General features: G+C 48.2%; 25 protein-coding genes, 7 long non-coding RNA genes and 6 other non-coding genes across 92 annotated transcripts; 23 read left to right on the top strand and 15 right to left on the bottom strand.

Moving 5' to 3' along the window:
- The first annotated feature begins 1,277 nt into the window (after nt 1-1,277).
- On the top strand, nt 1,278-17,895 carry MNT (MAX network transcriptional repressor). 2 transcript variants are annotated; one of them, XM_033423242.2, is made up of 7 exons: nt 1,278-2,098; nt 2,298-2,395; nt 7,502-8,060; nt 8,629-8,670; nt 8,816-8,927; nt 14,028-14,220; nt 14,359-17,895. In XM_033423242.2, exons 1-7 carry the CDS (start codon nt 2,067-2,069, stop codon nt 15,105-15,107), a joined length of 1,785 nt encoding a protein of 594 aa, XP_033279133.1. In that variant the 5' UTR covers nt 1,278-2,066; the 3' UTR covers nt 15,108-17,895. The 2 variants fall into 2 exon arrangements, with proteins under 2 accessions (XP_033279133.1, XP_004267093.1); XM_004267045.4 differs by lacking the exon at nt 2,298-2,395 and having other exon boundaries at nt 1,283-2,098.
- Nucleotides 17,896-22,152: 4,257 nt separating this feature from the next.
- On the bottom strand, nt 22,153-59,819 carry SGSM2 (small G protein signaling modulator 2). Of its 9 annotated transcripts, none has more exons than XM_004267046.3 (24): nt 59,551-59,819; nt 54,972-55,047; nt 40,134-40,296; nt 39,695-39,856; nt 39,367-39,434; nt 39,124-39,269; nt 38,669-38,803; nt 38,023-38,147; nt 37,539-37,606; nt 37,236-37,396; nt 36,968-37,094; nt 35,291-35,425; nt 30,441-30,594; nt 29,639-29,703; nt 29,386-29,531; nt 28,741-28,869; nt 28,308-28,490; nt 26,275-26,652; nt 25,912-26,036; nt 25,395-25,477; nt 25,121-25,230; nt 24,606-24,702; nt 23,951-24,118; nt 22,153-23,756 (listed from the first exon to the last, which is right to left on the bottom strand). In XM_004267046.3, the coding sequence occupies exons 1-24, from the start codon at nt 59,605-59,607 to the stop codon at nt 23,668-23,670; spliced, it is 3,150 nt and encodes a 1,049-aa protein (XP_004267094.1). In that variant the 5' UTR covers nt 59,608-59,819; the 3' UTR covers nt 22,153-23,667. The 9 variants fall into 9 exon arrangements, with proteins under 9 accessions (XP_004267094.1, XP_033279144.1, XP_004267095.1 ...); XM_033423253.2 differs by lacking the exon at nt 59,551-59,819 and adding an exon at nt 41,877-41,916 and having other exon boundaries at nt 40,134-40,325; nt 54,972-55,027; XM_004267047.4 differs by lacking the exon at nt 35,291-35,425 and having other exon boundaries at nt 59,551-59,759.
- Nucleotides 40,718-53,626, top strand: LOC117200399 (uncharacterized). Its single transcript, XR_004481939.2, has 4 exons — nt 40,718-40,853; nt 41,280-41,352; nt 51,135-51,210; nt 53,400-53,626. It is a non-coding gene; the product is annotated as an uncharacterized LOC117200399 (long non-coding RNA).
- Nucleotides 59,820-59,982: 163 nt separating the features above from the next.
- TSR1 (TSR1 ribosome maturation factor) lies at nt 59,983-71,310 on the top strand. Of its 3 annotated transcripts, none has more exons than XM_004267049.4 (15): nt 59,983-61,069; nt 61,257-61,360; nt 61,684-61,903; nt 62,023-62,157; nt 62,530-62,954; nt 63,728-63,887; nt 64,320-64,477; nt 64,736-64,932; nt 65,680-65,842; nt 66,192-66,302; nt 67,045-67,177; nt 68,485-68,601; nt 69,012-69,152; nt 69,257-69,331; nt 69,457-71,310. In XM_004267049.4, exons 1-15 carry the CDS (start codon nt 60,973-60,975, stop codon nt 69,633-69,635), a joined length of 2,415 nt encoding a protein of 804 aa, XP_004267097.1. In that variant the 5' UTR covers nt 59,983-60,972; the 3' UTR covers nt 69,636-71,310. The 3 variants fall into 3 exon arrangements, with proteins under 3 accessions (XP_004267097.1, XP_033279150.1, XP_033279151.1); XM_033423259.2 differs by having other exon boundaries at nt 59,983-61,077; XM_033423260.2 differs by lacking the exons at nt 69,257-69,331; nt 69,457-71,310 and having other exon boundaries at nt 68,928-69,046.
- On the top strand, nt 66,444-66,538 carry LOC117200444 (small nucleolar RNA SNORD91 family). The gene has a single exon (XR_004482022.1). It is a non-coding gene; the product is annotated as a small nucleolar RNA SNORD91 family (small nucleolar RNA).
- Nucleotides 67,310-67,404, top strand: LOC117200443 (small nucleolar RNA SNORD91 family). Its single transcript, XR_004482021.1, has one exon. It is a non-coding gene; the product is annotated as a small nucleolar RNA SNORD91 family (small nucleolar RNA).
- SRR (serine racemase) lies at nt 69,932-82,919 on the bottom strand. Of its 2 annotated transcripts, XM_012532090.3 has the most exons (8): nt 79,968-82,866; nt 74,999-75,170; nt 73,441-73,567; nt 73,150-73,253; nt 71,550-71,669; nt 71,342-71,416; nt 70,527-70,736; nt 69,932-70,194 (listed from the first exon to the last, which is right to left on the bottom strand). In XM_012532090.3, exons 1-8 carry the CDS (start codon nt 79,994-79,996, stop codon nt 69,997-69,999), a joined length of 1,035 nt encoding a protein of 344 aa, XP_012387544.1. In that variant the 5' UTR covers nt 79,997-82,866; the 3' UTR covers nt 69,932-69,996. The 2 variants fall into 2 exon arrangements, with proteins under 2 accessions (XP_012387544.1, XP_033279154.1); XM_033423263.2 differs by lacking the exon at nt 69,932-70,194 and having other exon boundaries at nt 70,564-70,630; nt 79,968-82,919.
- A 47-nt stretch (nt 82,920-82,966) lies between these two features.
- On the top strand, nt 82,967-321,219 carry SMG6 (SMG6 nonsense mediated mRNA decay factor). Of its 7 annotated transcripts, none has more exons than XM_004267048.4 (19): nt 82,972-83,153; nt 85,755-87,489; nt 88,043-88,235; nt 88,702-88,812; nt 92,047-92,153; nt 92,396-92,474; nt 100,571-100,681; nt 101,049-101,261; nt 133,674-133,735; nt 141,298-141,443; nt 182,298-182,414; nt 190,867-191,035; nt 203,111-203,312; nt 298,729-298,905; nt 302,641-302,787; nt 312,326-312,479; nt 315,597-315,808; nt 316,120-316,201; nt 319,486-321,219. In XM_004267048.4, the coding sequence occupies exons 1-19, from the start codon at nt 83,066-83,068 to the stop codon at nt 319,614-319,616; spliced, it is 4,236 nt and encodes a 1,411-aa protein (XP_004267096.1). In that variant the 5' UTR covers nt 82,972-83,065; the 3' UTR covers nt 319,617-321,219. The 7 variants fall into 7 exon arrangements, with proteins under 7 accessions (XP_033279135.1, XP_033279136.1, XP_004267096.1 ...); XM_033423243.2 differs by lacking the exon at nt 82,972-83,153 and adding an exon at nt 83,251-83,407; XM_033423246.2 differs by lacking the exons at nt 85,755-87,489; nt 88,043-88,235 and having other exon boundaries at nt 83,056-83,153.
- On the bottom strand, nt 114,568-114,640 carry TRNAW-CCA (transfer RNA tryptophan (anticodon CCA)). Its single transcript has one exon. It is a non-coding gene; the product is annotated as a tRNA-Trp (tRNA).
- On the bottom strand, nt 263,277-263,385 carry LOC117200423 (U6 spliceosomal RNA). Its single transcript, XR_004482002.1, has one exon. It is a non-coding gene; the product is annotated as a U6 spliceosomal RNA (small nuclear RNA).
- A 151-nt stretch (nt 321,220-321,370) lies between the features above and the next one.
- Nucleotides 321,371-334,424, bottom strand: HIC1 (HIC ZBTB transcriptional repressor 1). 6 transcript variants are annotated; one of them, XM_033423256.2, is made up of 4 exons: nt 331,744-331,864; nt 331,056-331,149; nt 325,829-326,334; nt 321,371-324,371 (listed from the first exon to the last, which is right to left on the bottom strand). In XM_033423256.2, exons 3-4 carry the CDS (start codon nt 326,244-326,246, stop codon nt 322,198-322,200), a joined length of 2,592 nt encoding a protein of 863 aa, XP_033279147.1. In that variant the 5' UTR covers nt 326,247-326,334; nt 331,056-331,149; nt 331,744-331,864; the 3' UTR covers nt 321,371-322,197. The 6 variants fall into 6 exon arrangements, with proteins under 6 accessions (XP_033279147.1, XP_049557411.1, XP_012387479.2 ...); XM_049701454.1 differs by lacking the exons at nt 325,829-326,334; nt 331,056-331,149 and adding an exon at nt 332,794-334,424 and having other exon boundaries at nt 331,744-331,917; XM_012532025.3 differs by lacking the exons at nt 325,829-326,334; nt 331,056-331,149 and adding an exon at nt 332,805-334,424 and having other exon boundaries at nt 331,744-331,917.
- On the top strand, nt 329,572-331,977 carry LOC125962011 (uncharacterized). Its single transcript, XR_007473264.1, has 2 exons — nt 329,572-330,967; nt 331,660-331,977. It is a non-coding gene; the product is annotated as an uncharacterized LOC125962011 (long non-coding RNA).
- A 147-nt stretch (nt 334,425-334,571) lies between the features above and the next one.
- OVCA2 (OVCA2 serine hydrolase domain containing) lies at nt 334,572-336,110 on the bottom strand. The gene is made up of 2 exons (XM_004267053.3): nt 335,762-336,110; nt 334,572-335,411 (listed from the first exon to the last, which is right to left on the bottom strand). The coding sequence occupies exons 1-2, from the start codon at nt 336,069-336,071 to the stop codon at nt 334,912-334,914; spliced, it is 810 nt and encodes a 269-aa protein (XP_004267101.2). The 5' UTR covers nt 336,072-336,110; the 3' UTR covers nt 334,572-334,911.
- On the bottom strand, nt 335,273-345,215 carry DPH1 (diphthamide biosynthesis 1). 4 transcript variants are annotated; one of them, XM_004267054.4, is made up of 13 exons: nt 345,059-345,215; nt 343,117-343,269; nt 342,933-342,996; nt 341,230-341,351; nt 340,650-340,807; nt 340,399-340,520; nt 338,511-338,579; nt 337,948-338,104; nt 337,715-337,815; nt 336,796-336,874; nt 336,395-336,535; nt 336,117-336,224; nt 335,273-335,411 (listed from the first exon to the last, which is right to left on the bottom strand). In XM_004267054.4, the coding sequence occupies exons 1-12, from the start codon at nt 345,117-345,119 to the stop codon at nt 336,135-336,137; spliced, it is 1,317 nt and encodes a 438-aa protein (XP_004267102.1). In that variant the 5' UTR covers nt 345,120-345,215; the 3' UTR covers nt 335,273-335,411; nt 336,117-336,134. The 4 variants fall into 4 exon arrangements, 3 of the variants coding, with proteins under 3 accessions (XP_004267102.1, XP_033279152.2, XP_033279153.2); XM_033423261.2 differs by having other exon boundaries at nt 343,117-343,287; nt 345,059-345,135; XR_004481937.2 differs by lacking the exons at nt 335,273-335,411; nt 336,117-336,224; nt 336,395-336,535 and having other exon boundaries at nt 337,558-337,815; nt 337,948-338,116; nt 343,117-343,287; nt 345,059-345,148.
- Nucleotides 345,216-349,388: 4,173 nt separating this feature from the next.
- Nucleotides 349,389-416,951, top strand: RTN4RL1 (reticulon 4 receptor like 1). The gene is made up of 2 exons (XM_033423264.2): nt 349,389-349,903; nt 413,401-416,951. Exons 1-2 carry the CDS (start codon nt 349,891-349,893, stop codon nt 414,723-414,725), a joined length of 1,338 nt encoding a protein of 445 aa, XP_033279155.1. The 5' UTR covers nt 349,389-349,890; the 3' UTR covers nt 414,726-416,951.
- LOC125962010 (uncharacterized) lies at nt 351,095-361,252 on the top strand. The gene is made up of 3 exons (XR_007473263.1): nt 351,095-351,169; nt 353,944-354,203; nt 359,989-361,252. It is a non-coding gene; the product is annotated as an uncharacterized LOC125962010 (long non-coding RNA).
- On the top strand, nt 394,509-399,434 carry LOC117200400 (uncharacterized). The gene is made up of 2 exons (XR_004481942.2): nt 394,509-398,574; nt 399,311-399,434. It is a non-coding gene; the product is annotated as an uncharacterized LOC117200400 (long non-coding RNA).
- A 26,726-nt stretch (nt 416,952-443,677) lies between the features above and the next one.
- On the bottom strand, nt 443,678-496,027 carry RPA1 (replication protein A1). Of its 3 annotated transcripts, XM_004267055.4 has the most exons (17): nt 495,872-496,025; nt 482,414-482,464; nt 480,879-480,957; nt 480,125-480,233; nt 471,802-471,890; nt 460,871-460,963; nt 458,438-458,570; nt 457,161-457,263; nt 455,262-455,330; nt 454,923-455,115; nt 454,625-454,764; nt 454,074-454,222; nt 450,689-450,821; nt 448,540-448,716; nt 447,901-448,008; nt 446,299-446,385; nt 443,678-444,679 (listed from the first exon to the last, which is right to left on the bottom strand). In XM_004267055.4, the coding sequence occupies exons 1-17, from the start codon at nt 495,902-495,904 to the stop codon at nt 444,572-444,574; spliced, it is 1,854 nt and encodes a 617-aa protein (XP_004267103.1). In that variant the 5' UTR covers nt 495,905-496,025; the 3' UTR covers nt 443,678-444,571. The 3 variants fall into 3 exon arrangements, with proteins under 3 accessions (XP_004267103.1, XP_033279160.1, XP_033279161.1); XM_033423269.2 differs by lacking the exon at nt 482,414-482,464 and having other exon boundaries at nt 495,872-496,027; XM_033423270.2 differs by lacking the exons at nt 480,125-480,233; nt 480,879-480,957; nt 482,414-482,464; nt 495,872-496,025 and adding an exon at nt 472,474-472,651.
- Nucleotides 496,028-496,130: 103 nt separating this feature from the next.
- Nucleotides 496,131-543,130, top strand: SMYD4 (SET and MYND domain containing 4). 5 transcript variants are annotated; one of them, XM_004267237.4, is made up of 11 exons: nt 496,131-496,436; nt 497,300-497,445; nt 513,457-513,601; nt 517,365-517,454; nt 518,911-520,075; nt 526,881-527,063; nt 527,498-527,661; nt 528,839-528,971; nt 530,422-530,538; nt 530,743-530,866; nt 532,036-533,105. In XM_004267237.4, exons 2-11 carry the CDS (start codon nt 497,312-497,314, stop codon nt 532,187-532,189), a joined length of 2,409 nt encoding a protein of 802 aa, XP_004267285.1. In that variant the 5' UTR covers nt 496,131-496,436; nt 497,300-497,311; the 3' UTR covers nt 532,190-533,105. The 5 variants fall into 5 exon arrangements, with proteins under 5 accessions (XP_004267285.1, XP_049557413.1, XP_033279156.1 ...); XM_049701456.1 differs by lacking the exon at nt 532,036-533,105 and adding an exon at nt 542,845-543,130 and having other exon boundaries at nt 496,134-496,436; XM_033423265.2 differs by lacking the exon at nt 496,131-496,436 and having other exon boundaries at nt 497,311-497,449.
- Nucleotides 534,271-545,795, bottom strand: SERPINF1 (serpin family F member 1). Its single transcript, XM_004267056.3, has 8 exons — nt 545,638-545,795; nt 541,367-541,452; nt 539,467-539,665; nt 538,683-538,838; nt 538,092-538,295; nt 536,529-536,671; nt 535,119-535,329; nt 534,271-534,653 (listed from the first exon to the last, which is right to left on the bottom strand). The coding sequence occupies exons 2-8, from the start codon at nt 541,442-541,444 to the stop codon at nt 534,394-534,396; spliced, it is 1,251 nt and encodes a 416-aa protein (XP_004267104.1). The 5' UTR covers nt 541,445-541,452; nt 545,638-545,795; the 3' UTR covers nt 534,271-534,393.
- A 6,991-nt stretch (nt 545,796-552,786) lies between these two features.
- SERPINF2 (serpin family F member 2) lies at nt 552,787-560,255 on the bottom strand. The gene is made up of 10 exons (XM_033423273.2): nt 559,797-560,255; nt 558,574-558,649; nt 558,392-558,430; nt 558,209-558,271; nt 557,722-557,923; nt 557,122-557,265; nt 556,772-556,975; nt 556,188-556,330; nt 554,503-554,707; nt 552,787-553,873 (listed from the first exon to the last, which is right to left on the bottom strand). The coding sequence occupies exons 1-10, from the start codon at nt 559,982-559,984 to the stop codon at nt 553,461-553,463; spliced, it is 1,677 nt and encodes a 558-aa protein (XP_033279164.2). The 5' UTR covers nt 559,985-560,255; the 3' UTR covers nt 552,787-553,460.
- Nucleotides 560,256-560,771: 516 nt separating this feature from the next.
- WDR81 (WD repeat domain 81) lies at nt 560,772-571,853 on the bottom strand. Of its 3 annotated transcripts, XM_004267059.4 has the most exons (10): nt 567,925-571,853; nt 567,072-567,179; nt 566,639-566,829; nt 566,335-566,525; nt 565,922-566,087; nt 565,678-565,843; nt 564,302-564,991; nt 563,533-563,678; nt 563,065-563,244; nt 560,772-562,009 (listed from the first exon to the last, which is right to left on the bottom strand). In XM_004267059.4, the coding sequence occupies exons 1-10, from the start codon at nt 571,598-571,600 to the stop codon at nt 561,689-561,691; spliced, it is 5,835 nt and encodes a 1,944-aa protein (XP_004267107.1). In that variant the 5' UTR covers nt 571,601-571,853; the 3' UTR covers nt 560,772-561,688. The 3 variants fall into 3 exon arrangements, 2 of the variants coding, with proteins under 2 accessions (XP_004267107.1, XP_033279163.1); XR_007473300.1 differs by lacking the exon at nt 560,772-562,009 and having other exon boundaries at nt 563,106-563,244; nt 564,288-564,991; nt 567,925-571,849; XM_033423272.2 differs by lacking the exons at nt 560,772-562,009; nt 563,065-563,244 and having other exon boundaries at nt 563,520-563,678; nt 564,288-564,991; nt 567,925-571,849.
- A 12,189-nt stretch (nt 571,854-584,042) lies between these two features.
- TLCD2 (TLC domain containing 2) lies at nt 584,043-588,795 on the top strand. The gene is made up of 4 exons (XM_004267062.3): nt 584,043-584,361; nt 584,586-584,668; nt 584,814-584,896; nt 585,450-588,795. Exons 1-4 carry the CDS (start codon nt 584,186-584,188, stop codon nt 585,900-585,902), a joined length of 795 nt encoding a protein of 264 aa, XP_004267110.1. The 5' UTR covers nt 584,043-584,185; the 3' UTR covers nt 585,903-588,795.
- Nucleotides 588,796-601,314: 12,519 nt separating this feature from the next.
- PRPF8 (pre-mRNA processing factor 8) lies at nt 601,315-638,009 on the top strand. The gene is made up of 43 exons (XM_004267063.3): nt 601,315-601,452; nt 601,646-601,756; nt 602,265-602,433; nt 605,042-605,206; nt 605,293-605,511; nt 605,659-605,871; nt 606,376-606,501; nt 606,597-606,702; nt 607,670-607,860; nt 607,991-608,110; nt 608,197-608,386; nt 608,520-608,639; nt 608,750-608,884; nt 609,232-609,361; nt 609,739-609,935; nt 610,064-610,270; nt 610,399-610,562; nt 610,702-610,828; nt 610,946-611,138; nt 611,415-611,602; nt 611,751-611,989; nt 612,216-612,362; nt 612,546-612,756; nt 612,953-613,069; nt 628,481-628,728; nt 628,830-629,009; nt 629,213-629,348; nt 629,464-629,633; nt 629,809-629,938; nt 630,052-630,198; nt 630,397-630,557; nt 630,861-631,052; nt 632,065-632,302; nt 632,440-632,568; nt 633,466-633,579; nt 633,664-633,837; nt 634,110-634,303; nt 635,033-635,272; nt 635,370-635,511; nt 636,786-636,926; nt 637,061-637,200; nt 637,306-637,508; nt 637,680-638,009. The coding sequence occupies exons 2-43, from the start codon at nt 601,657-601,659 to the stop codon at nt 637,832-637,834; spliced, it is 7,008 nt and encodes a 2,335-aa protein (XP_004267111.1). The 5' UTR covers nt 601,315-601,452; nt 601,646-601,656; the 3' UTR covers nt 637,835-638,009.
- On the bottom strand, nt 623,468-623,570 carry LOC117200421 (U6 spliceosomal RNA). Its single transcript, XR_004482000.1, has one exon. It is a non-coding gene; the product is annotated as a U6 spliceosomal RNA (small nuclear RNA).
- A 293-nt stretch (nt 638,010-638,302) lies between the features above and the next one.
- On the top strand, nt 638,303-642,042 carry RILP (Rab interacting lysosomal protein). 2 transcript variants are annotated; one of them, XM_004267238.3, is made up of 8 exons: nt 638,308-638,971; nt 639,044-639,137; nt 639,223-639,329; nt 639,418-639,663; nt 639,916-640,061; nt 640,383-640,505; nt 641,187-641,276; nt 641,539-642,042. In XM_004267238.3, exons 1-8 carry the CDS (start codon nt 638,744-638,746, stop codon nt 641,681-641,683), a joined length of 1,179 nt encoding a protein of 392 aa, XP_004267286.1. In that variant the 5' UTR covers nt 638,308-638,743; the 3' UTR covers nt 641,684-642,042. The 2 variants fall into 2 exon arrangements, with proteins under 2 accessions (XP_033279168.1, XP_004267286.1); XM_033423277.2 differs by having other exon boundaries at nt 638,303-638,971; nt 641,187-641,681.
- Nucleotides 642,043-642,175: 133 nt separating this feature from the next.
- SCARF1 (scavenger receptor class F member 1) lies at nt 642,176-656,418 on the top strand. The gene is made up of 11 exons (XM_004267065.4): nt 642,176-642,576; nt 642,849-642,910; nt 643,159-643,260; nt 644,312-644,837; nt 646,078-646,296; nt 646,697-646,825; nt 647,610-647,713; nt 648,206-648,326; nt 649,598-649,722; nt 649,814-649,960; nt 650,635-656,418. Exons 1-11 carry the CDS (start codon nt 642,359-642,361, stop codon nt 651,492-651,494), a joined length of 2,613 nt encoding a protein of 870 aa, XP_004267113.2. The 5' UTR covers nt 642,176-642,358; the 3' UTR covers nt 651,495-656,418.
- Nucleotides 656,419-658,757: 2,339 nt separating this feature from the next.
- Nucleotides 658,758-700,916, top strand: SLC43A2 (solute carrier family 43 member 2). Of its 5 annotated transcripts, none has more exons than XM_049701945.1 (15): nt 658,758-658,830; nt 659,711-659,930; nt 668,263-668,470; nt 670,448-670,503; nt 671,291-671,367; nt 684,493-684,585; nt 686,395-686,528; nt 686,612-686,814; nt 687,250-687,396; nt 689,219-689,230; nt 689,835-689,973; nt 691,314-691,443; nt 693,752-693,825; nt 695,002-695,125; nt 695,678-700,916. In XM_049701945.1, exons 2-15 carry the CDS (start codon nt 659,771-659,773, stop codon nt 695,837-695,839), a joined length of 1,719 nt encoding a protein of 572 aa, XP_049557902.1. In that variant the 5' UTR covers nt 658,758-658,830; nt 659,711-659,770; the 3' UTR covers nt 695,840-700,916. The 5 variants fall into 5 exon arrangements, with proteins under 5 accessions (XP_049557902.1, XP_049557903.1, XP_049557904.1 ...); XM_049701946.1 differs by lacking the exon at nt 658,758-658,830 and adding an exon at nt 659,211-659,323; XM_049701947.1 differs by lacking the exon at nt 658,758-658,830 and having other exon boundaries at nt 659,347-659,930; nt 695,002-695,072; nt 695,694-700,916.
- An 8,426-nt stretch (nt 700,917-709,342) lies between these two features.
- On the top strand, nt 709,343-750,154 carry PITPNA (phosphatidylinositol transfer protein alpha). Its single transcript, XM_049701944.1, has 12 exons — nt 709,343-709,503; nt 713,769-713,799; nt 718,802-718,947; nt 723,301-723,392; nt 728,671-728,678; nt 729,778-729,852; nt 732,379-732,462; nt 734,542-734,619; nt 734,783-734,893; nt 736,009-736,131; nt 746,447-746,515; nt 747,570-750,154. Exons 1-11 carry the CDS (start codon nt 709,484-709,486, stop codon nt 746,489-746,491), a joined length of 813 nt encoding a protein of 270 aa, XP_049557901.1. The 5' UTR covers nt 709,343-709,483; the 3' UTR covers nt 746,492-746,515; nt 747,570-750,154.
- LOC117200424 (U6 spliceosomal RNA) lies at nt 726,388-726,490 on the top strand. Its single transcript, XR_004482003.1, has one exon. It is a non-coding gene; the product is annotated as a U6 spliceosomal RNA (small nuclear RNA).
- Nucleotides 750,155-750,640: 486 nt separating the features above from the next.
- Nucleotides 750,641-751,050, bottom strand: LOC117200402 (uncharacterized). Its single transcript, XR_004481945.2, has 2 exons — nt 750,943-751,050; nt 750,641-750,852 (listed from the first exon to the last, which is right to left on the bottom strand). It is a non-coding gene; the product is annotated as an uncharacterized LOC117200402 (long non-coding RNA).
- Nucleotides 751,051-751,156: 106 nt separating this feature from the next.
- INPP5K (inositol polyphosphate-5-phosphatase K) lies at nt 751,157-769,246 on the top strand. Of its 5 annotated transcripts, none has more exons than XR_007473481.1 (12): nt 751,157-751,493; nt 753,176-753,408; nt 753,740-753,848; nt 756,986-757,102; nt 757,453-757,628; nt 758,202-758,313; nt 759,024-759,133; nt 766,970-767,156; nt 768,025-768,162; nt 768,433-768,516; nt 768,598-768,790; nt 768,982-769,087. XR_007473481.1 is itself a non-coding variant. In XM_004267067.4 (12 exons), exons 1-12 carry the CDS (start codon nt 751,447-751,449, stop codon nt 769,039-769,041), a joined length of 1,353 nt encoding a protein of 450 aa, XP_004267115.1. In that variant the 5' UTR covers nt 751,157-751,446; the 3' UTR covers nt 769,042-769,246. The 5 variants fall into 5 exon arrangements, 4 of the variants coding, with proteins under 4 accessions (XP_004267115.1, XP_033279175.1, XP_033279176.1 ...); XM_004267067.4 differs by having other exon boundaries at nt 753,301-753,408; nt 768,686-768,790; nt 768,982-769,246; XM_033423284.2 differs by having other exon boundaries at nt 768,686-768,790; nt 768,982-769,246.
- Nucleotides 769,247-772,513: 3,267 nt separating this feature from the next.
- On the top strand, nt 772,514-796,674 carry MYO1C (myosin IC). 5 transcript variants are annotated; one of them, XM_033423289.2, is made up of 32 exons: nt 772,514-772,800; nt 780,189-780,344; nt 780,460-780,575; nt 781,119-781,317; nt 781,399-781,479; nt 782,741-782,920; nt 783,000-783,098; nt 783,814-783,927; nt 784,013-784,084; nt 784,511-784,630; nt 784,743-784,825; nt 785,047-785,152; nt 785,265-785,345; nt 785,625-785,716; nt 787,393-787,487; nt 787,568-787,614; nt 787,729-787,809; nt 790,390-790,495; nt 790,601-790,718; nt 791,326-791,439; nt 791,515-791,591; nt 791,930-791,998; nt 792,086-792,170; nt 792,255-792,414; nt 793,077-793,160; nt 794,007-794,100; nt 794,195-794,250; nt 794,371-794,506; nt 794,585-794,655; nt 794,769-794,866; nt 794,942-795,041; nt 795,441-796,674. In XM_033423289.2, exons 1-32 carry the CDS (start codon nt 772,726-772,728, stop codon nt 795,465-795,467), a joined length of 3,192 nt encoding a protein of 1,063 aa, XP_033279180.1. In that variant the 5' UTR covers nt 772,514-772,725; the 3' UTR covers nt 795,468-796,674. The 5 variants fall into 5 exon arrangements, 4 of the variants coding, with proteins under 4 accessions (XP_033279180.1, XP_033279181.1, XP_004267120.1 ...); XM_033423290.2 differs by lacking the exon at nt 772,514-772,800 and adding an exon at nt 773,540-773,718; XM_004267072.4 differs by lacking the exon at nt 772,514-772,800 and adding an exon at nt 778,666-778,817.
- A 742-nt stretch (nt 796,675-797,416) lies between these two features.
- LOC117200403 (uncharacterized) lies at nt 797,417-801,588 on the bottom strand. Its single transcript, XR_004481946.2, has 3 exons — nt 801,016-801,588; nt 800,368-800,523; nt 797,417-797,609 (listed from the first exon to the last, which is right to left on the bottom strand). It is a non-coding gene; the product is annotated as an uncharacterized LOC117200403 (long non-coding RNA).
- A 1,612-nt stretch (nt 801,589-803,200) lies between these two features.
- CRK (CRK proto-oncogene, adaptor protein) lies at nt 803,201-829,019 on the top strand. 3 transcript variants are annotated; one of them, XM_004267075.3, is made up of 3 exons: nt 803,201-803,601; nt 814,090-814,455; nt 826,394-829,019. In XM_004267075.3, the coding sequence occupies exons 1-3, from the start codon at nt 803,361-803,363 to the stop codon at nt 826,399-826,401; spliced, it is 615 nt and encodes a 204-aa protein (XP_004267123.1). In that variant the 5' UTR covers nt 803,201-803,360; the 3' UTR covers nt 826,402-829,019. The 3 variants fall into 3 exon arrangements, with proteins under 3 accessions (XP_004267123.1, XP_004267122.1, XP_033279182.1); XM_004267074.3 differs by having other exon boundaries at nt 803,202-803,601; nt 814,090-814,625; XM_033423291.2 differs by lacking the exon at nt 803,201-803,601 and adding an exon at nt 806,225-807,673 and having other exon boundaries at nt 814,090-814,625.
- A 17,137-nt stretch (nt 829,020-846,156) lies between these two features.
- YWHAE (tyrosine 3-monooxygenase/tryptophan 5-monooxygenase activation protein epsilon) lies at nt 846,157-891,049 on the top strand. 2 transcript variants are annotated; one of them, XM_049701943.1, is made up of 7 exons: nt 846,162-846,331; nt 878,896-879,095; nt 881,459-881,565; nt 882,422-882,628; nt 885,159-885,295; nt 888,412-888,458; nt 890,079-891,049. In XM_049701943.1, the coding sequence occupies exons 1-6, from the start codon at nt 846,268-846,270 to the stop codon at nt 888,417-888,419; spliced, it is 723 nt and encodes a 240-aa protein (XP_049557900.1). In that variant the 5' UTR covers nt 846,162-846,267; the 3' UTR covers nt 888,420-888,458; nt 890,079-891,049. The 2 variants fall into 2 exon arrangements, with proteins under 2 accessions (XP_004267124.1, XP_049557900.1); XM_004267076.3 differs by lacking the exon at nt 888,412-888,458 and having other exon boundaries at nt 846,157-846,331.
- Nucleotides 891,050-914,728: 23,679 nt separating this feature from the next.
- Nucleotides 914,729-924,573, top strand: LOC117200404 (uncharacterized). Of its 4 annotated transcripts, none has more exons than XR_007473484.1 (6): nt 914,729-917,637; nt 918,465-918,639; nt 919,321-919,589; nt 920,346-920,419; nt 920,682-920,781; nt 923,190-924,573. It is a non-coding gene; the product is annotated as an uncharacterized LOC117200404 (long non-coding RNA). The 4 variants fall into 4 exon arrangements; XR_007473485.1 differs by having other exon boundaries at nt 921,571-924,573; XR_007473486.1 differs by having other exon boundaries at nt 920,682-921,663.
- Nucleotides 918,343-945,305, bottom strand: DOC2B (double C2 domain beta). Of its 2 annotated transcripts, XM_004267077.3 has the most exons (9): nt 944,760-945,295; nt 937,027-937,106; nt 933,457-933,531; nt 930,933-931,042; nt 930,666-930,792; nt 927,867-928,024; nt 923,112-923,193; nt 922,206-922,302; nt 918,343-921,629 (listed from the first exon to the last, which is right to left on the bottom strand). In XM_004267077.3, the coding sequence occupies exons 1-9, from the start codon at nt 945,124-945,126 to the stop codon at nt 921,493-921,495; spliced, it is 1,233 nt and encodes a 410-aa protein (XP_004267125.1). In that variant the 5' UTR covers nt 945,127-945,295; the 3' UTR covers nt 918,343-921,492. The 2 variants fall into 2 exon arrangements, with proteins under 2 accessions (XP_004267125.1, XP_033279183.2); XM_033423292.2 differs by lacking the exon at nt 918,343-921,629 and having other exon boundaries at nt 922,057-922,302; nt 944,760-945,305.
- Nucleotides 945,306-952,710: the final 7,405 nt, after the last annotated feature.

The raw sequence follows: 952,710 nt of genomic DNA, 5'->3' as shown, positions 1-952,710 counted from the left end.
ATTAGCAAAGAAAGGAATCTGGGGCCAAGATCCAGGGGCCTTAGGCTTGCGGGCATTGGGACAGCAGAGCTGGACATGCTCCAGGGAGCCCCAAATATGCCTTCAGCTTGCCTATGCCTGTCACTACCAACTGTACAGGTGGGGTTTGTGTGGCCTCCTGTGCAGTACAGCAGGGTTTCAGGTGAAGATTTTTAGTGTCCCCCCTGCCCCATCACAATATGTTAAGTGGTCAGACCCCCCCCTTCCCATGCGAGCAGTTTGATAGTCCTCCACTTTTTTCTGTTTGACCCAGAACTGCCTTCAGAACAGTCATCCGTGGGGTAAGGAATAAATGCTGCTTCTGCGGGGCAAGGAGGAACCGGAATACTGAGTGACCTTAGACATGTCCCTTCTCGTCTCTGGGCCTCAGTTTCCTTATCTGCAAAATGAGAGAATTTGGGCAAGCTGACCTCAAAAAGGACTAACTTTCTAATTGTATCCCCAGGCGCCCCCAAACTCTAGCACAAGAAGAGGCCGTAACGAGCGCCAGCCGGGGTCCCGGCCCCCGCAGCGAGTACGGTTGTGGCCGGGCGGAGTGGCCCCGCCCCCGCTCCCCGCCCGCGGCCTCAGTCGCCCAGCCACTGGGAGGGCCGAGTTTCCGCCTTCCACGTTGTTGTTCCCGATTTGCGCCACGCCCCCTTGGTCTGGGCTGTGGACGCTTCGCGGTAACCGCCCTCAGCCTGGCCCCAGAGCAAAGGGCGGCCTCTTGGATGGCACAGTTGGAGTCTCCACCCGCATCAGACACGCGTGGACAAAGACGAGAGTTTAGAGGAAGGAGAGAGAGAGGCTTGGTTTGAAAGGGAGGGTGGTAAAGGAAAGGGTAGGTCAGGGCACAACTGCAGAATTTCCCTCTCAGCGTCCCACTCTCCACACAGTGGCCCCATCCGCACCGGCGAATGTGACCCTTTAGACACTGGCCCTTTAAACAGAGGGCTGGCGGCGCGGGGTGTCCATGTGGAGCTGCTCCATGCCGTGTTGTCCTGCCCGCCCATTGGCCCGCGGCCCGGTGACATCGCCTAATAGGATGCGAACGCACTGCGGGGGGAGGAACGGAGACAAAACGCGGAACCGGATCTCCACTCCGCTCCCTCCGCCTGTTCTCTGGCAGCCTCCTGCCGTCAGCTCCGCCCAGGGGCGGATCCCGGGGGAATTGCGACAGCCTGGTGGTTGCAGGAATTAGGTCACGTGTGGGTAGGGAGCGGAGACCCAAGGGTCAGGCCAACCATTCTAAGGTTTCCCTGACCTGGAATATCTTTATCTGAGCTAACTTAAGTCCTGAATTTTCCACCCCTCTTTCCCTCCAGCAGGACAAATTTCGTTGTGAATGACCCAAACACGCCGCCGTTGCTCAACTTGTGGCTGGCAATCGGGGCGGGGCGAGGCGGGAAAGCGGAAATGCAGGGCGCGAACCCTGCTGGAACTTCTCCCACCCCCACCCAGGCCACGTGTGCGCGCGCCGTCTCGAGTGGGCGGGGCCAGCCCGCCCTGGACCCCGCCCCTCCCTTCAGGAGACGCCGCGGCCCTGCGGGCGGGGGCTCCGGTCCGGGCTTTGGCTGCGGCCCCGGTGTAGTAGCGGGGGCGGCGGCCGGGGGCAGCGCGGCTCCTTCCCTTGTTGTGTGTGTCGGTGCCTCCTCGCCATCTTGTTGCAAAGCCTTTTCTTGTCGGCGGGACTCCTGGGGGCAGCGGGGCGGGAGGCATCAGAAGGGAGGAAGAGAGGGAGGGGAAGGAGGCAGGCAGTGCCGCCTTTTTTTTTTTTTTCTTGCATCAATTTTTTTAAATTTGCAAATTACATTTTGCAAACATTTGGGGAGACCTTGATTTTTCTCCCCGTGCTCCCCCGTTCTTCCCTGTGGAGTGCGCTGTGCCGCCCAGTCCTGTTGCCCCCCGGAGGTGATCCCTCCCTCCTGCCTGCCCGCCAGCCTGACCTGTGCCCGGTGTGCGGGCCGCAGTCTCGGCCCCGGCGCGCCCCCGGCAGCTTTCGGCGCGATGAGCATAGAGACGTTACTGGAGGCGGCCCGCTTCCTGGAATGGCAAGCACAGCAACAACAGAGAGCACGTGGTGAGCGGCCGGGCTGGGCCCCTGGGGCACCAGGGAAGGGGAGGCGAGCGACCCCGGTCCCCGATCCCACGCGAAACCGCGAGCGGTACCCCCCTCCCGGGCGGCCCGCGAAGCCGGGCAGTGCAAGAATCCACGCAAGAGCCGCCGCCCGGGGAGGAGTGTTGTGGGCAGTGAGATTAATGAATTCATTAACATGCAGGGAGGACCCGGCTCCTGTGGACGCCACCCCAGCTGCCTACCACCCCTTGTGCCACCTTTCGTGGGGGGCTTCTTTCCCGTGGGCCAGCGGCGCCCTCGGTAGGGCTGAGGATGTGCGAGCCGGGGGGTGGGGTGAGGAATGGTGTTGCGTGGGGGTGGCAGACCCGCGCGTGTGTGCGTGTATGCACGGGGGATGTGTGATGCGAGGCTCGATGAGAGCGGATGGATGGACGTGTACACGGGCGAGTGTCTAGTGCACACGAGTGGGCGTGTGTGTAATGGAGTGGGGGGTGGAATTACTCTACGCGGAGCAGCTCCCCGGCTTCCCTGGCCCTGTGCGGGGGGCGCTCCCGGCATATCTACGCGCCGCTTGGGGCGGAGGCGGCCTTTGCAGAATAAAATGACATAGCGTGTCTTATGATCCTGGCCAGCCCCGCCTGACCCCGCCTCTCAGAGCTGGGCTGGGTCGCGCGTCAAGGGTTTGGGTGAGAGCCGGACTGATTGGACATCTGCGAAACGGCCCGCAGGTCTCCGGGGGCACACCCCGGGCCCCCCTTGCTGCCCCCCACTTTAGCCGGTGTGGAATGTGGCGTGTCTGCGCGTTCCAAACCCGCTCTCGGCTGGAATGTTGCGTGTGCCTGCGTTCCAAGCCCGTTGGTTACACCGGGTGGTGACGTGGACCGGCCCCGCCCCCGACCACGTGCACGGGGGACACTCCCGCTGGGGACGGCGCAGCCCAGCCCCTCCCAGCCGCCTCGCGCTCGGCCGGGGGCGGGGCCTGGGCGGGGCTGGCTAGGGGCCTGGCGCCGGGTTGGGCCCTGGCTCTGGCCGCTGGGCATCTCCTTGGGAGAGCCTTTGCCCTACGAGGGAGGAGCCGAGCTCACCTGTCGGTTCTCCCCCCAAAGTCCTGTTTTTGATCCTGGGGCTAGGGAAACCCTCAGAATCACTGGACATATAGAGCTCACCTACTCCCACTGACCCCCCCAAGACGTTCTCACCAGGGCTCCCTGGCAGCACCCCCGGCCGCGGTGTGGAATGAACTAGGCGAGAAGGGGCAAACTTTGGTGCTCTCTCGACAGCGGGGAGACGGAGATTTGCGATGCCCCCTATCCCCACGCGCCGTTGTTGGTAGACCCCAGCTTCAGGGTACTGCAGAAATAGGGACTGGGGGAAGACCTCCGTTTTCCGGACTGCTGCGAGGGCCGCAGCCCTGGCTCGGCGTGCGTGCAATATCCGGGGACTGCTGTTCTCTCCAACCGCCCCCCCCCCAAGCCCTTCGGCCGGGTCGGTTGTGGTGAAGAGAGTGCTTCGCCCTCCTTTCCTTTCTCTCTGCCTATTGTTGCTTCAATGATGAGTCATGCAGGAGGTAGTAGTGTGTGTTGTGTGCGCGCGCGCGCCTGCAGCGTGTGCCGCCGCCGCTGCCGCCGCTCCGGCGGGCGGGGGAAGCAGCAGTGGACCAGGGGCGGGGGAGCGGCGGGTCACCCAGCCTCTCAAGGTCAAGAGTCACTCGAGATATGTGAGACCGACAGTGCTTGGGTTTTCGGAACTGATGGGCCAGGACGTCAGCTCACGCGCCCCTCCCCCTTGTCTTCGAGGTCCAGAGCAGGGTCAGGTGTTGGGCAGTGCAGGTGGTGACCGAGAATGTCTTGCGTGCCGGACCAGCGGCACGGGGAGGAGTGTGCACAAGATTTGGAGAGACTGAGTCACCTGCTGCCACCATCAGCACAATGCAATTCAGGAGTTCCTATTGTGTCCCTTCTGTGTACTGCCCACTGTGCTAGGAGGCAACAGGATTGACCCTGCTGTTGCTCCAAGGGAACACTCACTTCAGCTTCACTTTACCCGCAGGCTGGTTGGCCATATGGGGGAGGGGAGAAGACCCTCACTGTCATGTCTACCATGCTTTCCAAAATAAGTCAGTCCAGAGCTGACAGTAAGAACCACAGGGATGACTTGAGCAACACTTGGAAGGAACATGGGAATGGCTCTCCTCTAAGAAGTTGCAGAGCCCTGCCCCTCCTCCAGGTGGTGAGAACTGGGGACAGGGAGCTGAGGTGAGGCTTCTTGTTGGTGGGGCAGGGGGACTTAGGGGATGGATGGATGGATGCTGGAAAGCCGGGTTTACTCCAAAAACTCACGTGTAGATAGCCAGACCTGGCTGCAGCAGCTTAATCTCTGCAGTTCATTATTTTCTCTTACTAGAGGTTCTGTCCTCTAACTTGGGGTGGGAAAAAATGGGAGAGAAGGGGGTGCTGGTGAGCCGGCTGACCAGAACTGCTTTCTGGGGGTGTGTACCTCATGGGCAACCCTGAACAGGGATCCTCTCATCTGGGCCCCCGTTCAACCTCAAGCCTCAAGTGACAGTTTAATGACCTAGACCAGCCAGTTTGCTCAAATGATGAACCGAGGATGTGTGTGCATGTGCGTGTTTGTGCATGAGGGGAGAGAGGAAAGGGCAAGGCCATCCTGGTGGCCAGCAGGAAGACCTGGTCATTTCCAGCAGTCATGGAAGTGACTCAAATGGGACCCTCTTCTCTACCTGAGCTAGTGGCACCCTGTGCCTGCCTCGTGCACCAAGCTCCCTGTTACGTGTAGAAGGGGAAAATGCCCCTGAACATTGGGGGCCACCACCTGGTGTGGACTCCTCTGGCCCCAGGTCTGTGCCTGCTGAGCCCCTAGGCCACAGTGGCTTGGCGGAAGCTCAGAGCCCATACTCTTCACTGTCGGCCTGGACCCTTGGCCCCTGGATCACCCAGAAGGGTCATACAAAATTCACTGGGGGCAGCTTCTGGGCAGAGCCCAGGGAAGGTGCCAGAGTATGTGTGTGAGAAGAGGGGTGCACCCAAGGGTGCAGCAGAGCATTATTTTGAAGAGCCTAAACCCATATTTACTAAAACCCAGTTCGCTCTCCCCACTTTGTTTCCCCCGCCCAGTGCACAGGAAGGGGGTCAGTGCTGGGTGGGGAATGAAGGCAGGAGGCTGTAGTGGGCTGGATCTGGCCTGGGGTGCCCCCTCTTCTTCACCATCAGTTAAGCTTTTTCATGCTGATCCAGGTGTGATAGAGCTTGGCCATTCACCTGGGTCCTTCCTGGCTTCTGTGAAACGTGCCTGCCTGGCCCTGGAAGAGAGAGGGTAGGTGAGAAGGAGGTTGCCATCTCCTGGGTGCGCTTTGGAGTTGACTTAAAATATGGGGAATACGAGGTTTGCCTTCATTCTAGGTTCCCAGAGCACCTGGTCTTGGGGTTCGGGGCCCTGTCTGTCCCCCTGCTTGTGGGAGAGTGGAACACTTGCTCCAAGGCCAATGAAAGTTCAGGTCCTGGATCAAAGGAATGGAGATGGGGCTGTTTTGGGCCCTGAGCTCCAGGACCTTGTCTTGGGGGTGGGGTGGGGGGAGGTGGGGAGCGGACTGGGGATGTTCCAGGCTGGGCCTGAGAAGGGCTCCTTTCCCAGTGTGGCCTGTGGGAAGCAGGAGCGCAGAGAGCTGGTTTTCTCTGGGCCTGTAACAGAAGCCAGTGCTGCTGGCTTAGAGCAGCAAGCTGGTGCAGGCCTGCCGGCTTCCCTTCCTGAGGGACAGGGGAGACGCGGAAGAGGCCGTGCCTGCTGACTCCAGCCCTTGAATGCTGGCTGCTGGGAAACCACTGAGTGCTTGCCCTCTCAGAACACTTCCCCGTACTTCCTCCTTCTCCTCTTCTTCTCTGTGGGAGGGAGGGGCTCTGAGCAGGCCTGGCTCACACTCAAGTCGTTGATTGGCCAAAGGGCCCTGAGGCCTCACGTTCTGGGGGGGGGTGCTGAGCCCAAAGACCTGTGTGGTGGGGTGCTCTTCTCCCCAGGGGGCACTTAGCTAACCTTGCCCCCTAGCCCCACCCCTTGTGGGTGGTGTGTTTGGGGGTGGTGTGTTTGGGGCGTGTCGGCCCTGTGCTGTCAGCTCTGTTAGTCAGCAGCGTGGTGAATCGGGACAGGAGGGAGGGCTGGTTGACCAGCCTGCTCCCTGGCCTGGGGGCTTCAGCCGCTCCCCTGGGCCCTGGCCCAAACCTGTAGCCTGGGAACTAGAATGGTGGGGGGCAGGGTGGGGATGGAGAGGGGCCTCTGGATCGGGAGGGGCCTCTCCCTCTGCCCTGTTCTCAGCCCGCTGCTGAGCAGCCCTCTCTTTCTGGCGGAGCTTTTGGCAGAGATGCTGAACTGAGGCGTGCAAGGTTGTTGGAGCTCACTGCCCTGTTCAACCCCCGTTTAAAAGCCCTGCTTTCCTTTCTGCTTGCCTCTTACTTTCTTACTTTTGTAGTTTTTGCTGCTGGTGGTGGTGGGGAATAAGTTCCAGCACAACAAAGGGCAGAGAAGGACCAGGTGCATTTGGGGTATAGACCTTGAGGAAACAGGCTTTGGGACCTAGCCTCGGAGTCCGGAGTCCTGGGCCTAGTTTCCTCACGTGTGAGCTGAAGGTGATATCCCTGCCCTGCTTGCGCTGTGGGGCTCTTGTGAGATACAGGGGGTGTGTGTGTGTGTGTGTGTGTGTACACGCGTATAGACACCTAGTGAGCATACGTTGGCACAGCAAGTACCAAGCATTCACCAGGTGTCAGAAGACCTGGCTGGGTTTAGCCCCAGTTTTACCTTTGACTCACAGTATGACCCTCAACAAATCATTTTGCCTCTTTGAGCTAATTTATCTCATCTATGAAATGAAGGTACCGCCTGCCCCCTAGAAGGTACCTCCCCAGAATCTAGGATTTGACCACTTCCTCTATTCTCCTGGTGGCCTGTGAGGTTATTTGTGGGCGGGCCTTTACTCACCACATCTATCACTCCCTCCCCTTAGCCTTGCAGCCCCTGCTCATCACCTGCTTAATCCTTCAACATTCAGGGTGCCCGGCCTCCAGCACCCTCACTGACAGCTCCTGCTCGGCCTTTCCACAGCCTCTTTCTTCCCCCAGCCTGGATTGTTATCCCTGTTATTTGTCGTATCCCCTCACCCCACCCCCATCTATGAGCTCCCCAACAGCAAGGACCAGGAGTCTGTTTTATTTGATCACTGCTGTGTTCCCAGCGCTTAGCCCAGTGCTGAACTATCGAGTGTGGATGAGTATTTGTGGTGTCACCGGGTGCTGCCTGGGATGGGGTCAGAGGAGGGGTTGCACCTGGAGGACAGGTGAAGCTGGGGCCCAGGACCGCCGGCCCTGCTGAGACACCCCTGGCGTTCTCTCTGTGTAGAGGAACAGGAGCGGCTTCGCCTGGAGCGGGAGCGGGAGCGGGAGCAGCAGCAGGCCAGCAGCCTGGCCAGGCTGGCCCACGCCCTGCCGGTGGAGGAACCCCGCATCGAGGCACCGCCCCTGCCTCTGTCGCCGCCCGCGCCCCCGCCGGCACCCCCGCCCCCGCTGGCCACCCCCACCCCACTGACTGTCATCCCTATTCCTGTAGTGACCAGCTCCCCTCAGCCTCTGCCCCCGCCCCCACCTCTGCCCCTGGCACCTCGCCAGCCGGCTCTGGTTAGCACCCCTGGACTCAGCATTAAGGAGTCGGCCCCCCTTCCCACCAGGCCGCAGGGGCCCACTCCTTCTCCTCTACTGCCGGACTCCAAGGCCACCGTTCCACCCACTGGCAGCCCCAAGCCTCTGCAGCCCCTCCCCACACCCATTCTGACCATCGCCCCACACCCTGGAGTCCAGCCCCAGCTGGCCCCCCAGCAGCCACCCCCATCCACTCTTGGGACCCTGAAGCTGGCACCCGCTGAAGAAGTCAAATCCAGCGAACAGAAGAAGAGGCCTGGGGGGTGAGTGAGGTGTGGCACAGGGGCTGGTGGGATGGAAAGGAGAACCAACGGCCCACAGCCTGAGCGGTGTGCAAGAGAGAAAGTACCCTCCCAAGCTAGCCTGGCAGAGCCACGGCCCTGCCTCCCCAGCCCAGAAGCGCCTTCCTATATTTGGATATGTCCTCACCCTGGGAGTGGGGAATGGTCATTGCCCTCTGTTGTTCTCAGGCTTCTGTGTTTTCTGACGCCCTCCAAGGTTGAGGCTAATGGCATTTCAAGGCCTTTGGACAGGGTATTGGATTATGGGGCTCTTGGGTAAGGGCCGGGGTCCACTGGCTATCCCAGGAGCCCTTCACAGGTGCATGGATGTGATGGAAGGTAAAGGGGTTGTGAATTACGAGCCTACATGTGCCCTCCAGGGGGTGTATGCCCCACGAAACAGGGCGAACAACTGAACAGCTCTCATCGCTGCTTCTCTAGAGAGACAATGTCAGGGACAAAAAGCCTGTGGCATTTGGTGGGGGCAGGGGGTGGGAAGGCCGCCTAATTGGGCCCTCCTCCCTGAGCCCCCTGTCTGTCTGGATTTCAGAATCGGAACCAGAGAAGTCCACAACAAGCTGGAGAAGAACAGGTGTGTGTGTGTGAGCTTGTGACTCTGGGCCCGCCCCGCGAGCTACGGGGACGGTCCGTCCGTGGTCCCCAAGCTCTCCTTAGGCCTTCCCTCCCGCCCCTGGCCCCCTGGCGTCCGGCTGACTGGCGCTGCTTCCTCTCCCCAGGAGGGCCCATCTGAAGGAGTGCTTTGAGACCCTGAAGCGCAACATCCCCAACGTGGATGACAAGAAGACATCGAATCTGAGCGTGTTGCGCACGGCGCTGCGGTACATTCAGGTATGGGGGAGGGAAGCAAGGCCCAGAAGAGGGCGGGCGACGGACGCTGCGCCGGCTTCCTGCGCGCCCCGCCTCCCCTCCGCGGCCCTGCCCTCGCTCCCTCACCGGCTCCCCCGCCCGCCTCCACGCGGGCGCCGAGCACATGGCCCGGCTGACGTCAGCGGGGCTCCCCGCCCGGGAGGGGGCGGGGGACCGGCGCGCGTGCGCAGGGGAGCGCGGTGGTGGCGCTCGGCTCCCCTCCCCCGCCGGGCTGCCCCGCGGAGCCCCGCGATCGGCACGGTCCCTGCGGCTCAGTGTCAGCTCGGTCCGCGGCCCTGCCTTACCGCCTGCCGCGCGTTAGTGCCCCGGCGGGTGGGAAGGGCGTGGGGTGGCCGGCGCCTCCACCGCGCCCGCCCGCAGTGCCTGGGCGGGAACTGGTTTCAGCCTGAGACTATCACGGGGTGGGGGGGGCTGGGCGTGGCTCGTTCCGCAGGGTGGCGCCCTTGAAACACCTTCCCCCCCCAGCCCGCGACTTGTAGCCCAGACGGACCAAGATCCTTGCAGTAAGCGCACGGAGGTGCCACCCCCTGACTTTGGGGGGTAAACCTAGGGGAGGGTGTAATGCGGGAGTCTGCACGACGAGAAGCCCCTGGGTCACCTAACCTAAAGGCTTACGTTCTCCTTCCCTCAGGGTTTAAAAGAAGCTCTTTTTTAAGGGACCCTCCTGGCCGTGTGTCCCTTGCCTTTGGGCATTGGCTCCTCTCCGCAGTACGGGGCGGGGGGGGCACCGCCAGATAAGACCGTTGCCGTGACGGCCCGAGTTTCGGTTTCCCTGGAAACCGAGGGTTCCGCGTGCCGGGAAGGAGGCTGTGGGGGTGGGGCGAACGGCCGTGCTCGGCTGCCCTGGAGACAGCCGGAGGTAGCCGTTGGGGAGTGGGAGGGACTTAGGGCTCCCGGGCTGCGGAGGCGGGGCAGCCTCAGGGTCTCCCAGTCGGCGCTCTTGGGAAGCTTGGGGGCTGGGCGGCATCACGCCCCGGGTGGGCCACCCTTTCCCCGGCCTCAACTACCTCAGGGGTCACAGCCCTGAGGTAACCGGAGCCAGACTTGTTGAAGGAGGGGGGCGGAGGCGCTGCTTCGGGCCTGCTCCCAGCCGGCAGTTCCCTCCCCGCCTTCCGCGAACGCGCGCCCTTCCGCCCGCCCTCCGGACGAGGTGGAGGGGCTGGCGCCCTTCCCGGCCGCTTCCCGGCACGGGAGGGGAGGGGCTGGGCCCGCCGATTGGCAGAGCTGGGCAGGGGGCGGGACTCCTGCGCGCGCGGAGGGAGGGTGCGGCCTATGGGGAGTGACGCAGCAAAGCCGGGTCCGCGTGGGTGCGCGCGTGCTCCGGGAGGGGCGGGGCCTCGGCAGCCGAGAGGGAATGGGAGAGAGAGAAGGGGGGAGGGGACCCAGCCTCGGGTTTCAGAGGCGAGGATCCCCGGGAGGCTTTTTTCTGGGAAGTTTCTGCAGAGCTTGGGTTTGAGTCTAAATTGCTAGTCTTTCAGCCGTAGGAAGTCATGTAGCCCGGGAGCAAACCCCTGTCTAAATTATTTGACATTTTCTGTCAACATCGGTTTTCTCTTCTGCACTGCGATGATGCTAAGTGGGAAGAAGCAACAGTATCTTCGTCATAAAGATGTGAGGAGGATGGGCCGTCTATAAATATTAACTTGATAGCAATTATTGAGAAGTAGGAAAGATGGAATGGCGCGTTCCTCCCTGTAGGCACGTACTTAGGTCCGGAAGCCTTGATTGAGAGACGGTGGATTTGAAAGTAAGTCAGAAATAAGAGACTCAGTAGAGCCAGCAGACTTGGGATTTGGGGCTGGGCTGAGTGGGAAGCAAGGTGGACCCAAGCTGTCCATAAGAGATACTTGTCCGGGGGCTAGCAGTGGAAGCAGAAATGCTGGAAAACTTAACAAGCCTCTCTGTAAATCCTCAGCTTCATTCATTTACGCATTCAGGTACTTTTGGACAGCCCTGTGTCTGATTGGGAGGCTAGAAAGTGGGGAGCAAAGGAAAAAATGTGGATCTCTGTCCTTAGGTTGGTCTTGCAGCAGAGTATCACATAACCAAACAGAGAACTCTTTTACGAGGGCGTAGTAGGGATAGGGGTCACAGGATCTGTTCTGGGGAGTTAGGGAAGTTGCTGCTGAGGAAGGGGCATTTGAGCTGGGACCTGAAGGCCAGGGTGACCGAGACAAGTGGAGGGCAGAAAGCCCAGTGCAGACCAAAGTTTCTCCAGTAGGAGGAAGCGGGATGCATTTTTGGAAGTTAAAGGTGGTCAGGAGGGTTGCTGTGCAGAGATGGAGGCAGCAGGGCACCAGATGGGAGTTGGAAGGGAGTACTGGAGAGACCACGTAGGGTGGGGAGACTGAGGGCTTTGGTTGTGTGCTGAGGTGGGAAGCTATGGGAAAGCTGTAGCCCCCAGCCAGACCCACAGTACCTTGGAGGTAGTAAAGGATTTGAAGACAGTATCAGTGAAGTGGACAGAAACAGGAAGAGGAGTAGGCAGGTACCAAACCACGCATCCAGGTAGTCTTAGAAAGGAAATGGGTTTAGAATGAAGCAATGGGGACAAAAGTTAGACCCTGGGAAAGCTTTCCAGGGATCTCTAGGCCTGTGGAGAGCTGGACTAGGTGAGAACTGGAGGTCTGGGCCCCTGACATCCTCTCTTCCTGAGCCGGCAGTCTACGCTCCCCACTAGCTAGCAGGTAGCATTCCGGACAGGCACTTCCAGCCCCCTGCATCCAGGTTTGAGTGAGGGCTGACTCACCCCAGGCCTCATAATTAATGTGGCCCCATCCAATTGGCATGTCTAGCACTGGCCTCTCTGGGTAGAACCAGGTGAGAAGCCAGATGTGTGTGTGTGTGTGTGTGTGTGTGTAAATCAGGGCAGCGGGGAATCTTTCTGGCAGAAATATGGGGAGAGACAGGTTCATCTCAAAGCCAGGATGATAGACAGCTGTGTGTGGCCTGGGACTGGCAACAAGTATAAAAGGTGTAAAGCTGCCAGATCTCAGGTCAGTACAGAGATCGCTGTGTCTGGGTTGCGTGTCACAGGCATTACCGTCTGAGGCATCTCTGACTTGTGAGGCCAGGAATGTAAGCAGTTTGGGGCTGCAGGAGGGAGCGTGGGGAAGTTGGGCCTAGTTGGTGTGTGGAGTTGAAGCCGTTGCTGTGCCAGGGAGGTCAGGTGAACAGTCAGAAAAGGCTGTTGCAAAATTGCCCGAAGGAACTGGAATCAGGGGAAACTCAAGTCTAATGAGAGACTGTGATTCTCCTGTAATGAGGCGGAGAGACAGGGTAGAGGTGGGTACCAACACCCTCGGGTCGTCACAGATTGTTCCCCCGAGGCTAAGACATCACTCATGGCTCTGTCCTGGCCACTGGTAGCCTTAGGGGATGTAAGGTAACCGCAGAACAGTCCTTGCCCCGCTCCCAGGGTTGGACAGGGACAGCATGTATTGAGATGGGAAAACAAAACGTGGAATATTTAGGGGCTCCTGTGAGCCAGTGTCAGTCTCAATGCTGACAGTCTCATTAAACGCTCAGAGGTGTGGTGCCAGTGCCAAGAAGGGCTTGAGGGCAGGGGGATGTACCGGGAGGACGTGGGATGGGGATGGAAGTGAGGAGGTGGGGGCCCAGAGGCGGGCCTGGAGCACAAGCAGGTAAGACCTGGAGGGGTGAGAAGGGAGGATGTGTGTGTGAGCCAGTGGGCTCCTCACTTGGCTGTGAATGGCAAGCCTTGGAAGCTAGAAGCTCAGGAGCAGGTCAGGTAAGAGACTCAGGGAGCAGCCAGCAAGATTGTCCTTGCTGTCTGGTGGACCCAGCAGTCATGACGTGCCTGGGCTGAGGAAAAGCTGGCAACAGGGAGGCCTGCAAGATTTAAGATGAGATGGTTGGATAAAGTGTCAGTCGGGAGGTCACAGAGGACAAGGAGAGAGTCTGGGTGTGGAAGGGAGTTGAGAAACAGGACAAGAGCCGGCAATTCAGAGCTGCTAATAAGCATCGTTCGAAGGGAAGCTGGAGACACTTCTGACAGGGGAGCATTGCCACAGTCTGGGTAGCGGGGCATCCAGCACCTGCGGGAGGGTCGACCTGAGAGCTTGCCTGTGGCCCTGCGGGAGTTGAAGGGGAGATGGTGCCGTGGACAAGGGAGCTCTCTCCAGTGTTCCTAGTGAAGTGGGTAGCCTCAGTGTCACGGGGGAGGAGCTACCTGCGACCTGTCGTAAAGGACGGAGCCTCTCCAGGGGTGCTCAGGTGGAAGCAACGGTGCTGTCCTCCCAAGAGCTGTTTCTCATTGGCCGGGGCAGCTCAGAGGCAGGTGTGGAAGGAGGGGCACATTGCAGGGCCTGGGGTAGCTCCGCAACCTGGGGCGTCTGGAGGGCTGCGGGCAGCGTGGACGTAGAGCAGTATGGAGAGGCGGCACAGGTGGGCACCGTGGGGAGGAGCCCAGGAGGTCGGAGAGGAGGTGCACAGCCAGCAGCTGTTAGGGACGACATAGAGAAGGTCGAGGAGACGAGATGGGGGTCTCAGAATCTGGTGGCTCATCCTCCAAGGGTATTGAAGTTAAGGAAACCAGTGAATGATGAAGGGGAGAGAAGGGCAGGGTCGTCTGGGGATCTTTGAGGCATGGGTTCCAAGGAGGGTAGCTTGTGGCATCTGTGAGTGACAGGATGGTGTGAATGACAGTGGGGGCCTTGGGCACCACTGAGAAATCTGTTACCCTTTCCGTTCTGCGCCGCAGAATGGAGGGAGGTGCCGCCAGGACGGTGGATGGGGCAAGAGGCAGCGAAGCCCCTCAGGACGGAATTGATGTGGGGGGAGGGGAGGGACTGACCTGGATCCACACCTGCCTGAGAGCCCACGGTTGCCAGATGCTGGGCCTCCCTAGGCAGAGCCGTGGACCAGGAGGCAGGTGTGGTCTCCAACAAACCCCGTCCGCCCGGGCCCCTGGTCACTGCGCAGCTGCCCCTGGGGGCCAGGTGATCTGGAGGTGAGGGCAGCGGCGGGAGGTGTTTGTGGTACCGTGGGCCCCGTGGCTGCCACTCAGGATACCTTGCTGTTACTGGCTCTGTTCTCCAGTCCCTGAAGAGGAAGGAGAAAGAATATGAACATGAGATGGAGCGTCTGGCGCGGGAAAAGATTGCCACGCAGCAGCGGCTGGCGGAGCTCAAGCATGAGCTGAGCCAGTGGATGGACGTGCTGGAGATCGACCGCGTGCTCCGGCAGACGGGCCAGCCTGACGATGACCAGGCCTCCACCTCCACTGCTTCCGGTGAGCTCCACCCCCCACCCGCTCCGTGTCGGCCCCGCCCCAGCCCCATAACGTTGCGGGCCCCCAGGGTCATCTGCTCCTCCAGGCTCTCCCTGCCAAGCCCTTCTGACCTGTGCCTATCCGCGTGCCCCCCCACAGAGGGCGAGGACAACATAGACGAGGATATGGAGGAGGACCAGGCCGGCCTGGGCCCACCTAAGCTGAGCCATCGCCCCCGCCCGGAGCTGCCGAAGCCACCACCCAGCACTGCGCCCACGCCTCTGCCTCCCCACCCCCAGCCTGTGGCCCTGTCTCCTGCCCACCTCCCCGGGCAACAGCCGCCGCCGCCACAGCAGAAGACACCTCTGCCAGCCCCTCCCCCACCCCCAGCTGCCCCGGCCCAAACGCTGGTGCCCGCTCCAGCCCATCTGGTGGCTGCGGCTGGGGGAGGCTCCACGGTCATTGCCCACACCGCCACCACCCACGCCTCAGTCATCCAGACTGTGAACCATGTTCTGCAGGGGCCGGGTGGCAAGCACATCGCCCACATCGCCCCCTCGGCCCCCAGCCCTGCTGTGCAGCTGGCGCCCGCCACACCCCCCATTGGCCACATCACGGTGCACCCTGCCGCCCTCAACCACGTGGCCCACCTTGGCTCCCAGCTGCCCCTGTACCCGCAGCCCGTGGCGGTGAGCCAGCCCGTGGCGGTGAGCCACATCGCCCACACCCTCTCACACCAGCAAGTGAATGGCACGGCCGGGCTGGGGCCCCCGGCCACAGTCATGGCGAAGCCAGCCGTAGGGGCTCAGGTGGTGCACCACCCCCAGCTGGTGGGCCAGACAGTGCTCAACCCTGTGACCATGGTCACCATGCCCTCCTTCCCGGTCAGCACGCTCAAGCTGGCTTGAGGATGAGGCCACTCAGAGGCCCCCTGTGGGGGCAGGGAGGGAGACCTGTCCCCCACTCTCCCACCCACCAGCTCCACACATTCCAGCCAGGCCCAGGCCCGCCCCACCCATACCCACCCCCAGGCCTCCTAGGGGAAGGGGGTGCAGAGACTCTGAGCCAGGGGAGGGAGGGGCCTCCCCAGGGAGCTGGGCACAGGGCAGGGGGTCACCCCACTGCACTAGGACTTGACAAAGTGATGAGAGACGCTCTGGCAAACGTGCCGCCTGTCCGGCCTGGTGCCAGCTCCAGAGCCCTTCCCGCCCCCCATCCCCGGAAACCAGTGCGATGTGGACATCGTGTTCTCCCGCTTCCCCCTGCCCTGCCCACCTTCCTGTGCTGCTGCTGCTGCTATTGCTCTGTCTGGTGAGATGGCTGAGCGCCCGGGCCCTCCCCTCCCAAGCTTCAGCTTTCTCTTCCCTGGGTTCTGGAGGGGAAAGGGGGGAAGCAGAACTGAAGCACCTTGGCCCGGAAAGCTGGGGACTGAGTGGGGGCCCTGCTCTGAGTACAGGTGACAGATCCTAGGATGTGGCTTGTGTGGAGTCCCACAGACTCCAGACAGGTGGGTGCCCCAGCCTGGAGCTCTCCAGCCTGGTTGCAGTCATTGAGACTCATCACAACAAACTAGTAAAGACAGTTCTCTACTAATAGTAAACCAAACCCAAGCCCTTGCCAAGCTTCCCAGGCCCCTCAACCCTCGCCCCTGGGCTCCCGTCTTAAGGAAGGCAGGCTGAGGGCGGGGGCGGGGAATGAGGAGCTTGGCGGTCTCCTCCTGCCCCCCCTTGACCTCCAGCCAGGTCTGGACTGAGAGGAGGGTGCTCTGGACCCTGTCCCCATCCCTGGACTTGACTCTGGGCTTCCAGAAAGTAGAGAGGAGGTCTGGCCTCTGTTCGGTACTGTGCACTCCCTGGAGGGATGAGTACACCTGGACGCCTCCTTGCTGCCTGGGAGATGGACCAGCGTCTGGTCTGGGTTCCAGGAGCCTGAAGCCACGCTGTTGAGGTAATCAGGAAGTTAAAATCCAGGGGCTTGGCCCTGGGGACCTGTGGGAGGAAGCATGGCCAGACCGGGAGGACTGTTGTTTCTGACCCAGCTTCTCCATCTCTGGCACCATCTTTCTTTGCTCTGAACGTCCCCCTTTCTCCAGCAGGCTGTTCTGAGCCTGCCCTCCCCAGTGGGGGCTGCTGTGTGCCACCACCTTCCTGCGAGGAAAGGTCCTCAGCTGGGCCAAGGGCGGGGCTGAGCTTGCGGTGGGGAGGAGCGAGGGGGCCTGTGTGTAGGGGACGGTTTTCCCTGCCTTCGCCTCAGCAGACTGCTTTGGCTTCTCTTTTTACGTGCATATTTATTACAAGTGGCCTTGTGTCAGACACACTCAGTTACACATGTGCACACTTGGCTCCCCACCTGGACACACTCACCAATGGCCTTTCAGAGTGTCTGTGGAGGGGGAAGCCAGTGTTCCTGGGTGTGAAGTTTGAAATGACAGCCTGGGGAGGGGGACGCTGAGGAGGCCAGCAAAAGTCTTGAACAGATTGAGCCACCTAAGAACTCCCTTTCAGTTCCTTTTGGTCCTGGAGACCTACCTGGGGACCGTTTCCTTGTCTCCTGGGGTGGGGAAAGGGAAGGCCTTCTGGACACCTCAGAGGTTTCTAGGAGGGCACCCTGTACCCCCCCCAAATTGCGGCTCCCCCCTCACACTTGCCGCCTTTCTGCACCTGCAGCCACTGCCACTACCACCCTGTTTGGGGCGGAGCTGGTTTCACTCTTCCTGGTGTGATTATGTTAGAAAGAGCAGAGGGAGAAGGGCAGGCCTGGCCCCCAGGAACAGTCAGAGAAGTACTGGCGAGCCGTCCTCCTCTCAGCTCTGCTCACCTTGAAACTGTCCTGTTAGCCAGTTGCCCCTCGGGCCTGCACAGATACCTCATCCGCCCGCGCCCCTGCCCCTCCCCGCCCCCACTGCAGCAGTGCGGGCCTCGGAATCTAGTGCCGAATGACTATGTCCAGATTGGTGACGATGGGTGTTGTTGCTGTTGTTTTTGTTGTTTTCGTGAACGCTGTGACGCTGTGTGCCCAAGAGGGCAGCCTCCACCCAGCCCTTCCTTGGGCATCTCCCCTGAGAGCTGTCAGGACCACATCTGTCCTCGCCCCGTGGGACCGCCTGCCCCTCCCCTCCCTAGCCCTTCCAGCCTGGGGGATGCGTGCGCACATGCGCACGCACACAAACACACACACACACATCTTACCTCTCATGCGTGTTTTACTTTTTGATGTTCAGAGTGGCTCACTGGCTGGGAGTCTTTACCTCGGGGAGATGGGGAGGTTGGTTCCTTGGGGGGCCAAAGAAGGGCAGGGAATTCCTGGAAGGGAATTAGGGGTCCCCATAACCCCTGCCCTTTCCAGGAACAGCTTCTTCTTCCCCCATCCCAGAGTCCCACCCCCATGCCCCAAAGAGGTGGCCCTTGTTTACAGTGAGGACTTGGTCACTGTGTCTCTGTTTCCTAAAATATAAATCGTAGCGACCCCAGACTGTAGAGATTTTTATGTGTTTGGATACATCTGCTGTGTGGGAAAAAACAAACAAAAAAACTACAAAAACCCTAATTTTGTACATATTGTATTTTTACTATTGAACTGTATTCTAGTGGCTGTTCATGCTCCAAGACATTAGGTATTGAGACATGAATACTATCCATGTAATAAGCACTTGCCTGGAATAAAATATAAAATTGAAATAAACCTGCACTGAAACCCAAGACGGAGCTGCCACCTGCAGCATCTGGGTCATTTTGTTGCAAAAGGAGGCAGAGACCTTCAGGGAAGGACCTCCAGCAAGAAGCAGTAGCATCCTTTCCCTGTTGATGGGTTGGGGGCAGAGTCTTCAAGGAGATTCTAGGCTGATGGAGTTTAGAAAAAAGATGAGGGACCTTACTGTTCTGATCCCAAGGCTGAATCCTCGAGCTCTGAGAACTGCAGTTCTGGTCTTCCTCATGCTTTTGCAATACTTTACACTTCCTCAAACCATTTTTACCAACACTATCTTGTTTCATCTCCTAACAGCTCGGTGAAGGAAATAGGCCAAGAAATAGCAGATGAGGAAACAGGTTCGGGGTGGCTGAGTGACTTGCTAAGGTCACATGGCCAGCCGGGGACCTTGTGGAGCTGCAGTCCGATCTCAGCTGGTGCAGAGCTGTCCCCAGGCACGTGCCACCCTGTCCTGGGTCTGTCATGGAGCCGGGGATCCTGAACTCCAGAAAGTTCCAATGGGAAAGCTGGAGGATCCTTTCACAGGAGGGCTTCCTGAGACAGGGTGTACTTCTGGGGTTGTAGTTAGGACAGGTCATCTGGGGAGTCTGTAAGGCTGTCCTTTCAGGGCAAGGAACAAGAAGATGAAGTTGGAGGTCAGGGGTCAAAGAGCCATGTCCTAGGCTGAGCCTTGAAGACCTTGGTCCTTGTAACGACATCTTTTCTCCCCAGTTTAGGAGAAGCCACCCATTTGGCAGGCTGGTAGGTGGGGAGGTAAGGGAGAGTGAGATCAGGGAGCAGTCAGCTGGGCTAAGCTGTAGACCAGCCAGGCCACTGCTCTAACTCCCTGACACTTGCCCCGCTCCCAGCTGCAGCCCGGACAACTGACTCAACTTCTCTTCCTGGGGTGGGTCTGAGGATGCACGTGGGGATGTCATCGTGGGGAAGGGACTGGTGGCCACCAATGCCGCAGGGTCCCGTTCTCTGAAGACCCGACCTCAAGAAAGGCCGGGCTCGGTGCTCCTCCCCACTACCCTGCAACCCGCCAGCTCCTTTCATTTGTGAGATGCTTGCTCCCTCTGCTGGTAGCTCCAGGAAGTGGTCGGTCCCTTCCACTTTAGGGAAGGCCTGGGGTAAGGGTTAACGTAAACTGAGTGTCAGATGCTGTGCCCAGCACTGGGGACAAAGATGAAGACTCTACCCCTGGCCGCGATGACGCAGTTTCAGCTGAGGGCTATAGTACCTTACTCATGCTTCCTGCTACTTCTTTCCACACACAGCCCCCAGCAGACCCATCGTTTTGGCTGTGGGATTCGCTCTGGCCCTAGAAGCTCAGTCTGGGGTCTGGGAGTGCCAGCACTTCTGGGTGGAGCAGAGAAGAGGTGGGAGTGTGTGAAGGAACCAGCCACTTTCCAGGCAAGTTATCAGGGGCCTTTGGTGAACTTTCAGGTGGTGTCACAGCAGAGGGATTTTTTTTTTCAAGTATACTTGATTTACATACAATGTCACGTTAGTTTCTGGTGTACAGTAAATTCAAATATATATACACATACATGTAGATATTCTTTCACATTCTTTTCCATATCCTTTTCCATTATGGTTTATTATAGGGTATTGAATATAGTTCCCTGTGCTATACAGTAGGGCCTTGCTGTTTATTTTTTAATTTTATTTATTTTTGGCTGCGTTGGGTCTTCGTTGCTGTGCGCGGGCTTTCTCTAGTTGTGGTGAGCGGGGGCTACTCTTTGTTGTGGTGCGCAGGCTTCTCATTGCGTTGGCTTCTCTTGTTGCAGCGCACGAGCTTAGCAGGCTCAATAGTTACAGCGCACGGGCTTAGTTGCTCTGCAGCACTTGGGATCTTCCCAGCCAAGGATTGAACCCGTGTCCCCTGCATTGGCAGGCGGATTCTTAACCACTGCACCACCAGGGAAGTCCCTTGTTGTTTATTTTTGTATACAGTAGTTTGTATCTGCTAATCCCAAACTCCTAATTTATCCCTCCCTCACCCCCCTTCCCCTTTGGCAACCATGAGTTTGTTGTCTATGTGAGTCTGTTTTGGTATCAAATTTTAGATTCCATGTATAAGTGATATCACATGGTATTTGTCTTTCTGTGTCTGACTTCACTTAGTATGATAATCTCTAGGTCCATCCATTTTGCTGCAAATGGCATTATTTCATTTTTTTAAATGGCTGAGTAGTATTCCGTTGTATACATGTACCACCTTTTATTTATCCATTCATCTGTTGGTGGACATTTAGGTTGCTTCCATGGCATGGCTATTGTGAATAGTGCTGCTATGAACATTGGAGTGCATGTATCTTTTCAAATCAGAATTTTCTTTGGAGATGTGCCCAGGAGTGGGATTGCTGGATCATATGGCAACGCTATTTTTAGTTTTCTGAGGAACCTCCGTCCTGTTTTCCATAGTGGCGTCACCAACTACATTCCCACCAACAGCATAGGAGGGTTCCCTTTTCTTCACACCCTGTCCAGCATTGGACTGTAGACCTTTTAACCAGGGCCATTCTGACCTGTGTGAGGTGATACCTCATTGTGGTTTTGATTTGCATGTGTCTTATAATTAGCGATGTTAAGCATCTTTTCATGTGCCTATTGGCCATCTGTATGTCTTCTTTTGAGAAATGCCTATTTAGGTCTTCTGCCCATTTTTCGATTGGGTTGTTGTTTTGTTGTTGAGTTGTATGAGCTGTTTGTATATTTTGAAGATTAAGTCTGTGTTGGCCGCATCATTTGCAAATATTTTCTCTCAGTCCGTAGGTTACCTTCTTGTTTTGTTTGTGGTTTCCTTTGCTGTATAAAAGCTTATAAGTTTGATTAAGTCCCATTTGTTTATTTTGCTTTTATTTCTATTGCCTTGGGAGACTGACCTAAGAAAACATTGGTATGATTTATGTCAGAGAATGTTTTGCCTGTGTTCTCTTTTAGGAGTTTTATGGTGTCATGTCTTATATTTAAGTCTTGAAGCCATTTGGAGTTTATTTTTGTGTGTGGTGTGAAGGAGTGTTCTAACTTCATTGATTTACATGCGGCTGTCCTGCTTTCCCACCACACGACTTGCTGAAGAGACTGTCTTTTCTCCATTCTCTTGCCTCCTTTATTGAAGATTAATTGGCCGTAGGTGTGTGGGTTTATTTCTGGGCTTTCCGTTCATCAGTTCTAGTAGCTTTTGTGTGGAGTCCTTAGGGTTCTCTCTCTATAGTTATCATGTTATCTGCATATACTGACAATTTTACCTCTTCCTTTCCAATTTGGATACTTTTTATTTCTTTTTCTTGCCCGATTGCTGTGGCTAGGACTTCCAATACTGTGTTGAATAGAATAGGTGAGAGTGGGCATCCTTTTTCCAGATTTTAGCAGGAAGGCTTTCAGCTTTTGACCATTGAGTATTACGTTGACTATGGGTTTGTCATAAATAGCTTTCACTATGTTGAGATACGTTCCCTCTATACCTACTTTGGTAGGAGTTTTTAATCATGAATAGATGTTACAGCAGAGGGAATTCTGATTGCTCCAGGCTACAAGGTCAGCTAGGGGGTGGAGAGGAGTTTCCTTGAGGGGGCTTATAAGGTCCTGGCCACAGGGTTCCTGGTGTGAACTGGTTTCCTTGCCTGGGCAGCTCTGAGTTGACAGCAGGCCCTAGTGCCCAGAAAGCTAGTGTCCTCTACACCAAACAACATGCTGGTGACTGCAGCCCTCTCTGGAACTGTGGCTGATGGGGCAGTGGCCCTCTGAGGCGGGGGAAGGCAGATGGGAACCTGCTCTTTGAGTCCAGCACTCTCCATGCCTCAGTGAGTTTGACCTCTCCTGCCACTACACCCTCCACACTCCCGCCTGAAGCGGGCATCTCAAAGACAGTGCTAAATGGGCTGGAGCCAAGGCCAGAGAGGCCGGGAGGTCTTGTAGGTTCCCCATCAAGCTCCAGCTCAGGGGGCAGAAAGGCTGGAAAGGGGCGGGGCGGGGCAGGGACTTACATGCCATCCAGAGGCTGGAGAGGCCATTGGTCAGCCTAGGCCTTTCTCTTTCTGACTTACTTCAACTCTCTAGGTACTTAGAGTCTGGCTATCACCCTGGACCATTCCACAGCCAAGGCCCCTCTCTTCTGGAAGCTTTGGTTCTCTCTTTTCACCATCCTTGCCTTGTGGGGCTGGCCCTCTTTACCGCTCAATCCGGAGCTTACAGAATTCCCCAACACAAACACTGACGGTCCAGTGCCAGCCCACAAATAGCCACCAGAGCTTCAAGCATTGCCAAATGCTGTGTTTATTGGTCTGTTACATTGACGAGTATAGTTTCTGAGCCAAAAAACATACACACACTGCTCCTCAAAAAACCACTGAGTCACTAAGGCAGGCACACAACGGCCACTGTGCTTGGTGGAGGCCAAGGACTCACCTGGTGGGTGGGCAATGGGGCAGGCTGGCCTCCAAACAGGTGGTGCAGTGCCCGGGGCAGGGCTGGGCTGGGGAGACTGTGCTGGATGCAGAGGGGTGGCTGGGCCCTTTCTCATGTTTCTCAAATGCAGGAAGTCTCCAGACCTTAGTGATAGCTGGGCAGGCCCAACCCCGGGGCAGAGTGGCCTCCTGGCCCCAGAACAAGGCCTATCCTGCATGTATTGATGAGGCGGGAAGTGGGGATGACAGAGCAAGCAGTGTGACTAGGCCTGGGGTCAGGAGCTGGGCCCTTCCTAGCACCTCCACGAGTGAGGGTCCTCTAAGGGGGTTTGTGGGTCCCTAGCGTCCTCGGCATCCTGAGAAGCATGTGGAAGGAAGAGCTAGCCTTGCTTCTCACCAAAGACAAGCTGGGGAGATCCAAGCACCCTCCCCTCCACCTCAGGGACTCAGCAGATGCCTGGGCTAGGCAATGGGCTGCCCCAGGCTCTGGAGCCCGTCCCTGAGAGGAGGCCATGACAGGATTGCCTCCCTAAAGAATCAGCCTGGAGAGCGAGTGCTTCTGCCACATCCCAGGTCATTCTGCTGGCAAAAGGAGCACGGATACACAGTTTTCGGGGATGCATCTAATGCATAAAGCAAGAGCAGGGCGGTAAGACTGAGACTACAGATACACATGGGTGCACTGTATAGGCCGGGGGTGGTGGTGCATGGGGTCACCTCGGGTGGCCAAAGGCAGTGGCAGTGCTGCTGAGGTGGGTTGCTCCCACCCAGGGCCCATGTTGTTGGGCTGTCCCGCAGTCTCAGGGGAGGGCCTGGAACGCAGCCCAGGTCTCCTGCCCCCAAGGCACACACCCAAACCGGCAGCCATTCCGGCTGCTCTAACTGGGGCTGGTGCGTGCACATGCACGGGGCCTGCAGAGGGACACTCAGAAGAGATACAGCACAGAGTCCCCTTGACCCACCCAGGTAGGGTCCAGGCAACTACAGCCCTCCTAACTCTCCAGGGCCCCAGGAGAGGCCATGGGGAGCTGTCCAGGCTGGGGCTGCCAGTGGCAGTGGGACTATCCCCAGGTGTTTGAGAGGGGAGCAGGGTAAGCGTCCCCCAAGGCAGCCATTCCCTGAGGCTGACCCCTCCCTCCCCGGTCCTGACCTGAGGGCATCCTGGCCCCTGACTCGCCCTGAAGGGCCAGCACTGCCCAGAGTCCGATCCCAGGCTCACAAGCGCTTTGTTAGGAATACAGTTGGGCAGGTGGGTCAGCTGGGGGCTGGGGCAGTCTTGGCTCTGCCGCGCCTGCACCTCCCTCTGCGGGACCAAAGGGGCCCGAAGCCCAGGCTCTGGTGGGCTGCTGCCCCCTGGCCACAGCCCTCACTTGTTCTCTATGAGCATCTGCACCTTGTGGACGAGGTCCCGGGCGATCCGCAGGATCTCCTGGGCGTCGTGATGCTCAGCCCGCTCTGGGGGGAACATGGATAACTGAGCGGGGGCGGCAGTCTGGGAGGAGCCCTGGGCCTGCCCACCCTGCTCCGCTGCCACATCTGCTTACGGGGCAGGGGCAGTATTCCCGAGGGCCCCCCAGACCCTGTGCCGGCCAGGAGTGGAGGCCCCCACGGCCCTGCTGAGGCAGCCGGAATGGCCGAGTGGCTCCTACCGTTGAAGAACTTGATGATGTCAGTGAAGTCCATGTTGTTGTCACGGATGATCTCTCGGTAGGCCTCCACCAGGGCCAGGGCGATGAACAGGACAAAGTGCTCCGAGGAGATGTGCCGGGCTGCCCAGATCACCTCCCACACAGCAAACACATCCTCATACGGCAGCTCTGGGGACGGCGAGGGGCTGAGGCTGGGCCTGGCTGTCCACAGGCCTCTGGACGGAGCCTCGTGCCGAGACAGAGCTCCAGGGGCCAGAGTCCTGGGACTCTCTCCACCACAGGAGCCGCTCCAGGAGAGCAGTTCTCTGCCCCAGACCAAGGCCCCACCCTTTGCCCTTGTAGTTCCTGCACGTTGGCCTCCTGCAGAGGCCACGTCGCACTAGAGCAGCCTTTTATAGGCCTTGGTGCTCGGGAAGATTTGGTTCGAAAACGGTTCTGAAAACCATTGCCTTTGGGTGATTTTCAACCCTAGCTGCACTGTGGACTCACCTAATGGCTTTTAAAATCACCACACTTAGGAAGTCTGGGGCTGGGTGGGGCCCAGGACTCCTCAGGGGGTTCTAAAATACAGTGTGCGTCGAGAACCCCTGACTTCGGGGAAGAGGGCCCTCCCACCGCCCCTGACCCCAGGCCCACTCTCCAGCCCGCCTCTTACCTCTCTTAAAATCCAGCAGGAACCAGCGGTAACAGAAGTAGAAGTGGGTGTAGTCTCCATTCTGATGCATCAGTTCAAACAGCTCTGAGTCCAGGATCTGCTTTGAGTGGAGAACGGGAGCCAGACTGAACCCGTGCTGCCTCTCCCCAGCGCCCTGCCGCCCGGGCCCCTCCGCGGGGCCTCCCTGGCTGCCTAGCAGCTGCTCCCGCCCCTCCCGTCCAGGCTGCACTCTGCAGCCCCACCTGTCTCTCTGGGATGTACTCTTTGGAATGATGCCACATTCTGGGTGATTTCATCATCAACCGCGCTACTCGCCAGAACTTTCACGAGCATAAGCGTTCACACGCTGACACTCCTCAATTAGTAAGGCTGACAATGGTGTGTGTGGGGGCGTTAATGAAAGAAACTACGCATACGTAAAAAACATTTTGGGAGCTTTCCCCGGTCTCCCCGTGGATTGATGAACAAGCCCAGCGCTGCCCGGTCACTTGCCCCCGGGCTGCTGCCAGCCTCACCTGGATGAGGGAGCGCATGTTGGCAAAGTGGGCGTCCATGGCACCCCCGTTGGGGAAGTTCTGGCTCATCCTCTTCATGAGGTGGCTGAAACAGCTGTAGGCCAGCTGGTCTGTGGGGAGGTGGGCGTGAGGCCGGCAAGGCAGGAGACCCCAAAGCCTCAGTCCGCAGGGGGGACAGGGCCGGCTCACATGCCCACCCATGAAGACCATGCCGTCCCCTTTTCCTTTCTCCAGTTTGGGTCAGCCCAGGCCCAATCCAACACCCCCTCCTCACCATTGTCGAGGACAACCAGGAGGGGCGCCAGCAGGTCGCACATGCCCTGCACGTAGCCCACGTCCAAGTGCTCCCACACGTAGCTGAAATGCCAAGGAGAGTCACTGTGGGTGTGCGCCATCCTCCCCTCCCCCCCCAGAACTCCTGGGGAGACAGCCCCTAGAGCAGCCTGCTCCCCAGAGGTCAGACTTTCTGCGACCCTAAAGCACTGGAGCACAACGGCGAACCACCCACAGCCTCTGTCCTCAAGGCCCTCAGGGGCTCAGGGAGACAGACTGGACAGGCCATCACCACCTGACATGCGGGGTGGGGGTCCTCTAAGGCTTCCTGGATAAGCATGGCCAAAGCTGAGATCTGAAAGACCTCGAGAATGACGAGGGGGTGGGGTGGGGGGCACAGCAGACGGAGGGAGCCGAGCGTGAGTCGGGGACAGGGCAGGGGAGCAGGGCGCTGCCGGGTCTAACCTTTCACAGAGCAGGGCCCCTGCCTCCCACGGAGCCCAGCCCCACAGTGGCACCTGCACATGATGTCTCTGAGCCGCTCGAGGTTGGGGGGTGTGAAGTACCAGTAGTTGCGGTCACATCGCTGCACATCCTTGTCTATGCGGTGCAAATTTAAGGCCACGGTGTCCAGTAATTCTATCTGGAGGAGCGGAGGGCCCTCAGGGGTGAGTTGGGGGCTGGAGGTGATGCCCCAATAAAGGAAGGCAGCAAAGGCAGGGAACCAAGGGACTCAGAGGACAGAGTCCTGTGGGGTTGCTGAGAGATGGGCTCAGTGCCTCCCTCCAGGACAGTCCAGGCCACCCCACCCTCTGCCCCACCAGCCCCTAACCCCAGCCTCTGGGACCGCTGAGAGCAGTGCCTGGGGAACGACCACATACAGTGTAGGCAGCAGCACACACGGCGGCGAGCTCCTCCCCGGCCTCCAGCTCGCCGGCCCGCGAGGCCTCCTGGCTGGGGTCCTGAGGCTTGGAGACCTGGGCTGCAGGGACCAGCCCGTCAGAGCCTTCCTCCCCACCTACGTTCTCCTCCTCAAAGCCCATGCTCTGGCCCTCATCTATGCTCGACTGGATGCCCGAGGCCACGGAGTAATTGCGGGAGGAAGGCAGTCCTGAGTCTGGAGAGTCGAACTCCACCGACGGTTGCTCCACCATGGTGCTGCCAGTGGGCCCGGCCCCCGCCCCCTGCTCAGGCTCTGGTCTGGGATCTTCGGGGCCCAGGGGCCTTGGAGGCTCCAGGTCATCCACAGAGACAAACACCTGGTGGGGGCAAAGGTGGCGGGGCTCACACCTGCACTCCAGCACCGTCCCTCAGCTCGGCATCTCCTTCCCGGGTCAGAGCTGAGAGGGATGGAGAAGTCTCCTCACACCCCTACTCCCACCCCATGGCCTCTAGCGCTGCCTCCCCCCGGGTGCCAAGTGCCCCCTGTGACCCAGCTGACCAGGCTCCAGGAAAACATGAAAACACCGTCTCCAGCCCCATCTGGTCTCACACTGGTGAGAAAAAGTGTGAAGCGCTTCCTGTGGCTGCTGCAGGGAAGAAGGGGAACCGGAGGCCTGGACGCTCGATGGCCAGCGTAAGTGTCACTCTACAAACACAGAAGTCATGAGGCTGCCTCGGGTCAGGACAGCTTCCATAGTGTCTTTGGTGTGGCCTCTGGGGCAGCCTATGGATGCGGCAACTGGAGGGGTTAGGAAAAATAAGTTCTTCCTTATTTTCAGTACTGAATGTTCTGTAGAAGGCAGGAAACCTCTCTAGCAAGTACCTAATCGGTTATATTAGCTGCAGACAAACTGAGGAGAGGTAAGAAGTGAAAAGAAACATATTCTACTGATTGAAACAGTCCACACTCCCACAGGTAAGTCACAGGGAAAAGAAGAGACACATACATACAGTTTTGTTTCGTTTTGTTTTTCTATTTGGACTATGTAGGGAAGGGAATGCTTAAAAAGACTTTTCACTTTGGGCAAGAAGCGTGAAGCACTGTTCGGTTAGTGTCAGGTACGGCCATGATTCTGAGGCAATTCAGAGCCTCAGAATAGTGCCAGTGAGAAAGGATACTTGAGTCCATAAGCTAAGCAGCTGGGGCATTGGTACAGACTCAGGATTTTACAAAACCCAAAGCAGAAAGAGTGTTATGTTCACAAATAGGGGATTAAGAACAAAGCCCATGGAAAGGAGAGTGTACCTTGGTTATATTTCTTTAAGTCTTGCTCCAATTTGAGTTATCTGTTAGTATTAGTAAGGAGTTAAGTAACAAGAATATACACTATCTAAAGAGGCAATTTTAAAGAAAAAACGTAAGTTAATGAAACAATGTCCTGAAAACTGAAACTTATCAGTTCTGGTTGGGCCCAGCAGCCATAGTTTGGGACTTTATGTTCACCTAAAAGTCAGGGGTGAGGCCAGAAGAACCACACAGGCTGTGAACTGGCTTTGCATAGTCAACTCTATAAGGTGGGACTGCTGTTAAGTGCTCCCCTGGTCTCTGGCCAACAGCTCTTGCAGGAGCTTCTGCAATCAGAGGAGAGTAGAGCTGAGAGGGGGCACTGAGGCCCAGAGATGGGAAGAGAAGTCACTCATCTTGTCACTAGTGGACCTAGGACTAGAACCTAGGGAGGCCCATTCCTAGCCTTCAGCTCTCTCTACAAAGAGGGAGAGCCTCCCTAATGCCCCATAAATTTATCCCCCTCTGCTAGTCCATTAGAACAGAACACAGCGCGCCATGTCATTTTATTCCTGCAACACCCAGAGAAGTGGGCAGCAGGGGACCGTCATCCCATTTTTCAGTGGAAGAAAATGAGACCCAGACGCACTAAGCTGTTCTCCAGGGCTCCACTGCCAGCGAACACTAGAGGGCAGGCCTACAGCGCTGGTGGCCCCGCCCCCGGCCCCCAGGTCCCCTCGGGCTCACATCATTGCTGATGGTGGAGTCTCGGTGGATGAGGTGCTGCACGTGGCTGTCGATGCTGCTGCCTGAGGAGAACTTGGTGAGCGTAGCTGGGTGAGCCTCCCGCTCCCGCTGCCTCACCACCACCTCGCAGGCCTTCCACTCCGCCAACACCCGCTGGTACCTCGCTGCCACCACTGTGTCCACCTGTACTCAGACCACAGCGTGACCATGGTGGGAGGGGTGCACCAGGTCCTCCTCTGCAGCTGTCCTCCTGGGACAGCTGGAGACTAGGGTCGGGCCTCGGGGTGAAGACAGTGGGGCCCCCCTGCTAACATCTTCCTCTGCCCTGTTCCTTTCTGGCTGGGAAGAGGCTGAGGTTTCTGAGGCCCCCTCCCTGCTTCCCATGGCCTGGCTCCCCATCTCCCTACCCCCATGGGGAACAGGCTCCCCTTACCTGTTCCATCTCCTTCTTGCTCATGCCAAACTTGTAGTGGCCAAGCAGAAACGGCCAGACGTCCTTGCGGATCTCGTGCTCCACGCCACCAGTGTAAACCTGCCGCAGCAGCTCCAGTTCCTTGTAGTTCTGAGGGACCCAGGGGGGGAAGACTATGCAGCCCCTGCAGTCTCTGCAGCCCAGCTCGGCGACCCCATGCCCTGAGAGCTGGGGCTGGGGACGGTGATTCGTTTGGTCACTCTGCTGAAACCCAGGCAAACCCAGCTATGGGACCGTCACATCCTCCCTGCCCCCAGACTAGAGCTGGATGCAGATCTACTTCAACCCTGCTTCCTTCCAGGGCAGAAAAGGAGCCCAGAGAGACGAGGGGGTTTCCTCAAGGTCGTGGAGTAATGCAGAAGCAGAATGGACTTCCTGTCCAGTCCCCTTCCTGTGGAAACCCACAGGACTAGTTGTGAGGCTCTACCTTGACCCAGGCACTCCAAGGCCATCAGTCCTGGCCTGTCACCTCTGACCCTGGACCACCTTTTACCTGAACGCCCATGCAGTCTGTGAAAGCCACTCACAGAGCAGGCTGGTCTGCGCTCCCTGCTGGCCCCCAGCCCCTCGAGCCGGCCTCGGTCCCTGGCACCCCAGAGCATGCACCTTTTCGTTCTTTTGATACTTGCTCCACATGTCCTTGGTGAGGCCCCCCGAGGCCCCCGGTGACCGGGCGGGTGGGATGATGTTGTGATGCACCAGCGCTGACAGGTGGGTCCGCACCGTGGACAGGTGGCGGCAGTACGCCAGCCCTGTGGGGGGGGGGGCGGGGGGAGCCGGGAGGCCGTGACCCTCTGTCCCGGTGCCTCCCCCTGCCCCTGCTCCCACCCCCTGCGGCCCCACCTCACCCCACACTCACAGCCATAGAAGGCCCGGGACACGATCTGCCTCTTCATGCTCTCACACAGCAGCCTGAGGGGCAACCTGTGGAATCAACCTGACTCAGGGCTGCTCCTCTGGAGGGAAGCGTGAGAAGGAAGGACCTTCTGGCTCAGAGGGCGGGTGGCGCAGGGAGCCGGATCTACAACCCAGAAGCATGTCAAGGGCTCCCTGGCCCTGCCAGCTACCCTGGGTAGAGCTGCTGGGGGCCCAGCCTGGCCCCCAACCACCCAGGGGATCTTGGGCAACTAACTTCACGTTAGTGAATCTTGGTTTCCTCATGTGAAAATGGAGAGAGCCATCCGAGGGTCAACAGGCGCAACTGGTGAAAAAGCCGTCAGCAAGCATCAAGTGTGGGCACGTGACCCTCACGCAAATGCCATTCACACGCTGTTCCTGGCACGTGGCAGATGCCCAGATACCTGCTGAGTGTCCTCAGACGGCAGCCTGACGGCAGGATCCAGGTCCACCTGGGGAGCTCCAGGTACTGAGCACTTGCTCTGTGCCAGGCACAGCGCTGGGCACTCACGTGGGTCATAGACCTCATTCAGTCCTCACAAGTACCTTAGGGAGAAGGGGGTATTATCCCCATCTTACAGAGGAGGAAACTGAGGCTCAGACATGGAGAAGCTCAGAGAGACTCAGCCGCTTGTCAAAGTCACATGGGGAGCAGAAATGAACTTCGAACCCAGGTGTGTCCAACTAGAGATCACCCTTCAGGCGAGTGACACAGCCCCAAAGGACAGACGGACACATACACACGGATGGACACACCCACTCACCGGTCGGGGACACAGCTGCAGTGGCTGGGGGATACGTATGGGGAGCTGCTGGTGGAGTAGGAGAGGCAGGAGGAGTCCTGGCTGCACAGGGGCTCCAGGTGCCAGGCTGGCAGGCTGGGTCCAAAGCCCTGCATCTCGATCATGTCGCCAGCATCTGAGGGCAGGAATGGGGCCATGGTCAGGGCCCGGCAGGTCTCCTCCCCCAAGTACCCTGCAGCATGCCCACCTCTGTGCCCAGAGCTGCAGCATGAAGTCACCCTTTGGTGGAAAACCAGAGGGGTGGTGCCTGCCTGGCCCAGGGTCCAGAGCCCAGAGTTGGAAGTGGTGGAGAGAGAGGGCGCCTGACACTTCCCAGCGTCCACCTAGTCTTTCTGAACGTGGTAAGATACTTTCACTGAGTCATGGATGATTGTGTCTATTCTCTCCATCTTGCTATAAGCAATGGAATAGACACTTGTTTTTCTAGAGGGAGAAGAAAAAAGAAGGAACAAGAAAAGCCTGAGCTCTCTGAAATGCTGCCAGCCGCCTTGGCCTTCCAGGATTCAGCCTGGTCCTCTTGGGCAAACTCTGGGATGTGCAGGAAGGTGCCTGAAACATTGCAAACTTTGAACCTTCCCATGCCAGGAGCGCCCACTGATCAAAGCCCCTGAAGGACCCCTGAGCCACCAGTCCTGGTCCACAGACCTCATCCCCGAGGGTTCTAGACCTGGTGGCCAGTGGCTAAGCAGGAGCAGTGCTCCCTGCCCAGGCCAGGTGCCCCCAAGTTCGCAGCAGTGGGTGAGTTCTCCATCCTTGCCTAGCCTGACTGCACTGCATGGTGGCCTTCTGCAAACACGCAGGTGAACTGGCAGGAAGGGCAAAGGTTCCAGGGCTGCCGGGCCACTGGGGGGATGAGGGTGGCAGCTGGGCATGCACGTTCCACCATCCAGAAGAATGTGCCCGGTGCAGCCTCAGAAGACAGCTCCTTGGACAGTTTTACACCACAGCAGAGCAAGCCTCCTCAGCCGGCCCAGCTAGGCTGAATCAGAACTCAAGACCCTTGAGAGCTTCGAAGGCCCACGTGGGGCAGGCACTCCTCGTGGGGGACTCTGGCAGGTCCAGTGAGCCACAAAGATGAAGCACAGTAAGGGCAGAAAGTGAAAGGACCAGGAGATGACGCCAGGAAGGAGGGAGAGAAAGAGAAGAGTGAAGAAGACAAGGAAAGAGAGAGAGCTGTGTGTGTGATAGACTTCTTTCAAGCAGTAGTTCTTTTCTGTGAATTATGGCCTGGGCCCTGGCCTGCTATGAGTCTGGAGCAGACCTAGGCCTGGTTTTTGTGGGAGCCAGACTCCAGCTCTGGGTGTGCCTTGGTGGGGAGGGCTGAGCTGACCCCCTCCAGTCCCCTCAGGGGCTGCCCTGTCTTGGCCCCAGGGCTCTCTCCCCAGACCCACGGCTGGGATTTTTAGATATCTGGCCCTTCAGCTCCACCAGGAGGCAAATTAAGGGAACACACTTGGTGTGGAGGGGCTGCGGCTCTGGGAGTGAGGGGTTGCAAGCCATGCCTGAGACTCTGGGAAGAAGAAGGAGGGGGCAAATGCAGGTGGGATGGGGCAGGAGCCCAGCTCAGGCCCCTGCAGCAGGCAGGAGAGAGGCCAGTGGTGGGAGGAGCCGGGGGGGTGGGGTGGGCGGGCGGTGTGTGTGGCAGGAGCAGGCCCAGCCAGGTAGGCAGCAGGTAGCAGGCGGGCAGGCAGGGGGTTGCCAGGTGCAGAGGGTGGGCACACAGGGAAACGAGTTCATGCCCAGAAAGCAGGGCCCAACCAAGGCAGACTCCTGGGTCAATGCTCTTCACCTTAATTCTCCAGGAAGGAGCTGAACCAGCCAGCATTGAACACTGCATCTCTGAATTAACCCAGTGCAGACAGCTGGAGCTCTGGAGTGACTGGGCGAGGGGCAGCAGGCTGGACGGGGGTCTGCCGGGCCAGCTTTGACTCTGACTCTCTCCTCTGAGCGTGAGGAAAGTTTGAAGCAAAACAATTAGGGTGATTGAACCCCACAGCCCCTAAGACTCCGAGTGAAAGGTGCCTGGCCTGGAGCAGAATTAGAGTGAACAGCATCTCTGCTCTGTGGGAAGGCAGCGGGAAAAGGAGGAGAGGGGGGGAAGGAGAGTCTGGACACCCGCCACTTGATTCACATGCACAAGTCACGCATGTCGCAGGCCTGGAAAGCAACGGCTAGCAGAACGGACTCAACAGTGTTGTCATTACGGACTGGAGTGGAGACGGGGGCTCCCATACCATCTCCCCAGCCACCTGCTGATTCTGCTTCCACACCTCCTCCCCTTTCTCAAGTGCTGGGGTCCCAGGGGCTACACACTGGGTCGGTCTGACCCCTGAGTTCCCCAAGAGGATGCCCAAACAAGCCCCGAGGCCTCTGGACCCTGTAAGTTTCTCTGACCCTGGAGGCCTCAGCTCTTAAGAGCAGCCAGGGATGGCTTCCTGTCTCCAGGTCCACTAATTAGGGGCTCTACTGGGACTCCCACCCCACCACAGCCTCCAGCCTGACTATAATTTGTGGGGCCAGAAGGGGCTCCCTGGCTCTCCTGGCTTAGCTTCCCCACACGGCTCCAAGTCAGCTAACCTGGAAATAAACATCAGCCTCAAGCCCAGGTTTGCAAGGAACCAGGTGGCAGGCAAAACACATGACAAGTGAGGAGGCTCCCCCGAGTTCCCACCAGCTGGCCTGCAGGTCCCACTGGAAGGGCTGGGAGCGAGGGCCGGCACAAGGACAGGAATGTGATGGGTAAGGGGGCAGTTGGCAGTTGTGCTGAGGGTGTGCTAGGTGTGTTCTAGGCTGTGGACTTGGTCGCCCATTACAGGCTTGGTGGCTGAGCTAAGGAACTGGGTTCTTTGGTAGAATTTTGTGGAAGCATAAGGAGAGTGTCACATATTCCTAGACGCCCCCTGTAGGGGAAGGGAAAGGGGAGAAGGAATTAATCTGTGGCCAGGGGCAGAGGGGAGAGATAAGTTAGGAGTTTGGGATTAACATATATATATATTACTATATATAAAATAAACAACAAGGACCTACTGTATAGCACAGGGGACTATATGCAATATCTTGTAAAAATCTATAATGGAAAAGAATCTGAAAAAGAATATATATATATAACTGAATCACTTTGCTGTGTACCTGAAACTAACACAACACTGTAAATTAGGGACTTCCCTGGTGGTGCAGTGGTTGAGTCCGCCTGCTGATGCAGGGGACACGGGTTCGTGCCCCGGTCCAGGAGGATCCCATATGCCGCGGACCGGCTGGGCCTGTGAGCCGTGGCCGCTGAGCCTGCGCGTCCGGAGCCTGTGCTCCGCAACGGGAGAGGCCACAACAATGAGAGGCCCGCGTACCGCAAAAAAAAATAAAATTAAAAAAAAATTGTAAATTAACTATACTTCAATTTAAAAAATGGTTTAAAAAATTAAAAATAAAAATAAATTAGTTAGAAGAATGGTAGGGAATTATTCAAATGGATTCAGGGAGGCATAAACAAATTGGAAGATATTACTGTAATAATCTGCCTCACAAATTCAATGTTCCAATATTTAAAAGAAGCTGAAATTAGGGGTGTGGTGTATGTGTATGTGTGTGTGTGTGTGTGTGTGTGTGTGTGTGTGTGTGTATTTAATAGAAATCTATTGACTTCCGCGCGTTGGCTGTAATGTCTGCAGTTGGACGTGGCTATGGATAGCAGTCATGCCCCCTGCACCAAGGTGCTTTGGTAGGGCAATTGGATCAAAGGGTTCCATGTTTGCATTAAGGTCTGATGAAATAGAGATGGGTTGACACTTCATTCTGGACAATGGTGTCTTAACTTTCTTCTCCTACTTGTTGTATAAACCCTACCCTCATCTCCTAAAAGGTTGGGGATTATATATTTAATTGGTCATTCTTAGAGTATAGGAAAGAGAGACGAAGCCTTTCCCGCTAGCTCCTATATGGACAATAAATACTTTTAATGAAGAAAAAGAAATTCACCTGTGGCATGGGAATGGTGGGGGTGGGGAGCCTCCCCTAAACTCCAAGACAGGTGGCCTCGGCCCTTCAGAAGCAATCTTCCCTGAGCACCTGGGCCTGGCCTTCACTGGTCCCCTGACCAGTCCCTCTCTACAAGTCTAGCTCTGCACTGAGTGGTGGACAGAGGAGCTGTGGGCACTGTCCTGTCATTTCCAATGAGGGGGCCTCGGTAACCCTGGAGTCAGGTCCATGAGGGCGGGAACACACCTGTCTTGTATCCTTGGCACAGATATTTCTAGATTTCATGCTGAAGTACCAGCTGGGTGAACTGAGCCCCGGGTCTCTTTCCATGGTGACCCTGACCCCTCACCTGACCACAGCTGACTCCTGTCCCCATGAGCCGTCCAGCCCCTACCCCTGCTAAAGAGGGGCCTGGTACTTCTGTCCTGTTTCCGTTAAGTCAGGAGTCAGAGGCACAGGGCCCGTCTTCCCAGCCAGCAGGAGAGAAAGAAACACTGTCCTGGGTTTGCCAGCATGACCCCTCCAGAGTGGGAACAGGGCTCTCAGAGAGCCATTCCTTTCCAACAGGGAACCAGATAATCAGACCTTCCCACCAGTCGATCTCTTCCCTCTCGGGTGCAAAGCCCTCTCCTCACGTTCAATGGGGAGCCCAGAGTCAACTGCATTTTGTACTGTCCCCTCCTGCCAGCACCTCCTTCCACCCTCCCTGATCTGCCTTCTGGGTGCAAGTCCCATAATGCCAACACTGCCATTTGAGCCCCTGCGGTGGGTGGCAGGTGGGCCCAGGGGGGTGGGGCGGGAGGACGGGGTGGGTCAGGGAGAGGGGGAGGGATAAAAACCTTTCATCGGACTGGGAGCTGTGAGGTTCCGCGAGCAGATCATTGAGAGCATCGCGTGTAGTCTATCCTCCTCTTCCTCATCATCGTCCACCGAGGCCGCGCGGCTGGCCGCTAGGTGGTGGTAGTTAATAGTGACTGCTCAAAAAGAATAGCAGAGATGCAGAGGCATGAGGACCCTAGTCCCGGGGCAGGAGGGTCCGCACTCCCTCCTTAGGGAGAGCAGAATGGAGTCTGGGTCACCTTGAGCCTGCAGGGCATGGAAGAGGGGAAGGGGGGACCTGAGAGTCTTTAGATGAGTTACTGGGCAAAGTATGGAAGAAGGTGAGGACCCAGCGGCAGCTCCAGAGCTCCACTCTTGGAGGATGCCCTCTCTAGGAAGAACAGAAGAGAGAGAACTGATGGGGGCGCCAGGGTAGTGAAAGACAGGGACTCCCCAGCCCTGGCCGAGGCGGGGCATGACTGCTGGCAGGTGGATCCCAGTCACTCTTAGGCTCGTGTCATGGTCAAGCTGAACCACATCTGAGGGTTACCCCAAATCCCCCGCTTCAGACTATAAACCCGACCTTCTAAGGGCTTCCCAGAGCTGCTCTCCAGGAGCCTGGGTCACCCCGCTGGGCTTCAGCTCCTTGAAGTGACTGGAACTGGGAAGTACCAAGGCTTGAAGAGGGCAAGTGGAAGCTACAAAATCTGAGGCAAGCAAGAGCCTGAGGTTAAAGGCCAGGTCTGCAAACACGTTCCGGCCAAAGCTGAGCCTCCTCTTCATCAGGCACTCCTGGGAGGGAAGGGGGCCCCAGGTCTCCTGCCCTCCGAGCCTGGTAACAGAGAACTCGCGCTGTGGCTGTGTGTTTGCAGTCTGGGCAATCTGTCCACTAATACGGAGACAACTTGTCGACAGCTTATTGGCACGAGTTAGCGCATTTTGGGAGCAGGTGGTCTGGCTGGCAATAAATGCTCTGGGCTGGCAAATTCCATGACCTTATCCCCGAGATCAGCCATTCTGGCCTGGAGAAACCTATGGGCAACAGCAGTGCTCTGACCAGAAAGGGAGCTCGTGTCTTGGTAGATGCCTATGGACAAGCCCCCTGGGGCCCAGAGGGGTTATGTCCACGTGGGGCAGGACCCATGAGGGTCAAGTCACCTTTCAACTCCTGGCCCCACAGATTCCCACTGCAGCTCCAAATCTCACCCCAGATGCCCCCCTACTCCTGCTAATGCTCCCCTCGTCAGTAGCTGGTTGGGGGAGGGTTCTGGCTCTAGCAGAGTCAGTGAACAATTTGCACCATCTATAAAGACGCGCTGACCCTGCACCCAGGCCGCCTTGTGGGGGTCAGGCGGCAGGCTGAAAAGAAACCAAGAGTTCTCCACCTTCTATGTGTAGCCTCACCCCATGTTTTCCCTGGGGCAGGGCATGAAAGGATGACCAAGAGAATATTGTACAGCGACACCTGGATCGGCTGAGCCGAGAGCCTGGGGTCATGAGGTGGGGAGAAGACAGCTAGGTAGACAAGAGGCCACTTCTCCGAGGGATGATTTGCGGGGGGGACGGTCCGGTGAGAGGCTGAGTAAAGACCTGCCTGGGTTAACCGGCCCTGGGCAGTGGACCCTGCCCGCGGCCCCCTGGGTGACACTACGCCCCCACCTCTCTCTTCCTCCACGAGTGACGTTTGGGACACTTACTGTGCTCGTGCCTGTGGCCAGGGTAGATGATCCGGAACACGTAGTCGGTGGCCCGCCCCGAGCCCACGTCCTCCACATCCACGGACCGCATGCTGCTGCGCTTCCGTAGCCTGGGGAACACCTTCCCCTGCGGGGAGAGGGGTGGGTGGTCAGCCCCGCTAGGCTGCTCCTAAGAGCTCCGTGTGGGGAAAGGACGGGAGGCCAGCAGGTGGGCGGAGAACCCACCCCACACACCCCCTCACCCAGAGCCTCCCAAGCCCCGAGGTACCTTCCCCTGCTGGGTCCAGAGTGGGGGCTCCAGCTGTCCTCGAGGCAGAAGCCCGTTCTCCAGGCAGGACAGGAAGGACAGCAGGTGGCCCCCCTGCGGGAAGTGCAGTGGTGGCCTCTGGATGCCATCCTGGCTCACCAGCACGAGGGTGCCGCCGTTCTCTGGGGGGTGAATGTGGGCCAGTGAGGCTGGGTAGGAGGACAGTGGGGTGGGAGCGTGGGGACGGAAGGAGGGGGACAGGAAGTCCGTACACGGCGCAGGCTCTCTCCCCTCACCCCTGTGCCCAGGACAGGGGAGGCTCACTTTGCTGGTGGCAGTGGATGCAGACAATCTGACTGAAGGGCACAACAAGGGCGTAGTCCCAGTAAACACTGGAAAGGAACCAGTTTGGTGTCGCTGTGTCCCAAGACCTGCCATCCCACCTTCCTCATCTCCCGGCCCCGACACCCGTGAGACTACCCGGAATAGTAGTATTCAGGGTACTACTATTAGTACCCTGACCGCAGCCGAGAATGTGACCTCGGCCAGCCACCTTGTCCCTCTGGGCCCCACGCTGTCCTCATGGCACAGAGCCTGGCAGTTTCAGCTGCCCAGAGCTTGGCTCAGGCAAACCTCTCCGTGCCCAGGCCCGGCTCAGTCCTAGAGAGCTCGGGAACCTGTCCAGGCTGCCTCCCCCTGCAATTCTTGGCATTGGATAAGGAGTGAGCCCTGCCCCCTGGAGCAGGCTGGGTCTCACCATCCCCCGCCCGGGAGCGAGGCTCCTTGGAGGAAGTCCCACAGCCCCCACCTCTTTTCCAGCTCGGAATCCCCCAGAGTCCCGTTCATGAGCTGGTTGGGGGTCCACTTCAGAGTCAGGCTGCCTGAGGACTGGTGCAGGGAGAGGTAGCCAGGGACAGCCTCCACGTCCCCCTTCTGCAGGGAGCAGACACACCAGAAGACGGAGAAGATGAGGGCCTGAGAGGCTACTGGGGATGGCCTACGGAAAAGGAGCTCCAGGTGCATGCAGGGAGGCCAGGCCAGGCCAGTCACAGGATCCTGGACTGGGGGCCAGGAGGAAGTAGGGGGCATCACGTGCCACACGCAGATGTGGGTGCCTCCTTCCCCTGGCTGGCCTGGGGCCACTGGCTCTGTCCTGTCAGCCTCCTGGATGCCAGGCGTGTCCGGGCCAGCCATACCCAAGCTGGGCATTCACCCTGCCTGCTGGCTGACATTCCTACTCCCAGACGGCCTGGTTCTCAGCTGGCCAGAGCAGATGCCATTCCTGGCTCCTGCCAGCTCAAGGCTGGGCGTGAGGCTATGAAACAGTGAAGTAGCGGGTGGGGCCCTTCTCCCCCTTCTCTCTAGTCAAGCCCCTGGGAAAAGGCACGAATGTGGCTGGAGGTCTTGGTGCCTTTGGAAAAGGGAGAGGAGGGCCGGGCGTCAGGCTCTCCTACCGGCTGTACCAGCACGTTGTTTTTGCCGTAGAGCAGCCGTGTCCTCGAGTTCTGGTGCAGGGATTCCACGTACTCACGGGCGCAGGCAGCTAGCCTGTCCTCCGATGCGCTGCCACTTGAGTGCCGCTTCCGGATCTGCGCACAAAGTCACGGCTCTGCTCTCAGCCCCAGGAAGTCAGCCGTGGGGGTCAGCCCCAGGCCTCCCTGCAGACCCTCTCTAGCTGACCCCAAGGGTCCTTCCTGTCCCCAGTTTGCTCTCAGCCACGAACCAGCTCTGTGCTCCTGGCATTTATGTGAGCGCCAGTGTGGGGAAAAGGCTCTCCTGGGGTGGCCACTACCCTGGGCATCTCCGAGGCCCAGCCTATATCTGCCAGGAGCACACAGCCCAGCTGCTCCTCCCCAAAGGCCCAGGGGCATGTCCTGGGTGAGCACAGGGTGGGAAGAGTGACACCTACTCCTAGGGCTGGGCGCTTCGCAGGGGAGTCCTGGCGATTCGGGGGACCCCGGATACGGTGCCTCTGGACCAGCTCATCAGCCGAGGGGTCGGTCCAGTAGTGATCGGCTGTCTTGAGCTTGGTGTACTCCAAGGCACAGGGTCCCACTGTGGAGACAGGGACAGCCAGCTCAGGGGTGCCCCCTCAGCACTTGCCCTGGAGCCCCCACTGGCCCAGAGCAGGCCTGTCTGCTACTAGGCTTACCTAGAAGAGAGGCCAAGATGGGGCCAAACACAGGGTCTGCCAGTAACGCCTCCTTCTCGTAGTACTTGCTGCCAGGGGAGAGACAGACAGGGCGACCACTGGGGCTCCGGAACTCATTCCATGGCCGTCAAGCTCACCAAGGAGATACATTCCCACAAGGATCAAATTCATGTCAGTTACCAAGAAGAAACGAGTCCACAAGGACTGAGCTTTGGGGGTGCCTGGTGTGGTCTCTGCTTTCGGGATGCTACGGGGGGATGGCACATGCCCATGGACTGTGGTGGGCAGTCCAGCACAGGGAGGGGTGGGCTCAGGGAGGGGCAGTCACCTGCAGTTCTCCACCAGGTACTGCACGACCCTGTCCAGCACTTTCTCGATGAGCGCTGTGCGTACCCATATGTGTTTCAAGGCCTGCAGGCTGAGGGCTGGGGCCTTCCCACTGGCAGAGCCCTGTCTCTGCTGGGTCTCCCGGTTGCCCGCCAAGGGTTTCCTGCAAAGAGGGGGTGGGCTTCAGGAGTGGGAGGGCTTGGGGGTAAGCCTCATCGCAGACTGGTGGCACTGGGAGCGGAGTTTGGAGCTGCAAGACAAGAACCCAGAGGACTGATTGGGATGGGGGGTTGGAGGTGGTGGACAGGACCTTGTGCCTGAAAGGGCCACCCCCACCCCCACCCTTAGGCTGGCCCGTCATCCGAGAGGTGAGGCCCTGCAAGAAACAGCAAATGGAAAGAGCAGAAGGGAGGCACGGGAGGGGCTGGCTCAGGGCTCACCTGCCCTCTACTTGCTGCTGCAGCTCCTGCACCTTGTGGCACACCTCCCCAGCCACCGGGCACGCCTTCCCCACCTTGGTGAACAGGGCTGCCATCTTGTCACTGCGCAGGAAGCCGGCGGCACGGCGCCTCAGCTGATGCAGGAGGCAAACCTCCACCGCACCTGGGCCACAACGGGAGCAGCAGCTGAGCCTGGGCGAGAGCGGGAGCGAGAGGAACACTCCCCTCCCCCATACCTATGGAGAGCACAGAGGCGAGGGCAGGCCCTGGCTCTGCTAAGACTAGGGGGTGAGGTTCGGGCTTAAGACGGGCCACGGAGACGTACCCTGACCTCTCTCCAAAACGCTCCCGCGGGCCCCTCCCCGCTCCTGCCCAGGGTGGACCTGCGGGGGCTTTGCTGTGCCACACGTCCCTGCCCCTCTCTCTCATCTGGGATGTATGTGCCTCCTGTATGCAGCATCGCCCTGAGGCTCTGAGGACAAAGCTGCCAGTGCCAGTTGGCACGGGTGGCTCCACCCCCTGCCCGTGAGGGCAAGCACGGACAGCTCCTGCAGGACAGGGGATGTAGGGGGCACACAGCCTGGCAGCCCTCCTGTAGAGCAGAGATGATGTGGTTGCTAAGGAACGAGGCTCTGCTAAGGAGCTGAAATATTGATGAAGCCACTGCAGAGATTGGACCTGACAGCAGCCCTGAATTATTGACCAGCCCTGCAGCCGACAGTGAGGGATTTCTACTTCCCGTGCAGGGAGGGCTTCCCTTCATTCATTCATGTTTTTAGGGGCTAGGCCTACACTCTCTGTCTGGATTCCGCTTTCAGCAGACAGGCCCCATAGGAAGGAATGAAGGGCTCGGTGGGGGAGGGTGGGGAGCTGCCCTGGGCACATACAGATTCTAAAAGACTTAGTGTGTAGGTGTGGGGGAAGGAGGGGCTTGGCCATTACTGAGGACAAGCTGATTGTTTTCCAGCCGAGGAAGGAAAGGCCCAGAAAGGGGAAGAGAGCTGATTTGAAGTCACAGAGTGGCAGAGCTGGGTGTAGACACAGGGCCCCAAACACTGGCCCAGCCCCTTTCACCTCGTCCAGGTATGTTGGGGGCCCACAGGTGGGAGGAGGCCTCCCCTCACTTCACAGGTACTCTTTTTACAGGGATTGTGCTGGAGGTGGAGAGTCAGAACAGGGTCTGACGCGTGGTGCCACTCGCTACTTCTGGAAAACATGGGTAAGTGACTTAATGCTCTGAGCCTCAGTTTTATCATCTGTGAAATGGGGGAGACTTCTTAGGACTGTTGTGAATTGTTACATGAGATGAAGTATGTAAACCCCTCATGCCGGAGGCTCTTGATGCAAGTCGGTTCCTGACTCCTAATTTCTTTTTGTCGAGATCCTGTTCTATGGCTAACCTGTAAAGGGCTGGGTTTTTGCAAGTCCTCTCACGGGCAGAGAGAGGTGAGGACACACTAGAGAGAATCACAGGCTGCCCCAGAGGTGGGTGGGGGTGTCATTCTCTTAGGAACAGGGGAACTGAGGCCCCATCAAGCTTACTGTGACTAGTGTTGTTAGAATATGAAACCTGGGGACTTCCCTGGTGGCCCAGTGGTTAAGATTCTGTGCTTCCACTGCAGGGGGCATGGGTTCGATAGTTGGTCGGGGAACTAAGATCCCACATGCCACACAGTGTAGCCAAAAAAAAAAAAGAAAGAAACCTGGACTTAGGAAATAATCACCGAAAACAGAGGCTCTCACCTGTTTTCTGCCTTCATTGTTACTGACAGTCACTGATGACCTATAAAAGAGTTTTGTTTGGCTCTCTCTTGTACTGAGGTCAAGAAGTTAGAGAGAGTCCCTGGGGCCAATGTGGAAGCTGGCCAGTTCATTGAGAGCATCCCAGGGAAGGGGAAACAAAACAGGACCCCCTCCCTCTCCTGGGAGGTCAGGCCTCGGAGGACTTTATTTCACAAATTGCAGCCTTTCCTTCATGGCATGTTCATATATCGATGAGCACATGCGCACGCAGACAGATGTATCCACAGCTATCATGTGCGTATGGGACATGTGGGGGAATCTTTGCTTAAGTGTCCACATATTCCCCTCCATGGCTGTCCCCTTGGTCCCTGGAGGTCCTGCGTGGCCCTGAGGTACATAGGTGAGTGACCTTTTTGTCATAGTCTCTTGGTCCTGGGGCTGCTGCAGCTACAAGTCCACAGCTGGAAGAAGGGGGTGACTATTTCCTGGGGCGGCACTCCCCGATCAGAGTGGGAGAAAAGCAGCACCGAACAAGGCCAGAGCAGCAGCAGGTGGCACCAGTCCTGCAGAGAATCATGTGCCTCGGTGACGTGACTAATTGCCGGGATAATGAGTCATTAGCTCTCCTACCTTCCCCAGGCGACTGCCCATGTAGCCAGGCTGGGGAGCCTGGGGATGCAGGCAGCAGCTTGGCCTCACCCAGCCTGCCAGGAAGACTGTGAGCACAGGCCTCAGGGTTCTCTGGGGGTGGGTGGAGGCATTCCTCAGCAATTACTGCAAGTAGGGAATATTGAGAGAAGCCCAAACAGCACACCTAGTGCCCCCACTCACCCCATGGCCCCTAAGTTCCTTCTGTGAAACCCGGGCAAGGTGCCAGGCGACGTCTGCAGAGGGAAAAATCTGTCTCAACTCTCTATGTTCCAAGCAAAGTAAACGACCCTCTATGCCAGGTATTCCTAAGCTGGTTCCACGGGCTCCTTGGCCAGTTAGTTGTTCAAACTATACTAGTCCTTCCCCATCCCCACAGGGCTGTCCCCCAGAGGGAAGGAGCACGTCACTGTGTGCAGTGTGTAGGCAAAATAATAATATAATAACACGGATAATATATAATTGAGAATTACTCTCCTAAGAGGGTTTGTTGATAGGCTTCTAGACCTTCGAGACCCCCTAAAACTGCACACAGAATCACTGGTCTGCTTCTGCACGCTTAGGTGAGTGTTTTTATTCTGGATAAAGGATCCTTGGCTTTTAGTTTCTGAAAAGGGTATCTGATCTCAGAAAGCTTTAAAACCCTGCTCTAAGACTTTTGGGTTGAGAGGAACCACAGACACTTCCACTGATCGACACTTACAGATGTGCAAGTACAGAGATCCCCCTGGCCTCTCCCCACATACAGAGAACACCACACTCAGAACTGCAGTTGTAGAGCTATCAGCAATAATGCCCGACTCTCCAGCTGTCTGTGCTCCCCAGGAGGCCCTCTCACAGACCAACAAGCACCCTTCTCCAGGGAGAAGATCACACAGAGGCCCCTGGAGGAGACGCCCATCACAGCCAAAGCACCAAGTCAGCCGAAATCATCCCCCTTCTAACGGAGCTGTCTGGGCCCTGGTCCCCAGCCGTGACGTGAAGCTTTCAGGAGCCCCTGTCTCAGGGTTCCCAGCACCACCCGCAGCCACTCTGGTTGCCCCAAAAGAGGGGAGAGACAGCCCTGACATCATTCGGATCACTTCACATAAGAAAAACACATACTAATTGATAAAAATCAACACTGTTTTTGGTCACTGGTTGGGATGGGAAGGTTTGGGTGAATGAATTGAAACAGAGAAACAGACATGACTCAGCAAGCATGATCCTCTCACTCCCCACCTTGGTCTTCCAGTGGCCTTTGGAGCTGTGGTACCGGATGAGCCCAGGGTACCCTTTCTACTCTGTCATCCTATCCAACTGACAGCAAGGCTCAGGGAACTGCAACTCGGAGTGGGCAGGAGTGGAAATAGTTTTAACTTTAGCACCCTGCTGTGGACATCCCACCCTGGCAAGGTCTGGCACCATCGTCCCAAGGAAAAGCAGTGAACTACAGCCCAGACAAGCCCTGGGACTGTCCCTCACCAGTCTCTGACATGCCCCTAAAGTCTATTAAGATACGGGGCTCGGGCTTCCCTGGTGGCGCAGTGGTTGAGAGTCTGCCTACCGATGCAGGGGACACGGGTTCGTGCCCCGGTCCGGGAAGATCCCACATGCCGCGGAGCGGCTGGGCCCGTGAGCCATGGCCGCTGAGCCTGCGCGTCGGAGCCTGTGCTCCGCAACAAGAGAGGCCGCAACAGTGAGAGGCCCACGTACCGCAAAAAAAAAAAAAAAGATACGGGGCTCAACAAATGCTACATGGATTGGAGACCACGAGTGCTAATGGAATCTTATAGGGCCCCTCCCACAAACTCCTTACTTACTGATTTAACCATTCCAAGGAGTCCAATTTAGAACAGAGGAGACATCAGTAGATAGAGAGGGAAGGGACTTGGGAAGTTACTGAATGTTCTCAGACCTTGCTGGATTGGTAAGACCCCCTACGGTGGCAATGTGGCACTGTCTATGAACATTGCAAATAACCTCTGACCTAGTAACCCCTCTTGTGAGAATCTAGCTTACAGATAGAATCATGCTTACTTAGTTACAACAGCAGAAGACTGGAAACTATCCCCTTGTCCATCAATAGAGGACAGATTAAGTAAATACGGCACATTCATACAGTATAATATTATGCCACTCTGAAAAAGAATGAGAATGATCTCCAGGAACTAATAACGGAAAGGTCTCCAAAAGCAAGATGCAGAGCAGTTTGACTGCATGATACCTTTTGATTACAAAAAAGGGTGGGGTAAACAAAGAATAGAATTAAAAAAAAAAATCAGGACAAAAAACTTGGGAGGATGCACAAGAAGGAAGAGTGGTAGTACTATTGGTGTGGAAACTGGTAGGTGGAGGGGAAGTGGGTGAATGGGGGCAGGGAAAGGAGTGAGACTTTTCACTGTGTACCTTTTGTATAGTTTTGATATTTGAGCCAGGTTACCGATTCAAAATAAGAACAATAATTCCATCATGAAAGGATGCTAGAGATTCTCTCCAACCTGGAGGTGAATTGAAAGTCATGAAACTCAGAAAGGCTGGGTCTGTCCATGGGCACCCACCCCATCACCAGCTCCCACAGCAAACAGGGTCTGCAGATTAGCTTGGTTCCCCCTCCCGCAGGATGATCCGGGCTCTGCTTACGGTAGCCACTGGTGATCTGAGCTGCGTAGGGACCGGAGAAACAATTCAGTGGGCTGGGACGAGCTTAGGTGTCTCAGGAGCCCACGAGAAGGGACTAAAGCCATGGCTGCCAGGAAACGCAGCAGTGGTTGAGAAGGGTCCTCGGTCAGCCCAGCGGGCCTCAGAAACAACCCCCGGCTCTCACACGCATATCCACACTTAAGCTGTGTTCAGCGGCCAAGGGGCCTGGACAAGCCCAGCCTGGTAATAGGGGGACCCACTGAATGGCCTTCAGAGAAGGCTGAGGTAGAGGGACACAGCACCCAGTTAGCACAGCCTGACATGAAGGCTGGGCCCAAGGCTCTGAGCCAGGAGGGGTTGATGATGGGAGGAGCACGTGTGTCCTGCGTCCCCTGCTCCCCACCTCTGCCAGCTGCCATCTGTGCAACAGGTGAGTTCAGCTTCCAGGTGAGGAAAGCGCTGGCTGGAGCAGCTAGCCACAAGTGGCTTGCTTCGGTCCTGGAGTTTTGGAGGACATTACTCAGAGCAGAATTTTTAGGAGCAGCTAGCCACAAGTGGCTTGCTTCGGTCCTGGAGTTTTGGAGGACATTACTCAGAGCAGAATTTTTAGGAGCAGCTAGCCACAAGTGGCTTGCTTCGGTCCTGGAGTTTTGGAGGACATTACTCAGAGCAGAATTTTTAGGAGCAGCTAGCCACAAGTGGCTTGCTTCGGTCCTGGAGTTTTGGAGGACATTACTCAGAGCAGAATTTTTAAAAGCCTTGGATGGTGAAACCAAGATTTCCAGGAGAGGAGCAGCCTCCCTGGAGATAGAGGAATGGGCAGGATGGGCGGCCTTTTTTTAAGTAGGAACTTCCTCGACTGCCCATGGAGGGAGTCAACATTTCACTTGTAGCGGATGAAGTGAGGGGAGCAAAGAGGCGAGGCCAGGCATCCTACGTCTCTCCCCTCCCCACTTCCCCGGCCGGCTATTTCCACCAGGGATTTGTGACGGCTGCCTCCACGCGGAACAAGCATTTCTATGGTAACAAGGGTACATTTTTCCTTCCGCCTGCACTGGTGATGCTGGTGGTTTGCTTCAGCTTTGAGGGGGGTGGCACTCAGCCTTGTTCAAAGCCCTGAAACAAGAACGCAACTCTCCCACCCGGACTTTCACTGGGAGGAGAAAGCACTGCCCTGATACTCTGGAACCAAGCAAGTGAGAGAAATGAAGTTCATACCACACATACCCATCTTCCTTGCCCTGCTGGGGATGCAGGGCAGAGTCTGCATGTGCAGTGCTCACACTGGCTTGCCAGGGAACCAGGCCAGTGCCAGCCTCACCCAGCTCGACAAGAGACCCGCCGTCTCCCGGAGTGTCTCTGGACATCACGAGTCCACTGTTTGGTGATCCAAGCTATGCCTCCAACTTCCCCTCAATGCCCCACACCTCCAGGCTCCACTCCTGGGTAGGCCTCACAGGGGGACCCATCCCTGGGCAACACAGGCTTTAGAGTCAGACAGATGTGGGTTCAAACCCTGGTTCCTTTCCTTACTAGCTTTTTGACTTTGTGCAGACCACTAAGTCTCTCTGAGCTTCACCTGCAGGGAGGGAAAGGAACAGGTCCCACCTCAAGGGGTGCTGAGTGACTAAAGGCAACAGCCTGTGCAGAGGGGCACAAGGCTCTTTGTAGCACCCGGAACATGGAAGGTGACGGATGAGCATTAGTGCCTTTCCTTCCTGCGCTGTGTCCGTCCCCTGCCCTCCCTCTGGTACCTACAGGTGCTCTGGCTGTGCTCCCCTCTAAGGCCACCCCTCCCACCTGCGCATTGGATTTCAGCCCCTTTCACCTCTCAAGGACATCACTCCAGCAAACGTCCCTTCTCTTTCCTGTATCTTTATTTTTTTCCTATTAGATACTTTCCATTTGTACATAACTGTTCTGTAATTTCTCCAATTAAAAAAAAACACACCACCACCTCCCTTGGCCCTACATCGCCATTTAGGTGTTACACCATTTAGCTGCTTCCCCGCACATAAAATTTCTCAATAAAGTTGTGTATGTGCCACGCAGCTAGATGTTGTGATAACTGTTGTGACAGGTCATCTGCAGCTGCCTCCCTGAAGAAGGGCTAGGTCTTGATCTCAAGGAAAAGACTCTAGGTGCCCTTCCTTGGGCCTGTCTCCATAGAGGGCCCCCTTGGCAGCCTGAGAAGGCAGGACAGGGAGGGGAGGGAGGACGTGTGCTGTGGTCACCAGAGCTCTCCCCACCCCCCTCTAGACAGGCATGGCTGTAGCCCCATCAAGGTCAAGGATTTCCTGTTGCCAGTGACTTATGGGGAGAGGGATCACGTAGAGCTTTTCTGTTGGGACAGGAGAGCTGCAAACGCTTGTTTTTCTTACAAAACCAGCCTTCATAGCTCGCCTCAGCGGTTATGGTCAGCACTGAGGACTCAGGACTATGGCCTTCCCTGTAGAGCTCCCTCATGGTGGGGGCCCAGTGTCCTGGGTTTCTACTCTTCCTCCTCTTTTTGGATTTCACCATGACTGGCCACCGCATGACTGACCATCCTACTGTCTGGCAGCCAGGTGATGACTGGCCTGGTGTGGGCCGGTGAAGGGCTGGGTTTGCGTCCGTCTCTTCTGTGTTCGCTCTCTAGAACTACCCAGGTCCCCCACCCGGACCCTGTCGTTGTTTTAAAAGACCAAGGATGGGAAGGGAAGGCAGCAGCCTCAGTGACAGCAGGTCCTTCCTGACTCCAGCTGGGGGTCCAGGATCAGGGAGGACCCTTCAGCAACATCTGCGCCCTTTCCCTGTTCTCCCCACTGCCCCTGGGCACAGGTTCTAGGCTGTGAAGCCTCCACCACTAACAGATGTCTGTACATGGACTTGGGGACAGAGGCTGGGCCAGCTCGGGGGTGGGACTATCTCTATGTGTTGGATTAAACACCACAGTCTACAAGACAAATTAAATTATGAAAATTCAGTGACTAGTATTTAATGCTGATCTATTCCTATAAAGTATTCTAGGACTTCCCTGGCGTGGTGGTCCAGTGGTTAGGACTCCACGCTTCCACTGCAGGGAGCATGGGTTTGACCCCTAGTGGGGGAATAAGATCCCGCATGCCGCGTGGCACGGCCTTAAAAATAATAATAATAAAATATTCTATATTTACGTGACTCCAGACCCCACCCTCCAGTACCCAACATCCAGTTCCAACACCCAGAAGGTGGGGCAGATTTCCATACTTATTTGTCTGTTCAGCAGGCTTACGTGTCCAGAATCCTGTTTAAGGTTTAAGGATGCATTCAATACATACTTTTTGAAATAAAAAATATCCTATAAAAAAAAGCTGCATACACTTGCTATCTCTATCTCTTCCTCCACCCATCCTCTCCTCCTCCTCTTCCTTCTTTTTAAAAAAACCATTTCATCTTGGAAAATTCCAATCATATACCAAAGTAAAGAGAATGATGTAATGAACCCCCGAGTACCCATCACACAACACAAGCCATGATCAAGGAAGGACCAATCTTGTTTTAGTTATACCACCTCCAACCACTTTCCCCCTTATCCCTAGATCATTTTGAAGCAAATTTTACATATCATATATTTTTGTCCATAAATATTTTAGTGTGTCTCTCTAAAAGATGACTCTTTTAAAGAGTCATGTACCTAATACCTGCACTGCACCTAAAAAATCAATAATAATTTCTTAATATTTTCAAATTCCTTGATTGGGTTCCCAGAGTTCAAATTGTTCTGATTGTCCAGATGCTCAAAACTCTCAGAAACATGGATTCCTAAATGGAATCCTGGAGAAGGTTCTAGGAGGCTCTATGGGGAAGGTTAAAAGATCACTTTCAAGAACAAAGTAGAATGTCACTGGTGGTGGTGACGACATTTACTGAGCACCTACTGCATACCTCGCTCCATGCTGTCTGCTTTACCCGCATCACTCTTTTAATCCTCACATCAACCTTATTCCGTAGGTTCAGAGTTGCTGAATAAGTGGCCACGGTCACACACTTGGTGACATGGTCAGTCTGTGAACGCAGGTCAGGTCTGCCGGACTCCAAAGTCTCCGCTACAGACCATCACCACGTGCCCTCAGCCATGCCCCAAGACAGGGCGAGGGGAGCCAGTCTCCCAGAGGGCCTTTCTTCCTACTGGATCATTACCACATGGGAAGTGGAAGCCAGATATGCTGAGAATGAGCTGTTCATTCAGTGTGGGCAGGAAGAAGAGAGAAGGAATCCCTTTCACTGAAGAGAGACAGAGTAAAAACTGGCTAGTGCCTGAATCTCAGGAAGTGCTGAAATACCTCTGGCTGCAGTACCCCAGGTGGGACGCGCCCTCCCGTCACACCTGCTTCTCTCCCAGCTCATTAGCATCTCCTTGCCATTCCCCAGAGGAGCTTGCTGCGGCTGAACTTCCCGGCTAATGAAAGCTGCTTAGCAACAGGCAGCGGGTTAATAAAGCCCTGGTGTTGTTCCCAGCTCCACAGACTCCACCCCCGTCTCCCATTACAGCTCATCCTCAGTCTGAAGCAACCCTCAGGTGGACGGATCAGCGCGGGGAGGGCAGGGAACCTAAGGACTGAGGGGCAGGGCTGGTCTGGGTCCCGCCCCCAGTGCCTGTGGCCAGGAAAAGGAGATGTTTACAAGTCTAAGAACCTGCTCTGCCAGGCCGGGAACCTCTCTGTGGGCCTCCTAAAGCCCTTCTACCCACCAGTGGTTAAAATCCAACCTCAGCGCCCAATTAGAATGGAACAAACAGAGACACTGTGGAGGCAGATGCTCCCCTCTGAGCCAAAGGGGAGGGGAGGCACAGTGCTCCTCGGTTAAGGCCTAAACTACCCCAGACCCCTTGATGGGAAGAGTAACTGGGCACCCTATGCGCAGTCATATTGCTATTACAAATGCGGAGTTCAAAGGTGAAACAGGACAGTCTGCTGTTTAACCCTGACCTTGAGTTGCCCACAAGCAAAATTTAAGAGCACCTTGCCCTCTGGGGGTTGGGGTGGCAGGAGATAAGCAGCCTACGCCCGGGGGGTTCAGGAAGCCACAGAAAAACAGGAAGCATTAATTTCATTCAGCAGCACAAAGTTTCAGAGGCCATATTATGGAGCAAAACGCAAACTTGACATGACTTTTTTTTTTTTTTGCGGTACGCGGGCCTCTCACTGTTGTGGCCTCTCCCGTTGCGGAGCACAGGCTCCGGATGCACAGGCTCCGCGACCATGGCCCACGGACCCAGCCGCTCCGTGGCATGTGGGATCCTCCCGGACCGGGGCACGAACCCGTGTCCCCTGCATCGGCAGGCGGACTCTCAACCACTGCGCCACCAGGGAAGCCCCTGACATGACTTTTTAAGATGAAGACGAGATATCCAAGAACCTTTTCCCAACAGTGGGGTTTGGGCCTATTCTCCCGTGCACGGGTACAGTCACACAGGTCCTGGGGGCTGGCAGGGGGTGCCTCAGAGCAGCAATGCAGCCTTGCTCTGTGGTAGGAGAACAGCACACATAGAACCCCTCCCTGCCAGCTGGGTTTGCCAGCAAGGCCTCCTCACAGGGCTCCTACTGCTGGGGCCTGACCGGCTTCTAGACAGACAGGTTTAGGAACAAGCACAGCAAACACAACACACGCAGGTTTCTCGTCAGTCCTGGGAGTGTCACTCCTCCCCTTGAGGAAGAGGAACTTTCCTGGGTTTGCCCAGGGCCAGGTCTTGACCCAGGGATTCTTCAGTTTCATTTCTAAGGCTCTCCAGAAAGGTTCTGTTTCCGGTTCAAATGTCTGTATTCTAAGGAAGCTCAGGGAAGCTCATCTTGCTCAGGCCCTGCCCTCTTCGGTCACCCCCTAGCCACACTCTGCGATGAACAGAGGGGCCAAGGCAGGGCAGGGGGGCCCAGGACCCCAGCCCTCCACAAAGCTCTAGTAAAAGGGGTCACTCACTGCACAGTTAATCCAGTCTCCACAGCCTTCACTCTGTTCCCTTTCTCTCAGCACTTTCTCTGCACTCCCACTTCCCCAAGAACAAAGCTGAATCCTGGATGTGGCTGGGACAACTGCAAGACCCAGGGTAAGACTGGGACCACTTCAGACTAAAAATGCACTTCTTTTTTTTTTTTTTTTTTAAAAATGCACTTCTGAGCATTTTTCCAGGGGGTGAAGGAGCCTGGCATTTCAGAATCTCCAAAAAGCCAGGAAGAGTGGAGTTTTCCATCAGTACATGTCTATTCTCTCTGCCTCCCCCTAGGAATCCCTGATTATGATTTCACTGTGTGATGCAGGCAGGAAAAACGGTTGATAATCACTGCTTTCTTTTTTTTTTTTTGTTTTGGCCACACTGGGTGGCATGCGGGATCTTAGTTACCGTACCAGAGATCAAACCTGTGCCCCCTGCAGTGGAAGTGCAGAGCCCTAACCACTGGACTGCCAGGGAAGTCTCGATAATCACTGCTTTAAACCAACCTTATTTGGAGCCCGAACTGAGATCCCCCTCACCACTGAACACCATTTTCAACAAAGTATAGATTCCTTTTCCCGTGGGTCTCAGATGCCCCGGCTTGACTTAGCTTTATACTATCGGGAGCCCCTCCTGCTAGCATTCCCTTCCGTGACTGTGTACTAAGCCCAAAGCAGAGGCAGCAAACTGGCAGAGGCTTGCAGATGCCTTTTGTTTAGCCCACACAAATTTTTTTTTTTTTTTTGCGGTACGCAGGCCTCTCACTGTTGTGGCCTCTCCCGTTGTGGAGCACAGGCTCCAGACGTGCAGGCTTAGTGGCCATGGCTCACAGGCCTAGCCGCTCCGCGGCATGTGGGATCTTCCCGGACCGGGGCACGAACCCGTGTCCCCTGCATCGGCAGGCGGACTCCCAACCACTGCGCCACCAGGGAAGCCCCACAATTTTTTTTTTTTAATGGGAATTAGTTATCAGCATTTAAAAATTGGTTCATTTCAAAAAAAAAAAAAATTGGTTCATTTCATGTAAAAACCCAGACTTCTGACTTCTCTTAAAATATAACAAGGGCCATAGCAAGCCAGGGCCAGCATTCCTTCAGAAGCTGAGTGGTGGCTGCCCCCTTCAAACATGGCAAGTGCTACCCATTTCACCCCAGTCCCCACCATTGCCTGCTGTCCCACACCCGGACTTTTCTCGTTCGACCCTGTGGGCATTTAAGTTTGCACTTTGACCTAAGGCACCTCCCGAAATCCAGCAGAACAGGGCTCCTCTTGCTTTGGGGCTGATCTTAGAACCCTGGAGACCTGGGTCTATTTCATAGACCCTTGTTCTAGTTCCGTGACTGAAATTGGCTGAAAGTAGAAGAATCATTCCTTTTGAAGGTGCTATCCCTGCCTGCTGGAAAGAGCCATGGGCTTCAAGGCAAGAGGCAAAAATGAAAGGCCTACTGCTTCCTGGGGGCCCCTGGACTCATCAGAGGAGAGCTGACAGTTTCTCCTCACCCTAATGGACCTGATGGTGGGACGCCAACAGCTTTTTCCCCTGCCTCTCTTCCCCCATTTACCTACGGCCGCCCACATGTGGCGCCCATGCGCAAGCTGTCTGTGCTATTTTATTCTGTTTTCTGTGTTTGCTGTGTGTGCTCTGGACGAAGCCTAGCACCAGGCCATGACTAACTGGGCCACCAGTAGAGCCCTTCTGGTGACAATGACAGACACTGGCTGACGTCAGGGGAACACAGCACAGGTGGAAGGGAGTAGGGTTCTAATACTCGTCAAAGTCACCTATTGCAAGCACGCTTTTTCCCCAGCAGGGCTTCTGCCCGAGAAAAGTAGGATCAGACTGCTCCTGCAAACCTGAGAATCGTTATATCATCTCAAAGAACCAGGGAAACTTACCCGAAAGGGAGATAGTAGGACCTCAAATCCTGCAAACCTAGTTTCAGGCTTAACATCCAAAAGAGGAGAAAACACAGACATTTTTCTCATCTCTTACAACGCTAGGAACCTTCACATGTATCATCTCAATACCCACAAAAATTCCTTAAGTTGGGAATCACCACCCTGTTTTTAGAGGAGCAAACTGTGGGGGACAGAAGTTAAGAAACTTGTCCAAAACAGCTTGAGAAGTAAGCAGAGCACCAGGGTTTGTCTGAACCCTCAGTCTGTCACTCGGGCTCTGCTCACAGGCTGCCTCTCCCCAGTCGCCCTCCCACATTTCTCTTTTTTTTTCCGTAGCTGTTGCCACACAGGTTATTGCAGGATATATTCACGTGTACATTTGTTTTCTGTCTCTCTGCCCACAGAATGTAATCCTCCGGGGCAGAGACGCTGTCCATCTTGCCACTGCTGTTTCCCTACCTGGAGAACAGTATCTGGAATCTGGGGGACCTTCAGTGTTTGCTGCTGGACGGATGGGAGGGGCAGCTCTATCGGCCTCACCATGCTACTGTCAAAAGTGTTCCTTCCCGTATCTCCTCCTTTCATTCCTTCACCTCAGAAATGCACAACCTCCCTTCAACGAACACCAATCTCAGAGGCCAAGGAAAACAACACAAAGGTGGCAAATGGGGGACTTCCCTGGTGGTCCAGTGGTAAAGAATCCGCCTTCCAAAGCAGGGGGCGTGGGTTCGATCCCTGGTCAGGGAACTAAGATCCCGAATGCCGTGGAGCGACTAAGTCCGCGCGCCACAACTACTGAGCTCACGCGCCTCAACTAGAGCCTGCGTGCCACCAACTACAGAGCCCACGCGCCCTGGAGCCTGCGCACCACACCTAGAGAAGAGAAAACCCACACGCCACAACTAGAGAGAAGCCCACGTGCTGCAACAAAAGATACTGCATGCCGCAACTAAGACCTGGCACAGCCAAAAATAAATTTAAAAAAAAAAAAAAAAGATGGCAAACAGAAGGTCAAATTCCTGGAAATCCAAGAAGATTCAGTTGTGTGTAGGGACAGGCTTGCTCCTACAAAAGCAAAAGTGTTCACACTGAGGCAGAAGCGTTGGTTTATTACAGACTTTCTCCTTTCTAAGGTGGGAAGGCTTGGCTATCCCTCCTTTACACTCATGTTGTTTTGCACGCAGTTGAGTGCTTGGATAGCTGGGATGCTGGAGCAACACAGGTGGGATTAATTAGAAAATAGATGTGGGGCTTCCCTGGTGGTGCAGTGGTTGAGAGTCCGCCTGCCGATGCAGGGGACGCGGGTTCGTGCCCCAGTCCGGGAGGATCCCACATGCTGCGGAGTGGCTGGGCCCATGAGCCATGGCCACTGGGCCTGCGCGTCCGGAGCCTGTGCTCCGCAACGGGAGAGGCCAGAACAGTGAGAGGCCCACGTACAGCAAAAAAAAAAAAAAAAGAAAAAGAAAATAGATGTGGCACAGAAAGCATCCAAAAGCACAGACCCTTCCCCAAAGTTAATGTAAAGATAAACCAGAGCAGTGGTTCCCAAACCCAACTACCTAGGACAGTGGCCCTTAAAGTGTGGTCTCTGGACCAGCAGTGTCAGCATCATCTGTGAACTTGTTAGAAATGCAAATTCCTGGGACTGCCCCAGACAGACTAGAATCAGAAACTCCAGGGTTGGGACCCAGGAATCTGTTTGAACAGGTCCTACAGGTGACTCTGATGCATGCTAAAATTTGAGCACTACTGTCCTTGGGAACTAGACACACATAGGTGATTCTTGGGCCCTGGGGATCCTGATTCAGTAGGTCTGCGATGGGACCCAGAGATCCCTTTCGTAAGCTTCTGAGTTGATTCTGACTTGCAGCCAGATTTGAGAACTACTGAACCTGAGAACTCGTCTTTCCCTGGCCCCAAGATAGCGTCCTCAGGTTTTAAACCCCTCTCCCATTATCCCCCAGCCGCTCACTCACCACACAGAGTAAGGATGTGGCTGCTAGCTTCATGTACAGACCTCCTGGTGACAGCCTCCTCCATGATTTGCTTCACCTGTGAATAAATGGGCAGCGTCGTGATTGACTGATTGATTAACTGATTGACCAAAGGCCTGTGAGCAAGTAAATGGCTTGGCTCTGCCCCCCTGGTCTGGGTTCAGACACCTGCAGAGTAGATGATAGGAAAGGGAGGGGTGAGGAAGCAAAGTTTCTTCTGTACAGATAGCACCAACATCTTGGAAAGGCAACCAGGAAAAAAGATGCTATAAACCCACCAATCAATCAGTACAGACATTCCAACCCAGGAGGAAGTGCCCTGCTATAGAGAACAGGGGTGGGATGCTATTTGCACATCTGTACTTAGCTGCAGAAGGGCCTGTGGGCAGACACACTGTCCTTTAGGGACAAACTGTTTCAGTACAGGTTCCAGATAAACAACCTGACCCTCCTTTTCTCCCTTCTCTGAGGGTAGGGGTACACGTCCATCTAGGCCTCAGGGACACTCCCCACATGCTCACAAGCCTAGTCTTCTTTCTGTCTAGGTAAAGCCCTATGTTTGGGTTCCTACCTGGATGTAAAAGCTTCTGAATTCCTTGTAAGGTAAGCGGTCACAGCCTTCTTTAGAAAGCACTTAAAAAAAACAAAAAAAACTTTAAAATTGATGTACAGGGACTTCCCTGGTGGCACGGTGGTTGGGAATCCGCCTGCCAGTGTGGGGGACACGGGTTCGGGCCCTGGTCCGGGAGGATCCCACATGCCGCGGCGCAACTGGGCTCGGGCGCCACAACTGCTGAGCCTGCGCTCTAGGGCCTGTGTGCCACAGCTGCTGAGGCCCGCGCGCCTGGAGCCCGTGCTCCGCAGCGGTGGGGCGGCCACTGCAGTGAGAGGCCTGCACACGGCGGCGGGGGGTGGCCCCCGCTTGCCGCAACTAGAGAACCCCCACACCCAGCAGCAGAGACCCAACGCAGCCAAAAATAAATTAATTAATTTTTAAAAATTGATGTACAAATAGAAAAGGGTATATATCATAATTACACAGCTTGAAGAATTTTCACAAATTGAACACACCTATGAAACCAGCATCAGATCAAGAAACAAAACGTGACCAGCACCCTAAAGTACCCCCAAACTCTGCCATGTTTCCTTCTAGTCACTACTTCCCTCAAAGGTACCCACTATCCTGACTTCTAACATCATAGAGCACTTTTGCGGGGTTTTGTACTTTTTATAGATGGAATGGCTCACTGTGTAGCTTTTGTGACTGGGTTTCTTTTGCTCCTTGGTGTGACTGTGAGATCTGTTCATGTTGTATATGGATGTGCATTGTTCATTCTCCATTGTGTGAACAACTCACTATTGACTGGCATTCGGGTAGCTTCCAATTTGGGGCTATTATGGGTAGTGCTGCTGTGAACATTCTAGACGTGTCTTTGTGTGAACACGGGTGCTCATTTCTTTGGATTTATATTTTTAGGCAAGGAATTTCTGATGAGTATATTCTATATTATTAGATTTTGCCAAGTTGCTCTCCAAAGTGGTTGTATCAATTTACACTCCCAGCAGGAGTATATGAGGTTCTAGTTGCTCCCAACACTTAAACCATGCACTTTTGATGCCTTGGGGGAACCTGCCAGGAGACAAATACTAATACTGAAGATTAGCGGGATGGATTACCTCAATCCCAACATTAAATCTTACAGACACAGTAAGCTCTGGGACAGCTAGTCTTTGCCATTCTTTGGACAGTGTCCTGTGTCCAGTGTCCTGATGCCGCCCTTGCTCCCCAGGCCCTCACTTTGGTTTGCAGGGTGGTAGAGCTTCTGAAGTCTGGGGAGGAGTGAGGAAGGACCCGGAGTCTCCTCCCTGCTGCAAAGTGCTCATGGTTAGCGGTTAGGTAAAGGGGGATCGGATCGATTCTGCACTCTATTTTTTTTTAACATCTTTATTGGAGTATAATTGCTTTACAGTGGTGTTAGTTTCTGCTTTATACCAAAGTGAATCAGCTATACATTTACATATATCCCCACATGTCCTCCCTCTTGCGTCTCCCTCCCACCCTTCTAGGTGGTCACAAAGCACCAAGCTGATCTCCCTGTGCTATGCAGCTGCTTCCCACTAGCTATCTACTTTACATTTGGTAGTGTATATATGTCCATGCCACTCTCTCACTTCGTCCCAGCTTGCCCTTCCCCCTCCCCATATCCTCAAGTCCATTCTCTACGTCTGCGTCTTTATTCCTGTCCTGCCCCTAGGTTCTTCAGAAACTTTTTTTTTTTTTTAGATTCCATATATATATATGTTAGCATACGGTATTTGTTTTTCTCTCTCTGACTTACTTCACTTTGTATGACAGACTCTAGGTCCATCCACCTCACTACAAATAACTCAATTTCGTTTCTTTTTATGGCTGAGTAATACTCCATTGTATGTATGTGCCACAACTTCTTTATCCATTCATCTGTCAGTGGACACTTAGGTTGCTTCCATGTCCTGGCTATTGTAAATAGAGCCTGCACTCTAAACTATTAAAACCTTCCTAGATTACTTCCCAAGGGGTTTTGCATTAAACAGAGCATAATGTCACAGCTCAAAGACCTGCAGGCATCTGAAGCAGACTGTTGGGGCAGATTTTTGGATTAGGAGGACCTATAGATACCCTGGGAATTCCCTGGCGGTCCAGTGGTTAGGACTCGGCGCTTTCACTGCTGGGGCCCAGGTTTAATCTCTGACGGGGGAACTAAGATCCCACAAGCTGTGCAGCACAGCCAAAAAAAAAAAGAATTATACTACAAGTCCTTTATGAAAGGCCAGACTTGCCTACAATTACCCGCACTGTCCCTACTTGTAGGACAAGAAAGGATTTTATTTCTCTTGAAATCAAGCACTGAAGGGGGAAGGGAACTAAGAGTTCAGAGCGGGTCAACCTCTGTCAGGTAATACACATAGCTGTGGCATATTCTGGACATTTCTTACATTTGTTTAAGAATCATTCTGGGAGTAGTACAGACAGCCTTCTAAATACTGCCTTCCCCCAAATCTTTCCCATCATCCCTGACCAACCCCAAATTTGGAACACACCAACAATGCTAGCACATGTGCCCATAGTTTCGGTATGGCTACATTTTTGTTCTTGTTTATACTGTTCATATAAGTCTCTGTCACTAGACAATTTGTTTCCTGAGGATAATTACTGAGATTTGAGTTTTCTTTTTTCCTTGGGGAGACCAGAGTTGGGGCTTAAATTCTTATTTGATGTACTCCTGGCCTAAAAAACCTCTCACTTGGCCACTTCACAGCAAAGGCACAATAGAGCTTCTCACACACAGTTGGAAAAGGTGATGGCTTCAACTACTTCTTTGCCAACAGAAGGGAAGGAAACAAAAGTTAGGGCACAATAGCCAGGCCATAATTAATGCGGGAGAACGATCTAGAGCCTTCCAGGATTTTATAAGAACCCAGAGTCTTCTCCAGTCCTGAAACTCTAGGAAAGGGTAAAGGAACCAATATGGTAAACTTTTATATATGAGGTGAGTATCACTATCCTTATTTTAGAGATGAAGAAATTGAGACTCAGAGAGGTTAAGTAACTTATTCAAGGTCACAAAGAGCTGGTCCAGACTATCCCAAAGTTTATGCATTCCCATCAGACTTTGCAGTCTCCAAGATCAGCAGATTTATTTACCAAATAGTCATTGAGTGCCTATGCGGATACAGAGTTCTGGACAAACGGATGGGTGTCCTGCCCTCAACGAGTTTACACATCTGGCAGACAAAGAGGTAGGTGGGAGGAGTTCGTGGCTCCATCCAGAGGCCTAATCCATTCTAATGCACTCTGTGGGTTTGAACTCTCCAGCTCTCATTTGCGGGTGAGTCATACGGGCACCCCCCACCATCACCACCATGAAATTGAAATGGCTTTTAGGGCAGGGTCAAAGTAAAGGACATTAGTACAGAGAAGGACTTTTTCTCTTTCTGACGTGGGCGGGGGGACTCCTCAAAAGAGGAAAATAATCTTGAGTCTTAAAAACCATTCTCAAAACACCCCCTGGCCTCTGGGTAGGGAGGTGGGCGTGGAGTGAGAAGCAGTGAGGTGTGCGGCGAACCCTCCTGCAGCCGAGACTCGGTTCCCAGAAAGATAACTGAATGGGGTGTAGGGCAAACCGGAGCTAAACCCCCAAGTCACCCGTTTAGCGCTCTAGGAGGCCTGCGAGGGGCCCCGCCCCCTCCTCAGGCGGCGCGGGCAATGAATGGGCAGCTCGGGTTCTCCAGAAATCGCCGCCACCCCTCCCCCGACCTCGGTCTCCCAGAGCTGCTGCCTTCACAGGGCGGGGAGCTGCGGGATCGCGGAGCAAACTAACCCTGAAGCGCCGGCCTAGCCCCTGGGGCCGAGGAGAGCCCCCTGATCCGGGAGTGGGGCGGGAACCGCAAACCAGTCCAGGACCCCGCCCCCGCCCAAGGCCAGCGAGCGCCCGCGTCCCGGAATGGGCGCAGATCTTTCTGTCCCTCGGGCCTTGCGGACAGGGACGCGAGCCCCCGGGGTTCCGTACCCCGACTTTACCTCCTTTTTCACGTTCCACAGCAGTTTCTCTTTGACTGCGTCCTCCGCGCTGCCCATCGTGCGGCGGCTGACGGGAAGGTGGTGCCCAGCGGCCGCCTAAGCCCCCCACGCGCCCTCGCTGCCTCCGCGCCTCTCGGCTCAGCGCCCCAAGCGCCAGGAGGAGCCCCCGCCCGCCGCGCTCCCCGCCCGCCGCCGCCGCCGCCGCCGCCGCCGCCGCCGCAACCACTGCCCGGTGCTGGGCTCTGCAGCCATCTTCCGAGCCCCGCACCGACGTCAGGAGGCTGGCCCGGCCCCTTCCCACAGCCGGGGGCGGGGGTGGTGGTGCGCTCAGCCACTGGAGGGGGGTGTCGGGAGGGGGGGGCACCGTGCCCGGGCGCGCGCCACGGTGGCCGTTGTCATGGCAACGCGCCCTCTCCAGCCTCGAGGGCGCGAACCTGCATTGTGAGAGCTAGCAGCCCGCCGCGCCCAGTGCCGGGCGGGGAGGCGAGGCGCGCCCGGCACCCCATGGCTGAGGGGTGAGTCGCTCGGGCCGAAGCTGGCCCCCATCCAGCTAGACGTCCCCTGATTCCTACCCGCTCGTCTTCCCGACGGGAAGGGCCGGGGCCCCCACGCCTCGAGTCTGGCCACGGGGAAGCCAGTGTTAGTCCCCTGGCTGGGAAAAAGGCCGCGGAGCGCCATCGTTTCTCCAAACACCCCTGCCAGCCGGGCGCCCTCAGCTGCAAAGCTTTTGGGAAGAGGAGTGGGAGCTTAGCAGCCCCCGTCTGCAGAGGTTCGGCTATCCCTAAGGGCGCGAGAGTCACGGTCAGCCGTCCCTCCCCCGAGGGGTCGCCACGTCCCGTCTGGCCCTTCACACACACACGTGGGATGTGGGGTCGCAGCTTGGAGTGACTGGGACCAGCAGGAACTTGTACGGAACCTGTGGAGGTGAGACAATCGCCTTCTGCACGATTTGCCTTGTAGACTTAAGCAGCCCCACCTGGGCACTGAGGGCGAGAAAAGGTTGCTTAAAGTGACAAAGAACACCTGCTGCTGCAAGCTGAGGAGCGGCGTGCACAAAGCTAGGTGAGAGGAGGGGCTTAGCCCTCTATTGCACAAATGGAGACTCTCCCTAAGTGATGCAACCTGATAGCGCAAAAAATAAAAATACAAGGGAGCAAAACAGCTCTCCGAGACTGAAAGCCCAAACCTCGAGTCTACATCCGGCGTTTTAAAGCCCGCAACAGCGGGCCACCGCCTGGTAAAAGTTTACGAGCAGGTTTTGTGGAGACTCGGACGCCGTGCCCTCAGAAGCGTGTGGAGATAACCCTCGCGGGAGGACACGAGGAGCCTTGCCCCCGGGCGAGGACACGCCCCCAAGGCGGGGACCGGAAGCGCTCGGTTCGGCCCGGAAGTAGTGCCGAATTGGTACACGTGAGCGGCAGCATGGCGGCTCATCGCTCTGGCCCGCTTAAGCAGCAGAATAAACCTCATAAAGGCGGGCGGCATCGGGGTCGGGGATCCGCGCAGCGGGACGGCAAGGGTAAGAAGGTAGGGTTGGAGGAATAAGGGATGTTTAGTCGATATTAACTGCTTTTCTTCATGTCCAGAATGAGCTCCTACCTACTCCGGCTTGGACCCCGCGCAAAGGCTCTGAGGAGAGCAGAGAGGGATCTCCTTTCTTGACCTGCTAGTGCCCTGCGCAAGAGCCTTTTCTGGTCTCCCTACAGGCTGTCTAGCACTGAAAACCCTAAGCAAGAAGGTGAGAAAAGATCTCAGCAAAGTGGACCAGAGGCATCGTGCCAGCCAGCTCCGAAAGCAGAAGAAGGAGGCGGTGAGAGGACGCGGGATTGGGGAATGGTGTGGCTTCACAACTGTTCTAGGCGGGTAATGCCTCGAACTAGAAAATGTGACCCTAGGAAGGGGCCAGGGATGGAGAGTAACCCTAGAGCACGTGTCAGGCGTGCTGGCCCAGACTCATGCTAGAGCATTCTTTGCTTTGTTCCTAGCTCCTGCCCACCTCCTTGGCATACATGACACCTTTTACAAGAGAGATGCTGGTTGGAGGGTCGGGGTGGGCATCTGTACTGGTGGAAATGCAGTACTGAAACAAAGTACTGAAACATTGAGATGTTCTCTGATCCTTTCTTTCCTCAGGTTTTGGCAGAAAAGAGACAGCTCGGCAGCAAGGATGGGCCTCCTCATCAGGTACTGGTGGTTCCCCTGCACAACAGGATTTCCCTGCCAGAGGCCTTTCGACTGCTTCAGGATAGGGACACTGGAACAGTACACTTGAATGAATGGGGAAGCACCCATAGCTTTATGCTGTTATGCCCCCGCTTGAAACATCGGTGGTTTTTTACATCTGCAAGACCAGGTTAGAGCATACAACAATATTTTCTATCACTATGTTTTGCGTATTAGTGGTAATATTTTTTTAGTATAATGTGCTGATGTCAACCACCTCTTCCTACTGACTTTGTCTTCTGTTTCCAGGGGATCTGCACACTGTGTTAGACATGGCTAAAGTGGCTGATACCATCCTGTTCCTCCTTGATCCACTAGAAGGCTGGGATAGCACTGGGGATTACTGCCTTTCCTGCCTCTTTGCTCAGGGCCTTCCCACCTATAGTAAGTGAGTTGGGAGTATTGGAGGCCAAGGAAGGAAGTGAATTAGCATGTATAGTGCACTTACAATTTGCCAGACACTATGTCTGATGCTTGATACTATTGGAGGGTTGTACATGTATGGCCGTAACTCGGTCCGTTGTTTACAAGTTACCTACCAAGATGTCTTTTTATTTCTGGACTGCCCATTGCCCAGAGAAAGAAGAAGAATGTGAAGTTTGGTTTTATTGTGAAATTTCTTTAGGGTAGCGGAGTGTTGGGTTTCCCAGTGATCTCTGGACTCACAACTGAACTGTTAGCTTGTTTGTGAGCCACAGGGGGGATTTTCATATAGTGAGGCAACAAGTCATGATACCCTTTCTCTTTTGTTCACAGCATTAGCTGTCCAGGGGGTTTCGGGCCTCCCACTGAAGAAACAAACAGATGTCAGGAAGAAGCTAAGTAAAGCAGTGGAGAAGCGCTTTCCTGATGACAAACTCCTCCTGTTAGACACTCAACAGGAGGCAGGGATGCTGCTCAGGCAGTTGGCTAACCAAAAGCAACGGCATCTTGCCTTTCGAGATCGGCACGCCTACCTATTTGCTCATGCTGTTGACTTTGTGCCTAGTGAAGAGAATAACTTGTTGGGCACCTTGAAGATCTCAGGCTATGTTCGTGGGCAGGCTCTGAATGTAAATAACTTGCTGCATATCGTTGGACATGGTGATTTCCAGATGAAACAGATAGATGCCCCTATGGACCCTTTCCCTTTAAATCCTAGAGTGATCAAATCCCCAAAGGACCCAGGCATGGCAATGGAGGTAAGATTGGTGTTCTTAAAAACTATGTATTGTAGATTCACGTGTAAGCTGGCAGAGGATGGGAACTACAGAGAGGGTAGTCTGTCTGCACACTTGGACAACTATCCTAGTCCCTGGAGGTAACGGCTAGTTCGAAAAAAGGCAGTAGTCAACTACAAATAAGTTGCTATATCATATACTTATCCAGTACTTTGTAGATGCCTTTCATAGCAATTGGCTCTGGATTTATAGAAGGCACACAGGTTGTAGTCTCTTTCCTTAGACAACTTAATTAGGTCAGAAAAAAATGGCAAAGACCTGTGAAATAAAGATTGAGAAAGCGTGGCTGAGGTGCACACCTGCAGTGGAAGTTGAGAAAGAAGACTGGCAAGCTTCACAGAAGAGATCAGACTTGAGCCAGGTGTTGAGAAGGATGAACGTGATTTATGAGTTGAAAAGAGATGGAAGAATATCTTAGCAAATAAAGACAACATGAACCTAGGCAAAGTGATGGATCAGAGGGTTTCTTTGAACTCTGAAGATAACAGCTTGATGGGAGTAAGGTATGTAATAAAAAGGTAGGCATGAGACCAGATTATGCAAGGTCTCAAGAGCCAAGCAGAGGTAAAGACCTAGAATGGTAGGAAATAGAACCGTTTGAAAAATTCTGGCAAGTTTTCACTTTCTATTCTTCTATTTGAGGACTGTTATTTCTAGATCTTTCTGGTTATTATGTTAGATTTAGTCGATTTTTGGCTAATATTTAATGGACCATCAACTGTTTGGGTTTTCAGATTTGTGCTACAGATGCTGTAGTTGATATGGAGGAAGACCTGAAGGTCCTAATGAAGGCAGACCCTGAGAGACAAGAATCGTTGCAAACAGAGGTTATCCCAGATCCAATGGAGGGGGAACAGACCTGGCCCACGGAGGAGGAGCTGAGTGAAGCAAATGGTTGGTATTGGCAAACTTGAAATTCTGGCCTAGAGTTGTGGGTTTTGTCTAGCTGCTCAGTGAGGACCTTATAAGGTAGAGTAGGATGAGGAAGTATTTGGAAGTCTTCTCTTACCTCCAAAGGCTATGTGTTTTCACTAAGCAAACACTGGACACAGCTTTACTTCGTTTCTCAAAATTACTTACATTATTGTTTCCTAATGAACAGATAAACAACTTCTGATTTATTATAGGACTTATTTAGCTGTGTTAAGTATTGCTAGTTCTGAGGCAGCTGAATTAAATTGGGAAGTAGTCTGTTCTATTTATAGTGCCTGCCAGAGTTCCTGGTATTGGTAGCAATATGTAATATCTTGCCTATGTGAGAATGCCCAAAGTAATAGGGGAGGGAAGGAGGTATATAATTTACTTAACTCATTTGGGCTTTTACAGACTTATTGAAGGAAACTTCCAAGGTAGTAAAGAAGGTTCCCAAAGGAACATCCAGTTATCAAGCTGAATGGATTTTGGATGAGGATGGCGAAAGTGGTGGGGAAGGAGATGAGTATGATGATATAGACCGTGAGGATTTTATGGAAGAGGAATCTCAGGTAAGGAAATGGGCCCTTGGGCAACTTCTGTGTACAGCCCCAAATGCAAGGCAAGGTGCATTCCTGACCTTAAGGGGTATCTGTGGTCAGTTTCTTAGGAATGACTTTGTTGCCGGGAATGAGACTTTGTTTTATAACTTAGTCTCTATTAGAATTGATATTGGTTTGGACTAGGTATCTAGTAGAATTATTTTAGCTCGATGGCCTTTAAGGTAGAGATAGGAGTTTCCTCTGAAATTGTAATCCTTCGTTCTACAGGATGAGGGTAGTGAAAAGGAAGAAGAGGAGGAATGTGAAACTGTGACTATAGGAGAGTCCGTGCATGATGATCTGTATGATGAGAAAGTGGATGAAGAGGCTGAGGGGAAAATGCTGGAGAAATATAAACAAGAAAGACTGGAAGAGATGTTTCCAGATGAAGTAGATACCCCCCGTGACGTGGCTGCTAGAATTCGGTTAGTCAACAAGTCTAAGATCAATCAGTATGTTTTTATTTAAAACTTAACGTGGCTCAGAACTATGTCAGTGTGATGTAAAAGAAGAAAAATACATTGTTCTTGCTCCTGAAGGGCTAATACTATATGGGAAGGTAAGACAGACATACGGGAAACAATGTTCATATTCTAGACTGTGTAGTACAGACTAATAATGTTACAATACATTACTGAATGAAATGCTGTGATTAATGCTTCCTTTGGAGCTAAGACTCAAAGTATATAACATTTGAAGATTTGGGGAAGTTTGGGTAGAACAGTGAGAATAAAAGAATGAAGATGTAGATGATCCTGTTTGCTCTAAAGGTGAGTCCAGAGAGTTTATGCTGGATATTAGAGAGAGAAGGCTTTTATCGAGGACCTTGCTAGTCAGGTTAAAGAGACACTCCCTGATATGCACCAGGGAGCCGCTGTAAATACTTTTAAGAAGCTGGGGTTTGGTGCTGAAATACTTGTTTCAGGCTGTTTCGGAGTGTGGTTCTGATTTAAGTTGTTAGGTTATTTTGAGAAATAGTGAATTCTTTTAAGCTAAAGCCTTAGGCATTTTATTTATTTACCTATTTATTTTTCAAAAATTGTTCTTGTTTTTTTCTTTTTTTTTCCTTCTTTTTAAGCCTTAGCCATTTTGGAAGTGAGTTGAGTGAAACGGTTAAGTAGCACCATATAAGTTTCACTATTGATTTATTTAAAATATCCTCTGTATTCTAGATTTCAGAAATACAGAGGCCTCAAGAGCTTCCGGACATCTCCATGGGATCCTAAGGAAAACCTCCCTCAAGATTATGCTCGGATCTTTCAGTTTCAGAACTTTATTAATACTAGGAGACGCATCTTTAAAGAGATTGAAGAAAAAGAGGTTGAAGGAGCTGAGGTATCTGCCTTCCTTTGTGCATCCCTATAATTTGTTTTTGTTTGCCAAGGTGCCCCCTCTACTCCTTCTGTTGGCATGAGTACCTTAATTAGTTTTGTGCTGCCTACAGCTGAATTAGAGGAGCTGCTGAGTCATTGGTAAGAGTGATATTGGGAACAAAGAGGTATCAGAGATATTAGCTGAAAAAGCTTAATCAAGGTAGTTGAGGCATCTGTGAAGGGCCGTCTTGAAGGCTGAGGATTGGCTTTATGGTAGTCTGAGAGACTTTTTAACATATTTGGAGAAATGCTTCATCATTATTGAGACCTTAAGGGTAATTGCATGATTGTTTTCTGCTTTCTTCTGGCAGGTTGGCTGGTATGTCACACTTCATGTCTCTGAAGTCCCTGTCTCAGTGGTTGAGCACTTCAAGCGAGGTGCACCCTTGATTGCATTTTCTTTACTACCTCATGAACAGAAGGTGAGTTAGCCTCCTGTGGGAAACGGGAGTTATGACACTTTCCAACCAGTTTTGTCTGGCAGTCTGAAGCTTTACGTGACTGACATTTTGCTCATTGGGATGCAAAAGTCTGCCTTTATGATTAGAAGTCAGAGAGGAGGACAGAGAAGTCGATGATGGTTTTACCCAACATGTCTGAACCTGTCTGATACATCTCAGTGACGTGATCTCTGTGTGGTTCTGAGACTTCTCTGAGAGAAGTACGTTTGTCAGGTCACACTTTAACAAAGGGTTGGCATCCATGAAAATAAACAGGGTTACTGCCAAGGTATAGATCTTTTTTCTCTTGATGGCCAGCAGTCATGTAGGTTGGGGTATATGTGAGAGCTTTGGCCTTTTGGTCACTGTGAGTAAGGGTTGAGGCAAGAAGGGTCTTGAATGCATGTGGTTTAGAGGTGTATGGTGAGTGAGTGACTTGTAGGCACTGATTTTGTGGCAGATGTTGAGCTCTTGCATGTTAGACATGGGAAGGTCACCTAGTGTAGCAGGGACATGAAAGCTCTGAAAACCAGCATATTTTCGATTTGAATGCCCGTTTTTGGTGAAGGTAAAAGGTGAATTTGTGTCTCTTCATCTACACTCCACCGTAAATTAGTACTGTCAGTTCTTAGGGTGAATCTAATCTGCTGGTTTGGTTTGCCTTCTTGCGGGTTAGGCTGTTCTATTCCTGATATGAAGTTCTGTTTTCCTATTTGGTCCCCAGATGTCAGTACTTAATATGGTGGTGAGCCGGCACGCCGGCAGCACTGAACCTGTGAAAGCTAAAGAAGAGCTGGTCTTCCACTGTGGATTCAGGCGCTTCCGAGCCTCACCTTTATTCTCTCAGCACACTGCAGGTAAGCAGTAGGGAAGCTTCTGGGTTCGTGTCCATCTTGCTGTCTTTTAGGGGACTGAGATTTGGGGAGAGATGCAGAATACACCATTTCAAACTCTCAGTCTCTGGCTTAGAGGTATTTTCAGTACTCTGGTTTAGGAGCCAATGATGTTTCCATTCAAAGTGTCTGAACCTGTCTGAAGCATCCCAGTGATGCAGCCTCTGTGTGGTGCTGAGGCTTCTCTGCCATGAGTATTTGCTGCAGAGGAGGTTTTGGATAGGAGTTGGCTGCTTCCTAGAGATGATGTGTCATGGAACCCTTGGCATCCGTTGTGCCAGTGGCCGTGTGGGTGAAGGCTAGGGGTGCCCTCAGTTGGATAAAGCAGAGTGTGTGGCTTCTGAGATGTTGAGACTGCATGAGAATTTAGAGAGTGGTGACCAGGAATACTTTTATGACAAAGAATGATTGTGCTCTTACGTATTAGGAGTGGGAAGATGTTTGCATTAACTTGGGGGCTTCTGAACATTACCTACACTCTCAGCTCTCAGCAGTGACCGGAGGAAGGGGATAAAGGCAGCATTAATGGATGCTCTGGATAATTCTTTTCTCACCAGCCATGCTGTCTAAATGAAGGAGTCATTTCTCTTTCCCTCAAAATATTTTGTTTCCCTATAACATTCAGTATTAAAAAGGGTTAATACCGTATTAAAAAGGGTTTCTGTTGAAGGTAAAGACAAGATCTAGATAGTCCCCAAGAAGAGATTAGTAAAGTTTGGCCCTTGGCCAAATCTGTCCCACTGTTTGTTTTGTTAAGTAAAGTTTTGTTGGAACACAGTTGTGCTTTCTTGTTTAATTTTTAAAAAGTGTCTGTGGCTGTTTTTGTGCTACAGGGAGAGTTGAGTAGTTGGAACAGAGACTATATGGCCACAAAGCCTAAAATATTTACTATCTGCCCATTTACAGAAAATGTTTGCCAATCCTTGCTCAAGACAAGAGCTGTTGAATTAGTGAAGTGTTTTTCTGTAAAGCACTGGTTCTCAAATGAGGTAGGGGTGATGTGTATCAGAACCACCTGGAGAACTTTTTCCAACTCCAAAATATAGTTTAAGCTCCAAGATTCTGCCTCCAGTTGAAAAATCACTGATAGGATTGGGTTGTATCTTTCAGTTGTATTGAGGCCAGAAAATGTTTGGAGAATTAGTGGGATAAAGAAACACTAGTTGCCTTAGGTTTAAGAGTTGCAGTGATACCGCTTTTCACAGGCCTCTGGATTACCTATTGTTTCTCAAAATATTTTTTGGTTTTTATTTTTTTAACCTTTATGGCAGCGGATAAACATAAATTTCAGAGATTCCTGACTGCTGACTCGGCTCTGGTGGTGACAGTATATGCCCCTATCACTTTTCCTCCTGCATCTGTGCTGCTTTTCAAACAGAACAGCAATGGTAAGTTGAGTTCACAGAGGTGAATAGGCCTGTGGGTTCTTAATAAGATTAACTGCTTTCTGTATTTAAATTTGGGGGCCAAATGGCACAAAAAAGGTAATGATGATTTTCAAAATATCCCAATCTCAGCCTCATATTGGGTCTGAGGCAAGGATGACAAATGGGGTTTTATCTTGCTTGCAAACCATAGCTAATTGGTAGAGGCTGCTCAGAGTGCTGTGTTTAGGGTAGGTTCTGAGGATAGGCTCAGCAGGAATATCACTGAGTGATCTTTGCCATGAACCCAGGAGGGGCAGCATAGTACACCCCTATTTTGTTTCTCTAAGATCTCGCATAGGTCTTTAAATGGACTGGACAATAAATGAAGGCTTTGACCTATGGACTCCTGCTGCCCTGCTTTTGCCCCTTAGGAATGCACAGCCTCATTGCCACAGGCTATCTATTGTCAGTGGATCCAGACAGAATGGTCATCAAGAGAGTTGTTCTGAGTGGTCATCCTTTCAAAATTTTTACTAAGATGGCAGTGGTGCGTTACATGTTCTTCAACAGAGGTAGGTGCGACAGATGGGATCCAATTGCCTTTGTGGGATGAAGGTTGGATTTATATATTATGGATAAATGTTTCATCTTGGTCTTCTGTGTGTTTGATTCTAAGAGGATGTGCTGTGGTTTAAACCGGTGGAACTGAGAACAAAGTGGGGCCGTAGGGGACACATCAAGGAGCCTTTAGGTGAGAGAATGTGGGATTTGGGATCTTGTCTAGATTTCCCCAGTGCTACTAAATGACTGTCGGGTTAGACCACTGCTTTAAAATTTCCTATTGAATTTGACCAACTCGTGCTGTTTTCTTTGTAGGTACTCACGGCCACATGAAGTGCAGTTTTGATGGGAAGCTAAAATCTCAGGACACAGTACTGATGAACCTCTATAAAAGAGTTTTCCCCAAATGGACTTATGATCCATATGTACCAGAACCAGTACCTTGGGTGAAAAGTGAGATTTCTTCAACAGTGCCTGAAATGGACATGGAATAATGGATTCAGTGGGATTCTGTCTCATTGCTACTAGTTAGCACTCTAGGGTTGGGAGCCTGTAGGTTGTGATTGGGCAGTTTATGTTTTCTACTTAAGCCTACTTAAGGTCTGCTGCTCCTTTTAGCAGAAGACTTTTCTTGGCCTTGACAAGGTATCTCAGTTAAGTATGGAAGTTTTTCTACTGCAACTTAGTCCAAAAAACTATTAAAACTTACTGAAATATACATTCTCCATTAGGATTTTGAAAGCTCTTTAAGAGGGGAAGATAGGAAGTTGACAATGACCAGGAGACAAAATTTCCAAGTGTCTAGACACTGAATCCCTTTTCTTCCTTTTGCACATATTAAACAGAAACAGATTTCTAAAGAGCTGGCTTTTCAGCCTGCTTCACCCAAGTTAGGGAAGTTAAGTCTACATTTCCACCACTGAGCACAATACAAATGTTCTTTACTTCTGCGGAAACTGTTTGAAAATGCTGAGACAGCACAGCGGCCACTCCAACACCAGCTGTAGGTTCAATAAGCAATTTCATCCTCTCCCACACCAGCTGGGTTGCGTACTGTTGGTATAGAAAGGAGTAAGAATTAGTGAAATGGGAAAAGGGGAAAGAGCCTAGTTGGTTGGCCTTTATAATTAAAGGCCAGATGGGCATACAATATGCCTCGTCTGAATTTTCCTATTGCTATATGTTTGTGCTTGCCAATGAAGGGCAGGGCTTTTTTCATTCCAACTCTGCTTCTATGGTCTTAATACATCTAGGGCACCCACCTACGTGTCATGAAATCACCTAGTTGAGTCCCTAGTGGGTGAGTTGCTACTTACAACAGGAGGGTTTTTTGCCTAAGAAGTTGCTCCATTCTTTTGTTATCTCCTTTCCTCTTGGGGCCTCACCTTAATTTCATCCTCTGTGACAGTGAAGACGTCATCCACGAGGTCCCTTATAATAGGCCAGGTGTTTAAGCCAATGCTGGATCTGACACCATCTGCTATGGTTTCTGGAGGATAGGGATTGGGGGTCAGTTCCCCTTTCAGTTTGGACTGGTAGCAGTCATTTGCATTCAAGGGTTCAGCAGCATATACCTTGACACTAGGTCTCAGAGCCTAGGAAGAGGAATATTAGATAGCTTACAACTAGCCACAGCATTTTGCCTGCATGCTTGCAGTAAAATGATTGGTACAGTTAACATATTTCTGCCCAAGAGGCTTTCTTTTAATCGATATAATGGAAATAGGGCCTTTAAGCACTTGAAATTGTTTTCCACTCTGGCCTCGGTGGCCTAGATCACAGCTGGTTCTGCTGGTAACTTGGGAAAAGAGTAGCCACTGACTTGGATAGTAGGTTGGTGAGATGGAACTCAGAGGACTGTGAGGGTGCCACTCATTGTAATGGCTTTTGTGCTGTAAAGTTTTCATTAAGAAAAGGGTAGTGAGGGACTTCCCTGGCGGTCCAGTGGTTAAGACTCTGCGTTTCCACTTCAGGGGGCACAGGTTCAGTCACTGGGAACTAGGATTCCGCATGCCGCGTGGCCAAAAAAAAGAAAAAAGGGTAGTGGTGAAGAGAAGGGCCTTCTATCTCAAGTGCCAAGGGATGATGAGAAGGAATGGCAATTTGGGGGAATGTTGAGCAAGTATTCACAATGTACTATGATGTAAAATAAACTCTTCTATGCCTGAAGTAGGGAGTCCTTCAGAAGCTGTTTTCTTACCTTAACTGTAATTGCTATTCCAGCAACCATTCCTCCTCCTCCTACGGGTACCACCAGTGCATCTACCAAGGGAACCTTTAATGAAAAGAATATAAAGTATAAATAGGTCTATTAATAACCAGTTTTATATGTACATATAAAATAATTGGTTCTACGGCCAAACAGCATTACCAGTAAGTGGCTAAACAAGAACTAACTAAGCTTTTACCTGGTTTAGGACTTCCATGGCAATTGTCCCTTGACCAGCTATCACTGCAGGCTCCTGGTTGGGATGTACCATGATGCCTTCTGTTTCTTCCACAATTCTTTTTGTAACATTTTCTCTGGACTGAAAGAGTACATTAATTTAGCTTACTTTATTTGTATTTAATAGAGTTCCCAACAAGTTAGATTCAGTCATTTAACACTTTATTTGCCATCTACTTTTTTCAGAATTTGTTTTGGCACTGGGGATATAACCGAACAAAACAGTCCCTGCACTCAGTGGAGTTATGTTCTAATATGGTGAGGAGGGGTGGGATATAAGTAAATATATGGTATGTCTAAATGCTTTAGAGAAAAATGAATTTATTTTATATAGGGTGCTCGGGAAGGGCCACTGGTAAAGTGACATTTTAATAGATTTGAACAAGTCCTGTGTACCTCCAGAACATTCCAAGGAAAGAGCAACAGCAAGTACAAAGACTACAGAGAGGAGTGCTTGGCTTTCTGAGAAACTAAGTGTGGTTTGTGTGGAGTGTTTGGAGGAGAGTAATAGTGGGAGATGAAGTCAGAAAAATAGAAATGGGCCAGTTCATCTGGGCCATAGATGATTGCAAGAACTTTGGTTTCCACTGTGTATGAGATGGGGAACCACTGGAGGATTTTAGGCTGACAGACACATTCTGACTTACCAAATGGATAGCTCTGGTTGCTCTTTTGGAAACAAGACTCGTGGGGCAAGGGTGGAAGCAGAGGACCAATTAGGAGGCTACTGAATCTAGGTGAGGACTGACATTGGTTTGAATCAGGGTGGTGAAGGTAGAGGCTGTTAGAAGTAGTTGGATTGGGCTTTTCTGGTGGCGCAGTGGTTAAGAATCCACCTGCCAATGCAGGGGACACGGGTTCGAGCCCCGGGAAGATCCCACATGCTGCAGAGCAACTAAGCCAGTGCACCACAACTACTGAGCCTGCTCTCTGGAGCCTGTGAGCCACAACTACTGAAGCCCACGCGCCTAGAGCCCATGCTCCACAACAAGAGAAGCCACCGCAATGAGAAGCCCGCGCACCGCAACAAAGAGTAGCCCCCACTCACTGCAACTAGAGAGAGCCAGCGCGCAGCAACAAAGACCCGACTCAGCCAAAAATAAATTAATTTAAAAAAAAAGTTGGATTATGGAAATATTTTGAAAGGACTAAGATTTGGATGTGGGGTATCAGAGTTATCAAAGATAACTCCATGTTTTGAGGATAATGAAGGATAAAAGTTGCCATTTACTGAGATGGGGAAGACTGGAAGTGGAACAGTATTAAGATGAGGAGTTTGGTTTTAGACAGTAAGGTTGAGAGGCCTATTAAGGCACCCAAGTGGGAATGTACAAGTCTGGTTAAGAGCAAAGTTCAGGGCTGGAGTTAGAGTGTAGGTGATATTTTAAACTATGAGACTAATGAGATCATCTGAGTGAGTGTAGGTAGAGAAAAGGTCATGCGTGCCAACACTTAGAGAAACAACAAAGGAGACAGAAGCTGCAGCCAGTAAGGTAGGAAGAGAAGTTTCATTTTACTATGAAAGCTGTTAAGGTGGTACTGAACATTGCTCTCTTCCTTACCTCGTCGCTTTGTTCACTGTATACTATAGAGGCTCCATAGCCTTGTATCGCCAATTTTTTACAGTTGGGAGCTGTTTCGGGCACTACAATATAAGCAGGAATCCCTGGGAGGGAGAAGCATGTTTGGTTAGTACAAATCAGAATTTAGGGTAGAAATTTATGTTCAGTTTGCTTGTAATCAGGGACTTGGAAATTTATTCCCTTAGCTATCACCAACCTCACTGAAAGTTAAGGCTGCTTTTCCAGTCCTCTGATGAGCCTACCCAGTACCCTGGGAAATTAATCAAGTACCTTGCAATTTGGCAGCATAGGAGAGAGCCTGGCCATGGTTTCCACTGCTGTGAGTAACAACAGCTTTGGGCTTCTCTTCTGAAGTGGCAGAAACCAAGCCTCTGATTGCATTAAGGGCACCACGAATCTGGAAAAGAGGAATGGTGAATTAATATATTTGATTAAAAATTCTTTTCAAAAAACCAAGGAGCTTTTTTACATTTTTCTCTTCCAATACTGCACATCCACTCCATGACTAAATCTTATTGAGTCTATCTCCTAAGTATCTCATGTTCATCTTGCCACTACCTTGGTGAGGCCTCATTTCTCAACTTGGTATCACCAAATCTCAGCTGATCCTGCCTCAAGGATTATTCTCATCTGATAGTTCCACTAGATTAGGAAAGTGAGCTTTTAAAAAACAAACGTTACCTTTTTCATTGATTGCCTATTTTTGTAAGAAAAGTACAAATCCCTTACAAGCTGCAGCCTTTCTGAACATATCTACCTCTACCGTTGTAGCCATCCTAAATTGCCTCTAGTTTCCATCCTACCAGGTTAGCTCACAACTCTGTACCTCTTGGCATGCTGATGCCTCTACCTGTAGTTCTTTTCCCCCATTCCCTGATCTGGCTAAAAGTACTCATCCTATAAAACTTGGATCAAACAACACCTGGTTCAACCTCCTTGTTCTCCCAGGCAAAATTAGGTACTTCATTCGTTTCCATGGCCCTTGTTTGTAACTCTTTTAAGACATTTGTCAACAACCTATTTTGTCTTCCCCTGCAAGTATGGATATGGGGCAAGGCCTAGTGTACATATACCTAGTATAGTTGGTGAAAATAAGTGCTTGATGCGTGATGAATGAAAAATAAACCATGGCAGAAGCAAAGGGCAAAAGAGAATGGAGAAGTTTTTGTTTAAAATAAAAGTTCTCAGTTAATGGGTATGGAAAAAGGTAAATTCCTGAAATCCTAAAGCTACCACTTAATGGGTACTAACAATACCTGTTAGGCACAGTGCAAAATGCAGCTTTTCAGTATTTTACCTGAATGGATCTTAAAGTTCAACTAATGGTCAGAGAATTCAGGTAACAAATCAGCACAGAAATCTATCTGTATGCATAGGAGAGGCACTGACGTATTTTGTAGAAAAAGGTCCTGTTATATGAGGGTTGAGCTAGGGTTAGATCGTTTATATTCATAATAAGGTATAAACAAATAGTAAGTTGACAAAGTGAATGCTTAAACTTGGCTATATACAGGGTGATCACACATGTCCAGGTTGATGACTGTGATCTCGGCTTAATCGTTAGAAGTTCCCCCTTTTCATTCTCAAACATGTCCTAGTCTGGATAGTAAATTATATGTGATCACCTTAATTATACGGAATTTTGAGATTGTGTAAAAGTGGCTCTTGTCAACGCCATGATGCTAAGTAACCAGGACTTGTGCAAAGGAAAATTTCTACAATTTCTTTAGCTGTAAAAAGATATTAATTGTACCTACCTCACTGGGTGGTCAAGAGAATCAAAGTGGCTTGAAAAGAAACATGATACACTATCAAAAGAGATTGTTACCTTAAAAGATCCAGTTTTCTGGAAGAGTTCACATTTGAAGAAAAGATTGCGCCCTGTTACTTGATTCAAAATGGAGCTTGTTAGCACTGGTGTGAGGTGGATAGAATCTCGAATGTTGATATGTGCTTTCTCAACATCAGCAAAGGAGATGCAGTACTGATCACACATGGTTCTGAAACCCAGGAATAAGAGGGGTCAAAGCAAGCCTAGACGATGTATTTAAAGTAGATTTTGCAAATGCATAACACAGACCCATGGAATGTACACCACCAAGAGTGAACCATAATGTAAACTATGGACTTTGGTGCTAATGGCATGTCAATGTAGGTTCAGCTGTAACAAATATACCACTCTGGTGGGGGATGCTGATAATGGGGGAGGCTATACATGTGTGGGGGCCGGGAGTATATGGCAAATTTCTGTTCCCATCAATTTTGCTGTGAACCTTAAACTAAAACAAACAAACAAAAAACCCAAAAAACAACCAAACAAAAATCTTAAGAAAATAAAAAAAGAAAATGCATAACATAGGAAAATAGACTCAGGGTCTGTGGTGTTAATGTGGGGACTGTCTCCATTACTGGGGTCCAGAATCTCTGCATAAGGGAACTTCTCTTGAAGCTGAGTTTCTTGGTGTATAAGTTTGCTTTGTTGAAACCTCACAGGAGATAACTGGTGATGATTATTGAAGGCTTAAAGCTCAGCCCTCGCCCCTACCATCCATCTCTTGGCACTGCCACTGGTCTCTACATTTTCATGATTGTGAAGCTTGAATAAACTGGGTTCAAAATCTGCTACAAATTTTTATTAAAAAAAAATATTTCACAATTTACCAAGGGGAAAAATTGCCTACAATCCTACCATCTTAATAAATTATGTTCACTATGTTTCCTTCTGTTTTTTCAATATACATATATGACAGTTAAAATCAAAGCATAAATAACATTTTTACTCCTTTTCCATTTGGCTCATCCCTCAAAGTTTTCATAATTATAATTTTCAGTAACTGTATTATGCTTCCACTTTTTACTATTTTTACTGTAGTGTTTAAACATGAAGTTTCTCTTTATTTTTCCTTATTAACAAAGGTAATGTATGTTCAATAGAAAAACAATTTAATCTGCTTTCCTCTCCAAAGAAGCTACCGAAGCTCTGTTGTCTCTCTTTCCAGGCCCACATACATATGCAGACAAAACTTTTTTGACAGGTTTGTTAACTTGCTTTTTTCAGACAATATATCTATGAATCTTTGCTTATCAGTAGATATATTTATGTGACTTTTTATTTTATTTGATGTGGAACATTTTTTAAAGTCTTTATTGAATTTGTTATAATATTGCTTCTGTTTTTTATGTTTTGTTTTTTTTGGCCACGAGGCATGTGGTATCTTAGCTCCCCGACCAGGGATTGAACCCGCATCCCCAGCATTGGAAGGCAAAGTCTTAACCATTGGACTGCCAGGGAAATCACTATGTGATTTCTAGTGAAATGACTTACTAGTACTTCTTTTTACAAAAATACCATAGTTTTAGATAACTCTGTTGTTGAACATTTAGATTTCCTTTTTTTTTTTTTTGGCTATGATAAATAATGATGTAATGAACAGCCTTGTTGCAAGATCTCTGTTTATACATGCTTTGAGTAGATTCCACCAGTGGTATTTTACATTAAAAGGCATACATACTTCTAAGGCTTTTGATACCACTGCCAAACTGATCTCCAGAAGAGTTATAGATCATATCAATTTATACTCCAACAGCACTTTCTAAGGAATGACTATTTTCCTTCACCCTTACTGTATCATTTTTATGTCAATTTAATGAAGTATGTCTAGTAGTTTACATTTCTTTAATTACTAGTGACTGAACTTTTTTTTTATTTAAGTAAGGTTGATTTACAATGTTGTGTTAATTTCTGCTGTACAGCAAAGCGATTCAGTTACACATACCTTCTTTTTCATATTCTTTTCCATTATGGTTTATCACAGGATATTTAGCATAGTTCTCTGTGCTTTAGGACCTTGTTGTTTATCCATTCTTTTTGTTATATATATAAATTTATTTATGGCTGCGTTGGATCTTCGTTGCTGCACTCAGGCTTTCTCCAGTTGGCAGCGAGCAGGGGCTACCCTTCGTTGCGGTGCCTGAGCTTCTCATTGCTGTGGCTTCTCTTCTTTTTTTTTTGCGGTATGCGGGCCTCTCACTGTTGCGGCCTCTCCCGTTGCAGAGCACAGGCTCCGGACGCGCAGGCTCAGCGGCCATGGCTCACGGGCCTGGCCTAGCCACTCCGCGGCATGTGGGATCTTCCCAGACCAGGGCACGAACCCGTGTCCCCTGCATTGGCAGGTGGACTCTCAACCACTGAGCCACCAGGGAAGCCCCAAGATAAGGCATTTTTAAAATTAGATTTTTAAACTGCTTACTGATGATGTATATGAAAGCTAATAATTTTTGTATATTTATCATGTAATAGGATACTTTACCAGATTATCTTGTTAGATCTAATAGTTTTACAGTTTATTCTCTAAACAATCATGCTATCTGCAAATAAAGATAATTTGTCTTTACCTTAAAAATGTACCTCTCGTAACTTTTTCAATGACTTCATAGTTACTGGTTTATATGGATTTGCCATCTCCTCCTGAATTAATTTCAGTAATTTTTTTTGTAAAATCACTTAATTTAAAATTTATTAGTATAAAGCTGTACATATTAATATTTCTAAGTATTTTTCATATCTGTGGTATTCATTCATTCAACAAATTTGAGCACCTTCTGTGTCAGATACTGTTTGATCTGGGGATATAGTACTAGAGAAGTAGACTTGTTCCTCCTCTCAAAGATTACAATGTATTGGAGAGGTGTCTAACAAATAATCCAATTAAATATGTATTTACAAACATTGATATGTTAACTTAGGGAAGTGTATTATGATAGGATACTATAGTGGGAGGCCTTATTTAGATCAGTGAAGGAGGTCAATGAAGACCCTCTATGTAGAACTGAATTTTTATTATTTTGTGAATAATTAGTTTTTTTTTCTTGAGAAGTAAAATTAAATTATGACCTAAAAGATGAATGGGCAGAGTAGTGGGGAAAGTGTTTCAGGTAGAGGGAATATTATGTGAATGCTTTAAGGAGGGAAAGAGATTGGTATTTTCCAGGAATTAAAAGGTCAATGTATCTGAAAATGTGATCAATGGGAAATGTGATAAGAGATAAGGAGAGTGAAGTTGGCAGAGTCTAGATCATAAGAGACCATGACTCATGGAATTTTTTTTTGGCCGCACCTCACAGCATGCAGAACTTCCCAGACCAGGGATTGAACCCACGCCGCCCCCGGCAGTGGAAGCATGGAATCTTAACCAATGGACCACCAGGGAAGTCCATGGATTTTTTTTTTAAGAGCAATAAAATGCCATTGGACTTGTTACCAGGGGAGGGGGCGGGGAGGGATAAATTGGGAGATTGGGACTGACATATACACACCACTATATATAAAATAGATAACTAATAAGGACCTACTGTATAGCAGAGAATGCTACTCAATACTCTGTAATGACCTATATGGGAAAGAATCTAAAAGAGAGTTCACTTTGCTGTACAGTGGAAACTAACACAACATTGTAAATCAACTATACTCCAATAAAAGTTTTTTTAAAAATGCCATTGGAGAATTCTGAGCAGGTGACATGTTAGAATCCATATTTACAGAAAATCACTTGCTACATTGCAATGAATGAAAAGGAAAGAGAGAAGAGTGGAATCAAGGTATCCAGTTATGAAGTATTACAGCTGTCCACACGAAAAACAACAGGGGGGCTTGGATGGTGAAAGTGGAGGTAGAAAAAAATAATCATTCAAGATACATTTTGGAAAAACAAACCCATCAAAAAATGGGCGAAGGACTTGACTAGACATTTCTCCAAAAAAGATATACAAAGGGCCAACAAGCACATGAAAAGATGCTCAACATCTCTAATCATTAGAGAAATGCAAATCAAAACCACAGTGAGATACCACCTTATGCCTATTAGGATGGCTACTATTTTAAAAACCCCCAAACTAGGAAAATAACAGGTGTTGGCAGGATGTAGAAAAACTGGAGTCCTCGTGCACTGTTGGTAGAAATGTAAAATGGTGCAGTTGCTGTGGAAAACAGTGTGGTAGTTCCTCAAAAAATGAAACAGTATTACCATATGATCCAGCAATTCCACTTCTGGTTATATACCCAAAAGAATTCAATGAAGGTCTCAAAGACATATTTGTACACCTATGTTCATAGCAGCATTATTTGCAATAGCCAAAAGGTGGAAGCAACCCACGTATCCAGCGACAGATAAATGGATAAACAAAATGGGATATATACATACAATGAAATATTACTTAGCCTCAAAAAAGGAAATTCTGACATGTGCTATAACATGGATGAATCCTGGGGATATTACGCCAATTGAAATAAGCCAGTCACAAAAAGACGAATACCATATGGTTACACTTATGTGAGGTACCTAGAGTAGTCAAATCCATAGAAAGTAGAACGGTGACTGTAAGAGGCTGTGGGGAGGAGGGGGCAATGGGAAGCTGTTGTTCAATGGGTACAGTTTGTTTTGCAAGATGAAAAGAGTTCTGGAGATTGGTTGTACAACAATGTGAATGTACTTAACACTACTGAACTGTACACTTAAAAATGATCATGATGGTATATTTCATGTTACATGTACTTTACCACAATTAAAAAACACACACGCACATACATTTTGGAGATTATAATTAGTTAGACCTCTTGGTTACGAGTGATAGAACCCCAATTTTAACTGGCTTAGGCACAAGAGGGAGGTGCTGAGAATTTACTGGCTCATGGAATCCAAGGAAGAGTTGAACCATGGGAAGGGCAGGAACATGGCACATCAGAAACAACTGGAACTAGGGACTTTGAGATTTTCCAGGACTTTCTCATTGTTTCTCACCTCTGCTGCTTTCTGCATGTCGGCTTCATTCTTTTCACTGCAGACCAGCTGGTTCCGCATGGCAGGACACATGGCTGCTGACAGCTCCTGTGTTTTACATTTTACGGCTTCCAAACTGGAGAGCGATTTTCTTTTTTTCTTAGTTTCAGTTAAAAAAAATTCTGGGTAGGGACTCTGATTGGCCCATCTAGGCCCAGGACCAGTGGCCAAGGGTGTGAGGTCATTTAAGACAATACTATGCAATAGAAGTATTTACAGAAACATGAAACAATGATTTCTATAACACAATATCAAATATGTACATTTAAAACACATACATATATAAAACAATACTATATATTATTCAAAGATACATGTATATCCAAGGACATATATCAAACACATTAGAGTGGCTACTGAAGGACGAGGGAAGGAACATGACTGGGAATTGGAATGAAGGAAAAAAAGATAAAATGAGAAAGGCCTTGTTGATGATAATGTGAACTGAACAGCAGGACTGCCTCAAATCTCTGCACCTGAGGGAAAAATAGGAGCAAATGAAGGGAGTAAAAGAGGAAAGAAAGGAAAAAAGGAAATAGAAAAAGGAAAAGAGAAAGTACTTCTGAGTGAGAGTAAGGGACAGTTTTCAAGAGAAAAGGAAGGTGAAAATGTTGAGGTGATGAACTCCATATGTCACCACTACAGATATAGAAGAGACATATCCTGATATTGGATTGAATGTGGGGATTGAGGGAGACGGAGGTGTCAAGGATAACTCTTGGGTTTTGACTTCGATGGTGGTATAATTTACTGAGATATAAGGCTGGCAAAGAAACAAATATTTTAGGGGAAAATCAGAGATTTGATGAGCTAAGTTTGCATTACCTATGAAGCATTTGGTAGGATATCTTGGATTTTCAAAATTTTTTGCCAGAAATGTGTCTATTTTAATGTCTATTTCTGAAGAATGAGTGCTTCAATTTATCAAGTGCTGTTCTTTTTCCTTTATTATTTCTGATTTTATCTTTATTTCTTCCTTCTATTTTTATTTTCTTTTTCTACCCTTATTGAATACGTAGCTTATTAATTTTCATTCTTTTTACTTATTTATTTATTTGTGCGCGCTGTGCAGCTTGTGGGATCTTAGTTCCCCAACCAGGGATCGAACCCGGGCCCTTGGCAGTGAGAGCTTGCAGTCCTAACCACTGGACTGTCAGGGAATTCCCAAGATAACCATTTTAAAAAGTTCGGTATGTATTCTTCCACATCTTTTTTGATGTATTTATATAGAAATTTACATATGCAATAAATGGTTTTGCTGCACTCAGACAGAACCATACTCTATATCTTGTTCTGCAATTGGCTTAAAAAATTAACAATGTATCTTGAATATATCAGCACATATTTTAATTCTTTAAACTCAGCTTTCATTGTGATACAGGTCTAAATATGGTTGTCTTTTCACTTATTTCTACCTGGTATTTCATGAACCTTTTAAATCTGAGGGTTGAATTTAAGTCTTAAATCCAAATTTTCCATCAACTGAGTAAATTTTCTTCTATTATATATTTGATTATTGCTCCTCCTCAGTCAGTTCTGTTATCACCTCTGGACTCATATTTGATTATTAGTTTTCTGGATCCATTCTCCATATCTCGTACCTTTACCTCTCAATAGTTTCTATTATATTTTCCCTCTGAGTTCTCATAAAATTTTTTGAGCTGGTTTAACTTTTGGCATATCTCATCTGCAGCTCACTGATACTGCTGTATTAATTTGGCAATGGTGTTTTTCCTAAGAAAGTTTTCTTCAGATTATTTTTCCATTAAAAAAAACTGTTGCAATGTCCTCATCAATTTCACTATGAAAACAAATTAGTTTTAAACATTTTTTTCTTATTTCTTTCATATCTGTTTTAAAGATTGCCATTTGCTCTGACCACTCCAATCACTCCCCTTCTTTTGCTATCTACTGACTTTCTCCATCTGTTGAGAACTTCGTGGAGGCGAAGCGTCTGCCACCTAATAGGAATTGAATGAGTTGTCAGAGATTGTTTAAATCTTTTAAGCCCAGTCTAAGGAATAATCGGTAACTTTGATGGTGTAGAGGTCCAATAGGTTGTGTGGGACTGGGAAGGAGCTCAAGAGGTGGAGGGAAGCAACCTTGCAAGAGGAGGCAGTTCCATCACAGTTCTGAACACGGGGCTCATGAACAAACAGGTAAAGTACCAGTCTTCAGATCCAGTTACATTTTAAAGATGAAAAAAAAAAAAAAATCAACCTGAGATCCAGGCAAGTCAAGTAATTTTCCCCAGAATCCACAGTGATACAGAAATTCCCAAATCGACTCATAACACCTCCTGACTTATTTCCACACAACCCCTTCCCTCAGCAAGAGCCATCTATACTGTATTTAAAAAAAAAAAGTCACGAAGTTTGGGATGTAGATTGCCATAAAGGAAAAGACTTTTGAGTCTCTGGTAATTATCGATTGTGTCACCCTGGGCAATTTGCTACGGTTCTCTGGGATTCAGTTTCCTCATTTAAAAAAAAAAAAGAAAGAAAGAAAGAAAAAAAAGGGGCATAATACTAACTATCCTACAAGATCTTGAAGGTCGCAAAGTAAAAGCCTGGGGCAGTAGTCCGGGCCTGTGGCGGGAGACCCTGGCCTAAGATGACTGGAAAGGGCCGGACGGTAGAGGCCCCCGTCAACCCGAGCCCCAGGCTGGTACCGGTGTCCTCGAAGGCCACCACGGCAGCAAGAGCAGCCACCGCAGCGAACGCCCACCTTGCCTGGCCTGGCTCGGCCGGGCCAGACCTCACCTCACCTCCCAGGCGCCGCGCCTCCAACTCCAGCCTCAGCGCACCTTCCCGGCCACACCTCTGCGCACGCGCGGTGCCCGCCTGCCCCACCCAGGCTCGCGGCCCGCCTCTTCCCGACCGAACGTGCGTTCGGCGCTTTTCCTCCCAGTGCGGCCACCGTCGTTTGGGGAGGGGGGGCAGGAGGGGGCGGGGAAAAGGGTGGGAGGTGGGTGAGCGCGCGCGCCGCCCGTCCGTCGTGGTTTCCTGGCTGCGCGCGGCGCTGGTGGAGTAGCTGCAGCTGCAGCAGCAGCCGCGAAGATGGCGGAGGGGTTGGAGCGTGTCCGGATCTCCGCGTCGGAGCTGCGAGGGATCCTGGCCACTCTGGCTCCGCAGGCCGGGAGCAGAGGTGAGTCGCGCCGCCCAGCTCCTGGGCTGGGCCTGCCCGCCCCGCCTCCCTCTCCTCCTCTGCCTCCTCCCCGCTTAGTTCGCGGTGCTCCAGAGCCCCCGCCCCTTCCCCCAACAGTGGGGGCGGGGGCCGAGGGCGGTCCCTCCCTGCTCTACCAGCCAGAGAGCCGGTGTGGGGTCGGGCTCTGCCGGCTACGGTCCCTCCGGGAGAGCGCAACCCGGGTACCTTCCTCCGCCCCCTTTCTCACGGCGAAGGTGACTGCTCCCTATTGCCCCAGCCCTCTCACAGGGTTCCCAGCCGTCAGGGGACGCGGAAAGGAGTGGGCTCCGGGGTCTGGTGGAGGCCCCCGGGGTGTATGGTTCCCCGAGGAGTCATTCGCAGGCCTGCCCCGTCGTTTCTTTAGCGTTGGAAGGAGCTGGGAACATCGAGGAGGAAGGTTCAACAGCTTGGGACTTCGTTGCTGAACTTTTTCCCCCCAAGGCAGGCTTCTGAAGGCTGCGCCACCGGAGGGATCCAGGACCTCAGAGAGCTGACTCTACTCTGGTTTGGCTTTGGCATGTGTGGGAGCAGTTTTTATCAGGGAGAATGTTCAACTTGCAAGTTAAAGTCTCCAGCCACACCAGGAAAGCACCAAGGAAGATTCTAGTGTCTCACCTCTCTTTGGTTAGGCAGTGGAGTCGTGTAGAATGGTAGTTATATTCCTGCAGGCTTGTGGCAGAAGTCTGAAATTGGTTTTCATGGGTCATGTGCACTGGATTATTCAGGTTGTTTGCTCCCTCCTCTCTGGAAAGTGGTAGTGACTCTTCCCACCCCACCCCCCAGCTTGCACAGGCTGCTGAGGGTGAGCTGTTCTGGAGTTAACTGCTTTCCCTTTGTTCGTAGTGGATGAAGCAGTCTTTTAGACTTCAGAAAATACTGTAGCAGTATCTTAAACTTAAGGGTTTTGTGGGTTTTTTTTTTTTTTCGGCGGTACGCGGGCCTCTCACTGCTGTGGCCTCTCCCGTCGCGGAGCACAGGCTCCGGCACGCAGGCTCAGCGGCCACGGCTCACGGGCCCAGCCGCTCCACGGCATGTGGGATCCTCCCGGACCGGGGCACGAACCCATGTCCCCTGCATCGGCAGGCGGACTCTCAACCACTGCACCACCAGGGAAGCCCTGTGGGGTTTTGTTTTTTTTCCAATTTCGTTACACCCATGGGTGTAAATGCTGGAGCGTGTGATCCCTGTTATGAGCTTGTTTGCATTTGTGTTTATAGAACAGTAGTAGGATTTTCTATAACATTCCATTTTGAGTGTACTCTGTAATCTCACTAATTCCTGTTTCTTCCCTACTGAACAGTTCAGTGGCTATTTACAGTAGACTCTCCCCTTAACAGATAAACGTAACAGGTAAAAAAATTGATGCTTGCTTATCTGTCATTCTGTAAGTTCCTGGAGCCTGGAGAGTGGTTTCTAAAGTCCTGTTCTCTTATTCTTGAGTGCCCCAGTCGTTGGTATTTTGAGAGCGTGTCACAATACTTCCATCATCCTCCAGGGAAAGCTCGTTTATGGAACTTTTTTCTTCTCATATAACATCATCATAGTAGCAGTTAGTCTCAGTATTCTAATGACGACAGTCTGAGCAGTATTTCCTTGGAAGGACCCTGCTGGCTGCTGTTAGAGAGTTGGTGAGCATGAGTGGAGTTGAAGAATGTGAAAGGAACTGCTTCCTGTTTGCTTCAACAGGAGGTATGTGATTGGGTGGTTGAAATCCTAAAGAAGAGGATTGTCCTGGCCAAGTTCAGTGACTGGAGTTGCAAATTTTTCTCCAGAGATGTCCAGAACTGTGGATTGTTATGCATACTCCTCTTCTTCTCTGCCCCCCCCCCCCACCGCCCCCGACCCCTTAGTATGTTAAAAGGACTCAGCCACACTGGAAAAATGTTAGAGGCAGAAGAAGAGACCAGGATGGAGCTGAGGGCTCTATAGCAGAGAACAGTCCAATGCAGAACTGGTTAGAGATCTTTTATTCTATCAATGATTAGGTAGTTTGGGGTCTTGTGGATCCGAATATGATTTGGGTAACAAGAGAATGTAGGTTTTATTCCTTGTTTCCCCAACTCAGGTGTAGGTAGCTCCAACACAGTTAAGTTCTTAGTTTTGCCAGTTGCTGAACAAATATTGTAAACCTAGTAGAATTTCTGTTTCTGCAGAAATTTCCTTCCTTGTCCACCAGTATTAACATATCAATGTGTAATTCTTGCTTGACTTTTTTTTTTTTAATGTTTGTTTATTTTTTGGCTGCATCGGGTCTCAGTTGTGGCATGTGGGGTCTCGTTGCGGCGTGTGGGCTCTTTGTTGCAGTGCGGCGCGGGCTTTTCTCTAGTTGTGGCACGCAGGCTCATTAGTTGTGGCGTGCGGGCCTAGTTGCCCCGTGGCACGTGGAATCTTAGTTCCCTGACCAGGGATCGAACCCATGTCCCCTGCACTGGCAGGTGGATACCTAACCACAGGACCACCAGGGAAGTCCCTCTTGCTTGACTTTTAATGACAATTCCTTTTCCTTTCCTTCCCCTTTATTCTTCTACCTCTTCCTCCCCAACACTCTCTCCAACATCACAGAAAACATGAAGGAGCCCAGGCAACGCAAAGATAACAGGCGCCCAGATCTTGAAATCTATAAGCCTGGTCTTTCCCGACTAAGGAACAGACCTAAAATCAAGGAACCCTCTGGAGGTCACGAATTTAAGGATGAAATTGTTAATGACAGAGATTCTTCTGCTGTTGGAAGTGGTACACAGCTCATTAAAGATGTCTGCAAAGACAGCCCACAGCAAAATGGTCCTGCAGACCCAGAAAATACTCGGGCACAGGAGTCTTTTCCTAGGACTGTTGGACAAGAGGATCGAAGCCTAAGAATTATCAAGAGAACAAAGAAACCTGACATGCAGATCTATCAGCCTGGAAGGCGTTTGCAGACTGTTACCAAAGAATCGACCAGCAGGGTGGATGAGGAAGAAATCATCAGCCAGGTAGAACAACTGAGAGTAGAGGAAGATGCATGTAGGGGAAATGTGAAAGAGGAGGTTGTGAACAAGCCAGACAAAGAGGAGGCAGAAAAGAGCCTAAGTGGTGACAGAATAAGGGCTGCAAAGGGGGAAAAAGGAAAGAGGGTTGAAAAAGGGGAGGGCGTGAAGAAGGTGAATGATGACCCAGCTCAGGGGAAGCCAGGTTCTGTGAAGCGCTACTCCCGCTCAGACAAACGAAGGAACCGCTACCGCACTTGCAGTACCAGCTCAGCGGGTAGCAACAACAGTGCGGAGGGGACTGGCCTGACTGATAATGGAAGTCGCCGCCGCCGCCAAGATCGGACCAAGGAGAGGCCACGATTGAAGAAACAAGTATCTATGTCCTCAACTGACTCCTTGGATGAGGACAGAATTGATGAGTCTGATGGGCCACAGAGGAGCTCAGAAAGGAAGAAACATTTAGAAAGAAGCTGGTCTGGCTGTGGGGAGGGAGAGCAGAAAAGCAATGGTAAAGAAAATCGAGGCACTCTTCGCGTTACTTTCGATGCAGAAGCCATGAACAGAGATTCCCCCATGGTGAGGTCAGCCAGGGAGGATTCGGATAGGTTAAAGTCAGACAAAGGCTCGAGCAGTGTGGGCAAAGGCTCTGAGAAGCAGGAGTCCAAAAACCTGAGACAAGAACTTCGGGGTCGTGGCCGTGGCATTCTGATTCTGCCTGCCCATACCACCCTGTCTGTCAATTCAGCCGGTTCTCCAGAGTCTACGCCTTCGGGACCTCGGCTTTTATTTGGATCTGGTAGTAAGGGATCTCGGAGTTGGGGCCGAGGAGGCACCACTCGACGATTGTGGGACCCAAACAATCCTGATCAGAAACCTGCTCTGAAGAGCCAGACACCGCAGCTACATTTCTTGGACACTGATGATGAAGTCAGCCCTACCTCTTGGGGTGACTCACGCCAGGCCCAAGCATCTTACTATAAGTTTCAAAACTCGGACAACCCTTATTATTACCCCCGGACACCAGGCCCCGCCTCCCAGTATCCTTACACAGGCTATAGCCCTCTGCAGTACCCAGTGGGCCCTACAAATGGTGTGTACCCAGCGCCTTACTACCCAGGATACCCAACCCCATCAGGACAGTATGTCTGTAGCCCCCTCCCTGCCAGCACCATGAGTCCTGAGGAGATGGAGCAACACATGAGGAACATGCAGCAACAGGAACTACATCGGCTTCTCCGGGTGGCTGACAACCAAGAACTGCAGCTCAGCAACCTGCTCTCCAGGGACCGCATCAGTCCCGAGGGCCTGGAGAAGATGGCTCAGCTCAGGTATGGTGGGTTCCGTCCTGGCTAGAGGGGAATGGGGATAAGCTGGAGGTGTGCAGGCCCCCATGGCTGAGGAAGGTAGAAACCTTTTAGGTAAGCTGCCAGGTGTTATCTCCCTTTCACATTGATTTTTGTAAGGGAAGGGGAGTTGGAAAAAACAGAACAGAAAATTTTGTTTCTAGTCCTAGAAATGATTATGTTTCCCACATTTTCTCTAAGAAGAGAAAAATCTTTTAAGAGAACATGGAATCTGGATATGGAAAAGGAAAGACTTTCTAAAGTGCCAAGAAATGAACAACATGTAACTTGTGGTGAAGATTTTACTTTGGCTGTTAAATTTAGGTGGAGGCATATGGGGAAGAACTACTTTCCTAGACATAACTGTCTTTAGAAGGACATTCTGCTGTGCAGAATGGAAACTAGAGTGAGTACTATACCTGGTGGCATTTTGGATTTCCTGCCAAGGAGGGTGTTTGATTTGTAGGAACCTCGGATCTTGGGTCTAGGCTTTCCTGTGGTGTATTTGGAGCTAGAAGTTGCATGTATTTTATTCCAGAGCTGAACTGCTGCAGCTATATGAGCGCTGTATTCTATTAGATATCGAGTTCTCTGATAATCAGAATGTGGATCAGATCCTGTGGAAGAATGCTTTCTATCAGGTGATTGAGAAGTTCAGGCAGCTTCTCAAGGATCCGAATGTTGAGAACCCAGAACAGATTCGGAACAGACTTTTGGAGCTCTTGGATGAGGTAAACCATCATCTTTATGTCCTCAGAATAAAGACTTCAACATCCTTTAGTTGTGATGGGTTTTTACCACCCAAAATAGTATGTTTTATAACAACATTGACAACAAACTGTATGCTCTTTTCTTGGGTTTAGGCCTACCCTATGTCTGTTACTTCCTTGACACCATAACTTACTGACAATTGGAGTTAGTTTTGAGTTTGGAAGCTTTCTGAATGTCTTAGCTGGAGTGTGTGTGTGTGTGTGTGTGTGTGTGTGTGTTTGTTTTCATATCTTTAAAACCACGGAAAGGCTTATGCTATCAATTTGTCTTGTGCTTAGTTGGTGGCCACTAAATACTGTATATGCCTCCTTTTACATCAGATGACTGAGCATTAACAAAACTGTGAAAGGGTCACTTGCCCCACTTTCTGGGTAGATTGGATCAGAACAGGCTGATTCGGCTGATTCTTATTTTTTCTCTTTATAGGGTAGTGACTTCTTTGATAGTTTGCTTCAGAAGCTGCAGGTTACTTACAAGTTCAAACTGGAGGACTACATGGACGGTCTTGCCATTCGCAGCAAGCCATTACGAAAGACAGTAAGCCAGCTTCTTTATCTTAAATTTATTCACTCACTTAGTAAGCATTTATCTGGTGTTAGTTATGTGCTAGGCACTATGCTAGGTGTTGAGTATACAAGAATGAAAAATACAGCCCTGTGGGGGAACAGACCAATTAAACCAACAACTATAATGTAATGTCATGAGTACTGCGGCAGTGGCATATATAGAGTGTTGAAGGGGCATGGAAGGAATTGAATCTGCTTTAGACTGGTGGGGGTCAAGGAAGGTTTCTTAGAGACTGTCAAGTTGAGTTTTGAAACATGACTAGGAGTGGAAGGGGCAGTTTTTTTTTTTTGAAGGGGCAGTTTTGATACAGGGCACAGTGAGAGACTCATACCTTGCTGGGAAAGTATAAGAGGTCAGCATGCTGTTGTCTGTGATGTGGATTGGGCTGTTGGAGGAGGTAAAGCTGATGAAGTAGGAAGGGATGGATCATAATCTCTTACATGCCACGCTGAAGAGTTTGGATTTTTTCCTGAAAGCAGTGAGAAGCTATTGATCGATTTTCAACATATGGATAGCATAGATTTGTTCTTAGAACCAGTCAGTCTGGCAAATGGATGAGTTTGGGCAAGAGTAGAAGTAGGAGGGGCAGGTGTGGGCCTGAACTGAGGCAGAGGTGGTGGAGGTGGAGAAGAGGAGACAGATTGGAAAGATATAAGGGAGTAGAATTGAATTGCTGGCTGGTTAGGTGTGAATGATGAGATTGGAGGCCTGAGGAGACCAGATCATCTCCCATTTTGTGCCCTAGGAGAGAGGCTGGGAAGGAAGAGATTAGTTTTGTATCACCTTAGGTGGAGGAGCTTGAAAATGAACAAATGAATGTTATGGTGTGTCTGGAGCTCAGGAGAAAGAGCTGGGCTGGTGATAGAGATTCAGAAGTCATCAATGTGTAGGTGATAGTTGAAGCAGAAGTTGGAAACTAGGAAAGCTAGCCAGAGAGCAGGGGGTCAGATTTTTAAGGTGGTGGTGGGTAAAATTGTCAAGTGCTGTAAAATCCTCAAATGTTAAGATTACTAAAAACTGTCCATTGGATTGGATGACTTTATCATGAGTTATATTAGTTGGAGAGGATGGAGACCAGATTGTAGTGAGTGAGAAGTGGGGCAGCAGATATAATGAGAGGGTAACTTAGACTGTTCTTTTAAGAAGGCTGTGAAGGCAAGAAGGGAAGATGGTAGTCAAAAGACATAGTGTCGGGCTTCCCTGGTGGCGCAGTGGTTGAGAGTCCGCCTGCCGATGCAGGGAACACGGGTTCATGCCCTGGTCCGGGAAGATCCCACATGCTGCGGAGCGGCTGGGCCCGTGGGCCATGGCTGCTGAGCCTGCGCATCCGGAGCCTGTGCTCTGCAATGGGAGAGGCCACAACAGTGAGAGGCCCACGTACCGGAAAAAAAAAAAAGACATAGTGTCAAGAGAAGTTTGTTTCTAAGCTTGGAGAGACTTTAGCGTAATTGTATGTTGAGAGGAAAGGGCCAGGGGAGAGGAAGAGGTTGATTCATTAGAGAAAGGAGTGTGATTTATGGAGCAGAGGCTTCCTCTTGCCTTTCTGCTCCTTCTGATGAATTGCCATGCACAGGTTCTATTACTAGTCAGCAAGTATCTGTTGAGTCCCTCCTCCATGCCAGGTGCCATTCTAGGCACACCTAATTCAGTGTGGAACGAGAAAGTCATGTTCCTAGCTCTCAGAGTTTGGAGTTTGATTAGGGATGAGTACAGGTGTTGCATTGGTAATTGCAGATGCATTGACTTCCGCAGAGGATGTTGTGGGGTGTGGTGTGAAGGGGCTTGGAGGATCATAGAGGCCTGAGGAAGTCACAGTTAAGCTGAGGCTGAAGACCGGAGACCTTGGCCAGGTGAAAGGTGTATCCTCGGCAATAGGAACGGTACATGTGAAGGTCCTGGAGTGGGAAAAGCACCATGTGATAGGGGAACTGAGAACAGCCTAGTCTGAGGCACAGAGAGTGAGAGGGGAAGTGGTGCTGGAGAGGTGAGCAGCAGAGGCTGGACCATCTAGTACTTTATTCTGAGGATGGTGGAGAGCCTTTGGCCGAATTTGTTTTTGTTTTCTTCCCCCCGTTGAGGTAGCAAAGTGGCTGTAGAGTGGAAACATAGCAGTTTCCTTGGTGCTTTACCGGTTAAATACCGAGGATTCTTGGTGTTCATTCATAGGGAGAATGTGTGGAGTAGTCAGAACTCTGAAGGTGTATGACATGTAGTGATGTATAACTTTGCTGAGGCATACTTTTGAGTTATGTGTTAGGAGGCTGATGTGCAGTAGCTACTCACTTAGCTAGTAAATGAGCCTTCCTGTGGGGTCAGTATCTACTGCTTTATTCAGTGACATGGTAATTTCTTGTCTGTGGGTGGAGTGGTATTATATCTTATGAAGTGATGTTCCTTAGGAAGGTTTTTTTGGTTGGGTACGTGTCTTGGGATTGTTAAGGGTTTGCTCTTTTGTTTTCTCATTGAGTGACAGATGCCAAGCCCATCAGTGAGGAAACATGTAGTATTACCCAGTCCTGGCACGTTGTAGGTGTTTGCTAAAGGGTAACTTATTGTTTTAGGGAATTATTATTGTCTTGCAAAGGGGATGCAATGCAGTGACACGATACAGTTGTATTAACAGTTTGAGGAGAGAAAGATGATGGCAGGAAAAGAACAGAGTAAACAATTATTTTAATATTTGTATATCACTTTTTTTTTTTTTGGCCGCACTGCGTGGCTTGTGGAATCTTAGTTCCCCAACCAGGGAACAAACCCAGGCCCACAGCAGTGAAAGCATCGAGTTCTAACCACTGGAGCTCCAGGGAATTCCCTGTATTTCACTTTATAATTTATATTTTTACACTTATTCCCTACAGTTTCCCTATGATAGGTATTTTTATATGCCGATGAAGAAAGTGAGTCCCAAAGACTTAGCTGAGATCACACAGCTACTGCAAAGAGAGTCAGAATGTTTTCTTCCACTTGACTGGGACTCGAAATAAGAATGACCTCCTCCCTTTTGCACTCTTTCTCAGTAAATTTCGCATCACATTGTTGGCTTTTTTTTCTAGTCAAGGTTAGACTGAAAACTTTTTGCTTTGTTGAGGACGACTGATGCCTTATTATGAATGCTGCTCTGTTATTTTGACCCCATCCCTGTCCTTTGGGGTTGAAGTTAGAGTTTCTTGGGTATATGCTACTAACTGATTGTTTTTCTTGAAGGTAAAATATGCCTTGATCAGTGCCCAGCGATGTATGATTTGCCAAGGAGATATTGCCAGGTATCGGGAGCAAGCCAATGACACGACAAACTACGGGAAAGCACGCAGGTACTGTTGCCTCTTGTTCATTACTCCTCTTCCCTGTGTGGCTTTAATCCAAGCCCTATTAAGAGCAATGGGCCACCTGAGCTGCCTCCTATATATATGTCCTACAGGTGACCCTATTTGCCTCATGCTTTACCACTCCAAGGTTACAGCTTAATTAGTAAGGGCTATCAGGTGATGAATTGGGACAGTGTTGATAGAGAACTTTTTTTTTTTTTTTTTTTTTTACTGTTTTTCTATTACAGCTGGTACCTGAAAGCCCAGCACATTGCTCCCAAGAATGGGCGCCCCTATAACCAGTTGGCTCTGCTGGCGGTGTATACGGTAAGAAATCTTAGATGGGGAAGTATTTTGCAGGCAGTGTGTTAGAAATATGAATTTTGATAGCATCAGCTCCTGGAGCTAGATTTCATCTGAACACTATAACCCAAAGCATATCCCCTTCTGCCTCCCATCCTCAAACTCCTTTTGTTACTGTTACTTTCAGAGGTAAGTTGTCAGGGATCCCTCACTTCAGTTAAATCCACTTTTACTGCACTTAAGTTCCTAGGGGAATGCTTATTCTCCAGCCAAACATCACTCTTTGTTTTTGACCAAGGTTTCTGCTCTGAATCTTGTATTGTTTCCCTTCCCTAGGTTGAACTAGGTTACTCATTTCTGGAAGGAAAATAAGGCTCCCTTTATCTCTCCCCTTTAAAGTCCTCAACTAGTCTGAAATACATCCTTCCTTCCTTTCCTCAGATCATCCCCTCATTCAACTTAGCTTTTCACCTAAGGAGTCTCCTTAGCAGAAGCACAGTAAGTGCCAAATTGTACCTCTTTAGATCTTACCAAACTCCTCTAAATGTGCCTCTAAAGGTGAGCCTTGGGAGGTGACAGAGCTCCTAGTGAGGAAGCTGACTTCAAGGGAGAGGGGGAGGGGCCACTGGTAAGTACCAAAGGTTTAAGAAGCAGCTAACGTGCTCATTAGCAGGGAGAGTTTTCTTAATGCTGTAAAATTCATTGCCCAAATAAACAGTGTTTGAATTGATATTTTTATTCTACAAAGATTCAAAAATATTCCTAATACTTATTTATGGATGGAAATTGTTGATTAAGTAATGTGGTTTACAGATACACTTCCTGCAGAATCTATTGAATCTTTCTGTCTCTCTGCTTTTTACCTCTGTCCTATTCTCTTTGTGATATGCGTTGAGATTTTTTTTTCACCCCTCTTTGTGGCTTTATTTTTCTCTCCCCTTTATTCTTATCCATCTTCTGTTTTCCCTTCTCACTCATTTCTTGTCTCCTTTCCCGGTTTTTCTTCTTTGTAATAATCTAATGAATTGTTTTTTTTCTTGTTAACTAGAAAATATAGTTAAAAAAGTATTTTCCCCTCAATGGCTTTTAATAAAAATTGTGGTAAAATTCATGTAACAAAATTAACCATTAATTATGGTCCGTACCTAGGAATGGAATTGCTGGGTCATATGGTAATTCTACGTTTAACTTTCTGGGAAGCTGCCAAACTGTTTTTCATCGTGGCTGCACCATTTTACATTTCCACCGGCAGTGTAGGAGAGTTCTAGTTTCTTCATGTTCATGCTAACATTTGTTACTTTTCATTTTTTTGATTATGACCAACCTACTGGGTATGAAGTGATACCTCATTGTGGGTTTTTTCTTCTTTAATTTTCTTTTTTGGTCAGTTTTAGGTTTACAGAAAATTGAGCAGAAAGTGCAGAGAGTTCCCATATACTTCCTCAGCTCTCAGTTTTCCGTATTATGAACATCTTGCATTAGTGTAGTACATTTGTTACAGTTGATGAGCCAGTATAGATACGTTATTATATTACTAAAGTCCATAGCTTACACTAAGGTTCACTTTTACTGTTGCACACTCTGAGTTTGAACAAATGTATAATAACAGGTATCCACCATTATATTATCATGCAGAGTATTTTCACTGCTCTAAAAATATCCTGTACTCCAACCTCCACCTCTTTATCCTTCTTCCTTCCCCCAAACCTTTGGCAATCACTGATGTTTTTACTGTCTCTATAGTGTTGTCTTTTCCAGAATGTCATATAGTTGGAACCATACAGTATGTAGTCTTTTCATATTGGCTTCTTTCGCTTAGCATTTAGGGTTATTTTTGTGACTTGATAGCTCTTTTCTTTTTATTGTTGAGTAATATTCCATTGTATGGATGTACTACAGTTTATCTATTCCCCTATTGAAGGACATCTTGGTTGTTTCCAAATTTTGACTGTTATTAATAAAAGTGCTATAAACGTTCGTGTGCATGTTTTTGTGTGGACATAAGCTTTCATCTCATTTGGGTAGATACTTAGGAGTGTGATTGCTGGGTTGTGTGGTTAGAGTATATATAGTTTTGGAAGAAACTGTCAAACTGTCTTCCATAGTGGCTGTACCGTTTTGCATTCCTACCAGCAGCGGATGAGAGTTCCTATTGCTGTGCATCCTCGTCAGCATTTGGTGTTGTCAGTGTTCTGGATTTTCCTCATTCTGATAGGTGTGCAAGATCCTATCTGTGTTAAACTTGGTTTTAACTTGCAGTTCCCTGATGACATACAATGTAAAGCATCTTTTAATATGCTAATTTCCCATCTGTGTATTTTTGGTGATGTGTCTGTTTAGATCTTTTGCCCATTTTTAAATTGGGTTGTTTTCTTATTGAGTCTTAAGAGTTCATTTTATGTTTTGGATACCAGTCCTTTATCAGACATGTGTTTTACAAATATTTTCTCTCAGTCTGTGGCTTTCTTTTCATTTTCTTAGTGTTTTTCACAGAGCAGAAGTTTTTAAGGTTAAGGAAATCTAACTTAGCCAGCTTTTTCTTTCATGGATTGTGCTTTTGGTGTCGTATCTAAGAAGGCATGACTAAACCCAGGTTACCTAGATTTTCTCCTGTGTTATCTTCTAGGAGTTGTAGCGTTTTGCATTTTACATTTAAGTCTACGGTACATTTTGAGTTAATTTTTGTGACAGGTGTAAGGTCTGTGTATAGATTCTTTGTTTTGCATGTGGATGTCCAGTTGTTTTCAACACTATTTGTTGAAAAGACTATCCTTTCTCCATTGAATTGTCTTTGTTCCTTTGTCAAAGATCGAGTGACTGTATTTGTGAGGGTCTATTTCTGGGCTCTGTATTCTGTTCCATTGATCTATTTGTCTCTTCTTTGGCCAGTACCACACTGTCTTGATTACGGTAGCTTTATAGCAAATCTTGAAGTCGGGTAGTGTCAGTCTTCCAACTTTTTTTTTCCTTTCTTCCAGCTTTTTTCTTTTCCTTCAATATTGTGTAGGCTATCCTGGATGTTTTGCCTTTCCATACAAACTTTAGAATCAGTTTGTTGACATCTACAGATCTAGTGAGTGTGAAGTGGTATGTCATTGTGGTTTTGATTTGCATTTCCCTAATGACTAATGATATTGAACATCTTTTCATATGCTTATTTGGATGTTTGGAAAAATGTCTATTCAAGTCCTTTACCCATTTTTTTAAAAATTAAGAAAATTTAAAAAAATTTTCTTAATTGTAAAATACACATAAAACTAAATTTGCCATCTTACCCATTTTTTAAAATTTAATTAATTAATTAATTAATTTTTGGCTGTGTTGGATCTTCGTTGCTGCATGCGGGCTTTCTCTAGTTGTGGAGAGCGGCTCTACTCTGTTGCGGTGCGTGGGCTTCTCATTGCAGTGGCTTCTCTTGTTGCAGAGCATGGGCTGTAGGCACATGGGCTTCAGTAGTTGTGGCACTCAGGCTCAGTAGTTGTAGCTTGCGGGCTCTAGAGCGCACCAGTAGTTGTGGTGCATGGGCTTAGTTGCTCCACAGCATGTGGGATCTTCCCGGACCAGGGCTCGAACCCATGTCCCCTGCATTGGCAGGCGGATTCTTAACCACTGTACCACCAGGGAATTCCCATCTTACCCATTTTTTTTTTTTTTTTTTTTTTTTTTTGCCGTACACGGGCCTCTCACTGTTGTGGCCTCTTCCGTTGCGGAGCACAGGCTCCGGATGCGCAGGCTCAGCGGCCACAGCTCACGGGCCCAGCCGCTCCATGGCATGTGGGATCTTCCCGGACCGGGGCACGAACCCGTGTCCCCTGCATCGGCAGGCGTGCTCTCAACCACTGCGCCACCAGGGAAGCCCCCATCTTACCCATTTTTAAGTGTACTGTTCAGTAGTGTTGAGTACATTCACATTGTTGTGCAATCACTCTCCAGAACTCTGTTCATCTTGCAAAACTAAAACTCTCTACTCATTAAAACAACACCTCCCTATTTTTCCCTTCCTCTAGCCATTGGCAACCACCCTTCTTCACCTTTCCACCTCTGTGAATTTGTCTACTCTAGTTACCTAAAATAAATAGAATCTAAAAGTATTTGTCTTTTTGTGACTGGCTTATTTCAGTTAGCGTTATATCCTTAAGGTTCATCCATGTTACAGCTCATGTCAGTTTCCTCCTTAAGGCTGAATAATATTCAATTGTATGTATATACCACATTTTGTTTATCTGTTCATCTCTCAATGGACACTTCTACCTTTTGGCCATTGTGAATAATACTACTATGAATATGAGTGTGCAGATACCTCTTCATGACTCTTCTTTCAATTCTTTTGAATATATACTCAGAAGTGGAATTGCTGGGTCATGTGATAATTGTATTTTCAGTTTTTGGAAGAACCACCATATTGGCAGCTGCACCATTTTACGTTCCCACCAGTAGTGCACAAGCGTTCCAGTTTCTCCACATCCTTCCTAACACACACTATTTTCTGTTGTTGGTGTGTGTGTATGTGTGTGTGTGTGTGTGTGTGTGTGTGTGTATTTAAATAGTAGCCAGCCTAACTGCTTCAAAGTTGTATGGCACTGTGGTTTTGACTTGCATTTCCCTAATGAGTACTGATTTTTTAATGTTCTTGTTGGCCATCTGCATATCTTCTTTGGAGAAATGTCTTTTCAGATCCTTTGCATATTTTTAAATTGGGTTGTCTTTTTTGTTGTTGAGATGTAGGAGTTCTTTATATATTCTGACGTTTATCAGATATTTGATTTACAAATATTTTCTCCCATTTTATGGGTTGTCTCTTCACTCTCTTGATAATGCCCTTTGATGCACAAAATTTTTTTTTTTTCAAGATTTATGTATTTATTTGGTTATGCTGGGTCTTAGTTGCGGCAGGTGGGCTCCTTAGTTGTGGCAGGCGGGCTCCTTAGTTGTGGCATGCAAACTCTTAGTTGTGGCATATGGCATCTAGTTCCCTGACCAGGGATCAAACTGGGGTCCCCTGCATTAGGAGCTTGGAGTCTTAACCACTGCGCCATCAGGGAGTTCCCCACAAAAGTTTTTAATTTTGATGAAGTCCAATTCATCTATTTTTTCTTTTGTTGCTTGTGCTTTGATGTCATAGCTAAGAAACTCTTAACCAAATTAAAAGTTAAGATTTATTATTTATTTATTTAGAAGAAAATACAGGGATACATTTTTTATAGTTTTAGTTCTTATATTTAGGTCTTTGATCCATTTTTGGTTAATTTTTGTATATGGTGTGAAGTAAGGGTCCAATTCGTTCTTTTGCATGTGGACATCCAATTTTCCTAGCACCATTTGTTGAAGAGACTGTTCTTTCCCCATTAAATAGTCTTGGCACCCTTGTCGAAAGTCAGTTGATGTATGATAGGTTTATTTCTGGACTCTAGATTCTCTCACATTGATCCATATGTCCACCTTTGTGCCAGTACTACGTTGTTTTAATTACTGTAGCTTTGTGGTAAGTTTTGAGATTGGGTATGTGAGTCTTCCAACTTTGTTTTTCTTTTTCAAGATTGTTTTGGCTATCTGGGGTTCCTTGGAATTCCATATGGATTTTAGGATCGGCTTTTTCATTTCTGCCCAAACAGTCTTTGTGATTCTGATAAGGATTGCACTGAATCTGTGGATTGCTTTGGGGAGTATGTACATCTTTACAGTATTGTCTTCTGCACAAACACAGGATGTTTTCCATTTATTTAGGTCCTCTCTAATTTCTTTCAGAAATGTGTGGTCGTTTTCAGTGTATAAGTTTTGCATCTCCTAGGTTAAATTTATTCCTAAGATATAAATATTCCTAACATATAAAGGTATGTTATTATTTTTGATGCTATTATGAATAGAATTATTTTCCTAATATTTCAGATTGTTCACTACTAATGTGTAGAAATACAACTGATTTTTCAGTGTTAATCTTTTTTTTTTTTTTTTTTTAATATGTATTTATTTCGCTGTGCTGGGTCTTAGTTGAGGCATGTGGGATCTTAGCTATGGCATGTGGGATCTAGTTCCCTGACCAGGGATTGAACCCAGGCCCCCTGCATTGGGAGTGCGAGTCTTAACCGCTGGACTACCAGGGAAGTCCCTTGAGTGTTAATCTTGTGTCTTCCCTCAGTGGTCTGTTGCTACACTAATTAAATTGGTATGTGTTTCTTTCATGGACCTCTTACCTAAGTTAGTACTCTTTTCAAGTTCTTTTCCTCTGTCCCTCCTTTTCTGTCTCTGTGTTAACCCAGTTGTCTGTTTTTTTGGCCATGTCAAGCGGCATGTGAGATCTTAGTTCCCTGACCAGGGATTGAACCCATGCCCCTTGCATTGGAAGTGCAGAGTCTTAGCCACTGGACCACCAGAAAAGTGCCCCCAGTTGTCTTTTAAGATCACTTTCTCAGCTTTTCTGTAACCTTTCATTCAGTGGATCTCTAGTATTTACTGAGAACATGCTGTGCACAGTGCTTTGCTAGGTGCTGTGAGTGGTAAATATTTGATATGGTTTCTGTCCTGAAAGGAAACATTGTTGAGAAGACAAGTGAGGTGTATAGACAATGATACAAATTAGACTTGATGCAATATGATGCAATTGATTGTTAGATACATCATTTCCTATACCACTAAGAAAGAAGAATGTGAATTAAAATAAGACATGATGATAGATAGTGATTGAGTTGTATCTTGATTTCAGAGATGTTAAAATATGAAAAAGGGCTTCCCTGGTGGTGCAGTGGTTGGGAGTCCGCCTGCCGATGCAGGGGACACAGGTTTGTGCCCCGGTCCAGGAGGATCCCGTGTGCCGCGGAGCGGCTGGGCCCGTGAGCCATGGCTGCTGAGCCTGCGCGGCTGGAGCCTGTGCTCCATGGCGGGAGAGGCCGCAGCAGTGAGAGGCCCGCGTACCGCAAAAAAAAAAAAAAGAAAAGAAAAGAAAAAAATCATTGTAGAACTGATAAAATACTGTAAAATCAAATGAGTGGTGTAATTGGAATAACATTAAAGATAGCTCCCACTTAACTGACTGAAACTGAGTACCAGATATTCTGTTAAACTGTATATATTATATGAATTTTAATCTTTTCAGGAGCCATATATGTTGGTGAATGTATTCATTTTACAAATAAGGAAACCTTTCTAGGTTGACTTTCTTAGGGTTATACCTAATAAATGGCAGGACCAAATTCAGACTCAGGCAGTTGAGCTTAGAATGTACACCTTTAACCATGCTAGATGAATGCAAGATGGGACTTTTAAAGAGTGAGTAGGTGCTGGGGAGAGGGGGAAGTAGTAGTCTAGGTGCATTTTGAGACAGAAAAGGTAACAATGTATATGATAGAAAGATAGAAAGGCTTTTTGATATTCTTTCCCCCTTTATTTCAGTGTTTTTCCTTCTTTCTGACCCTCTCCCTTTCTTTTACTTATTAATTGGTTTTAAAATGGACTTGAAGTATTTATTTGCTGCATGCATTGGATAATAGTTTGTTTCCTTTTCTTCGTGGAGTCAGTATGTTGTAGTGAAAACATAAACTTAGGAGCCAGGCAGACCTAGGTTCAAATACTAGCTTATCTGGGATTTGGCTTTGAGACCTTGTTGGGCAAGTTATGTAATAATCTTCCTGAGCCCCTATCTCTTCATTATTAAAACGGGAATAGTAATCCCTGTGGGGCAGTTTCCTTAGGTTTGGAAATAATATCATAATATCTATGAAGTGCTGATCATTTACCTCACACTTAGCTATGCTTAATCAGTGATATTGCCATTGTTATTTATAATGTTTTAAAAACAATAATTAGTACATGCTGAACATTTTCTTTCTCTAAAAAGAAAGCATAATTGGTCTCGTATTTTGTGAGGCTCTTTATTCGTTTCTCCTGCTTTTGAGCATGTGGCTTTACGAGCACCTCTACATGTAAGACATAGTAGTGGGCAAGACGAGAGCTCTGATGTACTCGCCATGGCTTCTCCCGTGGATAGTTGTCTCATTTTCATGTTGGAACTCCTCACAGCTTGGAGCACAGGTTGGGAGGGATGGTAGGGTTTCCTGGGTCTGCTGACTCAGGCTGGAGTCCAGAAGAGAACTGGTTGACTCGGTGTCTCTGACCTCTTTCTGCAGAGGAGGAAGCTTGATGCCGTCTATTACTATATGCGCAGTCTAGCTGCCAGCAACCCTATCCTGACTGCCAAGGAGAGTCTCATGAGCTTGTTTGAAGAGACCAAACGGAAGGTGAGTGGGGATGCGGGCAGAATCATTCCTTCCTAGAAGAATGTGTTTCTCTTAGTGTCTCTGAGTCCTTAAGGAAACGGCTGATAATGTCCTGAAGGGGTCCCCTCGGGCTGTGCTGATGGGAGTCAGTCAGTCTCTATGCAGAACGAAACTCAGCTTTAGGAGAGCTCTCCAGGGCCCACAGCATCTGGTTTACAGAATTAATAACTTTTATGAGACAAAACAGATGGTACTCTACTACTGTGGAACTATGGCAAAGTCTTTACTTTTTACAGTTCTTGGGCAACAAACTCAGGTGAGATGAGCGCTTCTCTTGATTGGCTGAATCCCAGGACAGTCTGAGCTTATATGTTTGTATGTCGTACAGGCAGAACAGATGGAAAAGAAGCAACACGAGGAATTGGAACTGAGCCCTGACCAATGGCGGAAAGCAAAGAAATCCACTTTCCGGCATGTTGGAGATGACACCACTCGCCTGGAGATCTGGATTCATCCATCCCATCCCCGGTCCTCCCAGGGCACTGAGTCTGGGAAGGATTCTGAGCAGGAGAATGGGCTGGGCAGCCTGAGCCCCAGTGATGTAAGTTCCTGAGGGTGATGTTATGAGCAAGACTAGCTGAGTAAGCGTGAGTGTTCTGGTACATGCAACCATGGAGCACTGCAGACATTCCCATTCATCTCAGGAAAGGCAGATCACTTCAGACTCCTTGATGTTCTCATTTATGTCCTCCGCCTACACGTCCTTTACCTTTGCTATTCGCTTCCCTCTCTCACCACTATGTGGCACTGTAGAATTTAGTAAAAGTAATTTTTCTAAGTGAAGATTAATTTAGGATTTGTATAGGGTGACAGTTTCTTGTTGCTTTGGGTTTATAGTCATCAATATGATGGTTCAGGATTCTGTGTGGGATTTTTGAAGCTAGGGAGAGGACACAGTAGTTGGAAAACTGCAAATGGAGGGTTCATTGTTCCTTGAGGGTAAAATTTATAGAGGAGTGGGTGGTGGGGTAATCTGGGACCAGGCCTTGAAGGGTCATGTAATAAGTAATTTGACCTTTATCCTGAAGGTAGTAGGGAGCTATTGAATGCTTTAAATAGGGAAATCTCAGATGTGCACTTTAGAAATATGACTCTGGCTGCTTTGTGGAAAATTTGGAGAAGGGTAAGACAGAAATAAGAAGAGTAGGAGCATGCTACAGTAATCCAAGTGAGAAGTGAGAAGGACCTGAACCAGGAAATGGCTTTGCAGATGGGGAGAAGTGAACAGAAGTATATTAACGAGGTAAAATCCAAAGGACTTGATTGGACATGGGGAGCTGAGGGAGAAGAGGGAATCAAAAGTAACACTTAGGTTTCTCATTTGGAAACTGGGTGAATGATGGTCTTGGTTTTAAGAGAAAGATGATGAGCTTAGTTTTGGACATGTTGGAATTTCTATAGGACATTGACGTGGAGATATTTAGAGGCTAGCGGATATCTGAAGCTGAGGAGAGAGATCTAGGCCAGAGATGAAGATACTTGAAGGCATCCTGTTATAGATGGTACTGAAGTCATGAGAGAGCTGCTTCAGCTGCTCAAGGAAGGAGCATAATGATAAATAGGTTCGAGGTCTAAGAAAGAAAGGAGATAGATGGCAGGGAGAAGTCCTTGCAGTTGATGAGAAAGAAGTAGGATCCAGAGCACAAATGAGGGGATTAGCCTGAAAGAAGGTAAGAGAACCCCTCTTTCTTGTGCTTGAGGGCAGGGAGGAACAGATAATTGGGGATGCAGGTAAGTTTGTATTATAGGAGGAAGGTGAGGGAGGGCCTTTTGATGATTTCTGTTTCCTCTTTGAAGTTGGAGGCATGGTTGTCTAAGAATGAGTCAGAGGTGGTGGGATAGGAGGACTTGTCCTTTGGGGTTTAATTTAAAATTTCCATTTATCTTCCTATATCTTTAGTCTCTAGCTGTTTTCGGGATGACTTGGAAAGCAGTCATTGCTTATAAATGAAACTACCAACTTCCTATATGTCATGGTGTACCTGGGGCCACAGTACATCAAGGTGCTTCAGAGGGGTTGCTGCTATGGTAGAATCCCTCACTACTGCCTCTTCTAGTTTGAATATTACCACCCCAAACTGGATGCCTATTTGAATAAGAGATAAATTGTTCTGTTGATTAGCTCCACTGTGTGTCTTTAAAATGAAAGCAACAATGACAATTTGAGAAAGCATTTTATGGCTTTCTTTGGCCTTGGCCTCAAGCTTAGGGAGTATCTCTCATAAAAGTTATAATTAATCTTTTATAGCTTTCTCTCTTCCATTAGGTGTTTTATTTATTTTTTAAGCAATGTATTTGTAAGTTTGTATTTTTATTCTTTTTCATTTTTAAAATTTATTGAATTATAGTTGATATACAATGTTGTGTTAGTTTCTGGTATACAGCAAAGTGATTCATTTATACGTATATATATATATTCTTTTTCATATTCTTTTCCATTATGGTTTCATACAGGATATTGAATATAGTTCCCTCTGCTATACAGTAGGACCTTGTTGTTTATCCATTCTATATCCATTTGCATCTTCTAATTCCAAACTCCCAATCCATCCCTCCCTCACCCCTTTCTCCCTTGGCAACTGCAAGTCTGTTCTCTACGTCTGTGAGTCTTTCTGTTTCGTAGATAAGTTCATTTGTGTCATATTTTAGATTCCACATATGAGTGATATTATATGGTATTTGTCTTTCTCTTTTTGACTTGCTTCACTTAGTATGATAATCTCTAGGTCTATCCATGTTGCTGCAAATGGCATTATTTCGTTGTTTTTTATGGCTGAGATATATATATATATATATATATAAAAATATATAAATATAAATATATATAATATATATATATATATAAATATATAAATATATAAATATAAATATATATATAAATATATATATTTCGTTGTTTTTTATGGCTGAGATATATATATATATATATATCTCACATGTTTTTTTTTTGAAAAGGAAAGTGATTTTTTAAATAGATCTTTATTGGAGTATAATTGCTTTACAATAATGTGTTAGTTTCTGTTGTACACCAAAGTGAATCAGCCATATGCATACACATGTCCCCATATCCCGTCCCTCCCACCCTCCCTATCCCACCCCTCTAGGTCATCGCAAAGCACCGAGCCGATCTCCCTGTACTATGCTGCTGCTTCCCACTCGCTAACTGTTTTACATTCGATAGTGTATATATGTTGATGCTACTCTCACCTCGCCCCAGCTTCTCCCTCCCACCCTGTGTCTTCAAGTCCATTCTCTATGTCTACATCTTTATTCCTGCCCTGCAACTAGGTTCATCAGTACCTTTTTTTTTTTTAGATTCCATATGTATGCCTTAGAATATGGTATTTGTTTTTCTCTTTCTGACTTACTTCACTCTGTATGGCAGACTCTAGGTCCATCCACTTCACTACAGATAACTTAATTTTGTTTCTTTTTATGGCTGAGTAATATTCCTTTGTATATATGTGCCACATCTTCTTTATCCATTCATCTGTCGATGGACATTTAAGTTGGTTCCATGTCCTGGCTATTGTAAATAGTGCTGCAGTGAACATTGTGGTACATGTCTCTTTTTGAATTATGGTTTTCTCAGGGTATATGCCCAGAAGTGAGATTGCTGGGTCATCTGGTAGTTCTATTTTTAGTTTTTTAAGGAACCTCCATACTGTTTTCCGTAGTGGTTGTATCAATTTACATTCCCACCAACAGTGCAGGAGGGTTCCCTTTTCACCACACCCTTTCCACATCTTCTTTATGCATTCATCTGTCGATGGACTTTTAGGTTGCTACAGTGTCTCGGCTTTTGTAAATAGTGCTGCTGTGAACATTGGGGTGCCTGTATCTTTTCATATTAGAGTTTTGTCTGGATGTATGCCCAGGAGTCGGATTGCTGGATCATATGGCATGTGTTTTTATTCAGTGTGTAGCTTCTCGGAGCTGCACGTTGGATCCATTACATTTTTTTATTTTATTATTAATTATACAAATAACATACGAGTATATTTTTAGTAAAAATTTCAGATGATCACAGATGTGTGCAGAGTAAAATGTGGTAATTTGTTTTCTAAACTATTGTTGAAGCTGTTTATATATTTTCAGCCTATACATCATCCTTGGGTACATACACCATCCTTAATTTTTTTTAAGTTTACATCTCTGGGTTTGGGCTTTTAGTTCTATACTACCAGCACTTGAGGAAGAAGGCTGCAGTTTCATAGCTCTCTGTTTATCCAGTTAGGAAACCACACTTCCTGTTTTACCTGCTTTCTCAGGTTCAAGCCATCTTCCCATATCCTTTTCTTTTTTTTTTTTTTGCGGTACGCGGGCCTCTCACTGTTGCAGCCTCTCCTGTTGCGGAGCACAGGCTCCGGACGCGCAGGCTCAGCGGCCATGGCTCACGGGCCCAGCCGCTCCGTGGCATGTGGGATCTTCCCGGACCGGAGCACGAACCCGTGTCCCCTGCATCGGCAGGCGGACTCGCAACCACTCCGCCACCAGGGAAGCCCCCATATCCGTTTCTTTCATACAGCAGGCCCCAAGAACTTAGCTTGCTTTCTCTGTTCCCTGCAATAGGAACATACAGTTGATGGGAAGTGGGAATCTATTCACAGACGTTTGAGTAATTAGGCTTTGGGGATACAGAGATTAAAACAACCAAAAATGATTTTTAACCTTAGGGAGCACTCAGTCATGTGGGGAAGACAGAAACATACGATTATATTATATATTATAATGCAGTGTGCCAAGTGCTGTGATAAAGGCAAGGCTGAGAGGCTATGGAGCATAAATTAAAGCATCTAATGGGCATGGTTAGGTAAGGCTAGAATGAGGAGGCACTTTGTAGCTGAAGGATGATGTAAGGGCATTTCCACTCTCAGGCTGAAGGCTTAGGGAGCTGCAAGTCATTCAGTATGGCTGAAGGCTTAGGGAGTTGCAAGTCATTCAGTATGGCTGGAGGCTAGGATGTGAGTGGTGCTCTTGCTAGAGACTTGAGTCATCCTTTACCCCTTCCTTTCCTATACCCCACATCCAGTCAGTATCAAGAGCTGTTTGGTCTACCCCTAAACATAATTTGAATCTATCTACTTTTTTCTATTTCTACTACCACTATCGTAGTACAAGCTATCATTCATTATTTCAGTAATCCACACACTATAAGAAGTTCTTAATGACCTTTCCACATTTATTCCTGGTCCTTCTTAGGCCTTTCTTTTTGGACAGTAACCCAAATGAGCTTTCAAATACACGTTTCTGGTCACGTCACTTCCCTATTTGAAAGTCTTCAGTTGGTTCTCTTTGCTCTTAGAATCAGGTCCACAATCCTTAAAGTAGTTTACTGGGCCCTGCAAGATTTGGTCTCTGCTGCTTCTGACCTTATCGTGTACCCCTCTTCCCCGCTTTGTTCTTGTTCTGTAGGTATACTGGCTTCTTCCTTGAAGGGCCCAAGCTCTTTTCTGGCCATTGGCTGTGGCACATTCTCTTTGCCTGCAGTGGTCTTCTCTCTTTATCAGCTCCATTTTTGCTTCTCCTTAAACTCTCAGCGTAAATACCACTTCCCTTTTCCAGGGAAGCTTTTCCTGATCCCTGAGCCTGGTTGCTTCCCCTTTGTAATGCCATATTTGTGATTAAGTAATTTTACAGTTACTTAAAAACTAGGTGCAGTTTTGTTCTTGTTGGTTAAAGCCTCTCCCTTGCTAGATTCAAGCCTCTGTGAGGGTGGGGTCTGTATCTGGTTGCTCATTGCCTTATCCCCATTGCCTTATCCCCATTGCCTGCAAGAAGATTCTAAATAAATCTTAGTTGAGCATATAAAGGAGGGGAGGAAAAGTGAGGGATGAAGCTGGAGAAGATAGGAGGGGCCAGATTATTCATAAATATTGAGGAGTTTGGATATCTAATATTAAGGATTTTAAACAGGGGATCGTATAACCAGATTGTGTAATGATCACTCTTTTCAACACTTCTACTATTAGAACAGATTTATTTGTTTTAAAAATTTTTTTCTTCTTCTTATTTTTTGATTTATTTGTTTTTTAAAGGGAATTCTTTTAATTGCAGAAGTAACACCAATTCACTGTATCTAAATCAAACAAAAATGTACATAAAGTTTAAAATGAGAGTCACTTGTGTTCTTTCCTTCAGAGATACCACTATTAACTATTTGATGTAGGTTCTTCCAGACCTTTTTCTAAACATTTATAGGTGTGTATGTATACATACATACCTGCAGACACGTGAAATATATTTTTTTAACAAAAATGAGATTATACTATATATACTGATATACAGCTTGCTTTTTTAAAAAAAATTATTTCTTTATTTGGTTGCACTGGGTCTTAATTGCGGCAGGCAGGCTCTTTTAGTTGCGGCTTGCGGTTTCCTTAGTTGCAGAACTCGGGCTCCTTAGTTGGGGCATGTGAACTCTTAGTTGCGGCATGCATGTGGGACCTAGTTCCCTGACCAGGGATTGAACCCGGGCGCCCTGCATTGGGAGTGTGGAGTCTTAACTGCTGTGCCACCAGGGAAGTCCCACAGCTTGCTTTTTTGAATTATCCATTGGACATGCAGTCAGTTCTCCTATAAGGTAACACATGCATTCCTAAAAATCACTGCTATACACAATTGCACAATAAAAACTACAGGGAAAATGGAGTTAGGAGCACAACACTCAAAAACTTCCTCAGCGGGCTTCCCTGGTGGCGCAGTGGTTGAGAATCCGCCTGCTAATGCAAAGGACACGGGTTCGAGCCCTGGTCTGGGAAGATCCCACATGCCGCGGAGCAACTAGGCCCGTGAGCCACAACTACTGAGCCTGCGCGTCTGGAGCCTGTGGTCTGCAACAAGAGAGGCCACGACAGTAAGAGGCCTGCGCATGGAGATGAAGAATGGCCCCCGCTCTCCGCAACTGGAGAAAGCCCTCACACAGAAACGAAGACCCAACACAGCCAAAAATAAATAAATAAATAAATTTATTAAAAAAAAAAAAAAAAAAACTTCCTCAGTGACTTATTAAAAAAAAAAAGATATAAACCTAATAAAGCAGTTGTACAGTTTTATACATGTTCATTGGTTAAGAAGTATGTAGACACTATCTTGAAAAAGACATGAGGTTTGCTTGTAGAAGTGGGCTTTGGAAGGATTGCTGCTTGTGAGTTATTATGAAGTGATGGAAGGAGGGTTTTTTGAAATTGGACCGGCAGGTATAACACCAGATGGGGATAGGCGTGGCTCAGAATGTAAGTTTACATGGTGAACTGCAGTAGCTGGTGGATGTTTGGGGGGGGTGTGTGTGTGTGTGTGTGTGTGTGTGTGTGTTTTGTGTGTTCCTGTGCAACTCGGTTCAGCTGGGTGGAGTTTTCTGTGTTTACCTGTTGTTTTTCCTGAACAAAAGAAAAATTGGTGTTAGGTTCAAATTGTTCCCTAATATGTTGATCATGATGGAACAGATAGACATTTTCAAAACAAACTTGTAGCAGAACTGACTGTGTTTCCACTTGTCTAAGAGTGTCTTTTCTTAGTAGTGTGGCTGCATGATGTTTCATTATAAAGGTGTGTGCCATTTATTTATCTGTGTAATTAAATGTGTGCTGTGCTTTACTTGCGTGTTCATTTCAGTTGTCCTTTTTGAGTGATTAGCCTTGATAGGAGTTGCTCCTTTGAGAACTCCTGGAGAGTTTCTAGCACAAACTGCTAAAATTCAGATCCATGAATAAGAAACAGAAAATTTGGCTTCGGGTGGTTGTTAGTCATGATAGTAATCTCCAAACTGGTTTGCCCTGTCTCTGCCAGGCGTGAGCTTTTGCTCTCTCTCTGAGTGGCTGCAGGAGGTTAGCTTGTGGGTTGCTGGTTTTCAGCCTTGAGATGTGGTTTGGGTTGAACATGCAACCTGGGGAGGGACTGCCAGCCTCAGCTGTAAGTGGCATCCTCTGAAACTATTGAGCCCCGCATTTAACTCTCTCTGTCAGCTAGGCCACTCAAATTCAGTGTCGACAGGGTTCCAAGCATTCTTTATTTAGTGGATGTGCCTTCCACTATGTCTCAACTCCCTTTGGAAATCAGAAAAGGGTACTGCTTAGCAAATGAGTTGTTGCTGAGAGTGAGTTAATCTAAGGATATTAAATTGATGGCTTCAGAAATAATGTTCATACTGAAAGGTGAGAGTCTCTGATGGAACAGCTGAGGATGTTCTCAGACCTGATTGCTCTGTTATCAACATCTTGAATGCAGTGTAACATGTGTCTGTTTGCTGGGGAGGAATGAGCTGTTGATAGATGTTTGTCTCTCAGACTTCTGTGAGTTCTCCTATTGTGGCATGATTTGGCTTGCTATTCCCGGCATTTTCCTCAACCCATTGTGATTGTTATATGTACAACATGCGTGGTGCTATGTGTAGAAAATATGTCTTTAGACAAATGAAATGTCATTGTATATTTGGCCAAGCTCTTGCGAAACCTTCCTTCTCTTTGACTCTTCTGAATATGTTTTAGGGTTCAGACTAGACTGGACCTCAGTAGCTACTAATACCTGTTATTGGGTCTTTCCTTATTTGAATCTCTCAGATTATTTCACCCACCAAATGATATTGTTTGCCTTGGTCTTTTTCCTTTTGCTCCTCATCCTTCTGTCACATTCCATTATTTACTTTATTTCTTTGCATAGTATCTTTTTTTCAAGACTTAATCAGATCTGGAATTTAATGCAGTTACCCCGGACTTCTTAGAGCAGAAGGCTGTATTCTGGGTCCAGTGCTTAATCAGACTGAAGTTTGGTTTACCTGTCCTATTGTGCCAGCTTTGTGCTAAGATTGTAAAGATGAGTACAACATTGTTGTTTCCTCGAAGAGCTTAGAGTCGGGACTTCCCTGGTGGCACAGTGGTTAAGAATCTGCCTGCCAATGCAGGGGACATGGGTTCGAGCCCTGGTCCAGAAAGATCCCACATGCTATGGAGCAGCTAAGCCTGTGTGCCACAACTACTGAGTCTGCGCTCTAGAGCCCACGAACCACAACTGCTGAGCCCGCGTGCCTAGAGCCCATGCTCTGCAATGAGAGAAGCCACCACAATGAGAAGCCTGCACACCACGATGAAGAGTAGCCCCCGCTCACTGCAACTAGAGAAAAGCCTGCGTGCCGCAACGAAGACCCAACACAGCCAAGAATAAATAAATTTAAAAAAAGAAAAGAGTTTAGAGTCTAGTGCATGGGTCAGCAGCCTTTTTTTGTGAAAGGCCAAATAGTAAGTATTTTAGACTTTGCAAGCCATATGGTCTCTGTTATTACTCACCTTTGCTGTTGTGGTGCTGAAGTAGCCATAGACAAAATGTAAATGAGCGAGCATGGCCGTGTTCCAGTAAAACTGTGTTTACAAAGACAGGTGGCAGGCTCGCTTTGGCCTGTGGGCCTACTTTACCAACCTCTGGGTGAATGGAAGGAATGGCTACATAAAGAGAATGTTTCAGTATACAGTTTATTGTTGTTTGCAGTAGTTATGTTCTGTAAAGTCACCATAGACACTGAATTAGTAGGTTCTGAACCATTGCTCCTAAGGGAAATACAAGGTTAGGTTCCTGTGAGCCCCTGGTTACAAGATTTTCATCAGCTGATCAGTACATAACCTTATTTTATGTATGCTTCTATTTAAAGACACGTTATTTAATATATTGTTGATTCATTAGCATTGAAATCATGGCCAGCAGCACTATAACTCATGCCCAAGCCACTTGTCTAGCACACATATTTTCTCATTAAGGCACATCACAGCCTTCTCGTGTTTAGGAACACTAGATAGCATTTTAGCACTGCGCTTGGGGGACCATTTTAATCAGTGCACAAAGATGTGGAAAATGTGGCAGGAAGTAGGCCACAGAAAGGACACTAGTTTAAAGTATGAGAGAAATCCCCTGTTTGATCTCAGCTGGGAATGTGCTTATGTGGAGACTCAGATTTTTTGCTGCTCTGTACATGTTCACAAATGACTGTGAAAGCACCGTGAGTATTGATTTTGGGGTTGCTAATAAGTTTTAGTGAGTGGGTGAATTCATAAATATGAAATCCACAGATAATGAGGACCAACTGTATCGTGTATGTGTAATGAGGGAGGTATGTCTTGGGTGCCTTGGAAGCACAGAGAAGGGCACTTGGTCCAATCCCGGTGGAGGCGTGGGTTGTGGTGGCGAAAGGGAGGGTGAATTCAGAAGGCTTCCTGGAAATGTTAACTAGGGAGAGTGAGAAGAGAGTGTTCCAAGTAGGAGGAACAGCCCGAGCAAAGACAGAGGTGGTGTGACACAGCAGAAGCTTTGCAGGGTATCTAAATCTGTGATGAGTTTGGAGGATAACATGAGAAAGTTGGAGTGGTGGAAGGACTGAACCTTCTGCAGGAACCACTTTCTTGTTTGGTGCTGTGGACGCGTGGGTGTGTGGTGGTCTGTAGGCTGGTCCCGTATAATATCCTTCTGGATTCTGGAAATAACATTTTGTTTCTGGAATTTCTCATTGTTTACTTGTCACATCTGCATTGTTAATTCAACAAAAGCAATACTCTTCCATTCATTAAATTTGGTAGGGTGAAAGTGGACTGAATTTTTTGCCCCACAGTTTGCTGATTAAAATTTGAGGACTGCTCTCTTAGATGGTGCTTTAGGCATTCTGAGCTCAAACCTGGAGAAGGTACTAGTGTCTCTTTGTGTCTTGGTGGTTGGAGGAAATTACTAATGGCTTCAATCAAGAAGGGCAAAGCTCTTTTCATTTTCATATTTTTATCACTTTTAAAAATGCACAAAGCCAACACATGCTTATTGTAAAAAAGCTTGAAAATGCAGATAAATATGTTTTATCACCTAGAGATAGCCACTTTTAAAGGGGACTTCCCTGGTGGTGCAGTGGTGAAGACTCCACGCTCCCAATGCAGGGGGCCTGGGTTCGATCCCTGGTCGGGGAACTAAGAGCCCAGTGAGATGCCACAACTAAGTCCATCCACCACAGCTACTGAGCCCACGTGCTCTAGATCCCGTGCGCTTCAACTAGAGAGCCCTCACACTGCAATGAAGACCCAGCGCAGCCAAAATAAATAAATAAAACATTTTAGGGTATGCTCTTCCTGCATATTTTTATAGGGCACAGCGTTTAGATTGGAAATGTCGAATGCCCATTATCTTGGGCTATCAGAAGAGAAAAATCCATGCCTAATTTTTAACGTAGAATCTGGTTGGGAAAGTGGTATTCTAATATTTATGGTCAACACAGCTTTCTGTATCTTGGTCTTTATCAAAGTAGCACAGTTAGAGTGACACCATCCTGTCCTGACACAAGTCCTGTCTCTTGTGCATAAAGAGAAGCTTCTCAAGCCACAACAATAAGGAAGAGTGAGTTCAAGAAACGTTAGACATCTAATAGGACTGATTATTGTTGTTTTGTTTGTTAAGAAACGTTAGACATCTAATAGGACTGATTATTGTTGTTTTATTTGTTAAGAAACGTTAGACATCTAATAGGACTGATTATTGTTGTTTTGTTTGTTAAGAAACGTTAGACATCTAATAGGACTGATTATTGTTTTGTTTGTTAAGAAACGTTAGACATCTAATAGGACTGATTATTGTTGTTTTGTTTGTCAAGAAACGTTAGACATCTAATAGGACTGATTATTGTTGTTTTGTTTGTCAAGAAACGTTAGACATCTAATAGGACTGATTATTGTTGTTTTGTTTGTCAAGAAACGTTAGACATCTAATAGGACTGATTATTGTTGTTTTGTTTGTCAAGAAACGTTAGACATCTAATAGGACTGATTATTGTTGTTTTGTTTGTCAAGAAACGTTAGACATCTAATAGGACTGATTATTGTTGTTTTGTTTGTCAAGAAAGGTTAGACATCTAATAGGACTGATTATTGTTGTTTTGTTTTTATAAATTTATTTTTGGCTGCGGTGGGTCTTCATTGCTGCGTGCGGGCTTTCCATAGTTGTGGCAAGTGGGGGCTACTCTTCGTGGCAGTGTGCGGGCTTCTCAGTGCAGTGGCTTCTCTTGCTGTGGAGCTCGGGCTGTAGGCATGCGGGCTTCAGTAGTTGTGGCTCATGGGCTCCAGAGTGCAGGCTCGGTAGTTGTGGCGCACGGGTTTAGTTGCTCCATGGCATGTGAGATCTTCCCGGACCAGGGCTTGAACCCATGTCCCCTGCATTGGCAGGTGGATTCCTAACCACTGCGACACCAGGGAAGCCCCCTGATTATTGTTCTTGAAAGATTGAGTCTGAAAGTATCCATTTCATGAGGGAGCATCTTGAGCTAGTAATAAATTGGGGGCATGAGGGATTAATGTGAGGCCCCCTGGGCATAGGAAGTTTGTGACCTTGTTTGGAAAGCTGGATTCTTGTTGGAGAAATTTCTAGGCAGTTATGTTAGGGTTGGTTTCTAGGAAGGTGGGAATAGAGATTGACAGATCTAGTAGAGGAGTGATTGCCTTTTTAAATATTTTAATTAAAGAAATGTATTTTTTTTAATGTTTTATTTATCTTATTTTATTTATTTATTTTTGGCTGCATTGGGTTTCCGTTGCTGCACGCGGGCCCGCTCTAGTTGCCTCGAGCGGGGGCTACTCCTCGTTGCAGTGCACGGGCTTCTCACCAAAGAAGCAAAGGTGGCTTCTTTGCTGCAGAGCACAGGCTCTAGGTGCATGGGCTTCAGTAGTTATGGCACACGTACTCAGTAGTTGTGGCTCATGGGCTTCAGAGCACAGGCTCAGCAATTGTGGTGCGTGGGCCTAGTTACGCTGTAGCATGCAGGATCCTCCTGGACCAGGGCTTGAACCCATGTCCCCTGCCTTGGCAGGCAGACTCCCAACCACTGAGCCACCAGCGAAGCCCAAGAAATATTTTTGAATGGGGTAGTACAGTATATGTGTGTTTATATGTAATATAAATTGTATATATAAGACAGATATATGACTGTCTATTAGTGGCATATCATACACACTGTTAATTCACCTTTGCTTTTTTTTTTATATTACTATTGGACTTGGGAGTTGGGAGATCCTTCCATGAGTGATTGCCTGCAAGTCCATTATATTTCTTTAGGGTTTGGAAGCTTGTTAGCTTTCATTAATTTTGTCCAGCATTCTGTATGTCAGAGGCAGGATAGTGCAGGAGTTAACAGCTTGGGTTTTGGGAAGTCCTAAGTTCAAGTCCTGGTTTTATCAGTTACTAGCTGTGAGACTTTGGGCATGTTCCTTAATCTGCCTGCGCTTTGGTTTCCTCATTTGTAAGGTGGTGATAGCTATAGACTAAATGAGATAATACATGTAAAGAGCAATGAGTGGCATATCGTAACTTCTCATACAGTGGTGGTAGTTGTTACTGACATATTTTTGTTATGGTGTTCTTTTAAGCTATTAGGCTTGATTTTGCAATTTTCGCTTTCTAACCAAAGTGAACAATGAGGCTTGATGATTCACAAACTGACAACCCACTGTCTAAATGCAGACTGTTCACTTGATTTGAAGAGTTTTATTTAATTATGAAAAATTTCAAACACACACAAGAAAATAGCGTAATGAACCCCCATACCTGTCATCCACATTTGTTTCAGCTTTTCCCCTTCACCCCCTGCTGAAGTATTTTAAAGCAAACCCTAGATCACTGCATCCCTACATATTTCACTTCTCTACATGCCTTTTATTTTCTAATTTAAAAAAATATATATATATTTATTTGGCTGCACTGGGTCTTAGTTGTGGTATGCAGGATCTTCGTTGCCGAGTGTGGGATCTTTTAGTTGCTGCATGCAGGATCCTTAGTTGCGGCACGCGGGATCTTTAGTTGCAGCACACAGGCTCTTAGTTGCGGCATACGGGATCTAGTTCCCTGACCAGGGATTGAACCTGGGCCCCCTGCTTTGGGAGCGTGGAGTCTTAACCACTGGACCACCAGGGAAGTCCCCCCTACATGCCTTTAAAAAAATAATGAACGTTTTCTTACGTACCGCAGGGCCATTGCCATGCCTTTCCTTGGTGTCATTCAGTATCTGATCTATGACTTCATTTCCCAGATTATCTAACAAATGTCTTCTTAGAGTTGCTTTGTTCAAATCAAGATCTGTATATTATTGTTTGATTGTTTTTTCCTAAGTCTCTTTTAATCAAGACCGGTTCTGCCTTCCCTTTTAAAAATTTTCTTTATGTCACTAGCTTGTTAAAGAAGCAGGTCAAAAAAAAAAAAGCAGCAGCAGCAGGTCAATTGTCCTGTGGAATTTCCACGTTCTGGATTTGCCTCTCTTTCCTTGTGGTATCATTTAACCTGTTCCTCTCTCCCCATATAACTGTAAATGAGAGTTAAACACATGGTTAGATACTTTCAGCATTTTTGGTAAGAGTACTTCATTGGTGGGGCTGTGTGCCTCATTTTTTATTGCGTTAGGAGGTGTCAGATGAGCTCACTAACCAGAGTTCAAGTGGTACAAATAGTGGATTTTTGTTTGTTTTATTTTAAAATTACAGTCAGTTGCCAGCTAATTCTCAAAAGAAATCAAGATCTGGCAACAGTTTGCCAGAGCTGAGTAGTACCTACCCCCTTTTAGTTTGCCACTAGCCCCTTTACCTCTCCTACGCTTGCTTAGATGTGGCTTAGTTATATCACGCACCTTGCCTCTGTAGGCATTTGATTTTGTGATCCATGCTTTAAAAGTGCCACCGAAGTAAGTTATTACAATCCAGGTTTTTAAGAGGCATTTAAGTTGTTTCTCAGAGATTCAGTTTAAGATTGACAAGAGCACCCAAACGGGCCTGACTTTGGGCACAGGGAAACGTCTTAATCATTGGGTCATAGGTGTTTTACTGGGATTCACGTGACGTTGTCATTGGTGTTGACCCAGAAATCAGTGAGCAGTATGTCCTGCTACCTGGCTGGGTTACTCTGTCTGCTGTCCAGTAGTGAGCCTAAGGAATCTGAAGGTATCACTTCTGTTTCTTGATGAAATTTGTACCTGTGGGAATTGAGGCCTACCTACAGAGCTCTGGGATAGAGCTCTTTCCTCAGCATCCTGTTGCAGCCAACTTGGTGAAAAGTGAGAAGTTATACTGCGTGAGCGTGTGAACTGAAAAGCTTCAGGCTGTGTTTTAGTAAAGTCTGAATGGCACCCACCAAACCAGTTGGTTAGAATAAGCTTTTCTGGTCTCATGTAGTTTTCCTTGTCCCCAGGCTTTTTAATAGTTATGTGAAATCTCTGGCAGAGTGAGAACCTTATTTGCCAAGGTTTGGGAATCATCTGCCTGGATTTTGTGTGCTGCCCCTGCCTGAATCTCTTGTGTCCATGTTTCCATGGTGGTTTTTCCTTCGAGGATGATGATTTTCTTTCCGACTCTGATACATGGCTCTACAAGGCTGGATAGTATATGAGTACATTTTTTTTTCTTGCCGTTAATCAAGAGTCCAGCAAAGTAAACATGGGCCAAAAAAGGAGCACAGCTTCACTGTGGGAAATCCAGGTCAGGTGGCCTGTCGCAGAGAGCTTTCACATGCTCAACTTACTATATTTGCTTGAAGGCTTTTTTTTAACAGTGTGGTATGCAGGTGGTATTTTCTTCAGACCCATCCTTTGTCTTGCTTTTCAGTGCCCCTTGCATAGTTTGTGCACTCCAGCTGCTGCTGCCACTGCTGCCACCACCGTGCAGAAGAAAGCTGTGATGTGTGGGTGATACACATCTAATGCCTCCACCTTCCCCTCACCCCCCTGCCCCCACCCATGAACATAACTATAGATGAGAGCATGGTTTTAGAAGGCCTGCTTCCTTAGGCAGGATGCCTTGCCTTGTATTAGAGTGAGTTCCAGTTCCTAGAGTTGTATCACGATCCTTCAGGTTGGCGCTTCCAGAGCTCGTGCCACCGTGAAGCTCAAAATAGCTTGTGACCTGATTTCCTCTGGATAGCCTAAGCATGGACTTCATTTACAAGGATAGAGAAGAATTGAGTCTCTCTGCTAATAGGTAAATGTTTTGTCCATGATAACTCAGTTGTTGCATTGCCCCATAATTATATCATCAAAGCAGAGAAAGTTAGCTTAATTTTTTGGCCTCATGAATACAGAGATTTTGTATCTGTAAGGTAGGTACCATGTATTTTTTCGGGGTTGCTGTGGGCATTTTATTAACTTCATGTCACTGATGTGGCCCTTTACTTTTGTAAAGTAGCTTACAATATGTACCCCGTGTCATTCTCCTCCACCCTGGCAACTCTTTGAAAGTATTCTTCTGTCAACTGAGATTTGGCGGCATGTGATGACAGGAGTTCATAAGAGCCTCTTTTTCTACAGGAAGAGGCTACAGATTGGCTTTCTTTTTCTCAGGCCATAAGAAACAGCTTGGTGAGATTACTTTCAAAGAAGGTCACAACTGGGACTGGGTTTTTTCGGATATTGATCCTATGAGTTTGCTGTGAGGAACAGCCTCTAACAGACAAGGTCTGGGGCCACCTGCCTGGATCACTGCTGGACTCCCGGGCTGATGTCTGTCTTTGTCTCTTTGTGGTTAGCAGTGAGTGGAAGTTTCTCAAAGTACATTGGCCCTAACTACAAACCCTTAACGCCCCATATGACCTCGGTCACCAAACCACTTCAGGGCTTTATTTTTATCCTAGCTGTTTTGTTTCAAGATGTGAGGTTGGTTTCTTTCCTCTAGCAGAGCAGAGTTCTCTGGGGGGAAGAAACAGAGTGCCAGGGTGCAGTTGAGGCTGGTTAGACACCAAAACCACACTCTTCGTCTTTCTGGGCTTGAGACGTGGTATAAGCCATGGTGCAAACACCAGCTTCCACACGGTGAAGAAACCTCGTCAGATACTCGCTTCATTTATTTTTTGTGTTTGTTTTATTTATGTTTTTAGACAACTAAAATGTGGAGGAAGAGGAGGTGTACCTTCCCATTCTGCTTCAGCCAGAAATCTAATTCTAAGAATGAATACTTTCTTAAAATCCAGTATTTCCCAGCTTAAGGTTTTTCATCTTCCGCAAGAGTGTTGATGAGAACTCTCGCAACTCACCAGGTCTCAGGAAACCGGATTACCAACATATCCTGTTCGCGTGCATGTGTGTATTCTGTGTTACCCACAGGCCACTTTCCACCCCACGTGACCTTTAGTTACCATCCGGAAAGTCAGGACCCAGATACCAGTCAGATTTTCCAGGCTTTGGTTTGGTTTAGACATTTTAGAAAATGTTAAGAGTAGTAATTCTAAAGAGACTTTTTGAGTGGCACGCATAGTGAATAGGAAGTTATATACCCTCAAGGGAGGGGGAAAGGCTGCCCCCGTGCTCTTTTCAGTAACATGTTTGAAATCGAACATTCACAAGAAAACTTGCTACTGAAATGCACAGGGGAGGAGAGGAGAGAACTGTTTAATCGATTAGAAGTCAAATACATGCCTCAGTTCTTAGGTTTTAAGACTAAATTCTGAAGCTCTTGTTGCATTCTTTAAAATTGTAGTGTTCATTATTGGAGTTGTTTATAACACACGGCATCGGATTTTATTTTAGTCAGCATCTCTCAATATAAGTGGGCTTTAATGAGTCAGGTAGTGAGTGCTCTGAACAGGGGTAGATACAAGACTGCCAGTGGCCTGCAAGCTAAGAAGCGTTTATTACCTTCCTATGTGAGGAGTTTTTTAAAAAGAAGAGCGTGTGACAGACATACGTGGCCTGTAAGGCCTAAACTATTTACTGCCGGACCCTTTACAGAAAAAGTTGGCCCACCACTGCTCCAGAAGATGGGCGGGTGAAGGCAATTAACCCAGAGGTCCTTTAGGACCTTGATTGTTAATGAGGGTGTTATTGCCTTTTGGGGGCACAGTTCATTTTTCTGGCCTGTCACCATAGGATGTTTAGCATTCCTGGCCCCATCCACTAGATGCCAGTAGTTGGCCCCCATGAGTTTCCAAGGACTCCCTGGGAGGGATGGAACTGTTTTGGTTGAGAACCTACTGAGATTAAAAAAACACCTTGTTAAGGTTTCTTCCTTCATTTCCTCTCAGTCAGGGAAACAGACCTAGAATTTGGCCCTTCATGGCATAAGGATCAACCACAGTGAGAGAGAATTCCAGTCACTGGGGGAATAGGGAGAATTTTCAGTGTAGAATAAAAAGGTTGTAAGGAGACCATTTAATGAGTGTGTCTGTTGGTTGTTCACCCTTCAAGACTTGTTCAGGTTGATGTATGATTTATGAAAGGTTTGTTTTGATGTTGGCCATGCTTTGGAAAGCATGTTCCTCTCTATGTGAGAGGAAGAGTGGCCATCTTTGGCCTTAATGTCCAGATGATTTTGAGATCTGTGGGAATCCGTATGGTGTACTTGAGAGACTTGTTCAAAGCCAATGTAAAGACGTAGTTTTGGCATCTCCTGAATAACCTGATATCCAGACTTAAGCCAGAACTCTGGGGTTAGAGAATTTTCCAGCCTGGGAGAGTCGACTGAGAAAAGTCCTCCTTTGGCTCCTTACCAAGTTAGACAAGGGAGCAATCAGCTGCTGAGTTCCAGCCAACTGGAATGTATGTGCGAGTGTACTATAAATCGTCCCTTAGGATCCAGCTCCTAGTCCGTGAAGAGCCTTCCACATAAGAATGAGACCCTTACACTGGATCCATGTTCAGTCTGCAGCTGCTATAGGAGGGGACAGAGTAGTGAGGCGATGTTACTAGTAGTGAGTGGGAGCAGCCCACTTTATATATAACATATTGTCTGTTGTGTGGGCTAAGAGACTGCACTGACCTTTTTGTTTTCCCCATGTTACCTTTCTCACCAATTTCCTATGTTATTTTAAGTTTCTGACCATACTCGTGGGGAGACGTATCTGTAGTTCTGTTAGTTGCAATCCCTGTCTACTCTTTAGGGTCCCGGGATTTCATCTGTCTACTCTGTTTTCACTGTCTTGGGTGTGATGTTTGGGCTAAGGTAGAGAATATGGAATAGTTGTCTTCTTGGCTTGTGATCTTACCCCAGTCGGTAGACCCTTTGTTTGGCTCCAGGGGGAAACTCAGGTTAACTCAGGTTAAAACTCAGGCTTCCTCCTGGAAGCCTTTCACTTTGCTCATGAATATTTAATATTGAAGTTACTGCTCAGTTTTATTTTCTGAGTATTAGTATATAGACTCCCTAGACCAGAAGGAACTTAAAATGCTATCGAGATGCTTTCTGATGCTCAGTTCCCTGTAAAATGTATTTATCACACATTTTTATTATTAAGAGCTTCAGTGATTTTTCCAGTTGTCTATCTTCTGTCTACCGATTCAAAACTTATTGAGCGTCTGCTCTGGGAATCACTAGGCATCTCTCCTCCTTTTGCTCTTTCCATGTCATTCATTCCTAGAACATGTACCTAGGTGACATGTTGGTCTGTGGTAGTATTGCTTTGACTGAATTGTACTTTGGTGTAAGGTCATCAGCCTATATTAAGACAAATAATAAAAGAGGCCTAGGGAATCACTGCTATTTGCATTACTTGGTATCCTCTTTGTGGAAACCCACGGGAGAAATTTTTGCTTTTACTATCAGAGATAGTTGTACTGTGTGAGGTTTTTTTGTGTGTTTTTTTAACCTCATGCACATTTACGAGTTTGTTATTCAGAATAATTCTCTATTTTAATTGTTCCAGAGGTTAGAGCTGAACTCGTAACTGGCTTTAATAAATGTCAGGGATTTCTGGCATGCATTTTGTGTCGTGTCCTTACTGCTCCTGACCTCTGATCGTTTTCTTGTTGGCTCCACTTTCTTTTTTGTATTCTGTCTTGCAGTACGGTATATACCTTTATATGTGGACTTAAATAATTGGTTTCACAGTTTTATATGGACATTTTTCTCTTTTCTCTTACTTATCCAGTTGTGAAACCTCTTTCTCAGGTCAGCTAGTCATCTCTGAGGGGATCAGGGTTTTTCCTGTCCCCATTCAGGTCATTTCCATAAATATTTAGTGAATAGCTTTGTAAGCTGGTCATTATTCTAGGCACTGCACCTAGAAAGGTAAATGATATTGGTCCTTCCTTCAAAGATACAGTGTAGTAAGAAAAATGGATACGTAAGTAAATACTTGTAATGAAATGTTACATGTTATAATAGAAATATGTATACTGTATAGGGGTAATACAGAGTAGAAAGAAATTAACTCATGATAAACAGGGAAAGCTACCTAGAAAGGTGATCTGTCCTTAATTTTGAAAGATGAAACAAGTTCTTTAGGGAGATGTGGGTAGCAGACTTTTCTGGCAGAAGGAATAGCATGGATTAAAAACGTGGTGTGGTTAGAAACTGAGTGGTTGCTTCTGAGATTCCTAGCCAGGAGTCTGTCATTAGAACATCTTAGGCCACGGTACAGATGTCCACACCAATGCTGTCTAATCAGTCAGCTGGAACTGAAGATTCATCACAAAGTGGATACTTCTGGGCTTTTGATTTGGCCCAAGCTTAGAAGTGAATCCTTCAAATAGTTCTTCTTTGCTTTATTTTATGCATTAGCAAAGGTTGAGTCATCCTACAGTCATGCCTTCCATCATTCTGGGAAGCTTTCTGAGCCAAGCCTAGCTTGGCTTGGGAATAAGTTATGCACTGTGTTGTAACTGTTGGCAATAAGTCCTGTTCTTGCTCTTCACACGCACAGTAGGACTGCAACTACTGAAGCATATGGAAAAGAGGAGTTGGAATAATACCTCTGTGGATTTGCATTTTTCTGGGGTGTTTCTTGGTAAAGATACAAAAGTCTTATTATATCTAATGAGATTTTGAGCTGACTTGTGCCACAAATCTCTGAGATGCTAGCCCCTAATTTGTAAAGTAAACTATTTGTAAGTCAGTTGACATTCTCTTTGAGGAATTTCTTTGGCATATTTTCTTTTAGACTTCCGGACAGATCTGTAAAACAGTATGGCTTTTAAAATACTTTGAAGTGATACATATCAAAAGGTTGGATAAGACACTAGTAGATGCCCTTGGTGCCCCCCTGAGAAGCTGTCCCTTGTGGCTGATGCAGACTTGGAGTCAGATCTTCTGGGTCATATTCCTAAATTTCTTTTTATTTCTGCCAACACATTTCTCAGTCTCTTTCCTTGTTTCTGCATCTGTAAAATAGGATCTAACGTACACCATCAGTAGATCTGGCATTTAACACCAGCATAGCTTTCTGCACCTAGGTGGAGCCACAGCCTTTTAGCACAGTCACCTTCATTTTTTACCACCTCAGAGTTAGAACCTTGATGGGGGTTAGGACATATAGGACAAAGGATACTGGCATGAAATAAAGGCTTTTTGTGGAACAGCAGCAAAGGTTGTGGTAATTTGAAGAAAACTTTATTACAGTATAATATACATTGCAGGAAAGTGCATGTGTCAAAGCCATACAGGTTGATCAGTTGTCACAAACTAAGCAAACTGTGTAACCCAGTGTAATTGGTTTTTATTTATTTGTTTGTTTGCTTGTTTGTTTGTTTTTGGCTGTGTTGGGTCTTCATTGCCGCACGTGGGCTTTCTCTAGTTGCGGCGAGCGGGGGCTACGCTTCGTTACAGTGTGCGGACTTCTCATCGCAGTGGCTTCTCTGGCTGCGGAGCATGTGCTCAAGGTGCGCGGGCTTCAGTAGTTGTGGCACGTGGGCTCAGTAGTTGTGGCTCGGGGGCTCTAGAGCACAGGCTCAGTAGTTGTGGTGCACGGGCTTAGTTGCTCCATGGCGTATGGGATCTTCCCGGACCAGGGATCAAACCCGTGTCCCCTGCATTGGCAGGTGGATTCTTAACCACTGCACCACCAGGGAAGCCCCGGCGTAATTGGTGTTTGACTCATCATTTTCGTGCTTCTCTTTCAACTCTAAACTCACATTTTCCCTATACATTTCATAGTAACAGTGAAAGGGATAAAGCGCTGTAAATAAGTTAGGAAGAAGTTAATGTTCATGATTTACCTGCTTTCTGGTGTGCCTAAGATTGATTTTCGTTGTTGAGGGAAGATAAGGAAAATGAAGAGGAGAATTGGATCAAATACAAGGAATTTGAAGGTGTTTGCCGTGCCTTTTCAACTAGATATTTTGAGTCTGGGAACCAGCACAAAAAGGATATGACTGACAGAAAACTAGATGGAAACGGGCCTTCCTCCAGTCACAGTGAAACTGAGTCTCTCACCAAAAGTGCTGTGGTTTTTGGCCTTAATGTTGAACTCTGGCTGTTGGGGGAAAAGTGACATCATGGCCAGCCTGCTCCTTGGCGATGCTTGGGTCCAGCTGGGATGTGGGATCCTGCAAGTTCTGTGTTGCATGTTTATAGCCTTGTCTTTGGTGTCCAGGTAAACGCCAGGCTGCGTCAGCTCATTTTGTCATCTATGTGTAACCCATTTTTATTCCAACCATTTTCTTCCCTTTCTACTGCTAGCTGCCAGTGAGGTAGAGGTGCCTCTGTTGATAAAGAACAGATACAGAAGTTCACATCCAAACCTGAATAACCATTTTTAACTTGAAACACTTTTCCTAGGAGTTGATGCTCCAGAATCCTTCCCTTATTTGGTGCCTTGCTTAAATCTGAAGCTCACATGAGGTTGTCAGAGCGCCCTGTAATGCTGGTTATTTGCTTTTTGGTGCCCACAGTAGAGTGGTTTGTGAAACCTTCTTTGTGACCACATCTTTCTTAAACTGAAGCTTCGTTCTTCTCTGGGTTCTTAGATTAGTTCTTACTCCTCCCTTTCCTGAGATATTCAGGGGTGTTCCTGTATTGTGGTAGGTGGGTAGGCAGGAGGGTATGTTTTCTGATATTTTTTCTGGACCATGCATAGTCCCTTGATGATAGTGTGCAAATGCACATACATTCTTTGATTCTTGAAGAACTCCTTATTAAACAGGCGGGTTGTGGATTTATCTAGAAAAATATTAGGGTTTTTATTTTACTAGTTTTATTACTGGTGTTTTACTGCTATGGAGAACAAGCTTTTATTCACTTTTCCCACTTTTCCTTTTTCTCTCTTCTGGCTGGCATTATCCTAGAGTGCCGTTGTTAAGTGCTTCCACCGACTTTCATGGTATGATCTGGACTGGAAGTGTCTACTTCTCTTAATCTGCAAGAGTTCTCGGTTGGTTTGGCCTAGTGGTCTTTCAGTGAATGATAGCTGGAGCCATTGGTAGGTTTTTGCTTGGGGTTGCTTTAGCTTTTGGCCTTTATAAACATCCTCAGTGTGATTCTTGGTTCTGCCAAAAGAGTTGCCCCTTTTAAAGGTGGAAGATTAAGAGCTCAGACTCTGGAACCAGACTTGGGCTGGTCACTGAACCTCTCTGTGCTCAGTTTTCTCATCTGTAACATAGAAATAATAGTAGTACTTACTTCACAGGATTGTTGTGAGGTTAAATGGGCTAATAGTCATAAAGTGCTTAGAAATGTGCCTTACACAGAGAAGGTGCTGGAGAAGTTTTGACTGTTACTAAGGTGGTTGAGTATGACACACTTGTTTTGCTCAGCTGGGAAACTTTGAGCTCTCGGTGTCTGAGTTGTGTCTTTGTAGGTTGGGGTACTTTTAACTCCTAAAGCACAGAGCCAGCTCTGTAAATTCAACCTGTCCTTAGTCGGGCGCTGCCCCCAAGCTTCTGAAAGGTGCAGTCCAATAGTTAAAATCAGGTGTGAGGCCACACTTCCACACTATGTGGATTATATATCTGGGCAGAAGAGTAGAATAGGTTCTTCCAATCCTTTGCTCCCATTGGCTGAGCCTTATTTGTGGTTCAGGATGTGTCTTTTGCTCCGATCATATGGCAAAACCAGAAATTATAAAAGTATGGGTATTATAATCTTTGGGGCAAACTCATATCCATCCATCTCTTCAATCAGCTGTCCCTCACTATTGATAATTCCTGTGTCCTGGTGTATAGAAACGAATCATTCACTAAAGGACATCAGCCTAGAGCTGTGCTGACCGGTGTGGTAGCCACTAGCTATATGGGGCTATTTAATTAAAATGAAACAAAATTAAAAGTTCAGTTCCTCAGTCACCGTAGCCACCTTTCAGACACTCATTACTCACCTGTGGCTGATGGCTACTGTGTTGGTCAGTGAAGATAAGGAACATTCCCATCATCATGGAAAAATTTTATGGACAGAGCTCATATAAAGACAGACGTGTGTGTATAATAAAGATGTACCATGATACCCAGTATCACAGAGGCATGTGAAATAGTCTCTGAGTCTGGAGGATAAGGTGTCAAGCTCAGCCTGGAGGTAAGAGGGTTGGGAGGAGGGTCTTAAGCAAGGAAAAGAAGGGCTTTATTAGATATAAAAAGGAGTGCATGAGAAGGCATTAGATGGAGATTGGCCATAGCAGCAGGAAGAACATGGTGAATTTAGGGCATCACAAATAATTGTTTGTTGCTGAAGGGTGGGCTGTATCAGCAAGAGTGGAGGCAGGAGGAGCAGCCAGAGACCAGGCTAGAAAGGCTATTTGTTCAAGTATTTATCGGTTACCCTCTAGGAGTCTCTGGCTGTGGTGAATGAAATCCACAAAGTCCTTTCTGTCATGGCATGTGTGTAAAAATTGGTGATAAGTGCTATAAAAACAGTGTAAATTAGAGCAGTCGTTCTCAAACTTTGGTACAGTACTATCATCTGGGAAGCTTTTAAAAATCATGATGCCCAGGTTTCACCTCCACGCCAATTAAATCAGAATATCTGGAGATAGAAGTCAGGCGTCCGTATTTTTTAAAGATTCAGAGGTAATTCCCACAAATCGTAAAGGTTGGGAACCACTGGGCTAGAGAGAAAATATCGCCCCCCCACGCCCCCTGCCCCACGCCCCCTGAGTGGGAATGTGCTTAGCATATTCAAGTATCAGGAAGCCGCAGGAGTGGAGAATGATTATTACACAGGACTCTTGTAGGCCATTGTAAGGACTTTGTCTTGTATTCTGATGTTAGCTATGGTCTCTTCTTGTCCAGTCTCTTGAGCTGGAATGTAGCAGATGGAGCTGCTGTTACTCAGGATCAAAATCCTTAAATCTCGATAGTACTCTGTTTTCTCTTCTTTTCTTTTTTTAAAATGTTATTTATTTATTTTTGTCTGCGTTGGGTCTTAATTGCTGCGCGTGGGCTTTCTCTAGTTGCGGCGAGCGGGGGCTACTCCTCGTTGCGGTGTGCAGGCTTCTCATATTGCAGTGGCTTCTCTTGTTGCAGAGCACAGGCTGTAGGCACACGGGCTTCAGTAGTTGCAGCACGTGGGAGGGCTCAGTAGTTTTGGCTCATGGAGCACAGGTTCAGTAGTTGTGGTGCACGGGCATGTGGGATCTTCCCGGACCAGGGCTTGAACCTGTGTCCCCTGCATTGGCAGGCAGATTCTTAACCACTGCGCCACCAGGGAAGCCCAGTACTCTCTTTTCCTTTGAGTACTTTTGGGTTTTGCCAAATTATCCTCCAGAAAGAGAAATATTTAAATTCTCATAAATAGTGGTGAGTGTGCTATTTCCCTTCAGCATTAGTATTAGTACTGTACTGTTTTTCTTGTGAGTTTTTTCTGTGTATTACCTGGATAATCTATCTTACTACTATCAAATCTATATATTTTATTTATTTATTTTTTTAAATGTATTTTTGGCTGCATTGGGTCTTTGTTGCTACACACGGGCTTTCTCTAGTTGGAGCGAGCGGGGGCTACTCTTTGTTGCAGTGCATGGGCTTCTCATTGCAGTGGCTTCTCTTGTTGCGGAGCACAGGCTCTAGGTGCGCGGGCTTCAGTAGTTGTGGCTCGTGGGCTCTAGAGTGCAGGCCCAGTAGTTGTGGCGCACGGGCTTAGTTGCTCCGCGGCATGTGGGATCTTCCCGGACCAGGGCTCAAACCTGTGTCTCCTGCATTGGCAGGCGGATTCTTAACCCCTGTGCCACCAGGGAAGCCCCTCAAATCTATATATTTTAATAGATTCTTCAACAGTCACTTACTGAATATGTATTAAGTACCAGACACTATGCTAGGCTGTTTAAAAATATTATTGAAAGGAAATAAGAATATCCAAATTATTTCTGAAAATGAAATCAGTGCTTCACTTAGTTTGCGTAAGACTTCTGTGTGATTCTAAAGACTTCTGCTTGGTTCTGGGCCACTGCTGGTCTCTGTAAATTGAGTTACTTAGAACTAGAACTATTGGGAGTTAGGAACAAGGGATCATGATTGATTGAGCGTGAAATGATGGTTTTCTTTGTCTTCCCTCTTTTCTCTGTCTCTATTGCCAATGGATGATTGCAGCAGCTTCTTAACTGGTCTCCTGGCCTGTAAACATTTCACTCTGCACTCCCTCCACCCAACCAGAAAAAAAAAAAAACAACTAAAATTTCTAAACAGTTGTCAGAATGTCCTTTTAAAAATGGAGGTTTGCTTATGCCACTTCCCTGCTCAAAACCCTTCAGTGGCTTTGATTAAGATCAGACTCTTTAACAAGGACATCTACAACTTGGCCCAGCCTATTTCTTTAGCCTCCCTCTTGCAGAATCACTCACCTGGCCATGCCAGTCTACAACGTTCTACTCTTGGGACCATCACACATGCTGTCCCCTATGCTTATGAAACATAGGCATGACTCTTTACCTCTTTTCCTCTGAGATCTCTGATGCTCCTGCTGTGGAAATACACAGCATCCCATCCTTCGCCAATCATGGTACTTTATAATTGTGTCAACCACAGAGGAGGCATTATCTCTGCCTTGTTCATAGTTCATGCACAGTGTCATGTCCCTAGAAGATGGCAAGTAAGTTTTTGTTGAATGAGTACATGAATGGGTGGACACAGTGTGAAAAGGACCTCACCATCATCAGCGCTCTGTTGATCCATTCATTTAAAAGAGGGTTTGAGCTTGTGTATGTGCCTTTGGAAAACTATTTTCTGGTGCCCAACTCTTCACCAAGTGGGAGCTTCAGCCCTGTCCTCTTCTCTCCCACTTTGTGCAGTTGCAAAGGTGTCCCATCTCCCCCATTTTTTGGGTGGATGGGCATGAGAGTTCCCAGGCTCTGAGAGAGATGAGTCAGAAAGAAGAGTCATTCAGAAAGTAACTCAGTCAGAGTAACAGTGTCGCCCTTTGGCTGAACTTTCTCTCTTTCTCTGTATACCTTGAGATGCTAAGCTGGTGGCACTTCTGAGCTGTAGATTGTCAGACCACACAGCACAGGTTGAATTTACTTTCCCTTGAAAAGTCCTGGGGCCCTCTGACCTAAGTGAAATATTGATTGGGCTTGGGTGTGTTGTGTTTCCACCCCATAGTGGCTTCCAAGGTGGAAACCTTGAGAGCCCCATTTATATTTCTCTGTAGCCTTTGGGGTGTTTGAGTTCAGCAGTCTTTTGGCATTTGGTGTATTTTGTGATAACATAGACTAGGATGGTGTTTGCCCAGAAGCTGGTAAGAAAGATTAGATTTAGTTAGAACTATTCATTTGTGGGCTTTTAGAATTGGAAGGAACACTGTGGATTGGTGATTCCCCTGAGGTGATAGGTGGGAGGGTAGGTGTCAGAACATCCAGAGAGGCGGGGCTTGCTATTAAACAGCCTATGAGATTCATTGCTGTTTCCAGTATGTGTGTGGTAGCCCGGAAGTGTTGTGCAGGTACAAACATTTTTTTGAGACCCCAGTGTTATAGATGAGATTAAGGCTCAGCATCCTTTTTCTGTAAAGGGCCAGATAGTATTTTAGGCTTTTGGGCACACTCTCAGCTACAGCTGCTCAGCTCTGCCTTTGTAGGGGGAAAGCAGCCACAGACAATATGAAACAAACAAGTGTGGCTGTGTTTCAATAGAACTCTATTTGTGGACCCTGACATTTAAATTTCATATAGTTTTCATGCGTCATGAAAAATTCTTTCGATTTTTTTCAACTGTTAAAAAATATAAGAGCCATTCTTAGCTCATGGGCCACACTAAAAAACGCTTCGGCCATAATTTGCTGACGCGTGATCTAGCCCAGGGATTCCCAGATCTAGCTGTCTTTCAGAATTACCTGGAGACCTTTTAAAGATGCTGATTCGCAGTCCCCTTCTCCCCTCCCTGAGGATTCTGATTCTGAAGGACTGGGGCATCTATATTTTTTACAGACGCTCTTCTTGTGATGCATACACACTCAGGGTTATGGAATCACCGATATTGATCTCACCCTGCCTTCTTGTTTTATAGTTGAAGAAACAGCCTTAGAAAGTGGACGTGATTTGTCGATAGTTATATAGAAAATAAATGGCATAACCAAAATTTGAACCCAGGTCTTGAACCCAGATCAGTGGTCTTTGTTCATATTATTCCGTACTACTCCCTCCCCCACAGTAAACAAAGGAGCGATAAATACAGAATAGTCACAAATACGTGGTTCGTTCTTTTCTTTAGACCTAGTGCCAGTTTTCCTCCTGAGAGCCAGCCCGGTACTCTAAGCTCAGCTGTCCCTCTGCTTGCTGGCTGGGTTTTCCGGAGCTGACTGGTGATTTGACATTTAGCCCAATTTCCCTCCAGTTTGCTGGCTTTAAGTAGGAGAGATAATGAAGTAATAGCAAGTAAATTGCTTTAATGTAAGACTTTGTTGAGGCAGCACTAAGCTGCAGTGTGAGAGTGAGAGCTGTTGTTTCAAGGGGTGCATTGGTTTTAAGAGGCACGTTTTACACTTGAATTCACATGGCTCAGATCCAGCCATCTAAGTAGGACAGCTCTGCATGGAACTTGGGCTTAATTAGAGCTAATTGAGCTGTCGTCCTGCCCAGAACAGTTCAGGGGTGAAGAAACTGAAGGTGAAGAGTAATCACCGTACCTGCTCTACCGCAGCCTCAGTGTGGCTCTTTGGGATTCGAAGATGGATTTTTGTGATTTGCTTTGTCTCCCTACAAGGCATTTGAGTCTTGCTACTTGACTTGCCTGTGCATTTTTATTTATCTATATCCTGGAAAGAGGAATACTGAAAGATCTAATGAGCAGTTTTTATTCCTGCTATATGAGTATTATACTGCTGACTTAACCGGTAGGCGTCCATGTTTTGTGTGCCGGGCCCTCCTTCCTCACTTTCTCTATCATCTCCTTAGATCTCCCTGCCACAGACTTTTCCTGGCTGAGGGATAGTGACAGTAAGGGAAGCACAGTCCCTTCTGGCACCTTCGTAGTCAGAAGGCCTTGTCTTAGGTTTTGGAACATAAATGGGGAGTTGGCAAGTTGGTTTGTTATTTATCTTTTATTCTTGGGCTACAAGTTCTTTGGCTTTGGGGAGCCTGTCTTGTTGGTCTGCTCTTGATTGTGCCTGTCAGGGGAGCACAGGGATGAAGGTGGGCAGCTTCACCTCTGTGCTCACATTCTTTTCCACCTGTGATCTCAGTGCTTTAGGGAGATAACTGGGCTTTGATGGGAGGCTCTGAAAGTCCTGGACATTTTCTAACAGGCACCATTGAAATTTGGTCTTCACCTATGTTGTCTCTCATCTAAGGGGATAGAGCCCCCCTTTTAAAACACAACAAAGTTTTTTTTTTTTTTTTTTAGTACTTGGTATTTAAAAGTAGAGACATCCCAGATGAATAAATTAGAGAACGATAGTTTATGTTCCCCAAAACGCTTTCAAGACGCATGCCGGACGTCCTCTTAATACTGAGGAATTCCGCTTAATTCCTCCTACTGTCCTTAAAATGATTCACTTTTCAGAAATTCAGTTTTCCACACAACTTTTTAGAAGCAGGAACAACTATTAAGAATTAAAATTGGGCATATTTCAGAATCCTCTCCTCTGGTGATGTCTTGCTGCCTCTGAGGAGCTGCTTTCTCTTTCCTTGCTACACAGTCTATAAAGCACTTAGGCAGTTCTGAGTAGTAATAACCGGGGCTTGCATAAGACATTTATTCCTCAAAATGCTTTAATTTGTATGACTTCGTTTTATCCTTTCAGCTCTGAGTTAGGTACCGTCAGTGGTAGAAATTCCATTTTACAGTTGAGGAACAACCCAAACCATTTTACTCATAACCCCATAGTTAATGGAAGGACAGACTTTGTTGTGAGTGTCCAGAGACCTACCCATGCAACTATTGCCATTAGTGTCTCTTTGGGTCCTTGCTTTTAGATGGTACAAAAGGCCCAAGAGTCCCTTGTGAGTCGGCTATGGACTTAAACCAGAGAACCAGGAGCCCTTTAATAATTCTAACACTGTCTCTTAGGGCTACACCCAAGAAGCATTTTTAGTTTCTGGTGAACAGTATGTAATTGCACGAGGAAGATCTGGAGACAGTCTCACCATATGCGGAAAAACAGTTATTTCTCTACCTGAGTGAGACCATCTGAGTGTATTGTTAGGAATCAAAAAGCTCCAAACATGGAGCCAATCCATGTGATGTGTTGGAGAGGGAGGAAGCTCAGGCTAAGACCTTCCTTTTGTGGACTTGGTATCAGTTAGGTTTTCCAAAAGCTCTGCCTCAGCACTTGCTGACTTCGTGTTATTAATTTACGATAGTGCTTAGTCCCATTTTGATCAATGTGTAACAAATCTACTTCCTCAGTATAACATGCTTTACCTCTCTCTAGAATGTATCTACATTTTAGCTCCTTTCCTACTCAAAATGTTGGTGACAGATAAAGAGAAACTATATTTAGGGTAACAGGTACTTTCAGACTAAAAATAAAGCACTGGTTCTCATTAACCAAGGTCAGAGAGAATGTGTGTATAGTTTGACAAAGTTTGCTAAGATTCCCTTCACTATCACTAGTTGAAAAACAATGCATTGAAATCCACTGTCTACTAGATATAGTTAAAATATGATAATGGCAGGTGTGAAGTCAGGTAATTAAGTAGGCCTCATCTACTACCCTAAGAGAAGGATCTTTGGGAAGTATAGCTAGAACGCCAGCATTAAAAAACCTCCTGGTGCACTCATTTTGTTCCAGGAGGCATTGTGAGTTACACACTGTTTCCTACCTAATGGGTAGGGAAAACTTAAAGGTAAAACTGAACTGCTCTTTTTAGCTGCTCTTCCCCCCTCATTGGCCCTTCATGAATAAGCTCACCTGTTCTCTTCCTGAGATAGATGGCAGTTTAAGGGGAGGAGAACTGTTTTGGAATCGGAGACCTGGGTTCAAGTTCTGTCATTCACTGGTTTAAGTTGCTTGAATTTCTGAGCTATCTTGCGGCTTGGGGGATAGTAATTGGCTTGAACGAGATGGGTTAATATCGTTCTGTTTCTACCAAAGTATCCTGCATGTATAAATAGAACCAGTTATGGATGAGTTAACCAGTTTATGATTGGCAGCTGGAAAAAGGGACAGTTGAGTTAAAACAAGAATAGAGAGAGAATATATATTTTTACCTTTTTATTTTGAAATAATTTTATACCCATAGAAAAGTTGCAAGAATAATACAGGGAACTCTTGTATATCCTTCACCTGGATTCTCCAGTTGTTAACATTTTACCACTCACTCTACCATTCATTGGGAGAGAATGTTCAGCTGACACTTGAGTGTTTACAGATGCCGAGCACGTGCTTTTAGTTGCCTTATCTCATGCACCAGTCCCTTAATGTATGGGTACTGTTATCTCCACTGCATAGAAAGAAAAACTTTGGGAGGTTAGATCAGTTGCCTGAGACCCCACAGCAGGTAAGTGGCAGAGGTTTGAGGGGTAAGTTTTTCACCACCTTCCTTTGCATTCTAGCCCAGGCCTTGCCACTAACAGTGGCGGAGCCCTCGGCCATTTACTTTGTGGCAGGTCCTCATCTTTCCCTTCTGTTCATGGAACCCAGTGTCCCCTGCCCTGACTCACCTCACTGTAGAGACAGGTTACATTCCATGAAGTATCCTTTTTAACTACAGAAATCAGAGTTTTGTCTGGTATTGCTGATTAAGTGTAATTTGTTGAAGCAAATATAAAGACTGAAGATTGTTTTCAGTTTGTGGTTGAAGTCACTGGGGAGGCGAGAATGCCCTCCTTTCCTCACACCCAGCTTCCTTGTGAAATTGGTGGAACTGCCACAATTTGACTGGTTTTCTGTTTTGCAAGGGTATAAACCAGAAGAGTATTTTCCTCTTGGGCAGAGCATCCAGGGTGCTGGACTGTTCCTTGCCCTAACCACCACCTTGAGATCAAAATCCTTTATCCGTCTTCCCTGTCGGGCTACAGGGCCCTGAGCATATTGCTTCCAGGAGACCAGGGAAGATGACAGGGTTTGGTCTTTAGATTATTTCCACTTTCTTTGGAGTTGAATTTTTTTTCCCTGCCTTGTTTTGCTTAGAGGAATGTATCCCCTAAATTTTGATAGAAGTAGATTTTCTAGAACCTTGAACTGAGATTGAAAACTCGGCAGCTCATGGCTGTGTGAGCCAGATGTGGCTGGCAAACGTGTGCTTTTGGCTTGCCTAATGTTTAAATTTTTTTCTTTAGTAGCCAACATTTAAAAGCCAGAGGATTTCACATAACGCCAGCTTTCAGTTTTTCTTTCAAATAAAAGAAAAAAAAAAAAAAAGAAAGGTTTGAACTTTTATTTTCAAAGCTGGAGAAGTACAATTTGATAAGCTAGTTAGTGGTGGGATTACCTTACCCTTGGTTACCAAAGAAGAGTTCTGTTTTTTGGGTAGGTAGAAAAACAGCTCGTAAGAAGGAGAAGGGACTTATCCAAGATCATCATCATCCCAGTCCTGTACTTCTCAGTGTTTCATTTCCGTCATTATGGGGACAGAGTGACTTCTAGATGGCAGAGGGTGACAGCCATCTACCCAGCTTAGTTGGAATTCAGTGCTTCGCTCCCTGCACACAGACACTACTGCCAGCAGGGGGTGCTGTCCGTTCACCGAGCCTGCTGTCATCTTGGCTCAGCTGAGCAGCAGCTGTTGGGCATGGGCCCTGGGTCTGTGTGAGAGTTTGGGCATGTTCATTTGGTTCCCATCCCTAGTGCCCACCCCTTAGACCCTGGCCAGGTTATTGTGTCACTAGGGACTCTGTTCAGTAACAGGAAACTGGGGAAAGTTTAATTGTTTTCTCCTCTCTTTTTTTCCCATGCAGCTGAACAAAAGGTTCATCCTCAGTTTTCTCCATGCCCATGGGAAGCTGTTTACCCGGATTGGGTAAGTGTGCAGGATGTTTATTTTATTTTCCTACATTACAAGTCATTTTGGAATTTAATATTGTTAGCAACTAGACTGTGTTTGTAACTGAGGGCACAGGGTGTGAATTCTTAGGGGCCTCCACCTTCTCTCCTCTTCCCTTCACTCACTCTCCTACTGTGCTCATGAAGTTTGGGAAATATTACTCTCCATCCCTCTGGCTCCCCCTTCCCTACCTTTACTAAAGCCCCCTTTTAACCACAATCTTTTCCCAGCCCCCACCCCTAATCCCTCTGGATTTCTCTTTCCTCTGCCTTCCGGCTCAGCCCCTAGTGAGCTCCGCAAGGAAGTCATGCTTAGTCCCTGGGTGCAGCTGCCAGGGGTCCTCCTTAGGGGAAAATACTATCCACTAATTTTCCCTTGAAAATTAGTGGACAGTAATTTCTTTCTTCCGACATTTTCTCTTCCTTCGAACCATACCCCTTCCTCCTGTGCTCAGTTTCCTGCACCATATTGCTGACCTCAGTAAATGCTAAGACTTCTCTTTGGTTTCACCATTCACCACGGATTTCCATATAAGTCTCAGGGAAGGTGGTGTGGGTGAGACCCTGTTACTTAATCCATTAAGCCTCTGGGAAGAGATCAGGTTTTGAGTATCCCTTTGGTGGATCCGAGTTTCTCCTCACTGTGTAAAGCTGGTGCCCCTGTGCTGAGTGCCTCGTTATTCCAGGAGAGGAACGGGTGGCAGTGCCCTCAGGTCGTCTCTGCATTTTAATATTTTCTGAGTTGGAGGTTTTATTGTGAACTACCCTTTGAGGTGATTTGCTTTGGATTATAGTTCCCCCAGTTGTTGTCAGTGTTTGCCTTTCACTTTCTTTTTTTTAAGATTTTAATTTATGTTTTTGGCTGTGTTGGGTCTTTGTTGCTGCGTGCGGGCTTTCTCTAGTTGTGGTCAGCAGGAGCTATTCTTTGTTGCGGTGCGTGGGCTTCTCATTGCAGTGGCTTCTCTTGTTGCAGAGCACGAGCTCTAGGCATGCGGGTTTCAGTACTTGTGACGCGTGGGCTCAGTAGTCATGGCTCGCAGGCTCTAGAGTGCAGGCTCAGTAGTTGTGGCACATGGGCTTAGTTGCTCCGCAGCATGTGGGATCTTCCCGGACCAGGGCTCGAACCCATGTACCCTGTATTGGCAGGCAGATTCTTAACCACTGTGCCACCAGGGAAGCCCCTCCCTTTCACTTTCTGTCATAACCTTGTAAGTGTATCTGTAATGCTCTAGAAGGTTTCCTTAGTGGGAGAAGCTGAAAAGCTTTGTCCTGCTTGAAGAAACACTGTTTGTGGATGGTAAACTAGACACTGTACCTTTTACATATTCATTTGTCATCAGCCTGGGCAAGAGTGACAGGGATGGCTATAGTCTTGATTTTGAAATGACTTGGGAAACTTGGAGTAGTGCCAATAGATGCATCTCTACTAGCAGAAATAAGTGTGAAGTGATTTACTCAGCAAAGTAAACTAGGTGCATCAGTAGCAGCCCCTCACCCCACCCCCACGTCAGCTCTACTCTGGCAGGAGTTTTTGCTTAAGACTGTTGTATCCCTAGTGCCTGGCATGTAATAGGTGCTCAGTAAATATTTGTTGTAGGAATAAGTGAATTATTACAAGAAATGGGTAGATTGTGAAAGACTGGAGAGAAGGATCTAGTATTCTATGGGTCGTAGTAGGCCAGTCAGTAGTGAGTAATGTAAAGGTGCAGTTTCAGGGTGGGTGCAGTTTCAGGATTATTATCTTATAATAAGAAGATATTATTTCATAAAATAGTACATCATATGAGAAATACCACTGTACTGCACTTAAAGTAGGTGCTATGGTTCCTTATCTCTTTATTTCTTTTAAAATTCTCATTTAAAAAATCTTTTTTTCCCCTTACTACCTTTCTAGTCAGTATTTTCTCCTTTTTTCTTTTTCCTGTGTTTGTTCTTTAACTTTTTATGTACCTCATGTTTGCTCTAAGTCAGGATTTCTCAACCTCTGTACTGTTAATATTTTGAACCTTATAATTCTTTGTTGTAGGGGCTGTCCTGTGTAGGATGTTTAACAGCATCCCAGGCTTCTACCCACTACATGCCAGTAGCATTCCTTCTCTTCACCCCCAGTTATGACAATTAAAAATGTCTCTAGACATTGCCAAATGTTCCCCGCAGTGCAAAATTGCTCCTGGTTGAGAACCACTGCCCTAGGTATTTCTTAGCTCTGTTAGAGACTCTTGGGACTAAAAAAGTTATAAATCTTGGTCCAGAGTATACGAATGTTTAGGAGATATATGTGTGTGTGTGTGTGTGTGTGTATATATATATATATATATATCTATCTCTCTCACACACACACATACTTATATATATACATATACATATATATATATATATACACACACACACACACACACACATATATATATATTTTTAAATCAGGTTAAGCATTAGTTAGAACCTTATTTTTTCCCCTTTTTAAAACTCTCATATTTAGATATTTTGAAGGAAGTTTGAGAAAGGATCACAATAATGATTAAAAAGCTAGAAATTGATTTCTGAGAGGACAAATTAATCTTTAAAAAAATAAGGTAGGGCTTCCCTGGTAGCGCAGTGGTTGAGAGTTCGCCTGCCGATGCAGGGGACGCGGGTTCGTGCCCTGGTCTGGGAAGATCCCACATGCCGCGGAGCGGCTGGGCCCGTGAGCCATGGCCGCTGAGCCTGCGCGTCCGGAGCCTGTGCTCCACAGCGGGAGAGGCCACAAGAGTGAGAGGCCCGCGTACCGCAAAAAAAAAAAAAAAAAAAAGGTAAAAAAAGTTTTATTTGGAGACAGCTGTTGGGGGTACCCTAACTGTGTTTAAATATTAGGGTCATAACCAAATTGTTTTGACTTCTTTTGGATGACAGCAAGAGAAAAATAAAATAGGCTTATGTTGCAGCTGGAGAGGTTTGGGTTAGGTGTAAGAAGATTTCACAGAGGGAAGACGTTCAGGAATTTTCTTCTCTGGAAGCCTTTGCGAGCGAATAGATTATCTCATTTGTCAGAGGTGGTTTGCTGTGGTCCAGATTATTTTTCAAGATCTCTTCCATTCCTGCATATAACATATTCTGTTGGCAAAAAGATAAGGCCAGTCTAGTTGCACCTTCATGAACAGTGAGTCGTCGTAGTGTTCATATGAGGAAAATATATGTAAATTCTAGGCACCCCAGCCCCTCGGTGAGTATTCCTCTTGTGCTCTCCTAGAGGTAAAAAGAGAATTGAGCCCCATATTTATTCTGGAAGGCAGAAACAGCAATAATTTTTCTATTGGAAAAAAAGAAGTATAGAAGTCTGTAAGACTAGAAAAGCAATGAGCCCGAGCCACACACAACAACATGGACTGCTGCCTAATTACCAAGAAGATGTGAAATGTGGGAGGCGTTGAAAACGAATTAAGAGTGAGGAGATTGTAATGGGGAGCAGCTGAAGACACATCCACTGTCCCGCCTGCCTGCTGAGAAAAGCCCCCCGTGGCTCTCCCAGTCTTCGTCTTGTCCGTGCCCCGTGTTCTCCGTTGCATCCGCGTATGCTTGAGGGCCTAATGTGTGCCACGCTGGTCTCCTTCCTCTCAGCAACCAGCGAAAAAGAGGTGCGGAGTGTTAGATGGAATCAAGTGCCAAAAAGAGTTTGTTTTTCTCCGCTGACTAGTTCTAAGACCTCGAGAGGGAACAAGTCAGAGCCTCTGTGGGCTCTGGTTTCCTTATCAGTAGTTTAAATAGATGATCTCCAAGGTCTGTTCCAGTCCTTATGTTCTGTAACACTATGATTTTTTTTCCCCTCATTGTTACCCTGTCATACGGCTTAGTTGTTTTGTTTTGTTTTTTGCTACTGGTTCGCTCCTATCTTGTTCAGTTTTTAAAAATTAAGATGTTAAGAAAAGTTAGGGAGCCTGATTCTTTTCTGCAGAGAATGTTGTCTGGCCCAGCTGTGTTCCCCAGCATATGAGAGGTTGGGTCCTGCCCCATTAGTCACTATCTGAGTCACTCACGGGTCTAGGTCCCAGTATTGTCTGAAAGACTGGTTTCTTGAAACTGCCATTCAAATGAGACAAGGTATCTCTGGAGATCACTTCAGAAAGCAGTCGCTTTAGCCAGCCAGTATCCTGAAAGTGACCGTACCTTCTGCAGCTTTAAAGGATGGGGCCGGAATCCTCTCAGGCTCAGGAAGGGGAATAGGTCAGGGTGCCGTGTGGCTCCTAACAGACACTGGCTTTCCCCGGGAGAGGCAGATCAGACCTGTGCTCAGACTCCTCTGAGAGAGGTCGGGAAGCCGGCAGCCTGTAGACTTTTGATTTGTGACAAACAGAATAATTTTGCTTCCCATTATAGCCTAGGTTGAAGTTACCACTTTAGTTTTTACTTGCTTGCCGAGTCATGCTATTTGCACAGCTTCAAGATCTCTTGGAATTCAAAGGCTCATGTTTATTTTGGACTCTGAATTGTTAAGAATATAATGTTTGTGTCTTGATTTTTTTTAAAATTATAAATGTATTATATACAAAAGCCAGAAGTATTCATTGTAGGGGAAATCTTTTTACTATATACAGTGCTTATTGTAAAATATTTAGAAAACCCAGCAACAAGAAGAAATAAAAAATTATTCTCACTATCCAGAGATGACTATCTACCACTAACACTTGGTGTATATTTTATCTTCTTTTCTATACATCACGCACACACATTTTCTTATTTATTTTTTACAAATATGTATAAAAAGGGATCGCGTTAAACTACTTTAAAACTGTCCACATTTAATATATGTTGGACTTTCTCCCACATGATTAAAAAATCTAATACAGCTTTTAAAAAATAGAATTCAGTTGTATGGATGTGCCGTTTTCATCATCGGCTGTTGTTGGGCGTTTTAGGATGCTTCCAGTTTTTGGCTGTTATAAATTGCCGTTTTTTTATGCTTTCTCTCCTCTTCCTCTGCTGCTACTACTGCTGCTGCTTCTTGCCTAAAACTTTTACAATTATTACATAAGTAATGTATAAAATCTCCTTATAAAAGTATAACATTCTTTTCTAAAATTTCTTTCAACTCTCCCCCAACCCCTGTGCCTTCCAAAGAGATAATGCCGGACATCAGGTTATGTATTCTTCCAGACCTTTTTACTATATTTACATACTTAACACATGTAGCCATAAAAACCATAATTTTATTTTGTGGGTTTTTTCCTAAACAAATTGTATACTGTCATTATCTCAGTTTTGGTATAATTTTCGTTCTGCAATATGGGGTGGAGGGAAGAGAAAGAAAGAAAACTACTTACAGGTAACTTGAGGCCAAAAACAGACATCATTTTGGTTACGAAACTGGGCACCAGAAACGCTGTTATTGAGCTCTGAGGAAGAATCTTTTATCTGTGTGTCCTTCAGTTGTGGCCTAACAAAACTGATTTTTGTCTGAGAATGCCATCTTTCCTCATATCTCAGAATTGAAGTTACTCTAACTTATGCATTTGATTTTTTTTTTTTCTTGTGTTTTAATCATGTTGAACTAGTTGAAAGGCGAATGGGGGATTTTTTTTTTTTTAAACTTTCGAAAAAAAGAAGATGTGGACATTTGGCCTGGTGCTCTTTTGAGACTTCATTCTGACCTAGGGAGTGTTAATGGATCTGTTTCAATTCCCATCCAGGGAAGAGGCTTCCTCAGACACAGCCTCGAAGCAAGACTGTCCCACGTGACACTTCTGTCATGTCGTTCTGTGCTGGCTCTCTACCGCCTTTCAACACGGAGACACATGGCTCTGAAACTTGCCCAGTGTGGCTGCTTTTCAAGCAGAGTGAACTCTGCTATTCTTGTAACGAGAAGTGCTAGCCCCCCTCCCCACCTCCACCAGAAAGAGTGCTGCACAGTGTCAAGATTTAAAATGAAACCTTTGTTATAGCCCATGGGGAAAAATGGATCCAGTCCAGCCTCAAACATATCACTCTCTGCCATTCCAAACTGACCAAGAGTTTTAATGGTTCTGAAATATTTTAGAGGGGGGGTGAAAGAGTGTGTTTCGGTTGTTTTGTTGTTGTTGTTGGGTGGTGGCAGTGGCATTTGAAATGGCATGTGGGGGGAAGAAAGCCTGGCATGTTTTGTGCCAATGAAAATGAGGGCAGCTCAGCAGAGAAGGGCACTGGAGTATAAACTGTAATTGACCCATAACTGTGGCATGACTTCTGGGTACTAGGAGGTAAGTCATAGGAGTTGCCTCCAAGGGCAAGGAATGAAGATTGCCAGGAGGCCAGAAAGCTCTGGAGTTTTCTGACCTGAGGAAGGTACTGCTCAGCGGGGAAAGGTTCAGGTGAGAGTAGAAGCACCTTTCCCTAGGACTTGAAACGGTTTTGTATCTTTTGAGGAGGATTCCCTTCCCTGTGGCTTTCCAGAAGCTATTTATTAATCCAGGCTGGAGCTCTCCCTCACCCCACCCCACAGGGTATCACAAGCAGTTTGTTTGTCTTTGAGGGTGGGGGGGCGTTGAGGATGGATGAAAGATACTCTGCTGACCACGAATTGTTCGGCATGGCCCTAAGGCCCGTGTGCCTGGTTTCTCTCTCTAGCACCAAGTTCAAATTTGCTCTTTATTTCTGAGGACGTCAGCTGTGGTTTGTTCCTGTTGCCAGAGGAGCTCCAGGCATGCACCACTGTTTGTGGCCACTTTTGGCAGGCATTGGTTTGAATGACCTCTCTTTAGGAGCCCTGGGTCACTGGCTGGGTTTCTACCTCCCTACATTACAGGCTCTTCCTGTATTGGGAGTGGCAGTTGGCCAGGGCATTATATTTCCACTGGCCTGAAAACATACAGACCCTGATGAGCAGAGGCTTGTGAGAGGGAGGAGGACAGCAACACAGGAAAGACCGAAACAGATCATCAGGGCCCTAGGTCGAGGGATTCTTCCAGGGGAGATTGGGATCCTTAGGTGGAGCGATTAGTGTGAGAGTCCCTAAGTAGACGGCCGCAGAACTGCGTCTGGTTTTCTGAAGTAAAGCTTTGAGTGAAGAATCTTTAGATTCACGTACCTCTTCATAGAATATGGTTTTCGTAGCAGAGAGTTTGGGGAATATGCCAGTCTTAGAGCTTAAAGGAAATTTGTTCACTATTTAGAAAAACTGATTGTTTCAGAGAGAAACTTTGATTTCAACTTGAATCCAGTTTTTGCCAGAGGTTAGGAAATAGCATACCAAAGCATAAAAACTCATGGCGATTTATCCAAAAATTGAGTTATTTCCATCTCTAAACTCTGAACTTCTTTCTCTTAAATTTGTTCACAACCTTAGGGTGCTAGGAAGGTTTGTGAAAGTAGCAAAGAAATGTCCTAGGCGTTAGCCATCTGCTTTTCCGGGAGGGGGGGCGCGGAGAGAAAGAGAGAGAGAGAGGAGAGAGAGAGAGAGAGAGAGAGAGAAAATGAGTGTGTGTGTGTGTGTGTGTGTGTGTGTGTGTGTGTGTGTGTGTGTGTGTGTGTGTGTGTGTGTGTGTGTGTGTGTGTACACCGAGTGCCTCACTGATGGGCTGGCTGTATTTGTAGGATGGAGACATTCCCTGCAGTGGCTGAGAAGGTCCTCAAGGAGTTCCAGGTGTTGCTGCAGCATAGTCCCTCTCCTATTGGAAGTACCCGCATGCTGCAGCTTATGACCATCAACATGTTTGCTGTACACAACTCCCAACTGAAAGGTAAGGAATGTCCAGTTTCTTTATCTAGACAGATAAAGATTAATCTAGCTTCTTTCCTATGCTACCATACCACTACACAGTCCCCCCAAAACACACACACACACACACACCCTTTTCCCCCGTTGCCGTTCAGATCTTTAATTTACTCTCTGAAATCTGTGTGACTCTCTAGTGCTTGGGTGGGATGGTTGGAGGGAATCATGGGTATAGAGCTTAATTTGCAAACCCAGAGATGCTGTTGCACATCTGGCCATGCTAAAGGCAGCAGCAAGGCCTCTTGGAGGCTGCAGACCCAGAGCCTCTCCCAGGGGGGGAGGCATTGCTGAAATGTTTCATTGCAGAGACCATACGCTTGGCAGGGATTGGGAATAGCTGTTTCTGGACTCATGTACCCTGTTTGTTCAATATGGAAAAGTCTAGTTCCCTATGGGATATCCCTTGTGGGAGTCTGCCAGGGAGTAAGAACAGAGAATCGATGAGCTTTGGTGACTCAAATCTGGAAGCACAAAAATCACCAGGCCCAGAATTTGGCAAATGTACTAGTGTGCATTCCGAAATGCTTTTCTGAACACTGGGGTGTTTTTAACATGAGGTGGGGGCTGGGGTAGGAGAAATGGGGGGTGGTGCTGATTGGCAGGATTTTTAAATGTTCTGATGACCAGGTCACAGTTGAAGGATGTTACCGGATCCCTCCCCTCCCCTTCCCTTTCCTCCACCCCACTGAGGTAAAGATGATGGGGTTTGACTTGATGGAAATCTGTAGCATGGAGGTGACATTATTTTGTGTGTTTTGTTTGCAAAGGAGACTTGGTCCTTGCTGCCAAAGAATCATTTCAGAGCACTGGCAGAGAGTGTCTGGTCTCAGGGCTGGAAGCTTATCATCTGAAATGCCAAGAAGCGGGAATTACCCTATGGAGAGTCCGTTGTAAAACAGACCTGGTGTTTCTAGACAGAGGATCACTAGTTCTTTCATCGCACCTTTTCTTAGTGATTTCTCTCACTCCGAAGTTGATTTGTTTCCCTTCCCATTTGTATTTAGGTTATGCTTCAGCCTGCTGCAGGGGGGTGTTCTCCCCTGATGAGTGGGTATTCTGCACTTTCCCTTGAAACTTGGCTCCTCCTGGGACTCTGCAAGGTCCTCCGCTAGTTTGCCTGGGTTTTCAATCACATCTGAATCCTAAAGGGTTTTCTGCTTTCACGCTGCCTGCTGCAGCATTTAGAATTCCCGGAAGAAGGTGAGATGCAGAGGCTTAGGTGCCATTTTGAACTTGGCTAACTATTCCCAAGAACAGTTCTGAGGAAGCATGCAGTCCTGAGGGGCAGTGGAGGTTTCCAGGAATGAGGAAATAAAGTTTGTAAAGCGTGGTGAGGCCGTCAGTCCAGAGGGGAGGGAGATTGATGCCTTCATCGTTACTCCGCTGGTTGGGCTACCAAGTGGGAAGCTCACTGGACTCAGGGAATGGGGCCTCCCGAGGTGCCTTCCTCTTCACTTTCCTGCCTCCCTCTAACAACAGCAAGCTGCCTGTCACAGGGCTGCAGCCTCTGCCAAGGCCCTGTTCCTGCGTCGAGTGACCTGGAGGTGGGGATGTAAAGACCCCGCAGCTCTTGCCTGTGGAGCATCTGTTGTCAGCAACTTCTGCTCCATGGAAAGAAATACGTTGGCCCTTTCATAGGCCACCAGTGAGTCCTTTTCCTGGAGCTGTTGTAAAGTAAAAGTTAAGAAAATATGGGTGAAAGGAAGGTGAGATGGTGAGAACAGAGAAAGAAGGAAGTAAGTGGTTCCCCTTTTGAGGCCAGGGTGCTTTTTCTAGGACTCTTTTCCATGGTCGGTCATAATGAGGACCTGATAGCCAGGAAGGACATGTCGCAGCCTGTGCGTGAGACCCTACCATTGGTTCTGGCTTTGTCCTGGCGCTCACCTCCCTGGGGCAGCTGGGGCCGAGAGGAGTATGAGCTGAGGTGGTCAGAAGCTCCCAGGGTGTTTCAGGGAAAACAGCCTGGGCCATAGGATATAACACTCAGCCAGGACAGAGCGCTCTGTGGACGTGCTGCCAAGTCCCCGGTGTGCAGCTGAGGCGGCCGTCCAGACCCCACTGTGTGGGCTGCCATTGGGAGAGGGGTGAGCAGAGCACTCAGCAGAGCTGGCTGGTGGGAAGATGCGCTTTTCCATTTCCCAGCACATGAGTCATCTTCTCTGGGCCCCTGTGCTGTGCTTGCACGGACAGTGGCAAGAAGGGGGTGTTGTGGCTGAGCAGCAGCATCTGTGCCGGGGGTGGAGAGGGAAGGGGGTTGGGGAGAGGGTAAAGATTTAAATCCTTCACTAATCAGCAGCAGTTTGAATCACATTTTTATGAGTAAGGAAGTGATAAATCAGCCCTGAGTGTTCAGCCCCCAAGTCCCGTCAGCCGGTGCCCTTCTGAAGGCTTCTCTCCAGGCCAGTCTGCTTGCTGTCAGAGTCGCCACCCAGCCGCGGGACCCTGGCTGTCTGAAACCAGGAAGCAAGGGCCTGCTGCTGCCTGGCCCTCCCAGGTGCTTGGGGTCTGTGGTGATTTGGCAGTCACTGCAAGTTACAGAACATCTGGGCCATCATTTTTCTTTCCGTTCCTTCTTGGACGTGTCCTTCTGGGTGGGTGTTTGCATATGTCAGTTCCTGGACTCTGTGGAGAAGGAACGTTCCAGCCTGAAACAGCGGTGATCTGTGGCCCCCCAAAGCAGTCAGAATCCTCTCAATCTGTGCCTGACCCTTCCCTGTAGATGTGGTACTTAAGGAGGGCAACAGGGACGTCCTTACTAAAAAGTACATCCTTTGCTGATGCCTCTGATTCTTTTTTGTGTGTGTTTGATGCTACCCTTGTATAAGCCCTCTTTTCAAAATACCAATAGTCCAGGGTGGAAATGATACCGTTACTAACACTTCAGTGTGATTACTTTTCAAATGTGCTTTCCTTGGGGTCAAGAGACATAGAACTGTTTTAAAGCTTTGGACACCTCACAAGCCAAACGGAGGGGAAAAACCTAGATGGTGGTGAATGACAGGCATCTTTCCCCTTTTCTAGGTTATAGTTTTTCCTGGAGCTCAGGGAGGCAGAGGTTGTGAGATTTGTCCCCCTTCCAATAAGGGAAAATGAGTTTTGCCACATCATTTAACCAACTAAACTTTCAGGTCTCAGCAGTGATCTTAAAACTCACAAGTTCAGGGCTATTGGTGGGGATACCTTTATCTCCTCCCCTCATATGGGCCCTATGCAAAAAGCCTACTTCAGTGGGACTACAGAGAGTCTAGAATCCTAATACCTACACTGAAGTGGTTGGGGACAGATAAATTTGAGGGGTGTTTGGGGCCATTAGCATGGTGCCTGGTATTTCTTAGGCACTCATTAAGGATTCATTGAATGCATGGATGAGGAAGGCCAGGTTCTGGGCAGGCCAGCCCTCATTGAACAGTGTGTTTCCTTCCTGGCCTTTGTCCAAAATTACCCTTTGGCGAGTGATGGGTGGTGGTGAGATAGGTGGTTCCCAGAGTGATGTCACACTTGGTGATCTCTCTGCAGCATTCCTGAAGGGAGAAACGGGGCCTTCTCCATGTGCCTCAGCATTTAACACTTCAGTAGCCATCTGATTGGCTGATGTGGTGCTGGAGGGGGAATGGTTGATCTCAACCACAAGCACTCTAAGAATTTTAATTTTTTAAAAAATTCTGTAATTTAAGGAAATAAAACTCTAGTTTCTTGAAGAGGAATAAATTGAAGCAACATTTGTGGTAGGGCATCACTGAAACCCCATTGCACCCCCATCTGTGCCCAATTTGCTCCAATATGGCCCCCTTTTTTTCCCCCTCTTTTTCTCTCCCCCTCTTGCGCGCTTTCTCTCTCTCTCTCTCTCTCTCTCTCTGTCTTTTTAAAAAATATGTTTTATAATTCCTGGAATCAAAACCATCTCAGGCACACACTGTTTTATTTTACTGTATTATTGGTTTATACTTCCTATAAATCACTGGATGTTATTCATTGGCCACCACTGGAATAACTTCCCTTTTCTGTGCCCTGGCCCCCTCTTTTTCCCCCTCTTTTTCCCCCTCTTTTTCCTCCTCTTTTTCCTCCCCTACCAGTTCATAGAGTAAGCCTCCACTGCAGCCTTGCAGAAAAGCCCTGGTGGCAGCAAGAGGGCACCCAAGAGACACTGCTTGTGCTCCCTGTTCTTAGGGAACATTTAGGGCCTGGGATTGAGGCAGGGCTAGGCTGGCATTCCTTTCTTTATCATTTATGCTTGCTCTTATGGTTTGTTAGTAACCCTGAATTGCAGGAGGTGGTAGGAGGGAGTGCCACATGCATGCCTCCAGAGGGATAGAGAATCGCAGCTGTTAATATGGGACGGATAGAGCTTAACCCCAGTGTGTGGGATGCTTGAGATGGGAACCACACACCTTCATGCTGTGGTTGTGTATGCAGGTTGACTCCGGTTGAGAAGTTCAATTCACAACCAAAATGTCTTTGTCTGTGGCATACAACCACCTTAGAGACCTTTAGTAAAGCAATTTGCTCCTCTGTGGCAGTTCACTTCTGTCGGAGTCTCTTACCCAAGCAAAATATATGAAGTGCCTAATCCTCTGCTTGTCAGAACAGTTGTACAGGAAATCCACCTTTCATAAAGGGTTAGGCTTGAGTTTAGCTGTGTAAACCGCCCCTCTCCTTCCACCTTGTCTATCTCTGGTGGTAGAAGCCCTTGGACTCTTCTCCTCAAGGATCTGTGTGGGTAGATTTCTACAGGTAATCAGCACTGCCTGACCTTCGTTTTCAGGACTGCTCAGTTTAGAGCAAATAAACGAAGAAACAGCCAGTTTGGCCGACAAATTATGTGAGAAATAGATTCAGAGGTCAGAAGAGGCAAGGCTTTAGGAGGCAGGCCAGGGGAGGGTGCATCCCTTAGCCATGCCCTCTATCCCTCTGGGGGAGATAGAACTATCAACAGGCTGCTTAGCACGGACTTCTTCCCTCCACATTCCCTGGAAAAGAAGAAAAAGTTAAGGAAGTGAGTTTGTCAAGGGATCTTCCTATCTTCCCTATCTGAATTCCAGGGTCCTTGCTGTTTTCAGAATGAATCCATTACTTTAGGCTGAGGGAGGAGAAGCAGTTGTGAAAAGCTAAAGAAATGAGAAAATTCACTCATATCAATGAAATTAAGCCTCTTACCATGTCGGCTGACGAAATGATTTCTGGTTTTGCCCCAAGGTGATTGTGTGGTTTGGTGTCCATGGCTGCTTTGCCTTGCAGTGCAGAAGTGCAGTATCCTATCGTGGCCTGGTCATTAACGTGGGCTAGAAACCTCATCTCTGTTGCCATTTTATAGCTTCTCAATTTGATTCTTTTTTCCTCCTGAATGGACTTATTCTGAAAGGGAAACATTATTAGGGGTTAGGGTTGATGCTGGCAGCAGGACTTCCAGCTCCCTTTTCTGAACTCTCTTTAAGCTTTTCCTGAGGAGTAAAATTCTAAATTTACGGAGGGCGCGGGCCAGATGTGTGCTATTTGTTGAATACACAGGGGAAATGAGTAGGTTCTGGGGATGGGGGTTAGGGGGAGTAAGTTGTACTTTGGACCCTAACCAACTAAATGTTGATCTGGGGAAGAATTGTAGCTTTCAGAGGTAGTCGCCAGTAATGACAACAACAGAACAACACTGTGATAATACCTGATGACATTTTATAGTTGCTACATATGTATTCTCATTTGATTTCTCCCATCAGCCCTCTGAGACAGGTGGGACAGATATTTTGTGTCCTATTCCATAGGTGGTGAGAAATATACCAGAAAAGTTGAGTAACTTAAGCAAGGTTGCACAGCTAGTAAATTACACCTCAAGGGTCAAGCCTTCTGTATGAGAAGGCACATGAAAATTTCTTTGGACCTAATTGAGACAGCTAAACAAAGCAAGGAATCCCACCCTGCGTCCCCTCTCCCCCCACAATCTGAGCAGCTGCTGTTCTTTGATGAAGAAAGTGATCCTTGAGTCTGATCTGAGAAGAGGAACAGAAGTAGAAGTGAGGGAGTTGAGGGAGTCAGAATTCTCCCAAGTTGCTTGAAGCTCAGGTGGAGCCACAGGTAATAAGCTGGCAGAAGGACATGGTTTGAGCAAATCAGGGTTGTCTGGGGTCCATGTTTACCACTGTCATAGGTGAGGGCACTCTCCCCTCACAATGGAAAGCATTTTTCATGACCAGTTGGTAAAAGAAGTGTTGAATCTTTCTCTTGCTTGGGATATGTAGTGTCTCTTTAAAATAAAAAAGTACTTTTAAGGAACATTGTTTCTTATTTTCACCATCTTTTCCAGTATCCGCCTTGCTTTTTGAAAAGAGGTTTTTCACATGCCGTTCTTTTTTTTTTTTTTTTTCGGCCTCTCACTGTTGTGGCCTCTCCCGTTGCGGAGCACAGGCTCCGGACACGCAGGCTCAACGGCCATGGCTCATGGGCCCAGCCGCTCCGTGGCACGTGGGATCTTCCCGGACCAGGGCACGAACCCGTGTCCCCTGCATCGGCAGGCGGACTCTCAACCACTGCGCCACCAGGGAAGCCCTCACATGCCATTCTTAAATGAGACTGTGATTCTCTTTTTGGCCTGAAGGGAAGGTGGGTATGTCATTCATACTGAAAAGGGTATGAAAGTATAAAATATTTGAAAGAACAATAAAGTGAATGCACATACAGCCAGCACCTAGGTTAAGAAATAAAATATTGTCAGTACCTCAGAACTGTTCCCTGTGTTTTTCATCCTCATGGTAGTTCCCTCTCGCCCTTGCAGGAGCCATCATCCTGACTTGTGGAATTAATTCCTTAGCTTTTCTTTATAGTGTTATCATCTAAGTATTGTATATACCTCTAAACAGAACATAGTTTGCTTTTGCTTGCATGTAAATGAAATCATGCTAATAATATTATTTATATTCTTTTCTCTCTGGCTTATTTTGTTCCAGGTAATGTTTGTGAATCTGTCCCTGTCAATGTGTGTAGTTTGTAGTTCATTCATTTTGCATTGCTACAGTACTACATTTTATTCATTTATTGCAGTTTATCCATTCTTCTGTTTGTGGACATTTGAGTTGTTTTCTCTTTGAGGCTATTATGAGCATTGAGTCCATTGACAGTTACATAATACCATCCTATTTTTTTAAAGTCAATTCTATTGAGGTCAAGTTTACATACACTAAAATGTACCCATTTTGAGTGTGCATTTCAATGAGTTTGGCCAATTTATATACTAGGTAACTAGTCATCATCACAGTCAAGATACAGAACGTTTCTATCATCCCAAGAAGTTCTCTTTGTGCCCATCCCAGTTGATCTCTATCCCTACCCCTGGCCCCAGGAAACCACTGATCCACTTTCTGTCACCATACATTGGATGTGTCTTTTCTAGAGTTTCATATAAATGGAATCATACATTGTGTACTCTTCTGTGTCTGGCTTCTTTTGCTCAGTGTAATGTTTCTGAGATTTATTCATGTTGTTATATGTATCAGTATTTCATTACTTTGTATTACTGAATAGTATTCTGTCTTAACGGCTATACTACAGTTTTGTTTATCTAGTTACCTGTTGATGAACATTTGGGTTGTTTCTAGTTTTGGGCTACTATGAATAAAACTGCCATGAACATTTGTATGAATGTCTTTTTGTGAACATAGATTTTCATCCCTCTTGGGTAAATACCTAGGAGTGGATTTCCTGGGTCATAAACGTATGTTTAACTTTATAAGAAACTGCTAAACTGTTTTCCAAAGCGGCTGAACTATTTTACGTTCCCTCCAGCAGTGTGTGAGAGAGTCCCAGTTTCTTTGCATCCTTGCCAACATTAGGTATTGTCTGTCTTTCTTACGTTAGCTATGTTAGTGGATGTGCAGAGCTATTTCATTTTGGTTTTAATTTGTGTTTCCCTAATGACCAAGGATGATGACTTTCCATGTGCCTACTTACCATTTGCATATCTTCTTTGTGCCTATTTAAATATTTTTGCCCTTTTTTAAAAAATTTTTTTCTAGTTTTATTTTATTTTATTTCAGACCACGCCATGTGGCTTGTGGGATCTTAGTTCCCTGAGTAGGGATCAAACCCCGGCCCCCTGCAGTGAAAGCACAGAGTCTTAACCACTAGACTGCCAGGGAATTCCCTTGCCCATTTTTAAAACCAAGTTGTTTTTATTATTGAAAAAGTTTTAAGAGTTCTTTATGTAATCTGAATATAAACCCCTTATCAAATATATATTTTGCAAATATTTTCTCCCAGTGCTTTTCCATTCTCCTACCTATTCTGTTTCTTTTTTTCTCCTTTCTTACTTTTTTCTGCATTTTTCCCCTGTTCTTTCTCCTCGTCCCCCCACTTGTTTCCTTTTTTTTTTTAGTGGTTACTCTTGGAATTAAAGCGTGCATATTTACCTTGCCAAAAGTCAAAAGTTTTTCAGCATTTTCACTCTCCTAAATAATACAGATACCCTGGAACACTTAAATTCTGTCTGTTCTCTTCCAACTTTATCTTCCCAGGTTATATTCTGCCTTTGTCAGCTGTTTTAATTATTTTTTTCCTTTTAAACCCTACAAGACAAGTATTACTGTTTTCATTTCTGTTTTGTTTTCATTATTATTATTGTTGCTGTTGTTTTTATGGTAAATATTTGTTTAGACTCACCTATATATTTACTACTTTCTTTTCATTCCTTCTTGCATTTCAGACCCTCCACCAGGGACCATTTTCTTTTTTTTTTTGGCCACACCACGTGGCTTGTGGGATCTTAGTTCTCCGACCAGGGATGGAACCCAGGTTCTTGGCAGTGAGAGCGTAGTGTCCTAACCACTGGACCACCAGGGAATTCCCTGGGATCATTTTCTTTCTGCCTGAAGTATATTCTTTAGAATTTATTGTGACATTCTTTTGATGACAAACTTTTTCAATTTTTGTCTGAAAAACCTTTATTTTCCCTATTCCTAAAAGATCTCTATTCACCGGGAATAGAACTCTAGGTTAACAGTTCCTTTTCTTCAGCCCATTGAAGATATTTCACTGTCTCTGGGCTGTTACTGTTGCTGATTAAAAGTCAGCCACCAGTCTAATTGTCCTTTTAAAAGTCATCTATTCTTCCTGGGTGCTTTTTTTTAAACACTTTGATGTTCTGCAGTTGTAATGATCTGTCTAATAGGTTTGTACTTATTTAAAAATTGTTCCTGCCAAGGATTTGTTGGGCTTCATGTATCTGTGAGTTGATTTCAGCAGTTGTAGAAAACTCTTAGCATTCTTTTTTTAAATACTGCATCTGCCAGTGCTTTCTCTTCTCCTTCTGTCTTTCATGTCTCTTAAACCTCTCTTTTCATTTTTCTGACTCTTTTTTGGTGTGTGCCGCATTCCTCATAATTTCCTTAACTCTGTCACTGAATCTTTTCTTAGCTGTATCTAATCTGCTAAACATGCCTTGCTGAGATTTTATTTCAATTATACATGTTTATTTCCATTTTTGTTTTTTTTCCCCTAAATCTGCTCTTTTTCTATAGTTTCTTGTTTCCTGAACATATTTGTGAGCTTGTCTTTTATTTTTTAATGTATTAACCCTGGTTATTTTATGGACTCTGATCAAGGGGTCCTTTTAGGTGAGTTTCTGCTCATCTCTTGTTTCTACTGGTTGTTGCATATGTGCCTTGTTTCCTCTGTAATTTAATTTTTTTTCTGTAATCTGCTTATTTTCTGTGGGATTTCATAAGTGGGAACTCTTGGAGACCTGGGATGAAAATGGGGAAAAGATTTGAGTTTGCTTTTGTCTACAGCCTGGTGGGGGGAGTCTAGAATGATCATTCTAGTTAAAATATCTGCTTGAGGGTTTTTGGACCACTCAGATAATGTGAATTCAGGCTGCACACCCCTGTGAGGGCTAGTGTATAGTCTATACTTTCAATATAATATTTTTTTCTCTTCTAGTCAGCCCCAGGGTTTGATATAGTCAGTTTTCTAGCTGTCTTATCAAGGGTCTGAGGGTTACTCCTTCCTTATTTAAAAAAAAGTTATTAATTTATTTGGCTGCGTTGGGTCTTCGTTGCTGTGTGCAGGCTTTCTCTAGTTGCGGCGAGCAGGGGCTACCCTTCATTGCGGTGCGTGGGCTTCTCGTTGTGGTGGCTTCTCTTGTTGCAGAGCATGGGCTCTAGGCGTGCGGGCTTTAGTAGTTGTGGCGCGCAGGCTCAGTAGTTGTGGCTCGCGGGCTCTAGAGCGCAGGCTCAGTAGTTGTGGCGCACGGGCTTAGTTACTCCGCAGCATGTGGGATCTTCCCAGACCAGGGCTTGAACCCATGTCCCCAGCATTGGCAGGCGGATTCTTAACCACTGCGCCTCCAGGGAAGTCCCAAGGGGTTACTTCTGACTCACCCTTATACTTGGGTGTAGCTCTGTGGGATCTCAGCTTTATGTCAGGGATCTTGGGCATCCTCTTACGTTGGCTGTACCCATGAAGCCTTGGAAACCAAAGCTCAAGTTCATCAGGTAGCAAATGTCCTTAGGGTGAAGTCTGGCCATATTTCACACTTACAGCTCTAGTTTCCTGTCTTTACTCAATTCCTGACCAGAGGATTCCTTTTTAATTTACTAACTCATCACTGCTTTCTAAAAAATTTTAAAACTACTTTTCCAGGATAATTAGTTGTTTCCTTGGGAGAGTAGACCTAGGTTCCTAATCTGCCTGCTGTGTTACTAGAGGAAATGGTGTTATTCCTTTTTCCTTTGAAGCATCAGACTTGAGCATTTTTTTACCTCTGCCTGTGAGCAGTGTGATTGGGGCACCTGTATCTGGGGTGGCAAGGGCCTGGTAGGCTGCTTTTTCAAAGAGCAGCTCCTTGTCAGCTGCTACAGCCTAGTTTTATGGCAGATAGTGTTATTGGGCTCAAATTTTTCAATTTTTCCAAGAGGTGTTCAAGGTATAGACTACTTAGAGGACTAATTGGTTGGGGAAGAAAGGTAAAGGGAGGGGGAGGGAGGCCTGCAGCTGAAATGATAGAAGCCATTTATTGCCAAAAGGGTGTGAGCTAGAGATCTGGGAGAGAGTGCTCTCTAGTTTCAGCCACATTACGCTACAGAGCTGGTAAACTCTGCTGGCCCATAAAATCCTTTCCATTAGTCAAGGTGCTCTGTGCTTTTGTTCTTGACTACTGCTGTTCTTAGAGCTGTTTGGTTGGCTTGTAAGTCTCAGTTTCCTTTCTAGGAGGCAGATTGTCATATATTTAGGGATTTATTTACAGTAATTGGAGTTTTCTGGCTTCTCTAGTCCCCTCTTCAGATATAAGACTCCCATCTTGAAGCTTATTTCAGAAAATGCCTATGTGATCCCTTGCCCCAAGTGCCAAGAGCAGATGCAGCAATTGACACGCTGCAGGGAATTTCCAACTGCTGGGCAGGTTTCTGAAATCCAGACACGTGCTGTTCACACGTTGGCTACTGAAGCAAGGATCAGCAGTTGAAAGAGGGGAGGGGCTGGCAGGAGACTGGAGGGAGAAGGATCTTATAATGCCTGCCCAGGGCTTAAGGCTGTGTCAGCTTTCTTCATCCCTCCTCCAGCTGGCGTTGGCAGGGTAGAGTAAATCACTGTGGAGTGGTTATGAGCCGAACTCACTGGGGGCTTCTCTGAGGCACACCTGTGACGTCATCCTGTTATCACTGCTTGTTCTGCATAACGTCTTTTCACCTCTCCCCTGAGAGAGGGTGATGCCCAGAACTCATGTCAGGGCAGTGAGCAGAGATAAATGTTTGGTAATCATTATTTTGAGATGCCTGCTGAGGACACAATTGCAGACCATTGACACATTCTTCAGGATTCCACACTGGAAGCAAAAACCCTCTTTGCAAACATGGCCTGGATACCCCTTGTGAATAAAACTTCTTTTTAAACACGAAGAGAAAGACAATCCAGAAGATTTGAAACTCCTAAGTGTGGTCTCTCTTGTTCCCCTGTCTCCCTCTACTCCAAACACACATACACACACTCTCTCTCTCTCTCTCTCACACACTCTCTCTCTCTCCTCTCTATACAGCAGTGATTCTTTTAAAAACATCATGTCCCTCTGTTCAGAATCCCCTGCTAGGTTCCCATTTCTCTCAGAGCAAAAGCCATGGTCTTTACAAGGCCTTCCTATGTGGAACTCCTCCTCCTCCCCACTCCTCCTTGCTGTCTCTGGTCTCATTCAGACCAGACCCTGGCTTCCTTACTTTGCTTTAGTTACTCTGGTCTTCTTGCAAGTCCTCTGATCAGCCAGGGCTTCTCCCACCTTTGGGGCTTTGCGCTAGCAGTTTCCTCTACTTGGAAATGCTCTTCCTCCGGCTGTCTGCGTGGTGTATGTCTCATCTCCTGTAAGTCTCTGCTTAAGTGTTGCCTCCGTGTGGCATACTCTGACCATCCTGTTAACACTGCTGCACTCCCACCCTGTGCTCCCATGTCCCCTATCCTGTTTGACGTTCCTTTTTTAGAACACAAATTTTCTAAATACTAGATAACTTATTTTTTGAGTGTATCTTTGTTTTCCCTTACTACTCCTCTGCAAGATTGTAAGCTCCCTGCAGATAGGGATCCTTGACCTGTTTTATTCACCAATGTATTGCGAGCATCTAGAACACTGCCTAGTGTGCTGTAAGTTCTCAATAAGTAGGTTTTGAATTGAGTTCAAATCAAGAATAAAGTTTGTCAATAAGTCAGTCTAGACACTGAAAGCTGAGTGGCAAGGCCAGGAGGCATCTGCTGTTTGCACCATTGCTTATAATCATGTTTTTTCATCAAGGTGACACTTCTGAATATGTAATTTCCAGGTGCGTGTTTTATATTCTGACATTAAATTAAAGTGCATTAAATGTGCCTTGGTATTTACTGTTAATACTGGAGTCAGTGTCTTCAGGTCTCTGGAAAGCAAAATTTCTTTTAATACAGCTTGAGTTCTGTCCTTTTTCATCTCCTGAATCTTTCATCATTAATTCTCTATCCTTCCTGCCCATAAATATTCTTTTATTTCTCTTTCTCTACTCATTTACCATATTTTTTACTCTTACCTTACTGGAGCAACTCTGTCCTGTTTTATGTAAGCTAAATAATAATTAGCTTACATAAAATCTTTTAAAAGATTTAACCTTTTAGGTTTTGTTGAGTACTAGAAAAAATAATATTAAGAAAAAAGGTGGAAACCACCTGTAAACCAGCTTCCCAGCAATGACATTCCTTCCTGTGTGTATGTGTGAATATTCAAGTTTTTATTTACACAGTTGACAGTATACTGAATATAAAATGTTTGATTCTACTGTTTTCACTTATTATAAGTATTCAGTTATAAAATTCTTTGTAAACATGTTTAATGGCTGAATAATATTCTCATGTAAATATGTTAACATTAATGTAATCATTACCGTTTTCACACATTTTTTCCACTTTTCTAGGATTATAAATAATGCTTTATTAACATCTTTGTAACATTAAACCATTTTCTGCTTTTCATATTGTTTTATTGGAATATATATATATGTTTTAAAATTAATTAATTTATTTTTGGCTGCGTTGGGTCTTTGTTGCTGCGCGCGGGCTTTCTCTAGTTGCGGTGAGCGGGGGCTACTCTTCGTTGCGGTGCACGGGCTTCTCATTGCAGTGGCTTCTCTTGCTGCGGAGCACGGGCTCTAGGCGTGCGGGCTCAGTAGTTGTGGCTCGTGGGCTCTATAGCGCAGGCTCAGTAGTTGTGGCACACGGGCTTAGTTCTCCGCAGCATGTGGGATCTTCCTGGGCCAGGGCTCAAACCCGTGTCCCCTGCACTGGCAGATGGATTCTTAACCACTGTGCCACCAGGGAAGCCCCCAGAATATACTTTTAGAAGCCAACTTTTGGGTTTAAAAGGTTTGAAGTCTTTTAGCGCTGTTGATAGCTGGATTACTTACTTAAGAAGCTGTGCCAGCTGCAGTCTTAGCAGCAGTGTTTGCGAATGCCCAGTGACCACCTCTTGCCAGCATTGAGTATTGTTAATGTTTAATAGTCCTTAGCACAGTGTAGCCGTTCATATATTTGTAGAATAAATGATAGAATAAAACCTATCTTTATTTTTTTTAAATAGACTTTATTTTTTAGAGAAGTTTTAGATTCATAGCAAAATTGAGTGGAAAGTACAGAGTTCCCATATTATCTCCTGCCCCCAAACACGCACAACCACCCTTACTATCAACATCCAGAACCAGAGTGGTTCATTTGTTACAATTGATGAACCTAATCATCATTATCACCTAATGTCCATAGTTCACCTTAGAGTTCACTCTTGATGGTGTTCTATGGGTTTAGACAAATGTATAATTACATGTATCCACCATTATAGTATCATACAGTATAGTTTTATTGCCCTAAACCTTTGTGCTCTGCCTATTCCTCCCTCCTTCCCTCCCTCCTCTTAACCCCTGGCAACCTCTGATATTTTTACTGTCTCCATAGTTTTTGCCTTTTCCAGAATGTCATAGTTAGAATCATACAGTAGGCAGCCCTTTCAGGTTGGCTTCTTTCACTTGGTCATATGCATTTAAGGTTCCTCTATGTCTTTTCATGGCTTGATAGGTCTTTTTTTTTTTTTTTTTTTGCGGTAAGCGGGCCTCTCACTATTGTGGCCTCTCCCGTTGCGGAGCACAGACTCCGGACGCGCAGGCTCAGCGGCCATGGCTCACGGGCCCAGCCGCTCCATGGCATGTAGGATCTTCCCAGACCGGGACATGAACCCGTGTCCCCTGCATCAGCAGGCGGACTCTCAACCACTGCGCCACCTGGGAAGCCCCGGTCATTTTTTTTTAAGCACTGAGTAGTATTCCATTGTCTGAATGTACCACAGTTGACTTATCCATTAACCTACTGAAGGATATCTTGGTTGCTTCTAAATTTTGGCAATTATGAATAAAACTGCTATAAACATTTGTGTGCAGATTTTTGTGTGGACTTAAAGTTTTCAACTCATTTGAGTAAATACCAAGTGGTGTGATTGCTGGCTCATATGGTAAGACTGTGTTTAGTTTTGTAGGAAGCTGCCTAACTGTCTTCCATCCTATCCCGTTTGCAATTGCATTTCTTTGATTATTGGTGAGAGTGGACATTTTTTCCTGTTTTTTCCTATGTTTTATTACCCATGTATAGTTCTGTGTGGTCTTGTTCTCTGCTCGTTTTTCTATTCCAGCCTAATATTTTTCATACCAATTTATTTGAGCTTTACAGATAGTAAATATAGCAAGTGCTTTTTATATTCATTGGAGATTTTCTTATTTGTATTTGATTTTCAATTATATTTACTTTTTTAATGTATAAAAGTTGTAAAATTTTATATAGTTAAAAATGCCATTCTTTATGATTGATTTCATTGCTCTTAAGCTTAAAAAGGTCTTTCCATTGGAGAAGTTTTTAGCCGTCCCTTTAACCGTATTTTCATTTCCATCAGCTGGAGGGAATTCTAGCATCGTTTGTAATTACATTCAGTTGGAAAGAGATGTGAGGAACCCTACGTGCTTAATTAAATAATGTGACACGTTGTGAGAGTAGATCTTTTGCACCCGATATAAGAGTTCCCAACCAGCGTATCAGCCCACTTTTATCCATTACTTGGAGTGAGGTGAGGTTGTAGTCATCAGGGGTTGCATTGTCAGAGTCAGACCTTTCCCCTGACCTCACCTTAGGTGACTACTTCCCAGCTGGGAATAGCTCAAGCCTGGAAAATTAGCATAGGTATGTAGGTGAGTAGTTGTGTGGTCTTGCCATTTCAGGGAGGAAAGAATACTGTTGCCTTTTGTGGCTGTCCTGCTTTTCATTGATGAATGAATCCTAGGTGTGTAACAGAACGTTACTAAGGAAGTACCATCTTTATTTTGGAGTAAAAGTTCTTGGAGTAAACTGTCTATTGAGCTGAAAGCAAGGAGGTAAGGCTGTGCCAGTGGGGGCCCACAAGCCACCAGCACATGGGACTAGACTCAGCCAGAGACATTTGGACACAGATGTTTCCCATAATCTCCGATGGCCCTTTTCATTGGTTAGTCTTGGTTTTGGAAGCACTGTGGAAGGTGCACTGAGGGCAGCATTTCTGCTGAGTGAGTCAGTGCACCTGATTATTTTGGGCTCAGGGATGTGCAGAAGGAGGGTAGAGGAGAATGAAATATCTTTGAAATTTCTTTGCTTTAAGGAGCTCGGAGACTTATAGGGATGGAATAGACGTATGCTGCCAGGTATAGGGAGTCAGATCATCACATTTCTGTTTTCTGGGTGATTGACTCTTAGGGGGGCGGTCAGCTGCCAAAAATGTGATCTCTCTCTGAAGGCCATGTGGTCTCATGATGATGAACTTTGCAACTGATCACATTTTTGTAAAATAATACTTGTTATATACACATTCAGGGAAGAAGACTGAGGGATATACATCAAAACTTAATCATGATTCTCTAGGATGGTAGAATTAAAGGTGTTCTTAATTTTCTTCTTTTGTTCTCTGCATTTTTGTAGTTTTCTGTAGTGATCACAATATTTTTGTAATAAGAAACGTAATTGGGGCTTCCCTGGTGGTGATCACAATATTTTTGTAATAAGAAACGTAAGTGGGGCTTCCCACTCTCAGTGGTTGAGAGTCTGCCTGCCAATGCAGGGGACACGGGTTCGTGCCCCGGTCTGGGAAGATCCCACATGCCGCAGAGCGGCTGGGCCCGTGAGCCGTGGCCGCTGAGCCTGCGCGTCCGGAGCCTGTGCTCCACAGCGGGAGAGGCCACAAGAGTGAGAGGCCCGCGTACCACCAAAAAAAAAAAAAAAAAAAAAGAAACGTAATTTTAGAAATTGTAATGACAAAAAAATTTGAAGTTAGATAAAACTACGTTCTAGTTCTGATTGTGTTATTTGCTGTATCATGCAAATTAGTTAACAGTTTCTAAATCTGTTTCTATATCTAGTACCTTGTGCATAGAAGACATTTATTAAATATTTGTTGAATTAAGCCTTCTAACCATAATATGGTTTGCCACTGATTGCCTGTATTTCTTTACTTCCCTTAAGGGAAGATTCTGTTTCCTCTCTTGAACTTGAGGTTCAAACAAAGCAACTTTGGTTTTGAGGGTTGTTTTGTTTTCTTTTGACATTGCTGATTCTTCTCTCTTCTTTCATTCCAGAAGAACTAGTAACCTAATAGACCAACTAGAGAATATTCAGCTATTCTAAAAAATGAAATTATTTTAGCTTCATGAAATACATAGATCCCTCAACCAGAGTATGTACTCCATGAGGACAAGAGAAGACTGTATATTTTGTGAAATCCCTAACAGTGTTCAAGGCTGACTTCAAAATTAGGTACTTAATCAACAATGACTGATCGATTGAGTAACTTACCAGGGTCTGGGGTTGTATAAAATGAGTTTAGGCATGTAAGAAATTAGCAAACTGTTAATTTTTTTAAAAAATTACTGTCTTTTTTGCAGCCAAGTAACATGCCTGGTAAATTTTTTTTTTTTTTTTCCCGTCTGTCCCACGCAGCTTGTGGGATCTTAGTTCCCAGACAGTGATCAAACCTGCGCTCCCTGCAGTGGAAGTGTGGAGTCCTAACCACTGGACTGCCAGGGAATTCCCTAAAATGTTAATATTTTTTTTATTTTAATTTTTTTTTATTTTTTTTAAAGGAAAACTTTATTGAGATATAATTTACATGTGACAAAGTCACTCATTTTAAGTGGCTTAATTACAATTCAGTGATTTTTAGTAAATTTACAGCATTGTACAGTCATCACCACAATCAAATTTGAGAACATTTCTATTGCCTTGAAAAGAGCCCTGTGCCCATTTGCAGTCACTCACCTTTTGAGAACCGATTCAGTGAATGATTTTCAGTCCACAACTTACCTAACTGCTCTGAATACATTTGGCCCTACTGACCATACCTTTCCTTTTGAAATTTTCTCTTCCCTTCTTTTTTTTTTTTTTGCGGTATGCGGGCCTCTCACTGCTGTGGCCTCTCCCATTGCGGAGCACAGGCTCCGGACGCGCAGGCCCAGTGGCCACGGCTCATGGGCCCAGCCGCTCCGCGGCACGCGGGATCCTCCTGGACCAGGGCACGAACCCGTGTCCCCTGCATTGGCAGGCGGACTCCCAACCACTGCGCCACCAGGGAAGCCCTCTCTTCCCTTCTTTATGGCCCAAAATGTTAATATGTTTTTAGAACATTCTTTTAAGATGGCCTTATGCAAGCTCCATGGTGATAAAGCTATCAGAACCCTCAGTTTGAGATGGTAATGCTACAGTGGACTGCTTTGAGAAACCAGGAGTAAGATCTTTAACATACTTCTCTCCCTTTTTTCTTAGCCCCAAACCCTGGGGGCCTCTCCCACTGAAGACAGTAGAAGCCAGATTTATAAAGACAGGCCTGTTAATTAAGTAACGCTCTTTAGCCCATGGATGCTGCTCCTTTCCAAGGGAGGCGGAGCAGCTCATTCAGCCATCGTGGTACCTGCTGTCAGTTTCGCCCTTGCTCTGAAGCCCTTAAAAGCGAGGAGAGTCCTGTTGGGAAGTGGTGGAAATGCCTCCACATATGTGTGCTATTTCTTTAAAAGAAAGTCGAGCGGAAGTGATGCTGTAGGGAACATCTGCACTTGGGGCTGAGTGGAGAGCGAGATGCGCTGCAGCTGGTGTAAGGCCCTGGCAGGCTGAGGCGCTGCTGTCTGTTGGGGTTTACTTCTGTCTACATTGAAACATGGCTTTGGGAGGGGGTTGGTGGCCTGCTGCCAGCCTCAGTTAGCCTGCCCTTCTCTTTCCTCTTTCCTCCTCACCGCCCTCCTCCCCCCCAACTCCCCTCCCTCATGCTTTAAAGTCACATTTCCAGGCCAGACGTAGAATTAATCTCTGGGCACTTCACATTGCTGGCAGCTGAAAGCAGGATGTGGGATCTTTTTTTTCTCTCTTTCTCTCTCTCTGCGTCTTGGCTGACTTTTTTACCTCTCGAAGAATTTGGAAGGCCGTGAGATCCCCCCCCCCCACAAGTACTGTGGAGTTTTTCAGCACGCTGATCACCCTGCTGTGGCTTCACCCTAATAGACTTCATATGTTGATGCAGTTGACATCAGTATCAAACTATTTTACATGTGATCTGGTGTATTTCCTGAGGAAATCTGCAAGATATTTATTAAGAACTAATAAAATAAACCTCGCCATGAGTTTTTAGGTAGTTTTCAATTTTTCATGTCTCTCTCGTTTCCTCTTATCAATGAGTTGCTATTTTCTCTCTCTACTCTGACCATTGCAAAAAGGAAACAAAAATAAATGTTTTAAACTGTTCCTGAAGGGACAGAGAGAGAATAGTTCTGCCATGATGTATCAGCCGGGGCTGTATTTTTAGTGCAGCATTGTAGAAACTAAAAATATCCTGTTATAGTGGATCCTTTTTATAGGTCTGTGTGTGTGTGTGCGCGCGTGTGTATGTGTGTTTATAATGTTGTACGCACAAGTGCCTTTGTGCATCGGCAGCCGCTCTTCCCATTACAGCTGGACTCCATTAGTCCTTGAAAATTAATGTAATCCCAGTTAAGAAAAAAATTAATTACTCTACCAGAGCTGCATTTTATCCAAAGCTAGTGTTAGCTCCCTAGCTGGCAGCTTAGTTTGAGAGGCTCCAGGGGCCCATGGAGCTGTGGCTTTGGTATCACAGCACTTGCTGCTGGGTTTTTCCCGTTGAGATCATTCCATCCCTTCAGGGTCAGGCATGTGATGTGCAGAGAGTCAGTGCAGATCCTCCACCTCAGTGAAATGCCAGGTTTCAGTCTGGTCATCCCCAAAAGGCGTGTCTGCCACAGGCTTAACTCATCTGCCATGGCAGGTTTTCTTATCAGGATTCTTTAAAAACGAGGTTCTTCGGCAGTGGTTGATTTTCAGTTCTCTCTGGAGGAGAAATACTGTTTATCAAAGTCCCAGAGATGCATAGGATTTGCCTGGGAGGGCTCTTCGTGGACAATTAAGAATGCCAATCACGTTTCGTTCTCACTTTTTGTCCAAGGTTGGACTTGTTTGTTTAATACACACCTTCTGTTGTAAATGAGTGTGTCAGAGTTGACTGCTAGTTTCTAGTCAGACTTCTCAGCACCAGCCCTGGATGAGAGGGGGCTGACTGGCTCAGCGTGTAAGGAACGTTTCCAGCTCTGTAATCATGTTCTGGGATGAGGTGCGGGGCACAGCCCAGAAGTGGTTGCAGTCAGCCTCGCCTTCACGGTACAGCTCTTGTGCAATTGCCTGAATTTGTTGTTGTTTTGTGTATTTTTCTTCTTTGGGGGCCTAGATTGGGGTAGAAGGATAGAGAGGGGTAGGTGGGAAGGATGGTTGTTTGTTTCCTTACTGGTCAGACTCTCCAGGCTCTCTGCTGAGAGTCCGGCCAGGATTCATCTGTCTTGGACTGCAGTTCTCTTTTTCTGCTGAGCTGGGGCGTGGGCAGCACAGGCCTGTGTAACCCGTGACAGGCCTCCCCAAGTGCCATGATGGCATGGATCCTCACGGTGCTGTTCAGAACAAAAGCAGGGTTAGTGCCCTTTTGTTTCTTTTTGGGCATGGGCTCTGAGGCTCGTCTGTGGATGTCATATTCTCTGCCTCTGGTGACTCTATCTAGGTCCTCCCCCGCCCCCGCCCATCATCCCGTAGCTGACAACTGGTTGAGCCCTTGGCTTCCTGTACTTGATCCCCAGGCAGTGTACTTCAGTAAAAGTAGTAATTAGGCCTTTTACAAATTTATTTTATTAGTGAAGAGAGTTAGTAGGTAATGGGCTGTAATTCTAACACAGCCAGTTTGGAGATTAATAAAAAATTTAAAAAGAGCAGTTTTTACCAGAGGCAGTGGGCCTGTTATTTTGAGTTCTCAGCTGAGCCGAAATCAGAGCAGCGTGGGACCCATGGCGGACTGTGCTGCTGGGAGGATGGAGAGCCACGTTCCTTGTTGTTACAGTCTGTGCAGTGCCCGTCCTTGAGGGTGTTTTACACTGGCATTGGAAAAAAGGAAACCTTGTTTTCCAAGAACTCTGCTCTCTCTCAGCTTGATAAGCATTTAAAAATAAAAGCTGCACAATTGAAATTGGCAGTGCATCCTCATTCTTTTGTCTCTCTGTTTATTTTTTTCCCTCATCCCTCAACATGTGTGCTACAGCCCATGGTTATTACACCCTCAAGAATGATGGCCTGGAACTCAGCAAACTTGCACCAAGGTCTGCCCGCCCTCCACTCTCTGTTTGAAGCTGGCTGAGGCATCCGGGCCTAGCACTGAGAGGCCTGGTGGATCAGCCTCAACAGCTCCATCTGTGGCACATTTCCCTTTTCCCCTGAAGCTGCTGCCTGGAATTTTTAGCTTCTCCAGAATCCTGATTGTCAGCCCAATCTTTCTTGTTAGTTTTTGCAGTTAACTTAATTGATTTGTTTACCTCTCCATTGGAGGAGCTCAAAAAGAAAGTGCTTTGGCACTAATCAGGAGCAGTCCTGGCTTTTTAAAAAGATTCTTCTGAGCTAAAATTGTATAATACTGACCCAGGGAGAAAAAAAACTACTATGGCTTAGTCTAGGGTGACGGTAAGTCCTGGTTTGCCTAAGGATAGTCCCTGTTTATGCATTATTAATAGCATACCCTTTCGCTCTCACAAATATCCCAGTTTAGGAGATAGATTTTAGCATCACCCTACCTTAGATGAATTTAGAAAAAGATTTAAAAAAAAAAACAAACCCAAAATTGAAAAAACAACTCACTCACTACAAACTGTTAATTCTTTGTCTAGAAATGTAATGGGTTGTAAGCGCCAAACCCTGCCCTAAGCATTGCAAGCAGATTCCACTGGAGTCATGCACATGTGACCTCAGAAAGAATTGCCATATCTCTGGCTCTGTGAGCGAGGACTGGCCTTCCTGCTTGAGTACGTCCTGGTAAAGCCAACTTTGAAACACCATGTCACTTGTTTTAGCATTTCTGGTTATCATTGCCTAGTTGGTTGAGTCAGAACCTGGAGTTAGTTTTTGGTGGGGTGTGGTTTCAGGTTTGCAGACTTCCCAGTTGATGCCTGTGAAGGGTTGGTGCCTGATGTAACTGAATAGGGTGTTACTTCAGGTTAGTAGTCCTTGTTTTTGCTTGGCTGGTTGGGCTGAACCTGGTATTACCGTTTCCCAAAGAATATTTTTGGTTTGAAAACTGAAGGTCAGCAGTTCGCAAGTGCCGAACTTGAAGCCAACTCTGTGGTTTGTCTTGTGCCACTGGGCCAGCAGCACTGCAGCCCGGATCGATTGATCTGCAGCAGTATGAGACCACGAACAGCGGCTGCCAGACAAAACTCCATCTCACCCCACTTCCCCGTCCAACCTGCCTCTCTGCCCAGATCCCCTTTCTTTTTCCTTGTATGTCTGTCTCACTCTCGGTTATGTATTTCGCTTTTTTGGGTCTATCTTTTTCCATCTCCCTGTCTCTTTCCATAACAGTTTTTAATAATGTTTTAGTTAGTTCCAGCCTTTTCCCTGAATGGATCCCATTGGAAAATGCATTTGAAAGGAAACAGTTATACACTTCCCTTCCTTTGAAACTCTGTTGGCACCTTTTCCAGTGCAGTAAACCATACAACATGTATTTTCAAAGTTTCCAAACACAGACACGCTGGCGTTAAATTTATGAAAAAATATTTTATTCAGCTGTATGGTAACTGTGACTTTCAGAGATCCTGATCAGATTTGAAATTGGTGCTGACTTTTGGAACTCCAACAGGTTTTCAGATCTCTGCAGGAAATACAGCCACATCGGCTCTTGGGCATCTGTGATGCCTTGTGCCTTGGCCTTTGATTGCAGGTTGGGCAGGAGGAGTTGGGGCAAGAGACATGGATGTGGGGATCCCCCAGCCATACCCAGAGGAAAACAGGGAAAGTCAGTGAGTCATTGAAGAATGTTGCATAGCTGTGTTGGGCACAGGAGCAGAAGGTAAATTCTGTTTACTCCGGTCTAGGACTGGAGGTCAGATAACACCTGTTTGTGTGGTATGTCATTTACTTTAGGGTGCCATGGCTAAGAAGAATTGTTTTATTTGTATTCAAAGCAATGATGATGTCACTAACGTCTATAAGTGATTGCCTCACTCCTCCCTCTGTATACCTATGGTCTTATGCCCCCCCACCCCTCAAAAATGTATGCTAGAATCAGTCTATTTAAATGTCTGTGGGTTTGAATTTGGTGCATAGGGACAGTGATCCTCCTCAAGGATCCCAGCTGTTCAGAAGATCCCTGGGAATGCTATTTATGTATGTACGTATGGCCGCATTGGGTCTTTGCTGCTGCACGCGGGCTTTCTCTAGTTGCGGTGAGTAGGGGCTACTCTTCATTGCAGTGCGCGGGCTTCTCATTGCGGTGGCTTCTCTTGCTGCGGAGCACAGGCTCTAGGCACGCGGGCTTCAGTAGTTGCAGCATGCGGGCTCTCTAGAGCGCAGGCTCAGTAGTTGTGGCGCACATGCTTACTTGCTTTGCAGCATGGGGGATCTTCCTGGACCAGGGCTTGAACCTGTGTCCCCTGCATTGGCAGGCAGATTCTTAACCACTGCACCACCAGGGAAGTCCCTGGAAATGCTCTTGAAAGAAGCCTTTCAGAAGGTTTCCTCCAAATTGCTTAAGCAGCTGAACTCTGTCTTGGCTCACTTACGTTCATGTACTAGTCCATTTCAGCTTTTCTTTGCTCGCCGGTCCAACCGTGGATCTGCTTCAGGGCACGCAGGTGGATTCTGTGCCTACAGCCGTAGGACGGAAGCTGCCGAAGAAAACCCAACAAAAGCCGATCATTCTGCGGGCCACTTGTCCCACTCAGCTCAGTTAACGGGTTTGTTAAGCATTTGTTGTGCCGCGTTCTCCTTAGCTTTCCTGGTAGCATTTGCCTCTGTTGACAGGAGACTTTCCAGAAGTGCTTTCAGTGATAGTAACTCTGTATTCTCTCTGTTCTTCCCTTCCTCTCCCCCTATTTCTTGGGTCTTCCCTTTCTGATCCACACCCTAAATATCAAGGCTTACTAAAGATATTACCTTGGCCTTCCTCTCTTCATCCTTTCCTCACTGATGTATCATAAAATCCCATGGTTTTAACTGTCACCTCTCTGTGGATCGCTTCCAAATCTCTTTCCTGCTCAAATCTTTTTCCTAAGCTCTAGCCCGCATTTCTAACTTTTGTTGAACGTTTTCACCTGGAATCTCAAGCTTATTAAAAATTGATTCATCCTATTTCTCAAGTGTTGTAAGTCAGGTTCCCCAGGAAGCAGACTTTTAAGATGGAGGTTTGCATCCCCAGGAAGTTGGTTGGGGAATGCTCTCAGGATCAGTACCCAGAGGGGCATGATGGGTATGCAGGATGGGGCACAGGGAGAAGTTGAACTGCCCTGCAGATGTAACAAAGGCCTTAGCCAGTCTTGTAAGGAGCTCTGGAGCTGCTTAGAGGGGCTAACCCTTCAGAGTAGTCCCAGATTGGGCCAAAGGGGCTGAATCTTTACACCCTTCCTGCCCTCCAACCACCAGTCAATGAATGTGAGTTACTCCTGGGAAGGGGCAGTGACATTGGGAAAAGGCCTTTCTTCAGCTGAGAGCAAGTCTGGGAGAGGGATCAGCTGAGATCTACTGCTGCCAACACTCTCGGCAGCTGGGAGAATGAGTGCGTTAGTCCCGGAGGGGATCTGGGCAGTGCACCAGATCACCCCTGCCCTGCTGGAACTCTTCCTCCTGTGTACAGTTTTTCTGTTATTGGTACCAGTGTCTTCCATATATTCAGGCTGTCTTGGCCTCACTGTTTCTGTTTTTAAATTGAGGTATAATTTACATAAAACAGTAATGCACAGATTTTAAGTGTTCAGTCTGATGAGTTTTAACAAATGCCAACCCCACTTCTTATTCTTTTTTACCGTGTGTGTTAGGAGTGTTTGAAAATGACAAGAACCATCTTGAAATAGCTTAACACAAGAAGGGAAATGTATTGCAAGGAACTTGAGGACAAGGATATTATCCTATGGAGGGAATTGGAACCAGGAAAGCCTTTTTCTGCACTTCTGCTTCCTTCTGCATATTGCTTGCCCCTCTGCCTCGCCCCCGCCTTCCTGGCAAATAGTAAAGGTTCAGTAAATAGTAGCTTTAATTATTATATCATTTTTGTATACTTGTATTTTTTACAAACAGTTATCTCACCCTTTTAAATGGCTATTTTATTGGATGTATGTCCCATAATTTAATAAGCAGTCCTCTATTCATGGACACTTAGGTTGTTTGCAGGCTTTTCCTTTCCAAACTATGTAATAATGAATTTCCTCATTCATGTCATTTCACACATTATCTTTATCTCTTGAGATGATTTTCACTTTCTTCTTTGATTTATAGTTAACTACATGCTGGAATCCTATTAGATTTCAGCTCCTTGAGGGTCCAGTTCCTGTCTGATTCATCTTTGTAAGCTAAATGCCTAGCATAGGGCCTTGCATGTAGTAGCTGCTTAGTAAATGCTGACTGTGTGAATAAGGAAAGGAATTGATCCAGCACTTAGTGGGTTACTACTCAGAACAGATAGTCTCCGGTGACCAGGCACTGTGGTAAGTGCCTGGGATTTACTGGAGTCTGCACTACAGACCCTGCCCTCATGGGATTTCCAGCCTAGTGGGGAAGCTTGATAAATTGTAAATCCTGTGCTGGAGTGGCTTTGAGCCACCTGCCTGGTGCATGTTATGGGTGGAACCACTTTGAGTCCAGAGAAAGGAGGCTTATCAGGCAGCACAGTACAGGTTTAGTATATGTTGGTTCTTGAAGGAAGGACTTAGATAATGGAGAGGAGAGAGGTGGGCTTTAGAGAGCGAGGGTGGGAGAATGGCCATTCAGTGCTATGGAGGTGGCAGGTTTGCTATTTTATTTCTTCTTGGCTGTTGTCATTCACTATCCTTTGGTGTGGGCCCTCTCTGAGGGGCAAGGCAGTGCTCTAAAAATAAATCTGTTAGGTCTTTTGAACCAGGCAGAAGCAGGTCGATTCTGTCCTCCAAAGGGAGGAAATCTCCCCAAGAAGATGAAGTTGAGTTGGTGCTTGAAGGCTGCCTGTTTGGCAGGGGTGCTAATCCCAGAGTTATGGAGCTTTGTTCTCTGTACCAATGTTCAAATATAAATTCAGCTTTTAAATCTCTTTGCTTTATAGCATGCTGTTGTACTTTTTGTTTTGTAAAGATCCCCAAAATTTACATAAATCGAATTTTACAGTTTTGACCATTTTCCTTTCATATCCATACATCTATGTTTATATATGTATATATTTGATAGCATATATATTTTAATATATCATTTGGTCTTCTTAAAATAAGATTTTTATAGCATATTGTCACATTCTCATTTATCTAAAATTCTTTAAGATTTTAGGATATTTTAGCCTTTTGTTATCAATTGCAAGTAGCTCTTGCCCTTTGGTTTCTCTGGCCCTTGGTCTCTGTCACAGACTGGATGTTGGGCAAATATGTTAGACATCAAGGATTTCTCTGCTTAAAGAAACCCTTCATGGATCCTTTTTGAAATAAGAATTACAATCTCCTAATTTAGCATTATTTTAACTTAGCATTATATATCTATCTATATATAAAATATTCCTATATCTATGTTTGTGGAAAAACATTCTTAGATTGTGATACACAATGTATTTTGTCTCACAATATAGATAACTTTAGGGTAATATTTCTTGGATATCTTTTAAGAGTATGTGGTGATAATGCCATACGTTGTAAAGGCCTTTTCAAGGTTATTGTTCATTTTTTCATACAGTATCCCTTGCATAGAGTCCACGTTAAAAAAAGTATTTTAGAGCTCAGTGCTGAGAAAAGATTTGTTTTTCCTGAGGAACTGATATACTTATTCCTTTCCAATAATGACAGCTATACAGTTGTTGGTGTTTCCTTTTCTGCTTTGACTGCCAGGAAAATCAGAGGCAAATTTTAAGTTCATTCATCGAAGACTGTTAACCCACATGATTGACATATTTGTATTTTCCTTCTTCTTGGTCCTGATTTTCTACATTTACTTTAATGTTATCTCATGGTAGGTGATTTTGCCCTAAATTGTCACAAATCTTTCATGGAATTGAGGTATAAAAGAATAAATATAAACAAAAAAATTTTAATCTAGTTTAAAACAATGTATATAGGTTTCAGTTAGTATTGTTGACAAACTATCAAGTCTGCCAACTGAATACAAATTCTAAAGGGGATCTCCTTTCTAGAGCTTCTAATTCAGGGGACTAGCTGGTGCCTCTTGGGTTTCTAGGCACCTTCACTGAGTGCTAACTTTCTCACCTTCTTCCTTGGCATAATTGCTTTATTTACCTATTATTCTATTGATCTCTTTTCTACTTTAAAAATACATGTTTCGGGCTTCCCTGGTGGCGCAGTGGTTGAGAATCTGCCTGCCAATGCAGGGGACACGGGTTCGAGCCCTGGCCTGGGAAGATCTCACATGCCGCGGAGCAACTGGGCCCGTGAGCCACAACTCCTGAGCCTGTGCGTCTGAAGCCTGTGCTCCACGACAAGAAAGGCTGCGATAGTGAGAGGCCCGCACACCGCGATGAAGAGTGGCCCCTCGCTCGCCGCAACTAGAGAAAGCCCTCGCACAGAAACGAAGACCCAACACAGCCAAAAATAAATAAATAAAAGCCATTAAAAAAAAAAAAATACATGTTTCACAGTGGGTGGGGTTGGATAAAGTCATTGCTTACTTGATCTAGTTTGGGCATTGATCTTGGATTGTAAAGCTTTGAGGTACTTTTTAGGGTGAGTTGCTGGAGCAGAGCAGGATGTATGTGCAGATCTGGATGTTCAAGAGAAATCCACCCAGGAATTATGTTTTATCATTGGCCTCATTTTTCAGTACTGACTCCTTAAGATTTGTTTGATGGCTGTAATCTTTGCATTCTGGAAGCTTCTCAAAAGGACTCTAAGAGAGCCTTCCTATCGTGGGTACCTCTCTGCCCTACTTGTCTCAGAGTTGTTTTATTTTTGGCCTTATTTGCAAACTGTCAGACTCTTTTAAAAATCCTTCAGGAAGCCATAAAATGAAAAGAAATTGAGTTAATCTGTTAAAATGAAAGCTGAGCACTTCTCTGCCCCTCTGCCTGCCGTATCAAAGGAGCTTCCTCTGAATGAGGATGTCTGCAGGCATTATCTCTCACTAACTTTTACTTTGAGCCCAGATTGCTCCTGAAGCATCATACCAGCAAAGGCAGGTTTCAGACTGTTTGAATCTGATGCCAAATCTCTGCCCACTCTGTCAGAAGGGATGTAGCTGTATTAATTCCTTCTCACTGTTACAGCGAAAGCTTCCTTCTAGGTTGGCCAACAGGCATGCCTCTTAGGAAGCCTCCTTCGTTTCTCTTCTCCTACACAGCCTTAAGTAACTTCTGACACAAGACACTCCAGATCTCCTGAGGGAATTCCATAGGGATTTACCTGCCTGATATAAGTAAAAGCTGCCACTGTTTTTTACTCCTCCTTTGCTTTCCTCAAATGTTGGGAGAGAAGCAAGCTTCCTAAAACCTCTGGCAGGAAATGTAGAAGCAGAAACTCTGTCCTCCAAGATCTACTTGTAACTCCTCCAAATGTGATGCTGGAATGACAGGCGCTCTTCCATTGGGCCCCATTCCTGAGAGGCTTGGCTGGTGCCAGCATGCCATCCTGCTGGCAGCAGGTCTGCTTGCCCAAGAGGGGACATGTATTTGAATAACCCTGGAATCAGGCAGGAAATTCTGAGTGACAAAAGTATCAATCCAGAGATACAACTAAGTTGGAAATGGCCAGAGTATGTTTTGATTAGTGATTGGTTTAATTTTTCCAGGAAATCTATAGGAATACCATTTCTAAAATCGCATGGATATTCCCTGGAGAAACCTAAGCACTCATTGAGAAGTGTTTTCATTTTTCCTTGTAGAGAGTAGAAATGGTTTGCCGTCTGTCTTGCCAAGATGTATCGGTAGAGTTCCCAGGACATTTCTTTGCTCTAGAGCTCCATGTCGAGGAGGAGGGAAAGCCAAGCTGCCCTCTGGAGAGGGCCTAGCACCTCTGGAGGTCATTTTCATACCTTCAGAAGGTAGCAGTTGTGTTATAGTGACATAAGGAGCTTTACAATCAACCAGACCAAAGGTTTGAATTCTCCACTCAGACATTTATCAGCTGTGTGACCTTGATGAACAAAGTTAACTTATCTCCTCTGAGGCTTAGTTTTCTTGTCTATGAAGTAGGGAATATCAATGCCAGTTTGTAGTGTTTTTCTGAGTATCAAATTAGATAGTGTATGCAAAACACCTTGCTGAGGGCCTTTGTATGTATTAGGCACTCAGTAGCTGTCCAGCTTTCTTGATTAAATCCATCTCTAATTATAAACTCTTAAAATCTGAGGAGTTGAAGCAGTCATTCCCCTATTTAAAAAATCTGTTTAACAGTTTTATTGAGATGTAATTGATGTATTTTATATTTTTATTATTTATTTATTTATTTATTTGGTCAGGTTGGGTCTTAGTTGCGGCACGCGGGCTTCTCTCTCTCTAGTTGTGGTGCCCAGGCTCCAGAGTGCCTGGGCTCTGTCGTTGCAGCACGTGGGCTCTCTGGTTGTGTTGCGTGAGCTTAGTTCCCCGACCAGGGATCAAACCAGTGTCCCCTGCATTGCAAGACAGATTCTTAACCACTGGACCACGAGGAGAGTCCCTGTGATTGATGTATTTTAGACTACACATATTTAAAGTGTACACATTGAATGAATTTAGACATATGTATACATTTGTGAAACCATCACCACAATCAAGATAGTGAACATATCCTTCACCCCTTAAAGTGAAAGTTCCGGTGCTCCCTTGTAATCTGTTCTTCCCTAACCTTCCCCTCCCAGTCCTAGGCGACCACTGATCTGCTTTCTGTCACTGTAGATTAGTTTGCATTTTCTAGCATTTGACAGTAAGTTCTCTCCCTCCCTCCCTCCCCAGCCTCCCTTTGGCCTGCCTTCTTTACTCCACATTGATTTTGACATTCATCTGTGTTGTTGAGTGATACAGTAGTTTGTTCCTTTTGGTTGCTGACTGGTCTTCCATTGTGTGGATATACCACAATTTGTTTATCTGTCCCCCTTGTTGATGGACATCTGGTTTTGTTTTCCAGTTTTTGGCTGTTATGCATAAGACTGCTATAAACATTCAAGTGTAAGTCTCTGTGTGAACATATGCTTTCATTTCTCTTAGGTAAATACCTAGGAATTGTCTACCTAGGTCATTTGGTAAATGTGTATTTTAACTTTTTAAGAAACTTCCCAACTATTTTCCAAAGTGGTTGTGCCATTTTTTATTCCCAAAGCAGTGGGTGAGAGCTGCAGTTACTCTGCATCCTCACCAACACTTTGTTATTCTCTCTCTCTTTGATTACAGACATCCTAGCGGGTGTGGAGTTTTTTGAGGTTTAGATTTCCCTACTGATTAATAATGTTGAGCATCTTATCAGAAGTACATGTTCATTTGTTTTGTTGGTTGTTTTTTTTTTTTTTTTTTTTTGGCCGCACCGCGGGGCATGTGGGATCTTAGTTCCCTGACCAGGGATTAAACCCGCGCCCCCTGCAGTGGAAGCTCAGGGTCTTAACCACTGGACCGCCAGGGAAGTCCCTAGCATGTACTTATTTGCCATCTACATAGCTTCTTTGCTCATTTTTTGGTTTATCTTATTAATTTGAAAGAGCTCTTCATATGTTCTAGATATGAGTCCTTTGTCAGATATATATTTTACAAATATTTTCTCCCAGTGAGACAATTTTCTTTGTGGCTTCTCTTTTCATTTTTGTCTTTTAAAGAACAAGCTTTTTTTTTTTTTTTTAATGAAGTCTTTTTAAGTTTGATCTTTACAGATTTGTTGGCAAAGGAGCAGTTTAAAATAGTATTGTAGCTGATGCTGCTAATTAAAAAATATCTTCTTAATATCCATCTGATTAACAGTCTGAAGCAGTGCAGCGCTGAAAATGCATAAGCAGCTTCATTTATGAAGAAAACAGTGCTAGGGCTCATGTGTTAAACAACTTTTTTCCCCTGACTGCCCTTGTTTGAAGAATGTACATACCATTGGTTTGAGATTTATACCTTTACTTATTTTTTGAGCAGCAAGAACATGTTTAAACAGCTCACTTAGCTTCTGCAGTTCGTTCTTCTTGTCATCTTTCGTCACTTTCTCATCACCTTCACTTTGTGCTGCTTGACGTGGATTTTACTGATCCGATGAGTCATAGCCTTGATGATGAAGTTCTCTTGCTTTACTCCTTGTTCTTTAGACAGAAGTTCTGTCTTCAGTGAACTTTCCCTTCTTTTTTCTTATTTTCCTTTTGGTTGCCCCTGGCAGTTTCTTGCTCAGTCCAGTTAAGGAGCCGCACAGCTGGGCATCTCCATCAGCTCAGGCCAGTCAGCACACGATGAGAACAAGGGGCTGCAGCATCTGCACAGAGTATTCTCAACTAATTGAGAAACCGTCCTCAAAATGTCTTAAGAACCCTTTTCTATGTAAAAGAGAAACGTTTCTGGAATCCTATGTCCGATCTTTTTGGGTATGTTTGTTGGCTTACTTTTGTTTGTTTACTTGTTTTAAAATTTTCATTTTGAAATAATTATAGATTCACAGGAAATTGTAAAAAAGAAAAAAAAGTACAGAAGGTCCTGTTCACCCTTCATCCCTCCTTCCCTAATGTTAGCATCTTGCATAACTTTAGTGCAGTATCAACACCATGAAATTGACATTGGTACAATCCACAGACCTTATTCAGACTTCACCAGTTATACATGCACTTGTTTGTGTTTATGTATAGTTGTATGCAGTTTTATCACAGCGGTAGTTTCATGTAACTACCTCACAATCAAGATGCAGAACTGGGGCTTCCCTGGTGGCGCAGTGGTTAAAAATCCGTCTGCCAGTGCAGGGGACACGGGTTTGAGCCCTGGTCTGGGAAGATTCCATGTGCCGCGGAGCAACTAAGCCCATGCGCCACAACTACTGAGCCTGCGCTCTAGAGCCCGCACGCCTAGAGCCCGTGCTCCGCAACAAGAGAAGCCAGTGCAATGAGAAGCCCACGCACCGCAACGAAGAGTAGCCCCTGCTCACCACAACTAGAGAAAGCCTGCGCACAGCAACAAGAACCAGTGCAGCCAAAAATAAATAAATAAAATAAATAAATTTATATATATAAAAAAAAGGTGCAGAACTGTTCCATCACTACAAAGCTCCTTCATGCTACCTTGTAAGAACCATCCCTGCCCCCCTTCCATCCCCAAACCCTAAGCCCTGTTTTCCGTCTCTATAATTACATTATTTCAAGAATATTATATAAATGAGATCATATAGCCTGTAACCTTTTGAAATCAGCTGTTTTCACTCAGCATAATTCCCTGACGGTCTGTCCAAGTTATTGCGTGTACCAGTTGTTCTTTTCTTTTTATGGCTGAGTAGTATTCCATAGTATGGATGTTCCACAGTTTGTTTAACCATTCATCCAGTGAAGAACATCTGGGTTGTTTCCAGTTTTAAGCTATTATCAATAAAGCTGCTATAAACATTAGCGTACAGGTTTTTGTGCAAACATAAGTTTTTATTTCTCTGGGATAAATGCCCAGGAGTCTAATTGCTGAGTCATATCATAAGTGCATTATTAGTTTTAGAAGGAACTGCCAAACGTTTTTTCAGAGTGGCTGTACCATTTTATATTCCAATCAGCTAGGTATGTACGATCCGATTTCTCTGCATCCTCATCAGTTTTTTGGTGTTGTTACTATTTTTTGTTTTAGCCATTCTGATAAGTAGTTTTTTGTGTTTTTTAAAAATAAATTTATTTTATTTATTTATTTTTGGCTGCACTGGGTCTTCATTGCTGCACACGGGCTTTCTCTAGTTGTGGTGAGCGGGGACTACTCTTCGTTGTGGTGCATGGGCTTCTCATTGCACTGGCTTCTCTTGTTGCAGGGCATGGGCTCTAGGCGTGCAGGCTTCAGTAGGTGTGGCACACAGGCTCAGTAGTTGTGGCTCGCAGGCTCTAGAGCACAGGCTCAATAGTCGTGGCTCACAGGCTTAGTTGCTCCGCGGCACGTGGGATCTTCCCGGACCAGGGCTCGAACCCGTGTCCTCTGCATTGGCAGGCAGATTCTTAACCACTGCGCCACCAGGGAAGCCCCTGATAAGTAATTTTAACACTGTAGTTTTAACTTTGATTTCCTTAATGGCTAATGCTATTGAACATCTTTTCATGTGCTTATATTTCACCTGTATATCCTTTTTGGTAAAATGTTCATGTCTTTTGCCCATTTTCTAATTGGACTGTTTGTTTTCTTTACTGGTGAGTTTTGAGAGTTCTTAATATAGTCTAGATACTAGTCCTGTGCAAGATATGTAGTTTGCAAATACATTTTCCTAGTCTATAATTTGCTTTTTCATCCTCTTACAGAGCGAAAGATTTTAATTTTTATGAGGTCTAGCATACCAGTTTTCCTTTTATAGATTGTGCTTTTTGCATCAAGTCCAAGAATTCTTCACTTAGTCCTAGATCCTGATGATTTTTTTCTATTTTTTGTCTAAAAGTTTTATACTCTTATGTTTTACATGTAAGTCTTTGATCCATTTTCAGTTAATTTTTGTATAACGTGTGAGATTTAGGTCAAGGTTCTTTGTTTGTTTGTGGATATCTAATTGCTCAAGCAAATATTTGTTGAAAAGGCTATCCTTCTTTGTTTGACTTAACATCGGGAGCGATAATTCCTCCTACTTTGTTCTTTTGCACAATTGTTTTATCTATTCTAGGTCCTTTGCCTTTCCACATAAACTTTAGAATAAGCTTGTTTTCGTCTACAAAAAAATTTTGCTGAGATTCTGATAGTAATTGTGCTAAACCTTTAAATCTTTGTGGGAAGAATTGACATCTCTGTGATATTGATTCTTCCAATCCATGAACATGGTAAGTCTCTACAATTATTTTGGGTCATCTTTTATTTCTTTCATCAACACTTGTAATTTTCAGCGTAGGATCCCATTCGTATTTTGTTAGATTTACACCTAAGTATTTCATTTTCTTTGGCAATACTGTGTTTTTAATTTCAGTCGCCACACAGTTATCTCAGAGCTTTTTGTGCAGAACTGTGGAGTGGTGTGAGGTTTTCATGTTCATGGCAAAGGAGAGAGGAGGAGTTGGAGTTTGAAACTTGAATCACAGGCATTTGAAAACCAGGTATGGAGAATTCCCTGGTGGTCCAGTGCCGAGGGCCCAGGTTCACTCCCTGGTCAGGGAACCAAGATCCTGGAAGCCGCACAGCATGGCCAAAACCAAAAACACCAGGTATGGAAACAGTGTAGGTGTAAGAGCAGACAGACTTGGATTCAAATCCCATCTCTGACACTTAACTGACTTTGTGACCTAGGGCAAGTCATTTAACTTCTCTGAGCCTATTTTCTCAACTGTCAGAAAGGGAGAATAACACCTCCTGTGCAAATCTTTTGTAAAGCTCTGAGATAATATATATATATATATGAATGCTCTGTGTCTAACACAGCTCTCCCTATATCTTAGTTATTATTTCTGGCCACAGTGGAATCATCATTTATGATCCACAAATGGAGAGGCAAGTGTACCTGCTGTTAAGAGCAGCAAATGTTTCTTGAACCCCTTCATGGTGCTAATTTTCAAGGATGTGAAGTCTTGACATAGCTCTTGTCCTCAAGGGGCTTATAATTTTGTTGAGGAAACATGCTATATGTATAAAAATTCCAGGACTAGGCATCACTTGTTAAGTTCCAAATGTGTGGTGCGGACAGTGGGTGCATCAAAGAACTTTTTCTTCCTGGGTTTTGTTTGCCCTTTTGTACCCTCTTCATCAAGGTGGCTTCTGGGTGTTGTTGATGAGAGAATGTGTGGGGGTGGGAGGGGGTGTGTACAGATTTAGGGGAGGGGAGTCATGTGGGAATATGTAATTAATTTTTATACTTTCCCCAGTAAACCATCGACCCTTTTTATGATGTCATGAGGGATTCCTTAATTTTGCAGCTGCTTCCTGATTACGTCAGAGAGGAGCCTCTCACCCCACAGCCTGGAGCTGCACTCATACAAGAATTGGAAACAAATGAAGTGCTGAATATCTAATGGCTTCCACAGGGAGAACCAGTTCAGACTTCCCAGGCCTCCTTCTGCAAGGTCTTCCTCAAGTATTTCTGACCCCCTGAAGTGTCTTTGTTCTGGAAAGACAGGACTGGCCCAGAGCCAAGTGGGCGGGAGCCTGGGGACTCCTCCCTCTCTCCAGGTGTTCTGCATTCCCACATTTCTACCCCTTTCCTGGATCTCGTTTGGTGGGTGTTACCCTTTTTGAGGTCTCAGGATCCTCTGGAACTTGCTGAGGTTATCAGTGAGAGTCCTTCCCTCCCCCACATCATCTCCACCTTCTCTTCTCTTGATTTTCCTTCTGCAGCATTTCTCACATCTGTGCACTCCTTTCCATTCCCTCTCCCACCTCTTATAAGAAAGATGTTACATTTATTTGGCATTATAAAGTTTATGAAGTGCTCTACATGTAATTCCTCTTAATTCAAACAAGTTCATGTCCTCTTAGCTTCCCAACCAGTTTGCCTCCCTGTTACTTTTTTCCAGCTATGCTAATCTGTCCTGAATGCTTTAACTGGATTAATCTTCATAAAATACTCACCTCTGCCTTCACTCAGGAGCCGTTAGCGAGTGCCCTCCTCGCTGCCTGTTGGGTCAAGCTGTGTTCCTTGCTGTGGCATCGCAAGCCCTATGCTTTGTGGTCCCTGTTTTACCACGTGCCGAGTACAGCGCTTGCCGTCTGGGAACATGCCTGGTGTGTCCCTACCTGCGTGCCTCTTTAGCACGCTCAGTCCCTCCTTCATCCTGCCCAGTTCATCTTTTGCAGCCCTGCTCAGAAGTGCTCTCTTCTGTGAAACCGTCCCTGATATACACTAGCTAGAAATGATTTTCTTTCCTTCTGGTGAGAGAAAGCATCTTATTTCCACCTTCCTATGGCATGTAATAATACATTGTCTTGAATTACAGCTATTTGGGTGTTTGTGTATTCTTCCTGTCTTCCTCATTAGAATATCATCTTCTCATGGACGGTATCCTGTTTTCCTTTACATCCTCCACAATTGGGCTAAATAAACAACTTTGGAATTAGTCGGAGAGGTCACTTTGTTAGGAGGTTGGGATTTCCTTTGCCCCGACATTTACCCGCTAAAAGAAGTCAGAGTTTTATAATCCTAGAAAATCCAAAAGGAGTAGGGGCTCTTAGGGAAGAAACATTACCTTCCATGTTCCTTTGTCTTGTCTCAGACGTACGTTGTTCAGGGATATGTCATGGATTGCCTTCCACCCAGTCAGCCTGTGTTCTGCCATTGTGCATGAATAATTTGCTTGGGTGTATTGGTGCCTGATTTTTCTGACTCATTCATTCTCCTCCTTGGGCAATAAAATGATGCCCTGATGGCCTGGACATCTCTGCTTTTGCTGTGAGATTTTTGTATGGTTCCTATGAAACGACTGCTTCTTCCACCTCCCTTTCAGCCAGCAGCTGCCACAGGGAACTCTGTGGCTCACACAGCAGCAGTCGAAAGATGCTCTCACTGCCCACTTCCTGTAGACAAGGAGGTTTTGGTGGGCTGCTCAGGAACAGTGCCAGCTCTGTGTCTGACTGGTGACTGACTCATGAGAAAAGCAGCCTCATGTCTGAAAGATAAGAGCCAACAAATCGCCTCCAGGTGGTGTTAGTTTGGAGGTGACTGACCATTCATTTCCTCTCTCTGGGAGGAGCCGGTGGGGACGGAATCAGTGAATAAGTGGTCTTGCCTGCATTTTTCTCCGGCTATTAGTGAAGCAGCTGAGCAAATGGTTGGTTCTCTCTGCTGGAGTGGCGAGTGGACCCCAGTGCCTTCTGGATGCCTTCTGCGGCTGTCAGGGTAGCAGACTTATGTGTCATCCATCCTGTGTCTTCCCTTCATTACTCTTCTCATTCTCTTGCTAGGAAGTTGGCTGTGTACACCAGGCGAACCCTGCTTGTTCCATTGCTGCCAGGTTTCTCTGTGACCCGGCAAACCTCGTCCCTACTGATTTGGTGTCCTCCAGATCTCTCCGTGACCCAGGCGTTGATCAGAAGCAATGGTTCTGAACCACTGTCCCTTGGCTGGGCTCGGTGGGTCCGGGCAGGTGGGCCTGCCTCTCCTGCCGTCCTCTTCCCTCTCCCCCCTCCTGCCTCGCTCCCATTTCCTGCAGGAGGACGCTCTGCCATCCTGGAGCCGTCAAGCACAGCTTTGCTTTGGCAGCACCGTCGCGCACACACTGGTGGGAGAGGGGACGTGTTTATCACTTTTCCTGGAGATTATCTGTTTAAGCACTTCTCTGACAGTTACAATAACAAGGGCAGTGTGTTGTGTTTCCCAGCAGAAGGACACTTGCTGTTGAAAGATGTATAGCACTAATTAGAAATACATAACATCCGGCCACATGGCAGCCTTCTCCCGGCCGCTCCATTTCCTGATTTCATACAACTTTGACGACAGTTGGTTTATGTTTTCCATGAATATGTTCTCAGAAAAATGAGAAGGTCTCCCTGTTACATAGGAGCGGGAAGAGTGTTTCTGCTTGAGCAGGTATTTGGCCAGAGGAATAGTGGGAGATGTGGTCACCTGCCCATCTGAGAGCATGTGGGAAGGGGCAGAACCAAGTTCAGACTTCAGGTGACTTTCTTGGTAAGAAATATTTCCATCTGACTTCCTTAGCCAGAACCATCCCCCTACACCCTTGAGCAAGCCTGCTTTTGGAAAGAAGGGAAAAGGCTGTTTCACAATGTTAATGAGTTCCTCAGTTCATGTCAGGCTCCAGCTACCTGACACAAAGCCAGAGGAACCCAGGCAAATACCAAGGCGAACAATGCTTTTTCCTTCCCCACCCCACATCACGTGTTGGCCTGGCCCAGCCCGCTCTAGGGATATATACGGGCATCTGTAAGACCGGGACCAGTTTCCTAACCTTAGAGTGGGCGGACCTGGGAATCTGGATGCTGTTTTACTACCCACTTGCATAAGCGTGGGTACGTCTCAAGGACTGGCATCTTACAGCTTTTAGTCCACAGAAGCCGAAGTGAAGCACAGAGCATCTCCTGAAGATACCATAGCACTTAATACATTTCTCCCTGGAGGCACTGGGTCTGAGTTGCCATGGTTACTGGGGGTAAATAAACCGTTTGCAAGGTCCTAAGATTGCAGGGATCCTGTCTTATTTGTAGCTTTGTTCTTCAGCACAGGGTCGAGGACACTGTAGATGCTCAGTGCCTGTGGTACCACTGAGCCTTGGAGGAGGGCAGGCCTTCCAGAAAGTGCTCTGTACGAAGAGTTGACGGAGACCCAGGCGTTCTGACCCCCAGATAGCTGTGATATCACCACCTGCTTGATCAGAGCAGAACAGCTTACTGATTTGTACCTCCCCATCAGTCAAACCAGAACACAGCAGGGAGTGCTGTCAGGCCCTTCCTGGGGAGATGGAGGGGTGGGGGTGGGTGGGTGAAGGGTTGAGGTGACATAACGATGGCCAAGAGCAGAGCAGTCATGAAGCTACCTTTTAGCTGCTGCCCTGAGAGGTAGTTGAGCCCTTCCAGACACAGCAGAGAGGCTCCAGTTGTCACTTCCCCACCTGGTTCCCAGACCTTATTGCAAGAAGCTTTAAAAAGGAGCCAGCCTGGACTCCCCAGAGGCCTCAGTGTCATTGTTCTTAAGCAGTTAGTTCTCCCCCTTGAGCCCTAGCCCTGTGCACTCTGAGAAGGAGTCTAACCTGAGGTTGATGTTCATCATAAAAATAGAAATGGTCTTGGTGAAAGTAATCTCCCTTTGCCCCATCTTATCCTTATCGAGGCTGATGAGCGTGTCTTCTTGTAGTCTTGGGCTTCTGCCAGTCCTTGGAGCTAAGATACCCCCCTCCATCCCTTCTGAGGGCCTTCTGTGTGCAGGTGACTTCTGCCTAAGATGCCCAGTTGATGAGGGGACACTAATGTGTACTCAGTGTGTCAACTACCAGGATGTGGCCTCTACTCCTCCTCTCCTAGTTCCCTCTGTTATGGACTTATTCTCCCATTCTGGGATTTGTTGCTAATTAGAGGCAGGCTGCTGGCAGTGCTTGGCAGGGGCCTGGGCTGAGCTGGGGTGGTACAGACAGTCCTGTTGCCTATAGTAAGGGTGGAGGAGAGCAGTTGGCAACTTTTCCTTGGGATGGCTTACACATCTTCCCCTTCCCTACTTTCCATCCTCCCTGCGCTTTGTTCTTAGATGCTTGTTTTTTGTCTCTCTAGCACAGGGTTAGGGCCTTACCGGAAGAAGAATGAGACTGGTGATCTATTCTAATCACATGGCTTGTTACCACTTCCTTACTGCCTGCCGCAGTTGACCTGGAAAGTTAGAGGGTGACATTTGGGACCACTGGGCATCTGGAAAGATGGTAGGAAAGCCACTATAGAAGAGTTGCTACACTGATGCTATTCATATGTTGGGACCTTCTGAACAGCAGCCCTTTCCTTCTCACCCCCAGGGCTTTCTGAAGTGGTTTGGGGCTGGCTTTGCATACTCCAGTCATGTTTGCTCCTGTGGCCAAGACGGTTAGGAATAACTGTGGTTGTGTAGCATCTCCTGGAGTAAAGACTTCAATTAGGCCCCACTGGAAAGATGAGTATCAATGAGGGGAGAGGCAGGAGGGCTCCCCCTTGGCTACTGAGGTTAAAATGCAAGCAGGGACAGAGATCAAACATGTGGCTAATTATCCGTTTAACACCTGGAGATTCTGGGAGTTCTCCTGTATTCAGACAGAAGGAATTAACAGATCAGCTGCTGCCAAAGCAAGCGAGCCTGGCCCCCGATTCCGTCTCCTGTGCGTATAGGGTGTCTCCTGCGCTGAGGCTGCAGGCTGGACTGCTGCCTTCTGTTTGTCGCCTGTTTCTCTCGAGTCTGGATGATGTGCCTATCAGGGAGGGCCACGGACAAGGGGCAGGTACAGGCAGTGGTTTGAAGGTGTGTATGTAGCTCCCGCTAAAGAATAGCCCTGGCCACCACCAAGGTGGCTCCTTTCCCTGACCTGCAGCCAGAGGGAAGTTGGGCAGGCTGAGAGAGTCAGCGGGTAGGGTGCTAGTACTGGAAACCAGATTTATTTCTTAGCCCTAGCGGAGAGAACTTGTGAAAGTTAAAGCTAACACTGATTAAGTGCTTATTATGTGCCATGCACTGTCCTATATAAAGTTAACTCATGCGGTGAAAAGAGGTTATTTGTTTCATGTGTGTTCTCTGAGGAGGAGGAACAGAGAGAAGGTAAGGATGGAACCAAAGCTTGGTGATTCAAGAAGATAACTTTTAAATGTGTATTTTTCTGATCTTAATTGGTGATTGTATTCCCGCTGTGTATACATTAGAGAGACTGAGTTAATTAAATATGACTTCTTGTTGCTGTTGCTTCACATCCTCAGCAGGCAGCTAAAGGCAGAGAGCATGCAGGTGTGGCTCAGGCTGCTCACCTTGGGGTAGCTGAGCCTGGGGAAGTGATGTGATACAGAATTTACACACGTGAGCCTTACAATAACCTTATTGAGTGCTTACCCACAGGCCGGTCATCGTGGTAAGTGCTTCACGTGCATTACTTTATTTAGCCTTTCGACTACCCTTTGAGAGAGGGAATATTACAACACCAGTCTTAGATGAAGGGCAAGGAGCTCGGTGATACAAGCAAGGACTTGCACCTAGTAAGGTAGGGAAGAGGAGCCCTTGGCCCCCAGGATACTGATGGACTTCCCTTTGCTCCTGCTCAGACTGCTTCTCGGAGGAGTGTCGCTCTGTGATCCAGGAGCAAGCCGCAGCCCTGGGCCTGGCCATGTTTTCTCTCCTGGTGCAGCGCTGCACCGACTTACTGAAGGAATCAGCCAAAGGTAAGCAGATGAGGGGCCCTGACTGGTGGACGTCCCAGCTCCTGGGTCCTGCCCAGACAAGCTCAAAATGCCGCACTGCTTTCTCTGCGTCTTCTCCCTCTACTGCAGGCTTCCTTTTGCCCACCTAACTAGTCCCATTTCCTCTATGGCCCTCTTTCCTCCTTGTAGAAAGGAGAGGAGGCCTCTTTCCTGCTCTCTCTCTTTTCACCTTTAATAGTTAGGATTTTCAATGTACCTCTGAACTACTGCATGTTCCTGCAACTTAAAAAAAAAAGAAAGAAAAATGAGTTTCCCTTGGTGTTCATAATCCATGTTTTGGTTTTCCCCTCTATCTGTATGTCCCTGTTTGTCAGATACCTGGTGGGGGCTATAACCACTGTGGACCAGCCATCTCAGTAGACTCACTGGACCAGAGCAGGGGTTCTTTTTAGCCCTTTGAGCAGTGTCCCCTTATCCGTTAAGGCTGCCCTTAGAATTCCAAGCCTGATTGCTGAGCCGTGTAAGGTAGGTCTGAAGGGCGTACCTTTCTTTCAGCTTCTGGATTAGTTTTGATGAGTGGTGAGGCCCGTCTGTTGTTCCCCTGCCACAACAGCTTTTTTTTTTAATTTTTAAATTTAATCTAATTAATTTTTTTATACAGCAGGTTCTTATTAGTTATCCATTTTATACACATCAGTGTATACATCTCAATCCCAATCTCCCAATTCATCCCACCACCACCACCAGCCCCCCTTCACTTTCCCCCCCTTGGTGTCCATATGTTTGTTCTGTATATCTATCTGTGTGTCTATTTCTGCCCTGCAAACTGGTTCATCTGTACCATTTTTCTAGGTTCCACATATATGCGTTAATACACGATATTTGTTTTTCTCTTTCTGACTTACTTCACTCTGTATGACAGTCTCTACATCCATCCAGGTCTCTACAAATGACCCAATTTCGTTCCTTTTTATGGCTCAGTAATATTCCATTGTATATATGTACCACATCTTCTTTATCCATTCGTCTGTCGATGGGCATTTAGATTGCTTCCATGTCCTGGCTATTGTCAATAGTGCTGCAATGAACACTGGGGTGCATGTGTCTCTTTTTTTTATATGTATAAATTATTTATTTTATTTTTGGCTTTTGGCTGTGTTGCATCTTCGTTGCTGTGCACAGGCTTTCTCCAGTTGCGCTGAGCGGGGGCTACTCTTTGTTGTGGTGCGCCGACTCCTCGTTGTGGCTTCTCTTGTTGCGGAGCATGGGCTCTAGGCGCGCAGGCTTCAGTAGTTGTGGCACGTGGGCTCAGTAGTTGTGGCACGTGGGCTCTAGAGCTCAGGCTCAGTAGTTGTGGCGCACAGGCTTAGTTGCTCCGCAGCATGTGGGATCTTCCCGGGCCAGGGCTCGAACCCGTGTCCCTTGCATTGACAGGCAGATTCTTAACCACTGCACCACCAGGGAAGCCCGCATGTGTCTTTTTGAATTATGGTTTTCTCTGGGAATATGCCCAGTAGTGGGATTGCTGGGTCATATGGTAATTCTATTTTTAGTTCTTTTTTTTTTTTTCTTTTTTTGCGGTACGCGGGCCTCTCACCGCTGCGGCCTCTCCCGTTGCAGAGCACAAGCTCCGGACGCGCAGGCTCAGCGGCCATGGCTCACGGGCCCAGCCGCTCCGCGGCATGTGGGATCTTCCCGGACCGGGGCATGAACCTGCGTCCCCTGCATCGGCAGGCGGACTCTCAACCACCGCGCCACCAGGGAAGCCCTATTTTTAGTTTTTTAAGGAACCTCCATACTGTTCTCCATAGTGGCTGTATCAATTTACGTTCCCACCAGCAATGCAAGAGGGTTCCCTTTTCTCCACACTCTCTCCAGCATTTGTTGTTTGTAGATTTTATGATGATGCCCATTCTAACTGGTGTGAGGTGATACCTCATTGTAGTTTTGATTTGCATTTCTGTAATAATTAGTGATGTTGAGCAGCTTTTCATGTGCTTCTTGGCCATCTGTATGTCTTCTTTGGAGAAATGTCTACTTAGGTCTTCTGCCCATTTTTTGATTGGGTTGTTTGTTTTTTTAATATTGAGCTGCATGAGCTGTTTATATATTTTGGAGATTAATCCTTTGTCCGTTGATTCGTTTGCAAATATTTTCTCCCATACTGAGTGTTGTCTTTTTGTCTTGTTTGTAGTTTCCTTTGCTTTGCAAAAGCTTTTAAGTTTCATTAGGTCCCATTTGTTTATTTTTGTTTTTATTTCCATTACTCTAGGAGGTGGATCAAAAAAGATCTTGCTGTGATTTATGTCCAAGAGTGTTCTTCCTGTGTTTTCCTCTAAGAAGAGTTTTATAGTGTCCGGTCTTACATTTAGGTCTCTAATCCATTTTGAGTTTATTTTTGTGTATGGTGTTAGGGAGTGTTCTAATTTCATTCTTTTACATGGAGCTGTCCAGTTTTCCCAGCACCACTTATTGAAGAAACGGTCTTTTCTCCACTGTATATCCTTGTCTCCTTTGTCATAGATTAGTTGACCATAGGTGCGTGGGTTTATCTCTGGGCTTTCTATCCTGTTCCATTGATCTATATTTCTGTTTTTGTGCCAGTACCATATTGTCTTGATTACTGTAGCTTTGTAGTATAGTCTGGAGTCAGGCAGTCTGATTCCTCCAGGTCCGTTTTTTTCCCTGAAGACTGCTTTGGCTATTTGGGGTCTTTTGTGTCTCCATACAAATTTTAAGATTTCTTGTTCTAGTTCTGTAAAAAATGCCACTGGTAGTGTGATAGGGATTGCATTGAATCTGTAGATTGCTTTGGGTAGCATAGTCATTTTCACAATATTGATTCTTAAAATCCAAGAACATGGTATATCTCTCCATCTGTTTGTATCATCTTTGATTTCTTTCATCAGTGTCTTATAGTTTTCTGAGTACAGGTCTTTTACCTCCTCAGGTAGGTTTATTCCTAGGTATTTTATTCTTTTTATTGCAATGGTGAATGGGATTGTTTCCTTAATTTCTCTTTCTGATCTTTCATTGTTGGTGTATAGGAATGCAAGAGATTTCTGTGCATTAATTTTATATCCTGCAACCTTACCAAATTCATTGATTAGCTCTAGTAGTTTTCTGGTGGCATCTTTAGGATTTTCTATGTATAGTATCATGTCATCTGCAAACAGTGACAGTTTCACTACTCTTTTCCAATTTGTATTCCTTTTATTTCTTTTTCCTCTCTGATTGCTGTGGCTAGGACTTCCAAAACTATGTTGAATAAGAGTGGTGAGAGTGGACATCCTTGTCTTGTTCCTGATCTTAGAGGAAATGCTTTCAGTTTTTCACCACAGAGGATGATGTTTGCTGTGGGTTTGTCATATATGGCCTTTATTATGTTGAGGTAGGTTCCCTCTGTGCCCACCTTCTGGAGAGTTTTTATCATAAATGGGTATTGAATTTTGTCAAAAGCTTTTTCTACATCTATTGAGATGATCATATGGTTTTTATTCTTCAATTTGTTAATATGGTGTATCACACTGATTGTTTTGCATATATTGAAGAATCCTTGCATCCCTGGGATAAATCCCACTTGATCATGGTGTATGATCCTTTGAATGTGTTGTTGGATTCTGTTTGCTAGTATTTTGTTGAGGATTTCTGCATCTATATTCATCAGTGATCTGTAATTTTCTATTTTTATAGTATCTTTGTCTGGTTTTGGTATCAGGGTGATGGTGGCCTCGTAGAATGAGTTTGGGAGTGTTCCTTGCTCTGCAATTTTTTGGAAGAGTTTGAGAAATATCTGTGTTAGCTCTTCTCTAAATGTTTGATGGAATTCACCTGTGAAGCCATCTAGTCCTGGACTTTTGTTTGTTGGAAGATTTTTAATCACAGTTTCAATTTCATTACTTGTGATTGGTCTGTTCATATTTTCTATTTCTTCCTGGTTCAGTCTTGGAACTTTATACCTTTCTAAGAATTTGTCCATTTCTTCCAGGTTGTCCATTTCACTGGCATAGCGTTGCTTGTAGTAGTCTCTTATGATGCTTTGTATTTCTGTGGTGTCTGTTGTAACTTCTCCTTTTTCATTTCTAATTTTATTGATTTGAGTCCTCTCCCTCTTTTTCTTGATGAGTGTGGCTGAAGGTTTATCAATTTTGTTTATCTTCTCAAAGTACCAGCTTTTAGTTTTATTGATGTCTGCTATTGTTTTCTTTGTTTCTATTTCATTTATCTCTGTTCTGATCTTTATGATTTCTTTCCTTCTACTAACTTCGGGTTTTGTTTGTTCTTCTTTCTCCAGTTCCTTTAGATGTAAGGTTAGATGGTTCATTTGAGATTTTTCTTGTTTCTTGAGGTAGGCTTGTATTGGTATAAACTTCCCTCTTAGAACTGCTTTTGCTACATCCCATAGGTTTTGGATTGTCATGTTTTTGTTGTAATTTCTCTCTAGGTATTTTTTGATTTCCTCTGATTTTTTCAGTGATCTCTTGGTTATTTAGTAACGTATTGTTTAGCCTAAATGTGTTTGTGTTTTTTATGTTTTTTTCCCTGTAATTGATTTTTAACCTGATAGCATTGTGGTCGGAAAAGATACTTGATACGATTTCAGTTTTCTTAAATTTACCGAGGCTTGATTTATGACCCAAGATGTGATCTATCCTGGAGAATGTTCTGTGTGCACTTGAGAAGAAAGTGTAATCTGCTGTTTTTGGATGGAATGTCCTATAAATATCTATTAAATCTATCTAGTTTATTGTGTCATTTAAAACTTGTGTTCCCTTATTAATTTTCTGTCTAGATGATCTGTCCATTGGTGTAAGTGAGGTGTTAAAGTCTCCCACTATTATTGTGTTAGTGTTGATTTCCTCTTTTATAGCTGTTAGCAGCTGCCTTATGTATTGAGGTGCTCCTATGTTAGGTGCATGTATTTTTATAATTGTTATATCTTCTTCTTGGATTGATCCCTTGATCATTATGTAGTGTCCTTCTTGTCTCTTGTAACATTCTTTATTTTAAAGTCTATTTTATCTGATACGAGTCTTGCTACTTCAGCTTCCTTTTGATTTCCATTTGCACGGAATATCTTTTTCCATCTCCTCACTTTCAGTCTGTACATGTCCCTAGGTGTGAAGTGGGCCTCTTGTAGACAGCATATATATGGGTCTTGTTTTTGTGTCCATTCAGCGAGCCTGTGTCTTTCGGTTGGAGCATTTAATCCATTCACGTTTGAGGTAATTATCAATATGTATGTTCCTATTACCATTTTCTTAATTGTTATGCATTTGTTTTTGTTGGTCCTTTCCTTCTCTTGTGTTTCCCACTTAGAGAAGTAACTTTAGCATTTGTTGTAGAGCTGGTTTGGTGGTGCTGAATTCTCGTAGCTTTTGCTTGTCTGTAAAGCTTTTGATTTCTCCATTGAATCTGAATGAGATCCTTGCCAGGTAGAGTAATCTTGGTTGTAGGTTCTTCCCTTTCATCACTTTAAATATATCATGCCACTCCCTTCTGGCTTGTAGAGTTTCTGCTGAGAAATCAGCTGTTAACCTTATGGGAGTTCCCTTGTGTGTTATTTGTCGTTTTTCCCTTGTTGCTTTCAATAATTTTTCTTTGTCTTTATTTTTTGTCAATTTGATTACTATGTGTCTCGGCGTGTTTCTCCTTGGGTTTATCCTGCCTGGTACTCTGCGCTTCCTGGACTTGGGTGGCTATTTCCTTTCCCATGTTAGCGAAGTTTTCGACTATAATCTCTTCAAATATTTTCTTGGGTCCTTTCTCTCCCTCTTCTCCTTCTGGGACCCCTATAATGTGAATGTTGTTGCATTTAATGTTGTCCCAGAGGTCTCTTAGGCTGTCTTCATTTCTTTTCATTCTTTTTTCTTTATTCTGTTCTGCAGCAGTGAATTCCACCATTCTGTCTTCCAGGTCACTTATCCGTTCTTCTGCCTCAGTTATTCTGCTATTGATGCCTTCTGGTGTATTTTTCATTTCAGTTATTGTATTGTTCATCTCTGTTTGTTTGTTCTTTAATTCTTCTAGGTCTTCATTTCTTGCATCTTCTTGATCTTTGCCTCCATTCTTTTTCTGAGGTCCTGGATCATCTTCACTGTCATTATTCTTTTTCTGGAAGGTTGCCTATCTCCACTTCATGTAGTTGTTTTTCTGGGGTTTTATCTTGTTCCTTCATCTGGTACATAGCCCTCTGCCTTTTCATCTTGTCTATCTTTCTATGAATGTGGTTTTCCACAGGCTGCAGGATTGTAGTTCTTGCTTCTGCTGTCTGCCCTCTGTTGGATGAGGCTATCTAAGAGGCTTGTGCAAGCTTCCTGATGGGGGGCACTGGTGGTGGGTAGAGCTGTCTGTTGCTCTGGTGGGCAGAGCTCAGTAAAACTTTAATCTGCTTGTCTGCTGATGGGTGGGGCTGGGTTCCCTCCCTGTTGGTTGTTTGGCCTGAGGCTACCCAGCACTGGAGCCTAACGGCTCTTTGGTGGGCTAATGGCGGACTCTGGGAGGGCTCAACCAAGGAGTACTTCCCAGAAGAACTTCTGCTGCCAGTGTCCTTGTCCCCACGGTGAGCCACCCCCCCCACCCCCGCCTCTGCAGGAGATCCTCCAACACAGGCAGGTAGGTCTGTTTCAGTCTCCTATGGGGTCACTGCTCCTTCCCCTGGGTCGCTATGCACACACTACTTTGTGGGTGCCCTCCAAGAGTGGAGTCTCTGTTTCCCCCAGTTCTGTAGAAGTCCTGCAGTCAAATCCCACTAGCCTTCAAAATCTCATTCTCTAGGAATTCCTTCTCCTGTTGCCAGACCCCCAGGTTGGGAAGCCTGACATGGGGCTCAGAACCTTCACTCCAGTGGGTGGACTTCTGTGGTATAAGTGTTCTCCAGTTTGTGAGTCACCCGCCCAACCGTTATGGGATTTGATTTTATTGTGATTGTGCCCCTCCTACCATCTCATTTCGGCTTCTCCTTTGTCTTTGGATGTGGGGTATCTTTTTTGGTGAGTTCCAGTGTCTTCCTGTTGATGATTGTTCAGCAGTTAGTTGTGATTCCAGTGCTCTTGCCAGAGGGGGTGAGTGCACGTCCTTCTACCCTGCCGTCTTGAACCCCGCATCAGCTTTTGTGAATGCCTCTAGCCTCCGGGACTGCCTGTTTTTTGGAGGGACGGTAGGGGTAACTATTTGGAAACAATTTCAAATTTATAGAAGAGTTGCAAGAATAATACTAACAGCTCTCTTACATACCCTTCACCCAGATTCCCTAATTGATAACATTTTACCATATTTGCTTTAAGTTCTCTCTCTTTCCACACACACACCTATACCTAATGGTTATTGTTATTTATTTTTAAATTTTATTTATTTAATTTTATTTTTGGCTGTGTTGGATCTTTGTTGCTGTGCGTGGGCTTTCTCTAGTTGTGGCGAACGGGGGCTACTCTTTGTTGTGGTGCACGGGCTTCTTGTTGCAGAGCACGGGCTCTAGGTGTGTGGGCTTTAGTAGTTGCAGCATGCAGGCTCAGTAGTTGTGGCTCACGGGCTCTGGAGGGCCGGCTCAGTAGTCGTGGCTCATGGACTCTGGAGGGCTGGCTCAGTAGTTGTGGCACACGGGCTTAGTTGCTCCGCGGCATGTGGGATCTTCCCGGACCAGGGCTCGAACCCGTGTCCCCTGCATTGGCAGGTGGAATCTTAACCACTGTGCCACCAGGGAAGTCCCTGTTATTTTTTTTTTATGAACCATTTGATTGTAAGTTACGGACATGGTAGCTTTTTCTCCCCAAATACTTGACTGTGTATTTCCTAGTCATGAGGACATTCTCTTATATCACAGTACTCTTATCATAATCAGGAAGCCAGCATTGATACAGTACTATTATTGAATCTACAGGCCTTATTGAGTTTGTACCAGTTGTCCCAAAAAGAATTTGAAGAAAAAAGTTTCTTTCTGGTCTAGGATCCATTCCAAGATCACACTTTGCATTTAGATGTCATGTCTCTTTAGTCTCCTGCAATCTGGAATGGTTTTTCTGTCTTCCTTTGTCCTTCATGGTCTTAACATTTTTGAAGTGTAGAGGAGATTTACTTTGTAGAATGCCCTAAAATTTGGGTTTCTCTGATACGTCCTCACCATCAAATTCAGGTCGTACAGTTTGGGCATGAACCCTGGTGCCATCTCAGGACTGTGCTGGAGGGAGGCTAAGAGTGGGTGGGGGCAGGGGCTGGAGGCCAGGGTAGCAGCTACAGCCAGGCCACAGGTGGAGCAGAGACAGCTGTCTGCAGGGCGGACCCGGTGCCCTGGTTCTCTCTCTGTCCTGCTTTGCGGAATCCTCTCAGTTGCTGGCACTTGCTCTTCACCTCTGGGCCCAGCTCTCCTGTGGACTTGGCCTCCCTTCCCTAAGAGCTTGCTGCCGACCCAGTGCCCCAGGCCTCACTCGGGGGCCGCAGCAGGCCTAGGCCCAGTTCTCACCCTTTGCCTCTGCAGCTCAGCTGTCCTCTCCTGAGGAGGAGGAGGATCAAGATGACATCAAGGTGTCTTCCTTCGTCCCCGACCTGAAGGAACTGCTCCCCAGTGTGAAAGTCTGGTCGGACTGGATGCTCGGCTATCCAGACACCTGGAATCCTCCGCCCACATCCCTGGATCTGCCCTCACAGTGAGTCAGCCTTGCCCACCCGTGTGCCCACAGCCCCCATCCCGCAGCCCGCTTGTGTCTGTCTTCCCTCTTCATTTGAACTTGGGGTTTCCCCTTCCCTGACGCCCTCCTCGTCCTCTGACGTATTGGGTTGTTTCTGCCTGTTCTCCAGCCTGTTGCTCCTCCTCTCAGTCTCTCTTTCTCTCACACCATAGCTTGCTCTGTTTCGTTCCTTCCCCTCGATCTTGCTAATTTTTACTGCGAACTGTTCATACTCACCGTCTCGGCAGCTGCCTGCTGAGTCTGGGTGGGTGTCAGTCAGTGTGTGTGAGAGACTTGGTTTCTTTCTCTCCCTTTTAGTCTATCTCTGTGCATCTCTCAGGCTCTTGCTGCTTCTCGTGCTGTCCTGCGCACTCTGTCTCCTTGCCTTCCTCTCACGACGTTGTAGTATGTGGGGAATGGTGAGAGCATGCACCCCTCTCTCCCACTCACTTCGTCCCTGTCCCCGCAGCACATCCCGCCCCCTCTCCCTGTCTCTTTGTGTTGATGTGGGATGTGTTGGTCTGGGGAGTATGTGTGTCTGCTGGGTGTTTCTCTGTAAATCTTTTTGTTTGTCCATATGACATGTGGTAAAATATATATATGTGGCAAAGTTTGCCATCTTACGCATTTTTAAGCATACAGTCAGTGGCATGGTACATTCACGTTGCTGTGCAGCCAGGTAGGGATATTTCTTGTGTTTGTAGCGATGTGTGAGTTGTAGATCTGCGTGTGCCTGTTTGGGTCTGGTTGTCTAGTGTGTCTGGTTGTGTGTGTCTGAGTGTGAGAGTGTGTGAGTGTGAGTGTGTGTGTGTGTGTGTGTGTGTGTGTGTGTGTGTGTGTGTGTCCGTCCCCGGGGATTTGTCTATCGAAGGCTCTTTTTTTTTTTTTGCGGTATGCGGGCCTCTCACTGCTGTGGCCTCTCCCGTTGCGGAGCACAGGCTCCGGACGCGCAGGCTCAGCGGCCATGGCTCACGGGCCCAGCCGCTCCGCAGCATGTGGGATCTTCCCGGACCAGGGCACGAACCCGCGTCCCCTGCATCGGCAGGCGGACTCTCAACCACTGCGCCACCAGGGAAGCCCTATCGAAGGCTCTTTTGATGTGCCTTTCCATGTCTGTCTATGTATGTGGGTCCATGTGCTGTGTCCATATCTGTGTCTGCGTCTCTGTCTATCCTGGTGTGTGGATCTCTTTACAGGGTTCCTGTGTCCCTGTGAGGAATCTCTTTCACTGTGTGTCTGTCTCCATGTCTCTGTGTTCATATATATGTCTATGTCTGATTCTTGGGCCATGTCAGTCCATGTCTGCTTCGGTCCTGTCCATGTCTCTCTGCGTGTGGCTGTGTCCTGTGGGAGTGTTTGTATATGTTCCTGAATGTCTGTGCCCAGGACTGCCTGTGTCCATGTCCATATTTGTCTGTGAGTATGTCTCTGTGTGTCAGTCTAGGTCTCTCTGTTGGGGGCAGGGGATTTCTGTATATGTGGATACAGGGGCTGCCTCGCCTGTGTCTCCCTGCCTGCCTCTGCCTGTCCCTCCTGCCTGTCTCAGCTTGTCTTGGCTTGTCCCTGCCTGCCTCTTTGCTTGACTCTGTTTGTCTCTCTCTGCTGTCTGTGTATCTGTTTCAGGGGTCAGCAAGCTATGGCCCATGAGCTCAGAATGGTTTACATTTTTAAATGGCTGAAAAAATAAAATAAAAAGAGTAAGACTTCATGCCTTGTGAAAAGTGTATGGAAGTCCCGTTTCAGTGTCCGTGAAGTTGTGCTGGAACCCAGCCGTGCTTGTTTGTTTACACTTGTCTATGGCTGCTTTCACACTGCAGCAGTGGAGGTGAGTAGTTGTGACAGAGGCCGTATGGTCTGCAGAGCCAGAGCTATTTACTCTCTATCCCATTATAGAAAAAGTTTGCCAGCTCCTCATCTATATCCATGTTCCTATGTGTCTTGTTCTTCTGTACGTTAGGGTCACTGTGTGTGTGTTTGTGTTTGCGTAAGAGTGTCCTAATGTGTGTGCACGTAGGTGCCTGTTTCTGGTCAACTCTGTTGACTGTCCGTCTCTCTCCCTCCCTCTCCCTTACTCTTTCTCTCTTCCTATCTGTCTCTCCCTTGGTGTTTCTGTCTCTCTTTCTCTCTGTTTAACTTTTCCTTCTCCCTTTCTCCCCTCCCTCCATTCCTCCCTCCCCCATCTGCTGTATTGTCTCTGGCAGGTGTAGTGCACTCAGGGTTCCTTCAGGCTCTGTGTTGGGTGTATATGTGTGTGTTTGGGAACAAGCATCCACACCCAGCATCTCATCATTCTTCTCCAGTGCTCTTCCCTGGGAGGGGGAAAATACTGGACGTTGGAGGATGGATACCTAGGATGGTGCCAGTGGCATTTCTAGGGAGTGGGGAGGGGTGCTTCTCTGGGCTGGGGACCAGCCATGTGAGTCTCCCAGACTCATGGGTGACCCACAGAGGGAAGACTGCAGCAGAGATTTCTGGCCAGCAGTTAGACCCTTCTGTGTGGACTATATAGTCTGACTCTTTCCTGCATTTCCTTCGTCCCATTTCTTCCTTGCTCCTCACCCCAGGAAGCACCCCTTGACCATTAAGCCTGCCCTCCCCAGGCAGCTCTAGCTCTGTACCCATGTGAGTGATGCTCACAGCATCAAACAAATCTTTGCAGCTTTCCTGTGAACGCTTCTAGGTTTCAAAATGCACTCCAGGCTGAGGCCGCGTGAGCCAGGGTTGAGCTTGAGCTGGGGAGCTGTGGACACACAAAGGAACAGACCAATCTGCTGGCTAGGGGGCAGCTGTTTGCCAGCAGTGTTCACTGAAGAGTTAACATGTACAGCCTCAAAGTTTTCAGACCCTTAATCTAAGATGCCGACTAGGCAATTTGCAGTTTTGGAAAGAAACTGACAAGGAAGGGCTCTGCTCTCCAAGTATCTGAAGCCACTGCTTCTGAGCATGTGCAGGGGTCACGGAGTGTTCCTCCCTTCCTCTCGGGGGGTGGGGAGGCAGACCATCTGTCCCTGGAGCTTGGCCCTTCTGGGTCACCCCACCTCACAACCTTAGATATGGTCCACCCAGCCCCTGTTTGCCCATATCCTGGCCATCAGGCCTGCTAACTCTCTTCTGCGACCTGTCTCCCTTTATCCCTCCTCCCTCTCCTGCTCCCTTTGGCTTTTGTTTGGCTGAGGAAATGGAAACCTCACACAGGAAGTGCTGGGCTTCATTTGCTTGAGGTGCTGAATCTGTTTTCTCTGTGGATGCTGGAGCAAATGGCCCATTGCCGGCTCATGCGAGCTGCTGCCCATCTTTGGGCAAGGGCTCAATCTGCAGCTGGGCACGTGGTCCAAGTTACATCCATCCCCAGCTGGGCTTCACCTCCAAGGCTACAGAAAGGCAGAGGGGGTTGGGACACTCAAATCAAATTTGCTTAGTCTTTTCAGACTTTTCGGCACAAGGATAGCAAATCTGACCAAATGATATGTTGAATCTGATTGCTTAGTAAACAGGTTCCTGTAGCTGTAACTTACTTTTTGATGAGTCCAGTTTAGGCTAGAGAAGTCAGTGTGGTAGAAAATGGAGTCCCCTCCTGCACTGCCTCCCTTTGCAATCAGGATCAGCGGCTGGTTGTCTCTGGAATGCAAGTTTAAGTATAAAGCGGGGGCTCTGCCATCCTGGGGCCTGACCACAAGGCATGGTGGTTTGAGGGCTGGTGCCACTGTTGGACAGAACAAACCTGGTCTGACCACCACTGAGGGTCATCCCACCTCATAGCCTTCAGATCCAAGCAGTGGAAAGTGGAATAAGAATTTACCTCTCTTCTTTCTAGTTTCTCATGTAATTGCCTAACACTCACCGAGTGAATGCTGTGGTTGAGAGATTGGCAAGGTACGGTAGGTGGTTCTTCTGTAGGTTTCAAAGTGACGTCTTATACCCACTGATCTTCCATACTGTGGAGCCTTTTCTTTTAAGGCCATAGGGAATAACATACTCCAGACAGTTCTGCAGATGTCAGAACAGTCATCCCTCTGACACTCTTAAGGTCCTTGTGCTGCTCTTCATTTTGGAGGGTTTAGGAACGCTCTCAAGAGAGTAGGAAGGAAATGGCTTCCACTTAACGCCTCTCCTTTGCATGTTTTCATTGGTCTTCGCCTGCATTTGTTCTCTGCAAAGACAGATTCCTCACTGATCCTATGATAAGGTGACCAGATAGCCTACATGGTGGTTTGCTTCTCCTCCAGAAATTCCCTGCTCGCAAATTGTCTCCTTGACACATTTGGACCCTTGTTTAATCTTGCTCCCTTCATTCTCTTTCTGTCTTTCATTGTGTTACCATCTCTCCTTGCACAGTTAGTCATTTCAAAGCACCTCCACTTTTTCAGGGGCATTCTAAAGCGCATCAGTAGTCTCCTTGGTTCTCTCCCCTTTGCCCGTATTCCTCTTCTTTCTGGTCAAGTTTACTTTTCCTAGGCAGTAGCCACTTAGGCACATATGGACCACTTAGAATGATGATGACAGAACTTCACTGACACTGCAGAGTGACAAGGGCAGGATTTCAGGGCTGTTTGTGCCTTCCCACAGCAGTGGCACTTAGTAGGTGTGTGTGCTGGAGTCAGCACGGAAGTACGTTGGCTTCCCATTTGTATCTGTCAGGAGTCGTAATAGGATGGCTTTATATCCCGGGAGATTTTGGTGCAGAGGATTGTAGCAGGGTGTGGAAAGGTGCCGTGAGCCACTGTAAAAAGCAGTGTAGAGTGCTTTGGTCTGGTTAGAACAGACCACAGTGTTTGGAGGGGCCGTGTACTTATGGGGGTGGGGGTGGAGTGGGGAGCACAGTTTCTGTGCCAGGCCTCTTGTTAGAGGGGAGGGGCAGCTACTCCCCGCTTTACCAAGTGAGCATGAGGCAAGCTGTGAATGTCAGGTGGTGGAGAGGAGCAGAGCAACAGGCTTCCACGAGCCTAAGCATAGCCCCCTTGCACCCCAGGACCTTTGGCAAGGCTGGGGCAGTGGGACAACCTACCTCATTGCATAGTCTCTGCTGAAGCCAAATCTTCCCTCATCTTGATCTCTAGTTCTCAGTAAGTGAAAGAGTCAGGGGACTTTGAGAACATCCAAACCTAGCCCAGCTGTGGCAGTTGGTTTATTGCTTTCAGCTGGTACTTGAACCCAGGTCCTGGTCTTGGAGGCTTTCCCAGGTTTAATCCCCAGAGCTTTCTCTGCAGCTGTATGACACTGCGCTGACCCCGAATGAGGATAGGAAAATAGAACCGGTGCCAAGCCAGAGTCTCTTTTTCATTTGGAGTCTGGCTGTCTGCCCATGACCAGGGTTACATAATGGGAAACATAGCTGGGGCTCTGGAGAGCCCGCGTTTCACCAGGCTGCCCAGACCTTCGCATTCTGATGCTATATATCTTCCTAATTGTAGCTCGGATGCATTTATCACACTGTTGGATTGGAGCACTGTTAAAAAAAAAAAAACTCCAGAAATTCCTGGACTTGCTGCTTTTCCATGGCTTGTCTTGTATAGTCTACAGAGCATGCTGGAAAGGGCTCGTAGGGAGCCCTCTGAGGTGCCGTCACACAGGGAGACATGGGGATATGGAGGGAGGATGCAGTAAGCTCATTTCCGCAGGGAGCCTACACGTGTTGACCCTGTAGACGAGACAGAAATTCTTGAGTTAAAAAGCAGCTCATTCACTCGCCCTCATAGGGCAGTTCTGAAATAAGAACTAATCCCAAGTCTAATCGGCACCCCTTCAAGGACGCTTAATACGTCTTCCCAGAAGGGCATTTTGGGAGGTCACTAAGTAATAGTCCATCAGCACTTCCCTGAAGGAAGTGGTGGTGACTGTGGGAAGCCCCTTTGCTACCCTGGCTCCCCACCCAGTCTCCCTGGCTCCGGGTTGGGGCGTCAGCACTATAGCCTGGCACCAGGGGGTTCCTCTTCCTCCAAGTGCTGAGTGTGGGGCACACGTGATCTCTCCCACGGCAGGAGCCGCTGTCCCCTCCCCACTCCTCCCACAGGACTTCTTGTGAGAGGAAGGGGTGTTGGCCCAAGGCTCCAGTCTGACCCCAGCAGGGTACAGCCGCTGACCCCAGGGAGAGTACTTTCCAGCTCTGGGCTGAGGTTATTTGGGTCCAGTGTGTGCTAAACTAAGAAGACGTGTTGGAGTGGTTACAGCTAAAAATTTAGAGAGGCAGGAACCGTGAGAATCCGCACCAGGGAGGCCGCCGAGGGCTCCACTCATGCCGTGGCGATGTCAAGGTCCTCTGGGGGCTGCTCTTTCCCAAACACACAGTGCTGATGGGTTTAACACACCACAGTGATGCGACAGAGGCTATACATCTGAGTGTAGCTTGGGAGAACTGAAGTCAAATAGGCACTGACCTAGAGAGAGGTTGAGGGAGGCACAGTTAGAGGTACTTGAGAAATCCTGGAATAAGGTTACCGTGACCTGTTGTTGGCCATAGGGCTCCAGCTGCACTGCTTAGAACATGAAGTTTGTGTTCTTCGAGTAGTGCAGGGTGACTGAGCTGCAGATTGATTTTGCCCTATTGGGCAGAATTAATTTAGGTTGGGCACTCTTCCAAGGGCCCAAGTTGACTTGTTTGTATAAATTAGGAAGGCAGAAAGGATCTTCTTTAACTGAGTCTTGTATTTTTTAGCCGTCACCTAATAAGCAGCTATTATTCTTGGAGGATGGTATCTTGCTGCCCATGTCTTAACTCCTAGAATAGTGATCCCTGATAACTTTGTCTCCGGTTTATATCATGGTGGCATCTGGAAAATACACTGTAGTTCCTAAATCTCAGAGGGAGCTGCATAGTTCTCCTCCTACCCTCCCCCAGTCTCTGCCCCATTCTGTTGAGCTGCCTAGCCCTGATACCAGAACCAGATCCTCGGCCTACTGAGAACAGAGTTGGCATGACATCCTGGCTTTCCAAGGAGCTTACTAAGCTATTTCAAACCCAGGTACTATTCTTTTGACTCTACCAGACTTGTTGGATTCAGGTCCATTTCTGTTATTACCTGCTCACTTCCTGCAGTTTTGTCCAGTTGGGTGGGAAGTCCTCCAGGGCAACAGTGGTCTCATGTTGGCCATTGAACCCCACGTGAAGAGTTGTGGGCTATAATATGATGGTCCATAGGCAAACAGGTTTTAAAAAGAGGATATTACATATCTTAAGAATATTTCTCTTGCTGTGGCCTTTTGCCTTTCCCCTTTTGTGTTTATAGTTCATGGACTTTCTCTTTTTCAGTTTCTTTGTGCCTAGTTTCTATGCCATCTTAGCTGTATTTCCAGAGCGTCTCACTCCAGAAACCAAAAGACCCAACTCGTTTCCCATCTGTACTACTTCTCTGATCTTCCGTAGCTCCAAAACACAATGCAGGGCTTCTTCTCACTCACCTCTTTCCGGGTTTGTTCTGCAGCTGTGGAGTTTGAATGTTAGTGTTTAAACAAGCTGGTATTACACAGGAAATGGCCACCTCCACAGGCCCCTGCAGGCTTGTAACATGGGGTCATTGTATTTGATATTAATCACCAGTCAGCCTGTTCCCCCAGTAAAAATACGAAGGAGTGTGTGAGGGCTCAGTCCTCCTTAGACTTGCCAGAAGGATGGCCTGAGCCCTGGTCGGGCCTTAGTACTCCATTCTCCAAACTGTCTTCCTCCTTCAGTCCCGTCCTCGGATGGAGTTTGCAGAAAAGTTCATTCTTGACCTCTTCCCTATAAAGCTGGCAGATCTGCCTTTCTTTCTGAGTTCTAGGAAAGAGATAGGTTGTTGTGGTATAACTTGCCTCGCATATCTCACACCTTAATCTTTCCGAGCATGACGTAGTTAAGTAACAGATCGTATGAGAAAACTCCAAAATGGTAGAAACACAGAAACCCACTGGTCCACCTGAGATCAGGACTTCTCAGTTCCTTGGACTGAAGCTGCTTTTCTAATGCTGTTTGCAGAACTAACCCCAGCCTGAAGGTTTAATCTGATTCCCCAAGTCAATATCCCCTCAAACAACCAGCCAACAGTGTGTATATTGGTGCATTTCTGTGAAATGTGTTTCCCTAGTCACCTGGGCTGGCCTGGGCTGCATTGTATCGGCCGGCAGCTGCACTGCACTCAAACTGACAGCTACATTAAACCTTGGAATTCTGAGGCAATAAAAAGTAAATTAACTCTTATTTTTTTCCTTTCCTGGTGGAGTAAGTGAATGCATGTCTGTGGGGAAGTGGGTGAGCCTTGGTCCTGAGTGCATACCTATAACTAGCCACTGCTGGTCTGTCCCAAGCTAGGATCTGGTGTTCAGACTCCAGCCAGAGGTCTGCTTTCCTGGTGTGTGGTGTGTTCTGTGGGGTTGGGCCACCGGGTCACCCTACAACTGCTGATCCCTGCCCACTAGTCACATCACAGCTGCTTGAGAGGCTCCCTTGCCACCATTCTGAGAGCCATGAACAGACTCATTGGATGCAGTTTCATGTTCTCTGGCTGCCTTGTGTCTGTTTGGTGGGATTTTTTTGGACTCTGGGAGCTTTCCCAAAGTATGAGTTGGGACCACGACAAGCCAGAGGGACTTGCCCAAGCCTATGGCACCCTAGAGGGTCCATTTAGAACCAAAGGTGGCTTGAGAATGTCTGAAAACTCTTGGGGAGTCATTTCCCAGGCATTTCTAGAAGATTGGGAGCTGTTTCAAGTTCCTCTCGGCCACCAGAATTCGACTTTGGGCTCCTTGGCCCAGGCCAACTTTGAATCCTTAGAATCCAAGGACTAGATGGGGGTGAAGGTTGGAAGGCACTCCCAGCTGGGGTGAGGACTAGAGCAGGAAAAGGCGAACGTTTCCCCTTCTCAGACAGGAAACCCTGTGTTCACCCATGGAACTGACCTCTCAGCCCAGAGGCCTGATCGGGGTAAGCTGAGGTGATGTTGCCCAGGTTCCAGGAATCGCCTCATACTTCTGCAAATATCTTAACTTCTGAGTTCAGACGTCTCACCTAGTTTTTCAGAGTACCTCTTCCTTTTAGTATTAGTTTCCTGACACTCCCCTCTGCCCCACCCTCTGTGGGGGTCACCGTATGGTCCATGGGTGCCCAGTCAGCTGTGTTCATGTTCGTGGTGCTCAGTGAGAGAGGAGAGAACTGATGATATGTGAAGTGATCGGGGGCCGTCCCACTGCAATACCAGAAGAAAGTGGCCACTCAGAATCACACACCAGTCTGACGGGATCAGGGCAGAAACGACCCTTCATCGGAGCATTTTGTGTATTCCCTTGGTTCTGCTCAGTCTAGCTTGGCCCTTGGGCCACTTTACATTTCTGAGTTGGGAACTCAGGATACTTCCTATGTCTTTTGGCATCAGCTGCTATCTTACAAATCAATACTAGGGTAGGAACACTCATCCGCTTCATTTTTGCAGTGAGTCTTAAGGTTTTGGCACAAGGTGGGTGGTAATGGGCAAAAGGCAGATGTGGGCAGGGGTCCCTAGTAGTGGCCAGCAGCCGCTGGGAGGAGTCAGTTTTGGTTTATCTGAGCCTTAGGGGACAGGGAGCATGGTAATGAGAACCACATGGTACCACATATTCCTTCGTCTTGGATCCAAGATGGTAGGGGTGGGAGGATGAGAGAGGGATGTGGGGCCTCCCATTGTGGCAGCCGTGGGTAATTTTCTGCTGCCTCTCCCCGGCTGGAGATGCTGCTGCCCTCACCCCCCACCCCCATCTACGTCCTGAAGCAGCCTTGACCTGCACAGCACCAACCGAAGCCCCCAAGCCAAGAATTCAGCTGGGAGACTTTTCACCTTCTTCCTTCTCACTGTCGTCTTTCCTGTTTATTTTCCAAATTGCTGCTCTGCAGCGGAGCAGTGCCTGTTGGCCAGAGCTCACCAGCGCTGTGGGAGCAGACTCAGGCAGTGGGCTCAAGTGGCCAGCAGGGCACTGGGGGAGGAAGCGGGGAGCTGGAAGAGCCTCCCTGTGCGTCTCCCATGGGCAGCGCTAACCTCGGAGGCGGCCCTGAGCAGCCCTATCACATCCGGTGCTTGTCTCTGCAGCCGGGACCGGAGGATAAACTATCAGAGCTGTGGGGCAGTGCATCATTCCTCTTATTATTTTCTTCTCTGCAGATGGGGTCGTGGAAAGTTCAGTTCCTTTTAACCCTCGAAGTTCTGTTTATTCTACAGCTGGTAGCCTGAATGCTGCGTTTCCCATTACATCACAAAGGGGCTCAGGCAGATCTCTGCACTAAAACGTGTTGCAACTGTTTATTTTTTTCCATATTTAAACATTTCTGACAGCCAAGCTCAGCCGGGCCAAAAGATGGAGCTTTGTGAATGAGCCTGGTTGTCGGTGTCTGTGCAGAGAGAGGCTTTAGAGAACTCGTGTCCCTCCGGTGATGCTTCCCAAACATGTTCTTCTTCCTGGGCAAAGCCTGTGAGGCAAGTTACTTGTGCAGTACATGTGTGTTGATTATGTGCCGTCGTATGATTAATGGAGCTGTGTTCCGCCTGGTTCCCAGGACACTCTTGAAAACAAGATGTTTCATTTCATTGCCTTTTCCTAGTGCAGTGATTACACTAAATAAACCAGGGCAGCCTCCTTCCACCTGGAGCCAGTCAAGGAGTCCCCACACCTCTGTCGCACTTTCTCCCCCAGCATCACCTTCAGTGCCCTGTCCCTTGAATGCCCTCTTCTCTGCCATCTCCCAAAGGCTCCCAGTCTCCAGGAGAAACACGTTGCTTGGGTCTGAGGCCCCTCCCTAGCAGATCTGGCTCATGCGCAGTGACTCCTCTGGGAAGATTCCAGGATGTGGCTCGCTCTCACAGCTCTCTTCGCTTCTTGCCTCTTGCCGCTCCACCTCTTGAGCGTAACTGTAAAGCTTTTCTTTGTTCTTCTATGCAGCTCACTCCTTCTAGAGTACAGCTTAGCATCCACAGGGCATTCCCTGTTCCAGAGTCCCTGGTTAAGGCCGTCTTCTGGAAAAGGGAGCCAAGTCTCGTACAGCCCAGGGCCTATAGATTTGGCAAGCCCTGGATCTGACTGCAGTTTGGCTATTTGAGCTGCGTCCTGTGCAGACAAAAACGAAAGCTCTTCAGGATCGTTAGCACCCATCAAAGCAGGGATATGAACCACAGTAGATGTTTGACAAATGATGGTGACAGAGAAATGAACCTTCTTTTTCTCATTCTGCCCTGGAGTTTGAAATGGGGAGAGCTAGACTTCGGATTTTCAAGATGTGTTAGGTTCAACCAGGACTCGGTGATGTGCAATTAGGAAGGAGCAGCCATCCCAGTTTGCCCAGGACTGAGGGGTTTCTGGTGACACGCGACTTTGGGTGCTAACAGTGGGACAAATCCCAGGCAAACCAGAACAGTTGGTCACCCTATAGCTAACCTTCCACAGGTGAGGGAGAGGAGAGGGAGAGGGATGGCCAAGACAGCACTGATACTGGTTTGTCGGCTGAAATGCATGGGAAGCTTTACCCTCCTGGGAAGATCTTGGCAGGCCAGGAATGTGGTTTTTGGTGGGTGTGTTTGATTGTTTTCCTACTTATATGTAGGAAGAGATTTCTGAAGCATTGTAGGGGACTGGGGTGGGAGGTAATAACCACATGACTCTTTGCCTGGTGTAACTGGCCCCTCTGGCTGTGTGGGAAGAGGGGAGATTGGCACTGTGTTGCTGTCTGTGTGGCATATACTTGGCTGGACAGGAGTAGGGGAATTCTGGGAGCTGCCTCAGGCACTGGTTGTCTTGAGTGTTTGAATAAGTGTCTCAGGCACACTGTCTGGAAAGGTGACAGGACCTGCATTAGGCAACTGATTCTCTTAAGTTCTTTTTCCTTTCTGGTTAGGATTAAAAACTCCCCCTAATCAATTTCAACTTTGCATAGATGGACACACACCCACCAGATTACTGCCACGGGCGCAATTTTGTATCCTAGCGTTTGGGGTTAGATTTCCTGACAGATGCCAGCTGCAGACAGCATAGTGCCACGAGTACCTCCCTGCCCGCAAGTGCTCAGAATACTTTAACTGGTCCCTCTTTAGAGCTGCTCTCCTTTTCTTACCATCTTTCTCACAGGGTTGCTGTGGATGTCTGGTCGATGCTGGCTGATTTCTGTAACATACTGACTGCAGTGAATCAGTCTGAGGTGCCACTGTACAAGGACCCGGACGATGACCTCACCCTCCTTATCCTGGAAGAGGATCGGCTTCTCTCGGGCTTTGTACCCTTGCTGGCTGCCCCTCAGGACCCCTGCTACGTGGAGAAAACCTCGGATAAGGTCAGCCCCAGGCCAAACATCCCTCCCCATTCACCCCTCCTCTTAATTCTCCAGACCTTTTTATTCTTGGGAAGTTTTCTGTGCAAACGGAACATGATTAAGTCATTGAGAAGGGTGTTAAGGGAAAATATCGACCTTTTAGCCGCTGACATCCAGCTCTGCGTCCTGAAAAAAAAAGCCCTCTCGACTTCCTTTGGTGTGTGTGTGCGCTCACTGGCATGTTGTATATACGATCATTTCCTCACTTGTTTAAATAGTGCAGCTTGTGTTGGCAGTGCTCTCACTCAGCTCCAAATGGTTTGCATCATGCTTAAAGCACCCTCCTTCCTCCCCCCTTTCATCCTTCCCCCCAGCCACAAAACTCTGCACTAGGAAAACAGCCAGGGCTTTTTCCCTTCTCTGAGGAGGAGAGTGATAAATAGGTGACTAGAGAGAAGCAGACACCATGTGTTAACTTACAAAAAAAGCTTTTAGGAGTATGAAGCATTCCCCGCTGCCTGGTTTCTATTTTTCTTCCTCCGAGGACTGTGTTTTAACCTGAACTTTTTCCTCGTCTGTCTGTTTATAGAAAACAAAGCCCATTGCCTGTTGCCCTGGTGGGGACTGTGGAGCTCGTAGTCTCTGCTTAACAGTTGGGTCTGTGGCCAGGTGTGGAGAGTAGAGCAGTCCATTCTGCTTCACGTTCCTGTGCAGCGATTGCTAGGCTGGGGAAGTCGTGCCCACAGACCCTGGGAGCAGGGTCTCCTGTGCTGAGCAGGGGAACTCAGTGACTGACCCCTCTGTGGAGTTGTTAGCATCACATCCCCTAGGGGAGAGCCTTTTGGTGGAGAGTCCACAAGTGGCTTCGCAGAAGAAAGTCTTTTGACCTAGATGAAGTATGTATAGAGGTGTAGGTAGTTGTTTTTTGTTTTTTTTAATGTCAGATAGTAAAAACTAAATTCTGAGCATAAACTACAAATATGAGAGATTTTATGTTGAATATAAAATTTTTTTAACTCATTCTTAGTGAAAAAAGAATATATGTTCCTTGTAGACAAGTAAAAAGAAGAAAAACGTATCCACAATCGTTCTACCAACTGGTAACACAACTGTTATTTTTGCTAATTATATACAATCATATTTAACTTATGGTATAAACACACACTTTTTTTTTAACAAAAAAACTGGGGGTCATATTATACATGTTATTTATAATTTGCTTTTTTCATGTAGTATCTTTTAATGTATTCTTATTTGGAATCATTTTTGATGATCACTTAGTATTCTTTTCTGTGCCAAGATTTCTTTAACCAGTCTTTGCTTTATTGAACCAAGGGACTGTCCTGAATTTTTGAACTACTATAAACAGGTGATTCCTTATAGCAGAATTTTTTTCATATATTCCCTATGGTTACATTTCTATATGTAAAGGTTCTAGACATTGACATGTCAAAAGCTCATACTCTTTGGGTACATTTAATGGCTAATATTGGGAATGTGAGAACCTTTGTCTCTCAAAAGGAGTACTCATTTTATGCTTTTCCAATGAAAAGTTGGAATAAAATCCTGCTCTTCTAGTCTCAGAAGGGAATAATAATGGGGAGTTGTAGTGTGTGAGGCAGAGGACAGCTAGCAAAGTTCGGAATTTGTGGAAGATGTTCGGTTAGAAGAGTTGGAAGAGAAACTGGGTAGCCATGGCTTGGGCCAGGGGAATCCTAGTACATACTGTTTTTCTGTGATCACAGGGTGGTCTTGACACTGGAGGGTGCTTTTGGGAGTTGGCGATTGGGTCAGCTGTCTTTCAGTGCAGAACAAGGAAGGAGTCCTGTCCAGCTTTAGACTTGCTAAGCCCTGTTTTCTCATCAGCTCTCCCAGCTTTAGTGTTAGCATATGATACATGTGTATGGTACAGTATATGGTAAATACAATATATGACCTGGCAGAAGAACACAGAGCCGGTGATCCATGCCCTCAGCCTGTGGTCGTGAACCACAGGCTGCCCGGGGCAGTCACAGCTCTTTGAGACTAAGGGGGGTCTCCACTTCAAGGACTGTGAAATAGGTGTGCCCAACACAACATCTCCCCCAAACATGGTCTTTCTTCAGTCTTCCCATCTCAGTAAATGGCAGCTTTGACTTTGGGGGTGCTCATGTCAAAATTCTTGGGGTTATTCTTGGCTCCTCTCTTCTTCTCACACCTCCATAACTAATCCGTCAGCAATCCAACTCTTCCTTACCCTCAAAATAAACGCAAATGCAACTCTTTCTTACCACTACACCCAAGTTCAATTCAACAAAATGCCTTCTGACTGGTTTCTCTTATTCCTCTCTCCTCCTACTCTCCAGTCTGTTTTCAACACAGCCACTGGAATGATCTTTTTAAAACATCGATAAGATCATGTCACTTCTTTGTTCACGGTCTGATCCAGCTCCTGCTGCTTTCCTTGTGCCCAGTATGCCCTAGTCACATAGGCATCCTTGCTGTTCCTCAGACAAGCCACACACTCGTGCCTCAGGGTCTTTGTACTTGCTTTCCTCTTAACCTGGAACACCCCGTCCCCAGATACCTGTGTGGCACTCTCACTGCCTTCTCAATGCCACCTTGTTGGAGAGGTCTTCCCTGGCTACCCTATATAAGATGTTACATGCCTTCCTTTTCCTTTTTCTCTGCTTTATTCTCCATGGCAGAGAAAAATAACACCTCTTGAATATCTAGCATGCATCAGTCCCAGGACGAGGTAATTCTGTCCAGTATTTCATTAAGTCCTCACAATATGCCTGCCAAGTAGGTATTTGTACCTTCATTTTATAAAAGAGACAACTGAGGCTCAAGAGAGGAGTGAAGGATGATGGAAACATAGGAAACATCTCCATGGTTGACCTGGAAGATTAGTATGGATGTGTCCAGAGGGACTTTTTAGGAACTCTTGACCTTTTAGATATCTGAAGAAGATAGACATCTTCTCCAGCTTCTAGTGTTCACTACTAAGAAACGTGAAGTATCTCAAAGACTCTGTAGCACCAACACGAGCCGTTTCACTGCTGGTGGAGATTAGTCACCATGTTTGGTCCAGCCTGGGTGCTCACTCAACAGGCATTCACTGAGCGGCCTGTATTACACACCTGCACACACAAGAGAAATCCAGACATACAAGGCAAACACCCTCCTAGTTTGGGAGACAACTTACGGCATATACAAAGATGTGAGAAGCAACCTAAGTTAATCTGAACCTATAGGAGGAACTCTTGAAATTTTGTGGAGTTGGTAGTTTCCCAATGAAGGCATTGCTCAAGGAGCACTGATTTGGCATTAACCTATCACTGTATTTCCCAAGCATGTTCCCCGAAACTCTAGTTTTATAGGTTCTTAATAGTTAGGTGAAAAAAAAAGAGTTTCACAATCATGTAAGTTAGGGTAACACAATATTAGACAGAATCCATTACTGAAAGACTTCTTGGAGTTTTAATGTGGTGTACATTGTGAGGGGGATACCCTTTGCTATCTTTCCCAAACTTGCTTCACCCTTGATCTTTCTGATTTACTGAACATCTTACAGGATTAATATTCTGCCTGAAAGAAACAAACCATGGTAGAAAACCCAGGTATGGGATGAGTAAGAGGTGAGAAAACAGGTTGCTGTTGGGATTATCCAAAAGTAAGATAAAGAGTACAGATTAGGGTAAAAGCAATAGAGTGGAGCTGGTTGCATTTAGAGAGAAACATCACAGATGTTGAAAATTAGAGCCAACTAGGAGAAAGTGATCTTAGGTTCATTGAGTGGCTGCTCGGCACCTAAATTCAGAGGTTAAGTAGCTTATCCAAGGTTATGTAGCTAAGTGAGGAAATACAGGATTAGAATCCTTGTCTGTATGACTTCAGAACATCATGTTCTTATGAATGGTTTGACATCTAGGATTTGCTTCAAAATACTGTGGGAAGGAAGGTAGACAGGAATGTAGATGGGAAAAAAAAGGCCAAATATTGATCATTATTAAATCTGAATAATGGGTACATGGAGTTTAGTATTCTACTTTTGTATATATATGAAATTTTCCATAAGAACAAGTTTTAAAGGAATAAATAAATAAAACTCCATGTCCTTTCTGCTGCATTATACTTGAAAAAGTAATCAAACCATAATAAGAATAAATTTAAGATTTTGCAGTCAGTAATCATGTTCCACGCACTGTGCTAAGCTCTTTACACGTATTTCCTCATTGAAACCCCAGTAGCCCTATAGGCAGATAGGAGAAGTGATAAAAAGAAAACTGTTTTAGGAGAAAGATGTTAAGTTCATGTTATATGTTAGTCAGTATCAAAAAAGCTTAATTGTCATCTTCAAAATAAATGCATGTGATTGTATAGCTATAGGTGGTACTGAACAAGGATTTATTTAGTGATAGGCTGTGTCTTTCCTTAGGCTCTAAAGTTACCATTTAATGATAAGCAAAACGTTGATGTCATAAATAGATGTAAGCAATCCTCATTCTAGCATCCCCAGGAAGATTAATCCGTGTGATCTTCTTTGTTTTCCTTCCCATATTATCTGATCAAGAACTAAGTGAAGAACTTTCCAACAAGCTAATGCTGGGGCTACCCTTTGGCTTGATTAGGGAATAAATTATAGGTCATATTATATGGTGATGTTATAAGTCTCACGATCACATCCCATTCATTCTTACAGTAATCTTTGCTTTCTATCTGGATGTAGGATCCCAGGAAGCTTTGCCATTAATAAAATATGTAATTGAGGTTAAAGATGAGGTTTAAATTGTCCAACTTTTTTTTTTTTTTTTGGCTGCGTTGGGTCTTCGTTGCTGTGCGCGGGGCTTTCTCTAGTTGCGGCGAGTGGGGGCTACTCTCCGTTGCAGTGCACGGGCTTCTCACTGCAGTGGCTTCTCTTGTTGTGGATCACAGGCTCTAGGCGCGCGGGCTTCAGTAGTTGTGGCTCACGGGCTCTAGAGCTCAGGCTCAGTAGTTGTGGCGCGTGGGCTTAGTTGCTCCGCGGCATGTGGGATCTTCCCAGACCAGGACTCGAACCCACGTCCCTTGCATTGGCAGGAGGATTCTTAACCACTGCACCTAAATTGTCCAACTTTTGAAACTAGTGGCTTGTCTGTTTGTTAAATGATACTTTTGGCATGTTTGTTGTGCACATAATTACTCCCAAATATTTTAAATAGAAAATATAGAAAAGCACAAGAAAATAAAAATCACCTACAAACTACCACCTAAAATTAGCTGGTGTTAAGGTTTCATATATGTCCTTTCAGTCTTTTCCCCACCCCCATGCTTATATGTGTGTACTTATTCTTTTCCTTTCATAAAATTGGGACCATACAGTATATGCTTTGTTCTTGTTTTATGTTTTTTAAACACCCTTGTTTTTATACACACACACACATACGTATATACATACATACATATATAGTTTGGGGGGAAATGTTGCCTTTGTTTTTTGGTGGTCTGGAAAATATTAATTTTAAGGGCTACCAGTGACTAATTTTTTGAAAAACATACATAATCTTCTATTCTCAAAGTATCAACATCAAGAGTGAAAGGGGAAGAAAAAAAAACAAACAATTGACTATCCCATATTTAAGATGTGAAAATTAGGACTGTTTACAATATGCATTTTCTTTTCACACAGTTGCATTTTGTTTCTAAATTTACAATCGTTATTTAGAATTAATTTTATAGTGTTTTCAGTGTTCAATTTTCACCATTTTTGTCTTTTTATTCTATGGCTTTCCCATTCTTATGTTCTTTACTTTGATTCATCTGTTATTCAGATGCAACATTGTAGAATTTTTTTCAGCAAAGATAACATGGAGGCTTTTTAAAAATGAAGGTGATTTTTGTGAAATACAGTAGTAATATACACACTCAAGCAAAAGGGTCAAACAGTTCAAAAAAATATATAGTCAAAGTCACCCTCTAGGGATAACCATTGTTAACAATTTGATATTTATCTTTTTAGACCACTTCTATGCCCATTGAAACGTATTTATAAACATATATACATATATGATCAAAATGATAGTGCGATATGCGTTCTCTTCCTTACTTTGTTCTTTTCATTAAACAGTATATCGAGGACATTCTTCATGACTACTTTTTGAACACTTGTGTTTTGAAAGTGTTCTTATTTTGCCCTTGCACATGAATGGCCACTTAGCTTAGGTCAACTTCTTTCCCCTTTAAAACAATAGCTATTATTCCATTGCATTAATGGTTAGGAAAAATTGGAGAAAAGTCTGGTTTTTCTTCCTTTGTAGGTAAACTTTTTTTTTTTTTTTCATACAGCACGGGTAACTTACAACTCTTTAAATCTTGAATTTCCAGTTGAGGATTTGTTTAGATGTTGGGCTCTGTACTTTAATTTTTCATGGCACATAATGAGCTCTTTAAATAAGCAGATGCAGTTCTATCTTTAGATCAGAAAAGTTTTCATCTCCCATGTCTTTGATTGCTAATGTTTGTTCTTTTCTTCAGTAATTTCTTTTCTCCTAAAATGTATATTAGACCTTTGTTCTTTGTACTGTACATATTTTTCTGTCATCATTTTAATCCCTTTTTGCTTTGCCTCTAATCTCGGAAGGTTTCTCAAGTTTTTCCTGTCTTTAATTGGTTCAGATTTTTATAGTGCTGATTCTACTCTTTACTGCTTCTAATTCAGTTCTTAAGTCTGCTGTTGCATTATTCGTTGCCTTACGTTATTTCCCTATCTTATCCTGTAATGTTTATATTTTTGCCTGCCTTTTACCAAGGTCTCCTTTATCTGTTTTGTTTTATCATTTATTTTTTAGCATACTTCACAGAATCTATGATTTTAAAAATCCAGTTGTAAGAGTAAAGCAGATACTGTCTCCTTCAGCTAACATTTCCCCCCCACGTATTCTCTATTTCTCTCTTTCTTTGCATGCTCTGTTCCCTTTTTTATCTTGCAGACTCTTTTCATAGGCCCCCACTTGTATTTCTACAATCTGATTCTGGCCTTTTATATTTCTTTGAAACAAGAAAGGTTTACTCAGTTCTGATATTTTCTCCACAACAGGTTAGGTAGATTCTCACTGGATGCCTTCTTTACCTACAAATATCATTTAGAATCCCCTTCTCAAGTCTAAAACTGGTTGATATATGTTTGTATTACCAAGTCACCACCCTGAAGCAGCTGGGGAGGAGGCCAGGTGGTGTGCATTCTCAACATATGACTTTATTTTCTACATTTTCTTTCCTGTATATAATGGAGCTACTGTACCAGAATGAGTATCCCATGTCCAGTTTCTGTTTCACATAAATGATATAGCAATTTCTGACCTTCCCGGAGCTGTGGCCTACCATGTCAATAAGATCTTCCACCCTCCGGCCACTTCCCACTTACATTTACTTGGGCCTCTCTGAACTGCTGATTGTGATTGGTACTGATTTGTAGCAGTGAAGTCTTCCAAGCGGTGTTCTGCATCTGCCCCCATACCCTCACATTTTGTGATAGGCAGAATAATGCCCTCCCCTAAAGATGGACCACATCTTATTCCCCAAAATCTGTTAAATAAGTTACGTTACAAGGCAAGAGGGCCTTTGCAGATGTGTTTAAGTTAAGGATATTGAGACGGGAAGATGACCCCGGATTATCCAGGTGGTTTAACGTAATCACGAAGATCCTTGCAAGGAGGCAGGGGTGTCAGGGTCAGAAGAGGGAAATGTGGTGGTGGAACCAGAAGTCCCAGGGAGAGAGAGAGAGATTTGGAAATAGTATGCTGCTGGCCTTGAAGATGGAGGAAGGGACCATGAGCCAAGGAGTGCAGGTGGCCTCTAGACACTAGAAAAGGCAAGGAAACAGATTTTCCCATGGAGCCTCCAGAAAGAGCACAGCCCTGCCAACATCTTGAGTTTAGAACTTCTGATCTCTCAGACTGTAGAGTAATAAATTGTTTTGTTTTAAGTCATTAAATTTGTGGTATTTTGTTACAGCAGCAATAGGAAACTAATTGACCCTTCCAAACTGGAGAATTTTGCCAGGCTTTTCATGGTTTCTTCTCTTGCTGCTTTCTTTTTCTTTTTTAACCTTTTTAATTATGAAATATACGTATGGAAATATGTAAAACAAAAAGACTCATCACAAAGTGAGCAACTGTATTACCACCAAGCATGTCAAGAAATAGAGATAAGGGTGATTAATTACCAGTTTCATTCAGCTTATGTTGAAGGTTCTAACCAGTACAGTAAGATAAGATAAAGTACTAAAAAGATGATTGGAAAGGGAAAAAAATAAAGCTATCTTTAATTGCAAATAATGTGATTCATATGTAGAAAATAAGGATAAATTATTCAGATTAATAAGTGAGTTTAGCAAAGTTGCTGGATATAAAGTCAGTATACAAAAATCAATTCCACATCTACATACTAACATCAAGCAAAATGAAAATTTTTTTCTTTTAAGTTGCTTTCTTAGGAAGGGAAGCTGTGAATTGGCTCTTAATGACCTGTTTCCAGCTATCATCTATCCATCTGGCAGTAATTCTTTATGGTTTACGGCAGATGGATGGCATTTTCCCATTTAATAGCTATTGACTGCTATGCGTCAGGAGCTATTCTAGATTCCGCGGCCCTTGCTGTGAACACAGTAGACAAAGGAGGCATCATGGGGTGTGGGGGATATACTCTGTGTATTCAGTTTGGTCACTTCATTTGGGATTTTGGAAGTAGAGTTATTTAACTCAGAAATGTATGCTTTTTAAGGTTTTTTTTTACTACAAAAGTTTTTGTATTACAAAATAGATGTTCATTTAAAGAAATATTAGAAAAATCAATATTAGCAATAAGGAAAAGGAAAGATTCCTTGATTTTTCTATCTTCTATCCTGGCTGGAGAGAAGGCTGGACAGATACAAGTGAAGTTGTTTGCTTTTTAACAGAAATACAATAAAACTGTGTATACTGTTTTGTAATCTGCCTTGTTCACTTAGCAATGAATATATCCTGAATATATTTCCATGTTCACTCACAGTGTGAATTTTAATGGCTGCATTATATTAACATGTATGGGCATACCACAATATTTTTAGTCCTTAATCATTAGGCATTTTAGAAAGTTACTGACTTTTCACTTTTATAAGTGATGCCATCTCAGGCAATCTTTACATATCTATTTTATCAGTTCGTAAGGCAGATTTTTGAGTGGAATTACTAGGTCAAAGAGGGTATGCAGATTTTTAAGCCTTTTGATAGTTAATGCCAAATTGCCCTCCCGAAAAAGTTATAGCTGTTTAAACTGCAGAATATCATATCTGTTATCTGTCATCCTCACTAATCATGAATAGTTTGACTTTTTTGTAACTTTGCCAAAGATGGGCAAAAAACTGGCATCTCATTGTTTTGATTTTCATACTTTGATTACTGATAAGGTTGATTTTTTTTTAAGTATTATGCTTACTAATTATATGTATCGGTGACACATTTTATAAATTACCTTATGTTCTTTGCCTATTTTACCATTAGAATGCTTATCCATTTTTTTTCTTAATGATTTGTAAAAGCTTTTTATGAATAACTTTTGAACTTTCTTTGGTTACCCTTGTACAAGAGGTGTTTTATTTTTATACTGAATGAGATAAGAACTTTTGGAAACTTGGAAGGGAGAGCACTCTGTTTTTTAGGCAATAAGACATGTATGTTCCTTTGTCACACCATGCTGGATAAGATCTTTTGTTTTCAACTTCTGAATTAGTTTCTCCTTCTTGCACTTCCCTCTCTAACAGTCTGTAGATATCTAAGGAAAAATTGTTTCCAGCCAGATATTTAGAAATGAACTATAAGCTGTATTTATTTCCTTCTCTATTTTACCTGTTTAATCAAAGGAGCCTTTGATATTGGTATAAACTTAGTAAAAGATATACAGTGTTTTGAAAAGTCCTCTGGTTTTATGTCTCAAAAAATAGACTCTTTTTTTTTTTCTTTTCTTTTTGCTTCTTCTCACTTTAGGTGCAAAAATACTTTGATGGGCCACTTTGTTTGATGACTCATTTCACCAGTGGCCCTTTGGCACTGATCATTTGTATTGTATATTTCTCTCTGTCTACTCATTGTTGCCCTCCCTCACCATTTTTGTGTGCTGTCTCTCACCTCTTTACTAATTGTATATAAATTTTATCGAATTGCTAATTACCACTTCCATTTACTTCAGTCCCTTCAGATTATATCAGTTACTGCCTAATTTATCAATCTAATTCCCCAAATGGGCCTGTTGACTCAGTCACCTTTAGGCCCATGCTATGGATAGTTCAAGGACTAGGTGTTCTTTTTATTCTAGGATATTGATTCTCACACTTAGCATTCATCAAAACCACCTGGAGGGCTTGTTAAACTTGCTCGGCCCCATCCCCAAGAGTTTCTGATTAGTTAGGAGAAGGAGAGACTGAAAAATTGGATTTCTAATAGGTTCCCAGGTGATGCCAACAGTCTGGGTTTCACACTCCAAGAACTACTGTGTTTTAGGAATTTGGTGGCTGTTGCGGCCATTAGGCAAAGATTTTGGTCGAGGTAAAAGTATCATCTCTGGTATAAGTAGGCTTCCTAATTCTATCTTTAACTCTGGAATGTAGAGCATATTACCTGACAGTTCATATACTTTGCCTTCATGTTGCCATATAGTTTTCTGAGGTCTTCAGAAGTTATATTCAGAATGCTAGAAATACATTTATCCTGAATATGTATGAAAAGTCACATGTCTGGCTCTCCTTTCCCAAGAGGACCCAGAGCAAAACAGCTGACTTTTAGTGAGTGCTTATCACGTGCTAGGCACTGGATTATTTTGGTTTGTCTTTTGTTTGTTTGTTAATTGAAGTATAGTTGATTTACAATGTAGTGTTAGATTCTGGTGGCTAGGCACTGTTTTAATGCTTTATATTATTTCATTTAAATTTCACAAAAGCCCTACGGGACTTTGACTATTAGGAAGAACTTGCCCAGGCTGACACAGCTAAGAATTAAGGAATCAAATCCAAGTCTAGGACACACACACTTTTTCTTAAATTTATTTATTTATTTATGCTTGCATTGGGTCTTCGTTGCTGCGTGCGGGCTTTTTTCTAGGCTTCATGGCATGTGGGATCTTCCCAGACCAGGGATCGAACCCGTGACCCCTGCATTAGCAGGTGGATTCTTAACCACTGCGCCACCAGGGGAGCCCCTAGGGCACACACTCTTAATTGAATATAAGTACAGTAGTAGAGTGGTTGAACAAACACACTGCCCAGTACATACTTCCCGTTCTCTTCTCAACTTTGACAGTTCTTCTATTTTCACTGGGAGCTTGATTTCTCACCAGGAGCTTGGGAACTATTGATCTGGTTTAGGGAGATCATCTCATCTCCCATAATAGTTCCTGAGGTAAAAGAAGTAAAAGTTCATATGAGGGGAATGGGTGCTCAGATTGAATTTTCCTGCTGCTTTCTCTCTGGGTTGGATGGTCTTCAAATCTTTGAATGCCTTGGGTCCAAAGATACCTGAGTGTGTAGAATATGAGTCTTTGAAAAGACAACTTGATTTATTTTTTGGCAAACCCTTGAGACTGCTCTAAGAGGCACTGAATATATGCACTGGATGAGCTACACTGTTTTGGAAGTGTATTCAAGGGCAAAAAAAATCTAAGAGTAGGGGCTTCCCTGGTGGTGCAGTGCTTGAGAATCTGCCTGCCAACTCAGGGGACACGGGTTCGAGCCCTGGTCCGGGAAGATCCCACATGCCATGGAGTAACTAACCCGTGCGCCACAACTACTGAGCCCACGTGCTGCAACTACTGAAGCCCATGCGCCTAGAGCCCCTGCTCTGCAACAAGAGAAGGCACCGCAGTGAGAAGCTCATTCACCACAACGTAGAGTAGCCTCCTCTCACCGCAACTAGAGAAAGCCCACACACAGCAACGAAGACCCAACACAGCCAAAAAAAAAAAAAAAAAAAATCTAAGAGTAGTGGTAGTGCAACCTCTAAGGTCCAGAAGATCAAGACAGTGCCCTGGATTCCAAGCTTTGCAGGCAGGATTGCTTACAGATGAACAGTGACGCTTAGAGTTGGCTGATGGGGATAACTCACGCATAAAAACCTGAAAGTCAGCGATGTAAGTATGCCTACCTATCTACATACATCCACAGAAGTAATCTTCGGCTCAAGACGTAATAAATATGGGCCACAATGAAAAATTAAAATTGAAATTGATAAAGGAAAGATGTATGATACTTAGAGAAAAATCCTCGATATTGACATAAACTTCTGCCTCAGAACTTCCTGTCCCACCCTTTTTAATTTTCTTTACTAATGTAGTCCTTCATATCTGTAAAATAATATGTATTTTTACTTCATAATTTTAGATATGTGAAGAAAATAATTTTAAAGTTCATACCTTCACTTTTATTAATTTACTGATATGTAACCTACATACAACGAAATCATACATTTGAATGCACTGATGTATGTATGCACCGGCGTAAGGACCACCCCAATCAAGATACAAAATATTTTCATCTCCCCCAGATATTCCCAAATGCCTCTTTGCAGTTAATCTCCCTCATCCACTCCCCACCCCAGGCAAGCAGGCATCTGTTTATTCTCATTATAGATTAGTTTTATATGTTCTAGAATTTCATATAAGTGGAATCATACATTTATGTTTTGTTCTTCCACTCAGCATAATTTCTGTGAGATTGATCCATGTTGTTATGTTTTTCCAGCAGTTCATTACCTTTTAGTAATTAATAGTATTCCATCGTATGGATATATCTCAGTCTGTTTATGCATCCACTTGATCATGGCCATTTGGGTTGTTTATATCTTTTAGGTGTTATGAATAAAGATGCTGTAAACATTAATGTACAGTCTTTTGTGGACAAATTTTTTCATTTCTTTGGGGTAAATTGCTAGAAATAGAATTTTCAGTTATATGATAATTATATGTCTGACTTTAAGGAAACTACCAAACTATTTTCCAAAGTGATTGCACCGTTATATTCCCACTAGCAATGTATGAGAGTTCCAGTTGCTTCACATCTTTGCCAATATTTGGTATTTCTAGTTTTTATGATTTTAGCCATTCTAGTGTATCTCATTTTAATTTTAATTGGCATTTTCCTAACTAATGATGAGCATCTTTTCATGTGTTTATCAGCAATTCATAGATCCTCATTTGGGAAGTGTCCAAATCTGTTGCCCATTTTTAATTAATTAATTAATTTATTTATTTTTTTTGGTGGTATGCGGGCCTCTCACTGTTGTGGCCTCTCCCGTTGCGGAGCACAGGCTCCGGGCACGCAGGCTCAGCAGCCATGGCTCACGGGCCCAGCCACTCCGCAGCATGTGGGATCTTCCCGGAACGGGGCACGAACCCGCATCCCCTGCATCGGCAGGCGGACTCTCAACCACTGCGCCACCGGGGAAGCCCAATTAATTTATTTTTATTAAAAAATTTTACATTATTTTAATTTAATTAATTATTTATTTTGGTTGAACCAGGCCTTAGTTGTGGCCAGCAGGCTCCTTAGTTGCAGCTCACTGGCTCCTTTAGTTGTGGCACGTGTGCTCCTTAGTTGCAGCTCGCAGGCTCCTTAGTTGTGGCATGCGAACTCTTGGTTGCGGCATGCATGTGGGATCTAGTTCCCTGACCAAGGATCGAACCCACATCTCCTGCATTGGAAGGCGGATTCTTAACCACTGTGCCACTGGGGAAGTCCCGCCCATTTAAAAAATTGTTTTCTGATAGAGTTGTAAAACTTCTTTATATATTCTGGACAAAAATCCTTGTGAGATTTTGTCCTGTGAATATTTTCTCTCAGTGTGGCTGGCTTTTTTTTTTTTTTTTTAACAGAATCTGGAAGAACAAAAGTATTTAATTTTGATGAAGTTCAGTTTTTCAGAATTTCTCTTTATGGTTAGTGCCTTTTCTGTTTTAAGAAGTCTTTGCTTTTGTCATCTTAATTATACCCCTTTTAATTTTTTCCCCCCCAGTGGTTGTTCTAGGGCTAACAATTTGCATCTTTAGCTTTCCAGAAGATATTTAAGGTCAGTATTGTACTTTTTTACACTTCACACCTTATGCTTCCTGTTTCTGCTTCACAATTTACAGATGTAATAACCTTAAAACAGCATAATTCCATTTACTGTTCCCTCTTGTTTTGCGCAGTTGTCTTCTCTTTTACTTATCATGTTATAAATCCTATCATACCATGTTATTATTTCTACTTGAACAGTTAGTTGCCTTGAAGTAAATTACAAACAAAAAGAAAACATTGACTTTTATATTAATCTACTTATTTAATGGTGCTCTTCGTTCTTTTTAGTAGATCCAAGTTTCCATCTGGTATCATTTCTCTTGAACCTACAGGACATAAGCAGGTTGGCTGGTAACAAATTCCCATAGCCTTTCTTTATCTTAAAATGTCTCTATTTCTTTTTTCTTTTTTTTAATCTTTGTTTTTGAAGGTTTTTTTTTTTTTTAACTGAATAGAGTTCTAGATTGAAGCTTTTTCTTTCATCATCTTCAAGATGTACTTCTTCTATTACCTGATACCCATTGTTTTCTCATGAGAAATCAACATTCTTTTGCCTCCCTATGTAATGCATCTTTTTGGAGAGCTGCTTTGAATATTTTCTTTTTATCTTTTGTTTTCAGAAGTTTAATTGGGATGTGCATAGGTGTAGTTCTTTTTACATTTATCCTACTTGATGTTCACTGATCCTCTCAGAGCTATAAGTTGCTGTTTTTTAATCAAACTTGGAGTGTCTTTCAGACATTTTTTTCTTACCCCAAATACCCTCTCTTCTCTTCCCAGAATTCGAATTATGTGTATGTTAAACATTTTTGTATAATCTCACAGATGTGTGAAGCTCCATTTATCCTCAGTGATTTTTCTCTCTAGTCTTCAGATTACTTACTTTCTATGGTCTGTCTTCAAGTTTACTGATTCTTTCTTCTGCCGTTTTCAATACACTATTAAATTTATCCAGTGAACCTTTAAATTTAATTATTTCTTTTCAGTTCAAGAATTTCTACTTAGTTCATTTCCCTAATTTCCTTTTCTCTACTGACATTTCCTATTTGTTTACTCATTAAGACCATATTTTCCTTTAATTCTTTGAACATCTATCCCGTTAATATTTTGGACATATTTATTAAAATAGCTGTTTTAAAGTGTTTGCCTGCCAAATTCAACATCTGGGCCATCTCACATTTGATTTCTATTGAATATGGATTGCATTTTACTGTTTCTTTGTGTCTAGTGATTTTCGTTCAAAATCACTGGACCTTGTGGATAATTTGTTAAAGAGATTCTGGACCTTGTTACCTTCCTCTTTTTTTTTTTTTTAATTTTAACAGGCAGTTATATTAGTGCTTGATCATCTTGGATTTGCGTAGGCTTGGCTTTTACACATTATTAGTGCAGCTATGTAGAAACCTAGGGTGTTTCCCAAGCCCCAGTAACTTGGTAATAGTCGATTTCCAAGCCCCGACTCCCCTGCAGATTGTCTTAGGCTGGGTTTTAGGAACAATTAATGCAGATTCAGATTAGGTCTAACTCTAGGGTGTGGCCTCTCTGGAGTCTCAAATGGTTGTCAAAGATGTTAACAAGGTATTAAAATCTCTTCACTCCGGCAGTGTTGGAACTTCAACTCCCTCATCCCTAGGCAGTGTTCTTCCCCTAGCATTGCTGGACCTCTGATAGCTCTCTTTTCCACTCTTAACTCTGTAGCAGCTGCCATCTGGTAAGTTCTGGTCATCTTGGCCTGCATATGTACAGTCTAGCCTTCACCTACTTGTGAACTGAGGATTCTCACATGTACTTCATGCCCTTTCTTTGCACAACTTCTTTCTGTTCATTTCCTTACTCGCAGATTCAGCCCCTTCAGCTGCCTCAGATTCTGTTCTCTGTCTCCTTAGCTCAACAGGATCACCATAATATCCTTGGGATTCAGCTTTCTGTGTCAAAGTTGCAAAATTATCCCTAAGCAGAGGATGGAGTGATTACAGGCTCATTTCATGAGTTTCTGTTCTCTCAGGGATCACTGTCCTGCACTGCCTGTTGGACACTGCCTGTTGGGCACTGCCTAAAAACAGTTGCCTTATATAAAAACAGTTGCCTTACCATCGTAGTCAGAAAAAGAAGGTGGACTGTCTACTTTTTAATTACAAAAGTAATTCATGCTCTCTGCAATAATATTAAAATAATATAGAACTATAGAAAATAAGAATACAAGTCCCCCCTCCCTTCCAAAGATGATTGCTGTTAACAGTTTGGTAACCAAGTATTAATTTTTCTGATAAATTTCAAATACATGCCACGTATACATTGCCTTTTCTTTCTTTTTTTTTTTTGCTTAATATACCTTGGAACTGTTTCTAAATCATAACATATAAATCCACACTGTTATTCAAGTTGCATCATGTTTCATTGTGTAGGTATAATTTATCCATCTGTCTTTCAGATGATACTTATGTCCAATTTTTGTTATTACAAACAGTGCTGAAATGAACTTCCTTGTGCTTAAATCTCTGTATGCTTACAGGACTGTTTCTGTGGAATAGATTCCTACAAGTGGAATTGCTTTGTCAAAAATATACATGTTTACTGCTTTGACAAATACTGCCAAATTGCCCTTCAAAATGATCATACCAGTTTACACTGCCATTCACAATATACAAGTTGTTTCTTCATATTCTCAGCAGTACTGTTTATTATTATATTTTCAATTTCTGCTAATCTTCTAGGTTTAAAAAAGTATCTCGCTTTAACTTGTATGTGTTTGCTAGTGGAATAAAGAATCTTTCTGTATATGCATTGCATGTTTATATTTCTTCCTCTCTGACTTGCACATATATATATTTACGGCCTTGTCCATTTTTGTGCTTTTTTATTATACTTTTTGATAGGTAGGAGTTCTTAATACACTATAGGTAGTTTTATATGTTGCAGTATTTTCTCCTGGTTTGCAGCTTGTTTTATAATCTTGTTTACATTTTTTACAATGTATGACTTAAAGTTTTTATAGAGTCAGATCTGTCTGTCTTTTCCTCTGTGACCTCTGGGTTTTCTTGTTATGCTTTCTTCATCTTGGTACACACCTGTTACTGTTCTTGTTAACTGTTTAATATGACCTGAAAAGAAAGGTTTGTGATTAGCAAGATGCACTGTGATCTCCCCAGGCCTCTATTGGAATTTTGGCTGTATAATAGGAACCGCCACTTTTAACTGCTCCAAATATTCCAGAATTGCAGTCATTCAGAACAAAGGCTTTTGAAGGTTTGATGTTTGTGTGGACAATTTTTTTGTGATATCATTATTGTCAGTGACAGGAAAAATGAATCTTTAGCTGCCTAAGAAAAAAATCCAAATGTTTCTTAACTACCAGTAAACTCAGAAATAACCAGATGAAATAATGTAAAACCTCACTTGTAGTGAATGCTTATCTAGCAATAGTTGGTTTTTTTTTTTATTTGGGGTTTTTTTTTTTTTTTTGCTCAGGGACACAGCCCCCTCTAAAGTGAAGAAGAGAAAAATGAGAAACTGTTCTTAATTCTAGAGTGCAGTGGAAAACGTGGTTTTCATATGTGCAGCAAAAAGCTTTGGAAGGTTGGAATTGCACAATGAGTGTAGGTTGAGCAATTGCTTAACAAGGCATCCACATTGGGGGGGTTGTCCTTTGCTCTTGTGCAATTAGGGAACTCCAGAGCTGCCTGAATAGGGGATTTCCTTTTCTTTCTTACATGCCATTTAAAAATTTTACTTTTTCCCTCCTTTTCAGTGTTCTTTTTATTTTATTCTCTCAAATTCTTATTTGTGGGGTTTTCTTCCTGTTTTTTTGATGTTGTTGTTTTTGGGTTTTGGTTTGTTTGTTTGTTTTGTTTTTTAGGGAAGAGATTAATTAGCCAGACATTCACATGTCCCTCCCTCTGTGACTGTGACTAGAAGTAAGCCTGGGCCTGATTCTGCAGATGGTGGGAGGATGCTTACTGATGGCTTAAGGATTTCTAGTTCAGCTTCTTCTCACAGTTGCCATACTCAGCTGGTTCTGAGTATTTGAAATATGGATTACTGATCAGCCAGCATTCCTTGATTTCTTAGTACTAGAATTTTGCAGACTTTGTAATGAGTTTTCAGGGTTTTTGCCTGCTTTGCTTTTAATGGTGACTGACACCTCCTGATGATGATCAGCTGCAGCCTTTACTAGACAGTAAAGCCAAACTTTAAGCTTGAAAGCATAGGAGCCAACCAATAAGAGCCAGAGCTGTATGAGACTTGTTTCTCTCTTGGCAAAAGTAAAGCCCTTGTTTTCTCCCTTCTTCCCTTTAGCCTACATCAGCCACACTCATGTTAGATGGTACTTAGTGAGCGTGCTCCGTATTCTGATTTTCTTCCCCCCCCCTTACCTTTGTGCTGGGGGTATTGGAATCTCTTCACTCTCAACTTTGCTGTGTTCCAGAGGACCAGGAGAGGTAGTTGGGTCAGAGTGCCAGAAAAGCAGAAGTTAAGTATGTGGATTTCGTAGCCGCATGTATGAGTGTTTGTGGGGCAGGGAACTTCTAATGGAAAACATTTGTGTTGCATCGAAAACAGAGCGAGGCCTGGTTAGAGTCTGTCTGCTCTGTCAGTCTGTTCCCTACCAGCACTAGTCATTGTTCTCCTGGGAGTCTCAGGCCTATTGTGGTTTCTTCTGCTCTCGCTAGTCCCTAATCTTGCCAGAGTTTTTGTGTCACGGGTGGCCCCATTCGCAGTTTGGAGTGAGACTGCAAGCGTGGTGACTAATGGCTTTGAAGGTACTCAAGCCCACATATTGGCTTGGAGACCCTTTTTAGGGTGACCCTGAGGAGAGGGAAGGGTCTCTAGCACAGACAGTGGGATAAGCATGCTTAGACTCATACAGACACCTTTTTAGTCCCTGCTCTTACTGCCAGCAAAGCACAAACCAGAAGAATGGAGACCGGAGGCAAAGGCTTGCTGTTTGGGCTTGCCATTTCATTTGTAAATCCTCGTAAGGGATGCACCTGGGAGCCTCTGACAGGCTGATGTCAATCAGGTTGTGTGGCTGGATCCCCTTTGGGAAATACAGAAGAGAAAGTGCTAATTTCCCTGAGGATAGTGTCACTCCAAGATCAGGAGGGACCTGTAACTTGAGCTGTTTCTTTTTTTCCCCTCCAGACCCTCTGAAATTCACATTTGTTCATCATTTTTTAAAAAGAAAGAAAACAATAAAAAAGCAGCAGCTCAGAGTTTTCTGGGTCCCCAAGAAGGCACTTCACCAATGTGGTTTTCACATTTTCAGGTTTTTGGCTGGTGAATAAGATTGAGCAGAAATGCTCCTTCCCCTGATAACAATACATTCAGATGCAGGATCAGGAGCGTGTGGATTAAAACCAGACGGTGGATGATTAATATTTTTGCTTATAGAGGTAGACATGGCAGCTTCCTCCATTTAAATGAAAAAGCCCTTTCTCTGCATTTGTATGTGTGCATATGCTTACATGCCTGTGCTCTTCGAAGGTGGGAGCTAAGAGAGTCTAGCTTAGTTACTGTTTCCAAGTACCATTTCCTTCCTCTCGCCTGAAGCACCCAAGAAGTACTAAGGATTAAGCTGTGAAGCAGAGGTGTGAAGGTAAGCCACTAAAATGAAAGTGGGAATATGTTCTCTTCTTCAGCCTAACTGCTTTCACAGCTTTCCAGGTACTGCTGTAACACACACCTTTATCCACTCGACCTTCTCACTCCCTGTGGTCCTATGACCACATTATAATAAGAGGTATAATATATTTTTTTAACATCTTTATTGGAGTATAATTGCTTTACAATGGTGTGTTAGTTTCTGCTTTATAACAAAGTGAATCAGCTATTCGTATACATATATCCCCATATCCCCTCCCTCTTGCGTCTCCCTCCCACCCTCCCTATCCCACCCCTCTAGGTGGTCACAAAGCACCGATCTCCCTGTGCTATGTGGCTGCTTCCCACTAGCTATCTATTTTACATTTGGTAGTGTATATATGTCCATGCCACTCTCTCACTTCATCCCAGCTTACCCTTAAGACGTATAATCTTTCTTTCAAAATATTGCACCTTTGGAGATGCCCATAATTTCATTATTAAATCATAATGCTATAAAAAGAAACTTTATTATTACAGGTGTACTTTAAGTTTTTTAACTTCACTCACTGACAACAAGACAAAGATTTCTTGAGAATACTTGTAATTATACCTTGGCAGGTGTTTACTATTTTAGAAAATATATTTGGGGATTTATTTTTATGAGGTTCTGTGCTCGTTAACCCATTTAGGCCAAGAGACCTCCAGTTAGCTTAAACCTCTGATTTCCCCCATGATTTTTAAACTTGTATACACTTTGCCCTTTGTAGAAACAGAGACCTCTGCCCAAATGAAACAGGAAATGAAAGGGGAGGAGGAAAACCAAGCTGGGACTTGGTATCTTTTTATCTGCATATGGAAGATTGCATTATCTCCATAACAGTGAAAAGTTTTGAAGACAAAGGGTATAAAGTTCCTTTTATTCCAACAGAAATACAGGTCTATTTTAATGTTGCCTCCAACTTAGGGTGAAAATGGGCTCCGTGTCAACGCTGTCACACTCTAGTTATATTGCATCCCCCAGGTAACACCACTTACAGAATGGAGTGGTATTCCTGAAGTTCATCCCCTTCCCCAGAGACCAAGATTTGTTTGTTTACATACGTTAAAATCCACTCTTTGTTATACAGTTTTGACAAACACACAGTCATGTAACCACCACTACAATTAAGATGTAGAGCGTTTTTATCACCCCCAAAATACTCCCTCATGCAACCAACTTCTCCCTGACTCCCAGTGCCTGGCAGCCTCTGATCTGTTTTACTCTCTAAGACTGCCTTTTCCAGAATGTCATATTTATTTATTTATTTATTTAAATCTGTTTGTTTATTTTTTTAATTAATTTATTTTAATTTGTTTATTTTTGGCTGCACTGGGTTTTCGTTGCTGCGCGCAGGCTTTCTCTAGTTGCGGCGAGCAGGGGCTACTCTTGGTTACGGTGCACGGGCTTCTCATTGTGATGTCTTCTTCTGTTGTGGAGCACAGGCTCTAGGCACGTGGGCTTCAGTAGTTGCAGCACGCAGGCTCAGTAGTTGTGGCTCACGGGCTCTAGAGTACAGGCTCAGTAGTTGGGGCACACGGGCTTAGTTGCTCCGCGGCATGTGGGATCTTCCTGGACCAGGGCTCAAACCCTTGTCCCCTGCATTGGCAGGCAGATTCTTAACCACTGCACCACCAGGGAAGCCCCAGAATGTCATATTTAAAAGCCATATAGTAATTAGCTTTTTAAGTTTGGCTTCAGTCACGTAGCATCATGCATTTGAGATTTATCCATATTACTGCCTGTATCAGTAATTCATTTTTGTTGTTGCAGAGTAGGATTCCATTGTATGGATATACCACAATTTGTTTTTCCATTTACCAGCTGATGAACATTTGGATTGTTTGCAGGTTTTGGTAATTATGGATAGAACTGCTACAAACATTCCTGTATAGATTTTTATGTGAACTTGAGTTTTCATTTTTCTTGGGTAAATACTTAGGAATGAATGGATGGGTCATTTGGTAAGCATAGGTTTAACTTTGTTAGAAATTGCCAAACTCTTTGCCAGAGTGGCTGTACCATTTTGTATTCCCACCAGCAACATATGAGAATTCCAGTTGCTCCACATCCTTGCCAGCAGCTGGTACTGCAGTTTTGTTTTTTTAAGTCATTCCAACAGGTATCCCATTGCAGTTTTAATTTGCATTTCTCTAATGGCTAATGATATTCAGCATCTTTTCATGTGCTTGGTAAAGTGTCTTCAAATCTTTTGTCTATTTATAAATTGGAATGTTTGTTTTCTTACCGAGTTGTTTTTTTGTTTGTTTGTTTTTAAATTTACTTTTGGCTGCTTTGCATTTTCTTTGCTGCGCGTGGGCTTTCTCTAGTTGTGGTGAGTGGGGGCTACTCTTCATTGCGGTGCGTGGACTTCTCATTGCAGTGGATTCTCTTGTTGCAGAGCACGGGCTCTAGGTGCACGGGTTTCAGTAGTTGCGGCACACGGGCTCAGTAGTCGTGGCTCGCGGGCTCTAGAGCGCAGGCTCAGTAGTTGTGGTGCACGGGCTTAGTTGCTCCATGGCACGTGGGATCTTCCGGGACCAGGGCTCGAACCCATGTCCCCTGTCCCCTGCCCCCTGCATTGGCGGGCGGATTCTTTCACCACTGCGCCACCAGGGAAGTCCCTTCTTACTGAATTTTGAGAGGTCTTTATGTATTTTCATTGCAAGTCCTTTGTCAGATATATATGTGTTGCACATATTTTCTCTCAGCCTGTGGCTTGTCTTTTCACTTCAGAGACTAAGGTTTGACTGATTAAATGCTGAGCGCTAGAGGTTTCAAGCTCTCTTGGTAGAAGAAAGTAAGGAAATTGAGACCTTAGTCAGCAGAATGATGTGAGGACCACCCCTTTTGAAGCTGTTTATTTAAAATACCAGAGTGGGGAAAGGGGTACACCAAGACTGAGTTGTGCAGACAGATGTCTGAAGCTTTCTTTGATTCCTTCTCTCTCTCCTGTCCCCACCTATGATGTGGATTCTGGGCTCTTACCTTTAGCGGGGTTCTTCAGTTCCTGCTATCACTCCAAACCCATCGAGGCCTCTCCAGCTCCACAAACACCAACGGAATACCCGAGAGGGCAGGCCAGCTTCTTGCCAGAGTGTATTCCAGACTGAAATAGTTTTTGATAAGTAATCATTCCCAAGCCCTAAAGTGATAGCCTCCAAGGAGTCACCCACTTTGAAGAGCTTCTTTCATCTCCAGCTGGACTCTTTTCCAAACAAGCATCGGCAGCGCCTAAGCAGGGCTCTGCCACTCAGGGCTCTGCCACGAGAAGCAAATTGGCAGCAACAGACAGCCCCCTGAGGCACTGGAATTCAGTTCTCGGAACATACATTAAATGTGGATGAGATATTTATTTATCATGGGACTCTTTCATGTTGCATGGAATTCCTTCCACAGGGCAGCCCACTTAGGTACAGGGGAGGAAATATGTTCTGCCCCTTTGGACAAAAGTCAAGAAAAGGTACTATGTGGAATTTTTAATTGCTGACATTCTTAAGGTGTTTTTCTGGGAATTCCCTGGCAATCCGGTGATTAGGACTCCGTGTTTCCACGGGGGTTCAATCCCTGGTCGGGGAACTAAGATCCTGCATGCCGCGTGGCACAGCCAAAAAGAAAAAGAAAAAAAAAAAAAGGTTTTTTTCTTAAACAGCGTTGCCCCTGGCTAGACACTAGCAGAGTTTCTTTTCTCTCTGCGCATGACAGGGATCACTAACACTGCATGTGATGGGAGGAGGAGGAGGCCTGCTTTAGGCTTAGAGGTCTGCCCATTTCTCCAGGATAATGCAGTCTGGTCAAGGCTCTCTGGCTTCTGACCCCAGTAGGAGTGATGTGTACAGAGAAGAATTTCTGACCCTTTACTAATCTCAGTTATTTGAATGCCTTTTTGTAAACAAAGCATCTTTTAGGCAAATTTAAAACTTTTCCTGCTCATGTAGGTACAAATTTCCCACTTTCCTAAGAACAAATAAATTCAATTAAAGATAAAACTGTAATGTGGAATCATAGATCAGGCTTTAAAAACAAAGGGCGGGGTTAAAAACAAGTTCTGCAATAAATCTGCAAGTATGGAATCTAAGGGAAATGATCCCATCTGGAAAACTCTACCAGTGGTGCCGTGGCTGGTTTGTGGAGCAGTGTGCGGATCGTGGAGTGAAAAAAGACCCTGCAGTCTTGAAAGATGACAGGCTCCTTAATTGATGTCCATTTCAGCTGGTGCTGTGCCAGCTTATGTTGGCCCCAGTCCAGCGTGCCTGTAATTTGGGAGCCAGGTGTGAAGCATTTTTGTTCCGTCTTGTTCCCCAGCATCTACAGAAGCCTCACGCATCTCACTTGAGGCAGCAGCACTCTGTAGGAAACAGATGTACAGGTAGAGGTGGAAGGAAGTGTCACAGCTGGGTTATGGATATTAAAAAAAAAAAAAACCCAAAAAACAAAAACAAAACCCACCTCCTCCACACTCAAATGAGATCTGGGCTTGAGAGTTGGGGGAAAGAGTATTTCACAGCCTCAGTATAAGGTGTGACTACCAAGTACCCTAACTGCTCTGATACTCATTTGTGATTTTTAAAAACACATCTTATTACTTTAGAGTTACATACACTTCATATGGACAGAGATCTGTAGTGATTTGCCTTCTGTCTAACTCTGGGAACAGCAAGTGCAATATAAAAAAAAATCTCAAGATGGCCATCAGAGTTGGGTCTGATTACTTCCATAGCATCTGAGAATCAAGGAAACATAACCCTCTGAGAGGTTAGCTACCCCTGACTAGGTGGGGACACAGCTGCGTTCTTCGGGGGATCTTGATGAACTCGGTGGAAGACATCTCTCCAATGCATTGATGTTGGGACCTTGATGCTCAAGGGCATGGATGCATTTGGCCCCAGAAGACATTTTTCCCAGAATCCAACCTGTATTCTTTCTAGCCCTCAGGCTAAACTGAACATTAAAGAACAGGCAGTTCTGCCTTTCAGGATTACAAAACATAAGCAGGATCCTCCCTGTGGGAACATTAAAGTCCTGTGGCCATAGAATTTCAGTGTTGGAATTGGTGCTCTGCCCCGGCTTACATTTTGGTATAAGGCAAGTTTTAGCCTTCTAGAACTAAGAGTCAGCTGTTTCCTGGGGGCCCAACCCATAAACAGACAACTGAAGGAACTGAAGGAATACTTTGTTTTTCCTTCTTTTAACTCAGAATCCCACACAGACAGAGCTGAGGATAGTTTTTGGCCTTGAGAATCAGACCATGCAGTCAAGGAGTAACTACAAGCCTGCCTAGGTTGCTTTTTGCTCTGAAGGTGCCAGGGTCACAGGGCAGCCTTTGGTTCACTGATAGCTTTAATTTGTTCTTCCTTACATTGTCAATACCAGCAGCTGGAAAATCCCTATACCAGACCTTTCAAGAGGATGAGGAGCTAGGAAGGGTAGTTTTCTTCTAATTAGAGCCTTACTCTTTAAAACAGGCTAATTCCATTTTTTTTTAAAAAAAGTAATTGTTTGGGACTTCCCTGGCGGTCCAGTGGTTAAGACTCTGCACTTCCAATGCAGGGGGCATGGGTTCGATCCCTGGTCGGGGAACTAAGATCCCACATGCCATGTGGCACGGCCAAGAAAAAAAAAAAAAAAACTAACACAACTGATAAAATAGGAAAATCAGTTTACATTGCCTCAGACTTGGAGGTCAGAACGTATTATGTGTGACACAACTACATTTAAAGGTAAAGTTGAAGACATTAATTCACCAGCTCTGATAGACGTGGTTTAAAACTTTTTTTTTTTTAAAGTAATTGTTAGGACTTCCCTGGTAGCACAGTGGTTGAGAATCCGCCTGCCAATGCAGGGAACACGGGTTCGAGCCCTGGTCCGGGAAGATCCCACATGCCGCTTAGCAACTAAGCCCGTGTGGCACAACTACTGAGCCTGCATTCTAGAGCCCATGAGCCACAGCTACTGAGCCCATGTGCTGCAACTACTGAAGCCCACGCACCTAGAAGCCGAGCTCCGAAATGAGAAGCTACCGCAACGAGAAGCCCGCGCACCACAACTAGAGAAAGCCCTCGCGCAGCAACAAAGACCCCAATAACGAAGACCCAACGCAGCCACAAAAAAAAAAGTAATTGTTAAAATATATATAATATAAAATTTACTGTTTCTGTTTTTAAAGTTTACAATTCTGTGGCATTAAATACATTCACAGTTGTTTTTGCAACCATCACCATCCTCCATCTCCAGGACTTTTTCATCTTCCCCAACTGAAACTCTGTATGTTAAACACTAACTCCCCATTTCCTCCCTCCCCCCAGCCTCTGGCAACCACCATTTTGCTTTCTGTCTCTGAATTTGACTCTTTTTCGAACCTCATATAAGTGGAATCAGACAATATTTGTCTTTTTGTGACTGGTTTATTTTACTTAGCATAACATCTTCAAGGTTCATCTCATGGTAGTACATGTCAAAATTTCCTTCTTTTGTAAGGCTAAATAATATTCCATTGTATATATACACTACATGTTGTTTATCCGTTCATCCTTGGATGGACGCTTGAGTCACTTCGACCTTTTGGCTGTTGTGAATAAGTGCTGGGAAATCCAAATATCTATTCAAGTCCATGCTTTCAGTTCTTTTGGGTATATACCCAGAAGTGGAATCACTGGGTCATATGGTAATTCTGTTTAATTTTTTGAGGAATTGCCATACCACTTTCCACAATGACTATACCATTTTACATTCCCACCAGCTATGCGCAAGGGTTCTAATTTTTCCATATCTTCAACACTTGTTATTTTCTATATATTTGAAATTAGCCATCCTAATGGGTGTGAAGTGATATCTCATTGTGGTTTTGACTTGCTTTTCCCTAATGACTAATGATGTTGAGCATCTTTTCATGTGCTTATTTATTGTGTGCATTTAAAAAATATAATTTCTGCTTTCTCATTTGATTGGCCTTGGGATGCCTGAGCATAAACTTTTTCCCTTTGAGGCAAAAGAAGGCAGGATGGAATAAAAGAAGGTGTCAGGGGAGTTCCCTGGTGGTCCAGTGGTTAGGACTCAGCACTTTCACTGCCGTGGCCTGGGTTCAATCCCTGGTTGGGGAACTAAGATCCCACAAGCCATGCAGCAAAAAAAAAAAGAAAAGAAAAGAAAGCAAGCATCCGATGTGGGCTCTGATCCTAACTCTGCCATAGGTTGGTTGTATTGCCTTGGACAATTTATATAGCCTCTCTGGGTGTCTGTCTGTTTTTCACTAAGACTAGGAAACATACAACTGCCCTATCCAACTCAAAGAGCTATTGTGACGATAAAAGATCAGGTCTGTGAAAGTACTTTGTAAAGATTTTCTAAAAGTGGAGAAATGCGTATCCAAATAGTTTGCCTATTTTAAAAATCGGATTAGTTGTCTTTTATTGCGTTGTAGGAGTTCTTTATATATTCTGGATAAAAGTCCATTATCAGATACATGATTTGCAAATATTTTCTCCCATTCTGTGAGTTGATTGTCTTTTCACTTTCTTGAAATATTTAATTTTGATGAAATTCAGTTTATTTTTTCTTTTGCTACTTGTACTTCGGTGTTGTAAAAACTTTTTTTTTTCTTTTTCTTTTGGCCGCGCCGTGTGGCATGCAGGATCTTAGTTCCCCGACTAGGGATCAAACCCATGCCCCCTGCATTGGGAGCGTGGAGTCCTAACCACTGGACTGCCAGGGAATTCCCGTAAAAACATTTTTAAACAATACAAACTGGGAAATTTTATCACCAAAATATCCTAATGAAGAAAGTTCCTTCTACCTGACTTGCATGCTTTAGAAAACTATCCCAGATGCAAGAAGGGATGGTTTGCCATAATAATTATAAAATTAGATCAGGTTACAAAAGAACCATGGAATTGGGAGGTCCTTTAGAATAGACATCACAGTCAGTCTTTACCTAATTAAGAAATAGTGTCCCAGTGTCCTCAAAGCTTCTGCTTCAGATACTTCCCAGAGTTTACTGTGTCATGAGACAGTCACTATTGAAAAGCTGTTTCTCAAACTGAACACGATCTGCCTTTCTGTAATTCCCACTTACTTGTTTTAGAGAGGCTCTCTGAGAGTCACAAAGCCTCTTTTTCTATATCTGACACATCTTAATATACTTGAAATTCTCCTTAAATTTTCTTTTCTCTAGGGTAAACATTTCACCAGTGCAATCAAGTAGATTCTTGACCAGCGCTATCAAATAGAACTTCTTTTGATGATGGTGCAGAAAAATCTATTTCCTTACCATCCTGTATGGTAGCCACTAGCCACATGTGACTATTGAGTACTTGAAATGTGGGTGAGAAACAGAAATTTTAATTTAATTTTAATTAAACTGAACTATCCACTTGTGGCCAGTGGCTACTGTATTAGACACTCCAAGTCCAAGTCATCCTCCTGACCAGATTCCTCTATACCACTGGTTCTCAAATTGTGGTACTGGACCAGTAGCATGAGATTCACCTGGGAACATGTTAGGTATATAATGTTTTAGGCCTTACTCCAGACCTGTGAATCAGAAATTTCGAGGGTGGAGCCCAGCAATCCATTCTAGCAAGCTCTTCTGGTGATTCCAGTGCACGAACAAGTTCTAGTTCTTCAAGGTTCATGTTAAAAGCAGTGCTTGGACATGGTCTGACCTGCAGTGATTCTACCTGAAGAAAGTTTCAATGGCTTAAAAATAAAGTTTGAATACTATTACCTAGATAGCACATGGGCTGTATATTATAAAATAAATTATATGTGGTTATGAAGAATGTTTTAAAAATAAAGGGCCAGCTGCAGTTCAGAAGAAAAAGAGTTAATGAGAACTTTCCCCTTAATCTCACATGTGGTCTTGTAGTGCTGGAATTAGAACCCTGGGCCGAATTTGATTCTCGGCCTGGTATGCTTTCCATCTATCGGGCTGTTTCATGAAACAGGACCCACTACTTGTTTGGTTTGGTGTCTCCCAGAAGAGAAAAATCTGATTCCTTGGCATGTATTTCACTCTGCCCCCTTCGGGGGGCGTTCCTGCCTGCTCTTCAACCACTTCGCCACTGTTAGGGTGCTTCTGTAGTCACACCCGATGCCCTGGGAAGATCTCCCCTTTTTAGGGTTTAACAGACTTCACCTATAAAGTAATCTTGCTTTAATATTATTTTTGTCCTGTTAAGCTTGCAGTCTAGAAGAGGAGCTGGCTTGTTCTGTTGCTGGCCTTGAGCCAGATGTCATAACTTCAGGCAGTGCCACGCTACATATCTCCAGCAGTTTGAAATGGAGAACGGAGTTAGAGATAAGATCAGCAGCTTTAGGTGATGGCATTGTTTCAAATAAACCATGCATGACCCAAAGCTTCCACTTCAAATGGGGAATGAAATTGCTTCATCCTTTGACAGCTTGCTCCATGAAAGAAATTTATCTTCACTTAATTGCTTTAGATCCCAAGAGGCTACATACAGTAATTTCTAGGAGATAATTATATCAAAATTTTAAAATATGTGACTGTGAACGTGAATATGCAACTGCAGTGGACAGGGAGGGACCAAAGGTCCTGCTGAACTTGCTGCTAGGTTTCTGTTCTCAATCCTGGAGTCCCCTTGGGTCCTAGACCACTTACTGTCTGAATCTACTGATTGAGATGCCAGGTCCTCAGTGTAGCCCTGTACTGCTAGGGTTAAACCTTGTCTGCTACTCATGTAGCTGGGTAGCATTTTGCTCAAACTCCTCCCATAGCTGGGAGGTGTCAGGCTGGCTGGCTGACTTCCGGCTGCATGTCTTCATCTAGTCCGGCTGGGCACAGTCTGTCTACACTGTGGGCCAGAGCCACTGGGGGTTCCAGTCAGTGGCAGCTGAAAACCAGAAAACTTGTTGATTTTAAAACATGACTATTTAGATGTTAGAGATAAACTTCCTGTAGATGGGGACAGGCTCCTTAATCTAGGCATGTTTGAATTTCCAGGCCTCCTTTTCCTGGCCTTTCTATTTGAGTCTAAAGCTTCCACTCTGTCATTTTTACTAATCCCAACTACTACCTGCCTTTACCTCACATTTTTTCTCTCATTTCTGAAATTCCAGGGTTTTTCCCCCCCGCACCTCCTGTGAAATAATTATGCTTCCATGTGATATAACAGTCCCTAGAAAGACCGGAGGCATTTTCTGAGTACGGACATGGTTCTCCTGGGTCATCTCTCACCTCTTTCTGCCTGCATCTGCCTTTAAGATTACACACTGAACATGAGATTGTGAGCTCCTCGAAACTACTCTCTTCTAGACATCCTCAGGTGTCTAGTGTGGTGCTTCCGATCTCACAAGGGCTTGATAAATACTTCCTTAGTGAGTAAGAGCCAGTGGGGCATAGCTGGGTGACAAGGTTTACGGGCATGCCTGCCATAAAGACGAGGGAGAACTGACTTGGAGGTCTAGGGGACTTTCGGATTCTGTACTAAGATCAGTGAATACCTGAGTCGATGTAGGAGGAAGGGGCTGTGAAAATTAAGGTGGTTCAACTCAAGCAAGAATCTGCAGAGCCAGAGATTTCCACTTCCCATCGAGTTCTGCCCAGGCCAGTCCTGTGGAACCTTCTGCTCACTGGGGTCATTCTCCAGGTGGCCTTTGTCCCTCTTTCTCACTTGCTCAGGGTCAGCCATACTCCTCAGGCCAGTCAGAGGGGAGTGTTGCCTTTTCTTTTAAACTCCTCCCCAAGAAACCTGACAGCTGTAAAGAGTAAGCCAATTTGCATTTGAAAAAGGTCATACTGGTTTGCCTCTAAGGGAAATCTACAGCAAGTACTGTCACATCATTTCTTGGATTAACATCAAGGAGTTTTTGAAGAAATTACACTGTTGCTCACATCTCAAACATGAGCACCTGAATAGCAGCCTGGAGGGGTCGTCAGGGTCAGGGTGTTTGTTCTAACGTGTGTCTTTCGAGCTAGAAAAACATTTGTCTGATACCCTCTTCTTCTAGAGCTTTTTCTCTGTCCTGCCTGTCAGCCTGGTAGTAGAAACCTAAGTTGCCCAGTGCTCAGCTGAAATACACAGATCATAGTTAGAAATGTCTAGGGCTGTCCACACAGATGGAGCAGGCCAGTAAATTGTTGATCACTTGTCCTTTGTGGAGTTGGGTTAGCGTTGTTGAAAAGCATCAGCCCTTCACTAAGAGTTAAATCACCTGCGGTATTATTTTAACCAACCTCCCATCCCTATCATGAAGATACTAATTCTTCAAGTTGACAGATTGCTTATTTTGACAGTTTTATTTGCTTTACCAAGCCTTCCATGGTCAGTAACCTTGCTTCAGGCCATTTCTTTTAGTTTGATCTTCTCCTAGGAGCAGAATTTGCCTGTTTCTCCTCCTGTTTTATTTAATGAAAAGAACGTACTAGATTCATATTGAATACATAAGGACTTATCAAGAAGGATAATCGAACTTCAGATATCTTTGGGCCAAAAAGCCAAAGTAGAGTCTGGCCTTTTTGGGGAGTTAATCATCTTTGGAGCTTTTTTTTTGGTGGATTCCATGAATCTAGTTATTCTGGTGTGTTCAGTAAAGCTTTGCCCTAAGGATGTCTGTCTCACTCAGGAGTGTGTGTGTGTGTGTGTGTGTGTGTGTGTGTGTGTGTGTGTGTGTGTGTGTGTTGAACAAATCTGTCTGTTCTTCTGGAAAGAAGATAATTGACCCAAATCCCAAATAGGGAAATGGGTACACCCCCAAGGATTTAGAGGCTATATCAGGAGTAGGCTAAGAGAAAACATTTTAGCATAGGTATTGAGAAGGAATGGGATATATCAAATAGAAATGAGGAAATGATGTATAATTCTCTTTCCTAGAGCTCACTCCATAGGCTGCACTGTCCAATGACAGTAGCCACTAGCCATGTGTGTCTATTTTAATTAAAATTAAATAAAGTTTAAAATTCAGTTCTTCAGCCATACTAGCCACATTTCAAGTGGTTAATACCCACATGTGACTAATGGCTACCATATTGTCAAGAGTAGGTATAGAAAACTTCCATCATTGCTGGAAGTTCTGTTGGACAGCTCTGCTTTGTGGTAAAGTCAAGAAGTATGACTTGATGATTAAGGTTTGGGGTAATGACAGGAAGGATGTAGAGAGGGAGACATGGCAGAAGACCTAAATAGACATTTCTCCAAAGAAGACATACAGATGGCCAAGAGGCACATGAAAAGATGCTCAACATCAAATTAGAGAAATGCGAATCAGAACTACAATGAGGTATCACCACACAAGGGTCAGAATGGCCATCATCAAAAAATCTACAAACTGGTGTGGAGAAAAGGGAACCCTCTTGCACTGTTGGTGGGAATATAAATTGATACAGCCACTATGGAGAACAGTATGGAGGTTCCTTAAAAAAACTAAAAATAGAACTACCATATGACCCAGCAATCCCTCTACTGGGCATATACCCTGAGAAAACCATAATTCAAAAGGTCACATGTACCCCAGTGTTCATTGCAGCACTATTTACAATAGCCAGGACATGGAAACAACCAAAATGTCCATCGACAGGTAAATGGATAAAGAAGATGTGGTACATATATACAATGGAATATTACTCAGCCATAAAAAGGAATGAAATTGGGTCATTTGTAGGGATATGGATTGACCTAGAGGCTGTCATACAGAGTGAAGTAAGGCAGAAAGAGAAAAACAAATATCGTATATTAACGCATATATGTGGAATATAGAAAAAAGGTACGGATGAACCTACTTGCAGGGCAGGAATAGAGATGCAGATGTAGAGAATGGACGTTTGGACATGGTGGGGAAGGGGAGGGTGGGGTGAGTTGGGAGATTAGGTTTGACATAAATACACTACCATGTGTAAAATAGATAGCTAGTGGGAACCTGCTGTGTATAGCACAGGGAGGTCAGCTCGGAGCTATGTGATGACCTAGATGGGTGGGATGGGGGTGGGGAGGGAGGTGCCAGAAGGAGGGAGTATATGTATACATACAGCTGATTCACTTCATTGTACAGCAGAAACTAACACAACATTGTAAAACAGTTATACTCCAATCAAAAAAAAAAGGTCATCTTATTAGGAATGAATCAGGATTAGAGATAGTGGACTCCAAAGAGTGGAAAATTACTAGATTCTTATCAAGATAATTTAGTAATGTGTTTAGCAGGATTCAAAATACGAAGCATGGGAATTCCCTGGTGGTCCAATGGTTAGGACTCCGTGCTTCCACTGCAGGGGGCACAGGTTCAACCCCTGGTCGGGGAACTAGGATCCCGCATGCAGCACTGCACAGCCAAAAAAAAAAGAGGAGGAGGAGGAGACTGGGTATTGGGAGGTAACTGGCAATCTCTGTTCCAACAGCAGTTTGATTTTTTGGTCTAGTGCTTTCCCACTGTTTCATGTTGCCTCTGTTTCATTAGCTAATGATTTAGTCATCCAGGCCTCCAGGGCTAGCAGTTTTTCCAAAAAATTAAACATAAGCGCTCTCTCTCTCTCTCTCTCTCTCTCTCTCTCTTCCAGTTGAATAATTACAATAAAACCTACCGTTAATTGAGGACTTGCTATGTCTTAGTTATTATTCTAAGAGCTTTACATGTATTAAAACATTTAATCCTCAAAACAACGCTTCGTGGTAGGTACCATTATTAGCTTCCATTTTATATTTAGGGAAACTGAGGTACAGAACCATTAAGTTGCCCAAGGTTACACAGGTAGTAAATAGCAGAGTCAGAATTCAAGCCCAAGAGAATTCAAGCTCCAGAGCCCATCCTCCGAACCACTGCTACTCTACACGGCCTCTTGGAGAAGTGCTATAATTGCCTAAAAGTAGATGGTGGCTTTCATCACACTACAGACATGCCATTCTCCTCCTCAGGATTATTCATAAACTGTGTTAAAAGCAGCATGTCTGTTGTGTTGTCTTACTTTTGCATTCCCTATCTTCTTCTGTTTTTCTCCCAAACCTGAGGCTGAGAAAAGAGATTGTGACATGCTTTAGGTTTTTAGAAAGTTCACATCCCTGAACTCCTGTTGGAACTTGCAGGAGAAGATTTGCTAGGTAATTAATTAGGTGTCTGTAGAGAATCCAGAGCAAAGTTTCTTTATCTTGTTAATAGAAATATTGTTTCCAAATATATTTTAAAATTTTCTTTTCACTCCCACTCCCCCAGCTTCAGTGTTCTAGTTCTAGTTGTGGCTAGTAAGGGTACCACCATTTATCACTCTATGTCTCTTCCCATGGATACCCCACAGAGATTGGTACTTGAACATACAGTCAGTATACAGCCTGGGCTTCTCTGCAGGGTCAAACATCTCCCCTAACTTCCTCTGGTAGGCTTGACTTGTGGCATTCACTTAATATTAGGTATTTATTGAGCACTCTTTGCCAGGTAGTACTTGCAGTTCTAGGATTTCTGTGGTGAGTGAGGCAGACACAGTCTCTTACTCATGGACCTAATGTTCTAGTTGAAGGGAGACAGGCAGTTAAAAAAAAGTAAATAAGTGAAATAAATTCAGCTTGTGTTAAGTACCATGAAGGAAATAAAGCAGGGCAATCTGATAAGAGACTAATTGTGGGAGTTGATTTAGTCAGTCACATAACCACTTCGAGCTACAGTTTTACCTCCCTAAAGTAGAAAGACCTAGGGCCACTGATGGCCATAGACGGAGGTTTAACTCTACCCTTGTGCAAATTAGAACTGTCTTGATAATTGATCCTAATCTCTACCCAGTTGTTCGTTTTTTGGTTTTGGGTTTTTTAAAAATCTTTATTGGAGTATAATTGCTTCACAATACTGTGTTAGTTTCTGTTGTACAACAGAGTGAATCGGCCATATGCATACATATATCCCCATATGCCCTCCCTCTTGAGCCTCCCTCTCACCCTCCCTATCCCACCCCTCTAGGTCATCACAGAGCACCGAGCTGATCTCCCTGTGCTATGCAGCTGCTTCCCACTAGCTAACTCTTTTACATTTGGTAGTGTATATATGTTGATGTTACTCTCACTTTGCCCCAGCTTCCCCTTCCCCATCCATGTCCTCAGGTCCATTCTCTATGTCTACCCCTTTATTCCTGCCCTGCCACTAGGTTCATCAGTACCACTTTTTTTTTTTTTTTTTAGATTCCATATATATGCATTAGCATACGATATTTGTTTTTCTGTCTCTGACTTACTTCACTCTGTATGACAGACTCTAGGTCCATCCACCTCACTACAAATAACTCAATTTCGTTTCCTTTTATGGCTGAGTAATATTGCATTGTATATATGTGCCACATCTTCTTCATCCATGCATCTGTTGATGGACGCTTAGGTTGCTTCCATGTCCTGGGTTATTGTAAATAGTGCTGCAGTGAACATTGTGGTACATGTCTCTTTTTGAATTATGGTTTTCTCAGGGTATAAGCCCAGTAGTGGGATTGCTGGGTCATATGGTAGTTCTACTTTTAGTTTTTTAAGGAACCTCCATACTGTTCTCCATAGTGGCTGCATCAATTTACATTCCCACCAACAGTGCAAGAGGGTTCTCTTTTCTCCACACCCTTTCCAGCATTTATTGTTTCTAAATTTTTTGATAATGGCCATTCTGACTGGTGTGAGGTGATACCTCATTGTAGTTTTGATTTGCATTTCTCTAAAAATTAGTGATGTTGAGCATCTTTTCATTTGCCTCTTGGCCATCTTTATGTCTTCTTTGGTGAAATGTCTGTTTAGATCTTCTGCCCATTTTTTAATTGAATTGTTTGTTTTTTTGATATTGAGCTCCATGAGCTGTTTGTGTATTTTGGAGATTAATCCTTTGTCCGTTGTTTCATTTGCAAATATTTCCTCCCATTCTGAGAGTTGTCTTTTTGTCTTGTTTATGGTTTCTTTTGCTGTGCAAAAGCTTTTAAGTTTAATTAGGTGCCATTTGTTTATTTTTGTTTTTATTTTCATTACTCTAGGAGGTGGGTCAGAAAAGATCTTGCTGTGGTTTATGTCAAAGAGTGTTTTTCCTATGTTTTCCTCTAAGAGTTTTATAGTGTCTGGCCTTATACTTAGGTCTTTAATCCATTTGGAGTTTATTTTTGTGTATGGTGTTAGGTAGGTTTCTAATTTCATTCTTTTACATGTAGCTGTCCAGTTTTCCCAGCACCACTTATTGAAGAGGCTGTCTTTTCACCATTTTATGTTCTTGCCTCCTTTGTTGTAAATTAGGTGACCATATGTGCGTGGGTTTATCTCTGGGCTTTCTATCCTGTACAATTGATCTATATTTCTGTTTTTGTGCCAGTACCATACTGTCTTGATTACTGTAGCTTTGTAGTATAGTTTGAAGATGGGGCAACTGATTCTTGCAGCTCCATTTTCCTTTCTCAAGATTGCTTTGCTTGTTCAGGGTCTTTGGGTTTCCATACGAATTGTAAATTTTTTTGTTCTGATTCTGTGAAGAATGCCATTAGTAGTTTGTTACAGATTGCATTGAATCTGTAGATTGCTTTGAGTAGTATAGTCATTTTCACAATATTGATTCTTCTAATCCAAGAACATGGTATATTTCTCCATCTGTTCATGTCATCTTTGATTTCTTTCATCAGTGTTTTATAGTTTTCTGAGTACAAGTCTTTCACCTCCTTAGGTAGGTTTATTCCTAGGTATTTTATTCTTTTTGTTGTGATGGTAAATGGGATTGTTTCCTTAATTTCTCTTTCTGATTTTACATTGTTAGTATATAGGAATGCCAGAGATTTCTGTGCCTTAATTTTGTATCCTGCAACCTTACCAAATTCACTGGTTAGTTCTAATTGTTTTGTGGTGGCATCTTTAGGATTTTCTAAGTATAGTATCATGTCATCTGCCAACAGGGACAGTTTTACTTCTTCTTTTCCAATTTGTATTCCTTTTATTTCTTTTTCTTCCCTGATTGCCATGGCTAGGACTTCCAAAACTATGTTGAATAAGAGTGGACATCCTTGTCTTGTTCCTGATCTTGGTGGAAATGCTTTCAGTTTTTCACCATTGAGTATGATGCTTGCTGTGGGTTTGTCATATATGGCCTTTATTATGTTGAGGTATGTTCCCTCTCTGCCCATTTTCTGGAGAGTTTTTATCATAAATGAGTGTTGAATTTTGTCAAAAGCTTTTTCTGCATCTATTAAGATGATCATATGGTTTTTATTCATTAATGTGTTAATGTGGTGTATCACATTGATTGATTTGCATATACTAAAGAATCCTTGCATCCCTGGGATAAATCCCACTTGATCATGGTATAGGATCTTTTGATATGTTGTTGGATTCTGTTTGCTAGTATTTTGTTCAGTATTTTTGCATCTATGCTCATCAGTGATATTGGTCTATAATTTTCTCTTTTTGTGATATCTTTTTCTGGTTTTGGTATCGAGGGTGATGGTGGCTTCATAGAATGAATTTGGAAGTGGTCCTCCCTCTGCAAGTTTTGGGAAGAGTTTGAGAAGGATGGGTGTTAGCTCTTCTCTAAATGTTTGATAGAATCTGCCTGCGAAGCTATCTGGTCCTGGACTTTTGTTTGTTGGAAGATTTTAATTACAGTTTCAATTTTATTATTTGTGATAGGTCTGTTTATATTTTCTAATTCTTCCTGGTTCAGTCTTGGAAAATTGTACCTTTCCAAGAATTTGTCCGTTTCTTCACCGTTGTCCATTTTATTGGCGTGTAGTTGTTTGTAGTAGTCTCTTATAATCCTCTGTAGTTCTGCAGTGTCAGTTGTGATTTCTCCTTTTTCATTTCTAATTTTATTGATTTGTGTCCTCTCCCTTTTTTTCTTTTTCTGTGGTACACGGGCCTCTCACTGTTGTGGCCTCTCCTGTTGCGGAGCATAGGCTCCGGATGCGCAGGCTCAGCGGCCATGGCTCACGGGCCTAGCCACTCCGCGGCATGTGGGATCCTCCTGGACTGGGGCACGAACCCGTGTCCCATGCATCGGCAGGCGGACTCTCAACCACTGCGCCACCAGGGAAGCCCTCCCTTTTTTTCTTGATGAGTCTGGCTAAGGGTTTATCAATTTTCTTTATCTTCTCAAAAAAACAGCTTTTAGTTTTATTGATCTTTACTATTGTTTTCTTCATTTCTATTTCATTTATTTCTGCTCTGATCTTTATGATTTCTTTCCTTCTACTGACTTCGGGTTTTCCTTGTTCTTCTTTCTCTAGTTGCTTTAGGTGTAGGGTTAGATTGTTTATTTGAGATTTTTCTTGTTTCTTGAGGTGAGATTGAATTGCTATAAACTTCCCTCTTAGAACTGCTTTTGCTGCATCCCATAGGTTTTGGATCGTCGTGTTTTCGTTGTCATTTGTTTCTGTGTATTTTTAAATTTCTTCTTGGATTTCTTCAGTGATCTCTTGGTTGTTTAGTAGCGCACTGTTTAGCTTCCATGTATTTGTGTTTTTTACAGTTTTTTTTTTTTTTTTTTTACTGTAGTTGATTTCCAGTCTCATAGCATCATGGTCAGAAAAGATGCTTGATACAATTTCAGTTTTCTTAAATTTTCCGAGGCTTGATTTGTGACCCAAGATGTGATCTATCCTGGAGAATGTTTGGTGTACACCTCAGAAGAAAGTGTATTCTGCCACTTTTGGGTGGAATGTTCTATAAATATCAATTGAATCTATCTGGTCTACTGTGTCATTTAAAGCTTGTGTTTCCTTATTTATTTTCTGTTTGGATGATCTGTCCATTCGTGTAAGTGGGGTGTTAAAGTCCCCTACTATTATTGTGTTACTGTCGATTTCCCCTTTCATGGTTGTTAGCATTTGCCTTATATATTGAGGTGCTCCTGTGTTGGGTGCATAAACATTTATAATTGTTATATCTTCTTCTTGGATTGATCACTTGATCATCATGTAGTGTCCTTCTTGTCTCTTGTAACATTCTTTATTTTAAAGTCTATTTTATCTGATACGAGTCTTGCTACTTCAGCTTTCTTTTGCTTTCCATTTGCACGGAATATCTTTTTCCATCTCCTCACTTTCAGTCTGTACATGTCCCTAGGTGTGAAGTGGGTCTCTTGTAGACAGCATATATGTGGGTCTTGTTTTTGTGTCCATTCAGCGAGCCTGTGTCTTTCGGTTGGAGCATTTAATCCATTCACGTTTGAGGTAATTATCAATATGTATGTTCCTAGTACCATTTTCTTAATTGTTATGCATTTGTTTTTGTAGGTCCTTTCCTTCTCTTGTGTTTCCCGCTTAGAGAAGTTACTTTAGCATTTGTTGTAGAGCTGGTTTGGTGGTGCTGAATTCTCTTAGCTTTTGTCTGTCTGAAAAGCTTTTGATTTCTCCATTGAATCTGAATGAGATCCTTGCTGGGTAGAGTAATCTTGGTTGTAGGTTTTTCTCTTTCATCGCTTTAAGTATATCCTGACACTCCCTTCTGGCCTGCAGAGTTTCTGCTGAAAGATCAGCTGGTAACCTTATGGGGATTCCTTTGTATGTTATTTTTTGTTTTTCCCTTGCTGCTTTTAATATTTTTTCTTTGAATTTAATATTTGTTAGTTTGATTAATATGTGTCTTGGTGTTTTTCTCCTTGGGTTTATCCTGTATGGGACTCTCTGTGCTTCCTGGACTTGGGTGACTATTTTCTTTCCCATGTTAGGGAAGTTTTCCACTATAATCTCTTCAAATATTTTCTCAGACCTTTCTTTTTCTCTTCTTCTTTTGGGACCCCTATAATTCGAATGTTAGTGTGTTTAATGTTGTCCCAGAGGTCTCTGAGATTGTCTTCAGTTCTTTTCATCCTTTTTCTTTATTCTGCCCTTGGCAGTTATTTCCACCATTTTGTCTTCCAGGTCACTTATCCGTTCTTCTGCCTCAGTTATTCTGTTATTGATTCCTTCTAGTGTACTTTTCATTTCAGTTATTGTGTTGTTTATCTCTGTTTGTTTGTTCTTTAGTTCTTCTAGATCTTTGTTAAACATTTATTGTATTTTCTCAATCCATGCCTCCATTTTATTTCCAAGATTCTGGATCATCTTTACAATCATTACTCTGAATTGTTTTTCAGGGAGATTATCTATTTCCCCTTCATTTATTTGGTCTTGTAGTTTTTTACCTTGCTCCTTCATCTGTGACATATTTTTTTGCTGTCTCTTTTTTTTTTTTAATGAGTGGGATTGTGTTCCTGTCTTACTGGTTGTTTGGCCTGAGACTTCCAACACTGGAGTTTGTAGGCTGTTGTGTAGAGCTGGGTCTTGGTGCTGAGATGAGGACCTCCAGGAGACCTCATTCCAACGAATATTCCCTGGGGTCTGAGGTTCTCTGTTAGTCCAGTAGTTCGGACTCAGAGCTCCCACCGCAGGAGCTTTGGCCTGACCCCCAGCTTGTGAACCAAGATCCCACGAGCCGTGTGGGGCAGCAAAAAAAGAGAGAACAATAACAAAGTAAAAAATAAAATTAGATTAGGAAACTAACAAATATGTTAGAAAGAATATAAAAATAAAAATATAGGTGAAACAACAACCAGAAGGTAAAACAGAACCACAGTAGTAAAAAAGAGGAGAAAAAGGCCTTGGCTGTGGAGGGTGGGGCCTAAGCAGGGGTGAGGTTTGGGTGGTGGGCAGGGCCTAGGCTTAGGACCCACAGGGCTGGAAAAGGTCCTGGGAGGTGTGGGGGGTGGGGCTTAGGCTTAACAGAAGGGGCCAGGAACAGAAGGGTGCCAGGCATGCCTCCCTTCTCTGGTCTCAGAGAGCAGGGGACCCCACCTGGGAGCCCAGCAGGCTTCCCAGGCTCAAGTGGGTGGGGCACACCCCCTCTCCTGCTCCTCCTCCTGTCCTGGAGGGAGCCTCCTGCCTGCCTCTCCTGATCTCCCAGCCTCCCTCCTATGCCCCCAGGACCCACACGGCCTGGAGAGGGCTTTGGAGTGCTGTTTGGTTTTCTTTTTAAAGAAATGATTCTTACATAAAAATGGAATAGTTAACAAACACCTGGGTACATTCCACCCAGCTTTAAAAGAAATAATACGTCATAGATACAGTGGGAGCTCCTTCTGTATCCCTGTTGGATCCCATTTCTCTTTTTCCTTCCCTAAAGGTAATCACTGTCCTGAATTCATTATATCTGTGTATGTGGGGGTTTTTTGAAGATTTTTTTTTATTTGTTTATTTTTGGCTGCTTTGGGTCTTTGTTGCTGTGCGCAGGCTTTCTCTAGTTGCGGCGAGCAGGGGCTCCTCTTCGTTGCGGTGCGCGGGCTTCTCATCGCGGTGGCTTCTCTTGTTGCAGAGCATGGGCTCTAGGTGCATGGGCTTCAGTAGTTGTGGCACATGGGCTCAGTAGTTGTGGCTTGCAGGCTCTAGAGCGCAGGCTCAGTAGTTGTGGCACGTGGGCTTAGTTCCTCCGCAGCAGCACGTGGGATCTTCCAGGACCAGGGATCGAACCTGTGTCCCCTGCATTGGCAGGCGGATTCTTAACCACTGCACAACCAGGGAGGTCCTGTGTATCTTTTTAATATGTATATATCCATTAACAACATAGTATTATTTTGTTCATTTAGACTCGTACACATGGCACACTGTGACCATCATCTGCTTTGCTTTCTTACTCAACATTACAGTTTTTAGATTTATTCATTTATTCATGATGCATGTTTCTTTCACTTTAATTGGTATTCCATTATGAATATACCACAATTCATTGATCTCTTTTCTTGTAGATGCCCAATTTTTTACCACTGCCAACAGTACTGCAGTCTCTTTGTACTAATGTGTGAATTTCTCTAGGAAATATATCAGAAACAGAATTGCTACGTTGTAAGGTATGCTCACCTTCAACCTTGCTAGCTGTTGCCAAATTGCTTTCTAAGGTGATCATACCAGTTTACACTACCTATGAAGGTAAATGAGTTCAAACATTTCCACATTTGGCATTTCCAAAATAGAACTACCATATGACCCAGCAATCCCACTGCTGGGCATATACCCAGAGAAAACCATAATTCAAAAAGACACATGCACCCCAGTGTTCACAGGAGCACTATTTACAATAGCCAGGACATGGAAGCAACCTAAGTGTCCATCAAAAGAGGAATGGGTAAAGAAGATGTGGTACATATATACAATGGAATATTACTCAGCCATAAAAGGGAACGAAATTGGGTCATTTGCAGAGACGTGGATGGACTTAGAAAGTGTCATACAGGGTGAAGTTAAGTCAGAAAGAGAAAAACAAATATCGTATATTGACTCATATATGTGGAGTCTAGAAGAATGGTAGAGATGACCTTAACTGCCAAGCAGAAATAGAGACCCAGACATAGATAACAAATGTATGGATACCAAAGGGGAAAGGGGTGCGGTGGGAAGAATTGGGATTGACACATATATACACTATAGATAATGTATAAAGTAGACAACTGATGGGAACATACTGTATAGCACAGAGAACTCTACTTAATGCACTGTACTGTCCTAAATGGAGGGGATATACGTATATATATGCCTGATTCATTTTGTTGTGCAGTAGAAGCTAACATAACATTGTACAGCAACTATACTCCAATAAAAATTAATTTTAAAAAATACTAGGCATTTTCAAACTTTTAATTTTTGCCAGTTATATGGGTTTTAAATATCTTGTTTTATTTTTCATTTTCTTTGTTACTAGAGGGGTTAAACATTTCTTCATATGTTTATTAGCCATTTGCATTTCCTCTTCTTTGAATCCCATGTTCATATTTCTGCCCATTTTCTCTCCTTATTTCTTCTGATTGGTTTATATAGATTGTAGGTCTGGATATGAATCATTTATTGACTTATGTGTATTGGAAATCTCCATAAAACCCTTGCACAGCTTTTTTTTTTAAGTTTTTAAAAATTAAAAAAATTTTAAGTTTTAAAAATTGGGGCAGGCAGATTCTTAACCACTGCGCCACCAGGGAAGACCCTTTGCACAGCTTTAATTGCTATTTTGAATATTATATTTTCTAGTTGGCTATTAATGGTATAAACGTAAGTGCTATTTTTTCTATTGCTATATCTACCAACCCTAGTAGCATTAGTTCTAATGATAGATGACAGAATAACAGAAATCCTTACTTTTTTCTGACTTAAATAGCAGTGCTTCTAATCTTGTGTCATTAAATCTGCTGTTTGCCATAGATTTCTGATAAATATCTTTCATCAGGTTAAGGATGTTCCCTTCTATTCCTGGTTTGCTGAGGTTATTTTTCATCATAAATAAATGAGTTAAATTGTAGTAAATATTTTTCCTTCATCTGTTGATGATCATGTGTTATGTCTTTTTTGACCTGTTAGTATGGGAATATACATTAATACATTTCTGATGTTGAACTAAGATTACCTTCCTAAAATAGCTCAATGTGTTCTCATTCTTACTTTCACCCCCCCCAAAATGAACATATTCTGGACTATACTTGTTTCATGGGAGACACATCTTATTGTTCATTTATTTTCTTAAATGTCTTTGCCCTGCTGCCTACATGCCATTTATTCTTCCTTATATTTAAAAAAAAATTATGTAAAAAAAAATTATGTAAAAAATATAATGTTAGGGAATAACATGACAGAATTGGAGATACAGAGGACTAATCTGGTGGCAGGGTTTAGGAGGGGAGAAACAGTAAAAGCAAGAGGCCGGTTGGCAGTATGTTATCTGAGATTGTGGTGATGAGAATCTAGCTCAGACCAGCAGCAGCATTACAATATGACTTGGTTTTCCTAAAGTACAAGTAGGGTAAAGGAGGGAAGAATTGAACATCTTTATAAAATTTTGAGGCTAAATAACTGAAGTATTTGAGCTACTGTTGATTAAAATGGGCAGGTTGGAAAAGGAAGCCTTCGGGGATATAACATATTTGAGGTTGGAAACTTCTAAGGAGAGGATGACCACCTTTTACAGCCTCCTGGACATCAGCATGTGCAGCTCAGTGAATGCTTTTTGGTGATGTCAGTGCTGGTGAAAATGACAAAACCCTCTGAGAGGCAGTGTGGTGTAGAGGTGGAAAGAACACAAAATTCAAAATCAAGCGTTTGCATCCCAGCTCCACTTACAAAACTGTGGGCCTTAGTTTTTAAGCCTAAGAAAAAGGAATAACACCACCATCCCCATCAGTTCTGAATATTAAATGAAATAGCACTTGTGAAATAGTACTGTAAGCTTTCAAATTTACACTGCTAAGGGGGTTTACAGTGGTTAGAGAGGAAGTAGGCAGGCTAGTGGTACCCTGGAATAAGGGATAAGGCAGCTAGAGGCAGCTTTTAGGATGGTTTGGCTGAAAACAGGATCAGGTGGTCTTAATATAGCTCTAGAGCAGTGCTGTCCAATAGGACTTTCTGCAGTGATAAAAATGTACTACTCTGCACTGTCTAGTATGGTAGCCAACTAGCCACATATAGCTATTGACACTTGTAATGTGGCTCGTGCCCCTGAGGAAATGATTTTTTTTAATTTTTTAAAATTGTGGTAAAATATACATAACATAAAACTTACTGTTTTAACCATTTTTTAATTGTACAATTCAGTAACATTTAAGTACATTCACAATGTTCTACAGTCATCACTCATCCATTTCTAGAACTTTTTCATCATTGCAAACAGGAACTCTGTATCCATTAAATAAGAAATTCTCAAAAAACCCCCCCAGCCCCTTGTGACCTCTAGTCTACCTTCTGTCTCATGAATTTGCATATTCGAGGTACCTCATATAGGTTGAATCATACAATATTTGTCCTTTGGTGTCTGGTTTATTTCACTTAGCATAGTGTTTTCAAGACTCATCCATGCTGTTGTCTGTGTCAGAATTTAGTTCCTTTCTATGGCTGAATAATCCTAACATATATATATATATATATATACACACACACATATATACACACCACACTTTTTTCATCATTCATCTGTTGGTGGACACTTGGGTTGCTCCACCTTTTGGCTAGTGTGAGTAGTGCTACTATGAACCTTGTCTACATCCTCACCAAAGTTCTCTTTTTTTTCTTTTTTCTGGTTTTCTTGATAATAGCTATCCTAGTAGGTGTGAAGGGGTAGATCATTGTAGTTTGGGTTTGCATTTTCCTAGGGACTAATGATGTTGAGCATCTTTTAATATGCTTATGCTATTTGACAATTTTCTTTGGAGAAATGTCTTTTCCAGTCATTTGCCCGTTTTTGAATCAGCTTGTTTTGTTGTTGTTGAGTTGTAGGGGGTTCTTTATATATTCTGGATATCAATTCCTTAGCAGATAAATGATTTACAAATATTTTCTCCCATTCAGTACGTTGTCTTTTTTTTTTTTTTTTTTTTCCGGTACGCGGGCCTCTCACTGTTGTGGCCTCTCCCGTTGCGGAGCACAGGCTCCGGACGCACAGGCTCAGCGGCCATGGCTCACGGGCCCAGCCGCTCTGCGGCATGTGGGATCCTCCCGGACCGGGGCACGAACCCGTGTCCCCTGCATCGGCAGGCGGACTCCCAACCACTGCGCCACCAGGGAAGGCCCCCAGTACGTTGTCTTTTCACTCTCTTGATAGTGTCATTTAGTATATGAATGTTTTCAATTTTGATAAGTCCATCTTATATTTAAAACATTTTTTGCCTATGCATTTGCTGTCAGATCCAAGAAATCATTGCCAAATCCAGTGTCATGAAGATTTCCCCCTGTGTTTTCCTGTAAGAGTTTTCTAGTTTTAGCTCTTACATTTAGGTATTTGATCGATTTTGAGTTTTTTTTGTTTTTTTTGTTTTTTTTGTTTTGTGTGTGGTACGCGGGCCTCTCACTGTTGTGGCCTTTCCCATTGCAGAGCACAGGCTATGGACACGCGGGCTCAGCAGCCATGGCTCACGGGCCCAGCCGCTCCACAGCATGTGGGATCTTCCCGGCCCAGGGCACGAACCCGTGTCCCCTGCATCAGCAGGTAGACTCTCAACCACTGCGCCACCAGGGAAGCCCTGAGTTAATTTTTTAATATGGTGTAAGATAAGGCTCCATCTTCATTCTCTTGCATGGGAATATCCAACCTTACCAACACCATTTGTTGAAGACTCTCCCCACTGAGTGGTCTTCGCACCCTTGTCAAAAATTGATTGACGGTATATAGGAAGGTTTATTTCTGGGCTCTTGTGTTCTGTTCTACTAGTCTCTATGGCCTTATGCCAGTACCACACTGTTTTGATTACTGTAGCTTTGTAGTAAGTTTTGAAACTGGGAAATGTGAGTCTTCCAATTTTTGTTCTTTTTCAAAATTGTTTTGGCTATTTTGAGAGTCCATACGAATTTTAGGATCTGTTTTTCTGTTCCTGCAAAAAATGCCATTGGGATTTTGATGGGGATTGCACTGAATCTGAAGATCACTTTGAGTAGTACTGTCATCTTAACAATATTAAGTTTTCCAGCCCATGAACCTGGATGTCTTTCTATTTATTGGAACTAAATTTTTAATTGTATTTAATTTTAGTTAATTTAAATTTAAGTTTAAATAGCCACATGTGGTTAATGGCTGTTGTATTAGACAGCACAGCCCTAGAGAATCATCCTCAGATTTTCTTCTTTTTTTTTAAATTAACTTTTATTGGAGTGTAGTTGATTTACAATGTTGTGTTAGCTTCTGCTGTACAGCAAAGTGAATCAGTTACACATATACATGTATCCACTACTTTTTAGATTCTTTTCCCAGATTTTCTTTCCTTTCTAAAACATTGGGCAATGGTGACACCTGCAGAGGCCTTGTAGTACCTGAATCATCTTTGGGCTCAGGATGACTGCACATATGGAAAGCATGCCTAGAGAGGCCTGCCTCCAGGAGGGGGTAGGTCCCTCTAGGCACACGCTTTCTCTGTCTCTGTCTCTCTCTCTGTCTCTCTCTCTCTCTCTCTCTCTCTCTCTCTCTCTGGGATATGAGACAGCGACAAGTCGTGCAGCATCAGATCCTATCTCCTTCTCTGTTTTCCTTTTGGAAGTGTCTAGTTTGCTCCAGAACTTAAAAAGAACCTATTGCTGGACTTCCCTGCTGGTGCAGTGGTTAAGAATCCGCCTGCCAATGCAGGGGACACGGGTTCGAGCCCTGGTCTGGGAAGATCCCACGTGCCGCAGAGCAACTAAGCCCGTGCACCACAGCTACTGAGCCTGCGCTCTAGAGCCCGCACACCACAACTACTGAAGCCTGCGTGCCCTAAAGGCCACGCACCACAACTACTGAGCCTGCGTGCCACAACTGCTGAAGCCCATGCGCCTAGAGCCCGTGTTCCACAACAAGAGAAGCCACTGCAACGAGAAGCCCGTGCACCACAAGGAAGAGTAGCCCCCGCTTGCTGCAACTAGAGAAAGCCCACGCAACAACGAAGACCCAAGGCAGCCATAAATAAATACATACATACATACATACATATAGAGAGAGAGAACCTATTGCTTTCAAAAAATTAGCAAAAGACAGACTGTCTCTGGCAGAAATGGAACTCCTTCTGCCTCTTCTTATTTTCATATAAACAGAGACTGTGGTACCGAAAATGGGTCAACTGTTTTCAAAGAAATTTCCTTTCTAAATGAAAATATTGATTATTTTAAAGCATTTATACCTTGTTCATCACTCTGATGCTATTCTCATGGGAAAAACAACAAACAACAGAAAGTGCCTTCAGATGCCCATAACTGTCATACTTCCAATTCCATTTTCCATGAGGGTCAGGAGTCCCAGAGAATCCTGCACATGAGAGACAAAAAATAAAGGATGAATACTAGAACTAACCAATTAAATAGTTAATTAATTGAACAAACTAGGGAACTCCCTTCCCATGTCCATTCTCTCTTTCCTGCCAGGTAAGAAGTAATGTTAGGGTGTAACAGAGTTGTGTCCTTAGTACTGTTCACAGCGGTCTCCCTGCTCCCCTCCTTAGCATCTCTCTAAAGGCTCCCTAGGGAGATCTGCAGATCTTCTCAGAGTAAACAGGAAAACTCAGTAAATAAAATTGGGTGTCTTAGAGCTTAGAGGCTATCACACAGCTCTTCTGGAAGAAGATGCCTTTGGCCTTGGATAGCCAGGAGTAGGTTTGTGGTGTCTGTGTATCAACATTTTATTACGACTGTCTTGGAGAGGAGCCCTCCAGTCAACTTCTAGACCAGAAATGGAACCTGTTTGTCCTGGCCTGCACATAACCACTCCGCATCAGCCTCTCCTGAAAAGAGGCTGGAACATCTCCTGTGTATTCAGAACTGGACTAGCTCAGCAGCTACCCAGTTCTCTAAATATGCTTTCTCCACCTTACTACCCTCTAGCCTACACCCCACCCTCATTCTCATCTCTCTCCTTGTATACAGATAACTTTTTTTATTATAGCATTTGGGCTTTCCCACACTAGAATTGATCTATCACCACTCTACCAAAATTCCTATGCTAACCACTTGGGTGTTCTGGTGTCAGAACTTAGAAGTGTCCCAACTGTCCCACCCAGCTTCCTAAGCTCTCCTCTTTCTCCCCTGGGTTGTTGTGCTGGAAATGATAGTCCTCTTGGATTTCAGTGTGTGCAGTCTTCTTTGGGTGGATCCTTGAGCTGTTCACAGGAGTGCTGGTAATGTCTGGCCTTCAGTGCTGCCAAAGGCAAAAAACTGGCCTCTTCTCAGTTTAAAGCACATAGTTGGATTGCTGGGGCAGTGTTAGATGGAGGGTGGGGTGAGCAAATACCACTCTCTTCCTACTGTGTTTTCAGGAAACGATTATAAAGCAGCTATAAGTGCGAATGAAGTCTAAAGAATGGATTGGCATCCTCCCCCAACCCCTGGGGAAAAAAAACAACACATTATCTCTCACACACACACACACACACACACACACACACACACACACACACACACACACACACACACACACACACACACACACACACACACACACACACACTCCTACACTTCTCCATCAGGCTCCATCCCAGATCCACACCCTTATTGTTCTTCTGGGCTTAACGTGGTACTCTTTCAGAGCAAAGAACCTTTGTTAAACTATCTCATTCTCTTCCCTGAAAGAGAATTCAACCATAATCCGCTGAACAAGAGCTGAACTTTCCCTTTAGGCAAACTGTGAGTTCCACTTCCCTGTCCTCTGCCGTCCCAAGAGCAGTGTGGGCAGAGGCATATAAATGGGAGGAATAACCAGTGCCAAGATTTAATCCCTCAGTTAGGGCGTGGGGTTTTCAGAACTGGTAGTAAAATTGTTTGCAGAGACAGTTGTCAGTGAAGGGCCTCTCTGTGCCATCAGCATACCTCCATTCCTTTCTTCCAGCTGCCTCTTTCCCTGTACAACCCTTTCTTCTGGTACCTCCGTGAGGTCTAAGCCATATGGTTCTTACGAGTCTTGTCTGGAGTCTCCTAAAGTGTCAGATGTTGCTGTGCAGAGCACAGCATCCCTGGGTCTGCCCCTCCTCTCTCAGCAGCTGTTCGCCACTGACCGAGGTGGCGACTGAGCCTGTGTGTGGCCGGAGTCAGTGATGAGCCTCCCACCCAGGCCTGGGGAAGCCCTCAGCCAGTGTGGTTCCTGTGGCCGCAGCCAACACGCCAGAGCCCCTCGATACCTTCAGGGCTGTGGTGTAACAGCCAGCTTCGTGCGGTGGCACTGTTTAGTGTTGGCTCACTTGACTTCTCTGTCCCCACCCTCTGTGTTTAAGGGAATCTGGCCGTCACCCAGGAGAGAAGCTGGCACTTGCAGAGTGGCTTCCTGCCGCCTCTCTTGTAGTAGGAGCCAGGTCCACCTTCCATCTCTGCCTTCCTATCCGTGTGGCAAAGGCAAAGGGCCCCTCTGTGCTCAGCCTCCCGTTGTGGGGTTTCAAGTTGCCTAAGATCAGGACGCGGCTATCTGCCAGGTTATCTGCCCAGATAAACATTTATTGTTTACAGGGACGTGTTTCAGCTGCTCTGGCTGATCCCACTGGTGAGATCTTCTAGTTTCTTGAGGTTTTAAGCCAGTATGTGGGGCCGACATCCAGACAGAGAACTGCTGGAGCTGGCGAGGGTCTCTGTGACTGGCCACCTCTGACCTAGCTCAGTCATTGCCCCCTCCCCACCGGGTGCCAGAGCCAAATGTGTAAGTCTCAGTTCCCAGCCCTGCCTTCTGGGTATTGAAACTGCCTCTACATTTTCAACATCTCTAGTCTTTCAAATCTGAAGAATTATATCAGAGCCAATGTTATGACACAAGCAGCTGAAGACTTCTATTAAGTGGCGAAACCAGCATTCTGACACCCTGTTTTCCTTAATAGCTACGGAGACAAACATTTAGTGAAGGCAACAAGGATAAAGATAGATTCTCTTTTTTTCATCCAAACAGCCACGTCCACTGCATCCAAATATACATTGTCTTTTTATTTTCTAGTGATATAATTGATTTCCAACATTTTATTATACTGCAAAGTTGAAAGAATTTTACAATGAGCTCACTTATCCTCAGCATCTGGATTCTGTCATCCTCATCTTATGATACTTGCTTTGTCATGTATCTGTCTATCCATCCATCTCTCCATCCATCATGTTTCTTTTTGATCTATGTCGTCAATACATTTTCTCTAAATCCTTCAGCATGAATATATATCATTAACTAGAGTTCAGTATTCGTTGATGGCTCTTTTCTTCTGAGGTAAAATTTACATACAGTGATAGGGACAAACAGTAAGTATACCTTCGCTAGGTTCTGGCAAATGCGTATACCTCTGTAACCCAAAACCTATCAAAATTTAGAGTCTTATTATTATTCTCCCCTGTCTCCACCTTTACCCCCAGAGGCAGTCCCTGTCTTGATTTTTTTTTCCACCGTCGATGAGATTTGCCTTTTTCAGAACTTCATAAAAATGGAATCATACAGCGTATACTTTTTTGAGTAAGGCTTCTTTCATTCAGTATAAGGTTTTTGACATTCCTCCATGTTGTTACATTTATCAGCAGTTTATTCCTTTTCGTTGCTGAGTAGTTTTCCATTTTATGAATATATCACTGTTACCCATTCTCTGATTGATGGATTGATGACTATTTCCAGTTTCGTGCTATTATGCATATAAAGTTGCTATGAATAGTTGTACACAAACCTTTTTGTGGACATGTGTTTTCTCTTGAGTAAATGCCTAGGATTGGAATTGCTGAGTCATAGGATATATGGATGCTTTTTATTGGAGACTGCGAGACCTTTTTCCAAAGGTGATTGCACCATGTTACACACTCCAACAATGTACGAGAGTTCCAGTTGCTCCACGTCCTCATTTGGGGGAGGAGGGCGGTACATCATTTTGGGTTTTAATTTGCATTTCCCTGATGACTAATATAGAATTTACATAGTTTTTCATGTCCTTACTGGCCATCTGTATATCTTCTTTGTGAAGGGTCTGTTTTAGATCTGTTGCCCGTTTTCTTTGAGTTGTTTGTTTTCTTGTTATTGAGTTATAAGATTTCTTTATGTATTCTGGATACAAGTACTTTGTCAAATATATATGTTTTGTGAATGTTTTCACTCAGTACATGGCTTGCCTGTTTGTTTTCCTAACAGTGTCTTGCTGAACAGAAGTTTTTAATTTTGATGCAATCTAATTTATCATGTTTTTGTTTTATGGCTATTACTTTATGAGAGCTTGAAAACCCAAGCTCTCCCCCGCCACCCCTCCCCACAGCAGTTTCTCCTATTATTAGCATTTTGTATTAGTGTAGCCCGTTTGTTACAACTGATGAGCAAATATTGGTACATTATTATTAACTACAGTCCATTAGGGTTTACATTATTTACATTACTTACACTAGGGTTTACTCTTTGTGTTGTACATTCTGTGGGTTTTGACAATATTTAATGACACGTACCTACCATTATAGTATCAGACACAAGATACCCTGTCTGATACTAAAGATTCTCTGTGCTCCACCTGTTCTTTCCTCCCTCGATCTTCTAGCCCCTGGCAACCACTGGTCTTATTTCTGTCTCTATAGTTTTGCCTTTTCTAGAGTGTCATACAGCTAGACGCATACAAGCTTTGGAATCACATTTAGCCTTTTCAGATTGTCTTCTTTCACTTAACTATACATTTAAGGTTGTTTTTATGGCGTGATAACTCATTTCTTTTTATTCCTGAATAATATTCCATGGCATGAAATAATGATACTTATTTTTATTCCTGAATAATATTCATGGTATGGATATACCACAGGTTGTTTATCCATTCACCTACCGAACATCTCGGTTGCTTACAAGTTTTGGCAATTATGAATAAAGCCACTATAAACATTTTTATATGGAGGTAAGTTTTCACCTCATTTAGGTAGATACGAAGAACTACAATTGCTAGATCATATGGTAAGACTATATGTAGCTTTGTAAGACACTGCCCAGCTGCCTTCAATATAGCTGTACCATTTTGCATCCTGCCAGCAATGAATGGAAGTTCCTGTTGCTTCACAGCCTCACCAGCATTTGGTGGTGTCCGTATTTTAGATTTTAGCCATTCTAATAGGTGTGTACTGGTAGCTCGTTATTGTTTTAATTTGCAATTTTTTAATGATTTATGATGTTGAGCATCTTTTCATATGTTTGCCATCTGTATATTTAGTTCATTGAGCTATCCAGATTTTTTGCCCATTTTTTAATTTGGTTGTTTGTTTTCTTATTGTTAAGTTTTATGAGTCACTGATTGATTTTTAAATGTTTAAACAACATTGCATTAGTTGAATAAACCCTATTTGCTGTATTGGATTTGCCAATACTTTGGTAAGGATGTTTGTCTGTGTTCATGAGGAATATTTATGTTGTTATATCTTGTCAGGTTTTGGAATTAGAGTTATGCTGACCTCATTGAATGGCTTGGGAAGTTTAATCTCCTCTTTCTCCCCCATTTTCCAAAAGAGTTTGTGTAATATTGGTGGGTTTCTTTTTTTTTAATAAATTTATTTATTTATTTATTTTTGGCTGTGTTGGGTCTTCATTGCTGTGCGCGGGCTTTCTCTAGTTGCAGCAAGCAGGGGCTACTCTTCGTTGTGGTACACGGGCTTCTCATTGCGGTGGCTTCTCTTGTTGCGGAGCACGGGCTCTCTAGGCGCACAGGCTTCAGTAGTTGTGGTGCACAGGCTCAGTAGTTGTGGCTCACGGGCTCCAGAGTACAGGCTCAGTAGTTGCAGCGCACAGGCTTAGTTGCTCCGTGGCATGTGGGATCTTCCTGGACCAGGGCTTGAACCCTTGTCCCCTGCATTGGCAGGTGGATTCTTAACCACTGTGCCACCAATACTGGTGTTAAATCTAAGTTGGCAAACTTGTTGGCATAAAATGGTTCATAATAATGTCTTGCTATTATTTTGATGTCTGTAGGATCTGTATGTAGTGACATATGGATTATTTAGACTGTGTGGTTTAATTTCCAAATATTTGGGGGTTTCCTGGATATCTTATTGTTACTGATTCCTAATTTAATTCCATTGTGATCAGAGAGCATACTTGGCATTATTTCAGTCCTTTTAAAATTGATTGAGACTTGTTTTATGGCTTAGCACGTATCTATGTTGAAGACCATAACTATGTACAATGGAAAGAATGTATTCTGTATGTTGGCCATAGTGTTTTATAAATATCAATTAGGTTGAAGTGGTTGATCGTGTTGAGATCCTCTATGTCTTTACTAATATTTTGTCTAGGTGCTCTATTAATTTTTGAGAGGAGGTACTTCCCTGGTGGCGCAGTGGTTAAGAATCTGCCTGCCAATGCAGGGGATATGGGTTTGATCCCTGGTCCAGGAAGATCCCACATGCCGTGGAGCAACTAAGCCTGTGCACCACAACTACTGAGCCTGTGCTCTAGAGCCCGCGAGCCACAACTACTGAGCCCACCCGCCTCAACTGCTGAGCCCAGACACCACAACTACTGAAGCCCACGCCCTCTAGGGCCTGCGTGCTGCGACTATTGAAGCCCACGCATCTAGAGCTCATGCTCCGCAACAGGAAAAGCCACTGCAATGAGAAGCCTGCTCACCACAACGAAGAGTAGCCTCTGCTCGCCACAATAAAGACCCAATGCAGCCATTAATTAATTAATTAATTTAAAAATTTCTGAGAGGGGAATGTTAAAATCTCCAAATATGATTGTGGATTTTCTGTTCTTCCCTTTAACTCTGTCAGTTTTTGTTTCCTGTATTTTGCAGGTCTCTTACTAGGCACATACACCGTTATGACTGTTATATCTTCCTGATGAATTGACCATCTTATCATTGTGAAATGCCCCTCTTTCATCTCTGATAATACTTTGCCTTGAAATTAATTCCTTTCTGATATTAATATACCCACCCCAGTCTTCTTTCAATCATTTTTTAAAAAGTATTTGGTTGCACCGGGTCTTAGTTGCAGAAAGCAGGCTCCTTAGTTCAGGCTCGCAGGCTCCTTAGTTGTGGCTTGCCGGTTCCTTAGTTGCAGCACATGGGCTCCTTAGTTGCGGCAGGCGGGCTCCTTAGTTGTGGCATGCGAACTCTTAGTTGCAGCATGCATGTGAGATCTAGTTCCCTGACCAGGGATCAGACCCAGGCCCCCTGCATTGGGAGTGCAGAGTCTTATCCACTGCACCACCAGGAAAGTCCCTCCAGTCTTCTTTTGTTTATTATTCGCATGGTGTATCTTTTCCCATCTAACCAGTCTGTATCTTTATATGTAAAATGTGTCTCTTATTGACAGCATGTAGCTGGGTCTTACTTTTCAATCCATACTGACAATCTCCTCCTCTCAAGTGAAGTATTTAGTTTATTAACAGTTAATGTAATTATCCCTGTGGTTGAATTTAGGTTTGCAGTTTTGTTAGTTGTTTTCTGTTTTGTCCCTTCTGATTTTTTGTTCCTTCTTTTTTTCTTTTCCTCCATTTTGTATCTTCCTTTTGCACCTACTTTCCTGACTTCTTTTAGATTATATGATTTTTCTTTTAGAATTCCATTTTAAATTATTTATTGGCATTTTAACTATTTGTTTGCAGTTTTTTAGTGGTGGCTCTGTAGATTATAGTATATTTAATACATCCTTAACTTTTCAGACTACTTAGAGTTGCTATTGTACCACTTCACATAAAATGTAGAAATCTTGCAACCATACAGTTCCAGTTACCCATTGCTCTTTTATTATTATAGTTGTTATATGGTGTATACCATATACTATAACATACGTATGTATATAATATACTGTATACATTATAAACTCCACATGACAGTGTTATGGGGTTGTTTTTGGTCTTTGGATTTTTACTTCAAAGACATGCAAATTTTATTTCTACTAACTTAATATTAGCAAACATTTGAAATAATGCTAAATCCTTGTGTTGATAAGGTGTTGTTTGTGTATCTGTGGTAAAATATATGTAACATTGGGAATTCTGTGGCGGTCCAGTGGTTGGGACTCCATGCTTTCACTGCTGGGGGCCCAGGTTCAGTCCCTGGTCAGAGAACTAAGATCCTGCAAGCTGCTGGATATATATAATAGATAGGTAGATAGATAGATAGATAGATAATAAAATTTACCATTTAATCTATTTTTTCTTTTGTTGAATGTGCTTTTGGTGTCATATGCAGGAAATCATTACAAAATCCAATGTCATAAAGATTTTCTCCTGTTTTATTCTAAGAGTTTTATAGTTTAAGAGTTTATAGTTTTATAGCTCATAAGTTTAGATCTTTGACCCATTTTGAGCTAATTTTTATGTATGATGTTAGGTAAGGAACCAGCCTCATTCATTGGAATGGGGATATCCAGTTTGTAAAATGTTATAATTTTGCATTAAACAAATCTATGTATCTTTTTTAATTTAAAAGGGTAGAAAAATTGTTGTTCGTATTTACCCAGGTATTTACCATTTCTTTGTGAAGAGCCAAGTATACAAGTGGTATTGTTTTCCTCTGGCTTGAAGAGCTTTTGGCTTTTCTTGTAAGGCATATCTGCTAAAATTCCCTTAGTATTCTTTTATCAGAAAATGTCTCTATTTCACTTCCTTCTTTAAAGATCTCTTCACTGGATGTAGAAAATTTTCAGTACTTTAAATATGTTCATCCATTGTCTTATGGCCTGTATAGTTTCTGATAAGACATCAATCAGCCCTTGTTCAAACTGTTGTTCTGTATATGTGATGGGTTGTTTTTCTCTGGCTGCTTTCTATATTTTCTCTATAATCTGGTATTCAGTAGTTTGACTATGATATTCTAGGCATGATTTTCTTTGTATTTAGCCTGCTTGGGGTTCACTGTGCTCTTGAATCTACAGATTGTCTTTCACCAAATTTGGGGGACTTTCAGACATTATTACTGAAGTTAATTTTTTCTGCTCCAGTCCCTTCTCCTTCTGGGATTCAATTACATGTATGTTAGGCCTATTGTCACCCAAATCAGGGGCTTTATTAACTTTTCTTTTTTTCCTCTTGTTTAGATTGGATGATTTCTATTCTGACTTCAGATTTACTCACTTCTTTGTCATCTCCATTTCCTTTTTTTTTCTTTTTGAAACCTTTTTTTGGCTGCATTGGGTCTTCATTGCTGCGCACAAGCTTTCTCTAGTTGTGGCGAGCGGGGGCTACTCTTTGTTGTGGCGCACGGGCTTCTTATTGTGGTGGCTTCTCTTGTTGCGGAGCACAGGCTCTAGGTGTGTGGACTTCAGTAGTTGTGGCACGTGGGCTCAGTAGTTGTGGCTCTCAGGCTCTAGAGCGCAGGCTCAGTAGCTGTGGCGCACGGGCTTAGTTGCTCTGCGGCATGTGGGATCTTCCCAGACCAGGGCTCAAACCCATGTCCCCTGCGTTGGCAGGAGAATTCTTAACCACTGCACCACGAGGGAAGCCCCTCCATTTCCTTTTAAGCACATCCAGTGACTTTCTTACTTCAGATATTAGATTATTGGGTTTGTTTTGTTTTGCTTCTGGTTTTGTTTTGTTTTTGTTTTTTCAGTCCTAGACTTTTCATTTGGTTCTTTTTCATAGTTTCTGTTTCTCTGCTGAGATTTCCTATCTTTTCATTTATTTCAGTCATTTTCCTTTTTCTCAGTGTAACTTTTTCCATATTAGTAACTTTTTCCATAGTTTTAGTAACTTTTTCCATAATCATTATAGTAACTTTTTCCATAATCTCGCTGTTAATTCTAACATTTGTGTCATTTCAGAGGTGATCTCCATTTACTGTCTTTTCTCTTAAGAATAGGTCACATTGGGCTTCCCTGGTGGCGCAGTGGTTGAGAGTCCGCCTGCCAGTGCAGGGGGCGCGGGTTCGTGCCCCAGTCTGGGGGGATCCTGCGTGCCGCGGAGCGGCTGGGCCTATGGGCCGTGGCCGCTGGGCCTGCGCGTCCGGAGCCTGTGCTCCGTGGCGGGAGAGGCCACGGCGGTGAGAGGCCCGCGTACCGCAAAAAAAAAAAAAAAAAGAATAGGTCACATTAAATACTGTATGACATCACTTATATGTGGAAGCTAAAAACTACAACAGGATTTCCCTGGCAGTCCAATGGTTAAGACTCTGGACTTCCACTGCAGGGGGCACAGGTTTGATCCCAGGTTGGGGAAATAAGATCCTGCATGCCGTGTGGCATGGCCAAAAACAAAAACAAACAAACAAGACTAGTGAATATAACAAAAAAGCAGCAGACTCACAGATACAGAGAACAGACAAATTGTTACCAGTGGGGAGAGGGAAGGGGGGCGATATAGGGGTAGGAGAGTAGGAGGTACGAACTATTAGGTATAAAGTAAGCTACAAGGATATATTGTACAACAAGGGGGGAATATAGCCAGTATTTTATAATAATTATAAAATGGCGTATAACCATTAAAAATTGTGAATCACTATATTGTATACCTATAAGTTATACATCAAGTATACTTCAATAAAAAAATTTTTAAAAAAAGAGTAGTTCACATTTTCCTAGTTCTTTGTATATTGAGTAATTTGGGGTTTTATCCTGGAATTGTAAATGTCATGTGGATTTTGTTTTATTCCTGCAGAGAGGGTTGGTGCTTTAGTGTATCAGGCTTTTCAGTTGGTTGGACTCAAACTGCAGTAGGTCAAACATCCATTCCGTTTGTCTGGGTTTTGTTTGTTTGTTTGTTTTTTACATTCAATCTACACATGCATGATTCAGAAGTCAGCAATGAATTTGAGTATTGTGTATACACAGAATATGGGGCTTCCTCTCTCTGGCTACCCCCTTTATGGGATTTCCTCCCTTGCTTTTTAGCAGCTGTGATTGTCTTGAATTTTGTCCTTTGTTTCTTCAGGCTATTAAAGACTGGATTTTTCAGCAGAGTTTTAGCTGTGCTGTATGGTGCCACCAACTGTCCCAGCTCCTTCTTCTGAGTGTCAGTATCCCTCACAGATCTGCCTAGTTTGGTTCATTCTCTAGTGCCTTTGGGTATTTGTTTTTATAATTTTACCCTGAGTTTATCATTGTTATTCACAGGAAATTTAATCCAGTAGGAGCTTACTTAGTCATATTGGAAGCAGAACTCCTGCACCAGCTAATTTAGAAATTTGTGCATGTGTATATTAGTGCTATTTCTACCACCAGAGTTTTGGGACCTCTGCTTTCTGGAATCCATGAATCAATCTTTTGAATATCCTTAAAGGTGGCAAACCTTCAGACTTTAAGTCTCACTTTGATTTTTTTATGTTAATTTTTATCGGCGTATCGTTGATTTACAGTGTTGTGTTCGTTTTTTTGTTCTTTTGTTTTTTAATTTAAATAGCCAGAATAACACTTGGAGTCAAGAATAGTAAACATTTTTTCCAGTAAACAATAAATACAGTGAGCAAGTTGAGTTATTCCTTTTTAAGGTCAAAAATAACATGGATCTTTGAAATAAGGAGAATTACCACTAAAATTAATAAACTGATTTTGAAAATGTTTAAAAGAGAAATTCTCAGGTACTTTTGAGCATTGACATGTTTATGTCTTCTTAAGGAGTTACCTTCTCATATCCTTTGCCTGTTTTGTATTGGAATATTTTTCACTTACTGTTTTTTTTTTGAAAAGGCCTTCCTAACAAGGGTTGGAACCCTTTTCAATCATTTATATTCAAAGTATTTTATACTATTTGTCACTTACCTTCCATTATTTATGGGATCTTTCTCAAATGTAAATGATTTAAAATTTTGTGTAGCCAAATCTTCTGTTTTCCCTTTATGAACTTTGTTTTTATGTTTTAAAAAGTCTTCCTAACGTCAAACCAAATGAATAATCATATTTTCTTCTCATTATTTTACTTTTTGAAAAATTATTATTAAAACTTTTATCTGAATTTATTTTGCTGAATGATGTGAGATAGAGATCTAACTTAATTTTTTCAAAATAGTTTATAAAATAGCATCATTTATTGAATAGTTTATTCTGTTTCTACTTAACTAAAAGTTAAGCTTCATCATACACTAGATATATGTATACACTATACTAGAATCTATATGTATAGATAGATATAGATGCATCCTAGCATGTGTTTCTAGGAATTTTTTTTGTTTTATGTTTGTCTATTCTTTTTTTTTTTTTTTTTTTTAAAGAGGTTCCAGTGCTTTTTTTTTTTTTTTTTTTTTTTTTTGCGGTATGCGGGCCTCTCACCATTGTGTCCTTTCCCGCTGCAGAGCACAGGCTCTGGACGCGCAGGCTCAGCGGCCATGGCTCACAGGCCCAGCCGCTCCGCGGCATGTGGGATCCTCCCGGACCGGGGCACGAACCCATGTCCCCTGCGTCAGCAGGCGGACTCTCAACCACTGCGCCACCAGGGAAGCCCTGTTTGTCTATTCTTGAAACATAACTTTGTCATTTTAGTTACTCTAGCTTTGTAATGTGTTTTAATACTAGTGATGTGAGTTTACACACATTCCTTTACATATTTTATTGCAATATACCTTTGGCTTTTTCTACCTAGTTATGCTTTTTTTTTTTTTTTTTTTTTTTTTTTTTTGTGGTACACGGGCCTCTCACTGTTGTGGCCTCTCCCGTTGCGGAGCATAGGCTCCAGACGCGCAGGCTCAGTGGCCATGGCTCATGGGCCCAGCCGCTCCACAGCATGTGGGATCCTCCCGGACCGGGGCACGAACCTGCGTCCCCTGCATCGGCAGGCGGACTCTCAACCACTGCGCCACCAGGGAAGCCCACCTAGTTATGCTTTATGCAAACTTCAGAATAATTTTAAATCCCACTCCACCTCCCAAAAAAAAATCCTCATGGTATCTTTTTATTGAGATATAATTAACATACAACATATTAGTTTTAGGTATACAATATAATGATTAGATATATGGATATATTGTGAAATGATCACAACAATAAGTCTAGATAACATCCATTACCACACACAGTTACAAATTTATTTTTCTTGTGATGAGAACTTTTGAGATTTACTCTCTTAGCAACTTACAAATATACAGTAAAAATATGGACCATATTACAAATTTGCACATCATCCTTGAGCAGGGGTCATGCTAATCTTCTCTCCATTGTTCCAGTTTTCACTATATGTGCTGCCAAAAACGAGCACTCCTCATGGTATTTTGATTGGAATTGCATTCACTTTAAAAATATCTTTGGGGGCTTCGCTGGTGGTCCAGTGGGTAAGACTCTGGGCTCCCAGTGCAGGGGGCGTGGGTTCAATCCCTGGTCAGGGAACTAGATCCCGCATGCATGCCGCAACTAAGAGTTCACATGCCTCAATTAGTCCGCATACCGCAACTAAAGAAGCCCTCATGCCACAACTAAGAGGCCACATGTCACAACTAAAAAAAGATCCCACATGCTGCAGCGAAGATCCCGCATGTCGCAACTAAAAACCAATGCAGGGACTTCCCTAGTGGCGCAGTGGTTAAGAATCTGCCTGCCAATGCAAGGGACACGGGTTTGAGCCCTGGTCCGGGAAGATCCCACATACCATGGAGCAGCTAAGCCCATGCACCACGACTACTGAACCTGCACTCTAGAGCCCGCAAGCCACAGTTACTGAGCCCACGTGCCACAACTACTGAAGCCCGCGCGCCTGGAGCCCGTGCTGTGCAACAAGAGAAGCCACCGCAATGAGAAGCCCACGCACCTCAACGAAGAGTAGCCCCTGCTCACTGCAACTAGAGAAAGCCCGCGTGCAGCAACGAAGACCCAACGCAGCCAAAAATAAAATAAATTTATTTTTAAAAAAGCCAGTGCATCCAAAGTAAATAAATAATAAATACATAAATAACAATTTTAGAAATAAAAATATCTTTGAAGAAAATTTTACATTGTTATAAGTTTTCTTATTAGGTCAAAGTAGTCTCTGGATATCAGTTCTTTTATGTCTCCACGTTTTTTCATTGATTTTCTTGCTATAATGAATGGAATTTTTTCCATTCCACCTTCTACGTAGTACTTGGGAAAAGCTAACATTTATATTCAGCTATCACATCAAATTCTCTTATTGATTCTTTTTTTAGCCAATCACTTATTTCTTTCATTAATTCATGTGATGTGTTTTTTCTTTCTTTTTATTTTTTATTGAAGTATAGTATAGTTGAATTACAGTGTTGTGTTAATTACTGCTATATAGCACAGTGACTCAGTTATACATATATATACATTCTTCTTGATATTCTTTTCCGTTATGGTTTCTATATAGTTCAGTGTGCTATACAGTAGGACTTTTTTGTTTATCCATTCTATATACACCAGTTTGCATTTGCTAATCCCAAACTACCACTCGTACCCTCTCCCACCTCCCTCCCCCTTGGCAACCACCAGTCTATTCTCTATGTCCCTGATTCTGTTTCTATTTTATAAATAGGTTCATTTGTGTCATATTTGAGATTCCACATACAAGTGATATCAAATGGTACTTGTGTTTCTCTTTCTGACTTACTTAACTTAGTATGATAATCTCTAGTTGCATCCATGTTGCTGCAAATGGCATTATTTCATCCTTTTTTATGGCTGAGTAGTATTCCATTGTATATATATGTACCCATCTTCTTTATTTATTTACTTATTTTTAACAGATCTTTATTGGAGTACAATTACTTCATAATACTGTGTTAGTTTCTGTTGCACAACAAAGCAAATCAGCCATATGCATGCACATGTCCCCACATCCCCTCCATCTTGAGCCTCCCTCCCACTCTCCCTATCCCACCCCTCTAGGTCATTGCAAAGCACTGAGCCAATCTCCCTGTGCTATGCTGCTGCTTCCCACCAGCCAACTATTTTATATTCACTAGTGTATGTATGTTGATGCTACTCTTACTTCACCCCAGCTTTGCCCTCCCACCCCATGTCCTCAAGTCCATTCTCTATGTCTGTCTCTTTATTCCTGCCCTGCAACTAGGTTCATCAGTACCATTTCTTTTTTTTGTTGTTAGATTCCATATATATGTGTTAGCATATGGTATTTGTTTTTCTCTTTCTGACTTACTTCACTCTGTATGACAGACTCTGAGTCCATCCACCTCACTACAAATAACGCAGTTTTGTTTCCTTTTATGGCTGAGTAATACTTCACTGTATATATGTACCACATCTTCTTTATCCATTCATCCATCGATGGACATTTAGGTTGGTTCCATGTCCTGGCATTGTAAATAGTGCTGCAATGAACATTGTGGTAAAAGAGTGAAATTAGAACACTACCTAACACCGTACACAAAAGTAAACTCCAAATGGATTAAAGACTTAAGTGTAAGACCAGACGCTATAAAACATGTAGAGGAAAACATAGGAAAAACACTCTGACATAAAGCACAGCAAAATCTTTTTTGACCCACCTCCTAGAGTAATAGAAATAAAAACAAAAATAAACAAGTGGAACTTAATTAAACTTAAAAGCTTTTGCACAGCAAAGGAAACCATAAACAAGACAAAGAGACAACCCTCAGAATGGGAGAAAATATTTGCAAATGAAACAACAGACAAAGGGTTAATCTCCAAAATATACAAACAGCTCATGGAGCTCAATATCAAAAAAACAGTCCAGTTAAAAAATGGACAGGAGACCTAAATAGACATTTTTTTCTATGATGAAATAGACATTTCATCATACACATGGCCAAGAGGCATGTGAAAAGATGCTCAACATCACTAATTATTAGAGAAATGCAAATCAAAACTACAATGGGGTATCACCTCACGCCGGTCAGAATGGTCATTATCAAAAAAGCTAGAAACAATAAATGCTAGAAAGGGTGTGGTGAAAAGGGAACCTTCCTACACTGCTGGTGAAAATGTAAATTGATACAACCACTATGGAAAACAGTATGGAGGTTCCTTAAAAAACTAAAAGTAGAACTACCGTATGACCCAGCAATCCAACTACTGGGCATATACCCTGAGAAAACCATAATTCAGAAAGAGACATGCACCACAATATTCATGGCAGCACTGTTTACAATAGTCAGGACATGGAACCAATCTAATTTCATTCTTTTACATGTAGCTGTCCAGTTTTCCCAGCACCACTTATTAAAGAGGCTGTCTTTTCTCCATTGTATGTTCTTGCCTTCTTTGTTGTAAATTAGGTGACCATATGTGCGTGGGTTTATCTCTGGGCTTTCTGTGCTGTACCACTGATCTGTATTTCTGTTTTTGTGCCAGTACCATACTGTCTTGATTACTGTAGCTTTGTGGTATAGTTTGAAGTGAGGGAGCCTGATTCCTCCAACTCCGTTTTTCTTTCTCAAGTTTGCTTTGGCTATTCAAGGTCTTTTGTGTTTCCATACGAATTGTAAGATTTTTTTGTTCTAATTCTGTGAAGGATGCCATTGGTAGTTTGATAGGGATTGCATTGAATCTGTAGATAGCTTCAGGTAGTATAGTCATTTTCACAATGTTGATTCTTCCAATCCAAGAACATGGTGTATTTTTCCATCTGTTTATGTCATCTTTGATTTCTTTCATCAGTGTTTTATAGTTTTCTGAGTACAAGTCTTTCACCTCCTTAGGCAGGTTTATCCCTAGGTATTTTATTCGTTTTGTTGCAGTGGTAAATGGGATTGTTTCCTTAATTTCTCTTTCTGATTTTTCATTGTTGATGTATAGGAATGCCAGAGATTTCTGTGCATTAATTTTATATCCTGCAACCTTACCAAATTCATTGATTAGTTCTTGTAGTTTTCTGGTGGCATCTTTAGGATTTTCTATGTATAGTGTCATGTCATTGACAAATAGTGACAGTTTTACTTATTCTTTTCCAATTTATATTCCTTTTATTACTTTTTCTTCTCTGATTGCTGTGGCTAGGACTTCCAAAACTATGTTAAATAAGAGTGGCAAGAGTGGACATCCTTGTCTTGTTCCTGATCTTGGTGGAAATGTTTTCAGTTTTTCACCATTGAGTGTGATGCTTGCTATGGGTTTGTCATATATGGCCTTTATTATGAGGTAGGTTCCCTCTATGCCCATTTTCTGGAGAGCTTTTATCATAAATGGGTGTTGAATTTTGTCAGAAGCTTTTTTGCATCTATTCAGATGATCATGTGGTTTTTATTCCTTAATTTGTTAATGTGGTGTATCACATTGATTGATTTGCATATATCGAAGAATCCTTGAATCCCTGGGATAAATCAAACTTGATAATGGTATATGATCCTTTTTTAAAAAAATAAATTTATTTATTTATTTTAAATTTATTTATTTTTGGCTGCGTTGGGTCTTTGTTGCTGTGCGCAGGCTTTCTCTAGTTGTGGAGAGCAGGGGCTACTCTTTGTTGTGGTGTGCGGGCTTCTCATTGCAGTCATTTCTCTTGTTGCAGAGCATGGGCTCTGGGTGTGCAGCTTCATAGTTGTGGCATGTGGGCTCAGTAGTTGTGGCTTGCAGGCTCTAGAGCGCAGGCTCAGTAGCTGTGGCACACAGGCTTAGTTGCTCCGCGGCATGTGGGATCTTCCCAGACCAGGGCTCGAACCCCTGTCCCCTGCATTGGCAGGCGGATTCTTAACCACTACATCACCAGGGAAGTCCCTGTGTATGATCTTTTTAATGTGCTGTTGGATTCTGTTTGCTAGTATTTTGTTCATTACTTTTGCATCTATGTTCATCAGTGATTATCGGTCTATAATTTTCTTTTTTTGTGATATCTTTTTCTGGGTTTGGTATCAGGGTGATGGTGGCTTCATAGAATGAATTTGGGAGTGTTCCTCCCTCTGCAATTTTTTGGAATAGTTTGAGAAGGATCGGTGTTAGCTGTTCTCTAAATATTTGACAGAATTAGCCTGTGAAGCCATCTGGTCCTGGACTTCTGTTTGTGGAAGATTTTTAATTATGGTTTCAATTTCATTACTTGTGATAGGTCTGTTTATATTTTCTAATTCTTCCTGGTTCAGTCTTGGAAAATTGTACCTTTCCAAGAATTTGTCCATTTCTTCATGGTTGTCCATTTTATTGGCATATAGTTGTTTGTAGTAGTCTCTTATAATCCTTTGTATTTCTGCAGTGTCAGTTGTGATTTCTCCTTTTTCACTTCTAATTTTATTTCTGTGCGTCATCTGCCTTTTGTTCTTGATGAGTCTAGCTAAGGGTTTATCAATTTTGTTTATCTTCTCAAAGAACCAGCTTTTAGTTTTATTGATCTTTGCTATTGTTTTCTTCATTTCTGTTTCATTTATTTCTGCTCTGATCTTTATGATTTCTTTCCTTCTACTGACTTTGGGTTTTCCTTGTTTTTCTCTCTCTAGTTGCTTTAGGTGTAGGGTTTGATTGTTTATTTGAGATTTTTCTTGTTTCTTGAGGTGAGATTGAATTGCTATAAACTTCCCTCTAAGAACTGCTTTTGCTGCGTCCCATAGGTTTTGGGTCGTTGTGTTTTTATTGTCATTTGTTTCTATGTATTTTTTAATTTCTTCTTTGATTTCTTCAGTGATCTGTTGGGTATTTAGTAGTGCACTGTTTAGCCTCCATGTATTTGTGTTTCTTATAGTTTTTTTCACATCTTCTTTATATGTGATGTGTTAAATTAATGTTTTCTAAACTTGACTTGTCATTTTCTTACTGGGATGAACACTATTTGGGTTATATATATATATATATATATATATATATATAATTTTTTATTTATTTATTTATTTTTGCTGCATGCGGGCCTCTCACTGTTGTGGCCTCTCCTGTTGCGGAGCACAGGCTCCGGACGCGTGGGCCCAGCCGCTCCACGGCATGTGGGATCTTCCCGGACCGGGGCACGAACCCGTGTCCCCTGCATCGGCAGGTGGACTCTCAACCACTGCGCCACCAGGGAAGCCCTTGGGTTGTATTTTAATGGTCTGCTACATTTGATTTGCTGTGGTTTTACCTAGGATATTTACATCCATTTCCATAGTGGGCCTGGCCTCTCTTTTCTGTCTCTGCTGTTTTTTCTTTGAGTGTTAGAGTATTTGGGTGTACTGACTTCATACAAAGAAATGGGAAGCAGCTTTTCTTTTTCTGTGACCTGGCAAGTATATAGTGTGTATTACTTAAAGAGTCGTTCTTGACTCTCTCTCTCATACTCTACCTTCAGCCTCTCAGCGGTCGTCCTTTCACTCTACCTTTGTAATCTGTACAGAATCCAGCCATTTAACCATTTCTAGTAGTACCACCCTTATCCAAAATGTTACCTTCTCTTGCTTAAACTATTACTATAGGCATGTTGTGATCTTTGTCCCCCTTCAGTGTAGTCTCAACACAGCAGCCAGTGTGATCTTTTAAGAGGTAAGCTGGATTGGTTAACACCCACTGCCAAGCCCCTTCAGAGGATTCCTATCTCACTCATAAAAGATTTCAAGCCCTTACCAAGGCTTACATCCTTTCTGACCTCATCTCCTGCCACTCTCCTATTCACTTATTCTTCACTGGTCAAACTGGCCTGCTCATTCTTTAATCATGCCAAACAACTCATGCCTCTGGGCCTTTGCACTTCTGTTCTGCTGTTACCCCCCTGCATAGTTTACTTCCTAATGTCCTTCAGATTCCTGTTCATGAGCCAGCCTTATCAGAAAGTTCTTTACCAGTAATCTATAGAAATGAACAGTCTACCCCAGGCACTCTCTGTCCCCTCACTGGACTTTATTTTTCTTCTTAACACTTACCATCACCTACCTGACAATTGGTTTTTGTTTTGTTTTTGCTTTGCCTATTTATTGTCCCCCACTAGAATGTAAAAACTGTGATTTTATTTACTGTATTACTCCCCAGTGTTTAGAACAGTGCCTGGAGAATGGATCCCTCCCCATACCATTAACAAATATTATTGGCTGAATAGGTAAATGAACTGAAGGAACTTACCTATAAAGTCATCTCAGCCTCTAATAGTTTTGGAAAGAAAACCTTTGACACTTCCTGTTTCTGTTTCTTTGTTATGTGTTTTTTAAGATTTCTTAGTTCTTGCATCAATTTTTAGGCAGGATTATTGAGATATAACATAAATACATATAATAAATAGTTCAACAATTTTAAGTGTTCAGTTAGATGAGTTTTGACAAAAGTATACAGTAGTGTAAATATCACCACAATGAGGATATGGAACATTTTTATCACTTCTTGTGTCAATTTTGTTGACTGACATTATCCAGAAAATCATCCATTTCTCTAAAATCTTCACATTTTAAAAAAATATTTTTATTTATTTATTTATTTATTTATTTTGGGGGCTGCGTTGGCTCTTAGTTGCAGCACGCAGGATCTTTCATTGCAGCGTGTGGCCTCTGTTGCAACATGTGGGCTTAGTTGCCCCGCAGCATGTGGGATCTTAGTTCCCCGACCAGGGATCGAACCCATGTTCCCTGCGTTGGAAGGTGGATTCTTAACCACTGGACGACCAGGGAAGTCCCTTCACATTTTTGATATCTCTTCACTAATTAAAAATTAAGGATTTGTTATAAATCCGCTTTCCATTTCTAATTTAATTTCTGTGTTCTTTGATTTTTTTCTTAAATTTGTTAGCAGTATGTGTTTCTTAGTTTATAAAAACTAGCTTATATTTATTGTCTTTAATTCATTAATTTTTATTTGTATCTTTATTTTCTTCCTCTTATTTTTCTTAGACTGGTTTTGTTCTCCTACTTGTGTTGGATCTTCTGTGTTCATTTGTTTCTTATTAGTTTACTTAAAAGCTTTATGGCTTTGAATATGAGATTACTAATACTTTGGCCACATTCTAATTCATTGAGATGTGTACTGTTCTAATGACCATTTTCTAAGTAGTCTTTAATTGTCATTTTGATTTTTTTCTCTTTGATTCTAAAGTTATTTGGGAGTTTTGTTTTTATAGTTGGATTTCTTAAACTTTTGTTACTAATTTCTACTTTGGGGTTTTTGGGGGTTTTTTGTTTTTTTGCGGTACGCGGGCCTCTCACTGTTGTGGCCTCTCCCGTTGCGGAGCACAGGCTCTGGACGCGCAGGCTCAGCAGCCATGGCTCACGGGCCCAGCCGCTCCGTGGCATGTGGGATCTTCCCCGACTGGGGCACGAACCCGTGTCCCCTGCATCAGCAGGCGGACTCTCAACCACTGCGCCACCAGGGAAGCCCTACTTTGGGGTATTTTTAAAGATTTAATTTATTGAGATGAAATTATATGAATTTATATAACATAAAAATTAACCATTTAAAGTGAAGAATTCAGTGGCATTTAGAACATTCACAGTGTTGTGCAACCAACACCACTATGCTCACGGCATTTTAATTCCACTTGTTTATCTCTGATTTTTAAAATAAAATAGCTTAAGTTCTTTTTCTCTACTTATCAAGTAGAACAATTAAATAGGATAGAACTGTCTCTCATTTTAGTTAGGATTATGTTCAGCTGTAAGATGCAGAAAATCCCCAAATAACAGTAACTTAAATAAGATAGAAATACATTTCCCTCTCAAAACCAGAGGTTTTCTGGTTTGGCGCTCCGTGGTGTCATGGACCAAGTTTCTTTCTATTTTGTTGCTCTGCTATACATGGTTTTCATTTCCAAGGACCCCTCATAGTCTAAGATGGCTATTGGAATGCCAGCCACCTTATCTGTATGCAAGCCTGTGCGAAGTAGAAACAGTTAAAGAAGGAAGGCAGTTAAAAAAAAAAGAGATGTCTTTTTCTTTTAAGGGCCTTTCCTGGGAGTTCATGCACATTACTGCCTATATTCTATTGGCCAGAACTGAGTCACGTGGCCAAACCTAGCTGCAGTGTAGACTGGGAAATATTTTTATTCTAGGTAGACCATATGCACAGCTAAAAATCAAGAGTTTTATTACAGAGGAAGAGAAGGAGAGCAGATAATGGGAAACAAGTAGCAGTTTCCGCCACGCACCCCCGTGTGTAAATGTAGGACTTCCTGCTTCCTCCTTTTCTTACCACTTCTCCATTTCCTAGTTAGTATAGGTATCAGTGAGATTTTAGATAATAGTAGCTATTTATTGAAGGTTTACAATGTGCCAGGATTTAATCTTCCCAACAACTCTACCTGTGTAAGTAATGTCATTATCCCCATTTTATAGATGAAGAAAAATGAGACGCAAAAAGTTCAGGTTTTTAACTAAGGTCATATATCCAGTAATTCAAACACATGCTGCAGGTCCAGATTAACCACTGTATACTCTCAACTCTATTATCATTAAATGTTTTTACAGTGTGTGTACATTGTGTGTACGTTGTGTATCTTTTCTCTGAAGAGTACTTTTTGACATTTGCACTGTTTAAGAATCCTATTAACATCACTTTTATAGAATTAAGTATCTTTTACTCTTTTTGCTTTATGCCATTTGTTTTTTTTTTTTTTTTTTTGCGGTATGTGGGCCTCTCACCACTGTGGCCTCTCCCGTTGTGGAGCACAGGCTCTGGACGCGCAGGCCCAGCGGCCATGGCCCACGGGCCCAGCCGCTCCGCGGCATGTGGGATCCTCCCGGACCGGGGCACGAACCCGCGTCCCCTGCATCGGCAGGCGGACTCCCAACCACTGCGCCACCAGGGAAGCCCTGCCATTTGTTTTTTAATACAATTTATCTACTATGTTCCTGGGTTTTGTTTGGTTAGTTTTTGTTGTTTGGGGTTTTTTTGTTTTTACCTTTTACCGTTGAAATTTTCAGACTACAAGAAAAGTAAAGAGAATAGTTTAATGAATCACCACGTAAATTAAACAGTTGTCAACATTTTGCCAATATTTTTTCAATCATTCTCTTTGTCCCCCTGCCAGATTTTTGTTCTTGGAGGTTTTAAATCAACTTCCATTCATTATAACTGAAAATACTCAGTAAATATGTCTAACTTGTAAGGCTTTCTTTCTAGCATAACATAACATTATTATACATAACAAAATTAATAATTTGTTAATATCATACAGTCTGTTTTCAAATTCTTCAGATTATCTCCAAAATATCATTTCACAATGGGTTTGTCAGAATTAAAATCTAAGCAAACTTCATACTTTGTGTTTGGTTGGTATGTCTTTTTTTTTTTTTTTTTTTTTTTTTTTTTTGCGGTACGCGGGCCTCTCACTGTTGTGGCCTCTCCCGTTGCAGAGCACAGGCTCCGGATGCGCAGGCCCAGCGGCCATGGCTCATGGGCCCAGCCGCTCCGCGGCATGTGGGATCTTCCCGGACCGGGGCACGAACCCGTGTCCCCTGCATCAGCAGGCGGATTCTCAACCACTGCGCCACCAGGGAAGCCCGGTTGATATGTCTTTTAAGGGTCTTTTCATGTATAACAGTTCTCCCACCTCCCTTTTTAAATTTTTATTTATTTTTTTTAACATGTTTATTGAGGTATAATTGCTTTACATTGTTGTGTTAGTTGCTGCTGTATAACAAAGTGAATCAGCTATACGTATACATATATCCCCATATCCCCTCCCTCTTGCATCTCCCTCCCACCCTCCCTAGCCCACCCCTCTAGGTGGTCACAAAGCACCGAGCTGATCTTCCTGTGCTGTTCGGCTGCTTCCCACTAGATATCTGTTTTACATTTGATAGTGTATATATGTCCATGCCACTCTCTCACTTCATCTCAGCTTACCCTCCCCCTCCACCCGCTGTGTCCTCAAGTCCATTCTCTACATCTGCGTTTTTATTCCTGTCCTGCCCCTAGGTTCTTCAGAACCTTTTTTTTTTTAGATTCCATGTATATATGTTAGCATACAGTATTTGTTTTTCTATCTCTGACTTACTTCACTCTGTATGACAGACTCTAGGTCCATCCACCTCACTACAAATAACTCAATTTCGTTTCTTCTTATGGCTGAGTAATATTCCATTGTATATATGTGCCACATCTTCTTCATCCATTCATCTTTTGATGGACCCTTAGGTTGCTTCCATGTCCTGGCTATTGTAAATAGTGCTGCAATGAACATTGTGGTACATGACTCTTTTTGAATTATGGTTTTCTCAGGATATATGCCCAGTAGTGGGATTGCTGGGTCATATGGTAGTTCTATTTTTAGCTTTTTAAGGAACCTCCATATTGTGCTCCATAGTGGCTGTATCAATTTACATTCCCGCCAACAGTGCAAGAGGATACCCTTTTCTCTACACCATCTCCAGCATTTATTATTTGTAGATTTTTTGATGATGGCCATTCTGACTGGTGTGCACCTCTCTTTTTTTCTAAATGCCTTTTATTTGTTGAAGATGTTCTTGATTTTTTTTTAACAGTGGTCTCAATTTTTTTCTAATATCTTGTTATACCTGGGATACATATTTAAGTAGTATTTTTTCTGAAAGAAAAATGTTTATTATGTTTCTAAGTCTTAGTTTATCTGAGAATGTCTGTCTTTTGCCCTTCTACATGAATGGGGCAGTTTGGGGGCACAAAAGTCTGAGGCCAATCAGATTTGTGTGGGGTTTTTGTTGTTTGTTTGTTTTTTTGTTTGTTTTAATGCTTACAGGATTATTTTTTCTCATTGTCCTTGGAAACTAAAGACTGAACCAGGGTATGTCTGGGTCAAGGATGGCAAATGTCTGATAAATATGCTTTCATTCTCTGCCAAAGACAGGCATTAATAATTGATCACAGAACTCTTTCCCATTGAATACAAGTGAAGTTTCAGATTCATTTAAAAAAAAAATAAAACAAAGCCCCCAAAACCCACTTTTTTTGCCAACTCTAATGAAGGTGTTGGTCTCCTGTTATTAAGTTTCTTAGCATGTCCTTTGAATATTCAGGCCTTATTCACTCAGGAAAGTTTACTTTTCCTTTTTTCCCCCCCCTTTCCTTTCTCATTTTTTAAAATAATTGCTCTTCTCCTGTCAGTCTTGATCTTTCTGGAATAGCTTTTAAAGATTAGGGTTCTATTTTCCTGTCTTTACTCCCCCCACCATTATTTTCATCTCTATATTTTCTTTTGTATTGTAGAAGAGGCTCAACGAAGTCATTCGTTTCACTAATTTGGTTTTCTATTACTATATTTAACTGCTGCTTATAGCCTTACCTGTATTTTTTCCTGATCATTTTCTAATGTGACTGCCAAAATCTAGATTGAAATGCAGTTTACTCTGTGTGTTTTTTGTGTGTGTTTTTGTTTTTTACTTTTTTATTGAGGTTTAACCTTCATTAAGTAATATGCACTACTTTTAAGTTTGAGCTCAGTATATTTTTACATATGGTTATATGTATACGTATAGCTGATTCACTTTGTTATACAGCAGAAACTAACACAACATTGTAAAGCAATTATACTCCAATAAAGATGTTTAAAAAAATGTTCATCTGTATTATTAATAAAAGATATTGTTGAATATGACTTATACCTATTTCCAAAATTGCATGATCTGAATTAAAGAAATATCCTGCAAACAAAAAAAAAAAAGACATGCTAACTGCCACCCAGCTCAAGACAGAATATTTCTCAGATCCCAGCAGGCTCCTTCTTTATGCCCCCTCTCATTAATACTCTCCGTTACACAGGTAACAGTTATTCTGATCTCATTCACTATCCATTAGTTTTGCCTGTTTTTGAACTGTACATAAATGGAATCATATAGTACATACCCTTTGTTTGTCTGTTTGTTTGTTTTTAAAATATTTATTTATTTATTTGGGTGCACCAGGTGTTTGTTGTGGCACACGGGACCCTTAATTGCAGCGTGCAGAATCTTTAGTTGCGGCATGCAGGATCTAGTTCCCTGACAGGGATCAAACCTGGGCCCCCAGCATTGGGAGCTTGGAGTCCTAGCCAGTGGACCACCAGTGAAGTCCCCCCCTTTGTTTCTTTTGTTCAACACAATCTATGAGAGATTTATTCATGTTATTACATGTAAGAGTAGTTCATTCCTCATTATTTCTGTGTAATATTTTGTTGTATAAGTACACCACAGTTTACTACTTCTACTATTTTTTTTTTTTTTTTTTTTTTGCGGCACGCGGGCCTCTCACTGCTGCGGCCTCCCCCGCCGCGGAGCACAGGCCCCGGATGCGCAGGCTCAGCGGCCATGGCTCACGGGCCCAGCCGCTCTGCGGCATGTGGGATCCTCCCGGACCGGGGCACGAACCTGTGTCCCCTGTATCGGCAGGCGGACCCCCAACCACTGCGCCACCAGGGAAGCTCCTACTTCTACTATTGATGAAAGTTTGTTTCTTTTACCAGTCTTGGCTACTATGAATAAAGCGGCCATGGACATTTTTATGTATGTCTTTTGGTGGACATATGCTCTATTTCTCTTTGATATATACCTAGGAATGGGATTGTTAGGTCATAAGGTAGATGTATGTTTAACTTCAGTAGACAATGCCAAGCAGATTTCCAAGGTGGTTGTACCAATATACATGACCGTCTGCAGTATATGAGAACTTCAGTTGTTCCACATCTTTCCTTTGCCAACTCTTGGTTTTGATTTTGGTTTTGGATTTCATTTTAGCCATTCTGGTGGGTGTGCAGAAGGATCTCGTTGTGATTTTGATTTTCATTTCCCTGGAGAATAATGATGTTGAGTACCTTTTCTTCTGCTTTTGTTCACTTGGATATCCTCTTCTGTGGAGTGCCTGTTCCTGACTTGTGCCCGTTCTCCTTTCGATGGCTTGTCTTTTTCTTATTAATTTATAGAATAATTTTTAAAATATTCTTTATATATAAGTACTGTGTTGGATATACATTTATGTGTTAAAAATACCATCTCTCGGGCTTCCCTGGTGGCGCAGTGGTTGAGAGTCCGCCTGCCGATGCAGGGGACGTGGGTTCGTGCCCCAGTCCGGGAGGATCCCACATGCCGTGGAGCAGCTGGACCCATGAGCCATGGCTGCTGAGCCTGCGCGTCTGGAGCCTGTGCTCCGCAATGGCAGAGGCCACAACAGTGAGAGGCCCGCATACTGCAAAAAAAAAAAAAAAAAAAAACTCTGCCTTGGCTCATGTTTTCACTTTTTTTTTTTAATTTTATTTATTTATTTATTTAGGCTGCATTGGGTCTTCATTGCTGTGCACGGGCTTTCTCTAGTTGTGGCGAGTGGGGGCTACTCTTTGTTGTGGTGTGCGGACTTCTCACTGCAGTGCCTTTTCCTGTTGCGGAGCACAGGCTCTGGGGGCACAGGCTTCAGTAGTTGTGGCACGTGGGCTCAGTAGTTGTGGCGCACGGGCTTAGTTGCTCCGCGGCATGTGGGATCCTCCCGGACCAGGGCCCAAACCCGTGTCCCCTGTATTGGCAGGCAGATTCCTAACCACTGCACCACCAGGGAAGCCCCCATGTTTTTACTTTTAATGGTGTCTCTTGATAAACACAAGTTCTTAATTTTAATGAAGTCAAATTTATCAATTTTTTTCTTTAATGATTAGTGCTTTTTGTGTCCTATTTAAGAACTATTTGCCTACAAGATCATGAAGATATTCTGTTTTTTTCTTCTAGAAGTTGTATTATTTTACCTTTCACATTTAGGTGTGTAGTCCATCTCGAATTAATTTTTGTTTTTGGCATGAGGTAGAAACAAGGTTAATTTTTTTTCCGTACAGATATCCCATAGATTGAGCACCACTTATTGAAAGATCAGTTTTCCCCACTGACCTGCAGTGGTGGCTTGTCATAAGTCAAGCAATTACATATGTTTGGGTGTATTTGTAGACTTTCTGTTCTGTTCCAGTGATCTTATTTATCTGTCCTTGTGCCATTACTGTTGCGTATGAAATTGTAAGTTTCCAAAGTTTTCACAATGACTGTTCTAGAGGGATACTTATTCCTTAGATTGGTATCCTTCTTTTCAATTTAATACCTTTTCGCACGTTAGGTGATTTTTTTTTTCCATCCTTTTTTTAGGCAGTCTATACTTGTTCATATTGAGATCTCAGATGGATGTCTGTTAAGATTTTCAGGTGCAGATAAAAGGAAAAGAGGAACATTTAATTTACACTGCGGGCGTTAAATACTCCTAGAGGAGTGTAGAAAGGAAACTAGAGCTAGAGATAGTCATGGCAAGGAGCTAAACCCTCCATTTGCTGTAATAGACCAACTTAGTGTTCTCATTCTGGGGTTCTTGCCTCTTTAAGAAGCCAGACTCAGCTCTGTCTTCCTCCTGCCTCATGCGGCCATCCACACCAATTGTAAGCCAGCAGCCTGTAAGTTTCTTCTGATACCCTGGTGGGATTCAGTTGTGCCCTTCTAAGTGTGTCAGAACCCACCTTGGCTCTTGGCCTAGTTGCTCCAAGGAAAGGGCATCAGTGGGGTATGGCTGCTGAAGTCTCATCTATGAACCTATCAAGCAGGCAAAGGGTTGAACATCAGTTGTTCTTTTCTCATTCCAGTCCCATCTGCAGTTTGTCTTGTAGAAAATTCCTCATAGTTTCTGGTATGTGGTTGCCTAGTACTGATATATACTTTCTTTCTTTCTTTTTTTTTTTTTTTTTTCAGTCATTTCAGTGGAAAACTGGAAGGGTAGACAAAATAACTAGATGCATGTACTTAAAGCCATTCTAATTACAAGTCAGTGCTAGTATGGAGGTTCCTTAAAAAACTAAAAACAGGACTTCCCTGGTGGCGCAGTGGTTGAGAGTCCACCTGCCGATGCAGGGAACACGGGTTCGTGCCCCGGCCTGGGAAGATCCCACGTGCCGTGGAGCGGCTGGGCCTGTGAGCCATGGCCACTGAGCCTGCGCATCCGGAGCCTGTGCTCCGCAACAGGAGAGGCCACAACAGTGAGAGGCCCGTGGACTGCAGGAAAAAAAAAAAAAAACTAAACTAAAAACAGAACTACTATATGACCCAGCATTCCCACTACTGGGAATATACCCTGAGAAAACCATAATTCAAAAAGAAACATATACCCCAGTGTTCATTGTAGCACTATTTACAATAGCCGGGACATGGAAACAACCTAAATGTCCATTGACAGATGAATGGATAAAGAAGATGTGGTACATATATATAATGGAATATTACTCAGCCATAAAAATAAATGAAATTGGGTCATTTATAGAGATGTGGATGGACCTAGAGTCTGTCATACAGAGTGAAGTAAGTCAGAAAGAGAAAAACAGATATCATATATTAACGCATATATGTGGAAATCTAGAAGAATGGTACAGATGAACCTATTTGCAGGGCAGGAATAGAGAGGCAGACGTAGAGAACAGACGTGTGGACACAGGGCGGGAAGGGGAGGGTGGGGTGAATTGGGAGATTAGGTTTGACATAAATACACTACCATGTGTAAAATAGATAGCTGTTGGGAAGCTGCTGTATAGCACAGGGAACTCAGCTTGGTGCTCTGTTACGGCCTGGTTGGGTAGGATGGGGAGTGGGAAGAGGTCTAAGAGGGAGGGGATGTGTCTGTGCATATGGCTGATTCACTTCACTGTGTGGTAGAAACTAACACAACATTGTAAAGCAATTTCACTCCAAGAAAAAAAAATAGTTTTTTAAAAATGAGTTTCTTTTCCTTTTTTTTTTTTTTTTTTCGCCTCACCATGTGGCATGCGGAATCTTAGTTCCCTGACCAGGGATCAAACCCATACCCGCTGCTGTGGAAGCACGGAGTCCAAACCACTGGACCGCCAGGGAATTCCCCCTTTAAATGAGTTTCTAGGCTTCCACGTTGAATACTTTGAAAGTCTATTCATTTTATGAAGGTGAGCGTTGGTCTTTCTGTGTTGGATCTCAGCTCTGCAGCTTGGTATCTCCCCACCCCCTGAAGCCTGAATATGAGTAGAACCATAGCCCAAAGGCCCAGTAAGCTGCACTGCAGAAGATGAAGACAATGACAGATACCCAGAATGAGGTAGGAGAGATTGTTTCGAAACTCATGAGTTTCAGACGATCTGCTTGTATGCCTTTATTTAATAAAAATGCCTCATGGCTTTTCTTGCCAGTTGGACAAGAGAAACTGACCCTGGGATTCGGAATGACCCAGAATTTTGTGCTCTTGTGGAGCCAGAGCCCTTTCCCAAGCCAGCTTGTTGCAGACCCAGCTGGGGAGCAGGGACTGTTTCCTATATTCTCTGTAACTCTAGTGCTGCTTATAATTCCCAGGAATTGGTAAGTAAATAAGAGTACACATTTAGAAGTTCGGGGCTCTTTACGCGTAGCTTTTTTTGTTTGTTTTTCCTTTTAATGTAGCTAAAGTATGTAGATTTTCTAAGTTTTATTTTATTTTTTATTCTCTTGTGGAAAAAACAGTAATTAAAAATTTTTTACGTTGTAATTCAAATACAAGAACCTGGAATAGACCCCTCAGTAATATTTTTTGAAGAAAGAAGTAATAAGAAATTTAACTAGGAAGACCCTAAGCTTCAATTGTAAAGATATCTCCTTTCTCCAAAAATTAGGCCTGATCGGGGTTCAGACCCACTTATACGGAATGGGAAGGGATAACTCACAACTAAAGACCTTGGCACTTCTATAAGAAATTTAAATAACAGACAGACATATAGAGATTCGTAAATATGTACTTGGTGCCAGCTAAACCACAGAGAAGATACTGCATTTGTGGTCCAGGGAAGTTAAATATTTGTGGTCAACTTAAAATTCAACATAAAACTCTCATCTGTGATGGAAACTATCCAGAAACTGCATGGAAGACGTGCGAGCTGCATGCGCTCTCAAAGGCCTCTCCTCTCGCTCGGCTGAGCTAGGAGAGCCTATGCCCCTTCCTTCACACTGCATAGCTGGGAACCCTTGTTAGGAGAGAAGGGGCTCCCTGGCGCTCTGGTTACCTGCCCGAGAAGGTACCCAGAAGGTAAGGCCCTCTCTGCTTTGTGGCTCACTCCTTCACGTCTGATCAAATGTCACTTTATCCAGGAGACTTTCTCTGTCCGTGTTAGATTAAAGAGCAATACCGTCCCCTACCCTGTTACTCTCTGCCCCTCTTACCCTACGGTATTTTTTCCCTAGTACTTCCCACTACTTGTCCTGTATTTGTTCGCTTGTGTCTCAGTTTCACAAGAGTGTTAAGCTGCATGACAACAGGAACATCATTTTATTGACTGCCGTATCCCTCGTGTCTTAAATAAGCCCTACTGTGCATAGCAGATGCTTAATAAATATTTATTGAATGATTTCAGTAGAATACTTGAAAATGTTTTAGGAAGTACTGTTTCAGGAGCAAAGAGTTATTGTACCCTGACCCCTGGAATAGGGTACTGTCACACGGCAGAACCTCAGACTGTGAGATCAGCCTAGAACACCTCAAACATCCTGCCGTTCTGTGGTATCTGCACGTAACCCCTGATAGGGAGACTGGCACTGGCAGACAGTGCCAAGCCTTCAGATGTACCAGGCGCCTCTTGCCATAACACCTGGGTTATGTGTAGAGACGTAATTAACACAATTTAATTTTCACATTAAAAAGTGTTACAGTGTTTGTTTCTGGCCTTCAGATTTGTTGAAGACCCTCCTGATGTTAATTGCTCTGGTGTGGGAGCCCTTTCCGGGCAGCATGCAGACTGGAGCGCATAATGTACTTTCACATTCTTTTTGGATATGTAAAGGCAGTCCCCGTTGCCCAGCCTATTGTCATTTGAGACCCTGCCTGCTTGAGGGGTCTGTTGTTGCTGACCACTCCCAGGCCTGTTGGACCTGATGGTGACGGACGGACTTTACTGATGAACAGTTTTTCTTCTGTCTGCTTTTCTTTGCTGCCTTTGCTGGGTCTTTCAGTCATCCCAACACAGAGAAATTCTGTTGGAATAAACATGGTTGGTTTTCTGGATCTGTTCCAGAACCTTGCTGTTGATGATCTTTAGCATTTGGTATGAAATGTGCTTCCCAAATGATGTTGATGATCTCTAAGATATGCTGTTAAGTGGCAACGTGTATCACCATTTATATAAATGTATATAAAAGGTATAGGTCCGGGACTTCCTTGGTGGCGGAGTGGATAAGACTCTGGACTCCCAATGCAGGGGGCCCGGGTTCGATCCCTGGTCAGGGAACTAGATCACACATGCATGCCGCAACTAAGAGTTCGCATGCCACAACTAAGGAGCCGGCGAGCTGCAACTAAGGAGCCCACCTGCTGCAACTAATACCTGGCACAACCAAATAAATAAATGAACAAATAAGTATAGGTCCATAGTTAATCATATATGGCAGTATATGCATAAATATCTCTGCAGGCCACACCAGAAACTGGCAACAAGGCTGGGAAACAGAGGCTTTAGAAACCAGAGGTGGGAAGATTGTTTTTAAAATTCAGCCACATGTACTCTCTGGTTGGTTGGTTGGTTGGTTTTTACCATGTGCCTCGTGTTTAAACTGCATGTTACTGAACAGCTTCAGTTTGTCCTGGTACTTGAAGCCCAGGTGCCACCATATCTTCAGTGCCTCCTAGAAGAGATGCTGGCATTGAACTTCTTTTCTGCTTTGTCAGCAGCAAGAATGACTTTAGGCTAAGTGACAGGATTCAGTGACAGGATTCAGTTTTAGCTCTGTGTTGTCAATTTAAAAAAAGTTTGGGCTGTGTGTAGGCTTCCCTAGTACAGGCTGGTACAGAAATTTTGTCTCTCTGTCTTATCAGTACAAAGCACTGAAACTATACTAAGTAGTTTATAATTGTGTGTATGTCTTTCTGTGTGTGTGCTTCAGAAGTTAAGTAAACAGCATTCAGAGTTGTTGGCTTACTGTCTCTAAGCCTGTCTTAGACTAATGACTTGGAAAGATTTAGTGAAGAATCAGAAATAGACTCTATCAGCAGCTTTCTGATCTCTTTTTTCAAATCCTGTGAGGATATGCTACATAGGCTTGGCGATCAGGAATGGATCAGATGAGATACCATCAATGTTAATGCCATTTTGCCAGAATGACCTGCAGAAAACTCTGGTTAAAAATCTAGTTGCGGGCCTCCCTGGTGGCGCAGTGGTTGAGAGTCCGCCTGCCGATGCAGGGGGCGCGGGTTCGTGCCCCGGTCCAAGAGGATCCCACGGGCCGCGGAGCGGCTGGACCCGTGAGCCATGGCCGCTGAGCCTGCGCGTCCGGAGCCTGTGCTCCACAGCGGGAGAGGCTGCAGCGGTGAGAGGTCCACGTACCGCAAAAAAAAAAAAAAAAATCTAGTTGCGAATCATAGTCTTCATTCTGCTCCGTTCTGATCATAAGAAAACTCCGTATGGGTTATTTATTCCGTCTGGGCTTGAATTTACTCTCTGTGAAATGGGGATGAGAATAGTCCCTTCCTAAGATTTCGGTAAGGATTAAATGAGATATCATAAGTGAAAATACCTATATTTTAAAAATAAAAGTCTCTCTCAGTGTGTATATGTTCTTTATAGTGATTGGAGGGGGCAGTTAAGAAGACTCCAAAGAAACGACCAGGTTCAGTCCAGTTCTGCACCAGATTCCTATATATCTTCCCAGATCGCCCTGCAGTTTCTGTTGCTGTTTTCTGTAACTCATAAGGATTCCCTCAGATCCTCCACCATCTCCCTTTTCCACCCTTTCAGCTCTTGCCATTACCTTGTGGCTTTGGATGTTAAAAAACTGTTGGATTTGCCTTTTAGGCTAGGATACAGGCCAGCAAGAAATTAGGCAGAATTCAGGTAGTTTTTCAGATGGCAAATCAGGTGTGCTTACAGTTATACTATCCCAGAATTCTCGTGTAATGGACACCCACAAGTGAGGGTTTGTGAGCCTTGAAGGAGAACAGCAGAACACCACTTAGGAAATAAAATCACACTGTCCTGGGTGTTCCAGCACTTCCCATGCTGGCCTCCTTTCTGCAGTCCCACCCTCCTCTTCGCCCTGGCACATAGTCCCATGAACATGCCACCTGCCTTCTCTTGTCTCTCTGGCCCCATCCTTTGGCTGCTCAGTTTATTTTTTCCACATCCTAACCCTCTTCCAGTTCCAAACTAAATAACTCCCACAGATGGCTTGTTCCATCAAAGCTGTTTAAGAACACAGGACAGTGAACTGGGGTCCAGAGGAGCTGCCAAAGTCCAAGGCTGCCCTTCCCACAGAGGCCCAAGACAACGTTGCCATCAGCTCCCTAGCAGTCCACAGACCGTGAGCAGAAAGGCTGGCAGGTTGGGTGGTGGGATGTCTCTTTAACACTATAATCCTCTAGCAGCTAGCAACCAGTTCTCACTTAGATTCACAAGTTAGAACTGGAGCCGGATCCATTGCGCTCCATTTTCCACAGGAGGCAGAGCACTTTGTAGTTGGCATTTCTCCCCCACGCTTTTACAGCATGGAAACCCAACAGGAAGTGGCAGTCCCATTTGTGTTTTGGATCGTGGTTTGAATCCTTACTGAACCTCTTTGTGAACTCTTGGAGAGGTCTAGATCCCTGCTCTGCCTGACCTGAAGGGCAGTATTCCCAGCTGTCAGCACATCCTTGGGAAGAGGGTGAACTTCGGACGCCTATTAGAAATCCTGCAGATGAGAGAAGACCCAGAATTTCACTCTTTCTTTCCTGTCAGCAAGGACATGTAAGTTTCCTGTCTGCCTTGTCATCAGCTTTGGAACACTTTTCTCCTACATTTCCCCATGTACACAGTGGTCTGCGAGCTTCTTCCCCCAGTCATCATCCCAGCACTTGCCTTCCCTCTGTCATAATCAGCCGGGTGTGGTTAATTTTGACCTCGTGACAAGCGGCCTTTTCCTTGTCCTCGCCGTTATTCCTGTGGGACTTACGACCTCTCTGGTCATGGTCTCCCTCTCTTTCCCTTCCTTCTCCCTCTTCCCTCTCTAACTGCAGCCTTTGTAAGTAGATTCCTCCAAGGTCACTGAGGAAGGGCAGTGTGTGCCGTTTGCTGCTGTGCGAGTCTCTTTTCCCTCGGTAAGCCGAGTTCCCTTGAGAGAGCCCCTCCCTTCCTCCGTTAGAAGCCATGTTGGCGGCTTATCTGCTTGAACGTGGGCATAACAGGGCCAGGCACGATGGCATTTGTGGAGTGGTCTGGCCAGACGAAGGGAAGTTAACTCTCAGCTGGGGAGAGCAGGCAGTTGAAGAAGCTTCCCCCGGAAAGAGCAGAAGAGAAGGAAAGAGAAAATTCTGTGGCAGGGAAGTACTCCCTGAGAACTCAGTCAGGAATCAGCATCGCCTCCCTCATCCTGGTCTTTCTACTGAGAAGGAAACTATTGTTCTTTCTCTTCCCTGCCTTCACATATTGCTCCAGGATCAAGGATTACCAGATGAACAACGCACCCTGTTGCTCTCACAGTAAAAGTTTCTCAGATTGATGGATTTGTGGAGCCTTTGGGTGCCAGGTGGAAGGAGGGAGCTTTGACTTCCTTTGTCTTGTCCCCATGCTCTCTGATGGACTTTCCTCTTTACAGTCCATCCAGAGTCCAAGACTGTGTAGTGCAGAGAACTTTCTGGGGACACTCACGCGTAGGTTCTAGCTTGGCGTCCAGTAGTGACGAGTTTCCCATATTCGTTCAGCTCATCAGCTGACCAGGTGAGGTTTTATCCATGCCGTGTCCAGGGAAATGAAATGAACTGGGTGATAGAACTCCTTTTAGGCCAGGTACCCTGGGAAGCTTTTGATTTCAGTATCTCTGTTCTCACCCGTAGCTTAGCCAAGCGCCCATTTGGTTCGTGTTCATCTAAATGTGAATTCATCAGAACTGTTTCTCTTGTCCTGGGGGCCGGCCCTTGGGCTAGTGCTGAGCTGGTGGGGGGTGGGGGGCTGGATATACCCTATAGTAAAAAGGACTTGAAGTAGGTCCCTTTCTCCAGAAGTACCATTACTTACGGAGAGGCTACAAAGTATAATGGACTGAGCGCAGACTCTGGAGTAAGACACATGTGGGTTCAAATCCCCGTTTTACCACTGACTGGACGTTTGTTTCTTCCAAGCTCCAGTTTCTTCTTCCTCTTTCTATCTCCCAGGATTACTGTGATAATCAGATGAAATAGCATAATGCCTAGCAACCATCAGCCGCCACTTCATCTCCACCACAGCTTTCCCAGAAAAGTGGGATATTTCAGCCACCGAGAAACTGCAGAAGAAGTAAAGCGCTGACTTGTTCCGCATGCCACTGCCCTGAACCTCCTTAACGGGTTTCTTGCGTGCTCATGCGTTTTTGTTTCTAGAACGTTCCCTGTCCTGACTTTGTTCAGTTTTCTTTTTCACTTGTGAGAACTTCTCTCATGATCAGTACCCAAGGGCTTTAGAACGTCTGGACGGTAGTTCTCCTAGAAGGCAAGCCTGTTTCCTTTGTGCCATCCCAGAGGCCTTGCTGGCCGACTGATCTCCAGAGACCACTCCTTACCTCTTTGCGCCTTGGCTTTTAAGGGGCCCTTCCTGGCTTCAAATCTGGTGACAAGTGATCCAGAAACCTTGTCCTCAGCCTCTTACAGGGCACACTGGTTGGGCTTGTACCCTCCAGGTGGCCTGGAGGGAGCTGCAGGGTGTCAGAGACGGCCATGGGAAAGAAACGGCTCACAGAAAGAGCACAGCGCATGAGCCAGCGGTTCCCACTGCCTGCTGGAGCAGGCTCAGTGAGGCCGCTGACAAGAGTCTTCAGAACACTAAACAGGTGATTAAAACATCAGTATAAGTCTTTCCAAATCTCACAGAAAGCCAGAAACTTAGTTTGGACACCAACAGAAATTTTCCGCTCTGGAGCTCTATAAACTGGTCTGCTATTTCTTCCTCTGCTCTGTGGCCAGAGGGGAGCTCTGTGCTAATGATTCCATGAAACCCTCCAAGTCTTCCTGAGTGGCTTATCGTATGAGAAGAACCTATACCACCTTTTTCCATCATGAATTATCTCCAGGCTCTCACTGTTAGTTCAGATTCTGAATCTTCAGCCCTTCCTTCCAAAAAGGCCAAGCTCAGCTCTTGGCACTGTCCCCTGTGACAGAGCTGAGCTCCAGCATCCAGGTCAGAGGCAGAATCGTCTTTCCTCTCGTTTCCAAGATGACTGCCCAGAGTCATAGAAACCTTTAAAAATGGAAAGAGATCTCGAGAATCACCTGCATTTTGCAAACAGGGTTCGGTAATTTGCCGAAGATCACACAGGAGAGCATGAAGTGAACGTTCCTCTAGACCCTGCTTTCCCTAGACCTGTGGCAGGTCAGCTGCCCAAGAGAAGTGCGGCAAGCCCAGAAGGAGTTCCGTCTTCACAAGGTCAGCAGCAAGAGGCTGCCCCCCTTGAACTTATGATCAGCTCTTTTCCCTTGTGGAGATTGTGAGAGTCTCTGCCCGAAGCACAGGCAGACGCTCTGGACCCATCGAGAGCTGTGGGCAGCCGGAATGCTGGTTAGGAGCAGAGGCACGTTCCAGCCCCTCCACTTACCGGCTGCCTGAAGTTGAGTGAGTTACTTAACTTCTCTGTGCCTTGATTTCCTCATCTGTAAAATCGAGGTATTGACAGCACCCACCTCCTGGGGCTGTTGTGTGGATTAGAGGAGGTGGTGCATGTCAGCTTTTGGCACAGCGCCTGGCACTGGCAGCCGTTCGCTCAGCGTTAGCCACGGCTGAGGAGGGTAGAGGAGCACGCGCCGGGTTTTGTTGTTGTGCCTTGGAAGCCCCAGTGGTGCCCTCGCAGGAAGTGGCTCTGGTGAGGTGGCAAGAACACAGGCCTACGAGGTCATTGCATCTGGCTTCAAATCTCATTTAACTTATTTTTTCGTCTCTTGTCATGATCTGAATGTAACAGTATCTGCTTTGTAAGGTGCTGAGGATTCCTGGATTCCAAAATTGCCATGAAAAACGTGGCGTGTTTTTTTGCACCTTAGCTAGAGTTGCACTTGAAGAGTGGACTAAACTTGTGACCACCTTCACTTAGTCTTCTAGCCTTTAAAGCAGTGATTCTACAACTTCAGTGTTCGTAAGTACCTGGAACACTTACTGAAAGTACACATTCTGGGGCCCTGTCCCCAGAACAACTAATTTAGTTAGTCCAAAGTGCTGTCCAGGAATCTGCATGTTTAACAAGCTCGCTGTGTGATTCAGATGCAGGTGGTTTTTTAAATGCTTTTTAGTGCTCACAGGTGAAGAAAGGGGAACTGATATTTATTGAAGTCCTTCTATATGCCAGGCATTTGGCTTACTTATACCTTATCAAACTATAAATAGACTTCAGCTAGCTTTAGTTAGCAAAGCCTGTCTTGTCTCCAGCCATGAGGCGTGGACCACTTGAGACTCAGGACTCTAGATGGAGGACCTGAAAATACAACTTCAAGTGGCCTCACACCTCAGCCCTAATCTCAGAATTTCTCTCACCATATTTTTAATATGCTGTGGGGATTCTCGAGATACAGGTATAATTTTTTTCTCAGAGCGTGACATCAGTGCTTTGAAGAAGATAAGTCTCACCTCTTGCTGAGGTGTGTTGTACCTTGCCCTGGGGCAGCAGCCTGCAGTTAAGACAAGGCAGAACATGCCCAGAGCTTGGCTTCTTGTGGTATCTTATTTCAAACTAGAAACTCTGTAGGCAGCCTGTCAAAAGAGAGCACCATTCCTTATGGAGCCTAGATCTCCGTGGGGAGCATCACTTGAAGCAGAAAGAAGCATCTCTGAGTAGCCTGTCCAGGGGTTCACATTGCACAACACAAGGAGCGTGATTCACGGTATACAGTGTGGCTGGCACCCCCTCCATGATCACGATGTCCTCTGGGATCGTCCTAAGGTCCCAAAGCTGCCGTCAGCCTCCCATGATCAGTCATCCACGTTGTCCGACTACCCATAGTGTATATTAGATGCTGCAGATAGACTTTTCTTTAAATACACACACACACGTACAGATTACAGTGCCTGTCCTCAAGGGTCTTACTCAGGAGAGAAAACAGGACAGCTTCATAGGAGAAAGATATTGCGAAGCATAAACAGATCAGATTTATGGATGTCATGAACTTCAGAAGGAATACATTCTCAGATGACAAATGGAGGATCCAAAGAGAACTTGATAGGCTACAATGAAAGAAGTAAATAATTACATGAACTCAAATATGAATAAATGTAAAATCCTACTTTATCCAGAAAGTCAGCCGCACACAGCAAGTAGCATGCAGCACAATACTAAATAATAGGGGTTTTTTATAGCATGGGGAGACCTCAGTGAAGGAAGGTTATAAAAGGAAATGGTTGCTGGAGGGCTTGCTCACAGTTGGGGAAGATATTATTTAGCCACATGTGTGAAAACACTTTGGGGATTTGTTGATTAAAAGCTCACAATGTGTCATTAGGGCAAAGTGGTGAACAACAAAATGTATGCTTTTTGGCCTACTCACAGAGGTGTCCAGAACAGAACGAGGAGGAGCTGTTTGCTCTGTTCTCTGCTGCTAAGTCACATGTGGGCACTCCCTCCAGGAGACATTCGTCTCAGTAAAAGTCTTAGTGAAAGAATAAGCAGGATGTTAAGGAGACACTTGAAGTGAGGAACAGTGGAAGGAAGTGGGACCGTTTAGCCTAGAGAAGGTATAACATAGCAGACTTCAAAAAATTGGAGGCCACTCAGGTGGAAGCAGAGTTAGAGTTGTTTGTGGCCCAGAGAACAGGATTAGAAGCACTGGAGGCAGATTTGGGCTTAAAAAGGGATAGACCTTTCCACTGATGAGAAAAGTCCAGAAGTGGAATGGGTTCCCTATTAGGAAATGAACCCCTTGTAGACTCAAGACCATAACAGACCTCTCATACAGCATGGTCAGGACTGGAACTTAATAGGGAAAAAAGCCTGTTAAGTATGTAATAATAAAAATTACTTATATGTGTCTTAAACATGAAGAGATGATGGTTTTAAAAGCTTCCCCAGGGTCTTGAATCCTTTCCACCCGACATACTCAAGAAAGGGTTGGATCTCTGGGAGATGTTGTAGCAGAGGTTCTAGGGTGGCTCTGAGTGACTGGTAACTCACTTTCTGGCATCTAAGTGATACAGGTGTTGAGGGCTGCTAATGAGGTCGGAGAAGAGGAGGACGTGTAGGCCTAGCCCGTAGGCGCTGGAGGGGCAACTGGGGATTTGGAAGAGGTTAGTGCCAGGTTACTGTGGAATCCCTCCATGGCCTGAAAGTTCTGTGAAGTGTCAAGGACTACATCTGCCTTATTCTCTCTTGTGTGCCCAAAATGTCTAGCATGTCACATAGCAGGGCCTTAGGAAAAATTGGTGGGCCGGACAATGACTTCTTGAAAAGACTTTTTGGGGCTTCCCTGGTGGCGCAGTGGTTAAGAATCCGCCTGCCAATGCAGGGGACACGGCTTCAAGCCCTGGTCCAGGAAGATCCCACATGCCACGGAGCAACTAAGCCCGTGCACCACAACTACTGAGCCTGTGCTCTAGAGCCCATGAGCCACAACTACTGAGCTCGTGTGCCACAACGACTGAGCCCGCGTGCCACAACTACTGAAACCTGCCTGCCTAGAGCCCGTGCTCCACAACAAGAGAAGCCACCGCAGTGAGAAGCCTGCGCACCGCAACAAAGAGTAGCTCCCACTCGCCGCAACTAGAGAAAGCCCGCGTGCAGCAAGGAAGACCCAACACAGCCAATAAATTAATTTTAAAAAAAAGAAAAGAAAAGAAAGACTTTTTATCAAACTTAAAGGAAGGTGAGGGAATGAATTGATTGCATAAAGGTAAAGGCCTTGTAGGCTGGGTAGGTTCGGGGAATAATCTGTAAAGTCTCAGAGGTGCCAGGGGGGCAAATGGCCCACAGGGGAATGTTGAGCAAGGTTGCCTGGGCCTGGAGCTGGGGATTAGGGAATACCAGCAAGAAGGGCCGTGGTGATGTACGGTGGGGAGGGCCTGCACAGGTCATGGAGAGCACTGAGAGACATTGGGATTTCATCTGGTACTAAGGCTGAGCCCAAGGGGCTTCTCCATCCTGACTTCCTCAGGGCCTATCTGCCTGAAAGGGATAAAGGAGCAGTGTGCCCAAGTCTCTACAAAGAGCTTTTCTTCTCCCCAAGCTGCCTCTTCCTCCTCTCTTGAAGGAGGAGAAGAGGAATGAGAACTCTGCCCTTTTGAGTGCTGTAGGTAATGGGGGCAGCGGGGAGGGCGTATTTCTCTCTTGGGAGTCTTTGATGCACCTGCTCTGAATGTGCCCCACCCCCCTCCAGCCGAATCCTCAGGGTCTAGAACGGGCCCTAGTGCACACAGTAAACACCTAGTAAATATTTGTTGAATTGAATGCTGACCGGATGTGTTGAATGCTGCAGGTCTCAGCATTCTTCCACACACATAAGATAAATAAAAGTAGGAACAGATCGGGTGAAGGAGTCTGCACACGAACCTAAGGGGCGGCCCCTGATCCTGGCTGTCTGGAAGGCAAATAAGAAAGCGGCTCAGAGCGACCAGAGCACAAGAGACAGTGCTCCTGGCCCAGAACTCAGCGGCAGTGTAGAAACAGACTGCATGTGGATATTTGCAGACTGAGACAGACTCAGGCCTTTCCTCCCCAGGGGCTGAGCTTGTAGCCTCCCCTGCTGGTTAGTGAGTGAGGGCCCCAGTGCCTGTGCTCCAGGTTTCAGAGCAGCTGAAGCCAGCCAGACCTGAAAGGCTTGTGTTGGCAGTGCCAGTATCCGCCCAGCCCCTGCCAGTGCGGGTGGCTGCTCTCAGAGCCTCTGCAGGGGAAGCAGATTGGACCGCAGCCTGAGCTACTGCTGCCTATAGCTTGCTCTCTACGACGCCCTCACTGTTGAGAATGCACCTTGCTCGTGCAGCCGGAGCTTAGAGCTCCAGAAAAAAACAGTTTCTTTCCATGAGGGAACAGTTCAAGAAGAGCCAGCTGTCCTCTGCCCAGGAGAGCCAGGACTCCTCTCTGCCTTTGTTTAGAATGTCCAAGCTTAGGAAATTCGGGTGGGTGGAAAATACCACCTGAGAGCATGAAGAGGATTTTCTCATCATTTCTCTTGTATTGAAAGACCTGGAGCAAGGATCCAGCTGGTCTCATTTTAGGAGGATACCATTAACAAAGACAGAGTCACCACCCACACCCCAGTGTGAAGAGGCGAGATGGGCAAGGTGGTTGTGATGTTCACCGCAGGACCTTACTTCTGATGTGTGCATTAGTGCCGTGCTTGTCCTACAGCCCATGCCCTAGGGGCCCCTCTGGAGTCCTGCAGAATGTACACATGCCCATGGTTAGGTCCAGGAATCTTTGTAGAAAACAGGAAGGGGGCAGCTGCAGAGAGGCCGGGGCTTCCCTCCACCAGCTGGCTTGTCCAGCAACCTGGATCCAACACCTTAGCTCAAAATAAACTATTTCAGCAGCTTCAACAGCCAGGTGAGCATTCCAGGACTTCTCCCCTCAGCCCTAGGCTGTGTGCCTGCCCCATGCTTCCTTCCTTACCTCTGAGCCTGGCTTCCACACGCTCAGTGGTGTCAGGCAGAGTGTACCCCTCCTGTCTCTGAGCAGAGTGAGGCAGCGAAGAAGAAAAAGCATAATAGCCACTCATTTACTTAGCACTTTCTGAGCCCAGACACCTTGCTAAATATATGATATGCATGATCTCTTTTAAACAACTTGAGCCAAGGCTCAGAGACATTAAGTAACTTGCCTAAGGACACACAGCTAGGAAGTGGCAGTTAACACTTGAACTTACATCTCTGACTAGGAAGCCCAAGCTCTTGACTGACCCCCTGTATTGCCTCAGCTTGCCTCTTCCCAGAATGGACCTGTTTTTCCTTCTGTACTTACCTTCTCACCACCAGTGTATGCTCCACATCTCCTCTGTTCTCTCAACTCTCCTTCCAGTGTGAACATAATCTCCCTCTCAGTACCCCTACCCTTTGGAATCTTCAATAAAAATAATGGAGAAGGCTCTCCCCCACCCCCACCAAATCTTCCCACCTAACCATTTGCCAGTTCCCAACCCCCCCTCTAGGACACTTAAGGCCAGTGCGTGCTCACGTGCGCGCACACGCGGTGGGGGGAGGTATGGGTGGGGCTAGCAGGCTGCCATCCACTCTGAACAGGCATCTCTGCGTTGCCAGCTGATTGGTAACAGCCCACATTGCCTCCGCTAAGAAGAAAACAGCTGTTGGGACCAGACACGTGGAATGGTATAGCTACTGCGGGGTGGGTTGGCCGATGATGTTAGCATTTCATCTTGTGACCCACTGACCCCTCAACTGGCACTAGGACTAGGGATGGCTGAGTCTGGACATTGGGATCAAAAGTGACTGAGGGCAAGGCTGTGCTTAGCTGCCTTGCGAAGAAATGCAGTCCTGCTGCTGCAGAGACAGGGAACAAGTGACCCGCTGAGTGGATGCCCTTGGACAGGATACCCGGGGCTTGTCAGGATGTGTCTGGCACAAGGATCCATGCCTTTTCTCCTTGTCCACTTTGTCATTCAGTGCCTGCCAGGTTCTTCCTTTCTCTCCCCTCTGACCTGTGACCCTCTCAACAAATCAGTACCAGTCATCCTGATTCATCTAGGCTGGGAGTGTCTGTCTCCCCATCATAAGCTACTGCCTCTGTCTTCAGAGTGAATGTGCATCCTCGTGGCCAGCTTCCCTCCTGCCTGGAAGCCCCTCCTCCAGGAATGTGAATAAACTGTTTCCTCTGTCCTCCAGCTCCAGAGGATTCCCTGTGTCTGAACTTTCATTGGCAGACCTCTTCTCAGGCTGACCCACCCTTGGCCACTACAGAATCGTCCTACCCACCCTCAGTCTCCTGTGAAGGCGAGTCGTGTATAACTAGAGGTTCTCAGTTTGTGAAAACACTTTAGTCTGAGTTCAGTTTTCTTGTAGCCAATCCTGTGGGCTGGGCTCATTAGAGATGGTAATTAACCCATTGCTAATTGACCTCAGAAGCCAGCCAAGCAGCTTGTATTTTACCAGGATTGGTAATGGATTTATAGGCTATTTTAAGATTTTTTTTTCTTTTTCTTTTTTTTTTTTTGCCGTACACGGGCCTCTCACTGTTGTGGCCTCTCCCGTTGCGGAGCACAGGCTCCAGACGCGCAGGCTCAGCAGCCATGGCTTATGGGCCTATCCGCTCTGCGGCATGTGGGATCTTCCCGGACCGGGGCACAAACCCGTGTCCCCTGCATCGGCAGGCGGACTCTCAACCACTGCGCCACCAGGGAAGCCCATATTTTAAGATTTCTTAATAATTTCAGCAAGACTTCACCTTTCTGTCTGCATCTTATTTGCTCTAAGGATATTCTGTAAAATTAACAAACTGTAAAGTTTGATTGAAGGTTTCAACAAATGTGAGAATAATTGGCACCATTTAGAGAAACAAGAAAAACAACCTGTAAACTGGAGTTTGTAGGGGGAAAACCCGTGTGATTTTTCTCTGTAACCAGAGGAGCAGTAGCAAGCAGGACTTTTTAAACCAGAAAATAATCGAACTGGCTGATAGCGCAGATTTAAATTCTGACTCCCCCAAACCAAAAGTTCAGAAAAAGAAATTCTGCAGAATCTAACCAGTCACTGTAGTGTTTGTGCCTTCCAGGAGGCCTGTTTGAATAGGGACCCAGTAAAGATGGAGTGAGTCCGTCGTTCCCTGCAGCTTGCATCCAGGGACCTGCTTCATCTCTCTGACCCCTCCTCCTGTTCCCTGGCTGGATCAGGGCTCTTCTCCCTTCCCCATGGCTAGTGTTAAGTCTTGCCACTTAACATCCGTCTATGGTACCTGGTGCTCAGTTCCTTTTCTCTCTTTCTCCCTCCGCCACCTTCCATAAGACTGCTTGGACCTCTTTTTCTGTTCCTTCCTAGGCATTTCTGCCCAGGCTGGGCTGGTCCTCTGCCAAGTGGCTGTGGAAAGTCACCAGTTTTCAGAAAACAACATTCTTTTCTCATCCACCGGCCCACCTAAGATACCCCAGACTGCCTTCCCTCTTCTCTCCTGCCCTAGAGGTTTCTTCCTGCTTTCCTCAGGACCTAACCTTCCTCTGAGTGCCAGCCTCCGCTTACCATGGGCATGCTCACTTTCTCTCTCTCTAAGGAACTGAGCCTGCAACAGGCCAGGCTCGCACATCGCCTCGCCACATCTCACTTTCAGTTTTCCTTTCTGCTTGGTTCTTTGCGTGTGGACCTAATCTGGGTGGTAGCTGGAGCCCTGAAGCTAGAGGTTTCAGTTCCCGCCGATGGGGCACACTGCCTCAGATGGTCTTCAAGGGGAGGGAGAGGGGCTTTCTCTGGGCACCTTTCTTTCAACCCTTCCCTGACCCACAGCCCCAGCCTTCTTTCAGAGCCGACTGGGCCGTCAACTTTGCAGCTCCCAATGGTCTACACAGTGAGTCTCTCCAGAAGGACCGTGACTGCCCCTGAGAAGGTACCGGGTCTCAGGTTACCCAGGTGTTCCCTGGCCAGCAGCCCTTTTACTCAGCTCTAGCCCCTGTCCAGCCCCACCTGTTAACAGCCCAGGAAGGAGGCCTCTGCAGCCCAGATCCTTCTCCTCTAGAGAATCTAGAATTTGCCCAGAGCTACAATGTACATACCGCTTACATTCTCTGTTTTTCATTGATATAGAATGGAAAAATGTACTCATGAACAGAGCTATTGTGGGGATTATGTCATAGACTTCATCTGGACTCCTTCCTCTCCGAGCCGGGAGCCTAGCTTTAACCCCTCTCCTACCAGGAAGTCCTCCTTGGCCAGACAGAGATCATCTTGGAGTTGGCTCTCTGTGAATGGTTTAAAGGGCATCTTGCTTCGTGATATCCCTTATTAACCATATTCAAACTGGGTTTTTTCCCCCCAACTCAAGTGCTGGAGGCTTTGTCTAGGAGGAATCCACCCCGCTGGGCTGATTCCTCCCACCTGAGAGCAGAATGCTTCAGCAGACAGGCCAGCAGGCTGGAGACCGCGTGTTTCTCTGTGCCCCGGAGAAGCCCTAGACTTTCTGCCCCTCAGTCCCTGCATCTCCTCAGTAGCTCAAACCCCATTCCTCACTCCACTGTGCACTTTGAAACCTAAGGAGACCATACAACGTCGGCTATCCTCCCTGCTAGTTGGATTGCAAAGGCGAGGACACTCTTCTAAAAGGCTAGGTGACTTTTCTCTCCAAACATGTAGAATTCTTTTCTACACCCCACTCAGAGACCCCACTGGATCAAAGCCCTTTTGAGAATCATCCAGGAGTTCCTTTGCCCTCAGGGAAGAACTGATGGCCATAGCAGACAAAATCCCCCGGAAATCAGGTTCCTTCCAAACAGAGTGAAAACTAAAATAGGGGGCAGGGGCCCGGGGAGGGAGGTGGCACTCCTTTTTGTTTTGGTGTCCACGTGAGTAACAGCTCCCCCTGATCCTCTGAGGACGTGCCGCAGGCAGGCTCAGGATGTCTGCATCCCTGGGTCCTGCTGTGCCCTGGAAATCCCCGTCTCCAGGAGACCCACGTCCACACGTGGCCTTTCTCCCCCTTTCTTCCTGAGCCACTCAGCATGCCATCCAGCCCATGCCCTAACAGCAGGAATTCTGCCCGCCTGTCAGCACACACACCCATGGGCACACTCTCCTCTCCTGGGCAGATTTCTGCAGCACACTCAGCAGGAGTGCCAGCATACCTCTCACCATCCAGGTGATGCCAAGGACAACTGTCAGGTTTTCCTCTGTCCTCCTCTCACCCCTTAACCCCCACCTCCTCTCCATTCAATGACAGCAGCCTCACACCGAAAAGGAAAGTCCTGGACCCATTACATAATTCTCCATAGTGCAAGCAGTAACTGGGGCATAAGGTCAGAGGTCATAGTGGGGTCAGGTGGCTGACACACACTGTAACGACAAGGTGGTTAAAATTAGACCACTGAGAGGAAACTGGCAGTCTTGTGGAAATGCAGAAGTTTCCTCTGCAAGTGAGAGGCTGGGGATGCAGGGAGGCCACTGTGCGTGCTGCCTGCCAGGCTATTACTCATTTCAGCTCTGTTCTTTAATGCCTTTTAGCCCCTGCTTCTGTATTTCTAGCCTTCCTCATCACATGTTTGCATACACGTGATGGAACCCATGGTTACCTGCCCTGGCCCAACAAGCGCTTCTTTCCTCCTTTTAAGCACAGGACTGGGCACCCCAAGCTCAAGACAGCTGCCCTTTCCTGAGCCTTTTCTGGGTCGCTGAGCACCTTTTGATTTAGCCTCTCAGGTGGTCGAGGTACTTAGCCTGCGACTCAGGCCTCAGTTGTTATCAAGGCCATTGGTGGGGCAAGGGGCGGGGGTCCACTCCGAGGTTGGGAGAGGTGGCAGAGGACGGAGTCATGGAGCGCAGGGTTGACAGTTGTGTGCTGAACATTCCCTGGCCAGCCAGCTGCCAGAGGGGAGCTCATTTCCACGTCTCCTGGAGGACTTGGGTCGCACCTGCCTCATCTGCTCCCTCTAGTACCCAGCCGAGCTTCCCTGTGCCTGTCAGCCCTTACTGTAAACCTCCTGGGTGCCCTGCTTGTCCTTAGCACCCCTTGCCAGGGAAGTATGAGATGTAGTCTCTGCCACCAGTGGAGTTATTATCCAGGCGAGGGATAATAAATGCACCTGTGAAACAAAGAGCAAGCAATCAAAGACAGTCTCCAAGTTAGTTACTTTACTGTGTGATACAGCCAGGGACGTCCCTGTCATGTGACAGGATGGGAAGCATGGGGTTTGGGGGGGGCAGGGGCTAGTCAGTGATGATGGAGGGGCTGCCACCCTGTGACATATCTGGCCCCTGAAGTGTTTCCCTATGGGAACGGCCTTCACCTCTTGTGAGCTCCAGATCAAATGGGCCCCTCTTCTCCCTTGGTGAGCGCCCTCCCAGAAGGGAGGAGAGGACCCCAGAGGCCAGGGATAAGAGTAGGGCATGAGAAGGTGCAAAGCAGGTGGGTTTGCAGGTCTCGCAGGAGAAGGACCCCAGACAGGGTGACTATGGAAACTTTCTCTGATCCACTTACAAATTTGATGATTGCTCAAGATACTGAATTTCATTTCAGCTAAATCAGCCCCAGCTTCTCTGACAGCACTGGCTTATGTGCTGACGTGGCCACATGGGAGCAGGATGGCCTAAACCCCTGGAGGAGCAGACCTTGGTGAAACACCCCCCCACACACACACCTGCTTTGCCTGTCTCCCTTCTCCTGACAATAATTTCCTGCCGGACCCCAGTCTCTTCAGCGTAAGAAGCTCTTAGGTGGGGCAGGAACCTGTCAGGGGAAACCCAGAATGACCTGAGTGAAATGAACCAGCCCAGAAAGCACTCATCATTCATTTCACACTCAGGCTGGAAGTTCTCCTCTTGGGGGTCTGGCAAGAGGGGAGCTGGGAGAAGAATGGAGAGCAGCAGTGAGGGTACCAGAGAGCTATGTTCTGTGACAGCCAATAGTTTACATGCCACCCTTCCATCAGCTAGATACCAAACCTGGAAGACTTTTAATTTATCCTTTTTTCAGATCAGGACTTGAGCAAAAGAAAGGCGAAACCCCAGAGGACACCTGTCATTGGCCCTGGGGTTGTCTGCTCCCCCAGAGGTGACCTAAGGGGAGATGGTGCTGTCTTCCTTCAGAGGGTCTTGGCCCTCCTCACCTCACACGCACGCACTCCCGCTCACTCTCTCCGCCTTCCCTGCCCAGTGGACACATTGCTCGTGTGCCCCTCAGCCAACAAACAAAGTCTCTCATCTTCCCTTTCAGAAAATGCTGTTTTTCTTCTCCCTCTCGCCCTGTAGGTTATTGCAGCCGACTGCAAAAGGGTCACAGTGCTGAAGTATTTTCTGGAAGCCCTTTGTGGACAAGAAGAGCCTCTGCTGGCATTCAAGGGTGGAAAATATGTGTCAGTGGCACCCGTCCCAGACACCATGGGAAAGGAAATGGGAAGCCAAGAGGGAAAACAACTGGAAGATGAGGTACAATGCGGGAAGAGCCCGCTGTGGCCGAAGGAAGGCTCCCCCATCCCCCCAGCGCTGCTCTGCCCGGCTTCAGCCTCTACCCCTGGTTATTTATAACCACTCAGAGCGGTGGCGATGTTGACGTGACCAGCCAGCTTCTCAAGAGTGCACTCTGCTGGTGCCCCTTCCTGCCAGTCCCACCCCGGTGCCCCCATCTCGCTCTGCTACGAGTTCCAGATGCTTCTTTTTAATGTTGCAGTGGAGGAGAAGGGAGGGAAAGAAAGAGTTTAATAATGTGCAGCTCTGGAGGCTTAGGAAAGGGAGCTGGGGGGGGAATGTTAGGGTTCAGGCCGAGGATCAAGTTTATGGATGTGTGGAGCTCAGTGCAGCACAGGCCTGAACTGCAGCCTCCAGCACACGTACAGGAAGAGCTGACATTGCTGGCCCCGTGTGGAAAATCACCCCCTCCCTGGCCTACCCTCCCTCCGTTGCTCCCTCCCACCCTCCCTCCTGCACATCCTGATGTGATTAAGGAATTCTCCTCTTGTTTGTTTGCCCTTGGTTGTTCCTGTAGCCCTTGCTTCACTCCAGACTGCGTGTGTGTGTGTGTGTGTGCGCGCGCGTGCGCGCGCGCTCATGCCAGCCTGAGTGCCCACCCCTGCCAAACCCCGCTGACATTTGCCTTGCCGTACATGTATGTATCTTTCTGGGGGTGATGGTTACTGTGGTTCTGTGCACAGTGGGTTTGTGTGTCAGTTTAAGTTGAACACTGCTGCCAGCTTCCCTGCTGTCTGTGGGTTCTGAGCAAATGTGAGTGTGGACGGTGTCGGTGCCTGCGTGCGTTTACTGTGCTTACTGTTGCTGCCAGCTGCCCTGCTATGTGTCTGGGTGTGGGTGTCTGGGTGTGTATGCACACATAGCTCACTTTGCCTGATGGTTGACTCTTTCCTTCTTTCTGCCCCACAGTATTACAGACAGAGGGGACTTAGGTGGGAAAGAACATGGGACTCAAGGAAGGGACGCAAGTGACTGTAGCCAGAGGCCAGGTCACCCGTAGGCCAGCACAGTCATTTGGCCTGCAGCAGTCTCAAGCGCCTGGTGGAGCAGGGTGGGGTGTGGGGATGAAATCAGCAGCAGGCCAGGGAAGCCAGATGTCAGCTGGAAGCTGTCGTTGGTGATCTGAAGCAGTGATAGAGTGGCCACCTTTGGTTCAGAGTCTTCAGAGCAGCAAAATCTTGGACGGGCTTCATTAGAATAGCTGGAGAACCCCACCCCACCCCTGATGACACAGGATAGAGGTGGTTCCAGGGATAAAGCTGAGCCCATGATTCCAGACTCACCAGATGAAACCTGGGCAGGGAGTAACGGGAAAGAATGAGCTGTCAGTGTGGGAGGAGACAGTGGGGTTGCTAAAGCCATCGAGGTGTCCAGGCTTCAGGCAGGACAGCGCAGTGCCACCCAAGCCCTGGGCACCGTGTAGGGAAGCGTGGGTGGGATAGCGCCCTGGTCAGCTCTCTCACCCGCGCTTTAAGGCTGAGGCGGGCGGTAGAAGGTGAGCAAGCTGGCGCTCCAGGGTTGCTGCAAGAGGTGTCCCCTGGCCCGAGGAGCCCGCAGGACCGAATCCAGGGAAGCGGGCAGTGCCCAGGGGGAGGGGCTCCTCCACTCTCACGAGGAACAGACCAGCTCTCGGTCCCAGACCTTGGCTGTGCCACGCTCTCTCCCTCCTCCTTAGGCTTATTGACCAGACAAAGGTTGTGACCCATGCCATGCTGCCCACTTCTTCCTTTTCCCACGAGCCTCCTGGGTTCCGTTATGTCAGTGGCCCCTGGGAAACCCTACTTACCCTGGTCTGTGTAATTTCACAACCCTGCACTTCCTCGTTTGCTATGAGAGCTGAGCCAACCTCAGACAAGCCTCGCTGACCCTCTTTTGACCTCAGTCAGGCTCAGTCCAAGCCCCATGATAACCCTGTGTATCCCTGGTCAGAGCAGGCAGGGGCAGTGTCCCCCACAGACCAGCCAGGGACCCTACCCCACTCACTCTGGTCCAGGTTAACCCCACAAACAGGAAGTAAATGTGCAGAGAGAGTCTTCCTCCTTCCCACGGCCTGGGCCTCTCTGGAAGTGGGCCCTGTGACACAAGAGCCTGCGTGTTGTCAGATGAGTGGTGACTGCAGACAGCATCCCAGACCCCTGAGACCCCTTAGGATAGTGGCAGTTCTGGCACCATCCTGAGATCTCATCTTCTCCTACCTGCAAGACTGAGTCCCTTAAGCTGATTGGGAGAGGAAAGGGGAGCTGTTTCTTCAGACATCATTCTTCATGAGCAGAACAGAATCCATTTCCTTAAGGATGCTGCCAGAACACCTTTCTTTCCACCCCTAGATTCTCCTCCTAAGACAAAGCATCACCCATCCACTCACACACTCTTGCGAACCACTTTCCGCAAAGAGAGTCCTTCAGAATATCACTGATAGGGACAGTTGGAGGAGAGAGAGTCTGTATGGAACAGGATCCCTGTGAGTGTGTGGGAGGCCTGGCACAGGGCTGGGTCCGAGCTTACCATTCTAGATCCAGGACCGCACCTATGCCGCTTGGTATTATTGGTAGGAGCACAGACTTTGGAATCAGACTCACTAAGGTTTGAATCCCTGCTCTGCCACTTACTAGCTTCGTGACCTTGAGCAAATTGTTTAACTCTCTAGACCTCAGTTTGTTCATTTATAAAATCGAGATGATGATAGCATCTCTGTACAGGCTGTTGTATTAAATGAGTTAATGCATGAAAAATGCTTAGCCTGGTACCTGGCCTCATAGTAAGCGCTCAGTGAATGGTAGCCGTTATTGTCATAATCATTGTCATTGTTATCATCCAGTTATCATTCAGACCCAGGAATCTTCTCCTGCTAAGTCACCCCCTATTACCCGTGCTAACCCTGTCCCTCAAAGGAAGCTCTCTTGGGTAGCTGCATGTTCTCTACTGACCAAGGCCAAAAGTGAGAGAGTGAGAAATGGAGCCTGGGACCACCCGGGGAGTAGTGGCTTCTAAGAGCTGAGGCTGCAAGCAGGGAGGCGCCGCCCCTGGGGAAGGCTCCACCAGCCTGACAGGAGACTCCTGAAGCTAGCCAACCATCTCCCAGTCTGTGCAGGCCCCCAGAGGGCAGCGGAGCAAGGTCATGGCATGTGAATCCCTATCGTGGGGCCCCCAGCCCCCGCACCGCCAAGCTGTGGTCTTAAAAAGAAGCCAGGGCAAGGGCTGTTGAACCTCAGCATCTGCTCCCTGATGCCGTCTGGGACGAGGGAGCTTCCATGCCGAACTCCCAGTGTTGGCCAGGATGAGTCCTATCCGATCGCTAGCATGAATTAGGCTTCAATTGGGTGGTTTAACTTTCTGTGTGTTGTTTTTCCCTTTGGTGAATTTCAAAATGAAAATGGGCCCAAAGTTTGACATTTTGCGTGTGTGCAAAGAAGGAAGGGCTGTGAGTATAGGCATGGAAGTAGATAGGGTGTGGATCTGTGAGTCTGTAAGAGGAGGGCCCTGGAGGGCAAAGGGGAGCAGTTGCCAGGGGAGAAGGATGACAGCTTCCGCCGACCTGCCTCTGCCTGAGCTGGGGCAAGCGCACACCTTGGGGCGCCGTGCGTGGAATGGTCCAGATAGGCCTGGATTGGGATGCAGGAGGGACGGGAGGGTGGGTCTGGTCTGTGCTGTGGGCTCACAGTCTCCTCTCTCCCCTGGCCTGCACCACCGGCAAAGGAAGAGGACGTGGTGATTGAAGACTTTGAGGAAGATTCGGAGGCTGAAGGCAGCGGGGGCGAGGATGACATCAGGGAGCTTCGGGCCAAGAAGCTGGCTCTGGCCAGGAAGATAGCGGAGCAGCAGCGTCGCCAAGAGAAGATCCAGGTGGGGCCTGCCTGGGGAGGGTGGTTCCCGTGTGGCTGGTGGTCTGTATAGGGCATGAGGGAGATGGGAGTAGGGATGAGCAGGACCCTCGCACTCAGGAAGTCTTGCAGTGTCCGGACTGGTTCCGCCACCTGTTTTCCTCCTCTGCCACTAAATTCTGGTTTGGTGCCTGGAGTCTCCCTCCTCCTGGGCTGCAAGCAGGGCCAGGTTCTTCTCAGAATCTGCTGAAAACTTCTCCCCCAGTGATGATCTATGAACACACACCACACATACCCAACCTTTCACACAGTTTCAGGGGTTTCAAAGTTCCCCTGAACGTTGTCCAGACGCTCTCGGAAAAGCCGTGGATTCTCTGTTGAGAACACCTGTTCTCAAGGGGAGATGGTGTCATGGCCACAGTCTGCTTGTCTGGATTCCCACCGTAGTGGCCGAGCCCCTCTGGACAGCACACTCTAAACCCGAGGGAGAAACTACTCGATCGCCATGTAAGGATTCCTGCACCATCAGCCCTCTCGTGGACCCGTACCTTCACTTCCAACAGGCTGTTCTTTATGGCTCTCCCAGGTCTGACTCTTGCACTGTAAGCTCACTTCTTCTCATCTAGGGCAGGGGACAGACCGGGAAGAGCCAGCCATGCTCCCTGCTTTAAGACTAACTGCATACGTGGGGAAGCGTCAGTCATCTTTAGGAATGTCTGTCTTCAGCCCTCTCTTCAGCCGCCTCTGGCCTTTGGCATGGAGCCTAGTGCACGTGGTCAGGCCGACCTGATCAGGCTGGGCTCCGCCACTTACTAGCCTTGTGACTTTGGGCACATTGTTTAACTTCTCCCAACCTGTTTCCTCATCTGCAGAGTGAAACTGGTGACAGCACCTACCACCTGGAATGGCTGTGAGGCCCACAGGAGCCAGTGCACGTAAAGCACCCAGCATAGTGCATGGCGCACCGTGATCTGATGGCAGTCTGACCGCTTATCAGACAGAGCCCTGCCCTGGGAAGGGGAATGGATACCAGTTGGGACCCATGGTCCTTTAGACATGTTCATATGAGGCTACCGGTTGGAATTAAGCCTCTGCCAGCATCACTGCCGTGGTGGGGTGGCTGCCTTCTCCACCTTTGCGCGGTCTGTGTGAACCTCTGTCGTGGCCCTCGAAGCTTCGTCTGCAAGCTGTCTTTCTTCCTGTCCGGTAGCTCTTTTCTTCCTCACCATCAGTCTTCCCAAAAGTTCTGTCCATACTACCACCTCCATTTCTTGACTCTCAGCCCAGCAGTTATAGAGGCGATTGCATCAGAGGTCACCAGGTACCTTTGTCGGGTCTTCTTCACACTTGACTTCCCTGTAGCTTTGGACCCCAAAGCCGCCTCCCTCCAGCCTCACTTCAGCACATGAGGACCTTCATCTCCTCTCTGTCTGGTGACCACACCACCCTCCCGGGCTTCCTCACCACCATTCGTTACTTGGTCTCCTCCTCCCTTTCTCTTACTTCTTAGTCTCAGCACATGGAGTTGGCCCTCAGCAAGTATTTTCATTCAGTGAGTTAATAGATGGTAGCAACGAGAGCATCATCTTAAGTTCCTCACAGGCTTTTAACCCCTCGTGCCTGATTCCTTATCAGATCCTATCTGTTCACTCATTTATTCCCCCCGCTCTTCTCCATCCCCATTGCCACTACTGCTGTTCTAGTCCAGGTACTCACTGGATTGTAGCCAGCAGCCCTGCATTGCACAAGTCCGGAGGGTCCCCTTTCCCTTGTAGTCTGTGAATGCAGCTCCCGGAGTTGTGTGGTACACGGCTCCCTGCCTGCAACGCGTCTTATGTGGTTTCATCGTTCTCTTCCCAAAAGAGCCACTCCCCTGCTCAGGAATCATCAGTGCCTTTGCTTGGCTAATAAAGTCGAATTCCTTACTATGGCATCTAGGGCTTTCTCGTCTGTTCCCAGTCTATTTTCCCAACCTCTTCTCCCGTCCCCCATGAGCCCTCACGAGCTATATGATATTGGGCAAATCATTTAATTTCCCCGAGCCTGTTTCCTCATCTGTCAGATGAAGGTGGTAACAGCAACTCCCTCAGAAAGACAGTGCACGCAAAGTGCCTGTCCAGACACTCCAGCCCTCCTGCCTGGACAGCACTAACCCTCCTTTCTACCCACTGTCCCCAGACAGCTCTGCCCTTTCCCACTCTCACGTCTTTGTTCCTGCTGCTCGCTCAAGCCCGAGTACCCTTTTTCTGCTCCACATTTCCCGTTACCTGTTGAAATTCTATTCTTCCTTCAGTCCCCAGATGAAACCCCATCTCCCCAGTGGAGCCTTCCCGGATTCCCCCCAGGAGGAATTCGTCTCTCTGCTCCGTGTTCCTGTGGCGCTGATTCATACCGCATTTGTGAAACGTATATCACGTCTCAAATTACACTTATTTCTGGACTTGTTCCCCCCGCCGTACTGTGAACTCCTTGGAATCAGGGACCGTGTCTTCCGCTCAATTTAGTAAATGGTGGTGAGCGCCTACCAGGCTGGTGGTGAGGGGACACGGGAGCGAACCCAGAAAGTCCTGTCCCAGAGTGTCCACTGGCGTGGAGAAGTCAGTCATTTGAAGTGTGAGCGAGCCTTGTGGCCAAAGGGAAGTGCAAGATGCCGTGGGAGCGTGCACCAAGGGGACATGGCCTTGTCTCAGGCAGCGGGCTCAGCCCGGCCTCTCCAGTGACAAGCGGTACCTGACAGAGGCCTTGTGTGAGACTTGACTTCCGGCGCCCGCAGCTCCCCGGAAGCCGGTTCTCCCTGTCAGCTCCCTTGGAGCAGGCTGCGATGGCCGGACAGCGATGGCCTGCTGCGGGCCGTCCGGGCTGGGGTTGCTGTGGCCCCTTTAAGAACAGGCCCCACGTGCACCACTGCTGGCGGCCCTGCCTCCTGTCAGCCTTCTTCCTCCAGCCTCACAGCCACAGGAGGATTTCTCAGCAGAGAAGAAATTCCCCCCTTCCCTTCTCCCCACCCCCTGTTTAATGCCCGGGGCCCTTCACTTCCATAATTCTTCATTTTCCAGCCTTGAACGTAAGCCAGACACATCTGTCTGGCCATATGCGTGAACCCTGGAGTCTGTGCCGAGGTGGCTGTAAAACAGGGCCGGTGAAGGCCCTTCTGGGAGAGCACACACATGTGTGTGCCCTCGGGCCATTGGCTCCCTGCCCAGAACCACGGGGCTGCAGGGCTCCAAACCCATGTTAACCTCTTCTTATTTTCCCTCTTTTTGTTTAATTTAAGAGGGGAAAATCCCAAGGAAAAGGTATAAATTGTCCTGGGAGTGGGGGAGAGGCTCCTAGCTGGAGAGGCCATTATTGTTGGCAGGTACCTGGGTCACACTAATACAATAAGGAAGAGAGGAGCATCGGGTGAATTAAGATCGGAGAGATGGGCTGTAAATTACTCTGCTCCGAGCTCCATCAGTCTCCAGGGGTGTTAACCGAGAGGTGTAAGGCAGGTCCCCAGCTCCCAGCGCCTTTTACAGATGCAGCAAAACAGGAACCACACATGTTTGGGGAAGGGGATGTGAAGGTGGGGTTGAAAAAAATCCTCCTGGCCCCCATGCTGGCTGTAAAGTCCAAATGAGATCTGGGGCCCTAGCCACACCCCCACTTCCCCGCTCCCACCGAGACCCCCGGGCCTAAGCTCATCTGTGGGATGGGGGAGGTGAGGCCTGGCCTCCCTCCGCAGCCTGTCCCTCCCTGCTTCCGGTGTTGCACAGAGGCTGGTGAGTGGGGCCGACTGGAGGTCAGAAAAGGGGTGTGGGCAGCTCTCAGGACCTGTGCAGCTGGAGCCTCGGCGCCCGGGCAGGCCTCGGATGCTGGGGGCCAAGTCCGCCCACCCAGGGCTTCGAGGCCGCACTCTCCGGCTCAGCGCAGGCTTTGCCTGTCGCCTGAGACGGCTCTTCACCTCGTGCTGGTTGAGCCCACCTTGCTGCTTTCCTCCCGAGCTCTTTGCATTCCCGTTGCCATTCTTGAGAGGCGTCCAGAGACCAGAGCAGGGGACATGGTTTGCCTGGGATACTGGTCAGGAGTGTTTCTTTCCTGACCGGGCCCTCAGGGCAACGCAGTCACTGACCGTCCTCCTCCGGGCTTGAGGCGTGGCCTCTTGGCACCTCACCCTGGCCCTGGCCCCGTGCATCCCCACCTCCTCTCTGCCTCCACGAGGCTTTGCTGTGATTTGTGCTGCTGTCGGGCGGGGTCAGGTTTCCTGAGCAGTTGCAAACATCCCACCTGAAACATAACAGGCTCTTCCTCTGGCCACAGCTATTGTTTCCTCGGCACTATGGCCACAGTCTTGCTCTGTAGCCAGCAATGACATGTGTTCTGAAAATAGCTTCACTCCCCTATCCCCTTCCCGCCCACCCACCCTCCTGAAGATGCAGTCACTCCTTTGTGGTAGCCCCAGGAGTTTCACTCTAAATATAGCTGCAGCCCATTCACATTGCCACCCGGCTGGGGGGGGCCCGCTGTGGAACAATGGGGCATGCACAGAGCCCCCCACACCTGTATGGAATCTAGCGGAAGGCAGACACTCAGCCCTGGCTCCTAGCTGTCGGAGACAGGGTGGGAGCCAGCGCACTACCAGGCCAGGGGCACGTTCACGCCAGGGCAGGAACGCCTGTGGGGCCAGGCGGCCGCCCTCCCCACTCCAGCACATTCCAGAGCTTGCTCCAGCCATTCTCACCTCCCTGGTTCCAGCAGCATCCACAGGGTCCTGTCCTCCTGCAGAAATGGTCGGGCTTTTGGCTGGAATACCCTTAGGCCGCTGCTTATAGCAAGCTCAGGGGTGTCATGCTTAGCCCTGCCATTCCCTGTCTATCTAGAAAGGGCAGTAAGAAGTAGGAAGCAAATCATCATAATTATAACCTTGAAAAAGATAGCAAGTATGTGTGAAGCTTTGTGGTATTGACTTTGGATGTCCAGAGGAGGGATCCTAAGCAGAAACTTTCTCATGAGCAACCCACCCCAGATGAAGATGCTAACAGAAACCAGTGACTCTGCCTGCTTTCTATAGCAAATGCAGAATCTGCACCCTTTGGTTTTTGCAGCTCAAGAAGGAGTGCCTGGGACTTCCCCGGTGGTCCAGTGGTCCACGCTCCCACTGCAGGGGGCACGGGTTTGATCCCTGTTCAGGGAACTAAGATCCCGCATGCTGCGCAGTGCGGCCAAAAAAAAAAAAAAACAGGAATGCCTGTCTGCACTGCTGGTGGTTATCTCACCAGCTATTCCTATTAGTATTTCATTTCCATTTTTCCATTTTTTGTTTTTTAAAAATACCTCTACATAGTTAAAGAAAAAAGGGAAAAAAAACCCAAAACACCAAGAGCACCACGAGTTTTATAATAGAAATCAGCAGTGCACTGCCTCACCCCTCCCCAGCTCCAGCTCTGCTCCCTAGTGGTTTCCCCAGATATTTACCCCCCCTGGATATATAAAAGATGAAAAATGGAGTTGGGCAGAAAGAAAGGAAACTGAAATTTGTTAAGTTACTAATACGTGTATCAGGCATTTAGCTAGATACTTTCACATGCAAGATGAGGGTGGAAATTTGCTATGTTACCAGACTTCTCATTTCTGGTGAAGACATTGCTCTGGCCAGAGAGGCCCAGGTGTAAATGATTCCATCACCCTGTAGAGGGAAGGAGGCAGCCACACTCCCTTTGGAGCCCTGCGCAGAAGGAGGACCTAAGAAGGCCTTCTCTGGATCTGGCTCTGCTTCGTGATCTGAGTTCTTCAAGTTCCACAGCTCCCGTGTGAGCTAACTGCATTACTCTTATTTGTAATTCTCAGTGTCTCAATTTCCAAAAGGGTCAGTCATCCCCAAATCACTCCCATCATCTAGAAGAAGGAACTTAACCTGTGAAAGAGCCCTTCCTGGGGACCCAAGCCTGTTAGCTTCCCCGTCAGATGTTACTGTGGACTGTCTCTTTCCCAGTTCCCCACCGCCTTGCTCGAGGATGCCTCCGTCCTTCAGAGCAAGCTGGTTACTTAGCGCCTTCCAGAAACAGAATTAAGTTCTTTTCTTCTTCACACTTTCTGACTTCATGGCCCATGTTGCCACTGGTCTGATTCAACATGTCCTTGCTTTTCTAGGATTCCCAGCTCACTGTCCAAGGACCACTGTGGCCCAGCCTTAGCTGCAGTGAGAAGGGTTCCTATGGAACTCTCCTCCCAGGTCAGCACACTTGACTCCAGGCCAGGGCCAGTCCGCCTGAATCACAGCATTCCAGTTGCACCCCCTCACCCCCACCAGAGGCTTCTGCAGCTTCTTGCTCACACAAACAAAAATAAATCTCACTACCGGCCTCTGAACTCCACAGCAGCACGCTTCCCCCTTCTCCCCAAGCATCCCATGGCTGTGAGTGGGGACTTGGCGCTCTCCCCACCGACATCACTTTTTCACTCCCTGCGCATCCTGTGTCCTTCTCTCACCGTGCGACCCAGAGATCAGAATGGGACGTGACGGCCGGCACAGGCGCCGTGCACAGCTGCCAGGAATCTGACGGGTAAAATCTGGAAAAGTTGGGAGGGCAAATGCTAAACACACACAAACACACACACACACACACACACACACACACACAGCGCCACTCAGAGAGGGCCGGAAACACCGACACCCACAGACGAGGGGCTGCGGACTCCCAGTCCTTCCTTGTCTGCCATTCTTTTAAGGGGACTGGGCCAGTCTCCTGACCCAGGTATGACCCCCCAGAGTCCCACTGGTACCCCAAGAGAAGGGGGAGCAGCTTCAGTGAATCTCCCGAGACTCCAGGAGGGCATGTGGGGAACAGGAAGCAGTTGTGCAGTGACTCACTGGGCAGAGCCAGGTTAAGGGAAGTTGTCTGCGGGTGTCCCTGGGACCGGATGGTGGCAGCACAGCTCTGACCACCCTCATCAGCTTGATCCCGCCCACCCCTGGGGAACCAGCAAGGCTGCCACCTCCCAAAAAGGCTGTGGCCTCCGTTCACCTTTCTGGCCCTGAGCCAGATCTCAGAGAACGCAGACGGCTAGCGCTTCCCTGGACCTTGCACCTAGATTCTTCTTCCATCCTGTCATCAAAACACCCAGGCAGGCTCAGCCCCTGCCTCCCTCGGCCATCTGGCCTAAAGGCCCTCCTGCCCATGGCCAGCCTTTAAGGAAGGGTGGTCTGAGGTCTTAGGAGCTCATCGTTCCCACAGGGTAAAAGGGGCAGCCAGTGCCACTTCCTTAGAGTCAGCCTTAGGGCCAGAGGATCATTTATGGAGGCCGGAAAACTAAGATGTGAAAGGGGTCTGAGTGGAACGGTGGCAGAGGCGCTGTGCTCAGGCCCAGCCGGCTTCAGGGTTCGTCCTGCCCCTTCTCACTGAGAAAGACAGAGGTTTAGGGGCCTATCATGCCAAGAGAAGCGTTCCAGGCAGTGGAAAGGCTGCACAGAGCACGCCGAGACCCGGGGAAATCAGCAGCAGGGGTGCTGATGCTCCCTCTGTGAAGAGAGAGACGGGAGAGCTCACTAAGCCTCAGTGGGGACTGTTTCCTCTCCTCACAAAATGCCCGCGCCGTCGCATGTGTTATATATTGATTATATCTCAATAAAAAATAGGGGGTTTGGGGGCTTCCCTGGTGGCGCAGTGGTTGAGAATCCGCCTGCCGATGCAGGGGACACAGGTTCGTGCCCCGGTCCGGGAGGATCCCACATGCCGCGGGGTGGCTGGTCCCGTGAGCCATGGCCGCTGAGTGTGTGCGTCTGGAGCCTGTGCTCCGCAACAGGAGAGGCCACAACAGTGAGAGGCCCGCGTACCACAAAAAAAAAAAGAAAAGAAAAAAAAAAAAAAGAAATAGGGGTTTTTTTAATGCCCAAGTTGAGTTCGGTAGAATGTGTGTCACCCTCTAGTTGGCAGCCCCATGGGGAGGGCCAGCGACCCACATCCCCTGGGAAGGTGGCCTGCAGCAGAGGTGCTTTCCCTTCGTGAGGTGAGAGCAGTAAGACTTCGGCAGGCAAGCCCTTCAGCTGCGTTTCTCATGCCTGCCAGCGTCCTGTGCCTTCCACCAGCTGTGGTGGCAGTGGCAGCAATGACTTACTCATAGGGAGAGGTCCCCAGCAGGTCACAGAGGCGCCACCCCCAGCGTTCAGAGGCATGCCCTTTCAGTTTTACTGTCATTGCCAGTGAAACCTGATCACCTTTCTCACTGACTGTTAGTGGCCAGGGCCCAGCCTGTGGGCCCCATCTCAGTTGGCACGCACACCCCCTCCCCTGCTCCGTGCTTGTATCTCTGTCCCTGCAAGTTGGTGTGTGGCAGGAGGCCATGGGAGGGCAGGACAGGGCTGGGACCTGCTCGCCAGGCCCCTGCTGGGTTTGTTTCAGTGCCCTCTGGCTCTGCACACAGGGAGCACACTGTCTGGGCAGATGCCCTCAAATCAGTTTGCTTCTTGGCCATGGTCCCCAGAAGAGGAAGCAGCACAAGAGTGACCATGTTCTATAGTGACAGGTGTACCCAGAGCCAGTCTCCCAGGGCTGCCGCCACACAGGCCCTGGCAGACTTGAGAAGATTGGGCTTTTACAGATGAGCATGGAACTTCCCTGAAAGATGTGAACATCTGTACGACTAACAGGCGCGAGGCCGTGTGCCTTCCGAGATGTGGTGCCCAGACCACTGGTGCTACGTGAGGGGTTTTTCAATCATGCATAGAAGACATTCTGACTGTTCATTGCAGAAATGCAGCTTGCGCTGGTAAACACGTTCCTAGGCTCTCAGACTCCTGATACCACAGGTATTATTTGCTGAGCCACAAAAACGAGTTGACATAAAGTCAATTTAAAGAAAAACCTCAAGTAAACAAGAGTATAGGTTGTACAGAATCGTGGCAAAGGAGTGCAGGTAGAACACAGAAGACTGCCGTCTAGGGATCACCGTGCTGGTGGGGGAAGATGGTGACGTTCTCGTCAGTCTGGATGGTGGTCTTTGCACGTCTGTGAGTTGGGTCCTAAACCATCCCACCACGTGGGCTCCTGCCGATGTGGGAGACTGCGGTGTTAATTATTAGTTGTCAGCATCACTCTTTTTGTGTAGACTGTGAGTTTATTCTTTTTCTTTCCTTTTTTTAAGTACACAGTGAAGTAAATTGAAATAAATTCTGTTTGGGATATACATATACGTAAAAGTGTCTGGGTTGAGAAGTACCCCCTGTATATGCTGCCTAGATGACGAATGTGAAACCACTTTCATATCCAAGGAACCCAACTCTCCCTCGCTGACTTTCAGCCCAAGGTCTTGCTTTCCGAGACCCGTTATTTTTAATAACCATCAAGGTCCCTTCTCAGTCCTATGCGAGGGTTTTAGTCACGCCTGTTTCCCCAAGCCATTTGGTCTCCACTGATTTTTACTGCAGTGCTTTGCCCAGCCCTCGGGCCTGTCCCGACAGGGACTGGCTGTATCTCTGGAGGGGGCAGGGGCAGGATGCTGACACACCGTGGACTCCGGGCCCTGACTCGCCCACCCCTTGCCTACTCACTCACTGGCTCACTCACCGTTCTGTGTCTCTGTAGGCTGTCCTGGAGGACCAGAGTCATATGAGGCAGATGGAGCTCGAGATCAGACCCTTGTTCCTCGTACCAGACACCAACGGCTTCATTGACCACCTGGCCAGTCTGGCACAGCTGCTGGAGAGCAGGAAGTACATCCTGGTGGTGCCCCTCATCGGTGAGTCAGGCCAGAGCAGCCCTGCATGTGCGCAGTAACCCTCTCTACACACATGCCCCACAGCCTGGGGGCCAGGCAGGCAGAACCCTGCTGTGTGTGTAAGACAGGATTTGCAGGGAAGTGGGGAATGTGTGGGGCAAGGAAAATTGTTTAATAATCAAAGCAGTTCAAATTATTATGGCTGATCCGTGGCTTAAACTGCTTGAGCAAATGGACTCCTGTGTCCCAGCAACCAGCGGCTGCATGAGCCCAGCCCTTGTTTTTATCCTTATAAAGCTTGCAGTAAAACAGCAAAGCTGGTTCCCGTTATTGGTAAACACTCAGCCCTGGCAGATAGCGGCAGTGCTGCTGGGTGGTCTGGCAGGGAGGCTGGGAGGGTTTTGAAGGGCTTAGATGCCTTTGGTCTGATTGTCTTGTAGCTTTTCATGATCGTTCTGTTGGTTCGAGGTAACATTCTTCTGGCCAATGTCACCCTAAGGCCAGGCCGATGGAAACCCTCCAGAGCAAGGCCTTGGCTCACGCGTGTGGATTCCTGCCACTTGGGCTCTTACCACTGTCTGGTCACTGGTGCTGGTACAGGGTCAGCATCTCAGGACCCAGCTAGCTCGCTTCCGCCCTCAGGCCGAAGGAGCCCAGCTGGGCTATCTCCAGAGGGCTGTCTGAGGCACCTCTGGTTCTGGGAGCCCTGTGGTGGGTCAGCTTCAGGATGGGCTCTGTGCTCCGGGCTGCTGTCTGATGTAACTGGTACAGCTAATATCACTGATAGCTGTCCTGTGCAGGGAGAGTATCTGGGAGACGGCCGGCAAGCCCAGGCTCTTTCATGTCCCCTTCTCACCAGCCACTGGGAGCAAGGTTAGGGGCCCTGTCCTCTGGAAGAGCTGCCAGACTGGCAGTCTGCCTGCCAAACCACCTCTGACACTCATGCCAAGATGTTCCGCTGGGCCTTCCCTCCCAGTCCCTGGTGTCTTAGTGCCAGATGAGAGTGGAAACAAAGGGCAGGAAGCGTCCGCCCCTGCAGAGGCTATAGAACCCTGGGGGGTTGTGGGAAACACGTTAGCACCACCTGAGAATGTTGGCACTGAAGCAGCCCTCGTCCCGCCTCCACCCTCCCTGTCTTCCTTCCCCCTCCCCATGTGGCCTGGCCAGAGCCTCTTCAACCCAGGCCCTTAGACCCAAGGGAAGGTTTTCTGTTCTTCAGAAGTAGAGCAGCTTGTCTGCCCAAGGTAGAGCCGGACTATCGAGTTGTTGCAGCTTCCCCTCTACCCTCACCAGGTCCCGGGGTGGGGCACCTTTCAGGATAGCATGTCCCTGTGCTCTCCTACCCAGGAGATTTTCAGGGATAAGAAAGTGAATTGGTCACTTTTTGCTAGATGGTCAGGAAATGGTGTAACTGAGAGGTTGCTGGTGTCTCAGGAGCCCCCTAAGTCTTGGTAGGAGCCTCAGACACCATCCCAGGCTGGCAGAGCCCTCAGACACCAGCACCGATGGTGCCCCTACTGTGTGCTCAGTCTTCTTGTTCCCGAGGGAGCCAGTGAAAGGCAGAGCTGCAGCCCCTTGGCCTTGAAGAGCTTATGGTTCAGTGGGGGAAGCCAGGTTCAGTGGAGAGGGAGCAAATATATGAGAAAACTCAGAGGAGAAGGTAGATAGAGAATAAATGGTCGACCCCCAGGGGCACTGGGAAATGCCAACTGTGTCAGGGCATCCAGGCCAGCCTTTCTGAAGCGTCCTCAGCTGGGCAGGGCCTTGACTCTCAGGGGCTGTAGAGGGGGCTCCTGTTCAATGAGGCGCCGCAGGGGCGTCCTGCCCTGTGCGCGGAGCACGAAGGGTTAAGCCGGCGGCCTCGTCTGCCTGTTTCTTGTGCTCTTTAACCTGCTCCCTGCTCCTGAGGTCTGACCCCAGCTTCGAGAAGCCCCGCCTGGTGCAGAAGCACAAACAAGCTTCCCCTTTGAAGCCTGTTTAGTTTGGAAGCAGGAAAGCAGATTTTGGGATAGAATACCAGTTTTTCATGTTTGATGTTCTGTTTGCTGTACCATACACCCATCCACCACTACTCCGCGACCTCAGCCATACATTGGGTGGACACTGCAGCCTCAGGTTGCCAAAGGCATGGCGTGTGTGTGTGTGTCTGTGTGTGTGTGTGTGTGTGTGTGTGTGTGCGCGCGTGTGTGTGTGGACACTGCAGCCTTAGGTTGCTGAAGGCATGGGGTGTGTATGTGTCTGTGTGTGTGTCTGTGTGTGTGTCTGTGTGTGTGTATTCCCACATGGGCCTTTTCCAGAAAGTGTCTCTGAATACCCAGACGGTGAGTGCCAGGCTCACCGTGGAACTGCATGCTCACGCCGACTCCCCGAGCCATGAATCACTGCACTGAGGAGAGGCCTCAGACCCCAAACTCTCCCGGAGCCCCCAAGGAGTGCATATTTCCCACTTGACCTCAGGCTTTTGGCTGGAATTTTGGAAAGAATCTTCACCAGAAAATGAAGCTGTGTCCCAGACACATAGGCAGGCAGACACACACACACACACACACACACACACACACACACACACACACACACACACACACACGTGCACTATCAGAGGAGGTAGATGTGCCAGGGGTTTAGGGGAATAGCAGGGTCCTCGCGAGTGAGGCTGTGATACCCACTTGCCACCTCGTGACCTCCCTGCCCTCTGGCAGGGGTGGGCATGGAACCGGGCCCCTCTTGGACCGCCGTGGTGGGGGCCCAGGCGGATGAGGGAGAGTGCCTCTTTCCTCTAGCCGCTACATACCCTCGCCTCTCCTGAGGGACCCTCTCGATTTGATTCTATAACTGAGGAATGCGATAGAGGGGCCAGGTTTCTTCCCCTGAATACAGCAGCTCCAGAAACTCCCTGTAAGTTCCTCCCAGGAGGAGGGTGGGGCCCAGGGGAAGAGGCAGAAAGAAGATAGAACACTGTGGAAAGTCTAGGGTATTTCTTGCCCCCCAGGATCCCCTAGTTTCACTGGAAGACTCCTGTGGGGCAGGATGGCTTCTGTGGTCTGGGGAGGGGCTGGCTGGGAAGGCAAGGCCTCGGGCGAAGACAGACCTGATTGCTGATTGCCCAGGCTGACTCCTTGCGGGGCTGTGTCTCATCAGTGATCAGTGAGCTGGACGGCCTGGCCAAGGGGCAGGACACAGACCACCGGGCTGGGGGCTATGCCCGTGTGGTGCAGGAAAAGGCCCGGAAGTCCATTGAGTTCCTCGAGCAGCGATTCGAGAGTCGGGACTCTTGCCTACGGGCCCTGACCAGCCGTGGCAATGAACTCGAATCCATCGCCTTCCGCAGTGAGGACATCACTGGCCAGCTGGTGAGACCCAGGGCAAAAAGGGAGCACCTATAGCCAGCCTTCAGAACAGGGTCTTCGGGAGGGAGGGGCTAGAGGAAGGCCAGTTGGCCTGAGCAGCCGAGGGGACGGCCACCGTTGAGGCCCAGGAGGGGGAGTTCCTTGTCCCCTAGATCACTCTTGGCACAGTTGGACCTGGCCAAGCAGGGCCAGGGCACGTCTGGGAGGGACACTGGGAAGTGACCTTCCCCAGGACCCCAGAGGCAGAGCATACCTGTGCCTCCTCTGCATGGCGCCCCCTCCTGCCCGGTGGCACTTATCCCGTCTTCCTCCAGGGCAACAATGACGACCTGATCCTCTCCTGCTGCCTCCACTACTGCAAAGACAAAGCTAAGGACTTCATGCCCACCAACAAAGGTACAGCGCTGCCTCTGCCTCGGGCCCATCCCTTCCCCTCCCTACCTTGTCCTGCCCTCCTCAGCCCTAGGGAAGAGTCCCTCCACTGACTCTGGCCTGGGAAGTTGAAGGAATCAGGGTTCAGGCCTGATAAAAGCCTGAGGCCAGCCCAGTTTCCTCCCCTCCTGGAAGTCAGACCTCCCTGTCACAACTCCCCCACCCTCAGGTGGACCCTCGGCCAGCTAGGGATGGGCCTAGCCCAGGAAGCTGGGCTCTAGACTGTGAACTTTCCCACTGTGCATGCGTCCATTTCCTTTCTTGGGTCCTCGGTGAGTTGTCTGACAGCAAGAATGTCTTTATGATTCAGTGTAGCTTATTCTGGGCATGGTCTCGTGAGCCCAGCCCTCTGCTGCTCTGAGGACAGTCCCCGGGGGTCCCTGGGGCCCACCTCCCTGTTCTTGGCCATGCTCATCCTCTCACTTCATCTGTGAATGTCTACCCTGTACGGGGGGTGGGGGGTGGGGGTGGAAGTGCTTCCCCACCTAGTAGTGGGCCTTTCCTTCCTGTCTCTCTGGTTGTGTGACATAGCCCTTTGGAGGCAGGTGAGAGCTTGTGGACTGAGCCCTCAGCCCAGTCTTCAAAACGCTTTTGGTGAGCAGAATCCCATCTGGGGACCAGAGGTTCTCTTCCGGGTGCTTGAGCACCTCACCCTCAACCCAGAACCGTCTCTCCTCTGAGGCGGCCCCTCGGCCCCTCAGAGTCAGCGAGGCTCAGGTGTTTTCTGCTCCCGGCTCCCAGGACACTGACATTTTTTCATTTGGAAGGATTTCCTATCTCGGTGTCATAGCAGAGCTGATGATTCTCACCATTTAGTCTGTGTCTGTGTGTAGGTAGGCTCTTGTCATTTCCTCCTAGTGGTTGCCCATCTCTTGTCTCCGCTTGCTTTCCTAGCCTTGGCTTCTAGGCTGGCCTGGGGATTGTCTTCTCTCCAGCCCTTCTCCCAGCCACTTCAGTGCAGCCCCTCACTGCTGCCCAAGTCTCTGTACCTGAGGCTGGTAATGAGCCCGCAGCTGCTGTTCTTCAGAGGGGTCCTGCCACGTGGCTTGCATGTACTGTCCCTTAGGGCCAGATTCGGAGCATTCAAGTGGTAAAAAGGAGTCCTGGCTGAGCCCAACAGAGGAGGTTGGGCTCTGCTCCCAGGCAGCTTCCTAGAGGGGCACCTTGTGAGGGAGAGGTAGGCAGGAGTGCAGAAGGCCTTGTTGGGAAGTACGGTTCAGATACTGCTGTGGCCCCACCCAGCCTCAGAGCTGTTTCTTTCTTAGCAGAGACACATTTTGGCTTTGGCCCTAGTCTTCCCCCCCCCGCTTCACCCCAAACAGCCTACAGGAACCCATTGCCATCCTGGGGACCGCCTCTATCAGAATTACATCAGCAACGGCTGGTGTAATCAAACCCCATTTGTCAGTGTGAATTCTTAGCAGATTAACTTGTCAGATTCACAGAGAAACCATCACCAAATGTTTATGTGTAAACGATGTTGAATTTTAAAATCATGTGGATTATGGCGGATGGGGCCTGACAAGATGACAGTCTCTGGTTTCTAACAAAGTGAAGTTACCAGTGTCAAAACAGAGGATGTTTATTGTTAAAAATGTCTCAAAGTATCCACAGAAACCCCTGCAGACCCCTGCCAGCAATGCCGGGCCTTGGTTGGCTGACCTAAGGCCTGGGACTCGCCTGGTCTGAGTCCCAGGGCAGGACCAGTGGGGCTGTGGACAGACTCGGGCCGCCCGCTGGGAGCCCCACATGGCACTGCACGTCACCCCGCCCCACCGCACACACCCCGAGGGGCCAGGCCCAAGCAGCCAAGCAGTCTCAGAGCATCTCCTCTCCCCATGGCTGCCTTCCTCTCCCGCTCTGTCTGCCACAGCTGCTCACCTCCCACCACACCCTCGTTCCGCCTCTCCCCTTCTCACCGCCATCAACCCCACAAGCCTCTCCCTCCCTCTTCCCCCCAGACTCCTCCCAAGGCTGACAGCCAGTTCTCAGCCTCCCTGCCTGGAGCTGGCAAGCCTGAAACTGCTCAGGTCGGCATGGATGTTTGCAGTCCCCCAGCCCCGCCAGCCCTCACAGTCAGCAAGCCCCGCAGGACATTTCCTGTGCCTCACTGTCTGCCGGGCCTCTGTCAGCAAACACCCAGCCTGGGACCGAGGAGTGGACCTGCCACCCAAGGGGCCTTAGCAGGGGTGGGGGTGTCACTTGTGTGAGTGCTTGGCCCCAGCTTAAATTCTCCCCAATACATTATTAAAAGGTTAGGGAATTAGGGGGAAAGAAGTGGGGGAAGATATCCTGCTTAAAAAGTCATCTAAAAAGAACGAAGGCTATCCGTTTGTGTGTCCGTTTGTGCTCATATAGAAAGAACTTTAAAATCTTTAAAATTTGAATGAAGTAGGTACAGTGAGTATGATTGTAATGTTATAGGAAAAAAGCTTATATAACAAGTATGTACACTTGTAAATGTGCATAAAGGACTCTGGAGACATCCACAGCTCTACCCTGGGAAACAGACAGACAGGCTCTACCCTGGGAAACAGACAGAGACATGAGGGAGGGAACAGGGAGAACGACGCGACTTCACCTTTCCTTTTTCTGTACCTAGAGGTTGCTACCGTACACACGGATCACGTTTATTTAATAGAGGGAATCTTTTGGCTCTAACCTCAGGGCCACCTTGGCTGGGCGCTGCCGGGACCCTTGCCCTCCTCTCCTCAGAGCTCCCTGAGCTAACCCCTCTCCTCACTTCCTGGGAGCCCTGGATACATTTCGTATTCCATCTTGAGTTTCCTACCTCTGAATACCTAAAGCGTGGATCTGCTGGCCTTGGGGGGGATGGGGGTGGGTGGAGAAGATGTGCAGAAGAGAGGAATATTTTGCGTCCAGGACTAGCCGTGCAGTCAGAAGGAATAGGAGGGCCGGCTCTGCTCCCTCGGCTCAGAGTCCTGAGAAGAGGGGTTTGCGGAGGCTGACGGGTTGGGCAGCTCTCAGGGCACGAGGCAGCACGGCCCTTCGCTGGAGGCGGGGGTCCAGAGCAGAAGGCCAGCCCCGGCCCATCACGGCCCTCCCTGAGCCGGTAGCGGAGGGGCGCCCTCGGCTGACAGTCTGCACGAGGGAAAGGACCTGTGGAAGGGCCAAGATGTGGCTGGCCTGGAGCCCCCAGGACTGCTTTCCCCTCCGGAAGAGGAGAGGCAGCCAGTGCCTCTGCCTCCTGCCCTCAGTGAAGTCCCTCTGCTCTCTCCTGCCAACAGAGGAGCCGATCCGGCTACTGCGGGAGGTGGTGCTGTTGACGGATGACCGGAACCTGCGTGTGAAGGCGCTGACCAGGAATGTGCCTGTGCGGGACATCCCGGCCTTCCTCACGTGGGCCCAGGTGGGCTGAGGGGGCCACAGCGGGGCCCACCCCATGGAACCATTCCCGAGAGGCCACCAGGCGCCCAGAGTAGCACAGGAGATGCCCGCGTGCCTGAGCCACCAGTCCACCCAGACAGTAAACTACCCTCTTCCCCCCCACGCCGTGGCCGCGCTGTGGGGGCAGCTGCTCCGCACAGAGCCCCTCCCAAGGGCCTGGCGGAAGCCGCTGGGACCCTCCTGGGCTGCCGGGATTTAGCAGGGAGGTGGCTGGCTGCAGTGACAGCAGGTGGGCGAGCCAGACCGACCGCCGGTGCTCAGCCTTTCTCCCTCCCCGTGTCCAGTTCAAGGGCTGGGGGAAGGCCTCTTAGCCCGGGGACTCAGCCACTTTCTCAGCTGGAGATGGGGCAGGGGGTTAGAGTTTCCATCAGATGCAGGTGAGATCACGGGTCCCTTTAATCTTCAGAGCCCCTGTCCTGAAAGCGTCCAAGAGGCTTTGGTCACGCCATGAAGAGAGTGCTCAGGGCGTCTCTCTCCCCCTGAGGCCTGGATTCCCCCATGGACCACACTTGGGTTCTGAACAGCAGCCCTAGGCCCCCCCACACACACACCCGTCCCGCTGCTCTTCCCGCCCTTAGCAATCTGGGTCCACTGTGCTGGGCCACTGGTTTTCCCCTCAGTGGGTCGTGGGTCTGTAGGGAGGACATCTGCTCTTAGGCCCATGCTTCCTGGGTGGCCTTGGCCTGCTCCGTCTCCCTCCATCCGCCTTCCTTTTGCTCTAGTTCCCACTTCACAAAATTTCCTCAGACTCTTCTCAACTCGCCTCCCTCTCCCCCTCCCAAATCATCCCCGGCACCCTCCTTCTCTTTCTAGTTGGTCCCTCTCACCTTCCTGGCCCCTCATTGCCTTGCCTTGGAGGTTCTCACTCTGAATGCTTCTCCCGCGGTACCTGTGGCAGGAGCCTAAGAAAGCTTTCCTGCTGCTGACCACCTCTCCCAGGCCCCTGTGCTCTGGGGTGCTTCCAGGCTCCTCCAGCCCAGCCTGAGGGAGGGTAGGGTGGGCCAGTGCCCGGGAGCAGCATTGCCTAGCCTGGAGTTTGCACCGTTTCTAGCTCTGCCCTAGAAGAACTTGACCCCGGGGCCCTTCGCCTTGGAGTTTTTTGTTGCCTCTTCAGCTGGCACCTGTGTTCAAAGCTGCACTCAGGAGGCTTCCTCCTGGGAAAGCGTTCTCCCAACCCAGGAACAGGGATGGAGGGGGACTTAGGGGAAGAGACAGGGTTTGGAGGCGGAGCCAGGAGCAAGTTTTGATGGGACCAGTGGGGGAATCCCCCAGAGCCCCCCGTCTGACTATACAGCCTGCCCAGAAGATGGGGTGCCCCCCCCGCAGGCCCGAGATTATGCCAGAAGGAGGGGGAACTGTACAGGAGAGCCATGGCCGACGATTTGGGGCTGTGAGTCCCCCAGGGCCTCAGATGACTGGGAGTTTTGGGGTATAGGGTCCCTGGCCTCTCCTCTGAGATCCTTTCCCCTGCGTGAAGGCTGACGACTGGGTGGGTGGGAGACCCTGTCTCTCCTTTCTGTCCCATTTGCAGCACTGGATTTGTTTCCTTAATAAACTTTTAGTTCTGAAACGTACCTGAGCTCTTGCTGATCTGTCTCTGGGACCGGGGAGGGACGGTCCAAGCCACCGCACCTGTATGAGGGCGCTGCTTCGGGCCCCTGCACCCACCCCGGTGCGGCCCACCCAGCTCCCTGGGCAGGGCGAACAGAGCCGCTGGGTCCAGGGTCCTTGGTTACTGCTTTATTGCTGTTTGGTTCGAGTATAGAAAATGGAAGCGGCTCTGGAAGAGCCTGTGTACAAGGTAGGAAATATACAAACGAGGAGGAGGGAGCTAAAGAGACCACGTTCCAGCCCAGCCCAGCCTGGGCTCGGGGTTGGGGGGGCCGCCCAGGGCGCATGCAATAAATATGGTCCGGGGCCCCAGGGAAGGGAGGGGGGACCACCGCGGGAGTGGGAGACCGGGTAGGCCAGGGCTGTCTCAGCCCTCTGACTCCAGAGGGGGGAAAGGTTAGCCCTGGGGCTAGTGCCACTTGTGCAAAATGAGGAACTTCACATTATCAGTCCCGGGGCGGGCGGGGCGGGGGCGGGGGGCCCTCCGGCCGGCTCAGTCCCCTCCCCGCTCCCCAACTCTGCCCGACGCTCCGACCCCAGCGGGGAGATTCACAGTGAGAATGGGTGTGGTCGCAAGGGCCGGAGGTAGGGCTGGGAGCGCCCCAACAGTGACACCCCTTCCCCCAAGAGCAGCACGGAGCCGGGGGAGGGGGCCAACGAACCACAGGAAGAGGCGGAGAAGGGCCGGGGGTCTCCTTTGGTCAAAGCTGATATCAAAAATATAAATCTCCCTTCCCCCATCCCACCCCCGTCCCGGGGTTTTCTCCCCACCCCCACCCCCGGGCTAAGGCACAAAGCAGTGAGGCCAGGTGGGGCCGCCGCCCCTGCGGCGACGCTGCCGCAGCTACTACAGTCGTCGGGCGCGGTGTGCTTGCCTGATGGTGGCCCCCGCCGCCGCTGCCTAGGGGCGCGGGCCGGGGCCACGCGGCGGCAAGACCGCTCTAGGTCGGGGAGAAACGGTCGATGGTCCGGCCGTCGGGGCCGGCGGCCAGGTGCGCTCCCTGGCTCAGCACCTCGGCCGCCTTGTCGGGGCTGAGGCCCAGCTCCGCAGTGAACTTGGCCAACGGGTAGAGGCTCTCGAGCGCCACCTTGGGGTCGTGCAGGAAGTGCGTGGTCTGGGCCAGCAGCTCGGCCGCAGCCGCCTTGTCCTGCTGCTTCAGGCTCAGCTGTTCAGCCGTGAGGCGCGCCACAGCAAAGACGCCCTCGGGGAAGTCGAGCTTGCCCTTGCCATCGGGGCCGGGGACGCCGGGGAGACCCCCCAGCCCTGCCAGCGCCCCGGCCGCGCCGGCCGCGCCACCCACGGCGTGCATCTTCATGTGGCTGATGAGGTTGCGTTGCTGGGCGAACTTGCCGCCGCACACCTGGCACTCGTAGGGCTTCTCGCCCGAGTGGATGCGCATGTGCTCGGTGAGGCGGTACTGGCGCGTGAAGCGCATGCCGCACGCGTCGCACGCGAAGGGCTTGAGGCCCAGGTGGCTGCGCATGTGGCGCGTCATGGTCCCGCGCTGCGTGAACTTCTTCCCGCAGATGGTGCACGGATAGGGCCGGGTCAGCCAGTGCGTCTTCTCGTGCTGCCGCAGCGTGGCCGGGTCCTTGTAGCTCTTGTCGCACGACGCGCAGCGGTACGGCCGCAGCAGCTCGCCCAGGCCCCCCGGAGCCCCAGCGACCTTGTCCCCACCGCCTCCAAAAGGGGGCCCGAGGCCGGCGGCCCCTGCAGCCACCTCAGCCGCCTCGGCCCTGCCGTACAGCGCCTCCTCCTCCTCCACGTGCGCCTCCACGTGCGCGTTCAGCTGCTCCGAGCTGGGGAAGCCCTTTCCGCACGGGATGCACACGTACAGGTTGTCGCCGAAGCTCTCGGGCTCGCCATAGGCCAGGTGCGGGCACGGGTAGCCCTCGAGGTGGCCGCCGGGCGGGCTGGGGTCCTCGCTGCTGCCCGTCTCCTCGCTGCTGCTCTTGTAGTCGTCGCCGTCGCCGCCCGCGCCAGGCCCGTCCAAGCTGCCCGGGTAGCGCGGCGGCGGCGCCAGGCCGAGCGGAGGACCCCCGGGCGAGGCGGCCGGGTCCCCGCCTCGCTCCTCGCATCGTTCGCTGGGGGAGCCACGCTCGCGGCCCAGCTCGTCGCCGTAGCTGCCCAGGCCTGGCTCGTGCTTCATCCAGCGGTAGAGGAGGCTGGGCCCGTCGGGGCGGCCGGGGGGCTCGGGTCCCGGGCTGCCGCCGCCGCCGCCGCCGCCGCGGAATGGGTCCGGAGGCGGTCCGGCCTCCTCCAGCTTCTGGAAGGGCAGCGGCGGCAGGGGCGGCAGGGCGAGCGGTGGCTCCTTGTAGGCTGCGGGGCCGGCGCTGGGAGGGCTGTCTGGGCGCGGGGGCAGCTCGCGCTCGCCCGGCGGCCGCTCGGGAGGCGCGGAGCCCGGCGGGCTTTTCTTGGACAGGTCCAGGCCGCAGAGCGGGGAGCAGCGGCGCTCCGGGGCGCAGAGCGCGGCGGCCGGGCCGGGGCCCGAGGCATACAGCTCGGCGCAGTGCGTGTTCACCGCGGCCTCGGGGCCCGACGGCGCCTCGGCGGTGGGCGGCGGCGGAGGCCCGGCCGGGGACGAGTAGCAGGCCTGGATGACGGGCGTGGCAGCCCTCAGGCCCCGGCCTGGCCTCCCGTAGGGTGCGTAGCCGCCGCCGCCACCGCCGCCGCCCCGCAGGTGGCAGTACTTGCCGTGGCGCTTGAGGCGTTTCTTGCACAGCGCCACGAGGTCGGGGATCTGCAGGTAGCTGGCGGCAGCCAGCACGGCGCCCAGGCTCGGCTCGGCCCCCGGGGCCACGGCGGCCGCCGCCGCAGCCTCCGCGCCATCAGCCAGGCGGCCGGTGTAGATGAAGTCCAGCACCAGGCGGAACACGGCCGGGCTCACCATGTCATGGTCCAGGTTGAGCAGGTTGTCATGCACCACCAGGGACTTGAGGTAGGCGCTGCTGGCTGCCAGCACGTTCTTGTGTGCGCGGAAGAGGGCGTTCTGCACCACGATGATCACGTCGCACAAGAAGCCCTTGGTGCGCTGGTTGTTGAGCTGCAGCAGCAGCTGCCTCGAGTGGCCGGGCGCCTCCATCGTGTCCAGCATCGTCTGCCCAGCACAATCTCCTGCGGGGACACACACCAGCCGGGTCAGAGCCGCACCGAGCCCTCGCTGCCTGCACCCAGTCCGGCGCTTCTCCCCTCCACTTCCCCTTCCCCTCAGCTGGGCAGGGGCATTGAGCACCGCGGCCTGGGCACTGGCGGAGGATCCGCGGCCTCCAAGAGTGGGAGCCTGGGCCGGCCGGCCTGGACCAAAAGAAGGAGCCGAGACTGGCTGGCGGAGAGGAGGCCAGGCTGGCCTGCACCCCCAGGCCCGATACCGCCGGGCTCACCGCCTGGGTTCTGGGGGCTTCCGAGGAGAAAAGTGTTCGGGCGAAGCGACCCTTTCGGAAACAGTTACCCGATTTGAGGAAAATGTCCGCTGCAGGAAAAGTCATTCAGGGCTGAGAAGTTTGCCCAAGTGGGATACAAGGGAGCCGAGTAAAAAAGCGCCTCCCGCCTCGAGAGAAGTTGCCCCAGTTGGGGGAAGAGGTCCGGAGGAGGGGAGCGCGGTGCCCGCCGTGGCGCCGCCCTGGCCGGGGGCTGTCAGGCCCCCAGTTGAGGCCCGGGCGGCGGCCGTGGCGCGGGAAGCGGAGGCAGCGGCTGCCGTGGCGGGCAGAGCACGAAGGCCGGCCCGGCGCGGGGAGGGCGTTATATCGGGGCAGGAGGCTGAGGCAGGAAGCAGGTGGGGGGGAGGGGGGAGCCACGCAGCTCCCAAGGGAGGGAGGGGGCAGCGCCCCGGGCGGGCACCGCGCACAGCCGGCTTCGGCCCTGACCCCGGCCTGCGCCCCACCCGCGTCCCGGCCCCGGCCTCGGCCTCCGCTCTGCATTCGCGGGCCCGGCGCCTCCCTCCCCAGCTCCCCTCGGCCCCTTCTCCACGGGACCTCTGCCGCCCCAAACTTGGGGAAAAGTTTCCCAACTTCAGACAGGCCAGGAGGAGCGCACCAGCCGCAGTCCCTCGGCTCCCAGCTTTTCCTCTCGGCCCCCAATTTCGGCAGCCAGGCGGCCGCCGGGCCTGAACCGAGCCCTGAGCTCCCCGGCCGTCCGCTCGCCCGCCCGACCCTATTCCCCGCCTGGCCCCCAGGGCCTCGCGGCCCGTTACCTGCGGCCGCAGCCCGGCCGGGCTTCCCTCCCCGTGGCGGTGGCAGCTCCTAGTCGGCGCCCCACCCGCCCCGCTGCCAGGCGCCGCGCTGTGCCAGGGAGGGCAGCGCCCCTGCCAGCCCCGCCCGCCAGCTCCCCTTCCCTTCCCCTAGCTTCTCTAGCCCATGTGCGGGCAGAGCCGGCCCCGGGCCGCTGACCCTGCCGTGAACCCGGCGCAGAGCAGCGGCCCGGCAGTCCTGAGTCCTCTAGGGGCGACACCCGGAGCCCTGAACGCCAGCCGCGTTGGGACGCCCGCGCCAGAGGATGCGCCCGAGGCGGCCAGCGCGCGAGGACCGGGCTGTTCGGGTCCCCTGTCCCTCCCGGTCCCCACCCCTAGAACCTACCTGGGGGGCATGTCGGAAGCCCCGGGCCCGGCTGCCGGCGGATCCAGGGGGGACGTGGCTGCGCTGCCCTCCGCCCGCCGGGCCCCCGGTCGGTCTGTCCTGCTGGTCCGTCCTCCCCGCGTCCTGGTCGCGTCTCAGCCCCGCCGCGCTTTCCGCACACTCTTATCTGGAGCGGCCCGGGCCGGCAGGCGCTGCTGCGGCTATGGCGCCACCTCGCGGCCGTGAGGGGCTTTGCGCGACACAGCCACAGCCTCCTTCCTGCGCACCTGGGCCGGAGGCGCCCAGATGCGGAGCTGGACTCAGGAGGGGGGCCTATTGGCAGATTCAGCCTCCCAGATGTGCCCACCTGGAGGCCCCAGCCTAGGACTTGCGAGCCCCACAAAGCCCGGAGTTTTGAGCTGAATGCTCCCCTGTACATATTTCTAAATTCTCACATTGCCCCAGTTCAGTTAAGTCCTGCCCGCAAGGACGGGACAGTAGATGGTGGGAGAGAGGTTTTGGAAATCCTAAGGAAGAAGAAGAAAGACAAGATCTTAGGGGACCCTCCTTAGATATTCCTGGTTGGGACTGTCCATTTGTAACCCCCCAACACACCCACCCTCACTTAGCCACACGGGATAGGTATGCACAGAATAAACCCATTTGCACCCAGACCCTCTCCAGGAATTGACACCCGCGGGCGCTCATGTTTGCACAGACACACACCTGCCCCCTTCCGGAGTCCAAGATCTGGCTTTCTGGCATACTCAGGGGACTGTCATGTAGGGCCCTCCATGAGCTGGGCAGAGGTGGTACCCAAACAGCCCACCCTGAACTTGCAAGCCTCTGGAGGGACCCCAGGATATGAGACTGGGAATGGCTGGACAGCGCCTCTTGGGGGTCCCGCAGAAGCGACCCATGCCCCCAGATTCCCCGTGTGAGCCGTTCTGAGGGACGACCCGCTTGAACGACCTCGTCTCCAAACCCACGGACCCGAGAGAAAAGTCACAGGACGGCCTGCAGCCCGGGATGCCCCGCAAGGTCCTGCACCCCACGTGAAGGCCGGGTTCTTGCAGGTGACGCCCCTTCTGGGAAGGAGGGCACCCCGCACTAGAGCGCGGGCGTTCGCACAGCTAACTCCGGAAGTGTCCCCGAGCCGCCCCGGCACATCAGGCCTGCAGCCAGCGCCTGTGTGGCTGAGTGGGCCTCCGCAGCCCACGCTCCGCCTCTTCCCCGCACCTTCTGACCCCCGCCCACATGGGGGGGGTGGGAGTGGGTCCCCAAGAACGCCTGCAGTTTCTGATTGGCTGCGCCTCCCTCAGCCGCCGAGCGCGAGAGGCTGGGGCGCAGAGTTACCATAGTAACCGATGAGGTTCGCCCATATCGCGTCTCTCCGAGGCCTTGGAGAGCTTAGCAACCGCGCAGGGCCGCTGGGCGGTGGGGGCCGCGCTCGCCGCCCACCCACCCCCCAGCCCTCCGCCCGCCCCGCGCTCCATCCTTCGCCCCCACGCCCGCGCCAGAAGTAGTGGCTGAGTCACTCATTGAGGGGCTGCCGGCGCGGCCACTCGCGGTCCCTGACAGACACCAAGGTCTCGGGCGCCCCCCAGAGGCTCCCTTTCCTCAGCAGGGGACTTCATGGCTTTGGGGCCAGGAGGCGGCTCCTGGTCCCCAGAGGTACTTCTGACTCCCACTCCTTCCCGAGCCCTCACCCTGTTTCCACTCCGTGTTCTGGGTCCATCTTATCCCAGTCCTCTTCTCCGTCTCCCCCACCCCTGCCCCAGAGTCCTCGCTAAGGAAGTAGTGAGGTTCCAAGAATGAAAATGAGCTGACAGCCTCCAGGGAAGGTGGACCTCAACATCTTGGCGGAGAGATGTGCTGTGTGCTGAGGTGGAAAAGTGTATGGAGTGCTGGGGGGAGGTGGGAAGACACCTGAGCAGTGCTCTTAGATCTTAGGGCTTTGATGGATGAACAGGAGTTCTCCCCCCAGGCAGGAAGGCATTCCTGGAGAAGAGAACCAGTGGGACAAACTCTGGGGGCCAAAAAAAAAAAAAAAAGGCGGGTGGGGGGGACTCTAGGAGGCCAGATCCCAAAGGGTATGCAGGACCTCTTTGACCCCATTTCTGCTGTAATCTTTTATCCCCTTGATGGGGCCAGATCCTAGCCCCACAAGGATCCACTCAGCCCTGTCTCTGTTCAGTGGAGTCTGTCCACTGTGGACCCACCCTAGGGTCCCCTGTGCCCACTATTTTTGTTTTTCTTCAACAGTCTCCCCAGATTCCCACTTCCCCACCCCTATTCTCACACTGTCCTTACATCTGTATGGGAGGGTCTGACAGACCTGCCCCCAGCATAGCTGCCCTCCTGTGGACTTCACTCTTCCTCAATCTTTGACCTTTCCCTCCCACCCTAGTTCCACCTGCTTTGGCCTGGCATTGTCCCCTCCCCACCCTAATCCAGTTCCTCTCTCTGGACACACTCCCCTCCCCCACTGATGGAGCTAGGTTGGGCCAGGATCATTCATTTCCCCGATCCTGTCCAAGAGAACTCGGCCTCACATTGCATGGACTCTTCCTGCCAATTCTGACCTCCAGGAACTCTAAGTCGTCCAGGAAGTGGTCTCTTCCCTCCTACCCCCAGAGACTCTTCTCTGCTAAGCTGCCAATGTCCCTCATTCCACAAATGGGTGTTAAACGCGGTTTGCTGAGTGTCAGGCTCTGAAACTGGCATTGTGGACCAGTCCTCCTCCCCTCCAGTTGCTGAGGCTTCCTCTTCCTCTCCCTCCCTTCTCCTGCCACCTTTCCCCCACCTCCCCCATAGAGGACCCTCTTGCTCATTTCTGGGGAGTCCAAGCCACCCTCCTCAACTTTTCTGCCTTCCCTCGCGTCTCCAGCTCCCGTCTGGTACCTGGACTCCCACTGAGCCTTTCCTTCCAGGCCCAGCCTCCTCCTACAAAGCCTTCCAGACCCCTGGGCTCCCCCACTCCTCTCCCCTCATGTCCCTGACACCACAGCTCTAGATGCTGCCAGAGGCCCCTCTGAGGGTCCAGCTTCCTCTCCTGCCCCCTACCCCCCATGGGTGACGACACCGCAGTGGCCTTGTTGGTTATAACGCCGCCGCGGGGCATCTTGTGACGTCACAGAACCGTCGGGTGCAGGAACTGAGGAGTGGGAGTGGGGGCTACTGAGTGAGGGCCTTGGAAGGCCGGGCGATGGTGGGGTTGCGCCCCCAGGTGTCCCAGAGTGAATAAATCTGTAATGGACCCGTTCCCCCCTCCCCGCACTGTCCTCTCGCGGGCCCCCAGCCCGCAGTTCCGGAAAGTTAACCCCTTGTAGACCGGTACAGGGGGCTCGGGCTCCCCCTCCCCGTTCCTGCTTCCGTGCGCCCTCCTCCCCCTCCCAGCTCCCCGTCGCCTCGGTCCCCACCCCCCCACCCCACCCCCCGCCTCGCCACTATAAATAGCCCCTCTTCCCGTTTCCTAAATTCCCTGCTGACGTCGGCAGCGCGTCAGTGTGTAGGAGCCGCGGCCGCATGAATGAGCCGCCGCACGAGTACTATGCGCGCCTATAAAAGCCGCCGCGCCAGCCCGGCTGCGGGAGGCGAGCGGGCGCGGACGCAATACAGCCGACAGGTAAGCGGGACTGACCGACCAACGGGCGACAGATGGACCGATGCACGGACACGGACTGGAGGGCAAGGAGGAGACCGACAGGCTGCAGGTTAGAGGGGCCCCTAAGGGGTGGGGTTGGGGACAGGGTGGAGGGGACGAGGGTCCACTCGCAACTGCTGGAGCCGGAGGCGTACGCAGAACCCTGTGCAGCACCTGCCTGCGCCCGGATGGAGACGCAGCCACTTCGGAGGAGCGTCGATCAGAGGACGGACCTCAGAGTCCCTGCGGCTCTTCCTGGAGCTCCTGCGCCATCCTCCCAAGAAAGTGGGACGAAGGTGCCGGCGCCCCAGGAGATGCGCCCCCTCCTCTCCTCCCCTCAGAGCGGTGACTCAGCCTCGCTAACCCCCGGTCGGCTGAGCTGGGGCGCCGGCGAGAGACAGACGCCCACCTACCCGCCGCCCTGGCCGCGGCTTTCTCGGGACCCCTCCCTTCATTCAGCCGGGGGCGCCCCCTCCCTGTCCCGTCGAGCTGGTCCCTCAGCGCCCCCAACTTCCCGCCTCTGCAGGAGGAGCTGTCCTCTCAGGACCAGGCGGGGGCGGGGCCTCAGCCGGACTGCCCCGCCCCCATTGCCCTCCCCCTCCCCGCAGCCGGAAGTGCCTCTTTGCAGGGACATCTTTGACGTCACAGGGTTTTGACGTCAAGGGCCACGTGCCTGTCCGCAAGCGCTGGGTCAGAGAAGGCCTGGAGACGCGGGGGAGGAAGAGCAGCAGCGCCCCCAGCTGCGGGCGACGGAGCCACCCTGCCCGGGCAGCGCGCCGGCACCTTGGCTCTAGACTGCTTACTGCCCGGGCCGCCCTCAGTAACAGTCTCCAGTCACGGCCACCGACGCCTGGCCCCGCCCCAGGACCGCGGACCCGGCCACCTGCCGCGCCCCCGGCCCCTCTGTCCCTGAGGGTCCCTCAGCCCCGAGCTCGCTGCCCGCGCCGCCGCTGTCCGCGGTGCTGATCCGGCGCGGGCACCGCCATCGAGCCGTCCCGTCCCCGGTCCCCAAGGGCTACTGAGGGGCTGCCGGCCTACACGCACATCTCATAGCCCCAGGAGTCCAGCGCCCGGCCCCTGCCGCGAGCGCCGTCCCCCGCCCGCGCCGCCGCCGTCCCCCCACCCCGCGGTCCTGACGTCAGCCAAACTGGAGCTGCCGTGGTGCCGTCAGCAGCGCGCGCCCCGCCCCCGCGTCTCCAGGGCAACCGTGGCTTTCGATTGTTACTGTGGGAACCGGAGGTAACAGTCTACAGCCATGGTCGCCCCGCAGCACGCCCACGCGCCGCGCCGCGCAGCGCACAGCCGGGGCCGGGATGGGGGAGGCTCCGAGCAGGAGGAAGCGGAGGCGGCGAGTCGAGAGCCCATGTGTCTGCGGGGGTGGCGGGAGGTGAGGCGCAGGGAGGCGGGCTACTCCGGAGCCGGGCATCCACCCAGGCAGAGAAAGAGAAAGAAGCGCGGTCTGCGGAGAATGCCTGACCGTCCCCCTCAGTGACCGTCCTGTCCTCCTAGCCGAGGTACTGCACCCAGGGGATTGTGAGAGAAGGGGTAGTTCTGGGATTTGTGTTCTTTTTAACTCCTTGGTGGGAGGGAGGCTGCTAGGACCTGGAAAAATGTTTGCATCCTGGGTACCGAAGTGGGTAGACGGAGGAAAGTTTTCCTGAATGCGCCACGACCTCATTCTTCCAGGAACCCCTAGCTGAGTAGGCAGAGGGCAAAGGGTAAACCTTGAACCCATGTCCTGATGGAGTCACAGCCTTCCCTCACTCCTCTTCCCTCTCTTTTTCCCTCTGGGTCTTGCAGGATAAGAAGGGTTCCCCAACCCTCAGGAAGCCATAAAACTTGTAAAGTTAACCAGTCCTTAAACCGTTGTCTGAACATACCAGCATCCTCACCTCAGTCTATCTCTAGATGCTGTATTCCAGTTTTAGACAATGTCTCAAATTAACCCAAAAGAGGGGGAGTAAATATCAGAGGAGCTGAAGTCCTCTTGGGCCAGTGAAGTGTAAGCAATGACCTCTTCAAAAACATTCTGCATGTCACCTGCCACCACCATCATCACCCACGGGCTGACTGTTGGATATTGGGTTCAGGACCTCCCAAGGGACAGTGTTGGGAATGGTTAATGCAACGCAGCCCTGCCACCCATTAATCCAATTTTTCTCTACCTCTCCATATCCCCTCCTTTTCTAAACTACTTCTAAGGCAGCTGGTGCTGGTTTCACAGTTAATCAACACCCACACATTGTCTTCTTCCCACCCAAGGACACTGAGGTCTTGGATTAAAATGCACCTGATTCTGGCATCCAGTGGACATCTGTGGGCAGACTGTAGTGTGTGCACATGGGAGTAGTGCACTGGGAAGCAGGCGGTCGAACCTGGCATCACCATCAACTGGTTGTTAAGGGGCCATGTTTTTTCTGAGCCTTCCGTAAAATGAGATAATAATCCCTCCTTTCTGGCAGGCCTGTTGTGAGGACCAAATAAGATCATGTAAGTAAAAATCTTTGCAAACGGCAGAAAGCTATTTCGATCTTAAGTATTCTCTTAGGCTACTGTGTCCTTGTAAGGGGGTGGTGGTGGTGGGAGACCCCAGCTCTGGGCACTTAGAATGAACAGGGGAGGGGGAAACACTTCTCTGAGCAGAAGCTCTAGGACTGGGGCTGTTGAGGGTTCTTTGCTTAGGGACTCTCTCTCCCAAGAGCTTTAGGAACTAAGGTGGAGTGAGAGGTAGAAAAGAGAAATGGTAGGGATGTTTTGAAAAGAAGAGACAAAGTCTTTTGCAGTCTGAACCCATCTGAAGGTGGACAGGGAGGGGAAAAAAACCAAAGGACTCACTGTACAATGTTAGAGTGTTTTAGTATCTTGAAAATCACTTAGGGCACCACACCGCCAACCTATTTTATGGATTAGGAAGGTGAGGCCCACGCAGGACATACTGTCCAAGAGTAGTGAGTGGTGGCCTCTCTGCTCATCTTCTGTGAAGCAGCAGAGAAAACAATGACTAATAAAGGTCAAGAATGGGAGTTCTTGGATCTGAATCCAACTTTGGGTAAGTTACTTAGCCTCTCTGTGCCTCTTTCCTCAGTTGTAAAATTAGGTTAATAACAGTATCTACCTTATGAAGTTGTGAGATTAAACTAGCTAACTAAAGCTTCTGCTTAGCACAATGTCTGGCATAGTTAGCACTCAATAAATTATATTCCTCTTCCTATCCTCTAGACCTCATTTTCCTCAGTTGAAAATGTTAGATCAATGATTCTTAACAGGAGAGCTTCTTCCCTCTCCCTAGTGGAGTGCATGAGAGTCACATGGGGGGCTTTTTAAAATTACACATATTTACCAGAGACTTACTCTCTACTCTCTAAGGCGGTGGCTTTCAAGTATTTCATTGCATGAGAATGACCAGGATGGTTTGTCAAAATGCAGATTCCTGGGTCCCAGTAGCTCTGGAGTTGGCCCCAGGAACCCAAGGTTTACCATGATCCTGATGCAAATGGTCCATGGAATCTGTGTGGAAGGTGGGAGGAATAACCCCTTAAGATTCCCCATTGTTCCTGGAGGGCATGATGGGAGAGGACATATCTCACTTGTTGGGAACCAGTGGACCGCATGAACTGTTTCCTCTTAGGTCAGACATTTTGAGTCTCAGGGGAATTTTTACCTCCTCATTTCTGTTGCACCGGACACTGCTCTGGTCTTCAACTTCACCCTTCCAACTTTAAACCCTGCCTTAAAATTCATTCCCCAAATGTCTTTCCCTCTCTCCTTTACTCCTTCCAATAATCCCAAGTAGCAGCACCCGTGGTATGCAAGGTGGCATCATTTTCACCGCTTGGGGCCTTGCTGTGACTGCCACGAAGGCATGTGAGCCCTTAGTTGCGGATCTACTCACTGCTTTCCATTCTGAACTGCTTATTTCCAGAGAAGCCAGGAATCTGAATTTGTGTGAAATTCCAAAATTTTTAAGTATCATAATCCCAACTGTTTCTAAAATTCTATGGGCCAAAGCCAACAGGTCTATAGGAGTAATTCAGTCCATTTCAGAGTCTCTTCCTTTTGCCAAGGAAGGGATCTCCCTTTAAAACAACCAAAAACAAAACAAAAAAACCCCACCAAGAACAAGGCAGTAGCAGACTGTAGCAAGGGAGAACTTTCTCCCCAGCCCCACTTTCTGCTGTAAAGGTTCCAGACTCAGTAAACTAGGTCTGTCTGGGCAGGTAACTCCTGCTTTTTTTTTTTTTTCTTTCTTTTTAAAAAATCTTGGACAGCTGCTGTCCATTGTGAAGAACTCAGAATTTCCGGTGATTTCAGACTATTTGTCTTGTTGTCTCAGGATGGGCTAGAATATTTGTGCTACATCTCCTAATCTCAATTCCTGCTCAATTACTAAGCTACTTGGGGCAGCCATGCTTGAGGGCCAGATAGGGCCTGTTGCGATCTTCCAGAAAAGGAACAAGCTGGTGAGTCTGCAGAGGCAGGGCAGGCTGGGGATGAAGGCCCTGGAAGAGGGGGAAATGGCTGAAGTGAGCAGTCTTTAGAGTATCTAGGAAAAACAGCACTTTCAAACCAGATGGGCTGTTTAGGCCTTGGCTGCAATCTCTACAGAGTAGCATCAATCTCAAATGCTGCAAATAGGGTCAAGTTTGAAAGAAGGTTACTTCTGTGCTGTCTTTGGCTTCCATCAAGGTCTAGCACCATCCCACCCTTCAAGCTCATAGTTCGGAGGGGTAAGACTGTTATGGTGGAGAAAGCAGAGAACATATGAAGCCAGGTTTTGACAGGCCAACACACAACTCTTAGGGATCAGGATGGAGGAAACCAAAACTCAGTATGGCCCAGGCAGAGCCCTGCCAATTGATCTCTTCCCCAAACTTCTCAGATGTAAATTCTTCCCTGCTTCAGGGAGGCCTCCTTTCTTTCAGGTTGGGACTTAAGCCTTCCACCAGTAATGTGTAAGTGTCTATGTGCACATATGCATGAGCTTGTCCTGGGGGTTCACAACTGGAAACACCTCCCTGCTTGGTGCTGCCCTGGAGGCTGTATGGATGGCCAGGAATCCACTTTTTTTTTTTTTTTTTAATAAAATGAGTTTTGCTGTGTATACCAGGGAAAAGATGCTGAAAATCCAAATCACCACTTTATTGTGTGGCAGTCATGGTGCTGCCAGTCTCTGCTTTTTGTGTTACCCTCCACTCATCCAGGGCTCCACTGACCTTTTTCATATTTGAACGTCAGATGCCATGGTCAAAGTCCATTAGGCCGCCTAATCCTCTTTTTCTTGAGTGCAGAGCTAGGCTTATATAATTTGAGTCTTAAGTATTGATATCTGTCTCTTGAGATCACAGTAGGGGAAAGAAGGGGAGGACAGAGATTGTAGAGGCTGCATCAAGGTCATGTGTCTCCATTAGGGGGTGGGGGGTGGAGAGGGAATGCAGAGGCAAAGGCATTTGTTGATCTTTCACTCTGCAAACTGGTCCAAGAACTGGAGGTAGGCCTGGCGCTGGGGTGCGGCTGCCGGAATGAAGTGGCCACCAGAGTGGGTGAGGGCGATGGCTCCAGCGAATCGGCTACACAGTTGCATACTCTCCTGAGCGGGGATGACGCGGTCGGTGTCCCCAAAAACATGGAGGGAAGGCACTGACAAGGGGCCCTGCAGGATGGCTTCCTTGAGGCCAAGGCCCCGGGGACAGAAACCAGATACCAGGATGATAAACCGGGGCAATGGGAAGCGGGGATCGCCGGCTTGGCCAAGGGCACACACAAGGGCTGCTAGCGCGGCCCCCTGGCTGAAACCAAGGATCCCATCGAAAGGCCCAAGCTTGCTCAGTGCCTGTGCCACCGTTCCCAGGGCTTCCTCCAGACCTCTGCACACCGTGGGCTCTTCCAGTGCCGAGAAAACGTCTGCCTCCTGTTTGGAAAACCACCAGCCTCGAGGTTGCTCCTCCGGAGGGCAGGGCCCTACAGCGATGAGGGGTAGAGTTCAGAGTTAGGACAAGAGGAAATCCAGGGGGAGAGAAATGAGAAAGGGAGTGAGGGAAAGAGAGGAGGCTTAGGAGAGAAGAAAGTCTGGGGAAAATGAGGCGGGGAACAGACTGACCTGGAGAAGAGACAAGGTGGAAGTCTGGGAGGGCCAGGCTGGAATTTGAGCGAGGGGCTGGGGTGGGAGGGATGGAGGGCATAGGCAGAATGAGGTGGGAGGGTGGCAGGAATGAGGGGAGGGACAGGGTGGCTGTGTGCAGGCAGGCGTTACGGGGACGAGGCAAGACAGAGAAGACTCTGAGCGCATTTCCGGGCAGGGCTAATCTCACCGGGGTCTGGCCCGGCGCCCTCAGGGCCCGCTGCGTCCGCGACCGGGTGCGGGCCGCTGAGGCACACGAGCTCTGCGCGACCCCGCAGCGCCTTCCGCAGCGCTCCCGTCTTCTCGCGGAAGCCCCGCTCGCTCTGCCGAAAACCGGCCAAACACAAGACGCGCAGACGCGGAGACGCAGCCATAATTCTAGGCAAGCGCCAGAGGGAACGGACGTGGTCTTTCCCCGAGCGGAAGTTAAACATAAGGAGGCGTGACCCAATGCCGGCACCACCCTGGAGGCGGGCCTCAGAGAGAGTGGACGTTGCCATGACAACGGAGAGAGGGTGCGGCCCGGCCAGAGCTGGGGCTGATACCTGGAACCAAGGAGCGTTTCAGGGAGCGAGCGGCGTGACCTCCTCGTCTCTGCAGCTGCAAGCCTCGCAAGCCACGGCTGGAAAGGGGCGCGCGGGCCTCTCCTGAACCTGAGGTGGCCGACTTTGGTCACGGTCTCGCTTCCGCGACGTTCCCCACCCCGCTGACACGCATTTCCCGTAGCGGCCGCAGGGCGGCGGGCTCGGCTCGCGTCACCAAGGAAGCGGCCAATGTCTGGCCGCGCCCAAGCCTCTCCGCCCTCCTTGAGGTTCCTTCCTACCTTCGCCAGCGCCGGCCGGCCCGGGTGCTGGAGCAGCCGATCCCGCCCGTGGTTCACCGTCCACGGCCCCAAGGAGCTGCCAGCGTAGAAGTCCATAGGGTAGGGCTGCTGCCAGGAAATGTCTCTCAGGGCCACTGCCGCCTAGAGGAGAAACACCGGACAGTAACATCTGCCAACATTTTTCTACGCAGGATTATTTAATTCTGCCCTCACGACGGCCTACGAAGGTCCTACTATATCCCTATAGCACAGAGAGGAAATGTGAGGTTCAGAGAGGTGAAGGGACTTCCAAGGCCACACAGCTAGGAAGTGGCTCAGCTGTAACTAACTGCTGCCCACCCACCCACAGAACTAGGAGCAAAGCCCACTCTCTCCCAGGGATTTTCAAAACATGGTGTTACCTCATAGGGTGTGAGCAGCGGCTTGGGGAAGGCTGTGCCCCAGTCAATGGAGAGGCGTGGACATGCCACCTGCACCCACCTGGGAGGGGAAGTCACGTCAGATCCAAGGGGGGCGGGCCCTGTTCCTGGGCAGCATGCTGAAGAACATGGCTGTGTCCCCAAAACAGCCAATGCATGCTTACTAAAGACTGTCACCTACTGCTGTTTAGAATAACACTATGGGGACTTCCCTGGTGGCACAGTGGTTAAGAATCCGCCTGCCAATGCAGGGGACACGGATTCGAGCCCTGGTCCAGGAAGATCCCACATGCTGCGGAGCGGCTAAGCCTGTGCGCCACAATTACTAAGCCTGCACTCTAGCTAGCGCCCGCGAGCCACAACTACTGAAGCCTGCGTGCCTAGAGCCTGTGCTCCACGAGAAGCCACCGCACTGCAACGAAGAGTAGCCCCCGCTCGCCGCGACTAGAAAAAGCCCACGCCTAGCAACAAAGACCCAACGCAGCCAAAAATAAATAAATTTATTAAAAAAAAAAAAAAGAATAACACTATGGTGTTGCTTGTTTTCTCCTGTTTCCTCCACTGACTGTGAGCTTTCTGAAGGGAGGGCCTGGGCAGCTCATTTGCAATAGTATCTCCAGAATCAAATTTAGTGCCTGGTACAGTGCAGGTGCCAACCCCCCCTCCAACTCATCTCACGCAGAATGACTGCGATGCTGCCGCTGCCTGTGAGCCCCCAAGCCAGACAAGGTAGGGAAGACCCACAGCCAAAGGCAGTCCCTGCTGGACGAGGGCTCTGTAAACGCTGACATTTCATGATCATGGAAGCACCGACTCCAGCCTTCGATAGGTGCTGGGCAGGACCCAGATTCTAAGCTTTTTTAGCCAGTCATAGCTAGACAGGAAAGGTGGGCAAACATACACATCCACCTCAGGAAGAAGGCGAAGCTTGCTGGGGAAGATCTCAGAGAGCAGCAGCCTCACGAAGGGAAGTCCCAAGGCCCGGAGCCGAGATTCCAGGTGCTGTTGGGAGAGGGAGGCAGAGCTGGGGTCCCCACGATCAAGCAGCCAAAGCTAAACCCCTTAGGCTACTGATTTTCCCAGCTCCGTTCCCAGTTAGTCCTCTTTTCCAGAGGCCATCCCGAGCCCTCTGACCTCCAGAATCTTGGGACTGCCCTGGCGGCCCAAAGTGCCCAGGATGAGACCCCAGGATTTAGCTGAGCGGGCAGCGGCTATGGCTTCTTGGCGGTTGGCCTGCATGCGCTGGCAGTCATACTGCTCTCTGGAGAGGACTTTGCTGTACGGGTCGTATCTGGAAAAGAAGCTGTCATGGTCACAGTGACAGCCACTTACAGGATCTGTGCTATATACACAGCTCCCCGACTCGGCCCCTTGGTCTCCTGAACCCTCAGTCTCCACGCAGGCAAGTAAGAACAGAGGCAAGAGCAGAGACTGTCGTTGGGAAGATCAGTTCCACAACTCGAGCAGGCAAGAGTGGGAGAGGGGTCTAGGATCCAGGTGTGACTCCAGGGGATGGGTAGGTGCTGTGCAGCAGCAACCCTTCTCCTGATACCGAGATTCAGAACCCAAGTGCCTCAGATCCTCAGGGCCGGGGGCTGTTAAGTGGCCAAGGGATGAGGAAGTTTGGGCTGATCGAGGGTTACAGTGGCAGGGAACCCCACCCCCTTCCCAGCTGGTCAGCCCAGCTCAGTCCATACCGGTAAGCGGGGACATCGGGGTTGGCAATCATGACAGACTCCAGATGGAAGCGGCCATCTCCAAGATATCTGCAGCGGGGAGAAAGGGGACAGTAAGTGTGGGGTGGGGCACCAGAAGAAGCAGGCACTGGCTCGGAGGTCCACAGGACTGAGTTCTTGGCTATGCTGCTGACTGCGTATGTGAACTGGGACAAAGCATCATTTCACACACACCGCCCCCCTCACCCTACCCCACCCGCCCTGTTTTTTGTTTTTGTTTTGGCTGTATTGGGTCTTCGTTGCTGCGTGCCGGCTTTCTCTAGTTGCGGTGAATGGGGTCTACTCTTCGTTGTGGTGCACGGGCTTCTCATTGAGATGGCTTCAGGCTCTAGGCACGTGGGCTTCAGTAGTTGCGGCGCACGGGCTTAGTTGCTCCGCGGCATGTGGGATCTTCCCGGCCCGGGGCTCGAACCCGCGTCCCCTGCATCGGCAGGCGGACTCTCAACCACTGCGCCACCGGGGAAGACGCCCTGGTTTTTTCACAAGTCAAGTTTGAATTGGATGACCGTTGAGGCCCCTCTAGCTCTGTAGTGCAGAATCTAAGAACTGCACCTCTCCCCACCCCGACCTTCTGGGGGAACAGTGAAGGGACAGCCAAGACCACGGTAAGGCTCTAGATCTAGATCCTAACTTGGAGGTGGAGGGGCAGATTCTCCCTCACCTAGCTCAATACAGATGTGGGAAGTAGTGTTCAGGGTGTCATCTACGCCATAAATGAGCTTTCAGGGTATATACTGGCTACTCTCTGCCCAAACTAGCTCTTGGGTCCAGCTACTGAGTTGTAATAACAGCCACTGTTTACTGGGCTTGTGCCTTCCGTGTACCAGGCCTGGGCTAAACACCTGACATGTATGACTTCACTCAGTCCTATCAGGTAATCCTCCAAGCTGCTACCTACAGTATCCCCATTTCACAAAAGATACAAGTGAGGTTCAGGGATATTAAGAAACTTGCCCAAAGTCACACAGCTATTAAGCAGTATATCTGGGACTTGATTCTAGGCTTATCCATCAGGCTGTACCAAGCATGCCTAGGAGATGCTGTCCCTAACAGTACCTTCCCAGACCATGGAGAGGCCAGAGCATGGAAGGCAATCTGCACGGCAGCTCCTTCTGTCTTGGAGATCACACCAAATTTTGATGAATGGCCAACACTCAGAGTGTCCCTCCTTCCAACACACACCATGACGCCCCCAGGGGCAGGCATCTACGAGCTCAGAGTTATGCAGGCACAGGCACAGGGGGAATGCCCCTCAGGGAGCAGGGCTACCAGGTCTGGGCTGGGGAAGGCCCTGATGTGGGCCTGCTAGGGGCAGGGATGTCCTGTGTGGGTGCAGGTGGGGCTGAGTCAGGGGAGTGCCCCTCCCTCCTGCCCTGCCATTAGCTGGGAATCGGGCTCCCCTCCCCAGGCTTAGCCGGGGGAGCTGTCGGCTCTGGGGCTGGCTGCGTTCACACAACATTAAGCATTTCCATTACCTAAAATAATTAGGCGGCAGGAGACATGCTGCTCCTGCTTGTTGGCTGTCCGGATGCTAAATTAATGGGGCTGCAGCCTGGGCGTGCCCATCCATCTTCTCCAATTATGTTCCCACCACTTCTAGCCCACCCTCATCCCCCATCAGGCCCTGATTCCCGCTCCACCCTGGGCACAGCCTTCTGGATGTTGGACAGAGCACTGGAGAGGGAGACAGGAAACCTGAAACCCTATTTGGTCCCCACCTTGCAAGGTGACCTTGAGCGAACGGCTAAGGAGCTTTAGACTCAGTTTCCTTTCCTGGATGATGAACCTGAGCTCCCTCCTACAGTACGTTTCTTGTGTCTCTATGACTGGCACCCCATTTTTCACTTACACAACAGCCTCCACCTCCTTGGGTAGACGGGGGGACGTGCAGCCCAGGATCTCCCCAGGGGACAGGGGCTTGCACTGTGGGACACTCACACGATACTCAGCTTTCAGCTCTTGGGCAGCTGCCTGTAGGGATAATGAGGGAAGGGAAGCAAGTGCATGGGGAATGAGAGGCAGGGCCATAGGACCAGCCTGGAGCACCTGCCGTGGGGATCCAGGAAGAGCCTGGAGACTGGCCACTGTCTGCCCACTTACCTGCAAAGTTGACACAAACTGAATGGTGCTGACCAGCGCAAGGGCACTGGCTGGGGGAAAGGTAAGGCGGATAGAGTCCAGTAGGTGGGTAGTGTCTATCCGGATGTCCACAAAGACATACAGCACCCGGAAGTCTTGGGCCGAGGTGTCCATGGGAACTGGGAGGAGGGAAGAGTTCAGGAGACTGTTCTGGAAGGCAGGAGGGGCAGAGGGCCTGGCCCAGGCCAAGGTTTCTGAGTAGCCAGGACCAGTGGCTTTAGCCTGAGGGTTAGAGGGAGGGGTTGGGGGAGGTGGGGAGGGTGTTGTCACAGGTCTTTTAGAAGCTCCATCTCTGTCATTCGGCTGGGGGCCCAGCCTGCTCTACCACCAACAGCCTTTCAAACACCCGCATCTGGGACAGCAGCATGGTTTCCAAGGCAACCAAATCCAAAGGAAAGCTCCACCTGCAGTGCAGGAAGGCCAAGGCCATCCCAGAAACTGGGAGGGACCTTGTGCATACAAGCAGGACAAGGCACTGTGATGGAGATGAGCGTGCAGTCCCACCTCCCTGCCAGGGTCTGGGTGTCCTGGTCTGCCGTACCCAGGCAGCTGTGGCCATAGTGCACCAGGAAGTCAGCTCCCAGGGCCCTTGCGGTAAAGTCATCCACACAGCAAGCCCCGTAGGTCACATCACCCATCACCATCACTTCGGCCTCCGTGAACCTGTCGGGGTGGGGAACAATGGGACAGTGACACAAGGAGGTAGCAGAGAACCTAACTGTGGAGGTATCTCAGGGCCCAGCTCCACTCTCCCTACCTCTCCCAATCCCTTGGGTTGGCAGCTGCCACTTCTGCCAACAGAGTAGGAGGGGCCCAGCTGCTACCTCCCCCAGGCCTGGCAGCAGCTCCTGGAACCGTAGCTGTATGAGGACGGACTCTGTAGCATCCCTGTTCCTCTGCCCAGGCTCAGACTGCAAGAGGGACCCCCAACCCTCAGCCTGGCATACAGGGGGTCAAACACAGACCTCTGCCGCCCCAACTCCTCCCACCCAGAACAGTGAGCGTGCACACAGGGGCGAAGACACCCATTCCCACACCCTGGCACCGTGACGTGCGTGGGCACGCGTGTGTGGATACACACAGCCTCCCCGTCGCCCAGACCCCCTGCTACCTCCCCACCTTTAGTCAGGGCCCTCTGTGCCCGGGATGGGGGGACCCGTGGACAGCTCCTCCGCAGCACATGGCGCCACCCACACACCTCATGTGTCAGGAAGAGTGGGCTCTGGCCAGCACACTGCCATGGGATCTGCTGCCAGGCCTGAATCACTGGGGGACGGGGTGGCTGGGGAAGACCCCACTCTCCCTGAACTCACCACAGGAATGGGGCCAGAGGATTAGCTCTTCCCTGAGACCCACCCCTGGGGCATGGAGTCTGGCTCAGTGTCAGGGGGTCTCCCCATTCCTCTCCTGGGGGTGTGGTACGAAAAGCTGAGCTGCTGCCAGGCAGCTCCCCCACCTCCCCAAATCAGGCTGTGCACAGAAGCAGATAATTCAGCTCCTTAGAATGCAGCCCAGGCCTCTGAGTCAGCCAGAGCACTTAATTTTTTATAGATTAAAATGTATGCAAATTGGCTCGAGCCCCAGAGAGCATCCCCAAGGGGCAAGAGGGTGGGAGCAGGGAAGCGAGTCTGTGGCTGCAGGGTGGGGGTAGGGCGGCAGCAGGGAAGTGGGAGGTTCCCATCACGAGGTGACCTCCCCTTTCTTCTTTCGCCCTCCCTGTTCCTGTGCTGGTTGCAGATGGCTGAGCACTCACCCCCCTCCCAAGGATGGCTCATTGTATTGAAGAAACTTAGATGAGGGAGGCAGAGGAACTGAATACCATCTCCTATGCGCTTCTCCCTCTGCCAAGCCCCTCTTGCCTCACTCCTCCAAATGCGCCAGAGAAAAAGTTTCCCCCAAGCCAGACCCCCACGCTGACCACCCAGCCCACTGCAGGGTCAACTCTGAGGACTCTCAGCTTCTTCCTCAGGCTCCACCACCTGCTGTGGGCCCACCTTTGAAGATACTGGAGTTGACTCATTTCTCCCTCCCAATTTCTTTTAGGGAAGGGGAGATGTATAGAGACAAGCAGGGATTGCAGCAGGCTAGGCGTTTAGTCTGGGGTTTTTCCCTTGGTGTGTGTATGGCTGTGGGAAGGAACACGGTAAGGCAGAGGTCCAGAAGGAGAACATGATGCCAACAGGCAGAGCTGCAATGGACGTGGGGAAGGTCTTGGTTCCGCTTCGTCAGCGGCCCAAGGCTCACCTTTCCAAGATATCCACAATGGTACAGGCGAAGAGGAGGAGGCCTTCAGGCATTTGTAAGGCCACTGCAAGACAGAGCAGAGACATGAGCAGAGGGCTGGGAAGAGACTGGGATGGGGACACTGCCCCTGGCTCAGCCGGGCAACCTCTCCTCCCCCACCCCTGCTCAAAGCTTACGGGCTCACCCTTCTTGGCCTGGGCCTGTTGGATCCTCCAGATGGTCTTGGGAATCTCAAAGTTATAGTTGGAAGGCAGGACTTGAATGGCTGCCTGCAGCTGGGGATTGTTCAGTATCTCAGCAGGTATCTGATTGGCCAAGCGGCCCCGAGGGGCTCGACCTAGGATGAATGCAACGCCTGAGTTGATTGGTGCCTGGCCTAAACCACAGCCAGACCTGAGTGAGCTGTTAACACCACCCAAGTTTAAGGCCCCGATCCTAGATGCCAAGGGGATTGGCCCAGCCTTCTTCCCCACTGAGTTCATCCTGAAGCTGGAAGGACAACCCATTAAGCTAGGAGGAAATCTGTATAATTAATTTCCACGTTATGAGATTATTGGGAATCAAGGACTAGAGTGTGTGGCTCAGCTCTTACCTCAGGAGAGTAAGCTGACACCAGGGGACTCAACTGAGAGGCAAATGAAAAACAAGTCCACACAACCGCTCCTTGATAGAGAACAATCCTGAGAAAACGCCAAGAGTCCAGCCAGCCCAACCTGTCTGGGAAAATGTCCCTCTCCCCCCAGCCCCTGAGAACACCTTGAAGTTCTGAGATCCTAGATATGAGATCTATAAGCAAACTGTTGTAAGTACTCATTTAAAAGACTGCCTTCCTTACTTGAGTCCCACTGACTATGTCTACGCTGGTTAATTCCTGCACTCTTCCCCTCTCCTCATTCAAAAGGGAAATAAACACCATACATTTAACTGACTTAACAAACTCCCCAGTTCCATCATTCTACCCCACTTCCCACCCCAGGAAGGATGGAAAGAATACATACACTCTAGTCAGGACTGTGGGCAAACAGGTAAGGACAGAAAAGTGACCTTGCCCTTTAGGGGCTAGTAGTCTAGTGGCGGCAAATGCAGGTACACAAATAAGTACAAACCCCTGATTAAAGGAGAAGAAACATTGTAGCCCTTTAGGAAGGCTGCAGCCCTTCATCTGCATCCTACTCCCCAACCCTGGTCTCCCTTTAGGCACCAGACAGTTTGGGAATGTGACAAGGAGAGAAATGAATTTATTCAGCGAATATTTATTGAGCCTGTACTATTTTCTGCCAGGGATCCTGCCAGACCTGACCCTTCAGCCTCTGTGTGTGTGTGGGGGGGGAGGGGGCTGATGCATGGGTGGTGGTGGTGATGGTGCAGTGGAGAACTAGAATGGCAGGCTTGGGACCCTAAGTCCAGATTTGAATGTTACCACTGCTATGGTACTTGTTCAGATGTTTCAAAGGCCATGAAACACAAGCCTGCGTCTCTGGGCCCGCCCCTCTCAGAAGCTCCTCTGGCAGAGGCCCAAGTCCCTTGTGGCTGTTGGGGTGTGGGAGCTGCTAGTCGTAGCAGCTCGATTTGTCCCAAGGGCCAGTAGGCGCTTCCTCCTTTATCATTTGGCAGTAACCTTCTGCTGACGTCAGCATTCCTCGGTAGACTGTGAGATCCCTAAGGGCAGGGCTGCAGTGCAGTCCCTGCACCTAGCACAGGCCTGGCATTGAGCGGGCGCTCAATAAGTGCCAGGTGAATGACACCTTGTGCATCTTTCCTGAAGCATTCCCCGAAGGCACACTTGTGGAATGCCCGGGGCAACGCGCCTGGCTCCTTCCCTCCCCGTCGGGTACGTCTTATCCGTGAGTCTTCAGGTGTCTGTCTGCCCGCCAAGGCAGGGCGGGTAGCGTTTCCGGCTTGAGGACTACAAGCTCCTAGGAGGGGCTGCTCCCGATCGTGCCCTAAGGCTGCAAAAGAAAGACCTGTCGTCCTGGGCTCCAGCGACAGCCGCCCAGAGCGAGCGACGGCAAGGCCTTCCGGGTCTGGAGGAGAAACGCGCCTCCGCCATTAAAGGATCCTGTCCCTGACTTGGGGGCCCTACCCCGAGATGCGAGGTCCGGAGGCCGCAGCCTTACAGCACCCACCTCTGCCCGGGCCGTTTCGGCTGCCGGACTCTGTGGCCTCGGCCGCAACCAGCGTCGCCATCACCAGCTGCCCACGTTGGGACCAAAAAGACAGCGCTAGAAGAACGAGGAGAGCGCAGACAGTGCGATCGATCGCCGATCGGCCAGCGAGGGGCGGGGATTTGCGGGGCGGGGACCGTGAAGGAGAAAGATAGGGGTGGGGCTAGAGTGGGCCCCCAGGTCAGCCGGGAAGGTCGACATTCTCGGGAGTCCCTAGTGGTCCCCGGCCACAGCTGTTGCGTTCTCCCAGCGACCCTGTCCCCTCCTCCCCGTCCGGGCAGCTTGAACCTGGTTCTCCCCGACAAGTGCCCTCCTATTTGCCGACTCCCTACCCCAGTTCTGCGGGCGGAGTCTTGTAAATGGGGACACCACAGGGTCCTCCTTCAGCTCCCCTCACTCTCTCCCCTCCTGATAAGACCTGGATGCCTATGGGTGGGGCCGCATTCCCTGCCTCAGAGGACCTCATTGCTCGGACAGGACAGAACTCAGCACCCACCGAGCCAGTTCCAAGTTGAGTCTTGGTGCCGGTTTCCGGAGCGCTGGGTTGCCCTTACACCTTTAGAACCGACAGTGTGGAAGGTTCACCTGTGATAAACTGCTAGCAGGGGAAGGCCCCCAGCCTGAAGGTGCTTTCCTGGGAGAGTGGGGAAGTCTGAGGACTCGACTGCCTAAACCTTCGGGATTCTGGCCAACGTTTGCCCTGCCTAGGCTGCCCCTCAGGCCTAGGAAGCCTCTCTCCTGATCAGTGGCATAAGCTTCTGGAATCTCAAAGAGAAGGCAGGGTAGCCAGTGAGACAGCCTTGACATTTGGAAGAGCAGAGTACCTGCAGGACTGACTTTCAGCAAGGTCTGCCCCATAGAGGAATCGTCCCCCAGGACCGTTTGCCCACGCAGCCCTCTGGCACCATCTTCCTCTGCTCTCTATGTGAGCGCAGCTGGCCCTTTAAGGCGCTCTGTGGCCTCGGGCTCCCCTGGAGGCCCTCCCTGCTTGGAAACTCCTAATTAAGGTGCAGGGAGAAGTGAAAAACAAGCAGCCAGGCACAGGCTCTGCCCGGGAGACTGCCCAGAGAGGAGAGCTGAATGGGCAGGCTGGGAATGAGCAGCCAAGGGGAGGACCAGAAGGGGTCAGTGCTCTGCCCCTCAGACCACCAACTGATGCTCTTAGGACAATCACAGCTTTGGACAGGAATGTGGCCAGCATGGGTCCAAGGAACACCCCATCAGCTTGATAAGAGTCCAGGCTGCACTTTCCCATTCCCTCAGGTTCTCTGGACCCCCAGGGTGTAGGATCTCAATTCCAGGGACCCCGTGAGTCCAGCCCCTCCCCATTCAGGACGCTAAGGCCCAGCCTGTGGGTAGCTTTAGCTCTGGCTGCAGCTGTGAGTTCCAAGGGGGAAAAATTGGCTCCAGCAGAGTGATGGCTTCTCCCTAGCAGGCCCCGTATCCCTTAGGGCCTTTCCCTAGGCAGAGGTGGGCCCACTGATGATAGAAGTCCCCCATCCTTTTATAACACTGCCTCACAGCCCCTGTCCTAAATGAGTTGCCCTGGCCCCCGTTAGGAAATGAGCATGTGCCCCAAGACCCTGCAGTGCAGGACACTGGGGGCTGTTATTCAGCTTAAGCGGAGAACACCTCCATCTGTCCACGGGGGTCTCCCTGCCAGAGTTACTCAGCAGTCTGAGTAATTACTGCCTGACAAGAAGGCGGGCACAGTGCTCCCCCCATATTAAACTACAACACCCACCCACGGTCGCCCCCACTCCCTGGCTGAACTCCAAAACAGCACCCAGCCAGAGGACTGAAATAACTCTGCTTCTCACACTCACGCCCAGCCCCAGCCAACTTTGCCTAAGATACTGGAGATTGTGGGGCAGGGGGTCATGGGGAGGCGGCTTGAGGAGGTGGGAGGAGGATCGGCACACCCTGATTCAGGCCCATACTTGGGCGCTGACCTGCTGTGAGATGCTGGTCAAGTTGTTCAACCTCGCTGACATTGGTTTACTGGTGGAGGGCCTCTGCAGCTCTCAGCATCATCGAGTTCAGCTAGTGTCTGCCTGGCGGAGCTCAGACGGGGTGGCTCAGTCCAGTTCTGCAGCTGGTGGAGGCTAAGAGAATACCTCACCTTCTTTTCCCACTACAAGATGGACCAATTTTTTTTTAAGATTTTTTTTTCGATGTGGAACATTTTTTTGTATTGATTTTATTTATTTATTTATGGCTGCGTTGGGTCTTCGTTGCTGCACTCGTGGTGCCCAGCCTTCTTATCGCGGTGGCTTCTCTTGTTGCAGAGCATGGGCTCTAGGCGCGCGGGCTTCAGTAGTTGTGGCTCGGGGACTCTAGAGTGCAGGCTTAGTAATTGTGGCGCACAGGCTTAGTTGCTCCGCGGCATGTGGGGTCTTCCTGGACCAGGGCTCAAACCCATGTCCCCTGCATTGGCAGGAGGATTCTTAACCACTGTGCCACCAGGGAAGCCCTGATGTGGACCATTTTTAAAGTCTTTATTGAATTTGTTAAATATTGCCTCTGTTTCACATTTTGGCTTCCTGGCCAAGAGGCACGTGGGATCCCAGCTCCCCGACCAGGGATCGACTCGCACCTCCTGCATTGGAAAGCGAGCTCTTTCTTAACCACTGGACTGCCATGGTAGTTCCGGACCAATCTTCTTAATCTTCAGAACAAGGTTACTCTCTCACCTCCAAGCATTTGCACATTCTTTCCTACCTGGAATGGCCTTTCACCTTCTCAGCCTGATGAATTCAGCCCTCAAGACCAACAGCATCTCTTCTGTGAAGCCTTTCTGGATGGTCTTCCCCCCCCACCCCCCTACAGAGCTAGCAGAGCACCCTCCCACACTCTGTATCTCTTCCCGTCACATTCTAGGATAGCTTGTGGGTCCTCCCCAACTGTGCCATAAACTACCGGAAGTCCAAGCCTAGGTGGTTAGCACAAACCCAGAGCCTCAGTGTGGTTGAACGCATGTATGGGTGAATGAATGATAACGGCCTTTTTTTTTTTTTTTTTTAATTTATTTTTTTTTAATTTTTTATTTTTTTTTTACGGCCTTCTTTTTGACCTTCTGATCATGACAAGTTTTTCTCCAAGGAATCACACTACTCACCCTCTCACTTCAATTAGATCTCTGCTTAGATGTCACCTGCTCGGAGCGGCTCTCCCTGATCTGCCCATATCAGCTGCAGAACACCACCTGGCTGTTTCTTCTTCCAAGCGCGTCATCTCATCTGGACTTTCCTCAGTTGGTCCCTATTAACCGTAAACTCCACAAGGGCAGGGACCTTGCCTTTTTCATTGGCTGAATCCCCGGGGAATAGTAGTACACTACAATGATAGACCCTCAATAAATGTGCCTTTAAAGGGTGACTTAGCCCACTCTTTTCCCCCTCCAGGACCCCTCTTATCCCAGGCCAGTAGGGGGTGCCGGCCTCCACCGAGGATTCATCTGGCCTGAACCTTCTCTAAGCTCAACCCAACTGGTCCCCTGTGGGACCTGCTTTTTAGGCGGTGCCTCCTCCATTTTCCACGAAGCCCCGGGCGGGGTCTGTGTAGACTGAGGGAGAATAGAGCCCCCCACCCTCCCAGGCGGAGATAGCTTGCCTGAGCCCCACATCAGTCTTTCTCTCTCTAGAATATGCAGCTGGGCCTTCCCAATGCTTGCTGAGATGTGTAGACCAGCCAGGGGGCACACCACACCACCCCTCAAAAAGGATAGTGTCCTGGGTCTCGGGATGCAATGCGGCTGGGTCTGCCGGAGCTATCCTGGACAAGGAGGAGCCGTCGAGCCTCCGAGGAGGAAGAGGAGCCGGCCAGGGAGGAGATGGGCAGGGGTGCAGACTTGTAATCGGGTACTCTGGGCGGCGGTCCTCGCATCCCAGCCGGTGGGCAGAGCGCACGCTTCCAGCTGCCTCTCTCGGTGACCTCCATCCGCGAAGGGCGAGCGGGGGGTGGGGGTGGGGCGGGGCGGCGGGTGCGAGCCCCGGGAAGCCCACGGGGCCCGGGAGGGGCTCTCGAGTGGCCCGACGACTGGCCCGGGGACTGGGGCAGGTACTTGGACGGCCACAGGCCAAGGATCGTCCCCGGGGTCGGGCGCAGCAAAAACACCTTGGGAGGCGGCGCCGCACGGCTGAGCGCCGCTGCCCTGGGAATAGGACGGCGCTCAGCACCGCGAGCTGAGAGCACTTTCATAAATTTTGTATGGGAGGCGCTCCGTGAGCGGGGGCGGGGAGCGGAGAGAGAGAGGGAGGGAGCTAGCGAGCGGAGGAGGGAAGGAGGGAGGAGAGGTGGGGGAAGCCGGGGGGGAGAAAGGGAGGCGCCCCGCTCCGCCGATCGCACGGTTCTGCAAACGCGCGCCGGGCGCTTTCCCCGGGGCTTGGCGGTGCGTGCGAGCGCCCTTTTGCAGCAACCGCGGCGGCGGCTGCGGCCCGAGGGGGCGGAAAGGAGGGGGCCGCGGCGGGGCGGCCGGGGGGCGGCGTCCCCCCTCAAAACCGCCTGCAAAGTGCTCTGGGCTGCAGAAGCAGGCCGCCAGCTCCGCGGAGCAAGCAGCTCGCCCCGGGGTTGCCGGGCAGCGCCACGGTTGCCGGTGTGCGCCGGTGCCCTCGGCGCGGGGCTCGGGCTCACCATGCCCCTGCGGGGCCGGGCCGCCGGGCACAAGCGGATCCCCGGCTTGCCCCCGCCTCGACGCGCTCGGATTAGCTGCAGCCAGCGCCCAAGGATTTGAATCCGGACCCTGGGAGGGAGCGCGCCTAGGCCGACCTCCGAGTGGCGGCCCCGCGGCCAACATGCTTCGCAAAGGTGAGTTGGAGCCGCAGGGGCAAGTTGGAGTTGGATACGCACGGGGCAGAGCCGCGAGCCTGGGAGCCGCCCGAGAGCTGCCAGGCGCCGGGGCTCCGGGCCCGGGAAGCAGCTCTGGGCAGTCTGGCGGGCTTTGCGGGGACGCAACCGCCGAGGAAGTGCTGCTGGAGGAGCTCAGCCCCTGACTGGGGCCAGTAGCGAGACACGGGATTTGCTCCCTGGATCAAGCGGCCAGGCCTAGGGTTCTGGCTCGGCGAGGTCATTTCGAGACCACAGTGAGCTGCCCCTGATGGAAGGGGCGCCGGCCTCCTGGGACCTTAGCTTTGCCAGTATAAAGTTTTGACTTGCAGGCTCCATCCCCTGCGCGGGCACACGCCGCCAGCTTCTGCCGCTTTGGCGGGGCCGGGTCCAACCTGCGCTCCGGTGCAGCTGGCGGTCAGTCACCGCGCGGCCCGGCCGCTCACTCACTGCGCGTCCTGGTTCCCAGGTGGGGCCCGGACTCGGGCACCTTCCCTGTAGCCCCGCTTTGGTGGTCCTCAGCAGCGGGCTCTGGACACCCAGCGGCCGAGGGTTGGTGGCTAGCCCCTGCTGATCGGTTCCTCAAACTTTCCTTCTGCCTGGAGCGGAGGGATGCGAAGGCGGAGGCCGTGCCGGGAGCGAGCGCGGCCGGAGCCAGGGTCAACTTAAGAGACCGCGACCACCGCACGACGAGCCTTGGGCTTGTCGAGCTCATAGCTGAGCGCTGCAAAGTTGGCGCGGGCGCTGGGGAAGTCCCGCCGCGCCCCCACGTGGCTGCCGCGCCGGGAGCTGTCCCCAGGGCCCAGGGAGGGCAGGTGACCACGCCGTGAGCCCGCGAGCTCCGCCAACCGCTGCCCGGGCCTCTGCGTCTACCTCTCTCCCTTCCCAGGTCCGGGTGGGCTGCGGTGCCCCGTCGGGACCCCCTCGTCCCTGGCCCGGGCCGAGCGGCTGACGAGCCGCCGGCGCCTACGGCTGGCTGCCCGGGCCCTGCGGGAGCCTGCTGAGGCGGGTGCTCAGGTAGCGGAGGGGCCTGATCCCTGCGCTCCGCGCTCCAGCCTTAATCCGCCCCTGTTTCCATGGCAACAGACCGAGGTGTCGTAAGCACAGGATTCTGACCTCACAGTAGGATGGGGAAGGAGAAAATGGGCAGGGGGGAGGTGGCGGAGGAGGGGGAAGCAAAGCCCGGAGATGGGCAGGGAGGAGCAGATGTGGGGGTGATGGAAGAGACCCCATAAGCAGGTCGGACAGGTAGGTGAAGAAACCACGCCTGCGCTGGAAGCAGTAAAGGCGGTGTGGTGGTCCCGGCTGTCTCAGTCCGACCCAGGAGCCTCGGTTGCCCCACCGTGTCAATATCCACAAACTTGTGTGTGACTTGTGCCCTCCACGTGGGTCGGTGCAGTGCAGGGGGGAAACGCTGACTGCCCTTCACTGTGGGTGGGAAAAGTCTCTGCGGCTGGTTGGAGAAACCACTTCACGGATACACCCCAGTTCCTTTTCCTAGCAGAAAGGGACTAAAAGCCTTTTCAGCAACCAGCGGTGTTGGCCAGAGTGTGTCTGCACAGAGAGGATGCTTTTTTACACAGCTGAGCGCAGGCCGAGGTCTGGGCAGCCTGGGCCAGGAGCGTGCAAACTTGCCCCAGTGGGGAAGGCTTCCCAGGCAGTTTTAAAGGCCGCCATGTCTGGTCTGCAGGTCTGTGATGGAGATAACAGAGAGGAACTGACATCTCATCTCCCTTTTGGTCTTTTGTCTTTTGGCAGTTTACAGTTAAAAACGAGCCATGAAGCAGCCCACGCACTTTATTTATATGGTTTAAGTGCCCAGGGAGGCTGGAGCAGCCTCCAGGAGGCTTTTTCTCACATCCTTGCTAGCCAGAGGCCCAGCTTGGGATGAGTCCAATGCATTCTGGGGGCCGCTTCCCTCTGGGGGAGGCTCTTTACCTTGCCCAAGAGGTGGCCACTGGAGGCTTGGCAGTCACGTGTGTTTGCCACTTGGGCTATTTTTCCCTTCCTGCACAGCTTCATTGGCAGGAGAGGTTCTACCAACCAAAGAGGCTTCCACCTGGATTGGCCTGAGGGAAGCAGAGCAGAGAAGTCCTTTGCTGGGCTGGGCTGGGCTGGGCTCCAGCGGCCTGGAGCCTGCTGCTGGGACATGGTGTGGGCAAAGGACTTTTATTTGGGTCCTTTCCTGGGCAATTTTCTCCCTTGGCCCCTGATCCTGGTCCCCAGGACTGGTCTCTTTTGCGCATACAGGCGCGCGCACACACACACACACACACACACACACACACACACGCACACAGGCCACTCAGATTCTCTGTGTGGATTCTAGGTGTGTGCCCAGAGACAAAGATATGACTGGGGCTAGTGCCAAGAGGGGTGGCCCTTGAAGTTTCTGCTTCTCAAATTGTTCCCAAAGGCTCCCGGCAAAAATGTCATAGCATGGATTCAGATAGTTTTTTGCAGTTTCCCTGCCTATCAGATGCAGAACCCTGTGTGGGGTCCTGGCTCTGAGGGAGTTTCATAGTTTAATTACGATTTGGAAAAGGGTTTGAAAGATGAAGAAAGAGTAGCCCTCCCTAGTTCCTGGGAGAAGATGGGACCACGAGCCCTACCTATCCTGCAAAGAAACCCCAGAGGAGGAAGAAGGTGAGAGTAGGGATTGGACCACAAGGGTCGTCCCTCTGATTGCTGGTTGTCCTATTGCAGTTAACATGGCGCTGACCCCAGGCAGGACATTTTAGGAACTGGGGGTGCCCTACCTCTGAACCAGAATAGCCCTGCTGCTGACAGCGCTGGTAGCTTTAGGCTTCAGCCTTTAGGCCTGCTGGCTTTTCCATCTCCTGGCCTACCCCCAGAAGAACCAGGGATATAAAAAGCAAATCTCTGGTCAGAGATGAGAGGTGGTCAGGGCAAGCGAGGCCCCGAGCCACCCAGCACCGTCCAGGAAGGAAGGGCAGCCTGCTGGGGGTTTTGCTTTGCAAGAAGCGGCCTGCTTAAGGTCAGGATCTATGGTTTTCATTTTTAGAGCTATAAAAACAATGCAAATCAACAGCCTCTGGGCACATACAGAACCTTAAAGTTTTTGTCTTGTTAAGCAGGGAAATAGAGTGCCAAGTAGGTTTTGTTAAGTGGCAGTCTAATTAATAATTTAAAAGCTTGTAGCTGTCTTTCGTTAGAATTTATCTGTACATCAACCACAAAATCAGTCAAACACACTCATTTATATAAGTTAATGCCATCCCTGCATAATTCAGCAAGAGCTAGATGAAGGCCTGCAACCCGGTAAGGTGCATTTTGTCCTTTTGGTTTCCATAGCCTGATGGGCTGGCCTAGTGGCTAGACTGGGTCTCCTTTGTGGGGAGAAGGGAAGTGTAGAGGGGCCATGGGGTTGTCAGATGCTTGGTTGATTTGAATCCAGAGGTTCCCTAGGGAATCAGAGGGTCTCCATGTGGCCAGGTGTAAGCAGGCTCCTCTTGGAGCTATTAGTGACATGGCCCTCCTTAGCCCCAATGGAGAAGGGAAGTGGAGAGTGTTCCACGGACAGCCAAGACACTCTCCGTTCTGCTAGAGAAAGTGTAGAGGGGAAATACAAGAGCCCTGTCTAGAGGGCTGAGATATGAGGCTTTTTAGCCCGAATCCAGGTACAGAAGCGGGATTTCGGTCTTCCCAGCCCAATTCTGTCCTGTTCACGTAATGCAGCCTAGTGAAACCAATGACACCAAGACAGTTTCCTGATTTAGGAGCTTCCGGACTTCTTTCCTCAAAGCTCCTGGTCCTTATGCCAGCAAAGAGAAGCCAATAGGAAGACTTTTAGGGGAGCACCAGGTCACCTCAATAGAGAGGAGAGGCAGAGTGAGTTGCTAAATAAAGTCCACGCGTGCATTTTCTCACCAGGATCCAGAATAAAAGCAAGGAAGGCAGTGCAATGCTCCCCTTTTGTGAGCTCACACAATGTGGAAAATGTGTTTTGGTTCCGTCCCTGTCATGCCAACACAGGGCCAACTCCTCACTGCAATTTCCAGGTCCATTTTCTACAGAGGAACTGTTCAGCGCCCAAACTCCCAGCGTGGACATACTGGCTCCTTTACTGCAGGAATGAGCCTGAGTTTCTGGTCTCAGATTCAGGCTACCAACCCCGACCCCCCTGGAGGGTTAAACAGCTCCGTTTTAGGAGACCAGGTGGATAAAACAGTGCAAACAGTGGACTTGATGCCAGGAGAGGTTCTCGGCCACGTTTGAAAAGAGGAAGTCTCATTAGGAAAAGGAAAAGACGGGGAAAAGGGTAGGTGTTTGCCCCCTGACCTGTGGCAGAGTTGGGACCGAGGAGGGTGAATGGGACCTTGTGGGAGGTGAATCCAACTCCAAGCTTTGGAGTCAGGGCCTGAGAAAGGACAGAGCAGAAGCTCACTCTCTGGAGATGAGAAGGAGGGGGCAGGCATCATGAAGGATGTCAAGAACGGATCTGTTTGGTACCATCTGCAGTGAAGTGGTGGTTAAGGTTAAAGCAGAGAGGAGATGACAGGGAGGGAACAGATGGCCGAGGAAGCAAAATAACTGGCGAAACGGGAACAGAGCCTCCAGGGACAGCAGAAGGCAGGACCTCCGTGCAGAGTGCTGGAAGCAGCCCTTTCCTCGGGGTGCGCTGACCAGGCCACCCTGGGTAGAAGTGAGTCCGAGAGACGAGTGAGGCAGGCACCCCAGGGCGAGGGCTTCCTCAAGGCTTGGGAGAAGACCTAGGGAGACATCAACTCCCAGGCAAGGGGGCCCAGGAGCAGGGACCTTTGGATGTCGTTGAACTGGGGAGAAGAGGCACGGCTGATTTGGTGTCCATTACTAGAGCAGGGGGAGGGCATGCGGGTCTCAGAGCATACTTGGCCAAGCCTGCTGGGAGGAGGGATGGATGTGAGCTGGAAGTGGGCGTCAGGGAATGGACTGTTCTTCCCAGCCTGCCTTGAATCCGACTGCGCCAATCCCTGTCCGCATGCTGACAATAGCTGCTTATAAGTAGTGATGGGCCAAGCTGAGTGGACTTCATGCCTCACTTCATGCAATCTCCACAATCACCCATCAAGATCAGCATGTGCTTGTCCCTGCTATCAAGATAAGGGAACCGAGGCACAGACAAATGAACTCCCTTGCCCTGGGTCACCCAGCTGGTACACTGAGTCAGGATACGATCCCAGGTTTTTCTGCCACCACGCTCTTTTCCGTGCTCTCTTAACCTTTAAGCTCCCCTGCCTCACATGCCCATCTGCCTTGATTTACATGACATTTGTTTTGCGAGGTGCCGGGCACTGCTGAATCACTTGTGCCTCGTTACAGAGTTCCCTGGTAGTTCCCATGCACTCCCCTTCTGGTGTTCATCCAGGAACATCTCTGGCTGGGACTTGGGGCTCCTGATGCCCTGAACCCCTCTCTCATGTGTCCTGTCCACCTCCACACACACACTTTCTGTCTGGGGAGACACACCCCTCCCCTACTGTCTCCTGCTCTGGATTCTTCATTGCAGACAAGGGTGAGACAGTGGGCCAGCACCAACCTGCCTGCTTTCATGCCCTTAAGAAAGGTGGAGCCATGGTTTATCTGGGGGCTGGGACTTCTCCATAGGTTGCCCTCCGTGGGTCCCCTTCCAGGCTGTCCTGGTGGACTGGCTAACAGAGCCACACCCCAAACTGGTCGGTGACTAGGGAGCAACAGCCTCTGGTGGTGGCAGTTAGGCTGGATGAGGGAGGTCCCTCCACCTGCACCTACCCCTCCTCCTTTGGAATGTTCCTTCACTCCTGAGGGCGCTCCCATGGCCCAGCCCTACCCTGTCAGCTGGGTGGTAATTGCAGAACTCAGAGCTGTCCTCCACAAGGGATTTCTCCTGCCCCCTTCCGGCCGCGGTTGCGTACCTGAGAGACCCATCCTTCCTGCAGTTTGGAAAAGGAAAAAAAAAAAAGGTAGAGTCTAGCCGATCTCGCGGTATAGAAGAGCAGATTCCCCCCTTGGAGCGAGGAGTGCCTCTCCTTCTCGGTGTGGGTGGGGCGGGGTGTCAGATCTAACAGATTCAGCGGGGTGCTTCCGAACCTGTGATTACTGTCTAATCAGTCAGTGAACTTGGGATCCGAAACTGCAAACAGCCCCTGCCAGCCCCTGCTATGTGATTCAGAAGAGGTGCTGTGGAGGCCTCCGTGCCGACATAGCAAGAGGGTTGGCAGAATACTCTGTGTGTGTGTGCAGAAACACACCTGGTGAGCGTGCAGCAGGCTCCGGGAGTGCACGCCAGAGGTCCGCTGTGGCAAAGCTGAGCGTCCCGAAAGCTCAGCTGTGGGCTCGGGCGCTTAGGTCGGCACTCCCACCCCGGGGCCTCTAGCATGATGTTGGAGTGGGCAGGCCGGCGCTCTGCATGCCACGTGTCAGGAACAAAGCTCAAACGGGTATATGGCTCACCCGCCCACGCAGGGGTGGGTGGGCACGACTCATCACATGTCTGCCAGGGGACAAACCACCGCAGCCCTCGGAGCCGAGGCCTCTTGGTAGCGTCCTGGGCTGATTCCAGGGGACGGTGGCTCTGTGGTCGGGGTGGATCTGCAGGAAATGGAGCAAAAAAATTCTTTCCCGAGTCAGGAGAAGGGCTGAGTTACCAGCTCTCAGCCCACAGAGGTGGCATGAGAGTTACTTCTGCCTCTAAAATTGCCCTAGCAGAGTTCGCCATGTCTCTCTCTGGGCACCTGAGCCAACACGTCGTGAAGGGGGCTTTTATAGAGAGATTCATGAGGCCCTGGGGGAAAACCGGCATTCTTCTTACGGTGATTTATTTATAGGGCGACTGGATGATGGGGATGGAGACTAAGGTGCCTCCATTAGTGAGAAGCGCGCAGGCTTCCTGCATTTGACATTTCATGGGGCGACTCCTACCAGGGAGCTGCTTTTCCTTTTAGAAGGTTTTACCTTTAATGTTCTATTCATGGGCTTGTCTGAGCAGGCTGGGAGGAGGAAGGAGCAGGCGGTACGGTGGGCTTCGGAGGAGGCGGGCCCGGGTAGGTCACGCAGTGGCCAGCGTGGGGCAGCCCGGGCAGGCTGGGCGGAGGGTGAGGGCTGTAGCACGCCGGCCACCTCCTCAGCCTGTGCTGCAGGCAGCACGTCTCACGGTGTTTACCCTTCTGTCTGTCTCTGTCTTCACCGGCCGCCAGGCTCTGCCTGTAGCAGCAGCTCTGTGCGACCCTGGCTTTGGCCTGGCTAAGACCCTTTTCTTCCTGGGGACCCTGGGGCTCTGGAAAGGACCCCAAAATTGGAGTCCCAGGGCTGGGTTTGGTTCCGTCTCTGTGGCTGACTCACTAGGACCTTGGACACTGGGCCTCAGTTTCCCCATCTGTAATACGACTGGATTGACGGCTTGACAAATGTTTTTCGGCAGTAAAAGAGTTTCTTCAAATCATGTCCAGTGTTAGAGCCCAGAATACAGAGCAGATAGCGCAGGTGGCCCTGGTCAGAGCTGGCTTGAGGGACCCCCTCCTCTGGCCTTACTGCTACCCTAGCAGCTCCTCCAGCTTGGGGGCTGGGGTCCGCCGCCAGCAAGCAGTGCCGGCAGGAAGGCCACCGGCTGTGTCGCGTGCTGACGTAGAGGACACCGCACTGCCCACGGGCCTGGGTTTGAGCTCTGTCTCGTGCAGCGGGGCTTGGACCCCTGGTGACCACTTAGCTGGGAGAAGCTGTCCACACTTGGAGTCTGCTTGCCCTCACCTCCTTCTCACCCCTCAAGGAGGACACATCAGCCGTCACTCCACTGTCACCTCTCTGGCTTGACGCTGACCCTACCAGACATTTTCCTTGTCTCACCTGACGTGGTGGCCTTTGACGCCGTCGGCCATAGTTTCCCTTGGCTTCCCCGATGGCCGCCCCCCTGGTCTTTCTCCTGCCTCTGCGGCTGCTCCTGCTTAGCCAGCTTCGCTACCTCCTGCCATCCTTCATTGTGGTGCCTCCCAGGCATTGCTCTGGGGGTGTCAGCTCAGCTCTGGGGCTGTCAGCTCGTCCACGGCTGTAGCACCCATTTACTGACCCCCCCCCCCAACATCTCATCTCCAGATGAGATGTTGCTTCTGACGTCCGGAGCCATCCAGCCAGCTGACCCCTCCCCCAGATGTCTCCACTGGCAGCCACACAGGCCCCTCAAACCCAGTGTGTGTGAAACCATGCTCTTACTTCTACTCTGAGCTCTGAGCAAGCTCGCTCTTTCCCCATTTCTCCCATTTCAGCATTTGGCAGTACGATCCCTGCAGGTACCGTCAGCCTGAGAATTGGACCCACGAACGTCCCCCCTCACCCCTCCCCTCCCCATTAGTCTGAGATGTGCTGCCTGTCCTCCCTCAGCATCCTTCATGCACCTCTTCTCCCTACCTCCACCCTAGCCTCGGCCACCATCCTCTCCCCAATCACACCAGCAGCCTCCCTGCCTCTACTCTTGCCTTCACCCAATCCAGCCTTTACGTGGTGGCCAGATTCTACAATGCGGTGGGATCTTGTCCCTCCTTGTTTAAAAGACTTCAGTGATTCCTTTTCCTTCCGGGGATAGTCCAGACTTCCCAGCCTGGCCGTCAAGTCCTCTTCTCTTGCCCCACCTGCAGCCCCACCCTCTCCTCTCCCCACTCCCCACTTTGAACTCTGAGTTCCAGCTCTGATGAACTTCTTTCAATCCCTCGACTGAACTGTGCTCTCTGTCTGTCTCTAAGGATTTGCAACAAGCAGCTCCTGCTGCCTAGAACACTCTTCACTGCTCTCTTCCCCTTCACGCTCATCCTTCAGGACTCAGCTTACACATCACTTCTCTGGGAAACCTTCCTGCACCCCCTGGATTGGGGAGCCAACCTCCATGTCCCACCATATCCTGTACTTCCGGTCACAGTACTCTATTTCTTTTTTTTTAATTTATTTTTGGCTGCATTGGGTCTTCATTGCTGCATGTGGGCTTTCTCTAGTTGCGGCGAGTGGGGGCTACTCTTCGTTGTGGTGCAGGGGCTTCTCATCGCAGGGGCTTCTCATTGCGGTGGCTTCTCGTTGCGGAGCACGGGCTCCAGGGTGTGCGGGCTTCAGTAGTTGTGGCACGCAGGCTCAGTAGTTGTGGCTCGTGGGCTCTAGAGCGCAGGCTCAGTAGTTGTGGCGCACGGGCTTAGTTGCTTTGCGGCATGTGGGATCTTCCCAGACCAGGGCTCAAACCCGTGTCCCCTGCACTGGCAGGCAGATTCCTAACCACTGTGCCACCAGGGAGGTCCCACTCAATCTATTTTATTGCAATTACCTTTATGTTATCTGCCTTCCCCGCTGTATGGCAAGTTCCTTGAGGAGGCAGCTTACTCTCTACCCCGCCGCCCCTTCAGATCTGCTCTCCACCCTTCTCCAACCTGCTCTCTGTCCTGGGAGCTTGGTCTGTGGAACTTCAGCAATGAGCTCCCATGCCCTCTTGCTTCCAGCTGGGTTCAACCAATGGTGGGTCGCCATGGGCTCTCTGTGTCCCTCCACCATAGGTCACCCAAAGGTTCTCCCAGAAGTATAGCCTGAGACAAGGATTCAAATGCACGTCTTTATTTGGGAGGGATCCTAGGAAACATTAGGAGACGAGTGGGGAAATGAGACAGAGAAGGGAAGAAGCCAATAACAGTTGTGTTATCATGGTCAACCAGAACTTAATCTCACTGGGGAACTTCAGATACAGTCTAGAACATGCACCTCAAAGTTCTCTCACTCCAAGGGGAGGGAGCTGGGGTATTTATACACAACTCCCATCCCTCACTGGCTAAGTGTACAGTTCCCCTGGAGAAAGCAAAGACAGCTTCCCTGCTAGACGAGGCCCTCAGGCAAAGGAATGCGGGTTCTGACAGTTGGAAGTCAGTCTGGTATATGTGAAAGGGTCAAAGCCCTCACAGCAGCTCTTTCTCCAGGCTCAGTAAGAGCTCCCTCTCCTCACTCAGCTCTGTGGGGAGGGGGCCTTAAAAGACATTATCTCTTAGGGTTTCCTTACCCACTCTTCTCATCTTTATTATGTACTCATCAAATTACTCGATCTGACAGTGCTCTGTTTTTCTTACCAGGACCCGACTAATACAGCGTCCTGCACAAAATAAAATGTGGCACAAGTGTGACACTGGGTAAAGAGTACTGAATCAATAACTAATGTGTCTTTATGAGCTGACTGCCAATGTTGACTGAATGTTGATTACATGTTAATTGGAACACAAGGAACCTGGTACCAAAACCTAACTTTTAAATTGCTCTGCAACTGTAAGAAAAATTAAATCACGATAACCTAGGGCTTAAAAAAAAAAGAAAAGAAAAAAAGAAACATCGTATCAGGAACCAGGAGGAAACAGATTTTTTTTTTTAAGTGAGGAGTATGGAGAACAGTGTCTCATGGTTTTCCCTGTACAATGCCTCATTAAGAGCAGAAAAGGCAGGTTGTATTAGTCCCAAGTTACAGATGAGAACACTGAGGCGCAGAGGGGTACAAAGCTCATCTAGGGCCCAGGGCTGTTGCTGCCTCACCCCAGCCCTGTTCCATTCCTCTGTAGGCAGAGAAAGCTAACAGGCACAGAAAGACTGGGCAACTGGGCCACAGAGGACGTCCAGCAGGGCAGGAGCTATGTCGGGGAAAGAAACAGCACTCTCACTCAGAAAAGTTTAGGGCTGTACTTGGCAGGTTTTTATGGAACAAAATTTGCACCATTGATTCCGTGGCAAATGAAAACCTCTCGTGGACATTCTGGGCTTCAGAGATCTGAAATGTTTAAATGAGGCAAAGCTGAGCTCAGGTGGTGCCTGGGGTGAGAAAACTCGGCCTCTTTTGCCTTCTCTCCCATCTGTGGAAATGCCTTTTACTTTGAACTACTTCCTCTCCTTGCAGGGAGGATGTTGCCCAAGCCTGCGGTTGATACAGCATCTCTGAGCAGGGGAGAGAGGCGGGGACAGTTCACAGGGCCACACTCAGGAGAACGCACCACCCGAAGGGGGAACTTGACCACCAAATCATGAGGCGGCAATTGGCCCTGAGGCTGCCTCAAGGTAGCAGTGGTATCGTCTTCCTGTGATTGGCCCACTGCCCCTGGTGGACTGGTATTTCTGCCTTCAGTGAACAAATGTGATGGCAGGGATTCAAGGTAGCTCATTGGAAATGGCGGGTTATTGCAAAGAGATGCATGACCTGGACTCCAGAAGCCTCCAGGAGAGGGGCTAGCTCTAGAAAGTAGCAACCTCTCTGTGGTCTCTCTCATGGCCTCTCCTTCCACCTAAGACAGCTACTCCTGCCCCTGCCCCACTGTCTGCACCCATGACTTTTCACCTCACACAAGGGCCAATATGGCCACCCAGGGCTGTTTACTCTTTTTTTTTTTTTTTTTTTTTTGCGGTACGCGGGCCTCTCACTGTTGTGGCCTCTCCCGTTGCGGAGCACAGGCTCCGGATGCACAGGCTCAGCGGCCATGGCTCACGGGCCCAGGCGCCCCGTGGCATGTGGGATCTTCCCGGACGGGGGCACGAACCCGTGTCCCCTGAATCGGCAGGCGGACTCTCAACCACTGCACCACCAGGGAAGCCTCTCCTTGGCTCTTAATGTGGTCCAGGCTGTAACCCTAGTACAAGATCAGAGATCAGTTCCATAAGCCCTTGCCTTTTACTCCTAAGCACAAAACATAGAACTTAGTTTTGTGTAAGGTCTTGCTTTTTTTCACCTGCTGCCTCATTTCTACAGCAGCCTTCTCTCCCTAGAGTAACATTTTTGAACTTTGCAAATAATGCATACACGTGGCAGAAAACATTGGAAAACCACAGGTTGGCAAAAAGAAGAAAATCACTATAATCCCACAAGTCAAAGAGTGGGAACCCTCATCCCTCCCAGGGCATATGGTGCATCCTTCCTTCTAACCTTCTTTCCTACATTCATGCAAATGTGCCCTTGTTGCATTAACAGTAGATCTCAAACGCCTTTCTAGTGTGGTCATTCGAAACCTGTTTGAATGACCGCAGAATGTCCCTCGTCTGACTGCCCATCCTCTGGGTTGTGCGTGGAGACGGTTTCCCTCTTTTTTATGCCGCAGCCCACACCTGTGCACATGCCTCGGCCCATGTGCTGTGTGGGCTTCTGGGCAGGGGAAGTCCTTCATAAGGTCTTCGTAAGGAAGCCAGTGTGAGAGGTCAGTGATGCCCCTTAGGTAGGTGAGCTTGACACTACCCCAAGTAGCAGACAGCAGGATGCAAAGCCTTCTGGTTATTTGAGGAGGAAGAGGGTGTGTGTGGGGGTGGGGGGCGGAGACATGGTCTAGGTCTCCAGCGAAGCGGCCTGTGAGCACACCAGAGGGCGAAGATGTACAGAGGCATTAGCTCTCCTTGGAATCAGAGTGGCTTGTGGCACCAAAAACTCCTGAGGATGGAGCATGAGGAAGACCACGTGCCTGGCCTCTGATCTGGACCAGGGGATTTGGGTGAATTTGACAGATTTGCAGACTCTTTGGTGCTAGAAGAGACCTTATAACTCAGCGGAGAAAACCAATGCCCAGAGAGCTGTGGTAGGTTGCCCAGCATCACACAGCATCGGGTTGGTGTGTTCCATACGAAGTCCAAAGCATACTGGCTGATAAGATTGGTAACATGCCCCTTATCTGTCCAGGACCCCCATCGCCAGCCTCTCCCTGTACCTCTACTCCGGTGGAGCCCTCCTTGGTGGCCTCTGCGGCTGTGCTAGTGGCTGTCCTCGCTCAATGGAGGCTTTCTCCCACAAGAGGAGAGGGTCTGGTAGGGAGAGCTCATTCCAGGGGTCAGTGGCTGAGCCCTTCACCTCCAAGTGGGGATCTGGCCAGACCCAGATCCGAGTCCTGGGAATGACCTTATTTCTCTGAACTTGATTTACTCCATCTGTAAAATGGGGCCACCAAGAGCACCTGTCTTGTAGGGTTGTGAAGCTTAAATGAGGTGATGCTGATGACGTTCTTGGCACTTTACCGTGACCCAGAATAGGAGTTCAACCAATGCGGCCTCAGTATTAGTAGCATGAGTGGTCACTTCCTGTGCTGTCCTTCCTGTGGGCCAGACCTGAGTGCCCTTTGAAGCTTTGCCTCTCCGTGTCCAGGGCTAAGTCTGTGTGAGTGGACAAAATGACATAGGCCAGCCCTGGACAGGGGGAGGAGTCTCGGGACCAACAGGGATGGGTCACCTTTTTTGGGGAGCACTGGCTCTGTCTTGAACTCCCTGCCCCCTCTGCCTACAGTCAAGGAGAAGTTCCGTAAGGCAGTGCGGGGCTGGGGGGCGGGGGAGTTGGAAAGCATTCCCAAATGGTTTTCACTGGTTCAGGAAAGTAAGAAGAGGTTGAAAGCCTCCCCAGAAAACTGGGACATCATCCACCCACCACTGGCCCACAGCCCTGTCTTCTCAGCTGCCTCTTCCTTCCCTCCAAAAACAGGGTCTCCCTGATCAGAAAGGAAAGCCTGGCCCCAGCCCAGTAACTCTGTCTCTTGGGCTGTGAAATGGACACTGCTTCTTGCCTGGTTCTCCTCAAACGTATTCCTGGTCTGCTCGGGTTTGCCTGCTGCCTCTGTATAGAGAGATGAGTAGCTGAGAGCAAAGGCTGTGGAGCCAGATGGGCGGGAATCAGGGCCCTGCTCTGCCACTTACTAGCTGCCTGACCTTGGGCAGATGCTTTTAATTCTTTGGGCCTCAGTTTCTTCATCTGAGAAGTGGGGCCAATGCCATCTGCCTCTTGGGGTTCTGAGAACTCATGACAAGGTGGGTGTAAAGCACCTTCCTGGCAGGTAGCAAGGCCTCAGTGAAATGCTGCTGCTGTTCTGTCTTCACCATCCTGATCTGTTATCCAACAGCCCTGTACCGAGGCCTACTGTGTGCCAGGCTCTGTGAGGTCTTCAAGTACCAAAATGAATGCCATAGTCTGCTTCCCAGTGGCTTTGCCTCTTGGTCGTTTTCCTCATTGGAGATCCCTCTCTCTGTTTTTGTTTAGGGCCCCACCTTGCCCTGTTGCAGGATCCACAAGAAAAGAGGCTGGGGGTGTATACCTGCCTGCTGGGGAATCAGGCCTCAATGGGCCTTGGGACCCTGCAGGATGCCTTGGCATCTTTGCACCAAGCTGGTGATCTGCCCACTTTTCAACAGGCTGATACAGTCCTGGGGCGAGCAGGGTGTGTCTGGGGAGCTGGCAGTGCCCCTGGGCAAAGCCCTCAGAAGCCTGGGGCAAGAGCTGTCACCTCCCTCACAGAAGAAGCTGGAATCGATTTCTCTCTCTCCACTCCCTTGGAAAGAGCAGCAACATGGGAAGGGGTGGGGGGCGGGTATATTATTGGTTATTGGTGGGTTTGCCCTGAGAGAGCAGGGAGCAGGGGAGAAACAGCTGGGGCTACGTGCCTGCCGGGGCCCAGCCCGAGCAGCCCCAGACGGGGACACAGATCCTTCCCTCCCACACCCTCTCCTCCACTGAGAAGGAGTCCGGCTCCTCCCTGTACGTGGGGTACAGAGGCTCCCTGGTCGCAGGCTCTGTTCGCCTCTCGGCTGTCCAGCCCGCTGGGAACTGGCCAGGGCATTTTTTCCTAACAAGCTAGCCACACTACAAACATCACAATCTCAACAGAATTAACAAAAAGAAAAAAAGGGAGACAGAGACAGAAAAGGGAAAGAAAACAGTCCTTGCACAAATGCCACTGCAGTGTCTGCCAGGACCTAAGATCTGGTACTATCTATTTTTTAATAATTGAGGGTAATAAATATGTATTTCTTTCTCCTCACCACCCCCCATCCTCTGCAGCTTGTCAGCTCCCTGCGTCTCTCCTCTGATCAGACCAAGTCTTCCCCAAGCAAAAAAAAAAAAAAAAAAAAAATCCTTTAAGCAAAAAGGATTAAAGCCTTGAAAGTAGGTCTGCCTGAGCTAGGGACAGGAGGGGTGGGTGGGAGGTGGGCTGATCCCACAAGTCCCTGGTGGGGGCCTCAGGAGCAGAGGGCCATGCCGGCTCACTCCCTGCAGCCCATTGAGTTCCAGTCCCAGGCAGCCCAGGCAGCCCAGCCCAGCCCTCCACTGGTCCCTGAGGAGGGGCTAACCTGAGAACCAGGGTTCCCCAGTCCCCCACAGTATAAGACGTAAGAAAGAGGGCTTTGATTTCAGTTCCAGCTTGGCTTTGCAACCTGGCTTTGTGCTTTAGGGACCTGTGTGAACTTAGAGCGAGCCCCTGAACCTCAGTTTCTCCATCTGTAAAATGGGAAAATAAATAGTACCTACCTCACAGAGGATGAAATAAACTAAAGATAGCCCAGTGCCTAGCACATGGTAAATACAAAATAAAGGTATTATTTTAATCCAATTCTTCTCAGACACAGAGAGCAGTCTGTAATCTCCCCCATCCCATGGCCTTCCACAGTTCTCAAGGGCCTGCCAGGCATGCCGGTTTTTCATGCGTCATTCCCAACACCCCATGAAGAGGGGGTTGAGACCGAGGCTGGGTGGTATGATCAGGAGCCTGTCCTAAGGCTGGTGGATCAGTAGGTGATAGAACTGGAACTCAAAGTAGGACTTGCATCCTTTCCCCCACTTCTGATCTTGCCACCCTTTCCTCTACCCCATGGTGGCTTCCTGACCGGGCACCCAACATCCCCAACTCTGGGTGCAGGAACCAAACCAGGAATCAACACAGGGAAGGTCTAACCTGGCCGGGAAGGGAGGGCCCGGCAGGGGCAGCTGTGGCTGCTGCTTGGCAGACCCGCCTTCCTCCCCCTGCAGCTGCCAGCCTTTGCAGTTCTGCTGAGGCAGCAACCACGCCTGGCCCAAGTGGGCCTCCCTCCCTCCAAGCTGGGCACATGCACACAGGGCTGGCTGCAGGTGGCAGGCTGTGGGCCCTTGCACCCACCCAGGCCCAGAGCCCCTCGCCGGCCCCAGTGCTCAGTGCTTGGCCACAGGGCCTCTAGGGCCCCCCTGCCCATTCCTGGGGACAGCCCTGCCCTGGCTGCTCTGGGCCCGAGGCAGGAGAGGAGACGCACGGCCTTGAGGCCGGAGGGCAGGAAAAGCAGGGAGGGAGGTGGCTATTTATAGCCAGCTTTGCTTTTGTTCCTTTTCCAGCAACGCTCCTCTTGAAATAGGAGCAGGGCTGGAGGCTGCGGCTCTTCCCCAGCCGCCTGTAGTCAGTGCGCATGCGTGTGTGCCTGTGTGCCTGTGTGTGTGTGTGTAGGGGGGACACACATGTATAGGGATGGGGTGGCAGTGGACACTTCAGTGCAGGTGTGTGCAGGGATGGGATGAGGGGATGGTCAGCTCTGTGGGTATGTACACCAACACATATGGAGGTGGAGACGGGTGTTCTTTGTGAGTGAATATGTGTGTACTCGCATATACACATGCATGTATAGGGATGGGGCAGCTCTTTGTGTGTGCGTGTGCGTGTGTGTGTATGTGTTTATATTAGTGGGCACACACATGACCCACTAATATAAGGGGTGGGTCAGCCACTCCTTAGTTGCTGTGTGCGTGTATGTGGGCATGTGTACACATATATATGTAAAGATGGGATTGCAGTGGGCTGGGCATGTGTGTGTGTACCTGCCCGTGTAGAATGTGATGTGAGCAGCCTTTTAGGGTGGGTCTATGTCCATGCAGCAGGATTGTTGGAGAGTAGTCACCCTGTGTGTGTGTGTGTGTGTGTGTGTGTGTCATAGTGTACATTCGAGTAGAGGGGTGGAAAGGGATGGCAGCTCTTATTGTGTGCACAGCCGACTATGCACTCCATGGGGGCATGGACCCTGTCTACCCAGCACTCTGTGTCCCCAGCACACCTCTTCCGAGCAGGGAACAGTAAATGGATGACTAGGAAGGAGTTGTGTGTGTGCCCGTGTAAAGGGACTCCAGGGTCCTAGCCGGCTGCAGAGGAGCGTGGCAAACCCGCCCATCCGGCAGGCATTTGAGAGCACTCCCGGAGTCCCCCTCGGTGCCCAGACTACTCGCGGTTCTCTCCACTTCTCCGAAGCCCGTCAGGCCGGTGGGCAGAGCGCGCCAGGGCGTTGGCGCGACACAGCCTTAGGTAGAAAAGTGCGACCAGATGCCGGGCGAGCCTGGTGAGGAAGCGCCCGGGCTCTGGGGGCGCTCCTGGGTGTCCAGTCTGGCCCCCGCGTCTCCTTCTCTGCCTCCGATTTCACATCTGCGCAATGGGAGAGTGGAGCCGGCTCAGGGCTGCTGCTGGGATCAGAGGCGGGAGGACTAGAGAAGATGCGGTTTAGCACAGCCCAGGCGCTCCGGCAGCGGCCGATCAGGCTCGGGCTCGGGGGTCTGCTGGCAGGACGCACGCGGGCGAGGGAGCGGGTTTCCGAGCGCGGGGCCTCTCCCGGCCCTCTGGCCTAGGCGCCCGCGGGGTGGGAAGCGTTTCCCGGGCGGCCCACAGCTCCCGCGCCGCAGCAGAGCGATAACCCAGATCTGTCAGCGCGGCCCAGCGGCTCCGGAGCAGAATCCCCGCCCCGGGAGGGGTCGGGCCAGGGGTACTCGGGTGCCGGCCAGCCCCGGAGGCTCAGTGGGGGGCGCGGGGCCCGAACCCAGCCCCAACCTCCGGGCCCCGCCTCGCCGGCAGCTCCGGACGGATGCTACAGCCCTCCTGCCCCTCCCCCAAAGGCCAAACAAAACATAGTAAATATTTAATCCGGGCCAGGGAGCCGAGAGGCCTCCCCGCCCCCTCCGCAGCCGTCTGGCTCCTCCGCCAGCCCCGTTCTCCTCGGTAATGAGGCAGGAGCAGCAGGGATCGATCGCGGCCCGGGCGGGGTGTGGCTGGGGGCCTGAGCGCTCGGGTGGCATCGCTCTTCGCCCCCCAACCCCCTCCGCGGCCCCAGACCCGGGAGGCCCGAGCCGACCGGGCGCCTGACCTTGTCCAGGAAGACCAGCGAGGAGGGTGCTGTCGCGCCCTTGCTTCCCCCCCGCCCCCCCCCCGGCCCCCCATCCCCCCGTCTCAAGCCTGTGTGAGTTTGGGTCCCGGGGGAGGAGGCGGGGTGGAGGGGGTTCGGAGAGGAAGGAAACAGCCCGGGGGAAGGGGGCAGTGAGAGTGGGGAGACAGTCCAATCCCTGCGGGTGCCTGAGCTCCTCGGTGGCCCAAAGCCTGCAGGGACCTTGGGTGAGGCCTGGGTGGGGCAGGGACAGCCAGGTGGCCAGTTAGGAGAGGCTGGTGAGATATTTCTATGGTGCTGTACTCCTGGGCATTGCCTGGGAGGATACCTAGAGGAGTGATGACATCCTTGCTGCTCATTCATTCATGCAGCAGTTCATTATTGAGCACCTACTATACGCTAGTCATAGGCTGCCAGGAAGGGGACACCCAGGTTGGGAGCCTGCAGAGAGATTACGTTCCAAAGGAGGAAACAGTTAATGAGTAAACACATAAGGTGACTTCAGATAGCGGTTGAGTTCAGTGTAGAGAATAAACTGTAGTGTGATATTGTGCTTGGCTGGGAGAGGACCAGCTTTAGCTGGGGTGGAGAGGGCGCTAATGACCAAGGGTCGGGCCAAAAGCATCTCAGGCAGTTTACAGCAAGCGCAAAGGCCCAGAGGCAGAGATTGGTGTTCTAGGACTGGAAAGAAGGCCGGGGAGGCTGGACTGTAGTGAGTGGGGGAGAAGCAGCAGTGGCAGATCCCGTAGGAGCTTTTGTAGGCCATAGGAGGAGTTTGGATTTTATTCTAAGTGCAGCGCAAAGGCATTAGAGGTATTAAGCAAAGGAACGGCATGATCTGATTTACATTTTAAAAAGCCTCCTCAGGCTGCAGTATGGAGAATAGAAGGTAGGGAGTTAAGGGTGGAGGCTGAGAGGCCAGACTGGGGGGGTGGGGTGCAGTGGCGCACAGGAGGGAGGCTGGTGTTCTGCCTGGTTTGGACAATGACTGTGACGTGGCCATTAAGGCCTGTACAGCTGGTAGGGCCCCCCAGCAGCTGGAACAGCCTGTTCCTGGGCTCTTGGCTGGCCGAGTCCCCCGGTTGTCCCCACCCTGTCTCTCTGACCCAGACTCCACAGAGGGCTGCCCAGGAAGTTTTTTTAAGGAGCATTAGAAAATGTTGACATGTTTCTTGAAACAATTTCAAATCTGATATCTCTGACAGATTGAGTTTGTAACCAGCTTTATGGTTTAAGCCTTCTGGGATTTCATCAAAGGTGTCTGCTGTTTACCCAGAACCATCGCATTGGAGAAAACGGCAAACAGACCTGCATTTCTATCTGATTTCACTTTTTCCCTTTTCTCCTGAATTTAAGTGCTTGTGAAAAGCAAGGCTGATAAGGCAAAGCAGTGAGGCTCAAACCCTGAGGAGGGGTCTCAGAAGGAGCAGAGCAGAGGTTTATAAATAGAGCTGAGGAAAGTTAGGGGTGGCTGGCCTCCGCTCTGGCAGGCTGAGACACTCCCAGCCAGCAGCTAGCTCTCCGCAGGGGGGCACAGAGAGGGTAAGGGGAGGTGGGGAGAGCTGCTGTCCACCCCCAGCCTGGCCAAGATTCCTAGGCCATCTCCTGGTGTCCGGTGTCTTTACCGGTTTCCAGATCATTTCAGACTCTGGCAACAATAAAAGACTAAACATCAGCTCCCACTTGGAAAGCAGAGGTGACCTAACCTCGGAGATGGGTTCAGTGAGACAGACCCAAGCTTTCCTGGGAAAAGCCCGAGCGAGGAAACAGATCAAAAGGCAAACGGGGGCTTCCCTGGTGGCGCAGTGGTTGAGAGTCCGCCTGCCAATGCAGGGGACATGGGTTCGTGCCCCGGTCCGGGAGGATCGCGCATGCCGCCGAGCGGCTGGGCCCGTGAGCCATGGCCGCTGAGCCCGCGTGTCCGGAGCCTGTGCTCCACAACGGGAGAGGCCGCGGCAGTGAGAGGCCCACGTGCCGCAAAAAAAAAAAAAAAAAAAAGGCAAACGGGAGCCAGATCACGAAACTGCCAGGAAAGTCACCTTCCTCCCCTCCTCTGCCAGCGCACTTGGGACGAAGCCCCTTCTCCTACCAGGAGGTCTGCGCCAGGATGGGGCAGGGCCCAGGGACTCTCATCACAGCCTTAGTGCTCCCTCTGCCTCCCCAAGGATTCTACCTTAGTGTTATCACCACCTGCCTAATAGGGTCCGCCTGTTGACCCAGCAGATGTTTCAGCCCGATGGGGGAAATGCTGGCCCTGCAGCCTAGGAGGAGAAGGTGTTCTGACAAATTTGGGTTAAATGTGCCTTGTTCAGTTGCTTGAGCAACAGCTAGTTAAGTGCATGGGTTGCTTGGCCATACAGGCCATCTCTTACCAGTTGTACATGAGACCCACTTGAAGGTCAATCGATTTGAACCAGTTAGCAAGAGGATAAGGACTTGTGCATCCTGAACTGACTGTAGATCTTGCAGCAAGCCACTAAGAGGGCTGCTGCAGATACAGAGTGCTGGGCAGAACCAATGTGCTCTCTTGCCTGCTGGCACATGGTGCTTCCATTGATGGCAAGAGTCAGCCCCCTTGTCTCTGGGGTGAGCCTGCAAGGAGGAGAGCGAGGGAAGGCCAAGGTCTTGTCCTCCCAGAGCCAATTCTAGGCCCTCCTGCTTGTGGAGGCTCCCCTCCCCCACCTTCCTTTCACAGACACACAGTGAAAGCTCAGAGGGCTGAGTTCCATCCCCGTGGGATCAGGGCATCACAACAGGCTTCCTGTGAGCAGGGAACCCACACACTCCAGTTACAGGACCTGCACCCGGGGCCTTAGGAATACCCAAATAGGTATTATCCCCTTTCCTAGACAAGGACACTGAGGCTTGGAGGTGGGAAGCAGCTGGTCTGCTCGTGCTGCCCAAGTGATTTGAGCCCAGGCCTGGCTGCCTCTGGAAGCTAGGGCCTTTCCACCTGATTGCACTGCCTGCAGCCTTCTCATAGGTTAGGTAGGGGCAGGGGTTTCTTCGGAATTGTGGGCATAGGAGGAACAAGCTCACCAGCTGGCAGGAGAGGATGGAGTGGGCCCTTTGGCATTTTCTGGCCTGAGAACATCTGGGCAAATTCAGACTGTGGGAAGTGTTTGCCCTGCTTTTGTCCTAGGAGGGCTCAAGTGGGTGTCCTGTTGGGAGAGTTGGTGGGTCCATGGTAACAAAGTAGGCGTGGGCACGGGGGGACCCTGCTCTCTGCCTCCTGAGTCATCCCATCTCCAGCCCAGAATCCCTGGGCTCCTCTCTAAATATCCTCATAAAAGATGGAAGGAAGGCCACTCCATCCTCTCAAACTCTCACCCACCACTTTCCCCTCAATACCTTATCCTAGCACTCAGCGTCTGTGAATTCCATCCAAGCAGGCGCTTCTCAGAGGCAGTACAACCTGCTTTTACCCCAAAGACTGGGAAATGTGATCCACGAGTGGGACAAGGGAGAAGTAAGGTAGACTTTTCTGCAAAGAGTTGTTGATTCTGTGTCCCCGAGAATGGGCCGAGTCAAAGGAGTCATGGGGTCGGGGGTGGGAGCTGGGCAGGCTTTGCCGTTATTCCAGATCTGGTAGCTCACAACGGTTCATGGGAAATTGCCTCACCTCACAGCGGTTTCCTCTTGATAGCGTCGGTGATGGTGAATCCTTGGCCATTGAGGGTGGGAGTGACTTTTTTCGAAAAGGCCGAGAGTAATTTGAAGCTGTGTATTATGAATATATGAATGAGAAATTTGCAGAATGTGATTTGTTTCGCTGTTGGAATTTTTTTTTTTTTTAGGTTGGAAACAAGCTGGCACTCAAGAATTGAGCCACTTTTCATACAAGAAAGTTCCAGAAGTGCTTTGAGTGATGGCAGTACCTTGAAACGGGGGTGTTGGGGGCGGGGGTGGGGTCTGAAGCTGACTACTTTGGCAGAAGGACAGAGGAAGGGAATTGATGCTTTGTGGGGCCACTACATGTGCAGACACTTATATACATTATCTCAACTGCCTGAAATCATTTTTGGAATAAGGCCAGTCTATAAAAAAAAATTCATCAATAATCCATTATCTTGCTTACTCTTCACAGTAATCCTATTAGAACAAGTTCTTAGCCCATTTCACAGGTGAGGAAACTAAGGCTCAAGGAAGTTAAATGACTTCCCAAGGCCACAGAGCTTGTAAGTGTCAGGGTCAGGATTCAAACCCGGGTCTGACTGACCCCAAACTCAAGGCTCATTCTTTTCTGGATGTGTAAGTTCTGGTGTACCCACCGCCCTCCTCCCCACAATAACACACAGATTTAGTTTCATTATGTCAAGGTGACGTCATTTGGGCTACATTCACCACTTAAAAATGAAAGCAGGTCATAAAGGAGTCATGTGCTAGGCCGAAATGCTGACTGTGTGTGGTGGCAGACGTCATCAGCAGGCGTCAGGGGACGCGTGGGTGACAATGGCAAGGCATGAAGTATGGTGTTTATTAGGTACTGGCAAAGGCTTGGGAGTTCCAGATGCCAAGCGGTGATAAGTGGAGAGACTGCCTGTCTCAGCTCCAAACGCTGAGCAGGCTCCCAGGTCGGTGCCGTTGAGTCAACCGGACCCTTGAACAGACTGACGCTGGGAGCTTTCCTGACCACTGGCAAGACAGGCCCCCTCTGTCTTGCTTTCTTCCTCCCCTTCTTCCTCTTCTTCTTGTCACTGTACCAGTGATAACTCATGCTGATGGAGCACTCCTTGTGTGCCAGGCATTGTGCTAAGCCTTACCATTAAACTTTGATCTTTCTGCATTTTTTTTTTTTTTTTTGGCCACGCCATGCGGCTTGTGGGATCTTAGTTCCCCCACCAGGGATCCAACCCATGCCCACAGCGGTGAAAGCGCACAGTCCTAACTACTGGACCACCCAGGAATTCCCTCTCTGCACATTCTTAACCTCCATCTGGAGGGGGTCTGCATACTCTTAGCTCCAAATGGGGTCCTCAGCCACGCAAGTTGGCTCCTCTGAATCCAGAGAAGAACTCTTTCCCTACACGCAGTCCACACCTTTCCTCTGACACGGCCACATGTCAGTCAGGGAACTGGGAGTTTGTGTGTGCAAGGAAGGAGGGCAGGTTGAGGCCCGGGACACGCCATGTCCTCTCCTGGAGACACAGCTCCAACTGGACTTCTCCGACACAGTCAGTCACATCTATCTAAATATAGCAATTCCATTTCCAGGAATTTATTACGCATCCCCTTGCACCTGTGGTCAGAAATGCACATATAGGAGTGTGCATGTTATCACTGCTTATAATAGCAGAAACGGGAAACAACCTAAATGTCCATCGGTAGGGGATAGACTAAGTAGATTACAACAGCCTCATACAGTGGGCTTCTGTGCTCCAAGGAATGGGTGACTCTGTAGCACTGATACGGGCTAGATGCCAAGATGCATTGCTAAGTGAAAAAGCTGTGGTAATATACTGCACTACCATTTGGTTTTTAAAAAGAAAGATATGCTTGTATGTGATAGAAATTTTCTGGAAAGACACAAAAGGAACTGTTAACAGTGGGATGCCTCTGAAGAAAGATACTAGGGACTGGAGGTCTGGGAGAGGAAAGGAGATTTATTTTTCATTGTATTCCTTTATGTGTTTTTTGAAAAAAAGTTTTTTTTTTTACTATGTGCATGCATTATCTTTTCGATTAAAAAGAAAGTGGGGGGGGGTGGTTTAAAAACAAACAAATCCCCAGGCTTTTCCTGGCTTCTCAGGCTACTTTTTCTTCCCTGCCTGCAGCCAGGTCCTGCCGTCCTGACTCACAGGCCGCTTCTCAGCTCCATGCCCACCCCTCCCCAAGCATCCATTACCACCTCTCACAGGTACTTAAAACCTATCTCTTTGCCTTGAAATACAAATGCCTCTAATCTAGAGAGAAGGGTGAGCTTCATTGCAATTAGAGAACAGACAGAATTCAGCTGGCTCTGAGTTGCTCGATAAATGTTTGCTGAATTGAATCTGTGACTCGGTTGGTTACACCCAGCAAGGTACTAACTGGCTAAGGTCAGACATCTAAATCCCACATGGGTCAGCTCTTTGAATCCAGAGAGGGACTCTTTCCCTGCATTCATTCCAAACCCTTGCTCCGATGTGACCCAGTGAGGGCTTTACGTGTACACCATCTCTTCTCCTGGAGACACAACTCAAGAGTGTCTTGAGGAAGCAGAACAATGGTGTGATCTATGGGAAGGTCCAGCTCTAGAAAGATTCTGAGTCAGAAGAGCATCTGTAGTGGGCCCCAAAAGCTCCATGGTGACTTTTTTTTTTTAAGTATTAGCCGTTCGATTTTATTCCAAGAACTGTTTATTTTGGCTGTGCTGGGTCTTAGTTGCGGCACGCGGGATCTTCGTTGGGGCATGCAGACTCCTTAGTTGTGGCATGCATGCAGGATCTAGTTCCCTGACCAGGAATCAAACCTGGGCCCCCTGCATTGGGAGTGTGGAGTCTTAGCCACTGGACCACCAGGGAAGTCCCGCAAGAAGTTTTTAATAGAGACAGAAAAAATGGAGTCCTCTGCGACCATGGCAGTAACTCACCTGTTGTTGTATATGTTCATCCTGAGGGTGGAAGACAACCCTGTAGCAGGCGTTTGTAGGAGAAATGAAAGCTTCAGTAGTTGGTTGTTTCAGTGGACTACAAGGTTTCTTTTTATTGTTTATGTTATACATAACATAAAATGTATCATTTTAAGCATTTTTCAAGGGTGCTGTTTTGTAACATTAAATACCTTCACATTGGTTTGCAACCCATAATGACCATTTTTAATGGGGCACAGTTGTTAAAAAGTAGAGAAAGCCTGAGAAATACTTCTTCACGGCCACTTGCTTTCTGCTTAAGGAGCGCATCCTTGCTCAGACTTGGTCTGTGTTCTGCGCAAGTCTTCCAGATACCAGCTTCTGGAAGCACCATCAAGGTGGATTCCTTCTCTGGTCTCTGAAATCATCCACAGGCATTGACAGTCCAGTAGAACACGGGGTGGGGGTGCGGGGGTTGTCATGGAAGTCTCTAGAAACAGAGATACAAGTACTATAGCTTGGTGACATTTCTCCTACTGTTGCTTTTTTTTTCCTGTCTCAAAAATTCACTAGCCTAGAGGAAGGAGAGAGTATATATCCCTTGCCCGTGACCACTGTCTCATTCTTGAAATGAAATCTGCCCCCAGCGGTTCTCTGGACTTGGCCAGTGTGTGATGCCCTGGACCTCTCTCAAGGCTGTGATCCAGCAGCTTGCCACGAGCTCCACCTCCTTCACAGTACAGATTTTTTGTCCCCATAAGGGTTATTCTGATGAGGAAGTGTTTGCCTGTAGCACAGTGAGTCAGAAAGTTTGATGTGCCTTCCAAAAAAAACAAGCATCTATGATCTTTGGCCACATTAATGGACATGTCCAAATCTCGGATGCTGAGGGACCTGCTTTGCTGTCTGCTGAACACCACCTGAGTCACCCGCTCCCTCGTCATCTTCTACCAATCCAGCCCATCCCCTGCACATCGCTTAAATGTATCCCCTTCTCTCCATTTCCCCTGCTTCTACCATTTTACATCAGGGTCCTGAATCTCTTGCTTGGACCATTGCAGTAGTCCCCTGATGGGTGTCCTAGCTTCTCCTCTTGTGTCCAGCTCCACACTGCAGACAGGTGATGTTGGGGAAAATGATCTGATCATATCACTTCGATTGTTTAAAATCCTTCAATGGCTTCCCACAGCTCTGGAAATAGAGGCCTCAGGTTTTCTTTGTTTTTCTGTTTTGTTTTGTTTTGTTTTTCAGCTGCGCTGCGTGATATGCAGGATCTTAGTTCCTTGATCAGGGATCCAACCCGCACCCCCTGCAGTGGAAATGCAGAGTCTTAGCCATTGGACCGCCAGGGAAGCCTCAGTTTTTAACGGGGCTCTCGGGGCCTGGTGTAAGCTGGCCCCCCGCCTATGCCTCCGACCTCACCTCACACTACGTGCCTCTCTTAGTGACTGATTTTCTATTCCTCACACGTGCCAGTCTCCCTCCTGGTCAGGGTCCTCCCACAAGCAGATTATGCTGCCTGTGATATGGCCTCCACCCCACACCCCTCACCTGGATAATTCCTTCTCTTCCTTTAGAGCTCAGCTCAGATGACACTTCCTCAAGAAGTGGTCCTGAGTCCCCCAGACTACAGCAGGCCCCCCAGTTATTGGCACCTACAGCATCCAGCACTCATTCATTCATTCACTGAACAAACATAATGACATCAGCCAGATGCCAGGCACCTTGGTGCTGAGGACACAGTGGTGAGCGAGACAGGCACAGCCCTGCTGCCATGGAGCTCACACCCTGGGTGGGGTGGGGGTGTCAGGGATGAGAAGACAATGCCAGGGCTGAGGAGGACTGTGGAGGTGAAGGCACAGAAAGTGGGGGGTGGCAGTTTGGGATAAGGCACTCAGGGAAGTCTTGGGAGGAAGTGACATTGGTCAGACCCCAGTGGATGACGGAGGGAGTACGTGGATGCTGGGGCAAGAGAGGGGCTGGGCTGAGGGAAAAACCAACACAAAATCCAGGAGTGTGCCTGGGTTACTCCAGGAACAGTAAGGCAGCCCCAGTGGGCTGGGGCACAGGGACTGGGGGAAAGGAGGGGGCAGAGTGGTCAGATCACGCAGGGCCTTGTGGGCCACAGGGAGATCACTGAATTTTATCCTTAGTGTGATGAAGAGGCATAGAGGGGACTGGTTTATATTTTAAGAGGATTCATATTTTGGGGAGATCACCCTGACTGCCACGTGGGGAAGAGACTTGGGGGAGAAGAGTGGTAGAGGACAGAAAGGTTAGGAGACATTGCGGGGCCCCAGAGAAGAGTGGCCACTTGGACTAGGGTGGTGTCTTGAAGTTGAATGGCTGTGTCAATTAATTAACAGGGAGGATGTCTGCTTATTGATTTTGTATCCCCAGCTCTCATCTGCACCTGGCATATATTATGTGCTCAGCAAATACCTGCTGAATGGTTGTGGACTATGAAGTAGTGAAGATGCTGAAAAACTGGGTCATATTAGGAATTCCTTAAGGAATCATGAAGAGGAGATTAGGGGGAACTGTCTTCTGATGGATCAAGGAGTTAGACTCAGAGGCTTCCAGGAAGAATCCGGGTGGAGTTTGGTGAGGCTTGGCCTGGACCGGTGGACCAGCGGCCTCCTGAGGAGGGCGTCAAGCAGTGGAGGCATAACGGTCTCCTGTCAGAGATGCTAGGGCCATCCTGCGTGGAAAGTACACATGTGCAGGCATGTCTGTGAACCAGAGTGTGCACACACACACACACACACGCACACGCACACACACACACACACTGCGGGCAAATGCACACACTGTGGATTTTCTGGCCTTGGAATTACACTGCTTCAGAGCTAGAAGGACCTGTAGTAATGGTAGCGCCTGCTGAATTGAAGGTTGGGACACTGGTTAGAAATGCCAGAAACGCAAACTGTTGGAACAAAAAAGGAATCTCACAGGCTCATAAAACTGAAAGATTCGTCTTCAGGTGTGGCTTGATCACACAGCGTCACCAGGACTTGGTTTCTTCTCAGCTTCTCGGCATGGCTTCTCTTGCCTCGGCGTCATGCTCGAAAGGCCCAGTGGCTCCAAGTTCATGCCCCCTCCCCACAGAAACAGAAACTTTCTCTTTCTGGGCCTGATGTCATCAACCTCGGTTTGGTCCTGAACCAGTTGCTGAGGCCTGGGAATGTGTGCTGACTGGGTACTGTGTCCAGAAGGAGGGGACATGTTGTGGGTGGCGGAAAACCCCCACGAGTTGCAGTCTGCAGGTGGTTTGCTAAGGCTTTTTTCTTTTTCTACACCCGACTGTGTACTCAGAGCCCCGTTTGTCCTTCTTGTCTCCATGACAGCCCCTGAGGCACCCTAGTTGTCTTGTTCAGCCTCCTCATTTTGCAGGTGAGTAGGCTAAGGCTTAGCGACTTTCTCAAGGTCGCACAGCTCAGGTGCAATGGAGGCAGGATTGGCATCTGGGGATCACCTGCTGGGCAGACCCTGAGTCTGGGGTCAGCCTGCAAGATTTGAATCCTGGTTCTGCCGTTTGTTAGCTGTGGCCCTGTACTGTTTTCCAAGGGCTGTCATAACAAATTGTTACAAATTGAGTGGCTGGGGAATTCCCTGGTGGTCCAGTGGTTAGGACTCAGCGCTTTCACTACCGGGGCCCTGGGTTCAATCCCTGGTCAGGGAACTAAGATCCCGAAAGCTGTGTGGTACGGCCAAAAAAAAAAAAAAAAAAAAAAAATTGAGTGGCCTAAAACAGCAGAAATTTATTCTCATGGTTCTGGAGGTCAGAAATCTGAAATTAAGATGTTGGCAGGACCGTGCTCCCTCCAAAGGCTCTGGGGGACAGTCTGTTCCTTGCCAGCTTCCAGTGGTGGTTGGTATGCCTCGGGGCTATTCCGAGGCTTCTCTCTGTCTTCTCGAGGCTTCTCTCTTCTCTGTCCTCTCTTCTGTCTCTTATAACATTCGTCGTTAAATTTAGGCCCCATCTGGGTAATCCAGCATGATCTCATCTCAGGATCCTTAATTACATCTGCAAAGAATCTTTTTCCAAGTAAAGTCACATTTACAAGTTGCAGGGATTTAGATGTAGACATATATTTTGGGGGCCATTCATATAATCCATGCCAGGGACCTTGGGCGTGTCACTTAACCTCTCTGAACCTCAATTGGTCATCTGTAAAGTGGGGATAATAGTATCACTTCATAGGGTTGTCTTGAGGATTAATATGAGATAATCCTTGTTGGGTCCTTCACAGAGGACCGAGCATGTAGTGCTCAGTAAATGTTAGTTATTATTATTCTGACCCCAGGTCCAGCCCGGTCTTCTTGTGGCCTTCTCTGAAGTGGCTTTCTTCGCAGTTAGGCTTGACTCCCCTCCGCTAGTAGCAGTAGAGACAAGTCAAGTAGTTGGTGTCTTGGTGGAGACACTGTGGCCAAGTTTAAGCCAAGTGTCCCCCTGCTGGCCCCTCAGCTGGGGCCTGTTCTATTGTCCAGGTGTCCCTTCCCTGAGGCCTGCAGCTGAGAGGTGGGGTGGCCCGAGGAGGTCTCCTGTCAAACTCTCACCCTGGCTCCAGGAGGCTGACACGGAACCCTATGATTTAGAGTAATGGAATGTAAATTGCAGAGATTCCACGCTTCCCATTTGGCCGAGATCCCATCAGCATCTCACCCCCCTTCCCTGGGGCTCCTCCAGGTCTCATTTGGTGGATTCTGTCGGCAGAGCACCTCCACGGCGACCACGACGATGGCTTGCTTCCTACATCTATCACACCTGCACTGTGACAATGTAATTTTTATCTCTGGTTGTTTATTTCTGAAATGGAATGACTTGTAAATTCCAAGAGGAAAATATATCCCTGTGTGTGACAGAACCAGCCCAGGGCAATTAATCTGGGCTTTGAAGCTGGAAAGGCAAACCTGCATGATGCTGTTCTGTGCATAAGTGTCCAGTAATCAACCATGGCCATTAATTGCGCCCCCGCCCCCCATCCCAGGAGGAATCAGGCTCAGTAGGATTTGATCTAGCCGGATGGGAATGGGGTCCTCATTCTCCAACTGCTGGATGGCAAGCAGACCCCAGGGACAGAGAGTGGGAAGCAGGTTGCTTGAGGCCAAGAGGGGCAAGAGATGGAGGGAAAGACCCGTATTTCAAGGCCGAGTTGACAGTGGGTGTGAGAAGAAGGAGGAGACTAAGGGCATCATTGCGGCCGTGGCAAAGGCACCGGCTTATGTGGACCAACAGATCCAGGTTCAAATCTGAGCCTCAGCACTTACCATCACCTTTGGGTAGTTCTTTTACCCCTCATCCCAACAAAGGGGTTTCTTAATCTGTAAAGTGGAGTAATGAATATTTGCTCCAGGGCTTCCCTGGTGGCGCAGTGGTTGAGAATCCATCTGCCAGTGCAGGGGACACAGGTTCGAGCCCTGGTCTGGGAAGATCCCACAGGGCGCGGAGCAACTAAGCCCGTGCACCATAACTACTGAGCCTGCGCTCTAGAGCCCGCGAGCCACAACTACTGAAGCCCACGCACCACAACTACTGAAACCTGCGTGCTACAGCTACTGAAGCCCGTGCGCCGAGAGCCCGTGCACTGCAACAAGAGAAGCCACCGCCATGAGAAGCCCACGCACCGCAATGAAGAGTAGCCCCCGCTCGCCACAACTAGAGAAAGCCCACGCACAACAATGAAGACCCAACGCAGCCAAAAATAAATAAATAAATGCATACAATTAAAAAAAAAAAAAAAGACTATTTGCTCCATAGGGTAACTGAGAAAATTAAATCAGCAACGTATGAAAAACGCTTGTTTCATGGAACGGGTGTGTTGTTGTTTTTTTCCCCCCGAAGGCCTTGGGGCAGTGCTCAGGCCTGCAGAAGATGAAAGTCACAGAAATAATCAGAATTCTGGAAGGAGTTGGAAGGAATTTAGAGAACACCTAATACAAAGTTCAGTAGAAGTTTGGGGAAGTGAAGAGACTTAGAAGCTGGGATAGAACCCAGTTTCCCGACGGTCACGATTGTACATCGTTACATCATGCTGCCTCCATTGCAGGGGCCTCAACCTGGTCCTCCCCGACTCCTACAGGGCCAACCAATGGGTCTTAGGGGCCATAACCCCCTACAAGGATACGCACTATTCTGAGTGGGGTGCATTTTAGTTCCTCGGGAGCTTCCATCAGATTCTCAAAAGGTTCCCGCATTCAAAAAGATTGAGGACTTTGTTGGACTCTGTGATATTGTGACTATTTGGGGGTGAAGGAGGGGTATTGCCCACCCCTCCCACTTGCAGTTGATCTATACACAGCCTCGATCGTGATCAAAATCTGACTGTGATCTGGCGGTTTCCTTGGCCTCAGAGCCCTGCCTGCCCTTCTCATTCTACCCTAGTTCTTGCTGTTCTTTCCCCAGAAAGCCAGCTTACACGTGCCAGCTGGGAGCAGGGTGTGGGTGGAGGGAGTTTGCAGGTTTTGACATTCTGTGCTTGTTCCAGATTTTGTGGAGCTTACACAATTTGGGGTGCCCCTTTTTTGGAAAAGTATAACAAGTCATGAATACAGAATGAGGCGCAGGACCTTGGGACTGCTGTGGTTGCTTCGTTAGTATCTCTGTAAATGGGCCTCTGCTGGTGTTGTTACCGGACAAGCGTCCTCAGGAGAATGTGGGGTCTCGGCGTAGCTCAACCACCGAAAAGCCTCCCAGGGCCATTGCATCCCAGGGGCATTTGCCCAGTTTTCTGTATGCTGCTCCACTGGGTTAATATGGATCTATGAAAAGACCAGCCTGCCCTCAAGGAGCTCCCAGAAAAAGGAGACCCAGTTTACTGGTAAATAATGACCCATCTGCCATGGCTTTCCCCTGCTTTCACTAACCGCCTTCCTCACTGCCCCAGCTCAGCAAGTCGTGGGGCCTCCCTCACTCCACTTTCAGGGTTACCCAGCAGGCTGGAGGTATAAGGGGTCCTGTGTCCTATCTGCTTCTATGCAGGAAGAGGAGAGGACTGCCGGTAGGGAATCCACGGAGGGGTCCCGGTGTTTGTCGCACTGCTTCTTCCCATAGTTTCTGTCGAGACAAGCGGGGTATGATGCTTTGTCCAGGCCCAGGTTTGGGGCAGGTCCATCGGAAGATGGAGGGTTGGGGGCATAGAAGCTACCTCCATCCTCGCCGTATTCATTCGCCTAGTATTTGCACTGCACTGAGAATGTCATAGTGGGAAAGATGCTGTCGGCAGCAAGAGGCCGACCACAGAGGAACTGGATTTGCCTCTTGCTTTGCCACTTTGTACTTGTGGGTGGGCGTTGTGGAAGTCTCTGAACCTCTTTGAGCTTCCAGTGTGTCATCTAGAAGATGGATAATAACACCTGCCTTGCTGGAGTGTTGAGAAGGTTAGGGATATCATACGTGTAGGGCCAAGCACAGTGCTGACCCTGAGGTGAGCGGCTCTAAATTCTCACTTATTCTTATTATTTTGCAAGAGCCATCCCTGCCCCTTGGAGTTTACACCCTTTTCTTTCTAGCACCCTGGCAAGTCTCCTTTTCTGCTGGGTCCTAGAGCTTCCTGGAAGAAGACTGGTCAAGGCCGAGGCATGGACGGATCTCCCAGGGCAGTGCCTTGGGCAGTGTTGGTTGCATCAAACTGGAGCAGGCCAAGCTGGAAGGGGGCAGGGACTCATGTGGGGCTAGGCCAGGATGGGCAGAAGAGGCAGCTGCAGGGATGAGGGAGGAACAACCCTTCTCCCTACCTTACCCTTCCAGCCCATTTTCCTAATGTCTCTGGAAAGGCGGAGCTGAGCAAAGGGGAAACCAGGATTTTCATTTGTAGGTCCCTAAGAGGGCAGTTTCTGGCTGGTACCTTGGGCAGGTAACTCCCAGGAAGCTGCTGGCCACTTGCTGCCCACTGTGACCACAGCCATTCCCTAGGGGGGTCACAAGAGGATCCTTTGGAGCACTTTGTCCCACCAGTAACTCCCTGCCCTTCCTGCCCAATGTGGCTCCAGGAAGCAGCATAGATCAGGGACAAGGGCCGGTTCTGGCCCTCTGGGACACTCTGCCACCCTTCCGATAAGGATTTAAACAGGTTGCTGAGCAGGCCCACTAATTAATTTTTTGGTTTTGTTTATTTTTATTGTTTTGCTATGAAAGTAATACGTGCCATCTGTGGAAATTTTGAAAAGTATAGAAAACTCTAAAGAAGCAGGAGAAAAAGCCCAGACACCAATGCAGAGTCGAGCACAACTGTTAACATGTTAATATGTTGGCCGAAAACAGAAGCTTTTAAAAACCCCATGCAAACATCAGTGTCAAAGTCTGCCTGGGACTGCATGGAATTCATCTTTTTAAGAAAACACATCTGAGCCAAGTGCATTTGGAGTGCAGGGATTCGAGGCACCCTCCACGCTGGGGAGTGCAGACAAAGTCTGGGTCTTCAGCCCCTGGGGTTCAGCAGGGCTTCCCGGGAGCCTCCCAGAAGGCTGGTTGTGGTTTTCCTCAGTCACAGAGATTTCCTTCTTCATATTCTTCCCCGGCAGGAGCACCTTCACACTCAGCCTGCCCACCTGCCGCCTGCGGTGTGTGGAAGGCAGTAGAGGGTAGAGGATGGAAGAAAGGGGCCCGGGGGGAGGGGGAGGGAAGGCGCTCTCCAAAGAGAAGGGCTACCCGCCCTGCAAAAGGCTGGAGTCGACTGGCCTGCTTCCTCCTTTTCTTTCCTGGTGGGGGTGGGGAGTGCCCAGCCCTGCTGAATTGCAAGTGATCAACACCTGCCTTAGGAAGGTGAGTCCATAGTGCTGGCTACGGAGGACCCCATGGAGAATGGTACCTTAGAGGGAGGGTGAAAAGGCAGAGCCAGGTTGGGGTGGAGTGTGGCAGGCAGAAATCCTGATTGCTCCCACCACCTGCTTCCTGACTCAGCATTCCTTTCTTTCTTTTTTTTTAATTATTTTTTTTAGAGTGAATGATGTTACTTATTTATTTATTTATTTGTTTGTTTGCTGCGTTGGGTCTTTGTTGCTGTGCGCAGGCTTTCTCTGGTTGTGGCGAGCGGGGGCTACTCTTCGTTGCGGTGTGTGGGCTTCTCATTGTAGTGGCTTCTCTTGCTGCAGAGCATGGGTCCTAGAGCATGCAGGCTTCAGTAGTTGTGGCTCACGGGCTCTAGAGCGCAGGCGCAGTAGTTGTGGCTCACAGGCTCTAGAGCACAGGCTCAGTAGTTGTGGTGCAGGGTTTAGTTGCTCCGCGGCATGTGGGATCTTCCCGGACCAGGGCTCGAACCCGTGGTTCATTGGCAGGCGGATTCTTAACCGCTGCGCCACCAGGGAAGCATTGAGCATCCCATTACTCAGCACTTCTTTAGGGCAGTTGTAAATGGTTCCAGGAGGCAGCAAGTGGAGAGGTGCTGGCTGGGAGAGGCCACCACATGGGGAGCAAGGTAGCCCACCGGCCATCATGGGGGCCCACCTCTTAGAGGCTACCTGCACAGGTTACTGAAGCGGGGGCGGGGGGGGGAGGATTGGAATGCCATGTGCTCTGAGGGGGAGTCTCCCCAGCAACTGTGACTTATGCCTGGTGGCAACAGCTTCCAGGCCCTAATGGAACTATTTATTTTTCTGAGATTGAGGGAAGACTTTGTCAAGCACCATGCTAAATGTTCTCTGTGTACTACTTAATCTTCACAGCAGCCCTATAAAGTGGGTCCTGTTTTCTCCCCATTTTACAGATCAGCAAATTGAGAGGTTACATGACTTGCTCAGGCCTACACAGCCAGTCAGGCACTGGCTGGAGTTCAAATGCAGGCCTGCTTTCAGCCAGCCCTGTTGCCACTATTCCTGCTGGCCGTTGGTGTTGGGAGGTCGGCTGCAGAACCCACCTAGACAGCTGTTGCAGGAGTCCACAAAATCCCTCCTCTGAAGGATTCTGCTCCCTTAGCTCCTTCTCTGGGCACAGAAGAAAGTGTATTTATGTGCCAAAGGAGATCCCAGAGAGGGAGGTCCCACCCATTCTCATTCTCAGGTTTCTCTGAAATGCCGGGTGTGGGCAGGAGTGGGGTGCGAGGCCGGCTTGCAGGGGGTCAGGGCCCTTGGCTACTGATTCCGAAGCCAGTGACCCAACCCGGGCTAGAGACAGCAGTGGAGGCCGGAGCACGGGTGCCAGGATCTGGCAGCCGCCCAAACCGCGACCCCTAGAGACCAGAGCGATTCTTCTCTCTCGGAGGGGGCAGGAGCGGGGCGGCAGGCGCGAGCGGAGGCGGAATGCGGGAGGCGGAATGCGGGATGCGGGATGCGGGATGCGGGATGCGGGATGCGGGATGCGGACGCGGCTACTGGCCCTCTCCCCCACCGGCTCCCACCTGGGCCGGCCCGGAGGGCGCTGGTTGGCTCCCTGGGAGCGCCACTCGCCCAATCACACACCTGCACGGTTGCCAGGCAACTGGGACTGAGTTGTAACACCTCGGCTGCGGGAGCCAGGATGGTGTTTTTATTTTCCTGGCTGCTCCAAGTCTCCCCTTAGAAGTTGTAGAAAGATGGCATTCGGTTCACCTTCTCAAAGGGACCACACCCACCCTCCCAGTTCCCAGTCCTCAGCCCCCAGCCCGGCGGTCTTCCGTCAGACTGGCCCCAAGATTCCGGCGCCGTGGTTGACTCCTGGGGCGCAGGCCCTGCAGGGAGGCAGGCAGGCAAGGGGCCTCGGGAGCTCTTCACAGCGCCCTCATTTTGGGAAAGTCGTCCTCAGGGCAGCTGGGGACTTCCGCCTGAGACAAGATGGCGGATCCAGGGAGGACCCCGAAAGTGGGGAAGAGCAGGCTCCAAGGTCGCTGGCTTCTGAACAACCTTGGGATGGCCTTGGGGTGGGTGTGGGGCACGGCTTGGGTCTGCTTCTGGCTTTACACACAGGTTATTATCTGGGTATTTCCCAAACTTCAGTTTCTGCCTGACACCTTCCCAGCGTCTCACCCATCTGTGAGGCACCAGCACTTTTTCATTTGTTTTTTCTTCTGTATATTGACCCACTTTAGCTTAAATAAATGTATTTAAATTGGAAACTTGATAACACCTCTGTAAATGGAGACAGTATCACTTGCCATAAATAGAAAGTAACTGCAGAAATAAACACAAAGAAACAAACTTATTAAATTTTAGCACATAGAGTCTGATCTGGGAAAGCCATAACGATAACAAAACAACTGCTTATTAAGTACTTACTCTGTGCCAGGCACTAGCTAAGAACTTTACATGGATTAGCTCTTTTGATTGGGTATTATTAATGTCCCCATTTCACAGATGGGGAAACTGAGGTTCAGAGAAGCTAAGGGCTTTGCCCAAGGGACACATAGACACTAAATTATGAACTAAGATTCAAAGCTGAGTCCCATCCAAAAGCTGGGCTTTCAGCCATAGCCTGTGCTGTCTTTGCATGGTGACATCTCTGGTTCCCTGCCCTGGTAACCGGGTGGTGACCCTTTCCAGGACTGAGGCAATGCTTTGAGCCCCAGCTGCAGTATGTTTTTGCCTGGTCCCAGGAACTATAACCTGCTAGGTGCTCTTATGGTTAAACCACACATTCACCCAACAGCCCTATGAAGTATCTCATCTGATAGCGCAGGGAACTAAAGCTTGGGAGGCCAGGCCACCCTCCCAGACTCACACTGTTGCTGAGCGGCAGGGCCGGGACGTGGGTCCTGTCTCCCTGTGCAGCACTGACTCTATTTTGCACCTATTCGCAGCTCACTCAACTTCATGTAGAAAAAGGAATCTAATTCTTAGCAAACCCTACAGCAGAACTGAGCCTTCTCCCTCTCACAGGGAATCAAATCCCCACCTGGGGAGAGTTGGCATTTGTTGAGCCCAGCCTAGGCTGTGGATAAACAGCTCCTCTGAGCTGGGTCTGATCTCTGGAACCGTGGCCTTCTGTTGGTGGGTGAAGACCCCCCCCAGGGCCAGCCCCTAGGCTTCGGGCCACCCCACACCTCAGCAAGACTCCTGCTCCGTGGGCAGGGATGCTTGTTTGGCTTTCTTATCTGCATCCCTTGAAACATAGTACATCATCCTCTATCGAAATGAGTGACTGCTTTTCTCACTTCAGAGCTGGCTCATTCTTACCTGGAAGAGAAAGAATAAGGGAGCCTTTGGAGAGAGAAGAAAATCATATGTTATTTTTAAAAAGCATTCTGAGTGAGTGCTGAATAGAGTTCAAGAAAATTACCTTAAAGACCTGATCTCCCTGCGGATGGTGTTTCTCATGGCTCCCAAGTATTTGGAAACTTAATTGCACATTTGTATGGGCTACTGTTTTTTATTTCTTTCTGGTCTCAGAGGTGGGCTTTGAAGATTGTGCTCTCTCTGTAATGGTTTTCTTTATCTCAAATAAATTTTGCACACCTGCAAGGTAGAACGGCTTGAAAGAAATTGTGTCAGAATTGGCTCTCTATTTAATAAATCTGCAAATGAAGCAGGGTTCGGTGAGACGATGTGGTGTTAGCTCGCCCTGAGCCTCCTGTCACAGGGGTGCAGCCTTGTCCCACCCCGCAAAGGGGCTGCGCTGTCTGCGATGCTCTAGACCGCAGAGCTGCAGCCCACATCTTTGCTAAAACCCTTTCTCTACCCCAGGCCGAAAGGTGATGTGGGGGAAGACCCGTTTCTGTGTGGGTGTTTGGGGACTTTTAGGCCAGGATTTTAATAAGAAGCTTTTAGGTTAATTATAGAACCACAGCTCCCCTCTGCTGGGGACTCCTCAAACCTCCCGCACCATGTTTTCTCAAGGAACTAGAAGATTCATTTTGGGCTCAGAACCATGTGGGGAGCAAATTAAGGGTTAGACAATGCTTGGAGCTGACAGGAGTGCCAACACCCAGGGCAGTGGGGGACCCCAGACTTGTGCACAAACCCCTCCGGGCCTCTTTGGCCTACATCCCATGGAAATGTGGTAGGTGAGGGGCTAAATGCTTGGCCTCTGGAAGCAGGCAGGCCTGGGTTTGAGTGAGGGCTCTGCCACCTTCCAGCCAGTGAAGCTGCTAGCCCTCCCCCCACCCCACCCCCACGCCTGGAGTCCGACTATTTGTCGACGACTGTGGCCTCCTGCCCAGCTGACAGGAGGCACTGGCCGGCGATCAGAGGCAGGGAGGAGAGTGCTTGCTGGGTATTTCCCCCCGCCCTCTCCCTACAAGCGGGTTCCATCTCTGACCAAATGTCTCAGCTCTTGTCAAGGGGCCCTCTTCATACAGCTTCTCTGTTCTAGGTTCTGATTTCCAGTCCCCTCCCTCCCCTCTTCAGGCCGAAGGGTGGTGACACTGGTGGCTCCTTGCTTGTTATTTGCCATCCCTGAGGATTCCCTAGGCCCTGTCCACACCTTTGTCAATTGTCCCTTTATTAAACTGTCCTCAGAATAACCTAATGACACCTAATGGACACAGTGGTCCTGGACAAGTCATTTACCTCTTAGAGCTTTGGTTCCCTCACCTGTAAAATGAATTTTATTATTCAACTATTTGCTTGTGTGGTTGTAGTGAGTGCAAAGTGCTTGACTCAGGGCCTGGAAGACAGTAAACTTAGCCCTCAGGGACAGAAATGGTGTTGGGGGGCACTGGTCAGTCATCTCTGTCCTTGGGCCTATGGCAGTCTTACACCCTGCTCTCCATCCATAAGCCGGGGCCTGCTGACCTGTGGCCTGGTTTGCGTGGAGGGCACTAGGAGAGCAGAATCTCATGGAACTCAAGAAACTGATATTTCTTTTGTCCTGTTTGCTCCCGTAGAAGCTGTCCATCAGGCCAATACATGCACATTCTTTGTAGTCTTTATTTATTGTTACCGGGAAACAAAGCAGCCACAGACTTCATGCAACATGGTGTCCCCTGAGAATGCAAAAGAAAGAAACAGATGATACCAGATATTCCTGCTGGAGATGCCAGGTGGGGGTGGGACCCTGGACTGGGTTCTAAAACTGTATTTCAGCAGCTGCTTCTCTGCGTAAAGGAAACTCGTCGGGTCTAGGCAGCCCCTCTCTGGCCTGGGCCACTTTGGAGTCTGGTTCAGTCTTTGGGTTTGAGGATCCAGGACCCAAAAGCATAGCAGAAGAAATGGGCCTGGGGAGGAATCTGTGAACCGTTAGTGTTTATTCGAGTGTCTGTCTAGGAAGGTGAGAAAGACACAGAGGATGGGTCTCTGCTCTCGAGGGGATCACAGCTAAGTTGGGAAACTAGCACTTGCTCAGGAAGTGATGAGAGCCCCAAGTGGGAGAGGGATAAGCAGGCACTGGTCCAAGGCAGACTGTCAGGGAAAGCTCTGGGGAGAAAGAGCCTTGACCTTTGGGTGAGAACAGAGCACGGAGAGGGCCTTTCAGGGGAGGCCAGGTCAGAGTCAGGGTAGCCAGGCTGAGGCAGCTGGCCTGGGATTAGCCAGAAATCCGGGAGTGGAGGGGGGTAGGGCAGGGAGCATAGGGTGGGTCTGGCTTATTCAGAGTCTTTAAAGCCAGGTAGGGTACTTAGATCAGGAAGCAGGACTTTGAGAGCCCTTAGAGAAGGAATTCTTAACCCGGGATTCACAGGCAGACTTCAGAGCATCACAGAACCTCCTGAAACTGTATGGTGCAGCGGTTGGGAGGGTCTGGGCTTTGTCTTCAGACCTTCCTGCACTGAGTCCCAGTGCCACTTTCTAGTTCCTCCTTAACCTTGTTGAGCCTTGGCTTTCTCATCTATAAAATGGAGCTAAATGGTAGTATTTAGCTTGCAGTATGTTTGGGGTCATAAATCCAGATAATGGACCCATTGCCCTGCACACAGTCACCGGCACTCGGTATAGATCTCAGTAAAGGGCAGCTGTTATTGATATGCTGCAGAATTGTGAGTGATGTTACAGAGGCGCACTTCTCTAGGGAGAGGGTCTCCTACAGCTTTCATGAGATTCCCTAAGGGGACCCTGATTCAAAAAATGTTAAGCACCACTCACTGCTTGAGAGGTTTAAAAATAGCAGAATGTCAAGCGGCAGAGAGCAGTGTTTGTGTGAATGACACATGGCAGTGTGGACCTGGGCGCAGGGCTGCCGGTGTGGAGGATTTCTGTTCATCTGCCGGGCACACTATCGCTCCATCTGTTCATACCTGATCATCAAGACTTGCTGAGCCCTGACTCAGTCAAGCCCCTGCTAGATGCCGAGGCCCAGAGACCAAGAACGATATCAGTGAGAAGGAAGATGTGTGGAAGCCAGGCTCCCAAGATGGTACCCGTGCCTGCTGCTCTCATGGCCCGGGAGTGTCCCTTCCCACGTGGAATCGGGCTGGTGGGCAGCTTGATCTAACCAGTAGGATGCAGAGGAAGGGTGCACCCGACTGGTTGTGCCGGTTCCCGTTCCAAGCTCTTGAAGAAGGCCGTCATCCTCACTTCCCCAAGCCTGAGGAAGGTTCTGGGAGATCTGAGCCACAGTGTAAGAAGTCTGGATCCCTTGCTAGAGACATCACAGGCAGTGACCACATTGAGAGGAGAAGCCCCAAGACCATATGGAGAGGAAGAGAGGGGCTCAGGTGTCCCAGAATCTCAGTTCTGGGCCCAGATGACCCAGTGCCCTCTGCCATTTGTCTGCAAGCACACGAGAAACCCTGAGTGAGAACAACAGAAGAACCGTCCCACGGAGCCCATTCAGCCCCCTGAGCCACGAGGTCATGAAGGAGATCGTTTTGTTTTCAGTGCTTACATCTGGAATAGTTTATTACACACGTGGAAATAAATGGACCAACTGAATGAGGACATGTAAAGGCGGCTTATTCGGAGGTTGCTCTCCTCCATCACTTACATTTTGGCAGAGAGTCAAAGGCAGGCCGGGGAGTGGGAAAGTTTTAGAGTGGAAACAAGGGAAGGCTTCACCTGTGCCCTGATTGGCATGGGGAAGCTGGGGGCGGGCTAATTAGAAGTAGGGCATCCTCTGTGATTGGTTAGGGAGCATATTTGGTTTTCTCTGCTTGGCCCTAAGTTGTAAGTGGGGACAAGAATCGGGGAAGCTAATCAAGTTCTGGCCATGTGTGACTGATTGTCACAGGGGTTACTGTTTGGCTTCCTGGACCATTCGCTAGAGAAGCGGTCTGATTTCCTACAAGTCTGACTTGTCGCTAGCAGGCTGGCTTCTTGGGCTGGTTACTGTAGGTAAGGGGATGGTTTCCTGGGGTGGTTACGGCAGACTGAGAGTCAGAGTTTTGTTTTTCTCTGTGGTTTGGCATTGCCTATCTGTATCTTCAGTCTCTCACATGACAACAGACTCCTACTTGCAAACTGACGATGGTGAAGCCGTGCGGAATGAACAGAGCATTCTAGGTGAGCCCAAAGCAGGGAGAATCCCACTTAGCTTGTGCCGAGTCTGAAGGACGGGTAAGAAGTGGCAGGCAGACGAGGGAAGGAGGGGCATTCCGGGTGGAGGGGACAGCACGACCCAAGGCCTGGAAATGGGAGAGACTGTGGCAGACACACAAGGTTGGGCTGGTGACAGGAAGTGAATGTCGGCTTAGGACCCAGGGCACTGGACAGAGAAGGGCCACAGCCATTTGGAGTGATAGAGTCAGATGGAGAAGCTAGAGGGGAGAAAGAATGAAGGCAGGAGATTAGCGACGGGCAGCTGCACCCTCGGAAGGGAGTTTCAAAGGTGGAAGCTGCGGGACTTGGTGAACGGGACTCAAGGAAAGAGGAAAAGGCAGAGTCCGGGTTTTTTGCAGACGGAGGAGTCGGGGGTCACTGAGAAGGTGACCCAGGGAGAGGGGAGGAGGTTTGGAGGGGGCGATGTTTGTTCGGGGAAATGCTGACGATTTGGAAGAGTCTGGGCGACCCCAGGGCACATGCATGGAGCTCTTGGTGATTCGGTTTTGGAGCTAGGAGCAAGCTAAGAGGGGGTGGATTTGCATGGTTCATGGTGGCCCCCCAGGAACTGTGGGTAGTATGGGAAGAGGAAGAGGTGCCCGTGACAGGGGCTGAGAAGGAATGTCCATAGTAGACCTGATTGCAGTAGACCCCTGAGAGAGCTGTGTCAAGGAGATTGCGGGGCGGTAGGGAGGAGATTTCAAGGGGAACTTTGCCCCCAGGGGCAACTACGTGAAGAGAGAGACCGGAAATGGTTGGGTTTGGGCAAAAGCAGGGAGTTTGTGCATGAGAAGCGGGTGGAATCCCAGGTGCAGCGGCCGGAAGGGAGAGGAAGTGGGCCAACTGCTTGGAGAGAGAGTTTTCAAGCGGTTTGCCTCTGACGTGCCTGTGACGGGAGAAGAGAGGCGGTCGCTGCAGGCGATTTGGGTTTGGCAGGTTTTGTTGTTCAGTGGGAGAGACTTGAGCGAGTCTATAGGCGGAGAGGGAGCAGTCGATAGTGGGGGCTCAGGGGTGGGGAAGTGGAGATGCCGGTGAGGGGGTACCCCAGGCAGGGAGGCAGCTGTCAGAAACCACGGCCTCGGGCAGAATCAGGCTGCAGGTGGGGTTGCACCAACCCACACGGTGTTTTGTTTTTTTGGTTGAATTTGCTGCCAGACAATTGCATGTAAAAATCCTGATTCCCAGTCTCTGGGAAAATTGAATGACTTGGTAACCCAAAGGCCCCCCCTTCCCGCAGGGCAGCAGTGGCTGGAGGCTGGGCCTCTCCAGATGGGCCTGGCTTCCAGGTGGCCACCTGTACATCCTACCTGTTCATCTCACCCTTTTGTGTTTCCTCTTTGGCCGCCCGTGTAGGCCTTTGAATTGAAACCTTGGGGTGAGGAGAGGCAAGAAGGCAGGAGGCCTGACGTGGGAGGATGCTGATAAGATGGGGGGGGTCAGGCCCGGAGGCCAAGGGTAGCGATTTGGGGAGACAGCGGATGGTTTGGAATGGCCACTGAGGAGAATGAGAGACGGAGCTGTGACGGCCGCATGGGATGACGCTGGCGCAGCTGCAGTTCTGGGATCAGCTAAGATTGTGAGTCAGGGACCTGCAGGTCCAACTTACATCCCTGCGTGATGGAATAGGTGCTAGAGGGAGGGGAGGGCACGAAGGAGGCTGCTCTGTCCTCCAGGAGCCTCCACACCCATCTCAGTGTCCTTTGGCTCTGTTGGTGGGTCTGGGTCATCCCCAAGACTCAGGGCCACACAGACAGGGCCCCAGAAGACAGCCTGCCCTCCTCTGTCCCAGGGATTCTCGCAGGCTGGGAGCATGCTGGGAAGGCCCACGTGGCACAGGAGGGACACAGGTCCAGGAGAGCCCTGCGTTGAGAAGCTGGAATGCTCCCGAGACTGGGGGTCAGAACCATCTCCCATCCCTGCAGCAAGCCTTCAGGAAACACATCCCCCTCCCCACAGCTGTCCTCTCTTTGAAGTCTCTTCTGTCCGCACCTCTGTGTCTGGTTCTCTCAGTCACCCAGGGTGGGGCTTGCTCTCGACAGGAGAGGGGTGTCTCATCCCGGAGCCTCCCCAGGTAACGGCTCTCAGCACGCACCTCAAGAGTAAAACATCCCGTCCGCGCCCTCTGCGGGAATGCTCTCATCTGCGTCTTATTGGGAATGGTGTGCGTGTGCACACGTGTCACTGTATCACATAGAGCCGGAATGTAATTAGGCGATGTTGGGGAAAATTCCATCTCTCTCCTGGGAATGCTGGAATAATGAGCCGTCGCGGAGGACTGAGGAGGCTGGTGGGGGCCTGCTGACCTGAGCCAAAGGCTCGGATCATTCATTAGCTCTGGAGGTGCTGCTGATTTGTTCCTCATCCCGGCTGCATACACGAGCCGCCGATCCTGAGCAGGATGCCGGAGCTTCCGTGGAGAGCCTGAAAGGGCGCTCTGAGCTTTGAAGCAGGAAAGCGAGCCAGTCTTCCTTCCCTCTCTGGGGTTGGGGGAAGACGGAAGCCACAGCCCTCCACGGTGGCATGTGGCCATTTGATAAACCGAGTCCGGGTGAGGGCGGAAAATCCTGGGGCAAAGGAGCCAGGCTTTCTGGAGGGTGGACTGCGCGAGTGGCTGGCGGAGCTGAGGGCAGGAAGGCCCACCGGGGCCCGGGGTCGTCACCAGGAGAGCCAGCTGAGAGAGGCGCAGGCCAGCCCTGCCCTGAGCTAACTCCTCTGCACCCTGAGGGGCAGGCAGACCCACTCCGGGTGCTCCCAGCCCACCCTCCTCCTCCAGGTAAACGCGCTGGGTATCCCTGCCGAGGGCTCCTGAGGGGCATCGGAAAAGAGATAACAGTCAGACTGGGGTGGCCCCAGCCCCTCCTGCCCAGCAGTCCCACTAAGGCGCCCCCTGCTCCATCAGGCTCCAGCTTGTCCCCACATGACACCACCCACGGCTCCCCATTACCTCACCCTGGCCTCCTCCTACCACCCCACGCCCTCCCCGTTCCCATGCGGGAACCTCCAATGGGCTTCTTCGGCCCCACTCCAGGCCTTCTTTCACCCACTGCCCAGACCCTTCTTCTGGTGGAACCTCATCAGTTTTTGGCACCAGAGCCCATGCCCTCCATGGGCACCTTGCTTTCTCGGCTCTCTCTCCTTACTCCTTTCTTCCATCTTCCTTTACTTCTCCTTCTTCTCTCTCTTTCCCCATCTCCTCTTCACCTTCTCAGGTCCACAGTATTGCAGGTTGGGATCTGCTACGCCATCTTTCCAGGGAGTTCTCTTTGCTCAGCTGTCTCCTGGGGCTCTCAAATTCCTGGGCACACCCTTGCCATGCCCCTAGCCCACCCAGGGGCTATGGTGAGCCCGCTGCCCCATGAGAGCAGCCACTGGGTCTGTCCTGCCTGCAGCTGCGTCCACATGGTACTGGACAGATGCCCAACCTGTGCTGGAAAAAGAAGTGGATGACAGCAAAGCCCTTGCCCTGCTTTCTGCTCTAGGCCATGGCCCTTCCTGGGGAGCTGTCTCCAGGGCGCATCCTTCTGTGGGGGAGTCACCGGGCTTCCAGCTGCTAATTTAGGGGAGCCTTTGAGTGGGTGTCAGGACTAGTTTCCTTCAAGAAGCAGCACCTTCTGGAGGGCCCGGCTCTGGCCCTCTTCCTATTGCTTCCCTCCCCGAAAGGCAGGAGTCCATGGGATCCAGGAGATGTGCCCATCACTCGAGACTGGTTCTGTCCAGGAGAAACGTGGGCCACGTGTCATATAAATTTTCTTGCAGCCACATTAAAAAAGTAAAAAGCAACAGGTGAAATTCATTTTTAAATGTTTTTATTAAACGCAATATCTAAAAAAAAAAAAAAAACGCAATATCTTACAAATATTACCATTTCAACATGTAATCAGTATAGCAAGCATTCTTTTTCATACTAAGTCTTTGAAATAGGCACTTTTCAAGGGTTCGGTAGCCACACGTCGGTAGTGGCTACTGTACCAAACAACACAGCTCTAGACCTCAGTCTAGGTATCTGAGATCTCAGAATCCTCTGTCCAAATGGCCCCCTCCTGCTTCCAGGGCCTCTCTTCCCCATTAAGATTTCTAAGGGCAGAGTCCACCTAGAAGCTTGCAGAGCAGGAAGGGCCAGGATATAGGCTTGCCTCCGAGGAGGGGGTGAGTTGCACCTGGATTGGTTTTTCTTCTTAGCTCTAAACCTGATCTAGAGGCAGGGGTAATGGGAGCTACGGGGCACCAAGGGACAGAAAAGGTTGGGCACAGCCCAGGGGCAGCAGGGGAGCCTTCAGGGTGGTGGGAGGTTGGGATCCCGCAGAGGCAGCCTGGACAGGCTCATCTGGCAGAGGGGAGAGAGGGTGGGAGCACCGCAGTCCACAGACAGGTTAATGCCTCCCGCCTTGCACACAATTGAATTTGCCCTCCTGAGCCTCCTGGCTTTGGGGAAGGGCCTCTTCTCCTGGGAGCTCAGCTGGACTCCCAGAGCCACAGGGCCTGGGTCAGCTGGGCCTGATTCGATCAGGAGAAATGAAGGTCATGAGGCCCACAGACAGCCCAGTGCCCAGAGGGGCCACTGGCTCAGCCCAGAAAGATAAGGCCGGGGAGGGCCTGTGGGGGGGGCCCAGGTCCGTCCTAGCTCTGCCTCCATCCTGGGAGCCCCCCATCCTGGAAACACAGTTGAGAAGTGTCTGTAATATACATCACCATCTCCTCCCACCTTCCATGTCTCTGAAAGGTGGCTGAAGATGACTCACAATCAGAAAACTTGGAACCAGTCTGTTTTCCTCTGCCTCTGCGCGGGTGTCCAGCACATGTTAGGTGGGGGCAGAAGAAACAAGCGAAAAAGACTCCATTCTTTCTTTACTCTCAGTACTTTGCATCTTGTATCAAACCCAACTCCCAGACATATATTGTGGGAGGCTCTTTGTGGGAGAGCTAGTGAAACAGTTAGGGGACAGGGACTTCCCTGGTGGTGCAATGGTTAAGACTCTGTGCTTCCAATGCAGGGGGCCCAGGTTCGATCCCTGGTCAGGGAACTAGATCCCACATGCATGCTGCAACTAAGAGTCCGCATGCCACAACTAAGGAGCCCACGTGCTGCAACTAAGACCCAGTGCCACCAACCAACCAACCAAACAAACAAACAAAACAGGGGGCAAATTGCAAACCAGGGGAGACATCATAGGACTCCAAATGGGACATGCTGTCTCATGCCTCCAGGCCTTTGACCATGCCGTTCCTTCCACCTGGATGCCCTCCTTCTTCCCCCTTGAAGGCCAGGGAAGATTCTACTACCCCTTGGAGGCCACCTTCCCACTGTGACCCCTCCACTACCTCGCAGCACTGCTGGTTCCCACCCTCGTCCATGTCTCTATAAGCATCTTCGAGGCTCCATCAAGGGGCTGATGGTGCACTTGTTAACTCAATATGCAAATAATCATTGACCGCCTCCCAGGTGCCTGGCACTGTCCTGGGGGTTGGGACACCACAGGGAACAAGCAAACGAGGGGAAAGACAATGAACATGTAAACAAAAAATAAACAAGAGTGTTGAGTGCTAAGAGGGAAATAGAGTAGCCCACTTCTGTAATCAAGAGTGATTGGGGGGCTTCCCTGGTGGCGCAGTGGTTGAGAGTCCGCCTGCCGATGCAGGGGACGCGGGTTCGTGCCCCGGTCCGGGAGGATCCCACATACCGCGGAGCGGCTGGGCCCGTGAGCCATGGCCGCTGAGCCTGCGCATCCGGAGCCTGTGCTCCGCAACGGGAGGGGCCACAACAGTGAGAGGCCCGCGCACCGCAAAAAAAAAAAAAGAGTGATTGGGGTGGGCAGCGGCATCTGCTTTAGACAAGGAGGTGATGCTGGAGCTGAGGCCTGAATGCTAAGAGGGAGGTGGTCCTGCAAGGGCCTGGGGCAGAGCGGTTCATGCAGGAACAGTCAGCACTAAAACTCCAAGGCAAACATACCGTATCATTACGTTTGTATGAAACATCCAGGATGAGTGAATCCAGAGAGATGGAAAGCAGATTGCTGATTGCCAGGGGCTGGATGGGGGGCAGGCAGATGGGTGTGACTGCTAATGGGAATGGGGTTTCCCTTTGAGATGATGAAAATGTTCTAGAACTAGATAGTAGTGATGGTTGCACAACATTGTGAAATGCCACTGAATTGTACACGTTAAAATGGCTCAAATTGGGAATTCCCTGGTGGTCCTGGTGGTTAGGACTCCGTGCTTCCACTGTAGGGCGTGGGTTCGATCCCTGGAACTAAGATTCCGCATGCCGTGCAGTGCGGCCCAAAAAAACCAAAAAGCAAAATACCACAACCACCGACAACAAAAATAAAATGGCTCAAATGGTACATTTTATGTTCTGTGTATTTTCCCATAAAACCAAACAAAACAGCTAAGGCAAGAATAAGCTTGCTGTGGTCTAGGAACAGAAAGGCCAGTGTGGGGAAAATGGTAGAGGCTGGGGGAGGCGATGGGGGCCGGTCATGAGGATGTTATGGGTTGGTAAGAAGTTTGCATTTTATTCTAGTGCAATGGGGGAGCCACTGGAAGTTTTCAAGCAGGAAAGGAACAAGACAGCACTTACCATTTTTAAAGATCCCGTGGCTGTGTGGGCCGTGGGTGGTGATGGGACCGAAATAAAAGCAGGGAGATCAGATGGGGAAGCCACTGCTGTGGTCCAGAGGAGAGATGATGGTGACCTGGGACAGGGTGCGGGCCATGGGGATGGAGTGATGAGAACAGATTTAGGATTTATTTTAAAGGTAGAACCAACGGGACTTGACGGATTAAAGGAAAAGAAAATGAGGAAAAGGGAAGAATGGAGAATGCCATTTACATTTTCAACTTGAGCAACTAAAAGGATGGAGTTGGCGTTTTACTGAGATGAGGAAGCCTGTGTGGGCAACACCTTTAGGGCACACAGAGTTTGAGCAGCTTATTAGATACCCACGAGGCAATGTCAGGTGGGCCATTGGATGGGCTCGTCTGGAGTTCAGGACCGAGACAACCGTCTGATTTTCACCACCCCCACCCCGTGGAGACGGTATTTAAAGCCTGGCCCTGGGTGACCCCACCCCGGGGATTGGTATGGTATGGAAGAGAGAAGATCGCAGGGCTGTGCCTGGGGAATCAGGCTATGTAGAGATCAAGCCGAGGAAGAGCCCCCAGCACAACAGACCGAGAAAAGCAGCCAGTAAGGCAGGAGGAAAAAACAGCTGAGCCCTGTCTCTGAAGTGAGGGAAGTGTTTCCAGGAGGGAGGGCCAGCACTGTCCAGTGCTGCTAAGAGGATGAATAGATGAGGACAAAGGAGTTACCTTAGGATTTAGCGGTGTGATTAGAGGTCGGCCTCCCTGTGAGTCTGAGCGCCCAGCACATATTAGGTGCTTATTTAAAGGTTGCAGGACTTGAAATGAGCATGTTCTGCACTCTGAGGCATAGATTGCCCAGAGCATAGGGGTTCGAGCTAGAAACCAGGTATTTATCAAGGGGAAATGGCTGAGGGGCATGGGCCACCAGGGAGCCATTGTCGCAGGGAGGCCGGGGGAGGCTGGGGAGCCCAAGGAGCACAGGATTCCGGTTCGCCCACTGGCACTTTTTTTTTTTTTTTTTGCGGTACGCGGGCCTCTCACTGCTGTGGCCTCTCCCATTGCGGAGCACAGGCTCCGGACACGCAGGCTCAGCGGCCATGGCTCACGGGCCCAGCCGCTCCGCGGCATGTGGGATCTTCCCGGACCGGGGCACGAACCCGTGTCCCCTGCATCGGCAGGCGGACTCTTAACCACTGCGCCACCAGGGAAGCCCCACTGGCACATTTTGAGGAGGGCTTCCTTCCACTTCTTCTCGCCTTTTCCTCTCAGGAGGTGATTCATATTTCAATATATTCCAGCTGAAAAAGGATCCGATTTTAAGCAGGTGGTAAGTCAGTACACGGAAATTTGATATATTTTGACTAATGCAGTTTGAAATTTGAAAACTGCAGACAATTTTGTTCAGGATCCATTTTTATACCAACTCATTATTGGGGGAAAAAGGCAAGATTTCAGGTTTCCGGGGGAGGATGTGTGAACCCAGGCCCGTCACCACTAAGCCCCACTACGTAGGTTTGACCGGGTCGGCTGGCCAACCGACTGCCTACGACTGCTGCCTACTGCCTGCCTCAGCCGCCTGGCGTTCCGGAAATGCTTTCTTTAGCTACCCCCTTTCAAGCATCCCCCTGGGGTTACTAGTCCAATTTAATCTGACCTTCAGCCCCACCTCTGTTGCACCAGCTCCAGGAAATCCCCGGGGCGGGCACTTAAGACAAGTTTTGTGATACGGACGATGGTATTACGCAGAATTTCCCCTTCCTTCCCCAGCTGCCTCGTCCATTTCCCCAGCCTCATGAGTCTGAAGCTCAAGGAGAGGAAATAAATAATGAAGACAGGGGCGGGGCTGAAGTTGTTGTACAGGGAGCAAGGACACAGTTTCTGGGAGGTGGGGCATCTGCCTTTTGTGGTGGGGGAGGGTCCCTGAGGGGGCAGCGGCCTCAAAGGAGAGAGAGCTCTCCCCCCATCCCTGGATGCCAGACCCTTCTTGGTCTGGAGCCTGGCTGCACCGTCTTGGGTGAATCACTACACTTCGTTGAGCCTTATTCTTCTCACCTGTAAAATAGGGATATGAATACCTTCATGATAATTTGGGGAGAACATCCGATGCGTGTATGTGGTGGATGCCCCCAGGATGGAACGTCTGGCACACAGGAAGGATTCAACACACGTTCATCTCCTTTGCTTCTCCACCCCAGAGGTCTCCTCTTCGTATGAGACACACAGCTTTTGTCTCTTGAGTAGCTCACAGCCTAGTTGGGAAGACAAAGAAAGGAAAGTGCCAAGTCTCTGAAAGCCCCCATGGGTGGTGACTTTCTGGGTGCAGAACTTAAGGCTCTATGGGTCAACCTTTCTGGAAGGTGACTTATCATCGTGTGTCAAGAGGACTTGGACAGTGAATCTCTGATTAAGGGAAAGAGTGAACAATTTGGATAAAGCTTTATGCATAAAGATGTTCATTCCAACATTATTTGGTTTTAATTTAACTACTTCTTGAAAGAATCTATAGGTACATTCACACGGTAATGAATCGAAAGTCCCTGACAGGTATACAGGTGAAGTTCCCCTCACCCTAGTCCCTAAGCTTCCAGGAGGACCTCCCGGGAGGCAATTGATATTATCAGTTTTGCCATGATAATTTATAACAGTGAAAAATGAAAAACAATCTAAATGTTTCACAGATAAATAAATTATCTTCTCTCCATACACTAGGATAATCTGCGGTCTCTAAAAAGCGTACCTGTCACCACACCTTCTTTTGTCACTTAACTGTGTGTTGTCTCTGGCCTCAGGCCCTCAGCCATCCCACTGGAGTCCTTCTCAATCTTTAAACTCCCAGCCCTCTCACCCCCACCAACTAGGGGAGCCTCCACAGTTCTCCTGGCTCCCTGGATCTCTCTCCCTGTACTCCTCCTTACAGGCTGTGCTTCTATATGGATGTGGCCGTTTGACGAGTGTCTGTTTCCCCATCAGACCGTATTCTCCTGGAGGATGGGGTCAGTCTGTCTGCTGGGCTCCCTGGGGCTGCCTTAGAGCAGAACCTCACAGATGGAGACACCTGGAGATCTGCTGAATGAATGAATAAGTTAAGCGGAAAAGGGAGGATACAGAGCTGCTTATATAGCACGATCCCAATTTTATTGCTTTAAATAAAATTTTTATTTAAATTTTATATATCCCTACGTAAATGAAGGAAGTCTCCTAAGAAGGTACAGCGAGGCGCTGTGGATGGTTGTCAAGGGTAATGGGATTGTGGTGATTTTTCCTTTTTAGTTCTATGCTTTTCACATTTTCCACAATTAGCAAGTATTACTTTAAAATTAAAACAAAGGATCAAGAGTGACTTTAAAGAAAAACGCGGTGGTGGAAAATAGGGTTTGGGGACACCGGGAAGCCCGTGCTACCTGGGCTAAAGCTCTCTGGATAAGGGTCAGAGGCTGGCATGTGCTGGTGGCTGGCCAGACTAGGGCCCCTGAATAAAGTACGGGGCCATACCAACAGACAGGAGGAAGTAGTTCAAGGCCTGGGACCTGAGATTCTCAGCGAAACTTGGCAGGGTATTTTTTTTTTTTTGCATGATTTATTTTTTTAATTAAATAGTAAAGGCAAGCATATATAAGGTATAGCAAATGTGAACGTTAACATCTCTGAGTCTGCTGCTCAGTTTAACACACAGAACACCACAGATCCATTGGAAGCTTTCCCTGCTGAGTGTCTTAAGTAGCCAATCAAGACAGATTCTGCAAAAGGGTCAAGGGAGCAGGGTTTGTGAGGTGAGACCTGAAAGGCCTGGTAAACTCAGTTATCCTCTGCATGAGGTCCCTACCCTGGGGTCCTCCAGCTGCTAAAACTTATTATATATTATCTATTGTATATGTTTACCCACTATAAGCCATCTCAGCTGACTAAAGCACCTGGTTTCCTTGCTTTTGGCTAGAATTACATCAGCTAAATCATTCATTCATTCACTCACCAGTTATGCACAGATAAGCTCCATGCACCAGGCACTAATTGGACACCCCAGTAGTTCCACACCTCTGGTGGTGAAGCCAGGTGACTTTGAGTAGGGAGTGCAGTGAGAGGGAAAGCACTGAGGAGGGTGGACGGTCTAACCCAGAAGGTAGGGTCTGGCCAATGTATTTCTACTCCCTGGGGGTGGGAAAAATAGAAGTTGGTCTGAAAGCACAAACTTTCAGCTATAAGATGAATAAAGTCTGAGGATCTAAAATGTAACATGACTAATAGAGTTGACATGCTATGTTGTGTCATTAAAATTTTTAAGAGAGTAAACTTAAATGCTCTCATGAAATTATATATATTGTTTTATATATAATTTATGTTTGTATATAACACACATATAAACACACACATAATTATGATGTACGCTTCAAATATATTACAATTTTATTGGGCAGTTATGTCTCAATAAAGTTGAAAAAAAAACACAAAAACACAGAAGGTAGGGTCTGTGGAGGCTTCCTGGAGCAGGTCCTGTGTAAGCCACCAAGTCATGCGGTTACCAGGTATATAAGGTACACTTCTTTGGTTGCAAGCTGGAGAAATCTAGTCTGGCTGACTAAAGCAGAAGAGGAACTCATTGGAAGGTATGTTAGTTAGGACACTTTGGCTGTAAGTAATTGAAAGCCCAACAAGAAGAGGATTTAATATGTCATATACCAAGAAGTTTGCAGATCCCAGGATTGGTGGACTCACTGGTTCCACAAGGTCATGATGGACCCAGGTTCTCTCCATCTTGGTGCTCCGTAGTCTTTGCCGAGCTGGCTTTGATCTTTAGGCTGGTCCCCTTAAGGTTGAAAGGTGGTGCCTTAGCACCATGCATTTCATCCTCACCCAACCACACTCAGAGGCAGGAAAAGAGAACATCCCTTCCTTGTGTTTCTTTGGAAGAGGAGGACAAATTTTCCCAGAAGTCTCTCGGCAGATTCTCTTTGTGTCTTATTGGTCAGAATGGAGTCACATGCTCCTGTCTAAACCAATCACTGACAGTGGAGAAGAGGAATAAAGCCCCACTTCCTGGGCTGGGGAGAAGCCTGGCTCCTCTAGAGCGTGTGGCTGCGTGAGAGCTGAAGACAATTCGGATCCTGATAGCCAAGAAGAAGGGTGTTGGATGGACCTCGGCAGAAAGAAAATGGGACCCAAAGGAGAAGCTGAACAGCCCAGCTCTGGGGAGGGCAGGGACCAAGGTGGCCCTGGGGGTCTTAGTGGAAAGAACTCCTGGGGCAGTGTCCTCAGGACAGCCCCACCAGGGTGAAACAGTGGAATCACTCTGCTTCACGTTCAGGTTCAAATTCCTGAGGGAGAGTCTAATTGGCTGAGCCAGGGTTGATTGCCCTGCCTCCTAAATCACCTGCAATGAGGGAGGGGTGGCACCCCACCCCACCCCCAGGGAACTTAGGCTGCTGCTGCCACAAGACGGCAGGGAGAGGGGCGTGAGTCGGGGAGAGTGGGAATCAGGGGAGCAGGGCCAGACCATGGACGGGCTTGGGAGCCACGCTCAGCTGGAGGGACTTCACATTTGTGAGAATTCTTATTTGCAAGCAACAGACACCTGCCTTGACTAATTTAAATAAAAGGCAAATTTATTTAAAAGATACTGGGTCATTCACAGAATCTCCCAGAGGGTTGGGGACTCCACAGGCAGGAACAATGCCCCAACTGAAGCAAAGACACCTCCAGCGGGCACCTCCAGTGTTCCCGCCACAGCCCCCGCCCCCGCTGGCTCTGCCGCTGCTGCCATCCCGCAAGCGTGGCTCCTGCTTGGGCCCCCGCTTATCTGCCTCACTAACTCCTAGCTCAGAAGTCTAGGGCAGCTGTGTCGAGCGGGCAGAGCCCAGGCCCTGGGCCCTGCTGGAGCTGCAAGGGAGGCTGGGAAAGTGAGGGATGGACCTTTTCAGCTTCCACAAGGAGGGAAGGCCTTATTTACAGAAACTGGGAGATCTCCCAAGTACAGGAAGGGGGTTTAGTGGCTGGATGACCGGAAGGCGTGACAGATGTCCACAACATACTATCCTGAAGGTATCTGGGGAGACTGTCAGCTCACGGAGGCCAGGAACTGGGTCTTTTGTCCCCAGAGCCCTCCTGACATGGTGCCTGGCCAGAGGGAAAGGGGTGGAGTAAATATTTACTGAGCTAATGTACTGTCAGCAGGGGAGTGACGTGAGCAGGCTTCATTGGAGGGGCCAGACAGCCCCAACTGTCCAGCTAGAGGCAAGGAGAACTTGGGCAGGGGCTGGGGCAGACACTTTTCTGTCGTTGTCTCCACAGACCTCTCCTGTCACTGGGGTGGCTTGATTTCCTACCACACAGAGAGCCTGTTTCATTCTGTCTTCTTCCTCCTCAAACTCCCACCCTCTTCCCTACCTTCGCTCTCAGCTGATGCCCCCACTTACCTCCCGGAGAGAAGAGAAGCCCTCAGAGGCTAACTCATCGTCTCCTCTGTACATACCGTCTTCCGTCCTGTTACAGCGCGGCAGGTGTTCCCTTGGAGCTCTGGGTCTTTGTCTCTTTGGCCCTCTCACTCCTAATGCATCAGTTTTTCTCTCTCTTTCCTCCTGGATCATCCCCAGGAACATGCAAACAGATTCTAGTTTCTTCCATCTTAAAAAACAAACAACCTCCCTGGACCCCACACCCCTCCAGGTCCTGCCCAGTCTCTCTGCTCCCTTCACAGCCAAGCTTCCCCCAGTGAGTGGCCTCTGGGTGCTCACAGATGTTGTTCCCTGAGTCCCCTGGGAGTGTTGTTTCCTATCCCACTGATGACAGGCTGGGCCCTGTGAGTGACTTTGACCAGCGAAGCATGAGCCCAAGTGATGTGCATTGCTGGAAACGAAAGCCTCAAGAGCCAGTCACTGGCCACGTCCTCTGTCCCCTCTGCCACGAGACCGGCAGTGTTCTGGGTGGAGACTGAGCTCTCCATCTGGGTCCCCGAGCAGAGCCTCAGCTGCCCCGCCTTAGCGAGAACCCACTCTTTGTTGTTGTGAGCCGTGGAGACGCTGGGTCCCTTGTCCCATCAGCGTGCCCTAGCCTGTCCTGACTGATACGGTGCTGTCTCCCCTCCTCGCCTCCCATTGACTCTTCATCCCACTCCAGCAAGCCTTCTGCCCCCACCTTTCTACCAGAAATGAACTTTCCAGCATCACCGATTCCCTCCATGTTGCCAAATCAACTGGACACTCCTCAATCCTCACGTAAACTCTCAGCCGCTCTCATCAAAGCTGATTCCTCCTTCCTCTGGAAACGCTCTTGGCTTCGGTCCCGCCACGCTTCCCGGCTTTCCTCTGACCTCGTCACCCGTTCCTTCTCCTTTACGTGCCTTCACAGTCACTGTGTTGCCAGAGGCCTCAATCCTCTATCTTCTCTCTCTCTCTCTCTCTCTTTTTTTTTGGCCGCGCCGCGTGTCACACGGAACTTCCTCTACCAGGGGTTGAACCTGGGCCCCCTGCATCGGAAGCGTGGAGTCTTAACCACTGGACCCCCAGGGAAGTCCCGCCTCTATCTTCTTTCTTGACTCTCAGAGGTGACCTCATCTCTTCCCACAGATTTAAATACCATCCCTATGCCAAGTGTTCTTCTCACCTCAGGGCTCCAGTTTTGAATATCCAGCTTCCAACTAATCATCTCTATAAAGGCTTAGGACTTTGTACGTCCTAAGCGGAGCTCTTGTTGGCCCCTACACCTGTTTCCCTAGGCTCCTCCCATCTTACTGTACCCTTATCCGATGTACCCACCCCGTCTCCCTCGCACTGGTCCATCCGTATGTCCTGTCATTTCTACATCCCACATGTTTCTCAATCTGTCCACTGCTCTCTGTCTCCACGGCCCCTCCCCCTTCTGGACCACCCACATCTCTCATGGATGACAGCCATAGGCCTCCCTTCTTGCTCCCACAAATCCATGCTCCAAAAGCAGTGCACCCAAATCCGACCAAGTTGCTCCTACTTCAGGCTCTTCATTGGCTTCCTGCCAGACACAGAATCAGATCCAAACTCCTTTTCTTGTTGTCTGGCCGTGCCACATGGCATGCGGGATCTTAGTTCCCCAACCAGGGATCGAACCCACGCCTGCAGTGGAAGTGCGGAGCCCTAACCACTGGACTGCCAGGGAATTCCCAGATCCAGCCTCTTGATTGAGGCTTTTAAAACCCTGCAAGGCCTGCCTCCTGCCTTTCTGACCACATCTCATGCCCCTCTCCCTCATCCACACCCAGTCAGTCCTGCCCCAGGACCTTTGCACCTGCTGTTCCCACTGCCTGCAAAGCTGTTCCTCAGTTCCTTCTTAATCTTTAGGTTTCAACTCAAGTGTCACTGCTCAGAGAGGCCCTCCATTCGTCTCACTCTTAACCCCCTCCTGTGTCCCCAGTGCCCACAACCCTGTGTCAGTTTGGGCTTGTGTGGTTGTTCAACTCGTCTCCCCCTAGGATGTAGGCTCCAGGAGGGAAGGAGCCGTGTCCCTTACTGTTGTAGCACCAAGCACGGAGCTGTTTCTCACATGAATGAAAGAACTAGGGGACAGATTCAGAACGGGGATGATCGATACCCTGGATGTGAGCTCTGAAGCCCTTTCACAGACAGCATGGAAGGGGCAGCTGTTCCGGGGACTCGGAACAAGGGCTCCTGGTGAAGAGGGCCTCACCTGCTTCTCAAAGTCTGGGTCCCGTCTTCTGTTTTGTGTCACCCAATGCCAGAGCCTTCAGGGATTGGTAGAGCACTGCCCACCACTCCCTCTCCCTCACACCCCCCTCAGGGACTCCCTAAGCAGGCATCTCAATAGACACTTGCCCCTGAGGACTGCCCCAACCCCACAGAGGTTCCCAGCCCCACTGATTACAACGTAGATACCGCTTGGGTGTCAGTGGGCCTGTCTGGTTGCAGGTGGGCCCACAGGTTTCTGGGGTTTGAGGAGAGGGACAGTTGGTTCCACAGGGAGGAGGCAGAGCCCAGAACCTTCTCAAAAGCTCCGGGAAGGTCTGGCTCTCAGAGGCCCTCACCCTCAGCCTTGGGAGTCTGGGCTGCCACAGCCCGGGTTCTGGGGCCCCCAAACTGAGAAGCAAAGTTGAGTAACAGTGGACACATATTATAAGCCCCAGGGGAGCTTCACGAGGTGAAGGTAGAGCTCACATGCCCTGGGCTTTGTGCAGAGAGCTGGCAGCTCCAGGTGTGGGGGGTGGACTGGGAGAGAGGGCCACGTACAAGGGTCAAGACCCCGTCCACACCTGCTAAGCCCTGGGGCAGCCACGGCCTGGCAGGGAACTTGAACTTGAGCTTGAGCTCTGACTCGGTATCTGATCTATCAGGTCCCGCTGCCAAGCCTCTGGAGTCTGGGAGCACCAGGGTGGGTGGGGCGAAAGCCAGGGTCCACGGGGGAGGGGGGGTACAGCAGCTCTCTTTGATGCAGTAGCTGTAACGCAGTCATCAGCCTTGGAAGCACCTCCCCTGCAGCTGAACCTGGTACCGGTTCAAGGCACAGCCTCACTGAGTGCTGCCGACACCCAAGAAGGCGGATGCTCAGACTCGCAGTTCCCGGGCTAAGAAACTGAGGCTGCGGAGCTTTAGTGACCTGCCTGAGCTTGTCCAGCTGATAGGTGCTCCCAAGGAGGCTGGTCCCAGGCCCAGGCAGTTCATGGATACAGAGCTGCCTGTGCTGGCCTCTGGTGTCCCCCCACCGCCCCTGCCCATGCAGGGACCCCCGAAGCGAGGAGGTGGTAGATACGGGTAGGCAAAGGATAGGGGAGCCCAGGTTTGCTCCAACAAGGCCCCCTGAGAGCTCGGCAACCCAATTAGCACGGCGTTCCTGGCCAGGCCTGCTCGGGGGACCAGCCGCAGCAGATGAAAGCTGAAAGGTTATTCCAACAGGGGGCCGCCCACTTCCCAGCTGAGGCTGATCCTGGTGTGCAGGAGGGGCTTGGAGTGGGTACATAATTCAGCGTGGCAGGAGGAGAGGGGGAGCTATAGGCAAAGCCAGAGTGGGTGCTGAGATAAGACGGGGATGTCGAGGACGGGTGTGCCTCTCCTCGGAAGAGGGCCCTGACCCCTCTCCAGCGTGGAGCTCGGGATGCTCAAGATGAAAGCATTGGGCGGCCAGCCCCCTTGATGGTCTCCAGACACAAGTGTGTGCTGGCATATGCACGTGCATGCATTCAGAGACGTGCACATGGCCATGTACACACACATAGATAAAACACACGTAAATAGATGGGCACAGATCCACATACACACACACAGGCTCTGTCTAGGGCCCGGGCTGCAGGCACAGGGCCTGAGCTGTGGGTGTCTGGAGAACACTCACGCTTCATGCCTGCCTGTTTATTCCCTCCCCATCCTGTGGCCAGAGGTTTTTGGGGGGCTAGGGCACAGTCCTGGTCCCCAGGTAGGGTGATTAACATTTGTTTGGGACTTTCAGATATTAGCACTAAAAATCCTGTGTCCTGGGAACCCCCCCGAGTCTCAGGCAAACCTGTTCTGGTCACCTGCCCCAGGCCCCAGGCAGGCCTGGTGTGTATCTTCCCTCCCAGAGCCCTCCTCACCACCTGTCACCTCTCTGCTGGCCAAGGGTCCCTTGGGAGAGAGCCAAGGCTGAGTCTCTACTGTCACCCCGGAGGCCTCTGTACTAATAAGAACCATTATGTTTATTGAGCACCTACTATGAGCCAGGCTCTGGGCCTAGGGTTTTCTTCTTGAGCACCTACTGTATACCAGGCACTGTTCTAGGCCCTGGGGGGGACAGCAGGGAACACATCAGACAAAACCATTGTCCTCATGGAGCTGCCCACTCAGTAAGGGGAGACAGAAAATAAACAAGATAAATAAATAAATGAGGTGAATTTATTAGGAGAGAATGAATGTTATGGGGAAAAGTAAAACAAGGAAGGAGCCATTTAAAATAGGCTGCTGGGGGCTTCCCTTGTGGCACAGTGGTTGAGAGTCCGCCTGCCAATGCAGGGGACACGGGTTCGTGCCCCGGTCCGGGAAGATCCCACATGCCGCGGAGCGGCTGGGCCCGTGAGCCATGGCCTCTGGGCCTGCACGTCCGGAGCCTGTGCTCCACAACGGGAGAGGCCACAGCGGTGAGAGGGCTGCGTACTGCAAAAAAATTAATAAAATAGGCTGCTGGGGAGAATTCCCTAGCGGTCCAGTGGTTATGACTCCGCACTTCCACTGCTGAGGACTCGAGTTCAATTCCTGATCAGGGAACTAAGATCCCACAAGCCGAGCGGCATGGCCAAAATAAAAATAAAATAAAATAGGCTGCTGGGGAAGGCCTCACTGAGAAGGTGACATGAGGGGGGACCTGAATGATGAGGTGCCCTGCAGGTATCCTGGGAAGTGCTCCGGCCAAGAGGGGACAGCACACACATACGCTGGAGCAGGACATGCCTAGCACTGAGAGGACCAGAGGAGGAGGAAAGCCCAGCTGTGCCCTGGCTGGCTTCCTTTTCTCCGGGAAGTGGCCTGTGCTTGGGTGTGGCACGAAGAGACAGTGCTGAGTGGCCTGAGACGCCAGCCGCTCTGTGAGCACAGCTGGCCTGGCCTGAGGCTGTTATCCAGCCAGCAGAGTCATCCCGTTAGCTCAAAGAGGAGCACCTGGCAAGGCTGGGGCAGCAGGTGGGCCGGGAGCCGAGCCCAGGGCAGGGGGAGGGCAGGCTGCAGAGGCAGAAGGACTGACCACATGGCTGACCAGTCTCCACGCCTCAGGGAGCCCCACGGAGCTGCCTGGGGGCTCCTGGGGATGCCAAGCCATCGGGCTGTCCCTGCACAGGCGTAGGGAGGGGCAGGCACCAGACTCAGGTCTGGGTGAGGCCCAAGACCTTGAGGCCGGGGAGGACTGACCAGCCCTCAGATGAGGCTGCCCCACCTGCCCTGCTCACCAGCTGTGTGGCCTTGGGCGGCCACTCCCCTCTGTGACTCATGTCCTTCTCTGTGAAATGGTGCGGCACCCGTGGCGTGTCATGAGGATCCCATGTAAAGAACCTGGTACTCAGGGCTGGGTCCTGTTTGGTTAGCTCCCTTCCTGCTTCCGGGGTGGGGAAGCTACAGGACCCCTGCCACGCTGGCCATCTGGCCTGGAACAGGAGCAGGGGCCCTGTCAGTTCTGGTCCCAGTAGGGAGCTGTCTGGCCTCCCCAGCCCTGGATGTCCCTCACCCAGCCGAGCTGTAGTTACAGCATCTTAGGGAGCTCTGGTTACTTAGAGGCTGAGAGAGGGCCTGCCACCTGCTTCCCCACCTCAGTACCTTTGCACATGCTGTGCCCTCTGCCTGGAATGCCCTTTCCACACATCCCACCAGGTCCAGCCCCTATCTTATGAATGGGCTGCTGAGTGGACTGGGTGAGGGGCCCGCCCATGCACAGGCTACTCACCCCGGCCCCCACAGGTCCCTGCTCAGCAGATGAGGGGTTTGGGGGTTTGTAGGAAGGAGGACATGAAAACAGTACCTGCTCTCTTTTCCTGCACATCCTTTGTGCTGGCAGGGGAGCAAGAGGACTTTGTGGAGGAGGTGGCACAAGGCAGCAGGTGCCCTCCCCATGCACACGCCTAGATGCCTGCTCCGGGCCTGGCACCTGCTGGACTGCCTGGTGTGGAGACCCCCATCTGCTAGTCCACGAGGACCTGCCAAGTTCATCCCAGGCCCCTCCCCACCCCGGCACTCAGGATACTCCAGGACTCTGGCAGCAAGTGTTGAACGGAGGAGGGAATGAATGAGGCTGCAGAGATGTGTGTGAGCTCATGTGTGGGAGGCCAGGAGGTCTGGGAGCCGCTGAGCAGACAGGTGGATGCCCCTGGAGGAGTGCGGGGAGCAGGGGGAGGAGGGGGCGGCGGAGGAGAACCTGAGAAGTCCGGAATTTGAGTCCCTGCCTCGCTTTCTTCAGCCCCCATCAGGCAGAGCAACCCCTTGCCCCCCCAGAAGGGGGCGAGGAGGCTGATGAGAGGAAGTGCAAGGCTCCTCCATGGAGACTTTTATTCCTGCTAACTTGCAATCTTCAAATGCACAGCAAAGGCACCGATGTCATTGTTAGTACATTAATCAGCAATCAGCAGGTCGGGGCTCCCATGGGCAACACAGAGGGGGCACGGGGGGCACAGGAGGAACCGTGGCGATGCAGTGCAGAGCCTGCCTGGGAAGAAACGGACAGGGTGATGGTCCACGGCCAGGGCACCCGCTGGCTCAGGCAGGGGTGCCAGAGGCAGGTGGGATTGGCTGGGAGAGCTGGTCCAGGGCCGGCCTGGAAGATGGGACCAGCTTCCAGAGTGGAGAAGCAGACTCAGGTGAGACCCACCCCAGTGCCCAGTGGGAGGGGGCAGGGGTACCTGCAAGGGCGGTTCCCCTGGCCCAGGTCCCCTGGCATCTGGACGGTACTGGAGGATGGAGAGCAGCTCTAAGCATCGGCTGGGGTCCCTGCCTTCTCCTGGGCCCCTCTCAGAGGAACAACAGCACAGTGGCTCCTGTCCTGGGTGCCACCTTTACACCACCCGCCCCCGCCCCCGATATCTGACCCCTCCCACCTGCCAAAGTGTGTTCATACGCCAGCTGCTAAGCCCACGCCTAGCTTTTGTACACTTGGCTTTTACCCAAACCATGGTCTTCGCCTGTTTTCCCCTGTGCCCCAGCACCCCTGGGGGCACCTGCCTGAGGGAGGGGTGTGGCTCTTTGTGGAGCCCCTCCCTCCCCGCCCCGCCTCTCTGGGGACCGCTTCAGAGAATCCCCCCCGGGGCCTTACTGAGACATCCACAGCAGCAGGCAGATGGGCTGTCTGCCCCACCCCAGGTCAGGGGGCGGAAAAAGTCCCGCAGCCCCCACCAGGCAGGGTAGTTCTGCGGCTCAGAGGGGTGAGAGCAGAAGCGCTTTGTAAACTCTATAAGCCGCACAGATGTCGGCGGTGTTAGCGCTGAGCCTGCCACGTGAGCGGCTCTCCCTGCCTGACTTAAGGGAAGGGAATGCCTTGTCTTCGCAGGACCCCAGGGGGTGGGGGCTGCTGTGGCCCTGTGGTTCCCACGAATGGCCCCAGCCCTGTCCCCTGCAGCACAGTGAGCACCCTGAACACCCTTGAGCTAGGAGGGGCACCCTGGGCTCCCTCAGAGTGGCAGGCTGGGGACACCTCCCTGGGGGCAGCCTGGGCAGGGCCGAGGAGCAGAGCAGAGCTGAACGAGCGAGCGGACAGGGAGGGGCAGGCTCTGAATGGGCAGCCGCTGTGCGCTGGGCCCGCCTCCCAGCCTGGGTGTTGGAGACTCAAGGCAGTGGGCAGGCTCCCCGAGATTCAGCTGGGGTTTGGGGCCCAGGCTCCTAGAGGGTCCTCACTGTCCTGTCTCCTCCTGCGGGCCCGGGGCCCCCTGGCCAGACCTAGGAGAGCAGTGGCGGACTGGAGGTCAGACTCCACGCGGGGAGCGCTGGCATAGCGACCATCTCCGACTCTTGTTACACAGGGGGAAACTGAGGCTGAGGAGGCCCCCGCCAGGGGCCTGGCCTGCAGACTGTCCGATGGTTTCAGTGACTGAAGCAGGGCAGGGGCCACACAGAGCGTGGCCCAGCCCAGAAAGGGACCTCACAGCTGCTCTGTCACCGCCACCATTGCCCAGGTCATAACTGCTCTGGAATCGCAACCAAACACAATTATGCAAAAACCGAATCATGTGCGATGATTTTTATGTGTTGGCAACGTTCGGTCAAAGCCGGGTGATTACAGGGGGACGGGAAGCAGCTGTTACTCTCTGGGAGCCCGTAACTCCCAACAGCTGGGAGCTGTCACTTTTTTATGATGCCATTTCTGTGAGGAAAGAGGGAGTGGCAGTCGTGGTGAGGTCCACCTGAGCCCAGGCAGACGGCTGGGGTGGCGGCCAGCCTGAGGCTGGGAGCGGGGCTGGCCCGAGAGTGGCCAGGAGGGGCCAGGAGGTTCTCTTGTTGAACATGCTCTGGGCACAGCTGGCAGCAGGAAGAATCAGTCGCACTGTCTCAGGCCCTCGGCTCTCCCCAGAGGCCTGGCTGGCCAAGCTAGAAGGGAAGGATCGGGACCCCAACCCGGGCAGAGATGAGATGGCTGCCCGGCCCTGCAGGGTGGGGGTCTACCGGCCTGGAGCCCGTCCCCCCAACACTGGCACACCTGCCAGGCTGCCTGGGGCAGCTGCGACCCTGGAGAAAGGCAGGTAATGATGATCGTGCATAATGAGGCTGCTTCGATAATGAGCACGGGGCTATTATCCAACCACGGGCTGGACACATCGAAAATAAATTATTTTAAGGATCCATTAACAAATGCCTAATTATTGCGCAATTAGAGGGAAGCTACAGAGGAAATGCTCGGGACAATCGCTAGGCAGGGCCTGACTGGCAGCCACAGCCTGGGATCTCCAGCGAGGCAGGGAGAGGGGAGGGGCTGGAAGGCAGACCCCGGTGGGGGGCAGCCGCATTCTGGCTGCTCCTTGGACCCCAGAAACATCAGCCCTGGTGCCTCCCCCAGTCCATCACACACACACACGTCCTTTGTGACGGACAACTACTACTATTTAGAAATGAGGAAACTGAGGCACAGGGGGTAGTGCCTACATGAGGACGTGGAAGGCACTGTAAATGAGAAATCTTTCAAGATAAACTTCGGTGTCACGCATGCATGCTTTGTTATTGGGAATAATTTAAATAAAAAGACTCTTCAGGAGTCCATACGAGATATTTACTTTGTTAGAACAGGACTTTGCACCACTATCTGTTCAGGCAGATCAAAGCAAGTAAGTGGCAGAGCTTGGACAGGAACCCAAAGCTAGCTGCTGCGTCCGTGGGTTGTGACCCCAATCCTACCAGGGTTGACAGAGCCTAAGGGGGTGGGGCTCAGAAGCTATGGGCGGGGCTAGGGGTTTGCTGGGTGGGGCTAAGGAAGTATGCCGGGTGCCGGGGGATCAGAGCCTCTACCCCAACCCATCTCATAGCCCAGGCTGGGATAGAACCCCCAGTAGAGGTGGGGCACCAGGGCGTGGGGAGCCATCAAGAGCCAGCACCTCGGGGGGCTATGACTCCAGACCGCTGAGCGCAGCAAAGACGAGGACAGAGCCCCAGCGGCCTAGGAGGGTCACGTGCCCATCGAGCCCGGCCCCCAGAGTGTCCCCCACCTCCCGGGCAGCCCCTGACCTGGCTGTGCTCTCTCTCCCCGCCAGGGTGCTGTGTGGAACTGCTGCTGCTGCTGCTGGCCGGGGAGCTGCCCCTGGGCGGCGGCTGCCCGCGGGACTGTGTGTGCTACCCCGCGCCCATGACGGTCAGCTGCCAGGCGCACAACTTCGTCGCCATCCCCGAGGGCATCCCGGAGGACAGCGAGCGCGTCTTCCTGCAGAACAACCGCATCACCCTCCTGCAGCGGGGCCACTTCAGCCCCTCCATGGTCACCCTGTGGATCTACTCCAACAACATCACCTTCATCGACCCCAACACCTTCCAGGGCTTCGTGCACCTGGAGGAGCTGGACCTCGGCGACAACCGGCAGCTGCGGACGCTGGCGCCCGAGACCTTCCAGGGCCTGGTGAAGCTCCATGCCCTCTACCTCTATAAGTGTGGGCTCAGTGCCCTGCCGGCCGGCATCTTCGGCGGCCTGCACAGCCTGCAGTACCTCTACCTGCAGGACAACCACATCGAGTACCTCCAGGACGACATCTTTGTGGACCTGGTCAACCTCAGCCACCTGTTTCTCCACGGCAACAAGCTGTGGAGCCTAGGCCAGGACACCTTCCGGGGCCTGGTGAACCTGGACCGGCTGCTGCTGCACGAGAACCAGCTGCAGTGGGTCCATCACAGGGCTTTCCACGACCTCCGCAGGCTGACCACCCTCTTCCTCTTCAACAACAGTCTCTCCGAGCTGCCGGGCGACTGCCTGGCACCCCTGGGAGCCCTGGAGTTCCTCCGCCTCAACGGCAACGCCTGGGACTGTGGCTGCCGGGCGCGCTCCCTGTGGGAATGGCTGCAAAGGTTCCGTGGCTCCAGCTCCGCTGTCCCTTGCGCGTCCCCCGAGTCTCTGCACGGCCAGGACCTGAAGCTGCTGAGGGCCGAGGACTTCCGGAACTGCACGGGGCCGGCGTCCCCGCACCAGATCAAGTCGCACACGCTCACCACCACCGACAGGGCCACCCGCAAGGAACACCACCCACCCCGTGGCCCCGCCAGGGACAAGGACCACCCGCACGGCCATCTGCCCGGCTCTCGGTCGGGCTACAAGAAGCTGGGCAAGAACTGCACCAGCCACAGGAATCGCAACCAGGTCTCGAAGGCGGGCACCCGGAAGCAGGCCCACGAGCTGCAGGACTATGCCCCTGACTACCAGCACAAGTTCAGCTTTGACATCATGCCCACGGCACGGCCCAAGAGGAAGGGCAAGTGTGCCCGCAGGACCCCCATCCGTGCCCCCAGCGGGGTGCAGCAGGCCTCCTTGGGCAGTTCCCTGAGGGCCTCGCTCCTGGCCTGGGTACTGGGGCTGGTGGTCACTCTTCGCTGAGGACGCAGGGCACCAGCACCCAGCACTGCCACATGTCCACCAAGGAACAGGATTTCTTTTCTTTTTTTACAAGTGGAGGATCTGCTGGGTTTCAGGCAAAGGCTGGTACAGGCTTCAGCTGCTGTCTGGGCCCTGCCCGGTGGATTATAAACCCAAAGTGTACAGCCCCAAGCGGGAGGGGATTAGTTCATCCCACCCAGCTGTCCCAGCCAGCCCCCGGCCGAGCACCTATGGACAGCATCCACCCAGCAAGGCAGTTAAAGCCGCAGAGCGAATCCTTCATTAGCAACGATGGGACAGTGCCCCACGGGAGCTGGGCTCTGTGGAATCCTGGTCTTTGGAGAGGTCTGAAGGGCTCCCGCCACTTCCGGAGGAAGCAGGACTCAGAGAACAGACAAGGGTCACCAAAGAGGCTGGGTCCACAGCTGTCTGGGAGCACGTGAGCGGGTGGCATTTTGGCTCTTGCCTGAGGCCACCTAGTGACCCTGCCCTGAATCCAACCATGTGCCACCTTCAGTCCCTCCCTCGGGGGTAACGCCTCTCATTCCTGATGTCTCAGGCAACCCTGGCAGACCCAGGCCCAGCTGCTGGGCTCCAAGAACCAATTACCAAAGGAAAGATCATCAGAGGCTGAAATTTAGAACTTCATCGTGTGCAATGAGGTTCTCACAGGAGGTGCAGTTTTATAACTATGTCCACTTTATATATATATATATATATATATACATATATATATATATATATATACACACACACACACACACACCCTCTACGTATATATATATATACACACAAATGCACAGGCCCTCGCCCTACTCCCTTACCAGACTGTATGTCTTATCATGTTTATAAACTGTACGGAAAACTATATCTGCTGAACTAAGGATTGTATTGGTGATTTCTAGCAAGAAAGGAGTTCTAGGATTTTTGTCTAGAATCCCAACCTGGCAACAGTAGTCCCCATGTAACCTGGGCTTGCCAGGGCCTGGGGCAAAGGGGCAGTGGGTGGGGGGGTGTTGTCAGGGAGAAGGGGAGGCAGCAAGAATCACTTCAGGGGACCAATCTTCTTAGATACGTGGAGCATCACCATGTTTTTATATGCAGCACAAGCCCGTCTGCCACCCCGGAGCACCCAGTCACTCCCAACATAGCAGCTGTTGGCATCAGGGTGAGAAGGCAGAAGCAGCTTGTTGGACATCGGGGGGCTAGGCCCTGGGGATGGGCTGGAAGGAGAAGGGGAAGGAAGGGGCTTTGGGTTTCTGAGGCCGGCGGGCGAGGCAGTATCCACAGTGTTAGTCCAACAGGCTGGGCAGTGTCGTCAGCCTAGTGTTTTGCCAGCCACAGTCTGGACGGGCCAGGGATGCTCTGGGCATGAGCCCAGGCCTCCAGCGCGGCTCAGCTGCTGAATTTTTCCTTGAGGCTCTTTGATGGGCATCCCAGCAAGGGTCCTGTGTAGGGCGGCAGGAGGGAAAGCATCAGGTGGCCTTAGCAGAAGGGGAACAAAGAGGGCATTTCAAGAACCATCTCAGGCACTTCTGCATTACGGAGGCCCCGTCCCTCCTGGACCCTCTGAAGTTGCCCTGGGGACGGGCAGAGGTCAGGGGGTGGCCAGACTCAGGGGTCAGGAGTGGGGACATGCAGGGAACGGAGCACGTAAACTCAGACAGGGGAGAGGAGCTCAAGTCAAAGTCAGCCATGCTGCCGGCTGGTGTCCGTGCGGGCACAATCCTTTTTGGCTTTGCACAAACCCAAATTCCCCACCAGAGAGAATGTGTGTCAGGAGTGAGAAACACTGAATCCAATTAAGAGAGAAAAATAATAATAAAAAAAATTCTCTTGGACAAGAACCCTGTTTCTCATTTCCCAACCCCGAATTCCTGAAGGCGTGGCAGATCCTGGGCTTTTATGGGGTGGGCGAGCCTGGCTGGGTGCAGCTCTGAGGACACAAGCACGTTTGTTGGTGGGAGGAGCTGTTTGGAGCAGGGGCGCACTGACTCACTGGGACACGTGTGTGTGCGCGAACACACACACACACACACACACACACACACACATTCTCGGTTCCATGGTTCTTCCCTCACCGGCACAGGACATGACTCACTTCCCACACGCTGGCTGCACTGGGTCAGCACCATCTCTGTGGCTGTCTCCGGAGCGGTCTGGCCCTGGATCATTCCCGGCCTGTTCCCAAGAGCGTCACAGCAGCAGCTGAGCTATTGATTCTTAAGGGGGCTTGGGGGCGGCTGGAAGGGACCTGCCGGTTCCTAGGGCCCAGAGGGGATTCCAGGAAGCTGGAGCCCGACCCATGTAGCAGTGGACGTGGATGGGGTCTGGAGGTTGCACCCGCCTCTCTGGCTTTGGAGACAGGAGAGCGTTCCCCAGGTAGAGGAAAGAGGCTGTTTCCAGGCCTGGACAAAGCCTCCTCAGTACAAGGCTGGAAATGTACACTAAAGGGAGTCCGGTGACGGCAGAACAAATTGTCTTTGGCCTGCGTTTGACCCCAGTGGTCTGCCTGCTCTTACCCAGGTTGGTGCCAGGGCCTAGCTGTCCCTTTAGAACCCAAGGATGTTGTTATGTTGTTGATTTCATTTCCAACTTTAGACAGCACAGCCCTCAGCAGGAAAATCAAGGGTCCAAGCACTTTATTAAATTAAAAAAAAAAGACTTAGAAAGTCCTGTAGTATGGAAGTGAGATGTCAGTACAGAAAGGCTAATGTTTGATAAATGATCTGCTTCTGTCAAGCGCAGCACAGTCTCTGGTTGCTGACTGTTATTAGAGGCAAGGCAGCAGGGCCCAGACGCCAGGTGTATTCTAGCAGCTTGCTCCTCTAAGAGGTCGAGGGAATAAAAGCTCTAGTGTGGAGGACATCACTTGTCACTCAGCAGCTCATATGCTACACAGGCACAATGACAGCGTTGTCTGAGACATCAGAGCAAGTTCACAGGTCGGGAGTTAAGCTAAGGCCTTTCAATTCACCAGACCCAGCATCCCTCCTAGGTGGTTCAGGGCAGGGAGGTGTGGGTTCCCGCCTCAGGAGCCCTATCCTCCTCCCAGAGGCTGAGGCCATCCCCCACCCCTCTGTGGTGGGGCCGGCCCCTTTGCCATCTTTGCTCAACACTTTCCCTAGGCCCCGAGAGGCAGCCATCTCCTCATCTTCCTCTCTCACCTCCAGCCACACAGCCCTCCTCTCTGGGGAAGTGGCCTTCAGGAGGGGCTGGGTGACCACCAGTGGTCTCAGCATTTCTCTCCACAAGTTCCTCCCCAGGCCCCAGAGCTTGGCTGGCTCCCTACCCTTCATTCAACAAGCGTTGAACAAGGGTCTACGTGTGCGAGCCATCGGCCCAGGCTCTGGGGACCTAAAAGTGAGAAGACGTGGCTCTCCTGAAAGGAGCTCAGAGCCTAGATGTGGAAGCAAGTATGGGATTGGTGTAACCAGGGTGGGATTGGTGTCTCTGTTAGCGCACCCCCCCCCCACTACCATGAGAAACTTGGCCAGGGTGGGGGCAGTCAGGGAGGGCTTCCAGGAGGAGGTGACATGCTGAAGGGTCTCAGAGGATGAGGAGGCAGCCAGAGAAGAGTGTGGGGAGTATTACAGGCAGAGGGCTGGAGGCATGCAATGGCACCACGTTTGGGGTATCTGCAAACAACTGTGAGCTGAGGGCTGGGAATGCTGTTTGGGGATGTGTGGGAGGTGAGCCTGGCAAGCGGAAGGCCCAGGAATCCTGCTCGGGGACTTGGATCCTACTCCGAAAGTGGAGGTGTGAGCCCCCCACCTTGGGGCCTCTTCCCTACCCTGAACCCCCAGTCCCTCTCCGAGCACGTGGCCCCCACCCGTGGCATGCTTGCCAACGTTCCCCAACAGTGGATTTCATCATCGAAACTTGCCTCTTCTGCTCAGCCAGATCCTTCCCCCGTGCCAGCACGTTGGAGCGTTCCCTGGAAATCTGCCTGGGCCAGAGTTCCATTCCCAGACACCTGCTGCTTCCAAGCATGGACAGTATCCCACAGCCGTTTTGTCTCCTACGCTCCCTTCTTTGCCATCCATGAAGGGATCAACCCACAACCCTTCTCCTTGCTTCCAAGGGGCTGCCCAGACACCCCCTTGGGCACCTCCACATGTGCCCGCCCTGGCAGACCATCAGAACTCCCCCAGACTGCATCTCCCTTTTTTCTCTCCTGCTGGGGCTGTTCATCACCAGGGAACCAAGAATCCCATTTACCAACTGCTTACTTGTCACCTAACTAATCACTCAGCGCTCTGCCACCATGGCAAATGGGCGCTCCAGAAGGCCTGTTGGCAAGTTTGTGGGGGCTGGGGGAGTCAGGAAGTCCTCCTGGAGGACAAGCTGCAGGGCAGGGGGTCAGAGAGAACAGATTTGCTGGGAGGGCTCACTGGAGCCAGCTGGGAGCCTCAGGGTCTCGGCAGCTCCCAGCAAACCCTCCCTTGTATTTTCACCACCCAGACTGTCCCCACCAGCCCCTGGCTGGACCCCACCTCTGGGACCCAGCTCCTCAGGGCCCTACTCAACACTGACCTGGAGGATGCCAGCCTTTCTTTCTGTACCTTCTTATATGGATCAGGGGTGAGTGTACCTTTTGATGGGATCCTGGCCAACATCTACCGTTCAGCCTCTTGACCCAACTGTGGTTGCATTCTGACTCACCTCCTCCCAGCCTGGCTCTCTGGCCTAAGTAAGAGTTTAGCCCATCAGCTATTATTCCATCCCATGTCACCAATTCCCCACTCTCAGTTTGTAATGGGCCAATTTTCTTTTACCTTCTGTCTACCTGGAAAATTTCTCAAGAACCTTTGCGCGTTAAAATATCCTTTACAGCTCTCCACTTGATATCTCTTTCTGCTCCTCTAATTGTCCCTTTTAACTCACTGTGCTTTCAGTATAAATCTCCCACTCTCCCCCTTTGCAGGCTGTTAATAAATACAAGCTCTAAAAAAATATATACGTAAACATCTATTGTTGGCTAAATAACTCACAGCGCAGCCAAAAAGCCAGGAAGAAAGGGAGGCTCAGAGTGAGACGTGCCCACCTATGCTCGCGCTCAGGCTGTCCTTGCCTATCTCTTTTAAGAGGACTGCTGGGGGCTTCCCTGGTGGCGCAGTGGTTGAGAATCTGCCTGCTAATGCAGGGGACACGGGTTCGAGCCCTGGTCTGGGAGGATCCCACATGCCACGGAGCAGCTGGGCCTGTGAGCCACAACTACTGAGCCTGCGCTTCACAACAAGAGAGGCCGCGATAGTAAGAGGCCCGCGCACCGCGATGAAGAGTGGCCCCCGTTTGCCACAACTAGAGAAAGCGCTCACACAGAAACGGAGACCCAACACAGTAAAAAAAAAAAAAAAAAAAAAAAAGAGGACTGCTGGAATCAGGGTGGTCCTAAAAAGTCCACTGGGTGAAGGAACTGAGGATGTCCCAAGGGAGAAAGAGAAGCAGAGAGTAGCCATGAGGCTGTGTTGACAGGCCGTGCTGCTCCAAGAGCAATGCGGGAGGGGTGAGGACAAAAGGGACACGTGCGGGCAGCAGTGGCTAATTTCAGTGGTATTTCAGTGAGCTGACCCACAAGGCCCCTTCCCTCCAAGAGAAGTGGGTCAGCCTCCTCCAAGGTACGCCACCGGCCTGCGCGGATGTGGCCTGCCCTCCATCTCTCTGCTCTCAGCTCTTATGGCTCATTAGAGCGCTTCGTTTCTAAGCACCAGGAGGGTAGGGACGGCTGTGCCTTTCGTGTCACCGATTCCTATGTGGCAGCGTGCACACTAATGGCGTGTCTGAATGGCAGCATTTGACACTGCTGCTGCAGAACGGGCTCGGGTCACGGTGCTTTCCAAACCGGCTGAGGCTCCGCGCCACCTCCACCTCCTTCACCCAGGCATCTCTGGGAGCCCCTGCCAACCACAGCTTCTGCTGCTTCCTCTCAGAAGAGAGGAAGTGAGAGATGTATTAAACTCTTCAATCTCTGTAAGTACCATTTCCCAGGAGACAGACTCTAAGGAAGAAGGAAACACAAGTGCTCAGGACCTAAACAGGTGGGAGGCCTCCGAGGCAACCGGCTCCATATCACCCAACCCCCCAGCTTCAGGGACGGTCATGGGCGAGAGAACGATGCCGTCCAAAACCCCCCAGCTTCAGGGACGGTCATGGGCGAGAGAACGATGCCGTCCAAAACCCCCCAGCTTCAGGGACGGTCATGGGCGAGAGAATGATGCCCTCCAAGTGGCAGCTGCTGACCGGAGATTGAGATGTGACAGCATCCAGGTGGCCACGCACTGCTCCAGCCAGAGAGAGGTGCAAGGGACGACCACCATTTAAGACATTTTCAGGGACGAGGGCCAGCAGGACAAACCCACAGAGGGAACCACGGTGTGGGACGGGGTCAGGTGTGGACCGGTGGAGTCTGAGCAAAGACCCCAGAGGGCGCACACACAGTGTCACTTGCAGAGAGAAAGCACAACCCTACGGGGCAGTCACGCAGCCAAAGAGTCAAGAGACAGGGAAAGATTCAGACAGACAGACAGACAGGAGGGTGCGATCAGGAGAAAACCATTTTGCACTCACACGTCACTCAGGCGCCATGTCCTGTCACTGTCCCTCATGCAACCGAGCGTGGGACATTCATGCTGTCCCCAGATTTGACACCCACCACGTGCATGGCCCTGGACAGGTGACATCCCATCGACGAGGAACTTACCTTCCGGCCAAGAGCAGCCCCCTTTATTTCATTACAAGGGGGGTGGTCAAGAGCTGGGTGGAGGTGTCTGTCACGCAAATGCCTCCCCACACCCCGGCCAGGGAGAATAGAGGGTGGGGTGAGTCCCCCGCTCCCCGCACGCTGGTGACCACCCTTCCGGGACCAGCAGGCCTGTGATGAGGGGCAGAATCTGGTCTGAGCCCTGGGCAGCGGTGTTTCCCACTGAGCCTTGACCCTGAAGGAGTTTGTCTGCCTACCAGCGCTGTGGAGGCTCCAGGGGCCCCGAGCCCTTAAACCCCTGGACTCTGTGCCCTTGGGCATGTGGCAGGTTCCTCTCCGCATTGGCATTCTCCCCACACGCTCGGGGTCACAGAGGTCTCCAAGGTGTTTTTATTCTTCTTCCCGGCGTCTAAGCCTCAGAGGCCCGAGGTCCCTGACCCCTCATCTCACCTGCCGCCCGGAAAGTCTCTCACTGTTTTGTCTGTGGCATTTAAAGTGCCACTGAGTGTCTGGCACTTTGCAAGTCTAAGCTACAGGCTCTTCTGAATTTCCACGCCAGCCTCCTTTCCAGACGCTACCCCAGGCTCACCTCCTCGCCTGTGTCTCTGCCGGCTGGGACACGTGGTCATCAGGAAGGAGGCTCACGCCACCCTGGGGGGCCCCACTTTGCTCTCAGCTCTGTGCCCACAGAGGCAGGCAAGGCGGAGACTGGGTATTCTGGGTGGAGGTTGCTGTAGGAGCAGCTGCGGTGAACTCCACACCTCCAAGCTGTCCCCTAAGCAGCTGGACCTGTCCTGCAGCGGCCCTTCCCCAACCCCCTCCACCGTCCCGCAGACCAGACGAACGTCCCTCCCGGCCTCGCAGGTGATGCACGCCGGGGAAGTTCCTGCGATCACTCGTGCTGCCTTACTAGCTCCTCTCTCCTCCCGCAGTGACCGCACACTGGGCCCAGAGCTGGCCTCAGCCTCCCCAGCGGCCCCTGGCCACCGTCAGAAGTGGCCTCCTCTGGCCCTCGCCCCCTTGGGCTTCTCGCTCAGGGACAGCTTCATCTCTCAGAGCTGCTGACCCACTGCAGCCCCTGAGACCGGCTCCAGCAAGGCCATAGCCCTGTCTTCTTGGGAATTCCTCCTCATCCATTTTCTCTCCTAAGACCAGGGATGAATGAAAATGAAAAAGCAACTTAAGAACTTCCCTGGTGGTCCAGTTAAGACTCTGCATTTCCAATACAGGGGGCATGGGTTCAATCCCTGGTCGGAGAACTAAGATCCCACATGCCGTGTGGCCAAAAAATTTTTTAAATAAATTAAAAAAAATAAAGCAACTTAGAACTGGGTGGCATGACGTTTTTTAAGCCCCCTCATGGACACGACCTCATAGTTAACTGGGAAGTGTCACCTCCAAGATTTGATCACAATCCCCATTTTACAGATGAAAAAAAATGGGCCTCCTGGTAATTCAAACCCATGCTTTTGAGCCCAAGACCGGGGCTCTTCCCCAACACAGCCCTCACCCCCATCCCACATGACCCAAGTCTAAGAGTGGAACCACCCTGGGGGACTCAACTCTTCCCTCCCACCCCCAGGAATTTCATGCTCAGAAGAACTGATTTGCAGAATCAATCAAAAAGCAGAAACTTTTCCTAGAGGTTCTCTCTGCATTCCTGACCCCTTGAACTTTCCCAAACTAGGTCACTGGGATGGCCAGTGACTGAAGGAGCTGGCAGACCTCTCCCAAGTACAGGGGTGCAGTAACAGAGAAGGCCCATGCTGGCAGGGGAGTTTCTCCAGTTTCTTGACAGCTGTAGCTGGGTCCCCATTTCTAGAAGGATCCCACATAGCGCAGTAGACTCCAGTAGTAAGGGCAGAGAAAGAACACCCAGCCCCATGGTCCTTTCCCCTGCAGGGCACCTCTCACCTTGTGACAGGAAGACTGTGGGTAAGGGCCACTCAAGTTGACGATCAGACCTGCAAGAACCACGTGGAGGTTCCTATGTACAAACATAAAACAGGTCCCTTCCTAGCTGCCCCCCTCAAGTGGCTGCATTTTTTATAACTTTTTGAGATTTCAGCATTAAAAAAAAATATTTATTTATCTTGGCTGCTCCAGGTCTTAGCTGTGGTACGCAAGAGGTTCGTTTCGGCATGAGGGATCTTTTAGTTGCAGCAGGTAGACTCTTAGTTGCGGCACGCAGGATCTAGTTCCCCAACCAGGGATCGAACCCGGGCCCCCTGCTTTTGGGAGCTCGGATTCTTACCCACTGGACCACCAGGGAAGTCCCTCAACATTTCTGATAATTGATTTTTGGTCTCACCTCAGAGCTTTTCGTGGACTTTGGGACTGTTCTGGAAATTTGTATTTTCTTTTCATTGTTTTTGTTCATTTGGGAAATTAACTTAAATTCATCATCATCATTTTCAATCAAATATGCCTGCTTTGCTTGTTTGGAATATTTTCATGAATTTTTAAATTTTGGTTCCAATTTTAAATGGCCTAATAGCAAATTGGCTAAAACGTGAACAGGCAATCACTAGCTCATGTATTAATTTATCCTAGGTGATATTATAACTTTTTATCTTAGTGAAAAATTTTTCCATTTTTAGAAAACTTTTTATTTGGAAATAATATAGATTCACAGGAAGTTTCCTCCCCACCCCTCCAAAAAAGGGTACAGGGACGTCTCGTATGGACTTCATTCAGTGTTCCCCAGTGGTAACATCTTGCATAACTTTAGGTTATTTTTCCTTTTCAATTCTAAATTTATTTTTAGTTCATGCTACTTACTTTAACTATTTAGGTAGAGTTTTCTTATATTTAAACAACTTTGATAAGGAAAAAATAAAGTTTCCAACAGGGACAATGATATAAATGGTCACGCTTTTGCTTGGATGTTTCTGAATGAAACATTAGGATTTTAAGTATAAATTTATCATTGAACTGAGGAAGATGAGAAACGTTTGTCAAGATTCAGGGTTCTGAAGCAGGGTTGGGGGATGAGGGAGTGTGTCCATAAACTGTGCAGAATTCGATGCAAGGCCTTCTGGGAATGTGCAGGTTTCCACAGAGAGGTTTTCATTAGATCCTCAAAAATGTTTAGAACTGCGGGTCTAGACTGGCTAATTAAACTCCAGGTGATCCTTGCTGCACTCCCCGCCCTGGCCCAAAGGTGGCGCTCTGCCTTCGAGATGACCATCCTGGCTGTCAGGGCAGCAGGGGCAGAAGATGCGGCCAACGCGGTGGTGGAAATAGTCATTTTGACCAAATTGGCTTTAACTAAATCGTCTGCTTCACACAAGGGAAATGGGGTGGGGTGGGGGAGGATTGAGAGACTATCGGAAGAAGACGACAACAGCCTTTCAAGCCCAGGTTCTCTGTCTGCTGCTTCTTCGTTCCAAGAGCTGCGGCAACTGCTCCCAGGAAAGAGCGGGCTGAAGACAAAGGAAGCCTGTGATTGTGATTTTACTGATTTGCGATGAAACATTAATGTAGTGAGATTCTCATTAAGCCAAATTTATTCAGTCTAAAGATAATCCTTTCTTCTGAAATCGAGTCCCTGGTTTTGGTTGAGAGATGGCGAGGGGTGTCCTAAGAAGACCCTCCTTTTATGAACTGATGGTATTAGTGCATGGTAGCTGTTGTTTCTCAGTGTCTCTAGTCGGCTACCCCAGGGAGGCCCTCCAAATTCCTTCTGGAATTTTCCTGCTCTGGGGAATGGCAAGACTCTGGGAATGGCGGTTGTGAAGGGGTCAGACAGTGAAGTCCTGGCCTCCCACTCTCCTGGCCTCAACCCCATCCCATTCACGCCAAGAGGTCTGCTTACCTGCTAACCTGCAGCAGCCCCTCCATGCAGACTTCTTCCTCTTCACTACTTGCCTCTCCGTTATTTGCAGACAATTATCTGCAATAATTAGTCAATTACCCCTAAAGACAATTATGCTCTTCCATCAGCAAACATTGATGTTCTTTTCTTGGGTCTTTTAATGAAGCTGATATTAAGGAGATACTTTATTTACATAGAGTCAAATGGTTCCCTTTGAGGGGGGTTTGGGTTCAACATTAAAATTGTAACTGGGGGCTGGGGGCTTGGGGCTGACGGTGGGGTAGAAAGGAGTGGGGAGGACTTTTTCTCTTGAAACTAGAAGAGCTGCTTGAAAAGGTAAAGAGCCCAGGGGACCTGGTACAGTGTGCTTCTGCTCTCCCCAAGCTAATGAGATCTAAAAGTATCAATGTGATGAGCTCAGCCCTGCAAGTAAAATCATTCAGAAGCACTGCCCTCATGGCTGTGCCTGCCGGGGACTGACCGCAGCTTAAATCTCCCCCCCCCGCACCCCGCCACCCCTGGGGACCTCCAGAGCTAATCGCTTCAGGCAGCTTGATTGAAATGTGCTCTTCCTCACAATCAGCTGCTCATAAAAGCTTTATCCTGGGCAAAGGCTGACCCACAATGGATGCGGGCATCTCCCCAGTCAGGACGCCCGAGGTGCCGGCGGAGGAAGGATCTGGGCTCACAGAGAGAACTCCATTACGGCTATTGTATTAAAAGGGGGACGGGGTTGGGGGGAAACTGCAACTTTATCTCCTTGTAAGTGACCCTCTCTTTATGATTTGGGCCCTACCGGGTGGCTTTTTGTACTTGACTCATCGTGGACAAAACACCAGCAAGATGCAATTGTTTTCAAAGTTAGAAGAAAAAAAACAAACAAACCCTAAAGTCTGCTCCAGCTGCATTGATAAAGAGCTGTTTTCTTCCCGAGCTCTATGGCCTGGTGGCTCTCATCTGAAATTTCTTTTTAATCATAGCAGGAGTCCCAATTATCATGTTGGGTAATCTTTCAAGTAGAACTGGGAGTTCCATGACCACAGAGAGCAGAGGAAATATTACGTGTGAAGCCCCTGAGGAACAGGGAAGAGGAGGTAGGCCTGTGTACACATGTGTGTGAATAGGTATGTGTGTGCACCCCGGGTCCCTGAACCCCAGCACTGTAACAGGACCAGAGCAAGTGTATGGAGCATGGCTCTCGGTGCAGGAACCCCACCTTTGCCGTGGGCAAAGCCAGCGTGCAAACACACGGTGTACGTGCCTATACCTACTCTTTCCCCTAAGAATATGGAGCGGGGGTGGGAACGAAGCTCCATTTACAAGGCAGTGGGCACAGAGTTTGGGGCATCCCTCCGCTCTCCGTGAGAGCGGCGCACCCCCTGACTCAGCGGGCACCAGGGCCCAGCTCAGACCTGGAACTGCCAGTGACCTACTTTCCTTTGTTGTTGTTTTTGGAAGTGCTGATGTCAATGCAGAATTCAGCAGAGGCTGAGTGAGAAAAAAAGAGACAGAGAAGGGGGGTGGGGAGGAGAAGAAGGGAGAGAATGAAGGGGAGGGATGGAGGAGGAGGGGGAGCGAGACTGCGTCAGACGGCTATAATGGTGGCAGGTCCCTGCAACAGTGCTAAACACATATTATTACGTCCCCACAGGGCCTGCCCAATATAGCTGGGATCAGTCTGGGCCCTGCAGCTTCAGGATAAGTGAACAGGGCCTAGGATTCCTACTGCTTCCTCTCCCCATTGTGGACATGCAAGGGGCGGAGGAGATGCCTGGGCAGGCATGCCCAGATGTGCTTTCCCTCGGGGAAGGGGCCACATGCTCTCCCCAGGTGCCTGGGTTTGCATCCATCCGCTGAGCCATCGGTGAGACGCCGAGCCCCGGCCACCCTGACGTGTGGGACTCGGGGGAGGCTCCGCACTCTGGCCTTTGGGGACCCGCTCCTTGGTAACACGCACGGGAGAGCTCTGCCGGCAGCTCGCCTCCTCTCCCTCCCATTCTCAGGAAGCCTAGGAGAGCTGCAGGGCTTGGGGTGAGGAGAGCTCCGGACGGTCCAGTGTGTGGCGGCAGAACTGCGGGAGAATTATTCCAACGAACTCCCCCCTCCGGCATCTGAATCTCATCCCTTCCTCACTGCCTGGCTTTGCCATCCTACAGCCAGGGTTGAACTCCAGGCCGGGATGACAAAGGCTTATGCGCTACCCACCCATCTGCAAACCCCAGCTGCCATCCCACGGCCTCTGCACCACTGCTGAGCATCTGACCACCTCTCCCAGGCTAAGCCCTCCCTCGTGGCACCTGGTCAACAGATTCCTAATGAGAAAGCCATTTCAGATCCATATTTTCAGGAAACCCAAGGCCACAAGCCTCGTGATTCCACCCATATATGCATTTTCCCTTCCACGTTTCATCTGTGTGCTAAAGGGACTCCATTCAGGTGGGGCCCGGGGGCTGGGGGGAGGGTCCCCCATCCTCTGCTCTCTCTCGCTTGGACCTTTGGTCCCCAGATGAGCTTGGGCACATGATTCAAATCCTTCTTTCCTGCTCCATAAGCGAATGCATTTTTCAGGTAAAGAAATATACAGAGGAGACAGAGCCCTCACATGCTGAAATTAGCCCCCGAAAAATAGGTTACCTGACAATTACTTGCTTCTAAGTGGAGCATGATCTAGTGGAGGAAGCGCTGGACGGGCTGCTGGGACGGCCGCCTTTGACTCCCAACTTACTGCCTCTTAACCTCCCTCAGTCTCTTGGTTTAGCGGAGGGATAATAATTCTCTCCACCTCCCGCCCTTGGTGGGCTGGTGAAGGCGTAATGAATCAACACCAGGATGACTCCAACGAGGCCAGGTTCAGGTGTAAGTACACAGCATCACCGGCCACCTCTCGAACCTACACCAAGCTGATTTATTTACTTCCCGTGAAAGAGACAACAATCATATTTACACTTCGTGCTGCAGCTTCCTGCATTTCCCTCCAGCACCCCTCCCTCTGCTCCCGCTAAGGACTCCGTTAAAGACAAGCTGCCTTTCTGCAGAAGACATCTCCTCTCTCCCAGCCTCTCTCTCTCTGGCCTCACGGATCACAACCTTCTCCCCTAAATCACAATCCGTGGCCACAAAACGCATCACCCCGCCGTATAAGTGAGGCCACCGCGTGTCCACACGAGGATGAGGAAATGGATTCCGTGGGCACAAGAGGATTCCTCGGAAGTCAGGTGCTGCCGATAATTAAGAAGCCAAGCAGAGGCGCGTGGACAGTAGACGGACGTGGTTTACACATTACGTCATTTCAAGTATACCCTGGTGCTTGAGTTCCTCGTTACCACCCAGGGCTGCAGACGGGTGGCCATCTGGCTGTCATGGGCCCACCGTGGGAGGCAGTCATCGTGCACCTTCAGCTGTGGCTGTTGCTGGTAGCTGCCAGCAATCCTTTCCTCTTTCACTTTTTTTTGGGGGGTGGGGGGTAAGGGCCTCTCACTGTTATGGCCTCTCCCGTTGCGGAGCACAGGCTCCGGACGCGCAGGCTCAGCGGCCATGGCTCACGGGCCCAGCCGCTCCGCGGCATGTGGGATCCTCCCGGACCGGGGCACGAGCCCGTGTCCCCTGCATCGGCAGGCGGACTCTCAACCACTGCGCCGCCAGGGAAGCCCCTCTTTCACTTTTGACAACTCCTGTCATTCTCAGCAGCACTCAGCACTTGCTGCTTTCACATAGACAGAAAAGAATATTAAAATAAAAAAAAAAGGAAGAAGAAAGAGAAAAAAACAAGTTTGAAAGGTTCTTATTAGCCCCAGGAATGAAAAAGTCCGCTTGCTCCCGAGACATCCAAGCCAGGCCAGGAGAATTCAAGATGGCAGGAAGTTTGACATTCTGTGACCACAGGGTCCAATGCAAGGGCTTCTTGGGTACCACCTGCTGGGAGACAGGATAAATGTATCCTCTCTGCTCAGAGCACAGCCCAGGGACTGATTCCCCAGCTCTGATGTCTGAGGAAGATGTCAACAGAGGTCCCCTCAAGAATGATGTCTCTACTTCCATGCTAATGCTGGGCTGCACTGGGAAGAAACGCATCTTTCTGAAAAGCAGGACGGGCCACCATAGCTCAAGGAAGTGTACCCAGGGGCTCTGGTGTTCTCGCAGGAGAAAGCAGGGGGCTCGGGTGGGTGCGCTGGTGAGTGGGATGAAATAACCCAGTATCCCCACCCCTCCTGTGTGGTCCGCCTCCAGACCCCTTACAGGCTGATCTGCAGCTCCTGGAAAAGACCGCTGGCTCATGCCTGTCTCCAAAGGAATGTCACTGCCAGGCCTCCTAGCTTGTCTCCCTAGTGCTTTCGAGATCAAAACCCCAAACTCGTTAACGACAAACTTTGCTGAGGGGACAGTACCCACCGAGGTGCAGAACGTGGTGCAACTGTCTCATTAAAGTGTCTTTCAACTTGAAAACTCACTGCCAATGACAATGGGCACTTGGCCACTGCCAGTTCAGCATAAGATGCTGAAGAAAGGAGAGGAAAACAGCCGTGGCCAGGTCAAAACAGATTAAATTTATGGCTGGCAGACTGTGGTTGAACGCTGTTTATTGCATGCTTGGTGCTATCTTTTTTTTTTTTTAAGGTGATTTTCAAAAATGTTATTCCTGTTGGTGACGTGCCTTTCTTTTCGCACGGGACATGGGCCTCGTGCCGATGGCCCCGTGTTCCTTCATGCTGTGGCTCAGACATCATTAAGCAATAAAAGCCCAGCCACTAAGAATACAACACCGTTGTACCTGATGCAGAAGGAAGCAGACGCCAGGGAGCATTTGGGAACAGAGAAGGGAGAGTCCTGAGGAACCTAACAGAACAGCCCCAGCATCAAGGGAGACAGTTGTTCATGGAATATCATGGCCACTTGAGTAAGCCCATGGCTCCCCTCACTGCCCCAGTGTGAAGAGCACGAGAGAATTCAAGACGGCAGAACAAGAGCTATATAGTTTCCTAGGGCTGCCAAAACAAAGGACCACAAGTTGGATGGCTCGAAACCACACACACTTCTTCTCTCCAGTTCTGGAGGCCAGACATCTGAAATCAAGGGGTCGATAGGGTTGTTTCCTCCTGATGGCTCTGAGGGACAAGCCGCTCCACGTCTCTCTTAGTGTCTGGTAGCTGCCAGCAATCCTTGATGTCCTTGGCTTGAAGAAGCATTACTCCAATCTCTGCTTCTGTCCTCACGTCACCTCCTCTGTGTGTCCTCAATCCTTTTCTTCTGAGGACACTCGTCATTGGATTTAGGGTCCGCCCTAATTTAGGATGATCTCATCTCGAGATCCTTAACATAATTACATCTGCAAAGACCTTCTTTCCAGATAAGGTCACACTCACGGGATCCATTAGACATAGCTTTTGGGGAAACACCATTCAACCCGCAGTGACAGCCAAAGCCATCTGGGGAACCGCTCTCAGGCAAAGCCTTCATTCTAGTCCACCACCCAGTGGACTCTCTGCCTGCCCTTGAGGCACCTGTAACTTTGGCTCTGTAACAAAGCCACAGGGACACCGAGCCTTTCCTCAAACCCAGGCAACACTTTTCAAAGCCATGTTCCCGTCTCAGAGTGTCACTCAGCCCTGAGAACCTTAGAAACCTTGGAGGCGGTTTCTAAGATAGCAGGCCACGACAGAGCATCTCCCCGCAGGAATCCCCGGAGAGGAAGGGAATCAGAGGGAGGTGTTAAGCCAAGCCCTGCAGCCAGGATGTTCCTCCTCACGGTGTGTCCTCTGAGCTTCAAGGACCAAGCACAGGGCTTTTCTCCTGCAGGGGCTTTGCAAATGTTTACCAGCCTTTTCTTTCTTCCTTTCTTCCTTTCTTTCTTTCTTCCTTCCTTCCTTCCTTTCTTTCTTTTTTTCTTTCTTTCTTTCTTTCTGTCTTTCTTTCTTCCTTCCTTCCTTCCTTCCTTCCTTCCTTCCTTTCTTTCTAATTAAATTTTATTGGAGTATGGTTGCTTTACAATGTTGTGTTACACTAGCCTTTTCGTTTTTTTAATTAATTAATTTATTTATTTTTGGCTGCGTTGTGTCTTCGTTGCCGCACGTGGGCTTTCTCTAGTTGCGGCACGTGGGCTTTCTCTAGTTGCGGCACGTGGGCTTTCTCTAGTTGCGGCAAGCGGGGGCTACTCTTCGTTGCGGTGCGCGGGCTTCTCACTGCGATGGCTTCTCTTGTTGCAGAGCACGGGCTCTAGGCACGTGGGCTTCAGTAGTTGCGGCACGCGGGCTCAGTAGTTGTGGCACACGGTCTTAGTTGCTCCACGGCATGCGGGATCTTCCCGGACCAGGGCTCGAACCCATGTCCACTGCACTGGCAGGCGGATTCTTAACCGCTGCACCACGAGGGAAGTCCCACCAGCCTTTTCTTAATGGAAAACATATGGAAGCTCATTATATTCTAAAGTGACCTCATGTCATTGGTCGGTTCTGATCATTATAAAACACTTTCTTCAGCTGAGTCAAAACCACTTACCTGGAATGCTGTCCACACACTGTCCCAGATTTGCCTTCAGGAACTCTGAAAATGAAGGTCACCCCCGGGCTCAGAAACTGTCTCATTCTAATCAGTTGAGGGAATGAAAATATCGCCCCCTCCCCGAGGTCACAGGGCACTGGCAGTGGGGCCAGACTGACCAAAGGAATTTCGGCCCTTCCACGAGCACGGACAGCAATCATCCCTGCAGGTTTTGAATTTAGCCTATTATATGCTAGATGCTTTACAAGTAGTATTTCTAATCTTCACAACAGCCTGAAAGGCATGGGTTTTTATCATCCGTGCTTTTTACGTGAGGGAATGAATTCTGAGGTCAGATAAGTGAAGGGTATGGGATTTGAACCCAGATCTGTCGGACTGCAGAGCCCTCATTTTGTGCCCCCATCCCCACCCCATGCTGGCTCCCTCCTGTGTGAAGGGACAGTCTGCTTCCAATGCCGGGGGCCCAGAACGTGGGGAAAGGATGAAAGTCCTCAAAGGAGGATGAGGATGACGCAGAAACTCCAGCTTCGTATCGAAACCGAGCAATCATGTTTTATTTCCATTTCCCTGAACATATAGTTCAGTTACATTCGGTATGGGGAAAACAAAAAAAGCACAACCGGTAGGTGAGAAATGTCAAGTATTACGTTTCCGCGGACGTGTACGGAACAATCAAAAGGTTGAGCATCCCCAGACAGACGCAAACCTTCACCAAAATCTCCTTCAGAGACACGCTGCCGAGCTCTGGAAAGAGCAGCTCCTGTTTCCGGCCCAGCTGATTTTTCTAGACTATAAGCTCCATAGTTCCCAAGCCTGCTTCACCCAGAGGAGAAAATATAACACTTATTATCCCTGGCACATTTATAGAGGGGCTTATGCTTTCTCTTTGTCACAAATCATTGCAGTTGATCCTCGCTTCCGCCCTATAAAGCAGGGGTGGTGGAAAGCGTTACCCTCACTGCACAGGTAAGGACATCAGGAGGCGAAGTGGGCTGCCCACTACAGAGACCCCCGGGGGAAGGAAGGAGAGCCATCAGGTCCCCTCTTGTCTTCACTAGCCTCCTTTGCAAGGCTCAGAGTCCCAGGAAAGATGAGACAATTCGAGATCCCAACAAAGAGCTGGGGGTGGGAGGAGGAAAGATGGGGGAGGGGGAGGAAGGACCACAGAAAGACCCAGGAAGAGGAGCTGTGGGGTCAATTCAAAGACTTGATCGCATCTTCCGCCCGGGAAGGGACACAGGAAGTGGGCAGGAACAGCTGAGTTCCTTCAAGGAGATGGGACCATAAATCTTTTGAAATTCCATATTCTTCCCACTTGCAAAACCTTTTCCTTGGGACCCCGAGCTTGCCCTTAGCAATGACAGTGTCAGCCGCGGAGAGAGCTGGAAGGCTGGCAGCAACTAGACCCCTCTGGTGTTACCTGTGGCCGGAAGATCTTGGATACAAGTGCTTCTCTGAGGTCATACCGTCTAATGAATGAAGGTTAACAGCTAAACGGCGCAAGAAAGGGCACTGAACTTTACTCTGCTACGACTCTGCTTCTAAGTAAATACTTTGGGGATTGCCTCACTTGGTCATCAAATGCCAGTAGGTCCTCTTAATGACAAGTTGACGGCAGCAGATAGGCCTCCAGAATACAGACTGGCCTTTGCCTTATGCAAAACCCCCAGGACACAGAAAAGCTGAACAGTCACACTTCAGAAAATTCTGTTGGCTTAATGATTCCCACCCACAAGGACACTGGCTCCTGCAGCAATGGACCCCTAGAACGTGGCCCTCTTCCCCCGTGGTCTGGGAGAACCCTCCCTGCAGAAGAATCCCCTGTAGCCCACACTTCCATTCTGGGGGGCTACTCTGCTTCTGTGGAAGAAGGAAGAGTTGAGCTATTTACACGGTCATTTTTGTTACAGTATTGAAAGCCTTGAAATGATCACAAAAGGAAAATAGGAAAATATGCCTCCTAAAAAGAGCTGAGGCATATTATTATAGCAACCGAATCCTAAAAGGAATTTTCAAGTAAAAATATGGCTCACGTGAAGTTGTTATGGCAACTGACTTTAAAAGTAACCGGATTTGGGCAAGTTGCTTCCTCCACCCTCTCTGCAAAGTCTTGCAGGAACTTCATGCTAAAATTATGCTTTAATTTTAATTAGCCAAATAGGTCATAAATATAGCTTATTCCCAAATCCTTGCAACGCCTACCCTGCAAGCCACTGATCTACTAATGAGAAAATATTTCAACAAAACACACTTACCATTAAAAATATCTGATCCAATATTTTCTAATATAATTTATCAATTTAAACACATTGCATAATGGGATATTCTGTAGCATTCCATTAAGATGATAAATAGCGGGGAGGGGGGAAACCAAGAGATTAAACATATTGCAAGCAGTGTACGTGTATTTAAATAACCTGGGCTATTGCCAAGGAAAGCACACTGTTCCCATCCTCAAATACAGTCTAAACTCTGCTGCATATATCCCTGACTGTAAGGGTATTAATAGGACAGAAGAAGGGGGGCAATAAGAAATGACAGGCAACTTCAGAAGAAATAAAATTTCTATTAGGATTTGTTCTAAGATTACATCAAAGCAATTCATATGTTTTAATCTGCAGAGAGAAAAAGCAACTACTTGGGGTTTGTGCCTGGGGGCTGCCTCTGTGTATCGAGCCACACAGTTTGCATAATGAACAATTTTCATTCAATCAGGATCTCAGCACCGATAGCTCCCACTCAAAAGGTCCTAGACAAGGGCTCATAGTTTTTAATTCTCCCAGCTCCCCCTGCTGGAGGAACATCATTTAACAGGAGAAAAGGATGCCGGGCGGCTCTCTAAGCCTCTGCTCTAAATTCAGGTCCTTTATTAAGTTAGAGACCTGACTTTATAAACACCCCCCTTTCTAGGTCCTTCTCCAAACAGGAAGGACCTAGAAAGGTCCTCTGTAAGATATCAGCGTGCACCTCCTTTAGTCATTCCTGTAAGAGGAGAGAGGCCGCAGGGTTGTGGCATGAAAGCCCTTGCCCTTTCTGCTGTTTACTGAGTTAGGAATTTTAGAAACATCTATTTGCATTCTGGCCTAAACCTGGAGGGACGGAAGTTGCTGGAAGTTGACTGGTGGACATGGTCGCCGTTGTAAAACCCCACGTGTCATTCCTACCTGGCTAATCATCTTTCAAGTTTCCCATCCGTCCAAGGTCTTCAAAAAATAAAATGGAAAAAAAAAAAAGAAAGCTACCCAAAGGGAATTGCATTTTCATGCACAATGGAAAACGTACAAGCTGAACAAATCGTTTTGAAAAACTGGCATAGACGACACTGGATTGGAGGAAGGAAAGTCCTGGGAGAGCAGGCTGCGCCAGGACCGCGGCTTCGGCCTAATCCCTCTTGATCCGAGGGCTTAGCGTGGCTCCAGCTCTCCTCTCTCTCCGTGGAAGCCGCAGAACCGCTCTGCTCCATCCACCTGGCTCCATCCCGAGCCCAGCGCCCGCTGCTTTCCCGCGGGGAGGCTGCACCGGGAGGGTGAGCGACACGAAGCTGTGTGACCTGTTTTTGAAAACCTGGGATGATCATTTAAATGTTTAAAATATGCACATGGTAATTCAAAACTAATTACCCTGAGCACATTTGAAACGTTTATGCCATCATCTCTGGATCCTGCCTACTGATTGTGGGCCACAGCTCACTCTGGTGTTTCTGTAAACTGCTCCAGCGATTTTAACTTCCAGGCTAAATCAGGCAGCGAAGGCCCTGCCTCAGCCCTGGTTGGTGGAGGGACCCCTTCCCCCCACGTCCAGGAGAGGAGGCTGTTCCCCAGGAGAGCCATTTGTCCTGGTCAGGGAGCTCTGGCTGCCTTGCTCTCAGTGCTGTTCACAAGTGTCATTTCCATTATTTAATTTAGGTTAAAGTGACCTCTGTCCTCACCTATACCTTTTCTCCTGCCCCCTTGCCATCCCCCTCCTCTGCCCCGGGGGTGGGGGGGGCCGGATATCCTAGTTCACTCAAGTGCATCTGAAAGTTGCCTTGACTGTTCATATCCACTTGGCCACTTTTCCATTTGGGAGTGAATATGGGAAATTCTGGAAGGCCAAGGGGTTGGAAGGTGGCCTCATGCACCAGAGCTGCCTTGAGAACAGGACTGAGGCGGGCCCAGCTGAGGGAGCGGCAGCCGTCGCCGAGCACGGGTTACTGTAGCCGAGGGCACACACGTGCGCATGCCACATGCGTGCACACACACCTCACACAGGGGGCAAACCCTGCTTACAGACTGGACTAATTAGACCTAGGCGGGTCCTGAAGCAAATTCAGTTCCCCCTTTTCCTGAACAAGATGAGTTCTCTTCCTTTGGGGACACTAAACCAGCAGGCCAGTAGCTAAGAGACTGGGAAGGGTGATGCTGTGGCCGAAATAACCTGGACTTGCCCAGTGTTTTCAAGGAGACTGACCTCGGCCGACGGGCTGGAGCCGGAGGAGGCACAACCCTAGAGTCAAGGGACGAGCGCCGGTTTGTGAATATGCTCCGGGAGGCAGGGGAGTGATGGCCAGTGTCGTCTTAGCGCTCTGAAGATGCCAGCAGTGGGTACTAGACGTTGAGGAATACAGATGTGGGTTACAGTCCCGCAGCCGGCTGAAGGTTGATAGAGGGATATTACTGGGTTTAACTAGAGCCATTAAGAGACTCTTCATTATCCCCACAGCACTGCCTCCAAAGCTATCACATGAGCCATAATGCAAGGGAGAATTTTCATTCCATCAACAAGAGAGGGAGCCAGTCTATCTTTGTCCAAAGAAAATGAGCTGCCCAGCACGAAGCTTGTGAGGAATGGAGTGTACAACACTCCAATAACATCCCCTGCAGGATTTTCTCGGCTCTTTAGTTGGCGAAGCAGAGAGGCTGCACTGGAGCAATCCTCCCGGGCACCTGGCTGGCCAGGACACCAGCTCTAGCAGCAGCCGACAATTGGTCAATTAAAGACAAAGGATGCTCGCTGGGACCTGCGTTCCAAAGGGCTTAAGTACTAAGCTCCAAGCCGCTCTCCTGATGTTCAGCAATCTCGCTTACTATTTCTCTACAAAGATCCGTCACTTGAGCCACGCTGATTTACTTGGTCTCACCCACACCCGCTTTCCTTTGTCCTGCTCCCGAGACTACGCGTGTGCCGCTCCTTCAGCTGGAAATGGACCTCTCTTTTCTCCCTGCCACTCCATTTTCTCGCCCTTATGAGGACAACGCACACGTGTTGGGACTGCCTCCACCAGAGTCTTTTCTCTCCTCTCCACCCGCTCCTTTCCCACACCACACACTCAATCTGCTATTTCTTTGCTTGTTTATAAGAAGTGTTCTTCCATGCTGTGGGTCTTCCCCCAGAGGGATTAAAATTTGGAGACAAGGGACCGAGTCCTATTTATTTCCTTTGCATTTCTTGTGGCATCTCAAATGGGGTTTTCACATCAGGAAACAGCCTCGCGAGATATACCGACTGACCCAGCAGTTTTATAGCTGCAGTTAGAAGTCGGAAAAGATGACCCAGCTTACGCCCCCTCCCACGCCGAGCACAAATTGTACCCCTCATTCAGATGATCCTGGAGTCCTATAATTTGCCCCAAGCCGGATTTATTGCTCCCGTTGTAAAGTGTATCTTCTCTAAGCCTCACTTAAAAGCTACCACTTGGCAGAAGATCAAGTTAGAAGTGCAGGATAGCAGGTGATGGCAAGGGTAGGGGCGGGTGGGGAGGGTGGGGTGGAGCAAATAATTGAAGCTCCGAGAACTACCAGCTCAATATTTAACCTAACTGGTAATTTGCTGTGACAATTATGTCACGAACGGAACACCACTACGATGCAAGGATGTCACTCTCTATTTAAGAGGGCTCTGCTTTTCTAGCCTCCCTCACTTGAATAACACACACGAAATGAGACTCGGCTCCAGGAGCTAAAGGTTCTATTAGGAGTCATGTGCAGCCTGGCTGGGGTGTGCACATCCACCGGGGCGGGAGTGATGCTGCCCGGGGAAGCCTGCTAACACCTCCAATTCTCCCTCGGAGGGAGAAGGCCAGAGAGCCGTGTGGGCCTCTCACAACACGAGAGCCCTTTGACTGACAGGCATCTTCCCTGAAAGCCCTGTGCGTGCCTCCACTGCAAATGGAAACGCTTTCCCACAGCCCCGCTCTCCAACCAGGAAGGCTCTGCGTGGGTTTGATCCTTCAAGAGTAACTTTAATAAGGATATTCATAAAAAGTCCATGGCAACGAATCTTCCTCTTCAAGATAGAGAGGAAGACAGAAACAGGACACACACGCGCACACATGCGCGCGCGCACACACACACACACACACACACCCTAACCGCTGGTGGGAAGACAAAAGAATATTATTAGGGGCTTCCCTGGTGACGCGGTGGTTAAGAATCCACCTGCCAATGCAGGGGACACGGGTTCGAGCCCTGGTCTGGGAGGATCCCACATGCCGCGGAGCAACTAAGCCCACGCGCCACAACTACTGAGCCTGCGCACCTACAGCTCGTGCTCCACAAGAGAAGCCATTGCAACGAGAGAAGCCTGCGCACCACAGCAAAGAGAAGCCCCCGTTCACCACAACTAGAGAAAGCCAGCGCACAGCAACTTAGACCCAACATAGCCAAAAAGAGATAGATAAATAAAATCTTTAAAAAAGGAATATTATTAAAGTCATAGCCATAAAGAAGGATGTTGCCATCTTCTAAATTGACTGCTAGATTCATGGAACGTGGCTAAGCAAGACAAACCATTTTCTGTTTAATTAGTGGCTCCTTCATGGAAGGTTTGCTGCCTGGAGAGAGCCCATTAGGGGAGGAGAGCTCGTCTACAGGGATGCACCTTCGAAAGCTGTTCAAATTTTAAATAAATGGCGGAGAAAGAAATTGGTGGTGGTGGTGGTAGTGGTAGGGGGTGGTTTGCTGTGGAGGCAGAAGAGCTTCTACAAAGACCAGCTTGGCATTCCAAGCCTACGTACTGGGGAGATCAGCTTTCCGAAGCAAACATAAGCCTCTAAAATTTTGGGCCAATAGAAATGACCTCTGTACCATGGCTGACTGAAGATATAAATAAACTTCAACATGAACAGCAGTGTCCACCGTGAGAGGAGAGATGAGAGTCCAATCAGAGCTTATTTTTAAAAGGTCCTGGTTGTTCTGACTCCGTTTCGGGGTAGGGCATTCATGGGCACAAAGCTGCCGTTCCCTGCAGCGAGCTCCCCTGCTTTCCCGGGCACCAGCGCCTGGTTACCTAACCACGGAAAGGAAGCTGCACCACACAAGTTAAATATAGGCTGAGTTATCTGCATTTTACAAGCACAAGAATGTTAACTGAGGAAGCTGTCATTTTTAATGAAAGCACCAACTTCCAATTACCAACTGGGTAATACCCCAGGGAGCACATACGATTTTTGTAAGATTGGCTCACAATTATCAAAAGTTTACATGCTCATTTATTTTTTTAAAGATGTTGGGGGTAGGAGTTTTATTAATTAATTAATTTATTTTGCTGTGTTGGGTCTTCGTTTCTGTGCGAGGGCTTTCTCTAGTTGCGGCAAGTGGGGGCCACTCTTCATCGCGGTGCGCGGGCCTCTCACTATGGCGGCCTCTCTTGTTGCGGAGCACAGGCTCCAGACGCGCAGGCTCAGTAGTTGTGGCTCACGGGCCTAGTTGCTCCGCGGCATGTGGGATCCTCCCAGACCGGGGCTCGAACCCGTGTCCCCTGCATTAGCAGGCAGCTTCTCAACCACTGCGCCAACAGGGAAGCCCTACACGATTACTTTTGAATTGGATATAAACATTTCTCACGAGGCAGGTGGGATTGTTTTTCACGTGGTCTATATTCAAGGCCAAAAGAGAAACTGCTTTCTTGATAAGTATACATCGGAGATTTATCAACAGCTAAGGAGTAAGGGGGTCCAAGGTGACAGCCATGAAGAACCTGACAAAGCTAGAAGGCTGCAAAAAAAATGGCCAGGTGGTAGGTTCGGTCTCAAGAACAGCCACAAGTTCACTGGCGAGTCACAAACTCTTAGGACAAGCCCAGTGCAAGAGTTGGGGTCTGGCAATAGGTAATACACGTAAGTCCTCCTCCATCAGCCATGGTCAGACATTACTCATACAGGGGCCCAGTTTCCTTTGCTGCCATCTACCTAACTCTCATGGCATCTACATAGCTTCATCTGCCAGCAGTGAATATGGAATGAATGGCTGTTAGCCGGCGTTGCATGTGTTTTCCATATAGATCAGATGGCCTTGACCTAAATGAAGGATACAATTTGTGAGTCTCAAATCAACCAATTCTTTGTGAAATCTTTTCTGATGACTCCAGTCTCCAGTGATCTCTCCATTTACTGAATTTTAATTTGAGTTGTGATATTACTACTTAGCCCCCAGCCTTGCTCCAAATAGACTGCAGATCTTGGGGACAAGGTTATTTTGATTTTTTTTTCTTGGCTGCACTGGGTCTTCGTTGCTACACGCGGGTTTTCTCTAGTTGCGGGGAGCGGGGGCTACTCTTCATTGCCATGCGCGGGCTTCTCATCGCGGTGGCTTCTCTTGTTGCGGAGCACGGGCTGTCGGCACACGGGCTCAGTAGTCGTGCCTCGCGAGCTCTACAGTGCAGGCTCAGTAGTTGTGGCACACGGGCTTAGTTGCTCTGCGGCATGGGGGATCTTCCCAGACCAGGGATGGAACCCGTGTCCCCTGCTTTGGCAGGAGGATTCTTAACCACTGCGCCACCAGGGAAGTCCCGGTTATCTTGATTTAAAGTCATCTAGGGGAATTCCCTGGCGGTCCAGTGGTTAGGACTCCGTACTTTCACTGCTGAGGGCGTGAGCTCATTACCTGGTTGTGGAACTAGGATCCCGCAAGCTGTGCGGTGTGGCCAAAAACTAAACCAACAAAATTAGTCACCTAGAAGGAGAGGGTGGCGCAGGTGGTCAATGAAGACAGGTGTTACGTACTTTTCTCAATGACTTGAAACCTCCATCGCAAATGTAATGAAAAGATTTTTAATAATCATTCATTAATAGCTTTAGATAAAGAATCAGGTTGATCTATAAAGCAAGTCAGATGTGTTCAAGAGGCCATTTCTAGCAGAAAACAAGAGGATCCAAGCCTCCTCTAGCAGCCACAACCCCGTCCACGTGGTAGGTAGGATGAAGCCACCGGTGGCTCTGGGCCTTCCTTGCGCCTCTCCTTCCTGGTCTTCTACCTGCTGTTGCTCCAGGGGATTCTAGTGCCTGCTCAAACCACCTGCCAGCCCGTGAGGGTCAGAGGAGCTCTCACTGGACTGAGGCAAAGAAGGCACAGAGAAACGTACAGAACAAGAGGAGAAGGCACACATTTTCCCAGTGCAACAAAGGATGATGCTTCTGCCTATCAAAATCTGAGTTTATGATAACAATTAGAAAGTATGTGTACGTCTAAACTAATACAATGTTATACGCCAATTATATCTCAATAAAATTTAAAAAGCTAGAAAATATACATATCCAGTAGGTGAATTGGCTCAATAAATTCACACATTCGTATAGGCAAATACTAACTAAAATGATGCAGATCTAAAAAAAAATAACACAGATCTATTTTTATTGAAGTAGGAAAGAGGTCCATCCTTTAGTGCTAGGAACAAAGTGTTACAGAATAATATGCATAATATCACCCCATTTTTAAGTTAAAACTATACACACATACAAGTATAGAGAAAAGCAGTCAGCTATACAAGCAGTTATTGCCGACTGGTGGGACAATTTTGTTTTTTCTTGTCTGCAGGTTACTCTTCTACGATGAACATGGATTACTTGTGTTAAGAAATAATCAATGGTCCTAACAGTACCCATTCTTTTCCTTTTTTTCCTTGACATTCACAATACTTATCAGCTTAATAATGAAACATGCTCAGTTGAGGTGTTTTTCCAAAACAATGAAAATTAAACATCTAAAGTCTCTCTTTTTTGAGGAAAAAAATAATTATTCCCGAAAGTGTTTCTGAAAGCCAGAACTCTACCAGCAGAGTGGATTATAAAACTAAGAGCTAACACACCGCATAAAAACGGGAGGGGGAATACGAGGGGGGAAATCCTCTCTTTGAGATAAGGAAACAATCAATTTACTGGGGGGAGAAGTGGCTTTCTAACAAGTGACAACGAGATGCAACAAACAGTTTCATTTTCTATAAATAAAACCTTAGAAGGCATATTGCCAAAGAAACACGTCAATATATAAACCTTTATATACTGGGCTACCAAACTTCACTTTTAGACAGTATATTAATTATATAGTCAATAACCATGGGTTTCATTCGTGTATTAAACACCACGATCAATGTTATTTAGACTTTTCGAAGACAGGCCACTCAGGAAAAAAATGTCGGGGAGGGGAAGTTTTTGACCCTGCAGTTCAAAAAGTCAGAACAAGCACACTGGAGATAAGCAAGACTTTAATGGAAAGCATAAAACACTAAAAATATGGACAGAAATCAGATTATTACCCTTCTTTTCCCCCTGCCTCCCTTCACAATGAGACTGGAGGGAATCCAAGAGCCATTTGAAATAAAGGTGAAATGATTAGATTTTCTCCTAATTGCCTAACGCTGATGTCATGGTGTACGCAAAATAAACATTGATCTCTAAGTGAAAGATGAGAAATAGAACACGAACAGCCTTTCAGGGTAAACTATCTCCAAGAGAATTCTAAGAACTGTGGGCCAGAATCTATTTAGGCAACCCTTCGGGACCTGAAGCTCTTAGAAGCCTAACAGTGGAGCCAATTCCTGATGCTCCGCTACTGGTGATTTGATTTTTAGTAGGGAAATCTGCTAAACAACCCTTGAGGGAGCCGCCCTATCTCAGAACATCCCCTGTGGACTTCTAATCGCATCTGCGTAGACGTACTCGTGTCACCGCGTGGGCATCGAGAACGAGAACGCGTGGCGGCTGGTACAATGTTCCAGAGACGCGTCAGGGTCGCACCGTTGGTCAGTGCTCTTCACGGGGTGGAAACCGTGATAGGGAAAGAAGGGAATGCTGGGAGCAGCAGATATAAAAGACTCATTACCGGACTGAAAGCTAGATTGCCACTTCTAACCCACAATTTGTCAATCCACCAGAGTGCTGAAGAGTATAACTTTCTAGTCAGCACTTTACACGCAAGGTCAGACAGAAAGGAGCTTCCATAAAAATCGTTGAGGCCTCGGCCAAAGAATCAAGTGCAGCCCAGTGGCCATCTTCTGAGACTAGAACGTGCTCTATTAGTGGGCCTGAGAAAAGGTCGCTCTATGTTCTGGGAAATGGGAGTCACCCTGCCTAGCGCCGGCTGGTTCCTCCCGAAAGAGGACAGCTAAGGATGACACAGACAGGACGTGATCACTCCCCAGCTCCACCAAGGGCCTCCACGTGCCCCACTTGCCCAGATTAAAAACCAGGGCCTGGTGCTGCAGGAAGACTGCGACGCTGCCTAGATGCTTGGAGAGAGCTGCGCAGCAAATGCCAAGCGGTGGGCTGCAGCAACCAGATAGGTAATTAATATGATTAGGAACACAGAGAGGAAGCATGCTCTTGCCGACTGAAAAGCCCAGCAGCATAATTACTGTTTTCTTCCCAGCTCACTGTCTGTTCACATTTCAAAGCCTGGTGATGTTAAGACTGCTGTGTAAACATCAGTAAAATCCCAAAGTGCCAGATCATCAGCGTTCCAGGGCACAACGGCTTTTCGGCTTTTCGTTTGGGGTCTTTTCATTCTTTTAAAGATGCATTTCAGGGCTGCAAACATTAGGAAGAATCATCTCCATGCTTTGGACTAATCTTCGAGTTTGTAATGAGTTAATATCTCCCCCCAGTGAACATTTATTATGAAGGCTAATTAATTGCTTTCCAGTTACAAGAGCCCTTTGCATTCAAAGAAAGTAGGATTCACAAGCTGAGACTATACTGTTTATTAAACAAAGCAATGGAAACAAAGGGCTTCTCCTTTCAAAATCCCTTCTATTTAACATAGCTTTAATCAAGAAAAGAAACATACAATGCAAGAAATATGTACAGGTAGAAAAGGCATACCAACCCAAATGCAACATTAACTGAAGGGAAAACTAAAGCAATGCTCTGTAGCTGCCTGGATGTCCCTAGGGGACGGCAAGTCAATGCTTATCAGCCTTTCTCAGAAGAGACAATTTTGATTAATATCAGACCCATCTGACTCAGTCTATTAGACCCTGAAGGAAGGATATTTTCAGATAGAAAAGATATGACTGATTAATAATTCTACCCTATTGCCATTCCAAGCATTAACAACTATGTGGCACCTCTAGAAAGAGAGCCTTTGGATCTAGGAAGACACGCCCACTAAAACACCCAGGTTCCTCTGCACAATCACTTCTCGGCTCTCCCTCCCGAGAAGGGACCCGAGCCGTGGAGGTGTCACCACTGGAGAAGTGGAAACCCTACTTACATAATTTATTTCATCATCTGCAGATTTAGGGTCAATTACTCGTGACATAATTCCTGGTTGAAGATAATGAAATCTTAATAAAACTGACAAAAGCCTAAAGACAGAAGGAGTGACTGGTACTACACTCCCCGCCAGCTGACCCCGAGGTCTGACACGGTTTACACCACAGCCCTCCGAGCAGATTTCCCTTTGCTGCCAGTGGGTTCCCAGATGCGCACAAGAGGCAATGGCTTAGTCCCTCACAGAGAGGCACTCCACACCGTGCAGCTAACGCAGTCGTCAGGCGGGGCGGGGCGGGGGTCGGGGTCGGGGGTCAGTTCGTTTTAGCCCTCTGTCTGCAGGCTCCTGCCCCGTTAGCAGGCTCGGCTCACATCGCCACAGCGTTTCTCCTGATGCTCGTGATCAGCCTTCTGCCATATTCTCTGTAGTCCACGGGCTTCACGTCCATCACAGTGGCCTTAATTCGAGACTCATCCTTTGAAAAGAGAAAAGCGATTTGTGAACGAAGGAAAGAAAGCCTGTGGCCATGGGGCAATGGTTTCAATGATCCCAGCAGGAGAAATCACAAAGACACGCTGGGTTCAGAGTTCTGTCATTCCGATAAGGAAACAATGATGGTGAGAGCCCAGGGCAGAGTTTCTGGGGCCGGGAGAGTGGACAAAGGCCTCCCTTCGATACAGACCCCTCTCACCTGTCTCTCGCGCTCCCAAATGCTCAGGAACCTAGACTCCAAGCGCGATGGACCTCAGAGGACTCATGAAGTTCAATTTACTCTCTTTACAGAGCGGGAAACAGGAGCCCAGAGGAGACAGTGACTTCCTAAAGCCACACAGCGGGCTCTGAAAGCAGGGGCCGTGGGGAGCGGAGAAGCACCCACGGCAGAGGAGGGAGGCCTGCCGTGGGCCCACCTCAGCCCTGAGAGAGGCAACCTCGCTGCCCTTCACCTGCCCTGTCCACACCACTCAGGGACCGAGCAACCCTTCCATCCCTCCCTCCCGACACCACCCTGACATCGTTATCACTGACGTCTGGAGTCCCTGTCTCATTTAACGCTCACAAAACCAAGCACAGCTATCAGCAGGTATTAGGGTTAAGGTCTGACAATAAAACAGAACGAGTAAACCCTGAGGCAAGCAGAGGAGTTTTCTGAATTCTTTCCCCTTGCCGCAGGTTCTCTAGGTTGGACGCTGCCTGCAGAGGCAGAACAGGGTGAGGCCAGCTCAGGGGCTCACACGCTACAGTGTGCTCTGTACTGACTAAACCCAGTCGTATTTCTAAGCATGGTTGAGAGCAAAGCTCTGAGGCCGGACTGCCTGTGTGCCATTATTAGCTCTGCCACTTGCTAGCATGTGAGTTTAGGCAAGTTACTCATTCTCCGTATGCCTACATTGTTTTGCTGGTAAAAACGGGGCTAACGATAGTTTCTACACATAGGGTTACTGCCAGGATGCAGCGAGACAATGTATATAAAGGGTGTAGAACAGTATCTGGCAGATAGTAAGTACTCAATAAAGGCTGTTTCATCACGACTTTACAACCGTATGATGTTATGAGCAATTTAAGGAATTTTCAAGGTAATTTTAACTACATATGGTCTTTGTTTCACATACTGACTTTAGAAACCCAAACCGTGTGGAAGATGTGAGTCCATTTTGTCGGGACACAAACCAAGAACCCCCAGGTTTTAACTGAAAAGGCCACACAGCGGGACTTCCCTGGAGGTCCAGTGGTTAAGACTCCGCACTCCCAATGCAGGGGGCACAGGTTTGATCCCTGGGGAAACTAAGATCTGGCTTGCCGCAAGGCACAGCCAAAAAAAAAAAAAAAAAAGGCCACATAGCATTTTTTCTCTGGATGTTGACACTGGACGAGACCCTTAACCTCTCTTTAAGGCTGTTTCCTCATCTGAAAACACGATGATGCTTGGTACCCCAGTGCTGGGAAGATTCAATGAGTAATAAATGCAGGGTGCTTAGCGTTGGGTCTGGAACACAGTAAGCAAGGAACTGATAGTTAACACTATAATGCTGCTGGGGGTGACAAACAGCAGTTCCCCACGGCTAACCCTCCTGCACCTTGGGTGATGTTACTTACATTGTAGGTCTCCAACTTGACCCTGATCCTGAATGTAAAAGATCTGAAGTTGGCATTCTGGAAAACTTCCTCAAACGCTTGCTCGTTCTGCAAAAACAAACGTCAAACGGTAGGCATGGAAACTACCAGACCATCCGAAAATGTCCATAAGATATCTGAAAAGACTTTGAGGAAAATCCTTGAGAAAATGATCACCCCCAGTGGTTTAAAATTTCTTAGGAATAACTAAGGTGACATTTCATCACATAAAACTGTTTAGGTAGAATTTTATTAAAAACTAAAATCTGATATGAAAATAGAGGACCAGGCAAAACAGATAAAAGATACCATCATACTTTAAAGTCAATTCCAGTTATTTCTGTAAAAGGGCTTGTTGGGATTATTTTTAGAGAGCTCATGGACAATTTCAAAGAGACACAGGGGCAGAGCTAAACGGACAGAATGGAAGACAGAAAAGAAAAACACACACACACCAAAACAAATGACAAACCCTTTTTTTGTTAGTGGCTTTTATAAGTATCCTAACTGATTTGGAGGAAAACAGGGGGAAAAAATCCACAGATAGACGCTAATTTGTGTGGCCCAGAAAATATAGCTTTTATTGGTCTTTACATGTTTTATCTGAGCAAGTACCTTTCTTAAGTTTAGGATAATTAGTAATCTATTCCCTGAATTAAATAAAACTAATATGTGAAAATACTAATTTATAAAAATGAAATGGAGAAAGTTCTCTTATGAAAGAAAGTTATTTCATAAGAATTCCACCTGACAACATGAAATAAGCAAGTACCTTATACGTGAATTTAAACCAGGATTTGATTCAACTTTTCAGAAAACTGTTTATTACATTAAAAAGGCACATCTGGAATGGATAAAGATGTGGTACATATACACAATGGAATACTACTCATCCATAAAAAAGAATGAAATAATGCCATTTGCAGCAACATGGATGCAACTAGAGATGATCATACTAAATAAGTCAGAAAAAGAAAGACAAATACCATATATGTGGAATCTAAAATATCACACAAATGAACCTATCTACAAAGCAGAAACAGACTCACAGACATAGAGAACAGACTTGTGGTTACCAAGGTGGGGAGAGAGGGATGGACTGGGAGTTTGGGGTTAGTAGATGTAAACTATTACATTTAGAATGGATAAGAAGGTCTTACTGTAGCACAGGGAACTATTCAATGTCCCGGGATAAACCATAATGGACTTAAAGTCCAACACAGACTCAAAAAAAAAAAACAAACAAAAAACAAAGGCACATCTGTACTTCAGCTTATTTCAGAAGACACCTTCCAGATCTCAAGTGATTGCAGGCACACCAACTCTTGGTGTGCTAACAGTAACGGGAGAAAAAATGCTGGAAAGTGCTGTTTTTAAAGCATTTTCTATACATTACTTCATGCCTCATTGTTAGCACATCCAAGGTGGACACAATTAGACAGAATTGGATGAGCTCTCAAATAATCATCAGTGAGAAACTATATAACACCCAAAAGCAGCAAACCAAAAAATATTAAAGAGCACAAAATGGGTAAGTGTTATAGCACGGGAACTATTACAGTAATAAGACAAGACGCGGCTGACCTTCTCTTTTAACTCCCCAAGATAAGCAGTGCTTTGTCCAAGGATGGCCTCTGCAGACTCCTGGAAACATGTGACCCACTGATTCTCTTGAAAGTCAGCAATATTTACCTAAAAAACACAACTTTACATTATTTCAGCAAAGAAATAATGAAAGGAAGACACACTAAGGAGACAGGGAGATTAACTTTTTCTACTCATTAAAATAATTTCCAGGGAAAAAACCCATTTCCACTATATATGCCATATTCTTTCCAAAGAACGTAAAAAGTATCCAAGAAAGAAGCTCCAAATGTAAGTCTGGATCACAGCAGGAACACGATGTGGTGTGTATGTGTGATTTCAGATCTCAGCGGAGATACAGCCCAACTAAACTCTCCTTCAGACACAGAATCTGGACACAAGGGACTCAGTGGCCGTCCAGCCACAATGGCCTTTGGACTAAAGGTTTTGAACAAGCCACCAAAGTCCTCTGCATTTTAAATTGTACATCCTTCAGTCACCAGGAGGCACTCCATAAGACAGCTCTCAGTCACTGCTGGCATCCCAGACAACTGGAAAGCCTGAACTAAAGACAGTGCCAGGCACTTGGTAGGCACTCAAGAAACACCACAGTGGTCCTCATCCACCCATTCTACTTACTGACAGGATCATGCGGTACTTGAAATTGGGAAATTCACTGTCACACTTCTCGCAGCGGTACAATCCATTCTGTTGATCAATCACTTTCTTATTGCAGTCCTGAGTTGGGCAGGCCTGGTACATACAGTTCTCTTTGCGAAGATACACCACTGTCGCCACAGAGCTAAAATAGTCGGGCTTCAGCAGAAAAGAGTGACATGAGACACAGAGCACAGGCCTATGTTCAGGACTGGACTTGCCCTTACACGTGAGGGGTAAGTGTTTACATATTCTAATTCTCATGATCACAATGTGATTACTGGGAATAATTCATTCTACAGTTTTAGAAGTCACCTGTGCTGATTATAAAACCCATGAAGGTAATAAGCCAAGTTATAAAGCATATTATTCCTTAATAATAAAAGAATTAATTCTAAATTAGACTAAATTAATTAAAACTGAAACAGATTATATGAAAAACAAAGACTTCAAGAGACAAAGACGTGTTCCTCCTGTTCCTCTGCCCCTCCAAAGGTAACAGAACCAGGAAATACAGAGGAATGCAGTAAAATCTAGCAGTTATGTTCAACCATTCCTCCCACATTAAAAACAACAGCAATGATTTCTAGCGTCTAGATTCAACCTTCTCTCTATTTGGCCAGGTGTCAGCAAGCTTTTTCTGTACAAAGCTAGACAGTAACTAATTCAGGCTTTACGAGCCATCGGGTCACAGTCTTCGCTGCAGCCACTCACCCTGCTGCTGTGGTGCAAGATCGTTCACAGACAGTATGGAGATGAGAGCAGGTGGCTGGTTTCAATGCGCTTGTATTTACAACAGGCAGCAGGCTGGATATGGCCCGTGGGCCTGTTTGTGAATCCCTGGTCTAAGTCATCAAATTCAGAATGCAAAAAGACTGAACAAGTGTCTTCAAAGTGGAGACGTCACTGATAAGTAGGTGTAGCAAGGGTCAAGCCATGTGCATGGGCTTTATGTTGCTATTTGCTTTGCCTTTTAACTCTCATGGAAAGGATACGGGATGGATAATTTTGGGGGGCAAGCAGTTCCCTCTGGGTGTACTCAATTCAGGGCCAGGTCAGCAGCCTCTGGGGCTTCCTGATGTTTCAGAACAGAAGAGGCGAAACAATACGGTGGATGTTTAAAGAGCTTGGGCAAACCCTCACTCTAAAAGGCCCTAGAGAAGGGGAGTCTCTGAGGAGAATGCCCGAAGGATGTTTCTGTATTTCCAGGTAAGGTCCAGATTCAAGTGTGACTTGAAAGTTTGGGTGCGAACAGGTACTCTCTAGGCCTGATTTCTTGTTACATACTGTCTACCCCTAGATCTAAGAAAGAGACTGGTTGACAAGAGACACAGATCTGTCCAGTGTTTCATTCTCAGGACGCTGTATAACAGCATTATGAATTGCAGTCAGTCACTGACAATGACGAATAAGAGAGTATAGCGAAATGGGACAGTAAGGAATAAAAACTATATTGTATAATATGAAAATAAAATAGCAGGAATTACTGGTTTGGGGAGCATAAAGGAGAAATAAATGATTTAAATATTGAATTGCTGACAGAATACAGGTTTAGATTAAGATGGGAGGAGGGTCATTAGATACAAACATTAACAAGTCAAATACCAGAGCCATTCTTGTCAGAGAATATCAGCAGCGCTCAGCCCACGAGACGTTAATATTTTACAGCCAGTGAGGGCACATGTGAGCCGCCCGATGTCTGACGCTGAGACTGACTAATGCTCAGCGTGAGCTATAATCTCAAAAGCCACCTTCTTGGTATACGGGCATTTCAGTTTGCAGGAACAATCAGAGAAAAGACATATGGGCCTCAAGGCAGCTCATAAAATACACAACCTGATTACTACCACTTTGCTAAGATCCCTCTGAGAACTACACAACTCTCTAAGTCAGGGCCTGAACATCTTTCTGCCTCAACCTACCTGAGGGATGTAACATACTCCTATTCGAAAGCACAGCTCCTTCATTCTGGCCGGGATCCTCAGCCATCACGCCATGCTCTGGGCAGAGCCCCAGGTGAGACTCATAGCTCTGAATTAAGGTCTAACCGCTGGTACCACAAATGGAATCTGAAAACTATTGTCTCGCATATTTTACATGCTTTTGTGAAGAAAGCTAGGAATGCAGATACCTTGTCACCTTGGCCCAAGTTCTCTGATTTAACCTCATATAAAGTTTTCCAGTTGGTGTTGCTCCCTCCTATTCCTCCACCCTTTAGATCAGAGATGGAAACGCCAGCTAAGGCTTGTCCTTCCGAGTCAAACCTGAAAAACAAAGAATAACAGGCACTATATATGCTTATTGAATATGATACTTGTTCCTACATGCTATATATGGGCTATCCACTCCCCACCCAACTTCTTCTTTTTCTTTCTTTCTTTTTTTCTTTTTTTGGCTGTGTTGGGTCTTCGTTGCGCGGGCTTTCTCTACCTGTGGCGAGCGCAGGCTACTCTTCGTTGCAGTACGTGGGCTTCTTATTGTGGTGGCTTCTCTTGTTGTGGAGCACGGATTCTAGGTGTGCGGGCTTCAGTAGTTGTGGCACACGGGCTTCAGTAGTTGTGGCACGTGGGCTCAGCAGTTGTGGCATGCAGGGTCAGTAGTTGTGGCTCATGGTCTCTAGAGCGGCCTCAGTAGTTGTGGTGCACGGGCTTAGTTGCTCTGCAGCATGTGGGATCTTCCCGGACCAGGGCTCGAACCCGCGTCCCCTGCATTGGCAGGCGGATTCTTAACCACTGCGCCACCAGGGAAGCCCCGCCCCCACCCCCCACCCCTCACCCAACTTTCATAGGTCATGGCCAAGTGAGCTGATGGTAGTATCTTCCTCATTGTATCTTAAGTCTATTGAAGAAATGGAATGACCTCTTTTTTATCTCAATTGCTTTGATGCCCCCCAGTGGTCAAGAAAGACAGTGCCCAACGACCACAGAAACTTTTATTGAATTAGCTTTGCATATCAACACTGGCCGGAGGGCCCAAGGCCTAAAAACAGTAACCTGGAAAGTCAACAACAAAAAAAGCCACAATGGAGAGCTGTAGTATAGTTCTTTGGGCTACTGATGCTCATTTTTGCTCAGCAGCTGCATTTTTATCATCACTGAAATGTATCAGGATAGAAAGGGACAGTTGACATATTTTAACAGGGTAGCAAAAAGTGTTCCCACGGTGAAAGATCTTTTAAGCCTGGTATAATTTCAAAAGATTATAAGATTCAAAGTAATTTATTAGAAGGTATTTTTCTGTTTCCTTGTAGATTTACCTTCTTAGCGAGATTTTACTCATGCCAATATATATATATATATTTTTTTAAGTTATTTTCTTTTTTTAATTTTATTTTTGGCTGTGTTGGGTCTTTGTTGCTGCATGGGGGCTTTCTCTAGTTGCGGCGAGCAGGGGCTACTCTTTGTTGTGGTGCGCGGGCTTCTCATTGCTGTGGCTTCTCTTTTTGCGGAGCACAGGCTTTAGGCACGTGGGCTTCAGTAGTTGTGGCACGCGGGCTCAGTAGTTGTGGCTCACGGGCTTAGTTGCTCTGCGGCATGTGGGATCTTCCTGGACCAGGGATTGAACCCACATCCCCTGCATTGGAAGGCGGATTCTTTTTTTTTTTTTTCGGTATGCGGGCCTCTCACTGTTGTGGCCTCTCCCGTTGCGGAACACAGGCTCTGGATGCGCAGGCTCAGCAGCCATGGCTCACAGGCCCAGCAGCCATGGCTCACAGGCCCAGCCGCTCTGTGGCATGTGGGATCTTCCCAGACCAGGCACGAACCCGTGTCCCCTGCATCGGCAGGCAGACTCTCAACCACTGCGCCACCAGGGAAGCCCGGAAGGTGGATTCTTAACCACTGAGCGCACCACCAGGGAAGTCACATTTATGCTGTTATTAAAGTTGAAATTAATTTATGTTAAATTATTATAAAATTGATTACATTTCTTGATCACATATCAGCTAATATGAAGGAAAGGGGGCCCGAGAGGAAGTGTCTCAGAAACATACTTGTGGCAGGGAAGAGTCTGAGATTAAAAACATGCCGATGTTACCCAAAAGGAGGATAACTAGAAGTAACCACATACAGAACAGGCTCCTTACAAAGAGAGCATGGAACAGAATGGATGCCACCCTAAGCTGCAGACAATTGCCTTGTTGTTCTGTCAGATCAGCGGCTAAATCTGTCACAGAGGCACAGCAAGCGCCATAAATCTGTTTCACCACAACTAGCTACATGAGTTTACGGTTTCAAAAACTCCAAGGAGACATTTGCCAGCGAAGACAGCTAACCGGAGTCAACAGAGCAAGGAGAGAGGCAGCCCTTCTTACAGTAAAAACGCCACATCGTTGCAACCAAGATCTAAACATCTCCAGTCCTTGCCTAGTGGGACGTGGACACTGAGCTTCTCTTTGATCAATGCCAAGTTCTTTTATTCTAGAGGCAGCCATGTCTTTTTATGTTGACTGGGATCACAATTATCGACAAGAAAAATACGAAGACCTTAATGTGGGCACGCAATTGAACTGGGGTCGAGCTCCAGAGCCTGAAAGGAAATCAAGCAATAAGAACAAACCAAAGCTGTGATTACATCTGGTCAGGTTATTAACGAATGGGTCTTCCCTTATAATGCGATGCCAGCTACCAGAAGAGTTAAATACAGATCCACAGGGACCACATGCACAAGGCTGGCTTAAGTGACATGATCATGCCAGTAGACATTTCATGAAACTATTCAAATACTAGTGCAACTGGTTCACATTAGGCTCAAACAAAAGTGGGGAGTATGTAATATGAGCTAATTCCTTAGTCACTCAAACCCTAAGACATGGTTGGAAACCAACACACTCCCCCCTGTGACCACAGCTACACAAATTATTTAAGCTCAGGCTAGTTCCAGGGCTTTCCCTGACCACATCAATGCTTGCACACCATGCTGCAGCTTGAAGTGCTCTTTTAAAGCATCGTTTTAACACCCTAAACAGCTAGACATAGTGAGGAGATTTTAGTAGGCTCTCCTCATCCCCCGAGCGCTTCACGAATAACAACACATGCCCACAAAGGCCCACTGTGCCCACCGCACTTGAGCAGAGTCCAGTGAATACATACTAGAAGATGCAATCGGCACCAGAGACTGGACGGAAAAAGAAGCACTCTCTCCCCCGACGCTGCAGAAGCCCACAGCTTTGAGTCATGAAAAGAAAGATGCCTCCACTCACAGAGCTTCACCGTACAGCTGCCACCACCGGCCTCACCTGCTTCGCAGGATCCAGGTCAGCAGGCAGCATTCCCGTCCTAATTGCTCCCTGCGACTCTCCAGGTTTGTCATGGGATTACAGGTCTGTCAGCTGAAGGGCTTTAGAGCCATCCTTTCAGAAGGCACAATGTCTCCAAGAAATACAGGCACTGCTCCACCCAGAAACGAAGCTCTCTGCTTGGCAGACAGCTCATATACCGATCGTGGGAACCAAAAGAACCAGCTCTTCTCCAAACTAAGGCTCAAATAACCCTTGTGTTTAGCCCCATAAAACCTACCATCCACGAAGCTTGTAGGCCTCTGGGATGTCAGGGTTCACAATGACGGTACTCGAAGACAGTACAGAGAGGCTCCGTCCACCAAAATCAGAAACTCTGGCTCCTTTGATCGCCATCACGGGTTGTCTAGAACCATCAAATCTATCAGCCTGCATAACGACAAAGACACCAAACAAATACAAACAATTGTCACTAGCGAGAAGAATGCACAAAACATTTTTACAGAAAACAAGGGAAACAGCCAACAGTAGAGTGAATGCAATAAATGGCACATGGAATCTATACAAGAGAAATTCACACACATCAAAACTAATCGAGAATTAGAGGAAAGAGCGTTTCACTATGTAAAATCTACATCAGCAAATCTCACAGAAGTGAATCAAATAAAGGTTTTCAAATACTCCCCAGATAGTCCAACCCTTCATTAGGAAGGGTCTACACAGCCGACATGGCCAAAGCCCCACCGCTTCCGGGGCAAGACCACCACCCTGGAAGCTCTTTACGTCTTTGCCTCTCTGCACGTGCTCTGACCTCTCAACGCGGGTACTCACATCTTCTCCCCACAGAGTAGCATTCACCACTTTCCCTGACATGTCCATCAAATAGATATTCCTCTTAGAGACTTCTCTGTTGTTAGACTTCACTGTGATTTTAGTGACATCTTCATAGCTCTTGCAGATTCCGATTATGTCTAAAACACAGGCACAACATTTTAGCAAGAGATGGTCAAGGCTCCCATTACAGCATGACCAGAGGTTGGACAGCAAGCACGGAAGTCTCATGCCTCCCCTATGTGTTGCAAACAGAACTAATAATCACCACTCTCTTCATTCTCGCACACATACTTACCTACAAGTGAGTCTTTAGGCTTGTTCTCTAGGTCACCAACCCCTGTGAAATCAAACTGGACTGTGGGTAAATGATGACCATCTTCACAGGGCATGACAGAAGTCTCATTATTGAAGGTCATCTCATAGTCGTTTTTGACGGCTGTGAACTGTTTGTTGGCAATCTTCAGGGTGCCTTTAGAGAAGTAATAGACCTGTAAAAGAGGCCAAGCTATGGAACGTGCGATAGGCCATCAAATTGGATATAAAAACCCTTTACAGATCACATAGCTCTCCAACAGACAGCATCCCTTCACCCCATCGCTCGGCTGTTCCCATTCTAGACTCCATGCTACTGTACCTTGTTCACATCAATAAGAGGAAAGAACTTGTCCGCTTGCTCGTTGAAAGCAGTCGCTCTGATTTCGCCCTGCAGAAGCATGCGAGAACAGGTTAGAATTGGGGAGTTCAAGTTTTACCAGTGAAAAACAGGACATCTTAGTGTCAAAATGACATCTTTAAAGCAGTAGCACAGTCACCCCAGAAACACACAGTTCACAGTCACATATTCAAGTTAGTAACCCTGATGAAACAACCCAAGTTTAACTGGTTGATCCCGTTACTGTGCTTCGTTAACCTCAAGTTAGAAACCTAAAAAAATAAATAAATAAAAATTTTCGAACACTGAGTGACAGGACCGAAGCCCCCAGGGAAGTGTGCTGAGCCACTGTGATTCACCAGTTTCCCTCATGTTTGCACCCAGCGAGGAATTGCTTCATACTCAGGAGTCACTGCCAAAAATGTTAAAAACAAGTCATACTTTCAAGTTGCTTGTGATTGGATTTTCACTTTTACTTTTCCATCAGTCAAAATGCTACAGATGGAGAAGAAACTTAAATTAACAGCTGAATTTTTAGCCAAATGACAGATGATACCAATAATTTGGTTAAAAAAAAAATTAGGTTCTGACACTGATTCTGCCCTCACAGTCAATACATTTTAGGGTATTATCCCATCTTTGAAAAAAAATAAAATAAAACAAAAACAAACCAACTGTTATTTTCGGCCCTGTTAGAGGTTTCAACAAATAGGAAATATGCAGCAGTTTGAAAAGAATGGTTGAAGTATACATTAGGAGTTATAAACAAAACTAATGGGGCTTCCCTGGTGGCGCAGTGGTTGAGAGTACGCCTGCCGATGCAGGGGACACGGGTTTGTGCCCCAGTCCGGGAGGATCCCACATGCCGCGGAGCGGCTGGGCCCGTGAGCCATGGCCGCTGAGCCTGCGCGTCCGGAGCCTGTGCTCCACAATGGGAGAGGCCACAACAGTGAGAGGTCCGCGTACCGCAAAACAAAAAACAAAAAAAAAACCCTAATGGACAGAGAAATAGCATGACAAGACTTTGTGGAGACTCCACAACATGGCTTTTTCGTCTCTTCATCATGGTTTGGTCTTGTTTAAGAAAAGCATATAGAGGGACTTCCCTGGTGGTGCAGTGGTTAAGAATCCGCCTGCCAATGCAGGGGACAAGGGTTTGATCCCTGGTCTGGAAAGATCCCACATGCCACGGAGCAACTAAGCCCGTGTGCCACAACTACTGAGCCTGCACTCTAGAGCCCACGAGCTACAACTACTGAAGCCCGCGAGCCTAGAGCCCGTGCTCTGCAACAAGAGAAGCAACCGCGATGAGAAGCCTGTGCACCGCAACGAAGAGTAGCCCCCGCTTGTCACAATTAGAGAAAGCCTGTGTGCAGCAGTGAAGACCCAACACAGCCAAAAATAAATAAATAAATTTATTAAAAAAAAAAAAGAAAGAAAGAAAAGAAAAGCATATACTGTCTGCACAGCCAGAATCCATCTCCCACAGAACCGATCACTTATCACATATCAAGGCTGCTTCATGCCTTCTGCTGTGGCCCAAAGCTCCACTTGGCTCCTAAGCAGACATAACCCCCGGGGCTTCGACTAAGGCTGCCAGCAAGTCAGACAGTGTCTCTGGTTTCTCCTGCCCGTGAGGCTACTTACCTTTAGAAAACTAATTTCTACTGCTACAAATGCGTTTGTTTGAGATCAAGGATTTTATTTATGATTTTAACCCTTTGCCCCCAGACAGCATCAGAAGACTACAATAGAAGAAAAACAAGAAGAATCGTGTTTCTTCTTGGCTTACTATTGTTTTTCACCTCACAGTCCTGCACAGAGATGAGCCCTGTTTCTCAGAGTCGAAGACTCCTCTTTCCCCACTTGACAAATACTCACACTCTCATCAACTAGTTCTATAGAGAAGAGTTTCCCTTCCCCTCGGGAATTGCTCCAGGTACGGATCTGACTTTTGTTGGTAACACGAGCACAAATAGTCCACCTAAAAACCAAATAGATTATATTAGTGTTTGGAGTCTTACCTGGGAAAGATCTGAAAGGTTCCCTATCATCTTCTTATAGCCTTTCTTATCTTATGCATATTCCATTTTTCAGTGTAAGCTGTATTTTAATCCAGCTAATTAAAACCCCACGATGACATCCAGGTTTGACAGTTTGTAGAATAAGCAAATAGTAAAACACACAAGGTGATTTAACACTGACTCATTCTCCTGTCAAATAAGTAAATTTATGAATGCTCTCCCTTCTCCAAAAAGCATCACCAAGGCAACACTATCCCCTTAATGAAAGGTTCTCAGCTAGAAAATGCAGTAATACCAGCAATTATATTTTGCCGCTATTTTCAATCATGGGAACTGATATAACTGACGTCAAACTTCTGTCTCGTTTCCAAGACACACTGAATATAAATACAGGGGTATGGAACGCGGTGTTGGTTCAGGCACCAAAAGAAAACACTCTCAAGCACTATGACCTCAGACAGAGGCCACTAAGAAAGGAGATACGAGGTCTGACACCCAGTCCTAGGGCCCATCCTGAGCGGAGGTGCTGGCACATTAGCTACCTTACTCATAATTTCACAGGGGAACAGATCTGCCCTATATTGCAAAGAACTGAAGAACAAACAAAAACATAGCTGAAAGAATTCTGAAACGAGTACTCACTAATTTTCCACAGCTAAAATTAATTTTGAATGGAAAGAAGTCATATAAAAGAAATATCTGTTCAGGCTATATTACTATGGTTAATACAAACAACACAGATTCTTTTAGCCAACTAAATCAGAGTAATAATTTTTAGACTAAAAGTCACCTATTTATATGATAAGATGAAATACCTTCTGAATTAGAAAATTTATTCTTACTCATAGGACTACCAACTGATTCTTGAAACATTAAATCTTTTAAATTTCAAATACTTTTAAAACGAATGAAATTCCATAGGCTATGAATGGTTGCTCTTTTTGCCATTCTTTTATTGAGAGTTAAAGGTTGCCACAATTTGTTATCTCCTCCCCCTCTAGAGAAAAAAAAAGGAGGAAACCTATTTTATGTGTGGTAATCCTGAAGTTCACATATAAGTAACTCAAGAGCCCATAATAACCTCTTATATTCTTTTCTAAGTCCCTTCTAAACTTATTCCATGAAATAACTCACTTGGACTGGTAAGGGGTGAGGCTGGCAATGGGTACCACTTTGGCCTGTGTTGCCCCGGAGCTGTTCCCTAGGCTGGTACCTCCAGGTTTTCCAAATGTCTTTGAGGCACCAAAAGTCTTAGATACAGTAGAACCTTTAAAAACAAACACAAAGAAGGACAATCATTATTTTATTTAAATTTTATAGTAAGTTTTGCAAGAACTCTCAATTACTAGTGACATCATACAAGATGAGAGACAAAGTTTTTCCTTTTAAATAATCAAGAGATTTGGACATCAAACAGAGACTGAAACAGGAGGCTAGAGGTAGATCTAGGAAGAAGGCTGGGCACACAGATGTTCACAACTGTATCTGCTGACTTACACCCTGAGGTCGAGATAATAATGGTAATGAATCCAGACACTGCTATTTTGGAGGTCAACCCTCTTAAACTTTTCCCGTGTTATCAACAGGCAGGACAATGGGTCAGAGAAAGAAAATCAACCTTCTTGACTGGTAAAACTGATGACAAGTCACTAGTTGCATAAGAGAAAAAGCAAAAGGAAATGCTAGGGATTAAGGGACACAGTGGGTGAACCATTCGAGGTGAAGGATACCTATCATAAATATATCGCCTCAGAACATCCCCAGAAAACTCCCAGTTCTCCACTGGTCTTACAGGCACGGAAAGTCTAGAATGAAGTTTACGGGATTGGGTTTAGTTGGGAGCAAAGGGCAAGAATCAGTTCTCGGTTCAAGACAAGTAGGTGGCTGGCTTTCGTGACCCCTTCTTGACTCCTTCATCCAAGCCTGAGAAGCTGTCTTGCACTTGGGAAGGATATGTAGTTGCGTAAAGCCTGGAAGCAGATGAAATCTTTTACGTGCACGCTGTTTCTATAAAGCTTCAACCTCCAAATTCAGAAAAGATAATTTAGTCCAATGAGTTCATATATTCTATATCAAAACATTTCTTCAGAATGGCATCTGGCTAGAAATGTAAATCTTCCATTACTTGGCATTTATTTATTGAGTTTCCACAGCCCGTACTGCACTATTCTAGGCATTTGTAGCACTTAGTAAAAAATATACATACACGGTCCCAGATCTTCAAATTTTCTCTTCTAACTGGGGAGTCAAGAAACGACTACACACACAACAGTAACAATTACCTCAAGGTGACACAAGGAAGCACACATACTCTATTTATGATATTTATGATATATTTATGATACTCTATTTAGAATATTTATGTGTGCGTCTATATACATACCTAGTATACAATACACAATTATATACAACACACACACATCCAGTTTTCATGCTGGCAGGCAGCCTCCCCTCCATACACTTCCAGTCCTTTTCCTTTCAGCACCCAGTTATGTGTTTAGGGAATGTTAACTGATTTTTTTAAAATCAATCTCAATATAAGCCAAAGATAGACAACTGGAAAGATACACCTGTAGGGGTGGGGGGCGGGAAGAAGAATAACATACTATTTGTATTCTAGCCTAAGGAAGTAACTTTTAGGGTCTTTACCATTTTAGATAAGCTGTTCTACCACCCCCTCCAACAGTACCTAATTTGAGAGTTCTGTATAAATAGAGCCACTTAGAACGGGAGATGGATAGAAGATAGCTAGCTCTTGCAAGGTGGATAAAAACATCAAAGACTAATGGGGAAAAAGACTTATGTCCTGCAAGTTTCAGAGAAACATTAGTGACGTCTTAACCCTGCTTTTCTTAGAATCTTAGCATTGAGAAATAGAGACTAATAGTTGAGGGGGGGGGGAATAGGTGGTGTAGGTGAAGCTGGGACAGAGAAAAGAAACTCTAAAAATAAATTCCAACCAAACTCTACAAGTCATAATTTTCAATGGCGACGTCCCACACGAGGAGGTTCCTAAAGCAAAGGCCAGAAGGTAAACAAGATGATTCCATTACAGCCTCTCAGGACGTGCTGAGAGGAAGTTAAAAAGAAGAAACTATTTCCCATCCGTGAGACAGAGAAGCAGGACCTATGACCAACATAAATGGTACTGTCTTCAAGCTAAGACAAATACCCACAAGAGCCCCGATGGGAAACCTGGAGACAGACAAGCCAAATTTAATAAGCAGATCCTAAAGAGTTAAAAGGTGAGAATTTGAAAGGTATGTCATTCACCAAGTCAAGAGGGTGTAAGTGAGAAACTACCAGATAAACTGTTAACAAAGAACAGTGTATAATTCTGATTTTTTATAAAAAAGCATATTAAGTATCTTTAAAAGACAGTCTTTAATCATTTTTTCAATCACACACTTTACAATAATTCCAGGAAGAATTGGAATTATTCTTTGCAAGAAGCAACTGTCATGAACAGCATTCTGAAAACTCCCTTTAGTCTCAGATTAAATTTCAAACCATCATTCGAAAGCCTGACACACACGATCGGCGTGCATCCTCACGTGGCAGCCTTACCCACTCCCGAGCTCCCATTCTGTTGCTGGGGCCTGCTGGCTGGTGGACTGGCTGCTGAGACTGGAGGAGGAACTGCTGGCTGCTGTCCTTGTCCTGGTGATCAAAAGAGAAAGACCATTTTAGTGCAAGTAATTTGGGTTAAGAGACTTAAACTTAAGTAGAAGAAATACTCTGAGAAAGTGTAAATTTGTGATTTTGTCAAAGACTCTTGTGGGTTGGAATTCATGCTGGGGCACTCAACTGCATGCAGCGAATGTGCTAGGGGTTCACACTTATGTTTTCATTACCTAAAAGGCTGGCTCCATTTACCTCTCACCTGCTTATAATTGATAGCTTTTGGTTTTAATGAGGTTCTCCCCTAAAGCCTTGCCCATTTCTCCCACCTGAACCTGAAGTAAAGTCACTGAGCTGAATCTGTGACATTACCACTATTTCCATAGCAACAAATCGATGTTATCAACAGAACTGTGTTCACGGCAGGATCTATCAGAAGAAAAAGCTGGGTGGTAACAAAAACCTAAAAGCAGTTCAATTGTCTCTGAAGTGCTCCTGCTTCAAAGGGAAAGAAGACATTCAGAAAGGATTCTACCCTTTCCTTCCCAAACAAAGCAACCTTATTTTGCAACTGACAGTTGGTGGAAAATAAGAGTTGAAAGCGCCTTCGGTACTGTGAAGGCTAGTGAACTGTCACAGCAGGAGAGATGAGGATGGAGTTCAGAAGCAGCTGTGGCGGGGAGACAGTAAGATTAAAAGGAAAAGGAGGGGAAACGAACATGTCTCTCAAGCATAAAATAAGAAATGCCACACCATCAGAGTATTTATTTGCCCCTCACCCCTTCTACAAATGTTTATGAAACTGAAGAATGTTAAAATTGCAAAAATACACTTAATTTTAAAAAAATCATAGATTTATGGAATTTGATGTTGCCTTTGTGATTGGCACTAAAAGGAGAAGTCAACCCAATCCAGGCTGCTCACTAAGAGTGCTTGCAGCACACAAGTGCAGCTCAAAACATATCCTAGAGAGCCCTAAGAACAGACATGGTGAGCAGCCCTGGAAAAGCTCCCTGCCTGCCGCCTTGCCTCTGCTTCTTCCACCACTGAGTTTATTCCTGCTGGGTTTTCCAAGGCCCTAACTCACATGGGCACACTGCACACTGATTTCCTTTCCTCCTGCCAAAGTTACTCTTAACTGGTACAACTAAATGGGAGTTAACAGTGCCTTTAAAGAGTAAAATTAATTTAGTATCAAATTAAAAGGGTTAAACATAACTGATTACTTAGTTCTTCCTACAGAGAGAAAAACTGAGAGGCCTCATTTACAGGGAAAAAAGACCCAAGGTTACTGACAATGAATTTTTGTGTTTACGTTTTAGCTTTTCCATTACCTCTGAATTTACAGAGTGTCATATGAGATTGCTTGGGAGGACTGTTCTCCTTTGACAATGTGTCTTATGAAGGAACATTCTGAAATTCTACAGTGAACCTTTTTTTAAATCAGTAGGGAAAAGATGAGTTGCTCAGTAAACAGTATTGAGGCCAAGTGGTTGGAAAAAAATTAATCTGTAATTTTTTTTTGGCTGCGTTGGGTCTTCATTGCTGCGCACAGGCTTTCTCTAGTTGCAGCAAGCGGGGGCTACTCTTTGTTGCAGTGCGGTGGCTTCTCATTGCGGTGGCTTCTCTTTTTTTTTTTTTTTTTTTTTGTGGTACGCGGGCCTCTCACTGTTGTGGCCTCTCCCGTTGCCGAGCACAGGCTCTGGACACGCAGGCTCAGTGGCCATGGCTCACGGGGCCAGCCGCTCCGCAGCATGTGGGATCTTTCCGGACCGGGGCACGAACCCATATCCCCTGCATCGGCAGGCAGACTCTCAACCACTGCGCCACCAGGGAAGCCCCGGTGGCTTCTCTTGTTGCGGAGCACGGGCTCTCTAGGAGCATGGGCTTCAGTAGTTGCAGCACAGGGGCTCAGCAGTTGAGGCACACAGGCCCTAGAGGGCGTGGGCTTCAGTAGTTGTGGCACATGGGCTCAGTAGTTGTGGCTCCCGGGCTCAGGAGTTGTGGTTCGCAGGCTCTAGAGTGCAGGCTCAGCAGCTGTGGCGCACGGGCCTAGCTGCTCCACAGCATGTGGGATCTTCCCTGACCAGGGCTCAAACCCGTGTCCCCTGCATTGGCAGGCGGATTCTTCACCACTGTGCCACTAGGGAAGTCCCTTAATCTGTATTTTTACCTGCTTCATGAAATTTTATTCAAATGAACCAAAAGATTTAAACATTCAAAGATAGAACCATGAAGATACACAAATCCCTGCTATACTCCACCCTAGTTCCTCCCCCTCCCACTGTCTCAAACACATCTACACTCTCAAGTCCCTTCCTCCTCTCCACGCCCGCTTCTCCAAGTATCTTGCTGAACAGGACATGGTCGCAGGATCTTGCTGATCTCTTACATTCATTTCCATCAAAATGTAACTAACCTTTATGAGGTATCTATAGTAGAACGGTGGTTACCAGGGACTGGTGGGAGTGGGGAGCGACTGTTTAATGGGTACAGAGTTTCAGTTTGGGGTGATGAAAGAGCTCTGGAGGTGGATGGTGGTGGCGGTTGCACAACAATGACTGTACTGAACGTCACTGAACGATACAACACTTAAAAAATGACTAAGATGTCAATTTTATGTTATGTGTATTTTACCACAATTTTTTAAAATGTAACATCTATTTACCTATTGCAAGATCAATATTTTTAAACATTTTAACATATGGATTAAAATTAATGCTATAATTTCTTTTTGTAGTACATAATATAATGGTATAGTTTTATAATCATTGGATTCTTAGAGTCAATGAAAATAGTATATTTAACAAGACTCCAATTAGGCCCTGTAATAGACATGTTCATAATAGCTACAATTTTCTGAATGCTTACTATGTACCAGGTACAAGGTTAAGTGCATTATTCCATTTACTCTTTAGCTCTCTATATAAAATATATATAGGTAGCATTACTGTACTCATTTAAGAGATGAAAAAAGTGGGTTTAAGAGGTCAAGGAACTTGCCCAGAGTCACACAGGAAGAGATAGAACCTTATCTCGAACCCAGGTTTGTCTGACTAGATCTATTCAACTTCACCACCATCCAGTTAATTTTTAATCCTAAGCAACCAATTCTGGAAGCCAGAACTCTAATTATATAAAACATAACTAATAACCACAATATCTGGTAGTTAGGAAAAGCTACTAATCCGTTTATTAGAGCAATCCTTAATTCCTGCTTTGGACCACATTTGTAAAGCTGGCACAAGAGACAGGAGACATTCCCAAGCCAAATGGATGGCAAGAATGTTGGTGCATTCTAAATAGCAACAAGTGCCCTTCAATTTAATGCACTGCAATACAACCAATGACCGGAAGACGTAAAAGACATCAGTACACAACTAAATAATCATCTTCCTAAGAATTAAAATTATACCCCAAAGCAGTAATACAGATATTCAACTTCTGATAATCTTCAGTTTTATGTCACCTGCAAACCAAATCATTCCAATAAGGTGGGTCAAGGTCATAATTCTTAGACCTTTTTGCTGTATGCTAGCTTCCTATCGCCGGCTCTGACCCGGGAGGGATATAGGATATTTAAAAGCAGACTCCAGCTCCTCAAGTTACTTGCACTCACACCTATCACTTTTATTATCATTATAATAGTAAATGAGCCACCAGCTAAGAAAAATCAGCCAACAGACAACAGAGTATACAGAGTAACAAAAAACTCAATTTCTACCAACAATTACTTTCTTAACAACCACCACGAAGAATTTAAGGAAGAGTCAATCCAATAATTACAATTTCTTATTGGCAGAAAATGGACAGAGTTAGGCTGAGAAAAATTCCAGCTAGTATCTTTCAATAATGAGTGATACTAATAACTAAGCAACAAGTTAAGAAATTTAAGTCTAAGTGTAATACTGTGGTTAGAAATAGTGTACGTTCATAGAACTAACATACATACTGATTAAAAAATACATAATGGTAAATATGGGAGATTTAAAGCCATCCAACCCAATACTGTATGAAAAATGAACTGTGTTTGAAATTTTACTTCTCACATTTTGAAAATTCCGTAAGTATCTTTACTTAATGTGGTACTAGTACCATGAGACAATTTCAATGCACATTTTGGAATTCCTCTGCCTATTTCTGGGCTGGGTCTAGTGAGTCAGGTCATCTGATACATCACAGGTCTGGGTTAGGTGCTAGGAGGATACAAATCTAACTTTAGTTCTCTATCCACTAATAACAGTCCCCTTGCTTTCCAATAGACAATTAGAAACCATTTCTGTCAAATACACCCATAAGGTAGTAGTCACTATGACAAAACTATTTTCATGATGGCCCAAGTAACAATGTTGTTATTGATCTGGTTACAATGAAATTCAATAGCAAATACTCCTTAACTGCAAAATTCTGTCTCATCCCTCTGCACTTTAACAGACCCTGAAGAAAGGGAAGAGCCAGAGGAACTGGGTGTTGAGACAAAGGAGTGTTTTCCATAGTTGTATAGTTCTGACCTCAAGTGGTAAGCATCTTCTAACCCTTTCATCCCCCTCTTTACCTCAAATACTTTTGCCCCTGAAAGGCAAAATATCCAAAGCAACCATTCAATTAAATACAACATAAAAAATGTAAGAAATCTGGCCAAAGGTGCTAAGCTGGGCATAATCATCTCTCCCTCACCCCTACGGCATCCGAAGATTTCATAGAGATGCTAAGCATCACTTTGTCTTGACTCTCCTTCCTAAAAGCTGAGAATAAGATAACCAATGTGCTCATTTTAACAAAGTTTTACTAATGCAAAACAATTGTGATGTTCCAATTTAATATTTTAGAATTCTACCTGAATAGGCTCCAGCTTTCCCTTTCCAATTTAAAACACCAGATTATTATGTTTGGTGTAGGTAAAAATTAAATCTAGAACGTTTCATTTCTGGAAGAAGCATGGTGATGACCTACTCCAAAACCTTCCCACTTCTTCTAAAAATCAGAGAGCAACAAGAAGAATGAATACCCGTCCCATAAACAAACATCCCACATACAGACTGCATCTTTAGTGAAACTAGGGGAAAAAGACAAATTCAAAGTATGTGGAAGTGAAGCCCAAAACACCACAAATCAAGACATCACAACTGTAAGAGAGAAGCAGCATGGATGATTTAAATACAAACAATGAAACTGCACAAGTACTAGAATAAAACATGGGTGAATACCTTTATAGCTCAGTGAGGAAGACCTTTCTAACTATGGCTCAAAACCCCAAAGTCATAAAAAAAAAAGAAGAACTGGAAAATTCAACTTCATAAAAACAAAAGTAAACTGCTGCATAGCAAAAAAAACCATAAGCAAAGTCAGAAAGACGTTGTAATTCATATCAGAGACAAAGGACTAATTCCTCTATTTTTTCTTAAAGAACTCTCTTAAAAATTGAGAAGAAAAAGATACACAACCCACAAGAAAAATGGACAACACAACAGTTCACAGAGAATAAAAAGCCCTTAAATATTTAAAAGGATGCTAACCTTGCTCAGAATACAAATTAAACACTACATTGAGATGCGAGTTTTCATCTATCAGATTGGTAAAAAAATCAAAAGATTAGCAACATACTCTGTTGGCATAGCTGTGAAGAAACCAGTATTTTCACATACTGCTGGAATGCAAAATGATACTATGCTATGGAGGGAACCCAAGCATATCTACCTACCACAAAGGCATTTATCCATTGATCCAACAATCTCACCTCTGGCAATCAAATCCCCTCTGACCATGTACCTGCATATGTATAAAGTTATCTGCTGCAGCACTGTTTTAATAGCCAGAGTATGCAAACACCCAAGTGCCCATCAATAAAGGGCTGCTTAAACTATGGAATAGTCACACAACAGAACACTCTATACTGTTAAAAAAATAAATAAAAATAAGGAAGATCTCTAAGTAGATTTATGAAAATATCTCTAGGCCGAAATTTTTAAAAAACACAACAGGATAAAAAAAAGAGACAGGATAGTGTACATAGTATCCTGCCTTTGGTGTAAGCAAAGTGGATTATGAATGAAAATATATAATTTATGTATTTGGTTATATTTTCATTAAGAAACACCTGAAGGGGGAATTCCCTGGTGGACCAGTGGTTAGGACTCCAGGCTTCCACTGTAGGGGGCCCAGGTTCAATCCCTGGTCGGGGAACTAAGATACTGCAGCTGCATGGCATGGCCACAAAACAAACAAACAAAACAAAAAACCACCTGAAGGGACTTTCCCGGTGGCACAGTGGTTAAGAATCCACCTGCCAATTCAGGGGACATGGGTTCGAGCCCTGGTCTGGGAAGATCCCATATGCCATGGAGCAACTAAGCCCATGCGCCACAACTACTGAGCCTGCACTCTAGAGCCCACAAGCCACAACTACTGAGCCCGTGTGTCACAAGTACTGAAGCCTACGTGCCTAGAGCTTGTGCTCCGCAACAAGAGAAGCCACCGCAATGAGAAGCCCGCGTACCGCAACAAAGAGTAGCCCCTGCTCGCCACAACTAGAGAAAGCCTGTGCACAGCAATGAAGACCCAACACAGCCAAAAGTAAAAAAAATAAATAAATTTTTAAAAAAAGATGTGGTCTATATATACAATGGAAAGCAAAAGCTTCATTCTTTGAAAAGGTCCATAAAATTGATAAACCCCTAGTCAGACTCATCAGGAAAAAAAAGACACAAATCACCAATATCAGGTCTAAAAGAGGCGACATCACCACAGTTTCTACAGACACTGAAAGGATAATAAGGGACTATATTTATTTTATCCAATCTAATAGTTTCTGCCTTTTAATTGGAACATTTATTCTATTTACTTTGATATAGGCCAATAAATTCAACAACTTAAATAACGTGGTCAGATTTCTTGCAACACACAATCAATGTGAATGACTATGTATCTGTTACAGAAACTGCATTTGTAGTTTAAAGCCGTTCCATAAAAAACATATATATGTATCAGCGCCAGAAGGTTTCACTGGTAAACTCTACAGAATATTTAAGGAAGAATTAATACCAATTCCACATAAACTCTTGCATAAAATTTAAGAGGGAACACTTTCTAACTCATTCTCTGAGGCCAGGATTACTATGATACCAAAATTAGACAAGGCATGACAAAATTACAGACCAATATCCCTCATAATATAGATGTAAAAATTCTAAACAGGGCTTCCCTGGTGGCGCAGTAGTTGGGAGTTTGCCTGCTAATGCAGGGGACATGGGTTCGAGCCCTGGTCTGGGAGGATCCCACATGCCGCGGAGCAACTGGGCCCGTGAGCCACAACTACTGAGCCTGCACATCTGGAGCCTGTGCTCCGTAACAAGAGAGGCCGCGATAGTGAGAGGCTCGCGCACCGCGATGAAGAGTGGCCCGCGCACCGCGATGAAGAGTGGCCCCCGCTTGCCACAACTAGAGAAAGTCCTCGCACAGAAACGGAGACCCAACACAGCAAAAATAAATAAATTAATAAACTCCTACCCCCAACATCTTCTTTAAAAAAAAAAAAAATTCTAAACAAAATCACATCAAGTGGATTTGCTTGATTTAGCAAATCAAATCCAACAATACATAAAAAGTAGAAAGAGATCATGACATAATACGTACCCCAGAAATCATAGATTGGTTTAGCATTCAAAAATTAATGAATGTAATTAACCAATGAAAAAAGAAAAACAATATGATCATCGACACAGAAAAAAATTTGACAAAATTCACCTTTTATTCCTGATAAAAACTCTCAGCAACCGAGGAATAGAAGTAAAGTTCCTCATAGTGATAAAAAGAATCTATGAAAAACCTACAGCTAACATAATAGAATACTTAAAGGTGATAATACTTAAAGGAACAAGATGTAACAGTTAAAGGAACAAGACAAAAATGACCAGTAAGGGTTAATATTTTTTCTTATGTATTGGCCATTTGTTTTCCTTCTACTGTGAAGTGTTTCTTCTCATCCAATGCCTGCTTTCCTACTGGAGAATTTTTCCTTGAAAAAAATAATATCAATAATAATAATAATAAATATAAAAAAATTTTCCCTTGTAAAAACTTTAGTAAATATTAAAGACTAACACTTCGTCAGACTTATCTTTTGTAACTATTTTATCCTAGTTTATGTTTGCACACCTTTCTATTTCTAACATGCAAAATTTTAAATTTTAATGTAATCAAATATTGTGAATTATTCCAATCCATTTATAGAGCCCCATTCTCTTTTATTTCTTTAAAATATTTATTTTATTTTTATTTATTTATTTTGGCTGTGCCAGGTCTTAGTTGCGGCATGCAGGATCTTCATTGCGGCATGTGGACTCCTTAGTTGCAGCATGGGGATGCCTTAGTTGCGGCATGCATGTGAGATCTAGTTCCCCGACCAGGGATCGAACCTGGGCCCCCGGCATTGGGAGCGCAGAGTCTTACCAGCTGCACCACCAGTGAAGCCCCCCATTCTCTTTATTTATTTATTTTTTTAAAATTATTTTTGGCTGCGTTGGATCTTCATTGCTGCGTGTGGGCTTCTCATTGCAGTGGCTTCTCTTGTTGCGGAGAACGGGCTCTAGGCACGCGGGCTTCAGTAGTTGTGGCTCATGGGCTCTAGAGTGCAGGCTCAGTAGTTGTGGAGCACGGGCTTAGTTGCTCCACGGCATGTGGGATGTTGCTGGACCAGGGATCGAACCCGTGTTCCCTGAATTGGCAGGTGGATTCTTAACCACTGCACCACCAGGGAGGTCCCTAGTTTTATTTTTAATGGTTTCATTTTTTAACTTTTTAAACAAATCTGGAATTTATCTTGGTGAACAATGAGGCTCTAATTTTTTTTTTTTTGGCCGTGCCGCAGGGCTTGTGGGATCCTAGTTCCCAGACCAGAGATTGAACCCGGGCCCTCAGCAGTGAGCGCATGGATTCCTAACCACTGGACCACCAGGTAATTCCCTCTAATTTTATGTTTATTTGACTTGATGGAGGGGCAGACAAGCCTTCTCGAGTCAGTGATTTGATGATTCTTTGACTTTTTTTCTAAGCTATTATTGTCTCTCTTGTTTAAAGTAATTAAATTTTTCTGATTTCATTGGGCTTTCCTATATATTTTCACAAGAAAATAAAAGTTATTATCAAGAGATAATCACTGTTGAAAGGATTCTGGAAAGACAGCAGAGTAGGAAGCACCAGGAATCTATCTCTCAACCTAGACTACAACTGCCCTGGCAGAATTCGTCTGTTGTAACTACTTTGAATTCAGAAGTCTGTAGAAGGCTTGCAACTTCAAAGGAAGGCTTGGTTGGTGAATTTCCACCAATACCAGCCCTTAGCACAGTAACAGCTACCCATTCCCCACCCCTCAGCCACGTGGCACACAGCAGTGGACCTGTTCCTGGAGCAGCCTGCACACAGTTTCTGGAACTGAGGTGGGCAGAAAGGACCCTGTCCTCCATATACTGGGGATCTGTGCTGTGAATGCTGCTTCTGATCACAGAGGTGCAAAGAGACAGTGACCACTGCGGTTGCTTCCTCCAGTGTTGCAAGCCCTAAGCCCTCTGATGCAGTGCCTTCCAGGGATTTAAAGGGCTGGCACTCTTTCTTCCCATTTCATTTTTCTCTTCTTCCCCTTTTGGGAGACCAACATTAAAGACTAAGATATTCAAAATAACTGCTAGAGGGGCTGGAGGTCGAACTAATCACCAATGATTCAATCAATCATGCCCAAGTAAGGAAGCCTCCATAAAAACCCCAAAGGGCAGGATTTGGGGAGCCTCTGTTGGTGAACACATGAAGGTCCAAGGCAGATGGCACACCCTGAGGGCATGGAAGCTCTGCACCCCTTTCCCCATACCTCGCCTTATGCCTGCCCTTCTACCTCACTGTTACTGAGTTATAGCCTTTGTAATAAACCGGTAATCTAGTAAGTAAATTGTTTCTCTGAGTTCTGTGAGCCACTCTAGCAAATCACTCTAATTGAACCTGAGGAGGGAGTTGTAGGAAGCTACAATTTATAGCTAGCTGGTCAGAAGCACAGATAACAACCTGGACTTACTTTTTTATTTTTTTTTAATTTTATTTATTTATTTTTGGCTGCATTGGGTCTTTGTTGCTGCACGCGGGCTTTCTCTAGCTGCGGCGCACAGGGGCTACTCTTCGCTGCGGTGCGCGGGCTTCTCATTACGGTGGCTTCTCTTGTTGTGGAGCACGGGCTCTAGAGACGTAGACTTCAGTAGTTGCGGAGTGTGGGCTCAGTAGTTGTGGCTTGTGGGCTCTAGAGCACAGGCTCAGCAGTTGTGGCGCACGGGCTTAGTTGCACCGCGGCATGTGGGATCTTCCCGGACCAGGGCTCGAACCTGTGTCCCCTGCATTGACAGGTGGATTCTTAACTACTGCGCCACCAGGGAAGTCCCAGCCTGGACTCTGGACTGAAAGGGAGCGGGTGTGAGGGGTGGAGGCAGTCCAGTGGAACTGAGCCCTTACCCTGTGAAATCTGAGGCTAACTCCAGGTAGCTAGTGTCAGAACTAAATTGAATTGTAGGAGACCCAGCTGGTGTCCACAGAGAACTGGAGAACTGCTTATCAGGGGGAAGAAAAAAAACCCCATACATTTGGTCACAGAAGAGCCAGAAGTATGTATGACTGTTGTGTGTAGAGAAAAACAGAGGAGAGGTTTTCCTTTACAGAGTCCTACCATCATTTCTTCAGTATTGAAAAAAAAGAAAAACAATGAAAGAATAACCTGGTCACTAGACTCCCAAATCACTAGTTTTAGTAAGAGTAACAAATCAAACTATATCAAAAGGAAGAATTCCAAATCTATGAAGAGGTATTCAACTGAGTGCTGCTACAACCTGTAAAAAACATTTTACCTTCATTATAGGGCACTGGATTGCCAATCTTTAATCCAACTTCTTCACCTGATTTCAAAACTTCTAACTCCATCAAAATAATCACTTTCCTACAAAGGCAAACAAATAGAAACATGTTAGAAAAAATAAACTCAGAAGCCCTTCAAACGACAAGCTACTTAAAAAGCTTCCCCCAATAATCACTGTGATAAAACTATTTCCCTTTGTCAATTGTTTTTCATTACTGAATAACCTGAGAAACATATGATATCAATTCCTACATAAACATTTCCCTTAATCTTTCATTGTATCATTATCAAGGGCTTTTATGATTGCAGGGTTTTCATTTCCCAGCTAGTTCCTTAATTAAAATGCAGTGTCCTTACTACATACTGTATCTTCAAGGAGCAAATGATGTGGTAAGAATTTAGATTACTAAACCCAAGAATATGTGGCACAAGAGATGATCTGTTTTCAGAAACATATACTTTGCTGAACAATTACCTTTTCCCAGTGAAAACCATGACTACAGATATTTTTTAATTGTGATTACTATTAACTAAGAACTTCCAATTCTTTGTCCATCTTTAATTCTTTAAAATCTTTCAATAACTTCTCAAGGACCTTTGGCCAAAAGTTAAAAGCCTTTTCACACAGCCTACAAGGCTCTGTGAGGTCTGGCCTCGCACTAACCTCTCCAGCTCATCTCGCGCCGTTTCCCCGTGGTGCTCTGCTCTCCACCATGTTTCCTTCCAGCTCTTGGTGTACATTCCGCTCTCTCCTGCCACAAGGCCTCTGTACACGCCGCTTTCTGATTGTGATGGTCTCTCATTCTGCCTCATCTAATATTCAGACGCTGCCTTAATCTTTGGTTTAGATCAGTTTTCTGTTATACTCCTTTCTACAGCCATCACTTCTTTCCTTCAGGTCACTTCTCTCAGGTTTAATTAATATATATTGGCATATAATTATTAATATTTGGGTTAATTATGGTCATTATTTGATTATTTACTCACATATGATATATTTTAGTTGTATATTCATTATTTATTATCTATTTCTCTTACTAAACTGCACTTTCAGTAATGGCAGGTATCCTCCAGCGTCTACTGTAGCAACTGGTCCACAGTCGTTGCTCGATACGTGCTTGAACAAGAATGTCACAATCACGCTCGTATTTTAAAGAGGACTGCAATATGAAGGAATCTGAGGGGAACACAACTGGAGGCAGGGGAACAACAGAAGGAAGAACTGACGGGGCCTGAATTAGCACAGTTGAGACGGACATTAAATATAGTAGATGGGAAATTCAATTCCCTGGTAGTCCAGTGGTTAGGACTCCATGCTTCCACTGGAGGGAGGACAGGTTTGATTCCTGGTCAGGGAACTAAGATCCTGCATGCCGCACAGTGCAGCCAAAAGGAAAAAAAAAAAGAGTAGATGGTCTGGAGCAATTATTTAAGCAATAATAGGCCCAACCTCATTGTGATGGAGTCTTTAAATGGTCTGACTGCTGTAGTTTGGATTTTCACATGCAGTTGATCAATTTGTGCTACCTTTATCAAGTTTTCGTAACAAGGTTATATTACTTCAATAAAATAAGCTTGAAACTATCTGTTTCTGAATATTACATACAGATTCACTATAAAAACTCTCATAGATGTTTAGTGGTATTTTAACTACCTTCCAAAAGTATCCAAATTTTGGATAACATAGAAAAATGGAAGGCTTATTATCATTTAGCATTACCTTAATACCAAAACCTAAGAAAAAACCCACTAAAAAAACCCACTAATTTTATTTTGTAATATACATACGTCCTAACTGAAATATCAGCAAGAAGAATCCAGCGGCATATCAGAAGAATACACCAATATCAACTTACAGAAAACACAGATGACAAGGACACATTACAACTTTATAAAGATACAACCAGCAAAATCCAGACTATGGGAAACCGTGCATGAGGATGAAGTACAAATGACCTGGTTTCTTCAACAAACAAACACTAAGGGAGGAAAAAAGATATGCAGGAGGAACCTAGATTCATAGAGACTTAAAAGAACTATCAACCTACTGCAGTGAGAACTTTACTTTGGATTCTGATACAGACAAATTAATTACACACACACACACAAATAGTTGGAAACTGAACAGTGACAGAATATTTGATATTTTAGGTGTAAAAATGGAATTTTTAAAAAAGAATTACTACCTTTTAAAGATATATACTAAAATATTTGTGGAGGAAATATATCCGAGATTTGCTTCAAAATCATAGAGGAGGGTAGATGTGGAAGGCATTTAGATAAAACAAGATTGGATATCAAGTGATAATCTGAAGATGGATAACAGGATATATAGGGATTCACATACCATATTCTTGAATGGACTTAGTATCAAATACTATGTAAATTTACTGCAGTTCTTTGTATTCCGACAGGACTTTTGTTTTTTTTTTTTTGATACTTGAAAGAATATGGAAGAAGAATAATAAGTACGGAAGAATAAATATAGAAAAACTACCAGGTGGGCTTCCCTGGTGGTGCAGTGGTTAAGAATCTGCCTGCCAATCAATGCAGGGGACACACGTTCGCGCCCTGGTGTGGGAAGATCCCACATGCCGCGGAGCAACTAAGCCCGTGCACCACAACTACTGAGCCTGCGTTCTAGAACCCGCGAGCCACAACTACTTAGCCTGCATGCTGCAACTACCGTGCGCCTAGAGCCCGTGCTCCACAACAAGAGAAGCCACCACAATGAGAAACCTGAGCACCACAACTAAGAGTAGCCTCCACTCGCCGCAACTAGAGAAAGCCTGCGCACAGCAACAAAGACCCAACACAGCCAAAAATAAACTAAAAAAAGAAAAAAAAAAGAAAGAAAAACTACGAAGAAAATTTGGGGGGAGAAAAAAGTAAAGGAAGACATCGTCTGTAAGTTACTAAAATATTCTACAGATGATACTTTACCTGGAAACACTATGGCAGATGTAATTATCTGTGTTGATGAAGATGTGGAGAAACTGGAACCCTCATACATTGCTAGAGGGAATGTAAATTACTGTAGCCACTCTGGAAAATAGTCTGGCAGTTCCTCAAAAATTTAATCGTAAAGTTACCATTTGACACACAATTCTACTCCTAGATATATATAAAATAAACGGAAACATGTCCACACAAAAACTTGTACGCAAACGTCTACAGCATTATTCATAATAGCGAAAAGGTGGAAACAACCCTAACGTCCAAACAACTAGATAAACAAAATGTGACATATCTATACAATGGAATACTATTTGGCCATAAAAAGGAACGACGTACTGACATGTGGTACAACATGAACCTTGAAAATATCATGCTTAGTAAGAGGCCAGCCACAAGGGACCACATATTATATGACTTCATTTATAAGAAATGTCCAGAATAAGCAAATCCTATAGAGACAGAAAGCAGATTAGTGGTTGTCTAGGGCTGGGGAGGATAGGGAGTTTGGGGGTGATATCTAAAGGGTATAGGGTTTATTTGGAGGGCAATAAAATATTCTAAAATTAATTGTGGTAATGGCTGCACAACTCTGAATATAGTAAAAACTATTTTACACTTTAAATAGATGAACTGTATGGTATATGGACTATATCTCAAGATGTCACCAAAAAAAAAAAGAAAGAAAGAAAACACAAACTCTGGCACTGACACAAGACTAGACAAGCAGATCAAAGGAAAAGATGGCAAACAGAACAGAGTCAGATAAATGGAATACTAGTCTCTCTTTACCTCTTTTTGTCACCAACCATCAACCCTCCACATAGCTATCAAAATAATCTCTTGGAAACTTTAAAAAACTTAAATCAAATTGTACCAATACTCCCCTGCTCGAAAGCCTATAGCTTCCCATCACACTTAGAATAAAATAAGCTCCTTACTTCCATGGAAGCTTGGAAGCTTCCACTTCCAAGCTCCTTAAGTCTTCCATGATATGGACTAACCATTTGGGAAAAATTAAGCTAAATTCCTCCTTCGTACCCTATATCAAAGTAAACCTCATATCAAATCACTACATTGTACACCTGAAACTAATACAATACTCTCAATCAACTATACTTCAATAAAAAACAAAAATCAAAACCTTAAATAACTTAAAATAATCCCACTGCTTTTAAAACTAAAAAAAAAAAACCTCAGATGAACCAAAATCTATTTTAAAAAATCCACAGAATGTCTGAAGAACTAAGAAGTATTTTTAAATAACCCAGTCAGGAAGCTTCCTAAGCAAAATACAAAATTCAGAAGCCATAAAGAAAAAAATGGACAAAATTGACTAAACTTTTAAAAAATTCTTTAATTCCACATCACAAGACACCATAAACAGTCTATAAAGGTAGACTACAAGGTCTAATAAAGAATTAGCGAACAAAGAATTGATCTCCCTAATTTACAAAGCGCATCCTCCACATCTCCCTGAACACACACACGCAAAGGACAAAGTATATCATCAAAAGCTCTTCAGAGAAGAAGTAGGAAGAGTAAGTATATGAAAAGACACTTGACCTCACTAACAGGGGAATTTATTATTTTATATATCTATTGTTTTCCTTTTATAATACAGAAATTTAAGTTAAAATAATGATGACTGGCAACTATTTTTTTAAAATCAGTAATATCTGCTATGTTGACAAGGTTAAGGGGAAACAAGTATTTTTCCCCCTAAAAACAGGTTTATTGAACACATACCATAAAATTTATCCTTTAAAAGTATAATTCAGTGGTTTTTAGTATATTTACAGAATTGTGCAAGCATCACCACCACCTGACTTCAGAACATTTCTACCGCCCCAAAAAAGAAACCCTGTGCTCCACGGCGGTCACTCTCCATTCCCCCACCACTGGAAACCACGAATCTCATTTCTGTCTGTGTATTTGCCTATTCAGAAACAGGTACTCTTACACAAGGCTCATGAGTATGTTAATTGGTATACTTTCTACAACAGACGTCCTTTGATCCCCACAACTCCTAAGAAATAACAGCATGAGCATGTAAAGATAAATGTACAAGGATGACTGCTAAAGCCCTGTTGGGAATAAACCTAAATGACCATCAAACCTAACTGACCAGGGCTTCCCTGGTGGCGCAGTGGGACATGGGTCCGAGCCCTGGTCTGGGAAGATCCCACATGCCGCGGAGCAACTAGGCCCGTGAGCCACAACTACTGAGCCTATGTGTCTGGAGCTTGTGCTCCACAACAAGAGAGGCCGCGACAGTGAGAGGCCCGCGCACCGTGATGAAGAGTGGCCCCCGCTCGCCGCAACTAGAGAAAGCCCACGCACAGAATCAAAGACCCAACACAGCCAAAATAAATAAATAAATTAAATAAATTAAAAAAAACCTAACTGACCATCAAGGTAAGGAATAAACCTGGTCGTACACACACAGGTTCTCAGCAGAGGCAGGAAGGAACACACGGCATGTAGCCATGCTGAGGCGGTGAAATAAGGCAAAGCTCACAGGAGTGGAACTCCACCCTAGACTGCAGTGAATGGAGCTCGAGGTTTAGTATTCAACCACAGCAAAGCTCTCCACCCTCCCCTATACCATGCCCTAGAGGAGAGAAAAGTGGCTAGAAAGCACCACTCAAGCACTCCAAGGTAGCCTGAAGTGGAAGATAACAGGTCCCAAGTGGGAAGGTTGGCAAGGGGATGTACCTAGACTAGACTATGTCAGAGCAAATGAAGTCTGGACAGAACTGTCCACATTAAGCATGAACAAGATAAAAAGAAATAACATAGCAACAATGTAACACACAACAGTGTATAAAAATAAAAGGAACAGAAGAGGCAGAGACAATTAACAATCCCATCTAGAGGAAAGCATAAGCCAAGAAAGGGAATACTTCGCAAGTGTGGTGTACAAAATAAGACTAAGAATTCAATAAAAGTCAAAAGATGAGATGAAACAAGAGATTGAGAAGAAAAGGGCGCTTGAAAAGTTAAGGAAAAAACAGAACAAAAGCAGTATCATTATACATCTAATACTTAAACTATAAACATCAAGGAACAGAACAGAGAAAGCTAAAAACTGAACTATAATATATAATATGTTGGAAAATCTTAAATGAATCCAATGCATGCATTAGAAAAAAGACTAGAGCAAACTGGAGACATACATGGAGAACAAAGTTATCCTGGAACTCAAATGAAACAGAAACATAAGTAAAAACTGGAACTCAAATGAAACAGAAAAGATCATTAAGGAATAACAGAACAATCTCATCAAAAAGAAAGAGCTAACTCCTAACTGCAGACTGAAAGGGCACCATGCACCGGCGGGGGAAAAAAAAAGGAAACCACTGACATTTGAGACATAGCCTGGTTAAGTTACTGAACTTGAAACATAAAGAATTCTTCCATCTAATCCACAGAATCCATTCAAGTTTCATAAGTTGTCTTAATGATATGCTTAATAGCAATAGGATCCAGTTCAGGATCACTTGTTATATTTAATTATATCTCTTTAGACTCCATGAATCTGGAAGGACTCTTTTACTTTTATGCTTGAAATTTGAAAATCAGTTATTTTATAGAATGTCCCTCAATTTACCTGAGGCTTCCTCACGATTAGATACAGATTATGCATCTTTGGCAAGAATATAATAGTACTGATGCAATGTTCTTCCCACTGTATCCTACCAGGTAATACATGACTTCTGTTTGTCCCATTACTGGTAATGTTAACGTCAATCATTGGAATAAGGTACTGTCTGCCAGCTTTCTCCACTGTAAAGTTGCTTCTTTTCCTTTTACAATTAATAATTATGCTCTGGGGAGGTACTTTTACCCTATAAATAACTTGTTCCTCCATCAAATTTTTACCACTTGTTTCAGCATCTGTGGTAGGCTAAATGACCACCCCCAACCAAAAGATATTCAAGTCCTAATCCCTGGAACCTATGAATGTTACCTTATATAGCAAAAAGGGACTTTGCAGATGTGATTAAACTAAGGATTGAAGTGGCAATTTTATCCCAGATTATCCGATGGGCCTTAAAAGCAACCACATATCCTTCTAAGAAGGAGGCAGAGGCAGACCTGGCATAGACAGAGAAGAGGTAATGTGACCATGGAAGAAGGGATTGGAGTGATGCAGCCGTAAGCCAAGGAATGCTAGCAACCACCAGAAGCTGGAAGAGGCAAGGAATGGATTCTCCCAGAGATCTCCCAGAAGGAGCCGGGCCCTGCCAACACCGTGATCTCAGCCCGGTGAAACTGACTTCAACTTCTAACTTCCAGGGAAAATAATTTCTGTTGTTCTAAACCACCAAATTTGCAGTAATTTGTTACGGCAGCCACAGGAAACTTATATAGCACCTATTAATGTTTCCTGCCTGAATTAATACTATGACGGTTGCCAAATGGTGATTTTCTAATCCCATCAATCCATTTACATTTTTAGATGGCATTCTACTGTAAGAAAAAGCTTTCTGTTCCCCCCCCCCGTATTCACTTATTCAGTATGGACTTATGAATTCTTATTTTATTCAGTAGGTTGCAGTCTGTTACTATTTATTTATTTACTTATTTACTTTTAATTATTTAATTAATTATTTATTTGGCTGCGCAGCGTCTTAGTTGTGGCAGGCGGGATCTTCATTGCCGCGTGAAGGATCTTCGTTCCGGTATGAGGATCTTTCAGTTGCAGCATGCGGCATCTAGTTCCCTGACCAGGGATCGAACCCAGGCCCCCTGTATTGGGAGTGCAAAGTCTTAACCAGTGGACCACTGGGGAGTCCCTATTTTTATTTCGACTTTTAAATTGCCCTAGATTTGGCAAATATGACTCTGCTAGCCAACAAAAAACATCATATTTCAGCAGTGGTTAATCAGGTGTGAATAACAGTTCTGTTCACCACTGTATCTCTAGCATGTAGCATCTTGTAGGTACTTAGCATACTCTGTTGGCTGAAGAAAGTGTTTACTATGAAAGATTCAAGACCGCAAAAAGGGCAGTGTTACATAATTAATTATATCTTCTTTTGCCCTAGTAAGTGATCCCATTTCATTAAAAGATACTTAAAAAGAGACTCCTAAAATCAGTGCTGCTGAAGAGATTAGAAATAAGATTTCTGAATTCGGCTTTAATTGCCTGCTGTGAAATTTCCAGTTCAGTTCCATCTTTTTCTCCTTTTGGTGCCACATTTTAGTTGCCTGAGTTCAGAACTCAATAGTTGTAAATTCTTAGCTGAAAGCTTTTCGACTTCTAATTGAATTTTGGCATCCAATGAACTTGTCTGTTCAAAAATTAGTCCCAATATACAACACAATAGAACAGAAAAAAAGATACCACATACCTTCCATCTCTCAGAGTGTTCACAATAAATCGGTTAATCTGGCAAATACAGTTGCTAGACAATCGTTCTTCCTCAACAAGACGGTTCAACTGTGTTGCCAACATGAAAGCTGAAAAGCACAGAGATTACTTCAGTCTCTAAAACATTTCAGTCATGACAATCTAAAAGCTGATCACACCTGTACCATTAAAGAAAAACAATGCCTTAAATATTAAAACTACTCAGATTCTGCATAGTGAAAAACAGTATTAATTTGCTGTGCATTAAACAGCTGCTGCTACTCTGAAATTAAGTATTTCTTAAAGTGCCCCAAATCATCTTTTCCATCATTCAGGTTTCATGACAAAGACTAAAAAATCTTTTCTAGGTCCTTCACCTTGTGACTAGAGACAGTAAGTATATACTCTGCAAATTCTCTCCTTTCTCCCTGTAAAGCTTCCAGCACAGAAATAAAACCCCAAAAAGACAAGTATAGGACAGCTAACCAATCATATTCACTAAATGTCAATATCATCCTAAGGGAAATTAATCAAAGAAAGCACAGAGCACCAGTTAGACAAAATTAAGCCAAGTGGCAGCTTTCCACTGGACCCAGTCTATTGTTAGAATGCTCTCTGCCAGCTGCAATTCTGTCCTTCCGAAGGCAGAGCCAAGCCAATGGAGACTTCTGGAATGCTCCAATTACTGCAATCAAAGTCTTGGGTGCGCTTTTATTATTTAAATATAAATTCCTAGATTTATACATCATACGTACAAGACAGAGTATTCAATCCATCACTCATAAGCACTCGATAACGGGGTGGATTATTCCCTGTAGCAATGGGACGGATGTTCTAGGAGAGAAAACATGATTCATTAGCCAGGCTGTCTGCTCAATCCCCAGGGATCAGTAAACTTAAGTGGCAGGAGAGTGCATTCGCCATTAGTTCAACACAACTGAACTGCTTGCCCACTCTCGACACCTAAATCCAAGTAAAAGAAAATTGGATTTGATGATTCTCCCACCAACCTCTCTCTACTAACATTATTAAACATAACATAAACGAGAATAAAATAGGTTGCCAATACTCTTCTGTTCTCTCTCCCTTAACTCAAACTTGATTGAAAATTAATTTAAAAAAACATACAATAAGGCACCTAATATATGTATGGTACTATGTAGGAAACATGATAAAAATACAAAATGGAAGAAAAAAATCCTTGCCCTGAAGAGGCTTATAACTGGGGTGGAGACGGAGGCAGAGAGACATAGGAGAGGTGTGCACATAATGACAAGACATTTATTCCAGCTTAAAGGAAATCAGAGGCAGCTTTCTGAAGAAAATGAAATACGGAAACAGTCTTAAGATGACTGGCAGGGAGGGACTTCCCTGGTGGCACAGTGGTTAAGAATCCGCCTGCCAATGCAGCGGACACGGGTTTAAGCGCTGGTCCGGGAGGATCCCACATGCTGGGAAGCGACTAAGCCCGTGTGCCACAACTACTGAGCCTGCGCTCTAGGGCCCACAAGCCACAACTATTGAGCCTGTGTGCCACAACTACTGAAGCCCACACGCCTAGAGCCCATGCTCCGCAACAAGAGAAGCCACCGCAATGAGAAGCCCGTGCACTGCAACTAGAGAAAGCCCGCAGGCAGCAACGAAGACCCACCGCAGCCAAAAGTTAATAAAATTTTAAAAAATAAAATAAAATAAAATAATAAAACTGGGAATATTTGCCTTTAAAAAAAAGAAAAAAAGATGACTGGCAGGGAGTTTGGGAGTAACAGGGAGACAGACCATCAGGCTTACTGACTCACAATCTGCAAGTATGATCCAGGATTCCGCTCCTATTGATTTGTAAAATTCTCACTAAAATTTGAGAACCCCTTAAATGAATGATAGGGTTAATGAAGAATTTTAAGCAGACAAGTTCCTGTCAGGTAGATCTCTCCAGAGGCCACATGTAAGGCAGATCTGAGCAAGAAAAACCCCAGGGCAGAAAGACAACCAAGGAGGCAGAAGTACTGATGTGCAGCGCTACAGTATCCACCAACTGTGGAAAGAACAGAAAGGCCAAGCCTCAAATGTGAACCTCCAAAGGTCAAACTCTGGCTGACGCAACATTAAAAGTAAAGCCTGGTTCCTCTCTCAGAGTTACAACACGGACTGGACTATTTTTGTGATGATGAAGAGAATTTTGTCAAGTGGACACACTTCCTGAAGTGGACTGTATGTCCTCTATCAAATGTAATTTATAATTATATGTAAGTTTAAAAAACGTTTGACATAAAAATATGTAGGTACTCACAATGACTTGGAGAATGGGTTTTATGGTTGTAACTCCCTGTTGCATTATGGTCTGAAAAAGTAAAAACAGATGCTTATGAGACAGGCACTCAAATCATGATTAAAACTTGACATATTTTTAATTTGGTGTCTGGAATAAACCACAGATGACATTATTAAAAGACCCTTTTCAGAGCTTATCATTTGAAAATCTATTTTAAGTTTTATCACTCTGGACAAATCATAAAATCGTAAAAGTGGGATTCATACTTACCAACAAGGATACTACATCTAAAAAGCTGGCATCGCGTATGTACTCATTATTCATAATAGCACATTTATTTTCCTACACTGCCCATTAATAGGGAATCAAACAAGTAAGTACAGCAAATCCTTAAAACAGAATATTATGCAGCCTTAAGAAGATATTTCTAGGGACTTCCTTGGTGGCGCAGTGGTTAAGAATCCACCTGCCAATGCAGCGGACACGGGTTTGAGCCCTGGTCCAGGAAGATTCCACACGCTGCGGAGCATCTAAGGCTGCAAGCCACAACTACTGAGCCTGCACGCCACAACAACTGAAGCCCGCGTGCTACAACTACTGAAGCCCGTGCGCCTAGAGCCCATGCTCCGCAACAAGAGAAGAAGAGAAGCCACTGCAATGAGAAGCCCGTGCACCGCAATGAAGAGTAGCCCCAGCTCGCCCCAACTAGAGAAAGCCTGCGTGCAGCAACAAAGACCCAACGCAGCCCAGAAAAGAAAAAAAAGATGTTTCTATACCACTGGTTGCCTCTTGTGAGAGGAATTGGGTGATGGGGGACATGTGTGGGAGGCAGACCTTGCACTACATCCTCTTTTATACTTTTTGAATGTTAAATCTCATGACTCTATTAGCAATTATAAAAATAATTTCTAACAAAAGCAAAATAACTATTAATCAGGCTTTTAGTTCGTTTTTAAAAAGGCATCATTTAAAGGTAACCATCAGAAAAACTAGCTAGCTAAAACTCGTTGTCTGACGTCTGCTTTTGCCCATGCTGAAATAAGTGATACCAGACTAGCTCTTCCAACCATAAACTAAAAACTGGACAAAAATATATGAACTGTTTTCAAATACCAGGCAACAGGTAGAACAAGACTGTGATCCCTGAAAGGAAAACAAATGAGTTTCTGCAGAGAGGCACTTTTGGACCATAGCACAGGGAAGGGAACCCAAAAAGAATACAGCAGTCCTGCTGAGCACAGATCAGTTTGGGGAGGTGCGTTATCTGGACTTCCTGGATGCAGAGTACCCGACAGGAGGGAGCTACATAGAGAAAGAGCTTCAATAACCTATGCAGGGGTTCCCTTGAGTTTTTGGCTGAATTCTAAGTTGTGCATACACAGGATGAGGTGCCACAGACCAGGTAAAGATTAGAGAGATACAAGCTGAAAAATTACTGGCGCTCACCCAGGCTAGAATACATTTGAGTTCCAATTAGCCATTTGAGTGGAGAGAACTCAATAAACACCTGGTGCATTCAGTAGAAACCCCAGAAAGGCCATGCTTTAGAAATAGACTAAACAATACCAAAGTAAAAGCTACTCTAGACCCACTACAGTCTCAAAGGGCTCAGCTGATCTGCAAGTAAGTTAACAGTCTGCCAGAACAACTCAATATTCTCTATACACATAATCTAGACACTGAACAACGTATTGTTCATAATGTCCATTGCCATCTGGGGTCCCAAGACCTTTTCAGAGGGTACATAAATTGAAAACTATTTTCATCATAATAAACAAGCTTTTGTCCTTCTCACTCTCATTCATTCAATACAATGAAAAACTGGCTGAAGGACTAATAAAACTATACTATTACCACTTATGAATGTCTACTGGATGAAAAATCAGTAATAGAAATCACAGCAGTTCCACTTTCTAATAATAAAGCAACTTGTTGAATTAAAGAACAAGATACATCATGAAGACTGAGTTAATATCTCTTCCGCAGAATTCTACTTTTGCCTTATGAATGGATGAATAGATAGATGTGGCTGGACTGGCTGCTTTGCTTGTGTTCATCTCCTATCAGTACCAACTAATCATCTAGTAAGATCTTCTTTCATGTGAATGCTTGACGACAAACACAGACTATGCTGAAATATTCCAAGTGTTGAATCACTTACAAAACTCATGGTTTATTCTGAAACAGCTGTGTTGACATTTGCACTGATGGTGCAAAGCAGCGGTAGGTAAAACTACTGGTGCCTTAGCCGAGTTACTATAGTAGTAGTCACTGTATTCTTTACTGCCCTGAACACACTGGGGAGGGGAGTTTCACTAAAAAAAAAAAAAAAAAGAAACTTGAAGAAATAAAATTATTACATTAAATTGTAACCTTGAGGACAAAAAAATTTTAATATTCTATGCAACCATACAGAAAGTATGCCAAAGTGCTTCTGCTGAAGTATGGCTGCGGCCTTGAGGAAAAGCACTGCTACAACTGTTCGAGCTGCAAGTTGAACCGGCCATTTTTTCGTCACGGAACGTCATTTTAACTTGAAAGGGCAAACGACAAACTGTGGTTATTCAGACTTGGGAATTTAGTGGATATCTTCTCAAAAATAAAGTGAGACAATTAACTGTATTTGTTGCCAATGATAAAAGAGTTTTCTAATGAAAATCAGGACTTTTGAAAACTTGTATTCACCAGCTTCCTAATACTTACTGACTTTTCTTAATTAAATCAGTAATGATGTTAATAAGCATGAATTTTTGTCATATAACAAAATATATCAACATTTGGAAGATCTGTAAAATGCAATGAACCGATATTTTCCAAATGACCGAAACATGGCGTTACAGATAATGCATAGGTAGAAGATCTATTCAAAATGGAAGACCGGCCAAATCTACATTCCAACTAACGTTTAAGAAACTACCATTTGTTGAGTTTTGATACAGTGTTAAAGGAAACCTGATTTTCTATTCAAAACACTTCTGACACCAAATGTGTGGGTTTTCCACATGAAACAATTCTCTGCAGACACCAACTGGGCGTCTCACAAGTCAACTTAATTTTGACACTAACTACCCAGAATTAGAGTAGACCCCACAGGTTAAGGGCTCAGTCCCACAAGACTGTCCAAGTGCCCACTTCATACACTAATCTCAAGTAGTGGGTCCCCAGGTGGCCCAGTTTACACTTGTTTGACTTGGCTACAAATTGTGGGGACTTCCTGGGAGTCCCTCACAGAACTCAGGGAAACACTTTACTTAGTATTACTGGTATATTATAAGAGATAGTTAAAAGGATACAAATGAAAATCAGGTGGAGAGGCACATAAGACAAGGTCTGGATGCCCAAGCACAGGAGATTCTGTTCCTGTGGAGTCTGGGGGTGTGCCCCCTCCCAGCATGGAGATGTGTTCACCAAACTAGAAGCCCTCTGAATTTTGTTGTTTAGGGATTTTTCTGAAGGCCTCATTACATAGGCATGATTGATTAAATTGTTGGCTATTGGTGATTAGCTCAATCTCCAGCCTCTATCCTGTGGGGTGAGGTGTAGAGCAGAAAGTTCCAACCCTTTAATCACATGATTGGTTCCTGGCAATCAACCCCTATCCTGAAGCTACCCTGGAGCCCACCAAGAGTTACCTCATTAAACCTCAGGTATGGCTGAAAGGGGCTTATCGTAAATAACAAAAAAAGCTCCTCCCACCCTATCACTCAGGAAATTCCAAGGGTTTCAGGAGTTCTGTCTACCAAAAACTGGACAAAGACCAAACATATATTTCTTATTATATTACAAGGATCAGCGAAGAAGCCTGAAAAAGGCTATTAAAATACTCCTCCTTTTTCCAACTACATATTTGAAGCCAGATTTCCTCCATATAGTTCGACCAAAAAAACCATATATCCATATACTGAACGCAGGAGCTGGTATGAAAATCTAGCTGTCACGTCTTCTAGTAAGCCAGATATTAAAGCAATGTGCAAAAATGTAAAACAATGTCACTTTTCTATTTGTTTTGAACTATATAACGGTTTTTCCTAAAACATGTTATTTATGTTAACAGGTGAGTTTATTGCTATTTTAAATGAATAAATATTTTTCAAATATCTGTTATAATTTCAAATATGGTAAGGGAGATATAACCCACAAAAACAAAAGCTTTGGGGGGGGCATTCAGTGACTGTTTACAAATGAAAGGTATTCTAAAATCAAAACATTTGAGAACCACTGTTTTGGACCAAACATTTGTGTGCTGACGCCACCTCCCAATTCATATGTTGACGTTCTAACCCTCGGTGTGAGAGTATCAAGAGATGGGGTCTTTTGAGGCAACTACTTTCAGATGAGGTCATGAGGGTGGAGCCACCATAATGAGATTACTGTCCTTATGAAAAGAGGGACTTCCCTGGCAGTCCAGTGGTTGAGACTCTGCGCTTCCACTTCAGGGGGCACGGCTCGATCCCTGGTCACGCAACTAAGATCTTGAATGCCACGAAGTGCAGCCAGAAAAAAAAAAAGAGAGGAAGAGACACCAGAACTCACTCTCTCCCGACACAAAGAAGAGGTCATGTGAGCACAGTGAGATGGTAGCTGCAAGCCAGGAAGACAGCCCTCACCCAGAACTAAATCTGCTGGTGCCTTGATGGATTTCTCAGCCTCTAGAATTGTGAGAAATAAATCTGCTGTTTACATCACCTAGTCTATGGTATTTTGTTATAGTAGTCCAAGCTAGGATGTGTTGCCTTAAAACAATCATTAAAACATAAAGCATCGCTAATAAGCCAACAGTGGAAATAAATTTTAATCATAAAAAATACTCAAATAATCCAAAAGTCGGGAAAAGTTAAAAAATAGAAAAAGAATAGATGGGACAAATAAAAAAACAAGCAGCAAAAGGAAAACTTAAACCCAAACTTGTAATTATATTAAGTGTAAATGGTTCAAGTACTCCAATTAAATGGAAGAAATTATTGTAATGAATAAGAAAGACCCAGCTATTTGCTTTGTACAAGAAACGCACTTCAAATATAAAAAGGCAAATTAAAAATAAAATACTGGAAAAAGATGTATCATTAAAAGCAGGCAAAGTAGACTTCAGGACAAGGAATATTACCCGGGATGAAAAAGGACATTTCATAATAATAGGGTTGATTCCTAAAGGAGACACAATGGGGACTTCCCTGGCGGTCCAGTGGTTAAGACTCCGCACTTCCACTGCAGGGGGCATGGGTTCAATCCCCAGTCAGGGAACTAAGATCCACATGCTGCACAGCACGGCCAAAAAAAAAAAAAAAAGACACAATGATAAATGTGGTCACCTAACCACAGGGTTTCAAAATACATGAAGGAAAAACTGACAAAATGAAAAGGAGAAATAGACAAATCCACTATTATAATTGGTGGTTTCAACATTCTTCTCTCAGTAATTGACAGGGCAAATAGACCAAAAAATATAGAATTAAGAATATAGAAAACTTAAACTATCAGTAAACTTGACCTAATTAGATCATCTAACAACTGCAAAATACACATTCTTTTAAGTGTACCTGGAACATTTTCATCAAGATAGTGCATATACTGGGCAGTAAAACAAATCTCAATAAATGTTGAAAAGCTGAATTCATACAGAGTACGTTATTTGACCACACTACAATTAAACTAGAAATTAATAACAATATGATATCTAGAAAATCTCCAAATACTTGGAAGTTAAACAACAACCTTCTAAATAAACCATCTGTTGAAGAAGAAATCACAAGAGAAATTAGAAAGTTATTAACAGAATGAAAATTAAAATACAATCTGTCTAAATTTGCGGGATGTACCTAGAGCAATGCTTAGAAGGGAAAATACAGCTTTAAATGCTCCCATCAGAGAAGAAAAAAGCTCCCAAGTCAATTATCTAAGATTCCACCAAAAGGAGCCAGAAAAAGAATAAATTAAATCCAAGTACACAGGAGGAAAGAAATAATAGAAGAGCAAAAATCAATGAAATAGAAAATTGATAAATAATAGGAAAAACACAACTGAACCAAAAGCTGGTTCTTTGAAAAGATCAATAAAATTGATAAACTTCTAGCTAGTCTGGTCAAGAAAAAGAAAACACACATTCTCAATACCAGGAATGAAAAAGGCATCACTATAAATCATACATATATAAAATTTTATATATATTTATATAATAAGGGAATATCAGGAAATTTATGAAACAACTTAGATTAAATGGATAAGTCCCTTAAAAAAACCCACAAATTATCAAAACTACATAAAAATACAGAAAATCTAGATAATTCTATATCTATTAAAGAAATTAAATTTACAATTTAAAATATTCCAAAAGAGAAAACTCTAGGTCCAGATGGCTTTACTGGTAAATTCTATCTAACACTGAATGACAAAAAACACCAATCCTGCATAAATTATTTCAGGAGATAGAAGACAACACTTTACAATTCATTGTATGATGCTAGCTTTACTCTGATAGAAAAAACACAGTCATTGTAAGAAAGAAAAATTACAGATCTATATATCACTCATCAATAAAGATGTAAAAATCCTCAACAAAATATCAGTAAATCAACCATAGCACTATATAAAATGTATATAATATGTCATGACCATGTGAGGTTTATTCCAAGAAGGCAAGGTTTACTCAACATTCAAAAATCTATTATTGGGCTTCCCTGGTGGCACAGTGGTTGAGAGTCCGCCTGCCGATGCGGGGGACGCAGGTTCGTGCCCCGGTCCGGGAGGATCCCGCATGCCGCGGAGCGGCTGGGCCCATGAGCCATGGCCGCTGAGCCTGCGCGTCCGGAGCCTGTGCTCCGCAGCGGGAGAGGCCCACGTACCGAAAAAAAAAAAAAAATCTATTATTGTAGTCTGTCACATTAACAGAATAAACAAGAAAAACCACAACCATCTCAATAGATGCAGAAAAAGCATTTGACAAAATTCACCATTTATTCATTATAAAAAGTCTCAGCAAATTAGGAATAGAAGATAGGGTTAAACTGATAGCAGGCATCTACCAAAAAATCTAATTACCAATCACACTTAATGGCAAAAGACTGAATGACCTCCCCTAAGATCAGGAACAAGGCAAGGATATAACTCTCATCACTTTTATTAAATATGGCAGTAGAGCTCCTAACTAATGCAACAAGACGAGAAAAAGAAATAAGGGCATAGGGACTTCCCTGGTGGTCCAGTGGGTAAGATTCTGAGCTCCCATTGAAGGGGGCCCGGGTTTGATCCCTGGTCGGGGAACTAGATCCCACCTGCATGCCACAACTAAGAGCCCACATGCCGCAACTAAGAGTCCACATACCACAACGAAGATCCCATGTGCCACAACTAAGACCTGGCACAGCCTAAATAAATAAATATTTTTTTAAAATATATTTTAGGGCTTCCCTGGTGGCGCAGTGGTTGAGAGTCCGCCTGCCGATGCAGGGGACACGGGTTCGCTCCCCGGTCCGGAAAGATCCCACATGCCGCGGAGCAGGTAGGCCCATGAGCCATGGCCGCTGAGCCTGCACGTCCAGAGACTGTGCTCCGCAACAGGAGAGGCCACAACAGTGAGAGGCCCGCGTACGGCAAAAAAAAAAAAAATATATATATATATATATGTATATTTTTAAAAAGAAATAAAGGCATAAAGATTGAAAAGTAAATAATAAAACTGTCTTTATGTGCAAATAGTCATGTATGTAGAAAATCCTAAGGCATCTACAAAAAGCTACTAAGTCAATTTACCGAGTTTTCAGGATACAAGGTTAATATGCAAAAATCAACTGTATTTTTATATACTGCCAATTAACAACTGGAAAATGGAATTTTTAAAAATACCATTTTAATATCATTAAAAAAACCTAAGTCTAACAATACATATGCAAGATTTGCATACTGAAAACTACAAAACCCTGAGAGAAATTAAAGAAAACCTAAGTAAATGAGAGATACAGCATGTCCATGGTTTGAAAGATTCAATGTCTGTAAGAAGCCAACTGATCCCAAATTGATCTATAAATGTAATGTACTATCAATCAAAATCCCATCAGGCTTTATTAGAAATTGACAAGCTGATTCTAAAATATATATGAAAATATAGAGAACCTAGATTCAGTAAAACAATTTTGAAAAAGAATGAAGCTGGAGAATTTATACTACCCAATTTCAAGACTTACTATATAACTACAGTTATGAAGACAATGTGGTACTGGTGTAAGTACTGACATATAGAGCAATGGCAGAATAGGCATTCTAGATATAGACCCACATATATATAAATTTTATCAAAGGTGACAACACAATTCAATGGAACATTATAGTCTTTATAACAAATGGGGCTGAAACACTGAATATCTGCAATGGAAAGAATGATCTATACACCATACATAAAAAGGTAAACTTGAAATGGATTACAGACCTGAATATAAACTAAAACTATAAAACTTCTAGAAGAAAACACAGGACAAAAGATTTGTAACCTTGAGGGAGACAAAGATTTTTGTGGACAGAAAAATACAATTCAGAAAAGGAAAAACAAAACAAAAAAAACCCAACTGAACATGAAAATTTAAAACTGCTCTTTTAAAAAAACACCATTGAGGGGCTTCCCTGGTGGTGCAGTGGTTGAGAGTCCGCCTGCCGATGCAGGGGATACAGGTTCATGCCCCGGTCTGGGAAGATCCCACATGCCGCGGAGCGGCTAGGCCCGTGAGCCATGGACGCTGAGCCTGTGCGTCCGGAGCCTGTTGCTCCACAACAGGAGAGGCCACAACAGTGAGAGGCCCGCATACCGCAAAAAAAAAAATACACCATTGAGTTTCCCTGGTGGCCTGGTGGTTAAGAATCTGCCTGCCAATGCAGGGGACACGGGTTAGAGCCCTGGTCCGGGAAGATCCCACATGCCGCGGAGCAACTAAGCCCGTGCACCACAATTACTGAGCCTGTGCTCTAGAGCCCGCGAGCCACAACTACTGAGCCCATGTGCCACAACTGCTGAAGCCTGCGCGCCTAGAGCCTGTGCTCTGCAACAAGAGAAGCCACTGTGATGAGAAGCCCGCGCACCACAACGAAGAGTAGCCCCCGCTCGCCGCAGCTAGAGAAAGCCAGTGTGCAGCAACGAAGACCCAACGCAGCTGAAAATAAATAAATAAAATTTATTTTGAAAAAAAACAGCATTAAAAGAATGAAAATCCTCAGATTGGGAGAAAATATATATAATGCTTTTATCTAACAAAAGACGTGTCCTGATTAAATAAAGAATTCTTACAACTAACTAATAAGAACACGTCCCAATTTTTTAAACAGGCAAAAGATATGAACATACACTTCACAAAAGAAGGAATACAAACAGCCAATAAGCACATGAAAAGATGCTCAAGATCATTAGTCATCAGCAAAACACAAATTAAAATCACAGTGAGACACCACTCCACATTCACTAGAATAGGTAAACCTAAAAAGACTGACAAAACTTAGTGTTCGTGAGGAAATGGAGCAAACAGAATTCTCATAAACACTATGGAAATAGTTTAGCAATTTCTTATAAAGTTAAATGTTCAGTTATCACATGACCCAGCAACTGCACTCCCCAATATTTATCTCAGAGGAATTAAAATATATTTCCATAAGAAGACTTGTACATAAAAGTTCATAACATCTTCATTCATAATAGCCAAAAAGGAAAATAACCCAAATGTTCAACAGATAAATAAACAATTGTGTTTATTCATACCATGGAACACTACTGGGCAATAAAAAGGTGCGAACTACTGAAACAACATGGATAAATCTCAAAAATCATTTTGCTGAAAGAAAGAAGCCAGACACAAAGGGTACATATTATTTGATTCCATTTATATGAAGTTTTAGAACAGTCAAAACTAACCTGTAGTGATAGAAACCAGAACCCAAAACAGTGGTTGCCTAGGGTACGGGCAGGCGATGGGAAAGGAGCAGATTGGGGTGGTGTATACATTTGTCACAACTCATCAAACTGCATACAGTTTGATGCATTACTGCATATAGTTTCATGTATTACAGACTGATATAGTTTGTAAACAATACGTATTATAGTTTTTGTCATACATAAGTCAAACTGAACTTCAGTAAAGGTGTTTTTTTTTTTTTTTAAAGGAACAGAACTGGGGGAAGGGACAGGTCAGTAATTTCATCAAGCACCTTTCTGTTTTATTTGATTCTAAAACCAAATACATGTAGTACCTTATCATTCTTTTTAATTTATTTGTGTCATCATAAATAGTGAATATAAGACTTACTCTTCTGGGACATAGTATGATATATACACTTAAGACAGAACTGACTTAAATTTTCCAAATTAACATTGCTAATAAAAATACAAAGCAACAGTGGTGATCATTTTGTAATGTACAGAAATATCAAATTACTATGTTGTGCACCAAGAACTTACACAGTATTGTAAGCCAATTATACTTCAAAAACAAACAAACAAATGAACAAACTTATAGAAAAAAGAGATCAGATTTGTGGTTACCAGAGGCAGGAAGTAGAGGGAGGAGGAACCGGACAAACGTGGTCAAAAGGTACAAATTTCCAGTTATAAGATAAATAAGTACCAGGGATGTAACATACAACATGATTAATATAATTAACAATGCTATATATGAAATATAATTAACAATGTTATATATGAAAGTTATTAAGAGAGTAAATCCTAAGAGTTCTCATCACAAGGAAAAAAATACTTTTTTCTTTTTATTTTGTATCTATATGAGGTGATGGACATTCACTAAATTTACTGTGGTAATTGTTTCATGATGTATGTAAGTCAAATCATTATGCTGTACACCTAAAACTTATACAGTGTTGTATGTCAATTATATCTCAATAAAACTGGAAGGAATAAAATACAAAACAACAGAATGGAATGGTTCAGAGCACACGTTCAAATCCTCACCTCATGCACAAATTATTTAACTTCTCTGGACTTCAATTACTTCATCTGTAAGATGGGGTTAATGATAAAAATCTACTTTACAGGGTTACTGTAACTACTGACTATAATAAAGTATCTGGCACATTGGAAAAGATCAAAAGTATTCATTCCCTTCCCCTTTCTTTGTATTACCTAATTACTCAAGATACAAATGCTATTAGTTCTATTTACCACAATAGTTCCACGCAAAATCTCTTATTTTATGTTCGCTCTTGCCGAAAATGCACTATTTGTGTGTTAGTGCTTACCCTTTGGGGTCTATGCCTTTTGAACTAAAATGATATTACCTGCTTTAGCTGATAAACAAACTTGACAAAGGTACTCTACACTCCATCACCACAAACACACACACACACAAATTTTCCTTATCATTTATGAACAAAACCTAAGTAATACTTCACCTAACACTGGAAATATGTTTCCTAAATTTTGAATATGGCAAAAACTAACTCATCATTTTTTTTTTTTTTTTTTGCGGTACGCGGGCCTCTCACTGTTGTGGCCTCTACCGTCGCGGAGCACAGGCTCCGGACGCGCAGGCTCAGCAGCCATGGCTCACGGGACCAGCCGCTCCGCGGCACGTGGGATCTTCCCAGACCGGGGCACGAACCCGCGTCCCCTGCACCGGCAGGCGGACTCTCAACCACTGCGCCACCAGGGAAGCCCCATCAAATTATTTGAAAAATACCAGTCACTTTCCTTGAAAGTGAAGAACAATTCCTAATTTGTCTTAAAGATGCAAGGTAGCAGCTATAAAGTAAACAAGGACTACAATTTGCAATCACTTCTCAGGGTTATTTCTAATTTATTAAAATATTCACTCAACTCTGCCAACTGTTCTTCCCCATCCATCTCTGTCCCTTTCTTTTCCCTGCCTCACGCGCAATTAGCAAACATTTATTGGGCACCTAAAACTTGCCAGCAGTCCTTCCGGTACTGGGGAGACTATGTTGAGCAAAAAACCAGACATAATTTCAGGCCTCAAAGAATTTACAATCCAGTGGAGGGAGACAGAAAGTAACTGATATGAATCAAATAAACAACATATAAATGTAAGATCACATCTGTGATTATTAATAATAGGTAACATACAATGACCATTTATTATGCATCAGGCATGGACTGAGCACTTTAAATTAATAGCTCATTTAATCGCCCCACTAACCTTAGGCAATAGGTACTAGGTATGATTAACCTCATTTGACAGAAGAGGAAAGGCAGAGTTTAATATCGTGAACAAACAGGAATTAGGGGCTGAAAATAAAGGGATTTAGCCTAGCAAGGGGAGTCAAGGAAGGCTTCTCTGAGGAAGTAACTGAGCAGAGACTTGAAGGTTACGTTAGTCAGCAAGGGGAGAATGAGGAACCACCCAGGCAGTAGGAACAGGTTAAAGAATGTTCAAAGCCTCTGTGGAAGGCAGGAGTATGAAATATACCCGGATTTAAATTAAAAAAAAAAAAAAGGAAAGGCTTGAAAGGAGGAAAGAACTGGTGGGAATATGCTATGATGGGAATGGCAAGAGGAGAGTTATGCTGGGTAGAAGTGAGAAGGCCAGGCAGAAACAATGGTGCCAGTGTGGATGGAGAAAAGTAGATGCATTTAAGATATATGTGGAGGTAAAACACACCAGACTTGGGGAGGGACTGGACATCCAGGGTGACGGAATGTGTAGCAAGAATGATTCCACAATTTCTGGCTGTTGTAACTTAATGAATAATGGTGCCATTCATCCAGACAGGGAACGGTAGAGGCCCAAATTTAGAAAGATAATGGATTTGCTTTGGGACATGTTGAATTTAAAATGTTTTTGAGATATCAAGTACGCATCTGACAGAGGTTTGTCTTTCAGAGTAAAGGTGGCTCCGGACACAGAAATTTGTGAGCAATTGACATACAGATGGTAATTTGTCTCGGGAGAAGAGTCAACAAAAATTTACAGAGAGATCTCCAGACGGGGAAAGACAAGCCAAGCTGAGCCACAGAAACCGAAAGAAGAGGGTGTTACCAAAAGAAAGCGATGATCAATAGTCAAACGCTGCTGAAAACTCGGGTAAATGTAACTCTCAAAAGTGTCTGTTGGATTTAACGACCTGGAGGCACTGCTGACTTTAGCCAGGGTTACTTCTATAGTGATCAGGGGAGTGACTGATTGGAGTCTGTTGAAGGGTTAATGGGAGGCGAGAAAAAGAAAGAACTGAAAACTGAGAAAGTTAGGCTGCGGATGGGGGAAGGGGAGGAGAAAGAGAGTGGCTGCGGGAGAGAGATGGGTGAAAATCAACAGTTTATTTTGTTTCATTTCCTTAAGCAGGAAAAACATGAGCGTGTTTAAAAGACGATGGGAAAAATGCTTTGAGGAGTGATGATTCTAGGGAGTCACCCGGCGGTTCCTCCCCGGCCCCCGCTGTCTCCTCCTCCCGTGTTCTCTCCCCCTTCTCCACCCCGCACAGCCCCAAGGCCCACAGCCACCCCGGCCCGCGCCCGGCTCGCAGGCGTCTCCTCACCGCAATGACCCCCTCGCTCAGGTGGCCCTCCATGGTTCCGCCGCAACAACTCCAGCGCTCCGACACCCCTGCAGCCCTGGCTCTACTCCAGGGAACCCGCGCGCTCCAAAGCGATTGGCCAGAGGACCTGCGTGCACCGCGACGACCTCCCGACGTGCGCAGGGCACGGGGGCGGGTTTAGGAGCCGAGCAGCCACCTTATTGGCCGAGGCACGGCGGGCGGCCCACGTGACTCACCGGAGCCCAGGTCCGGGGCCTAGTCGCTGGATTGCGGGGTCTGGGGGCGGGGCGCGGAACCACGGAGCGCGCGAAGCGTGATGCGCGAAGCGTGACGCGGACGCAGCGAAGGTCGCAGAGTGGAGGAGTTCCGGCAGCTTTCCGAGAGTCCCGAGTTGGCCTCTGGTGGGCAGACACTGATTGGTAGCCCAGAGGAGTGGTAGAGCTGTTGCCCTAGTAACTCTGCTACTAGATGTAGTCAAAGCATTGACTTGCTTCCTTCAGCAGCCCAGAGCTGAGCTCCCGCAGGTTCCAGACCCTGAGCTTGGCAGAGTGGGGAATCTATCAAGGTAAATAAGACCTGGTCCCTACCCTCAGAGGAGAGCACAGTCTGTCGAGGGAATTTCTGCTGTGAGGAGCACTAACTCAAGGTAGACATGGTGTGGGCCCCAGGAGAGACAGTGTGCTGCTATCACAGGTGGAAAAATCAGGGAAGGCTTCCCAGAGGAGGTACCATTTGAACTGGGTCTTGAAGAATGTTGGGAAATTTGCCAGGTGGACTCCAAGTGAGGGTAGGGCCAATGAATAGTCTTTGTAAAACCTAGGGAGATGAGTAACCTGGCAAGCTGGGGATAGCTTTGAGTAGCTAGATAGTAGGGTACAGAGGAAGAAGTGAGACTTGAGCATTAGAAAGTAAGCCAAGAGTCAAATAATGAAGGGTTTGTACTGGGCTTCCCTAAATGCTAGGAGGAGCATTGATGAATTTAAGGCGGAGTACTGACATCTGTCTCAGTGTGGAAGATGGACTGAATTTGGAATGGGGAAGTGGGGGGGGTCTGAGGGCATGGAGACTAGTTATGACACTCCAGAAAGAATGCCAGACAGGAAATGGTGCGGGCTTGAACTAAAGGAGTGACCTGGGGATTGAAAAGAAAATACTGAACTGGGTAAGAGTTCTGATTCATCATTGTATAACCAGTACCTAGTATGATGCCTGGAACAAAGTAAGCTTTCAATAAATATTTCTGAATGAAGGGATGTTGAGTGAATTGGGGTGAGAAACAATAGATGCTTCCTCAGCATGTAAACAACTATAGGAAGAGACCACAAGAATTGATTTTGTTGCTTCATGCATGCTTGAATGAAATCTTGACTTTCTAGAATTGTGCATTTGTAGAAATCCGAATTCCTTATTTTCTTATTCATTTTTTAGATTTAAAGTAGCATGGATCTGCCCGTGGATGAGTGGAAATCATACGTACTTCAGAAGTGGTCTTTGCTCCCCAAGTCCATTCAGGTTACAATTTCTACAGCAGAGACTTTAAGCGATATCTTTCTTCACTCATCTTCGCTTCTTCAGTAAGTGAGTGGAAGCTTTAACCAGGGAAATTTTGATGCGGAAAACGTTGTCTTTTGTGATTTGCTCTCAAATTACATCTCTTTTTTTTTAATATAAATTTATTTATTTATTTATTTTCTTCGTTGGGTATTGCGTTGGGTCTTCGTTGCTGCACCCAGGCTTTCTTTAGTTGCGTCGAGTGGGGGTTACTCTTCCTTGCAGTGCGTGGGCTTCTCATTGCAGTGGCTTCTCCTGTTGTGGGGCACGGGCTCTAGGCGCGCAGGCTTCAGTAGTTGCAGCACATGGGCTCATTAGTTGTGGCACACGGGCCCTAGAGCGCAGGCTCAGTAGTTGTGGCACACAGGCTTAGTTGCTCCGTGGCATGTGGGATCTTCCCGGACCACGGCTCGAACCCGTGTCCCCTGTGTTGGCATGTGGGTTCTTAAGTACTATGCCACCAGGGAAGCCCATCAAATTATATCTCTTTTTGATGGAAGAGTTACATTTAGATTTTTATATTTTGGGGCATTCAACAGTTCTTGCTGTTTCCACAGTTCTTTCTAACCTACTATTATACAACAGGTAGGGATGCTATTTAGCTTTTTCAGAGTCAATATTATGTTTCAGTAATCAGTGCCTTGCTGTCATCACTAGGCTGTGCACCTTGCCGTATCCCAAAGGATATAGTGGACATTTACTAGCTGCACATAGAAATTCATACATGCTCATATTTGGAAATAACCATAGAGGTCATACAGTCTAACCCCAGTAGTTTTCAAACACTCTTGACTACACTCTTCAATAAGAAATACATTTTACATCACAACCTAGTTCCTATACTAGTTTTTTATATGTATATAAAAAACTGAAACGGGACTTCCCTGGTGGTCCGGTGGTTAAGACTCTGCTTCCACTGCGGGGTGCACGGCATCCATCCCTGGTTGGGGAACCAAGATCCTGCATGCTGCGGCGTGGCCAAAAAAATAAAAAATAAGTAAATAAAAAACTGAAGCACGGGTTTCCCAAACTTCGTTCAGTGAATTTTTATTGAACATCTGTTTTGTGCCAGCCACTGTGCTAAGTGCTTAGTAAACAAAAAATACATCATTTAAAAAAAGATAGACAAAGATCCTTACCTTTGAGGAGCTTAATTGTAGCAAGGAGGGACAGACAATAAACATAAATAAGTTAAAATATATAGTATGTTAAAGGTGAGAAATACAGTAGAAAAAAAGGAAAAATTGAACAGGGTAGGGGAAGTAGGCAGTGCCAGGAGCGAGAGTACAGACTGTAGTATTAAGTAGTATAATCAGATATGCCTCATTGAAAGAGTGAAAGTGGAGCAAAGTCTTGGAGATACAGGAGTTAACAAAGTAGCTATCTGAGAGAAGAGCATTCCAGGCAGAGATCCTAAGGTGGGAGCATGTCTGGCATGTTTAAGCAACAGCAAGTTGGATGAACAGCTAGTGGTGGATGAACAGAGTAAGCCAGAGGGAGAGTGGTAGGAAATACCATCAGAGAGGTAATGGGACATGCATGGGAGTTGGGGAAGAGCAGGTGGCACAAATCGAGTTGACCCTTTCTTAGTGCCTTATCTTTTTACCCTGAGTAGGAAGTTATTGCGGGGTGTAGTAGGCAGAATTCTAAAGATGCTCCCTCTGCCCCCACGCCAGCATTCTGGTCCCCTGGTTACTCAATCTAACATTAACCTAAGCACTGCTGGGAAGGGATTTGGCTGATGTAATGAAAGTCCCAAGCCCCCTGACTTTGAGATATAATTACTGGGTGGGTGTAACCCAATCAGACCAGACCTTTAAAAGCAGAGAGTTCTTCCCAGCTGGTAGCAGAAAGGGAAATCAGAGAGATTCAAAGCATGAGGTTTGAATGCGATTTGGCTGACTTCGAAGGTGGAGCTACATGACACATGACAAGGAATGCCGGAAGCTTCTAGAAACTGACAGTGCTTCCTGGCTAACAGCCAGCAAGGAAATGGGGACCTCAGACCTATAATTGCAAGGAACTGGCTTCTGTCGGTTCTAAACTCAACATCCTGGATGAGTTTAGATATAGATTCTTGCCCAGATCCTCTCTATAAGAGGTCACCTTGATTTCAGCCTTGTGAGACCCTAAGCAGAGAGCCCAGGTAAGCCCACCTGGACTTCTGATCTACAGAACTGAGGATAATAAATGGGTATTGTTTTAACCTGCTGAATGTGTGGTAGTTGTTACACAACGATAGAAAACTAATTCACAGGGTTTTGAGATAAGAGTGATACGATCTGATTATATTTTAAACAGATGTCTGCACACAACGACCCACAGGGTAAATCCATGCCACTGCCTGTTTTTGTGTGGCCATCAGCTAAGAATGGTTTTTACAGATAAATATTTGGAGTCGATTTGATGATTGGGAACATTGGCTTTGAACTCCAGTTTAGCAAAATGGTATCCATTTTTTAAAAAATTTTTTCATTCTTCTCATGAGTAGACCTGTGTTACAAAAAAATTGTACTCAATTATTATACCTTGAATTTGGTCAGTAAATGATTTTTACAAGCGTGTTTTTTCTTTTGTTGTATAAGCACCTATGTAATAGCCTCGATTTTACCTTTTGGCCCAAGCAGGCTAAATATTTACTCTCTGGTTTTCTAGAGAAAGTTTGCTGATCCTTGTTTTTTTTGTTTGTTTGTTTGCGGTACGCGGGCCTCTCACTGTTGTGACCTCTCCCGTTGCGGAGCACAGGCTCCAGACGCGCAGGCTTAGCGGCCATGGCTCACGGGCCCAGCCGCTCCGTGGCATGTGGGATCTTCCCGGACTGGGGCACGAACCCGTGTCCCCTGCATCGGCAGGCGGACTCTCAACCACTGCACCACCAAGGAAGTCCCCCGGTCCCTGTTTTAAAGGATTGCTCTGACCACTGTGTTGAGTATAGTAGGAGTAAGAGTGGAAATAAAGAGAATTGTTGGAAGGCTGTTGCTTTAATCCAGGTGAGAGAGGGGAGGTGATAGTAATTTGGGCCAGGGTGGTAGTAGTGGGGATGATGAGAAGTGGTTGGATTCTGATGGTGTACGAGATAAATTGATATAGCTTACTAACAGCAAAAAGGAGTATCAGTAAGAATCCAAATTTGAAGTTTTGGAGCACTGAAAGGAATATAAATCAAAGAAGAGAATTTGTCTGATTGTTTAATGTTGGAGTTCCTCAAGACTCCAGCCTAGGCTCTTTCTTAGTCACTCTCTATTCTCAACCGGTTCAGCCTCATTCACACCCATGACATCAATTACCTCCTATATGCCAATTACCCTTAAAATTATATCTCCAGCCCTCACTTCTTCTCTGAGACACGAATGTCTAAATCCAGATGACTACTTAAAGCCTCAAAGATACTTAAAATTCAACATATCCAAAACCAAACTCACAATCTTGTCTTCGAAATTAGATTACCTTCCAGTGGTGTCTATCTTAATGAACTGCACTGCCTTATTTCAGTTCCTAAAACTAGAAACCTGTGAACCATTTATATATATGTGTGTGTGTGTGTGTGTGTGTGTATATATATATACATATATATATGTATGTATATGTATGTATATTTATTTATTTATGGCTGAGTTGGGTCTTCATTGTGTGCAGGCTTTCTCTAGTTACAGCAGGTGGGGGCTACTCCTCATTGCAGTGCATGGGTTTCTTATTGAGGTGGCTCCTCTTGTTGCAGAACATGGGCTCTAGGTGCGTGGGCTTCAGTAGTTGTGGCTCGCGGGCTCTAGAGTGCAGGCTCAGTAGTTGTGGTGCACAAGCTTGGTTGCTCTGTGGCATGTGGGATCTTCCCGGAGCAGGACTGAAACCCGTGTCCCCTGCATTGGCAGGCGGATTCTTAACCACTGCGCCACCAGGGAAGTCCCCCATTTTATATTTTAAAATAACTCATGATCATTCCCCCTTTTTACTTCAGATCATCATGATCCCTTAGTGAATTACACCACCATCCATCCAGTTGCTGCCCAGAAACCTAGGAGTCATGCCTGATTCTTCCTTCTTCCTCATATCCCGTATTAAATCCATTGCCCAATTTTGTCCATTTTAGGACTGTGAATGCTGAATTTCTTTCAAATTTAGCAAATAGGACTTCTGCTTCTGGATAGGATATAATAGGTCACAACAGGCAGTACTTTTGAAACTAAAAAATACTGATACGACAATAATCATATTTTTAAAGACACCAGAGAGCAACAAGGACCAGAGGACTAAAATTCCAGAGAGGGAAGACTCCCTCCTAGGCGTTCGCTAGCCATGGTCTTTCCTGGGGGTAATTGAAGGCTGAGGATCAGGCTGGCCCCAAGCACAGGGACTGTCCTGGGGGAAACTGAAACCAGCAGACCTTTTGGCGGTCATTTGGGGCTGATGTGATGGATTGGAAACTACAAGATGGCCAAACTCAAGGCCCAAATTTAAAGTCTGTTTGCCTCATGGGATGTTTACTGAGTTCTCAGGAAGTGCAGGAGGCCTACCAAAAAGGCAGAATACAATCTCCCGCAATCTTGCAATGCTGAGGAGCAAAATCCCCCTAGTGGAAAGGGGCCTGCAACAAACACACATACAATCTTCCTATCAAGACATTTGCTGGATTTTGAACCTCTGGTATGGTAAGTTAAAAATCCTAGCTCAAAACATCCTGAGACCAAAACTTTCAGGCATGAGAAGACAGAGACCTCCAGTCTCTCAACCAAAAGCTCAGGAGGTCCACACCCAAGAATAGGAAGAAACCAGAGGAGTACTGAGTTTTAATAAAACTGTAGACCAATGCTGATCAAATTCAGCTCTTGATAAAGGTAGGCCAGCCCCTCATCCTATCTGCCTAGCAGGGGAAAGGGGGCACTTTCATGGTGGAAGGTGTTGTGTTGCTTCATTGTGTCTTCCATACATAATGTGTCAGGAACACAAAATTACTAAACTGCGGAGGGACATTAAAATGACCCATAATGAAGAGAAAAAATGAACATTAGAAATAGATTGACTGATGTTTACATACAGGAGTTTGTAGACCAGGTCTTTTAAATAACTGATTAACATGTTGAAGAAACTAGAGGAAAAGGTGGACAAGGTGGATGAAAAGATAGATTCCAACAGAGAATTGGAATCTATAAAAAATAATAAATTTCAGTACCTAAAGTAGTCAAAAATCATAGACACAGAAAGTAAAATGGTGGTTGCCAGGGGCTGAGGGCCGGGGAGAATGGAGGGTTATTGTTTAATGAGTATGGAGTTTCAGTTTTACAAGATGAAAAGAGTTATGGAAATAGATGTTGATGATGGTTGTATAACATTATGGATGTATATAATACCACTGAACTATATACTTTAAGATGGTTGAGATGGAGGCTTCCCTGGTGACGCAGTGGTTGAGAGTCCGCCTGCCGATGCAGGGGACACGGGTTCGTGCCCCGGTCCGGGAAGATCCCACATGCCGCGGAGCGGCTAGCCCCGTGAGCCATGGCCGCTGAGCCTGCACGTCTGGAGCCTGTGCTCCGCAACGGGAGAGGCCACAACAGTGAGAGGCCCGCGTACCGCAAAAAAAAAAAAAAAAAAGACATTGCAGTCTGACCACTGCCTATCTCTCTGGCTTCCTCTCTCACCACACTCACCTTTCAGACATATGGGCCTTCTTTTAGTTCTTGATGTGCGCTATGCTGCTTCTTGTCACATGGTCTTTTCTTAGGGTATTTCTTTTGCCTGAAATGCTTTTCCTATGCACTCCACCATGCCCTTACTAATTTCTCATCCTTCAGGCTCAGCCACATCTTCCTTAGGAAAGCCTTCCCTGAGTCCCTGCTGGGTCATCTTCATTTTTTATGCATTTACAACACTGCATACCTTTCCTTTTTATATTTGTGTAATCATTTGATTAATGTCTATCTTTACTACTAGACTATAAACTCCATGAAGGCAAGAACCATGTCTGTATTTGTTTGTCTTTCTGCAGACAAGAGTAGTGTAGTGTCAAAAAAACAGGTACTCAATAAATATTGATTGAGTGATAGTTTGGTAAAGCTTTTAGTTCAGTGGCTGGCACATATTAATACTCAGCATGACACGTGAATGAGAGCCTTATATATACACATAAACACATAACCTTTCAAGTTCAAGGTTTTCATATTTATCTTTGTGCCAGCAGCTATTACCGTGTCTGGCACATAGAGGCACTCCGATTTTGGTTGAATGAAATAATTCAACCTTGAGCCTTGCCAGTTCAGGTACTAGGTACAATTAGGGTTATACTTTTTTTTTCTTTGGCTTGTTGTTTTTCTTTTTTATTAATGTTAGTAAGATACAAGTACATTCTCATCGCAAAAGATTTATACAATATTTAATAAAGTAAAACATGAAATTTCCCCCTTAGCCTTCTCATTCTCTTTCAGAGATTACCACAAGTTATTAGAACTTTCTGTTTCTTTTTTATGTATTCTCGTACATTTGTACATAAATGTGCACGTATCTTTTTCTCCTCTATTATATTATGTGCTTTGTTCTTCGAGGGTTTTTGCAACATCACACCTTAATCTTTTTAGCAACCAAATGAGATTGCTAGTATATTATTGCCACAACTTACTTATTTGTTTCCCTATTGATGGGCAGTTATGTTCTTTCCAGGTGGTTGTTTTTGTTTTTTTACTGTCACAAACAATGCTGCAATGAACAACTTTTATATATGTTGTACATATGTTTAGAATTTAAGATAGATTCTTAGAAGATGATTTGTTGCATCAGTGGTTATGAGCAATTTAAATTTAATAAATACTTCCAAATTGTCTTCCAAGAAGGCTTTACCCACTTACCATGAACGTTAGAAAAAAGTCTTTTTTTTTTTTCGCCGCACTGCACCACATGAGGGATCTTAGTTCCCCCACCAGGGGTCGAACCTGTGCCCCCTACGGTAGAAGCACGGAGTCTTTTTTTTTAAATAAATTTATATATATATATTTATTTATTTTTGGCTGCACTGGGTCTTCATTGCTGTGCACGGGCTTTCTCTAGTTGCAGCGAGCGGGGGCTACTCTTCATTGTGGTGTGCGGGCTTCTAATTGCGGTGGCTTCTCTTGTTGTGGAGCACAGGCTCTAGGCATGCAGGCTTCAGTAGTTGTGGCACATGAGCTCAGTAGTTGTGGCTCACGGGTTCTAGAGCACAGGCTCAGTAGTTGTGGCGCATGGGTTTAGTTGCTTCGTGGCATGTGGGATCTTCCCAGACCAGGGCTCGAACCCGTGTCTCCTGCATTGGCAGGCGGATTCTTAACCAGTGCGCCACCAGGGAAGTCCCATGAAGCACGGCGTCTTAGCCACTGGACTGCCAGTGGGACAGGGAAGTCCCAGAAGGCAACAGTCTTTAATTTTGGCAAGCTTAAGGACAAAATAATCTTGTTTTAATTTGCATTCTAGTGAAGTAATGCACCATTTCTAATATTACTCATTAATATTTGTTCTGTGAGTTTTTGTTTGTGTCCTTTGCCCATTTCTCTAGCGGGTTGTCTATCTTTCTCTTAATAATTTTTAAGGGGTCTTCATGAATCTGACTATATATTTCTTTGCTATTATATATGCTACTAATTTTTCTCCTAGTCTGTTATTTATCTATTTTTATTTTACTTATTGTGTCTCATTATATATAAATTGCATGCATGTATTTTAACTTTTTTACAGCCGTTTCTGTCTTTTTCTTTTATGGTTTCTGGGTTATGTGTCTTAGGATAGTCTACTCTTCCCCAAGATTATAAAAATATTCTTTATTTTCTTCTAACTTTTTTGGTAGTTTTGTCTTTTAGTTTTAGCTCTCTAATCCATCTGGAATTTATTTTTGTGTGTGATGTGAAGGAATATTCTAAGTTTTATTCCAGATAGTTTTCCCACGTCATTTATTGAATAGTCCATCCTTTCCTCAGTGCTTCAAAATGCCACATTTATTAAATTCCCACTTATCTATAAATGAGTTTCTAGACTCTACGTCCGTGCCAAAACCAAAGAGTTTTAATTACTGTGACTTTATAGTATCATACTAGAATTTTTTCAGTTTCAAGTGACAGAAACCCAGCTCAAATTAGGAAATCTATAGGCTATGGAAACTAGGATGTGCAAAGGCAGATCTATTTTTAAGCTGAGTTGTATCCAGGAGCTCAGAAGATGTCATCAGACTCTATCTCTTCATCTGTCAGGCAGACTCTCTCCACCTGGTGGGCAGTATAACCATTGGTAACCTTGAGCGCATGCTGATAATAGCTTAATAACCACAAGAAAAGAGGTCATCTTTCCTAAGAGTTTTGGCAGAAAAGGTCTGGGTTGGACTCTGACCAACCTAACTTTGATGGCATGCACACCCCTTCAACCAAAGATGTGGGCTCCTCTGATTGGCCAGGCCTGTAACACATGCCCAGCGGTCTTGCAAAATTGGGGTCAATCCTACTTCAACCACAAGGAATGGTTTCGCCCCTGAGATTTTGTTACCAGACGTGGTGAGAAGGAGCAGTTGAAAGCAGGGAAGTCTGGTACAAATGTGGCTTTGCTATCTGTTAAGCCAAGTTCCCACACACATATACACAGTCATTATTCTTTTTCAAGAATATCTTGGCTATTTTGTGTACATTTCCCCCATGTGAACTTCGGAATTGACTGTCAAGTTCAATAAAAAGTGTTGTTGGGTTTTTGATTGGGAATTTATAGATTCATTTAGGGAGACTTGACACCTTTACAATATTAAATTCCTCATTCACGTAAAGGGTATGTCTTGCCACTTGTTTAGGGCTTCTTTTATGTCCTGAAATAAAGTTTTATCATTTTCTTTATATAGGTCTTGCACATTTCCTCTTAGATTTATTCTACTTCTTACAAGGTTTTTGTTGTTCTTGTGAATAAGACTTTTTCCCCCAATTACATTCTCTGACTGATGATCAGTGGTATAAATATAAGCTAGGAATCATCTTATAATAGGCCACCTCACTGTACGTTCACATTATTTCATCATTTTTTATGCCAATCCACTTAGAATTTTTAGTAAGTATATCTGCAAACAGCAATCCTCCTTTCAAATATTTGTACCTCTTCTTTTACTTTTTAATTATAGCATTATTTAGACCTCTGGTGCAATGTTGAATAGTAACAGGCATTTAGGACATTGCTATAGGTTTATAGTATATACCCTTTATCAGTTTAAGGAAGTTGCACTATATTGTATCATAAATAAGTGTTGAATTTTATCAGTCCTTTTTTTTGATATATTTTGGGAGGAATGATCATTTTCTTATTCCACTTTAATCTGTTAAGGCAGAATTGACATCAGTAGATTTACTGAAGCTGAACTGTTTTGGAGAATAACTCTGGTTATCATCTAACATTTTTTTTAACACAGGGGTAGATTCAATTTGCTGAGGTTATTTTTAGGATTTTTATATCTATGTTCTTAAATGGTATTAGACTATATATTTGTGTGTGTGTGCTCTATTCATCAGCTCTTGGTATCAGGGTTATGATAGCCTCATAGTATGAACTGGAGAGCTTCCCATATTTCTCTATGCTCTGAAATAATTTATATAATGTAGGGATTATTTGATTCTTTAAAGCTGGTAGAAAAATCCTGTAAAACTATGTAGACCTGGTACCTTATTTATTTATTTATTTTTGTGGTACGCGGGCCTCTCACTGCTGTGGCCTCTCCCGTTGCGGAACACAGGCTCCGGATGCGCAGGGCCAGCGGCCATGGCTCACGGGCCCAGCCGCTCCGCAGCATGTGCGACCCTCCCGGACCGGGGCACGAACCCGTGTCCCCTGAATCGGCAGGCGGACTCTCAACCACTGCGCCACCAGGGAAGCCCCCCTTATTTTTTTAAATATTTATTTATATATTATTTATTTATTTATTTGGGCTGCACCAGGTCTTAGTTGTGGCATGCAAACTCTTAGTTCCATCATGCATGCGGGATCTAGTTCCCTGACCAGGGATCGAACCCGGGCCCCCCTGCATTAGGAGCACAGAGTCTTACCCACTGTGGACCACCAGGGAAGTCCCTAGACCTGGTACCTTATTACATGGAAATATTTTCCTTTTTTAGTTTATTTTTTATCAGAATAATATGCATGTAGTATAAGAAGTCAAATAGTACTTCAAAACTTATAAAGAAAAACAGCAACTCTCGCTTACTCTTCCCCATTTCTATTCTGCAAAGACAGATATTTAAAGTCATTCTGTTTCTTCCAGCATTTAATCTCGTATTACTAAACAGTATGCTAATATTGCTATTTTTGAATTTTTAGTTTTAGATGCCAAATCTAGCTCTCTTACCCCCAACTCATATGTATATACTTTGCTTTTCCCTCATTGTATCATCATAACTATATTATAATTTATAATATATAACCAGTAGAATATGATACTGGTTAAACCAGTTTTCAATGTGTATATCCTTATGTGTATGTAAATATCATATGAACCACAAAGTATACTTTGAATTACATTTCCTTTCTTGTACAACTCTTATTTTCCCTGAAGTAAATAATTGCCTCTATTTTTATTTGTTCTGTGTATCTCTTACTACTTCATCCCCAAACTTCTCTACTTAACAAGTTAGTTCCAAAGAGCTGTTTGTAAAACTATTCAATCATAATCTAAAATGACCAAAAAAGATTTAAATTTCTAATCTCCATATGTTTGCCCAGTAAATGAAAGTATGAATTGGGCCTTTAAAGCTTAAAGCCAGGCATACACTCTTCTTTCTTGCCATTTACAGTCTTTGAGAAGTGTTTTCCCAAATTAGATGCGTTTTGTCAATATCAAAGACCTTTTGAGACACGTGGACCTCTCCCATTGATAATCTACAGTGTCCTAGGGAATCCTTAACAGACTCACTATCGGCACTCACTGCCTTCCTATTTGTTTTGATTTTACACTGATTCAAATGGAATACTTTGTTTTGCCAGAAATCAAGGAAATGCTCAAAGACTAACGGATTTAAGTAAAAAAAAGAACATAGGAGCCAGTCTGAAGAGGTTTCCATTGGCCAAATTTAGGACAATCTGAGCATCAAAAAGTATAATGATGATAATGGTTTATAAGAATGAATTTTTTTAAGTCCATGGTGATACTCAAAAAATACATAAATAAGTAAAAGAAGAAAAGGGGGAAACATTTGTCTTTACAGAAGAATGCTAATTAATAAGTTTAGAAATAATGATAGAATTAGAAAATCACCATTTTGTAACTCCCAGTGTAATAAGGGATTCTGGCAATAATCGTCAAAGGATGCTCAAAACATTAGAAGAAAGATCACTGGGAAACAGGTTATTCACATGGTCTCAAAGTATGGCCCCATAGATTACTTATTAACGTTACTTATTACAAGGGGAAAGTTATCTTTATATTAGAGAAATCCAGCAGTCACCACTTTAACCAGGTGACCAACCAACATCACCAGTAGTGATGGGACTGCCTGACATGTGTCTCCTGGTTTGAAACAACAAGAAGTATACAGATTTAACGATGGACTAATATTCTTGACAAAAATTGTTTGACCTGAATCTAATCATGAGGAAACAATGAGACAAAACCAGAATGTGTAACGTTTTCCTGGACTTGAGTCTTCAAAAAAACTTAATCATGAAAAACAAAAAAAATTATGGGACTGTCTCAAAAGAAACTAATGAGAAATAACTAAATGCAATACGTTAGAACCTTGATCTGACATCAGGTTGGGGTAAGAGAAAGAAAGAGAAAGAAAAAAAAAAGAAAGAAAGAAAGAAAAGACATTTTAGAAATAATGGAGAAATTTTAAATGATATTTGAATTAGTGTTATTTTTTTTAATTTAATTTAATTTATTTATTTGGTTACATCGGGTCTTCGTTGCTGCACGTGGACTTTCTCTAGTTGCATCAAGCAGGGGCTACTCTTTGTTGCAGTGCTCGGGCTTCTCACTGCATTGGTTTCTCTTGTTACGGAGCTCAGGCTTTAGGCGCGTGGGCTCCAGTAGTTTTGGCACGTGGGCTCAGTAGTTGTGGCTCGCAGGCTCTAGAGCTCAGGCTCAGTAGTTGTGGCGCACAGGCTTAGTTGCTCTGCTGCATGTGGGATCTTCCTGGACCAGGGATCGAACCTGTGTCCCCTGCCTTGGCAGACGGATTCTCAACCACTGTGCCACCAGGGAAGTCCCTAGTGTTAATTTTTTAGGCATGATAATGATATTGTGATATCAAGATATAGGAGAATGTCCTTATTCTTAGCAGAGGCATGCTGAAATATTTAGAGGTGAACTTGAATGATGAGTGTACTTACTTTCAGGAAAAAAAAATGTGTATGTGTGAATGTGTGCAAGTTATTAAGCTACAGTTTCTCAGCTCTGATCTTCTGTACTCTCTGCTGGGGCTGGGACTTTCTGCTTTGCCAATTGACCTTATAAGAGGCTTTACCTCTCTAGGGCTCTAGAAAGAGAAGGCACGGCTAGAAGAAGGAACTTGGTTCTTTCTATCTGCTTCCTAGTTAGACTCTACATGCCAAAGAATGAAGTCGGACCTTTACCTTACACCATATGCAAAAGCTAACTCAAAATAACTCAAAGACCTAAACTTAAGAGCTAAAACCGTAAAACTCTTAGAAGAAAACATAAGCCAAAGGCTTGTGACACTGGATTTGGCATCTTTTTCTTGGCTATGACACCAAAGGCACAGGCAACAAAAGAAAAAAGTAGGCAAATCAGACTTCATGAGAAGTAAAATATTTAGTGCATCAAGTGACAATATCAACAGAGTTAAACAGGCAACATACAGAATGGGAGAAAATATTGCAAATCATACATCTGCTAAGGGATTAATATCCAGACCATATAAAGAACTCCTAAGATTCAACGACAACAGCAAAAAACCCAGTTTAAAAATGGGCAAAGAGCCCCCACTCACCGCAACTAGAGAAAGCCCGTGGGCAGCAACAAAGACCCAACACAGCCCAAACTAAATAAGTAAATTTTTTTTAAAAATGGGCAAAGGACTTGCATAGATATTTCTTCGAAGAAGATAAGCATGTGAAATAAGCATATGAAAAGATGCTCTTAACATCACTAATCATTAGGGAGATGCAAATCAGACTACAACAAGATACCTTATTATCCTCATACTCATTAGATGGCTACTATCCAAAACAATAAAACAGAAAATAACAAGTGTTGGTGAGGATGTGGAGAAATTGGAGCCCTTGTGCATTGTTGGTGGGAATGTAAAATGGTACAGCCACTATGAAAAACAGTATGGCAGTTCCTCAAATAATTAGAAATAGAATTACTGGGACTTCCCTGGTGGCGCAGTGGTTGAGAATCCGTCTGTCAAGGCAGGGGACAGAAGTTCGAGCCCTGGTCCAGGAAGATCCCACATGCCGTGGAGCAACTAAGCCTGTGTGCCACAACTACTGAGCCTGAGCTCTAGAGCCCGTGAGCCACAACTACTGAGCCTGCGTGCAGCAACTACTGAAGCCTGCAAGCCTGAAGCCCATGCTCTGCAACAAGAGAAGCCACCGCAATGAGAAGCCCGCGCACCAGAATGAAGAGTAGCCCCTGCTCGCTGCAACCAGAGAAAGCCCGCCTGCAGCAACGAAGACCCAATGCTGCCAAAAATTTAATTAATTAATTAATTTTTTAAAAAGACAAGTAAGGCACCAACTTAGGAAAAAAAAGAATTACTATATAATCCAGCGATCCTACTTCTGGGTTTATACCCAAAAGAATTGAAAACGGGACTTGAACAGATTTATTTGCACACCAATGTTCAGAGCAGTATTCATAATAGCCAAGAGTGAAAATAGCCCAAATGTCCATTAACAGATGAATGGATAAACTGTGATATATACATATGATGGAATATTACTCAGCTATAAAAAGGAATGAACCTGGGAAACATTATGTTAAGTGAAAGAAGCCAGACATAAAAGGATGAATACTTTACCACTCCACTTCCATGGAGTACCTAGAGCAGACAAACTCATAGAAACAGAGTGAGATAGAGGCCATCAGGGGCTGGGGAGAGGGAGGAATAGAGAGTTACCATTTAATGAGGGCACAGTTCTAGTTTGGGCTGGTGAAAAAGTTCTGGAAATGGATAGCGGTGACAATCACACAATATTGTGAATGTACTTAATGCCACTGAACTATATACTTTAGTTAAAATGACAAGTTTTTAAATATTTTAGCACAATAAAAAAATTAATTAGAAAACTGTTCCATCTCACTTCCACAAATTTTTTATCATAACATTCCAGAAGAAAATTTGAAATACTAAAAAAAGAAAGCTTTTCAAAACTTTAATTACTGAGTTAAACCTGGTCCTAGAAGAATGAATTATTGCAGCTTAGTTCTTAATTACACTGAAGAGCAATTACAAACACATTGAGTTTGTCATCATTTTGGATTAAGATTAAAGAATATCCATTGTTAGGCAAGAAGAATTTCGCCATTATTACTGTTCACCACAGCTTCTTTGTTTGAATAGGGTTTTCAGGTTTAACCTAATTTAAAACAACATAAAAACAAACAGAACAAAGAATAGGATCTGTGTTGTACCAGATATTCGTGGGGTATTGTCCTCATATTTTCTGGACTGGAATAAATTTTGAACAGGCAAGCACACCTTCTGAATTAAATAAAATCTTTCCTTATTTTTCTTTTTGTGTTATTTATTTTGATATTTTTTTCTGTATTGTGTTTAAATATTAATAAAATATTTGATATTAACTTAAGGATCAATAGTGTTTTGTGAAATTTCCACATATATACATACACAGATGCAGCTTACTGAATCACAATGTGAAAGGTATTTCTTTTTTGTTGTCGTTGTTGTTGTTCCATTACTGCCTTTTTTGTTTTTAATTTTTTAATTTTGGCTGCGTTGGATCTTTGTTGCTGTGCGCGGGCTTTCTCTGTTTGCCGCGAGCCGGGGCTACTCTTCGTTGTGGCGCGCCGGTTTCTCATCGCGGTGGCTTCTCTTGTTGCCTGAGCATGGGCTCTAGGTGCGTGGGCTTCAGTAGTTGTGGCGCACGGGCTTAGTTGCTCTGCGGCCTGTGGGATCTTCCCAGACCAGGGCTCGAACCCGTGTCCCCTGCATTGGCAGGTGGATTCTTAACCACTGCGCCACCAGGGAAGCCCATGAAAGGTATTTCTTCTTGTGGGTCTTTGTAAACAAAAATTTGAAAAACACTTTTCTAAACATTCTGCAGTTTTGTCTTTGATTTCCCCTTTGACCCAGGAGTTGCTTAAGAGAATTTTTAGTTCCCATGTTATTCATATTTTGCTTCATTGCATTGTATAGTCAAAGAGTATAGTCTAGGTTATTCTATACCATTTCTTTTTATTGGAATAAAGTTGTATGTTTGTGTATTTATACATTAGAGAATTCATATACTTGTTTTTAAAAACTTTGCAGGTTGAAATAACTTCAGATTTACTTGCAAAAATAGGATAAAGAATTGTTGTGCAATGCCCTTCTTTCAGATTCCCCAAATGTTAACATTTCACTACATTTACTTTATGATTCATCCTGTCTCTTCCTCTTCTTCCTTCTCCTCCTCTTCCTCCTCCTCCTTCCCTCCCCCTCCTCCTTCCCTCTGCCTTCCCTTCCCCCCCCATTGTCTCTCCCTCCCCCTTCTCTCCCTCCCTCCCCTCTGTCATCCATTCACTCAGGTATTTTCAACAAAGTTTAGGTGGCAAGTATACCTCGGTGCAAAGACTTGTGTATTATGTCCTTCTCCACACCCAAGCTTCTATATAATGCATTATCCAAGGAATGGTTTATTGGCCAGTAACTGAATAAAAAACTTATATTCTGTCCTAATAGAAATTCCAGTCCCTATGTCTCTGAGACCAAAGATTTTTCCCCCCAGTCACATTACATAACACATCCAACCTCTTTTGTCCCAGTATTTTGTAGGCATTCACTCCTGTTTCAAGTGCAATGGTTAGGAGTTTTCCTAGAAATAACAAATTTGTGCTTTTTTGTTGTTGTGGTTGTTCTTTCTTCATGAAGACCGGAGGATGAGATGTTTTTAAAAAGGCTTTCTAGAGGTTACCTTGTTGGAAAGGACCCCAACGCTCCCCTTTTCTACAGAGAAGAAGGAAACAAAAAATTTCAGAAGAAGGATTATATGGGAGCCACAGTGCTGTACTCTAAGGTAAGATGACCGGGCCACCCCCCCACCCCCGGCACAGCTCAGCAGGAAGGGCTGTCTCAGCAATTTACCAATGCATATTTCTTCAAAAGATAGAACCGTTACTGCTGAATTGTGAATTGTGTAGCCACTAGTAGCTTTGCCTATTAATTTTGGATTGGATTTGAAAAAGAAAACTGGCACAACTCAGCTTTTGGTCATATTCTGAAACAAAGGATAGTTTGTATTATACGTCCTGAATTCCATCAAGAAACTTCGATTCTCATATTCCTTCAGACACAGTGTAGCAAGTCTTGTTGGATGCCTTGGCCTCCCTCCTCCATGTCTGTCAGCTCTTACTGAATTGTGTGCCTTTTTTGTCTGAATAACCGATGAGGCTGTTGGTGTGATAGTCCCAATTTAGAGAACAGCTGGATTTTTGGTTGGCCACCATGTTAGCTTATAGCCAGTATGACTTAGGTAAAGTTAGGAAGGAAAATAAGTTCAATTGCCACAGCCCAGTTGAACTGCATTTTGAAGGCTGTCAACAAATATTTAAAATTACTACACTAACCATCAGTGAACTAGATTTCAAGGAGGAATAGTGGCTTTTAACAATCTGTTGCTCTTGTCCTGCTTCCAGAGTAGAAACTGGAATAAGATCCCTGAGAGATTTCCTTCCATAATTTTTTAGAGATAAATATGGGTTTAAAGCAAGAATATATCAACCTCTTAAACCAGGTCTGTGAACCCTGTATCTTGAAAGAATGAGTGTGAATTTGAAGAGTGTACCCCCTACTCTGCATCTTTAACAGGCCTATGCTTAAAGTTTGGAATTAGTTTTCCAAAAACCATCAGACCTACAACAGCATCTTCTAAAATTGATAAAAGCCCTGCTTTGTAATGCTGCATAATGTAAGCATTAGTGATTGCTGAAGAACTAAAATCCATTAGATGTAATGATCACTGATAAATGGCTTAATAGTAGTTCTCTTTCAGAGCTAATCTTTCTTCAGCTGTATGCATGTGTGTCAGAAATGTGAGCACAGGGGAAGCTGTTCAAGGAAAATAAACTAAAAAGTGAAATCAGACAAAAAAATTGAACCTTCCTATTTCATGAAACTAGTATTTTGTTGATTGTGGTACTTTGCAGTTTTCCATAGAGCTGCTATTTTCTTTCTTTTTTAAAATAATATTTGTTGTTTTTGGCTGATTGTAAATGTAATATATGCTTACTTGGAAAATATAGAGAAGCATAAAAAGTAAGAAAAAATCCCATAACCAGTGATAAGCACTGTTAACATTTTTGCTTATATCCAGCCAGCCACTTTTTCCTCTGAAAATATGTTTTTCTTGTACAAAGTGGTGATAATACTGTACTTACTGTTTTTTTTTTGTAACCTGCTTTTTTTCCCCTCAACAATTTATTGTGACTGTTTTCTCATGTTATTAAATTTTCCACTAAAACATGATTTTTTATAGCTGGCTTGGTGTTCCATTACAGAGGACTATACTTGATTTAACACCTAGTGTTGGCAGAGTGTTTGGTATCATAAAGCTGCAAGGAGCATCTTTCTATGTAAATATTTGTACACACCTGACTATTTCCTAAGGATAAATTCCTAGAAGGGCAATTGCTTGGTCAACTGAATGTTTTTTTTTTTTTTAAGGCCTTTGCCCCTTGTTGCTGAATCATTCTCCAGGAAAAAACTAGTTACATCCCTTCTAGCAGAGTATGGGAATGTTCATTTCTCTATATCCTAAGCAATATCGGTTATTTGGTATTATTAACATTATTTTATCTTTTTATTTTGGAATAGGAAATGTGTTTACATAGTTAGAATTTTTAAGATGCAAGAGTATAGAGTGCAGTCTGCTTCCTCTGTCCCCCAGCCACTCGTTTCCCATCCCCAGAAGCTAGCACTGTTAAAGCTGTCTTTCCAGAGGTACTCCAGCGTATATAAATAAATACAAATAATCTCCCACTCCTCCACACACATACTCTTTTTATATAAATAGCATTCTATACACACTTTTTCCACTTATATTTTTTCCACTTATATTTTTTTTTCCACTTATATTCTGTTATATGGATATAATAGTAATTTATTTAATTAGAGTCCTTTAGATCACTATTTACCTTTTTTCCTATCTTTTGTTACTTCAGACAATTCTGTGATGAGAAACTTTGCATGTATGTTATTTTGCACATATCTATAGGATGAAGGATTATATCTGTAGGATAAATTCCTAGAAGAGGAATTGCTGGGTCAATGGAGATATAGATATATGTATTAAGAGATATATATTGCTCAATTGCCTCCGTAATTGTGAGACCAATTTACACTCCCACTAGCAGTGTATGAGAATGACCATTATCCCACTCCTATGCCAACTCAGTATGCTATCAGTTTTACTTCTTTGCGAATCTCATAAGTAAAAAATGGCATCTCAGTAGTTTTAATTTGCATTTTGCTGATTATGAATGAGGTTGAGCATCTTTTCATTTGTTTAAGAGCCATTTATATTTCCCATTAGAATTGTTCATATCATTTGCTTATTTTCCTACTGAATTATTGGTTGCCATCGTATTGATCTGTAGGAACTGTTCATAAAGTAAAGAAATGAGCCCTTTGCCTGTAATAGGAGTTGCAGATATTTTTTCCAGTTCAGCATTTGTCTTTTGATATTGCTTTTATTGGTTTTTTGCTACAAATTTTTATTTTTATGTGGTCAAATTCATTAACCTTTTATGACTTCTGGGTTTTGTGTCATAATTAGAAAGGTATTTCTGACTCCAACATCACTTTAGATTATATAGTTTCTTCTGGTGCTCTTATAGTTTCAATTTTTATATTAAGATTTTGATCCATTTGTTATTTATCCTAATGAAAGTTTTATTATCATATATCGAGACCCAACTTTATTTTTCCTCAGTGGCTACTTGTCCCAATACTTTTATTGAATAATCCCTATCTTTTCTCCAGTGATTGGAGATGCCACCTTTATTTTTACTTTTTAAAATTCTTTTTGGCTGTGTTTGGGTCTTCGTTGCTACACCCGGGCTTTCTCTAGCTGCAGCAAGCGGGGGCTACTGTTCTGTGGGTGCACAGGCTTCTCATTGCGGTGGCTTCTCTTGTTCCAGAGCACGTGCTCTAGGCATGCGGGCTTCAGTAGTTGTGGCTCGTGGGCTCTAGAGCGCAGGCTCAGTAGTTGTGGCGCACGGGCTTAGTTACTCCGCAGCATGTGGGATCTTCCCGGACCAGGGCTCAAACCTGTGTCACCTGCATTGGCACGCGGATTCTTAACCACTGCGCCACCAGGGAAGTCCCACCTTTATGATTATTATTAATCCTTGCCAATTTGGTGGTAGAAAAAAGTAGCCCTTTTCTGCTTTCATTTTCATGTATTTGACTATCTGTGTATGAATTGTTTCCCACGTATCATTCGTGTTTCTTCATTTGTGAATTCCTGTTTGTTCCACTCACACTTCGTTATGTGCCGGATTATGCTCCTCAGTTTTCAGTTACCTTTAGTGCGTTTGTGGCTGAAGCCGTGTCTGAAGCTGCTGTCTTCGAAGTGCTTTACCTATTTATTTCCTCACTTGATCTTCACACCTCTGCTCTAAGGTAGTTAAAAATGAAGCAGGTGAAGCACAAAGAGATCCAGTAACTTACCCAATTTCATACAGTCTTTAGTAGCAGAGCCCCTATTATCTGGAAAAAAAAAAAAATCTCTAAAGATGCTAGTTTCCATGTATACCTTTAACCGGTTCATTGTTCTGCAGGGAGTATCGCATTCAAGGCCCAACTCTGAGGACATTTCACTGTGTTACGCCAATCGCTCTGCAGCCCTCTTCCACCTGGGTCAGTATGAGGTGAGTATCAGGATGCCTGGTGTGATTGGAGAGGATCTGCAGGGGGGTTCCTTGGAAGATTAGACCTTCATCCCTGCTTCTACATTAGAAAGCTAAAATTGGAACTGGTTGAATTGGAAGCAAATTGATACTTCCCGAACTTGTTCTTTCTCCGGATTCACTTCACCTGTCTCAGGTGATTACATGGGGTAGTGTGGGTTGGTAGAAAAGAGACATGCACATTCCCCAGGGCCGTGGACTCACTCTATCCAGTGGGTCAGCAATGCTCAGTGTCAAGATCAGCTATGAGATACGTTGCTAATAATACTTCAGGTTCCAAGTGTTCGCAAACTATTTACTTGTTCAGGGTTTTTTTTTTAATAAGTAGATGAGCATGTTCAAGAATATCCCTGCAATAATAAGTCTCACCCTCAATATAAATTTTGAGTGGGAAAGTAAAAGTTGCACTGAAATGCCTGTTGAGTGGGGGACTTCAGATGAGTGGCTTCCTCCTTATCCCCAAATTGAGGTCTAAGGACAAACTCTAAAATGCCACTTGGGCACATCCATTTTGGAATTCTACAAAAACTTAAAGTATACCCTAGAGTTAAGAACTATTTGAGTCACCGCAAGTTCACACTTAAGCCCTTTGGACTAAGAGAGAAGAGCAAGAATCTAAGTCCAGGCCCTAAGCAAGAAAGGCCTGGGCTACTATAGACAGCAGTGGGAAGACCTTGTGAAACATTTAGCCCTTTATAACTTCCCTATATTGTTACTTCTTACAATAATGATTCCCATGTATTGAGCACATACTGTGTTCCAGGCATCTTTTTAACACTTTAGATATATTACCTTATTTTCATTTTTATTTCTATCCTGTGAGGTATTATTATCCCTGTTTTTCAGATGAGAAAACTAAGACACTGAGAAATTAATTCAATTGCACAAGGTCATACAGCTAGCAAGAGGCAGAGTCCGTACCGGGATGCCCTCTTAATGATCATACTATGCTTCTTCTATCTGTAAGACTTTTTTCCTTAGAATCAGAAATATTTAATGACAGTTAAACATAATATCTTCAGCATCTGTTTCTAATCATTCAATTAAAAGATCACAGTAGGGCTTCCCTGGTGGCGCAGTGGTTGAGAGTACGCCTGCCGATGCAGGGGACATGGGTTCGTGCCCCAGTCCGGGAAGATCCCACATGCCGCGGAGTGGCTGGGCCCGTGAGCCATGGCCACTGAGCCTGCGCGTCCGGAGCCTGTGCTCTGCAACGGGAGAGGCCACAACAGTGAGAGGCCCACGTACCGCAAAAAAAAAAATGATCACAGTAGAATATGATTTAAAGAAATAAGCACATGATTGTAGTTGTTCCATTTTTAATAATCCTTAACTTGTAGATTTTTGTTAAGACTTTCAAGTGGACATTTAAGAGTAGGGACCAAGGGTCATTTTGGGATTTTCTTTCTGTTTGCAGACATGCCTTAAAGACATCGTCAGAGCACAGACACATGGATATCCAGAAAGATTGCAACCCAAGTTGCTGTTGCGTAAGGCGGAGTGTCTGGTGACCCTGGGGAGACCACACGAGGCAAGCCAGACCATCAGTGATCTTGAAAGTAACTTTGCTGCCAAACCAACCCTAGCAGCTTCCCAATTTCAGGTTCTGCAGAGAACCCTCTGTCGTCTGAAGGTAAAGGTACAGGAAAAGGAGAATCTCACAGAAACCTCCCCAGCAGCTCTAACCAAAGCCTTTGAGGATATGGACCTAAGGGAAGAGAATGAACAGATTTCCAGCACATCATCATCTGTCAGCTTATGTACAGACCCTTTAAAAGGCCGCTGTCTGGTTGCCACAAAAGATATTCTCCCAGGAGAGCTTCTGGTGAAAGAGGATGCTTTTGTGAGTGTCCTTAACCCAGGAGAAATGCCACCATGGCATCGTGGCCTCGAGAGCAAGTGGGATACCAGAGCTACCAATGGGGACCTCTACTGTCACCGATGTTTGAAGCACACTTTGGCCCCAGTTCCCTGTGATGGATGCAGCTATGCCAAGTATTGCAGCCAAGAGTGTTTGCAGCAGGCCTGGGATCTCTACCATAGTATAGAGTGTTCTCTAGGGGGGCTGCTTCTCACACTGGGTGTTTTTTGCCACATTGCCCTGAGGTCGACTCTTTTAGCTAGATTTGAGGAAGCTGGCAAAGTCATAAATAAGCTTTGTGGTGAGATTACTAACAGGGATACCTGTTTACCTGAAAGCAAGAATCTGGCGCAAATACTCAGCTATGACCTGGGAGGGGAGAGTAAAAACAAGGGCAAAACCGTTGAGACCCCGATTCCTGGGTGTGATATTAACGGGAAGTATGAAAGTAATTACAATGCTGTCTTCAGCCTTTTACCCCATACCGGAAACCATAGCCCTGTACACAAATTCCTCTGTGCTCTGAGTGTTTCTGCACTGTGCAGGCAGCTCGAAGCAGCCAGTCTGCAGGCCTTCACAACTGGTCTGAGATCGTCTAAGCTGAAAGCAGCAGCGGCTCCTGTGTTGTATCCAGAGTTGAATATTTGGGGAGTGGCCATGCTGAGACACATGTTACAGCTACAGTGTAATGCTCAGGCAATAACAACCATACAGCAAACAGGTAAGAGGGAAACTCTTTTTTCTGCCTTACAATATTCTTCTTGATGTAGCTAATGTTTGCGGAGAAAGGACTGTAAAGAGAACAATAGCATTCAAACAAATCAGTGGCCTAAGGGAAAAAACAACTGTCTTACGATTATGCCATTGCGAAGCTATGTGACCTCAAATTATTTTGATCCTACTCTGCCTCAGCTTTCTCATTTGTAAAATGGATGGTTTAATCGCACGTAACTTTACAGAGTTGTGAAGCTGATGTGTTTGTTTGTAAAAATACTTTAAAACCCTATTACCAAAAAAAAAAAGTGGGGGGAGGGGACTTCCCTGGCAGTCCAGCGGTTGAGACTTCGCCTTCCAATGCAGGGGGTGCAAGTTCAATCCCTGGTCGGGGAGCTAAGACCCCACGGGCTTCATGACCAAGGAACCAAAACATAAAACAGAAGCAATATTGTAACAAATTCAATAAAGACTTAAAAAAAAAATGGTCCACATCAAAAAAAAATCTTAAAAAAAAAACTACACTGTTTAAAAAAGAAACCTAGTACACTATTAATTTCTGATTGTGGAGGAAAGCTGAAACAATGGATAAACAAGACTGCAGAAGGAGCAGGGTCTGTAGTTAAGGTATCAGAATCTTAACTCACTCCTTTGACTCAGCTACTCTCTTCTGTTTTCAATTGCCAGGTTTTCTCCCATTCTTCTGTTTTAAATTTCCGAGAGAGGAATCTGGCCCATCACAGCTTTTCATACAATGCTGCCGTAAGCTGTTGGCCAGCCTGTGTTTGGGCTGGCTTCTGGTCAGGGGGCCAAAAATGTGGGGGCCACCTCTAGACACAGACCAGCCTAGCCCTGCTTTCCTGAACCAGACCCTATAGAAGAGGCTGTTAAGGTAGATGGGGAGGTTGCACGTGCCCAGCATCATGAGTGCCATCTCTAATACGACTGTACTGACAATGGGTACTATTATTAGAAAAGAAATGGTGTTTCCAGTATTTCTATTGTGTGATCTCCATTTTAGCAGATAATGTGTTTCGATTCAATCAGCTCATTATACTTTTCTCAATTTCCTAATTAACCCTGTGGAGGGGAGGAATTAGGTCATATCTACACCTAGGATTTATAGGCAGATTAATATTAAATGTGGCTTCACTGAACTATATACATGCTTAACTCTTCTGATCGTGTCATATTAGGTAATCTAGAATTCTGTCAACCTTTTGTTTATATATTTTTATCTTTAATTTTAATTCAGCTGCCAAGTTATATAGTGTATAGTATTTCACTAGAGGTATTTTGGGGCAGGACTCAATTCCGCATCCTGAAGTGTGTGGAACATCCAGAAATAGCACTGGCCTCATCCCGTGATACAACAGAATCACACTGCAAGCTAGTCTCCGTTTTCTTCTCTGCTTTTGCTGCTTTGAGCCATTGCTACCTTCTAAAATATGTATCCGTTGAGTGTTTTTCCAGAATTACGTTTCCCCTAGGGTACATTCACTGGCATTTTAAAAACTACTGTTTTCATTTTTTGTTTCTCTGAATATAAAAGATAGTATATGGAGCTTCCAGATAATACGGCAGAAAGCTGCCAGCTCTCGATTCTGTTGTGTCTTGCCTCTAAAGTACTTAGTAGAACATACAAAAAAGATGTAAATGTCAGTAGCTCTAAAAACTATGGAAACTATTTTCTGGGTAAACAGTAGCAGTGACCACTCACTCAGGCTGAATCCCTGAGGCAGGATGGCAGAGCGATAGGGACAAACGAAAGTGTTTTCCATCCACCTTCCTTCATTGGCCTCCCCCTTACAGTCAGAGAATCTTAGCCTAAAATTTGTTGCTCCCCGTGCATGAGATTTCATTACAGTCCATTTTTTATTTGCCTAGCAGGTGTTGAGTAAAATTTTTCACAAGTTGTTAAGAGTGAAGTTTGGTAGGAAGACTGTGTATAGCCAGAAATACGTGTACTTTCTGTGGCTAAAAAGGACTAGAAAAATAGATACGTAGCATAATACTGGAGACCTGGAGTGATGGAAAGAGGATTGGAGACTCTGTCTTCATCTATGAGGTTCTAATATTTTATGCATGATTTATTCTTATTTATATGATGTTTTAAATATATATATATATATATATATACACACACACACACACATAGAAAAAAATAACACTAGAAGTAAAAATACCAAAATCTTATTTAACAGTGATGAATTCTGATAGTGGAAATATGGGTGATTGCTACATTTTTCTTTGAACTGTTCTATATTTTTAAAATTAAAAACAGTTATTCACATGGTGGTAACTTTATTCTAGTAAATTTTAAATTGGTTGTAAACCTTTCCCTTCATTCTAGGGAAAAAACAAAACATTAAAAAAAATAGTTCACAGAGCAAAAGATAGGGAGATGATAAAAATGAGTGTATAATAGTAAATAAAAATGGACTAAACTCTTAAATTAATCTTTCAGAATGGGTCAAAAAGATTAAAATCCAAGTATATTCTGTTTACAAAAGTGACACTTAACACAAAGTGGGCAAGACATGTCAGGAATCACAAGTAAATCAGGGTATTAATATTAATATGAAACAGTAGGGCTCAAGGTGCGATATATAGTAAAACAAAGAAGGCATTTTATTTTTGTAAAGGAGACTCTTCTGCAATGTATCATCAACCTTAGCTCTCGGGAACATAGAGATTGTGTCTATAAAACAAAAATGACTGAGTATACAAGGAGAAACTGGCAAAAACTCCATAGTTATAAGAAACTTTAATATACCACTCTGACTTTGATCAAATATATTAACAATAAGGATCTGGAAACCAAGATAACATAATAAAATAGGGGGTTCAGAGATATATCCACCAAAGCTTGTGTCCTATAGACCAGGGTTTGGCCAACTTTTTCTGTAAAGCGCCACATAGTAAATATTTGGGGCTTTGCAGGCCGTATGGTCTCTTTTGCAACTACTCAACTGCCCTTGTAGCATGAAAGCAACTGTAGAAAGTATACATATGAATGCGCCTGGCTAGACTCCAATAAAAGTTTATTATTGACACTGAAAGTTGAATTTCCTAAAATTTTTCATGTCACGAGAATTATTCCTTTCACCTTTTGTCAACCACTTAAAACACATAAAAGCAGGAATTCCCTGGTTGTCCAGTGGTTAGGACTCCACGCTCTCACTGCCGAGGGCCCAGGTTCAGTCCCTGACCGGGGAACTAAGATTCCACAAGCCTCATGGTGTGGCCAAAAAAAAAAAAGTCAAAACCATTCTTAGACCACATATATACAAAAAGAGGCACCAGGCAGGATTTGGCACACAGGCTACAGTTTACAGACTCCTGATAGAGACAAAGATTTGGCAAATCTAATTAATAAATCTAGGGGAAAACGCCACAAAATTAGAAACGATGAAGAGGATATAGCCAGTAATATAAATTTATTCTAAAATTTATAGCAAATATTTAATACAATTTTAGATTATTGAATTTGAAAATAGTAAATAAACAACTTTGTGGAAAAATATAAATTGCCTAAGCTTTTCCAGAGGGAGGAAAATACTTTAAAAATCTAGTAATTGTAGAAGAAATTGAAAAAGTTATCAAAATAGTTCCATAAAAACAAGCCAGGGGCTTCCCTGGTGGCGCAGTGGTTGAGAGTCCGCCTGCCGATGCAGGGGACACGGGTTCGTGCCCCAGTCCGGGAAGATCCCACATGCCGCAGAGTGGCTAGGCCCGTGAGCCGTGGCCGCTGAGCCTCCGCAACGGGAGAGGCCACAACAGTGAGAGGCCCACGTACCGCAAAAAAAAAAAAAAAAAAAAGAAATAACTTACAAATCACCATGTGCACCATGTTGCCAATTACGTTAAAAGTCCATATATAAGGCTAGAAAGAAGACTGTAAGAAAATGCACCAAAGTCTTATAGGTGACTGAGAGGATTATAAATGACTGTTATTTTCTCTATAATTTTCAGTTTTTTAATTTTTTTCCCACTGCCATGTATTTCTTTTTTAATTTAATTAGTTCCTTTAAACAAAATAGTTCAAATGATAAGAGCATTTTTTTACATGAACATTTTTAAGGCACTTGATACATATTGCAAAATTGCCCTCCAGGAAAGTTGTACCAGTTACACACCCACCAGCAATGTTCGCTTTCATTTTTTAATTCAGTCTAATTTTGTCTCAATCTGCTAATATTTCTAATCTTGTTTCATCCCTTTTTATTATTTCTTTGGGGTTCCAACACCTCCTAGTTTAGTGTTCTCATTGAATTTCATTAGCAGCTGTTTCATTAGTAGCACGGAAGAAGGATTAAAGTGTTAACTTGGATAGACTTTGACAAAAACCTATAAAAATGTATGTTATTATCTTTGTATAAATCCTATTTAATCAAAGTTCCTCAGAAATCTCTCTTTGGTACTTATTTTAAGGGATAGAACTGGCCACTGATGGCATTCCAGACCTTGGTGTGTGTGTATCTCTCTAGGTGGGAATGGCGTATTCGTGATGTATCTAGATTCACGAGGCTTAATGAGGTTCTATGGAAGTTCAGATCAGTTCACTGCCGTTTGCTTTCACTCTTCAGCAACCAAGGAATCCACCTTCACTGTGGGTCCTTGATTACTTTTTTTACACAAAAATTTCTTGTTTTGTAAAGTATCTACCAGAATAGGTATATTCTGAAAGTATTGTGAATGAACCGTTTTTTCTTTACTAAATGTACTAAGAATATTAGCAAGGTACACTTTTCGTAAAATATTCAGGCCCTCTTTTTTTGTTTTTTGTTTGTTTTGTGCACAAAATGTCACATATTAAATTTGGTAAAGGTACATACACATTCTCACTTTCTACGATCTCTGCTAACAGATGACTAATGCAAAATATTGAATAATTTTTAAAATCAGTACTTAATTTTGTAGAGATAATTAGAGAGAAATTCAACTCTGACATAAATACTCACCCCACTCTGTTCTTGGGCCTACTTCTGTTAGAGGGTAACCCATAAATAATTCACGAAGCTGACATTACTCATGTGTATTGTGATAATCTTCTCTGGGAAAATTTTAGCAGCTCTTCTAATATAGATTGCCAGGTATCAGTAGTTGGGAATGCAAGTCGACTTCTAATTATGCAGAGGCTGATTATTCAGACGACAGACTGTTTGTGCCCTGCACTGCTCCTTCCTGCTGCCTCCTTACCTTTTAGCATTTCTGCTGCTCATTGGTACATGTACCAGAAGGTAGGCATTGGACAAGGGGGAGGGGGAGGGGACACTAAAATCAGTTAAGCTTTTAGGAGAAGCTCTAATGAAAGATTTCAATACAATTTGTAGAATTGTCGACTAAAATTGAGTCATTTAGGTTCCCTGCGAAGTTTATTTACTTGTTCTAATTCTTGTCTTCCACAGCAGCAGGTAATAGAATCGTCTGCAGAGAGACAATATTATTCCTTATAGTTAATGTTTTCCTTTCTAGAACATTTTCACATGATGGTTTGTATTTTCTTTATTCATTTCATATGTACCTAGACCGCATTATTTGGTGATTGGTGCATTGAGATTCCTGGCATATACGGTGATACCACAATCATCTGATGGCTTATCAGTTTTCCAGAAAACTGAAAGTTCCTCTCTAAGTACCAGTATCTTTCATATTTCAACCAGCTTTGTCGGAAACACTATCTCCTCATGCTTACACCAAGGCTGCTGAACACAGTTTAAGCCTTTCTGTATGCCCAAGGTTATCTGCACATGCATCCTCCCGAGACATAGATAGCTATGACAGAAACCCGTGCAAGTATGGGGTCAGCCTGAGAACCTCTGGTTAAGCTCGGAGTGGTGCTAGTGTTTTTGTTTGCCTGAGGCTGTTATTCTTGTATAAGTTTTCTGCCTCCTCCTCCAGTTTGTCCCCGTCTCCTTTGCCATTGGCAGAAAACCTGCCTCTTAGTAGTTCTCTGTTTCTGGACTGTGGTGGGCTGAGAAACTGAATAACCACGCCAGTTCGAACTGTGGCTAAAATAAGAGGAAGTGGGCCTGCAGCAGAATACAGAGAATTCACATATGAATGTAAGTGCATGAGCCTTGGTGCAAAAGTAGCCTCACTGCTTAGAGGCTTTTTTCTTCCTTCCTTCCTGATTTTCAATCACGTGGTTAAATTGCTGGTTTAATTGTGCTTCAAAGAAGAGATGGTTAGGGACGTGAGACTGTCCGGAATAGAAGTGGTCCAAAGAGTTTTTTCAGTGAGAACTACTGCTTGACTGATTTCCCATCAAGTTGGGACAAAGGGCAGAATGAAGAGGTGAGCATAAGAAATATTGATTTTTTTAAATGTATGACAGGCCTATTTAGTTTAGGATAGTAATTAGGTTACTTGTTCTATTAACCAACCAAAGACCAGTTAAACAAAAGCACTTGGACTATAAAAGTCTTTAGGAAATAGCCTCATCTGGTACTCTGGTTTCCGTGTTGTCATGAACATTATGAAACTGTCTATCTGGAAGGCTCCCTACTGATAATTCTTTTTTTATTACTCTCTATAAATTCTAATCTTTGGATTTTTTGTGGTATTGAGACACAGTAGTTAGGTTCCAAGATTCTGGTGGACGTTTCACGTGCTCATTCGCTTTGCTTCCCGGGAACCAGAGTTTGCTCTGAGTCACGCTCCGTCTGATTTATCTCGGATCCAGCTTGTGGAGCTCTGACTCAGCCGCGCTTCAGGCCCGATTGCCCAGCTCGTCTTCTGAGGAATGGAGGGTGAGGCCAGGATGAGCGTCCTGACACATTTTTCCCTTTTTCCTCTTGCACTCTCAGGATCTGAAAAGAACCTCATTACGAACAGCAGGCAGGTGCGCCTTGCCACGGGGCTGTTCCCCGTCGTCAGCCTCCTGAACCATTCCTGCAGCCCCAATACCAGCGTGTCCTTCATTAGCACCGTCGCCACCGTTCGGGCATCTCAGCAGATTAAAAAAGGACAAGAGATTCTCCACTGCTATGGTGAGCCATCCATCCTCCCTCCTGTCCACCTTTCTCCCGCAGAAAAGGACAGGGTGAATTCGCCTGAGCAAGCCACAGGGCAGGTGCCTCACCTGTGCAGAGTCTGCATCCTGGCAGAGGCAGTGCATACTTATGGGGAAGAAAAGCCTCCTCGCTAGGCCCTGTTGTATCTGCACTATCGGGTAGACACTCCCTGCTTGATCCCTGTAAATGTCCTATTCTGAAAATAGGCCAGGAACAACTTCTTGGTTTCTTTTTCTTCCTGTCCCCGCAACTTGGAAGCCTGTTTCTATATCTAGTTCCACAAATGTTTGACTGAAAGGTCCCTGTCGCATGATGAGTGATTGACCAGACCCTCCGCTAAGCTGAAGTTTTTTAAGTAGTGCTTGATACTCTCTTGCTTTAAATATTGGCCAAGCGTGGTGTCTCTACAGGGCCCCACGAGAGCAGGATGGGTGTTGCCGAGAGGCGCCAGAAGCTGAGGTCTCAGTATTTCTTTGACTGCAACTGTCCCCCTTGTGAACGTGAGAAGCAGAGACCCTCGCAGGGGCCCGGGCGGGAAGCCTTCTGTTGTCACCGTTGCAGAGCACTCCTGCAGGTGAATCTCTTTCTCCCCTCCCTTCTCTTTGCTTTTCCTGGCGGTCAGTTATCCAGCCTAAAGGCTTTAAATCTTTAGGAGGAAGCCATTGGGACTTAGAGGTGCTGATAGCAGTTCTCTCTCTTCCCTTTTGCCCATCTTCCCCGCACATAGATTACCCCGCTGCAGGAACCACAGGGAAAGGTTGGATTTAGTGATCTCTTTCTTGCAAAGAACAGAAAATCCCACCTAAACTGATTTGGGGTTCAGGGAGACCGGGAATTTATTTGCTCAAGTAAATCACTCAGAAGTCCCAGAGTAGGGGTACTTCAAATACAACGTGATCCAGGGGCTCAGATAATGTCACCAAGACCTAATTTTCCTTTCCACCTCCCTCAGCTCCATTTTCTGTATTATTTAGCCCAGCCTCAGACAGACTTCCCTCCTGTGGTGACCAGATGGCTGCTAGCAGCTCCAGCGTCAGATTCCCCCGGTCCAGAAGGATAAAAACATATGTACTCTAACAGAGATCTGGGCAAAAATCGTACTGTGTTTTATCAACCTGATACCTGCATCTGGAGGAAAATCAGAGTCACAGTTTCCCCCCAGCCATTTGGGCCAGATCGGAGCCACGTGCTCCCCACTCAGCCCCCAGGCCCTGACTTCAGGAGGGTGGGAAAGGATCCTCCGGAGAAGTCAGGTTGCTACTGCCAAATGGGGCCACAGATTCTGGCGTCTGAAAAACAGCAAATGTCTTAGAGCTGTAAGTAGAACGTGGAGCTGGTTGTGTTGGAAAGCTGAAGTCACAAGCCCGAGGACGAATGTGGGGAGGCCTCACCCAGCACCTTTTTTCTGTTGGTTTCCTTATGGCTCTTTCATAACCACTAGAAATGTGTCTGTCATCCAAAGTCCCAGCCCCAAAGAGAAAAAAGAGAGGGGCTATCAAGATGGAAAGACATTGTGGTCTGTACCAGTTTAATTTGGTTGCAAAAAGTAAATCTCCAGCAGGAATCGGCTCCTGCTCTCATTGCAGTTGCCGCCATCAAACCAGATTCAGTCTGCCCTTGGCCATGGTGTGTTGCTGCAGGCGTCTCTCCCCCATAGGGTCAGAAGCTCTGGAGCAATCCTGTAATGTAAGCGCATGCAGTGTCACTAGCGGACTCTGGTACAGGAATAAAGATAAAACTGACTTCCACAGGGAGATGATGTTCTGAGCTGTGGCAGCACATCTTGTACGGAATCAGTCAGCAGAGATCACCTAGTCTCTCAGCTACAGGACCTTCAGCAGCAGATGGGGATGGCCCGGAAGCTTCTCAGAAATGGCGAACTAGGTGAGACTGGCTCCCTGCTTTGGTCCTCCAGCCCCTTCCCTTTTCTTCATTTTGAGATCACCTTGAATTCAGGGATACTCGGTGAAGACTGAAGCATTGAATTTAATTATCCCCATGCCAGCCACAAGATGGCTTTGTAGGCCAATGAGACCAAACCCTTACCAGCTCAGTTTGCCTGGCGTCCTTGAAAAAGGGCCAACTGATTTAAGCTGTTGTTCTCTTAGGCATCAGAGAGTTAGTTAAAGACTAACATCAGAGAGTTAGTTAAAGACTAACGGGGGCTTCCCTGGTGGCGCAGTGGTTGAGAGTCCGCCTGCCGATGCAGGGGACACGGGTTCGTGCCCCGGTCCGGGAAGATCCCACATGCCGCGAAGCGGCTGGGCCCGTGAGCCGTGGCCACTGAGCCTGCGTGTCCGGAGCCTGTGCTCCGCAACGGGAGAGGCCACAACAGTGAGAGGCCCGCGTACCACAAAAAAAAAAAAAAAAAAAAAAGACTAACGGGTTGTCTCTGACATCCGTGATCTTTGTGCATATCCAGAAGTTCAGTGTCATTTATTTTAATTCGAGGGCCTCATGACCTAATTTCCTAGAGAAATTGCTCTGCCCTCATCAGAGCATCATCTCTCTTCTAAAGAGCAGTGTGGGGACTTCCCTGGTGGCCCAGTGGTTAAGAATCCGCCTTCCAACACAGGGGAGGCCGGTTTGATCCCTGGTCAGGGAACTAAGATCCCACATGCCGCGGGGCAACTAAGCCTGTGCACCACAACTACTGAGCCCACGCACCACAATTAGAGAGCCCACGTGCCACAGCTACAGAGCCCAAGCACTCTGGAGCCCGTGCACCACAACTAGAGAGCCCGAGCGCCACAACTACTGAGCCCATGCTCTGGAGCCCACGCACCACAACAAAAGATCCCATGTGTGGCAACTAAGACCTGACGAAGCCAAAAATAAAATAAATAAATAAATGTTTTAAAAAATAAAAATAAGAAAAATAAAGGGCATTGGGGCATGTGCCCAATGGGTGTAAGTATCCTGCTTTTTCCAGAAAGGGAGTGATGGAACCCCTCATTACCTTGGAAAACTCTGCCTTAGAGTTTGACATCGTGGGAATTTATTTACCCTATTTTTATGAGAGTTGACCTTTAGCTTAGATTTTTGAGTCAAGAGAAATAATGATCTTAAATGGAATGTAGTCATTCCACTTCAAACTGAAGTTGGAAACCCACAGTAAATGTGGGGAGGCCTCACCCAGCACCTTTTGCTATTGAAAGAGAAAACAAGAGAACAGCTTTATTGGAACAAAAATTGTGGGTTGATCACAACCCAAGGAGACAAAGTGAGGTTTCCACATTCAGCCCAGCCCATAGAGAATTTAAGGGCTGGGTTCTCATTTCTAAGACGGGGGGGTTTGTGTCTGTAATGAGCCCACTTTCCTTTGAATTGATAGAGCGAGCCATTCAGCTGTTGTTGGGATGCCGGCATGCTGCTGAGAGCTTCCTGTTGGCGGAACACAGCGTGGTGGGAGAAATCGAGGATGACCTGGCCCAGGCCTATGCTGCCTTAGGTAAGATGTGTGTCTTCACCTTCCGCTCCGAGGAATGACCCTGCCTTGTGCGTTTGGTCATGATCTTAGCCTCGTCTGGTTGGTTCTCTCTTAGTCTTTCAACTGAGGCTGCTCTCACTTCCATTTAGCTTTCCTTACCTTGAAAATGTTCATCCACAGTTGCCTGTGGTTCTTTTCTGGAACCAGATTTTCCTTTCTTTACAGGGGAATGGGAGAAGTCAGCCGCCCATCTACAGAAGAGTCTCCGGGTGGTTGAGGTTCGCCACGGGCCAACCAGTGTTGAGATGGGCCATGAACTCTTCAAACTGGCCCAAATCTTCTTCAATGGGTAAGTCTTTCTCTTGTTTCCTAGCACTTCACCAGGCCACATACTGTTCTTTTATTAGGCTCTTCTGTGTATCCCTTTTTTTTTCTACAGTGCTTTTAAGCATGTTGACGCGTCTTTATTTCCCGTTTAGGAGAGATTCTTCCTTCTGTTCTGCTGACAAACTTGAAACTTTAGAATTTCCTCCTGGGAGATATGGGGAAGCTCTTAGCTCTGAAGGGAGTTTCCCAGGAAGAACTTGCCCAGGCCCCCGCCCCGCAACCTGCCACAGCCACCTCATAGAGGTTCTTCTCAGTCCCCTCCCCCACCCCCACCCCCCACCCCCCACAGTTATTCACACCTCCCCGCCTCAGCACTCATTCTCAGCACACTCAGCTCCAGGGCCTCTTCCTTCCCCCTGGTCCTATTCCTTTGAAAGCAGCTGTAATCAAGCACGAGTCATCTGGCTCCCCAGGGGACATCTAGCAATGTCTGGAGACATTTTTTGATGGTCATGACCCAGGGTGGAGGCCAGAGATGCTGTTAAACATCCGACAGTGCACAAGATAGCCCCCGCACACACACAGCTAAGAATTATCCGGCCCCAAATGTCAACAGTGTCAAGGTTGAGAAACCCAGCTTTAAAGGTTAAAAGGAAAGAAGAGTAGGGTTGATGAGTTGATGCCTCATCCGCTTTTGTAACTGGGATCACTAGGAGGCCCTGATGTCAGTATTTCTAGACGGAATATGTCCAAGCTTGGTAAAGCTGCTGTGTGGGAGAGTGTTTGAAGCTCGGTCCTAGGATTATGAGGTGGGTGGACCTGATACCCAAGACATAGAGGCAGTCCACCCCGTCAGAGAGAGGGAAAGGGCTGCAGAGTCAGGCCACAGGCGGACTCCGTGACTCTAAGGCAGAGACTGCTTAGTAAACCTTGGGGTAAATATCAGATTAGTGCTTTGAGATCTGCCTGTTTCTCAGAATCCTGGAATCTTTATACCTTTTTTTCATGACTCTCATCTCAAACTCTGCCTTTCAGTGTATTTCTGAGAGTCTTATCTGCCCTTCTAGATTGTAAGATCCTTGAAGACAAAAATGATCTACTTTACATTCTCCACAGGGTGTGAGTAGGCCCTCAGTTAATGTTTGCCTGATTGGATGGGTGGATTCACTCCTCTTACCTCCTTTGGTTCAGGTTTGCAATACCCGAAGCTCTGAACACAATACAACAGGCAGAAAAGGTTCTGCTGGTACACTATGGCCCTTGGAATGACGAGATCCAGGAGCTACAAAAGATGAAATCCTGTTTGTTGGACTTGCCGCCCATCCTTGTGGGACCCAACCAATAGGGTCCCAAGGGGACCTTGACCAACAGGAAAGGAGCCCGTGTGGGAGGAGTTAAAGAGGGTCTGTTGCTGCTGAGCTGTCGCCAAACAATACAGGACTTGCCCGACAGTCACAAGCCTAGTGTATGAGGGGAGGGGAGGGCTTAGAAAGCTTTGCAGTTAGAGACGTGCTCACCTATGGTTTTTTTTTTTCCTACATCTTTATTGGAGTGTAATTGCTTTACAATGGTGTGTTAGTTTCTGCTTTATAACAAAGTGAATCAGTTATACATATACATATGTTCCCATATCTCTTCCCTCTTGCGTCTCCCTCCCTCCCACCCTCCCTATTGCTCACCTATTTTGATGAATGTTTCTTGAAGTAGTTAACTGCTCTGCAACAAAAACTCCTGGTTCCCAGAAAAAAACTTAAAACTGGTATCTGGAGAACCTAAACCCTTTAAAAGGATTTTAGCTGATCTGCAGGCATCTGGATGTTAGCCTGGGGTTTTGGCTAGACGCCTCCTCACTAAATGATGATAGTCTGTTTCACTAGAAACCAACATTCCTTTGGTTTCTAGTAGTAATGAAACGTTGTGTACCACTCCAGTGGGAACTTAAACTCTTAATAGTCGTATTGTAATTGAAAAATAATTATAAGCAAGAAATTAGTGAGGCTCCTTACCTCTGGAGGTATAGTTTCATTTATGGTACCTAGCTTCCTTGAATCCTTTGTTAAAACCAGTGGAGTATAAATTGTGAATAGAGAAATAAATATGGGGCCATTTTATTGTTGGGGAATTTCTTCCTAGGATGGCAACTCTAAATTTGTTTTCTACCAGTTTTCGAGTCCTTATTCTCTGGTTTTCATTCTATACTCTGGGCAGACTCACTGACCAAACACTAATAAAATCAAGCTTGTAGCAATGACTTTATAACACATCGTTTCTGAGTCCTGTTTATTAGCAAGCCTGAAAAGAGACCGCTTTTTTCTACCTCCCCAAGCAGGCAAATGAAATACAGACTGCATAATTACCGAGAAGGGGAAAAAAAAACAACTTCAGAAGATGCTGAGGGTGTGGGCATTGCTGCTAGCGGTTTCACACTTAAGAGACAAAAAGTAGGAATGATAGCTGTTGTCTACCTGGATGTATAACAATAGTCTAAACCCCATCCCAGTCAGAAGGCCGGGAGACTCTGGGTCTGAACCCTGGGTGCTCTGTCACCACTGGGGACCATGTGGTTCAGATGAGTTGGTGGAAAAGAATACACACTGCTTTGAGAGTTTGCCCCCCCCCAGCCATGCCCAAGAAGTGCCCAGTGGTTGCCCCGGCATTATAATCAGGAACTGAATAGCCCCGAAGCTGCCTGGGAGTAGCTTTTCAGGAAGCTGAGTGTTCAGAACATGGTTCACACTCAAATATTTGAATGAAGGGCAGGCAGAATCGCATTTATCTTCCTTTCTACTAACTCACTTTGGCAAGGGCTGTGGCCAATGAGATGTTTTGGTAGAGCTAACTCAAGAAGAAAAATTTAGTCTTGACCAATTCTGTAGTTCTTTTCCAAACACTTGGCATGTTTCATGTTCCTGAAAAAGGAGGTTCTGTTGTACTTTGTAAAATAGGCCCCCTTCCTTAAAAAGAATATGTGTAGAATTTTACATAGCAGACCTCATTTTATGTGAACCTGAGAGCTTCTTTAAATGCTCTATAAAATAAAGAATTCTTTCCTGAAGTTACAGACTTCCTCCCTTATCTGTCTGCATGTTATCCTGTGTTGTCAGGTGACATTAGCTTGACGGGATATCCGTGCTTGCATTAAAACCTAAAGTCCGGTGTATTTAAGAGCATGGTCCACCGATTGTGGAGACAGGAAATTCCTTCCCGGGGGATTAGTGACCTAGAGTGTAAACCCCACAGAGCGGAGAATCCATCCCGACATCATACAATGCAAACAACTACGGTTCTTATCTCACCTGGTGACTTTCTCTGCAGAGTTTAGTTAGACCCAGGCTATAAATACAGGACCAGCAAATTCCTAAAGGGTTATTTATCTTCATATTAAATTTAACATAGCTCAAAATAGGAGGAACAGGGTAACAAAAGTTAAGGATAAAGCACTTTTATTGCAAAGTATACATTGAAACATAGGGGCAGCCTTCATGGAATATATAAGCTGCCATCCCTCTAGCGTTTTCTTCTGGGGTATTTGAACACTAAATTGGAGTATTAAGTGCCCCTGGGGTCCAGAATTTTGCCTATGAAGAGAAGGGCCCCTGTGTCTGTGTCCCTCAGTACAAAGATGAAAGGTTGGTTAAGGTGATAGTCCAGAGAGAAGGTGAGGTGGGCAGGCTGGAGCCCTGGGCTGGGGGTGGTACCCGCCCCATCTTCATTCCACTCAAAGCCAGTGCGATGTTCCACTTGAGTAACTTTGATAGGTTTGCCCGTGATCTTGCTAAAGTCTGGTGAATCAAACAAGGACTGCAATTCTGCAGAGATCGAGAGGGATTTCCGTTAAAACCTTGCCTCATCAACACCCCAAGGAACAGTACAGTCCTGATTCTTAAATTCTGATTCTCGAGAAGGCAAGCAAACTGGGAGTGGAACAACCACTTTTGACCTGTGAGGTGTGTAGAGCTCTGGGCTGGTTAAGGGTTAAGTGACTTGCCCAGGAGCACACAGCAAGTGAGGTTAAGATTAGAAACCAGGTCAGCAGACCTATCTTGAGAGGCAGTGTTCTGAGTTGCTGTTATAAGACGTATGCTCTTGGGGCTGAGGAATGAGTCTGATAAGGAAGGCAGTTCAGTCTTCCCCTCCAGCACTATTAGAATTAAGGAGTCGTCCCTGGCCTCGGTACAATGCCATGGAGCCTTTGCGTTCCGCTTAGCAAGGCGGAAGGCTCAAAGACTCTACCCCACCCACCCCAGGAGCAAAGAGGTCTTGCAGAAACTTACTCATCTCCTGCACGGACTTTGTGAGTTCGCCTTCGTAACTCAGCTTCAGCTTGGGGATGGTCAGGACCGCTTGAACAGTCTTCAGTTCTCGGTCTATGTCATGAATGAACTCAGAGGTGAGGCTCTCTTCTATAATGGTCAGGTTCTGGGTCACTTTCAGAGGCAGGAAGAAGATGATACTCATGCTGCCGGTCAAGGGCAGCTGGGCAATCTGACACAACAGGGAGGAAGCAGATGCGTTAGTCCTTTGGACCCCAGGAGCCTAGAGATAGGCACACACCCCCAAGCCGCCTTCTCCTCTCCTGTAACCAGGCCCTGCCACGCTTTCCCAGCCCCTCATCTATGTAACAGTTGTCCCTCTAAGCTAATTGCTTTCCAGCAGCAAGATGTCTACTGATGTTTCTTCAAAAAGTAGGCCATTGTCCTTTCTTACCTGGGCCTAATACCAACTGAAGTTATCTGCTGAAAGAATTTTCTCCTGTGGTTCTAAAGAGCTAGAATTGAATTCCAGGTCTGTGTTTTCTCCCAAGGTTTGTCTGCCAACAGTTACTGATCATCTGTTATGTACAGAGCCCTGGACTAGAAATGGGGACTCCGGGCAGAGCACACAGAAGGAGCAATACAGTGGTCCTTTGAGCAGCGGTCCTTAACCTCAGGTCCACAGGACAGATGGCATCAGAGGTCCCAAGAGCCCCTGAAATCGTCTACAGAAATGCATACGTGGCATTTCTGTCCAGTGCTTCAGGTGTTTTGTCCGATTTCCAAAGAAAAAAGTTAAGAACTACTGACTTCAAATTTTCAAAAGTCAGGTAGGAAAGACTTAGAATGCCAGCAGTTTGGAGTTGTGACGGTTTTTGAAAGTTTAACTTTGACTTCTAGAAATACAAGTTCTCCCCCCAAAAAAAGAGAAAAGAAGGAAAGAAAAGACAAGAATTAACACCAGCATTTGAGTGCCCAATCTTCTTTTTAAATTTTTTAATTTCATGCTTATTAACATTTTTTCAGATTTATTCAGACGTATAGTATACGTTGATCATGACACTTCCCTGCATACTTTTTTTTGGGGGGGGCCGCACAGCATGTGGGATCTTAGTTCCCTAAACCCACATCCCCTGCATTGGAAGCGCAGTCTTAACCGCTGGACCACCAGGGAAGTCCCTTGAGTGCCCAGTCTTGAGGGCCCATTTCACGTTACCTTATCAACCCTTACAGGAAACCCTGCGTGAGAGGATAAGTTTAGATAACTATGCCCCTTTATTTTGAGGAAAAAAGGCTCAGAGAAACGATTAACTTACTGAAAGTCACACAGCAGGTAACATTTAGACTGCTGTCAGATCTCAAAATTCATTCTATTCCCACTACACCATCCTGCCTGTCCCCGCACCCATTACTCACTCTACCCCTACAGACCTTGCAGTTGAGATCAGAATCCAAGCCATAGCGTAAGATGGCCTTAGGGTCTGACATCGTGGGGACTTTCACGGTCCTCTCCTCATCCAAGTGGAAATCATCTAGGGAAGTCTTTCTGGAGTCAAACTTCGTTACCCACTGCCCTGGAATGAAACAAATGGAGTGCCTTGAGCCCCAGGAGACCAGAAAGGCGTTGGGACCGTGCTGAGGCCAAAACATATTGCTGAAAATTGCCTGGCTTCAGGAATCTTAGTCGTCAGAGGGTCCTGATACATCAGGGAATAGCTCTATCTCAGAATATGCAGTCTGGACCACAAAATTTCTAGGGTCCTGAATACCTTCCATACGTAAACTCAGGAGGAAATAGGTTGATTGAAGGGTTTATTCAAGTTCTGTGATAGCCTAGGAGAAAGGTAAACTGGTGTACACTTCTACAGTGTTGTGTCCGGAAGACAATCCAGGGAGGCCAGAGCTGGAAGGGACCTCGACATCATGTCATCAACCCTCTCATAGCTGAAAAAGCCTGGAACCCCAGAGAGGTGAAGTGATGGCCAGTGCTCACACAGCTAGCCGATAGCTAACATGGCCTGTAACAGCTTCTTTCATGTCCTGGAGCTCAGTGCTTCAGGGAGGACTTTTCTCTAGGAGTTTAGGGGTCCACTCTGCCTGATAGACATTTTAAGGGGAGGCTGCCCAAAATCCGACCCAAGGCTCATGAATAGGGCTGGCCTCACACTGGGCCCGTGGAGTAGACTTGGGCACATCAACACAGCCTAGAAGAATGTTGTTAGAAAAGTAACAATGGTTTATCAACGACCTGCTGTGTGCCCCGGGCATGATGCTAGGGTCCATGTGAAGATGGGAGATGTGGGAAGGGGAAAGGGAAGCTGGGGTGAAGTGAGAGAGTGGCATGGACATATATACACTACCAAATGTAAAATAGCTAGTGGGAAGCAGCCGCATGGCACAGGGACATCAGCTCAGGGCTTTGTGACCACCTAGAGGGGTGGGATAGGGAGGGTGGGAGGGAGACGCAAGAGGGAAGAGATATGGGGATATATGTATATGTATGGCTGATTCATTTTGTTGTAAGGCAGAGACTAGCACTCCATTGTGAAGCAGTTATACTCCAATAAAGATGTTAAAAAAAAAAAAAAGATAGAAGACGACACAGAGCGTCCCTGAAGTCAGTGTATCGTCCCTGAGTGAGAGACAAGAAAACAGGCCCCAAAAGGCTATGAAGCTTGTGCAGGGCTCTCCAGCCAGTACAGGCAGAGCTGGGCCTGGACCCTCACCTGGCTCCAGCCAGAAGTCTACCAGTGCCTTCCCCAAACAGGTGCAAGAGTGGGAGTGCCCCCTCACCTCTGCAGTCTTTCTCTATGGCCCCTTACACTTTGTAGGCACTTATCCAATGTTTGCCTTGGGTTTGATGGCAAGCGGGCAGCCCTCAGGCAGGTGCCTCTCCTGGGTCCTCCTCTGCCTTCTTTGACTCCCCCTCTTTCCTGGCCCCATCTGACACTTATTGTCTACCCTTGGCCAAAAGCCGAGTGGAGAAGCCCTCACCCTTGAAGTAAGCCACACAAAGAAGGAGAATGCTGATCCCACTGGGCATCTCCCTCGTGGACCTAGCGATTTTCCCTTTCATCCGGGCCTGCACCCAGTTGTTAGTCTCCTGAAGGTCCAGGTGAGCGTTGCCGGTCAAGATCCTGGGCCTGGTCCCATACAACTTTTCCAGGGGTGCGACAAAGCTGGCTTTTATCCGCAGCTCTGCAAAGAGACGGGGCACGGGTTAGTGTGCTCTGAGCTAACCCAGCATCCTCTCTGAGAGGTTCTGGTTGACCCTCAGCAGGCCCTGACTTCCTGCCTGGCATCTTCCCGGGACGCGCCGGGGCTCTGTGCCAGCTTCCGCAGGCACTGGACGGAGAACAACAGATCTCACTCATTACTGTTTCTCTTCACACCACTGCCCTCGCCCGACCCTCCCACTGCCTCCCTCAGCCCATTTCCTCTTTCCGATCCCCTCTGGGCTCACAGGGCCCCTTCCTGCCCCCCCAGGGCCAGGCCTGGCCAGAGCAGACGTGCTCTGGTGTTTAGAAGGAAACCCCCATGTGCAGCACAGAGCCCCACGCGCCTCAGGCAGCCCGGGCGACTCACTCCTCTCAAAGACGACACGTGAAGCACTCTTGAGGTTCTTCTCCGGGGTGGTGACGGAGGCAAGGAGTTCCTTGTAGGTATCGTGAATGTCTGGCTTGCTGATCAGGTCATAGTAGAGAGCCCGGTGAATGCTGGATTCTGTCCGCTGCTCCGCTCCTGCCAGAGGGATGGACGTGTGAACCTCTGTAACGGCCCACTGGGGCCCAAGTCAGGCCAGCTCCTGGGATGGGGCAGGGACACCACACCCTAAGTCTTCTTGTCTGCTGGTACTGGGGATGTTCTAGGTGGAAAGGAATTTGAAGGCAATGGAGGAAAAATAGATTTTCCTGAAGGTAGCCTAAAGGCATCAGGCCTAGAGAGATAGAAGGGTGGGAGTGAGGGTTCAAGTCCCTGTGCTTCTCCCATCACAACACTTACCAGACTGTTCTGCAGTTTCCTGTTTATTCGTTTCCCCCGTGAGCTCAGCTGTGTGACCCAAGCGACGGCACAGACCGTGCCTGTTTGTGTGCAGTTATGTCCCCAGAACCTTGCCACACCGACGAGGCTGGCACGTAGGAGAAGCTCGCTTAAGAAATGTCAATAAGTGGTCCCGAGGCCACACACCTGGGTCAGCAGTGCTCTGCCCCCCGGAGCTCCCACTCCGCACACGCCGGGACCCCCAGGCCCAGCCTCTCGGCCCTCTTCACCCTCCCTGAGTGAAGTGTCTCCAGGGCTTAGAGTCAGATACGTGCAGAGGCCGGAGGGCAGCTCTAGGATGCAGGGCTTTCTGCATCCAGGAACTCACCCAACGAAAGGGCAGAGAGCGCCGTGGCCACGCTGAGCGGAGACAGGAGCACGTTAGCAGCGGGGCTCTCCCTGGATCTCACGCGGTACAAGTCGTAGCCAAAGTTGGAGACGGCGGCCGCCAGCTTGTTCACAGGGACCTTGAAGAAGGGATCCTCCTCCTCCACTGGCAGCCCTGTGGTCTCGGGGGCCAGGGAGCCCTGCATTTGAGCACAAGGACCAGTGCAGATGAGCACAGGATGACTGGTCTCATCGCTCTGTGTGGGACTGTCCTTCTGGTCCTGAGGGCTGTCCTACGCTTAGCCTAACGTTGGAGTGAGTCTGTGCCCCCTGCTCCCGTAGGGGCACTCTGCTGGGGAGAAGTTAGCTGGCCAGGTTTAAGCACCAGTGACCTGTGAGCCTCAGGCCTGTAACACATTAAAAATAAATAAATAAATAAAAGGAGAGGAGTCCCCCTTCCCAAGAAATTCCGTTCTCAGGCCAGACAGGCTCCCTGTCTGCTTACCCTTGCGCACTGCTCGCGGGTCTCCACCTGGACCCTCCTATCAAACCCTTCCTGTCTTTCATGGCCCTGATGAGATATCACCCCCTCCACCACAGACTTGGCCCCGATGGCCCCAGTCTGAAGGCACCTTTTGGTTTTCTGACCATTTTTTCAGAGTCAACTACCGCTTCTGTATTAACCGCCTACCATGTGCCGGCCTCTGTGCTAGTTCTTTTTATTTGACTTCATTTCATACTAGTCAATGTAGATGATACCACCAAAGACTACTATCTCAAAACTCTGAGTTCCTTGAAAGCCAGAACTGAGTCTTTCATATTTCCACCCATCCCCAGCACCTACAGAGTAGGTGTTCAGTAGATAAAAAATAAGTGACTGTCTGTGATGGCCCTGTAAGGATATTTTTAATCCCATTTTATAGATAAGAAAACAGACTCAAGTAACAGTGACTTGTCTAAGATGATAAAGCTAGTGAGAGGTTGAACCAGAATTCAAACTTGGAACTCAAGAGACTTCCAGGGACTTCCCTGGTGGTGCAGTGGTTGAGAAGTTTCGAGCCCTGGTCCGGGAAGATCCCACGTGCCGCAGAGCAACTAAGCGTGTGCACCACAACTACTGAGCCTGCGCTCTAGAGCCCGCGAGCCACATCTACTGAGCCCACGAGCCACAACTACTGAGCCCACGAGCCACAACTACTGAGCCCACATGCCACAACTACTGAAGCCCGCGTGCCTAGAGCCCGTGCTCCACAACAAGAGAAGCCACCAAATGAGAAGCCCACGCACCGCAGCGAAGAGTAGCCCCCGCTCGCCGCAACTAGAGAAAGCCCGCACGCAGCAATGAAAACCCAACACAACCAAAAATTAATTAATTAATTTTTTAAAAAAAGATAAGGGACTGGTCCAGAAGTGCCCTGGTCCCTTGTGTGACAGTCACTCCCCCACTGCCACTGTCACATAGCATAGGCTTCTCAGCACCTGCCTTTGCAACCCGACTGTGCTCTCTCTGGACAGGAAAGAGGCCTTTCCACACTCACACCTCTGCTGCACCCTGGTCAGGACTGGAACAAATATCCAAGGCCACCACCCACTCAGTGAGACCCACAAGTAATGCAAGGTAATGAGAAAAGGTCTTCACGGAAGGGACAGCCCTGGACTTGTTAGAGCGTTTTTGCCTTTCACCTTGTTTGATCTTACGTTTGTCCCCACTCTGTTCTGTGAAAGGCAGGGCGAGACACTTAACGTTTTGCTGATGGAAGAACCAAGGCCCTGTCTAGACAGAAAGGCCAGAGCCTGGCCTGCAACCTGGGTGTTGTCCTGTCTCCCGTGCTGCCTACTGAGGAGGGGCTGGAACTGCTTATGCCCCCCCAGGCCCCCACCACACACAGCCCGCCTCTGACCTCCTCCAGGCCCGTGTTCTGGCAGCTGCCGTACCCGAGGAGGGCTCCAGTCCAGAGGAGTAGCACAAAGGCCAGCATCCTGGGGCCTGCAAGAAAGCAAAAGAAAGCAGGCTGCTTCCCTCACCCACCACCCTGCAACACCCGGCCACCCTGGGCAGGTAGCAGGGCCTTGGCAGGGCTAGGCACCTTCCCTCCAGCCTCCCTGGGCTGGAAGTGGACCCTCAGCTTGCTGATCCCACCCTCTCAGCACCTCCCCAGCCCTCCCCCTGCCTCACAGCCCACAGTCCTATGGCGAGCTTGTGCTCTCATCCATTGTGTGTGCCAGGAGACCCACCTTTGAGCCTAAACCTCCAGGGTAGTGAAGACCCAGCAGCGGGCTCTTCTGTGTGGACACGGGCTTCTCCCTGCGGGCACGCTGACCAGCTCTGGATATAGGATTTGGGTCAACGTCTAGTAAAAGCATGGGGGCAGAACCTAGGTCTCAGATGTAGACTCCCAGAATGTAGAGAATGGGGGCATCTGGTCCAGCCCCTGCTACCCCCGAGTTCTCAGACTCTCTCCTTGAATTCCTCTGCCCTGGAACCTGTGGCCTCGTAAGCAACTCGTGCCCTTCCTGGACAGTTCTGTGTCAGAAGCTCTTACTCTCATGGTTAGGAGTGCTGGGTCTAGTGTCAGACAGCCTGGGTTCAAACCTCAATTCTGTGTCTTCTTTGTGCGGCTTGCGGGATCTTAGTTCCCCGACAAGGGATCGAACCCGGGCCCCAGCAGTGAAAGTGCTGAGTCCTAACCCCTGGACCGCCAGGGAATTCCCCTCAATTCTGTGTCTTAATACCTCTCTAAATCCCAGTGTCTTCTCTTGTAAAATGGAAGTCAAATAGTACTTACCTATTGTGATGAGAATTAATTAGATGATGCCTTCATAGCACTTAGTGAGTGACACCAGAGACAGGTGAGTTCTCCAATGATCCCTGAGTAAAAATGTGTCTCCCTACTCCTGGAACCCCAGGGCCCCCCTTCTCCCTGGGGGTAGCCATGTCCTCTTCCCCCCACTAGCTCGGATCTAGCTCTGAAACCTCCACGAATTCTTTCCTTCAGGTTAAGTAACCCCACTTCTTAGTGAGACCACCCAAGTCCCTTTACCTCCTGAGCAGTAGCCTCTTTGGACAGGACTCTGGTCTGACCCCTGGACCACAAGGGAAAAGGGAACTCTGGGTCTAGGGCTCCCCCATTCCTTGCCTTCCTGCATTCATTGCCTCTATGAACACACCCCTGGAATCAGGATGTGGAGGTGGGAGGGGAGGAAGGCAGCTGAGGGTGTTCATAAATAAGATCTTCTGAGAGGCCTTCTGGTTAGAACGTGGGACAAGTTCACAGCAACCAGGACCTCTGCTCTCCCTCCATCCATACTGCCATGTCAAGAACTTATCATCTGGGCTTCCCTGGTGGCACAGTGGTTCAGAATCCATCTGCCAATGCAGGGGACACAGGTTCGAGCCCTGGTCCGGGAAGATCCCACATGCCGCGGAGCAACTAAGCCCGTGAGCTACAACTACTGAGCCTGCGCTCTAGAGCCCGCAAGCCACAACTACTGAAGCCCGCGTGCCTAGAGCCCGTGCTCCGCAACAAGAGAAGCCACCACAATGAGAAGCCCGCACACTGCAACGAAGAGTAGCCCCGGCTCGCTGCAACTAGAGAAAGCCCGTGTGCGCAGCAACGAAGACCCAATGCAGCCAAAAATAAATAAATTTATAAAAAAAAAAAGAACTTATCATCTGTCTTCCCTGCCCCTCCCCTCCCCTGCAGCACAAATACACCCTTGTGTGCACAAACACACACAGGCCAAGGGTCTCAAGCTCGCTCTTCCTTTAATATACCCATAAACACACACACACACACACACACACACGCACACACGCTTTCCTGACTTCTCAGAACAAATAGGAAAATTAAGAGTGCAGTGTGTGATTTTTGGTCAAAATCCTTAAAATTAAGTCTAATAAGACACTGGACAACATTGTAGAGCATGAAAGGCCGCAAAAGAACAGATGGCCTCTGAGTTTGCTCGGCTGACGGCCGGACGGCCTGTGGGCCCCAGCCCGGCTTTCTCTCTAAACCCTGATCTCGAGCACGTGTCTCGCAGTGAGTTCCACAGGCCCTTGTGTTCTCAGCCAGCTGCTCTTCCCCGTGGCTGCCCCTGCCACTCAGGGAGAAATCTTCCATTGAGACAACGGAAAAAGCTTTCTGCAGTGCAAGATAGAGCCCTTAAGGCCATCCAGGCTCACAGCTGCTCTCTCCACCCGGCCAGCCCCACCCAGAGCTGGCAGGGGCCTTCCCTGCCTGAGCCTCAGCAGACTGGCTTAGCAGACTGGAAATTCAGTGAGATGCCAGGCCAGAGGGAAAGCTGTTATCTCTAGTTCCTGGGCCAGGGTAGGGAACGGAGATAGGAGGGAGGAGGTGGGAGATGTCATCCTGGCATGGTGTTTAAGGAAACCAAGTTCAAATGCACTTGAAGATGGATCTTCTCTGTAGGAGTCCCTACAGAGTCTGAGCCCACACCTCGGGTCATGTGATCACTTGTCACCACATGAGTGGACTGAGGACTAAAGATGAGGTGAGCCACCCAGGCAGGGAAAGGCACCTGGGTCCACAGCTGGCCCAGAGCCAGTCTCCAGGTCTGAATCCCCCACCTCCAGCCCTGGGGTTGAGGGAAGTGGAGAGATGATTGAAAACCCCCTGCAAGGGCAGTGAGAGGGTAGAGAGTAAGGGTCTGCACGGGGGCCCCTCTGAGCACACTCAGTGCCCTGTCCAAGATGACTGTTCCGTGGGCTTGTCCAGGCCTCCTTCGCCTGGCCAGGGGCACAGGGACAATGGTGCCACCCTGTCCAAAGGGCAGTGTCCAAGCCAGATTCCTGTCCTACCAGGCGGGGGAGGGCAGGGAGAGGAGGTAGATATCCTCCCCGTCGGGCCAAACTCAGGCCTGCCTTCCTGCCACATTGCCCAAATCAAGAAACACAAGGAACTGATTTTGCGATCTTGCCTTCAAGCTGGGAGGATAAGTTTGAGCCAGTACATGTGTTTCAGATTAAACCCAGTTGTGAGACGAACACCATCCCTCCTCCTCCTCCCAGGACCGCACAGCCTCCAAGCCACATGGCAGTGGGCCTCATGGGCAGTGCAGGGAAGGGCACCGCCCTCTGCCCTGGCTCTGGGAGGGAGATTCCGAGGGGTCCCTCCAGGCCCACCCCACCGTTGTGACCCCATCAGTGCGCAGGCGACTTTTTTTCTGAAGTTTTGGAACCTGAATGAGCGGGGCCAGGGCACCCACGAGTTTCACCTCCCCACACCCCAGAAGGACCAGCCTTAGGGACAGAATTGCCTGGCCCGCTTCCCCTCCCTCCCCTCAGGCTGAGGGCTGAACTCTTGGTGGACCCGCCTGGGCCAGACAATGATGGGGTTTCTGGGAAGCCTGAAGTTTTTCTTTGGCCCAGACCCGCTCCTTGCTGTGGCTTGTCCCAGGGAGCAGCAAGGGTGCGGGCAGCCCTTCTCTCCAGCTCCGGCAGCTGAGCCCCCAAATCCCATACACCAGCTGGGCTAAATAGTGGTCATTGTTGGTGAGAGGCCAAACCCCCACTGGCCGCCCAGCGTTTACTGGCAGCTGATTTGGCCAAAGAAAAAGGGTGGCTACTGGATAGAAGGACCCAGCTGTCCTCCATCCCAGCCCTGCCCGGAAGCCTCCCCACAGGCCAGCTGCTTGGCAGTGTCAGGAAGTTACCTTTGAAATCAGCACCAGTTGATTTTGAAAAGGCAGCGGGATGCTGAGCCCAAGCCATGGCCGGGCTGCAAGATGGGCTGCTTCCCTGACTGCCCCAGTGGAGGTACAGCTCCCCGACAGCCTCCTTCCCCCAAGGCTGCAGAGCCCCCTGAAGTGATGCTCAGACCTGACCCAGCAGCCAAGCTCTCTGCTTCTTCCCCGCCACGACCCCCCTCCATTGTTTCCCACCCATTTCATTCAGGAGTCTTTCCAGCCTCTTCTCCTAGTGGTGCAGTAGGGTTGGGTGATAAGTGGGCTCTGACCCCCAACTCCCTCTACCCTCTCTAACCTACTCACCCTGGTGCCCAAGCTGCAGGAACTACTGTCTCCCCACCTCCTCTCCCTTCCACCCCTCTTTTCTGCTCCCTGAAGTACCCCTGCTTCACCCCCGTCCCCCCAGCCCAGAGGAGCCTCCCTTCTTCCCCAGACTCCCATGCAGACCAGACAGGGAGCTCTTTACCTGGGAGTGCGCTGCAGCTCCGCGCCCAGCCTAGGTCTGCACACTGAGGGGGCTTCTGTAAAGCCCAGAGCTTTTTCTGCTGCCTCCTAATCCAGCGTCCAGCAGGCTTCAGATTACAGCTACTCCTTTCTTAAAGCGACCTGCACTCAATTTGGAGTCTGTGATTGCATCATTGTCCGGTGTTAACTTTAACCCACAGCTGCCCTTCCACCACACACCCCCAGACAGACACATTCACACACCCTACTGTTCCACCAGACCTTCTTTGGGGCCCTGGCATTCCCACCCAACAGGGCAGCCTGGCCAGCCTGGGTGGGAGCCAGGACTGAGGATGAGTCTCGCAGGAGGAGGCCCAGGAGGAGGCCGGAATAGAGGAAACAGTGGCCCAGAACTGGGACTCTGGGTTCTTCCTGGTCCTTGGCTCTGGTACTCGGATTTGGGGCAAGGCATCACTCATGGCTCCTACCTTTCCTCAGCTGGAAAACGAGGGATTGGTACTGGGATGTCTGTGTGCTTTTTTAGCCCTGAAATGCTCTGATTTCTGAAGATCAGAAAAGGCAGTGGGGAAATATCTGACCAGAGGAAGAATGAGATGAACTGTAAACATTAGTCCTGAGAGGAGGCTGAGCGTGTGTGCCTGCCACCCACCTGGGCACCGCAGAAATCACCTGGGAGGAGACCACCGAGGCCTTGCTCACCTTGGGGCGTTTAGGAACTTGCAATGCAGTTGTGAAACTAAAATACTGACATGGGAAATAATTGGAGAATGTACCAAAACGTTTTCTAGGCATGTGTGGATCCTGGTCAGAAGCCCAGTGGTCATTCAGACAAGGAGGGATCAGAAAAGGACGGGAGAGCCTCTGGGATATTTAGAGGAAGAGAAAATTTAGGGGAACTTCACCTCCTGTGAGGCTCCAGGGAGCAGAGCTAGGGCCCCTGGAAATTTCCAGTGAACCAGATTCAGCTTTATATAAGGAAGAGTGTATCAACAGTCAAGAGTTCATCCCTGGCGGTCCAGTGACTAGAACTCTACATTTCCACTGCACAGGGTCTGGGTTCGATCCCTGGTCAGGAAACTAGGATCCCACAGGCTGCAGCCAAAAAAAAAGAGTTCAATCATTTCTTTTTTTTTTAATTTAATTACTTATTTATTTATTTGGCTGTACCAGGTCTTAGTTGTGACATGAGCGATCTTAGTTTCTGCCTGCGGGATCTTTAGTTACAGCATGCAGGCTCTTAGTTGCGGCATGTGGGATCTAGTTCCCTGACCAGGGATCAAACCCAGGCCCCCTACATTGGGAGCTCGGAGTCTTAGCCACTGGACCACCAGGGAAGTCTCCAGAATTCAATCCATTCAACCAAAAATTGAAGACCTCCACTCAGAGTACTCACTAGGTACACAGAGAAGGAGTACATAGATGACTGAGACTCAGTGCCCACCCTTCAGAAGCTCACTGGCTAATAACAGAAGATGACGTGAGGACAGATCGTATACTTCGGCACATTCTGTGATAGCAGTCTCTACAGCCATGCCATCCAATATGGTAGCCACTAACCACATGTGGCCATGGAGCAATTGAAATGTGGCCAGTGTGAGTTGTGATCTGCTATAAGTATAAAGTACACGCTAGATTTTGAATATTTAGTATGAAAAAGAATGTGAACTATCTCAATAATTTTGACCCTGATTACATATATTAGGTTGAATAAATATATTGTTAAAATTAATTTCACCTATTTCTTTTTTAATGTGGCTGCTAGGAAATCTTAAATTACATATGCTGTTTGCATTGTATTTCTACTGGACAGCACTGCTCTATAGGGTATCATGGAAGCACAGCTGGAATATATGAATCTAAGCTGAGTCTTGAATAAGAATGAGCTAAGCATAGAAAGGTGGGAAGGCGTTACTATCCTGTGGACAATTTAAAACTGGATCCCTGTCTCACACCAGGCACAAAGATTAGCTGTAGGTGCATTAGAGGTTTAAATGTTTCTGAAAAACAATTTCTGTTTTCGCAGAACCTTTTTTTTAACATTTTTATTTTTTAATTTTTTTATTGAGTATAGTTGATTTACAATGTTGTATTAGTTTCTGCTGTACAGCAAAGTAAATCAGTTACACATATACATACACCCACTCTTTTTTAAATGCCTTCCCCATATAGGTCATTAGAGAGTACTGAATAGAGTTCCCTGTGCTATACAGTAGGTCCTTATTTTTTATCTATTTTATATATGGTAGTGTGTATATGTCAATCCCAATCTCCCAATTTATCCCTCGCCCCCTCTCCCCCCTGGTAACCATAAGATTGTTTTCTACATCTGTGACTCTATTTCTGTTTTGTAAATAAGTTCATTTGTACCACTTTTTTAGATTCCACATATAAGCGATATCATATTTGTCTTTGTCTGACTTACTTCACTCAGTATGAAAATCTCTAGGTCCATCCATGTTGCTGCAAATGGCACTATTTCATTCTTTTTTATGGCTGTGTAATAGTCCATTGCATATATGTACCACATCTTCTTTATCCACTCCCCTGTCGATAGACATTTAGGTTGCTTCCATGTCCTGGCTATTGTAAATAGTGCTGCAATGAATATTGGAATAATAATTATTCTATATATAATAATAATAATAATTATTATTATTATGTTCAACTTATGGTTTTCTCTGGATATATGCCCAGGAGTGCGGTTGCTGGCTCATACAGTAGCTCTATTTTTAGTTTTTTAAGGAACCTCCATACTGTTCTCCATAGTAGCTGTACCAGTTTACATTCCCACCAACAGTGCAGGAGGGGTCCCTGCAGAACCTTTTTAATGACTTTTTATTTAAATTATTCACTTATTTTTGAATAGGTATTTCTTAAATATGGTTCAAAACTCAAAAGCAACTAAAGATATACAGTGAATAACTCCTTTTCACTCTGATCCCCAGTCACCTGATTCCACTCCCTGGAGACGGCTGATGTTAATCTCTTTCATATGTATCCTTTCAGAGATCATTTTAATGGCTTAAACAACAAATGCAAACACAGATACACAACAGGAAAAAATGTAAATATTTTAGAAAAATGTATAGATGGATTTATCTGTGATCTCTCAGTAGGAAAGTTTTTTTAGACAAGACACCAAAAAAAGCACAAATTATAAAAGATTGATAAATTAGGCACTAAAATCAAAAACTTGTTTTCATGAACAGATACCATAAAACAAAATGAAAAGACAAGCCTCACACTAAGAGAAAATATTTGTAACACAGATAACTGACAAAAAAAGATTACTAACTATAATATAGAAAGAACTACAAATCAATTTTTTAAAAAAAAAAGAAGAAAACAATGCAACAGAAAAAGAGGCCCAGGTAATTCACAGATGAAGACTCCTGAGTGGCCAATAACTTTATGAAAAGATGTTTTTCACCCGTAATCAGGAGAATGCAGATTAAATACTTTGATAAGTGTATTTCACACTCATCAAATGGGCAAAATCGAAACATCTGACAATACCAAGTATTGGTGAGCATGTGGATGGCCAGGATCCCTTAGGCCCTCCTTATAGGAACCTAAATTGTTGCAACCCCTTTGAAGAACAGTCTGGCAACAAATAGCAAGGTTGTGCATAACCTTATGTGGCAGCCCTGGCAGTGAAAGAGGGAAAACCCAAACCCACAACTCAGCAATTCCACTCCTAAACATGTGAGCTGAAAAGACTCTGCACACGTGCACAAGGATGTAGCAAGAATGTTACAGCAGCACTGTGTAGTGGCAAAAAAAAAAGAAAGAAAGAAAACTCCCTCAATGTCCAGCAACGGGAGATTAGATAAGGGGTGAAAAAAAAAAAAAAGCCTACAGCTATGAGAAATACTAAAGGGAAGCCACTTAACACAGATTCATCTCACAATATAGAGTGATGCCAAGTTGCAGGATGATACATTTGTGGAAGGTTTAAAAACACACAGAATGATACTATTAATATATACCACTCAGGGATTAAAACTCATGTGGTGAAAGTAAAAGAAATGCATGAAAATAATAAAAAAAACAAATTCAGGATGATGGTTTTGGGGGAAGGGGAAGGATTGAGGAAGGGAATGTAGGACTATCACTATATTGAGAATATTTTTTAAGCTGGACAGTGGCCCTATACGATTTATTATACCCTTTTGTATGTCCTAATTATTTATAATAACTTATAAAGAAAGAAGATTTCTCTTTCTTCCGAGTAGCGTGAAAGCAGTGTGTCCCACGCCTGCCAAAGGAGAGGGCCTGCACTGGTGCTTTTCAAGGACTAGGCTCCTGCAGGTAGCCCCTCTCCTGCCTAATCAATGTAATCCTTCTCTGAAGGACCATTCACGGCTTTTAAACAGCATCTGCTACTCCCTTCTTTAAGGACTCTTCCTTTATTGCCGCATCCCCTAAAGCTACCGTCCATTTCTCCACCCTCCCTCCCAGACATGCGGGGAAGAGCTATTTACTCGTAGCGCCTTTCCTTCCTCACTCTCCAACTTGCTTCTGTGCCCAGTTCTCCTTTGAAATTGCTGTCGCCAAGTTCACGGGTGACGTCTGCGTTGACCACCAAATGGACATCTCTGCCCTCGCCAGCAGACGCCAAACCGTCCCTCCTTGAAACCCTGACTCTCCATACCCTCTCATTTTTCTCGCACCTCAAAAGCCCCATCTTTTCCATCTTCCTTGCTGGCTTCTGCGACACCTTTTTTTCTGTCTCCATCTACATCTCCTCTTAGGTGATTTCTGCCAGTTCCATAACTTTCAGTGCATCTGTGAGCTCCCAAATATACACTTCCAGCCCAATTTGACATAGCCACATGGATGCCCAGCATGTAAGAGGAACATACAATTCATCATCCAAACACTTCTAAGCACAAAAGCGGGTGCTGTGAATTAAGCTGGAACCACAGACATAACTCAAACCATCCCAGGGAAGACTGGGACATATGGTCACCCTATATTAGTGTGGCATTTCAGTCATGTTCAAAATGGAAATCTCCAATCAAAAAATCTGCCATCCTAAAATCTCCAGTCCTAAAATCTGTCCCTCACTCTGATTCCCATCTCAGTAAAACCCGTTTTTCTCAACACAAAAATCCAGGGATTTGAATGATAAGCCCCACCATCCTTAACTCTTTCCTCTCCCTCATCTGCCATACAGTCTATGCACAAATTCTATAACGTCTACCTGCAAAATATACCTGAAGTCTGACCACATTCCTGCATTTCCAGAGCCGGCAGCCTGGGCCAAGCCACCCATGTCTCTTGCCTGCTAACCAGCCTCCCTCCTCCTGCATTTGTGCCTCTAAGTCTGTTCTCCTCACAGAAGCCAAATGAGCCTGTCAGAGCTTACCTCAGACCATGGTGCCCCTCAGTTAAAGCCTTCCACAGGGACTTCCCTGGTGGCACAGTGGTTAAGACTTCATGCTCCCAATGCAGGGGGCCAGGGTTCGATCCCTGGTCAGGGAACTAGATCCCACATGCATGCCGCAACTAAGAGTTCACCTGCTGCAACTAAGGAGCCCGCCTGCCACGACTAAGACCCCGTGCAACTAAACAAATAAATTAAAAAAAAAAAAAAGCCTTCCACAGTGAATGAATAATTTCCATCCCCAACGACACGGATGAATCTCACGAACAGGAGGTTGAATGAAAGAAGCCAGGCACAAGGGAGGACAGAATGCACGATTCCTTTACATAAAGTTCAAAACCAGAAAAAACTAGTCTGTTATCAGAAGCCAGGAGAGTGAGTACTGTTCGTTGATCTGAGTACTGGTTTCACAGGGGTACTTGGTTCGTGAAACAAATTCATTATGCTTAGGTACATTTATGACTTGTGTACTTGGCATACTATATACTTCAACCCCCAATTTTAACTTGTTTATTGTCTAGACCACTCTACCACCAGATTTAGGCTCTGGGGGGTAGAGGTCTTGTTGGCTTTTTCATCGCTGCAGCCCCAGAACCTGGGGAGCTGCTGGGCACACAGAAAGCACTTGACTAGTATTTACGGGGCGGAGGATGCAGTTAAGGCAGCCAGACCGGCAGCACGGAGAACCCGGGAGGCGACAGCAGTGACCCTCGGGAGTGATGGCTAGATCCAAACTGTGGCTAGAGCCCAAATGGAGAGGAAGAGAGAGCTGAGAAAAACTCAGGAGGTAAATTAAGCTGGTGGGCTTGCTGATTTAACTTTCCAGTTATCGCTTACCTCTCCTAAGATAACAACAACAGTGGCCTTAAATCCCTCAGTGGTCTGCCCTCAGTTCCTCTCTGATTCCTTCCTACATCTCCCCCCTCCCCCCTTCCACTCCAGCCCCACGGATCTCCTGATCATCCTGAACCTTTTGAGCAGCTCCCACTCCTCTGCCCAGGACACTCTTCCCCAGGATGTCCCCATAGTACCCACCCTTGCCTCCTTCTAGTCTCTGCTCCAAAAGTCACCTCCTCAGGGAGGCCTTCCTTGCTTTACTTCTCACCAGAGCTCTCACCACCCTCTGACATGCCATGTATTTCACTGTTGATTTACTTCCCATCTCCACACACTGCTGGTTTGTAAGAAGCAAGATCCCAACCTAGGGACTTGCTCTTAACCACCGCACTACAGGGCCGCAGGTGGCTGCCGCCACATGGACACCCTATACTCACAGACAAGGGCTGCCCCCAGCTCTGTGCCAAGGTGCCCCCAATTGCTTCCCCCAAATCCTCAGGCGCTGACAGCCTCCATCTGGAGCCGGTGCTCCCGGCAGCCTCCCCGCCCCCGTCTGGCGGGCGCCAGCTCCAGGCAGAAGGGCTGGCGTGTAATTAGAAACTCCTCAAGCTCCCTAATTGCCAGTTCTTCTCCCAAACCAGGAGGCTGGTGCTATTCTGAGCCGCCTTTGTTGCCGGATGCCTGAGGTCCGTAGAGAGGAACAGGCTGAGAGCAGAGCCAGGCTGGCAAGGGGGTGGCCCTGGGCAGGGCTGGTGAAGTCAGAGGGACGGCACGGTGGAGAAGGGCTGGCGAGCGACCAGAGGCCAAACGTGGCACAGAGAGGGCTGCTGCTCCTGGGGGCCCAGCCCGTGGCCTCCTCCCGCCTTCCTCCAGCCCCCCTGCTCCCACCCACACCCCAAACAGTGACCTCACAGCAGACACGCCCATTCATTCTTTATTCAGATGGCATAAAAATCACTACAAAAACTTTACAAAAGAGCCTTCGGGAGCTAACACCCCCCACCCCTCAGCCACTGAGACACCGGGCAGGGGGGACAGAGGGGAGAGGAAAAAAGGGGAGTCCTGGCAGTGTTGGTACCTCCGAGGACCAGCGGGGAGACTGAGGCCACGGGGTGGTCTGGAGGCTGCTGGGCCTTGGGCAGCTCAGGGCAGAGGCTCGACCTCCACCCACATGTTTAATCCCACAACAGTGCTCGGCACCCCCGGGCCACCCCATCTCCCCAGCCAGGTGTCCACTCCTCCCCGGCCCTCCCTCTCTGGTAAACAGGCGTGGAGGCGACCCAGCCAATTTAGGGAATAACCTACCTACCTTCCTGACAAAAATGAATCCACAGCTGCCCTTCCGCCCAAGCCCCAGACGAGGACACCCTCTGAACCCCTTTGGATCAAGGCCCACGGTTCCCCGATGCCTGCCCTCCTCCCAGCGCCGCCCCTCCCCAAACCCCCCAAGAGGAGAAGAGAGACTGGCTCCCCTCCTCCCCTCTGCCAGACCGCGCCCCAGGCCCCCGCCCGCAATCCCACAAAGCTGTTTGGAAAGAGTCACATGAGTTGAGAGGCTGGTCCAAGCAGGGCCTCGGGCTGCTGGCGGCCACAGCCCCTCACTTGGGGCTGCTAGGTTGGGGGTAATCCTCCTCCGAGGGGGGCGCAAGTTTTAAGTCAGGGCCGAACGGCTTGTCTCCGCGGGGGAAGCCTTTCTGGTGCTGGAAAAAGTCCCTGTTGTCAGGGGAGTCCTGCTGCTCCTTGAGCTCCGGCTGTGCGCCAGGATTGGGGTTCCTCACGCTGCCCACAAAGAGGGGCAGGCTCGTGCTGTCCTCGAGGATGAAGAAGAGGAAGGGGCGGTTCACGCTGAAGGAGGAGAGGGACATGCGGGACATGGCCGTGCTGGTTGTCGCGGCCGCCTCCACGCCGGCCTCTCTGAGCTCCAGCGTGGACTGGTGCTGCACGCTGGACACCACCAGGCTCTGATCTGAGATCCCGCGCAGGTCCGGGGCCTGGAACAGTTCCTGCAGGCCTGCCCAGGCCAGGAGATGGCTGGTCAGAGCTGCCTTCTGCCCCACACGCTGCATGGACCTGCCTGGGAGGGTGTCTGGCATCCCGGCCAGGGAGCACCTTGAACCCACAGACTGCCGGTTAACTCCTAGTTAACCTGCACGTATCAGCTTAAAGGTTCCTTCCTCCGGGAAGCCTTCCCTGAGCCCCTGCCCCGAAGTCCAGACAGATGCCTTTTCAATAGTTCCCTGGGTGGACTAGAGAGCAGCCCTCTGTCTTATCACTTAACGCTGAATTGTAAGTACCTGATTCCTCCTCTGCCGACCCCCGTGAGACTCAGCTCTTTGTACGTGGTGGGCTCCTCGTGCCTCTCGCAGGAGAGCCAGCGAGGCTCACATGCCACCCCTGGCTCTCCACCCAGGATTCTCTGCGGTGCTCAGTCTTGGGCAGAGCAGGTCCTCATTCCCTTGCCCCACCCCCTGCCCAGGACAGAGAGTCCGAGGGTGCATATCAAACCCTCTCACCTCCCTAAGCCCCAGAAAAGGCCAGGACGCAAGTCTAGCTCTGACTCAGGCCTGCCGGCTGGGGGGCTTCCTCCTCACCCACCCTGTCCAGCTGAGCCGGGAGCTGTCCCACGCCCGGCCTCCTTACCCAGCTGGCTGAGGATGGCCACCAGGTCCATTTGGTATTTCAGGTGCAGCTTAGGCAGCTGGACCGTGGTGGGCCTCTCCCGCAGCAAGGGCTGGTGCAGCACGCCCCAGCTCAGGCTAGCCAGCACCTGGGACGCGTTCCACTCAAAACGGGTGGGCACGACGACCACGAAGCTCATGTTGTTCTTAAAGGGGAAATGAGCCACCTACAGACAAGGCAAGGAGACGGCGTGAGGACCAGAGAGCACCCAGGCCGACGTGGGGACTGGGCCGGCATCGCTTAGGAGACACTCCATCCTTCACAGGTGTGTGCGGGGTCTCTCTGAGCCTCCGCTTCCTCACCCGTGGAGTAACACTACCTGCACACACTGCCGGCTGACATGTGACGGAAAGAGAGAAGCTTTTAAAGCTTCTGGCCGAGCGTGTGCACGTAGGCGGCGCTCACTCAGTAACCGGTAGTTTTCTCTCTCCTCCTCTGCTACCAGCTAGCCCGTGACTCAGGGTGAGGAACCCCCTATGTCCGCCTCTCACTTCCATGCGTACAATGGACCAGGTTGCCCTAGCAGAGGAGCCGCTTCCAAGGGTGGTACCCTATCCACTCCTCTCTCCTCCAACTGTGACTTTGCCTGGCTGTGTATCTATACTGTGATTTGGGGTGAGATTTCATGTGAACAGAGTTTCCGCAGCTAAAGAAGTGTGAAAACCACTGAGCTCCGTGGGCCCTAGTGGATGTCACTCCTCGGGCTCCAGGCAGAGCGCCCAGAGGGCAGGACCCCTGTGGCGGGAGGGGGAGTGCCAGTGTCTGGCTACCCGGGCCAGCACGCAGAGGGCGGGCGAGACAAGAGGAAGACCAAGGAGGGCCAAGGATGGAGACGGAAGGGTGAAGGAAGTGTGGGCAGGACACAGCCTGGCGGGAAGGGGCAGCAGGAATAGAACTGGTGGGGAGGCGAACCAGATGGGCCACGTGTCGGGGGAACCAGAGAGAAGCAGGGACACTGCTCCGAGGGCCTGCCTCACCCACAGCCCCTCTCAGAAGAGGCCTTGTGAAACTAACCAACACTGCGGTCTCAGCCACGGCCGACTGGCCCAGGGATCAGCCGCTTAGGCCAAGGGGACCGTGTTTAGGCTGGAAGCGAGGGAGGCTGCACCTGAGATAGCTTGACACAGCGCTCTCTCTAATCAGAATGTTCCATCAGGATGCTGACAGATCCTCCCTTCCAAGGAGCACCGTGTGAGAGCTCAGGTCGCATCTCCCAGGCTTCAGGGTGCTGAGGCCCTGTGCTGCCCCATGACCCATGGGTCCTTGTAATAAACCCCCATAACCAAAGATCACCTGGGACTCAACTCAGTGTCCCTTCGTCAGAGAAGGTTCCCTGACCCCTCTAGCTAAAATACCTTCCCCCCACTCTCTGAAATTAGCCTGTTGATTTACGTTTGCTCGTGCACTGTGTGTCTTCCCTCCCCAGAGCAGGGATCTTGTTTCCTTGTGCTCCACTAAACCCGCAGTGCCTGGAGCCTCAGTTTCCCTGGATGGGGGTACAGCGAGACCTTCCAGAGCCACCCGCCCCAGCGGCGTGACTGCAAGGAAGGTGCGGCACACCCCTGACCCCTGTGCCTGCCCCACAGGGGCCCATTCCCTTCTCCACCTCCCAGCACCCAAGCCCAGGCTGAGGAGTCAAGGGTGACCTGGATCTCAGGCTGCTCCAGCAGAAACCAGCGCAGCGGGTACGTGCGGGCTTGCATCATGTCCACCGGCACCGTGAACTGCTCGTCCAGGTGGAAAGTGTCTCTCCGCGTGAGATTCGGGTCGAACTTCCTCCTCCAGAAGCCTGAATCCAGCAGAGGGCAGGGGCCATATAGACTGGGACCAAGGTAGATTCTACTCCACCAGTCTCTTCCCCATCCCACCCAGAACCCATTTAAGGGATGAAAGGTGGAGGCTGGAGCACCAGGGGGTGCTGTGCCAGGTGATACACAGGTAATCTGAGGTCTGTTCCCTGGAGTGATTGTAGAACCTGGGCTTGCGTTCTCCCCTGCCCTGCCACGTTCCCAGGAACCTCCCCTGGGTCTTCTAAGACTCGGTTTCCTCCTAGGGAACTCTCTCCACGACAGCCCCATCCAGTTCCTGGGCCTCCGTCCTGCCACACCATTACCTGTCTCCTACCCTCCCGGCCCAGGCCTGGGGAGGAAGAGGGACCCTCAGAAAAAAGCGTGCCTACAGGGCAGGGGTAGGGTCTGCGGGCAGGGAGCCGAGAAGGGGAGGAGCACACCCTGGAAGTGGATGGCATTGAGGAGAAGCAACACTGTGTCATCTGGCAGATCTGAGAGGAAATCCTCAATCTTCCCCTCTGTGGCCTCCTTCACCCATTGGTTGATGTTTGCCAGGTCATCCCTCTTCCTTCCCGTCAGGCTCATGGGCTTTGCACCAAAGAGCTGTTCTGATTGTTCCAAGAAGTCCTTTTTGATGGGAAATCCTGCACAGAAGGGCCCACAGGCTGTTGCCAGCACTTGGGCCCCACAACCAGCTGTGCTCCGACTGGCTGCCTGAGTCCACACCCGTCTCCCTCACCCCTGTCCACCCCAGGGCACAACCTAGAGAGTGTCTGCCACCAGCACCTACCTTTCTGCAGGTACATTCTGGCAGCCAATCGGAAAGCCCCAGGGCCCAGGTCCTGGCAGAGGCGGCTGAGCAGGTGGGGGAGGCAGGGCCCTGAGTCCACGTGCAGCACCTGCTGCAGCCTCTGCAGCGTTTGGTTCTGAGCACCTGGAGGGGACACAGCAGCTGTGGCCCTTCCCGCCCCCACTGCCCTCTCCCATCCCTCTTGAATACCTACAGTGAGCATGCCCACGAGACCGCGCGTTCTCCTCCCATATCCTGAACTGGTCTGAGGGACAGGACTCCCAAGTTTACTTTCATCTCTGTTGCTGCCAATCTGGGCAACCTCACCCTATGGCCTTCCCTCTCTGGGGAAGGTCCCACAGTGAGACCCTCCAGTCCAACGAAGACATTGTACCTATCATATTCTTGCACAAAAATCACCAGAAGCACATCCTGGGCCCAATCCCTGGGATTCTCACTCACAGAGACTGGAGTCTGCATTTTTACCAAACATCCAAGTGACCCTGATGGAGGAAGCACCTGCTCGTAAACTCTGGGGTAGGTAATGAGTTCCTACTGGCCTCCCAGCTCTGCTGGTCTGGACAGGTGCTCCCATAGTACCTAGTGCCAGGTGAGACAGTGCCAGGGCCACACTCAGAGGCGACAGGATCAGGTTGGGCCTGGTGGAGTTTTGGGCCACCAGGGAGAAGAGGTCTCTGGTGAAGGCCATCATGGCCTGGGCCAGCCTGCGGGTCTGCTCCGGGTTTGGGGACCCCTCGCAGTCTCCTGGGGCCTTCTTTGGGGCAGTCTGGCCACCAGGCTCCTGCAGGGACAGATTAGGGGTCAGTGGGGTCAAGGGGTCAGCTCCAGGTTCTGTGTTGAAGATCTCCTTCAAAGCCCCTGTGCTGGGGACAGCAGGGCCTTGTCCCAGTCCAGACATGGGCAATGGCATTCAGGGGACTAGGTCCCTTCCTCCGGTTCCTCCCACCCTCTCCCTTCAGGCCTCAGCCTCACTGCCACCCTCAGGCCCCGCCCACTTCCTTGCCCCTGCCGATGGCCCTCCTCCCTCAGGCCCCGCCCACTCTTCCCCAGCCCCACCTGGTTGTACCTGGTTGCCCAACTTGAGGAGGGAAAGTGGGGGTAGCTTCTGCTGGGTCTGCCCGCTCATCAGCTGAAGAAAGGAGGAAGCAGATGGAGAGCAACCCTTACCACAGGTCTCCCCACCCTTCACCAGCCACAGGCGAGGCCCCCTGGGGCCTTCCTCCCTGCCGTGCCTCTCTCTCCCCAGTACCTGCAGGCCCAAGGGCTCCATGGTGCTCACAGGAGAGAACTGTTGAGAAAGGAACGAGGAGAGGCGAGGGAACCCCTAAAGCCAAGACCTCCCTCGACCCTGCCCCCCTCCTCTTTCCCCGGGACCCCTGGCGTCTCCCGTAGCCGCCTCCCCGCCCCACCCAGACCGCGGCCCAGGCTCACCGCTGAGCAGGGGCTTTGCAGGCAGGACAAGCTGAGCACAAGGACAAGCTCAGGCAGCCAGAGCAGCGCCATGTTCCTGTGCGGGATGGGAAGCCTCCGTTCCTTCCTCGCGCCCACACCCGCCGTGGAATCCCACCCTCACGCTCACGGGCAGCCGAAGTCCTGAGCCGTCACCAAGGAGGGGACAGCGACAGCGGCAGCACACGCACCCAAAGCACAGCCCTCTGAGCGGTGAATTGCTTGAACTCCCCCGAGTTGCTTTTTCCCCTTTGCGTTTTCTGATTGTTCACTTTTCATGCACTGAAAATGTTTTTGTTCATAGGGGGAAAATATTACCCAAACAAAAACATGTCCCCATTCTTCAAGGCCTGGTGGTGTGAGTCAGACCTGGGTTTGAATCCAGGCTGTGCCTCTTGGCAGAGGACGTAGGACATCCCCCTTAACGCCTCTGGGCTTTGCCTCATCTTGTAAAATGGTGGCGAAAGTCCCTACCTCTACCCACGTGTATCATGGAGACCAACCTAAGTCAGTCTTCGTGAGCCCTGACTACACGGCCTGGCACTCAGCAATGGCTGCTGTCAGTCCAGCCCAAGGGCCCTCTTGTGGGAGGCGCCTGCCCTGAAGCCTCCTCCGTACTGAGGCTTCCACCCCGGAGCTCCTATCCAACTGGCTGTCCATCAGCCCACCTTTTCTGGCTGGTCTGCTCTTGCCCACAAGGGTGGACGGGACTGTGGTCTCAGCAGGGGTGGTGGGCTGGGCCAGAGACTGGCCTTGTTGACCCAACAGCAGAGCCCAATGAATGACTCTGGCCAGAGCCACCTTTGGACTTACGGAAAACACAGGACCTGGCCCTCTCTCTGCCCCAGGCTGGCTCCGGGAAGCCAGGCTGGCGGGTGCGGATGGGCAGGTCTTGGTCCGGCCTCGGAGCAGGTCTCACACACACCCATCCCGCCCCCATCTCAAGCATCCTTCTATCACCCCTGGCCCCATCCGCATCCCACACAAGGACCCTTGGCCAGGGCCCTGATCTCCCACCTGGGCTTTTGAATCTTCCTGGCAAGAAAAGGCTTCCAGGCTTTCATTTCCCAGAGGGACTCCCCCCAGAACCTCCACCTTGGTTCCTCATCACCCCAGGAGGCGGAGAAGTGACAGGTCTCCTGAATAAACTCAGCCCAGACCCCCTCGGCAAGGCGGGCAGCTCCAGGCCAAGCCACCCATCTTACCTCGGCAGGCTCCTCGCCGCTGCACACGATGTCCCTCTGGCCCCACTTGGGTGCTCCCCACGCTGTGCCCGGGTTCCAGCCAGCCCGGCTGAGCCCTCCCCTGCCACCAGGACCTTTGCTCTCAGCCAACCCCTGTTCCAATTGCTTTCTCTTCTGGTAAACATTGACCTGCACATCCGGTTAAACATTGATATTAGGACCAAAAACCCCTTTCCCGCCAAGGCATCTAATACTGGGACAGCTACCTGGAACCCCCGTAGATGTGGGTCCCACTTAAGCCCGGAGAAAGGAGGTTCAGGAGACGGTCGATGAGGTTGTCCTCAGCCGGAGGGCAGATCCAGGAAGGACAGGGGCCTTCCAGCGACCCCGTGAAGTGAGAGGTTATCCCTGTCTTAGTCAGGCACAGAGAAGCTGTGTGACCTGCCCAAGGACACAGAGCTGGGCTCAGAGTTACATCCAGGTTCCTAGTTCCAATGTCCTTTCCTCTCCCCCATAACTGCCTCCCCCTCCCAAGAGGAGGGAAGCGGAAGCTGCAAGAGACGACGCAGGAACCCAGGATAGGATGCCCATCCTCAACGCTCACATGCCCAGGCTCCTGGTCGGATGCCTCCAGCCTGGATCCAGATGGCGGGGGTGGGGAGAGGAAAGATGCGGAGGGACACAGCCTCTCCCAGCACCCTACTTCATCGGGAGCAATACCTCCTTACCCTCCTCAAGGGTGAGGGTTCTGGAAACTGGCCTGGGGCTGCACGAACCAGAAGCCCTGTACCCAGTACCGCCTGAAGGACAGTGATCGGGCTGCCTCCGCACCTCCTCACCCTCTCCTCGCTGTCCCGGAAGCTGCAGGGTCTCAATTTTTCCCCACCCTGGCACCGTCGTCAGGAAAAGCCTCACTCAGGGACCTCCCTGGTGGTCCAGGGGTTGGGGCTCCGCGCTCCCACTGCACGGCCGAAAAAAAAGAGAAGCCTCACTCGGTTCCACGGCTCTTCCAAAGAATTTATTGATCATATTTACATCTATTGCAAATAGTGAGAAAGCAGCAGAGGCCCAGCCCCAGACCTCATCTCTGCTCCAGAACGTGAGGACCCGGGGATGCCTGGGTCTTCCTGTCCCCTGGGGGAGGGAGACCTGAGATGCAGAGATGACCCTTCTTGCCCCTTCTTTCAGGGTCTTGGACCTGCTCCCCCAGGGACTCTGGACCCAAGGGCTGTCTCATCAACTCAAGGCACAAACACTGTGGTGACGGGTGGGCAGGCAAGGCATGGGGTCGCTCCTGGCAGGCACCACCGGGCCCAGTCCATCTTCTCGCCTTTGGTCCTGCCCTCTTTCTTCCCCTACTGGTCCCACACTGGGCAGGGCCTGGCTGGGAGGACACTTAAACCACTGCCCAAGGCCCCTAACTCCTGGACCATGGCCAGCCCTTAGATGCTGGAGTCCAAGCACCATCAGTGTCCTGGACTGTGGTGGCATCCCGGTCCTTGCAGGACAGGGGCAGAGAGAGCCCAGCAAGGGGTGCTGTGGCTGGAGACTGGCTAGGCAGGGAGAGTCTCCCTTCCCCTTCCCAGAGCTTCCTGTCCCCATGTGGATGCAGAGGGTGGAGCTGGGGAGAAGAGAGGGCAGCAATGCCTTCCCCAGGCTCTCGCTCTTGCTTCCTGCTGGCTCGGTGGGGCAGCATCGCCCCAAGCCATGAACGAGATCCCTTCTGGCAGCCTCAGTGGCTCTGGGGGTTCAGGAGCCCAGACCTCCAGGCCACCTTAGCTGGCAGGCCATGTGGGTACCCAGGGCATGGGGCCTGAGGCTTGCCAGGAGGGATGCTGCTGGGGAAACAAAGGTGAGGGATGGACTCCCGGAGGACGTGTGCCCACCTCCGCCTGGCCAGCTCTTGCCTCGGACTATGCCAGGAGGCGGATGACCCCGTTGTCTGAGCCCAGCAGGAGGTGGCGTTTGGTGGGCAGCAAGGCCAGGCTGGTGAGCGTGCCACGGAAGTTCTCGGAGCTGAGCTTGGTGGTGGCCTGGGAAGGCGGCTCAAGCAGGGAGCAGACGCCAATCTTGTTGGCCACGGTGCCAGTTACCACCTCGCTGCCGTACAAGTCGAAGGTGTGGATAGGGTCGGAGGTGGACTTGTAGTGATGCGTGGGCTTCTGCTCGAGCTCCTTCCAGACAGTCAAGGAGTGGTCAGAGGAGGAGCTGACCAGGACGCTGCCCTCCACCGCCTGCCCGGGGAGAGCAGAGCCTCAGCAGGGCCCAGGGTCTTCCTGTTTCCTCCCACAGGATCTCCCAGGAGGACAGGGTGTCCTGAGCCGGGGACAGGCTGCCACCCTCCCACGTTATATCAACGTTAGCTAACAGGAATATATTAAGTGTCATCAACCTAGTCATCATTATAATTTGGGCACTTACTATGTCAAGCATTGTATTAGGTACATTACACGTCTTACCGTGGTTAATCTTCATAACAACTCTATGAGGAAGGTGTTGTCATTGTTCCCATTTTACAGAGGAAAACACTAAGGCTCAGGAAAGTTAAGTAATCATACAAGGTCACAGAACCAAAAAGTGGCAGAGCCAGGATTGACACCCAGGCTGACCCTAGAGACCTCCTGATGCTTTCTTGGAAAGTCAGAATTTAGAGGCACCCAGAACCCAGGATCCCCTGGGGGGCCCTGGAGGGAACCAGGGGCTGCCTGCCCCCAGCAGTGGCAGTGCATGTCCCCTCGTTGCCGCTTAGGATGGGGAGGGAGTCCCAGTTGCCTGGAAAAACCCTCCCACAAAGAGCCCTGTTCCTCCCCTCCTGCACCTCCCTGAGCAGTTCCCTGAGGTCTGCGATTGAAAATGGGCTGGGGGTGGAGGTGGGGGCAGGATTCCCATGCCCGATCCGCCCCTGCCCGCACCGGGACAGCCCAGCTGGGGGCATGGACTCTGCTCAGTGGTCTGGGGGCAGTAAACAGCCTCCCAGCTGAGCTTTATTTAACCTGACTGGGTCATGGACAGGGCCCGACCCCTGATCCTCCAAGTAAGACAAATATGGACAAGGGTTACTCATTAGAACATCACCAGGAAGCAGCAGGGTCAGCTCGGCCCCCCGGTTCCACCCAGCGGCCAGCCTCCTGCCGAGGCCCCCATGGTGCAGCTGGCTCCTGACCCTCCCTGCCCACCAGTCCTCGGGCAGGTATAAGCGAGGTCAGCTGGAGCCTGTCCTGGGTGGGCTCTAAGCAGAGGTGACGGCTGGAGCACTCAGCCAGGAGGGGAAGGGAACCTGGTCTGTCACCTTGATCTGCAGGATGTCCCCTTCATGGGCAGGCCAGCCACGCAGAACCAGGCCCGTACGGGTGTCCAGGAGCACCATGAAGCCCGAGGAGAAGCCGGCCACCACACTCCGGCCGCTGGGGCTGACAGCCAGGGAGCGGACAAGCCCAGGGTTCAGCCCGCTGCTCAGGCGGAACTCATGCTGTGGGCAGAGGAAGACAAGCTGAGGCGCCACAGCCTGCTCCAACCCGCATCTCCCCGAGGTCCAGTTCATCCCCCAACCCACACAGCTGGAAGGCCTGAGCCTCGTCCCCCATCAAGGGGGGGCTCCCCAAATCCCAGAGCCAGAGCCCCATCCCCCACCCCCCAGGGTTTGCTGCTGCAGATGATCTGTCACCAAAGAGAAACTCTGCCCTGGCCTCCTCTCTTCAGGGGTCTCTCCTCCCTGCCAGGCACCCAGGCCAGGGCTCAGGGAACAGGATGCCCTGACCTGCAGGCCAGGCTTCCGGCAGTCTACAAAGCGCAGGGTCGAGTCAGAGCTGGCCATGGTGATGCTGGTGTGGGGGGCGGGCATGACAGCCACAGCGGTCAGGGGCACCCGGCTGTCCGACGGCTCTACCATGCGAAGGGTCTTCCCTGGGAAGGAAAGGCACGGTGGATCTGGGTCCCGGCCACTGACGGAAGAGCCCCGACTCCTCCTATCCCCCCAACCCACCCCGTACCTGCCTCCCATATCCCAGGAAACCTCAGTAGATGCTGCGAAAGATGTTTCTTGACCCTCCCACCTTCCTACTTCCGTGGCCAAGCCAGGCCCCTCTCTTCACACAGCACCCTCGCCGAAAGCTACCTCCCCACCACCTACCTCAATGCTACTCTACCTCCTTAACCCCTGCTCTTTAACCTTATTTCTGCCTACAATAATGACAAAATATGTGAGCAACTGTTTACCAACCAGGTACTACGTGCTCCACGTTAAGCTAAACCCCTATGCATTATCCTCTAAAGCAGCTGTTCTGATTCCCATTTTGCAGATAGGAAAACTGATACTTCGAGCAGCAGAGTGACTTGCTCAAGGTCACTCAGCAAGTAAGTTGGCAGAGCCGATTCAAACTTGGGTATGACGGATTCTGAGTCTTAGATGCTCCTCTCTGTGGCCTCACCAGGTCACCCTCAACCACATACCATTATACCCCAACCCACCACCCTTGGTGGAGTACAGGACAGCAGCAACAGAACAGGCCTCACCTGGGCCCGCTCACCTGTGAAGGGGTCCCAGACGTGCACAGCCCCGTCACAGCTCACCACACACTGCGGGGCCTCAAGCTGGCCCACAAAGAAGACACTCTTGCGGTGCTGGGCATAGACGAGGCGTGAGGCTGTCTCACTGGTGCCGTCCCCAGAGTTGTAGAGGGGCCAGAGGCGCACGGTGCGGTCCTTGCTGCCACTCAGGAAGAAGTCCTCGCTGCTCAGGGGCACCACACACTTGACGGCCCCTGAGTGGCCGGGGAAGCTCTGCAGGCGGATCTGGTGGAAGTGAAAGTGGGCATCCTGCTGGTTCACGCCGATCTCGTACTGCCAGTGCGCCAGCCAGTTCCCACTCAGGCCGTGCACGCTCCGTGGCAGCTTCCGCTTCAGCACGTTGTCCTCGCTCTGGCTGCTGAGGTCCCCGCCACCCACCCCGGAGATGGGGCCCAGCGGGCCGGGGCTCTCAGGCTGGGAGTCATCGGGGATCTGGATGCGGTTCCCGACCAGGACGCTCCCAAAGGTCCCCGAGTGGCCGTCGTCCTGGGGGCAGCCCCCACCCTGGGGGTCCCACTCAGGGCCAGTGCTGGGCGCGGTGGGCTCCACACTGGCAGGGCTGCGATGGCTTGGGCTCATGCTCTCCAGATACAGCCCCGCCAGCTCCCCCACCAGCTCGTGGTTGGGGACGATCTTCCGGATGATGTCACCTGGATGGGAGCGGGAGAGGTCCTGAGATTAGGGGAGATGGCAAGTGACTGCCATCACCCACCCACGGGCTTGGGAACCACAGAAGGCAGGCCAGGTACTGTCTGTGCAACTCTAAGCAAGTAACTCTTCCATCTCTGAGCCTGTTTCCTCCCCAGGAAAACGTGGATTCATTCCTTCAGTATGGACACGTGAGCATCTTCCACATGTGCTGCGTGCCATGCTGGGCAGCAGAAACAGAACGGTGAACAAGACAGGTCATGCTCTCCCTCCCACAGGCTAGATTTCAGTGGTGGGATGACAACGTACCTGACCAGCACTGTTCATCCTATTCAGGGCGATGACACACATAGACTCTTGGCACAGGGCCCGGCCTATATGGGAAGTTACGTGAACAGTGGGCTGCTAATTCCTCTCAGATGGCTGCTAAGACGTCAGTCCGGCAGCCTGACTGCCCTGCCTGCCCCAGGCACAGGCCAGGCTGCTCCTGTGCCTCCTTGCTGGCCAAAGCTCAATCCCTGTTTATACGTCACCGGGACTCAGGGGCCTAAGGCCAAACCCCTTTGCTCTGACCCAGAGAACTGTGTTTAACACCCACTCCTGACTCTAGGGGCTGGGGGAGCATGGGGCCCTCCCAGGGGAAGAGTTGTAGCCACAGAGGCTGGGAGGGGACGTGATGGGCCAGTACCCAACAGGCAGGAGAAGGGCACGTAGATCGTATACGCCATCTCCAAGGTGAACACCTTCTGCAGCTCGTCCAGAAGGGTGGGGTCCACCAGCCGCAGCTGCCCATCGGAGAAGGCCACCTTTGGCAGCTGGCCCTCACTGCGGCCCACGGACTCCAGCTTCAGATCCTGTGGGCAGGAAGCCCAGGGAGTCAGCGGAGGCCACGGCCCCTGGCCAGCCCACCCCAGCCAGGTAGGTCTGCCCACCTGGTGCCGAAGCTCGTGCAGCTGAGAGAAGATTTGAAAGAAGGTGGCCACGGGCTCGCTCAGGTGCTGCTGGACCATCTCCTGTCCGATGCGCAGGCAGATGAGGGCGATGAGGCTAATGGTTTTCATACACAGGACAGTCCGGGCCTGGGCTCCACTTGGGAACCTGGAAATAGAGCTTATAAGCTCCAGCCCCCACTGCCTCTGCAGGGCTTTCCCAGATCTATCCAAAGCCGTAAACGAAAGGAGCTATAAGACCAACTGGTCCAGACCAGGTGAGGAAACGAAGGCACAGACAGGTGTGGCTTGCTCAGGGTCACCCGGCTGGGATGAAAACCAGCACTCCTGACGCCCCGCGCCCCAGGTCGCCCCCCAGCCGGGCTGCTCCCCTGTGGGGTGGTGCAGGGCCCTACCCCGTGACGAGGGAAGTGAGGAAGCTGAGCACGGGCAGCAAGACCTCGTGGCTGATACGGGGCAGGATGTCCATGAGGGTGGTGTCTGAGAGGTACACGATGATCTTCTGGGTCAGAGTCACCGCTGCCAGCAGCCCCGCCTCCTTGCGGCTGTTCAGTCGACTGGGGCCTGAGGTACTACCCGGGGCCACCTAGGGCCACAGAGCAGATGAGGGCCAGGTTGCCTCACAGACCGCCGGGAACCCAGAGAGGTCCTGGGTCGGCCCTCAGCCGCCCAGACCCCGGCTGCCAAACGGTGACTGACCAGGTAGCTGATGTAGGGCAGGTACTGGTAGGTGAGGACGGGCTCCCCGTACAGGTGGGCGACGTGGAGGAGGCAGCTGAGCACGGGCCCCGATACTATATCGCCCAGTACTGGTCTCTTCTGGTAGATGTTGCCCACGTTCAGCGGGGGGCTCTCGCCACTGCTCACGGTGAACTGCTGCTGGGTGGGCCCTGTCAAGGAAGGGCCACAGCTAGTGGAGGGCAGGGGGGAGGTGGGCCTTCAGGGACCGCAGTGGCCACTCCTGCTCACTCTAGCTTGGGGTCTCCCCGTGCCTCACCCAAGGAAGGAAGGAGCTTACAGACTGGGACCCAGGACCGGGCCAGGAGGTGGTCCGAGGTGAAAGTGGGAAGGATCCGCTACAGGGGGCCGAAGAGGCGCAAAGGGCTGGAGGAAGCCCCATCCCCGGCCTTACCCACATAACACGACGTCAGCAGGCGGAGCAGGTTCCGGGCCACGTGGCGAGAGGCCACGGTGGGGCCGAGCTTGGCGGACAGCCAGCGGACCATCTTGCAGGCCGTATCTGCAGGGCGGGGGCAGGCCCTGAGCTCATCAGATAACGGCGGCTCACTACTCCCCAACCCCACCCCACGGACCCCGCCTAGCCGACGCGGACTCCAACTGTGCCCAGGAGCCCAGCCAGCGCCTGGCCACCCCACGCCACCACCCTCCCTTTAGCAGCAGCAGAGCTGGCCTGTGGGAGTCTGGCTTTGGGGCTGCTCCAGGCACCTCTACTCGGGCATACCCTGCAGGAGGGTGACCCTTTCAGTGAATCTCCCCCAGCTCCGAAATGAGGCCCTGGCTACCATCCCCTCTGGCCTCTTCCCCTTCCGCTTCTCTTCACTCTCTCAGTCTAACCACACTGGCCTTTCACAGATTCTTTAATGGAACCACGACAGCCTCAGAGCCTCGCACAGGCTGTTCCCTCTGCCTGGAACGCTCTTCCCACCGCAGAGCCTGCCATTTTTGTCCAGCTACCTCCTCCTCGTTGAACCCCAGCAGGCCCTACTTCCAAGGAAGCCTTCTTTGACCCCTGAAAATGAGATCTAAGCCCATGTTATATTCCCTCGTGGTAGCCAGCCATTGTTGTTTGTAGCACTAACAGAACTCGTGCTTACGGAAGACTGCCTGCAGCACGGACGTGAGCTCCAGCAGGGCAGGCCCATGGCTCTGCTGCGTGTGGATCTGCTTGACCCACTGCTTGGCACAGGGCAGGGGCTCCGCACACGATGAGTGTTAGACCGACACCTCCAGGCCTGAGAACTCACCAAGAAGGATCTTCTGCTCTTTGCCCTCCGACTGCTCGGTCAGTGGTTCCTCTTCTTCCTCCCCGTCAGCCCCGCCGTCACCGGCCACGACCGTATCCATGGACAGCACCGTGTTGGACAGCGTGAGCTCAGACGCCTCGGGGACCTCATCCTGCTCCCCCTCCCCCTCCCCCTCGTCCAACACCACACAGCCCTCCTCCTCCTCCTCTTCCTCCTCGGAGCCCTCGCTTTGCTTCAAGTCCTGGCTGCTGTCACCCGACCTGAGGCTGCTCTTGTCCACCGGGGCGCCCCCCTCGTCTGTCACCCGCTCCTCGCCCAGGGATGTCTCGCTGCTGCTGCTCTTGTCACTCAGCCGGCCCAGGCTCACAGCCTCAGCCTCCTGGGGCTGAGGGGACTCGGCCACGTAGAGCCCGGCCTGGAAGTCCTCTGTCTCGGGGAGGTCGGCCTGGTCGTGGAAGCTGACGCCAGATGTGTAGTCCAGGAGCCCCAGGCCCGAGGCGGCAGCAGGCTCCCCGTCCATCTGGATCTCCTCCCCAAAGGCACAGGAGCTAGGCCTGGCCCCCGGGAGCCCACTTTCCTCATCCTCTGCAGCCCCCGCCAGGCCCTTGCTTTCTTCCTGGGAGGCCTCCACACCCGCCAGCACCTGCAGGACGTGGGGCAGCAGGTGGACGAGAAAGGCCTGCAGGCCCAGCCGCACCATCAGCTGGGCCACAAAACAGTCGGTGTACAGGTAGAAACGCCCGTGTAGCCGGCAGGGGCTCTCGTAGGCACCAATGAGAGGCTTCAGTAGGTACCTGTTAGCATTTTTGGGGCCCAGTGCCTTGGCAACAGGTTCAAATAGGTACCAGGCCGTATACACGGCTGTGTGCTCCTCAGACATGAGCGACAGCACAAAAGGCAGCAAGATCTCCAGGCCCTCGGGGGTGATGTCACCCAAAACGGCACCCAGTTGCTGCCACAGAGCAAAGACCAGCTCCCGCCCCTGGGCCTCGTCCTCCACGCGCCTCGCCTGGTACAAGAGGATGAACTTGTGCAGCGCGGGGAAGTACGAAGGGAAGGGAACCACGGAGCTGAAGGGGCTGAGGAGCTGGGCCGGGCAGGGCGGGGGCAACCCCTGGGAGACGGGCCTGTACTCGAACAGCGGGTCCAGCTTGCCCCTCCCTGCAACCACGGGGCCTTGACGGCCACTGAGCTGCAGGAGCGTGTCCAGCACGGGCTGCAGAGACACAGGGACCTCTTTGGGATGGCGTGTGCAGAGCCCCCGAACAGCCTCGAAGCGTACCCACAAAGGCGCATCAGGCGGCAGCGTCCGGACCCTGGTGGCAAAAACCATCTCAGCCAACAGGACGCCCAGCGCCTGCATGTCCCGATGGAAGAGGTCCCGCAGCAGCACGGCGCGCTGGACCTGGGGCTGCGGAGGCACCTCCAAGCGGCCCCCCAGGCCTTTGGTCAAGAAGTTGCCCAGTTTCTCCACCTCTTCCAGAGCCTGCAGAGGACCGAAGCCCTCCGGAAGAAGAATCTTGCCCTCCTCACCTTCCCCGGGGTCTACCCCAGCAGCTTTGTTCCGGCGGCCTGGTCGAGAGGTTGAGGCCCCCGAGAAAGGCAGGAGGCCTGGAGGGGCGTGACTAGAAGAGGAGGAGGAGGAGGGGCCCAGCTGGTCACCTGCCTTCCCAGTGAGGGAGATGGAATCCAGAGCTTCTGTGGCCTGCTCCAAGTCATCCTCCCCCACCACGGGCATGTCCCTGGCCCAGGCAGCCTCACGGGGAGCGGCCTCCAAAACCGGCCTGCCCGTTCCATTCGCGAGCTGTGCTGGGAAGTCCTCCCGGCCTGTGCTCTCCTGGATGGTCTGGAACAACAGCCTGGGGATGAGTGGAGGCTCAGGGGCAAGAGCAGGGGCCCCGGCCAGGCGCCGGGGGTGCGGCTGGTCAAAGAGCTGCACCACGCCGTAGCTGGTCAGGTGCGTGTGGGCGTCCACCAGGTGCAGACACACATTCTTCTCCTTCACGGCCTCCTTGCCCTGGAGTTTGTAGCCAAAGGTGAGGTCAATCCAGTGGTGTAGGTCCTGGGACACCTCTCGGCTCTCCAGCAGCGCCCGGTGGGCAGCCACGAACTCCTGGCTGGAGCTGCACCAGGCCGGCACGTCCAGGTCAGGCATGTCAGGGTGGATGGAGCAGAAGATGGAGGGATCGGTGTAGAACTCGGGGATGCACTCATCAGGTGTCCAGCTCTGCATACGCTCCATGCTTGCAGGATACTCATGGGGCTCCCACTGCGCCCGCACGTGTCCACAGAGCACCGACCGGGGTGTGCGCCGAGCCTTGTACACATAGTATGTGATGTCAGAAAGCACGTCAGAGATGTGGTGAGGAACGTGCGGTGGCTCCCCGCCCCCCGCGCCACCTGCCACAAACGCCTGCCGCGTCATCTCATACGTGAAGTCCAGCTGTTTATCCCCCTTGTTGAGGCGGAACTTGGACTTGCGCAGGTCTCGGAAGCGCCCCCGGGGCGTGGTGAAGTCCACCACCCAGGGCAGCACTGGGTGGTAGTTGGGGTCCCCCTGCCGCCGACCTGCCAACCGATTCAGCTGCATGAGGTAGTGGAAGTTGCTGATGCGGCCATGGACCCAGTCTAGCACGAGGTCCCTAAGTTCCTCCTGGCAGGTGGGACACCCAGGTCCCCCTCCTCCCTCCTCTCCAGGCTCAAGGCCTGCCCCCTTTCTTGCTGCAGAGATCTCCTCATTCTCATCCTCTCTGAGCTTCTCGTAAGCACTCAGGTCCAGCCGTAGCTCACTGCAAAGCTTCTCATCTACAGCGATGTGGTGCAAGGATAGGGCCCCGCAGGCCAGTCCCTGGCGGTGACAGGCGTCCATGGCCCTCAGCACGCGGAAGAGAATGAAGAGCACCTTGGCTTGGCTGTTGGCCAGCTTGGCAGGGCTGAAGGCGACCACATCGTGCAGGCAGAACTGCACGTAGGGGTGCACCACATACAACATCTCTGGTGACTCCAACAGCGCCTCAGCTCTCAGAAGACTGGGAGAGGCAGGGTTGCCCCGAGGAGGACAGGGGCCATCTCTGGCATGTGATGGGCACTGGGAAGCTTCGCCCACTGGCAGGAAGGGGCAACCATAGACCCTCTGTAGAGCTTGTCGTACTGAGTCCAGGGCAGGGACAGCTGCAGGGGCAGGACTGTGACTATAGGGCTGCCCATAAGTGTGATATGCGTGGCGCCACAGGTTGCGATAATTCTGGGCAGCCACATCCTGCATGAAGCGAGTGAGGGTCTCTGGGCTGCCGGACCCCTCCTCAAAAGGCAGGGAGCCCAGGGGGTAAGAGAGCCTCTGTTTCCGCAGCCCGTGGACCTCCACTCGCGTCCAACCGGGCGGCAGCCTCTGCACGGAGCGTTGCAGGAGAGTTCTGACTTCCGCTTCGCCCAGGCCTTCAGCGCGGGGACACGGTCCCGGGGGCAGCCGGCGCTCGCGGAGGCTGGCCAGCCAGCGCGCAGGCACTAGGGCCACCACGTGGGTGCCCCCCGGGGCTGGAGCCAGCTGCCGGGCATCGATGTTCAGGTCTCTCTCCACGCTCCGGAGCAGCTCCTCCATGTCGGGGCTCGGGGGCGGTGACCAGCCCTCGGCCTCGGTGGTAAGAGCGACTTCCCGCCCCCTGCTCCCCAGGGCCATCCCCTCCTGGCCGCCTGGGGGCGGCGCGGGGCTGAGCCCGGCCACGGCCCTCCTCGCCACAGCTTCCGGAGTGCCGAGCCGGGTGTGTGGGGATGGGAGAGGGACAGGGGCTGGGGCGGAGGAGGCGGGGGTGGGCCGGGGACAGAGGGGGCGCGGGGGCGCACTTACCCCTCAGCAAGGTCCTGCACTCCGGGAGCGGCAGGGCGGGGGATGCGGGGCGCCACCGCCGGGCTCCACCGTGACGGGTCAGCTGACGCTGCTCACGTGATCGCCCCGGCACGGAAACAACCGCACGTGGCTCGACTGGTCCGGGGGACCCCGCCTCCCGCCCGCGCCACTGCCCGGCCGGCCTCGGCGCCCTCCCTCCCAGCGCTCTGCTGGGCCCGGTGGCGGCTTCGCTTCCTCGGGGTGAAAGGGGCAGGAGAGGGGGATGCTGAGCGACCCACGGGATTTCCCCTCCCCTCCCTACTTCCTCCTTCATGTGCTGGGTCGCGGACCTAGGGAGGCTTTCCCTAGAGATGGCGGACTTTAAGTGGCTGACCATCCCTGCCACCACCCCACCTCCCTCTGGTTTTACAGAGAAGAAACCTGAAGCCGAGATGGGACTTTTGACATAAGTCCCTTCACCGCCTCCGTGCTGCCTACCAAAAAAAAAGAGCTTTTAGTTTTCCAGAATATTTCATCAGTAACATTCCATTTGGCCCTCACAACACTCAGTGTGGTAGGAGGGACGGTTACTATTTATATTTTACAGGTGAAAACCAAGAGCCTCCAAAGAGGCTTGTCCAAGGGGCAGAATGGAGACTTAGAAGGTGGTGCACAGATCCTTTTCCCTGGAGTCCTCCCCACTGACAGACCTCTTAACGCCTTTTTTTTTTTTTTAATTCTGGGCAATCTGGGGGAGAGAAGAGGCCCAGGCTCAAAGGCCTGGAGTTCGTGGGAGGAAATGTTCCCCCAAGACTTCCTGTTGAAGATCTGCCTCTGCTTTGCTGCAGAGCCTGCCTGCTGTGGTCAGAGCCTTGCAGATGCCACGGTGGCTGGGGGGAGGGTGCAGCCCGGACAGGGAGCGGAAACCAGTGAGCTGGCACCAAAACTACAGGACTCCTTCAAGGGGTCTCAGTTCTGACTCATTTGCAGGATATATAGGCCGTTGTCTGCGGCGTTGTTTTTGCGGTACGCGGGCCTCTCACCGCTGCGGCCTCTCCCGTTGCGGAGCACAAGCTCCGGACGCGCAGGCCCAGTAGACATGGCCCACGGGCCCAGCCGCTCTGCGGCATGTGGGATCCTCCCGGACCGGGGCACGAACCCGTGTCCCCTGCGTTGGCAGGCGGGCTCCCAACCACTGCGCCACCAGGGAAGCCCTCACTGTCCGTTTTTTGAGTCCCACTCCTAGAAGGAGAGTTTGCCTCATGTAGGAGTCTGGTATGGAGATGTGGGAGCTCCATAAAGGCACTTAGGAAGAGAATAAAGTCCTAATTAGAGAGGAGACAGGAATGGCTCAGCCATGATCTAATTCCATCTATCTTTCTTGAAGGGGCAGCCAGAGCCCCTGACGTGCTTGGTCACATGACCTTGGGCAGTCATAACTTACAGCCACCGTTTTTTTTTTTCATTTATTTATTTTTCATTTTTGGCTGCATTGGGTCTTCCTTACTGCACATGGGCTTTTTCTGGTTGCGGCGAGTGGGGGCTAATCTTCGTTGTGGTGTGTGAGCTTCTCATTGCTGTGGCTTCTCTTGTTACGGAGCACAGGGCTCTAGGCGCACGGGCTTCAGTAGTTGTGGCACGCAGGCTCTAGAGCACAGGTTCAGTAGTTGTGGTGCACGGGCTTAGTTGCTCCGCAGCACGTGGGAACTTCCCAGACCAGGGATCGAACCCATGTCCCCTGCAGTGGCAGGCAGATTCCCAACCACTGAGCCACCAGGGAAGCCCCACAACCCCTTTTAAGAAGATAGCTTTAGATCCCTTTTAGGATGAGGAAGCTGACTACCTTAGGTAACTTGCTTAGGTCACATAGCTAAGAAGTGGTAGACCAGGATTCAAACCCAGGCCTATCTCATTCTAAAACCAATGTTCTTCGTACTCCTTGGCCATGCAGTATTTGTTTTGTTTTTAAAATTTTATTGCAGTACAGTTGATTTACAATGTTGTTTTAGTTTCAGGTGTACAGCAAAGTGGTTCAGTTATACACATACATATATCCATTCTCTTTCAGATTCTTTTCCCATGTAGGTAATTACAGAATACTGAGTAGAGTTCCATGTGCTATACAGTAGGTCTTTGTTGGTTATCTATTTTATATATGTAATATATATGTATAATCCCAAGCTCCTAATTTATCCCTCCCCTCCCCGACATTTCCCCTTTGGTAACCATCATGCACTATTGTTTTTTCACCAGGGAAATTAGGTGTTCCTTGACAATCTTGTATCCCCAACATTGGTCTGAGTACCTGAGACCAAAGGATGGTCTGGAGGTAGTGACTGCTTCTTTTTTTTTTTTTAAATACTTATTTATTTATTTGGCTGTGCCGGGTCTTAGTTGCGGCATGTAGGATCTTCGTTTTGGCATGTGGAATTTTTGTTGTTGTTGTTGTTGTTGTGGCATGCAGGATATTTAGTTGCGGTATACGGGATCTTTCAGTTGCAGCATGCGGATGTAGTTCCCTGAGCAGGGGTCGAACCCGGGCCCCCTGAATTGGGAGCACGGAGTCTTAACCACTGGACCACCAGGGAAGTTCCTTTGTGCGTGCTTCTTAGTGCCAATAAAATTTTGGTCCGCACGATCTTTGCTCTTCTCTCAGTTTACCTAGACTGAACAGGAGTTACTTTTTCTTTCTGCAAGTTTGTGTGTGCCCTGCCCTCTAGTGGTTTTGACTTGCAATGCAGCAATGACCTTGAGTGTAACTAACCTTATCTCTTACAGTTCTTTCCATCCCTTAAACAGGGATGTCCTTGCAATACTGGGCACTGGTGCCCTAAGATTTCTGGGGTACTGACACCTTCCCCAGTCTGAGCCCTAAAACCATGGTATTTCAAACTTTATTATGTACTTCTGATTGAGACGCTGGAATCTGAATTTTTTTGGGGGGGTGGAATCTGAATTTTTAACAAGCGCTAGATAATTCTGATGCAGGCAATCTGCAGTCCACATCTTGAGATCTAATGTTCTGAAACAGCTCTATTCCCAAGTGCTCCCTGAATCCCAACCCAAGCACACTTGGGCTTTAGGGAATCTGGTACCAAATTAGTCACTCTCCTTCACCAAACTCAGTATTGAGTTTCTGGGAAGTCATGGCTTGGAGGGTCAGGGAGGGAAGCTGCAGTAGCCCCAGCAGTTAGCCCATGCTGAGCGAGGTTAGCTCTTGCTGATCTGGCAAGGAGAAAAGTGAAGGAAGGTAGTGTTTAGTGCACCAACTGTGGGCCAGGTACTGTGCTAGGTGTTTTCAAACATATTCCTTTCTAAAACCCTACGATAAGCCATGAGTTTATTATTCATTCAATTTTGTAGATGAGGAAATTGAGGCTCAGAGATGTTAAGTATCTTCATCAAGCTCGCAACTGGTAAGAGTTGGAATTTGAATCCAAGTTTGTCTAACTCAGTGGTTCTCAATTGGGGGCGATTTTGGCCCCCGGGGGCCATTTGGTCATGTCTGGTGACCATTTTGATTGTCGTGGGGGGGTGCTAAAGGCATCTAGTGGCCCAGGGCTACCGCTAAACAAGCTACTGTGTACAGGACAGCCGCCACAAGAAATTAGCCAGTGCAAAATGTCAATAGTGCTGTGATTGAGAAACCCTGGACTCAAAGCCTGTGCTTTTGCCCTATAGGGTGGGAGGGTGGGGACATGGAAAGTTAGAACAAAATGGGAAAGGGCCTACCCCAAGGGCCTTGGGTGAGAAGGAAATGGGACTTTTATGCTAAGGATAATGGAGAATGGGGGCAGCTGGTGAGATTTCTCTTTCTTCCAAGCTTGGCCAAGACCCTGCTCAGTTTCTCCCAACCTTGCCAAGTCAGTCCTGGGACTTCACACTAAGCTTGTCCTGGAGTGACCCCGACTCCCAGCTCAGGGCTGGGGCAAAATATTTACCTGAGTCTTCTGGCACAGGACTTCCCAGCCAAAGCCCCTGGTTCCTGGGGCCCTTGTGCTCCACCTGTAGCCCCTGGGAGGCCCCACATTAACACCTTTGCAGTGGGGGGTGAAAGTGTAAAACATGGAGCCGTGGAGGGCCAGGAGGTGTCTATGAACAGTTAGAAGTGGAGTAATGGGCAAAGCCAGGAGGATTCGCTTAGCAGGGCCCTTTCTCTTGAGCAGGAAGTAGGGAGCAGCTGGCCTGGGGAGCAGGGTTCTGACCCGGAGGAGGCTTGTTTCCACAGCCATTCCTCTTCTCTAGGTTTGGTCCTCAGCTTCACTGGACCTTCCCCAGTACCCATTCCTAGAGCACCCACACAGCCAGGCAGTCACCATTCTGGGCCTCCCCAGTACTGGCCTCCCAACTAGACCAGGGTAGGGCGGGTCTGAGCAGACAGTGCCGACAGGAAATACCTCTCGTTCCAGGCTCAGAGCCTCTGAAGAACTAACCAGCAGATTGGGGGAGGGAGAGGGGGGAGAGAAGGGGGAGGGAGGAGAAGGGGGGCAGGGGAGGGAGACAGTCTTGGAGTGAGAGGGGAGAGGAAAGAACACTCAAACAGGTCCCCCATATTTGGGGTTTCATCTCCTTCCTTCCCTCACCACCCATGGGGGGGTGGGGATAAAGGGATAAAGGAGGGCAGAACTGGAGGAGGATGTGGTAACAGCTGATTCGTCCCCTGAGGTCACACTTCCCAACAATCAGCTGTTACTGGGGTGGAAGGCAGGAAGTTTCCTTAAAGGCACAACGTTCTGAACACAGGTTCGGCATTCTGGAGCTCCTAGGAGCCATAGCAATCACTTGGTGGAGCCCCTCTTTAAAACGGAAGCAACTAGCTCACACTCCAGGCTGTTATCTTCACCCCGCCAATTGGGAGCTTATGGAAAAGTCATGGATCCCTCTCCACACTTTCCTCTTTGGTGGTGGTGGAGAGATGCGAGTGACTGAGGTGGGGTGGGTCTCAGGCTTGCCCCTTTAACTAAGCGGTTCGACAGCTTTTGCCAAGTCATTGGGTTCCTTTCCATTTTTTGTGTTTTTTCCCCCCCTTTGGCCCATCCTCCCGCCCCTCTATGCTCTGATTGGCCTCTGGGGAAGGAGCAGCCTCCTCATTGGCCTCCACCTTTGAAATCTCTTCCCTTAAGTAGGCCTGAGACGGTGAAAAGCTTCTGGGGGGCGGGACAGAATGGGGGTATTGGGCAGAGGACGGGGTTGCTAGCCAGTTGCACTTTGGCCCGGCCCGGCCCGGGCCCTAGTTGCTGACCACAAGTCTTCCTTCTACCCTCAGGTGAAGACTCTGCTATAAATCTTTCGTTAGGAAGCTGCTGCTTGAGAGGCTTTGTCTCTCTGTGACTGGGGCGAGACATCTTCTAGCAGAAGTCTCCTCTGATTAGGAAGGCTCCAGGAGAGGTGGAGTAGATCTCTCCATTGAAAGCTGGGGCCAGCCGAGGTGGGCAGTCCTCCCTCCCCCAAAAGCCCCCAGGAGTCCTCATTCCAAAGGAAGAGTTTGGCTGCCCTGGGGGCTGATTTCCACCTTCAGTTCTCCTCACTCCTGCTGCCTCTCCTCCTCCACCTTTCCTGAGAGATCTATCGCCTCCTGCAAGAGTTCAGTGAATCCGTTTGGGGGCTGTCTAAAAGAACCACTCACGGCTCCAAAAAGGAGGGGCTGTAGCCCTTTAAGGACCTCGCCGGGATGGATTCAGAGATGAGTTTAAAAATGCCAACTCACAGAGCGCGCTGGATTCTGGGAACGAGGTGTCAGACCGAGAACTACACTGACCAGTATGCACTGCAAACACACACGCCTTTACTTCCTTCTGCTTTTTAGGACTCGGGTTTGACGTAGCGCCCCTCTAAGCATGTTAGCCTAGGCGGAGGGCTGAGCCACACCTTTTCACCTATTGGCCAGCTCGCAACTTGGTGGGCGTGGCCTAGCGCTACTCCACTAGGCAAAGGGGTGGCTTCCTTGCCAGTCAGAGCTAAGACGGTCGGGGAGGCGGGACCAGGGCTAAGCGCTGGCGCCCTCGAGTGGGTGTGGTCACGCTGCCCAGCAGTGGGCGGTGATTGGCCCTGGGCGGTGCAATCGCAGCTTGTGCGTCACGACGCCGCCAGCTGATCGCAGACTGTAGCCGGTGTGTGCTGGACGCTGGGAAGAGACAGCGCCGCCGGCCGTGGGGATCGGACGCACTGATTTGCTCCCCTACCCTCAGCACCCCCCCACCCAGCACCAGGTGGGTGTGAGATGGGGTCCCGGCCGCACAGGAGGGAACCATGCTAACGGGGTAATGGGGGAAAGTAGGGTCCTGACGGCCACACCCTGCCCTTCCGGGGGAGGGGAGAGGGGGCGGCGGAGGCTCGGGCGCTCCAGGGGAGAGGGGCCTGGACTGGCTGGAGTAGTGTGTCAGGAGGTTTAAAGAAGGAGTCCGGGACAGTAGGCGTGCGGAGGGTTTTGCTGAGTAGCTGGGAGAAAGACGAGGGGCCGGAGGGCTGGGGGCGGCTAACCTCGGCGCCCTCTGGTCGAGGATACGGGAGCCGGCCTCCCAGCTTGGGGAGGATTTGGACTGGGCGGGTAGCGGGGAGGTGCTTTGCCTCTACCGGCACTCATTGGGTCAGGGCCAGTTGAGCGCCCTGGCAGGGAAGGGGTCTCTGGGCGGGCCGGCCCCTCCTCTCGTTCCCTCCAGGGGATGTTATGTAAGGGGGGAGGGGAGAGGAGTAGGGGGCGGCGGTGCAAGGGGGGGGCCTTATGCAACCCAAAGGTTAGAGTTTCACCGCGGGTTGGTGGGGGGAGAAGGCAGGAGGAGAGCCTGGAAACTCTAACCCCCCCCTCCCCAGCCTAACTGGCCGTCTTGGGCCGAGAGAAGGTCACCTCTGCACCTCCCCCCAGCCTGTCCGGTTGTGGGGCCCCTAGCCCAGGCCTGGCCCTGACCGCCTGGGAAGCCGGCTGGCTGGGTGGGGCGCCTGGGTTAGTCATCACTGGGCTCCCTCTCTCCCCACCTCTCGGCCAACTCTTGGCCCCTCCCCGTGGCCTCTGGCTAGGCTATTGCCCCCACCTCCCTTCGGCTGTAGTTCCAGCCTCCAACTCATTTGGCCTGTCATCCTGGCTGTCAGACTGGGCTAGGAGCTGTCAGGGTGCCAAAGGGCTGATGGAGCAGCTGGTCAGAGGGTCAGTGCCCTGGGCCCACCCCGCCCTGCAGCCAAGGGCACCTGCTTGGCACAGACTCTCAGCAGCAGCTGAGTCCTATGGGCTGAACAGAGCCTGCTCAGACAGAGAGGAGTGGGAAGGAGTTGGACTGGTCACCTGGGAGAAGGAAGATACCACAAAGTTCATGCCTCCCAAGAGGGTTTTGTAATTTGAAAACCTCCCACCCTAATCTTTCTTACCCTCGGAGTATAGAAATCTCAAGGCAGGACCGCCTTGGCTCCTTAAACTGGCATGGGCCATGCCCTCGGACTAAGTGTCAGCACAGACCCACCCTCCCGAGCTCACAGCCCTCAAGCCTGCCACACCCCCAGCCCCCTCCCTGGGCCATGCTGCAGGGCCCGGCTTTTCCTGCTGATTCATGCGTTGGAACTGTGGGGGCGGGGCTTGGAACTTGGAACAAAGTTCAGACATGGAGGGGACGGCAGACAGCCTGGAATTCATACCAGATGTACCCGGAATGTGCAAGCGGAATGCCTGGCATTTAAGAGTCCTGGGGAAGCTGCCCAACCACCCTGCCCTACCTCCCTCCCCTCCAGCCTCTGGTCCCCTGTCCTCTCCTCACAGTCCCAGGAGCCTCTGCTGACCTTCTTCCAAACTCTAGACCTCCTCCCTTCCTCACTCTTCCCCAGATGTAAGCCCCCCAAAACTCTTCTTCCAGCTGAACTCCCTGGGACCAAGTCAGTTGGGCTGATCCCTGAACTCGCATTTCTGGATCTGAGGTACAGCTTCTCACCTAATACCTGGCTGACTGGTGAGGTGTGTCCAGGCTCCCAAGTCCTGCCCTCTCAGTGCTGAGGAGGCTGGGGGCCCCTGTGGGTAGCTGGGGCAAGAGGGGGTGGTGGTGAGAGCAGATATGGGTTTCTACAGCCTTCAGTTCTGGAAAGAGGAGCAAGGAAATAGGTTTAGAGCTGCCTCTTGTCTCTCACTGAGGAGCTCAGGTCAGAGCCAAGAACCCTTCATTAGAAGGTTGACCATCTTCTGGGGCTGCACTTTGATGGCCAGGGCAACAGTGTCCCTGTGACATGGCCCTGCTCAGATCTTCCCCATTTTTCCTTCCTTTCCCTTTAGGCACCTGTACCTCCCACATCCTCACCTGGCTGAGCCGCAGTAGTTCTTCAGTGGCAAGCTTTATGTCCTGACCCAGCTAAAGCTGCCAGTTGAAGAACTGTTGCCCTCTGCCCCTGGCTTCGAGGAGGAGGAGGAAGAAGAGAAGGAGCTGCCTTCCCCTCATCTGGAAGGTGACAGAACTGGGTCTGGGAAGGTCTGAACAGCGAGCGTGATGATACCTTTGGGAAAGGGAACCCTATTCAGCTGGAGAACCTTCACCCAGATTGAGCCAGCAGGAGAGAAAATTTCAGATTAGAGACCTTGGCTGAATTGGGGAATAGATGGCTCTGACTACACCCAAGGTTAGTTGGTATCTGTGTGACAATGGGAAGAAGTGGAGCAAAGAAAACCCTGCCTACCCCTTTACCTAGATGTCTTTCCTGACCCTCCTTCCTTCCTCGTCCCCCCTTCTTTCCTACTGGCCTTTCCAAGTTCAAAAGTAAGTTTCCTCTTCAGGGAAAAGGTCATACTGAGACTCCCATCTGAGTAGTCATCCCCCTGCTCTTAATTTTTCCCCGTATTTCCTTAGTCTGGCCCAGACTCTAGATTCAGGGATACTTACCTCTATGTGAGACGCTTAGACCTCCTGTCTCATCTTCTCCACCTGTGAGGTGGGGCAATCACACAGTTGAGCATGCGTGAGGGAATCAGAAGCCCACTTGTGTGGACTCAGAGCCTGGGCTCTCCACAGTGGGTGGGAACAAAACAGCTTTTCACATAAGCTGTTGCCCTTCCCCCATCCCTGACCAGAACCCCAGGAGCTGGGGGTGGAGGTTGGAGGGAGGGACTAGGGTTAGACCAATGCAAGGGGCTGCTGGGAAATCAGTCTCTGCATTGACTTCCCACCAATCAAAGGTGTCCCAGGCTTCCCCTGCCTCCCAAAGCAGGGCTGCAGCCCCTGATGGGTTCCAGCTGCCACTGCTCTCTTCCCGCACTCACTTTTCCAGGATAGTGTGTGAGATTTAGCTCAGGCCTGTGCACGCTGGAAATTCTCCCCTCCAGCAACCAGAAGAGATAGGTTGTGGGATGTAATCCCTTTAGGGGCATCAGGCAGAGTAAACTTGCCACCCCCAGCTCCTGATCTAATGTCACTCTAAGGCTCAGGCTCTGGTGTGGTTCAGCCTTGGCCCAGTCTCCCTGTCTGAAGGTGACCAAGTTCAGGGGTTACAGGAAGCTGTTTGTTCCGTTTGGGGGCAGAAGTTGTGCAGGGAGCTGGGTCCTATTCTCCATTTATGAGAAACAGATTTAGGGCAGAGTAGATCACCGAACCCACCCTCTGCAGCCTAAGCTGGATGTGTATGGGACTGCGGTAGAGGGGGGTGGGTAGACTGAGTCCACTCATAGGCTGCCACAAGGGTCGCTCTGTCCCTAGACATTGCTCCCATCCTTCTTCCCCTCCTCGCTTCACCGGCCACAGTGTCTCCCTCCAGCCTTGGGTATGTGGCTCTGCCATCCTCACCCATCATGGAGCAGAAATGAGGAAGAGCAGCCTGGGAACACAGAGGCAGGCAGAAGACTAGTGAAGGACCAGGCCTGGAGAGCACAGGGCCCTGTCTGGACATCTGCTGAGGGGGGCCCATAGAGGCCAGGAGAGCCCCAGGAGGAGGGAGAACGGCCAGCCTCCATCGAGGACAAGCTTCCAGCCATCTACTTCATTCTCCGTTGCTCTCCAGTCGTTCTGCCTCCCTCAGAGATGTGGGACCATGTTAAAGCGTCCTTGGCTTCATCCTGCTGCTTCCACCTCTCCCCACCATGTAATTTAGCTGTGAAAGGACATATGCAGAAAATTCTTAAAAGAAATTCAAATGGATTTGAATGTGTGGGAAAAAATGTGTGCTTCATTAGTAATTAAAGAGAGGCAAATATAGCTGAAAGCATTTTTCCCGTAGCAAACTATAACAGAAAAAAAAATAAGACCCAGTTATTGGCAAAGGAGTACTAAAATAACACTCTCTACATTGCATATGGGCGTACAAATTGGTACAGCCTTACTGATGTCAGTTTGGTAATATGTATCAAACATCCTAAAAGTTTCCATGGCCTTTGACCTAGTAGTTCTACATTTGGGAATTTATCCTAAGGAAATAATTAAAGATTAGTTTAAACGATGTTCATCCCAGCACTGCAGTAGAGAAAAATGAGAAGCAACTATCTTAGTTTAAACGATGTTCATCCCAGCACTGCAGTAGAGAAAAATGAGAAGCAACTATCTGGTTGGGAATTGATTCCTTTTCTGCTATAATTGAAATTTGCAAGAGGGGGTTGCTTAAGTAAATTATTGTATATCCATCCGGATGGTGGGGTGGAGTGCTGCGCAGCCATTAAAAGTCACATAGAAGAACATTTGACTGGAAAGAAAAATGCTCCTTGAACATTCAAAAGGTTATAAAAATGGTGTATATTATGTGATCTCAATTTTGTTTTTATACATAAAACAGTCTGAAAAAGACTGACGACATACTCCAAATTGTTAATAATAGTAGTTACCTTTGAATGATGGAATAAAATAGTTGTAATTTTTCTGTTTGCTTTTCTGTAGTTGCCAAATTTTCTACATTAATTGTGTATGACTTCCATATAATAAAATTTAAAAGAATTAGTGTAGGGCTTCCCTGGTGGCGCAGTGGTTGAGAGTCCGCCTGCCGACGCGGGGGACACGGGTTTGTGCCCCGGTCCAGGAAGATCCCACATGCCGCGGAGCAGCTGCGCCCGTGAGCCATGGCCACTGAGCCTGCGCGTCCGGAGCCTGTGCTCCGCAATGGGAGAGACCACAACAGTGAGAGGCCCGCGTACCGCAAAAATAAATAAATAAATAAAAAAGAATCAGTGTAATTTCTAAAACTTTTGGAGAGGTGGGTGTGGAAGAAATGAAGGGATGCCCCCAGCCCCATTCGTTTAATGGGGTTTTGGTGGAGGAGGAGGGTTGTGAGAACGTTTGGGGGAGCACCTATTCGTTTATGAATTTTATTCTTTGGGAGTGGCTGGAATCCACCCTCTCCTGTACAGGGAACAGCTCTCTGAATTGGTGACAGCCATCTAAAGAGGTGTGGAGTGGAGTAAGACAGAAGGAAAACAAGTAAAAACCTGTCAGTCTTCGGGAGAGGGAAATCTCCCCGGCCCCAAGGCCGAAAGGTTCTAGAATCCTAACAGTCCTGTCTCTAAAAGCAAGATGGGTCTTTGTTTTTCTCTTTGATTCTGCCCCAATCTTGAGGTGACCCTGTGTGACCTCTCCTTGCCTCCTCAGATTGGAAGAGATACTCACTTTCCCCCTAACAGGTACCAAGCCCTGGGGGAGGGGTGCTTTTCAAGGCTATAGGGCTGAGTGGTTCCTTTTTGCCTCCCCTTCCTAATAATAAGGCTCCTCTGGAGGGCCCCCAAAAGAGCTTAGGGGAGGAGCCCCGGTGGGTCGCTTCTGCAAAATGGGAGCTGTTGTTCCCTATGAGAGGTACTATGTAAGGGCGCAGGACACCTGGAGTTACGGTACGGGGTTGCTGGGATGTGTTAAAGGTCTGGAAACCTCGTAAGTGGTGGCTCTAAGGAAGTGAGCTGCCCCCTTCCCCACAACCGAGACCGGGGTGGGGCGCGGGGCAGACTGGTGGCGAGGCGTAAGCACGTGGGAGTGGGTTTGCTCTGGCCTCTAACTTCAGGGCTGCGTGGGTGGGGTGGGTCGGAAGAGCAGCAGGTGAAAGGTTAGAGAGGGGAAAGGAGGGGAAAGTTAATGGGGCTGGGCCTCTGGGAGTGTCAGGTGAGATTAGTCACCCATTTCTGGATTTGCGAGGACTTCGGGACACATGGGGCTTGGGAAGACCCCTATCGACATCCCGGAAAGCCTCCCTGAGCTCCGTTTCAGGGTTTGGTCCCGGGAAGCCCCCTACCAGACATCCCCCGCTGGGGCGGGACACGATCGGTTGCTGTGGCTCCAGGGGCGGTGGCCCACGGCTGCTCCAATCACCACCCAGCCGGGGGTTGGGGGCGTGGACGAGCCCTGGAAAAGTTAAGGCGGAATCCGTAGGCGGGGCGGGCGGGGGAGTCCAGGGGTGCAGCCTTGCCGGGAAACTGGTTCGCAGTCCCCGCAGGGGGCGTTGGATGTGTCGGGACTGAGAGCTCAGGAGCCCAAGGGACGGATCCGGACCTAGCCAGCCCGCCAGGCCATGGCGCCCTCTGGGCTCCTCGTGATCGGCGCCTCCTTCGCCGCCTTCCGGGGGCTGCACTGGGGGCTGCAGCTTCTGCCCACGCCGGGATCTGCTGCCCAGGACCGTTGGAAGTGGCGGAACATCTGTGTCTCCCTGGTTCACAGCCTGCTTACGGGGGCCGGGGCGCTACTCGGGTGCGGGGCTTAGGGGTTTGGGAGGCACCGTGGTGAGGGTGAGAGAGAGGGGTGGAAGGCTGAGATTAGAAGACCCGGCGGCACCTTTAGAATCAATGTGAGGCCTCGAGAGTCTGAGACTGGGGTGGGGATGTAGATGGGTGGGCGGTGTGGATACGTCCACGGCGGGAGAATAAGATCTGGGTCTGCACAGACGCTGACCATGGCTCCCCCATCTCCTCCAGGCTGTCGCTCTACCCTCAGATGGCCGCCGACCCGATTCATGGCCACCCGCCCTGGGCCCTGGTGCTGGTGGCTATATCTGTGGGTGAGCCCGCGATGGGGTTAAATGTTTCTGGCGGCTTTACTGAGAGAAACTCAAGAGCTGGGAAAAGGAGGGAGTGGAGATTCCTCTCCAGACGGTACGCTGGCTTGGAGGAAGCCTAACACCACCCTCCCCTCCTTGCCCCCAGGTTATTTCCTAGCCGATGGAGCTGACATGCTGTGGAACCAGACGTTGGGCCAGGCCTGGGAACTTCTTTGTCACCATTTGGTGGTGAGACTTGGGGAGAGGCAAGACAGGAAAGGAGGGATGCCTAGCCTGGGGTCCCCAATCTCTCACCAATTTTCTGTCCTATGACTTCCCAGAGAGTCTGAGCCCTGCTGGTGCTTGATCCTCCCAACCTTAGGCTGAATTGGGGGGGAGGGGATTGACTGCTGGCCACTGCTGGGAGTCTGAGCACTGTCTGCGGAGATTGTATTCCCACAGGTGTGGGAAACGTTGACTATGGAGCTTTTCTGAGGAGAGGGAGCCCCAGTATAGGGCGTGGGGATGGGTGTGAAAGCACAGGAATGCAAATGAAGGGGGTGGGGTTCCGTGCAGATGCTACAGCTCCAGGGGAGACAGCCTAGGCGCCAAACCTGCTTCAATTCTATGGAAGGGTTGTTTCAAGCCCACTCAGGCCCCTACCATAAGGGTAAGCATAAGATAGGGTTTCGGGGAGGGGTGCCCCAAAATGCTTGGGAGCCCCTGTCAAGGACTGGGATATTGGAACATGATGGGTGGTAGGTCATGGAAGGTCCTCTGACCTCTGACCTTGGCTCCCCAGGTAGTGAGCTGCCTCAGCACCGCCATTCTCTCTGGCCACTATGTGGGCTTCTCTGTGGTGTCTCTGCTCCTGGAGCTGAACTCCACCTGCCTGCACCTACGGAAGCTGCTGCTGCTTTCTCGCCAGGCCCCATCCCTGGCCTTCAGTGTGACTAGCTGGGCCACCCTGGCTACCCTGGCCCTCTTCCGCCTGGTTCCGCTGGGATGGATGAGTCTGTGGCTGATCCGGCAACACCACCAGATACCTATTGCTCTGGTCATCCTTGGTGGAACTGGACTGGTCACTGTGGGTGCTACGAGCATCACACTGGGTGTCCGCATTTTGGTCAGTGATGTCCTGCGGTCTCGGCCCCGCCCACCCATCCCTGAGCACAAGGAAACCAAGGGCACCAGGACTTGTTGCGATGGTGAGCCTGTCACCAGGGATGATTCTACTCTCAGCCTGAAAGACTGAAGAGAAGCCTCAGGCTCCTCCTCTGCCAGTCCTGGGGGAGGTAGAACCAGGACAAGGAGATGGTGGTCTTCAATGCACTGTCCCCCAGGGGTAAGGCCTGGACTGGGTTTTCAGTATCTCAGTTCCTCTTCCAGCTAACTCCTGCATTCCTAGGATCTGAGAAGAAATGCTAATAATATTCATGGATGGGTGGGAACCTGAGCTATTGTTCACTGAATCCCATCATCAGTTGACCGCCCTTTCCAGCAGACTAACTCCAGAGGTATAGCCTGTGTTACCAATAAAGGGTGGCAGGATGCATGAAGCTGGATGAAAGTGCCAATGGGAACAGAGACCCTTCGCTTTAGCACAGGAACGGATGAGGAAAGATGAAGTCCTACTAGGATCAGAGAGAGATCTAGTACCAAAGGGGTGGGGTTGGAGAGAAGAGAGACCTCACCTATGACCAAATTATGGCAGAGGGAGGAGGGCACAACAGATGAACAGGTGCTATGCATAGCCAGTAGGGATGGACGTAACGGTTGCCAAGAGACAGAAGAAATTGGACCACAACAATTGCTGGTGATATTTCTGGTTCTCAAAGTCACACTATTCTGTTTGTACTTCACCCTAGTCCTACTGTGTCCAGCATGTTCCTTTTGCTTTTTTTTAGTGTCTTCTGACCTTTTCAAAGAAAATGCAGATTCTTAGAGGAATGAGCACGGGGCTAGGTCTGTCTTCTCAGGACTGTACTGAAGTCCAGAGCCATAGCAGGAACTCAACCACCCGTTCTGGGTGCCCAGTGTAGGGTCTTCCCAGGGCCAGGCTTTCATGGAAGAACGAGGGCAGAGGCAGAAGCAGATGAGGTACGGCTTCCGCTCGGCTGCAGAGGAATTAAGGAATATCTGACTCTCTTCTGGGATTCATTTGCAAGCTCCCCTTTCTCCCCTGCTACTTCTACTGCATTTTTTTCTGTTGCACAAGACCCCTCCCTTCTTCAGGCAGAACATCCAGGTTATGGGAAGTGTAAGCAGATTAAAGTTGCTATTCTACTAAACAATGGACAGAAATAGGTAACCCTTAATTATCCACAGAAAAGATACATGAGCAAAAGCCAGAGACAGGAAGATGAACGCATAAAGTGGAGCTTGAGAGAGACAAAGGGAATGAAAGAAACAGACATGTACTGATTGAAGGACAGATAGAAAAAGATTTGCTACAGAGACGAAGAGAGACGGAGGGCAAGACAGAATCCTTGGCAGAAATAGAGAAAGTCTGTTATAGATGCAGAGAAGAACGAAAATCATAGAATTGGTTAAATGGTCATAAACAAAGAGGACAAGCAAAATGGAAATAAAGGCTGACAGGAAGGGATCCCAAAGGTGGAAGGTACAGATAGTCTAGACAGTGAAACAGGGAGAGTGAGTGACAAGGAGGAACCACCAGATTCCCAGGAGACAGAGGTAATAGTGGCTGGTAGATTAGCAGAGGGAGACGAGAGAGAGGTGGAAATAGAGATGAGGGGGATGAGTCAGGGGAGCTGAGAAGCAGAAGAACAGAAGGTGGAGGAGGCAGTCAATGGAAAGATTCATTGACAGAAAAAGCAGGCAATATGTTGAGTTGGAGACGGGCAGAAAGACAAAGGACAAACAGCTACAGTACACAACCCAGAGACAGGGGTTGACAAGAACTGAGAGGCAGAGACTGGTAGGACGATGAGAAGTAAGAATCGGGGATGTGAAATGACAAGAATAAGCAAAGGAACTGAAGAGAAGCACAGAAAACGGGGGTGGGGGAGGGCAGAATGGTGAAATTAACATCCAGAGGAAGGAACGAGGAAAAGGAGGGAGCACAGAGATGGAGAGAGGAAAAACCATCGTATAGATGGGATAAAAGAGAGAGAGGGACTGTGAGATATCCCCATCAGAGAGTCATTAAAACCAAAGCACAAAGGGGGAAAATGATGAACAGAGACTGAGGAGAAACTGCGACAGTTGGAAGTAAACGCAGGCAGAAAACGAGCAAGAGGGTTTGAATGTAATCAGACTAAAACCAGAGATGCAAAGGTGTGGAAGTTAAGGTAGAGAAACAAAGCAGAATTCTGTCAGAGTTTGTCCTTAACAGAAGTAGTATCTTCAAACCTCAATTTGCTATTTTAACCAAATGCCTTGATTAATGAAAACATTGTTTTCAGCTTTCAAAGAAAAAGAAATGTGACAAACCCATGGGAGGAATCTCTTCCCTATGTGTTCGTGTCAATATTGATTCATTCCCAGCCCTACACCTTTTCTTTTGCCACTGCCATGAATTCATGGTCCAAGTGAGTTCCCTTCTTGGGAAAACTTGGTAGTATCTATGAAGGGTGCCCAAGAACTTGACCATTAGGGAAATATGGCTATTTCTATGGGTAAACTAGTAAAACCCATACAGGAAGGGATTAGCTACCTGTGCAGGTAGGACATAAGTGGACACTTGAAGAATTTGGGATCACACACAAATTTCCATCATGGAGACCCAGTGAAACTTCAGGAAGGCAGGACTAGGATCGTGATTAAAATTTAGTGGACATTTCATCAACTGGACCAGCTATAGATGGTGGACCAGATAGAGATGAGATGATGGGAATCAAAGAGCAATACTGGGAGCCTGGAAAAGAGAAGCTCAAAATTGCAGAGGTTGGCAGATGCTGTATTTGGTACAATGAGTTGGGTCACCATGGTGGTGCTGTCAGACCTCACCATGGCCCAGTGAAGTGGTCCTCAAGACTGATTCCATCCATGCCTAGTGAGCTACTGGCTAATGAATTCTGTCTTCTGGCACAGGGGAGGGGCTTTCCTGGATGGGAAACGTTGATATTTTATGGTCTCAGAACACTATCCTGATCAAAAATTAATAAATTGCTATACAAATAATAGCATCGGTCTTTTGTGAGTATGGTTACTTTGAGTCACTTTTCTTGGCTCCAGTGGTATCCTAGTTTATAATGCATGCTGGATCATGGAAGATCCAGCATTTGCTGTGAGAAGATCTCTTGGCACTAACTCTTTGACCTACAGAGCCCTAAAGTGGGAACTTTCCTCGTGGCACAGTGGTTAAGAATCTGCCTGCCAATGCAGGAGACAGGGGTTCGAGCCCCGGTCCGGGAAGATCACACATGCCGCAGAGCAACTAAGCCTGTGCGCCACAACTACTGACCCTGCACTCTAGAGCCCATGAGCCACAACTACTGAGCCCACACGCCACCGCTACTGAAGCCCGTGCGCCTAGAGCCCGAGCTCTGGAACAAAGAGAAGCCACCGCAGTGAGAAGCCCGCGCATCACAACAAAGAGTGGCCCCCGCTTGCCGCAACTAGAGAGAAAGGCTGCACGCAGCAACGAAGACCCAATGCAGCAATAAATAAATAAATGTATTTTTAAAAAAGCTCTAAAGTGTTCTAAGATCCTCTACTATGAAAAAACAAATCAAATGTATTCAGTAGAATGGATTTAGAGCAAGAGAATGGATTCAGACAATTGAGAGTGATTCTCAAATGCCAAGAGTTGAACCCAAAAGAGGCTTTTAGCTAAATTTATCTTGAGTTGACAAGAAAATTAGGGAATTCCCTGGCAGTCCAGTGGTTAGGACTCTGCACTTTCCATGCCGAGGGCGAGGGCTGGATCCCTGGTCAGGGAACTAAGATTCTCGCAAGCCATGCGGTGTGGCCAGAAAAAAAAGAAAGTTTTTTCTTTTCTAAAGAGAAATCTCCATAACTGAATTGTCAAAGCATTGTTGAACATCAAACCTGTGTTTGTGCGGCTGAAGATTAGGAGCCCTCACTCTACAGGAGATTACACAAGGAAAGTTATTCTTTAAAGAACTGTTCCTTCATGGAAGTAAAGTATTTGTTTAGAATCTTTAACTTAAAGTCATAGCATCCTAGGCTGAACATGTGTTGTGCTCCTACCTCATGAGGTACCTTTGGATACCTTCTCTCATTTAATCCCACACAATAGAGACGCATCCTATTTTTCAGATGAGGAAACCAAGGTAATTTCCTCAGGATTACCTAGCTAGTTAGTGACCAGGGTCTGGACTTAAGCCCATATGTATGTTTATTTTCTGATATCACCTGTGTCCAACATCTGCTATTTTTACCTGCCTAGCTCCTCTATCACTCCCCCTTCAAAGGGCATGTGACTCAGACGTAGCCAATCAGAACACCATATCCTCTTTCCCTGAGATGAGCTCATGATTTAAACAAAGCTATGAGTCTCAGCACCTTGCTGTCTGCTACAACTTTTGGCTGAGATGCACTGTGTGCTAACATTGCTAAGCCAGTAGGCTGATGTAAGACAGCTTCCCTGAGCATGAAGCCAAGACAGAAAAAAAGAATTCAAATATGGAGAGAGATTTCTAGCATCATTTAAATATCTGGATCAAACTCTGCCTGAAGCAAGAACTTCCCCTGGACCATTCAGTTACACAACTCAAACAACTCCCAGATTTGGACTTCCGTGGTGGTGCAGTGGTTAAGAATCCGCCTGCCAATGCAGAGGACACGGGTTCGAGCCCTGGTCCGGGAAGATCCCACATTCCGCAGAGCAACTAAGCCCGTGTGCCACAACTGAGCTCTAGCCTGCGCTCTGGAGCCCAAGAGCCACAACTACTGAAGCCCGTGCGCCTAGAGCCCGTGCTCCACAACAAGAGAAGCCCACGCACCGCAACGAAGAGTAGCTCCCACTCGCCACAACTAGAGAAAAGCCCGCACGCAGCAACAAAGACCCAACGCAGCCAAAAATAAATAAATAAATAAATAAATAAATAACTCCCAGATTTGCTTGACTATGAGTTAATGTTTTTCGCTTGGAACAGTGAGTCTTTATTAATACATCACCTTCAAGATTATCTTACCTTCATTTTTTTAAATCTTTTTTTTTGATGGGGGTTGTGCTGTTTGGCTTGTGGTATCTTAGTTCCCTGACCAGCAATCGAACCCAGGCACCAGCAGTGAAAGCGCCGAGTCCTAACCACTGGACCGCCACGGAATTCCCTTACAGAAAATTAAAGCCTAGAAAAGTTGTGACTTATCCAGGTACACCCAGCTAGTTTGTGGCACAGCCAGAAGTAGAATCCAGGGATCCTTATATACTATTTTGCCCCTTTCTTTATAGGAAGGCTGAGGAATGGAGAAACTTCAAGGTAGAAAGTTGACAACTGAAGATCAATCAAATCAGATAAATTGCGTCTGAGGTGGTGTTTATAAGTCAGGATGCTTCTTCGGTTGGAAAGCCAGACTTGTATTCACCAAGTATCGTATCGATTTCTGCACTTTTCAGGAACGCGGTAACCGTGCAGGGCAGAGGTCCGTTTCGGCATTCCCCTGCAGACGTGAACAGTGTTAACTCAGTGTTGAGAGCTCATTTGTTCCCTGCCTCTAACCAGGAGGGGGACAAAACTTCCCTGGCCACACCTTCCACAGGAAGTAGACAAGGAAGTGATTCTCAGACTGAGTGAGCTCTTTCAACTGAGATAAGAATGTAGTGGAAATGATGGGCCCTGCAGGGGTTCTTCCCCACCTACCACCACCCAAACCCCCCAAAAACAGGCTCTGGGGTAGTAACTGACATTCCAGGGATGGTAGATGATTCCTTTGGGCTAAACTACGCCCGCTCACTCTGGCCTGACTGCCTGTGCCTTCGGAAGGATTCCTTCACCTCCTTGAACTTCACCGGTTGGCACTGCTAATCCCAAAGGCTGAGAGACCGGCGCAGAGGCTCTCTCTGTCCCGGATCCCAGGTCAGGGCACTGCTAGAGGACAGAGAAGCCCAGGAACAGGGATGCCACAAATTACTGCTGCTGCACTGGCCCAGGGCAGCACTGTCAGTCAGCCCTAATCTCCCTCTCCTCGGCAGCTTGCTCCTGCCCTTCCTTCCCTAACCCCGGCTCTTCCTAGAATCCAAATATTTCCACACTGGCAGCAAGCAAGGGTAGGGGACTGGGGGGATGGAGGAAATGCGGGGGGAGCCTAGCCTAGGGCAGCTGCAGCAGCATTTCCTTGACATATATTGAATTTTAAAAATTCATGTGAACTTTGCATTCTGCTTCAAAATCTTTTCCTATCTATCTCTTTTAATATAAAATAACATTTGAGATAACTTAAAAGTATAATATTTGAATTTTTTTTTTTAATTTTACAAAATGTCAAGTGAAACTGTCAGTTTTACGATCCAGGAAGATGCGCCATTGTATTTTGTGGCTCTAACTATTACGGGCACACTCCACTTTATTTCTCTTCTCAACAAGTATTTATGAACATCCTACTATGTGCTCGAACAGAGGAAATATAATAGTGAGTAAACAAGTCAGAGACCAGGCTACAGGGAGCCTGCAATGAGGATTTCGTTCAAGTGGAAAGCTGGAAAAATTGGAGTTATCCAAAGGAGGGAAACCAGAGGTAAGGGATGTAGAAATGGGTCAGCCAATGACCCACAGACTAAGAATGATCCGACAACCTGGAGAGGAGGAGATTGTTGCATCCTGACATCCAAGGGATGTCCAGCATATTTCCTCCCAGACCTGCACCTTTTCCTGTATGCTCCTGGTCTGTGCACAGCACTGCCCTTAACTCACTGTATAAAACAGGAACTTAAGAATCATCCTCGGGCTTCCCTGGTGGTGCAGTGGTTGAGAGTCCGCCTGCCGATGCAGGGGACATGGGTTCGTGCCCCGGTCTGGGAGGATCCCACATGCCGTGGAGCGGCTGGGCCCGTGAGCCATGGCCGCTGAGCCTGTACGTCCGGAGCCTGCGCTCCGCAACGGGAGAGGCCCGCATACCACAAAAAAAAAAAAAAAAAAGAATCATCCTCAAGCCATGGCACTGTACCTCCCCCACCCCCCAACAAGTCCAATTAATCACCGAGTTCAGAATGGCTTTCACATTCATTCATTTCTTTCCATTTTTTTATCCCACCCTGGTTGGAGTCACCATCATCTCTACCCTGAGTGACATGATGATAGCCTCATGACTATTTTCCACTTAGTGGTCAGTCTGTGATTTTTTTAAAAAATAAATTTATTTATTTTTGGCTGCGTTGGGTCTTCGTTGCTGCGCGCAGGCTTTCTCTAGTTGCGGCGAGCGGGGGCCACTCTTCGTTGTGGTGCGCGGGCTTCTCATTGTGGTGGCTTCTCTTGTTGCAGAGCACTGGCTCTAGACGCGCGGGCTCCAGTAGCTGTGGCACGCAGGCTCAGTAGTTGTAGCTTGCTGGCTCTAGAGCACAGGCTCAGTTGTTGTGGCACACGGGCTTAGTTGCTCCACGACATGTGGGATCTTTCCGGACCAGGGCTCGAACCCGTGTCCCCTGCACTGGCAGGCAGATTCTTAACCACTGCGCCACCAGGGAAGCCCCTGTGATTGTTAAAATACAAATTGGATCATGTCATTCCCCTGCTTAATACCATCCAGTGGCTCCTCCTTTATTAGGTAGGGGCATAATTCATGATATGACCTGTAGGCTTCTTCATGGTCTCCTCTTGTCTACCCTCCAGATTCATTTCATGGTAATTTCCGTTTCACTCTTTTTTTTTTTTCTTTTTTTTTGTGCTACACCACGTGGCTTGCAGGATCTTAGTTCCCCGACCAGGGTTTGAACCCCGGCCACGGCAGTGAAAGCGCTGAGTCCTAACCACAGGACTGCCAGGGAATTCCCTGTTTCACTCTTTGTGTGACTTTATTCAGTTTATAAAATATGCCATGGGGGCTTTCCTGGTGGTGCAGTGGTTAAGTATCCGCCTGCCAATGCAGGAGACACAGGTTCGAGCCCTGGTCTGGGAAGATCCCACATGCCGCGGAGCAACTAAGCCCGTGTGCCACAAATACTGAGACTGCGCTCTAGAGCCTGTGAGCCACAACTACTGAGCCCGTGTACCACAACAACTGAAGCCCGCGCACCTAAAGCCTGTGCTCTGCACGCAACAAGAGAAGCCACTGCAATGAGAAGCCCGCGCACCACAACGAAGAGTAGCCCCCGCTCACCGCAACTAGAGAAAGCCCGCGCACAGCAACGAAGACCCAATGCAGCCTAAATAAATAAATAAATAAATAAATAAAATAAAGTATGCCATGCTCCTTTCTTTCTCAGGACCTTGCACAGACAACGCCCAATGCCTGGTAGGCTGCCCATTCTCCCCTGTTTCCATCTTCCTGGCTCCCCTCCTCCTATTCCACCCCCTTTATCTTATACATTCTCAGTGCTCATTTCCAACATTTCTTTTCCTAAAGACATTTCCATGACCCTCCCCCTACAATTAGGTCAAATCTTTCTGTCTTTTCATTGGAAGTATTTATTACGAGTTTAATTGAAGGACCAATTATGAGCACTTGAGGAGAGCCTCTAACATGAAATATGTAGAATATGAAAAATGGGAAAACACAGAGAAAGCAAAGATTATTCATGGAGAATAAAACTTCAGTAAAACTCATTTTCCTCAGAGAGATAAGGGAATATATCATAAACATGAAATAATATACTACCAAAATTTAAAAAAGAATTCAGACAGAACTAAACAGAGTATATGAAATTTAAAAGTGTGATATTGGAAATGAAAAATTCATGGAAGAGTTGGAAGATAAAGTTGAGAAAATCTCCCAGAAAGAAGATATTAGGGACAAAAATGAGACAAGCATGGTACCAGTCCAAGAAACCCAACATCAAAATAATGGGAGTCCCAGAAAGAGAAAACTGAGGGAAAAAAAGAAAAAAGAGGACTTCCCTGGTGGCGCAGTGGTGAAGAATCTGCCTGCCAATGCAGGGGACACGGGTTCGAGCCCTGGTCTGGGAAGATCCCACATGCCTTGGAGCAACTAAGCCCGTGCACCACAACTACTGAGCCTGCGCTCTAGAGCCCGCGAGCCACAACTACTGAGCCCACATGCCACAGCTGCTGAAGCCCACGCGCCTAGAGCCCGTGCTTCACAGCAAGAGAAGCCACCACAATGAGAAGCCCGCGCACCACAACGAAGAGTAGCCCCTGCTCGCCACAACTAGAGAAAGCCGGCGCACAGCAACGAAGACCCAACACAGCCAAAAATAAATAAATTTATAAATAAATAAAGTTTTTTCCTGAAGATGGAAATTCCTTCTTAAAAATAAAATAAAAAAGAAATCATCAGTGAAATCATGAAAGAAAATTTTCAAAACCAAAGCACACAAGTTGCCATATTGATGGATCCATGGAATTCCCAGAACAGTGAAAGAAAGTAGATTCACATCAAGCAACAACAGAATTAAATTTCAGAACATTGAGATTAATGCTTCAGAGGGGAGGGAAAAGTTATGTATAAACACCAGGAATCAAAATGACATCGAACTTCTAAACATCACACCAGAAGCTAAAAGGCAATGGAGCAATTTCACCAAAAATTGGAAAGAAAATTATTTAAAACTAGAGTTTGGTACCCAGCCAAACCATCAATCAAATATGAGGGCAGAATAAAGGTATTTTCAGACATGCAAAGTCCAAAAAACTTTATCTTCCATGTACCCTTCTCAGAAAACTGCTAGAAAATACACTCCATCAAAATGAGGGAGACAATCAAGAAAAAGGAAGAGGGAACCCTCTTGTACTGTTGGTGGGAAGTAAATTGATACAGTCACTATGGAGAACAGTATGGAGGTTCCTTAAAAAACTAAAAATAGAACTACCATATGAGCCAGTAATCCCACTACTGGGCATATACCCTGAGAAAACCATAATTCAAAAAGAGACATGTACCACAATGTTCATTGCAGCACTATTTACAATAGCCAGGACATGGAAGCAACCTAAGTGTCCATCGACAGACGAATGGATAATGAAGACGTGGCACATATGTACAATGGAATATTACTCAGCCATAAAAAGAAACGAAAATGAGTTATTTGTAGTGAGGTGAATGGACTTAGAGTCTGTCATACAGAATGAAGTAAGTCAGAAAGAGGAAAACAAATACCATATGCTAAAACATATATATGGAATCTAAAAAAAAAATGGTTCTGAAGAACCTAGGGGTAGGACAGGAATAAAGACGCAGACGTAGAGAATGGACTTGAGCACACAGGGGGGCAGGGAAGGGTAAACTGGGATGAAATGAGAGAGTAGCATTGATATATATACGCTACCAAATGTAAAATAGATATGTAGTGGGAAGCAGCTGCATAGCACAGGGAGATCAGCTTGATGTTTTATGACAACCTAGAGGGGTGGGATAGGGAGGGTTAGAGGGAGGTGCAAGAGGGAGGGTATATGGGGATATATGTATACATATAGCTGAATCACTTTGTTGTACAGCAGAAACTAACACAACATTGTAAAGCAATTATACTCCAATAAAGATGTAAAAAAAAGAAAAAGGAAAACCCAGATATAGAAAACAGGAGATCCAACACAGAAGAGAAAAACTTCACAGTTCGATTGGTGAAGGGGGATCCTAGGAAGAGAGCTGTACAAACGGCAGAGAGGGAAACTGATATATACTACAGCAGGTCACAAAGCTCTGGGAAAGACTTTTTTTTAAGGAGGGAGGTGAAATTGATAGACTACTTTATATGTCTGAACATTTTAAAAGAGATTTAAAAACTAATGAAGAGCCAGAGGAGAAGTTGGCAGAGTCCATAGAAAACTAAGCAAATGCAGCTATTAACAATGGGCAAAACAAACAGTTGCATAGGAAAATAAATGTAATCATAGCTTACTACTTGAATAAGCTGCAAACCCGTGGGTACCATCTGTGTAGACAGGCATAATAAAGTTTTTCGCATGATTGTTTTTTCTTTTTTTACATTTTAACTTCATGTAAATTACTGAGGACAGATAGAAGGCAGTGGGGGTGAGTGCACTTGACAGACGGGTGGGAGAGATAATAATTTAAGGGGGGGTGGGGACTTCCCTGGTGGGTCCAGTGGTTAAGACTGTGCGCTCCCAGTGCAGGGGGCCCAGGTTCGAACCCTGGTCAGGGAACTAAGATTCTGCAGGCCACAACTAAGACCCGGAGCAGCCAAATAAATAAATAAATAAATAAAAATTTTTTTAAAAACTTAGGGGGAAGGGTGAGTGGAGGTGCAGGTTTCCTCCCTGTAGCCTGGATCCTTAGCAAGGGGTAGGGCTGTATCTGAAGACCTGGGAAATAAATGATCATCTCAGAGGCTGGGCACGCACTCCAATACTGTGTCCTTCACAGAAAGCTGGGGAGGGTACACTAGGTCATGGCTTTTAGAGCCAGACTACTTGGATTTAAATCTCAGATTTTCCACTTATTAACTATGTGGTCTTAGGCAAGTTACTTGGCTTCTCTGTGCCCCAGTACCCTCACCTATATAATGGAATGATAATAATAGGATTATCATGAGAAGTAAATGAATTAATGTTAATGTGCTTAGAAAAGTGCCTGGGGGGCTTCCCTGGTGGCGCAGTGTTTAAGAATCTGCATGCCAATACAGGGGACATGGGTTCGAGCCCTGGTCTGGGAAGATTCCACATGCCATGGAGCAACTAAGCCTGTGCACCACAACTGCTGAGCCTGCGTTCTAGAGCCCGTGAGCCACAACTACTGAGCCCGCGTGCCACAACTACTGAAGCCCACGTGCCTAGAGCCCGTGCTCCACAACAAGAGAAGCCATTGTAATGAGAAGCCCGCACCACAAGGAAGAGTAGCCCCCGCGCGCCGCAACTAGAGAAAGCCGCACGCAGCAACGAAGACCCAATGCAGCCAAAAATAAATTAATTAAAAAAAAAATTTTTTAAAAGGCATGCCAGGGTTTCCTTGGTGGCGCAGTGGTTGAGAGTCCGCCTGCCGATGCAGGGGACACGGGTTCGTGCCCCGGTCCGGGAGGATCCCACATGCTGCAGAGCGGCTGGGCCCGTGAGCCATGGCCGCTGAGCCTGCGCGTCCGGAGCCTGTGCTCCGCAACGGGAGAGGCCACAACCGTGAGAGGCCCGCGTACCGCAAAAAAAAAAAAAAAAAAAAAAGGCATGCCAGTGGTGTGATTCAGGGAGTCAGACTTGGGCTATTTCCATCCAAAGGAACTTGGGCAGGGGCTGCTGACAAAAGTACTGGGGAGAGACATTACTGAGTTCAACCCTTAGGTAGTCACTGCTGGGGACAGAGAGCAGAGGAAAACATTTCCTATCAAGGTTGCCTAGGAAGGTGGGTAGCAGCGTAGTGGGTGAGAGGCACTTAGGTCCCACTGATTGGCTGAACCCCACTGACCTTCAGCAAAGCCACCACAGTGAGAAGCATGTGTACCACAATGAAGAGTATCCCCCACTCACCACAACTAGAGAAAGCCCACGCGCAGCAATGAAGACACAACACAGCCCCCCCCCCGCAAAAAAAAAAAGAATCCGCTTGCCAGTGCAGGGGACACATGTTCAATCCCTGGTCCGGGAAGATCCCGCATGCTGCGGAGCAACTAAGCCCATGCACCACAACTACTGAGCCGGCGTGCCACAACTACCGAAGCCCACATGCCTAGAGCCTGAGTTCCACAACAAGAGAAGCTACCACAATAAGAAGCCCACGTACCGCAAGGAAGTGTAGCCCCTGCTTGCGGCAACTAGAGAATGCCCACGTGAAGCAACGAAGACCCAAGACAGCCAAAAATAAATATATTAATTAATTAAAAAAAAACAACACTGTAAATCAACTATAATTCAGTAAAAAAATAAACATAAAAAGCATTTAAAAAATAGAGCTTAATACAGAGTAAATGCTATATCAGGGCTAGCTATATAAGGGCTAGCATACACAATTATGTAAATATTGAGTATTAGTCTCACCAAAAGAGTAATGTAATCATATTGAGAGGGTGGGGTAGTGGAAGGGTGTACATGTGTATGAGAGGTCAAGGGGAGAGTTGGACTTCCACCTTTTTTTTTTTTTTTTTTGGTCTTGCCACGCTGCTTGCGGGATCTTAGTTCCCCAACCAAGGATCGAACCTGCTTCCCCTGCATTAGAAGGCGGTTTCTTAACCACCCGACCACCAGGGAAGTCCCTACTCAAACTTTCTGAGTCTGGGTTTCTCATAAGTAAAATGAGGATAAGAATGCCTATTTTGTAAGGTTGTTTTGAGGGTTAAATTAGCTGATTTATTTATTAACTTTTTATTTTGAAATACCTTTTAGGCTCACATGGAAGCTGCAAAAATAGCACAGAGTGAATAAAGATAAACATATAGATCGATGGGATATAACTGAGAGTCCAGAAACAAACAAATGGTCAGCTGATTTTTGACAGAGAGGAAAGAGTGCCTTTTTAACAAATGGTGCTGGGACAACTGAATATCCACATGCAAAAGAATGAATTTGGACCCCTATCTCACACCACACACAAAAATGAACTCAAAGGGAATCATAGACCTACAGGTAAGAACTAAAACTATAAAACTCTTAGAAGAAAATATAGGATTACATCTTTGAGACTTGGGTTAGGGAATGATTCCTAAGATTTGACACTGAAATCACAAGCAATAGAAGAGAAGATTTGATGAGTTAGACTTTATGCAAATTAAAAACTTTTTTGCTTCGAAGAATACCATCCAGAAAGTGAAAAGATAATTCAAAAAACAGGAGAAAAATTTTGCATATCATATATATGACATGGAACTTGTATCTAAAATATGTAAATACAACTCAATATTTAAATAGGCAAAGGATCTGAAAAGACATTTCTACAAAGAAAATATATATGTGTTACAACAGGGATGAACCTCAAAAACATGCTAAGTAAAAGAAGCCAGTCACAAAGTGACAAGAGTCACTATTCTATGATACCCTTTATATGAAATACCCAGATCAAGCAAATCTGTAGAGACACAAAGTAGATTAGTAGTTGCCTAGGGCTGAGGAGTAGGAGGTGGGAGGAAGTGGGGAGTGAGTGCTAAGGAGTACAAAGTTTCTTTTGGGAATGATGAGAATGTTCTGGAACTAGGTAGAGATAATTGCACAATTCTGTAAATATACTAAAAAACATTGGATTGTATACTTTAAACAGGTGAACTTTATGGAATGCAAATTATTTCTCAATAATGCTGTTTAGAAAATAGTACAGAGAGTTCCTGTGTACTCTTCACACACTTGAGAACTTCTTATATAACGATAGTAGGACAATCAAAACTAGGAAATTGACATTAGTACAATACTATTAATGAAAACAGACATTAGAATTTTACCAGGTTCTAGAATAATGCCTGGCACATAGCGGACCTTATACAAGTGGTAAGGACTTCACTACAGTGACGATGATGAACATCATAAAGATGATGCTGCACTTTCTATTGCAGCCAGGTTGATTGGCTGCCTGTTTTCCTAACATGCCATGCTTGTTTCTCTTTCTAAACTCTAACCCTAGTAGTTACCACTACCTGGGATTCCTTTTTCCTTCCTCTTTCTCTACCTCCTCAAATCCTTCATATCCCCCACCTCCATCACATCTTTAATAATGCTCGTCTCTCTTCTTTGAACTATATGAACCTCCACACCAGTCGGTATTTGCCTGGACTCTCCTTTGCATACTTCTCATTTTCTCTTTTGAGTCCCAAATTCCCAACTAGATGAAGAACCTGTATGGGTTACAAGTCCTCTGCATCCTCCATAATAAACTTGGTGTGAGTTCAAACAAACTTATCTGTTAAGTCAAAGTTGTTATCAGAAAATAGAGCAAGAGGCATGAAAATTAAAACAAGGAAGGCAGGAGATGGAGGGCAATTCAAGCAGCAAGACATAGACAGAGCCTGAGGGAGTCAAGAAGCATTTATAGGGTATTCATTATACACTTCATAGGGTAGTCGTTGCCAGAGAGAGAAAATAGGAATGGAGATGGAGGGGGAAAAACACCCGGCAAAGTTGTTCCCCAAGGCCTCTTTTACTTTGGTAGGTTCATTGACTAACTCCTCCTTGACATGATAGGCAGGGTTATATACCCTGGCCCCGAATTCCCATCACGGAACATTGTGAGAGCCTGGGTTCTCGTCTACCACTCAGTTTCCTGGGGAGCTCCTTGAGGTTGGCTTCCCCCTCCCACCCCCCCGCCCCCGGCGCCCCCACCCCCTTCCCCTCTTCACCGCCCCACCCAACGCTTGACACAATAGTAGGCATTCAGTAACTGATTGTTGAATGAATGAATGAATGCATGAACAAAAGACTGATTGACTCGGAGTTAGTACTGCACCTCAAGTCTACATATATGAGACTAGACACAGAATAAGGTGCAACCTTCGACAAATTTAGTAAAACTCTGGAAGCCTGGGCTTCTGTCAGACAAACGCGAGCCGCTGCTGAGGCCCCAGAAACAGCTCCAGAAACGCGGAAGGCGGGGCTTCCACCTATTCCGACCACACCCCCTCGCGTCCAAATATTTCCGCCCGTGGATCCGCCCCCTCCGGCACGAATTGCAATTCTAACTGGTGAGCTCTCTAATCCGTCTGAACACACCGGCGCCTATTGGGTCAACTGCTGAAACCGCGTTGCGCACTTCCTGGCTTTAGCAACGCGGAGGGGACGTCGGCTTGCCGCCATTGCCTTGCAGGGAAGCGGCTGTCTGTGTGAAGGGCTGTAGGGGTACGTGGCGGGCTTTAAGGGCCGGGCTGCGGGAGGCGCGATTGGGGTCGGGCTGAACGGCCGGAGGGATCGGGCCGGGCTGGACGCACTCTGAGCGAGGCGGGACTGCAGGCCGTGGGTTTCGACGTGTTCCTGCTGCCCCTCTTGCGGGCCCGGGCCCCGTCGTTAATTTTTTTCTTCCGCTGTTCCCCAGATTCTCCGGGTATGGCCGGAGTATTTCCTTACCGAGGGCCGGGTAACCCGGTGCCCGGCCCTCTAGCCCCGCTGCCAGACTACATGTCGGAGGAGAAGCTTCAGGAGAAAGGTGAAGAAAGCGTGCGGGAGCGGCGCCTGGGGGCGGGTGCGCGCGTGCGCGCAGCGGCTTTGGCCCCTTTCCCCGTTTTGGCAAGTGTCAAAACATTAGTGTTAGTGCAATTATTGGCCCCCATTTGTTTTTTACATCTAATCAAGTCTCTAAACCCATCTACTTAAAAAAAGTAAAAGCGTCTATTATTTGCAGGCACTGATCCAGACAATGAGGATACAATAGCGATACAGACAAAACCCCTTCCCTTGCAGGGTTTAAGTTGCAATGAGGGAGATGGACAGTAAAAAAAAAAAAACTTTATGTTATGACAGAAATGGTAGGCAATGATAAATGTGATGAAGAAAAAAAAATAAAGCAGAGCGAGTAGACAAGAGAATTGTCAGGGAGTGCTTCTGCCCGGTGCCTGCCCTCTGTCATACATCCTGACAGGAGATTACCCTAGGGCAAGAGGCGGGGGTGGTTAGGGTAAGGGTGTGCCGTTCTTTAAACTGAGGTATCCTTGTAGCCCGAAAATGGCAGCAATTGCAGGCCAAGCGCTATGCGGAAAAGCGCAAGTTTGGATTTGTGGATGCTCAAAAGGAAGACATGCCTCCAGAACATGTCAGGAAGATCATTCGAGACCATGGAGACATGACCAACAGGAAGTTTCGCCATGACAAAAGGGTGTACTTGGGGTAAGGAACATGCTGGAAGTATTTCATTTGGGGTTTGGCGCCTTTCCCTTCTCCCTGTCTCTTACATTTCAGTCCTGGATAGCTGCTCTGTCATTTTGGGACTTTAATGTTCTGTGACAGCTCATCTGAGTGGTTATCAAAGAAGGGAGAAAATAACTGGAATTTCGTCATAATTTCCAGATCTTCCAGTTTTGCTTTTTTTTTTGGTAAATTAATCTTTATTGGAGTGTAGTTGATTTACAACGTTGTGTTAGTTCCTCCTGTACAGCAAAATGAATCAGTTATACATATATATATATATATATATATATATATATCTCCACTCATTTTTAGATTCTTTTCCCTGATAGGTCATTACAGAGTATTAAGTAGAGTTCCCTGTGCTGTATAGTAGGTTCTTTTTTTTTTTTTAATATTTTTTAATTTATTTTGGTTGCGCCAGATCTTAGTTGCGGCACGCGGGATCTTTAGTTGCAGCATGTGGACTTTTTCTTAGTTGCGGCATGCCTGTGGGATCTATTTCCCTGACCAGGGATCAAACCTGAGCCCCTGTGTTGGGAGCACGGTGTCTTACACACTGGACCAACAGGGGAGTCCCAACAGTAGGTTCTTATTAGTAATCTGTTTTATATATAGTAGTGTGTGTATGTCAATCCCAGTCTCCCAATTTATCCCTCCCCCACTTCCTCTTTGGTAAGCATAAGTTTGTTTTCTACATCTGTGACTCTGTTTCTGTTTTGTAAATAAGTTCATTTGTACCACTATTTTTTAAGATTCTACATATAAGCGATACCATATGATATTTGTCTGACTTACTTCACTCAGTATGACAATCTCTAAGTCCATCCATTTTGCTGCAAATGGCGTTATTTCATTCTTTTTGTGGCTGAGTAATATTCCATTGTAGAGATGTATCACATTTTCTTTATCCATTCATCTGCCGATGGACATTTAGGTTGTTTCCATGTCCTGGCTATTGTAAATAGTGCAACGGTGAGGATCAGGGTGCATGTATCTTTTCGAATTATGTTTTTCTCTGGATATACGCCCAGGAGTGGGATTGCTGGGTTATATGGTAGCTCTATTTTTAGTTTTTTAAGGAACCTCCATACTGTTTTCCATAGTGGCTGTACCAATTTACATTACCACCAACAGTGTAGGAGAGTTCTCAGTTGTGTTCTTTATTGCCCTGATTTTTTTTCCTGATCTGGGACTGGAGCTTTATTTTATTTTATTTTTTTATTTATTTATTTTTGGCTGTGTTGGGTCTTCGTTTCTGTGCGAGGGCTTTCTCTAGTTGTGGCAAGTGGGGGCCACTCTTCATCGCCGTGCGTGGGCCTCTCACTGTTGCGGCCTCTCTTGCTGCGGAGCACAGGCTCCAGACGCGCAGGCTCAGTAGTTGTGGCTCACGGGCCCAGTTGCTGCGCGGCATGTGGGATCTTCCCGGACCGGGGCTCGAACCTGTGTCCGCTGCATTGGCGGGCAGACTCTCAACCACTGCACCACCAGGGAAGCCCTGGAGCTTTTAATTTGTCCTGTTGATGCTTTGATAAGATGTCTCTATCTTTGAGTGGGTTAAAGCCCAGAGCAGGACACCTGTACATTCCTGTTTCCTGTAATTCCTAAGTGACCAGAATCTTCAGGTTCGGGGGTAGTTAACTCCTGAGGTCTTTGTACTCTTGTTTTTCTGTGTCCCCAAGGTGGATGAGTACAGCTACAAATACCTTAGCAGATCCCTTTTCTATTTTTACACAAAAATGTTAGCCACTTGGGCTTCCCTGGTGGCGCAGTGGTTAAGAATCCGCCTGCCAGTTCAGGGGACACAGGTTCGAGCCCTGGTCCGGGAAGATCCCACATGCCACAGGGCAGCTAAACCCGTGCACCACAACTACTGAGCCTGTGCTCTAGAGCCCGCGAGCCGCAACTGCTGAAGCCTGCGTGCCTAGAACCTGTGCTCTGCAACAAGAGAAGCCACCGCAATGAGAAGCCCGCGCACCTCAACAAAGAGTAGCCCCTGCTTGCTGCAACTAGAGAAAGCCCCCGCGCGGCAGTGAAGACCCATCACAGCCAAGAATAAAATAAATAAATAAATAAATTTATTTTTAAAAAAATGTTAGCCACTTAATGAACTGGTCTAAGACAGCTGGGGAAGTTTTATTTCAAAAATATTTTTGAGATCTGTGCTGTGTGCCAGGGATATAGCAGTGAACAGGAAGTAATGGTCTTTGCGGAGCTTATAGCCTAGTGACATAATAGACAATGGTTAAAGTAAAGTGTGGTAAATATTTTATTATTTTTTATGGAAAGCTATGGAGAGAATAGACTGTGAGGTAGCCTAAAAGCTGTCTGTTAAGGGAACAGCTGTTGATTTAGAGGGACTGACACCCAGTATTGTGGGACAGTGATGTTTAAGAAGCAAAGTGGCACAGCTGGAGGTGGGGAGGCAGAGTTCCTGGTCACGGAGGGCCTGTGTACTAACTTTGGGGGTTTGGACTGTAAGACCGGTTTTCTGTGGAATGTGATACTGTGCTACCTTGTGGCTTCTCTGCATGGTACAGGTAGCAGAACACCTTGTCACTTCGAATCCTCTGTCTTCCTGTTGTTGCAGTGCCCTAAAGTACATGCCCCATGCAGTCCTCAAACTCCTGGAGAACATGCCTATGCCTTGGGAGCAGATTCGGGATGTGCCTGTGCTGTACCACATCACTGGAGCCATTTCCTTTGTCAATGAGATACCCTGGGTTATTGAACCTGTCTACATCTCCCAGTGGGGGTGAGAAGGGCTGGAACATGGTGTGTGGTGGTGGTGGTTGTGGAGGCAGTGGGTATAAACCGTTATGTGACATTGTCGACTTCCAGGTCAATGTGGATTATGATGCGTCGAGAAAAAAGAGACAGGAGGCATTTCAAGAGGATGCGTTTCCCCCCTTTTGATGATGAGGAGCCGCCTTTGGACTATGCTGACAACATCCTAGATGTTGAACCACTGGAGGCAATTCAGCTAGAGCTGGACCCTGAGGAAGATGCCCCGGTGTTGGACTGGTTCTATGACCACCAGCCATTGAGGGACAGCCGGAAGTGAGTGATGGTTGGAGTTACCACTCCTGTGAGGGTTTTGGAACTCTGAGTATTTTGGAACTTCAGAAGGGGTCCTGGGAGAGCAGTGGGTAGTATGGCTTGGCTAGCTAGCATACCTACCTGACATGGGCCTCTTTTTTTCCCTAGGTATGTGAATGGTTCCACTTACCAGCGCTGGCAGTTCACACTGCCTATGATGTCCACTCTCTACCGCCTGGCCAATCAGCTCCTGACAGACTTGGTAGATGACAATTACTTCTATCTGTTTGATCTGAAGGCCTTTTTTACCTCCAAGGCACTCAATATGGCCATTCCTGGAGGCCCCAAATTTGAGCCTCTTGTCCGAGACATCAACCTACAGTAAGTTGGAGAGAGTAGAGATTTTAGGCACCTTGGGTTAAATAAAATCTAATCTTTTTTTTAAAAAAATTATTTATTCATTCATTCATTCATTCATTGGCTGCGTTGGGTCTTTGTTGCTGCACCAGGCTTTCTCTAGTTGAGATGAGCGGGGGCTACTTTTTGTTGCAGTGCCCAGGCTTCTCACTGCGGTGGCTTCTCTTGTTGCGGAGCACGGGCTCTAGGCTCACGGGCTTCAGTAGTTGCAGCCCGCAGGCTCAGTAGTTGTGGCTTGTGGGCTCTAGAGCACAGGCCCAGTCGTTGTGGCGCACGGGCTTAGTTGCTCCACGGCACGTGGGATTTTCCCGGACCAGGGCTCGAACCCGTGCCCCCTGCATTGGCAGGCGGATTCTTAACCACTGCAGCACCAGGGAAGCCCCATAAAATCTCATCTTGATCCTTGAGATCCAATTGTAGTTTCCAAACTGCCCAACTAGTCTGCTTATCTTTGACTTTGCACCCTAGGGATGAAGACTGGAATGAATTCAATGATATTAACAAGATCATTATCCGGCAGCCCATCCGCACTGAGTACAAGATTGCTTTTCCTTACTTGTACAACAACCTTCCACACCATGTCCACCTCACTTGGTGAGAGAGCTAGAACCCAGCTGGGGGAAAGGGGAGGTGGGCGTTTAGGTTGGGCCAGGGCAGGAGAACCTTGGCTGACTCTTCTTTCATTTTAGGTACCACACTCCTAATGTTGTGTTCATCAAAACTGAGGATCCTGATTTGCCAGCTTTCTACTTTGATCCTTTGATCAACCCAATTTCCCATAGGCACTCTGTCAAGGTGAGAGGAAGGGACGTTTGAGATCAGCTCTTCAAGAGAGACTTCCTGTCCGGGCAGAAGCGTTACTAGATAAAAATTCAGCTAGAGGGAGACGTGTTTTCCATCCTTAAGTGTTCCCCTCTAGCTGTAAGCTAACGTGAGAGTTTGGCACTTGGCTCAGACCAAGTTATTGGTATAATCTTGTTTCTATGATTATCCATTTGGGTTTTATCATTTCTCCTCTGGGACTCTGTGTGGTCTTATTCTGGTCTGTTTCCAATGTGTTCTTTTTTTTTTTTTTTTTTAATCCTTTATTGAGCTGTAATTCACTACCACACAATTCACCTGTTTAAAGTGGATAATTCGGTGGTTTTTCGTTTATTCACAGACTTGTGCAACCATCACCACGGTTAATTTTAGAACATTTTCATTGCCTCAGAGAGAAACCCTGCACCCATTAGTAGTCACTCTATTTCCCTTGAATCTTCCTTGCCTAGGTAACTGCTAATCTGCTTTTTGTCACTGTAGATTTGCCTGTTTTGGACACTTCATATAAATGGAATCATACAGTATGTGGTCTTTTGTGGCTGGGTCTTAACACTTAGCATAATGTCTTTGATGTTGATCCACGTTCCATTATGTTCTTAACATGAACAGATCTCCTTCCCCAAGCCCAGTTTTTGGAGCTTGGACAGAAGGTGATTGCAGTGTTCACCTCTTCCTGGTAATGGGGGGTCCCCTAGGAGACCTTCTGTTGGTGAGCCAGTTGGGATGTGAGGAGTGCTGCTTGCTTTCCTGGTTGGCTCTGCCTTGTTCTCTGCTCCCTTGGCCCCCTTTGCCCTGGCCCTTCAGGGATTCTCTTGTCAGGCAGCTCAGTTTCCATGGCAGATGTAGCCACTGTACTTGGCCCCAGAGAGTTTCCCTCTGATCCCAAGTGTCTGCCCAGATCAGCGGGAGCTAAATAAACCCTCGGGGGTTCTTCTTTCAGAGTCAGGAACCATTGCCAGATGACGACGAGGAGTTTGAGCTTCCAGAGTTTGTGGAGCCCTTCTTGAAAGACACACCCCTCTATACAGACAATACAGCCAATGGCATTGCCCTGCTTTGGGCCCCACGGCCCTTCAACCTACGCTCTGGTCGCACCCGCCGGGCCCTAGACATTCCCCTTGTCAAGAACTGGTAAGGCTTCTACCTGGGGGGGTAGTAGTGGATGTACAGGAGGAAAGACTCCAGCTGGGTGGGCGTACATCCTTTAGCAGAGCGGCTGGAAGGAGAGATGGGCCAGGCTCTGGTGGGCTTGTTTTTTCAGGTATCGGGAGCATTGTCCTGCTGGGCAGCCTGTGAAAGTGAGGGTCTCCTACCAGAAGCTGCTTAAGTACTATGTGCTGAATGCCCTGAAGCACCGGCCCCCTAAAGCGCAAAAGAAGAGGTGAGGTGCCCTAGGGCCCCTGCTCAGACTTTTTCCATTCCAGAGATGATCAGGAGTCTAGCTCTCACTCCTTATTCCCACCCCAGGTATCTGTTCCGTTCCTTCAAAGCCACCAAATTCTTTCAGTCTACAAAGCTGGACTGGGTGGAGGTGGGGCTACAGGTTTGCCGCCAGGGCTACAACATGCTCAACCTTCTCATTCACCGTAAAAATCTCAACTATCTGCACCTGGACTACAACTTCAACCTCAAGCCTGTCAAGACGCTCACCACCAAGGTACCTGCGTTGGACCTTAGGGGTCTCCTGGGCTGAGGGATAGACTGGGTTTGCTCTGGCCTCTAAGGAGGGCATACATCCAGTCCAGACTATTGCTGACAAATGTTGTTTCTGTCCTTGGCCTCTTTTCCAGGAACGAAAGAAATCTCGTTTTGGGAATGCTTTCCATCTGTGTCGAGAGGTTCTGCGTTTAACTAAGCTGGTGGTGGACAGTCATGTGCAGTATCGGTTGGGCAATGTGGATGCCTTCCAGGTGAGGCTAGGAATGCCCAGTCCTGGCTTCAGGTGGGGAAGCTGGGTGAAGCCTGGGCTGATCGTGGATCTGGCCCTAGCTTAAAGCCTGATGGGGCAATTGTGTTGCAGCTGGCAGATGGGTTGCAGTATATCTTTGCCCACGTGGGGCAGCTGACGGGCATGTACCGGTACAAATATAAGCTGATGCGGCAGATTCGCATGTGCAAGGACCTGAAGCATCTCATCTATTACCGCTTCAACACGGTAGGACCCTGCCCTCGGATATTCATGTTCTCAGATCCATCTTAATTTTTACATCGAGTCAGGACTCTTTCCAGGCACCTGTTTGGAGAGAGGCTCTGAGTGTTTCATTACTGCCCTCATCTTGTGAATCTCAACACTTCCCCTCAAAGCCCACTTTTGGGTCTAAATAGAGAATCTCAGTGACTGGTTTCTTCATTTACTCCATTTTAGATATGGAGGTCTCAGAGTTTTCCCATTTTTTCCCTTAACTGCCATACGTGTGCTCTTTGCCTCACCTCTGCCCAATTTTCTGTTGTTGTCTGAATGCATTGTTAACTTGTATTCTTGATTTCTGTTTGGAATCCTAGGGCCCTGTAGGGAAGGGCCCTGGCTGTGGTTTCTGGGCTGCTGGCTGGCGAGTCTGGCTGTTCTTCATGCGTGGCATCACCCCTTTGCTGGAGCGATGGCTGGGTAACCTCCTGGCCCGGCAGTTTGAAGGTAAGTGGTTTTCTCCGTGTCCAGCTTCTCCCATTATCACTTCAAGGGTAGATCACGTGTGTTCCTGTACTGTCTCTTGTCCTTGTTTGAGACTGAGAATCCCTTCCTGTTGGATTGCCTCTAAGACCCAGTCTCCAATGAGTCTGACCTCGTATTCTGGGTCTTGGGCTTCGCTTTGGGGCCTTGAGGCTATCGAGCATTTACAGGATGGAAATTCCTCAGAAGCGTAGTTCTGAATATCTGACGTATCTTGTCTTGCATGTGCTGGGCTTTGTTTATACTTACTGATTTCATTATAACCGTGGTAAGCAACGGCATGCAGGTAGAGACGCTTATTAGGAGCAACAAATCTTGCTTTTACTCACTTTCACTTCTAGGCCGACACTCAAAGGGGGTGGCAAAGACCGTAACAAAGCAGCGAGTGGAGTCACATTTTGACCTTGAGCTTCGGGCAGCTGTGATGCATGACATTCTGGACATGATGCCTGAGGGGATCAAACAGAACAAGGCCCGGACAATCCTGCAACACCTCAGTGAAGCCTGGCGCTGCTGGAAGGCCAATATTCCCTGGAAGGTGGGCATCTCCCCAACTCCGAGGAGGCATAGACATCATCTTCCTGTGCTCAGGATTACCACTTCTGGAATGTCTTAGGGGGGCATGTGGCTCGCATCACTTTCTCATTGTGCCTTTTGCACTTTTAGGTCCCTGGTTTGCCAACACCTATAGAGAATATGATCCTTCGATACGTGAAGGCCAAGGCTGACTGGTGGACCAACACTGCACACTACAACCGAGAACGGATCCGCCGTGGGGCCACTGTAGACAAGACTGTTTGCAAAAAGAACCTGGGACGCCTCACTCGGCTCTACCTGAAGGCAGAACAAGAGCGGCAGCACAACTACCTAAAGGTTGGGCAGAGTAGGCTGGGCTTGGTGTGTGGGGGTAGGCAGGAGGGTGGACTGTGAAGTTGGGACCATACCTTGCCCTGGTGGGATTGGGCTATGGTGGGAAGCTAATTCTCATGTCCACTTTGCAGGACGGGCCTTACATCACAGCAGAAGAAGCGGTGGCAGTGTATACCACCACTGTGCATTGGCTGGAAAGCCGTAGGTTCTCACCCATCCCATTCCCGCCACTCTCCTACAAGCACGACACCAAGTTGCTCATCTTGGCCTTGGAGCGGCTCAAGGAAGCTTACAGGTGAGGAGTAGAGTAGACAGGCTCCTGTGGGGAGGTCATGGGGGAAGAATGGCATCATCGTCAGAGTCCAAAGAAAGAAGGCCTTCTGGGGATGGCTTCCTCTTGGTTTTCCCGTTCACCTTTACTCGTGTCTTGTTAGTGTGAAGTCTCGGTTAAACCAGTCGCAGAGGGAGGAGCTAGGTCTGATCGAGCAAGCCTATGACAACCCCCACGAGGCATTGTCCCGCATCAAGCGTCACCTCCTCACACAGAGAGCCTTTAAAGAAGTGAGTCCGATACCCTCCACATTTTCCTTTGGCTTTGTGGTTCATTCACGGCACCCGGGCGGCAGGTTGCCTCAGGTGATTGGTGGGTTGGTGTGAGCCAGCTTCCTTGTCCCACAGGTGGGCATTGAGTTCATGGATCTCTATAGCCACCTGGTGCCAGTGTATGATGTGGAGCCACTGGAGAAGATAACTGATGCCTACCTGGACCAGTACCTGTGGTATGAAGCTGACAAGCGCCGCCTGTTCCCACCCTGGATCAAGCCTGCTGACACAGAACCACCTCCTCTGCTTGTTTACAAGTGGTGCCAAGGTAAAACTTTTCTGGGCTTGCCCTCGAGGAAGGGAGATGAATTAAGTTCTGTGTGAAATTTCTCATCCAGTCAGCATAATTAGTTTACTGTCTTGGTGCATGGTACCCAGGAAACGGTGTTGAGGTTATGTTGAGCACAGCTGACTCTCCTAGCAATACAGATGAATGAATAGAGTGGTTGTGTGATTGGGTTATGAATGGGATATAGCTCCTGTAGGCACTAGTTCTGAAACGGAATTTCTAACCTGCTGGAGACCTGTGTTTCCTACTCCTCAGGCATCAATAACCTGCAGGACGTGTGGGAGACAAGTGAGGGCGAGTGCAACGTCATGCTGGAGTCCCGATTTGAGAAGATGTATGAGAAGATAGATTTGACCCTGCTTAATCGGCTGCTGCGCCTCATCGTGGACCACAACATAGCCGACTACATGACAGCCAAGAACAATGTCGTCATCAACTACAAGGTGTGTCTTGGGGGCAGGGTGGCAAGGAATTGGGGGAGGGGTGGTCGTCTGGCCCACTGAGTTGGGATTTGCTGTGGGGAGGGCAAAAGAGGATGGGCCCCGAGAAGCCTGGGACTTGGCCGTGGTCAAGAGTTGTCTTTCTTTCTAGGACATGAACCATACGAATTCATATGGGATCATCAGAGGCCTGCAGTTTGCCTCATTCATCGTACAGTACTATGGCTTGGTTATGGATTTGCTTGTGTTGGGATTGCACCGGGCCAGTGAGATGGCTGGTCCCCCTCAGATGCCAAACGATTTTCTCAGTTTCCAAGACATAGCCACTGAGGCTGCCCACCCCATCCGTCTTTTCTGCAGATACATCGATCGCATCCATATTTTTTTCAGGTGAGGGCTTGCCTGGATTGTTATCCTTGCAGGGTGTTGAGGTACATGCCCAGCTTCTGGAAGCAGCTCTTGTACCTTAGTTGACTTGCTGCTGGGTTGGGGCTCTAAAATGGGATGAAGTCCTGTGAGTAGGGTGCAGGTTGGGGGTGGCCCCCGTCTGTGGAGCTGTAGGCCTCATGAGGTCGCAGTGTGCTTGGCCCTCAGCGTCGCACCTTGTCTGGTGTAGGTTCACAGCAGATGAGGCTCGGGACCTGATCCAGCGTTACCTGACAGAGCACCCTGACCCCAACAATGAAAACATCGTTGGCTATAATAACAAGAAATGCTGGCCCCGAGACGCCCGCATGCGCCTCATGAAGCATGATGTCAACTTGTGAGTCTAAGTTGGGGCCGTGGGAGCTGGAATCAACCTGAGGGACCCAGAGGACAATTAGAGGGAATTTATAAGGTGGTGTCCTGGGTGGGAGGGTGTACTCTGTTGGGATATCATCAGTCTGGCCTTTGAAGGGAAGTTCCTTCTAGGAGACTGATGTGACCCTATGTTCTCTGTGGGCAGGGGTCGGGCAGTATTCTGGGACATCAAGAACCGTCTGCCACGCTCAGTGACTACAGTTCAGTGGGAGAACAGCTTCGTGTCCGTGTACAGTAAGGACAACCCCAACCTGCTGTTCAACATGTGTGGTTTTGAGTGCCGCATCCTGCCTAAATGCCGCACCAGCTATGAGGAGTTCACCCACAAGGATGGGGTCTGGAACCTACAGAATGAGGTACAGCCTGGAGCGGGACCAGGGGGTAGTAGGAGTAGCATTACCATGCCTGTACATCCTGCGCAGGTGGGGGTGAGGTATACTGCTCACCTTTCCATTGTCAGTCAGTTGAGCTCTGTTGGGAGGGTAGGGCTCAGTGGTGGTTCTTGTTCCTGTGGCAGTTCCAGAGATAGTTAACCTTGACCTTATGGTTTAGGTTACTAAGGAGCGAACAGCTCAGTGTTTCCTGCGTGTGGATGATGAGTCAATGCAGCGCTTCCACAACCGTGTGCGTCAAATTCTGATGGCCTCTGGCTCCACCACCTTCACCAAGGTACGTACAGCAGTAGTGTCTTTTGTCTGTCTCACATCCCTTTCAGCTCTTCCCTCCTTTGCTCTCCTTTTTTCCCAACTGTGTCCAGTGTACTAGTCTCCATGCTTTATGGTACAGCAGCTTAGAGTGTCAAATCATCCCACAGTTGTTTCCTGAGAATTCCCTGTAGGAAATCTATAGCCTACTTCTGTGTAGTTGTGATGATTCTAAGTTAAGGTCAGGGTAGAAATTGGATTTTTAAATTTGAACAAAAATCACCATTTTTGCATTGTCCCCAGGCTTGTTATCCAGGTCATACAGTTCATCTTTTGACCCGTAACATAATGTGCATGTTAAAAAGCAAGTATAATGAGCTATATCTCAGTGTTTATTTCCCCTTCAGTTGTTTCCAAAGGCCCAGCCGAAGGCAGCTGGAATTGAAAAAGAGTAATCTGAGGATTTGTTAACTGTGTGTGCTTAAGTTTCTGCAAGGTTTAAAAAGTCGCCTTGCTCTTTTCTGCTGCCTTCCCGTTCCACTAATGGTGCACATGAATGTCCTAGCTGATACTCTCAAGGGCATCAGTAATGCCAAAAAGAGAGGGAAGTGCTAGGTTGTTATTAGGTTGTGTTCCAAAGTCACTGTCCAGTTTCTAACTGTAATAATGAGGCAGGGTTACACTGGTGAATTTGAAATCATTGATCACAGAGCGGGCAAAACTGTGAATTTCACAGGCAAGTTAAACAAGTGATGTGATCAGCCCCAGATTTGCTGTGCAACTCAAAGATCTAGAAAAATAGCAGAATATTCTGCTCTTGCCCTATCAGTTTGGTTTCATGTACTGACAACTCAGCTGGCATTGTGGACCACAAAGAAGCAAGACATAAAAACACACAGGGAGTATTCTTTTTCTAGGAACGTTATATATACATAGAAATAAAATGCCTCAGTGGATTAAAAAAAAATCGCGTCATCCTGGTTTCTCTTAGAATAACTCTTAGTTGTAACATTTTCTCTCCTTCTGGCCTTCATATCCCTTTAAATATGCAGCATATAAAGAAGGTTTCCAATTTTTTAGTAATAGTTCTGTTAAGGATACTATATTTTGCGGTACACGGGCCTCTCACTATTGTGGCCTCTCCCGTTGCAGAGCACAGGCTCTGGACGCGCAGGCTCAGCGGCCATGGCTCACGGGCCCAGCCAGTCCGCGGCATGTGGAATATTCCTGGACCGGGGCACGAACCCGTGTCCCCTGCATCGGCAGGCGGACTCTCAACCACTGCGCCACCAGGGAAGCCCAAGGACACATTTTTTTTATCTTAATATTCCTTACCTCAAGTCCCTCATGATACTTTTTTTTTTTTTTTTTTGAGTATAGTGCAGGGAAAAAGTGTTTTGTCTTTTTAGGTTGGTTTATATTGTCCAAGAGTCAGATAACAGGAATTGTGTAACTCATTCATTGCATTTGTGTTTGTTGATAGCCACTGTGTTCAAGGCGTTACACACACACTACATGTGACATACAGTCTCTGCCTTCCAAGAGCTCACTACCTAGTTGGAGAGACAATGCATAGTCAAGAGAACTACAGTACAATGTGTTTATAGCTCTTGTGTTACTTGGGAATCTGTGAGAATCCTCAGGTTCATGACTGTAGCCCAGTCTGGGAGAGGAAGAGAGAAAGACTTCCTGAAAGAAATAACATGTGAGAGGCAGGTGAGGGAGAGCATTATTTCAGCCAGAGGTATGAAGAGGTAGCCAGCGTGGTACATGTGAGGCCATAAAAAGTTTGGGTTTACAGCAATAAAACTGTGGAGGAGATGGAGGCTGGGTAGGTAAGCAGAGCTAGATCATGGAGGGCATCGCCTGCCTTGTTAAGAATCCCATAAGAGTCCCAGGGGACTTCCCTGGCAGTCCAGTGGTTAAGACTCTGGGCTCCCAATTCAGGGGACACAGGTTCGATCCCTGGTTGGGGAACTAAGATCCCACGTGCCGCATGGCGTGGCCAAAAATAAAATTCCATAAGGGTCTTGAGCATGGGAGTGACTTTTTCAGATTTCCGTTCCGTGTTAGGTGGTTCACTCGTGCAGCTGTGGGGAAGATGGATTCAGAAGAGGAGGAGGAAAGATGAGGTTTGGGGACTACTGCTGAAGTCCAGATAGAGATGATGAGAACCGTGAACGTACGCAGAGGGGAACAGATTGGATAAATAGTAGATACAGTCAGCAGAGCTTCATTTTGGTGAATGCCAGAGGGAAAGGAAGTCAAAATAACATTCAGTTTGTGGCATGGGTGGCTAGGTGAATGTTGGTGCCATCAGCTGGAAGACTGCAGAAAGAAGAGCAGGTTTAGGAGAGAAGATAAATGAACTCAGTTTAGGATATGAAAAGTTTGACATTCCTGAGAACATCCAGATAGAGGTTCCAGCGGGCACTTACTTGTATCGTATTTCTTCAGTTCCAAAATACATATATGGGTGTGTGTATTTAGTGGTACCTCTTAGATTTGATGAAAAGCATTATGAGTTTGAAGCTCCAGGGAGAGAAATGAGATGAGAAAGTAAGAGCGACTAGGGGCAACTTAGAGGTTCCTATAGGATGTCCAAGTGGAGATAACTTTGGAATCTGAAGCTTAGGGAAGATGTCTGGGTTGCAAATATAGATTTAGGGGTCAATATGAAGGAGATGGTTGAAAACTCAAGAGTGAGCAAGATTATCTGGGGAAATTGTAAGGAGCGAGAAGAGCAGAGGGGTGAGTTTGGAACCGTAGGGAACACTGAGCAGCATGGCCAGACTGGGAGAGCGCCAGGCCATGGATGCCAAGCCTGTCAGGAATTGGGATGGGCACTTAACAGTGTCAGTTGCCTAAGTGTGTTTCAGTCAGATAAGGCCCGAAGTATCCATTGGATTTGGCAGTCAGGATGTCATGGATGACCTTAGCAAGAGCTGTTTCAGGAATATGGGGATAAATGCCAGATTGCAGTGGGTGAGGCTTTATGGGAAGTGAGGGAGTGGAGACTGCAAGGACTGTCAGTTTGCCAGAGCAGGAGGAGGAGGAGGAGGGACATTAGACGCCACCTAGAGGGAGATAGAGGTCAAGGCAGGTATTTTAAAATGGGAGTGATGGGAGTATGTGTACAGTAAGGAGCCAGTAGCGGTTCAGAGTGCAGCAGAGAATCCTGGTAGGTGATGGAACGGTGTCTGCTCCGCAGGGATAGAGTAAAGGGAAAACAGAGGGAAGCATCCTCTGAACCTAGTAGAAAGAGGTCTGCATAGTTGTGAATATAGATAAGTTTAGTGGGAAGTTATAACAAACCTTGCATTTTTCAGCTTCACCTGGGCTGGAGTGAGGGGCAGGGGGTGCTGGACTTGAGCACAGTGGTGAGGGTGGGATTCGATTGTTGAAGAAACTGCACTGAGGGTTTTAAGAGAGTGAAGACAACTGAGAGTGAGTGTGGGCTCTTCCCAGAACTTCTCAGCTTCTCAAGCTCTCAGCAACGGGCTGGAGAAGGTGGATAGATTGTAGTGCTGATTTAGGACTAGGGTTTTGCCAGAGGGCTGTTGTGGAGTGGTAAGGGGCTGGATGCAGGGGAATCAAGGGTGCTAGCCCCTATTGGAATCCTGGATATTGGGAGGGAGAGAAGGAAGAGACCAGAAGAGGCCAGTGGCCTTGGGAAAAAATACAGGGATCAAAGGAATATATGTGTGAGAGGTAAGAGCCTGAGTAAAGGAGGACTGTCAGAGGTCAGGTAGGCAGTTTAATATAGTCCTTAGAATAATGGGTTCTGGAGTCAGACTAGGTTTAGTCATAGCTCTACCACATTACTCTTGGGATCTGGGTTAAGTCACCCACCCACTCTGGGCCTTAGTTCCCTCATCCATAAAATGGGGGTACTGATATGCTAGCTAGCTCAGAGAGCTTTTGCGAGAAATGATGCTTATAATAAGCTATATTACTCAACAGATTTTGTAATAAATGTTGTCGTTGATTAGAGGCATCTCAGAGATTATGATCAGATAGTACAGTATTGGAATTTGTTTCCTGAGGTGTGTTAAGGTAAAGCAGTTCTTGTAATAAAATTTCTTGGTCCTCCAAGGTTGATAATAGAAGGGAAATCTCCAGTAGGGCTAGAGGTGGCTGGACCTTATGGCGCTATTCTTGTCCTTCCCCCCAGACTCACTTGTAGTTATTACTGATGGGGGCACTTTAGGTGCTACCCCCATTCTTGCTTTATGTACATGCAGTGCAGTAGCCCAGGCTTCGAGCCAGGACTCCTTCAGTCCTAGTAGTAGCTATGAAATAAGACTGGAACATTTAAACAAGACTTTGATATGGGCCAGGAATAACAGAAGGAAAATAGAAATGCACCACATTAGATCATATGACTTACAAGGTGCAGCCTACTTAGCTTTAGCTTATGAAGGACCGTAAGGCCACCTTCCTGCTGAGTTCCCTGTCTTCCCACAAACAGCATTCTCTCTGTCCTTCACCAGGGAATCCCTTTAAGCATGTGTAGATGACTTAAAGTCTAAAGCCAAGAGGAAAAGAACATCTTTGCCTGGCAGTAGATGTATTTCTCTGTTCTTGTTTTGTTTTGACTTTCATTTTACATTATTTATTTTTTGAAAACTTTGATTTTTTAGAGCACTTTTAGATTTATAATAAAATTGAGAGGAAGGCACAGAGATTTCCCATTAACCCCTGCCCCCACATGTGCAGAGCCTCCTCCATTATCAACATTACTCACCAGAGTGGTACATTTTTTTTTACCAAGGATGAGCCTACATCGACACATCATAACCACCCAAAGTCCTTAGTTTACCTTAGGGTTCACTCTTGGTGGTATATATTCTGTGGGTTTGGGCAAATGTATAAGAACACATATCCATCATTAAAATATCATAGAGAGTATTTTTGCTGCCCTAAAAGTCCTCTGTTCTCTGCCTGTTCATCTCCCCTGCCCCAGCTATGTGTTTAGTTTTAGATGGAAAAAATTTGTTGTCTAATGTACCATGGTTCAAAAGGACACAGTAAAAGTTCCCATTAATTTTTTACCAGTTACGTTTTCACTTACAGTAAAAAGAAATTAAATACTAACAGAACCCAGAAAACACCCAGAATCCCATCATCCTAACATCAGTTTTATTTTCCACATTCCCATCCAAGTTGGTCATGTGCCATGATGGGCAGGTTATGTGAATTGAATTTGTTTTTTTTATGAAGACTTAATCTGTGTGAAGTTCTTACCATGGTACCTAGTACATGGAATCACTCAGTGTTATTCTCTTTCTTGCCTCCCCTCATCCCCAGGAACTTCTGCTATTCTTAAAGGAATGTGATAACTCCTTGGGAATTCATACTTACTCCCTAATGGGAATAAAGCACCGGTAACTGCAGCAGAACTGGAGTGTTCTGTGATACAAACCATGCAGCTTGTGATTCAAAGGACCAAATACAGTCAGAGAACTTACTAAGACTCGGAGTTGTCTTACTGAAGTCTATTTGCTTTATTCCCAGATCTAGCCCATTCTGGTCCCCAGCTCTCCGCTCTCGTTGCTATAGGTCTGTTGCCTTGGTTGTCTCATCCTGAGCACAAGCTAGATGCTCAGTTTTGCTTTTGTGATTTGATTCAGGCTGTTACCTCATCCAGGAGTCACTTCATCCTGCCTGTCTGAATACTATTTGCTCAAGGCTAATTCCTGTGATAACTCCAGCCAATGTGATCTTTCACTTCAAGAATTGCCTAGCAAACGTATTCCTTACCTTAAAGTGTTGATTATATCGTTTGGTATTTTGTGGTTGCTCTCTTTTTCAAAGATTGATCTTTTGGTTTCACTGACTTTTTTTTTAATTTAATTAATTTATTTTTGGCTGTGTTGGGTCTTTGTTGCTACGCGTGGGCTTTCTCTAGTTGCAGTGAGCGGGGGCTACTCTTCATTGCGGTGTGCGGGCTTCTCATTGCAGTGGCTTCTCTTGTTGCAGACCACGGGCTCTAGGTACGTGGGCCTCAGTAGTTGTGACGCATGGGCTTAGTTGCTCTGCGACATGTGGGATCTTCCCGGACCAGGGCTCGAACCCGTGTCCCCTGCATTGGCAGACGGATTCTCAACCGCCACCAGGGAAGCCCAGTTTCATTGATTTTTATTTTTCTCTTTTCTATTTCATTGAGTCTGCTCTTTTGCTTACTTTGGGTTTAATTTGCTGTTAGTTTTCTAGTTTGTTAAGGTAAAAGGTTAGATGATGACAATTTTGGACCTTTCATTTTTTTTTTTTTTTTTTTTTTTTGCGGTATGCGGGCCTCTCACTGTTGTGGCCTCTCCCGTTGCGGAGCACAGGCTCCGGACGCGCAGGCTCAGTGGCCATGGCTCACGGGCCCAGCCGCTCTGCGGCATGTGGGATCTTCCCAGACTGGGGCACGAACCCGTGTCGCCTGCATCAGCAGGCAGACTCTCAACCACTGCGCCACCAGGGAAGCCCTGGACCTTTCATTTTAATAGAAATATTCAGTGCTGAAAAATCTCCTTTTAATAAAAGCACTGCTTTAGCTGCATCCCTCAAGTTGTTTTTTTTTAATTAATTTATTTTTTATTTATTTATTTTTGCCTGTGTTGGGTCTTCGTTGCTGCGTGCCGGCTTTCTCTAGTTGCGGCGAGTGGGGGCTACTCTTCATTGAGGTGCCCAGGTTTCTCATTGCGGTGGCTTCTCTTGTTGCGGAGCACAGGATCTAGGCACGCGAGCTTCAGTAGTTGTGGTACGGGGGTTCAGTAGTTGTGGCTCATGGGTTCTGGAGCGCAGCCTCAGTAGTTGTGGCACAGGGGCTTAGTTGCTCTGTGGCATGTGGGATATTCCTGGACCAGGGCTCAAACCCATGTCCCCTGCATTGGCAGGTGGATTCTTAACCACTGTGCCACCAGGGAAGCCCTGTATCCCTCAAATTTTGATAAGTTTTCATTTTCATTCAGTTAAAAATGTTTTCTAATTTCCCTTGTGAGTTCTTTTTTGTCGTTTTTTTTTTTTTTTACTCAAATTATATATGTATTTTTTAAATTTATTTTATTTATTTATTTGGCTGCATCAGGTCTTAGTTGCGGCACGCAGGGTCTTCAGTCATGGCATGCAGGATCTTTCAGTTGCAGCATGCGAACTCTTAGTTGCGGCATGAATGTGAGGTCTAGTTCCCTGACAAGGGATCAAACCCAGGCCCCCTGCACTGGGAGCGTGGAGTCCTAGCGACTGGACCACCAGGGAAGTCCCTCTCTTATGAGTTCTTATTTTACCCATAGGTTACTTAGAAGTATGTTGTTTAATTTTCAAATATTATTTGAGGGGTTTTCCAGGTGTTTTTCTTTTATTAGTATCTAGTTTAATTCCATTATGGTCAGAAAACACTCTTTATGATCTTAGTTTTCTCAAGTGTATTTAGACTTGTTTTATGGTTGAGCATATATAGTGACTGCCTTCTCGTGTACTTGAGAAAGAATCTGTATTCTGCTTTGTTGGGTTTTACAAATGTCATTTAGGTTTAGTCAAGTGATTGTGTTGTTCAAGTCCTTCTATGTCTTTTTTTTTCTTATGTCTATTTCTGTCAATTACTGAGAGAAGATTGTCATAAGTCGTGGATTTATTTCCCTTTTCAGGTTCCTCTTTTTATTTTGGCTTTAGAGACACCATTCACTTTGTTAAAGACATCCAAGCTTATAACATAAAGACACATGACATTTTTTCAGAAATTTATATCTTTTTTGAGCACAGAAGAACGTCTGAAGTTCAGACTGCTCTGGTAGCTTTTAAATATTTAGTCAAAGTTGGGCAAAGCATGATTGGCTTGGCTTACAGGTGGAAAACCAAGAAAGAGTCGTCAGGAGATTAGCAGGCTTAGGGGATCGGGAGCCATCTCATTGAGACCAAAATGCAAACTGACAAACTTTTTGTCCAAGAACCTGCATATGGGTGATGACCAAGGAGTTGTGCCAGGTGGAATGCTGTATCATGTACCTGAAGATACAGCTAGAATTAGAAATGAACTTTACAACTGATGCACACATAGACATTTCAATAGATAGAAGCAACTCTGTTGACACCCCAGCAAGAAATATGTATTGTTCATACTGTTGGGCATAATTATTTAAGTTTTTTTTGAATCTTATGCTTAAACAGGTCCATGATATTTTGCTTCATATATTTTGAAGCTCTGTTATTAGGTGTATAATATATTTATTATTTTTTTAAAGATTTAATTTTATTTATTTTTTGCTGCGTTGGGTTTTGTTGCTGTGCGTGGGCTTTCTCTGGTTGCAGCGAGTGGGGTTGCTCTTCGTTGCCGTACACGGGCTTCTCCTCACAGTGGCTTCTCTTGTTGTGGAGCATGGGCTCTAGGCCTGCGGGCTTTAGTTGTGGCATGCGGGCTCCGTAGTTGTGGCGCACGGGCTTAGTTGCTCCATGGCACGTGGGATCTTCCCGGAGCAGGGATCAAACCCGTGTCCCCTGCATTGGCAGACAGATTCTTATCCACTGTGCCACCAGGGAAGTCCCTAAGTATGTAGTATATTGTGAATGACTATATCTTCTTAACGAATTGACTCCTTTATCATCATGAAATATTCCTCTTTATTCCTTGTAATAGTCTCTGTTCTGAAGTCTACTTTGTCTGATATCAGTAGTGCCCCTCTAGCTTTGTTTTGTGTGTGCATGGATGTCTTTTTCCATCCTTATACTTTTAATCTGTGTCGTTATAATTAAAGGTAACTTCTTATAGATTGCATTTAATTGGTTCTTGCTTTTTAAATTCAGTTTAACAATCTTTGCCTTACAAATAGTCTAAACACTCCAGTTAAGTTTACTATGACTGTTAATGTCGTTGAGTTTAAATCTGCCATCTCATCCTTTGTTCTTTATTCTGCTTTTTCCTCTTTTCCTGCCTTCTTTTTAATTTATTTTTTAAACAGGAGAAAATCAAACGAAAGTTTCATAACATATATATGTGGGAGAGACCCAGGAAAACTGAGTAACTCATTTTCCTGCCTTCTTTTGGATTGAGTGGGGTTTTGGTATGATTTTAATTTATCTCCACACTTTGCTTATTAACTACACTTCTTTGTTTTTTATTGGTTTCTCTAGGGTTTACAGTATACATTTCTGACTTACTGTGACCACTAGTCTAGTATCACGTTACATATTGTACGAGAACCTTTCAATAATGTACTTTCATTTTCCTCCTCATTTTTTGTAGTGTTTGTGTTTTTTTGTTTTTGTTTTTTTTGGCCACGCCCCACAGCATGCAGGATCTTAGTTCCCTGACCAGGGATCAAACCCGTGCCCCCTGCAATGGAAGTGAGAAGTCTTAACCACTGGATGGCCAGGGAAGTCCCTGTAGTGTTTTTGTTATATGTTCTAACTGTACCTGTATTATAAACACAGTGATACTTTGTTACTGTTTTGGCTTTAAACAGCCTTTTTATCTTTTACAGAAATTACAAAATGAAAAAAAAATGTCTTTTACATTTTACCCACATACTTACTATTTCTGGTGTTCTCCATTACTTTATGTAGGTCCAGGTTTCCATCTGGTATTGTTTTCCTTCTGCTTAAAGAATTTCCATTAACATTTCTTGTAGTAAAGGTGTACTGGCAGTGAATACACTCTGCTTTTGTTTGTCAGAAAAAGTGTTTATTTTGCCTTCATTATTTTTTCTGCAGCTTTACAATGTTGTTAATCCCATCTGTACGTTTTAAAATTTCAGATATTGTAATTTTTATCTCTAAAAGTTTCATTTGGGTCTTTAACATCTTCTGTTTCTTTCCTCATTATGTTCATGTTTTTCTTTATATACTCAAGCATAATTATAAAACGTTCAATAGCTGTTGTAAGATCTTTGTCTACTAATTCCATCATCTGTTGTTTCCAGGTCTGTTTGTACTGATTGATTTTTCTTCTGTTTATGGGTAATTTATTCCTACTTCTTTGTATGCATCCAATATTTGATTGGATGCTAGAAATTGTGTAATTTATATTGATTTATGGATTTTGTTATATTCCTTTAAAGAGTGTTGGGTTGTGTTCTGGTGTACAGTTCAGTAACTTGTGGTTTAGTTTGATCCTTTTGAGGCTTGCTTTTAATTTTAAGCTTCTTAGTTATAGTGAATCCAGAGCACCCTTTCTTCTGGGGCTAATTTATCTCCACTACTAAGTTGATAACTTTCTATGGACTATACCTAATTCCCATTTATTATGAAGTCTCTGTATGGCTGGCGGGGACACAAACTGTTGTCAACCTTATGTGAGCTGTGGGACTTGTTCAGCTTACTGATCTGGTGGTGGTTTTTTCTTTGACCTCGGAGGGTTTTTTTGTTTTGTTTTGTTTTCAACATCTTTATTGGAGTATAATTGCTTTACATTGTTGTGTCAGTTGCTGCTGTATAACAAAAAAATATGAAATGCTTCATGAATTTGCGTGCCATCCTTGCACGGGGGCCATGCTAATCTTCTCTGTATCGTTCCAGTTTTAGTATATGTGCTGCTGAAGCAGGCATGACCTCGGAGTTTTATAGCCTGCGAATGGATCCCTTCATGGGTCTTCAGAGATCTCTCTCTTTTTTTTTTTTTGGTTGCGCTGTGCAGCTTTTGCAGTATCTCAGTTCCCTGACCAGAGATTAACTGGCGCCACAGCAGTGAAAGCCCAGAATCCTAACCACTAGGCCACCAGGGAACTTGCAGATCTCTTTCTCTTTTTTTTAAAGTATGACTGACTTACAATATTATGTTAGTTTCAGGTAAACAATATAGTGATTTGCTCTTTTTACACATTACAAAATGATCGCCAGGATAAGTCTAGTTACTATCTGTCACCACACAAAATTATAATATTCCCTATACTGTACATTACATCCCCGTGACTTACTTATTTTATAACTGGAAGTTTGTACCTCTTAGTCTCCCTCAACTATTTCACTCATTCCCCCACCCTTCCAAGTATCCGTGTTGTTGCAGATGGCAAGATTTCATTCTTTTTTATGCCTGAGTAATATTTCTGTGTGTGTGTGTATACATACCACATCTCCTTTATCCATTTATCTATCAATAGACATTTAAGTCGCTTCCATATATTGGCTATTTCAAATAATGCTGCAGTGAACATGGGGATGCACACATCTTTTCGAATTAGTGTTTTTGTTTTCTTCGGATAAATACCCAGGAGTAGAATTGCTAGATTGTATGGTTGTTCTATTTTTAATTTTTTGAGGAACTTCCATACTGTTTTTTATAGTGTCTGCACCACTTTACATTCCCATCAGTAGTACGGTAGTACACGAGGGTTCCCTGTTCTCCACATCCTTGTCAACGCTTGTTACTTGTCTTTTTGATAATAGCCATTCTGGCAAGTGTGAGGAGACATCTCGTTGTGGTTTTGATTTGCATTTCCTTTATGATTAGTGATGTTGAGCATCTTTTCATGTGTCTATTGGACATCTTTATATCTTCTCTGGAAAAATGTCTCTTCAGCTCCTCTGCCGAAAAGACATTTTAAATCAGGTTTTTGTTTTGTTTTTTTTATGTTGAGTTGTATGAGTTCTTTGTATTGGGTTGGCCAAAAAAGTTCGTTCATAAGATGTTATGGAAAAACCTGAACGAACTTTTTGGCCAACCCAATATTTTGCGTATTAACCCCTTATCAGATATATCATTTGTAAATATCACCTCCTGTTCAGTGGGCTTTCTTTCCATTTTGTTGATAATTTCTTTTGCTGTGCAAAAGCTTTTATTTATTTATTTTTGGCTGTGTTGCGTTTTTGTTGCTGCGTGAGGGCTTTCTCTAGTTGCGTCCAGCGGGGGCTACTCTTCGTTGAGGTGTGCAGGCTTCTCACTGCAGTGGCTTCTCTTGTTGAGGAGCATGGGCTCTAGGTGTGCGGGCTTCAGTAGTTGTGGCTCGTGGGCTGTAGAGCACAGGCCCAGTAGTTGTGGCACACGGGCTTAGTTGCTCCACAGCATGTGGGATCCTCCTGGACCAGGGATCAAACCTGCGTCCCCTGCATTGACAGGCGGATTCTTAACCACTGCACCACCAGGGACGCCCCTGTGCAAAACCTTTTTAGTTTGATATAGTCGCATTTCTTTCTTTCTTTTTTTTTTTTTTGCGGTACGCGGGCCTCTCACGGTCGTGGCCTCTCCCGTTGCGGAGCACAGGCTCCAGACGCTCAGGCTCAGCGGCCATGGCTCACAGGCACAGCCGCTCCGCGGCATGTGGGATCTTCCCGGACTGGGGCACAAACCCGTGTCCACTGCATCGGCAGGCGGACTCTGAACCACTGTGCCACCAGGGAAGCCCCGTTTGTTTTTTGTTTTGTTTTGTTTTTCTTTTCTTTTCTTTCTTCATTTTATTTATTTATTCTTTTCCCCATTTCTTTTTTGTTTCCCTTGCCTGAGGAGACATATCCAAAAAAGTATTCCTAAGACTAAGGTCAAAGAGAGTACTGCCTGTGTTTTCTTCTAGGAGTTTTTGGGTTTTTTTAATAAATTTATTTATTTTATTTTTTGCTGCATTGGGTCTTCATTGCTGCGTGCTTTCTCTAGCTGTGAGCGGGGGCTACTCTTCGTTGCAGTGCATGGGCTTCTTGTTGCAGAGCACGGGCTCTAGGCATGCGGGCTTCAGTAGTTGTGGCTCGTGGGCTCTAGAGTGCAGGCTGAGTAGTTGTGATGCACGGGTTTAGTTGCTCCGCGGCATGTGGGATCTTCCTGGACTGGGGCTCGAACCTGCGTTCTCTGCATTGGCAGGCAGATTCTTAACCACTGCGCCACCAGGGAGGTCCCTCTTCTAGGAGTTTTATAGTTTCAGGTCTTACATTTAAATCTTTTATCCATTTTGCCTTTATTTTTTGTGTATGTTGTGAGAAAATCCAGTTTGATTCTTTTGCATTAGCTGTCGCTGTCTTTTCCCCAGTGTATATTCTTGCTTTCTTTGTTGTAGATTAATTGACCATAACAGCATGGGTTTATTTCTGGACTCTCTATTCTGATCCATTGACCTATGGGTTTGTTTTTGTGCCAGTACTATACTGTTTGAGTACCGTAGCTTTGTAATATAGTTTGAAATCAGGAGCTGTGATACTTTCTACTTTGTTCTTTATCAGGATTGTTTTGGCTTTTCAGGGTCTTTTGTGTTTCCATACAAATATTAAAATTATTGGTTCTAGTTCTGTGAAAAATGTCTTTGGTATTTTGATAGGGATTCCATTGAATTTGTAGATGGACTTGAGGGTGTGGTCATTTTAACAATATTCTTTTTTTTTTTAATGTATTTATTTTTCGCTGTGTTGGGTCTTTGTTGCTGCGCACGGGCTTTCTCTAGTTGCGGCGAGTGGGGGCTGCTCTTCATTGCAGTGCATGGGCTTCTCATTGTGGTGGCTTCTCTTGTTGCAGAGCATGGGCTCTAGGCACATGGGCTTCTGTAGTTGTGGCATGTGGGCTCAGTAGTTGTGGCTCGCGGGCTTAGTTGCTCCGTGGCATGTGGGATCTTCCCAGACCAGGACTCGAAGCCATGTCCCCTGCCGTGGAAGTGTGGAGTCGACCACTGGACCGCCAGGGAAGTCCCTCACCAAGTTCTTACAGTTTTCCAAGTACAGGTCTTTTATCTCCTTGGATTGAGTTATTCCTAGTTGTTGTTTGGTTTCGTTTGGGGTTTTTTGGTTTTTTGTTTTTTAGATTTTTTTTTTTTTTTCCCTTGGTCGTACTGTGCAGCATGTGGGATCTTAGTTCCCCAACCGGGATTGAACCTGTGCCCCTTGCATTGGAAGCATGGAGTCTTAACCACTGGACCACCAGGGAAGTCCCTGGTTTGGTTTGGTTTTTTGATGCAATCATAAACGGGATTGTTTTCATAATTTCTCTTTCTGATAGTATTCAGAAATGCAATAGATTTCTCTACGTTAATTTTGTATCCTGCCATGTTACTGAATTCATTGATGAGTTCTGATAGTTTTTTGGTGGTGTCTTTAGGATTTTCTATGTATAATATCATGTCATCTGCAAACAGTGACAGTTTCACTTTTTTCCAATTTGGAATTTTTTTTTAATTATATTTATTTATTTTTGGCTGCATTGGGTCTTCGTTGCTGCGTGTGGGCTTTCTCTGGTTGCAGCGAGCGGGGGCTACTATTTGTTGTTGTGTGAGGGCTTCTCATTGCGGTGGCTTCTCTTGTGGAGCACAGGCTCTAGGCCTGCGGGCTTCAGTAGTTGTGGCACGTGGGCTCTGGAGAGCGCACGCTCAATAGTTGTGGCACATGGGCTTAGTTGCTCCGCAGCATGTGGAATCTTCCCAGACCACGGCTCAAACCTGTGTCCCCTGCATTGGCAGGCAGATTCTTAACCACTGCGCCACCAGGGAAGTCCCTGGATTTCTTTAATATCTTTTTCTTGTCTGGTTGCTGTGGCTAGGACTTTCAATAACGTGTTGAATAAAAGTGGTGAGAGTGGGCATCCTTGTCTCGTTTCTGATCTTAAAGGAAATTCTTTCAGCTTTTTTTTTTTTTTAATTTTTTGGCTGTTCCGCATGGCATGTGGGATCTTCCCTGCGCCACCAGGGAAGCCCAACTTTATGTTTTTATTGAAATGAAATTCACACTTTTAAAGTATACAATTCAGTGGTTTTCATTATATGCATAAAATTGTGCAGCCATAACCACTAATTCCAGAACATTTTTATCACCCCACAAAGAAACCCTATACCCATTAGCAGTCACTCACTCCCCATGTCCCTCCCTGCCCCAGTCCTCTGGCCACCCCTAATCTACCTCCTGTCTGTATGGATTTGTTTCTTCTGGACATTTCATATAAATGGATCATGTATGTGACCTTTTTCATTTGGTTTCTTTCACTTAGTATAATGTTTACAAGGTTTATCCATGTTGTAGCATACATCAGTATTTCAGTCCTTTTCATGGCTAAATAACATTCCATAATATGGCTGTACACCATTTTGTTTATTTGTCAGTTGATGGACATTTGGTTTTTTTCTACTTTTTGGCTATTATGAATAATGCTTTTGTGAACATTTGTGTACGTATTTTTGTGTGGACATATGTTTTTATTTCTCTTGGGTATACACCTAGGAGTAGAATTGTTGGGTCATATGGTAACTCTCTTTAACCTTTTGAGGAGCTGCCAGGCTGTTTCAGTGTGGCTGCACTATTTCATATTCCTACCAGCAGTATATGAGAGTTCCATTTTCTCCACATCCTTGTAACTGTCTTACAGCCATTGCAGTGGGTGTTAAGTAGTATCTCATAGTGATTTTGATTTACACACACTTCCCTAATGACATTGAGCTCAAATCTTTCTTGAGAACTAGGGAGAATATGACTAATTGTGTCTGGTGGTTCCTAGCCACACACCCTGTCCCTGCAATGACTTATCTATAATTTACTTCTTTTTCACTATCTTCAGATTGTGAATAAGTGGAACACAGCTCTTATTGGCCTTATGACATACTTTCGGGAGGCTGTGGTGAACACCCAGGAGCTCCTGGACTTGCTGGTGAAGTGTGAGAACAAGATCCAGACACGAATCAAGATTGGCCTCAACTCCAAGATGCCGAGTCGCTTCCCCCCTGTCGTGTTCTACACCCCTAAGGAGTTGGGTGGACTTGGCATGCTCTCAATGGGCCATGTGCTCATCCCCCAATCTGACCTCAGGTAGGACTTGGCTGAAAATCTTGCTAGACCCTGAGGGAAGGAGATGTTTCTTTATTTTCAGTTTTTATTTTTTATCTAATCTTGGTTGTGTCCCCAAACAGGTGGTCCAAGCAGACAGATGTAGGTATCACACACTTTCGTTCAGGAATGAGCCATGAAGAAGACCAGCTGATTCCCAACTTGTATCGCTACATACAGCCCTGGGAGAGTGAGTTCATTGATTCTCAGCGGGTCTGGGCTGAGTATGCACTCAAGAGACAAGAGGCCATTGCGCAGAACAGGTGGGCATCCAGGAGGGCATAGCAGTCCTTTTGAGTGGTGTGACCTTTGAGTCCTGCCTGGAGGTCAGGAGTAGAGCATGCCGTATTTTTATGGAGTCGAGGAAGTAGGTTGTATGTCTGACCCTGTTTATCCTTGGCCAGGGAGGAATGCTGAACTCTTCATATGAGTATTTGTTTTAACTTTGATCTTTTTTCCTTGGCAGACGACTGACCCTAGAAGATCTAGAGGATTCATGGGATCGTGGCATTCCTCGAATCAACACCCTCTTCCAGAAGGACCGGCACACACTGGCTTATGATAAGGGTTGGCGTGTCCGAACTGACTTTAAGCAGTACCAGGTACGTGGAGGGGATAGTGGAGAGATTTTCCCTGAATCAGGAGAGTCTGTGGCCATGCTGGGAACCTGGAGCAGTGGGCACCCAGAAGCTTCACCATGCCTACCTTGCCATCTAGGTTTTGAAGCAGAACCCTTTTTGGTGGACACACCAGCGGCATGATGGAAAGCTCTGGAACCTGAACAACTACCGTACAGACATGATCCAGGCCCTGGGTGGTGTGGAAGGCATTCTGGAACACACTCTCTTCAAGGGCACTTACTTCCCTACCTGGGAGGGGCTTTTCTGGTGAGGATTCTGTTCTCCCCTTACAGTGACCTCTCACATGTCACAGCCCTGTGAGCTCATCCCTCATATGCTTTTGTGTTCTACTGCGGTGTTTCCCACACAGCCACCCCAGGAGGTCAGCAGTGCTCTGGGGGATGGCAGGATGTCACTTTACCTCGTCTCTTCTGCTTCCCAGGGAGAAGGCCAGTGGTTTTGAGGAGTCTATGAAGTGGAAGAAACTAACCAATGCTCAGCGATCAGGATTGAACCAGATTCCCAATCGTAGATTCACCCTCTGGTGGTCCCCAACCATCAACCGAGCCAACGTGAGTGTGATTGATAGACGTGGGAGATGGGAAGCTAAAAACAAGAGTTTCTACTTCCTTAATTATGTCCTGAGAACCTCTCGGTCTCTAGTGTCGCTCTTTTTTTCCGTCAGGTATACGTAGGCTTTCAGGTGCAGCTGGACCTGACAGGTATCTTCATGCACGGCAAGATCCCCACACTGAAGATCTCTCTCATCCAGATCTTCCGAGCTCACCTGTGGCAGAAGATCCACGAGAGCATCGTTATGGACTTGTGTCAGGTGGGCTAGAATTGAGGGCAGACGATGCCACAAAAAGTCAGGTCGGCTCTCTCTTTTGGGTATGGGAAATCCACCCTCAGAGCTCCAAGGATGAGACTTCTGTTGTGGTCCCAGGTGCCACATTATCTTAAGTTCTATGAGCCCTCATTCTAAGTGGGCTTCCATAACCAGTCATAACCTTTCCACCTTTGCCTCCAGGTGTTTGATCAGGAACTGGATGCACTGGAAATTGAGACAGTACAAAAGGAGACAATCCACCCCCGAAAGTCCTATAAGATGAACTCTTCCTGTGCAGATATCCTGCTCTTTGCCTCCTATAAGTGGAATGTCTCCCGGCCCTCATTGCTGGCAGACTCTAAGTAAGTGCCTTACGACCCAGCCCTAGGCATCTAAGAAGCTTAGTTTTACTATTCTAGCAGCACTACTTTAGAAATTGTCCCTGGTTGCCTTTCTTTCTAATTTGAAACAAGTTCTACCCCTGATTCTGTTAACACCCTCAGCCAGGTCTGCTAATTCTCTGGTGGGTCTTCTGATCTGGAACAGGCAGAGGGGTTGGTTTTGAGATTCAGACGTAGTAATTGAGAGTTCTTGTGGCTCTGGGGATATTGGTTGTGCCAGTGTCTTCCTGGAAGCCTAGACTCCTGACCCCCTTCCACTCTCAGGGATGTGATGGACAGCACCACCACTCAGAAGTATTGGATTGACATCCAGTTGCGCTGGGGGGACTATGATTCCCATGACATCGAGCGCTACGCCCGGGCCAAGTTCTTGGACTACACCACAGACAACATGAGTATCTACCCTTCGCCTACAGGTGTGCTCATTGCCATCGACCTGGCCTATAACCTGCATAGGTAAGTTGAGGCTCAGAAGCATGTATTGATATTTTTCATCAGCCCCACACTTTGTTGTATTTATTTGTTTATTTTTTAAAGATTTATTTATTATTTATTTTTGGGTGCGTCGGGTCTTAGTCACGGCACGCGGGATCTTTGTTGAGGCATGCAGAATCTTTTGTTGTGGCACACGGGCTCTTCGTTGTGGCACGCGGGCTTCTCTCTAGTTGTGGTGTGCGGGTTTTCTCTAGTTGTAGCACGCAGGTTCTAGAGTGCATGGGCTCTGTAGTTGTGGTGTGTGGGCTCTGTAGTTTGCGGCGCGCAGGCTCTCTAGTTGAGGTTCGATGATGAAGATGGCCCCATTGAGAGGCTTGGTGGTCAGGTTCCCTTCAAAGGTCTAAGGAATGAGTGAGAGCTCAGTAGTTGTGGCGCACGGGCTTAGACACGCTGTGGCATGTGGGATCTTAGTTCCCGGACCAGGGATCGAACCTGCGTCCCCTGCATTGTAAGGCGGATTCTTTACCACTGAACCACCAGGAAGGAAGTCCCTTAATTTTTATTTTACATTGCAGTATAGTTGATTTACAATGTTGTGTTAGTTTCAGGTGTACAGCAAAGTGATTTAGTTATATGTATGCATATATCTATTGTTTTTAGGATATTTTTCCCATATAGATTATTACAGAGTATTGAGTAGAGTTCCCTGTGCTATATACAGTAGGTCCTTGTTGATTATCTATTTTATATATAGTAGTATGTATATGTTAATCTCAACCTCCTAATTTATCCCTCCCCCCCTGCCCCGTAGTTTAATATACACGTGTTTTTTTTAGTTTGCCCAGGTGAGGTGAGGTTGGCCGTTTCCTCCACTGGTGTCACTGACTCTTTCTTCCCTGCCTCTATGTACATGAGCAGGCACTCATTCTCAGCTTGACCAACAGCCTTTTCTTCCTCTGTAGAGTCGCAGTTTGCCTTGTTCCTGGGACTGCCAGCCTGGTCTTGACCTTTCTTGCCTCTTCCACCCTCACAGTGCCTATGGAAACTGGTTCCCTGGCAGCAAGCCCCTCATACAGCAGGCCATGGCCAAGATCATGAAGGCAAACCCTGCCTTGTATGTGTTACGTGAACGGATCCGTAAAGGGCTGCAGCTTTATTCATCTGAGCCCACCGAGCCCTATCTGTCCTCTCAGAACTACGGTGAACTCTTTTCCAACCAGATTATCTGGTTTGTGGATGACACGAATGTCTACAGAGTGACTATCCATAAGGTGAGAGTTAGATGCAGCGTGTGGGTGTGGGGCTCTGTATATGCCTGTGGGAGGGTGGCCGGGCAAGTGTGTGCATATTGCGAGGAAGGCAGGCTGGTTGTGTCTAGACTGTGCTAACTGATGTAATCATTCCTTAGACCTTTGAAGGGAACCTGACCACCAAGCCCATCAATGGGGCCATCTTCATCTTCAACCCACGCACAGGGCAGCTGTTTCTCAAGATAATTCACACATCTGTGTGGGCTGGACAGAAGCGTTTGGGGCAGGTGAGCATGTTAAAGCGTAGAGAGGCTGTAGAACTTCGCTGCCTCTTACTCTTTGGTATGTGTGTGTGGGGGGGTGTATGTGAGAGAGAGAATCTCCCGTTTCTCTCTCTGTAAGATTCAGGACATCTCATTTAAACTTTTTTCCTGAATTACTTAACTTGGGAAGTGTTCTTCTATAAGAGGTCCAAGAATATTTGAGGTCCTTCATTACCTACAAGCTGGCATCTCTGCTTCTTGAATCTCCCATCTCTAACCTATCTTGAAGAGAGCTATGAAAAATCATCTTTCTAAAGGGAACAAGCACTCTTAAAATGTCATTTTCACCAAATCTCTTCTCCTCCTCAAAGCCTTTGGTAGCCCCTTTCTTTTTGCTGAATTAACTTTTTGGTTTCCTAGATGCTTAACATCTGGTTGGCCTGTAACCTGTCTGGCCACAGTTCCTCTTCCTCTGTAGCGTGTTTCCTCCGGCAGTCAGTCCAGGATCCTGGTATCCCAAACCCTGATGAGCATCTCCACCTCTGTGGCTTTGCTTATAGGTCTTTGCTTCTAGAATGAACTCTTCTCTTCTGTTAATCACTGTCTTACTCATCCCTTAAGACTTCTTTATTTGTGCAGCTTTTTATGACCTTAGCCTTAATTTCTCTTGTCCCTGACATAGCGTGTATATAATCAAATACTAGCTCGTGGCATTGTGTGAGCTTTGTCTGGCCAGCGAGGTTGAAACACCCTTCGGGGCAAGACCATTGGACATTTTTTCTATACCTCTGAAGTACCTAACATTCAATAGCAGTGTGTGATAGAGACATAGTCTAATTGTTTTAAGACTAGAATTTTTAGTTCTAGTTAACCTGGGAGGGTGGAGACTCAGTTTCCATGTTCTTCTCTCTTGCTTTTTAGTTGGCTAAGTGGAAGACAGCTGAGGAGGTGGCTGCCCTGATCCGATCTCTACCAGTGGAGGAGCAGCCCAAGCAGATCATTGTCACCAGGAAAGGCATGCTCGATCCATTGGAGGTGAGAGGTGGTGAATGAGGTAGAAGGAAAGAGGGCTGAGACCTGCTGGTTCTGTTTCTAAACTTGGACTTGATCTTGTCTCAGGTGCACTTGCTGGACTTCCCCAATATTGTGATCAAAGGATCAGAGCTCCAGCTCCCCTTCCAGGCTTGTCTCAAGGTGGAAAAGTTTGGGGATCTCATCCTTAAAGCAACTGAGCCGCAGATGGTTCTCTTTAACCTCTATGATGACTGGCTCAAGACTATCTCATCGTACACGGTATGAAGCCACCTCACGAGGAGGGAGGGCCACTCTAAGAGGAGTGGGTTTGGTTCTGTGCCTTAGGTTTTCCCACAGGCCTCTTATGGGGCCATTTTCACATCTTCAGCCTGTGCATGGGCCAGTGACTCTGCATATCAAGTTGACTCATGGTGAGGGGAGCACCGTAGGGTTTGAAATGGGTTCTTGGGTCTCCTGAAAGGATAGGATGGAGGCGAGGGGAAGAACATCAAGTAGCCGACCTCCTCCCATGCTGCCACATCTCTCCCCAGGCTTTCTCCCGCCTCATCCTGATTCTGCGTGCCCTGCATGTGAACAACGACCGGGCGAAGGTCATCCTGAAGCCAGACAAGACTACGATCACAGAACCACACCACATCTGGCCCACTCTGACTGACGAGGAGTGGATCAAGGTGGAGGTGCAGCTCAAGGACCTTATCTTGGCTGACTATGGCAAGAAAAACAAGTGAGCAGTGGTGGGGATACAGATGAGAGATCCAAAAAGGGTAAAATGGGTGGCTCAGTATATGCCTTCTTGGTTTTTTGCAACATTTTAAGCTCAGAAGTTTCTCAAGAAATTGTCCTAGAGATGCCTATAGAGGAGAGGTAGGTAGTCAGTGTCTTCAGATGGTATAGGAAGTGTCCATGTCTCAGGGCTCAGGCTGACACTTGGGCGCTATTCCTTAGCAGAGGCACTGTTGCCATTTTGAGCAGGACGTTTCCTTACTGTCCATACATGGCAGGAAGTTCTAACGTCCCAGACCCCCAGATACCACAGCTAATAACACACACACACACACCCCTTCCTTCTCTCTCCTTCCTTGTCATTGTGGCAACCAAAAATGTTCACCCAGTAAGGGTGTGGACACACCAACTGTGATCGAGAACTTGTTCTAGGATTTCCGTTTTTGAGAGTTTTCCGGTTCCAGGGCACTTTTTGTTGAGGAAAAGTGGGAGGTATGGATGCTGAGCAGGTTTGAGCATGGCTGAAAGGTGTACAGGCACAGGGCCAGCCTGGGATGTGACAAATCTTATCCGTATTAGTGTATTTCCACTTCACACTTCAAGTGTCAATTGAAGGTTATCTGGGGTCAGAGTATGGGCTCCCCTGTCCCACCAAGTTACACCTTGCCATTGGGACGTAAGTGACCAAGGGGAAGGGATCCTTGTGGTGTGACCCACACTGTCCCCACAGTGTGAATGTGGCATCACTGACACAATCAGAAATTCGAGACATCATCCTGGGTATGGAGATCTCTGCACCATCACAGCAGCGGCAGCAGATAGCTGAGATTGAGAAGCAGACCAAGGAACAGTCACAGCTGACTGCAACCCAGACTCGTACTGTCAACAAGCATGGTGACGAAATCATCACCTCTACCACCAGCAACTATGAGACCCAGACTTTCTCATCTAAGACTGAATGGAGGGTCAGGTAGTATAAGGGGCAAGAGGGGTAGGGATGGAAAGGCCTCTGGTGCTACCTGAGGTGCTTGAGTTGAGAAATGCCAACATTCTCTACCTGTTTTTAGGGCCATCTCTGCCGCCAACCTGCACTTAAGGACCAATCACATCTATGTGTCATCTGATGACATCAAGGAGACTGGTTATACCTATATTCTCCCAAAGAATGTGCTGAAGAAGTTTATCTGCATATCTGACCTTCGGGCCCAAGTGAGTATGTTTGTTCAACTAGGCCACAGTGTGTGCCAAACATTTTATGTGCCTAAAACTCACCTGAGATTTCCTGGAACTGGAGGTGCTGGTTTTGAAATTGATAGATGAGTAAATATACAAGGAGAGCCAAAACAGGGAGGGAGGAGGGTTTCGGCCCCCACCAGATACCGAAACATTATAAAGCTATGGCAATTGAGAAATGATGTATTTCCTAGAAGTTATTGGAAGAGGATATATAGAAACAGATTCACGTGTATATAATAAATGTGTTGTATCACCTGAGGATCCCACTTCATCTGTGGGATTAAGCGTGCCTTATGATCCTGAAACAGTCAGCAAAAGGAGGCTTGATCCCTGCCTCATAGCACTTAACAGAAGTCAAATCCAGGTGGAGTACAAATCTGAACGTAAAATACTAAACTGTAGTAGAATATTAGAAGAAAATATTTACCGTCTTAAAGTTAGGATAACCTTCTTAAACAAGACACAAAGCCATCATCAAAATTAATAATTTGTGCGTGACAAAGGGTACCACAAAAGACAAACTAAAAACAGGAAGAAAATATTTGCATAACTCTTAAGATATAGTGGGATCTAGAATAGGGAATTCTCAGAAGTTGATTTTTGTAAAAGATAACTGTAGAAGAATGGTGCGGCAAAGGAGTATGAAGGTAGTTCAGAAAAGGAACTGAAGGTGGAAAATATATGAAAAGATGGTCAACTTTACTAGTAATCAGGGAGAATCATATTTTATAAAACACCAACTTGTGGCCTCAGTCTGGTGAATTTGAAGATTGTTAGTATCCTGTGTTGGGTGAGTTTATAGGAACACAAGTTTTCTTACTTTGTTCATGACAATGTAAAATTTAAAGTACTGCTGAGTGCTGATTTTATAGATGTGTTCAGTTTGTGGAAATGCATGAGCTCTGTGCTTGTGTGCTCATTTGTTTATGGACACTATACTTAAATAAGCAACTGGGGAACGTGTGAGCAGTGCCGATTCCTGGACCCCACTTGAGATTCTGATGTGCTGAGTCTGAGGTGAGGTCTGTGTTTAACGTCTTGAATAAGCACCCCTGGTAAGTCTGAGGTGAGGTCTGTGTTTAACGTTCTGAATAAGCACCCCCAGGCGTTTTTGATGCAGGAGATTCTGGCCACATTTGAGAAACTCTGTCCTTGTTCTTGGAGAAGGGAATTAAACACAGGGCTGACGGCCCCAAATCTGGGCTGGTACTAAGAATCTCTTTGGCTCTTGACCCCCTTGTCTCCAGATTGCAGGGTACCTCTATGGGGTGAGCCCACCAGATAACCCCCAGGTGAAGGAGATCCGCTGCATCGTGATGGTACCACAGTGGGGCACTCACCAGACTGTGCACCTGCCTGGCCAGCTGCCCCAGCATGAGTACCTCAAGGTTAGCGGGGGTGTAGGAGAACCGGGGCTTTCTGCTCTCAAGGTGGTGGAGGGAAGGCAGGGGTGTTACTCTCACGGGTGGGATTCCTGTCTGCAGACGGGGCTCTAAATAGCTTTTCACTGCTCTACCCATAGGAGATGGAACCCTTAGGTTGGATCCACACTCAGCCCAATGAGTCCCCCCAGCTGTCACCCCAGGATGTCACCACCCATGCCAAGATCATGGCTGACAACCCATCTTGGGATGGCGAGAAGACCATTATCATCACCTGCAGGTGGGGTTGGGCCGCCTTGGGAGGAAGTACGATGGGGCAGGCGTTGCAGACCAGGGCCCAGGAATGGTGGCCTGAGCGCTGACTCTGTCCTCATTCCTCTTCCAGCTTCACACCAGGCTCCTGCACCCTGACAGCCTACAAGCTGACCCCCAGTGGCTATGAATGGGGCCGCCAGAACACAGACAAGGGCAACAACCCCAAGGGCTACCTACCCTCGCACTACGAGAGGGTCCAGATGCTACTGTCAGACCGCTTCCTTGGCTTCTTTATGGTCCCTGCCCAGTCCTCGTGGAACTACAACTTTATGGGTATGTGAGGCAGGGTGTGGGGGTGGTGGCGGGGCACACAGGATGGTGGGCTTGGGGTTAGGCCATCACCCTTAGCACTTGGGGCCGGACTCTGGTTTGGAGATGGCCCAGGACCCAGCAGGGTGAGGCAGGTGGACCTTGTCAACACTGGCCCTTTCCTTCTACTCCAAGGTGTTCGGCATGATCCCAACATGAAGTATGAGCTGCAGCTGGCAAACCCCAAAGAGTTCTACCACGAGGTGCACAGACCCTCCCACTTCCTCAACTTCGCTCTCCTGCAGGAGGGTGAGGTCTACTCCGCGGACCGAGAGGACCTCTATGCCTAGTTGTCTCCTCACTTCCTGCTTCAGACTCCCCAGAGGCTAGAGCCTTTTACCCTCACAGACAAGCTGGTGACATTCAACAGCTTGGCCCCATTTTCCTCTATTTTGTGCTTATGTTGTTGACCTCGTGGTGACTTGTAATTCTGAACAAAGTATAATAAATTTTGTATAAATAGGAGTTGTTGAGGTGTTTTTTTTTCCCTCAGCTCGAATTCTGGGTGTAAGGGTGGCAGAGGCCAGACTTGTTCACAGCAAGCTGCTGGACTGATCCTTGAGGCCCCCTGATATTCAGGAGCTATGGGGGTAAATATTCTCTAAACTCAGAGAACTGAAGGGGACTTGGGCCTTCACACTCCTGCTGCCATGACGACATTTGCCAATTTCCCTCCAAAATGCTTGGGAACACTCCCCGCTTTCCAGCATCTCTTGGAGCAGTCTGCAGCTGTGGTGCCCAGCCTAGCCCTTTAAGCTTTGTGTCACTCTCAATCTGTCTTGGAAACAGGCACATGGCTGGACAGTCGGCTGCCTCTGGTTGGGGCCAGTGACAGCTCTCCTACCTCTCACCTCTTGCCCGGAGAGTTGGCAGCCAAGTCAGGCCCCATGACTCCAGACACAGGGGTGGAGCCTGGTGTGGGCACTGTGGGGAGGGCTTGTCGAAAGTGACCACTTACAGCCCTGAGCCTCAGCTCCTGGACATCTGGCTGGAAGTTGGCTGTCCTGCTTCCTGTGACCTTGGGGGCTTGAACGGGACAGGGAGCAGGGCACTGAGACTCTCCTTCCCCAGCCTTTTTCCCTTAATCGCTACCCCGCCCTCTACCGTCCTAGACTGCTTCCTGGGCCAGGACTGGTTGGCCTTTTCCTTCCCCAGTTGTGGGGAGGAGGGTGTAGCAGCCCTAGTTGCCTTCGGGGGACATGGAGCCCAGGAGGGTGGGGCCTGGGGCGCACTGCTGGGGGCCTCGGGTGGCCGCGGGGTCGGGGACGGCTGCGGAGCTCGTGTACCACCTAGCGGGGGCCTTGGGCACTGAGCTGAAGGAGCTGGCGCGCCGCTTCGGGCCGGAGGCGGCGGCCGGGCTCGTGCCGCTGGTGGTGCAGGCGCTGGAGCTCCTGGAAAAGGCGGCCGTGGGGCCCGCCCCGGACTCGGTGAGTCACGGCGCCCTCCCGTAGCCGCCCGCGGGCTGGCGGGGCCCGGCCCTGACGGCGCGGCCTCTCCAGCTGCAGGTATCCGCGCAGCAGGCCGAACTCGAGCTGCGGCAGCTGCGGGAGGAGAACGAGCGCCTCTGCAGAGAGTTGCGCTCTGGGCCACAGGGTGAGTGCGGGCCTGCCGGGGACCGGGGGCGGGGAGGCTCAGGGCCTCTCCCAGCGGGCCGCCGCTGAGAACGCCCCTTCCTCAGAGGAGCGCGCTCTGCTGCGGCAGCTCAAGGAGGTGACCGACCGCCAGCGGGATGAACTCCGGGCGCACAACCGCGACCTGCGGCAGCGCAGCCAGGAGACTGAGGCGGTGAGGGCAGGGCGGGGCGACGTGCGGGGGCGGGGCTTTCCCGGCCCTCCGGCGCCCCGCCCACCAGCCCCCTTTGCTCCGCCCACAGTTGCAGGAGCAGCTGCAGCGCCTCCTGCTGGTGAATGCGGAGTTGCGGCACAAGCTGGCCGCAGTACAAACCCAGCTGCGCGCCGCGCGGGACCGCGAGAGCGAATCACAGCGGCGGCGCGAAGCGACCTTGGAGCCCGCGCCAGAGCAGGCGCACGGCCAGGCCGCGGCGCCCGGGTGCGAGCAGAGGCAGGAGCCCGAGACGGCAGCCACGGGCACAGGAGCCCCGGGGACCCCTGAGGACCGGGTGAGTGCCGGATGAGGTCAGGGACCGGTCCGGCACTCGGGAAAGGTTTGCTGTGCTGCGTAGTTAGGGCCACCGGGAAGTTGGAAGGTAGCACGAGTGTGCGCCCCCAGCCGGCCTCCGCCCCCAGTCTCGGCCAGAGCACCGGTCTGGCATCTGTTGTAGCGCCCTGGCCTCCCAAGTCTCCCTGCCAGTCACCCTCTAGCGTCCCTCTCCAACCGAGGCGCCCCCCTGACCAAGCCTGTCCTTCCGCAGGCGGATGCCCTGCCGCCGCCAGGACGCCCCCCCAAGGTAGGGCAGTGCGGCTTCAGTCGAGAGGAGGTTGAACAGATCCTTCAGGAGAGGAATGAGCTCAAAGCCAATGTGTTCCTGCTGAAGGAGGAGTTGGCCTACTTCCAGCGGTGAGGGCGCAGGACAGGGGTGGGGAGGCTCGGGGGCACCACTTGCACCTGTCCCCAGGCCTCGGTTCACCCTCCTCATTCTTTGGGTCATCGATATATCCACCCTGTCGTGTGCCGGGCACTGTGCTGGGCACTGGAGGACGAGAATCGCAAAGCCCCTGCCCTCCTGGAACTTCTTCCACATGGAGTGGGCCATTGCAAAGGGTCACAGCAGCCATCAAGGAAGTATTCCTAGGGGGGTGACATCTAAACTAAGGTCGGGACGAGACCTCCTCTTGGCATCCCCACTGCTTTTTCTCTGCCCCTCCCCCTCCTCTGTAGGGAGCTGCTCACAGACCACCGGGTCCCCGGGCTTCTGCTCGAAGCCATGAAGGTGGCTATCAGGAAGCAACGAAGGAAGATCAAGGCCAAGATGTTAGGGACCCCAGAGGAAGCAGAGAGCAGGTAAGTCCCTGCCTCCATTCCCACTGAGCCTGGTCACCTTCTGAGCCTGTTGCCTCAGACTGTACCTGTCACCCCAATCTAGTCACACCTTGAGCCTGTCACCTAGCTTAGTCACTTCTAGAACCTAACCTGGCCTGGTCATCCCCTGAGCCTGCCGTCCTGAGCCCACCACCCTTCTCTCTGGATCGCACTGCTCCCACCTGCCATGCTCCCCGTACATCCTGCTGAAGAAACCTGCTGATTCTGCTTCTCCACAGTCAGTTTTCGGTTTCTTGTCTTGGCCGCATATCTGTTTGTTCTCAGATGGGTAAGGCTGTATCTGCAGTCTTGTTAGGGGCCTGCTGTGTGTCAGGCTAGAAAATAAAAGCCTCAGGAGGGGGCTTCCCTGGCGGGCCAGTGGTTAAGACTCCGTGCTTCCACTGCAGGGGGCACGGGTTCGATCCCTGGTCAGGGAACTAAGATCCCGCACGCCGTGGGGCACAGCCAAAAAGAAAAAAAATCCTCTAGTTGTCCTCCGTCTCCCCTGCTCTTCCTTGTCTCCAGCTTTGGGGCCCCTGAAGTCTCTTTGTCCTCCCCTGCCTGCTCCTGGGGGCTGCACAGAAGGCTGAACATAGCTGGAGTCCCACTGTCCCTCAGGGCCTTGACAAATGACCCTCACAACTCCTCTCTCCTCTGCCTCAGTGACGATGAGGATGGCTCATGGCTCCTGCTCTCCAGGGATAAGGGAGACCACCTCCAGCCCCCACCCCCTGAGTCCAGAATACAGAGTTTGTATGTCGGGGGAAGAGGAAGGACAAATGTGGTGGGAGTGGAGGGACCCCACCTTTCCCGCTCCACTGCGGCTCACCCAGCCGCCCTGAGCTCTGAGCATGCCCGTCCCCTCCCACTCCTCTGGTGGCCCCTTTACCTCCCCATGCCTCATGCTGCCCTGTCGTCCTCTTGAGTCCCCTTTTTACAGCACCCCCTGCCTTCGGCCCCTATTCTTGACCTCCCTGGCATCCAGGCTCACAGCACCTCTTGGCTCTCCCCCCAGCTTGGGCCTGTGGTGTCAGGGTGGAACAGAGGCCCCTGAGGCTGAGGCCAGCATTGCGGCTACCAGCGAGAATACAGGGAGGAGAGGAGGCTCCACAGCCACCCCCGTGGAGCCTGTGGGCAGCCTGACAGCCCCCAACTCCTGACCGGCCCTGCTCTGCTCTCGATGAATATCTTCATCTGGGGTCTCAGCTGCCCCAGAGGCCTGCCTGACTCCGGAGTCTGTCTGGGGGTGGACGTGTGACCTCAAATGAGGACAGGGCTCCCTCCTTCCCTGCCCTCCCCAGGCTCTTTTGTAACCCTGGCCTGAGCCAGGGTGTGACGGGGAGCTCAACCTACCTTCCTTCCTGTATCTCTGTGCCAAGCCTCCAGGGCCAGACAAAAGTGCTGCTTCTGTGAGTTTCAGTTTCCCCATCCATGAAATGGAGAGTTGACTACCTCCCTCCCAGGTGTTTGTACGGATGGCCTAAGCTAATGTAATAAAGCAACTGCCCGTGATACCCAGGACTGCTCCATGTCTGTCTGTCAGTGGTCTGCCCCTGCCCAGCTCTGCCAGGAAGTTCCCCTTGGTTGTCACTGGCTGGGGAGGCTTCTCCCAGCGTGGACCTCCACTGGGGAGTGTGACCTAGTGGATATCCATGGCTCAACCCCTCGCCTATCCCAGTACCCGTAACTTACAGCCTCATCTTCCTGCCCCCCGCCCAGACTGAGACCAGACCCTGAAGGCCCTGCTCAGCCCTCGCCATTGGCCTTCCTTTTCCTTTCTGTACGCTGGTGTCTGGTCCTCTCTGCGCCTGCCCACCCTCTCAGGGAGGTGCCTCATGGCAGCCCGCCCCTCCGGCCTGGTTTCCTCAGGAAAAGCCTTGGGAGGAAGCAGGGAGGGGGTTGGGAGCTGTGGGGGCCAGACTAACCCAAGCCCTCCCACTGCACTGGCCGCCATGGGGCTGGGGCTCCTGTTCCTTCTGCTGCTGCTCTGGACTCGGGGGACCCAGGGGTCTGAGCTGGACCCCAATGGGCGGCACGTCTGCATGGCCAGCAGGTGGGTCTTCTGGGGGTTTGATGGGGGGAGGAGGACACGAGGAAAGAGGGGCTAAAGCGAGAGGGGCTCGGGGACAGCCTGGAGGGTGGTGGGTAGCGGGGGCAGATGGTGGGATGGCCAGGGGCAGAGCGGGAAGGGGTCGGGGACACGGGGGCTGTGACCCTTGGCCAGGCCTGCCCGATGGGGCTGAGGCAGCATCCCATGTCTCAGGGAGACAGTGATCCACCTGCGGAGCCAGGCTGCCCCCCGGCTGACCCCTCTCTGCCCCACAGCCCCTCTGCTGAGCTCCACTGCTGCCCAGGCTGGAGGCAGAATGATCGAGAATGCACCACCCGTGAGTAGCCAGGATGCACCCCCCCACCGGAGGAGAAGGGAGGACAGAGCCCAGTGACCCTTCCTTCCTACCCTCCTGGGGTCTGTTTGCCCTCCTGAGCCCTAGAGCTAGGGTCCATGCCGTGGCCCAACCCCCCAGCCCTGAGGAAACAGCTCTTGAGGGGGACAGGCCACTGGGAGTCAGTGAAAAGGGCAGAGTGTCCCCTGGCCTCACCCCAGTCCTTCCAACCTGGGTGGGGTGTTTTTCAGCCATCTGCGAGGGGCTGGACGTCTGCCGGGAAGACGAGGTATGTGTGAAACCAGGCCTCTGTCGATGCAAACCTGGATTCTTCGGGGCCCGGTGCAACTCGCGTGAGTCCTGAGTCTCTCCTGAAGGATGAGGTTGCCGGGCAGGACTGGGGGAGAGGGGAGGCAAAGCTTGTAGGAATGTAATCTTAGAACAGCAGGGCCAGAATCCCTCCAAGCTTCGCTGAGGAGACTGAGGTCGAGACAGGAAGTGACGCACTCTAAGGGGATGTCCTGAGTCATCTGGTTTTTATCCCATCCACAGAGCCCTCCCACAGGTTCAGTTCTGGGCCATTCATCTTCCCTTTCAACTTCCGGAAAGATGCTGTGGATCCCCGTTAACTGCAGAATGGATGCATTCTTGGTCTCCCCGTATGCGCGTGTGGAGGGTGACTGGAATGTCCTCCCTCTCTGGCAGAAAGTGGGGCATGGGAGAGGGGTTGGTGGGCAGTTTAGCCAGAGGGCAGCGTGGCTAGGAGTCAGGGTTGAGAGGAGACACTGGGGGGAGTGTGGCTTCTTCTTCGACCCGGATGGGCAGCATTCAGGCGGGGGAAGTCACAATGGGGGAACCCAATGAGAGGAAGGAGGGGCATAAATGAAGGCACACCCACTTCTGTGTGACTCTGGGCAAGGCCCTTTGCCACTAGTGATCTTTTTTTTTTTTTTTTTAATTTTTTTGCGGTACGTGGGCCCCTCATTGCTGTGGCCTCTCCCGTTGCGGAGCACAGGCTCCGGACGCGCAGGCTCAGCGGCCATGGCTCACGGGCCCAGCCGCTCCGCGGCATGTGGGGTCTTCCCGGACCGGGGCACGAACCCATGTCCCCTGCATCGGCAGGCGGACTCTCAACCACTGCGCCACCAGGGGAGCCCATCCACTCGTGATCTTTAAGTGTGTTCTGGAATGTGGAAGTGGGAGGCTGGGCCAGTGGTACAGATTTGTGTAGTTCAGAGTCTGGGGCAGGAAGTAAGCTGTGCCCCAGGAGGACAGGCTGTCCCCGGCTCTTGGAGGGCGGGCCCGGCCCCCCCACCTCTTCCTTGTGGAAGGGGTCGCAGGGCGAGGATCCGTGGTGCCTGACCCTGAGCCCGTTGACCCCCTTCCCTTACCCCGACCCCGCAGGCTGCCCGGGCCAGTACTGGGGCCCCGACTGCCGGGAGAGCTGCGCCTGCCACCCGCACGGCCAGTGCGAGCCGGCCACGGGCGTGTGCCACTGCCAATCCGACCGCTGGGGCGACCGCTGCGAGTTCCCGTGCGCCTGCGGCCCCCACGGGCGTTGCAACCCCGAGACCGGCGCGTGCCGCTGCGAGCCCGGCTGGTGGTCGCCCACGTGCCGCCGCCCGTGCCAGTGCAACCCGGCGGCGGCGCGCTGCGATCAGGCCACCGGCTCCTGCCTGTGCGAGCCGGGCTGGTGGGGCCGCCGCTGCAGCTTCCGCTGCGCCTGCCACGGCTCGCCGTGCGCGCAGGAGTCGGGCCGCTGCGCCTGCCGGCCCGGCTGGTGGGGCTCCGAGTGCCGGCAGCCTTGCGAGTGCGTGCGCGGCCGCTGCAGCGCCGCCTCCGGCCTGTGCACATGCCCGCCCGGCTTCCGCGGCGCGCGCTGCGAGCTGCCCTGCCCCGCAGGCCGCTACGGGCTTCAGTGCCGCGACAGGTGAGCCGGGGCAACGGGGGACGCGGGAGAGAAGGGAGGGAGGAGGGCGTGAGAAGGAAGGGGAGAGAACGGGAGGGAAAGAGGATGAGCCGGAGAATGTTGCGCAGAAACAGACAAGGATGGGGTGAAAGGGGAAAAAGAGTCCCTCGACGCCCTAAAGTCCAGCCTCGCCCACCACTTTCATCCGCTTACTGTTAAACAAAATACTACTACCAGCAAGCCGTAGAAACAGATAAAGAATCAACATTGTGGCAAAAGGATTGCAAGGTCCCTCTGAAACTCAATAGCTTTCAAACTTTGACCAGTTCCACCCACAGTAAGAAATGTTTTACCTCCCATTCATATATAATATATGATGCGATATATATTAACTGAAGTAAAAACTTAACCAGACAACACACATATGTACACCGAAATGTTTTCTATTCTCTCTCTCTCTCTCTCTCTATTTTAATACTGGTCAGGATCTGCTAAATTGCTTTTATGAACTCCCTTCCTCACCCTACTAATGAGTCTGATCCAAGCTCGTGATCCCAGATAATTAAGTCTCTGGAGGGAAAAACTTCTTAAGGATCAATGAGATATTAAGATAAGATAAACCTTATTGGAAAAGTTGCTAAAAGAGTAGATCCTAAGTGTTCTCATCACAAGGAAAAAAACTTTTTTTTTCATTTTTTGGTATCCATATGAGATGATGGATGTTAACTAAACTTTTAGTGGTAATCATGTCACAGTATATATGTGAGGAGGTCATTATGCTGCACACTTGAAACTTATACAGTGCTGTATGTCAATTATAACTCAATAAAACTGGAAAAAATGTAAGATAAAATTCTAGTGGTGAAAACAGACATTTTATGCGTTTTCATAATGCATAAAATGGCATAGAGGATACACTACTGAGGACTCCTCACGCCAGACCTCCGAGATGGCATGGGTGGAATGGGGGAAGGGGAAAAGGGGAGGAGGGGAACCCTGGGCAGAAGGGAAGCAGAGGTTGAGGTCGTAACTTGGCTTCCCTGGCTGGGCTGGGAGCTCCTGGTGACCCTGGGACCCAGGGAAGCATGGGGCTCAGAACCAGGGGTTAGGAAAAGGCTGGAATCCTACTAGAGCCCACAGAGATAGTCTGCCCAGCCTCTTTGTTGTACAACACGGGGCAGCTGAGGCTCGAACCTGCCTGAGTGGCCCAGCTGGCACCGGGAGGCTCTCCTAGTGTTGCATGTACTCTTTCTCTTCCCAGCTGTGGCCACTGCAAGCAGAATGAGCCATGTTCTGCAGACACAGGTAGCTGCGAGTCCTGCGAGCCAGGCTGGAATGGGACTCAGTGCCACGAGCCCTGCCCTCCTGGCACCTTTGGCGAGAGCTGCAGGCAGCAGTGCCCCTACTGCCGGCTTGGGGAGGCCTGCCTGCCAGACACCGGGCACTGTCGACATTGTGACCCTGGCTGGCTGGGGCCCAGGTGAGGGGGCCAGCCTGCTCAGGGTGAGGGTATACCTTCCTTCTAGATCCTCACCACAGCGGCTCCCTCAGGGAGAGCGGCCTCCTCCCGCAACGCATACATTCACACAGCCCTGGGGGCCCGCCTGAGGTGCGAGAGATGAGTGCTAATGGGGCCCTGGGCACAGTTTTCCTCCAGCTCCCTCACCACTCAGGCTTCCTGCCCTCTTCTCGTCCAGGGATCTGTAGTCTGTCACCTACTGGGTCTGGCCTCAAATTCAAGGCCCTGTTTGCACCTGAGCTTCACTGCTGAAAAGTAGACAACTGGGTCTCTGAATCTACAAGTGTGGGCAGATGGGTGAGGCCCCTCTGTGGGGTCCAGGCCTGCCCTGCTCCCCATTCTGAGTCTTGCCTCACCTCAGGTGTGAAGACCCCTGCCCGATTGGCACCTTTGGGGAGGGTTGTGGCTCTACCTGCCCCACCTGTGTCCGGGGGGCCTGCGATGCTGTGACTGGGGAGTGTGTCTGCAACGCCGGCTACTGGGGGCCCAGGTGAGGACTGGGGCCCTGGAAGGAGGCAGGGGCCTAGGTCGGGCCTCTGTGCAATCCGCTTCCCAAACTTCCCTTCCTGGGCTTCTCCATCTCCCAGATTCCCACCCAGCATCCTCATAACTAAGAAGTTATTCCTCTTGTTGTGGGGTCTGCATCTTCCAGAGGAGGGTCAGAGTGATGCTTAATCTAAAAGGCCTGGCTCCTGAACTAGAAGTTACTTAGGAGGAGGGCGCCAAACCCCACTGTTGTTTCCCTAAGGTCTTCAGGTGGCAAAAACATAATCAGTGTCACTATCTCCAATGTCAGGTTTTTTCCACCTATAGTATCAACTGGAAGAGACCTCATTTTATAGAGGAGAGGACCGAGGCCCAGAGAGTTAGGGGCAGGGCTGGGGATGGCTCAGACCTCCAAACCCTGAGGAAGTGTCTCCGGATTCCATTGGCATCTTGCTAATTTCACATTAGCGCCAGGTGGGCAAGGGATGAGGCTCATGAGAGGTGGGCCCTGACTGAGGCTTCCACCCTGGGGGGCCTGGGAGCCAGGGGGCAGTTTGTGGGTGGTCTCTCTGGAAGATGGGCTTGGGGGCTAAGGGATTCTTCCAAACACTGCTAGGGGTGCTTAGAATGTGGCTGAGAGGTCAGAGGAATCTGCGTGGGCATCACCCAGGGAAGTCTGTATGGCAGGGGGTGGGAAGCAGTGCCCAGAAATGTACCCTCCCCTGTGCCCTGCCCACCTCCATGCCTTCTCACCCAGCCTTCAGCCTGTCTCTCCTGTCACCCCAAAGCTGCAACACTTCGTGCCCATCTGGCTTCCACGGAAACAACTGCTCTGTTCCCTGCGAGTGTCCAGAGGGAAACTGCCACCCTGTCTCTGGGGCCTGCCAGCTGGGTAAGGTGGAAAGAAGGGTACAGGGAGAAGTAACCAGGGAAAGAGTGGCCCTTTACATGGGCTCCGGGGCCTCATTACTTGCCAGAGAGGCTGGGCCCTCTTCAGAGATGTTCTCTTTACTTGAAATCTGTATGGGTGCTTTGGGGCCCCCTGAAGATGTGACAGAGCCTCTGTCCCCTGGGAAACCAGGCTAGCACCCAGGAAATGAGCGGACAGGGCCGGACACCGGGATGTCTCATCAGGCCCCAGAACTGAGGGCAAGAGTTTGCGGAAGAGGCCGTGGACCATCGGGAGAGGACCAGTGGGGAGGCTGCCTGGAGGAGGGGGCCTCCAGGCTGAGCAGAGTCTACATCTCTTAGAAGAGCGGGAGGGGCCCACAGGTGGAAGGTTCCCAGGATCTCCCCAGAGTAGGCAGTTCAGAGCTAGAGATGAGACGTGATGTATGGGAGACAACATGGCCCTGAAGAGTCGCCCGTCCCTGGCTCTCCCTAGGATCTCATGGTCAGGATGCCGCCCTCCTTGCGGGCATTCTTGTGCCTCTGCTGCTTCTCCTCCTGGCCATCGCCTGCTGTGCTTGCTGCTGCTGGGCTGCCCGGCTGGATCCCAAGGACAGGTGAACCCTGGCCCCTTCCTTCCCGATTCCACAGCTCAGGCCATGGGTGGAAGCAAGGTGGCATCTGGTTTCCTCTCAGGGGTGGGGATGGGCTGGCCTTGTCACACACGTAGGTCAGAGGTAACGAGGTAGCTGGCAGTGGCTGTGGCCTGGAGACACCAGATCAGCCATCTGCCCTCCTCAGAAACCTTCAGTGGGGGAGGTTCTGAGTCACGCGTGAGCAGGGGGCCCCGGGCACCAGGATGGCAGAAGGCGGAAGCACCGGGACAGCTCTGGGCAGGGAGGGGAAGAGACCAGGCCTCAGAAGGGAGAGTTGCCATAAAAGCCCGAGCAGTGGTTTAGCAGAGAATGTGGCTTTTCGAGAAAAGGAGGCGAGGAGGGATTTGAGCTCGCAGGCTGCTGCGGGGAGGCGGGGAATATTCCTTGCACAGAGCTTTGTTCCTTCACAAAATCTCTTCGTACTTCTCAGCACCTTGGAGGCTCACAGCAGCATGGAGGTTTGGAGCGGGGCACGTGGGGCAGGAAGATTAGCATTCTCAATTCCCAGGAGGACAAGGTGACCCAGCTAGTCACTGGCACGCACAGAGCCCGTGGCCGGTTCTCTGGACTCTTTGTTTTGTCCTGTGTGCTCGTATTAGTTCACGCACTACCCCTTGATCATGTCCCCCTCTGGGCTGTGGGGCATCCTCAGACCAGCAGACCCAGTAGCCTCCCCGCAACCCCGGGGCATAGAACCTGGAGGTGGGGAGAAGCCCCTCACAGGAAGACCGGGACATGTGCACAGACTGTCTGAGGAATGGTAATGATTGAAGCTGTCACTTCCAGCTTTGGGGCGGGGACAAGAGTGGGCTTCCTGGAGGTGGTGTCACTTCCAGAAAGATAGGTGAGCTGGGCTCAGCTGGGATGATAATAACACACTGCTGCATTTTGGGGCAGCCCCACCAGGTAGCTGGTGCTGTGCTGGGTCCTGAAAGAAGTTCTGAGATAGCAGTTGTCCCCATTTTACGGATGAGGAAGCTGTGGCCCAGAGAGGCAACGTCTGAGCCACAGTTGCTGCCTCGTGACTCTGGCGCCACGCTGCCCTCTGCGACAGGCCCAGATCTCAGGGTCAGTAGTTTGGACTTTACTCTGTAGTCATAGAGAGTCACTGAAGTAGACACAGTCACTCTGTCACGTGAATCTCGGGACCAGAATGGTCCTGGCCCTTTACTGCTGCCCCCGTCCCTCCCCAACCGGGGTCTCCCTCACTGACGACTCTCCCGTGCCCTCAGGCCAGCGAGAGATGGGACCGCTATGTCCAGGATGAAGCTGCAGGTCTGGGGGGCACTGACCTCCAGCCTGGGCTCTGCGCTGCCCTGCGGTTCCCTCAGCAGCCACAAGCTTCCCTGGGTGACAGGTAAGCGGGTGCTGAGGGTCAGGGGCTGCAAGGGGACAGGACTTCCCCTGGGGCTCTGCGCCTGACCTAGAGCCCCCCCCTGCCGCCTCAGTCTCGCACCACGATCCGGAGATCCCCTTCAACCATAGCTTCATCGAACCGCCCTCGGCTGGCTGGGCCTCGGACGACTCCTTCTCTACTGATCCTGAGTCTGGAGAAGAGGACGAAGGTCCTGCCTACTGCGTGCCACCCCAAGAAGGTAGCCCCCAAACAGCCCACTCAGCCCCTGAGCAGCCCTGCTCATCACAGCCTCTCCTTTATTCCTTCAGCAAACGTGTATCAAGCTCCCGTTCCGTTCCATGCCCTTCACAGTTCCTGGCAGTGGGATGCAGCAAAGAACAAGATAGATTCCTGTCCTCCCCCAAGCCTGTAGTCTGGTGGGAAGTAATCAGACACATGTGGGACAGAGTGATACATGCTTTCATGGGGGACATGCAGGTCGGGGCTCGGAATCCAGCCACGTCAGGGATGACTGGAGTCAGGGAAGATGTCTCAGTGTTAGTGGTATTCAGTTGAGCCTGGCAGAATCAGTGGGAATTAGCCCTGGGAAAGTTAGGGAGAGTTGGGAATGATGTTTCAGGAAGAGCGAACAGTATACCCAAAGGCCCAGAGGTAAGAGGGACATGGCCATGTGGCGCTGAAGGAGTTTTAGCATGGTTAGAGTGTGACATTAGTGCAAAGTAGGGTGGGTGGTGAGAAAAGAGGGTAAAAGCAGTAGCATCTGCCTGAATAGGCCCTTCCCCTGCCTCTCTGCATCCTCACGCTCTCCCTTGCCCCATTTGAGGGGCCTCCCAGAAGATTCTGAGCTGGGTAAGCAGGATGGATTGGGGCAGCCAGCCAGGTTTGGCCAAGCTCTTCTGTCTCCTTTGCCAGGGATGGTCCCTGTGGCCCAAGCAGAGTCACCAGAGGCCAGCCTGACCGGAGGTCCCTTCCCTCCCGCTGAGGATGCCTCCACGCCGTTTGCCATCCCGCGCACTTCCAGCCTAGCTCGGGCCAAGCGGCCGTCAGTCTCCTTTGCCGAAGGCACCAAGTTTGCACCACAGAGTTGCCGAGGCTCCGGGGAGCTCTCCAGCCCTCTCCGTAAGCCCAAGAGGCTCTCCCGGGGGGGCCAGCCAGGTCCTGAAAGCCAGGAGGCCGAGGAGTCCACAGGCCCAGAGCAAGCGGAAATGAACGGGGCCCCTCCTGGTGCCGCCAGCCCCAGGGATTCAGCCACTGGCCGCCGCCGGCTCCCGCTTAGTGGCCGGACAGTGGCTGAACGTGTGGAAGCCATTGAGGGCAGTGTCCAGGAGAGTGCAGGCTCTGTGACCACAATCTACATGCTGGCAGGGACACCCCGGGGATCTGAGGGCCCCGTCCGGTCTGTCCTCCGCCGTTTTGGTAGCTTCCAGAAAGGCCAGGCAGAGCCTAAGGTCAAGAGTGCCATCCCTAAGCCTCCACGCCGGGCCCTGAGTCGGAACAAGGGCAGCCCCGGGCTGGCCTCTGGCTCTGCCGATCAGAGCTCCAGCTCAGCCCCAAGTGAGGAGCTGACTGGGGCCTTGGAGTCTGCAGGGACTGGGCCAGAGGAAGTGGCCAGGGGGCTAGGGGATGGCATCAAGAGCTCAGGGAGGGGCCAGGAGCTGGTCCCTGAGGGTGGTCCCCTAGAACAGGATCCCCAGAAGCTGGCTGACGAGGAAGGGCAGGAGGAGCCCCAGTATGAGAACGTCGTACTCATCTCCGGGCCACCAGAGCCCTGAGGACCTTGAATTTCGTGAGTGGGAAGACTGGATGGTGCTTAGGCATCCGAACTGCCCCGAATTAGATGGTGTTTTGTGCTGGGAAAAGATCCCAGGGCCAGGAAAGACACGCTGGAGCCCCTGCACTTCCACCGGGACATGTCAGAGCTGGAGGCCAGTTGGCTCTGGCCCTGGCCATGCTCTGGGAGTGGGTCTGGAAGGCCTGGGCAGAGACCCCACAGGATGGGGTCAGGAAGGGGAAAGAGATGGCTGCAGGGACTTTTTCTCTGTTGTCCTGTACTCTGTTTGCCCCCAAAGGCTATTCTTTCCTTCATTTGCAAAACATTTTTCTGAAATGGGAAACAACCTAAATGTTTGATGCTCAAAGATTAATTAAAGAGCTATTCCTTATGAAAGGTTCCTAAACAACCATAATACATCAGGTCGTGTAAGAATATTTAATATGGGAGCATGTTCACACCATCCTGCTACGTGTAAGAAGTTTTCTTTATACAAATTTCATTCCTTTTGGTCTCAGAATACGTTTAGAATTCTTCCATTTTGTGTTTATTTTGTGACCCTTTTACAGACTTTTTTAAAAAAAGATGTATGTGCATAAAAAAGATTTGAAGGGGCTTCCCTGGTGGCGCTAGTGGTTGAGAGTCCGCCTGCCCATGCAGGGGACGTGGGTTCGTGACCCGGTCCGGGAAGATCCCACATGCCGCGGAGCGGCTGGGCCTGTGAGCCATGGCCGCTGAGCCTGCGCGTCCGGAGCCTGTGCTCCGCAACGGGAGAGGCCACAGCAGTGAGAGGCCCGCGTACCGCCAAAAAAAAAAAAAAGAAAAAGAAAAAGATCTGAGGGAAAGGCATCAAATGGCATTTTTCTCTGGGAGACGAGATTGTGGCAGATATTTATTTTCTTCTTAAATTTTTGCATAATTTGCAAATTTTCTACAGTGAACGTTCTTTTTACTTTTCTCACTGGGTTGAATATTTAAAATTATAATAGGCAATATTCTTCGTTAAAAATAAAAAGTACTAACATTATAGACATGTCTACAGTAAAAATGAGATTTTTCTTCTCCCCAGAGGATTCTGGGGGATGAGGGAGGGGCCAGACTTAATTTTCACGGAGTGCCTGTTGGTCTGGTTCTGAATACTTTCCTCACATACTTGTATTAGCCAGTCAGGAAATAAAGAGCAAGTCCCTCCGTCCCAGTGTGCAGAGAATCTCATGAACAGGTTAGATGCTTCCTTTCAAATGTTTTTCTGTGCGCGTGAAAATAAAACAACATACCGTTCTGCAATTTGCTTTTTTACTTAACAATATAACCTGGCTATCTTTTGATGTCAGTAAATATAAAGCTACCTCTTTTTATAAAAAATGGCTGCATGGGATTCCATCATGTGGAAATAACACAGGTTATTTAAACCATCCCCTGCCTATGGGGATGTGGGTTGTTTCTAATTGTTTTGATACAATAAATGATGCAGTGGACAACTCGGTCTACATTTCCTTTTGCATCAGTGCTAGGTTTTCTGTAGAAGAGCTTCCTGGAGGTGGAATTGGTGGGTTATGGGGTAAGAAAATTAAACATTTGAGTATTTACTCCAATTGGCCCTCCGAAAAAAGTTGAATGGCTTTGTGTTCTCATAAATTATGTTGACATCTATTTCCCCACACCCAATCTGATAGGTTAAAAGTGATATCTCATTATTTTAGCATGCACAAAAAAATAACTAAAGTAATAACATTTTTAATTATTAAAAAGTTAAACTCTTCGTACAGATAAAAGTTTTGGGTTTTGTTTTTTGGCCGTGCCAAGCAGCTTATGGGATCTTAGTTCCCCAACCAGGGGTTGAACCTGGGCCCTCAGCAGTGAGAGCGCAGAGTCCTAACCACTGGACAGCCAGGGAATTCCCCAGATAAAAGTTTTTTGTTTGTGGGGTTTCTGTTGTTGTTAAGTATCTTCTTTTTTATATATATATAATGTTAATTTTTTTCTTTTTTTTATTATTTTTGGCTGCGTTGGGTCTTCATCGCTGTGTGTGGGCTTTCTCTAGTTGCGGCGAACTGGAGCTACTCTTCCTTGTGGTGTGCAGGTTTCTCATTGCGGTGGCTTCTCTTGTTGCGGAGCACGGGCTCTAGGCACGTGGGCTTCAGTAGTTGCAGCATGCAGGCTCAGTAGTTGCGACACGTGGGCTCAGTAGTTGTGGCACATGGGCTTAGTTGCTCCACAACATGTGGGATCTTCCCAGCCCGGGGATCGAATGTGCGTCCCCTGCATTGGCAGGCAGATTCTCAACCACTGCGCCACCAGGGAATGCCTGTTTGCGTTTTTTAACTATTAAAAATGGTACCATTTGTGCACCCAATGTTCACAGCAGCACTATTTACAATAGCCAGGACATGGAAGCAACATCAGTATCCATCAATAGATGAATGGATAAAGAAGGTGTGGCCTAGGACTTCAGGTTCGAGCCCTGGTCTGGGAAGATCCCAAATGCCATGGAGCACCTAAGCCCATGAGCCACAATTACTGAGCCAGCACTCTAGAGCCCGTGAACCACAATTACTGAGCCCACGTGCCACAACTACTGAAGCCCGTGCGCCTAGAGCCTGTGCTCTACAACAAGAGAAGCCACCGCAATGAGAAGCCCACACACTGCAATGAAGAGTTGCTCCCTCTCACAGCACCTAGAGAAAGCCTGCACACAGCAAGGAAGACCCAACACAGCCATAAATAAATAAATAAATAAATAAATAAATAAATTTTAAAAAAAGAAGACGTGGTCTATATACAATGGAATATTACTCAGCCATAAAAAGAATGAAATATTGCCATTTGCAGCAAAATGGATGGACCTAGAGATTATCATAGTAATTGAAGTAAGACAAAGAAAAATATCAAATGAGATCATTTATATGTGGAATCTAAAAAAATAATACAAATGAACTTATCTACAAAGAGAAACAGACTCACAGACATAAAGACAAGATTAAAGTTACCAAAGGGGAGGGAGGGAGGGATAAATTAGGAGTATGGGATTAATATATATACACTACTATATATAAAATAGATAAACAACAAGGTCCTACTGAATAACACAGGGAACTATATTCAATATCTTGTAATACACTGTAGTGAAAAAGAATCTGAAAAAGAATACATATATATATTGGGAATTTTCTGGCGGTCCACTGGTTAGTGCTCCACGCTTCTACTGCCGGGGACAAGGGATTCGATCCCTAGTCAGGGAACTAAGATCCCACATGCCGTGCTGCACAGCCAAAAAAAAGAATATATATATATATATATATATAATTGAATCACTAAAAAAAGTGAAAAAAATAAGATCATTAAAATGTGAATTCTATGATTATTCTAAGACTGAGCTTCTTTTCATATCTTTAAAGTTATTTGTATTTTTCCTATAGATGATTTGGTTATATTCTTTCCCCAATTTTCTTTTTCTTTTTTTTCTAAATTAATTTATTTATTTTTGGCTGCACTGGGTCTTCGTTGCTGTGCACGGGCTTTCTCTAGTTGCGGCAAGCGGGGGCTACTCTTTGTTGCAGTGCATGGGCTTCTCATTGCAGTGGCTTCTCGTTGCAGAGCACGGGCTCTAGGCGTGCAGGCTTCAGTAGTTGTGGCATGCAGGCTCAGTAGTTGTGGCTCGCAGGTTCTAGAGTGCAGGCTCAGTAGTTGTGGTGCACGGGCTTAGTTGCTCCCCGGCATGTGGGATCTTCCTGGACCAGGGCTTGAACCTGTGTCCCCTGAATTGCAGGTAGATTCTTAACCACTGCACCACCAGGGAAGCCCTTTCCCCAATTTTCAATTGAGATGTTCATTTTTTTCTCATTGATTTATAAGTGCCTTTATATCAAGGATATTCTTTTTTATTTTTATTTAATTTTTTTTATTGGGATACAGTTGTTTTACAATGTTGTATTAGTTTCTACTGTACAGTGAAGTGGAGTTCCCTGTGTGCTATACAGCAGGCAGGTTCTCATTAGTTATCTATTTTATATAGATTAGTGTATATATGTCAGTCCCAGTCTCCCAATTCATCCCACCCCCACTTCCCCACTTGGTGTCTATACGTTTGTTTTCTACATCTGTGTTTCTATTTCTGCTCAAGGATATTAATTCTTTGCCCAGTTTGTAATTGGTCTTTAATGCTGTTTATAGTTTCTTTCTTCTTTTTCTCCATAGAAATTAAAAGTTTAAATTTAGACAGGTCTTTTTCTTTTTGACTTCTGGGTTTAATGTCACGCATAATGGAAAGATGGAAAGGCTTTCTCTACCTTAAAATCAGTGAAATAATCTTCTACATTTTCTTTTAGTACTTTAGTGGTTTTGTTTCTTTATGAATTTTTTAATTGAAGTATAGTTGATGTACGATATAGTGATTCACAATTCTTAAAGGTTATGCTCCATTTATAGTTATTATAAAATATTGGCTACATTCCCTGTGTTGAGCAACATATCCTTGTAGCTTATTTTATACATAATAATTTATTTCTTTATGATTTGCCAGCAGTGCTGGTGGGTTGCCTTTAACACTGCTGACAAAAAGACTGAAAAAAACCCCAAACCCAGAGAATTCCCTGGTGGTCCAGTAGTTAGGACTTTGCACTTACACTGTCCTGGCCCAGGTTCAATCCCTGGTTGGGGAACTAAGATCCCACAAGCCACAAGGCTCGGCCAGAACAAACAAACAAACAAAAACCCAGAATTTCATTCAAATTAGACTTGGATTCAAATCTCAGTTCTGACATACTTGTTTTGTGACTTTGGAAATGTTACTTAAAGCTTGTTTTTTCATCTGAAAAATGTGGATATGGCTATATCCCAGGTTATAGTAGGGATTAAATGACAAAGTATGTAAAGCACCTAGTAAATTTTTGACTCTCAATAAAGGTTCATTATTATTGGCATTACATCATTCTCCCAGCTTTGAATCCTTTGTCCCTAGAAGCTGACACCTTTCTCCTCTTCATTTATTCATGTTTTCATTCAACAAACTCATATTGTGCATCTGCTTTGTGCTTTCTTCTGTATTAAGGGCTGGTTAATACAGAATACAATATAATACAATACAAAGCTGAATAAGACACAGTTCGTGCCTCCAAAGAGTTCATAGTCAATGGGAAAAGGGAGAGACAAACAGATGAACAGATTGTAAAACAAAGCAATCAGTGGACAAAGATAATGGAGAATATCGTGAGTAGTAGTTAGGGAAGGCTTCCTGGAGGAGATGCTGTTCCAGAAGGGACTACGTTTGAGGGTCAGAGGTGAAAGAACAGCACCTGCAGAACTACAAGCAATTCCATGTGACTGGAACATCTTAAGTCAGCCAGGGTGGGGGAGGAGCCTGTGTAGGTCAGGTTGGAGAACTGGAACTTTATCCTGCAGGACAAATGGTAAAGAGTTCCTGAAACATTTTAGCAGAGGTCAGATTTACATAGCTCACTGGGATGGAGTGCGGTGGAGAGATGGATTTGAGTGGCTGAGATTGGAACCTGGATGAACAGCAGTTGCAGTCATAGACATACATGGGCAAATTAGATAAGCACTTAGGAGATACGGACTGTCTGGGTGGGGTGGGGGTGGGAGGGAGAGGGAGAATAACAGCAGGTACCCAACAAATATTTGTTGAAAAGGTGGTTCACGGTATCTGACTTCAGTAGGTAGTGATGCTATTATCTGAAAAAGGATGGGAGGAACAGTTTTGGGGGGGTGGGGGTGGAGAAAGTGAACTATTTCAGAGATGTGTTTGAAACAGTTTAGAAATGTGTATGGAACAACTGCCTGGAGACAGCCCTCAGGCAGGCGGCTCTAGGAGGGAGGGAGGGAAAGACTGAAGTTAGTCAAGAGACAGTTACAACCCTGTGAGCGGGTGAGATTAACGGGATAGGTAACCAGCCAGGATCCCCCAAACCCACAATGTCAGGCGTGGTCTGAGCAAGGTTGCCAACGGTGGGTTTACGGCGGCAGGGGGCGCACTCGGACTCAGGGACGTGGAGCAGGAGGCTGCTGGGTCTCCCACAGCCCTGGGATGACAAGGCCAGCTCCCAGAGCGTGCCAGAGAGACCAAGCGGAATCTGCGGGAGACCGAAGGCCCTCCGAAGTTGTTGGCCTAGTGCCTTCGATGGGGGAGATCCTCCAAATGCAGCTGAACCTCCAGGGCCTAGGTTCCATCCCCCTGCCCTGGCAGTTCCTCGGGGCACGTCCAGGTCGCTGATCAGAGCAGGAGCCTGGAGCCCTCCCGACCACCCGCACTTTCCGGGAGACCTGACTTGTGCTTTGCAGTTTGGCGCTGCCCACCGCGTCAACCTGCAGGGAGAGCCCTAACCTGAAGGAGATGTCAGGGAATGGGGAGTAAGGGGGTGGAGGTGGTGCCGGGAAGTGGGAATGGGGTGGTCAACTCCAGCAGGGAGTACCAAGATGACCGGTCTGGGTGAAGGTCCCCGAGGGGACCAAGGAGAGAGGGAACGGGGTGGGGTCGGGGGGTCAGAGTCTGGATGCGGCACCTGAGGAAACAACGTTCTAGGAGGCAGACAAGCCCCAAACTCCCACTTGGGGACCCCGAGGGACACCTTCCAGGGACCGGGCAGATGGCACCCAGAAATGGGGTCGATGAATCAGGAGAGCAGGGAAGAGGCACACCATGCCTGGATAGAGAGAGGTCAGGGGAGCCAGAATGCGCAGACAGCGCCTGGATGAGGGTTATTAGGGGCAGGAGAGCGAGGATTCAGGGCACAAAGCCCAAGACAGACAGGATGGCAGCGTTGCGAGGGGAGGCAATGGAAGTGGCGGGAGCGGGACGACTCATGCGGCGCCAGAGCATCGGGCGTGGTGCCCAAGGCACAGGAGAAGTTGGGGAAGACGAAGCGGGCCGGAGGAGAGCGGAGTGCGGGAGCTAGGCTAGGTGAGCGAGGCGGACCGGCGTGCAACTAGGGGAAGTCCGAGGGAGCCGGAACGCCGAGCAGGGGACCCAATCCAGAGACAGGGCTTCGGGGCGAGGCTCTGGAGAGGCGATGGGGCAATGCCTCTGGGGGTTCCCGGCAAGGCTGTGACTCCAGTTTAAAGCACCAGACCAAAAACACCGCCCAACGCAGGTCCCGATGCACCCCCATCTCCCTTGTTTGTCTCCTAGTCCGGCCGGAACCGGCTTCTGCTCGCAGCGGGGCGGGCGGGTGGCTGCTGATTGGATAAAGCCTGTTTCCAGCCCCCACTCAGCCAATCAGCGTGTGGCAGTGTTTTCATCTTGGGGTCGGAATAAAAGGGCTGGAATAAAAGGGGGGCAGAAAAGGCGCCGGCCGGGCCCGACACACAGCAGTAAGAACCGGGTGAGCTGGATCCGGGGGACCTGGGCCCCGGGCTTGGGTGCTGGGGGGCAGAAGGCGCACGAATAAGGGCGTAGGTTGAAGATGTAAAGAAGAGAGGAAAGGAGAGAGACTGAATGGATGAGGAGCCTCCAAGAAAGAGTTGACGAATCGAGGAGGGAGCTGGGGGATGGAGGGACGGGGGTCCACTTCCATGGAAACGAGCTAATTGCCGAGGAAACGGCCCCCGATGGGGGTCGCGCGAGAGACTCGCGCCGCCGGTTTGAACCGGCTTCTCCTCTCCCATGCGGGGCTCGCGTGGCCGCAGCGCCTAGCGACCTAGACAGCGGCCAATGGCGCGGCAGTTCCTGTGCCGTCAGGCCAATGAGCGGGCCGTGGGCGGGCCGTTCTGGAACTCCGTGCGCTGATCTTGTGGTTCAGGGAGCCCGGTCTGGGAGAGGGTCTCCAGTGCCGGCGGGCGGGCGCCAGTGAAGCCCTAGGGAGTGGCAGCCCTCAGGTATGCACCTGCCCAGGTATCCGGACCTCAGGCTGCCTCCCTTGCCAACCCCCAGGCTGTGTCAATCCTTCTGGGAGCCAGGACTAAGTCCACGTCCCTGAGCAGGCGTTAGTCCCTTCTTGTTTCCGTGCCTCAGTTTCCCTACGAGTGAGCCGAGGGAGAAGTCTCCCTGTCTGGCCGGGGCGGCTCTCCTGGAGCTGCGGGCAGGCGGACGAGCCAGCGGCGGAGAGGGTGGCCCAGGGCACGGGCAGGGCTGGGGCTTCCTTGCTGCGCGCACTTGCCTCCCGGGCCGCAGAGGGGTGACAAGCTCCACGCGCTGCGGCAGCGGCCCGGGTTGGCCGACCCGGCTGCATAGTGCCGGGCGCTGACGCCGAGGTCTGTGCGCAGGCGGCTGCAGAGCCGGAGCCCGAGCCGGAGCCGGGCCGCCGCGCCTCGCCTCGCCTCGCCATGGCGCCCACCCTGGCCACTGCCCATCGGCGCCGCTGGTGGATGGCCTGCACGGCCGTGCTGGAAAACCTCCTCTTCTCGGCAGTCCTCCTGGGCTGGGGCTCGCTGCTCATCATGCTCAAGTCGGAGGGTTTTTACTCCTACCTGTGTACTGAGCCAGGTGAGCCGGGTATTCGGACTCGGGGTGGTTCCTGGAGTGGGGGCTTTGGGAGAGGGGGGGATGGCGGTGTAGACCCAGCCAGCAAGACCGCCTCACTGCGCAGCACCTCCTAGTTAGCAAAAGGCCCATTTGATCCTCACCCAGCTCACACACACCCACAGTGTGTGCTGGGTACACATCACTGTCCCTGTTTTGTGACTGAAGAAACTGAGTCTCAGATCTTCTGACTTGTCTGAGGCCGCACAGCTGTAGACTGTAATAGATCCAGAATCCCTAAGTCCAGGGTGTTCTTTCCACCACCTGGGAACATGACTGGACTCCTTTCCTCCCAGTGCCTGGCACATCACTTGCTTTGCAGTAAACATGTTGCTCTCTGACTGTAAGAAAGAGGAACTCCTGACTCAGTAGCTGGGGTGCAGCAGGAGAGAGGAAGTGGCTTGGCCTCCAGCCGGTGGAAGGTTCATCTAGAATCTAGATGTTTTTCTGTCAGGCTATCATGGAGTCTCTAAAGGGCTTTTCCGATACAATTTCTTGTCTATTTTTGCTGCTTTATGATTTTCCAAAGGGCATTTCCTCCCACAGGCTGTGAGAACATCTCAGTGGCCTTCTACCCCCATGGGGGTGGGGGGAGGAGAGAGGTAAGGAAGATATTTATGGAAAGGACACTAGGTCTGTCCTCTCCCTTTGCTACACACTGGTGTTGCTGAATGAAGGCCGAGGATGCTTGTCTACAAGAAATCTAACCCCCACCCCTGTGTTCACACCTGATGACCTTGTGAAAGGATTCTGAATGCTGAAGGTCAGTGGGGTTCAGCCAATCAGTGGGACCCAAGTGCCTCTCACCCACTACCCTGCTACCCACCTTCCTAGGCAACCTTGATAGGAAATGTTTTCCTCTGCTCTCTGTCCCCAGCAGTGACTACCTAAGGGTTGAACTCAGTAATGTCTCTCCCCAGTACTTGTGTCAGCAGCCCCTGCCCAAGTTCCTTTGGATGGAGATAGCCCAAGTCTGACTCCCTGAATCACGCCACTGGCATGCCTTTTTTTAAAATTTTTTAAAAATTAATTAATTTATTTTTGGCTGCATTGGGTCTTCGTTGCTGCGTGCGGCTTTCTCTAGTTGTGGCGCGTGGGGGCTACTCTTCCTTGTGGTGTGGGCTTCTCATTGCGGTGGCTTCTCTTGTTGTGGAGCACGGGCTCTAGGCACGTGGGCTTCAGTAGTTGTGGCATGCGGGCTCAGTAGTTGTGGCACAAGGGCTTAGTTGCTCCGCGGCATGTGGGATCATCCCGGACCAGGGCTCAAACCCGTGTCCCCTGCATTGGCAGGTGGATTCTTAACCAGTGCGCTGCCAGGGAAGCCCAGCATGCCTTTTTTTTCCTCTAGAGTTCTAACTTTGAGGGAAGAGAAAGCTTTGGACCAGCTCATGCTGCCTGTCAGCCCGTGTAGAACCCTCCCTGGTCTCCTCCTCTGATCTTCCTAGGAGATTCCTGAGCATTCCAAGTCACTAGGGAAGCTTCAGCTGGGAGAGGTTAAGGACAGGAGAAAGGGAGGGGATGCTGAGCCTGCCTGAGGGCAGAGAGTATATCACTTATAACCTTTAGCCTTTAGCCACTCAGAAATATTTCCCAATAACCTTAGGGTTTTTGGCAGACCTTTTCCCACATCAGCAAGAAATCTCGGGAGATGGGAGAGTCACTCAGACCTTGTTCCTTAAACAAGCTTTCTGCTTTGCCCGAGAGATGTTAGGAGATTAATGACGCTGGAAGGGAACAGATTGGAGTGTTAGGCGCCTCCTCTCCCTCCCTCTCTCCTCTCCTTGTAGTGCATGACCCTCCCTGCTTGCCTCTGATGGATTCTTTCAGGCTGCACAGAGGGGTGAAAAAACACAAGGAAGCATCATCCCCAGATGAAGCTTGTAGCATCTCATCCAGACTGGAGGACTATTGTAGTCAATTTTTTTTTTTTGACCTACTGTGGTATCAGAAGGTCCGATGCTAGCGTTTTCCCCCCCACATCGTCCACTGATTTAATTTATTTTATGGTCTTGGCAGCGCTGGGGCTGGTCACTTCATTCCTGCCTCAGCCTTGGCTTCTTCCTTCTTTGAAGTGGGAGGAGTCCGGAGATTGTGCCGACGTAGTGCTGAGTTGGTGTTTAAGCCCTTGAGAGGCTTGCCTGGTCCCTCCTGTAAACCAAAGTGAAGGTGAAGGGTCAGGATTGTGGGTTGAACATCAACTTCTTATCCCGTGCCTTTGTTCCTGCCTCTGATTTTGGTTTTTCTGACTATCTGGCAAACCCGCTGACCCAGCATCCGTGGCGGGCAGGCCTGCTGATTCCACACAGCTTATCTCTCTGGCCTTGCTCCTTGTTTCTTGGAGTTGGAGTAACCTGTTGCCTTTGGGGGCCAGGAGTCCCTGTGTCTTGCCTGGCTGGGTGTGCCCGGAGGATTTAGGATCAAGATTTCTGCTTAGGCCTAATATTTTCATGCTTGGGGGACGGCTGAAGTGCAGAGAAGCGGTTAGGCCGTTTATTACCTTTATCGACTTCAGCTTGTGAAAAGCTGACCAGCCTACAGCTGACTGAAATGCAAATTTGTCAGCTTTTTGTGGCTTTTAGGACTGATGCTTTGGTTTGTTCTCGAAAGAAAATTTGCCTGAACCTGTTGAAAGGTTCTCAGAACTCTTTCTCGGGACTCCAGCCAGAATCCGGCCACAGACACGGTGTCCGGTTCCAGCATGTCGAGGTGGGAGACAGAAAGAAAGAGCTGGGTTTTCCATTTCCCCTCAGCTCTTTATCCCTGTCTCCCGGACAGTCAGGATGGATGACTGGGGCTGGGGACCTGGGCCTGGCACTTGGCTTTGCCTCCCCACTCCCCGCTGGAATGGACAGGAGACCGACTGGGTTCCCAGCCCCGGCTTTTCCAGAACTGTGTCCTTTTGGCCGCCGGATGGCCACTGCCACCACCCACACCCAAACTCTTTCTTCATTTCCTCTGTCAACCAGTGGCCCACTTCGACAGGGTCAGCCCAGGGGCCTGGTGCTATCTGGTGTATCTGACCTATACATTCAGTAAACATTTTCTGAGGGGCTCTGCTGGGCGCAGAGCAATCCGGGCCCTCAGGGAGTCTGTAGTCTGCCAGCATCTAAGAGTCATCACACATAGGCCTACATGCTTCCAAGTGGTGGTCCGACCCCAGCAGAGAGCAGGGTGCCGGGGTGAGAGCCACCGTGGGGATCTGGTTCAACTTGGGTTGGGGGGGGGGGGGCTCTGTGATATTTAGGCAGAAGCGTGGAGGGCCACAGGGGTGACTCAGGAGAGGAGCGGGCAGTGAGCCTCCGGGGTAAGCTGTGTTTTGAAAGAGAGGAGAGAAATGACAGGCGGGCAGGAGATTACTGGAGATCTGGGAAGGGGCCAGGGCCTGCAGGCCCCTGGGGAGACTGGATTTTATTCTCAAGGCAGGAAGAAGCCCCTGAGGCAGAAGAGATGGTCAGATTCACCTGTTAGCCTCTCATGAATTGTTGAGAGCTTGCCACACGCCAGGTGCTGGATGGGGTGGGGGTCCTGAAGGTGGGAGATGTGGCCTCTGCCCGAGGAAGCCACGGTCCAGCCCAGCCATGGACCCCAAGGCAGACTCCAGTTCTGTGCTCTTGACCACCGCAGTTACTCTGCTTGTGGTGGCCGGGGGGTGGCACCCCTCACTGAAACAAAGCAGGAAGCTGGCCCCCAGGACCCTGAGAGAGCAGGGCCAGGCCTGGTCCCCACCAGGCCGGACCGAGGCTGCAGATGTGGACAAGAGATGGTCCGTGCCACTTGACGGCCCTCCCTTTTTATGGTCTCCTCCCACCCTCAAAGGCCACTGGTGGTAGCTTTTGAAAACCCATCGTTTCACATTGTGTGTGTGTGTGTGTGTGGCCACGCCGCGTGGCATATGCGGGATCTTAGTTCCCTGACCGGGGATCGAACCCATGCCGCCTGCAGTGGAAGCTTGGGGAGTATTAACCACTGGACCACCAGGGAAGTCCTTTCACTTTTTTGCTGCGAATAGGGCTGTTTTCACTCTCTCCCCCCAGTTTATTTTGGATTTTTTTTTTTAACTCGGTACTTGGGGATCCAGGTTGGGCCCTTCAGCCTCGGGACGTGTCACAAAGGAGCTGGTGCCCTCGGCCCTCCCCACCCACCCTGCCTGCCTCCTTTCCATGACCTAATTTCCCTCCTCCACATCTGCTGGCCCTCCCTGGCTTCTTGGTGTCCCATTAAGGTCCTGTCCAGCTTGGTTGGCTTTCAGGGACCTCGTGGGAGCATCTTGGGGGCAGTCCCATTCTCACCAGGTGACATTAAGGGCCACCTGGCATTGCCCCGACACTGATAGCCTTGTGCGTCTTTCTTCCCTCAGCATCTTCTCTCTGAAATGCCTCTAACCCAGGTGGTACAGCGTCAGCACAGCCTGAAGGTTAAAAGCAGGAGCTCTGAGGTCCGACCACCTGGATTCAAGTCCAGCTTCCCCATATACTGTCTATGAGACCTCGGGGAAGCGACTTACCTGCTCTGACACTCCTGGTATCTGGATGTGGAACATGGGGTGAGGGTGGGATGGCGCTCGGTGAGACAGGAACCACTAGCGCAGAGCACAGTGGCCAGCGCACGCCGGCACTCTGCCATCACAACGCGGGGGCTGGGCCCTGGCCTACCCGGCATGGTCCTCTGACTGTGTCCTGCCTCGGTTTGCTGTGTCTGAGGCTGACCTCTTACCTACATACCCCCTGCCAGACTGAGATGCTGCTTCCTGTTGCCGGATAGACTAAGGATTTAAGAGAGACAGGAGATCCTGGGGCAGAGACCACAGCAGGGCGTCCAGAGGCCTGCACTCTGGGGGTTGGGGGCGCAGCTCGGGTTTGCAGAGGCCTGCAACCCGGTGCCCCTTGCTCCCTTGAGCATCGTATGGTCAGCTCTTCTGGTTTGTTTCCCTGGGGTCAGGGGAGCCCCCTCCTTGATCCAGGGAGGTTAGGGGAGCCTCAGGGGGACCACTGCACCCTCTTTTCTCCCTTGCTTTCTCTGTAAGGATTTCGTGTGTGAGTTCTGTGAGTGGGGCCGAACAGGGCAGGCATTGTTCTCTCTTCCCTGCCCCGGGTCTCCTCCTAAGCAGCCTTACGCCTGTTCTCTGCACACTCCGGACACGCCAGTTCCTTGCCTGTCTTCTTGGTTCACCTTCCCTGGCTGGGCTGGGCTGGGCTGGGCCGGAACGGGCCACTCTGGCCGCATCTGTAATAAGCCGGTGCAGGTGAGGCACAGAGCAGCCTGGACCGGGGTGAGGGCTGAGGTCTAGGCTGGGAGCAGAGGGGCACCCCAGGGGCTTGGCGCTTCCTGTGTGCTTATCTGTTTGGGTCTGTCTGGCCCACAGTGGCCCAGGTGGGAGCAGAGCGACGGAAGCAGCCTGGGTGTGACTGTGTTTGGGCATTACTGGATCTGTGATAATTCGTGTGGGCTGTTTACTGCCAACAAAGCTGCAGGCTCACAGAAGGTTTAGTTCCCTCTGGGGCGAGGGGCACTCTCGCACTGCTCCCTGGGCCGATGAGAGGCCCCCCGGGCGCCTCCACCCCCAGCTCATTTGTTGCTGGACATCACTGCCGGGAGCTGGGAGGGCAGAGGGCCAGGTGGCCCCGTTGGCAGGGATTTAAGAGAAGGTTGGTGGCCAAAAGTGTAAGGTCCCTGCTTCTGTTATAGCGGCTCTAGGATGAAAGATGGGAGAGACAGATTCCCTTCCCTCCACTCTAACTTCTCTCCCCCTGAGCCCCCCTGTCTAGTTACAGGGTGACCAGATCTCTAAACAATTCAAGATGTTTTCGTCCCCATCTTCACTTAGAGCAAATCAGGGAGTCTGCCTTGCATATGTATGTTGCCTTGGGATTTCATCTTCTCTCTCTCTCGGGGAGTATAGTCATGGATTTAGGTCCAGCTGTGGTTCCTCTCTGGGGAAGCTGGGAGCAGAACACCCTTGTGCCTTTCCTCAGACCCCGTGCTGCCTCGCTTCCTCTGCTCCCCATCCGATCATGGCTCCCTGCTTGTAGCAGCAGATCCCACAGCGCTCCCAGCCCGGAGTGATTTCGCATCCTCTAGCGCTCTCACAAGCCAGCGATCCCAGGCCTGGGGGTGCCCCCTTCCCCCCCATCCACTCTGTCGCACCTCTTTGGTTTGCCTGCACCTGCACACCGACCTGGAGGTGGCCGTTGCTTTGCGGACACCCTGTCCTCCCGCTTTACATTCCAGTTCCTGTTGCTGCTGGCAGAGCTGACACCCGAAACCAGTGCCAACAGCAGCTCTGCTTTTCCAGAAGCGGCCTCGCTGTGGACAAGCAGCTCAGGCCTGCTGGCTAAGGCAGTGCGTGTGACGGTTCTGAGCTGGATCCTAATGGACTCAGATGACCCTGTGTGTCATGTGTTTTGGCTGCCAGCACGGTGGGGCATCTTTTGGAAAGCTGAGAGAAAGTGGTGGGGGGCGCCGAGAGTCTGGCTTGTTAGGTTTTGTGTCTTTGGCTTCGGGAGGTTAACATTGGGGCTATAATCTCCTTCGATCCCCTCTGTCTTCAAGTTGGTTCCATGTGTCCTGTTTATTTCTTCTCTCTTGATCCTTTTGGCCAATGTGATCTGATGCCACTGTTTTCATTCATTCAGTAAACAACTACTGTGTACCAGGACCAAGGGGAGGTGCTGGAGACACAGGTGACTAGAACACAGTCCCTGTCCTTCAGGCCCCCCAGCCCAGTGGGAGACTAGATATGAATTCATGCTGTGGATGAATGGTCAGTTACAGAACTCTGCTCCCAGTTAGTGTGTCCAGCTGTGCTGCCAGCCATTACCCCCATTCCGAGTCAACGAGACGAGTAGTAATAACTTTTAGCTATTGTTTATTGAGCATTTTCTATGCCTATGTGAGCTCTAGAATGTTATCTGGATTTCTCTTTTATCTTCCTCAAAACTCTAGAAAGGTAGATGATTTTTTATATTATGCCCATTTTATGGATAAAGAAACTGAGGTAGAGATGAAATCACTTCTCCAAGGTTATACAAATAGGAAGTGGAGGAACCAAAATTGGAACCCAGAGGCCAGGTCCCTGCACCCCACCCTCAACGTGCCCCCTGCAGGGCCTGTTGGTCAGAGGCTGGCATATAGCATGATTCACCCAAGGTGCATCTTTTCCCGTAACCTTGGGTCACACCCGAGAGAGACCCGGGCAGGCCTTGCACACCTCAGATTTATAACCCTGGTGCCAGGGGTCCGCATTCAGGAGGCACGCAGTTATCTGAAGAGAGGTATTTCCTTGAGTCTCCCAGCGCGACCTCACCTCTCATCAGAGGATGCTCCTCCCTCTGCGGGATTAGTCAGCATCTCTTAACTAGCAGTTCCCAAGACGAGAGGGTTCCTCCGCCACAGGGCGGCCTATCCTCTACCCTCCCGCCCTCCGCTGCTGCAGCACTTTTTCCTCCGTCTTTTCGTTGTCTTGGTGCCAGGTGGACTTTGGAGGGTATCGTTAAGGACTGGGATTACAGCACAGGCGTGGCCACAGGGGACAGTGACATCATGACCCCAGCGAGAAGAAGAAAGGTGCACTTCGACAAGTGAAAGCAAATTACTTGGGACTTCTCTTTTTTTTAACGAAACAAAACAAAAACCCTTCCCAAGGGCTTCCATGACACAGTGTATGTGGTGGTTGATGCTGTGAGAACATCGGGGAGGATTGAGCACAGGGGCTGTGTGTTTGAGAAATCTGCCGTACTGGGCAGTAAAGGAGGCCTACTCACCCCTCCCCTCGGTTGACCAAGGGCAGCGCAGTGAGACCAGCAGCTTGTCCTTCCCAGGTGGTCTAGGGTCGGCCTCCTGTATACTGGCTGCAGACTGTTTCCATGGACAGAGCTGCAGAGAAGGTTCTAGCCAGCCTGGGGTCCCGCTCACAGCCCGGGCTGGGGTCCCGAGGCCTACTCTTCTAGGTGTCGGTTACTCTAGAATGGGAATCCCAACTTGGGGCTCGTGGGTGCTGCCGGGGATGCCTGAAGGCCCTGAAACTGTGGGCAAGACTTCGTACATTTTCTAAAGAGCAGGAGTGGAGCTTCCTTTATTGGATTCTCGAAAGCATCTGTGACCCCCACACAGAAGTGAAGAATCTCTGCATTATCGCTCCAGGGAGCTTGGGCCAGATAGACATGCCAGCCTGCTGGGGGGTAGCCAGATTCAGCCCTGGCATTCCCAGTGGGCTGACTCCGGGTGGGCACCCGCCCCTCTGATCTTTGGAGATCGCTGCCACGACCCTGTGGTCAGGTTTCCCTCCCTCTACACACAGAGAATGTCACCAATGGCACAGTGGGGGGCACAGCAGAGCCGGAGCACGAGGAGGTGAGCCGAATGAATGGCTGGCTCAGCTGCAAGGCCCAGGATGAGATGCTAAACTTGGCCTTCACCGTGGGCTCCTTCCTGCTCAGTGCCATCACCCTGCCTCTGGGCATCGTCATGGACAAGTACGGCCCAAGGAAGCTCAGGCTGCTGGGCAGGTCAGTTCTAGGGGTGGGGGTGGGAAGGTGGGATCCCTGGGCTGAGACTCCCCACTGTGGATAATCCTGGTACCTGCTCTCAGGTGCATGGTGGAGCTCCCTAAACGCCTGCCCAGGACGGGCTTCCTACCCCATGTGCAACCAAATCAGTAGCTACTGTGACCCTTGCATTGTGCCGATCTGCATGAATGTCACAGGGCTCAGGCCTGCCTGGGAGGGCCTGGAATCGCTTGTCATTAAGAACACTGGTTTTTGGGGCTTCCCTGGTGGCGCAGTGGTTGAGAGTCCGCCTGCCGATGCAGGGGACGCGGGTTCGTGCCCTGGTCCGGGAAGATCCCACATGCCGCGGAGTGGCTGGGCCCGTGAGCCATGGCCGCTGAGCCTGCGCGTCTGGAGCCTGTGCTCCGCAACGGGAGAGGCCACAGCAGTGAGAGGCCCGCGTACTGCAAAACAGACAAACAAAAAAAGAATGATATATGTGTATATCATTGACAACTCCATGTGCTTATATTAGAGGTATGTATTCAAACTCTTTCATCTCATGGAGGTGTAAGGTCAGAAAGACTGGAAACCAGTGTTCCTTTTTTTTTTTTTTTTTTGTGGTATGTGGGCCTCTCACTGCTGTGGCCTCTCCTGTTGCGGAGCACAGGCTCTGGACGCACAGGCTCAGTGGCCATGGCTCACGGGCCTAGCCGCTCCGCGGCATGTGGGATCTTCCCGGACCGGGGCACGAACCCGCATCCCCTGCATCGGCAGGCAGACTCTCAACCACTGCGCCACCAGGGAAGCCCCCACATATATCATTCTTAATGTTCTATGTGCTTTGTTTTTTTCTTCCAATTCTGTTGAGGTAATAATTGATGTACAGCCTTGTATAAGACTGAGGTGCAGCATAATGATCAGACTCACATACCTCATGAAATGATGACCGCAGTAAGTTCAGGGAACGTCCATCATCTCATATGGTGTTTTATGTGCCTTATGATACATATACAAAAAATACAAATTAAAGTGGCTGAGATTTAAAATTATAAAATTTCTAAAATTATAAAATAGTATTTCCCTACCTCTGCTACCTTAGTGGGTCATCTTATGTACCTCCTGGGATGTGTTCCTGGGCTGTAAAGCTCCAGATTGCCAGTCTCAGGGTCAGTCCACCAAGCAGCTGGCCCTCTCTGGCCAAGGTACCCCCCAAGCCAGTCCCATTGGAAATGAGCATCGTGCAGGGCAGTGGTTTGCAATGAGCGAGGCCTGTAGCCCTGAAGGAAATGCGTGGGGGACCAGTTTCATTCATTCTTTGGAGCTTAAGCAGACTTGGTCCCAGGTTAGAGCCAGGCAGAGGGGATTTGGAAGCTGCCATTCATCGCCCCTTGCCCGGTGGGGTTCTGTCCATCCCCTTTTGCTGAGCGGGCATGGGAGCCTGGGGGGTGGATTGTGTCCTCTCTCGCTTCACAGCCTTGGCCCTCTCCAGTCTGGGGAATGGAGGGGGCAGTGCAGCGGGGTGTTTACCAGATCTGGCTTTGGGGCTTGAATTCCAGCTTAGCCACCTGCTAGCTAGGAGACTTTGGAGAATTTAGTTTTTGGGTTTGTTTTTTTCCAAGTATTTGAATACCTGGTTTTTAAAAAATTTATTTTATTGAAGTATAGTTCATTTACAATGTTGTACTGTACTGTACAGCAAACCGATTCAGTTATACATATATATACATTCTTTTTCATATTCTTTTCCATTATGGTTTATCACAGGATATTGAATATAGTTCCCGTGCTGTATAGTAGGACCTCGTTGTCTTGTTTTTGTTTTTCGAGTTTTATTTTTCTCATCAGTAAAATGGAGCCAGTTATACTCTGTAGAATTGTTAAGTTAAATGAAAGAATGTAAATTTTCTGAAAGCATCTGGCACATAACCAATACCTCCAAATAAGCAATATTAACAATAACAGTAATAACAATGTACTGTTTCTTTTTCTTTTTAGTGCCTGCTTTGCTGTCTCCTGCTTGTTGATTGCATATGGAGCAAGTAACCCAAACTGTGAGTAAGCTTTTCCTCTACCCTATTGTCAGGGACCGGGGAGAGACTGCCCAGAGGTGCCTGTAGGCCCACCTGCTCTAGAAAGCTGGGCCAGGCCTGCTGCTCGCTGCTCACATTAGAGGGACACCTGTTAGGCCTTTACCCAGTGACTTATCTCTGATGGGTGGCTGGGTAACCAAATAATGGCCCCAGACAGAGGTCTGAGAGAAGCTCCCAGGAGGTGAGAAACACCCATCTCATTGCCAAGCCAGGCCAGTCCCCCATGGCCTCATTGATGCCAACTGGAGAACTAGGCCAGCTGCAGGGGTGTGTGTGGAGGTCATGAGCTGAGCCCCTTGGGGCAGCCCAGGCCAGCACTTTAAAAATAACTTAGAAGCTGCCTGGTCCCGAACCCTGTTCAGGTGGAACTGATGCTGCAGGGACTTTTAGAACAAACACTAAAGTAGGATTTGAGTTTCACCCAAATCTTATCCAGGCTCAGCTCCTGATTCTTGGGTACCTGTACTTTGGGTTTCAGTGAAGCAGCTTCTCTAGGCCTCTCCCTTGCTGCTAAGGTTAGTGGAGAAAGGAGGACGGGGATGCAGCTTTTGCAAGAGCCCAAGCTCCGTAAAATAGGCAAGAGGAGGATGAGGCGGAGGCTGGGCCAGCTCCCCAGGTGTCCGGCACTAACGCCTGATGGCTTGTCAGGCGCTCAGCTGCGTTTGTTCGGGGCCGGCTCCTTACCCCGCACTGGTCCCTGAAGCTCAGCCGTGGTTCCCCGCTTAGGAGCTTTTCTGCTTCATTCCAGCCCTCTCCGTGCTCATCTTCATCGCCCTGGCTCTGAATGGCTTTGGTGGGATGTGCATGACATTCACCTCATTAACAGTAAGTACCAATTTTTTTAGGAAGATCTCTAGTTCAGTCATCTTCTTGTGAATCTGAGGCAGCTTTTCGTGGCTTTGATTTCCTTGCTTTCCATTTGCCTGCCTCTGCCTGGGTATCCCAAGCAGTAGAGGGTCATCGGTGGTGAGGCTGTGGCAGCAAAGCCAGCTTCGGCCTCCCAAGCTGGGGAGGTCCTGCAGGCAGAAAGGAAGGCAGCAGAGTGGGACTCGCGGAGTGGCCGGTCCCCTGCCTCCGGACCATGACTGAGGTGCTGAGGGAGCCATGTGCCTAGAGAAGGCGGGACCCGGGAGGAAAAAACTGCCACCTGCCTTCTTTTCTCATATTTTCTGTGGCAAGAGATTTCTTGCTAACAGTGCAACCTTAAAACACACCTCTCTTGGAATCACCCTGCCCCTAACTGTTGCTTTGTTCAGAATTGAATGAAAAACTCTGGGGAACACATAGGCTGCCTCTCTGCTGGGTTTTCTAAATGCTGGGGCACAGAGAGCCCTTCTGGGCACAGGGAGCCCTTCTGGGGAGGGTTTCTATGGTAGCACCAGAACGCCACAGAATGTGCTTCTTTTAGAAATGGGAGAGGCTGCAGGAAGGTCTGGGTTAAAAGAAAGTCAAAGGAGGAGGAAGAAGGGAGCTGTGGGCAGGCTCACCTGGTCAGGCAGGTGTGCCTTTCAGAGCTGGCCATGGGGAAAGAAGTGAGAATGCTAGGCTTTCAGAGAGATTTCTCTGTCCAACAGGAAGGTGTGGACTGTCTCAGTTTCCCGTTGAGAAAGTATTTATGAAACAATACCTCCCATCACTATTTATTTGCAGTGCATTCACTTCTGCTTTCTCTTTCCACTAATGAGTCAGGAGTCATGCTGTTGAAGGGCCCTCGTTTAGCTTTGAGGGAGCTCTGGGGACTTGCTGGTCTTCTTGTAAGGAGCTTGAAGAGTTACCGACATCTCTTTGACCCCTTCCTACAGGCTGTGAGCCAGAGGCCAGGCCTGGCCCAGTGCCTCTTCTGTTCACCCTTCCTGCGTTTTGCTGTGTTAACTTTGACCCGGTGGGAAGGATGAAGTGCCTGGGTCTGGGTCCATGGAAATGGACCACTCGGTGGGGTCTGTGCTAGGTGAGAGAGGCTCGGCCCAGGACCACATATGTGCTGTGCTCGGGGAGTGGGGGACACACACGTATCTGGGAACTCTGGTTGCCTTGCCCCTGGTGGTGTGAAGGAGATTGACTTTGTACTCTTTTGTACATTTTTATTTATTTATTTTTTTAAAGCTACTATTTCTTTTCTTTTTAATTTTTTTGAAGGAACATTTATTTATTTATTGGCTGCGTTGGGTCTTCATTGCTGCGCGCGGGCTTCCTCTAGTTGAGGCGAGCGGGCGCTACTCTTTGTTGCGGTGTGTGGGCTTCTCATCAAGGTGGCTTCTCTTGTTGTGGAGCACGGGCTCTAGGCGCACAGGCTGCAGTAGTTGCGGCACGTGGGCTCAGTAGTTGTGGTGCACGAGCTTAGTTGCTCTGCGGCATGTGGGATCTTCCTGAACCAGGGGTCAAACCCACGTCCCCTGCGTTGGCAGCCGGATTCTTAACTACTGCGCCACCAGGGAAGTCCCTATTTTTATTTTTTTAACCAGGTAGATTTATAAAAAATGGATATATCTTCTTCCTTCTCAAATTCCCAGGGGAAAACAAATGTTGAAACTGTAAGACATATGTTAGAACTGTCAAACGTACACAGATTCCACTAAGTTGTATAAATTGTGAAGCAGGAGCCGTGGTTCTGTTTGTTTTTTGATAGTGTGAACACGACCACCTCTTCCATCAAAATGAAAAATAAAAATCTGGCATCACCCCCGTTATTTGAGCCACACTATGCCAATGTGATGGCAGCTCTGAATTTCGGGGTAGAAGAAAGAGATGGTCCTTGAGGAGTTTACGCTCTGAAATACAGAAAGCTGCTTTATTGTAGTAAGGCCTAAGGCAAATAGATAAGAACCACCACACCATGAATCCCCTTTAAGAAAGTCTTTAACGGCAATAAAGATGCAGACCTACTAGAGAATGGACTTGAGGATACGGGGAGGGGGAAGGGTAAGCTGGGACAAAGTGAGAGAGTGGCATGGACATATATACACTGCCAAATGTAAAATAGATAGCTAGTGGGAAGCAGCTGCATAGCACAGGGAGATCAGCTCGGTGCTTTGTGACCACCTAGAGGGGTGGGATAGGGAGGGTGGGAGGGAGACGCAGAGGGAGGAGATACGGGGATATATGTATATGTGTAACTGATTCACTTTGTTACAAAGCAGAAACTAACACACCATTGTAAAGCAATTATACTCCAATAAAGATGTTAAAAAAAAAAAAAGAAGACAGTCTTTAAAATGAGTTCATAGTTAGTGTCCAAGAAACCTTTAGGGGAGGCTAGTAGGCTCATAAGGATTCTTTTTCTTTTCTTTTCTTTTTTACGATTATAAAACAAAAAGTAAGAAGTCACTATTTTGGAAATATAAAATGTGGACTGTAAAATCCTATAAGCCTAACTTCATCAGTTTAGAATGTAACTCTCCATTATGAAAAAAATAAGAAAATCTGGATATACTAATGTTGCTCTTTTTAAAAGAAATACTGTTGCAACTTGCCTTTTTCACTTAACAGTGTATCTTTTATGTCTTTTCCTGCCAGTCCTTAGAAATCTACCTTATTATTTTAAACTATGGAGATTGGCCTCATTATTAAACAGTTCCATGTTGTTCTATAATATAGATGTGCCGTACTTTATGTAACCAGCTTCCTGCTAATGGACTTTTGGGTTGGTTTCCAATTTTTCTGATTTATGATGCTGCCAGAGTAAACATCCCTGTACATGTATTTCTGTAAAATAAATTCCTAGAAGTGGGATTGCTGGGCCCCAGGATCAGCATGTGTTAAATTTTAATATAGATTGTCAGATGGTCTTCCCAAAAGTTTATACACAGATGCTAGCCTTCCAGAATGTCTGAGAGGTTTTCCTCCACACTCCTTCCAATACCCTGTCATTAATCTTGCAAACATTTGCCGGTCTAATCTGGTGAAAACTGATATACTATGATTTAAAATTTTTTCCCTTGTTAGTGAGATGGAGCATCTTTTCACCTCTTTTTTGTGATCGTTTGTATTTCTTCTGTGATTGCTTCTTTGTGTCATTTGTCTTTTTTTACAGGGTTGTTTCTCTCTTTTGTGTGTGTTTTTGAGCACTCTCTCACATACAAAAAAATTAGTTCTGTTTCTGAGTGAGCAAGGGGTCTTACCCTAGGTTTTTGTTTGTTTGTTTGTTTGCGGTACGTGGGCCTCTCACTGTTGTGGCCTCTCCTGTTGCAGAGCACAGGCTCCGGACGCGCAGGCTCAGCGGCCATGGCTCACGGGCCCAGCTGCTCCGCGGCATGTGGGATCCTCCTGGACCGGGGCATGAACCCGCGTCCCCTGCATTGGCAGGCGGACTCTCAACCACTGCGCCACCAGGGAAGCCCTACCCTAGGATTTTTTAGGCCTCTAGGCGGTCCATGAATAAGCTTCAGGAGGGCTAGGCACTCCCTTGAGATTCTCAGCAAGCAAGCAGATTGTGTGTGTGTGTGTCTGCATGTGCACACACATGCCGTGCAGGTGCATTTTTCTAGAGGAGGGTCTGTTGCTTTCATCAGCCTCTAGTAGGTCTGTGTGAAGCCAAACGCACTGCAGCAGGAGTGTTCCTGTTAGCTCTTGGCTCTCCCAGAGGGAGGTAAAGACTGCACAGGCCAGATAGTGACCAGGCAAGAAAACCATCTAATCATCACCTGAAGCATTTGGTTGGCAGGCATCTGTTTAAGGGAGGTTGGTGGCTTGTCCTCTAAGGTCCCCATTCTTGGATCTAGAGCAGAGGTCAGCAAACTGCAGCCCCCAGGACACATCCAGACCACTGCAGGTTTCTGTAAACAAAGTTTTACTGGCACAGAGCCGCTCCCACTTGTTTCTTTTGTGCTGTGGCAGCAGAGTGAAGTCTTTTACAGAGACCACATGGCCTGCAAAAGCTAAAATAGTTAATCTCTGTCCCTTTACAGAAGACGTCCAATAACCTTTGGTCTAGAGGCACCAAGAAGCTGCTCAGTCACAATTCCCTGTTGGAAAGCAGGGGTGACACCACCCCCAGCCCCTGCTCTCTCCCCTTCTAGTTTCATGGCCCAACTCCCTAAGCACCTTTTTTTGTTTGTTTTTTTGTTTGTTTTTTTTTGCGGTACGCGAGCCTCTCACTGTTGTGGCGTCTCCCGTTGAGGAGCACAGGCTCCAGACGCGCAGGCTTAGCGGCCATGGCTCACAGGCCCAGCCACTCTGCGGCATGTGGGATCTTCCCGGTCCGGGGCACGAACCCATGTCCCCTGCATCGGCAGGCAGACTCTCAACCACTGTGCCACCAGGGAAACCCCAGCACCTTTTTTTTAAGGTTTTTTTTTTTTTTTTTTTTTGATTTATTTGTTTTTGGCTGCGTTGGGTCTTTGTTGCTCTGCGCGGGCTTTCTGTAATTGTGGTGAGTGGGAGCTACTCTTCTTTGCGGTGCGCAGGCTTCTCATTGCGGTGGCTTCTCTTGTTGCAGAGCACGGGCTCTAGGCACCCGGGCTTCAGTAGTTGTGGCTCGCGGGCTCTGGAGCGCAGGCTCAGTAGTTGTGGCGCACGGACTTAGTTGCTCCGCGGCATGTGGGATCTTCCTGGACCAGGGCTCGAACCTGTGTCCCCTTCATTGGCAAGCAGATTCTTAATCACTGCGCCACCAGGGAAGCCCCCTAAGCACTTTTTATGTCATCTGTTTCCTCCTCCCCACGCTGCCCCTGGCCTGAGGGACCTCCTTGGGCGTTCCTCTGTCCTGTGAGGCCTCAGATAAGGAGCCTTTCCAGAACAGACCCCGAAAGGGGAATGAGAAGCAGGTCAGTGAGGGCAGGGCTGGAGCTCTTGGGCAATGTTCCTGGGCTGGCCGAGGCTTCTGCTGAGCAGAGCTGAATCTCGTTCTGACACAGCCCAGGCCTTTGAGAAAGCAGAACTGTCAGGATCGGCTCCCAGAGACGCCGAGCTAGCAGCACAACGGTACTTTCTGTTTGGGTCTCCCACCCATGTTCTAATTGGGGGGACAAAGGAGTCTTCAGGGTCGCCTTTAGGAGCTTCCTAAATCAAATCTCCTAGAGCAGCTCTGGGTCCATGGGTAATCACTCCGTAATAACCTGGGAATCTGGGGGGAATGTTGCCAGGGAAATCTTAATTGGGGGACTTTCTGAGTCCCAAGGGGTTTTGTGTTGCATGGGCTGTGGTATAAATAAAGATGACCAGAGACAGTGAGCTGCTACCCCCATTGGTGGAGAGGGGGCCCCAAGTTGGCAGAATGCCTTCTCCCCACAGGCCTGTAGACCTCCCTACAGAGCCGGAGAGGTGTGTACTCATAGGTGATCCCATCCCCTAGGGCAGAGACTGGATCCCATGCCAGGTGGGCTGCTTAATGGCTAGAACTGGCTTTCCCAGGTCCCTGCCGCAGAGGGCCCCGGGCAATGCAACACCCTCAGAGGAGGAGGGTGCGGGTCATTGGTGGTGCAGGGCACAGCCCGAGGTGCCGAGCCTCAGCCTCCCCCCTGGACATCTGGACAGCACACTCTGGTCTGTTTGCTCAAGGCCTCGCATTTGCTCAGGTCTTTAACTCGCTTCATTGGCTCGAGGAAAACACCAGCCGGTGGCGGAGGCGGCATCTCTGGGCCGCCATCCGACGATCCGGGGCCAGGGTTGCTTAGAGATGGGAACAGATGCCGCCAGTGTAGTGAGCATGTCATTTCTACTTCATTCCTCTGACCCCTGTCAGTGTGGGTGAGACGGGGAGTTCTGAGCTGAAACCCTCCAGAAAAGTGATGACAAAATGTTGCCAGGCTCCTTAATGAAAAATTTCTCTGTGGGCTTCCCCTATTTGATTTATTGAAGTCTTACTTTGAACCTGAGGAAGAAGTGATCCCAGGGGAGTTGGGGTCTGGGTGTGAAGAGAAATAAATATCCCTCTTCAAACACCTGAGAGAAGGGGAGGGAGAGGATTCTGGGTACAGCAGTGAAGCAAATGTCCCCTGGGGGTGTGTGTGGGAGTTTAGCATTCCTGCTCAGGCCAGGAGAGGGTCCCCAAGGCATCCTACGTGCCCCAGGTGCCAGGTGAGCAGGACCCTCCCAGTGCCCAGAGCCAGCTCTGCCTCTGGGTTTCTGTTCTGAGCCTTGAGAACCCAAAGCAGTCAGCTGATCACCATTGGCTTGGGAAAAATTCACCCGTCAGAGTGCACCACATTCCGAAGTTGCCCCAGCACGTGACTCGTTCAGGGGTGGACAGAATGTGTAGTGGGGACATCGGGGATGGACCTGGCTGGGAAAGCGGATGAGGTGACTGGGGTGTGGAGCCCCTCCGCCTCACCCCTTCGGCAGTGGAGCGGAAAGGTGACCACAGGACCTTCTCCGGGCAGTGTGTGCTTGGAGCTGTTGGCTGGGAAGGGTTAGAAAAGAGCCCGGCTTTGCCGAGTCCGCTTGTCCAGACTGGCACCTGGATCCTGGCCTGTTCAGGTTGCACAGAGCTCTGCGTGTGTACCGCCGCCACCTGTGGACGAGGCTCACCTCTGGAAGGGGCCTGAGGACCAGAATGCCAGCCCCTCTCCCACCCGGCGCGGCACGCGGCTGCTCCCTGAGGACCCAGCTGGCGGGCTGGGGAGATCACTGATTTGGAAAGTCGCTGCCAGGTGGCTACACAGTGGCTCTTCTGTCCCACCTGCCAGCAAGCCCCAGGCCTGAGTTGGGGGGCCCTGGGAAGAGAGGCATCTTAAAGAGGGTCCTCCAAGGAGGACGGCCCACCCTCACTGTGCTGGAGGCTAGGCTTCTGGTGGTTCTCATCCAGTAGCAGCCTCTGTGGCCAGCACTCCAGGGGAGGGGCCATCTGCAGCTGCTGTTTTCCCCTCTGGGAAGGTCACACAGCCTGTTTACAGTGCAGCCCAGGGGCTGAGAGAATGAGTCACCACCGGCTCACGCAGGGATGGCCTCCCCATGTGAGCCAGGCCAGCACGGAGGGCCGGTTCTGCCCGGCTGAGCCCCCTCCAGCCCTAGTCCTCCCCGAGGCAGCAGGGGTGGTGGTGGGAAGCACACAGAGCCCAGGAGGGGGCCTGCGCCCCCCACCTGCAAGTGCAGTTGTGAGCCCAGGGTCAGGAAGCCGCCCCTGCTGAGTGTTTTCCCCGCATCTGTCATTGCAGTTCAGCTACAGCTTCCTACTTGGCAGAAGACGTGGTTCTTGCCCCTCCGCCCGACCCTCAAGCCGGTACTAGGGCACTCTGCTCAGTACTCAGCCACCACTCACTCTATCACCAGGGCTTCTGAGTGGCCATTATGTGCAGCTGAGGTCAGGCAGAGGCAGAAGGAGAGAGGAGGGAGGGAGGGAGGGAGGGCCATGTGGAGACCAGTGGGGGAGGAGACTCAGACAAGAAGATGAAACAAGAGAGAGTCTACAGCCAAATGCAAGTCCACCTGACAGTGTGGCCCTGGACCGTGGGGAGGTCGGCCAAGGAAGGTCAAGGGAGAGAAGGAGGCAGGTAGGTCTAAAAGGAGCATCGGAACGGATCTAAGAAATCTCTAGTGGGGAGAGCAAACAGAATGCTTAATAAGGGACGCAGAGAGGTGTGAGAGGTAAGGGTAATTGCCTTGGTTCCCCAAATCAAGTGTGTACCCTTCAAGGGCCATGTGAGTTTTCCAAGACACAGAGTAACCCAGTGGCTATGCACATAAGCTTGACCTGCTTTGAATTCCAAATTTGACCCTTACCAGCTTGGGGGAGTCCCTTGACTTTTCTAATCCTAAAGTTTTGTACCATTAAGTGAGGGTAATAAGTGACATCTGGGACTTCCCTGGTGGCGCAGTGGTTAAGAATCTGCCTGCCAATGCCGGGGACATGGGTTCGAGCCCTGGTCTGGGAAGATCCCACATGCTGCGGAGCAGCTAAGCCCACGTGCCACAACTACTGAGCCCGCGTGCCACAACTACTTAAGCCCACGCACCTAGAGCCCGTGCTCTGCAACAAAGAGAAGCCATCGCAATGAGAAGCCCACGCACTGCAACGAAGAGTAGCCCCTGCTCACTGCAACCAGAGAAAGCCTGCGCGCAGCAACAAAGACCCAACACAGCCAAAAATAAATAAATGAATAAGTTTATTTTTCTAAAAAAGTGACACCTATCTGGTAAGGATGTTTTGAGGGCTTTTAGGATAATAATAGTTGCTATTATAATAATAATGCTATTATATGATTTAGTATATTAACATAACTATGTTACATTATTATACAACTTAATAATAAGGAAAAATCCTCTGATCGAGCTGCTCCTGGGCACAGCAAATGGGGGAAATTTCCTCTGGCAGGCATGACAGCTTTGGGAGGAAGGGAAGGAAGTAGCTAAAGGATAAAACACAATTAGTATTAACATATGAAAAATAATTAATGCCCCCAGGGAAACCTTCTTGTCTCCTGTGCTTGCTATTTTGTGACCACACATTGACTACTGCCAGGATGTTTATGCTTTGGGTTTCGCTGGTCAGGGTCATCCTTGATACTGTTTTCAGAGAGATTTCATCTGACACAAATGTTAGGTAGTCCCTAAAAGCTGAAACAGACTTTGACTACCTATTTAAACACTTATATTGGTTAAAAAAAAAAAAAAAAAAACCCACCACGAACTAAGAAGTTAAAGGCCAAACTAGGAAAACATACCTACAGTATATGGACAAACAGTGAGGGTCTTTAATATATAAAGAGCCTATGCCAAATCAATATGAACAAATTAACATCCTCATAGGAAGAAAGGACAATAGGAATATAAATGAGGAATATAAATGACTGATTTTAAAAACCGTAGAAAAAATGTTCAAAGTCATTAACAATCAATAAATGTAAGTTTTTTCAATTTCAATTGGTGTAAGTTTTCTGGAAGGCAGTCTGGCACAGAGTATCACAAAAACTTAAAAATGTGTATTCCCTTTTGCCAAATGATTCTACTTTTGGGAATTTACCTTAAGGAAATCATAGCTATATGCATGTATGTTTATCTTCAAGGATGTTCATTAAAATGTTATTTATGATAAAAATTAAAAAGGCTCTGAGAACATCAGAGAAATGGTTGCATAAATTATAGACCATCCAGAAAAGGAAATACCGGACAGTTGTTACAAATTATGTTGAAGATGAATACTAAATTACAAAATATTTATAATATATCAAGTAAAAAAAGAAAAAGTTTATAAAATAATATGTAGCATATGATCCCAGTTTGGTTACAAAGCTATAGGTATTTATGGGAAAAAGATTGAAAGGCAATATATCAAAATGGTAACATGGCTATATCAGGGGAATTTTTATTTCATTCTTTACGTGTACTTTGTTCCAGATGTTTTACAATGGACACGCATTGCTCTTCTAATCAGGAAAAATAATCGTAATTTAAATACAGCATGTACATGTTGGTAAGAAGACTGCATAGCGTGGTTTGCCCTGAGGCTCTGTACACCCTAGGAATGGCCCTGCTGACTAAAATAACATGTTAGAGAGGAGAATTTTCAGGGTGTTGCAAAGAATGTTCCAGGCAGGGAGAGGCAGGGAAGCAAGGAGGGCAGCTGGAGGTTACTGCCCTTTTCCAGGCATGAGGGCAAGTGTCTCATCCAGGACCAGATGTCAAGTCAGTCTCCTCTCCCACCTTCCCGTTCTTGCCTGTCCTGGATCCAGTTCTGGGGAGAAGACTCCAGAAGATGAGGTCAGAGTTGCCCACTAGCCCCAAGCCCCTGTTGTTCTGTTCTAGCTTGGGTTAGGGTAGAAGGAAAAGGGCTACCTAGCAAGCAGTCTGCTCTTCAGAAGTATCCCCTCGCCCTGTCAAAAAGTTGAGGGCACTCTTTTTACCCAGAGGTGACAACTGCAGCAAAAGTGTTTCCTGGCTTGACTGCACCGAGTGGCTTCTGTCCTCCATCTGCTCTTCTGGTTGGGTTCTAAGCCCTCTTTGACCCCTTTCTTCCTCCACATGCCCTGTGGAGGCTGGAGTGGCATCCCAGGCTAGAACAGTTTCCTCTTTCCTTACAAGCGGAACTAATCTTTGGATTCTCCCTGGGGCAGATGTGGCCCCAGAAATGCCTGAGGCTGCCTTGCTGGAGTAGCCAGCGTGGCACAGCCCAAATATGTGAGCTCAGAAACCGAGGCATGTCCTCTGAACCACAGCATACCTGGGAGGCAGGTGTGCAAAGAGTGAGGTTGTGCACCTTTAGTGCTCACTCGGATGTGCCTGGGCCCCCATGAGCACATCACATTTCCTCTGTCTTTGCCTGGGGGAGTTTCCATATGCTCCTTCTCTCCCTCTGACCCTCTCTGAGAAGACTGAGTTGACACAGGGGGCTGGAAGAAGAGATCTTTGTGTGCTGGGGCTTCTTCGGGTAGGCTGGAGAGCCACCCTGGCTTCATGCCATAGGATGGCTTTGTTGGCCATACACTATAGATTAATTCATGTTCCTTTTAAATCCTGGGATCCCCAAACATCTCAAGTCTCTTATTCATGTTTTTTTTTTCTTAACAGTGATACTGAGACATAATTCACATACCATACAATTTACCTAAAGTATACAGTTCAATGGTTTTTAGTTTATTTATAGAGTTACACAGTCATCACCAGAATCCATCATATCACCCCAAATCACATCTCTGTACCCATCAGCATTTCTCCCTATTCCTCCCAGCTGCTTCCACCCCAGGCCCAGGCGACCCCTAATCTGTTCTCTGTCTCTATGGATTTGCCTGTTCTGGACATTTCATATGAATGGAATCGTACAATTTTGTGCTCTTTCATGACTGGTTCTTTCACTTAGCATAATGTTTTCAGGGTTTATCCACGTTGTATTGATAGCATGTATCGATACTTCATTTGTTTTTGTGGCTGAATGATATTCCATTGTGTGAATGTACCACATTTTGCGTATCCAGTCATTGATGGGCATGGAGGTTGTTTCCACTTTTTGTATAGTATAAAGAATGGGGACTTCCCTGGCTGGCCAGTGGTTAAGACTCTGCGCTTCCACTGCACGGGGTGTGGGTTCAATCCCTGGTCGGGGAACTGAGATCCTGCATGCCACAAGGTACAGCCAAAAAAACCAAAAACACTGCTATAAACATTCATGTACACATGGGCATATATCGTCATCCCTCTTGGGTATATATATACCTAGGAGTGAAATTTCTGGGCCATATGGTAGCTCTGTGTTTAATTGAGGAACTGCCAGTGTTTTCCAAAGTGGCTGTGTACCATTTTACATTCCTACCAGTAGTGTAGGAGGGTTCTGGTTCCTCTGTATCAGCACCAACGTTTGTTATTATGTGTTGTGTTTTTTTTTTAATTATTATTATAACCACCCTAGGGGGTATGAAGCAGTATCTCATTGTAGTTTTAATTTGCATTTCCCTATGATTAATGATATTGAGTATCTTTTCATACGGTTATTGGCCATCTGTATGTCTTCTCTGGAGAAATGTCTATTCAGAAATGTCTATTTGCCCATTTTTTAAAATAAATTTGTTTTATTTTATTATTATCATTATTATTTTTTTGGCTGCGTTGGGTCTTCACTGCTGCGCGCAGGCTTTCTCTAGTTGCGGCGAGCGGGGGCTACTCTTCGTTATGGTGCACCGGCTTCTCATTGCGGTGGCTTCTCTTGTTGCGGAGCACGGGCTCTAGGCATGCGGGCTTCAGTAGCTGTAGCACACAGGTTTCAGTAGTTGTGGCGCGTGGGTTTCAGTAGTTGTGGCTTGCGGGCTCTAGAGCGCAGGCTCAGTAGTTGCGGTGCACGGACTTAGTTGCTCCGCGGCATGTGGGATCTTCCCAGACCGGGGCACGAACCTGTGTCCCCGGCATCGGCAGGCGGATTCTTAACCACTGCGCCACCAGGGAAGCCCCCCTCCTTCATTTTTAATTGTGGTCAGAACAGGCAGAAATGATGAGGGGCAGGTAAATAAACACATTCAAACGGCCTCCGTTCAGCAAAAGCAGATTAGCTTGCGGGCAGCCATCATGTGGTCTGTGTTTGATAAAACCCCAAAATGATTGCAGACAAAGGGGGAGGGGAACATATATTAGGTCCATAGAAACACCTGAGTTCAGTGAAACAGGTTGGCAGATCCAGGGACGATTCTCAATGCCAGGGACCTTGTGGGTGTGGCTGGGAAACCTTCAGTACGCGGTACGAGCGCCCCTGAGGTTAGCAAGAGCAGCCAGGACTGCCGTTTGAGGAGGACGCGCTTTGCCCCATGTCTGTTTGGATCCATGACCGAGTTGCCATATTATACCATGTCTGGATTTGTATGGAATCACTGGGGGTTTTAGCTTCGCAGTCGTGTTGGACGGGCCCAGAGCAAGCTGCTGTGAGATGGGAAGAGCGGCCTCACAGGGAAGAGAGCCTGAGCCTCTCTTGCCGTTGCTCTTTCCAGATGGAAAAGGGGAAAGCCCTCCTTGGACCTAGAAATTCAGACACAGGACTTCCGGGCCAGCCCCCTCGTCCGCCCTGGGGGCTATAGAATTCTGATTGGCATCTTCCAGAGACCTACTCTTCTCAGCAAGAAAAGCAGCCTTTGCTGACATCTGGTCCTTTTGGGACACGGATATTTTTATTTATAAAATGATCTCATCCTCAAATAGATTCTTATTCCTAACAGGCTTGCTCCCTTTGAGGGTTGCCTCAGGCTCCCAGCTGTGCTTGCTGGCATCTTCCTGTAACCCTGCAAAGGCAGAAGGACCTGGCCTGTGCCGGAGAAGAGAGGAGGGATGCTTGCCAACCAGGAAGTCTACCAGCTCTGTCTTCATGTGCAGAGTCTGAGTTCTGTATTACTCTCCTCCCTTCCTTTATCAACCTCAGTCTGGGAAGAAAAAACTTTCAATTAGCTGCGATTACCCCTGGACCGATGCCCCCGTGAATCACACGGGGAGGAGAGTAGATAAGAAATGGTACCTGAGGATGCCATGATTCTTTCTTCCCCTCCTCTTTCATCCGTCCGCTGTCTGTTCTCTCAGCAGAAGTCTCCCTTGCTTCTTATCTTTCAGCTGCCCAACATGTTTGGTGACCTTCGGTCCACGTTTATTGCCTTGATGATTGGATCCTATGCTTCCTCAGCAGTCACCTTCCCAGGAGTCAAGGTGAGCGTGTGTACTAGTGTCTGAGCAGAGGCCTGCTTTAAGCCTCCTTCAGCGCTCCCAGAAGAGGGAAGTCATTGCGGGTGCTGGGGCCCCCCCTTCCCCCAAGCCCCATCTGGGGGCAGGATGCACCTGGGCAGCATGGGGGTAAGAAAAGAAACCTGGGGCTTCCCTGGTGGCGCAGCGGTTGAGAGTCCGCCTGCCGATGCAGGGGACACGGGTTCATGCCCCGATCCCCTGTGCCGCGGGGATCCCACGTGCCGCGGAGCGGCTGGGCCCGTGAGCCATGGCCGCTGAGCCTGTGCATCCGGAGACTGTGCTCCGCAACGGGAGGGGCCACAGCGGTGAGAGGCCCGCGTACCGCAAAAAAAAAAAAAAAGAAAGAAAAAAGAAAAGAAAACTGCTGTGCGTGGGGCGGGGAGGGGGGGTGGTTGGGGGAGGGGCGGGGGGTTTGGGAAATCCAAGCATATCACTGCAAGGTGTGACTGAAGGCTGCCTTTGCGTTTCAGGCCTGGGGACAGAAAGGGGGTGAGTGTTTGTCCCCAGTCCTGAGCTAACTCTAGTCCCCCCACCCCCAGGCCTGTTGCTGTTGGGCTATATTGCTCCCCACTGCCAGAGCGCTGCTCGCAGCCAAGTTGGTTCAGCTGTTTCCCTCCCAGGCAGGATTCTGAGCCCGTGGAAGTCACACAGGGTCAGGAGGGAGCAAACACCTCACTGTTCATCAGTCCCAGTTCCTGCTCCAAATCCTGTTGCTCCTGAAAGGGCTTCAGAAGGGGCTTCTCCCTTCTGTGGCACCAGCACCACATAAATCCCCTTTGCTGAGAGGTCCAAGAGGGAGAGGCCATAGGGCAAGAGGAGGAGGAGTCACAGAAGGCGTGGGCCAGGGGCTTCCCTGGGGATCCAGTGGTGAAGACTCCACGCTTCCACTGCAGGGGGCACGGGTTTGATCCCTGGTCGGGTAACTAAGATCCTGCCTGCCACACAGCGCAGCCAAAAAACAAAACGAAAAGACGTAGGCCGGCCGCCTGGACTTCGAGGCGCTTGGAGGGGCTGGGGCCAGACGTCTGTGGATTTTAGGGGTCCTCGAGTTTCTGGAGTGCAGAGGAGCCTACAGGTTCCCCCTCCTCCTCTTCTCCGTGTCTAACTGCTGGTCCCCTCCCTGGGTAGCTGGGCTGCTGTCTGGCACTACTCTGGGGACTCTTGTGCTGGAAATCAATGGCGATAATGACATTAACAGGCTTACAGGCTTCTCACCTGCCAGGCCCTGTGCTGAGCCCTCTACCCGCTTGACCCCCACCTTGACACCATGAGGGTACATGCCAGTGTCACACCCATTTCACAGAGGAGCAAAGCGAGACTTCCAACTGTTCATTCCTTGAGTATTTTTCTGGCACCTACCGTGTGTATGCTTCAGGGTACTAGAGAAACATCAGTGGACGAGGCTGGAGGTTCCTCAGGGAGCTGGCCTAGTAACAGATGAGGAAATGAATCAAGAAGTCAAAAACCTCAGCCAGGGCTGTTCACTGTGAGCCAGTGATGTGACAGTGATGGGTGGTCTGGGAGGGCCTCTCCAAGGAGATGACATTTGGTCCAAGCTGGAGGCATTTGGTCCAGGGCGAGCTAAGATTATTGGAATGCAGGTGCCTGACGACCAAACACCCAGGCTGATGGGGCCATGCCTCCCCTCGCAGCTGAGCGCAGGGAGAGCAGGACTGCTGGGTGCCCCTACCCGCTGCCCGCTCCGGCTTCCCTCTGCTAACTCTGCCCTCCGCCCTGCCCTGACTCCAACCGCTACCCCGTTGTGCCTCTCAGGTCATCTACGACTTCGGTGCCTCCTTCATCGTCATGCTCGTGGTCTGGGCCGGCTGCTCCGGGCTGGTTTTCCTCAACTGCTTCTTTAACTGGCCCCTGGAGCCCTTCCCGGGCCCAGAGGACATGGACTACACGTAAGTGGACGTGCGGTCTGCTCCCACCCCTACGCCGGCGAGGGGCCCTGGCAGCGCGACAGACACTCTCCTGTGGCCTCTAGGGTGAAGATCAAGTTCAGCTGGCTGGGCTTCGACCACAAGATCACTGGGAAGCAGTTCTACAAGCAGGTGACCACGGTCGGGCGCCGCCTCAGCGTGGGCAGCTCCATGCGGAACGCCAAGGAGCAGGCGGCACTGCAGGAGGGCCACAAGCTGTGCCTGTCCACCGTCGACCTGGAGGTCAAGTGCCAGCCCGATGCCGCAGGTACCGCGTGCGGCCCCCACCTCCCAAGCCTGCCTGAGCCGTCAGCAGGGGCTCCTGAACCCACACCCGCACCCCAGCAACAAGGAGGGGGAGGCCGGTCCAGATGTGGAAGCTGCAGCCCCCTCGGGGGGACCAGCTCCCGCTGAGGGCTTTGTGGGTACCATCTCCCTTAATCCCCATTTCATCCCCAAAAGAGCCGGTAGCACCATCCAGCCTGCCGTACAGACGAAGGGTCAGCGAGGCTGAGGGTCTCACCCAGCTTGTTTCGTACGGCTGGGTGGCCTGACTCCTGCGTCCAGCCGTCCACGTCATCCAGCATGATTTGGTCGGCAAAGCAGGGCTGTCAGCCCCACGCGCCCAGCCCCGGGGTGGCGGGTGGGCCGTGGCCACGGCGGTACCGCCCGCTTCTCCCTGAGCACCCTCTTCTCCCCGCAGCGGCCCCCTCGTTCATGCAGAGCGTGTTCAGCCCCATCCTGCTGCTCAGCCTGGTCACCATGTGCGTCACCCAGCTGCGCCTCATCTTCTACATGGGCGCCATGAACAACATCCTCCAGTTCCTGGTCAGCGGCGACCAGGACGCAGGTAGGTGTCCTCCAGGCCCCGGGGCGCAGCCCATGAGCGGTGGCCACTCCTGCCTGCCTGAGGTTCAGCCCACTGCCCGGCTGGGCTGGACCAGCAGGGCCGTGAGATGGCAGAATCCAAGGGCCTGATTGTGTGTCAGAGCCGTTTCATCACGGCCGGGCCCAACTGTCCTTTCGTGTCCCCGTCGGAGTTTCCCGGTTTAGGAGGGAGGAGAGGACTAAAATAACTACGTGTGTTTGGGGTGTGGGGGTGTGTTTTTTGTTGCCTGAGGGGGACGGTTGACGTGTGTGTTCGTAAATGAAAACACGGCACAGAACGCAGTACTCCACCTGAGAGCCTGTTGAAAGGCTATCTGTCAAACCCAACGCCAAGAATTCTCCGGGAAACCGCGGGGGTGCCGCGTGGAGAGGCTGGGGGCCGAGCTGGGGGCTGGGCTACTGCGGCTGGAGACTGGGGCTCCTGGGCCTGCACAGGATCTGTGCCCTGAACCGGGAAGCAGAGCCAGGTGGAGCCTTCCTCGTGGGTAATCCAGTCCAGGCTTGTTACTTCTGGTAAACAGAACTGATAACCCACCTGCCACTTTTCCAAGAGAACACACAAGCTGATTAGAGGTTTTGATTCTACAAAGAAAGTCATTACTTCCTCAGGGCCTGAGCTGAGTCAGCTTTAGTTATCCCTAAGCGGGACAAACACATCTGTCTCATTGGTGTGCAATGTTTGGGTTGGTTCCCCCCCCCCCCCGCCCCCGGGAAGATCTGCCAGGCACTGTACATTTTTAAAGAGGATGAGAAACCTGGCCTTAGCAAAAGGGGAAGGTGACAAAGAGGCACAGATAATGCAGGTGCTACTCCAAAAGTGGGTGTTCGGACGTGAAGCAATGTGGAAAAATCCTATCACGCACCCTCGCAAAAATTTGTAGCAAACGCAAAGATAGGAAGAAAAAGCACCTGTTTAGCTTTGTCTTGTCCAATGATATTCCCCTAGATTTCTACCCCAGGAACCCTTTTATTATGTAACGTTCATTAAAATCTGTGTGCCACGCTTTGGGGAGAGATGACCTCGCGTGTCTCTTTGCCCTCTATTGTAAACCCTGAGGCCCAGACAGGTGGAGACTCTGACGGGTACAGAGAAGGGCCCTCACTGGCCCTTGGAAGGCAGATCTCCCTGCCGCTGAGTCATGGCCTTTTACTCTCTGAGAACTCTTGCTGCTCAAGAGGCATTTTTTCCATCTGTTTCCCGCATTCAAAAAGTCAGTTTCAAGAAGTAGAGGAAGTTGGGCCAGGAAATTCGGTCTGCAGCTGACAGGGCATTGGTTTTCCCCATCCTGCTCCTCTGGGCGGTTGTGCCTGACATCACACACACACACACACACACGCACGCACACACACATGTCTGGCTATCAGGGTCAGGGGGCCAGTAGGTGGATGGGAGACCAGCGCTGGCTAGTGAGATACTTGGGCTGGGTGTGGGGTAGATTCTTTGCCCTCGGAGGGAACAAGGGCAACGAGGCCCAGGTTCTGCCAGGTCTTCTGCACCCACACTGCTTCCCCATCACGGTCCCCCGCAAACACCACAGGCCTGATTTACCAGCCCGCTTGTGACGAGGCACCAGCTGCACACGAGTGAGGCCCCAGCCGGCAGGAAAACGTCCGCAGACACCCGCGCTGGGCACTCTTGAGAGTCGGGGCTTGGTGGGAAATGGCGTGTGAGCTGGGCCCAGAGCTAGTCTGCCTCCGTGCCCCATCCCCCTGTAATAACCTGTGACACTTCTGCTGCTGACCTCACTCCTCTCTGCTTTTTCACTTTTGCTTTCTTGATGCAGTGATGGCTACCGGTAAGCCAGTGGGGGCGGGGGACGGGGGATCGTCAGGGAACACATGGCATCCTGTCCTAGCCGGTCTCTGTTCAACTGAGAAACACCTCTCCTTGAACTCCAGACGTCCCTCTCGGCCAGACCTGTGTTTGGGGGTGGGGCGGTCAACATTCAGCTTCTGTTTGTCTGAGAAATCCCATCATAATTTTAAGGCTCTTTGAAGATTGGAGCCCTTACGTCAGTGCCCTTGTGAGTGGTGCCTTCCTGGTATATTTCTAGAGGCAGAAAACTGACGGCCAGTCACACACAAAACCTCAGTCCCAGGCATTGGTACTTTTGTGGTTCCCACAGTCAGAGAGACTTCCTGGAGCTTCTGGGGGAAGCTGCCGTGACATACGGGATCTCGTTAGCCGTTTCTTGGAAATAGGCGAGGACTTTGGAGAAAAGAAAAGGGTGGCTTTGATTTCAGAGGTTAAGGTCTCCGGGCTCCCCTCATGACCCACAGTGACAAGGGGGCGGTTCTGGAGAAGATCCCAGAAGGGCTCGTGGGGTCACAGGCTCTGCCCAGCGCCCACCCCAGGCCTCTGCCGGCAGCCCCCGTGACCCAGCCCGTCTTTATCCTCAGTGGGCCTCTACACGTCCATCTTCGGTGTGCTCCAGCTGCTCTGCCTGCTGACAGCCCCCGTCATCGGCTACATCATGGACTGGAGGCTGAAGGAGTGTGAAGATGGCCCTGAGGAGCCCGAGGAGAAAGACGCCAACCAGTGCGTAGGCGGAGCTCGTGCCCCGGGCCCAGGCCCCCAGAGGGAGAAGCCCACCGGTCAGGTGTTAGGCAGCATCAGGGTGGGCGGGTTAGGTTTTAAAGTTAGCAGGAGAGGCGAAAGAGGGCTGTGCTCAAAGCTGCTCTTGCCCGCGCTCAGCTCAGCACACGTTTTGGTCTGTTGCTTCTGTAAGGAAAGTCTTTTGTATGCAAAAGTTGGGGAGGCACGGAGCTCGAAGAGAGGAGGAGAGAAACCAGAGGAAGGTCTGTGCAGACAGCTATCAAACAGCCTGCTTTTAGGGCTGCTCTGCGGTCCTTAGCACACGTAGTACACCGGCAGACGTCCTCAGAGTGGTCCTGTTTGCCTGCAAGGTCTGCTCCGCTGGGTGTGAGTAGTAAACGGCTGTAACCTTAATACATGTCAATAGATCTGTTCATGACTGTGAGAATTAAGCAAGGGACCGGAGCCCTACTTTACAGAAGGGTTGGGCTCTAAGATCAGAGGATGAGTTAAATGCTGTCTTCTCTGACTCCACCTTAGTACAATAAGCTCCTCTTTACTGTATCAGGCCCTGTGCCAAGCCCTTAATGCACAACGTCTCAGGTAAGCCTCCCAGCACCTCGATGAGTTAGACCCATCTTGCAGATGAGGGGACTGAAGCTAGGCGTCTGAGTGGCTTGCCTGAGGTCACATAGGGAGAAAGTGGTGGGTCTGGGCCTCCCTGCACATCTCTGAGCCCTTGGATGTCATACAGTTGTCCGTGGGATATCTTTGTGGGTGTTGAGGCTGGAATCAGTAATAGTGAATTCACAGGGAAATAATTACAGAGAATGCTCTGTTATGTAGGTCAGGTCCTACAGCCAGTTCCATCTGCCGCATACCCGTTTCTCCTTCACCCCTTCCTGCCGCCCAAGGAGAAATCCACTCGCTCCCTTTTTTGGCTTATTATCTGGCTTAGTGTCAGCTCCCTGCAGGATTCAGGTGAAGTTGGAGCCAGTAGTGAAGGAGGCTTTGCCACATCCTGACCTGGGTGCACTCTCCTCCTCCCTCCCCATCATCGGACCTCAGTCTTCGCCGAAGCAGCGCAGGGTGTTGACGCCCGTCTCCTCGCGCCTTCTCGCGTCCGACCTCTCCACTGAGGTTGACACTCCACGCTCAGTCCAGGGGGTGCAGTGGGGAGTGTCCCTCGTGCTGGTCTAGCCCCCACAGTCCCTAGCACATGCTTGCGGGTGGTCTCTGAGTCTTGCGCTGTCCACAAGCTGTGACTCCCGGGACCTGGCTTCCTGGGAGAGCCCATCCTCCCAGGAGCCCCCAGCTCCGGTGTGTGCTCTGCGTTTCCACAGAGGTGAGAAGAAGAAGAAGCGGGACCGGCAGATCCAGAAGATCACCAACGCCATGCGGGCCTTCGCCTTCACAAACCTGCTGCTCGTGGGCTTTGGGGTGACTTGCCTCATTCCCAACCTGCCTCTACAGGTGGGTATGGGGAGAGGGAGAAGCCAGGTGGGGTATGGGGTGATGAGACTGAAAGGTGCATGATGTCTCATGGGGGAGAGAACAGTGCTCGCTCAGCAAAGAGAACAGTGACTTTTCACTTGTTTAATTCAACCAACCAACCTATCAACCGGCCCGCTGTGATTTACCAAAGGGTCCCCTACCTGCCAGGCTCTGTACGTGCGTGATGCTGGGAGCAAGGTGTAAATGAAACTCAGATTGCCTTTCACAGAAGACTCTTCTCTATGAAAGTACATCATCCTTCTCGGTCTTTAGGCATCTTACATACCACGAGTACCATCATCTTACCGTTTCTGGAACCATGTGGTGTAGTTGTGTGGCTGCCCATTTTGCATGCGCTCGAACAGCTGAAGTCTGATGTCCAAAGAACTCTGGCTAGTCTGTGGCGTTGGTGGGAACGTCTGCTCCTCCAGTACAGGGGAGCAAGACCGACGATCCCTTGGCATCTGGGTTCAAAAGTTTAATTCCTTCTCACAAGATTTCCAGTGCCTTTGGAACCTGACTTTTGGCAGAGAGTTTGAGAAAGGTAGATTTTGTTACCTGCCTGGCTCCACCCTTAGGTCCACAGAAGTGTTCTAGTTCTAATCCCCAAATGTATGAACTTGTAAGGGACAAAAGTGATGGGTGTGACCCAAGTCCAGATGGTATCTTGGACCAGGTCCAGGAGGAAAGCAAGAGTCCCTTCCTACAAGTGGCCGCACGTAGAAGTTCATTGAACACCCAGGTGTGCACCACCCACAGGTGCTACCATGTGTTTGTGCCGACACCGCGTGCAGCCAGAGTAAACCATGGGAGGCTCTCCCAGTTCCAGATGGGAGTATTGCTGCCTCCCTGGTGCCCTCCCGGCCTCCTGGTGGTGGCCCTCTCCGCAAGACTGGCAGACCCTTGCCTGACCACCCTTGTCCAGTCGCGGGGCAATGCTCGGTGAGGACAGTCATCTGCTTTGTGCTTTATCCAGTTCTTATTGAAAGGCAAGTTGTGAAAAGGCAGCAAGGCATTTGGAGTGGAAAGCAGAGCCTGCCGAGGGATGGGTGCACGTTCAGGCACAGACCTCTCGCAGCACCGCAGGAGCAGCCCTCGCCGCCTCCACTGCCCACATTCCCGGAAACGGGTCTTGGCCGCTGAGCCCGGTGGCAGGGCTGTGTGCAAAGAGCAAACAAAGGGTCCTGGGAGCAAAGGAGCCAGCTCGTGGCTCTAAGGAATCGTTAACAAGTGCTTGCTAAGCTTGCCAAGCTTGCCAGCAGTGACCCTTCCTCAGGAAAGCAGAGCCAGAGGGGAGAGGGACAGCCATCTACCAGTAGGGCCTGGGTGGCCAGGCAGGGAGACCTGGGCACAGTCCTCAGGTCCGCGAAGGCAGGAGTGGTGATTAGTGACCTCCTGCTTAGTGCTATGTCCATACGTACACTTAAGAGCAGACTCTAGATGGGGGCGGGATGGGGGGAGCCCTGGGTTTTAGTGTTTGCCAATTTCCACGGTGCAAGTGCTCTCGTCGTGGCTGATATCAGCCAATACGGTGTCACCAGCTGTGGAGTTGGAAAGAGACACAGTAACACGCCATCATACGATATTTACAGTAGAGCAAAAAACCTTAAGAGCAGGAATTCCCTGGTGGTCCAGCGGTCAGGACTCCGCGCTTTCGCTGCTGAGGGCGCAAGTTCAGTCCCTGGTTGATCCTGCAAGCTGTGCGGTGCAGCCAAAACAAAAAATAAAAAAAATTTTGAAAAAACAAAAAAACCTTAAGAGCACAGCTAATGGTAAAACAGAATAAAATAATCAGGATGTGCTGGGTTTTGAGTATTCATTAACTTTGTTTTCAACGTACAGTTGACCCCTGAACAACACAAGTTTTAATTGCGTGGGTCCACTCGTACTCAGATGGTTTTCAATGGTAAACACTAAGTACCACGTGATCCGTGGGTGGTTGAATCCGAGGATACAGAACTGTGGGTACAGAGGGCCGACTCTAAGTTATATGTGGACTGTTGGCTGCGTGGAGGGTCGGCACCCCTAGCCCCCCATGTTGTTTAAGGGTCAACTGTAATTTGTTGAATTGTACGTTTATTACAGTTGAACTGTTAGTAGCGACTGTGTTTAACTTAAAATCGGCTCAGAATTCTTGGCAGTTCAGGAGTTGGCCCTGGAAAGCCGGCACAAGCTGACTCCAGGGCGCCAGTACTCCCACCGCTCAGGACCCCAGGAGCTGTGGGGCAAGGGGACAAGGTGAGGCCCTCCATGTCTCTTGCTCAACACTCTGCTCTCCCTCCCTCAGATCCTCTCCTTCATCCTGCACACGATTGTGCGAGGATTCATCCACTCTGCCGTCGGGGGCCTCTATGCCGCTGTGTAAGTCCTGGGAGCTGTGGGTGGCCTGGTGGTCGAGGGTAAGGGAATGACCTGAGGGAGGTTCCTGGTGGGACTGAGGGCCTGAAGGGGGCCATCTTGCTCACTTGGGGTTCATCCTCTGGCCTTAGGTACCAGGGCTTCTGTTGGGTGTGTCAGGGGAAGGCCATACCTGGCAGGAGCAGGTCAGTGGGCAGACAGTTGGGTGCCCACAAGCCTTGGCTCATTGTTGCTGCGCAGTCGGGTTCTGAGGCTGCCTCTGGCTGCTCATGGGAAGGGCAGGGGGGTGGGTTCTAGCTGCCCACAGCTCAACGGTGATCTTCCAGTGGGCTTCAGCGGCGGCAGTGACGTGAATAGCTGAGCCTAGGATGTGCCTGACAGATCCCACCCAGGGCCTCAGAGGGCTGGTTCTGTCCACAGCCTTCTTAGGCCTTGGCTAAAGTGAAACCTGCCTCCTTTTCCAAGAGGCCACACGTGCCTAAGGAACCATAGTTGTTCCTTCTCCTTGGGCCGGTCCTCGGCTCACACACTGGAACCCAAACACCATCCACTGTCTCCCTCCGACCAAAGACTAGCCCGTTCCTCCAGCCGTTCCTTGCTAGGAGTCCCTTCTCACCTCTGGGGCCACGATGCCTGACGTGGCCCCAGAATTCTGGCAAAATCTGCCTAAGGTTTTGCCAGAACTCTCTCCCTCTCTCAACAGTATCCCATGGGGGTCATTCCAGGTCTGCCTGTTCCACCCCCACCTACCCCCCGGGCCTGGAGGAAGTTGTGGCTGCCCTGGCAGAGTCTGAGGGCCTCGTCCGAGGGCTGTGATGCTATGTTTCCGTGATTACACAACGCTCCTCTGGAAGAGGGTGCAGCCAGGCCGGGCCCAGCCTCCGACCTGCCTGCTGGGCCCGGCTCACAGGCTGCAGACTCCGGCTGGCACCGCACCTCCCACTTGGCTTGGCCAGACACCCCTGGGCCCCGGGGCCTCATGCTGGTCCAAAAGACAAATTCGCTTTGCAGAACTGCTCAGCAGAAAGCGGTCCAGGGATGCACACCCCATTCCCACCTCTTCTCTGCCACCGGAGGTGCAGCCTGGGGGCACCGGCACCTGGGGCCAGGCTGCGAACCAGCATGTGGGAAGCCGGAGCATGGCCCCCTGTGGTGACAGGTTCTCTACTGCCCCGGCAGGTACCCCTCCACGCAGTTTGGCAGCCTCACAGGCCTGCAGTCCCTGGTCAGTGCACTCTTCGCTCTCCTGCAGCAGCCCCTGTTTCTGGCTATGATGGGTCCCCTCCAAGGAGACCCCCTGTGGGTAAGAAGGATCGCGGGGCAGAGGGCTATGGGCATCCGCCCCACTCTGCTGGTTGGGAACTGGGAGGCATCACTCGGGGGCTTCTAGAACCCCGGGACAGGCAGTTTGGAACTTTGGTTAAGATCAATTCAGGAACCCCTTGTGAATGGGCAGGAGGGACAAGAGGAGAAGAGTGTCCTTTCTGGACCTGATTTTGGGGTAAATCGAACCAAGTTGCTGTCCCTGCTCCTCCTGCCAAAGGCCCAGATTCTTAACCAGGTGCTTTGAGCTTGTCCCAATCCCCCCCCCGCCCAGAGATTCAGATCAGTACAGTATGGTGGCCTGGCCCGTGGACAGCTGGGGAATTCTGTTGCTGGAATGTGGAACGACGGGACCTCCAACCTCTTGAAACTCCTTGTTTGTTTTTCCTCTCCTCTCCTGTGACCTTCTCCCCATTCCCAAACCTGAGAGCGAGGAAGGGGCTGGAACTGGGCTCTGCAAAGACCACAGCCCCTGCCTGCTCCCCCCCCCCCACCCTTGGTGGCGACTCGACTCTCATCCCTGCCTCCGCAGGTGAACGTGGGGCTGCTTGTCCTGAGCATGCTGGGCTTCTGCCTTCCCCTCTACCTCATCTGCTACCAGCGCCAGCTGGAGAGGCAGCTGCAGCAGAAGAGGGAAGACGACAAGCTTTTCCTCAAGCTCAACGGCTCGTCCAACCGGGAGGCTTTTGTGTAGTGCCCACCACCTCGAAACTGTGGCGTCCCGCCCTTGCTTCAGTGACTCAGCGGTGTCCTCCCCACCCCAGAGGACCTCCACGCACCCCTAGGATCCTGTCCTGCACCATGTTGGAGTCCTCGCTCCCTCCCAGGGCCCTGGTCCTGCCTCGGAGCTCTGCGGTGGAAGGATGGGAGAGGGCCCGGTCAGGCACTTCTCCTGCTGGAAGCAGAGGCGCTCTGGACTTCGCTCAGCCACCCTCTAGGGGCCCTGGAGCCTCGGGGCTCCGTGGTGCCTGCAGGAGCAGACAGGAGGACCCCGGGCAGGCAGGCCCTCTCCCCGCAGCGTGTCGAGATTCCGCCTCTTGCCAAAGCAGAGGAGTCTGCCGTCTACTGCCCACCACCTGCCCCTCGGCTGCATGTCCACCAGCCACGCCTGCTGAGGACAAAGGCTTGCACTGTCTGTACCCGCCTCGCCTGGCCCCTCACCTCCTCCCCCGGCCAGTCTGAGCTGCCTGAGGAAGGAAGGACCCGCTTCCTGTTGTTGGTGCTAACTCCTTTGTGATTCCAGCCCCCTGTGGCCTGTCCTCCTGTTCGAGGCCTGTGGAGAAGGCCCCCTGGCTTAAAGCCTGGGGAGGGGATGGAGGGCTGGATGGTCACATGTGGCTCAGGAGCTGTGGTCAGGGCCGAGCAGCAGTCCCTTCCCTCCTCCCTGAGGGCCTGAGCCGGAGGCATGTCTCCACTGCCACCCTCTGTCCAGTCTGTGACCTGAAGGGAATTAAAGGGGCACCACACACAAACACACGCATGCGCACGCGTGCACACGCGCACACACACACACACACACACACACACACACACGCACACAGCTGTTTTCGTGGGGGTGGAAGTGAAGATGTGGCTGACAGACGTGGAGGTCCAGGCCCGGGTGGGAAGGTGGATTTGTGAGAGACCTAGGGGTGTGTGTGCATGTGGGTTGTACGCGCGTGTCCTGTGCATGAGAGATGTGTGTGGGATGGGGGTGGGATGTGGGCGCTGGGGGTCTGCCCTTATCCTCCCAGAGACACTCCGGAGCCAGCCAGGCCCGCAGCAAGCCCAGCGCCCAGGAGCCAGCGCCGCTCAGGGTTGGGAGCTTGTCCCAGGCTGCAGGGCCACAGCGCCCCCTGCTGGCAGACTTTCCAAGGGCCCTGGAGCTGTTTATGCGGGCGAGGCCCCGTTTCCTCTGCCAGGCGGGCCTGGCTTGCCAACCCACCCACCTTGACTGCCCTCAGAAATGTGTCTGAGGCTTCCTGGGAGCTCTGAGAGGGGTGGGTTGATTTTTAGGTGAATTGTTTTGGTGGTTGGTTTTTTTTTTTTTCTCCCTTTTAAGTTTTATCAGACTCCTTTTTATAAAGCAATAAATCCATTTTCCTCCTGGTAAGGGATGCCCCTTCTAGCATATCAGTTAATGACTACATGTGCCTGTTTTGAGCTTGAGAAGAAAAGGCAAGACAAGATTTTCTGCCTCAGTCGTACCCAGCGACTCACCATCTCTCTGGGTGTGATTGCTGTCTCGGGAGGGGCAGTGGGCCAGGAAAAGACCTTCCTCCCCCGCCCCACCCCCAAACAAATGGGGCTTGTGCAGACACCTTAGAAGTGTGGCCATCCCCTCCTCTGCTGCTTATCCCAGCCCGACAGGCTAATCCTGACCCCCTTTCATCCCTGCTCAGACTTCCTGTCACCAGTCAACCATGCTGAGGGTTCCTCCTAGGTTCAGGACAGGGTGACCCCAGGAGAGCCGCAGGCTCAAAGAGAGCAGAGGCGGGATGTGGCGGAGGAACGGGTGGCAACAGGAAGGGGCAGGGGCAGGCCCAGGCCCGAGCCCTTTGAATGCACGTAATCTCCCTAGGCTTCACCCACTCAGATACTCAAAAGCAAATATTTGTTTTAAACAGACATTTTTTTAAAAAAAGAGAGAGCCTGAGATCAACATTTCCCAAAGCATTCCTCAGCATGCTCGTTCTGTGAGATGTTAAGGTCATTCTCATGTTTTAAAACAGCATTATAGTCAGATTCGGGAAATGTTGAGATAAGGTCAGATGAGCGGCACTGATGGGCTGTGCCTCTCCAGGGGGGTGTGGTCTGTGACTAAGGGATGGCTTTAACCATCACAGCCGTCCTCCACATGGGGCCCAATGACCACGAGCAGCAGGAGCTCTCGGGGTGCTGGTTAATAACAGCCTCTGGGCCTTGCCTCTGACCTAGAGGGAAACCGAAGTCTACACTTTGCTAAGCCCCACCTGGTGGTTCTGGCGCCCGCCCCCCAACATTTGAGACCCACTGACAAAGGAGTGCAGTTTGGAGAAGCGCTGACTAGCAAGGGCCCTTCCAGCTGGGAGATATGTTGAGCTTGTACAGGCATGGCCTGTGCTGTTCCCAGCAGTGCCCAGCCCAGCCAAAGTGGGAGCTGCGGCCTCTCTCTCTCACCCACCTGCAGGTTGTGTGCGCTTTGGGGGAAGAAGCAGGCATTAAGAAACCAGAGTTCAGGGTGGGAGATAGTCTAGAGCCAATAGTGCGTGGGGATTAGAGGCATGAAAATGGGAGCAGGGTACCAGATGGGTTGGGGACCACAGGTGCCCCCCCACTCCCTTGCCTGTCATTTTGCTCTGACTGTACAGGGTTGATGGGTTACATATTTTCCCATTACCATCACTGGATCACGCTAACAAGCCAGGAGTTCATACTACCCTCCCTAATTTACAGCTGGAAAAATTGAGGCCCAGGGAGGTGGAGTAACTTGCTCAAGGTGAGAGCCAGGACTCATATGTGGTTCTTATCCTCTAGGTCAGGACATTCCATTCAGAGCAGCAGCCCCAGGGGGGCCACCAGGCCTTGAGATCAGGGCGAAACAGCCTAAGGGAAGCAAACACAGGCGAGGTGTCTGTTTCTTGGAGCCAAGAGCTTCCTTGGAGAGAGTGGGGTGAGCTCTACTTAGTAGAGTCATCTTGGCCCTAGAGGCCGATGGTAGCTTGGGGGAGCAAGTTTCTGGTCACCCCAACCCTTGAGAGGAGTGCCCTGGGGTGGAGCAGGGACCACATGGCCTCGGCCCTCCATCTTCGTCCTCCTCCTCCAGGCTTCTGGTGGGAAGGAGCTGGAAGTCGTGCCCAGCCCTGCGGGCTCAATCAGAGTGAAGAGCGCGGCCCCGAGCCCCGCTCCTCTCTAGCCTCCCTGTACTTGAGTCCAGGTGATCCTTTGTGGTTAGCTTCCTCCGAGCCCTCCTGGCCTCTGCCTGTGGCTCTCGCTACCTGGGCCTGTACTAGGTAAGGTTCCCACCCTCGTAAAGGCCATAGATGGGGCTGCAGGTTGTGAGTTCCGTTCTGTTTCTCTTTTTATTCCTCTTGTACCCGGTGTCAGCCTGGTGAAAACTTCTCCTCAAGCCCTCCTTGTCCTGGCCCTGGGCTGTGCAGTGTGAGGAGGGCATCCCGCTGCCCTGGGCCCCAAGCACACTGAAAATGGGGAGCCATCCAGTATTGGGGGTACATGTGCAGGACTGTCCCAGACAGCGGCACAAAAAGCCCAGTGGAGTTTTCGATGCATTTGCACATCAGCCTGCATGAATTTAAACAGATACACACCACCGGGGGCAGGTGAGGCTGTGGACACCCTATGGTAAGGGGCTCCTGTCAGAGAACTCTTCTCAGCAGAGTCAGGCTTCCGGGGCTGTTTAATACGGTGCATTCTCATGGGCTCTGGGACAGTAAGGTGCCTTATCTGTGGGGTTAGGATTAGGAGCCCAGGACCCCCAAAGTGAAGGGATGGGTTTTCCACAGGCTGCAGTGCTCCCCTGGGGTGGGGGTGGGGTCAGGGTGAGCTGGAGGGCTCTGGAAGCCTGTCCCACCCAGGCCCTGCCTCATGCCGAGTCCTGGGGTGAGGACCTGGTGTCTGGAAGGAGGTGCATTGTCCTCCACGTGGGTGGCCCGCCGCAAAGCAGACCTCTCCCGCCGCTGGCACACAACCACCGCCTGGGCCCTTGGTTTCTGCAGGCAGCATGTCCAGCCCCGAAGTTAGTCTTTCTCAGCCTCCCAGGCAGATCCAAGACCAAACCAGGGCCTCTGGCCGCTCCCAACCCCTCAACCCTTCCCAGAGTGAGACCATCTCCCTGTGCTGAGGAGGCTGTGAGGGAAGGGCAGAGGTCAGGGGCCCCACCACACATACTATCTCGTGACCTGAAGCAAGTCTTGAGCCTCAGTTTCCTCATCTGTAAAATGGCAATAATACTCTCCCCGGGAGGCTAGGTGGACATGGACGTCAAGCAGTCGCACATTGTTGCACCTGGCATTTCATAGGCACTTAACAAGCGATAGCGTTATTTTTATGACCCTGGAGGAATGCAGAGAGCACAGGGGATGAGGACCACCCACACCCACCCTCCCCTGCCCATATAACGGGACAGCCTTGTGGCCAAGTAAAGGAAGTGAGGTCTGTTTCTGCTGACCCCTACCCCTCTCAGAACCCCCTCTCTAAGCAAAAGCCTTAAGCAGTTGTCCCCTTGTTCACTTTTACGTTTTTCACATTTTGTTAAGAGACTTGGCCAAAGCTTCTCGAGCTAACCTCTAACGGGGGGATATCCGGGCACTCTTGACAGTTTCATGCTGAGGTGGGTGACTCAGAGCATGGCTTGTAGGCAGTACCTCCATGCCACCTCCTCGTGAAACTGGCTGTGCCTCTGTGTGTGTGTGTGTGCGTGTGTGCACACGTGTGTCGAAGTCTGAGGTGTGTTCCAGGCACGTCAGGTGGGAATGTGTTTGGAGGAGTGTGGGGGAGCTTGTCTGTGTGCCTGTCTACCTGGACGAAGAGGGAGAGGGTCTCACGTCGCTGAATCCCTTTTGGTGGCTGGAAGGGCCTAGGCAGGCCCCGTCCAAGGACCCAGCCCAGGCTCTCAGAGTGGTGCCTGAAGGGTTAACATGTTCCTGTGTCAACGAGGGTCAGTGCAGTGTCACTGACAGCTCAGGAGCTGACCCTGACTCTTCCTGGCCCTTTGCTGTTTCTAGCACCTGGATTACTTCCTGGCACACAGTAAGCACTTAATAAATGTCTGCCAAAAATGGCTAAGAACTGCTTCCTCCTCGGCCCCTGTGTCTCTTTCTAAGTCACTCATCCGCTTGCCACTTGTCTCTTGCCTGTCACTTGTCTGAAACGTGCTCCCTGACCCCCACTCTCCGCTACGTTGCACTCATTGCGGCCCAGCTTTGCTGGTGGGCCAGCTTTCAGCAGAGCTGGGGAAGGGACAGAGGAAGGAGCCTCTTGGGTGGGAAGCCCAAGGCTGCTGGGAATTCTGGTTCTAAGGTGGGCGCTCATCCTTGCCCCTTTTCTTTTGTCCTAAGTCAGTGGTCATGGGCACACCTGCTCCTCCTACAGGTTTCCCACGAAGCTGGCCACTGTCCTGCCAGGCCAGGGCCCTGGGTAGTAGCAGCAGAAAAGAAGAGCCACTGGGCTTCCCCAGAGAAGCCCTAAGGAGATCCCCACGGCCAGGGAGGGGAGAGGACGGCCTGTTTGTCTGAGGCCTGGCTCCTGAGCCTGCCGGGCAGAGGGGGCTTGAAGCCCAGGGGAGGGAGGAGGATGGCTTCGGGGGCCAGCTGGGGATGGGCGAGCAGCAGGCCCCCTGCATAGCAGGCAGAGCAGAGGTGCTGGATGGATGTGCGTGAGGGCTTCTACTCCAGGATTGTGAGCTCACAAGCCGGGGCGTGGCTACACCCCTTTGCTGTGTCCTTCATTTTCCTACTTTTGATGGAGACACTACGGGGAAATATTCCTCTAATATAAGTAGAGCCACAGCACAAGCTCTGTGATGACACGGGGGCAGCTAGACCTTGAGCTCTCTGCCAGACAAGAGGACTTGGTGGGCACCATGGGGACCTGGAAGCCACAGCTCCATCGAAGGACAGCCTTGACACAGCTGCAACCAATTAAGGCCCTGTGTGAGCGAGCCAGGTGTTGCCCGATCTTCTGATTTTTACAAGAGAAGCTGGGAGTCCTGAGTTTTATAGAAAATATCCCTATTTTCAGATGCTGGCTCAAAAAAACTTTTTTTTTAAATACCACAGCTGCTCCAGTAGCTTTTCACGGTGTGCAGGCCAGGGTCGGGGAGTGGAGGGTAGAGGTAAAGCCCCGCCCCACAGCTGTTTCCTCCACCTGGGCAGACGCTATGCATGTCTGAACTGCAGCCCCACTCAGGCTGGGACCATTCTCTTTTGTCTCCCCCAGCCTGGCGCGTAATGAATGCTGTTACGTGAGCAAGTGGTTACTCATTCTAGTCTAGCTTCCTGAGTGACTCCCCAGTCCCTGTTTAGGGACAGTGAATCATCAGGGCCAGCACGGGGCAGAGCCAGCTAACCTCAGAGGCCCAAGTCCCTGCCCACGGGCTGGCCGAGGCACTCCTCTGGCCAGGGGGAAAAGCCAGGCAGCCAGGGTCATGCTTTGTCTGCTCTTCTGTCTGTCTGTCTGTCTCCCCACTAGAACGAATGCCCCCTGAGCGCTGGTACGTGCACTGCCTTGGTCACCATGATACCTCCAGTACCTCAAAACGTGCCTAGCATGGAACAGCTGCTCAATAAATATTTGGAGGATGAAACTTAAAAAGAGAGAGGGAGAGAAATAAACCAAAAAGAGGCTGAAACTGACAGACAGAGGCTGGGAGAAGAGCATGCTCTCAGCAGCCAGGAAGGGACAGAACAGAAGATGGAAACAGTGAAATGCAGTCTCTCTGAGATACACACAGAGATGGGTTACAGGTGTGGCTGTGACGAGGCAGGAACAAGGGCCAGCCAGCCAGGAGCAAGCGCGGGGGTGGTCCAGAGCAGTGAGTTGCACAGACAGCGAGACAAAGGGGAGAGAGAGACAGTCCAAGACAGAACAGAGAGAGCAGACGGCAGTGATGGGGAGAGACAGAGAGAGGGAAACACGGAGGGAGGTGAGACAGGAAGAGAGGTAAAGAGAGACAGAGAAACACAGAGAGATGGAGAGGGGAGAGATAACAAGAGAGATTAAAGAGAGAGAAAGCGAGAGGACAGACAGAGTTACAGAGGAACAGAAAGAGAGAGAGACAGAGGGAGCACAGAGAGAGAACAAAAATAAAGAGATAGACAGGGAGAGACAGAAAGAGATACAGAGAGACTTCTTTTTTTTTTTTTTGGCCAAGTCAACATTTTATTAAAAAACACACAAACACGTACACAATGGTAACAACAGGAAAGGAGCCAAGATCTCCTATTTGGGGACAGGCTGACCGCATGGTGCTCCCATAGGCCTCACTTTAAGAAAGAAGGTGCCTTCAAGACCAGATTTCCAAGAGAGATAAATTAGGAGGTGGCTGTGTTTTCACAAGAGGTGAGATAAAGAGAGATCGACAGAAAGAGAAACAGTCATACCAAGAGATGGAGAGGAGAGACAGAAGGGGGGCTAACTAGAGAGATGGAGAGAAGGTGGGTACAAAGAGGGAGAGAGGGAGAGAGACAGAGAGGGAGAGAGGGAGAGAGACAAAGAAAGAGAGGCATGCGAGACAGAAAGATCGCTGTGACACTGGAGAGTCATGTCCTTCTTGCCTGTTCAGCCTGGAGCACGTAGAAGTAGCCTCGAGGGGCAGTAGTGTCCATCCCTCCTTCCTCACAGCATCCTTTTCTCCAGAATGATAATACAGAAATGTGGCATGTCCTGCATGAAATTATTTTATGCACATCGCCTCATCTACGATGCCCAGCAATCCCACATGGTAGCCACTACCATCGTCCCCATTTTACAAATGAAGGAGCCGAGGCTCAGAGCGGTTAAGGAACCTGCACAAGGTCACACAGTGGGAAGTGGTAGGGCTGGGACTCCAGAGCATCAGGAGCCAGGGGGTCCATTCCCACAGTGGGACTGTTGACTCGCAGTGGGGCACCCTGGAGAGTGCTGTGGGCCCCTCATGTAAGGCCTAACTCTTTTTCTTTCTTCCTTCCTTCCTTCCTTTCTTTCTTTCTTTATGGTTTCTCTGGCTGCGGAGTACGGGCTCTAGGTGCACGGGCTTCAGTAGTTGTGACTCGTGGGCTCTAGAGCACAGGCTCAGTAGTTGTGGCGCTCAGGCTTAGTTGCTCCGTGGCATGGGGAATCTTCCTGGACCAGGGCTCGAACCCGTGTCCCCTGCATTGGGCAGGCAGATTCTTAACCACTGTGCCACGAGGGAAGCCCCAGGCCTAACTCTTATGCACACCTGAAGCAAAGCTTGCTAGAGTGAGAGATGTAAGAAACAGAGCAACTGAAAATAAAATGTGAAGGAAAAAAAAAAGGCAGACTTGTTCAGATACTGATCGTATCTAAAATAAACTACAAAATTACATTTTTTAGACGATTAGGGAAATCTGAACTTGGTATGAGATAATATCAAGAAATTATTAATTTTGTTCAGTATGATCATGGCATTGTGGATTCATAAGAAAATATCCATATTTCTAGAATGCACACGGAAACATGGAGGGCAGAGATGACATGATGTCTGAGATCTGCTTTAAAATGTTTCAGAACAGAGATGAAGCAAGTGTGGCAAAATCTCGCTAACAGTTGATTCTGGATGACGAGGAGTGGGGATTCCTTAAGGCCAGATCTTGAACTTGGCACTCAAGTTCCCACACTCCGTCCTTCCTGTGTGTGTGTCCACCACATGAACCACTCATGCTCTGACCAGGGGCTCTACCCTGGTCTCCCCACCCCGCAAATTCCACCCACATAGAACCCTGCCTCTGCCCCTTTGCATATGTTCCTTTCCCTCTGAAGATGCCATTTCCCTTTTCTAGCCAAATCTGTCTCAAATCCCCCTTGTCCCCAGATACTTCCTACACCTTTTCAGCCCAGGAGGCCTCTCCTTGGACCCTTTCCAGCACTGTTCTTTGTGTCACACATGGTCACCTTTATGGCCAGCTACCTCAGTCACTAGGTACCGTTTTTTCTGTGAGTGCAAGGCCTCCTCTCCATGAGCTCCTCCAAATGGAGGCTGTTTCTCAGGTATTTTAATGACTGTTTTGCTTTTTACTTCCCCCAGTGCCCTGCATGGCCCTCCAAGCTCCCTCATCTCAGCTCATTCAGGTGTCTGTCTAAACATGGCCTCTTTTTTTTTTTTTTTTAATATTTATTTGGCTGCACTGGGTCTTAGTTGCGGCATGTGGGATCTAGTTCCCTGACCAGGGATCGAACCCGGGCCCCATGCAGTGGGAGTGCAGAGTGTCAGCCACCGAACCACCAGGGAAGTCCCGTGGCCTCTTCTTTTTGGCCGAAACTCATGGCTTGTACCATCTTATTTCCCCCACAAGGGACTGAACCCGGCCCCCAGGCCCCCAGCAGTGAAAGCCTCGAGTCCTAACCACTGGACTGCCAGGGAATTCCCAAAACATGGCCTCTTAGCGTCTTTCTTGACCACCCAACTAATACCACCGGCACTGGCCCCAGTCACCCTGTTCAGCCTCTTCATAACATTCATCTCTACTTGAAGTTATTTCTGCATTTGTTTATATTCTGCCTCGCCCCACCGAACAAGGGAAGGACCTTGTTTTTCTTGGTCACCCCTATATCCTGAGCGCCTAGAGAAAGGCCCAGGACAGGGCAAGGAGTTCAATCAATATTTTATGGAGTGAATGAGTAGATATAGCTTTCCCAGCTACACTGCAAGCTCCAGGCGGCAGGGTTTGATTACTTCCTGGAGAGAGCCAGCACATGGCAATTGTTAAATAATGATCTACTGTATTGGGACTTCCCTGGTGGCGCAGTGGTTAAGAATCCACCTGCCAACACAGGGGACACAGGTTCGATCCCTGATCCCGGAAGATCCCACATGCCGCAGAGCAACTAAGCCCGTGTGCCACAACTACTGAGCCTGTGCTCTAGAGCCCGCGAGCCACAACTGTTGAAGCCCATACACAACAACTACTGAAGGCTGTGCACCTAGAGCCCGTGCTCCGCAACAGGAGAAGCCACTGCAATGAGAAGCCCGTGCGTTGCAACAAAGAGTAGCCCCCTCTCACCACAACTAGAGAAAGCCCAGGCACAGCAACGAAGACCCAACACAGCCAAAAATAAATAAATTAAAAAAAAAAAAAGATTTACCGTATTGATATTACGTAGGAGAAAAACCCTATTCTGGGAGGTCAGGGGACCAGGGTCCAGGCCGCTCACTTGATCTTGGACTTCGGGTCCTAATGTCTCCTCTCTTGGTCTTTCCCCAAGGGCGTTGGGCTTGGGTTTCTGGGGCTATCCATACTCCAACTCTAGGATTTGATGGCCAACATGTGCAATATTCAGGGCTGTCCTGGGGCGCCAGTTATAGCTCGACGGCAATATAGCCACCTGCTCCATCCTCCCTTCCCAATTTTCTATCTTGTGCAGCCCACTCACGATCACCTCGGTCCCCCTTGAGTCCAACACTGGAGTTCATGTGCCCAACGCACAGTGAGGTCAAACCGTGGAGTCTGGAGCAGAGAAAGGTTTATTGCAGGACCAAGCAAGGAGAACAGGCGGCTCATGCTCAAAACCCAGAACTCCCCAATGGTTTTCAGGGAAAACTTTTTATAGGCAAAATTTGTGGTGAGGGCTGCAGGGTGTGTGACTTTCTTTTGACTGGTTGGTGGTGAGGTAACAGGGTGGTGTTCCAGAACCTTGTGCCCAGGCTGAAGTTAGCATCCTCCAGCTGGGTGGGGGCCTTAGTTCCAGCCGAATATCAAAGATATTGTTATGTATTCTGCTCCTCCTTTGTTTCTGTATTCCCTCCCTTCCCTGGATAGCAACTGTTTGAATATGCCCTTCGGAACTCAGGGAAGGTCACGGAGGCTGAGTGACGCCTATTTCTTACAAACTGGAAATGAGGGACACAGAAAGGATTTGTACCTGGGAGGGCCCCACAGGGTCCTGCTCCATTTCAGCCATTGTCTTCCCCTGTGCAAATCTGCCTTCCCTGTGTTTTCCTGAAGGAGTGCCGTCCACCCAGTCTCCCAGGCTGGAAACCCGGGAAGTTTTTGCTCTTCCCTTCTCGCTCTCACTCTCTCAGCCAATTAGTCAATAAGTCTTGCTGATTTTACCTGAGTTGCTCCTAAATCCATCTCTCTCTCTCTCTCTCTTTCTCCTCTCTCTCTTTTTTTTTAAAAAAAATATTTATCTATTTATTTTATTTTTGGCTGCGTTGGGTCTTCGTTGCTGCACACGGGCTTTCTCTTGTTGCCACGAGCGGGGGCTACTCTTTGTTTTGGTGCGCGGGCTTCTCATTGCGGTGGCTTCTCTTGTTGTGGAGCACGGGTTCTAGGTGCGTGGGCTTCAGTATTTGTGGCACATGAGCTTAGTTGCTCCACGGCATGTGGAATCTTCCCGGACCAGGGATTGAACCCTTGTCCCCTGCATTGGCAGGCGGATTCTTAACCACTGCGCCACGAGGGAAGTCCTCCATCTCTCTTTCTTTTCCCCCCTTATCCCACCACTGTCCTAGTCCAACTCTGCCTGGACTTCTGCAGAGGCCTCCTCACCAGTCTCCCTGCCTCTGCTCTGTTTCCCTCAGTCCCCTTTTCACTCAGCTCTTAGAGTGAGCCTTCAAACGCCAGAGCTGCATAAAAAACCGTAGATGCCAGCCCATGCCCTGAGGATGGACTACAAACACCTTATCACCCCCAAGAGCTGCATACTCTGGCCCCAACCCTCTCCCCACTCCCATCTCCTACAGCTCCTCAGCCACCAAGCTTTATGTCCCAGTCACCTCTCTCAGTTCCCCTAGAGCACATGCTGGCCCTCTGTGCCCCAGCCTTTGCATTAACTCTGCCTGATACCTCTTCCCCTCCCAGCCCCCTGAAGAGCTCAGCTTAGAACCTCTTCCTCCAGAATGCCTTTGCTGACTACACTTCCTGGGTGTAATGCCACCAAACCTGTGTTTCACCTCTCACAGTCCTTTTCATCCTAACTGCCTAGCTGTCCCTCCACCTAGCCCCCCCACTTGACCTTGAGCTCCCTCAGGGCTAGATGGTATCTGACTTGCTCACTCAACAAAAGCACAGATTTTTTTTTCATTTTTTTCTGACTTTATTGATGAATATTTCACAAATATTGATATAATTGTATATATTTAAAGTCTACAATGAGATGAATATATATATACATACACACACACACACTCATGGAATAAAATGGAACAATTACCAAGATCAAAATAATTAACACATCCATTACCTCACATAGGTAGCTCCTTTTTTTTTCATCTTTTTGTGATGATAATTTTTTTAACATCTTTATTGGAGTATAATTGCTTTACAATGTTGCCTTAGTTTCTGCTGTATAAGAAAGTGAATCAGCTATATGTATACATATATCCCCATATCCCCTCCCTCTTGTGTCTCCCTCTTCTGGTTTTCTCAGGGTATATGCCCAGTAGTGGGATTGCTGGGTCCTATGGTAGTTCTATTTTTAGTTTGTTAAGGAACCTCCATACTGTTCTCCATAGTGGCTGTATCAGTTTACATTCCCACCAGCAGAAAAGCACAGAATTTGATACACAGCAGGCACTTAGCAAATACTTTTTGGATGAAAGACATTACACTAAGGACTTCCTTGGTGGCACAGTGGTTAAGAATCCGCCTGCCAACGCAGGGGACACGGGTTTGAGCCTGGTCCGGGAAGATCCCACATGCCGTGGAGCAACTAAGCCCACGAGCCACAACTACTGAGCCCTCATGCCACAACTACCGAAGCCTGCGTGCCTAGAGCCCTAGAGCTCCACAATAAGAGAAGCCACTGCAATGAGAAGCCAGCGCACCGCAACGAAGAGTAGCCCCTGCTCGCCGCAATTAGGGAAAGCCCGCACGCAGCAACGAAGAGCCCATGCAGCCAAAAAATAACATAAATAAAATGAATTAAAAAAATAAAAGAAAGACATTACACTAAGACATTAAGGTGAAAATCTCTGCCCCATCACATGCTAGCTTTGGACTTGAGCAAGTCTCTCTCTCTCTTTTTTTTTTTTTTTCTTGAGCAAGTCTCTTAAGCTCTGCCTCCTCCTCACCTGTCACTGTGGACAGTAATAATACATTTCTGGTAGAGCTGTTGTAAGGAGTCAAGCCCTTGGAAGAGCACGTGCACGTAAACTTAGCCATTATTAATATTTTTTGACACAACCTCTTCCTAGATCTCAAACCACACCACCGGGGAGGCCCAGCCGTACAGGGACATCTGTTCCGCCTGCAGATAATCAGTCACCCCTAGGACCCTGCAGCACACCTCGGTGTCGGCCCCACCTACTGCCCAGGTCTTGCGCACGCCCGGGACCCACCTCGGACGCGAATATCAGCGCCGCGGCCCACTTAAGGACGGGAGGGGGCGGGCCCGGGAAGGCTCTGCCTCCGCGCTTAGGTCAGCGCGCAGCGCTGCGCGTGACGCTCTGGTTGCCGCAGAGACGCCCCGCCCCCGCGCGGCGCTGCGGAACTGGAGGTCCGGGCGGCGTCGGCAGCGGCGCGGAAGGCGGCGAGGCAGGGGCGGCAGGAGCCGGCGCGGCGACCGCAGCGAGAGCGGCGGGGACAGAGCAGACAACAACGAAGGCGCACAGGCAGCCGGGCCGGGCCACGGGGAGAGCGGCCGCCGGGAAGCGGGCGGGAGGTTGGGCGGGCAGCGGGCAGCCGCCGAGCCGCGAAGCGACATGGTGCTGCTCAAGGAGTAGTGAGTGTCCAGCCGGCCGTGCGGAAGCGAGGAGGGAGGGAGAGTCGAGGATGACGAGCAGGGAGGGTGATGGCCTGGCGGAGGACGGACGGGGCCCGACGGGATGGAGAGCGCTGGATGGGCGGCCCAGCAGGGGCTGAGGGGACAGCGAGGGCCGGACAGGGCCCGAGGTGGGCCGAACGGGGATAAAGCGGGAGGGACAGCACCTGAGGTGGGGCCCAAGGGGCAGTGAGGGCCGAAGAGGCCTGAGGAGAGGCTGAGGGGACGAAGAGGGCCGGGCAGGCCTGAGATGAGGTCAAGGGGACAGTGAGAGCCGGACAGGGCATGAGGAGGGGCTGAGGGGATCGAGGGTGCTGGATGAGATGTGCGGTGGTCCTAGAGTGGAGGCTAAGGGAGGAAGGGGCCAGCCAGAGCTGCAGGACTGGCTGAGAGGACCCACCGGAGAGGGAGGAGTTGTCTGAGTGGCTGAGGAACGGTTAGACAAGGGCAGACAGGGCTGGGGAGCCGGGGAGCCAGCCAGAGTGGAGAGGGGTTTGGGGCTGAACAATACCAAGGGGCCCTGGGAGATCAGATAAGACAGCTTCAAGAATGGAGTTGGGATGATGGGGCCGAGTGTTGAGGGCAACCTGGGGTGTGAGGAGTGGCTGCCTTAGGCATCAGGGGAAGGATTGTGATAAGTAGACACAGGAAAAGGACTAGGGAGTCAGCGTCAGGCTGAGCGACAGGGGAAGGGTATAAGGAGATAGCAGAGGGGACAGATGGTGTGACATGGTGCCCACGTGGTGGGGGCAGAGGACGAGGTATTTGGGAAAGAAGGCTTAGGATGATTGCTTGGGACTTGGAGACACTTGGGTGAGGAGTCCAAAAAATATTGGGCAGTGGCTGAAGTGATATGAGGGAGTTATGGTGATGGAGAGAGCTAGGATGTTAGAAAGGGAGGAGAACAGTTTGGAAAAAGAGTATGTTTTTGAGTAAATATACATGTTATTGGAGTTGGGGTGGGGGACAGGGCCAACGTGTCTCTGGGGGATTCTCAGTCTTGGTGCAAAGAGATGGGGAAATTGCTCTGAGGCATTGATATTTTCATAAAGCCATTGACTGAGGAAAAATGGTGAAGAGTGAGGGAGTTTCTGAGTAGTTAATGGGCGGTGGAGATGAGTGACTTCTGGTAGGAGTTGCAGGGAGATGGGCTTGCTCGTGAAATCCACGGGACTGGATGACAGGTGGGGATGTTCGGATTGCTAATCTTTCAAATATGAGATGACCCATTCCTGAAGCTCATGGTTCCAAGTAAACATCTTAGGACTTTTTTTTTTCTTCTTCAAAGAGGAAAGATTGGGGGTGGGGGGAGAGGAGAGATTGGATGTGTATGTGCAGAACTTTCAGTGAAACTGTGCTTCCCTGGAGGGGAGGGCAAGTGGGCAGCATTCGGCCAGAAGCCCAGAAGGTCCGGAAGTGGGAGGTGTCCAGGTAGAGAGCATCTGGTGGAATTCACTTGGTAGCCAGGCAGGTGTGCTGAGAGCTGTTTCCATTTTGTCAGTGAAGGGACTTTGCCCCATCCCATCTGGTTTGCTCCTTGGAGGTGTTTAGTACTTTTGGACATAGTGTGGAGCTTTGGATAGCAAAGGGAAGAGACCCAGGTGTCATCCCAGCTTGACACCTCATCTGAAGAGTGTTATTTCAAAGCCCCTCCACCTCTATTTCTTTCTTTTTTTTTTTTTTTTTGGCCACACTGAGCGGCATGCGGGGATCTTAGTTCCCCGACCAGGGATCGGACCCATGCCCCCTGCAGTAGAAGCGCGGAGTCTTAACCACTGGACCGCCAGGGAAGTCCCCCCACCTCTATTTCTTGACATCCGATCTGATGCTGATCCAGCCAGAGTACAGAGTTTTGTGTGGTGAGGAGGAAGAATCTTGGGAATCCAACAAGAGGAGGGCATGGTGCACTTTGGATTTTAATCTTGACTGTACAGATGACAGACTTTTCCCATTCTCCTGATTCTTTTTTTTCTATTCCCAGTTGAATCCTAGAATCTGTAGAAACCTGTAGGTTTTGTAAAGAGGGTCAGGCAGGGAAAGGAAGGGACCTTCAGAAGAGCTCTGAGTGAGTTTTGAAGAGAGGTCCTCCCTTCTCAGTCTTTGTTCTCCACCCCTTGAAGCCTGCCAGGGAAAGGTCCAAGGTGCCAGGTGTGCAGAGCCTGCCTGGCATCTGCGTTTCCTTTCTGCCCAACTTGTGCCCTGTGTGTGCTTGGGCGTGTGTGTGCACCCCTGGGTGGGGGACCAAGAGGGGGGCATCGGAGACACCTGGCTGTGGCTGCAGCGCTGCAGCTCTGGAGAGTGCAAGTGAAGGTCACACTGAAGTGAGCACAGCTCCAGGCCCAGCCCCGCACTGCCTCTGTGGCCCTGTCCTTTGGAATTGCACCCTATTGCTGCTGAAGTGGTTTTGCTCCCAAGGAGCCAGGGAGAAATGTCTGGGTGTGCAGCTGTCCTATAGCAGCCTCAGGGCATCCTGTCGGGAACTGGCTGATGCCCATCTCTTTTTGGGGGAGACTTAACTGCCTGCCCAGGGTCTGAAGTTTGTCCCTGTTGATTTTTCTGACACTTCCTGTAACAGGATTCTCCTTGATTTGATTTCTGCAAATTCTTGGATGTGATTTTTACTGCTGTTCTTGAAGATAAAAGGCTTATTGTTTTCTAGGAAGTTTCTCCTGAGGGTGCAGAAATTGTGGCCTCCAAGTTGGAAGTATTTTTCTGCACTGTTGGCTTTCTCTAATGGGAGGACAACATTAGTGGCAGCATCCAGTAACCTGCAGGATTTACATTATTTGAGTCATTCTGGAGGAAGGGGAGTTAGCAGGCAGTAGAGACTTGGAGCCCATTTTGTTTTTCCTGCTACTTTTCTGCTCTGTGCCTTGCCTTGAGTGTGAAGTTTTTCTCAGATCCCTCTGGGTGTCTCTTGCTATCTGGGGACCTTTGTGGGACTAGAAACTAGTGAGCAGGCTCTTTACCAGCCTGGAGCAAGGATCCCAATTGGCAGGACCACTGCATAGAAAGGAGAGCATAGCAGCACGTGCTTCACCAAGCATGCAAGATGCAGGAGGCTCCAGGGGGTTCCACCTAGGGTCTGGGAACTGAGAATCTAAGCTTGGGAGCTGACTTGATTCGTAGGAATACAACTAAGCGTTTTGTTTTTTGTTTTTTGTTTTTGCGGTATGCGGGCCTCTCACCGCTGTGGCCTCTCCTGTCGCAGAGCACAGGCTCTGGACGCGCAGGCCCAGCGGCCATGGCTTACGGGCCCAGCCGCTCCGCGGCATGTGGGATCTTCCCGGACCGGGGCACGAACCCGTGTCCCCTGCATCGGCAGGCGGACCTTCAACCACTGTGCCACCAGGGAAGCCCCAACCAAGCGTTTTTGTCTCAGCTCTCTGACCTCACAGTTTTGAGCTGGGGGTTGGCCGTTGCTCTGCATTACAAATGTAAGCCACCCAGAGAAGGGCCGCTGGCCCTCACACCTCTGTGTGTGGAGTTCTGACCAGTGTGGGACTTTGCTGGCCATGGCTTCTCCATCAGGTGATTGATTGGTGGTACCTCCAACAATTGGTAGTCATTGAAATGGAGAAGGAAAAGAAAGTGATCAGTTGGGGTGTCTTTGGACAGCTTCTGGAGGTCAGGACATAAGTTAGGTGTCCTCTCCTGATGGCTTTGTGGTAGTAGCTTGTATTGTAATATCTGGCCCCAGAGCAGAGATGGTTGGTGCGTGCTCTTAGGGTGATTAATCCTCCAAGGAGCTTGGCCCCTCCCTAGCCTTTCACCTTGAGGGCTGTTGTTGGGAGGTTGGGTCCACAGAAGTAAATCCCCAGGACCTGCTTCTTTGGGTCTGAATCCTCATCTTGGCTTCGGAGTTTGCAGGGGTGAGTCCTCCTGTATCAACCTCCTATGTTAACGGAGAGAGGTAGACCCATTGGCGAGTTTTGTTGGGGAAGATATGAGTGGGAGAGAGGGAGAAGAAGACAGCTCCAAATGTGAGTCAGAGGCCTGGGAAGTAGCTGGTGAGGGGACAGGTTTGCACTGAATCACAGGGTTCTAAATGAAGTGCCAGAAGGGACAGAGGGTCGTAGCCTTGAAGCACTCGGGGCCATTCTCTGCTGGGTTTTTGACAGCGAGTGTAGCGTCACGTGCAACAAAACATTTAATACCATTCTAAGATGATGCTTTAAGAGCAGGTTTCAGAGCCTGAAGTTGATACTCTTTTCCCTCTCTTGCAGTCGAGTCATCCTACCTGTGTCTGTAGAAGAGGTAAGTCCTTTTTCTTCTTTTTATTCATAGTTGGATATACTTGCTTGTGACCCTTAGCTCAGTCGGGCTCCTGGCGGCCCACGCTAGTATCTTCTTGTGGTTTTCATGTTTGTTCTAGCATAGAGATAACCAGTACTCGATGTGAATTTTCCTGGTGCAATTTTCTGTTGAAGGAGGGCGCTTATGTATCTGACCAACTATGTGCAACCTGCCTCAAGCTGTTGACCAGCGAGATAACTTTGAATAGACACTAAACCAGCCCCTGTTACCTGCTAGAACTCAGCCTGTTTGGGGACATGTTACTGAGGGGATGAAGTACGTGCATTTCTGGGACCTCTGTGACTCAACAGGGAAGTGTGCCTGGCTCTCTCTGGTTGTGTGACAAACCAGCAGGACTGGAAATCTCTGAGGCCCTTCCTAGCCATACTCTAGGTGACTGCTAGGAAGACCGAGGCCCAGAACCCTTCTTTCACGGAGGGCAGGGAATGACAGATGGGCTTGGCTTGCCCTCTGTCCTTTTATGGTTCTTGGGCCTGACGTTCCTGTGTATAGGGATCTGGCAGGATTTGCCACAAGAAGGTTCATAGGCCGTGCTGACTCAGAGTTGGTCTCTGGGACAGCAGAAGACTGTCACAGAGCCGCCCTTGTCCCGCCCTTTCTCTGAACTTCCTTCACTCTCCTCTCCCAGTTCAGCCTTGTTCTTTGCTCCCTTTGGAATCCACAGGCCCCTCAGCTTTCAGTTAAGCTTGACTTTGGGTGAAGCTGCTCAGCCAGTATGGTGCCCTCAGTCGCCCTCTTTCCTGCAGTGTCAGCTCTTGTGATAACTTCCACCCTGTTCCAAATATGAAATGGACCTTTGAAAACTGAGATCAGGCCAACAGAGCCCGCAGCACACTTGAGATGAGACAAATGGCTTCTTGGCGCCCAAAGAGGGTCGGCAGGCATTGGCCCCCCAGAGGATTGTCTCTGGTGGTGGGCTGTACGTCTGTTAAGAGCTGTGGAGACCTGGGGGAGGGGTCAGGGTGGGCCTCGAACGTGATGTGGGAGTTCTGGGAAAGGAGGATAAGAGAAATGAGACTGGGGAAGCTGGGGGAGGGGATAGCTGGGTAGATGCTGCGATCCCTGGAGGCCCCTGAGATGTACATGGGGCCTGGGAACCACGGGCTTGGGCTGAGAGCTGTTGGCTTGGGGGAGCCCTGCTAACCCATCTCCTTTGGGGTCCTTGCTCTCTTTATGAAAAAACAGCAAGTGATGATTTTCCAAACCAGGAGGCCAAGCAGGAAGGCCCAGCACATTACTTGCCCTGAAACTTGGGGGTCCTATGCCTCTCTCTCTGCTGTACAGGAGGATCCCACACCCCAGAGAGGAAGATGTTCCCCAGGAGTTCAGGAGTACCTCAAAGTGGTGTTTAGGGGTGAAGTGGATCATTTTTACAGGGAGTTTCTTTTTTTTTTAATTAATTAATTTATTTATTTATGGCTGTGTTGGGTCTTCGCTGCTGCGCGCGGGCTTTCTCTAGTTGCGGCGAGCAGGGGCTACTCTTCGTTGTGCGTGGGCTTCTCATTGTGGTGGCTTCTCTTGTTGCGGACTATGGGCTCTAGGCGTGTGGGCTTCAGTAGTTGTGGCACGTGGGCTTAGTTGCTCCGTGGCATGTGGGATCTTCCTGGACCAGGGCTCGAACCTGTGTCCCCTGCATTGGCAGGCGGATTCTCAACCACTGCGCCACCAGGGAAGCCCCTGCAAGGAGTTTCTTGATGGAATGACAGGTGGGAGTGTCTCTGGGAGGTGTGGCAGACCCAGTAGGGCCAGCACTGTCCGGGGGCACCTCTTGGCTGATTGCTTATGGTGGAGCCAAGCATGGAGGGAAAGGGGAACTCACCTTGAGAGCGTCCACAATTGGCGGTTTTCAGTTTGTGGTTGTTTGTTTTTGGAGCATTGAGGAAATTGTGGGGTGAACTGAGCCTGAAAGCAGAAGCTTGGGAAGTCAGCACTGGTTACGATTCACCTGTAAGCCTGGTGATGGTCAACGCATTCTCAGCCATAAACCACTGATGAGAAAGCAGTGCTTGGCCTGTGCAGGGTTGAAGCAGGAGCTGCTCTTTTGATGGCTTGAACCTTGGTTCCAGGAGATCAGAAAATCTTGAATGCGGAAGCCAAAGAAGAAATAAGTAATGACCAGCCTTCTCAGAGTCTTTATCGATAACCCATCCTGACTAACGGTTCCCATGGGAACAGCCCAGTGTCATGTGGCTGTTGGATTCACTTCCCAATTGGAGGCCCTCAGAGCTTTCTGATTTGGAAGGGGAATGAAAAGAGAATAGAGAAGCCCCTGTCTTTATGACCATCCTGATGGCTTGAATCAATGTTTTGGGGTAAAATCAGCTTCTGGCTGGCCAGAGCCTTTGGCCTAATACTCACTGTGCAGGGTTTCTGGACGTTCTGCAGCAAAGCAAGAGAGCCCTGGCTGTTTAACGTGGTGTGTCCGCCAGTGGTTCCTTGCTCAGTTCGGGCCGCCTTTTCCCCCTACCGTGGGTAGGGCTGTTTTACTTCTCATTTCCAGAGATGCATGGCACCAGGCCCCTTTGGTGCCTGGGCTGGCAGGTCCACGGGGGTGGGACCAACAGCTGTGCTGTTTTTCATGACATGTTTCAGGCGCACCCACTACATCTTCCTGGGCTCCCACTCCCAGATTGCCAAAGTGGTGGAGTCTCTGTTTTCCTTAGCTGTCTTCTTTCTTGGGAACAAGGGAGCAGATCTCCAGGGCAGGGAGCACTGTCCTGGGCCAGAGGAGGCTGGAATCCTCGTCTCCTTGGGGCTCTTTATCTGATTTAATGTTCTGATCCCCATCCCCCATCTCTACCCCATCTGAGTCTGGCTGCTTTCTGCTTTCCCAGGGTGCAGAGCCATGGTGCCAAAGGGAACCCTCTGACATGAAGAGTGTCCCTCACTTGTAGCTTGTGGAGGCTAGTCTTATTCACCCCTTAGGATTAACAAAACTGCCTTACATGTCTCATTGGGATTAAAGGATCAGAATATCAAGAGAGATTAAAAGGGGAAGATGCCAGCCGAACACACTGATCCTCTTAGAGCCTGCCCTCTGATTCCTGCAGCTGAAGAGGAACCAAATGAAGGGGATTAGTCTCTGCCGGGGCCCCTCCCCAAGCAGCACCACCAGCCGGCCCCCCAGTCCCCTCCACCAGCCTGGTAAAACCGGCCTCCCCTTCCCTTTAGGACTGCTGAGTCAGTGGTTAGATGTTCTTATGACTTTTCTCTGAAACAGAATTACTGCTGCCTCCTAGGAACCCCTGGCTCAGCCAAACCCTGACCCACTTGATAGGGGATTTCATGTGTGCCTCTGTTAGGGGGTGGACTTGGAAAGGCAGAGGGACAGCTTGGGGCTCCCTGGGGGCATTGAGGCAGCCCTGATGTTGCTCTGGATTAGCAAGGTCAAGGTGACTGGCTCTCACCCAGATGTTCCTCTTTACAGGATTAACCCAGCCTTGACGGTTTGCCTGGGCCTTTCCTTGGCATCCTGCACTGCGTTTTTGCTTTGGAAGTTAGGGCTCTTTCAGCTTCGTGGTGAGCAGTGAATTGTCCTGGTGAGCTGCCTCACCTCCTTCCATGTTTGCCCAGAAACGTCTCTGTGGTGCTTAGGAGGCTGCCGGGTAGAGCAGGCCTCAAAGGCAAAACGACCTTTGTCTTTCACTCCTGAGAGTACCAGGAGCTTGGGGAAGGGGCGTGGAGGGTGAGGAAAATCGATCCCCACCCCTCCCCAAACTATAATCCAGTTTCTTTTTCTCATACTCCCTAAACTGTTGTGCCTGGTGGCATTGGCCGTGATAGGGAAGATGCATCCTTTGGTATAGGCGTAACTTCCCTTCTTAATGATTGCGTTCATTCTCTTTTCACCTCATTTTTCCCTCTAGACAGCTTCCCTCAGAGAGAAGGGAGCAGAAGGGCCAGGCCTGGGCACTGCCCAGGTCATTGGCCCTAATACTGAGTTGTCTTGAGGGATCAGAGGAGGCCAGTGATCTTGACTGGTGACTTGATAGGGTGGCATGTGACCCAAATAAAGGAAAACTAGGCTTTGGCCATCTAGTAAGTGCCAACATAGAGGGTGCGCCCAGCCAGCACTGTGGGGTAGGAATCTGTGCTGTCTAATACGGGAAGCAGGGCGCCTGCTTCAGCCCCAGGAAGCAGGAAAGCCTCAGGAGGTTTGGTTGCCTGCAGGACTGCTCTGGGAGCTGCTGGCAGGGTGAGGAGGGGCCCAACGCTGGAGAAGAACCAAGTAGATGAGCCAGTTTTTTTTTTTTTTTTTTTTTTCCCCAGTACGCAGGCCTCTCACTGTTGTGGCCTCTCCCATTGAGGAGCACAGGCTCCGGACGCGCAGGCTCAGCGGCCATGGCTCACGGGCCCAGCCGCTCTGTGGCACATGGGATCTTCCCGGACCGGGGCACGAACCCGTGTCCCCTGCATCGGCAGGCGGACTCTCAACCACTGCGCCACCAGCAAAGTCCCGATGAGCCAGTTTTATAGCAGGGGTTGTGGATTTCACAGTGCACTGGGTACCTTTCTTTACAAGAAGTCATGTCTTAGGACCTGTTTAAATGAATGGGATAAAGAGATTTCTAACAACCAACCCAGATCTTGTTTGCGGATCTGGGACCAAAGGCAGGTCCAGGGCAAAAACTACCTTGGACTCTATTTTCTGGATAGTGGTGTGAGATTAAGCATATTCACCTGCCTCCTGAAGCCTTGAAGTAGGATGTGAAAATGGGAAAGATGAAATTAAACACACCTGATGGCTAAAGAGAGGCCACGGAGCAGCTTTTCTTAGTGGCTCTCGGTGGATTTGGGCAAGGCCACATGAGAAACTGCGGGATGAGCTCCCGGATCAGGGGGTCCCAGAGCGATCTAATTGGACAGTTCTGGCAACTGGACTGTGTGCAGCCATCGAGAAGATTCTGCGTTGGCAGTAACTCCCGTCTCTCTGTTTCTTCAGTATCAAGTAGGGCAGCTGTACTCTGTGGCTGAGGCCAGCAAAAATGAAACGGGTGGTGGTGAAGGTGTGGAGGTCCTGGTGAATGAGCCCTATGAAAAGGACGGCGAGAAAGGCCAGTACACGCACAAGATCTACCACTTACAGAGGTAGGTGGCTGCACGGCAGATCAAAGGCGTCCTGGTATCAAAGTGGAGACAGCGGATCATTCGGGGTGTTTTCTGAGTTGTTAGCTGGTTGATCAAGTTGCTTCACCTGTGAGAGTAGGTAGAGGTAGTTCTTCTTTGCTCATTTAAAGGGTTGTTTGTTTTTATTATTATTCTTTATTTTTATTTTATTTATTTTTTGCGGTACGCGGGCCTCTCACTGTTGTGGCCTCTCACTGCTGTGGCCTCTCCCATTGCGGAGCACAGGCTCCGGACGCGCAGGCTCAGCGGCCATGGCTCATGGGCCCAGCCGCTCCGCGGCATGTGGGGTCTTCCTGGATCGGGGCACAAACCCGTGTCCCCTGCATCGGCAGGTGGACTCTCAACCACTGCGCCACCAGGGAAGCCCACACGTCGTATCTTTAAACAAATGTGCTAGAAGTTGTTTCACCAGTCTTCTCTTGACGTGTATTTGCAGTCATTTCCAGATGTTTACATACAGTACTCCACTAAAACTCCTTCTGCACAAATCTTTTGATGTACCCAATGTGTGTAAATCTATAGTAAATGTTCCTACAAGTAGAATTGTGGGGTCAGGTAGTATTTTAAATTCTGATATTGTGAAATCAGCTACCAGAGAAATTTTGGTACCTCTCTTTGGATCAAAGCCATAAGTATTTAAGAGTACGGCTTGAACTGATTGGTGTACCAAAATCCATTGCAAACCATACAATTGCTGAATCCCTAACCAAGACAGTAATGTTTCAGTAAACTGTAAGCTGGCCCAAAGGACATTGGAAGCCATGGTAAACATACACCAGCTTGAATGGAAATTGAATCAATCTAGTTTTAGAAACTACCCAGTACTGGAAAAAATAAACCTGCTATTTTTTTTTAATTGTGGTAAAATGTACATAACACAAAATTCACCATTCTTACCATTTCTTAAAAAATATTTATTTATCTGGTTGCACTGGATCTTAGTTGCGGCAGGCAGGCTCCTTAGTTGTGGCATGCATGTGGGATTTAGTTCCCGGACGAGGGCTCGAACCTGGGCCCCCTGCATTGGGAGCACGGAGTCTTATCCATTGTGCCACCAGGGAAGTCCCACCATTTTTAAGTTCAGTGGCATTAAGTAACATTCACATTGTTGTGCAACTTAAACCTGAACCTTAATCTCTAGTCAGTTAAACTGAGCAAAGCAGTTTCATTTTCATTTGGTAAACTCGCTGATTTAATGTAGTCTGCTGATCTAGGGATGTAAAAGTGCCAGCCCAGAGGGGTCCAGGATTTTGTGAGTGCCAGAGCCAGGAAGAGAACAACACTGAAGTGGGGAAAAAAATCTCATCAAAGGACTTCCTGGTGGTCCAATGATTAAGACTCCCTTCTTCCACTGCAGGGGGCACGGGTTTGATCCCTGGTCGGGGAACTAAGATCCCACATGCTGCGTGGTGTGGTCAAAAAGTTAAAAAAACAAAACAAAACAAAAAAACTCACCAGGATCCCATTTCCTTGACATTGTGCTCTTTTCCCACCATGCCTTCTCCTCGTCCTCCTCTGAGTTGACTGCCAACCAATACTTACTGAGCCATTAACTGTTGATTAGAATAAGGCTTAAGACACACCTTCTGGGGCTTCCCCTGTGGCGCAGTGGTTAAGAATCCGCCTGCTAATTGCAGGGAACATGGGTTCGAGCCCTGGGCTGGGAAGATCCCACATTGCCGCGGAGCGACTAAATCCTGTGCCACAACTACTGAGCCTGCACTCTAGAACGCGCAGGCCACAACTACTGAAGCCCTTGTGCCACAGCTACTGAAGCCTGCGAACCTAGAGCCCGTGCTCCGCAACAGGAGAAGCCACTGCAATGAGAAGCCTGCGCACCACAACAAAGAGTTGCCCCCGCTCACCGCAGCTAGAGAAAGCCTGCGCGCAGCAACGAAGACCCAGCGCAAACAAAAATTAATTAATTAATTTAAAAAAGACACACTTTCCCCACAGCACATTTGTATTTTTTAAAGAGAACTTTGAAAAGAGATAGTGAGGCTGGTAGTAGGGGCCAGTTGGTTCCTCAAGACTCAGCTGGTCCAGCCAAAGTGGCAGAGAGGAGGTCTGTACATATGGAGGGTGGGACATGTCTCACCTTCTCCCTTATGGAGAGGGTGGAAACTTTGAACTGCTACCTACCACTACTCTTAACCCCAAAACACCCAGTTGCCAAGAAAAGAAAAGAAAACCAACAGTAAAGAAAAGAAAACCAACAGTGCTGAATGCCATGACCACCTCCCCTCATGAGGACCAAAGCCGTTAGTTGTCCCAAATCGGAAACCATGGATTCACAGCACCCTCTTCCTTATTCGTCTTATCAAGTCCTTTTTTTTTTTAAAGATTTATTTATTATTTATTTATTTTATTTTATTTTTGGCTGCATCGGGTCTTAGTTGCGTCACGCGGGATCTTTATTGAGGCATGCGGGATCTTTCACTGCGGCACACGAGCTTCTCTCTAGTTGCGGCGTGCAGGTTTTTCTCTCTCTAGTTGTGGCGCATGGGTTCCAGAGCATGTGGGTTCTGTAGTTTGCCGCACACGGGCTCTCTATTTGAGGCTCAGGAGCTCAGTAGTTGTGGTGCGTGGGCTTAGTTGCCCCACGGCATGTGGGATCTTAGTTCCCTGACCACAGATCGAACCTGTGTCCCCTGTATTGTAAGGCGGATTCTTTAGCACTGGACCACCAGGGAAGTCCCTCATCAAGTCCTTTTGAGTCCATCTCCTTGGTTATCTCCAGCGTTTCCATTTCCTTCCATCATCTCTTGTCTGGATTACCACAGCAGCTCCTAACTGGTCTCCATGCTTTCCACTTCTCTGCACAGCTCCAAGCGTTCTGTCCAGAAGATCTGTTGCTCCCTAGCTTAGAAGCTATAGATGGCCCTTTGCCCTCGGGATAAAGTCCATCCTCTTTGTTGCAGCTACAAGATCTTTTATGACCCAGCCTCTGCTTGTTCTCCTGTATTCCTCACCTCATACCTTACACCAGCTACTCTGAACTTCTCTCTCTTCCCCCCAGCTTTTCCCACCCCACTTCCGTCCTCTTGTCTAGCTCAGTCCTACCCACTCGCTACTCTGTGTAAACCTTCCTTTCCCTGGGGAGCCTCCCCATGCACCGTGTTCTCACAGTGCTCTGCCTGGTTAGTTCCACTCCTCACTAGAATGGAAGCTCCCTGAGGGCAGGAGCCATGTCTGTGTGATTCCTACATGCATCGTGGTGCCTAACTCATAGAAATACGTACCTGAATGAGTGTGGCCAAGAGTGAGTGGATCTCAGTGGGCTGCTCTGTGTGTTCCGAGTTAGCTGTGTGCTGGAGGTGGCTCTTTTTCTTAGGCCTCAGGCACTAAGCTGATGAGGTGGTTGGAGCCTGCTAAGACTGTGTAGATTACCAGTTAAAAGCTGAGGCAGAGGAATACACATACCTTTTTTTAAACAAAAGAAACAAAAAGAGCTCATAGGGTACCTGCTGCTCTGTAACCTGAGACAAGAATTGAATGGAAGAAAATATTTTGTCCTGGGAGGCAGATGGCCCTGAGGCCCTCCTAGCTGCCCAGAACTGACCCTAGGAGATCAAGTCATCTTGGATCCCATATTCCAGGTTAGTCAGCCAGTCACTCTGGTCCACTCTTGAAGACATCTCATCCTTGCAATGTGTAGTACCATGCCCTGGGCCCAGAGCTCTGGAAGAGTGCGTAATGATAGCGTAAGGACTGATAAGCCGTGGCCGGTAGCCCGGGGCCTCACCTGCTGTCCTGTTCCTGGAGGGTAGGGGGCCAAGTTGCGGGTGGATGTTAGTAGCCAGCTGAGCTGGGGTGTCGGGCTCTGACAGGTGGCTTTTCACACACAGAGTAACCTGCTGGTCTCAGGGGAACTTGCGTGTCAACTCCCCACAAAGAAGCTGGAGCTGCAGCCTGGAGAATGTGCAGTAGAAGCCCATTGTCGTCTTCTTTTTTTTTTTTTTTTTTTTTAATTATTTATTTATTTATTTTTGGCTGTGTTGGGTCTTTGTTGCTGCGCACGGGCTTTCTCTAGTTGTGGAGAGCGGGGGCTACTCTTCGTCGTGGTGCACGGGGTTCTCATTGTGGTGGCTTCTCTTATTGCAGAGCACGGGCTCTAGGTAATCAGGCTCAGTAGTTGTGGCGCACGGGCTTAGTTTCTCCACGGCATGTGGGATCTTCCCGTACCGGGGCTCGAACCCATGTCCCCTGCCTTGGCAGGCAGATTCTTAACCTCTGTGCCACCAGGGAAGTCCTTAGCCCATTGTCTTCTAACTCTCTCCTCTGTTTCTCTTCATAACCCTTTTCTCACTACAGCAAAGTGCCCACATTTGTTCGAATGCTGGCCCCGGAGGGAGCCCTGAATATACATGAAAAAGCGTGGAATGCCTACCCTTATTGCAGAACAGGTGAGTGCAGAGCTGGAATTTGGGCCCCAGGGTGGATGGAGGGTGTGGTCAAGTAGGCCCAGGGGTGGCAGTGAATTGGGGTTTTGTGTCCCACCTTCATTTTCCAGATTAAGCCAGTGGAAGGATGAGCTTGGGGCCTCCCTTCAGGCCGGTGGTGAGTGCCAGTGTTGTCTAGTGCAATTTGGCAGCCAGCTGGGTGGGAACCACCAAGTAGCCATGGCCCAAGATGGCATAGAACCAATCCCTCCTATTTGGGGATGGTATGATAATTTTGGTTTTTACTGATTACAAAAGTAATGTCCTCTGTCTTGGAGAATACATATAAACAAGAAAATAATCACCCATGATCTTTTCATTTCTAGTCACTGTTAACATTTTAGTGTCTTTCTAATCCTTTTTTAAAATGCTTTCATATACACGTGTATATAAAGTCTCCAGACATGTTTTTCAGCCAAATTTTGGGTCAAATCATACTAATTATTAAATTGTTCATTTTTACTTAGTAAATGGGAAACCTTTTCTCTGTCACTACATATAATCTATTGTTTAAAATTTATTAATAGTTGCATAGTATTCCATTGTATGAATGTACTGGGATCTTTTTAAGCTACTCCCTTATTGTTAGCTACTGAAATTTCCAGTTTTAATAGGATGCATTCATGTTTGGCTTGAAAAGCAGCAGTGAGGCCCAGGGACTTTTGAGAGAGGCAGTCATAAGAAGGGGCCTTGCAGGGTGACCTTCCTGCGCTGGAGAAGGGCCAGACCTAGACACCAAGGAAACATAGCAAAGAAAACCCTGATGTTTTTGGGGAAAAGTTGAAATAAGCCCAATGTTTGATGACAAAGGATTTAGAAACAGCTAGCCCCTGAGTATGTTGTATAACACCTGCAGTCCGAGCCCTGAATCAGTGGCTTCCACTAGACCAGCATGGTGCATGGTTTGGTGTTTTTTTTGTTGTTTTTGTTTTTTTTGGCTGTACCATGTTGATTGTGGGATCTCAGTTCCTTGACCAGGGATTGAACCCAGACCTTGGCAGTGAAAGTGCTGAGTCCTAATTAGCAGACCACTAGGGAACTTCCTAGACCAGCATGTTCTATAGTTGAAGGTGGGATTAGGACTGGAATTATTCTCTTAATCTTCCCTAGTCTCCTATCTGGAGTTTCTAGAAAGGAAAGATTTGAACCTTCACAGAGAACTTTCTATTCTAGACATTCTGGGATTCTAGCAGGGGGTCTCTAGAGGTCCCCTGGAAGTCGACTGTGAGTTAAGTGGCTTTTCCCCCAGCCAGTCTACATTTGTTGGCACACACAGTCTGCCTGCCAGCCTCTGCTTACACTTCTCTTACTTGTTGGGACCTGGCACTCCCTAGATTGTATCTGATGAAGAAGATACATGTGGTCCTTATCCCGTTGACTTTGGGAATGACTAAAGTCTAGATCACAGGGTCATTGCTCTCTTCAGTCCTGCACAGGTTCAAGAACATTGTATCAGGACATGCACAGTCATTGGTGGGACCTGGGATGTGTAATGCTTAGAGTTTTATTGCTGTAGCTGAAAATGCAAACATCACTATTCCCTAATCAGCAGGCAGGAAGCTGTTCAATTCTTGGAAAAGAGGCACATACACACTTTCTTAAAAGACACTGTGGGGGCTTCCCTGGTGGCGCAGTGGTTGAGAGTCCGCCTGCCGATGCAGGGGACACGGGTTCGTGCCCAGGTCCGGGAAGATCCCACATGCCGCGGAGCGGCTGGGCCCGTGAGCCATGGCCGCTGAGCCTGCACGTCCAGAGCCTGTGCTTCGCAACGGGAGAGGCCACAACAGTGAGAGGCCTGCATACCGCAAAAAAAAAAAAAAAAGTGTGCACAGTGGCTGGGTGTGTCTGGTCTAGGGCCAAAGATGAATTTTCTTGATGTGTAAGAGAATTGCATTGAGCATGTGTCGTAAGGACCTTAGCCAACTTGGCATAAAGGAGGCAAATGGATAGGGTGGACTGCTGCATGCCTGGGGTGGGGTTCTGGGTACACAGCTTGTGCCAACTGAGAGATGCCACTGTCCTCTGTAATTCTGGGGAGAGTGTGCTGCAGCTGACATGGGCATTTTTCTAGACACCACATGTTCATTCGCATCTTCTGATCCTTGGCCAAAAGAAGAAAAATGTAATTTCTAAATACTCCGTGAATAGGAGAGGCAAGGAGCAGGGGAGAGGAGGTTGGCTTCTTCAATGGGTGCTGACTTTACAGTCACACCCTAGCTTCATTACAGAATGAATGTCTTCTTTTTTATATATAAATTTATTTATTTTATTTTTGGCTGCGTTGGGTCTTCGTTGCTGCATGCGGGCTTTCTCTAGCTGCGGTGAGGGGGGTTTACTCTTCGTTGCGGTGCACGGGCTTCTCACTGCAGTGGCTTCTCTTGTTGCAGAGCACGGGCTCTAGGTGCACAGGCTTCAGTAGTTGTGGCTGGCAGCCTCTAGAGCGCAGGCTCAGTAGTTGTGGCGCACGGGCTTAGTTGCTCCACAGCATGTGGGATCTTCCCGGATGACGGATCGAACCCATGTCCCCTGCACTGGCAGGGGGATTCTTAACCACTGTGCCACCAGGGAAGCCCAGAATGAATGTCTTGAATCTTAGATCTGTTCAGTTAGCCATTGCTCTTTTAAAAAGAGATATAAACAAGGAAGGCTATGTCCAGTTCCCTCTGGGGGCTGGTGGGAGAAAGATTATCAATTCAAACTCTTAGGTTGACCTAAGTAGATCAGAGTTTGAGGTGAGATGGATAAAGGAGTGTGGAGTGAAACTCCACATGCCTTTTGGAAGGCTCTCACCTTGTTCTCAGTGGAATGAAGTTGGCTGTGGAAAACTCTACTTATTATCAGCTCTTTCTACCCTCTTACCTTATTTCTCTCTGTTTCTTTTCCCCTGATGCTCATGACTTGGGACATGAGGAGGGGGTAAGATGGGACTGGGTCTGTGAGTGAAAGTAGGAAGAGACACTTGCTTTAGCAGCACATGTACTAAAACCGGAACGATACAGAGAAGATTAGCATGGCCCCTGTGCGTGGATGACACGCAAATTCATGAAGCGTTCCATTAAAAAAAAGAAAGAAAGTAGGAAGAAGAAAATAAATGTTTCTCCTCCTTCCTCTTCCTGTAACCTTAACCCTGGGCTGAATACAGTCTCAATAAAGCCATAGTTTGTTTGTTTGTTTATAGCAGTGCCACATGGCATGTGGAATCTCAGTTTCCCAGCCGGGGATCGAACCCTCGCCCCCTGCATTGGAAGCACGGAGTCTTAACCACTGGACCACCAGGGAAGTCCCAAAGCCATAGTTTTTAAAAAGTACCTTACTGGTCTCATTGGAGAGCCCTGTTTTCCAACTGCAGACGGTTTCCTGAGACCTTTCCAGTGTACATAGGGTTGCAGTTTGAAGAAAAGGGAAGGCTCCGAATGCAGAGGTGTTTGGAGGCTAGAGAGGTGTTTGGAGGCCTTGAGGCTAGAGAAGATTGGGAAAGATTGTTTGGTCACCCACATTGGCATTAAAGGCCAGGGAGGGCGTTCACCCTCGCAGACCTAATTTGTCAGAACTAAATGGATCTGTTTCTCAGGATCTCAGAAAGACCTATATACGAGACCCCCCAAATGCCAATATATTAAGTTATATTGAAATACAAAATTACTAATGAAAACCAAGATATTCCTGTTTGCTAAGTAGGGCATTCTTTCCTTGTGGACTCTTCTGCATAGAAAACCAAATTATAATCAGAAAGCCAACATGTAGTGAAAACATCCACTTGCTTAAGTGATCAGACCCTTGTGTCTGTGGTGTTTTGTTTTTTTAAACAAATTTATTTATTTATTTTTGGCTGCATTGGGTCTTTGTTGCTGCACGCGGGCTTTCTCTAGTTGCAGTGCACGGGCTTTTCATTGCGGTGGCTTCTCTTGTTGTGGAGCACGGGCTCTAGGTGCATGGGCTTCAGTAGTTGTGGCACGCGAGCTCAGTAGTTGTGGCACGCGGGCTTAGTTGCTCTACAGCATGTGGGATCTTCCCAGACCAGGGCTCAAACCCGTGTCGCCTGCACTGGCAGGCGGATTCTGAACCACTGCGCCACCAGGGAAGTCCCGCCTTGTGTCTGTTGATTAGCACTTTCTGTCCCAACAGAGGCCAAACTAGGAGAAAGTTGCTCGGAGAGCATAGACTCAGAATCAGGTGGTTAGTGGGAGAACCTTGGGGCCTAGTGTCATCAAACCAGGCCAACCTGACACTCAGGATGGGGCTGCTAGATGTGCCACGTACACAGCCCAGGGCTCTTGCTCCCAGAACAGTGCTGGAGAATTTCTGCCAAACTGGTCTCTTTGGACTCGCCCTCGATGGATATTATACCCTTCATTTCCTTTTTTGTTAAACTAATAACAGGGCAGTTATTTCAATAGCCCTTTTAGTTATAATCTTGATCTGATGCTTTCTTGCAAGTATCTTTCGTTGGATTCAGGGAAATTACTGATAGTCTCTTGGGTTGTTTCTATACAAGGTGGATCTTATCCCTTATATTTCAAATTCTCCTCATCTCAATCTCAGAGGTAACCTTAGTTTCAGTTTTAGAGTTATGGAATTTGACTGTTAGCCCCATGTACTGTCAGATGGGGCAGTGTGGCATCCATCTGAAATTGCGATAACTGCCAAAGTCAGAGGGTACGGAATGATCTGGGCTGTGGTCAGGAGGAAGGCTAGTCTATTCCCCAGTGACATTAGAGCTGCAGTCATTTTCTCTGATAAATAATTGAACGGTGCTTTCCGAGGGGGTCTCATTACAATGATCAGGAGTGTGGAGGGTGAGAGGTTTGGTTACAGTGAGAGGAAGGATGCAGAGGGCAGATAGACAGTGCCTGGCCTACAGTGCCCTGCTCTGTGCCCCGGGAAGTGGGGGTGGGGGGACACCAGGTGACACTCCGACGGCAGAGCAGCGGGTCTCCGCGCTTCAGCTCATCAGAACTGCTCCCTGTCTTTGCCCAACTGGGAAGAGTCCTGAGGAGCCTGTAGTGGCATCGCTTTAATTAAATTCCATATTTGGTCTTTGGGGACTTTGTATGAGTGAAACTTGAGAGTTGCTGCATTTGAGGTACCAGATGTACTCGCTGGGGCTTGGAGAGTGACTGTGGAGTGCCCCAGGGAGTGGAGAATTCTTTGCTTCCATGCTCCCTGGGGGTGAGGGCTGGATATTTTATTTATCCTCATTAATCTTTTTCTTTCTTTTTTCCATGTCCTTGCCTTGGAGCAGTTATTACAGTAAGTATTTTCAGGGGGGTTGGAACTGTAGATGATTTATAAGAAAGGGAAAAATAAAAATGGAACTGCCCCGGAGACTCCTGGGTATTCCTCTCTTTCTCTTGGGTGACTTTTGGAGCTTTTGAGGCTTAATCCTTTCAGTCCTAATGAGGAACTTGTTAATTGGCAAAATGGCTTCTTGCTTGAAGCTACATTGGCAGGTGGCTTTGTACGTGCAGCAGTCAGGACTGTGGCATACTAGCCCCAGGTCTCACGTGTACAGAATGACGCAAGGCTGTGCCCTGCTTGCCCCAGGTTTGGCCTTCCCAGGGTTGTACAAGAAGCTTCAGTTCAGCTGACCCGATTGTGACTTTCCCATTGGGGCGTTTGTTGACCCCAGTGAGCACTGACCCTTGGCAAAATTGAGAAATCAGCAAGGTTTCTTTTCCAGGCCCAGCCCCTCTGTCAGTGCCCCTTCTGTCCACCCTTCAGCATCCTCTTCCAGGTGCCTTGTCCCTGCTGGTAAATGTAAGAAGTTTCTGGGAACCTAATTCCCACTGAGGAGTTAGGGGGTTAACGTGTTCCTCCTTTGAGTAGTTCCAACTTTTTAAAGGCACTAAGGGAGGAGGCTGATAATTAGCATGAAGGGTTAAATTAGCAAAAGGCTGGCTGGGGAGAATGGGCGCGGGTGGGGAACACATTTGGTTGGCTGGGAAGTCTCCCCATGCTCTTCCCACGCTGCCAGTCAGCCGTTATGCCCTGTGCATGAGGCAAATAGGAGAGATACACGGATTAAATACATGGATTTTGAAGCCAGACACAACTGAGTTTGAGGCCCAGCTCTGTCGTTACCTCTCTGCCATTGGACAAGTCCCCTCACGCCTTTGAACGTAACTTTCCTTGACTATAAGACGAGGGTGGTATTACTACAGCCATCGCAGGCTGGGGTGAGGATTGAACGAGATAACACTCACCCAGCATACTGTGGGCTCCTGGTACAGTTAGCTGTTACTATAAGGCAGAGGCTGGGGTCTCTCGACTGCCCGTGAGCAAGTAGGGGGGATGGTTACTCTCCAACTTTGAGCCTGGTGACTGTAAGGTATTTTTTTTCCCCTTCCAGAATGAATACATGAAAGAAGACTTTCTGATTAAAATTGAAACCTGGCACAAACCAGATCTTGGCACCCAGGAGAATGTAAGTAGCACTTCCCAGGAGCCCCAAGGACTTCCAGGCCCCAGGACGGGGTGTTGAGGCTCCATCCATGCCAAGGGGTCTGATCCATGGTCCCCTTTTTCCTGGCCAGGCAGGCAGTAGCCTGTGCCCAGATCTGTCCTACCAGGGTGGGATTGCTCTGTCTCTAATCTGAAAAATATGATCTCCAAGACTCTTTATAGGACCTCTCTTAGTGCTGGCATTGGTCTAAAAATGTAACTCCTGGCACAGAGGAGGTGAATTTTTAAACCATCAAAATTAGGGAATTCCCTGGCAGTCCAGTGGTTAGGACTTGGTGCTTTCACTGCCAGGGCCGGGGTTCAATCCCTGGTTGGGGAACTAAGATCCCATAATCTGGACTTCCCTGGTGGCGCAGTGATTAAGAATCCGCCTGCCAATGCAGTGGACACGGGTTCGAGCCCTGGTCCAGGAAGATCCCATATGCCGTGGAGCAACTAAGCCCCTGCCCCACAACTACTGAGCCTGTGCTCTAGAGCCTGCGAGCCGCAACTACTGAAGCCCGCGTGCCTAGAGCCCGTGCTCTACAACAAGAGAAGCCACTGCAATGAGAAGCCCGTGGACCGTGACAAAGAGTAGCCCCCGCTCGCCACAACTAGAGAAAGCCCGTGCACAGCAACAAAGACCCAATGCAGCCAAAAATGATAAATAAGTAAAATAAATAAATTTATTAAAAAAACAAAAGATCCTGTAAGCCATGTGGAGTGGCCAAGAAAAAAAAAAGAAAGAAAATTACAGCCTCTGTAGAGCACAATTTGCCAGTACTCTTTAAATTTAAAATACAGGGGCTTCCCTGGTGGCGCAGTGGTTAAGAATCCGCCTGCCAGTGCAGGGGACACAGGTTCAAGCCCTGGTCCGGGAAGATCCCACATGCCACGGAGCAGCTAAGCCCGTGCGCCACAACTACTGAGCCCATGTGCCACAACTACTGAGCCTGCACTCTAGAGCCCACAAGCCACAACTACTGAGCCTGTGTGCCGAAACTACTGGACCCCGTGCTCTGCAATGGGAAGCCACCACAATGAGAAGCCCGCGCTCTGCAACAAAGAGTAGCTGCTCACTGCAGCTAGAGAAAGCCCGCTTGGAGCAACGAAGACCCAACGCAGCCAAAAATAAATCAACAAAATAAATTTATAATAAATAAAATAAAATACACCTATCCTTTATCCCAGCAATTCCACACCTAGGAATTTATACTACAGTTATGTTTTCACATGTATGAAATAGCTTATATACAAGGAGGTTCATCTCAGCATTCTTTGTGTACCCAAAGGTTAAAAACAACATAAAAGCCTATCAGTAGGACCCTGTTAAATAAATTGTTGTGCAGCCATATAGTGCTATATTATGCAACCATTAAAAAGAACCAGTAGGGAACAGTCTTCAACATACACTGTTCAGTGGAAAAAGCACGATGTGAAACAGTGTGTATACATGCTACCATCTGTATTAAAAGAAAAATCTCTACACTTGAATGTTTAGCAGTGGTGGTACTTGGGAGTGGACTTGAAGACAAGAGAAAGAGTTATACGCTTTATCATATCCTTTTGTGCATTTTGTAAATTTATTTATTTTTGGCTGCGTTAGGTCTTCGTTGCTGCGCGTGGGCTTTTCTCTAGTTGCGGAGAGCAGGGGCTACTCTTTGTTGTGGTGCACGGGCTTCTCGTTGCAGTGGCTTCTCCTGTTGCAGAGCACAGGCTCTAGGCGTGCGGGCTTCAGTAGTTGTGACACACGGGCTTAGTTGCTTCGCAGCTTGTGGGATCTTCCCAGACCAGGGCTCAAACCCGTGTCCCCTGCATTGGCAGGCGGATTCTCAGCCACTGTGCCACCAGGGAAGCCCCTTTTGTACATTTTGAATTTGTATCAGAATTTTGTAGCCTGATTTTGTATCTGGTACCACCTATTTTGAGTTAGTTAATTTTTTTTTTTTTTTTTGCGGTACACGGGCTTCTCACTGTTGTGGCCTCTCCCGTTGCGGAGCACAGGCTCCGGACGCGCAGGCTCAGCGGCCATGGCTCACGGGCCCAGCCGCTCCGCGGCATGTGGGACCTTCCCAGACCAGGGCACGAACCCGTGTCCCCTGCATCGGCAGGCGGACTCTCAACCACTGCGCCACCAGGGAAGCCCTTGAGTTAGTTAATTTTTAAGAGCATCAAAATAACCAGTATATGGCTAACCAGGCAACATCCCCATGAGACAAGTGTATAGTCTTTACAAAGGGGGAACATATGGAAACAAAATAGGTGCTAGGAGAGTCCTGAGAGTGTCTTGGGCTGTTGCAGTTGTACTTAGCTTGAAAAATCAAAGCATTAGTTCTCAAATGTATGTCCACTTAAAATCCATCCTCCCACTCCTTTGGATAGTTTTGTATGTACCAGTAGGAATCTCACATCTCTGGCTATGGGAACAGCTGCTGCTAGGTGTCCATTTTGGGTAAAGGGTGCTTCGTAGATGATAAAAACTACACGGTGGTCCTCCTTGTTCCTGCAGGTGCATAAACTGGAGCCTGAGGCTTGGAAACATGTGGAAGCTGTATATATAGACATTGCAGATCGAAGCCAAGTACTTAGCAAGGTAGGAACTGTTCAGTGATATGGGTGGCCTTTGAGATGCAGAAATGACTTCTAAGTGTCAGAGAAACCAAGGAACCATACCCAACTTGGCTCAAAGGGAAGTTCTCTCTTGGGTATTTTATTTTTTAAATGAGTGTTAAGAATTGCCTCGCCTTGACTCGGGGATACCACCAGGAAAATAGTGGCCCAGATGTATGTGTCCTGTTTGGCCTCTGGAAATTGTCACTGGATGACGCAGGTACTGTCGGTAGCCCTGGGGTTGATTTGCCCTGCTGAAGTGACACTTAGCCTGAAACTAGTTCTCTTTCTAACCTTGTGATCAAAAATATATATTGCCTGCCTATTTTGTGTTTAGAATACTCTGTTCTGTGGGTTCCAGGTTGGGGGGTTGCCAGTTACATGAAAAGACAAGTCCCCTGCCCTCAAGACGTTGGTGGTCACTTCTCAGAGTAACAGACATGGCAGCAGCCACCTGGAAAGGACAGTCCACTGCTAGACCATAAAGTTGGAGAAATTGGGGACCAGGTCTGTCCTGCTCACTGCCCAGGAGGTATTGGTTTAGGGAAGTAAAGGACTAGGTTTCCCCCATGCAGTACTCTTCCTATTTGACAGAGGCCTATTGGAATCTGGGCACAGGAACTTGACTCTGCCCATTGGTAGGGAATAAGTGTTTGCTCTCTGTACCTCAGGGGTATGATACTTCTTTCCTGGAGTCACTCTTTGTGCCTAAGATATTTTGTTTTGTGCATTCCCAAATAGATATGAAAGCCATCTTGTGCTTCTTTGCCTAATATCCCCACCCTTACCCTCAAAAGATTAGTGGATTTTTCAAAAAAAATTTTTTATTGAAGTATAACATATATAGCAAAGTGAATAGATCATAAGTGTGCAGCTTGATGAATTTCCTCAAACTGAACATCGCCAGATATTTCTCAAACAGAAATACTAGCCAAAAGTATGGTGCTTTGAGTATTTTGTTGACTGTTTCATGTGAGTGGAGAGAAGCAGAGGCAGGGAAGATTTAATAAATAATCTCCTTAGCTTTGGGAAATGCTTTATGATTGTGTGTGTATGTGTGTGATTTGATACCTTCGTTATTTTTGTTAAGTAGATGCCATAAGGAGTTTGCTTTTCGTTGCCCACATTAGTCAATGCAGAGGAACAGCCCAAGAGTAAACTTCTGTTACTGTTAATTAACACACAGCTGACTGCATTTTAAATTAACACACTGACTGCATTTTAAATCAGTGAGGGGAGGCTGATGATAGTACACAAGAGGATTAAGTCTGTACATTGAACATTTCCAATAATGATTTTATTAAAACAAGGCAGTTTAAAAACAAAAACAAAACAAGCCAGAGGGAGATGGGACTAGAAGATTGCAGGAATGACTGCGGCCAGTTGTTCTCAGCTCAGGCTGCTGTTTTAGAATCACCTGGGGAGTTAAAAAAAAAAATGCATGCAACCCTCCCCTGCAAATGTTCTTATTCACTGGGTTTTAGGTGGAATGACCCAGAAATCTGTACAGTTGACCCTTGAACAACATGGGTTTGAACTGTGGGGGTCTACTTAAAAGCAGTTTTTTTTTCAGTATTAAATACAGTTCCACACGATCTGTGCTTGGTTGAATCCGAGGATGCAGAGGAACTGCGGGTACGGAGGGCAAACTGTCAGCTGGATTTTTGACTGCGTGGAGGGTCAGCACCCCTAACCCCTGCCTTGCTCAGGGGTCAACTGTATTTTGAAAACACCTTCCTTGGTCATATGAATGTTCACTCCAGGTTGCAAATCCCCACCTTAAACAGTGGAAATACGTGCCTGCTCACACAGTCTGGTAAAAGTGAAAACAGGCCCTGGCAGACAAAATCACAGAGAGCTCTCCTCTGAGGCAAATGTAAACAGTTCTGTATCTTGTTTATAACACCTTCCCAGATTTTCTGTGAGCCAGCAGCGTCAAGAATGGTATGAACTGTCCTCTGGTGGAAAATCTGATCTGTTTCTCTCTCTCTCTCTCTCTCTCTCCTCCTCCCTCCCCTCCCCCCTCTTTATCCCTCCCCGCTCCAACTCCAACTTCTCTCAGGATTACAAGGCAGAGGAAGACCCAGCAAAATTTAAGTCTATCAAAACAGGCCGAGGACCCTTGGGTCCCAATTGGAAGGTGCAGTTCACACCCTCACCACCGGGTGGGGTGGCGGGTGGACTGGGGCCAGTGTGTGTGGGCCTCCCCAATGGAGGAGGGGAATGGCCCGCCTGGGCTAAGGGGGATCCAGAGGTCTGCCCTCTTAGTTAACTGCTTGCCTGTGGGTGTGTTTCTAATACAGCAAGAACTTGTAAATCAGAAAGACTGCCCATACATGTGTGCATACAAACTGGTTACTGTCAAGTTCAAGTGGTGGGGCCTGCAGAACAAAGTGGAAAACTTTATACATAAGGTAAGTGACCAGGGTAGGAGGCCTTCCCAGTGTGTGTTGGTGGGGGGTGTTTTGCCCGACAAGAGAAGATCATACAACCCACGTGGCATATGTCAACCCACGTGGCTTGATATTTTGGTTTCATTTCCCAGACCCCCACTCCCCCTTGCACTGAACTGTCTTACAGTTTAATACTGTCCATCCAAGGGTACCACATGTGAAAGGTAAGGAAACTGAGGCAAAAGAAGGAAACAGGAAGGGGCTTTGCTGTGATTAAATGACAAATTCAGCATCTTTTTATTTATTTATTTAGTTGCACTGGGTCTTAGTTGCAGCAGGTGGGCTCCTTAGTTGTGGCTTGCGGGCTCCTTAGTTGCGGCTCGTGGGCTCCTTAGTTGTGGCATGTGAAGTCTTAGTTGCGGCATGCATGTGGGATCTAGTTCCCTGACCAGGGATCGAACCCGAGCCCCCTGCATAGGGAGTGCGGCGTCTTAACCGCTGCACTACCAGGGAAGCCCCTCAGCATCTTTTCTTGATGCCAAAAGGCAAGAAGCACTATGAAACAAATTCTCCAGTGCCCTGAATTACTGAACTAGACAGACCTAAGGAGTTTTTTCCTTTTTTCTTTTTTTAACAAGAGAATCTCAAACAAAAGTATAATAACATGTAAAAATGGGAGACCCAGGAAAACTGAGCAACTCGCCCAAATGACACCTAAGGAGTTTCTATAGCCTTATCTGTGATGTGTGAGTCTGGTGAAACTGGGCAATATTCATAGCTGTTGGCCAGTTTTAACCTGGCTTTAGGCTCAAGAGACAAGGAGGAAACTTGGCACAGTTGTTTTGGGACCTTGACTTGTGGACTGCCTGTCTTGGTAGCATTTTGGGCACAGAGCCTCGTGGTGAGGTAGGCACCAGCTCTCTCCTGGGGGCTTCCCCTACTTGAGGCCATACCCTTCAGACACATGGAGGCAAAGGTCACTGACCTGAGGGACTGGAGGGCTGATCCAGATCAGCCAGCCAGGTTACTCCCCCCGCCCCCGTGAAGTGTGGGTACTGGCGCAGAGGTCGTGGGGTGGAGAGCTGCGGCAGTGGCCTGCACCTTCCGGTTCTAACTTGGGTCCCTCCTTTTTATAGCAAGAGAAGCGTCTGTTTACAAACTTCCACAGGCAGCTGTTCTGTTGGCTTGATAAGTGGGTTGACCTGACTATGGATGACATTCGAAGGATGGAAGAAGAGACGAAGAGACAGCTGGATGAGGTACGTGGGAGGCCAGACGAGACTCTGGGTCTGTCACCTAGATAACCGTGAACATTATGGAGACTGTCGTGCCAGGGCAGTTCACTGAGGGCACCGTCCTGTGGTTCTAGGAACATGTCAGCGTCCACTGTGGGTAAGGTCTAATGCCAGGCGATATGGGAACTACAAGGAAGAAAGCAGCCTGTGCTCTTGAACTTGCAGTCTAGTCGAGGTCTTGGCATATCCAGAGAGACAAATATGGCGGGCTGTGCTGAATGCCAAGTGAGTAATACAGTTGCTGCAGTGGTTCTTCAGAGCTGGTGGCGGGGGGATGGTGCTGGGCTGCAGAGATGGAGGCGGCCTCGGAAGGAGGCAGGCTGGGCTGGTCCACGAATGCCACGCATGTCACCCGCAGAGGACAGCAGCGGCACACAGGACTAACCCCTCTATAAGGGTGTTGGGAGCTATTTTTTAGAGTTTGGAGCCTTTGCCTTTTTTTTTTCTTGCCCGTGGCATGGATCCCAGAAGGAGAGCTATCTGCTGTTCCATGGAAGCCTGAAGACCTAACACTCCTCTTGCCTCATTTGGGGAATTTGCGGCTGCTTCCCTGTAAGGCTCACTCTGAGGAGATGGTCAGTAAATAACATTCAGGCAGCCACTGTGTGTGAGACACTATTCTGATGGTTTTTCCACGTCTTGTCCCATCTCCTGTGATCCTCACAACCCCTGTGAGGATGCGCCACTGTTACCCCCACTCTCAGATGAGGATGTAGAGGTTCTGAGAGTTCAAGGCCATACCCAGGGTCACACAGCCTGCAGGTGATACAGTCAGGGGAAGAGCCGTAGCACTCAATCACTCCGTCTCTTCTTCTCCCTCTAAATGCCATTTGGGGCTCCCTCCTGCCTCTCGGGGCTAAAAGTAAGGCAGGAAGCTCTGTTTCATAGGAACTGCCATCCATTGCTCCCTCCTTGCCCTGGGAGGGTTGGCATGGAGCCTGGGTGTCTGGCAGGCATAGCTTTGCACAGCCTTGTCTGGCACTGCAGCAGGGCCTCAGGTGAGACGCAGGCCCGGGTCCACGGTGCCCCACACTACACAGGTGGTCCCGCTGCACTGTGCTGGTCTCGGTGGAGAATGGGCCTGCGAGCTCTTCCTTCCTTGATTTTACCCTCCAGGATGACACTTCCTGGGCTGACTCACTGGTTACAGTGGTTTGCTGAGTTAGTTCCTGTTGTAGGCAGACGTTTTAGTTATTCATTCAGGTACATTTGGCAGGGAAGTGGCAGGATTTTGGACACAACTCCTGATTCTTCTGCTAAGGATCTTCAGGAAGTGGTAGATTTTAATGTCCAGGTCCCTGGCGATTCTAACAATGTAAGAGGGAGGCCTGAGTCCTGTGGTCACCCGATTCTTGAGAAAAAGAAAAGAAACAGGTTACCAAATGGGAGAACACGGAGCTTTCGGGGTTTAGCCTGTAGCTTCAGCTGCCCACTGCCTGACAGCCCAGCCAGAAGTACACTGGGGTCATGGAAGTGTTTGCTGACAGCCTTTCACTCTTTGGGTCGAATTCGCATTCTTGGTGCTGGGAGAACTCTCCTGAGCATTTACTGGATCTGCCTCCCTCAGATCCAAAGTTTGAGAGCACTTGTCCTCGGGGAGTTCTTTTTTTAATCCCCACCCCTTGTCTTTGCCTGTTTCTCCATTCTGTGGATAACTGTGCCAAAGGCTTAGATGATCTCTGTCCTTCAAGATAATTGCAAAATGCAGAAAACCCTCTTTGGAATTGGAATTTTTTAAATAGTTGGCAGTGGAAGAGAAAGCAAAGCCACTGGGGGACGTGTTCTGACCCCTTTAGCAACTGTATGGGACCTTTGTGTGCTGACTGTACCGCTGGCTCACTTCTCTTTCTTCCTTATTTTTCCTCTTTCTAAAAATATTTTTATCAAAGTTTTATTTTCAGAGTTTTACTTTTTTCATTTTTAATTAAAAAAACACTTTATTGAAGTCTGATTGACATACAAAGAGCTGCACCCATTTAATGTGTACATCCTGATGAGCTTGCAGATAAATAGACATCCGTGAGACCATCACCACAGTCAGTGCCCAAAGCATATCCATCACCTCCACAAGTACCCTCGGCGTATGAGGAAGATGCCGTCCTCCTCTGCCCTGTCCCTGCGGTCCTGCCCCCAGAAGTAGCCCCTTGCAGTTCTCACAGTCGTTTCTTTTGTTAGTTACCTCCGAGTTTCTAAATAATAGGTTTATCCTCTTAATTCACAGTTTTTCAACTTTAGCTGTTAATTGCTCGCTTCTTCCTGTGGAAGGTTTAGCTCTTTTACTCCACCCACCACTCACACGCTCCTCCTCTCCATCCTTCAGTGTCACAATTTGGGGTTAACTGGTCATTCAGCATTTATCATTATTATACCTTTGTCGTTCTTTTCCCCAATTGAACCCTTTCATCTACTCTGATCTTCATTCCTTCCTTGGATAGTTTTCTTGTTTTGTTAGGAAGTTCGTAACCACGTTCCTTCTTTTTGTTAGCTTAGTTCTCTGTATCATTAAGTTTTTGAGTCTCAACAGGGTGGTTGGTTGGGTTGTTTGCACAATAATGTAGTTGACTTTGGTTCATTCTCGTTCATTTTGCTCCCACTCGGTGGGCACTTTGAGCTAAAGATCTCTTTAGTTCTGGGAAATGTTTTTGTGTTACCTGTTTCATCATTTTCTCCCCTCTGTTCTCTTTGTTCTCTTTCTGGATTTTTTTTTAGTTAGAAGTTGGACCTCATGAATTGACCTTCTAATTTTCTTGTTGTGTCTCCTTTTTCATCTCCTTCCTAGGGGAGGTTTTCCGAAGTTAACTTTTCTCTCCTCTGTTGAACTTAAGACATTTTAAAGCATTTCTTGTGCTGTGTTCTTTTTTTAAGTATTTTTTCTTTTTTTTCTGCTTGCATCATTTTCCTTTTCTGAAGCTCCGGGTTTTGGTTCTTGTTTGGCTTTGAGATATCTCTGCCACCTGAACATTCTTTGTTTTCTCTGAGCTCCTTTTTCCTGTGGGACTCTGTGTTTTCTGTTAGGGGCTTCCCTCAAATGACTGGGGGTTGGGGGTCCTTGGTTGTCGGTTCAAAGTGAAGAGTGAAGCTCCAAAAAGCGGTTGGAAGCTCTCTGAGTCAGTGGCTGGGCTTATTGAAGGGTAATCAGCTGGTTCCATTGGGGTCCCCCACTTCAGGATCCTGAGTCTATTTTTCTTGGGCTGCTCATTTTGCTTTGAGAGGACTCCCCAGTCTTTAGCTCATGGGGATGGTCAGGGCCAGCATTCTGGGAGCTGAGCTGGAGAAAGGTCCTGGTGGGCTCACTATGCCATGGGGTGGCTCTAACTTAATCCCATTGTATTCTGCATCGTGCCCACTTCACCCCTAGCTGAGCCTGGGGTCCTGAGTTCAAGACCTCAGTGCCTCCAGAGAGTGAATCCCTGGGCTTTGCAGGAAGGGGGCGTTACTTGACTGTGAAAACTGGGGGAGGGAACACCAGGGCACGCCAGGCCCAAATGGTTCTTTATTCCCACTTTCAGTGAAGTCACCTGTTTTCACCCCTAGCTGCACTCCCACTTTTAGAGGTACCTGATGCTGCCAGTTCCCAGGCCTCTGGGTGACCTGCAGCACCAGTGGGTCCCCTCCTCACCGGCAGCCCCTGCTGCTCTGCAGATCAGTCATTGCTCATCCATCCTTTTTCATCTTCCAGAATGCCATTTCCATCTCTTATCTGTAGTTGTCTCCTCTGTTCTTGTTGTCTTTATAGTTTTCTATCTTTTTTATTCCTTTACTGTCATTGTGGTAGGGTTTTGGGGAGGAATAGCAACAAATGCATGTATTCAATCTGCCATGATTAACTGCAAGTTTGTGATAGAAGATATGACTGTTAGGGAGTTCCCTGGTGGCCTAGTGGTTAGGATTCCAGGCTTTCACTGCCGTGGCCTGGGTTCAGTCCCTGGTTGGGGAACTGAGATCCTGCAAGCTGCGTGGCACGGCCAAAAAAAAAATAAAAAATCAGAGAAATTATGACTGTTATTCTTTAAACCAATGCATAGTAGTCTGGAGTGGGTGGGTGGTTTTGTGAGTTATGAGAGGTCACTATAAGGCCACAGTCACCACTGCCATAACTCTTGTCCCTCTGTGGGGGTGGACCCACCATTCTTGGATTGAGGCTCAAGGATTTGAGAAATGAGATCAAGAGATTAGTCCTAGGACTTCTCTAGTGGCGCAGTGGTTAAGAATCTGCCTGCCAGTGCAGGGGACACGGGTTCGAGCCCTGGTCCGGGAAGATCCCACATGCCGCGGAGCAGCTAAGCCCATGTGCCACAGCTACTGAGCCCACGTGCCACAACTTCCGAAGCCTGCGCACCCAGAGCCTGTGCTCCACAACAAGAGAAGCCACTACAATGAGAAGCCCGCGCACTGCAACGAAGAGTAGCCCTGGCTCACCACAACTAGAGAAAGCCTACATGCAGCAACGAAGATCCAACGCAGCCAAAAATTAATTAATTTTAAAAAAAAGAGAGATTAGTCCCTTTCCCTAAAAACAAAAATGTCAGGAAATGTGTGCCTGTAAGGGACCAGTGGCTCTCCCTCCTTCCCTCGCTCCTGATCTTAAGAAACTCAATCTCAGAAGTGGAAGAGGGTACCTTAAAGGTCATTTAGTCCAATTATATGGCCAGTGCTTGAGTCCTCTCTGAAGCTTTCCCACCAGCTTGTGCTTGACCACCTCCTGTAATGGGGAACTCACTGTCTTATGAACATGGTGGTAATAAACATATCTGTATTATTTTTTTTAATTGAAGTACAGTTGATTTACAATAACATATCTATTATTAAGAGAAGCTAACATTGAGGTCTTACCATGTGCCTGTCATGTGTGGTAAACATTTGACATGTATGGTCATGAAATGCTCATGGCTACCTGTGCCATAGGTATTACTTTCAGAGAAGTTAAGGATACCTTCTAGTTCAGAGAATAGGTACCTCCTGGGCCTTGGTCCTTAACTCTAGATAATGAGACTGGGAGAAGAGGACTCATTTTAAAAATTTTAAGAAAACTTGTTTCCCTACTTACTGGACTCTCTAGAACATTTGCTGAGAAACAGCAAAGACACAATTAAGATCCTGCCGCATTTTCTTCCCCAGCCTTCCCTTGTGGGTTTTCCTCTCTAAATCTGTTGGCTTCTCTGATCCCTCCATAGCCCATTCCTTCTGGACTTTGTACTTTGGGATGGAGCTCAGAGGCTACATGGCGCTCTTGCTCTGCTGGCCCACCCTGGGAGCTGTCGCTGCGCCTCCGTGTAGCCGGCCTTCCTGTCTGTTGGCTTGTGTGTGAATGTGCCTGTCCCTTTCTCATCACCTGAACTTTGATGAGGAGGGCCTTTGCTCCATCCTATGGCTTTTTGACTGATGGATCACCATCAGTTTTAGATTTTAAGTCTTAAACTTTGGACCGGTTACGCAGCAATTGTATAAGTGTCCCTGTGCAGTGGAGTGCCTGGCAGGACACTACATCCTAGTTTCCCGTTTGGGTTTGTGGTAGACAGAAGGTCTGAGGATAAAGAGAAATCACTCAGTGCCTAGCTCACCTGCTGGGCTGTGGGAGATTGGAATCTGAGATTCCCATAGCGCCTGCAGAGGGCAAAGCTAGGTCTTTTGAGGCCGAGGGATCCCTGTCTGTGGAGTCTTAATTCCTTCCGCCCTGCCCACAAGTGACTGACCCCAGGGCAGACCACCTGCAGCATTGACCAGCATCTTGAAATGTAGGAGCAGCTTTCTTTTCTTTTAAAATAGTTTCATTTTTCAATATTAAGGTAATATATAAGCATCAAACATTTTTTGGAAAAGAGTAAAAAGTATAAAGAAAAAAAACACTTGTGCTCTATTTAAAGATAAGTACTCTATTTAAAGATAACCATTTTAAGAATTCGTACACACTTTTACTTAGCTATGATGGTATTCCATGTGCCTGGGTGGTTCTCTCACTTTTTTCTCTGAACATTGTAACAAAGCATTTCCTGCTAAAAAAAAGTTTCTTCACATACATGTTTCTAACAACAGTGTACATATTGCTGTGTACTCTGTCATCACCCTGTGTTGGATTTTCCTTCATGTTGTTGTAGGTTCTCACTGTTTTTAAATAATGCTGTGATGAAAATTTTGTATGCACTCAGTTTTTTGGGTAATTAGGATTATTTACTTAGAATAAATTCCTACAAGTGGAATTAGAGAATTTAAGACTCTTGTTACCTATTGCCAAATTTCTTCCCCCAAAGGCTGAATCTGTTTATAGAGTGGCTTTCTAGAGAGGTTCTTTTTTTTTTAAGATTTTTTTTGATGTGGACCTTTTTTTTTTTTTTTTTTTTTGCGTTACGCGGGCCTCTCACTGTTGTGGCCAGACGCGCAGGCTCCGCGGCCATGGCTCACGGGCCTAGCCGCTCCGCGGCATGTGGGATCTTCCCAGACCTGGGCACGAACCCGTGTCCCCTGCATCGGCAGGCGGACTCTCAACCACTGCGCCACCAGGGAAGCCCGATGTGGACCATTTTTAAAATCTTTATTGAATTTGTTACAATATTGTGTCTATTTTATGTTTTGGTTTTTTGGCCATGAGGCATGTGGTGGGATCTTAGCTCCCAGACCAGGGATCGAACCCACACCCCTCCATTGGAAGGCGAAGTCTTAACCATTGGACTGCCAGGGAAATCCCTAGAGAGGTTCTAAAAACAATTCCACATTTGCCTCATATCTGTGCACTTTCAGAACTAACTGGTTTGTGGTTACTTTTCAGTGTCTTAAACTGATTGTTTTTTGTTTTTTTTTTTACTAGCTTTATTTTTTTATTGAACTTTTTATTTTGAGATGATTATAAGATTCACATGCAGGTATAAGAAATAATACAGAGAGGAGATCCCTTTCTCCCAGTGACATCTTGCAAAACAGTAGTACAATATCACACCCAGGAAATTGACATTGATACTTATACAAGTTTCTTTAAGTAAAGGAGTATTTCATACTTATAGTAAAAACAGTTTTCAAAAGATAGAGAAAAATGTTAAAAAATAGAAGTCCAAATAAATAAAGAAAATAAGTAGATGAAAAAAAGTCCCTTTCTTCCAGCCTTCGGCCTCATTCCCTAGAGGAAACCACTGCTAAAAACAAACAAACCAGGACTGGAGCTTCTATTTTCATGTTCCTCGACTATATGTATATATATAGCCTGCAGTGGTTTGATCCAAGGAACACTACAAACATCAGATAAAATCTCTTGTGTCATTTAGGCCCCAGGAAACAGGAAATAAGCATTCTTAGAGCATTTCATTATAAGAATGAAATAATGCATTTTTATTTCAGTGGCACCCTCTATGGGGAGGACCTTGTCTCTGAGAGTAAAGGAAGCTATCGTGTTTCCTGATAGGAAGTTGCATCTTATTTCAAGCAGTAGGAAAACAGGACCTGGCTTTGCCTTAGTAAATTAAAGCCAGGTGGTGGACTCTCAGGGTATACAAGGATCTGCTTGAGGCCCAAGGAGCTTTGGTCCCATGATACTAAATCTTAGCCTCCCTGATAATTGAAAATTTACATGAATGGTCATTAGTGAGCAGACATTTAAAGAGTGCTTTTCTGTCTTTTAAAAAATTTTATTTTGAAAGAGTTTCAAACTTACTAAAAATGACAAGAAGAATACTGAGAACTCCTGTATACTCTTGAACCCAGAGAACCCATTCCTTTAAAGGAAAGGGTACGACCCGGGATCACACACTGCACCCTTCTAGTCTCAGTCTGGTGCAGCTCCTCAGTTTTCTGGGACTTCTATGACCTTGACATTTGTGGAAGTTACAGGCTAGTCACTTTGTAGAATGTCTTTCAATTTGGGTTTGTCCAATGATTCTGCGTGATTAGATCCAGTTTCTGTATTTTAGGCCGAAACGTCACAGACTTCGGTGTTCTTTTCATTGTATTCTGTCTTTCTGTCCAGTTCTGGTGAAGTTACCTTTGTTCACCTGAAGCACAGCAAGGTGTTCCAGGCTCTTCTTGCTCTTTCTATGACCAGCCCTAGAATCAGCTGTATCACCAAGGAGCCCTGGTTCCTTTACTGGAGGATGGTGTTTGGGTGCTGAACGTGCTCATTACTGTTGGGGTGTTGCTGCTCCCAGACTTTCTCATAGGATGGAGCTGGGGGACTTTAACATCTGTAGTTATTTCTATATATAGCTGACACATTATGATCACACAGATACCTTCCCATTCCAACCTAACACCACAAGGTTAACTTCTTATCTTTTAAAAAATATGACAGTGCCCTTATCCTTAACAGATTTGTCATGTTGAAAAATCTTGAATTTGTTGAACCCTTATAAAGTAGTATATTAACAGATATTAATATGGATAACTGAAGTTATAGGAGCACTATTAAAGATATCATTCAGGAAAGTGAGTTTTGAGCAAAATCTACAGGGAGAGGCATTCCAGGGGAAGCTAGGAATAAGCACATACTGGCTTGGTGTCAGAAAACAGACTTTCCTGTTTGGAGCAGAGGCTCTTTGCTGGGGACGATGAAAAGCAAGGCTTGTGAGACTAATTGATTTTATGACTCATTTAGGGTCCATCTCCTGTAGGTTCTGATTCATCAGGTCTGGAGCCCAAGAACCTACAAGTGCCCCAGGCAATAATCTTGATCAAGTCTGAGGAAACTCTAGCCTAAAAGGCTAAGCTAAGACCTTAGGTGTAATTACAGTAATTGTTGTCAGTAAGGAGTGACTATGGGAACCTTTGGGGAGGACCAGGAGAATGTTTTTCTCATGTCCAGGTTCCACATGGACTTACTGATTATAATAGTTGGTGGGGCAAGGGGGTGCAAACAATAGACACGGGTTTGAAACGTAGCAGAGAGTGTATTTGAAGATGTTTCCCAGTGGAGAACTACCACTGCTGAGATAGGATCTCTGCACAGTGGCAGTATTAAAGTCAAGTGAATAAAACAAAAACTGAGGAGGCTGTAGCTTAAAAGTGCAGGTTCTTGAGAGCTGTGTACACACACATCCCCTTCACTACGCTGTTTGGAATAAAGACATTAACAACACAGATAACATGTACAGAGTGCCAAGCACTCTGCTGTGCTAAGTACTCCACGTGAATATCTTAATCTTCACCACAACCCCATGACATGTGTACTGTTATCTCTATTTTATTATTACAGTAATTGAGGCTTAGCAGTGAAGTCATTTGTTCAAGGTCACACAATTTAGTGATGGAGCCAGAATATGATCCAGGCAGTTTTATTCCAGCGCTTATGCTCTATGTGCTCAAAAGCTGTTGAATGAGTAAAGAAAGAAAGTTGAGCAGAAAACTCACAGATAACGAAGACATATCTAATGGGAAGTTAAAATATACATGTTATAGACATCCTGCAATTAGAACAGAATTTTCAAGTTGGAAAGGATTTGAGAGAGATGGCCACCACAGTATCCCCAACAAGAAGTTGTATCCTCTGCTGCTTGGAAGGTGCCAGGGCAGGGACCACTCAGTGCTTCCAGAGAAGATCCCACCCTGTTTTCCAGCAGCCTCGCACTTCTGCCAAGCTGAGATCCACTCCCTGCATTCTCGATCCCTGTGTTCTGATGCCGAACTCTGGTGCCAAACTCTGCCCACCTGGCTGACTAGGCAAAGCCTCTAGGCAGAGCTCAGGAGAGGGAATTGCTGTTCCCTCCACCTGGAATGCTCCCTGCCCCCCACCCCCCAGGGAGCCCACGGGATTTCCCCCCTCACTTCCTTCTGGTCTTTACTCAAATGTCACTTATCAGAGAGGCCCTCCACAGCCTGCTCATAAAATAGCACTTTCCCACAGTCTCTCCGTCCCAGCAGCCCGCAGCCCCACCCGGCATAGTTTGTTCGTTCTCCCCCCACCTTGTCCCAGAGTGTAAGCTCCTTAAGGAGAGACTTGGTCTGTTTTGGTTCACGGCTGAATTCAGGCTGGTTCAGGCCTGGAGCAGTTCCTTGCACAAAAAAAGATGCTTCATAAATATTTGTTGAATGAATGAAAGAAAGAGAGGAGCTTAAGAACTAATCCCCAACAATGGGATGCAGGGGAGAGAAATGGAAATCATGGATGGTGGGACCAATGACAGAGCTATAAATAGTATGACTTTGGCTGTGTGTACACAGAATTCTGTTCTTCTGATGTGCTTTGTGCACAAAACAAATGCTCTACCCTATCCACTGGCAGGATTGAGAAGGAGGCATGTATTTGTTGTAGAGTTCCATCAACAGCAAAAGCCTTCAATTTTTCCTGTTTTTTCTGTTCCAGATGAGACAGAAGGACCCAGTGAAAGGAATGACAGCGGATGACTAAAGCCACTCCTCCCCCTTCTGCACTGTATGTACCGCATTTCTCACTGAGCATGACATAGACGCCAGAATCGGTTTGGGTCCTCAAGGCTCAGCAGCTCACTCTGGAGGCAGAAAGCCTGCTTCTTTCCTCGTCCTGCCCTCTAGTATTAATGATGATCGCGATGTTTAATAGCTCTCAGGCTTCGGAAAGAGGAAGAGGTTATGACTGTTAAGACATTTTACGGATCTGTGTGATTGTACAAAGAACCACTCAGAGACAAGGACAGGGTGGTGGGAAGTGCGGCTGGGGTGGGGGCAGTGGATGAGAATCAAAGCTTATCTGCACCTAATTACTCTTCCTCTCGTAACTTGAGCCATTTCAAGTTGAAGCTGGCATTCTGGGTGCTCCCTGTACCCCCCTGTGCCAGAGCTGTTCCCTACCTCTCCCTTGGAAAATTTGCCGTCCAGACAGCTTTTCCTAGTGGTCCTTGTTGGGTCTGGTGCTTCATTTCCTTTCTCTCTATACCCTCTGATCCCAGACAAAGTAGTTCAGAGGCAGCATCTTTCAGATACTTGGAGAGTGTTTCTGCCCAGGCCATAGGACCAGGATGGGATGTCTCTTGTTTCACGTGGTCACTCCTTCCCAAGACCCTACATTGTATTAGCACCCAGTGTCCTGCACACCTCCACACTTGCTGTTATTCCAGCAGCTCAGAGGGGATTAGGCATGGAATGAGAAGCCTGGTCCTGCTCCCATCAGGCTCTGAGGGAAAATTATGTTATCAAATAAAGCCCGGTTGTCCTCTAGCACTACGGTGCTAAGGAGGCCTGGGCTTTCACCAGCAGTGAAGCAAACCACTGCTCGCTCTCCCTGCCCTGTGTGCTTGAGGAGAACTTCTGGGAGATAAAACGGTAGCATGAAGTGGATTGAGGAGATGCCAGCTTCTCATCACTGCTTGGACCTTAGTTTCCTCTCCCCCCCACAGCCCCTCACTACACCGCCTGGCATCCTTCCTCCTTTTGCAATTCCCCCATGAATGATTTACAGTGCGTTTCTATTTTCCTTTGTTGCTTCCTTAATAATTGTATTTCTCTTCTAGTTTTGCAAGACAGTGGTCAACAGGAAGGCCCAGCAGCTCCACCCTCCTGAGTGACAGGCCATCTTCGGACGCAGCCTTTCTGTGCCCATTCTTCAGGCAACTTTGATCCCTTACTGTAGTTAATTCTAGATGCCCTTTAACATTGTGAACAAATAGACTGTCTGGTATTACGAAGCCCGTGTGTGCGGGAGCCTGCCCCTCTGAGATATGTGGCGTGTAGGTGGCTGTATTTACAGCTCCTCCCTCTCCAACCATTGTGTTCTTGACCCATTTCTGTGTGCCCCCGCCCCCTTTATTTCTAAGTGACATTTTTAGTCTTTCAAAATAGCTGCCTTTTGTGATGTGGTGATTTTAAATGATTTACTTTGTTAGTTTTCAACCTTGGGATAAACTTGAGGTATTTTGCTTCCTGGGCAGATCTTTGCAATTTTGAGTGCTCACCTGGGGAGAAGGGATGAGTTAGAAATACATATTTTTTCCCCTTCCAGTTCCACAGAACAGCAATGTGGCTTCATAACTCTGACCTCTGCTCCCAGTAACCCACTGTTAGAGTGCTCTAGGCACCATGGAAGTACCCAAGGCCCAGCCAGCCTGTTTTGAAAATTAAACAAATACAAATAACCCCTGCCCCAGGCATTGCATCTCTGGTCACTCGTCTTAGAAATACCTATGGTTTCTTGGCCCTCCTGTTGCCCACTGTGTATCTCCGCAGAGCCCGTAATGTGCCCGGGTCAACTCTACCTGGAGGGAACTGTCCCGTGTGGCCCTTAGAATTGAGTCTGCCCCATACCTACCTACTAGTCTGCCCCCCGAGGAGCTCTGTATGTCCACGCTCCTCTTCCCTTTTGGGCTGGTGCTGCCACTCAGCAATAATCCCCTTTTCTCTGTGCTTTCTTAGATTCCTGTCCTCTGTCTGAGGCTGGTCAGGACGCAATGGGTCTTGATCTTTTCATGCTGCACAAAACAAGCATGCAAAAAGCTTCTTCCCAGAACGTGTTCTCCCACGTCTCCAGTTGCTGGAAAGGAATTTGGGGATCAAGAACTCAGCTCGTCCTGCCCCCATGCTGAGTTCTGCCCTGGACAATCAAAAGCAAGTAGCGATCGTAGTACGGAGCTCTCCCAAAGCTGGCTGGTGAGAAAGTCCAGGCTCCGGGGAGCAGAAGCTGCCGAGTGCTTCACGGCTCCCTGTGACTTGGCAGAGCCCGAGTATGCCTTCCCAGTGGGAGAATCTGAGATAGCTGTGGTGTCACCTGACATTTCCCAAACCTTGTGAAGTCTGTTGGCCGAGTGTGCAGTGACTCAAGCCCATGCTAGCCTGGGTGCAACTGCTAATGCGAGACCAGATCTCTGTTTGGGGAATGAGAAGTAGGATGGGATGGTATGTCCTTAGGTTTTTGTCAGTTTGTTTTGCCTTACTCATTTCTAAGTGCAATAAGGGAGTGTCACACAGGATGAAACCTGTGACTTCCTGATGGCTGCTTTCCTGTGGCCCTCCTGGGGTAAGGGTGGACAGACTCAGCGTGGTTAGCTCCCACCTTCACTGAGGCCACCTCTGGGGCCAGGAGATATCCTGTCACAGTCTCCTCACCTTGTGGGGTCTATAGTAGTGGATCTGGGGCAATTCAGTTGGTTATTAGCATCCCAACTGCTGGTAGCATTTATTTGACTGGGAAAGTTGAATAGACATTCCTACTGGAGAAAAATATAAATGTTTTCCTACAAGCTCTGTATTAGCTATAATTATATTTGTGCTTAAAGCTTTTTCCCTTCTTAACATTCATCAACTAAGTTAAGTCCAGATGTGGGTTAGCCTGGGAGAAACAAACGGTGATATTCTAGGCAGACTATTGTTTATGTGGTTTGAGGGTCAGCAGTTGTCAGTCTCCTCCCTTCAGCTCTTCTCTGAGATCCACACATATCACTCCAATTCTAGGGGCGGGGCTCGCTCCTTGTCGGCCTTTTCTCTGGCTCCTCCCACCTCCACCTGTTGCCCCAGTTCAGCATCCACAAGAGCTGAACTGGTGTTTCCTGAGGTCAGCTGGATTTGGGGCTCCAGCCCACATCAACATAAGAAGGGACGTGCCTGGTCTGTTCCGTCCCCATGGATAGTGTCGCTGCTGGGCAGCAGTGTTGGCTTCTTTTAAGTATCCCCCTTCCCTCCTTACCCACCCCCCAAACTGACTAGCACTCAGAGGGGCTTATGATGCAAGGCTCAGCTCCTGGGGTAGTACCTTAGGATGTGCCACGCCCCTTCAGACCAGCTGCTTTCAGGGCCGCTGTCCCAGTTGGAAGCAGCAGTGCCTCTATAGGAGGGGTGCTGGGCTCTGGCCTTCTCATGGAGAGAGGTTGGGGACAGGGTCAGTATTGTGGACATGTGTATATCTTCCCAAATTCTCTTACAGTCCCTGCTGGGACTCCCTGACATATTTTGGTTGGTTCCTAGTGCTACTTCTTTTACAAAATACACTTTGTAGAACTGATTAGATTACCTTGTTTATTTAATGTGAGTTTGTGCCTTTTTGTCTCAATCTTCCAATATGGGTTATATTGGGGGAAAAAGCAGTCTAATAAAATCCTAGACAGAGCTTTCTGGAGTCCAGCTTATTGGTGATGTCCTTATGTCCATTTTACAACTTAGGTATCCTCAAACTCTTGCTGATCTCCCCAGTTTTACTAGGGAAGGATTAGAAAGATACAGGATATCTCTGAAAACTGTTGCATGTTGATTTCTGTAAACTAAAACAATCCCCTTATCATTTTACTTATGCAAATATGACATTTCTGAAAGTAATTTGGCCATCTTCTACTGGCAGTATTTCCTTTTTGTTTTTGTCTTCCCTCCTCTCCACATCCCCCTCTTTTACCCATCCTACCAAGGAAAACATTTATTTAAGGTTGTTCTTAACCCTGGCTTCCGAGTCTGTAAACCTCATGAAGCTTGTTTGTAAAGTTGTGGTGCATTTTTCTGGGGAGAGTCATGGCTCTCATCAGTTCTTCAAAGGAATCCCATGCACTGTCCTGCCCCCGCCCCCCCAAAAAAATTAAGAACCAGTGATTGAAGGAAATCATAGTTAGTCTTTGGCACAATAAATAATCTTCATTTCATGTTTGGTCGTAAATAGAGGCAGTGACTTATTTTTCGTTCACTGATGTATAGCCTTCTGAGTCCAGGAGCCCCCAAACGTCCAATGTGTAATAGCTTGCATGAGTTTGAAGAGCGGAAAACACTTGAACGTGAGAGTGGAGAATGGAGGCGCTCACTGACCAAGAGGAGAGAGATTACCTGTAGTTGGGAAAGAGACTGGATTACAGGCCGGACAGTGGGTGGCTGCGCCGCCTCCCCTCGCCTTCTGCCCCTCGGGACGTTGGGAACCTGGAGGGAGACGACGCCAAGGGCCGAGACCTCACGTTCTGTGCTAGTGAAACGCGACGCGCCAGGGCGGGGCGAGGCGGCGGCTTCCGCCGGAAGACGGCCCCTCCAGGCCGGCCTCGCGCGAGGCACGCTGGGAGCCGCCTGGGCGGTGTCTGGGCCACGGCGCGCCCCGGCCGCTGGGCGGGGCAGTGTTGTATCGGGGTCTGGTGACACGAGGATACGCCTCTCTTACGTCCCCGTCCCCTAGGCCCCTTTCCCCTCAGCCTTTCACCGTTTCGCGCTCCTTGAAGAGTTCCGCCTCTTCCCCCCGAGCCCGCCACCCAGAGCCCTCCGTGCCCTCAGACCCCGCCTCTTACGGAAGCCGAAGCGGAGGGTCTAAATCCGGAAGAAAAACAATCGGGAGAGGGAGCTGGCCGGCGGCACCTGCTGCCAGAGGGGGGCAGATTGGGCCAGGACAGGCTGCGGCGGGGAGACGCGAGCCGGCCGGGCCACCGCGTGGGGACGATGGCGGCCATGAACCCACAGACCGAGCTGAGAGTCAGGACGCTCAGGTGAGGAAGGCGACTGCGGGCAGGCCGGCCTGCTCGGGGCGGGATCACTGCCTCCGACCCAATCGGGGCTGCGGGTCTGGGGCAGAACCAGACTGGGAGAGAAGGGGCCAGACCTACAGGGCTGCTTCTGGTTCAGAGGCCTCCCACATTCTCCCAGGCCAGTATCGAGAGGGCTGTGTTGGGTCGAACCCCGCGCCCCCTCCAAACTCAGGCCACCAAGTTCTTGCCCACTTGGACGCCCCAAGCAGGTGGCCCAGTTGGGTTCTGGAGGAGGCAGCAGTGTTGGGTTGTTAGAAGTTAAAAACATAACGAAGCACTCTCCCCTTAGCTCTAGAGTAGAAACCTTGTTCTTACTTTGGATCAGCACATACATCATGGGGTCTGCCTGACCCCGTTGTGACCTCCTGAAACCCAAAATCAGATTTAGATAAGATCCTTTAGTGAAGTGATAATAGCCTGGTCTCATGCTTGTTCTTTAACGAGGAACAACGCTAATCACCAACTTAGTGCCGGTCACGATGCAAGGATTTGCTGCTAATCGTGGGACCTAAAAGTGGGAACAAGAAATCCCGGCTTTGGCTCTCCATCCACTTAGAGCAGGTCCCTGGGAAAACAAGGAGCCTTAGAGTAAAAGAGCTGCCTCTTAATCCTCCGTTGGACAGCAGGGGGAGACCGTAAACAAACGAAGCACGGAACCTCTGGCTGAGTGCCTGGGAAGGTGGTTATTGTATTGTTTTGTTGATGTTCATATGGAGGGGCAGGAAGTTGCTTTAAGCTGGCCAAGAATTTCTTCAATTTGTGCTCTTTAGAACATGGACCTCTAAGAACAGGGTCTGGTGGAGAAAAGATGTTTAAGGACATCCTGCCCTTTCCTTCTGCCCCCATTCTGCCCCCATTCTGCATCTTCCACTGTTACAGGTCCTCCTCCTTACGGTGTGCCTAGGACTCACCTGAGGCTTGGTGGTTCTTCTTGGTCTCTGCAGGGTTTGTAGCCCCTGCCTGTTCTGTACTCAGCACAATCTGGGGGCTTCCTGGGAGCATTACTGTAACTATTCAAATAAAGAGATTTGCAAGTCTGTCCATCCCCTGAGCTGCTGATTAGATCTGTTGTTTCCCTAGGGTATATGTGAAGCTGAGGTGGATGTTATCCAACTGATGACTTTTCCCAAAAGAGGGTAGAGTCTTGAGAGAGATGTTGAGAAACCTGTTATTTAGAATCTTCTTAGGCTCTTCTGAAATGCTTGGCAGAATTGGTTGTGCTCCAGAGATGAGTGAGGAAGGAAATGTGGTGCTGTTATCTCTGTTATTTTTGAAATTCCCGTCTTGCAGTACTAAGGCCTCTCACAAGGTGAAAACTGAACCTCCAGAATCTTTCTGGTGGTTGTAGAATCCCATGGATTGAAGAGTGGGGGCGGAAAGTTGCTTACTGAGCCATAGATGAAGGGCTGGTGGAATTAATAAATTCCTGACGGTCCACCCCATCCACACCCCTTCCCTTGCCTGACTCCGAAACCTTCAGCCCCACTTTGGCAGCTCTCCTAGTGTCAGCAGCACCAGTGCTGCAAGGTGTAGGGAGCTGTACGCCTGCACGGAGGAACCAATCCAGGGTGGGAATTTCCTGCTTCGGGGACAGAGGTGAAGATGAAGGGCTTGTAGTTTAGTGGCCCTATTCCCTCCACCAGATGCAGAAACACACGTTTCCCATTCAGACTACAGCGGATTGTGGTGCAGCCGTTAGCAGGCGCAGCCCCCTGTCTGTTACCTGGATGAGGGCTCATCCTCCTTCCTCCATGGCTTCCCTTCTCAGCATACATGTCGTGACATGGAACGTGGCCTCTGCAGCACCCCCTCCAGACCTCAGTGATCTGCTTCAGCTGAACAACCTGAACCTGAATCTGGACGTGTATGTCATTGGGTAGGTGTCTGCAGGGCCCGTCACGCATCCCTATATCTGAGATCAGGTAAGCCTGACCAGTCCCAAGTTGTCCCTGTGGGGAACCGCTGTAACCTGTACGCCCTCACTCTGGAGTCTGAAGGCCAGGAGCTTTCAGCCTGCATCAGGGCCAGGCAGTGTCTGTTGTCCTGGATCAGCAATGGCAAGGGGTTGGCAGTCAACAGCCAGGGGAGGGAGAGACCATGGTCATGAGAGCCCAAGGCTGGAAAGTCGGCTGAGGGCAGTGCTAAATGTCTGCGGCAGAGGCAGCGCCCTCCAGGCCAGGGGGAAGCCTCTGACCTGGGATGGGCAGTTTGCAGGAAATGAACTGTGGGATCATGAGCCTCCTTTCTGACACTGCCTTTGAAGACCCATGGAGCAGTTTCTTCATGGATGTGCTTTCCCCTCTGAGCTTCGTCAAGGTAACTTACAAGTTCATGGGCAATTGGGAAATGTGTCTCACCTCATATCACTAATCCCTAGTCCTTTGGTCTCCCACTCCAGCTTTCATGCTGTTTCCCTTTTATTTAAAGCCCAAACTTCAGTTGCACGTGGCTCCCTGGGGCTCCTGCCTGCCTTGTGTGTTCAGACGTAGCTGGAGCTGAGCTGGAACCCCAGGGGCTAGTTTAAGACCCTGATATTTTTCAGGTTAGGAGAATTCCTTGGGGAGGTGCAGCAGGGCTTAGTAACACCTCAGTGCCTACCCCACCCCCTGCCTCCAATCCCTACTCTCAGGCCCAGCCTGAAATCTCAGAGCATAATACCTGCCACCATCTATCGAGTGCTTACTTGGTGTTAAGCATTATAAGCAAACTCTTTATATGCGTTATTTAAAAATCTTAACTCTTTTGAAATATGGGTATTATACAGGTAAAACCAAGACTCAGAGGTTTCACAGGATATCTGGGGTTCAGATCCAGATCTTTCAAACTTAATAACCCATGTTCTTGGCTTCTGTACTTTATTGCTGTACTGATGATCTCTAAGGCTGACAGGTATCCCACGACTCGCCTGCTGGTATCAGAGGGTATCCTCTGATCATAAGGGATATGCACCTCAAATTCTCAGGGGCGAAGAGGTTAGGAGAGGGGACACAGGTGTGGAGGAAAAAGGTTCTCAGTCTGTAGGGCCAGTATTCTTTGGGGAATCTTTAGACCATAGGAGCATCTACAGGAAGGCTCTAGATTGCTGGATCTCACCCTTCTGCCCTGCACAGCCAAGGGATGAAACACACTCCCACTCAAAATACCTCCAAGAAGCAATGCTTCCTGGAAATACCAGAATTCCTTTCTTCCCTTCCCTGGGTGACTGGATTTCTTCAGAATTAATTCTGTTACCTTGGTTTGCCTAAGGGTGCTGAAGCAAGAGCTGTGAGTCCTCCCGAGGAGGGCAGAGCCAGGAGGACGGCAGACAAGGTTTTGGTCCTGCTGCTGAGGCTAAAAAATGCCAGCCCCCAAGCCCTTGGCTCCCTCCACATCACACTCGGGCCTCTTGCTGCAGACTTGGAGCTGGACCTTCTCAGAGGGCAGAACCGCTTCTCTCTCACCACCCACTCCCTTTCCAAGACTGGAGGCCTCCTTGTACCTTGGCTAACTGGCAAGGGATTGGCAGGATGGAATTGAGCCAAGGAAGTGAGCTCATCTTGCGGCATGGACACAGTTCATTCTATCCGTGCGGCCTCCCAAGGTTGGGAGAGCAGCCTGAGGGCCTGGCACCCAAAGCAAATGACCTTTCTTCCCCAGGCCGAGAGTGGAGGTGAAGGGCGAGCCCTGCCTGCAGCCTATTCCTTAGCCAGAAGTTGCCAGCCACGGGTTGAGAAGCCTGGGGCTGACCCCCTTGGCCGGCTCCTAGGCTCCCAGCCACCTCCCTCTAGTCCCTTCCTTAGCTCCTCCTACTTCATTTCCTCCACTGGAACTTCCCCTCGAGCCTCCTGCCTTTCCCCACAGCCCCACCCCCACCTCCATCCTCCCTGCGCCACGCCCCCTTCCCTGCGGCTTCTCAAAGCGAGCTGGTGCCTTTGTGGTAGAGCCCATCGCCCCAACCCACTCTATGGGTTCAGATTCAGCTTGAAACTCTTCCTGAATCTTTATCAGCTCCCTGGGAGTCAGTCCCTCTTAGTCCAGCCCTTCGCCCACTTCCATTGTCATATTTGCATGCGAAGGGGAGAGACCGAGACCGGGGATGGAGAGTGAGGCAGGGGACACATCTGTAGCAACCTCTGCCGAACCCTAGTTTCTCACACCTCCCTCCCTCGGTCTTGGATTTGGGGTTCCCCCTGCTTTGACTCCTCCACCGTCCCAGAGCTCCTGGCCTGTGGGATCAAGTTTCATAATTCCTGGAAGGCCCCAGTACACACTCCCCACCCGGGGATTTCCTCCTTGGCCTCTGCACCTCATGCTCCGGAAATAGCTACTCGGGTGGTGGGTGTAGACAGCCTGCAGCTGAGAGAGAGGGTCACTGGCCCATTCCCACCCCACCTCCGCGGCCACAGAGAGCAGGGATTTTGGCAGTCCTGGTCCTTTGAATATCCAGGTAGTCCTACTGGTTCCTTAGTCTCCTTGAGCCTCGGTCCTTCGGTGCTGCCTTGAAGGGTTGGCTAGAAGATTAAATGAGCAAGGCAGTGTGTCAGTGGACGGTAGCTACTCTCCCCAATCTGTGAACACACGTCCTCTGTGCTCGCTCTCATCCCCTCTGCGTGGCCTTCGTACACACCAACTGCCCACAGTCTATATTATTTTTCAGTAGCATTTTCTTAATTTTTTTCCACTGAGCTATAATGTATACAGAAATTAAGTCTACAGTTTCATGGATTTTCTTTTTTTTTTTTTTTGGCCACGCCACGCAGCATGTGGAATCTTAGTTCCTTGACCAGGGTTGGAACCCATGCCCCCTGCAGTGGAAGCTCAGAGTCTTCCACCAGGGAAGTCCCCAGGTGGATTTTTATACGTATATGCAGAACATGTTACCACTGGTCAAATCAAGATACAGAACATTTTCAGCACCCTAGAAGGCTCTCTCATGCTTCTTCCCTGCATTTACTTTCAAGAATCCCTAAACCAAAAAAATAATAGCTGCCAGTTAATCCAGCATCTTTGAGATGGAGTCCTGCTTTATTAATGAGAAGATAGGCTGAGACTCGCCCAGTATCAAATACTAAGAGCCCGAGCTGGGATTTGAACCCAGATCTGGCCCTTAGCCACTGTCCCATAGAGCATCTTTGAAGTTCTTTGAGCCCCGGTGCACAGTACCCAATGGAAACTCAGGAGGACACTGAGGAGAAGAGCACCTGGCTGTGCCTGGGCCAGGGCCGAGGAGTCGGTGACTTCCTGATGGCAGTGGGTCCCTGGCAACCTTGTCTTCTCTGCCCTCCACCCCCAAGCCCAGGAGCAGAAACTGGAACTTGCTTAGCTTCCAGAATGCATCATTTGGTAGCTGAGACTCCATCTGCAGAGATCCCATAGACCCCTGGGGCAGGACATCCATGTGGATCAGGGCTCTCTAGAGCGCCCAGCACAGGGCCTGGAGGGACACAAATGACCATTGCCCCTCTGTCCTGCAGGTCTCCAGTGTCCGCATGCAGGGGCTTCTCTTACTGATCTTTGCCAAGTATCAGCATTTGCCCTTTATCCAGATCCTCTCTACTAAATCCACCCCCACTGGCCTCTTCGGGTACTGGGTAAGGACTGAGCTGTTGTCTGAGTCAAGAGCTGGGGGGCCGTCTCACTGGGATGGGCAGGGCTGGGGGCTTTAGAGCTGGGCAAATGAAAAAGGGGGTGAAATGAATCTTGGCACTCTGTCCAGGCCAGTGCCCTGCATAGCCACCTTCCCGCCTCAGGGGGGCTTAGCATCCCTAGGATGGCAGGTGGATGAGCTGGGCTCTGTGGATGGAGAGGCCACTCTGGGAGCTGAGTGTCTGACTCTGGGAGATCCTACAGGAGGTGAGACCATCTGCCCTCAGGTCTAGGATGGGGAAAGAGAGGTGTGTCCCCCCTAGAATGGCTTCCCACCCTTTTGCCCACCTACCAGGGGAACAAAGGGGGTGTCAAAATCTTCCTGAAGTTTTACGGCTACTATGTCAGCATCGTCAACTGCCACCTGCCCCCCCATGTGGCCAACAATGACCAGCGGCTGGAGCACTTTGACCGGATCCTGGAGATGCAGAATTTTGAGGCACAGGATGTCCCCAACATCCTGGACCACGAGTGAGCATGCCGTTGTGAACTGCAGCCCCTGCCCTCTCCCCCAGGCCAGCCCAGGCAAGCACGCTCTGCCCGGTCACTGCTCCCCAGCCAGAGGCAGTCCGCCCCATCTCCCACCCTCTCCCAGCCTCTTTCCTGACACCCCATCTGCTCTCCTATGCAGCTTTGCCTCCCTGAGGTCTGGAACACCTTCCCTTTCCCTGGCCCCTCTGCCCTGCCTGGAAACTCTGGGCACTTCCGAACATCCCAGGTCAAGAACCTCGTGGTTCCTGAGGTCCCCGGAAGGGCTGGTTCTCAGCCTCACCTGTGCCCAGTTGAGGAGGGAGGGCTAGAGCCTGCTCCATATTTGCCGCGTGCCCCTTGGGGCTCATCTCTTCGGCTTAAATGGTGGCGGGGTGGGGGCCATGAGAACAGTCCCGTTGGGCCCTGCTCTTGTCTTCACCTGATCTTCTCACCCACCTCTCGAGCTTTCTGCTCTCCCGCAGCCCTGCAGTGAGTGGCCAGAACCCCTGTGGTCCTGCCTTTCCTGACCTCGTCACAAACCTTCAGGCCGCCTGCTTTCCTTTCTTTCTGAAGCCTCATTCTCTGGTTTGGAGACATGAACTTTCGGATTGAGGACTTTGGGTTGCACTTTGTTCGGGAATCCATAAAAAATCGGTGCTACAGTGACCTGTGGGAGAAGGATCAGGTATCTGATGAGGGGAGGGCCGCGAAGGGTGGTCTGAGCCCGTGGTGGGTGGAGGTCAACATGAGATGTGGGTAGGTTCTCTAGTGCCTGTTCTGCTTTCCCAGGCCGCCCGAGTCCCTGTTCCCAGGCAGGGTGGGGTCTAATAGGGCTTCACCTCTGCGGGTAGGGCAGCCAGTCCTGTCCGGCCGCCCCGGTCTCCAGCTGGAGAAGCGAGGACGCAGCCACTGGGTGTGCATGAGATTAGGGAGCGAGAAGGGCTTCGGCCTGCTGTGGCCCTGCACCATCGCCAGCCCTCTTGTGTCCCTGTTGTCTTTCCCACCCCCAGCCTGGCTTGCCTCCTAGAGGATGAGATACCACCCCTTTGGGGTACCCTGGCTACCCCAGCCTCCCCTCTGACACACGTCTGCTGGTGGCTGCCAGGGAGATGGAATTTAGAGCCTGGTCCCTGTAGTCCAAGAACTGGGAAAGGGCAGGCAGCTGCCTCCCCTGGGACCGTGGGGTAATGTTTGCAAAAGGATCCAGCTGATCTCCCGGGGGTGAGGGCGCCGGGGGCTGGGGTGCCGAGGCTGCTGCTGGGGCAGTGAGGAGGTGGAGTGGCCGGGTTTGACTCTTGCCCCACTGCGATGGCATGTGCCAGCCCTTGACTGGAGCGTGGTGCCAGGCTGTTGGGGCAGGACTGCTGGGAGATGGGACTGTGCCTTTCCCTCCAGCTCAGCATTGCCAAGAGACACGACCCGCTGCTCCGGGAGTTCCAGGAGGGCCCCCTGCTCTTCCCGCCCACCTACAAGTTTGATAAGAACTCCAGCAACTATGACACCAGGTGAGGGGGCTCCACCAGGAGAGGATCAGCCTGTCGCAGATCTGGGCCTGGGAAGTCAGATCGTGCTGGCCTTAGTGGCAGTGGGAGCTGCCTCCGAATAGAAGTGTCGGGGAAGCAGGAATAGATCCAGCCATCACCTCTAAGGAGTGGCACCACCCGCCCCCCTCGTGAGATGCTGACCGTGGGAGCTGACCCAGATTGTCCGCAGAGAGAGCAGGAAGGGGAGACACACTGCTGGTAGGAATAGGGGTTGGGGGCAGGGCAGGTAGAGCCAAAGGGGAGGGAAGACAGTTGATTGCTGACTTGAGGGGACTGTACTTCAGCATTCTGGGAACCCCTGCCCCAGAATGTTGTCCCTGTTGTCCCCGCTCCCCAGGACTTTATGATCCTACCCAGACAGGGGGGCAGAAAGCTTGGCTCAGCCAATTACTGGTATTACATAGCCCTGCCCCAGCTGTGAGTGGGTTGGGTACTATTTAGGAAGGTGAAGTAGTAGTTGTCAGGGGGGCAGTTAATGGGGAACGATGTAGAGATAGTGCATCTGGTAGTTAGAAGCACAGCTCTGCCCTTCATCAACTGTATGACCTTGGACACGGTATTTAAGTCTCAATTTTGTCATCTATAAAACGGGGATGATAACAATACCTATTTCATGGGACTGAAGATTAAATGAGACCTTGCATGTGCCCAGACCAGTGCTTGGCACCCGGTAAGCACTGTGATAACTGCTGTTGTTATTTTTATTTTATTTTATCATTTATTTTTTTATAAATTTATTTATTATTTATCTTTGGCTGTGTTGGGTCTTCGTTGCTGCAAGTGGGCTTTCTCTAGTTGCGGCGAGCGGGGGGCTACTCTTCGTTGCGGTGCATGGGCTTCTCATTGTGGTGGCATCTCTTGTTGTGGAGCACGGGCTCTAGGCGCTCGGGCTCAGTAGTTGTGGCACGTGGGCTCAGTAGCTGTGGCTCGTGGGCTCTAGAGCACAGGCTCAGTAGTTGTGGCGCACGGGCTTAGTTGCTCCGCAGTATGTGGGATCTTCCCGGACCACGGCCGTGTGCCCTGCATTGGCAGGCGTATTCTTAACCACTGCGCCACCAGGGAAGTCCCTATTGTTATTTTTAGATTCGTGTCTTTAGGTGGCAGTTTTACTGAAAACTTTTCTCAGAAGCCGAGAAAGGACTAAGTGACCACCAAAACCTTAGGCTTAGGCAGAGGGGCAAAAGTAGCTCTGGCAAGAGGTCCCTGGCCCAATTTAGGGCAAGGATCCTCATCTCTTTGAAGAAAAAGAACCCCCTACATGTTATGAGGCTCTTTGTTTCAGCTGGAGCAGCTCCTTCACGTATTCCCCTAGCAACACTGTCTTATGAGGGAGGTAGGAGGCGCCTCCAGGGCGGCGCAGGCCTCTGGGATTTAGCAGGTGAGTAGGTATGTCCACAGCCAGCCTGGGGTGAGAGGAAGAGCTGCTGGCCCAGTGCTGGAAGCCGTGTGGCAGAGCCACGATGTCCCCACCAAGCAAGGGGGAGAGCATGAGCCATTTCAGGTGTGTGGAGCAAGACAGAGTGGGGTCACAGCCAGGGCAGTGCACACAAGAAGAGGGCACGAATGCTGGAAACAGGGTCCAGCCTGAGCTACAGTATAAGCCAGAAAGAAGGGAGGAGGTCAGGCTCCAGCTGGCCTGCTGGCCGGGTCCACAGCCAACAGTCTCCCCAGCCATCCATTGGAAATGAAGGTCCAATGGAGTCACTGTGGAAATTGTCAGGCCTCAGTGGGACAGGCTGGGGCCTTGGGGGCTGGGACCCTCTACCAGTTGACTTCAAAACCTCACTTGCCAGCAGGAAGAGAGCTGCTGACAGACCGTATGGCCAGGTGTCCCTGTGCCCACACCCCTGGTTATGGGAGGGAAATCAGCAGGAGACTGGAAGTTACTGAGATGGCCTAGAGAGGCTCAGATGTTCAAGGTCTTACCCAGGTGGCTCAGCTAGCGATGGCGGAGCTGGGGCTCAGACCCAATTCTCTGGACTGTGTTGCCCACGATGCCTTCCTCTAGCCCACAGTGCCTCTGGGTTCACAGCCAGTCTTGCCAGCAGCAGCAGAAAGGAGGGCAGGATTGGGATAGCAAAGCCTTGTTAAGGAGAAGGCAGATATTATTTCCACATAATAGGTATAATCCACATTGTGACTGACATTATTGAGTGCTGACCATGGGCCAGGCATTGTGCAGAGTGCTTTGCCCGCATCACTTCACTTCATTCATACTGTATCTTCATTAGGTAGGCTCCATTGATACTGACTTTTTACATATAAGGAAACTGTCTCAGAAGATCTAAGTAAGGTAGTAACAGAGTAAGTGACGGAGCAGGAATTTGAACTGGAGTCTGTGTGAATCCAGTTCCCCTTGCCTGGAGCCCAGGAAATGAAGGAATGTCTGGACAGGAACAGGGGGCCTTATGGGGGGACATCGTAACTGAAATATTCCCATCTGGGAGCTCCTGCGGTGGGCAGGGCCGGAGCCCCACATAGTGAACAGAAACATTCCTGTCTGATCAGTCTGTTATTCATCCTGAAAGCCCAGTTCAGACATCATCTGAACCATCTGAAAAGCCTTTCCTGACCCTTGCCCGTTTCACTGAGAGTTCTCTCCTTCCCTTATGCTGCCTGCAAGCCTTGCACACACCATGCTTTCAGTGTTGCTTTTAAGACACAGTGTGCCTTTCTTGCTGTGCTATGAATGCCCAGTGCACAGAGACTGGATCTGATTTATGACCGTCCCTGGTGTGTAGCGTAGTGCCTGGCATATGTTTAAACTGGGAGCCTGAGAGGACAAAAGGAAAAGATAAGGTATTTAAGGAGCAGAGGGACCCACCCAGAGTGAGAGAGCCAAATAAACACTCTCAAGTCCAGGAGTTGGCCCATAGAAGGTTCCAGAACTCTGTGTGGAAGTGCCGAAGGAGGGTAAAGCAAATGGTAAGGAAGCGGGCAGCTGAAGCCAGGAGGAGTCAATGAGAGTTATTGTCAGGGAGGCAGAAAGGAGCGCAGGCATTCTGATCAGTCAGCAGCGCTGCTGAGAGGCATCTCGAGTGGAGTTGACCTGCTGCACAGAGGGACTGAGCTGCATGCAGGGCATGGTACGGAGCTCTGCCCAGCCTCGGCAGCGTCCCGGAGCCAAGATGTAATGAGAAACGAGGTCAGCTCCATTACACGGAAGGGTGAAAGGGCTGAGGGCAGGAAATCCTATTAAAGTCAGGGATTGCAGTGGTTTTGTTACAGTCGACAGGAACCCAGTCCACCTCTTTGCTACGCAGTGAGCAGAGGATGTTATGATCAATCTATTCAAGGCTCGAGTCCAGAGTTCAGCGAGACACTTAGAAGCCATCTATAGGGAGCCGAAAGGAAAAGTGCTCTCAGACCCAAAAATGGAACACATCACTACTTTTGGGTCAGTACACTGGCTCAAGTTTTCTAGGCTCTTAAGCCAGGAGAATCCTGCAGAGCTACTTGGTTTTAATTTTTAGAAAGTAAAGACATACTACAGGCATACCTGAGAGATATTGCGGGTTTGGTTCCAGACCACCGCAGTAAGGCGAATATCACAATAAAGAGAGTCACACAAATGTTTTGGTTTCCTGATACATAAAAAAGTTATGTTTAAAAAAAAAAAGTTATGTTTACACTATACTGTAGTCTGTTGAGTGTGCAATAGCATTATGTCTAAAAAAATGTACATACCTTAATTTAAAAATACTTTATTGGTAAAAAAATGCTAACCATCATCTTAGCCTTCAGCAAGTCGTAATTTTTTTTGCAATAGTAACATCAAGGATCACAGATCACTGTAACAATTACAACAATAATGAAAAAGCTTGAAATATTATAAGAACTACCAAAATGTGACTCAGAGACATGAAGGGAACAAATGCTGTTTGAAAAATTGTGCTAATGGTCTTGCTCGATGCAGTGTTGCCACAAACGTTCAATTTGTAAAAATCACAATATCGGCGCAGTACAAGAAAAGCGAAGCACAAGGAAACGAGGTGTGCCTGTAATCTCCAGATATAATTCTTGTACTCAGTCACGACCATTCAGCCAAAAAAAGGATTAGTGATGGGACTTCCCTGGTGGCGCAGTGGTTAAGTATCCGCCTGCCAATGCAGGGGACACAGGTTCAAGCCCTGGTCCAGGAAGATGCCACGTGCCACGGAGCGACTAAACCTGTGCGCCACAACTACTGAGCCTGTGCTCTAGAGCCCGTGAGCCACAACTACTGAAGACCGCACGCCTATGCCTACAGCCCATGCTCCGCAACGAAGAGTAGCCCCTGCTCGCAGCAATGAAGGCCCAACATGACCAAAAATAAAATAAATAAGTAAATAAATTTATTTTTTAAAAAAAAGCATTAGTGAGACCCGGCTCTGGTGACACACAGTGGGAATCGGCCACCACTGGCAAGCTGGAGGAGACAGGTGCAGTGGAAGGAGCACTGACTCTAGTCAGCAATGTGGGCAGGCACCCAGCTCCCACCTGCATAGGGTGACCTCGCTCAACTTCAGTGTCCTGGAGAAGAAGGAAAATGTGACCCGTGGCATTCTTCCAGTGTTGGGAGGATTGGAACAGTCTGATGCACAGAAGGACCCCGTGTTTAGTTATTATTAGGAATGGAGAACTGGGGGAAATGTATAATATTTAGTTGGTACATATTTATTTTGCTTATTTGTTCCTCTTGTGTGTTAAACGAGCTCGTCAACGACTTTGACAATCCCATTTAGCAGATCCCCAGTTGCCTGGCGTATAATAAGGGCTCAGTAAAGCTCACTGAAAGAACGAACAATACAGGTGCCCAGTGATGAGTGTGGACCAGTCCATGGAAAAGGAGGAAAGGGAGACAGGCTGAAGTCCCAAGGAGGAAGCAGAGCCAAGCTGAGGTACTGAGGGGGAAGGAGAGTCAGGCTGTGGTCAGGACTTGGGGAGGATCCTGACGGGACAGCAAGTATGGGCTCTTGACCATAATAGGGAAGTGGAGGCGGGGAGGATGCTTTGAAAGGGAGAGTGGTACATTCATGTGGTTCATTACCAAGTTTTAAGAATTGCTAGGCACTGAATGTCCAAGATTGGTTTGGAGATTGAGTGTCTGTTGTCTCTGGGATGGGAATACCACATTCCGATTATCCCCTGAACACTTCTCAGAGAGTGAAGGATTCAAACAACCCAGGAGCCCCGAGCAGAGGTGGTTTAGCCAGTTCCCACTTCTTGACCACTCCCTCGACAATGTTTCTTTGAAGTAAGCACTGTTATCACCCCATCTTAAGAGTGGAAGAAACTGAGGTTTGGAGTGATGAAGTCACTTGCCCAAGGGCAGAGCTTTTTTTTAAACTAAGTTACTGGTTTGTTGTAAAAGGATATAACTCAGAAGCAGGCAGATGGAAGAGATGTATAGGACAAGGTATGGGGAAGGGGAAGGAGCTTCCGTGCCCTCTCCAAAGGCACCACTCCCCAGATTCACTAACCTGGAACCGCATAGCTCTTAATTAACAGGGGCAAAACCTTCCCCCAACTGGTCTCTGATACTAGAGTCAGTTCACCACCGAGGCACCATTCTGCCTCTATTGCTGGAAAACCATATTGCTATTGAAGTGATGGAAGTATACCAGAAAGGTTTGTTTAAAATAGTAAGTGAATAAAGCAGAAGACAAAAATAGAATTTCAAACTGATTATAAGCATATGAAACTGTATATGTTAAGATTAGGTAGGCAGGGCTTCCCTGGTGGCGCAGTGGTTAAGAATCCGCCTGCCAGTGCAGGGGACATGGGTTCGAGCCCTGGTCCACGAAGATCCCGCATGCTGTGGAGCAACTAAGCCCGTGTGCCACAACTACTGAGCCTGTGCTCTAGAGCCCGTGAGCCACAACTACTGAAGCCCACGCGCCTAGAGCCTGTGCTCCGCAACAAGAGAAGCCACCGCAATGAGAAGCCCGCGCACCGCGACGAAGAGTGGCCCCCGCTCGCCGCAACTAGAGAAAGCCCGCGCACAGCAACGAAGACCCAATGCAGCCAAAAATAAATAAAAATAAAATAAATTATTTTAAAAAATGATTAAGTGGATATTTTTTGGGATAAATGGGCATTTTTTTAAAATACATTTTTCACTTTTTTAAACCATTTTATTTATTTTTTAAGATTTAATTTTATTTATTTTTGGCTGCATTGGGTCTTTGTTGCTGCGTGCAGGCTTTCTCTGGTTGCGGCGAGTGGGGGCCACTCTTCGTTGCGGTGCACAGGCTTCTCATTGGGGTGGCTTCTCCTGTTGCAGAGCACGGGCTCTAGGCATGCGGGCTTCAGTAGTTGTGGCTCGCGGGCTCTAGAGCACAGGCTCAGTAGTTGTGGCACACGGGCTTAGCTGCTCGCAGCATGTGGGATCTTCGTGGACCAGGGATCGAACCCGTGTCCCCTGCATTGGCAGGAGGATTCTTATCCACTGCGCCACCAGGGAAGTCCCTAGGTGGGCATTTTTGAGGAAAGAGAATGAGCTTGGGTTTGTTTTTTTTTTTAATTCTTTGGGTTTCACGAGCACTTCTTGAGTACCTACTGCATGACAGGCTCTGTGCTAATGCTGAGGATACACAGGAGACGCCAAGAGTCCGTCCTTACCTTCCAAGCTCACACGCTAACTGACAGGCTGACTGGGAAACAGTGAACTACAATATACTGTAATAGGAGATGTACTTATGTAGAATGCTTTGGAAGCAGAGAGGTCAGTGACAGCTTTATGACAAAAACAGCACTGGAACTGGGCCTCTCCCTGTGACAAAGGGAGTTATAGATAGCAAAAGCTGTAAGAGTAGAGGCCCAGAGGCTCGAGAGATTTACCATGGGGAGGTGGGTCTGGGGCAGAGGAGGGAGATAAGGTAGCACAAGGGGTGTCAGGCTCCTGTGTACCTTGAAAGCCACATTTGGAGACTTGAGCTTTATTCTGGAAGCAGTGAAGACTCCTTAAAGGTTTTAAAGCAGCGAATCATCTGACCAAGCTATATGGTCTCTCTTATGCCCGTCAGGGAAGCTGGTGAGTAAAGAACGGGTGGGAGGTCTTGACTCTTGAGAACAAAGCATCACGATAGCCAGTATATGCAGAGTTTATGCTGTACGAAGCGTGGTGCTAAACATTTTTTGTGTTTCATCTCATTTAATCATCTCAGCAACCCTATGACATAACTGCTATTATCTCCTTTCTACAGATGAGGAAGCTGAGGCCTAAGAGGGGTTGGCCTGGTGATTAAGGGCACATGCTCTGTGGTCATGCTGCCTGGCCTTGAGTCCTGGCTCTACCACTCAGTGGCTGTGTGACTTTGGGAAAGTTACTTCCCCTCCAAGACTCATTTTCTCCACTTGTGAAGAGTGAAATAAATAGTTCTGGTTGCCGGCATGTAGTGAGCCTTCCCTAAATGCTTCCCTTTCCTTCCCTAAGGTCGGGTCTTTAGTATGGGGGAGGCCAAATTCCAGCTCAGGTCTGTCTCACTCCAAATTCCAAACCTCAGCTTCTTTGATGTTCTGCTGCTTTTGTTCAAGAACTAAGAAAGGCTTTGAACGGGATGTTTCTGAGTCACAATTGGATTGTGACCCTCTAGTCTACTGAGGGCCCTTGGCTGAGTCTGACAGAGGCCAGCATACTTCTGGTTCCATTGGACACCCTCCTGCCTGCTGCCATGCTGGTCTCCAGCTCTGGCCCAGGGTGATCTCGTGACTGCTGACAGGCCCTGGTGTTAGGGCATCCAGCAAGCTCGTGGGTCCCTTCCTGCTCACCTGCCACCCCTTCTCTCCCCATTCTTCCTCTCCTCCCACCCCCAGTGAGAAAAAGCGCAAGCCCGCGTGGACCGACCGCATCCTGTGGAGGCTGAAGCGGCAGCCCCAGGCCGCCATCCACACCCCGACGCTGTCAGCCCCCCACTTCACCCTGTTTCTGAGGAGCTACGTCAGCCACATGCTGTACAGCGTCAGTGACCATAAGCCTGTCACCAGCACCTTTGACTTGGAGGTAAATTTCTGGGCTGCCCAGCACTTGGCAGAGGAGCAGCCATGCTGGGCCACATCCCCAGACCCTCCCGCCCTGGGCTCTCATGTCAGCAGATGCCCCAGGGGAGACCTGTGGGAGGACATGATTGCCTTTCCTCCCAGGTCAGGTATCCCAGCTCTTCTTAGGAGCTGTTGATGGCTCTGTCTGTCAAAAATGTGTTCAAACCCTTTGTCAGTAGGTTTCCATTTCCTCTTAGTACTGTCCCCTGGGGCTCCTGAGTTCCATTATGCTTATTACCTACCATGTGAAATAGGACTTGCTTTCATTTGTCCTACACCTATCGGGCTCAGGTTGCAAAGGGAGCCCCCTCCATCCTTGTATCTTGCCATCTCATGACTAAGGCAGTGTTCACCTCCTTTGAGCTGCTGGCTGCCCTCTTACTGTTTGTCTGTCTTTATACCACAGTGTCCCTTCACATGCCTATAGCTGTTCTCACCAGAGGCCCCCAAATTGGATTTGGGCCTTTGGGTCAGGAACCGTGAAGGGCCTGCGAGCAACTCCTTGGCTTCTTTCTTCAACCCGCCAGCGGCGCCCCTGATCTCCCCCACCCCGACGTTGCTCAGCACTTGGCTCTCTGCTTGATTACCCAGCTGGCCCCCAGTCTCGTCCTCCTGGCAGGGCCAGCCATCCCCGATCAGCCTTTGGCCCTTCTTTCCAGCTGGCCAGCCAAGGTCTGATACTCTAAGGGCAGCCTAGTAGAGTTCACCTGTGGGTGCCCCTCCATCCCTCCCCACTGACCCTGACCGTTGCAAGGGCACAGTAAGGACATTCATCTCAGGGAAGGGAATGATGCTGTGGGACTTCAACCCCTTCCCGCCCCTGTGTGTAGCTGAAGCCATTGGTATCTGCCCCACTGATCACCCTGCTGCCCGAGAGCCCGTGCACCACGGAGAGCGACATGCTGATCAGCTACGCCCTGACCGCAGACTTCCTCAGCAGCCCCTGGGACTGGATTGGCCTGTACAAGGTGACGTGGCAGGCGGGCAGGGAGCCCATCAGTCGCACCCCCCCCACCGGTTTATCTATTCTGAGTGCTCATGGGAGTTGGGCACAGAGACTGCAGAGCTACCCTCATCCACCCCAAGGGTCCTTGCCCATCGAGGGGCTAGCAGTGAAGGGGAAGAGGCAGGTGGTATGATGACCAGCCTTAGAAATGAGACCATCCTCTCCGTAGGACTTGACATGGGTCCCGTGTCCTCCCAGACCACTGACCACCTGCCCGATCCCCCTTCCACAGGTGGGGCTGCGCCACATTAATGACTACGTGTCGTATGTCTGGGTCAGGGACAACCAGGTCTCCTTCAGCGACGGGCTGAACCAGGTACCTGCCCCCTTTCCTGAGATAGGTATTCCACATCTCCAGCAGGGGGGCTTGTCTGACCTCTCCCCTGTCTTCTGGAAGGAACAGAGAGCTGGATACCTAGTCGCTGAGAGCTGAATGGGGCCTGGGGCCATGGAGCTGATCCACTTCCGTCTGTCCTTCCCTCCAGGTGTACATTGACATTAGTGACATCCGTGAGACTGAGGATCAGTTTCTCCTTTTTTACTATAGCAACAACCTACATTCTGTGGTGGGGATAAGCACACCCTTCAAGGTAATGGATGCTGGTGGGTAAGAGGAAGGGTAGCCCAGAAGACTTGAGCCCATCACCGGTTCCCTGAGGTCACGGGCCGAGGAGCCGACCCCTACCATGGAGCCGAAGCCTTTGGGGGACGGGGGAGACAGAAGGCACGGAGTGCAGCCTGCCCTCGCCCCTTCCACTCACTGCTTGTTTTACTCCTGCAGATCCAGCCTCGCTCCTTCTTGGCGGAGGGCCCCCTGGATGAAGCCCAACCACAGATCTGAGCCGGGATAGAGTGAATCCAGGGCGGAGGCTGGAGCTGGCAGCCAGCTCTGCCTACCACTGCCAGGAGTGCTGGGGGCCCAGCCCAGCCCCCTGAGGAGGCAGCGGTATCCTCCACCTCCCAGGGGGACCTCTAGCCACACTCCTTTGCTCTCTCCAGTCCAGATCTCTGGAATCGGCCCCTTAAATACAGGTTTTTGTTGCTGAGGTGTGAGTGAAACCAGCTAGTTTGTCAACAGTGAAGATCTACACAGTCCACTGGATGTGGGAAGGACCCTCCGGCTCGCGTCTCATTTCTTGATTTCCCACACACACACTTCCAGTCCCGCCCCAGCAGGCCTGCCAGGCATATGCCCCATCTGGCACAGGCCTGCATTCTTTGTCACACCACCCTGGGCCTTAGGCTGCCTGGGAGGGGGAGATGCTCCCATTTGTACAGGCTGCAGAGACTGGTTGGCCCACATAGCACTGGGTTCCAGGAGTCTTGGCATCTCGTCGCCTGTCCCCCTGAGGGGTGGGGTGGGCAGAGGATCTGGGATCCCTGCTTTCAGCAGAAGCAGGTGACTAAGTAGGCAGGATGGAGGAGCCCTCCGCCCAGGCTCTTCTATAGGGGTTGTGGGCAGGCTGATGTGTGTCCTTCTGCCAGCAGCACACCCCCCCCACCCCCACAGCCGGCCCAAGGAGTCCAACTCAGGAAGTCCCAGGGTCTGAGCAGAAGATTGGACCCAGGTTCGCTTCTGCTAGTGGGTCAGGCTCCATGCCCCCAACCTGCCCTCTTGTGAAGGGCTGGAAGGTGGTAGAGGACCTACGGCCACAGACTTTTCCAGGGTCGTCCTTGCCCCATCCAGGTCGTCTTCCCCTACCCTCGCCTGCCATCACAGGCCAGAAACCTGCCCTTTGTCTAGACCACTCTGGGACCTAGAAGTGGGGGCAGGCGGAGAGGAGAGTCAGAATCAAGATGTTCTGGAGAATCTGGCCCAGGGGTCTTCAGAGAGCATTCTCCAGATGCTGTGTGGACACGGCCCAGCCCCACTCCCACCATTTGCCTCCAGCCGCCGTTGACGCTACATCCTGTTTCCAAGGAGAAGACACCTCAGGGAGCCTGCTCTGTGACTATTAACGCCCAACCTATGACCTGAGACTGGGGGACACTCCAGTTGCTCTGCATTCCTACTTCACCCTGGGAGCCATCAGGAACTATCCCTCTGGCTTCTAGCAGGCCATGGCCATCTGTGTTCTGTGGCTGTTGCATTGGGGGATAATTAGAAACATGGCTTTTACACTTGTGACTCCTTCATGATAGTGGTGGGAACGGGCACACGTTCCTGGGCCCTTGCTAGACTCCAGGACGAGGGCCCTGTTATCCAGACTAGACTGTCTGAGGATGACAGATGTTGCCCAGATGGGAATGGGATGAGGTTCTGGGATGGCGGCCCTCTTAGTCCCTGGTCCAGGTGGGGCATGTCTCTTATGCTGTTGGGCACTTCGTTTACTCTGCTGCTGAGCAGGTAGAATGGATTTCTTGGGGCTGAAGTCTCAGAAAATGTGCAAACTCTGCTCTCACCGATTCATCCCTCCTCACCCGGCACTCCCTCACACCTTAGTCTTGAGCCTTGCTTCTGGGTTAAGCTCTCCAAAAATGTCACCATCTCTTCTCTCTGCCCCACCTCTCCCCCAGATCCCTGTACCCCGAGGTCCCCACGATAACTTCTATCCCTGCCCCCAACACACACATACCCGAGGGACTCTGAACCCTTGAACTCGCCACCTGTTTCCTTCTCACGCACAACCATCGTGGGTGCTGCTATAGAGCACCCTTCATCTGTAGGCGGGGAAACCAAAGCCCAGAGGAGTGGCATGATCCCTCCGGACTTAGCCAGGGAGCTGTGGTGTCATGCAAGACCAGAAACACAGGAGTGGGGTCAAGCCCTGCGTTCGAATGACAGCTCCACCTCCACCTGCTCTAGGAGTCTCAGTTTCTGTAAAATACAGTGTTCCGGTTCACGAGATTATTGTGAAAGAACAATTACAAATCAAAAGCAGGGCTTCCCTGGTGGCGCAGTGGTTGAGAGTCAGCCTGCCGATGTAGGGGACACGGGTTCGTGCCCCGGTCCGAGAAGATCCCACATGCCGCGGAGCGGCTGGACCCGTGAGCCATGGCCGCTGAGCCTGCACATCCAGAGCCTGTGCTCCGCAAGGGGAGAGGCCACAGCAGTGAGAGGCCCACGTACCGCAGAAAAAAAAAACAATAGTCTATCCAGCTCTTCATTCTGATTGATGTAGCCCTGGGGCTGGACCTCAGGGCTCCTGACTCCAGGGGTCCCCGTTTCTCCTGTTTCTGGATCATGCTTGTCTTCTAGGTGCCCACCTCTCCCCTTTGCCCTTAAGTCTTCACACACCCCTACCCCTGCCTCCTGTTAGCAGGGAGGGGTGAGTCCAGCAATGATTGAGAGGCGGGAAGGGGAAGGGGGGGGTGCTCTCCCTCCTCTTGGCCCCAGTCAGGATATGGCCGCTCTGGGCCCAGCCCTGACCCGCTGGGTGGAAACAGGAAATATGTGAGACTTGGTGTGCGCTGGGTCTCTGTGCCTGGCTCCACGGCTGATAAGGGCCATTGTGTGGCCGCTGGGGATGATCCTGCCCTGGATAGATGTGCTTCCCAGAGGAAGGAAGGAAGGAAGCTTTGCTAGTCTTTCCTGGGCGGGGGAAGCTGAGGGGAGGGAAGGAAGGGTGCCCAGGGAAAGTGCCTGCCCGAGGGGCCGGCGGCGCAGGCCCACTGGACTCCACCCCTCCCCTGCCAGCATCTTCCTCTGGAAAGATCGCTTTCCCCATCCACTTCCCCCTTTGCACTTCCTATAAGGAATGGCCGGAGACCTGAGGGCTCAGTCCCAGGCCAGGAAAGTGTCAGCTGTGATTTAGCAACAATAAAGATAGGAAAACAGGAACATTTGGGGGTGGGGAGCACCTGAGGGTGCTACGGAAAAGTAAGGGGCAAACAAGATTAAGGCTCCCCAACGCCAAGCCACCCAGGAACCAACCTCAAGCATTTGAGGCGCCAGAGGAGGGTGGGACAGGGGCCTCCTCACAATGCCCTCCTGCCTCTCCAGCTAACCCCTCTGCCCAACATGGCCAGTCCCCAGCAGCCTGGCGCCTCAAACTCCAGGGGCTCACCTGCCGCTGTGGGAGGCGGACAAGCTGGGGGGGACTGTGCCTATTCATGGATCCTCTTGGCTTAGGGAGGAGGTACATTCTGACTTGGGGAGTGGTCACTGTGCTCTCCAGCTGATACCAGCGACAGGGCAGCTGGAGAGGCCTGGCCATGGAGCTGCTGGGGAGAAAGGCTTCCTACCCTTTGACCTGGAGCCCAGGGTCCCCCATGGGTGGCTGCATCAGCTCCTCTGGTTACCTGGGACAACAAGCATTTCCTCCGTCCCTCAGCCCCTCCTCTTCCTGCCCCAACCCTGCTGGGCCAAGAGGCCTCCCAATCAGACCTGGGCTGCTCCAGCTGTGTCCTGAGGCACTGGACCAGACACATCCCCCGGGGCTGGAGTTGAAGCTGAACCAAGCGGCCATCCCAGCGTGAGACTAGATTCCTGGTTCCGGGAGCAGCCAGAACCAGCGGGCGGGCAGGCAGACGGGCTTTTGCTCAGAGGCCCCAGTGCTCAGCACGCTGGCTATCCACAGACGGAATGGCCCTGCAAGTGGAGCTGATACCCACCGGGGAGATCATCCGTGTGGTTCATCCCCACAGGCCCTGCAAGCTTGTAAGCTGGGATGCTCTGGGCTGGGAGGAAGGGTGGCAGTGTCTCGCCAGGGCCCAGCAGCTTCCTCTCAAGCAAACCCCTCGGGAAAGAGGTGAGCAGTGGGGGAAGCATTCTGATCCTTGGTGGGACAGGAACAGACTGGACAACAAGGGGTAAATGGAAGGAAGAGTGTAGGGTTTAAGCCCACCAGGAGCAGAGTGTTTCAAAGCGGGGATCTGGGTTTGAATCCCTTCTCCTCCAGCTCCCTGATCCTCAGTGGGCTGGCCTATGAACTGGGCTAACAACACCGAGGTGACAGGGCCGCTCTGAGATCTAAGGACCAGCGCATGCAAAGCTCCAGGTGCATATAGTACAGGCTCAGTTAATGCCGCTGCTTTCCCGTCTGGCCTGAAGAACAGACACTGGCCGGCTCAGAGCAGTAGCGTGGGTGGAGAAGGAGGGTGAATGGAGCGAGGCGGTCAGAAAAGGGGAAGAACTGACTTGGCCTGGCACGCAGGGCAGGGTCGGGTTTGCTCTGGTGATGCAAAGGCGCCCTAGGATAAGGGAGAACCCCATAAGACACACGCCGCCCAGCACTACAGCGAGTGGGCCCGGTCGTCAGCCAGAGGAGGGTGCGTGTGTGCATGTGTGTGAATGACTGTGACGCGCCTCGTCCCCGGGAGCTGGCTGCGGAGTGTGCTGCACCAAGCCCCCGCGGACACGGACGCGGGCCGGGGCCGGGGCCGGCACCGGGGCGGCCTGGGCGGGGCCGGAGGGTGCGCGCGCGCGCCGGGGCCTGGGCCCTGACCGGGATGACGACAGGGAGCGGCCCGGCCCCGGGCGGGCCCTGGGCGGGGAGAGCGTGCCTGGGCCGCCGACTCCGGAGCCGGCCACGCCGACTAGCCTGGCCCCCGCCCGCGCACCCGAGAAGCCAAGCCGGTGGGTACGGGGAACTCCGGGAGGGCCGCAGCCGCGCGGCCCCGGGGGTGGGGGGGCTCCGCTGGCGGACGGGATGGAGGACAGGGTAAGCGGCCGGGCGGCGAGCCAGGCCCGGAGCTACGGTTGGGGAGGCGGGGGTCGCCGGCCCAGGGATCGCTGGGGCCGAGGGTGGGCTCGGCCCGGCCCGTGCGGGGTCCCAGGACCCGGCGGCTCCGGGACTCGGTCTGTTAGAGACTTAGATTTCTTGCGGGTAACGTGAGGGCGGAGAGGAGCGGCTGGGGTCGCGTGACCCAGGCGCCCTGCGCGCCCTCTGGGGCCCTCCGCCTGCCGGCTTTGCCTCCGGGTTCCGGAGAAGCCGCCCGGGCCCCGCCCCTTCCCGTTCCCCGCCCCCCGGCCCAGCCGCGCCAGTGGCCCCTGCGTGTGAGTGCGGCGGCTGGGGGGCTCCGAGATGAATGAGAGAATGAATGGCTGGCCCACGGCCTATTCAACGCCCGGCACGATCCGGCCTTCTGCTCACACTCCCGGGCTCTGTGATTCATTCATTCACACAGGCGTCCACGAGGGGTTATTGAGCTCCCACTGTGTGCCGGCCTGGAGCGGGAGCAGTCTCCTGGGAGAGACTGACAAGGAAACCTTCGATCAGAGCGGAATGCGATAAGGAGGGGGCTGTGTGTTGCGGGGAGTCAGGAAGGGGTTCTGGAGGAAGTGATACCTGAGCTGAATCTTCAAGGATGACTAAGAGTCAGTCAGGTGGGGAGGGGTTTGGGTGCGAGGGCCAAGGAAGCTGCAGGTGCAAAGGCTTGAAGCTTAGAGCCACGCGGCTGGTGGCAAAGGTGGAAGCAGCTCCTCCTGGCTGTTTGTGGTGGTGAGGGAGACATGGGGAGAGAAGGGACTGGAGACGGCTGCCCCTGTAGCCACATAGGAGCACAGGAGCAGTGGGGTAAACTGAGGACACAGGGGGCTTCTGGAGTCCACATACAGGGGCCTGGCGAGAAGCAGTGGGTGTGCTTGGCATATGGACAGGTGCCCTATAAACCGTCACTCTATTAACATGAGATGTTAATTGATCGGATTTGCATTTGTAAATACTACAGGCGGCTGTGGGAAAATGGATTGGCGGGAGGAAGGCAGAGAGGCCAGTTTGGAGGCTGCTTGCTTGGTCCAGGGGCAGAGCAGTGATGCAGGAGCCAAGGGGAGGTTTTAGCAGGTAGTGACTCCTTGGTGTGAGGAGTGGAGCGAGGAGGGCGGGCCTTTTTTTTTTCCCCCTCTCACTGTTGTGGCCTCTCCCGTTGCGGAGCACAGGCTCCAGACGCGCAGGCTCAGTGGCCATGGCTCACGGGCCCAGCCGCTCCGCGGCGTGTGGGATCCTCCCAGGCCGGGGCACGAACCCGCGTCCCCTGCATCGGCAGGCGGACTCTCAACCCCTGCGCCACCAGGGAAGCCCGGGCGGGCCTTTTGATGCCAGGCGGTGATGACTAGCTGGAGGTGCCCGCCTCCTCTCATCTTACAGGATACTGAACAAGGAGGATGGGTTAGTGGGCAAGGCGCTTTGTTTACTTCTGCTGGACCCCCAGGCAGAGGTGTCTGGCAGGCAAAAGGCCCATGGTTCTGGAGCCAGAGTATACAGCCCTTGACTGGGGCCCAGTGAGATATCAGGTAGAACCCCTAAGTCTCCAACTTTTCTTTCCATTCCCCCTCGCAACAGTTCCCTTCAGTCTGGAACAGTCCTTGGTGGGGCAGCCTGGGCCCAGACCTAAGATATGTTTGATAATAGAAAAGCTGAACACCAGTTCTGTGCCCAGCATGTGCTGTGGGTGAGATAGGCTATGGTTTTTTGTTTTTTTTTTTTTTTTTTTTTGCGGTACGCGGGCCTCTCACTGCTGCGGCCTCTCCCGTTGCGGAGCAGAGGCTCCGGACGCGCAGGCCCAGCGGCCATGGCTCACGGGCCCAGCCACTCCGCGGCACGTGGGATCCTCCCGGACCGGGGCACGAACCCGCGTCCCCTGCATCGGCAGGCGGACCCCCAACCACTGCGCCACCAGGGAAGCTCTAGGCTATGGTTTTTTCCGCTGCCCCAACAGGCCATGAGGCTGCCTCAGTGGAAATCAGTTTCTGTTAGCAATCTGGGGGTCCTCAGAACACCCTCTCCAGACTCGCATAGACCTGAGCCAGGGGAACAACTGAGGCTGCCCACTGCCCTCCCCACTCCTCCAGAGGGCAGGCTTGGGGGCACCTGGCCCATACTAGGTAACGGGCACTGGATGACCCAGGTCTGCTGGGCCTGCGCCACCTTTATGGGAAACACCTCCCCAGGTGGGAGGAGACTCAGAGGCATCCTTGGGAAATAAGTCCTGGGTCACTCAGGGGTCACAGCTGCACCCCAGCCTGCGGCCAGCCCCTAGGTCCAGGGCCATGCTGGGGGCACAGGTCATGGCCCACTCCCTAGCTGCCGTTCCTAAGGCCTACATGTCAATAATCACACAACACCGCCAAGGGTGGGTACTGGGCACTGCGGTCATGGGTTCGCTAAGGAAGGTCATGGCCTGGCGGTAGCATGTTAACCCTGACAGAGAAGCTGGGAAATCCTCCAGCCGCTAGGCAGGCGTCTTTCCCTCAGGGCAGCCCTGGTAGACTTCCCGGTTCCAATCCCACCCCTCCTTTTACTAGTCCTGGGATCTTGAACACGTCATTCGCCTGCCCAGCCTCAGTTTCCCCGTCTGTAGAATGGGGGTAATAATACAGACCTCATGGCTCGGCTGAGGGCATTGAAAGGAGTACAGTACCAGAAGACAGCGCTCTGAACGCAGGAAGCGCCCGGCGCTGCAGTCTTGGCCGCGGTGTCTCTCACACGCTCTGTCCCCCGCCTCCCTACCCCCTCTCCCGGGCGGGCGCTTCCGTCCAGTGAGGCGAGGCGGCCGGTGGCGGTGGCCAGGGGCTGTGGTCGGGGAGCAGGCCCTCTGGCCCGCCTGGCAGCGGAGACGCCCCGTCCTTCCGCCGCCGGGCGGCGGCTGTAAGGGAGTCAGCGGGCATCCGGGGAATGCAGCGGCGGGGCTCGGGCGGGGGTGGCCGGCCGTACCCCTCCGCACGCGGATTCCCCTCATTCCTGCCGCTTGACGCGGCGGCGGCCGGAGCGGGCACTGCGGCCGCGAGGCCCCGCCCCTCTGCCAGCTCCTCGCCTCGGGCCCGCGGGCGGCCGCCAGCCGAGCCAGCCTAGTCCTTGTACCGCCCCGGAGCCGTGCTCCTGGTGGGGACCGGCTGGACCCCCTTCCTCCAGTCTTCCAAGGCCCTTCCCACTCCGGGTGAGCGGGAGGCTGAGGCCCCTCGCGGAGGGGGCCTCCTCCCGCCCTTAGCCCGAAGCTGGTGGCATTTAAGGCCCCCGCCCCCTCCGCTCCCACCCATCTCCCAGCTGCGCGCGGTGGCACCCAGTCCCCTCGCTCCCTCCAGAGGGCCCCATCTCCCAGCTGGCGCCCCCGCCGCGGGGTCCCCAGGGCCGCGGCTCCGGCCGGGCTGTTGTTCTCGAGGTAATGAGCCTTCCCCACGAGGCTACAACCCGCACCTGCCGCAACCTCCCTCCCTCCCCCGGGAGCCCAGGTCTGAGAGAGGGGCACGCTGAGGCTTTGGGTGCCAGCCCTGCCCTTTTGCCCCCTAGGTCAAGTCAGCATCCGGCGATTGCGCCTCGGGTTCCTTATGTGTCAGGTGGGGCACAAGTAAAGTTCGAGAGCTCTTTGTTAACTGGCAGGCAGACACGCCTGAGGGGCTTTCCCCGCTATAGAAGAAGTGTGACCTGTCTGGCCCAGGACCTGGCTCTTAGTAGGTCTGCTCCAAGCGTGTGTGCAAAGAGTGTCTGTCCGAGAGGGAAGTGGTGTTTACTGAAGGCCTGGGAGGTGCCTTGGCGGCTTATCTTAGCCTTCTCAACAGCACTTTGAGACAGGTATTAGCCTCGTTTTAAGGCTGAAGGAGAGGCTCCCAGAAATTAACTGACCTGCTGGCAGTCATACAGCTTGTGAGAAGCAGCCCAGCCTTTTGGAAGAAGCACTAGCCATCACACCCCCACCAGCGCTGGGATCTGAGCTAGAGCTTGCCCCCCAGGCTGCTGCCCACCGAGAGCCCAGCGAGGGCGGGGCTGCTGGGGGGCTGGTTTGGGTAGAGGGAGGATGTCCTGGGCAGAAAGTATGGAGGGATCCAGAGGGACAATAGAGGGAGACCCTCTCCAGAGGAAGGAGAGAGGTGAAGAGCCCCTGGGCACAGGGGCCCTAGTCGGGATGTCCTCGATAGGGGAGAAAGGTATTGCCCCAAATGCTGGAAGTCGGACGTGGATTCCCCAGATGGAAAGCTGAGCCCTCCATGGAGGCCGGGCACGCACCGCGCTCGGCAAAGGTGCTCTGGCTGCCTTCGTCCCTGGGGTACGCGCTCTGTGCTGACGCGGGAAACTAAAGAGATTTCCTAGAGACTTAAAGACACGGGATCCACCCTCCAGAGACCGTACGGGGGTGGACAGTGTCCCGCACGGAGGCTCCGCCCGCCCGGGCGCGCCGGCCGTATTTGGACATTTCGTTCTATTTTTAACTTTCCCGGGACTCGAGGTTGGAGTGTGGGGGTGGGAATCCTGCTTCCTCCGGGACCCACGGGCCTCTGCCTAGTGAGTCCCGCGCCTGGCCTAGTGCGTACTGTAGATACAAGCCCGGAAGTGAGTTCCGGGTCAGTGTAGACGCGGCGGCCGCGCGGGTTCCGGGCCCCACCCTGGAACCAACGAAGTCCCTCCTGGAAAACCTGACTCAGGCGGAGCCCCTGCCCGGCGGGGAGCTCCGCCCCCGCCCCCGCCCCCGCCCCCACCCTTGTACCCACCCACGCCGCGAGATCCCCCTTAGTTCCTGCCCCACCCCTACCAGCTGGGGAGGGACCCCCGAGTCCAAGCACCGAAGGAGGCGGGGGCGTCCGGGGAGTCCCGCGCCTCCGAGGCTCACGGAGGGGGCGGAACGGGGGGCGGGTCGGCCCCTCCCTCGTGACGCCGCCGCCGCCGCCGCCGAGCCCCGAGGCGAGAGCTCGGGCAGCGGAGCAGGGCGCCAGGCCGACGGGGCAGGATGCGCTACCGAGCGTCGGTGAGCGGGGCTGGCGAGCAGGGCGGGGGTCCCGGGCGTCCCTCCCGGCCTCGCGGCGCAGCCTCGGCCTCGCCAGGAAGCGGGCGCGGCCCAGGAATTTCGGGTGGAAAAACGTCCCGGAAAGTTGCAGGGGGAGGAGGCCGAGGCAGGGAGGGTGAGGCTCTCGGACCCAGGCCGGGTGAATAGCTCCCGGGGAGGGCCGAGAGCGCCGAGACCCGTCACCCAGAGGGCAAGGGGGCTGGAGCTCGGGACAGATTTGGCGGCAGCTTCGGGACAGTATTGGAGGGGGGAGGGGGCAGTGAGGGACAGGCCTAGGAGAGGCAGGCCCCTGGCCAGACCCTGAGGGGTTCCCCGGCCAGAGATCTGGGTGGTCTGCGGTCGGAGGAGGCCTAGTGGCCTCTTGGGGATCTACACCCCCCTCCCACCACGGTGGCCACCTTGCTCTTCTCTGACCCTTGACACTCTTGGTGTCAATTTTCTAGAGCCCTCAGACTCTTTTGAAGAGTGTGCTCTGGGGTGAGGGCCTTGTTGAGCCTGTACTTCTCCCCACCCTCTAATGGGGTCCGGAGGGAGCTGTGTTTTCCGCGGTAAAATCCCCACTCCCTTGAGGCTTTTCGGGGCTCTCAGGGGAGGAGTGCGTCTGTGAACCTGGCAGCTGGAGGGGAGGGCGTGGTTCAGCTGTGGGAGGGAGGGCCCCCCTTCTGGGGTGGGTGTTGAACCCAGCTGGGATGGGAGGTCCCCTGGGGGAATCCCTCTCCTGTGGCCTGGGGTGGCATCTTGCTAGGTCCCTAGACACTCTCCTCCTGGAGACTCTGGGAGTGGGTGTGGGAGAGATGGCCCCACCCTGCCTGTAGAACTCACTTTGAGCTATTTGTCCTACAAAGCACCTGTCACACGTGGCCCAGAGCTAAGGGACTTGAGGTCACCTGGTCTATCTCAACTCCTCCTTCTTGAGAAGGACACAGCCCAGAGAGAGGAGGGGTTTTGTCCAAGGTCAATAGAGCATTCTTTCTCTTACTCTCATGACCCCCCCCTTTCTCTGCGCAAAACCAGCGTCTCCCTGGATTCAGTGGCCTTGCCCCCGTGTCCTCCGGGTGCTCTGTGCTCCAGTGTCCTGTGTTCAGGTCCCATGTGGTCTTTGTTCTGGGACCTGCATCCTCAGTGTTCCATGCACCAGCTTCCTGCCATCCAAGCCCACTGTACCCAGCCTGGTACACCCGTCTCCTGGATGTTCCCTGCGTCGTGTGTCCAGGCCCCCTGTGTCCATGTGCCCCTGGTTGTCCTCTCAGTCCCGCAGGCTATGCTGGAGGGGAGAAGTGGCCTTCCCTTACCCTGCTGCCACTGACCCTCTCCCATGGCCCCTCCTTGCAGGCCCTGGGCAGTGACGGGGTGCGGGTGACCATGGAGAGTGCACTGACCGCCCGTGACCGGGTCGGGGTACAGGATTTCGTGCTGCTGGAGAACTTCACCAGCGAGGCAGCCTTCATTGAAAACCTGCGGCGACGCTTCCGGGAGAACCTCATCTACGTGAGGCCCGAGTGGGAAGATGCAGGGGGTGCTGGGGGCACAGATGCAGGCTGTGAGGGAAAGAGGCTCAGGGGCCTCTGGGAGAAACTTCTGACCCTCCTCCCCTGACCCCCAGACCTACATTGGCCCCGTGCTGGTCTCTGTCAACCCCTACCGGGACCTACAGATCTACAGCCGGCAGCACATGGAGCGCTACCGGGGCGTCAGCTTCTATGAGGTGCCACCCCACCTGTGAGTGACCCCCCTCCTATGAGTGACCCCCTCATCTCCACCTGACATGACTCCACCCGACCTCCCACTTGGAATGAATCACAGTTCACATCTGTGAGGAATGCCCAGTGCCCACCCAAGGTGAATCTCTCTACTCCATCTGGGCAGGACCCCGCCAGCCTCCACCCCAACTCACACTCATGACTTATTCCCCCAGCTCTACCTGAACATGGCCCTCCAACCTCAGTGACCCTCTGACCCCCACCTCTGAGGGACCTCCCAGCCCTACCTATGAGTGACCTCAACCTTCACCTGAATGACCTCCAATCCCCCCACCCATGAGTGATCCCCTCAATCCTCTGTCTGAATATGACTCCCATCCTCAGCTGGGTAGGATCTCTCTTGACCCACACCTTGGAGGGTTCCCCCATCCTCAAGGGTACACCCCCTTGTGAACCCCACCAGACATGGGAGCGCCCACCCCCAGTCCTACCTGTGGAACTCCCACCCCCTGCAGCCACTTGACCCCTGGCCCCCTAAGCTCCTGACGGGCCTCTGCCCTAGGTTCGCGGTGGCTGACACTGCATACCGGGCACTGCGCACGGAGCGCCGGGACCAGGCCGTGATGATCTCTGGGGAAAGCGGGGCAGGCAAGACAGAGGCCACCAAGCGGCTGCTGCAGTTCTATGCTGAGACCTGCCCAGCCCCTGAGCGAGGCGGTGCCGTGCGTGACCGGCTGCTGCAGAGCAACCCCGTGCTGGAGGTGAGGGGCCAGCAGCATCTGGGGGGCGGGAGGGGCAGAGAGAGACTGCCAGGCACGCCTCACACCCCTGTTCTCTCCTAGGCCTTCGGAAATGCCAAGACCCTCCGGAACGATAACTCTAGCAGGTTCGGGAAGTACATGGACGTGCAGTTTGACTTCAAGGTACCTGTGGGTGAGGTACCTGTGGGTGGGGCAGGGCAGGGGTAGTGGGATTCCCATTCAGCAGGCGCCCACTGGCCAAGTCTTTGGCACCAGCCTGTGTGCCAGGCGCTGTTCCAGGTGCTGGTGGTACAGCAGTAAAACAAAACAGACAGAAATCCTGCCTCCAGGGAGGTAGACAGTAAACAGAAAAATGTAATTTAGCTGACAAGTGTCACGGCAAAAAATAAAATGAGGCAACGGGCGGGAGCAGTTGCTCTTTTAAATGAGGCAGATACAGTAGGCACTGAGAAGGTGGCATTTGGTAAAAGTTTGACGGAGACAGAGGAATGAGCTGTGCAGATACCTAGGAGAGTCCGGGCAGAGGGCACAACCAGTGCAGAGGCTCTCATGGGGAAAGTGCTGGATGTGTTCATGAACAACGAGGAGGCCAGAGTGGCTGGAGAAGAGAGTAAGGGGCCAAGGAACAGAAGAGGAGGCTAGATGCTGTGCGTCCTTTTGGGTCTTTGTAAGAACTTTTTTTAAAGCTCTGAGTGGAAGGGAGGCTAGAGAGTTGGGGGGTTTTTTTTGTTTGTTTCTTTGGCCATGCCCATGTGGCTTGTGGGATCTTAGTTCCCCGACCAGGGATCGAATCTGTGTCCCCTGCAGTGGAAGCACAGAGTCCTAACCACTGGACCGTCAGGGAAGTCCCGAAAGTTTGAAACAGAAGTGTGTTATGACCTCACTTTCCTCTTAAAATGATCACTCTGGCTGCTTTGTTGAGAATAGAAGGTAGAGAACCAGGCCGAGCAAGGAAACCAGTTAGGAAGCTGATGATTATTAAATCTAGATGACAGATGATGGTGGCTGGGCCCAGTGTGTTGGCAGTGGTTGGATTCTGGAGGTTCTGAAGGTTAAGGCAGCAGGATTGGCTGTCCGATTGGATGTGAGGTGTGGGAGACAAAGAGGCTTCCAGGACTGCAGACTGCTTGGCCTGAAAACCTGGAAGGTTGACCAAGATGGGAAGAGGGAGCTAGTTTGAGGAGGGGAGATGAGGAGTTCAGTTTCAGGCCTGTTGAGACTGAGATGCCTGTCGGACATCCAAGTGGAGCCGCCAGGTAGATAGGGCTGAGCGTCCTCATTTCTCAGAGGAGGAAACAGGCCAGAGGGGGTGACTTGCCTGAGCCATTGGCAGAGCTGGAATTCGGAGGGCAGGGGAGGAAGGGGAAGCTGGGCTCTGTCCCCAGTCCCCCTGAGCAGTCGCTACATCCTGCCCTGCCCACAGGGCGCCCCTGTGGGTGGCCACATCCTCAGTTACCTCCTGGAGAAGTCCCGGGTGGTGCACCAGAATCACGGGGAGAGGAACTTCCACATCTTCTACCAGCTGCTGGAGGGGGGCGAGGAGGAGACACTGCGCAGGCTGGGCCTGGAACGGAACCCCCAGAGCTACCTGTACCTGGTGAAGGTGAGTAGGGGCCAGGCAGGGCGGTGCCACCCAGGGAGCCCAGTGCCACGGCTAGAACCCAACTCTGCCCGTCCTCCAGGGCCAGTGCGCCAAAGTCTCCTCCATCAACGACAAGAACGATTGGAAGGTTGTCAGGAAGGCTCTGACGGTCATCGACTTCACCGAGGATGAGGTGGAGGTGAGGCCTCTGCTGGGACCCTCCCTTTTCTCCTGTCATACCCTGAAAATCTCCGTCTACCTTTACACCCCGTTTCTACTCTAGCCGCCTTTTCCTCTCAGATTTCCTTTACCACGTCTCCTGCCTCCTTTTTAAAATTTATTTATTTTATCTTTGGCTGCGTTGGGTCTTCGTTGCTGCATGCAGGTACCATAGTCTCTGTTTATATGAAAATAAGAAGAGGCAGAAGGAGTTCCATTTCTGCCAGAGACAGTCTGTCTTTTGCTAATTTTTTGAAAGCAATGGGTTCTCTTTTTTAAATTATTTTTTATTTTTGGCTGCATTGGGTCTTCATTGCTGTGCACGGGCTTTCTCTAGTTGCGGCAAACGGGGGCCACTCTTCATTGCAGTGCGCAGGCTTTTCATTGCAGTGGCTTCTCTTGTTGTGGAGCACGGGCTCTAGGCGTGTGGGCTTCAGTAGTTGTGGCACGTGGGCTCAGTAGTTGTGCCTCGCGGCTCTAGAGTGCAGGCTCAGTAGTTGTGGTGCACGGGCTTAGTTGCTCCGCGGCATGTGGGATCTTCCTGGACCCGTGTCCCCTGCGTTGGCAGGCGGATTCTTAACCACTGCGCCACCAGGGAAGCCCCTCTCCCGGCTCCTTCTGACCATCCACTGTGTGCCCCTGTGGGGCTCTCAGCCCCTCCTGTAACCCCCACCTACCCCTCCCTGTCCCCCCAGGACCTGCTGAGCATCGTGGCCAGTGTCCTGCATCTGGGCAACATCCACTTTGCTGCCGACGAAGAGAGCAACGCCCAGGTCACAACCGAGAACCAGCTCAAGTATCTGACCCGGGTGAGTGGGGCAAGCGGAGGGCGAGGGCAGGGCAGCTGGGGCGGGGGGAGTGCACCCTCACCAGGCCCACCCCTTCCCTCGGCAGCTCCTTGGTGTGGAAGGCTCAACGTTGCGGGAAGCCCTGACGCACAGGAAGATCATCGCCAAGGGCGAAGAGGTGAGGGCCAGCCTTTGCTTCAGGGGCTAGTGGGGGGCGGGAGCAGGTATTGTACGGCAGCCCTCCTCCCATCATCCCCCTTCCTCTGGTCTGCTCGGCTGGTCTTCGTAGCAATGCTGGAAGGACATAAGGCGGGTGGCTCAGGGAGGCTCAGGGAGCTGGCCAAGGTCACACAGCAAGAGGGTGAGGCTGGAAGGAAGACTCACCTCCAGGAATGAGGACTCTTTTTTTTTTTTTTCCTCCAGGAATGAGGTCTCTTGTCTTATACCACCTTCCCTCTGGTGGGGCCACTGTGTCCTCCCCTGGTGCCCCCCAACCCCAGACTCATTGTGGGCAGGGAGGGCAGAGTGGTCAGTTTCCTGAGTGCGAAGGGACCGGGGTGGGAAGGGGCTGCATTCATTTCCCCATCTCACTCTCCACCCCCAGCTCCTGAGCCCGCTAAACCTAGAACAGGCTGCCTACGCGCGAGACGCCCTCGCCAAGGCCGTGTACAGTCGCACCTTTACCTGGCTGGTCGCGAAGATCAACAGGTCGCTGGCCTCCAAGGTGAGGGCTTGGCCCCTGCTGCTCCCAAGGTGGCAGGGAGGGCAGACCAGGGAGGCCCGGGGCTGGGAGCTGGCGAACGTTGGGACCCATGCTCTTGGTCATCTGGCCCTAGGATGCTGAGAGCCCCAGCTGGCGGAGCACCACGGTCCTCGGGCTCCTGGACATTTATGGCTTCGAAGTGTTTCAGAACAACAGGTCAGAGCCCCACTGTCCCCTTCCTGTCCCTCCTCCCGTCTCCCCTGTCCTGGTGCCTCTTCTCTTCCCCGGCCTCTCACAGTCCTGCCCGTGTCTTCCCAGCCACCTGGGTCCTGCTCTGTGTTTCTTCCCTTAGAGCTGTGGGGCCTCATCCCAACCCTCCCCCGCTTCTGGTCCCGTGTCCCCTGGAATTACTGAGGGCTCCTCTGTTTCCCTCATAGCTTTGAGCAGTTCTGCATCAATTACTGCAATGAGAAGCTGCAGCAGCTCTTCATTGAGCTCACCCTCAAGTCGGAACAGGAGGAGTATGAGGCAGAGGGCATCGCGGTGAGTGCAAGCCTGTGGGCATCCCCACCTGCCATGGAAGCCCGGGCGTCGATCTCCCCAGGAGAGGTGCCAGGACCCCATGATGATGCCTTCCTCCCCTCTTGCCCCTCAGTGGGAGCCTGTCCAGTATTTCAACAACAAGATCATCTGTGACCTGGTGGAGGAGAAGTTCAAGGGCATCATCTCCATTTTGGTGAGCCGTCTGCTCCTCCGAGGCCCCGTGTTGGGGGCTGGGTGGGACGACGTCACCCCTTTCCCCTTGTTCTCCGGGCCTGTCCGCAGAGAGCCAGAATTTGAGCAGGGACAGGACAGGGCTGTCTGTGGAGGGTGAGGTGAGGTGCTGGCCAGGTCTGGGAGGCTCCCTGTGATCTGCCCCTTTCCTCTGTGTCTGCGCCTCCCATGGGGACCCCTGAGTCCCTGTGCTCTCCAGTCCCTCCCCCACACGTCCTTCACCCTCTGCCACACCCCCCAGGATGAGGAGTGTCTGCGCCCCGGGGAGGCCACGGACCTGACCTTCCTGGAGAAGCTGGAGGACACCGTCAAACACCATCCACACTTCCTGACGTGAGTGGGCTTGTGGGGCTCTCCTGGGGCAGAGCCTGTGGAAGCCTGCAGTCCCCCCAGTCATTGAACACCAGTCACAAGGGGACGACCAGAGGAGGCACTAAGTGAAGGACAGGCACACAGAGCCGCGGCTCCTAGTGTGTCCAGAGTCACAAGCGAGGAGCACAGCTTCCTCCTTTTCCTTTTGAGAATGAAACTTCCTAAGATTTTCCTAGCTTCCTTATTTGGAAATTCCTTTACATTTAAGGAATCCCCTAAAGCGGGGTGAGGGGAGAAAAGAAACAAGCCTCTCTGTTCCAGCTCCGCCCTGTGTATCTTGAGTACATCAGCTCCTCTAATCCGAAGCAACTCCTAGAGGAGGTTTTACTGAGGTTCAAAGAGGTGAAGCCATTTGCCCAAGGTTATCTCACATCTAGTTAAGTCCAGAGCTGGGACTCAGGCCCAGGGCTGCATATTAGTTCCCCAACTAGGAATCAAACCTGGGCCCCGGCAGTGAAAGTGCCAAGTCCTAACCACTGGACCGCCAGGGAATTCCTGAGCAATTTTTTTTTGCGGTACTTGGGCCTCTCACTGTTGTGGCCTCTCCCGTTGCGGAGCACAGGCTCCGGACGCGCAGGCTCAGCGGCCATGGCTCACGGGCCCAGCCGCTCCGCGGCATGTGGGATCTTCCCGGACCGGGGCACGAACCCGTGTCCCCTGCATCGGCAGGCGGACCACTGCGCCACCAGGGAAGCCCCTGAACAGCTTTTGCTTAAGAGAATATTAAAAACCTTTCTCTGGAGCGAGCAAGCAAGGGAACCTGTTGTTTGTTCTCGCTCCCCGCACCTGCTGTAGCAGGGGCCCCAGTAAAGCCTTGCCTGAAAAAAAAAAAAAGAAAAAAGAAAAAGGAAAACTTTTTCTGGCTGTAAAAATAATGTCCCTCATCAGAGAAAAGTTGGAACGTGTGCAAAAGCCACTTGTAATCCTGTCACCTAGAGGTCACCACTGTTAATAATTAGAGACATTTTCTTCCTGCCTTTTTCTATACATTTTTTTTTTCGTAGTTGAGAACTGATTGTGTGTAAGGCTCAGGATGATGTTATATCCTGAGTATCTTCCTGTATCATCAAACAGAAAAATTTCCTCAAAACAGTTCCTCCAGCGGCTCTAAAGCAGATACTCCACTGCTCTCACCCAGCCTCTGGGGGCCCTGTCCAGCCTCCAGGTTTCTGCTGGGAAAACAGGGCTGCCACGAAGATCTATCTCTGTGCCTTAAATCTCTGCCTGGTCTCTCTGGTTAGTTGCTTGGAATTGTTCTTAAAAGTAGAAAACGGGCTAAAGGGTATAAACATGCTTAAGACATAAGTAGTCTCTTGGGGCAGATTCCAGTCTTAAAATGTAGTGGGCAGCACTCAGCCCTCTGAGCAGAGCTATGTAACAGCCAAAAGCAACGCCAAGCAGCCCTCCACCCAGCATGCCCTGGCAGTGCGGAGGCCAAGGTCCCCGTCCTGGTGCTGTGTGACCCAGGACAAAGCCATCTACCTCTCTGAGCCTCTGTGGCAGCCTCTGTGCAGGGAAGTGGCCCCGCCCTGCCAGCTTTTTACTGGATGCCTGGTTCCTCTCTTGAAGTCTCTTCAGCAGGCAGGGTGCATGGCTCAGGCCAGCAATCTGCAGCTTCCTCTCCCTGTCACCCCCAGGCACAAGCTGGCTGACCAGCGGACCAGGAAATCTCTGGGCCGCGGGGAGTTCCGCCTGCTGCACTATGCTGGGGAGGTGACCTACAACGTGACCGGTGAGGATCCTGGGGCTGGGTCCCCACAGTGGGTGGGGAGAGGGGCTCTCCCTCCCCTTACCTCTGCTCTCTCCTTCCAGGGTTTCTGGATAAAAACAATGACCTTCTCTTCCGGAACCTGAAGGAGGTGCGGAGGACCAGGGGGAGGGCTCGCGGTCGGGGCTCTGTACGACCTCTGCCCCAGGAATCTGACAGGCCTTACCCTGTGCTCCCGCCATGACGCCCTGCTCTGCCCTCACAGGCCATGTGCAGCTCGGAAAATCCCATCATGAGCCAGTGCTTCGACCGGAGCGAGCTCAGTGACAAGAAGCGGCCAGAGACGGTGTGAAGGCTGTGGGACCCGAGGGCGTGTGTGTGTGCATGGGAGCGGGACCGGTGCCTGCATGAGCTGCGAGTTAGCAGTGTGTGTTTGAGTTCGCGTGTTCACTGGTGCCTGACTGTGCATCGGTGTGTGTCTGGGAGGCTGCCCGTGGGTGCATCTGTGCTTACTTCCATGTGTACCTGTGTGTGCACTGTCTCTAAGTGTGGACGTGTATGTGTACACCTGTGTCTGTGCGGGCGCTTGCGTGCATTCACCCCCACAGCAGACATTTGTAGTGGACATTGCTGGGCACTTTGGATACAAAAATGAACAGGTGCTCTCCTAGAAATGTGCGCAGGGTGCTATGGAAACTGAGGGAGCAGCAAATTGCCTGAGGGAGTCGAAGAGGGGAGGTGGTCAGGGAGGGCTTCCTGGAGGAGGAAGCATCTGAGATAACTTGGGAATGAGTAGGTGCTTATCAGATAGACAGAGGGCCCCACACAGGTACACAGTCCAAAAAAAAAACCAGGAGGTGGACAGGAAAGTGACATTTCGAGGAGAGAGACGGGGAAAGGCAGATATGGCCAGTGGTGCCAGATGCAGGGAGAGCTCCAGTGAGCTGTGGTCAGAGGTGTGGCTGCTGGGCTTGGCAGGAGGAGTGCCAGGGCAGTCCCAGGAAGAGCAAGGTCATGGAGAGGTAGAAGCCACAGCGCTGCAGGCCAAGACATGCAGGCAGGGAGGCCATGGAGGCAGCATGTTGTCCAGAGTCTGACTCCCTGGGACCCTGCCCTCTGCTCCCCACCCCCGCCCCTTCCCTGAGCATTCTCATCCATGGCCTCATATCCCCCTCCTTGACGCTCGTGAGGACACACCCACTCGATCCAGGCCTCTCCAGCAAGCCATAGATTCCACTGATCTCCAAGTGGCCTGCAGGCACTCCAGACCCCAGTAGTCTAAAGGGCCCTTGACTATCCAGTGTCCCAGGCCTGCTCCTTCTGTTTCCCTAACTCAGGGCAGGGACCACCCTCCACCCAGTCCTGAAGGACAGAAACCTGGGCATCATCCCTGATTCTTCAGCCTCCCCCATTGCCCTCATCCTAACAACCGTTGGATCTTGCTGGTTTCTGCTGCCTGAATACCCTTGCCTCTTGGCCTCTCTGTATCCCTTACTCCAGTTTGGTCCTCTGAGCCAGCCACAGCCTCCTCTGTGGTCTCCTGGCTTCCCGTCTGTCCTTACCAACCATCCTCCACCTGTCTGCTATAGAGCTATTCCAAATGGCAGATCTTTTCCTGTCATTCCCTCCCTCCAAATTCCTCTTTGGCTCCCTATTTCCCTCAGGATAGAATTTAATCTCCCTAATGTGGCTCTCAAGTCCTACCGTGATACTGCCTCTCTAACACTATCTTCTTTACTCCCTCTCTGGATCCTTGCACTGCTTGTAGTGCCCCGTGTACACCAAGCCTTTGCTCACTCGGTTGCTCTGCCTGAATGCCGTCCCCTCCTGCCTGCCTTCGGGCTGTCTCCTACTTAGCCTTTAATTCTCAGCTGAAGGGTTATTTTCAGAAGACTCTTCCTGATGCCCCCTAACCCCACAGACTGAAATAGTTGCCCCTTCTTGATGTTTCCAGAACCCCCAGGCATATGCCCCTGGCATTAATGGGACCGCAGTGGATTGCAAATCTTTGCTGAGGCATCCGCTTCTCCCACAGGCCTGAAGTCCTTGAAGGTCCTGCAGTGCAGTGTACAGGGATAACGGTTGAACGCATAGCAGTAGGACACACTGTTTAGGAATGCGGCCCTGGAATTCTAAAAAGAGAAAGAGTGGCTGCCAAAGGAAGACATAGGATTGAGGTTGCCAGGAGACCTGAACAGGATTTTTAAGACGGGAATGAGGTTCTTCAACTGAGGTCTCTAGCTCGGCCAGAGGGATGCAGGTGACGTAGTCTGGCTCCTTCCTCTGTTGTGAGGGAGGGGTGATGGGAGAAGGGGACCTGGAGATTTTGTTGACCTTCATGGGTTTACAGCCTCTGTCTCTAAACAAAGTATGGAAATAGTAGAGCTTTCATTTTGCTTTCGTTTTTGTTTTGTTTTGTTTTCTCCCCACTAAATAGAAATGAGGGTTCTTAGCCTGTTTCTGGCAATCTGTTAATTTATTAGGATAGTTGTCTTTCATTTGCTTTCCAATAGGCACAGTAAATTTAGTTGAAGAGCACATCTCTATGATACAACTTGATTACATCTTTTTTTCTGGCTTTTTTGCATTTTTTCTTTTACCAAGTTTCAGTTCCTGCATGTAGAATTAAATAAACAAAACTTGTAAAGTTGTAACATTTCACTTGGAAATGCTGCCCAGTCTTCAGGAGCTTCAGAATTCTGACCTTTGCCGATGCTGGATAAAGTGTCGTAATTAAAAAAAAAAAAAAAAAAAAAAAAAGTAAGGGCCCACGCAGGGCAGGGGTAGTTGTGGGAACTGGTTCTGTTTTGCCCCAGGGAGGGGTCTCTGGGGGGGGTTCAGAGCTCTGCCACAGGGAGCGGCATCTGCAGGGGTTAGCGGCCTCAGCCCAGCTCCGACCAACCTTCCATTCATCTTGGCTGACCAGGTGGCCACCCAGTTCAAGATGAGCCTCCTGCAGCTGGTGGAGATCCTGAAGTCTAAGGAGCCTGCCTACGTCCGCTGCATCAAGCCCAATGACGCCAAGCAGCCCGGTAAGCCCTCTGCCCCCTGGACCAGTGCAGGCTGTGCCTCCCCTGCAGAGGCAACGGCCATCTGGCGGCAAAAGCCCTCTGACCACCCGGTTATCCCTCCCCCAGGCCGCTTTGACGAGGTGCTGATCCGGCACCAGGTGAAGTACCTGGGGCTGATGGAGAACCTGCGCGTGCGCAGAGCCGGCTTTGCCTATCGCCGCAAATACGAGGCTTTCCTGCAGAGGTGGGGCGGGGCCTGGCTCAGCGCCAGGGGAAAAGGGTGGGAGGGTCGTCGGCGCCTCCTCGATCCCGGGAGGGAGGACAGCGATTCTCCGCCCCATTCAGGGACGGGGCTCTGAGCTGCCGTGGGATCCACACCAGGGGCCCCTCCATGCTGCAGGCCTAATGTCAAGCTTGGTAGGGCAAAGACCAGCCCTCCCCGCCCCCCCAGGCCCTGCCCTCACAGAGCAGCTGCTCAGGGGTCCATGAAGCGTGCATCCACATGCCTATCTCTCACCAGCGGAGATAGTAAACGCCTGTGAAAAGGACAGAGTTTCCAATCAGAAAGGATAGAGCAGCTTTGGGGTTATCCTGAGTTAGGGGCCTGGGGAGTCAATCAGGTGTGAATTCTATCTCTACCACTTTCTAGCCCCATGACTTTCAGCAGATGAGAAACGTCAATTTCCTCATCTTTAAAGTGGGGATAGTAACAGAGCGACCTCTCAGGCTTTCTGTGAGCTGTGAGTCAGTGGGAGCACCCAGCAGATGCCAGGGAAAGCTGGTTTGGGCCCCCAGAGAAGGATGCTGGCAGGGGTGGGGGCTGAGTGCATTTCTGCCCCTCCTGTCCCCAGGTACAAGTCACTGTGCCCAGAGACATGGCCCATATGGGCAGGACGGCCCCAGGATGGGGTGGCTGTGCTGGTCAGACACCTCGGCTACAAGCCGGAAGAGTACAAGATGGGCAGGTGAGTGGCTCCCACGCCTGGTGTTTGGAGGGCACGGGGGCGGCAACCAGGGGCTGATCAGTGCTGCCTTCACAGGACCAAGATCTTCATCCGCTTCCCCAAGACCCTGTTTGCCACAGAGGACGCCTTGGAGGTCCGGCGGCAGAGCCTGGGTGAGAGAGGGGCCCCACCCTTCCTATCCCAGTGGAGTCCATTCTGGGGAGCAGGAAAGAAATCACTGCATTTGGGCTCCTTCTCCAGGAAGTCCGCCACGCCCACATTCAGCTGCCCTCCTCCCCAGCCCCAGCACCCCGTCTTCTGCCCTTGGCTACACACTCAGCATGTTCTCATGTTGCTTTGCTCGCTCCCTTGCTCTTTCATTTACTCTCCCTTCACTTAATGCTCATTCAGCCACTCCCCTCACTCATGCCACTCAGTGAGCTCTGACAGTGCCCGGCCCCCAGCCGGGTCCCTTGCGCTCTGGCCAAGTGACTTTCTTTCCCAATTACAGCCACGAAGATCCAGGCCACCTGGAGGGGCTTTCACTGGCGGCAGAAATTCCTCCGGGTGAAGCGATCAGGTTTGGGGGCCCAGGGGTCTTCAGGAGGGCAGGGGCTAGGGTAAGGGTGCGGAGGAGATAGAGGTCAGCCGTCTGTGGTCTCTGCAGCCATCTGCATCCAGTCGTGGTGGCGAGGAACCCTGGGCCGGAGGAAGGCAGCCAAGAGGAAGTGGGCAGCACAGACCATCCGGCGGTGAGCACTGGACGCCATGGGGGGCGGGGTGCAGAGTGTGTGTGTGCGGGGGTCCGTTACCAGGCTTCTCACCCCCACACACAGGCTCATCCGCGGCTTCATTCTGCGCCACGCACCCCGTTGCCCCGAGAATGCCTTCTTCCTGGATCACGTGCGCACCTCTTTTTTGCTCAACTTGCGGCGGCAGCTGCCCCGGAATATCCTGGACACTTCCTGGCCCACGCCGCCACCTGCCCTGCGTGAGGTCCGTGGGCCCTCCCTGCTGAGTTAGGAACCACCAGCACGCTCAGCGGAGGGACCTAATAACCATGTGACCAGAGGAGCCATCAGGGAAGGGAAGGGAAGGGAACTGGAGCTGGGCTGCAGAGAACGAGTTCTTTTTTTTTTTTTTTTTTTATAAATTTATTCATTTTATTTATTTATTTTTGGCTGCGTTGGGTCTTCGTTGCTGTGGGCTTTCTCTAGTTGCAGCGAGTGGGGGCTATTCTTCGTTGCGGTGTGTGGGCTTCTCATTGCGGTGGCTTCTCTTGCTGCAGAACATGGGCTCTAGGCTCGCGGGCTTCAGTAGTTGTGGCACGCGGGCTCAGTAGTTGTGGCTTACGGGCTCTAGAGCACAGGCTCAGTAGTTGTGGCGCGCGGGCTTAGTTGCTTCACGGCATGTGGGATCTTCCCGGACCAGGGCTCGAACCCGCGTCCCCTGCATTGGCAGGCGTATTCTTAACCACTGCGCTACCTGGGAAGTCCCAAGAATGAGTTCTTTGCAAAGAAGCAACTCAGGAATGGAAGAGTGGTCCAGGCTGAGGGGGTGTCACTTAGGCCAAGGCCTGATGGTAGGCACATGCCTGTTGTCTTCAGAGGGAAGGGAGCCAGGCTGCCTGGGTGCCCTGACCTCGCTCGCGCCCACAGGCCTCGGAACTGCTGCGGGAGCTGTGCCGGAAGAATATGGTGTGGAAGTACTGCCGGAGCATCAGCCCTGAGTGGAAGCAGCAGGTATGGGGCTGGGAGGCAGACATTGGGGGACTAGCCAGGGGGACACTCGAAGAGTGCTGGCCTGGAGGACCTTCACCCCAACTTACCACGTGCCCTCAAATGGATCCCAGCCCGTTTGGCCTCATGTATGAAGCCGAGGCTGGAGTAGATTTTGCATGGCAAATAGGGCTTATCTTCTAGACCAGCTCCGCTGGCCTGGTAGAGGCTGCCCAGAGCCCTGTGTTGAAAAGGCTGCAGCTTGAGTCTGATAGAATAAGAATAGTTCCAGAGAGAGACATTGGTGGCTGACATGCCTGTATTTGCCAACTCAGTATAGGATGATGCTAAAGGACGCACGCAGCAGAATTAACCTGCAGTAGTGGTTTTTTAAAAATTTTTAAAATTTTTTTGGCCGTACCTTGTGGCACGCAGGATCTTAGTTCCCCAACCAAGGATCGAACCTGTGCCCCCTGCAGTGGAAGCACAGAGTCTTAACCACTGCAGTGCCAGGGAAATCCCAACCTGTAGTAGTTCTTTGAGTATTAGCAACCAGCCAGATCCCAGGCCGGAGCTTTATCCCAGGAGTTCCAAGGCCTGCTGTGATGGGGAATTATCCCCGAAGTGGGGCCTGAACCCTGACAGTACTGTCTGTCATGACCCTTCTGAGGAGCCCGTGCCTTGGTCAGTGGGGATGGGGGTAAGGGAGAGAAGGGGCTAAAGGGGAGTGTTGGTGGCAGGGCTTAGCCTCTGGTGCTGGGGCCAGAGAGAGGGTGAGGGAAGCTGTCTCAGTTCCTGAGGCTGGGCCTGTCCCTGCTGTGATGGTCGCCATCCCTCTGACAGCCCCCCTCCCTGCCCTTGTCTCCTCAGCTGCAGCAGAAAGCCGTGGCTAGTGAGATCTTCAAGGGCAAGAAGGACAATTACCCCCAGAGTGTCCCCAGGCTCTTCATCAGCACACGGCTTGGTGAGCCCCTGACTTTCCAGTGCGTAAGCCCTCCATCACCATCCTAGTCCCCCCTCTTCTCCTCTCACCTCCCCCTCCCCCATCTGGGTTGCAGGCGCAGATGAGATCAGCCCCAAAGTGCTGCAGGCCCTGGGCTCTGAGCCCATCCAGGTGAGACGCTGCCTGCCGGCCACCCTCAATCGCAAACAGTTCTGCTGCCCGAGGACTGGGTTGGGGAGTCAGGGCCTGGGCAGAGGGTGAGGAGGCCCCTCAGCCACCCTCTGTCCCCAGTACGCGGTGCCTGTCGTGAAATATGACCGCAAGGGCTACAAGCCCCGCTCGCGGCAGCTGCTGCTGACGCCCAATGCCGTGGTCATTGTGGAGGATGCCAAAGTCAAGCAGAGGATTGAGTACGCCAACCTGACCGGTGAGCCAGAGTCCAGGGCTGGGTGGGGAGGGCCCCTGCTCTGACCCTTGATCCCTGACCTCTGCCCTTCCGCCTCAGGAATCTCCGTCAGCAGCCTGAGCGACAGCCTCTTTGTGCTCCACGTGCAGCGTGAGGACAATAAGCAGAAGGTGCCCCTCGGGGGACTGGGAGGCGGCGGGGGGGGGGGGGGGGCGGGGATGGGGGGGGTGTGCTTCTCTAGCTCTGGGCAGGGCCTGACCCCTGACCCCATCTGGGCCCCCAGGGGGACGTGGTGCTGCAGAGTGACCATGTGATTGAGACACTGACCAAGACAGCCCTCAGCGCCGACCGCGTGAATAACATCAACATCAACCAGGGCAGGTGAGGCGGGGAGGGGCGGGGAGGGGGCTGTGCGTGCGTGGGGCGGGCGGGCCTCACGCACCACCTTCCCTCCAGCATCACGTTCGCAGGGGGTCCCGGCAGGGATGGCATCATCGACTTCACGACCGGCTCAGAGCTGCTCGTCACCAAGGCCAAGAACGGGCACCTGGCTGTGGTGAGTGGGGCCCGGCAGCAGCACCCTGCCTCCCGCTGAGGGCCCTGGGGCCAGAGCAGAGTCTCTGGTGGCCGAGCCTTCCAACCTCAGCAGTGCTGGGCAGAGCCTGGGCGCCTCGTCGTGGATCCTTTGAGCTCCCACAGTGCAGAGGGTCATAAACATGGCAGCGCAGGGGCGGGGGGGATCGGGGGGGTGAGAGTGTGCTGGGGGGGAGGGGAGGCCCGCTCTGGCCAGGGCAGTGGCTCCCGTGGGAATAGGGTTGGAGTCTCCAGCGCCAAGGCCTCTAGACCACGCCCCCAGCTTGTCCCCGCGCGCTGTGACATATCTAAGCCGTGAAGACAAGTGCTCGAAGCACCTCTGCTTCCTGCTCACCACCTGGGCTTCTCCCCCGTCCCACAGGTGGCCCCACGGCTGAACTCTCGGTGATGAAGGCGCCCACTGGACCCCCCTCCCGCCTCCCAGTGCTTTGCTCATCCCCTTCTCCCCTTCCCAGTTACCAAAGACTCGAGCTTCCAGACAGGGACCCAGGGACACCTTGAAGCCCACCAACAAACTCCTGCCTGCCGCTCGCCCCTCTCTCGAGGGAGCAGCAGGGACCAGGGAGCTGCCCCAGGAGTGGGCCAGGCCGGGCCACAGCAATAGGAAAGCCGGGGCCAGAGGCAGCCACGCCAGCCCCACTGCCAATGCCAAATATTTGAGAGAAGGGAACTTTTGCTGAGGTTTTCTCTGAGATTTTTTGATGCTTTATAGGAAACTATTTTTTAAAAAAGCCATCTTCCCACCCCCAAGACACACTGGATGTGTTTTCCCTGACTCCAGCAGGGCAGGGAATGGAGCTGAGAGGGTGGGCGGTCTGGGCCTTGGTGCCCTCTTCCCTGCCCAGGCCACCCTCTCCTCCTCGTTTCCTTGGCACCTTGTCTGTCTGCCTGCCCACCTGTAGCCCACTCCAACATCCCCCTGGGGGCTGAGACCACCCTTGCCTGCCCCCTCCTTCCTGCCTTAAAAATGCCCTTCTAATATCATCCCAGCCTGAGGGCATCCTGGAGTAGGGACAGGACCCCTAGAGCATAGAATTTGGACAACTCTGAGAGATCACCTAGTCTAGTCTCCTGGTGTGACGAGCAAGAGACAGAGGCCCAGAGAGGGGAAGGGACTTGCCCAAGGTCATCCAGCAGGTTGGGGCAAAACCAGACTGCAACCCTGTCCTCAGCACACCTCACTGCCTCTCCCAGGGATGGGGGCCCCGTGAAATAGGCTCATGCCTTAAGTGCATGTGGCTTCCTGACCAGCAATCACCCTTGGGGGCCACCAGGTGGGAGGAGCTCTCCTGCCTGAGTCCATGCCTTAGGATGACAAACACCCTGCCCATATACTTCGGCCCCAATTCAAGGACATAGGGCCTTTACTGGCCCCTGACCCCCCTCCCTATCCTGGGAGCCTGGGGAAGGGGCCGGCCTTGGGAGGAGCTGCAGGGGCGTCACCTCTTTCTGCTGCTTCTCCCCCTCCCCCCCACCTCCCCAGAGGGGCTGGGGGACTGCCCAGCTGCCTCTGCCCTCCTGGGGGGGGTCTCAGCCCACTGCTGACACTTCTGCAATCCAGAGAAACACTAAATAAAGCAATACGTGTTTGCCAACTTTGGTTTCCTTGTGAATGTTAGAAAAGGGAAGACTTCCCTGGTGGCGCAGTGGTTAAGAATCCGCCTGCCAGTGCAGGGGACATGGGTTCGATCCCTGGTCTGGGAAGATACCACATGCCGCGGAGCAACTAAGCCCATGAGCCACAACTACTGAGCCCACGTGCCTAGAGCCCGTGCTCCGCAACAAGAGAAGCCACTGCAATGAGAAACCCGCGCACCGCAGCGAAGAGCAGCCCCCACTCGCCGCAACTAGAGAAAGCCCGCGTGCAGCAACAAAGACCCAACACGGCCAAAAACTAAAAAATTAATTAAGAAAAAAAAAAGCGAGAGGACCCCTAGAAGGCAGCCAGGGGTCTTGTATTATAATTTTTGCCTTATGCCCAGAAGGAAGGAGGCTGGGCTCCCTCCCTGGGGGAAAGAGTAGGAGTGACCAGTAGCTGCAACATGGCCTCCCTCTTTCATTGACTGTCCATGGAAAGGCCACTCAGCCTGGCCCAGTGCTGTGGCAGAGGGCGGGTCGTCACACAGTCCCTGCCGTGTGGTCCTCAGCCTGGCAGGCAGGCCTAGTGAATGGAAACAGCCCAGTGTGGGAAGTACAGGCATCAAGGGCACAGTGATGAGAGGTTGACTCAGGTGGGGATGAGGGTTGCTGACACTTCAGAGAAGAAAACATTTGAAGTGGGTCTCAAAGGGTAATCTCCAAACTCCACTGCAAGTGACAAACCCAATTCAAACTGGCTTAAACAGAAAAGGACATTTATTAGCATTAGCAGCTTAACAGTTGCAGGGTAGGGCTCCTTCCAGGCACTCACTATCAGGAATGTGTCTGGAACCATCTTGGCTCAGCCTTCCTGGGTGGTGGCTTCATTCTCAGGCAGGTTCTCCACTCATGTAGTGGCAGCAGCAGCTCCAGGCAGCTCCAGGCTTGCATTCTGTAATTCAGCATCGGAAGCAGAGAAAGAAAGTGCCTCTTTCCCAGTGATTCCAAAGTCTCAGCTGATTCTCAGTGGAGCAGCTTGAATGAGGTGCTCTTCCCTGACCCGGTCCGTGTAGTGAGGGAGAAGAGCTCATTCTGATATATGCCTGCCGGGCCTGGGTCATGTGCCTGCTCCCCCCCAGGCAGAAGCAGGAACCACACCTGATTGCAAGGACCAAGACTGCGAGCAGATAAATTTCCCCCCTAATCAGAGTGCTGCCTGCAGAAGAAAGGGAGTAAGTGTTGCAATCTGCAACCACAGAGCTCCTCGGCAGGCTAAGAGTTTTCCCAAAAGAGAAGGGCCTTGTAGGTAGAAGGAATGGCAGGTGCAAGGCTTAAAGGCAAGGAGAGGTTTAGTTTGGAGTCAGGCTACCTGCCAAGGGGTTTAGATTCATCACCTAGGACAGAAGTTCCCAAAGAACAGATACCACGTCATGTATGACTTATCTTGGGTTTGGCACAATCCTGTGAACACACCTAGATTTGGACACCTCCCTGCGAATTAAGTTAAAGAAAAATGAAAGCACCACAATAATTTGTTCACTCTGTCAGTAGTAACTGCGGTTCCAAGAAGCTGACACCAAGAAGCCGACAGATAAGATAAGCATTGTGATAGGTGCAATTACCAGCTTTACAACTGTAACAACACGCCTTCCTCTAGCAAGTTGGAGCACATGTGAGAGTGACGCCCCAGACATAGCCCAGATGCAGCCGAGGACACGTCCTTTTGAGAAGTAACCAAGAATGCTTTGCACCCCTTGCTCACCTCCTGTGGGAAGTGCAGTGCCCTCCAGGAGATACCTGACAATTACAGGAAGCTAACTTTGAACAAGTGCCTCCACTGGACTCTCCTTTCATTCATTTCATCATTCGACCAATATTCACTTAATGTCTATATGCCAGGCTCTCTGCCAGGCACTTGAGATATAGCAGGAGCAAAAAGACCAAAATCCTTGCTCTTACGGAGCTTGCATTCTAGAGGGGAAGAAAGGACAACGCATGAAACAGATCTGTAAAATTAGAAGGGGATAAGTGCAAGGAAAATCAAGCAGAGAAGGGGGAGTGGGAGAGTTGAGTATGCAGTTTGCAGTGTCAAATGGGCGGGTGAGGGAAGGTCTCCCTGAAGAGGCAACGTTGGAGCAGAGACCTGAAGGAGGTCTCTGAGGGAGTGACTGTGGAGATCCGGGCAGACGGAACAGCAAGTCAAAGCATGGAGGAAGAGGATGGTTAGTGGGACCAGAGAGGAGTGGGCAGGAGGAGAAGAGGAGAAGATAGGCATACTTGCATCTCACCGCCTTCAGATGTTCTCGATTTTTCTCAGCTCCACAAGGACAGAGACAAGGAAGTTGGCACCCTCTCCTTTCTTTTCTTTTCTTTTCTTTTTTTTTTTGGCTGCACCGTGTGGCATGCAAGATCTTAGTTCCCCTGCAGTGGAAGTACAGAGCTCTAACCGCTGGACCACCAGGGAATTCCCAGGCACCTTCTCCTTGTTTCCTCCCTGCAAAAGGCATCTGTGTGAGCAGCTCTCCTAAAGGATGGGGCAATCAGGGGGAATTACATCGTAGCAAAGCAGACAAATGATTCTCAAAAGCCCTGCAGCATGTCACCCCTGGGAACATCTCACTGACCTTTCTAGGAAGGTCCCATCTCCTGCCTTGGTTCCCAGCATGCTCTCCTCCCCTCCACCTGCCTTGCAATCCCCTCACTTTTCTCCCCAGAGCTTTCCCCTAGTGTCTGCCTCCAGACCCTACCTTTGTACATCTTTAGACAGGTCCTTGTCTCTGCAAAACTATGGGCTACCCACTGGGGGTGGGGCATCTCTCTTCTTCATTATCCAGAAACTCCAGCAGAGACTTGGAAATTTTTCTGTCTCCTTTCTCTCTCCTCGTCTCCATCCATGGATGAAAACTGGGCAGAAGTGTACTTTCCCACCAACACCAATGGTGCCTATACACCCACCAACTTTTGTCTCTCCCTTTCTCTCTCACATACACTTTGCAATATGTGTCAGTTTTCTCTCTAAATAGCAATTGTTGTCATCTTCATAAATAATCTTTTTTTTTTTAAAGGAAAAGCGAGTGTGAGTAGCCCAACTCCAGAGGGCTTCATTTACTTAGTACCCTGGAGTTGTGCAGCACATGACTTGCACAGATGTACGAGGCAGTTTTCATCATCTTAGGAGACATAGGCAGGAAAATAGGTCCTTGCACCTCTGCTCCTCGACCTTTGCTAAAATAAGAAATGTGGGACTTCCCTGGTGGCGCAGTGGTTAAGAATCCGCCTGCCAGTGCAGGGGACACGGGTTCGAGCCCTGGTCCGGGAAGATCCCACATGCCGCGGAGCAACTAAGCCCGTGAGCCACAACTACTGAGCCCGTGTGCCGCAACTAGTGAGGCTGCGCTCTAGAGCCCGTGTACCACAGCTACTGAAGCCCGCGCACCTAGAGCCCGTGCTCCACAAGAGAAGCCACCGCAATGAGAAGCCTGTGCACCGCAATGAAGAGTAGCCCCCACTCAACACAATTAGAGAAAGCCCGCCTGAGCGCAGCAGCAGACCCAACTCAGCCTAAATAAATAAATTTATTTTAAAAATAAATAAAATAAGGAATGCCTTTCTTCTCCTTTTTTTTTTTTTTTTTGCCACACGGCTTGTGGATCTTAGTTCCCCAACCAGGGATTGAACTGCCCTCGGTAGTGAAAGCACGGAGTCCTAACCTCTGGACCGACAGGGAATTCCCAGGAATGCCTTTCTTTGGTTAGATGGGAGGGAGTAGAGGACTTTGATGTGATTTTCTCTTGAACAGGGAAGCCTTCCCTTTCTTTTCTCCTTTCGTCTCTGCTTCTCCGTCAGGCAACTCCAGGAGCATCTTCCTAAACAAGAAGGTCACATTCTTTACATTCTTTGAAGGGCAGATCTCAGGCTTATCAGGGGCCAAAAGCCACCATTATTAGCTGTAAATCCTTATGTATGAAGGGGAGAGGAGGAGAAGAGAAAGGAGGAAGGGGCAGAGGGGCTTGCCTTCTTCTTGTCCCAAGGCCATTCCTGTTCCCACCTTGTTGGCCTCTGCATTTATAGGTTCTCTGTGCTCCAAGGAAGAACACACTTGAACAGCTGCTTGGTGCTGGGTATCCCCTCCTTACCAACCTCCTTGCTTACTTTCCAGCTTAGTTATGATTTGTTCTCTCCTCCCTCTCTCTGTCTTCTCTTTCTCTCTTTGTTTCTTTCCTTCCTTCCTTTCTTTCTTTCTCCCTCACCCCCTCTTTCTTTTCTTTTCTTTTAAGGTATTTTCTTCTGTCATGTCCATGTGCCCCAGAGAGGGGGCTTAGAGGCACGGCTTCAGATCCCCATAGGCAGGACCTTACCCAGTCATCCTGGGGAAATGAAGAGCAGGCATGTCTCTTTCCCAAAGGACCAGAATTCACCCTGGGCTGGCTTCTTCTGCTGGCTTGTGGTGACATGCTGTGACTAAGCCAGGGTCATGATGAATCACCCACAGCAGGGAAGTTATCCTTGCTCCCCAACCCTTTCCAGAGTAGGCCCAGGGGTGTGTGAAGTGGGTCTGGAATAGGTGTGTTATTCATATAAGACCATAAAACCCAGGGCTGACTGATTAAAAAAAAAAAATCTGTTTCTGCCATCCTTTCCCCACCCCCGTCTCTTGCCATTCCTATCCCAGAAGCCTGAGGATAGAGCAGAGTGCCCATAGTTCTCTTCTCCTCCCAGGATTTGAATCCCGGCTCCCAACTCAGTGGCTATGTGTATCTGGACAAGTCACCTAACTCTCTGGCTTCATCTGTAGAATGGGACCAACCCATAAGGTTGTTGAGAGGATTAAAAGAAATGATCTATCTAAGGGCAGTTAGCTCTATGTCTGGCAAGTAGTATTCCTGAATAAATGTTAGCTGTTTTTTTTTTTTAAATTTATTTATTTGCTTTTTTTTTTTTTTGGCTGCGTTGGGTCTTCGTTGCTCTGTGCCGACTTTCTCTAGTTGCGGCAAGCGGGGGCTACTCTTTGTTGCAGTGCGCAGGCTTCTCATTGTGGTGGCTTCTCTTGTTGCGGAGCACGGGCTCTAGGCGCACGGGCTTCAGTAGTTGTGGCACTCAGGCTCAGTAGTTCTGGCTCGCAGGCTCTAGAGCGCAGGTCAGTAGTTGTGGCGCATGGGCTTAGTTGCTCCACAGCATGTGGGATCTTCCTGTACCAGGGCTCGAACCCATGTCCCCTGCACTGGCAGGCGGACTCTTAACCACTGCGCCACCAGGGAAGCCCTGTTAGCTGTTATTATGAAATGATTATGGAGTGTGTCCTACACTAGATGCCTGGCCTTTGAGGAGATCTAGCATGGAATGCAGACGTGTAAATGAAAGATTACAGTATAAGAAGTAAGAACTCTAATAGAGATAATATGGACATTGTGTTGTAGATGCAGAGAGGGAGTGATGTGATGGTCAAGAAAGGGGAGGCATTTGAGTTTGAGATCCCAAAAGGAGTGAAGGGTATTCCAGAAAGAAGAAACACAAGATTCATGTAGGAGCGGTGAAGATGAGACTGTGGCCTGGTTTCATACTGTGAGATAAACTGTGAGTTCTAACACCTGGAGACTGTTAAAAGTTTTACACAGGGTAGCAGCAGACTCAGAGCTATAATTTAGAAAGTGCAAACTGGCAGATGTGTGTTATGCGATTAGGGGCAGCAAGAGTATAGAACACCAGTGAGCAGGCTGTCACAGGAATACAGATATAGATATGGGATGCAGAGATAGAAATGATCTTGATGGCAGGGAGAGCAGAGGATACCCATGACCACAATTAGAGTTTAGAGGATCCGGGCAGATGACTGCGAGCCTCAACGGAGAGGAGAACTCCATACTTCCACCTGGCTTGGCACACTCTGTTCCCTTTGTCTTGAATTCTCTTCCCCGATTGCCATTCAATATTCAGCTCAAGCCACCTCCTCTGGGAAGCCCTCTTGGATTCCTCTACAGAGTGGATTAGGGGGCCCTGCTCTGTATTCCTAGAGCCCCTTGTCCCTTCCCCATCGTGTCACTTGTTATTCCTTCGTCATTGACTGTTTCCTGGTTCCTCTTACTGTTCTGAGAATTCGGTGAGGAAAGGGCCCAGCCTTGATGACCTTTGCACCAGCAGGACAAATGTGGTCAACTGTTTGCTGAATGAATCAATGAAAACAAGAACTTTAGCAGGCCTGGGGAGAAGCTGGAGGAACCATCAGAAAAAGACTGTCTCAGGGAACTCAGGCCCTGGGGCCACATCACCTTTTTACTCTAATTTTGTCTCCTAGTCACTGCCTAGAAACCTGGGCCTTCCAGGAACTTGAAACCCGGAGAAGCGAAGAACAGTGTGGCCAACAGTGGACTGGTAGCTGAGGCCCCGCCCCTCGGCCTTAGACTCCGCCTCTCCACCCTCTGCAGTCCCGATCCCCGCCACGCGACGACGCCCAAGAGGTCGCATGCGCAGTGCGCTCAAGAGCTGTGCCTTGCCCTTCTCCCAATGGCGGGCCGCGGTCCCCTTCCCGGCATCCTCCCAGGGGCAGGGAGCGCGTCATTTCCGGTGGGGAAGGCCCGCGGCCTCCGCCGCCATTTCGGGCGCTGCTGAGAGGCTGAGACCCGAGCCGGTCCGCTGGGCGGCGGGCGCCGGGGCTGGAGGGGCGCGCGCGGCGGCGGCGGCCCAGCGTGTAGGCGCGGAGGCGGCCATGGCAGGCAACTTCGACTCGGAGGAGCGGAGTAGCTGGTACTGGGGGCGGCTGAGTCGGCAGGAGGCGGTGGCGCTGTTGCAGGGCCAGCGGCACGGGGTGTTCCTGGTGCGGGACTCGAGCACCAGCCCCGGGGACTATGTGCTCAGCGTCTCCGAGAACTCGCGCGTCTCCCACTACATCATCAACAGCAGCGGCCCGCGCCCGCCGGTGCCACCGTCGCCCGCCCAGCCTCCGCCCGGTGAGGGACGGACGGGACGGGAGGCCCCGGGCGGGGGTGAGGGCCGCGTAACTCCCCAGCTTGGCCGGCTGCTCCTCGAGAGCTGACCCCCACGAGGGACGTAGGCAGAGGGCCGGAGTGACCGTGGCCCGGGGGACAGCCAGCTGCCGGGGCTCGCTCCCACGGACGAGCGGGAGTGTGTGGGGGAGGAGGAGCCGCTGACCCAGGCCTCTGGGTGTGACTTGGGAGGACAGCCCAGGGGAAGGGGAACTGCTTCGGCCCCAGGGTGGGGCTAGCGCCAGAGCAGGGCCGAGCAACGTGGGGACAAAAGAGCTGAGGGGGATGTTGGCACTGCGGGGGCATCACTTGGCAGCGGTGCCCGGAATGAATCCGATAATCCTACAAGTGGCTTTTTAGGCTTGAAACATTTCCTGCAGTGTTGGAGAGCCGGGTTTGGCCATACTCCCCTGGTGGCCTTTGGTAGGAAGTCACCGCATACTGGCCGGGAGGGATGGAGACACCCTCAGGAAACCGGTCAGCTTTTTCCTTTCTTGGGCATTCTTCCAAAATACTTTTACCGTCCTCTTCCCCCGCGGAGGACGAAGGTAGTGAGCTAAGTGCCTTGGTTATAAAAGAAAGGCCTCTGTGACCAGCCCAGAATGAGCTGATGACCGGCTGACTGTGTTCAAGAGATCTTAGCGTCCAGAGACTGCCCTCCACAATGAGGGGGTTCTAGTTTTCAAAGCGATTAGTGGAGGAAAGATTTTTTTTCAGGAAATAATTCAGAAATAAGACAGTGGAGACAATCCCTTCCCTGAAAGTGAATGGAACTTCATTTTTTTCTTGGACCTCAGCATTGTCTGCCTTGTACTCCAGGGCCTCTCCTTGTTCAGTAACTTTTAGGGCTGTAGCCTGAGTCTTCCTAGATGTTGGGAACAGACCCTGCTGAGCTGATTCTCTGAGAATTTAAATTATCTGTACCGGATCTTCCTTGCCAGAGATTGAGATGTGACTCTCTTACCCATGCCATTGGAGTTGTTTGGGGAGTATTAAGGAGATTTAGTCACTTAGTACTTGAGATTTGTGAGGTACAGAGTAATTCTGAGGTTGCTGTTATCTGTGGAACAGCACCAAGAGTCTTAGCACCTTCTCACTGTTCCCAAGTTGAAGCAGTTTCATCCTGACCAGCTGAGACGAGATCCAGGCCAATCTCCTGTGAATTAGGAGGCTCCTGAACCAGCCTTTGCAGACTTGCCCTTTTAGGAGAGTCCTAATTTAGATTTATTCACTCTGGCCAGAAATGGGGAGATGGGGTAGTCTCTTTGTTGTTAACACATACCAATTTTAAAAAGAGAGTGGAGATTTTTTTTTAACTTTTTTTTCTTTTTAATAAATTTATTTATGTGTTTGTTTGTTTGTTTATTTTTGGGTGTGTTGGGTCTTCGTTGCTGTGTGCGGGCTTTCTCTAGTTGCGGTGAGCAGGGGCTACTCTTCGTTGCGGTGCACAGGCTTCTCATTGTGGTGGCTTCTCTTGTTGCGGAGCACCAGCTCTAGGTGTGTGGGCTTCAGTAGTTGTGGCACGCGGGCTCAGTAGTTGTATCTCACGGGTTCTAGAGCGCAAGCTCAGTAGTTGTGGCACACGGGCTTAGCTGCTCTGCAGCATGTGAGATCTTCCCAGACCAGGGCTCAAACCCATGTCCTCTGCATTGGCAGGCGGATACTTAACCACTGCGCCACCAGGGAAGTCCCAAGCGTGGGGATATTTAAGCCCACAGTTATCTGAGGTCTTTCTCAGTCTGGTTGGTTTAATAGCATTATAACATGAGATGGGAATATTTTTGTATTTACCCTAAATCAAATATGTTCTACTTTTTACCACCTTCATGGTGTTTAGGGTTTTGCATTACTGTGCAGTGACATGATGGCAAACGGTCCCTGAAACTCAATTCTCAACATTTTGTTTGTGTATGTGTTTTGTTGGTTGCAGAATGTGGAAATAGCAGCAGGCAGTTTTATTTGAGCTTTCCCCACATCTTGGTGTTTACAACTTTAATCTCAGCTCTTACCTTAATATTGAGCTCCACCTTTTCATAACAGATATGAGGTCAGATCCTTGGCCCAAGAGAGAAGGTGTGGATTGCTAAAGTTTGTGCATGGGGTGTGGAAAGTTCATGGGCATTGTGGTCATTTTTCTTTCTGCCATGTACCCTATTTTCCACATAGGGCAATTGATTCAGTTGCTGTCTTTATAAAAACTATTTAGTCTCTGTTCTCCCCCTCCCTGTCCAGCTCTTATTCTTTTGAAACCACACAGAAGAATTTCTTGAATTTTAGAAAGGCATATACAATATTAATAGCTAACATTTATTGACTGGTTATTCTATGCCAGGCAGTTTGCGGAATACTTTTTTTTTTTTTTGCGGTACGCGGACCTCTCATTGTTGTGGCCTCTCCCGTTGCGGAGCACAGGCTCCAGACGCGCAGGCTCAGCGGCCATGGCTCACGGGCCCAGCTGCTCCGTGTCTTGTGGGATCCTCCCGGACCGGGGCACGAACCTGCGTCTCCTGCATCGGCAGGTGGACTCCCAGCCACTCCGCTACCAGGGAAGCCCCCCTTTTTTTTTTTTCTGAATACTTTATGTGCCTTGTCTCATTTACTGTCTATAACGATCTAGTGAGGAAAGTACTATGATCTCCACTTATTAAAATATTTCCATTTTATAGGTGAGGAAACAGAGAGATAAAGTAAATTGCCCAAAGTCACACAGCTAGTAAATGACTGAGCCAGAATTTGAACCTAGGAATTGTGACCTGAGAGCTGACACTATTACACTGTATTCCTTTCTGTCAAAGCCAGTTTTCTTTCGAGATCCCACAGTGCACTTTGAGGACTCAACACTTTTGTCTCTGCCCTGGGTCCCAGGTTCTGTTTAAAGACCAAAAGGAAAGAATGACAAGAAGAAACTGGCTTTAGTGTTCAGAGAATACACATCTGCTATCTGAAGTTGGTGACAGAGAGGCTTTTAATAACCTTATTTGGCAGATTGAATATGGGAAATGAGCTTTTTGTTTAGGGTTACATAGTGTATTTTGTAGAGATAATGTAGAAGATGAATTTGTATGGAATGGCTTAGATATAGATTTTAGAGGCATAGGGACAAAATAGACCAGGTATTCTCAACCTTTTCCAGTGAATCTGTTTGGTGTTTTTTTGTTTTGTTTTTTAAATATTTATTTATTTCTTTGGCTGCACTGGGTCATAGTTGCGGCATGCAGGATCTTTAGTTGTGGCATGTGGGATCTAATCTGACCAGGGATCAAACCTGGGCCCCTGCATTGGGAGCGTGGAGTCTTAACCACTGGACCACCAGGGAAGTCCCCACCAGTGAACTTGTTTTTAACATAAGCGTTTAGCTCCCACAGGCTACCAGTGCTGCCATTGCCTGGAAGTGACCTGACTGTGCCTCAGGGCCATAGGACAGGGCTTGGTCAAGTCTACTAGTCATACTCTGTCAGCTGTACCTCTTGGAAAGACTTTGCAATCATTGATGGATCCACTAGTTTTTTCCTCTTGGAACATGAGGTTTTACTAGACCTTGTCCAGTAGACAATCAATAAAACTGAGTAAATATGACTTGGGAAAGTAGTTATAAGCTTGTGCTCTGAAGCCTGGGTTTGAACCTTCCTTACCTGCTGCTTACTACTCATATAACTTTGGGCAGGTTCTTTAACGTCTCTCTGCCTCAGTTTCCTTATCTGTGAAAGAGGAGAAATAGTAATACTGACCTCATAGGGTTGTTTCGAGGATTCAATGAGTTTTAGTGTATTAGGAATGGAACTGGCATATAGTTAGTAAGTACTCAGTAAGCATTAGGTATATTAATCTGTGTGGTTGAGAGGGAAGAGTTGAAGCAAGGTGGAAAACTGTTCTCAGCTTTGAGAGGCTTACAGCATGTCTGAAGGAGTAAGTGCTGGGTGGAGGGGGGTGGGGTGCATCAAGAAGCATGAAAGAACCTTGGATCCAGTACATGGAAATAAGATGGCGCCTGCCGTCACCTGCTCAACCCAGAGCCTCCCACCTGTTGCTCTAGTGGGTGAGTGGAGCATAAAAACTTGCCTCGTTTTTGGGGTGGGGGTGGAAGCTAGGGTGATAACTGTACTGCCTCTTCAAGGTGGTGCTGGGTCAAGACACTTCTGGAGATCTTAGGGGACTGCGCGTTATTTACTGCTGCCTTTTTGTACCTTCAGCATCTGTTTCATTTGTTTACCTCATCTTTGTAGTTCTCAAATCTGGTCCTCAAGATTTGCTCTTTAATATTAGAGTATCCCTCCATTCATTGGTTCTGGAGAAGTTCTTCAGTGAGTTACTTAAAGGTTTTAGACCAAAAAAAAAAAAAAATTCCTTGGTAAAAGGAGGTGGGTTTGTTTATTGCAGAACTTCTCCAAGCCTTTACTATGCTCATGTGAAATTATGACTCTAAGAGAGGCAGGTATTGGATACTGGGTCTTTCAAACCAGTTTGACCACGGAACTTCTTGACAAGCATCTTGAGATTCTGTGGAAGCTTCTCTAGGAAACAGTGCAGCAGACTCTGGATTTGGGGATGAATTGAAAACTTCTAAAGGAATTCGGAGGTTTGGGGGTGTGTGTTAAACTGATTTGCTTTTTATTGGGCACCTATAATATACCAGCTACTTTCAGGAACTTTATTAGTTAGGAATTAGGCCCTGTGAGAAGTTAAATGACAGCTAATATAGCTAGGAAATAGAGATAGAATTCATCAAACCTGGTGAGTCTGAATCTGCAAAGTATACCATGCTGACATCCACTATTTTTAGGAAGTTCTATTTGCTTAGGAAACCATACATCTTGATACGTCTTCGGTATACTTTCTTTTTTTTTAACATCTTTATTGGCGTATGATTGCTTTACATTGTTGTGTTAGTTGCTGCTGTATAACAAAGTGAATCAGCTGTATGTATACATATATCCCCATATCCCCTCCCTCTTGCGTCTCCCTCCCACCCTCGCTATCCCACCCCTCTAGGTGGTCACAAAGCACCGAGCTGATCTCCCTGTGCTATGCGGCTGCTTCCCACTAGCTATCTATTTTACGTTTGGTAGTGTATATATGTCCATGACACTCTCTTACTTTGTCCCAGCTTACCCTTCCCCCTCCCCATATCCTCAAGTCCATTCTCTAGTAGGTCTGTGTCTTTATTCCCGTCTTGCCCCTAGGTTCTTCATGACTTTTTTTTTTTTTCCAGTATACTTTCTCAAATGGAAGTCAGTGGCCTTGTTAGCCCTTTGTATTGGACAGGTAGTGAGAGTGCTTAAGCAGCCTCTATAAATAGCATAGGCAGAGGAGAAAGAGGGAATGAGAATTAAAGAGGAAGTGCTGTGAGACTGAGAGGCTGATGATGGAGCCACTGTGGTGGTGCCCATGCCAGAAGTGACCTGGCCTGTTTAGCCCACAGAGCTCTTGGGTGTTCTTCATAAAACCTCCAGAGAGTGGTCTTGTAAAGACTGATGTAACTTGAGGGCTGAAATGCTTAGAAGTAATGAGTTGAGCATGTACAACTCTTTTGGTTAAAAGATACTTCTGACTGCATTGATTTTGATTTCTGATTGTGTTCATAACTGCACATTCAGAATCCAGCACAGGTTTAATGTAAAACAAGTCAGTGAGGTTTTCCAAGTCCCAGCTATGAGAACTCTGTTGTTCTGTTCTCTAGACTGACTGACTGTATCTCCTTCCTTTCCCGCCCTTCTATTTCCTGCCTTTGGCTGTTTGTGGTTGGAAGGAGATGAACTAGGGAAAAGGAACCAGAACGCATAGCTGTGGTGAGGTTTGGGCTTATCTGGGGCTTATGTATGTTCTGTTCCCCCTCCTTCTCTTCTTCTGGATCAGCAAAGCTTGATTGCCCCATATATCTAACTGTAACTGCTGCAGCAGTACACAAAAACAGGTATTCCTCTATGGAATAATTATAGTGTCATTAGAATAGGAAAAGAGGGAATTCCCTGGCAGTCCAGTGGTTAGGACTTCATGCTTTCATTGCCCTGGGCCTGGGTTTGATCCCTGGTTGGGGAACCAAGATCCCATAAGCTGCTTGGCGTGGCCAAAAAAAAAAAAAAATATATATATATATATATATATAGTTTTTTTAAAAGAAAGGAAAGGTAAAGAATTTATAGGTAAATATTCACTTGGTATTTTCCTTGTATTTTTGTGTCTGTTGGAATTGCCAAGCAAAAATCAAACAAAAAAAATAGTGGGCCCAGTTCACATCATGAAGCATTTGAGCAAGAAGTGAATTGAACCAACTTGCTACCTTTCTGGTAGATGAACTGACGGTTTGTTTTCAGAATTCTCACACTGATCTTTTTAAGGGACTTGGCTTAGTCGTCTTATTTGTTCTTCTAAACCCTATCCCCCCCATCCCCCCCCAAAAAACCCAAAACACATTTCACTTGGGATAGTACAGTAATTGGAGAAACCATAACAGTGGATGGAAGGGAGTAGTTGCCATCTTAGAATGAAAAGAGTACCTTAGAAGCATTCAGGGGACTTCCCTGATGGTCTAGTGGTTAGGACTCAGAACTTTCACAGCTGGGGGCCTGGGTTCCATCCCTGGTGTGATCCCTGGTTGGGGAACTAAGACCCCCCAAGCTGCACAGTGTGAGCAAAAAAAAAAAAAAAACTGTTCAGGAACGGAAAGAGCTGCTCTTTTATTGTGATTTTGTTGTATCTTAGAACATAATTTGTTGTTGCCACTATTTTTTGTAAGAGCATGTCTCCAGTTGGAAGTGAAAGCCAGGGGAAAAAAATAATGTCTTCCTAAGACATGCTGCTACACTCCTTGCTTACTAACCACACTGTGTATGCTTGTATCCCCAACTACGCTGTGAGTTTCTCAAACTGGGAACAGATTTTGATTTAACTTTTCCTCACTTCAGAGTTATGTTCATTAAGAATAATATCTAACATGGGATTTCCCTGGTGGTCCAGTGGGTAAGACTCCATGCCCCCAATGCAGGGGGCCCGAGTTTGATCCCCGGGTTGGGGAACTAGATCCCGCGTGCCGCAACTAAGATCCCGCCTGCCGCAACTAAAGACTCAGTGCAGCCAAAATAAATAAGTAAATAAAAATATTTAAAAAAAGAATAATATCTAACACTTAATAAGCACGTACAGTCTGCCAACCACTGTCCCAAAAGGGTGACTAGTGAAAACCATATTAGCTGTTGTACCTTGGAATGTAGTTGGGTAAATTCTAGCAAGGGAGCTTTTCTTCCCAGGTGTCATCAGGACCATTTTCTAAGCTGGGGTGCTCTGCTGGTGTGAAGGTTCTCCCTACCACTTTGCCCTGGAGGCTTTCTTGACCAGACAGTGCTAAGTAGGTCTTCTTGGAGCTCACACTGACCCTATCCTTAACATAGTTCCACAGACCTGAAAGTTCACTATAGCCTACCGGTGATAGGTGAGATAGCCATGCATCTCGTTTACCAGACTTGAATAGGAATAATTGCCCATCAGTGATCCGCTTTAGTGAAGAGAAACTCCAGAATATAGCACCACCATGCTCTGGTATGGTCATAACCAAAATCATCTCTCCAGTCCTGTACTTGGAGCTATTGGGTTGCATTATGCTGGTGTCTGATGAGTGTTTGCCATAGATGGACAATCCTGGGTTTGGGCATGTATTTCAACATCTTGAGTTGGATAGACAGCCAACATTATTGAATGTGGGCTATTAACTTGTTTTAGTTTACAGCCACGAATTCCACAGATGGACTTTTGCAATATAAGAAATGTGCATTTGTCCTCTCAATTGTGTCTTGATCTTTCTTTCATTTGGGTGAAAAGAGAAGGCACTCATCAGTACTCATTCTGTATTGAGGACTTTTGATTAACTTCCAAAGTTTGTCTCCTCACCTGTCTCCAGTAGAGAATTTTAAATGTACTTTTTCTGGTCTTTCTGGAAGAAGTGTTTTCTTCTAACATTGAACGAAATAATTTGGTCTCATTTTTTTAGAGTGGCGAAGTGATTTAGACAGCCGGGCTACCACAATGTTCCTGTTTCACAGCATTAATGGCAAAGGGTTTTAGATGGGTGGGCTAGTCTTAATAGGAGTGGAGAGGGTAGATTGGCTGTTTCCCTTAACAAAGAAATCGAACAAGTAACTTTCACAAAAGAAGTACAAATAGTCAATAAACATGAAAAACAGCAAACAATCAAAGATGTTATTTAAGAAGAGATATCCCTGCTGTTTGGCAAGGATATGGGGGAAATGGGAACTCATAAACTACTGGTGGGAGTGTAAAGCTATACAAACTTTTTGGAGGACAGTTTGGCAACATAAACCTTAATGTAATTATTATTTTTAAAAAAAAACTATTTATTTATTTATTTTGGCTGCATTGGGTCTTTGCTGCTGTGGTGAGGCAGGCTTTCCCTAATTGTGGTGAGTGGGGGCTACTCTTCATTGTGGTGTGCAGGCTTCTCATTGCGGTGGGTTCTCGTTGCGGAGCACGGGCTCTAGGCGCACAGGCTTCAGTAGGTGCGGCCTGTGGGTTCAGTAGGTGCGGTGCGTGGGCCCTATAGCGCAGGCTCAGTAGCTGTGGCGTGCTGGCTTAGTTGTTCCGTGGGATCTTCCCGGACCAGGGCTCGAACCCGTGTCACCTGCGTTGGCAGGCGGATTCTTAACCACTGTGCCACCAGGGAAGTCCAACCTTAATGTTCTTAATGTTTTTTTTTTTTTTTTTTTTTTGATGTGGACCAGTTTTAAAGTCTTTATTGAATTTGTTACAGTATTGCTTCTGTTTTATGTTTTGGTTTTTTGGCCTGCATGTGGGATCTTAGCTCCCCGACCTGGGATCGAACCCGAACCCCCTGCATTGGAAGGTGAAGTCTCAACCACTGGATCGCCAGGAAGTCCCTAAACCTTAATGTTCTTACCCTTTGATCCAGCAATTGCATTTCAAGGAGTTTATCATAAGGAAGTAATAAAAATGTTCATTAGTAGACCAGAACAAAAACATAACAGCATTGTTTGCAATAGTGAAAAGTTGGGAATATTTTATAGCCATTAAAAGTCATATTCTTGAAGAATATGGGGAAATTTTTATTATATAAATATTATATAATAGAATATTGTATAAAGTAAAACATTTTTATTTTACAGTAGGAAAAGGGGCAAGGTATAAAATTATAGTAATCTAGTTATAAAAATGTATTTATGGGCTTCCCTGGTGGCGCGTTGGTTGGGAGTCGGCCTGCCGATGCAGGGGACACGGGTTCGTGTCCCGGTCCGGGAAGATCCCACATGCCGCGGAGCGGCTGGGCCCGTGAGCCATGGCCACTGAGCCTGCGCGTCTGGAGCCTGTGCTCTGCAACGGGAGAGGCCACAACAGTGAGAGGCCCGCGTACCGCAAAAAAAAAAAACTCCATGAAAAAGTTTTTGTAGAGCTATGCATTCCTTTATCAGGAAACCAAATAGTAAAGAATCCAATTAAGATACTGGTATTTTGGGTGCTTAGCAGAGTGCAAGTTAAAGGTTTGTATTCCTCATTAGAAACTTTGTTTCTTATTTGAAGCAAAATACATTCATTTATTATCCTTCAATTCTAGAATCTCAGGATAGGGAGGGAACGCAGTTTAAAGTATGCCCTGTGTCAAAGGCCTCACACATCTTTGTGTCATGTGAATTTTAAGCATTCCTAATATGTCCTTTCTCTTGGACCCTCAGTGTGTCATCAGTTTGAGGATTTTAACACTTCTTTATTTTCCTGAGCATCCTTGTTTACCTTTTTTCAAGACCTGTTTGTTTCTAAGGGAACAGTCCAGTTTCCATGTTTTATTTAAGTGAAGATCTTATGAGTTGATTTTCAAGCAATTAGCTTCTTGGTTTGTTGTCAGGAGATTGAGGTCATTAATTGTAGATTAAAAAGATAGTCTAAAACTTTTTCTTATTAGGAATTGTACATTCTAGATGTGAAGATACGAATGTATGATCCTGGTATAGATATCAAGCTCTCCCCACCTCTTCCTGGGATAGCTGCTGCAACTTATGAAAAAGGAGAGCTTGCTACATTTCCTGAGGTTGAAAAGAAGATTGTAACACAGCCTTGAACCGTTTGTACCCTGTAAATGGAATGGCAACAGAACACTTGGGGAGAATGAGCAAGAAGTCTCCATGTTGCTCTGTCTTTGATCCAGTATGAGAGCATGTCATGACTGGCGTGGTTGGTCTATCATAGCCTTCTGACTCTGCTGCAGGTGGTGATAGGCATCTTTCTTCCTGGGGAATGTTTGAGCTACAAAGTATGATTTTAGTTTACTGTTAGGAGAAGCAGTTATTTATTCTAGACAGGTTTTTGTTTGTTTGTTTGTTTCTTTCTTTCTGATTAAATATTGACTAAATGTGTTTGGGAAATGCTTAAAATCTACATTGCATCTCCAGTATAATATATCTTTAAATAATACCCTGCTCTGTTTTTTTCCAGGGGTGAGCCCCTCCAGACTCCGAATAGGAGATCAAGAATTTGATTCATTGCCTGCTTTACTGGAATTCTACAAAATACACTATTTGGACACTACAACATTGATAGAACCAGTTTCCAGATCCAGGCAGGGTAGTGGAGTGATTCTCAGGCAGGAAGAGGCAGAGTATGTACGAGCCCTCTTTGACTTTAATGGGAATGATGAAGAAGATCTTCCCTTTAAGAAAGGAGACATCCTGAGAATCCGGGATAAGCCTGAAGAGCAGTGGTGGAATGCGGAGGACAGCGAAGGCAAGAGGGGGATGATTCCAGTCCCTTACGTCGAGAAGTATAGACCTGCCTCCGCCTCAGTATCGGCTCTGATTGGAGGTAACCAGGAGGGTTCCCACCCACAGCCACTGGGTGGGCCGGAGCCCGGGCCCTATGCCCAACCCAGCGTCAACACTCCGCTCCCTAACCTCCAGAATGGGCCCATTTATGCCAGGGTAATCCAGAAGCGAGTCCCTAATGCCTACGACAAGACAGCCTTGGCTTTGGAGGTACATAACGTGTAAAATGTAGAAAGAAGAGATCTGCTACAGGGTCTCCCTTTCAGACCTCTTAGAGCTTTGTAGGAATGCTGAATACAAGCAACAGCATTGTGATGTTGTTATAGATGTCGAATGGTACTTTACCATTAAGTACTGATTTTGGCATTTAATGTTGGGTTTTCTCTTTTTTATGGAAAACCTATTTTGGAATGAGTAAGCTTAAAACTGTATAACTGAATGTTCTGATTGATCTACTAAACCATACTTTGACTACTTTAATAACACTACCTGAATTCACAGGAATTAACCTAAAATATTTTTTCTCATCTTCTATGTTCTAATCTGTTTCTTTCTTTCTGTTTATCATTATCTAAAACAAGGTGGGCTCACACAGATTTGAGTACAGTAAGTGGTGTCTATCAAAATACTTAAACTAATTTTCTTATAAAAATATAATGTTTTTACTTTAGGGGGTATGGGGTTTCTTACCATTGATTGATTGTATTCATCAAGTAATTCAGGAGGAACGGTAAAGTGTATAGGTATGAAGAGATACATACCCAAAAGTATTAATTCCCAGGAGCAGCAGGTTTACTTGGTCTTTGTTGTTTAATGCATTTTTTTTTTTTTTTTTTTTTTTGCGGTACACGGGCCTCTCACTGTTGTGGCCTCTCCCATTGCGGAGCACAGGCTCCGGACGCGCAGGCTCAGCGGCCATGGCTCACAGGCCCAGCCGCTCCGTGGCATGTGGGATCTTCCCGGACTGGGGCACGAACCCATGTCCCCTGCATCGGCAGGCGGACTCTCAACCACTGCGCCACCAGGGAAGCCCTCTGTTTAATGCATTTTATAGACAAGAAGCCAGTTCCTCCTGAGGAATAAAGTTTTGCCTTTTACGGGTGAATAGTTATCCTTGGTAGCCCACCTCCTCTCGCCAACCATTGCATTGTATTTATTCCTGTCTTTAGCACTCACAGCTTTGTCCCTTATCTCCTCTCTTTCTCCTTCCGTCCCTCCCTTCTTTTCTTCTTCCTTTCTGAGTTATGCAGAGCTAGTGGTTCAGCATAAAAGCTAGTGTAGAAGTAGCATGCTTTCCAATCTTTCAGAGCCTTTCAGATATGGTAACTTGAATGTAAGTAGCTAAATTTCATAAGCACAGGCTGAAGTTTTGTGAGCACAAGTTAGCAGAGAAGGTGCAAAAGTATATTCTTGTAAACTGAAATCTCTAAATTTTGTTTCCTTTGGGTCATGTTTATACACTGAGGCGGGGGAGCTGCCCTTTAAGTGGGAGTATTAGCCTGTACAGTGAGCTGGAATTTATTTGAAGTAGTCTCTGATGTTACTGGATTTGAAATTTTTCTTTTACATTCTGAATAATAGATGCAAAGGAGGGTTAGTTAGGTCTTACAGGTTTGACTGAAAAATGTGTGTTTTTAAGAGATCATGTTGTGACTTAATTGTGTCCTGGTTTTGATGAGAAATGAAATGTATATTGTCTAGGTCACACCACTTTTTCCCACTTAGAGTTTGGAGGGTAAGGAAAACAAGTTTCTAGCCTCATGTTTTCATTTAAGTTCAGATGATGGCAGCAACCAACACAGTGCTGTGCTCATGACAGTTGTGACTCTTGACATTTATTGCAGACTCTGTTAGCACGGGGCTGGAGTGTGAAAATAGCATTCTTGGAACAAGCCAGCTGACACCCAGTAGAGAATAGTTATCACATTAATTTTGCTTCCATTTGCAATTCCTTTCTCAAAGAGAATTGTTTTGTTTTGTCTTTTGGCTGCACTGTGTGGCTTGCAGGATCTTAGTTCCTCGACCAGGGATTGAACCCGGGCCCACTGCAGTGAAAGCGCCAAGTCCTAACCACTGGACCACGAGGGAATTACTAGAATTGTTTTTTGTTTTTTAAATTAATTAATTAATTAATTTTTTGGCTGCGTTGGGTCTTCGTTGCTGTGCGCAGGCTTTTTCTAGTTGCGGCGAGCAGGGGCGACTCTTCGTTGCGGTGTGTGGGCTTCTCATTGCGGTGGCTTCTCTTGTTGCGGAGCACGGGCTCTAGTTGCGTGGGCTTCAGTAGTTGTGGCACACGGGCTGTAGAGCTCAGGCTCAGTAGTTGTGGCGCATGGGCTTAGTCGCTCTGCGGCATGTGGGATCTTCCCGGACCAGGGATCAAACCCGTGTCCCTTGCATTGGCAGGTGGATTCTTAACCACTGCTCCACCAGAGAAGTCCCACCAGAATTGTTTTGAATGATGCCTGCCTTGATTAGAGGCTTTAGTGCCCAAAGATGGTTGAGCTGTTCTGCTACTGTGAAACCTAAATCTTGCAAAATAAAAACTAAAGTGGAAGACTAGTTTATGATTTCAGTAAGTTTTCTTTTTTGATTGGATATTAGTTTTGAGCCACATATGTTGATTGATGAAGATAGCTTCTTTCAAGTTAGAACAAATACCCCAAATAATAGCTTTAAAACACTGTATGTACTTAATAAAACATGATGTTAGTTTAGCATCATAGAAATCTAGAGCTGGAAAAGACCTTAGATATCCTTATTCGTTGTATGAAAAAAACTTATCTTGAGACAAATCGAATGGGTTGTTTAAACTAGTTGGAGGTGGAGATATGAGGAACCCAGATCTACCTTGGTGCCTTTTCAACCATACCCAGATTCAATCTGTGCTTCTTTTTGTTTTAGAACAGTGATGCTGCCCTCCTCAGTGTAAGTTTTGTGTGGTTTCACTGACAGCATATCTTCAGTTGTATTCTCTATGCAGGGAGGCAGTTTTCCTTTCCCATCTCTGGTTTTTCATAGGAGCTGATGCCTCATCCCTATTGAGATGAGGCTAGGAGGTAAGATTAGGAGACTCTGGCTTTCTGACTGTAGCATTCTGATAAGAAAAATATTCATTGCTATATTTGACCCACTATAAATTTAGATCTGTAGATGAGCTAGGCACATTTTAGTGGAGTCTTACAGTTAACTTGAAAATGATAAATTAGAATCATTGCATTTTAGAATTGGACAGAACCCTAGACATAATAGGGTTTAGACTGCTCTACAGTGCCCTAACATTTCCCAGGAGGTAGCTGAGGATGCAAGATTCTGGGTTCCCTCTCTTGCTTTTAATCAAAGCAACTCTTGTTTTTCACTGTGTTATATATCAGGGTCTCTCTAAGATTTTTTAAGTACAGAGGGTTTCTGTACTTTAAAAAATAAATTTAAAAAATTGTTCAAGATCCACCTGTCCTCATCTTACAGATGGCTGTTTCCTGCATGGTATATTTGCTGTGAACAGAGTCCTCCAGTAGAATATAAGTTAATGCCTATTTCCTCTTTTCCTGCCCATCAGATTTCTCTAGTAGGAATGAAGCCTGTTGGAAAGAGGGGATTAATTCTAGCTAACAACCAAAGTAGGGGTATTCCTCTGCCCACTGTAATTCTAGGGGAATATAACTGAACCAGGAAGACACCATCCATCTGTTCCATCCGGAGCTTCTAGTGAAGACGGATTTTAAACAAATGTAGATATGCTGAGTGTTTTGAAGGAGAAACACTGGAAGTAACACTAGAACAGTGCAGAGGCACCTTTTATCTTTTTGATCTTAGATTTGATCTAAGTTTTTTGGTTTTTTTTTTTTAAAGAAATGGAAGTTTATTTTTATTTTTTTCTGGCTACGTTGGGTCTTCGTTGCTGCTTACAGGCTTTCTCTAGTTGTGGTGAGCAGGGGCTACTCTTTGTTATGGTGCACGGGCTTCTCACTGCGGTGGCTTCTCTTGTTGCAGAGCCAGGGCTCCAGGTGCATGGGCTTCAGTAGTTGCAGCATGCGGGCTCTAGAGCACAGGCTCAGTAGTTGTGGCGCACGGGCTTAGTTGCTCTGCTGCTGATCTAAGATTTTGATTTGATTGGTTTTTGTTTCATGCTTATGACTCCATGAGAACTTGAATAGTGAATTTATCTTGTAAATTGCAGGTGTTAAAGTTTATTTTATGCCTCTGTAGACTGTCCAGAATAATCATATTATATATTTTTTTCTTTTTTTTAATATTTATTTTTTGGCTGCATTGGGTCTTAGTTGTGGCACGCGAGATCTTCATTGAGGCGTGCGGGCTTTTCTCTAGTTGTGGCATGTGGGCTCCAGAGCGCGTGGGCTCTGTAATTGCAGCACTTAGGCTCTCTAGTTGTGGTGCTTGGGCTTAATTGCCTTGTGGCATGTGGGATCTTAGTTCCCTGACCAGGGATCTAACTGGCGTCTCCTGCATTGCAAGACGGATTCTTAACACCGGACCAACAAGGAAGTCCTTCACATTACCTTTTTTAATATATTTATTTATTTATTTATTTTTGGCTGCATTGGATCTTCCTTGCTGCACGTGGGCTTTCTCTGGTTGCAGTGAGCGGGGGCTACTCTTCATTGTGGTGTGCAGGCTTCTCCTTGCGGTGGCTTCTGGGACATGGGCTCAGTAGTTGTGGCTCACGGGCTCTAGAGCGCAGGCTCAGTAGTTGTGGCACACGTGCTTAGTTGCTCCGCAGCATGTGGGATCTTCCCAGACCAGGGATCGAACCCTGTCCCTTGCATTGGCAGGTGGATCCTTAACCACTGCGCCTCCAGGGAAGTCCCCCCCACATTATCTTTAAATGTACTAATCATGTAACTTCCATTTTCTGGCATCTTTCCTTTGGTAGATAAGACTTCTGAGTAACCAGGGAGCTTCTCAGGTGGACTTAGGCATGGACCTGTCCTGCAGAGCACAGATAAGGGACGGTGTAAAGTGTTTTGGGTCCCTGATTATATGCATCAGTGACTACATCAACTCTACATCTCCCCATGTGGAACTCTGTGAAACTTATTTAGGCCTTTTGACCTATGTATGGAAAAGCGGAGTGAAGACCTTAATTTTCCCTGTGATCCAGAGAGAAAAAATGAGATTAGAAAGTATAAGAACCTGAGTGACAAGTCTTGGCTGTGTTCAGTTTGTCTTTTTCTGGAATTGTAGCTGTAGATTTCTGTATTGTTCATTGAGACAGGTGTCTACTTTCCGTCTCCTTCCATCCTTTTTGGACTTCTTCATTTCAGATTACAGTATCTCAATGGGAAGAGAGTTTGGAAGTAACTAATCCAGCTTCTTGGACATTGAAGGCAGGCCCTCTGGTATCCTTAGAGATAAATTAAAATAATTTTTAAATTAAAGTATAGTTGATGTACCATATCATGTAAGTTACAGGTGTACAACATAGTGATTCACAATTTTTAAAGGTTATACTCCATTTATAGTTATTAGAAAATATTGGCTATGTTCCCTGTGTTGTAAATATATCCTTGTAGCTTATTTTATTTTATTTTTTGATAGTTTATTTTTGTTTTTTGTTTGTTGGTTGGTTTTTTTTGGCCACGCCGCACGGCATGTGAGATCTTAGCTCCCCGACCAGGGATTGAACTCGCACCCACTGTGGTGGAAACGCAGAGTACCAACCACTGGACTGCCAGGGAAGTCCCCCTTGTAGCTTGTTTTGTACATAATAGTTTGTACCTTCTTAATCCCGTATCCCTGTCTCTCTGACCCTCCACCCCCAGATGATTTTTTTTTTTTTTTTTTTTTGTGGTACGCGGGCCTCTTACTGTTGTGGCCTCTCCCGTTGTGACACGCAGGCTCAGCGACCATGGCTCACGGGCCCAGCCGCTCCGCGGCACGTGGGATCTTCCCGGACCGGGGCACGAACCCGTGTCCCCTGCATCGGCAGGCGGACTCTCAACCACTGCGCCACCAGGGAAGCCCCCCCAAATGATTTTTAAACATGTATTTGAATTATCTCTACCTTTGGGGAGCTCTATCATCCACAACAGTGTAGTCTAGAGGTTCCAAACTTTCTTGGATCATAGAACCCATAGTGTTTCAGTAATATTTTACAATGTTCCAGGCCAAATGAAATACTTAACAGTTCCATTTATTAAGTCAGTAGGTTCAAACAGCTTAAATATTTATATCTTAATAACTTAGTACCCACTTGAAAAAATAATAAAAGTAATTGGAAGAAAATAATATTTTTGTTTTAATAAAATCACTTCAGTTATTTAACTGATGAGATGTGTACACCTCATTTTCTCAGACCTTGGGATCATATGGAACATTGCCACCTTCATTTCCTGTTCTACACTTATTTTCATGAGGTACTTGATTTTTATCATAGCAACTGCCAAAACCCAGCTTTACAAAGATTGACATCTTTGAAAGGGATGTAGTATAATCTGATGTCAAAATTTTTAACTGCCTCTAGCTGGTAGTTCACGTGGCATAAGAGATGTCAAGTATTGCTGTGTTTCCCTCAAAAATTTAAAATACTTGGTGGCACCCCTCTGAATTTGCTGCAGTGCCTCTGACACTGTACAGTTTGGGGACCTCAGGTCTAGTTCTCTGGACTAGTTCTTAGAAAATTCTTTATGTTGAGCTACAATGTACCTGCTCTATGTGGTCATCTCCCCACCTCTCACCAAGGGGATGGGGAACTTAGCTGCAGTCATTATTAGTTGTTGGTCTGTAGAAAATCTTTTCTGACTTGGACTAGAATCAGGGTAAGACCTATCTTCAGTGAGGTGCTTTTGCTCTACACCAGGAAGCCTACCTACCAGTTAAATCTCAAAGACCTGCAACTTTCCACCAATATGAGCCATGCCCATTTCAGTCCATCTCTGAGGCAAGTGAATCATTAAGGCTGGATTGTTGTCACTTTGTCTTCACTGATTTGAAAGATTTTAGATGGACCCTAAATATCACCTATTCCTTAGATCAGGGGTCTGCAGACTTTTTCTTTCTGTAAAGGACTTTTAGGCCATCTGGCCTCTGTCACTTTGCCATTATAGCTAGAAAGCAGTCGTAGAAAACAACAAAGGAGCTTGCTGTGTTCCAGTAAAACTATTTACAGAGGGGGCAGCAAGCTGGTTGTGGCTTATGGGCCACAGTTTGCTGACCCCTGTCTTAGATTGCTGTAGTTTTCATACCTTTTTTTCCTCCTTCAGTCAAATCTTGAAATATTTACTAAATGTGTTCTTGGTGTGTTTGAAAATATTTGAACACAAGGTCCCTGTACTCCATCTCAGTACTTGGTTTCCCTGGTTTTATTTATATGAAGTTATGCGTGTTTCCTGCCCTGAGCTCACTGGAATCGTGCAGCAAATCTGGATCAAAGGAACGTTGGCAACTGTTGATGCCTTTCATGTTAGAAGGCAAACTAGAAAAGCAGTCACCTGGGGTTACAGCAGCTGACTAGGTCACACAGCTCCCTGATGTCTCCTGTTTAATGCCATTTGGGCTCCAATTTCTTTCTCATTATCACTGGAACTCACTGGTGAAGGTGAACTGGGTAATCTTTTGCTCCTAGATCAATTCTTTTTTTTTTTTTGGATTGTAGATCAATTCTAGGTTTGACTAATCTGTACCAAGATCATGATTGACCTTGGGAACTACATAGAGCTAGGGAACAAACCAGTGTGTTCCTCAAGTTCCCTGGGAGTGAAGAAACTGAAGTAACCACATTCAGTCCTCTTTACAGATGGTGCCATAATTTACTTGTGCACTTGCTCCTGAGGATGTGGTATATGGTTGAGAGGCTAGGAACTGATGGACTCTAAAATAGTACCTTGGTGGTGAAAGAATCATCACTGTCTCTCCTTTACAAGGTGTTAGTGAGGTCTGCCTCATAAAAGGAAAGGTTAACTGCTTCATAGTGCTTTAGGTCCTTTATAAGTTCTTTCTTTTTCATTAGTATGCAGATGAGGATTTTTTTTTTCCATCTATAACTTGAATTTTGAAATCAGTAGTGTTAGAACTAAGTTATTACTGCAGTCACTGATTAGTACATTCCTTTGTGTCTTAAAATTGTAACATTTCTGGGGCAAGTATTCGGTTTTGCTTTCTTTGTCTTTGAAGTAGTACACCAAGCTTCAAACCTATATGCATCCCCTGGTCTGGCCTTCAGGAATTCTGCTTCAGAGTGTTGTTGCTTAACAGGAAGAGGAGCACAAATTATGGTGTCATGTCTGACTTGGAGAAAGAACTGGACTTAATGGAGCACCATGTTCCTAGACTGCCCCATCCCCTCCTGCACTCAGCCCCAGGCTCGACAGCTACCCTTTCTTCCACCCTGTTGGAGCTCGAGGGCCTCATGTGTTCTAAAGGATAGTCATGTTGCCTTTGGGACTTGTCTGTTCTTGACCCCCAACAGTCCCCATGTGCTTTGAATATTTTGGAAGAAAGAACCCATAGGGTATTATACATAGGGTATTTAATTTTAATAAGGTCTTCCTCAAAGTATTTGTACTTCAAGGCAGCTTTGTGCAGGTTAATTAGCCTATTAACCACTTACAACTTTCTTCTTTTATCCATTTAAAAATCAGAATCGTTTCAGAGTCATAACACAGCTTTTTTTTCCCCACCCTGTGGTGGTTGGACTTCTCTGCCAAGAACCTAAGCAACTGTAAAAAAAAGATTTTGGATTCTGGAAGATGCTGTGCTTTTCCTGAGCCCTTCTCTGTAGGGTAGAACCAAGAGAGTGTATACATCAGAGATGTTGTATGATGTCAGACTCTGATGTTGTCCAAAAGACTAATTTGCACTTCATTCGTCCCCCCAGTAACATCTTGCCGTATGGGAGCCCCAACTCATTTCTCCCTTTGAACTCTGAAGGAAGAAAGGCCTGAGGGCAGGTCAGCAGGTTTTGCCCTGTTTGTGGAGAAGCTAGTGTGGTTTTGTGGTGCTGATTAACAGCAAGGGGGTGGGTGGTCCACACTTCTACCCGCCCGTCACTGAGGGCTCTTTGGGATGTGATTTGAGACAACACTTTGAATGCTTAAGAATAATGGCAATCTTATAGTAAAAGAGAGGTGTTTAAACCTAGATTTTGGTATCAAGTAGAATGGTGGGCTTAAGGATGTATCCTGAAGAACCATCTTTTACAAAACACCTAGAAAAGCTGGATAAAACATAACAAACATTCCTTTCTTTTCACTTTTTAATTTAGGTATGAAATCATTTGGTAGAACGTACCAATCCTAAGTATATAGCTCAGTGAGTTTACATGTATATATACCTATGTGACACCCACCCAGATGAAAGTATAGAACATTTTCAGCACTCCAGAATGTTCCCTCATGTCCCTTGGGTGTGTTTCTAATATCAGTAAAATGATGGATTCAGATATGACAGCTGGGATGTCATTAAACCAGCTTCTTGAAAGAAACTGGCCCCTTCATCCCCATCTGGAGGAGAATCTAACATAAGTGGCAATTTAGATTTTTGACATGAGCAAACACATCCCCGCAAATGTTTTCTTCTTTCTTAAGGTCAGGGACTTGTTATTATTCTGGGTCCAGCTACCTGAATAGCACTTTAGTATGACATGAGTGTTTTAACAGATAGTACAAATAAATAACAAAAACGGCGGTGGGAGTGCTGCACTTGATATAATTTACTGTATCATAGCAAGGGGCTAGCAGCACACGGGCAATTATTCCAGTAACGTGTTGTGTGTGTGTGTGTGTGAAGAGTGGGGAGTCAAAGGTAGTTGACAGTTCAGAAACAAGGAAAATTCACTAAGGAATAGTCACATTATGGAGTTTATGTAGAGGCTAACTTCTTGCAACACTGCAAGAATTTTATTTTATTATTATTATTTTTCATATTCTTTCCCTCGCACTTTTTTAAAAAAAATTATTTGGCTGCATTGGGTCTCAGTTGCAGCACTCGGGCTCTTTCGTTGCGGCACGTGGGGTCTTAATTGCGGCGTGGGGGCTTCTCTCTAGTTGTGGCCTGCGGGCTCAGTAGTTGTGGCGTGCGGGCCTAGTTGCCCTGCGGCATATGGGATCTTAGTTCCCCAATCAGCGATCGAACCGCATCCCTTGCACTGAAGGCGGATTCTTAACCACTGGACCACCAGGGAAGTCCCAAGGATTTTAAAAAGAAGAGAACAAGTGAGATAGTCTGAGAACTAGAATTGGGGATATAGGAAGAAATCTTTTAGATTGTCTTTACTACCAAGGAAATTTTCACTTGATGTTCCGGGCTTCCTCTCTTCAAAGACTGAAAATTTTTGCTTGTCATAGTTGGCCTGCTCAGATGTCAGGAACTGAATTGGAAGATTGCTGGGAATAAACAGAACCCTGGTGCTAGCAGCCTATAGGAACTGGATCTGTTTGGAAAGATGTACATGCAATATCATTTTTCCCTCTCCTCCCCTTACACCATTAGCCTTCACTATCAACAGATCAAGCTGCTTTTTCTCACACTTGTGTCTTATCCCTTGTCTCTCTAATATCCGATGGTTTCTGTCTTCCTTTTCTCAGCATCCTGTGACCCCCACAACCACTTTAGGCCTCTACGGTTTTCAGATAATTCTTTAGGAAATTGTAGACTGGCCAGTAGGCAACCTGTTTCCTCTGTGAGTGAGATCTAGCTGGTTTAAGAGAAGGCCCCGGCCCAGACTTGGGTTGGCTTTGGCCAGTAGTTGGCCTGCATTCTTAGGGAAGGAACCCTCAGGGCTGTGGGAGCATAATTTGAACGTTCTTGGTATAGCAGAAAGAACATAAATGGGCTTGGGAGCCAGGTATTTCTGGCCTCAAATCTCAGCCCTGTCATTGGCTTTGTGACCTCAGGTATAATATGTAATTGCTCTGAGCCTCAGTTTCTCATACGTAAAATGAAAACAATTCCTGTCTTATAGGGGTATAATGATTATTAGAAAATAATTTATATAAAATGCTCTCTATAGTACTTTGTGAAAGATAAATATGTAGTAGTTATTAATTTAATAAAACCAAATGAACAGTAATGTTTAGAAACAACTTGCCTGCTCAAAACTCAGATGTTCATAATTAAAGGATAGTCATAAAGTTCTTTAGTCCAGTGACATTTGGGGACTTACCTCACCATTGTTAAATACTTTGCTACAGGATGAATCCATTCATCAGACTGACCTTGTCTTAAGATTCATAATAAGATAGAGGTATATCCTAGATTGTCAAAAATATCTGATGTTGCAACAGGAAGCTTTTTGTAACAGCAAAAACGTGATGTCCCCTTATTGTTAATGGACAGGTACCAAGTGGCATTGAGGGAGCAACAAGGTCTGTCAGTACATGGTGGGGTGGGAGTGGGGGGACTGGCAGGCAGTGGCCTGCCAAGTAAAACTTGCTGAAGAAGGTGGGGTCTTTCAGGGAGCTGGTGGAATTTGGAGTCTTGGCCTGTACCTGCTCAAGTGGGAAAAGCCTTGCCTTGGTAGGAAGGTGATGAGAACACTTCATTTTCTGGGACCAAATGAAATATGCTTCCCATGATTGCCTTCTGCTCTACAAGCAGCAGCAGGCCAGGATATGTGTACGAGAGTGGGCTGGGGGTTTGTGCTGCTATATGCCAGGGGTAGGAGGGCCATTGTGGGTCAGGCATGAAGCTAAGAGTAGTGGGTACAAAGATAAGAAATACTAGATCATTCTAGGTAGGGTTGTTCCTCCAGAGACAGTTGAGATTTCTAATCATGTTTTAGGATCCCTTCTATCTTCTGTACTCTGTGTTTCTCTGCACTGCTAAAATCACTTCTTCCTCCTGCCTGCATTAACCACAAGTAATCGGTCTGGTGGCTGGGGCTTGGGAGGCAGCGAATAGCCATTTCTGTGATATCAGCCCTAGAGCAATCACGTGGGCAGGGTATGGCTAACCAGGAATGGAGTTTTTCAGCTTGCATTCGTAACTGGAAATAAAGTGTTGTCCTTATTCTCCTCCTGCAGGTCGGTGAGCTGGTAAAGGTTACGAAGATTAATGTGAGTGGTCAGTGGGAAGGGGAGTGTAATGGCAAACGAGGTCACTTCCCATTCACACATGTCCGTCTGCTGGATCAACAGAATCCCGATGAGGACTTCAGCTGAGTATAGCTCAACAAACAGTTTTGCTCACAGATGGGAACAATCTTTTTTTTTTTTTCCGATTGCCATCTATACAATTTTCTTACAGATGTCAAAGCAGTCTAGTTTATATAAGCATTCTGTTACCTGTGATCTCTTTTAGACTGAACTACTCCATCCCTAGTCTTATTTACCATATTCAGGGTACGAAACTGGAGGGCTAGTGTGTTAACATTTGAATTGGCAATTTTAGATGGTAGCAACGTTGCCTGAGTGTATCTGAAGGGATAGGTATTTTGCCTTCTTTCTCTCAGGCAATACAAATCAACCTGTGGAAAACTGATGGACAGGAGAGAAGTGTTGCACACTGCTTACCCTGATTTATTCAATGGTTTTATTTTCATTCTGAAATCATGCTATCAAATGGCAATAGACTGTTCCCTTCCACCCCCATGAAGTAATCATGCACCGTGTGATAGTACCCAGTGGGGTTGCGTTTTCATTTATACAACATGACCATTGTATGACTCATTCTGACAGTTCAAATCCTGAGAATTCTTGAGGACACTACAAGAGGCATTTGTCTTCCTTCCCAGTCAGTGCTTCATACTTTTTCTTGGGATTCTTTCAAGCCTTGTAATTCTTTTTCCCCAAACCTACAAATAGGTTGATTCTCAAGATAAGTGTTATTTTCATTCCAGATGATAAGCAGGGTGTGCAGAGCACTTTATTCAGTGCATAGCTTTAAGCCAGTATTGGATTCACTGCATGGACAGCCAAACTCCCAGCTCTCTGCCATCCCTCAAGGGGTCATAGTAGGTTCACATTGCTACCACAGCTAAATAGACTCCTGGCTAATGGGATCCAGCAGGGCCATTCTCCTGAGTGCCAGTATCCTATCAGGGGACTCTGGAATTCGTCACTTGTGTGTAGAGTGGAAGGACCAATCACTTAGAATATTCCATAGACGGTTGGGGGGCCAAATTCTGCCCTTTGCTTTATGTACAACTTGTATAAAAGTCAAGTTAAAATTACATGAGTTTGGGGATAGGGTTAGTGGTTTGAAAAATGTTTGAACCAATCATGAATTACTTATGTATTATTAATTTCATATGGCCAGAATAGTGCTTGAAGTACATTACGTTATAAACTGCCTTCATTTGGGGCTCTTTTTCTTTGTGTTCAAGTTTAGTTTACAAACCCTTTTAAGTATGGAGTGGTTTATATGGGGTCAGGTGCTCCAAAGAATTGACTTTTAAGACCAGAAATGATCTAGGCTATTTAGACTACAGTATGAAACTTTCAAAGTTAGTTCGCAGTCTAGAGGCACTTACTGGTCTGTGGTGTGATATGACCAAAAGAAACACCTTGTTTTTTGCTTTGGGCCTCATTTTAGAAAAGTAATGTAGCTTTCCAATTGTTTTGCATAGGTTAAGATTAATTTGTGTTCATTGAACATATGCCAAATCATGGTATCCCAGTGACTAGCACAATGCCTGGCACAGTTGGTGTATAGATACTTGTGTGAGTGAATGAGGGTTGTGCAGAAGCTCATTATATGGCACAGGGAAGCCAGCTGGCACAGGATTACGTACAGTACCACAAGCAAACTAATGAGTTGACGCTAATTTAATATATTTTTACCTCACACTAAGGTAATGCTTGATAAGGACCTTAATACTCGACTTTTAAAATGTTAGCACAGTGCTATGCACATAGTGGGTGCTCAATGATGTTGAATGGACAGATTTGCAATACTAGACTTAATTCCATCTGACTACTCTGTTAAATTTTCAGTTAGAGCATAGACACTGTAAAATCCAAATACACATTAAATCTTGGTTTCCTAAAATGACATTTAAAATATTTGTAGAAAAGCTTTGTCACAACTGATTTGAATGTTTGTATTTTCTTTTGCTTCAATTTTGATATTGGCTTGTAATGTCTCTTTTCATCATATGTAATATTGGTGGAACATGCAACTCTACCCAAATTGTAAGAATTTCTCAATGATCGGTTGTCCAAAGCCATTACATGAACTGTTGGATTAGATTTGGCTGGGTGTGACAGTTGTTGGACCTTAAGAAATCAAAGGACTTGTTAAAAGTATCTTCCAAAAGCAAATGCTAGAATCCTATTTAAGTGCATATGTACATTATCATAGAGCAAAATAAACTGAAATTGGCTGCTATATTTTATATAATAATTTCTGCAAAAGCCCGTTTTTTGGATACTAATATTTGACATGATTAATTCTTATTAATTTGTTGGAATTGTTTATTGTTAATAATGCAAATAGATAATTTTTAATTATCCTTAAGTAACATTTCACTGTTAATGGTTTGAAATGGATGATAAGCAAACCAATTTGAAATAAAATATGAACATGTGCCATTGTATTATAACACTATACACTTTCTTGACAGTTAAATTTTTAAAAAAATGTTTTTTTTGTAGCATGTATTGTATATGTTTATAGTATATGTAGTAAATAAAAATATGGCCAAATGTTTGGCTTGGTGATCTTTTGAAGAAAGTAATCTTTGAATATTTTTCACAAAAGAGCTAAATCTTTTATGCTTAGGGAATAAGAGATAAAGAAACAATTATACACACTCTGTGGGTACTCATAAAAGATGGGATCAGTCATTGGTGTTACTTTGAAGAGTCTCCAGAAGTCATGAAATAATGATTTGAGGGGAATATAAGAATGATTATGTAATGATTGGAAAGCTGGAATGATGTGGACAGATAACATCAAACTTGTCCAGAAATGGTTATATGTGGGTATAAAGAAAATATGGATGTGGTAGGGGCTTTGTAAAGCAGATGAGAAGTATGGATGTTATACAATAGGTTTTTACAATCGTAGGGTAGATATTCAGTGTAATTCCTTCTTTTTTATGTAAGTAGCACTTTTTTCAGGGTAGATAATTTAGGAAATTTGAAAGAGTTAAACATTGTGTTCTTCCCATCCTTTCTCAAAGCACATGTATATTTAGATGCATACACACAGTGTGTGAATATATATACCTAAAAGGTTGATTTTGTACTCCATAGTCTTATGTCCTGTGGGTAGTGAAGTTTTAAAATGAAATGGACAAGCTTTGCCAGTCATTTATAGAGTATTCTGCCTTGGACCCAAAACAAACATCTAGTTACTGCTGTATACATAGCAGAGTATCAACCCAGAGTTAAAGGAAGCTCTTGCAAGGGGGCCATCTTTGCTGTACACACACTTAACAGCAAGGTGATTTAAGTATGTTTCCACTTTTTATCAATAAGAAGCTGCCAAATCTTGTGATAGGTTGAGTGTTGGGTTCCTTTATATAGCCTGGAGTGCTCATAACAGCTGTTAAATTTTGTGACCCTTATCTTCAGATTAAAGTCTATTCCTCTTACAGATGTGGAGAGAGAAGTGGCCCTGTCCACAGATGAGAATATGAAAATGGTCTTCCAAAGTTTGGCAGGAGGAAGCTAAGAATTTGGAACTCTGCTGCCACACATATCATGAAGAAAAAGAAATGGGGAGGTAAGGTAGGGGACCAAGAAGAGCTAGCTGTTAAGAAGTGACGTTCAAAAAGAGCAGGGCTTAAGGATCCTCTAGGGACACAGGTTGAAGCGAGCTTAACTTGCCTCCCCCTCTGGCTTAAATGTCGCTTTCTCAGAGATGTCTTCCCTGAACCCCTAAATCCTGTTTATAATCATCACATCATTCACCTTCACAGAGCTCCTCTCAGATTGTAATTATTTCTGTGATTTCATTCCACCTCCTCAGACTGTCGGTCAGTTCCATCAGGGCAGGAGCCACATCTAATTTGTTCATTATTTTATCGCCAGAGCCCAGCACAGAGCTTGGCTCACAGTCGGCAGTACATATTTGTTGATCAAATAACGTTTTCCTTAGCAGGGTTTGAGTCTGGGGAATAGGGACCCGACCTGTTACCTCTCAGCTGCTGTCCCCAGTATCCCTGGTCTTATGTATGCTCGAAGGCTGTAGGTTCGTTTTAATATTGGTCAGAATAACACCCATATCCGAAGGTCTTTCTGTTGTAGAAACATGAAATGCTTGACAAAGCCTAGTCTCAAGTTCTCGTGCTTTCCTGTTCTTTCTTTTTCCATAGAAAAGGAGGTGACTGGATTATTTAGAGGGGAGCTATATTCATACAATGAAGATTATTCACTGGGTGGTATTTTAATTTCTAGTTTTGACAATATTTTCAAAAAGGCTGAATTTCATTAACAAAAGTGTCAAGATTATGTCTAAATTATCTTGTTCTAAAATACCAATTGTAATGGAAGTAGCTTAATATAGCCTAAACAATATTCAAAGTAGTTATTCCTTATCCTGTTGTCATTTAGGTCTTTGAATAACAGACCTCAGAGGAAGCAACTCAAGAAAGCATCTAAGAGGGGCAGGTAAATTCTCTCTGTGCATTATGGTAAAGGGCATGAACCCATTCTAATGTGAAAGTAGGTAGGAAGTAAAGACAAAATTGGCCTGAGTCTGAGGCGCAAGTCCTTTTATGAGCCTTGTGATATAACGAGAAAAGGAGAAAGCCAGATCCCATCCCCAAAAAAGAAGGTAACGAGGAAGTGGTTTATGTAAATTCTTTGGCCACATCTTTTCTCCCACTAGAATCAAGTTCTTCCTCTACTTTCACTTTTTCTTTTGAATAAGAAATTGCCCCAGTTTCTTATTTCCCTTGTTAAACATGCCTGAGGGGTTAGGTTTATGGCTGAACCAGCCAGTTGTTTCTTGTTCCTTAGCAAGCTCTGCCATTTGATCAAGGGCAGTCTTTTTTGTTGTCATGGCAACCAACATTTACATAAGCAAGAACTAGGGGAAAACATTTGTTTGGAATGATTTGTGGTAAATTTCATCGTAATAGAAAGGTAAAACACCAACTTGGTGGGCTAGCAGCTAGAATTGGGAACAACAGGATGAACTTCTCCGGTTCTTTTTAGTGAGATCTATTTGATAGGTACCACTTTTGGCTATCAAAAAAACCCTGATGTCTAGGAAAAAAGGAATACATGTAATGATCTTTAGTTCTGTCCTTGATCACATTTTCAGTAGCAATTAGGACATGGTGTATGTGTGGGTGCCTGTTCTTCTAAAGCAGAGGTTATTGATCCAGAATCTTGATCCCTGGGGAATCCACAGATAGACTCATAAAGGGTGTGGCAGAGATAGCTCACTCAAAGCCATGTTCTTTTCTTCCTGTGCATCGTACATTTTCCAGGCTTCCTTGTATTACATATGACCATGTGATTGAGTTCAGCCAATGGACTGTGTACAGAAGTGCCTGTACCACTTTCAGGCCTGGCCTGTAGAAACCTTCCACAGATGTTCCTCCATGCTCTTCCTTTCCATCAGGTGGGAATGGAGATGACACCCAGGGCAAATCCTTCATCCACCTGAGCCCAAAGTGACTACACAGAGAAGGGCCTCTTTGGCTTGGTGACTGGCTTAATTAGCAAGAAATAAACTTTTGTTCAACCGTATGTTTTAAGGTGAAATAGTTACATTAGTTAGCCTATTCCGACTAATCCAATTCAACTCCACAAGGGAGTTGAATTGGATAGGTGAGAGGTTGACCAACTGGCGGGTTGTTAGGACCACATGATGCCAAAGCTTTGTTGAAATCAATAAGATGCTTCAGGCACCTCAGATAAATAACTTTTTAGTGTATGTCTGTCCTATGTAATACCTGAAATTGAAATTTAACTGGGCATCCTGTATTTTTATTTGCTAAATCTGGCAGTTCTATCCCTGGTCTCCCCTTTAGAGAAATACTGCTGCAGGGCTGCTGCTCTTTCCTCCACGGGAATTGAATTCTTCTGAAGGAAAAACAATCCAAACTAGGACACCTAGGGCCAACCAGCTCATTCCGTAGCTCACATTCTTGTCATCTTTGCTAATTGCCCCAAGTGTACATCCCCCTAGTCACCTCTCATTTTGTCACTGGCATCCTCAAGCTGTACTGGGTCTTCTGTCCCCCATTTTTGTACGTTACTCCATCTTTGAAGCTTTTGCCAACCTGTTAGGCTCCCTGCCACTTTACTGTTGCCAATCAAATTTCTCCTCATTTATTAAAGATTTTTGACGTCTGGCTCACAGTGTTTCTTCTTGCCAAGGTCTGCTGTCTTCTGGGGTTACCCATCCATCACCTAGCTTTTCACTTTATTGACCACCTCAAATCCATTATCTTGTACTGTTATATCCCTGGAATCTTAAACATCTTACTCCCTGACCACTACTTTCTAGCCTTCCAGTTCTCTCACTGTCTTCCCAAAGCCTTTGCTCTTCCATTTCAAGGCACCTTCTAGTTCCTAAACTCTTCAGCTATCAGCCATCTACTATCCTTTTTTTTTCTAGCTAGATAATGAAGAAATATATAAAATATTGTCAGGTCTCAGATATATCCAACTGCCCACTGGACACCTTTTGGATATCTTGAAGGCACCTCAAACTCAGTATATTCCGAACTGGATTCATCATCCCTTCCCTTATCTGCCCCTCATACACATTCCCTATCTCAATGTCTATCACCAATTGGCTAAGCCAAAAACCTGGGGACCATCTTTTATTCCTTCCTCTCGAGAGTTCATCACCCCATTTCTAGTCATTTACCAAGTCCTAACTGCTGAGCATCTAAAATCAGTTTACTTACCTCCATCCCCACTGCTGCTACCTTAGTTCAAACTACCAATGTTTCTCATCTGGATCAGCTCAAAAGCCACCTGGGTGCCTTTAGTTTTGGTCCCTCCAGTCCCTTTGTTATATTGCAGCCTTGGTGAGATTTCTATAATTTATATTAGATTAGATTATATTCTCCTTCAGCAGATACCTAAACTCCCTGCAAAGGGATACAGAGCTCTTTATGTTCTAGTTCCTGCTCCTCTCTCCAGCCTCCCCTCTCGTCACTTTCTTTGCTGTACTCTGGGCTCTCGCCATACTGAGTTTGTATACTTTTTTGCCTGACCCACCTGCTCACCCCTCCAGGCTTTCATACAGTCTGTACCTCTATCTGGCTCACCTTCAATTACTAGTCTTACCAGACACTCTGATTTGGGTTATGTATCTGTTCCATGTCCTCTCTTGGCAATATGTGCTTACAGTTGTCACACTGAACTGAAATTGCCTGTGCATGTGTCTGTCACAAGACCAAGACTTCTCATTGTATTTCCAACACCCAGCTCTGCTTGACACACAGCAGATACCCAGGGTATGTATTTTGAACAAAAGAATGAAAAACAGGATAGGTGGGCTAGAGGTCATCAAAAGCCAAGTGGGAGCAGTGGGTAGTATTACTCCTAGGGACTTAAAGTTAGTGTCAGTGAGCTTTTGCTGCAAGATAAACCACATCAATACTTAATGGCTTAAAACAACAGTCATTTATCTTAACAATTCTACAGCTCAGCTGTTTGGGTTGGGTTGGGTTCTGCTGGACAGTTCTGGTCTGGTCTAGTCTCACTGATGTATCTGAGGTCAGCTTCTGGTTGGCTGGGGGCTGACTGGTCTTGGATGGCCCTTAGTTGACCGAGTTTAGTCTCTGCTTCCTGTGATCTTCCATCCTCCAACAGAGCAGCCCACACTGGTTCTCATGGCTATTGACAGGGTTCCAAGAGAACAGATGGAATCACACAAGGCTTCATAAGGCCTAGCCTTAGAACTGACACAGTGTCAATTCCACTGCATTCTATTGCTTAAAGCAAGTCATAAGGCCAGCTCAAATTCAAGGAGTGAAAAAATAGATTTCACCTCTTGATGGGAGAAGCTATATAGTCATACTGCAAAGGGGTATGGATATAGGAAGAGTGAAGGATTGTGGCTACTTTGGAAGCTACACAGCTACCCCAAAGAAACTATTTGACTAAAATGTGTGAAGAAGCACAGATTCCTAGGAAGCATCATCACTGGGTGAGTCAATACCCAAATGGTCATAGTTTTTCTTCATTTTATTTTGTAACTTGAACATTTTGCATGTGTAATCATGATTTTCAGTACCTGCTAAAATAGGTGTTTGGAACTGGACCATGGGGACTGTTTGAGAAGAAAGGCACTTGCAAAAATGTCACTGAGAATGAAGACTCTGACAGGAAGCTTCATAAGGGAAGGGGCTGTGTCCACTTTATTAACTTTTATCTGTAGCATCTCACATGATTAGCACATGGAAAGCACTCAGCAAATATTTGTTGAATGGTTAATAGTAAACGTCTATTTACTGTTGTAAAGGAGAGCTGAATGTCTAGTCTTAACTAGCAGTATGGCTGCGTGTGGACATGCAGGTGATGCCTTTTCCAAGGACATGCCAAGCAAGGAGTGGAGCCGAAATCCAACCTGCACTGGGCTAGCCAAGAAGCAGGCCTGGTCCCTGGCTTCATCAACCTGCAGGAGGCATCATTTTAAATTCAAAAGTACATTTTGCTTGCTAAGCATTGAGCCCCTAGGGCTGCATATATGTGGAAAGGGCACCTATTTTATGTCTCAGAAGTGCCCTGTGGGCTAGCAGGGCCCCGATACTCAACCTAAGGTAGCAGAGAAATGGTTTCTGAGGAACATGAGATGGCACAAAATGCACAAAGCAAGAAAAGTAAGCACAAAACACTGTTCTTATAAGTGGATCAAGATAAATGAATGAGGGATTGAGAGAACCAGGAGCAAGAAAAAGAGACTTAGGTTAATATGTCTGAATCAAATTCAGAAACCAACTGAAAGTTAACAGACCAGAACATTGAAGCACCCAAAATGTGATTTGTTTCTGTAAAAGGCAAATCTATATAGAGAGAAAAATAGATTAATGGTTGCCTGGGGCTGAGAGTAGGAATGGGGATTGACTGTAAATGCGCTCACAGTTTCATTTTAAGGTGAATGAAGTGTTCTAAAATTAGATTGTGGCCGTAGTTGTACAGTTCTGTAAATGTACTAATGGTATATTGAATGGTATGCTTAAAATGGGTGGATTGTATGGTATGTAAATTATATCTCAATAAAACCATTTTAAAAACATTGTCTCTTCAGTGTTAACGTCACTAAAAGCGAACAAAACATTGTCTCTGTTGTGATACAACAGGAAGCTCACAGCAAGCATCACCTCTGAGGCATTCAAACCCCCCAAAATTGACCCTGACTCTAATCCAGCTATTAGTTTACAGGAAATGTGAGGAATAGGGGAACAAGTTAAATGACACCATAAGAAGCTGAAGAAACAAATCCAGGATGGGAGATGTTCTATAAAACAAATGGCCCAGTTTCTTCTGAAATCAGTGACATGAAAAAGGACAGGAAGGGATATCTGTTATGGATAAAGAGACTTCACAGACCTATCAACTGACGCTCTCTGTGAATTTAGTTTGTATCCTGACTCAGGTAAACCAACTGGAAAAAAACACCAGACAAACATGGGAAAGTGAACACAGGTTGGATATTAGATGATGTTAAGAAATGTGAATCTTCTGGGGTGTAATAATGTTATTGTGATTATACTAACAAAATCTGTTAGTGATACTGTGGGAGACAAAATAATAGTCCCCCAAAGAGGTCTACATCCTGATCCCTGGAACTTGTTACCTTACATGACAAAGGGGGTTTTGCAGTTGTGATTAAGTTGAAGATCTTGACCTGGGGAAATTACCCTGGATTATCTTGGTGGGCCCAATGTAATCACAAGTGGCTTTATAAGAGGGATACAAGAGGAGTCCGTGAGAAAAAGATGATGTGACAGTGGAACCAGAGGTTGCAATGAGGCACTTTGAAGATGGAGGAAGGGGCAGTCAGTCATGGAACACAGGCAGACTGAGTTGGAAATGGCAAGGAAATGGAAACCCTTTTAGAGCCTCCAGAAGGAACACAGTCCTGCTGACACCTTGATTTTCTTATCCACCAGAAACATAAAATAATATATTTGTGTGTAAACCGCAAAACTTGTAATTTGCTGTAGTAGTTATAGGAAAGTATTACAAATATCTTCATGAATATAGCCTTTTGGTTCAACTGAATTATTTTTAGCACAAATTCCCAGGAGTAGGACTACTGGGTCGTGGCTGTTACCACCATGATTATATTGCTCTCCAAAGGACGTTTACCAATTGTCAACACTGGTAACAGAATAACCTAGAAAGTGTGGACCACCATTAAGCTTTTTTTTTTTTTTTTTTTTTTTTTTTTGCGGTACGCGGGCCTCTCACTGTTGTGGCCTCTTCCGTTGCGGAGCACAGGCTCCGGATGCGCAGTCTCAGCGGCCATGGCTCACTGGGCCCAGCCGCTCTGCGGCATGTGGGATCTTCCCGGACCGGGGCACGAACCCGTGTCCCCTGCATCGGCAGGCGGACTCTCAACCACTGCGCCACCAGGGAAGCCCCACCATTAAACTTTTAAAAGATAAGTTAGTGGACTTCCCTGGTGGCGCAGTGGTTAAGAATCCGCCTGCCAAGGCAGCGGTCATGGGTTCGATCTCCGGTCCGGTAAGATCAGACATGCCACGGAGCAACTAAGCCCGTGCACCACAACTACTGAGCCTGCGCTCAAGAGACCGAGAGCCACAACTGCTGGGCCTGCGTGCCACAACTACTGAAGCCCGTGTGCCTAGAGCCCGTGCTCTGCAACAAGAGAAGCCACTGCAATGAGAAGCCTGCGCACTGCAACGAAGAGTAGCCGCCCCCAACTTGACGCAACTAGAGAAAGCCCCCATGCAGCAACGAAGACCCAATGCAGCCAAAAATAAACAATAAATAAATAATTAAAAAAATAAAAGATAATTTAGTATGCTTATAAGTATGCCTCCTATAGCAATGTGAATGTACTTAACATTACTGAACTCTATACTTAGAATTGGTTAAGATAACGGTTATGTGTATTTTACCACAATTAAATTTTTTATTTTAATTTTTAAAAAGAATTAAAACATTAAAAAAAATATTTAGTTGGTTGCGCCAGGTCTTCATTGCGGCTCGTGGGCTCCTTCGTTGTGGCACGCGAACTCTTAGTTGCGGCATGCATGTGGAATCTAGTTCCCCAACCAGGGATTGAACCCAGGCCCCCTGCTTTGGGAGCATGGAGTCCCATCCACTACGCCACCAGCGAAGTCCCTAAAAATTTAAAAAAGTATATCTCAGCCACTTTTTTTGTATATTTTTATTACCAGTGAAAATGAATCTATTTCCATTTATTTACTCCTTGAATTTCCTCATATATGAATTACCAGGTTATATCCTATGCATATGTTATTTATTGGACTTACTGTTTATTCAAGTAGTCGATTGTTACTTTTTAAAAAATAAATTTATTATTTATTTATTTAGTTAGTTTAGGCTGTGTTGGGTCTTCATTGCTGGGCGCGGGCTTTTTCTCTAGTTGCGGTGAGCCGGGTCTACTCTTTTCGTTGTGGTGCGCGGGCTTCTCATCGTGGTGGCTTCTCTTGTTGCGGAGCACAGTCTCTAGGCACGTGGGCTTCAGCAGTTGCAGCACGCAGGCTCAGTAGTTGCAGCATGCGGGCCCTAGAGCTCACATGCTTCAGTACTTGTGGCTCGCAGGCTCTAGAGCGCAGGCTCAGTAGTTGTGGCGCACAGGTTTAGTTGCTCCGTGGCATGTGGCATTTTCCTGGAGCAGGGCTCGAAACCATGTCCCCTGAGTTGGCAGGATTCTTAACCACTGCGGCAAAACAGAGAAGTCCAAAGACACAATAACCTTTTAAAAAAATAAGCCCTAAACTGCAAGATCCTGTAGGCAATGAGTAATCATATTTTTTAACATCTTATTTCCTTCTTGCAGTGGTTAGTACACTGCCATGTGTCGGCGATTATTTCCTCAAGACAGGTCAAATGAGTTATTTCTATTAAAGGAGATTCTTCAGTAAAGTTGGAAAACTCCAATTTAGGGGTGTGATCTATTGACCTGGTGATGTTGTTGACATGTCCATCAACACAGCAGCATGAGAAGTGCAGTACCATACTGCGGGAGCCACCCTTAGTTCAGCACCATGATTTTTTTTTATCAGTTTATAATCCCAGATGCTATATCATAAATATTTCTCTTTATATTTTTGTTGCCCTGTCCACAATTTCTGTCCCTTTTAGTTCTGTTGGTTGAGAGAACAGGCAGTACAGAGGATCAATCTAAGGTTTCAGATTTCTGCCTTTTCAGCAGTTTCTGAAAACGCACCTTCAGATGGACTTTAGCCAGTCTTGGGAGACTATTCAGGAGAGAAGACCCAGTGGTTAAAAAGATGTTACTCCTAATCTCTGCATATCCTGTGGTCAATATGGCAGCAGGGCCAGCTTTGTAAGGTGGGGTGGGTTTTGCGAACATGTGGACCAACTCTATGATTTGGCCACCCCTATTGGGGGATCACCCCTATTAAATGATCACCTTCTACCTTTTCACTGCTACTCTTCTCAAGAGAACCCTACACTTACCAATTCCACGTTCTCGCCGCCTTTGTGCTTCAACCAAATGCAGTCTGGCTCCCAACACCCTTTTGAAACTGATCTTGAATGAAGATCACTAATGACCTAATTGCTATAACCAGTGGCTTTTCCTCAGTGCTAATCTTGATGTCTCTGGAGAATTTAATTCGACCATCCCCTTATTTTTGAACGCTTCTCACTTGTATTTTATGACACTAACTTCTCCTGGTTCTTGCTCAAGCGTGAACCATACAAACATTAATAAACATAGCTAACATTCATTGAGTATCAGGTTCTTTTCTTTCAATCTCCCACTTACAAGGAAAATTCTATTCTCATTTTATAGGTGAGAAAACTGAGGTGTAAATAAGTTGAGTAATAGGCTTCCATTGCACAGGTGATAAGGAGCCATTGAACCCAGGGATTCCAAGAGCAGAGCCCATCACCTTTGCTGTGATGTGTCTGGGAGGGATTTCTAGAGGTCAGCAAATTCAGCTGTTTCACTTCATTTCTGCAAAAAATGCCATTGGGATTTTGATAGAGATTGCATTGAATCTGTAGATCACTTTGTGTAATAATGTTATACTAACAATACTGAATCTTCTGATCCGAGAACACAGAGTGTCTTTCCATTCATTTAGGTTTCCTTTAATTTCTTTCAGCGGTGTTTTGGAGTTTTTCCAGGACATCTTTCATGTTCTTGATCAGTTTATTCCTATTTTATTATTTTTGATACTGTTATGAATAGAATTGTTTTTCTTTTTCTTTTTTTTTTTTTTTAAGGAATTTTATTTTATTTTGCGGTACGCGGGCCTCTCACTGCTGTGGCCTCTCCCATCGCGGAGCACAGGCTCCCGACGCGCAGGCTCAGCGGCCATGGCCCACGGGCCCAGCCGCTCCGCGGCACGTGGGATCCTCCGGGACCGGGGCACGAACCCGTGTCCCCTGCATCGGCAGGCAGACTCTCAACCACTGCGCCACCAGGGAAGCCCTAGAATTGTTTTTCTTAATTTCCTCTTTGTATTGTTCATTTGCGACTGTATAAAAATACAACCAACTTGTGTGTTGCTTTTTGTATCCTCCAACTTTGCTGAATTTGTTTATTTTCTTACCATTTTTTTTTTTTTTTGTAGAACCTTTAGAGTTTTCTACATACAAGGTCATGTCTGTGAACAGAGATAATTTTGCTTCTTACTTTACAATTTGGATGCCTTCTATTTCTTTTTATTCCCCAATTGCTCTGGCTAGAATTTCTAGAACTATGCTTGAATAGAAGTGGCAAAAGGGCGCATCTTATCTTGTTTATGATCTTAGGGTGAAGCTTTTGGTCTTTCACCATTGAGTATGATGTTAGCTGTGAGTTTCAAATATGGCCTTCATTATGCTGAGGAAGTTCCCTTCTATTCCTATCTTATTATTTTTATCATGAAAGGATGTTGGATTTCGTCAAATGATTTTTTTTTGCATCAATTGAGCTGATGATTTTTTTTGTTCCCCTTCATTCTGTTAATGTAGGGTATCAATTACATGGATTGAATTTCTTGAAACAGCCTTCCATTCCTTGGTTAAATCCTACTTGGGGGCTTCCCTGGTGGCGCAGTGTTTGAGAGTCCGCCTGCCGATGCAGGGGACACGGGTTTGTGCCCCGGTCCGGGAGGATACCACATGCCGCGGAGTGGCTGGGCCCGTGAGCCGTGGCCACTGAGCCTGCGCTCCGCAACGGGAGAAGCCGCAGCAGTGAGAGGCCCGCGTACCGCAAAAAAAAAAAAAAAAAAAAATCCTACTTGGTCTTTTAAATTTAATATGCTGCTGAATTTAGTTTGCTATTATTTTGTTGAAGGTTTTTGCATCCGTATTCATAAAGGATATTGGCTTGTAGTTTTCTTTTCTTGTAGTGTCTTTGTCTGGCTTTGGTATTAGAGGCCAGGTAATGCTGGTCTAACTAAATGAAGTAGAAAGTTTTCTATTTTTTTGGAAGAGTTTAAGAAGGATTAGTGTTAATTGTTTATCGTGTTTTGTAGACACATTCACCAGTGAAGCCATCTAGTCCTGGGATTTTCTTTGTTGGAAGATTTTTTTTTCTTTGATTGTGGTAAAGCATGCATAACATAAAATTTACTCTTTTAATAATTTTTTAGTGTACAGTTTAGTGGCATAAGTACATACATTCACATTGTTGTGCTGTTGGGAAGTTTTTTTTTTTTTTTTTTTTTTTTTTGCGGTACGCGGGCCTCTTACTCTTGTGGCCTCTCCCGTTGCGGAGCACAGGCTCCCGACGCGCAGGCTCAGCGGCCATGTCTCACAGGCCCAGCCGCTCCGCGGCATGTGGGATCTTCCCGAACCGGGACACGAACCCGTGTCCCCTGCATCGGCAGGCGGACTCTCAACCACTGCGCCACCAGGGAAGCCCTGTTGGGAAGTTTTTGATTACTGGTTCAATCTCCTTATTTGTTATACATCAGTTCAGATTTTCTATTTCTTCTCGAGTCAGTTTTGGTAGTTTGTGTGTATAATAATCTGTTTCTACACACATTTCTGATACCAAGTGTGTGTGTTTTCCACATCAAGCAGTTTTCCAATTCTCTGTGGATACCAACTGGGTGTTCTATAATTTAATTCATTTTTGACACTACCTGGAGTTAATACAACCAATTATACATTCAAATTAGGGGGAAAAAAAAGTGCTGCTGGAAAATGGCACCGGTAGACTTGCTTGACGCAGGGTTGCCACAAACCTTCAATTTGTAAAAAAACCCACAGTATTGGGCTTCCCTGGTGGCACAGTGGTTGAGAGTCTGCCTGCTGGTGCAGGGGACATGGGTTCGAGCCGTGGTCTGGGAAGATCCCACATGCCACGGAGCAACTAGGCCCGTGAACCACAACTGCTGAGCCTGCTCGTCTGGAGCCTGTGCTCCGCAAAAAGAGAGGCCGCGACAGTGAGAGACCCACGCACCGCGATGAGGAGTGGCCCCTGCTTGCCACAACTAGAGAAAGCCCTCGCACAGAAGCGAAGACCCAACACAGCAAAAATTAATTAATTAATTAATAAACAAACAAACACAACCACAGTAGCTGCAAAGTGCAATAAAGTGAAGTGCAACAAGACGAAGTATGCCCATACAAGAGTTTTAGGAGCTCTCTGTTAAGAACCAAGGACAAAGACCAAATATATATTTCTTATTGTATCATGATATCAGTGTGTTTCTAGGAATTTGTTCATTTCATTTGTTATCCAATTTATAAAACCCTTACACTCCTTATTTCGGTAAGGTTGGTGGTAACGTCCTCACTTTCATTTCTAATTTTAATAATTTGAGTCTTCTTTTTTTCATAGTCAATCTAACTACAGGTTTTTCAGTTTTGTTAATCTTTTCAAAGAACCAACTCAGTTTGTTGATTTTCTTTTTTTTGTTTTCTATTTTACTTATCTCCACTTTAATATTTTTTATTTATTTCCTTATGTTGTACTTCTTGTAGTTCCTTAAGTTGTACAGTTAGGTTATCAATGTGAGAGCCTTCTTTTTTAAAATCTGTTTAACACATATATGTTTTAATTGAAGTATAGTTGATATACAATATTTCAGGTGTACAGCAAAGTGAATCAGTTACGTGTATATATATATATATATATATATGCAGATTCTTTTCCATTACAGGTTATTACAAGGTATTAAATATAGTTCCTTGTGCTATATAGTAGGTCCTTGTTGTTTATCTGTTGGTTTTTTTTTGGCTGCGCCACGCGGCTTCTGGAATCTTAGTTCCCTGACCAGGGATTGAACCGGGCCCTCGGCAATGAAAGCAATGAGTCCTAACCACTGGACTGCCAGGGAATTCCCATTGTTTATCTATTTTATATATAGTAGTGTGTATCTGTTAATTCCAAACCGAAATTCCCAATTTATCCCCCCCGCCTTTAACAAGTATTTATTGAACACCGGAAGTGTGAGTGCTTAGATCTGATCCCCAACTCCTACATGCTAATTGAGATATTTACTCCTCACTCCCTCAGGTTTCCTAAGGATGAGACCGCTCAGTGAGACTCTGACTGTACCTGCTGCATCACAAAGATCTACGCAGAGCACGAAGGGCATGGGGGCTGAGGGAGGAACACCCATGTAGGCAGTGTGGATCTCACCAGGTACATTTATTCATGCCAGCAGGTCAGTGGCAGGTTCCCATCTGACACAGCTTGCTGAAATCTACAGCCAGACTAACGTTCCCTCCAAGTAAAGCTGGTTAATGATGACCAAGAGCAGGCGCAGGACTGCTCACGGTCATCATGAGCAGTCAAATTTCAAAGCTTTACTTCTTTTATCAGTACTCCTGATTTTGTTTGTTTGTTTGTGTTTTGTTTTTTTTTTTTGCAGTATGCGGGCCTCTCACTGTTGTGGCCTCTCCCGTTGCGGAGCACAGGCTCCAGACGCACAAGCTCAGCGGCCATGGCTCACGGGCCCAGCCGCTCCGCGGCATGTGGGATCTTCCCGAACGGGGCACGAACCCGTGTCCCCTGCATCGGCAGGCGGACTCTCAACCACTGCGCCACCAGGGAAGCCCAGTACTCCTGATTTTATAAATGAAGCCCACCAACTCCATTCCTACCCAAACCTCTTGGTAAACTTGTGTATAGTAGGGCTTCACAGGGATCCAAATATTTTTTTTTCCAAATATTTTTAATAAAGCTTTGAAGCATATGGGAGTAGGACCAAAGACTCAGGCTGACCCAACCTGCAAGATCCTTCTGCTTTCTAAAAATTTTTTTTAACATTTTTTTGTTTGTTTTTTTGTGTTGGGTCTTCATTGCTGTGCGTGGGCTTCCTCTAGTTGTGGCGAGCGGGGGCTACTCTTCGTTGCGGTGCGTGGTCTTTTTGTTGCTGTGGCTTCTCTTGTTGCAGAGCAAGGACTCTAGGTGCATGGGCTTCAGTAGTTGCAGCATGTGGGCTCAATAGTTGCGGCACACGGGCTCAGTAGTTGTGGCTTGTGGGCTCTAGAGTGCAGGCTCAGTAGTTGCGGCGCACAGGCTTAGTTGCTCTGCAGCATGTGGGATTTTCCTGGACCAGAGATCGAACCCATGTCCCCTGTGTTGGCAGGTGGGTTCCTAACCACTGCGCCACCAGGGAAGTCCCCTTCTTTTTAATGTAGACATTTACAGCTATAAATTTCCCTTAGCAGGATTTTTGCTGCATCTCATAATTTTTGGTATAGTGTATTTTAATTTTTATTAATTTCAAGGTATTTTCTAATTTCCCTTGTATTTTCTTCTTTGACCCATCAGTTAGTTAACAGTGTTATTTAATTTCCACATATCTGCAGATTTTCCTAGTTTTCCTTCTCTTATTGATTTCTAACTTCATTCCTTTGTGACAAGAAAAGACACTTTGTATGATTTCAATCTTTTCTTTTTTTTTTTTTTTTGCGGTACGCGGGCCCGTCACTGCCATGGCCTCTCCCGTCGCGGAGCACAGGCTCCGGACACGCAGGCTCAGCGGCCATGGCTCACGGGCCCAGCCGCTCCGCGGCACGTGGGATCCTCCTGGACCAGGGCACGAACCCGCGCCCCCTGCACCAGCAGGCGGACTCTCAACCACTGCGCCACCAGGGAAGCCCTGATTTCAATCTTTTAATATTAAGATTTGTTTTGTGGCCTAACATATGGTCTCCAGTTAACTTTACAGATGAACATGAAGCTCGGAGGTGAAATGACTTTCTGAAGGTCACACATTTGTTTAGTTATAGAATTAGGGCTAGAACCCAGGTCTTTTGATTCTTAGTCATTCATCATTGACATTTGATAAGGTGTATTAAAAGTGTGAAGGGGCTTAAGGAGCCAAACTTTGCTGGCTCTTCTGCTTTCTCCTATCACTTGAAAGTAAGTATTCTCCAAGGTTTTGTTTGTCCTCCTACCTCCACACATTCTCTAGCTGCTTCCATTGCAGCCTCCCTCCAGCTTGGAATGCCAGTCCCCTTTTCCAATTCCATGCCTGTTATTTCTACTTTAGTGATATGTGAGAACCTTAGAACCAACATGTGATAAAAGGAACTCAGGTTTTTCTCTGCATTCCGTCAGCAAATTTTCCTAGCATTCCTTTTTTTGTTGTTAACGGTACTGCCACTCATTATCCCAGTGACTCAGGGTGGGAAGACTGAAGGTCAATTTTAATTTTTTTTCCCTTCACAAGGTCTTCAAATCTGATTAGCTGGAAACTCTTGTGGTTTCCCTCTGTAGTACTATTCCTATTTGTCCTTTCTTTCACATTTTCACTGCTATTCTATTACCTTTTGCCTGTATTATTGTAATAACCTGATAATTTATGCTGCTCTTTAATTACTGCTATACAATATTTATAATCTTTTTAAAGAATAACTATGATGGTGTCATCCTCCTCGCAAAATCATCAAACAGTAGCTTTCTTGCACCCACTGAATAAGGTGCACACTTCTCAGCTTGCCATCCAGGGCTCCTCATAATTTTGTTCCAAGCTTTTTATTCCACATTTATTGCAGACTTTACCACACGGCATATGCTCTAAGTACCTAAGCCTTAGTCTTGCAACACATACTGTACTGAGTACAAGGTGCTGCGAATCCATTGGGAAGCAAAACAGACCAGGTCCTTTCCCATTCTTGCCTCCTGGATCTCAGTCTGATCTTGGACCTACTCTTCTGCACCTTGCACTCCAGACCAGGCTCCTCTAAGAACTTCCCTGTTCCTACCCATGGTGGGCCTAAAGGGAAAAAGGCGGCTGAGGGAGAGGAACAGGAAAAGATTGCAAAGTGCGAAGGTCAAGTGTGAAATCTGCAGCCCTCCTTCCCCTATCAACTACAGCAGGGCCCAACTCTTTACCCCGGAGTTAAACGGTTCTGAATAAGGGCCAGGACTGGGCTTGGCTGAGAAAACGGGGGCAATGGGAGAGAAGTTGGTTTCGGAGAGGAAAGCTTGCGATTTCAAAAACCTTTACAGCCTCTCGTTTCTCAGTCCGCAGTCCAGGCTCTCCTGCTCACTCTCTCCTGGAGCCGTCCAAGCTAGCCTCACCTGGCCTCCCTCGCTCCCTCGTGGCGCTCTCCCTCCCCGCAGTCGCAGTTCCCGCCTAGAGCAGCCGCTGAGCCCACGGAGGAGGGGCGTCTAGCTGGTTCCAGCCTCTTCGGGCACTTAGCTCGCGGACCCGCCCCCCGCGCCAGTTGCCAGGGAGCGGTTGCCATAGAGCTGAGCAGTTGTCCGCGTGCGCAGGCGGAAGTCCCGGATTGAGGCGCCGCCATTTTTGCAGCCCGGGCGCGGAGCGAGAGGCTGAGAGTTGGAGACGCTATCCGCTTCCATCCGTCGCGCAGACCCTGCCGGAGCCGCTGCCGCTATGGATGATCGGGAGGATCTGGTGTACCAGGCGAAGCTGGCCGAGCAGGCTGAGCGATACGACGGTGAGTTGGCGGGGCAACGGGGGGCTGGAATTCTCGGACCCTCTGCCGCCGCCCACAGAGGCCGGGAGCAGGAGACAAAATGGCGGCATCGTCTCCAAGCCAAGCCCGGGGACGTGGATTCGGGAAGCAGGAAATGGCCTCTGGGCTCCCGGAGCGGTGGGAGGCTCCAGGCTCAGGAATTTGACCTGTTCGCAGTCCTCAGCTGTAGACATTCGCGAGCCGAGGAGACCAAGGCCATAGGGTGGAGGAGTTGGTTGTAAAATGGCGGCTTGGGGGGGAGGGCGAGTCCCGGGGCGGGGGCGCGGGAGGAGATGGCGGGTGCTGTCTCCGGGCGAGCAATCCCCAGGGGAGTTTCTGGGCCGGTTTTGGGACGTGGTGAACAATTTGGTGGCGTGATGAGGGAAGAAACACCCGCCACATGGGGGAGAGTGGCGACTCGGCGCTGTAGCGCGGGCGCCTTTCAGGGAAATATGGCGGGTGGGGGCGGTGGCTTTTCCCCGGAGGCCCAAAGTGGGGCGGCGGCTGTGGAGTCTCACAAAGGAGAACCCTTGCAAGCGGAGGGCTTCTCTGGGCTTGTGGTGGGGGGCCGTCTTGGATGAGGGTGGGGGAAGGGGGGAGAGAGTGGGAATCACTGCAGTTCATCCTTGGGCGGAGGCCAGCTGAGATGCTACGGTCGGATTTCCTTCCCGTAGGCCGGCACACCGTGTAGCGGGGTTTTTTAGGCTTTCCGTTCAACCTCGCTTTTTTCTAGGGAGGTCTAGAAAAATCTCTTTCACGTTCCCTGTTCTCAGACTTATCCCAGAGAGCTCGAAGTTTCTGTAATCATTTTCTGGCTCCATAAGTTGTGGGTTCTGCTGGATAGAACATTGAACAGGAAACAAGGAGATCATGACTCTTAGTCTCTTTTCCATGCCTGTGCTTCAATCTACCGGTATTTAAAAACGATGACTTTCCTGTTTACACGCAGCGTTATGACAAATGGAAGGACCTGTTGAAAAATAAAGTTTTTTCAAATAACGTGTAGTAACTATTTTGGTTGACTCCCCTGGCTTGGAATGCGTGTTCGTACTTCATTGGGGATATTCAGTTATTCCAAAGCACTCAGCAGAGACTTCGGTTTTTGTATTAAGAACATAAGGGATCCCAGCAGATCCTGTTTTCTTTTCTCCAGTTTTAATAGACGGCTTTATATACAGATTGGAACAGTTCTTCTTTGTTCATCGCTCCTTTGTTCCTAAAGGTGCTATAGTCATTTTTCAGAACTTTATCGAAGTGGCCATTGTGTCTGTTTGCTCAGTCCCAAACTGCTGCTTTTTTTAATTGCCCCTCCCGGCCTGGGTCCCTCCCTTCCCCCATTTTGGACCTAGGTATTTGAATTATCCCCACATCCTTTAAACTAGTATTATCAAAACAAAAAATCATATGTATGCTTTTTGTGTTTTTAATGCTGTTGTGGGGTGAGACATGGTTGGAATCAAGTGTCAGTGATCTTTAGATTTTGCTTCATTAAACCATTTATTTTTCAACATGCTGTGTGGGAGCCTTGCTTTCCTTGAATGCCTGTTTGGTCATGTGAATAGCTTCAGGGCTAGTCCCAGTGTGTCATCATACCTTAGGATTCAGGAATTTGAAAATTAGGAGAAAAGACCTCGAACTCAAATTTAGGAAAGATCACTAAATTTCGTTTTGTAAATCCTTAAATTGCTGTTTGTATTGAACAAGATTTCTGTTGGGAGGAGGAGGGGAATAAGATGGGGAAATACAGCTCAAGGTCAGACTTGTCTTTATTTCAGTATTTAAAAGTCAAACAAATGTAGGTGTGCTTGTAATGGAAGTTTTTTTCTTCTTCCCCTCTCCTGCCCCAAATAGGTTCCCCTCTTAATCTACCAGTGCCCTTGGGAAGAAACTCTAAATTGTATTTGAATGTTTTTTGTTGTGTAGGGATTTAGGCTTTGAGTAAACCTGCTGTGATCACCAAAAAGGACATGGAGGAAGGTTTTTTTAAGAACTTATTTTAAAAACTGATTTGGAAGCTTGTATTGTAGCTTCCAAGTAAGTGACAGTTTAGTGTGAAAATCATATTTTTGGAATTGGGTGTTGAGGATTTTTGACCAAAGGCTTAATTGGTTATTCATCACAGGACTATAGAGCCACATCCTTACTGTTGTTTAAACATTAGGGTTGTCCTTCAGGATCTAAGGGTGGGGGGTATATAGGATCTCCCAGGTGGAGAGGATCTCTTGTGACTTTTGGGCACAAAATTGGGAGGGATTCATTGGAAAGGAAGAAGAGGAAGACAGTCATTAGGAATCATCCTCTACCTTTGTCCACTCCTTTATTGGGTGCAATAATTCAGTTTTGTTTGTGGTCACAAAAAAAATGACCCCATAGTTATAAGTTGCCAAACAATATATCAGGTATGGGGAAGGTGAAGAGTGCTTTTGATGATTTGGTTTGGTGTAGTTGGATATACATATTGGCTTTTTTCCTTGTTCTCGCAGTACCTTTAGCTTTTATCTTGCATGCTATGTTGAACCTAGTACTTCAAGTTTTTTGTGGCATCATTTAACTTTGTCCTGGTGAATTGGAATCAATTGATGCAGATTATTTAATGGTACTGGAGGACGAGCTAAGCTGTGTTCAGGAAAAGGACAGTTTGGTGTTGCAGATGGGAAATATTGAAGTTTGGGGCTAGGACTGTTCACTTTGAAGATTAAATCTAGCATCTTATCATGTAACAACAGTAGCCTAAGGGATGGTTTTTATATCATTCATAACCATATTAAGCAAACCCATCATCTTTTAGCATTTCTGAAGTCTTAACTTCTCATGTATATGAACCATATTAGTATGGGAAAGTGGGGAATATAGAGGGGAGAAAATGAGTACTTTCTACATTTTTTGAGAATAGAGCAGTCACCATAAGCTACATTTGGGTTGTGGGGTAGTGCTGGTTTTGGCCTTTTCTCACTTTTCTTCTCCATGTGATGATTAGCTCCACATGAGGTAGGGGTAACATTTTGATGGTCGAGTTTGATTCAGTCTGTGAACGGAACACCAGGAATGCATCTGTTCTGTGTCACTTGAGAGCTGTCCTTTTAAGACACCAGAGCCTCATCTCTGGCTTATTTTGGTAGTCAGTGAGGGGTGGGGGGCATGTTTTGAATTACCTCCTTAATATACATCTTGTTAGGGGAAAAAAAAAGGGTAAGAGTAAATTGACTTTAGTAATGAGTTTAAAAGCACAGGTTAATTATCAGTTCTTTGACTATAGGCCAGTAATAATTTTTATTGTTGCTATTTCACTTAATGCTGAAATTGCTATTTTAGTTAATGGAGTTAAATTTATTGAATACATTTCTCCTATCTAAACATAAGCAGAGTTGGATAATGCAATTTAAAAATTCCTCCTACAGTAGAGTAGCTTTTAGTCTTTGTGTTTAAGGTAGATGCTCTTTTGTGTATATTTTAGTGCATATACACAATATATAGTTCAGTCTATTCTGTTGGCTTACAAAACTATAGAATATAATGAAATCATGAATCATTGCAATTTGAGGTGGTGATGGGGTAAATTCTTACTGTGGACATTTCTAGGCACCCTTTTCACCTTTGAATTCTAGTATGGGGAAGAACACAGATACTAAACTGAGCAAATTTTGGATTCATTAAGTACAAGCAAACCTGCTGAAAGTCCATACGAATAAGCAGGCTTTTCATAATTGTTTTATAGCTTGGTCAAGGGAATATGAAATATTCAGAAAATTTCTTGACTTTAACCTGGTATAGCAAGTGAAATTTCAGCACAGTGAATTAATGTATCTAATTTTACAAATGAATTTCAAATACTTTAAGAAGCTGATCTGAAAGCATGATTTTTTTTTTTAAAGGGCTGTAAGGCTGATTTTCCAGCAATTTTTTAGCCTTATATTTAAGTAAAGTGTATTTAAACAGTAGTGACAGGCATAGGATAAAGGTTAAAATTTTAAAGTTTACGTTATATAATTTCATATTTATATAGAACTTCACATTTCACAGACCACTTACAGAAAATTTTTTACATATTTCATGTGATATTGAAGTAGGTAATGTTAATTCCATTTTATGGTTCAGGAAAGTGAATTTGAGAAGATTTAGTGATTTTTTGTTTTGTTTTGTTTTGTTTTTTAATTTTCCTGTATCACATGATTAGTTGGCAAGTACATGGCAAAGCCAGAACTTGTCTGTCTGATGACCTTTAGACTGGTACTCTTATTTCTCCTGAGCCACTCACAAAAGACCCATGTGTAACTAAATCAGATGGTGCCTTGTGGGAGGAGGGGTATGCTTATTTTTTTAGCAGTTACTTCACATAATATGTTTTGGTATTTATGACTTGACTCGTATCCATTGTAAATAGGTAAGATATCTTCATACTTTTCTAAAGAAACCTCTTGTTTTCTTTCAAAAACAAGGCACAGTGAATGAAGTTAGAGTGATGAATTTTAGGTAGTCTCAGAGTGTGTTTATATTTAGATTTTTTGCTTTACCACAATTTCTGTATTGAGATACAACTTAATGCCATGCATTTCTGTAAAGTACTTCTAAAACGTTTCTGCCCCTCACCTTAGTCTTAATGAATGCAGCCCTTAAATTAATGATATAGTCATAAAAATTTGGGGGGCAGGGAGGTTGGCAAATGATTCTCAAACGTTCCAAATAGTAGCCTAGCTAGCTGTTAAGCAGAATCTATTAAGGGGTAGTGGGGAACAGAAACAAAATTGTTTTCACGGTTTTTGAAATGGTCAGTTAACAGTTTGATACAGTTAAATACAGATACATCCCAGTTGACAGATTGGTTTACCAAGATAACATTACTTTGAGCTCATTAACTAAATATTCATGCAAGTCCTAGGAGCAATTTCAGAAGCTTGTTTAAGTTTACTAAGTTGTAATAACAACTGCCATAATAATAGAAGGGTCATAATTTATTCACGTCAGAATACCTTGAAGTGAAGGGGTGCCAATTCATAATTGTGCTGAAACTGCAAATTTGCCCTATGGTCGTCCTACTTAAGACCATTTGTTGCTACTAGTTGTCTCATTTAGAAAGTTTCCTAAGCTTTGCCCATCCCTCTACCACCAAGATATCTTAGATCTGAATCCCCACAATATTGGTTTTCTTCTTTCAAATGAAGTTATTATTTGGCAGAACATAAGACAGATCAAAGGCAAAGTGAAAGCTTTCCTCCTCTCACTCCCCTTTCCCCCAAATGGGAGCTGGAAAAGTCAAGAATACAGTAGTTGCTGAAAATAGAGCTTACTGGCATACTAACTAGTCAATCAGACTGATAGTGTCAAAGCCAAGTATGTTTTATGTATGTTTACCTTGAGCTAGATCTGTGTTTAAAAATACTTGACTTAGGGCTTCCCTGGTGGCGCAATGGTTGGGGGTCTGCCTGCCGATGCAGGGGACACGGGTTCGTGCCCCGGTCCAGGAAGATCCCACATGCCGCGGAGCGGCTGGGCCTGTGCCCCATGGCTGCTGAGCCTGCGCTCCGCGGTGGGAGAGGCCACAGCGGTGAGAGGCCCGCGTACCGCAAAAAAAAGAAAAAAACTTAGGTGTAGACCCTTAGCAGCAGGGTCTGTCTTAAGTTTAGAACTTTCCAAATAATATTTTTAAAGTCTCACCCACGTCTTGTTATGATCATTATGTTTAGAACACTGAGTCCTGAATAGTTTAGAAAAAATATGATCATGATGCTGGTTTATCTTTTTGAAATTTAATCTTGAATTTATTGCTCTTCTTCCAGTGATCGATCCATCATAGTAGCTGGGCATATCTGTCATTGGTAGGCTTCATTTGTGATCAGGACAGGATTTTATCTAGCTAAAGCAATATGAAATGTGTTAAGCCCTTCTCTTCACATATAAAAATTTGGAGGAGATGCGTTACTATGAGTAAGAATTAATGACTTTTGGACTTCCCTGGTGGCGCAGTGGTTAAGAATCCGCCTGCCAGTGCAGGGGACACATGTTCGACCCCTGGGCCGGGAAGATCCCACATGCCGTGGAGCAGCTAAGCCCGTGCGCCACAACTACTGAGCCTGCGTTGCGTTCTAGAGCCTGCGAGCCACCACTACTGAGCCCGTGTGCCATAACCACTGAAGCCCATGCGCCTAGAGCCCGTGCTCTGCAATGAGAAGCCAGCGCAATGAGAAACCTGGGCACCTCAACGAAGAGTAGCCCCCGCTCACCGCAACAAGAGAAAGCTGGCGCGCTCAACGAAGACCCAACACAGCCAAAAATAAATAATAAATAAATTTATAATAAACAGTTACCTTGTTAAATTTGCTTGTTAGGAAGTCATAATACTTAAAAAAATGACTTTCATACTTTGGTGGATGTAATGTAGTGCAAAGGCCTTGGAATCATTTGGATTCCTCATCTGTAGAATGGGGATTAATGATATCTACCTTGCTTGCTAATTTCAAGGGTGGTTATGAAGTTGTGGGGTTTCGTAAACTGCGAAGTATAATTATCAGGTAATAGTCTTAATTGTGAAAATTTCCTTTTACCCATTGTCAGAGATGAAGTAAATGTTTTCTGTTGATCTACATTCATATTAGAGGATAACGTACCTTTTTTTTGGGGGGGGTAACGCGGGCCTCTCACCGCCGTGGCCTCTCCTGTCGCGGAGCACAGGCTCCGGATGCGCAGGCCCAGTGGCCATGGCTCATGGGCCCAGCTGCTCCGCGGCATGCGGGATCCTCCCGGACCAGGGCACGATCCCGCGTCCCCCGCATCGGCAGGCGGATTCTTAACCACTGCACCACCAGGGGAGCCCTGACATACCTTTTTTGAGTTATTCTTAGAAAGTGTACTGTCATGGGTTTAGTGTCCAAGTTAGATTTGCATAAAGGTTAGTTCCCAAAACAAAATCCTTAATCTTAACTCATCTGTAAAATTGCATATCCAGAGGATGAAGGTTGTCCAAATTTATTCCCAAGCAGTTTAACCTATACTTTGGCCATGTTGAGGTATGTAGTACCTGATTTTTTTGGCTGCACCTTGTGGTATACAGGATCTTAGTTCCCTGACCAGGGATGGAACTTGCGCCCCCTGAAGTGGAAGCGTGGAGTCCTAACCGGTGGACCGCCAGGGAGTCCCTGGTATGTAGTTCTTCCTTTTTTCTTTTTAAATTTATTTATTTTTGGTTGCATTGGGTCTTCGTTGCTGCATGCGGGCTTTCTCTAGTTGCGGCAAGCAGGGGCTACTCTTCGTTGCAGTGCATGGGCTTCTCATTGCAGTGGCTTCTTTTGTTGCAGAGCATGGGCTCTAGGCACGTGGGCTTCAGTAGTTCTGGCACTCGGGCTCAGTAGTTGTGGCTCTTGGGCTCTAGAGCGCAGGCTCAGTAGTTGCGGCACATGGGCTTAGTTGCTCCGTGGCATGCAGGATCTTCCTGGACCAGGGCTTGAACCCATGTCCCCTGCATTGGCAGGCGGATTCTTAACCACTGCACCACCAGGGGAGTCCCTGTAGTTCTTTTGATATTAATTCCAGGTTAACATTCAGGAGGATATACTTATCTCCCTAGCAGATATAGCACCTGTTGTCTATGGGTTTGGGATGAAAGGTTCTACAGTACAAAAACGTAAAAGTAAATCAGTGTTAAATATTTGCATGTTAGCAGTCTCAGGTTACTGACTAGGAAAAAATATTATGTGTAACCAGTATCATGAGATGTGATTTTAAAGGCTTAGTGTAAGCCTTGGGCAGTGAATGGGTTCTGATTAAAGAAAGCTACCAATTATGAGCTTCCCTGGTGGTGCAGTGGTTAAGAATCCACCTGCCAGTGCAGGTGACACGGGTTCGAGCCCTGGTCTGGGAAGATCCCACATGCCGCAGAGCAGCTAAGCCCATGCGCTACAACTACTGAAACCTGCGCACCTAGAGCCCGTGCTCCACAACAAGAGAAGCCACTGCAATGAGAAGCTCGCGTACCACAACAAAGAGTAGCCCCTGCTCGCCACAACTAGAGAAAGCCCACATGCAGCAATGAAGACCCAACGCAGCCAAAGACAAATAAAATAAATAAATTTGTATGAAAATAAGCTACCAATTAATACTACGTAATCCTTGGTGGTTAGTCATTTGAAGATTTAAGGACCTTTAAATGGTGGTGGTGAATACTTTTGTGTTGTAGAAATGTGTCCTGCTTAAGAGTTTATGTGATTGATTGATTTTGTTTGCTCATAATGGGCTAAATCATAAATTAGTAAAAATTTATAATAGGATTACCATGAAAATTTCGACACATTTTATGCCCTTTGACTATAAAATATCACTTAGGACAGTTATAATTTTGCTTTTATAAGTTTTTCAAAAGGTATTCATTAATACAAATTATTTTTTTGTGCAGAGTAGAGTTTTCCCTCCACAACTTTAAAATACGTTACTATGAAAGTGCTGCAATTTTGATGAGAGTTTCTTGGCTGTTCAAAGACTTAGGAAAATAAATCAGATTAATAAATCTGAATAAGAAGTATAACTCTTCTCCTGAATCAGTGCATGGGTTATTTCTGGTCATTTTACCTCTCATGTACTCCAAAACAAAATTTTAAGGTTTTTAAATTTCAGTATCAAATTCTACAGAAATTATGAAAAGAGATTGACTTTAAGCTCTTTTTTTTCCACTCCCATATGTACCTTAGGTCGTTTACTTCCCCAATCTTTTACATTTTTTTTGGTTCTAGTACAGGTAAACATGTTTGCATGCCTGAGGGAGTATCTTCGTAAATTCTAAGAGGAGAAATCTCCAGTTCTGATGGAGTAAGAGGGATCTTTTTTTTCCTCTCAGTATTGAGACTCGTGGGCGAGATACCTTTCTGGAGTCAAAATTGTAGAGTCGTTGTAAAAGGATGTCTGTTTTCTACCTATCAGAAGCTAATCAGGAACGTTTAAAATTTTTTTTTTTAATAAATTTATTTATTTTTGGGTGTGTTGGGTCTTTGTTACTGTGCGCGGGCTTCTCTAGTTGCGGCGAGCGGGAGCTACCCTTCGTTGGGGGGTGTGGGCTTCTCATTGCGGTGGCTTCTCTTGTTGTGGAGCACGGGCTCTAGGTGCGTGGGCTTCAGTAGTTGTGGCTCGTGGACTCTAGAGCGCAGGCTCAGTAGTTGTGGCGGACGGGCTTAGTTGCTCCGCGGCATGTGGGATCTTCTCGGACCAGGGATCGAACCCATGTCTCCTGCATTGGCGGGCGGATTCTTAACCACTGCTCCATCAGGGAAGCCCTAAAATTTTTTTAAGGCTAGATTTTTTCTGGCCAGCTGCGCAGCTTGTGTTATCTTAGTTCCCCAACTACGGATCGAACCTGGGCCCTCAGGAGTGAAAGTGTGGAGTGCAAACCACTGGACCACCAGGGAATTCTCAAGGCTAAAAATTGTTTTACTCTTTTTTAAGGGAAGGTATGAGTTAATTTTAGAGTGAGAGGCTCCTCTGTTTAGACTGGTGCATGAAGAAGAAAAATGGTACATATTTGAGTGTCAAGATTATTGTGTTTTGAAAAGCCTTAGTATTCAGGGTATGTACCAGGCACTGTTCTAAACAACTTGGGCTTCACCAGTGAACAAAACAGACAAAAGGTCTGTTCAAGGGGCTTATTTTGCAGTGAATGCATAAATGCTTTTAGAATTACTTTTCTGTTAGTATGTGTAATTAAGAGTTAATTTGAGGGTGGGAGGGAGGGAGATGCAAGAGGGAAGCGATACGGGAACATATGTATATGTATAACTGATTCACTTTGTTATAAAGCAGAAACTAACAAACCATTGTAAAGCAATTATACTCCAATAAAGATGTAAAAAAAAAAAGTTAATTTGAATTAGTCAATAATAACAGTGGTGTTTGGTACAATGTAAGGCATTATACCTGGTGCTGGTCCCTGTCCCATATCAAATTCTTTCTTCATTGACTACTAGTGTTAAGTGGTATTAACAAACAAAAGTTTCCTCAAAAAATTATGTTCATGGACTCTGTGATAATAAAACCCTGTAACAGTACCATCTACAATTTATTGAAAACTATTCCAGGTGCTTAACATTCCCTCAGTCCTCAAAAACAATCCTGCAGAGTAGGTACTTTTACAGATAAGGATTAAGAACTTTAGGAAAGGTGACAGCAGTAGGGATCACTGGGATTCAGCTAGTCTATTTTATTCCCAAGCTCATAAGTCCATCCACTTCCATACTTGTATGTAAACATTAGTCCAAACCACTTGAAGCTCTATTTCTGTTCCTTACATTAAAAAAAAAGAAAAAAATTTTTTTATTTGTTTCTGGCTGTGTCGGGTCTTTGTTGTGGCATGTGGGCTTCTCTCTAGTTGTGGCGTGTAGGTTCTGTAGTTGTGACACGCGGGCTCACTAGTTGGGGCTTGTGGACTTAGTTGCCCTGCGGCATGTGGGATCTTAGCTCCCTGACCAGAGATCGAAGCTGAGCCCCCTGCATTGGAAGGTGAATTCTTAACCACTGGACCACCAGGGAAGTCCCTGTTTCTAATTTTTTTTTTTTAATATATATAAATTTATTTATTCTTATTTTATTTTTTTGGCTGCACTGGGTCTTCACTGCTGTGCCGGGCGGGCTTTCTCTAGTTGTGGCAAGCGGGAGCTACTCTTCGTTGTTGTGCGTGGGCTTCTCATTGCGATGTCTTCTCTTGTTGCAGAGCACAGGCTCTAGGCACGTGGGCTTCAGTAGTTGCACCATGCAGGCTCAGTAGTTGTGGTGCATGGGCTTAGTTGCTCCGTGGCATGTGGGATCTTCCCGGACCAGGGCTCGAACCTGTGTCTCCTGCATTGGCACGCGGATTCTTAACCACTGCGCCACCAGGGAAGCCTTGTTCTTTAGGTTTTAATTTTATAACTTAAAGGTTATTTTGAACAGTCTTTTGGCTTAATTTGTGTTTTCTTTCATACATGAATAAGGCAGAAGGGTATGTAGGTTTGAGTATATTTTTTATTGAAGAGAGAGATGAGATAGTAGAATGAGCACTGGACCAGAAATCATTAAATTTAGGGGAGGTCTGTCATGTCCATGTTTTATTTCTGATTACTGTCCCTTCAGACATGTAACTTAGTCTCAGGGCCTGTTTTTCTCATCTGTGTAATAGAATTCTTTTATTATTATTATTTTTTATTGGAGTATAATTGCTTTACAATGGTGTGTTAGTTTCTGCTTTGTAACAAAGTGAATCAGTTATACATATGTTCCCATATCTCTTCTCTCTTGTGTCTCCCTCCCACCCTCCCTATCCCACCCCTCTAGGTGGTCACAGAGCACCGAGCTGATCTCCCTGTGCTATGTGGCTGCTTCCCACTAGCTATCTGCCTTACGTTTGGTAGTGTATATATGTCCATGCCTCTCTCTCGCTTTGTCACAGCTTACCCTTCCTCCTCCCCATATCCTCAAGTCCATTCTCTAGTAGGTCTGTGTCTTTATTCCTGTCTTACCCCTAGGTTCTTCATGACATTTTTTTCCCCTTAAATTCCATGTATGTGTGTTAGCATATGGTATTTGTCTTTCTCTTTCTGACTTACTTCACTCTGTATGACAGACTGTGGGTCTATCCACCTCATTACAAATAGCTCAATTTCGTTTCTTTTTATGGCTGAGTAATATTCCATTGTATATATATGCCACATCTTCTTTATCCATTCATCTGATGATGGACACTTAGGTTGCTTCCATCTCCGGGCCATTGTAAATAGAACTGCAATGAACATTTTGGTACTACTATTATTATTATTACTATTATTTTTATTATCATTTTTAGGTCGTGCTGTGGGGCATGCGGGATCTTAGTTCCCCAACCGGGGATTGATGCCCCCTGCATTGGGAACATGGAGTTTTAACCACTGGACCACCAGGGAAGTCCCTGTATAATAGACTTCTGAAAGCTGTTTTATACAATTTGCAGGCAGAAACTTTAAAAAAAGTAATCTTTGCCTTGTGACCAGCAGAGTGGAGGGCTATGAAAGAAATCTAAATTCAGCTGTGGATTGTGTCTACAACTTTGGGTTTTACTCCAGTCAGCTAAGCTACTGGTTCATTTAATAGAGGAACTCCCATTTGCCAAGTTTTCATATATACTCCTGCTTGTGTTGAATGAATTACAAGGTTCAACTATATGAAATTGTCAATTTCAGCCATTTTTGACCTACAAAAATGATGATTTTATATGATTTAATGTAATGTTAAGTTGTGGTTGGAAGGTCTGGAAGATGAGGCTTCAATATACCCCAAAAGGCATCAAGCTTTTAAGGAAGCACCAGGATTAATGAGGGACTGTGCACGAATACTTTCCCTCAGAGGCTGGTTTAGCTTTTTTACTTACCTTACTTGAGTTGACCTATTTTCACTTTGTAGGTCTGTTCTCTGTTTTTTTTTTTTTCTTTTCTCAGAATAATGGATTCGCATTTGCTGTATTTGCAATTCTCTCTTTTTTTTTTGGCGGTAGGCGGGTCTCTCACGGTTGTGGCCTCTCCTGTTGCAGAGCACAGGCTCCAGACGCGCAGGCTCAGCGGCCATGGCTCATGGGTCCAGCCGCTCCGCGGCATGTGGGATCTTCCCGGACTGGGGCACGAACCCGTGTCCCTTGCATCGGCAGGCGGACTCTCAAACACTGTGCCACCAGGGAAGCCCTGCAATTCTTTTAATGCAGCACTATCAGGGTCACTTTGGCATGATAAACTTCTCTTGGAACTGTGCAACATAGGGACCCCAGATATTTTGATCATTTTGGAGAAAAGGTGCTGCATAAAATACTGTTTTTTCTCCCGAATAACATGAATGTAATTTCATCCTGTTTTGCTAGTTGTCAGGATAAAGAGAATGTACAAGGCTACTACCCTCATTGTTCTTTCCAGAGGAGAGTTGGTCTCAGTATTATACTTTACAGTTGGTAAAATGCAGTTGTAAGAAAATGTTTGGATTTATTAGATTATGTAGTATTAATATGGTTCCTTAAGTGTAACCAGTAGAATCCCACTTATTAATGTGGAATTTTTCTTACTGTTTTATATTTTAAATTACTGTTGTCTTTCTCCTTTCCCCTTATGCATTGTGAGATTCTTTGTTGCTTTCTAGCTTTGAAGTCTTAACTAGTGCTTATTCCTAAACCCCCTGGCTTTTTCACATGGCCATTGAAGATGTTCACATGTTATTTAATCAAGGAATAGAGAGATTATGGGATTTCCTTGGCGGCACAGTGGTTAAGAATCTGCCTGCCAGTGCAGGGGACACGGGTTTGAGCCCTGGTCCGGGCAGATCCCACATGCCACGGAGCAACTAAGCCCGTGTGCTACAACTACTGAGCCCGTGCTCTAGAGCCTGCGAGCCACAACTACTGAGCTCGTGTGCTGCATCTACTGAAGCCTGTGCGCCTAGGCCCCGTGCTCCACAATAAGAGAAGCAACCGCAATAAGAAGCCCGTGCACCACAACAAAGAGTAGCCCCTGCTCGCTGCAACTAGAGAAAGCCCGCCTGCAGCAATGAGACCCAACACAGCCATAAATAAATAAATAAATATATTTAAAAAAAGGAATAGAGAGATTAAACAGTGTTGAGCAGGAGAAAAATACCACTGTTTGTAATTTCTTATTTATTTATTTTTGGCTGCATTGGGTCTTCGTTGCTGCATGTGGGCTTTCTCTGGTTGCGGCGAGCAGGGGCTACTCTTCATTGCGGTGCGCAGGTTTCTCATTGCGGTGGCTTCTCGTTGCGGAGCACGGGCTCTAGGCGCGTGGGCTTCAGTAGTTGTGGCACATGGGCTCAGTAGTTGTGGCTCGTGAGCTCTAGAGCACAGGCTCAGTAGCTGTGGCACACGGGCTTAGTTGCTCCGTGGGATCTTCCCGGACCAAGGCTCGAACCCGTGTCCCCTGCATTGGCAGGTGGATTCCTAACCACTGTGCCACCAGGGAAGCTCTCCCCACTTTTCTAAAAAAAATACTTATTTTCTATTTGGCTGCATCAGGTCTTAATTGCAGCATGTGGGATCTTTCATTGCAGTGTGCGGACTTCTCTCTAGTTGTGGTGCGCGCGGGCTCTGTAGTTGCCCTGTGGCATGTGAGATCTTAGTTCCCTGAACTGGGATCGAATCTGCATCCCCTGCATTGGAAGGCAGATTCTTAACCACTGGACCACCAGGGAAGTTCACAATTTCCCTGATTCTTTTTTTTAACTACAGAAGTTAAAATTAAATGTAAAAAAGTTAAACAAGTACAGCTCTATCAAGTAAAATATTGACAGCTACTCCAACCTGCCGGATGTAACGATTGTTGACAGTTTGAATATACTTTTAGAACTTCGCTCAAGTGCCAATTCGTGTATTTCACAAACATACCTTGTTTTATTGACTCTAATGTTATTGATACAACATGCATCATACTAATACAGAAAAATGCTAACTGCATCATGACATGCCACTGACTAAGAGAAATCTGGGTTTCAGAGATGTTAATGTAAAAAAAAAAAGTGTCCTAAAGATAGATACATATTTATAGTACATACACGTAATGTACTGCATTCTTTCATAGAAATCACATTATATATGTTATTCAGCCACATGCCTTTTTCCCTCAAGAAAACATTGTGAATATAAAAAAGTTTTTTTAAAAAAATTATTTATTTATTATTTATTTTTGGCTGCGTTGGGTCTTTGTTGCTGCGCGTGGGCTTTCTCTAGTTGCAGCGAGCGGGGGCTACTCTTCGTTGTGGTGCGAGGGCTTCTCATTGCAGTGGCTTCCCCTGTTGCAGAGCACGGGCTCTAGGCGCGTAGGCTTCAGTAGTTGTGGCGCGTGGGCTCAGTAGTTGTGGCTCGCAGGCTCCAGAGTGCAGGCTCAGCAGTTGTGGTGCACAGGCTTAGGAGCTCTGCGGCATGTGGGATCTTCCTGGACCAGGGCTCGAACCCGTGTCCCCTGCATTGGCAGGCGGATTCTTAACCACTGTGCCACCAGGGAAGCCCTAACAAAGGTTTTTTAAAACAAAAATTGGGACTTCCCTGGTGGTGCAGCGGTTAAGAATCTGCCTGCCAATGCAGGAGACACGGGTTCGATTCCTGGTCTGGGAAGACCCCACATGCCGTGGAGCAGCGAAGCCCATGAGCCACAACTACTGAGCCCACAAGCCACAACTACTTTGCCTGCGAGCCACAACTACTGAGCCCGCATGCCACAACTACTGAAGCCCCGCGTACCTAGAGCCCGTGCGCTGCAACGAAGACCCAACACAGCCATAAATAAATAATTAAATTTATTTAAAAAAAAATTGGACCATTTCAACCAGACTAACATAACATTTAAAATGTCTGGTTTGTTCACCTATGTCAGTCTACCTTTAAAGGAGGAAATCTTCCCAAGGGATTTTACTGTGCAGCCAGGGTTGAGAAACACGGGAGTAGATCGTTTCTCAAACCCCTGACTAAGAGTTACTGAGGGTGCTTATTAAAAATTAAGGCATTTGATCAGTACTCAAATTTAATACATATCTCCGGGTATACAGCTAGATTTGACTAGACGACCTTGTAGAGCTCCCTTCTTAGAGGCTGTCTCAGCTGTTTTTTCAGCAGTGAATTGCCAGACCCTGAGTTGGAGAATATGGGAAATTCTGTGGCAATATTGCATAGTTTTTTGTCCAGTTTTTTAAAAAACATGATCAGTTAACTCTTGTTTTTGAGTGGTGCTGCATACTTTGAGTATGGACCTCTTACTATTTTTTCTCTTCATTTATGTAGTTTATTGATTTCTGTCGCTTTTCCCTGTATCTGCCTCTGTATTTTCATATTATGTTTTTTAAAAAATTTATTTATGGTGCATTGGGTTTTTGTTGCTGCATGCAGGCTTTCTCTAGTTGCGGCGAACGGGGTCTATTCTTTGTTGAGGTGTGCAGGCTTCTCATTGCAGTGTCTTCTCTTGTTGCAGAGCACGGGCTATAGGCGTGTGGGCTTCAGTAGTTGTGGCGCGTGGGCTCAGTAGTTGTGGTTCGTGGGCTCTAGAGCACAGGATCAGTAGTTGTGGCGCATGGGCTTAGTTGCTTCGCAGCATGTGGGATCTTCCCAGACCAGGGCTCGAACCTGTATCCCCTTCACTGGCAGGCGGATTCTTAACCACTGCCCCACCAGGGAAGCCCCCAGAGGTCGTCTTTAAGTAGAGATTATAACAGGAGGGTTGTGATGGTGCCTGGGATTTCTGCTTTTTCGTTAAGCCCCCAGGTGATGTCTGATGTTCCTGGTCTGTAGACTACACTTCCTGTAGCAAGGATTGTAGACTATGTTTTTCAACCGCAACTTTGTCTTAGCTTGAGTTTCCTTAGAAGTGCACCCTAAAGCAAAGATTCAGGAGCCAGTGATTTACTTTGTTGGGGAAGGAAACATCAGTTGGGGAGTGAGGGCCAGCAGATAGTCAATAAAGGTGTATTATCAGGCTAACTACCACTGTGGGCAACTGTAACTGAATGACCCTGGAGGAACTTTGAGAGCCATTGTCAAACATATGTTTCATAGCCTTCTACTGGAAAAAGATCCCATCTGTGACTTTCATAGCTAGAGAGAAGTCAGTGCCTGGCTTAAAAGCTTCAAAAAACAGGCTGACACTCTTATTAGGTGCTAATGCAGCTGGTGATTTAAAGTTGAAGCCATTGCTCATTTATTGATTTTTTCCTTAAATTTTATTTATTTATTTATCTACTTTTGGCTGCGTTGGGTCTTTGTTGCTGCGCGCACGTTTTCTGTAGTTGCGGCGAGTGGGGGCTACCCTTCGTTGGCGGTGCATGGGCTTCTCATTGCAGTGGCTTCTCTTGTTGTGGAGCATGGGCTCTAGGCGTGTGGTCTCAGTAGTTGTGGCACTCGGGCTTAGTTGCTCTGTGGCATGTGGGGTCTTCCCAGACCAGGGCTCGAACCCATGTCCCCTTCACTGGCAGGCGAATTCTTAACCACTGCACCGTCAGGGAAGCCCCACATTTATTGATTTCTGAAAATCCTAGGGCCCTTAAAAATTATGCTAAATTTACTCTGCCTGAGCTCTGTAAATGGAACAACAAAGCCTGGATGACAGCACATCTGTTTACAACATGGTTTGTTGAATATTTTAAGCCCACTGTTGAGATCTACTGCTCAGAGAAAAAGATTCCTTTCAAAATATTGCTGCTTATTCACAATGCACCTGATCACCCAAGAGCTCTGATAAGAGATGTACGATGAGATTAATGCTGTTTTCATGCCTGCTAACACAACATCCATTCTGCAGCCCGTGGATCAAGGAGTAATTTCAACTTTCAAGTCTTACTATTTATGAAACATATTTTGTAAGGCTGTAGCTTCCATAGTTAGTGATTCCTCTGGTGGATCTGAGCAAAGTAAATTGAAAATCATTTGGAAAGGATTCAGCATTCTAGATGCCATTTAGGCTAAGTTCACTGTTCTTTATTTAGCTTATTACTGCTTCAAGCACAGTGTTAACACGTCTCTAAGTGCTTACATCTTCCTGGATTCCTGTATGTTTTTAAGTCTTAAAAGAGGCAAGCAGGGCTTCCCTGGTGGCGCAGTGGTTGAGAGTCCGCCTGCCAATGCAGGGGACGCAGGTTTGTGCCCTGGTCAGGGAAGATCTCATATGCCGTGGAGGGGCTGGGCCCGTGAGCCGTGGCCGCTGAGCCTGCGCGTATGGAGCCTTTGCTCCGCAACGGGAGAGGCCACAACAGTGAGAGGCCCGTGTACAGCAAAAAAAAAAAAAAAAAAAGAGGCAAGCAAATAAAAGGATTTTAACATATTGTTGAGTTCCTATTATGTGCCAGGGAGTTTACGATGCAATCTCATTTTAACTCTCATAACCCAATGAGTGGTGGGGTATCTTCCAAGTTGTAAGTGAGGAAACAAGTTCATAGAGGTTAAGTGATACAGGTCAAATAGCATGTAAGTGAATATCTAAGCCAGAATGAAAATCTAATCTGCATCATTCTGGCTATAAATGTGGTTTCCTACCATGCTGTTTCCCAAAGTGTGTGTGTCTTTTGGTCCACCTAGTAACAGTACAAGTGGTATGTAGATATGACAAGAATAGTAAAAATGTTACTGGAGTAAAATAAGACCTCTTCAGAGAGGCTTCCCAGATCTCCTGTTTTGTTTCAGCATCCTATTCATTTCATATAGTACTCAACACAAACTGTATTTAGATGTCAGATTTATTCTGTCAACTTTAAGCCATTTAAACTTTTGCTTAAAGAAGAATCCCAGGGACTTCCCTGGTGGCACAGTGGTTAAGAATCCGCTTGCCAATGCAGGGGATACGGGTTCTATCCCTGGTCCGGGAAGATCCCATGTGCTGTGGGGCAGCTAAGCCTGTGCACCACAACTACTGAAGCCCGCGCATCCTAGAGCCTGCACGCCGCAACTACTGAGCCCACGTGCTTAGGGCCCATGCTCCACAACAAGAGAAGCCACTGCAGTGAGAAGCCCGCACACTGCAACTAGAGAAAGCCTGCACGTGCCACAACAAAGACCCAACACAGCCAAAAATAAATAAAATATTAAAAAAAAACAAAAAGCCAGGAGTGGCTTCCAAATCTTGGCCAAACTGTTTACTCAGATTGCTTTTTAAAATAAGTCATCTTAACATATATCTCAATATTTTGTTGGTTTTAACAAAATATAACTAGTGATTACTATAGCTTTTTATCTCTCTAGGAAAATATAAGTGACATAAGTCTCCTAAAGCTACAAACATCAGCTTTTAATTGTATTTTTAGATCCTTTCCACATTATTTACTGTTGGAATTTAGTTAAGAATTTTTATTTATTTATTTTGGCTGCGCCGCATGGCTTGTGAGATCTTAGTTCCCCAGCCAGGATTGAACGTGGACCCTCGGCAGTGAAAGCACCGAGTCCTAACCACTGGACCGCCAGGGGATTCCCAGTTAAGAATTTTTTAATAGATTGACTTACAATTTTGAGTAATGTAAAATCTTAAATTGTGTTTTCGCACCTCAGAACTCTTCAGTGATTTGGAAGCACACTCACACAAGTGCAAAAAACATTTTAAAGTGATGGCATCACAAACTTTGTGCAGACTTAGGCAGCTGAATTATTAGTGATGAAACTAAATTGTCGAATTTGGCAGGGATTTAATGTTCAGCAGCCAATTTAAGTCACGTTAGTTTTCTGAGAATGTTTTGTAACCAGCTTAATCTGATGGGCTTATGAGAGTATAGCTCTGTCAAAAATCATGTTCCATAGGGAATCATACTGAATTTCTTTTATGGTTAGCTGACAATACCTGCCCTTAAAATTGTCCAAATCAAATTTCTTTTCCATGCCTTATGGTACAGAATTATTGGTGCCAGTAGAGTATTCATCAGTGTGACAGAGAAAATGCATAGTTTTAGAAAAAATTTGGCTCTTACCTGTATATTCCTAAATATTAACAGTCATTGCTACCAAGAGATATGACTCTTAGAAATCTGTAAGACAGGATGGTGATTGTCATTGCATTATCCATATGCATTGATTATATTTAGTGGTTGTACAAATTTTGCTTAGCTGGTAATTTCACTCATTTCTTGGAGGTTGTCTAAGTCCATCAGATCATCTGAAAGCAGCATAACACCTGGACATTCACATAGGTAACTTCCTGTAGAAATGCTCTCATTGATTTCATGAGATTAGAAGTGTCTGAGTGAAGACTGCTTCTCTTGTGTAAATCTAGTCAGACGTTTTCTGTGACTCTTTTTACGTAAAGATCCATATGGTAAATTCCTCTTAGATTTAGTACCTTGGAAATTTTTCCTCCAACAAACTTGCGTACTTCTTGTTATCAAATACAGGAACAAAATTCAGCTTGGGACATTTTTTATTTTAATTTCTTTTTTTTGGAATTTTTAAAAAATTAATTTATTTTTGGCTGCACTGGGTCTTCGTTGCTGCATGCGGGCTTTCTCTAGTTGCGGCGAATGGGGGCTACTCTTTGTTGCAGTGCGTGGGTTTGTCATTGTGGTGGCTTGTTGTGGAGCACGGGCTCTAGGCGTGCGGGCTTCAGTAGTTGTGGCTCGTGGGCTCTAGAGCGCAGGCTGAGTAGTTGTGGCACATGGGCTTAGTTGCTCCGTGGCATGTGGGATCTTCCTGGACCAGGGCTCGAACCCGTGTCCCCTGCATTTCAGGTGGATTCTTAACCACTGTGCCACCAGGAAAGTCCAGCTTGGGACATTTTAAGTTGTTGCTTCAATTGTCATTAACCATAGACAAAATTCGTGGTCTGTGTTAATTAATTGCCCATAATTCCTATGCGTATCTGTGACCTTATAAGTAATGTCTGGTTTGATAGCCTTTTTTTTTTTTTTTTTAAATAAATCTTAGTGTGGTTTCATTGGTTTTTTTTTTTTTTTAAAGCTATATTGAGACACTGTAGTGCGCCCTCCCCCCTTCTTCCAGCTTCTTGTACTTGGGCAGCAGCAGGGTCATGTGAGCTGTTTGGCCAGTGAAATGTGAGCAGAAATTGTATGTGTAACTGTGTACAGTAAGTCCCTTACATACGAACTTGTTCTGTTCCAAGAGTGCGTTTTTAAGCCCAATTCGTTACTAAGCCCAACGAAGTTAGCCTAGGCACCCAACTAACACAATCTGCTATATAATACTGTACTGTAATAGGTTTATAATACTTTTCACAGAAATAATACATAAAGAAAACAAACAGTACCTTGAAAAGCACAGTAGTGCAGTACAACAGCTGGCATACAAGGGCTGGGCATCGAGTGAACAGGCAAGAAGAGTTACTGGCTGGAGGAGAGAGAGGAGGTGGGAGATGGTAGAGCTGAAGGATCGTCAGCAATAGGAGACAGAGGGCAAGCTGCAGTTTCACTCACACCTGACGTTGATGGCACAAGTTCTGGTTCCTTGATGGATTCAATTCTACCTACCCTCTTGAGAAAATGATCCAGTCATGTCTGGGTAATAGCTCTTTTTTTCTCGTCATAAATGACACATAAATCCAGTAGGACTGGATTGCAATCTGAACAGCTGCTGCAGTACCGTTCTACGTTTAGGTCCTGTGCCTCAAAAAACTAAAATCCTCAAGTAAAATCTCTTTGCCATTTCCCACATTGTGAGTCTCTTTGATTCTTCAGTTACTACTTCTTTTGTCTCTCTTCGTCTTTTCTGTGCGTCTCCTATTCCATCAGGTCTTCATTAGTAAGCTCCTCATGTTGCACAGCAAGGAGTTCAGTGAAGTCATCCTCTTGCAGACCTAGCTTGAAATAAAGACACTATACTATTGTACTCTATACAGTACTGTAAAGTATACAAAAGCACAACCACTTGTAAAGGATGCATGCACATGACAGTGTACTCCAGACAGGTGAACTGACTCAGGTGATTGGACATGCTAACGCATGTTCGTATCTTTGAAAGTTCACAGCTTGAAGGTTCGTATGTAGGGGACTTAACAGAGACAGTGACGAACTCTTTCCTGATTCTTCTGTTTCTTCCCTTGCTTCCTTGACTAGAGAAACCTCAAGTACCGAACCATACAGCCTCAAGATGGTGGACTCTCACAAACATTTGAGTGAAAAAGAAACCTTTGTTGTGTCAAGGCTCTGAAATTTGATGAATAATTTGGTTCCCAAGCTCACCTCTCCTTTGGGAATACAGAATTATCAATCACAATTCAGAATAGGTTGAAAACATGTTTACTGTCTCTTGTACTTTCAGTTTTGAGATATTAAATAGATTGCATCTAGGCCTCTGCTTTCCAGATCTTAGGGGAGGCAGAGCTGTCTCAAAATTATATGCCAGCTTCTCTAAAGGTCATCCTTTGGCTGGTATGTTAAATATGTGCATGCTATATGAAGGACATTTTGCTTTCATGGCATGCCTCAATATGAATGAATCATTAAAGGGCATAACACTACCCCCTTCTCTGCACACTAAGTCTCTGGTGGATTTCCTTCTTTTCATTCCTTAATTTCTAAACCGTATCTCTTCAGAACTAAGTATTGAGATTTTAAGGGAGATGTTCATCACATTAAGCTCTCTGGCCAGCCTGAGCTCTTTCATCTTAAGCCTTTTAGTTCTCCCTTTGGTCCTCAATCTAGCTATTCTCTCCTGTTGCTGGCACAAGTCTGGTTTTCTGCTTTTTATTCATTTGGGAACTCCCCCATCCCCCTACCCCAACCCATGCCAAACATCAGGTTTTCCTTTGCTGCTGTACTTATCTTCCCCACTTTTGACCCAGAAAACACAAATATTTTTTCTGTGTATGGTACAAGAGGCATCACCTTCATACATCCCAGCTTTCAGTGTTAAGTTTCTCTGATAATCATAAGATGGAAATGTTCCCAAAGTTTAAACTTTTGAAACTGGGACATTCCCTGGTGGTCCAGTGGTTAGGCCTCCATGCTTTCACTGCAGGGGGTGCGGGGTTGATCCCTGGTGGGAGATCCCGCATGTGGTGCGGTGCTACCGAAAGAAAAAAAAAAAAAAAACTTTTTTCTTCAGCAACTGGGAAAATACTTCAAGATATTTGTTCTCTTCCTTTTGCTGTTCTCTTCTAGTGCAGAATGGCTTTCTGTGATGATGATTCTTTTCTCTTTATTATCTTATTATCCTTATTTGAGGTTTTTAGTTATTTTGTAAAGTGTCTCTAAGATAATAGTCATCATGTGATAAAGTGAAAAACTCAGTGTGAGGGGAAAATGGTTTTTATTTTATTATATTGAAAAGTATAGTTTTTACACTTCTATTTTAACAATAGATCTTCCTGTTTTGAGGAAGTACTCTCATTTGATAGAAATACTCATATGTCTTGGGGGAGGGGTAAAGACTTCTCTATATGTCAGTCCAGATGTATGCATATAAAATATATTCTGGGACTTCCCTGATGGTGCAGTGGTTAAGAATCTGCCTGCCAATGCAGGGGACATGGGTTTGATCCCTGGTCCCAGAAGATCCCACATGCTGCGGAGCAGCTAAGCCCGTGTGCCACAACTACGGAGCCTGCGCTCTACAGCCCGTGAGCCACAACTACTGAAGCATGTGCACTCTAGGGCCCGTGTGCCACAACTACTGAGCCCGAGGGCTGCAGCTGCGGAAGCCCGCACGCCTAGAGCCTGTGCTCCACAGCAAGAGAAGCCACTGCAATGAGGAGTCTGTGCACCACAACGAAGAGTAGCCCCTGCTCAACACAACCAGAGAAAGCCCGCGGACAGCAATGACGACACAACGCAGGCAATACACACACACACACACACACACCCCCCCCACACACGTATGTATGTGTGTACTGGGACTTGCCTGGTGGCACACTGGATAAGACTGCACTCCCAACGCAGGGGGCCTGGGTTTGATCCCTGGTCAGGGAACTAAATCCCACATGCATGCCACAACTAAGAGTTTGTGAGTCGCAACTAAGGAGCCCACCTGCTGTAACTATGGAGCTTGTGAGTCGCAACTAAGGAGCCCACCTGCTGCAACTAAGACGTGGTGTAACCAAATAAATATTAAAAGAAATATTGTAACGAATTCAATAAAGACTTTAAAAATGGTCCCCATCCAGGGCTTACCTGGTGGCGCAGTGGCTGAGAGTCCGCCTGCCGATGCAGGGGGACACGGGTTTGTGCCCCAGTCCGGGAAGATCCCACATGCCGCGGAGCGGCTGGGCCCGTGAGCCATGGCCGCTGAGCCTGCGCATCCGGAGCCTGTGCTCTGCAATGGGAGAGACCACAACAGTGAGAGGCCCGCGTACAGCAAAAAAGAAAAAAAAAAAGTCCCCATCCAAAAGAAATTAAAAAAAATATTATATATATTCTGATAGATCCCAAACTAACAATTTCAAACAACCATGCCTGATAACTAATAATTGGTCTAGAGAGATTTTTACTGAGGTGATTTTTATTATTTCAACAAGGTGAATTTTACAGAGTTTATACAATTTACAGAGGTACCTTGGTTTTTTCCCCCTGGCTTTTCCCATGGTAGTTCTGCATCACCCCTGAGATAACTTTGCATTCTTTCCATTTGACATAATGATTTGGGAAGCTTGCCTTCATGCAAGCCAGAAATAAATGTATTGTCTTAAGTTTCTTCTCATGTTGGGTCTTTGGAGGAGTTTCTTTTCAACAGTCCCTAGTTAACTGAAGATTTTATCAATACTATCATCATCATGTCTGTCATCTGGATTACTTTTCATTGAGAAGGGGGGACTACAGGGTTTGGGACAGAGCTACTTCATCTTCGTCGTGTGTGTGTGTGAGAAAATACACACAACAAAATTTACCACGTTGATCATTTTTTTTAAACAGTGATATATATATTTTTAAAATTATTTATTTATTTGGCTGCGCTGGATGTTGGTTGCGTTATGTGGGATCTTTGTTGCGGCATGTGAGATGTAGTTCCCTGACCAGGATCGAACCCTGGTCCCCTGCATTGGGAGCTCAGAGTCTTAACCATTGGACCACCAGGGAAGTCCCACCATGTTGATCATTTTTTAGTGTATAGTTCAGTGGTGTTAAATACATTCACATTTTTGTGAAGCCATTACCATCCATCCCCATGATTCTTCCATCTTGTAAAACTGAAACTGTATCCATTAAACAGTAACTTCCCATTGTCCCCTTAGCCCCTGGAAACTAACATTATACTTTCTTTACGACTAATTCAAGTATCTCATATAAGTGGAATCATGCAATATTTGTGTTTTTTGTGACTGGTTTCTTTCACTTAGTATAGTGTCCTTAAGGTTCATCTATGTCGTAGCATATTGCAGAATTTCCTTTTTAATATTCCATTGCATGTATATACCTACCTTTTGCTTATCTCTCCACACGTCAGTGGACACTTGGTTGCGTCCATGTTGTAGCTATCATGAATAATGCTGCTATGAAAATATCCAGATATATCTGTTCAAGATCCTGCTTTCAGTTCTTTTTGGTATATACTCAGAAGTGGAATTGCTGGGTCATATGGTAATTCTGTTTTCAGAATTTTTCGAGGAACTACCATACTGGTTTACGCAGCAAATGTACCATTTTACATGCCCACCAACAGGGCATGGGGTCCAATTTCTCCACATTCTTGCCAACACCTGTTTTCTGGTTTCTTGATAGTGGCCATCCTAATGGGTGTGAAGTGGTAGATGATCTTAGTCTTTTAAATAAAGGAAAGAGCTAGATGTTTTTTCCCCTTGATTGTCTTGCTCTGAATGCACCCTAGGAGGCTCTTGATTGGGAATCAAATCTGGTAATTATTTAAAATGGCACTTTTGTATCCTCTGTTATAGATTGCTTTGATGGGCTTATTTCCTACCCTCGCCTTTTTTTTTTTTTAACATCAACCAGCCACTTTTCCATATAAAAGACAAGTTATAACCCTTCGCATTCTTTGTGCCTTTTCTTGATAATCTATAGCAGATGAATTGGTAAGACTTCTAGACTACAGTATACCCAGTTCTCAGAATAACTCCAAATGCCTTGACTTTTTGTATTATGAAAGAGTTTTGGTCTTCTTTAGTCATTTCATGTACAGAATTCAAGATCAGATCATATAATACTAGATACTTCATAAGTCCCTAAGATGCCATGGTCTTGTTAATTGGGTATATTATTTGAATGTACTATAGGCATTTAGCTAAAGTTTGATAACATAGGACACCTATACTAAATTCCCCTTTATGTATTTAATGAACAGAATTCAGACCTTCAGGATGATTCTTTGGGTCTCAGAAACTTCTTTAGGGGCAGATACATAGCTAAATTTTCTACAAAATAAAATGGGCTGGAGAAAAAGGGCCTATTGAAATTGCTGAGAAGGGACTATAGAATCTCTTGTTCTATCTAGGAGGGGGGGATCCTTAAATAGGTTTCATTTATCTGTGATATAGTCAGGCCAACCAGAATATATTTCTCAATCTCTGTTAACATAGTTCAGTTTACATTCTTCATTCTTTCATCAAATGTTTGTGTGCCATTTATATCATTAGATACTGTGCTTTTCTGGGAATAGAGAGATAAAGACACAGTTAATGCCCTTTTAGGACGGTAGTATTTGATGGGAAGAAAACACTGATCCTCAACACAGAAAGAAGTATGAACATGGGTTGGAGAGCACAGTAAGGCTTTGCAGAATAAGAACTTGATCCAGAGGGATGAATAGTTTCCTAGACAAAGAGGAAAGGTCATGGGTCAACTGATCAATCTTACATAAAGCAAACCCAAGACCTCTCCAGAACCTTGAGTGACAGAACCTTTTTAAGGCAGTGTTTGATTCTGTGGCCCTTTCTGTCCTTGGGGTGTTTGCCGTTAGTGTTTTTGGACTTAAGAATTTGTTTCTATGAGCACACTACTTGGAAAGTTAGTTGAATGTGGTTGTTAAGAGGGAGCTCAGGCACTTAAGTTAGATTGTCTGGGTTCGAATTTTGGTTTTACCACTTAATAGCTGTGTGACTTTAGGCAAGTTACTTTTTCAGTTTTTTGTCTTTAAAGTCAGAATTATGTGTTCTGACAGCCGGCAGACATTTTTTTCCATGTTCAGAGAAATTATGGTTATGACCCTGTATACTTTGGTAGGAGGTACATGAGTCCCATCATCCAATACACAGCCTGCTTGTTTTCCTGTGACTGATTCTGAACAGTTTGCTTCCATCCTGAGTCTGGCTCTTACTAGAAACTGTAGGCCCCCCTTTAGATTTTGTACTCTGTCTTTATAAAATTAAGACGATTGGACCTCAGCAGAGACCTGTTTTACCATCTGGCAGGGACAGTCTTGGGAGAATCAAGTTTACTGGGATGTTGTTTACTACTAGGCATTGCCAATTAAGGTTTTTTTTAGATGTTGGGGGTAAGAGTTAATTAATTAATTAATTTTTGCTATGTTGGGTCTTTGTTTATGTGCGAGGGCTTTCTCTAGTTGTGGCAAATGGGGGCCACTCTTCATCGCGGTGCGCGGGCCTCTCACTCTCGCGGCCTCTCTTGTTGCGGAGCACAGGCTTCAGACGCACAGGCTCAGTAGTTGTGGCTCACAGACCCTGTTGCTCCGCGGCATGTGGGATCTTCCCAGACCAGGGCTTGAACCCATGTCCCCTGCATTAGCAGGCAGATTCTCAACCACTGTGCCACCAGGGAAGCCCGGCAGTTAAGGTTTTTGAAGATAATGTTCTGGGAGGTTAACTTGTAGGTGGAAGAAGATGTAAGCAGGAATAAACCACATTTTAATGTATTAAGCTTGTATGTCAGTTGTCATTGAAATCATTTATCTTGCATCTATTCTTATAAAAGCAAACGAAAGGATCCCCATACAGATGAATTCAAATAAATGTTCAAATCTGAGATAATATGATTAAATCAGAGCATGACTGTGGAGTCAGAGTGCCTGTTGTAATCCACTGAATTTGTGATTTTGAGCAAGTTTCACCCCCACAGTTTTTAGTTTCCTTTTATAAAATGGGGATAATACTGGTACCTACTTCAAAGGTCTGTTCAGATTCAGTGCATTCAGATTCAGTGTCTGTTCCGGTGTAAAGCCTTTGGAACAGTGCCTACCGTGAGGTGTTTTATTTGTGAATCAGTTTATCGAAGGAATGTGTAAATAGTTCAGAGAGCAAAAACCAAGAACCAAAGCTAAATTAAAGTTGGGGTGCAAAACATTTGACTCTCCTGGCAGGATAGTCAGTAACAAAAAGAAGTAAGCTGGTTTAATGTAATGGATGTCTAACTAGGCTATTACCACTCAATGAAGGAGAAATGACCTGGAACGAAACAAGCTTAGTATTTGGTTAAGATGTCCTTTGAGTTGTGAGGATTATAATGTTTCAGAGTTTCTGTAACAGTGGTGATTTTCAGTCAGCTACCCGTTGTTCCCAACCTATCAAGAGTCCCAGAAATGATATTTTATTGCCCAAAACTCATGTACCAAACTGCGCATCCACAAGTAGTGATTTGACCATGAGATGCAGTTCTCTGGTTCATAAATTGTGATCATATCTACTGCAGATAGATTTGACAGTCTTCTGCCATCTGAGAAATGCTGAGATCACATTGATAAAATAGTTGCTGCAATAATGATTTCATGAAATACTAGTGTTTGAGAAGGTTGTGTGAATATAACTGGTGTTAGTCCTCTGCTGATGGAGGTTTTAAGGTTGTGGCTAGTCTAGAGTTTTGGATAAATTAGGGTTTTCACATACTTTTGGGGTATATTATAGTTAGGATTGTGTTTCTGTTGCTGGTGTAAAAAAAAAGGATAAGGATGACACCAGTGTTATGGGAATTTCTCTATAGTCATAATTTGTACAAATTGGTACAAAGCCTGGTCGTAGAACTTTTAGCTCTTTTCTCTTCTGCTTCGTGCTACTACTGTCCCTTAATCTAGTTCCTTCGGGAGTGAAGAAATTCCTGAAGATAAAGGGCTATGAGGAGTAGTTTGGCTTTTAAAAGTAACTACTATAACTCCGTAATAAAAAGGCAGATAACTCAAAAATTGTCATAACATCTGAATGGTATTTTCCAGAGAGCATACAGAAATAGCCAGTTAGCATATGAAAAGATGCTCAACATCATTAGCCATCAAGGAAATGCGAATCAAAATCAGAGATACCACTTCACGCCCACTAGGATGACTATTAAAAAAAAAAAAGGGAACAAGTGTTGGTGAGAGTATGGAGGAATTAGAATCCTCCTCTATTGCTGGTGGAATGTAAAAATGGTGCAGCCCCTGTTAAAAAAGTTCAGCAGTTCCTTCCTCAGAAAGTTATCATATGACCCCGCAGTTCCACTCCTTAAGTATATATTCAAGAGATTTGAATGCATACTTACATGAATGTTCATAGCAGCATTTTTCATAATAGCCAAAAAGTGGAAAGTCAACTCAAATGTCCATTAACTGATGAACGGATAAGTAAAATGTGGTATACACCTGTATACATTCAGTAAATGAAGTATCGATAGATGCTGCACTATGGCTGAACCTTGAAACATGCTAAGTGAAAGAAGCCAGTTACACAAGACAACATACTATATAGTTCCATTTATATGAAATGTCCAAATAGGTAAATCCATAGAGATGGACAGTGGATTGGTGGTTGCCTAGGGCTGAGGGATTTGGGGGTAAATGGGGAATGACTGCTAATGTGTATGGAGCTTTTCTTTTTCGAATGATGAAAATGTTCTAAAATCGATTATAGTAATGGTTGTGCAAATTCTGTGACTATAACCACCATTGAATTGTATGCTTTAAACAGGTGAGTTGTATGTGAATTATAGATCAGTAAAGCTGTTATTTAATAATAACAGATAACTGCTACTTTTGTATTTGTACCACAGTCTTTTGTGCATTGTTTTGTGGCTTTTTCAATGAAGGGAATTGTATACTTAATTGAAGCTGGGGTAGTAGAATATCATTGAGTATTTAAAATATATTTCTCCCCTCACATTGTAAAACTATTATATGATCATTGTTGAAAATTTCTAGAGCACAGAAAAATGAAAAAAATCTGTCATCTGGAATAGTACCCAGAGACATACCATTGTTAAATTTTTAGTGGTATTAGATATTTGGGTACAGTTTTTCCATATATAATGTTGCAGAGCTCTACAGTTTAAAAGAATTATGGTCTTTTTTTGGTGTAGCTAGGTTACTTTTTAAATTGCTTTGTTGTTGGAACAACTTAGATGAATTACTGGTTCACTTCTGAGGCGTGTTTTGTTGTTAGTTTTTGAGAACTAGTATGGCAGTGAGCTTGAAATGATACCCTCTTTACTCCACTGCCACTAAATTTAGGCTTTTTTACATGGCTGTGGTTAAAAAAAAAAATTGGATGTTTCAAATGAATGTGCTCAGGCTCCCACAGATGGTCTTAAATATGCCTTAATACTTTTTTTTTAATGCTTCAGAACTGCATTTTAAAAATTCAGCTGTATTGAGGTAAAGTTTATAATACACTACTTATACACATAAAATTCGTTGTTTTTTTAAAAATTATTTTTGGCTGAGTTGGGTCTTCGTTGCTGCATGTGGGCTTTCTCTAGTTGCAGCGAGCGGGGTCTACTCTTCGTTGCGGTGCGCGGGCTTCTCAAATTGTGGTGGCTTCTCTTGTTGCGGAGCGCAGGCTCTAGATGCGTGGGCTTCAGTAGTTGTGGCTCACGGTCTCTAGAGCGCAGGCTCCGTAGTTGTGGCGTGCGGGCTTAGTTGCTCCACGGCATGTGGGATCTTCCTGGACCAGGGCTCGAACCCGTGCCCCCTGAATTGGCAGGCGGATTCTTAACCACTGTGCCACCAGGGAAGTCCCAAATTCATTGTTTTGATAAATGTATTCAGTTGTGTAACCACCACGGTAGAACAATTCTGTTACCCCCCCAAATTTCCCTTGTACTCCTTTGCTCAGAAGCCTCTCACTTCACCCCCATATCTTGGTAACCACTTACTTGCTTTCTGCCTTTATAGTTTTGCATTTTCTATAACTTGATTTAAATGGAATCATAGTCCTTTTTGGTCTGGCTTTTTCCTTTTGTTTTTAAAAATACCTTTATGGGAGTATAATTGCTTTACAATGTTGTGTTAGTTTCTGTTGTACAACAAAGTGAATCAGCTATAAGTATACATATATCCCCATATCCCCTCCCTCTTGAGCCTCCCTCCCTGGTCTGGCTTTTTTCAGTTAGCATGTTTTTTGAAATTCATCCATGTTGTTACTTGTATCAATAGTTCATTCTTTTTTATTCTTGAGTAGTATTCCATTGTATGGATGGACATTTGGGTTGTTTTCACCTTTTGGCTATTATGAATAAAATTGCTGTGGACATGTATGTAAAAAAGTCTTTGTGAAGATACATGTTCATATCTCTTGGGTAATACCTAGGAGTGGGCTTGCTTAGTCTTACAGTGTTGAACTCTGTAAGAAACTACTGAATTGTTTTCTAAAGATCATACCATCTTAATATTTCTATCTAACTTCTGTTTTTAAAAAATATTTATTTGTTTATTTGGCTGGGTCAGGTCTTGGTTGAAGAACATGGGATCTTCATTGCAGCATGCAGGATCTTTCGTTGTGGCGTGTGGGCTCTTTGTTGCGGCACACTTGCTTTTCTTTAGTTGTGGTGCGCGGGCTCCAGAGTGCGTGGGCTCGGTAGTTGTGGCATGTAGGTTCTCTAATTGTGGCTTGCAGGCTCAGTAGTTGCAGCACGCAGGCTCAGTAGTTGTGACACTTGGGCTTAGTTGCCCCCGCAGCATGTGGGATCTTAGTTCCCCGACCGGGGGCTGAACCCAAGTCCCCTGCATTGGAAGGTGGATTCTTAACCACTGCACCACCAGGGAACTCCCCCCACTATGTAACTTCTTGATATTCCTGAAAGCATAATTTTTGGAAACATATCATTTCCTGGGATTACACATAATTTATCATATCATTAGCAGTGTTTCATAAAGTCACCATCTGCATTGTACTTTAAGGTATGCTTATGCTTAGAATGTGTGCTAAGGGTGCTTGTTAAAACGCAGATCCTTGGGTCTCATCACCAAAAATTCTGACACAGTAAAAGTTGGAGAGCCACATGCTAATATGGCACTTAGTCTTTTCTAAAAGCATAGTTTTCATTATTTATTCAGTTAGTGTTTATTGAGCTGTTTTTGGCTCTTCCTTTGCATTCACGTACATTTTATTAACTATTTTTTCCTATACTTGGGATCACCCAAGGTTTATCTGGGCCCCTTTCTTTGCTCGCCACCTAGTGGTGACAAATAAGAACCATACAAAACTTTACTGATGAATGAATGCATAGGAAGTGGACAGTGTGCCCTTCTAAAGGAGGAAGGATTGCAAATACCCAAAGATAAGTTTGTGTTTGTGACTAACCAAATGCTCAGTATATGCTTGCTATATGAATGAATTCCCTTTTTTCCAGTGACTGCTTTTTGGGGAAGTTCAATTTATTTGTATTTAATTGGGGGATAATTTATTTGAGAGAAAATGCATTTTAGAGCCTGTAAATTTAAAACTTTTGTTTTAAACTGCCAGCTGTATTATTTTTACTGGGAAACAGATAGGTGTGCGCTCCTAGTTCTCTTAATATGGGAGAGATGCCTCCAAGCCATACTTGATACTGTATGAAGTCATTTTGGTTCCATACAATTTATATTCTAGATACTATTTTTTCTGGGCTCTTAATTTACTTTATCTTTTACATGGTTTTAGTTTTTTACTCATACTAGTTTTGATGATTGTGAAGTTATTTTGTTAAAAATTTTTTTCTTTGTTTTACATTAGCTTGACAGCAAAAAGATCTACTGTGATAAGGATGTTTCAGGGCTTCCCTGGTGGTGCAGTGGTTGAGAGTCTGCCTGCCGATGCAGGGGACGCGGGTTCGTGCCCCAGTCCGGGAGGATCCCGCATGCTGCGGAGCGGCTGGGCCCGTGAGCCATGGCCGCTGAGCCTGCGCGTCCGGAGCCTGTGCTCTGCAACCGGAGAGGCCACAACAGTGAGAGGCCCACGTACTGCAAAAAAAAAAAAAGGATGTTTCAACAAAACATAGTTTGTACGGTCTCATTTTATTTTCACTTATAGAAATGGTGGAATCAATGAAGAAAGTAGCAGGGATGGATGTGGAGTTGACAGTTGAAGAAAGAAACCTCCTATCTGTTGCATATAAAAATGTGATTGGAGCTAGAAGAGCTTCCTGGAGGATAATCAGCAGCATTGAACAGAAAGAAGAAAACAAGGGAGGAGAAGACAAACTAAAAATGATTCGGGAATATCGGCAAATGGTGAGATTGTCATATCCTAGACAAGTTTAAAGAATGATGTCTTAGGTGGTGGACTGTTTAAATCATAGCCTAGTACACACATTGTTGTATACCTGTGTAATGTATATTTTACATTTTAATGTATTTACATCTTTCACCCACCTGGATTGGGAATTATAGGCTATTTCAGGACAGAGGAGAAGAAATTTTTTTCCTTGGAAGCTGCAGAGAGTAGTGTTGAGCACCACACAAGTAAAGAACTAATTTAATCTCTGTTTTTATTGTGGTGACTACAAAATACTTCCTTGAGTGACTTGAAATTACCATTCAGGACAATTTAACAAATATTTGTGTGCCTATTATGTGCCACACCAGTTGCTAGGTGTTATGTGCAAAGTTGAGACAGTTACAGTTAATATCTTTATGGAAGATCAGTCTAGTCATTGTTTTTTTAATAGAATAGAAAGTATCCGAGGGCATTGGACGTTATTTCATAAAGTTATTGTTTCATATATTACACGTGGGTATATACGGATATGTAATGTTTTATTGTGGGTTTTGGTCAAAAAAGTTTGATCTAGTGCAGTGGTTCTCAACCAGAGGTGACTTTGCTCCTCAGAAGATATTTGGCAATGTCTAGAGGCATTTTGGGTTGTCACAACTTGACAGTTCTGCTGGTATTTTAGTGGGTAGAAATGAGGATACTGCTGAGCATCCTGTTATGCATAGAACAGCTCCACTGTTGAGAAACTGATTCTAGTGGAACTGATTCTAAACACACTCTTAAGAGTACAGTGAGGGAAATAACAGAAGCAGTCACAAAGTTAGCATGGGGAGTAGTAAATTTGGTAGGGGGAGGGAAAAGGGAAACGTTTACTGACTAACATGGGGAGATATTTGTAATATATATAATTGTGCAAGATACTGTATTTAATCTTTAAATGACCGTGTAAAGGGTATTACTCCAGTTCATAGATGGGAAAACAGAGGTGTTCTGAGTGATTAACATACCTGGGGTTACAGAGAAGGTGGTTAGCTGGTACCAGTGTGACCATTACTTTCAAATATGTTGAAAAAAGAATATGGATTGTCGGTAGACAAGTTTGGTGTCTCAGAGGGATGAGGAAATGAGCAAGTGCTAAAGAGGTAAGTCTGTGAACTAGATTGTGGGATTTGGGATAAGTAGGAAAGGAAGCAGGAAGCAAAGAGAGGACCTGATAAATTGGGAGAAGATGAAAGAGTCAAGAGGCTGGAATTTAAGACTTCCAGGATAGAACAGCACAGTTAGGAGTATGGACAAGTGAGGGTCATGGAGTTGAGATGAAGGAACTGTGTTGAAACGAACATGATAATACCTTGATGTGATACCCGGAATTGGAGAGGTAAGCTGTAGATACTCAGTGAATGTGGGTGAAGAGCCTGTGGAGATCTACTAATAACAGAAATTAAAACATAGTGGATGAGCTTCCAAGGAGGAAGGGTTTTGAAGTATTAGGAGAGCAGTCATACTGAGTCAGTGAGGAGTTAAGAGAGTCAGAAATCATCCTTCTCTTAGAGCAGACTATCTTTTCTTGAAAAGCCATAAAGAAGGTAGTTTATTCAGGAGAAAGCTGGTTTTACTTAGGATTAGAAAGAGATTATAGGAGAAGAGAGAGTGGGCGAATTATTTACAGTGGGAAGCAGGAGGTTCCAGAGGGCATGAAATGAATTTGGAAAGGTTGAACAATGTCACTGTAGTAATAGAAAATGGAAAGCAGACTGTGTATATATGTTTAGGAGTAGTGTGCGTTTTGGGCATGATAAACGAATTGGGACGAGTGGCAATATTTCCTTTAGTTTACAGATTTTTGGTGTTGTAACTGGCTATGGATCTACCACTCAGGTGGTTGGCTGTTGAGCATAGTAGTGGTTAGAAATGTGAACCTTGGAAGCAGAATACCTTGGTTTGAATTTTTATTCCATCCCTTACAAACTGTGACTAACCATGCAACCTTACCTGGGTTCAAGTTCTCACTCTGCCTCTAAGTTCTTTAAGTTAGTGATCTTTGGACGAATATAGTAATCTTTGTTTTCCCATTAAGTGGAGACAATAGTTGCTACCTCGTTAAAGAAGCTACTTAATATAAATGTGCTGCACTTAGTAAGTAGTAATCACTGTTAGTTCTGTAGTTGAACTGTGAGGTTTTTTTTAAGCACTTAAGTAATGGCACATAGGAAGAAAGACTTTTCATAAACCGGACACGGCTTGTCTCTGCTTTTTTATCAAGAGAGGGAAGGGGGGTTTGGAGAGGGAGGGGTATGCATGTTATCTTCTCCAAAACCAGAGATAGAATGTGATAATTTATATATAATTTCTTAAACAATTTTTTTGACTTTTTTTTCAGGTTGAGACTGAGCTAAAGTTAATCTGTTGTGACATTCTGGATGTACTGGACAAACACCTCATTCCAGCAGCTAACACTGGCGAGTCCAAGGTTTTCTATTATAAAATGTAGGTTCTATACTAGAAGGGAAAATGTCAGATTAAATGTTGGCTCTCTTAGAATCATCACTTTTTTATGTAGGTTTACAACATTTTATTTAATGTTGGAAAGATAGTTACGGGAGGAGTGAGTCTCAAGAATTAAATTAATTTTTGAATACTCATTTGCAGATTCACTGCTAAGAAGAATCAATATTACTGCATTTAAGGTGGTCAGACTATTACTGTAAAAATGTACTAAGTTTCGCTTTACCTATTCATAGTCATTTGCTTGTGTGGGGCTGCCCCCCTAGCTACAAGCAGTGCATTACACAGTTCAGTCTTTTTTTTTTTTTTGCGGTACGCGGGCCTCTCACCGCTGCGGCCCCTCCCGCCGCGGAGCACAGGCTCTGGACATGCAGGCCCAGTGGCCATGGCTCACGGTCCCAGCCACTCCGCAGCACGAACCCGCATCCCCCACATCGGCAGGCGGACCCCCAACCACTGCGCCTCCAGGGAAGCCCCACAGTTCAGTCTTAACAATTTATATGGAAGTTTTATTTCATGATTAACAAACTGTTGTGCTATTCTTTGGAACCACTTTTTATATTTAATTCTCGTCTATCAAGTGATAAATTTGTTGATTTTTGAGCCTTTTCAGTTAATTTCTCTAGGATTTGGCTTATATTTGGCAATGTGAAATCTCTGAGGAGGAAAACTAAATAGATGAGTCAGTCATTCCTGAAAGAGGCTTTTTGAAATTATTGAAGTATACCGGTTTCATATTTTTGTCACATACGTGATCTTATGTAATACAGAAAACTTTTAACAACTTATTTAAAAAGCATTATTCCTAATTCTGTGTTTTGTTTTTGTTTTGTTTTAGGAAAGGGGACTACCACAGGTATCTGGCTGAATTTGCCACAGGAAATGACAGGAAGGAAGCTGCGGAGAACAGCCTAGTGGCTTATAAAGCTGCTAGTGATATTGCAATGACAGAACTTCCACCAACACATCCCATTCGCTTAGGTCTTGCTCTCAATTTTTCCGTATTCTACTATGAAATTCTTAATTCCCCTGACCGTGCCTGCAGGTAGGTCATGAAGGAGAACAAACGCTCTCACTATGAAAGTAAAAAAGGTTTACAAAGGAGAATAGCAACTTTTTTGTCTTGTTCCTTGGGACTGCCTTCGTTGGCTTGGCCCTGTAATAAAGAATTATTCTGGCTTTTAATGCAGCTGTTTTGAATGATATAAAGACAGACCTATCTCATTTCACTAGGATAGCAGTTAGGATAATTATGTTGATGGGGAAAAATTTGATTGGTAGATTGAAAAGAATCTTGTTACAGAGTAAGAGGAAGGAATGAGAAATTTTCATAATAGAATTATCTTCATTTCTGTATATTAGCTTTCAGTCTTTATAGCATGTGTTTAATATAGTTATGCTCTTAGTGTACATGTCATTTTGTATTTTCTGTCATAAAATTTGGCATCCTATTGAGGTATGTAAAAGTACTCCCCCATTTATACTTCAGATTGTTCCCCCTTTTTTTTTTTTTTTTTTTTTGTGGGGGGTGGGTACGCAGGCCTCTCACTGTTGTGGCCTCTCCCATTGCGGAGCACAGGCTCCGGACGCGCAGGCTCAGCGGCCATGGCTCAAGGGCCCAGCCGCTCCGCAGCATGTGGGATCTTCCCGGACTGGGGCACGAACCCATGTCCCCTGCATTGGCAGGCGGACTCTCAACCACTGTGCCACCAGGGAAGCCCTGTTCCCAATTTTTGATACACATATAAATTTAAGGAATATCTTTATGTACATAGCTTTTTACTTTTTAAATATACATAACATGAAGTTTAGCGTTCTTTTTTTTTTTAATTAATTTATTTATTGGCTGCATTGGGTCTTTGTTGTGGTGTGTGGGCTTCTCGTTGCGGTGGCTTCTTTTGTTGCGGTGGCTTCTTTTGTTGCGGTGGCTTCTTTTGTTGCGGAGCACGGGCTCTAGGTGCGTGGGTTTCAGTAGTTGTGGCTTGCGGGCTCTAGAGCGCAGGCTCAGTAGTTGTAGCACACGGGCTTAGTTGCTCTGCAGCATGTGGGATCTTCCCGGACCAGGGCTCGAACCCCTGTCCCCTGCATTGGCAGGCGGATTCTTAACCACTGTGCCATCAGGGAAGCCCTAGCATTTTGTTTTTAAATGTGCAATTCAGTGGTATTAAGTACACACACAGTATTGTCTGTCACCACTATTTCTAAAACTTTTTCATCACCTGAAACAAACTGATCACTAAACAATAACTCCATATTTCCTTCTGCCCCAGTCCCTGGTAATCTGTACTTCCTGTCTTTATGAGTTTGCCTATTTTAGATATCTCATATAATAGGAATAATGTATTTGTTCTTTGTAACTTCAGTGTTCTTGAGTATGTAGGAATCAGATATTCCATGAAAGGAGAGATTTTCCTGATGTAAGGTGGATTCATTTGAATGCAAATAAATATTAATTTATCTGAAAATATTCTAAATGTTGCTAGTCGAGTTTGTCCAAACAGGTAATATGTCTTGACTAATAAAGAAGCTATAGCTGTTTAGCTGATAGTACTGGTTGAATCTCTCATTGCCATTCTCCAGGCTAGCTGTCCCACACGTAGCTTCAACTTAGTCCTTTCCATGCTTTTGCTTTAATCGGAAGTGTGCTATTTGTGCTCTTTTCCTACCCATTAATTAGAATAAAGAAGCTATAGCTGTTTAGCTGATAGTACTGGTTGAATCTCTCATTGCCATTCTCCAGGCTAGCTGTCCCACACGTAGCTTCAACTTAGTCCTTTCCATGCTTTTGCTTTAATCGGAAATGTGCTATTTGTGCTCTTTTCTTACCCATTAATTAGTTCAAATATGACTTCCCCATTTGCTCCTCCTCTTGGGTCTCTAAAGTACTTTCTCCAGGATAGCACTTCATCCTCCTATTATAGTATTTATGTGTCAGTCCCTCTATTCTTAGATGTTTTAAAAAGTTCATTGTGGACCCAGGTTATGTCTCTCTTTCCTCTTTTCTTTTCCCCGCCCGTGTCCATCGTCACTTGGTGTACATAGTACACAGTACTCAATAAGTGAATGTGAATTTTGTTTCATTTTAACTGTAGTAATTCGCTTATGTGATCACATTTTTGTGAGTTCTAGATTGCCTAGTTTTCTTCCTTGCTCCATTAACATTAAATTCTGTTGGATTAAATTGTGATACTGTCTCAGAATTTTCTTTTTGCATTAAAACTTTGGTGAACTGTTGACTAGAATTTGGAAATACCTTTAATATGCATGTATTTTGGTGGTGGATTAGAATGGGATTTGGTCTGCTTGTCAAAAGCATAGTCATAAGTGGAACTCCAAAAGTTCCACTAGTTCCAAAGTTGCTGGATTACAAAATTAAAAAGGGAATTAATAGGAAGTTAATTTTCATCAGTTACATCTGCTTTTCCTTTATTTCAGTGCCTAAACCCAAGCATTCAGTGTCGATATTACTGTGTGATAACTGAAGAAAAGACTGAAATTTAACTTATGTCATTTCCAATTCTGGTTTTGGACTTTTTTAGTTTATTTTTGTAATACATTTATGTAAACACTTGTAGGTTGGCAAAAGCAGCTTTTGATGATGCAATTGCAGAACTGGATACGCTGAGTGAAGAAAGCTATAAGGACTCTACGCTTATCATGCAGTTGTTACGTGATAATCTGACACTATGGACTTCAGACATGCAGGGTGATGGTAAGGAGACTGAAGTTAAAGTGTTGTCTCTTTCAGTTGTTGGATCTGTTTACTCTTAGAAGTTGGAATTTCTTTACATTAAGCTACAATTTAGACTCAACAGCCTTTCCTCCAAACTATCAAATTTTGATTACTGCCTTTACCGGAAATGATATCAAAGTACAGTCTTCCATTTTGGTCTGTAAGATGATAAAAGACCTGTTTGGGAAAGGGGATCTTTTGTTAATATTCAAAGATTCAAAGTTTTGCCTCTAATACTGTTTGCTAAACTTAGTTTACCTCTTCTCTCACACTGTGTTTTGAAAGATGGAGGGAGAGGAAGCAGTTCATATTATCATTACTCAGATTCAATTTTAGGGGGTCTAAGATTAATTGTATTTGATTGTCATGATCATTGCTTTGGCTGAGTGGTAATCCTCAGGTTAAAACTAGATGGTTAGGGGGAAGGGTAAGCTGTGACAAAGTGAGAGGGTGGCATGGACATATATACACTACCAAACGTAAAATAACTAGTGGGAAGCAGCCGCATAGCACAGGGAGATCAGCTCGGTGCTTTGTGATCACCTAGAGGGGTGGGATGGGGAGGGTGGGAGGGAGGGAGACACAAGAGGGAAGAGATATGGGAATATATGTATATGTATAACTGATTCACTTTGTTATAAAGCAGAAACTAACACACCATTGTAAAGCAATTATACTTCAATAAAGATGTTAAAAAAAAACAAAACTAGATGGTTATAAGCAGATGTTTATGAAGCATCTTTTCTGTGTGGAAATCTTTTATCTAAAAAAAGAACTAGTGTTACCTCTGTATTCTGCACAACAAATGGCATGTCCTGCCCATAGGTCCTTATTTAAGAGGTCTGGTGTAGTGTCTTGTTTTCTAGCGTTGCAGTTGTAAATAGTTACTAGAATATTTTATAAAATTTAATCTTGTGATGGGCGGTGGGGTGGGGTGGGTGCTTAATGTTTCTTCCAGTTGTAAAAGGCCAAATTTGTCACGTTTCTTGATTTTAAAGGATATTTTATTCTGCCCATTTCTAAAGAATTGTTTTAATCCATGATACATCATTGAAGGAGGGGGGATGGGACAGGGAGATGGACACAAACTAGTGTGGCATGATAATTATGAGAGTTTTTGTAATTGGTGGTGGTGATATGGGGAGTGGAAATAAAGTTTCTTGTCATTTTCAGCTACAGATCCTTTAAGAGTGTATTACCCAAACTGAAGCATATGTTGTATTGCTTGAGGCTAGCTGTACTTTCCGTTGGTCAAACCAACATGTTGTACTGTATTTGGAAGCATACTTTTTAAAGATGTATTTGAAAATGGGTGTCAGGGCATGTAGGTTGGCAGTGGAAGGATAGAGTCAGATTTTAGAATTACCTTGAGTCATGGTCCTGAAGTGAGAATTAGGTGACTCAGCTTCTAAAGTGCACCAGCTTGATGAACTATTTAGAAACTTGACTAGGGTTGGCATGAGATATGTGGCACATGTGACCTACTTGCACACTTTACCGACAAAGCCAGATGGAGTCACAGATGACTTTTCATTCAACACAGCACTTGAGGGGCAACCAGTACCAGTCTGTGGGACTCAAAACCAATTTAACTATCTCTGAACTAATGACTAAGGTTCCTTCCAGCTTTAAATTCTATTGTATTCTAACAATAACTACTAAGAAGAATGGCCAAATAGCTGTGGACTCTTCACAGTCACCCCCAGCTCAGAGAAGACTAATATCTCTGCCTGTTTGAGGGGATAAAAGGAAAGCATGTGGAGAGTTTGGTAAGCGGTTATTGACCTATAAGTAAGCTCTATACCCCTTTGACCTCTGGGGATGTTTTTTTGAGGGTGAAAAGTAACAAAAAGAAGGTGACTTTGAAAAGCAATTTTTTTTAGACATTTGATGCCAGCTCTTATAACTAAGTTGCTAGATTACAAAAGTAAAGTCTATATTTTTCATTATCACTCATAACCAGGAATTGATTGAGGGTAGACTGTATGTCACTCCATCTTTATACAGAACCAAAGATATGCTTTTTCTTGGTTATTGAGCATTGTTTTATGAAATGGATCATTTAAAAATAGGGTATCTTTAGATTTGTTATGTTTTCATAGTTGGGAAGGTTCTTTGTACAAAATGTTTTATTACATTTTAGGGTAGATTTCTCTTTAATCCTAAAACACTTAAAAATCTAGTGAAATTCAGTTGCATCAGTTCCTTTTCATTTTGTAAATTGACCAATTAATTGAATTTGGTCGAAACAGACTGATTTTCATTTAAGAGGTTTGTCACAAAATATTTGGAATTAAGAAGCAGTTTAATGTGAAAAATTCAAGTGGTCTGTCTTGAAATTTTAGCCATATCAAGTATCTGGACTTACAAATTGTTGTCGGTGCCAGGGAATTATTTGCCAGTTTTGCTAAAAGGTAGAGTATTACATGTTTCATTAAACTGGTTTTGTGATTTAGAATCAATGCTGAATGTAGAAGAATTTTGGTCATGAAATTGGTCAGGATGTTACTTGCATTTATTTTAAGGATTATTTAGATGGTTTTCTCCTTTTTTACTTTAAATATGAAAAATGGTGTCAAAAACCTTTTGAATTGAGGGTTTCTAAAGGAAGTAGTATATATTCACAAGCCTTTACTTACACGTTTATATGTTATTAACAGCAGAGTATGTTAATGTCTGTCTGGGTCTTTTGAAACATAATTCTTTAAAGGGAGCACCACTTTTTCTCATCAAGTGATTTCAGTCCTTTTCTCTTAACCTGTGGTCAGAGGACTGTTAAATACACAAGTCCATAGAGAGGAAATGTGTTCGCTCTGCCCGTTCCCCTCCTCCCCTCCAAATCTAGAAACTGGGCAAAGAAATATGTATCTGAAGAACCCTTTTTGCCCCCCTTCTGTATACCTTTTAAGAGGATATTATTACATCCTCTTAAAAAGGAACAGATTATTTCTTAGAGTGAAGTTCATACAAAGTAAAAGGATCAAAATCTGACTCCCCTAAATCATTGATGTTTCCTTTGTCCTGCTCTTGGTTTATTTTTCTTGTAATGTTGCTTTCATATGATTGTTCTCCCTCCCTTTCTCCTTGCAATATAGATTCCTAAAGGAAAATCCAACTCTTCCTTTCCTAAAAACTCTACTTTGTAAGTCACTATCATGGCACAGTGAATTCTGCTTTTAGTTTTGGTTCTTCACTAATCATGCCTGCATATCATCATCTTGTCGCTTAAAAAACTGCCTGTTCTACATTCCAGGATGTGAAACCTTCTAAGACATTTATGATCTGCTACCCCTGTCTACCTCTGTTTGGGTGTGACTTATGTGACAGTATTTTTATGCCAAAGTTACTTGGAACTTTTGGCAAATCTAATGGTTGCTTATGAGTAAATTAGAGTGTGCTCTGTTGTTGTATGTTAACCATATTTTGGCAGTGTATGGCTGTTAAAAATGAGAGTGAACGTTCCTATCATTTCCTAAGTTTGAATACATTATTCTTTGGGGGAACAGTTGGGTGGCCCATCATTTTTTCCCTCAGTAAATAGTTACTTTTGTCTTTCCTTGCACGACTTTTTCTAAATGTGATTCAAAAATCTTTATGTACATTAAGTACTTTTACACAATCAGTGTCAAATATTTTTATCACAAAAATGTTAAAATGACTGAAACTATCTTTACTTAACCCTTATTGTCATGACAGCATTTATTGTATCAAGGTCTTTAAGACTGTTTAAAAGCATTCCTCAGAGTTTTGCTTTATGTCTGTAGGCAGCCGGTCTTAGTGTCATTTGTCCATTCTAATTAAGTAATTTAACAAGCACTATGAATGGATGGGTTGTCTGAACTATCATATAATGATTGTTGGGTTAGTTAATTGATTTTCATTTATTTTGATCAAACTAGTAACTACATAGGAATTACAAGTGGTTTGTTAAAGAAGAAGAATGTAACTTTTACACGTTTATTTTTTGGCAGAAGCCTGCATGCTTCCTTATGGCTGACTTATTTAATGCTTATTAATAGGTAGATGATTCTCTGGTAAATAGGCTGGCTTTCTGTTGCATGTCATAGTGCAGTTGAAACTCCTCAGGCTAATCATCGTGTTCAAAGGGAAAAGAAAAGTGGCATGAGAGAACTGGTCCAAATGCCCTTCTTTAATAACCTCAGTGGTCTGGTTTACTTTGAGCATGCTATTCCACTCTGGAGTGAGAAATTGTGATTATGGTTTGGTGTGACTGTCCAGGATACAAAATGTGTAAAATATTCGTTTACAAAAGCAGAATCCTCCCTCTAAAACTATAGAACTCCTTTGAAGAATTTTACTGCTCAGTTCTCTTACTGAAACATTTCTAATAATGGGGCCTGCAGAAAAATTAGATTTTGCAAAAAATTATAACATACTCTTGGTTCTTGAAGAGGTGAGGTTATTGAGAAAGAGTATTTTGACTCAAGATATACATGAAAGCTTGAAAATCATTTTAACAATATGGTTACCTGGCTGTCTGTCTAAGAGCTTTTTTAGCATAAAAACACTGACTTTTACTATGCATCAGTTTTTTTTCATCCTGTTGATCATTCAGGACCTTGATCCAGCAGCACCTCTTGGCTTAGGCATCTCAGGTGTCAAGGTAGAAATCCTTTGCCTGTCTGTGTTCAAACCAATTGTAGCAAATATAAGGAGTCTTTATGCTTGGAATGATACCTTTGTGACCACAACAGCCTAGTTTAGTCATTATGAAATAATTAACTGTCATTCTTCTTTGCAGGTGAAGAGCAGAATAAAGAAGCGCTGCAGGATGTGGAAGATGAAAATCAGTGAGACATAAAAGCCAACAAGAGAAACCATCTCTGACCACCCCACACCTTCCCATCCCACCCCTCTTGGAAATTCCCCCATTGTCACTGAGAACCACCAAATCTGACTTTTACATTTGGTCTCAGAATTTAGGTTCCTGCCCTGTTGGTTTTTTTTTTTTTTTTTTTTTTTTTAAAAAAAAAAAAAACAGTTTTCAAAAGTTCTTAAAGGCAAGAGTGAATTTCTGTGGATTTTACTGGTCCCAGCTTTTAGGTTCTTTAAGACACTAACAGGACTGCATAGAGGCTTTTTCAGCATTACTGTATTGTCTCCTGCCAGATGTGGCAAGATCACCATTAGAAATGGAAATTACATTCGAAAGCCATTAGACTTTTAGGTGATGCAAGCATCTAAGAGAAAAGTTAATCACACTATAGAGGTGTATGTGGTATCATTTTCCCTTTTTCTAATTGTTTAAATTGAACTTTATACCAATGTTTAAAAATAATTGGATGTTAGCTTGAGGTGGTTAAAGGTGGTTTGGGGAGTTTGTTGTAATGGTTTTGCTGTAAAAAGTGTTTCAAACTCTGCTGAAATGTTGCTGAAAAGCATGGTGCTGGTAACAGTTCAACAATCCGTGGCTGCTCATTCTTGCCTACTTTACTCTCCCTCTGAAGCAGGTTAGCATTGAAGGTGGTAATGGAAAAGCCTGCATGCGTGTTCAATTCTTTGTTTCTTCTCCTTCCCTCTCCCCCTGGGCCCCGCCCCTCCCCTCCTTCGCTCGCTCAACCTCTTTTGTTCAGTATGTGTAACTTGAAGCTAATTTGTACTACTGGATATCTGACTGGAGCCACAGATACAGAATCTGTATTGTTCTTACTGAAACACAGCATGGATTAACATTAAACTTAAATAAAACAAACCTAAATTAAAAATGCCAAACATCATTGCGCCTCCATCCTTTATCCTTCTAAAATAAAATCTCTAGTCTGAACATATTGATTATATTGTTTGCCTGAATGTGAAAAAGATCCCATTTATTTTTTTCCTTCCGTAAATCACTTGTCTGTTTCCCAAAAATGATGTATATTTCTGGGGGGAAAATACCTGTAACCTGGTTGTGAAGAACAAATATAAGTAGCGCAAGTATCCTGTCTTCTAAACCAGATAACAACACAATGTTTATTTTAATCATTAAAGTGCAAGTGTGTATTTATAATACAAGGTGTAATTGTGGATCATCTAGCATGGAATTTTTGGGGTTGTGCAACGAAAGGCTGAATATGTGAATGTGTCAGAATAATCCTTCTTAGGCTGAGGGGAAAATCCCCCCCGCCCCAGTCAGTGACAGGAGCAGAGAAGAATGATTAAATTCATTCTCAGTAGTACACGTACACATGGTAAAACAATAGTATGGTAGTCCCCTTTATTAGAAACACTCAATGTAAGTAATATTTTCCAGAGATCATATACATCAGTGTATATAGATATTTAGTTAGTATAGATCATTGTCAGGCATTGAGATCTGTCTCATTCAAATGACTGCCTCACATTGATGTACTCCTGATTTTTGGAAAAAAAACAGTTGACTACTTTTGGACATTCAGATTATTTCCAGCCTTGCTGTTGTAAATGGTGCTGCAGTAAATGCATGTGTATCTGTATGATACATTTCTAGATTTCCTGTGTTAGAAAACATATACTTTTCAATTGGTAAATACTATCTCCCTCCAAGAATTGTTCGACATTATAGCCCCATCAACAGTGTATGAGACTACTAGCTTCACCACACTGGACTTGTTGCTAAATGAGATGTTGACACCAAAAGTATACCTTGGGCTTGAGTTCTTCGTAGTAAAGACTTGGGAAATCAGTAGATTAGTGATGTACTTAGTAGTTCTTACTAAAATAAGTGTATGTAGAATAAACAATGTTTTTGTGAATTGCTTTTCCGTCAGATAATTGGAGACGATTGTATATAAATTGTACTCTTTGGAGCTACCTTCAAGAGATAATCAGATTTGTTTTTTTTCCAGCAGTAATGTTGCCAAGTGTTGTCTGCTGCATCTCAGTCCAAAACTAGAGGAATTTGTTGAGCTCTATCACAGATTTTTAAAGAAACTGCTAATAGATTAGATTCAGGGTTTTGCGGGCCGCTCCCACACTAAACACTAATGTGTGAATGCCCGGACTTGGAAGAGTTTGAATGAACATGTAGGTAATCTTTTTACAAAATAGTCTGGTTTGTGGAGGTGATTCTGCCAAGTTGGGTTGTCACATGAATTTGTTTAGTGAAAGAGTTCCCTAGTTGACTATGTAGACTTCTATTTGTGTTCAGCAAATTCAGGAGGCCATGAGCATTTTTAGTGGTGTGGCAATTTTGGTATGGAGAAAAAAGGACTTGCCATCCAAAGAAATTAATGAAGGCACTTAGGAAGGACAGTGGTGATTAGTACAGGTCTTTAGAAAGATCCCTATCAAAGATTGGAAGACAGCGAGCGAAGACTGCAGAAAGGTGACAGCCCTGTGAGGACAGTGTTACTTCACTTCCTGTATCTGTTGTCTGGGAGGGTGGAGTGTTTGTTTCAGCTCCTGGTTTAGTCATCTGTGAGGATCAGTTGATTTTGATAGAAACTTGAGTTACCATTACAACTTGAATGCAGTTGTTTTGATTTTTTGGTAATTGCTTTGAAAAAGGTTTTAAATTCAAAGGTTTTCTAAAATGTTAGGAGCAGCAATAAATGGGTTTATACCCATACTTGGGTTCTGTGATGGGTGGCCAGAAAGGAAGATCTCCAAAATTATATTTTGCTGCTTTCTAGGAAGACAAGAATTGTAAGTTAGATCATAGTAAGGGCGTGTTGATGGACTAATATAAACAGTGACTCCTGCTCCAGACGAATGCCACTTGAGAGTTTTACAAAACAAAATCCCATATTAGTTGCTATGCTGTTGATCCTAGGACAGTAGAAGAGTGGTCATGCTGAAAAAATTGCATAAAGATGAATCTTGCTTTGTTTTGAAATTTTTAACAAGTTCACAGGGATCCCTGGTAAAATTCTGGGGTGCTTCATTAAAATAATTGTTTTTCCTTCTTTGATTTGGATTTAAAGTTTTATTTTCCCCCTCGAAATTTTTTTAAAAATTGAGGTATAGTTGATTTGCAATGTTAATGAGTTTCAGGTGTACAACAGTTTTTAAAGGTTATATTCCATTTATAGTTAAAATGTTGGCTATATGTATAGTTTACCTCTTAATTCCCTACCTGTATCATGCCCCTTCCCCCTTCCTCTGCCTACTGAAAAGGAATTGTGAGCTTTTAGAGGAAGTGGTGATACTGGATCCAACCCAGATCAGCAAAATTAAACCGTCCAATAAGATAAGACATAGCTCTCATTTCTTTGAGTTCCTAGACTTGTGATTGGTATTGACAACTAATAGCTAACATTGAGTATCAGCTATGTACCAGGCACTGTGCTCATTAGGCAGTGTCTAGCACATAGGTACTCGATAATTAGGTAAGTTTTCCATCTGCGTTTTTTAAATAGGAAAACTGGGATGGGAGAAGTTGAGGTACTTGTCCAAAGCCACAAAGCTAGTAGTAGTCAAACAGGATTCAGAGTTGGGTTTGTATGACTGAAGAGCCCATGCTCTTAACCATTAAGCATTCTCTTTTTTTTAGGCTGTTAGTGTTTTATTGAAGTATATTTTCCCTACCCTAAAGTGATCATCTAAAAAATACATTTTAACATTTCTGAGATCAGTATATGGTTTACAATCGATATATGCCTTTTTGAAAAGCTATAGTAGACATTAAGCTGAAGTATAAATAATTCATATTAGAATTGAGGAAATAGAATATAAATGATAAATATATTTAGGGCTCTTCAGTGGCTGCTGTCTAAAAAGAGGATTACTGCCTAGATTAATTTTTTTGGCAATTTCTTAATCTGTAGCTTAATTTAGAAATTTTAAAATAAGGTTTTTTTTTTTAACAGGTGGAGCAATTCTTCCAATTTAAAACAGTTTAGCTTGGACAAGTAGAGCTATAATCCAAATAGATAACCAGTGATTATGGATTGTCAAGTTGCTGCAGTGCTGTGACTTGAGTTTTCCAGATAACCTAAGTCTTACTGTTCTTAAAAAGTTCTTGGGTTTTGGACATTTGTTTCTCACATAATTGATGTTAAGAATGTGTACTTGCACAACCCATGCAGTATGAGTCATGTCCAGGAGCTTTCTTCCTCTGGCTAAAGCTATCATTGACCATTTTTTTCAGTTGTGCTGAAAAGTCTTGGAACTCATGCTTCCATCCCATATTGCTTGTTTCTGAGTCTTCCATGAAGACCCTTTTCCATTTAGAATTCTGGAGATACAGGGTTGTGGTAGGGCTTATTTCAGCACCTAAGGCTTCTTTCCTATTAATTAGTGGTACATTTGTAGCATTAACAGGCCACAATAACTGCTGAACTCCTCAGAATTTGCTTTCAGCAGAGTTCAAGTAATAAACGTTTAAAAACTTTTTTTTTTTCACTTAACCTCATTCGTCATTGAGGTTATGTAAGCCAAAACAAGAGATGCTAATTTCACCTTGTCTAAGATTATAATTATAGTTAGCAGTGATTAGATTTATAGAATACTTTGTTGTGGTGAGGATGTAGAGAAATACATAAGACTATTGTTGGTATTTTTTTTAAGTAAAGTTTTTATTCAAGTATAAAAAATACATCAAAGGTGTACATCTTAGAATTTTTACAAAGGGAACACACCATTTAACCACCACTCATATCAAGAAATAGAACAGGACCAACATCGTAGAGCACTCCATGCCCTCTTCATTAATTTACCCCCTTACCCCTACAACTGGAACCAGTATCTTGATATTGCCATTGATTAATTTTGCTTAGTTTTTGAACTTGATGTAAATGGCACATACACATAAATGGCTTGTTTTTTTTCCTCTTAACATTAGGTTTGTGGGATTAGTCTGTATTATTGCCTGTAATAATAGTGTATTTTTATGGCTATGTAGTATTCTGTTGCATTAGTATACCACTACTTGTTCTATGGATGGACATTGGATTATTTTCAAATTTTGGATGTTACAAATAATGTTGCTGTGGCCATTCTTTTACATGTCTTTTGGTATATACATGTATGAATTAATGTTGCATATATATCTAAGAATGGAATTGCTGGGTCATAGGGAATACATGTGTTCAGCTTAGTAGATACTGCAAAACAGTTTTCCAAAGTGGTTGTACTGTTTTACAGTCCTACCAGCAGTGTATTAGAATCCCAGTTGCTCTACATCCTCACTAGCATTTGGTATGGTCACTGTTTTTAGTTGTAGCCTTCTGGTGGGTGTGTACTGATATCTCATTCTGGATTTAATTTGTGTTTTCCTGATGACTAAGGAGACAGTACTTTTTAATATGTTTATGGACATTTGGATAGCTTCTTTTGCCTGTTTTTCTGTAGGTTGTCATTTTACTGATTTGTAGGACATCTTAATATATTTAAGAATAGAGTGTGTCTTTGTAGTTATTGCAATTATCTTCTCCCATTCTGTCCTGCTTTTTTATTAATGATGTCTTTTGATGAGCAGGAGTTCTTAATTTTAATATAGTCCAATATATCTGTATTTTCCTTTAAGGTAAGTGCTTTATGTATGCTATTTAAGAAATATTTGTCTACCCCAAGATTGTTAATCTTTCGTTTTTCTAGAAGCATTGTTTGACCTATCATATCTAGATCTAGAGTCATCTAGAATATATTTTGTGCATGGTAATAGGGAGACGTTAAAAATAACATTTTTCCATATGGATATTCAATCGACCCAGCAACATTTATTGTTCCATTGGTCTATTTGTCCTAGTGCCAATGCAACACTGTAGGAATAAAATAATTCAATATTCAATATCTGGTAATGTAAGTCCTCCAGTTTTTTTGTTGTTCACGATTGTACTGATTATTCTTGGCTCTTTGCATTTCCATATACACCTTAGAATCAGCTTGTTAATTTCAATAATAGAACAGCAACAACAAAAACCTGCTGGGATTTTGATTAGGATTTTACTGAATCTATAAGTAAATTTAGGAGTATTAACAGTCTTTACACAATTATGTTCTTTTAATCCATGAACATAGTATATTCTTCCATTTATTTAGATCTTTAATTTTTTCCAATAATGTTTTTTTCTTTTTCTTTTTTTTTTTTGTGGCCGTGCTGTGTGGCTTGCGGGATCTTAGTTCCCCGACCAGGGATCCAACCCAGCCCGCAGCAGTGAAAGCACCAAATCCTAACCACTGGACCACCAGGGAATTCCTGTGTTTTGTGGTTTTCTATGTAGAGGTCTGGTACTTTTTATTGGACAAATTTCTAGTTATTTGATTTTTTTGTGTGTGTTATTTTAAATAGTATTTTTTTTCATTTTCCGGTTGTTGCTACTTATAGTAATACTATATACTGACCTTGTTTTCCATGACCTTGCTAAATTAACTTACTAATTCTAATAGTTCCATGTAGATCCTGAGACAGGACAATATAAATGAAAGTTTTAAATGAATGCACCCTTTGCTTGTGTGTGTATGCTTACAAATAAATGTAAAATACGTTCACTTTGGCATTATAATAGCAAATTAGAAATAACCTAAATGCCCATCAATTTTGGTTCACCCTTACTATGTATACTATGTTGCTGTTTTAAAAAAATGAGGCTAAAACATTTCTACTAATGTTGTAAATTGTTTGCATACAATGTTAGATGAGAATAGTAAGATACATAACATTGCATAATCTTATATGTATAAAACAGGAAAATATTCTGTATGTGTATTAGTCTGTCTTTAGGAAATTTCTGAAAGATACAACTTCTTTTCATAAAACAGTTTTATTTGACTTAAAAAGTCATGTATGTAAACTATACAGTTTGAGAAGTTTTGGGATATGTATGCACTTGTAAAACCATCATCATAATCAAGATAGTCAATATAGCCTTCAACCTCAAAAGTTTCCTTGTTGTACTCTGTAATTTCCTCCCTCCTGTTTCCCCTTTCTTTCATCCCCAAGCAACCACTAATCTGCTTTTTGTTATTTTACATTAGTTTGCATTTTCTAGAGTTTTATATAAATGGAATCATATAATTCATGTACTCTTTTTTTTAGGGGGGAGATGGTCTGGCTTCTTTCAGCATAATTGTTTTGAGATTCATCCATGTTGCATGTGTCAGTAGTTTATTCCTTTTATTGCTGGGAAGTATTCCACTGTTACGACATACCAGTTTGTTTATTCACCTATTGATGGACATTTGGGTTGTTTCCAGTTTTTGTCTGTTACTAATAAAGCTGCTATGAATGTGACAAGTCTTTATGTGGGCATACATTTCCTTTTTTCTGTGGATAAATAGGAATGGAATGGTCGGATAGTATGGTATGTGTGTATTTCGTTCCTTAAGAAACTGCCAAACTGTTTTACAAAATGATTGCACCATTTTACATCTCCACCAGCAGTGTCTGAAATCTCCTGTTCCTCCACATCCTCTGCAGCACTTGGTATAGTTAGTCTTTTTGCAAGTCCAACGCACTATCCATTGTACTGTAGAGCTGGCTTAGTCTTTTTAATTTTTCCATTCTAGTAGGTGTTTTTTTATTTGTATTTTCCTAATGACTAATGATGTTGAGCATCTTTTTACATGCTTATCTGCCATCTGTATATTTTCTTTAGTGAGGTGTCTATTCTAATAACAATATTGAGTCTTCTGATCCATGAATAAGGTATATCTCTCTAATAGTTTAGGCCTTTTAAAATTGCAGCAGTGTTTTATACTGTTCAGTGTACAGGTCTTTCACTTCTTTTGTCATATTTGTCCCTAAGTATTCCATAATCTTTGTTTTTGTATACTTTTTAAAATTCAATTTTTGATTGCTCATTGCTAGTGTATAGAAATAACATTGATATTTGTGTAATGATCTCGTACCCTGCAGCCTTGCTAAACTGATTTAGTTTTAGTAGTCGTGTTTTGTTGTTTTTGTAGATGTCATCAGATTTTCTTCATAGACAATTATATTTTCTGTTAATATAAAGTTTTAACTTCTTTTCTTCTCCTGCTCTTATTTGTTTATCTTGCCCAATTGCACTGGCTGGAACCTCCAGCACAATGTTATATAGAAATGGTAAGAGCAGACATATTTGTATTGTTTCTGATCTTACGGAGAAAAACATTCTGTCACCATTAAATATGATGTTAGCTGTAAGTTTTTCATATGTGTTCTTTATTAGGTTGAGTTCATTTCTATTCCTCGTTTGCTGAGAGTTTTTATCAGGAATGGATGGATGTTGGATTTGTCAGATGCCTTTTCTTCATTTATTGAGAAGAGCATGTGTGTTTTTTTTTTTAGTTTAATATAAAGAATTATAATGCATATAATGAATTACAATGATTGCTTTTTAAATACTGAACAAACCCTGCATTCCTGGTATAAACCCCAGTTGTTATGTATTGTCCTTTAAAAATATTTTTGGATTTGCATTGCTAAAATTTTGTTTAAATTTTTTTTTTTGCATTTATGTTCATAAGCCTGAAAGTTCTGGAGTGATGAAATGTAAATAGCACCAAAAGTTTTTCTTCTGTGGCATTAAGGACAAAATAGAAGAGATGGATGGTCCTAATAGATCTTCAAGAAGGAATGGAAGAACACTTGAAATGGTAATATGAAGGTACGTTATAAAAGACTTATTTCTCACTTTCTTTGAAAATCTTACAAGTGTTTAAAGCAAAATTATAACTATATTGTGGGATTGATTATGTAGGCGCATCATACATATGGTAACTATAGCATTAAGAGGCAGCCAAGGGATGGTAAATGGATACATTTTATTGTAAATTTCTTATATTTTACTTGAAGTGATACAATATGAATTCTCAGAAGACCTTGAGAGGTTGAGAATATATATGGTAATACTTAGGGCAAGCACTATATAGAAATAATGCAAAGAGGTATAGCTAAAAGTCAGTAGATAACAAAGATGGAATTCTAAAAATTATTTATTTAATCCAAAAGAAAGCAGGAGAGGACGAGCAGTTGTGCTCCCAAGTCTTCTCTCAGGGAGAGGTTGAAAGCTCAGTAAGACTTAATTTTGAGATTTGGGAACTTGTATTAGGTGTTTTTTTTTTGTTTTTTGTTTTTAATGGCTGGAAAATTCTCGGCAGTGTTGATATTTGGAAATGAATCTTCTGAGGAATTCACAGAATTGTTCTGCAGATTATATTATGTTGTGCTTGAAATGTTAAAGTCAGCTTTTAAAAATATGCCCAGGGCTTCCCTGGTGGCGCAGTGGTTGAGAGTCCGCCTGCCGATGGAGGGGATGTGGGTTCGTGCCCTGGTCCGGGAAGATCCCACATGCCACGGAGCGGCTGGGCCCGTGAGCCATGGCCGCTGAGCCTGCGCATCCGGAGCCTGTGCTCCGCAACGGGAGAGGCCACAGCAGTGAGAGGCCCGCGTACCGCAAAAAAAAAAAAAGCCCAATAATTTTCTCATTTAAAAGTCTCTTTGCTGACTGAACTGACATTTCGGCTGCCACCCATTGCTAGTGAGACAATTTGCAATTTGATTTCAGTTGGGTAACTGCCTGATAAAAATTAATAGTCTTCAGAGGAACATGACAATCTAGAGTCCCATTCTTTATAATAACATGGATACAATCCAAAACTACCCAGCACGTGAAAAAACAGGTAAACGTGACCCATACTCAAGAGAAAATCAATAGAGATGATCTCTGAGAAGACCCAGATAAGTAAATTAGCAAAGTCTTACTGTTGTTCTTCCACCATAGCAGATAAGAATTTTAAAGCTTCTAGTGTAACTGTGTTCAAGGATGAAAGGGAAAATATGTTTGTGCAAATTAAAAGAGGAAATTCCAGTAGAAATACTGTAATTATAATAAAGAACCAAGTGGACGTTTTGGAACTATAAAAAATATAATGTCTTGGGAAAAAATAAAAGTTAAAAGGGAATTCCCTGGTGGTCCAGTAGTTAGGAATCAGCGCTTCCACTGCCTGGGGCCCAGGTTCAATTCCTGGTCAGGGAACTAAGATCCTACAAGCTGCACAGTGCAGCCAAAAAAAAAAAAAAGAAAGTTAAAAAATACAATATCTGAAATAAAAATTCACTGGATGGGCTTCACAGCAGAATAAGGAAAATAACAGAAGGATTCGTGAACCTGAAGTTAACTCAGTAGAAAGCAAAAGATTAAAAAAAAAGAGTACAGCCTCAGGGGAACCTGTGAGATAGTATACACATCAGAAGGTCTCGCATGTGTGTAAATGTAGTTCCAGAAGGAGAGAAGAGAAAAAAATGGGATGGGAGGGAATTCCTTGGTTGTCCGGTGGTTTGGACTGTGCGTTCTCACTGCCAAGGGCCAAGGTTTGTTTCCTGGTTGGGGAACTAAAACCCCACGGGCTGCATGGTGTGGCCAAAAAAAAACAAGAAAAAAAAAATGGGATGGGAAAAGTATGCAAAGAATGACTAAAATTTTTTCACATTTTGTGGAAGACAAATATATAACAAGTCCAGTGAAAATAAGAAAAATACAAAGAAAATAAATACTTGCTCACATTATAATCACACTGCTGAAAAATCGAAAAACATTGAAAACAGCATGCACGTATGTTGACAAATGGACAAATCATGTACAAGCGGGTATCACTTCAAATCACTGACTTTTCATTGGAAATAACAGAAGCCAGAGAACAGCAATGTTAAAGTGCTCAAAGAAGAAAAAAGCCAGCCCAGAATTCTATACTGCTGAAAACATCTGTCAAGAATGAAAGTGAGATAAAGATATTTTCAGATAAAAGAAAACTAAAAATTATTTGGGAGCAGATTTTAACAGTAGGGAATGCTGAATAAAGTTCTTCAGGCTGAGAGGAGATGATAACAGAAGTGAAGATATTTAAGGAGTGAGTGTTTAAAAGAGTAATATAGAAATATTACTTCTTTAAGAGAGCATATGACTGTTGAAAGCAAAAATTGTAACATTGTACTTTGGGGTTAATAGCATGTAGCTGTAATAAATATGACACCAATAGCATAAGTACAAGAACTGATACACTGGAGGGGTTCAACAGAAGGTTTGAGCAGGCAGAAGAAACAATGAACTTTTGAAGATAAGGCAATTTAAATTATTTAGTCTTCTCTGGTGGTGCAGTGGTTAAGAATCTATCTACCAATGCAGGGGACATGGGTTCGAGCCCTGGCCCGGGAAGATCCCACATGCTGTGGAGCAGCTAAGCCTGTGCACCACAACTACTAAGCCCGCGTACTACAACTACTGAAGCCTGCGCACCTAGAGCCTGTGCCTTGCAACAAGAGAAGCCACCGCAATGAGAAGCCTGCACACAGCAACGAAGAGGAGCCCCCACTTGCCGCAACTAGAGAAAGCCCGTGTGCAGCAACGAAGACCCAATGCAGCCATAAAAAAACAAATTTATATATTAAAAAAAATTCAGTCTTAGGAGCATATAGAAAAAAGAATGAAGAAAAATTAGTAGAGCTTGAGGGACATGTGGGATACCATCAGACATACCAACATATGTGTATTGGAATCCCAGAAGAAGAGGAAAAAGGGAAAGGGCCAGAAAAATCATTTGAAGAAATAATGGCCTCAAGCTTTACAAATGAGGAAAGACATGAATATACATGTGCAAGAAGCTCAGTGAACTCCAAGCAGGATAAACCCCAAGAAATCAAATTGCTGAAATCCGAAGACCAAGAGAATTTGAAATAGGAAGAGAGAACTGATTCATCAGTATAAGGGATCCTCAATAAGATTAGCAGCTGATTTTTCTTTAGGAACCGTAGAGGCAAGAAGTCAATGGGATGACATATTTAAAGTCCTGAAAGAAAAAACTGTCAAGCAAGAAATCTATCTCTGGCAAAACTGTTCTTCAAGAAGGAAGGAGAAATTAAGACATTCCTAGGTAAACAAAAACAGGGAATTTATCACCAGTAGACCTGCCCTACAGGAAGAGCTAAAGGGAGGTCTTCAGGCTGAAGTGAAAGGACGGTAATTCACAGCCACACAAGAAAATAAAGAACACTGGAAAAGGTAACTAGTAGGTAAATATAAAAGTTGGTGCTATTGTACTTTAGATATGGTTTGTAACTTCTCTTCCTTTTATATGATTTAATAGGCAAAAACATAAAACAATAATTATGAATACATGCAAATAGGCATTCAATGTACAAGAGATGTCATCTGTACCAAAAACAGTATAAAGGGGAGGGACAGAGGTTTTTGATTAAAACGTGTATTTCTGAAACTAAGTTGGTGTTATTCAAAGTAGGTTGTTAGTAACCCTCAAGGTAACCACTATAAAAATAACTTAAAAATATATAGGAAAGGAAAGAAGGGAATCAAAATGGTACACTACAAAAGATTACATATACATTTGAAAAAGCAGTAATGGTGAAATTGAGGAACGAAAACCATATAAGATATATAGAAAGCAAATAGAAGTAAATCCTATATCAATAATCACGTTAAATATGTGCGGATTCTTTTTTCTTTTTTTTGCTGCACCGCACAGCTTGTGGAATCTTAGTTCCCTGACCAGGGGTTGAACCCAGGCCCTCTGCAGTGAAAGTGCAGAGTCGTAACCACTGGACTGCCAGGGAATTCCCATAAATGAAAGTGGATTTAACTCTTCTATTAAAAGGCAGAGATTGACAGATTGGATTAAAAAATCCAGTAGGACCCATATATGCGCCACCTATAGAAGACTCACTTCAGATATAAGGACACAAAAGAGAATGAAAATAAAATAAAAGGATGGAAAAAGATAATCCCTGCAGATAGTAACCATAAGAGAATTGGGATGGCTACAGTATTGTCAGAATAAATAGAATTTAAATATAAAAAGATTACAAGAGACAAAGGACATTATATGTTGATAAAAGTTTCAATATAACTAGAAGATATAACATTTATAAACACATGCACCTAACAAATGAGCCCCAAAATATATGAAGTAAAAATTGACAGAATTGATGGGAAATAGACAGTTCTACAGTAATAGATGGAGACTTCAATACCCCCTTTCAGTAATAGATAGTAGAACCAGGAAGATCAATAAGGAAATAGAGAATTGGAACAACACTATAAACCAATTAGACCTAACCAACCAACCACAGGAGAATACACATTCTTCTAAAGTACATATGGAACTCATGGGATAGACCATGTATTAGGTAACAAAGCCTTAAGAAATTTAACAAGATTTCAATCATACCAATAACCTTTAAGCAGAATGGAATGAAACTAGAAATCAATAACAGAAGGAAAACTGGAAAATTCACAAGCATGTGGATTTTAACACTATTATGCAACCAATGGGTCAAAGAAGAAATCATAAGGGAAAATAGAATACACCTTGAGATGAATGAAAAAAGACAACATACCAAAATGTAAGAAATGAAGGAACTGCAGTGCTATGAAGGGAATTTATCGCTGTAAATGCATACGTTAAAAAAAAAAAGATGACACCATGAATTGCTTCTTCGAAAAGATTAAAAAAATTGACAAACCTTTACCTACATTGACTAAGAAAAAGAAGACTCTAATAACTAAAATCAGAAATGAAGGAGGACATTACCAATTTTACAGAAATAAAAAGGACAATGAGGGTACTGTGGACAACTGTACAGCATCAACTTGGATAATCTAGATGAAATGGATAAATTCTTAGAAACATACAACCTACCAAGGCTGATTCATGAAGAAATAGAAAATCTGAATAGACTTATAACTTGTAAGGAAGTTGAATCAGTAATTAAAAATTTCCTAACAACAACAACAAAAGCCCTGGACCACATTGTTTCACTGGTGTATTTTACCAAAGATTTAAAGAAGAATTAACACTAGTCTTTCTCAAACTCTTCCATAAAATTGAAGGGGAGGGAATACTTCCTAATTCATTCTATGAGGACAGTATTACTCTGGTACCAAATCCAGACAAAGAAACTAAAAACTACAGATAATATTTCTTATGAATATTGATGTAATAATCCTTAGGAAAATACTAGCATACTAATTTGAGCCTCACATTAAACGGATTATACATCATGACAAGTTAGGTTTTTTCCTGGAATACAAAGGTGGCTCAGCACATGAAAATCAGTTATATACAAAACCCCAAATAAGCCAATTAAAAAATGGTCAGAAGACCCGAATCAATGTTTTTCCAAAGAGGGTATGCATATGGCCAACAGGCACATGAAAAGATGCTCAATGTGCTAATCATTAGGGAAATGCAAGTCAAAACCACGAGACATCACCTTACATCTGTCAGAATGGCTATCATCAAAAGAACACAAGTGTTGGAGACGATTTTGAGAAAAGGGAACCCTCTTAAACTGTAGTTGGAAATGTAAATTGGTGCAGCCACTGTGGAAAATGGTATGGAGGTTTCTCAAAAAGCTAAAAATAGAATTACCATATTATCCAGCAATTCTACTCCTGGGTATATATCTGAAAGAAGCAAAAACACTAATTTGAAACCCTTATGTTCACAGGAGTATTATTTACAAATGCCAAGATATGGAAGTATCCTTAATGTCCATCAGCAGATGATGGATAAAGAAAATGTGGTACACGCACACATACGCAATGGAATACTACTCAGCCATAGAAAAGAATATAATTTTGCCACTTGCAACAACGTGGATGGACTTGGAGGGTATTATGCCAAATGAAATAAGTCAGAGAAAGACAAATATTGTATGATATCACTTATCTGTGGAATCTAAAAAATACAGCAAACTAGTGAATATAACAAAAACACAGGGCTTCCCTCGTGGTGCCGTAGTTAAGAATCCACCTGCCAATGCAGGGGACATGGGTTTGAGCCCCAGTCTGGGAAGATCCCACATGCTGCGGAGCAACTAAACCCATGCGCTGCTACTACGGAGCCTGCGCTCTAGAGCCTGTGAGCCTCAACTACTGAAGCCCGTGTAGCTAGAACCCATGCTCCACAACAAGAGAACCCACTGCAATGAGAAGCCTGCACACTGTGACGAAGAGTATCCCCCACTCGCTGCAACTAGAGAAAGCCCATACACAACAATGAAGACCCAATGCAGCCAAAAATAAGTAAATTAAAAAAAAAAAAAAAAGGAAAGAAACTCACAGATACAGAGAACACATTAGTGGTTACCAGTGGGGAGAGGGAAGGCAGGAAAGGCAATATAGGGGCAGGGGATTAAGAGGTACAAACCATTATGTATAAAATAACTTATAAGGATGTATCATACAACAGGGAATATAGCCAATATTTTATAACTATAAATGGAGCATAACCTTTAAAATTTGTGAATCACAATATTATACACTTGTAAAATATATAATATTGTACATCAACTATACTTCTATTTAAAAAATCACAAAGAAAATCAATCAGTATAATACTCCACACTCACAGGATGAAGGAAAAATACCTTCGGTTGATGGAGACAAAGCAGTTGACAACATTTAACACTCTTTAATGATAAAAAAGAAAAAAATCAGTAAAATAGGAATGGAAGGAAACTACAACATAATAAGAGCACATATGAAAACCCCATATCTAGTATCATAAGCAAAGGTGAAAGACTAAAAACTTTTCCCCTGAGGTCAGGAACAAGACAAGGATGCCCTTTTTTGCCATTTATTTCTTCCTTTTTTTTTTTTTTTTTTTTTTTAAGCCACGTGGCATGTGGGAATCTTAGTTCCCAGAGCAGGGATTGAACCCGCACCCCCTGCACTGGAAGGCAAAGTCTTAACCACTGGACCACCAGGGAAGTCCCTGTTTTTTTGCCGTTTCTGTTCAACACTGGAAGACCAGTGTATTGGAAGTTTTAGCCAGAGCAGTTAGTCAAGAAAAATGAAATAAAAGGCATCTAATTTGGAAAGGAGAAATAAAATTACCTCTGTGTACAGATGACATGATCTTTTTAAAAAAATTTTTATTGGAGTATAAAAAGTTGATTTACAATGGCAGATGACATGATCTTATATTGGAAAGCCCTAAAAATTCCACAAAAAATTGTGAGAGCTAATAAACCAATTCACCAAAGCTGCATGTTACAAAATCAACATACAAAAATAAGTTGCATTCCTATAAAGTAGCAATGAACAATCTGACAAGGAAATTAAGAAGACAGTTCCACTTACAATTGCATAAAAGAGAATCAAGTACTTAGGAATAAGTTTAAGAAGAGTGTGAGGGACTTCCCCAGTGGCCAGTGGTTAAGAATCTCCCTGCCAATGCAGGGGACATGGGTTCGATCCCTGGTCTGGGAAGCTCCCACATACCGCAGAGCAACTAAGTCCATGAGCCACAACTACTGAGCCTGTGCTCTAGAGCCCTTGAGCCCTAGAGCCAGCGTGCCGCAACTTACTGAGCCTGCATGCTGCAATTACTGAAGCTCACGTGCCTAGAGCCTGTGCTCCGTAACAAAAGAAGCCACCTCAATGAGAAGCCCGTGCACCGCAACAAAGAGTAGCCCCCGCTCGCCGCAACTAGAGAAAGCCCGTGCACAGCAACGAAGAGCCAACGCAGACAAAAAAAAAAAAGTGTGAAAGACTTGTACACTGAAAACTATAAATATTGCTGAAAGAAATTGAAGACAAATAAATGGAAGACATCTCCTTTTCATGGATTGGAAGACTTAATGTTACAGAGTCAGTATTATCCAAGGTGATTTCCAGATACAATCCAATCCCTGTTAATATTCCAGTGTCTTTTTTTGTGTGTGTGTAAATAGAAAAACCCATTCTAAAATCCATATGGAATCTCAAGGGACTCGGAATAGCCATAACAATTCTGAAAAAGAAGAAAAACTTGGAGAAATCAAGAATCCCTGATTTCAAAATTTAATACAAAGCCACAGTAGTCAAAACACTATGCTGCTGGCATAAGGACAGCCCTATATAGACCCATGGAATAGAATAGAGAGCCCAGAAATAAGCCTTCACAGGTATGGTCAGTTGGTTTTCAAAAAGGGCGCCAGACAGTTCAGTGGGAAAAGGACAATCTTTTCAACGAATGTTGCTGGGAAAACTGGATATCCCCATGCAAAAGAATGAAGTTGGAACTTTACCACATATTATACAGAGAAATTAATCCAAAATGAATGAAAATCATAAACTTAAGAGCTAAAACTGTAAAACTCTTAGAAGAAAACATAGGTGAAAACCATGACATTGAATTGGGCAATGATATCTTAGATGTGACAGCAAAAGTACAGGAACAAAAGAAAAAATAAATTGCTCTTCATCAAAATAAGAACTTTTGCACATCGAAGGACACTATCAAGAGAGTAAAAAAACAATGGAATGGGAGAAACTATTTGTAAATAATATATCTGATAAAGGATCGATATCCAGAACATATAAAGAACCTCTACAACTCAACAGAAAAACAACTCAATTCAGAAATGAGCCAAGGAGTTGAATGGACATTTCTCCAAAGAAGGTATATAAATGACCAATAAGCAGATGAAAAGATGCTCACTCAACATAACCAGTCATGAGGGAAATGCAAATCAAAACTGCAATGAGATACCACTCCATACCCGTTAGGATGGCTATTATGATAACAGAAAACAAGAAGTTTTGGTGAAGATGTGGAGAAAATGGAACCCTTCTGCATTGCTGCTAGAAGTGTATTATGTTGTAGCTGCAATATGGAAAACAGTTTTTGATTCCTCAAAAAGTTAAATGTAGCTTTACCATATGTTTTAACAATTCTCTTAAGGTATATACCCAAAAGAATTGAAACCTGGACTCAGATATTTGAATAAAAGTGTTCCTAGCAGCATTACTCACAATAGCCAAAAGGTGGAAACAACCCAAGTGTTCATCAAAAGATGAATGGATAACTACAATGTGATATATTAATACAATGGAATGTTATTCAGCCATAAAAAGGAACAAAGTTCTCATACATGATACATCATGGAGGAAACTTAGAAATATCCTGAAATAAACCAGACATAAAATGACAAATATTATGTGATGCCAATTATATGAGGTACCTAGAATAGGCAATTTCACAGAGACAGAAAGTGAAATAGAGGATACCAAGAGCTGGGGTAAGGGGAAAATGGGAAGTTACTGTTTAATGGTTACAGAGTTTCCGTTTGGGATGATGAAAAAGTTCTGGAAATAGTGTTGATGGTTGCACTACATCGTAATATACTTAATGGCACTGAATTGTAAACTTATAAATAGTTAAAATGATAAATTTTATGTATGTTTTATCACAATGAAAACATTGACAATGGAAAGGATTGCATCTGCACTAAATTTTAATCCTTTGTTCCCTTCACTTTCTATCACACATTTCCGTGATACCTGTGTTCATAATTAAAAATGGGAACAGCTGCGTGATATTCTAGCCTTCAGATGGACCATAATGGAATTTATTCACTCTTTGTTGATCACTTAGGTCATTTTCTTGTTTTTTTAGTGTTTGCTCTTGGCTGTTTATACTAGCTTTTTCTGTTTGAATGGTTCCTGTCCTAGGAAACTTTGGCACTGCTCTTTGGCTTCCTTTCTTTCCCTGAGCTGGCACCTCTCCTTCCTCATTTCCCACTGGCTCAGGGACTTCTTGTGAAAGACACATTTGACCCTGTGTGCCTTGCCCACAGGCATGGTTTTATCCTGTGACCTCACCCTTGGGCTCTCTGACCCAAGGAGGTGAGTCATAACCTGGACTAAGTTGTTTCTGTCCAGAGAAGCTAAACTAAGAGTCAGAAAACATTCTTTGGTACCTATGGAGACCCAAGTTGAAAGCCACTCCAACCTGGTGCTAGGCTACTATTTTGGATGATTTATGTGTTGATGAATCATCTGAGAAAGTGAGTGTGCTGAGAGAGGCAGTAGGATGGAGGAGAGTGCAGAGTAGTGGAGAGGAGGCTTTGAGAGATCTTGGTTTCTCAGTTTTCTGTTTCCCATAATGCAGTAAATTCACATTGGCTCACAGCTCCTGGGAAGCCACACAAGTGCTCCCCAGTTAGTTCCACATCTTCTCCAGATAAGAGATCTCACCTGGCTGTGGCCAGGAAACCCACAGAGGGGAATTGGGGCTTGTGACAGATGGGAATCCATTGGGCAAAGATGAGTGCTGCATTCGGTCGAGACTGACAGCAAGGGCCATGAGGGGGAGCCCTGGATAATCTTCCTCAGCAGAGTGAGACCCTGCTAGTTTTTGGAGTTTGGTGGTGAGTGGGACCTAACCTGCAAGGGACCTGGTGGGACCTGAGAGTCTTCTACCAGGTCTGGCAACACCATCTGCCTCATCTAGCTGCATAGTATAGAAATAGGGTATGGACTGTGGAGCTACAAGTCTTCAAATACCAGTTCTACCCCTTAATTATCCTTGGGCATCCTCCACTGTTCCTCAGTTTTCCCATCTGTAAAATGGGGATTGAGATATAATTACGAGGATTAGATGAGTATAACATGTAGAGCAGTCAGCATATCTTACTGAGATATGCACTATATAGATATGCACTCTATATATGGGTGTTATTGCTGCTGATACTGCAATTCTGGCACCTCCTGTCTGGTCAGTTATTTTCTTCGTGTCCTTAAGGACTCCTTTGTTTTTGGCCGAGCCATTCGGCATATGGGATCTTACTTCCCTGACCAGAGATCGAACCTGAGCCCCCTTCAGTGGAAGTGTGGAGTCTTAACCACTGGACCACCAGGGAGGTCCCAAGGATTCCCTTCACATTGAAGTCGCACAGGAACAAATTGCCTGCCCCCAAATAGTCCTTCTCCTTTTCCCTCCTCTTGTGCTCAGGGCTTGTAGGGGCAGATGTGTGGGGTTGCTGCCTTTAGCGTGGTGGAATATTTAGGGGGAGAGCAGAGTCCACCATAGCCTCTGCTGGTGCTGGAGCACCCTGGAGATTTGGGGGCTGTCCAGGGTGCCCTTTTGAAGAAACAATGCCCTGACCAGGCCTCAGTGTCCATGGAGGGTGGTCCCACTCCCAGAAGAGCACATCTGCCCACGTTCCATCTGTCACCTGTCCCTGCCTCATGCATCCCAGGGACCTTTCACAGCCTCTGCGCCTTATGTTAGTTTTGCCACCAGTGCCCCACCTCCATCTCCAGACTTGTTCTGTACAGTTTTCCTGACCAGGAGATGATCTGTTCTAACAGTCCCATAAAGAGCCTAACACATTGCCTGTTCATGCCCCAATGAATCTTAGTGATCAGGATGTTTACTACAACCCTGGCTGCACGGGACCATGAGTCTGCTTCCTTGTGCCCATTGCTGCTGGCCATGGATATGGGGACATGACCCTCCTGGTGTGATTTGTTTCTAGATCCCCCTTCAGTCCCTGCCTGGAGCACTCTCCCCCACCACTGGATAATAAGGAAAGCCATATCTTCTGCCCATCCTGGGCTGCCACCTCCCCTGGGGCTCTGGGTATGCAGTGGAGCTGGCCTTCCTCACCCCTGCCTGTTTTCTCGGCCCTTGCCAGGCCCATTTCTGCAACCATTCCCTTCTTTTCCTCCTTAGTCCCCCTTAGCCCTCTTCCTTTTGCTTTCTCTTCCTCCTTTCACTCTTTTTTTCTTTTTCTGTTTTTTAATTGAAGTATAGTTGATTTACAATATTGTGTTTGTTTCAGGTGTACAGCATAGTACCTTAGTATTTTTGCAGATTATATTCCATCATAGGTTATTGCAAGATAATGCATATAATTCCCTGAGCTGTACAGTATATCCTTGTTGCTTCTTTATTTTATATATTGCAGTTTGTATCTGTTAATCCCATACCCCTAATTTGTCCCTCCCCCTTCCCCCTCCCCCTTGGTAACCACAAGTTTTCTCTGTGAGTCTGTTTCTGTTTTGCATATACATTCATTTGTATTATTATCATTATTTTTTGTTGTGCCACACAACATGTAGGATCTTAGTTCCCTAACTAGGGATCGAACCCACGCCCCTTGCAGTGGAAGTGTGGAGTCTTAACCACTGGACTGCAGGGAAGTCCCCATTTGTATTATTTTTTAGATTCCACATATAAGTTATATCCTATAGTATTTACCTTTCTCTGTCTGACTTATTTCACTAAGCATAATATTCTCTAGGTCCATCCATGTTGCTGCAAATGGCAGTATTTTATTCTTTTTTATGGCTGAGTAATATTCCATATATATATGGTGTATATATATACACACCACATCTTCTTAATCCAGTCATCCATTGATGGACACTGGGTTGCTTCCATGTCTTGGCTATTATAAATGGTGCTGCTGTGAACATTGGGGTGATCTTTTCGAATTAATGTTTTCATTTTTTATGGATATATACCCAGGAGTGGAATTGCTGGATCTGTTTTTAGTTTTTTAGTTGTTTTTATTTCCCATCAGGGAAGTACCTTCTGCCCATGTTTTGATCAGATTGTTCTTTTTGATATTGAGTTGTATGAGTTGTCTTTATGTTGGATATAACCTCTTGTCAGTTGCATCATTTGAAAATATTTTCTCCCATTCTGTAGATTGTCTTTTCATTTTCATTTTGCTGTGCAAAAATTTTTAAGTTTAATTAGGTCTCATTTGTTTATTTTTTTGCTTTTATGTCTTTTGCTGTTGGAGACTGATCCAAGAAAATATTGCTACGATTTATGTCAGAGAGTTCTGCCCATGTTCTCTTCTAGGAGTCTTATAGTTTCAGGTCTTACATTTAGGTCTGTAAACCATTTTGAGTTTATTTTTGTATATGGTATGGGAGAATATTCTAATATTGTTTTACATGCAGCTCTCCAGGTTTCTCTGTACCACTTGTTGAAGAAACTGTCTTTTCTCCATTATATATTCTTGCCTCCTTTATTGTAGATTAATTGACTGTAGGTATGTGGGTTTATTTCTGGCCTCTCTATTCTCCATTGAACTGTGTCTGTTTTTGTGTCAATACCATGATGCTTTGATTACTGTAGCTTTGTAAGTATAGTCTGAAGTCTCCGGTTTTGTTCTTTTATCTCAGGATTGCTTTGGCAATTGGGGGTCTTGTGTGGTTCCATATAAATTTTAGGATTGTTTGTTCTAGTTCTGTGAAAAAATGTCATGGGTATTTTGATGGGGATTGCATTAAATCTGTAGATTGCTTTGGGTAGTATGGTCATTTTAATTATATTAATTCTTCCAATACAGGAGCACAGGATAAATTTCCATTTCTTTGAATCATTTTCAATTTCTTTCATCAGTGTTTTATAGTTTTCAGAGTATAGATCTTTCACACCCTTGGTTAAATTTATTCCTAGGTATTTTATTTATTTTTGATGTGATTTTAAGTGAGATTTTTAAAAAACTTTCTCTTTCTGATGTTTCATTATTTGTGTATAGAAACGCAACAGATTTCTGTATATTACTCTTATATCCTGCAATCTTGCTGAATTCATTTATTAATTCTAATAGTTTATTTTTAGGTGGAGACTTTAGGGTTCCTTATATAAAGTATCATGTGCAAATAGTGACAGTTTTGCCTCTTTCCTTACAACTTTGATACCTTTTATTTCTTTTTCTTGTCTGATTGCTGTGGCTAAGACTTCTAATACTATGCTAAAAGAAGCAGTGAGAGTGGGCATCGTTGTCTTGTTCCTGAATTTAGAGGAAATGCTTTCCTCTAAGTTTTTCCTCTAATGCTTTCCTCTAAGTTTTTCAGAGTGGTCTGTTGTATCATTTAAGACCTCTGTTGCCTTATTTTGTTTTTTGTCTGCATGATCTGTCCATTGATGTCAGTAGGGTGTTAAAATCTCCTACTATTATTGTCAATTTCTCCCTTTGTGTCTGTTAGTATTTGCTTTATATAGTTAGGTGTTCCTGTATTGGGTACCTATATGTTAATGAGTATAATATCCTCTTCTTGTATTCATCCCTTTTTCATTATATAATGCTCTTCTTTGTCTTTTGTTATAGCCTTTTTTAAAAAATTATTTTTTTATTTTTTAAAATTTATTTTACTTATTTTTTTGGCTGCATTGGGTCTTTGTTGATGCACGGGGGCTTTCTCTAGTTGCGGCGAGCAGGGGCTACTCTTCATTGTGGTGTGCGTGCTTCTCATTGTTGCGGGGCATGGGCTCTAGGTGCGTGGGCGTTAGTAGTTGTGGCACGTGGGCTCAGTGGTTGTGGCTCACGGGCTCTTGAGCGCAGGCTCAGTAGTTGTGGCGCATGGGTTTAGTTGCTCCACAGCACGTGGGATCTTCCCAGACCAGGGCTTGAACCGATGTCTCCTGCATTGGCAAGCGGATTCTTAACCACTGAGCCACCAGGGAAGTCCGTAGCCTTTGTTTTAAAGTCTATTTTGTCTGACATGAGTGTCACTACCCCTGCTTTTTTGTTGTTTCTATTTGCATGAAATATCTTTTTGCATCCCCTTTGTCTTTTTTTTTTTTATAATTTATTTGGCTGCGTTGGGTCTTAGTTGTGGCACGTGGGATCTTCACTGCGGCACGCAGGATCTTTTGTTGCTGCACGTGGGCTTCTCTAGTTGCAGCGTGTGGGCTTAGTAGTTGTGGTGTGCGGGCTTAGTTGCCCTGTGGCATGTGGGATCTTAGTTCCCTGACCAGGGATAGAACCAGCGTCCCCTGCATTGGAAGGCAGATTTTTTTTTCTTTTTTAAAAATTATTTATTTATTTATTTATTCTTATTTTTGGCTGCATTGGGTCTTTGTTGCTACGCACAGGCTTTCTCTTAGTTGCAGCGAGTCGGGGCTACTCTTCATTGCAGTGTGCGGGCTTCTCATTGCGGTGGCTTCTCTTGTGCGGAGCACGGGCTCTAGGTGCACAGGCTTCAGTAGTTGTGGCTTGCAGGCTCTAGAGTGCAGGCTCAGTAGTTGCGGTGCACGGGCTTAGTTGCTCCATGGCATGTGGGATCTTCCCAGACCAGGGCTTGAACCCGTGTCCCCTGCATTGACAGGCAAGATTCTTAATCACTGCGCCACCAGGGAAGCCCCTTATTGTAGGTTTTTGACTTGTGGTTACCATGGGGTTCATATATATTGACCCGTAATTATATCTAATTGTTTTAAACTGATAATCATTTAAGTTTAAACATTCTAAAAGATCTACATATTTTGCTCCTCTCCCCCACATTTTGAGTTTTTGATATCATTTTATACCTTTGTGCTTATCCCTTTACTGTTTATTGTAGTTGCTTTTTAAAATTAAAAAAAAATCTAAGTACTGGCTTATTTAAGTGATCTTTAATCCTTACTATATATTTGCCTTGCCTATTGGGATTTTCCCTCTCCTATAGATTCTTCTTTTCCATTTAGAGTAGACCCTTTAACGTTTCTTTTTTTTTTTTTTTTTTTTTTTTTTTTTTTTGCGGTACGCGGGCCTCTCACTGTTGTGGCCTCTCCCGTTGCGGAGCACAGGCTCCGGATGCACAGGCTCCGCGGCCATGGCTCACGGGCCCAGCTGCTCTGTGGCATGTGGGATCTTCCCGGACCGGGGCACGAACCCGCGTCCCCTGCATTGGCAGGCGGACTCTCAACCACTGCACCACCAGGGAAGCCCTCAACCTTTCTTTTAGGGTAGGTAGGTTTAGTATTGCTGAATTCTTTGTTTCTGCTTGTCGGAGAAATTCTTTTCTTCTCTTCTAAATGATAATCTTGCTGGATAGAGTATCCTAGGTTGCAGGATTTTCCCTTTTAGGGCTTTGAATGTATTATGCCACTTCCTTCTGCCCTGCAAAGTTTCTCCAGAGAAATGAGCTGATAGCCTTGTGGGGATTCCCTTGTATATGACTCTCTGTTTTTCTCCTGCTGCCTTTAGAATTCTCTTTGTATCTTTAATTTTGCCATTTTAATTATGATATGTCTTGGTGTGGGCCAGTTTGGGCTCATCTTGTTTGGCACTCTGCTTCCTGAAATTGGATATGTTTCCCTCTTTAGGTTTGGGACGTTTCCAGCCATAATTTCTTCAAGTACATTTTTGATCCCTTTCTCTCTTCTTTTTCTGGAACCCCTATAATGTGAATATTGGCACATTTTATATTCCATAGATCTTGTATGTTGTTTTCTCCCTCCCTCCCTCCCCCCCCTTTCTTCTTTTTTCTGTTCTTATTGGGTGATTTCTGTTATTCTATCCTCCAGATCACTTACGCATTCCTTTGTGTCATTTAGTCTGCTATTCATTGCTTCTAGAGTGCTTTTTATCTCAGAGATTGAATTATCAATTTTTGATTGGGTCTTTTAAATTTCTAGTTCCTTGGTAGAATGATCTGTGCTTACCTCTACTGTCTTAATTCAGTTAGCATTTTTATTACCAACTTTTGGAATTCATTGTCTATTGATTATCTCTTTTTCATTATTTATTTCTTCAGGGGTTTTCTCTTGCTCTTTGAGTTGAGAGTAGTTCCTCTGCGTTTTCATTTTACTTAACTTTCTCTGTCTGTGAATTTAGGTGCAACAGTTATCTGTTATGGTCTTGAAGGGGTGTTTTTATGTGGGAACATCCCTGTGTAGACTGTGTGCGCCTACCATCTTTGGTGTGTGGGTTGAATTTGATGTGGATGCCAGCCCACTACTTTTCTCAGGATGTGATGACAACTACCACCTTGATAGGGGGGTACGGCTGGCGTTGGAGGAGCCAAAGACTGTGCAGGGTGTGAGGCGAGACTTCCTGTCTCCTCACTGGCCACAGCCGCCCTGTTGGGTGGGGTCTGCTCCCAAGCTGCTGGAGTGGAAGCCCTGAGGGTCGGGCTGGAGCTGGCTCTGTTCCCTTCAAGTGTGTGTTTTTCCTTTTCCCCACACTGGAACCTTTGCCCCGAAGGAGGGGAGTGCTGAAATAAGCAGGGTTTGTGTGCTTAGAGATGTCCAATGTGCTGCTTGTGTAGGTATCTGCAGTCACGCTCAGAACCAGATCAGGGTTGTCTTTTCCCCTATTGCGGTGGTCTCAGCTCTAATGTAAGGTTGTGGCACGGAGTGGGTGGGGCTGGAGCGTTTGCTTGGGGATCATGGCATTGTGGTTGCAGGAATCGAAGTGGCTGCACTGTCATGAGAAGTCTGGGCTACTTCTGTGGCGCTGAGTAAGCACCAGCAATGGCCGTCACTCAGCCTGTACCGTACCCCAGGCCCGTGGGTCACCTCTGTGTCCCTAGATCGAGTCTTTTCCCAGGATGTGGCTGCCCTAGATTCAGCGCCAAGCTGTGGTGTGGAGTGAGTGGGGCCGGGGGTTCACTCAGCTTGGGTCAGAGAGTGTGGCAAGGTGACAGCTGCTAGGGCAGACCTCTCTCCGCCCTGTTTGGTGGCAAGCCAGCACTGCGTACTCCTCGCCAGTGCAGTCTAGGCTTCTCCAGCCTTTCTATGTGCCACAGCTGTTCTCCAGGCAGCCAAAGGGCCTTGCCTCCTCTGTATAAGACCGCAGGACTAGAATGCCCAGTCTGTCTCTCAACCTGCTCACTCCCCAGGGTGAATGTCCACCTGTATGATCTCCCTGTACCTCTTAGTTCCCTCCTGGGGGCACAGGTCTCGACCCGGTGCTTTTCTTCCCATCCTACCTGGGATGGGATTATGGGGGAATCTTCCTTGCAGCCTTGGTTGTAGAGGAGTCCTTCTGCCAGTTTCCACGTAGTTTTTGGTGAGAATTGTTCTACACGTAGATGTATTTTTTGATTTGCGGGGGGGAGGTGAGCTCTACATCCTCTTACTCTGCCATCTTGATCACCCTCCCACTCTCTTTCTCTCTCCTTTCCTCCTCTCATTCTCTCCCTTTCCCTACTCAGGGAACTCTGTGGTACTTGGGGTCATTTCTCATCTGTACCCCAGAAGTCTTTGGAGCTAACAGGAGTTTTGTGCATACTCACTTGGGCTTGGACCCGTCATCTTCATAACCACATGCTCCAGACTCATGGACTTGGCTCCTTTCAAACAATGTCCATATTGGCAGCTTCATCCATTCATTCAACAAATACTTACTCGAGACCTGCCCTACGCTCAGTCCTGGTCTGGGGTTACTGTGGTAAACAAGACAGGTGCGGCCCTTACTCTCATGAAGGTTAGTGAGGGGAGAAAGGAATGAGCAAATACACCAGGTGATTTTGATGGTAAGTGCCGTGAAGAAAAGAAAGCAGGCTGATGCGGGAGAAAGTGACTGAGGTTGTCAAGACAGGCCTCACAAAGAGGTGAGGCTCGAGACCTAGATGATCAGACTGCACCAGATCACCAGGCAGGTTTCTCTGTTGAAAATAACAGGATCCGACTCTAGTTAACGTAAGCAGAAAAGGAATGCACTGGAAGGGTACTGGGTACTTCAGAGAATGGGCGGAAGGCCTGGAAAATTAGGCCAGCACAGAGGCGGTTGCTAAGGGAGGTTGGCCAGAACACTGACCAAAATCATGCTACAGCTGTTTCTCGTTAGGACCCAGCCACCTCTGCTCTGGATACTGACCTGGAACCCTGGACCCACAGGCACACCACCACCAGAGGGACCTCCAAACTGGGCCTGATTACCGCAGACCACAGGTTGTTCACAGGTAAGCCGGGGTTGCTCCCATCTCACACAGAGTGAAAGCCACAGACTTTATAATGTCGTCCTTGATCCGGTCCCCCGTTCCCTATGCTCTCATCTACCCTCGTTTCCCCGCCCCAACCTGCTCCACCCACATCGCTCTCCTTGCAGTTCCTGTCACACCAAGCCTGCCCCCACCTCTAGGGGCACTGGCTGTTCCCTCCACTTGGAGCACTTCAAGTCTCCCCAGAACTCCCCGCTTGACCTCCTCCAAGTCTAAGCTCAAAAGTCACCTTCTCTGGAGGCCCACCACATCTCCCTATTTAAGCCCAGCCTCCCCTGCCCACAGGATTCCTTTATGCCTTTTTTTTCCCTTGTCATCTTTTAACATGTTATGTTTACTGTTCATTAGCTGTCTTGCTGATGAATCTGCCCCAGGTGCCTAGACCAGTGGGTGGCCTTGGAGTTAACACTCCACAGCTGTTGGTTGGATGTGTAGATGATAACATGGCATAAAATGTCTTGAGGCATAAGTTGAATCCTGGTCTGTCACTAACCAGCTGTGATTCTGCACAAATATTTTACCCATCTGTAACATGGGCACCTACCTCAAATGGATTCTTGGTGAAGAGTAAACAAGACAATGTGCAGAATAAGCCCTGGTTGCTGGGCTCGCGTTCTTTCCTCTTCACCCATTCAAATCTATTAGGATGAGTCTCCCAAGCCCATATGATCACAATGAACGTTTCCATTTACTTTGGATTATATGTCATTATAAATATTAACAAATAAGACTTAAAAAGGACACCTTCGGGTAGGTCAGACAAAAGTACAAAAATTGTGGGGCTGCAGTTTCAGGACTGTTTCTGCAGCCGTCACATGATAGCAAAACGGTGGTAAGCAGTGCACGAGTCTGCCTCGAAGACAGCCAGAGTCCATGCATCGGGACGTTCTCTCGGTTGGAGAACGAACAAAGGGAGGACATGCTCGGGCCAGGAGATGCAGTTCCTCGCTCTCGCCACTAGAGGTCAGGAGGTTACCGCTTCAGGGTTGGAAGACGGGCCCGTGGGGGATCGGCTAGTGGTGGCGGTGGGTGCTGAGACTAGGCAGGGGGGTGGGGGTGGCGGTGGATGCCACACCTGGTGACCCCCTGGTTATTGACATCTGACTTTGGAATGACTTTGTTTTGTTTGGCGTCAAATTCACCGTCTTTGTGGGGCTGAGGGACCAGAGGAAAGATGCCAGCTTGGGGTCAAAGGGAGAGCTCACACTGCAGCTTCTCAAAGCGCCTTTTTCTCTAACAAACAGAGATAGAACCTGCAAGGGGTCCAGAACAGTGCCAGGGTCCTAGTGAAGGTTCTCCCTGGGAGGTCTTCTACCCAGTGCCCCATCCTCCACTCGGGCTAGCTGTCCAGGAGCCCCACCTCCCAGCCTGACTGTCCCTGTGGTCAGCTGGGACCATGGTTAAGGACCAAATCTGCTCTTGCACAGTCTAGGGCAGTAGAAGGCCTTGGACTAGGTGCCAGGTGTCCTGGGTTCTTATCCCAACTGGGTCCTGTGTAGGCCCCTTCTGCTTGCTACTTCTGTGGCGCGAGTAAGTGGCGCTAAGTGGCCTTAGTTTCCCCATGGGTCTAACAAGGAAGTTGTACTAGGTGAGGCTCTAGGTGTACTTCTAACTTGGCCATTCAGCATTTCCGTGTGTTTACAGGGAATTCGTGAAGCTCCTCTCTGAATGAGAAACCTGCCCCCCACCCAAAAGGCAAAGCTAAGACGATAACCCAGAGTTCACCCAGACACAAGGTTCCTCAGAAATAGACTCAGCCTCTCTGAATCTCCTTCCTCATCTGTCAGATGGCAGTTAAACCCATCTCACGGGGCTGTGAAGATTCATCAAGACGACAGTGGTTGTAAAACCCTTACCACACACAAAGCCTCCTTAGGGAAAACCAGGACTGCCTGACGAGCAAAGTTTGCCAGGTACTGTATGGGGGCTGGAGTCCTGTTTCCCCTGCAAAATGGAAAAAGGCTGATGGGCACTTGGTGGGATTCACATCATCACCCCAGGCCTCAGATGGTAATGTGCTTTGTGTCTGCAGCATAAGGTCTAGCCCCAGTGCCCCTGTGAGCCTGTCTGCAGCATAAGGTCTAGCCCCCGTGCCCCTGTGAGCCCTGTACAAGCGTTGGTGTGGGTGTGGTGTCCAGAGCTCTGGGCTGGAGGTGGTGGGGCAGGGGCCATGGAACCTGGTCTGCCCCAGCTGTGGTAGGGCTGGAAGGCCTCAGGTAGATCACTTTCCCTCTCTGGGCTTTGTTTCCCATCAGTGCAGTGATGGGTTGAGCACAGAAATTCCTGGGTTCTGTATTTGTTCATCCAGCGTTCCTGAAGGCCCCTTAGTTGGCAGGAAAAGTTTGGGGCTTCAAGCCTGGGCCCAAGATTCTGATGCCCTCAACCCCTTCCTGGAGACCTTCACCCAGGGTGCAGGGGGCTCTCTCTTAGCTTCTGGAAGACAGAACCAGCCCTTCCCAGAAACAAGGCCCTGGACTGCTGCTGAGTACTCCTGAAAGGGATCTCAGTAGGGCTAGGATGCAGGGGCAGCCACCTGGGGCTCCCCACTTCCCAACCCTGAACCCAGAAGGGCCCTGGGTGGGGGAAGGGGAGAGGAGGGTAAGGACAAGGAGGACTTTTTGGTTCTTTTCATGCAAAGAAAAACAGACTCACTCTCTTCTTGACTGCAGCTGACCTGATGCTTAAGCTTGGAGCGAGAGGCAGGATCCATCCTCCAGCTTCCTCAGGAGGAGAAAGATCAAAGGTAGGAGAGCTGGGTCTGAGAACTGAACTTGACCGTGCAACAACATCAGTTTAAGCCACTCCCCCTATGTCTACAAGCCCAGTTGGCCTGGCAGCTAGGGGTGGGGTGGGAGCAGGACTGAGTGCTGTTGCCCCTGACAAGCCCTGCTCCCTCTCCCAGAGAGACCCTGGGTCCCAGACAGTGCCCCTGGCCCAAATCACCTTTCCCCTCCAGGCCTTGTATATGGTCCCACTGCTTACACTGCTCTTTCCCCTTTGCCTAGAAACTCCACTCACCCTTCAAGGCCTTGCTAAAGCATCACTTCCTCCAGGAACCCCTCCCTGCTCTCCCAGCCGAGTCAGCAGAGTCCACAGAACGTGCAGGTGGGTCAGGCTGGCCTTGGCATTCCTCACAACCCCATTGTAATGGTTTGTTTCCAGCTCCCTGACTAGATGGGGGACCTCCCTGAGGGCAAGCCCAGGGTCTCATTCATCCCCAGGGGCCTGTGGGATCATTGAGTGAAGCGCTTGGCCTGTGCCCACGTTCACTGGGAGCTCCAGGATCTTTACCAGACTCCTGGCTCTCAGGTCAACTTTTCCCCCCAACCCAGTCATGCCAGAGATGAGCAGATGTAGTCAGAACCTCCTTTTGGGAATGAACTTTCTTCAGCGTCCTGTCTTGCCCCTGCCCAAAGTCTCTTTCTCTTACTGTCCCTCGCCCTGATGGTACCCCCCGCTCTCTCAGCCTGGAGGCCCCTGCGACTCACTGCTGACCTCTAGTAGGGTCCTTGTCTTCTGGACAGCCCCATCTGCTTCCTCCGGGTGGGTGCTGAGGCCAGGGTCCTCTTCTTCCACCTCTGGCCCTCTCAGGCCCCAGGGGGGGCGAAAGCAGGCCCAGCTCTCTGCCCCCGCTGTCCCTCGGAGGGGCTGGGCCTTCATGGCCTCTAAGCGGGGGCTGCAGTGGCTCTGTGTCCAAGCAGGCGTCCTGGATCTCCCCAAACATGGGGGCGAGGCCCTTAGTGGCAGCTGAGGAAGCCCAGGGCCAGGCCTGTGCTGGGCCGGGCAGGGGTGGGTGCAGCGGGCAGGTGGGGTGGGTCAGTCGCTGAGCACGGCCCCCGGGAGCTCGTTGGTGAGCGTGTGCCAGCGCTCGATCCGCTTGTCCTTGTTCTTCAGGCAATCAAACCAGTGCTTCAGGCGCTCGCCCTTGGCATTGATGCCCAGAACCACGCCACCTGCAGAGGGGAGCCGAGAGGCAGCCAGGACACGGTGACCTCTGACTCTCAGGGTCTCTCTGGAGCCAGTACCCCCTGGCACCCCTCCCAGACTTTGTGCTCCACGGCCAGACTCTCTTCCCTGCCCACCTGCTCTGAGAGTGGACCGTGGTCTGACTGCCACACTCTGGGAGCCCCCACTCCCCCAGTCAGGGCCCAGGGATCCTGCTCTTCCTTTACCCAGGACCAGAGCAGTACCTGCGGGGCAGCACAGGGGCTTGTGTTGGTGCCAGGGCAGCTCCACTGCACAGCCACCAAGCCCACCCCAAATGTGGGGCCACGAGGGCTCAGAGTCCAGCCTGAGGGGCTGACCATCATCACCTTTTACCCCTGCTCCACCACAGACTGCTGTGTGACTCGGCCAGGCCTCTTGCCCTCTCTTTCTCTGTCACATGGGGTCAGGCTGGATCATGTCTATGGCCCCAACTTTCCCCACAGGCCAGGAAGGCGGGACTGTGGCCTGATTCAGGGCCCCTGCCCTTTGCTGAACCCAGGATGGGCATGTTGCTAAAGAGCATTCCCATCGTGTCCTCTCACCGATGAAATCGTTGGATTTTCCAATGTCATAATCCCAAACGGTGATCTCCAGGGTCTTCTTGGCCAGGTCCCCGTGCTTAATCTCATAACAGAATTCCTGGTGGCCAGAAGGGGAGTGTCAGGACCAGTGACCCACGGCCTGTAAGTCGGCTGGTGGCCGGGAGGGTGGGCAGTGCACAGCAGTGGGTGATAATGGATTCTCACCCATCTCACCCACTTCCATCTGAGAGCCCAGCTGAGATCCTCGGGTCCCCTTCCCTCTGACCCACCTGCCCCTTTGTCACTGAAGCTGCTTTTCTCAGGATCCTCAAGAGTCTCCTTACTGCAAGTCAGCGCACACTTGGCGGCCTTGGCATGCTTGATCTCTCTTGGGTCTGATTCTGCTGACCATTCCCTTCTTTGTGGAACCCTCTCCCACCAGCTTCCAGGATCCTTCAACATCTGGTGTCCCCCTCGCTCCCTGGCAGCACCTCCTCGGCCTTCTCTGTCTGCACCCGAGTCACTCAGGCTGTCAGAGGCTCCCCTCCCTCATCTCGTTCCTTGGAGCTCCTCTCCGGCTGCACCCACCCCCTGGGCTGAGGACCTGGGTATCTATCTGCCTCCACCTTCCTGGGGCCGCTCACATCCTCACACCACCCCCTCCACATCTAACATGGCTACAATCCCATCAATTCAATTCTCCGAAGAGTTTCCAGGCCGCTTCCTCACTTCTGTCTGCACCATCTTGGCCTGGTTCAGCCTGGCCTCACTTCTCCCACCAGTCCTCCTACCCCACGGCTGGGGGCTTTCCTGTCAGTCCCTCTCCAACCTCCAGCTCCCACAGTGACCCTTGAAAAACCCAGTCCCTCCGGGGTCCCCTGTCCTGAGGGAGAGTGAGTGGCTCATGGCTTCCCCAGCCTCTCATACCTCGTTGAACTCTGGGTTTAGGGTTTTCTTCTTTACCGCTGTCTTATGTTTGGATTTCTTGTCCACATCTGGCTTCAGGTATCTGGAATTATAACCAATCAACAGGCAGAGAGTGAGAAGATACTGAGCACACATGGAGCCAGCAGGGCTTGGAAGAGAGAGATTCCCAGGCCTCCTGTTCATCCTAACCCTCGGATGTCCCCAGCACTACTCTGTGACAAAGGTGAGCAGTCAGTGCAGTGGGAGAAGCAAGTGGGTCCTTCATCACCTGGACCTCTGTTCACAGCCCATTCCTGATGTCACAGAGCCCCTCCATCCCCTAGGAAAGAGGATTTTCTTTATTTCTGGAAGTCTAATTTTCACAGCTCTCATTTCCCACCAGAAAAACATTTTTAGCAAAGTTGGTCCCTTGCTAGAGCTCTTCTTTTTGTAATAGCAGATTATGGAGATAGAATTCACACGCTATAAAATTCATCTTTCTCAAGTGTATAACGCAGCGGTTTTTAGCATAGTAGCTGAGTTGTACAACCATTGCTACTACCTCACTGGAGCTTTGAGGAAGGAAAAAAGGTCTTTTGGGCAGTGACAGCAGTGCTTCCTGAAGGGAAAGAGGGAAGCCCTGCTTGCGGGCCAGCTCCCTCCACGGGCATCAGCTCCTTAGACTTTGATGCAGAACAGCAGTCTTCATCTGGGGCTCAGAAAGGTGGAGGGACTCACCCAGGGTCACACAGTTGCTCCGCACAGGGATGGTGCCCAGAAGCCAGGCCGTGTCCTTTTGCAAAGCTTCTTTTACCCTGTCCCTGCATGGACACTAGTGACAATTGCCCTGCTCCTGCTGACAGGACCACATCTGTCTCACCCACCACCAGCTTCCTGGTATCCAACTTGATGCCTGGCACTGGGTGGGGTCAGTGAACATAGAAAGTGGTACCTTATTATTGCTTTTCTGTGCACTTTATAAAAAAGTTGTGATTGTTATTACATAAGAAATACTGGTTCGTTATAGAAACACTAGAAAATATGTATTAACAGAAGTTGGGGGTGGGGAAAGAAATGAATACACAGGTCTGCACAAAAGCCTGTTCCTTAGCAGCTTTGTACAGCCATCAGAAATTGGGAACAGCCCCCATGCACTTCAACAGGAAGTGACCTGACGGACGACTACTTGGCAATGCAGACCTACAGACCGAACTCTGGGCTCAGGCACCACGTGGCTGGCTCCCCAGAGCATTAAGTTATGTAGGAGTTGCCTTTATAAGTCAGTCTGGAAAAGGCAAAACTGTTGTGACAGAAAACAAGTCAAATGGTTGACTGGGGCCCGGGGACCTTTCTGGGGTGATGGTATCTGAATCTTAACCATGGTGGTGGTGACAAGATTGTATACTTCAGTCAGTCACACTTCAAAAGGGGAGAAACCTACTAGATGTAAATTATACCTCGATAAAGATGACTTTTTAAATAGGTTGGGGGCTTCCCTTAAACGCTTACCCAGAGATGGTGAATTTCTGCATTCCTTCCAAGCTTCCACGCACTTATTGACTCGTCTTTGCCTGTTTTACTTTGGGGGCGAGGAGGAGGGATGGGGGCGGTCCTGCACAGTGGGAGTGTCTCCCAGCCCTGCCTCCGGAAGGCCCTGAAGGAAAGCTATCCCAGGCTCCCTCAGCGCTGCACGGCCAGTGTCCGTCCAGTGATCCTCACGAGGCCCCAGCTAGGGGTCATCCCCTGTCCTGCCCCCAGGCCTTTGTCTATGCTGTCACCCTGCCTGGAGTCCCTTCTCGCCTCACCTCACCATTGCATGCAGGGGAGCTTCCTGAGGGAGCGTGGCCTCTGTGGGCGAGAAGTGCACCCTGGCCACGCTCCAGGGGCCCGCCCATGGCTGCTCACCCTCCCTATCAGCACTCCCTCCTGCCTTGGCCACCAGGGCTCAGGGAGCCTCCCTACCAGTGCCACCGCTGGTCCCTTCTGCACAGCAACTGCTGCTCACCTGAGGCCCCTAGAAGACAGCAGAGGGCTGGCGAAGGAAGGGGTTGCCCAGGGCAGCACAGCAAGTTGCTTTGAGCTTTCTCAGTGCCCCTGGGTGTGAGATGGAGGTGGTAACAAGTACTGCACAGGGCTGCTGGGGGGCTTCAAAGAGGCCTAGCACAGCCCTGGCACCCAGCAATTACTCGGTATGTGTTACTGATGATTGATTGTAACTATTAGCAGACCCTGAAGAACTGGATTTGGGGGCAGCTTCCAGCCTGGGGAAACTGAGGTAGCTGTCATCTGGGGTGAAGTTTATAAAAATAAGGGTGCCGACAAAAGGCCTTGGCCCATCTAGCTTTGCCCCTCAGCATCCTCCACCTCCACCGGGCACTTCCATGTAGCTCTCTTCTCAGGGCCCCAGATGCTCCGCTCGGAATCTCACCTGTGCCTTTATTTCCCCTACTTTTAGCAAAGAGAAGGCCCACGGTCCATGAAGGGGCCTTTCAGAGATAGGGAGCCCTGAGGAGGCCTGAGCAGCAGCCCCTGCAACTCACCCAGGGAATTTCAATCAGATGTACAGGTTTCTAGGCTGCTGGGGCCCTCCCTCTGATACACGGGGCCACCCACAGAGCTGCCTGTCTGAAAGGCCACGCTGACCCGGCCCATGGCTGGAGGGTGGGCCCAGCAACTACCACACCTGTGGCGGGGGAGCCCCAGGCATGGTGGACAGGCCCTGCCAGGGCTACCTCTCCCTGGCTGTGCGAGGTGGCTGGACCCTCTGTTGTACGAGCTGAGACCCTATTTTCTGGATAACACAGCATGAGCCCCTTGAATTCCTATCAACTTGGCAGGTGGGAACTAAGCCCAATTTAGAAATTTCACACCAGCCTTCCCTAGTGGCACAGTGGTAAGAATCCGCCTGCCAAAGCAGGGGACACGGCTTCGAGCCCTGGTCTAGGAAGATCCCACGTGCCGCAGAGCAACTAAGCCTGTGCGCCACAACTACTGAGCCTGTGTGCCTAGAACCCGTGCTCCGCAACAAGAGAAGCCAATGCAATGAGAAGCCCATGCACCGCAACCAAAAATAAATGTTAATTAAAAAATTTTTTCACACCATTTTGGCTTCAGATCATATTTTCTTCCATAAGAACATTCTAGGGCTTCCCTGGTGGTGCAGTGGTTAAGAATCCACCTGCCAATGCAGGAGACACGGGTTCAAATCCTGGTCCAGGAAGATCCCGCATGCCGCAGAGCAACTAAGCCCGTGCGCCGCAACTACTGAGCCTGTGCACTAGAGCCCGCGAGCCACAACTACTGAGCGTGCACACCTAAAGCCTGTGCTCCACAACAAGAGAAGCCACCGCAATGAGAAGCCTGTGCACTGCAACAAAGAGTAGCCCCCGCTCGCCACAACTAGAGAAAGCCCAGCACGCAGCAACGAAGACCCAACGCAGCCAAATATAAATAAAAATTAGAAAAAAACCCTCTAGCATCACAGTTACAGGTGGAGGCACCATCCTCCCTCCCCAGAGACAATCACTACAGTATCAACACTGGTGCCCCCCCCCCACTACAGTTTGCTTTGGGCTCAGCATAGCTCTGTCCACGTTCATTCACCTCCCTCATTTATTCTCTTCAACTGCATAGTACTCCACTGTACACAGATGCCACATTTTATTAATCTGCTAATGAACACTAGGCTATTTCCATCTTATTGCTATTAAGCAATGCTGCAAAAGCAGCTTTATGCCAGGGCCTGGGTCTCTAGGACGCAGACCTGGAAGGGAAATGATGCGGCCACAGGGCGTACGCATCTTTCTAGGTTACCGAGTATCACTTACTTTCCCTCCACTTTAAAGAGTCTAATTGTCTTCTGAGCTATTACAGCATTTCCGTTCCCAGTGGTCTCTGATCCACTGGAAATCACTGTCTTGCTAATGGTTGAAGTTGGGCCCCAACATTGTTTTTTGAGCAGAAAACCAGTAGTCCTTGTGATGGCCTCTGTCACCTGGGCCTCCTTACTGTCTCCTGAGGCCAGAACCATCCCTCCTTCTTAACTATCTTAAATCCTCTGTCCCTTTCCCTGAGCTGAGCAGAAACACCTCCTTTCTGCTGAGTCAAATTCCTCCCCAAGTCCTACCCTTCCAGACAACCTCGCTACGTCCATCTTTTGTTTGTGGAGCGCACCGAAGCACAGACGGTGGTCACCAAAACACAGGCTTTATCCCTCTCCAAATGGCCACCAGCTCCTGCCTGAGCTAGGATCACAGCCTGTCCTGACCCAGGTTCACAGCTCTGGGGCCCCTGAATTAAGTCTCTCCCCAGTGCTACCAGAAGCCCCACCTGTCAGGTTTTGGTGGACCCCTATCTGTGTCTGTGGTACCGTAGAGCACTGCCCACATGTGCCCAGCCCTAAGTCCTGATGGAGTCCCTTCACTGGATCTCCTGGCCTCCTGTCCCCTCCTCCAACCTGCTCACAGCCTTTCCTGGGCCCCGTGACCACAGAGAGACCTGATCCAAACATCAGGAGATAACTGCTCTCTATCTGTGTGACTGGGCTGCCACTCAACTGCTATGGACGTCAGTTTCCTCATCTGAGAAATAGGTTTGGCCAGACTCAACCCCCAGGGTTGCCCAAAGAGCGCAGAAGAGTATGACCTCGTGGGCACAGCACCCCCTGTGCTTCACACTACTTGCCACACGGACTACTGATCTCGACGCATGGACCTCCCTAGTCCCTGGAGGTGAGAACGTGGGGAAGGAGGCGGCTGGCCTGGGCTGCACACTCACGTTTTCACGTAGGGGTCTGAGTAGCCGTTGGCGTCCATGGCAGCCAGGTGTGCGCAGCGCACAATGCCGACCAGCAGGCCCTGCTTCTGCGAACTGTACTTGAGGGAGATGAGAATGCGGCCCCGCTCCTCCAGGGACTTGTCTTCTGTCTTGTCCACCTGTGGGGCAGGTGGGTGGTCACTCAGCTGTCCTTGCCTGCTCCCACCTCTCCTGCAGCCACAGGCCCAGGCCAAACGGAGCCCGGTGGGTGGTGAGGGGTCACCCTGGCCCTGGCGCCCTGGAAGGTGCTTCTTGGAGCTTCTTAGGCACATTCCCAACCCCAGGGGGAGCTAGGAGGCAGGTGGGGTGTGGCCTAGGCCTGCCCTGCCTAGCGCCTGCCCCGGATCAGACCTCAACTCCAGGCCTCACTGTGTGGCCTCCCCACCCCAGCCAGCCCACTGAGACCATTCCTCACCCTCCTGAGACCACCTGTTTCTACCTTCCAGCTGCTACTCACCTGGAACCCCTTTCCTTTACCCTCTGTCCACCCAGCCTGAGCCCTATGACCCCCAAAGGCCCCTCCTAGGTTTCTCTGCCAGGCTCCTCTTGCACTCGGTCCCTCTGCTCTGGACTGTTCACTGCCTGGCACTAAAACGGCAGCTTACGTGGCCCCTCATGGGCAGGGGCCATGCTTGCACCTCTCTGTAGATGGGGCTCCTGTTAGGTGAAGGAAGGACTACCTTCCCCAACTCCCACACCCAGAGCAGACATGGCTAGCTGATGACTGAATTCACCCTGAGCTCAAATGCAGCCTCAGTATCTTCTCAACACAGTGCTCAGGCAGCCTGTACCCGTGGCTCAGAGGCGGCGGGTGAGATTTAACTACCTGCCACTCGGGCCTAGGGCTCTGTGTCTGACGGCCTCACTAAACCATGGCTCTTGTGGCAGCTGTGATGTGTGAAAATTAAACAGTGTGGATGAGCCGGGGTATTTTCAGCTGTTTCTTAGGGTAGGAAATACTTTGGGTTGTTTCACATGCAGACCATTGAACTGGGCATCGTTCAGTATTTACGGAGAACGAATAAGGTTTACGAGGCTATGTAAAATCTAAAAGGTATCCTCAGAATGAAACTTCACTGCCGATTGATTTTTCTGAACTGTACCCTTGGCATTGTGGGTCCCTGAACTGGACCAGTGAGATCCTAGCAAATTCAAGCAAGGCTAAGCAAGTCCCTGATCACACCTGCTGCACAAGCATGCATGCCTTCACGCACATCCCCCCCCGTGCATGAAACAGGTGCTCACACATGCATTCCATGCTCTCACACACTGCTCACACACAATTCACACACCACACAGGTGTTTGTTTATGTCAGGGATCAAAACTCAGAAACACAACTCCAGCAGGAGTTGGTGTTGCCTTTTATAAGTGACATATATTATTTGGAGAAACTGGGTCACCTATGGTTAGTGACTAATAATAAAATTAGAAGGGTTATCTCCATCACACAAATATCTATGAGTGGGAGAGAACGTGACGATGGAATACAATTTGCTCAACTTATGCAAAAAGACAGAGCTGGGTTGCTGGGAGGGAGGTCTGACCTCAGGTCACTTGTTCCAGGCCAGGCTGCGCTAAGCAGGTGTCTCGGGGCCCTATGGGGGAGGGGTACAGGCCCTCGGGGGACAGCTGCTGGACTGTCCTCTTGAGCTTTCCCATTGCCCAGACCTCTGGTAGGGAACTGTCCTGGGGAGGGGACTGTGCCCTGAACACCATGCAGTCCCTGAAGGCATAGGTTTCTTAGGGTCCCGGGCCTTGGACCTCTTGGCCAACCCCTCCTGGCCCTTTTGAACTGGGTGAAGGCAGGCCTGGGGAGGGGAAGGAACGGGGAGGAGAAGGGGGAGGGGAAAATTGCTCAGAGACTCTGGGAGGGCTCAGCTGCTGCAGACGACCCGGGGGCAAAATTGGTTTTGACGTTTTCAAACAATTGCAATTTCTAGGAAAGAATGATTTTCTGTCTCCTCTGGGTATCTCACAGGCACCTCACGCCTAACATGTTCCAGTTGTGCTCCAAGCATCCCCAGCTGCTCCTCCCATGGTCCTCCGCATCCCAGTTAATGACCCTTCATCCTCCCAGGTGCTCGGGCCCCAGGCCTGAGGATACCGATCTTCAGCCCTTCTCCTGCCTCCACTGCTGCCCCGCCTAGGCCTGGGTCCTGCTCCTCCCTCCACCCTGCTGGTCTCCCCGCCCCGGCCCTCCACTCCCTCCCATTCTGAGGAGCCTGTTAGGTCCTCAGATGCCTTGGCCCCTGCCTAGCACCCTCCTGTGGCCCGTCTCACTCAGGGATAAGGCCAGAGTCCTCCCAGCATCCCCAACCCCCAACCTCTGCTCTCAGCTCCCAGGACCCCCTCCCCTCACTCTCTCTGCCCCTCTCATTTGACCTCTCGCCTGTGCCTTCCACATGCTGGGCGCTTTTCCATACAGGGCTTTGCACCTGCTGTTCCCTCTGCCTGGAATATTCCCTGCTCGCCGGGTGAGCCCTCCCAGAGCACCCATCTAACCCATTGACTCCTCTCATGCTTTTTTTCTCGGCCCTGATCCCTGCTGAACAGACTATCTGTTTGGGTCGTTTATTTCATTTTTTATCTGTCTCCCACCCAAACTTCATGAGGGCAGGGAGATTTATCTGTCTCCCCAGCACCTGCAATTGTGCCAGGCACATAGTAGGTGCTCAATAAATGCTCCTGGCCCTGCGCTCACGACAGGGTGGGCCCTGGACGGCTGCAGAGCCCAAGACCGGAGGTCGTGGCCCACTCACCGGCAGCTGCTTCTCCAGGCAGATGCTGAACGTCTTGGTGTGGTTGGGCTTCAGCTTCTTGAGGGGCACCCGCGTCTCCCCTATGAACTCGTTGTGGCGGAATTTGTCCTCGTCACACACCGAGATCCTGGAGGGCAAGGGGCCTCTCAATTTGCTGCCCAAGTCAGTGCAGATTTGCAGGCGGTGGGCCGGGGGATGTGGGGAGGGCCTGCCCTGTGGACAAGGCTGGGTGGGGTGGGGGAGCCGGCGGCCCGGGGTCTCACCCACCGCAGGGTCTTTCGGATCATGTCTTCGTCTGTGATCCCGTAGTAAGTGAGGGTCTCATTCCACGTGGGGTTCAGAGTGTTTCGGAGAGTTTTTGTTCTGAGCTTATTTGCCTGGAGAGAGCAAAAAGGATCCTCTGAGTGTCAAAGAGGGTGATGGGCAACGTAATGGCCCCAAACACATCCCAATCCCCCAGATCCCGTGCATAAGTGCTCTTCCCTGGCAAAGGGGGATTAACGCTGTTGTTAATCAGCTGACTTTAAAACAGGCCGATTGGGGACTTCCCTGGCGATCCAGTGGTTAAGACGCTGCACTTCCAATACAGGGGGTTTATCCGGATGCTGTGGGTGGGCCATGTCCCACGTCATCACAGGGCCCTTAAAAGTAGAAGAGGGAGGCGAGAGAAGAGTCCGAAGGAGCGTGACAAGGGGAGAAAGTCAGAGAGGCGACACCGGCTTTGAAGATGGAGGAAGGGGCCACGAGCCAAGCAAAGGGGGTGCCTCTAGAAGCTGGAGAGGAAGGGGAAATAGCTTCTCCCCTCGAGCCTCCAGAATGGAACGCAGCCCTGCTGACACGTGATGGTAGCGCAGTGGGACCTATGTCGGATTCGCACCCTGCAGAACTGGAAGGTGTGAGATTTGTGGTGTCGTAACCCACCCAGTTGGTGGTCATTTGTTAGCGCAGCCCTAGGAAACTACAACAGGAGAATCCTGCCTCCCAGGTGCGTGCCCAGGTGTGTGGCGGGGGGTGGGGGGACCGGGGGGGGAGGGTGTCTGCAGGAGGCGTGGTCTGGGCGGCTGGGAAGCCTGGCTTGGACCTAGATTCTCTCCCTCAGCCTCCTTGCCTTCGCTCAGGCTGGCCCCTGCCGGGAAGGCACCTCTCCTGGAGGACGCCTGGGGGCTGCCTCCCCTCCTTCCTCAGTGCTTCCAGAGATCGTGGTTCTTAGACTCCTTACCTGCCTTGCCCCCTTCAGACCCTGACTTCCGTAGCCGATTCCCTTTGACGTCCACAAACCGGCCCAGGCTTTGAGGTCAGACAGCCCTGGGTTCAAATCCCAGCTCCACCACTTACATAAGCTCTGTGGAGCCCAGTGGGTTACTGACCCTTTCTGAGGGTCAGGCTCCAGGACGTAACACCACGTCTCTCTCAGCCTGGTTTGTAGGACCTTCTCTATAAGGTGCTCTGTGAAACTCTGCCCTACGAGGGAATCTATCCTATGCGGGGGGGGTCCCTAGGATTCAGCAGCCAGGTACTGCCGACTCGAGGTCCCAGGAGTCTAGAGACGCACGGTCACTGAGCCCCCGAGTTGGGCCCCTTCCCCTGGTCGCGTGGCCTTCACAGCCCTGGGGGTCCTCCCTGCAGCATGAGGACAGAGAGGCCTGGAGTGGGGAGCCTGCTCCTCCAGGTGTAGTGGGAGGTCCACTGCCCTTTCTCCTGCAGCCCTGCCTTCCCTTCTGGGATGGCGCCCCCGGACCAGGGGCAGCCCAGGCCCCAAAGTTAACTCAGGCCCCGGCAGCCTGTGGCGGCCACCTGGGGGTGGGACCCCCCAGTTGGTCTGCAATTGTCCTGAGCAGTGTTGGGGAGGCCCTCTGCCCAGGGGGGTGCCCCCACTGCTGACTCTTCCTCTCTATCAGGTCACTCGAGGGCCAGGAAGGAACTCCCCCAACTTTGGCTTCTAAGAAGGAGGCCAGGACTAGAACACCAGCCACTGGGCTCTGCTGCTCATGCTTCTGTGTCCTGTGTCCCCTGTCCCTCTGCCTCCACCCTGGTCTCTACCTGGAAACAAAGCTGCTGGACTCCAGTTGAGTCCCCCCTGGCATGGGGTCTGCCCTACTCAGCCCCTGAGATATCTGTGGGCTAGGGAAGGACCCAATTCTGAAAAGATGTGACCTTCCCTCCCATGACATTACAAATAAAACTACACTGAACTGTAAGACGTACGAAAGGAAGTCTCATCACGTTCTGATCTTCTAGTGCTGAAGGCCACCTTGATGCTTTTCGTAAGAGAATTTAAAAAATGGTTTTTTCCCTCTCCTTTCATAGATGCACCTGTTGGGCTGGTCTGCTTGTCAGGTCATCCGGTACAGGAACAAGGGTTCTGTAGTCAAATAATTTGGGCAGTTGCTGACTACTCCATCCCTCTTGTGGGGCATCACAGAGCAGCCCATCAACACATTAAAGGCTCTGGTAAGTCCTGCAGTAAAGAAACCTGTTTAACAATGTTTCCCAGTGTTATCTGGCCACAGAACCCTTTGTTTGCACACAGTACTAACGTCCAGCTGAGAGTGTTTCTTTTAAAACGCTGGCCTAGAAATTCTCCCCGGGAGTTTCCCCAACTCAGTGGACAGGTGGTGCTGACTCAAGGTCCCTGGGAGGCCTAGAGGGTGTGGGGGTGACTGGGTGCTCTGGGTGGAGGTGGAGTGAACCCCTCAACTTGCTTGGGCTCTGAGTGGGTGTGGGAGCTGTGGGCCTCCCTGGGTGCCCCAAGCCCAACCTGGACCCCAGTCGTGGCAGGAGGGCTCCTTACCTTACTGGCTCCTGGCAGCAGGTGCAGCTTGACGTAGGGGTCTGCCAGCCCATTGTGGTCCATCGGCTTCAGGCCCTGAGCAGAGGAGAATGGCGAAGGGTGTAACTGGGGGCTTGGGGACAGAGCCGCCAAGGCCCCCAGGCACCTGGGTCAGCAGGCATCCCCGCCCCTGGGCCTCCTGGCTGGGTCCATTCATGACCCTCTTCACAGAAGCAATCCTGCCCCACACCCCCAGAATGGGGGCGGCGAGGAAGGCTCCGTGCTGGTGCGATCTCCCCCCCACCGCCGCCCCAAACGTCTGGCCCTGGGCAGGCGACACGGGGTGCCTTTGTCAGATCGGACTCTTTCTGTTTTCCTTATCTTGGAGGCCAGGTGACTCACTTTCTCTGAATGAGGCCCTCGTTCTCCTGCTGTGGTCAGGCCTTTCCTTCTTCCCGATCCCCCTTCTCCCTGCTCCCCGTGCACTGCGACTTCCCTCACAGACCCGAGGTCCTTGTGACCCTCTGTCTGCTCATCCACACGCTTCCCTGAGGCCGTGGGAAAACATTCTGTGTCCTGGAGACCAGGCTCAAGTTCTCTCTGGCTTTGCCACAGCCCCCTGCCAGTCTGTGTCCCCAGAGGCCACACAAGCTGGCCGGCCAGGGAGGGTCCCTCCACAAGATGGCAACCCTCACTCACTCCCCCCTTTTTTTTTTTTTTTTTGGCAGTATGTGGGCCTCTCACTGTTGCGGCCTCTCCCATTGCGGAGCACAAGCTCCGGACATGCAGGCTCAGCAGCCATGGCTCATGGGCCCAGCCGCTCCGTGGCATGTGGGATCTTCCCGGACCGGGGCACGAACCCGTGTCCCCTGCATCGGCAGGCGGACTCTCAACCACTGCGCCACCAGGGAAGCCCCCCCTCACTCACTCTCAACCACCAGTCAAGTGTGCACAGCCAAGGAACTCACGGAACCATAAACAGGGGCCTAGGTGACCTCACGCTCGCTCCTGCTTGTGCTAATCGTCTATTCTGCTTCTGGGATGGCACACGGGGATGGAGGAAGGCAGCTAGGGCATGTGTGGGGTAGAGCTGGCAACCCCACAGCCTCATTCAAAGATGAGCTGCAGGGCTTCCCTGGTGGCGCAGTGGTTGAGAGTCTGCCTGCTGATGCATGGGACACGGGTTCGCGCCCCGGTCTGGGAAGATCCCACATGCCGCGGAGCGGCTGGGCCCGTGAGCCATGGCCGCTGAGCCTGCGCATCCGGAGCCTGTGCTCCGCAACGGGAGAGGCCACAACAGTGAGAGGCCCGTGTACCGCAAAAAAAAAAAAAAAGAAGAAAAGACAGGCAAAGATGAGCTGCAAGTTGGCTGCTCATGACCAGCCCACCTCCCCCACCTCCCAGGGGAGCTGAGGCTCTTCTCCCCCGTCCCCACCTTGGTTCGGAGGAGCTCCCAGGTAGGGGCTGAGATCTGAGGTGGGGTCTTCCAACTTCCAACCAGCACTGCTCGGCTACTGGGAAGGGGCCCACGGGTTTTAGAGCCAGGCTGGCCGGGGTTCAGGTCTCAGCTCCTGCACTTATCAGCTGAGTAAGTGGATGACTTCATCTGCCTCCTGAGCCTCAGCTTTATCATCTGTAAAATGGGTTAATAGTCCCCACATCTCAAGGTTGTTGGGGGAGCTGAGGAGGCAATGCTGATGCGGGGCCTGCTGGTGGGGCATTTGCTCCCCCCTTCCCCTAAATGCCGGGCCCCTTGGAAGATGCCGGAGAAGCTGCTGAGGGCGGAGGCATCTGAGCTGTGCTGGGAGCTGCCTGGGCTCCAGCTCTGCCCTGCTCCTTGGGGCTGGCTCCAGGACGAGGCTTGGCCGGGCGGCCCTGCATGCACTGTGGCAGAGAGGCAGACCTTCCCAACACAGGCCTCTCATCCCGCCTCTCACCCTTTCACACGAAGGTGGAACTTTCCAGTTCTGCTGTGGATATGAGTGCCCATACGTGCGTGTGCGTGTGCGTGTGGGGGGTCTGCTGCCAGGCCCTGTCCTGCAGGACAGCATTAGGTACTGAGCACTCACTCATTAAATGCTCACAACCACCACATAGGTGGGGATGATTAACCCTATTTTACAGATGAGCAAACTGAGGCAGCTCTGCTTACCTAGAGGGAGGGAGGCCAATCTAGGGTCCAGCACTGGGGCATCTGGCATCCTCCCAGGGGCCCCCGAGGGGCTCTGCCTGTCGGCCTCAGCCTTCCTACCCCCTGGGGCTCCTCCCCACACCCCAGCCCAGCCCCAGCTCCTCCCATGCCTGCACCGCCCCTTCCCCTGCAGAACTGGTTCTAAGCAGAGGATGAACTGGAGAATGTGGGAGCGACCATGGCTCGGGGGCCTCCCATCCCCCATCTCCAATGCCTTGAGTGATACAAACCCAAGTGGACACACGCGTGTGCACACACATACACCCCCCCCCACCAGTTCACCCACATAGCCCCTCTAGAGCCTGGGTAGGGAAGGCGGGGCACACAGCACAGGAGGGGCCTGGAGTCTGGGTGGGAAGGAGAAGGGATGGCTCTGGCCAGAGCAGCCTGGCAGCCAGTGCCCATTCCCAGTCCCCAGGCCTGGACAACCTCTACACAGCTGGGTGGAGGGAGAGGTGAAGGGGTCTGCCGGGGCGTGCACCCTGCCTTCCACCTCAGCACAGCCGGGGGTTATCAGATTCCCAGCTCTGTGCCTAGGGCAGGTCTAGAGCCCTTTCGAGGAGGGCAGGGCGTGCCCTGTGTCACAGCCCGAGCAGCTCCCAGAGGAGGGGGCGGGGGCGGTGCTGGCCCAACAGGGACACTGCTCACCCCTGCCCCGGTGGCCCAGCCACGGCGGCCCAGGCCGGGTGGGGCACAGCCGGGGCCGAACCAGGCAGCCTGCCCCTCTGGGTGAGCAGAGCCACGGGCAGGGCGGGAGGAGGGGCAGAGGAGCTCGCAGGTTGGGGTGCTGGTGGTGCGGGGCTGGGCGCGGGCAGCGATGCCGGAAGCTCCTTGCTCTGAGCCGGCCCCAGGCCCTTCCACGGCTCTACCGGGAGGTCTACCAGGCTGCACGGCTGCCCTTACCTTGCGGGAGAACATCAACTTGGGCACCTTCCTCCCAGGGGGCGCGTCGCGGTGTGGGGACGAAGGGAACAGCGTGGCTGAGAACACAGCTGACGGTGCCAGCCCAGGGCAGGACCAGCGTGGGGTTCTCAGACGTCCACGCCTCCACCCAGAGAGCAAGCTCAGGCCAGTGCGACCAGAGACTAATCCCCCGCCTGGCGTGGCGTCAGCGTCCAGAGCCTCCTCGGGGAGTCCGGAGGCACCCAATCCAACCCTTCCTCTTGGCCTGCAGGACAGGCCTGTCACCTCCCTGCCCGCCCTTCCCTCCTTCGACAGCTCCCCAGCTCTGCAGCCTCTGTCTCCTGAAAGCTGCCCCCCACCCGCATTCTCTCTGGCTTCTCTGTTCTACTCTTTCCCCTGAAAACCTCGCTGTAGGGGAGGCAGCTACATCTCAGGAGCAGCTGAGATGACTGAAGCAAGAACTCCCTCCTCGCCCTTTGCGCACAGGTGGGGCCTACCTTGGCCTTGCTGATGGTGCAGTGGAGAGCGTTGTTCTCCTGGTCGTAGAGCAGGCTGAAGTCCAGCGTGCCCAGGGCGGCTGCAGACAGGGAGGGCTCAGGTCATGCCGGGCCCACACGGTGGAGAAGTGTCAGCCACCCCTGCGCGGCTGGACGAGGTGCCACGGTGACCGCGCTGACTGCCACCAGCAGAGCACCTGCTGCGTACCGACCCCCCCCCCACCCCTGGGAAGGAGGCTCGGGGGCCCGTCTCCTCCAGCACCACGAGCGGCGAACTGAGAGTCAAAGCCAGGCAGTGGGCCCCTGACCCCTACGCCGTGCCTCGCGGCCCGTGGCTGGTCCAGGGTGGGGCCACATGTGCTACACACTCAGCTAAAGGGGTTCCTGTCCTCCTGGTGCAACCACTGGCCAGGGCTCCACACCTCAGCTCCCCCTGCCTCTTAACTGTCCCAGCCTCTTAACTGTGCGAGACGGCAGAGGGGTCAGGCTCTGCAGCACCGCAGGACCCAGCCCGGCCGACTGGCTGGCCCACTCACCGTCCCCCAGCAGCACTTGGGGCTGCGGCTCCCTGGTCTCCCCGGTCCCTCTGGAGCGCTGCGCAGGGTGTGAGGAGAGAGCTGGGCCCGCGTGCTGCTACCCCCAGCCTCTAAAAGGCAGCGAGTGATTCCCAAGGGCTGGGCAGAGGGTGCGGCAGTGATTGGATGCAGCTGCCGCCCTCGGGCGTGATCACACGCGGCAGCTGTGGCTTTTCTCACGGACATGGTTCCCGGCCTGAAGGCTGGGATGGTGGGGGGGAGCAGACCTCAGGGGCAAATCTCTCCCCCGAGAGGTACACATTCACAGGATGTCTTTAGAAGCCCAGATGCTCCTTGCAGGCTGCTGGGCTGGTCAACTGGCATCTAATTCATTCATTCATTCACTCATTCATTCATTCTTTCTTTCTTTCTTTCTTTCCCAAGTGTTTACAATATGCCAGACTCCAGGATCGAAGATATCAATAAGACAGGGTTCCTGCCCCGAGGAAAGCACAGCTTAACGGGAGGAACAGATGAAAAGGATTGGTCAAAACAAAGTCTAGTGGGCCAGGACTGATGGAGGGTTCAGGGGGGACGCCTGGCCTGGATGTGAACTGGGGCCATCAGGACAGGCTTCCTGGAGGAAGTGACACTTCACCTGAGCCATGCAAGACGAGTAGGGCTTGGCCAGTGCACCTTGGGGCCGGGGGAAGGGGCATTCCAACCACAGGCCAACCCAGAGGGTGGGGGGGCGGAGTGGTTGGAGTGATGCTCGGGGGGAGGCCAGGGGTGCCCAGTGTGGGTCTAGAGCAAACCACAGCCTGCTGGCTGAGTCCAGCCACTGCTTGTCTTGTACCCCAGCTCCTAACACAGGGTCAGGCACACAGCTCAGTGTCTCTGTCGTTGTCTCGCGGGGACACACGCAGGGTGCGAGACCTGCCCTCTGACGTCTGACCCTGGGTTCATATCCTGGCTCTGCACTTCCTTGCTGTGTGACCTTAGACAGTGTATCTAGCCTCAGTGTGCCTCAGTTTCCTCATCTGCAAAGTGGAGACACAACAGCATCCACCTCATGGCATTGTGCTTTAACACCGCGCCTGGGGTACAGAAAGTACTCAGTAGATAATTATAGAAGGAGCGTATCCATTTAGGTGATTTTTCTAGATAACTGTACTTGCCCCTCTGAGACACTTTCTGGAATGAACTCATTCCGAATTGGATCACTCCCCTCCCAGCCTTCGTGAGTAGAATACACAAATGGTCACTTACACTTTTCGGAATAACCTGAATCATTGCTATGACTACGGTTACTGTTCTGTGTGTCAGAGTCCCAGCCCAGACACAGAAGGGCATGTGAGATGATTCCTCCACCGAGGGATCCCAGGTGGTCACTCTGTTTTGAGGTTTTCTTCATTTTTTCCGCCTCCTCCTTTGCCGTCAGCTTGAAACTCCTGTTAGAGTACTTGCCTCTGGTAGCACAAACAGCTCTCTCTCCTATTCACTAGTAACTTGTCTCTTCTATGAAACCAGGTGAGAATACTTGTTAAAATTGTGTCTAAACTAAAAGTCAATAGGCCATGGGACTTCCCTGGTGGTGCAGTGGTTAAGAATCAGCCCGCCAGTGCAGGGGACACGGGTTCGATCCCTGATCCGGGAAGATCCCACATGCCGCGGAGCAGCTAAGCCTGTGCACGACAACTACGGAGCCTGCGCTCTAGAGCCCGTGAGCCACAACTACTGAGCCCGCACACCACAACCACTGAAGCCCACACGCCTAGAGCCCGTGCTCTGCAATGAGAGGCCACCGAAATGAGAAGCCCGCGCACCGCAATGAAGAGTAGCCCCCGCTCACCGCAACTAGAGAAAGCCCGCGTGCAGCAACGAAGACCCAACGCAGCCAAAAAAAAAAAAAGTCAATAGGCCTTGAGTGGAACCTAAAGTCCTTTTCCCTGAGCAGAGCATGCGTGCTTTAGTCCAGGTGTATCCGGCCTTTTGCTGCCTGTATCCTAGCTCCCCTCTGTGCGGGTAAGCAGGTGAGGTGCTGTAAGGGAGTGATGTATCACCACGTCGGTAACAACTAACAGCCATGGGCCCAAGCTTCTCCAGGCCCAGGCTTTTGTAATAATAGTCTTTAAAGCTCTTGGCTTTGCATGACATTAAATCAGTCTGCTGTTCCCTTCAGACCTAACCTGTGGCTTGTGCCCCCCAGACATTTGCCTCCTGAGGGCAGGGACCATGCCTCGGCCACACCTCTGACACCAGCAAAGAGCAGATGTTCAATCCACACGGCCAGTCCATCCAAACCAACTCATTCTCCAGCTTCTCACGCGAGCAGAGGTGTGATGCTCATCTATTAAAACAACACAGTCCACGATCTCTGCCCGGTTCCCAATTCCAGAGAAGGACAAGCCGGCAGACAGAGTCCTCACTGGGAAATTCAGCTCCAGGCGGGGAGAGGGGTCCCTTCCACTGGCTCTACAGACATCCGTGTTTAAGGAAGGCCCGAAGCTGCCCAGCGAAACCAACACTGGTATTCACTTCCCAGGAAGGAAGAGCAAGCCCAGTGCTGCCCCAGGATGGGATTGATGAATTGCTTTGAACTCCAAATGCAAGTTTTATAAGAAATAATAGTCTATAAATAGAAGCTCAGTCACCATTTTTAGAGACTTGCCGGTGGTGGAGCTCTCTGAGAGAGCTCATCGCCCAAAGTCTTTATTCCCTATTTGGAGAAATGAGGCTCAGAGAGGGGAGGTGATTTGGTCAGGGTGGCACAGCAGAGCTGGAAGCAGAATCCAAGCCTCTTCACTTCCATCCTGAGAGCTCCCGCCTTAAAGCTTAGTGGCTTCCGAACATTTTTTTCTGCCTCTTTGTTTAGCTGAACTCTTGAGAGGGTGGAAAGGAGAAACAAAAGAGAGAATAACAGAATTGCTCTCGGGGTGTGGGGAGCCGGAAGGGCTCAGCCTCCACCCTGGAGGAGCCTCTGAGTTGAAAACCCCCCTGGGCTTGTGCAGGCCAGGCGGGCCCTGAGGGCAGGTGAAGGTGCTTGTCTGCGTGAGCCACGGGGTCCTGTCCTCCAGCCACTCAAATCACACCTCCTGGCTGAAGTTAACATCCTTGGATAAATAATGAGGCATGGTCACTAATGGGCCTTTGAGACTTGTCACCAGCTTGTTGATAATTATAGAGCTTTAATGGGGCTAATTCAGAGAAAATCAAGCTCCAGCCCCATCAGTTCCTCTAAGGCAGCACATCCCTCTGCTCTGCTGACGGAGACTGACAGCATCATTTTGACCTTCGTTTGCACCTGGACCTTCCTCGCCCGTACACCCTTGGGAGTAGGAAACCAGCCCTGGTTTTGTTTTTTTAAGAAAAATGTCAGCCTCTGAAATAGTTTAAAGACAACAACAACAACAAAAAAAAAACCACGGCAAGAACCACAGAAAATGATCAAGCCTGCGTCGAAAGCATTTCATAGTTGGGGAAACTGAGGCACTGACCAGGCGCTGCAGGGGGTACAAAGAGGAATGAGCCACACATCATATAGCCCTGCTTCTCGGGAGCTCAGAGGCAGAGGGTTAGGACTTTTAGAAACCTATTCATTTCCCTGCTTTACATTGTTCAAAAATTTTCCACTGCCACCTGGACTCAGTTCAACCTCCTCGGTGTGGCATTCAAGGCCCTCTGTGATATGACCGCTTCGGCCTCACCATCAGAGGCCTTTTCCCCTTGCTCCAGCCACTCGACTCTTCCTCCTTGCACTAAGCCAGGCTGCGTCCCCCCTCCTCCCAGCCTCAGAGCGCCCTCTCTGTGGGGGAACTCTGCGCGAGCCGGTGCTTCCCATCTGGGCTCCTGACTCCCTGTCCTCACTGCTGGGCTACTTGTGTGTCACGGTTTCCGTGAACTCCCTGATGGCAGAGACCGTGTCTCAGGCATTCTGGAACCTCCACACTCAGCATAGTGCCCGACACCTAGTTGGTCTTATAAGGTTAAGTGCATAGAAATACGGTCCAGGTAGCATATGACTTGGCTCTAAGGAAAGGGAATCGCAGCCAGTGGGTACGGGGAAATTATTCGAGCCGAGGGACTTCTGGGCAGGCCTAACAGCGATTCCTCCCCTCCATCCTTGCTCCAGGCCTCTGTGGGGATCAGTCCTGACCTAGCCCAGGCTGAATCATGCAGGTGTAAGCATGGGCAAGAGATGTAATTCTGGCCAGCGAGACAGAAGGACAGATCTGCTGGGGACTTCTGGGAGAGGCTCCCTCACTTTTAAACTGAGACATGGGAGAGGAAACTGATCCTTATCAAATTTAGGATCTTACTGTTACATGTGATGTCTGGACCTGCAGCAGCCACTTTGAACCATGAGGGAGGTCAGCCTAAGAGGAAAAGGGCATGGCCATGTGGAAAGACAGAACCATCACCACTGATGCTGCTGACGAGCGGCTGCATGAATCTACCCCAGCGCCCCATGACCTCGACACCCCTCACTGTTTAAGGCACTCTGAATTTTTTTCTGTCGCCTACAACCCCCAAATATCCTAGTCGTTACAGCTTTGAAGAATGGACTGCTTCCACAGGTGGAGATTGGGTGGGAGGGCATCTCAGGCAGGGGAGCAGCACATGCGGAGGGTGGGACATAGGACCCATCAGGAGGGCAGCAAGCAGTGGAGTCCAGGTTAGCCAGGCTGCACTGTGGACCACTGGGAGGGGAAGGGCACTGGGCGGACACTTCTAACTATAATGTTTCTGCATCTTCTCCCCATCAGCGCTCCTCTATTAGATCAATTTGGAGCCTGTCAATTTTGTGCTTATGCCTTGAGGTGATGGGCTTTAAAGAGAAGGAAAAAAAGACCGAATAAATAAACAGCACTTCACTCTCGGCCTTGGACAACAGAGCAACCGTCCTAATTTCTTTTTGTTAGAACAGACATAATCCAATAATTAGGGCAGCAAATAGCATAACCCTGGCTAAAGCTGTAATGAACCATCTGGCTTGAATCATTCAGGCTTATTGGAGGGATCTGGTTGTCAGAGCTGGGACGGGGGTAAAGCCTGGAGTATTGGGCAGAGAGCAGTTCCACCCCGGAACCCGGTCCCCCCACGGGCAGGACCCAAGATTTCTGTGCTCCCATGGTGGGATGTTTGTTCGGCCGCTGAGGGGGTCTAAGCCCAGGGGGGCTGCCCCTTGAAGGGAATGAGGGGGCCAAGCTGGCCCTGGCCCAGCCACACACCGTCCTCCTTGGCTCTTTTCAGCTGACTGCCCTGGTGACATGGGTGTGGCCAGCCCATGGTTCAGGCTGGCAAGGCTGTGTCAGACCTTGTACAGCAGACCTCAAGTGCGTCTGTCCCCTGGCAGGACAGTGAGCTCTCTGGGTCCGGGGCCCCAGCCCTGTTCCCTCTGTGCTGCTAGGAGAGTGTTCTGTGAAGGACTGCTGGGTTGATGGACTGAAGATGGGGCACTTTCGGGTCCCCTCCTTGCCTGTGGGTTCAGGGACAGCCAAAAGAAACCACCAGATTTCTCACCTCTTAGCCGTATGTCATCAGAGGGCCCTGGGTGGCACCAGGAGGGCCTGAAGCCCAGGCAGAAGCCCTGCCCTGCTCGCTTGCTCCCTTGGCATAGCAGGAAAGAGGCTGGAAATGGGAACAAGTTCCTCACCCCTTCTTCTGGAGCTGGCTGAAGATTCAGGGCATGCAAGGGGGTGACCTGGGTCTCAGTTAGGGCCTGCCCAAAGACACAGCAAGTGAGGGGGTGCACCTTGCCCAGGGTGCCAGGAGCTGGGGGGGGGGTGAAGATTAAGGGCACAGCCTGGAGGGCAATAAGCTCTCCCGACCGTTTCCCCAGGCTGGCAGGAAAGTGGAGGGACGCCAGACTTCAGCCAGAGGGCTGTGGTCCAGGCCCGAGAAAGTGCAGAGCAGGCAGCTTCCCAGCACAGGCCCGGCTCCGAGCGACCCACTGTCTGACAGGCCTCCTCCCACTTGCACCTCCTGGGCCTCCCTAGGTAGGGTGATGAGAGGTCGGGCCCCACCTCTTCCCGCAGTGGTCACCCCCACTGTCAGCTTCCAGAGGCACATTTTATTCTGGGGGAAACTCCAGACCCCCAGCCTGAGGCCCGTGTGGGCATTCAAGCCAGACGCAGCCACCCTCGCTGCGCTGCGCGGGGGATGGGACCCGGCGAGCCTGGGGGAAGTCGGCGAGCGACCCCTGCCCCGGGAAAGGTCCACCTCCCAGGCAGGGCCGGCGTCTGACTCGGGTTTTCCAGCTCTGAGAGTCACGCGGCTGGGGCTACAGCTGGGCTGGGGGCCTGGCGAGCAGCGCTGAGCCCATCCCCACCCCAATCCCGCGTAAACCCATCCCGCACCGCCCGGCGACCTCTTCGTTCTCGGTTCCCCTCCAGTCCCGGCGCGGGCACCCTCAGAGCCTAGAAAGGCGCCAGGAGCGCTAGCCGGCCGGGCCTCGGCCCCGGAGGCCCCGGGAGCCCTGGCGCTTGCCTAATCCCTGGGGCTCGGGGCTCAGACCCGGAGGAGGAGGCGCGGGCTGGGGTGGGGGACCCTTCCCGACCGGGGAAGCGGGTGTAACAGGTGGGCGAAGGTCGGCGGCCCGGTCGAGCGCAGCGGCGGGACCAACGGACGCGGGAGGAGGAATCACCAAGGTTTCTCCAAAGGACAAGCGGCCCCGCAGTCCCCTGGTCCTCGGCCCCCCACGCCAGCCAAGCCGCCGCGCTCTGCGGCCGCCGGCCCCACCAGGGAGGCCGTCCGGCCCGGGCCCCGGGCGCCCTCTGCCTCTCGCCCAGCCCGACCCTCGGCCGAGGGGCCGATCCGCCGCGGGCTCCGGAGAGGGGAGCGACCACGCGGCCAGCAGCAACTGGTGTCTCCCCGGGGCGCAGTTCCGCCCTGCCTGGGAACAAAAGCCGCCGCCCGCGCCGGGGCTCCCGGCGGGAGGGCCGAGAGGGGGCGCGGCGCGGGCTCCGGGGAGCTGGGCCCCGGAAATGGGACACCCCCAGGGGGCCCCCAAACTTCCCACCTCTCCGATCTGCTCGGGGGCGGTGTCGGGGCTGTGTGTGCCGGGCGCGCGGAGAGCGCACAGCGGCCGGGGGCAGCGACACAGCGAGGGGTGTGCCGGGGGAACCGAGACCGTAGGGGATCCGAGGGCGGGCGAGGTCGGGAGCGAGAGCAGCCGCGCAGGGGCGGGGGCGAGAAGCCGGCGGGTGGGAAACTTACTGCAGTCGTCGGACTCGTAGCCGTCGGCGTCCGGCTCGTCCTCGGGCAGCTTGGCAGGCGGTCGCGCCGTGCTGCGGCCGGGGCCGGGGCTGGCGCCGTAGGCTCCAAACAGCTGGTCCACATCCTCGTCGTCGTCGCGGGCGCCGTCGGAGGGGCTGCGGCGGCCCGCGCTGGCCGCGGCCGGGCGCGCGGGGGCGTCCGGGGGTGCAGCGGCGCGGGGCCCGGCGTCCGGCGGCAGGCCCCGCGGGAAGCGGGGGAAATAGTCGGAGATCTGTTTGATGGGCCGGATGGGGCCGGGGCACACGTCGATGGCCATATGCTCCTGGATGCTGATGGTCGCCTTCTCCCCGCGCCGCCGGAGGGTCATGCAGGCAGCGCGGCCCCGCCCGGGCGCGGCCCGGCCAGACTCGGCGCGGCCCCGGCCCGGGGGCGGCTCAGCAGGCCCGGCTGGGAGCGGCGGGGGCTGCGGGCATCGCCGGCAGCGCCCCCGGACGGCCCTGACGCGGCTGCTGCCTGCTCGGCGGCGGCCGGCGCGAGTGAGTGCCAGGGGCCGGCAGGCAGGGGGCGGGCCCAGCCCGCGTCACCGGCAGCCGCCGAGCAGTGCGAGAGTGCGGGCGGCGAGGGCGGCGCGGCGCGGAGCGAGCTGAGCGGCGCGGCACTCACTCGCACTCACACCGGCGCGCACGCCGGCCCGGGACCCCGCGCGCGCACACCCGGCGGGCAGGGCCACCGGGCGCCTTCCACTCACGCACCGCAGGACCGGCGGGGAGCTGAGCAGGGCCCCGCACCTTCCCGCGCGTGCCCGCACTTTCTGGGCTCCGTTCACACAGGACACATACCGGTGTGCAAGGACACTACCAGCGCACAGAAACGTGTGCAGAACTGGGCGGAAGCTCCCACTGCTCCCACCTGCAGGACACACGTACCTGTACAGAGTTGCCTGAGGCTGCGGTGGCACCGTATATCCCCCAGTACATACACATCCCTAACAGTACACACAAACAGCACTCGTCGAGGTGGTCAGGGGACCCAGGGCACCCCTGTCCCCAGCATACCTAACAGGACATACGAACACACCCAAAAAGTGATCAGGGGACTCAAGGCACCTCCCAACCCCCAATCTAGCAGGACACACGGCCACACTCTAGGAGTGCCGGACAGGATGCTCACACACGAGCAAGACATCCACAGCTGTACAAGGTCACTACTGGCACAGTCTGTTCACCCTTCCTCTCAGGTCCCATACAAACACACTCTCTGTAACCAGGAGTCAGTCTCTCACTTGGTCCTTGAGTAGGTTGAGTGACCCAGCCCCCGCCCGCCCCCCATGGGGACAGGGTGGGTGAGGACCTTGACCATAAGCCGTGGTCAGGAGAGGATGAGGGCAGGCAGGGCTGGGCATCCCCAGGGAATGATGAGCGAGGCAGAGGTGGAACGGCAGGGTGTGGCCAGCCCACAGGCTCAGGCTTCCCACATGATCGGATAACCAAACAAATGCCCAGCCCTGGCTGCTGTCCTGCTTTCCCAGGAACAACGCTCCATTGGGAACGGCTGCTGCTTATACAGGTGTGTCCCCAGAAAGCCCTGGGCACAGACAGAATCCTGTTCACTCTCTGGTTCCCACTGAACGTCAGAAATGCTTATCTTCTTGGCTGGGTCCCTTCCAGGAAAACTGAACGCAGGACCCCAAGCCTGTGCCCCTCCACCCACCATAACCCCTGTGGAGGTGTGGAGAGCAGAGAGAAGAGAGAGGAGGCCTCGCCGTCATCACTTCCAGTTGCATCATTCTGGCAGATCATTGGCTCTCCCTGAACCTCAGTTTCCTCAGCTGTGAAGTGGGGCTACTGCCAACCTCACAGCATTGTGGGGAGGCCGCATCTAGCAGAGCATGGCAGGTAAGAGGTGCTCACCAGCGTCGGCCTTCTCTTCACCCTTCCCTTCGGGAGATGAGACTCATTGGTGAGACGTGATGGGGATCCACATGTTGTTTCACGACAAGTCCTGAAATGGGTGGTGAAGGTCACCACCCACCCGTGAAACCTGTCGGGAGCCTTCGACAGCTGTTATCTCACGGATTCCTTTTATCACCCCACGATGTAGGCAGGGTACAATGTTCCCATTTTGCAGGTGAGGAAATTAAAGCTCAGACACAGTGACTTGCCCAGGTGACTGCTGGCTGGTGGCAGAGCTGGGGTCCTGACTTTTTGGGGGCTTCCACTGCCCCCATCCCCGCCTCTCCCTTCTCACCCCGAGAGAGCAGAGCTGGAAACACAGGTAAAATCTTGCTCCCCAGAGCTCTCCTTGAGGCTTCTTGGCTGGGGACAGCCCAAACTGAGGAGGAAGAGAGAGGGGGGCCAAGCGTCTTAGGGGTTACAGTAGGAATGAACCAGCCTGGGGGCTCCCTAAGGACCATCTGGGATCCTGGTAGGAGAGAAATTCAGCCTAAGAGTCAAAGGCCAAGGGAGGGACAGGAGAGCCTGGAAGCCTAACACAGTGAGTGGGTATCCCATTTCCAGGAATGCTTAAGGGGATTAGTCCTTAAATAGGCACAGAGTGACATCTGTGCTAGAGGTGGCTGCACCACAAAGCGATTACGTAATGACACAGGCACTGAACCATCATTTCCTAATTCATTCACTTGAGGAGCACGAGAGTGTTGTCACCCTCTTACAGATGGGGAAACTGAAGCTTCGGGAGGTATAGTGACTGGGAATGAGAGCCTGGATATCCTGACCCTGTGCCCCTTTGATGGCAAAGCTCTACCCGTGAGTTCACTGGGAGTGGGGACAGAGGGGGCTGATCACTTCCTCCTGGCTTCCTGACTTTCTGTGGGTCTGGCTTTCTGGAAGATCAGCCCCCAGCTCTTGGCTCTGCAGGTGCTGGCTCTAGGGAGGGTCTGGAAGAAATGGGAGTGGTGGGCCCAGCCTCAAAGCATCCAGTCAGTGAATGCCAGGATGACCACTGGAGAAACACGTGGCGTATCTGAGGCCAACACCCAACGGGGAATCTGAAACACCCCACATCAGGCATTGTGACTTCTTTCCTGGCTGAGAGCGACCAGTAGGTGAGAGGCATTTAGAGGAAATGACCTCTACCCTGCACTTGGCCGGACGTCCTTGGCTGGCATCTCTGGCTGGTGTCCGTGTGCCCTGGGAGGAAGGACCCTCCCTGGCCCTGGTCTAACATGTACCCCCAGTCTCCACCCTTCCCTGATTACTGGAGGAGCTCTGGGCTTGCTGTGCTGATAGAAGTTTCTCTGTATTGATAGGAAATTTTAACCCAAACCGGGGGCTGATGGAAAAATTCCAAGCACTTCCTGTTTGATGGAGAGGGGCCTTCTGGGGGCCCTTGTCCATTCATTTCTCTAAGAATCCACACCGTAACAAGTATTTATTGAGCACCTACCCTGTGACAGGCTCCAGGCTGCGTCCTGCAGGGGGCCTGATGGTGAACAAAGCCCCATTTTTCTTTCGATTCCAGATGACAGGGAGCAAATCAGGAAGGGACAGGGGAGCCATCCACTCTGGCTGCCCCCTGCCTCCTCCTCAGCCCATGCCGGGGCCTCAGCCTGGAAGCGTGTAAGCTGCTGCACAATGAGTCGATGGAAGCGGCTGCCATATAGCCTGTGGCTGCTGACAGGCAAACTGGATATATTAAGCGATATTGAAAATGTAGCTCTTTCTGATAATTTATTATACACATTTCATAAACACATTACACTCGTCACAGTACATTTACTAGCACTGGGCCTACCAGTGGGGAAAAGTTAACACTTACCTAATGATGTTATTTCACAGATGTCAAATGTTCTTGGAGCTGTCGTGATGGGCTAACTGGCTGAGAGAGATGCTCGTCTCCTTTTCCTCCTGGGACACCTGTTCAGTGGTTTGCAGACCACAGGTCTGTCAGCACCCACAACTCCCACTTTCTGAGGCCTGGAGATGGAGGACCTGGCCCAAGGTCACGGGAGGCTGACCCAGGACTTACACCCTGAGGCTGAGTGGAGGGACTACGGCTCTCTCTCCCTCTCCACACAGGCCATGGTCTGGGCTGCCGGACTGGAAAGAGGCCGAGGTGAGAAGCTCACCTGGCAGGAGGGGCTTAGCCCAGGATCAGGCTGCCTCTGGCTGGAGATCAGATGCCAGGGAGGGATAACACTGAATGCTTAGGGGAAGCTCCAGAAGTAACCTGCTGAAGGACAGGGTGTGCAGCCTGAGGCTTGGATGACAGCAAGGATGAGGCAGCGCCCTCTGCCCCCACCCTAAGAGGCCTGGGGACTGCTGGAGCCCAGGGGCTGGTTCCAGCGTCTTCTAGAGTGGTGTGAATGTTTCAGCATTAGGAATGGGCTAGAATGGGCAGGAGCTCTAACTGGCCGTTTTGAAACTGAGAGCCAATAGCCACGTATGTTCCCTCAAAGAGCTTTGAATTATGATGCAGTTCAGAAGATATTAACAATGCAAATGGTGGCTTCCAATTTTAACTCATTCTACTTTATTTATTTAGTTATTTAATTTTTGGCTGCGTTGGGTCTTCGTTGCTGTGTGCAGGCTTTTCTCTAGTTGCGGCGAGCGGGGGCTACTCTTCGTTGCGGTGCGCGGGCTTCTCATTGCAGTGGCTTCTCTTGTTGTGGAGCACGGGCTCTAGGCGCGTGGGCTTCAGTAGTTGTGGCACGTGGGCTCAGTAGTTGTGGCTCGCGGGCTCTAGAGCGCAGGCTCAGTAGTTGCGGCGCACAGGCTTAGTTGCTCCGTGGCATGTGGGATCTTCCCGGACCAGGGCTCGAACCCTTGTCCCCTGCATTGGCAGGCGATTCTTAACCACTGCGCCACCAGGGAAGCCCAATTCATTCTACTTTTGAAATTTATAAAATATTTCAGTCATAGAGAAAAGGTCTAGAGTATAACATAAAGACCCACAAGCCAGCCTAAAACCAAAACATTTCAGGTTTCTCAAAAAGCTAAACATAGAATTACCATATGACCCAGCAATTCCGCTCCTAGGTACACACCCAAAAGAACTGAAAGCAGGGACTCAAACAGATACTTGTACACTAATGTTCATTGCAGCATCATTCACAACAGCCAAAAGGGAAACAACTCACCTGTCTACCAAGAGATGAATGGAGAAACAAAATGTGGCATATCCATAAGATGGGATATTATTCAGCCCTGAAAAGTAGTGAGTTCTGCTCATGCTACAACCTGGATGAAAGTTGAAAACATGTTACATGAAAGAAGATAGACACAAAAGCACAACAATTATATGACTTTCCTTAGGAAATGTCTAGAATAGGCAAATTTATAAAGACAGAAAGTAGATTAGAGGTTACCAGGGTCTGGGGTGAGGGGAATGGGGAGCTTAATGGGCACAGAGTTTCTGCTTGGGGCAACGAAGGAAGTTTTAGAAATAGCAGTGATAGTTGCACAATATTGTGAATGCAATTAATGCCACTGAATGCTACACCTAAAAATGATTAAAATGGCAAATTTTGTGTTTTATATATATTTCACCACAATTTAAAAAATTACAGATGCATTTGAAATCCCCTAATATTCCTCCTCCATCCCACTGCTCTCCCCAGGGGCCGTCACTGTCTTGAATTCCATAATTATCATTTCACGCATTCATTTTTACGTTACTAAATATGTATGCATCCATAAACAATATATGATATTGTCTTGCACATCTTAAAACTTCATATAAATGGCATCATACTGCACACATCCTCATTCAACTGATTTCTTCACTTCCCATGGTGTGTGAGATTTATTCCTGCTGATGAGTACACTATAGTTTGTTTTCATTGCTGTATAACATTCCACTCTGTGACTACACCACAATTTCTTTCTCCTTCGTCCCATCATTGGACATTTAGGTTGACTCCCACACTTTGCTATTGCAAACCTGTTGCCATGGATAGCCCTATCTCCTGGCCCACACGGGAGGGTTTCTTTGCAACTTCCTGGATAGGGAATTGCTGGGCTGAAGGATATATGTATCTTTAGCTTGACCAGATAATGCCAAGTGCTCTCCACCGTGGTTATGACCCTTTCATTCCTACCAGCTGTGTCTGAGGGTTCCACTTCCTCCACAGCCCCATCCACACTTGATGTCGCCCGACTTTTGAATTTTTGCTGGTCTAATTGGTGTGAAAGGGCATCTCATCATGTTTAATTTGTTCTTCTTGCTAACCAGGTGCTGTTGCATTTTTTTCCCCACCAAGAGTGGGTGTGAGCTGACAATAGATAAATGTAGCAAATTGAAAATTGAAGCATTTCTATTGATAAGGGTTAGGTTAAATACAGTGTGACTCACCTTTACAATGGAATATTATGATGTAACCATTAAAAAGGACAAGGCAGCTCTGTGTGCACTAATATGGAGGATATATTGATATTCTGATGCACTAAAAGTCTTTTCGTCACAGATATATTGTCTAATAAAAAAGGAAGAGGCATAAAACAGTGTGTTCTCTTTGTATATAAAGATATATATACACATGCATTTATATATGCATAAGACACCTCTGAAAGAACAAACAGGAAATTGGTAAAAACATTTCATCGGTGAAGGGAACTGTATGTAGGGTCAGGGAAATGTTTTGCTCGTGCATTTACACGACACCTATGTATTACCCGTTAAACAAGAAATTCATAGAGACAGAAGGTAGAACAGAGGTTACCAGAGGCTTGGGGATGGAGAGTGGGGGGTCATTATTTAATAAGCACAGTTTCTCTTTGGGATGATGAGAAAGGTCTGGGAATGGATAGTGGTGACGGTTGTACAACATTGTGAACGTACGTAACCCACTGAATCATACACTTAAACGTGGTTAAAGTGGCATATTTACGTTATCGATATTTTGCCACTATAAAAAAGTAGGAAAAGATGTTAAAAGGAAAGTAGGAAAAGAATAAGCCCATGATGAAAAAAGATTTTAGTTGTACCCTTTAAAAATAATAATTATTTAAAATTTTGTTCCTTTCTGAATCTCCGGCCCCTGAAGAGAAGTCCTAATCCTGGCTCCACAGCGGAAGTGGTGGGAGCTGGGAGCCAGGACCTGGATCTAGCGGGCAGGGGTCTCCACCGGACGGGAGTTGAGACGTCCAGAGTCCCCCAGAAGCCAGAGGCGCCAGCTCCTGAGGCCTCACCTTGACTGAGCACTGCCTAACTCCCCATCAAGACCCTGGTCCCATGAACTTGGTGGCCCGGGTGTCCCATGCAGCTCTGAGGTTCCCCAGCCCCACGCTTCCTTCCACTGCTGCTTGCCTCTCAGCCCTGTCCCCGTGGCTCGCAGATCCCTGCTTCTCTGTAAACACGACCTCTGATGACCTGGGCCTCTCCCACCATTTCGCCCAGCTTGGCCCTCCTCCATGCCTTGGCACTGGAGTCTCCCCAGATCCTTCTAATGTTCTGCCAACGTGTTGTGCCCTAGCGCCCACCCCCTCCGTGCCATTCTCACGGCTTCTGATGCCTTCGCCCCTCAACACGACAGCCCGGCTCGGTACCCCTCCACCAGCAACCTCCCTCCCAAGGGCTTCACGTCAGCCACCACTTCCCATGGCCACACCCTGGGCCCTGCCGTGCCCTGTGTCGCCGCGCTACTTCCTAAATCACGTCTGCAGCCCAGGCAGGGTGGGGGGATCAGACACCAGAGAAGGAAGACCTGGTTCACGGGGCGGAGCAGCTTCCTTTAGTCTCCCGGCTGCTGCAGACACCCTCGCCTGCTGGTCCCTGCATTTCCACCTGAAAACCTCTGAGGGTCCCAAGCCCCCAGCAAAAGCCCAAAGCACAGCCAAAGAGAGGACACCCCGTAACCTGGCGTTCCCCAACCTCGGTCACTTATGCACCAGCTTCTCAACTGGGACCCGAGTTATTATTTACTTTAAATCAACGTGCATTAAAAAAAGCTTTAAATACCCAGGTGAGCTCTGTCCTAACCATAATATCTGGG

This window comes from Orcinus orca, chromosome 19, assembly GCF_937001465.1.
Source record: "Orcinus orca chromosome 19, mOrcOrc1.1, whole genome shotgun sequence".
NCBI classification, from domain to species: Eukaryota; Metazoa; Chordata; class Mammalia; order Artiodactyla; family Delphinidae; genus Orcinus; species Orcinus orca.
This window is presented reverse-complemented; position numbering and strand designations above follow the sequence as displayed.

Coding starts and splice junctions, on each gene's coding strand:
- MNT (XM_033423242.2), top strand. CDS start 2,067: ATGGCAAGCACAGCAACAACAGAGAGCACGTG. Junction 2,396..7,501: donor GTGGGCCAGCGGCGCCCTCG/GTAGGGCTGAGG, acceptor CTCTCTGTGTAG/AGGAACAGGAGCGGCTTCGC. Junction 14,221..14,358: donor CTCCACCTCCACTGCTTCCG/GTGAGCTCCACC, acceptor GCCCCCCCACAG/AGGGCGAGGACAACATAGAC.
- OVCA2 (XM_004267053.3), bottom strand. CDS start 336,071: ATGGCAACGTCCACTCTCTCTGAGGCCCGCCTCCAGGGTGGTGCCGGC. Junction 335,412..335,761: donor GGGCGCCGGGCCAGACCCCG/GTGAGATTAGCC, acceptor TCATCGCTGTAG/GGCCCTGCCCTCCGGAGGAG.
- TLCD2 (XM_004267062.3), top strand. CDS start 584,186: ATGGCGCCCTCTGGGCTCCTCGTGATCGGCGCCTCCTTCGCCGCCTTC. Junction 584,362..584,585: donor GGGGCCGGGGCGCTACTCGG/GTGCGGGGCTTA, acceptor CATCTCCTCCAG/GCTGTCGCTCTACCCTCAGA. Junction 584,669..584,813: donor GCTGGTGGCTATATCTGTGG/GTGAGCCCGCGA, acceptor CCTTGCCCCCAG/GTTATTTCCTAGCCGATGGA.
- SERPINF2 (XM_033423273.2), bottom strand. CDS start 559,984: ATGTTTAACCGGATGTGCAGGTCAATGTTTACCAGAAGAGAAAGCAAT. Junction 557,924..558,208: donor TCCTCAAGTTGGGCAACCAG/GTACAACCAGGT, acceptor CTGTCCCTGCAG/GAGCCTGGTGGCCAGACTGC. Junction 554,708..556,187: donor TGGAGCAGCCTGAGATCCAG/GTCACCCTTGAC, acceptor CCTTGTCTGTAG/GTGGCTCATTTCCCCTTTAA.
- SGSM2 (XM_033423250.2), bottom strand. CDS start 40,562: ATGAGAGAGAGGGGCAGGGACGTGTGGCACAGCAAAGCCCCCGCAGGT. Junction 40,297..40,369: donor CGCCTCTGTGCTCTCCATAG/GTATGGGGGAGG, acceptor GTTGTGGCCCAG/GTGCGGTGGAGGTTTGCCTC. Junction 39,435..39,694: donor TACCTGGTGGAGAACTGCAG/GTGACTGCCCCT, acceptor CTCCCCTGGCAG/CAAGTACTACGAGAAGGAGG.
- SMG6 (XM_004267048.4), top strand. CDS start 83,066: ATGGCGGAGGGGTTGGAGCGTGTCCGGATCTCCGCGTCGGAGCTGCGA. Junction 83,154..85,754: donor TCCGCAGGCCGGGAGCAGAG/GTGAGTCGCGCC, acceptor CCAACATCACAG/AAAACATGAAGGAGCCCAGG. Junction 312,480..315,596: donor CCTGGTGGTGCCCCTCATCG/GTGAGTCAGGCC, acceptor GTGTCTCATCAG/TGATCAGTGAGCTGGACGGC.
- HIC1 (XM_049701453.1), bottom strand. CDS start 326,246: ATGTACAGGGGAGCATTCAGCTCAAAACTCCGGGCTTTGTGGGGCTCG. Junction 324,372..325,828: donor GCTTCCGACATGCCCCCCAG/GTAGGTTCTAGG, acceptor GTGTCCCCGCAG/GAGATTGTGCTGGGCAGACG.
- PITPNA (XM_049701944.1), top strand. CDS start 709,484: ATGGTGCTGCTCAAGGAGTA. Junction 709,504..713,768: donor ATGGTGCTGCTCAAGGAGTA/GTGAGTGTCCAG, acceptor CCTCTCTTGCAG/TCGAGTCATCCTACCTGTGT. Junction 718,948..723,300: donor AAGATCTACCACTTACAGAG/GTAGGTGGCTGC, acceptor TTCTCACTACAG/CAAAGTGCCCACATTTGTTC.
- CRK (XM_004267074.3), top strand. CDS start 803,361: ATGGCAGGCAACTTCGACTCGGAGGAGCGGAGTAGCTGGTACTGGGGG. Junction 803,602..814,089: donor GCCCGCCCAGCCTCCGCCCG/GTGAGGGACGGA, acceptor GTTTTTTTCCAG/GGGTGAGCCCCTCCAGACTC. Junction 814,626..826,393: donor AGACAGCCTTGGCTTTGGAG/GTACATAACGTG, acceptor CTCCTCCTGCAG/GTCGGTGAGCTGGTAAAGGT.
- SLC43A2 (XM_049701945.1), top strand. CDS start 659,771: ATGGCGCCCACCCTGGCCACTGCCCATCGGCGCCGCTGGTGGATGGCC. Junction 689,974..691,313: donor GAGGAGAAAGACGCCAACCA/GTGCGTAGGCGG, acceptor GCGTTTCCACAG/AGGTGAGAAGAAGAAGAAGC. Junction 695,126..695,677: donor TCCAAGGAGACCCCCTGTGG/GTAAGAAGGATC, acceptor CTGCCTCCGCAG/GTGAACGTGGGGCTGCTTGT.
- MYO1C (XM_033423289.2), top strand. CDS start 772,726: ATGGCCCTGCAAGTGGAGCTGATACCCACCGGGGAGATCATCCGTGTG. Junction 791,999..792,085: donor CCTCCGGGTGAAGCGATCAG/GTTTGGGGGCCC, acceptor TGGTCTCTGCAG/CCATCTGCATCCAGTCGTGG. Junction 794,251..794,370: donor TGGGCTCTGAGCCCATCCAG/GTGAGACGCTGC, acceptor CTCTGTCCCCAG/TACGCGGTGCCTGTCGTGAA.
- INPP5K (XM_033423284.2), top strand. CDS start 753,176: ATGCAGAAACACACGTTTCCCATTCAGACTACAGCGGATTGTGGTGCA. Junction 767,157..768,024: donor CCAGCACCTTTGACTTGGAG/GTAAATTTCTGG, acceptor CCCTGTGTGTAG/CTGAAGCCATTGGTATCTGC. Junction 768,517..768,685: donor TCAGCGACGGGCTGAACCAG/GTACCTGCCCCC, acceptor CCTTCCCTCCAG/GTGTACATTGACATTAGTGA.
- RILP (XM_033423277.2), top strand. CDS start 638,744: ATGGAGCCCAGGAGGGTGGGGCCTGGGGCGCACTGCTGGGGGCCTCGG. Junction 639,664..639,915: donor CGGGGACCCCTGAGGACCGG/GTGAGTGCCGGA, acceptor GTCCTTCCGCAG/GCGGATGCCCTGCCGCCGCC. Junction 640,506..641,186: donor CCAGAGGAAGCAGAGAGCAG/GTAAGTCCCTGC, acceptor CCTCTGCCTCAG/TGACGATGAGGATGGCTCAT.
- SRR (XM_012532090.3), bottom strand. CDS start 79,996: ATGAAGCCGACATGCAGAAAGCAGCAGAG. Junction 73,254..73,440: donor CTATGCTGCCAAATTGCAAG/GTACTTGATTAA, acceptor TCTCCCTCCCAG/GGATTCCTGCTTATATTGTA. Junction 70,195..70,526: donor TCACAGAGGATGAAATTAAG/GTGAGGCCCCAA, acceptor CTATACCAACAG/TACGCAACCCAGCTGGTGTG.
- TSR1 (XM_004267049.4), top strand. CDS start 60,973: ATGGCGGCTCATCGCTCTGGCCCGCTTAAGCAGCAGAATAAACCTCAT. Junction 67,178..68,484: donor ATTCTCTCAGCACACTGCAG/GTAAGCAGTAGG, acceptor CCTTTATGGCAG/CGGATAAACATAAATTTCAG. Junction 68,602..69,011: donor TTTCAAACAGAACAGCAATG/GTAAGTTGAGTT, acceptor TTTGCCCCTTAG/GAATGCACAGCCTCATTGCC.
- YWHAE (XM_004267076.3), top strand. CDS start 846,268: ATGGATGATCGGGAGGATCTGGTGTACCAGGCGAAGCTGGCCGAGCAG. Junction 879,096..881,458: donor TTCGGGAATATCGGCAAATG/GTGAGATTGTCA, acceptor CTTTTTTTTCAG/GTTGAGACTGAGCTAAAGTT. Junction 882,629..885,158: donor TCCCCTGACCGTGCCTGCAG/GTAGGTCATGAA, acceptor AAACACTTGTAG/GTTGGCAAAAGCAGCTTTTG.
- DOC2B (XM_033423292.2), bottom strand. CDS start 945,126: ATGACCCTCCGGCGGCGCGGGGAGAAGGCGACCATCAGCATCCAGGAG. Junction 937,107..944,759: donor CTACGAGTCCGACGACTGCA/GTAAGTTTCCCA, acceptor CCCTGTCTGCAG/CCGCCCTGGGCACGCTGGAC. Junction 931,043..933,456: donor TGCTGCCAGGAGCCAGTAAG/GTAAGGAGCCCT, acceptor TGCTCTCTCCAG/GCAAATAAGCTCAGAACAAA.
- DPH1 (XM_033423261.2), bottom strand. CDS start 345,119: ATGGCGACGCTGGTTGCGGCCGAGGCCACAGAGTCCGGCAGCCGAAAC. Junction 341,352..342,932: donor ATTGTGGATATCTTGGAAAG/GTGAGCCTTGGG, acceptor CCACCCCGACAG/GTTCACGGAGGCCGAAGTGA. Junction 338,105..338,510: donor CCCGATGTCCCCGCTTACCG/GTATGGACTGAG, acceptor CTTCTTTTCCAG/ATACGACCCGTACAGCAAAG.
- PRPF8 (XM_004267063.3), top strand. CDS start 601,657: ATGGCCGGAGTATTTCCTTACCGAGGGCCGGGTAACCCGGTGCCCGGC. Junction 631,053..632,064: donor CTGGCCTATAACCTGCATAG/GTAAGTTGAGGC, acceptor CCACCCTCACAG/TGCCTATGGAAACTGGTTCC. Junction 634,304..635,032: donor GACTATGGCAAGAAAAACAA/GTGAGCAGTGGT, acceptor CTGTCCCCACAG/TGTGAATGTGGCATCACTGA.
- SCARF1 (XM_004267065.4), top strand. CDS start 642,359: ATGGCAGCCCGCCCCTCCGGCCTGGTTTCCTCAGGAAAAGCCTTGGGA. Junction 642,577..642,848: donor CACGTCTGCATGGCCAGCAG/GTGGGTCTTCTG, acceptor TCTGCCCCACAG/CCCCTCTGCTGAGCTCCACT. Junction 647,714..648,205: donor CTCTGGGGCCTGCCAGCTGG/GTAAGGTGGAAA, acceptor GGCTCTCCCTAG/GATCTCATGGTCAGGATGCC.
- SMYD4 (XM_004267237.4), top strand. CDS start 497,312: ATGGATCTGCCCGTGGATGAGTGGAAATCATACGTACTTCAGAAGTGG. Junction 517,455..518,910: donor TCCACCTGGGTCAGTATGAG/GTGAGTATCAGG, acceptor TTCTGTTTGCAG/ACATGCCTTAAAGACATCGT. Junction 527,064..527,497: donor AGAGATTCTCCACTGCTATG/GTGAGCCATCCA, acceptor GTGTCTCTACAG/GGCCCCACGAGAGCAGGATG.
- RPA1 (XM_004267055.4), bottom strand. CDS start 495,904: ATGGAGGGCCACCTGAGCGAGGGGGTCATTGCG. Junction 458,571..460,870: donor GAATGGGAGCTCGGGAGTGG/GTAAGGCTGCCA, acceptor TTGTTTTTAAAG/GTTCTACTGTATCTAAGACT. Junction 448,717..450,688: donor ACTTGGGCCAAGGTGACAAG/GTATCTGCATTC, acceptor TTTCTGCTGAAG/CCCGACTATTTTAGCTCTGT.
- SERPINF1 (XM_004267056.3), bottom strand. CDS start 541,444: ATGCTGGCCTTTGTGCTACTCCTCTGGACTGGAGCCCTCCTCGGGTAC. Junction 538,839..539,466: donor GCTCTCTGCCCTTTCGTTGG/GTGAGTTCCTGG, acceptor TCCCTCTGGCAG/GAGCGGAGCAGCGGACAGAA. Junction 538,296..538,682: donor ACGTGTCGTCTTTGAGAGGA/GTGAGTCGCCCG, acceptor GTCTCTTTGCAG/AGCTGCGGATAAAAGCCAGC.
- WDR81 (XM_004267059.4), bottom strand. CDS start 571,600: ATGGCCCTGGGGAGCAGGGGGCGGGAAGTCGCTCTTACCACCGAGGCC. Junction 565,844..565,921: donor TGCACGAGCTTCGGCACCAG/GTGGGCAGACCT, acceptor TCCTGCCCACAG/GATCTGAAGCTGGAGTCCGT. Junction 564,992..565,677: donor GCCCTTCTCCTGCCTGTTGG/GTACTGGCCCAT, acceptor GCTCCCATCCAG/GTGACATCATCCGGAAGATC.